The 1,153,433-nt window shown below is 43.8% G+C and overlaps 20 protein-coding genes, 4 non-coding genes and 1 pseudogene across 112 annotated transcripts; 11 read left to right on the plus strand and 14 right to left on the minus strand.

The window, feature by feature from the left end:
* The first annotated feature begins 13,759 nt into the window (after positions 1-13,759).
* PIPOX (pipecolic acid and sarcosine oxidase) lies at positions 13,760-25,412 on the plus strand. Of its 2 annotated transcripts, none has more exons than XM_036342028.1 (9): positions 13,760-13,973; positions 15,446-15,594; positions 21,933-22,146; positions 22,430-22,612; positions 23,314-23,466; positions 23,839-23,997; positions 24,566-24,641; positions 24,888-25,066; positions 25,231-25,412. In XM_036342028.1, the coding sequence occupies exons 1-8, from the start codon at positions 13,860-13,862 to the stop codon at positions 25,016-25,018; spliced, it is 1,179 nt and encodes a 392-aa protein (XP_036197921.1). In that variant the 5' UTR covers positions 13,760-13,859; the 3' UTR covers positions 25,019-25,066; positions 25,231-25,412. The 2 variants fall into 2 exon arrangements, with proteins under 2 accessions (XP_036197921.1, XP_036197920.1); XM_036342027.1 differs by having other exon boundaries at positions 24,888-25,061; positions 25,231-25,411.
* A 14,652-nt stretch (positions 25,413-40,064) lies between these two features.
* MYO18A (myosin XVIIIA) lies at positions 40,065-135,297 on the minus strand. Of its 23 annotated transcripts, none has more exons than XM_036340780.1 (46): positions 135,159-135,297; positions 123,578-124,656; positions 90,074-90,157; positions 88,927-88,962; positions 86,885-86,972; positions 86,575-86,681; positions 86,282-86,458; positions 85,747-85,960; positions 85,462-85,604; positions 84,762-84,862; positions 83,877-83,940; positions 83,355-83,499; positions 82,996-83,016; positions 81,494-81,505; positions 80,722-80,898; positions 80,413-80,503; positions 79,697-79,889; positions 78,815-78,901; positions 76,601-76,742; positions 76,288-76,447; positions 74,864-75,050; positions 73,861-74,104; positions 71,179-71,288; positions 68,037-68,102; positions 64,686-64,814; positions 63,845-63,988; positions 63,157-63,246; positions 62,884-63,003; positions 62,558-62,669; positions 61,715-61,842; positions 61,267-61,421; positions 59,422-59,545; positions 59,133-59,333; positions 58,482-58,592; positions 57,993-58,097; positions 57,279-57,425; positions 56,757-56,870; positions 55,321-55,437; positions 55,056-55,139; positions 54,488-54,625; positions 52,338-52,523; positions 51,843-51,982; positions 51,001-51,045; positions 47,731-47,856; positions 45,244-46,541; positions 40,607-40,745 (listed from the first exon to the last, which is right to left on the minus strand). In XM_036340780.1, exons 2-45 carry the CDS (start codon positions 124,574-124,576, stop codon positions 45,248-45,250), a joined length of 7,458 nt encoding a protein of 2,485 aa, XP_036196673.1. In that variant the 5' UTR covers positions 124,577-124,656; positions 135,159-135,297; the 3' UTR covers positions 40,607-40,745; positions 45,244-45,247. The 23 variants fall into 23 exon arrangements, 22 of the variants coding, with proteins under 22 accessions (XP_036196679.1, XP_036196680.1, XP_036196683.1 ...); XM_036340771.1 differs by having other exon boundaries at positions 88,819-88,962; XM_036340773.1 differs by having other exon boundaries at positions 88,819-88,962; positions 123,578-124,653; positions 135,159-135,271.
* Positions 135,298-176,220: 40,923 nt separating this feature from the next.
* Positions 176,221-182,696, plus strand: CRYBA1 (crystallin beta A1). Its single transcript, XM_036339719.1, has 6 exons — positions 176,221-176,281; positions 176,559-176,623; positions 178,107-178,225; positions 179,802-179,943; positions 181,945-182,087; positions 182,513-182,696. The coding sequence occupies exons 1-6, from the start codon at positions 176,221-176,223 to the stop codon at positions 182,658-182,660; spliced, it is 678 nt and encodes a 225-aa protein (XP_036195612.1). The 3' UTR covers positions 182,661-182,696.
* Positions 182,697-183,461: 765 nt separating this feature from the next.
* On the minus strand, positions 183,462-213,760 carry NUFIP2 (nuclear FMR1 interacting protein 2). 3 transcript variants are annotated; one of them, XM_036340799.1, is made up of 5 exons: positions 213,378-213,760; positions 206,085-207,809; positions 199,440-199,532; positions 193,943-193,975; positions 183,462-191,927 (listed from the first exon to the last, which is right to left on the minus strand). In XM_036340799.1, exons 1-5 carry the CDS (start codon positions 213,655-213,657, stop codon positions 191,875-191,877), a joined length of 2,184 nt encoding a protein of 727 aa, XP_036196692.1. In that variant the 5' UTR covers positions 213,658-213,760; the 3' UTR covers positions 183,462-191,874. The 3 variants fall into 3 exon arrangements, with proteins under 3 accessions (XP_036196692.1, XP_036196690.1, XP_036196691.1); XM_036340797.1 differs by lacking the exon at positions 199,440-199,532 and having other exon boundaries at positions 213,378-213,757; XM_036340798.1 differs by lacking the exons at positions 193,943-193,975; positions 199,440-199,532 and having other exon boundaries at positions 213,378-213,757.
* A 20,289-nt stretch (positions 213,761-234,049) lies between these two features.
* On the plus strand, positions 234,050-234,462 carry LOC118671758 (annotated as a pseudogene).
* A 42,777-nt stretch (positions 234,463-277,239) lies between these two features.
* On the plus strand, positions 277,240-383,669 carry TAOK1 (TAO kinase 1). 12 transcript variants are annotated; one of them, XM_036340803.1, is made up of 23 exons: positions 282,047-282,229; positions 285,764-285,799; positions 286,195-286,325; positions 289,002-289,079; positions 302,944-303,166; positions 327,642-327,713; positions 330,272-330,373; positions 332,338-332,383; positions 333,122-333,218; positions 336,049-336,162; positions 339,207-339,298; positions 342,270-342,363; positions 344,513-344,594; positions 349,017-349,184; positions 352,307-352,510; positions 354,417-354,551; positions 359,306-359,542; positions 361,046-361,174; positions 362,917-363,120; positions 369,621-369,860; positions 373,314-373,526; positions 375,285-375,467; positions 382,847-383,669. In XM_036340803.1, exons 5-23 carry the CDS (start codon positions 303,035-303,037, stop codon positions 383,306-383,308), a joined length of 3,006 nt encoding a protein of 1,001 aa, XP_036196696.1. In that variant the 5' UTR covers positions 282,047-282,229; positions 285,764-285,799; positions 286,195-286,325; positions 289,002-289,079; positions 302,944-303,034; the 3' UTR covers positions 383,309-383,669. The 12 variants fall into 12 exon arrangements, with proteins under 12 accessions (XP_036196699.1, XP_036196696.1, XP_036196695.1 ...); XM_036340802.1 differs by lacking the exon at positions 289,002-289,079 and having other exon boundaries at positions 285,764-285,823; XM_036340800.1 differs by lacking the exon at positions 289,002-289,079.
* LOC118672557 lies at positions 340,402-340,531 on the minus strand. The gene has a single exon (XR_004973119.1).
* Positions 383,670-399,905: 16,236 nt separating the features above from the next.
* Positions 399,906-405,062, minus strand: ABHD15 (abhydrolase domain containing 15). The gene is made up of 2 exons (XM_036341908.1): positions 403,992-405,062; positions 399,906-401,342 (listed from the first exon to the last, which is right to left on the minus strand). The coding sequence occupies exons 1-2, from the start codon at positions 404,870-404,872 to the stop codon at positions 400,817-400,819; spliced, it is 1,407 nt and encodes a 468-aa protein (XP_036197801.1). The 5' UTR covers positions 404,873-405,062; the 3' UTR covers positions 399,906-400,816.
* Positions 405,063-407,044: 1,982 nt separating this feature from the next.
* Positions 407,045-410,849, plus strand: TP53I13 (tumor protein p53 inducible protein 13). Of its 2 annotated transcripts, XM_036341946.1 has the most exons (7): positions 407,045-407,207; positions 407,384-407,452; positions 407,680-407,721; positions 409,314-409,442; positions 409,579-409,776; positions 409,864-410,419; positions 410,502-410,849. In XM_036341946.1, the coding sequence occupies exons 1-7, from the start codon at positions 407,136-407,138 to the stop codon at positions 410,612-410,614; spliced, it is 1,179 nt and encodes a 392-aa protein (XP_036197839.1). In that variant the 5' UTR covers positions 407,045-407,135; the 3' UTR covers positions 410,615-410,849. The 2 variants fall into 2 exon arrangements, with proteins under 2 accessions (XP_036197839.1, XP_036197840.1); XM_036341947.1 differs by lacking the exons at positions 407,045-407,207; positions 407,384-407,452; positions 407,680-407,721 and adding an exon at positions 407,754-408,817.
* A 252-nt stretch (positions 410,850-411,101) lies between these two features.
* GIT1 (GIT ArfGAP 1) lies at positions 411,102-427,213 on the minus strand. Of its 5 annotated transcripts, none has more exons than XM_036340813.1 (21): positions 426,908-427,213; positions 420,686-420,819; positions 420,146-420,258; positions 419,919-420,024; positions 418,960-419,177; positions 418,783-418,877; positions 418,416-418,458; positions 416,395-416,421; positions 416,159-416,207; positions 415,679-415,751; positions 415,012-415,109; positions 414,515-414,626; positions 414,248-414,381; positions 413,933-414,085; positions 413,620-413,850; positions 413,484-413,537; positions 413,208-413,294; positions 413,036-413,109; positions 412,751-412,933; positions 412,567-412,630; positions 411,102-412,445 (listed from the first exon to the last, which is right to left on the minus strand). In XM_036340813.1, exons 1-21 carry the CDS (start codon positions 426,957-426,959, stop codon positions 412,233-412,235), a joined length of 2,313 nt encoding a protein of 770 aa, XP_036196706.1. In that variant the 5' UTR covers positions 426,960-427,213; the 3' UTR covers positions 411,102-412,232. The 5 variants fall into 5 exon arrangements, with proteins under 5 accessions (XP_036196706.1, XP_036196707.1, XP_036196709.1 ...); XM_036340814.1 differs by lacking the exon at positions 426,908-427,213 and adding an exon at positions 420,920-422,663; XM_036340816.1 differs by lacking the exon at positions 413,208-413,294.
* Positions 427,214-431,269: 4,056 nt separating this feature from the next.
* ANKRD13B (ankyrin repeat domain 13B) lies at positions 431,270-448,158 on the plus strand. 5 transcript variants are annotated; one of them, XM_036340821.1, is made up of 15 exons: positions 431,270-431,479; positions 441,163-441,298; positions 441,396-441,409; positions 441,599-441,644; positions 442,257-442,400; positions 442,488-442,677; positions 442,755-442,821; positions 443,918-443,999; positions 444,759-444,823; positions 445,052-445,182; positions 445,315-445,472; positions 445,596-445,748; positions 445,845-445,994; positions 446,085-446,161; positions 446,605-448,158. In XM_036340821.1, the coding sequence occupies exons 1-15, from the start codon at positions 431,366-431,368 to the stop codon at positions 447,067-447,069; spliced, it is 1,992 nt and encodes a 663-aa protein (XP_036196714.1). In that variant the 5' UTR covers positions 431,270-431,365; the 3' UTR covers positions 447,070-448,158. The 5 variants fall into 5 exon arrangements, with proteins under 5 accessions (XP_036196714.1, XP_036196712.1, XP_036196713.1 ...); XM_036340819.1 differs by having other exon boundaries at positions 441,396-441,520; positions 446,605-448,157; XM_036340820.1 differs by having other exon boundaries at positions 431,271-431,479; positions 441,396-441,520; positions 446,644-448,156.
* A 23-nt stretch (positions 448,159-448,181) lies between these two features.
* CORO6 (coronin 6) lies at positions 448,182-455,958 on the minus strand. 9 transcript variants are annotated; one of them, XM_036340825.1, is made up of 12 exons: positions 455,706-455,953; positions 454,293-454,553; positions 452,628-452,750; positions 452,060-452,189; positions 451,784-451,965; positions 450,790-451,191; positions 450,377-450,700; positions 450,067-450,171; positions 449,847-449,992; positions 449,479-449,536; positions 449,143-449,373; positions 448,182-449,039 (listed from the first exon to the last, which is right to left on the minus strand). In XM_036340825.1, exons 2-12 carry the CDS (start codon positions 454,488-454,490, stop codon positions 448,920-448,922), a joined length of 2,019 nt encoding a protein of 672 aa, XP_036196718.1. In that variant the 5' UTR covers positions 454,491-454,553; positions 455,706-455,953; the 3' UTR covers positions 448,182-448,919. The 9 variants fall into 9 exon arrangements, with proteins under 9 accessions (XP_036196718.1, XP_036196717.1, XP_036196719.1 ...); XM_036340824.1 differs by having other exon boundaries at positions 448,182-449,042; positions 455,706-455,948; XM_036340826.1 differs by having other exon boundaries at positions 448,182-449,042; positions 450,581-450,700; positions 455,706-455,943.
* Positions 455,959-459,353: 3,395 nt separating this feature from the next.
* On the minus strand, positions 459,354-684,622 carry SSH2 (slingshot protein phosphatase 2). Of its 22 annotated transcripts, none has more exons than XM_036340834.1 (19): positions 626,600-626,622; positions 623,549-623,637; positions 591,560-591,603; positions 591,232-591,281; positions 522,220-522,323; positions 518,577-518,641; positions 509,366-509,487; positions 507,394-507,444; positions 504,467-504,535; positions 503,642-503,707; positions 499,629-499,823; positions 495,929-496,022; positions 495,668-495,796; positions 488,789-488,835; positions 482,762-482,908; positions 477,633-477,833; positions 468,760-469,594; positions 462,907-466,609; positions 459,354-461,045 (listed from the first exon to the last, which is right to left on the minus strand). In XM_036340834.1, the coding sequence occupies exons 1-18, from the start codon at positions 626,605-626,607 to the stop codon at positions 464,531-464,533; spliced, it is 4,395 nt and encodes a 1,464-aa protein (XP_036196727.1). In that variant the 5' UTR covers positions 626,608-626,622; the 3' UTR covers positions 459,354-461,045; positions 462,907-464,530. The 22 variants fall into 22 exon arrangements, with proteins under 22 accessions (XP_036196727.1, XP_036196742.1, XP_036196743.1 ...); XM_036340843.1 differs by lacking the exons at positions 459,354-461,045; positions 626,600-626,622 and adding exons at positions 657,886-657,985; positions 684,305-684,622 and having other exon boundaries at positions 464,531-466,609; positions 623,557-623,637; XM_036340839.1 differs by lacking the exons at positions 459,354-461,045; positions 626,600-626,622 and adding exons at positions 657,886-657,985; positions 684,305-684,622 and having other exon boundaries at positions 464,531-466,609.
* Positions 515,129-515,208, minus strand: LOC118672562. Its single transcript, XR_004973123.1, has one exon. It is a non-coding gene; the product is annotated as a small nucleolar RNA U2-19 (small nucleolar RNA).
* Positions 654,071-654,173, minus strand: LOC118672578. The gene has a single exon (XR_004973133.1). It is a non-coding gene; the product is annotated as a small nucleolar RNA U13 (small nucleolar RNA).
* A 6,068-nt stretch (positions 684,623-690,690) lies between the features above and the next one.
* EFCAB5 (EF-hand calcium binding domain 5) lies at positions 690,691-783,314 on the plus strand. Its single transcript, XM_036339720.1, is given in 27 exon segments — positions 690,691-690,744; positions 697,517-697,537; positions 701,017-701,079; positions 701,996-702,080; positions 712,276-712,843; positions 723,032-723,188; positions 730,392-730,461; positions 734,000-734,064; positions 740,255-740,410; positions 744,512-744,611; positions 746,198-746,839; positions 746,987-747,068; positions 747,222-747,294; positions 747,296-747,447; positions 749,495-749,595; positions 749,687-749,776; positions 751,659-751,873; positions 753,038-753,194; positions 759,678-759,967; positions 762,070-762,239; positions 763,134-763,362; positions 765,122-765,274; positions 766,059-766,162; positions 768,003-768,256; positions 771,605-771,894; positions 772,258-772,354; positions 783,124-783,314. Coding segments are annotated over 27 exon segments (4,629 nt in total).
* LOC118672612 lies at positions 736,022-736,130 on the plus strand. Its single transcript, XR_004973154.1, has one exon. It is a non-coding gene; the product is annotated as a U6 spliceosomal RNA (small nuclear RNA).
* Positions 783,315-787,001: 3,687 nt separating the features above from the next.
* On the plus strand, positions 787,002-807,984 carry NSRP1 (nuclear speckle splicing regulatory protein 1). Of its 6 annotated transcripts, none has more exons than XM_036340866.1 (8): positions 787,031-787,514; positions 788,574-788,664; positions 790,952-791,148; positions 799,803-799,859; positions 800,956-801,084; positions 801,961-802,168; positions 803,767-803,875; positions 806,188-807,984. In XM_036340866.1, exons 4-8 carry the CDS (start codon positions 799,851-799,853, stop codon positions 807,239-807,241), a joined length of 1,509 nt encoding a protein of 502 aa, XP_036196759.1. In that variant the 5' UTR covers positions 787,031-787,514; positions 788,574-788,664; positions 790,952-791,148; positions 799,803-799,850; the 3' UTR covers positions 807,242-807,984. The 6 variants fall into 6 exon arrangements, with proteins under 6 accessions (XP_036196755.1, XP_036196759.1, XP_036196757.1 ...); XM_036340864.1 differs by lacking the exon at positions 790,952-791,148 and adding an exon at positions 799,218-799,291; XM_036340862.1 differs by lacking the exon at positions 790,952-791,148 and having other exon boundaries at positions 787,002-787,055.
* A 7,194-nt stretch (positions 807,985-815,178) lies between these two features.
* SLC6A4 (solute carrier family 6 member 4) lies at positions 815,179-857,646 on the minus strand. 4 transcript variants are annotated; one of them, XM_036340860.1, is made up of 15 exons: positions 857,508-857,646; positions 838,809-839,261; positions 836,548-836,682; positions 835,877-836,096; positions 834,547-834,577; positions 833,896-834,030; positions 833,432-833,535; positions 831,700-831,827; positions 831,327-831,439; positions 830,499-830,630; positions 827,007-827,106; positions 824,586-824,686; positions 820,237-820,404; positions 818,869-818,930; positions 815,179-815,804 (listed from the first exon to the last, which is right to left on the minus strand). In XM_036340860.1, the coding sequence occupies exons 2-15, from the start codon at positions 839,149-839,151 to the stop codon at positions 815,741-815,743; spliced, it is 1,836 nt and encodes a 611-aa protein (XP_036196753.1). In that variant the 5' UTR covers positions 839,152-839,261; positions 857,508-857,646; the 3' UTR covers positions 815,179-815,740. The 4 variants fall into 4 exon arrangements, with proteins under 4 accessions (XP_036196753.1, XP_036196750.1, XP_036196754.1 ...); XM_036340857.1 differs by having other exon boundaries at positions 834,547-834,685; XM_036340861.1 differs by lacking the exon at positions 836,548-836,682 and having other exon boundaries at positions 834,547-834,685.
* Positions 857,647-868,876: 11,230 nt separating this feature from the next.
* On the minus strand, positions 868,877-911,284 carry BLMH (bleomycin hydrolase). 3 transcript variants are annotated; one of them, XR_004972894.1, is made up of 13 exons: positions 910,956-911,284; positions 910,571-910,768; positions 908,598-908,707; positions 907,643-907,784; positions 906,547-906,635; positions 905,053-905,145; positions 890,013-890,168; positions 888,981-889,139; positions 888,799-888,866; positions 888,074-888,191; positions 887,607-887,696; positions 885,154-885,223; positions 869,773-869,835 (listed from the first exon to the last, which is right to left on the minus strand). XR_004972894.1 is itself a non-coding variant. In XM_036340868.1 (12 exons), exons 1-12 carry the CDS (start codon positions 910,966-910,968, stop codon positions 869,684-869,686), a joined length of 1,368 nt encoding a protein of 455 aa, XP_036196761.1. In that variant the 5' UTR covers positions 910,969-911,278; the 3' UTR covers positions 868,877-869,683. The 3 variants fall into 3 exon arrangements, 2 of the variants coding, with proteins under 2 accessions (XP_036196761.1, XP_036196762.1); XM_036340868.1 differs by lacking the exon at positions 887,607-887,696 and having other exon boundaries at positions 868,877-869,835; positions 910,956-911,278; XM_036340869.1 differs by lacking the exons at positions 885,154-885,223; positions 887,607-887,696 and having other exon boundaries at positions 868,877-869,835.
* Positions 911,285-928,600: 17,316 nt separating this feature from the next.
* Positions 928,601-941,472, minus strand: TMIGD1 (transmembrane and immunoglobulin domain containing 1). Its single transcript, XM_036340871.1, has 7 exons — positions 941,253-941,472; positions 939,337-939,440; positions 937,329-937,607; positions 932,954-933,232; positions 930,630-930,733; positions 929,257-929,297; positions 928,601-928,717 (listed from the first exon to the last, which is right to left on the minus strand). The coding sequence occupies exons 2-7, from the start codon at positions 939,416-939,418 to the stop codon at positions 928,714-928,716; spliced, it is 789 nt and encodes a 262-aa protein (XP_036196764.1). The 5' UTR covers positions 939,419-939,440; positions 941,253-941,472; the 3' UTR covers positions 928,601-928,713.
* A 26,715-nt stretch (positions 941,473-968,187) lies between these two features.
* CPD (carboxypeptidase D) lies at positions 968,188-1,022,176 on the plus strand. Of its 3 annotated transcripts, none has more exons than XM_036340887.1 (22): positions 968,188-969,013; positions 976,505-976,752; positions 991,460-991,602; positions 992,290-992,459; positions 993,286-993,635; positions 994,080-994,271; positions 995,611-995,778; positions 997,157-997,266; positions 1,001,100-1,001,244; positions 1,001,724-1,001,866; positions 1,003,178-1,003,347; positions 1,004,827-1,005,150; positions 1,007,942-1,008,137; positions 1,010,289-1,010,424; positions 1,011,817-1,011,948; positions 1,012,738-1,012,833; positions 1,012,939-1,013,003; positions 1,014,824-1,014,955; positions 1,015,488-1,015,673; positions 1,015,967-1,016,066; positions 1,018,088-1,018,303; positions 1,019,231-1,022,176. In XM_036340887.1, exons 1-22 carry the CDS (start codon positions 968,274-968,276, stop codon positions 1,019,254-1,019,256), a joined length of 4,188 nt encoding a protein of 1,395 aa, XP_036196780.1. In that variant the 5' UTR covers positions 968,188-968,273; the 3' UTR covers positions 1,019,257-1,022,176. The 3 variants fall into 3 exon arrangements, with proteins under 3 accessions (XP_036196780.1, XP_036196782.1, XP_036196783.1); XM_036340889.1 differs by having other exon boundaries at positions 968,189-969,013; positions 1,001,142-1,001,244; XM_036340890.1 differs by having other exon boundaries at positions 968,189-969,013; positions 1,001,142-1,001,244; positions 1,018,088-1,022,176.
* A 6,196-nt stretch (positions 1,022,177-1,028,372) lies between these two features.
* Positions 1,028,373-1,072,367, plus strand: GOSR1 (golgi SNAP receptor complex member 1). 3 transcript variants are annotated; one of them, XM_036340891.1, is made up of 9 exons: positions 1,028,373-1,028,521; positions 1,030,760-1,030,880; positions 1,035,642-1,035,729; positions 1,036,086-1,036,193; positions 1,040,529-1,040,620; positions 1,043,754-1,043,828; positions 1,059,963-1,059,992; positions 1,064,831-1,064,913; positions 1,068,222-1,072,367. In XM_036340891.1, exons 1-9 carry the CDS (start codon positions 1,028,491-1,028,493, stop codon positions 1,068,344-1,068,346), a joined length of 753 nt encoding a protein of 250 aa, XP_036196784.1. In that variant the 5' UTR covers positions 1,028,373-1,028,490; the 3' UTR covers positions 1,068,347-1,072,367. The 3 variants fall into 3 exon arrangements, with proteins under 3 accessions (XP_036196784.1, XP_036196785.1, XP_036196786.1); XM_036340892.1 differs by having other exon boundaries at positions 1,030,760-1,030,874; XM_036340893.1 differs by lacking the exons at positions 1,028,373-1,028,521; positions 1,030,760-1,030,880 and adding an exon at positions 1,034,978-1,035,167.
* A 19,891-nt stretch (positions 1,072,368-1,092,258) lies between these two features.
* TRARG1 (trafficking regulator of GLUT4 (SLC2A4) 1) lies at positions 1,092,259-1,106,278 on the minus strand. The gene is made up of 3 exons (XM_036341818.1): positions 1,105,556-1,106,278; positions 1,094,918-1,095,050; positions 1,092,259-1,093,133 (listed from the first exon to the last, which is right to left on the minus strand). The coding sequence occupies exons 1-3, from the start codon at positions 1,105,940-1,105,942 to the stop codon at positions 1,093,120-1,093,122; spliced, it is 534 nt and encodes a 177-aa protein (XP_036197711.1). The 5' UTR covers positions 1,105,943-1,106,278; the 3' UTR covers positions 1,092,259-1,093,119.
* Positions 1,106,279-1,114,296: 8,018 nt separating this feature from the next.
* On the minus strand, positions 1,114,297-1,114,965 carry BHLHA9 (basic helix-loop-helix family member a9). Its single transcript, XM_036339721.1, has one exon. It carries the CDS (start codon positions 1,114,963-1,114,965, stop codon positions 1,114,297-1,114,299), a length of 669 nt encoding a protein of 222 aa, XP_036195614.1.
* Between the last annotated feature and the right edge of the window lie 38,468 nt (positions 1,114,966-1,153,433).

The raw sequence follows: 1,153,433 nt of genomic DNA on the forward strand, positions 1-1,153,433 counted from the left end.
CCCTTGTTTAAAATGGAGATGTTAACAGCCTCATAGGACTGTGGGTGAGGATACGTGAGTAACTACCCTCAGGTTCTCAGAGCTGGTGGCGTAGGAAGTGTGTATGTATACTCCCTCTTTTTTTTCTTCCGTTTATTTTACTCCACAGTCAAGTTGCAGCCACGCACTCCCAACTAACCTTGAACCTATTCCATCTTCCCTCGCGGGGCTTGCCCATGTCAGTCTCAATCCATCTTATTTCCCAGGCCCCTTCCCCTTCTGCCCAGCCTGGCTTGGGGCTCCACTGTCAGACTCCCCCAGATCCTGGTGGCTCCCCGGTGCTCCCCAGAGTTCTGTTGACATGTATCGGATGTCACCTGGTCTTTTGCCTAATTCGAAGGTCCTCCCATTCCCACGGACCTCACCGATGTTTGCGTGTGTGTGTGTGTGCGTGTATTAATCTTCTGCGGTGGCTGTAGTGGAGATGCCCATTCGCTAGGTAGCCAGCAGCACAGGCCTGCAGGAGGCAGAGCACAGAGAGAGGACTTTCCCGGGAGCCAGCCGAGCAGACAGTTCCCCCTGGGGAAGGAACAAGGGTGGGAGGGTTGAGAGCGATTTTCCTAATGATGAACAGTGTGTTTCCACCCTGAGCCATTCATTCCTGTACTTTCCAAGCTTTGTCCCTCCCCGAGGGGAAGCAGCAGTTGTGTCCACTCTCAATCCCTCCAGCTGCCTCAGGGAACTGGGACTTGGGCAGAGTAGCAAACGCTTAAGAAATCTCAAAGGTGGGGCAGGAGGAAGGAGTCTGCTGAAGCAAGGACTAAACACTAGATTTGAAGCTGGGTGGTGACATCGAGGGCTGGGGGGAATCGGGACCTCTCCCTACGGGGCAAGGCGGGCCCCGTGGGTCCCAGCAGCCTGGCCTGCATGCCCGCCCGGTGCCCCAGAGCCCTTCTGTGTAGGCTTGGCATCCCACGGAGGTGGCATTCTGCTCAGCAACTCAGAGCGCAGATGGGAGGGCGGGCATTGCGGCGAATCGATTTGCAGGAGCAGCGGGGGCTTTCTCTTCCTCCTTACTTCCCTGGTCTTTGATCTCCTGTCCTTCCTCCAAAGTCCTCTTCCCCCGCTTCTTCCCTTGATCTCTCCCTCTTTCTCTCCCTTCAGCCAAACCACAGCAGCTCTCTGGATGGCCTGGGGTGTGCGTGGAGGTGAGGGTGTGGGGAGGCAGTCCTTTGTCCTCGTCCTACCTTTGACTGGCGGAGCCTCACTGCCCAAGGTACCAGCCTCCTACCCAAGTCCTGAGAGGCAGGGTTTGGCTACAGTGAAAGGGCACACTCACTTGAAAAGCAAGAGCTGAACCAGAGAAACCAAGGAAGAGAGGGAGAGGCAGAGGGAGAAAGACGGAGACAAGATCCAGAGCATCAGAAAGAGAGTGAGAGATGCAGAGAGTCGGGGACAACGGAAAAAAAGAGAATTCAGCAAATTAAAAATTTTACAACCATCCGGCAAGTCTGCAAAAATGATCTTCCCTGCGGTCTTTCATTTATCTCATTATCTGACTCCTAATGTGCTTTTTCCCCCCTTTCTTTTCTCGCCACACTTGGTGCAAAATCTTATTAGCTTTTTTTTTTTTTTTTTTTTATCTGGCAGGGGCTTCATATAGTCTTTTTCATTACATTTCCTAATAAAAGCAATCACTAGGACGGCACGGCTGGAGGATTAAAAAGCCACCTCAGCAGCCTCCTGGCCAGCAGAGCCGCCACTTGCTGTGGCCTCGTTCAGGCTGCCAGGGGAGCGGGCCAGCCCCAGCGGGCCAGGTCAGGCCGGCCCAGCTGTGCTGTGCAATGTTCCAGGGCTGGGAGAGGCCTCACAGCAGCAACAAAGCTGCACGGCATTATGTAGATGTGAGAACAGAAGCCCTTCCCAGAGCTTTTCTCGAAGCAGGTGTGACGGCCAACTGCCTGACCCTGGCGGCGCTGGGTTTCACTCCAGACAAAGTGGTATTTTGGGCTTTGGCCCACCATAGCACCTTCTTTTGAATAACATCAGGGATACCAAGTCTTCGCTTTTTGAGAATAGATTTGCTTGTGCTGGCCACACCTTTATTTCACTGTGGCAAAATTCACATAATAGAACATCTACAGTTTTCATCATTTTAAGTGTAAGTGTAGTGGCATGCGGTACATTCACATTGCTGTGCAACCACAGCCACCATCGTCGCCAGAACTTTCTCATCATCCCAGACTGACCTCTGTGCCCATTAAACAGTAACTCCCCCCTTCACATCCCCTCCTCCAGCCCCTGGCCACCACTATTCTAATTTCTGTTTCTATGAATTTGACTACTCTACGTACCTCAAATAAGTGGACTCATAGAGTATTTATTCTTTTGTGTCTGGCCTATTTTACTTAGCCTAGTGTCTTTGAGGTTCATTCACGTTGCATCATGCATTAGAATTTCATTAGTTGTTTTTGTGTGTGTGTGTTTGTATGTTTGTTAATTCTCACTCTCTCCATTGATTTTTAGAGAGAGTGGAAGGGAGCGGGGAGAGACAGGGAGAGAGAAACATCGATGTGAGAGAGAAACATGGATCGGCTGCCTCCCACACGTGCCTTGACCGGAATTGACCCCAGGACCCTTCAGTCTGCGGGCCGATGCTCTGTCCGCTGAGCCAACCGGCCAGGGCTCATTCGCTTTTAAGGCTGAATAATATTCCATTGCATGGATACACTGCATTTTCTTTATTGCACACTTTTTATTTATTTATTTATTTATTTATTTAATTTTAAAAATATATTTTATTGGTTTTTTTTACAGAGAGGAGGGAAGAGAGATAGAGAGTTAGAAACATCGATGAGAGAGAAACATTGATCAGCTGCCTCCTGCACACTCCTGATTGGGGATGTGCACACAACCAAGGCACATGCCCTTGACCGGAATCGAACCTGAGACCCTTGAGTCCGCAGGCTGACGCTCTATCCACTGAGCCAAACCGGTCAGGGCTATTGCACACTTTTTAAACAGAAACATTTCTATCCACATAAGGAGAGTGAAGAGAAAACTCACCCAGGTTCGTATCACATTAACATAACGACGCTTCTCCCTTTTGTGTGTTTCTCTCTTTCGTTAGTAATTATACCTCCACCTGCCATTGAACAGTCCCGTCCTCCGGCTGTTCCGGACCGCTCCCGGAAGGCAGCTTGGCAGAGCACTTGGTGCTTGGAAAGGGCCAGAAGTTACCAGGAAGCAGGTCTGATAAATCAAGTGAAGGGATGGAAAGGAACCCCCTGTAAAGTAACATGACGCTTTACTGCCTGGGTTGTAAACGGGCCCTGAGGTGCTCCGCACAGCAGCTTCCAAGAGGATCTGGGCCACACAGCGAGCGGTGCGGGATTAACGGCACAGGCTCGCAGGGGGCGTCTGCGAGGAGGACAATGCTCATTCGGAACTACTTGGTGTAGTAGGCTTTGCAATAAAGGTACAAAGAATCAAATTAAAAGTGACTTGTAAATGTCTTGTTCCTTGGGGAACCACTGAGGCCAGGCCTGGTTAAGGGCTGCATCCTCCAGGTGCTCAGCCAGGGCTGTTCTCCGAGGAGACCGGAGACCGGCAAGGGAAGGCGGTATTGCAGAAGGGTCTGCGTCCGTCAGTCCCTATGGGGCCACAGCTGCTCCCAGCCAGGGAGCGGGGGAAGGGCGAGGAGAAGGTGCTCTGATCTCAGCCACTGGTTTAGTTAATAATGACAGACCTTGCATCTGTGTGGTCCTTTGGGAGCCTTTTACCTCTCCTTTCTTTTCACTCTCTCCCAGGACCCCTTTGCTCTAAGTCTCTGCCAACCCCTGTCCCTGGCCCAGACCCCAGGAGATAGCAGGCTCTGCTTAGAGAGAGCAGAACCCTGGAAGCTACAAAGACAACCTCACCGACCCCCTTTCCTTCCCTCATCTTGCGTCCGAGCCCCTGAAAGGAACCACAGATTTTACTACGTTCCCTCTCTGTACATGAGCAGAAAGTATGTATTTATTTTCCACATGGCCTTAAAAACCGCATCTTTTCCTTATGTACACACACACACACACACACACACGCACACACACACGCACGCACGCACACGCACGCACACACGCACACACGCACTCATGCACTCGCGCACACCCTCTCTGTTCCATCAATATCAGCCTTTTCTAGATCACTTCCTTTCTCTTCCTGAGAAGCTGCCCTCCCTCCCATCGGGGCTCCAGGGGGCTTTTATTTTCAGCTCTCCATCAATCAAGGGGAGGGGGAAACACTTGCTCTGAACCCTTGGTGAGCAGTAGCAGCCACCAGCAGCTGCCAGGGCGGGGGAACTTCATTTCCGGCTCTGACTTTTATAAATGTGGCACCGAATACCAGTAGGGATTGGAATAAATCAAACAGCTTCTCCCAAGGTTCCCAGGGGGTGCTTTAGAATTTCTTCCCATTGGGGGTTATGTTCCTTCTCTTCCTTTGCAGGGGTGGGGGGTGGGGAACGCTGTTATTTGCAGCATGGAATGAACCACATTCTTGCCCGTAAAAGCACTGAGCTAGGGCCCAGGATGCTCTGGAGTGAGAGCATGAGGCCTGTCTCTGGCTGTGGGCAACGGCCTGGGTGTGAAAGCCTGGGTGGGGGTTGGAATGTTGGCTCTGTTGCTCACCAGCTATCGGTTTTCTCATCTGCAAAATGGGGATAAAAATGCCTGCCCTGTCCTCCCAGGGCTCTTGCGAAGATGGACTGGGAGGTCTATAAATTGAGTGCCCTGAAACCTTTGGTAAGCGTATGTAACGTGGTGAGGGGCTATTAAGGAGCAATGATAAGGACCAGGGTTGTCTAGACCCCCGGGGTGTCCGGAAACCTTTGTGGATGGGCTCCAGGTAGACCTCCCCCACCCCATTCACCCAACCTCAGCTTTTTCCTTCCCTTCAAGAATCTGGGCAGGGAGCACTGACAATCTGTTCCAAAAATAACTGGACTCTTCCCAATGTCTTTTCTAAGCTTTTGTTCCCTTCCTCTGCCCCTCTAAATATTGAGAAAATAAAGATGGGCAAGTATGATAAGTGGAGGGAGAGAGAGAGAGAGAGAGAGAGAGAGAGAGAGAGAGAGAGCTGCCAAGGCTGAGGCAGGAAGCGGAGAGCCGTTGCCAAGTATCCATGCAGCAAGCGTGGCCTGGATACTCTCAAGGTTCTGTGCAAGAACCCTGCGCGGTGATATGAGGTCCAGCGTGGGCCCCGCAATCCCACTCCCTTCTGTTCCCTAAATTCCAGATGCCGCACACCACCGTTCCCCTGCTTTCTGTGGATTTCATCCTACTCAGGCCCAGGCCCCCGCTGTGGTGGGGAGCTTAGGTGCGGGCAGGATGCCGACATGCCGAGTCTACCCCTGAAGCCCCTCAGGATAGCAATTATCTGTAGGCTTTTCTTCTAGGCCTTTTTCTACATGTAACGAGATTCCACCCAGCGTCGTTCCCCTGAGGTGACATGTGTTGCCAGTTTCTTGCTACCCTTATGGAGAGAAAACTGATTTCATTTAAATATTTGTTCAGCACTTTATTTAAAGAGATTAGGCGCTGCCATGAGGAAGGATGAACAGAAGACCACATTGCTCTATTGTTCTGAGCAATTCAGCTTTGGTGGGCAATTGCATGCTCCATCCTTGAAAGCAAAGGCTGTGCAGCAGGCAGGGCCCACCCTCAGGCGAAGGCAGTTAACCTTGGTGGTGGTGGTGGGGGGTGTCACAGCCTACACCTGCATCTTATCAAAACACTCATGCCTCCTTTTAAACAAATATAGTAATTCCCTAAAAAGCATCTCATCAGGAAAATTTCCTTTGATCTTTTTGCAACTCATGATGATGCTTTAGGGTCCTATGTATCCTGGCCCTTTAGCGAAAACCTGGCTGGTCCACCCCTAAATCTGGTTCCCAAGGTGGCTGTTATGAGATTCCCATTCTACTGCCCTCTAAGGGAGGTGGTCATTCTTGTTGACAATTGGCATTTCTGTCCTCCCCTCCCCCCTTCTATCTTAGGAGGAAGGTTAGGGGAGTGTAAATGAGGACGTACGGGGGAGCTGATGGATTTGGGGTACGAATAATCTGATTGCAACGGAAGTAGGAAGCCTGATAATGGCAGGTTGAGTTATTTGGACCAACTATCCCAGTGAAAACCACTGAAAGTGCTAGATAATACATCAAAAACATCGTGAAAGCCCCAAAGAGTTGATAAATAGCGAGGGATTTCCAGGCCAACATGCAAGAGAAGACCAGAGCATGGAAACCACTCAACAAACCTGAACTTTCGTTCTGATCACCTGGAACAAGGAGGGGCTTAGACATTCAAGCGCAGTCCCTGAACATGGCGGAGAGACTAATGGAAGATCCTCCCCTCGATACACTGAGACCCCAAAGGGCTACGCCGTCAGGGTCCCGGGGACGCAGAGATACAATGTGGGTCCAGCAGCAAAGGTGTCTGGGAAATGTTGGACTTGCTGTTTAACCTTCTGTGTCTGTTTAACTCTCTGTAGCCCCAGGTGTGGCTGACTACCCAGAAAACTGGAATGCCGCCCAAAGATAAACGTCTTCCCCCCAGGAAGGAGGTTAATGAACGTACAGCGCATGATAACTGCCTGAATCTGTTAACTGAGGAATGCGTTGTTCTTTCTGGTGATCTATGTGACTCCCCACATTTGATGATTAACCCCCTATTAAAAAGAGACCCTGTCCTGGGAGAGGTGTGGCTAATTCCCAGCCGGCCACCCCTGGGAGTGCAGCAGCTTTCCTCGTCTATGTAAGTTGCTCCTATTAAAGCTCATGAATTTGAATAAGGCTACGAGTCAGTTCTTTGGAATCGATCCTGAATTTAGACGTTTGGGGCTTTCCCCCAACAACCATCCCAGGTTCACGTTGCCTGGGTGATCCAGGGAACTCAATCTAGAGAGCTCGGGACTGGTGGTGCCCCCGTAAGCACAATCATCTCTAGATGGAGGCCCCTTCGTATATATTTGTTCCCAGAGCAGGGTGAGAGATAGCCACGCACTCAGGAAAATAAGGCTCCGTGAGTCAGAATGATAGAAACCAGAGACAAGTGAAAAACAGCTGAGAAGATTTCACCCCTCAGAATGATCAGAACAGGCTATAAACAAACATGCTTACTGTGGCCAAAGAAATAAAAGACCAGCTTGGAAATATTTGCAGGGAATAAGAAATGATGTAAGGTGACAAAATGGACTGAAAAAAAAGGTAACGATCCTAAAATTTTTTTTTTAAATCCACTGTAGCTGCAATTAAAACTCAGCTTATTAATTTAAAAGCAGCCGAGATGCGGTGGAATAGAGAATTAGCAAAGTAAAAGATAATAGTGAGACATTACCCAGAATGCAGCACGGAGAGACATAAAAGGGGAGGACAATGGAGAAGATAGGAGATACAGTGGATGCAGGCCTAATACATGTTTAATGAACGTCCCAGAAAGAGAGGAAAGAACAAATAGGGCAGAGGCAAATATTTGAGGAGAGATAATGGCTGAGAGTTCTCCAGAACTCGTGGAAGACACTGGCTCACAGATTCATTCAAGAGGTTGGTAAATCCCAACCCTGAAAGTCCTGCCTAAGCCAGCAGCCAGCTGAGAGGAGAGAGGGGCACCGCTGAGAGTTGCCCTGCCAGCCCCCGCAGGCTAGACGTCCCATAAAAGCCCCCAATTAGGAGAAAGAGCACTAAGCTTCTCACTAAGAAGCAGAGCCAAGTGGCTTTGGTGCCCGAGACTCCCCGCTCCCTTTTCCCTTCCTCCTTCTTCCACTGCCTGGAGGCCTCCCCCTCCCCCCCCCCCCCCCCCCCCCCCCAGGCCTCTGTTTCCTCCCACTTATCAGGCAAAGGCCTTCCCTCAAATCTCTCTTACTCTACTTCAAGGGAAGGAGGGCCGCCCAAGGCAGAAACAGAAGAAACAACAGAAGAGTAAGAACCAGGGAGGAAGCAGAGTAAGAGATGAGTCTTGCAAGCGTGTGGCTCAGGAGATGGGCCAGACCGGCTGTGGGGGCCAGTTTGCAGAAAACGGGAACGGAAGATGACTTAGAGAGGCTGATATCCGGAATTCTGCTTCCCTTCCCTCTCTCCTTTCCCTGTGGCTTTCCTCGGATTCTCTGCCTCCATGGCCCTGGGCCTGGCAGTATGGTGGTGTGCAGTGTGGTGTCTGCATTCCCTAGCAAACAGCAGCATCCGTGGCCAGGCGGCGGACATAGCAGGGGGAGCACCACATGTACTTGAAAACCGGAGAGCACCAGAGAGCAAATCCCTGGAGTTAATCTTCCTGCACGCTACTGAATTTGGGCTGTCATTCGTCACCTGTCAAGCCAGCCCAATCCACGCGGAAGGTATTTACTTTTCCTGCCCCCGAGTCTCACTCCTCCCCACATTTCCTCACCCCAGAGTGTCCTGAAATCCAGGCTATGAATCATGGAAAAGACATGGAAGGGAAGGGAGGGGAGGCTCCGGATGAGATGCACATGTCGCCTCCATCCCAGACACACTCTCACCTGAGAATTGGGACACCAGTCCTCAGCACTCTGACTGGTCATCTCCCCCAACGGCTGCTGAGCTTTAAGGGGCCCTTCTCAAAAGCCTAGAGGTGGGAATGTACCCACTGGGATATACTTATGTATAAAGACACCTGCTAATGAACACCTGGGTATATCTGAGGGCACCGCAATCAGGTGAGTGTGCAAATATGCACACATATTTGAAAAGAGCTGCGATAGAAAGACCTTGAGGTAAGAGTAAGGAGATGCCAGTGTTCGTCTTAAGACAATGACAACACCTCTTCCCTCATTTTACCGCCTTTCCTCTTGTCCTGGTGAGGTCGGAGAACAGGGGAGGTGCGTCCCTGGGCTAAATGATGACAATATTTTCTCACAGGTTTCAGCTCCAGTTTCCAGGACTTTCCTTATTTTTCTCCCTCTCCTGGAGACTGAGTAGCAATTGAATTCTTGTATCTTCAGGGAGCAGAGTTGACCTTAATAGTGCCATTTAACAAACGCAAAAACAAAGGCAGGGCGGGAAGCAGAAGCCAGAGTCTCTGGGTGTCCCAGCCCCGTCCCCAACCCCTCCTGGCCTGAAGGTGGGTACTGCCCTCAGCCGCTCACGCAAGGCACCGTCAGCCTTTGATGTAACTCGGGGGCCAGCCCAGATGGACCTCTCCCCTCCCTGAGCACCTAATACCAAATAGCTAGAGAGCCGCATGGTTATAGGGCCCCTGTGACAGCCAGAGAGACCCTCCATTCACTCAGCAAACACATGTGGTGCCTTCTCTGTCCCAAATGCCTCCCCCGAATGGTCCATGGAATACTATGCAGCCGCCAGCAGAATGTGCCAGCGCCCTATGACTCACGGAGAAGCCAAAATACAGGAAATGGAAACAGCAAGGCGCTCCTTCTGAGATGAAAAAGGAATAAGAATATACCATGTAAGTAAGCTTGTGTACCCACAGAACATCTCAGGAAGGACACAAGGAAAACAGTAACAGTATCGCATGTGATGAGGTGACTGACGTGGCTGAGGACAGGGTGGGATGGAGACTTCTGTTCTCTTCTTTGCCTTTTAACTGTTGCATTATCTATGAAAAATGACAGTCAAAAGAAGACCCCCTCCCCCTTACGGAGCTGAGGGGGAAGGCAGGCATGCAAACAATTACAATACACTGTGCTCATTGCTAACACTGAGACTAGACCGAGTGGGAAGGGATGTGGGGGAGTTTGGTATCATCATAGCAAACGCTGGAACCTCCCTTAGCTCCGAGTAGCCAGGCCTAACGAGCACAGGGAGAAGGGACCTGTGGTAGACAGACTGCAGGAGCAGGCGGAGGCCAGGGCGCAAACTGCCCTGTGTGCCAAAGGAAGGAGCTGCGGTTTTAGCTTCAGAGAAAATGGGCAGCTGTTAGAGACGGTCCAGCAGGGGAGTGACCCGTTCAGATTCATGGTTCAGAGGGAGGAGCCAGGCAGGGTGGAAGGGTAGATTAAGAGGGGCCAGGATGGGGCCGGGAGACTGTTAAGAGGTTAATGCAAGAATCTAGGTGAGGGAAGGCGGATGGATGACCTGGGCAAAGGGAGCAGGGATGGAGGCGAGGGGATGAAATCTGAGCATTCAGTGGGTCCTCAGTGTGTAGGGAGACCACCTAGGGATCCAGCTCTGCCCCTCTTCATTCCCTCACGCTGGAGTCTTCTGCACATTCAGCTCCTAACTTCCCCCCATCCCCCCACCCCCACCCGCAGCTGGCAGGATGGGTCTGGAGGGGCCATCTCCCCTGGCCTGTCTGCCTTCTTACCCCAGGAAGCCATTTCTTGGCATAGAATGGCAGAGGAAAGACAACAGAAGCCCCTTTCCCTCACCATTCAACTCCTAGATCTCTCTTCTCTCTCTCTCTCTCTCTCTCTCTCTCTCTCTCTCTCTCTCTCTCTCTCTCTCAGTTCGGGGCCCCTAATTATTTCTGATCTGTACAGATTGCTGCTTCCCTGGCCTGCCTCTCCCACCCCCACCTGCGAAGTGCCAATCAAGCCGTCAGATGAGCAGTTCAGCCTCACATCCTCGGTGGCTCTGCCCCAGGACACCAGCCACAATTGCTGACACACCACAGCAGGGCGCAGGGCTGCGGGCTCTCCCTTTCATGGTCTTCCGACCCAGAATGGGCGTTAAAATGGAATTTGAGGGGCTCGCTCCTCTCTCCCTCCCCTGTCAGGACAGCCACAAGGACGGGCAGCCCTGCGACAGAGGAGAAACCTTCAGAAGTCAATTTGCTTTTCATTTCAAGGTTGGGCCACGGCCAGTGTATGCTTTCGGAGGAGCCGTTTGAAATTCTTAACAAGCAGCATAATGCTTGAGTCCAGGAATCCAGGGCAGGCTTGTGAAGTAGGGATGAGGAAATGGAATTGTCATTTTATCTCTGAAGGGATATCATATTAAACAAAGGAGGGGGGGGGGGATGCCAGCGGCTTTGTAGCTTTTCTGGAGGACGAACAATAAGAAATGTTACGGGCAGCCGGCAAAACGGGCAGCCAGCAAAACGGAGATGAGAACAAAGAAAGAACTTGCCCCGACCCCGGAACCAGGAACCGGGGAGATCTAAAGCATCTGCATCCCCGGGGGATTCCTCCTCCTTTCACAAATTGTCAATGGAAGCACAATTTTTACAGAATACGGAAACTAATGAGCAGTAAGCTCAATTACCTCGCCAGATTCTCTGTAGATCTTTGCTAACACACACACACGTGACTAGGGGTTGTGATCTGTGTGTCTGTTTGTACCCTGCTTCTCCTCCTCAGTGTGATGTCATACACTGTACACATTTCTGCGGAGCCCACAGTCCTTGCGCCTGTCATTTTGAACCGCCACATAGTATTCCATTGTGTTCACGTGCCAGAGTTTGTTCAGCGATTCCCTGTGGCCGGCTGTTTCCAATCTTTCCTACTCTAAGAGCACAGCTGAAAAGTCTTCATACAAATGTCTTTTTCTCCCCTTGATATTCCCTTGGGGTATAGTTCCCCAAGTCAGATTTCTAGGTCAGAAGGTTTAAACGATTTTACTGTTTGTGCACACTGCCCCAGCGTTCTGCGCAGTCCCCGGACACTCTGGGTTGCCACCCTCCTCTCCGTCCCCACAGCACTGACACCGTCAGATGTTATCATTGTTATTTATTTTTGCTCACTTAATGGGCACATAATCGTGCCTTGAAGTTATTTAATTCCATTTCTTTCATTGCTAGTGAGGCTGGGCACACTTCCATGCGAGGATTTACTATCTGCTTTTCCTTGTGTGTAAACTGTTTATCTCCTTTGACATCTTATCAAGAGAAATCTGGGGGCTGACCTTATATATTTATATCAAGCCTTTATATATACTTAAATAGTACATTTTTCTCGGTTATGCTTGCCATTTTTTACCCTATGGAAGCTGTCCAGTTGTGAGGGGGATGTTATCTTGTGCCTTGTGGGTTGGGGTGAGGTGGGGCTGAGATGACTTATGGATTCTAGAGTAATTTTTTTTTTTCAGAAGGAAAAAGAAAGCCAGTCATGTGGCACCTCCTCTCTGGGCTCCTAGATTCCCAGAAAAGCAAGGGCTAGGCTGAGAAGACAGCTTGTGGCCAAGATCACTCAGGGGCATTCTTTGCTGGGGGCGGCCACTGAACAGAGGCTGGGCAGCTCCCCGAGTTCACATGGATATCCCGGTCCATTATTTTCTCCCATTGACAGTATGGCTATAAGAGAAACAGCAAAATGTTCAATTTAGAATCATCATGACAAGTTCTGACTGTTCCCCAGTATAGCACAGTGGTTAAGGTTCTGGAGCAGATACACCTGGGTTCACACCTCAGTGCCTGGGTTTAGCAGGTGTGTGGCACTGGGTGAGTTACAACCTCTGTAAGCCTGGATGTCTTTGGTTGTAAAGTGGTATTTTGGCATGGCTGCATAACCAATTACCCTAAAACGTAATGGCTAAAAACAACGATCGTATTTATCCCATCTTATGATTTTGCAGGTCAGGAATTCAGATGTGGCTTGGTTGGGTGATTCTTTTGCTCCGTGTGGCATACATTGGGTCACTCGGTGGTATTTAGCTGGTGGCTGGGCTGGGCTGGGCTGGGGTCCAAGATGGCTTCACTCTCTCGTCTGGCTCTCCATGTAGTCTCAGGGCCTCGCCACGTGGTCCCTCCCACAGGGCGGCTGCACTTCTAACATGTGAGCTCAGGACTCTAGCAGTGAGCGCTCCAAGACAAGAGGGAGCTCTCAGTCTCTGAAGGCCTGGGCCAGAAAGAGTCCCATTGTCACTTCTGCCATATTCTATTGGTCAAGCAATCACAGAGCCTGTGATAGGAGGAGGGACAGAGAATCGGGGGCCATCTTTAACCTGCCAAAAGTGGGGATAAAAATACTTGCGCCTAGGGCTGTAAGGATTAAGCAGGACAATGCATGCAGAGGCAGTTTTACTGTGAAGCTAATGAAACGTCAACCAGGGGGCTCCTTAATTGCATGGTTTCTTCCAAGTCCTAGCACCTAATTTTGTATTCATCATTTTCCTTTTCCTTTTCTTAAAGAGGACCGCCAAATCATATGAGAACTAGGCCCTACCCATCCTGGCTCCGTCCCAAATGCATGTGGAAGAACTTACTTAGCACACTGCCTAGCCCTGGGCTGGTGCCTGGCCCCCTGACTGTGGCTCAGGAGAAGGCTGCTCCTCTCACTCTGTCCTTTCCATTTGTTCAGGATCATTTCTTCTTCTCCTTTTAAACTAAATGAAAGTAAAACACGCTGAGAGTAATTTTATAATCACAAGGCTGCCCTCTCAATTGGCCCCAGCACCTACTCCCTGACCTCACCACCCCCAGGGAGGTGGACCTTATCCTGGGCAGAGTGCCAAGTTCTTAGTTCAGCCCTCTAGAATCTTCAAAGGAAACCAGGCTGAAGAGAGAAAAGCCAGCAGGGGGAGGCAGCATTCCTGGTGCCCAGCTTGGTCTAGGAGGCATTGAAATTCCAGGGCCGAGGTCCCAGAGACAAAGATCATAATGAGACAGGAAGGTGGCAAAGGAAGGAGCCCATTTGCATGACAATAATTGAGCCAAGAATAGAAAGCTAGAGAGATGAAAGGGTGAGGCTGGCAGCTGAGCTGGGTTAACCCTCACAAATCAGACTACCCAGCTCTGCTCTGCAGGGGAGGCCAGGCTGAGCCCGGAGCCAGGCTTTGGGGGAGGGGAGAAGGACACCGCCCCAGGGGATTGTGGGAATGCCGACCAGGCTGGACTTTGCCCTACTCCTCCTCCTTCAGCCCAGAGCCCTGCTTTGCTCGCCTTCTCCTTTGTGTGTGGGCTCTGTGGCTGTGGGGCTAAGTGGGCATCATGGCTGCTCAGAATGACCTCTGCGATGCCATTGTGATCGGGGCTGGCATCCAGGGCTGCTTCACTGCATACCACCTGGCCAAACACGGGAAGCGAGTTCTCCTGCTGGAGCAGGTACTGTGTCCCCTCTGTGCTCCTGACCTTAGGGACTGTCCCTGTCTCTCCCCTAGAGAGAGGTTTCCAGAGCTAGCAGGCTATGGGGCCAGGCCAAAGGGCCTGATCATCACAAATTCTGTGCAATCTGTAGCTTGGCTGCCTGGTGTGTGCATCATTACAATGCAAAGAAAGTCGTCACCCCACCTCCCACCCCCCGCCCCCCGCCAAGACCCATGTCGGGTTTCTAGGTGTATTTTCTCCTTTTACCCCCCCCCCTGCCCCCCCCCGCCTGCCCAGTTCCTGCCCTTGATCAAGAAGTGTCCCAGGCCCTGTTCTCTTCCTTCTTGCTATCTCTTCTGTGCCAAAATGGTTGATCTGGCCCAGAGAAAGAATCAGTTCTGCTTTGGGTAATCTTAAGTAAAGCTAATTTTGTCTCGAGGCAAGGCTGATTTGTCAGCCTCAGAGGTAGGATTCTTCCCTGCACATTCCTGGCCTCTCACCCTGGCACCCAGCGGAGGCTTCTGTTTTTTCTGCCACCTCCAGGTAATAGCAGCCGCCTGTTTGATGCACAGGAAATAAGGCTTTGGTCTTAGTTTTCCTTATAGAAAAGGTGACGCCAGGCAGTGCTGTCTACCGTGACCATGCACATGTGGGCGGGCCTGCCTGTCTACAGGGCTCTTCCCAGGACATGTCCACCCAGCTCACCTGCCAAAGATTTCTCCCTTCCCCTTCTGCCTGGTTTGGTTGATTCTTCTTGGTAATAAGCTGGATTGGTTGGAAATTTCAGAGAGGAAGGGAGAGAGAGAGATAGAAACATCAATAATGAGAGAGAATCATCGATCAGTTGCCTCCTGCACACCCCCTACTGGGGACTGGGCCTGCAACCTAGGCAGGTGCCCTTGATTGGAATCGAACCCGGGCCCCTTCAGTCCGCAGGCCAATGCTCTATCCACTGAGCAAAACCGGCTAGGGCTGGAAACCTTTTTTTATTTCTCTGTCATTTTTTCTCAAAGCCCGAGGGATTCTTGGTTCAACCTTGCAGGCAACTCTCCATTTTTTGCTAAATCCCAAGTGGTTTCCTTGTCCTGAGTGATCTGAAGCCACAGGGAAATAGTCAGCATCCGTTTCCTTGTCCATGAAATGAGGGGCTAGACTAGGATGATCTCAAAGGCCCTTTCTAATTCTGCTTCTCTGTGCCTCTAAGTAGGATGGGGTAGCAGCAGGATGACTGAAGGCACACTAACAAAGGGGCTTCGGGGATGTGAATGATGTTAGCAAAAAAGGAAGCCGAAGAACTTCTGTTCTGACAGCCAGATCAGGACGTGGTCATAAAGGGAGAGTGTATGGAAATATTTGAAGAATAAGTGCTCTTGATTGACAGCTCCTGGTTGACTTGATGAGCTGGCTCTTAAAGGGAGTGGGGTGGGCGTGGAGGCGGGGGAGTGCAGGGGGTAACAGCTTCAGTTGTCTCTCTTGTTTTCCACTTCCAGTTCTTTCTACCACACTCGCGAGGAAGCTCCCACGGGCAGAGCCGGATAATCCGAAGGGCATACCCTGAAGCGTTTTACACCCAGATGATGGATGAGTGCTACCAGATATGGGCCCAGCTGGAGCACGAAGCTGGAACCCAATTATACAGGTTGAAGAATTCCTTGAATCATGGGGCCTGGCACCTGGAGGTGCTTCTAGGATGTGAGGGAGCAGTGCCGTGCACACTTGAAATGCCATAGAGGGACACAGGGCCTAGGGGAGTGCCAGTCACATGGAAGCATTCTGCTCACCGTCATGGTCACCCACAGGTCCAGATGGCTCCTGCCGGGGTCTGAGTTCCAGGGCTGGGTTGAGACCATGTGTCCAAGGCTAGCCGAGGTTGTGTCTGTATCTCCATGAAGCCATCTGAGATTCTTTTAGGGCAGGGATGGTTATAGAACAGGAGGCTGCTGTCTTGATTCTTTATATTCCTACCAGTATCATAACTTTTCATGCTGGGTGCAGCTCCCAACTCCCAGAGTGACCCCTATAAATCCATTTTATTCTCTCTGAACGCCTCCTCCCATAGAACAAAGTAGGGATGCTCCTCAGACCCCATTGCTTGCCAGGGAGTGAGCCTGTAGCTCTTTCCTTGTTGCCCCCATGACAACCGTCAACGCCCCCTCCTAACTGACCTTTCACACGCTCATGGGGAAGAAAGCCTGTGATACACAGAGAACTTTAACCACCCAACCACCTCCGCTCCCATCTTCTCTGTGGCTCTTTTTTTTCCTTCTTTTTTATTTTTATGGTTGATCTCTATGGCTCTTAACTGAACTTCCTACCAAACTCTAGCTCTACCCTACAGGGTGGCAGTTATTTTAATGGACAGGAACCAAGAGGTTACTGTTCTGTTGCAAAAACACCATTAACTTAAGAACAAAGTGAAATCCATTATGCAAATACAGCAAGGGCAACTAATTACAGATTTATTCCAGAGGCAGCTAATGCACCCAGCACCCAAATAAAAGAGCATGTCCCGCTGAGGGGCGGCCTGGCAGAGGGACCCCTGTCTGTCAGCCATCTGCAAATACTGCTGAGTCTCTTGTGCTAAAAGAAATGCTGAGCCGTGGAGGGCAAACTTCTTTCCTAGCAGACAAGGAGGCGACTAAAAGAGACGTTAGAAGAGTGTCTAGCCCTAGCCGGTTTGGCTCAGTGGATAGAACTGTCAGCCTGCAGACTGAAGGGTCCTGGGTTCGATTCTAGTCAAGGTCACATGCCCAGGTTGCTGGCTCAATCTCCAGTAGGAGGTGTGCAGGAGGCAGCCAATCAATGATTCTTTCTCATCATTGATGTTTCTCTCTCTCTCTCTCTCACTCTCCCTTCCTCTCTGAAATCAATAAAAATATTTTTTTTTTAAAAGAAGAGTGTCTGGAGTCCGAAGGCTTGAATTTGCCTTTGTGCTCTACCTCTTACCAGCTATGTGACCTTGGGGAAGTTTCTGTACCTCTCTGTGTCTCATGTTTTCTCACAGGGTTTTGTGAGGATAAAACGAGACTTGTGAAATACTTGGCCCAGTGCCTAGCACTCTTCAATAAATGGCAGTTCCTCCCACCTGTTTTGGGTTAGCCACATCCTATCTCAACTGAGCCAGGGAGAAAGTAGGGCAGGAGGAGACAGATGGGATGCAGCAACCAAGAACATCAAGGGGAAAGGCTGCTGGAAAGGGAGAGAGGGAAAGGCACCCTTGGGTAGGAGATGCTCATATTTTCATAATCTTCTTCTTTGGCAGGAGGACAGGACTTTGGATATCAGCTCTGACACATTTTAGCTGTGTGGTTTGGAGCAAATTGTTTAATGTCTTTGAGACTCAGTTTTCTCATCTGTAAAGTAGGAGTAATAATATCTATTTCAGGGGCTGTTGTGAGGATAAGTATGAAAAGGGCTTAGACAAAGCATCATCATCATCATCATCACATATTTAGTGCTTATAGTAAGAAAGTCAAATTGTTCTAAAACTACCTGATATTTTATTAACTCATTTAATTCTCATTAAATCTCATTAGAGGGTTGCTAGTGAGTAGTCAGGGCCTTAACCCATTAGTGCACATCACAGAATTCTTATAGTCTAGAGCAGCGTTTGGAAAACTCTTTCTGTATATGGCCAAATAGTATTTTAGGTCTTGCAGGCCATATGGCCTCTGTTGCAACTATTGAATTTTGCCCATTACTCAACTCTGCCACTGCAGTGTGAAAGCAGCCACAGAGAATATGTGAACAAATGAGCATGGCTGTGTCCCAATAAAACTTTACTTATGGACACAAACATTTCATATAATTTTCATGTCATGAAATTTTGCTTTTTATCAACCATTGAAAAACACAAAAGCCATCTTGGCTTGTGACAAGAACAAGTGTCAGGCCTGATTTCCCCTGGGTCATAGTTTGCTGGCCCCCTGGTTTAGAAGGTACCACAGATTGGTGACTTTGTCTACCCCCTGTCTCCAAACAAGTTTGTTGCTAAATCATCCCAGATCAGAAGACTGCTAATGTATGGTACATGTAAAGACAGAGACATACATAGATAGCCCTCCTTAAAAGACCGTTCTGATGTCTCACAGCCTCAATTATGAAAAAGGAAGAGTAAAGTGAATGTGCTTTGAAAACCTTAAGAGTCCTATGGAGTGTTAGGTGTTCTGTATCATTATTATTAACAAGTCCTTTCTACGGCTAACCTCATTTACTCAGGCACACTAATTTATTTGGCCCTTTAACTTAGTAGGGGACACAGAACAGATACTTCCCATTCCAATTCCTTTAGCTGTTGTTCTTAATTCGGATTTTCTAAATGATCCATCATCTTCATGGTGGATCATATAGTAACAGGTCCTTCTGGAAGAACTAGCACAATATCATAATCTAACTGATAGATATGGATGCATTTACTTAATGCTATTTGATGATGACTTTTAAAAAAATAACACCTTCAGGAGTTGCTCAATTCTTTTTCTTCTGTTCTGTCGCTTCCTGTGACAGTGGCATACTAAACATGGGTGAGCTCGGGATATTTGCATACATTCTGGAAACAGACTGTGACACATGTGTCAGATCACAAGGTCTGAATCATTGTGATGTGTACAGCCAGGACGTTGATAGCAACAGCAAATCCCAGCTCTGTGGCCCCTCTCTTCCCCGCCCTGCCTTTTCCCTTTGAGGCCTACCATCTAGCTCCTGACCCCGGCTGCCCCTGCTTAGCTGACAATATCAGACAAGATCACAGCCGTAGGCAGTACAGCTGCTGGCAGAACCTGGTGGCCCCCTCCGCAGCTGCTGCTTCCTGTGTCTGCGAAGTGTCTGGCTTGTCAGCCACATCCCCTCCCTGGAGCGGTCTTTGTTAACCGATTCCACCTCGGCCCACTGAGCAGAAGATGAAACGCCAGGAGCTCCTCCAGCACCAACAAAGACAGCAGCCACCACCCAGTCCTTACTTGAATCCCTTCCCCAAGGTGACTCTGAGAGCTGGCTTGCCTGGTACTTTTAACCCAGAGATGGGGAAGCTGGAGACGGGGCAAGGACTTGGCAGATGTGGGGCGAGATGTCTGCCCTTCCCCCCCAATTCCTCCCCACTCCATCTTGCCTCCTGTCCTGCTATAGTAACTGGGAGAAATCCCTAATCACCAACTCCGTGGCTTTAGTGGGGCTGTCGAGTTGATGTGAGCCTTGGGAGGAATCTTTGATTACCTCTTCCTCGTGCTGGATCCAGCTGGGGTTGGGAGGAAGGCGCGATTCGTACCAAATGCTTTGCACTCAGCTGAGGACATTCGAAGAGTTGGGATCTGCACTTTTTCCAGGGTTTCCTGACACCCCAGCCTCTCTCGGGGTGCCTTCTTGCTAGGCCAGCCCTGACCAGTCATTTTCTGGGCATTTCTTTTTCCTGTGACACCTCCCCAAATTTTGTAGCCTAGGTCAGAGCCAAAAAGAGGAGAGGGAGGCCCAGGGCACGGGGGCGAGAAATTGATGCAGAATGAGCAGTCTGTTTATTGGGATCTAGAAAAGCCATTAAAAAAAATAAGCACTTAAATGATTTTCAATCTGCCCATGGAAGTCATCTATCTTCATACTGGGGGAAGAGGCCCACTCTCCCATCCCGGTTTTGATTGACTGACTTCCAATTCTCTAAGCATTTCCCACTGGAGCCTCTCACCTATCTCCCATAATGACAGGCCTTTGCATTTCCAGGCAGTGTTTTACATTTATTTCCGATTTGCTCATAATGGTCAAAAAAATCTCTCTCCAATCCGAGGCGCTTCTCCAGCAGGGCACGGTTTCCCTCAGGCCAAATAGCTCAGCCGTGATCCACGGAAAATGAGAATTTCCCAAACGCATCTTCGGACTAGGGGAGGGTCCAGCATCACCGATTCAGATGGAAAATTTCCCACTGTTAGATCAATATCTGGGCTAAGAAATAAATGCCACAGGGGCAGAGAGCAGGAGCAAAATGATTACGATCGGCACAATTACATTCGCCGGCAGAACCGGCTCGCTGATTACTCCTCTGGATGGGGCGCTCCTGCCTCCCCCGCCACAGGACGGCTTGGGAATGAGAACGTCACTCAGCATTTCATAATTCAGCCGGTCGGCCCGTTGTCTTGGCCTGCGTTCATTTCCCCTGTACTGTACATTCCTGTGAGAGGGGTTCTTATTTCAAGGAAGGAAGGGGAGAAGGAGGGAAGGAAGAAAGGAAAGGAGGAAGGGAGGGAGGCAGGGAGGAGGGAGAAAGGGAAAGGAACTAAATCTGAGAGCGTATGAGAGACCAAGGCTGATACATTGCAGGCAGGGTTAGGATGTGGGTTCTACTTCCAGGCCGGCGATCTGACTGCTATAGGGAGGGGTTAAGCCAAAGTCTTTCCCAGAATTCTACCCAGCTACAACCCTATTGGGTAAAAAGGGTTCAAGAACATACACTTGGGTGACTTCTTAATTATCCTGTTGACCATGATGTTTACTAGGCAAGTTTCCATTAGCTGAGCGCCCATCTGAGGTTCTTTTTTGGGGCCACAGGAAAAAGGCCGTCTGCTGGTGGCGGGGATTTCTCTAGCATCCTTCCTCTGCTGAGCTTTGAAGAGGCAGAGGTACTCCTTGCTTTCTCACCAGTGGTGAACGCTGGGTAGGCGGGGGCCATGGCAAATGAATTGGGCACGCTGCGTGGCTCTGTGTACTGACACCAGCCCCGGGGCCCGCTGTGTTCCTAACCCCTCCCAATCTTCTCTTTAATCCCCCCAACCAGATAATGTGGGATTTGGAAGCATGTAATATCCATGAGACTCCATTATAGGCTATTACGAGCTTTATATGCGGTACCCGGAGGATGTACCAGGCTGATGCCGGCCACTACGGCTGCTGAAACTGAGAGCGATGACAGGAATGGTTCCAAGGGCCAAAGTGACCTTTCCATTGTTTAGATCAGTTTCCACAAAAAAAAAAAAAAAAGGGATCTCTGGTTTCTTGTGACGAGAGACAGAAGCATTACAGAGAAACCGCTTTTACTCCCTTAGTGAGTAGGAAGCACAGAGGGAAGTATAAGGAGAAACAACATTGTAGAATCACTAAATTAATTGCTGGGGCTGCAAGAGGCCATCGACTGGCATTTCTGCATGAAAGTGCCATTGGCATTTGGGTGGGGTCTTCCTGAGCATCGCAGGTTTAGCATCCCTGGTCCTTGTCCACTAAACGTGAATGGCAACCCCCAGGCATTGTGACAACTAAAAAAAAAGGCCCATGACATTTTCACATGCCCCTGGGTTGGCGATGGTGCACATTGATGTGGAACCACCAATAGTCCAATAGACATTGTCACAGAGGAGGAACCTGGGGCCTGGAGAAACCAGAGCAAGGTTACAGGGGATGCTGGGACTGGCCCCAGAGCCAGACCTCCCAACGGAGGACCTTTTCCACAAAATGCGCAGCCTCGAAGAAGGAACAGAGAGACAGAAAGACAAGGAAGGGACAAAACATTACCTGACAAGAAAAGGGACAGAGAAAAGAAACAGCAGGGGTGGGGGAGGAGGTGAAGGGTAAAGATGAAAGTAGTGAATAGATAGGGTCAGGGGATGGGAGGAAGGGAAGAGATCACATCCAACTCATTGAACACCTACCACTTTCTAGGTGTGGAAAAAGAAGAGGACTTAGGATCTTTGCCCTCAAAGTCAGAATGGATATCCTGAGAGGGATGAGGGAGAAACAAGCAAACCGATAGTAGTGAGAGACAAGGGCAGACTTGGGAATGGCCTGGAAACCAGCTCAGTATCACTGTGATTCTTGCAACAGAGTTGAGATAACTTCACTTGTGTGTGTGTGTGTGTTTAATGGGAGGCTGGGACTCTCCTTGACCTGGCCCTGGGACCCTTGTTGAAGAATGAGAGAGAACGGCCCAGGGCCCTGATGCAAACCTTCACCCAGCGCTCTCTCTCTCTCTCTCTCTCTCTCTCTCTCTCTCTCTCTTTACAGGCAGACTGGACTACTACTGCTGGGAGTAAAGGAAAATCAAGAATTAAAGACAACCCAGGCTACTTTGTCTAGGTTTGGGGTGAAACACCAGTGTCTTTCATCTGAAGAACTGAAGCAACATTTCCCCAACATTCGGCTGGCCAAGGGAGAAGTGGGACTCTTGGAAGAGTCTGGAGGAGTTCTCTATGCAGCCAAGGCCCTCAGAGTCCTTCAGGTGAGACTGTGCAGTATTAGGGGCAATGCAGCTCCTGATCTAGGATCCTGGGTCCCAATCAGTCATGCCCCAACCCGCCTTCCCCCACTGGATGAGAGCCTTCTCCATGCTGGCTTTAGTCTTGACCTTTGGGCGGGGCAGTTGTGTACCCTGCCAGGTCTTGCCAGTGTGGGAGAGGAGGTCTAGAATCTGCATTCTTTTCTGCCCTAAGCAAAGGACTCTTTGTCCACCAGGGTGAACTGCATGTATAACCATTTGCCCTTCTCTGATCCTGTCCTCTCAGGATGCAATTCGACAGCTAGGAGGCAAAGTGTGTGATGGAGAGAAGGTGATGGAGATAAAACCAGGGCTACCGATCATAGTGAAAACCACCTGTAAGAGTTACCAAGCCAACAGCTTGGTCATCACAGCAGGTCCTTGGACCAACAGGCTCCTCCGTCCCCTGGGACTTGAGCTGCCTCTCCAGGTAAGGGACGCTGGAAGCCCGAGAGTTGGTGCTTAAGAGAAGAAACCTTGGAGCCAGATGGCCACTTGCTGGTGGGCAACTTTGGGCAAATTCGTTTCCCTCACTGAGCCTCCAGTTGTATAACCTGTAAAATGGGGGGTAGGGCTGCTGGAGAATTAAATGAAAAGATATACATAAAGCCCTTCGGAGATGGTCTGGCCCAGGGGTGGGCAAACTTTTTGACTCGAGGGCCACAATGGGTTCTTAAACTGGACCGGAGGGCCGGAACAAAAGCATGGATGGAGTGTTTGTGTGAACTAATATAAATTCAAAGTAAACATCATTACATAAAAGGGTACGGTCTTTTTTTTCAATAGTTTTATTCATTTCAAACGGGCCGGATCCGGGCGGTAGTTTGCCCACGGCTGGTCTGGCCACTTGTAAGCACTCCAGAAATAGAAGGCATTGTTAACTCCTGGAGAGAAAGCAGGAAGGCTGTTAGTTATAGGAGAAGACTAAGAATGGTAGAGGAGACAGATTCAGAGATTTTTGTGCATCATCATATAATGTAACACGCAAATGACATGAGAACTGGATGAAAAGGAGATAGGTGAGTGGAGTGGGGCATCCGGGCTGTATTGCAGGGCTATAAGACCCCAGTGTTGTCTTTAGAGTTTGAAGGTTTTCCCTTTTCATCTCCCACTTCCTCTCCCTGCTTCTAGACCCTGCGGATCAATGTGTGTTACTGGCGAGAGAAGGTTCCCGGAAGCTATGGTGTGTCCCAGGCCTTTCCATGCTTCCTGGGCCTGGACCTCACCCTGACTCCCCACCACATATATGGGCTGCCCTCTGGAGAATACCCAGGGCTGATGAAGGTGAGTGAAAGACAGAGAGAAGGCCAGGAGGGGTGCACACAGAATCGGGGCCACTGCTCTTCCGTCCCCAGCGGACTCCCTCAGATCCCGGTGGGCGGCAGCGGGCGTCTACTCGCTATTCACTACTTGCATCGCAAGAACCCAGCTGTCCTGGCGCCCCACAAGGGGAGCCCTTCCTTTGCAAACAGAGAGTTGGCAGGGAATGAACAACTAGGCAACCTAGCGTGGCAGCAAGCAGCATTTGTCAGGAACTGGGGAAGGCTGGGATGATGGATGGGGACACTGTGTGTACAAGCCTGTCCCCTGGGCTGGGTGGGTGTGCGGGAAGGCCGGCCCTCGAAGCTCACTCACCCTGCTCTGGTTGGGAGCCAGGTCTGCTATCACCACGGCAACAACGCGGATCCCGAGGAGAGAGACTGCCCCGCAGCATTCTCAGACATCCAGGACGTGCAGATCCTGAGCCGCTTTGTCAGAGATCACTTACCTGACCTAGAGCCGGAGCCTGCCGTGGTGGAGCATTGCATGTACACGGTAAGGGGGCGGGCGGCCCCGGAGAACAGGGGAAGGAGACAGATTGGCCCGGCGCCGCTCAGGCTTGACTCTCCTCGACTCCTGACATCGGATGTGACTTGAAACAAATGAGTTAATTTCTGTGGTTCGGTTCACCTCCACCAGAGAGGGCCCATTAGAGGTTATTCATATGCCTTTTCATTAGGAAACTAGACTTACGCCTGGCAGTCCTTCGCTATGTTTCCCAGAAGGGCTCTAAAAAGATTTTTTGGCAAGATGTTCTAGTTGAGCGGGCCTTAGGGACAAAGAGAAGAGACAGATGTCACCAGAGCCTGAGGCATCTTGGCTAAGTTCGTTTACGCGCATTCACTGAGCACCTACTGTGTTCATAGCTCTGTGGAGGAGAGAGGCAGATGGACAAATGAGAAAGGCTGACATACCCAAAGGGGGCACTGGCGTGCAGAAATCGTTCCTGTGCCGCATTCCCATTCTTTCTGGAAAGAAAGCCAGCCTAACCCTCTCCCTCCTGAGCCTGCAGTTCTTCCTCCCTCCGCCCTCCAAGGACACAGGTGTGACTGTTTCTTTCTAGGACACCCCTGACAAACACTTCATTCTTGATCGACACCCGAAGTATGACAACATTATCATTGGTGCTGGATTCTCGGGTGAGTCTGAGGAGGGGGAGATGAGGGGCCTTAAAGCCGAGTGCCGGTGCTCAGTGCCAGGCAAAATGGTGTTAGCTGGCCATTGGGGGCCAGCGCCTGGACACTGAGTGTGTAAGGGGCTGGGCAGGGAAGTCAGAGGAACGGGTGCTCCTAATGGGAGGCTCTATCTCGGGACGGTGTCGGGGCCTCCAGGGAGCCCAGCCCCTGTCTCTGAGGACGCCTGACAAGCTGCTCTTCTTCCTCTAGGGCATGGATTCAAGCTGTCCCCTGTTGTGGGCAAGATCCTGTATGAATTAAGCATGAAGTTGACACCATCTTATGACTTGACACCTTTTCGAATCAGCCGCTTCCCTGGCCTGGGCAAAGTTCACCTTTGACCCAGACATCCAAGACGTCTGGCAGCCTTTCCTTTGAGCACAGGTGCTGTGAGTGAAGCTGTCTGCTGGGAAGGCTTCTCGCAGGGGCGGGGGGAGGGAGTGCCGTGGGATGTCATCCTATTCGGCTTTTAGAGTCCCCCCTAAACACCAGACTGTTGAATGTACCTTCTTCCCTGGCCAGCTCCTCAATCCCATTACTTTTTTGCTTCTAGATGGTCAATCAAATATTCTATCATCACGGAGTAGCCAGGACCTTCGAGAAGATGTCTGTTTGTACAACGAGGGGCACAAGGACCTGGGCAGGAGACCAAAGTGGTTGTTAAAATTCTCTTTGCTGGGACATTTGATGAATTGGAGATGGATTTGACTAAGGCTGCCCAGCTGAGGGTAAACAAGATGATTTGTAGGGGACTATTGCCCTTGAAGTTCCCTTTCCTTAAAACTAGAGCCACCCTCCATCACAAGCTCTGCTCAAACCTGGCTCATTGTGGGTGCACCATGAATGTTTGTGAAAAAAAATGTGTTGAATCGACAAATAAGTAATGGCATTGCCTTAAAGTCGGCGGTGGGCTTTATTCTTCGTGTGACCCCATTTCCTATAGACTCAGCACCACAGAATCCATTACCCCAGGAATCCTTGGGCGTCCTTATCCCCTTGATGCGTTGCACCCCTTTTCTCTGGATTCTTTGTCTGGATTCTTTGGTTCTCATCCTCTCTCTGGTTCTGGAAAGATGCTCAGTCCCCCAGTCTCCCATTAAGGTGTATTGTCAGGTCCTTATGAAGATGGAACTGTTATACCAGAAAGAAAGAGAGACACACTCGCTTAGAAACCCTGTTCAATGTTTGAATGTTAAATGTGCCATTTTATTATCATTAGGATTGCTCCCACTTAATGAAACGGCATTAGCACCGAGTCGGCTGGCCTCCTTGCACTAATTGCTTTGAAAGGGAACAGGCTCATGACTACCCGAGGGTGGGAGGAGGGGAGAGGGGTGGAAGCGGGGACTCAGGCAAGGCTTAACGCGCTCAGATGGGACCCACGCAGGAGGCCCTCCAGACCAGGCCAGTTGGGCCCAAGAGAGAGGAGTTAGAGTGCTCGGGGGAGGAGAAAACTGGGACTGGTGGGAGGGCGGTGGCGGGAGAGAAAATATTAGGAGGAGTTACTGAGCGGGAAAGAGTGGGAAATGGGAATAAGAGCATAACTATTCCCAACGGAAATACAACACAAAGGAAATTACTCTTCAACTGCCATACAGGCCTAGGCACATGGCTTAGCACTGATTTCTCCAGGGGATTATAAAAGGCAGACAATCCCATCAGCCCCAGGACGAGTCTGCTTTTTAGCCGCTCTCAGATTGTTCCCTGAACCTCATCCTCTGGAAAGTGGCAATAATAACCATCGTCGTATCTGCAAAATGGGCAGAATTCTACAACCTGGGTGAACCTTGAAGATAAAATGCTAAGTGAAGTAAGCCAGACACAAAAGGACACATATTGTATTCAGAGAAACAGAAAGTAGAATGGTTGTCTCCAGGGACTGTGGGGAGGGAAGGATGAAGAATTAATATCTAATGGACACAGAGTTTCAGTTTGGGAAGATAAAAAAGTTTTGGAGCCCGGCCAGTGTGGCTCAGTGGTTGAGTGTCCACCCAGGAACCAGGAGGTCACTGGTTTGATTCCTGGTTGGGGCACATGCCCGGGTTGTGGACTCAGTTCCCAGTGGAAGGCATGTGGGAGGCACGATGATTCTCTCTCATCATTGATGTTTCTGTCTCTCTATTCCTCTCCCTTTCTCTCTCTCTCTCAAAATCAATAAAGTGGGCCCTGGCTGGTTTGGCTCAGTGGATAGAGCATGGGCCTGTGGATTGAGAGGTCCCGGGTTCGATTCTGGCCAGGGGCACGTGCCCAGGTTGTGGGCTCGATTCCCAGTGGGGGGCATGCAGGAGGCAGCCAGTCAATGATTCTCATCACTGATGTTTCTATCTCTCTCTCCCTCTCCCTTCCTCTCTGAAATAAATTAAAAATAAATAAAGGAGGAAACATGCTTTTTTTAAAGTTTTGGAGATGGATATTATGATGCTTTCACATCCTAATTTAGCACATCACAAACACAATCATGGTTTAATTGAGTGTACTTAATGCCACTAAACTACACACATAAAATGGTTAAAATGGTACATTTTATGTTATATATATTTTACCACAATAAAAAAAATGGTAATAATATCAACCAACTCTGCAGGAGTGTGTGAGGATTAAATAAGATCATTCATTCATTTATTCATTCAATACACAAATATTTATTGAGCTTCTGCTGTGTGTCAGGCACTGTGCTAGGCACTGTGGATGTAACTATGAACAAAACAGATGGAAATCTCTGCTCTTATGAAATGAACAGTCCAGGGAGGGGAAGAAATGTAAATGACATATATAAGTAAGTTACATCGCATGTTAGGAGGTGACAAGTATGCTGGAGAAAAACAGAACTGGGTGAGGAAGATAGTAAATGTGGGGGGAGGGACTACCCTTTTTGATGGTGGTCAGGGTGGGACTCTTGAGGAGGGAGCATTTGAGCAAACTTGGAGGAGAGGGAGTGTGCCAGGCAGGTATCTGGATGTATGTAAGAGAATGTGGTAAGTTGTAAAGCTAGGCATTGTGTGTATGAGAGAGAAAAATGAGGTACAGAGAGGAATCAATTAAGTTCTTGCCAGCTCCCAAGCTGGTGAAGCTGGGGGGAAAGGGTGCTGGGAACCTCTCCCTCACATTCCACGGCTGCCCGCAGTTCCCTCTGCCTCTCGCTGTGCCACCCTCCTCCCCCAGCCAGCTGCAGCATCCCTTCCAAAATATCCAGTCTAATTCAGCTTGCTGGTGGCAGCGAAAGCAGGGGACCGAGGTCTAGAGGAGGCTGAGAAAGGACGAGTGGGGGATGCTGACAAGCCCTGCCTGAGCTGGCTGAGGCCCTCGACAAATGAGCTGGTGTGTCCTAGAAACAGGGTGCACGGAGGGGCAGGGACCAGGGCATGCAGGGTCGGACAGGTGTGTGGGAGTGGGGAGGTCAGGACAGAGTGGAGAGAAGCAGGACGTGGGTAAGAAGAGACTGGCAATGTGCAGGCCAAAAAGGTAGGTAAGGACCTCCAGGCATGCTGCACATCTCCTGAACCAGGGGAAACGGGTCTGGACGGGCCAAGCAATGCGACTGCCAAGTGAGCATTTCTTTTTGGGGGTGGGAAGGGGTCCTAGACGGGGAGAAGAAATGCAGAGAACAGCCAATGGGCATAGAGAAGAGGATCAGCCATTGTAGAGAGGGTCAGAGGATCCGCGAGGGTTTAATAACACTGAAGGATTTGCCCAAACAGACTCACCCGCATTATCTCCCGGCTTTTCTTCTGCTTGAGCGTGGCCAGGCATCCCCTTTCAGGCAGACCCGACTATCTTCAAGATGGAAGAAAATGAAAATAAATCGGGCGGGCAATGAGACCTGTGGAAGGGCAGCTGGGGTCTGCAAGGCTGCAGGGGAGAGATAAGGGCAGCGGAGGGAAAGAGGCCCGAGTGGTTGCCAACCAGACGGAGGAAAACAGAGGCAGGCTAAAAATAGGTTGGGGGGAGGGAGGGAGGAGAGCCAGTCCAAAAAAGAAGGGAAAGCAGAAGCCATTGATGCCGTCGCGCCTCTGACCCAATTCTTCACCCCTTAGCCTCACCAAACTGAAAAATTTGGGGGTGACAGGGGAAAGGGAAAGATTGGTCAAGATAGAGAGGAGAGTCAGAGGAAAGTAATTGGAGTCTTAAGACCGAGGCGATGGTGGGGTACAAATCAGTCATGGCGATGTGGACAAGAGGAGGTATGTAGTGTATGTAGCTAGTGTCGGTTAAACCCTCGCCGGAGTTTGGCACCCGGAACAGGTTGAAGAGCTTAAGGAGTGTGAGTGTAACTTGGAAGGCGGGTCAACTGTCGGGAAAGGTACAAGGAGGCCACGAGGATGAGTTGTTCTGGGGTTAGCAGGCTGGAGTGTGACTTAATGCTCGCATTTTACCTCTCATGAGAGTGATTAAAGGGAGTTTGGTAGGTGGATATTCTATTTCTTTTTCTTTTTAAAAAAAAACATATATTTTATTGATTTTTTACAGAGAAGAGGGGAGAGGGACAGAGAGTTAGAAACATCGATGAGAGAAACATGGATCAGCTTCTTCCTGCACACTCCCCACCGGGGATGTGCCCGCAACCAAGGTACATGCCCTTGACTGGAGTCGAACCTGGGACCCTTCAGTCCGCAGGCCGATGCTCTTTCCCAGTGGTTCTCAACCTTCTGGCTCTTTCAATACAGTTCCTCATGTTGTGACCCAACCATAAAATTATTTTCGTTGCTACTTCATAACTGTAATGTTGGTACTGTTATGAATCGTAATGTAAATATCTGATATGCAGGATGGTCTTAGGCGGCCCCTGTGAAAGGGTCGTTCGACCGCCAAAGGGGTCGCGACCCACAGGTTGAGAACCGCTGCTCTATCCACTGAGCCAAACCGGTTAGGGCTGGATATTCCATTTCAATGGTGGGCTTCCATTGTAGCCAGAGGGGTTCAGGTTAGACCTCAGGATATTATCCCAGTAAGTAGATTTGTGAGATAGTAAAACATGTATATGAGCACTCTTATGATATTCTTTCCTGGGAAACCTTTAAAAATGAGAAGCCCCGTCTATGTGGGCCTCTAGGCTTGCCTGGAGGCTGGGACCTCCCCCAACAACTCTGGAAGATTCCTGGCTAGAAGGGAGACGGAGGGTTTTATTATCTTGGAGAGAGGGTCTGGAATGGCTGTCCGGGCCAGGGCCTAGGGCACCTGAGAGTGGGGGAGAGGGGGATGCACAAGGGCATTGGGTTTGTCAGGCTGGGAGAAGCCGCAGGATCAAGGGGGCAGGATTCTAACACGAAGGACCCAGAGGCGTTTACATAACTTTGAATAATGAATAAGCCCAGCTCTGGGGCTCTTAGTCAGCATGCTCATCTACATCTTTATTAAAGCTTTATAAATGATTCAGCTCCCTACCCCTGCCCCCAGCCCTGCCCCGCCGGCCCCAAGCATCAGGGTAGTTGATTGCTCATTATTTTAGACTAGATTTGTTTCACCAACATTCAGTGAGGCACGGAGTGGGGACCACAGGAGAGAGGGAGGCCTCCAAAGGCAGGCTGAGTGGAGAGGTAGGGGGCGAACAGAAGCAGCGGCCATGGGAAGTCAGGTAGCTTGGCTGTGAGCTAGGGACGCGGTCATCATTCTTTAAAATAACCCCGGGGCCAACATCCTCAGGAGAGAAAGGTTTCTTAGATTCCCTGAAAGGTGCTGGGTTCAAGTCCTACTCGATCCCCAGCAGGCACGTGGCTTGGCTCCATCACAGCCCAGAGCCCCTTGAGCAGCTAAATGAGTACCACCCCCAGGGCAGTGCTCATTTTTTCCTGAGGTAGGAATTTTGCTATTTTCACACAAAAAGAAAAAAAAAATTCTGCTACGCTTGCAAGGCAAGAACAGGCACCAGGCACATTAGGGGAGGAAAATACAGGAACGCGTGCACATGGTATATAAATATGCAGGGAAAAGGAATGCTTGTGTCCACAGAGAGTTGGAGCTCACGCCACAGAGGAGCCCAGAGAAGAGGGGCATCCAGGTGGGCACGCTAGTGCCAGCTGCTCTGGTATCTGGCTGGTCCGCGGCAAGAGGCAGGGAGAGGCATTTAACAGCCTCGCCCCGGATGAGGGGGAGTTGGCAGGAAGCCGGTAGGGGAAAGGTAGAGCATTTCTCAACCCTGGCAGCACATTAAAACCACCTGGTTAGCTTTTAGAAATACAAAGCTTGGGCCCCACCCAAGGCTAATCACATCGAATCCCTGAGGGAGAAGGTCCTGGGCACAGTAGTTCTTAAAAAGTTCCTCAGTGTTGTTTGGATACAACCAACGAACTAATAGATTGGAACTAACTCAGCGGTTCTCAACCTGTGGGTCGCGACCCCTTTGGCGGTCCAACGACCCTTTCACAGGGGTCGCCTAAGACCATCTTGTATATCAGATATTTACATTATGATTCATAACAGTAGCAACATTACAGTTATGAAGTAGCAACGAAAATAATTTTATGGTTGGGTCACAAGATGAGGAACTGTATTTAAAGAGCCAGAAGGTTGAGAACCGCTGAACTAACTTAATATATGTACTTATTAACATATTGACATAGAGTAAAATCAGGGTAATTTAAACATTGGCTGGCTATTTGGTATTAAGGAGGTTTTGATAAATTTTTTAGGTGTGATACGAGTTTTGTGATTACATTTTAAAAAGAGTCGCTTTCTTTTCTTTGAGGAATAGATACTGAAGTATTTATTAACAAAGTGATCTATCTGGAGTCTGCTTCAAGATAACCCAGTGGAGTGGGGAAGTGGACAGCAGTGCAGATAAAGCAAGATTCGCTCTGTGTGGCTCAGTTGGTAGGAGCATCATCCCATACACCAGAAGGTGGCGGGTTCAATTCCGGGGTCAGGGCACATACCGTGGTGGCGGGTTGGATCCCCAGTTGGGGTGCATACAGGAGGCAACTGATCAATGTTTGCCTCTCACATCAATGTCTCTCTCTCTCTCTCTCTCTCTCAAATCAATTAAAAAACATATCCTTGGGTGAAGATTAAAAAACATTGGGTTGATAATTGTTAAAGCTACTTGATAAAGAAGTTCATTATACTCTTATTTTCCACTTCTTGTATATAAAACAAAACAAAAACAACAGCTCTTTGCGTGTTTCTGATACGCAGCAGGTGAGAAGCCCAGAGCCAGGCCCTCAGCAGGACAGGGCCACCTGGCACCTCTGCGAACACACCAGCTTCAAGGGCAAGAGCCAGCTTGTGGGACTGGCCTCCAGGGCCCTGGGCCTCGGGCCGGGCTGCGTGGGCCCCCTTGGGGACACAATGTCTGGCAGTTAGAGCTGCAGCTCTGGGGGTCCAGCCTTCTTCCCTGGCCAGCACGGCCGCTGGGGACTCAGAGCCTCCGTGCTCGGTGCACTTGGACCAAAGCCAGCTAGCTGCCTGCCTGAGGCACCCAGAGCAAGCACTCAGCCTTGCTCTCCTTTCTCAATTCCCGCTGTCGCCTGACTAACTCCCCCGGGGGCTGGACCCCCATCTCAGCTGGACACCCCCTCCCCCACTGCCGTCACCACTGCTTCCCTGCACTGTCACTCCCCGGACGGGCTCATCTGCCTCTGCCAGAGAACATTAGCCCAGCTGACTTCATCAAGGAGGTGAGGGGAGGCTGCACGCAAGTCCACAGAAGTAGGGGCACCCAGGCACCCATGCCCAGTGGCTGCTGGCAGAGCTGGCTGAGCTGCTGAGAGAGGTGCTGGTAGCTTGATCTCATTTGCATATCACTCCTGTAATGAACAAATTCAAATGAATCACAAATTCTCAGTTTTCTACCATCCCTGACTGGTTGGATCTCCTCATTCTTATCCCTGGCATGGACTCACCATTCCCATGTTTTCCGCCCTTCCAGGTGAGTGGTACCCCAGCCCCAATTCCTCCCGCCCCCCCCCCACCCAACACCCAACAACACTCAGCCCCTCCCTCTCACCCCACCCCAGGCCACCGCCAGCTTGGGCATCATGCTCAGTTTGAGGCCCTATCTGTCTTCTCCGCTCCATTACCTTCCCCTGATGGCCTCTCGGGGCCGGGGAGGGAGAGAGTTAGAGGGGGTCTACTTAAGAGATTTTTGGGATCTGTGCCTGCGCATCACCCGCTGCCATGAGTTATTTCAGCGCCGATGTTTGTCTCGAGCTGATTATTCCAGCCCGAGAACAGGTGGAGCAGCCTGCGGTGGCTTATTCGTCAGCCAAGGCCATCTGTTCCCAACAAGCTGAGATTTGTAGCTGATTTCTACTGGGGAGCAAGTAGAGGGGGAGGGGAGGGAGATGAAGATCACCCCCTCCCCCATCCTCAGGGGACTTACTCCTCCCACACCTTCTGTGATGCCTGAACCCCAGGCATTCCCTTCAAATACCCATGCTTTCTCATTTTCTCAGAGAATTCACTGGTCACTTGCTCTCCGAAAGAGCAAAAATACTTTTTCCTTCAGGGGCTAACCCTTCTTAGATGAAGTCAGGTCTGAGAAACACAAATCCATCAGCCAGACACAAAGTCTGGTTATTGAGCCGTGTCCACCCTTACAGATCTTTAAAAAAAAATGTATATGACCATGACCCAAATATTCTAAATGACCTTCTTGGCTTCTCCTCACCCAGTCCATGAGTCCCCTCACCTAAACCTGTCACCTGCAGGGCCCCAGGCTGCATGGGAGGGCACCGTCTAGAGATGCTTTTCTCTTCTCCCGGCTGCTTCTCTCCCCGAAATACCCTGTTCAAGTTCCACCCTCCAATCTGTTCCTCTTCCTGCTTTCACTCTCAGCCATGCCAAGAGTTGCCTGCTGCTTTAAGAATGGCATTCCCTGAGCAAGGGATCCAAGCAGTTTCTAAGCAGCTTCTCCACATGGCTTTCCCCCCACGGCTACTATTTCTATATATGAAATGCCAGGAAGAAGCTTCTCTTACACTAATAGGACGATTTGGGGCCTTCTTCAGTGTTTGGCACAGACACACACCTATACTGACTTTTAAAAAAATGGCTGAAATTTTTTATAATATGAGCACAGATACTTCATCTATCGCCCCACATGACAGAATAAAACTATAACATTCAGAGGTCCCTTCTACTATTTCTCTGTTTTCACATGTACTTTGGTCACGTACGCGTTCCCTTAAGAACCCATTCACAGAGCGGTAAGACTGCCTCACTTTCTAGTTGGTTCTCTAGGCTTATGTTGCCAGTTCCTGGGAGCAGAAGCTCCGTTTCTGCTATGACAGCCTGCCCAGTGGCTCAGTGTGTGATCCACTAGAAAGAACCGCCCCACAGATGAGCTCCAGGACCCTCGAAGGCAGGCCATGAGACCCGTGCCTCCGGTGCGGAACATTCTGGGGCAGTGCCCTCACTAAGGTCACTCTCCTTGCTTTCCAGAGAAAGATATTCCCGTGGGGGCCAGAAGCAGCCCTCAAGCAAGAATGCCAACCTGCTGCCCTACCCGGTTTGGCTCAGTGGATAGAGCGTCGGCCTATAGACTGAAGGCTCCCCGGTTCGATTCCAGTCAAGGGCACATGCCTGGGTTGTGGGCTCAATCCCCAGTAGTGGGTGTGCAGGATGCAGCCAATCAATGATTCTCATCATTGATGTTTCTCTTTCTCTCTCTCCCACTCCCTTCCACTCTGAAATCAGTAAAAATATATTTTAAAAAAAAGAATGCCAACTTGCAACTGATGCCAGTCTTTTGAGAAATATGACCCACGAGGCCTATTTCACCTCAGACAATTTTATATTTGCCTGGTTACCAGTCATTGTTCTGTCCTTCAAAGACCTAATGGTTCTGAAACTATTGACTGCATTTTCCCTATTCCAGGATTTATTTTTTAAAAAAACCCTCCCCCTCCCTTTTTTGGTATTCTCTACTTTCAAATTCCTTAGCGTTCTCTCTTCCCCAAATCCATTTGCTTCTTTTCCTAATCTAGGCAGATCATAGATGGCACAAAACAGATCAAAATTTATTAAACTGTGGAAACTCTTTGACTCTTAAGCCACCTCAAATATAATTTGCCTGAAGAGTGTCAAAACTTAATATCCTTTTTGAGGCTTTTGGGTAAAACTGTCATAGCTGACTTTTGATATCTAAAGCAAATTCCATCTGCACATTTAAGGATTCCCCTGGGAGATTTATGTCACTGACTTCAATCGCAAAGCACACATGCTTTTTGGAATCTCCCTTATGTGTATGACCCATTACCGGGGCTTATACTACAGAAGACTCAATTTCTCTGTGAAATTTCTTCTAAACAAATCCGGCATTCTTGTTAACTCCAAAATGGCTATTGCTCTGGAAATCACTCCTCCCAGATCAAATCGCAGAGAATGGCCTGGATCGTTCCTTTGTACGGTAATGGAATTAGAATGAGGCGAATATAGCTTGAAATATGCATCCCGGGCCACGTGGAACTGTTATTCATGCTGTTGGCACAGTATGTGTGAAGCACAATGTGGTAACGTGTGGGGGATGTTCTGAAATTGTTAAGGAGCAACACAAATGGGAAGCTGGCATTTCCCCCTAAAATTGCCAAGAAATGTTTCCGTCCTAAGGCCTCGGCGGATACCAGCTATTTGAGATGAAGATCATGACAGTGATTGTTGGCTCTCTCACCTCCCTCTTCATCCTCTGACGAGGCCAGAATAGCTCGCAGTCCCTGGCGACTGCTGGAACCAAGCTGAGAACCCTGAGAGGACAGATGCCGTTTCCTCACGGGGATAAGGACACTTTATAGAGTTGTGACAAAAGTTAAATGAGATTAGGTAGGCAAAGTGCATCAGTGCTGGGGACATTGTGAGTGCTCAACAAGTGGGAATTATTATTGGCTTTTATCATCCTCTTCATCGCACGGATCGCCACTGACAGGCCGGAAGCCCCAGTCACTACTCAGCCTCAGCTCCTGCCAAAGACTCCCAGGAGCCCTTAAAAGAGCTCAGCAAAGACAGGTGTCCTCACATCTCTGGAATCCTTAAAGGGCAACGAGACTGGGTTTGGCCTGGTCAACTGGTTAGGAATCTTTAAAGGGGTGTGGTTTCCTGGAAGAGTGGAAAGAACCTGCTGGTGGGGACGGAGCTAGGGGCCCAGGTCCTGCAACTAAGATGTGAATATGCTAATATACCTCGGTTTCCCAATCAATGGGAGGGCACCAGACTGCACTGGCCGAGCCCTCGAGTTAAAAGCCAAGGGCTGTGAAGCCTGAAGCTGATGCAGAGGTGCAACCGGGCTTGGGACCGAACCAACCCTGACAGACCTCGCTCTGGGAAAAGACGTGCCTCCCCCCATGGGGATCTCACGGCCCCCCTAGTGCCACCGTTAGGTCCTTCGGTTCCTCACCGAGGGTGATGCGGGTGGGGATGTTGGCAGCATTGAGGGGCTCCTTCAGAACTTAGGAGCCAAAAGGTTCTTGCCACCTTGTTTTACAGATGGGGAAACTGAGGCCCAAGAGGTTAAGTCCCTTCTCCAAGGTCGCAGTGCTCAGTGCTCGGTAGAAGTGCTCGGTTGAGCAGGTATTATTTGTCTGTTTTGTTTTGTTTTCACCAAAGCACGTGGAGCCCCCTCTGTAGGTGAAAAGGCAACAATCCCAAAGGCGGCAAAACCTGGTCCATTACCAAGCAAGTCCAGGACTGCCCACCAGGCTGGAGGCTTTAGGAAAGAATACTTCCTGGGGAAAGATGAAAGGAGTTGGGGTGGCAGCCAGGAGCAATAACAAGCAAGGACAAATGATCATAGACTGGCCTGGAGTGTGTTGCCATGTAAAGGTGACAAAGTGTTCCAGCTTCCCCGAGAACCAGCTCGGAGGAAATTAAAGGGGAACAGGAAGGATGAGGGTTAGATTTAAGGCAGCACTTTCTCCCAGGGGTGATAATGGGGCCCTTTATTCAGTGACCGAGGAAGGATGTGGACTCACCCGACTTCCTCCCACTTCTGAGGCCACTGGGAATCCATCTAGCCTCCAGTCCCACTCGGGCCTGCGTGGAGGACAGGAATGACAGTTGACTTTGTAAGGTCCCCACCATTCAGGTAGGAGATCCTTTTCCTGGATCGGCCCCCTGGGCTCTCTGCTGAGGGTGAGGACAGCAGACATGCTGGCTCCAGGGCCCTGGGGGGAGAAGCAGCCGTCATGGCATCTCTTGCAACACACTCCCTGCCAAATTGATTCAAATTGGCTTGGATATGAACATATGATTAAAGGAGCGGAGTGATTCATTTATCAGGAGAGATTAAAGAGCAGCATCTGCGCAGCCTAGCTGGGGGACAATTAAGGAGCAAATCGCTAAGTGTCTGTGCCACCAGGCATAGGGGCGGGGCATGGGGGGAAGGACAACTGGTATAATTTGCCAAGAGGACACAGGGACAAGAGGAAGTAGTTGGGGGGGGGGGCGGGGGTCACTTGGTGACTTGGTGCAGCTGTTGTCTCCGTTCACCATGGGGAGCCTCACAGGGCTTTGGTCCTCGCCCATGCCTCTTGTCCAAGAGTCAGAGCGACCCTGAGGGGCTGAGATTAGAGAGGAGGGTCTATTGAGGTGGCTTTGAACTTGGCACTGGGACAGATTTGCTGTCAGTTTGTGGGACTCACTTACAACTTAGGGACCAGAGCTACTTCAGGGTGCAGGTGAGGGCAGGAGCTTACAGGGTGCTGAAGGCACACCCAAAATGAAGCAGGGCCTTGAGGATCCTGCAGGCCCCTGGGCTCCCCTGGGGAATTGGTGCTGAGGGGATTGCCTCCTTCCCAGCCTGGAGCCCAGCACCCTGGCCAAGAGGCTGTGCTAGAGCTTGGAGAAGCCTTGGTCAGATGAGGCAATGGCCGGCTTCCCCAGACAGCCTGGTGTTTCCAACCACCACCTCTCTATCCTTGCCTCAGAGCCTTTGCTCAAGTTCTTTCTTCTCTGCATACTTGTCCCAGCAACATCTACCTGTGGCAATGCTATTCTTTCTTCCCACCCCAGCTCAAATACCACCTCCATTTACTTTAAAAAAAATATTTTTATTGATTTCAGAGAGGAAGGGAAAGGGAGAGAAAAACATCAATGATGAGAGAGGATCATTGATCATCTTCCCCCTGCACACCCCACATTGGGGATTGAGTTGGCAACCCGGGCACGTGCCCTGACCAGGAATGGAATTGTGACCTCCTGGTTCATAGGTAGATGCTCAACCACTGAGCCATGCCAGCTGGGCAGATGCCACCTCCTTTTAGAAGCCTTTCTAGGCCTCCCCCCTCCTCAGTGTCTCTGCTCATAATATGCCCAAAGCAACTCTTTTGTCCTATTATGTCTCATGTAACTATTTTCACGTGGGTCTGCCCTAGCCCTAATTCACGAGTCCCTGGAGGACAAACACTATGACTTGCTCCTCTCTACTCACCCACAGCTTGCACATATTGGTAAGTGCAGTACATATTTTGTGTCTAACTTCTCAGAATATCCGCTTTATGAAAGAAAGGACCTCATCCATCCCCAGCACTCAGATCAGTGCCTAGACCACAGCAAGCAGTTACGAAATATTTGTTGAGTGGATGGATAATATAATTGACTGTTGAGTTAATTAATAAGTGAATAATGTAAGTTTGCTGACTTGAACGAAGCCCCTCTGTCCCAGGCCAGGCTATTGGAGATCAATGCTGGACTTTCCAGTGAACCAGAGACCCGAGTCCGTGTGTGAACAGAATTGGGATCTTGTCTGTAGGTGGCAGGGACTTTGTCATACTAGTTCCTGAAAACAGAAAACGCACCAAGGTCTATGCAAACAGGAGTAAAAGATGTGATAGACCTGAACATGAGGGACCAGTAGTTTAAGAAAAAAGTATATAAAAATAACTTTGCTTTTACTACCTTCTCTATTCAACCTTGGGGGAAAGTGTAGAGAGGCAGTCTCAAGTTTAAGATGGATCCATTTTATACTTCTCTCCCACTCATTTTGGGGGAGACTTTTCTCCCTCCTTCTCTTTCTTGACCCTTTCTGGGTAGCTGATATCACCGAAACCTCAGCATTAGCGAGAGCTGTCTGATATTCTTTCCTGACTACCTGTCCAGACCAGGGGAGCCAGATCAACCAGCTGTACCAACCAACATGTCATGGGTGCAGGGATTGTAACTGGTCACATTACAGAAGGTAAAGGAGGAGGAGGCTTACAAGTGGTCACATGACAGAAGGTAGAGGAGGAGGAGGAGTAAGCCATTTGTTTCTAGTCCTTCTGCATGAACTGCTTCTTGGCTTCAGTGAGGAGACCAAGTGTCAACTGGGGCAGGAAGGCAGAGAAGCCAGAAGTCCCAGCCTGTTCAAATTGCCCTGTGGTCCAATTTGGGGCTGGACAGAGTGCTGTCAACTTTGATCAAAAAGTCATCTTTGGAATGACTAAAATTAAACTTTAAAAAAATCTAACACACAGGGCTTGGATTCCTTTAACAACAACAAAAAGGTAGAGCAGGCAGGATCTCTGTAATTGGTGAGACTTAACAGAGGGACCTCAGCAATTCCAAGTAGAGGCCAGGGGAAGATGAGGCCTGGTAGCTGTGCCAACCTGAATTACAATCCACAGGCTCTTCAAATTAAAAGTGGGGCTTGTATCTCCTCTGACCAATCCTCTCATCTCACTGCCTTGCCTGCCCCAAATGACCTGCCAAAGCTCTCCGAGTGGCTCTGGTCTGAATGGCTCTGGTCTGATGTAGGCGATCCCTCCCAGGTCCCCAGCAGAATCTTGACTCTGCTACCCGATGGAACAGGCAGAAAAATGGGCAGAGCCAGGAGGAAAAGGACGTTTATTTCCATACATTAGGTAATCAGGGAAGAGAGAGCACAGCCCAATGAATACAAACCAATTGCAGGAGAGGGGACAGCAGATGGGAGCAGCGCCAGGCACTGCTCTTGGGCCCCCAAGTTTGGTGATGTTGGAGGGATGACCTTTAGTGTCGGGGCTGGGACTGTCAGGCCACCTGTTATCATGTCTAGGATAAGTGTTTGTGTGTCGGGGCGGGCGGGCAGGGTGATTGGAAGAAGAAAAATGACTTAGGCTCAGGACACAGGGTGAGGACCCGTGTCTAATACATATCAGTACTGACCCAAACTTCCAGCTTTAGTTTTTTTCTGAGCACAAGTCCTCAACCCAAGGCCTTCCCTCTCAAGTTGAGCTTATGGTCCAGAGCGGGAGGGAGACAGTGCTTGGTTGAGCCCCAAACTGGCGTAGGTGGAATGGGTTTACTTTTAAATAGGTCATTGCACTTAACACGCTGATGAGCTGAAGAGGAGGAGGGGCTGGACGTTCCGGATGGTACATATGCACCCCGGTCTAGGTAGGTTTGCTCGGTCCAAACCCAGAAGCACCTGGAAGCTCTGCTTAGCCGTCTCTCCAGCTGCACAGAGAAAGGGCTGCTCTCCGAAGTGAACATGGAGATGAAATTCCCCCAGTCATCCTGGGGCCCCAGCTGCTACCACAGCCCCCGCCCACACTCAGGGATGCAGCTGTGATGGAGAGGTTGGGTATTTAAATTAAAAAGTAAAAAGACAGCAGGCACTGAGAAGAGAAAGCCCTCACCCCAAGCCAGGGGGAAGGAATTGCTGTTCCAGCCCCCAACTCCGCCCCATGGACCCAGCAACCGAGAATGTCCCAGTAGGCAATCTGTCCACTGTCCCTGAGCAGAGGGCTGAGATGGAGGTCAACTTGCTGGCTCCGTGCAGTGCTACGCCACCTGCCACTGCCCACAGTGGCCCAAGGTCGAAGCCAAGAGGGTGGCCTGTTGGAGGCAGAAGGAGCAAGAAGTTCTCTTATCAGAAACTCCTCTTCCCCCACCTCTTCCATGTGGAGACATCAGACCCCACAGCCTGACCCAAGAGGGTCAGGTGTGTCTCCTGCAGATCAGCAGTCAGGTGGGGAGACCTGTGCCCCGCTCTTTCCTGGGAGAGGCGCTGTGGCGGCGGCAGCCCATGGGGTGGGAGGCTACGCGTCGGTCTCCGTTGGCTTGGCCTCTGTGTCGCTGTCACTGGGGTAGCTGTGGGAGTGTCGGGGCCTGGACGTGCTGTCAACAGGGTCGTGCTCTTCATCTGACCGGTCAGGGGCAAGGGACTTCCAGTAGCTGGTGGGGCTGTGGGGAGAGAGGAATGAGGTCACACAGGAACGATATTCCGAATCTTCAGCACCACAGCCTTTAGTCCGGGGGAGCCCCCCCCCTCCCCAAAGCTGTGATAGCCTTCTCCAAAAGCCACACATTGAGAAGTAAAAACCTCCCCTGGCTTCCCCAGAGGATATTCAGAGGAGTAAGAGAAAGGAGCACATGGTCTCGACTCTGAAAACTTGGAAAACTCCAAGGAAAGCGATGCCGTAGAGCAGTGGATCTCAGACTTGAGTGCATAAGAATCAGCTGCAGGTTCCTGGGTCCTTCCCCTGAGAAATTCTGACTCGCTAGCTCTTGGGTGGGACCCAGGAATTCTGCATTTTTAACTCCCTTCCCAGAAGATTCAGGTGCAGGGAGTCCATGGGCCACACTGATGTGGAGACGGAGGGTCTGGAGATCACATGACTACAACTTGTCTAAGGTAAAGTTATTCCTGAAAAGATTCCAAGAAGGAGGGCCTTGACCCACTGAAGACTCCCAGATCCGAACCCTTTCTCCTCATCAGGTTTTCCTAAGGCCTGTGAGAATATCTGCCCCTGACCATGGCATCATCGACCTACCATACAGAATGCAGACTCAGGATGTAGAAGCTGGCAAGACCTCTGTTTCAGGGTGGCACAGATGTCCCTCTCTTGGCACCATAACCCAGCCCCATAGAGCTTTCCTCAGGCTGCTGAGAGCCTCCACCTATATCTGCCCCCACCAAGATGTTGAGCAGCATCACCCCTGGATGGAGCAGGCTCATGGCTTCAAGCAAGGATGGAACCTCATCTTCCAGGTCCGGTATCATTTTCTTTTCTTTCCTTCCCAAAGCCTTCCCCTATCCCACCCCCCACCTCCACCTCCACTGCCTCTGCCAGTTCAAGTGCACTATCATTTCAACCTTCTTGGAGAAAATGCAGCTCAGCGTGGCTTCACCCCTACCAGTGCCCTGCAACCAGCGGGTCCCTGCCCGGTGCTTCCAGGGACACAGCCCTGCTTGCAGGTCCTGGAGAGCTTCCACTGGGCTAAACGGGACTTCTGTGATCTCTCTGCCGACAACTCTAAGACTCCGAGGAGGAGGGGCCTTGTTTACCAGTCCTTTCAAGGTTCTATCCCCAAACCAAAGGAGCAAGAATCAGTTCTGCATGGATGCACTACACTCTGTGGTGAAGAAAGGATTTGGCCACCGAGGACTTCCTGTGTGAGACACTCCCTAGGCGCTCTGGATATGCTATGTTATCTTCACAACCACCCCTGCAGTGCCACGAGGAAGCTGGTTCAAAGAGACGGAGCATCTGGCCCAAGGTCACACAGCCAGTGGGTGAATTTGAACCTGGGACTCTTAGACCTCAAAGCCTTGCCACTAGATTGGGTGACCTGAGGAGAAAACAAGACCAAAGCGGATTTCTCCCGCTGGCCTGGGTGAGAGGCCGGGCTGTGTGTGAAGCCAGGGCTCTCTCTCTCTCTATCCCTCCCTGGGGAGAAGGAACAGCCTGATAAAATACATGTTCAATTATGCAAAGTGGTTCAGGAATGGGGCAGTCTGCTTAATAGTTATCGCATTTCTCATGAATGAATTACCATTTTTAACGGAATCACAATAGCACAAAACACATTTAATACAAACTAGACTGAACATAAATGAGTCTTACTTTGATGGGCCAAAGGCACTTAAGGACGCTGGGGTGTCTCAGGGACAAAATTATAAAGGCCAATGATGACTACGCAACGTAGAAAAAAAATTGGGGTTATTTTAGCTCTTGGGTTGTTTGAATTCTAAATTAGTAGGTTTTATTTTCATTTTTTAGACACAATTTCTGGGCATCCAATGCTGAGGTTTGCTGTTAGGCAAAGGAAGGACTGGCTTTGTGAAAAGACAGTGGGGTTATTTGGTGGGCAGAGGTGGGGGCGAGGCAGATACCAGGGCTGACACCCAGATGCTAACTGGGTGCTGCTGGAGAGCCCGGGGTGCTCCTTTCCACTCTCACCCCTTCTCAGAGTGGGGCTGCAGCCCCCACTCCCACATTGCTGTGCGGGCCAGGCAGGCCCCTGGCAAAATGACAGCCAGGTTTCAACACTGTTCCATCCAATCCAGCATCCTGGATTGCTGGACAGTGGGGAGGGGGTAACCCCATGCCTCTCTTCCCTGCTCTGTGGAGCCTCAAGACCTCCTTGCTCTAACCCTGGGCGCTCTGTAGCCAGTCTCCTCCGTGGCTTATCGGCTGCAGCTGTCAGAGAGCCTACAGCAGGCAGCCAGCCCCCTCCCCAGGGCAAGAGTCAGGGCTGGCAATTTGAACATTTTAACCAAATTGTTTAAAAAGCTTTCCTCCTCACAAGCCACTGTCTCCTGCTCAACGCTGTCACAAACAATTTGGTACATAAGCTAATTCCTGCCGGGCGAGCCCAGGGTGGCAGCCTCCTCCCCTTGCCTTAGCTACGACGCGGTGCACTCGTGTTCTGAATTCTCGCTGGTCCCCATCGCCAGATGGGAAGCTAAGCCACCACTCTGCCTCCGCCCCCACTCTTGGCAGTTTATCCATCCAAAGCCAGGACATGCTGAGTCCAACTAGGTCCTCCCTCCCCCGGCCCTTGTCTCGCCGGCTCTGTATTGGTTGGCTGGCTGCTGGCTTGGTGCCCACTCTCCCCGCAGTGAATACAATCCTCCACGGAGGTGGTGGTGTGTAGGGTTTCAGAACTACTCCTGTTTTCCCGGTGGACAAGAGGAACTGCGCTGGTGGCTGGGGGAAGAAACAGGCTTTCTGTGTTTTTGTTCTTGCTGGTGGTGGAGTCAAGGGTGACGATGGGCTGAGAGCACCCACTGGAGTCTGAAATCCACGTTGTTGGCCAGTGTGGGATGGCCTCCCTCTGCAGGTGCAGTGCTCAGGGGGGCCTGGCCCTCTCTGCTTTCCTCACCTCCCTCCATGGTCCATCAACTGCCTTCCTGTGCGGGGGCAGCAGGGCACCCCCAGGGCTGCTGAGGTGGTAGACATATGACGACTCCTGTCCTTTCTCACTATGGAGCTGCCATGGCACCCCAGTGCAACCGAGACACTCCCTGCTCTTCCCAGAGCACCTACAACCATCTGCTTCCTGAGGGGAGCGACAGAGCAGTGCTGAGCCCAAGGGCTTGGTTTCAGAGCAGCCCAGGGCCCAAGGATTCCGAGTTGGCCATGAGCCTGGTTGGGTTCAAGTTCCATCTTCCCTATCCCATCCCCCCCCAATCCCATCCCATCACCATCTCCAAACAGCTTCGGATACTATTCACTTCCACTTGCTCCATCCCTTAAAACAAAACTTGGTCCCTTCGGTATAAAAGGGACAAAGTCAGTGTACTCCTCAGCTGCTCCCACAAGCATGCGACAGGTGTGTGTTAGTTCATGCATCCAGGAAACAAACGCCCGTGCCTCAGGGGGCTGCGCTCTGGGGCCAGGCCTCCTGGGAAGCAGCAAGCTGGCCCTGGGAGGGTGCCATGCCGGAACCGGCTTCACAGAGGCAGGGTGAGCCAAATGTCACCACCCGCCAGGGGAACTGGCAACAATGGGATTCCAATGAGTCAGTCTCTGCCTTTCTTCCGAGGCGGGAGGGGGGGGGGGCAGAGAGGGCCTGACTGCTAGCTCTCCCTCCCCACAGGGAGAAGACAGGGGAGGCAGGGAAGCCGGGAGGGGGCTGTCACTCAGCCGCTGCTAATTTCTATTCATTAAAACTTTACAAGATGAGCGGAGAAGAGGTGACGCCCTTGCGTGGGCTTCTTCGGGTGGGAGGGGCGGGGAGAGAGTCAGGCATCTCCGGGTCTGCTGCAGGGTGCAGTGCTGTGGGGGCGGGAGTGCACCTGGCACTCCTCGGCTTGAGACCCATGCCAGGGAGGAAGGTGGCAGTGCAGGGCAGGGGATAGCTGAGCCAAAGAACCCATGAGAGCCGGTGGCCACTAATGCACCGATCCAGACCAGGGGGTCAGCCGGGATGGGCCCAGCCTGTTGGGGCCACAGACAAGGGCTCCTATAGGTGTGCTGCCAGGTAAGCACTTGGCCCCATGTGCTCCGCCTTGGGCGATATGGAGGAGTGGTTAAGGACGAGTTGACTCGCCTCCATTCAGATCCTGGCAATATCACTTCCTGGCAAGTGACTTAGCTTCCCTGAGCCTCAGCTTCCTCTTCTATAAAATGGGGCTAATCAGACCTTTACGATGGGGTTAGTGTGAGGATCGAGTGAATAAAGCGTGCCAGGTACCTAGGAGGGTGCCTGGCCCAGGGTAGGACACGGTGAGTGGGAGCTGTGATTGACATCACCTGCACGTTCAGCTGACTGGGCTCAGGGCTCTGAATGACTAGCCAGCTGAGCTGGCCTCTGCCCTCCGGGGTAGCCCGGGGGCTCTCGGAGGCCAGGCCTGCCCGAGAGGCATCGGGAGGGGCCGAGGTGGTGGCAGGAGCATGTTAGTTCACACCGAGGGGCGCACGCCATGCTGCACTGCACGCCAGGTGCCACCTACTGCTCTAGTCGCTCTCGGGCCGGTACAGGTACCGCATCATCAGGCTGTCCACCTCTTTCTTACGCTTCTTCTCCTCCTTCCGAGACGGCCGGGGCGCCTGCCCAGCCTCCTCTTTTTCCGCGGCTGGGCCCTTCTTCACGCTGGAGCGGCTGTGGCCTGAGACCGTAGAGCCGCTGGAGGATGAGGATGAGGACTCCGACTCCGTTCTTTTCCTCCTCGACTTGGACTTCTTCTTGCCCTTTCGCGAGCGCCCCTTCTTCCGCCGCCTGTGCTCTGAGGAATCCTCGGAGCTGGAGCTGGAGCTGGAGCTGCTCCTTCGCTTGCTCCTGCTCTTGCTCCGGCTCTTGCGGCTGCTGCGGGACCGGGACCGAGAGACATCGGCCGCAGAGGCTGAGCGGCGGATGCTGGTGGCCTGCTCGGGGGACTCCCGCTGGGCGCTCCGGGCACTCCGGATGCTCTTCCGGTCGTCCTCCTCGGAGCCGGGCTCCAGGCTGGTCCGCTGGAATGGGACGGGTTTGTAGCTCAACACCTCATTGATGGCAGCCTCCAGGTCCGGGTCCAGGTAGGAGTGGCGGCTGACAGGGCGGGTGCCGGAGCCCAGAGGCTCCTCCGTGGCGGAGGCCGAGAGGCGTGGCTGCGGCGGCACCGACAGGCTGCGGGCCAGCGACGGGTGGCTGTACTGCGAGTGCGCCTCACTCAGGGCCACGCTGGCCGCGTCATCCCACTCATCCAGGCAGCCCCGGCCCAGGGACAGGCGGGAGTCAGGGCTCTCCCGGCCGAGGCCCGAGGCCCGGCCCCAGGAAGGGCTGAAGGTCCTGGACAGGCTGTCCAGCCGGGAGGTGCTGCGGCGGGAACTGGGGGAGCCCGACAGTGAGATGCTCATGGAGGAGCGGGGCCCGTCTTCGCCCGAGCCACGCCGTGTGGCCGAGGAGGCCCGGCTGACAGGTGCAGAGACGGTCGAGGCCCCGTCAAAGTCTGAGCCCCACCGCTTCTCCAGCCCCCGGCTGGCACGGCTCCCGACCGCGGAGAGGATGGAGCCACGTTCACTGGGCTCCTCGGACCTCCTGCCCTGGCCTGGCTCCCCCCTGGGGCTCGGGCGAGCCTTCCGCGGGGGCCTCTCGGGGGAGGCGGCCCGCTCGCTCAGGGTGCTGAAGAGTGACTCTGCGTCCCCCGTGCCCCCGATGGAGTCCTTCAGGGTGAGCCTCTTCCGATAGCTCAGGGAGCTCAGTGCAGAGGCCGGCCTCTCCTCCACCCCCTTGCCCTCCTTGCCCTCCTTCCCGAGGGTGCTGAGGGCCGTTCTGCGGGAGGAGGTGCGACCGGGGAAGAGAGAACCGATAGTGGATTAGGGGCACAAAGAGAGAATGAGAGAGAGAGAGAGAGAGAGAGAGAGAGGCATTAAACCTACAGAATACAGACACAGGGGGAGGGAGGAGAAATCGGCAGCAGCCCTGGCAAAGTGGCGGTGAGAACGTTGGAGGAAATGAAGCAAAATAATTTGCGTCAGTGAAAATAGCTTCATGGAGAATGTCATGTAAATTAGACTATTGTTCTATTTCATCACTTTTCCCCCTCTAAAACGTTTAGTTCAATTTATTTCATTGTCAACTACCTGGAGCCTCATGCCACGCAGCGGTGAATGGCAGTGGGGCGGGGAAGGCAGCGTTATCTGCAATAACAAAATGTTGTTCGGCCGAATAAATTAAATCAATTAGAGGGGGCCACTGGGTGCTTGTGGTGAGGGGCTGGGCTTGGGAAGGAGCCTCAGGAGGGCTGGAGAAGAAGAGGGATTCCTTTTCCTACCCAGCCCACCTGCTGTCTTGGAAGGAGGTGGGGTGCGATGGCTCTGGGCTGGGGAGGAGGGGGAAGGGGACGCCGGGAGGGTGGGAGCAGAGGACTGCTCTCCCTGCTGCCATGCTGGCTGGCGGGTGAGGGATGGGGAAGGCAGACCCCTGGATACCAGAAGTAGCTGTCTGATCAGGAGACTGTGAATGGGCTAGAAAATAGGGGAGCAAGCCTACCTGCCCCCCACCATGGGTGTGAACAGAAGCATGGCGGGGGGCGGGGGGGCAGTAAAAAGGTTAGAGGAAGGAGAGAATGGGCAGAGAAAGTCGGCACTGTGTCTGCAGCGGTGACAGGGGAGTCGGAACCAGGGCCTTTGCTGCAGCTGCTCCTGTTAAGACCTCCGACGGCCCAAACTATCAGGCAGTCCAGTCAACATTTGTTGAAAGTGTAAGTGGGGATGAAGTTAAACCTACACCAAACCCAAGCCCCGAGCCTGGGGCACCGCAGACTCTGACTAAGAAGAAACCGTGCCTCCTGTGCTCATTCCACATGCGGGGGTGGGGCAGGGGGGCCGAAGCCCCTCACCCTCAAGCCACGCCACAGACGCAGGAGGCGTGAGGCCTACCTCTTTGGGATAAAGACCTACTGCTCGTCCAGCCTGGGGCGTGGGTGGCTTTTCCTCCCCGCTCCAGGCCACGTGCTCACCTGGAACTCTTCAAGCTGCCATCGTCGGACGTTGCTTTGGAAGAAGGCCCCTTGTTTTTCGACAACCACGACTTGACCCCGTCGACCCGGTCCTCCAGCTCCGAGTCCACATCTGAGTCGCCCTCGCTATGGGATGAGGAGCAGAAGGGTAGGTGAGGCTGGGGAACAGGTGATCACCGGCTGCCCCGCAGGGAGCGCTGAAGGGGCAGCAGGTGTGTCTTGGGCGGGGGTGGGATGCAGGGTGGCATGCGCATCAGTGAGTCAGGGAGAACAGAGAGGTTAGAGAGAGCGCACCGTTCATCAGAACCCTGGCCCCACTCAGCAGGCCGCACTGTGTGACAGCCACCAAGACCCTGAGGAGCATGGCGGCACCCCCGTTCCACTCTGTGTGACCGTTCAGCAAACCAACCCAGAGAGAATGATAAGGAGACCATTCATTCATCAATGACACCTGGGGGGCTCTTGGTTAAAAAGAGGAGTCCTGGGCCCTTCAGTTACTCCCTGAGGCCTACTCTGCTATTTCTTATCTACCCACTCCCCAAAATGTGGCTCTAGCTGCTGTAATTTTCCATGCCTTCCTTGCAAGAGCTGGGCTGCTGGCCCTGAGACAGGAAAGAGAAGGGATTCATTGTGACTTTAAGTTAGCTTGAACCTGGAGTCTCCTGAGCTGATGGCAATGCCAAACCGGGCCCTCGAGGCCATATCCCCGACCCATCCTGCGACTGCCCTGGCCCTTAGGAAACAGAGGGGACAGCAGCATTTCCCAAGGAGCTGCACCCTGAGATCCAGTCGGGCCCAGAAAGTCCCGGACAAAGGCTCTGTCTCTCCAAGTCCCCTCTTCTGCCCCTCAGAAAGCCTCCAGCTCTTGCCCCTCGGTGCTTCTTTTGGCCACGCTGGCCTGAGCCCTCTCTACTTGCAGGAAAGCCCAAAGGAGTCAAACTCTGAGGCCGGAGTCACGGCGACCCCTCACAGAGCAGCAGGGGCTTGGAGACGGCTTCCAAGCGAGAATGCTCCCAGGATTCTGCAAAATGTCTGCTTGTCACGTTCCCCTGCTATGGATATGCTAGGATTTCTCCTTGATATAAATTTCCTTTCATCTGTGTCAACAGGAGCAGCCCTGTCCCTGAATTATGTTCTTGAATAAATAGCCACACAGGCGTGTGTGCGTGTGCATGCATGCGCGCACACACACACACACACACACCCACACACACACACACACACACACGACACTGCCAGACTCTATTCTGGGGACTGTGAGAGAGCATGACTCGTGGGGAGGGGAATAAAAAGGCACATTTTATGGGCTCCTGTCAAATACAGAATTATAACAAAGACGAGGCTGGCTGATGCCCCGGGTAAACAGGAGTTTAGCAGACAGCCCCGTAACCACTAATGCCAGCCCCGTGCCAAACGAGCCCGGCAGATTTACCGTGGTGCAAGGGCCCCACGGAATGCCAATACCGCCTGATTTATACGCCCGCGCAGAAAACCGCCTCCTCCAGCTTCGCAGCCGGTAATTTATCACCGCCGTTCATAACCATATTGATTGCCTTTAGAAAGGAGGTGCTGTATGCATCGCAAAATCTATGTCTACATGTTAAAAGCGTTTCTGTATAAATCTCCCTTAATACCACGCTGTTTACTGCTTTCATTAAGGTTATGGCAATAACAACTGTATCTCTAAGTAAATCGAAACATTATTTTTCTGCCCGCCTTAGCACGCTCGCTCGATAACTTGGAGCTGAGGCCCAGGGCTGCTGAGGAAGGAGCCGCATCACCTCGCTGCCGTCAGCGGGAACCCAGCCTGGACTGCATGCCCTTGTGCGCCTGCGTGAGTGCCTGCTCTGTGTGTGTGTGTGTAAGCACCCATGTGTTGTGCCGGGCAATGATTTAGAATATGATCTTAAGTGCACGTTTTATCAGTCCTTGAAGCTGCTACAGCCCAAGGATGGCGGGGCTGGTACACACAGGGGACAGACGCCATGGGCCCAGCATACGAATCGTGCTCCTCACATTCAGAGCGACGAGTCGGGGGAGACGCTGGCCTGCCTGCCCTCGCCTTCCCTGCAGTTTCAAGCATATAGATGATGTTTGGGCTCTTTCCCTTAAATAATCAAGCCCGTAAACAAACTCCAGGGGCAGGCAGGCTCAGGGGGCAGTTGAAATTTTAAATGGTTGGAATTAAACCTCGTGTCAAATACAATTTATGTCCAGGCTCATGTGCTATTAGTTAACTGGGAGCCGAATCGCGGGGGAACAAACAAACGGAGACAGAACGGCGGGGGATATTAATTGTGTGTGACAACTGGGCTCCAGCGGCCCTCTATCACTGTTACACACTATTACATTTATCATTAGCTCACGAAGTCCTCTGCACGGCCGCCAGCCCATCCTGGCCAGGGCATGAGGCCTGCCAGGCGAGAGAGAGAGTGGGGGAGGAAACCCAACCCAAGCTACAGGAACAATCTTCCCCAAAACAGCCCGGTTGAACTTGGCGGAGGGACGCCTGGGTCCGCCTGAAGGCCTGCACATCTGCACCTGCTGTCCGGCTCCCACCCAGAGCGAGGGAGACGATGAGCGGGTGGACGTACTGGGCTTCCTGCCACCAGCTCAAGGCCCGGGGCCTCCCTCTGCCCGATGTGCCCGCAGGGAGTAGAGTAAACACATCTGGCCGTGTTCCCTTCCCAGCCACAGCAGAGCGGCCGTGATTAGCTGCCTGAATGCTTTCTCCAAACAAGTGACTGCTCGATGCCCCTCACCTCCTGCCCTTGTCTGCCAACGGAGGTGGCAGACCTTGCAAAACGAGACAGACCCGCTTCTCTCAGGTTCCAAAGGAGCCCCAGGATGCGGGCAAATCCATCCCAAACAGACTTCTCCCCAGAGAAATAGGCTGGGGAGGCGGCGACACTTGGTTTCGGAGGGAGGAGAGGGCTGGAGCTCAGGAAGGCAGACTGTGGGTGCTACCTCCTGAGGCTGAGCTCTCCTTGCTGATGGAGCCCCCATCCTGCCCGCCAGGGCGGGCGGGCGAGCCTTCCTGGGGGAGCGCACCCGGTTGCCTCCTGTGCAGCCCAGCCTGTCACCCGGCCTTCCCTCAGGACAGAGTCAGCAGTGTTAGCGTGAGAGCCTGGCTCAGAGGAGATGCGAGAGGCTGTGTGTCCCTCCCCGCCTCCCCCATGCGTCATGCAGCAGGCCAGTTGGGGGCCAGTGTTAGGGGCGGTTAGACACCACGCCAGGAGAGGCAGAGAGCGCATGCGCTCCAGTCCTCACGGTTTATTTTTCCTTTTCTGATATTTTGTCACCATGTCCTGCAAACTGGAAACAGAAAGAAAATGGTGGGCCAGGGGGGCCAGAAGAAGACAAAAAAAATCAGGCAAACCCAGGTGGACCCCTCAGCTGAGGACCCCTCTTTCCTCAGCAAGAGATGGTGCTGGCTGGCTGAGACCAGGGTGTGGGAGGAGTGATGGTGCTGTCCTCAGAGGGAGGTCTGGGCCGCCCCAGGCACCTTTCCCCTGACACAAAGGAGCAGACGCCCTGAGACCTGCCTGCAGGATGCAGCCCTGGCCCTCATGCAGGAAGGGGGCAGCTTTGGGGACGCTGCTCAGGGCAGCCCTGGGAGCCTCTCCAGGGCCTGACCACCCCATGCCCTCGACTGCCGGTCTGCCTGCCTCATGACTTCCTCCCCAGCCTAAGACTACAAATCTCTCTGTCTCTCCTAAACCATTCCTCGGGTGGGTTTTATGAGAGAAAACCTCTGGCATGGTAACAAGGCACCACGGCCCTTAAATCTCCGCTCTCCCCAGAGCAGGGCAGGCGCCATCGGAAATGCAGCTAAACGGGGGAATAACTCATCCCAAACAGGCAGCGCTGGACAGCCAGATCCGGGGAGGCCTGGGGAGGGAGGACCGCGAGGATGAGGGGAGGAGTCTCACCCAGGTAGCACCTGTTCTGCCCTCGACAGGTCTGTGCTGGGGTCTGGCAATGAGGGGAGGGAGGCTGGTGGCTCAGTGATGGGCAGACAGAGGTTGTAATTGTTCTAGCTGGTGGCCTGGCCCAGAGGCGGCCGAGAGGCCCTCCGTGCTGCCTGAAGCTGCCCTGGACGCCCCTCTCACCTGTTGATGAGGTCCTCGTTCTCATCGCTCTCCATCTCATCCTCAATGGCGGCCTGCAGGTCCCCGATGCGCTTGAATGCCAGTTTTAGATCGGCCTGCAGGCTCTGGTTAGCAGCCTCCAGACTCTCCAGATCCATTTCCTAGGAGGGAAGTGGGGAGTCCAGTCCACAGGAGGACCAGTCTCTTGTCCAGCTGCCCCAGAGAAAGCCTACTCTGAGGCTCGCCCAGCCAGGCAGGAGCTACCTAGGTGTAAGTCTACAGGGCTTTTTTGTTTGTTTTTTGCTTTGGTGTTGCTGGGCGGTGGTGCCTAGTTTCGCCTGATGGAGACTCCAGGACCACCCTTGGCCTCTGGCCTGCCCTCAGGGCTCCCTGGACTGTCCTCTTTCCTCCAATTCTCTAAACCATGGTTTCTTTGGGACCCCCTCACCCACCAGCCCACGGGTAAGGTGTACTCAGAGAGCTGCCAGCGTGGGGCCCCAGGGTGGGGTGCATTACCAGTTCGTGCTTCTTGCGGCTTGCCTCAGCCTCCTTCCTGGCCAGCTCGCCCATCTCCTCCTTGGTGTCCCGGAGCTGCCGCTGCAGCCTCTTGTTCTGCTCTTTCTCCCGGTTCTCAGCTGCTGTGCGCTGATCCCGCTCCTCAGTCAGCTTCTCCATGTTCTCCTTGAGCCGGCTGGCCAGGCTCTGGACAGGGAGGCGGGAAGAGGGGCCCATCAGCCAGGCAGAGAGAGGGCTGTGGCGGAACTCCGGAGTCAGGAGGCCTGGGGTCCACTCCGGCTCCCCCACTCACTGGTGGGCAAGCAACTAAAGCCCTCTGAGGCAGCCTCCTTTGCCTTTCTGTAGGAGAATAACACCTAGTCCCCGTGGGTCTTTTAAGGACCGAGGAAGGTAAAGTAGGTGAAGGCCTGGAAGATGACAGGTGCTAGCAGCATCACCCTCACTACCGAGGGCTGCCTCCAGCTGCGCCTGTCCTATTGACACCACGTGTGGGGCCTCCACGAATAGCAGGCTTCCCTCTGAGACCCCGAACCCAGAAGCACCAAAAGCTACATCCTGAGCTCAGAGGTAAATGGCTTTACTGAGAATTCCCAGGTTGGGAGGAGACTTAGCTGTCATCAGATTCCTAGCACAAAGCCATCCCTCTAAGCCCGATGCATCTCTTCCCCCAGGAACATGAACACACTTATTCCTGCTGGGCCACAGGATGCTGAGCAGGAGATGGCCTGGAGCCTGGGCAGAGGGTGGGGGAAGGACCCTGGTTCCACCCTACCTGACGCGGGGCCTCCGCCTCTCACCCCCGCTCTCCATCTCTGTGTCTGTAAAATAACGGTGTGAGGCTACGTGACCTCTAAGGGCCATTTGTGTTTACTATTCCATGCGTCTAAACCACAATACTGCCTTTCTGAGCAGAAGGGAAAATGAAAGAGAGAGCTGAGGAAAGGGGCTGGGGCCCACGAGAAAAGGAGACAAATATAGCAGGTCTGTCCGATAGCCACCAGACCAGGGCCTCGTCTGCCCTTGACAGCTTTGTGACTTTAGGCAGCCTACCTAACCCTTCCTGTAGGTAAAGGCAGAACGTGAACTATGATTAAGTCTCTTCTAACTCTCGCTAGCTCTCCTGCGGACTGTGACCCCATCTTGGGAGGTTCAGCCATATTCTCTTCCTGGGTCAAGGGCACCTTCCATGCCCACTGCCAGCCCACAGCCACTGCTTCCATCCCCACCCTAGTGCCTGCTCCACCAATGAGGGGTTGATGGAAGGTGGCAGGGGTGATCCTCAGCACCCACACCCGTGAACACAGTTCTCATGGAGAAATGTGGGTGCTTAGACATGTGTCTACAAGCTCGAGAAGGACAAGAACGTAAAAAACAGGGCGAGAGGGGTGGAAACCCGGAGACAGAATGCTGCCTGCCTCTTTCTTCTTACCTGCTCAGCCGGAAAGGGAGGGAGCTGGAGCATGCTGGCTCCGCGACACTGAACAGAAAGGATTGATGGAGATTACAGTTGAGAGGAAGGAGAGAGAGAAAAAGAAAAGAGGTGAACAGAAAAAGGAGAAGGGTTGAAGGGAAGAAAATGAAAAATAGAGAGAGAGGAGGAATGGGAGAGGGGAAAGGGAAAAAACAGGAAGGGGGTAAGAAGGGGGAATAAGATTAGGGAGAAGAGAAATACAAAGAGAAGAAAGAATGGGGGGAAACGGTGAGGAGAAAAAGCAGAGACGAGAAGGGTGGGAAGAAGTGAGGGGAAAAGGGAGTGAAAAAAAGGGAAGGGAGAGAAAGAGAGAGCAGTGAGATGAGAGAACAGACTTCAGCCTCATAGAAGTGGCGCCATTCACTGCATATTTATGACCCTGCCAGAGAGCGAGTGAGGCGGACCTGCGGGGGGAGCTCATGGTGGAGGAAAATATGAAGACGAAAAGCTAAGCTGCTCTGGTCCCTTGGCAGAAAGTAAGCACGAAAACAGAATGTAAAGCAGGCAGGCTCCGTGGTGCCCAGAGAACAGGCCAGGCGGGCAGGGGAGAAGGCACCACCCTGGCAGTTGGCCTGGCAGCTTGGCAGCGGCCTCTGCCCAGCCCTGCTCAGCACGTGTGGCTCTAGCTACAGGGGCCGCGCTGCCTGGTCACTGCGGACCAGGAGAAGTGTGCACCCACCTCCAGCCGCTTCACTTGGGTCCTCTCGAACTCCAGGCGTGTCTCCAGCTCTCGGATCTTAGCTTCCTGTCTGCTCACCAAGGACTTGTCCACCATGGACTGCTCTAGGAACTCCACTTGGCTCTGGAGGGCTTGTAGCTGGGGGTGGGGAGCAGCAGGAGAAGAAAGAACTGAGCCCACAAGGGAGGGGGTAGAGTCTGGGGCTGGAAAGATCACCATGGTGACCAGAAGGCTGAGGGAGGGAGGGATGCACAGGGGAGGTGGAAGAATGAGGCCCTGAGCCAGAGGCGGCCCCCACCTGGCCCAGCGCTGGCACAGATTTAGCCCTTTGGAGAGAGAGGAGAAAGCTGAGGACCCGGGTGGGAATAGAAATGTGAAACGAGGCAGCTGAAGCCAAAGTGTCTGCTATGGTGACATGGCTCCAAGCTTAGCTCTCTGCACTTGACACTGCTCCCTGGATTGCCGATGGCAGAGAGAAGTGCTTGCTATCCGGGAGCGTGGGGCTTCATCCCCACGTATGGGGACCTGGGCACCCTCTCTCTCTACCAAGGCAGACCCTGGTGCCCACCTTCTCCTGCAGCTCTTGCTTCTCCTTGTTGGCTTCTTCTAGCTGAGCCTGGAGGTCATTCATCTGAGCCAGGTCCCGGGAGGCCTGGGAAAGGCGTGAGTGCTGAACAGGATCCTCCATAACCCTCGAATGTAGCCCACTCCACCCTACTCCGAGTGCCAGGGACCGCAGGCACTGCCACCGCTCCCAAGATGCTGCCGCGCTGGGGACCTGTGAGGAGGTCAGTGCCTGCACAGGGTGCGGTGGGCACTCCTGGGCCGGGTACCTGAGCCACAGCTGCCTTGTGCTTCTTCATCAGCTCGTTCATGTCTTCCTGATCCTCCTCCAGCCGGTTCTGGATCTCGTTCTTCTCGCGCTGAAGGCGGCTCAGCTGCTCCTCCAGCTGGACAGAAACAAAGGCAGCTCAGAGGGCCTCGGTCTGAGTGTCACCTTCCCCACGTCACCTTCAATGGGAGGGGCGTGGTGGTGACTGAGGCCAGGTCCCCCTGCTAGAGGGGGTTCCAGGACCAGGACCATCAGGGAGCTGCCTGTCCGGCTCTGGGCCGGGGAGATGAGGGAAAGGGCTGTCTTTGCAGCTCAGGCCTACCCTGAGCTAAATGACAGCTGCTTCCTGGCAGCTCTTTGGAGGCTAATTAAAAAGGCAGAAAAGATCTGCCCAGAACAAGCGACCCAGCACCCAGGCACTAGCAGCCCTAACCTTCGTGCCCTCGGCCCCCTTCAGGTCCCAGGAAGGACCCCTCAAATCCTCGAAGCTCTTGTTTCCCCAGGGACTGCCTGCTCCCTGGCCTTCCAGCCCCCAGAGCCAGGCCACTCGTGGGGGGAGGGGAAGAGACAGCCAACAGCAGCTTCAGGAAATGAATGAATCTATTAGCCTGTAATTCCAAACCAAAATGACTGCGTTGGCTCCTTCTCTGCCCCATCCATCTTGTTACCGGGCTGTGGGGAGTTGGGGAAGCCTCTGCCAAGAAATTTATTAACTCGGATTTAAATAAAATGGTAATTTTATAACAGCCTTTTTTAACACAATTAAGGAATTTGAATTACTCACCTGAAAACTGCTGAAAAGCACAAATGTCACGGGGATAAATCAAGCCTGGAAGATTGGCATCGGTAGCCGGGTGGCTAGCTATGGGGTCGTGGAGCCCAGCCCAGCCCAGCCCAGCCCCCTCCCCTGCCCCGTTCCCTGCCGGAGATAGTACCATAGCACCGGTGGCTACATCCCAGTAATGAATTCTCGCCCAGCTTTGCATGGGCCGTGGGAGAGGTGGGGAATTAAAAAGGGAGGCATTAAATAAGAGTGCTAATTAGCTGCTGCTTGGGCTTGTCAGTGGGCTGGCCAGGGGTAGGGGAGGGAAACGAGCCATCCCATCCCCTTATCGGTGCTTCTGCTAATCTCTAGGCACCTGCTTACATCCCTCAGCCACATTAGCGGCTTTTATTAATGGTGTTGGGGCCTGCAGCCAAGCTCTCACAGGCAGGTGGCTACGCAGGGCAAGGGGCCCTGGCTGGCTCCCTTTCACCTCGCCCCCTGTCGGTCCTCGGCTGTTAGTGGGGGCGACGGGGGAGGAAGGCCTGCTCTCCCTGCAGAACGTCCTGGCGTGAAGGGACCTGGCTGGGGAAGGGTCCCTGTTTGGAGTGAAGGCAGCCGCTGTCACGGCTCTATTCTCCCTCAGCCCGGGCCTGCGCGCCCCGGTTCCTCACCGCTGTCTTGGCTTTGGCGATGTCATCAATCTGCAGGTGCAGGTCTTCGATCTCCACCTCCATGGCTTTGCGTGCTTTCACGGCGGCGGCACAGGTGAACTCGGACTCCTCCAGCTGGACACAGAGCCACCCCCGCCCCAGAGAGAGACGTCAGCCATTCCCTGGGGACAGGCGGGCTGTGCAGGGTGCTCACAGGGGAGAGGGGGCCCAGGCGCTCTCCTTTCCTCCTCCGTGTACTCAGACCCTGGGACCTCAGGGTGCTGTGGTGCGTGCACAGGCATCTTCTCCCGTGACAGGGGTGGGTGCCGGGCCCACCCCCAGCAGCCCGGGGCTTGGCAGTCACGCTGGGCATCATGCAGAGACCCCAGGGAGTATGGCTGTTCCAAGTGGCTTCTCCCGCTTCCCTGTCACCTTCCTTCCCAAGGACTCAAGACCCACTGAGAGGGACGCGAGGGAGAGAAGGAACACTGGGAGAGTAAGCCCAGGTGCCCTGAGAGCGGACCCCGTCCTCTCTGCAGATACCTGGTTCTTCAGCTGGGCGATCTCCCGCTTGCTGGGCGCGTTGTTCTTCAGGTGGTCCAGCATGATCTGGGCGTCAGCCAACAGGGCCTTGGTGCGCTTCAGGTCTTTCCGGAGCCGCTTCTCTGACTCAAAGTCCCGCTGGTTCACCTGGGTCGGTGGTCGGCAAACTCATTAGTCAACAGAGCCAAATATCAACAGGACAACAATTGAAATTTCTTTTGAGAGCCAAATTTTTTAAACTTAAACTACATGGGTAGGTACATTGTTATTAACTTAATTAGGGAACTCCTAAGGCTTAGGAAGAGCCACACTCAAGGGGCCAAAGAGCCGCATGTGGCTCGCGAGCCGCAGCTTGCCGACCACGGATGGGTGGACACCAGAAGTGGAGGCTCTGGGCTCTACCACAGGGCCCCCTCCTGTCTTCCCCAAGCTCACGCCTCACCCTGGCTCTCATTCTGAGGCCCCCTAATGAGCAACGACAGTGGAAGTACCAGGATCACGCCGGCCAGTGAGGAAAGCCTGGATGTGCGATGTATGGTTATCACCCCCGTTCTACACGTGATGGCGGTGGGCTCCACAGATCCCAGCACCACCCTCCATGTTCCCAGATCTCTCACCTCTGCCCACTGCACTCTGACCCCTGCCCAGAGTCCCACCCCTAAGTCTGGATGGGGCAGGCAGCCGGCCGGGCCCCAGCCAGCGGTCTCCACTCACCTGGTCACTGAGCGTGGTGAGCTTGCTCTCCAGTTCCCGCTTCTCTCGCAGCACCTTCTGCTTGTCCTCATATTCCTCCTCAAGCTGCACTTCCATTTGTTTTAACTGGAGAACCGTGGGGACAGAGCCCTATCAGTGCCCAGTGTCTGGGGCCAGGCAGTCCCCTTTCCTCCTGAATCCCCCACCCCCACCCCCCGGGAAAACAGTGGGCAGGCCCCACGGAGCCAGGCGAGCTGGTGGCACAGGGTGGCTCAGGGTGGGCTGCTGATTAGCAGAGACAGCAGAGAGCACTAGTCCCTCGGGGCCTGAGTTTCTCTACAGACCCTGAGAGCACACGTCCCAGCTCGTCAGGAGCGGAGATTCCTGGTCCAGAAGGGCAATGAAGGAAAGCGTGGCTAAGGCCGGGAAACAGGAAGTCCCTTACTTTGAAGCAGTGCTGGGGGAACCGGTGTGGATACTGACGGGACCAGTAAGTCCCCGCTGCCTTACCTTCTTCTGACATGACTGCCGGGCCTCCTCCACCTCCTCATCCCGACTTTCCATCTCCTTGGAATGGGTCTGTCTCATCCGCTCCATCTCCATCTCGAGTCGCAGCTTGGCCTGGAGGTGGGTGGGAGTAGAGGCTGGGTTCCTTTCCCAGCAGCTCGCTGACCTCTGCCCATGGCACTCTGACCCCTGCCCACTGCACTCTGATGGGCAGCTCTCTCAGACCCAGGAGCAGGGAGGGCCTCTGCTGGCAGTTCGCTTCGCTCCCACCTTGCTCCTGTGGCTTTACCGGAGAAGCTGAACTCCCTTTCTAGGTGACTAGCCCAGGCCCAGAGAAGGCTGCGGGGGTGGGACAACCCTGAAGCTTTTCCTCTTGGCCTCCAGGCTCTAGCTGACACGGTGGCTCAGTGGCAGCCGGGGTGGGCTGCTGTGCATCCTGCCCTTCCCGCTAGAGCTCAACCAAGGCTTGTTCGTGTGGAAAGCACTACGGAAGCTTAGTTATCCGCACACTGTGGTTGGCACAGGTCAGGTGCTCACTCAGCATTTGGTGACTAAGGGAATGAGTGCCTGAATTGGAGATCTTGCCCTCCTCTGCCCACGCCTCAGGTTAGCTGTGGGGACTGCGGTGCCTCCCTTAGCCAAGCCTTCCAGCACCTGTTCCAGCATCTGGATGGTCCCCGCCTGCTCATCCAGTTCCTCTTCCTGGTCCTTGACCTTGGCCTCCAGGTCCCGGAGCTGTTTCTTGACCTTGGCCAGAGAGGCTTCATCCTTGGACTCTTGGGAGGAAATGTCCTGGAGCTCAGCCTCCAGGGAGACGACCTTCTGGGTGAACCCTGCAATGTCCATGTCTTTCTCCTGGAGCAAAAGAGAAGCTGAGGCCGGTCCTGGGCCGACCTGGGCCTGCGAAGGGGACGGGGTGTGGGTGGTGGGCAGCCCAACGCACCTCCAGCTGCTGTTTCAGGGTGAAAGCCTCGGCGAGGAGCATGTCCTTCTCCCGCTGCAGCTTCTCCCGCTGCAGCTTCTCCCGCTGCGCCTCCTCGTGCGCCTGCGAGAGCTCGCCGTCAAACCTGTAGGAAGCACGGCCATCGCGGCCCCGTCAGACGAGGGAAGAGTCTGGGTCTCCAGCACCCAGAGGCCTCCGGGAAACACCGCTGCAAGTACAAATGGGATACAAGCGGAGGGGGTACTCATGCAGCCTGCACTGCGGCCGGGGCGAGGTGGCATTTCGGGGGTCAAGCCATCCAGGCCCTGCTCAGGAGCCTGGTCTGGGATTGGTGGGGCGGGGAGGCATTTCACCAAGCTGGTCCCAGGAGCCCTTTCACCAGGGGGGCCTACGAGGACCCACGGACTGTGCCCGGGCAGAGAACATCCTCTCCTCTGGCGTAAGTCTCGACCTTTTTCATTTCAACAGATCAAGAATGAGGGCCCCGGGTGAGGGCAGCGAGGGTATCAAGACGGGTAGAAATGGACAGCCCGCCGCCTCGTCTAACTCACTTCCCGCAGTTCAGTTTGGCTCCTGCCCCCGCTTGTCCGCACTAGCCTTTGGCCAGGCCCACCTGCCCCAGCGGTGCGCATGCCGCCCCCAGGACACCCACACTGGGCTGGAAGCCAGCAGCCCCACTGTGCCCAGCTGGCCCCAGGCTCCCATGGGCAAGTGCGCATCCATCCAGGGTTGGGGGCCTCTTTCTTCACACCTCCACTTCCCAGCCTTCCATTTCCTGCCCAGTGACTTTAAATAAGGAGCAAATGACTGAAATTCCTCTTAGCACCTTCCCTGAATAGCTAATCAGGCTCCTGTCGAAAACTGAACAGCTCCTCCTACCCCAGCACTGTACCAAAAAAAAAAAAAAAAAAAAAAGTAAGAAAACTCCAGGCAGCTGAAACCTAATAAGTTGCCCAGTGGGGAGTGCAGCAAGGCCTCACTGGCTCTGCCACTGGGGTGCTCAGAAGGGTGCCCGCCGCCAGGGAAAAGGGAGGGTAGGTGTAAAGGTAAGAACTAGGGAAGCAGAGAGTCAGGGTGCTGCGAGGAAGAAATTTCGGACCTTGTTTCCTCTCACTCTCCACAAAGCAGCAGCCCAGCCAGGAGGCCGAGGGGAACCTGGGGTCACTGGAAGGTCGGGGCTCTGCAGTTCTCACCTCCGGGGTGTGGGTGTGGGGCTGCCCCTTCCCTAGTGCCTCTGCTGAGAACCTCTCCCTGCAAAGGAAAGCGGGGCGCTGCTCCCACTCCCTGGGGCGTCCTGCTGTTCCCAGGGTGTGTGGTTCCTCGGCGGCGTTGCTAATAAAGGCGTCCCATTCCCATCCCCAGCCCGGGAAATTAATTTAGATTGGATTTTCTCCTGTGAGGGCTGCCCCCCTCCCTCGTGTCATTACCATAATGAGATGGAAGTGGCACGGTGGTTTAATGACATTACTCAGGAGAGTGTGATTGTGTAGCTGAGGCAAGGGGAGCTGGGGGGCGGGGTGGGCACGAGGGCAGGGCCCTGGTGGAACGATCCCTGCAGGGGGCCTGGCTGGTGCCCGTCCTTACGGGCCCAGGCAGGGTGACGAGGACTCTGGGGGAGCATCTCCGAGAGCAGAGGCCTGAGCAGGCCTTCGGTGGGATGTGGTCTGAGTACTTCTCAGAGGTCAGGAGTAAGACCCATTCACATTCTAGACGAGTGACCATGCAGGCGAGGCCCCTGGCCAAATTCAGGCCCTTTCTTCTTTCCTCCCTGGAGGGAGAGGCAAGGAGTCCTGTCTGGGGCTGCTCTAGAAGGTCTTCTGAGCCCAGGGCAGGGGCCCCACCCACCTCCTCTGCTTCTTCTCCAGCTCGTGGTTGCGGACCTGCTGGCCCTCCAGGTGCAGTTTGGTGTCCTGCAGCTCAGCCGTCAGCCGTTGGCACTTCTTCTTGAGCTGCTGCAGGGTCCGCTGGCTCTCATCACTATCTGCCTGCAGGTCCCCGAGCTAGCGGCCCAGATGGGTGCAGGGTCATCAGCCATTGAGAGGCCCGGCAGTGTTGGAGAAGGAGAGGAGGAGGAGATGGATAAGTGAAGGGGAAACCAGAGATGAGGGATGACGTCAGGGACGTTCAGGAAACTAAGACACTCGAACAACAGTTTGCCCTTGGTGGTCCCCTCCACTCCTCTCCTATTGCTCCCAGGGCCGGCCTGCCTCTGGCCCTTCACTGGGCCCACATGTGGGACCGAGCCCCTCCCTGCCCTCCCAGGCCAGGCCTCCACGGCTTCGGGCAGACTCACCCTCCTCTCCAGCTGCCTCTTGTTCTGCTGCTCCACCTCCAGCTTGTCCTCAAACTCCTGCTGGAGCCGCTTCTTGGTGAAGTCCACCTCCCGCACGGCTCGCTCATACTTCAGGCGCCACTCGCCACCTGTGGGGTTGGGGGGCAGACAGGGAGGCCTGAGCTTCTGAGAGTCCCCAGGAAAGGGCAGAGGGGAAGAAGGATGGGGCAGGGAGGGGCAGCAGGTGGAGTCAGCCACAGGGACTCAGAAATGTCTCTGGAATGATGGCTTCGTCCCCAGGTGGGAGGAGCCAATAGCGGGGACTGCCAGACCTTGGCCCTCAAACACGGTCATTACCACGGTTATTGCGGCCCTCCATGATAATCCCCTGCATTTATTGGCACCTCTACTGTCCATTTATGTCACTATAGCAGCGGTTCTCAACCTGTGGGTCACGACCTCTTTGGGGGTCGAATGACCCTTTCACAGGGGTCGCCTAAGACCATCGGAAAACACATATATAATTACATATTGTTTTTGTGATTAATCACTATGCTTTAATTATGTTCAATTTGTAACAATGAAAAAACATCCTGCATATCAGATATTTACATTACAATTCATAACAGTAGCAAAATTACAGTTATGAAGTAGCAACGAAAATAATTTTATGGTTGGGGGTCACCACAACATGAGGAACTGTATTAAGGGTCACGGCATTAGGAAGGTTGAGAACCACTGCACTATAGCCTTATCACAGAACTCTACAAAGGGACCCGCCTGGACAAGGAGTGTGGTTACCCAGGGGTGGGCATCAGAGCTGCCGCTCAGGCCACTACCGAGCTGCTCCGGCCTGAGACCCACCTGCATCATCATCGTCCACTTCCCCGTTGATCTCGGCTGCCCGGATGAGACGGGCCTCCATCACCTCCATTTCCATCACCTCCATTTGCTTCTTCAGTGCGTCATACTGGGTCTGCAGGAGAGGGGGTGAGCAGGTGTGCCATTCCATCCCTAACTCAGTACCCCCCACGTCCCTGAACCACACAGACCACAGTCACATGCTTACCCAGGGCAGACAGAGGTGCTGGGCTAGTGGCAAAGATGCCACCTGTCTTTGGGGGGAGCCGATGGGCACTAGAGGGTGGCAGCCGCTAGCATGGCTGTCTTCACCCCGGCCCTGCCCTCACCTGCAGCTCCTTCATCTCTTTCTCAGCTCGGAGCCTCTCCGCAGTCTCCGCGTCCAGCAGCTGGGAGGCGGACTCTCCCGTGTTACGTTCATCTGTCAGCTCCGATGTCAGCTCTGAGATCTGGGCGGGGGGGCCGAGGGAGATGCCACCAGTTACCAGTTGAACTGCCTGCCTCCTTCAGCCAGAACACTGGGGAGGTGGGGGAGGGAGGCCTGGGAGGCCCAGCCTCCCTGTGGAGGGGAGCCAGTTTGCCTGGTGCGAGGAGCCACTCACCCGGGTCTCCAGCCGGTCACTGTTGAGCCGCAGCTCATTCCGCTCCTTCTCCACTTTCTCAAGCTTGGTCCGCAGCTGCTGGATCTCCTCCTAGGGCAGCGATGGCGAACCTTCTGAGCTCGGCGTGTCAGCGTTTTGAAAAACCCTAACTTAACTCTGGTGCCGTGTCACATATAGACATTTTTTGATATTTGCAACCAGAGTAAAACAAAGACTTATCTTTTTGATATTTATTTTTTATATTTAAATGCCATTTAACAAAGAAAAATCAACCAAAAAAATGAGTTCGCGTGTCACCTCTGACACGCGTGTCATAGGTTCGCCATCACTGTCCTGGGGGCCCCAAGGAGGGCAAAGTGAGCCAGAGGTGCTGCGAGAGGTGAGGGCCCGGGACCTGCACCCTTGGGGTGAACAAAGCTGGGAAAGCTTGGGGCCAGGACACGAGGAAACAGGAAGCCACTGCCTTCCGGGGGTGCCCAAGATTTTATCCTATGAGGCTCGCCAGGGGCTCAGCCAGCACCCCAGAGGGAAGCCTTCTGTTTGATGGGCCTACTTTAAGGACACCAGCTCTCTGGACTAAACAAAGAAGCACTTGGGAGCCCAAGAAAAGCTGCTAAGGCTCTTGCCCACATGGACGAACTGGTTTTTTTCCTCCCGGTCACCTGGGCCTCCCGGGGCTGTTACGCACGTCTTTGTTCCGGATCTGCTCCTCGGACAGCTGCACCTCAATGAGGGGCCGCACGGTGGTAAAGAGCTTCCACCAGGGCCAGTCCTTCACCCCTTTGTTCTTCTTGATGTTCTTCTGCACACAGCGAATGGCCAGGTCCTGGATCTAAGTTGGGGTGGGGGTGGCGCACAGTGGGGCTCTCAGTACCAGGCCCAGCCTGGATCCTCCCCGCTGGGCTGCTCCTTTGGCCACCTATCCTGGAGTCCAAACTCCCTCTGCTGCCCTTTGCCCCCAGCCTCCCTGCCTCTCTCAGAGAGTGGGCGACAGAGACTGGCCCTGGGAGCACGGCCCTGGGCACCGGCCACTCCACCATCATTAGGAATATAATTCCATCTGCTTTATTTGCGGCCTGATTGTTTCCAGCACCCTGGCCTGCAAATGCTATAAAACCTAATCTTGCTGAAACACAGAGGCGGCGGTGCTGGCTGTTTTATGGACTTGCTAATAAGAAAAGGAGTTGCTGACACAGCTCCTTAATCTTCATGGAGCAGCCTCTGATCCTCCGCCCACCTCTGTCTGGGCCCTGGGCCCCCACCCCACCCTAACTCTTGGACCAGGCCTCATGCTCAGCGAGTGAGCCGACCAGCACTCTCGCTGGCACAGAGGGACTGCTCATTCCCCAGCCTGGCCCAGGGCATGGTGGCCCCTGGAGGCCCCTACATCTTCTCCCCCAGATGGCAATAGCTCACAGCCCTGAGACCAGCCTCCTGCCCCTCCATGTTCCCCCCTCGAGTCCCCCACCCCACCACACCCCACCCCACCCCTGGAACTCAGCTCTGCCTGCGAGGCTGGGGCGTGGCACCTTTTTCTTCTTGAAGTGCTGCCGGGCCAGGTAGCCCCTGCAGGCCGCCTGGAACAGGGTCAGGTTCCTGCTGGTCTGTTCGTCCCGCTGCTCCTCTAGCCGTGCCAACGTGCCTGCCCGGAAGAACACCTGTGGAGAAGCGGGCCGGTGAAGGCAGGAGCCTGGGCGGGGCAGCCCGGCGAGGAAACCGGAAGCAGGCGCAGGAAACCAGCAGGCCTACCCGAGAGACCCTGGGCCTGGGAAGAGCCTGAGAATCCAAGTGTCCAAGACGGGAGGGAAGGAGCAACAAGAGGCCCCAGGAAGCGGAAAGACGAGGGCCAGGCTGGGGGCTGGGAGGTTTTGGAAGGGGAGGAGTAGGTGGGAAATCCAACTTCAAAGAGCGATGAAAGGAGATGGAGTCAAAGGAAGGTGTCGGGTTGAGAAGGAAAATGGGGAGAGGACACCCCTCGGCCACATGCTCCCACTGCCTTTGGCATCCAGCTGCCTGAGGCCAGGTGAAGTGGACGGTGGTGTCCGTGGGTAAGAAGAAGAAAAAGGCCCAGAAAGCAGTGTGCAGAGAGAGGGGGTGGGAAAGGGTAGGGAGCCCCTTCTCTGTACCCTCCCAGCTCAGTTTCTTTCATGTGCCAACACCCCACCCCCACCCACACACCCAGGTTTCATCTCATGAAGAAGCCAGTGTGGTGGGTGGAGGTTGGCCCAGTCAAGGGACCTGTCATACAGGTTTGGGGGCTGGAGGGCAGATGTGAGAGGAACCAGCTGGGTGCCCCCACACCCAGCCTTTCCTTTCACTCTCTGGTGCCCTGAGCTGGAGCTGGGTAAATGTTTCTCTACTAAGAGAGGAAGAAGAGGGGGAGATGGTCAGGTGAGAAAAGGCTCTAGTCTCCTTGGAGAGGGCAGAGGGACAGGTATATGCCCACCTCCACCACGCCAGGACACACACAATTCCCTTCTGTGGGGCAAAGAGAAGACGTGAACTCCACGAGAAAGACTCAAAACCACTAGGTACAAGCTCCAGGCCTCCCTCAGGGGACCAGTGGGGAGAGGGCCTCCGCTTTCTGCTGAGAAAGCTTTGCCTCTGGCGACGCCGAGGAAACCTAGTCCCCTGAGGCTGGCCTGCGAGAAAGGCAGCTCCGTCTCCTATAAGACTTTCCCCAGCCCCACATGTGGGGCCGAGCGCCTGGCCTCTCCCATGGGTCCCGGGTCCCACCTGAGCCTTGATTTCCCACAGCGTGTGAGCCTGCGACCCTGCCAGGGGCGAGGGAATATCCCAGCCCCCTGTGCCAGTGGCCGGCATGCACAGTTGTCTGACTGGGACAGAAGCAGTGAGGGGCCAGGTGGGGGACAGATAATGGCCCAGAAACACCTGAGAAGAAAAGGGATGGTCTAGCAGTGGTTCTCAACCTTCCTCATGCCGCGACCCTTTCATACAGCTCCTCATGTTGTGGTGGCCCCCAATTTCATTGTTACAAATTGAACATAATTAAAGCATAGTGATCAATCACAAAAACAATATGTGTTTTTCCGATGGTCTTAGGCGACCCCTGTGAAAGGGTCATTTGACCCCCAAAGGGGTCTCAACCCACAGGTTGAGAACCGCTGGTCTAGAGGCTAGGGCAGGGAGCCTCAAACCTGTCTTGAACAGCTGTGTATTTGTGAGGTAAGGAGTCCTTTTGAGTATTAGGTGAAATCTCAGGGCCATCTCCTCCCCAACATAGCCATCCACACAAATTTCACAAACAATAACCAGGGGTCCTCAGATACCCCAACTCCTTGCCTAAACCTTCAAGGTCCTGTGGGCTCAGACGGAGACCCCTCCCCTCCTCCTTTGAAATGATATGACAAACAGGGAGTCCTGCTCACCACCCAGTGTTAACCACAGGAGTCCTAAACTTCTCTCCCAAACCAGATGTGAGCGAACATCTGCCGTGGCCCCTAATTCTGCCCCCTGGGGCGGGACTGCCTCACCCAGGCACAGGGACCATGCAGAGGGACTGGGATGGCAGCCGGGAGGAGGACCAGCCTGGGCAGGCCCTGTCCTGCCCACAACTTGCCTTGGAGGAGGTGCCACCCCCAATGCCAGCCAATAGCAGCTCAGCCTGCCCGAGGGGCAGGAGCCCACCCAGGGAAGGACCAAGAGGCTGAAGTGAAATCGTTGACTGCAGGCTTCCCAGGGAAGAAGCTGAACTGGCAGCCCCCAGCTTAGAGACAGTTGGGGAAGGGGAGAGGGAGGAGGTGAGCCGACAGCTGAAATCAGAACCAGAAAAATGACACGGAAAGAGGGCGGGATGCAGAAGACACAGAGGCCGAGGAAAGAAATAGAATAATGGAGCCAGAAACTAAGGAACGGAGACCAGCAGGGACCGCAGGGCAAAAGGGAGCGCCAAGGGCAGCAGAGACACAGATGCAGCGAGGGGCCTGGAAAGGGATTCCCAGGGAGGGAGGGGCAGGAGGTGCCAAGAACGCAGCTCCGAGTGCAGAACAGAGAGAACAGGGTGGACAGACCATACTTAAGGTTTTTGTCGAGCCTCCCCTTCCACCTCACTCTCCCCCTGAGGCCCTGGGACGGGAGTTCCTCCCTGTCTGCTGACAGACGCACAGGTCCAGAACCCTCCGTCTGGCTCCCAACTCCTCTCCCTCCCACTACAGCCCTGGAGCACATACGTGGACGCTGCCGGTCAAGCCTCCCAGTCACGGGAAAGTGGCGTGCAGGGCTCCCTGGCGCACGGGAGGAATGCTCAGCTGACCCTCTCGTGTGGTGAAGCGCAGACTGGCACCCGGGGCGGGCGTGCCTGCCTTTCATGTGCTACGTTCCATTCAGATGAGGAATTCGGCCCGTGGGCAGGGGGTGGCAGCACAGCATTACCATGTCCTGCTTGCCCTCCTGGAACCCTGGCAGCCCCAAACGAGCTGCCAGAGGGGGCTCTGCCCTCCGGAGAACTCTGCCTACTGCCTTCCCGATTCTTCTAGCCCTCCTCCCTCTGGCTTGCCCACTCCCCACACCAGGACCCAGGGCAAGTTCAGGGCCACTCTCCAACCCACTCCCTCCTGACATCACAAGGTGTTCACGGCAGTGAACAAGCCAGTTATTCAGAGGGAGGAAAATCAAGTTTGCGGCAGCTGGGATATCTAAATTCCTGGCCCCTCGCCCTAACGAGGGCAGCTTGAGAGGAAGGACGGCCCCAGGGTGGCTGGGGCCGTGGATAAGGGGGCTCGGGGGGCAAGACTCAGAAGGGGCACCAAGAGATTCCTGGAGTAAGACTGAGCAGGGAGGGCAGTGGGGGGAGGGCCGGCCATGTGGACAAGGGTGACCAGAGAGTGAGGCCCGACTGCCTTCCTGTGGGGACAACTCACCCGGCTCAGGCCCATGCAGCAGCTGCTCTTCTCCAGGTCCAAGGACTCCAGCAGCTCCTCCACCGCCTGCAGAGAGAGGGGTCTCTGTCAGGAGCCGACCCAGGGACTCCCCATCCACAGAGGCTCCGCCCAGTCACTTAGTCCTTCCCTGTCCTCCACTCAGTCCCTTATTTGTGCACCAAGCACTTTCGGTGGCTCCCACAGGGTCAGGCATTTGCTAGATTCTGGGGCTATAAGGATACAAGCTATCTTTTGGGTGTTGTGAGACAAATGAATTAGTGAAGTACATAGAGGAGGAGGCATCTAAGTCAGCCAAGGGGATCCTGGAGGGCGTCCTGGAGGAGGTGTGGATTGTACTAAGTCTTTAGATACAAGAATTAGCCAGGCAAAGTAGGTGAGAGGGCATTTCAGGCAGAGAGACTAGCATGAGCAAAGGCCCGGGAACAGAAGACAACAGAATGTGCTGAGAAAAGTAGTCAGCATACTTTGGAGTGAAGTGGGAGTAGTTAGGGTACAATTAGGGAGGTGAGCAGTAGCTAAAATACTTGGGATTTGTGTGATTTGAGAGGTCCTGGAGGGTTCTCTCAGGAAGGACGTGATCTGATTTGCATTCTCAGGAGATATCACTGGTAGAAGGGCAGAGGGTGAATGGAAACCCCCTTAGGCAGTTACTGTAATAATCTACAGGAGAGAAGGTTACACAGAGCCTGACCTAAAGGGCGACAGGGTTGGGGGTGGGGGTGGGGGAGGGGGGGAGGCGGGGTAGATGCAGAAGATGTTAAGGAGATAGAGCCTTGCCAGGTATGAGGAAGGGTAGAGAGGAAGGAATCTAGGGACACACTGAAGTTTCTGACTTATGTAAAGAAATAGACAATGGTGTCGTTTTCTAAGGTAGAGAATACAAGAGAAAGAGTGGGTTTTGGAGGCGATAGAATCAGTTTGGTTTGAAATGCTGAGTTCGAGGTGCTATGGCACACCAGTAGAGAAGTCCAGAAATGAGCTGGATAAAAATGCACGTCTGGAGTTCAGGAGAGAGGCCTGGGCTAGAACTATTGATTGGGGAGTCATCAATATATATGTGGTAACTGAAGTGATGGGTGTGAATTAGGTTGCCCTGGAAGAGGATGCAGAATAGAAAACCCATATGGCCAAGGAGAGAGTCTCAAAGGAGAGAGAGACCTTTATTTCAGGGGCAAGTGGAAGCAGGGAAGCTCAGAAGTTCTGAGAGGGAAAGAATAGAGAGACGAGGGAAAGCCCGGAGTGGCAGCAGACAGGCTGAGCAGAGATTTTCAGAAAGAACAGAGCTGTCCACAGAGTCACATGTTGCGGAGAAGCACAGAGAGGTGCCCGTTAGCTCTGCAACACGAAGTGCAGGAGGAGACAAGGAGACCAAGCCCAGGTGCCAGGGATGGGAACCAGGCAGCTGTGGGTGGAGGGATGAATGGCGGTGGGGTGGGAGGACGCGGGAGGAGAGGAAGTGTTGAAGGCACAGGGCAGGCAGGAGACAGGCAACGGTCCGGCATGAGAGAGAGTTAACAGAAGGCTCCTTTCTGACAGCAACGTCTGTGGGATGTTTCTCCACTGAGAGAAGAGCCAGCAGGAGAGAGGCCGAAGGAGCAGGAGAGGAGTGTTACCACCAAGGGAGCAGGTCGCCAGGGAGACCACCGGGAATGGGGTCCAAAGCACAGGAGGACGGGATTGGACGAGGGAAGGGTGCTTCTCCCACCCAGACAGGAGGAGGGAGGCCCCTGAAAAGCAGTGTACAGAAGACAGAGGAGGAAGCTGGAGCCTCGATTCTATGAGCGTTCAGAGGCCAGGTCAGCTGCTGGCCAGAAGACCTGGGAAGGCACGGCTGGGGAGTACTAGAGGAGAAGGTGGAGGATGGTGAGTCAGGGAAGGAGCTTAGAATTGGGCCCGGGGAAGGATGGGGCACACGGAAACTTGCCAGGCCACCCCAAGGGCCCAGTTGGGGCTGGAGACCATGAAGTAGGAACTCAAGCGCACATGGTTGTGTCTTTTTCTCCCACAGCAACTTGGGAGCGCTAAACGGAGGCGTGTGGATGCCCAAAGGCTGGTCCTTCAGGGTGGGGGTTAGGGGAGCAGGGCAGGTGCTAGGGGAGGCTCAGAAGAGCTGAGGACGGTGATGAAGGCTGTGACCAGAGGGTTAGACTGCGGCCTTGAGGCTGAGCGGAAAAGGAAGTAAAGAGAGAGGGGATGGACCTAGTAGAGAGAATGCGGTGGGATCCAGGAATGAGAGGTCTCAATGGACAGAGAGGAGTGAGACGCACAGGAGGGAGGCCGAAGTCAGAGAAGGCCAAACTGGAATTTCAGAGGTGGAGCATTTCCAGGGCGGGCAAGGTGCTGGGCGTGGCCATGAGTGGGAGGCTGGAATGAAGGTGAAGAGTTAGGGGTTGTGGGGCAGGTCATCTACATTCACACCAAGACTGCTGAGGACCCTGGCAGGTCCTGAATGAGAGAAGGTTCTGGGGTCTCCGTGGGTGTGGGTCTGTGTGTGACTCGGGACAAGGGGAGGGGGGCTTTCTGCCCATTCTGTAGAGTACCCGCCCTTTCAGGGAAGCCATCCTGAGGTCAGACGCCCTCAGAGTCAGGCAGGGTGCCTAAGGGCAGAGCACAGTGAGGGAGGATTGCTCTGCTCAGGAGGGGGTCAAGGCGACAGCCTAGAATGGCAGGGGGACATCCCCTTCCGCAGCCAGGAATCACCCACCCGGGGTTGACAAGGGGCCCGGGAGGCCTGAGGCTGACCCTGGCACAGCTTCCGCTGCAGGAACTAGTCCCAAGTGGAGGTCAAGGCTGAGGGGCCCAGGGGCTACCAGCGGCACACGAAAACATGAGCTCTCATCTGCACCTGGGGGTTCCTGAAGGATTGTCAGCAGACACCCCACCTCGGGCCTCCAAAGAGGGTGGCTCTTCTCAGATTCCTGCAGTCCATTCCCCAGGCTACCTTCTCTCTACTGACACAGGCTGGCAGGCGCCTGCCCCTGGCCTCATTCTGGATGGCCAGAACCAGGAGCCTGAGCAAGGGCCAGACCAATTCTCTCTAGGGAAGGAAGGGTAGCTGCTCAGAGGGCTCTGAGCTGAGAAAAGGGGGTTTGGTAGGGGGTGCCTTGGGGCCCAGACCTACCCGCCTTTCATCCATGACGATGTAGTTGCGCCCGTGTTTCTTGGTCAGGTGTGGGGCCAGGACATCAAAGCGGCGGCGGAACTCGGAAAATACCATGTGGTCAGGGTAACCTAGAGAGAACGCAGCCCAGGGCCAGGCCCATCAGCACCTCCCCTGCTCCCACACTCTCCAACAGCCACTGCGCCCAGGCACTGGCGAGGAGGGTCACCCGCAGGGGAAGACACAGCGGGCCGGGGGGAGGAGGGCCTGCGGTGGAGGCAGGCCCAGGAAAGGAGAGAGCGGAGAGGCAGGAGGCAGGGGCGAGGGACAGGAAGCCGAGAGGACATCTAGGGCTGCCCTACGGTGGTATTACAAGGTTTAAAAGGGGAACGGGTTCTTCTGGAAGGAAGCAGGTTCCCTGTCCGTGAGGGGTGCACATGGGGGATGGCTGACCACCTGGAAGGGATGCTATAAAAGCCAGATGGCCTTTAAGACGCTTTCCAGTCCTCCATTCCATGACTGTCATCACCCAGAGAGAACAATGTCTTGAGGACTTAATAAGAAGAAAAAAAATAAAAATAGGGCATTGGACAGTAGTTGAGAGAAACAGTACATGAGCTTGGGGGTGGAACCTGGCCCTGGCTCCTGGTATCATGTGACCTTAGATGGGTCACTAGGCCTCTCTGCGCCTGGTTTCCCGATCTTTAAGTGGGGGCCCTACCACGTATCTTGCATGATAGTCATTTAATTAGAAAATATGTAGAAAGCTTGACTCACTTGGTGGCTCCTTTCCTCAGTCTATTGAAGCAGGATGTGGGAAAGGGCTCCCTTCCTAGCCCCATCTTGACCTTGAGTCCCAGGCCAGTGGTCGGCAAACTGCGGCTCGCGAGCCACATGCGGCTCTTTGGCCCCTTGAGTGTGGCTCTTCCACAAAATGCCGACTTCCGCGCATGGGCCACGAAGTTTCAATCGCACTGTACGTGCGCGCCCGCCCGTGGTATTTTGTGGAAGAGCCACACTCAAGGGGCCAAAGAGCCGCATGTGGCTCGCGAGCCGCAGTTTGCCGACCTAGGCTATGTGACCCAAAAAGACTTATAGACGCTCTTTCCCTAAAGAGTGTGACCTCTCGCAGAGATGCCCTTACTGCCTGGGCCTGCGGTCAGGGCAAGGGTGAGACGGCTTCAGGTTTGGAGCAAGGAAAGGATGGTGGCCGGAAGAAGGTTACCCGGACCCACCCAAGGAGGCCAGAACCCACAGCGGAGGACCAAGAAACCAACTTCTACAGAATCATGGACTTTCAAACAGCTAAAGGTGTTAAACCAGACACAGCTCATCTTCCAGACATGGAAACTGAGGCCTGAGAGGCAGACCAACTGAATGCTCAAGATCACAAAGGCTGTGGCTGGAGGCAGAGCTGGACCCGGAGCCCAAACTCCGACAGCCGGTCGGGGGCTCTCTCCACCGTGCCGGCCTTACTGGCTCTGGGAAAGCCTCCAACTGGGAGATGAGGCTGATGCATGTGCCTGATAATTGAAACAGGAGGCGGGGGCCGCGGAGGGGCCAAGACAAAGTGAGCTATTGATTGTATCTGAACTGCAATTAAATTGATGGGCCGGGATAGCAGGTCCGAGCGCCAGGCATCTTAATTAATCATCAGCGCTATCGATGGTGGCTGGGGGCTGAGTGAAGGGGGGCCCGGCTGCTGCTGGCCTCATCGATCTGCTTGTTTGAGTAAAGCACATTGATTTTTGTTCAGAGCGGTAACAATCTGGTTTTGAAATAATAAACACCAACTCCATATCGAGACGTGGGGACAGATCGATGATTTATTTGGAGCAGAGCAGGGAGCCCGTTTCCTGGCTTGGCTGCTGAGAAAAGTGGCGGTGCCCACGGGGAGGCCTCCAGGGGACCCGGCTGTGGGTGGGCGGGCCCCTGCCCGCTCCTCTTGCTGAGGGAAACGGGCACAAACCTGGCCATTCCTAACTTCTCAGACAAGCAAAACCCTACCTGAGAGGCATGAACTGGGAAGCTGGTCTGCCTGGGTCAAATCCCACTCTGCCACTCACGGGCTGTGTGATGTTGGGCAAGCTCCTTAACCTCTCTGAGCGTCAGTCTCCTCATCTGGGGATGGTCACAGTACCTACATGTCATGAGGTAGTCCAGCTCTGCCTCCGCACATTAAGTGAGTCAGTGTGTGTGATGACTTTGGAATAGTGCCTGGTACTCTGTAAATGCTCTGTGGATGTTAACTATGATTAGCACCTCATTTCTCACTGCGGGGCTAACCCAGCCACCGGCCTGCTCTTGGAGGTTGGTACCTCCACTGGGCAGATGGTTCCATGAGGGCATCTGCTGCTGTGGGCAGAGGTGACCATCCAAACCAGTGAAGGGGAAAGGATGGAGCTCTGGGTACAAGGCATGTGGGGTGGGTGGGGTGGGGCAGGGGGATAAAGAAGACAGGAATATGGAAGGGAGAGGCAGAAGAGAGGAGTCAGCAGAGTGGAAAGAAAGAGAAGGGAGAACGCTGGGCTGGAAGATGAGATGAGATCCCACAGAGGAGGCACCGGGGCGGAAAAGAGATCAAGGGCGGGTTGGAGACCGGAGGGGAGCAGCACCCTCTTCGGCCCATGGTCCCCCTTTGAGAGATGGGGAGGGACAGAGGCAGGTCCAGAAAAGGGAGGTTGAGAGCGAAGGAGGCCCTACCTTGGCGGTACATGCGCATGGCATCGAGCAGGCGGGAGCCGCGGAGCTGGGCGCGGAGCAGGGGCACGTCCAGCTGCAGGAGCCCAGCCTCGCAGTGGTCCCCTGAAGGCAGGTCCAGCTCGCTGCTGCTGCTGACTCGGCGGGAGGAGGCGGCCCGGGGCTCCCCGGCCCAGCCCTCTGCCACAGGCAGGAAGCAGTGCACGAAGTGCAGCTTCGACTTCTTGATGGTGTCAATGAGGGCGTCCTGCCAAAGGGGAAGGGATGGCCCTCAGGGAACTGGTGCCAGCATCTCCACTCCTTGCAGGCTGGCAGGCGCCCCACCACTGCCGAGGACATGCCAAGCCTGATAACTCTGCCTTCACAGATCTGAGTGACCGCCCTCGCTGGTTTGGCTCAGTGGATAGGGCGCCGGCCCGCAGACTGAAGGGTCTCGGGTTCAATTCCGGTCAAGGGCATGTGCCCGGGTTGTGGGCTCAATCTCCAGTGTGGGGCGTGCAGGAGGCAGCCGATCTATGATTCTCTCTCAATATTGATGTTTCTATCTCTCTCTCTGGCACTCCCTCCCTCTCTGAAATCAATAAAAATATTTAAAACAACAACAACAGCCCTAACCGGTTTGGCTCAGTGGATAGAGCGTCGGCCTGTGGACTCAAGGGACCCAGGTTCGATTCTGGTCAAGGGCATGTACCTTGGTCGCGGGCGCATCCCCAGTAGGGGGTGTGCAGGAGGCAGCTGATCGATGTTTCTCTCTCATCGATGTTTCTGACTCTCTATCCCTCTCCCTTCCTCTCTGTAAAAAATCAATAAAATATATTAAAACAACAACAACAAAAACAGGTCTGAGTCACCGCTCAGGCAACAGCACTGAAAAGGGGGACCCCACCAGCATCGATCGAGTCAAAGTGGGACGCAGAGCGGGCACTGGGCGACTTGAGTGTGCCCAGAGCGCCCAGGCTCCCTGCCGGGGTGAGCAGGGGCACCGGGGCCGGGCTGGCAGACTCACCACCTGCAGCTTAATCTGGATGCACAGTGACTTCTTCTTGACCGCCGCCATGCCCGTGGTGAAGGTCTTCCGCATGCTGGTGGCCCGGCGCAGCGCCAGCTGCGAGCCCCCCTCCAGGCCCGCGATGGAGCCCGAGAGCACCGTGGCGCCGCCCGCCCGGCCCAGAAACAGGTTGCTGATGATTTTCCTGCCAGAGGAGGGAGGGCAGGGGAGGGGAAGAAGTCACATTCACAGAGCAGTAGAGGCCATTCCTGCTCTGAGCTCCTAGGAAGCCAACAACCCCCATGGCCAGGGGCCTGGCCTACCCGGCCTAGGGCTGCGTGCCCCTCCCCCTACAGAGACACTGTAGAGAGATCTCTGAATAGTGAGCAGACAAAACCAGGGTGGGCAGCAGCCGAGGGAGGCGCAGCCAGGGATTGGACAGAGCAGGAGATCTGTTCTCTGTCGCTAGGCAGGGCAGAGGGGGGAAAAGGGTGCCCATGAAGCAGGAGACAGTGGAGCCCATCTTCTTCTTCTTTTTTTTAAAAATATATTTTATTGATTTTTTTACAGAGAGGAAGGGAGAGGGATAGAGAGTTAGAAACATCGATGAGAGAGAAACATCGATCAGCTGCCTCCTGCACACACCCCCAACTGGGGATGTGCCCGTAACCAAGGTACATGCCCTTGACTGGAATCGAACCTGGGACATTTCAGTCCGCAGGCCAACACTCTATCCATTGAGCCAAACTGGCTACGGCTCATCTTCTAACAGAAGATATAATCTATTATGTCTACTGTCTCCAGTCCCACTAGAATATAAACTCCATAAGGGCAGGGATTTGTGTCTTATTCAGTCACAGAGAAGGTGCCAATAATTATCTGCTAAATAAATGAATGGATGACAAGGATTATACACCTGAGAGGTTTCTAAGGCTATGCCTGCCTTTTGTGAGGAATGCAGGGGGTGTTAGTCAAATCTAAAATTATAGCTCCCCCCCGCCCCTAAATAAGTAAATAAATAAATAAGCCCGACTGGTGTGGCTCAATGAACATCGACCCATGAACCAGGAGCTCAGGTTTCGATTCCCGGTCAGGGCACATGCCTGGGTTGTGGGCTCTCTCCCCAGTAGGGAGTGTGCAGGAGCAGCTCATCAATGAGTCTCTCATCATTGATGTCTCTCTCCTTCTCCCTTCCTCTCTAAAACCAATAAAAATATTTTTTAAAATACACACACAAGAAAACAAAAATACCTATAGGTCCCTCCAACTATGTCTGTCCCCACCTCTACTCCAGGAGGCCACCCCCAAGCTCTCAACTAGCCGTGGCTATTGCCTCTTAGGAAGCAGAGGGTATCTACCCTGCTGGAGAAGGAGGCCTCTGACCAGGGGGCCCAAAACAGCCTTTGGGGGTGGGATAGGGGCAGAGTGAGTGGTACTCTTACTTCTGGGAGTCCTGCAGGAGCCGGGGGGCATTCTGGGTAGCCGGGTTCTGCTTGGTGTAGCTCAGCCAGCCAGCCACATTGTACTCCACCCAGTTGGTGCCATGGCTGTGGCCCAGGAGAAAATGGCGTGGTTTGCTGCTGCGCAGGAGGGGGCTTTGGCCTGAGGGTGGGAGATGCAAGGTTCAGACCATCAGGGCACCGGCTCCACAAAGCCCAGGGACTCCGTGAGCCCCTAGGCAGTGCCACCTGGACCCATAGAGGTGGGTCCCCTGGAGAGGAAGTAGAGGAGCTGCCCTCCAGGGGTGCCACCTACCTTTTTTGTCACCTTCCTGGGGGCCATAGTAGGAGAAAAGGCGCTCCAGGAGGGCATCTTCAGTGGCCCCTGGCACCAGGGCCTCCTCCTCCAATAGCCACAGCAGGCCCCTGGCCTCGTCTGTGCGGGCCAGTGAGCGGACCTATGGAGAAGCGAAGAAATCCCAGTGTCACATGGAGCTGTGGGAAAGGAGCCAGCGCCCAGTCCCTAACCACGCACGATCAATATGCTGCACACGTACACACGTACACACGTACACACGCACACCGCACACACATGGCAGCAGCTCCCGCCCCTCACTGCTGACACCTTGTGGAGCAGGTGGGCAGAGAGGAAAAAGAGGAGGCCAGAAAGAGGTCAGAGGAAGAAGCCCACGGCAAAATATGACTCCCAGGACTCGTGTCCAAAGTCAGCAAAGGCTTCTTACACCCAGAGGCTCTCCTCCATCCTCATCCTCTTGCGGGTCACATGGGGTTTGCGAGAGCCTCATGCTGCAGTCACGCCCTGGGCATCACCTCTGAGCATAGCGCGTGGCCTAAAGGAAGCTGTCAGTAAGTGACAGCTGTGGGCTCACCTGAGAGAGGCGCACCCAGGGCACTGCAGGTGGGGTCATTGCAGAGTCATAAACTCAAGTGTGAAGAGCCTAAGACAAGTGACCTAGTGGCTGTGAAAGCCCAAATGGGAGGCTGGCTGGAGACCAGGTGTCCCCATCGAAAGGAAACAGCCACCACTCAGCAGCAGCCAACTGCTGTCCTGCAAGAATGTTGGCCTAGTATTGGTAAATCCTCCAGTTTTTCAAGAGAAGGTGGAAATATTGAATTCTGATTTCTAATGCCCCATGTAAGCCAAACCACCTATATCTGTGGCCACATCTGGTCCGAGGGCATCTTTTCAATGGAATTTCCAAGTCTTCCTCAAGGAAGAAGGACTGAACTTTCCCCACACCCATTCTGGCCTGGCCTTTAGGGACTGGGGGACAAGGGAACGAAGAGAAATGCCATTTCCCTCCTGGACCCCAGCTGCCTACCTCTCCGCCCTGAAGCTGCCCAAGGAAGTCAGTGTGATTACCAGGAGGTGACCAAGGACTGATGAGCAACTATGGTCCCAGAGTGGCCAGAGCTGCCAGCAGGAATGAGCAATGAAGTCATCAGATGGTGAGGGGCCGGCTGGGCACCGAGGGGCCCTCATCCCCAGGGGTGCAACTGCCCGATGCCAAGGCCCATCAGATAGGAAGAGCAAAGAAGGGAAAGAACGGCCAACCCCCATCCAAATACACTGCCTGACCCACTGCTACTCCTAAGCCACACGGACTGACTTCCTCATACTCGTGGGAATGGCAAAGGTACTGGAGGGAGGCCACCTCGGGAGCCCAGGTGTCAGGGAAAGCCGCTTCCCTGGGGAGATGTGAACCTTGGGCACTTCAGGCATTTGTCCCGGGGGAACATTCACTCTCTCCGAGCTCCATTCCCTTGCTAGCCAACGGGGGCCTTCCCACAAGGAAGAAGGAGAGGGAGACAGGACTCAAAGCCGAGGGGAGATCAGCAAGCCTGGCAAAAATGTCGGTTCTCCAGTAAAACGCCTCAGATGACTTCCCTAATTGGAGATCATCACCAAATGCCAAATGCACTTCAGGCCAGCCAGTCCCCAGGCAATAAGGTGTCCAAGACACTAGTCCCAAGGGTGACAGAGCCCACCCATCCCAAGTGGGGGGGGGGGGGATGCTCATATCCACATGGCCCTCAGTGGGCGTCTATAGCTGGGTGCTATTTCCCTGTTTGGGTGCAATGCTGCCTCTTCACCCGACTCTGGGCGCATCAGTCTTCTTCTTGGGGACAATGGGAGGGAATGACTATGTCCTTTGGGTCCAGCCAGGCCCTCGCCACCTAGGAGGACCTGAGGCTCAGCCAGTCACAGGACAGGGGGCCTAAGCCCGGCTGGTGAGAGAGGAGGTACACCTTCCTGTCTGGCTCAGACACCAGGGGCTGAGGCTCCCCATTACACCAGGGCAGAAGAAAGTGCCACCTTCCTGGCCAAACTGGCTGAGGGGTGAGGGAGGGGCAGGGACCATAGCTCTAAAGTGCTTGGTGTCTGGGCCTGATTGCTGCCCCCTCCCCCGGCCTCAGCACCCAGGGGCACCACTGGGAGGGTCCTGCTGAGGAAGAAGAGTGGGAGAGGAGAGAGGAGACCGGCCCAGGACCTCGCTGGAGCTCCTACCAGGGACTGATGGGAGGCTTGGTCCACGGCAGAAACAGAATCGTCCGTGGCCGGCTCCAAGTCGTCAAACGCCACCTCGATGTTCTCCTGGGAAGGAAGGCAGAGCGTAGTGAGCACCGGGCCGTGGGTGGGCGCAGCTCTATGAGCAGGCGAGGCGGTCAGCAAGTCTGACCTCCTGTCCCACCCAGGAGCGCCCCTCTAGCAGCCCGAGTGACCATGCTCACTACCTCCCAAGGCACCTCGTGCCACGGGCGACGAAAACTCTCCTAACCTCCTTTCACACTGAGCTAGAGGCACCGATTTCCGTTATGCACACCCACTGAGTAGACTATGGGGAGTAAGCCTTCCAGTTTCACACTCGTCCTTGAGACACTTGAAGACAACTGTCATTTTCCTCCTGAATCTTCTCTGATCCCCAATAAATATCCTCCCCAGGATTAAGATCCCTCACTTCCACATGAGGGAGGATTTCTAGATCTCGTCTCATCCAGGACCCCCTTTTGTGAAGGGGCTCCCAAAGGATCAATCACCATCTTAACAGGTCAGGAGACAGGGAGGGCCACGCCCGACGCCCAGTGGCGATGGCAGGGCTTAGGTGGCGCCTCAAAGGTGGGCAAGAAAGGGCATCTGGGACCCTGAATGCATCTTTAGTTCTTGGGGAGCAAACTCCACATTTCCTGCCAGAATGTAGCCTGGGCAGGAAAAGAGGCCCAGTGCAGAGAGCACCAGTGGGCAGAAATGACAAGAGCATAGAAGCTGGGAAGGAGCAGCCAGCGGGGAAGGTGGTTCGTCCCCTCACCCACAGATGCCCTCCCTGAGGGGCCAAGGCCAGAGGGTGAGGCTTGGGGGGAGGGGGCAGGCCGGGCCCAGGTCGAGCGCTACCTCCTTGTATCTTTCCAGCTCCTGCACAAAGGTGCGCTCGTGGAAGAGCCCCTGCAGCCGGTCCTGGGCGTAGTTGTGGCACAGCTCCTCGAAGGAGGCTCCTCGGGCCGCCCCGCCCTGCTCAGGGTTCTGGAAGCCCGGAGTGTCCACAATCATCACAGAGCAGAGTGAGTGCTGGCTGGACTTGAGAGCCCTTCACAGGGAGAGGCTGGGTCAGCGCTGGCGCGGGCAGGACCACTGAACAGGCCCCACCGGCAGCCCAGCCCTGCCCCAAGCAAGCTCCCATCCATCCTGTGCGCGTGCCCAACACCCCGGTGGGGAGGATGTGCCTCCCTTGGCCTATAACAGTGATGGCGAACCTTTTGAGCTCGGCGTGTCAGCATTTTGAAAAACGCTAACTTAACTCTGGTGCCGTGTCACATATAGAAATTTTTTGGTATTTGCAACCATAGTAAAACAAAGATTTATATTTTTGATATTTATTTTATATATTTAAATTCCATTTAACAAAGAAAAAATCGACCAAAAAAATGAGTTGGCGTGTCACCTCTGACCCGTGTGTCATAGGTTCGCCATCACTGGCCTATAAGGACACGGAGCCATCTGCTGGTGGAACATGGCTCTGCCTCGGCAATCAAGCAGCACAGAGGCTTCTATTCCATCTTGGTCAAGGCAGGAGGCTCATGAGCTCCTGGGCCCTCCCGCTTGGCACTCACCTGTTCACCAGAGAGACAAGAAGGGTGAAGAGCTCGCTGTAGAGGCCGGACGCCATGCCCTCTAAGCACTCCAGCGCACTCAGTTTGGGGCCTGTGGGGCAAGAGGATCAGACGTGTCTCCTGCTCCCGGGGATTCCCCACCTGGGTATGCTCCCTCCCTACCCAGGGCCAAGTCAGCAGGGGTCTTGGGGCTTCCTTTCCCCCTGATGGAAGTTCTAGTCACCCCAGCAGTCTCCCCATGGCAGAGAGAGCAGTGAGCCCTGGATGAAGCCTCCCAATGACATTCACCAGCCAACGGGCTCCGGGTACCTGTCCCATCTCCCAGGCCGCTCTCCTCGGGGCCCTGGCGGAAGGAGGTGGAGCGCTGCAGGGTGCCACCCTTGTACTGGTGCTTAAAGATGGACGAGGAGAGCTCCTCCAGGCTGCAGCCCAACAGGTACGCGGCCTTCTGGGCCCACTCGTGGCGGGCAAACTGCTTGCGCCCAGCTACGGGGTAGAAAGAACCATCTGGTACCTTGGGTCTTCCTCCTTAGGCCACTTGATGCCGTTTGGCTCCCTGTTCCCATTGGACTGGGGAGTAGGCATCTTCCAGAGGCAAAACCAGCCCAAATGACACCAGAGGGCTTCAGGCAAAACCAGGACAGCCAGCAACTGCCAGCTTCCTGTGCCCCTGGAGGGTGGAGAGAATGAGCAGGTCCTAAAAGAGGTAATACACACTGCTGCCACCAGAGGGCATCCTGCCAGCTTCCAACATCCTTTTAGGGCTTGGCTCCCGGGTACCAACTTGGGGAAATGCAGTCAGAGGATGAGCCACCTATGATGAGCACCGAGATCCCCCTGTGCCTCGGGGGGGCAGGTCCGGAGGGAGTACAACGCTTTCCCTTCCAGGAACGCATCAGGACCCTCCCTCTTACCTCCAGGCATCCGCCAGGGGAGACCACGGACACCCACCCACGGCCCAGCAGTGGGGACGTGGGGAAGCCTCAGAGGAAAGAAAGCAGCCCACGCAGACAGAAGTGCCTCAGCCAACATGTGTCTAATCACGGCAATTAGGGAAAGCTAACAAGAAACAAGGTTTTACCTTCAGCAGCTTCTGTAAGGCAAAGGACCAGCATGCAGCATGCAAAGAAAAACAGCATGTTAGCAAACAGTCATCAACGGAGCCCGCCAGGCCCACGGGGACGGGCGGTGGAGGGTGGGGGTTTGTGAGGACGAGCAGGCAGGAAAACACAACCACGTTCAGGCTCGGGGACACAAACACACGCACGCACTCACAATCTCACAGGAGTATGTAATCGCCCTGACGCACATACACAAGACCCTCCAAAGACAGACAGACACACACACACACACACACACACACACACACACACACACTTCTCTTTCCCCTCAGCCTCCGAGGCCCCAACCCCCTGGAAGCTCTGAGGCGGTAACAGACCCTCCTCACAAGGTAGGTCCATGTGCTGCACACCCAGAGCTCTCTCTCCACTGCAGGCAGCACTGAGTAGGGTTGGTTACAGGAAACCAGGGTTTGTCACCTCCTCAGAACGAAGGAACTTCCTTAAGGCACAGCCAGCCACCCACCCGCCCGGCCGCCTATGGTTTGGGGAATAACTTCTTTAAAACGGAGCCTGCTTCCTTTTTGGTGGAGATGCCACCTGCTGGGATCATAAGGAGCTTAACACCCAGATGCCGGTTCTTCCGTGTATCCACCCCCCCACCCCCAGTGCTTCCTCACTCCTGCTGAGCAGCCTGCAGCCCTTCACGCCCCGAAGGAGATGAAGCCAAAGCCCCGGGTGCTATGAGAGGCTCCCCTTTCCCTAAACTGGAGGAGAAAGAGGTAAAGAGGTGCTCGGAGTGCCCGCCCACCAGCGTCATCTCAGAGGAAGGCAGCGGCGTTTCCAAGCCAGGCCAAGCCCTAGCCCAGTGATGGCGAACCTATGACACGCGTGTCAGAGGTCACACGCCAACTCATTTTTTTGGTTGATTTTTCTTTTTTAAATGGCATTTAAATATATAAAAATATAAGTCTTCGTTTTACTATGGTTGCAAATATCAAAAAATGTCTATATGTGACACGGCACCAGAGTTAAGTTAGGGTTTTTCAAAATGCTGACACGCCGAGCTCAAAAGGTTCGCCATCACTGCTAGCCATTCAGAAGCTCCCAGCACAAGTGCCGAAATTGCAGCCCATTGGTTACCACGGTGCTTGCTGCCCCCTAGTGGCCTTCACCCTGACATGCAAGAGGAAGAAACCTGCTACCAAGCCCGTGGAGAGAAGGGTGGACTCGGGGAAAACTGGCCTTAGGAAACCCCCGGAAGCAGGCCCACCCTACCCCGCCTGAGCCCAACGAGGGCGCCGTGAGAGGTTCCAGGGTCTGGATGCAAAACAGATAGGAGCAGCTATTTTGGGGACTCCCAGAAGCCCACCGCCAGCAGCTGCCCTCGCCACCTCAACCCAGAGGTTTCTCCCAGGCCAGTCCCCGCATTACAACAGAACAAGCCCAGCCCCCAGAGAGAGCCCAGGGCAAGCACCAAGAGGGGCCAGGCCCCACACCCCAGGGAGGGGCCAAGGTCAGTTACCCTCTTGCTCCTCGGGGGCCTCTGTCAGAAAGGGAACAAGAAGGAGAGTTATTCCAGGGGACTGCTCTGAGTCGGGGCCCTTCTCTTCCCCTTCGGCCTCCAAGTCCCCAACCCCCTGTTTTCACAGAGCTCCTGCTCACGGCCACCTAAATCCAGGCCTCCGGCCACTATGGGCCGAGATGCTTCTCCAGGTGTCAGGAGCCTTCTGCTCTGATGTGGGGGGCTGGGAAGAGGCGCAGTGAAAGAGGGGTGTCTGATAACAGATGAGTCTGTGCTGGGCAAGGACAAACTAGGAGTGGGAGGGTCCCCCATAGGTCTCTGGGCGACAAGCCAGACTGTGGGGGCCCAGGGCAGATTACCTTTGGTGGCTCCTGCAGCCCCCAGGTGGTAGATGGCAGCCAGGATGAGCCAGCAGGCTTTCTGCTCATCGGGGGAGATGCCCAGCACCTTCATGGCCGCCTGTAGCTTACTGAACTGCTGAGCTGCCTTCTGCTTCTCCTCGGGCTACAGGGACAGAGGGGCACACTGGCACCGGATCTCAGAGAGGCTGCCCCTCCCCCCGCGGCAGACCCCCATGCCCTCAGGGAGGGCAAGGCGAGGGGAGAGTCACCCAGCTGGAGCCAGGCTCCTGCTATTCCCACGGGCACTGCAATCCATTGGAGGCTGCTTCTTCTTGTTTTTAATCCTCCCCCCAGGACATGCTATTGACTTTAGAGAAGGGAAGAGAGAGAGAGAAACATCGATTGGTTGCCTTCCCATACTCGCCCTGACCGGGCACCGAACCAGGAACCTTTCAGCTGAGCCACACCGGCGAGGCATCTGAGGCCTCTTTTACCCCCAACACGCAGGGCTGTCAACCCAGTCCTCACAGGCCCCCTCACCTTGGCCAGTGGCACAATCCCGAACACATTGTTCTCTGCCAAGTGGTTCAAGTGGAGCTCTGTCCTAGGGGTACAAATGAGGCATCAGCACCGTGCTTGGTCCCTATGCCAAGGCCATCTCCCTACCAGTGTGGAGACAGACAGACTCAGCTTCCAGACTCAGTTCTGTCGGCTCATCACGCCCTGCAGCCAGGCCAGCTGCTACCGCCTTTCTTCATCGGCTGGATGCCTGGTCAGGGTACCAGTCTCCCCAGCACAGGTCACCAGAGATGCCCTGGTGCAGAGTGTCAAGCCAGACCCCTGGGAGGGGGCAGGAAACCTGCCTGAAGGGCGAGTCCAGCAGGACAGGGATTGTGCCCTCGGTTACAAGAAGAGCTAAAGAGGAAGTGCCCACGGGCTTCGGCTCAGCCTCATCCTTTATCCTCTCGTCAGTGAACACCGACAGCAAGTCCGAAGGCCTTCAGGGAAGCGCCTGGCAGAGGAGCCAACGTGGGGCAGGAGGGCCAGCTTAGAGGGAGGGCACTGGGAAGGGGTTAGGCTCTTGGCCCCCATGTGGACCGGCTCAGCCCCCTACCAGCTGTGTGACCGCAGGCCAGCTCCTGACGGCCTGTACCTCAGGGAGCTTTCTCGCTAGGGCTGGCTTAGCAGAGATCCTAGCTAAGCACCGGGAACACTGAAGGGTTAGCTGTGCCCCTCACACCTAACCAGACCCCTGTGCCCAGGCAGAGGGAGCTCCTGCCGGGCAGGGCCTCGGCTCATTCATCTTGTCGTCCTCAGGGCCTGGCGATACGTCAACGGGACGGGATGCAACCGAGTGGCCAGGTCTAGGAACTCTCAGGGGGCTGGAGCCCAAAGCTCCCTCCCGTCTCCTCTGTCCCGTCTCACCTGAGGGTGCCATCCCCGCAGGCCAGCAGGTAGTAGAAGACATTGAAGGTGGCCTCGCTGGCCGGGCGCCGAGCCACACGCAGTTTCTCCAGAAGCATCGTCTGTGCGGAGCACGAAGGGTGTGGGCCAAGGAGAGAGGTGTCGGGAAAAGCTTCTCCCACCCCACGGCAGGAAGGACCGGGCCCACGGAGCCAGCGGCCGCTGGTTAATCTCCAGGTGCTCGACCAGAGGCCAGAGCACCCCTGGGGCAAACCCGGGCAGAAACCAGGGTGTGTGTGTCGGGGTGGGCGGGGGGGAAGGGATGGAGACAGGCCCAGCTCGCGGGAGGACACTGCCACTCTGCCTACTTCCTCGGCACAGCCTCCGCGGGAAGCTGGACGCGTTGTGGTGAGAGATTTCATTTAGCAGGGAGGGGCCTACCTTTACTGACAAGCCAGTCTTCCCTGGGTGAAACCACCTGAGAGAAGGCCCTGAGCACGGGGCGGGGCTTGGGCAGGAAGCTGAGCTGGGCCCCACCCAGGGCAGCAGGCACAGGGGGGGGGAACAGAATGGGTGAGGCGTGGGCAGAGCAGGCCAGCCCCAGGGCCAGGGTCCGTTTTGTTGGGGTCGAATCCCAGGAAAATGGGACACAGGGGAGAGCCTGATTCCTAGGGCATGAAACCGGGTAGTCAATCGCCTACCACCCTGAGTGTCCCCTCACCTGGATGGAGGCTGAGGCCACCTGGCCAGCTTGGTCAAAGTCCAGGGAAAGGATCTGGGAGAAGCGGGTGGCATTGCCGTTCATGATGGTGGGGCTGTTCCCAAAGGCTTCCAGGAGGGTGTACAGAGCCTGCCACTTGTCCACTGGAGAAGAGAGGCCCAGGGGCCGTCAGGAGAGCCGGGGCACGGAGAGGCCAGGGAGAAAAACGCTGGGACCTAGCAGGGGCCTCCGTCCCCACCCTCTCTCCCAAGCCCATTCTCAGTCCCTCAGTTGCGCCTGCCTCACCAGAAAACACCTTGTTTCCGCTGGTGCCTGCGATGGTGGCCAGGTACTGCACCAGGTGCTGGCAGCTGGTGGTCTTGCCGCTGCCACTGCTGCCCAGGAGGATGATGGACTGGTCCTGACGGCTCATCAGCATTGCCCTGTATGCCGTCTGGGCCACGGCATAGATGTGGGGTGCCATGTCCTCCCGCCGACACCCCTTGAACATGTGCATCACCTTGGGCAGGAGAGGGGTGGGGAGGATGGATAGGCTCTTAGCTGGTCCCCTCAGACACCCCTCGCCCCCAAGATCCACCTCTCTCTGGGCCTTTCACTCCAGGGCAGCAGAGGGATCCTCGCCACGTTCCGGCCTCTGTTAGAGGCTGGGGAAGGGCTTTCTGTCCTCACCCCTTGAAATGACACCTCTTCCCAAGGTCAACTGAGAGAGTGGACAGGGCCCAGTGGGATGCCAAGGGGCAGGGGCAAGGCCAGAAAAGGTGGGGTCAGTAGTGGCTGGGTGGGTCCATGAGGCAACACAGTGGTTCAGGGGGCATCACACCTTCTCGGAGTACACAGCGGGGGCCCCCCGGGGGCTGAGGACCAGCAGGCTGGGGCCGGCGTACGTGTGCAGCAGGCTAGCGCCGTAGCGCTGGCGCAGAGTGTGCACCACGCTGGACTCATTGAGGTACACCAGAGAGGCCAGGTCTTCTAGACGGTCGCAGGAGGGGGCGTTGGCCTGCGTGAAGGGACAGGCGGGAGGGCACTGAAGGAGCCGAACCAGCCTGCCCTACCAGCGGACAGGCCTGCCCTGCTCAGCCCACCCCCTGTGCCCTCCACCAGCCTCCTGCCAACCTTCTCCACGTCGTCCTCATCCACATCCAGGATGGCTCCATCGTGGTCTAGCTTCACGCGCACCTTCCCCTCGGGCAAGCTGAGCTCCTGGGATTTGAGCTGACTGGCTGCAGAGTGGCGCAGACAGTCAGGCGCGGGCCTGGGAAGGCTTTGCTACCCTCTTTGGGCCCTTTATGGTCCTGCCTCCTCCTCCCCACGATATCACTGGACTCTCCTTGCTCACCACCCAGCCCTTTCCAGATGCAGAAAGCACCCCAGCCCTGAAACCCAAGAGGCCGGGGCACCTGCCCCTGGGCACCCCCAGGCTCACCCAGAGAGAAGCCATCCTTATGGACCAGCCACACCTTCTCTGTCTCGTGCCAGGCCTCCTCCGTTGCAATCTGCTCTTCTGTCTTCACCTGGCAGAGGGAGGGGAAGGATACATAGTCAGACTCTGTTCTGGAAAACGGAGGCAAGGACAACGGGAGAGAGGAGGTACTGAGGGGAAGGGCTTCCAGAGGAGTCACTGGGCGAGGAGGCGGGGGGCACAGCTGGTTGGCAGACACAGAACAGGCACGTCAGTGGTGTCAGAGGGAAAAGGTGGGGAAGCCAGGAGGGGGTGGTGGTCCTGGGGAGCCTGGAGGACAAGGACACAGAGCTAGTGTCCTGAGGGCCAGTGGCACAGGGAGCATGTATCCAGGAGAGGGCGATTCCTGGAAAACAAATCAGCAGGTTCCACCCTCAGCTGCCCTTTCCCCCACCTCCCTGCGAAGCCGGTGGGATTAGCGTCCTAAGCCCACAGCCCTCCCTGGCCACAGCTGCTGTGACCTCTCAGGCCCAGCTTCTCCTGCATCCCGATGGGCCCTCCCTTACCAAGCCGGGGAAGGGCATTTCCTCAAGGCCTGGGGCGGGAGTGTCTCCTGAGGACCTCACAGTGCACAAGGATAAGTGGGGCCGGAGTCCTAGCCTCGGCCTGGCCTGCCCTGCAGAGGATGCTCCCTGGGGCAGGGGCAATGCCCAGATGCCCACGCCAGCCTCGCGGCTCCTACTCCCTGCCTCCTCAGAAGGCGGGAGGTACACAGACCTACGTGGACATGCTAAGGCCATACAAGGAATGCCACACAGATGGACACCAGAATGGGTATAGAGGGGCTGGGAGCCCCTTGAGGCCCCAAGTGGCTCCATCAGAAAGAAGCATTTGCAGGGTGTGGGGCTGCCAAGCCTGGCACTCCATGGGACGACTTGGGTTGGGCAGGAATGGTGCCAGGGGGAGCTTGGCAAACAGGAGACAGACCCATTAGGCTCCTTTAGTTGTGTGTGGGCAAAGGGGCAACAGGTCATCCAGGGGCCCTGCTGGGGGGATGGTCACCCCGAGCTCTGAGGATCCTCAGCTCTGAGGTACAACTCGTCTGCTAGCGTCCCCCACCCACCTGAGACCTGGGCACACACACTGCTTTGTGACACTGAGCCCTGGTGAGGGGCCGAGACGGATAACAAGAGGGAGCATTTTCTCTGTCACGTTTCCTAGAGCTGAAAGAGAGATCGGGGTTCTGCTCCCAGGTTGGATTCCGGCTTCAGGGAACTCTCTCCCTTGCTGACTGCCCTTCCCAGCTACGGAGTGAGGAGGCGGGGCTACCCCAGTGGTCCCCGGCCTCTGGCAATCGTGGCAGTGAATTCACCCTTCAATTAGGAGGATCACTATGGGGTGTCTATAGCTTAAATTAAGTGCAGACATTAAAAAATGGTTCGTTTGTTATATTTGAAGAAATGTAACTTTATAAAACAAAATTATTTTGTATGTGTTGTCTTTTGAAAATCGTGTAAGACAGGCGAAACCTTTGTCTTGAATGGGCACGTTCTGCAGGTCAAGTGTTTGAAGGCTGATGTATAAGGTGACATCAAAGGGCCATGGCCTTTAACGAACTCCCTCAGAGCTAATTCGAAGGTGGGTTTCCCACATTGCCCAGCAGGTGGAGACAGAGAAAGCCGCATCTTCAGGTTTTGGATGGGGATTGGGGGTGGGGGTGGCGGGTAGGAATTGAGCTACCCAGAGCGAGCAGAACTGAAACACCCAGAAACCAAAACCCTGGGTCTCCAGTGGCTAAGCACCATGTACCACAGAAGCCAAACTCAAGTGGGGACACTGAGTCTAGACTCTCCCCAAGGGCCTGACACAGAGCTGCCCCATCTCCAACTCTTAGCACTGCCTCCCGGGAGGATCCCGCTGGACAGCAGGTGGGGACCAGAAGGGGAAAGAGGCCTTACACTCCAGCATGAGGCCCGAGCACAGACGCCGGCCCAGGTACAGGCCGGGGGTGGCAGGTGGTCACCGGAGGAAGTGGAGGGCTCCTGAGGGGGACAGGAACACCCTACCTGGCTGTGGGCAGGAGAGGCGGCCTCAGGGTCCAGCTACCAGCAGCAAGCAAAGAAGAGAGAAGAAGAGGGGTGAAGACAAGCAGACCATCCGCACGTCCCCTTCCGCAAGCGCCCTGGGCCAAGTGGGCGGGCACTCTCGGGCTGCCCAAGGTGTGGGGTATGGGTGGGAGTTGCTTAGCACCAGGAGGGGGTTGCTGGCCCGGGCAGGTGCACTGAGCCCAGGGCAGGACAGGGCTATGCCATCCTGGCCACAGTCTCTCCCAGGCTGGCCATCGAGTCCATTCTGAATTAGGCTCCTCTTCTGTGTGCTGCCAGGCCAGGCCCCCCTCACCATATCCAGGGCCTTGTTCCCCTGGGAGCCCCTTGCCTTATCTATAGGGCATTTTCCAGCCTAGCTCCCCTGCAGCCCTCAGACTCCAGGACAGGGCTATCCCTGGCCTCCATATACACACCCCGCCCCCCAAAGGCTGCCCTTCAGAAATGTCATCACTGCACTTCTTAGACAGCAAGACCACCAGTAGCCCCAAGTCTAGGACCCTTCTTCAAACCCCCACGGAACCACCACGCCACTCCCAGGCGGGCACACTACCCATGGCACGGGGAGGCATCACCCCATCCGGGTCCACATGCCAACTGCCCGAGTATAAGGCACCTTGGCCTCTCGGCCTCTAGCTAGTCACCTAAAGGCCTTCCTGCAGAGGGAGGGGAGTCAGCCAGGCCTTGGACCTTGCCTCTTAGAAATGGACAAGGAGTTAACAGGCCCCCCTGGGTCTGGAGAGCTGGGGCATCAAAAAAGGGGAGTGTCAGCTCCCCTCTCGACACCCACCAGACCTTGGCACCAAGACATGTCCTCATGGCAAGAGGACAGGGCCAGAAAAGGAGGTTGGATCCCCAGCCAAGAGGGGTCCCTCCCACAGGCACTGGGCTCCCTGGAGGAGCAGGCGTCACTGGGCTCAGACCCACCACAGAGGCCTTCTCTCCTTTCTTGAAGTGGGAAGCCCACTGTGAGGCCCCCAGGACCCAGGGAGCACGCTTCCATAGGCAGGTGCTCCCATACCCACACACACACACACACACACTGGCCGCCAGCCTCAGGCAGGAGGAGGCCAGGGCCTGGGGAACCGCACACGGGAGGTGGCATTACAGACGCGGTGAAGATCCTCTCTAGCCGCAGGTGGGCCTCCTCCGCGGGGCTCAGCCGGACCTCGACCTCGGGGGCAGCTCCTGCCTGGAGGTTAAACCACCATTAGTCCTGGCCCCGGAGAGGTGGGGACACCGCATGCCAAGCTGCTAGCCCAGGAGGCCACCAGGACCCAGTGGGTAAGTGAAGTAGGGTCAGGAAGGCAAGCCAGGCGCCAATCTGAGGTTTTAAACGATCAGATAAGAAAGAAAGAACGGGGGCCTGAGAGTTCTGAGGCTGCTTCTTCTCACCATCTTAACCGCTTCAGCACCAGGATGGCCCTGCTCTTCCACACACCCTCTGGCCTCTGCCATCGGCCAAGGCGGCTGAAGGCCAAGCAGAGCTCTTCTCTGATCCCAACTCCACTCTCGTGAGAGGTGGAGGACAGGGAGCCAGAGGGAGGGCAGCAGCCCAGGAGTCCGCTTCTTGGAGGTTTTCTCAGGGATGGATGGTTCACCTCATGCCCTGCCCATCAAGCCAAAATGCCCCTGCCAACTCCTGTGTGCTAGGAGGTCCGTTTCCTGATGCAGAGTGAGCCACGAGGGCTGGGAAGAGCTGCAGCCTGCTCCTCTCTAGGTTCTGCGAAACCCAAGAAGAATGGGATAGGCGCAAGACGGGTTCTGGGGCCTTAGGAATCCCAGGGGCTGGAGACAGGACAGGCCTGTAGGCTGTGCCCTGCCCCTCCCCCTTCCAGCCAGGAGCACGGAAGCACGGAAGAGCAAGGAGAAGCAGTGGTGAAACTGCACTCCCCCCCCCCCCCCCCCGCAACACACACACCTCACACGAGGCCTCAGAAGGGTCTACACACAATGGGAAAGCTTAAAGAGAACTGTCCCCACGCCTAGGACCAGCCAAGCAGGCATCACCTTCCATGGGCAAGGGCTGGGCTAACCGCCCTTGCCTATCCCCTCTGCCTCTCAGCATCCTGTCCCTCCCAGAAGGCACTTTGTGGACAGACAGCACCCCAGATCCAAAGGGGGCCCACTGTGCCCACTAGCCACCCAGGCATAGGGCTCCTCGCGATCCTGCTGCCACCGGGGACTGGTGCCAGGCCTGAAGGCAGTGATGGCGATGATGGCATTAATAACTACTGTTATTAGCATTACCATCAATACTCCCGTTTATGTATGGAGCACCCACCATGCCAGGGACTGGGCTGGGAGCATTCATTATCTGAACCACCTCTAACCTTCACAGGAGCCCTTCAAAGCAATTCCAACATCCCAAAAGCCCTCCAAGACCAAAAGATGCTTCTCAGCTATTTTGGTGGCCGGTCCTGACTGTTTATATTCTATCCCTCTGCGGTGCGAACATGTACAGGTTTTGCGGTGGAAATACAAATGTCTGGTTGAGTGGCTGCTCATTATGTACACTGCCTGGCATTCTAAAATATAAAAATTACTCATTTCCCAAATACTTCTGGCCCCAAGGGCTGCAGAGAAGAACTGAAGGCCTGCGTCCTCCCCACTGGACAGATGAAGACTCGGGGATGGGACCTCGCTGAGATCCCACTGGGGGGAGTGGCTGGGAGGTGAACGCACACAGGCCTCCTGATTTCGGTTCTTCCCACCCTAACACGGATCTGCTAAGACTCCTGATCTCGACGTAGCGTCTGGAGCCACAGGCTGAGCCCACATCGCTGAGGACCAGCCCTGACTCCCACCGAACAGCCGCATGCTGGTTAGCAGCCCATCACAGAGCCCAGGCCGCGGCCTCTCCGGCATTCCATCCAGGAGAACCATGCAGCCCCGCCTTCAGCACAGGCGCCAGCCTAGCCTCTGCATCATGCGGGGCCTGTGGGGTGGCCTTGGGGAAGCCGGTTGTGAGGGTGCCTGGCCCTCAAGCGAGCGAGCGAGGGAGGGTGGTGAGGGGCAGGGGAGGTTAGTGACACACTCGGGTACCTCCTGCTGCCCGTCAGGGGCTGGTGACTTGCACTGCTGCGGTCCAGTGAGGTTGGACTTCGGGCCAGCGGAGCCCGAGTCGGCCAGCTCTTCTGGCGCGGCTGGGGAACACTGCTTCTCTGGGGTTCCGGGCTTGGCTGGGGGGTCCACCACCTCCGGGGAGCCTGGTTTCCCCGGGGAGCCTGGCTCCTGGCTGGGGGGTGACTCTCCCTTCCCAGGAGACTGCCTGCTGCGGGGCTTGTGGTCCTTGCCCTTGCCCCGGGACATCAGGCTCCGCAGGCCCACGGAGAGCTCATCCTTGGCTGCCTCCTTCTTGGCTTCCGGCTTAGGTGGAGCAGGCGGCGGAGGGGGAGGGGGAGGGGGCTTGGGGCCGGGGGCTGCCTTTTCTCCCCTCTTGCCTCGAGCTGGGTGCTCAGGGGACTTGACCCCTCTGCTCGGAGGTTCCCTGGCATTCCCCGGCTCCTCGCCAGGCAGCACCTTGCTCACCACCTTCCTCACTGCATTGGCCACCTTCTTCCGAGACAGGCCCGGGGCCTCCTCGCTTGGGCCCTCTGCTGAGGCGGCCCCCAGGCCGTTCATGGCCGGTGTGGGCACGGGGCTCTTGGCTCTCTGGGAAGTCTCCGCAGGTGCGGGGCTGGTAGGAGGCTGCGGACTCTTAGATGGGCCACTGCCGTCCTTGGAGCTGCCCTCTAGCTACAGTCACACAGATACAGGTAGACATTAGCATCAGCCCGTGTCCCTGCCCACCCCACCCAGAGGAAGTAAGAGGTGTGGCCTCGCGCCCAGCCCTGAAACAGACCTTCCATTCATGCAGCAAACAACGCATAGCTCCAAGAGGCTTTCCAGCCAGCCTCTGAGAGTGTGGTGTCTCTCTCCCACAAAGACAAGCAGGAACTGCTGTCACCTGCCAGGCTTAGCATGGAGCTGTGAGACGCCAACACAGAATCCCTGGAGGCCCATGAGGTGCCCCAGAGTTACTGCCATCCGTCGGGGCAGCGACCAAGCCCCAATCCAGATGAGCCCAGTCCCTCACAGCCCAAACACAGCAGAGATGGAGCATGGAGAGGGCAGGCAACCCGTTCCTAGGCCTCACGCCGGGGCCTCCTGCCTTTGTGGTCCCTCGGTCACCTGGTTTTCTGGGCAGTCAGACCCAGAGTCTGCTCATCCTGATGAGAACAACAGTCAGGGAGCAATTCCTGGCCCCAATATATGCCAAGCGTCCCCCTCCCTGCTCCTCTGGTCGGCAGACACTGTCTACTCCCCACCTGTCCACTCCTCACCCACATTCTCAAGGCTGCAGAAACCCAGTGCTGGCCCAGGAAGCTTCCACCTCAGCCTACTCTCTGTCCGTCTCCTAGCTCCCAGAAGGTACGTGTGGAATAATGGGAAGAAGAGGAGGCAACTGTGGCCCACAAAGGGTTAAGCACTCAAGCTACCATGTCCTACAGCCTCTGGGCACCCAGGAACTAAATGGAGTGTGCTGGCACACTCCACCTGCTGTGCTTCCCCTCCCCCCAACACTGGGGGGGGGGGGGACTGTCTGTGGACCCATAGGACTGCCACTGGGAAGGCCAGGCTGGCGAACAGCAGGGCAGAGTTGCCTGCAGAGGTAGCCACATTGCCTTGGGGCAGCCAGGCCAGCCTTGGGGCTCCTTGTTGGTCAGGCCCTGCCACTAATAGGCCCTGCCACTAATAAGCCGTGCTCGTGCCCTTATTCCCCCAAACAGTGACCTTGGTTCTGGGGTATATCTGAACAGTGGGCTCCATGGGGGGCCACCTGCCAGCTCTGCTTGGTAGGAAGATGCCTTCAGAGTGGGCAGACCTCTGGCTGCCATGTGGAGAGGTGGCCCCACATCCTGAGAAGAGCTGAGCCAAGTAGCCCGGGCCCAGCCTCAGTGGGACTGTGGCCCTGCTGCAGGGGTGGAGGGGGGAGGGCCTGAAGGTGCTCTTCCTCCCTGGCATGCCAGAGACTGCGGCGCTGGCTGTTGGCCCTGGCTGCTGGGTCCTACCCCCCTCCCCTCCCCCTCTGGCTTTCCTCCCGTCCCCTCGAACTGCAGATGATGAGGACAATGGCAATGACGATGATGACAGTGACTGCTAACATCCATACAGTGCTGATTATACGCTGGGCTGTCTTCTAAACACTTTACATGTAATTTTCACCCAAAAAAACCTGGCATTCTCCAAGACCCCTCCCGCCTATATCTCAAACATATCCCTTGGAAATCAGAGGCTGGCCTGGCAGGATTGTTTGCAGATTAGGTAGAAGCCACAATGCCTGACTAATCAAATCTCCGCCCAAGGAAGTGGGGGGAGCGGGGACAGGCTCCGTCTGGGGTAATGGCGTACGGATCTGTTTGGTGAGCCAGCTCTGCTCCCGAGCTCTGGGCACGCCCACCTCCCAACTGCACATCTCTAGCCCTGGCTCTTCTGGAACCGTCTCCCTTCTCTTGCCTTAAAGGAGTCCAGCTTTATTCAGGGTCTCCATCCCAAGGCAGAATGACTGGGGTAGGGGGTGGCTGGGGGCCCTGGGCAGCTGGAGCCGGCCTCCAGGTCACCCGCCCCAAGCAGCTGACGGGGTCTCGGGACGAGACAGCAGCAGCTGCGCTGGAATTCCTCCCTGCCCTGGCTGGTGCCGCCCAGAGCGGGATGAAGAGTCCCAACAGCTGCGGGTTCGGTGCTCCCGACCTAAGAGCTTGCCCACCTAAGCCTCTCCAGCCCCAAAGGCTCAGGAAAGCAGAACTAAAGGTAGGAACTAAAGGGCTGGGGCGTTTGGGGGAGGTCTCCAAAGTGCCTGGGCATTCCCATCGCCTTCACCCGCCCCAGGTTAGCTTCACACAGGCTGCACTTCCTACCCCTTCCCTGGCATGCCCCCAGCCACCCACACAGAAAGAGCACCCCATGCCCGCCCACTCCATGGCGCTGCCTCCCAGGCCAGGCGGGGCCGGGCACACCCACACACAGGGGTCCTGGAGAAGCACTTACAGCCCCTTCCTCCTTGGCAGGAGGGCCAGGCTTCGGCAGGGCTCTGTCCTCCTCTTTCACCTGAGGGAGCAGACAAAGCAGTCACTGGCAGGGCAGGGCTGGGGACCCGGGCACTCAGAGCACAGAAGGCGTGCATCCCACAGGCCTCTCTCCCTGAGGGCAGAGCTCCTGAGGGTCCGGGAATACTGGGGCCTCGGACCTGCACAACAGATACACTGGGGTCAAAACTGTCCGGTGACAACTTCAAGAATGAAGAGTCTTGCCCTAACCGGTTTGGCTCAGTGGATAGAGCGTCGGCCTGCGGATTGAAGGGTCCCAGGTTCGATTCTGGTCAAGGGCATGTACCTTGGTTGCGGGCACATCCCTAGTAGGGGTTGTGCAGGAGGCAGCTGATCGATGTTTCTCTCTCATCGATGTTTCTCTCTATCCCTCTTCCTTCCTCTCTGTAAAAAATCAATAAAATATATTTAAAAAAAGAAAGAAAAGAACGAAGAGTCTCGGTGGGAGCCGAGGCCAAGCACCCTTGCCCTCACTGACCAGCCACGTGGCCCGCGGGGGCTGTGTAAAGAGGTCCACCAGGAAAGCAGCATCCTGGCCTTGGTTACAGGGTGGAGAGAGAGATCTGGCTAATTCAACTCAGGCTAAACTGCACAGGTCATCCCAGCTCAGACAAGGAGTGGTCTGACCTAGCCGCCAGCTGAGGAGACGGATGACCCCAGTGTGGGGCTGCAGGGCCCACAGAACTCCGTGGAGGTGAATGGTGGCTCCGTCAGGCTGGCTCTGGCTCCACACGATGCCCTCAGCACAGAGCCCGAGTGCCTGCTCAAGCCGGTGGCTGAGCTCTGGCTGGAGGCGGAAAGTGGGGCAGAGGCAGGGATTCAGGAGGCCAGATTATCTTCCCAACCTCAGACCCTGCCACAAACTGCCAACCATGCAGCGGAGGGAGGGAACCCCGGGGCTGGGGCGGGTGTGGAGGAAGGCACGCTGCCTGAGCTCTGAGCTCTGAGCTCCGGCGGCTCTGGCCGGGTTTGTGCTCGGCCCAGGAGCGAGCTGGCCTGGTCAGAGGAGAGGAGCAGAGTCAGGGGCCAACTCGGATGCCATAATGAATCGGGGGAAAAAGGACAGACACTATGGACGCTCTGAAGGTTCTTTCAGATCAGAGACTGGCTCAGAACACACCCAGGGGGGCCAGGCCTCCAGGCTGGGGGGGCCCCCTCCCCTCCACTAGCATCTCTCCCTCCACAAGCTCAGGCAGTCCGAGTGGATTTCGTTTCTCTTCTTCCCTCAGTCACTCAGGACAGTAGAAAAAGAAGGTCTGTTATCACCCTGCCCGCGCCCGTCCCCCCGCCCCCCCGCACGCCTTTCTTTCCCAGCACAATGTGCTAAGAAGGAGTCTTTCATTCCCAACGGAAGGATCCTCAGAAACTCTTCCAGGGTGACGTTCAGCATCCACCTGGGGGACCCTCATTGGGAGCCAGGGCCATGGCTGATTCTGAGCTCTAATGAGCAGGGCCCGGGGCGCTGACCAGCAGGATGGCCACGGCCGTGTGAAAGCGGCATCTTGCCCACAGAACCACTTTCAATGGGCTCCGGCTTCAAAGGTAGTTCATGCTGCCACAGACGCAGGGAAAACGCAATTTTTCATCCGCGTGGACTCTGCTACTTAGAAACTGGGATTGGAGCCGAGAAAGGGAAGGGAGGGGCTGGTGGAGAGGGCATGGAGAGGAGGGGCAGAGTGTGGGTCTGCGCCTGCTGCCCCGCCGATGCCCGTCCCTCCCCCACCCCTCCCCCAGAGCCCACACCGTGCACTAGCTCATGCCCCGGGGCACACAGGTTAGAGGGACGGCAGATGCTCACAAACCTCACAGACACACTCATTACTGCACGCAGTGCTGTTAGTTCAGGCACAGGGGTGGCCCGGATTCCAAGTCCACTCCGCATCCTTCACCGGCACCGAATCTGTCCTCTCCCTCCAGGCACTCGAGCCTGGGACCCCAAGCGTCTTACCCAAGTGGTGAGGCATTGGGGAAACACTGGCTCTCCCCCCAAATGTTTGGGACACGAGGCCCAGCTCTGAGCTCAGCTCTGGATTTAGCCCGAGGCTGACTCACTGCCCCCTCCCCCGCCCAGAGGGCTCTCTCTGTCGTAGGTCATTGCCCAGCTGGGGACTGTGCACTGCACGGAGGCACGCCCAGCTCTGCAGCCTGAATCACCCCCTGGGCCCGGGCAGCCAGGCTCTCTCCTTACCTTCCACAGCCCCCAGACGCGGAGAGGCCCAGTTCCGAGGCCTCAGGGCCAAAGCCATTCCCGGCGGCCCCTCCCCAGCAGTCCACATTCCCAGGGGTGAGTCGGAACAGCAGGGTTTGGGGGCTGGGAAGGGGGTGGAAGGGTTAACTTGGAGGGGCACCAGTGGGACAAAGGAGCTCAGCTTACTAGAGGTGGAGCTCAGGAGAGGAGCATGACTCAGCGCCCGAGCCCATTCAGACAGGAGTGAGTTCACTGGCCCCCTGGTCATTCTCCCCAACCCCCAAATATGCACACAGGCCCCAGTCCATCTCTAGTTTCCAAAGCTCCCTCTCTCACAAGCCAGTCTCCTGCCGGCACACACCATGCCAAGCACAGAAGAAAAGCAAAACGGTTTTGAAATCCAACTTTCCTTTTGCTCCCAGAAGGCAAACCTTGACGAAAAGGCCATGGCGCCGAAAGTAGCCTGCACCCCGGGTCAGAGAAGAAATGGGGGTGACTCAGGGACTCGGAGTCTTCCTAAGGGCCAGGATCTGCCAGGGCGAACACTGTGGGCAACAGGGGGAGAAAGGGATGGAGCAGAGGGGGAAGGATTACAAAGCTCAAAAGGTCAGAAGAGGAGTAAGGAATAAAACATTAGAGGAAAGAGAAGGCAACATGGGGTCTAGGACGTAGAACTTCCTGCCCTTGAACGCTGTGTGCCCTTAAATAAGCCACTCCACCTCTGAGCCTCTCTGTAGAAGCAGGGCCTGGGCTAGTCTAGACAATGGCTAAAGGCCGTTCTAGGTCTGGAGCCCTGGGAGTGTGGGTGGGGAGAGGCACTCAGGCCCTAATTCAGTGAACCAAAGCTGCAGGACTGTGACCCGGGAGGGGATCCAGAACTCTGGCAACTTTGCCTTTGACTTACAACACACCATTACCCGCCAGGGGCGAGGGGCGAGAGGCCCGGAGAACGTAAAGCCTCCCCACTCATAGGTTAGAAACCCCAGCTGCTCCTCTTGAAAAGCAACGAGCAAAATCCGCCTCAGTCCTGGGAGAGACTTCATCCAGAGAAGCCATTCAGCTCAGAGGTGTTTAAGGACCGGTTCATTCTTATTACGACTTATCATGAAGTGACAGTGAAAAACGAAAGAATTGGTGTTTTTAATTTGCTTTGTTGACTTTTCTATTTTACCGCGCGGTTCATACACAGGAGACTTCCAGTTTGCTTAATGAACTGCTCTGTTCCTTGACTTCCCACTCTGGGTTTCCTCTACGTGCAGAAGGAGCCCATCCACCCCAGGCTGTAAGAACGCCAGGCCATTCACACCAGGCCATTCACACCAGGCCATTCATTCACACCAGGCCATTCACACCAGGCCATTCATTCACACCAGGCCCAGGCCATTCACACCAGGCCATTCACACCAGGGCCAGGCCATTCACACCAGGGGCCACTCCTTTGCACCAGATGTTCCTTAAGAACATCACTCTGAACACAGAAGTGGGGTTCTCCCCCAAGGAAGTTCTCTCTGTGGCTTTTGTGCAGAATGGCCTGGATATTTCTCCTTCTTCCTTATTGCTGGATTGATTTGCTTAGGATCGACACCAACCTGTTTTTATCTAATATAGGAACTCAGCCCCAAAGATGGCGGCGATGTCCCTGCGACAGTCACCCCCAGAGCTGGGAACTAAAGGCCCCGTGGAGCAAGGGGGCTTGGGAGCCGAGGCCCCTCTCCCTGACCTGGTCCCCCCCCCCCCGGGAGAGTTCGGCTGTTTCCAACAACAACAGGAATCACTGATGTGGACGCCTGCTGTGAGATGGGCCCTGTCAATGTATTCAACGTGTATTTTCTAATCCAAATTTCACAACCGTCTCCTGACATGGGATTATTATTACTCCCACTTTCCTGATGAGGGGGGAAAAAAAAAACTCAGAAAGAGATTAAGTCACAAGGCTGATAAGTGGTTGAGCTGGGATTTGAACCCAAGCCGCTCTGATGGCAAAGCCTGTGCTGCTCCCATAGAGGTCACCTTTTCTGCTGTGTGAGGCAGGGTCAGAGTGGCCAACCCTGGCTAATACTCTGCATCGCGGCAAGGTTCAGGAGGGCTGGGTCAAGCCAAAGCATGGATTGGTGGTGCGGTGTTTACTGCTGTCCAATGCAATCACACGGAGTCTCTGGACTTGCAAAGAGAGATCCCACCGGACCCCAACCCTCGCTGAGGCCTGGACATCCCATCTCCCTCCTCTCTGGCATTTCTGGCCTCCTCTTTGGAGGAAAGGAAGAGAACCCAATCCTCACTGAATACTTACCAGGAGCTCTTTGTGTGTCTACAATGTTCCCTGGACTCTGACTTATTCATGGGCAGCCCTCTCTTTTACCCATCCTGCTGCGGACACTTCATAAATGCTTGTTGCACAGCAGTGCTGCAAGGAGTTCCTTTGCATTATGGAGAATCACACCTTCCCACCCCGAGTCCCAGGAAGTGGGAAAAACAACTGGGCAACAATAAAGAGATAGTAAACTCAGTGCCATGCACAGCTCCTTGGGAGCAACAACAGACATGAAATTCATCATCCCCTGGCCTGGCCACCCCATCTTCAGGAATGTGTATGCAATAAGATGGCTCAGCAGCGGCTCTCAACCTGTGGGTCGCGACCCCTTTGGGGGTCAAACGACCCTTTCACAGGGGTCGCCTAAGACCATTGGAAAACACATATATAATTACATGTTGTTTTTGTGATTAATCACTATGCTTTAATTATGTTCAATTTGTAACAATGAAGATACATCCTGCATATCAGATATTTACATTACGATTCATAACAGTAGCAAAATTACAGTTATGAAGTAGCAACGAAAGTAATTTTATGGTTGGGGTCACCACAACATGAGGAACTGTATTAAAGGGTCGCGGCATTAGGAAGGTTGAGAACCACTGGCTTAAGGAAAGGAAGAGAGGCCCTGGCCGGGTAGCTCAGTTGGTTAGAGTGTAGTCCTGATGCACCAAGGTTGTGGGTTTGATCTCTGGTCAGGGCACATACAAGGAGCGACCAACGAATGCATAAATAAGTGGAACAACAAATCCATGTTTCTCTCTCCCTTCCTCTCTCTCAATATTTTTTTAATTTTGAAAAAGAAAGGATGAGAAAGAAAAAAATCTACAAATCCATGTGAAGACTTTAAAAGATACACTCTATATAATAGCCCCCAATTGGAAGCAACCGAATGCCTAGAATTACGGGTGACTTAACTATGGTACTTTGGTACAATGCACTAACAAATATGTGGACGATGTAACCACATGGAAGACTTCACCTAAAATAACATCCATCAGAAAAAACTAGAAACTAAATAGAACAGTGACCATGATGATCTTGTAAACTGTGTGAATTAGATACAATAGAGATGCTATTTTATGTATTGATTACTTACTGTTTATTTCTACTGTAAAGATGACTAGTCAATAAAAAAGAAAATGCTGAGGCTATATAATAGCTAGAAGCATTTGCTCTCAAAGAGGAGGAAACCCAAGCAAGGTGCTGAGGGGCCCACCTCCGCGCAGCCCCAGAGGCTCCCAACACTCAGGGGGCTGGGCCAGGCTGGGCTTCACCCTCTGCATGGCCAGCGAGGACCATCTGCCCTTAACTTACGTACTGTCCTCTGAGCCCTTCACAGGAGGGACTGGAGGCACGAATACTCCCAGGAGGGTCATTGTACCCACCAGATACCCCTTAGGCATGGAATGCCCCACGTGGACAAATGCATCGAGGCCTAAGTGCCCATGCAGGATGCCCACACTCTAGCAGCTCCCAAGAGCAGCAGGTGCCGAGAAAGAGAGAGAGAGAGAGAGAGAGAACCCAGAAGAAGAGAACTTGGCACCTCCCCTCTCTGCCAACATTCATACACAGCACCCTCCTCTCTCCTATCCCACTCTGAGGTGCAGAAGGTAGGTCCCAGGCCAACCTCTCCCTGACAGGCCCCACCCAGCACCACCAGCTTACGTAAAGGTTGGGGTGGGGTGGGAGGAAGGAAGTAACAGTATTGAGCAGGTACTAAGTGCCAGGCACTGTGCTGACCCCTTCACTTGCATCATCTCACGTAATCCCCACGGCGTCCCTCTGAAGTCGATACGGGTATGATTCCTGCTTTACAAACGAGCAAAAGGAGGCCCAGAAATGACTGGCCCAAGCCTCGCAGCAGCAAGTGCCACATCAGAACTCAGGTGTGTCCCCCAGCCAGAACTTCCCAGGCTCCCCGTAAGGGACGGAGCAAGCCCTGCCTCCACCTCCCAGTTCGCCTGCACTGTTGTCCTTCACGGCATCACCTGCCAGAACACAGCTGGGGTGAAAGCAGGGTTTCCATAGACAACCGGCTCCTCCGCCTGTGACCCCAGTAAACTGCACACAGAGCTGCTTGAGGGGAGCAGGGGCTCTGCAGGGAGTGGCCTGAGGCAGAGGAAGAGGAAGATGAGCTGGGCAGGGACATGCAGTGCCCTCCCCGACCTGGGGCGGAACAGAAAGCAGCCCAGCGCTTGCAGCTACTGCCCCGCAGGCAGGAGGAAGCAGGTGCCCTGGAATGGCTTCCTGCTGCCACCACAGCTGTAGAGGGCCTGGGTTTCCTCCCCTAACGGCCGGCCCTGCTGGAGGCTCCCTTCCCTGGGGACACTCACTGCCCCTGTGCAGGGCACTCTGCCATCTGCCCGGCCCCAAAGCCTCGACCTGGTGCTGGTGGCCCCCGGTGGGATGGGGTGGGGAGTCAGCGGGACCAGGAAACACCCACCTCAGGCCCCACCCCCACCAGCCCACATACCTCCACCCTGATGCCAGATTTATGGCTGGGGCAGGGCAGTCGTTGGGCACAGAGAGATACAAATGCTCAGGGGCACATCTCAGGCTCCTGCTGCACCTCCACACCAGGCCAGCCCACACTCTGCCAACTGCTGACACCACTGAAAACCTCACCCTTGGTGGCTGGGAGGGGTGGCGTGGGGGGAACGCAGGCAGTTATGTCTCTCCTCACTTGCTTTTTAAAGGAACTGACTCCTCCTCTAAAAAAGAGACCAACATACCACCAGGGCATCCCCGGGGTGCCCTCTGTGCCCCTTCACAGTGTCCGACCCACAGAAACGGAGGAGGCGGTGCCGAGTCCACTCTTGGGGACAGCGGAAGGAAAGGCCGCGGACTACTCCAAGGACCACCCCTCTCCAGCCCCTCTCTCTTGTCTACCAGGAGGGACAGGGGGTAGAGGCTGTCCTGGCAACACAGAGCAGGGGACAAGACCTCTAAGACCTGGGGGGCCTGGGGCTCCGGGCTCTGGAAGAAAACAGTGCTCCGAGGAAGGAAGGCCTCGAGCACTGATGGTTTGTGGGAGGGCGTGTCAGCCTGTGGGGAGGCTGGCACAGTCCCAGGACACGGAGGGTTAGACGCAGCCTGGCCCCTCGCCTCGGAGGAGTCGTGAGGCTGCCCGGGCTGAGGAATTCCCTGCCTCTTCCTCCCTCCTCATCTCCTTCAGCCACATCTGGTGAAATCACAAGCGGGCCCCTCCTTTCCTAAATGAGGAAATGGCATGAGGAGCGTGGGACATTTCCGGGGTGGGGGTCAGAGGGACACTCACCCGCATGGCCCAGAGCAAGGAGTCTCTTCTCAGATGCTGCTCCGTTAGCAGCTCAAAATAGCACTGGCCGCAGCCCCGCCCCTGCTCCCCTCCCTCTCCCCAGGCCCCTCCCGTCCGGAGCTGCCCAGCCCTGGCCAGAGCCAGCGGGAGAGAGCGAGCGGCCTGGGAGGCTGCGGGCACCAGGTATCCGCCTGGAGGAAGAGGGTGATAACAGCATGTGTGGAAGGGACGGTGGAGGCCCTCGGAGAAAAGGCACTGGGTGGGGGACAGGCCGTGTTGGAGGGTTAGGGGCCAGGGGCAGGGAGAGTGGGACTTTCCTACCAACACACACCAGAGCCTCCAGACAGCTGAGCTGATATGGCCCCTAAAAATAGCAGTGGAATTTGAGACCTGCAGCCCCCGGCCCCACAGGCCAGGATCAGGACAAGCACATGCGCCTTCATGTCCACACACCCACCCACCCACACACACACACACACACACACACACACACACACACCAGCACACACGAACAGTCAATCACAGCAGTGTTCTCAAGAACACGCAAATCACAGGCTCACCCCAGCCATCTAATTACTGCGGCAGAGGCCAAGACGACCTCTATCGTCGCTCCTGATACAACCCAGAGGGCCCACTGCACCCTGTGCCCAGGCAGCAGCCGGGCAGCCCTGTGCAGTCCAGCGGGAGCAGAGACCCGCACTGTCGGTCTGAGGCCCCCTGTTGCTGCCTCGCCGTGAGGAATGCACCGGGGACATGCGTGGAATCTACCGCACTCTGTGTACACATCCTTCTCCCCACACAGCCAGTGACTGCGCAGGCACAGAGGAGGGCGGGGCGGGTGGGGTGGGGTGGGTGGGCCTTGGCTTTGAAGACAGAGGAAATTGTGGGTGTCTGGCCAATGAGCAAGGGCTGCCGGTGAAAAGCCAGGGCTCCTCATGAAGAGAAACTGGCCTGGCTCTCCAGTTAGCATCACACGGTGCCAGACCTGGGCCGCGGGCACCAGAGAGGCCGACATGGGAGCTGGGAGCAGGGGGGAAGGAGTCAAAAGACAGGTCTTTTGAAGCTGTCTCAGAAGCTCTCGGCTCTGCAGAAAAAAGGAAACAGTCATCGCCTCCTTCCTCTGAAGGAAAAAAATGAAAAAAGGTGGGGGTGGGGGTGGTGCTTGGAAGCCCTGCAGCAGAGCTGTCTCCTAACCAGTGTGCAACCAGAGTTCTAGAGACCCCAGGCCTGACACCAGCCAGTCCCGTGAGGCCAGTGGGCAAACAGTATCACTTTCCTTGGGAAAAGGCTGTAAACTGCCCGAGCAGCCCAAAGCCCAGCTCTGCCTCCTGCCTACCACTCACTGCAAGCACAGCTACACAGAGCCGGCAGGACACTGGGCTCCTGGCTCTGCTTTCTAGGAGCGGTGTGTCATCCCGGGAAGACCGTCTGTCTGCCCCTCCTGGGGCACGTGCTGTGTCTCGGTCTTCCCATCCTCACGGCTTGCTTGACACAATGGGGCCAACCTCAGCCGCACACTGAAATCCCCTGTGGGACTTTAAAAATACTGATGCCTGGACCCTCCCACCACCACACACACACACACACACACACACACACGCTCCCTGTTTCTGATTTAATCAGTCTGGGAGGGAGGCGTGGGCACTGGGATTTTTTTAAAGCTCCCCCAGGTGATTCTTACATGCAGCCCAGGCTGAGAACTGCTCAACTCAGAAGCCAACATAAGGCCTAGTGCCGAGGTGCCCATTTGTTCAGTCAATGAGTGAGTCAGCGAATGAATGAATGACTTAGCTGTAAAGTCCACTGTGACTGTGGGCAGGTGACATAAATTTCCCTCGTCTGTAAAATGAGGATTATAGTGCATGACTCTTACACGGTTAGCATGACTGGTGAAATCCCAGTGAGTGAAGAAAGAGCTTTAGTTCTCAAAGTGTGGTTCCCAGATCTGTAGCATCAGCGTCACCTAGGAACTTTCTAGACATGCAAATTCTAGGGCCCCTCCCAGACCCACGGAGTCAGAAACTCTGGTCATGGGGACCAGAATCTGTGTTTATTTTATTTTTTATTGATTTTTAGAGAGAGAGAAAGGAAGGGGGGGCAGGGGGAGGAGAGAGAGTCCTGCACACCCCCTACCAGGGGTTGAGCCTGCAACCTGGGCATGTGCTCTGACCAGGAGTTGAACCAGCAACCTTTTGGTGCATAGGACATCGCCCAACCAACTGAGCACACTGGCCAGGGCCAGGATCTGTGTTTTAACCAGGCCTCTGGGTGATTCTGAGAACCACTGTGTTAAAGGGATTATTCATGGTTGTTAGTGAGACTTCCAGAGGCCAACTGCCTGGTTCATTCTCTGATCTCCCATAGAGTAAACTATACAACTTAGCCTTGTGCTACCATTTCTTCACCTGTAAAACAGAAAGCATAATAGCATCTACCACATAGGGTTACTGTAGGGGGGAAATGAATTAGTACTTGCAAAGCTCTAAGAACAGTATCCAGCACAATCGCTTTCAATACGCTTTAACTACTATTATCTATCTGTGATCATTAAGGGGGGGGGGGGGAGGCACATCATAAGCAAAATTTCTAGGTCACTGGAGCCTACCCCCTTTAAGGAACAAAACATTTTCTATCTTGAGTAGTTTCCTAGATTCTAAATTCTATTCCTATTTACAATCATAAAAATAATAAACGTTTTATAGACTCTCTGTCTTTAGTAAAACACTCCGAACTCATCTCAAACGTCTCAAAAACTCTGAGCTTCCCCTCTTGAACCCAATCATTTCCACTCCATCTTGTACTGAAGGGCATGTCGTCCCCACTGCGGTGACGCCTGACTTCACAGCCTGGCTTCTGCCCCTGCCACCCGCCACCCGCCAGCCACTCTCCAAGGACGCCAGCCCTATCCAGACACCACAGTCAGCAAGCACCCTCGCTATATGCCCATGTTGGGCAGGCCAGGCACCCCTTGTGTCTGGATATCTGCTTTTTCATTCTTTTGTCCCCTACTCCTGTCACTCTGCCTGTCAGCATGCCTGTCTCCAGCAGTCTCACTTCCTTATATACGCTGTTTCTGCCAAAGGTTAGAAAACCAGATAACCACGCCTGGGAGAACAGAGTCCAGAGCAGAACAAGGGGGATGTCAGCAAGACGGCAGGCCCTCCTGTGAGTGAAGGACCTGGGCTTTCACACGCGGACGTGGTGTCCGCTATATTGGCAGCTCGAGGTTTCCCGCCATTCAGCCGTCCTCTAGAAGATGACTTCTGGGTCCCGGAGGTGTCCCTGTATCCGCAGAGTCTTGTTCTGAATTACTATTACCCATGTGCCCATCCACTCCTCTTTTCTGTTCAGATGACTAGATCCTGTCCATTCTGCCTCTGAGATGATGGGTGCTACTGATGGAGAGCATCTCAAATCAGGGTCACCTTCCTGAGTGAAAAGACCAGGCCTCTTCATTCAGAAGGGACACCTCGGGCCCTCACAACCCGCTCAGTCCCTCTGCTGCTCAAAGGTCGGTGCTATCTCAGGTCCGTGCCTTTAATAAACTCAACCTATGGTTCTTGGAGTCACTCCCACAGCCGGCCAGACACGCTCAGGCCCCTCGCCTTGCCTCCAAGGACAGCCCCAACCTGGCCCCTCCTTGCAGTTCACCGTCGCTTCTCCATCTCCTTCTCCCCAGCCCACCTGGCTCTCACTCTCTCAGGCTGACGTTCCCACAGTCCCCCGTCCTCCCCACCACCGGAGCTTAGACTTGTAAGTGCCTCTCCTCCAGCCCCTCTACCTTCTCAACCCTCCCCATCTCTCAAAGTCCATCTCGAGTCTCCCCGCCTTTCTGAAGCCTTCCCTGAACCCCAGGGCCTGCATGGTAATGCAGTGCAAAAGCAGGGACTCCCAGTCAGACACACCTGGGTCTGAGTCCCAGCTCGGCCTCTTAGAGTTTCCTCTTTTTGAGGGGTGGGGCTGTGAGAATTTTAAAAGAAAACACATGTAAGCACCAGGCGAATGGCAGGTAAAGTCTAATTAAAAACCACAGCACTCAGTGTCTACACCTAAATATCACCACACACCTGCTGGTTCTAGATTATACTCGATAAGGTGCTCTATTAGATACAGTGGAGTCACATACTACATGGGGTTAGATTCTAAAGTCAGCATGTTAGGCAAAAATAGAACATAGTCAAAATTACCCTTAAAAATCCCTTACCTGCTCAAAAACACATGGTTTTGTAGATACTATTCTATATATTCTGCATAAAGGCATAATGTATGCAGTCAAGGACAGCTTATAATAAACACACCTAAAATACAATGTTTATAATTTTAGACTACAGTAATATAGTTTATTATACAAACAGATACTTGAATGTATTGGAGTTTAAGGTGTAGATGCCATGACTACACAGCATAAACTAACGCTTGGATAGGAAGCTCTTTGTGTCGTATGTTTAAGCCTTCTCTCCCTGGACAGCAGGGACCACTTCCTACCTCTGTTAGATCTCATCCCACTCCCCAGCACTAGGCACAAGGCTGGTGTTCAATAAATACCCATTGGAGTTAACTAACCGATCTGAAAGGTGCAGGTACAATAAGCCAGATAGCACAGAACGGGGAACAAAGGGATATCCAGACAGATTAACAACTTCAACTCCTCTGCTGTCCCATGTTGGGGGGTGGGGGGAGGGCAGGGTAGGTAAAAGGTCCTTGGATGTTTCAGGCACTGGGCCAGGCATGGTGGCTGAGCAGAGGTGGGGGCATAGGCTAGACAGGAGGTTCTGAGAAGTAAAAGAAGTCTTTCACTGACTCAACTAGCAGTGCCCTGTAGTACCCCCGGGTGAACACTGTGGGGAAGCACAACGCCTGCTTCCTTTCAGCCTCCTCACCACGAGGCTGTGAGCTCCTGAGGCTGATGGAGAGGGAGAGTCCGGAAAACATTGAGACTGAGTTTCTCACTAACATCTTAACAAGAGGATACTCCTCCGACCCCATGTGTCTCACTGGTTCCCCTTTAAGTCAAAACTCCTTTCAAAAAAAAGACTATAAACACCGTTTCCATACATGTACACTAATTGAGTGGTGCTTGTGTCATTACTAATTTGCAATGTATAAAATGTCACTAAGAGAACTCTTTACTTGGGGAAGTTGGGGTGTCAAGTTCCAAGCGCTCAGCTCTCGGGGCTGAGGAGGGCTCCCCACCAGCGGGGTGACAGATGCCTGCTCTCGGCCCTCAGCACCAGTGCCTTCCCTCTCCAGAGAAGGGTTACCCTTCATTCCTTATGTGTTTGTTGGTTGGTGTGTAATATATATCTTCTTTTTTATGGAGTGCCAGTTTTAGTAGAAGTGCCTGGGACCCTCTGAGGCATCAATGTGTTTGTTTGTTTGTTTGAAGTTTCACTGGGCACTGATGACCAGATGACCAGTGGGTACCAAAGTGGAAGAGGACGGAGGACCCCCTTGAAGAGGCCTAGGGACGGCCACAGGGAGGGAAAGGAGGGGGGAACCTGTCTGGGCGAAAGACGCACGCCCAGCGCTGGGCCCAGGCACTGGGACCTTGGGGCAGACAGGCCAAGGCTGGCGGGAGCCCAGGCGGCCCCAGGCTCACGGTGCGCCCGGTGCGCCCCGTGCGCCCCGGCCCCGCCCGCCCGCCGGCTGGCGCAGGGGCGGAGCTGAGGGCGGGGCCAGGCCGGCACATGCGCGGGAACCCCAGGCTGCACCCGCCCTGCAGCGCCGCTGGAGCCCAGCAGAGGGCGGGCCGCCCCTTCTCACCGGCCGCACCGAGGCCCAGGCCACCGGATTTCACCTCCGCGGGGCTGGCTCCCGGGTCCCACCTCCAAGAGGCGTCCCCCTGAGAGCTCCAGGCTGAGGGGCCTGGGGCCAGCTGCAACATGGCCTCTGGCTTTACCCTGGAGGGCAGGGCCAGAAGAGGCAAAGATGAGCTCAGCGCCGACTCTGCTTTCATCACTGCTTCATCCCCAAAGCCCTTCCTATAGCAGGCACTCAATAAATGCTTAGAGATGAAATAGAATGAATGAATGAATGAGTGGATAAACCGAAGACTCCAGCGACGCTTTGAACCTGTGTGGTGGGCAGAGGTCTGGGACAAGCAGGAAGGTCAGTGGACTGGGGTGGCCAGGCCCAGATCACTACCCCAGAGGTGATCCCTGAGGCTTAGGGCTCCACACTCCCCAGCCCGGCCCTGGCACACCCAAAGGTCTGCTCAGAGCCTGGTGACACCACACCATCTCATGGGCACAGAGCCCACGCAGGGATGTCTGGGCTTGTATGCTCTGCTAAGACCATGCGTCTGTCCCTTCAGTGTCAGGTCCTGGCTGCCTTCAGGAATCACCTGACTGGCAGCTCGCGTAGCCTTCAGTTCCAGGAGGATTCTTCAGCTGCTGGGGATTTCCTCGTCGCCCTGGGGATTTCCAAGCTGCCTCTGCTTCCTCAAGCTCCCACAAGGCCCAAAGCCAAGGGCCGGCCCTGAGGATGGTTTCCCAAAATCCTCTTTGGGTCAGTTCTGAGTCTACTAAATGCCCCGCGCGCATAGTCCCATCCCCACCCTCTCTGGCAGACATGAGAGAATGAACATAATGAAGTGTTGTTCTCTTTTCCACATAAATGACAACTCTTCTCCATTTCCACAGAAGAAAAACAGGAAACCCAGTTTAAGGGTTAGCCACACCGATTTAAATAAAATATCGATAAGGTCGTCTTGTGTTAGGGGCAAAAAAGGAATATTGGGGACTGGCTATGGTTGTGGTAAATATTGATCATGCTCTGTTAACCAGGATTGCCTTGTGCTGGTTAAAGAGGGGACGTTCTGACCTGGCTGGGAGTTGTACGCCCTCGGGACTTGGGAGTCAACCTTGGAATGCGGTCCATTCTCATGGAAAGATTAACACACGATTGGATCCCACTCCAGCCTCCTACTTCCCCAGGCCTGTGGTCCCTACTTCCCCAGGCCTATAATCCAGTTTCCCTGTGTGATCTGTGTCCTACCCTACATAAGCAGCTGGTTTATGGGGGGCAGCAGAGCAGGTTTTTGTGGATGACCTGCTGCTCCCCCATACTGCCCGCAGTGTTGGAATAAACAGTCCTTTTCTGAGCCTCTGAGTGCACATGTTCTGTGCTTCCCGCCGCCGACCTGATTTCTGCCGTAACGTCTAAAGGGTGAGAACTGGAGGCCTGTGGTGCTTATTCTCAAAGTCAGAGGCTTTAGATCAGCCTCAGGTTCCTCCAAACACTGGACGTTCAATAAACGTGTGAGGATCTGTGTGTGCACTTCTGGAGGCCCCTCTTGGGCCTGTTTTGAGAACTCTTTGAGGTAAAAATAAAGCACAAACCCAACCTCCATAGAAGCAGGAAGGAAGAAGTAAAAGCTCCAACTTTTCCTACCAACCCACCACCCCCACATTAACAGCCCCGGCCAAATCCACTGGGGCATGTGAGCACCTGTGCCACAAAGCTGGGCAGAAAACATGCCTGGCGAGCGGGGGAGCACTGCCCCAGTTGCGGTGGCTCTCGGCCAGGGCCCTGCTGGCTCTGGGGCATCAGGATTCCAGAGCTGGTGAAGTGAAGAAACTGCCAGAGAGGACAGACTTCCTCCATGAAAGGAAGGGAACAGGCCGCCCTCCCCAGCCTCACCAGGCGGCTGCGAGAGGAGACAGGCCTTCAAGAGCAGCTCGCCATCTCTTTTCGGAGAGCTGCCTAGAGCTGTGCTAGTGAGTGTGGTAGTCACGAGCCATGTGTGGTTACTTAAATTGAAGTTAAGCCCTAGCCGGTTTGGCTCAGTGGATAGAGCATTGGCCTGCAGAGGACTGAAGGGTCCCGGGTTCGATTCCGGTCAAGGGCACATGCCCATGTTGTGGGCTCCGTCTCCAGTAGGGGGCGTACAGGAGGCAGCCAATCAATGATTCTCTCTCATCATTGATGTTTCTCTCCCCCCCTTTCCCTTCCTCTCTGAAATCAATAAAAATATATTTAAAAAATAAAAACATACATTGAAGTTAAATAGAAACAATGTTAATCTTCCTGATTACATGAAAATCAGATAACATTTAAAATTCAGTTCCTCAGTCCCACTGGCCGCATTTCAAAGGCTTGATAGTCACATGTGACTAATGGCTACCAAGTTGGAAATCACAGGCGATGGGACATTTCCATCTTTGCCGAAGTCCATCTGGCCTAGACGATCCCCTTTCAGCTTGCCCTGCCATGTCCCCGTGCGCCTGGCCTTCACCCCTCGGCCTCAGAAAGAAGTGGGGGAGGGGACTGTAGCCACTGTGAACACCAGCCTGGGAGCAGAAGCCCCACGCCGAGGGGCTGAAAATCAAGGCTGAACAGAAGCCAGCCCCCACCCCAAGGCAGCCCAGGCTTGGAAGAAAGCCTCTCAGTGCCACACAATCATGGCTTGTTTCTGGAGTCTCTGGACCATGCACGGGTAAGACATCTGGAATGTAGTGGCCTGAGGGCTTCCCCACACCACCCGCTGCTGGACTCGGCTGATATTAATGCTCCAGGAGAGGGAGGTCGCAGCAGAACCCTGAAATTTCAAGGGCAAATAAGGCCAATGAAGCCTCACCCGGAGCAGCATGCCAGGAGTTCGGCCACAGGGCAGTGAGGGCCATAGAGGAGCGCCTTCCTGTGTCGCCGGCTGGATGAACCAAATGAGGAAGAAGGGAAGGAGGACATGATGGAGAACGGACATTGGGGCATGCTGGCCATGATAGAGAGACAAGCTCCCCCAGCCCTGTATCCAAGGGGCGGGGGGGAGGGGGATGAGGGGAAGGGGTGCAGATCTGTGACAGTCTATCACAGGCACTTTATTTGGAAGGTTTTGCTACCGTTGTTAGAAAATCCAGTGGGAGCGTCTGGGCAAGCTCTGTGTGACAGGAGCAGCGGAAATCAGACCCAGGACCTGGCAGGTCGAGGCCGCCTCTCTGTTTGGTGCCTCAGCTCTGTCCTCCGTACCTGCTTAGCCTTAATCCAGAAGGGCTGTCAGAGGCAAGACAGGTGTGAAGGGAGACCACAAAAAAGTCAAGTTTGTTCAACTGGAACACAAATAGGCAGAAAGAAGGCTGGCATTCCAAAGGTTTTGGCATCAGCCAAGAATCTGACTGGAGGAAGTCGCAGGAAAGTAGCACAGTTTTAAAGACTGGCATCAAGTTACAGACCAGAAGCTCAGGGCAAAGCAATCCCACTCTGAGGCTACGCTGTGGCCCTTGGGGACCCGTCCGAGCCTAACTCCCCTATGCCCACCTAATCAAAAGCACCATCTAAAGGACGAGAGTAGAGCCCGCACCCCCCAGCAGAGTGAGCCATTAACAGGCCTGCGGGCAAAGGACTCATCAAACTTCCAAGCACCAAGGGCTTCCCAACACTCAGACACAGATTAGTGATGATAACGATCATGCTATTCTAAGCGATTTTTATGTATTGATTCATTTAATCCTCAAAACAATCTTACAAGGGAAGTATTATTATTATTATTATTATTATTATTATTATTATTTTACAGATGAGGAATATGAGGCACAGAGAAATTTAATAATTTCCCCAAGGCCACCTGCTAGTGAGCAGCAGAGACAGGATTTGAACGCAGGCGGTCTAGCCCCAGAGTCCATATACACCAATTATTAATAAAACATACACAGTCCTATGCGGCTCCCAATCTGTGGGCCCTGTGTTGTCTTCCTCCTCTTTCCCGCCCCAAAATGAACTGAAGGCAATTCCGACAGCCCAAACCAGCTCTTCTATCCAACTTCGTATTTGCCGAGCGTCTGTCTCTACAGCAACAAGAGCTGCCATTTTTGTTGGATTTTGAAGAGAATGGGTGGGGAAGGAGATAGGGGACTTTTTACGCAGGGTCCCCTCTTTCAGAGGCACAGAAGAGAGACCGCAAAGAAAGACGCAGGGGCCAGGCAGAGAATCCAGGGCCCGGAGAAAAGCTAGGAGAGTCTGCCTCCCCCCACCCAGAGCCCAGGCCCTCCAGTTTGAGGCCAGCTTTCCTCCGGACAGAGAAGGTGAGGGCTGGCTGGACTGGAAGCTGATTGCAGACGTGTTTTGGAAGAGTCTGGGACAAAAGGATAACCCAGACTAAAGTCTGTAGTGTGTGTGTGTGTGTGTGTGTGTGTGTGTGTGTGTGTGTGTCTGTTTCCAAGCTGGGTGTCCCTTCACAGGGCGTGGTTCTGCTACCCACGCTCAGGGCCCTGGGGGAAGCGTGCAGGCTGCATGCATCTATGTGCCTGTGGGGATAGTTCACATCCCACCAGGAAGGGCAGGGTGGTCAGGCTGATACCCTCACTTTCCCCAAGCCCTGGCCTCGTTCCTGCCTGCCACCCTCAGCCTCACCTGAACAAGAGACTCCTGTCATTGTCCAGACATCCTGACACCAGAATCATGCCAAGGGGGCTCTGCCAGGCAAGGCCAAGCGCTCAGGGGAATCGGGGTGTTTGCTGGTCACTTGAGACAGCCCACAGTGGTCCCCCAGGCTTCTCGGGCGGTGGGCCCATCTCCATGTCTCCGTTGATATTGATGCATGGCCAAGTGAGTGGGGACCTTATCCTGCGCCCGTGTGTCCTTTAGGTAACCTAGGCTACCGGCAGCAAAGGGTGCAAGGCTATGCCAGGCCCAGCATGGGCTGGGTCTTCTGTGCCTGAGGTGCCAGACACTCAGGCTCCTACAGCCTGGACAGCTCCGGGGAGAGCGAGGTAGGAGATACCAGCCCACTTGGGAGGAAATCTTTCACTGTCTGAAGCTGTGCTTCTGCAATCAGTTCAACCATCAAACCAGACCGCAGATGAGGGAGGCAGGGAAGGAGAGGGGAGGGACAGGCTGCAGGCCCCAGCAAGAAGAACCAACACAAGAGATAGTATCAGGCCCTTCCCCTCGATACATCCCTGGAAAGCTCCCCTGGCATCTCCAGACATTTTCCCCTTGTTGTGATGGGGCTGGACATGAAGCTGGGTATCACAGAGTCGTGCCTGTCTCATGTGCCTGACGGGACTGTCACTGCTTGGCCTCCAGCCCATGCCACTCTGGGCTGAGCTCTCTCTTGCTGCAGATGTCTTCTGCTCTAGAGGAGGCAGAGGCCCCCTGATCACAAGGAGGCATCCTCAGCCTTTCTCCTCCACAGAACCAAGCCCAGTGTGTGTGACATGGAGCAGGTGCTCTTCGAGGCTTCCTGACACCTGCCTTGATTGTGCTAAGACTCCGGGGCCATTCACACTTGGCCTTCCCTAGAGTCCAGAGCCATGCCCCTTCCTGCTCCAACCCACCCCCAGCCCTCTTTTACCCGGAGCCAGGGGCAGCCTGTTCTGCTGCCAGAGAGAGAAAAGAGCTTGGGAAGTGAGGAAGCTGCCTCCCTGTGGGTACCCTGCCCACCACAGGGCCTGGCAGTGAGAGAAGTTGGGGAGGGAGAGAGGAAGTGAGTCAGCTCCCTGCAAAAATGGGAATGGGAGGGAGGAGCCAGCAAAACTGAGCGCAGGGGACAAAGGGCACAGGAGAAAGGTCACTAGGAAAGGGAACCAGGCTCACCGAGTGGAGGACAGATACAGGTGACACATTCAGCAGCGCCACCTCCTACCAAGGCTGGGTGCCTCCATGGGCCAGAGAGCCTGGGCCTGGCAGGCACAGCCCCACCTGAGGGCGGAAACCGAGGCCGCTCCCTGCATGACTCAGGCGTGGCTGGAGGAAGTGAGACCATGGCCATGATCTCTCCTCACTGAGGTGGAGTCTCTGGTCCCCAAGGCCTCCCATGACCTCTCCGGGAGCCCCACAGCTCCAGAAGCCCAGGTTCCCCCAGACCCGGCCCAATGGGGAGACAGATGTTTGCATCTCCAAAGAGGGTGGGGACTGAGCCGAGGCCTTAAGAGCAGAGGAGCTAGGGCAGCCCTGGCATCCACCATGGCCCTCTCCAGGAGCCTCTGCCCAGCCAGGAGCTGTCCCCGGGCTCCAGCTGCAATCTGTTGCTCTGACTGGGAAAAATCCTGGCCGTGAAAATTCCCAGCCTGTGGCATTCCAGCAGGAAGGCAGCCAGGGAAAGCAGCAGAAGGGAGGAGGAAGCCATGAGCCCTGAGGGCCACATTCCGCCCCCTCCCGAGACCTGCAGCCAGCAAGACAGGCACATTCCTCCAGGGCCCCCTGGGGGATCTTAGGCAACAAACCTAAGGCAACTTACTTAACCTTCACCCCTCTGTAATCCATATTCCCAGGGCTGGACACGGTGTGACCCTGCATGTGCTTCTGACCCAAGCTGTGCCCTCCGGGGGCTCCAGTGCAGGGGCAGGAGACAGGCCATCCCCAGGAACCCCCCTCCCAGAGCCCCTTCCCAGGCTCCTGCTCCTAGACGCCTGAGCCCATCTCTCCTCCACGCCTGTGGGAGCTGCCAAGTGCCAGGGACACAAGAAACAGAGTCATGGTAATGTCTGCAGACAAGTCACAGCCCACTGTGGTCCCCCAGGCTTGGTCATGTACTGCAGACAGGTCACCCAGACCAGTGGGGAGTGTCCGAGGAACCCAACCTGAGCTACACAAGGAAAACTAGACAGAGGATGGGGAACCAATTCCTGACTAGAGAACCATCTTCTTCAAAAATGAGCCCCTGTCCTCATGACGTGCTCCAGCCCTGGAGAAAGGAGACAACTCCTTAATTGCAATCTTGATGAATGCTATGAAGGAGAAGGACGGGGTGCCGCCAGAGTGCAGACCTGACCCGGTCGGGGAGGATCAGGGAAGGCTTCCCTGAGGAAGTGATATTCAAACCGAGCCTATGAGTGTGAGGGCATGAGGGTGGGCAGGGAAGAGCATTACTATGGATGGAAGGAACAGCAGGAGCGCAATGGCAGCAGCAAATGAGAACTCTGCGCTGCACACCCACTACCTGCTAGGCACCCTGCCAGGCCGTGCGCCTTGCCTTTCCCCCACAGTGCGCGCTAGGAAACAACAGCGATCCACCCCGTGCAACGGAGGAGGACCCGTTCGTGGTCAGAGGTGACAACGGGGATCCTGCCACCCCAAGGGCTGCGGCGGTAGGTACTAGTATGTCAGTAAGGGCCAAAGAGGTGAGGGGGCAACTCGCCTGCCTTCCAGGATCTCACGGGGGAGATGCAGAAGGGGCAAAAGTGCACCCTGCACCACTTCTGGGTGAGGTGACGCACCCAAATGCTGCCAAGGCAGATGCTGCCTCTCTTCCTCGGCCTCTCTTGCCAGGACCTCTCCCAGCTCCCACGAGGTGAAACGCTGCCTGCCTGCCCCTCGGGCTCACGGCCTCTGGTTGATCTTCAGGAGGGCCTGAGAGCAACGGCCACACCTTCTACGCTCACCGTCCACAGAACAAGAGCAAGGGTGCAGTCACTCTGGCTTCCCGTCCCTTCTGGAGAAGAGGCCTCTAGGGCAGCAGGAATCAGAAGGGTCAGGCCTGGGCTAGGCTACCCAGTACAGCAGGTCCTCCAATAATGTCATCTTGTGCAACGTCATTTTATTATAACACTGAGGAGATGCTGTAGGCACGTAACTCTTGCTTATGTCAATCAGCCTCTGCTAAAATTGGTTTCATTATCCGTCGTTCCGTCACAGTTCTAAGAATCCACTGATGACATTAAGGGAGGACTTATTAGAGAGCACATTAGTGAAGAGCAAGGAGCTGATGCCCTGAGTTCAAATCCTGGCAAGTCATTTAATAATAGCCTTGAAACCTTAGACGGTTTACTTGACCTTAACCTCTCTGTAATCCAGTTTCCACACCGAGGAAGTAGAGATTATTATAATACCTAAAGGGCCTTTGGGAAAATTAAATGAGTTAATATGTATAAAACACCTAGAACAGTGCCTGATGTGCAGCGAACGCCAGCCATAATCCTCATCCTTGCTGTTATTTTCCATGCCCTTTCCTCACGGCCTTTCTGCTCAGCTGAATCTTTATCAGATCAATTAAACACCACTTAGGCAGCACGTGTGTGCCACACACTCTACTAGATGCCAGACAGAACACTGGACAGACACCCTCCGTTCTGCAGAGTGGCCGGGCTGAGCCGCGATGGGGAAGCATGCCATGCCCTGATTCCGAGGAACATATGGCGGGAGATCAAGGGAGCCAGAGTGGTGACCTGGGTCTAAGGAAAACCGTTTCCCGACCAGACTACAGCCAACAACTGAAAAAAATAATAAGCTTTGCTGACACTGTCCCCTGTATTTAACAGAACAGAAGCTGCTGCCAAACACCACGCAGGATTCTAGGGTTGGCTGGGGTCCGTCTGCCCCCTCCCCCTCCAAACTGCTCAGCAGGAGGCCGGGAGCCATGAAGACTCCACTCCTTCGCAGTGCAGATCTGGCATGGTGGGCGCCCACAGAGCCAGCTGCTGGGTGCCTGGGGCACAGCCGTACCACTGCCCAGGACTGACAACGGAGGCGCCAGGCAGCCTGCCCAGGCAGCAGGGGTGCCCCCTCCCCAGCTGGGTCACCGGTCCCCACCCCCACAGATGCGGCTCTCACCCCAGGCTACAGGGAGGAGAATCCAGCAGCTTAGAGTAGTGGGGTGGCGGGAGCCCTGCTGGCAGGCAGAACGCGTGCTTGTGGTTTCTGGGAAACACTGTAGAGATTTGCAGCATTTTTAAAATACTTGTGTTCCCACCCGCCACACACCCCCCTTCACCCCACTCCTCACCCACCCCCCAGTCTGGGTGTTTGCATATCTGGTATTTTCCAGAACCATTTCAATGTAAATAAGAGAGATTAGAAGGGAGCAGAGGGCAGGGTGGCCAAGGGGATCTGGGTGGGCCAGAGGGGTTCTGGCCAAGGCCCAAGGGGCCAGGGCAGGCTACCTCAACCAAGGCCCTGCCCCCGTACCAGAGCTCCAAGCTGTGCCTGCAAAAACAACCAATGACCATGGCATGTACCCACACCCAGTTCAATGTGGCCTGGGCACTGGGCCCACCACCCACGGGCCGGGTGGTCAGGGCACATAGGGGCTGCAGTTTGTCCAGCATCTCACTGGGAAGAAGGCAGAATGGTGCCTCTGAGGACAGAGAAGGGAGACCTAGTAGAATAGAAATGACCTAGTCCACCACTCTATTCTGCTGGCCTCATGTAACCCCCAATCCAGGATAGATAACCCCCAAAATGTCCCTAAAAACCTTTCACCCATCAATTCTCATGCCCTTGAACCTGCCCATTGGCCCCTCATTTCCAAAAGAACTCCGTTTGAGTCCTGCTTTGAGCCCCCAAGCCAGGGCTCTCACATGGGGATACTGATGCCAGAAGTGCCTGCAGCTTTGGCACAAAATGAAGTAAAAATGTTCTGTTTAAAAAACAAAAACCCCTCCAAGGATCATTTAGAGCAACATGAGGAACAGAAGCATTCTAGAACTCTGAGCCCAGGCAGCATCCAGCACCACCAGAGCCCCTGGGGAAGCCCACTGGCCGGCAGCTGGCCCAGAGGATCTGGAAGCAGCACCATTTCGAGGTTCCTTGGAATCTGCAGTCCCCACTCCTGAAAGCACCTGTGGACAAGGCTGCTGAGGCTCAAATACTTTCCACCCAGGGGTGTGGGGCTTCCACTATGGCAAAGGGACCTGCCCTTCTCCCCCAGCCAGGCAACCCTGTCTGGCCTATCTCCATGCCTACAGGCCTGAGAAGCTGGGCTCTAAGAAGCTAGGAAAAGCTAGCGGACACCCAGGGGCCCACCTCACCTTTAAGCTGGCTTTAAAAAAAACAACAACAAAAAAACCTACAGTGAAAGAGTTTGGACAAAAGCATCAGGAGTCCCTATTGGAAAGAAAACCTTACCAGGAGCCATGATGGGAGAACACTAGGCTGGATTAATTAAGGAGGCTGCAAAATTACTTTCCCTGGATGTCTTCAGAGACTGGGCAGAGAGAAGGATACTAATCTTCCTAAGCATTTACGACCTGCCAAAGTCTGCCAAAGGGATCTCACCGCATACATACAGATTCTTAAATAAAGACCCATAAAGGAGAGTACACAAAGTGAAAAACAAGGCTCCCTTTCTTCTCCTTCTCAGAGGATGTGGAGTGGGTTAGTTGGGTGTACGTCCTTCTTTGATTTCATCTTCTTAAATTCTGAGAGGACAGAATAAGGCCCATTTATAGAGAACAAGGGTCACATCCTCTCAGAGGCCTCTTCTAATGGCCACTTCCTCCTTCCCACCCCACTGTTTACCTGTACAGACATCTATGATAGCAATGATGGCGCTGAGTTGCCTTTCTTTACTTATGCTTATGCTTCCTCAAGGAAAGAGTCTACTTTACTTACTTAACCCCCCAGTGCCCAGTACAGTGCCTGGACCTGTTCAAGAGAATGAGTACACTGAGGCTCAGAAAAGTTTGGTGACTTTGGTAAAACTCAAGCAGATCTTTCTGGTTCCAAAGTCCATGTTCTTTCCACTATGACATGCACTCTCCTAGGTTCTCCTGAATGTGCGGGTGGTTTAGATGGATAGGATGACCTCTTAAGGAACCTCACAGCCCTGTAACTGTTGTAGACAAACCCCAAGGTCCAATGGGAGAAGAAACGCTACCACAGATCTCCAGCAAGTGCCTGATAGCTCCACAGGGCGCAGGAAACTAGATTTGACTGGGAAGGGGTGGTAGGCCTTCCTTAAGCACCCCCTTCCCCTCCTACCACAACTCATAAACTCAGGAAGCAGTGCTTTCTGGGTAGGGCTCCCATGCAGGCCAGATCCTCTAGCTCTTGGCAGCAGGAGAACCTCATTGGCCAGGGTTTAGCCAGGTGGGCTTTTCTGAGCTCAGCAGAACCATCGTATGTTCACAGACAATCCACTTGGCTCCCATGATGGGCCTACTGAGGATACAAATGGAAGGGACCAGCTCTCCCTACTCCCAAACCTTAGTCCCCACCCGGCCCCTACTCCTTCTCAATGGGGCACTGACTTTCCTACCCAGACTCATGGAACTGGAGAGAAGAATTTTGATCCAACTGGGGTTTTAAGATCCTCCCCTTTACCAACACCTTCCTTAATCTCATCAGACTCAGGGAACTCTTTTTGCCTTTAGAAAAGTTAAGAATAATTTTCTCAAAACAGATGCCCCCAAACACTTTCCCTGAAGAATCATGGAAAGAATTTAGCATCCTCCCCCAAACCTGGTAGTCACACTTACCCCCTCCGCTCCTCCTTCCCTCACCCCAGTCGGTCACCAAGACTCTAGAGCAGGGGTGGGCAAACTTTTTGACTCGAGGGCCACAATGGGTTCTTAAACTGGACTCAGAAGAAGGAACTGCGGCCGTGTTTCCCGACGTTGCCATGTTAACACTGCTGCTGGTAAAGGAGCGGAGGGGAGAGCGAGAGAACCCTCCGCTCTTTCGGCTCCGCGGGCCGGATAGAACAGCCGAACGGGCCGGATCTGGCCCGCGGGCCGTAGTTTGCCCACGGCTGCTCTAGAGCCTACTTCAGTTGCTTACATCTGAAACCTCTTTCCATCTCCAATGCCTCTCCCTAAGTTCAGGCCTCCGTTCACTCTACTAGGTTTACTATAAGAGCTCCCTCACGATTCTCCCCTTGCTACACCCGAAAGGATTCCCCATAAACAGCCAGAGATTTTCTAAAATCTGTGCCTATCACTCCCCGATTAAATGGCTACGTTGTCCTTAGGTTAAAGTTTACATTCCCTAGCATGACTCTCAGGGCCTTGTGACCTGGCCCCTGCTTGCTTCTCTTGCTGCTTCTCTCAATAGTGTCCCCCTATGCTGTCCCCAAGCCTTATCCCCACGTGTGTCCATCTCTCTCTGATTTGTGTCTAATACAGTCCTTTCCTTCCGTTTGCCTCCCCTATATGTCAGCTCTCTCACTCTGATTCATTCCAAAGACTATACTTGAAGTTCCCTTCTGTGCTCCCTAGTACCCCGTACTGGTCTATCGCTGACCTTCTCAAATGGCAATGTCATTTGATGACCTGCTACTTGACCATCTCTCCCACTAGACTTTGAGTTCTTTGGGGCTGGGTGTACATCCTTCTTTGATTTCACCTTTGAGGCTGGAATTATGTGCTGCACACGGCTGGGTCCCAGGGCCTACCACACAGTAAGTGCTCCACAAACATGTGTTTAGTAGACATGAGTGGAGGAATAGATGGCGGAAGAAGGGCTCCTTCTCTCAGACTTGCTGGGTGATTTCTATCAGGTCCCAAGTCTATCCGACGACTGTGGCTCACCCCTCCTCCCAGTGGAGCCTTGTCTGGCAGCTACAGAGACATATGAACAAGGTGTGAGCCAAGCATTCTGGACACACACCATGTGAGAAGGAAACCCAAGGGGCTGTCTCTCCCTGGGGCCTTCTGAACAGGCCATGGACAGGAGCCATGGGGCCTGGCCCCTATCTGTGTGCAGAAAGAGAACAGATGGCTAGCCAGCTCCTTCAGAGCTCCCTGGGGACAGGCAACGTGTGGACACAGTTGATGGATGGCCTGACGGGCAGGGTGGCCACCAGAGCTGTCCCTGTGGGGCTAGAGTTGTCAGGGTACCCCGCCCGGGAGCATGGAGGAGGTGGGAAGGCTCTTTTCTTGGCATGGAACTAGGATTAGAACTGCTGCCAAGAAAAGGAGCAGGAGTAGGAGTGGGAGGAAGAGGAGATAGAGGATAAGAGCCTCAGTCGAGGCTACAGCACTCCCTCACCAGCTCTGGGGTCTGTCTCAGGAAACCAGAATGCCGGGCTCATTCTGCTCCTCTCCGTTGTGGCCTGAGACCCCACCACCTACCCAGGTAAGAGGAGACGTGGGGCTTCTTTTAGCCCTATGCTTCTTGTTGTCCGGTCAGTTCTAGGAGACTCATGAGGAAGGGACTTTCAACTGTGTCCCCTGCTCGATCCCCGAGGTGGGGGAAGAAGTCCTCTGGGCACCAGCTGGGCTTGCCCCACGGGCCAGAGCAAGCCAGCATTTCTGAGATACCAGCTGGAAGGTGGGATCCACCGGGGTTTCCAAAGCTAAACCACCCACTTCCCCAGGGATGCGGTAACAGCAGCTAGTTGGGAAGGAGAGCGGCCGGGAAACATGAGATGCCAGGATGATCCCTGTGCTATAAAGAGAAGAACTGAACAGCACCTGCGATGCCAAGCGCTGAGCCCCACAGAGGCCTGTGCTGTGGTTCGGCGGGGACCTGGCAACAATCCCCGGGGGACTCATTCTTTAAGAGGAAGAATATTCTATCTGTTGAAGGCAATGTTAGCCTGGGAGAAAGTAGGCAGACGTGGCAACATGGTGTTGTCTTTGGTGCTGAGATAAAGACTCCCTCTAAGCTGGGGGAAGTCCCCCAAGTTCAGCGTAGCCTGGTGGCTAACACAGAGTAGGTGCACAATGTATTTCTGGAATTAACGCGTCCAGGTCCTTCCTGGATTCTACGACAGGCTCCCCTCCCACTCACTACCCCTTCCTGACTAGCAAAGCTGCCTGACCCCACCAGCCCCCGGGGTAAAGGAAGGTCTGGAACCCAACTCCAGTGTTTCCTGCCAGAGTATGACCCTGCAGCTCCCAGGCCCTCCAGGCCCGACATGCTGCTAGGTTAGGCAGCCATCTGAGCAGCCACTTCCCCTCCCAGGAGAAAGCTAGGACCGGGACTCTGCCTGTTTAGCATTTCCTCCCACTTCTGACTTGGACACATCTGGCTGGCCACTTAGTGCTGAAAGGTCCTGGCCAGGCCATGTGCTGGTCAGGCTGCAGGGACCTGGACAGTCCTAAAAGCCACAGCTGGAGAGAGGGGTGACCAGAGGCCAACTTGTCCTTCAGGGGTTGCCTCCAGGCAGAGCATTCCAAACTGGTAAGGAGCCAACCTATCAAGAGACCACTGGGGTTACAGATCTCCATCTCCCTAGAGACCATCTTTCCAGGAGTTAAATCCGGTAGGTCCTTGGGAAGTAAACAGGTATTTGCTAAACTGATGGATACCTTTAACCTCAATCTCTTCTGGGCCTGTGTCACCCCCTCCCACCTTTGCTTTCTGTGGGCCGGGGTCTCAGGGATAATCAGGTCATACTATCTCTGGAGGCTTAATCCCTGTTACTTTTCCAGGTCCATGCATTGCCTTCCTCCAGGGAAGATAATAAAACTCTGGGAGCACAAGTGATCTGTATAGATCAGATCATCATTCCACTATGCTTCAAACCCTACAACGGTCTCATTTCAATGGGGTTAACTCGAAACTCCTACCACGATTTATAAGGTCTTTCATGATTTGGCCCCTGCTTATCTCAGCAACCTTACCTGGTATTCAACTCCTCACTCACGCAGGGGCAAGAGGAGGCCTGAGGTCATCTTCCCAGGAGCTATCAAAGCAGCTGTACATCCTAGATGTCCCATGACAACCCTGATTTGACATAACTTATTTTTTTTTTCACCTCCAATATCTAAATAACATGGAAATCCTATACTTTAGTCCAGAATATGAGATTGTCTGTCTCTCACATCTGGAATTGGCACGTGTTAGCCTCCATGACTCAATTTTGGGCTCAGGAAATGTGGTGCCCAAACCCTAACCCCCGCTTGTATCATGAAGCTTGTATGACCGTGTATAGCCCCCACCTGAGGTGCCTTCTCCCCACCAGCCAGGGAGATGGTCCCTGAAGCCCACGGAGTGGCCAGGCTTTACTGCTCACACACTCGCTAGGCTCTCACTACAGCTCTTGAGTACCCTGATCATCCACCTAAGTACAATCACAGTAGACATCAACAACCCAGTCCCTGCTCATCCCTCGCTGCCCAGGTCCCAAGGGAAACACTCACATCGGCCGGCTCCCTGCGTGGTCCCTCGCCACTCCGCAGCCAGCTCCGGCTGAGCTCACTGAGCTCTGGGATGGGTTGCACCTTGAGCCGCACACTGTCCCCTGACTGCCGGATCATCTCCACAATCTCATCCCTGGACTTGCTCTCCACGTTGTGCCCATTAATCTCCACCAGACGATCACCTGGCACCAGCCCCAGGGCCAGGTCCTTGGTGCCCGCACCAGGCTCAGCAAAGTGAACCACCCTCCGATAGACCTGGCCCTCGGGGCTCCGGTCTAGCATGGTTGTGCGCCGCAGGGAGAAGCCAAAGTCTCCAGTGGGCCTTCGTTGCAGCTCCAGCTCCCGGAGGGCAGGGGGTGGCGGGGGCACCACGGGGGGCAAGCGCAGGTCAGCCGGAAACCGTTTCGTCACCAGCTCAGGGACTTGGGACCGGGGCCCTGGTCGAGGGTGGCCTGGGCCAGGATGCTGCACCAGTTGTCCCTCTAGAGTCCTCACCTCCACCTGAGGAGATGGGGCAGCAGAGTGCTCCGAGGGGGTGGAGGTCTCAGAGGCACTCTCGTCCCGGCTCCGCTGGGAGAAGGAGAAGCGCTTGACAATCATCTGGGAGTTCTGCTTGGCCAGGGAGCCGAACTTGGCCGCCCGCTGCAGCACAGAGCCCCGGAAACTGCCTTCCTCACCCTTGAGGTCATCGCTGGAGCTGGCTGTGCTGAGGTGGCCCGAGTCCAGGATGATGCTGCCCCTGTTGCTGTCGGAGTCAATGTCAGTCAGGTGCAGGTCGGAGCCGCTGGCCACCTTGATGGGGATGGGGTTGGAGATCTCCAGGCGCATCTTCGATTCACGCTTGGAGGAGCGGTTCAGGTTGAAGAAGCCGCGTCTCAGGCTCATCTCCTCCAGGCTCCTCAGCTCTGCCGCTGACATCCGCTCCTTCTTCTCCTTTTTCTCCTTCTTCTCCTTCCGCCCTCCATCTTTGTCCTTGTCTTTCTTCATTAGATTAAACATGGTGGGGGTGCTGTTTGGGGGGGGGTACCCCCAGAGGATTATGGGTGCTCAGCACAGGGCCTTTGTGTTCCACCTTGCTGCTGCAGATAGAAACAGAGAGAAAGAGAAAGGTGATTCCAGCAGAGCCTCTTCCCCGTCTCCAGTCCAGACGGGGCCAATTACTGAGCACAGCTACCCCTCACAGCGATCTCTGCCAGGTTCTCTGCCTCACACAATACTGTCTCAGTTAAGCGAAGCCTCATAACACTGCTATGAGGAGGTCTATTGTTACCCCCATTTTACAAATAAGGAAACTTGAGGTTTAGATAAGGTTGTAAAAACCCAAACTCCAAAGTCTCTCATTTCCTATGATCTCTGATAGACCCAGGCTTGGGTGTGCATGGAGGTGGCATCTGGGCGATCTGACCTCCTGGCCAGAGGATGCCATTAAGCCAAGTTGGGACTTGACTGAAGATGCAAACACAAGGGAAAAAGAAAAGAGACTCTGTGCGCCATCACCTCCCACAGCCAATGTCCCTTAAGGCAACAGACATCACATGCCACTGGGCTTTCCTAAGCCCGGTATCCCTAGAACAGCAGCCTTAGTCACTGCCCGACAGAGGAGGACCTCAAAGAGCCAACACTTGCTTAATGACTACCACTTGTAGGCATAATGCCAGGCCCTTTACACACACTACCTCGTTTGAACTTCACAGCATCCCTGCAAGAAATGTATCATTATCTCTACACATGAAAAAATTAAGTAGATGTTAGTTGTCCAATAGCTAATAGGTGGCACTGTCAGGATTCAATGGCAAACATTGTTTTCTTTCTAGGTCCTGGGCACCCAAATTGGAGCCGGGAGGGAAGTGAGGGGAAGTTCCAATCTGGACAGAGGACAGGCAGCTGTGTGGTGGGGATGGGGGAGGGCGGGGAGGGGGTCGACTGGATAAACAGGATCCTGAAAAACTCACATCCGTTTCCCCAGACCAACACCTAAATATAGCCTCAGGAGGAAAGTTGTGGCGGGTGAGAGAAGACCTCAGCTCCAGGGCACGTGTGCCTATGGCGCCAACCTACTCCCGCCCCAATGCACACCGGACTGGGAGAGGAGTGAGAAAAACCGATGGGGGTGGAGTGGCGAGGGCCTTTCTTGTTCTAACCAGCAGGGAACAAGAGGTGGAAGTAGGCCATACCACCTAATTAGAAGCAAAATGTCATTTCTGTTCTCTCTCCATGAAGGCCTTCCCCCTGAACTCTAGACACAACGACCTACTGCAAGGCCCTGGAGCGGCCTTCCCTTTCTGTGTACCCCACCCCCACCACCAAGCAGGCTCCCCATCCTACTGAGAGGGACCTCCAACCCAGATACAAAGCCTAGAAAGGGATCAAGGCCAGGAACTCCCAAGGGCCCAGGTACACCGGCTAATTGCCCAGCACTCTCTCCCAGTGGCTCCTGACAGATCAATGTGTCCTCTCCAGAGCAGCACTATCCAAAAGAAGTATAATTCAAGTCATATATGTAATGTAAAATTTCCTAGCCGCCGCATTTTAAAAGGTAAAAAGAAGCAGGTGAAATCAACCTACCCGATATTCATTGTCATCTTAATATGTAATCTATATAGAAAACATTGAGGTATCTTATATCCTCTTTTCCATGCTAAGTCCTTGAAATCCAATGCATATTTTACGCTTAGAGCACATTGCGATTCAGACCAACCACATTTCAAGTATTCAGCAGCCCCAGGTGGCTTGGCTAGAGGATTGGACAGTACAGTTCTAGAGAAATCTTCAGGTGTAGAACACATCCAAAGAGGTGGGGAATCTGGTCTAGTCACTAGCTCCCTGTGAACCTCTCAGGTACCCCCTTTCTCCTCTCACCTCCGTTTCTATCTGGTAAAACAAAGTTCCCTCTGAACTTTTTGGTTCCAAAGGCTCATGCACATTACCTGGGGGGAGGAAGACAAGGAATCTAGGGCCCAAGAGGCACACAGCCAGGGGCAACCTTGGCCAGATGGGTCTGGGCTGACTTGGGTTGGGGAAGTGCCGAACAGCAGACATCTCTTTAGGGCAGTGATGGCGAACCTATGACACGCGTGTCAGAGGTGACATGAGAACTCATTTTTTTGGTTGATTTTTCTTTGTTAAATGGCATTTAAATATAGAAAATAAATATCAAAAATAGAAGTCTTTGTTTTACTATGGTTGCAAATATCAAACAATTTCTATATGTGACACGGCACCAGAGTTAAGTTAGGGTTTTTCAAAACGCTGACACGCCGAGCTCAAAGGTTTGCCATCACTGCTTTAGGGCTGTACTTTGACATGGGGAGTCTCTCTGTCTCCTCCTGAACCACTGTTGGGGGTGTGGCATAGACCCCCCACATGCCAGGACATAAATAAGATCTTCAGCTGGTTGCTACCCACCTTACCCACCATTACTTGCACTGTCTTAAAGGGCTGGTTTGGAAGAGGGCTCCAGGGCCACCTGAGGGAAAATGAATAAAGAAACCCACCTCGGGGACCTAGAGGGGATGAACGAGTATCTCCGCCTCAACTCAACCACAGAGAACCCAAATGCCTTCACCGCTGTCCCACCAAAACACCTTTCGGTCTCTGATTCTCACTCTTCAATCCTTACACAACCCTGGCTCTCTGCTGGGGGCTAAATATTTGAGCAGTATCAACAGAAAAGAGGCCCCAAATTCTAGAATCTTTGGGCTAGAAAGGTCCCTGGAAAGTAATTTCATGTAAACCCCTGTCTTGGCAAAAGCTTGCCCCTCACTGTCATTGTGACAGGCAGGAAGACGGACAGTCACAGCAGCAGCGCAGGGGACAGTGCTGGCCGGAAATGTTAGGGGATTTGGTATCTAGGCCTGGATCTGTCAACAAGTCACCAGGGGACCTTGAGCCTGTCACTTTGCTCAAGGTTGAACTAGGTGATCTAGGTCCCTTCTAGCTCTAAAATTCCAAATATCTAAGTCTCTTGTGGACACAGGTTAGTTATTAACTTTCTGCTAACATTACCCCTTCTCATCCCAACCCGGGGGCCTTTGGAGACTGAGTCCATTTCAGCCCTTCATTCATCCCCCCTGTGTTGCCACTGTTATCTGACAGCTCACAAGGTACCCATTCCCCACTATCATCCCTACAATTGCCAGGCCTGGCTGAGGTCGGGGTTCTCTCCAGGGCCAAATACCTGAAGCTACCTATAACCTTCCCCTTCTGGGTCAGACCTGCAGTGCAGCTCTATGCTCCTCAGCACCCAATTCACTAGAGACCTGGGCTCTGTCGTCTTTTTGTAGACTCCGGACCTTCCAGCATCTGCTGTCCTCGTGTCCAAAGTCTCCAGTAGCAATGATATCACCTCCCCATTCTCCATTCCAGGCTGTAGTTTCTACCAGCCCCCCTTCGTCTCTTACTCTCTCCAACCTTATAGTTTTTCTGACTTCCTTCTCTGCCTTTCTCCCCTCACCCTACTCCAGGAGGCCTTCCTAATTTTAAGTGAAGAAAAAGTATGCATGTAAACTAGAGTATGTATGTAAATTAGGGAATGTACCTAAATCATCGTGAGCCTACTCTCTTCAAAATCAAAGCAAAGTACCATTGACTCAGTCAATTCAATTGCTTTATCACTTTAAAACAGAAAGCATTTTGAGGGCAAGGACCATTCAAATCAAATATGCATCTATCAGTTCACCAACAGGCGAAACAATTTACACATTCATATAATGGAATACTACTCAGCAATAAGAAAGGAGAAACTAGCCCTAGCCGGTTTGGCTCAGTGGATAGAACACTGGCCAGCGACCGAAGGGTCCCAGGTTTGATTCCAGTCAAGGGCATATGCCTCTGTTGCAGGCTCCTCCCCGGCCTGGGCCCTGACTGGGGCTCGTGCAGGAGGCAACCAATCAATGTGTTTCTCTCACATCTATATTTCTCTGTGTTTCCTTCTCTCTTTCACTCTCTAAAAATCAATGGAAAAATATCCTCGGGTGAGGATTTTAAAAAACAATAATAAATAAATATATACATATTTTTAAAAAAGCAACTACTGATACACACAACAGGGATGAATCTCAAAAACATTATGTCAAGTCACAGTAAAAGAAGGCTTTAACAAAAGAGTACATACTGGTATGGTACTGTTTTTAAAATATATATTTTTATTGGTTTTTAGAGAGAGGAAGGGAGAGGGAGAAACATCGATGTGAATCGAGCATCGATGTGTCCTGACTAGAAATCAAACCAGCGAACTGGCAACTTTTCGGTGCAGGGGACGATGTCCAACCAACTGAGCCACACTGGCCAGGGCTGGTATAGTACTATTTATATGATGTTCTAGTATAAGCAAAACCAACCTAAGCTGGAAAAAAACTCAGAACAGTGATACCTTTGGGAGGTGAGCGTATGGATGGCGGTGGGGATTGCCTGAGAGAGGGCATGAGGAGACTTTCCAGGGTGATGTTCATGTTACATATCTTGATAGGGGGTTGGATTGACAGGTGTATATATTCATCAATAGTCATCAAATTGTGCACATAGATTTGTGTATTTCATTGTGTGAAATATTCAATCAAAAGAAAAAAGAATTGTAAGTAAGTATTGAACTCTAGTTAATGATATGTACACTAAAGTATTTGGTGCAAAGTATGATGTCTACAATTTACTTTGAGCTGCATAAAATATGTAAGATAGCTTGATGAATAGATCAAGGAATAAATATGTGATAAAGCAAAGATAGTGCTAATTGTAAAATCTAGGACATGGGGGTTGTTCACTATAAAATTCTTTAACTTTTCTAAATGCTTACAGAGCTTTATAATAAAATATTGGGGAAATATGTATGTATCAAGCACCTATTAAATGCAAGGGATAGAAGATAAATAAAACTAATGAAAGAGCTTAGGTTTCAGATGTCAGGTAACAAACCTAGGAACAAATTCAAGTTAATAGCTACACAATCTTGGACAAGTTACGTAAGGCCTCTGTGCCTCCATTTTTCCTTTTGTAAAATGGAGATAATAATAGTACCTACCACATAAGGCATGGGAATTAAATGAGATACGTATAGAAGCCCTTCATATAATGCCTAGCTCAGAGTAAGCCCTCAAGAACGGTAACTGATAGAAGCAGGACATATTCTCACCATCTACATGGGATTGAACTCTATTTAATGATGTGTATACTACCATTAGAGTAGAGGGGGGACTTGGTAGAGAGGAGAGGAAAGTACACAAATAACTATCAGCACGAGTGTGACTAAAATAAGTCTAGGCACAGAGTCTCAATGCTGGATGGGACCTTTATATATAGAAAGTAAAGCCCAAGAAGTGAAGGCAATCAATGAGCACAGGGCCAATCTGGACCACGCTGGCTCAAGTCCAGAGGTCCCATATAGTTACTGCCAGGGATAAGCACAGGCAACTCAGAGAGGCAGAAACACGAACGGCCAACAAGCATGAGCAGTAATATTCAGACATGTGAAATAGAAGAGGTATATCATTGTTCACTTAGCAGTTTAGTAAAAAACTACCGAGATTAATAATATCAATAAATTAGAGGATGGGAAGCAGGGCATTTCATACATACTGGTAGGAGTATAAATTGGTATAAGGAGGGTAAGTTGGTACCTATGAAAATATTTAAATGTACATAGTCTTTGACTGGGCAATTCCTCTTATAAGACATCTATAGATATATTCACACAATAAACATGGCTAACCTTTGCAGCATTGTTTATCATAGCAAAATGCTGTCAATATAAATGACCATCACTGGAGGAATAGCTAAATTATAGAACTGGGCAGTTATTAAAAAGAATGAGGTCGATTTGTATATGCTGACCTAGAAAGATTTTATAGTATATTATTAAGTGAAAAAAGCAAGTTGCCAGATAGTATATAATTTTTAGAAATTTTTAAAAAATTATGTATATGTGTGCATATATATATAATTTCCATTATGTATAATATTTGCATATTCATAGAAAAATGTATGCTCTGTGGAAGAGACAGGGATTTCAGAAGAGTCAAAACAGACTTGTGTGTTATCTGTATTGTTTTAATTTTTTACAATAAGAAAATTTAGCTGGTAGGTGTGTGTGTATTTAAATCTAAGACTTTAGATAGTGGGAGTTTATATAATTTTTCTTCTACCTTTGTGCATGTTCTTTATTTCCTACAGAAAAAAATATTTTTAAGTGTTTTTATAAAATTATATTTGTATAACATATAAGATCTTAACCTATAAATATATATATATAAAATACATATAACAAGCTTTTGAAATAGTCTGGAAAGATCCATGACAATAATTCATCAGTGGTTTTCTCTGTGGAGTAGTGGCAAAGAGGGATAACACTGTCTCTCTATGGAGCACACTTCCTGCATTAAACCTTTTTTCAGCATGTTACTTTCGTGACTGTGAAGATTTTTTTAAAAAACGAAAAAGAAAAAAGAAAGGTTTGACAAAGCAGTAAGCAATCAACTTAGCATGAAAGCTGTAAACAAGATTTGCAATGGGAACTTTAAGAATTGCCCTCTCACGCCTTGAAAAAATGTCAGGGACTTGGGGGACTTGGCTAAAACAGATGGCCCTGTTGTCTTGTGGCTTTAAGAGGGGACAGATTTAAATGGGTCACCCTGCAGCTGGTACAGTAGAAACCCCAGGAAATGGAAACTATAGCGTTAGAATCGCAAGACGAGGGCCCCCAGGCCTGGCTGCTGTGGGTGGATACTTAAAAGGGTCAGTCCCCCCTTCCCCACCCCAGACCACACTCATAAATAAATACAAAGGAAATGCTTTCCCAAGAGAGCCGGCCTCTTTCGCTTGGCCTCTGACCTCCCCGAGTGGCCATTTCCTACAGCCCCGAGGCCTGCATCTCAGCGCGGGCCCACCGAGGGCTGAGGACTGCGGACTGCGAAGGGGGCCGGTGGGGCTCCCAGGGCACCTGGCCGGCGGCGGCGGCCCAGCCCGAGGGGCGGCGCAGGGTGACGCCCGTGCCTGCGGCCGCGCCGAGCTGCTCCCGGCGGCTGTGCTGAGCTCCGCAGAGCCCGTGACTCACCGCCAGGTCACATGGAGCTCCCTGGCTCCAGGTGTGCTCCCTCATCCGCCTGCACGCTTCTCACATGACATCAGCTGGCCGTCCGGCCCGCCCGCCCGCCCGCCCGCCGGCTCCCCACTCCCTTCCCTGCCCGCCGCCGCTCCGGGCACCAGCAGCCGCCAAGCACTTCCAGGCAGCAGGGCTCGGAGCCGGAGAGGTGCCCGCAGCCGGCCAGGTCCAGGTCCGGGGCTGCTCTTGCAGGTGAAACGCCTCTGCTCCATGGGGAGCCGGCCGCAGCCTGCTGGGCGCTGAACTCGGTAAACACAACCATCCCCACCCACCTTCTGTGTGACCTTGAGCAAGTCCCGTCCCCTCTCCGGGCCTCAGCTATTTCAACTATGGGCCTGAGAGTTCAGACTTGGCCCATTGCTGGAGAGGTATGCAGCTCAACCACAAACTGCAGGTTCTAATCCTGGCCTGCCTCCGCCTTGCTGTGTGACCGTGAGCCCTTCATCCAATATCTCAGAATATCAGAGGATAATGAAAAAACAATCCCTTGTAAGTGACGATAAAAGTACTTGGCAGAGAGAGAGGGCCCTGGGCCCTGTAAAATCGTCAGTCCACAACTTAAACTGCTGCCTGACTCTCAGCTATTTGAAATGTCAAAGGAATGTGGATAATTTATTAGCCAAACAATTCCTATCTCCAGAGAAAGGGCAGGAAAGCAAGAGGAGAGGGGCTTTCCAGGGTTGCTCCCCACCCTCCCAATCCAGCTCCTACCATTGCACCACCCCACCCTCTAATTCAGTCCACCTCAGAAAACGGTGATGGGGGTAAAAAAAAGGAAAGAAAAGAAAATGGTGATGAGGGGTGAGGTGCAGTGAGCAGATCTTAAAGCACCCGGGAGCCTGACCCAAAGCAGGACTTCAAAGTTCCATGAAGCCTCCACCCAAGTCCTGCGGGAACCTGTCAATCACAGTACAAAGCGGACTGGGCCTCTGATCCCCTCACACCTTTCAACTGCCTCAGCATTACCCCCCAAACCCAGGAGAGGCCTGGGACAAGGCCACCAACAGGGCCCTGCTCACATGGATGCTCTGGTTCCAGCCTGTGGTGTCCACGTCAGGTGAGGGAGGTCTGGCTGAGGACAGACCTTGGGTTTGAAGGAGCAAGAACAGCACTGCTGCCCTGGAGACCTGTGCACACCAAGTAGGGATCAAGCCTCCCTTAGTTCCAACAACTCCCTGCTCCACCCAGGAGGGTGGATTCTCCCTTTCAGACCAGCTCCAGCTCTGCCCCACCCTGTCTGCCTTCAGGTACCTGCCTCTGGGGAGGGGGTGGAAGGGGGGGACCTCAGAGTTTTCAGGCCCAACTTCTGAAGAGACATGCACCCCTCAATGAGCAGTTTCAAGCTGGGCCAGTGAAGGGAGCTCCAGGCAACAGGCTGGCTGCCCGGCTGCCAGGCAGTGAGGCTGAGGGACCAGGCAGGAGTCAGGAAAGGCGCTATCAGAGTGAGGGCAGCTGAGGAGAGCCGGCGCATGGGAGGAAGCCCTCAGGCACACACCCTGGCACCTGAGCCAGACTGGGAAAGAGTAAACAAACCAGATGATCAGAGCTGCCGGGCACCAGGTCATCAACTGTTCAAAGTTCAAAGCTCCCGAAGGAAGTGACCACCAGCATGCTATCCCTCCCACCCCCACCTGCAACCCTTCTCAGTCCCCTAAGCCCCCAACACAATAGCTTCCCCTACTGTCTTCCTGGAATTGAGGCCCCAACTCCAGTGTCCCCAGCCCCAAATGGCCACACACACCTCCACCCAGGGCTATATATAACCAGTCATGTCCAGCAAACAGGAGGATGTTTCCTGGAAAGACCTCATCAGAGGGGAAGCTGAGGAGGTGGCAGGCCATTGACAAAGAGCCAGTGAGGCCGGCAGGAAGCCAGGGACCTCAGGAGAGCAACTTTCAGTATCCCCATATAGAAAGGAGCCCCTGAACCAAAAGGGAGGAGAACAGTTAGGCAAGGCCGGGCCCGTTGCCATGACAACAGGATACCTAGTTGCTCCCGCCCCCCCCCCCCCAAAAGAAAAAGGGCTTCCAGACCCGATCAGTACACAGAAAGGGAGCTTGACCCTCTCCAGTCAATGTGTTGCTAAGCTAAGGTGATCTGACTCTTAACTGCCTGGATGTGTTTCCTCCCTTCCAGCCTGGCCCAATGCATATACTCTTCGAACTCAGGGGGACTGACAAGGCCTCCTCAGCCACAGACAGGCCAGGCACTCAGAAGATAGAACGAAACCTCGAAAACCAGCCCAAGTCATTATGGGCAAGGTGAATGGGGGTGAGAATCCAACTCCAGACGCTTGGGGGACCCTCTGAGGGCAGGAAGGCCCCAGGCAGGAGAGAGAGCTCCTCCCAGGAAGCATCATTCCAAGTCTCCCTACACAAACACAAACCATGAGGCCACTGTCAAACTCATGCGAAGCCAGGCAGAAGGAGCACCGCTAGAACCTGATGCCTCCCCCACCCCACCCCCAGCTCATTCCGGCTGCAGCCTTTGCAACTAATCAGCAGGGCACATGTGCCTTGCCACAGGGTGACACCCCCAAACCCCACCCCCACAACAAAGCCCCAATGTGTGGTGTGTCCCTGCAGGCCTTATCTCAGCCAGGAACATGACCCATTCCTCACCCGGTTTGGTCCCCCAGCAGCAACCCCCAGCGGGGGTGGGGGACAGCTAACCTTACCACCTCCCCTACCCATTGTTGAAACAACTGGCGTGACAGGTTAGCAGGGCGGGGCGTCGGGGCAGGCTCTCCCGGAGGCCTGGGGCAGGTTGTCCGACCTACCCACACACACCCCACCCCTTTGCAGGAAAAGGTGAGGTGAGCAGCCAGTCACCGGGGACAGCCTGCACGCCCTAATCTCCAAAGCTCCCCATGCACCCAGCCGCCCCCATCTTCGGTCCCAAGGGGAGGGGGCCTGGGGAAGCGGGGTCTCCATTGTTTAGCCAGCTGTCTGGCAGCTGCTCCTTCGAGAGCAGCCCGCTGTCGGCCTGGCAGTGAAAGGGTGAAGGCCGCTGGGAGGGATAAAGGGCTCGGCGGAGGTGCTCGCCTTCCCGGCCGCCTTCCAGAGCCTCGGTGGGTCGGTCCGTCTGGGGGACCGGGGCCTGGCTCCGAGAAGCCCCTACCCCCGAGGCTGCAGCCTCCACCCCGCAGCTTAGGGCCACAGGGGCTCCCCCGAGCCCCAAATCCCCCCAAACTGAAAGCCACCCTGCCCTGCTTCCCCGCCCCCGGCTCTCCCCACCCCCCAGCAGGCAAGGGGGGCCGGAGTTCGCCCTCCCCGCCCCTCCCGATCGCCCCCACTCTCGGGCGCCAAGCTCCGCCGGCGCCGCTGGGACCAGAGACGGAGCCGGGAGTCCGGGCCGCTGCTTTCAGGGGACACGGGGGGAGCGGGAGCCGGCGGGCCCCGCCGCCCGCCCGCCCGCCTTCCCGGCCCGAGCCCGCCTCGCCGCCCCGCCGGGCCCTGCAGGCGGCTGCCCGCGCCGCCCCGCACTCACCGACCGCCGGAGCCGGCCCGGCAGGCAGCACAAGCGGAGACGCGGCATCCAGCGGCCCCGGCCGGGTCCGGGCTGGAGCGCAGCGCGGCGCAACCCAGCGCCGCCCCCCGCGGCCGCGCGAGCGGAGCCGAAAGGGAGCTCCCTGCTGGCGACTCCGGGGATAAATGCCCGGCCTTCCGGGCAGCGCCTGGGCGCGCCTCCAGAGCGGGCCCTGCGAGCACCCTCCCCGCCCCGGGGACCCCTGTTCGTGTCCTAGAGGCCTTGCCTGAGGTCCTGCCTGCACCGGGCACTAGAGGCTGCTGGGCATCCCCAGGGCAGGCACAGGGTCATGCTGAATGTGTAGAACAGGTTCGGTCCAAGGCGGGCACGGGGCTCTGCTGTGTCCGAGAGGGTGCTGCCCAGGATAATGCTGTACAGAGGAAGCAGCAGAGTCTTGCTGGCCACATCTCCCCAGGGTGGTCTTGCAGAGGCAGACATAGGGCGCTGCTCCATGGTGCCAGATGGCCCCGTCCAAAGCAGACACCTCCTGTCATGTCCAAGGTGGGACTGGAGGAATGTACTCCCAAGGTGGACACAGGTGTCTGGTGGCTTGATCTGAAAGCGCCCTGCCTCAGAGGGAGCTGCCTGGGAGTGTGCCAAGGCCCAGGGGACACAGCCATAAGCGGCACTCATGCCTTACGGCCGACAATGCCAAGATTAACCCCTTTCAGAGGCTCTTTGAATGAGGCCTGCCCCTGAGCCTCCCATGTTCTGTAAATCTCAAGAGAGCTGATCTACCCAGTGAGAAGGAACGTTAGCCTGCCTGGCAAAGGCCAGAGGCATTTAGAGACCAGGCCTCCGGAGCAGGTGCTTTGTCTTGAGTTTGGAAAGAAGGGAGAGAGAGTAGGAAAGAGAAGAGATGAAGACAGTCCTAGAGGCAGTGTTCATATTAGAGTGGGGACCTCAGAATGTGGAAGAAACGGAAAAGAGTCGTTCAAGAGAAAGGGTGTAGCAGACAAGGGCAGTTGCCTCCATAGACAGCCCAACCAGGAACTTCTCCAGGCAGAGGTGGCCCAACCTGACAGGCCCAGGAAGGCTGGAGGGAGAGGGCTCAGGAGCAAAGAACTGAATGAGAGCTGGGAGATCGTGAGGCATAGACCACACCCAGGATATGTGTTGTAGATAAAAGAATAGCATGCAACCAAACTCAACAAACATTTACTGAGAGCCGCTAAGTGCCAAGCGCCCCATCAGGCACTTTGGGGGACACAGAGAAATAAGACATAGAACCTCTCTCCAGGGGGCTCAAATGGGGGTTAGGGGGAAGGGGGATGGAACAAAAGCTGCTTTGAGGACTTGACATTTGAGTGGAACCTTGAAGGCTGGGTAGAACAATGACTCTCACCTACGATGTGCTAGACACTATCTCTATTCCTCACAACAAACCTCTGAGGGGGACATTATTGTTGTAGCTAGGGATTGAGTACATGGACTCTGGGACCAGGTTGCTAGTTCAAATCCCAGCTATGTCAAGTACTAGCTGTGTTACCCTGGGTGATCTATAAAACCTCTCTGTGTCTCAGTTTCTTTATCTGAAAATAATGGCGCTAATAACAGTGCCTGCCTCAAAGTGTGTTTTGAAAATTAAATGAGTTTAGTCTTTTCAACAACAACAACAAAGACCATTTATTGAAATGGTCTTTTCAATAAATGATGCTAGAAAAACTAGACACCCACAGGCAAAAATATGAATCTAGACACAGACCTTACATTCTTCAAAAAAAAAAAAGTAAAATGGATCATAGATCAAAACACAAACCTAAAACTGCTAGAAGATAACATAGGAAGAAATCTAAATGACCTTGGGTATAGCGATGAATTTTTACATGCAATGCCAAAAGGTATGATTCCTAAAGAAAGAATTGATAGGTAGGACTTCATTAAAATTAAAAAACTTCTCTGCAAAAGATAATATCGAAAGAATGAGAAGACAAGCCACGGATAGGGGGAAAATATTTGCAAAAGATACATCTGAAAAAAAGGCTCACCCAAAATATACAAAAAAACTCTTAAAACTCAACCATAAGCCCTGGCTGGTGTGGCTCAATTGGTTGGGCATTGTCCCATGCACCAGGAGGTTGCCATTTCGATTCCGGGTTAAGAGCACATTAGCCTGGGCTGTGGTTCGATCCCTGGAAGGGGGGTGCAGGAGGCAACTGATCGATGTTGTGCTCTCCCTCTCCATTCCTCTCACTCTAAAAATCAATAAACTTAAAAAACAAAACAAAAAAACTCCTCAACAATGTGAAAACAAACAATCTGATTTTAAAATGGGCCAAAGCCCTGAACAGACACATCACCAAAGGAGATATACAGGTGGCAAATAAGCATTTGAAAAGATGTGCTGCATCATGTGTCATAGGGGATTGCAAATTAAAACACAATGGATACCGCTACACACCAATTAGAATGGCCAAAATCCAGAACATTGACAACACTAAATGCTGGTGGGAATGTGGGCCAACAGGAACGTTCATTCATTGTTGGTGGGAATGCAAAATGGTACAGCCACTTTGGAAAACAGTATGGCGGTTTCTTACAAAACTAAATATACCCTTATCATATCATTCAGCAATTGCACACCTTGTTATTTACCCAAATGAATTGAAAACTTATATCCACACGAAAATCTGCACATGGATGTTTGCCAAAACTTATAAGCAGCCAAGATGTCCTTCAGTTGCTAAATGAATAAACTATGGATAAACATCCAGACAATGGAATCTTATCATCACTAAAAAGAAATGCACTTATCAAGCCATGAAAAGACATGGAGGAACCGCAAATACATATTACTAAGTGAAAGACGTCAATTTGGAAAGGCTTCATCATTCCACCTCTATGACATTCTGGAAAAGCAAAACGATGGAGACAATAAAATGATCAGTGGTTGTCCGGGGTTGGGGGAAGGAGGGGTGAATACCCACAGAGGGTTTTTAGGCAGTGAAATGACTCTCTTTGATACTATAATGTCATTATACGTTTGTCCAAACCCATAGAATATACAATACCAAGAGTGAACCCTATAGACTTTGAGTATATGGGAACTCTGTACTTTCAGTTAGTTCAATTTTGGCTATGAACCTATAATTCCTTTAAAAATAGTTTGTTTTTTAAAAATTAAATGAGTTAATAAAAGGAACAGTGCCCAGGACATGGTAAGCATTCTATAACTGTTAGCTTTATTAGCATATCCCCAACTCACAATTATGGAAACTAAGACAGGTTTGTGAGTAGCTGAGTCAGGATTCAAACTGAGGTCCCCAAGGATCCAAAACCCATTTTTTCCCCCTATATCACAGCAGGGAATGAACAAGCATATTAACAACTTTTATTTATGTGTGTCCACTTTTAGGGCACTCTTGGGGTAGCACACAGTGTGCCTAAGAGCGTCGCTAACCAGGAACCAGTTTCAGAGACCAGGTAAGAGGAAACCCTAGGTCATTTGGTATTTAGTCTTTAACTTCCCAGAGGTCAGAAGAATCCCTGCCTTGTCTCAAAGTAAAAGTAAAAGTAAAAGTAAAAGTAAAAGTAAAAGTAAAAGTAATGCACCTCTTCCCCCTTTATAGGAAAATGCCAAAGCAGTGTCCACATAAAATAGCCCAGACGACAGTGGAAAGGCCAGCTTTCCCAGAAGATCTCTAAGCTCCTAAAGCAATCTGACTTTAAGGGAGAAGTTCCCTCAGAGAGAAATCTGGAAATAATAAAAACCATCTATATCAATGGAGCCCTTACCACGGGCCAGGCACTATGGCAGGCACCCTCTCATTTAGACCTCACAATCATCCTGTTAGGAAGGTGCTGTTATTATCCTCTTTTTGCAGATTAGAAACTGGGCTTAGGAAGATGAAATAATTTGCCCAACATCTGAAACTAATACAGGTTAATACTGAATGTAAACTATAATTGGGAAAAAGAAACCTAAAATAAATTTACACAATGCCAGGATGTATTAGAAGAAAGAAAGAAAGAAAGAAAGAAAGAAAGAAAGAAAGAAAGAAAGAAAGAAAGAAAGAGCCGAAACCGGTTTGGCTCAGTGGATAGAGCGTCGGCCTGCAGACTGAAAGGTCCCAGGTTCGATTCCGGTCAAGGTCATGTACCTGGGTTGCGGGCATATCCCCAGTGGGAGATGTGCAGGAGGCGGCTGATCGATGTTTCTCTCTCATCGATGTTTCTAACTCTCTATCTCTCTCCCTTCCTCTCTGTAAAAAATCAATAAAATATATTTAAAAAAAAAAAAAAAAGAAAAAAGAAAGAAAGAAAGAAAGAAAACTTGGCCAACATGGCTCAGTGGTTGAGCATTGACCTATGAACCAGGAGGTCACAGCTCGATTCCAATCAGGGCACATGCCCAAGGTTGCTGGCTCCATCCCCAGTGGGAGGTAAGCAGGTGGCAGCCAATCAATGATTCTTTCTCATCATTGATATTTCTCTCTCTCTTTCTCTCTCTCTCCCTTCCTCTCTGAAATCAATAAAAATATATTTTTTTAAAAAGAAAAAAGTAGAAAGAATTTGCCCAAGTACACATGGTTAATAAATAGCACAGCTGGAACACTTGCTCTGAGCCACTCTGCTGTCCTGTCCTGGGAGGAGTGTAGAGTGTATAGACTTTGGGGCCCTACACTGAGAGGCCCTTGATCTAGCAGCTGCTAGCAAGTCCCTTAGCCTCTCTAAGCCTCAATTTCCTCCTCTATAAAATGGGTGTAATAAAGTGCCTATCTCATAAGGGTGCAAGAGGATAAAACGAGCAAATTCATTTGAAGCAATTTTTATCCTAGTACTTGACACATAGTAAGTGGTTAACAGATGTTAACATCTGACCTTTCACTTCCTCATCTGTAAAATGGGGGCTGATAATCTACACTAATAAAAGAGAAACATGCAAATTGGCATCACTCTGCTACGCCCACCAGCCAATCAGAGCGACTATGCAAATTAACCCAAGAAAGATGGTGGTTAATTTGCATATGCAGACACGGAGCAAAGACTGAAGGCTCCGGCCTGAGTGATGACTGAAGACTGAAGAGGCTTGGCTTCTCCACTACAGCTGGACCAAAGGCCTGGGTGCCGGAGGAAAACCAGTGCCAGCAGCCAGGAGAAGGAAGGCCTATTGCGCGAATCTTCGTGCAACAGGCTTCTAGTAATATATAAGTCAGAGAGTTATTGTGAGGCTTAGAAGAAATAGCAAATATAAAGCATGTAAGATGATTCTTTTCACATGGTAAGCAATATGACCCTCCGAAAAGGATCACAAATAAGCAAGCCAGCTTTTCAAGAGGCCCATCAACTTGCTAATATGCCTGAGAGCAAGTGTTCAGGTGACAAAAAGCACACTTTGAATATTGTTCCTCAAAATGCATTTATTAGTTTAAGATCCTTTATCCCTTTGTGAATAAGCTGAGAGTGTGGGTGGAGAGTACTTTCCAGGAAACTGAACAGTGAAATTCTTTTTTTTTTTTTTTTTTGAACAGTGAAATTCTTAGAAGAGAGTACCTGCCGAAGGTCAGCCTAAAATAAAGGAGTTTGTCTCTGAAATGACATAAAAAGTTTTATTTTAGGAAAATTCAAACATATACAAAAGTAAGCAAAATAATGTAACAAACCCCAAAGTGTCCATCATACAACTCAATAGTTATCAACTCATGGAAATCTTGTTTCAGCTGCATTCCTTACTACCAGTATAATTTTGAAACAAATCCAGATACCATATCACTTCATCTGCAAATATTTCAATGTGTATCTCTAAAAGAAAGGATTGTTTTAAACAAAACCACAATGTCATTGTCACACCTAAAAAATTTAACAATAATTCCTTAATATCATCAAGTAATCAGTGTTCACATTTCCAATTATCTCTGTAAATGTCTTTTTGAAAACTGCTTGTTTGTTTGAATTGAGATTCACAACTGCGGTCAGTTGATGTGACTTTCAAGTCTCTTATAATCTACAGGTTTCTCTTCTGTCTTTCTTTCTCCCCCTCACACCTTATTTCTTGAAGAAACTAGGTCATTTATGCTGCAGATTTCCTACAATCCAAACTTGGCTGATTGCACTTCAATGGTATAGTTTAATATGATGATCTGGCCTCTGTATTTTCTATAAATTGGTAAATAGATCTAAAGACTTGAACAGCTTTGAATTTTATTTATTTATTGATATATTTTAAAAAAGTATTTTTATTGATTTCAGAGAGGAAAGTAGAGGGAAAGATAGAAACATCAATGATGAGAGAGTCATTGATTTGCTGCTTCCTGCACGCCCCACACTGGGGATGAGCCTGCAACCTGGGCATGAGCCCTGACCGGGAATCAAACCGTGACTACCTGGTTCATAGGTTGATGCATAACTACTGAGCCACACCGGCTAGGCTGAATTTTTATTTATTTATTTTATTTTGGCAATAATACTTCATAGGTAGTGTGGTCTTTCTTCAGGAAGCACACAGTGTCCTGTTGCCTCTGAAACGACACTTTAAGAGATCAAAATTATATGATTGTCTGTACTAGAAATGTAAGAATAAAAAGAACATATTCATCAACAGATGAACGAACGGATAAGCAAAATGTGTGTTTACATACAATAGACTATTATTCAGCCATAAAAACGAAGAAAGTTTTGACAGGTGCTACAACATGATTGAACCTTGAGGACATTACACCAAGTGAAAGAAGCCAGACACAGAAGGACACAAATATTTTGTGATTCCACTTAGGTGAGGTACCTAGAATGTGCAAATTCATAGAGACAGAAAGTAGAATAGAGGTTACCAGGAGCTGGGGGGAGGAGGAAATGGGAGTCACTGTATAATTCGTATGGCGTTTCTGTTGGGGACAATGAAAAAGTTCTGAAAATGGAAAGCAGTCATGGTTGTACAACATTGTGAATGTACTTCATGCCACTGAATTGTACACTTGAAAGGGGTTAAAATGGTAAATTGTATGTTATGCACATTTTACTACAAAAATTTATGTTAAGAGCCCGGCTACTGCATAAAATAAGGCCCCTCTTACAAACCCTGATGGCCTTGGTTTATATGTTGGCCTTTGTCTAAACCAACTGCCTTATGCTGTCCTGACCGACACATAGTGCAGGGCTCCTTCTGTGCTTCCCAGAGATTCATGGCCTTTGCCTAACTCCATGATGAGCAGGGGATCCACACCCCACCAGGCACAAGCCCAGTGTCCTAGGCTATGGACAGCATCTGTGTTGACAGCTGGGGCACACGCTTCTGGAGTCCCAGGCTTGGAGTTGGGACTGTCTTTGCCACTTACTTCCCATCAGAGCTTAGTTCAGTGACTTGATCTCTCTAAGTTTCCATTCCTGTAAAGTCAGGGCTACAGCCACCTACCTCACAGGGCTGTTGTAAGGGTTGAATCAGGTAATATCATGGTCACGGGTACAAGGAGAGGGCTTTGTTTTGTCAGTATGCTTGGAGTGATTCAAAGGGGATATCACTTCCATTTCCTCCCCTCCCCTCCCCCCCCTCCCACTCCCCCACCACCCAGCTCCTGGTACGTAAGTTTAGCAACTCATTGGGATGCCTCCGGAAGTTGGCCACTTTGCAAGCTAAACGTTTCTTGTCATCATTCTTGGCAAAATCAGCAGCAGAGTGACCAACTGTCCTGGTTTGCCCACCACTGGGGGCGTCTCGGGATGTGGGATCTCAGTGCTAAAACAGAAAGGCCCAGGCACAGGAGGACACATTGGTCATCCAACCAGGGATCTCCCACGTGCTAGTTCAAGTATCTTCCCCTCAGGCTTGCTGGCTGCTGCCTATCTGACCTGCCTTCCTTCCAGAAACTCTCTTCTCAGCTTGGCCTCCAGAACCCCTCCTGGATCTCCTTGCGGATCATACGCCTCTGTTTGACCCCCAATGCTGGCGCTTCCCAGGATTTCTGCCTCTGCCTTCTGCTCCTAGGGTCTACAGTCCCTCCTTGGAGGTTCGTGTTCCTCCCCAGGTCTCCCAACCACCTCCCACAGCAGGAATCACTCTAGAGCAGGGGTGGGCAAACTTTTTGACTCGAGGGCCACAATGGGTTCTTAAACTGGACCGGAGGGCCGGAACAAAAGCATGGATGGAGTGTTTGTGTGAACTAATATAAATTCAAAGTAAACATCATTACATAAAAGGGTACGGTCTTTTTTTTTTTTAGTTTTATTCATTTCAAACGGCCGGATCCGGCCCGCGGGCCGTAGTTTGCCCACGGCTGCTCTAGAGGCTAGCCTGATTCTATTACCATCTCTTGCAAATACCCCAAATGAATTAAGTCCAAAGCCAAATGTACAACCTTCCTCACCAACTTCTTCTGTTCGGTTTATGACCCTAACCCTCAGTCCATGAAGTCAGAAGTCCACTCTCCCTGCCTCTTCCCTCTCCCTCAGCCCCCATCTACTCAGGTATCTAGTCCTGTTGGTTCTACTCCATAAATATCTCTCCAACTGGCATCATTTGCTCACCCCCACTGCCACTGCCTCGGTTCAGGCCTTACTGGCTCTCAGCTGGACAATTGCCACTGCCTCTTCCCAGTCACCTGCTTCCACCTCATCCCCTCCCCCCTCTCCCCCATGTGGCTACCAGAATGATTATCCTAGAAGACAGATGTGATCATGTCTCCCCCTGGCTTAGAATTGTCCAACGGCTCCCAATGACCTCGCATGGGGGGTTAGCAAACGTTTTCCATGACAACCTGATGGTACATATTTAGGCTTTCTGGGCCAGATGCGCTCTGCCTCAGCTATTCAACTCTACCATTGTAGCACAAAAGCAGCCATAAACAACACAAACATGAACAGGCATGTCTGTGTTCCAAAAAGAATTTACTTACAAAAACAGGTGGAGGACCAGATCTGGCCGAAGACTGTAATTTGCTGAGCCCTGGACTGGGAAATAGAATCCAAGCCTCCCAGCATAGCCCAAAGGCAACTGGCCCCCTTGCTTCTCAGGACCTAGATAGACATCAATAGCCTGAGGCCCATCAATAGCCTGAAAACAGCTTCTGCTGTAGTAAGCAGGACTCCAGTTAGAGCTTGGAAAGAGCTTTCTCAGCTGTGAAAGGATGGTTATAATTGGCCCAAGCTGTGGAAGGAGGTAAAGGAATGCCAGTCTCTTCCGGTTTTCTGATATGCCTCAGGTGTAGCCCTGTCTAGTCCTACTCCTAATTCTGGCCTGAAGATATCAAAACTAAGTTACATCGGCTTATAAGAATCTCTATTCCATGCAAAGCACTAAGCTGAGAGCAGGATTGTGCGTCCTCTACTTGCAAAGCTTACCATCTCCCCCCTGCCTGCGACTGAGGTCCAAGACCAGTCAGAGCCGCATGCGAAGTTACCAGGCAGGATGGGTTTAAATCACCGCTCAGGGCTGCAGTAAAGGGGAAGTCACCAAACAGTGCGTGACTAAGTATCCAGTGGAATCATCATGGAGGCTCAGAAGAGAAAAAGACCAGGGGAAGAGTCAAGGAAGGCTGCAGAGAAAGAGAGTTGGATTTGAGCCCATAATCGTAGAATTTAGATGGTAAAACTAGCACTTACTGCTTGCTAAGAAATACAGTGTACCTGGCACTTTGTTTACATTATCTTATTTAGTCCTCACAACAATCCTGTGAAGTAGGTATTATTGTTTCTTTATATAGAGAAGGAAATTGAACCACAAATCACCAAGCAGTTTGCCCAAGGTCGCGTGGCCAGTGAGTGAGCAGGATTCGAACCCTGTTAGTCGGGCTCTGAAGCCCCCTGGGGCAGAGCTCCCCAGGAGGGCGCACAAGCAAAGGGTAGGAGGAAGCCTATGATGGCCCGGGCTCGGCTCCTGGTGAATCTGGATGGGCAAAAAGTGGGTGATCAGGCTGGAGAGGGAGATCCGGGCTGGTTCACTGGAGATGCTGGCTGCCGGGCTGAGGAGCTTCCAGGAGAGCTGACCAGGAGGCAAGTGCAGGCTGAGTTGGAGGGAGAGGACACAGTGCAGGCAGGGAGGTGCTCGGCGGCTCCAGGGGCGTGAGAATGCCCGTCTGAGCCAGGGAGATGATGGGGAAGCTGGAAGGAGGGGACAGGTATGGGAGAGAATAGGAAGGAAGATTTGCGTGGGGACTGGGCTACCAATTGCTATTGGAGCCAGGGAGGGAGGAGTTGACAACTGCTTCCACCATCCTGAGTGGACCAGGCAGCAAGGCACAAAGCAACACCCTAGGCAAAGAAGGTTAATACAATGCCTCTTGTCTATCGCAACCAGCTTCTACTGGTAAGCACTTCACATATATAAGCTCATCTCATCCTCCCAACATTCTCATGAGGTAGGATCTGTTATTATTATCCCTGCTCTTCAGGTAAAGGAACTGAGGCACAGAGAGAGTAAGCGATTTGTCCAAGGGCATCCATCCAGCTGGTAAGCGGCAGTGCTGGGATTTTAACTCAGGCCGACTGGCTCCAGAGGCCTCCGCTGCATCACGTCACTGTCCTTGTCTGTTGAGGTAATGCTTTCAGGAGGAAGCAGGGTTCCTCACTGCCACTCCACATTCCTCACCTGCAAGGATCGAGCAGGAGGGTGATGGCAATGGCAGGATTATTTATTTATTTATTTATCTATCTATCTATTTATTTATTTATTTATTTATTTTTGGGGTGGGGGGGACTGGTGGCATTGCCCAGTCCAATCTCAGGTCTCTGCTGCTACACTGAGCGGCCTCTCACCACCAAGCAGGGTGGTGTGCACGCTGTCCTGGGGCCTACAGGCCCTGACTGGCAAGAGGGCACCTGGAGGCCAGTCCTGTCCTCATCAGAGTAGGACAGGGGAGGATGGACTGGCCACCCCCAGCAGTGGCAGCGGCTGGTGCAGGCCGCAAAGACAGACTGACTAGGTCTTTAGGAAGCAGCTCAGCCCCACCCCGAACATGAAGTTCAGGAAGGCCGTTTTCTCTGTGGCCCTGGACACAAAGCAGTTGGTACTAGTGGGACAGGGGTAGGAGTGGTGGTGAAACAAGTATGGAACATCAAACCCAAACAGATAGTATCGCCCCACCAGGGAGGCCAGCTCCATAAAGGCCCGTAGCACCACGTGGGCCATGTAGATGGCCAAGCCCCTGTGTGACCGCAGGCTGGGCTTCCTGTCTACAGCCCCAAGGCCTTCGGGGAGAATTCTCTCTCCCACCAGAAGCTGTCCCTTTAAGAATTGAGAAGACCCCAGGCACCCCAGGCTAGGTCTCTGCAGGGCTCCCAGCTTTTGCAATCTGCCCAGCAGGTACTCCCTCTTCACAGCTACGCTTTCCTCCCTTGCGATCTGGTGCAGGGCATAGAAGAGATAGAAGATAGAGGGTATGGCCACCAGCATAATCTGGAAATAACAGAAACAGATGTGGGGAGAAGCGGTCGGAGCAGACATTTGTGCAGCCAGGCTGCAGGGTGTTGCAGGTGAACTTGGACCTCTCATCCCCATAGACTGCATCTCCCACCAGGGGGACAGTGAGCTACACCTGGCCCACCGCGGTGGAGTGGTTCTGCACTTGGTCAGGAGCCCGCCCAGGAATAACCAGTCACTCTTCTGTGGACACAGAAATCACAAGCCTCAAGGAAGGAGTCTAAGTGGGGGTGGGAGTAGGAAGGGAAAGGGGGTGAAAATGTAAAGCCTCGGCAGCTAGATGATTTGTATCCCTATTTCTGGCCCACAGCAAGCGCTCCAGCTCCATCTGTGCCTGCCACCCAGGCAGGCGCACCACTCACTACCTGACAAGGACACGAGGAACAATCTGGCAGAGAAAAGGATACAGAAGAATAAAGGACAGAAGCAGCCACTCTTAGCAGGAGCCTCAGTGCAATCCCAAATTAACCAAGACAGTCTGCACACTCGTGCTGCAATTAGGCCTCCGCTGACATGTTCCTAACTAAATGGGCTTTCGAAACTTCCAACTGTCCTGGGCGCTTTTTTCAGGCCTTCCTACACCAGGCATATTTTCCCCACGATGTCACAGCAGACGCTTCATGACTTAGACCAGTGGTTCCCAACCTTCTGGCCCTTTAAATACAGTTCCTCATGTTGTGACCCAACCATAAAATGATTTTCGTTGCTACTTCATAACTGTAATGTTGCTACTGTTATGAATTGTCATGTAAATATCTGATATGCAGGATGGTCTTAGGCGACCCCTGTGAAAGGGTCGTTCGACCGCCAAAGGGGTCGCGACCCACAGGTTGAGAACCGCTGACTTAGACTGTCTTTCCTCCAGGTTCCAGGGTAACGTGTGACTTTTGGTCACCATGCCAGGATTTGGAAGAGACAGGTCTTACAGCCCCCTGCTTCCCCAGTGGGTGCTCTTTACGGTCTCGCCTTGCAAAGATCTCATCTTACTTTTCATTTCTGCAGCTTCTGATTCTGGGAATTACAGAAAACATTTCCAAGGCATAGTTTGGGGGGTGGGGGGGTGGGAGGGGAGTGGTCATTTACACCCTTTATCTCCATCAGCATCCTCTTCCTGTCTCCCAAATACACATACAATCTAAGTATAGCAGCAACAGCGTGCTTACTGTGCAAACTCGGGGTCAAGACAGGACCCAGCCTTCACTGCTGACTGATTGCCTTTCCTAATCTGCTCCTGAACAGAATCCTGGAGCTGCCACGGGAACCATTCCTCCCCTTAACTTTCAAAAAGCCAAGTTGTCTTGATTCTTATCTAAATGGCTGCTCCATTTTAGTCAACGTGCTGTTCTTCCACTCTCCAAGATGGAAACATTAAGTGTTTCTCACGGTGTCTCCCACCTCTTGCTGATCCTGGAGGATGGGGTCCCTTAGGTGGCCACAGGCATCTCCAACGCAGCATGTCTGGACTGAACTTATTCCTCCAGAAGGAGTGGCATAATGACTACAAGCACAAGCTTAGACTTAGATGCCCAGAGCTGTGTGCCCTTGAGCAAGTTGCTTAACCTCTCTCTGCTTCTTTTTCTTCGTGGGTGCAATGGAGACAACGCTATTTACCTCATGAAGTTATAAGGGTTATCTGAGTTAACATATGTGAAGGATTTAGAACAGTATTTGGCACATCGTAAAGTGCTTCATTAATGTTAGGTATTATTATGTTTCCCCCAAACCTGCTCCTCTTCCTCTCTTGGTGAGTAGCGCCAACTCAGAATCCTGATGGTTACCCATAGTTCTTCCCTTTCACGTCTTCCCCGCTTCGGATTGCTAACTGAGTCCCCTCGGTGCTACCTCCTAATACCTCTCACATCCATTGCTTTCTCATCAGACCATAGCCTTAGTCCAGCCCTGTATCTTCTCTCACAGGATTATTACAATCCTAGCAAGTCACTCTGCCTCCAGTTTTGCTCCTCTGGTCTACCTCCCTCAGTGGCTGTACCCCTAAAATGAATATTCGGTGATTTCTTTCCCGGCTTTAAAAGCCCCCAATGGCTACCAGTTGCCCTCAGGATAAAGTCAAACTCCCAGAGATGACATATAAGACCCGCCCTGATCTGGCCCCTTGCTCTTTAGCACTCAAAATTCCTGCAAGTCCTACACATCCAGGCAGTTCCGTACTCCTGAGCAGTTACTCACACTGCTCCCTCTGCCTCTCCAGCCCACTGTCCTTCCAGCTGATTCTTATCTTATTTACCTCCCAACATTCAGCTCAAACAGCACCTTCTCTAAGAAATTTTCCAGGCCCCGTTTCAGAAAGTACTGACCACCCTCCTGGAGGTCTCCTGCTTAGTGCATTATCTGTTGTACATAATGACTGTCATTTCCATTTATTTACATACTAGAGGCCTGGTGCACGGATTCATGTACCAGTGGGGTCCCTCAGCCTGGCCTGCACCCTCTCGCAATCAGGGACCCCTTGGGGGATGTCGGAGAGCTGGTTTCGGCCTGATCCCTACAGGCCAGGCTAAGGGACCCCACCACACCAGGCCTCTAGTCCTATATAATAAAGAGGGAATATGCAAGTTGATCATCACTCTGCCACAAAGATGGCAGTGCCCACACTGGAAGCGGGGTTTCTGTAACACAAGATGGCTGCACCCACAGTGGAGGCTGAGTTCCTGTAACAAACCTTAATGAACAATCAGCAGGAACCTGAGGCTGCACCACTCCCCCACCCCCCATGGAGCTTGACAGGGGACCTCAGGCTGCTCCCCTCGCCCCAGGCCGGGGGACCTCAGGCCATGCCCCCCACCCAGCAGGACTTGACGGGGGACCTCAAGGCGTGCCCCCAGCTCTGGCCCAGGGCTGCAGGACCTCAGGCCACGCCCCCGACCCCGGCACCAGGCCAGGGGACCTGAGGCTGCACCCCCCGCCCAGTGGGGCTTGACAAGGTTGGAACCGGCTGGGTCTGAGTCTAGCCCAATGAAGGGGGGCTGGCTGGGTCTGGGTCTCTCGCAATTTTGAGGTGCAATGGGTGGGTGGGGACTTGACTCTGGGTCCCATGGCGTGTCCCAGACTCTGACAGGAGGAAGATTTTCATATACATTTTACTAATTTTCTTTCATCTCTGACATTCCTATTATAGAGAAAGGGCAAATAGCAATATTAAAATATTTCCTGTAATTAATCCCCTTTTAAAGTGCATGAATTTCATGCACTGGGCCACTAGTATGCATATAAGATCTTTGGTTAATCTCTTCCCATCCTCTCCCCGCCCCTCTGAGATTCATCAGTCTGTTCCACGTTTCCATGCCTGTGGTTTCTGCTCCTGCATTGAGTGTCTGCCCCTGGTGGTCAGTGTGCATCATAGCTACTGGCTGATCTGCCGGTCAACCGGTCGCTTAGGCTTATATATATATATATATATATATATATATATATATATATCCACATTTACTTACATAAAATTTATCTCTACCAGTTGATGTGAATCATTTGATGACAGAGACTGCGTCTTATTTATCACTATTCCTATGCGCAACATGAATTAGGGGCTTGATACATGTGTATTGGGTTCAAATGCTGTTTTGTTGCTTCCTAGTTATATGACTCTAGGGCCATTACTTAACTTCTGGGCCTGTTTTCTCATCTGGGAAGTAGAGATTTTAATATGGAATTGCAGAGACAGTGATGATTACAGATAATGTATTTTTTTAAAACTCCTTGCCCAAAATTCAGAGAGAGAGGGTAGAATTGAGGATACCAGGGGTTAGGGGAAGGGAGAAATGGGGTTATTGTTTAATGGATATGGAATTTCTGCTGGAGATAAAGAAAAAGTTCTGGAAATGGATAGTGGTCATCATTGAACAATGTTGTGAATATAAGCCACTAAATTGTAAACCTAAAAAATGATCAAAATAGTAAATTGTAAGCTATATATTTTACTACACACACACACAACATTTAGATAACCCGTGGAGGTTAAACACCCTTGCCTAGTTTTTGACACCTGGTAGGTGCTCATCAATAAATGAAAGTAGATACTGAAAACTCCCAGTCTGACTATTCACACTTCCCCAGGAAGTAGGAGCTACCATAGAGCTGGCATGCTGTCTGCCCTCGACCGACCGACCGAGGAGGCACCTGGGAGATGGAGGCCTGTAAGAACTTTCTTCTCTTCTTGCGAAGCAAAGACAGGAGTCAATAGCAAAAGAAAACTACCTGTCTCCCATTGTTCAAATATTTATTAACCATCAGGTGGGCTCCCCGCTCATCCTTGTCAGTCCGTGGCCCCCCAACAGACTCTAAACCTCATCTCCCAGCCCCCTAGCCTACCTCTCCACAGAGCAGGGGCTCGGCTTTCTCAAATCCCAGAAACCAGAACTGAGCCCCTCCTCCTCTTGCTCTGAGTCCCAGGCATGAGAAGGGAGCGGGGGGGGGGGGGGGGGGATCACGAAGGCATAGAAATGATGGGGGGGGGATGCCAGCTAGCCCAAGAAGAATGTGGGGATTGAGAAACTTATTTGCTATCTCCCTTGAAGGCTAAAGAGCGGGGAGGGGGGAGGATCCTAAAATAACAACATGAGTGAATGAGGTTAGATGTTCCTGGTTGTCAGGGCTTTAAGGCTGTAGATGAGAACATAGTCTCTCTGGAGAACTTTGAAAATGGGACAGAGATTTCTCTGTGCTGCCCAGGGTTTCTTAACCTCAGCTTCAGCCTCAGCTCATTGCCATTTTAGACAGGATAGTCTACATTATAGGGGATTGTCCTGTGCATTGTAGAAGGTTTGGCAGCATCTCTGGCCTCTATTCACCAGATGTCAATAGCATCCCCACCCCCAAGTCACTTCAATCAAAAATATCTCTATTGCCAAATGCACCTGGGGAAAAAAGTCACCCCCATTGGAACCACTGGTCTAGGCTGAGCAATTTTGTTTTTCTGCGTGGAGGCAGGGGATGAAAGAGTTGAACTTTAGATTCTAGGATCCAAAAGGGAAAACTACAAAAGGGGTCAATGACATGCTCTGACTGGCTAGAAGTCCCACCCCATATCATGTGACCTTGTGCTGCTCCAGGCAGCCACGCAAGGCCACGTAACAAGGACCTTGCAGAGTCAGGAGCAGTGAATCCCCAGGTTTGCAGCAGCTACAGGCCTTATCACACATCAGCCCCACACCTGGTGGATCCTGGGGCTGGGAGAGGCTACGGGGCAGACTTCTCTTGGCCTTCCTGCGAGTAACACAGATCATAGAAGTCTACAGGAAGAGCCAAGGCCTGGAGAGCTTTCCAGCCCCAAGTCTTAGAGTATTCTCGCCCTCCCCATGCCCTAGGACACTGGGCCAGAGAGTGGCACTGGATCCAAGGGTCCTTAAGCTCTTTTAGTCCCAAATCATTGTCATGGGCTTTTCCTTTGGCCTCAGGCTTCACTGTGGCCGGGAACCATGTGGTAACTGATCTTGTCTTGATAGGAGACATTGTTATTTTGGTCAACATGGGGTGTTTTTTGCATTAGTTTTAATTTTTTAAAAATATTGCATCAAAGTATTCTTTATCTTGATTATTGAGTTTTTTGGCATCCCTTAAATTTTGTGCCTGGGGCTTGCCTCACTCTCCTCACTCTCGTCCTGGCCCGGCTCCCTAGGTCCCCAGCAGTACAGCCCACGAGGCACATGTGAAGGCAGAGGTCATGAATGGAAGCCTGCAGGCTGCATTCTGCACATAAATGTGTTTTGTTTGGCTAACACTGTGTTTTCAAAAATGTCTTGATTTGTTGCCAATTTTTTACAGCAAGAGAATCACATAAAAATCCACATTTCTGGCTTCTTTTGAAAAAATTGGGTGATCCAGCACATTTTTAATCCTAACCAGAGGATATTTTTCCATTGATTTTTAGAGAGAGTGGAAGAGAGAGGGAAAGACAGAGAGAAATATTGATGTGAGAGAAACACATCGATTGGTTGCCTCCTGACCAGGGCCTGGGCTGGGGAAGAGCCGACAACCAAAGTACTAGTATGTGCCCTTGACCGGAATCGAACCCGGAACCCTTTGATTCTGCAGGCTGACACTCTATCCATTGAGCCAAACCAGATAGGGCAATCTAGCCCAATTTTTAGTGATTTAGTCCTCCATACCAGGGACAATCGCTGTTGGGATTGTAGCCTCCTACAACTGGGCTAGTAGGGTGCAGGGTGCTGTCCGTTTTCCCTGAGCCACACTTCGCCCACTGATCTCCTGTGGAGAGGTTAGGTCACTCAGCTGAAGTTCAAGCCCAAACCCAGTGACTCCAACTCCACAGCTTCCTGTAAAAGCTATGAAGTACTTGACATGAGCATAGCAGGAATGACTCTCCTCTCCTGGAGGGTCTAAGATACAGATGGGAACGTCGTATGTGTGCTAAACGTAACTCAGCTCAATCCCAGTCTGTGTTAGGATCCCCTTCCTTTGCAAACACCGGGATTTTTTTCAAGGGGTCCCACGGCAAAGCTGAAGCATTCAGCCCTCTATGGCATTTGCCCCTGATTAGTATAGCTGGGCCCTTCACTGTCCGTCCAGCCATTGACCTGCAGAGGGGTTACTGCTGAGATGTCCTTTATTTCTCGTCTGTTGACTTTCTTTGATACATCCATGCCAGGTCTGAGGGCCCAGAACTCCTAGGGGCTGAGTTCCCATCTGCCAGCCTCCCTATGCCACCATTCCCTTTCAGCTGCGCCAGCTCCAGCTCCAATACACTCATGGCTGCCTCCGTAATCATCTCTTCCCCTCTGCTCCTTCTCCTTCAGCCTGGAGGAAGCTGCTCTAGTTTCTGGAGGGAGTCCCCACTCCTCTCAGATTTATCCCACCCAGCTTTCACCCTGACACTTGCTTTGAATATTCAGTCTATGTTCAGAGGCCTCGCCATTCCCCGCAAGGTTAGGTATCTGGAGAGGTCGGTCAGAAAGCAACTCTATTGCTGAGACATTATCTCCTGAGGCAACGAGCACAAGACAACCCAGCTGCTTGAAAAGGGGGCAGTGCTGGGGATGAGGTGTTAACATATCAGTAAGGATGACCAGCCAGTGTGGCTCAGTGGTTGAGCTTCGACCTATGAACCAGGAGGTCAGGATTTGATTCCCAATCAGGGTACATGATTGGGTTGTAGGCTCGATCCCCAGTAGGGTGGGCATGCAGGAGGCAGCCGGTCTATAATTCTCTCACATCATTAATGTTTTTTTCTCTCTCTCCCTCGCCCTTCCTCTCTGAAATCAATAAAAATATATTTAAAAAAATATCAGTAAGGCCCTAGCCAGTTTGGCTCAGCGGATAGGGCATTATTTCCCTCTCCCTTCCTCTCTGAAATCAATAAAAATATGTTTTTTAAAAAAAAGATATTAGTAAGGAAAAATTCGGTAATATTTCAAAACTTTTATATCAATAATTATATATAATCTTATTATAATTATAATTATTATTCTTTTTCCAAATTTCTCTATCCTTGGGGGCAGAGATGTTATAGCCTTGCAGGGCTTAGCAGTAGTTGTAGTAGTAATAGTGATCATAACAACAACAATAATAACTATAATAATAATAAATGATGAGTACTTATGGGCTAGTCCAGCCGTGGGCAAACTACGGCCCATGGGCCGGATCCGGCCCGTTCGGCTGTTCTATCCGGCCCGCGGAGCCGAAAGAGCAGAGGGTTCTCTTGCTCTCCCCTCCACTCCTTCACCAGCAGCAGTGTTAACATGTATTAGTTCACACAAACACTCCATCCATGCTTTTGTTCCGGCCCTCCGGTCCAGTTTAAGAACACACTGTGGCCCTCGAGTCAAAAAGTTTGCCCACCCCTGGACTGTAGAACCTGGTTCTTACCCAGTTTTCTGCCTCCAACTAAATCAGTTTGGGTTAGCCAGCCGTGTAGCAACCACTGGCCATACTGCCCAGATGCCCCATGAAGACTCACTAGTTGGCTGGTCAATGTCACTCGGGCTCCCACTCGCCAGCGTTGAGAAACTCTGTCTATGAGCAAGTTAGACAGGTACCTCCCCGGGTGCAGATGTGATGGAACGTTGGCGTGACTGGTTTCACCATGAAGGAGCAGGAAGTTGGCTAGAAAGGAGGTTACTCCCAAGGACCAAAAGACCAGCCTATAGGTCCTTGGCCCACCTGGCAATGGGCTCCCCAGGCCAAGCTCAGAAGCACTGCCCAGTGTTCCTGCGTCTTCCTTCTTGTCTGAGGGATGCTGCGAAACCAGGATCCCCCCACCCACCCAGAAGTGAATTAGGTAGCAAGTAGGTGTCAGGTGAAGCAAGTGCCAGTAGTCTGACCCTAGTGGGTTGAGAGGGGGTCAGGCAGGACCAGAAGTGCACATTCCAAGTCCAGCTGCTCCCTGGATGAGTGTGTGTGTGTGCGTGTGTGTGCGCTAGCGCGCGCAGGCGTGCACACTCGCGCACCCACACACACACACACACACACACACACACACTGACAGAAACTGCTAACCTCCCCCTAATATGAGATTCCTTTTCTCCTATAGTGATAGAAGTTTTTATTTATCGCTGGGCAACGTCCACCCAGAATGAAGACTTCATTTCCCAGACTTCTTTTTAGTGAGGGGTGGCCATATGACTACATTCTGGTCAATAGATGTACATGTACGTATCTGTGCAACTTTCAGGCAGGGCTCAGCTGGGCGATTGTTTTGCTCCTTGTGCCATTGACTGAGGTCACCTAGTGGTGTTTAGCTGGTGCACAGATTGGCTTAGAGGGTCCAAGACAGCTTCGCTCACATATCTGGCACCTTAGCAGGCACAGCTGGGACTGTCAACTGGAGCACCTACATGTGCCCTCTCCAGCATGATGGCCTCAGGAGAACTGGACTTCTTACAGGGCAGCTCAGGGCTCCAAGAGCAAGGGCTCCAATGATCCCGAAAGAGTTCCATGGCCTTTCGAAACTGAGCCACTCGAGTCAGTTGACATCACTTCTGCCTACTCTATTGGTCAAAGCCGTCACAAGCCCACCCAGGGTCAGGTATAAGGGTCATAGACCTGCACTTCTTAATGGAAAGAGTGCCAAAGAATTTGCAACCATGTTTAAAAAACACAACATCAGCCCTGGCCAGTGTGGGTCCGATTCCCGGCCTGGGCATGTACCTGGGCTGCAGGTTCGATCCCTGGTCCTGGTTGGGGCGCATGTGGTAGGCAACCAATTGATGTGTCTCTCTCACATGGATATTTCTCTCTCATTCTCTTCCCCTGTCTCCCTCCCTCCCTCCCTCCCACCCTCTCTAAAAACAATGGAAAAATATCTTTGGTGAGGATTAACACAAAACAAACAAACCCACAACACCAGCCCTGGACCACATCGGTCCAGTCTTGAAGTTAGAGAAAACATAAACTTCTATCTGTTATTTTGGTTATCTGTTACTCACAGCTGAATCCAGTCCCAACAGAAACATATATGGACACGGATACTTTCACAATACGCAGCGTGCATATAGCCCACAAGAGACAAGGGGGTAAGCAGTATTGGAACCTTGCAGGATTAGAAGCATATTCATTTACTCACATTTACTCATTCAGCACACTAAGTTCATAGCTGTCTTTCGGCTATGCTCTTATCTCACTCCGGACTTCCCCGTCTTAGCACTTACCTGATCTAGTGTGATTATCCATCTATTTCAGCGGTTCTCAACCTGTGGGTCGCGACCCCTTTGGGGGTCGAATGACCCTTTCACAGGGGTCGCCTAAGACCATCGGAAAACACATATATAATTACATATTGTTTTTGTGACTAATCACTATGCTTTAATTATGTTCAATTTGTAACAATGAAATTGGGGGTCACCACCACATGAGGAACTGTATTAAAGGCCGCGGCATGAGGAAGGCTGAGAACCACTGCTCTATTTGTTTATATCGACCTTGTCGGTTCATCTCTTGGACCCTGTCAGTCGTGTTCATCACTTAGTACTGAGCTCAGGACCTCAAAAATATTTGACCAGGTTCACGTTTCACAGACAGCCTGCAGGTGACGCTTTGAGCTGCTGGGGACGGGAGATTGGGTGGAGAGTAGTGAGACTACTTAGGAGTTTGTACGGTGCCTGGAAATGATGGGGTCCTGGACTAAAACCTCAGTAGTGGGGACAGGGATGAGAACAAGAGGTGGGATTGTCAGGCCGTGGTGATGTTGGGTGAGAGAGAAGCAGGACTCAAGACTGGCACCCAGACGTCTAATCTGATCAGCGGAATAATGAACAGTGGGACCACCTACTGAGAGGAAAAAACGAACGGGAGGTGGAAGACTCCGGACGAAGGTGATGAGCTTGGTTTTAGCAATCTGCATTCCAAACGCCTGGGGGACATCCAGGTGGAGGCATGCAGGAGGCAGCGGGGCACACAGAGTTGGACAGACCAGAAGACCATGAGGACATGAGTTCAGGAACAGTCTCACGTGTGCGCACTCATTGTTCACCCAAAAGTGTCCGAGGAAACAGGGCCCTCGGGTGGAAGCTCACAGACCCGCATTCCTCTCTCCACGGCAACCTAACGTGTCGTCTTGAACAAGGGACTGCCTTTCGGGCTCATAGCTTTCTGCTTTGTTGTGAAAATGAGAGGACTGCCTCCAACCTCTGTTTCCTCCCAGCTCTCCCATGCCATGATTCCCAGTTAAATATCGGAAGGTCTACCACGTGCAGGTTACTGTGCTAGATGCTGACCTCGTTTCTGCTTCCCACAGAAAACCAAATCAACAATAACAACCACAAAAAGGAGGTCAGCTGCAGGAGGAGCCTGGGAGGTGAACCACATTGCAAGCTTCCCACTCCAGCCTGTTCTTCCTTTCACCCCACACCCAGTTCTCTGTCCGCCCAGTTCTCCAGCTCGTCCACCTCAGCCTCCAGGCTCCCCCTGGCATTCCTGGCCTAACCCTCTTCTCTCTCCGCAGAGCAACTAGGGATAAAAATTATTCTAATTCCTCGCATTTGTGTCACACTTTATGTATTTTTTTAAGCCTTGAAGAATTTTTACTTAACGTAACAAGAGGTTTAATAGCTTAGATTAAAGACTATCTAGCACTCTTCTCTTGTCGTTCACCAACTGTTTTTATGACGATAACTCCGAGATCTGGAATGTGATCGAAAATGAGGGTGCTTTACTGCTTGTGCTTTTGTTTCAGAATTGGTATACCCTTTAGGAGATTGACATGGGGATCTTGCGAGGGAGGCAGAATGTCTTCCATGTGATCTTGATTTCGTTCCTGAGCTAGTCTGCTTTTGAGGTGAACTTGATTGTGATTTTCCTATTGATTTTGATCTTTTTTCTAAGGACTTGGACCTTGACCGTCCTCCAGAACCAGAATTCCGTCTTGGAGTTCTTGGCTGCCTTGCGGAGGTAGACCGCCTTGGTAGTGACTTGAAGCGAGATTTAGACAGGCTATAAGAAAGTCGCCTGTATCGAGACACCCAGAATGGAGCCGCAACTCAGCTCCGGCATCACCACCAGGGGCTGCCTCACCCTCTGCGGGCCGCACACCTCTACCTCCCAAAGGGCCCGGCCCGGCCCAGCCGGGCCCTGCCCTAAGTGCGCACGGAAGACGCTCATAACGGATCCACGCCAGGACCTGGGCCCGCAAAGGCGAGGAATTTAAAACTCTCCCCAGCTGCGATGGTCTTCCGGCTGCTGTGTCACGCTTTATATTTCTACTTTTCCAATAAAACGGTATTTATTGCACAGGAACCATGTGGTAGGCAGTATGCCAGGCTCTGAGGCCCTGCCTGGAATGAAGAAGACATGGGCCCTGTCTTCTTCACCATACGCAGAGAGGAGAATGAGCAACGTAAAACTATGCCATCCAATCAATCACCCAGGGACTGGAGGAACCACATAGGAATCACACAGGGCTGTAGGGGTAGTGTGTGTGTGTGTGTGTGTGTGTGTGTGTGTGTGTGTGTGTGTGTGTTTAGGAGGATCTTCAAACCCTGTTAGGTTTTCATAAAACACCAACATTGAAAGGATCCCATACACCAGTTAATCCCACTCCCTCATTGTAGATGTGTAGAAACTGAGGCTCAGAGAAGTTAAGTGACTTGTCTAAGGACACACAGCTGGTGAGGGTAGCAAAGCCTAGACTGGAATCCTATTCCCCAATCTTCTTCCAGTTCTCATACATTGTACTCTTGTTTCCTCATCACACTAGCCTCCTAAGATTATTTAATAATAATAATAATCATCATCATCTAAGCTTTATAAGTGCTAAGACAATGCCAGGCATCATGCTAAACTCTCCACATGGATTCCATGTGTGTAAAGTACAACATGGTAAAAAATGAATCTAATGTTAGATTTTCATTTATTGTTGATGGCAACTCTAAGAGGTGTGTTTTTATGATCCCATATTATGGTTATATTGAGCCTTAGGTTGATTGACTTGCTCAAGGTCACCTCGTTAAAAAAGCCAATATTTGAATACAGGTAGTCTGATTACAGAGTCATGTGCATAAAAAAATCGCCTTGCAACTTTGTTCAATATGCAGTCCCCAGCCCTACCCTCCAAAAGCCTGATTCTGTAGGTCTGTGGTAAACAAGCAGGAGCCTTCATTTTAACCACGAACTCGAGGTGATTATGATTTGGTTGTTCTTAGGCCACACCCTACAAACCCCGACTCTCTTGTATCATTTTTCTAAATACAGAATTTTCTGGCAGAGCCCCTCCCTTCCCTGGGACCCACGGAACTGTCCCCAGGGAACTGGCTTTGGGAGACTAGGAATCAGGGTGCTCTAGGGACAGACATGTGCCCCCTGGTGGTCAGAAACGGGAGGCCAGGAGCTGCTGCTCCAAAGACCCCAGGGCCAACAGTACAAATGTGAATTTTTCTTTAATTCTGCTCAGCCAATGTTACTGAGATGCCACTGTGTGCCAGCACTGAGCCAGTGTAACTCCCGGCACACCCAACAGAAGCAAGACTTGTGGGAGCCGACTTCTTCAAGGTGGCTGCTCACTTGTTTTTCCACTAATACAAAGGCACAAATTTCACCTGGCCCGGGTAGGCATTTCCAGCAATATATGGCTGTGTATTTTCGATCTCTCGGAAGGCTGCAAAAGAGGTTTTTGAAAAAGGCTGAGCACACACTCTGGAACGGAATCCAGGAGCATATTTGCAGAGCAGCGTGAAGAGCCAGGCTTCTGAGTCAGGCTGCTGCTTCCGCCTTGGGGGCCCTGGGCCGGTTATGTCATCTGTCTGGGTTGCCGCTGCCTCACCTGAAACATGAAACAATAAGAATACCTGCCTAAGAGGGCTGTAGTGAGGGTGACATGGCCTCTTAGAACAGCACGTGGCACATGGTAAAAGCGTTAAAAAAAGTCAGTGACATTTAAATACTTGGTTGTTATGTATCATGAAGCATAGAAGACAGAAATCAAGAGACATGGCATCAATCTTGACTTATTCTCCTTGAAAAAGAACAGTAATAATTCTCGAGCTCGTGTAGCTGAGGGGACAAGGACTGCTCTGACTCCTCCAATACATGCCCACGAACATGCAAAGTGCTCCACCCCGTTGGTAACGTAGGACTGCTCTGGAAAATTGTTCGACAATGTCCGCTAACACTGAGCATGGGTATGACCCCGCAATTCCTCCCCTGGGTACATTCCCCTCAAAATGCTTACATAACATAACCAAGAGCAGATATAAGCTTGTAACAATACTATTTTTAACAGCTTCCAAAGTGGGAACTACCTAAGTTTAGCGACACAATAATGAACTAAAAATCTATGGTATTATCAAAGAATAGAAGGCCATGCAGCCATGCGAATGAACGGACTACACATACACACGGTGACCTGGGAGAATCTCACACAAAAACCCGATGAAAGAAAGAAGCCAGACACTAAAGAATATAGACCATATGATTCCATGTATCTAAAGCACAATGGGGCCAAAATGAATCTAATGCCGCTAGAAACTGGAATAGCAGCTACCTTTCCGAGAAGAGGCTACGAGGACGCTCCCCCAGGGGCTGCCAGCACGTTCTATGTCTTCATCTGTGTGGCAGTTATACAAGTATGTGCACTTATAAAAACGTACAAGACCGTTCACTCATGATCTGTGCACTTTCCTACAAGTCTGTAAGGTTCCAATAAAAAGATTTTAAAACACTCTTGATAGGTCCCCCATGATGAGTCACAGAACACACTCAGACCTCATTTATCACAACCTGAAGCCCAGAGTCCTTCAGGGTATCAGAATCAGGAATTTAATGCCCCTCTGGGGATGGGAGATGTGACCGCAGGCCAGTGATCTCGGACCAGATTTCCTCCTCAAAGCCAAGAACAAATAGGCTGCCTTGTAGATAAAACAGGTTCTAGAAAAACTGCACTATTGGGCTATGGGGCAGAGCAAGAGAGCTCAGTGTCTGCCTGGAGTCTATGGGTGGAAAAATCAGAACTCTAACACTGTGCTGATGACAGCGCTAGACTTGCTATTTGAGAACCCTACCCGTGGTCGGCAAACTGCGGCTCGCGAGCCACATGCGGCTCTTTGGCCTCTTGAGTGTGGCTCTTCCTAAGCCTTAGGAGGACCCTAATTAAGTTCATAACAATGTACCTGCCTATATAGTTTAAGTTTAAAAAATTTGGCTCTCAAAAGAAATTTCAATCGTTGTACTGTTGATATTTGGCTCTGTTGACTAATGAGTTTGCCGACCACTGCCCTAGTCCAAGAAATTCGCAAAAATTGTCTGGAAGTAGTGAAACTCATAGAGTAATAGCATAGAGAAACACAAAAGCCCCTATAAGAATTCCTCCAGAGCCTGGAAAATGAGCAAGACCCTGCTGCCTGAAGACACAAATAAATAAAGAAGCAAAGTTCGTGATGGAGAGAGATGGCAGATGCAATGAGTTCAAAAACTTATAACCCCAGGTTTACAGATAAAAGGGCAATATGAAAAAATGTTTCAATTCATAAAATGTAAAAACTAACTTAAATATGTTTAAAGTGTTCAAACATAAAGGAAGAAATAGAATCTATATGATAAGTGAGATAAGATGGAGGGAAGATAAGTTTATAGAACAATCAAATAGAAATTATAGAAATTAAAAACTCGTAGACACTTGGGTTTTTCAAACAGAATTTAATGCATTGATTAAACAGCTAACTAGATCCTGCTATAGAATGAATTCATTAAGTGGAAGACAAATATGAGAAAATAATTTAAAATGTGGTACAAGAAGATAAGGAGATAGAAAATAAGAGAAAACAAAAGACATGATATATAGAATATATAGAATGAGAAGCTCCAAATAGAAGTTCAGGGGGGTAGGGGGGGGGGTAACAATAGTGGAAGAGAGAGGCAGTTACAAAAACAGGTAGTGGTGAAGTTTCCTGAACTGAAGAAAAATATGTGTTTGCCAACTAATGAAGTATATGGCCTGAATAGAATTAAAAAAACAAAGTCCATACTTAACACATGCTGTGGCATTGCAGAGCATCAAAGATAAGTAGGAAATCTTAAAGGCTACTAAAAAGAACAGACTACCTAAGTAGGAACAATAATCAGAATAATGGATTTCTCATTATTGATGAAGTTTCCACAAAAGACAATGACATAATATTATCAAAGTGCTGAGAGAAATAACTGTCAATCAAGAAGTTTATTTCTAGTTATACTTGCATGCAAAAGTAAGGGTGAAATAAATGGTTTTCAGACATACAAAGATTTAGAAAGTTTATTACTTATAGAAATTTGCTGAAAGAACTGTTAAAGGACTGCTTTAGTAACAAGGAAGGCAAATCCAGAAGAAAGGAGTGAAATGCAAGAAGGAATAATAAATAAATAAATTAGTAAATCTAAATAAATATTGATGACTAAAAATGTAAAATAAAATAATAAAGAATCAAACAGCAATGTAGAAGATGAGAATGAATGCTCAGAATTAAGATCTTTATCTTACTGGGAAGGATTGAGAAACTAGACACTTTTAAGATTAAAGCGTAATTTTTAAAATTCTAGAAATACAATGTATACTTCTCAAACCAGTGAGGGGTGAAAATTATAATTTAAAAATTTAGTCAGAAGACAGGAGTGAAGGGAGAAAACCACAGAAAATAATAATAAATAGAAAACATTAAGATTATAAATTGTAGCCTGGCCAGCGTGGCTCAGTGGTTGAGCATCGACCTGTGAACCAGGAGGTCACGGTTCCGTTCCCAGTCAGGGCACATGCCTGGGTTGCAGGGTTGATCCCCAGGGAGGGGCATCAGGAAGCAGCCGATCAATGATTCTCTCTCATCATTGATGTTTCTATCTCTCTCCCTCTCCCTTCCTCTCTGAAGTCAATACTAGTAAAAGAAAAAGAGAAAAAAAAGACATTTAAAAATATGACAAATTGTAGCATATTCTATATTCTATAATTCACAAAACAAGTGAACATGATCTATATGCAGCAACATGGACAGATTTCAAAAATATAATGTTGAAGGAAGAAAGTAATTTACAAAATGTATATGTCATGTACATGTACATTTATACAATTTCCATGTAGATTATTTATGTACTTTTTTACAAAGAGACTACACATATTTATATAAGTATGTAATAAAATATGCAAACATAGATGGGAAGCATGTATTCCAACTTCATGATAGTGGCTGCTTCTGAGGAGCAGGAGAGCGAGCGGGAATAAAACTAGTAGGAAGCACAAAGAAATCTTCAATTTTATCAGCAAGGTTTCTTTTCTAAAAATATTTGAAGCCAATATGACAAAATGTTAGCACTTGTTAATTCCGGCCAGTAAGGCATAAAGTTTAGATATTGGAAGCTACTGAGAAAGTTCTTTCTTATTCTTTAGAAAGCCACAGGAAGCCACTGTCTTTCACTCCTGATAGATGCGAACAATGAATCACACAGCCCCGATTGCTACTGGAAAACACCCAACAATCATGAAAGCAGCCAGGCTTAAAATGAAGCCAATACTGCAGTCAGTAGAATAAAGATGGGGAAAAACCCAGCTCATTGAAACATCACTGAATCAACTAAGCCTGAAGCTTACCTTACTGCATTATTGTCTGTTAAGTGAACCAAATAATTTCCTTATTGTCTCAGCCAGTTTACATTAGGTTTCCTAGTACTTGGAGACAATACTGATGATAACTGATACAATGAGATGGAGAAGTGTGCACATGCAGAACTATTAGGGAGGTAGAATTAGCGAGATTCAGTCAAAGGTCGGAGATGATGGTGAGAAAGAGAGAGGACTCAAGATTGATTCTCGGATTTCTGGCTTAGATAACCAGATAGATGCACAGTGGTGCAATTTCTGAGACAGGAAACATCAGAGAAAGGTCAAGGTGAGGGTAGAAGTGACAGTGGAGAGAACCTGAACAGCTTGGCTATGTTGGGGAATCTTTGGAAGCCATCCAGCTATAGCTGAATAGTGAATAGTGTCTCCCCAAAATTCATGTCCACCTGAAACCTTAGAATGTGACCTTATTTGGAAATAAGGTCATTGCAGATGAAGTGAGGTAAATTAAGATGAGGTCATACCGGATTACAGTGATTGGTGTTCTTATCAGAGAAGGCCATGTGAAGACATAGACGCACACAGAGAACTCCACACGAAGACAGAGGCAGAGACTGGAGTGACGCATCTACCAGCCAAGGAGGCTAAGCATGGCTGACCAGTAGCAGAAGCTATGAAACAGGCCTGGGACAGTGGCTGCCATAAAGCCTTTGGAAGGAATCAACCCTGCTGACACCATGATTAGGACTTCCGGCCTACAGCCCTGCAAGAGAATACATTTTTGTTATTTTAAGTCAGTTTTGTGGTCATTTGCCCAATAGATCTAGGAAACTAATACAAAGACAGATGTCTGAACCTGAAATATGGATTTAGGAGCCATCGGCAAAGTGGCTGCTGAAGCCTTGGGTAGATGAGATTACCTAAGGAGAGTATGGAATGAGAAGAGAAAAGCAGTCAAGGACACACCCCGAGGAAGACTGGCCTGGAAGGAGCAGGAAGCGGAAAAGGAACAGATTGAGGAGGTTGTGGAGGAGCAGGGCAGGCTACGGGCAGAAGAAAAAGAGTCAGTAGGAGTAAGGTTAACAATTATAGGAACAGCCCGGGCTGGTTTTTCTCCCTAGTTAAAAAGTCAGCCCTCAGATCGAAGGGTCACGGGTTCATTTCCTGGTCAAGGGCACGTACCTCGGTTGCAGGTTGGATCCCGATTCTGGTCAGGGAGCATGCCGGAGGCAGCCAGTCAATGTGTCTTTCTCACATCTCTCTCTCTCTCTCCCTCTCTCCTCTCTCCCCCCCCCCCCCCCCCGCCCCTTTCTCCTTCTGCCTCCCTTCAATTATCTCTCTATAGATCAATGGAAAAAGATATCCTCAGGTGAGAATTAAAAAAAGTTATAGAAACATTACCTGGACACCAAAAATCAGAAATACAAATTTCATCACTGATGAAACCAGCAGACATATAATTTGTAATCAGAGCTTTAAGACAAAAAGTGGATGGGAGCCATTCACTTTCTAAGGAGATGAAGCATAACTCACCACGGGACTTTGCACAGTGACTTTGTTCCACAGATTACAGTAAGGAAAGGATGGGGGGGGGGGGGTGGAATAACTTTTCAAGTGGAGATATCTGACAAACACTACCTTAAGCCAGGTGCTCAAGATGAATATCTAAATAGCCATAAGCCACTTGATAGTATGTGCCCTTGATGTGATATGAGAAGGGCCCTTTGCCTCTGGGATCTTCCTTCCCAAAACACATTAGCTAAGTCTAATGAGAAAAACATCAGATAAACCCATATTGAGGGTCATTCTACGCAAATACCTGACCTGTACTCAAAACCGTCAAGGTCATCAAAAACCAAGGCATGTCTGAGGAACTGTCACACACGTGCAAACTAAATGGAATATGGTATTCTTGCTGGAATCTGGGAACAGAAAGAGGACACTAGGAGAAAACTGAGGAGAACTATATAAAGTATAGACTTTTGTTAATAATAATGAGCTAATATTGGTTCATTAATTGTAAATTTAATGTAAAATAGGAAAAACTAGGTGTGGGGTATATGAGAACTCTATACTACACAATACTTCTGTAAATCTAAAACTATTCTGATGTGTTTTGTGTGTGTTTTTTTAAATACATTTTTATTGATTTCAGAGGAAGGGAGAGGGGGAGAGAGAAACATCAATGATGGGAGAGAATCATTGATCGGCTGCCTCCTGCACACCCCAAACTGGGGATCGAGCCGGCAACCTGGCATGTGCCCTGACTGGGAATTGAACCATGACCTCCTGGTTCATAGGTCAATGCTCAACCACTGAGCCATGCCAGTGGGGCAAAAATGGGCTCTTGAATATTAAAAATGTGATTCTTAAAATAACAAATTTGGCCCAAAAGTTTATGGTATATAGAATACTGGCTCTCCAAAGGTGTCCACATTCTAATTCCCAGAACCTGTGGATATGATCTGACATGGCAGGGACTTCGTAGATATGATGAAAGAATTTGAGATGGGGAGATTATGCTGGATTATCTAGGTGTGTAATAATAAAGGTCCTTATGAGAGAGGCAGGCAGGAGGATAGGAATGAGAGAGAGAGAGAGAGAGAGAGAGAGAGAGAGAGAGAGAGAGATCTGAAGATGCTTAACTGCTAACTTTGAGGCTGGAGGCTGGAGACAGGAGCCAAGAAATTCAGGCAGCCTCTACAAGCTGGGAAGGCAAAGAAGCAGATGGTCCCCTAGAGCCTCGGGAAGGAATGCAGTCCTGCCTCCAGAACTGTCAGGTCATAAATTTGTGGTAGTTAAGCCACTATGTTGTGGTAATTTGCTCTAGTAGCAATAGGGCACTAATATAGTATTAAAAGCTAAAACCGAGGAAATCTCTTAAATGTCAGAACCAAAAGACAAAGAGACATAAAAATAGAATACAAATATAAGAACACTAGAGTATCAGCAGAGGGGGTATAGCTCAGTGGTAGAGCATTTGACTGAAGAACGCTAGAGTATCAATTCAGGAGGTCCAACCTCCAATCAATACAAGTTGCCAGAAAAGAGACACAGTACACAGAGATAAGAAAGCAGTCCAAGAAATAACACCGGAACATTTCCAAGAGCTGGAGAACATACCTTTCCTGAGGTTGAAAGAGTTAATCACATGCCCAGGGAAATAAAGGAAAAAAGATTTTCACCAAGCACAGCCTCAGGAAACTCAGATCACTGGAGAGGTAAAAAAAAAAAAGATTTCAGCCCTAACCAGTTTGGCTCAGTGGATAGAGTGTCAGCCTGCGGACTGAAGGGTCCCAGGTTCGATTCCGGTCAAGGGCATGTACCTTGGTTGCAGCCACGTCACCAGTAGGGGGTGTGCAGGAGGCAGCTGATTGATGTTTCTCTCTCATCAATGTTTCTGACTCTCCATCCCTCTCCCTTCCTCTCCCTTCCTATTGTAAAAAAATCAATAAAAAAAAAATCTTTTTTAAGATTTCAAAAAACTTCTAGAAAGAAAAAAGTGTCTCATACAAAGGACCAGGAATCCAAATGGCATTGCACTTCTCAACAGCAACATTGCACCAAGGAGAAATGCCTTCCTAATTCCCAGGGAACTGGTACTCTATACCCAGCCAAACCTTCCATCAAATGTGACTGCACAAAAATACATTTTTAGACATTTTGACCTTAAAAAATGTACTTCCATGTGTAATTTCCAGGATACTATTACAGAATGTGCTTTACCAAAACTATGAAAGAGAAAGACAGAGTCAACTCTGAACACAGCGAAGGGCATTCCTAGAATGTCAGCAAGAGAAGTTTCTGGGAAACACCTATGCAGCCGCATAGAGAGAGTTCTTCAGCCTGGAGCAGAACAGGCTTCCTGAGGGCAGTCTGCAGCGGGAAAGACGGAGCCAGTAGATGATGTGATAGGTATGAGCATGTAGAATACCGTCTTAAGAGGTATTTAATGAAGGTGCTGGAAAACGGAACCAATGGGGGAAAAAAAGAGGCAATTTTTAACTCCAGGAAAAGCAAAATGGGGTTCAAGAAAGGAAATGTTATGATGTCTAGTAGTCAACAATATTTACAAAGCCACAGAAACAGGTTCAGTATGGGTTTAAGCAAAAGTTGTAATATACCTACAGGAGGCGGGGAGGGAAAGAGCTAGAATCCTATCTGCCAAGATAGGAAATCAGTACATAATGTCTAAAATCAATGAAAACCAGAAAACAGAGCTCAAAGAATTGAACACGGTAACCTCTAGGTAGCAGGGCTGCTGGGTTTGTAAAAAATATTTATGATACATATTTTATGAACACGAGTTCCTCATAAGTTATATATACTTTTGTAATAAAATATGGGGGTTACTTCTTTAAGAGGGAGCTAATTGGCTATGAAGTCCTGGGAAGGTGGAAGCACATGTTACCCAGGACAGGAAGTGGTGGACATCTGAGACGAGGTGAGGAGGTGAGGGTGGTGTGGAAACAGATAGTGTTGCAGGTACTGTAGGTTCCAGGGGCAGGAAGTTGTGGAAATCCATGCCTGATGAAACAGGATATAAGGTCTCCTGCTGGGAGGAAAGGGTATATGGGTGGGTGAGCACCATGAAGGCAGCAGTGAAGTAATACACGTATGTAATAGGATGTGAGCATGTAATTGTGGCTGAGACCTTAAAGTGGTAGGTATCAGAAACCAACGCGAGTCATGCGCCAGGCCACTATGCAGAAATCTCAAAGGAGGGGTTTGAGAACTGATGTGCTGGCCCTTAACCCTCCCTTCTTACCCCAAGAATATAAGGAGTCGGAGAGATTAGAGACAGGGCTATGAAGAGAACTTTTGGAGAAAGCTGTGCTGTGAACGCCCCGCCCTTCAGGGAAAGGAGAGAAAGGGCCTCACCTCAAGGCAGAGGAGAAGGCTCCAAGGGGCCCACTTGGAGAGATTGCTGTGTGTCCCCAGCTGTTAGAATTCGAAAGGGCAGAAGTTGGGTTGGGCAACCGCTGAGGGATGAGGCAAAACAGAGGAGGCTGAGTAAGAACCAGCCACACACCAGAGTTTGCTGTGGCCAAGTACATGTGAGAGTTTCCAAAGGACCACAGGCGGGCCATGCCTCAGAGAGCTGGCGTGGGGCTGGAGTGGATTCAGTCCACGGGAACTCCGGAGGGTGGATGGGTCCTCAGCAGAGTGAAGCTAGAAGTAGATCACCAGGTGCCTCTGGGCTGCAGAAGGAGCGGCAGCCATAGTGAAGACGCAGACCTGGGCCCAGGTTACTGCGGGTGGGACCCCCCTGAGAACCAGAAAGTGCCCACGAGACAAGCAGTTTTGAAGAGTTGCCAGTCACAGTGCGAAGCCATTTCACCAAGGGACCATCAAGTAAGAAGTGTTCTGCTCTCCTTCCTCTCCCATCCCCTCCAACCCTGGAAGGATCAGAAACCACCGACGAAGCAGGAGAAAGAAAAGAGTCCACTTCCCCAGGGTGCAGGCTTTCTGCCTAAAGCAGGTCCCATCTGGGGTCGCAAGGAGAGGACTTACCTTTCATTGGGAAAGAAAGTTTTGGTTACTGAACACTCAGTGCCCTGAACATTCGAATTGAACACTGAGAGCGTCTTTTTGTGATTTAAAGTAACCATCCACTCATCCACTTTTATGCCCTAAAAGTGGGCAGAAGACAATCATGGGACTGCCCACGTTTACATCCAGGGCAAGGGAGAGAAACTAGCCCCACTGAAGAAACAAGAGGGCAGAGGAGGTGAAAACAACGTTGCATTCACAGCTGCTCCTGGGAGTTATGCTTGCTCATACAAGTGAAGGGTAAGGGTCTCCTCTAAACAGCACAGTAAAGAAGACAGATTTTGGTACCAAAGAAAAGTGAGTTTGGCATCTGGCTCTGCTACTTTCTAGCTGTGTGACCTTGGGTAAGTAACATAAGCTGCCCGAGTCTGTACAATAAGGTTCATTAAGCATATCTTATAGGTTTGGGGCAGATTAAATAAGATTTGGGAAAACACTTAGAAATGTATTGATTCTATTCTCCACTTTGTTACAGGATGTTGCGGGGTGGCTAGTGAGCCTGGGTGTGCCAGGGAAGGCTTTCTGAGGATGGTTGCTTTTTACACCGTCATCTCCAGAGGACAGAAGAGAAGCAGATTGGCAGAGGGGCAGCACAGAATACTCTAGACAAAGGTGGGAGGAGACTACGTTGGCAGGTAAAACAAGGAATGCCAAATAATTCTTTACTATAAGGATTATTTTCTATTAAAAAAAAAAAAAAAGGTGGGTGGAGGCGGAGGAGGGTATAGGAGCGATAAATGGTGATGAAAAAAGGAAAGAAGAAGAAGAATATTTTGTAGTGTAAATGGAACCCATTTACACTACAAATTATTCATTGCTTATCCGGAATTCAGATTTAACTGAGTGCTCAAATTTAATTTTCATTTGCTAGATCTGGTCATTCTAAATGAGACGGAGTTGGGCTGCTCCTCTGTAGTGGAGAGAGTGAGCTGAACATCATCACCCCGTAGGGTAAGTTCCATCCTCATCCCTATTTTTCTAAGAGATCCAATTGGGAGGAAATGCAATATCAAGAAATTCAGTTAAAAAAAAAAAAAGTGGGGGGAGGTGGAGGAGGGTATAGGTGTGGCTCAGTGGTTGAGTGTCCACCCATGAACCAGTTCAATTCCTGGTCAGGGCACAAGCCTGGGTTTCCGGCTCAATCCCTAGTGGAGGGCATGCAGGAGGCAGCAGATCAGTGATTCTCCCTCATCATTGATGTTGCTATCTCTCTCCCCCTCTACCTTCCTCTCTCTGAAATCAATAAAACATATTTTAAAAAGAAAGGAAATCAGATTGAATTGCGTTGAAATGCCCTCACCAGTTACGTACAGAGGAAGCAGGCTAGGGAGGCTGGTCCCTCAGCACAACAGCACCCCATGCAGGTGGGCACCGTTTGTGCCTGGAGGCAGAGAAATGGATGACTAGAGACTCAAGATGCCTCCCAAGTTCTCTCCCAGTGCTTGTGCCTTGTCAGGAGCCGTAACCCTGGTTCTCTTGCTTGTTTAAAAGGGCAGCAAGGGGCAGGGCAATAAAGGTCCCCCGGAAGCAGCCCGCCCTGGGGGAGGTAGGGGTGGCTGAATGCTGACAAGGCCCTTTGCTTTGTACCCATCCTGCTTATCCCCAAACAACAGAAGTGCTGCTCAGCCGCCTGGTCAGCCTCATTATGCTCTTGCCACAAAGTGCTGAGTCCAGCGGCTGTCCTGGCCCCATGACCTCACCCTCCCACACTGAGCCTCATCCTGTGAGGCTCCCTGGGCCCAGAGGCGAGGCCGGGGCATTCCATCCATCCATAAAATTCTGCGTCTCCACCATGCAACCCTAGTGTGGAGGAGCCCAAGGTTCAAACCCACCATGTTCCATTTGAAAAGTCATCTCATTCACCTCCAAGTCTAACAGTCCATCCCACTGGACACCCAGTTGCCCCACCTGCTTGTGCAATGAGTGTGTGCACTGAGAACGGGGTTCAAAATCCACGTCCCCATGCGCTTTGGAAAATTAGACTGACAGAATGCACGGCTAAAACTTAATAAAGAAAAATATTGGGAACAAAGAACAACTGAACGAACGTGGTCTTTTCCAAATTCAAAGAAAACACTTTTTTTTTTTAAATACACTTTATTGATTTTTTACAGAGAAGAAGGGAGAGGGATAGAGAGCTAGAAACATCGATGAGAGAGAAACATCGATCAGCCGCCTCCTGCACGTCCCCAGTGAGGATGTGCCCGCAACCAAGGTACATGCCCCTGACCAGAATCGAACCTGGGACCCTTGAGTCCGCAGGCCGATGCTCTATCCACTGAGCCAAACCGGTTCGGTAAAACACTTTTTAATCTGATCATTTTTCTAAAGTTTTTGCTGCTTGCTCCCACGTGTGTCTGTGAAAATCTGGAAGATGATATCTGATCTGGACAATTACTACTGTAGTTACCCTTTACTGAGCTCTGCCTGAGTACCTAATGCTGCCCTAAGTACCTTTATCTCCCTTCATCTGATGTCAGTGGGTCAGGTAGGTATTATTATCCTACTTTGTGTCAGAGGGACAGGGCTGCCCAGAGGAAAGAATATGGGCTTTGAGTCACATAGACATGCATTCAAGTCCCTGCTGGGTTTCCTGGCCCAGAACTTGGCCCCTCAGAACCTCAGTTAACTCATCCGTAAAATGGGTGTTATAATGATCTACTTTTTGGAGTTGTTGTGAAGATTAAAGAGGCACCATCCGGTTCATAGTAAAGGCTCAGTGAACTGTAGTTATTGTTATTATGGATAAACAGGAGAGAGCCAAACCCAGCTTGGGAGACAGGATTACAAGGTGGTGGCTCCCTTCCTTCCCACTCCTGGGGTGGCTGTGTCCTGACTTTCCTGGAAGAGACAGTGGTGGGGCCGGAGGTAACCAACATGAGCAGGTGAAGCAACAGTTCCAGGCAATGTCAGCGGGGGAATCCTCTAGAACTTGGTTAAAAACCACATTGAGGGAATATTTGAAAAACATCATGGTTAGCGCGGGAGATCTGGTAATCCTTTCCCAACCTCCACGGATTTAAGGTAATTGAGGAAAGTGGAGAGAAGACAGGCTGGGACTGTATATGACTCAGGGAATATTTGAGGGATATTGGCAAATCGTCTGCACAGTAACCCCAGCCCGCCTCCCCTCCCCCCGACACACACACAATGGTTTTGTGCGTGTGCGTTTGGTCTTTCCAATCAAACATTAAAAAGCTCCACTGTTCTGTTGGTCAAACAGTCTTCACTGTACTAACTCTTCAGTAGGGTATAAAGCTCCCCCATTCAAATACTGAGAGCAGCCCTGGCCGGTTTGGCTCAGTGGATGGAGCGTCGGCCTGTGGACTGAAGGGTCCCAGGTTTGATTCCAGTCAGGGGCATGTACCTGGGTTGCGGGCACATCCCCCGTGGGAGGTGTGCGGGAGGCAGCTGATCCATGTCTCTCTCATCGATGTTTCTAACTCTCTGTCCCTCTCCCTTCCTCTCGGTAAAAAAATCAATAAAATATTTTTAAAAATAATAAAATAAAATACTGAGAGTATATGAAGCACAAACACAACACAAGCAAGTCGGTGTGGCCAGGGCCCAGCCACAGTGGCTCAGTGATTCGGCATTGACCTATGAACCAGGAGGTCAGGGTTCAATTCCTAGTCAGGGCACATGCCCAGGTTGTGGGCTCGATCCCCAGTGTGGGGCATGCAGGAGGCAGCCATTGATGTTTCTATCTCTCTATCTCCCCCTTCCTTTCTGAACTAAATAAAAAAATATATATATTTTTAAAAAGTCAGTGTGGCCAGGGTAAATAAGAACTATATCATGGTTACCTCTGTGCCTATAGAGTCACAAACCCCATCATAGGATTAATTTATTCAAGACATATTTATTGTCCAGGTTGGATGTCTCAGTTGATTGGAGTGTCATCCTGTGCACCAAGGCAGATTCAATTCCTACTCAGGGCACATACTTAGGTTGCAGGTTCAATCCCCTATCGGGGCACATACAGGAGGCAACCGATCGATGTTTCTCTCTCATCTCTCTCTCTCTCCCTCCCTTCTTTCCTTCCTCTCCCTCTAAAATTAATAAAAACATATCCTCAGGTAAGGTTTAATTGAGCTAGGAGTCCTGCCCAGAGCTGCAGATGTACTGATGAACGAGACAGATGAAGCCCCTGCTTGCAGTCTCGTGAAAGAAGCAGAGAACTGATCAATCAGTTTCTTTATTTTCAAGAATACCTTTAATCATTTTGCTAGAAAATATGTTCACATTGTTCAAAACTCAAAAAGTACAGAAAGATATATAGTGAAAAGTTCTGTTCTATACCGGAGCCCCAAGTGCCTCAGTTCCCCTCCTTGGAGCCCAATATTTCTAGTTTCTTAAGTAATTTCTACAGCGTGATCAATGCAATAACTGGAGAAGTACAGAGTTCCATGAGAGCACATTGCGGGAGTGCCCAAGCCAGTCCAGGGTTTAGGGGATGAATGAATGAATGAGCAAATAAGTGTTTCTCGAAGACCCTAATTCTGTGGAGGAAGAGAAGAAAAAGTGAGGAAGAACCACCAGCCATGGACCCAGACACCTTAAGTCCTGCACAGCCACCAGCCGGCCAGAGATCATCCCCAATGCGACTCTGTCCCTTGCCGGCCATTGATCCCGACATCACCAACTTATTTAGCAGCAAAAACATCCTGGCGCAGTGCATCGGGCTTAGCATCAGGCCTGTCCATTTGGAATATTCTGCCCAAATCTACAAATACTTGTGTACATACCAGAACTTGCCCCCTGAGTTTTGGTTCTGAGAACAGGGGACTCTGATGAACCTTGAGTCACAGGCCGAAGAGTTGGCAGAGGGATTAGGAGAACTTCACTGGGAAAGGTTTCTTCTCTCCAATCAGGTTTTCTAAGGTATCTGTCACCAGAAAGAAGGTAGGATAATAAGTAATAATAAACCAACAATGTATCTTCTTTTTTGGAGTTGAGAGAGGCTGAGTGACTTGCCCAAAGTCACCCAGACAGAAGCTGGGATTTGAACCTACATCTGCTGGGCTCCACTACACCTCACCCCTACTTCTCACAGTAGCTGAGGTGCTTAAACAATACATCCTCCCCTTCAGGGCTCCTGGGGAAGCCCATGAATCCCCTACACTACCCTCCTCAATTGTTCTGACCTTCCTGAGCAAAATCTTTTTACCCATTAGAGTACTTACTATAGTATCTTGGTCCTGTGAGACTGCCAAGGGCCGAAAGCAGTATATTAAAAATCTAAAAAGATAGCCCTAACTGGTTTGGCTCAGTGGATAGAGCATCGGCCTGCGGACTGAAGGGTCCCAGGTTCAATTCCGGTCAAGGACATGTACCTTGGTTGCGGGCACATCCCCAGTAGGGGGTGTGCAGGAGGCAGCTGATCGATGTTTCTAACTCTCTATCCCTCCCTTCCTCTCTGTAAAAAAGTCAATACAATATATTTATAAAAACACACTAAAAAGATGTGTAGGCTCCAAATTTTTCAAAGAAGATTGCAAAACTAAAATGAATGTTTAATAAAATAGCTACAGAGAGGCATGTCTACTAGTCAACCGTAATTGAATTTAACTCTTACATATTTATGTATAGGTATATAGTATACAAAAAAGATTCCCAAGAACAGAGTGAACCATTTTTTTCTTAATAAAGTTCAGAATTAAAATAATCCCTCACATTTTTTAACCACAAAGACAAAAACTGTATTTCCTATCTGGGAAGTGAGGTGAGGTTTGATGTGTTGGATAGGACAGGGGTCTTAGGAAGGGCCTGGGGTGGCGCGAGGAGTCTGGAGAAGGACAGGGCCAAGCACTCACCTCCCAGCTGCTTTGCGATCACGACCACAGCAGCCACTGCCGCCAGCCTCACCCACAGCAGTGGGGCCTCTCTGCATTTCTGTTTCCCTTGTTTTAACAAAGGCCTGAGGGATGTCTGCCCAGCAGGCTGAGCCACCAAAGCTCTGGGGATCAGGGAGAACTACGCAGAGGGAAAGAAGAGTGCTGACAGGGCAGAGGCTGCCAGCCTTCAGGGCTATAAAGGGCAGGGCCCCAGAGAAAGTGGCACCACACGGAGACCCAGACTGTGCGTCGAGAGCTGGGTGAGTAAAGTCCTGAGGGACGCTCGGGCCCTTCCTTCCTTTCTCCTGCAGACACATGCCCAGGAGGGGACCTCATTTTCATGCCGCCTGGTCAGAGCCCCCTAGGATGGCTGGAGAAGAGTGGGGAACTCGGCAGGGAGGCAGCCGTCTCTTGCCACCCCAAAAGGAGTCACTAAGAAGACAATAATCACGACCCTTGCCATCACAGCCGGGAGGAGGCATGGGGCTGCAATAAATGACAGGCTCCTAGGGCATAGGGAGAAAGTAGAGGGGGCAGGAGCTTGGAAATGCTTATTCAGAAGTTCAGACTGGAAAGATATACCACAAAATTGACATGCATCAGCCCCTGGGCCCAGTACTAGACAGAGGGAAGGGCCATGAATGGCACAGCTGCCTGTCTTCCTTCTTCCTTCCCTCCCTCCCTCCCCTTCTTCTCCCTCCTTATCCTTCCCTTCTTTATTCTTCCTACCATCTTTTCTGTCTACCTAATCTCTATGAGACTCAGTATCCTCATCTGCAAAATGGGGACAATGATAGTACTTACCTCACAGGCTGGCTGTGAAGATTGCATGTATTCAAGCATGCAGAGCATTTAGGACAGGGTCTGGCACAGAGTGAGCCATTATTAGGCGTTAGCTATTATTGTCCTCTTTTCTTCCTCACTTTCCTTCAATAAGTTTTTTTCAACGGCACCCGTGCCCCCACACCCACAACCTCCCAGTGCCCCAATATGGACTCTGCTTGGTGCTGCAACTTGCACTCAGGAGACCCAGGCCCTCCATTGAGATGTTCACCAGGACATATTCAATAGGAGCACAGATCAGTACTGTGATGAGCGCTAGAAATCAGGGAAGAAAGAAGCAAGCCGCTGCAGGCTGGGGAGAGCAGCGAAGTCTCTCTGAGGAGCTGGGCAGGTTGAGAGACAGAGAAGTAGGAGGGGAATGGGAGCATGGCCATGTACAGCCAGTCAGTCAGTTGGAGGGCTGTGAAGAGCTAGGTGAGGATGAGACCACACACTGGTAATATGAGGGATCTGGACTAGATGGTTGCCAAGGAGTTTCCATTAGGGTGTGAGACTGAGGCAATGCTGCCACCTGTAGGGGGTACCTGGAGGCTGGCACGTGAACGAGAGCTACAGTCATCAAGAGGTCACGATGCCTGTGCCATGCTTTACCTGCACTATTGCTTCTAATCCTTACAATAACTCTGCCATAGAAGCTTTACTGATGGAAGACAACAGACTCAACTAGTGAGAGGCAGAGCCAGAATCCCAACCGAAGTCTTTCTGCTGGACTTCAAGCCTCCTTCACTCCCCGCTCTGCTCCATCACCTCATCTCCATCCCAGACGCCATGTCATTGGTGTGTGTTCTGTCTTCCAGGAACCCTTCCAACCACCAAAATGGCTCAAACCAACCCCATGCCAGGGTCTGTGGGGCCATGGAAGGTAAGCCCTCCCCCATCACATGGAAAAGTTCATAGGGAAGGTCCAACCAAGGTCCAGATGCTTTTTCAGGAAGGATCGTTTAGGCTGTCCCATTTGGGCAGAAGGATGATGGTGGAAGCCCATGATGGGTGGGAGATAATACCTAGTTTTCTAGTTCAACTCCTCTCTGTGCTGCTAAAATCATCTTAAAGTTGAGCAGCCCAGAGTAGATTATGCCCTGGAGAAACTGAGAGCCCAGAAGAGAGAGATTTGCCACTGGATTAAAAATAAGTAATATGCCAAAACCGGTTTGGCTCGGTGGATAGAGCGTCGGCCTGCGGACTGAAGGGTCCCAGGTTCGATTCCGGTCAGGGGCATGTGCCTTGGTTGCGGGCACATCCCCAGTGGGAGGTGTGCAGGAGGCAGCTGGTCGATGTTTCTCTCTCATCGATGTTTCTGACTCTCTATCCCTCTGCCTTCCTCTCTGTAAAAAATCAATAAAAATATATTAAAAAATAAAAATAAAAAAATAATAAAAATAAGTAATAGGACCCAGGTCTTCTGACTCTCATCCTGAACTTGGTTGTGACTATTACCTGAAGTGGCTGATCCTCAATCTGACCCTCTACCCTCTTCATTGGATCAACTTGAAGGCCAGTTCACAGCTTTGGGAGCTCGTTGTCCTCTAGCCAGGTTTAAGAATTCTCATTCAAGGCATTACAACTCTTTCTTTATACCTTAGGTTTCTATAGCGCGTTTGGCTGGAGAACCTAAGTAATAATCCACAGGGAGCCCCTGGGCCTCCCAGAATCCTGGCCCCTGGGCCATATTTATGCAGGAAGCATAGTGAATAAGAGTCCTTGAGTCCTTGGTCTGTCTCCTGGGCCAGTTATTGTTCCTAACAGACCATCCTATATAATAAAAGGCTAATATGCAAATTGACCAACCGGTGGAACTACTGGTCGCTATGATGCGCACTGACCTCCAGGGGGCAGACACTCAACGCAGGAGCTGCCCCCGGTGGTCAGTGCACTCCCACAGGGGAGCACCGCTCAGCTAGAAGCCGGGTTCACGACTGGCAAGCACAGCAGCCGTGGCGGGAGCCTCTCCCGCCTCCGCAGCAGGCAGTGCTAAGGATGTCCGATTGCTGGCTTAAGCCATCAGTCAGACATTCCCCAAGTGCTCCCAGACTGGGAGAGGGCAGAGGCTGGGCTGAGGGACCACCCCAAGTGCACGAATTATCGTGCACCAGGCCTCTAGTTCCTATCATAAACCAATCCCCCACACCTTATCCTTATCCTGGGCATGTGAACACCACCAACTAGTGGCATTAATTCAAACCCCTTCCTATCCTGTCTACACTGGAAGAGACCTCATCAGGCATCCTGGACTATGGCTAGTGATGGAAAACACAGGGTCACACATAAGCTACACTGTTGACCAGGACTCTGTTTTTCCTGATGTACCACATTCTAGCTCTCTTTCCCATTCAATCTCATTTCAGATAACCATCTATGACCAGGAGAACTTCCAGGGGAGGAGGATGGAATTCACTAGCTCCTGCCCAAATGTCTCTGAGCGCAGTTTTGATAATGTCCGATCTCTCAAGGTGGAATGTGGCTCGTGAGTATGGACCTCAGCAGAACCTCAGGCTCCTTATTGCCAGTCCCCTAAGACTTGGGGCCATACAGGTGGGAATTGGGGAAGAAAAATGTTCCCCAGACTCTACACATGTAATTTAGTAACTCAAAGCTAGAAGGTACATGAGGTTTTTAGTGGCTTGGTACTAGATTTGTGAGGTATTAAAGAAATATATAGACCTAGCCGGTTTGGCTCAGTTGATAGAGCGTTGGCCTAGGGACTAAAGGGAGGATTTGTTCCAGTCAAGAGCACATACCTGGGTTCAGGCTCCATCCTGGTCGGGAGTGCATGCCAAAGGCAACCATCGATGTGTCACTCTCACATCAATGTTTCTCTCTCTCTCCCCCCCCCTTCCTTCTACTCTCTCTAAAAATCAATGGAAAAATATCTTCGGGTGAGGATTAAGAGGAAGGAAGGAAGGAAGGAAGGAAGGAAGGAAGGAAGGAAGGAAGGAAGGAAGGAAGGAAGGAAGGAAGGGAGGGAGGGAGGGAGGGAGGAAGGAAAGAAGGAAGGAAGGACGGGAGGGAGGGAGGGAGGAAGAGAGAAAGAAATATATATAATGGGTTGGGGCAGTGACAGTAATCAGATCTATGCTTCTGGACCCCATAGGCTGCTACCTAGGATTCCCTTCACAACAGCCCAGGACCCTTGAGTTTTTTTTGCCTGCAGAAAATAGAGAAAAAACAGCCAAGCTGCAGCCTCTTTACAACCAACTCCCCTCCTGTATGTCCCAGAGAGAGAGCAGACATCACTAATTTCTCTGTGTAAAAAGGAACTCAACCACAGCACTTGAGAGTCATGTTGGTTCATATTTAGTCGTCCAGGAGTTTCTGGTTGATGGTTAATCTCTTCGGTGAGGAAGACCTTCTCTTGTTTTGTCTTCTGACGCTTGGCAAGATAGTCGAGGCCTTTATTATCAGTTTGAAAACACATAAGGAAAGGACTCTCATTTGGCCTAGGCAGTTGCTCACCACCAAAATTGAGCTTTTTAACTTCTTAAAAGGAATAATACTTTAAGATATTGTCAGTAACTGGAACCTGGTTGTGAAAATATGATCTGAGGGGTCTTTTAATAAGGTATGGGTATGCAACAGCAGGAGAAAGAACCCACAAAGTGACAAGGAAACAAGAGACTGTAATCCATCAGTTGCCTGTCCAACCCTTTGCTTCCTTAGGAAGAAGCTAATAGGTTTGGCTGGAGCCAAAGCAATAGTCAGTCACTTTATCCTGAACCTGGAGCTCCAAGTAGAGAATAAGGTAACTAGGAAAAAAAGGAAATATAACTTTAGACTGACTTTGCTAATACACATTACTCAGACGAGTGAAGTAGATCCTTTCAGTGGATAATCCCAAAATAAATGCTACATTTATAAACCTGCTTAATGCGGCTGCCAGCTCATTTCCCACCTCGTGTGGTAAATGTATTCTTTTGTATGGCTTTGTTAGAATTGGCTTGATATTTTACTCCACTATTAACATCTAAAACAAAAATGCCTTCTCCCTGAGGCCACGTAGACTCTGAAAACCAGGAGCAAATGCCACTAATTGTCTTTGGCAGCTGGATTGGTTATGAGCATACCAGCTTCTGTGGGCAACAGTTTATCCTGGAGAGAGGAGAATACCCTCGCTGGGATGCCTGGAGTGGGAGCAATGCCTACCACATTGAGCGCCTCATGTCCTTCCGCCCCATCTGTTCAGCTGTGAGTCTCTGAAATTTTTACTTCTGTGCCTGTGGGGAATGGGGCAAGAGAGGGTGCACATGGACTGACACACATGTTACTTCTCATCAGTTATGCTGAAATGTGGCAGGAAGAAAGAGAAAAGTAAAAGAGAGAAGAAAAACCACTGGTCTCTCTGTTCTAAGTTTGCCATTTGATTTTTATTTACTAGATAGTACTTTCATTAAGCTAAAAGTAAATGCCTTAGTATTTATAGGTGGCAGGAAGTGGATACTCAAGAGCCCAGATCTTCAACAAGTGCAATGGGGTACTAGTGAGAGCCTTATAGTAAAAAAGTAAATCCTTAGCCAGTTAAAATTCAATCTGTATAACATTTTACCCAGAAAAAGGGAAGTACTAACGTGACCTTTCAATAAGTGGGATAACTGAAGAAACAGATAAATTTTCCAGTCTTTTATCTTTGATTCATAACCTTCTGGTTTTTAATACTAAGCATTATTCAATTCTGCATCAGACTAGGATACTTCCCAGTCTTTGGGAATTCAAGTAGACGCAGGATAATCTTCAACAGTTTGTTGAAAATGATCCTTATATTGGGAAGAGTGAGACTGAGCTACAACCTTTCCAATTATTTGTCTATATCATGTGATTTTTTTTCTCATGATTTTAATTAATGATCTCACCTTAGTTTAAAATCCTACTGAAATTCAAGTAGTAAAGAAGGTAACCTAAAGTTATAGATCTAAAATATACTACCTTATCTGGATGTTTGCATCTCATTTTAACTCTGCATTTTTCCTGTGTATACTCTGATGCATTTTAAAAAATATGTACACCCAAGAAACCAATACCCTACTCAAATATAAAACAATTCGATCACCTCATAAAGCTCCCGGTGTCCCTTTCTAATCAATTGCTCCTCCCCAAATTCTATCACCAGAGCTAATTTTGGCTGTTTTCGTACTTCATACAGGTTAGTCTTTGCATTAAGAAATGCTTGTGTAGTGTTCACATCCCCTACTGGACTTCTGGATTATTTCCAACACCACGCACACATGTTTACTTTCCTTATTAATTTGTGGGATCTTTTTCCACATTAATGAATATTAATCCCTTGGTTGGCTGTGTGTTGCAAGTGTTTTTTTCCCTGCTGTTATATTTTCATTAGTCTTTTGTTGTTTCAAAGTATAGTACCGGTTATTTATACATTTCAAATGTTACTGGAGGCCCGGTGCACAAAATTTGTGCAAAGGGCTCAGCCCTCGCAGCCCTGGCTTCGTCTGGAAGGTTGTCCTAAAGGACATCCAGAAGGCTGTTCAGCTGTCTGGTCTAATTAGCATATTACGCTTTTATTATAGACTAGAAGCCCTGTGCACAAAAATTTGTGCACTGGCAGGGGAGGGGGTCCCTCAGCCCAACCTGTGCCCTCTCACAGTCTGGGACCCCTCGGGAGATAACCACCTGCTGGCTTAGGCCCGCACCTCTGGTGGCAGATGGCACGCCCAATCCCGCAGTGTCTGCCCCGTCTTCCCCAGTCGCAGATGGCAGGCCCGGAGCCTGCGATGGGACGGGCAGCTGCTCAGATTGTGCTGCCGCCCGCCCCGCCCCGCCTACCCCACCCAAGACACTGCAGGCCTGAATCCTGCACTGGGGCAGGCAGCAGCTGGGGATTGAGCTGCCACCAGCTCCAGGCGCGGCGGCGCAGCGGGATCTGCCTAGATTATGCAAATTAGCCATCTTTGTTGGTTAATTTGCATATCACGCTGATTAGCCCATGGGAGGCGTAGCGAAGGTACAGTCAATTACCATGTTTGTCTATTAGACTAGATGGTATTAAACTGGATTAAACAGGATTATGGGTAAATTTTTTCTTATAAAAAACTACTTGAAATATTTTGACCTCAATGATCATGTACTTCTTTGTGTAAACCAGGAGTTTTATGATTTTGAAAAACATGGCAACTACAAAATTAAGATAGCCATAACACTAGTACTAAACTTTAAAAAAATTTTGGATTACAGAATCATAAGGAGTCCAAAATTACCATCTTTGAGAAAGAAAACTTTATTGGACGCCAATGGGAGATCTGTGATGACTACCCCTCTTTGCAAGCCATGGGTTGGTTCAACAACGAAGTTGGTTCCATGAAGATACAATGTGGGGCGTAAGTGCAAAAAGAGTGTTGGAGCACATTCCAAAGTAACTCTCACAGCTGTAAATCGTGAGACTATTAACATAGCAGTGATTGTGTCTTATCAAATTTCATATATTGGCATCATATTGATATGGCTGTAACAGTCTAGTTACTTATAATTTTGAACCTCAAAATCTTGGTACCAACTTCAGGTCAGCTTTTCTTTCCCTGAGACTCCCCTAGAGTCTATGGAATAATTTGTTGACTACCCATACCTTTTTTCATGATCAAGGTTAATTTTTAATTAAGTATAGCCATTACTTACAAATGGCTCCTAACATTTTCTAGGCCTAAAAGTATTCCATACCAATTGTGTTGAGGAAAGAGGCTGTTTTGAAGTATTGACCAGTTCCTAATTAGGTTTTAATAGGCCTATGTGCTTCTGGATTTTCTAGCTGGGTTTGCTACCAGTATCCTGGGTACCATGGCTATCAGTATATCTTGGAATGTGACCATCATGGAGGAGACTATAAACATTGGAGAGAGTGGGGTTCTCATGCCCAGACTTCCCAGATTCAATCAATCCGCCGTATCCAACAGTAGTGGATTAAAAGCTCCAAGAGAATTCCTCAAGCATGAGACAACCTTGCTAAGCAATCTAGAATGAGCTTTATGTTCTGCTCAGACACTGCTTACAAATGTTAGCTGCTGAAATCCACAATAAATGTCATTTAAAAAATGAATTAACTAGTGTGCTTTATATAAATCATACTTAAATGGCTGCAAATTTTTAGAAACAAGTTTCTATAAAACCCCAGATTTCCTTCTGTGTCCTTGGAAGTCACTTACCAGCACAACCACAAGTATTCCCAATGTCAAACAACATTCAAGCATATAACCCAAACGTACCAGTCTATGCAGTGACAAACACACTTTTGTTAAGTGTTTCTGCATATTTTCTCCTCATCCCCTACCCTAATAATGTTGATGTCAGCATTGATTTTTTTTTTCAACTTGGTGACAAATCAATGCAAAACAAACGTAGGAAATTTCTTAAATAATGCATTAGCATATATTTCTACATAAAGTTATGAATAATCCAGTCTTGGCAGCTTATTTTGGTTGCTTAATTGCTTAGCTCAACTTCGGTTTCATACTTTAAGGCTCAATGTCATGCAAAAAGACAGGACAGCTGTCCTCACAGCTGATTTTTCAATAAATATGCCATTTTTAAGCACCTTAATAATCTGGATATTTAAAAATGCCATGACATAAGACCACAGTACATTTAAGACTTAAGTTTGTACATTTCATCTTTTGGAAATATATCATCAATGTCACAATATTAACTTAGTTTTCAGTAATTTTTGTTAAGCACACAATATATAACACAAACACCTCAGAAAACTTTAAAATTTTTTTATTCAACCATGTACACTTATTGTCTCTTAATTGGATCTACAAAGTTCTCAAGTTTTTTTCTGATAAAATAAGTAAATCTTGGTATGGATGTAGAGTGTTTGTAATTTATATTTTTAAAACACTGAACATGAAGTAAGACATCAATAAAGGAAGATCATTACGTAACTGACACTTCTTCAGAATCCTTATCAGAAACAGCTATGGCAAATACCTAAGCATTTAGCAAAAGGATAAATTTCTGGCCACTATTCTTTTACCTAGAAAAGGCCTATCTTTTTGACTGGGCAAAACAAACAGTGGGGGGAAAAAAAAAAAAGTCTTGAATTGGGAGAAGGAAAACATCCTCTAATATAATTGTAGTTCATTAATTATCCTTTCCCCCAGATTGAGGTAACTCAGCTCCTAAATGATGATGCACACAAGACTGAACATAAGTAAACTACTGACAGATGCTGAGAAGCCAGAGCCATCTAAGATGATGCTACACTCCTGCATTTATGCCTTCTGAGGCCGTGCATTATCGGCCACCTTTTGAGTCTTGACTAGTAGACTTCGTTTCTGTCACTTTCAGTGAAGATACAGAAGGGTTCTGCTGTGTTTTCCAAGTCAACAATAATACATCAAGAGCACACTTGATGACAGAGAAGTAACACTCTTCTATACATAATTAAAAACTATAAAACAAGGATTTCTTTTGTATCTAGAAGCATGGGGAAAATACCATTAGTATTATCTTCTACTTAAACTTATTAGCCTCTTCTACAAAGGTCCTGGAGAGATTACAAAACAATCTTTTAAAAGATGACTGACAAAACCTGGCCAGTAAATCTACAGAATCTTTTAAGTACACATACATGTGAAATAAAGCTATTTATTTAGTACATGCAAACTGCAGCAATTTAACCAAATTCTAAACTTGTTCTAATCAGCTTGGATAATTTTAAAAAGATACACATTATCTTTAAGACAACCTGTGCTTAGATATTTAAGCAAGATAATGATTCTAATTTCAAGTCAATCATTCATTCATTAAGCCAAATTTATGCTAGTCATAAAGGTAATAGGTCATCCTACACCTTTAAACCAGGTTTAAGTCATAAAATTATCACAGAACTCCATGTGGCATAAGCTCCTTCCTTCATTTCAGTTTGAATTACTTCCCATTTTTATTTGATCAAATAAACCAAAAATTTCACTGAGGAAGTAAGAGCATCCAACAATTTATACAACTGATAAAAATGCCCTGTTTCAAGAAAAGCCCTTTAGTAGATACAAGTCAAGCTCTCATTTAAACTGAAGTTTACTAAAACAGGTGCCAGTTTTCCTCTCTTTTGCTTCTACTGATAAGCTAGCCCAGTACTATAATTTTGAGCCATGTTTCTAAAAATGGTGAAGCTAAGAACAGCAAAGTAATAAGGATAAGTCACTTTGGGTAATGACACACAAATTAAAATTCAAAACATGTGCATAGCTTTATTCATCTACTTAGATCTAACCTTTTCATGGAGCTTCGGCAAAATTCGAGTGTGCAAAATGCATTTCTAAAACGTAATGCAAGCAAAGCTTTTCACATTTACACTGGCAAGAAATACAGAGAAACTAACAAGTCACATTAGGGAGAGTTTTTTTAATGACAAGAATTGCACAGTTCATTATTTTGAGACAATTGTTGCAGACATAAGTATTTAAATTTTTCTAAGCAAGGTGCTTTAACAGTAAAAAAATTTTAAAGTTGGAAAGAGCCAATAACTTGGATCATAGCTCACATAGAATTCCAAATTAAAGCGGACTGTTATCTCCCTAGATTTTTCAAACAATGCTTTTTATAACACTTTTTTTTTTTAAATAACACTAAAGGAAACAGCAAGCTGAAACTTTTCAAAGCACACAAGAAATGGTGTCATCACATTACTCGAAGAAGGTGCTAAGGAAGGAGGGAAAGGGAGTGAAGAGTTCTTTTACTATTTCCCACTACTAGAACAGCCACTAACAGACTAAGAACAAACAAAAGAAACAATAAAAGTAAATTAAATCACTTCCCCAGTTTATAAAATAGTTCCAGTTTGTGACAAGATCTATAACTTTAAACAGAGAGCACCAGTTGGGCGATAGAATGAGCATTTCATACTGCATAAAAATTAGTGAGGTGGTAAGAACCATCAACCATCTCAGGCATTACTACATGGCCTTTCCAATTTATTTATTTTTTTAATACACATGCAAGGCACATTGATATAAAAATAGATCTCTGGCCAAGAAATATATTAAATAAGCAAATTAAAATTTGGCTTTGCAATATTGGCAACATCAAAATATAACCAGATAGCTTTGGACCACATATCTTTCTCATATTCCTCCACCCCATTTGGTGTTTTTTCCTCCTATTTTGGGTTCAATCTTCAAGTTTGGGTATGTGCTTGAGAAATGACTTTTCTCTTGTCAAGTAGCATTCCTACTATACTTGTTTATCTTTGCCAAGTAAAAATATACTAGAGAAGCAGAATAGTTGGGAGTTCTAATTGATTTAATTAAACTAAATCGACTGGCATGGGGCAGCCTTATTTCTCTTCTGTATACAAACAAAAAATTAAGTCCTCAGCTTATATAGTAGACATTTTCTTTCTAAAAGAGAAATCAGCAACAAACCAATACTACTCCCCTTAAGCCATTCTTCCTAAATCCTCCTTTTGAGGCAGAGAGAGGAAATAATAGAAACAAAACTAAGTTTAAAGGATTTTTCAGTAGTAGAAGACATTTTAAGGCCAAAAAGTGTAATACTAACAGAATTTTTCTTTTCCTACGTTATTGTCCTTCATAGGCCAATACCACAAAGTTAATTGTACTGATTCCCTCCCAAAGAGAATTTTAAAATTCATTCGCTTTTGTTACTGGCTGTGCTACAGGAAAGGTATCAAAACAACCTATAAAGGTATGGTATGTTGTAATGTAAAAAGTGCATCACATTTTTGATTTTCAGTTTCTCATAGCAGCAGCAGGATTAATCCGAGACAGATAAACAGTTGTATTTTCATTCTAAAAATGCAACATACCTAATGAAATGTATTCAAGATCATGAAAGGATCCTCCTCTTAAAGGATAAATGAAACAGACTAATAACAGACAAACAGGGGCAAACTAGAGGCATTCATTCATATTTACATATTAAAATCATTTTGTTAACACCAAATCTTTATATCTAGCAAAAGAAATACTTTAAAAATAAAGCAGACATTACTAAAGCAGTATCCATTTTTGGAGCCTTTGTTTAGCACCTGAGGAAAAAGGGTATATGGAAAGCTATATAATTTACCTCAAGTTGGTTTATTGGTCTGTGGAGTAAAACTGATATACAATGAAAGGGATACTGCACTGGGAAAAAACACATTTGTAACTATTTTAATAAGGCTGTAGAAAAGGGATACTGCAGTATTATAAAATGGCTTTAAAACTCTGGACATACACAATTGTATGGATAAATAGGGAAGTCTGAATCAGCAATCCCATCACATGTGAGGATGGCTGTTCCATAGGCTTCTAGCCAAGAACTGCTGACACTCCCAGTAATGCAAAAATCAACATACCACTCATGCTTCACTGGGTGTTTTTATTATGCATACAACTTGAAACACTATTTATTCATAAGACTCTTGAGTAGCAAAACTGTGAAGTTTAATTTAAAACACATTAAAGCACTGCTTTTGAGTGGAGCCAATGATTCATCATTTAAAAAACCAACATAGGGTGGTCCTGTTTCTCACATCTGAACAGATGTAAGTATATTAAAAAAAACACACACATTTTATGATACTTAAAGCAAAAGCCCATCTTTCTCACCATAAAAGAATCCTGGTGCCTGTTAATCACATTAATAAAAATAACATCAATATTAAGAACTGATAACCTATGTGTCTCTGCAAACTTTGAGCAGCTATACTTCTAGTCTTGTCCTTTGCCCATCCCCTTTAAACAAATATGTATACTTTGGGAAGTTAAGCAAATCCTACCCTTTCTTTTAAAATTCAGCAGTACCACCTAGGACTTAAGAGACAATGCTTGATTAGAATCTAATTCAACTGGTGCAGGCCAACAGACCTATTATAAAAACTATTGTCCAAATGTGTGTTTTTCCCACTATAGTGTCTGTTTTGCAGTTAGCATAGGTATACAAGAGGGATCATGTTATTTGAGAATATGGTCCAGTGGCATAACTACACTCATAATCCTTGTAAATGAGACTTTTAATCTATTTCTCTAAAGAAAGCCTTGAAAGAATGACTCCTTATTTAGTGGAATTTAGAATCAAGTACAGTCCTCTTACAGATTTCTTTGCCTGTGGCCTTTTGGTATGTAACATACAATTTCACACTAAATGGCTTTTTCATGTTTGAAAAAGTGTACAGCAAAAGATAAACCATTATTAGATCCCTCTAATTAGGTTAGCAACAAACCTAATGACTAAGGATGAAACCACCACTGCTATGTACTGCTTTGTGAATAAACACATATTGTATTGTGGACAACATTCATAATTGAGGTTTGCAATACTTTCCCTAGAAACTGTTATTTGAAGAAAACAATGCAGCACTTCTTTCCTTTATAAAGCTTTTATAGATTCTGAGTGATGACTAGGTAAGCAGGTGATTAACAACAAAATTCTAAAATGGAATCTTTCCAGCCATTTATTTCAAGAAAAAAACTATTTGGCATTAACAAATTCCTAGTTATTTTCTATGGCCTCCTCAAAGGCAGAGGAGAAAGGGCTAACTACAGATGCTGTAAATACACTTTATGTGAAAGTTCATTATTAGGAGGTCAGAGGAAAGGCTATGCAATTATCTTCAGTTCAGCAAAGTGGGAGTGAATAAAGAGAAAGATAAACACACCCTGTCTTTTGTGGGGAGGGGGAATTATTCAAGACATCTACAAGAGAGTGGTATGTGACACAAAAGCCTATAATCAAGACAGATTTTAAAAAGAAATCTTCACCCATAATTAGTATCTTCATAGCTATTAAAAAAATAGGTCATGATTTCATTCTTAGTGCCATTTTTCAAACACTACCCCTTAAAGGATTAAAACCACCTGACTTTATTCTGTAATGAAAACAAATGGCACAAAATAAATAGAAGTTCATTCTCTGAATACTAATGTCTTACACACACTTGTCTACTAACTTTTAATATCTCCTTCTTTCCCTCTCACACACACAAGCAGTCAACACACACATACACACACACACACCCCATTTGCAGTCTTTATAATGGAGGGATGTTAAAAATCCCCTCTAGACTGTATTTGGTTTATGCTACAGTACTAATACTCTGAGTTGAAGGAAAATTCTTTATACCAAACAATAACACATTAATGTTATTTAAATGTGCTAAATTAATCACAGCTGAAGTTTTTTTAGAAGCTTACACAAAAATAATGAGAAAACAGATCAACTCTTAAGATTTTTTTTTAATAAGTGCTCTGTAAGGAATTGTGTGAGGACCTAAGGAGAAAGATTGCGACAAGTAGAGAGTTAAGTGTTACCAAACAGCACAAAGGAAATTTGTCCCAAAGTCCTGCTTGTACCTAAGCAATTAAGTCCATTAACCCAATGCCCCCAAAATACTGTCAGTTAATATGATGGGGCACTAGGGTTACCAGAAGGTTAAGAGATATTTCTAACTATATACCTCTAACCATATACTCAAGGAAATTTCAGTGAAATCAAAATGAAATGTTGCATTGTCTCATTAGATGTGAGACTCTGAAAAACCTTTGGACAAACAGAAGGGATACATTCTCTTTTTGGCTTCTCTAAACATGGAGGCCTGAGGGATATGGAAGGGAAATAGGAAAGCAACAATTTCCTAGAAATATTTTATAAGTGTTGCTTCTAAATTTAAAAGCCCAATTCAGATGGGGACTGGTTTGGGATTTTTTTTTCTTTTTAAATGTATATTAATTCAACCTCTGTATGTCACAAACCCAGAAAGTTTCCTGTGAGTTGTGACAAAAGAGCTTTAAAATTCCAGGCAAGCAAAATGGAAATTTAAAAAAAAGGAAGGAGACATGGGAGGGTGGGGGTGGAATCTGGCCCTAAGGCGACAAGTGGTTACACAAGGCAATTGAACACACAGCAGAACTTTAAAACCTGTAAAACAAACTGGAGCCTTTTTTCCTTTAATCAACCTTATATAGTTTTTTAAAAAAACTTTTTGAAAATTTTTATTAAAAAAAGAACACAAAAACACAGACTTCTTTCACTTCATTGCATTTCCAGTTTGTTCAATGCTTTAAAGCTCAAGGATGCTTCTGCTTTCAATTGTACATGGGCCTGAAGCATCCTAGCTTTTGGCAAGCAGGCAGGAGACTCAACAAAAATCAAAATGGGAACAAGGCAGACTAAATGCAGGGCACATCTGTAAACATATTATACATTTAAAAATTACAATATCAGTAAAAGTGATACAGTTTACAGGTGAAATGAAACTATCTGAAACTGGCCTATCACAAGTTTCTGAACCTGGACTGATACAATAAGTTATTATATATATATATGTATATATGTACACACACACATATATATATATACACACACACACATACATATATATATATATATATATATTATGTATAAAAAGTTTTGTTTACATCAAGTGGAATTGGCAATCCATGCTTATACTTTTAAAATCTAAGCAGGGCAGAAATCCAGACTATAAAGATATTTATTCTATGTTGAGTCCAATAGCTTCTTTCAAAAACTACTTAAAAGCCTCAAATAGTCAACAAAACAAGAAAACTCATCCATACTACAGTCGCTCAAAACTGGACATTTCTTAATCAACAGGGTTGAGCAAAAGTAGTTGCTTTCTCCCTGAACAACCCAGGGTATCCAGTCTACTTTTATTAGAAGACTACACCTCTCTATAGAAATGCCCTGCTATTTTAACCTGTATCTGCCATACATGGATATACTAATTTCTGTGTGTGTAATGTGATGCTATATCAGGCCAGAGAACTTGTTTTTATGCCACTAACATCACCCAATCTTAAATTGGACCCTTTGTTTCTGCACACACAAAAAAACTTATTTTAGCATGCTATATACAAGCTGCAGTGCAACAAGATGGCAATGTGATAAGACAGGGTCAATGCTCTTCTCTGCCCAAAAGAAAATTTCCAGAGTTTCACATTATTTCTTAAAAAAACCCATTTTGCTCTAGTAATAAAATATATTTATTAAGATATAATTAGAAAGCTAATAAGCTCAGAAGTATAATTTGCATGAAAACACATCTCCTATTGGCAGGGTTTATTATCTCCTCTCTGGCTAAAAACATTAAAAGTTTTAGTTTTCATGGAATTTTTTCTTCCCTTTAGGATATTTCTGAGAAATTAAAAGAATTTACAAAAAGGTACAGAAGTTTCTCTTTAGATGTTTGATGAAAAACAAGAAAAACAGCACATTTAGTGTTAGTGACAGAGAGCAAGTTTGGAGCACCTACAGTTGAAAAGCAGAATATATTTTTGCTCCCACTTATATAATTACATTAAAAGATGGGCACAGGAGTATTTTTTTATATTAAATATCTAAAGCCAATTGTTTGTTATGTTACTTTTCTTTAAATGACACTCATGGATTCTTCACTTGTTAAAGTCCAATATGTAACTAAAAGCCAAGTGAACTATGTACCACCAACTATTCCAGAACTGTAAAACTTCAATGCCCTCCCCTAACCCCACCCAACAAAAAAATAAAAGAAAGAAAATATTTCCCCAACACCCCACAGAGGCTGCTTAACTCCTGGCAAGACATGCAAATCATACTTGCTAAAAAAATACACTCCTGCAAACTTCAAGGCATTTATCCAGCATTCTTGCAGGGCTCAAAGCATAACCAAAAGATTAAGGGAGGAGTGGGAGAAAATGTTGACTCATTCTGGGTTCCCTGTGATTAGTGTATCACTTTAGTCACAGAATAAGATACAGAGATCTCTTAAGTGGATCTGCTTTTCCAGTGGGTCATTTGTTGCCCAATTGATGACAGCAGGAACTTTAGAACCACAAGTCTGTATTCATTAATTACTTGCATTCACACTTAAAAACAAAAACTAACATAAGAAAAAAGAAAAAAAACTATTCAGTACCGGAGATTAAATAACCATGTGTTGTCTCTTGAAATAAATTTGATTCCTTAAGAAGTCTAATTACTTTCAGTTGCCTTTTTTTTAAATAACTATATATATATATATATATGTATATATATATATTTGTATATATTATCCTGTGATTCTACTTATGGTTCCTCTGCTGCGTTGAAGATCTAGGAGCATAAAAGCCTTGTGTCCCCCATGAACAGTGGCTCTAATGCTGCAGAAAGGTTACAAATAGGCAGTCTGGTCCTTCATTGATCTGGACTATCCATGGCTTCATTGTAAGTGATTATCCTTTTGGGATCTGGAGGGAAGGTTAAAAAAGAAATACATAAATAAAAATAAGGTTTGGAATCATCAAATGGCCATGTTCCAATAACAAATCCAAAATAAACATCATCATTTAAACTGCACCTCCTTTTAATGAAAATACAATTTAAAGACCATTTCCTGTTTGTATTAACACATGCATGATCCATTTTTCTCTGCCCAATAGCTCAGCATCCTAATGGATTCCCAGCAACAGAGTTGTCAAGCCAATGCAAACCTTAACTCTTACATATGAGAGTTGAGCTTACTAACAAGTGATTTCTTTATGTGTTTTTCCTGATTATAACAGTAGTATATTGGAAAAAAGCAGGCCAAAACAAAAATCTTAAATTGTCAATAACCCAATACTAAAACACTTGGATTTCTTTTCTTTTGTTCACAGAATAATGAAGTCAAATTTTATTTTAACCAGTGTGGATTGTCTATAGTTAGAAATTGTTCAAGTAACACCTACCACCAACAACTTCAAGATAAGCTGGTTGTGTCCTAATCATAACTTTTATTTCCCATAGCATAACTAGCCTTTTTGCTCAAAAACAGCAAAAGTCTATGGATCTGCTCGGTTCAAAGTATAAAACAGTCAGAATATGTCTGGCCAAGATGCCAGTGTTATTTTAAATTCCTATTATATAGCTGTATGCCCCCTCTTTTGAGAGACAATGATTTTATTACATATTATTTCTACCTATCACAAGAACTTTTTATAATAAAGTATATATGCTTTAATAAAAAATAGAAAACAATAAAACTTGTCACCGAATGGGAAAGTATAAAGACCTGAAAATAATACCGAAAAACTCAAGTTCTCCTCATCTTAGAGCCAATCTAATAATTTAGTCCAGAGATAATATTCTTTCTAGGACTTCAAAGGCCATCCACTAGCATCCTGCCCTGAAGATAATGCTCATTCTTAATAGTTAATAGTCATGTTACAGTAAAAAGAGAGGTCTACCTCTCTTTTTGCAGGATATATTTTCTTGTCTACCCTTTTTTCATGTGTTTGAATATAAAGATACACAGAAAGTGTTTCAAAATAGTTTAAGAGATTGCTAGTTATCTTTAGGCTATAGCTGTTTTACGACCAAAAAGACCTGGCCTAAGAATAAGAGCAAGTTGGAAGAAGGAGCAGTATTAGAAAATCAGAGAAACCTATATTCTAGTCCTGCCACTTTCTAACTTATACAGTAACCTCTCTGGGCCTCAGTTTCTTAATCTATCATAAGAAGAAAATCTAATGTCCTTCAAGTTCTGAAATTCCAGGAATTTCACATTCATCTGACAGTGAGATACAATTCAGTTACAGGGTTCTGAAGGCCCAAACCTATTAGGACTAGTTCTCTATACTTTACTTTATAACTACCATATCTTAATATATTTGGAAAGAAGGCACATACTAATTAGGATAACCAATTCCAATTTTATGAAAATTTTAAATAATCCAGATATGGATTATCTAGTTCCTGTCCTCCTGCTATTCATATCTTGTTTATGGGGATGAAAGAAACTAATTTTCTATTCTCTCAATTTCTAACCATCTTTTCAGAAACTATACAGCCCAAATAAGGTTTCTAAAACAGCAAATATTTTTTTGAACTATGAATTTCAGTTCTTAGGCTACCACACAAGTACTTGTCTACCACACAAGTACAGATAAAGACTGACCATAAGTGGAAACACTTATTTATGTTGATTTCCTAGATTAAAAATATTTATGGTCTGTCTTATTTTCATAATCAGGAGCAAAATAAAATATTTATGTTCTTTACCTAGCAGATAAAGAGTACTTAATATATTTTTTTCCCTTAGTGTTACCCAATCCTTAGCAGTCTTGATATGGTTGCTAGTGCCTTTTGACTACAGTTATCAAATAACTCAAAATACAAAATCTTAATTATTTGGTAGGCCATTATTCATGTTATTCACATTCCAAAATAAAGTATAGTAAATAGTGATTAGTACTAACATTTCTGATAACCTAAACATTCTTACCTTGCTTCTGTAAATTCCAAACAGATTCCATTTCTGCAAAGGAAAAAAAAAAATTATTTTATACACTAAGTTTTGCAGAGCACTTTAAAGTTATGCTGAACTCTAAAAAACCTACACTGGTGATTGCTGGCTGAGTTCTATGGAGCTCAGACAAAACAACTCATATTTTTCTATATTCTTATATATATATATATATATATATATATATATATATATATTTTATTGATTTTTTACAGAGAGGAAGGGAGAGAGAGAGTTAGAAACATCAATGAGAGAGAAACATCGATCAGCTGCCTCCTGCACATCTCCTACTGGGGATGTGCCCGCAACCCAGGTACATGCCCTTGACCGGAATCGAACCTGGGACCCTTCAGTCCGCAGGCTGACGCTCTATCCCCTGAGCCAAACCGGTTTCGGCTGCCTTAAGTATTGATTACAGAAAGTTAATTATCTAAAAATCAAACTGCCAAGAGAACTATTTTGTCTACATAAATAGCAAAGATATGTAGAAGCATGCTTAAAATATTTGTTGTAATAGCTCATTGTTATTATTTTTAAAAGATATTTTTTGGCAACCCATCACCCCTCAACAAGGTCCCCAAATCTTCATAATGAAACATTTATTAAATGTGATTAAGCTTAGTGCTTAAAATGCCTTATTAAAATTTTACTTAAATTTTGCTATAAGCAAATGGTTCTATTTTTTAAGCCACACCCACTTATTTTAACCCTTATGGCCAAAATGCCTATCCATAGCCATTCATTAATAACACAATCTTTATTTGCTCCAATTCCATTCAAATGTGATTATCTACAATGTGATTACTTTGGTATCTTACAATAAGGGAAATATACACACGACCAAACTTAAGTGACATACAGAAAGAAGGCAAAAGCTCTACCTGGGAGGCATACTAGAAAGCTTCACCAAGAGGATATTTGAAGTATTGATGAATAAGAGTAGATGAGCCCTAGCCGGTTTGGCCGGGTGGATAGAGTGTGGGCCTGCTCATGTTATCAAATAACCAAAGGATTCTGGGTATGATTCCAACCAAGGGCATGTACCTTGGTTGTAGGCTCCTCCCAGGCCCGGACCCAGGCCTGGTTGGGGCTTGTGCAAGAGGCAACCAATCGATGTCACTTCATTGTTCCTCTCTGTCTTTCCCTCTCTCTTCCACTCTTTCTAAAAAGATCAATGGGCCCTAACCGGTTTGGCTCAGTGCGTCGGTCTGTGGACTCAAGGGTCACAGGTTCGATTCTGGCCAAGGGCATGTACCTTGGTTGCGGGCACATCCCTAGTGGGAGGTGTACAGGAGGTAGCTGATCAATGTTTCTCTCTCATCAATGTTTCTAACTTTCTATCCCCTCTCCCTTCTTCTCTGTAAAAAATCAATAAAATATATTTTTAAAAAAAGATCAATGGGAAAATATCCTTGGGTGAGGATTATCCAAAAAAAAAAAAAAAGAGTAGATGACTATTACACAAGAATCAAAAAGAATTGGACCTTGCCCTAGCCAGTTTAGCTCACTGGATAGAGCGTCGGGCTGGGGACTGAAGGGTCCCAGGTTCGATTCCGGTCAAGGGCATGTTCCTTGGTTGCGGGCACATCCCCAGTAGGAGGTGTACAGGAGGCAGCTGATCGATGCTTCTCTCTCATTGATGTTTCTAACTCTCTATCCCTCTCCCTTCCTCTCTGTAAAAAACTAATAAATTAAAAAAAAAAAAAAAAAAGAATTGGACCTTGAAAGAAAATACTATACTAGCAGATTAATAGAAACAAAAACTACTTAGAAACAGGAGTGAGCTAAAGTAATACTGGGAATAAGTGCTCTTCCTGTGACCATACAACTACCATTTTTAAAAGACAAAAGGTGATTTTAAGCTCTATAACTGAATTCTGTATAATTGTTTTTTATTTTCATCAGCAACCAATTATAGTAAAGCAAAACAAAACTGGAGCTCATTAAGATAGGATATATCTGGACATGGATTACAGTTAAGATACAACATAATCCTTTTCCATGGCTAAAATAGGTGCATAGATTCTAAAAATTATTTTTTGTTTTATGAATATGGATGGTGTTAGAGCATGGGAGGAGAATCACACTCTCCCTGCCTGACTGCCCACACTACCCCCATCCCAATCAAACTCACTTCTAAAAAACTGGTACTTTTTGAAAATTTGTCAGAATTGAATATTTGGAACAAATAGGTTAATTATTCCAATGATCAAATTATCCAGATAAAAGCCCATTAAAAGTATTACAACAGACCTAACTGGTTTGGCTCAGTGGATAGAGCAGTGATGGCGAACCTTTTGAGCTTGGCGTGTCAGCATTTTGAAAAACCCTAACTTAACTCTGGTGCTGTGTCACATATAGAAATTTTTTGATATTTGCAACCATAGTAAAACAAAGACATATTTTTGATATTTATTTTATATATTTAAATGCCATTTAACAAAGAAAAATCAACCAAAAAAATGAGTTCGCCTGTCACCTCTGATAAGTGTGTCATAGGTTCGCCATCACTGGGATAGAGTGTTGGCCTGCAGACTGAAGGGTCCCGGGTTCGATTCTGGTCAAGGGCACATGCCCGGGTTTCGGGCTTGATCCCCAGTGGGGACCGTGCAGGAGGCAGCCAATCAATGATTCTCTCTCATCATTGATGTTTCTAGCGCTCTCTCCTTCTCCCTTCCTCTCTAAAATCAATAAAAAGTATATTTTTTAAAAAAGTATTACAACAATTCTCTTATTTAACAAAGACTGGGAAATAATGCACTGATCGTCATTTGGTTCAAGAGCTTAGCTGGATGCTATTGCCTTTAAACTGCTAGGTAGATGCCCATCCTCTCCTACGAGGCCTAAGAAGGGGAGAGAATTGTAACCAATCTAATCTGGAAAAAAAGAAGATCCATCACAAAGGGAATTCTGGTCATGGTGTTCATATTTATGACTCCAAAATAATTTATAATTCCATTAGTTTCAGACATTCAGGAATAGCACTGTTATCCTACAAATTTCTGTTTCAGAATGGCTTATCTTAAGAAACACCTTTCTTTGGTTGACATGACTACAAAAAGATTAATCCAATACAACCAACATTTTTTCTTTTAGTGAAAAGTACAGAAATCTCACATTTTACAACAAATAAATTCCTGAGTTCTGTATACAGGTTATTTGATGCTCATTACTGTTAGTTTGCTTAATGCAAAGATAAATCTACATTGTTACATATTGAGGAAGAAAAGTAACAATCAAACTTTTCATTTTAGCCACCTATGCTATAACCTTTTTTGAGGGGTAGAAGCGAAGGTGGACTACACTCGAGTCATAGTAGCAACCATACTACTTTAAAACAAAACAAACAAATTTTATTTTTTTTGTTTTGTTTTGTTTTGATGCCCTTGACTGGAATCGAACCTGGGACCCTTCAGTCCGCAGGCCGATGCTATCCACTGAGCCAAACCAGTCAGGGCAAAGCAAACAAATTTTAGAATGAAAGTAACTACAGTTGACCCTTGGAACAACATGGGGATTAGGGACACCAACTCCCTGTGCAGTCAAAAATCTGAGTATAACGTTTGACTCCCTAAAAACTTAAGTTGTCCTTTGGTTACTTCCCTCAACTTCATAACTTAAGCTTATAAAATCTGAGGGTTAAATTTTAGCTTCTACAAATTCCTTACAAGCTACCTTTTAGACTAATACCAAAGTAAATTCACTACTGCACTCATAAAGTAAGCTTAATGAGAAATCAAGTGCCCAGTATGGATGCTAAAATGGCAATTCATTGGAGAAAAAAGGATCTTATGCCATCTTAATTACTCATTACATACATGCCTATGTCTCTAAGAGAAGAAAAAGACATCCCTCCCCCAAATCTAGGCAATATAACCAGGGCTGAAAGCAAAATCAAATCTGCAGGTAATGAGATTAGGGGAAAAGTAAGGTTATTATTAAAATATTAATAATCTCTAATATTAAAGGTATTTTCTAATAAGATTATTAACTGTGAAGAAATCATGGAGCAATTGCTATAAAATGCAGTAAAAATGAAAATACATATTAAATATTGTGCTAAAAGGAGAAAACTTAATATTCAGATAGATCCTTCTGTAAACAAATGTCTAAACTGTATACATAGTCATCCCGTAGATAGTATTAATCAGTTCCTCCTGCCCTTATCCAACCTACACACTTTAATAAAATATTTATTCTAGGATAAATAATACATTTACATGACTGCAAATACAAAGAGAAAACTGTTATTTTTCTGCCTGGACTATTCCAGGAGTCTAACTGACCTACTTCTAGTCACCAGAAAAAAGGTTTCCAATCTACCCTACAAATTGGTGTCACATTAATCTCTCTGAAAACGGATCTACAAGTCAGTCAACTGCTTAATACCAACTCACTTGAGTGTAATGTGTTAGGTAGGACCTGTGGACAAAAAGGGGCCACATGCTAACCTGACTAGCTCAGGGAAGGCCTGTGTGGTGGCCTTACAAACAAACTCTAGAGACCTAAAGTAACCACAAAGGATGGTCTGAAATTAAAACTTTTTAACTAAAAGCAGTTTATGGCAGGTAGTCATGTCCTAGGCTAGATTCTTCCCTAACAAAAGTCAATCTTTACCTTAACTAAGCCTGTCTGTTGTCTTTTACACCTATGATAACATTATCACTGGAATGTCAGGGTAACTTGTAACTCCCTTTCTCTGGACCTCTCAGGGCAAGAGGGAGACCACAAATTCCTTTATTGTTATCATGTTAATATAGTTGACTGTTAACTATCCTGTACCCACCTATGTAAAAGAGGCACGTGTCTTATCATTTTTCTTTTTATCTAATCCTAGAGGTTTCCCACCTTGCTATTCTCCCACCTCCCTAATTTACCACCAATGGATTTCTTGTAACCCACTTATGTCTCCTTTAATTGTAATGCATAAAACAAGGTGAAAAAACCGCCATTCTCGAGGAGCATTATCCCAATTGAGATTCTGCTTCCCGGCAATTGTGGACAGTTTGGCTCAAATAAACTGACAATTATTCTTTGCAGATTTGAATGTGTTTTTCCCCCATTAACAGACCACACAAATAAAAATCAGGAAACCCACGCTTAAATATGATAAATGATTTGCCCAAGTATCTGGCTTCTGTCATTTAAATTACTTCCATTCCACCAGTCTATCTTCCTGACATTCAAATGAAAAACTTACCTTCCTTCTCTTTTAGAGCTACTCAGCACATCCTAACTGGATGGATCCAGTCTAATATTTACATTTACTCATGATTCTCCTCCAACTTTTGTATTCTTTATCTTCCTCTTTTCTGTATTTCCATATCAAAAATGTTACCTATCAAAACCCAGTTTAAAGCCATTGCCTCCATGAAAACATATCATACATTTACTCTACTTTCACTGCATTAAATTCTCTTCCTTCACTGAAATCTCCTAGCTATTTGTATCCTTCTTATGACATTTAAAATCTTACCATATAAACTTATTGTTTTCTCCTCTACTTCATTAAGTTCTTTAAAGGAAAATACCCTGTCAAAGTCTTCCATAACTAAACAAAGTGCTTTGCCTAGGGTAGGTACATCATAAGGGAAAGAAAACACACACACAAATTATTGCACAACTCCTTAGTAGTAGAGAAAACAGTGGCAAAGAGTAGGACAGAAAAGTATGACAGAGGAAAAACAAGAAAAACAGCATTTTAAATGCTTGATATCCTTCAGTGCATTCTTAGCCAGGTAAAAGAAATCAATCTGGTTTAAATTAACACTGACCAAACACACATCTCACATCCATCTACCATTATTTCAACAGACTTGGCTTCAAATGACTTAGACCATTTCAAAACCAAAGATTTGCCTTAGGCCTGGCCGCAATAGCTCAGTGGTTGAGTGTTGACCTATGAACCCTCAGATCTTGGTTCAATTTCCAGTCAGGGCATATTGCCTGGGTTGCAGGCTCAATCCCCTGTGTGGGCATGCAGGAGGCAGCCAATCAAAGATTCTCTCTTGCCCTGGCTGGTTTGGCTCAGTGGATAGAGCGTCAGCCTGTGGACTAAAGGGTCCCAGGTTTGATTCCAGCCAAGGGCACATGCCTGGGTTTTGGGCTTTATCCCCAGTGGGGGATATGCAGGAGGCAGCCAATCAATGATTCTTTCTCATTATTGATGTTTCTATCTCTCTTTCCCTCTCCCTTCCTCTCTGAAATCAATAAAGATATATTTAAAAAAAAGATTCTCTCTCATCATTGTTGTCTCCCTCCCTCCCTCCCTCTCTGAAATAAAAAACAAAACAAAATATTATATATATATAATTCACCTTAGAAAGCTAGGATCTAATGTTATAAGCCACTGACAACAAATCAAAGAATTTTGCTAAACTAAGAATTCTGAGTAACTACTTTGAAGGAGACAACAGTTGTATGTTCATTAAAGGTTGATACTCTAACATACTCAAAGTATTTAGTAAAATGTTATACCTGGAATTTGCTTTTAAAAACCCCTATCAAAAAAAGTGTGAAGGCAGATAGTTGAAACAAAAATGACAATGCTTTTAAAATGTCCAAACTAGCCGAAACCGGTTTGGCTCAGTGGATAGAGCGTCGGCCTGCGGGCTGAAAGGTCCCAGGTTCGATTCCGGTCAAGGGCATGTACCTGGGTTGCGGGCACATTCCCAATAGATGTGCAGGAGGCAGCTGATCGATGTTTCTCTCTCATCGATGTTTCTAACTCTCTCTATCTCTCTCCCTTCCTCTCTGTAAAAAATCAATAAAATATATTAAATAAAAATAAAAAAATAAAATGTCCAAACTAGAAGCTGGGTACATTGGAGTTCATTATATTACTGACTCCATGTTTGTGTATACTTAAACTTTTTCATAATTAATTTAAAAAGACTTCACTTCAGCCCTAGCTGGTTTGGCTCAGTGGATGGGGCGTCAGCCTGCAGATTGAAGGGTCCCGGGTTTGATTCTGGTCAAGGGGCACATGCCTGGGTTGCAGGCTCCATCTCCAGTGGGGGGGCATGCAGAAGGCTCTCTCTCTCATCATAGATGTTCAACTTTCTCTCTCCCTCTTCCTCTCCCTCTCTTAACTCAATAAAAAGTTTAAAACATTTTAAAAAAAGGATATCACTTCATTAAAATTTTGCCTCTTGAGTATCACTTTAGATAAACAGGAAAAGAGGACATACCTCTCACCTTAAATACTGGTACTGCTATGTAATAGTACTATATACCCCCAGATAATACAAAAATTAGCAGTCTTATTTCTAAAAAGTTAGCATAATATATATAAAAAATTAAAGGAAAAATCCCCTAAACGAGAATTCCCATCAATCCCTTTATGTCTTAATGTATCTTCAAATAAATATCCTCATCTATACTAAGCATTCAGATTTTTAATAATCAGAAGTACTTCTAAGGCTGCAAGTAATAAATCTAAAACAGGCACCATTACTACTGAATTGACATAAGGCACCCTCCTACCTACTACTTCCAAATAAAGTTGTTGAAGGGCTTATTTTTAAAGTTAGGAGGTATACACAAAACTTCCAATTCTAAGCCTAACTTCAACTCACTCAGTACTAGACTACTTTTGAGCATTTGAGGACTACATTAAAGGACCAAGAAAATAATACAGATGCTCACCCTGGCCGGTTTGCTCAGTTGTTAGAGGACTGGCCTGCACACCAAAGGGTCTTGGGTTTGATTGCCAGTCAAGGGCACATTCCTCAGTTTCTCGGTTGCAGGCTTGGTCCCTATCTGGTGTGTGTGTGAAGCAACCAATGGAAACATCGATGGTTCTCTCTCTCTTTCTCCCTTCCCCTTTTCCCCCACACTTCCACTAGCTAAAAGCAATAGAAAAATATTGGCAGGAATTCAAAGAACCTGCCACTTTGGGATCTAATTGAACAGAATATTGCTTATCATTATAGGGGGGAAAACAGTCTTTACCAATTTAATCTCAATAATGTCCAACTACAAAAATCAAAACTGCCTACTTTACTAAAGCAAATCTTTCAATAACACCAGCTAAACTAAATATAACTGCATCCATATAGGGACATTTAGTTTATCTAAATACCATTAATTTCATATTCAGTTAGCGTATCTATAGGGAAAATACAGAATACCTAGAAATAAATAGGAATTAAAACCCGCATTTTAAAAGGCCTGCAGTTCTCTATAACACTCAGCCTCACACAATGACCACCAGTACAAAATACTTAGGTAGATTTTCCCAGTAATGGTCTCTAAAAAGGGCAGATGGCACAGAAAATAACACTAAAAACACATAACTTCCCTGGCAGAATTTAACTTATAATTAACCACATCTTAAGAAACTAAACATATTTTTTTCCTTTGACTTTCCTAAAAACATACTGCTCCTGGTTAACTTATTAACTTGATTTGAGAGAGAGGGAGGAAGGGAAAGAGAAATATCGCTTTGTTGTTCCACTCATCCATGTATTTATTGGTTGCTTCTTCTATGTGCCCTGACCAGGAATACCGCCTTGGTTTATCAGGTCAAAGCTCTAATCAAATGAGCTACCTAACCAGGGCTAGTTAACTTGTATTTACTTCCAAAGAGCAGTGCTGAAGAAAAGTGAAGAGAGATCATTTTACCTGCCAAGATTTCTACTTCTAAACTCTTATAAGGCAATTCTACTTGCTCCCATTTTTTTAAAGGAAGAAAAACAGAAAAAGGACATCTGTTTATGTCATTAAATGTCTTCCATTTGCAGATAAGAAAAGATATGCAGACTGAATAACTTGCTTAAAAGTCATATAAATAGCTTTGTTATTCATCTCTGAGCCAGTGATTCTTCCAGGGAGAACAAGCTAATTACCACATCCCCCCTGTGTATGCTGCTCTGACCCTGCAGTTGGTACATGGCTGCCTAAATGAGTCAGTAAAAATGGAAATGTGCCCTGGCCACTGTGGCTCAGTGGTTGAACATACTGCCTAATAATAGACAAACATGTAAATTGACTGTCCCTCTGCTACACTCACCAGCCAATCAGGAGAGTATGCAAATTAACCCAACAAAGATGGCAGTTAATCTGCATACATAGGCGAGAAGTGGCAAAGACTGAAGGCTCCAGCAGGAGGAGCGAAGGCCTGGGTCCTGGGTGCCGAAGGAAAACCGGTGGCGGCAGCCAGGGGAAGGGAAGACCTATTGCACAAATCTCTTCGTGCAATGGGCCTCTAGTCAGTCAATAAACCAAGAGTTCGATTCTGGGTCAGGGCATGTGTCTGGATTGCTGGCTCAATCCCCAATGAGGGGCGTGCAGGAGGCAGCCTACCAATCGCTCTCTCCCTTCCTCTCTAAAATCAAGAAAAACATTTTTTAAAAAAGGAAATGTAGCTCTTCCCACCCACCCATGCATCCCCGCCTTCCCTCTGAGATTCGACAGTCTGCTCCATGCTTCTATGTCTCTGGATGTATTTTGTTCAGTTTATTTTGTTACTTAGATTCCACATATGAGTGAAACTATGTGATACTTGTCTTTCTCTGACTGGCTTATTTTGCTTAGCATAATACTCTCCAGGTCCCTCCATCCCATCTCAAAGGGTAAGAGATTCTTCTTTGTTACTGCTGCATAGTATTCCACGGTGTAAATGTACCACAGCTTTTTTACCCACTCATCTATTGATGGGCACTTGGGCTGTTTCCAGACCTTTGCTATTATAAATTGTGCTGCTATGAACATAGAGGTGCATAAAACAACAATGAGTTATCACCTCACAGTTGTCAGAATAGCTACCATCAACAAATCAACAAATGACAATGCTGGCAAGGATGCAGAGAAAAGGGAAGGTGGGAATGCAGATTGGTGCAGCCATTATGGAGTTTCCTCTAAAAATTTAAATATGGAATTGCCATTTGACCCAGTAACCCCACTTCTGATTTACATTTTAAATACACCTTGGTGGCTGTGTGGAGATTGAATTGCAGAGCAGCAAGAAAGCAAGCCTAGTGATCCTGTTGGCTGCCCCAACAAGAGTTCGTGTGGGAGATGAGGGGTTCAGTGTGATGGAGTTGGTACAGGATGATGGAGGAAAGTCTATAGTTTGGGTATTCGTTTTGAAGATGAGGGAAAGGCAGAAATGAAGAATGGCACCTATAATTTGGGTGCCATGCTGAGATAGAGAATGTGAAGAAAGACCAGATTGGGGGTGGAGGGACAGATTAAGAGCTCTGAAAGTCAATATATGGAAGACATTTCCAACCAAGAGACTGAAGAGCACACTTAGAGTGAGGGTGCAGGTAGAGAAAAGAAAATGTTGAAACTAGAACTTTGCATTCCATGAATGTCTGTGTCACTCAACAATGAGAATAGAGAGCACAGTTAATGCAGTAAGAGCAGCTGCAGTTTCTAGAAGGCAGGAGCAACTGCATTGTGTGCTGCGGAAATTTGGGGTATGATTGGATTTTCAAAATACTTCTTTTAAAAAATATATGTACTTTTTATTGATTTCAGAGAGGAAGAGAGAGGGAGAGAGAGAGAGGGAGAGAGGGAGAGAGGGAGAGAGGGAGAGAGGGAGAGAGAGAGAGAGAGAGAGAGAGAGAGAGAGAGAGAAAGAAACATCAATGAGAGTGACACACTGATCGGCTGCCTCCTGTACACCCCTTACTGTAGATCGAGCCCACAACCGAAGCATGTACCCTGACCCGGAATTTAACCAGGGACCTCTTGGTCCATGAGATGACACCCAACCACTGGGTCACACCAGCCAAGTTCAAAATACTTCCTGTAAGTAAAATGTTAAAGTACCTCAAAATGATTGTTAGCTATGTTCAGTAAATGTTTGTTGATTGAATGGATGAACAGAAGAATGTATAGATAAATACAGAAAAGGCAAAAATTATGGGTCCAACTCTTGGTTCTGTCAGTGACTAACTGCTTAGACTTGGGTTCACTTAAGATGTGAACTCTTGCCCTAACCGGTTTGGCTCAGTGGATAAAGCATCAGCCTGCGGACTGAAGGGTCCCAGGTTCAATTCCGGTCAGGGGCATGTGCCTTGGTTGTGGGCACCTACCCAGTGGGGAGTGTGCAGGAGGCAGCTGATCGATGTTTCTAACTCTCTATCCCTCTGTCTTCCTCTCTGTAAAAAAATCAATAAAATATATTTTAAAAAAAAAAAGGAAATGTAGCCCTAGCTGGTTTGGCTCAGAGGATAGAGCATCAGCCTGCAGACTGAAAGGTCCTGGGTTCAATTCCAGTCAAGGGCATATGCCCAGGTGTGGGCTCGATCCCCAGTAGGGGGTGTGCAGGAGGCATTGTTGATATTTCTATCTTCCCCTCTCCCTTCTTCTCTGAAATCAATAAAAATATATATTTTTTAAAAGGAAATGTACATGAAGCTAACATTATATATCAACAAAAATTGGAAAATAAGTCAACTAAAAAATTTTTTTTAATGGGAACGTACAGTATATATTAAGTGTGTGCATGCATGCATGGGTATGCATTTTCTTGGGGGTGGGATGAGGGATGAAGGGTGGAAGACTGAAACCTACTGTTCTTAAAAGTACTGAGGCTGTAAACTTCATTAAACCTCAGTTGCTTTGTGGATTTAAATAAATCTATTTATGCCATACATCAAATTTTTAAGACACAAACCATATCCTAATAAAATTAGCATGATACTTGAAAGATATCTGGTTCCTTTTTAACATGGGCTATGAAAAGTACAGCCTCTGAGGAGCCTGGTCCCTACAATGCTAACTGTGCTTACCATTGTAATTTGTCTAAATTATTTTCTAGTTACCATTCAGCACCCATTATTCATACTAATTTTAAGCAAATTATAACAAGTAAGCTCACTAATAAAGAAGTATATGATGTAAAAAGCAAAGGAGGGGGAACATCTGTTCAAAAAATTATTTAAAGAACTTAAGTTGGAAAAGTGAACATTTCTTCTAAACTTGAACTGTACTATTTCCAAACACTCTGAATTAGTTTTCAGCTGTTTATCCACATTGCAATCAGCTAAGTTCTAAAATTCTTAAAGACTCTCATAGCAACTTATAAAATTCACCCTTCATACAACAGCTAATAAATATATATTACATTGCCCAATAAGAATCTTTGTATAGGAAACAAATGAGTTACCTTTAGTGTGATATACAATAGCAGCCCTCAGGTCAAAAGAACCCCAGCTATCATTCCTTTCTAGGCCTCTCTGGTATCTCTGTTCTTTGGCGGAGCCTAACAAAGTGTTCGTAGGAGACGCCAGAGGATTTTGATTTTCTACCTCGTAGTCCTTTGAGAGAAACACTAAAGCACCTTGACTACTGGTGTCTGCTTTTTGCAGGTCACCTATATGACTGGGCTCCAAGGATAAGGCTCCACTCTCATTAGTAGTCCCAGATTTTAGAATGCTGCCCAGAACTTGAGGACTAGTCCGTTTTTCCAGCTCGTAAGCCTTGGGAAACACAGGATGCTCAGTTCCTGAGGGGATTATTTCAGCACCCTGTGAAACCAAAGTGGCAGGATATTCCCCTTGAAATGTCACCTCCATCACTTTATGATCTGATGACTTCCCAGTAACAGTCTCAGGGCCAGCACTGGGCTCATTTATAAATGATAAACCCCACTGATTCTGGAAGATATCCCCCAGGTTTTGCTGATCGGTCTGAGAGGGTAGATCCACTTGAGCTGTGCTCACCAGCACAGTTTGCATATTTGAAGGGTAGATAAAAAGGCTAGTTGTAATTTGTTCAACAGCTGCTGAAGTCAGACTCTTGTCCTGGAGAACTGGATCAATCGCAGCAGAGATGAGTGTCATACTATTAGCAGCAGTAGTTAGCAGTGGCTGACCCCCTGGAGAATACACACTTGCATCAGTTCCTGCTAAAACAGGCCCATTAGAAAAGTTGGCAGAAGTAACAGATTTCAGCGCTGACATAGGAACCTGGGATAACCGACTTGAAGATTGGGTCTGATTTTCCCCAGCAGATGATGAAGAGGATGAAGATGAAGATGGTGACACAGAAGAGTTCTGTACAGTTTTGTTGAGGTTTTCCTTAACTTTACTTGCATAACTTATTTTAGGAACTATTTTAGCACTGCTATTGTCCACTGGAAAAACTGGGGGTGGTTTAAATAGGGTCCACGAGTCCTCTTTGGAGGCAACAGCAGAGGCATGCTTTCCTTTAGGCCGATCATCAAACTTTTTGCTGCTCACACCAGGTTTAATATCAGAACTTTTCCGCAGCATATCACCCACAGCAGGTTTTCCTCGACTCATTCCTCCAGGCCCAGTTTCATACTTCCAAATGGGCTTAGAACCATCCACTCGATTTCCCTTTTGTTCACTGTAGTCAGGCTTGAAAGTTTCAAGTCCCTGTTTTAAGGTTGGGACACTAGTCTCTTGTTGCATTATTTTGTCCTGCACTAAATTAAGGTTTTCACAACCCTTGGCACTGTTGCGCCTAGCTTTCCTTTTTTTAGGAGTGGTATATCCGCTCTCAGATCCACTACCATCGTTATCTGCTCCTTTGCCCATATAACCATTAGTAATATAGCCAGAATTATTTGTTACAACACCATTTGGAATTGTTACAGTATCACTCTTATCTACAGACTGGTTCTCTCCAGATTTACTTTCATATGATTTTCCATTCTTTTTGTCCATACTGTTTTTCTGAATGAAATTCCTAGTTTTAATTCCTGCTTTCCCAAAGGTGCTGGACTTTATAGTCGGCTTCAGGTTAGTGTCTACAATTTGTTGGTTGCCATTGAGGACCCTGGAAATAGGGGTGGTAGCTTCATCAGAGCCCAGGTTCTTTAAAGGTATTTCTCTTTCTCCAGCATTACCATTTAGTTCACCATATCCTAGGGAGGGGGAAAAAAAGGTTTTTAAAAATTATAATATACAAATTACAGTAGTACTTAACATTTAAGGAATATTTACTTACTGTATGCTAGACACTATGCTATGAGCTTTAGTTTTATATATTATTTCACAGGTCTCTGAAAAGACACTTGTCAACCCCATTTTATAGATTAGGAAGTCAACTAAGAGATAGGACGAAGCAGGAATTCAAACCAAAGTCCGAGTTCAGAAAGAACATGACTTCAGCAGTTTTCTACTAAACCTCTCATCTAACATACTCAACCTCCCCATCATTCTCACAAGACTGTTATAAAATTTCCTTTATAATTAAGAGCAGAGCTACCCTTTGGGCAAAATCATTATACTGATACAGCAATCTTAAATATTATAGGGACACTGAAGGCTCTATTTCTATGAAACTATAAATGATTGGTGGTGACCATAAACAGTTTCTATGCATTCTGTCAAAAAAAATCTAACACCTGTGAACTTTTTTCAAAGTAGTTAAATTCATCTTTACATTCCCCAGATATTAAATCATACTTTTACTATAAAACCAAAACACATATATTTTCTTCATTTTTACATTTGGGTAAACAGTCTCAGATAAATTAAGTAACTTGCCCAAGTCACAAAGTGGAAGAACTGGAAAACTGAATGAACTCCAGTCTATATGGAACATTTCTATCACTATGTCATACTGCCCTACACAAACGAAGCAATAAGAAAATACAATCAAAACCACAATGAAAGATAACTAGTTTTTAAAAGAATGGTATTTGAGTTTAAGACCTCCAACTGCCATAAGCAATTTATTACTATAGGTGATTCAACTGAGTCCAACTTTTCCCATTTCCTTACTAGCAAAAGAGTGATATTGTCTACCTTTCTAAAAAATGTTTCCAAAACATCTTGAGGTCAAGTCATTAGAAACCGATACATAATAGGATACATATATACACATTTAAAGCAATTTTACAGGGGGCAAAGGGTGGGCCTCCAACAGGAATACCAAATAATTTGCCTTTGTCACTTTCATTCATTCTTTTGGGCCTTTAGTCTTTGAAGGCACATGAGCTTTTATATTCCTTAGGTTTTGAAATTTTGTTTTAATTTCTAATATAATATCAACAGATATAGCCCACATTAAAAGCTCTTTGCATATTTTAAGAGTACAGCCCAGCCAGCATTGCTCAGTGGATTAAGCATCTTCCCATGCACCAAGAGTTCACAGTTGAATTTGTGGTCAAGGCACATGCCTGGGTTGTAGGCTCCATCCCAAATAGGGGGTGTGTGTGGGAGGCAGCAGATCAATGTTTCTCACTGATGTTTCTCTCTCCCCCTTTACCTTCCTCTCTCTTAAAAAAAAAAAAAAAAAAGTAGTGGAACCTCATTTTTTGAATTTAATTCATTCAGAAGGCTGTTCAAGAAGCGATTTGTTTGAAAACCAAATCATTTTTTCCCATTAGAAATAATGTAAATTGAATTAATCTGTTCCAGACCCCCCAAATGATTCCATTATTAACCTTTCTTATATACAGTACATGTCTAATGTACTGTTTAATCTATAAACGCTCCTTAAATTTACTGAACCATCCCCTAACTATCCTTACAAAATGCCATCACCAGTTTATCCAATCAACAAGTTTTTCTACCTACTCAATTGCCTGTAATTGTTTTGTGAGCACTTTCACACCCTTAGCAACATTAGCAGTCTTGATGGCCTTTGTTTTAAAATTGTGCTAATCTGTAGATTCAGCCAGCAACAAAAGCATTCTCTCCTTTGTCTGTTGCCTGAGAGATGCTTTTTGTCATGCTGAGGTATCAGCAAGAAAGGGTTGTCCAATAGAAAACTGAAGTTTTGTCCACAACAGGGACATTTTTTTGTGTGACCATTGGTTGAGAACCAAATTGTTCAAGATGGGAGACTTTCAAGAACCACAGTTGGACTGTATAAGGAATACTAAGATTAAAAAATAATTGGGGACCATTGTTTTAAAAGAACTTGATGTTTTAATAGAACAGTCTTGGAAGATTCACAACAGGGCTTACTTTTACATGTTCTACATCAGAGAAAAAGGTGGGAATACTTAAATGAGCACATAAAGGCATTTTCTTCCAAGAAAACATACTTAAGACATAATCATTTCCTAAGAGTGGCACAAAACTTGTACAATGATAATATATTCTATGGAAGTTCTTAACTTCTGGAGTTATATTTTATTTCTTGGCTGCTGAAAAAGCTGTATTATCCAATCAAGTCAAACTTAGTGTAAAAAGTCTAACTATAAAACAGTAAAGAAGAGATCATTACTTAGAATGCTTTTTAAATGTTTTTTGTTTTGTGTTTGAGAAAAGCAGAAAGTCTCAGTATTTTTAACAGATGTAAGTTTACCTGTGCACAACTCTAGACCAAAGGAGAATTACACATAGCATTTAATATTCTAATAGGCTAACAAAGACTTCCACCCTTGCCCTAACTGTTTGGCTCAGTGGATAGAGTGTAGGCCTGCGGACTGAAAGGTCCCAGGTTTGATTCCGGTCAAGGGCATGTACCTTGGTTGTGGGCACATCCCCAGTAGGAGGTGTGCAGGAAGCAGCTGATCCATGTTTCTAACTCTCTATCCCTCTCCCTTCCTCTCTGTAAAAAAAAAAAATCAATAAAAAATATATTTTTTAAAGACTTCTACCCTTGGGCCCATTAATTATAACTTGCTATATCTCAAAGGTAAGCAGTCTTAAACATCAAAAAAATCCAATGTCCAAACCAAGTTGGACCAAATCCAAGACTTTCAAGCAAACTAGATTACTAATATTTAGTGCCTCTGATATCAGAAATCACCAGTTAAAAGAATAGTTCCTATGCTTCCACCTCCAAGTTTTAATGACAGAAACTTTCTTTCTCATTTAACTATTTAAAAAGTTTCCCATGTTAACCTTGTTGGTATGCAAAAAGTTTGCCAGACAATTTTTTTTTTAATTTAGGTATTTAAAAAAATGTAAACACTAAAATTATTGAGGAAAAACCCCTCTCCTTCTAGTGCTTTTATTATTCAGGGTTGTTGCCATGCTAAAGCATCTAACTCTACTTCAGAGGGACTCAGCAAAACTTGAGTCCTGATAAATCCAGCTTTGGATTGGAAACTGAAATTAGTGGGCACATTTGGCCCTCTTTTGCGCCCTCTTCTGGATAAAGAAAAACCATTCCTCTTTATAGGTCTGTGAGCCATAAACGCCCATCTCTACACGTTGCAGATACAATTCAAAAATCATAACTTTTCTTATTAGATCAGCATTATGCATGCTGAAGCAACAGTATACTGTGACCAGGCCGCGCATGAAAAACTGCTCCTCCCAAATTGTTCATGTTCTCTCACAACAGCTCAGCCTCGTTTCCCCGTCCCCCCCCCCCTGGAAGAAGACACACTAATTCGAAGGGTGCCCGTTTGAATGGTGCAGGGCCTGCTTCTATGGGGAGAGTCCTGCAGGGGTCTATATCTGGCTGACAAAATACTCTTCATACTACTACCTTCTCTTCCAAGCAACTACAAAAAGACAAGATTTTATCTTGTCTTTAAGTTGACTGTAACGTTAAAAAAAGACTTAGTGTTGTACAGTTTCTTAGTTTCTAAACTGTTCCAAATCCTTAAGATGAAACACACTTTTATGTTCATTTCCACTGCACACCGTCAGTCCCTACCACCCCTCAAAAGGGAAAATGACGTTTCCATGTCAGTCTTCGAGTCCCATTAAGTCTGCAATACAAAAGCACTTTTTTTTCTTTCCTGCTCTCAGTTAAGGGCATGTATCACATTTGACATGCTGGGTCTAACGTTCATTCCCTTTCCGTTCCCTTCACTTCAATGTACAAAGAACCCTTATTTTTAAAAATCTGCGTGGTCATAAACTTTTAAAGTTCATCCCTTCTCCAATATTTTCTACAATAACTACTTTTACCCTCAATTTAACGTCTGCTAAAAACGGAGAGTTTGGGGGTCAATACCGGTTTGAACGTAGGAAAACACCTCGCCTTTCGCTGTGGAAAAAAGCCTCGTCCGAGGCAATATGGTAGCGAACCCACCTCACGGACGAAAGAAACTTGCCCTCTCCCCGCGACAATCAAACGTTTTCCATTCTCTCTTCAAAAACGCTACCCAAGCCCAAGAGAGAAACGTGGGGGTCGGAGGAAGATAGAACAAGCTTTTTTTGTAAAAAACGAGCTGCGAGGAGGAAAGGGCCCAAGCGAAGGCCTGCGAGGCGGAGTCGTGAGCGAACCTGGCAGGAGACGAGGTTCCTGTGGCAGAGAAACTCGTGACCAGGGAGCCGGGTTCCCGCTGGGTACCCCACCCGACCGCCAGGCACCGCCTCTACCCCAAGTGGGTCCCCCCACCCCCAGCCCTCCGGCCCGAGGGGCGCCGCGGACGCCGCCCGCCGGCCGCGGCCTCCTCTCCTCTCCCCTCAGCGCCGCTTCGCGACCAGGTCCCCGCCCCGACCGCCGGCCGGCGCCTCACGCCGCCCCCGGGAGCGGGAAACGCGGCGGCCGGCGCGCGGGACCCGGCACAGGCCGCTCCCCTCGTGGCCGTTTCCCTCCCCCACCCCTCACCCCGGGGACCCGCCCGGGGCCGCGAGGCCGCCACCGGGTTACACAACCGGGCCGGCGACGGGGGAGGGGCGGCCGCGGGCTGGGGGCGGCAGCGTCCCCGCCGCGCTCAGGGGCCCAGCGATCGCGGGTGGGGACCCCGAGCCACCGGCTCCGCCGCGCCGGGCGCCCCTCGGCGGCCCCCCTCCGCTCCTCAGCGAGCCGGAGTCTGTGACAGGAATCGGCTTCCAACATGGCGGACAGGAAGCGGCCTCGCGAGGAGGAGAGAACATTCCAGCCGCGCCGGCTCCGGGGGGAGCGGGCACGGGGCGCCGGCCGCGGTAGCCGCCGCGGGGGCTGATTGCGGGGCCCAGGCCCCAAAAGGGGCATCTAGGGGTGGAAATGGCCCGAGAGACGAGGGGTCCCAACCGCCCCCAACCCCAGACGGGGAACCCCAAGGCCACAGGTGGGCTTGGGGTGGCGGGTAAGGAAGGGCACTTCCTCAACTCTGCCCGTCTCCCCTTTGCAGGCCGCTCGCAGTAGCGTCTCGCACACCACCACGGTCGGGATTCGCTAGGCCTTCCTGAGTTCCACCCCGAAGGGTTTGGGGGGGCTAGGTTCGCCCCAACTCAGGGCCCCCAAGTGAGGGTGCTCCCAGGGCCGCAGGCAGGTAAACGGGAAAGGAATCCTGAGGCCAGGCCTCCAAGACCAACCCTCCGGGTCCCCCGGAGCCGGGCGGGGGCCGGGAAGGTCACACTGGCCTAGTTGGGCCTCTCCCCCGCCGAGGGGAAGGGAAGGGCGCTGCAAAGCCCCCGGCGCGAGCTTGGGGAGAAATGAAAGGGGGTCCCCAAACCCGCGGGGGAGACGGACACACATACACACACACCCACGCCCCGACCGGGTCCGCGCTCTCCAGCTCCAGCCCCACCCCCATCGCCCCTGGCCCCCACCCCCATCCCCCTTCCCCCACTCGTCCTCCCTCACAGACCTGTTTTCTTCTTCGGCGTTTCCTGGTGCTGCTGGAGGGCGTGTTTCTGCTCATGTTTCAGCGGCTTTGGCTGGGCCTTGGGGCTGCCCTCTGTGCCATGCTGCAGGTATTGATGAGGCTGCTGGTGATGGTGGTGGTGGTGGTGGTTGTGGCTGTGGTTGTAGAAATAATAATGGTGGTGGTGGTGCGGCGGCTGCTGCTGCTGCTGCTGGGGGTGATGGTGCGGGTGGTGGTGGCTGTGATGGTGCTGAGGCTGTGGCTGGCCGGGCTTCTCCTCCATTGAAAGCGGCTGGGACTCCCTGGCTGAGGCTGCGGGCGGCTGCACCGTCAGGATCTGAGACCGCTTCCCCGGGCTCGCTCCGTATATCTGAGCGCGTCGCGCCAGCGCACTGGTGAACCCAGCGATTTCGCGAGATTGGCAGCCGCACTCCGGCAATCAGGGGCCACGCTGCGGCGCAGGCCCCGCCCCCCGCCGAATCCTCTTCCCTTCCTCTTCGGCCCGGCCTCCCGGCCAGCGCCGCTTACCCGGCGCAACCTCGCAGGGCCGGGCCTTCAACGTCAGCACTATGGCTCTCCCTGCTGTCGCTTTCTCTCCGCCGCCGCGCTGTCTGCAAGCAGCACTTTCTACACGCCTCGCCGGCGAGCCGGCTCACGCCCAGTGGAGCAGATTCCACGGGCGAGTCCACTGTCTCGGGGAGCCATCTGTTGGTGTTGCATCTCCTCGAAAATGTTGGCTTTTTTTTTTTTTTTTTAATCCTTTTCCGGGTAACCAGAGGGGAAGCTCAGTTCCGTTCCTTCACCCTGAGACCAATAAAGGGACAATACAAAAAAGAGGAAATAAGTACATTTTTAAGATTACCAGAGCTTCACAATCGGCAGAGCGTTTTGTATTCTGGATTAATTTTAGTTTATATTCATATGCTAATCTCTTCCTTTCCACGAAGGGATTATAAGGTTCCACAATGGGGTATCTGTGTAATTTTCTAAAAGGGCACAAAGGGTTTAAATCACTGTTTCTTTGTAGTTGGAGGCAATAGAGAGCGGGAGGGATAAAAATCTAAAATCCACACAGAATTAGTTGTGGTGTGTGTTTTTTAACTCTGCAGGTGAGGTCAACTGTGGGACCAAGATAGGTTTTAGATTTAGACTATAAAGAGTTTCAAGAGTGAAAGAAGGAAAAGAGTACTTTAAAAGTTATTAAGTTTTGAAAATAAATTTTGCACTTATGGGAAATATTGGCATTTAAAGACTCCATTGCATTTTGTAGTGTCAATTTAACTTACCCAGCATTATCACATCACAGCCTAATTTTTAAAAGCAAATGTTATCGTCAGGATAGTAGTTACTCAGTAAGGAAGAAAAGGGTTAGGATGGAGAGGGATACCCTGTGATAGTATTTCATTTTTTGACCTAAGTGGTGATTATACAGGGATTGGCACAAGTAGGTTTACAGTTGTGAATATGGTGGAAACAAAGTTTATTCTTGTATTATTTATTTGTTCTTGTATTTATTATTAACCTCGTTTTACCACTCCTGAATATAGTTCTTAAACTGGATATGTACGTGTGTATATTATACTTTAAAGTAAATGTTATATTGAGGTATTTAATTTACCATTGTAACCATTTTTAGTTCAACAACAGAAAGTACATTCACATTGTTGTGCAACTATCACCACTGTCCATCCCCAGAAGTATCTCATCATTCACATTGAAATTCTGTGCCCATTAAACAATAACTCCCTTTCCCTCCTACCTCCAATACCCTGGTATCTTCTATTCTTTTTTCTGTCTCTCTGATACCTCATACATGCAGAATCATGCAATATTTGTCCTTTTGTGTCTGACTTATTTCACTTAGCATAATGTCTTCAAGGTTCATCCATGTTGTATCAGAATTTCCTTCCTTTGCAAGGCTGAATAATATTCCATTGCATGTATATGCTACATTTTGTGTATACATACATTCAGAATGGACACATGAATTGTTTCCTCAATGTATACTTTATAATTTTTTTAATGTGGCTTGAATTCTTACAGCAGGACATCATTAAAGGAACAAAGACGCCAAAACCGGTTTGGCTTAGTGGATAGAGCCTCGGCCTGCGGATTCAAGGGTCCCAGGTTCGATTCCGGTCAAGGGCATGTACCTGGGTTGCGGGCACATCCCCAGCAGGAGATGTGCAGGAGGCAGCTGATCGATGTTTCTCTCTCATCGATGTTTCTAACTCTCTATCTCTCTCCCTTCCTCTCTGTAAAAAATCAATAAAATATATTAAAAAAAAAAAAAAGGAACAAAGACGCTTAAAGGAAGAGTTTGTGGACTAAAATCAATGAAGGTCAACACAATAGTGTAATTAAAAGGTAAAAGCCTATTTCCAAAAGCAAATGTCACCGAATCCAGATAACCATGACCAGACTGTGACCTGTTCAATATGTTGAGGTTTCACATTGCTTTGCTAATTTTTAAAGAAAGACCCCTTTGTAGCAGGAGTATGTTTACCCAGTTTTGAGAGCTAAAGCCCCAATAAAGTCCCAATATATTGTCACAAATAAGTCTTTGCCATTGAATAGTATGCCACCACTTTCCATCTACTAAAGGAGAAATAAAAGTGTATATAGCATTGATAATGCTTTATATTCTTTTGCTGATTTATACATTTAGTTGGAAGGCAAGAATTCCTGAGTTCTAATTTCTCTTTTTACATTTTCTCTATTATAATTTCAGGCAAACCAAGAGCACTCATTCTGAGTTTCTGACTTATCACACCTTAGCTTGCCTTAGGTTCTTCACATGCAGTTGTATAAAGTTTAGGAAACTAAGCCTTGTTCTCAAATGCTCTAGTTAGTAGTAATGGAGTAGTATGGAGAAAAGCTTTTGATATAATGTAAGAAAAAATGGTACTAAATTCTATGTACACTAGGATCATAAGCTTGTAAAAATAAGAATTTTTAATAAATATGAAAATACAACAGTAGAATGTGTACTGTTTCATCTGTTTTTCTAAAATAGTTTTATATAAAACATTTTTGAGATTTGCCATGTATTTAAAAATAATAATGCCATAATATCAAACCTCTGTGAGAAGAGAATAATTGGGTCTACTTACTTTAAGCATATTTTGATAAAATTAAATCTGCATAAAGGAAAAAATGCAACATGGAAATATAACATGAGTCTGGTGAAATTATGGGTGCTTTTTTCTTCTCCTCTATTTGCCAAATGTTCTGTTCTAGGTAAGTATTACCTTTCAGAATAACATTTTTTTAAATATATCTTATTGATTTTTTTACAGAGAGAAAGGGAGAGGAATAGAGAGTTAGAAACATCGATGAGAGAGAAACATCGATCAGCTGCCTCCTGCACACTCCCTACTGGGGATGTGCCTGCAACCAAGGTATATGCCCTTGACTGGAATTGAACCTGGGACCCTTGAGTCCGCAGATCGACGCTCTATCCACTGAGCCAAACCAGCTAGGGGCAGAATAACATTATTTTTAAAAAATTAAAATAAAAAATTGAATCTGCACAATGCTTTGAAAATCATTTTACACCTACAGTCAATGTGGGAAGTTATAATGGGGAGTTAGGAGGTTCCTATATATGGTAGGTTAATGTTTTAACTATTGCTGTAATCATAATAGTGAATACTTATTGAGCATTTATTTACTCTTTGTCCAGAATTACAGCAAGTATTTTATCTTTGTCTTCATTTATTATTCTTTGAGATGGCTATTAAGCCCATTCGACAGATGAATAATTTGAGGCCTGAAGAAGTTAGGTGGCTTATAATTTAAAAGCCACCAAATTTATATGGGGCCTGAAAAAGATTCCAGGTCGGTTGGATAGAAAGAATTTCTAACACTATTGAAGTGTGATGTACTTTTCTAAAATTTTAGTAGACCTCTAAAAAACATTCAAGCTATATCATAACCACCATGAAGATAGTATCTGGTTATTAACAGAGGCAGATGTACTGTGAAGCTATTGAAGATTCAGGGCTCCTAAATGCACAGGACCCTCCAAGAACCTGGAGGGGCTCTAGAAATGGCCTTTTGAAAGACCTAGATATTTTTTCATTATTGTGTAAAAAATTTTTCCATTTCTTTTTTTTTTTTAATCTTTATTGTTGAAAGTATTACACATGTCTCCCTTTTTCCTCCGTTGACCTCTTCTACCTCGTCCCCCACTCCAGGCCTTCACCACCCTATTGTCTATGCCCATGGGTTATGCATATATGTATGCAAGTTCTTTGGTTGGTCTCTTGCTACCCATCCACCCTCCCCCACCTTCCCTCTGAGGTTGGACAGTTTGTTTCATGCTTCCATGTCTCTGGATCTATTTTGTTCATTAGATTCCACATGTGAGTGAGATTTTGTGCTACTTAATCTTTCCCTGACTGGCTTATTTTGCTTAGCATAATACTCTCCAGGTCCATCCATGCTGTTGCAAATGTAAGAGTTCTTTTTTTAAAAAAAAAATAACTGCGTAGTATTCCATTGTGTAGATGTACCACAGTTGTTTTATCCACTCATCTGCTGATGGGCACTTGGGCAGTTTCCAAATCTTAACTATTGTAAATTGTGCTGCTATGAACATAGGGGTGCATATATTCTTTCTGATTGGTATTTCCAACTTCTTAGGATATATTCCTAAAATGTTTTCAAGTAACACTTTTGTAATTTTTTTCCTCAGTAAGAGTCCCCCAAACCTCGATTTACCCCTGTTAACAGTCATTTGTGATCTGATTCAGAAGTGTTATAACTTCAATAGGTACTTTAAAAGATTATAGTCATATTTTATAACAACATGGAAAAATGTTGACCCTATAACTCATGTGCCAAAAGCAAAGTAAATTATACGTATATATTATGATTGCTTATAAAATATGAATTCAAGGACTATGAGGCAACTTGAAGCCTAAAAGCAATAAAATATTTTTATTCATTTTTTCATTCACAAGTATTTATTAGGCATTTTTTATGGACCACATATTATGTTTTTGGTTACTTGAATTTTTTAAAACTCCATTTCTCTTATTGGTACAGTTTTGGAACTTAGTTAAAAATATATTTGTCTTAATTATCAAATGAAAAACACTTTTCACACACCTTTAATCTTACATTTGTGTACTATGACATGTTAGAAGATACAGAAATATTTAACTGAGAAAGACAGTCAGTTACCTACAAGGGAGTACCCATACGACTGTCAGCTGATTTCTCAACAGAAACCATGCAGGCCAGAAGAGACTGGCAAGAAATATTCAAAGTGATGAATAGCAAGAACCTGCAACCAAGATTACTTTATCCAGCAAAGCTATCATTCAGAATAGAAGGTCAGATAAAGAGCTTCACGGATAAGAAAAAGCTAAAGGAGTTCATCACCACCAAACCAGCATTATATGAAATGCTGAAAGGTATTCTTTAAGAAGAGGAAGAAGAAAAAGGAACTCTTACCATTTGCCACAGCATGGATGGAACTGGAGAGCGGATAAATACCACAGGATCTCACTCATTTGTGGAATATAATGAACAACATAAACTGATGAACAAGGACTGATCCAGAGACGGAGAGGCATTGATTGGACTGTCGGGCCTTGGAGGGAAGGTAGGGGAGGGTAGGGGTAAGGGGGAAAGATCAACCAAAGGACTTATATGCAAGCATATAGGCCTAACCAATGGACACGGACAACGGGGGGGGGGGGAGTGGGTGAGGGCATGAGCGGGGGGGGGGGGGGGTAGAGGGTAACGTGGGGACAAGGACACATATGTAATATCTTAATCAATAAAAAATATATTAAAAAAAATATTTAACTGTCTGGACCTCAGTTTTCTTTTCTCTAACATACGGGGAGTGGGCAAAATGACCTCCAAATCTCTTCCTACTCTAACATCCCATGATCATATCTCTGCTCTTCATTCCCAGACTACTCCTTTATTTCATTATAATAAAACTATACAATAGCAAGAAATTTAGCTGCGAAAAATCTAGTTTTTCAACTGCAATGATTATAACTTTATAGAAATTATCATCAGAAACAGTATTATGTAGCTTTCTATAGATAGAAATCAGCTTTCTGATGACAATTCCAGTTTCAAAATGAGGCAAATCACTGGTAACATCCACTGTTTCATTTCAGCAGGGAAAGAATTTTATTCATGTGTATTTCCTTCAGATGTTAATATTTTTGCCTAGAGACACTAACTTCAAAAAAACTTTCAAAGGAATTGAATAGAGGTATGGGTAAATTAGGTTAGTCTTCTAATAACTGGAGTATGATGACTTTTCTAAATATGAAAGTTTTCAAAAGTGACAATTTGCTTTTAAGAAAAGTATTATGGGGGGGGGGAAATTGAGGGAGAAACTATAGCTGAGTGGTTAAGTTTTGTCACCAGACAGAATCTGTACTGAAACTGCTTAGCTTTGTAACCTTGTTTGGGCACATTATTTAACCTCTCTAAGCCCTGCTTTACTCCTTTGAAAAATGGAAGTAATATTAGTGCCTAACACACAAGATGTGGTGAAATTTAAATAAGATAATCTAAATAAAGTTGTACAATATCAGTAAGTGGTACTAAATATTAAATATTAGTGATACTGCCCTGGCCGGGTAGCTCAGTTGGTTAGAATGCTGTCCCAACGTTTTTGGTTCCATCCCTGGTCAGGGTACATACAAGAATCAACCAATGAATGCATAAATAAATGGAACAACAAATTGATGTCTCTCTCTTTCTCTCTCTCTGAAATTTTTTAATGTATTTTATTGAATTTTTTACAGAAAGGAAGGGAGAGGGATAGAAAGTTAGAAACATCGATCAGCTGCCTCCTGCACACACCCTACAAGGGATGTGCCAGCAACCAAGGTACATGCCCTTGACCAGAATCGAACCTGGGACCCTTCAGTCTGCAGGCCGACACTCTATCCACTGAGCCAAACCGGTTAGGGCAATCAATTTTTTAAATACTGTAAATATTAGTGATACTAAATTTTTAAATATTACATATACAAAACTAAACTTCCTGATATAAAATTTCATTAAGGAAACCGAGTTCTAGAGAAGTTAGTTATCAAGTTATCCAAGAATAGAGTGTTTTCCCAATTTTGAAAAGGATAGGCAAATAGCCTTTTGGCTCTCTGAGCAGCACCATGGCTGTTGGCAAGAACAAGCACCTTATGAGAGATGGTGAAAAGGTTGCCAAGAAGAAAAGTGGTTAATCCAATTATAAAAGATTGATATGATGTGAAAACACCAACTATGGTAAATATAAAAATATTGGGAAAACACTAGTCACTAGAACTCAAGGAATCAAAATTGCATGTGATGACCTCAAGGGTCATGTTTTGGAAGTGAGTCTTGTTGATTTGCAGAATGAAGTTGCATTTAGAAAATTCAAGTTAAATACCGAGAATGCTCAGGGCAAAAACTGCCTGATTAACTTTCACAGCATGGAGACAAAATGTGCTCCACGGTCAGAAAATGGCAGACCAGGACTGAAGCTCATGTTGTTGTCAAGACTATTGATGGTTATTCGCTTTGTTTATTCTGTGTTGGTTTTACTAAAAAAAACCCCACAATAATCAGATTCGGAAGCGCTCTTAAGCACCAACAGGTCCACCAATCCTGAAGAAAATGGAAACCATGACCAGACAAATGACTTGAAAAAAGTGGACATTAAATTGATTGCAAATAAATAAAGTGATTCTAGAAAGCATTAGAAGACTCATAGAAAAGACTTATCAATCTATTTATCTGTTCCATGATGTCTTCATTAGGAAAAATACGCTGAGAAAGCCTATGAATTGAGAACACTCAGCTTTATGGTGAAGGTAGCAGTTCTGGAAAAGCGATTGGGGATGAGATAGGTGCTAAATTTGAATGAGCTGATGAATATGAGCTACCGGTTCAAGAATCTGTTTAAAATTCAGACTTTTAATGGTGACAAGTAAAAAGTCTTATTTGTAATGTTTAAAAAATAAAAACAGCCCTGGCTGGTGTGGCAAAGTTGGTTGGAGCCTCGCTCTGTACACTGAAGGGTCTTGGGTTCTATTCCCGGTCTGGGCACATACCCAGATTGTGGGTTTGATCCCCAGGAGGTACTTGACTGATGTTTCTCTCTCACATCGATGTTTTTCTCCCTTTTCCTTCCTCTCTCTCAAAAATCAATAAAAATAAGTAAGTAAAATAAAAACAATAAGTAAGTAAATAAATAAATAAATAAAAACAATAGTGTATTCAGTCTCAAATAGCAGTTCTTTCTGAGTAGCAAGTTCAAATTTGACTTTTAGTGGGGTTTTTTTGGCTTCTCTATTTTCTCTAAATGTTGTACATTGAATAATTTATTCCTTTTGTAAAAAAAGTATTTTTTCAAAATGAAACAATTCTGACAGGAGGAGGGGGAAGACTGGAAGGGGCCAATGGGGGAGGGGGAAGGGTACATTTGTATTTCTTTCAACAATAAAGATAATTTTTTATTTTATTTTATTTTTTATTTTTTTAAAATATATTTTATTGATTTTTTACAGAGAGGAAGGGAGAGAGATAGAGAGTCAGAAACATCGATGAGAGAGAAACATTGATCAGCCACCTCCTGCACACCCCCCACTGGGGATGTGCCCGCAACCCAGGTACATGCCCTTGACCAGAATCAAACCCGGGACCTTTCAGTCCGCAGGCCGACGCTCTATCCACTGAGCCAAACCGGTTTCGGCAAGATAATTTTTTAAAACAATGAATAAATTCAACATCCAATTATCCTGTAAACATTAATGACAAAAAAGACCAAGGAAATTAACATGCCATTCAGTTGACAAAATGAATTTGTGTATGAATGAATCAATAAATATTTAGTTGTCAGTATGTATATGCAGGTATATTGGAGTCTATAGTTAGATGCATCCAGAAGTTGGATAAAAGGTCACTCCGTGAGAATCAAACCAGTAAGATTCAACATAAGCGGGATAAAATGAACTAAAGAGAATCTAGTCCGTGTGATTAGAATGTTTAAGAAGTGATAAGAAAATAGTGTAACTATGAAAACTGCAACATATTAATTTTATTTCTCTTCTTATTCTCATTTATTGTTTTTAAATTAGTACAGTATTTCAAAAGTTATGTGATTGGTATTGTATTATTGATTGCTGTGTAGCAATTTACCCCCAAAACTCAGGGCCTTAAAACAATAAACTTCTTTTTCAATTACAATTGACATTCAATATTATTTTATATTAGTTTCAGATGTACAACAACAAACATTTATTGTATCACAGTGTCTGAGGGTCAGAAATCCTGGTGCTGCTTAGCTGGGTGCCTCTGGTTCAAGGTGTCTCATGAGATTGCTGGGGCATCTGTTTTCAAGCTCACGCATGTGGTTGTTGGTAGGATTCAGTTCCTTGAGAGGTGTTGGACGGAGGGCCTCAGTTCCTCACTGGCTGTTGAAGAGAGGCCTCTCCATAGGACAGTCCACAACATAGCAATTATCTTCCCTCAGAGTGAACAGGAGGGAGCACTCAAGATGAAGACACAGTCCTTTTGTAACATAATCTCAGAAGCAACTCCCCAACACTTCTGCTACGTAAGTGAGTCCAACCTACACACAATTGGGAGAGGATCACAGGAGGGTATGAATACTATACACTCACGGAAGGAATCATTAAAGCTTATCTCAGAGGCTGCCTAGTATAAAAGCATTCATCAAACTTATTCTGCTTGCTCTGATGTCATCACCTAACTATAGTCTGAATATAATCTTGCATTATGTATGACTTCTCTATAAGGAGAGAAAGTACACATAAATTCTTAATATGTATTTTATTAAACTACTAGAGGCCCGGTGCGAGGGGGAGGGGGGGGGAGAAGGAGGGAGTCCCTCAGCCTGGCCTGTGCCCTCTTGCAATCCAGGACCCCTCAGGGATCAGGCCTAAACTGGCAGTTGGACATCCCCTGAGGTATGTAGCAATGCACCAAGCAGCAGGCGGCCAGGGAGGAGCCAGAGCTGGGCCGGGTGCCATGCTGCAGAATTGGGAGAGGCTCCCACCACAGCAGCTGCACTCACCAACCATGAGCCCCGCTTCTGGCTAAGTGGTGCTCCCCCTGTGGGAGCGCACTGACCACCAGGGGGCACCTCCTGCATTGAGCGTCTGCCCCCTGGTGGTCAGTGCACATCATAACAACTGGTCAACCAGTCGTTACAGTCATTCGGTTGTAACGATCTCTTAGGGTTTTATGTATATAGATAGATTGAATATTTTTAAACACTTGCATTTTGTCACTTGCCAAACTTGTGATTTTGGTTAGTAAAATTCGGTGTCCCTAATGCTGGTCAGTGACTGAACCTACATTTGTGACCAGGTTCAGGGCTGTAGTCTCATCTTAAAGGGCTTACCTGAACTGCCAGGAGGCCTCCTTGTACAATAAGAATGGCTCTATAAAATGCCCACATGGGCCAGGCAGGTAACTTAACCTAGGTGAACTTACTTGGGTGTCAGCAAACTTGAATGTAAAAAACATTTTTCCCAACATAGCATCAAATTCTACACTAATAACTCTATTAAAATATATACGTACTTACCTTAAGAACTGGGTAATTTAATTTCTCAGTCTAATATCTGCATTCAGCTTACTTAAAGATAATCTGATACACACGCTCAAAATCCTTAATCACATCTTTTCACATAAGGTAATGTTTACTCTTTTACCATGTGAGGTAATATTCACAGGTTTCAGGGATTAAGATGTGAACATCTTCTGAGGGGACACTATTTAGTCCATGATGGGGCTTTGTCTATAAAGAAGTTTAAAATAATAGTAAAATTGACTAAATGTCACTCTGCCTTTTATTATGACCATGTGTTGGCAATTTTAAACAATGCCAGTAATAGCCCTAACTGGTTTGGCTCAGTGGATAAAGCATCGGCCTTCAGACTGAAGGGTCCCAGGTTCAATTCTGGTCAAGGGCACATGCCCGGGTTGCAGGCTCTATCTCCTGTAGGAGGCGTACAGGAGGCAGCTGATCAATGATTCTTTCTCATTATTGATGCTTCTATCTCACTCTCCCTCTCCCTTCCTTTCTGAAATCAATAAAAATATATTTAAAAAAAACACAACCACCAATGCCAGTGATAAAATACTCCCATGAGGCAGACCACTTCCAACACCTCCCCTCCTCACTGTGCCACTTCTAAATATTCCAATATGAGCAGTTCAGCCTGCCTTAACTTTTCAGGGCCAAATACCACATAAAACAATTGGGTGGTTCATCGATGGCCAGCCCCCCCCGCCCCCCGCCCTAACTGTGACTGACTCCTCATTCTTTAGAAATCAGCTTAAGTAAATGTCACCTACTCAAGGAAGATTTCCCTATCTATACAAAGTATCTTCCCCCACTTATTCCCTGTATTTGTTTCTTTCATAAAACTTGCCACCATTTGCAGTTATTTGTAGGTTAAATTTTCTCACCTACCTTATTAGTCTGTAAGCTCCAAGTCTTGACTGTTTTTTTCTCTGAGTTATTCCCAGAGCCCAGCACAGTGCCTGCCACATGGTAGATGCTCAATGTATGTGTAGTATCATTGCATCCTCCTCAGCTTGTGTGCTGCCAGTAAAGATTGTTTGTTCAACAATGGACAAATTATTCTTTCTTCATCTCATGTCCGTTACAAAAAGAAATAGCCACTCGTCTAAGACTGGTGACATAGAGAACCATTTATTTCCATAATTCAGAAACAGATGCAGTGTTATGGATTTTAGTAGAGTTTTCTCTTATTCCAAAGTCCAACTCAGGCATGATTAGGAATGTTCTATTCTGAAAATTCAGAAATATCATAAGATTGAATCATATAATAAAATATAAATAAGGTGTTAACATTATGAAGGGGGCTTATACATTCTGCCCAGTCACCACTAGAAATAACAAGAATCTAATCAGTACTCCAAACGTAACAAGTTCCAAAGATAAATTACCAATTTTCTCTTCAAACCACATACAAACTCCTCCTAATTTTCTTCAGCATTTCTTCCTTCTTTTCTTTCTTCCTTTCTTTCTTTCTTCCTTCCTTCCTTCCTTCCTTCCTTCCTTCCTTCCTTCCTTCCTTCCTTCCTTCCTCTCTCTCTCTCTCTCTCTCTCTCTCTCTCTCTCTCTCTCTCTCTCTTTCTTTCTTCCTCACTCGAATACATTTTCCCATTGATTTTTAGAGAGAGAGAGAAATATCAATGTGAGAGAAACACATTGATTGGTTGCCTCCTGCACGCACCAGACCAGGGCCCAGGCTACAAAGGAGCCTGCAACTGAGGTATGTGCCCTTGGCCAGAATGAAACCCGGGACCCTTTTTCCCCGCAGGCCGACACTATTCACTGAGCCAAACCGGCTAGGACCAGCATTTCTTTTAGTAGCACAACTCTTCACCTGCCTAATTCCTTAGCACATCCTGTTTCTTCTGCCGTAATTCCTCTAGCTCTTCCTGTAGCCGGTTCCTTCTCATCCTAAAACTTAATGTAAATGTCACTTCCAAGACTCTGTTCCTTCCTGCCCCATATAAATAATCTCTTCTACTCTTACATGCACTTATTATAGCCTATACATTTCCTTCATAACATCTTATCCTAATTAATATATTTGGTTAGTCTTCCCCACTAGATTTGAAGCTACGTGGGAGCAGGTATTGTGTTTTGTTTACTGATATATAGCTAGCTCCTAAAGCAATGTGTGGCACACAGCATGTGATAACCAGTTGTAGAACAAATTAAGGTGCCCTTTTCTGTTTGGCCTATTGTTACAAGCGTGATGCATTTGCACAACATTATGCAGAAGGAGGAAATTCTTATCCCTCTATTTCATGTCCATCACTTTAAAAAGTCACTTGTATGAGACTAATGACATAGAGAGCCATTTATCTCCATAGTGCAGAAACAGCTGCAGTGTCATGGACCTTAGTAAAGATTATTTTTCCCCACCATTAGGAAAATTTCATATTGAGCCTTACAGGAATTTCATAAAGAAATTGAATTGTAAAATACAGGACAGATGAAGAGTATGAAGGGGGAGGACCTGGAAAGTTTTGCCTAAGTTTTGCCTAGGGCAACAAGATATTTTCTATAAGCTTCCGAGATAAGCGTACAGATTATTTTTTGCACACTTTCAAAACATCCCACAAAGATAGACAACATCTGCTGCCTATCTTGGCCAGAAGTACAAAAGTTATGTGTTAAGGCTTTCATTTTCATGAATAGGAGAGGACAACTAATTTCAGGTAAGTCTGGCATAGTCATTTGACCTAACAAAAAAGTGGGTCCCATTACCACTCTCTTGGACCTTACCCCGTATGACAGTGTGCAAAGCTATGTCCCTTCAAGGCTATCCCTCAGGACTGCTTTGCATATCTGGGCTTCCCAGCAACTAGCCCTCATTTGCTATATGCCTCAAGCAGTCACACTTTGGCCTAGCTTGAAAGTGCTCATAGCTATAATAGCATTCAAACAATAACAAAAAGTCTTCAGATTTCCTTAGTGTCTATCTTTGAACAGTTCAAAGAGTTTCCACATAAGAAGATCTGAGATTAGAGAACCTGGAGTTCAAATAGTTTGTTCGAAGCTACAGTGAAATTATGTGTCACAATCAGCCTTCATTCTCCTGATTCCCATAAGGCCATGTAGCTTCCCGAGGGTTTGAGACCCTTTATGAAAAATTTCAAAATTACATATAATTATGAGTCTTGAGCATTTTTCTAATCCTCTTAACATAGAAAAAAAATATTATTTTGTGGTTTTTAAATAAAATGGCTTTGTGAGAACAAGCTTCTAAATCCACATAGAAGAGATCAAAGGAATAAACACAGAGGGAAAAACTTCCACATACCAGAAACTTTGAGGAGTTTCTGCTGGTTCAAATGTAGAGGAGCTCAGTTAGAAGGAAGGGGCAGTTCAAGACTCTACTTCTGGAAAATATGTTATCACCGTGAGGGAATTCCATGAGCATCTGCTTACTTGGGTTGAAGACTAGGCTAGGGCAGATGGAGAGATAGTCAGGACATACACTTATATCATTTTCAATCTTTTTTAAAAAATATATTTTATTGATTTTTTACAGAGAGGAAAGGAGAGGGATATAGGGTTAGAAACATCGATGAGAAACATTGATCAGCTGCCCCCTGCTGGGGTTGTGCCCACAACCAAGGTATATGCCCTTGACTGGAATGGAACCTGGGACCCTTAAGTCTGCAGGCTGACGCTCTATCCACTGAGCCAAACCGGTTAGGGCTCATTTTCAATCTTTTAATCTCTAATAGAATCCACTGTAATTCCTACTTAAGTATTAAACAAAGCTGGACATGCACATATCCCTCTATGTTAAGATGAACAAAGGAAGAAAAACCACTGGACTGTGAAAAGATTCTGTAGCCCAAAGGATGTGGTCCCTTGAAAAATCAGAACAAAAGTAAATGATATATAAAGCAAAGTCAGAAAATCCGATCAACAAAAATGTAAGCATTTATATTCCCTAATGATATGTCCCCAATACCTAAGATAGTACCCAGCATAGAATAGTTGCTTAATGAATATTTGTTGAGTAAATTGACTGAATACAGTAGAATCTCAGAAGGGGAAAACAGGGCAGTAGTAGAAGTAATAATTAAACAATTCTCATAACACTTAAGCCTTCTGACAAAATGAATGAAAAGAAACCAACATCTAGACTAGCCAGGTGAAATTTTTTTAATATTTCAAGGAAAAAAAAAAAAAGCCTTCAAGAATTTAGACCGGGCCCTGGCCGGGTAGTTCAGTTGGTTAGAGCATTGTCCTGATACACCAAGGTTGTGGGTTTGATTCCCAGTCAGGGCACATATAAGCAACCAATAAATACATAAATAAGTGGAACAAGTTGATGTTTCTCTCTCTCTCTCTCTCTCTCTCTCTCTCTCTCTCTCTCTCTCTCTTCTTCCTCCCCCTTCCTCACTCTTTCTCTAAAAAAAAAAATCAATTAAATAAACAAACAAATAAAATAAATAAATAAAGAGAATTCAGACAGGGAAAAATAACAAAACAGAGTAGTATCTCCAAAGGAACTAAATTCAAACTGGCCTCAGGATTATGCAACCCTGTAAAACATAAGTCAATAAAGTATATCCTACAGAATTCTGAGGATGCTTATAGCTTAAGAATTCTATACTCAGCCAAGTTGTCATGTGGTTGTGAAGGCCTCAGAAATAAGTACTAGGATATAAAGGAGACTAAAAATGACACCATCCAGGTTATCTTTTCTGAAATAACTGCTTATACATATACTGCTGAATAAGAACTTAGGAATAAAGAAGAAAGTCATGGCATAAAAAGATACGCAGCAGTGTTTGATATAAAAAGATCTGCGCAGTGAGAAAACCTGAAACCATTTTCAAGGTCCACCATTTCTTACTTCTTTTCAGTTGGGTCAAGTTTCTAAGCTTTCTAAATCTCCGTTTTCCGGCTAATGAAAAGAAAATAGATTCCACCGAATCTCCTCTCTACCTACTCCAAGACTTCTGTGAGGATCAAGTGAGATGAGGCACGGGAAAACGCTTTACAGACATTTGATTAAAGTGTGAAATGTTTCACTGAAACCGGTTTGGCTCAGTGGATAGAGTGTCAGCCTGCGAACTGAAAGGTCCCAGGTTTGATTCTGGTCAAGGGCATGTACCTGGGTTGCGGGCACATCCCCAGTAGGGGGTGTGCGGGAGGCAGCTGATCGATGTTTCTCTCTAATTGATGTTTCTAGCTCTCTATCTCTCTCCCTTCCTCTCTGTGAAAAATCAATAAAATATTTTTTTAAAAAAAGTGCAAAATGTTTCTACCTGGCTATGAAGCAAGTCATGTTCCTGGGCTAAGGAAACTGCAAGGAGGCTAGTCATTGCTAGGAAGAGGAAGCCAGGCATTGCTACGTGATGTCATTACCTGGACAGACACTTATCATATTAACATATACATGTTATATATGTTATATATGAGTGTATGTCCCTAAGGATGAGAGAAATTATGCCAAAGTGCTAACAATGGTTATCTCTAGGTGGTGAAATTTTGACTGATTTTTCTTTTATTTCTCTATACTTCTTGCTTCTCCTTCATGCTTTTCTTTATTTTCTAGAATTTCTACGAAGACTATGCTTGTTTTACAATTAGGAAAAAATTATTAATAAAAATTAAAATATATAGTAAAAAGTTTGTAAGATATCAATACAAGTAGAAAAATATCCTATATAATAAAAAGGCAATATGCAAATTGACTGTCACATCTTCACATAAGATGGCCGCCCCCATGTGTTCACAAGATGGTCGGCAGGGGAGGGCAGTTGTGGGCAATCAGACCAGCAGGGGAGGGCAGTTGGGAGGGACCAGGCCTTCAGGGGAGGGCAGTTGGGGGGGACCAGGCCTTCAGGGGAGGGCAATTGGGGGAGACTGGGCCTTCAGGGGAGGGAGGGCAGTTAGGGGTGATCAGGCCTGCAGGGGAGGGCAGTTGGGGGCAACCGGGCCAACAGGGGAGCAGTTAGGTGTCGACCAGACTGGCAGGGGAGTGGTTAGGGGTGATCAGGCTGGCAAGCAGAAGCCCAGTCCCTGTGGGATCAGGCCTAAACTGGCAGTCAGACATCCCCTGAGGGGTTCCAGATTGGAGAGGTGCAGGCTGAGCTGAGGGACAACCCCCACCCCCACCCCCCAGTGCACGAGTTTTGTGCACCTGGCCTCTAGTATATATTATAAAACTACAAAAACATATCCATTCTTAGATACCTAAAATGCACAAAATTATTTATAAATTCAGCAGTGTCTTTCTTATAGCTGGAGTTCAGTTTCAGCAAAACAAAACAAATGTCTCTTCCTATGAATGGTGAATTCCTTGGACTTATTCCAGAATAATATTGAATCATTCACATTGAATGGTGAATGCCTGGAGTTATTCCAAAATGATATAAAGTCAAACTTTATTTCAGTAAGAATTTTTAAGCCTAAAATCCTACAAATTGAATGAGTCCTGGTAAGTGTATCTGTTCCAAAAACCACTCTCCAAATTCACAGAGACTAGGTCTGACACTAGGAGATTAAATATGCTAGACAAATGCTGCTCCATGGTAAGGGTAGAGATTGGGGGTGGGGTGGGAATGAGGGAGTAGAGGATGATGAAACCAAATACCAATCATTAAAATATTGTCAGCAACATCCATTTTCACCCCAAGCTATCCTTCACCAGAGTAGTGTGTGATAAACAACATTTCATTCACTCATTTATTCTTGCAATTAACATTTATTTAAGGGCCTATAATGCATATAGCATTGTGCTAAGCAATGGATTTACAGTAGAGAACAAAACAGATTGGGCCCCTGCTTACATAGGGCCAAGAACCTCATGGAGAAGACAAATGCATACGCAAATAGACATTTAACTGAACATTGTGATGAGTGCTATGGAGGAAAGTACAGATTGTTACAGAAAAATTGGGGAAGGGATGTTTTAGGGAAGGAAAAGGGAGTGGTCAGACATGACCTCTTTGAGTAAGTGACATAGCTAGAACCCAAAAGATGAGTAAGAATTGGAGAAGGGATGAAGAAGAGTATTCCAGGAAGAGGGGAAGAAAAAAAAAAGCGTGGAGCTTTGGGCTAATTGAAAGAAGACCGGTGCAATTTTTTTATTTTTTTATTTTTTATTTTTTGCCACTCATTTATTGATGGGCACTTTCGAAGTGCTTTCGAAGTACCAGGGAGAGGCACTTGGCCAGGCCTGCAGCTTCAGAGGATGCTTCCTGACCAAGATCATGTGCCATTAGTAGGTGAGGCCCAGGACAATAGTAGAGGTTTGGATGGTGGGTAGAGTGGGAGAGCTGTGTAAACAGATGGAACAGCATGCGAAAGGGCTCAGAGATAGTGTAACCAGACAATCAAAGGGTCCAGGCTGCCTGTCACTACTTGAGCCAATTCAGCAGAGACGGGGTGAATCATATATTAGTATTTATTCCAATACTGCCAGCGGTATGGGAGAGCAGCAGGTCATCCACAAAAATCTGCTCTGCAGCCCTAACCGGTTTGGCTCAGTGGATAGAGCGTCGGCCTGCGACTGAAAGGTCCCAGGTTCTATTCCAGTTAAGGGCATGTACCTTGGCTGTGGGCACATCCCCAGTGGGGGGTGTGCAGGAAGCAGATCGATGTTTCTCTCTCATCGATGTTTCTAACTCTCTATCCCTCTCCCTTCCTCTCTGTAAAAAATCAATAAAATATATATTTTTAAAAATCTGCTCTTCAGCCACACCCCCTCCCCCATAAGCCAGCTGCTTATATAGGATAAAACAAAGATCACCAGTGCAATCTCTTATGGAAAAGCCTGTCTAGACTCCACTGTTCCTCATCCAAGTCAAAACAGAGACCAATGCAGTAATAAATGCACAGGTGGGAGCAGACAGGTCTCCCTCAGGTCTGTCACTTAGCTGTTTAACTTGATCACTGGGCCTTGTTTCAGTATCTTTGAAATGAAAATTATGGATTTTCCTTTTGAACCTCTTGTAAATACTTGCCCTTTTTATGATGTTACATGAGGATATATGTATAATGTAATAATCAACAAAATGTGGCATTTTTACTATCAAAAATGCCCATGAGGAGGAAAAGAAGTAGGAACTCCCTGCTAGTTTAGAAAAGTGAAAAGAGAACTATATCACTCATTTGCAGTTTGCATTTCATTCCAGAAGGTTAATTATGATCATGAGCTAGGTCATCTATTTTTGTAAAAGTAATCTGTTATTTGCAAGGAAATGGTTTATCTGAAGCTTTCTGGGGGAGAATCCTGTGGCTTAGCCTGAGAGTTTTGTTGTGAAGCTTCTAGGTCTTCATGGCTTTCAGTAAAATATACTCCTGCTTTGAATCAAGTGGTACTTAGATAAGGGTCAGAATCAAACTGCCAAGAATATCTAGAGTTTCATCCCATTCTCACCCTGCACTGGCCCTAACTCCCAGGTGCAAGGCACAAAGCTGAACACTTGCATGCAATCGTTTAGTTAAGCCCCTCTATAACAACCTTATGAGGTACAGTCAGTAGTCATTGTTTATGGTAGCTATATTCATAACATGGTACTAAATGCTGAAATAACGAATCACAAGCAATTGCTTCTGTGGGAAATACAGGGTTAGGTTCCTGTGAACTTCTAGTCATGATATTTCAATAAACTAACCAATACTTAACTTTGATTTATGTGTTTTTGCTTAAAGACACCATATGTAATATACATTGTTGATTCCTAAACCTTGAACTCATCATGGTCAGCAGCACTACTGGTATAACTCATGCCTGCTTGAAGCTTATCTCGCACGTGTATTTTCTCCCTCTTTTCTCCATGGCAGCCTTCTTGCACTCATGAACAGCACGCAGCACTTCGGCAATATGCTTGGTAGCTATTTTAAATAGTACAATCACCAACAGAAAGCACAAAATTGAAAAATAAAAATAAAAGTGCTACTAAATAGACCACCATCGTGTTTACAGTATGAGAGCTGAAACAAAAAGGCAAAGTGTTGCTTTGTTCAACCTCAACTGGGAAAGTACAAACTGGGCAACTCAAGTGTTTCACGTGCTGCACGTGTCTGTGCACATGCACAAAAGCACCATGAGCATCAACTTGGGGATTACAAAGAAATTTTAGTGCCCTAGCCGGCTTGGCTTAGTGGATAGAGCGTCGGCCTTCGGACTGAAGGGTCCCAGGTTCGATTCTGGCCAAGGGCACATGGCTGTGTTGCGGGCTTGTCCCCCAGTAGGAGGTGTGCAGGAGACAACCAATCAATGATTCTCTCCTATCATTGATGTTTCTATCCCTCTCTCCTTCTCCCTTCCTCTCTGAAATCAATAAAGAAATATATTAAAAAAAAATTTTAGCAAGTAGGCAAGTTCATAAAAACAGAATCTGTAAGTAATGGAGATCAACTATAGGTTTATGATTTCCATTATGTAGATGAAGAAACTGACGATCAAAGAGGTAAATCACTTCCCCAAGGTCATTCTAATAAGAAGTGGTAGACATGGGATTCAAACCCAGTTCTGCTTAACTCCAAAGTCAAATACACTTAATCACTATTATCTCCGGATGTTCATTACCAGGGAACTAGTTAAATAAATTATAATAATAAAATCCTACAGAAAGTTCCATAAGGGGATACTTTAGTATTACCTTCCAATTATTTAACAAGAGCTACCAAATGAGATCTTGGGTGCTATTCAAGGACATTTCTATTCATTTTCTCCCTTGATGTTCTCACAATTACTCAACGAGGAAGGTGCTGTCCAAATCTTCATCTGATTGATTAGAAAATTGAGGCCCAGAGAAGTTATGCAAGTTGTTTAAGACCACATGGCAGATGCCTGTGCTGCCTCCAACTCCCCGGGCTCCAGCCGAAGGAGAAGGGGGGTAAGTAAAGAGGTCTCTATACCAGTGATGGGGAACCTTTTGAGCTCGGCGCATCAGCATTTTGAAAAACCCTAACTTAACTCTGGTGCCATGTCACATATAGAAATTTTTTGAGTTTTGCAACCATAGTAAAACAAAGACTTACATTGTTGATATTTATTTTATGTATTTAAATACCATTTAACAAAGAAAAATCAACCAAAAAAATGAGTCCGTGTGTCACCTCTGACACGCGTGTCATAGGTTCGCCATCACTGCTCTATACCATGGCTTGTACAAAGCAGACTGCCTGCAAATCTACTGGTGGTGGTAAAGCACTGAGGAAGAAACTGGCTACCAAAGCCACTCGAAAGAGTGCGCCCTCTACTGGAGGGGTGAAGAAACCTCATCGGGCCGTACAGTGGCACTTCGTGAAATTAGACGTTATCAGAAGTCCACTGAACTTCTGATTCGCAAACTTCCCTTCCTGCGTCTGATGCGAGAAATTGCTCAGGACTTCAAAACAGATCTGCGCTTCCAAAGTGCAGCTATTGGTCCTTTGCAGGAGGCAAGTGAGGCCTATCTGGTTGGCCTTTTTGAAGATACCAACCTGTGTGCTATACATGCCAAACGTGTAACAATTACGCCAAAACACATCCAGCTAGCACGCCGCATACGTGGAGAACGTGCTTAAGAATCCACTATGGTGGAAAACATTTCATTCTTTAAAAAGAAAAAAAGTTTCTCTTTTCCTGTTATTGGTAGTTCTGAACGTTAGGTGTTTTTTTTCCATGGGGTCAAAAGGTACCTAAGCATATGATTGCAAGTTGAAAGTAGGGGGCAGAAATCGGATATTGGCAGTTTTTCCATTTTCATTTGTGTGTGAATTTTTTTGATATAAATGTGGGGACATAAAGCATTAATGACAACCAAATGTTTCAGTGAACAAGTTTCAGCAGTTCAACTTTATAACAATATAAATAAATCTGTTAAATTTTTCTGGGCAATGCCAGCATTTAGATTTTTTAAAAACAAGTAAATTTCCTGTTGATGGCAACTAAATGGTGTTTGTAGCATTTTTATCACACAGTAGATTCCATCCGTTCACTGTACTTTTCTCACTTAGTTGCCCTACATGCAAGTACATGTTTTTAATGTTGTCTGTCTTCTCTGCTGTTCCTATAAGTTTGCTATTAAACTACATTAAACTAAAAACAAACAAACAAACAAACAAACAAACAAACATACCACATGGCAAATAAGAAAAGCCTGGTCTTGAGCTTTTAACCACCATATTATTCTAAATCCAAAAAAAGGGCATGTGACCAATAGAGCAACAAAAGACAGAAATTGAATATTGGGGGAAATATGATTTAAAAAAGTGATGATTATTTTGTTAAAGCAGAAAAACTACATCTTTTGAAGAACTTAATATATGACTGAGAAGGGTAAGGAAGAGCTTTGCTTAGTCAATAAGAATCTAAGTATACAGTTAACAGAGATTTTCATAAAATGTTTATTTCTGACCCTTATATTCAATTTTGCTACTGGATAAAGAGATGAGAAGGTATATAATAGCATATGTCATTGGTACCAGTATTATGCTAAAGAATGAGATGTACCATATAAATCTTTGAAGAAAATTTGGTAGTCTAGCAAACAGAATAGTCCAGATTGTGGGCAATATCATGCCAAAGACTTATATTCCAGCCAGTGTAACACCATCAGGTTTTTATTTATTTATTTTAAAATATATTTGTATTGATTTCAGAGAGGAAGAGAGAGGGAGAGAGAGATAGAAGCATCAATGATGAGAGAGAATCATTGATCGGCTCCCTCCTGCATGCCCCCACACTGGGGATCAAGCCCGTAACCCAGGGCACGAACCAAACTGTAACCTCCTGGTTCATAGGTCAACACTCAACCACTGAGCCACGCCAGCCAGGCACCCTCAGGTCTTTAGAAACAGCGTATCAATCTTCATGTGTGAGCTAAATAAGTGTCCAGTTCACTGTCTTCCATGAGCTCAAATTCATTTCAAATTTATGAAAATAGGGTGCATGGTATTTTATCTAGTCAGCAACCTATTTCTCTTAGGGGAATTAGATATATCTTAGAAAAATCTGTAGACCAAAAATTTTGGGGGGTTTTCTTTCTCAATTAATTTCCTTTGAGTGCAAGTAACAGAAAAATTAAATTATTTAAACAAGGAAAATTTATTATATCAGATAATGGGCAAGAGATAGGGTGGTTACTAAGTTGGTTAATTTAGCAGCAAATGATGTTATCAAGGATGTAGGATTTTTTTCCTATTTTTCTTCTCTGTCATCTACAGGCTTTTGTTCTCAGGCTTGCCTCCTCATGGTTGCAAGATGCTGCTGTATTTCCAAGGCATCATATTTATAGTAGTTCCCCTTATCTGCAGGAGATATGTTACAAGACTCCCTGTCGATGCATGAAACTGAAGATAGTACTATTTTCTCCTACACATATATACCTATGATAAAATTTAATTTATAAACTAGTCACAGCATAAGATTAATGACAGTCCTATATGATAAAAGGCTAATATGCAAATTGACCGAATGGTAGAATGACCAGTCGCTATGACGTGCACTGACCACCAGGGGGCAGAAGCTCAATGCAGGAGCTGCCCCCTGGTGGTCAGTGTGCTCCCACAGGGGGAGCACCACTCAGCCAGAAGTCGGGCTCATGGCTGGCAAGTGCAGCGGTGTGGCCAGAGCCTCTCCCACCTCTGCAGCAGCGCTAAGGATGTCCAACTGACAGGAGCAGGCCTAAGCCGTCAGTTGGACAACCTCTGGGGGCTTCCAGACTGCGAGAGAGCACAGGCCTGGCTGAGGGACCGCCCCCCACCCCCACCCCAAGTGCACTAATTTTGTGCACTGGGCCTCTAGTAACTAATAATAAAATAGAGCTCAGACTGGCTTACTTCACTTAGCATAATACCCTCCAGATCCATCCATACTGTTGCAAAAGAAAGGACATTCTGACCTGGCTGGGAGTTGTATGCCCCCAGGACTTGGGAGTCAACCTTGGACCTGGGAATCAATTTTGGAATATGGTCCATTCTCATTCAAGACTGCCTATTATCATGGAAAGATTAACAACGGAATCCCACCCGGCATGGCCTACTTCCCCTTTCCTGTAATCCCTACTTCCCCATGCAATCCTTGACCTGCCCTATGTAAGCAGCTGGTTGTGGGGGGCTGTGGAGCATACTTTTGTGGATGACCTGCTGCTCTCCCATACTTCCAGCAGTTCTGGAATAAATGCTCATATATGATTCAAAAATCCTATCTAATAAAGAGGGAATATGCTAATTAACCCTCACACCGCCACAAAGATGGCGGCGCCCACAGCCAATAAGGAGGGAATATGCTAATTGACTGTCACGCCCTCAAAGATGGTGGCACCCACAGTCACAAGATGGCCAGCAGGGGAGGGCAATGGGGGCAACCAGGCCTGCAGGGGAGGGCAGTTGGGGGGGACCAGGCCTACAGGGGAGGGCAGTTAGGGGCAACCAGGCCGGCAGGGGAGGGTTGTTAGGGGCGACCAGGCCAGCATGGGAGGGCAGTTGGGGGTTACTGGGATGGCAGGCGAGGGCAATTGGGGGCAACCGGGCTAGCAGGGGAGGGTAGGTAGTGGTGATAGAATCAGCAGGGGAGCAGTTAGGCATTGATCAGGCTGGCAGGGGAGTGGTTAGGGGGTGATCAGGCTGGCAGGCAGAAGTGGTTAGGGGCAATCAGGCAGGCAGGCAGGTGAGTGGTTGGGAGCCAGCAGTCCCAGATTGTAAGAAGGATGTCCCAGATTGGAGAGGGTGCAGGCTGGGCTGAGGGACACCCCCCCCCAAGTGCACGAATTTCATGCACCAGGCCTCTAGTAATAATAATAATGATAATGGTAAAATAGAACAATTATAACAATATACTGTAATAAAAGTTATGTGAATGTGGTCTCTCTCACTCTGCCAAAATATGGTATTGCGCTGTACTGACCCTTCTTGTGATGATGTGAAATGATGCAATGCCTACCTCATGAGATGAAGTGAGGTAAATGACATAGGCATTGTGACGTAGTGTTAGGATATTATTGACTTTCTGACAATACTCAGAAGGAGGATCATCTGCTTCAGGTGATCTTGGATCATTAAGCCATGACTAAGTGATTAATGGGCAGATAGCATTTACAGCATGAATACGCTGGACAAAGGGACAATTCACATCCTGAGTGAGATGGAACAGAATGGTATGTGCTCTGACCAGGGACTGAACCCATAACTTGGTGTATGGGCACTCTAACCAACTGAGCTACTAGCCAGGGCTATATTTCTTTTGATTTCTATCTATATATCTTATTTATTTATTTTACTTGTTACCTTATTTATTCTCACAACATGCCTATGATGTATGGAGGAGAAAGTTGAGGCACACAGAGATCAGATTTGCCCAAAGTCACAGACAGCAAACAAACTGGGATGGGGTCGCATGTTGCAGAAGACCAAAGAAATACCAAGCATGCTTCCTAGAGAAGGGGAGGGACCCTGTTTATTAACACTAGTGGACTCCGGGAATAATTTCCAAATCAGAGTGAAGAAACATGTAGAGGGCTTCACTTTTTATAACCTCCTGGGGTCTTTGTCTTGCAGATATGGTTCCGCCCCCTTTTGTGGGCTTACAGCAGGGGTCCTCAAACTTTTTAAACAGGGGGCCAGTTCACTGTTCCTCAGACCGTTGGAGGGCCGGACTATAGTTTAAAAAAAAAACTATCAACAAATTCCTATGCACACTGCACATATCTTATTTTGAAGTAAAAAAACAAAATGGGAACAAATACAATATTAGTATTTGCATGTGGCCCGTGGGGCCGTAGTGGGGCCGTAGTTTGAGGACCCCTGGCTTACAGGAAGGGCCCCAGGTGTTGAGGTACACAGGCCATATCCGATGATCTGTCCTGGGGCCAGCGATAACGACCTTCCCCCCCACCCCCCCTTCCAGGGCAGTGCATTGTTCACAGTTTTTATGGCCTGACACGCCTTGCAAGGCCAGTTTCCTCCTCACCAGAGCAGGCTCTCAGTTCACCCAGGGCCCCCTGCAGTAAGTGCCAGTCACCAGGACATTCCCAGTGCTGTAGTCTACACACATTGTAGAGAACAGCCTTCCTGCACTGAGCTCCTTGCAGGCTGGCCTTACCCTCACCCTGCCCTCCCCACCCTGCCCTGTAGGCCTGGGCCATTGCAGCTCAGGGCTCAAGACACCCTGGGAATGGGGCTGGGGAGTAGGGGAGAGAGAAGGATGAGTAAAAAAAAAAAAAAAAAAGAAAGAACAGAACAGAAGAAAACTCAGAAGCTGAACAGATAGGCCCATGTCTGGGAGTGGGAGAGTTGAGAGACCTCCCCCAAAAAGGGCAGCTTACACACAAGGTATTTTTTTTTACACACACTTATACACATACCTAGATATAGTACATGTTAAATATATGCTATTCACACCCTGCCCGGTGCCCTGAGAGCCAGCGGTGGTGCTGGTGGGCATGGGTGAGCAGATGGGAGTTTGTTAAATATGCACTCCAACCCTAACTGGTTTGGCTCAGTGGATAGAGCGTCAGCCTGCAGACTGAAGGGTCCCAGGTTCGATTCCAGTCAAGGGCATGTACCTTAGTAGGAGGTGTATAGGCGGCAGCTGATCTATGTTTCTCTCTCATTGATGTTTCTAACTCTCTATCCCTCTCCCTTCCTCTCTGTAAACAAATCAATAAAATATATTTTAAAAAATAAAATAAAACAAATAAATATGCACTCCAAGTTCTATGTGCATATCTACACATACCACAGACACAGCCACTCACCCCTCAGGTACTGTACACAGGCTCAGCCAGGAATAGATAAAAGGGGTCCCTCTCTTGAGTGTCCCCTGCAAATGACTCTGAGACCTACATTTTGCTGAAGGAAGAAGGGGCTGGAGAAAAGAAAAAGGTGGGAGTCTGGAGTGTGATAACTGCAGCTTTTAACTCATTTTCCCCCCACCCCCTCAGACTTAAGCCCTCATCTTCTCAGGGAGTGTGTCACCTGCCTGACCCTGCCTAGGGCTGGCGGATCACAGGGTGAGGGCTGCTTCTGATGAAAGGAAGCTGTATAGGTGTGTGTGCACCTGTCTGTGTGAGCACTTGGCAGGGGAGGGAATGCGTGTCCATCTCTCCATCCTCTAGGCTCTCAGACACAAAGTGGACTGAGAACCAGAAAGCTGCCAGCCAGGGGAGTGACCCCTGTGTGAGCTCTGAAGGAGAAAGAGAAACATAAAAATGAAAACTCTGAGGTCTGAGTGGGGAGGGGGCTTAGCTGAGAAAAGAAGGAAGGACAAGGCAGGTGCCCAAGGCTGCCCTTGACTGTCATTGTCTTGTAAATAAGCTAGTTTAAGTTCTCACTCCATAGGACAAGTAAAAGGTTTGAAGGCTGGGCTGAGGAGTTGCTGAAATTCATCTACATAGTCCACAATCGCTAGCAAGAGGGAAAACAAAGTTTTGTTGACTTTTTTAGGGGTGAAGTCTTCATAAAACTGGGAGGGACCCCAAAAAGCCAAATTGTGAGCTCTTGTATGCATCACTTTGAAAGTCAGTTCAGGGTCTCTAGATAGAAAACCATACTAAAGGTTGAGAAAATTTTGCTCCATTAGCATTTCGTTTGTGTGATTGTTTTTTTTCTCTTTTATTTATTTACTTTTAAATCCTCACCCAAGGATGTGGGGGTTTTTTTGTGTGCCTTTTTTAAATTGATTTTTGAGAGGGAACGGAGAGGGGAAAAGAGAGAGAAAAACATCAATATCAGAGAGAAGCATCCACTAGTTGCTTCTGCACACGCCCTAGGGATCAAACCCAAAACCTGGGTATGTGTTCTGATTAGGAACTGAACCGTGACCTCCTAGTTCATAGGTCGACCCTCAACCACTGAGCCACGCTGGTCGGGCCAACTTGTATTCTTACAGACCAGCGATTTTCAACCAGCGTGCCACAAGAGGCACCCTGGTGTGCCTCAATAATTTTTAAAGCATGCAATACCTGACTATTTAGTTGGGGGCACTGACCTGATTGTCAAATTACAAAATGACAACAGCAAACACAACAATAACGGGCCAGTGTGAATGAATCAAAATTATACCTGTTATTTATTTAATTTTTTTTTTGGTCAGATTGGCAAAAAACATATTTTTTTGGTATGCCGCAGAATTTTAGTATTTAGTTTATGAGTGCCATGAGATAACAAAGGTTGAAAATCCTGCTATAGATGAGACAGTTTCCTTTTGGGGAGGGCCTCAGGGTGAACTTTGGAGGTGGTCAGCCTCCCTTGTTCACTCTTCAGAACTGCATGCTTTGGGGGTGCTTCTGGAGCCTGGGAGGCTGGGCTGAGTCTGCCGCATTGGGTGGTCAGGTACTGCTGACCAGGCTGTCCAACGAGTTGCTCAGGCACAAATGGCACCTCGCTCTTGTGCTCCTGGCTATCCAGGTAGGTGTTCTGGGCAGACTCAGTACTGCTCTGGACAGTGACTGAGATGAACAGTGTTGATGTGGTGTGTGGAGAGGACAGGAGTGGGGTCTTATACGCCACTAGGCAAGATGAATTAGGAAGCGCGCGACTGCTGCTGAGACTACTGGTGCTGGACAGTGGGAAGCGCTATCTCTCTATATTTTAAACCACGAGTTCGCACTGATAAGTACAATTTTAATGTAACATTAAAAGGCCATTCTAAGTTTTCTCCCTTTCTGTACTTGTAACACCCACAGTGAAATATCCTCAATATTTACTTATTAAATCTATTCTTCCATATTCTCCAAAGTGATTAATTGCTTATATCCATGATGCCCCCTTCCCAGGTAAACACTCTCTTCACCCCACTCACACTCCAACAACCTGCACCCAGTTGACACTGCCTTTCATTCCTCTTCCCTGTGGACACCTCCCTTGCTCAGCCCCCCCTAATGGCTTTGGACTGAATTATTCAGGAAGAGAGGGAGTCAAAAGGACAGGAAGGCAAGGAAGAAGGCCGGCAGGCAGGCCCATATATTTACCTTTCAATAAAGCTTACCGCCAGGCTGGTGTAGCTCAGTGGTTGAGCATTAACCCATGAACCAGGAGGTTATGGTTGGATTCCTGGTCAGGGTATGTGCCCAGGTTTTGGGCTCAATCACCAGTAGAGGGCATGCAGGAGGCAGCCAATCAATGATTCTCTCTCATCATTGATGTTTCTATCTCTCCCTCTTCCTTCCTCTCTGAAATCAATAAAAATGTATTAAAAAAAAAAAAAAACTTTAGGTAAGAAAAGTTTAACCAAAAAGAGAACTGTAAGATTGAAAAATGTTGGATGATATTACAAGCCAGTGGATATTATAGTTTGGAGGAAGCAAACCCTCATGGTAATTTTCAAATAATAAGATAAATATAGTTTAATGTGTCAGGGGTTTTTTTTTTTTGTTTTTTTTTTTAATATATTTTATTGATTTTTTACAGAGAGGAAGGGAGAGATAGAGAGTTAGAAACATCAATGAGAGAGAAACATCGATCAGCCGCCTACTGCACACTCCCCACTGGGGATGTGCCCGCAAACCAGGTACATGCCCTTGACCGGAATCGATCCCGGGACCTTTCAGTCCGCAGACCGACGCTCTATCCACTGAGCCAAACCGGTTTCGGCAATGTGTCAGGTTTTTTATTCTAAATATTTGTGTCCATAATTTTTAAATTAAAATAAATCACACTACTTAAACTAGAGCCTTGCTATTCAAGGTATGACCCACCAGCTACATGAGCCTCTTCTGGGACCCTGACAGAAATACAGGTTCAGGCCCCACCATGTACTTTCACTAAATAGGTGGTAAACACCTTTAGAGTAGTAATTATTCACCCCGTAAGTTTACAGTTTAATAGCCAGATACCAAAAAGTCTGGCTAGTGATTTACTAACTCACTTCTGAGAAAAGTATATTTAAAAAGTATGTACAATGAAGTAAAACCCAGTTAGATTGCTGTACTTTAATCATTGACTTCAAATGAGAGAACTAAATTTTTTCCATTATTTTTCTTACTGCAAAATGTCAACTTTTCAGTCCTGAAATCACAGACCGTGGTTAGAATATCGGTCTGCAACTTGTTGGCTGTGTAAACTGGGGAAAGTCTCTTAAACTCGCTGCACTTCCATTTCAATTTTTGGAGTGCTTAAGCTCATCAACTTTGGAATAAGAAGGCCTAACTTTGAATCTTGCTTCTTCCTCTTCTTAGCTATGTAGACTTGGGCAAGCTCTTTAACTTTTGATCCTCCGTGAAATATAGGCCAAGTTTCCATGGGAAAATGCACGTTAAGTACTTAGCACAGTGCCTTGGCACGTAGTACGTGTTAAATAATCATTAACTCAATGTTCTTGTCTCAATTTTGAAATAAGGATAATTATATGCAGTACAGGTTGCTGTGAAAGCTGAGATAACACAGGGTCTGAAGTATGTCTGGCACAAAGTAAGTGCTCAGTAAATATTAGCTATGATTGGCTCATCGGGTTGTTGTGAGGACCCAGTGGAATAAAATAGTGTAATACTCATGATCATTATTGTTCCCTCAAATCAGGAGCTAAGTCTCACCTCAGGTTTCAAAGAATGTTGACTATACTGTAACCTGCCGTTTTTAAGCCATTCTACATTATAATCAATTCCCTTACTTATTGCTTGTTTATATGCTAGGATGCTACAGAAAGCAACAGCTGAGCATTGCAACTTGGATCTGGCTTGGTAATGCTCCTCTGATCCCAAGATCCTACTCCTGAAATGGCCAGCGCCATCCTAGATGAGTGGCTGGATGTGAATTACAAAAGGGAAAAGGAAAAGCAGGTGAAAAGAAATGTTGCAAAATCTTCAAGATAAACAGCAGGGACTACATCTGCCTCAGAAATAACTTCTTTAAAGACCATGCAAAGGATAAAAAGGAGGAACAGTGGACATGGCAGCATCCAATTGCTCTGGTAACTGGAATTTTGCAAATAAATACTTCGGCATAGCTGGTTTCTCAAGCAAACTGGCCTCTTCTTTCCATTATGTGGCCCCTCTTCTGCTTCCTCATCCTCATTTGTATACACCCATTCCTATCATACTTTGGAATGAAAGGAAAAGTACTCCTTTTTAAGCCATTTTATCCCCCCCCCCAAAAAAAAAAAATGAAATGAAATCTGGCAATGCATTGTTTGTTCTTACACTGAGGCAGGAAGTGTCCCTACTCTATATCAGGAGCTCTGTCCCTTCATGAGAGTCATCATACTGTGCTCCTGAGAAGTATGGTAAGCCAGGAACCTCTCTAAAATCCTGACAGTTAAAGCAATAAAGTTTTTGTGAGCCGCTAGATTTCCCTAAACTTTCCTTTCCCGGTGAGCATGAGGGAAATGCTGCTCTAAGTCATAGGAAATATGGGCAAGATTTGAGTCATTTGTATTGTATTCAACTGACCCAGTTAGGACCCAGTGTCCCTTTCCAGCCTAACCTCTCACTGTTCTCCTGTGCTATAGCCAAACACGTCTCCTTGTTCCTGGCACACACACTTTTTTGCCTTGGCTCTTGCCATTCTCTCTGCCTGGAATGTCCCCTCCCCTTCTCTCCATATCCTCCTCCTACTTTATCAAACTCTCATATGTCTTCTTAGACGTCTCAAATCAAATAACACCCCTTCCACAAAGCCTTCTCTGATTTCCATAGCTACTGAAGATTTTGCTTTTCTTTTTTGTGTTCTTTTTGGGTATTTGGAGTTATCTGTGTGTATCCTTCATTCCTCCATATCCCTGAGGAAGAGATGAAGCCCTTTGTGTATTCTCCTTCATTCCCCGTGGCATTCCAAACTGTAAGTGGCTTTTTTATTTACACGCATCCTTCCTCAACCAACCCTCGACTTATAAGCTTTTTTAAGGGCCATGTTTTGTACATACCCTGCACCTAGCTCATTGCTTGGCACATAGTTAGCGCTCAAGAAATACTGGTTGAAGCAATGAATAAAAGTAGATGCTTTGTTGGAAATGAATTAGATTAATTTGTATTATGAAACTTTAAATTAGTGGGAAAAGTATAGTATTGAGTAGTTACAAGTGCACGGAATTCATTCATTCATTATTCAGCAGTGAACCAGGCAAATAAAAATCTTGACTTAAGCCCTCGCTGGTTTGCCTCAGTGGATAGAGTATTGGCTTATGGACCAAAGCGTTCCGGGTTCGATTCCAATCAAGGGCATGTTTTTAATAGATATTTTTTTATTGATTTCAGAGAGGAAGGGAGAGGGACAGAGAGAGGTAGAAACATCAATGATGAGAATCACTGATCAGCTGTCTCTTGCATGCCCCCCACTGGGGATAGAGCCTGACACCTGGGCATGTGCCCTGACCCGGAATCAAATCATAACCTCTTGGTTCAACCACTGAGCCACACCAGCTGGGCTGAACTAGGCTTCTTTCTCTACCTCTCATGGGTCTTTTTGATCTATTGTCTCCATTTTCTATGCAGATGAATTTCTGTGCATCCACCAAAGTTTAGCTTGCACATGGTTTTCATTTCCTGTGTCCTAGCCTTTACAGTACCTTTTGTTCAAGAACCCACCATTTACCAATTGCTTCATTCTCGCAGCTTCTCAATTCCAAATTGCTGGGAGAAGGCATCTCACTGGTCTAGTTGGCATCAGGGTTGCCCTCTTTTCTAGGGGGCATGGAAAGAATAAGTTCACTAAAAAATGGAATATGCCAAAACCGGTTTGGCTCAGTGGATAGAGCGTCGGCCTGCGGACTGAAGGGTCCCAGGTTCGATTCCGGTCAAGGGCATGTACCTGGGTTGCGGGCACATCCCCAGTGGGAGATGTGCTGGAGGCAGCTGATCGATGTTTCTCTCTCATCGATGTTTCTAACTCTCTATCTCTCTCCCTTCCTCTCTGTAAAAAATCAATAAAATATATTTAAAAAAAAAATGGAATATGAGTGAGAAGACAACAATTGACACATCTACGGGAAATGGCAGGGTTTTTGTTTTAAACCTGTGCTTATCACCAATATCCATTTCCAGAACTTTTTTATTTTTAATCCTCACCCAAGGACATGCTTAGAGAGAGGGAAGGAGAGAGAGAGAGAGAGAGAGAGAGAGAGAGAGAGAGAGACATTGATATGAGAGAGAAACATCAATTGGCTGCCTTCCTCACGCTCCCCGACCAGGGATCAAACCCGAAACTCAGGCATGTGTCCCGACCAGGAGTCAAACCAGCAACCTTTGATGCATGGAACGATGCTCAACCAACTGAGCCACTCCAGCAGGCTCCAGAACTTTTTCATCATCCAAAACTGAAACTCTGTACCCAGTAAATGATAATTCCTCTTTCTGCCCTTCCCCTAGACCAGGGGTCCTCAAACTTTTTAAACAGGGAGCCAGTTCACTGTCCCTCAGACCGTTGGAGGGCCAGACTATAGTTTAAAAAAAAACTATGAGCAAATTCCTATGCACACTGCACATATCTTATTTTGAAGTAAAAAAACAAAACGGGAACAAATACAACATTTGTATTTGCATGTGGCCCGCGGGCCGTAGTTTCAGGACCCCTGCCCTAGACCCTAGTAACCTTTATTATACTTTCTGTCTCTATGAAAGTATCTACTCTAGATACCTAATATAAGTAGAATCATACAGTAACTGTTTTTTAGTGGCTGGTTAATTTTACTTAGCATAATGTCCTCAAGTTCATCCATGTTGTAGCACGTATCAGAATTTTATTTTTTATTTTTTTAAATATATTTATTGATTTTTTTCACAGAGAGGAAGGGAGAGGAATAGAGAGCTAGAAACATCGATAAGAGAGAAACATCAATCAGCTGCCTCCTGCACACCTCCCATTGGGGATGTGCCCGCAACCAAGGTACATGCCCTTGACTGGAATCGAATCTGGGACCTTTCGGTCCGCAGGCTGACGCTTTATCCACTGAGCCAAACCGGTCGGGGCTATTTTGTTTTTTTAATCCTCACCCAAAGATGTGTTCTATTGATTTTTAGGGAGAGAGAAATATCGATGTGAGAAACATCGATTGGTTGCCTCCCCTACTTGCCCCGATGAGGGATGGAACCTGAAACCTAGGTAAGTGCCCAGATGGGGAATCGAACCTACGACCCTTTGGTGTTAGTACAATGTTCCAACCAACTGAACAACCTGGCCAGGGCTCATTCTTTTATATATATATATTTTATTGGTTTTTTACAGAGAGGAAGGGAGGGGCATAGAGAGTTAGAAACATCAATCAGCTGCCTCCTGAACACCCCCTACTGGGGATATGCCCACAACCAAGGTACATGCCCTTGACCAGAATTGAACCTGGGACCCTTCAGTCCGCAGGTCCATGCTCTTATACACTGAGCCAAACCGGTTAGGGCAGGGCTCATTCTTTTTAAAAGCTGAATGTTCCATAGTATGTCATATTACATTTTGTTTATCCATTCATCTGTTAGTGAGATTTGGGTTGTTTCTACCTTTGTGAATAATGCTGCTATGAACATTGTGTACAAATACCTGTTGGAGTCCTTGCTTTCAATTCTTTTGGATACATACCTAAAAGCAAGTTGCTGTATCATATGATAATTTTAAGTTTACATTTTTGAGGGCCTGCCAAACTGTTTTTCGCGGTGGCTATACTATTTTTCAGCCTCACAAGTAATGCACCAACACTTGTTTTCTTTCTTTCTTTCTTTTTTATAATAGTCATTCTGGGTGTGAAATGGTATATTATGGTTTAGATTTGCATTTCCCAGATGGTTAATTATGTTGAGCATCTTTTCGTGGTTTTGTGGACATTTGTGCATCTTTTTTGAAGACTTAAGACATTTCTATAAAATAAAGAAGTTCTTGGCTCATTTTTTAATTGGGTTGTTTGTTTTTTGTTGTTGACTAGTTATAGGCGTTCTGCATATATTCAGGACATTAATCCCTCATCAGATGATTTGCCAATATCATTCTGTGGATAAGATAATAGTTTTTCAATTTAGTGCCTGCCAAGGCAACTGCGTGAAATAAATTCTAGTCTTGTACTAACTTGCTGCAGAGGTCTGGGTCAAGGTGAGACTTGGGGATTGAGCCAGCAACCCAGGTATGTGCCCTGACCAGTTATCGAACCATGACTTCCTGGTTCCTAGGTCAACACTCAACCACTGAGCCATGCTGGCTGGGCACTGGGTATTTTTTCTTAAGAGAGAGGGGAAGGGAGAGGGAGAGAGAGATAAAACTTCTATGAGAAAGAAACATCGATGTGTGAGAGCTACATCAATTGGTTGCCTCCTGCACGCCCCCTACTGGGGATCAAGCCCGCAACCTGGGCCTGTGCCCTGACTGGGAATTGAACCTGTGACCTCTTGGTGCATGGGACAAACCTCAGTCCACTGAGTCTCATTGGCCAGGCCTATTGAGTGTTTGATGTCAAATAAAGTTCAAAAACATTTTACTGACCACATATGACAGGAAAGATGAAATTAAAAAGGATCTTAGGGAAAGCTAATAAAATCTGAATAAAGTGTGAAATTTAATTCATGGTAATATAACAATGTTGATTGTAACAAAAATACTGTAACAATGTAAGATGTCAACAATAGGGAAGCTAGATGAGGTATATCTATTTTTACAACATTTTTGTATATCTAAAATAAGGTTTATTTAAATAAAAATGTTAAAAATAATTTCTCAAGATATAGTTATGTACATAGCTTATAAAATTTTTAAGGCAGAATTCCTATATGGCCACCCAAATTTCTGGATCCTTATTTATTTTCTTTTAGGAAGGAGGGTAGAAAATCCCAGCTGTCATAAGTCTTTCACTGGTAAGGGAGTTTAGAGGCCTTCAAAAGATTAAAGGGAGAGCCCTAGCCAGTGTGTCTAAGTTGTTAGAGCATCATCCCTCACACACTGAAGAGTTTGTGGTTTGATTCTTGGTCAAGGGCACAGACCTGGGTTGCAGGTTTGATTCCCACCCTGGTCAGGGAGCATACAGGAAGCAACCAATTAATGTGTCTCTCTCATTTCGATCTCTCTCTCTCTCTCTCTCTCTCACTGCCCACATCCCTTCCACTCTCTATAAAAAAAAAAAAATTGCCCTAACCGGTTTGGCTCAGTGGATAAAGCATCGGCCTGTGGACTGAAAGGTCCTAGGTTCGATTCCAGTCAAGGGCATGTACCTGGGTTGCGGGCACATCCCCAGTAGGGGGTGTGCAAGAGGCAGCTGATTGATGTTTCTCTCTCATCGATGTTTCTAACTCTATCCCTCTCCTTTCCTCTCTGTAAAAAATCAATAAAATATATTTTAAAAAAGCAATGGAAAAAAAAATAACCTCAAGTGAGGATTAACAAAATAATACAGCAACAACAGAAAAAGATTAGAGGGCCCTAGCCGGTTTGGCTCAGTGGATAGAACGTTGGCCTGCGGACTGAAGGGTCCCGGGTTCAATTCCGGTCAAGGGCACATGCTCAGGTTGTGGACTCAATCCCCAGTGGGGGTTGTGCCGATCAGTGATTCCCTCTCATCATTGATGCTTCTATCTCTCCCTCTCCCTTCCTTTCTGAAATAAATTTTTTAAAAAAAGTCTCAGAAACTTAGATATCTGAATTTAAACTGAGGGGAAAAAATGAGGACTAAAATCACCTTAAAGAAACTATTAGAGTTGGTAAAAAGATAAATTTCAGAAAGATATTAAAACTATTGATAACCACATTTTAACTAGAAGCAAGTTTGAGGAGAAGAAGGAGTAGAAGTTAAGTTCAATTTAAAACATGGGACCAGAGGTCATAACATACTTGGAGTAGCCACTAAGTGAAGAGAAGGGGATGGCAAATGGGCAAAAAAGTTTGACTTTTAAATTCGTGAATATCTTAATTGTATTTTTGGAATATGATTTTGCCTGCCTTTTATTGAGATATATTTGGCATATAACATTATATTAGTTTCAGGTGTACAACATAATAATTTAATCTTTGTATATATTGCAAAATAATCACCACAATATGTCTAGTTAATATCCATCCCTACACATACCTACTTTTTTTTTTCTTGTGATGAGAACTTTTAAGATTTACTCTTTGCCCTAGCAGGTGTGGCTCATTTGGTTGGACATCCTACCATGCACTGAAAGGTTGCAGATTCCATCCCTTGGCAGGGCACATGCCCAGGTTGTGGGCTCGATCCCCCCGTAGGGGCCATGCAGGAGGCAGCTGATCAATATTGTTGCTCTCATGTCAGTGTTTCTCTCTCCCTCTCTGTCTAAAAAATCAATACCATACCCTAGCCGGTTTGGCTCAGTGGATAGAGCGTCGGCCTGCAGACTGAAGGGTCCCAGGTTCAATTCTGGTCAAGGGCATGTACCTTGGTTGCAGACACATCCCCAGTAGAGGGTGTGCAGGAGGCAGCTGATCGATGCTTCCCTCTCATCAATGTTTCTAACTCTCTATCCCTCTCCCTTCCTCGTTGTAAAAAAATCAATAAAAAGTATATTAAAAAAAATTAATACCAAATATTTTTAAAAGATTTACTCTCTTAGCTACTTCCAAATATACAAAACAGTATTCTTAACTATAGTCATCATGTTTTACATTACATGCCCAGTGCTTATTTATTTTGTAACCATGAGTCAGTTTTGTGTTTGTTTGTTTTTGGGGGGGGATTGTTAAAGAGTTCATATGAAAATGAGATCATACCATATTATCTTTCTCTATCTTACTTTAACATAACACCCAAGGTCCATCCATGTTCACAGATGGCAAGATTTTCTTCTTTTTTTAATAGCTGAAAAATATTTCATTGTATATATATATTACACAATGTATATATTATATATCAGCCGTCGCTAACCAGTGGTCCTCTAGTATATATACTAGAGGCCCGATGCACGAAATTTGTGCATGGGTGGGGTCCCTAAGCCTGGCATCAGGGCCAATCAGGGCCAATCTGTGGGGCAACTGGCGGGGCGATCAGGGGGCCCCTACTGGCACCCACCTTGGCTGGCCTGGCGCTGCCTGCTCACCAGCCCTGCCCCCTGCTGCTGCTGCTGGTCGCCTCCCTCTGGGGGGCAACCAGTGGGGCAACCAAGGGGGCCCCCTGATGGCACCCACTTTGCTGGCCTGGGGCCTGCAGGCTGGGGGCAGCTCCTGCATTGAGCATCTGCACCCTGGTGGTCAGTGCCCATCATAGTGACTGGTCATTTTGCCGGTTGTACTGCTGTTCGGTCGATTTGCATATTAGGCTTTTATTATATAGGATTACATTTTCTTTATCCATTCATCCATCAGTGAACATTCAGGCTTTTTCCATGTCCTGGCTATTGTAAATAGTGCTGAAATAAATATGGGGGATGCAGATACCTTTCTATTTAGTGTTTTTGTTTCCTTCTGACAAATACTCAGAGTGGAATTAATAGATCATATAGTAGTTCTATTTTTAATTCTTTGGAGAACCTCCATACTGTTTTCCACAGTGGCTGCGCCAGTTTATATTCCTACCAACAGTACACCGGGCTCCCTTTTCTCCACATCCTCATCAACACTTGTTATTTCTATTCTTTTTTATAATAGCCATTCTAACAGGTGTGAGTTGCTATCTCATTGTGGTTTTGATTTGCGTTTTCCTGATGATTAGTAACGTTGAGCCCTTTTTCATGTATACCTGTTAGCCATCTGTATGTCTTCTTCAGAGGAAATGTCTATTCAGATCCTCCAGCCATTTTAAAATTGGATTGTTGATATATGATTTATAAATATTCTCTCCTATTCCTTAGGTAGTCTTTTGATTTTGTTGATGGTTGCCTTTGCTGTGCAAAGGTTTTTTGAGTTTGATGTAGTCCTACTTATTTATTTTTGCTTTTACTTTCGGTTGCCTTTACTTTCGGTATCAAGTCCAAAAAATCATTGCCAAAACCTACATTTTCTTCTAGAAGTTTTATGGTCTTAGGTCTTACATTCAAATCTTCCATCTATCTTGAGTTAATTTTTTGTGTATAGTGTAAGAAGATGGTTGTCCAGTTTTATTCTTTTGTATGTGGTTGTCCAGTTTTCCCAACACCATTTGTTCAACAGATTTGTCCTGTCCATTGTGTATTCTTGGTTCCTTTGCCGGTTGTACCACTGTTCAGTCGATTTGCATATTAGGCTTTTATTATATAGGATTACAAAAGGAACCAAGAATACACAATAGACAGGAAAATGGGAAAGGACAAATCTGTTCAACAAATGGTGTTGGGAAAACTGGACAACCAACAGCGGTACAATTGGTTCCTTTGTCACACATTAATTAACCATATATGCAGGGATTTGTTTCTGGGCTCTCTATTCTGTTCCATTGACTTATGTGTCTGTTTTTATGCCAATGCCATATGATTTTCATTACTAAAGCTATGAATCTAGTTTGAAATCAGGAAGTGTGATGTCTCCAACTTTGTTCCTTTTATTTTTCTCAAGATTGCGTTGGCTATTTGTGATTCCATACAAATTTTCGGATTATTTGTTCTAGTTCTGTGAAAAAATGCCATTGGTATTTTGATAGGGATTGCATTGAATTGTAAGTGGGATTATTTTCTTAATCTCTCTCTCTCTCTTTTTTTTTTTTAAATATATTTTATTGATTTTTTACAGAGAGGAAGGGAGAGAGATAGAGAGTTAGAAACATCGATGAGAGAGAAACATCGATCAGCTGCCTCCTGCACATCCCCCACTGGGGAAGTGCCCGCAACCCAGGTACATGCCCTTGACCGGAATCGAACCCGGGACCTCTCAGTCCGCAGGCCGACGCTCTATCCACTGAGCCACACCGGCTTTGGCTTAATCTCTCTTTTTATAGTTTGTTATTAGTGTATAGAAATGCAACTGATATTTGTATATTGATTTTGCATTCTGCAACTTTACTAAACTCGTTTATTTAGGGTTTTGGGTAGTATGGACATTTTTTACGATATTAATTCTTCTAATACAATAGCATGGAATATCTTTCCATTTATTTGTGTCTTATTAAATTTCTTTCATCAATGTCTTATAGTTTTCAATGTACAGGCCTTTCTTAGTTAAATTTATTCATAGGTATTTTATTCTTTTTGATGCAATTGTTAAGTGGGATTATTTTTTTAATCTCTCTTTTTATAGTTTATTATTAGTGTATAGAAATGCAACTGATATTTGTATATTGATTTTGTATTCTGCAACTTTACTAAACTCGTTTATTTGTTCTAACAATTTTTTGTTGGAGTATTTAGGGTTTTCTATATATAATATTATATTTATTGAGGTATAATTTGATACCAACTGATTTAGGAAAGTAGAGAATCCAAAGGCTTTGGATTTATGAGAAAATATATGTGACAATTTTGAAAATATTCAGAAAGCCATAGAAAGAATGAGTGGAAAAGTCCTTCATGGGAATTAAGTTCATGTTGGTACAGCACAGAACAAAGTAGACAGACAATCTGAATTAAAACACAAATTTGAGCAAACAAAACAGTGTAAGCTTCAAGGGTGCTACTCTTTTTTAAAAAATATATATTTTATTGACTTCTTCACAGAGAGGAAGGGAGAGGCATAGAGAGTTAGAAACATGGATGAGAGAGAAATATCGATGAGCCGCCTCTTGCACACTCCCTACTGGGGATGTGCCCGCAACCAAGGTACATGCCCTTGACTGGAGTCGAACCTGGGACCCTTCAGTCCACAGGCCGACGCTCTATCCACTGAGCCAAACCGGTTAGGGCGACTCTTTTTTTAATTTTTTTTTTATTATTATTGATTTTAGAGAGGGGGAGAGAGATAGAAACATCAATGATGAGAGAGAATCATTGATTGGCTGCATCCTGCACGCCCCCTACTAAGGACCAAACCTGCAACCTGGGCATGTGCCTTTGGCTGGAATCAAACCCGGGACCCTTTAGTCCGGTGGCCGACGCTCTATCCACTGAGCCAAACCAGCTAGGGCGAGGGTGCTGCTCTTTATGTGAAAAATCTTGAAGATGGCATTGTTGATAAATGACTGAGGAGAGAATTCTACCTCTTTGCACAATCACTAGTGTCAGGATCATGATAGAGGCTGGCCACAGCAAAGGCTTTGCCTTTACTTGTCTTACATCTCCTGAGAACGCTAATAACGCTGTCATGGCAATTAATGGGAGAATTATGGTCAGCAAATGACCATATGTGGTTATTGCAGGAAGCAAGATGGAGTATCAGGCTCTTCTCACCAAGAATTACTAGTGTATGAAGAGAATGGCAACTATGAGAGTTGGAGGCAATCCTGTACTCAGCTCTCACAAAGTGGCAGCAATACTCATCAGTGGTGGGCAAACTGTGGCTCGGCAAACCGCGGCTCACAAGCCACCTGTGGCTCTTTGGCCCCTTGAGTGTGGCTCTTCCACAAAATACCGACTTCTGCACATGGGCCACGAAGTTTCAATCGCTCTGTACGTGCGCACCCACACATGGTAGTTTGTGGAAGAGCCACACTCAAGGGGCCAAAGAGCCGCATGTGGCTTGTGAGCCACAGTTTGCCGACCACGGCTAGCCGGTTTGGCTCAGTGGATAAAGCGTAGGCCTGTAGACTGAAGGGTCCCAGTTTTGATTCCAGTCAAGGGCTCGTACTTCAGTTGCAGGCTCCTCCCCAGCCCAGGCCCTGGTCAGAGCGCGTGTAGGAGGCAACCAATTGATGTATTTCTCTCATATCGATATTTCTCTGTCTTTCCCTTTCTCTCCCACTCTCTCTCTAAAAAATCAATGAAAAAATATCCTTGAGTGAGGATTTAAAAAGAATAATAATTGTTTAAAAAAAACCTCTTTTTAAAGAGCTGTGCTGGGTGATGGGGATTTAAAAAATCCTTTATCCCTAAAGAATTCACCCTCCAGGATCAGAGACCCACACAAATAACACACACAAAAAATGTGGAAACTTTTATGTAAAAGTATTGTGAAAGGCTTTGAGAATGCTTATAAGGGAGCAATTAATTATAAATTAACTACAGGCCCAATGCATGAAATTCGTGCAAGAGTTGGCCTTCCTTCCCCCAGCTGCCCCCACCGGCTTCCCTCTGGCACCTGGGACCTGGGCTTCCCTCACAGCCCTGGCTTCCTCCGGAAGGTCGTCCGGAAGGACATCCAGTCTAATTAAAATATTACACTTTTGTTATTATAGATACGGAAAACTGATGAGGAAATGTGCCATTTGTACTGGGCTTTAAGGACAAAATGATAACAAGGCATGAGAAGTATTTGGGCAGAGAAATAGTGTGAACAATGGTCTGGAAGTTTGATGAAATGTTGAGTGTTGCAGTGTCACTCAAATGTAGGGCATTTAAGGAAAAACACAAAATGAGACTAGGATGGCAATTTCTGGTCAGATTTTAAGGAAGTAGAGATTAGAGGAGGTAGTTTAAAGAGAGTACTAAAGCTTTGAAACGGTCATTTTACAGAATGAGAAAGGGAATTTGCTAGGAACAAAGATATCAGCTACCATGTATGTGCACTTACCTTGTGCCAGGCACTCTACTAAATGCAGGATATGCATTAATACACTAAGCAGACATGGTTCTAGCCTTCATGGAACCTCCAGTCTAGTAGGGGAGGTAGACAATAGGTATATTCTAAAAATATATAACATTATAATTGGGATAAAAGCTATGAAGAAACAAATGGTACCATGAGAAAGAATAATAATTAGGAATAAAGGCTAATTGGGAGCTTGTTTGGAGGTTCTAGCAGGGGAGCGCAGCTACTCGTATACCCTTGACCGAAGACCGGTCCTCTCCTCGGGGGGGGGGAAGGTCGTCCTCTTCGACCGAGCGCGCAGCTTCGGGAGGGACGCACATGGATCGGTGAGGGAGGAGGGGGACACCCGCCTAGCCAGCCAGATCAGCCGAATCAACCCTGGCGATCAATGGGGTGACAGATGTCGCAGCCAGATCGCCCTCACATCCGGAATAAAGGCTAATTGGAAAGGAGGGATAGCCTGAGACCAAGACTCAAAAGATGAGAAGAAGACCATGACAAGAGCAGAGAGAAACGCTTGTGCTAAAGCCTTATGGCAGGAGAGAGTTATTGCAAGGAGGCAGGTGTGGCCGGAGCACAGCAGGAGAGAGTGACATAAGATGAGAGTAGATGTGGGTAACAACCCGGGTTTCTTCTAGGCCTCAATAAAGAATTTGAATGATCTTAGAACAATGGGGCATTGTGGGCTGGTTTTAAGTAGGGGAATAACATGATTGGATTGTGTTTTAACATTACTTTAGTTACTAAATGGGGAGTGGATTGTGTCAGGGCGATCAGGGGCCTAGGGAATTTTTTTAGAGGAATAGTGTGCTTCTATCAAATGAAATATTAAAGGCAGTTAAGAGCACAGTGTGGTTTGGTGAAGAAAGTGATGAGGTAGGGTTAGGTTTTGTTTTTGTTTTTTTGTTTGCTTTTATATATTTTAGTGATTTTTTTACAGAGAGGAAGGGAGAGGGATAGAGAGTTAGAAACATTGATCAGCTGCCTTCTGCACACTCCCTAGTGGGGATGTGCCTGCAACCAAGGTACATGCCCTTGACCGGAATCGAACCTGGGATCCTTCAGTCCATAGGCCAACGCTCTATCCACTGAGCCAAACCGGTTAGGGCAGGTTTTGTTGTTTTGAGGAGCTAACACTAGTTATTTTTCCCATGGCTCCATGTTGGATTGAGATAAGTAGATTTGTAGAGTCAGTATAGAGAATTCCAGAGACTGTGAACAGCCAATGTAAGGATAAGGAAGGTCAGAGATGTACTGCCAAGACGGGAGTACAGAGAAACCGAGGTACTTTCTTACCCAGAGCTGTTTTTACAGGGGTCTCAGGAATGTCACATCATCCTGTCAAAGATATTCCACAAATATCTGGACTGGAGCTTAGGACAGATGTCTGCCTGGACCGTTGAGATTCAGTTTGCAGCACATAGCAAGGAGTTAATTAATGTTTACTGAATAAGATTGATGTGGCAGTTCTCTATGTAGCAGGGAATAGTTGAAAGTGTAGGAATAGATAAAATCACTGAGGGAGAAATTAGAGAGAGAAGGAAAAGGGAGCCGCCAGGAACAGCTAAGTTCTGATTGAAATGGATCTGGTAGAAACTGAATGATATGACCACAAGAGAAATTTGGGTCAGACTCTGGATGATCCTAAAACTGGTATTTTTTTTAAAAAATATATTTTATTGATTTTTCACAGAGAGGAAGGGAGAGAGATAGAGTTAGAAACATCAATGAGAGAGAAACATCGATCAGCTGCCTCCTGCACATCCCCCACCAGGGATGTGCCCGCAACCCAGGCACATGCCCTTGACCGGAATCGAACCCAGGACCTCTCAGTCTGCAGGCTGACGCTCTATCCACTGAGCCAAACTGGTTTCGGCAAAAAACTGGTATTTTTCATAAGAATGAAATAACATATATTAAAGAAATGTTAAATTTCTGTGTCAGAAGAGATTTTAAAGAATAGAAAGCCTGCTCTGGTCAGTGTTGCTCAGTGGTTGCAGCGTTGACCTGCTTACCAAAGAGTCTCTGGTTCAATTCCTGGTCCAGGACATGCACGTGGATTGCAGGTTCTTCCCCGGGGCCCATTGAGGTGCATGCAGGTGGCAACCAATCGATGTGTCTCTCTCACATCAATGTTTCTCTCTCTTCCCAACCCTTCCTCCTTTTCACTCTCTCTAAAAATCAATGGAAAAAATATCCTCGGGTGAGGATTAACAGCAACAACAAAAGAATAGATAGCCTACTAGGCAAGTAGGATCCCAATATTTGGTGACATGATTTCAATTAGATTAGTATTTTGTACATAGATCTTAGCAGGACCAACTGGGAGTTTTTAAACAATAGGACATTGAATAAAATGGCATTCAGTCATTAGGAAATTGTCTCTTGTACAAAATGGCTAACTAGCATCTCTATAAAAGAACTATAATTCAAGGGAAATAAAAACAAATTCTTTGCTTATAGGCTCCGTGGGTTTAATGAAACCATCTTTATATGGGTGAGCCAGACCATTCCATGTGCAATATGTATCTAATGCATTTGGACTTAGAGTTCTTTTTTTTTTTTTTTAATTAAATCTTTATTGTTCAGATTATTACATTTGTTCCTCTTTTTTCCCCCCCATAACTCCCCTCCTCCCAGTTCCCGCCCCACCCTCCGCCCTCACTCCCGCCACTGTCCTCATCCATAGGTGCACGATTTTTGTCCAGTCTCTTCCCGAATCTCCCACACCCCTTTCCCCCCCAGGAATAGTCAGTCCATTCCCTTTCTATGTCCCTGATTCTATTATAATCAACAGTTCATTCTGTTCATCAGATTATTTATTCACTTGATTCTTAGATTCACTTGTTGATAGATGCATATTTGTTGTTCATAATTTGTATCTTTACCTTTTTCTTCCTCTTCCTCTTCTTAAAGGATACCTTTCAGCATTTCATATAATCCTGGTTTGGTGGTGATGAACTCCTTTAGCTTTTCCTTATCTGTGAAGCTCTTTATCTGACCTTCAATTCTGAATGATAGCTTTGCTGGATAAAGTAATCTTGGTTGTAGGTTCTTGGTATTCATCACTTTGAATATTTCTTGCCACTCCCTTCTGGCCCGCAAAGTTTCTGTTGAGAAATCAGCTGACAGTCGTATGGGTATTCCCTTGTAGGTAACTGAGTTTCTTTCTCTTGCTGTTTTTAAGATTCTCTCTTTATCTTTTGCTCTTGGCATTTTAATTATGATGTGTCTTGGTGTGGTCCTCTTTGGATTCCTTTTGTTTGGGGTTCTCCGCGCTTCTTGGACCTGTAAGTCCATTTCTTTCACCAGGTGGGGGAAGTTTTCTGTCATTATTTCTTCAAATAGGTTTTCAATATCTTGCTCTCTCTCATCTTCTGGCACCCCTATAATTCTGATGTTGGTACGCTTGAAGCTGTCCCAGAGGCTCCTTACACTATCCTCGCATTTTTGGATTCTTTTTTCATTTTGCTTTTCCGGTTGGGTGTTTTTTGCTTCCTCGCATTTCAAATCATTGACTTGATTCTTGGGCTCCTCTGGTCTGCTGTCGGGAGTCTGTAGAATATTCGTTATTTCAGTCCGTGTATGCTTAATTTCTAGTTGGTTCCCCAATATAAGATCGAGGGTCTTATTAGTTTTCTTGTAGATCTCATTAAGTTTATCGGCGGCTTCTAAACAGTTCTTGAGAGACCTTAAAAGTGTGGTTCTGAACTCTATATCTTCCATTGACAATTTTGTCCTGTTTCTTTGTCTCCGCATTTTGTTATGCTTCCTTGGTGCACCCCCTAGTGGTCTTTTGGACTTAGAGTTCTAAACAGATTCGGACGCTAGACAGTTTTCTGCCTTTCTCTAGGAGAGGCAGTATAACCTAATTAAGATTGAGGGCATTAACATTAGACAGACCCGGTTTTGTCTGATTCTTTCTCGGGCACTTCCTAGCCTTGTGCAAGTTACTCAAGCTCTCGAGGCCTAGTTTTCTCATCAGTGCTATATAGAAAATGAAAGAACCTACTTCGGAGGATAACTGTGAAAATTAAATGAAAAATGTAAAGCATTTAGCCTAGTGCCTCATAGGCAATCCCTGACACATTCCATTGGAGAAAGACATAATAGAAACAACATTATACCCACTTATTACTTGCCAGCTACTGTGCTCAAGTACTTTAAATACATTATCTCATTGAATCCTTTGAGATAGGTACTATTCTAACCTGAATGTCCTCCTGAGGAAAATGAGGTTTAAGGAATTTCAGTAATCAAGAGCTATACAAATGCCTAGCTAGCATAGCCATCCACAGGTGTGCACAAGTCATTTGATGCAAACAAATGCATGCGTACCAATGCAAGGGTATTCACATCCCCCTTGGTGTCCTTACCACATTTCCTAGCACTTCTATCTGGTATCGTGGTGCTGGAATAGCACAGTGGAAATGGCTGAGGAATATCCATTCAACCAGCGTGCGTGTGCCTGTATGTGTATGTGTATGTGTTGTTTTTTAGTGAGGTGAGGTAGAGAGAGAGAGAGAGAAACGTCCATCGGCTGTTCCACTGATTCATGCGTGTGTTTTAATGAAAAGGGTGATGTATTGCAAAGAGCACAACCCTGTCTCTAACTTGCTCTAGGACTTTGAATAAGGCACTTAACTAAGTCTTTGGGCCTCCATTTCCTCATCTGTAAAATGAGGGGGCTGGCAAAGTTCTAGAACCCTGTGAAAATAAGCAGCCCTAAGCCTACCACCTTGTATAGGCAGCGCTATACAAACACTCCCATGGCAACGGCCACTCAGCTTTCAGCAATACTGGTATGCTGCTCCACTCAAGCCAGCAGTGCGTACTATTTCAATCACAAATTCCTGGGTGAATAGAGCGCTTGAGTGGGGGAGGGATCTGTCAGTCAGAAATCTTAAAGCCTTTGGCTTTAAAATAAGTTCTGGAATAAATTATCTGTGGGTGGTGTGTATGTATATGCTAAATCAGAAGAAGAGTATCAGTTTAATTCACAAAATCACCCGTTTAGCAAGTAGAAGAGCTGTCTTAGCTGAGATGAGATTTAAAGGGTCACTTTGCCACTAAGTGCTGAGTCAGTGAGTGGAGGGGACTGTGGCCCAAGTTCATTAGCATGATGAGGATGCCAAAGGAATGTCGCCAGAGGGTGTTTAAATCAACCAGGATTTTTGAGAAGCAAATCCAGTATTTATTTCCAAGCTATGTAAACTAATAAGACTCTCTTATTACGATGGTTTTTTAAAAAAATATACTTTATTGATTTTTTGCAGAGAGGAAGGGAGAGGAATAGAGAGTTAGAAACAGCGATCAGCTGCCTCCTGAACACCCCCTACTGGGGATGTGCCCGCAACCAAGGTACATGCCCTTGACCAGAATTGAACCTGGGACCTTTTAGTCCGCAGGCCGACGCTCTATCCACTGAGCCAAACTGGTTAGGGCTATTACAATGGATTTTATCAGAGCACCATCTTAGAAGCACAGTGACTCTGGGGAAAAGGGACAAGGATAAAGGTGTGTGAGAAAGAGGACGTCTCTTTCCAAGAAAAGCAGGAGACATCCTTGAATAGACTACTGTATATATGCCCTACTCTCAGGATAGTATTCAAGCCTTGGACAGTTGTTTTCTGGGTTTTTTGCTGGTAGTGGTTTGATGACAATGCTGAATTCATGGAGATGAGGAGCTCCTGCCTTTTTCTTCCCCCTGCATGTTGCCTCCTTATATTTGAGCCAGGCAGTAAGAAGGAGCACTATCCTTTTATGACTCAGATGTAAATAAAGAGGACGCTCAGTAAGATGCCAAGTTTAAAGACTTGACCTCACAGGAAGTGGATCCAGAAGAAATGCAATGCGCACTTCGCTAGGTCCCCACCTGAGGGCAGCAGTGCTAGCCTACTGAGAGCTCTGCATTGCCAGGGCACTGAGGAGAGGAAGAGGTGGCGATGGGAGAAGGGGAACCAGACTGGTGAGAGCTCTCAGAAGAGGGCTCTCTGTAGTTAGAGACAGAGCTGTGTCCTTGGAGCGGAGGGAATCGCAGAATGAATGGATGGTCTCTGCTGAAGACTGAACAACACAACTAGCTGAGAAATCTAGGAGCTGTAACATTCAGGGCAAATCAAAGCCTTGCAGACCTGTGGAGTTGGAGCTTGCTGTTTTTCCTCTTGCCACTAGAGGGTAGGATATGAAAAGAAGATTTGAGCATTCTCATCCTCTCAAATTGGCTATTCAGCCCAGGAGGAATTCTAAGTTTTAGAGGTTTAAATCTTGTCCTTGCTAACAAGTATATCTGGTCAAGCCATTTCCCTGCTTATACATTTTCTCTCGTTTTAAAAGTTTTTACTTATTTTAAAATATATTTTTTATTGATTTCAGAGAGGAAAGGAGGGGAGAGAGAGAGAAGCGTTAATGATGAGAGAGAACCATTGATCAGCTGCCTCCTGCAAGGGGGTAACTTCCCCACCCACAGCCTCTATTGAGGAGGCAGGCCTAGGTAGCCACAGTTCATGTACAGTTCCTGGAGGTACTTTTGCCTTAGCTGACTAGACCGGAATTGGCATCTGATGCAATGGTGGACAATCTAGATTAGAACCTGGCCAGCAACTTACAACATACCTGGCACCAAAAGAGGAGTAGGCCAATCAGATTCCCTCTCACTCTCTAAAATTTGAGTTAGAAAAGGGAGAAAATGTGGCTATCAATGACAAGAACAAAAGCTAAATGATATAGAAAGAAAGATGAGTTCAGAGTCATGAGGGGTCGAGGCAAGCTATAGCTATAAAGAAATAGAAACGATGAGGTAGAGACCATCAATACAAAGTGAAGACTTTGTGAGTTATATAAATGTCTAATCACTATGCTGTATACCTGAAATTAATATAATATTGAATGTCAACTTTAATTGAAAAAAATACAAATCAAAGAATAAGGAAACTGTTGGTAATGGTAAAAGAGGCTCTGTCAGGAGAATAGCTAAGTCATGCTAATGATTGAGCATCAGGGTGAAAATATCTAAAATGCTGTCACTAGCTCTTCTGGGCTATTATTTTCCTGGGTTTCTGTGACATATAATCTTTTTAAAAATTAATATATTTTTATTGATTTCAGAGAGGAAGGGAGGAGTGAGAAACATCAATGATGAGAGAGAATCATTGATCAGCTGCCTCCTGCATGCTCCACACTAGGGATCGAGCCCACAACCCGGGCATGTGCCCTTGACCAGAATTGAACCTGGGACCCTTCAGTCTGCAGGCCAACGCTCTATCCACTGAGCCAAACTGGCTAGGGTTCTATGATGTATAGCTTTCAAATAAAATTGTTGAGCTAAATAGAGTGAGTTGTCCTTGGCAATCCAATATGCCTGATTGATAAACCTTTCTCTATTTTGGGAAAACCCAGGCATCCTTCAAGTTGGAATTTCTGGTCCCCTTCTCTGTTCTCTCTTAATTTAGAGAAGTTCTTGTCACATTACCGATAATTATTGGTTTGTCTAGCTCAACTATGTGGATATCAGACTGTAAACTCTTTGAGAACAGGGTTTCTTGCCTGTATTTCTCAGCAGCATACTCTGTCTAGAGACATACTTGATATATAAAACCAGGTACTGTTCTAAGAACTTTACATATTTTAATGTATTTCATCCTCATGGAAGCACTCTGAAGTTAATACTATTATTCTCCCCATTTCACAGATGAAGAAAGTGAAGCACAGAGAAAGTGTTTGCTAAAGTGCAGTGTGAAGAGTAGAGAAGAGATTCAAACCAGGAAATTTGGCACCAGAGTCCATGACCTTAACTCCAATGCAATATGGCCTTGACCGGAAGGGGAATGTGGCCAGGGGATAGTAGTCAATATGAATATTTGAACATTCTTATTCAAGGTACAAAGCCTTTCACACATATATGAGGACATTAGGAAACCCCTCACCCTTTGTGGGAAACTAGCCAGAAGTTCTAGCTCTGAAATACCAAATACCCAGATTTCCCCTACATGCATAGAAAAATGAAGTATTAGTAGAGGGAGGGCACATACAGACATATTTTTAAACTCCACGAACCCTTAGAGATGCTAATACCTGGTAAGTTGGTCAGATTTCTAGGCTAGTATCTAAAGAATCCTTAGAAAATGTATTAGAAAATAATTCTAATTTCATCTGGGCAAGACAACCCGCTTCTCAGCTATTCTAAGAACTGAGTCTTTCTATAAAACTGACAATTGAGGTTGTGTATGTGGTGTGGCAGGGAGGATGGGTAGCGTGAGTGGTGATTCCACTTTGTACTATTGTTTTGAAAGGAGGCTGGGTTTAGGGAGCTCTTGCAGATGCCTTTATTGGCAGCTTCAACTGGTTCTTTTAAGTTGCCATGGCAACAGGAAGCCAAACTCTGGGGGCTGTTTATTAGTGAGTGATAAGAAGCCAACTGAAAGGAAAGCTCTTTGAGGGAGCTCAGGGTTATGGGGAGGAGGATCATGGTGGAACAGGGTTTTTATATATAGATATAAGGTAAATCCAGATGTCTCCTGGCACAATATACAAGTAGCTTCCTCCTAATTGCCTGTATCTTATTTTTAAAAATATATTTATATTGATTTCAGAGAGGAAAGGAGGAGAGAGAAATATCAATGATGAGAATCATTGATCAGCTGTCTTCTGCACGCCCCCTACTGGGGATCAAGCTTGCAACCCTGCACGGGCCCCTGCTGGCTGGAATCGAACTGAGACCTCCTGGTCCAGGGTCAACAGTCAACCATTGAACCACACCGGCTGGGCTGCCTATATCTTAGAGATCTGAGTGAGTAACCCAGAGAGCGGTCTGAAGGTAGCAACTGTTAAGCATGAGAATGTTCTTAGGTATTAATGGTGCTGTGTAAGGACAGGAAGTCTTTGTGTTCTTCGGAAAGTGAGAGGACAGTGGGAGATGCCTCCACCTGAGTAAAATTTACCAGGGAAATGAGTAAGATGTGTGTTTGGGCTGAACTCCTGTTGACATAGCCATATGGCTTTTGCAGGCTGCCATCCTCGACGGTATATTCCTTTTCTAGAGCAGCAGACTTGTATGAAGGATTGTGCTTTCGTCACTGTCACCTTTATTCCCTCCCCCACCATGAGCAGAGCTCTTAAGTGTAGACTCAAGGTGCCCCTGCATATCCTTCCAGCCTGAATTCCTGCCCAACATCAAGGATCTTGATCCTTTCCCCAAGTCACTTCCCACATCTCTGATTTTTTCCCTAGAGTAGGAGGCTCCAGGGGACCACAGCTGACTCTGCCAGGCACAGAGGGTTGAGTCATCCCGCAGGCGTCAGAGCTGTTAGCAACAGCTCTGCTGATCTGTATGCAGCTCCAACTCTCTCTCCAGTTCAGAGTTTTGGAGCTGTCTTGTTCAAAAGTAAAGAACAGAACACAGATGGCTGGTAACAGGAGCCCACAGGGGCCTGATTTCCCACTGAGCCCATCCTGCTAAATCTTTTATAGGAGAATAGGAAATAAATGGTGAATGGAGCACAAAAGGAGGATCAGCTTTTGCACTGTTCTTTGGGTCTTGGTGGAAGGCTTCTGAGAACAACTTTTGGCTACCACTAACATTTTCCAGGCATATTCCCCTCCTGGTCCTTCTTTCTCCTCATTCACATCTTTTTTCCGTCCTCCCCCTCACCCATTTTCCATTCCAGTTCCCTATTCTCTGTAGTATCTTTGAATCTGATGAAGTATTATGGTGAAAGCTGCCTACCTATGTAACCAGGCAATTCTAATTCATACATGTATAAGAAAATCCAATCACTAGAAGCTCAGAGTGGCTGATTTTATCAGTCATCTCTTGGGACTCCCTTTAGTTCCTTCTGTTCTACAGAGGTAGCTTAACACATTACAAAAAACACCGACTTTGGAGCCAGAAAGAAGTGGGTTACAAGCCCTGTTCTAAAAAGTAAATAAACAAATACATAATAAAAAAGTTTTGCTCTGCTCTGTCATCTTGGGCAATTTACCTAACCTCTCTGAGTTCCCGGCCTGGCATATGAAGATGTATATAATTGTATCTACTTTGCCAGTTGGTTTATAGAACCCATTAGACAGAGGTAAAACATAGTACCTGGAACATGTGTCCAGTAAATATTAACTCTTTCTCTTTTCTCCCACTCCTGCTGCTCTAAGTGCCAAGTCCCTGATGGTCAAGAATCTGAAAACTTTTTCCCGTTAAGGAAGTTAGCATCCATGCTCAGGAGCTGCTGATGCAACTGAAGAAAGAAAGGTGAGTGGGAACTGTGTGTGAATGTTTTGCAAGACTAGATGATCAAGGCTTTGCAAAAACTAGCATGTGAATCTGCTAATGTTGCTTTTCACCAATTTAGGGATTCTTGGGGAAGATTGCTGGTCTCCTCCGTTGCTGCTGAGTATGATTGATATTAATTTATTTTCCTTGGAAGATAAGATGCTGGGTTGTTGATTAACTGTGTGACTTTAGGTTCGTTATCATTCTTCTCTGGGCTTCACTAGAAGACAGGATCATTGCTCCTCTTCACTCCAGGAAAGGAGGGTTGGTTGAGGTTTGTGTGAACTCCAGGAAGTAAGTTAAGTATGGTTGGATATGATTCTTGGCACTAAGAATACCGGAAGTATTTGTACAATCAGGTCAAATGCCACTGTTCAATTTAAGTGATTACTAAAGGCTCAGCTGACACAGGGCTATGGTTTGACATGGTACCTTTGTTCCAGATAATAAACATGTGTAATGGCAATTATACTAATGTGTTTTGCTCTCTGCCTTTTTAAACAAGGAGGAGGAGGATGACAAGGCCAGGACACTGTACATCATTCTCTCTGACCAGGCTCTCTCTGACAACACGTTTTTCCTGTCTCTTTTTGTAACTGGTAATTAGGTTCTCAGCTGAGCTGTCAGGAATCTTGACAGGTTTCACAGGCAGTCATCATCTGACAATTTACAACTCTGGGCTTCTCACAGCTGGCATGTTCCCTCCCAGGAAACCAAATTTTCTCAATCCTAAGCTCCTCCTATTACTCAAAGAGTCTGATCTGAGAAGAAAGCTAGCTTTCTCAGTACATTATCCAACTCCAAAGCAGACCGTTGGGTTCAGTGTTGGTGATGCGGAAACCTCTGTATTCAAGTATGTCCTCAGCACTAAGGGCTGACTCTATGGAGTGGGAGTCATCGAAGGCAGACGTCGCATGGGAGTATGGGAATTTAACATAGCCTTTCAAAAAGAGAGAAAAAAATAGTTAACAAAGTTGCTTTTTCTTTTGTTCTTAAAAAGCTCAGCCCCTGTACACCCCAAAAATGGAAAGCAGGGACTCAAACAGATATTTGTATACCTGTGTTCATAGCAGCATTATTCACAATAATCAAAAGGTGGAAACAACCCGTGTCCATTGACAGATGAATGGATAAATAAAGTGTGATAGGAATGAAATTGGCCCTGCCTGTGTGTCTCAGTGGCTGAGCATTGACCCAGGAAACAGGAGGTCATGGTTCGATTCCTGGGCAGGACACATGCTTGGGTTGCAGTTGTTGGCTTGATCCCCAGTGGGGGCATGCAGGAGGCATTTGATCAATGATTCTCTCCCCTCATTAATTTTTCCTTCCCTCTCTCCCTCTCCTTGCCTCTCACTGAAATTAATAAAAGCATATTAAATGTTAAATTTTTTTAAAGGAATGAAATTGTGGTACATGCTACAACATGGATCAACCTTGAAGATTCTATGTTAAGTGAAATAAGCCAATCACAAAATGACAAATACTGTGGGATTCCGCTTGTATGAGGTACTTAGAGTAGTCGAGTTTACAGAGACAGAAGTAGAATAGTGGTTACCAGGAATGAGGGGGAGGGACGGAATGGGGAATGGGGAATGGGGAATTGTTGTCCAACAGGCACAGAGTTTCAGTTTTGGAAGATGAAAGGGGTCTGGTTATCTGTCACTGCAATCCTAAGTGACTTAGAATTGTTTATTTGTTGCCCTTTCCCACTAAGCTGTGATCTCAAGAATAGGAATGGTATCATATTTTTCTATCCACAGAGCCTAGCGTAATGCACATATTTGACATTCGATAAATTTTTGCTATCTATCAACTTAATTATCCCATAGACATTTATTTGAATTGTCCACATGACATAAATTGGGTTAGAAATGGGAGATGGAAATAAGGACGAATAAATACAAGTTGTTAGCCTGGCCTTGGCTGGTGTGGCTCAGTGGTAGAGCGTTGGCCCTCACACCAAAGGGTCTCCAGTCAAGGGCACATACCTGGGTTGCAGGTTCACTCCCAGCCCCCAGCTGGGGTGTGGGGTGTGTGGGAGGTCACCATGATGTGTCTCTCTCACTCTCCTTTTCCCTCCCCCCGCCTCCCTCCCTCTCTTCTACTCTCTCTAAAAAGCAATGGAAAAAATATCCTCAGGTAAGGATTGAAAAAGAAAAAAAAATTGTTGTTAGTCTGCCCTGGTCGGCATGGCTCAGTTGGTTGGAGCATCCACCTGTGCACCAAAAGGTTGCCAGTTCAATCCCTAGTGGGGGCACATGCGTGCTGGAGATGGCCATCAGTGTTTCTCTCACACATCGATGTCTCTTCCTCTCTTTCTCTCTCTCCCTCCCCCCCCTCTAAAATCAGAACATATCCTCAAGTGAGGATTAAAAACAAAAGTGTTAGCCTAGAACGCATGGAAGAATAGCAGCTACAAAAGTTAGTATGATAGAGAACTCTAGGAAAAGATGCACACACATACTAGAGTTCCCAGGAAGTTGCTGTCACCTTGGCACTATGTGCCTCGCTCATGGGCACATGCCAGAAATGTTTCAGAGTTTTTTAAGGTTCTAAGAATGTCTGGAAGGTACCTGCTTCCCAAACTGATGTACATATCAGACTTACACCTGGCCCTGTCATATGAACCATGTGTTTTCTGCTGTACCTCTCTATGTTGCTTGAATCCCAACAGTATATTTTGTGAAAGGAGAACACGCTGCCTATTTCTCAGAGTTATGGTCACAGATATGAGAGTTCTATTGTAGCCAGTTGGTAGTTGCTTTTTTTTTTTTTTTTTAACTGACCACAGCAAGTGCTAATATATCCTACTCTCGCTAGCATCCCCACAAAACCATATTATTTGGCCTCACCAGCAATTCTATTCTACTTGTAGTGAACATCTGTTGTTTTTGTCTGTCCAGAATTTCTCCTCTTCTTCTGGCAAAACGTACCCTAAATTCCTTTGGGGAATTCCTCTCTACCATTCTATGTAGTTCTTGTGAGCGGTTACTCTAAGCTTCTTGCCACAGAGTGAACACACAGTCCAAGCCAGAACAATCAAAACGTCTCACCCCTTGATGAGGCGACTAGGCCACCGAAGGGCACACAACACAGGGCCCACACTGGGCCACTCAGAGCTGTTCCTTTGGATTTTACATATTGTTATGTGAGCGTGAGAAACTTTTCTTTGCCTTTGGGGTTGCTAAAGGCAATGTGTAAATCCGGGCATTTGTGGCCATTCTTCTCACTCCACATTGTCCTCCCAACCCCAGTCTAGCCTCCCTCTGCTGCGTGAGTGAAATAAGCTACTAAGATGAAAGTTCTCAGCATGTTCTATGTGAAGCCTGCTTAAACCTCTCATGGGAATTATGCTGGTAGTCCATAGCCCCAAATTCTGATCTGCTCATCCCCACAAAGTCCCAAATGCCTTACATTTCTATATTTACAATATTGTAACATTTCGGCGTTAAGACCATGTGAAGAGGAGAAATAAAGGATGCGTTTCACGTTGACCATTTATATGGTGCCATTTGATAACTAAAAAAGACCTCTGTCCCCTGCTCAGAAGGCTGCATATATAGGAAAAGGTCACATGGTAGGCAAGCTTAAGTGGTCATATAAACCTGGACTTTGGAACAAGCGCTCCTGTCACTTGTGATCATAATACAATGTCTCAGTAAAGGAAGCATCTGGTTAAAAGCAATACCAAAAATCTCCTTGATTCACTTCCTGTGTGTAGACAGTATCAGTGGCACCAGTGAGTGTTGGGGTATATTAAATATGATGGCAGCAGTGGGAAGCACCTGGCCCCCTAGTTGCACCTCTCAATAAAAACAACAGACAACTGTATAATAAAATCTAACCTACAGAGAAAAATACCTAAGCAACTGGGAGCTGGGTGTGGTGTGTGGCGAGACAGAAAGATTCAAGCACCTAACAAATTTCTTTTGTTCGCAGGCCCATGTTCTATCCACTGAGCCAAACCAGCCAGGGCTCCTAACAAATTTCTTTTAACTCCTAAGGCACTGGACTTTTCAGTTACAGGGTCTAATAACTTTCCTTTCTTTTCTTTAAGTTGATTTGAATGGCCATTTTTAACCAAAAGACTTCTTACTAGTATAGTATTACTACCTAGTAAAGAGGAGGCCCAAAGACAATCCCAGGCCAATAAAATATTAACTTATTTTATGCTTTGCTTGTCAGTTGTTTCTGCTTCATATCCTACATGGCACAACTCTAGTAGGAATTTGTGTAGCGTTTTGTTTTGTTTTGTTAATACTGGCAGAGGTCAGCCAAAGAGAAGGGCATGACAAAACCACCAACTGGTCCTGAAGACACATTCCAAAGACCTCTCAGGCCACAATCATGCTGCCCAGCCCTTCCCACATCCACAGAAGTCCCAGACAATCAGGATGCACCTGGGTCATGGGGTGCTTGCCAGAGGCTAGTGTCAGAGCAATGGGATGAATATTTACCTTCTTACACATACAAAATAAGGGTGAACACTTTAAAACAGTTTCCATGGGCTAGAGGCACTTTGCATGTTATCTTGTTTAACCCTCACACAATCATCTTGAAGAAGGTAATGTTTACCTCGTTTTACAGATAAGGAAAGAAACCCTCAGTCTGGTTATGAAACTGACACAAAGTAATTCGTCACTGACACTAGTAAGCGATGGAGATGGGACTCCACAGTCAATGTTTTTAACTACTGCTCTCCTCCCCTCAGATCCACGGCTTGACATCTTCAGGGTTGAATGTCTTTTAGACTGTGGTACAGCTGCTTTAACTTATTCATGGCTTACTGCGGGTGCTTATCTGATAGATACCTGAGAAGGAAGGGTTTTCAGGTCAGGACTTTCTTGAACTGAATTGTATTCTACAACCCTTAGGGTACCTTGGCCCAACATTGATCTATTCCTGTGGGTTAAAATGGCAGAATATGCTGCCTCCACATGCAGGGCATTCTTAAAATGGATCCAAGTATATGGGAATGCAGAGCTCAAGAAACAACTCTGTACATAATGAGTTTTATTTTCCAGCCTGTGAAGCCATGCTTATATATCAGGCAGCCTCTGTGGACATGTCAGAGTGAGGTTTGACAGCCATACTATAACCTACCTTAGTTAGTTGGTCCTAGAATCTAAAGATGAAGTCTTTGGGTGCACTGATAACAGCCCAGAATGCACCGAATGTGTTTCCAGTAATGTATTTATTTATTTACTAGATGGTTATCCACTCCATAGAGTGTCTCACCCCTGGTTTCTAAACTGGAAATTCTAAGATGCATACTTCTCACTAACTACCTTGTATCACACACAGCTTTATTGGGTTTTACCTTATACGAGGAAATAGAGATTTTCATACGTAATCACAATTTTATTGGGAAAAAAAAAGTATACACTAGCTAATTCTGGATGAAGATATTACCATGACTAATGAAGGTCTTAGTAAAAGTCAGGTAGAATACCCAAAGAAAAGTTTTTTCTTTCTGTTTCTAACTATGCATGCACACACACGCACACACACACACACACACACACACACACACTTTGGAATTCAAGTTATCTTTCCATCTTATTTGCATCATTCCTGTAATTATAGATATTTGAACTAAAGGGACTCTAGAGAACATTTTAGTCTATTGTAGTTAGGCAGGAAACCAAGGCCCAGAAAAGTAAAATTAAAATAAAATCACAGGTTCAGTGAATCATTTCTTTATAGGTTGTTTTTACATTGTTATTTAAATGTTTTGTGCATGCAGATTTTATCTCTCTAATAGGATTTTGTGTCCCTAGTATAGGGAGCCACTTGAGGAAGGGGATTGGGAGGTAATGATAAAAACAGGGGCTTAAAGTACTGATCAAACCTGTACTCTAATAGCTCTCTATTTACTAGCTATGTGATTTGCACAGTTACTTAACATTATGAGCTTTCCTCCTGTGTAATGAGAACCATCATCACCATCCTTCTTTCAGTTTTGTTGGGAAGATCAAGAGGATAATGAATGTAAAGCACTTCATAAAGTTCTTGGCATAATGTTACTATGTAAACGTTAGTTTCTTTTGCCCTCTTCTATATTTTATGTAAGCCTAACACACGGTAGAAATTCAACAAGTATTTGTTACATAAAGTTGAACATGACTTAATCTTTTACTGAGTGACAATACTGAAAAGATAGTCTCATTGGATAGATACCATATCAATCAGAGCACCCACGCACACTTTGACAAACTATCACACAGATACATGTGCAACAACAAATACAATGACATTACATGTGGTCATGCATCTCTCTCACACACTAGAAATATGTATATGGTATCAAGCTTGTCCTTCCTTGGTTGGTCGTGCCAGGATTACAATATGGTGGAGAGAGTGTGCTTTGGATTCATTCACAACTGGTTTAAAATTCTAGTTCACCATTTACTTACTAGATGATGATTGTGGGCAAGTGACATAACCTCTTTGAACTCTGGTCTCCTTGCCTATAAAATGCAGGTAATAATAATAGTACCTACCTCACAAGTTTGTTGTGAGGATTAAATAAAACAATGTAGAGAAAGAGCTTATCCTTGATTTTTGTCTCTGCTTGAGTAACTTTTCTGTCAAGGTCAAAACATAGTTGGTACAGCCCAGCCGGAGTGGCTCAGAGGTTGAGCGTCGACCTATGAACCAGGAGGTCACAGTTCGATTCCCAGTCAGGGCACATGCCTGGGTTCCAGGCTCAGTCTTCAGTGTGGGGTGTGTAGGAGGCAGCCGATCAATGATTCTCTCTCATCATTGATGTTTCTCTCTCTCCCTCTCCCTTCCTCTCTGAAATCAATAAAAATACATAAAAAAAAAACACAACAACAAAAATAAATAGTTTGTACACATTCTTTGCCCCACAGCTTTTTTATCCTAATGCACAGGCTCAAGGGTTACCTAATTGAGACATGAGAAGGCCTGACAGGGAAGTAACGGTTTGATTCCAGGGCAGGGTAGGTGCCCGGTTTCCAGCTCGTACCCAGTGGGGGGCATGCAGGATCAATGGTTCTCTCTTATCATTGATGTTTCTGTCTGTCTCTCTTCCCTCCTCTTTCTGAAATCAGTAAAAACATATTTTTTTAAAAAAAGACATTTTGGCCCCAGTTGGTTTGGTTCAGTGGATAGAGCGTAGGCCTGCGGACTGAAGGGTCCCAGGTTCGATTCTGGTCAAGGGCATTTACGTCTGTTGCAGGCTTCTCCCCGGCCTGGGCTCTGGTCGGGCTCACATCGATATTTCTTTCTGTCTTTCTCTCTCTCTTCCACTCTACCTAAAAATCAATGGAAAAATATCCTCAGGTGAGGATTACAAAAAACATTATTGTAAGGTATGATAATATTTTGGCTATATTACAACAAAAGTCTTTGTTAGAGATAATACATATGAAGTATTTACATGTGAAATGTTATGACAGTTTACTAGAGATTTATTTAAAAATACATCAGAAGGGAAACACATAATAAGAGAATAGGTGAAGCAAGGAAGATAAAGTGTTGGTAATAGTGAAGTTGGGCGATGGATACATGGAGATTTATTATTTTACCTTACTCCTTTTGTGTATGCTTGAAATTTTCCATAAAAAATTAAGAATGGGAGCAACTAAGATGGCGGCATAGGTAAACACCGGGAAATTATCGCCTCACACAACAATTGAAAATTACCGCAAAGGACTGAGCAAACATCATCCAGAACAACAGGAAGGCTGGCTGAGTGTAAATTCCACAACTAGAAGGAAAGAAAAGCACTCTGAGAGCCAGAGGCACTGCGGAGGTGAAGTGCAGAGGTACAGCGGCGCGCGCACGCGAGGAAAGGGGGTGGCACCTGAGGACGCGGCTGTCTTTTTGAATCACAAACTCCTGACTGCTCTGAACTCCGGTTCCGGGAAGTCTCTGGGGATCCAGGACTCATACGGGGAGAGGCTGGTCTGTCCGGCAGCGAGCGAACTTGAGGGCGGCTTTCCCTCAGAGGTGCTTGCAGCCGTTACCGGAACACTGAGACGCGCGACTCCGGGCGGAGAATCGGCCATGGCCGCTTTCTCCGCCCTCTGACTCCCTGAGACCCCGCCCCACCCAGGCTGCGGCAGAGGCTTTTGCATGTGAATGTACCTAACTGCAGCCGAACCAGGCAGACCTGGAACTTCCAAGAGAAGGCCCAAGGCCCCGCAGCGGCTTGCATTGCTTCACAGCTGAGCCTCTTCGTGGCTCCTGCTGTGTGGCCTCAGGCAGAGGCTGAATTAGCACCTCCTTAGATCCAGGAGCCACTGTACCCAGTGATCAGAGGGAGTCCATCCAGACTGCAACTCCTCAGATCCATAAGGGACGCACTCAGGGAGCAGACTCAGTGAGCACCAAAGCCCCACTGAAGCAAGTCTTGCCCCAGAAGGGTGTCTTCAGCACAGAAGTTCTCCCACTTTAGACACAGCTGATTCTCACAGCCAATTGGCCTGGAGGTCAATTCCTCCCAGTGATTCTACAACAACCAAGGCACCAAGAGTGCACCAAGAGTGTCCACCCCAGGTAACTGGGGAGGCTGAGCTACTGGGCCCTACAGGACACCTGGCGCACAGGGCCACTCTATCAACACAGGGAAGCTGCCAAAATGCGGAGACAAAGAAACAGGTCACAAATGGCAGAAATGGAGGAAAGCAAACGATTGGATATAGAGTTTAAGGCCACGGTTATAAGGTTTTTCAAGAATTTTATGGAAACCGCCGATAAATTTAATGAATCCCTCAATAAGTATAGGGAGACCATGGAGGACATGAAAAAGGACCAACTAGAAATTAAGCATACACTGACTGAAATAAAGAATAATTTACAGAGATCCAGCAGCAGAAAAGAGGATCCCAAGAATCAAGTCAAAGATTTGAAATACAAAGAAACAAAAAATACCCAACCGAAAAAGAAAAAAGAAAAGAGATTCCAAAAATATGAAGATAGTGTAAGGAACCTCTGGGACAACTTCAAGCGTACCAACATCAGAATTATAGGGGTACCAGAAGGAGAGAGAGGGCAAGATATTGAAAACCTTTTTGAAGAAATAATGACAGAAAACTTCCCCTACCTGGTGAAAGAAATGGACTTACAAGTCCAGGAAGCGCAGAGAACCCCAAACAAAAGGAATCCAAGGAGGACCACACCAAGACACATCATAATTAAAATGCCAAGAGCAAAAGATAAAGAGAGAATCTTAAAAGCAGCAAGAGAAAGACAGTCAGTTACCTACAAGGGAGTACCCATAGGACTGTCAGCTGATTTCTCAACAGAAACCATGCAGGCCAGAAGAGACTGGCAAGAAATATTCAAAGTGATGAATAGCAAGAACCTGCAACCAAGATTACTTTATCCAGCAAAGCTATCATTCAGAATAGAAGGTCAGATAAAGAGCTTCACGGATAAGAAAAAGCTAAAGGAGTTCATCACCACCAAACCAGCATTATATGAAATGCTGAAAGGTATTCTTTAAGAAGAGGAAGAAGAAAAAGGAACTCTTACCATTTGCCACAGCATGGATGGAACTTGAGAGCGGATAAACACCACAGGATCTCACTCATTTGTGGAATATAATGAACAACATAAGCTGATGAACAAGGACTGATCCAGAGACGGAGAGGCATTGATTGGACTGTCGGGACTTGGAGGGAAGGTAGGGGAGGGTGGGGGTAAGGGGGAAAGATCAACCAAAGGACTTATATGCAAGCATATAGGCCTAATCAATGGACATGGACAACGGGGGGGTGAGGGCATGAGCGGGGGGGGGGGGATAGAGGGAAACGTGGGGACAAGGACACATATGTAATATCTTAATCAATAAAAAAATATATTTAAAAAAAATAAAAAAAAATAAAACTATGGTTGCCAAGTTAAAAAAAAAAAAATTAAGAATGAATACTATGGGAAAACCTGAATCTCTTTCCACTCCCAAATGTTTGAAATAACTAGAAGTGAACATTTTGTTTTTGTTAATCCTCACCCGAGGATATTTTTCCATTGAATTTTAGAGAGTGTGAAAGAGATGAGAAGAGACAGAGAGAAACATCCATTGGTTGCCTCCCGCACGCACCCCATAGAGCCTGCAACAGAGGTACAAGGTACATGCCCTTGACCAGAATTGAACCCAGGACCCTTCAGTCCAAGGGCCGACTCTCTATCCACTGAGCCAAACCGGCTAGGGCTAGATGTGAACATTCTTGCTGTAACACTTTCAGAAGGATAAGGACTGGCGGGGCATGATTTAAGAGGTGGGTGGAGGAAGAGGAATCCTGGGGACAGGAAGGTAGAAAGAAAACTGGTTTTGAGTGGTGTTGAAAAAGCCAGAGAGGAATAGTTTCAAGATGGAAGGAGTATGACTATGTCAAACACTGCAGATGTCAAGAGGGAAAGGATTAAAATGACTCCACTAGACACAGTAGCTAGGAGGTTACTTTTGACCTTTGTAAGATCATTTCTGGTGGAGGTGAGAAAATAGATAACTTTTCTAAGAAGCTTGGCTGTGAAGGGGAAGAGATGTGAAGATTGTAATGTTTCTTTACCCCCGAAGGAGGAACTAGGGTGTGTGTGTGTGTGTGTGTGTGTGTGTGTGTGTGTGTTTTAATGCAGAAGGGCAGTTGCTATACTAGTGTTTGTCAATGTAGGTGAAAAGAGGAATGACTAACGGACTCAGAAGGACCCTTACTTACTAAGAGAGAGAATCTTTGGAACAAATTATATGTATATCCCATTGAAGCAGATAGGCTTGCTTTTCTGATCAAAGCCAGTTTATTTTCCCAGTTTATTGTCTCTCTTAATAACTGTTTTGGAGTACATTTTTACTCATAAGTCTCACACAACAAATCTATATCAGTTGTTTTATTGGTTGAAGAACCGATTTTTTTATGACTGCATTTTAGGCGTATCTTTCAGTTCTTGAATAAAATTGCTCTTTGTAGTCCTCGAAAGGGGTTTTTCCCTGAAAAAAAAAAAAAAAGGTTTCACCCCCCCTCCCCCCCCACACACAAAATAAATAAATAAATAAATAAGCTCTACCTCTTACCTGAATCAGGACTGTTAGGACTCTGTTTACTGCTCTTGTTTCAAAACTTATCTCTCAACCTACTAAAAAAATCCACAAAAACTTTTCAAGAATTTGTCTATTTCCTACCATCGGCATACAGGGTGGTGTAGATCTGTATTTCTCTTATTACCATTCCAAAAATGATTATAAACTCTTAGAATCTTACAACTCACTTACATACGGATGACACTGACCAGTTTACCTCTAAACCCCACGGAGGGGTTGAGCTCAGGTACGTAAGAACGGGATAGTCTACATGTCAGGGCCAACTTCTCAATGGCGGGGTTAGTGGCGGGCGGGGGTTTGGGAATGGGAAGAGGGCAGGAGAGCAGATCAGCTCTTCTTTCTCCGCTTCCAGGGTGACATGAATGCACCCGACGCCGGCGTGGCATAAGGGCTGCCAGCGGAATGCGGCCAGGCTGGACAGAGGCTGGGGATGGGGCCACCCCGGCCGAGAATCCGCCGCGCGCCAGCCCTCGCGCGCTCTCGGAGGCCGTGCACGCGCACGCAGGCGTGTCTCGCGCAGGGTCGGGCCTGTCAGGCGGGAAATCTCGCGAGATCGGAGATTGGGCTGACTCTCGGGAGGAGGGGAGTGGTGTCGGGGAAGGGGGGGGAACCTGGGCAGCGGCCGGCCTCTGTGGCTTCAGGGCTCGGAGAGCGAGAGGGAGGGTGGCCAAGAGAGTGAGTTGGTGCCGCCGCCTGCCTGAGGAGAGAGGAGGGGTCCCGCCTGCCGGCGCCCTTCGCGGGCCGAGAGCGCTAGGCACCCACGAACCTCTGAGGCCTCCCGGCCCCTGGGGACCCCGCCCCGCCGCCGCCGGCCGGCCGGCCCGCGGCCTCTCTTCCCTTTGTGAGCGCCCCCTTCCCAGGGGTGGTGGTGGTGGCGGCAGAGGGTTGTGCGTGGGCCTGCCCGCCGAGGGGCCGCGGCGGGGGACCGACAGGGCCTCGGCTGTGTGAGGACGAGAGGCGGCCGAGGCCCGGGCCGGTTCCCCCGTAGCGGCGGCGGCTCCCGGCACTTCCCCGCGCCATCTTAGCTGAGCCCCAGCGCTGAGGGCGCCTCCTCGACCCCGGTCGTCCCCTCGCTCCCCCCCGCCCCCCCGCCCCTTGTCGCAGAGCTTGGGCTGGGCGGCTCGTCGGGGCTCCGGGGGGGCGGGGGGGCAGCGGTGTGTCGCCAGGCCCCCTCCTCCTCCTCGCTCCTCGGCTTCCAGCGTAGCGGCTCCCGCGGCGCGGTAGGGGGCTGCGCCTGCCTACTCCGCCCCGACCTGTCGGCGAAAGGGTAAGGGCACCTCTGCTTTGGGTGCGGGAGACCGGGAGGGGGCGGGGAGATTGGGCCCACCGTGGCCTCTGGGCGGAAGGAGGGCGGTGGGAGTGGGTGGGGGAGGGAGACAAGGAGGGTCGGTGACTCCGTGGGTGGGGTGGAGGAGGCGGCGAGGTGGACGCCCTCCGGCTTCGAGGGGCCCGAGCCCTTACATTCCTCTGTCCTGAGGGTCACCGGAAGGGGTGGTGGAAGGGGGTGCCTCCAAGAAGGTGTGGCCCTCCGTGGGAGACGGGGTGGATGTTCACCCCGGTTTAAAAGGCGCTAGGCCCCTTTCCCTTCTGGTCCCTCTGCTCCTCCCTCTCCTTTGTAGTGTGTGTATTCTCGGGAAGGGAGACTGTTCTGGGGAGCCTGCTGGGTGGATTCCAGTCGTCCCCCCACCCCCACCTCCAGGAAATGGACACCCCTCTTCTGTTAGGGGTGATGGAAGCGTTTTTCTCCCCTTACCCTTCCTTCCCCCTACCCCATCGTTAGACTGCTGCAGTGCTGCAGAAGTCCAAGGCAGTTTCTTCAGACACAGGCCCGTGTGTGCCCTGAAGGGAGGGGGAGCAGGAGAGGGAAGTAATGGCGCTTCCCTTGGAAAGGTTACTCTTTTCCTTTGGTTTTAAATCGATAACAGTACCGCCTGGATACTCTTCCCCTGAGATCTGCCCCTGGGAAGTAGGTCCGTTCCTGCTGTTATTGTCCGCGGGGAGAGGGATAAGGCCTCTCCAGAAGGGAGCCTGCCATGGCAGAACAGTTTTCATGTCTCTCGATCTCTCTCTCAAACACTGGATTGACATTTTGTGTGTGAGCATCTTGGGTTTTCATTAGGATTCAAATAAGATAACTTTGTATCCCCCCTACTCCCTTATTTTCTTCCTATGACTTACTTTGTAGTTCTTGAAGAATCATTAAAGATCATTGCATACAGACAGGCAGTCTGATGGACATTCCTCTCTGGGCTCTGAATTTTTAGGGTTAATGCTATTCTGTATAACACTGAAATTGGAAAACTTTGAAAAGGATTAGGTTACAAATCTTTCCGTAGCAAATGCTTTGTTAAGGAAATGAAAAAAATAAACACTGTAATTTGCTTAACTATGCTATGATAGCATCTATATTTGTAGTCAATAAGTTGTTTTTCCACTTCTTTTGCTTCATGTCATATTTGTTTAAGACAAATCTTGTCTGGTTTACAGTAGTACTTGTTGGTTGCGTCCTTTAGTAGAGTAGAAATAAGAAAAATAAATATTTTGACATGCTGGAAGTGTGTTGCCAAGTGTATTTTGTTACCAAAGAGTAGTCTTGAAGTCTACTGTTGATACTTTTTTATTTTCTTTTTAGTATATAAATTTACTGATGAAGTGATTTCAAAATGTTCCATATTGAATATTTACAGAATTAAATAATTATTTCACAAAGCAATGAAGATAACTAAAATATCCTATATAATAAAAGCCTAATATGCAATTTGGCCCCTCCACTGGGAGTTTGACCAGGGGGCGGGGCTGGCCAGCCAACCGCCTGGGGCCCATCCCCCTGGTTGGCCCTGCCCCTGCTGGTGGCAGGCATCTGGGGAAAGAGAGGCCCCAGCCAGCAGCTGGCAGCCACTAGGGACCCTACCCGTGCACTGATTTCATGCACTGGGCCTCTAGTATACATATGGACATGAGTTGTCTTGATATTTTACTATTTGGTATTGGGTATTTAAGCTTCACTTAGTGGATGACTTATTTTTAAAGACTTTCAAACGCCATCTACATTTAATGTCCATAAGAGCTTTTGTTGTATTTTTTATTTGTTTGTTTTTGAAACCTGTTTTAAGACAGGGATTTAAAGATGTTAGTAGTAGGTGGTTAGACACCAATTTAGTTTCTGTCATCTTTATGATTTTAATATGGGGAGACACATAAATGGTCTGGTAAGTTAGATTTATTATTTTTCCTCAGAAAATGGAATTTTGCTTTCTTTATTTTTATTTTTATCTGGGTTTATTTTAACTTCCTTTGTTGTTTTGTTAATCCACACCTGAGGATTTTTTTTTCATTACTTTTTAGAGAGAGTGGGTGGGGCAGGGGGAGAGAGAGAAACATCAATGTGAGAGAGACACATTGACTGGTTGCCTCCCAAACAAGGGTGAGGAGCAGGGAGCGAACCAGATTATGTGCCCTGGACCTGGAATGGAACCCAAGACCCTGTGCATAGGCCAGTGATGGCAAACCTTTTGAGCTCGGCGTGTCAGCATTTTGAAAAACCCTAACTTAACTCTGGTGCTGTGTCACATATAGACATTTTTTGATATTTGCAACCATAGTAAAACAAAGACTTATATTTTTGATATTTATTTTATATATTTAAATGCCATTTAACAAAGAAAAATCAACCAAAAAAATGAGTTGGCATGTCACCTCTGACACGCGTGTCATAGGTTTGCCATCACTGGCATAGGCTGATGCTCTAACCACTCATCAACACCAACCAGGGCTAGAGTTATTTTAACAGCACTTCCCATAAATCTTTATTTCATGGCATAAAGCTGCATGTGTGTAGAGTTTCCCCCTACATAGCAAATTATTCCATAAAGTCTAATTCTCTGTTATGGTTTGTTGTTGATAATTCATATGTACTAGTATGAATAAATGCAAACATACTGCTTAGTAAAGAGTGACTTTTTAACTTGTAATGATGCAAGCAGAGAGGATTTATTAATAAATGCTATAAAATGTAAGTATGTGCACAGGATATAGGTAAACTACTTGATATAGTTCAGCATGCTAGAACTAAAAGAGGTACTTTTTAGGACAACTAAAAAGAAACCCTGTTTTCTGTCGCTGGTGGTAATTGTGCTAAAAGTGGTAAAAGTATGTTCATAATCAATTTGATAAATTAATTATTAAGGAAAAACTGCCAGAGGGTTATTTCAGCTGACTTCTGATGCCACTGTCAGAATACTGAGAGCTCTTAGTCTGGGTTGGTTAATTTCAGATTAGTATGGTACTTCTGTTACTAAATAGTTCATCTACAAAATGGCAGTGTACATCACTTCCAGTTCTTTCACAACTGGCCCTTTCTCTAGATTCCCTTTTAATGACTTAATTTTTGGCATTCTGATTCTGATTTGTTAATTTGGTTATAATTATCATTCTGATGTGTTTTTTCCCCCCTTGACTGATTTGTATATTAAAGTCAGTTAATTTTTCACCTGGGAAGAGTGGCTCAGTTGGTTGAGCATCATCCTGTGCACCAAAAGGTTGCCAGTTTGATTCCCAGTCAGAGCACATACCTGGGGTTGCTGGTTTGATCCCCAGTTGGGTACCCTGTGGAAGGCAAATTATTGGATGTTTCTCTCCTTCTGCCTTCCCCCCTCCAGGCATGTCCTTGGTGAGGATTTAAAACAAAAGTCAGTTAAGTTTTCCATTGTTTCTGTTTTTGGTTTTCAATAGTCTCTATTACTTAAAATAATTATACTCATACTAATTTAATCTTTTTGAAATTAAGAGCTTTTTTGTATATATTAGTTAAAGGCTGCTGTTCAGTTCAGGATCATATTTGAATGAATCTCTTCCAAAAGTGTTATTTCTGCCGAAACCGGTTTGGCTCAGTGGATAGAGCGTCGGCCTGCGGACTGAAAGGTCCCAGGTTCGATTCCGGTCAAGGGCATGTACCTGGGTTGCGGGCATATCCCCAGTGGGAGATGTGCAGGAGGCAGCTGATCGATGTTTCTCGCTCATCGATGTTTCTAACTCTCTATCTCTCTCCCTTCCTCTCTGTAAAAAATCAATAAAATATATTTTAAAAAAAAAAGTGTTATTTCTGTAATAAAGTCTTGCATAAAATTGGGACTGTTTCATTAAACAGTGCCAGTGTATGTTCATCTGCCTTTAGGTTTCTGTGCTTGTTTATGGCTGGATTATTTTTTAATTTCAAATTCTAAAATATAAGTGAAAAAGATACAAATCTGTATTATTTCATTCCATCCCATTGTTGGATCAAAGTATTATAGTTTTTAGTAATAAAAATTGTTTAATTTCATTAAAGATGTCTAATTTCTTCTAAATGTCAACATGAATTTAAAAGTTGGGTGGATGGACTAGAAATAATTTTCAGTTGGGATGTAATCTGTCAACATTTGGTAACAATTATTTCTATGTCAGTCTCTTCCATTTGTACTAGAAGCAGACTTTTTGTTCTGAAAAACAGTCTAAGGCTGAATCTTCTTACCTAGTAGAAAAATAAGTGACCTATAGAAGGTGGAAAGGTTTTTCAAAATATAAGTACCTGGCATGTAAATAAGGTAAGTAAAAGTATAAGTTACTGAGTACTTTGCATAATATATATATATAGCTGTTAAAAATGCCATGTCAAGTCCTAATGGTTTGGCTCAGTGGATAGAGCATCAGCCTGTGGACTAAAAGGTCCCAGGTTTGATTCCGGTCAAGGGCATGTACCTTGGTTGTGGGCACATCCCCAGTAGGAGGTGTGCAGGAAGCAACTGATCGATGATTCTCTCTCATCAATGTTTCTAACTCTCTATACCTCTCTCTTCCTCTCTTTAAAAAAATCAGTAAAATATATATTTTTTAAAAATGCCGTGTCAGCCCTAGCTGGCTTGGCTCAGTGGATAGAGCGCTAGCCTGTGGACTGCAGAGTCCCAGGTTCGATTCTGGCCAAGGGCCTATGCCTAGGTTGTGGGCTCAATCCCCAGTGGGGGGCGTGCAGGAGGTAGCCATCAGTAACTCTCTCTCATCATTGATGTTTCTATCTCTCTCATTCTCCCTTCCTCTCTGAAATCAATAAAGAAATATATTTTTTTAAAATGCCGGTGTCAGATAGCTATATTTAATTGGCCTCTAACTTATCTTTAAAACTGAGAAGGGGCTAATTTTTTCTTTTGATAAAATTATTCAATACTAGAGGCCCAGTGCACAAAATTCATGCATTCAGGGGTGGGGGGGGTCCCTCAGCCCGGACTGTGCCCTCTCATAATCCAGGAGTCCTTGGGGGATGTCTGATTGACGGCTTAGGCCCGCTCCCCATCGGAAGCGGGCCTAAGCCATCAGTTGGACATCCTTAGTGCTGCCACAGAGGCGGGAGAGACTCCTGCCACTGCCACTGCACTTGCCAGCCGTGAGCCCAGCTTCTGGCTGAGCAGTGCCCCCACCCCCTGTGAGAGTGCACTGACCACCAGGGGGCAGCTCCTGCGTTGAGCGTCTGCCCCCTGATGGTCAGTGCATGTCATAGTGACCGGTTGTTCCGCTGTTTGGTCGATGTGCATATTCACCTTTTATTATATAGGATGATAGTATTGTACAGATTTAGAAGTAGATGAATCACTTCATTCAGAAATATATTCAAAGTTTAGTTTCTGAGAAAAACATCCTTCCTATGTAATAAAAGCCTAATATGCAAATTGTTCTCTCGGGTGGTTGTTTGGGAGACTGGGAGTTCTACCACTTGCTATGAAGTGCGCTGACCACCAGCGGTGTGGAACATGGTGGGCATCAGCGACATGGTGCTGGCAGCAGGCGGCCGTGGAGGTTTTGCCGGCCCTGATGGCCCCCAATGAGAGCAGGACCATGGCGGGATGATGAAGCAGGTGAGCGGGCAGCACCAGGACAAGGCGGTATGAGCGGTTGGGGCCAGGCCTGACTGATCGCTCCACCGACGATGACCAGTGGTAGGGGGTGGGGCTGGCGCCCAGCTCTTAGGTGCTGAGGGAGTCCGGTGGAGGGCCCAGCCCCAATCGATCGCCCCACAGGCGGGATGGTAGAGCAGGTGAGGGGGTGGAGCAGGCCATGGCAGGGTGCCAGGCAGAGCTGTGAGGCTGGGGGTGCAAGCTGGGGCTGAGAGCCTAGGGGTAGGGGTGCGAGCTGGGGCCCGACACCCGAGGGACCCCACCTGTGCACGAATTGGTGCACTGGGCCTCTAGTTAACAAATAATAGAATGGAACAAAATAATTATGATTTTCAGCCACCAATAATAATAAAACTGGCACTTAATATTTTAATTTCACCATTTATTAGCTGCGTAACTTGTTTGTGTAACTTTTTAAGCCTTACTTTCTCAATCTATAAAATGAAGGTAGTATCCACTTTACAAGGTTGTTAGGTTTAAATGGGATAACCCTTGTTAAGTACTTAACATATTGCCTGATACATGTTAAGCACTCATTAAGTTTTTGGCTACCACACACTAGCTGCTTATGAAATGCTTACAAATGAATACAGAGGATTTAATATTTAAGAATGAATTGCATTCCATAATTTTGATTTGAAGTTGGATTTATACATTTGGAGTTCAATACATATATTTGAAAAGAAATGGTTAGAATTTCTAACCAAGGATAGCTTACAAACTTTCTGAACCTGTAATGGACTATTATGTAGTTCTACAAGAGATTTTCTTTTTCCTGTGCTGTATCTAAAGCCCATCCTAAAGAACAAATTTCCTTTTCTTTTGGCACTTCATTTGTTTATTTAAGGCTTAGTTGGTATATCACTCTTTTACTGCCTGGAGCTCTTTTCACCATCCCTAGTTTTGAAAGCATGCAAAGTACTCATGCTTTCCTAAGCATTTATTTATTTATTTTTAAGGTATTCTTTGTAGGTGTGTCTTCACCTTGAAAGTGCTTTATCCACAATTTATTAATTCAACATGTATTAAGTGATGATTATGTGCTAGTAATATATGGTCCCTGCTCTGGAGGAATTGTCTTCTCATTCTTTCCACCTTCTGATTAGTTTTCTTAAACTAGATATTCATAGTAGAACCAAGGACCTTCCTATCGTTGTCAGTTCCTATAAGCCACTGCTTTTCAAACTTTAGGTTGTGACCCATTAGTGCAGTGGTTCTCAACTTTCTGGCCCTGTAAATACAGTTCCTCATGTTGTGACCCAACCATAAAATTATTTTCATTGCTACTTCATAACTGTAATGTTGCTACTGTTATGAATCGTAATGTAAATATCTGATATGCAGGATGGTCTTAGATGACCCCTGTGAAAGGGTCATTCGACTGCCAAAAGGGGTCACAACCCACAGGTTGAGAACCACTGCATTAGTGGCTTGTGAATTCAATTTAGTGAGTCACAGTAACAGTTGTTAAAAATGAAAAGTAATCTATATATATAAAAAGCCAGTGACCTTAATGACGGTAATGACCAGTTGTTATGAGGCCCACAGTGGACAGCAAACTGGCCGATCAGGGGGCGGGGCTGGCCGGCCAACCTCATGGCCCCTCCCCACTGCCAGCCTGCCCCTGATCAAAAGCTGGGCACCGGCCAAACTCCCCCTCTCTTCCCCCTGGCCAGCCCTGCCCCTGATCCGCCTGCTTCACCAAGATAGGCCTGCAGTCCCTCCCCTTGGCCTGCCTGCCCCTGATCACGCCAGGGCCGGCCAGCCAACCACCCACAGCTCCTCCCCATGGCCAGCCCTAATTGGGGGGCAGGCCAGCTGGCCAACCTCCCACCATCTCCTCCTCCCTACAGGCCCAGCCCCGATCCTCCCCGATTGGGGCTGGGCTGGCCGGACCCCACCCATGCACGAATTTGTGCACTGGGCCTCTAGTGGGAAATATCAGAGTGTGGTCTGTAAGTAAGGGTAAGCATTGTATGGGAAACTTTTTTTTCTGTATTTTTATGTGCTCTGGGTACCCAGTTAAATTTTTTTGAAATTTCTTTTTTAATTCATCCTTTTTACTTGTAATCTCATGTCTTTGAATATGCTTGTTTGTTTTTTCTTTTATTTTAACAACCCTACTTTCAATCTCTAATTGCCAGTCTGGTTTGGTAGTTACGTTGTGCATATTTACCTTTCCTAATCTTGCAGGGTACTGAGGACTCTGTCTAAAAGATCCTGGACAAGGTATCCGTAGTTTTGCGTATGATGGTAACTTCTGAGTTGTTTGTTTTTTTATTTGGGAACATGTGTCATCATGTATGTAGTGCCACATCCTATGTGTGTGAGTGCAGTTTCTCATGAATTGCAGAATTTATTTTAAAAAAGAAGATGATTTATTTGTAACATTAAGAATATACTTTTTATTTTTATCCAGTAGATTTAATTTTTAAAATGTTAATTACAATATGTTTTAATAAGATTTATTATGTACCTATTTAAATGTGTTAAGTAAATATAATAAGTATATAGTTGATCCTTGAGTGATGTGAAAGTTAAGGGTGCTGACCTCCTGCATAGTGGAAAACTCACATATAAGTTTTGACTGCCCCAAAATTTAAGTTGTCCCTTGATATCCGCAGGGCATTGGTTCCAGGACCCTATAAGGGTACCAAAATCCTGAAGTCCCCTATATAAAATGGTGTAGATCAATGCATACAGTTGGCCTTCTGCATCTGTGGACACTCCCAACAACAGATCCAAAACAGAAGAGGTACTTATTGAAAAAAGTTTATGTATAAATGGACCTTTGCAGTTCAAACCTGTGTTGTTCAAGGGTCAACTGTATTTTTAAAATTTCAGTGTGTAGTAGTTATGAGTCTCTAGTTTGTATTTTGGATTGATTTCTAATTTATTCTCACTGAGACTGAGAAAGAGGTTTCAAAAAAAGTGGATGAACAGCATTACTAAACAAGGCCAGGGTTTTCCTTTTTTATACTTGCGAATTTAGTGTTACTCAGAATTGGAAAATCTTTGTCTCTTTGCCAAAAGCATACATATCCTTGATTGTAAAGACTATAAAGTTACTAATTAACCTATATTGAACTTGATGAGAAAACGTTGCTCTTCATTGTGGCACAGAAACTCTGTTCGTTATGTGTTACAGTATTTAAAATACTAGAGGCCCAGTGCATGAAATCATGCACGGATAGGGTCCCTAGGCCTGGCCGGTGATCAGGGCCTATCAGGTTCCCCACTTCCCCGCCTCCTCCTTCCCTCGCTCCCTCAGCGCCTTCCACCGCCACTGGTTGCCCTTCATGTTCTGCGCCACCCCCTGGTGGTCAGCGCACATCACAGTAAGCGATCGAACTCCCGAGGGGACAATTTGCAAATTATCCTTTTATTAGATAGGATAGTGTTTAAGTAATTTCATGCTGTGCACATGGTTGATGATGATTGTGTTTTATCAGGACCATCACATTATAGGAGTTCTGTATTTTAGTTGGTTTGTTTCAAAAGGGTTCTGAGTCCCAGAGGTACAATATAATGTGCCTCACTTTCAGATTCTTTACTTTGATATATAGTTGTTAGAGCTGGTAATTTTTCCGTTATCTAGAAAAGCACAAATAATTTGAAAAAAAAAAAAAGAGTAATGGAAAGATCCTTTTATCTTCAGTTTAGGTACAGACAGATAAAATATTTTTGTGTATTATGTACAAATGTTCATATTATGTATGAATGTTCACTTCTCTAAGTAATGCTATAAGACTTTAATCAATAGCAAAAGGATTTTAAGAAGAAAAAGATGTGCCCTAACCAGTTTGGCTCAGTGGATAGGGCGTCAGCCTGCGGACTCAAGGGTCCCAGGTTCGATTCCGGTCAAGGGCATGTACCTTGGCTGCGGGCACATCCCCAGTAGAGGCTGTGCAGGAGGCAGCTGATCGATGTTTCTCTCTCATCCATGTTTCTAACTCTATCCCTCTCCCTCTCTGTAAAAAATCAATGAAATATATTAAAAAAAAGAAGAAGAAAAAGATGTGAAAATTTTCTAGTTAGGAAAGAAATGTTCTATAGTAGAGGAACTTGATTGCTAGCAATAGAAAGTACAGTAAGCCCTCGATTTTTCGAACCTCAATAACGGACAAAATTCCCAGTCTGTATGTCATGTGAAAATTAGCACCCTGTTAATTTTAAAATGCTTTTAACTAAGATTTGCTTATAATTAAATTAGCAGGTTATTTTTTGTTATTAATTCACTGTTTAAAATTCTGGCAAATATGCACATAACATAAATAAAATGTATCATTTTAACCATTTTAAGTATACAACATAGTGGTATTAAGTACATTCAGTGTTGTACAACCATTGCCACTATTCATATCCAGAACTTTTTTTTAATATATATTTTTATTGATTTAAAAGAGGAAGGGAGAGGAAGAGAGCGATAGAAACATCAATGATGAGAGAGAATAATCCATTGATCGGCTGCCTTCTGCACGCCGCCCTCTGGGGATCAAGCCCGAAACCTGGGCATATGCCCTGACCAAGAATTGAACCATGACCTCCTGGTTTATAGGTCAAAGCTCAACCACTGAGCCAGGCTGGCCAGGCTCCAGAACTTTTTTATCATCCCAAACAGAAACTATACATCCACCAAATAATAACTGTCATTTTTTCCCTCTTCCCAGCCCTTGGTAACCTCTATTTTACTTTCTGTCTCTGAGTTTATCTATTCTAGGTAACCGCACATAAGTGGAATCATACAGTACAGGGTATGGCAAAAGTAGGTTTACAGTTGTGAGTACACGAAACAGAGTTTATTCTTACATTATTATTTATTAAATAGTGTATTATTTTTCTTAAAAAATCTGTAAATTTACTTTTGCCCTACCCTGTATTTGTCCTTTTGTGACTGGCTAATCTCACTTAGCATCCTGTTTTCATGTCTTATTCGTGTTGTTACATGTCTCAAGAATTTCATTCCTTTTTAAAGGCTGAATAATATTCCATTGTTTGTAAATATCATATGTTTATCCATTCATCTTTTGATAGACATTTGAGTTGTTTATACCTTTTGGCTATTGTGAATAATGCTGCTATGGACATTGGTGTATAAGTATCTCTTTGAGCCCTGCATTCAATTCTTTTGAGTATATTCTGAGGGCTACTGCAGTATTCTTAACCTTAGTATTTGCATGATTTATCTTTCTTACTATTAATCTATTTTTGTCTTTTTATTTAAAGTGACTTTCTTGTTGACAGCTTTCTAAAATTGCCTTTTTAAAAAGGGTCTTGCTTTTCTGTTTTGTTTTTTAATACACTCTCTTTGTATTTTATTTGGAGTCTTCTTAGACCACTTACATTTAATGAAAATAACAATATGGTTGGGTTTAAATGTTCCTTTTTGCTATTCATTTTTTTAAAAATATATTTTATTGATTTTTTACAGAGAGGAAGGGAGAGAGATAGAGAGTTAGAAACATCGATGAGAGAGAAACATCCTACTGGAGATGTGCCCACAACCAAGGTACATGCCCTTGACCGGAATTGAACCCGGGACCCTTCAGTCCGCAGGCCGATGCTCTATCCACTGAGCCAAACCAGTTTCGGCGCTATTCATTTTTTATTTGTCCCATCTTTTGTCAGTTCCTGTGTCATTCCCTATCTTTGTTTGGCTTGAGTATATTTATTTATTCAATTTTATCTCCATTGTTGGCTTAATAGGCCATAGTTTTTTATAATAAATCTCTTTAACTTGTCACATTTCACCTTCAAATAATATTATACCACTTCATATATAGTGTAAGATGCTTCCAATGGCATTCTTCTGTTTTCCACTCTAATCCTTTGAACTAGTGTTGTCAAACATTGTCCTTGTATATATGTTAAAAACTCTAGATTACATTGTTGTTATTTTTGCTTTAAACAATTTATTATATTTTTAAAATAATTAAGTTATTTTTAAAGTTTTTAATATTTATAACATTATTTATGATTTCTACTATTCTTCATTCCTTTGTGAATATCCCAGTTTCTATTTAGTAACTTTTTCTTTGGGATTGAGGATATTGCTTTAACATTTCTTGTTATCTACACTCCATTTGACCTTATTATTCAGATTTCACCAATTTTACCTACACTCCTTTGTGTGTGAGCTTGTTAGGTATATTTAGTTCTATGCAGTTTTATCACATGTGTAGATTAGTATGACAACTATCACAGTCAAGATACAGTATAGTTCCATTATAAGGATTACTTGTCTATCCTTTATTGTCACAGCCACCTCTTTTTCTTACCCACCCAACTCTTAGAAACCATGCACTCATCTGTTCTTTTTTTTTTTTTTTTTTTTTTTACAGAGAGTGGGCTACTCCACAGAGCAGCGTTTCTTTCTTGGGATTTACTTTTTCTTTTTTAAAAATATATTTTTATTGATTTCAGAGAGGAAGAGAGAGGGAGAGATAGAAGAAACATCAATGATGAGAGAGAATCATTGATCAGTTGCCTCCTGTGCACCCCTTACTGGGGGGTCGAGCTCACAATGCAGGCATGTTCCCTTGACCGGAATTGAACCTGGGACCCTTCTGTCCACAGGCCAACACTCTATCCACTGAGCCAAACCGGCTAGGCCTACATGGGCTTTTTCTGGGTATTCCAGTTCCCTTTTACATCCCAAAGATGTGCACATTCAGTTAATTTAGATTTTTAGTTCCAGTTCTGTTATTAATTGTAACCTTAGGCAAGCCACTCAACCCTTCAGGCCCTCATCCATGACATGGATGACTTAAAGATATATAAGGTACCTTTGATCTTTAATTATCTGAGTCTGTTTATATATGTCAAACATTGTGCTCTTTTTTTATTTTTGAAGGAAAGAAATCTAAGATCAACTCAATACACCAGATTTTGTTGATAGTAAAATAATTCAATTTATATCTTGTATTTTTACTTCAATATTAAAAGAAAGCTATATTGAGATTTGGAAAACTCACAAGTGCTTATCTTCCATTTGAACAAAAAAATGACAAAAAGTCAGGATTTGTGTTTTGATTCATTCTGTCTCTAAATATTAATGAGTTGTCTATTCAGTTGTGTGATGATTGGAAGGAAAGCCATAAACCATGTATATTGCTAAACTGGGATATCTGTCTTTTCTTTTGATAATAGTAGGGAGGGCAGAAAGCTTAGAAATGTAACTGAAAAGTGGATCTTTATATAGTGGAATTTATAATGGAGAGAGTTGAGAGCAGGTTGTGTCTTAAAGAATCCAAAGTACTTCATATTTTGCTTATTAGTTCTTCATAGCTTTGGACATGATTTGGTATAGGCTAATTTGTGTATTTTAAATTGTTGCCTCTTTCACTTTTAAGCTAGGTCTAGGAAGAATATCATATTGGAAATAATCTTAAGACAGTTGTATTTTATCTCTCAGATTCTCCTATCCAGAAATTATTATTATTTTTTAACATATATTTTATTGATTTTTTCACAGAGAGGAAGGTAGAGGGATAGAGAGTTAGAAACATCGATGAGAGAGAAACATCGATCAGCTGCCTCCTGCACATCTCCTACTGGGGATGTCCCCGCAACCCAGGTACATGCCCTTGACCGGAATCGAACCTGGGACCCTTCAGTCCGCAGGCCGACGCTCTATCCACTGAGCCAAACCGGTTTCGGCAAGAAATTACTGAACAAAACCTGCCAGTAGTCACAGCTTATAACCAACTTTGATTTAATCGTAGATTCAATTAAATAGCTTTGTTACTTGAAAAAAATGTTTTTATTGATTTTAGAGAGAGAGGAAGGGGAAGAGAGAGAGAGCAACAGAAACAGAAACATAGATTGGCTGCTCCTCACGCCCCCTACTGGGGACTGAGCCCACAATCTGGGCATGTGCTCTGACTGGGAATCGGAACAGGTGACCTTTTGGTGCATGGGATAACGCTGAATCAGCTGAACCATACAGCCAGTGCAGCTTTGTTACTTTTAAGGACATAGATGTGTAATATTTGATTGATCATTATGTTAATCATTTTTTAAAATTTACATTCAATAATTGTGTTAGCTTTCATTATTCTACTCCAGTGACTCTCAACCTCTGGCTTACCAGAAAAAGCTGCCTATTAAAATAAATTGCAGATTCCTGTGGCATGCTTTGAGAAATTCATATTTAGGTTTGATGAGGGGCCCAGGAGTATGCATGTTACACACACACACACACACACACACACACAATTAATTGTGCCTCAAAGAAGAGTTGGGTGGGGAAAGTTAAGGTATAGTAGAAATCTGGCCCTGTTACTTACTAGCTGTGTTATAGTGAGCAAATTGCTTAATTTCTCTGAGCCTCAAATATAATTTGAGTTTTCCACTAGAGATGATAACCAGAAATTGAAAAAAGGAGAGGAGTTTGGCATGAAGTGCTTACTGGTTATGTTCTGTGTTCTTAACATTTCATTTAACCGTCCTCAAATCCCCGTGACAGGTATCATTTCCCCTACTTTAGAGATGGGAAAGCTGAGGTCAGAGCGATTAAGTTACTTGCCCAACAAGTTAACTGCCAACAGTTAGCATGTTGGCAGATCCAGTTTGGGGATTTAGATAATCTGATTCCAGAACTTGTGCTCTTAGTTACTGTGTGTTCAAGACTCTGGAAAGAGGAGCATGATGATAAACTTGAGAGGTCTGTGTCTTCAGAGCACAGGAAATTGGAAGGAGATGAAGCTAACAAGATGGGTAGGGTCAGACCATGTAATTCCCTTGAACATTATGTTAAGGATTTTTGTTTCAGCTAAAGTACAGTGTAAAGGCATGGAATACTTAAATAGAGGGGATGACATAATTGGGTTTGCATTTTGAAAGGTCACTCTGGTTGTAGGAGATCAAATGGATTGGAGGGGACGGGGCCAAGAGTGGATGCAGTGGCACCCTTTTGGAGGCTGTTATAGTAAGTAGCCCAAGTAAGATGAAGTGGTAGCCTGGAGAGACTAAGGAAGTGATTATGCAGGTAGAGGAAAGTGGGACAATTTGAGAAAGATTTAGGACAAATCTACAAGAGTTGGTAATGGATTGGGTTATGAATGAAGGAATAGAGGGTATCAAAAATAACTCAGGTTCTGAATTGCTGAAGTGGATACACTTTATTTTATATAAGACACTCAGAAAGATGAGGTTGAATGACTAGATAATGTTATTAGAAGTGCCTTTAAGATATCCAAGATATGTCAAATACATATAATTTTATAGTACCATTGAACTTTCTGTGTGGTAAATAAATGGGCTGTCCATTCTTTTGTCCCTTTTAACAGCTGGTGAGTACTTTTCCAGGGCTTTATTACAGTTGTTATCTCTTGAGTTACTGGTAATAAAAAATAATGTAAATAGAGTTTGACTCTTAGTTATTATAGCTAGTAAAAGAATGTGAGGGGACCCTTTTCCCCCTCCCTACTTGGGAGTACATTCTGTGGGACTCTTTCTCTCTCCCCATATGGAAGTCTGTACTTGTTCTTCAATAAATCTCCATCTTTGCTATACCACTTAAAAAAAAAAAAAAGAATGTGAAAAGATTCTTCAATCTAGAAAGCAAATAAGGAAAAGTATGTTAGGATAGTTCTCCTTTGGAGAATGGCAGAACTGAGAATATATCCTGGGGAAAACACTAGTAAAAAGAGGACAAAAAGGGCTAATCTAAATATAAAATAACAATTTAAAAGTCATTCAACAAACATTTGTTTTGATTGGTTATGTGATACTCTCAGGTTTTGTGAAGGCGCTCCAGAACTTTATAATCTATACTAAATGCCCAGTGCATGAATTCGAGGGTGGGGTCCCTCGGCCTGGCTGGCGAGTGGGGCCGATCAAAGGGGGTGGTGGTGCGCCCGGACCATGGGAGGTTGGCTGGAAGCAGGCAGTTGGCTGTGGGAGCGCACTGACCACCAGGGGGTAACTTCTGCATTGAGTGTCTACCCCTTGGTGGTTAGTGTGCATCATAGCAACTGGTTGACCGCTTGTTCGGTCGCTTAGGCTTTTATATACATAGACTAGAGGCCCAGTGCACAAAATTCATGCACTCAGACAGGGGGGTCCCCTCAGCCCAGTCTATGCTGTCTCACAGTCCGGGAGCCCCGCGATCAATCGCCTGCAGACGGAGGCCCCGCCCACCTGCTGCAGCGCCACAGGCCGGATAGCCCCCCTATCAATCACCCTGCAGAGGGTGGCCTGGGCCTCCTCCCTCTGTGGGGTGATCATGGGGTGATGGCGGGGCCCCCCGACCAATCGCATCACACCCGCCTTGGCTGGCCTGGCGCCAGTGCGTGTCATAGCATGGCTGTCTGGACATCTGGACGGTCATTCTGCTGTTCGGCCATTTGGTCAATTTGCATATTACACTTCTATTATTATAGATAGCCTGGGGGCGTAAGGCATGTAAACAACTACAATGTATAGAAAAATAAATATTAAAATAGAGCCCGGCCAGCATGGCTCAGTGGTTGAGCATCGACCTATGAACTAGAAAGTCACAGTTTGGATCCTGGTCAGGGCACATGCCCTGGTTGCCAGCTCTATCCCCAGTGTGGGACTTGCAGTAGGCAGCTGAGCAGTGATTCTTGCTTATCATTGATATTTCTATCTTTCTCTCTCTCTCCTTCTCTGAAGTCAATAAAAATATATTGGGGGGAAAAAAGGAATTTCCTACCCTAATTTGTACTTAATAAATATTAATGGAAAAATCAGAAAAACAATATGAAAGATGAATTGGAGAGAATTAAACTAGAAACAGTCCAGATAGGAGGTTAACGCATTAGTTTAGGTAAGATATAATTAAAGCCTGAACTATGGATAGAGGAAGAGATTCTAGTGTGTTGGATTTACCATTTTATTAGATTGATGATAGAAGAGAAAAAGAGGAAGGGAAAAAATACAAAAATCATATCTAGTTTTCTTCTCAGAGACATAAAGAATAGTGGTGCCATTATCTAGGGTGGGAAATGCAGGATGGATTTGCTGAATAGAATTGATAGGTCATATGGTAATTCTATGTTTAGCTTTTTGAGGAACTGCCAAACTGTTTTCCACAAAGGCTATACCATTTTACATCTCCACCAGTAATGCACAAGCGTTCCAATTTCTTCACATCCTTGCCAACACCTGTTATTTGACTCTTTGATTATAGTCATTCTAGTGGGTGCGAAGTAATATCTCATTATTGTTTTGATTTACATTTCCTTAATGAATAATGATGTTGAGAATTTTTTCATGTCCTTATTGACCATTTGTATATTTTCTTTGGAGAAATGGCTAGTCAAATCCCTTGCCCATTTAAATTTTTAAAACATTTTATTTATTTGTCAATTACCTTTGCCCTTTTAATTGGGTTAACCCAATTAATAATTGATTATATATTCTAGATACTAGACCCTTATGAAATATATGATTTGCAAATATTTGCTTCCACCTTCTTGATGAAAATATGAATGGAAAAATTAGAGAAAAAATGTTTAATTTTAATAAGTCCAATTTATCTTTTTTTAAAAAATTTTATGTGCTTTTGATGTCATATCTTAAAAACTGTTTCTAATCCAGGGTCATGCAGATTTTTCACCTGTGTTTTCTTCCAAGAGTTTTTAAGTCCATTTTGACTTATATTTTACTAGAGGCCCAGTGCACAAAAATTTGTGCACTCAGGGTGGTCCCTCAGCCCGGCCTGTGCCCTCTTGCAGTCTGGGACCCCTCGGGGGATGTCCACCTGCTGGCTTAGGCCCGCTCCCCGGGGGAACGGGCCAAAGCTGGCAGTCAGACATCCTTCTGGCAGCCCAGGAGCCCTCGAGGGATGTCCACTTGCCAGTGGGGAGCAGGCCTAAGCTGCAGTCAGACATCCTTAGCTCTCCTGTGGAGGAGGGAGAGGCTTCCGCCACCACTACTGTGCTGGCAGCTGGCAGCCTGGCTTGTGGCTGAGCAGAGCTCCCCCTGTGGGAGTGCACTGACAACCAGGGGGCAGCTCCTGCATTGAGCGTCTGCCCCCTGGTGGTCAGTGTGTGTCATAGTGACCAGTCATTCCCAGTCATTCTGCTGTTAGGGTCAATTTGCATATTACCCTTTTATTATATAGGATATGTGGTGTGAAGTAGAGGTTCAAATTCATTCTTTTGAATGTAGATATCCAGTTGCTTCACCAACATTTGTTGAAAGTGTTGCTGCATTTATCAGTAGTTTACTTCTTTTTATTGCTGCGAATAGTATTGCATTATGTGAATATACCACAATTTTATTATACATGTATTTGTTGGTAGACATTTGTATTTGCAGTTTGGAGTTATCTGTACTAATAAAAACCCTGGGTGTAACATCACGGCCAGAAGTCTGACCAAGCGGAAGGAAGTCAGCACTGCAGGGGTTGTCTTGGAAACGGTTGCACCCTCCCCCAGCTGTTTCCCGGAGCTGTTCCTGTAAGGGTGGGGTTTGAGGCAGGAACCCACCCTTGGAGCATGGAGGCATATCTTTATAAAGTGTGCTGCGCCAGCACGGCCAAGGGTGAACCTGAGTGGGGGTGGCTGAAAGGCTTAGAAAAGACAGACAAGAGAATGAAATCTGGGTCTCGGTGGGACACTGCTTCTCTGAGAGACAGTGACCACGCCCACCGCCATGTCTTTATTTTATAGCAGATGCCATGAGGCAAAGTAAGGGTGTGACCAAGATGTTTACAACATTCTCCTGGGTTTCAATCCTACTCAACTACATGCACCTGAACTCTACCAAGCCTACATCACTCAGGCACGTGGGGCCACATGTTTGGACCATAGGTTCAAGCTTACAACTATAGCTGTTGGCTATATTTGTGCTGGGAGGGCCCTGCCCTCCAAGCTGGGACTTGCACGTGGCAATGAGAGGACTGTGCCCTCTCATCAGTCCAAGGCTTGAACCTGTCCAAAACACTGTAGCTGCTCCCCACAATAAAGTTTTAATACATTATATTAGAGGTGGTGGTGGTGGTACTATTTTAATCACAGGAATTGCTGCAAATTTACTTCTCGGTGGAAGAACCTTTCATTCCCAATATAAATGACCAATTCCATTAAATGAAACTTCAATTTCTAGACTCGATATAAACAGTGAAGTTGCTAAAACTATTAAAAAGGCCCAACTTCTCATTATTGATGAATGCATCATGGCATCCAGTCATGCTATAAATGCCATAGACAGATTACTAAGAGAAATTATGAGTCTGAATGTTGTATTTGGTGGGAAAGTCCTCCTTCTTGGAGGGGATTTTCGACAATGTCTCAGTATTGTGCCGCATGCTATAGGATCGGCCATAGTACAAACAAGTTTAAAGTACTGTAGTGTTTTGGGATGTTTCAATAAATTGTCTCTTAAAACAAATATGAAATCAGAGGATTCTGCTTATAGTGAATAGTTAGTAAAACTTGGAGATGGCAAACTTGATAGCAGTTTTCATTTAGGAATGGATATTATTGAAATCCCCTGTGAAATGATTTGTAATGGATCTATTATTGAAGCTACCTTTGGAAATATTATATCTATAGATAATATTAAAAATATATCTAAACATGAAATTCTTTGTTCAAAAAAATGAGCACGTTCAAAAATTAAATGAAATTTTGGATATACTCGATGGAGATTTTCACACATATTTGAGTGATGATTCCATTGATTCAACAGATGATGCTGAAAAGGAAAATTTTGCCATCAAATTTCTTAATAGTATTACTCCTTCGGGAATGCTGTGTCATAAATTAAAATTGAAAGTGGTGCAGTCATCATGCTATTGAGAAATCTTAATAATAAATGGGGCCTTTATAGTGGTACCAGATTTAACATTAACGAAGCTGAAGTATTAACAGGATCTGCAGAGGGAGAGGTTGTTCTGATTCCAAGAATTAATTTGTCCCTGTCTGACACCAGCCTCCCATTTAAATTAATTTGATGACAGTTTCTGGTGATGCCAGCATTTGCAATGATTATTAATAAATCACAAGGACAAACTCTAGAGCAGAGTAGGAATATTCCTACCTGAACCTGTTTTCGCACATGGTCAGTTATATGTTGCTTTCTCTTGAGTTTGAAGAGCATGTGACATTACAGTTAAAGTTCTAAATACTTCATCACAAGGGAAGTTAGTCAAGCACTATGAAAGTGTTTTCACTCTTAATGTGTACAGGGAGATATTAGAATAAGTTTAATCACTTTATCAGTCATTGTTTGCATCACTGTTGTTTTTATATCATGTTTTTGTAGTTTTTATATCATGCCTCTGTTGTTGTTATATCCTTTTGTTACTATTTATTAATAAATTCACATATTATTTTCATATACATTTTAATAATTTCCTTTCATCTCTCACACTTCTATTATAGATAAAGAGCAAATAGCAATATTAAAATATCTCCGCTAATTAATTCCCTTTTTTATGTGCACGAATTTCGTGCACCGGGCTACTAGTTATGAATAAAGATGCTGTGTACAAATATTTTTGTGTGCCTGGTGCTTTCATTTCTTTTGAGTAAATGATAACTATTTAAGAAATTGTTCTATCATGTGTAAATGTTAATTTAACCTAATAAACTTCTTTTAAACTGTTTTCCAAAATGGTTATACCATTTTACACTCCCATCAGCAATGTAATGAGTTCCCATTCCTCATGTTCATTTATCAAATTATAAAAATATCATGGAAAATAATACAAGAACAAATAGTAATATAAGAATAAACTATGTATTTTGCATATTCACACCTATAAATCTACTTTTGCCCCACCCTATATTTTGTATAAGTAACTCTGATATGGATTTCTTAAAATGGGATTTTTGTGTGAAATGGTAAGTGCATATTGAATTTGCTAGATTTTTCTGGACTTTTCTCCATAGAGTGTGTACTGTTTTTATATTACCACTACTAATGCATGAGAGAGCATATCTCTCTTCCATCCCACCATCAGCATGTGGTGAATTTTTGCCATTTTGATAGGTACAAAATGAAATCTTAATATAGTTTATTTTGTATTTCTCTTACTTTGAGTGCTTTTTTTTCTTTGAACTACCCATATCTCTGCCAGGTTATAGAAACTATATATTAAAGATATCAGGTTATGCCGAAACCGGTTTGGCTCAGTGGATAGAGCGTCGGCTTGCGGACTGAAAGGTCCCAGGTTCGATTCCGGTCAAGGGCATGTACCTGGGTTGTGGGCACATCCCCAGTGGGAGATGTGCAGGAGGCAGCTGATCGATGTTTCTCTCTCATCGATGTTTCTAACTCTCTATCTCTCTCCCTTCCTCTCTGTAAAAAATCAATAAAATATATTTAAAAAAAAAAAAGATATCAGGTTATTGTCTTTTTGTTTTTTCAAACATACTATGGGTACATCTTGAGTTGTGCATGTATTTAATAGTCTGTGTATTTTGTTCCATTTTGCTGATGGGCTCACTGCATCAGGATTAGATAAATTTTTAAGAACTGATACATATTAGGTTATTAACCCTTTATAAATGTAAGTTTCAAACAGTTTTCCCAAATTCATTTGTCTTTTTATTTAGACTCGCAGTGGTTCTCAACCTTCTGGCCCTTTAAATACAGTTCCTCATGTTGTGACCCAACCATAAAATTATTTTCATTGCTACTTCATAACTATAATGTTGCTACTGTTATAAATCGTCATGTAAATATCTGATATGCAGGATGGTCTTAGGCAACCCCTGTGAAAGAGTCGTTCAACCGCCAAAGGGGTTGCGACCCACAGGTTGAGAACCGCTGGTTTAGAGTATCTTTTTCCATGATTCCTCAAGTTTTCTTTTTTTTTATCATTAAATATATCACTTTTTCCCTATTGTTTGGGATTTGGATCATAGGCATGTTTCCTCCCTAATCACAGAGGAACTTGATCATATTTCCTTCTAGTACTTGTATAATTTCATTTTCTTAATATATCTTTATTGATTTTAGAGAGAGGAAGGGAGAGGTGTAGAGAGATAGAAACATCTATGAGAGAGAAATATTGATCAGCTGCCTGCTGCACATGCCCTATCGGGGATTGAGCCCGCAACCCAGGCATGTGCCCTGACTGGGAATTGAATTGGTGACTTCTTGGTTCATGGCTCAGTGCTCAACCACTGAGCCACATCAGCCATGCTAGTTTCATTTTTTATATTTGTATTTTTGACCCATATGTAATGCTGATGTTCAGTTTGAGGAACAGGTGTTATTTTATATATATTTTTTTCCCTAAATAGCTATTGGTGTCTCCCAGCAACTCTTAATTATGTGAAATCTAATTTTTTATCATGGATTTGAGATGCAGCTTTAATCCATTTAGCAGTAATAGTTATGTAATTGGTTCAGTGACTTCACTAAACATGAGACAGCTACTTAAAAGTTACATAGGGGGCATGGGGCTATACTTTTTATAACTATAAAATGATAAAATTTTACACATTTCTTTTCCTTTAATTATATGATAAATTCCAAGGTACACATACGTGGATTTTTTTTAACTTTCAGATTATTGATTTATTTGTCCTATTTTTATTATTGTACTGACAATGGTAACTTTGTGTTATCTTTTGGTATTTGGTAGAGCAAATGTTCTAATTTCCTCACTATTTCTTGTTTCTCTGATGTTTTGGATGGTGCTATCCTTATAAATTTACTCAGTCAACTATTAACTTTAATATTTTGCACATTATAGTCTTACTAGAGGCCCGGTGCATGAAATTCGTGCACGGGTAGGGTCCCTAGGCCTGGCTGGCGATCAGGGCTGATCTGTGGGGAGACCAGTGGAGTGCTCGGGGGCCCCCCACTGGCACCCAACTTGGCCAGCTTGGCATCACTCGCTCACTGGCCCCGCCCCCCACTGCTGCTGCAGGTTGCCTCCCTCTGTGAGGCGACCGGTGGGGCGATTGGGTGGCTCCGCACTGGCACATGCCTTGGCTGGCCTGAGGCCTGCAAGCTGGGGGCAGCTCCTGCATTGAGCGTCTGCCCCCTGGTGGTCAGTCCTGACTGGTCGTTATGCCAGTCATTCAGCAGTTTGGTCAATTTGCATATTAGGCTTTTATTATATAGGATGATGTTTGTCTAGTAAATAATTGTGGAAGTTGGATCATTGTTAGTGGTGATAAAGAGAGAATAATTAAGTATTTCTTTGTAGTTCAACAAATATTTATGTAATATTAACTGTAGAAGGCAGGATGTAGGACAGAGAGGCAATACGAAAATGAATGAGACACATTGTGCCCACCTGTCTAAGGGAGAGAGTGAAATAATTGCAATATAATATAGTAAATACTGCAGGATTTTTTGAAGCATGAAGGGAGAGTTACCAGCTCTTCCTAATAGAGTTAAGGTTTTATGTTATATCTAAACCTTGAAAGATTTTCAGTGGGAATTTCTTAAGCAGGTAAGAAAGGATATGGAACTTGAAAATTTTAATGTAAAATAAGGGTACAAAGTTATTAAATAAGGTCTTGAGTAACATTGAAGATTTTTTGTATAGGTAGATTATTAATTCCACTTTATATGGAATTTAGTCCAATCTCATTTTAGGAATGAGAAGTTAAGTGACTTTCCTGTGGTCATGTTAAATGAAAGAACTGTAATTAAAGCACTTCGTTCCCTGCAAATTCCAGAGCAGGGAAGTTGGTAAAAGTATATGGTGCAGCCTTGAAAGTATGTTAGAAATGGAATACAAATAACAATTAACAAATACTGTTTTTATTGCAGTGCAGTGTTAATTTAGGGAGGTACAAAAGACATGTAAATGTCTATTTAGTTATGAAAGTTTTCTAGCAAGAAGTTAAATTGGTTCAGTGACTTCCTAAAAGTGAGACAGCTGCTTAAAAGTTATATAGGGGGGCCCGGCCAGCATGGCTCAGTGGTTGGGCCAGCATGGCTCAGTGGTTGAGCATCGACCTAAGAACCAGGAACTCACAGTTCGATTCCCAGTCAGGGCACATGCACGGGTTGCAGACTTGATTCCCAGTGCCCTGGGGTGTGCAGGAGGGAGCCGATCAATGATTCTCTTTCACCGATGTTTCTATCTCTCCCTCTCCCTCTCTGAATTCAATAAAAATACATTATGAAAAAAAGTTATATAGGGGACATGGGGAGAATTGGCTAGAACTTAATTTTCCTTAGAAGTCTTGTGAAATCAATTTTGGAGTTTTTTTCTTCAAATTGGTGAATTTAAGCAAGTTAAAATAGCTAATACAGTGGTTCTCAAGCTTGGCTGCACATTAGAATCACCTGGGAATCTTTAAAATCCTGATTTCTGGGCCTCATCCTCCGGAAATTCTATTTCTTTGTTACTAATGTTGTGGCCCCACCCCATAACAAAGAAACAGAATTTCCGGAGGATGAAGCCCAGAAATCAGGATTTTAAAAAGATTCCCAGGTGATTCTAATGTGCAGCCAAGGTTGAGAACCACTGAGCTAACATTTAATGTAGCGCTTACTGTATCAGAATATTAATCTGTGCTTATATTTAATAACTCATTTAAACCTCACAACTACTGTATAAGTCATTCACTTTACAGATTAGGAAAATGAGGCTACCCAAGTCACAGTTTATAAATAGTGTTGTCAGGATTCATATCCTGGTAATATCATTCCAGAACCCAGCCTTTTAATTATGAGAGTCATTTTTAAAATTGGATAATATGATACAAAGGAACTGGTAGCAGAACTACCAGGGAATTTACTATAGTGTTTACTTATCTTACGAATCAGATACGTTAAAGGCCATATTTTGTATAAATCAGTTTTAGGGGGAACCAGTGTCTGTGTTAAATTTATTACTTTCTCCCATTGCATTTTTACTTTGGAATGTCTATATTAGAGTTGATTGAAAACTGGCATATAGTATCTGAAAGGAAAAGAAAGATAGCTTACTGAATTAAATATTTTGTGTATTTTCTTAAATTTGAAGATCAGTAATAGACGGGATTCTTCTGTTTTTAGAAACGTACTATAGGTACATCTTGAGTTGTGCATGTTTTTAATAGTCTGTGTATTAAATTAATATTTATCTAATCCTCATTACATCAGGATTAGATAAATATTTAAGTATTGATACAGAAAATCTTTCAAGATAAAAATATTTAACTTTATTTTTTAAAAATATTTAACTTTAGAAGTGTAAGTATAGTATATACTTATATGCTAGATATAGTAGGAATTTTTTTTTTTTTTAAGCATCACAGGTGATTCAGATAATGAACCAGGTTTAGGAACTACTGTATTAGTAGGCCGTACTTCCTTCTTAGTGAATTTCCAGACCTGAGATGATTTTATATGGGCTGTTAGAAAATAATTTTACACTAATTATTATTAGCAGCTTTTGCTTTCCCTGACTTTTTTCTTCTTCTCTCATTTCTCTACAATAGGTTATGCCAAAGTGGCTTCATTCATACAGATGAACCAAGGATTGGGATAGCAAGTACAAAATTAGAATCAAACAGCTGATTGCCCAGCAGGATGCCATCAACTAACAGAGCAGGCAGCCTGAAGGACCCTGAAATTGCAGAGCTCTTCTTCAAAGAAGATCCAGAGAAGCTCTTCACAGACCTCAGAGAAATTGGCCATGGAAGCTTTGGAGCAGTGTATTTTGTAAGTGTTAAAGGCTTACTGTCAGTGACCAGTAAGCCTTTATATTTACTTAATATCCAGTTCTGTCAGAGTAAAAAACAATAATACAAAGAGATATAGGCCAGAGTACATTTTATGGTCACTTGAATAGATGTGTGTGTATAATATGAGAATAGTTTTATTTATTGAGCTTCTTGGATTATTGAGAAATTCGAAAGAATATTATTTTGCTTTACCTTACATGTTTAGAATTTTTTTGAAATATATTTTTACTAGAGGTCTGGTGTATGAAATTTGTGCACTTGGGGAGGTGGGTGTCCCTCAGCCCAGCCTGTGCCCTCTCCAATCTGGGACCCCTTGGGGGATGTTCGACAGGGGTCATCCCTCTTACAATCCAGGACTGCTAGCTCCCAACTGCTCGCCTGCCTGCCTGTCTGACTGCCCCTAACTGCTTCTGCCTGCCAGCCTGATCACCCCCTAACCACTCCCCTGCCAGCCTGATCAACACCTAACTGCTCCCCTACCGGCCCGATCACACCCAGCTGCTCTTGCCTGCCAGCCTGATTGCCCACACTGCCCTCCCCTGCTGGCCTGATCGCCCCCAACTGCCCTCGCCTGCTGGTCCGATAGCCCCCAACTGCCCTCGCCTGCTGGTCCGATAGCCCCCAACTGCCCTCCCCTACCAACCTGGTTGCCCCTAACTGCCCTCCCCTGTAGGCCTGGGCCCTCCCAACTGCCCTCCCCTGCAGGCCCGGTTGCTCCCAACTGCCCTCTTCTTCTGACCCGGTTGCCCCTAACTGCCCTCCCCTGTTGGTCTGATCACCCACAACTGCCCTCCCCTGCTGGCCATCTTGTGGCCATCTTGGACCACATGGGGGTGGCCATCTTGTGTGAGGGCGTGATAGTCAATTTGCATATTACCTCTTTATTATATAGGATTGGTTTTAGAGAGAAAGGGAGACGAAGAGAGAGATAGAAACATCAATGATGAGAGAGAGAATTATTGATCAGCTGCCTCCTGCACACCCCCTGCTGGGGATCGAGCCTGCAACCCAGGCGTGCACCTTAACCAGGAAATGAACCTTGATATCCTGGTTCATAGGTTGACACTCAACCACTAAGCCACATAGGTTGAGCACATATTTAGAATTTTTAGCTCATTGTTCTATCACTTGTATTGCTATAGAATTAAACATTGCAGAACACTTGACTTCTGTAAAGTCCCAAACAGAGTCAATTTTAGTGTTGTGGAAATGAAGGATTATTATTTGGCAGAAGAGTATGAACCAGTATCTTTTTCCTAGTGTGTATGTGTGTACTTTATGCTAAAAAGAAATCAAATAACCATTTTTAAGTATATAGTTTGTGGCATTCATTATACTCACAATGTTGTACAACCATTACCACTATTGATTTTCAAATTTTTTCATCACCTCAAACAGAAACTCTGTATCTATTAGCAATACAAATTTCTCCTTCCACCCAGCCCCTGGTAACCTCTAATCTACTTTTTCTCTATAATTTGCCTATTTTAATATTTGATATAAATAGAATCATATGATACTTGTTACTTTCATGTGTAGCTTATATCACTTACAGTGGTTAGCATCTCTTCACAGGTCATCCATGTTGTAACATCTATTAGTAGTTCATTCCTTTCTATAGCTGAATAATATTCCATTGTGTGTATATACTATGGTTTGTTTATCTGTTCATCTATTGGTGGACACTAGATTGTGTCCACCTTCTGGCTATTGTGAATAAATGCTACAGTGAACTTTGGCATACAATTATTTCATTTCCTGTTTTTAAATTTTGCTGTGTTCCTAAGAGTGAAAATATCAGATCACATGTAATACTATGTTTAAGTTTTTGAGGGAATGCCAAACTACATCATAGTGTCTGCACTGTTTCCATTACCACCAGCAGGTAGCAGAGTTCCAATTTTGAGCTCGGAGTGTCAGCATTTTGAAAAACCCTAACTTAACTCTGGTGCCATGTCACATATAGACATTTTTTGATATTTGCAACCATAGTAAAACAAAGACTTATATTTTTGATATTTATTTTATATATTTAAATGCCATTTAACAAAGAAAAATCAACCAAAAAAATGAGTTCACATGTCACCTCTGACACACATGTCATAGGTTCGCGATCACTGCTCTATACCCTCACAAATGCCTATTTTATTTTATTTTGATTGTAGCCTTCCTAGTAAGTGTGAAGAGGTATCTTGTGGTTTTGATTTGCATTTCCCTAATGACTAATAATGTTGAGCATGTTTTCATGTGCTTATTGGCCATTTATATATCTTAGGAGAAATGTCTATTTAAGTCCTTTTCCCATTTTTTTAAAGTTAGGGTTTTGTCTTTGTTGTCGATGCCTCAGGGTTCTTTATGTATTCTTTTTTCTTTATTTTTTTTATAACAATATATATATATATATTTTTTTTATTCCTTAAAAAATATACTTTATTGATTTTTTACAGAGAGGAAGGGAGTGGGATAGAGAGTTAGTAGAAACATTGATGAGAGAGAAACATCGATCAGCTGCCTCCTGCACATCTCCTACTGGGGATGTGCCCGCGACCCAGGTACATGTCCTTGACCGGAATCGAACCTGGGACCCTTGAGTCCACAGGCCAACGCTCTATCCACTGAGCCAAACCAGTTAGGGCTCTTTATGTATTCTTAATATTAAATTTTTATCAGATACAGACTTTGCAGATATTTTCTCCCATTTCCTAGTTTTTCTCACGTTCTTGAAAATGTTTTTGATGTGCAAAAGTTTTAAATTTAGATGAAGACCAATTTATCTGTTTTTTTCTTTTGTTGTTTGTATTTTTGGTGTCATATCTTAGAATTCATTGCCAAATCCAGATTATGAAGATTTACCCCTGTGTTTCCTTCTAAGAGTTTTATGTTCTTAGCTCTTACATCCATTTTGAGTTAATTTTTGTACGTGTTGTGAGGTGGAGGTCTGGCTTTATTTTTTTGCATGTGAAAATCCAGTTATCCTAGTGCAGTGATGGCGAACCTATGACACGTGTGTCAGGTGACACGCGAACTCATTTTTTTGGTCGATTTTTCTTTGTTAAGTGGCATTTAAATATATAAAATAAATATCAAAAATATAAGTCTTTGTTTTACTATGGTTGCAAATATCAAAAAATGTCTATATGTGACACGGCACCAGAGTTAAGTTAGGGTTTTTCAAAATGCTGACACGCCGAGCTCAAAAGGTTCGTCATCACTGTCCTAGTGCCATCTGTTGAAGAGATTATTTTTCCCTCATTGCATTTTCTTGACTTCCTTGTCAAATCAATTAGCCATATTGTATAGGTTTATTTCTGAACTCTCAGTTCTATTCTCTTTGTCTGTGTATTCATCTTTGTGCTAATATATCACCATTTTGATTAATACGGCTTCGTAGTAAGTTTGCAGTCAGGAATAACTTTGTTCTTTTTAAGTATAATTTTGGCTATTTTTTGGCCCCTTGTAATTCCATATGAATTTCAGGATTGGCTTTTCCATTTCTGTTAAAAAATATGTTGGAATTTTGATAGGGATTGCTTAAATGTATAGATCATGTTTGTAGTATCGGCATCTGAATCAGTGTTAAATATTTCTTTTTCTTTTTTTTTTTAAAACAAATTCACATTTTATTTACGTCGAAATAAACTGTACAAAATTGACTTTCTTCACCAAAAATAACAGCAATATTTTCTGTATTATTCCTAGATAAGCTACAAAACACATTTTTGTGGATTGTCTAGGACTAGGTTTTGCTTATAAATCAAGACGAGGCAGTAGATGTAATCATGAAAAAAGACAGAATAAAACAGACCAATCTGTTGTCAGTATCCATGGCCTCTGATCCTGGCTTGACCATGAAACAGAAGTGTTCAACATATACTTGCTAAAAAGCTTATGAAGATATAGGCTCAACAAAGGAATATAACAGCCACACCCAGATGTGGAAGGCAGGTTCTTCCTTCAATGTTTAACAGTAACTTGTTTAAGATTATCGAGTAAAGACAAAATTTACACTGAAATCCTTGTTTGGCAAGCTCACGTTTCTTTCACTCTCTGGTAATTTAACTGTTCATTACAGATTTTTAATAGTAAATTTAAAACTCCTGCTATTCAAAGGTTAGTCGTGAGCTTCACGCTTTCGTCCATTTTCATAGCGTTCATTCTCAACCTTCATCACAGGAAGAATACATAGGACCTTCAGCAGTGCATAAACATTAGGAAAAAACTTGATGTCTGGCAGGTGGAGGGCTTCATAAATGGTGGTTGGAAGCTCTATATCTTTTCCTCTGTGTTTCCACTTGTGAATCAGTGTTAAATTTTTTAATCCATGAACACAGAATGTCTTTCTAAACATTCATTTAGAGATTCTTTAATTTTGTTCAGCAATGTTCAATGTATAGGTGTTAAACTTCATTGCTTAAATGTATTCATCAGTCTATTATTCTTTTAGATACTGTTGTAATTGGAATTACTTGCTTAATTGCCATTTAGATTGTTCATTGTTGCTGTATAGAAATACAGCTGATTTATGTGTATTGATCTTTTTTATTACTTATTTTTCAATTACAGTTGGCATACAATATTATATTAGTTTCAGGTGTACAACATAGTGATCAGACATTTATATCCCTTACAAAGTGATCAATCCATAAGTCTAGTACCCATCAGATACCATAGTTATTAAAATAATAACTATATATTAATTAAATTAATAAGTAATTAACACATTATTAATTATGTTGTACTTTACAACTCTATGACTATTTTTATAATTGGAAATTTGTAAATTTTAATCCCTTTCACCTTTTCACCCATCCCTCCACCTTCATCCCTCGTCTGGCAACTGTCAGTTTGTTCTCTGTATCTATGAGTTTGTTTCTGGGTTTTTTGTTTATTTTGTTTTTTAGATTACACATATAAGTGAAATCATATGGTATTTGCCTTTCTCTGTCTGACTTATTTCACCTTGCATAATACCTTCTAGGTCCATTTGTGTTGCAATGGCAAGATTTCTTTCTTTTTTTTTTTTTAATGGCTAGCTAAGTAATATTTCATTGTTTATGTGTACCTGTATACCACATCTTCTTTTTTTAAAAAATATATTTTATTGATTTGTTACAGAGAGGAAGGGAGAGGGATAGTGAGTTAGAAACATCGATAAGAGAGAAACATCAATCAGCTGCCTCCTGCACACCCCCTACCGGGGACGTGCCCGCAACCAAGGTACGTGCCTTTGACCAAAATTGAACCTGCGACCCTTCAGTCCGCAGGCTGACGCTCTATCCACTGAGCCAAACCGGTTAGGGCTACCACATCTTCCTTATCCATTTGTCTATCGATGGACATTCAGGCTGCTTTCATATCTTGGTTAGTGTAAGTAATATTGCAGTGAACCTAGGGTGTGATCATATAGGTGTGTTTATTTCTGGATCCTCTCTTCTGCTCGTTGTTCTATATGTCTGTTTTTATGCCAGTATCATGCTGCTTTGATTACTGTAGCCTTTTAGTATATTTTGATATCAGGAAACATGCTACCTTCAATTATGTTCTTTCTCAAGATTGCTCTGCTTTAGCTATTTGGGGTCTTTTGTGGTTCCATGTGAATTTTAGGGTTTGTTCTAGTTCTGTGAAAAATGCCATTGGTATTTTAATAGGGATTGCACTGAATCTTCAGATTGATTTAGGTAGTATGAACATTTTAATGATGTTCATTCTTATGAGCACCGTATTATCCTTCCATTTAAATCCTCTTTAATTTCTATCTTCAGTATGTTTTAGTTTCTGAGAACAGGTCCTTTACCTCCTTGGTTAAATTTATTCCTAGGTATTTTATTCTTTTTGATGCAATTGTAAATGGGATTGTTTTGTTCATTCCTCTTTCTAATAGTTCATTATTGATGTCTTAAAATGCAACTGATTTCTAAATTTTTTTTTTAAATATATTTTATTGACTTTTTTACAGAGAGGAAGGGAGAGAGATAAAGAGTTAGAAACATCGATGAGAGAAACATCCATCAGCTGCCTCCTACACATCTCCTACTGGGGATGTGCCCGCAACCCAGGTACATGCCCTTGACCGGAATCGAACCTGGGACCTTTCAGTCCGCAGGCCGACGCTCTATCCACTGAGCCAAACCGGTTTCGACTGATTTCTAAATATTAATTTTGTGTCTTGTTACTTAATTCATTTATTAGCTCTACTAGTTTTATGGCAGAATCTTGAGTATATATAGTATGTCTACTGCAAAAAATGACAGTTTTACTTCTACTTTTTCAATTGAGATACCTCTTATTTTGTTTTCTTATCTGATTGCTGTGGCTAGGCCTTCTAATACTGTGCTAAAAATGGTGAGAGTGGACATCCTTGCCTTGTTTCTGATCTTAAAGAAAAAGCTTTCAGCTTTTCAGCTTTTCAATGAGTATATTAGCTATGGGTTTGTCATATATGGCCTTTATTATGTTGAGATATGTCCACGCTGTCTCCAATTTGCTGACAGTTTTTACCATAAAAGGATGTTGGATTTTGTCAAATGTTTTTTCTACATCTATTGATAAGATCATATGATTTTTTAAAAATCCTCACCTGAGGATATTTCCTCCATTGGTTTCTAGAGAGAGTGGAAGGGAAAGAGGAGGGCAAGAGAGAGAGAGAAACACCAACGTGAGAGAGAGACACCGATCAGCTGCCTCCTGCACGCACCCCTGCTGGAGCTGGGGAACCTGGAACCAAGGTACATGTCCTTGACCAGGAATCGAACCCTTGACTCTTCTGTCCATGGGCCGATGCACTCTAACCACTGAGTATAACTGGCCAGGGCTGATCATATGATTTTTATTCTTCATTTTGTTGATGTGTAGCATATTAATTTGATTTGCAGGTATTGAACCAACCTTGCATTCTAGGAATAAATTTCACTTGATCATGGTGTATGAACTTTTTAATATTGCTGAGTTTGATTTGCTATTATTTTGTTGAGGTTTTTGTATCTATGTTTATCAGGGATATTGGCCTATCATTTTATTTTTTTGTAGTGACTTTGTCCAGTCTTGGTATCAGGGTAATACTGGCCTTCTAAATTGAGTTTGTGAGCCTTCCTTCCTCTTCAGTTTTTTGGAATAGCTTGAGAAGGATAGGTATTAATTCTTCTTTGAATGTTTGGTCAAGTTTATCTGTGAAGCCTCTGGTCAAGGGCTTTTGCTTGTTGGAAGTTATTATTATTACTATTATTATTACAGATTCGATTTTGTTAGTAGTTATTGGTCTGTTCAGATTTTCTGTTTCTTCCCAATTTAACCATGGAAGATTGTGTGTTTCTAAAAATATATCCAGCCCTAGCTGGTTTGGCTCAGTGGATAGAGTGTCAGCCTGTGGACTGAAGGATCCCAGGTTCGATTCCGGTCAAGGGCACAGGCCTGAGTTGCCGGCTTGATCCCCAATCGGGGCCATGCAGGAGGCAGCCAATCAATGATTCTCTGTCATCATTGATGTTTTAATCCAGTGGTTCTCAACCTTCCTAATGCCGCGACCCTTTAGTACAGTTCCTCATGTTGTGGTGACCCCCAACCATAAAATTATTTTCTTTTTTTAAAAAATATATTTTATTGATTTTTTACAGACAGGAAGGGAGAGGAATAGAGAGTTAGAAACATCGATGAGAGAGAAACATCGATTAGCCGCCTCCTGCACACTCCCCACTGGGGATGTGCCCGCAACCAAGGTACATGCCCTTGACCAGAATCGAACCCGGGACCCTCGAGTCCACAGGCCAATGCTCTATCCACTGAGCCAAACCGGTTAGGGCCATAAAATTATTTTCGTTGCTACTTCATAACTGTAATTTTGCTATTGTTATGAATCATAATGTAAATATCTGATATGCAGGATGTATTTTCATTGTTTGCGACCCAAAGGTTGAGAACCGTTGTCTCTCTCTCCTCCTTTTCTCTCTGAAATCAATAAAAGTATATTAAAAAAATATATATATATCCATTTGTTACAGGTTGTTCCATCTGTAGGCATATAATTGTTTGTATTATTTCCTTATATTTCTGTGGTGTCAGTTTTCACTTCTTGTTCATTTGTGATTTTATTTGAGCCTTCTCTTCTTTTTTTCTTGATGATTTGCAAATATTTTCTCCCATTCCATATATTGCTTTTCACTTTGCTGATTCTTTCTTTTGCTGTACAGAGCTTTCAATTTGAGGTAGTCCCACTTACTTATTTTTGCTTGTGTTGCTTGTGCTTTGGGTGTCATATTCAGAAAATTGCTCCCAAGACCAGTGTCAAGAAGTTTTTTTTCTCTAGCTTATCGTTGTTTTCATTGAAGTGTTTTACATATTTATATTTGATGCAGTCACTAATATAGCTGGACATAAGTTTATTGTTTTCTATTTGATTTCTATTTGTCCTATCTGTTCTTCCTTTATTCCTCCTCATTCTTGTCATCTTTTGCATTAGTCAAGTATATATTGTTATTTTTGTTTTAAAGTACAGGTTTTATTATTATTCACATATGAGGAAGCCAACAGGTCAGGTAATAACTGCCATTGAAAGATAGTTTGTGCTCTGGCCACTGTGGCTCAGTGGAAGAGCCTCAGCTCATGCACTGAAGGGTCACAGGTTTGGTTCCTGGTCAAGGACAGTATTTGGGTTGCAGATTTGTTCCCAGTGTGTGTGGGAGGCAACCAATTGATGTCTCTTTCTCACATTGATGTTTCTCTTTCTATATCCTCCTACCTCCTTCCACTCTCTCTAAACATCTATATCCTCGGGTGAGGATTAACAGTAAAAAAGAAAAGAATAGATAGTTTGTAAAACTCACAGATCCCAAGGAAAGGAAGTACACCATGCCAAAAGGGGGACACATGAAGAAGTACTGGTTTAGTTGAGGAGGCAGAGGAATCAAGGGAAATACATGGGCAAGAACCTTTATTGTGATTTCTGTGGGAAGGAACGGGAGTGGCAGGAGTATAGAGGCTGTCCCTAGTTGTCCATTACTTGGCCTATGCCGATTAGATCGGGAGATGGGGGTTCTGAGTGTGAGTCATTGAAGATAATCGGCTCTGGATTGGTGATTTGTATATGTAAGATGTGCTTGTTTACTCTCTCTAGTCTAGAGTCTAGGAATTAGCCAAACCTGGGAATGACAGACCTTTTTTGTTAGCAAGGCCCCAGATGTCAAATTATAGTACACAAAAAGATATGAGTAATACAAGTTTTAATTCTATTAACCTTTTGATAATGTATTTTTATTATTCTGTTACCATAGCGATTATAATGGCTATATTCTTGATTTACTTTAGTTAAATTGGCACTTTTACCACTTCTCAAATACTAATGTAAAAAATGCTCAGTATCTCAACTCTGTCTTTCAGCTTTCTTTTTGCAATTTTTCTTGTATATCTTCTAAAATATTTATTGGGTTCCCATTTTGTTTGTTTTTTAAAAAGTCTCTGGCAACTCCAACATCTGAATCCCCATTGGGTCTGTTTATATTTTTAGTTTTTCCCTTTTCAGTATCTGGTCCATTTTTTAGAATGACATAATTTCTTAAAAATACACTTTTATTGATTTCAGAGAGCCAGGGAGAGGGAAAGAGAGAGAAGAGAGACATCAAGGATGAGAGAATCATTGATTTGGCTGCCTCCTGCATGCCCCCTACTAGGGATTGAGCTCGAAAACAAGGCCTGTGCCCTGAGGAGGAATCGAACTCTGACTTCCTGGTTCATAGGTCGATGCTCAACCACTAAGCCATGCCAGCTGGGCTGCATGACATAATTTTTGATTGCTTCATTCTAAAGGAGAATTTGTAGATGTTCTGAATGATGTTATTTTTCTTAAAAACAGTTGTTATTATTATTTTGGCAAGCTGATAAAATACTGGTGAATCACCTTGAGAGGCTTTGTTTTAACCTTTGTTAGGGCTAATTGACATCAGTTTTCCCTTATTAGTAGGCCTTGGCCCTTATTCTTTTCTTTTTTTAAATTTTTAAATTGTTTATTTTTATTGATTTCAGAGAGGAAGGGACAGGGAGAGAGATAGAAACATCAATGATGAGAGTGAATCATTGATTGGCTGCCTCCTGCACGCCCCCTACTGGGGATCGAGTCCACAACCCACGCATGTGCCCTTGAGTAGAATCGAACCCGGGACCCTTCAGTCTACAGGCTGACACTCTGTCCACTGAGCCAAACCAGCTAGGGCCTTGGCCCTTATTCTTAAAGCATGGCTCTTCTGGAATCCCAACTGAATTTCAAGGCTCAACCATTTTAGTGGGTTTGAATTCCCACTTCCATCTCTCTAGCTCTTCTTGTCTTCTGAAAGCTCTGTTAATCGCTTTCGTTTTCCAGCTGCCTGTTTTTTGCTGAGTTTTTGGGAGTCTTATGCAGATACATACTTGGGAGTTTACTATTTACTTTGCAGATTTTTGAGCTGCTTTTCAGCTGTCTTTTCTAAGATTGTGCCTTTTAAATTCCAGCCACTTTGGAAGCTCCTGTCTTTGGCCTCTGTCTCTTTGGACTCTTTTCCTCTACAACAAATTCAGGCATGAAGCTGGAGTAAATTTACAGCTCACTTTATATACTGTTCTTCTCTGGAGGATTCTAGTCTCTAAAGTCTTGCCTGCATGTGTTGCTCTCTGATAGTTTCCAATAATTGTTTTACATAGATGCCTGCTTTATGGTTAATTTGGGCTTTAGGAATTGTCTAGCACAAGCATCATGGCCATAATTAGTATTGAAATTTCCTTTAGTTAATGTTATTTGCATGGACTTTTCATATGTCCTTCTGTAAAAATATGTGTTTTTGGAGTTTTGTTCTTTCATTGTTACTGTTGAAAAGTATAACATTTCAGTAGGCTCTCTTTAGACCTTTCCAAATAATCTATCTAATGGAGGAAGTAATATTATTGTCCTTTTCCTTTCATTAAAGGGGCTGAATTAAATCACATATCAGCAAAATATCAGTGGTTTAACATTTTAAATAAATAAAACTATAAAATTGGATTATCCCAAATCCAGAACTTGTCAGTAGTCTTTGTTGAAGTGTATGACTGGTGTAGTTATGTTTTGAGTTAAGGTTGTAGTGGGAACTAAGGATATGATCAGAGAAAGGTAAAAAAGAAACACAAGTGAGGACTCTCGAAGAGAGCCTCCTCCACTATACTAAAAAATGTGAGCCTTATTCTGAAGTTTTGAGGGAAGTGAGGTACAACAGAAATACTGTCTTTCCATTTGTGATATAGAAAGTTTATTCTTACTGCAGTGTGGAGAAAAGATTGCATGTGCCAAAAATCAAAGAAGAAAGACTGATTATGAAGCTTTTGTAATAATTTAGGAAAGAAATGCTGAGGTCTTAAACTAGATATTGACAGTGAGGGTGCAGAGGTGAAAACACATTTAAAAGTTTAAATTGATAGCATGAAGAGAACTTGCTTTTCTAACAAGGTAAGAAGGTGCACATTGTATTTCCTCACCCATGGAATAGAATTTGGGGGGGTGTGTGATTCTCTAGTGCTTGGACCTTCTTATGCGATAGTTTCTGGGTGGTTTTACCCAGGCTGGATTATTTCAGAGAGCTGTGGTTGATAGAGGATGTCCCGTAGTCCCAGAAGTAAGGATTAACCAGGGCAACAAAAGCAAATTAGTGTAAGCTAGTTATCAGGAGCTGGCTCTGGAAAGACCTGGTGATTAAACACAATGTTCATGATCCTGGATTGGAAAAAATTCCTATAAAGGATATTACTGAGATAGTTTGTGAAATTTGAATATGGACTATATATATATATTGGATAATAGTGTTATATCAATGCTAAGTTTCCTAAATTTGATAATTGTACTGTGGTTATTCAAGAGAATGTTGTTATTCTCAAGAGATATATGAACAAGTATTTTGGAACTAAGAGTGAGCATGTCTACTCATATCCTCTTCAATAATAAAATAATGATAATGTAGTGAAAACATTATATATGTTGAGATAGAGAGTCTAAAAGCAAATGTGGCAAAATGTTAACCAAGGATTATTCTATGGTAGGAGTTGGAAACTACAGAGCCCTTGGGCCAAATCCAGCCTGTGAACTGTTTTTGCTCATCTTTCAAACTAAGAATGGTTTTTACATTGAAAAAAGAATAAGGATATGCAACAGAAAAAGACCATGTATTTGGCTCATAAAGCCTAAAATATTTAATATCTTGCTCTTTATATAAAAAGTTACTGACTTCTGACCTAGTGGTAGGCGTAAAGATTCACTGTGCTATATCAACTTAGCATCATGCCTGACAGATTTGTATAATAAAATTAGGGAGGGAAACAAAACAAAAAGCTGACTTAGGAAGTTAGGAAATTTAGGCTCAGGTTAGGACAACCCCAGGTATACTGCATGAAAGCATAGAGGAGGAGTCTAGAGCAACTGCTCTGAGCAGGTGTTTTCTGTTAACTGTCTCGATGTCTGGGAAACAGTGCACCATGTAGATGAGTAAATTTTGAATGTAGCCCAGAATTGAATATTTTTGCTGTAATTCCATTTCTAAGTCACCAACCTTTGTATTTTGTGGTATCAAATAAACCCATGTGGGAGTGTGTTTATGTGTTTCATGTGTGAGTATATGTGCATGAATGTGTGCTTCTGTATTTATGTTTCTTTTCACTTTAACAGGGCTAAATGTGCAGTGTCTGTCTATAGTGTATATGGAGGAAAGAACCTCTTGTCAAATTTTTTAGATTAATAGTTCTTATAACATATCTCTGAATTTTCATTAATTGGCAGTAGGGATCGCATTAAATTTAAAAATACTCTTAATTGAGCCAGCTCTGGTGGTTGTCTCATCAACAAAGTTAATCAAGGACTTGTAGCTTAAGTATTTGAAACCAGAGTCAGATGTCTAAAAGGATCCCTATCTAGATTGCCAGGAAGATAAACATTCTCTTTTATTTTCCAATACCTTAAATAGAACCAACATGATGTCAATAGATGGGCCACAGAACAGGGGCCTGGGAAACAGGTAGCTTGCCAATAAATGTGGCAGATCTTGTATGATTATAGCGCGAAGTCATTTATTTATTTTATGAAAGTTTTTTTCTTCATTTATAAATTTTCTAAGATGTTACCAACCTGTATTCTTTTTTTTTTTTTTTAATGTATATTTTTACTGATTTCAGAGAGGAAGGGAGAGGGAGAGAGAGATAGAAACATCAATTGATCGGCTGCCTCCTGCACGTCCCCTACTGGGGATTGAGCCCGCAACCCACGCATATGCCCTTGACCGGAATCGAACCCGGGACCCTTCAGTCCGCAGGCCGACGCTCTATCCACTGAGCCAAACCAGCTACGGCCCAACCTCAGTTCTTTAGGGACTTGGCAAGTTTTATATTTTTGATGGTTATAGCATTTTTTAGTGTTATTAAAAAAAAGTAATAAGTATACAAAAGAAGTATAGAAAGACCATCTACATATAATTAATTGATATTGTGATTTCAGATAATTCTTTTTTTAAAATATTTTTGTTGATTTCAGAGAGGAAAGGAGAGATAGAAACATCAATGATGAGAGCGAACCATTGATTGACTGCCTCCTGCACACCCACATTAGGGATTGAGCTAGTAACCTGGGCATGTGCCCTGACTGGGAATCGAACCGTGATCTCCTGGTTCATGGATAGATGCTCAACCACTGAGCCATGCCGGCTGGGCTCAGATCATTCTTATTAGTTCATTAAAATAGTTCCCAAAAGGATCTTCACAGACAGTATCCTGGTTTGAAACAAAATGATTATATATGTTTTCTTTTTTTCCTAGTCACTGCTTTCTTTTCTTGACAGCATCATTTGTCTTTAGGCCTATAGCCAATTTCGTCTTTACTCTTTTATTCTCAGGCAGTGACTATAGATGACATGTAATGTTGTGCTCTTCTTTAGTTACTTATAGCTCTTTTAATTCTGTCCTACATTGTATTTTTTTCTGTATATATACACTTTAAAAAATTTTTCTTTCCTCTCCTGTTATCTTACTTATTCCACTAGAATGTCCCATTCTCTTCAGTTAATTTATTAGTATTAATCACTTCAAGGAAAGTGTAGAAATCTTGGTTCTTCTCTATATTCTTTATGCTAGCCTTGTTTTATGTATTTCAGCTAAATAATTATACACCTAACATTCAGTTTCATAATTTTCACTTTAACCAGACATATGTATTTTAAAGAATCTTAAGAGCAAGAATAGTTTTTAAACTTATCCACATATTTACCATGTTACACACAACTTAATTGTTTACTTTGAAAAATCCCAAACAGTCTACAAAAGGACTCCCAGAACTAATAAATAAGTTTAATAAGGTCGCAGGATAAAACATCAGTATACAGCCCTAGCTGGTTTGGCTTAGTGGTAGAGCGTCAGCCTTTGGACTGAAGGGTCCTGGGTTTGATTCCGGTGAAGGGCACATGCCGGGGTTGTGGGCTCGATCCCCAGTAGGGGGCATGCAGGAGGCAGCTTATCAGTGATTCTCTCTCATCATTGATATTTCTATCTCTCTCTCCCTGTCCCTTCCTCTCTGAAATCAATAAAAATATATTTTAAAAAAGATCAATATACAAAAATCCATTGTATTTCAATATGTCAGCAGTGAACAAGTAGAGTTTCTTATGTTTTAAAAGTACTATGTATAGTACACCCAAAGTGAAACACTTGAGTATAAATTCAGCAAAAAGGTACAAGACTATATGCTGAAAACCATAGAACATTGATAGAAAAAATGAAAGACCCAAATAAGTGAATATATATACATAATATTGATTGGAAGACTAAGTGCTGTCGCGCTGTCAGTTTTCTCCCAATTGATGTATAGATTCAGTGCACTCCCAATAAAAAATCCAGCAAGCTTTTAAAATAAATATTGACTAGCATATTTTAACATTTTGTAGAAAGGCAAAAGAACTAACGTAGCCAAAACAATTTTGAGAAAGAATAGTTAAGGAACTCACTACCTGATTACAACAGCTTACTATAAACCTGCAGCAATTAATCAGCTTAACAATAACCCACAACCGTCGGACCAACTAAACCTGCAGCAATTAAGATAGTATGATATTGTTGAAAGGATAAATACATAAATAAATTAAACAAAATAGAGTAGACATATACCCACACAAATACAGTAAATTGACTTTTTAAAATAAATCTTTATTGTTGAGAGTATTACATATGTTTATCTGATACCACAATAATAACCCCCCCCACCCCATTGTCACCCTCCACTCGGTTCCTGCCCCACTTTACACTTATAGGTAATGCATATATGAATATAAATTTGTTGTTTAATCTCTTTCCACCTCCCCTTCCTTCCCTCTGAGGTTTTTTAGTCTGTTCCATGTTTCCATGCTTCTGGTTCTATTTTATTCATTGTTTTATTTTGTTCATTAGATTCCTTGTTTGTTCATTTGGATTTTTAGATTCCATTGTTGGTAGATATATATTTGCTGCCATTTTATTGTTCATATTTTTTATCTCTTCTTTTCCTCTTTTTCTTCCTCTTCCACTTCTTAGAGAATACCCTTCAACATTTCATGTAATACTGGTTTGGGGGTGATGAACTTCTTTATCTTTTTCTTGTCTGTGAAGCTCTTTATCTAACCTTCAATACTAAATGATAGCTTTTCTAGGTAGAGTAATCTTGGTTGTAGGTCCTTGTTATTCATCATTTTTAAAAAAATATATATTTTATTGATTTTTCACAGAGAGGAAGGGAGAGGGATAGAGAGTTAGAAACATCGATGAGAGAGAAACATTGATCAGCTGCCTCCTGCACACTCCCTACTGGGTGTGTGCTTGCAGCCAAGGTACATGCTCTTGGCCGGAATCGAACCAGGGACCCTTGAGTCCGCAGGCCAACACTCTATCCACTGAGCCAAATAAGCTAGGGCTCATCATTTTGAATATTTCTTGCCACTCCCTTCTGGCCTGCAGAATTCCTGTTAAGGAATCAGATGACAGTAATATGGGTGCTCCCTTGTAGGTAAGTAATTGCAATAGATTTTCAATATCTTTCTCTCTCTCCTTCTGGCACTCCCATGATGTGAATGTTAGTACTCTTGAACATGTCCCAGAGGTTTCTTACGTTATCTTCATATTTTTGGTTTCTTTTTTCTTTTTGCTCTTCTGATTGGATGCTTTTTGCTTCCTCATGTTCCAAATCCCTGATTTGATTCTCATCATCCTTTGCTCTACTGTTGAATCCCTGTAAAGTACTCTTTATTTAATTTAGTGTATGCTTCATTTCTGACTGTCCTTCTTGATGCCCTTGATAGTCTCACTAAGATTCTTGAAATTCTCATTAAGCTCCTTGAAGCTCTCATTAAGATCCTTGAGCATCGTTAGAACCATTGTTTTGAATCTGTATTTAGTAGTTTGTTTGCTTCTATTTCATTCTGTTCTTTTTCTGGAGATTTCTTCTGTTCTTTCATTTGTGACATGTTTGTCTCCACATTTTGGCTGCTTTCCTGTATTTGTTTCTGTGAATTAGGTAGAACTGCTATGTCTTCTGGAATTGGTAGAGTGGCCTTGTGTAGTAGGTACCCTGTAGGGCCCAGTGGCTCAGCCTCCCCAATCACCTGAGCTGGGCACTTCAGGTGCACCACTGTATGAGCTGTGTACACAGTCTTGCTGTAGTTGAGCCTTGATTACTGTTGATGTCACTGGGAGGAATTGACCTTCAGGCCAATTGGCTATGAGGACCAGCTGCGACTGCCTCTATGGAGCAGGACTTGCTTCAGTGGGGCTTTGGTGCTCACTGAGTCTGCCCCTTGAGTGTGCTGCTCATGGATATGTAGAGTTGTAATCTGGTGTGGTCTGAAGCTGTCTACTGGGTGCACTGGCTTTGAGGACTCGCAGGAGGTGCAAAGCCAGCAACTACAGGGGAGCTACAGAGCAATCTGCGATTGCTGTTACTTGTGTTCAGCTTGGAAGTGCCCAGGAGAGGCCAAGCTGTGAAGCAAGGCAGGCTGCTGCTAGTGCCAGGTCTTGGGTCTCTTATTAAGAGGCATAAGGCACACTGATGCTAGCTGCTGCTTGTTTGAAAGATTTAGGAAAGTCTGAAGCCTGTGCCAGGACAGGCCATTCATATGGAAAAGCCACTGCAAACAGCTTGGGTGGGGTTGCAAGTTGGGTGGGGTAAGGTCTCGGAATCACCAGGGCAAAGCAAACAGTGTGAGCCAGGCTAATGAAAACTCAGATATCGCTCCTGCCAGTCAGCTCTGCGATGTGGGGAGGTCTTAGCATAGGAACAGTGAACCCTGTGAGCACCCCTGTCAGGGAGAAAGCCGCCCCTGAGTCCTTGCTCTGATGATGGACAATCCAGTTCCTCCTCACGCATTCCTGGATCCCCCGAAGCTACTGCCCCAGTGCTGGAGCTCAGAGGGAGCAATTCTGAGTATATCCATATGCCAGCACTTTCAGAGGAACTGCTGGGACTCTGGTAGCCTCTATGTCACTCAGCCATAATCCCTGCTAGTTTTTACAGCCTGAAGTTATGGGGACTTCACTTTCTGATACTGGAAGCCTGGGCTGAGGTGTCTGGTGTGGGGCTAAGGCAGCCGTGGGCAAACTATGGCCCACGGGCCGGATCCGGCCCGTTTGAAATGAATAAAACTAAAAAAAAAAAAAAAGACCATACCCTTTTATGTAATGATGTTTACTTTGAATTTATGTTAGTTCACACAAACACTCCATCCATGCTTTTGTCCCGGCCCTCTGGTCCAGTTTAAGAACCCATTGTGGCCCTCGAGTCAAAAAGTTTGCCCACCCCTGGGCTAAGGGGTCTAGTGTAGGGCTGGGACCCCTTACTCCTCACAGGAGGCCTCTGCAGCCTAGATATCTGTCCCAATTAAAAAAAAAAAAGTCACATGTGGGTGTTGAACCAGCCCGGTTCCCACCTTTGCCCCTCCTACCGGTCTTAATGTGCTTTCTTCTTTACTTCTCTAGTTGTAGGACTTCCATGGAGCCAGATTTCAGGGGGTTCTGAATGATGATTGTTAGATATTTTAGCTGTAATTTTAATGTGGTTGTGGTGAGTACAGGTGTTTACCTATGCTGCGATCTTGGTGCTCCTCTTCCAATAAATTGAATTTTTAATAAAGGTGCAAAGACAATCCAATGAAGAAAGGATACTCTTTTCAATAAGTAGTGCCAGAGCAACTAGACATCCATATACATAAAAATAAACTTTGTCTCACACCTTCTACAAAAACTAATGGAAAGTGGACCATATTTCTAAATGTAAAGCATAATACTATAAATCTTCTGGGATAAAATATAGAAAAAAATCAAATCTTTATTACCCTGTATTATGCAATGAGTTCATAAGTAGGATATCAAAAGCATTATCCATAAAAGACAGTTTATAAATTGAACTTTATCAATTTTAAAACGTTTGCCCTCTGAAAGATACTGTTAAGAGAAGAAAAGGAAAGCTACAGACCGACAGAATATATTTGCAAGTAACATATCTAAATATATAAAGGACTTTCAAAACTCAGTGATAAGAAAGTAACCCAATAAAAATTAAGCAAAAGGTCTACACCAAAATAATAACAATAATAACAACAATAGTAATAATAATAATATGGTTGGTCAAAAAAGATGAAAAGATGGTCAATATCATTTGTCCTTAGGGAAATAAATTAATACCACAATGAGATATCACTAAAAACCTATTAGAATTGCTTAAAAATAAAGACAAAAAGAAAGAAATATGCACAGGCAGTATCTAATGCTAGGGAGTATGTGGAGCAATTGCAAATAATTATTACTGGTGGGAATGCAAAATGGTCTTGCCATTGTGGAAAACAGTTTGGCAGTTTTTAAATAGCGTTTAATATACCATTATTATATGACCCAGTATTCCCACTCCTAGAATTAATCCAAGAGAAATTAAAACTCAAGTTCACACGAAATCCTATACCTGAATATTTATGGTAATTTTATTAATAATTGCCAGAAAAACGTGATCTACTTCAATGTGTACCACCACAGAAAGAATTTTACTGAAGTTCATTAGTGTTCATTTGAAAATAAAAGCTATTATATAAGGAAACCCAAATGGAATACAGACGGAAACTAATGAACCCAACTGTACTATAAGTAACATAAATACACAGAGGGGGTGGGAGGAAAAGAACTAACCTTAAGTTATTTTGGAAACAATAAACATTTTGGCTGAATATTCCTAAGACTAAAGATGAAAGGAACTCTAGTTACTTTATTTTTCATAGTGATATGGTATGGTAGTTGTGAAAATACTACATACATATATATATACTAGAGACCCGGTGCACAAAAATTTGAGCACTCGGGGGGGGGGGGAGGAGGGTGTCTCAGACTGGCCTGTGCCCTCTCGCAGTCTGGGACCCCTCGGGAGATAACGACCTGCTGGCTTAGGCCTGCTCCCGGGTGGCAGAGGGCAGGCCCAATCCCTAGGTGCAGCCCCTGGTCGGGCTCAGAGCAGGGCTGATTGGGGAGCTGGGGCGCCTTCCCCTGTCATGCACAGAGCAGGGCGGATTGGGAGGTTGCGATGCCACCCTCAGTCACGCTCAGGGTAGGGCCGATTGGGGGGTTGGGGCACCGCCCCCTGTCACACTCAAGGCAGGGTCGATGGGGTGGTTGCGGCGCCACCCCCTGTCATGCACAGAGCAGGGCCGATCAGGGGGTTGAGGAGCTCCCCCCGTCACTCACAGAGCCGCAGGGTGATTAGGGGGTTGGGGCGCCGCCCTCTATCACCCACAGAGCAGGGCCGATCAGGTGGTTGGGGCGCCGCCACTGTCACACTCAGGGCAGGGCCAATGGGGAGGTTATGGCTCTACCCCGTCACACACAGAGCAGGGCCCGTGGGGGGGGGGGGGGGTTGGGGCCCCGCCCCCTGTCACACACACAGCTGCAGGGTGATCAGGGGGTTGGGGCGCCGCCACTCTCATACTCAGGGCAGGGCCAATGGGGAGGTTATGGCTCTACCCTGTCACACACAGAGCAGGGCCTGTGGGGGGCGGGGGGTTGGGGCCCCGCCCCCTGTCACACACACAGCTGCAGGGCGATCAGGGGGTTTGGGCGCTGCCCCCTGTCACGCTGATCCCGGTGCCGGGAGGCATATTACCCTTTTACTATATAGAATAGAGGCCTGGTGCATGGGTGGGGCTGGCTGGTTTTCCCTGAAGGGTGTCCTGGATCAGGGTGGGGATCCCCACTGGGGTGCCTGGCCAGCCTGGATGAGGGGATGATGGCTGTTTGCAGCTGGTCACACACCCTTCAGGGTGGGGGTCCCCACTGGGGTGCCTGGCCAGTCTGGGTGAGGGGATGATGGCTGTTTGCAGCTGGTCACACACCCTTCAGGGTGGGGGTCCCCACTGGGGTGCCTGGCCAGTCTGGCTGAGGGGCTGAGGGCTGTTTTCAGGGTGGGACTGAAGCTCCCAACCGCTCCTTTTTTTCTTTTTTCTTTTTTTTATTCTGGGCCCGCTTTAGCTCTGAGGCCTCGGCTGCTGAAAACAGGTTTCTGGCCTTTGTTTACCGTCTGTATTTGATACAATGTTGCGGTCCGGCTGGCTTAAGCCCCGCTGAGTAAAGCAGGTTTCTGGGGTTTTTTTAGCTTCTATATTCGCAACATAGTTGCTTAGAGTTGCAGCTGAGAGGCCAGCAAGTCAGGCAGGGAACGTTGGAGTCCTCCGTCACTGAAGCAAGCAAGCCTCCCTGTTCGCATCAGCTGCCTGGCTGCTGGCCGCCATCTTGGCTGCCAGTTAATTTGCATATCTCGGCCCTACTCTGTGAGTGACAGGGGGATTAGCCAATGGGAAGGGTATCAGTCGTACGCCAATTACCATGTTTCTCTTTTATTAGTGTAGATGATATATATATGATTTGAATAAATATATAAATGTATTGTAGATAGTGAGAATCCATTTTCTTACTGCCTAAGAAAGAAGCAAATTCCTTATTTGTAAATAAGGAAAGTGGGAAGGCTGGAAATAACCCTGTGGTGTTGGATTGGAATTGGAAGTATCAGTAGGAATATCTCTCTCTCTCTCTATCTCTCTCTCTCTCTCTATCTCTCTCTCTCTCTCTCTCTCTCTCACACACACACACACACACACACACACACACACAAATATACATATATAACAAGAATAGAGGACTGGGGGATAGGGGAGGCTGGGGGACTGTCTAGGGCGGGGGGATAAAATGGACACATATGTAATACCCTTTGTAATACTTTAAGCAATAAAAAAAAAAGAAAAAGAATAGAGGATATTTACATTTAAAAGTATCTTTCCGCAGATGGCTTCTTAGATACAAGGTAGGAGCAGTAACTATAACTATGTACATTGGGGGAAAAAAACACCCAGAAAACACCTTGAGTTGGCGTGACTCAGTGTTTGAGCATCAACCTATGAACCAAGAGATCACGGTTCAATTCTTAGTCAGGGCACATGCCAGGATTGCGGGCTCAATCCCCTAGTGTAGGATGTGCAGGAGGCAGCCAATCAATGATTCTTTCTCTCTCATCATTTATGTTTCTATCCTTATCTCCCCTTCCCTCTCTCTGAAATCAACAAAAATATATTTAAAAAAATAATAATAGGAATGCCTTTTCTTAAATGTAGCAGGACTAAGGGAAATAATTGTTATAGCCTAAATCCACTGATAGAAATATGGAATCAGGGAAGGTAAGAAAGAACTCTATGGGATTGGATAAGAATTAGAGGAACTAATAACTAATTAATTAACTCTATCTGCTGCAAGATTGTAGTTACAGTGACACCCAACTTAGCACTCAGGTCTTGAATTTCTCACTGAAAGGAACAAGAGCTCCTTGGAGGAATGGCTTATTCTCTTGTGGGGGCAGGGAACATAAAAGATAAGCCTTAGGACATCTTGTGACAGTAAGTTTAAAAAGTACTTAAAAAAAAAAAAAAAGAAGGGGTCTGTCAAATGGATACTGGACCCAGTTTGAAGGGGCTCCTCTCACTGTCCAAATCTGGAACAGTCTGAGCATCAATCTAAAGATAGTAATGGATTATAACCCATCAAATAAAAAAGGAATTCATGATTTCCATGATAGATGAGGGATGGATGGATGAAAAGGGGGCTTTTTCCTTATAGCAGAATGCTGACTAATAAATGTGAAGGGAATGGCAGAGTTGGCAAATACCATTTTGTAATCATCATAGTGAAGATTGTTTTGGGCTCGATTCTTCATTGGTTGCCAAGGTTAGGGGGAAAGTTTGATGAGCAGGACATTTACATTGAAAAGTATCTTTCCACAGATGGCTTCTTAGATACAAGGTAGGAGCAGTAACTATAACTATGTACATTGGGGAAAAAACACCCAGAAAACACCTTGAGTGGTGATGAAAATTAGTAACACCAGTGAGAACAGACAGACCTTGTATACCTCCAGCTGTGATACCCTGAAGAGGATATACTATCACTTTTGTAGTATTTTGGTTGGGGATGAAAAATCAGAATCTAATCTTAAAGAAAAGTAAGAGAAGCACAAATTTAGTAGCATTCTATAAAATACCACAGTATATTCTGCCAGTGTAATGAGAGACAAAGAAAGGTTGAGGAATTGTTGTGTTTTCCGATGGTCATAGGCGATCCCTGTGAAAGGGTCGTTCGACCCCCAAAGGGGTTGCGACCCACAGGTTGAGAACCCCTGATTTAGGGACTTTATCTGTAGTGATTGTGCAAATTTTATATGAGATGATTAATAAAGAACTTTCTTAAAAAAATGAAGTGTCTTACAGATAGATAACCAGAGAACATTTTGGAAAAATAAATTCATATTCAAGCAGGACTTAGATGGATAGATCCACTTCACCCTTTATTATAAGTGGTGCAAGTTTCCATTAACACATTAAGCGCCCAACCTGTTTTGTCTTCCGGACGGAAAATATAGTGTCAGTCACCGGTGACTGACAGGGTACTTAACGTGTTAACCACTCCACTTGTCATTGAAATTGTACTGTTGGTAGTTGTTCCCAGGATCCACTTAACAGAGTGTCTTTTTTTTTTTAATCAACTCTATTTAGGTATCCTATATAATAAAAGGCTAATATGCAAATCAGCCGAACAGTGGAACGACCGGTCGCTATTGCGTGCACTGACCACCAGGGGGAATACGCTCAATGCAGGAGCTGCCCATTGGTGGTCAGTGCACTCCCACAGGGGGAGCGCTGCTCAGCCAGAAGCCCTGAGCCGGGCTCACGGCTGGTGAGCACAGCAGCGGTGGCGGGAACCTCTCCTGCCTCTGCAGCAGTGCTAAGGATGTCCGACTGCCAGCTTAGGCCCGTTCTCCATGGGGAATGGGCCTAAGCCATCAGTCAGACATCCCCCAAGGACTCCTGGACTGCGAGAGGGTGCAGGCTAGGCTGAGGGGGACCCCTCCCCCCCTCCCCGAGTGCACAAAATTCGTTCACTGGGCCTCTAGTATACTATAATCAAAGAAATGTAATTTTTATAGCGGGGATTGGGCCTAAACCGGCAGTCAGACATCCCTCTCATAGTCTGGGACCCCTCGCTCCTTACCGCCCGCCTGCAGCGGAGGTGGGAGAGGCTCCTGCCACCACTGCTGCGCTCGCCAACCATGAGCCTAGCTTCTGGCTAAGAGGCGCTCCCCCTGTGGGAGCACACTGACCACCAGGGGCAGCTCATGCACTGAGCATCTGCCCCCTGTTGGTCAGTGTGCGTCGTAGCGACTGGTTGTTCCACCGGCTGTCTGGTCAGTTTGCATATTAGGGTTTTATTATATAGGATTTTATCCAAATGAAAGTTTCTTTTAATGTCCTGTAATATTTGGCTTTAAAGTTTTATTTAGAATTTTTTTGTCTATATTTAAAAATGAAATTGGTACCCAACTTTCTATTTTGTGCTGTTAAGTTTTAGTTATTGGATTATACTGGCTTCATAAAATTAATAGCATAGCTTTCCTCTCTCCTTTCTTCCCCCCTTATGTCCTGGAAAGTTTCCCTGGTAAAACTGTTTTCCACTCAAAACTATTTTAACTATAATTCATTAGTATTCTTTACAGTCTGCCACTATTGTTTGTTTTGCTTACATTTTCTTTAGATCAGTTTTGGTAATTTATTCTTAACTAGAAAATTGTCCATTTCATTGAGATTTCAAAATTTATTAGCATAGACTTGTATATACTAGTCTTGTTTTGTCTCTTTGTTTATAGTTCTATTCACATTTTTATATTTTTCCTCTTAACTAGATTACTCAAAGATAAACCTGTTTTTTTTTCTAAAGTATCAGCTAATTTGATACATTTTTGTTACAGAGTTACTATTTTTAATGTTCTTTAAAAAACAATGTTTATGTTTTTTTTTTGACATGATAGTTTATAAATGCTTTTATTCTGAGAAAAATGATTGCTCAGATTCAATCTGTTAATGTACAGTGGTTCTTCTTTGTTTCCTTAGGCACGAGATGTGCGTACCAATGAAGTGGTGGCTATCAAAAAAATGTCTTATAGTGGAAAGCAGTCTACTGAGGTAGGTGGTGAAATATATACATTTTTACTGGTATGTTACAGAAAGGCATACTATTTTTAATTGAGGGTAGGTGGCAATTTCTTCCAAAAAGTATAACATACATAAAGAAAAGTGTACAGATATTAAGTGTATATCTCAGTGAGTTTTCTTTCAGACACTGAATGTACCCATTTAACTTGGACCTAGAACTATAAATAGCATTACTGGCATCCCAAAAGCCTCCCAACTTGTGCCCCCTGCTTTCAGTTTTTTAAACTGTTACTTAATATATTATTCTATTTTTTTCATAGAGGGATTATCAGTTTCTAAAATAGTAAACTAGAATAAGATATATTTCACAGTAAATATATTGGATATAATTTTTTAATGGTTTAGAGATTAACTTCAGCTTTAAACAAACTTTAAGTAACAGACAGTATAGCTGTAGTCTGAAAAACAGGTGGTGTGTAATAATCTGAAAAACTATAATATAAAATTGATACCACGTTGAGTATATGTTAGTTCACTAATATTCTGATTAGTTCTTTTGACATTATATTTATTCTATTTAATTGCCTAAATTTATTTTATAAAATGTAGATCGTGTCAGTCTTTAATTTAAAAATTTTTTAAATTATGGCAAAATACACAAAATTTACCAGTAAGCCATTCTTAAGTGTTAAGTGGCATTAAGGATATTCATATTGCTGTCTAAACACCACCACCATTTATCTCCAGAAATCTTTTCATTTCCTCTTGCAAAATTGAAGCTCTAATAGCAACTCCTTTTCCCCCCTCCTCCAGTACTTAGAAATCACCATTCTAGTATCTATATGAATTTGACTAGTTTAGGTTAACTCATATAAGTGAATCATGTCCTTTTTACTTAACATAATGCCCTCAAAGCTTATCCATGTTGTAGTATATGTCAGAATTTCCTCCCTGTTTAAAGCTAAATAATAATTCCTGTGGTGTGTGTGTGTATGTAGATAAAACACCACATTTTGTTTACCCATTCTTCTGTTGATGGACACTTGGCTTCCTTTATCCCTTGGTTATTGTGAATGATGCTGCTATGAACATGGGTATGCAAATATTTCTCTGAGTTCCTGCTTTTCAATACTTTTGGGTATGTGCTCAGAGGTAGAATTTCTGAATCAGTCTTTAATTTTTAATGATTTTGGTTTTTTACCTTTTCTGAATCTCTTCATTTTATGCTAAATCTTGTTTTTGTGATCATACTCTGGGTACAATGACACTATCATGATTATATTGGTGTTCCATCATTTCAATTCCTAAAAATTCCTAAAACTCCAAAAAAATCCCCACTTTCCATTTCTTACAAGTTTACTCTAATTTTATTCACCATTCTCTCACACAACTTTAGAACTAGCTTTCACAGGAAGACGTGTGCTATGTTGGCATCTGACTAGGCACACCTAGAAGAAAAAGTTTCATTTAGGACATCATTTTTTTACGTCTGATATTAGTGTCCTTTATAAAAGTTTGTGGGGGTTTTTTACATTGACGAATACAAGTGTTTTGTTTTGAGAGCTTGCCTCCCAGAGCATTCAAATTTGAGAATTAAAGCCCATTAAACTCTGAATTTTGAATCTTATATCTTAAAATATTATGCAGCTATTTTGCTGTATTTTGTTGAGGACTTAAATAACATAGGAGATATGTGATCTTAAATTCTAGTACAAAATATTTTTTAAAGTTTTCTATTATGCTAGTTTCTCTGATTTTAGAAATATGACCCAAGTTGGGGGTAAAGCTTTAAAAAACTAAAACAAGAACAAAAAATAGATTCCTGCTTTCCATCTTATACCTACTAAGTCTGTGGACCAAAGAACCTGGTTGGGTCCTTAGAGTTCCCTGATTGCTTCTTAAGAGTTACTTTGTTTAGAATATGGCCTAAGTATATTGTTCTGGCCAGTGGTTTATCTGTATTGCTGGATAGGTGTTAATGAAGAAAGCTCTTAGTAAAATATGTAGGAAAATGTTTTCATACTATTTGTTTTTTTCTGTGAACTTTTCTATGTAACAACTAATTGTTCCACTAGCATTTTAGAAAGTAATGTGCATTTATGAATTTGTCTCAGAGTAATGACTTCATTTGAGTTTAAAAAACAAACAAAACCTTAACATTTGGTAGAAGATCTAAGCCAGAAACATGATAGATGAACTTCATGGTATGTAGATTATGTCAGTAAAGCTTCAGATAAGAAAAGGGAAGTTGAATTTTGATGAAAAATCACAAAATATGGTACATTGTTTTCACCAATGTGTGGTGTGTAGTTGTAAAATATTGATAAGGCTTATTTATGATAAATTTTATCAAACATTTGTCCTACCTTGAATGGAATAATTTTATAAATTATGTAATTGATTATAAACTATGAATGTAATTCCTCTTAAATTGATTATTTTGACATTTAATTTAAATATTACAAATAAGGCAAAGCTGTATGCTCTCATTAAGCCTTAATCTAGTAATTACTTCTTTCTTACATACATTTCTAAGGAAAAGCAGCTGTTCATAATTCTTTCCTTTATTCCCTTTTTTCTCCCCATAGAAATGGCAGGATATTATTAAAGAAGTCAAGTTTCTACAAAGAATAAAACATCCCAACAGTATAGAATATAAAGGCTGCTATTTACGTGAGCACACAGCATGGGTAGGTATCTGCTCTCCCCTGGCCTTAATTTTAGTTGGTTTGGGCATATAATTAATTAAATTAAGAATGTCTCACCCTGGCTGGTGTGTTTTTAGTGGCTAGACTAGAGCCTCACTCAGCCCGAATACCTAAGGGTCTTGGATTCCATTACTGGTCAAGGGCGGCACTTACCTGGGTTGCATTCCCTGTCCTGGTCGGGGCATGTGCAGGAGGCAACCAATTGATCTGTCTCTCATCTCTCAGTGTTTCTTTCCCAAACTCCTTCCCTCTCGCCCTTCTATTCTCTCTAAAAATCAATGGAAAAACATATCTTTGGGTGAGGATTAACCAAAAAATAAAAGAATGTCTCAAAATTGTCCTGTGAAGCTTCAAAAACACCTTGAAATGTTATTTCATACCGAGAAAGGAAGAGTAGCTTTTCCTAGAACTCCTTTCCCTAAGCAATAAAAACTTTTGCAAGTTTACTATAGGGATTTAGCTGGCCTTTATATGCATGGTAAAATGTTCTCTGAAATTTTTAGTAGTTTATCAAACTACTAAATGGTTTCTCAAACATTGTAAAAACAATTCTATTACTAAAGGATGAAATTTATATCTTTTTGACATTATGTATTATAATCTATTTAACCACAAAGTTTTTGGTGAAGTCTTGGTGAATCCTGGTGAAATTTGAATTAATTGTGATTACTTGGCTGAGTAATACTAAAGGTAGAGAATTATTACATGAAGTAGAGATTAATTTTACCCTGTTGTTACCACTGAGGTGATAATGTAGTAATCCCATAATGGTATAGACATAATAACTATCTTTTAAGAAAAGGGCTAAATTTTCATTAAACAGGAATGATCCTTTATTTTGAATAATTAATAAGCCAGAGAGCTGTTATCATTCTAGTGGATTGAAGTTAGATTTAGATTTGTAATGTTTGCTGCATTTTTTTAAAATATAATTTTAGTGATTTCAGAGAGGAAGGGAGAGGGAAAGAGAGATAGGAACATCAATGATGAGAATCATTGATCGGATGCCTCCTGCATGCCCCTCACTGGGGATCGAGCCCGTCACCTGGGCATGTGTCCTTGACCGGAATCGAAGCCAGGACCTTTCAATCCACAGGCTGATGCTCTATCCACTGAGCCAAACCAGCCAGGACTGTTTGCTGCATTTTTATCCAGTTTGATTTTGGTGGTGGCTGTGGTAGTACTCCTAAACTTGAGGCTGTTGTTAAAGAAAAAGTACATTGGGCTGGTTACTTCTCTGTCTCTCAAGTTTTCCCATCTGTAAAACATGGAAATAATAAGGCCTACCTCATAAAGTGGTTGTGAGGATTAAATTAATTAATATGTATAAAATACCTGGCACATTAGGAGGTGCTCTGTGTTTGATTTAAATGAAAAATTTAAACTGTAACCTAAATCTGGCCGGTGTGGCTCAATAGTTGAGCACTGACCCATCAAACAGTAGGTTATTGATTCGATTCCCAGTCAGAGCACATGTCCGGGATGTGGGCTCAATACCCATTGGAAGGTGTGCAGGAGGCCTGCCGATCAGTGATTTTCTTTCTTCATTGATGTTTCTATATCTCCCTTCTTCTGGAAAATCACTAAAAACATACATTCTTAAAAAGTTTAAAAATAAACTGTAACCTAAGCTTTGTACATATAGTCCCAGAGGACAGTTTTCTGTTTCCTAACAATCATTATTACTACTCTAGGTTAATAGTAACAGAATATGTATATTCTTTTATAATTTTAGTTAGTAATTATGTATGAAATACACATCTTGTCATTGACTTAACCTTATGAATGCATTTAACAAATTGCTAACTGCATAAATATTTTTTTAAGGTAAATAACTAGAGTTTGTTTTATTTCAAACTATCTTCTTGATCGCCTTGGTGAATTTATCTCAAATAGTCTTTTTAATAATATATTTTAATGCTTTTATAATTTTTCTTCCCATATAGCTTGTAATGGAATATTGTTTAGGATCTGCTTCAGATTTACTGGAAGGTAGGTTTCCTTTAAATATTAAGAAAAAAAAAGCATTAGCAAAATAAAATAAGAATTCAGTAAGAGACTTCTTAAATAACATAAAACTTTTCAAAACAGTGAAAGCCTTAACCTTTTCTAGAATCTCAGCATGGTATATACCATCCTCATTTAATGTTATCTATAATAATAAAAGCGTAATATGCTAATTAGACTGGACGTCCTTCCGGGCGTCCTTTCAGACGAAGCCCAGGCTACAAGGGAAACCTGGGTCCTGGGTGCCAGAGGGAAGCTGGTGCTGGCAGCCGGGGGAAGGAAGGCCTACTCTTGCAAGAATTTCGTGCATCCGGCCTCTAGTATAGTATAACATCAGTGAATTTTCTCTCATTTTGTCTTAATGAGCATTTTTCTGCCTTCTTTGTCATTCAGCTTGATCTGTTCCTTCTGTTCTGAATGAAAATACCTGAGAATAAAGGGAAAACTTCTCTTTTGTTACTTTTGTTTTTATTATCACCAAATAATTGTTAAATGTTGTTAGCTTTGAAGAATATTGGCTGTAACCTCTACTTTAACAGCAAGGCACAATTGGTACTAGTTATAACATTCAGTAGCTTTGTATTACTAGTATATCTTGGGAAGCAAATCCCTTGTTGCTAAATGTTGTTAGTGTTTTAAAATTGCTCTCTCTATATCAGATATGTATATTTATTATTTAAAAAATGTTCTATATAATAATTATTCTTAAATTCTTACTTTAAGTTCACAAAAAGCCATTACAAGAAGTGGAAATAGCAGCAATTACACATGGTGCTCTCCAGGGATTAGCCTACTTGCATTCACATACTATGATCCATAGGTAAGTACACTGAAAATTGTCATGTATTAATAAGCAAATGGTTTGTTGCTTATATCAACCTGGAACTCATTACCTCTGAAATTTTCATTGGTTAAAAAATTTCAAAATCTTATAAACTCATATTTTTTAGATTGCCTTAAAAAGAACATACTAGTACACTTGATCTCTTTGTTTAGGATAATTTTATCTTTTCTGCACATGCTGCTGGGCTTTCTGAAGCATGTGTACTTGATAGATTTGAGGTAGCAATTTAATTACAGAATTATTTAATTTGCAAAATGGAAAAGGCCATTAGGGATTATGTAGTCTTTTTTCATTTTACAAATGAAAAAACTGATGCCCCAATTTGTTTCTAATTTCTCCAAGTTTAAAAAGCTTAGGTAGATTAAACTAGAATTAAACCTAGATCTTTTTCTTCCTGCTAACTGATAATGCCAGATTTGTTCCATTGATTCTGTAACAGGGATATATAAAAGTTATTTAAGCCTGGCCAGTATAGTTCAGTTGTTGAATGGGAATCTATGAACCAGGAGGTCACAGTTCGATTTCTGATCGGGGCACATGCCCAGGTTGCAGGCTGGATCCCCAGTAGGGGCATGCAGGAGGCAGCCAATCAATTATTCTCTGCCATCATTGATGTTTCTATTTCTCCCTTCCTCTCTGAAATCAATAAAAGTATATATATATTTTTAAAGCTACTTAAGCCCTAGCTGGTTTAGCTCAATGGATAGAGCATCGGCCTGCGGACCAAAGGGTTCTGGGTTCCATTCCTGTCAAGAGCACGTACTTTGATTGCAGGCTCCCCCCCGGCAAGGACCCTGGTCAGTACATGTGCAGGAGGCAATCAATCGATATGTTTCTCTCACATCGATATTTCTGTTTCCCTCTCTCTTCCACTCTCTCTAAAAAAATCAATGGAAAAATATCTTTGGGTGAGGATAAACAAAAATAAATAATCAAATAAAAGGCTACTTAAGACTCTTTATGCTTTTGAGTATTAATCCGTGGTAATCCATGGTGATGGATAGTAACTTTAAACCACTTTATAATGCATTTTTTAGCATTGGTATTGCTTTTGCCTGGTTTAGAAGGAAATTAACATTTTTTAATTTTGTATGTGAATCAGGCAATACATATTAAACTATGTAGTAGAGTCATTGTGAGTTAATGGGTTGTCAATTTTTTAGATGAAAATAGTAAGAGAAACCCACATGCTAGTAAGTATACGAAAGAGATAAAATTAGAACCTAAGGTCTTCTCAACTTCAAAGCACCTCTCCTTTTTAATTTTTTAATATATGTTTGTTGATTTCAGAGAAGAAGGGAGAGGGAGAGAGAAATAGAAAGAGAGAGAGTCGTTGATTGGCTGCCTCCTGCACACCCCAGACTGGGGTTCGACCCTGCAACCTAGGCATGTCCCCTGATAGGGAATCAAACTGTAACCTCCCGGTTCATAGGTTGACGCTCAACCATTGAGCCACCGCAGACGGGCACCTCTCCATTTTTAAAAAACAAGTGTAAGGACAATAGATTTAGTATTATATCCATCATAATAATATAGTAAGAATTGACAAGTACTTGGAAATAAAGTTTTTCTTTTCTTGAATGGTTAAGTTATATTATGGCACCCATTGGACATAAAATTCTATTATATAAATATCCATCATTTTCTTAGTTTGTGTGGAGAGTATTTTTACTGATTTAGAAAAGTAAGCTTGAAAGTAAATTTGAAACCATTCATAGTATATTTTCCTTATACATCAGTTTTCATTTCATATTAAGTTAGATGGATTATGCTAAGCCTTGTAAATGATATGAATATTCCCTTTGTGGAAATTGGGGGCATATTTGCAACAACATGGATAAATCTAAAGCAGGGGTGGGGACTGTCTGGCCCGTTGGCTATATAAGGTCCACGAAATCATTTGGTCTGGCCCTGCCAAGGCATTAGGGGTCAATTAATTAAATGTTTGACCAAATATAGCAGGCTAATTTTTAAGTTGATAATTTTGTATGGCCCTTGAATGATGTTATAAATATCCAAATGGCCCTTGGCAGAAAAAAGGTTCCCTACCTCTGGTCTAGAGGGTACTATGCTCAGTGAAATAAGTTAAGCAGAGAAAGAAATACTGTATAGTTTCACTTATATGTGGAATCTAAAACAAAACAAAACAGAAACTGATCATTGGGATGATTACCAGAAGGGAATGGGTGGGAGGATGGCTGAAAAGGGGAAAAGGACTATAATCAATAACATTGTGAGACGTTTGCACAGTGACAGATGATTACTACAGTTAGCCAGGTGATCACATTGTAAGGTATAAAAATGTCAAATCACTATATTGTACACCTGAAACTAATAAACAAATATAAGATTATATATTACTATACTTAAATTTAAAAATTTTTTAAGTTAAATAATAAAAAATTGGGCATGAGGTTCTTTATTTTACATTAAGTGGGGTACTCAGAAATCTTATATTTATGAAGAAATGGCCAGCTAATTAAATTCTACTTTTAAAACCATTATTTGCACAAGTAAATAGGAACTCAAATATAGATTATATGCTCCAGTTGTTTGATTTCCTACCTTTTGTTTTTACTGTTATTCTGTCCTTTCTTGTAGAAAATTATTTCTATATATTTATATGAATTTTATATTTTTTTGTTTTCTAATTTGGATCTTAATTCTTACTATTCCAATTGAAAGAGTATCCTAGAACTTATTTTTATTTTTTTCCCTACTTTACAAATTTTTGTTTGAATTTTATTGTTTTCAACATAATCTAATGAAAGAAAAAGAAATAATTTTATGTGTTCCTTAAACCCAGAGATATCAAAGCAGGAAATATTCTTCTGACAGAACCAGGCCAGGTGAAACTTGCTGACTTTGGATCTGCTTCCATGGCATCTCCTGCCAATTCTTTTGTGGGAACGCCATATTGGTAAGACTAATCCTATCTGATATTGATCCTCATAATTGAAATAGGTAATGTGTGGTTGTACCTTTTTCAGATGTCTTTTTCCTGGAAATGTAATGCTATTTTGAATATTTTAACTTTAAGCATTATAGTTAGTTTCAAATATAGATTTGGAGTGCTACCCTTGCATCTCCTATTTTTTACTCATGGTCCACATTTTCTTTCGTATTATTATCTGTCTCATGCGTTGGGTATGGAAGTGAAAAAATTGAAATAAAAATTGAAGTGAGGAATAGATAGAAATGGTAAGTGTAAATTTGTGTTTTCTTTAGGTTTATATTTACTATATATCAGTGATCTTCAGACTAACATACCTCAAGACTGGTAGCTAACTTGGAGTTTTGGGTGTTGTTTTTTATATGTTATAGAGAATTTAAAATACACATAAAAGTCAACAAGCGTGTCCTGGCCGGGTAGCTCAGTTGGTTAGAGCATCATCCCCATGTGCTAGGGTATGGGTCCTATCCCCAGTTAGGGCACATACAGGAATCACCCAATGAATGCATAAGTAAATGGAAAAATAAACTGATGTTTTCCTCTCTAAGATCAATCAAACAATAAAAAAATTTAAAGTCAAGAAAAGTATAATAAATCCTCACATACCACTCACCCCAACAACATTATCCCATGGCCATTCCCAACCTATGTCTTCACTCCTCTCCCCTTCTTCTCCACCCCTCAGTTATTTTGAAACAAATTCTAGACAATATGTAATTTTAACCATAAATAATTCAGTATTAATGTCAGCAAGTTTAAGGGAATAATTTTCAACTTCTATCCATATGTGTCCTATTTCTCTGTGTATGCAGAGAATGTTGTCTTAGGTCCACTACATCTTTTTTCCCATGGACCTTTCAAATCTCCTACTCCCAGTTTATAAAAGAAAGGCTTCTTGCCCATTCTGAATATTATAATGATGCATTGCCCTGGGATATAAAAGCCTCAAAGCAGTACCAGAGGGACAATTTCAGAATATAATCTGTAAAAAACATTGAAGAATCAGGACACAAACTCTTAGTAAGGCCTGGTGCCTTTTTTATTATCTCTCTTCACATTCCTTTATTCCTTGCTTTTTATTTTTTCTCCCCAGTTATCTTTCCTCCCTTCTTTTTTTTCTAATTGTAGAATTCATAATCAAGATGGTTGTCATAGGGACACATTAACATGTTATTTGTATTGAAAAATGAAGTCAGATTTTTTTCTGACAGATGATTCTGATTTGACTGATTGATAGCATGAACACTGGCTTTGCTAATTAAGTTATATGGTAGTGGTTTTGATAAATTGAATGAGCTAATTCTGCAGCTCCAAGTTTTAAATATCTTTAAAGCAGATATACAATATACTGTGTGTGTATACACTATGCATTATATCTTTTGCAAATATTAAATTATTAAAATTTAGGTATAAACTCAAATGTGCAAGGGGATACTAGTTGTTATAATTTCACTGGAGGTAAATGAGTAAACAAAATTTGAAGACTGCCCTAACCATTTTTGCTCAGTTGATAGAGCGTCGGCCTGCGGACTCAAGGGTCCCAGGTTCAATTCCAGTCAGGGGCATGTACCTTGGTTTCGGGCATATCCCCAGTAGGGGGTGTGCAGGAGGCAGCTGATCGATGGTTCTCTCTCATCGATGTTTTTAACTCTCTATCCCTCTCCCTTCCTCTGTATAAAAACAATAAAATATATTTTTAAAAAAATTTTGAAGACCACTGTTCCAGAAGATCAAAAATTTTTTATGTGGACCCTAGTTTAGATAGTCTCCCTCCCATATATAAAACAAAGGTTCTGTGAGCAAATAATATTTCTTAATGGTTCTCTTTAGAAATTAATGGTGAATATTAGATATTTTAAAAGCCCCATGAAGTTCTACAATTTAAAAAAATTACTTGTTTAATTTTGTTTAAACTTACTTACTTCAACATTTTAAAGAACATATTGGAAACACCCAATTATTGATGATTGAAAATTTACTTTATTTACATTTTTGTTAGCTTGGGTTTTTTTGAGTTTTTCTTCATATTTGTTAATTTGTATGTAGCGTATTTGGAACACAGGAACTAGGCAATATTTACCTGTTTTTGCATGAGCACACACACAGGGGTTCCTGGTGACAAACTCATTAAAGTCGGTGAGCTTTTTTAAGTGTCTGCCTGTGCTTAACTCCAAATGCAAATGAAGTGTAAGGTTAAAGTACCATAAAAAATGTTAGACTCTAGTTGAAGATAGGAATTAAAGTTTCATTTTATAACCAAGATACCGATAAGGTTGATAATTGATTGTTTCCATTGTGAGTCTCCCTAGACACTTTTTAAAATTTTTTATTGATTTCAGAGAGAGGAAGGGAGAGGGAGAGAGAGAGAAACATCAATGATGAGAGAATCATTGATCGGCTGCCTCCTGCATGCTCCCTACTGAGGATAGAGCCTGCAACCCCAAATCAAACGAGGACCTCCTGTTACGTGGGTCAACACTCAACCACTGAGCAACACCAGCCGGGCTAAGACACGCTTTTATCACAGAACACTATTTTTATTTGAAAGACTGACAAACTATGGTAATTAGTGTTGGTTATTATGGCAAATATTTTCTTAAATAAATGGATTGAGCTTGTAGCTTCAAGGAAGGTAATTGCTGGTATTCATTCCCTCTTTCTAGCAAAAGTTAGATGTTTGTAATGGGATCCTGAGGCCACCACTGGCCTAAAGGATATACAATATTAGAATCTGCGAGATTGAACAGATGCAGAATACAACCCCCTCTGTGGCATCCTTCCGTTAGGATGCTGTTATATGATCATGACAGATAGTAAAAATAAGTCTTATACTATCTGTGCAATGGTAACTATTTACCTCACAACCTGTAATGTATTCATTTCCCATTATAAAAATTCTTATGTCCAGATATATTATCTGCAATTCACACAGGTGTTCTCCATGTAGATAGTCATTATATTTTAATGAATATTATAATTTTTTTAACTTTAAATGACATTTTATGTTTTAGGATGGCCCCAGAAGTAATTTTAGCCATGGATGAAGGACAGTATGATGGCAAAGTAGATGTATGGTCTCTTGGAATAACATGTATTGAACTAGGTAAGCATTCTTTAATATTACTGTGTAGTAAGATTTAATCAATGTCTTGCGTCAATTTCTGTACCAAATTATAGGTTTGTTTTTTATTTTGTCAGTTACTAAGGGGAGCAATAAATTTATTAAAGTTTTCATTTTGGTGACCAGTTATTTTTATATGTATTAGGTTAAGTATATTATATTTGCTCTGTTAAATTAGGTCTAAAAAAATTTTCACTATGGGTCAAAGTATCTATGTCTAATATTAATGAGTATTTGTTAAATACCTGGAATATGTCTATATTTACTAGATTTACCATGTATAGCAGATCTCTAAAGCATTTGTGAATTACTTACCTCTACCTAAGATACTTATGACTTTAAGTTAGGTATGATAATTAGAAGTCAGGCTGTATGTCATATTGTATGTAGTATTTTGATTTTGTGCACACATTTTATTCTGTTGCCCATGAATGGAACTATGCTTAAGGCAGTGGACTATCTTAACTTTACTAACATTCCCACTGTAAGTGAACCAGGTAGGCAATTGAACTGTCACTGTAATCAAAGAGGATGAATATCTTGCTCTTGATTCCCCAAGCTACCCGCCCTCCCCCTCTTCCACATTAGCCCAATATCCTTTCCTTTTTTTCTTCTTACAGGAATATTCTATTAAACTTTATTTAAAAGTGGGAAATACTGGGAATATTTACTTAAACACTTCTAGTAGTAATCAAGGATTGAAAAGAAGATGTTAATAGTAAAATCCATGTGTAATTTTGATAAATCAGTATCAACCTGGGTTTGTTAGTAGTTTTCTAAAACAAGTAATAGGGAAATTGAGGTAAAAATAAAAGATTGCTTATCATTACACAGTAGATGAATATTTCCAATACAACCAGATTGTTTCTACCTTGCAGTCTAATATTTTTCCAAAATACTATTTTTGCTTGTATTGGAATTCCTATATTAACCATTGCCTTCAGGCTTTATATCATTTTTAAGTTTGAAAACATCAGTAAACTGAGGTTTGGAGACTATTAGATAATGTCATTTTCTTCTTATCTTTTGGTCTCATTTTGAGGTTTAGAAAATGTTTCTTCCATTTGAAAGTATCTTTTTTTTAAATATGTCAGTAGTGGAATGATCCACCCTTTTTACTTGCAAAGGGTGAAAAGAAAACTACTATATTTCTCGAGGACATTTGCAAAGGGTTTTTTTCACCTTAAGAAGAAACTGAATAAAAATGAATGTCCAGCCCTAACCGGTTTGGCTCCGTGGATAGAGCGTCAGCCTGCGATCTGACAGGTCCCAGGTTCGATTCCAGTCAAGGGCATGTACCTTGGTTGTGGGTACATCCCCAGTTGGGGGTGTGCAGAAGGCAGCTGATTGATGTTTCTCTCTCGTTGATGTTTCTAACTCTCTATCTCTCTCCCTTCCTCTCTGTAAAAAATCAATAAAATATTAAAAATAAATAAATAAATGTCCAGCCTGGCCAGTGTGAATGTCAACCCAGGAACCAAGAGGTCATGGGTTCTATTCCAGTCAGGGCACATGCCTGGGTTGCAGGCTCGATCCCCACTAAGGGGACATGCAGGAGGCAGCCAATCAATGATTCTCTCTCATCTTTGATGTTTCTATCTCTAAAAAATCAAGAAAAACATTTTTAAAAAATGTTACACATTGCCCTAACCAGTTTGGCTCAGTGGATGGAGCGTTGGCCTACGGATTGAAGGGTCCCAGGTTCGATTCCGGTCAAGGGCATGTACCTGGGTTGCGGGCACATTCTCAGTGTGGAGTGTGCGGGAGGCAGCTGATCCATGTTTCTCTCTCATCGATGTTTCTAACTCTCTATCCCTCTCCCTTCCTCTCTGTAAAAAATCAATAAAATATACATTTTTTTAAAAAATGTTGCACCATTTAAAAATTTACTCTAATAAGTTACCATAGAAACAAGTTATTTCATTCATTCAGAATTTCTTCAGTAATTGTCCCCTTCCTAAACTATTTAGCTGGTGAGCCATGATAGCCTAGAATGGAGTATCAGAGTCATGAGGGAGTTCCCACAGACCAATATCCTGGTTTGGGAAAACAGAACCTAATGAGGGTATCCATGCAAGTGGCAGTCAGGTTTGGAGGTTCAGACCCTAGTGGGCATTCATACCTAGAGTTGGCTCAGTTTGGTCTATCAGAGTCCAAGTAGGTTGAGGAGGTGATAGTAGGGAGAGCAATATATTGTATGGTATCAGAGTCTAAAGAGGACATCCATTCAACACACAGTGCCTCATCAAAAAGAAGAGGGCTTTCCTTATGAGGAGGGCCTCACTGTAGTTTGGGTGGGATATCAGAAACTGAGTGCATCACCCTGGCCAGTGGGACTGAATTGTTTGATCATCATCCCATGCGCCAAAGGGTCGCCGGTTCCATTCCAGGTCAGGGCACATACCCAGGCTGTATGTTTGATCCCCGGTTGGGGTGAGTGCATGCAGGAGGCAACCAATCAGTGTTTCTCACATCGATGTTTCTCTCCCTCCCTCTCCCTCTCGCTTTCTCTCTCTCTAGAATCAATAAAAAGAAAAAGAACCTGAGTGGATGAAGAGGGTATTCACACTGTAGAGTGACTTGGAATGGGGTTTCAAAGCTTCAGCAGGGAAAGGGGGACATCTCACAAAAGGCAGTGGCAACAAGAGACTGGTTACATACAGGGGGACATTATTTGACATTTGATTGAAACTTGAATGGGGTTTGAGGATTAGATGAAAGTCATGTATCAGCATTAATGGCCTAATTTAATGGAGGTATTGTTCTTTAGTAGGGTGTTCTTGTTTTAAAGTATTTAGGAATGGTAGAGCATCAATTCAGCAATTTAATCTAAATTGATATACTTGAATGTGTTTTTTTAACTCAACTTGCAATTTTTTTGCCAAGTTTGAAATCATTTTTAAAAAACTAACAATATTTGCAAGAACAATAACAAGTTTTTTTTCTCTTACAGCGGAAAGAAAGCCTCCTTTATTTAATATGAATGCAATGAGTGCCTTATATCACATAGCCCAAAATGAATCCCCTACACTACAGTCTAATGAATGGTGAGTATTGCTAAGAGATACATTACTCAACATTTTATAAATTAAATGCGTTCTTATAATGTTATCAAAATGATTTCATTTCAAATAGGTAAAATGTATTTTTATCTGAAGAGATGAAAATAGGCTTATTCCTGTAATAGTAGTCTAATTAATCCATCATTGCTTTGGAGTATGTTATTTTTATTGGCTTATTAAGAGACATTATCCTGTATGCTATTGGCTTATTTAATTCCCTCAGTGAACCTGAGTTAAATAAACTCTTGATAAAGATAAATAAAATAAAATTGGTTTATTTTACCCCTATATCTTGTTTATCCTTTATTATATCTGCTTTTCATAGCATATGCATCTCAGTGATGCTACATGGAAGCAAAAAATATTGCTTTTTTACAAAAATTTATATTTTCTTTGAACTTTAGGAATATATATTACCCTGATTATATAATAAATAACACAATTTAAACATTAATATTTTGTAACTAAAATATGTAGATTGCAATACCTGTAGTGATATTTTGTTGGAGAATGGTTTATAATTTATATGGTATAAAAAACATAGATAAAATGACTTGATTTATCAGAATTATCAGATAATTTATAACTTTGTGATTATTCTAGTTTTTATGTTACTTATTATTCAGAATGCTCTGATGTTCCTTTTCCTAGTGCTTCCTTGATTTGATAAAATGAAGTTCATTTATGTAAAGAAGTTTATGTAAAACAGATTGATAGTTTTTAAAAACTAGAATTTTTATTAGTGATAGAAAATTTTAGTGGGAAATTAATTCTTCAGGTGTATCTAGCATTTGAAAAATTATAGGAGAAATTCTAGTCCTATATAATAAAGAGGTAATATGCTAATTAGACCAGACAGCGGAATGACCTTCCGGAACGACCTTCCTAGCAACCTTCTGGAACGACAGTGGGCAGGGGGACAGGCCACGAGGCAGCTGGGGCTGTGAGGGCCTATTCTTGCACAATTTTTGTGCATCAGGCCTCTAGTGTATTTAATAAATACTTTAAAATTCACAAGTAGATGCATAAATTAGTGATACTTTATTTTTTAAGGATTACATAATTAAGGCACATAAATTAGAGACATATAGAAGAAATCTTTTGGCACAGTTTAGTATTATGGTACATATAAATAATAAATATATTGAACACAGACTTAGATTCTTTGGGGATTCAAAAAAATTCTTGCACAAGGAACATAAAATGTTATTTGATATTTGAAGACAAACGATAAATTATTACTTACTGCCTTGCTCACTGAACTCTTCTCATAACACGTTATAATAATATGTTGCAGACTTCTAATGTTTTTAAAAATAACATAATTGGTTTTCTGGGTTTAATGGAAATTCTATCCATTTGTTCAGGGATATCAAATAGGTATACAAAATGCTCCCTCCAAAGCTAAGAGTGATGTTCTGAAACATGCTATATAGGAGATAATCCAAGAAGCAAACAAGGAAGAGATGGCTTAGAGAAGAGAGAAAACAAATTGAGAGGAATGCCATTTTAGATTTGAATGCAAAGAAGAAAAAAATTGACTTCCCTAATTTTGCCTTAATTTAGAACGAGTTGTGTTATTATGTGAGAGCAAGATTTTTAAATAATCTGCAAATTTATCTTTGAAAAATGGTAAAGGTTCACTGGTTGCTTTAGATCAGTGGTTCTCAACCTTCCTAATGCCGCGACCCTTTAATACAGTTCCTCATGTTGTGGTGACCCCCAACCATAAAATTATTTTCGTTGCTACTTCATAACTGTAATTTTGCTACTGCTATGAACCGTAATGTAAATATCTGATATGCAGGGTGTATTTTCATTGTTACAAATTGAACATAATTAAAGCATAGTGATTAATCACAAAAACAATATGTAATTATATATGTGTTTTCCGATGGTCTTACGCGACCCCTGTGAAAGGGTCGTTCGACCCTCAAAGGGGTCGCGACCCACAGGTTGAGAACCGCTGCTTTAGATGGTTTTCATAGATTTATATGAAATACATAGTGTATCGTGTCTGCTTGCTTTTATAATTTTTTCCATCCCCCCCTCCCACCAATAGGCACATACCTTGATTTGTGGATCTGTTTTTAAAAATAGCAATATGTTCACTTGATACTTTCCTTTACAATAGGTCTGATTATTTTCGCAACTTTGTAGATTCTTGCCTCCAGAAAATCCCTCAAGATCGCCCTACATCAGAGGAACTTTTAAAGGTCAGTTTATACTCTTAAATCGGTTTTTTATCCCTAAGAAATTACTTTTTAAAATGTGCTTTATTCTTCTTTGATTCTGAATCAGTATTAAGAATGCTCTACTAGCCCTAGCCAGTTTGGCTCAGTTTGGCTCAGTGGATAGAACTCCAGCCTACTGACCAAAGGGTCCCAGGTTTGATTCCCGTCCAGGGCATGTGGTTGCAGGCTCCTCCTCAGCCTGGGCCATGGTCGGGGCGCCTGCAGGAGGCAACCAATCAATGTGTTTCTCTCACATCGATATTTTTCTCTGTCTTTCCCTCTCTCTTCCACTCTCTCTATAAACAATGGAAAAATATCCTTGGATTAAAAAATAATAAAAAAATAAATGTTTTTAAAAAAAGAAGGCTCTACCATTTTTACTAGAATATTGTTTGTAAGTTTTCTCAGATGCTAAGTTTTTCATTTGTTTTTTTTCTTTCCAAAATTGATTAACTGGTTTTACTGTTGCTGAATACAATATATACTCAAATATTCAAAATAGTAAAAAATGGCTACATTTTTATATATGCAAGAATATATTCATGAGTTATAATTATAAATTTTAGTTTATATGGAATAATGTTATATTTTACTTGGCAAAACAGTTTAATTTTAATATAATTTTATTATATCTATAATACTTTATATATTGATCGGTCCTATATTAAAATAATATGAAAGAAAATGGTGTGATATATTTATGTAAATATTGTGAGAGAAGAGAGATTTCAAGAGAAACTTAAAAATGTTCATCATTTTTGTTTCCTTTCTGGAAATATCTTTTTCTAACTTAATGAAAATATTTTTTTAAAATATTTTATTGATTTTTTACAGGGAGGAAGGGAGAGGGATAGAGAGTTAGAAACATCGGTGAGAGAGAAACATCGATCAGCTGCCTCCTGCACACCCCCTATTGGGGAAGGTGCCCGCAACCAAGGTACATGCCCTTGACCGGAATCGAACCCGGGACCCTTGAGTCTGCAGGCTGGCGCTCTATCCCCTGAGCCAGACCAGCCATGGCTGAAAATATTTTTTAAATTATGTAAATTCTATTCAGTTTTCAATAGATTTGTTGCTTAATTTAAACACATTATTGGTATTCTTTATATTCTCAAAAAATTATTATTTCATTTGTAGGCTTACCATCTTCTTAATAACAGTAGTAGTATTGTTGAAATTAATATACTTCCTAAGACATCCAGTTAAGACATTATTAATAAATAGTATTTGTGTCTCTCTTTGTGACCCTAAGGAATCTTGTTGATTTTCACTACAAGATATAAGTAGACTTTAGTTACATGAATGTTTTAGAGTTTCAAAGAGGTTCAGCTTATTTTCAGTGAACAGCAGTTAAAGATACGAAGAAAATCTTCAAATATATATTCAGTAGTATTGTTTGCAACCATAGTATGTTGAAGAGCAATAAACTTTCAGTAATGAAAGCCTGAATAAATAGGTACTCATTGCAGCAACAAAATGTTCAGTATACCGAGGAATTATGTTAGTGAAAAATAAGCAAGATCTGTATCTAGAAAATTATTAAACTTAAAAATATATATTTTTTAATAAGACTAAATATTGGCCCCAGCGCCTCAGTTGGTTGGAGTATTCATTGCCCCATGCACCGGAAGGGTTGCAGGTTCAATTCCTAGTTGGGGCACATGCTGAGGTTGCAGTTTTGATCCCCAGTCAGGGTGTGTATGGGAGGCAGCTGATTAATGTTTCCCTCTCCCTTCCTCTCTCTCTAAAATCAATACATATGTCCTCAGGTAAAGATTAAATAATAATAATCCTATATAATAAAAGCCTAATATGCAAATTGTCCCCTCGGGTGGTCGCTTGACTGGGAATCGAGGAGCTCGACCACTCGCTATGATGTGCACTGACCACCAGGGGGCGGCACGTAACATGGCGGGTGTTGGTGACATGCTGTGACCTCTTGCTGGCTACCTGGGAGCAGGGGTGACAGGGACGGAGGTGTAGTGAGAATGTGGGCTATCTCCCAAACTCACTCACTCCCCCCACTACCCTCTCCCAGGATGCCAGGGTTCGCATGCCGGGGAAGCCCTTGTGCTGGGTGCCCACGAAGAGCCCGCCCCTCACCCACATGGCCTCTTCCGGGTGAGCTGGGCAACAGCCACTGGGACCGCAGGGGCTGGTCGGGCTCCCCATGGGTTCATGCAGGAGCCAGTCTGGAGAGAGCATGCTACCCACCCAGTTTCCATGTGGTGCCACTGGGTGGCCCAGAGGTCCACGCTGCACCCTGGCTCGCGGCTTCTGGCCGTGCTCACTACATCTCCATGTGGGGACTCAGGTGCAGTGATTCACGCGGAGGGGAGTGAGCAGGGGCCCAGGGATTCAGATGCTGCCCAGGGCCCAGATGTTAGCTGGGACCTGCCCTTCCATGTCAGACGCTCGCGCTTCAATCACTGGCCAGGGCTAGGGACCCCACCCCTGCACTAATTTCATGCATTGAGCCTCTAGTAATAATAATCCTATATAATAAAAGTGTAGTATGCAAATTGTCCCCTCTACCTGAGTTCTCCCGGGAGTTCGACCAGCAGGTAAGCCGGCCAGGGGAAGGGAGGGAGACCCCAGCCAGCAGCCTCTAGGGACCCTACCAGTGCAAGAATTTTGTGCACTGGACTTCTAGTAGTAATAATAATAATAGAAGAATACTTAATATTGTAGATAGTGGTACATACCAAGAAACTAAGGCTCGGGAAAAAGGAAGAATGTTACTGCCTTCTTACACTTGCCTTAAGCATAAACTCTTTTGACAAAAACCTAACCCACCAGGGTCAGGTATTTGGTATTTGGAGAATAGATCCCAAGCCTACAAGTAGTATTCGTTTACCTTTATTGAATTCTGAGTGTATTGGCACAGCCTTATTGGAAAGTATCTATCAAGTGCTTCTTTTTCTTTGGCCTAATTACATTTCTGTCACAGTCCATCATAAAGAAAAGAAAAAATAGAAAAAAGTTTTTCTAATGTATGAAGCTATTTATCTCAGAAATAAAAATTGGAAATAACCATCCAGAATTAGGATAATGCTTAAATAATTTTGGCATAAATGTTTGATGAAATGTTCTGTAGACATGTTTATGAGTTGAAATAACATAATACTTATGACAAAAAGTAGAATAAAATATGTAGTTAACAACTCTGCATAATGAAGAAATAAATTTAAACTAACAAAGAAGGTAAAAGTGTTATAAGAATTCAAGGGCATTTCATGAACTCAGGGTAGAAGGAATCTTTCTGCAATCTATATGCTAACTATTCACAAAACAAAATTTATACATAGAAAATTTCTGAAAAGAAATACACCATCACTGGGATATAATACAGTATAGAGAACGTAATCGGTAATATTGTAGTAACTGTGTATGATGCCAGGTGGGTACTAGACTTATTGGGATGATCACTTCATAAGTTTTTAAAATACCTAACCCCAATGCTGTACACTTGAAACTAATATAATGTTGAATATCAACTGTAATTGAAAAAATGGAAGAAAAGAAATATGCCAAAATGTAACAATGGTACTTCTAATGGTGGAGTTGTTCTTTTTATTTTTCTGTATTTGATAAGGTTAAGCTTTATTAAATGTTAATGGTAAAAATCACTAATAATGCCCAATAAGCATGGCTCAGTGTCTGAGGGGTGACCCATGAGCCAGGAGCTCACAGTTCAATTCCGGTGAGGGCCCATGCCCTGATTTGGGGCTCAATCCCCAGTAGGGAATGTGCAGGAGGCAGTTGATCAATGATTCTCTCTCATCATTGATGTTTCTTTCTCTCCCTCCCTCTTCCTTCCTCTCTCTGAAATTAATAAAAACATTTTAAAAAAGAAATGAAAAATCACTCATATATTGGCTTTTAATCAGCTGCTAGTGTTTTATGAAGTGTTGCTTATGGAACATATAAAGGAGCCAATAATATCAAGGTTTCATGTGACATAAAACCACCATCAATAAATACATTCCTGTTGAAACCTAACTAAGAACTAACATGCCTTATCTGTGAAATCAGCAGTTCTAGAATATGTAAACCTTTATTTAGCCTTTATTTAGGGCTCTAATTTAATAATTGAACTTAATTCTTAGAGTTTAATTAGACTTTTTGACTATTTTAACTCAGCGTTTTCAGTTGGCCAACAAAAGTATCATGTTCAAAGTTTTTATAAAATTTGCAGGGGTGGTTATGTAGGCACAGAGTATATATGTGTAAATGACAACTTTGTAAATGAAAGAAGTCAGAAGTATAATAGAATTAAATAGCTATAGATTATATGCAATATCTATCATAATTATTTAGGATAGTAATTCTAGGAGGGGTACATTTGTACTAATTAAAAAATATATGCAACATAGGTTTTAACTTTTACTTTCTCTTATCCAGCACATGTTTGTTCTTCGGGAGCGCCCTGAAACAGTGTTAATAGATCTCATTCAAAGGACAAAGGATGCAGTAAGAGAGCTGGACAATCTGCAATATAGAAAAATGAAGAAACTCCTTTTCCAGGAGGCACATAATGGACCAGCAGTAGAAGCACAGGAAGAAGAAGAGGTAATAACTTAGAAATTACTGAAATATTGAGCTCTCTTCATTGGCTTCTTTCCTTATATAATCTGTCTTATCACAAATCTTTTAGATCAGTGGTTCCTAGATTGTGTTTTCTTACCTGAGGTCCTGTGAGGATCCTTATCTTTTTCCTGTAAGGATCCCAGGTGGGAAAAAGATTTTGCATTATTTAAACCCAACCCCTTCTTTCTTTTTTTTAAATATATTTTATTGATTTTTTTACAGAGAGGAAGGGAGAGGGATGGGGAATTAGAAACATCGATGAGAGAGAAACATCTATCAGCTGCCTCCTGCACACACCCCCAACTGGGGATGTGCCCTTGACCAGAATCGAACCTGGGACCCTTCAGTCCTCCGGCCGACGCTCTATCCACTGAGTCAAACCGGTCAGGGCAAACCCAACCCCTTCTTAATGTACATTGGCATAGTAAAGCCCTGCGAGTCCTTTATTAAAGAAACCTGTTCAACTTTATTTAATGTAGTCCCTCTCAAAGTTCTTGACCACTGAACCTTTTTTTTACTATTCTCCAATTTCATGGGCACACTTTTGGAAATATTTGAAATAATAACTCTGGAAGTTGCCAATACTCACTCAGAAAGTTACCAAGTGTTCTACTTTGTCCCTATAGACACTTGATTCTTTTCAGTTCTCTATACAATTTTATTCCATCTACACAGTTCTAAAATACTAATTTTACAGATGAGTAAAGCAAGGCTTAGAATGGTTAATTCACCTTATCTTTTTCACTCTAAATATTTTCAGTTTTCTTCTGTATTTCTGTTAGAATTCCAAAGCTTTGATTTTTTTTTTTTTTTTTTTTTTTTTTTTTGTATTACTTTCCAGTGAAGGAGATCACTTTGCATTCTGAAACCAGGAGCAGTAGTTAATTACTTTTCTTTTTAATAGGGCTGCATAGTTAATGAACTATAAAATACAATACTTTCTTAACTTACAGTTTTTTGTTTTTATTTTATTTTATTAATTCTTATAATAGTCATTAGAACATTGTTTGGGGCTATTTTAAATATATGAGTATTTTAGCAGAGTTGTGAAATTAATAAAATTCTAATGTAGTTAAATCTATAATTTTAATGTAGCATCTTTGATAGGCTAGGGATATATAAGTTCATATATGTTCATATTTCTCTATTGGTTTCAGAGAGGAAGGGAGGAGAGAGAGATAGAAACATCAGTGATGATGCCAAAACTGGCTTGGCTCAGGGGATAGAGCGTCGGCCTGTGGACTGAAAGGTCCCAGGTTCGATTCCGGTCAAGGGCATGTACTTTGGTTGCGGGCACATCCCCAGTAGGAGGTGTGCAGGAGGCGGTTGATCGATGTTTCTCTCTCATCGATGTTTCTGACTCTCTATCCCTCTCCCTTCCTCTGTAAAAAAAAATCAATAAAAATATATTATTAAAAAAAAAAGAAAAGAAAAGAAACATCAATGATGAGAGAGAATCATTGACCGGCTGCCTCCTGCACTTACCCCACTGGAGATTGAGCCCACAACCCAGGCATGTGCCCTTGACCGGAATTGAACCTGGGACCCTTCAGTCCGCAGGCCGACGCTCTATCCACTGAGCAAACCCGGCCAGGGCAAGATATATATATCTATATATAATGAGAGATATACACACCATGGGTCTTTATCAGTGGTTCCCAACGTGGGGCACAGGCCCCACATGGGGGCAATTTGATTTTTAAGGGGGGCAATTCAAGAATGAGTTATGAACAGTGAATTTTTTGCATTTCTATGGTTCTAGGGGCCTCATATACAGTATATAAATACATAGTGATGTATTTATGCATTTTAGCTCTCATATGTTTTGAAACTTTGCTATTTTTTCATATCACTTCATATATTATTATTTTTTAAACAATTTCTTATTGATTTCTTCCTCAGTACTTCAATTGTCCTTTCATTCTTTTATTTTTCTCTTTCATGGATGCCATGTTCTTTGGAAGCTTGTTTAGACCACTTTAATGGCCTTTTAGATTTCCTCCATGTGAATAGGAGTTCAATTTTACATAATAAGAATTATATGTCACAGGTGGGGCATGGTCAAAAAAAGATTGGGAACTACTGGTCTATATTAATTAAATTCTGCATATCTTTAAAAAATTCTGCATGTCTTATAGAATTTTGATATGGTAAGACTGCTATAATGTTGGTGCCTAGATATCATTGCTTGCCTGGTTACTTCAGAAAAACAATCTTATGATTATGATTAAATACATAAGTAATATGTCATTTTCAATTTGCACAAAAATGGATAAGAATTAATGTTAATTATATGGTGGTAGAGGATGGGCTAGAGATTATATACTGAGGAAGAAAGGAAAATCTATAATAATAAAAGTGTAATATGCTAGTTAGACTGGACAGCCGAATGACCTTCTGGACAAAGCCAGGGCTGTGAGGGCCGAGCCCCTTGCATGAATTTCGTGCATCGGGCCTCTAGTATACTTATAAAAGGCTTCAATAAAAAATAATTAAAAGGGGTTGTTTAGCCGTAGCCGGTTTGGCTCAGAGGATAGAGCATCGGCCTGCAGACTGAAGGGTCGCAGGTTCGATTCTGGTCAAGGGCACATGCCCAGCTTGTGGGCTTGATCCCCAGTGAGGGGTGTGGAGGAGGCAGCCTATCAGTGATTCTCTCTCATCATTGATGTTTCTGTCTCTCCTCACTTCCTCTCTGTAATCAATAAAAATATTTAAAAGGGTGGTGGTGGGGGGTGGGTTGTTTATAAGATTAAAAAAAAAAAAGTTGGGGCTTGTTTTAACCATGGGAATCATTGAGAAATGAGCATAATCTCTATATATAGCCCATGAATTGTGTGGTAGAAATGGATTTTAAAAATATCAGTTTAGAGAAAATACTACACTTTAGAAATAACCCAAAACTGATTAGCTGACTTTTACCCACGGTTGGGTTTTTTTACTGTCAAGGAACAGTTGGTAAACTTACTGGTTTGACAATTAAAGGGGATTTCTCATGATAGACCTGTGACTTTCTGAAGACTATATGCCAAGCAATGTGCAAGGTACTTGTATTCAAGAATTCAAAAGAAATACCGATATTTGAACGTAATGCTCTTTTCCCTTAGGAACAAGATCATGGTGTTGGACGGACAGGAACAGTGAATAGTGTTGGAAGTAATCAGTCTATTCCCAGTATGTCCATTAGTGCCAGTAGCCAAAGCAGTAGTGTTAACAGTCTTCCAGATGCCTCGGATGACAAGAGTGAGCTAGACATGATGGAGGGAGATCATACAGTGATGTCTAATAGTTCTGTCATCCACTTAAAACCTGTGAGTATTTGGGTTTTTAGTGAAAAATTTCAACTTTGGTAAATAATTTTCGTTATCTGAATAGTATAAGAGGAATTTTTTTCTAATGTTTCAGAAATTTGGAACAATAGGCTTGTTAATTCCCAATGTAATGTCTGCATTTGGAAAACTAATGTTTTGAGAATATAAAAATAATGTTTTTTAAAATTTTAGAAGAAATACAGAAATAAGATATATAATGTATTATTTGAAGTACTAAGATGGGAAATGAAGTTTTTTAAAATAGTAAGTATACACATGAAATTAGTGATAATGGTTGCTTTTAAGATGATCAAAAGTAACTTTGGGCCCTGGCCAGTGTTAGACCATCATCCCATGCACAAAAGGGTCATGGACATAATTCCGTCAAGGCACATACCTGAGGCAACCAATGGAAGTTTCTCTCTTTCTCTCCTTCTCCTTTCCTCTCTTTCTTGAATCAATGAAAGTACTATCCTCAGGTGAGGATTTAAAAAAACACAACTTTTGCATTATCCATGTTTACATGTTTAAAATAAAATTGAGTATAGTTTATGCATAATCCATGGACACAGACAATAGTGCAGTGAAGGCCTGGGGAGGGGACAGGAGTGGGGGGAAGGGGGTGAATGGGGGTAAACAGGTGGACATCTGTACTACTTTCAACAATAAAGATAACTTTTTTAAAAAAACTGAGTGTAGTTACAGAAAAGTATAAATTCTGTATATAAGAAATAGGGTTGTATGCTACATTTTTTGCACTTTCAAGCACAAAATTTTTAATTTTCTTAAAAATATTTGAGGTCGGGTAGCTCCTTTTAGCAATTATTAGGAATGCTTCCTTTTTAACTTAACAGCTTGTGGTACTACCTAAAATGTTAGTAAACACCATTAACTAAAAGGTGGAACCAACATAAGTGTCCATCAATGAATGAAAAAACAAAACGTGGTATATACATCTAATGGAATATTATTCAGCTATAAAATGGAATGAAATTCTGATTGCTACATGGAGTGAACCTTGAAAACATGCTAAGTGATACAAACCAAATGCAAAAAGACAAATAATTGTGTAATTCCATTTATATGAAATATCTAGAATAGGCAAATTTCTAGAGTTAGAAAGTAGATTAAAGGGTATCAGGGGCTGAGTAGAGGAAAGTTTTTGTTAATGGATACAGAGTTTCCATTTGGAAATAGTGACAATGGTTGCACAACATTGAGAATGTAATTAATGCCACTGACTTATATACTTAAAGATGGTTAAATGGCAAATATTACATATATTTTATCACATACAAAGAAGTTACTAAGAATGATTAGGTAAGTGGAAGTGTTAGAGCAAAATCCTGTTTAGTTTTTATATTCTTACAATAGAATCAGCAATATAAAAAATTAGTCCCATAATTAGTTGGTTTCTACTTAATTGACTTCTCTTTAGTTAATGAACTAAGGTAATATATAAGGAAAGACATCAATTTGCAACTATTTTTTTATTACTTGGACAAATGGCAGACGCATTATAAAGATATTTTTAAGCTATATTATTGCTTCTAAAACCCATGAGCCTTCAAGAAATTAATTTCATTGCTGCTGTTTAAAATATTGGCTGCATGTTTCATCATCATTTTCAAGTCATATTAAAGCTTTGCAATTTCACATATGAGTAGGATATAAATCTAGCCTTATACATTTTCTTATCCTGAATCTCTGTGCTATTTCATACACTGAAGAAATGATGTCTCCTGATTCTAATTATGTTGAAAATAAAATATCAGCATTCCTAATTTTCGTTTGTTTTTAAAATTGTCTGAGGTTTGTTGATCAGGTTGTCATTTTAAGCTAATTATCTTAAAAGTTCAGATGAACTCTGTTCACCTCAAATAGTGTTGTCTCTTTTTTTATTTAGGAGGAAGAAAATTATAGAGAAGAGGGAGATCCTAGAACAAGAGCATCAGATCCACAATCTCCACCCCAAGTATCTCGTCATAAATCACACTATCGTAATCGAGAACACTTTGCTACTATACGGACAGCATCACTGGTATGTGCTTCACCTGAATTTGAAGTATATTTTCCATGTTGGACCTTGTCATCTATACTCAAATATAATGATTTTATTTTTGTATTTGAGGTTTATTTTGCAAAACATTTATTCAGAATTAAGTGCCTGTTAGGAGAAAGAATATATGAAACACACATTAAACTAATAATATCTTCTGCCCTACTGGCATGGCTCAGTGGTTGAGCATCAACCTATGATATGAACCAGGAGATCAGGGTTCGATTCCCAGTTAGGGCACATGTCCAGGTTGTGGGCTCAATACCCATCGGGGGACTAGCAGGAGGCAGCCATCAATGATTCTCTCTCATCATTGATGTTTCTATCTCTCTCTCCCTTTCCCTTCCTCTCTCAAATCAATAAAAATATTTTTTAAAAATAAATAAACTAATAATATCTTAAAGACATGTACACAAATAACTAATATGTTAGAATATTTTAAGAGTACTACAAGATACTCAATAGGAATTCAGATGACTTTTTTAAAAAAATATTTTTTTTGTTCATTTCAGAGAGGAAGGGTGAGGGAGAGAGAGATAGAAACATCAATGGTGAGAGAGAATTATTGATTGGCTGCCTCCTGTATGTCCCACACCAGGGATTGAGCCCGAAACCTGGGCATGTGCCCTGACCCAGAATCAAACCGTGACCTTCTGGTTCATTTATAGGTCAATGTTCAACCACTGAGCCACGCCGGCTGGGCAATTCAGATTACTTTTAATTCAGGCCATAAAGGAAGTATTTATAAAACAAATTGAGCCTTAAATAATTAGTTTTAGGCTGGAGAAAGAGGAAAAATGTTATTTCCACATAAGAATTGACAAGGAAATACTGAGGCGAAAAAAATGAGGGGGAATGTTTGGAAAATGTCATGTGATCCAATTTGACACACTCAAAATATAGTTTTTCTGATTTCCTAAATAACAATAAAAATGATTATTTGCTCATTACAGGAACCCTGTTTTGATGGGGCACTTATAACCTTGATCAGTCAAATAGGTAGGACCAAAACACAGTAAAGGATTCTAGGCATAGAAAGAAATTATAGAAAAAACTAAAGGCCCAGTGCACAAAATTCGTGCATGGGTAGGTCCCTAGTGGCCTGCTGGCTGTCAGCCAGGGGCCTCCCTTCCCCAGCTGTCGGCCGCTGTCTGGGCCTTCCTTGATTCTGCGCTGCCCCTGATGGTCAGCACACATCATAGTGAATGGTCGAACTCCCAGTCAGTAGAACTCCCGAGGGGACACTTTGCATATTAGGCTTTTATATATATAGATAGGCTATTGGGGGAAATGACAGAAAGAAAAAAAGATATGGGAGTTATCCAACTTGTTAACTACATATGCAGATTTTATAAACCCCATGCTGTGACCTGTAAATCTGTATGACATGTGGGGCCAAGAACACCATCTCCCACCATAATTCAGGTCATTCCTACTATTCTGTAACATCTAAATAACTCTTTGAACAGAGCAAGTGGCAAAGTTGCTTAATTTTTTTCATAGCTATTTTAATAAATACGTAGAGAGGGGCCAGTTTGTGGGGAAACATCTTTGTAACTTGGTATATATTATATGTTTCCCAAGCAAGTCTTCTGTCCCAAAATTTGGCTCCCTCAAATTAATTAAGAGCACTTAAGTTATGGATTTAGAAAACTCAAGATCCATTTCCTTAAACTCAATACTGTAATTTCATTGATTTCAAATAAAAATTCAGAGTATGTAGATTTATTTGCAAAGATAAGCATAGCTATAGTATTCAATATATTTACTATACACCATAATTCAGTCTAACTTCTTTTGCCTTGAATTTTTTTCATGCAATCAAATGCACAGATCTTAGATAGTCAGTTTGAAGAGTTTTTATAATGGTATATACCTATGCAAACCATCCCCTTAAAAAACAGGATGTATAAAATTTCTTTTCATCCCAAAAAGTTCCCTTCATATCTCTTTTTAGTCACTTCCCCATTTTCATGACTTTATTTTTCTTCACTATTGTTAGGTTTAATTGTTTTTGGATTTTATATAAATAGAATCATACAGAATGTACTCTTTTGAGTTGAGCTTATTTTGCTCAGCTTAATGTTTTTGAGATTCATCTATGTTGTTGTGTTCAGTCTTTTTTTTTAGAAAACTAACACTTTTTTTAAAAAATATATTTTTATTTATTTCAGAGAGGAAGGGAGAGGGAAAGAGAGATAGAAACATCAATGATGAAATAGAATCATTGATTGGCAGCCTCCTGCACAACCCCCAATGGGGATCGAGCCCACAACTTGGGCATGTCCCTTGACCGGAATCGAACCCAGGACCCTTCAGTCCACAAGCCGATGCTCTGTCCACTGAGTCAAACTGGTTAGGGCTGTGTTCAGTCTTTTTTATTACTATAAATAGTTTTCTATTTATTCATTCCTTCTATTGATGAGCATTTGGTTTGAATCCCATTTTGAGCTATTACACATAGGTTGCTGTGAATATTTTTGTACAAATCTTTATGTAAATATCATGTTTTAATTTCTTTTTGATAAATATCTAAGCATAGAATTACAGACTCATAGGGTATATGTATGTTTAACTTTATAAGAAACTGTTGAACAGTTTTCCAGAATGGTTGTACCATTTGATATGCCCATTAGCAATGTATAAGAGTTTCCGGTGGTTCACATCCTATTCAAATTTGGCGTTGTTAGTCTTTTTTATTTTAGCCATTCTGGTGGGTGGCAAATGGAATCTCATAGGGGGTTCTTTTTGTTTTGCATTTCCTTATGACTAAAGATATCACCATAATCACCCCTTATTGTCCATTCATGTATGTTAATTTAGTGGGGTGTCTCTTCAAGTCTTTTGCCTGATTTCTTATTCAGATATCCATCCCTTTTGTTTTTTTAATCCTCACTTGAAGATATTTTTCCATTGAATTTTAGAGAAAGTAGAAGAGAGGGGGAAAGATAAAGAGAAATATCAGTGTAAGAGAAACACATTGATTGGTTGCCTCCTGCACAAGCCCTGGGGCCCAGGCCGGGGAGGAGCCTGCAACCGAGGTACATATACTTGACTGGAATTGAACCCGGGACCCTTTGGTCTGCAGGCCGACGCTCTCAGGTGTCCATTTTTTTAATATTGATTTGTAGGAGTTCTTTATATAGTCTGGATACAAGTATTATATCTCATATATATCTTGCAAATATTTTGTCTCCATCTGTGATTTACCTATTCTTTTTCTTACTGTTTTCTTGATGAGAAATCATTTTTTTTAGTTTTAAAATCCAGTTTAAACAACCCAATTTAAAAATGGGTAAAGGACTTGAATGGACATTTATTCAGAAAAGATATACAAATGGCCAACAAGCACATGAAAAGAGATACTCAACATCATTATTCATTAGGGAAATAGAAATCAGAACCACAATGAGGTACCACCTCACACCACTAGAATGGCTACTAAAAACAGCAATAACAACAAAAAGGAAACTAAGTGTCGGAGAACATATGGAGAAATTGGAACTCCTGTATACTGCTGGTAGGATGTAAAATGGTTTGGCGGCTGTGGACACAGTTGAGTATTCCTCGAAAAGATTAACATAGAATTGCCACATGACCCAGCAATTCTACTCCAAGGAATATACCCCAAAGAATTGAAAACATGTATTTAAACAAGTACATGTACACAAATGTTCATAGCAGTATTATTCACAATAGCCAAAAGGTAGAAATAACACAGATATTCACAATGGGTGAATTGATAAATTATGGCATATGCATATAGTAGAATATTTTTTAGCTATAAAAAGGAATAAAGTACTGATTCATACTATTCAACATGGATGAACCTTGAAAATATGCTAAAGGAAAGAACCCAGACACAAGAGGTCACATATTATATGATTCTATTTATATGAAATACCGGAATAGATAAATCCATAGAAACAAAAAACAAATTGGGGGTTACCTGAAGGGAAGAATCGGGAGCAACTGTATAACAGATAAAGGATTTCGTCTGAGGTGATAAAAAATATTTTGTAGCTAGGTACAGGTGGTGGTTGCCTAAAATTATGAATGTAGTAAATACTACTGAGGTATTCACTTTAAAGTGATTGATTTGATTTTATGTGAATTTCACCTCAATTTGAAAATCCAATTTATACATTTTTTTCTTTATAGTCAGTGTATTTTGTGTACTGACCAAGAAATATTTGCCTACCCCAAGTTTGTGAAGATACTCTGTTTCCTTCTGCTATATGACTCTGGGTTTTATGTTTAGGTCAAATAACTCTTTTCAAATTAATTTTTGTATGTAGATTGACATAGGAGTTAAGGTTTATTTATTTATTTTTATGCAGAGAACCAGTTGTTTTAGCAGGATTGTTAAAAAAAAAACACTTTCCTTTTTGAATTAACATGGCTTTTAGGCAGAAATCAATTGACTGAATATGTATGGGTCTATTTCTATATTTTATTCTGTTCCTTTGATCTACTCGGCCTATCCTTAAAACCACACTATTTTGATTACTGAAGTGTATGCTTCCAGCTACCCCCCCCCCCCCCCCGCCTCAAGATTGTTTGCCTATTCCTTTACATTCCCATATAAATTTTAGAACCAGCTTGTCTGTTTAAAAGACCTGCTGGAAATTGCTAGCTGGGATCTCTTACGTTAATTGCCTACTTAGTTAATAGCAGAGTGGTCTAAAATGCATTTGAAAGGAAAATGTTTGCTTTATTTTATTCTTTCCTTCTAGGTTACAAGGCAAATGCAAGAACATGAGCAGGACTCTGAACTTAGAGAACAAATGTCTGGCTATAAGAGAATGAGGCGACAACATCAAAAGCAGCTGATGACTCTAGAAAATAAGCTAAAGGCTGAGATGGATGAACATCGCCTCAGATTAGATAAAGATCTTGAAACTCAACGTAACAATTTTGCTGCAGAAATGGAGAAACTTATCAAGAAACATCAGGCTGCTATGGAAAAAGAGGTGACTGATTCAGTATTACATTTTTTAAACTTTTTAATTTTTTTATTTGTTAGAGACAGGAAGAGAGACAAACAACGATTTGTTGTTCCACTTATTTCTGCATTCATTGGTTGATTCTTGTATGTGCCCTAACTGAGGTTTGAACCCACAACCTTGGCACATCAGGACAGTGCTCTAACCAACTAAGCTACCCAGCCAGGGTTCAGTATTATTAATTTACTTATTCTAGCTTTTGATCATCTCAGAATTAATCAAGGTAGCATTTTGGTGTTAGTGTATCTGTTCCCAGAACCAAGCAAATCAATTGGGGAAAAGGAGAAATATTTATATAACATGTACAATATCAAGTACTGAATCTGGAAACCAATAGACATGGGATCATCTCCTGATGTTGATAGCTTTATAGTGTCACAGTAGTAAGTCATTCAACTATTTTCGGCCTTTGGATTCCCTGGTAATTGAGGAGTTTGAGAAACTCATCAATAGGTGGTTTAGGTTTCAAAATATCATTCTTGATTCTCTTCTCTGTATTTTTTGAAAACATTTAAAAAATTTGTAACAGGATTTTTATTCAGAATAATTGAAGATTATTATAATATACACAACATGTTAAAGGTTATAAATTGAGAGATTAAGATTTAGCCCATTTGTTTAGTATGATAATGGTGTATTTTTAAGCAGTCTTGTCATGGGAAATCTTTTCTTCTGTTTTTAGTGTCCCATCTGTTTCATTTTATTTTGAGAGTCACATTTTTTCAAGGAAAATGTAAACTTCTCAGTAAATTCACACAAAAATCATTAAATATGTCTGGCTAGTCCACATTGAGGCATTGTCATTGTTACCCTTTTCACCCCCTCCCCCCCCCCCCCCAAAAAAAAAAAGAAGAACCACTCTCTCACAATAGTAGAGAAGTTGGCAAAATAACTTCTGATGTAAATACATACTTGATTTTGAAATAATTTGTGAAAGAATGTACAGGTATTTAGAATCCTGTTAGGCTTTGGGTAGTGTTTTTAATAACTTGAGAAGAGGTAGAAATTAGCATATTTGCAAAAATAATTCATGAAATAAGATGTGCAATATAATTACAGATTTGTTTAAAATATATATGTATATACAAATATATGCATGAAAAAATTAGGAAGAGTATCACCAAAATGTTTATATTAGTTATTTCTGGGTGCTAAAATCACATAAGATTTTTCTTCTTTGTGTTTTCTGTATTTCCTAAATTTTCTACAATAGATATGTATCTAATATATATAATCAGAAGTAAAACAGATGATACATATTATTTTAAAGATGAATTTTATTTTCTGATTCTCCTAAAATTCATATAATAAAAGATCTGAGTAATAATAATAATTTGGGGATTCTTATTTTGGTAATGTTTATACTGATTTTATATTCTTGGGGAACAAAGGTATCATTGGTGATATGTATTAAACTGCTGCTTTGAATCTATTTAACTAATTTGATCCATTTTTTAAAATTTCTTACAGGCTAAAGTGATGGCCAATGAGGAGAAAAAATTCCAGCAACATATTCAGGCCCAACAGAAGAAAGAACTGAATAGCTTTTTGGAGTCCCAGAAGAGAGAATACAAACTTCGAAAAGAACAGCTTAAGGAGGTACTTATTTTATAAAAATAGTCAAGGCAGTTATCTGATTGTTAATTATATCCAATCTGATCAACTCATAGAAGCATTAGGATAAATTTCTCTTTTAAATTTTTTTTTTTTTTAATTACAGTTGACATTCAATATTAGTTTCAGGTGTATAGCATAGTGGTTAGACATATAAATTATGAAGTGATCTCCTTAATAAGTCTAGTGTTCACCTGGCTCCATAAATAGTTATAACAATATTATTGACTATATTCCCTATGCAAAATGAAGTTTTCTTTTGTTGCTTGTGTTCACTAAATGTATATCAGTTCTAATGAAGACATTGATTATAATCAATTACTCATCAATGAACTAAGATCCTCAGTTGATTAAGATCCAAAAAGAAACATCTGAAAATATAATTTTACTTATAATAGCTTTCCTATGCATTTATTAAGTAACTGACTTGTCCCATTGTGTGCATACACATATACCCTTACATTGAGAGCTACCAATTTATGTGGTTTTTATTTTTTTGTTGTTTGAATATTTTATGAACTAAAGTTGCAAAGAATTGGTCTCTTTCTTGATAACGGGAAAGACCATAAGGTTAGTAATCTCTGAAAAATCATTTTATACCTAGGAAAGATGGCTAATTTATATTTATTTTTAACCTAAAAGGCATATGGTGATGCCTTTTAGATTGAAAATATACTAGTGTTAATTAGCATTTTAGGGTTTGCCTCACTGAGTATATTGTCAATGCTCTCATCTTACCCAATAAAATGCATTTTTTCCATTTATTAGTTTATGAGATGTTACTTAAAATGCTGTAGTAAAACATTGGTTTTGATTGTTCAGTGGTTATTAATGCTAAATATTAAATACCATTCATGAGGAAGATCTCTGTTCTTCCATGGTTTTGTTGATTTTTCTATTTAATTTTTAATTCTTTTACATTGAGTCTATCCATAATTTTTCAAAAAAACTTAATATTTAGACTGTTTAAAACCAAGAAGTGAAACATAACTGTATTTTAGCCCTAATTTTAATTCACATACTATTTTTACCTGAAATCATTGCCTTCTGCCACAGAAAAGATTAAAGAAAGGTGTGTTTTATTTCATCTACCAGTCATTTTGTGCTTTTGAAGCTAGAAACCATCATAAATTCAGCTGTGTGAAGTTAAAGGGTATGCATGCTTTCCGGTGTACATTTCTCTTTCCTGTCCTACTTCATGGATAACTCAAGGAAAAGGAAAATATTACCTACCTCCTTAAGGTCATTGCCCTGCCTATTCATTAGAGAGGACATAGGTAAAATATTTTATTTAAATACTAGAGGCCTGGTGCATGTATTCGGGCACCGGTGGGGCCCCTTGGCCTGGCCTGTGCCTTCTCACAATCCAGGATCCCTCGGAGGATGTCCGAGAGCTGGTTTTGGCCTGATCCCCGCAGACCAGGCCGAGGGACCCCACCAGTGCATTATCGGGGTCAGGGAGGGTCCACAGGAGAGCTCCAGGGTGTGTCTGGCCCATCTCATCCAGTCCCAGTTAGCCGGACCCCAGCAGCAAGCTAACCTACCGGTAGGAGTGTCTGCCCTCTGGTGGTCAGTGCATATCATAGCAACTGGTCAAACAGTTGAACAGTCAGACACTTAGCATATTAGGTTTTTATTATATAGACTAGGATATCAGATACCAAATGGTACATTCATGTAGTTAATTTTTAAGTATTTTGAACTCAGTGGTTTTTTTATGTTGCTAGGAGCTAAATGAAAACCAGAGCACTCCAAAAAAAGAAAAACAGGAGTGGCTTTCAAAGCAAAAGGAGAATATACAGCATTTCCAAGCAGAAGAAGAGGCTAATCTTCTTCGACGTCAGAGACAATACCTAGAGCTGGAGTGCCGCCGCTTCAAGAGAAGAATGTTACTTGGACGCCATAACTTAGAGCAGGACCTTGTCAGGGAGGTACGTTTAAATGATGTGAAATCAGGGTAAAAAAATGTATACACATTTTGAATGATTATTAATTCCAATGAGTTGAATTTAAAAAGTAAAAAACATTAATTGAGCCATCAGCTGTAAAGTATGTATACATTTTTTGGGACACCCTATGTGTCACTCACATCCCAGCCTCAAGGCCTTTGCACTTACACTTCCTTCTGCCTAAGTCCTTCTTCCCCTGATATCCATGTGACTTGCCTTCTCCCTTCTTTCATACCTCTCTTCACATGTCTCCTCCTCAGAAATTCCTTCATTGCAAAATCCTTCTCCCTTCTTTAAATGTTTTTCTTTGTATTCTCTCTCTCACACATACAGGCACTTTTTTGGAGGAAGTCTCACTTCCCCACTAGAATGGAAATTACATGAAGTCACAGGCCCTGGCTGGGTAGGTCATTTGGTTAGAGTGTCATCCCAATATGCCAAGATTGCAGGTTCAATCCCTGGTCAAGGCACATACAAGCATCAACCAATGAATGTATAAATAAGTGGAATAACAAATCAATGTTTCTCTCTCTCTCCCTCTCTCCTCCCTCTCTCTCTCTCTCTCTCTCTCTCTCTCTCTCTCTCTCTCTCTCTCTCTCTCTTTCCCCCCTCTGTCCCCTTTCCTTTCCTTTCTCTCTAAAATCAATAAATAAGGTTTTTTTAAAAGAATTTATATGAAGTCATGGATTCTATTTGGGTCTTTATATGCTTAGTATCTGACTCATAGTAAGCATTCAATAAACATTATATTTAATAAATACTAAATCCATGAATAAAAGAAGTATTAGCTTTTAAATATGAAAACATTAATTGGATAATTTATTATGCCTTTGATCTGCAATGGATGCCTTGAAGTGTATGTTACCATTTGACACATTTATTTTCACATAAAAGTTCTTAGTTTATTAATCCTCTCATGAAAAAACTGCACAATAACCACAGATAAAGTCACTAAATAATCTTTAATCCTGTTGTCCAATCTCCAGCTCATTTTTTGCTAACACCAACATTGGCCTTTGCAGTTCCCCTGACTTTCTTCATTCTATTCTTACATTCCTTTTTCTGTTTTCTTGAGGTCTTCTTTTTCTCGTGCAGGCCATGTTTTGTAAGCATCTATGTTTGGATTCACTTTTCTTTGTGTAATCCAAGGAATCCTAAATCACGCCAAAGCCAGTTGTCTTGCCACCACCAAAATGAATTCTGAATCTATACACAAAGATGACATCTGGTGTGCTTATACATTTTGGCTAGTTTTTCCCGAGTTTCTGTCTTAGGTACTGTTGCCTTCCCAGGGTGTAAAGAACATGAGTGATCATTTGTTTCCACTGAAGTAGTCTGTTGGTCATGAACTTCCTGATCCAGATCGTTATTGTGTTGTTCATGATGATGGCCAATCTCTAAGCACATGGGAGGCAAAAAGTCATTTAACACATTTATAATCATACTAGAGGCCCAATGCACGAAATTCGTGCAAGTGCCTTGACCCCGGCCCCCCGGCTGCCGCCACTGCAGCCCCCGCCTGCTGCAGCTTTGGCAGGAAGGAAGGATGTCTGGAAGACCGTCTGGTCTAATTAGTATATTACTCTTTTATTTTTTATTTTTATTTGTTTAAATATATTTTTATTGATATCAGAGAGGAAGGGAGAGAGGGAGATAGAAACATCAGTGATTCAGAGAGAACCATTGATTGGCTGACTCCTGCACGCCCCCCACTGGGGATCGAGCCCGCAAACCCAGGCATGTGCCCTGGACTGGAATCAAACCCGGGACCCTTGAGTCCACAGGCTGACGCTCTATCCACTGAACCAAACCGTCTAGGTCTACGCTTTTATTATTATAGACAATTAGACAAATCCTGAAACTCTTATACTAGTGAAAACAGTAGATCTCATTATCAGAGGTACCTGTGAGCATGGATAAATTTATTTCCAAGAGTGACTTAAAATAAGCTTCAAATATAACATAATTATTCAAAGGCATTGAGTCTGGCATGGAGAAATGGGTAGTATTGGTAAGAGTATAAATTGAAACTGTCCTTTTGAAACATAATTCAGAAGCAGCGCTTAAAATGTAATATGCACCCCTGGCCAGTGTTCTCAGTGGTTAGAGCATTGGCTCATGCACTGAAGGGTCTCGGGTTCAATTCCAAGTCAAGGGCATGTCTCTGGGTTGCAGGTTCCATCCCCTGTCCTGGTTGGGGCACATGCGGGAAGGCAACCAATCAATGTGTCTTTCTCACATTGATCTCGCCTCCCCCCCACTACCCCCCCCCCCCCCGCCCCACCACCACCCTCCCTTTCACTCTCTACAAAAAAAAACAATGGAAAAAGTATCCCTGGGTTAGGATTAACAAAAAATAAATAAGTAAAATATAATATGCACGTATGCTTTTATCCATCAAATCCATTTCTAGAAATCTATCCTTAAGAAATAATAATGTAATTATATGATGCATCACACATAGATATTTATTGAAAATTTGTTTATAAAGCAAAAAAACGGCAAGATTATGGTATTGCAAAGCAGTACTTACTTAAAAATTTTTAAAAAAAGATCTACATGTACTGATCTGATTTGTATATATGTTCATTATATTATTAGATGAAGAAAGCATATTACATGCCTATATTGTATATTATTATTCGCTTTTTAAAAAACTGTATGTTTTTCTGTAATAGATATGTTATGATGAGCTGGGGAAGGTTGAGAAACATTTGCAACAAACTGTTGTCCTCTGGAAAAAGGGTTTAGGCAAAAGGGGCAAGTTTGATTTGACTTTTACGTTTTGTGTTGTGTGTGTGTGTGTGTGTGTGTGTGTGTGTGTGTGTGTGTGAGTGTGTTGTACTCTTATTCTTATTATTTATTTATTTTTTCACTTTTGCACATTTTAATTAAATTTATTGGGGTAACATTGATTAATAGGATCATATAGTTTCAAGTGTATATTTCTGTGATATGAAATCGTGTATTGCACTGTGTGCCCATCACCCAAAGTCAAACCATCTTCTGTCACCATGTATTAAGCCCTCTCCAGCCCCCGCTACCCCACCACCCCTTTCCCTCTGGCAAGCACCACACTGTTGTCTGTGTCCATTAGTTTCAGTTTTAGATCCCATATATGAGTGAGGTCATGTGGTTCTTAGCTTTTTCTGACTGACTTACTTCACTTAGCATAATATTCTCAAGGTCCGTCCATGTTGTTGCAAATGTCAGGATTTTGTCTTTTCTTATGGCTGAGTAGAATTCATTGTATATATGTGCCACATCTTCTTTATCCAGTCATCTACTGAAGGACACTTTGGTTGTTTCCATGTCTTGGCCACACGAATAGTGCTGCAATGAACATAGGGTGCATAGATCTTTGCAGGTATATGTTTTTGAGTTTTACAGGTAGATTACCCAGGAAAGGAATTGCTGAGTCTTATGGTAACTCTATTCTTAATTTTTTTGAGGAACTGCCAGACTGTTTTTTATAGTGGCTGTACCAGTCTATATTCCCAGCAGCAGTGAATGAGGGTTTCCTTTTCTCTACACCTCTCCAGCACTTTTCATTACCTATCTTTGTGGATAATAGCCATTCTAACAGGTATGAGGCGGTATCTCATTGTAGTTTTAATTTGCATTTCCCTAATAGCTAGTGAAGTTGAACATCTTTTCATATAACTGTTGGCCATTTGGGAGAAGTGTCTGTTCAGGTCCTCTGTCCATATTTTAATTTGATTAGTGTTGATTTTTATAAGTTCTTTATATATTTTGGATATTAAACCTTTGTCAGAACTGTTGTTTGCAAATATCACCTCCTATTCATTCAGTTGCCTTTTTGTTTTGTTATTGGTTTCTTTTGCTCTGCAGAAGCTTTTTAGTTTGATATAGTCCCATTCATTTATTTTAGCCTTTACTTGTCTTGCCTTTGGGGTCAAATTCATAAAATGTTCTCTGTGACCAAAGTTCACAACTTTAAAACCTATGTTTTCTTCTGTGTAATTTATTGTTTCAGATCTTACATTTAGGTCTTTGATCCATTTTGATTAATTTTTGTTCATGGGACAAACTGTAATCTAGTTACATTTTTCTGCATGTGGCTTTCCAGGTTTCCCAGAACCACTTATTGAAGAGCCTTTCTTTTCTCCATGGTGTATTTCTGGCTTCTTTGCTGAAAATTCTGCCCATATACATGTGGTTTTATATTGGAGCTCTCAATTCAATTCCATTTCTGCCAGTGCCATGCTGTTTTGATTATCATAGCTCTGTGGTATAATTTGAAGACAGTTAGTGTGATACCTCTGGCTTCATTCTTTTTTTCATTGCTTTGGCTATTTGGGGTCTTTTGTGGTTCCATACAGATTTGATGACTTTTTTTGTTCTGTGTCTTTAAAAAATAACACTGGGATTTTGATGGGAATAGCATTGAATTTGTATATTGCTTTGGGTAATATGACCATTTTAACTATGTCGATTCTTCAGTCTATGAACACAGAATATCTGTGTTCATTTCATTGTGTCTTTTTCAATCTCTTTTAATAATGCTTTTTAGGTTTCAGTATATAGGTCTTTCACATCCTTTGTTACAGTTATTCCTAGGTACTTTATTCTTTTGCTTGCAACTGCGAAAGGAAATTTTTTTTCATTTCTTTTTCTGAAGTTTCGTTGTTAGTTATATAAGAAAGCAGTGGGTTTTAGTACATTGATTTTGTATCCTACAACTTTATTGTTTCTATTAATTTTTTTGTGGAGTTTTTGGGATTTTCTATATACAGAATCATGTCATCTGCAAATAGTGACACTTTTACTTCTTCCTTCCCAATTTGGATGCCTTTTATTTCGTTCTCTTGCCTGATTGTTAGGACTTCTAGAACTATGTTGAATAAGAGTGGTGAGAGTGGGCATCCTTGTCTTGTTCCTGATTTTTTAGGAAAAGCCTTCAGTTTTTCATCATTGAGTGTGATATTGGCTGTGGGTTTGTCATATATGGGCCTTATTATGTTGAGATACTTTCCTTCTATACCTATTTTATTGTTTTTAAAATGGATGTTGTATCTTATCAAATACTTTTTTTGCACCTATTGATAAGATCGTATGGTTTTTATCCTTTCTTTTGTTAATGTGATGTATTACCTTGATCGATTTGCGTATGTTGAATCATCCTTGTGCCCCTGGAATGAATCCCACTTGATCATGATGTATTATTTTTTTAATGTATTATTGTATTCTACTTGCTGGTATTTTGTTTAGGATTTTTAAATCAGTATTCATCAGCGATATTGGTATGTAGTTTTTGTGTGTGTGTTATTCTTGTCAGGTTTTGGTATTAGGGTTATGTTGGCCTCATAAAATGTGTTAGGAAATATTGCCTCTTCAGTTTTTTGGAAGAGTTTGAGAAGGATAGGTTTCAAATCTTCTTTGAATGTTTGGTAGAATTCACAGGTGAAGCCATCTGGTCTGGACTTCTGTTTTTTAAAAGGTAGGGTCTTGTTGGTTTCAACTTCCTCACTGCTAATCAGTCTATTTAGATTTGTCAATTTTATTAATCTTTTCAAAGAACCAACTCTTTGTTGTATTAATTTTAACACTTGTTCTTTTTAATCTAAAGAAGAAAATAATAACAGCTTTTTAAATACTCATCCTAGGAGTAAGGGTATTTTTTCCATTGATTTTTAAAGAGAGTGGAAGGAAGGGGGAAAGGAGAAAGAGAGAAACATCAATGTGAGAGAGACACATTGATTAGTTGCTCCCACATGTGTGTATGGAACCTGCAACCCAGGTACCTCCCATTGGCCAGGAATCAAACCTGTGATCCTCTGGTGTGCAGGCTGATGCTCTAACCACTGAGCACGTCGGCCAGGGCAAGAATAATAACATTCATTGAGCATCGTGCCATGTATTATTCTGAGAACTTTCCATTTATGAACTCATTTCATTCGCATATTAAATCTATGAAATAGCTAGATTGTTATCTCTTATTTTGAGAAGTGATGAAACTGAAGCACTGAGAGTCTAAATAACTAACCCAAGGACTTACTGTTCCTAAGTAGCAGACCCAGGATTTAGAATACAGGCAGTCTAGCTCTTGAGTCCATGTTCTTAACCACAACACTATACTGGGTATACTATATGTAATAGAATTGAAGAGTATACTCTGAAAAAATTCAAAGGATGACTTAGGGACCTCTTCAAATATATAATTAAGAAGCAATACATAAAAGAAGGAAAGGAAAAGGACATTAAGCTTCTTCAGATAAATTTATCTTAATCTTATTTCAAAAAATAGTATTAATGAATAGTAAATGACAAGGATAAGGAAATTTATGCTACTAATTGCACATTTCCTACAGTAAAAGTTATAAAATTCTAATGTTTACTATGCAGCCATTATTGAACTTGGTTTTTACATTTCTTTTCTGGTTATTCTGTTTCTTAGGATATTTTTTCCTGCCATTATACGGCAGTAAATTATACCTTTTGTCTCTTGTTTTTTGGATTAGGAGTTAAATAAAAGGCAGACCCAAAAGGACTTAGAGCATGCCATGCTACTGCGACAACATGAATCCATGCAAGAACTGGAGTTTCGTCACCTCAACACAATTCAGAAGATGCGCTGTGAGTTGATCAGATTACAGCATCAAACTGAGCTCACTAACCAGCTGGAATATAATAAGCGAAGAGAACGGGAACTAAGGCGAAAGCATGTCATGGAGGTTCGACAGCAGCCTAAGAGCCTGAAGGTACCTTTAGCCTAAGCTTGACAGGGAAAAGAGGAAAAAAGGCATCCACGTAAACAGTAAAGGTCTAAGATAGATGTCTGTCATAAAGAAATTGAATAAATTTTTTTCTTCTTTTCATTTTAAGCATGTTTGGTTAGTTTTAATGTGCAGTGTCTCTGTAGCTACAGACTTTTGCTTATGTATTTCTCACCAAATACCAAAAACTAGCAAAACTTAACTGCAGGAAGTGCCATCAATAAGAATCAAAATTTTTATATTAAATGTACCCAAATGTTCAATGCTATATTACATGTCAACATGCTAACCTGTTGGCTTTTTCTCTGTTCCAATTAATTCAGTTTGGAATCTTATTTGCTCTAAATGTGATTTGTATCCAAAAAAGTCAGTTCCTAATTAGTACAAAAGCCAGTGAATAAAATATGCCTTTTTAACTCCTCTCCCTTCATTGTCTGTGCACATCTGAGGAAAAATAGTGGAATCATAGCAGAGCTTTAATTTTTATACTTGCTTTGAATAGAGGAATTCATTCACATGATATAAAATTTGAAAGATACCAAAGTACACTATAAAGTTAAAGGTTGCCCTTCCTCCCCTTTGTCCCTCCAGCCACCTGGTCCAACCCCCTTCACCAGAGTCAACCAGAGTTAACAATTCCAAGAAATTTTCGAGTTTTATAACTTGTAATAAATATTTGAAGGAGTATAGTCACATGAATCGTAATAAACTAAAACTACACAATATATAGGCTATCATCCATATTAGTACCTCAATTAATCTGTATATGTCTGCACACTTTAAACTTTTATTTATATCAAATAAGGCCCAGGTCCCACAGTATTTTCTTTTTAAGCCCTTTCCTCTTTTTAAAACTATTTGATAATTAAACTAGAAAACTGTTCTTGGTCTTAACTGAAAAGCTGTCCTGGAGTAAAGTAAAATTCATTCACCGAGGTATTCTGTGTTAAAATCTTAAAGCTGCACCACATCCAGTGGTATCCCCAGTTCTCACCCAATTCCTTTCAAACAGGAAAGGAATCTGTCCATCCACATAACCTTCTTTAGTTGTTGCTTACAAAAATAGGAATTCATAATGATTTTTTAGATTTATTTTGTCTTTTTAGTGGAAAGAGATACTCTTTTGGTAACAGAATAATTTCCCACAAAAGATTTTTTAAATAACATGTCTGTGAAATAATTAATTAGTTTTAAATTCAGCAGCAGCCAGAAATAAACAAAACTGAAAGCTTAGTTTTTATGGTCATACCACAAATCTGATATGACTGCATTTCTGTAAGATAGTTGTTTGATGTTCTTTTTTTTTTCCTTTATTGATTACAGTATTACATATGTGTCCTTATCTCCCCATTGTCCCCCCCACCCACCCACCACACCCCCGCTCATGCCCTCACCCCCCTGGTGTCTGTTTCCATTGGTTATGCTTATATACATGCATACAAGTCCTTTGGTTGATCTCTCCTCCTTACCCCCACCCTCCCCTGCCTTCCCTCTGAGGTTTGACAGTCTGATCGATGCTTCTCTGGATCTGTTTTTGTTCATCAGTTTATGTTGTTCATTATATTCCACAAATAAGTGAGATCATGTGATACTTATCTTTCTCTGACTGACTTATTTCACTTAGCATAATGCTCTCTAGGTCCATGCATGCTGTTGCAAATGGTAGGAGTTCCTTTTTACAGCAGCGTAATATTCCATTGTGTAGATGTACCACAGTTTTTTAATCCATTCATCTGCTGATGGGCACTTAGGTTGTTTCCAAATCTTAGCTATGGTAAATTGTGCTATAGGGATGCATATATCCTTTTTGATTGGTGTTTCTAGTTTCTTGGGATATATTCCTGGAAGTGGGATCACTGGGTCAAATGGGAGTTTCATTTTTAGTTTTTTGAGAGGAAACTCCATACCGTTCTCCACAGTGGCTGCACCAGTCTGCATTCCCACCAGCAGTGCAGAAGGGTTCCTTTTTCTCCGCATCCTCGCCAGCACTCGTCATTTGTTGATTTGTTGATGATAACCATTCTGACAGGTGTGAGATAGTACCTCATTGTCATTTTGATTTGCATCTCTCGGATGATTAGTGACTTAGCATGTTTTCATGTCTCTTGGCCTTCTTTATGTCCTCTTTCGAAAAGTATCTATTTAGGTCCATTGTCCATGTTTTGATTGGGTTGTTTATCTTCCTTTTGTTAGGGTTGTTTGATATTTAGCAACCCTTCCTGTTTCCTGTTGTTGGAGCCTTTTCAGTTTGAAAGCTTGTCAACAATAGTCTGATTTTCACAGAAAGTGAGGAGAAAACAATGTTTTACAAACACAGTCAGACTTTGAATAGAATGCCTCCTTCTGATGACAAATGAGCTCAAGAATTCCCATAAAGGCCTGGCCATGGCCAGTGTGGCTCAGTTGGTTGGGCATCATCCCATGCACCAAAAGGTTGCTGGTTTGATTCCAGTCAGGACACATGCCTGGGTTGCAGGCTCTATCCCTGGCAGGGAGCATGCAGGAGGCAGCCAATATATGTTCCGATCTCACATCGATGTTTCTCTCTCTCTCTTCCCCTCTCCCTTCCTCTCTACAAACCAATAAAAAATCTTAAAAAAAAAAAAAAAGAAAGAAAGAAAGAAAGGAATTCCCACAAAGGAAATTATTCTATTACTTTTGTATTAGAATAATTTGGATTATTTAATCACATAAATGTTTATGTAATTCATGTTTGTCATCATCCTAAAAAGAGTTGTCCTCTCCTTTGCCCCATAACTTTTGTTTGATCTTTGAAATATTAGTAAACTCAGTTAATTGCAAGTAAACTGACTTGCAAGTTTTTATTTGTGGTGTTGTTAAAGAGTAAACTATTCTTAAGTGTGTTTCTACCTAGTGTGTTCCCTGAAGGAAAAGACCAATTGTAATAACAATATTAATTATCAATACCCTTTTTTATGGGGTGTGTCCCAGACCATGTAGTTGGAGTTGAGATTGTGATTAGAAGAAATTGGAGCAAAGTGTCTCAAATAAGGAACAGAGTAAATATGCTTATTTTCTACCTGAGAGATCTGATAAAATATTGTCTGTGCTTTAATATTTACTACACTTGTTGCTTGAGAAGAAATTTAACTTTCTGTCATCAATATACACAGTAATCAAAACTAATTTTAATATTTATTCATTAGCTAAACTTACTAGCAGAGTATTGAGTATTGCTTGAAATACTGTGATAAATGAGGTTGTTGGTATTCTAATGATTTAAATTAGAATTTTGTTATTAAAATGTATAGAATTTAGTGATCTGGCCCAATAGCCAAGTGCAAAAGTACCTGTAACCTATGATTTCATCTTTTATGTTTCCTTTCCCTTTTTCCTAGTAGCCTTTTTTTATGTAAGCATAAGGTATGCCAAATGCCATATGTTAAAAATTATATACATCTATTTTTTTCTTCCCAGTCTAAAGAACTCCAAATAAAAAAGCAGTTTCAGGACACCTGCAAAATCCAAACCAGACAGTACAAAGCATTAAGAAATCACCTACTGGAGACTACACCAAAGAGTGAGCACAAAGCTGTTCTGAAACGGCTCAAGGAGGAGCAGACCCGGAAGTTAGCCATCTTGGCTGAGCAGTATGACCACAGCATTAATGAAATGCTATCCACACAAGCCGTGAGTTTGTTTTATTGAGGCAAAACAATTTAGTGCCCCCATCCTTCTACACCTGATTAAAATACTAGTTGGAAGTGATAGCTCTCCTGCAGCTTGGGCTCTCAGCATTGCGTGGAAGCAGGTATGATGTATATAGAATTTTCATTGGTCTATTTAGACGCAAAGTTCTAAAGAGGCTTTTTGCCAGTACCTCTCAGGTCTTTAGTACATATTCCAAAAGCTTATCAATATGAGAGCAGCAGTGCCCTGGCCGGTGTGCCTCGTTTGGAGCATTGTCCCATACACCAAAAGGTGGCGGGCTTGATTCTTGGTCAGGTAACATATCCAGGTTGCAGGTTTGATCCCCAGTTGGAGTGTATATAGGAGGCTACTGATCTGTGTTTTTCTTTCACATTGATGTTTCTTTCTTTCTCTCTCTTTCTCTCTCTTCCTCTCTATAAAAAAATCAATAAAATTAAAAAACTGAAAAAGATTAGAGCAGCAACTTTGCTAAAGCAGTGGGCAAGAAATAGTACTATAGTGCCCAGCCAGTGTGGCTCATTGGCTGAGCATCGACCATGCACCAGGAGGTCACTGGTCCAATTCCTGGTCAGGGCACATTTCCATATTGGAATCCAAATGGTCACATTTGAGTGCATCTATAATAATAAAAGCGTAATATGCTAATTAGACCGGACAGCCGAATGACCTTCCGGACATCATTCCGGACAAAGCCGTGGTGGCGGGGGCCAAGGCAGAGGTAATTAGGGGCAATCAGGCAGGCAGGCAGAGTGGTTAGGGGTGATCAGGCAGGCAAGTGGTTAAGAGCCAGTGGTCCCGGATTGCAAGAGGGATGTCCGACTGCCGGTTTAGGCCTGATCCCGCAGAGATCCTTGTGGGATCGGCCTAAACCAGCAGTTGGACATCCCCTGAGGGTTCACGGATTGCGAGAGGGTGCAGGCTGGGCTGAGGGACCTCCCCCAACCCTGTGCATGAGTTTCATGCACTGGGCCTCTAGTATAAAATATTTTCTATATAAGTTTTGTAAACTTTTCTTAAAGGGCCAGATAGTAGATATTTTAGGCTTTTGGAGTCTGAAGGCAAAATTGAGAGTATTGTATGGATACTTAAATAGCCATTTAAAATGTAACCATTTCAGCCCGGCTAGTATGGCTCAGTGGTTGAGTGTTAACCCATGAACCAGGAGGTTTCAGTTCAATTCCCATTTAGGGCGTATGCCTCGGTTGTGGGCTTGATCTCCAGTAAGGGGCGTGCAGGAGGCAACTGATCAATGATTCTCTCTCATCATTGATGTTTCTCTCTCATTCTCCCTCTCCCTTCCTCTCTGAAATCAATAAAAATTTATTTTAAAAAAGAAAAAAATGTAACCATTTTCAAATGTAAATACCATTCTTAATTTGTAGATTATTTAAACACACACGCAGTTTGGCCCATAGGCTATAGTTGGCTGGTCCCTGTTCTGTAGTTATTTCCATTTGAGAGAAGAGATTCATTCAGTCTTCTATCACCTAATCAGAGTCTAAATTTTTCTTAAGAAAAATATGCTTATTTAGGATTCCTCCAAATGGCGTATGATAGCTTTATCTTCATAATGCCATTATTAGTTACTGTACCTTTCTTTTTCAGAGATGTTTAAAATAGAAGAGAGAACAATTATTTATCTACAAAAGAGTAGTCTGTTTTCTCTGAGACTCCTTCTTTCCCATAGGTCATAGATGGCTCACAGTAAGATATATGTTTTCTTTCTCTCTCTTTCAGCTGCGTTTGGATGAAGCACAGGAAGCAGAGTGCCAGGTTTTGAAGATGCAGCTGCAGCAGGAACTGGAACTGTTGAATGCATATCAGAGCAAAATCAAGATGCAAGCTGAGGCACAACATGATCGAGAGCTTCGGGAGCTTGAACAAAGGGTCTCCCTACGAAGGGCACTCTTAGAACAAAAGGTATAAGTAGTAGAAGGAAGGTGATTGTGCTAGTATTTGCTTTCCTCAGAAACATTTTATAAATATATTTTCATATCAACAGAGGTAACAGACTATTTTCACAATACCATATTTTCTTAATTCTAGTTTTGGTAGGGTTTTTCTTTTTATTTAAAATATTTGACTCAATAATGCACCTTATAATTAATGAGTTCTAAACATTAAGGGACACCCTATCTGGTTTGGCTCAGTGGAAGAACTTGAGAAGAAATTCTGACACTCTATGGACTGAAGGGTCCCAGGTTCAATTCCGGTCAAGGGCACATGGCTGGTAGGGAGCATGCAGGAGGCAACCGATCACTGATTCTCTCTTATCATTGATGTTTCTATCTCTCTCTCCCTCTCCCTTCCTCTCTGAAATCAATAAAAACATATTTAAAGAAAAATAAGTAATTTGGAGGTACTAAACATCAAGGAACCTATAATTAAGTAGTAATTGCTAGAAGAAAGATATGGGTTATGTGAAGACAAGTTAAATTTTGAGAGAGCTCTGGTTCTGTGTTCATCACTTTTTATTTTTTTATTTTAACATGTATTTATTTATTTTTGTTACTCCTCGCCTGAGGATATTTTACCATTGATTTTTTTAGAGAGAGTGGAAAGGAGGGGGAATCAGAGAGAATATCGATATGAGAGACACATCAATTGGTTGCCTACCGCACGCACCCCGACCAGTGCCAGGGATCGAGCCTGCAACCGAGGCACATGTCCTTGACCAGAATCAAACCCGGGACCCTTCAGTCCATGGGCCAACGCTCTATCCACTGAGCTAAACCAGCTGGGGCCCTCATTTCTTTTTTGTACCTAAGAAGGTTGGAGAAAGAACTAACAATTGCCTGGGAAAGGCAGGGACAAAGGTGCAGGAATATATACTTTACTCATACATCCTGGGCCTGGATACAGACAGAAAGTAAAAGCAGTTCCACACAGGTGGCAAGTCAGACTGGAAATGTTACTTCCAGATGTACCTTTATTTATTTATTTCGTACTTGTTTTTTGTCAGATATATTAGAGAATAAAAGTAGAATCACACTAAGGTATGTAAGCTGAGTGTGTATGTGTTTTAGGGAAAGGGTGACGGACAGAATATTTTGAGTGATAAAGAAAGGAGAGATATTTGTTGTGAGAAGTAGTAGAATATCAGTTGTATCCATGATTCAGAACTATGTTCCAGAATTCCTGAGCCATAATTCCAATAGCTGATATAGTCTTAGGTCCATTAAATTAATACTTGCCTAATGGTCTTGCCTATTAAAAGTTGTCATTATTTCTGGACCATTGGCTCATAGATTTTCCTCTGTTTTCTACAGTTCTTGTGATAAAAATAGAATGCCTTAAGAAAAACCACCTAAATAAGATGGCATAGCTGTCTTTACTACTTCTTGAGAGGTACTTGCCTCTAAAAATTTTCTCAATTATGTTTCTCATTCAAGATGGAAAGATAGAAACATATACATTTTGAGAAAAATCTAATTTGTCTCATGTACATATTTCATAAATGTAATTCCAACTTTCACATTTAAAATTCAATCCAAAATTCTATCTCGTATGCTTCAAAATTATCGCTGAGAGGGAAATTCCTTAAGGTGTTCAAAAATAGTGATGTAAAAAATGTTGGTACTATTAAAGTATACATATTTACCTAGTGGTTAAGAGTTAAACAGTGCTATTAATCATTTCAATATGTGAACCAAAGACTACATGTTCCTAGTAAAATGTGAGCATAAAACTGATACCTATTGATGTGGCATTCTCATGCATCACTAATGCATTTTGGAAAGCAATTTGGAAGTATATATTGAGCTTTGAAACTGTTAAGTACTTAAGACTGAGAATTCCAAGGAAAAGAAATCCAAAATATAGGGGGAAATTAATGCATAAATATGGTGATTATAGCATATTTTATAATGGTTTCAAACACCTAACCATCTAAAATAGAGAATAAGGAGTATTTGAGATCTTGCTCCCTGGCATATGTTTTCAGTTTTGGCTCAGACTCTTAATTGCTTATAAAAATTCTCTAAATGAATAAATAAGAGATATAATTTAAGTGGTTATGGCCAATCTGCTTAATAAAAATTTTTTGTTGTTGTTAATCCTCACCCAAGGATATTTTTCCATTGATTTTTAGAGAGAATGGAAGGAAGGGGGAGAGTCAGAGAAGGAGGAACATTGATGTGAGAGAGACACATCGATTGGTTACCTCCCACATGCACACCAACCAGGGTTTGGGATGGAGCCCACCATCGAGGGATGTGCCCTTGACTGGAATCGAATTTGGGACCCTTTAGTCCACAGATTGATGCTCTATCTACTAAGCCAAACTGGCTAGGGCTACTTGATAAAATTTTAGTCAGCCTTTTCAATGATGGCTACAAACATAGTATTAACATGAATGTGTTTAATATAATAAACATATTATGATGTATTGAATAAAACAAAAAAGACAACACTTAAAGTGAAATGAAGAAATGCTAGTAGTGGTGATATTAATATGGTAGATTGGTTTATTTTTTTATTTTACTATATTTTATGTAGTGGTTAGTATTACTTTAATAATAGAAAATACAAAAGGTTAGTATTAAAAATAATAGAACAATAGGAGGATAAATCTATAGTGCTTTGAGTTGCTACTTCATTTTTAGAGCTGATGTTTACATTTCACGTGGAATGTATGACTATGAATCACTTTGAGGTAAGGTGGCAACTACTAAGCCAATCTAGGTATGTGCCTTGACTGGAAATTGAACCTGTTACCTTTTGGTGCACAGAGACAATGCTCCTACCAACTACAAAAACTTTGAAAAATCATAACAGCTATATATTTTCTGTACTTTGTGCTTACTGGTTGAACAAAATTAAATAAAAATCACTAAAAACACATCCTCGGGTGAGGATTCAAGAAAGTTTTTTTTAAGTTCACATGGAATTTAATACTTATGCTGTTATCTTGCTGAAATTTTAATGTAAATCACATATGAGAAACCATTATTTGAAATAGAGGTGGAACTAGAGTGAATGCTAATTGTTTCTAAATGAAAAATAATTCTATTTAAAGATTGCTGTAAATCTCCAAATGAACCAAGAATTGTTTCTTTAGGTTAAAACACCAACAAATTAAGCCTCAGTTGACTCTTCTTATACTTGACTAGAGGCCCAATGCACGAAATTCGTGCACTTGGGCAGGGGTGGGGGTGGGGGTGGGGGGGCTTAGCCCAGATTGCGAGAGGGCGAGGGACCCCACCAGTGCACTATCGGGGCCAGGGAGGGACCACGGGAGGGCTTCAGGGCATGTCCGGCCTGTCTCGCTCAATCCCGATCAGCCGGACCCCAACAGCAAGCTAACCTACTGGTCGGAGCATCTGCCCCTGGTGGTCATGCACGTCATAGCGACTGGTTGACCCCCATAGTCAACTGTCTGCCCCCTGGTGGTCAGTGCACGTCATAGGGAGTGGTTGAGCAGCCTTAGCATATCATTAGCATATTACGCTTTGATTGGCTGAAAGGCTGACCAATCAGACACTTAGCATATTAAGCTTTTATTATGTGAGATTTACATTAAAATTTCAGCAAGTTAACAGCATGATTATAAATATTAAATTCCATGTGAATTTTAAAAAACTTTTTAAAATCCTCACCCGAGGATATTTTTTCCATTGATTTTTAGAGAGTAGAAGGAAGAGAGGGAGGGTGAAGAGAGAAGGAAGGAGAAACATTGATATGAGAGAGGCACATTAATTGGTTGCCTCCGACATGTGCTGGGGATCGAACCTGCAATCCAGGCATATGCCCTTGACCAGGAATCGAACTTGTGACCCTTCAGTGCACGGACCAATGCTCTACCAACTAAACACACCAGCCAGGGCTTAGTGATTTTTAGAGAGGGAAAGGGAGAGAGAGACATAGGCAGACATTGATGTGAGCGAGAAACATCTATCAGTTGCTTCCTGTACATGGTCCCCACTGGGGATTGAACCCACAACCAAGGTATGTGCCCTGACTGGGAATCGAACTGTGACCTGGTTCATGGGAGGACGCTCAACCAACTGAACCGCACTGGCTGGTCTGCGTTTTTTAGTTTGCATGTATTGCCCTTGCTAAACTGTCTTTTTGGGGGTTCTTTTAGGACATTTTTAAAAACTTAGTGCATAAAAACTAGCACATTTGTCAAGCTAGATTTCTGTAGAGAGCAGAGTATTGGCGTAAGTTCTCAAATATCTTGAAACCTGATTATTTAATGCTCCTTTACAAATTCTCTTTATTTTTTTTAACTTTTTATCATGGAAAATTTTAAACATACACAAAAGTAGAAAGAATTAGTACAATGAAATTCCCAAGTACTCATCACCCAGCTTTAGGAGTTATCAGTGCTAATTTTTTTTCTTTTCACAGTTGGGTTTTATGCCTGTCGCCAAGGGACATGGCTTTGGTGCAATGCAGGTTCCACCTCACCCTCTTGGCCTGGTGGCCAGGTATCCCTATCCAGCCCAGATCCCCATTCCTACCATTCTCTGTGCATCCTCTGCCCTTCCTTTTTTTGTAAATTGTCTCCTCAGCTGTGTCTAATTTGTTAATTCTGGGTAAATGTTTTTCAATTTAGTTGCTTTTTCAGTCTGACCTTGGGATGAGGTGCACTACATGTCTGCCTAGTTGGCTGCCATTTTCTTCTCCTAATTTTTTCTTATCTATTCCCTTGTTCTACACACACAACTTTTTTTGCGAGGGTCGGGGGAGGTCAGGAGTTAGGGAATAGTGTCTGGAGTATTTAAGAGTAAATCACACCCGGCCAGTGTGGCTTGGTGGTTAAGCATTGACCCATGAACCAAGAGGTCACTGGTTCAATTCCTGATCAGGGCACATGCCCGGGTTGTGGGCTCAATCCGCAGTGGGAGGTGTGCAGAAGGCAGCCAATTGATGATGTTTCTCTCTCACCAATGTTTTTATCTCTCTATCCCTTTCCCCTTTCTCTCTAAAATCAATAAAAACATATTTTTTAAAAAGGCAAATTCCAACATGGTATTATTTCACTCTTAAAAATAAGTAAGGCCCTAGCTGGTTTGGCTCAGTGCATACAGCGTTGGCCTGCAGACTAAAGGGTCCCAGGTTCAATTCCAGTCAGGGGCACATGCCCAGGTTGCAGGCTCGATCCCCAGTGTGGGGTGTACAGGAGGCAGCTGATCAATGATTCTCTCTCATCATTGATGTTCCTATCTCTCTCTCCCTCTCACTTCCTCTCTGAAATCAACAAAAATTTATTTTAAAAAAGATGTAGTTTTTTTTTTTAAAAAAGTAGGTAAGGACTTTTTCACAATAATTCCATCGTGATAGCTAACAGAAATAAATGTTTAATAATATCAACTACTCAGTCCATGTCTAAATTTCCCCTTTTATGTCAATTAATTTTTAAGTTGATTCATTTGGATTGGGGCCCACACAAGGTCCAGATACTGCATTTAGTCAATTGTCTTGCCTATAACAGGCCCCACTCCACCCCCTTTTTTAAACTGTGGATTGGATTCTTTACTCAGTGGGAATTCTCATATTCTGGATTTGGCTGATTGCATCCTCATGTTGTCATTTAATGTATTCCTCTCTACTTCATATTTCTTGTAAACTGATAATTAGATTTAAAGGCATGATTAAATTTAGATTCAATATTTTTCTTTAAAAAAATTTTGCAAGGGATTTTTTTTTGTAAGGGTACTTCCTTTTGCATCATATCAAGAAATATGTCTAGTTCCACTTTTTAAGTTACATTATATTGATTAGTGTATTCCAGGTATTATCAATCTGATCATTCATTAAATGGTTCAACATTTTTTTCATTGTCTATTGACTTTATTATGGTTTTTTACATTTTAAAAAAATTATATGCAGTCAAGTATTTTTATTTGGAATACTTCCCAATTTTCTGGAACTGATTATGATGACTACCCACCCACTCTAGTTACATAGAATCTTCTAACTTTTTAATGAAAATTTTATAGTTTTTGTTTTTTACTTTGGTCCATTTGGAACACGGTATACAATGGGGTTCCACTTTTATTTCCTTCCAGATGGCTGGCCAATTGTGCCTGTATTATTTATTTAAAAATCTACTGAGATCTGCATTCTGTTTCCCTAATTTTCAATTTCTATAGCAGTATCATGTTTCTCTTATTAAATGACATATGTTATGTCTGATAAGATTGGTTTTTTCCTCACCCATTTTCTTTTTCATTCAACTTTTTTTAAAATATATTTTTTTTTACTTCAGAAAGAAAGGGAGAAGGAGAGAGAGATAGAAACATCAATGATGAGAGAGAATCATTGTTCTGCTGCCTCCTGCACGCTCGCATTGGGGATTGAGCTCGCTACCCAGGCATGTATCCTGACCAGGAATCAAACCCTGCCTTCCCGGTTCATAGGTCGATGCTCAACCCCTGAGCCACGCCGGCCAGGCTCATTTAATGTTTTACCTAATGGGTTTAATAGCCATTGATGATAATTGCCTTGAATTATTATTTTAATAGAGGTTATTGCCTTTGCTTTTAAGAACTTGATTTTACACATTTTATTTTTAAATTATTTATTTATTTTTAATCCTCACCTGAGGATATTTTTTCTATTGATTTCCAGAGAGAGTGGAAGGGAGGGAGAAGGAGAGAGAGAGAGGAAGAGAAACATTGACATGAGAGAGACACATCGATTGGCTGCTTCCCACATGCACCCCTACCCAGACTGGGGAACCTGCAACCGAGTTATATGCCCTTGACCAGGAATCAAATCTGAGAGCTTTTGGTCTGCGGGCTAACACTCTAACCACTGAGAAAAATCAGCCAGAGCTTGATTTTACATATTTTAGAAATATAAATTATGTATGATTGCTACAGTACACCTCTTTTGTTTTTTTAATATTTTTTAAAGATTTCTCTTTATGTTATAGCTGAGTAGCATTCCATTGTGTAAATGGGCCACAGATGCTTTTTTTTTGTTTTCCTTTTAAAAATATTTTTATATTATTTTATTAATTCCAGAGAGAAGAAGGGAGAGGGAGAGATAGAAACAACAGTGGTAAAAGAGGATCATTGATCGGCTGTCTCCTGTACGCCCACTACTAGGGATCGAGCTCGCAACCAGGGCATATGCCCTGACTGGGAATCAAACTGTGATCTCCTGGTTCAAGGTTGACACTCAACCTCTGAGCCACACCGGCTAGGCTGATTTTTAAATGTACATCCATAAAATAGCAAGAGTGAATTTCTTTATGATTCACTTCAAAACTGAATAATTATTGCTTCCTTAGTTTTTACATTTTTAAATCAACTTTCTTTTTGCTTCTTTCCTCCAACCCCTAACAGATTGAAGAAGAGATGTTGGCTTTGCAGAATGAACGCACAGAACGAATACGAAGTCTGCTGGAGCGTCAAGCCAGAGAAATCGAAGCTTTTGACTCTGAAAGTATGAGACTGGGTTTTAGTAACATGGTCCTTTCTAATCTCTCCCCTGAGGCATTCAGCCACAGCTACCCAGGAGCTTCTGGTTGGTCTCACAACCCTACTGGGGGTCCAGGACCTCACTGGGGTCATCCCATGGGTGGCCCACCACAAGCTTGGGGCCATCCGATGCAAGGTGGACCCCAGCCATGGGGTCACCCCTCAGGGCCAATGCAAGGGGTGCCCCGAGGTAGCAGTATGGGGGTCCGCAACAGCCCTCAGGCTCTGAGGCGAACAGCTTCTGGGGGACGGACGGAGCAGGGCATGAGCAGAAGCACGAGTGTCACCTCACAGATCTCCAATGGGTCACATCTGTCTTACACATAGCTTAATAGTTGAAAGTGGCAATTCTGCTGGAGCTGTCTGCCAAAAGAAACTCCCTACAGACATCGTCACAGCAGCCTCCTCACTTGGGTACTACAGTGTGGAAGCTGAATGCATATGGTATATTTTATTCATTTTTTTAAAGCGTTCTGTTTTGTGTTTACTAATTTGGATGTCATAGTATTTGGCTGCCAGGTTTTGGTTTTTGTTTTTAACTTTTGGAGAAATTTAAAAGGGAATTGATATGTATGTGTGTGTGTGCACGCATGCACACATACACACACACACATCATGTGTGTGGTAAAAAGAAATTGGCTAGATAGGGGGTATTTTCTGAACACTGCAAATATATAATACAACAGAATGGCTTGAGTCATCACTTTTGGGCAACTACATCCTAAGAAGTTTGTGAAAAGATCTAAAGCCTTTCTCCATACCCCAGATTCTTATGAACCACTCACAGCAGGCAGCATATGCTAAAACAAGTTATTATAGAAACACACTTGTATCCCCTCACCAGTACATCTTCTTTATTACGTTGGTCTGACTTCTCAGCCTCATTTGGAGTAAAAAAGTGGAAAGCCATGAACACTGAAGGGTTGCATTGACTTTTTCAGAGAGTAGAAAACAACTGAGTTCTTTTTCTGAATGCTGTGTAGACTTGCCAGTGATTCCTCCCCCCACCCCCACCCCCCTGCCCCCACCACCCCCATTCATTTGTGCCTTCTTTGTGGCATGGTGAGATGGAGGTGCTTAAGGAGATCACAAGTTGTGTGGGAATTTCATCCAATAAACCTGTGAGCCTTCAAAGGGAAAGACCAAAAGGGTGAGAGAGGTCCCTGAAAGTTCATATGATAGGTGTGTTCAGCAGCAGAGTGAGGAGATGAAGCCTATATATCCTGATGTTTTGTTGCTTATACTGTGATATTTCATCCTAGCTAAGCTCTGTAACTCCCAAAACCCTAAACAGTACTTTTTACTTTGTTTGTACAAAAACAAAGACGTATAGCCAATACACATCAAATGCCTGAGGTATTTGAATAATGCCATATTTGTAAACTGCCACCTTTTGGAATTCTCATCACACTACATAGACATTAATTTGACTATCCCCTTTTGGCTTATGGGATTTCCTGTTTACAAGTAGAATAGCCAATTATTTAAAGTTTAGTTGCCATAGTGAACCAGGAGTCACTGAGCCAATGACTTTACCAGCTGCTGACTAACCCTCACTACCACTGTAGATTTTGCTGCATGTGCAGGTCCTCTTTTTTTTTCTTTTTTAATTACTGTTTTTGTTGCTGCAATACTTTACAAACTTCTAGTTCCTTGAGACTTGGTGACCATTTGACATCATGTTAATAACATCATACTATAGGAAACACCACTTCCTGAAGTCTCTAGCGTCTGCTAAATTACTACTGAAAAGGAACTAACAAGTTTGGCAAATTAAGAATAAAAAAGTAAAGTAAGTTATAGTGGTCAGGGAATCTCTTGACAAAAGCTAACCTTTTTTTCCAGAGAGGGGCATGTTTTGTTTGTTTTGTTATGTTTTGTTTTGTTTTGTTTTGTTTTTCAATGAAGGATCAACCCAGTGCTGAACGTCAGATGTTACTTGGTATTCCATTGCTAGTGTGGAAATTTAGTTGAAGGTGGATAGGGAGCTGTATTACTTGAAGAAAAAAAAAATTCTTTCCAGTGACATACCAGAATTTCTACAAGTTATTGTCCTGCCCCCTCCCCAGTTGTCTTGAAGAACCCTTGCTGCTAACTATGGGTCCTTCTTTTCATATAGTCAAAGTTTCCAGTCCCTCTCAATGATACTTTTTACCTAGGCCAGACTGATGACCAAATGTAATCTTATCACTTTTGAAATCTTGGTTTTCTCAATTAAATTTAAGTCTTCCCCAGGTATGTCAGTCCAATCTCCATGGATCATCCCCTTTAGGAGTTTCTGGGATTCATTTAAAGGTAACTGGAAGAAAAATTAATATTTTAATGTAAATATTTTAAAAGCCAGTATCACAATAGAATTCACACAATTTTAGGCAGTGTTTCAGGTAGCACTCTGATACATTATCCTCTTGGCCATGCTCGAGATCACCAACTTTTAGATGAACAGGACATGTACTTGTCATATCTAGTGAAAGGGGCTTTTAATTTTCTCCATATATTTTTTGCATTCAAATATTATATAATATTTCAAACAAATTGAAATATCTACTTATTTGGAAGAAAATTATAGAAGAGAGCTTTAGAATTAATAAAATGCCCAAAAAAATATAATGAAATTTGATAGTTAAAAAAAAAATTCTTATTAACCCCTCTGTACTACTAGAGGGATAGAATAGAAAAGCAGATCCATTCTGCACACAAAACTCTTTAAAATCCAAACTACTTCCAGTGACTTAGAATTAGTCAAATTGAATTACTGAGTTTGTGCAGAGCATATGTACTTGTAAAATTGTGATTGAATGCTGACTCCAAAGGTCTACCCAGTTGGGCTTTGTATCTGATTTATCTGTGGGGCAACCAGTTTTAACATGTAGGTCATGAGTATACCTGGATTATTCCATTAAATTAATTTTATTTTAAAAATACATAGTTTGCAAAAATGATTAATTAATTGGTGTGTGTTTATAAGAACTAACTTCTGAGGAATCTCATACGTGGTAGGAATCAGTAAAGAATAAAGCTTATAGCAAGAAACTTTGAAAAGTTTAGAGATTCTAAAGAAAGAAGCAGGCACTTTCTAAATCAGTGTGCAAATGTCAATATTTGATCAAATTACTACCTCCTCCAAGAGTTGGTGTTCACTCAGTACATATGTGTTTAAGAAAATAAAAAGTATGAGAAATTTGTCCGGCATATTAGAAAGTTATTAATGCTATATCTGGTATCCAGAACTTGGCAGTAAAAATTTTCTTATGTTCACTGTATCTCCCTTTCTTTAGTTAGCGTTTTCAAAAGCAAAACCTCATATCTGGATAAATATTATTTCTAATTGGATTCCCTTCCTTTTGCACATATTTTTCTCCTCTTATTAAAGTCAGATCTAACTCCAAATTACAGTTTCTTCATTATATAGTAATGTTAGCTGGAAAATGTTTATATTATTTTTATTCAGAGCTACCCTTTTTTGTAGTCAATTCTGTCCCTAGGGATGAATAGTTCTACATTTGATGCCATGCCTTAGATATAATATGCTTGGTACTAGAGGCCAAGGATTTATAGGGAAATTAAACTATTTAGTATAGTCATGATTTTCAACTGCCCAGACATCAGGTAAACACTATTTAGTACACTAAAGAAACTGTCCTTGATCCTCCCTCCCACTCCCACCTAATTTTCCTCTTCCCCTTTTCAAAAATCAAAAACTCTATGAGTGTCTTTTTCAGACCATAAGACAGACATTAGTAACTTTATACTTCTTTAAGTGCTGAATGTCTGGCATTTTAAACTTTTGTAAAATACATTGTGTTGGACACTGGAATAATACTGTTTATTTTCACCTGTGAAGAATGACTTTATTGTACTTGAAACACCTCCTTTGCATTTCTCCATTTGTGCCATTCACTAGTGGAAATAAATTGTATTATACCATGATCTACTGGCTTTTTAAAACTGTGTGAAATATGCACATTTTTGGTATAGCTATTATCATTTGTATGTATATATTGTATATACATATGAGTGTCTATGTGTGTGTGTAGGTAGATGGATGTAACTCATACTGTACATTTCCATCAGGGCACTTAAGGTTCTGTTATTTTGTTTTGTTATTTCAAATCCTCAGTTAAGGCAAGAATGCATGTGTTTAAGAATGAGTACTCTGGGGTGATATTTATGAGAAGGTGGTCATTAGCTGCAGTCTTTTCTCTTTTAATCCCCTCTTAACATTTGTGTGAGTGGAAAGAAAGTTAAGTAAAATGTGGAACCATACATTGCAAAGACAGTAAAATAGTGCTGGGGAAGGAGCCATTTAGTGTTTCTATGAGTTTGTGTCTCGAGGCAGTAAGTGATGCAGAGAGAAGTGAACCATGGAAATTAAAAACACTGTTGGTGATTCCTCTGCAAAGATGATAGAAGAACCAATAAATCACACAATCTTCATGTGCAGTCTGTATTAAGTAGTGATGTCATTGATTCTCTTACTCTTTTTACTCCATTAATACCAATAATTACAAATTTTGCTAAGGACCAAAACAGCCAAGAAAAGAATTACTGCTGAAGCATCTAAGGTTCTCCTAAACTATAAAATCAATAGGAAATGGCCACTGGGAGAGAAGGATATGGCATTGGCATGGGACTTTCTCCCTTTAGCTGCCTCTTCTTACTTGCTAATAGTAAGTTCTTTGTGTACCTCCCACCCCTCTGAGCCACTATTCAAGCAGAGATTTGGCTCAACATAGCAACCCTTTCCTAGGAGGTTTATGGTCTTTTGCTTTGTCCCATGCTCACAATGTGAAGTGTCTAGTGTGTATTCAAGTCAGAAAATAATACATTTAAGGTATATGAGTCTTCTATAATGATGAAAGAAGAGGTTTTTGTTTCTTAGATAGAAAACTGCCTTCTCTAAGGAACAAAGCCAAAACTTGGGCTGTCATCTTTGAGCTGCTTATCAAAATACAGACCATTATTAAAGACAAACAGTTTCTTTATTTTGTTTTCCCTCATCTAACATGATAGATAGTGCCCCAAGCAGGTTCTGGCATTGCCTTTAAAAAGGCACTCACTCAGTTGTTAAAACTGGAAAATTCCCATCCTCAGATTCCTAAAAGAATGGAGAGTGTGCTGTACACTTAGCAGACTTGCCTCTTGTATGCAAGGACTACTGATTGAAGTCTATTTTGCTGTGTGTCTGGTTATGTTGTCTGCACTTTTATGAAATCACTACAGTAGACTACATTGGAAATGACTATTAATTTGTAAAGAAGTAAGTTTTATTAATAACTGTCTAGAAAAAGAAAGTGAAGCTGAGAACTCTTCCTTTATTGTATATTTATATTTTCTACTGAACTCTGGGAGCCCTCTTGAAAGTCACATTGACTAATTTTTCCCTCGTTTATATTCAGACTTCCAAAATTTCACTAAAACAAGGGAAGAGAGAACCCACTTGGCCTAATGGTAGCCTTCAGAGCATAAGAAATACATAAATTAGTATGCACCTTATCTGCCTGTTGTGGGTTTTTTAAACTTGCACTTCCCACCTACCCCAAAAAATAGATGTTCTTTAAAGAAAATAAATGAAGAGATTACATCTGGGGAGCCATTTACTATGTCACCATCACTGTTAACTGTTTCCCAGCAATTCTAACTGAAGTTTCAGAGATTTTGTGTGTGTGTGAATGCATCTGTGTTGGGTTTGTTTGTTTATAAATATCAAGAGATTCTCCTTTAAGTAGAAAAAAAGATTAATACTCTCTGAAACCAGATACCCATTGGATATACTAATCTGAACATCTGTAGGTAGTTTGCCATGAAAAAGTGGAGAGAAGACGAGACTTCTGAATGAATGAAAAGGGTATTTTGATGCCCAAGAATTCCCCCCAAAGTACGGGTAATTCAACCTGCACAGTTTCCTTTTCACTCATAGTTTGTAGTAATTGTGAGTAAAAAATCATGTAATTATCTGTAAATATGTAGCTAACAAATTGACCTAGTTTCTGTATTTTTTTGTTTTTTTACTAAAGTTTATAAGTCTGTGCCAGCTAGAGAGAAGTTGCTGTGATTGCCGATTGTGGTCCTAGCATCTAACCCTGAAACCATCCTAGGTGGCATTTTTAGAATTAATGCTTAAATGTTGTTAAACAGGGGGAAATGAAGCTTAATCATTGGTCAGGTTTAAAATCTTTTGAAGTGAAGTCATTTTATTTAATATAATGATTACATGTCCTCAATCATGAATGAGGTAGGGAGCCTCCCTCCCCCAGTGGCCATGTTTACAGAAGTGTGTATTTGTCTATAAAGTGAAGAGTTTTAATGTTTATGTAAATTATGCAGGTAACATTATGGCTTGGAACTGTTTATTGGGCTCTTTAGCTGAATTTTCAAATGAAATGAACTATTCTTATTGCTGGCACATTGATCCCATTGCTGGAGCATTTTTCCTCTTTCCAGAATTACATTTGTTCCTTTGTCATTATCCCCATTTAACTTTTCTCTGATATGCCTTGTAATCCTAGCCCTAAGGTATTTAAGTCTAGAGAACATAGACAAGGAAAATGCATTTTTTAAAATCCATGAACCCTCATTTGTATGCTTTCAGTACTCATATGTTTCTATGGCAACTCCAAGGTCAGTGGAGTTTAGAAATGAGATACGTGTGTACTCTTTGCTTTTGCATGGCTTGGCTTAGCATCAGAGGTATATTAGGGCCACTTGAAAGCATGAAGACCAGTTGTATGAGAACAGGTTTCTCTTAGTGGCACATTTTGCTTTTTCTGAGCCCTCAAATACATTGCCTCCGCATGAACATTATTGTTACTATAAATTGTACATGGTCATGGAGTGAATTGTGTGATTTAAAAAGATGTAACTGCTTAATGTTTGCAGATTCTGGCTGATCCATGTGACTATTTGATACATATCAAACAAATGAAGAGAGGGGTATTGGAACCCTTCTAACCCCCTTTTTTGTCATAGGCAGGTATATTCAGTTTAATAAGTTGACTGCCCCTGGTGTGTTGCCAGACAGCTCTTTTTTGGTGCCCATTCCACGTGTGCTCCCTTGCATTTCATAGTATCACAGAAACTACCACCCCTTCTCCCAAGTAGCATTTTATGTGTTACACATTTTATTCCACATTAAATGGGAATTGTGCCTACTTAAAGTGCCCCTGTAATTAATTACATACACATGCCCTAAAATCCAAGCCAGAGTCACAAGGTAGAAATTTAAAAAAAAAAAAAAAAAAAAAAAAGTCCACTTGAGGCCAGTAATTTATTTGACAAAGTATTTTACCACATTATTGTGACACTTGATATATGAGCCTATTAGGAGTGGCAGGTGATTTCATAGAGCAAAATCCAAGTGGAGAGGGATATGTAAGGTTTCTATTAAGAGGTAATTTTGTTCTTATTTTACCTTCCCTTTTATGATCCTTCTCTTCGAGGTTAGAAAAAGTTAATTCTCCAAATTTATTTTGTTTTTTATCTTTTAGGGAAATTTTTACAAAATCGATGGTCTGATGTAAATAACGTTTTAAAGTACAGTGCACATAACTCCCCCAGACTATTCCAACCTGATAATTTGTAAATGCTTTAGAGTTTTTTAAATTAACACTTGTGTTGCTAAATCCTATTTATGTAAGTCCGCTAAAATTTTTAACCCATTTAAAACTTATGACATTTAAATAATGGATGGGTTACTCTGAGCAATTTAGCTTTCAGAACCCCCTTGTTTTAGTATATGAAAAAGATCGCCTAATGCGTATTAATGAGGTTGGAGAGACTATGAGAAATATGTATAGTGTATATTTTAAAACAGCTTTGCTTGTATTGTGAAGATTTAAAAACAAACTTGAGATTTTTAACGTAACTATTAACACAGTTTTAACATAAGTTATCCCACTGGGTTTAAGAGCATCTTGAATGTATAATCCTTTTTGTAACCCAGGTTGGTCTCTGCTTTTACCAGTCATCCAAACATATTATTTATGTTTTTAATTTTATATACTCATTTCCCTTTGTTTTCCTCAACCAGCATGATTTTTTTGCACATGTATTGTAGAAATTTTTAAGAAGAAAAATTAATACATCATTTTCTCTGGGTTTTCTTCACTTCTCTCTTCCTTTCTACTAACCCCTTACCTTAAAGGCCATATCGCTCCATTTGCATTGTTTGTGCAAATGCCAGGGTTGGTTTTTATTTTTATTTTTGCTATTTACCTAAAAAAAAAAAAAAGAAGAAGAAAAAGAAAAATGCTTCAGTCAATTGCTTTTTTATTTAAAAAATAAAAAAGAAAAGAAAAAAAGCTGTAACCTTATCATTTCTGAGTAGACCATTGAGAGACGAATGCACACCTGTAATAGCCTAGGACCAGCTTTGGTGGCTAAAGGGAATATTTTAACTAAACAAGAGGTTCTTTTCTAAAAGTGTTATATATTATTTACAATCTCTTTTAGTTATTCCCACAAGTCAGGGGTCCAGATAAAATGAGGGTTATCAGCAAACTGATGTTATCATTGAGGTTCATCAATGAATTTGTACATTTCTAGTTCCCTTTGGTGAAGGGAAAAATGATGATTTTGCAAGACCTAGATTTTGGCTTGGTTTCTTGCCTCCTTTTTTGGCAGCCTACATCTTCTCATCTCCTAAAGCCCTTGAGCCTGTAGGGTTTTTGTAGTGGACGAAGGACTCGTGGTCTTCTAAAACTAGGACTGATTTTTTTTGTGTGTGAGAGAGATTATCATCTTGAAAGTGATGTTCTTCCACTTTACAGATGACTAATTTCAAATATACACAGTCCTCTCAATTTTCGGACCAAACAGATGCCCACAGTGGAGGCTTGTCGAGGGTTGCAATGGGGAGGAAGCCTCTCCCTCACTGTCAGCACCAGCTGGTAAAGGTGACTGTACAGGTGTGCATTTTCCTTTTGGTAGAAATGGTCCACAGCACTAACTGGTAAGGCTTATGTACAGTATATTGTCAGTATTCTTCTGGTTCAACATACCTTATAGTTCATATATAACCTGTATTAATTGTATAGATTGTGCATTTAAAGCTGTTACCAAGTTGTCAGAACTTAAGAGCGAAAACAAGGTCATATGTAATATTTTGTTTGTAAGTATCCTTTGTATCATAGCAAAGGAAATGTTTAAAAAATCAACTGTAATAAAGTAATTTTAGTACACAGCGTGTCTGCGCAGTTTTTTTAAAGTAATTTAATTCCCATAAAAATAAAGTGTAATTACTGATCTCGGGCAGTATGCTGGATATTGAGATTATAAAAATGAATAAGAGCCCGGCCAGTGTGACTTAGTGGTTGAGTGTCTATCTATGAACCAGGAGGTCACAGATTCCCAGTTAGGGCACATGCCCAAGTTTTGGGCTTGACCCCCAGTAGGGGGCATGCAGGAGGCAACTGATTCTAATCATTGATGTTTTCCTCTCTCTCTCTTCTCTGAAATCAGTAAAAATATATTTTTTTAATGAGTAAGATATTGGAAATTTCCGAGTAAAATTCTCTGATACAGCCATGAACTCTCTAGTCTAATTGCCTGAAATTCTGTTTGTCTGGAGAGTGAAGCAGCCTATTGTGTTGTGGGTGTCATGGCTCTTCAGGTTCTAACGGTTTGATGCAGGGCCTTAAGTTTGCTATAGATCTATTTGTGGTCTACGTAACTACAACTCCTTCCACACAGACACAGATGTATGCAGGTCTTGGACCTTCAAACGGTGGCTTCATCTGGACTTATCTTACCAGATTTGAAAATCATTCCATTTTAGCCCTATATGGGGTAGATTATCTAATCTAGTTCCTTTGTTTAAAACACTGTTAAAGTGTCATTTTTGTCAGAAGGCTAATGAATAATTAAGAGTGATTTCATGGACTGGGGTTTATACATATGTTTTTAAGTATGTTTTTATTTTAGAGAGAGAGGGGAGAGAAACATAGATTAGAGAAACACTGATCAATTGTCTCCTACACACCCCTTACTGGACACTGAGCCCAAAATCTGGGCATGTGCCCTAACTGGGAATAGAACTGTGACTTCCTGGTTTATGGGTATATGCTGAACCACTGAGCCACACCAGCCAGGCTTAGTATAGCTTTTTAACGCCCAGAACATTGATATTGAGCTATTTTGAGATTAACATTTATTTAGTGTTTCATTGCCTGGGTCGAACAACTATGTGGCAGAGCCAAGGTTAGTTCCCAGGTCTCTTACCTCCAGCATTTCCAGCATCCCACCTTGAATTTGGAGGAACTCAAAAAGGTTTACAAAACAAGGTTTCTTTCTGCTTAATCACTCCCCTCACCCCCACCCCAATTGGGCTCTTCAAGCTATAGTGGAAGGAGAGTATTAGACAATATCTGTTTCTAGCCTGTATGTATCCTATGTCAACAACAAAAAACAAATGTCATTGGCTAAAAACATCAAAGATGTTCTGAGTTATGCTTAGGGTTTAAAGCCTATCCTACTTGACTAAAAGAAATGTGAACACAAAGTTACCACAGTGGTGCCGAAACAGGTTTGGCTCAGTGGATAGAGCGTCGGCCTACGGACTGAAGGGTCCCAGGTTCGATTCCGGTCAAGGGCATGTACCTTGGTTGCGGGCATATCCCCAGTAGGAGATGTGCAGGAGGCAGCTGATCGATGTTTCTCTCTCATCGATGTTTCTAACTCTCTCTCTCTCTCCCTTCCTCTCTGTAAAAAATCAATAAAATATATTTTAAAAAAACAAAGTTACCACAGTGGTCAGCTTCACAGCCCCAGTGGTTATAAGCCAGTGCTGTCACCTGCATCTCAGTCAGTGATGCCAGCTGCAGAACCAGGGTTCTCTATGCGTTGTTGGCAATTTGTGACTTTAATTGCTACTGTATTTTCAGATACTTGTGTTTTTTTAATATTTTTATTTCAGAGAGGAAGAGAGAGAGAGACATCAATTATGAGAGAATCATTGATTGGCTGCCTCCTGCACACCCCACACTGGGGATTTTAAGCCTGCAACCTGGGCATGTGCCCTGACGGGGAATCAAACCATGACCTCCTGTTTCATAGGTGGATGCTCAACCACTGAGCCACGCTGACTGGGCCAGATACTTGTTCTTAATGGATAGAGGGAGACAGAGTTGCTAAGGGTATGCAACTATACAATAAATTTAGGAGTGTCATTTATAATGTGTATAGCTCTCCCATGGAATTGTATACTCCAGCAGCCCTAAAGATACATTCTTTCCCTTTGTTATCCTTTATATTATAAAGTATAAAATGAGCATTATTTACTGTCATCTCAGAAAGTGATTAAGAAAAGGCAAATGAAGTATAAAGAGCAGTGGTTTGGGTTCTGTCTTTAGCCCCACCATACTAATTGTGAGATCTTGAAAGTCACATCATCGCTGAAACTTCATCTATGAAAAGTAGGAAAACAGATGGTTCTTGGCTGGAACAAATGAACAGTGGGAAAGCTATTGGCCACCATAACCTGGTTATTAGAGTACATGCAGGTGTTTAGATGGCGGGTGGGGAGATTTTGGCCTCAGCTGGGCAACCCAGGAGCCGGACTGTGAGCCTCAAAGTGTGCTGCTCTCCCAGGGTCTTTCCAGCCTTGCAGTGGGATTAATAACAAACTTCTTGGCCTTATAAGAATTAGATAATCAATTCTGATCGGAAAGCAAATGCCACCTCATCAGAGAGGTCTTTGAGCTCCATTGAGTTAAACAGACATGGAGAATGGGATCTACCTGCTTTTACTATCTTATATCCTAACAGACCTCCTAAATTAAGGCCTATTGATAGTCTCAGTCCTTTCATACAGAACAACTCAAAATAACTTTCCCAAGCACATAGGAGTCACTGATGAAGTACAAACTAGAACCCACATCTCCAAACTCCTTCAGTACTCTCATCAATACACAAGTTGCTAATTGTCCACTGGAAAATATCTCTATGTAGGTACCTTTGATGATCAGGGAATTTTGAGCCTGCTGGGAAATTATTAGCTCAGAACAGGAGGCCTGGTTGTTGATTAAACAGAGCTGCCACCGGTTAGTGTTAGGGGACAGAAGTGAAGCAACAACCAGTGAATAGAGAATGTGCTGGGAGGCCCTGTTAACTCCACAGGTAGGTAAGCATGCTCAGTACACAGAGGACTTTAGAAGATAAACGGCACCTTTTTTTTCTGGAGATTTAAAAAATAATGACATTCCATTGTTGCAGGGAGACTGCAATTTATTTGCTATTCAGAGGCAAACAAGATGGAGAGATTTTTGTTCAACCATCCTAGTGATGAACCCTACAACAAGGTATTCCCTTATTACATTTTTTTTGTGTTAGTGTCTTTTATTGGTTTAATGAAATTCCACGTTTCCTTCAACTTACAGCTCTTCCCGGACACTTTAGAGCATAATTATTGGATATCTTAACATCCTCTGGTCACTTTGGCAGGGTCATTTTTATTAAGATCTTTGTTATCTCCCAACTCCTAGGTCTGTGATCTCCTGATCCTCAAACCCATAAATCAACCAAAAGTCTTTACAACCCACTGTGAGCACTATTTTAACTCACAGACTCTCAGATGAGAAGAGAGCTTATATGTAACTTGGGCCACCTTATTTCTTGGCACGTGTCCCCTCCATAACGTGTGCCAAGTGGCAGTCTAGTTTGTCTATCCCACATCTGATGTGGAACTTACTGTTTCCTGAGGCATTCATCCCATATCCGGGCATTCGGATATTCTTTAGGTACAACTCAATCTCATCTCTTCCAATTGTGGTAACTAGTGAATGCAATTTCTGATGCCATCCTTTGTGGTTTGGCTGAAGAATCACATAAATACTTCTATTGGCATTGTTACCAAGGTCTACCAAAGTGGCCAAGTGTGTCTGCTTGTTTAAGCAAGGAGAGGAATTCATGCTAAAGTTCATTTGTAAAGCAAGAGAGTTTGGCATTACTCAGAGTGACTGACACAAAGGATCTTGTGGTCTGGATGGAAGGTGAGGACAGAGGAGCTTCTGTGTCCGGGTGGTTTTGAGGTTTTATATATAAAGGCAAGATAACACTTCCTGTGTCAAGGCCCCTTTTCTAACAATACTCAAGTCTTAGAAAGGATACCTTCATTCAAAACAGAAATTGTGTCTTCTCAGAGTGAGGATTTTGTGCTTTGTTTTTCATACCTTTGACTCCAGCCAAGCCACCCAGAAACCTGTGTATAAATACATAAAGCACTAAGTTAAGAGAAATGATAGCTTAGCACAGTCTTCGGTGTCAGAGGGCTGAACTTAGTAGAACTTAAACCTTCAGAGACAGTTGTCTGCTTCCTGCATCTTGAAACAATGAGTGGAGACAGGACTCAGCCTCCACTTCTGAGATATGCCTCCTTTACATCAGGGGGCTTTTCCTTCTCATCATGTGAAGGTGTTCGTAAACAGTGAAGAGACCAAAAGGGTGTCAGGCAAGTGAATGAGGCCTGCGAGGGTGGCTAAAGCCTTGCTACCTGGAAAACTGCAACTCAGCAGTCCTTTGGATTTGGTTTTGTTATGTTTGTTTCTTGCTTTCTCAAACTCGTAAGTTGTCATTTTGTTCACGGGCCACACACTCTCTCAGAATAGTGTCTCTGGGGTTCCTCAAGCCGATTTCATATAATTAGTCATTAACCAAAGCAGAGCCATTTGGGTGATTCCTTTATCGTGAGACTGAAAGACTGTCACCCAAACCTGTTTGAACAGGAGCTATACTTTCTTGGCAAAAGTGAGCTAAAAAGCAGTGATTGTCGTCAAGCAGCGAAGGGAAGATGAGAGATAAGCAACTTCCGGAGATAGGCTATGAGCACATCTGGCACAAGGGAAATGGAGAAATACTTAAGGGATTAGGTCAGTGATTTTCAACCTGTGTGCCGCAAGAAATTTCTAAAATGTGCAATACTCAACTCTTTAGTCAGAGACACTGACCTCTATTCCCTTTGTCAAATTAAAAAATGACAACAGCCAACACAACAATAGCTGTCTGGTGTGAATGTTGTGTCTTGAACCATAAATAAATAGGTCATATAATAGAATTGCATCTTGTTGGTTATGTTGCATAATAAGTTTGCATCTGATTGGTTAATTCTTGGTACCAGAAATCTACACTAATAAAAGAGAAAAATGGTAATTGGCGTACAGCGCTACCCTTTTCATTGGCTAATCAGGGCTATATGCAAATTAACTGCCAACTAAGATTGGCAGTTAACTGCCAACAAGATGGCGGTTAATTTGCATATGTAGGCACAATGCAGGGAGGCGAAAGGGAAAGCAGGAAGAAGCCCCCTGCCACTGACAGTGATCAGAAACCCAGGGGGGAGCTAAGAGGTGGGGGGCAGGGCAAAGGCAGCCCTGGGGCCGCCTTTGCCCTGCCCCCCAGCCATGATCGGAGAATCAGGCTTTGCCGCCCTGGCCAGTGATAGCAGGAAGTAGGGGTGGAGCCAGCGATGGGAGCTGGGCACGGTCGAAGCTGGCAGTCCCAGGAGCTAGGGGTCTCTTGCCTGGGCCTAAAGCGGAGCCCACGATTGCGGGGCTGCTGCAGCTGCGGGTCCCCGCTGCCCGGGCCGGACGCCTCAGCCAGAGGTGTCCTTCAGGGGCAGGGGCGGAGCCTCCATGATCGCGGCGCCCCCCGCTGCCACTGCAGGTCCCCGCTGCCTGGGCCGGATGCCTGGGCCAGAGGCATCAGGCCTGGGTGGGGGACGGAGCCAGGGATTGGGGGGATATGATGGTCCCCTTGCCCAGGCCTGAAGCCTGGGTCAGAGGCGTCAGGCTTGGGCGGGGGGTGGAGCAAGCGATCAGAGGGAGATGGGGGTCCCCTGCCCAGGCATGATTCCTGGGCCAGAGGCCTCAGGCCTGGGCGGGGGTCAGAGCCAGTGATCGGGGGGAGATGGGAGTCCCCTATCCAAGCCTGACACCTCTGGCGGAGGCCTCAGGCCTGGGCAAGGGGCCGATCAGGCGATCGGAGGGTGATGGGGGTCTACGCCTCTGGCCGAGGCATCAGGCCTGGGCAAGGGGCAGAGCCAGCAATCGGAAGGGTCTGGGGGTCTCCTCCTGCCCAGGCCTGATGCCTGGGCCAGAGGCATCAGGCCTGGGCTGGGGGCAGAACCAGTGATGGGGGGAAATGAGGGTCCCCTGCCCAGGCCTGATGCCTCTGTTAGAGGGCAAGGGGCCAATCCTGCGATTGGAGGGTGATGGGGGTCAACGCCTGAGGGCTCCCAGTATGTGAGAGGGGGCAGGCTGGGCTGAGGGACACTGCCCCCCCCCCACACACCCAGTGCACGAATTTCGTGCACCGGGCCCCTAGTCTTTATATACAAGTATAGACACCTGATTTTTTAAAAAGTCATTTTGGAGCAAAAAGAGTAAATAATCAGTATTATTATCCTATATAATAAAAGGCTAATATGCAAATTGTCCCCTCGACCTAGAGTTCAACCAGGGGGTGGGGCTGGCTGGTGGCCTCTCCCCCTGCCAGCCCTGCCCTCAATCGGCCCACCACATGCCCATGGACCCTCCCCAAAGCTGGCCTGGCCCAACTGTCCCCGATTGGGGCGGGCCGGCCGGACCCCATCCGTACACGAATTAGATAATAAAATCTCTAGTTATTTTTATAAATCAAAATCGTATCTATTTTTTCAGATCGTCAAAAATATATTTTTGGTGTGCTTCAGAATTTTAATAATTAGTTTATGTGTGCTGTGAGATGAAAAAAGTTAAAAATTGTTGCTTTAGGTCATTAGGATTGTGGACCTAAGGGAATTAATGGAGCCTGGACTAGAACTGTCCTGTCTATCTGAATATATGTAATATTCCTGCACTCTTTCCTATAAAAGGAAAGGGACACCAACCATGACTTCTCAAAAAACTATTATCTTAAAGAACCAGAGTTCTGGGGTACCTGGCAATACAGATTTAGACTTTGCAGGCCATTTAAGCCAGAAACAGGGGTGTTTAAAACCAGTGGGCTGCTTCCCATTCTGCAGTCAGTTTGGAGTGATCCTAGGGTCCTGCATATGGGACTGTGGGCCCCTAATTAACTGAAGTTCCCACTGTACCTGATGTTGGGGGGAGGGGGCTGATGCCAGCAGTTCTCCTGCACCAAGCCTCACACGGAGGCTGTTAACCAGCAGGGAACGGCTTTTTTAGATTTCAGTTCCTTGTTATTCCTCCTGCTCAGAAACAGTGAAAGACCTTTAGATGAGGAGTGTGCGGAGGAGCAAGACATGGGAAAGGAGGGAGGTCATTTTTTTTCATGACAGGAGAATGTGCCTAATGTGCCTTAGACAACTGAATGTTGTCTGCACTTCAGTTTAGATTCTTGGGTAGTTCAGTCTCTTCTTCTTTGATCTAGAAGAATAAGGCTTAAGATTATCCAAACCTGAAATCATGGCCCCAGGAAGTCCTTGTCTTAGGATATGGCTTCAGTAAATATCTCTTCCCTTTAAACTTGCTTTGCTGTTTGTGAGGCAAGGATGAAGCTTCCAGTCAAAACAGATGCCCTCTTTCTCAATGACGAAGTAAAATAAAACTTCAGGACAAAGCTCTTAGCAGCACATGAAATCAGATGTCCTGTTGTATTGTTTAATGGTCTAACCCACACCAGGACACCTGGGTCAATGTGTACAATACCTTACTTTACACTGGACTTCAGCATTATTCCTCATAAGACCAAACACCCCACACAGATCCAGGAAGAAGCTCTTTCTGCATCATCTACATGAATGGCCTTTGGAATAATTGAGCAGAAAAAGCATAGTAATGTGAAATATTTATAAATTACTGAGTCAGTTCTAGCCAACATCTTGGAACGTTTTGTTTTCCCTGGTCCCAGATGTTTCTCCAGGTTCCGGAGATGGAGAGGCTACTAGTAGTGTCAGAAAAGAGGGCAGCTAACCAAGACAACACCTAAGATACGAGGTTTATACTTTTCACCACTTAGAGAAAGCCCACGTCCCAAGAGAAAAGCAGCTCTGGCCAGAGCTCTCTGGAGTAATAATCCCCAGAAATGGTACCAGAGGGAGCAGCTAAAGTGCCCGAGAGTCTGGCTTCTTGAGCCATGGTCTAGTAGACGGTGTTCGAGGACTTCCTGTTCCTAAAATCATCCTTGGGATCTGTCCAGTGAGGCTTGAGGTCCTAGGCTGAAGCCTCAGATCAGCTCTGTTCCCAATGGAAACTTGCAGAAGACGGGCCTTAGTATTCCAGACAGGCATTCGCCGTCTCTACCTTGTGGCTCTTACTGACCCCAGCTCAGCACTGCACTGAGGGCCGCTGCTGCCTTTCTCACACTCACTCAAGGCAGACGCAGCCACGCGGCTCTTCGAGGCCACATCCATGATGTGCATGAAGTCAGCAGGGTGCCACATCCGCAGAATGAAATGAGGGAAGTGGGACCGAGACGCAAACTTCCTGTCCTCACTACAGAAGTGGCTTCAGCTTGAGCATCAGGGTCACAGAGCTGATTATTTATGTGGGGCAGAGCTGCCCAATGACACAGAAACTCGTCTTCTTGTAGTCATTGCTGGCGAGAGAGCATTTTATCCTGAGTCCGTGGGTTTAAACGGTGCTAGTGTTTGGCTTACGTGGTCGGTGACAGGAGACAATGACCAGAAATACCCAGCTGCTGACCAGGATGAGCAGGAATGTGTGCAGCAGAGCCTGGGCAGGAGTTCTGCTCAGGGTCAAGTAAGTAGCAGCTAGCTGGGAGCTCCATCTCTCCACAGACCAGAAAAGAAGAAAGGACTGAATCAGCGGCAAAGAGCTACAGCTGCTTGCCCCACTCAGCCCTCTGTTCCCCGTGCAGGACAGGGTGTTCTCCGACTGGGTTTCACCTGGTATATGATCGCTTCCAGCTAAAGATCTCATCCAGGCTGGAAGAGGGAGAGACCTCTCGCTTCTGCAGGGTTCCCCAGCGACGCCGGCCCCCTAGTAATGAGCCGCGGTGCTTGCTCAGCCCTTTTATCCTCTCCTCTGTTCGGAAGAAGTCAGTCAAGGCCCGGAAGTACTCCAAGATAACCTCGTGGCTCCACGCTGGCAGAGACTCCTGGCGCAGGAACCCACAGTGGCCGCCCTGGCGACTGAGCAGGAGGAAGAAGTAGGGGTTGCTGTGAAAGAGTTCAGTGGGCAGAAAGTGGTCTGGGGGCCCGCACACGGGGTCATCCGCGCTGCAGATACACAGCACAGGTACGGCTGCCTCGTCCACGTCCCGGAGGGGGTCGTTGTGGTCCCAGTAGGCGTCCCAACTGATGGGGAAACTCTTGGTGTGGCAGAAGAGGGTCTCCTCAAACTCTCGCAGGGAGCGGCTCCTGAACAGTTTGTGGGTGTCCACTGTGTCTTCCAGGGCCGTGGTGTACCTGGTAGCAAGAAGGCGAACAGAGAAGGTAGGAAAGAGAGGGAAGAATTAGAAAACATGTCAGCAAATTGGCAGCTCACAAGCCAGATTCTGACCACAGAGGCTTTCTTTGGCCATATAATGGAGGTTTTTTGTTTGTTTTTTAAAATATATGTATTTTATTGATTTTTTACAGGGAGGAAGGGAGAGGAATAGAGAGTTAGAAACATCAATGAGAGAGAAACATTGATCAGCTGCCTCCTACACACCCCCCACTGGGGATGTCCCCTCAACCAAGGTACATGCCCTTGACCGGAATCGAACCTGGGACCTTTCAGTCTGCAGGCCGGTGCTCTATCCACTGAGCCAAACCAGTCAGGGCCCATATAATGTTTTTAAAAACGTCCATTTCATTGTCATCATTTAAAATGCAGCTATCAGTCTGGCTGACGTGGCTCAGGGGTTGAGCATCGACCTATGAACCAGGAGGTCACAGTTCGATTCCCAGTGAGGGCACATGCCCAGGTTGTGGGCTGGATCCCCAGTGTGGGGCATGCAGGAGGCAGTCGATCAATGATTGTCATCATTGGTGTTTCTGTCTCTCTCTTCTTCTCCCTTCCTCTCTGAAATCAATAAAAAATATTTTTAAAAAATAAATAAAATGCAGCTATCAGGCTCCTTTAGACAAATGAGAAGATCTGGCGAGATGGGCTGGCGGTCCTGAGGGCAGCAATCAGGGTATTTCCTCCCTCCTTCCTGTGTCATGGTTCCTACCAGGTCTGTCCCTCATGGCATTACCTGCCCAGCACGGGGCAGCACTGACTTTAAGGCTGCTGAGCTACAGCAAGGACAGCTCTCCTCCTGATCAAAACTTCTGTCCCTCTGTGGGGAACTTGTTGAACCCCTCTTAGAATAGCTCACTGGCTCGGACTATCTAAACTAGCAGGTGGCACCCCCACAATTAACATTTTACTTTAGGGTGTATTAGTTTGTTTGTGTGTTTTTTTTAAAATATATTTTATTGATTTTTTACAGAGAGGAAGGGAGAGAGATAGAGAGCTAGAAACATCGATGAGAGAATCATCGATCAGCTGCCTCCCGCACATCTCCCACTGGGAATATGCCCACAACCCAGGTACATGCCCTTGACCGGAACCGAACCCGAGATCCCTCAGTCCGCAGGCCAACACTCTATCCACTGAGCCAAACCGGTTTCGGCAGTTTGTTTGTGTTTTAAAAGCGAATATGCCATCCAGATCATGACAAATGAGGGTGTGGAGGAGGTTTTCCTAGAGAGGGCTGGATGGCAGAGGACGTGGCTGATTTACAGGGTGAGTTCCCCAATGGGAGCCTGAGAGCAACTGTTCTGGGGAAGAGGGGCATCTTTGCTGTTGCCACCTCCCTGGAGAAGGGCTGGGGCCCCCGATGAGGAGGCCAGGATGGGCAGCTGAGACCTTTGGGGGGATCAATCCAGCAGTCGTCCGTTGATTTTGGATGTGTGTCTCCTGAATCATTCAAAGAGATTTGCCCTGAGTCTTTAATCCCAAACTTCCATGAGCAGGGTAGTTACTAAAGGCTCTGTTTCCTCTCCACTTCCCTCCCCTTATCCTTCAGCTGGTGCCCGGGGGGATGTGGGGATGGAAGCTGGCACCTAAGCCACAGGAGAGCACCTTGCTCCTGGATACTCTGGAAGCTCTGGCTTGTCATGGCAGCCTGTTATTGCACTCAGGATTTCATTTCAGAACAGGAGGCAAAGCGGGGCAAGAAAAGAAAGAGAAACCACAGTTGCCACCATTAATTGAGCACCTACCCAGCGCCAAGCTCACTTCCATGGCCTCGTTTCATGCATATACGGGCCTGGGGAGGTAGTTATTATCAACTCCCTTTCACTGAAGAGAGAAGCGAGGCTCCAAGGAGTTCGCTAACTTGCTGGAAATTCAGGATTTGAACCCGTGACCTGCGCCCACATCCCAGGTCTTTCTGCCACAGCACAGTTATCCACGTCTTTGACCTCCTTCTGCCTCTCCCAGGAAAGCCACAGTGCAAGCCGAGGCCTGGTTATGTGCTGTGGGAATGTCGCCTTCTCAGGGGGAAAGTCCCACGTGTATGCCTGGTGGTAGGGTAGAATGTTCTCTTTATGGAGATTTTTTAAAAATTGTGTTTAAATATTCTTTAAATTGTTGCCTTAAATATTGAGCACAAAGGAATATGCAAAATATTTGTTGGGTCTAAGGATTTTTAATGAATACCTCCACATTGTTTTATTCCTGTCCCCTCCAGGCTCAAGGGCTGTAGGGAACATTCTGGACAGACAGCCAGCTGCACTCGCTGCCAGAGCCCTTGCTGATCTGACAAGCTGCGGGCTAAGCGGTCACCTCAGGCACTGCCTGTCGGGGATGCGGCAAGTGCTCGGGTTGCTAGGACACCGTGAGGCCAGGGGCCCCGGGCGGGAGGCCCTGCCTCGTATAATGATGCTGACTGAGTCTTCTATGGATTTTAAACCCGCTCCCCTGGTTCTCTCTCGACTAGAGGGTTTGGACAGCTTCAGACAGTGTGTGAGGGGACTTGCCCAAGTCGCCGTAGACCTGTCGGAGTCAACACCAGGCAGAGCTGTGTCTCGCTCAGCCCAAGACCCTGTTACCCCTCACAGGTCTGCGGCCCCGTTACCCACCTGCTGAGGGCGATTTTCTGGTGGAGCAGGAAGCCCCGCTCGTAGGGCCAGGGCAGGCCGGCCTCGAACCACTCGCGGCAGCGCAGCACCGGCGAGATGCAGGCAGCCCCCGTCATGTAGCTGGAGGAGCCACACTCGCCCAGGTAGGACAGCAGCAGCGCCGACCCGGAGCCCTCGCTCACCGCGAACAGCGGGGCCGCGGGGTGTCGGAAGCGGATGTAAGTGACCGCCTCCTTGAGGTCGGAAGGGTCCCCGAAGGGCTGCAGCCGGGGGCTGACCAGCGGGCAGCCGTGGTGGCCGCGGCGGTGGAAGATGACAGGGTAGTAGCCGCGCTCCAGGGCGAGCATGCAGAGGCCGAGCACGTTGCGGGTGAGGCGCCCCCACGCATTGGGGATCACCAGCAGCACCGCCGGCAGGCCCCCGGCGTTGGTGACTCGACGGCCCCGGGCGCAAGGTCCCACGACCCAGTCCAGGGCCACCAGCCCGTTGTCGGCCAACTGCAGGTACTCCCGGGCCAGCTCCGGCCCCGGGCCCGCCGGCAGCACGAAGTGGCGGAGGGTCTGCAGGTGGGGCCCCGAGAGCCAGGAGCGCGGGCCCGGCTCCAGCGCCGCCGAGCGTCGCAAGGCGCGCAGCAGGCACTGCGCCAGCGCCGACGGCTTACAGATGAGCCTGCACCCGCCGGGCAGCGGCTCGCGCCCGTGGCCGAACTGGTCCGCCGGGCCTCCGCCGTCCGCCTCCTCCTCGTCGTCCGGGCCCCCGGCCCCCGGCAGGGTCCTGACTCCGACGGCGCGCCTCCCGAGGCGCCGCAGCCTGGGGGCCAGCAGGCCGAGCAGGGCGATCGCGGCCAGGAGCAGGGCGAGGGCGGCGCCCCACGGCGGCATGGCGAGGCAGGAGCGTCCCCGGCGGGTGGCGGGTGGCGGGCGGCGGCAGGCGATGGGGCTGTCCCCTCCGCCAGTTCCCCGCTCTGCCCGCGGCTCCGCCCGGCGGCGGGCGGCTGCCCAGAGCTCTCCCGCGCGGGGGGGCGCTCTCCGGATTGGCCACGGCCCCGAAGAGGCAGCCAGTTCGGGCCTGGCTCCCCTCGTCCGCCCCCCACGGCCCCCCCTCCCCCCGCCCCACGGCCCTTTGTACAGCGATTGCGACAAGCAGGAGCAGAGGGTGAAAGGAACCGAGGCCACGGAGAGGGACGGGGACGCGCCAGCGAGCCGGAAGGGAGTGGGGAGGGCAACGAGCCGAGGAATGGGGTGTTGGCGGCAGAAAAGTGGGGAGACTCCGAGACCAAGGCTTGGGGGACCGGGATGAGCATGAGTCCCTGTCCCCACTCCTCCGCCCGGCGCGGGGCGCAGCTACCGGGGAGACCCTGCGACTCTGCGCCCTCAGGGCCGCTGTTGAGAAGCAGCAAAGAGAGAAGTGAATAGACCGCCGCTCCCGGCGGGCTCCCGGGCTCCGGGCGCTGCAGCCGAAGGCACCGGCCGCGCCTCCCTCCCGGGCTCAGCCGCGCGCTCTGACCTTGGTGTTCCTCTCGGCCCCGTGGGCACCAGCAACTGCGCAATAACCCCGCCTGGCGGGGGGCCTGGCGCCGGGCCTGCGGGGACCAAGGCGCGAGGGTTTGGGCGGGAGCCTAGAGCGCCGGTGCGCTGCGCGTCCGCTGTCTGCATCGGTGCCCTGTGCCGACGCCCCCAGAGCGTGGGGCTCCCCCGAGGAGCCTGGCTTCAGGTAGATCTTTAAAACCAAGACCCAAAAGGAGACATATGTTATACTCTTTGTAATACTTTAAGCAATAAAATAATTAAAAAAAAAACAAGCCCCAGGCCCTGGCCGATTTGGCTCAGTGGGTAGAGCGTGGGCCTGCGGACTGAGGGTTCCATGTTCGATTCCCGACTTCGGGCTCGATCCCCAGTAGGGGGCGTGCAGGAGGCAGCCGATCAATGATTCTCTCATCATGTTTCTCTCTGAAATCAAAGATATATATATATTTTTAAGAAAACCCAAACCGCTCCCTAGGAAGAAGAAACCCCTCGCCTCCTAAACTGGAGAAAAGACACACTGGGGTGCGGGGTGCGGGAGATACATGTCACCCGGTGGTGGGGCATAGGTTGGAGTCCCTTCATCACCTCAATGGCCAGCAGTTACGGGGGGCGGGGAAAGAGTGAGGAACCCCTTTGTAAGTCACAGGGATGTGGGACATGACTGAAACACGTTCTTCCTCCATTTGGAAGTTTGGGGCTCGGCATCTCTACCTTCACCCTTCACTCACGTTCCCGTCTTTCCTCAAAATCCCGAGGAGAGCCCAGGAAAAGGGGACCAGAGGGGACCAGGGAGAGGGCTGCAGAAGCAGAGCCCGCTGCCGGGGGCGAGGCCTTGGGTTCCTCCGGCTCACGGGACCAGTGTCTCCCGGAGCACACGCCGGCCAACGAACGCGAGTGGAGGCGGAGGTGGGGCGCAAGCAGCTGCCGGCCGACTCCGGCCTCCCGGAGCGTCTGGGTGTGGGGACCGGGAGGTCTGCGACCCTCCAAGGCCGGGCCCGGGCCTCTGTGCGAGGGCAGGCGTGGGATGGGCTGGCGGTGAGGCTCTGGGCGGCACAGCTCTCCCTTCCTCCGCTCGGACTTGGTGGTTCTGCCCTTCTTCATTGGCGGGTCTGGAGCGAGCTTGCCGGAGGAGCGTGCCCGTCTCCCCTTCTGGGCCGCCCGGTCCACAGGGACCCCATCCCGCCCTTCGCCCGGTTCCCCGATCGCACCCCGGCGCCGGGACGAACGCGGAGCCGAGGAGGTGGTCCCCGCCTGCCTGGCAGGCGCGGCGCCCGGGCGGGATTCCCGCACAAAACTTTTCCGGCCTGGGGTTCAGGACGCGCGCGCGCACAGGCGGGGCCGGGGGCGGGCGCCGGGGCGGGGCGGAGGCGGGCTGAGAGCGGCGCGGCGCGGGCGGGGCGCGGGGCGTGTGAGCTGGGCGTCCGGATGCGCGGTCCGGGGCGGCGCGAGGGGCGTGCGAGCTGGGGTGTCCGGGCGCGCGCGGGGCGCGGGGCGGGGGCCGCGGGGGGCGGACAGGCGCGCTCGAGCTCGGGGTCTGCGGGGGCGCGCGAGGTGGGGCGGGGCGGGGCGGCGCGCGCTCCCTCCCTCCCTCCCGTGCGGGCGGCGGGCCGGATCTGGGATGGCGCCTCCTCCGCCTTCGCCCCAGCTGCTCCTCCTGGCAGCCCTGGCGGGGCTCCTGCGTCCCATGGAGGTAAGGCGACCCGCCCCTGAGAAGGCCCAGAGCTCTTCGCCGAAAGTTCGTCCAGGAAGGAGGAGCGCGCGGAGAGAGGACTAGGAGTCCTCCCCTGGCGGGCAGGGCCTGGGTTGGGAGAGGCAGGGCCCTCGTTGAGGCCAGCGCCCCAGCTCTTCTGCGCCTTGGACCCACAGGTGATGGCTGAGCCGGCCGAGGAGGCGGGAGCCCGTTGTCCGGGGCGCCTGTGGCCTCTGCCCCCACAGGTAGGAGCCTGGAGGGCGCCGGGAGGGAGGGTGTGAAGGGGTAGCCAGTCCCGCTCTGGCCCCTCTGCACTTCCAGTCAACCTCGGAAGGACCTCTGCCGGTTCCTCCATCCCTCAGTGGCCAATGTCTTCATCCCAACCTGGAGGCTTGGGGCTTATTGTCCCCTCCCCACGCCCCCACACAGGGCCTCCCAGCTGCTTTAAGCGCTCTTCTTTCCCCACATATAGGTGTCACCGAGAGTGACGTACACACGGCGGAGCCCACGGCAGGTGAGTACTGTCAGGAGCCATCCAGGTGTCTGCACTTGCTGGCGTTCTCTGCCTTTTCTGCTCATCATCTCCATTTGTTACCACTTCCCTCAGGAAGAGGCAATGTGCTTAGTCCGGACGATGAGCCCCAGGCCTCTGTCTGCAAGGAATGCTGTTGCGTGGCTGGCTGTGTGGGCAGGATGATAGTAGGAAAAACAACAGCTCGTGCTCCAGATGTGCTGTGTGACTGTGGGAAGTCCCCTGGCTTCTCTGGGCCCCGGTTTTCTCTAAGAGGATATCAGTAATGCCCCTGCCCACGAGGAGCAAATGAACTGTGTGTGGCAGCACTTTGCAAAGTACGAAGCTGTATCGTGTCAGGAGCGTGCCTCCGATTACCGGGCTCCAAACCGTGGGTTCGCCTTGCACGGCTGCCTCTGGTTTTGCCAGTGGCCAGATAGCTTCCATATCCCTTTGGATTTTGCTGTTCAGAAGCCTTTGATGGCTCCTTATTTCCCACCTTATCATGACCACACCCCCTTGCCTGGCTTTTCAGGCCCAACCTAGTTAATTAAGCCGTGTCTGACCTCTCCTAATCTGTGGCTCACCTACCCCACATGTGAGTGCCAAGCTCATTCCCATGGCTCTACCTTTGCTCCAGTGCCGTGGTCGGCAAACCGCGGCTCGCAAGCCACATGCGGCTCTTTGGCCCCTTCAGTGTGGCTCTTCCACAAAATTCCACAAAATACCACGTGCGGGCGCGCACGTACAGTGCATTCTCCTCCACTCCCTGTCCTGTCCTGACCTGAGGCTGATGCAGGAAGCTTCCTGGCCACCCACCATCCGTACGCATCCTTCTTCAAAGCCCAGTGCAGGAGTCTGCTCTCCCATGAGACCTTGCCGTTCACATCAGCCCTTGTCCATCACGTTCTCTAAATTTGCGTAATGCTTATAACTTAAATCCTTTCACTTAACAACTAGCCAGTTTGAGTTTTATTAGTTTGCTCTTTCATTTGCATTAGTTCTGTTTCCCTGAGTTTCCTTTACATTCCCTGCAAGTGGAGTCCAGGATTTCTCTTTTGGCATCTCCTACAGCATCTGGCACAGTGCTGAGCATCAGGTCAGCCAAATCAAAGAATATTAATAATTGATCAAGTGTTTCCATCCTGGGATTGTGCACCTGCTGCCCGTGTGCCCTGTACTTGGATGCCTTTGGGAGACTGACTCTATAGATAGGATCAATGAAAAGAAGAATTGGTCTCCATAGAGGGGATGCTTACAGTCTAGACTGGGGACCTGTAGAACCGTCATTGCAGGTGCAAAGAAATACAGCTAAAGAGTGTGGTCAGAGTCTGACTGGGATGCCCAGGCACGCTGTCATGGAAGCTGTGAGCTTTGAGGGGTGGCACTTGATGGAGGAGGGGTGAAAGGAATGCTCAGAGGCAAGAGGCAGTGCATGCCACTACCCAGGGTCCTTTTTCCTTTCCTGAGCCCTCCTGGTGGAAGGGCCATGTTGCCATCCTGGGAGTCCCTTTAACCTGGCCCCAGGATGGGAGCACGTGGGGCTCTCACAGAAGGCCCGGGCCTGGCTGGCTATCTCTGTGCTTTTCCTCCAGGCAGAGGATGTCAGCTTCCTCTACCATCCCTGTGCCCACCCCTGGCTGAAGCTCCAGCTGGTCCTCCTGGCCCACGTCCACGTGGCCCAGCCCTCCCTGGCCCCTGACGCCAGCCTCACTCAGGACCGGGTAGGTGGTTGGTGACAGTCAATTGTCTGACACTGGCAGCGGCTGCAGCCCCGTGTGCAGAAAAGGGACATTCGGGGGCTTCCCCTTGTTCTCTCCCCACCATGTTAGCGCTTCCAACAAGTGCCTTCTTTCATAGCCCCTGGTGCTGGAAGCGTGGGGGGTGGTGCTGGAGATGGCATGGGTGGAGCCAGCCTGGGCTGCCCACTTGCTGAAGCGAAGGCGGTGGAAGAGGCAGAGGAAGAAGGCACAGTTCCTGTCCGACAGCCTTTCTGGGCCCTCTCCCTGGGCGCAAACGCCGGGCAGAGGGAAGCTGTGCCGGAGAGGGTGTGTGCAGGTGAGGAGTGGGGCCCAGCGTGGTTGGTGGTGTGGTCATGGGGTGACCTGGAGAGAGAGAGGATGAGTGCTGTCTCTTCTCCCCTAGGCCCCAGCTTTGGCCTTTACTCTGCGGAGCTGGCGGCCCCCAGGCCCAGAGGTGGTGTCTCGAGGGCCCAGGCAGCACTCCCCTGGTGGTGCCAAGAGGCGCGGGCTTCGGGCCGCCCTTGGTCTCCAGCCTACTTCCTCAGCCCCGAGGTTCCCCTCCGCTTCCCCATGGAGCGTGGAGACCAGGAAGCCCAAGCTAGGAACCCCAGGTGAAGGGGGTGATGCTCCATTTGTGCCCACTGCCCCCCTGCTGCCTGGGGGGCCTCGAGGCAGTGCCAGCTCCAGGATAGAGGCCCAGGTGCCCAAAGGGCAGGGCAGCCCAGGTGGCTGTGCCTGTCCAAGCCAGGCTTCCCCCGCCCCTCGGGCAGCAGCGCCTCCGCGGGCAGCCCGGGGCCCCACCCCACGCACGGAGGAAGCCGCCTGGGCTGCCATGGCCCTGACCTTTCTGTTGGTGCTGCTCACCCTGGCCACACTCTGCACTCGGCTGCACCGAAACTTCCGACGCGGGGAGAGCATCTACTGGGGGCCCGTGGCGGACAGCCAGGACACTGTGGCTGGTGAGACCTTCCCTTCCTCACGCATCCCTAGCCCCGCCCCCACGGCTTCCCTGCCCCTGACTGCTTCCCACCCTGCCCATAGCTGTGCTGAAGAGGCGGCTGCTGATGCCCCCGCGCCGGGTCAGGCGCTCACGCCGGAGACCCCTCCTCCCACCCACGCAGGACAGCGGCCCAGATGGGGACAGCTCCGACTGACGTGCCCCGGCCCTGCCACTGTGGCAGGTTTTGCCCCTCCTCCCCCGGGGAGGCCCTGACCTCTGCCACGTGGACCACGCGCAGGGCCGCCCTCTGGTGGCCGGATGGAGCATTTGCAGAAGGGTTCGTTCTTAATGTGGTGTTTGTGGGGAAGGGTGGCCCAAGGAAGAAAAAGGAGCTGTTGTAGCCTCCTTTGCCAAAACTCTGTATTTTTAACTAAATTATTTTAGTAGAATCTTGCATTGAATTTGTACATCTGCCAGAGACATACTCCCACCCTGACACTGTCCTAGGCCATGTAGGTTGTGTGCGAGGCAGGGTTTGAGGAGGGAACCCTCCCACCACTGTGAGGGGGATGGTGGTGGTACTTACTGCACCTTAGTCCCGGCTCCCAAGGTGCGGAGGCGCTGTGTTCACTTGCTTCACACCTGACATTTCTCCCTTTCATGTTTGCCCCTCCCCTCAAGTCTCAGCATCAGAAACAGCACATGATCACTTATTTATTTTTGATACAAATGTACATGATACACATCTTGACAGTCAGCCCACCCACCACCATACAGGTAGAGCCTGGCCCTGGGGCAGAGGCAGGACAGGAGAGGAGCTGGTGGGCGCGGCCATCTGCCTCTCCAGCCTCCCAGGCTGCGGCCCAGGTCCAGGTCCCCAGACACCGCAGGCACAGGTGCTAGCCTCTCAGAGGTTGTAGGGAGGGGCCTCTCAGCTGAGTCGGGGACCCTGGGGAGCCAGCCCCAGGCTCAGGCGCTCAGTTCTCTGCCCCAGCCAGCACACTCCCCCTCCACAGGGAAAGGGAGGGCAGGTAGAGGGGAGTGGTTTTCATTTAAGTTGATAGAGAAAGGGGTACGAGTGGTGGGAGTGATGAGGGGAGGCAGTGGGCAGGACCCCAGTTGGTTACTCTGGCAGTCCCTGGCCCCAGGGTGGTGAGAGGGGCTGCCCCCCACACTGGTCCCCTCACCCTCACAAAACTCCGTATGGACCAGGCCTCTGGAACGGCACCGCCGCCCCACACTCACACGCAGGGACACTTAGCTACCACGACGTTAACATTAAGGGTGGAAAGAGAAAAGAAGAAAAAGATTTCCAGTGTTTGCTGCTGGGGACCCCGGGACACAGGTGGGGCCATTTGGCATTGAAGGAGAGCAGCATGGGGGCTGGTGGCTACAGGACGGGGACATCCACAGAGATTATGTACAAAGGAGGGGGTGCCCCCACTCAGCCCCCAACAGGACTGAACTGGCTCATGGGGGTGGGATGCATGTGAGGGAACCGCCCCACTTGGAGTGTCCCCTCCAGACGCCCTGCGGAGGGTGCCCTGGAGGGCAAGGGGCTGGGAGTGATGCCTTACAGGCCCCTGCAGGCTAGAAGGGGAGGGGACGCTATGTACAGGGGGAGGTGAGTGGAATGTGGGGGACAGGAGCTCCTGCCACCCCACCTCCCCATCCTTGGGGGCTGGAGGGGGGCGGGCACCAGGGTGCCTGGCTGCCAGGGGAGAGTGGCAGCACTAAGGGCACTTGGCTGGGGTGGGGATTAGTGTCTGGAGTGGCCCATCTCCCATGGCCAGTGAGGTCCCAGGGTGTAGGTGAGGGTGTAGGGAGAGTGGTCACTGCTTCTTCTCTCGGGTGGTGATGGTGACCAGCTGCTTGGCAGCCTTGGCAATGTCATAGGCGCACTGGATCACCTGCTGAGTCAGCAGCTGGAAGTCCACAGGAGCTCCGGGCTCCGGAGGCACTGTCTTCCGGCACTCGCTCTGCAGCCGGTAGGCGCTGGCGTTGAGCAGCCGCAGGGAGCTGCGCACGGGCTCCAGGGCTGGTCTCTGGAGGGAGGGAGGAGAGAGGGGCCTCAGGCTTCAAGCTGTGAATACTGGTCAGGGCCCAGGATGTCCACACCTGCCCCACCCCGAGGCCCTCCCAGTCCTGCTCCTCTCTGCCCTGTACCTTTGGGAAGAGAGAGGCCATCTCAGTCACAGCCAAATGGATCTTCTCTGAACAGGGCACAAAGCTGTGGGGGGAGGGCAGGCATTAGGGGGCTCTCAGGGAAGGGTTCCAGGGACTGGAACACTGGCCCTCTCTTGGCCTCTGCACACCCACAGGCCATAGGAGCTGGAGCCCCACCCCATACCTGTCATGCTTGAACTCCTGGGCAGCCCGCAACAATTCCTGAATGTTCTTGGTGACCTGCTCCGTCTTCAGGATGACGTCCTCTGTGCTGGGAAGCCCGGGGTCCAGGTCTCCATCCAGGCTTTCCAGCTCTGGGTGGAAGTCCTCCTCCTTGCCCAGCTCTAGAAACCTCTTCCCTTCCAGTCTGGGGCGCGGGGATAGAGAGAGACGTTCTAGCCAGGAGGCCTCTTGCCTGTGCCCTCAGCCTCTCCAGGGCCCACCCGACCTCCCTCTGCCGGGGCCTCACCCAAGCAGGGGGTCCCCACTCTGCGTGTTTTCATAGTCGCTGTCAGCACCGCTGCCGTGGCGGGAAAGTTTGCTCTGGAGGATGCAGGACAGGTCAGCAGGTGAGAGAAATTCGCAGCCCCGCCCGCCCACATCCCTGCAGCCGTCCCTTAGGCACAGGGAGGAGACGTTACCGCGTGGCGGCTTCCTTCCTGGGAGCACGACAGCAGTGGGGAGGGGGGAGTGAAGGGCACAGCTGAGGCTGAAACCCCCTTCCGGATCTAAAACCCAGGAGGGCTGGAGTCAGTCTCTCCTCCTCCCTGTGACCCACCTCCCAGCTTCCCTGCACGGAGGGTGGGAACCGTGTGTGTCTCGTCAGCCTGTGCCCAGCCTCCAGCACAAAGCCTGGCACCCACTGGGGCTCAGAACCTATTTGCAGACACGGACCCACTTGCCCCGGCCCTGCTTACCCGGTAAAGGCCGGCAGGGCCGTGCACGGAATAGATGGCGTCATCCTCCAGCTCCTGGGGGTTAGCACAGTAGGTGTCACGGGGGCCCTGTGACGGATCAGCCCTGTGTCCCCACCACCTTGAGCCGGCAACTCACAGTGCTGTGGAAAGGCTGCAGCCGGGTGGCGAGCTCGTCCCCAGGGGGGCCCCCAAAGGGCTTCAGGGCTGAGCCTGGTTCATACATGGAGAAGGCCTGGCGGTCTCTGCGGTGGGCACTCCCACAGGGCCCCATGGATGAGTGTTCTGCCCGTTCACTGGGAAGGGGGGGCGTGGGCACCGGCCCTGGCGGCTGCCGGATCTGCAAGTTCTCTGCCTGCAGCTTATGGATCTGAGAGTGGAGGGGTGTCAGAAACTCCAGAGGGTCCAGGCAGCACCCCCACTTCCCCACCGGAAGCCCCCACGCCCCTCACCTCCCTCTGCAGCCTTCGGAGCTCGTCACTCAAGCTACTGTTGACCTTCATGAGCTGCTGCACCTTGGCCTCGGAGGTAGCCAGGGCCTTCTTTAGCTCCAGGTACTCCTGCAGCGTCACGGCCCCATCAGACAGGTCTGAGGAATCCATGCTCTGCGAGGTGAGACAGAAGCCAGTCAGCCGCCAGGGACGGGGTCGGAGGGCTGCTCTCCTAGCTGTGACCAGCCTACTCGTCCCCAAGGCCCTGGGCGACAAGAGGATGGAGCTGGGCCCTGATGGAGGCCAGGGAGGGGCGGGGAGGGGCTGCGCTCAGACCCGAGCACGGTTGTTCCGCGTGGCACCGGCGCTGCGCAGAGGCTCCTGGTCGGTGTCCTCGTCCGAGGCCACGCTGTCGTAGTCGTGCTGGTCGTCGAGGTCACTCTGGCTCCGCACAGACAGCTCGAGGTTGTCTGAGGGCACAGGCCTGTCACTCAGGGCTCAGCCACACCACCCGCCTATCATGCCACCCCCGAAAGGGAGCCATGAAAGAGAATATCCTGGAGCCGTGCCCGTCCCCCACAGCTCCATCCTCGCCCTCCCCACCTGTGGGGCTGCTCAGGCTCTTGCCCTGCTGTCTCCGCTTGGCCTCGCTGAGAATGTCGATGATCAAGGTGGCAAACTCTCGGGCGTTAAAGCGGGCCAACTTCTGACGCCCCTGTGAGGCAGAAAGAGCCGGGCTGGCATGACAGGGCCGCTGCGACCTGCCATCAGCTACCCGCTTTAGCCACAGCTAAAGCATCCCGGCCGGCTCTCCTGGCCAGGGCGGGGGTGAGGGATGGCAGGTTCAGGGTGCCTAGGGGAGCTCACAGGAAGAGGCTGCAACCCACCCCCGAAGCTGCTCACCAAGTGCTCAAAAGAACAGCTTCTTCCCCACGCCCAAGTCGCAGTGCCAGCCGGGCCAAGGGAGGCCTTGGGCAGGGGTGGAGAAGAGCAGGCCCGGGCCCAGGCCCAGACAACAGCTGGTGAGGAAGGCAGGCCCACAGAGCTGGCGACCCCGGGAAGGGAAGAAGCGGCCCCAGGCCCGCACCAGGCCTCCTTACCTGGTTCCGCGTGGCTGAGTACTCAGGGTTGACAGGCAGGAAGGGCACAGCACTGCGCTCTGTCACCAGGGTGCTGTGGTTCTGGGTAGCCAGCCACACTGTGGGGGAGGAGCAGGGAGCAGATTGTCTAGGGTAGCCAGGCCCATGGGTTGGGGTCGGGGAGAGCGCTGAGCACAGCTTTCCTAGCTCCTCCCAAGGGCCACAGAGCTTGGTGACCAAAACGGGTGGTCTTCAGACAGGCACTGGGCAAGGCCAGCTGGAGACTAACACAGAACAAGACTACTCCCTCTCGCCAGGCCCAGCCGAGTTTGGGCTGGAATCTGGCTGTGGCCAGGAAGGAGTGATGGGGGGGGGGGGGGGGGGCCAGGGGGCGGAGCAGGGGTGGGGCGAGAGCCAAAGTGGGAGGCAGCTAGAGCAGGGATGAGCCCCAGGAGGGGGGGGTACGGGGGGGGGGGGCGGGGGAAGGAAGAGCAGGCTGGCTGCCTCCAGCTCAGCACACTTTTCCCAGCTGGGGAAGCTGCCCAGGCGGGCTCACAGCTGGCAGAAGCTTACACAGGCCTGCCGAGCAGACCAACTGAGGCACCCCTTCTTAGTTTCGACCAAAGTACCCGAGAGCCACACCAGGTCCTAACTTTCCCTAGTGGGTAGTTACTCTGTCCCAGCTCACCAGCGTCATTTTCTCTGCGATCCACCTCATCATACACGTCCATCGCAAGTTCCTCAAAAAGCCGGTTGCTGAGCTGGAGGCACAGAGGGGTCAAGGCTTTGTCAGATCCACTGGCCCCCGGTGCCAACAGGGCCAGCTCACCAGGTGTCATAAGATGTGGGAAACCACTTGTGTCCCTTATGCCACCCAGCCCCAGTCTCAGAACTGGAGACTCTGTCTGCCAAGCTCCAAGGTGGGGGAGAGGGCGAAAGGGAGGCCAGACTAGACCAGCTAATGCCACTGTAGGTCAGAAGTGGAGCTAGGGCCCTGGGAGCTAAGGCAGAGCCAGGGTCAAAGACAAGGGGTGGAGAAGTAGAAAAGAGGAGACGGGGAGGCTGGAGTGAGAGCAGGTCAAAGACTTGGAAAAGGACACCAGGTCAGAAGAAGGGGGAGCGATTAGAGGGGCGGGTTGGGGGGCAGTGAGGAATGGGGCAGACTCACCGCCTGTAGCTTCTTCTTGGCAGCTTTGGCCAACTCAGACAGGTCCAGGCTACGGACAAGGGGATGCCGAGAACGGGGAAGAAGGGAGAGACCAGACATGAGATGTGGCCAGACCCTTGCCAATGACCCCCCTAAACATGCAGAGATCCCAGGGAGACAAGACCCCAGATGCCACACAAGAGCCACCCTGCCCCGCCCAACCTCCAGAGCCTGCTCCCGTGGCAGACACCAGATACCTCTGAGACATGCACTTTTGCCGAGATCTAAGTCCAGAGGAAGGCAGCAGAGGGAAGAACAGGACAGAGGCAGCAATTACCCAGCAGAAGGGCAGCACACGCCTTCCCATGTCAAGCTCAGACTCATCTCTGTGCACACGCCAGGCTCAGAATGTACAAAACTGACCTCATTCCCCCCCACCCCCCCATCTGCTCCTGACTGGCTGGCTCGCTCCTACTCGGTGACCCACTCACCCTCACCGTCAGCTCCTGGGAGCCACCTGAAACCTCCCTCAGCCGCAAGCCTTTGCCCGACTTTTCCCAGGTTCTGCCATTCATTTCCTCCTGCCTGGGCTTTTGCTACAGTTTATTAGTCCATCTTCCCCCTCCCAGTCTTGCCCTTACAAAACTCTTTTCTCCCTAGCACCCAGGGTGATCTTTGTGACGCCCCTGGCGGCACTATTCCTGGCCGTATAAACATCTCAGTAATAACTGGTATAGATGGCATACTTCAACAAAAAGCTCATTTAAAAAATATGCTAAATGCTCTGCATGCATTATCTTATTTAATCCTCTCAACAGCCCACAAAGACAGGTACAGGGGCCCTCATTTCCAGATAAGATAACGAAGGCTCTGAGAGGTTAAGCAGCCTGCCTGAAGTCACACAGCCAGGGAAGCAGCAGAGCTGGCTCCACACACCCCCATGCGGGAGCCTCTCTGCTCTCGGGAGGGTCACAGCTTTTCTCAGGACTCACAGGACTGGCCACTCGTCTCTCTTCCAGTCTTGCTCCTGGGATTCCCGGCCTCTCACATATGCTGTAGTCTCACCATCTGCTTGCAGTTCCTGGCATAGCCTTCCTCTCTCTCTCTTGCTGTACATCCCACACTGAACTACAACTGTCTGACTAGGCTGCCTCCTTTTCTCTACTGCGAGCTCCTTAAAGGCAGGGATGATGTCTGAGCCACCTCTGTGTCTCAGTGCCAAGAACAGCAGCTGGCACTGCGAAGGTGCTCAGTTAACATTTCATTGAGTTTGTGCCCATATGTGTTTACAACACCCCCCTGCCACGCAGGCACACACACCAGGCAGAATCAGACCAAAGAAGTAGGGGGAGTCTCGGGATTTCAGAACAGAGGAGTCTGCGTTCAGGAATCCACGGTGCCAGATCTGACAATCCCCATCTGCCCACACCGCCCTTGGCTTTCCAGATCCAAGCCAGCAGGCACAGCTGGGCATAAAGACGGCCATTGGAGGCAGCCACCAGGTGGCGCCAGCATCCATCTTGTAAGCTGGGTAAGGAGTTGGAGGTGGTACCTCCCAGCCTGGGCACCTGGGGCTTCTCAGATCAGAGGCAGAAACACCTGGATTGTGCCATGCCCTGCCCTCCAGCCCCTGCCCAATTTATGAACACACCTCACAGAGCTGGCCAGTTACTCAGATCCCTGGAGCCCACCACCTTTTCACTGAAGAGCAGAGGTTTATCTAAGATTTCAGTGGGGCCAGTGTCACTGGGAATAGAACCCGGTGACCCACTGCTCTTGGGGTGCTCCTTGTACTCAAGCACTCTGTTTTTGACAGAAGGGGGCTCAAGTTATGCTGGCTATGTGCTAAGTTGACACTTATCTGCCCTGGGGCCCAGAATTAGGAAGTAAGGACTAGACAGCCGTGGGCAAACTACGGCCCACAGGCCGAATCCGGCCCGTTTGAAATGAATAAAACTAAAAAAAAAAAAAAAAAGACCATACCCTTTTATGTAATGATGTTTACTTTGAATTTATATTAGTTCATACAAACACTCCATCCATGCTTTTGTTCCGGCCCTCCGGTCCAGTTTAAGAACCCATTGTGGCCCTCGAGTCAAAAAGTTTGCCCACCCCTGGACTAGACTATGAAATGTTTGTGCTTTCAGCCCCTAGAGGAGTTCGGTGGGGAATGTGGAGGGGTTCCAGGCCCCTAAAGCCTGGGGCACTGGAGGGGTGGGGGCTCTGGGGGCCAGACACCAACATAGCCTCTAACAGCCTCTGGGACAGGAGCACTCACCTATCGGCCATCTGTGGGATGATATAATGCCCATTCTTGTGATCTGAACAAAAATAAAAATGCGAAGTCACTGATGCTGAGTGGCCTTAGCAGCTGGAAGCCCACCTCACTGCCATGAGCAGGGACAGGCACCCAGAAGTGTCAGGGGAAAGCCAGGAGGGCAGGCCACCGCCAGCAGCCTGGGAGCTGGCTAGAAGTTATGCCCACCCCCAGTGTGCTGAAGCCCAGAGCCTGCAGCAATTTCACAGGAGCCAGTTGCTTAGCAACGCTGTTCCCCAGCCGGCTTTGTCACCATGGCACCTGCTGCTGAGGTGTGTCTGGGTCCCACCTGCCTGGCTCAGCCAGGCCTGCCCCGCACTCTGCTCACCAGGCTTTCGTCCACAGAGATAGAAGGCCAACCGGTCAGTGAGCTCATACTGGCACTCGACTAGCCTTTCTGCCAGCTCATGGTGCCCCGCCTGCCTGTGGGGAGGGGGCATGGCTCAGCCTGCAGCAGCAGCTCTCTCCCCCCACCCCCAAGCCCCACCCTTCAGCCAACCCTCACCTGGCATAGTCAATGGGTGTTCGGCCATTAACGTCAGGAGAGCCAGGATCAGCCCCATACACTACAAGAAGCTCGGCCTGCAGCGTCTGCCCGGCCTTGGCAGCCACGTGCAGAGGCGTGGTGCCCTTCTCTGGGTGGAAGAAGTTGGCCTGGGCACCCAGGGACAGCAGGCGTAGACATGTCTCCAAGTTGCCTGTCCGCACGCTTGAATGCAGTTGCTGCAAGGAGTGGAAGCGTGCAACAAATGTGTGAGCCCCTCCTCCAAGCTGCACCTGGGACTCCTACAGCTCCAAGGGCCCAGCTGAAGTTCGGTTGTCTGGGAGGACAGAGGGCTTCCCACTAGGAGTTAACACCAATTAATAGTAGCTGTTGTCAGTCACTATCTACCACAGTGGTTCTCAACCTTGGCTGCACATTAGAATCACCTGGGAATCTTTTTAAAATCCTGATTTCTGGGCCTCATCCTCCGGAAATTCTGTTTCTTTGTTATGGGGTGGGGCCACAACATTAGTAACAAAGAAACAGAATTTCCGGAGGATGAGGCCCAGAAATCAGGATTTTAAAAAGATTCCCAGGTGATTCTAATGTGCAGCCAAGGTTGAGAACCACTGATCTACCACATGCTGTGTGCTCTGCTTGGAACAGACATTATATATGAGATGATGCTGTTCTTTTCCATTTTATAGATGAGAAAACTGAGACTTTGAGGCTAAGGAACTACCCCAAGTTTTCCTGGCTTTTGGGGGGCAGTTGGGGAATTTTAGCCTGTGTGTCCACCTGGGAGTTGAGTGCTTTGACCACATGCAGCCTAACCAACCAAGTTCGTTGCTCCACATGCCCGCTGTTCTTGCCTGACCTCGCTTCCCTTGGGGCCTAGGGCTGAGAGGTGACCAAGGAGAAGCCTTCAGGGCGTTATGGGTGAGGAAAGGCCTGCCCGTCCATCGTGGGGCCCCTCAAACCTTGCTGAGGTCTTTGGCGGTGACCCCATCGTCATCCCGGCAGGGAAGCTTGTGCACAAATGCCAGCATCTGGTACTTGGCCCTGATGAACTCTGACTTGATGGGGCTGCACGGGGCACAGAGGAGGAAATGGGAAGCAGAGCGAGAGAGGCTAGTTACCAGGCCACCTCCCAGGCCCATGTCCCAGACCACACAGCCCCTGCCACCACCCCTCCAACCCGACTCACTGGACTTTGTCTTGGGGGTTGGCTTTGCGCCGGCCGCTCTGCACTTGTGCGGGGTCCAGCAGGGAATGCTCCCAGATGGAGTTGGCCCCGTTGCTGGCGAGTGTGTGCACCATCTGCGGGGAGGAGATGCCAAGTGAGAGCCCACTGAGTGCTGGGCACCAGGTACCGGCCCAGCCAGTGTGGCTGCAAAAGTACCAAAGGGCCTACTGGGTGCCTGTTCACTGCTGCACCTCCATCCTGTCAGGCCACCCAAGGTTGTGGGTCCTATTTAGAACGCCAGGTCACATGACCGGCATGCCAAGACTGAGAGAGGTTAAGCGACCTGCTCAGTGCGACATGGCCAAGCCAGTAAGTGGCCGAGCAGAGCTGAGAGCCCGTCTGTCTGACTCCAGTCCTGGATGCCCCCTCTCTCAGATGAGTGGATGGGTTTGGGTTGGGGTAGGGTCGTCCCCAGGCAGGTGTGTATGTTAGCCTGAGGGAAATGTGCCTGCGATGAGCACACACTGTGGGGAAGGAGGAATGGCGGGCCAGCACCCGTACCTGCAGGAGCGTGGGAGGCCAGGCGCTGTGGCGAAGGTGCTTGACAATGGAAATGTGGCGTCCCAGGCTCCGGTGCACACTGCAGCACTCGTCACACACCAGCACACCCCTGCTGATGGAGGCCCAGCCAGGGTCTGCGGGGTGGAAGCCAGGTCAGCCATAGCCAGATGCAGGCAAGACCCCCTGAGCACTGCTCTGGGCCAGCACTGCTTAGGTCCGCACACATTCACTCACTTGGTCCCTCCGAGCTAGGAAACTGGGACATCAGCAGGCACAGGCGACTGATGAGGAAGCTGAGCTAAGGCAGTGAGGGATTTCCACACAGGCTCGCAGCTGGCGACTGACACAGCCAAGCCCTTTCCTACACATAGTTGGCCTCTGGGAAGGTGTGGTCCCCAGGGCCTACTCAGCGGGCATGGTTTCCTGTCCTGCAGTCACCACTATCATTCCCACAGCCTTCCCCAGGGAACAAGACTGCTACCCTAGCCCTTCCCCAGGGAAGCAGGGATCCCCTAGGGGACGGAACCCCGATGTTTCCACACCACTCATCCCTAGGCACTCCTCCTGTGTCTGGGTCAGTGCCACATCTCTCCTGCACCCAGACTTCTGTTGGAGCTAATGGCCCACCTGCCGGACCCATTGCAACCCCCAGGGACACCCGACTCTGCCCTTATCCTGCCCAGGCAGAGGCCTTTGCATGCCTGAGCCTCCTGTCACCATCACTGATGGAATTCCTCTTAAGGGGGATGGGGAGAGCAGAGGAACCGACGCTGACTGAGCACCCACTATGTGCCACTGGATGCTGTACGTATGATGCCTCTCACAACTGTCAGGCCAGGTAGGAAAGGCTACCACTGAGGAAATAGCATCTCAAGAAAGGTTAGCGCACTTGCACAAGGTCACACAGCCAGTGAGTGGGAGTGCTGGGATACGGACCCAGGCACTTAGATGCCAGAGACGGTGCCATGTCCAGACCGCTGCTGTCCCTGTGCCTCTGTCCTTCAGGGGACAGCCCCCAGGGGACAAGGGGGCTCTGGGAACCTCTCTCCACTCCTTGAGAAGTGAACTTTGGAAACAAGAAGGGGGCCAGGACAGGGTGGGAGCTCCTGGGGTCCTTCTCAAGGGCAGGGGCGATGCCACCCATCCCAGGCCCCTTGGGAGAGGGGGAGGAGACAGCTGCATGCAGCTCAGGCTGTGGAAAGGTCACGGGGGAGAAAGCAGCCATTGTGTGCCACTGGAGAGTGGGGGCAGGGAGCCTTCTCCCAGGACACTGTGCTCTGCCCAGACCCCGCCTGTCTCAGGAAGCCCTGTCCCAGGAGGGGAGGCTGGCGCTCTGCCGGGGCTCAGGAGTAACGGGCTCAGGAGTAACGAGAGCCTCTCCAACCAGAAGCTGATTCTCAGACCCTTCCCCCGAAAGGACTTCATCAAAGTCCCCGCGAGAATCCTGAGGAGACTGAGTCAGGGTGCAGCATGAGCTCTGCTCACTGCAAGTAGCCCCTCATAGCATGGGGACAGGAAGTGACAGAGGGACTCAGCTTTTTGAGTCAGGGATCCCCCACCTCCCCAAAACAAGGCAACAGGAAAACACAAGGCGCTCACTATACACCTTCTTGGGAGCTCATTCCAGGGGCCCAAGAGGAAGGAGCCCAGACAGGCGGCCCTAAGGCACACTTGAGTGTTGGCTTCACCCAAGGAGTGAGACACTCCAGGCGTGAAAAGCTCCCTCCCCCACTCCCCAACACCACTGGGCCAGGGGGCTGCCTCCAGCCATCACCGGCAGCCCAGGCAGGAAGCTGGAAATGACGCAGCCTAAATTCCTCTTGTTGAAATGGTGGGGTTTCCTGTAAGTGGGGAGCCGCCCAGGCCAGGATCACAAATGGACTGCCCTACCAGAGAAGCCCAGCCTAGGAGGACTGGCCAGAACAGACATGGCAAGTCCCTGAATATGGCAGCAACCAACACACTAGGACAGTGATGGCGAACCTATGACACGCGTGTCAGAGGTGACACGTGAACTCATTTTTTTGGTTGATTTTTCTTTGTTAAATGGCATTTAAATATATAAAATGAATATAAAAAATTTAAATATATAAAATAAATATCAAAAATATAAGTCTTTGGCCGAAACCGGTTTGGCTCAGTGGATAGAGCGTCGGCCTGCGGACTGAAGGGTCCCAGGTTCGATTCTGGTCAGGGGCATGTGCCTGGGTTGCGGGCACATCCCCAGTGGGGGATGTGCAGGAGGCAGCTGATCGATGTTTCTCTCTCTCATCGATGTTTCTAATTCTCTGTCTCTCTCCCTTCCTCTCTGTAAAAAATCAATAAAAAAATATTAAAAAAATATACATATAAGTCTTTGTTTTACTATGGTTGCAAATACCAAAAAATTTCTATATGTGACACGGCACCAGAGTTAAGTTAGGGTTTTTCAAAATGCTGACACGCCGAGCTCAAAAGGTTGGCCATCACTGCACTAGGATCTGGGGAATGTGGTCCAAGACTGCCTGCCACTCTCCTAGGCTGGGAGGGGTCCCCCCTCCTCACACGTCCACAGTGACCTGAAACAGGAAGGGCGGGCAGGGGACACGGTCCTGGTGTGGGGCACACTGGTGCCAGTTCAGTTCTGACTGACAGATGAGAAAGCCCACTCCCTGCTCCTTATGCCCAGGGGACACAGGACATACCCAAGCCTCACTGAGGCCAGTTGCTAAGCAGAAGGGCCAGGAAGGGTTCCTGAAAGTCAGTGCCTATTGAAGTTTAAAGTTAAAGGGACTCTTGTCCCAAAGAGAATCTCTGGACCAAAATTGGGGCAGAAGAGAGGCAGGGAATGTAAGGGCCAGGGGATGTGGTGACCAACCTGGTCTCTGCCAATCCTCCTCCCGGACTCCTGCCTCCCGTCAGGGTGGGGGTCTGATAAATGTGGGCCAGTGGCAGGAGGGGTCCTGAGGGAATATTATCCAGTGCCAACCCCATGGAGGTTTCTCCCAGATAAATTCAGGCCAACTCTTAAAGCCTAGTGGCCTCTGGGGCCGGCAGGTCTGCTATAAGGTAGCCTCTCCTGAGCTAGGGACCAGATCCTCACTGGAAAGAGAGAGAAGCCCACCACACTGAAAGCAGGCAAGAGTAATCTACAGAAACGGAGGTCAGAACGGCAGTTACCTCTGGGGGACACTGACTGGGCGGAGGCACAAGAAAACCCCGCAGAGTGATGGAAATGCTCTACCTCTGGGCTGGAGTGATGGCTGCAGCTATACACACACGTACAAACACATCAGGCTAAACAGAAAGGTGCGGGCAGTTTGCCATTCATGTTATATCTCAATAAAAGAGGAAGAAAGCCCACCATTCACCCCATCCCACAATCTATATATATAAAAGCCTAAGCGACCGAACCGAATGATCGAATGACCAGTCGCTATGATGCACACCAAACACCAGGGGGCAGACGCTCAACACAGGAGCTGCCCCCTGGTGTACAGTGCACTTCCATAGCCAACCTCCAACAGCCCCTCCCTCTGGCTGGCCAACCTCCCGTGCCCTGATCGGCCAGATCGCTGGCCAGGCCGAGGAACCCCACCTGTGCACGAATTCGTGCACTGGGCCTCTAGTAATCTATACTATGAAGAGACACATGAGCCTGCAGGTTCCCAAATGTCCCCAGCTGTTCCCAAATGGCCTCGCTCATCCAAGGTGCCTGTAGGTCTCCGCTCCTGTGCCGGAGGCTGCGATGGAGGCCCATAGGGTGAGGAACAAGCCCTTGAGAGCTGGGCCAGGACTGAGTGGCAGGGGGAGGATGGGGAAACACACATTCTGCAGGTTCCCTGACCCCAGCCCCTCTCCTGGGCTCCCAAGGCAGGCAGGGGCACAGAGGGTGCCTGACCAGCAGCCATAGCAGCCAGGCCATGCCCAGCTGCCTCACAACACACTCACACTTATCCCCTGCGTGCCCAGGCCTGGGAGCAGAGGGAGGACAGGGGCCTTTGGGGTCAGGCTGCATCTCACCTTTGACCTCCATAACCACCCCCCAAATTAACCAACTACAAGAAGCCACGACCCCATTCCTAGGGCTGGGACTGCAGGGCTCCTGTCGCAGCGAGGGAAGCCTATGACTCTGGGCAGGAGGCACACACCAGGGTGGCTCTGGGTCTGAGCTCCAGACCGCTGCCTACTCTCAAGCCTTTTACTGGGGCTGAGAGTAGTTCCCACACTGAGAATGCCATTCCACGCATCACACAGCGGGGGCTGGAGCAGACCCAAGTAGCCAGCAGGGGTCCTGACAAGCATCCAAACACGCGGGGCGTGCCTGCTCTGTGCCAGACACCTTGCGAGGTGCTGGGTGGGGTGATAAGACTTTGTCATCACCGGCCCACCTCATCACCCTCACCTTCTCACCATTTGCCTCTTCCTGACCTAATCGAGGGAAAATGAGGTCCCTGGGGCACAAATGTCCCTGTGGATCACGGACCAGGGGTAAGAGTACAAACACAGCGGAGACACACCGTTCCTCCCCAGAGCCCATCCAGAGACTGCAGCCAAACAGGCAGATGAAATGGAAAAAAGACAACTGCCTTGCTGATGCTGCTCTATATCCCTCAAACCCAGAATCAGGACCACAGATGTGGAGACGGGACACTCCTCAAAAATCATTTCTACTCCACCTTCTTTGGCTTACAGTTGAGGAAACTGGGGACAGAGTGAGGGAGGTCTTGCCATGGGGTCACGGAGTCAGCTACAAACAAAGGTAACCCTAAAACCCAGGCTCCCCGGAAAGGGTGTCTGCTGTGCATGCTACTTCCACCCAGCAGCGCGGCACAACCGCCTGGGACAGACACACAGAAGAGAAGGCAAGCTCTCCTCTTCGCCCTTCTATCCCTAGGGCTGGGGCAAGGGGATCCCCGTTTCCCGTGTATGGATGGTGGCATGCCCTGAGGGAGGCCTCAGGGTCATAACCAACCACAGAGTACCACGCCTCTGCCAGCGCCCACAGTTCCCAAACACTCCAGGCTGGAGCCGTCGGAGCCACCAGAGCATCTGTGAGGCTCAACCTGTTGGGGTCCTGGGCTGTCCAAAGAATGTCTGGACGTCATGGGCCCACAAAACAGCACCCCACACTCTCACACCTAGTCTGTCCACAGCCCCCCTACAGTCCACAGACCCCGAGGCTGCCCAGGGAGACCGTTCCTTTTCTAAAGAGAAGATGGACAAGGCCAGGGCTCCCCGCCCCACACCTGCCCAGCCCCATCACTGGCAGTGTCCTCCCACATCAGAAGGGAGCGGCCTGGTGGGTCACTGCACCTCACTTCCTCAGCAGGTCGGGGGGTTCACATCAGCCTGGAGCTGGGAAGAAGGGAAACACCACAGTACACACAGCCAAGAGGCAGTCCGGGAGCCAGCGGGCTCCTGGGGAACCTAGAACCCCGGACCACGACTCCCTACCCACCTCTGGTCAGACGGGGTTAGGGGGCCAGGCTAGGGGGGGAATCTGCCCAAACTGGGGCGACGCCAAGCTCCCTTTCCCCAGCAGGCCTGCCCGCGGCACAGGGGACGCCGAGTCCAGCTGGTCCCAGTCACCAGGTGGCCCGGGGGCTGCCTCCGAGGAGGATGCTCGGGCTCACACGGGCCCGCACGCCAGGCCCTGCAAGGCGCCCCAGCCTGGGGAGCCAGGGGCCGGGAGTCCTGGGAGCCGCCACCCCTCCTCTGCTCCCGAGGAAACAGGATCCAAGCGCCCCCCTCCCCCGGCCCATCTGCCCGGCTCTGCCCCTTGCCCTCCGCCACCCCAGCAGGCCGGCCGGCCATGCGAGCAGCAGGTGCAAGACGCGGGGGTGGCACGGCGACGGCACAAAACCGCGTTCGCCCCCACCCCCAAACCTGGCCGGCCGCCGCCACGGCCCTCGGCCACCCGAGGCTGGCGCTTCCGTTCGGATGTGGAGATGGGGGCGGGGGGCACTCGCTGCCCGCCTCCCTCCGGCTGAGGGGTGGGAGGCGGCGCCGACAATGTCCTTCCTCGCTCGCCCGCGGACGCGAGGGAACGGGGGCCCCCCGGCCGGCCCTCCTCCGGCCAAGGACGAGGCTCCGCAGTGGCCCGGGCGGGGGCCGAGGCCGGAGGGAGGCCGCAGCCCCCAGCCCCACCCCGCCCTCCGGCCCCGCGCGACGCTCCCGCCAGGCCCCGGCGCCCGCCCGGCGGCCTGGGCGCGCGGTCCCGCCCCCGCCCGGCCAGCTTACCCGGGGCGCTGCAGTCCGCACACACCTCCGCTCGCGGCCCCTTCCGGGACATCCTCCGCGGCGACGCGGCCGCAGCCCGCTGGGCCAGCGTGGGGGGCGCGGGCGGCGGCCCCGGGCGGCGGCGGCGGCGGCGGCCCTGCTGCCCGGCCCGGCTCCGGCAAGGCCCCGGCTAGGCTCCGCGCGCCCGGCCCACCGACCGCCCCGGGGCTGGCCCGGAACCCGCCGTGCCCGCCTGCCCGCTCGCCCTCGGGCGCCCTCCGCCCCGCGCCGCCCCGCCGCCGCTCGCCGCTCGCTCTCTCCGCCCCTTGCGCGGCTCCCGGCCGCTCCTGCAGGAAGCGGCGCAGGCCCGGCCCACCGGGGGAGGGGCCGCCGACCCGCCCGCTGGCCGCGCCTCCCGCAGAAAGGAAGCCGCGAGCGCGGGCGGGGAGGGGCGGGGGCGCTTAAAGGGGCCGCAGACGCCGCCGGGCCGGAGCCGCGATCTCGCCGGCGGCCAAGGCCCCTCCTCGGGCGTGTGCCTGGCCCGGAGGCGGTGTGAGTCAGCCCATCCCCTTCGCTGGCGAGATGGGGGTTGGCCCCGAGTTCGGGCCCCAGGACAGTGGCCCCTGGGAATCAGAGACACGAGTCAGGAGCTGGAGGCCTAGGCTCGCCTTCCTGTCGCAGCGGTTCTCAACCTGTGGGTCGCGACCCCTTTGGCGGTCGAACGACCCTTTCACAGGGGCCGCCTAAGACCATCCTGAATCTCAGATATTTACATTATGATTCGTAACAGTAGCAACATGACAGTTATGAAATAGCAACGAAAATAATTTTATGGTTGGGTCAGAACATGAGGAACTGTATTTAAAGGGCCAGAAGGTTGAGAACCACTGTGTTAGGGGCTGTGGCTTGGGGTGCCCGCTTATCTCTGGTTGGGGTGAGGTGTGCGTCCCGGCCTCCCATGTGTCCACGTCTGTGTGTCTGGGTGTGTGTGTGGTCACACTTGCTGACTATGCACACCGCCAACAACATGGACGCCCAGATGCCAAGAGGTCCAGCTGGGTACGCCCTAACCTCGCCGCGGAGACTGCATCTACCCTTCCTCAGGGCTTGCCTCTAAGGAGGAAAGAATCTGGGCGGTTTTTAAAGGCCCCTGATGAGTGACCACTGTGCCGGTGAGCTGTAATATCCACTTGTCATCCGACGTGTATGCATCACAATGTTTCTGGGCCACCAGAGGTGTGTAGGTATGTCCAGGGCGTGTGCATATAACATACAGGGGCTTAGTTTTGTGGCAGCCTTTCTTCCTGGACTTCACACGGAGACATGGTGGGGCGGGGGTGGGGGGGGGGGACAGGGAGCAGAGGCGAGGCTGCACGTGGGTGAACCGGTGCACTGAGCATGCTCCCCCAAACACGTGTGCCTCGCGTGCATCCAGCCCCCATCCCCGCAGCAGCAAAAGGCCAGAGCATTCTGCTTGTGGGGAGGGGTCTAGGGTGCCCAAGAACAGGGGCGGGGGTCAGGTCAGTAATGACACGATTAAGGGAGAGTTCCCAAGCGGCAGGGAATCCTGCTCAGTAACCAGGGGTGAGGGGTGGGGGGAGTCCCTGGGCAGGGATACAGAGTCGGTCCATTTTATCCTGGCGGCGCCAGAGCAGCAGAGACTTGTGGGTGGACAGGCTGCTTCCCTGGGGGAGACAAAGTAAAGCTCATGAGTCACACCACCCGAAATACACGCAGAGCTGCCTCCATCGCCTTTTGCTGCAGCGCAGATCGACAAGTTTGTTTGAAATAGCGATCCACGGGATATTTTTATAATCACACCTTTTAAAAAAAAATCTTGCAGGCCTCCTTTTCCCCCACAGTCAGCGGCTGGCTGGCTGGCGGGGTTTCTGTAAGCGAGGATACCTCGAGGGTTAGAGGTGGGGGATGGAACACCACCTGCCGCCCAGTGCTGCACCCTCACCCAGAAGTCGGTCCGTGGGCTTGGTGACCCCAGCCCAGGCAATGGAAGCAGCAGCCTAGCAGCCCAAACCGGCACACAGCCCACCACCGACGGCCGCCCCTTCAACCGATCGACCCCCGGCTATGGAATTTCATTTATTAGAGGCCGAGGCGGCTGCTGGCAGCCCTGTCGGTTGGCTGTCTTTGTTTCTTTGCTATGTGGGCGCGTCTCGAGCACGTGGCAGCTGGAGCGCGCAGGCTGGAGGAAAAGCGACCTGGGCTCAGTCTGTGTAGATGGCCGCCTTAGCAAAAAGAGAGTCGGATGCCCGCGGGATAGCGCCCCCCACCGCACCCCCCAATCCAGGCTGCGCTCCCTCTTCAAAGATTTCTCAGGGGGGAAATTTATGATTCCCCCGGTTCCCCGGCCCCATCTCCAGGTTGGCCCAGGACTACCTGGGAGTGGCCCAGGCGCCGACCCACACTCCAAACTTTGTTGCGGAAGCCCCCCGCCCCGCCACAGCCTGGGCCTGGGGCTAGGGATAAAAGGGTTTCAGGATTTCCTTTTGGACATGTCGTCGCCTCAGGAGGCAGAACAGTCAAAGAGAAATCACACACAAGGTTCTAAGAAGAATTTAATAAGGAAACGTACAGGCATTCTCCCGGCCACTCCTAGCGGTCCCTCCCCCTCTCCAGCCCCCTCCTCAACGCAGGCTGCAGCCGCGACACTCTGCTGACCCCTCGCGGTAGAGGTGGGCAGTGGTCCCCGGCTGCCAGGGACACCGGCTGGCTCCTCCCCGGCTGGAGAAAGGGGCGAGGCCGTCCACTCATCCCTCATCCTTCCCCGCCCTCCGGGCCTGGCACCGCAGGGTGTGGAGGAGGTAGGAGAGGAGACCACACGAAGTCACCTGAGAGAGGCGCGGAGAGTTTGCGAGCTTTCGCTAGCACCTCCCACACGAACGCTTTTGGGCTGTTCTAAGGAGGGCCGGTGTGGAATTCCTTATTCCCGTCTGGTAGTAAGGTGGGCTCACCAAGGCATCGTGCCCGGTCCCGGCCCCCTATCTCAGTCCGCCTGCTTGCGGGAGGGATGCGCCGTTTCCAGGGCAGATACTCCCTTTAGCTCTCCCCAGGAGGTCGTTTCCAGTCTTATTTTAGAGGTGAGAGGTCTGAGAAACCAGACTATTTCAGCAGTTTGCTTAATTAAGGTCAGGCCATTGGTAAGGAGGAACCCTAACGCAGGTCTCTAACATCCCAGTCCCTCTGCCCTCCAGGGACTGGACCAAGCCTCTAGGGTTCAGAGGCCAAATCCACTTTTACCACAGCACCTGCAGGACCCTTCGGCAGGACCGCTCTGCCCTGGGGTTATTTAGGAAGGTGACCGCCTCTGGAATCAGTCACTCTCTCTCCTGAGGGGACCACACAGGGGTGGAGGTGGGGAGCTGCCACCTGCTGCTGGCTCTGCCCAGCCCCACTCTGGTCCTCGCAGAGGACAGCGTATGGGGGCGGGGGGCTGTCCTCGCAGTCTGACTGGACGTTCTCTTTCCAATGTCAAGGGTGGAACATGGAGTTTAATTTTATAAAAGGGCAGGGAAGACTCCTATGGAATAACTCAGGCGCCAGACCCCTGGTTGCTCCAATGACTCCTGGCACCAAAGCCCCTTACCTTTTCGGGAGTCCCAACCAGTCACTCTTCAGGGAATCTGGATCCTTTCTCACCTTCTACTGGGATCCAAACTCAGTCCTGAAGGACACACCTTCCCGCGCCCCCAATGCTGAAGCGAGGCCTGTATCCCCTCCCCTCCCCATCCAAAGGCAAAATGCCCGTGGGTGGGGTTGCGACCCAGCCCACCTGGCGTCAGGACGCTGCCTCCGATCCGGCCAGGCCCGGCTCCTTCCCCACGCCTTCATGGGATGAGGGGGAGACCGTGCGGGACGCCCCGGGCAACTCGCCACCCCCGGTTCCACCAGGTGGACTACAAGCCCCATCATGCCGCGGGGCCGAGCTATAACCAGCCTTGCCTGGAGCACCCAGGTCCCCTCCCCTCTCCCCTGCATCCCCGCATCCCTCGCCAGCCGCTCCGGCAGAGGGCCGGGCTATGCGGCTGCGGGAAGCCGGGGGCTGTGGGCGCGCGTCCCGGCGGCGGCGGCGGCGTCCCCGGGGCCCCGCGCCCTGTGCGCCCCCGCGCCCGCGGCGGGAGCCTGCACCCTCAGCCCAGCGGCGTCTTTGTGTGCGGGGGTGTGGGAGACAGGCGCGAGTCCGCGCCACGGGAGCCCGCTCCCTCTCCCTCTCCGGGCGGGTGGGGGCCTCTCCGCGCCGCCCCCCGCCGCCGCCGCCGCCGCCTCGCGAGGACGCCCGCGGCCCGCGCCGCTCTCCTCGCGCCCGGCGCGCCGCCTCCGCCCGCCGGCGCCGCTCGCACATGCCCGAGCCGCAGCCTCGCGAGCAGGCAGCGCCGGCCCCCCGCCCCGCGGCCCCACGCCCCGGCTCCGGCGCCGTCCCTCCTCGCGGGCCGGGCGCCGCGGCCCCGGCATGAGGAGCGGGCGATGATCCCCGCCGCCGCCGCCGCCAGGAAGGGGCCCGAGGGCAAGTACCCGCTGCACTACCTGGTGTGGCACAACCGCCACCGCGAGCTGGAGAAGGAGGTCCGCGCGGGCCAGGTGAGCGCGCCGTCGGGGCGCGGCGGGGACCCCGCGGCTGGGCACGCCCGCCCGCCCGGCGTGGGGAGGGGGCGCGGCGCGTGCTGTCCCGCCTCCCCGGCGAGTTTGCAGCGCCTCTTTGTTCACGCCGCGGCGTCTGTGCTCGCTGCCCGGGAGAGAGTGGTGGGTGAAGCCCCTCGCCCGCTCCCCTCCGGCGGGGACGGGCGCCCCACACGTGTCCCGGACCTGCTCGGACCGGGGTGGGGGACACTGTGCTCCTCCTTCGCCGAGGCAGGGGGGGGCTTCGGGGAGGGGCCGCCGGCTCGGTCTGAGAGCCATGTGGTGGGAGAATCCGCCCCACTCAGACACCTCCCCGGAGAGTGTGCGGAGGTGGGCAAGGCCGGGGGCGGGGGGTGGGGGGTCATACATCCGGATCAGAGAACAGGCTGCGTGACACTCCCGGCATCCCAGCCCCACCCAGTGCCCTCTGCCCTCACGGCGAGTGCTTGTCTTTCCTCGGGCTGGGCAGAGCCCTGGATCCCGCAGACCCCAGAAGCGGCTTGGTAATGGGGCGTGGAGAAAGGGACCCTCCTGGGGAAGCCCCGAGGGCCTTGCCCGGTGCTGAAAGGCGCGCTCCTGCCCTGGTGCTGGGGCCTGGCTTCTAGATTCTTTGGAAGCTGAGCCACCGGCCACAGGAATGATCGGAGGTTCTGCACACACAGCAGGCTCCCTGGTTCTTGCTAGTCGGTGAGAACAGATGGGTCAGCCAGCTTTTGCCGGACTGTGGCTTCCAAGAATCTGGGGTCTCCTGGTCACTCTTCAGGAGGGAGGCAGTCACAGGTCACACGTGGTTCCCAACTCCACCCTCGGCCCCCAGGCCACAGGTAGGCACTCTTGGCATGGCAGTCACCCTCCACAGTGGGGAAGCAGGAGCCAGAGCTGGGCCCGCCTGCCTGGGGGTGCCTCCGGTGAGGCCTGCGGACTTGGCTGCAGTCCGGGGGCCATGGCTGGGAGTGGTTTGCTCCGGAGTCGCCCCCTTGGAGGGTCCCTTCCTGAGTCACAGGGAGTTCAATCTAAACAGCTGTCTGCTTCCCAAGGGAAGAGGAGGGCATCACCAGACAGCGAAGCAGGGAGGGGTCAAAGTGTGTCTCCGAGGCTACCACTGAGCCCCCCCCCCCCCAGCACAGCACCATCTCTGCATAGCAGTCCCAGGAAGGGTTGGGGTGACCGGAGCCCCCAATGTCTGGGCTGGTTGGGGTGTCCACTTCCATCCTCCCTCCGCTTACACAGGGATGCCCTAACTTGCTCCTCAGACCGTGCCTCTATTTGCCCATCATCACGGAAGTGGTTTTCAGCCAGAGGGGCCTGGAAAGGAAAGCCAGGTCAGAGTGGGAGGTCCTGGGGAGCGAAGGTGAGCAGCCCTGCCCTCAGGGAGACTCGGTGCTGGTGATGCGAGTGTGAACGGGGAAGTGCAGTGCGAGTGCAGGGCCCTGAGACAGACTGTCCAGTCTCGTCAGGTCTAACCTCTCCTCTGCCTCTGTCCCCCGAGGACAAAAGAAGTCAAGCCTCCGGCAGAGGTTACAGCTGGACTGAGGACTGAGCGGAGAGGAACTTCCTCATGGGGTGGTTGAGGGATGGTGGGCTGAAGGGTTGCTAGAGGCTGGTGGCCGAATCTCCAGAATCCCTCAGTCACATCCTTTGCTGGAGAGGTGGGCGGCCTTTTTCATGCAGAGATTGGAGAGAGGCAAAGTGCCCCAGGGGAAAAGGCTCTTTCACCCAGCCTCTCTGAGGGCCTCTCTGACGGATGGTACCTGGTACCGGGGTGAGGCTGGGGTGGTGAGCTCTGGGACCTGCTGCAGGTGGGGTGGTTTGGGGCTGCTGTGCCTGTTCCTCTTTCCCTCCTCTCAGGCTGCCACGGAAACCAGGCACCAGGCACACCCCATCCCCACTCTCCCACTGCCCCACCCCCACCTGCCCTGGGGAGTTAGTGTCTCCTGGAAATGGACACCACTTGGTCTGATCCAGGCCAGGGGGAATATAGGGCACTGGTGAGGTTAACCCTTGTTCAACCACAAAGGAATCAGGCCAGTCCTCTCCTTGGCTCTGCACATGCCGAGAAGGGAGGTGCCAGTCAGTCTGGGAGGGAGAGGCCCCTGGCTGTTTCTTATCTTCAGGACTGACCCAGAATGACCCTTGCATCCACATGCGCCGGCTCAGTCCCCAGGGCCTCAGGCTCCCAGGGAGAGCTGAAGGTGCCCAACCCACCATTTCCTGCAGAGGGTGGGCCTGGGGGCAGCCACCCAGCATCATGAGACCACCACAGACTCCTGGAATTCCAGCTGGGAGTCCCTGGCCTCTGGTTCTCCTGGCACAAACTGTCACAGAAAACAGCCAGGCATTCCTCTAGCACAGCATCTGGGTTTCCCTGGTCGTCGCCTGGCATAGCTGCCTCTTCTTCACTCCAAGAAAGCCCCGCAGAGGCCCTCCTGTGGGCAGGCTTGGCAATGCTGTCTGCCCGAAGAGGGGGATGGGATGGTAGGCTCATGGGCTTTGCTCAGTGCCCACCCCAACTCTTTTGGGGGCTGGAAGCAGGAAGTGGTAGGGAGATGGGAGGTGCTGAGAGGGTGTTTTTTTGGTGAAGGGAAGGGTCCATGACCACCCCTAGCTGGCACCCAGCAGTACATGGCTGCTGGGTGCCCTGTTTCCTGCTTTGCATATGTCCTGCCAGGTTGGGAGGGGGCTGGGGTGTGCCAGTTCCCTCTTGGCTGGCAAAGTCCTGAGGTTGGCACAGCCAGCTGGCCATGGCCCTGGTTCTGGAGTCACAAGTGTCTGGTGTTCCCTGGGGGTGGGAGGGGGAGGCTAGAGTGTATAGCTCCCTGTGGGAGGGCCGAGGGGAGCAGGATTCCTCCCCTGGCAACAGGCACTCGGGAGAGGGCCAGACTGTGATTCTAGGGAAACATCTTTCTTCCTGGGGCTGCCTCCACCACGGTCTTCCTTCCTGCTTTCCCCAGCTCATCCTTCTGACCTGGAGGCGGGCGAGATGGGATTGTGGGGCCCCTGGATGCTCAGACCGAGGCTGCCCCACCCAAGGTGCCTATTGTGTCCACCAGCACCTATGACCCCTCCCCCCAGCCCCCAAAGTGAGCAGTTCAGGTGTGGGCCGGCTGTCACCACAGCTGGTGAGTTGGGAAGCTCAGGGGAGAGAGCCACAAACCCCAGAAACCAAAAATCAATGTGTCTGGGTTGAGGGGAGGGGCTGCGTGGGGCAGGATGGAGGAGGCAAGGTGAAGGGAGTTAGCAGATGCCACCCCCACCTGCTCAACCCAGCTGGAGGCAGCATCCTGCCTCCCTCCCCCTTGAGTGACTCAGGCATACCTGTCCCTACACCTCATGGTCCGGTGGGAGAACGGAGAAGCAGTGACCACACGGGACTCCAGCTGTCCCCCTGGGGCTGGAGGAGGGAGGGGGCCGGGGAAAAGGGACAAAGACTGCGCAGGCAAGGCCTCACCCGCTGGACCCGTCTCCCTTCTTCTCCAGCACCTGTGCTTAGTCTATACATTTGGAGTGTCCTTGTAAGATTTCACCTAACAAAAGGATTCTGCTAGCGCTAACCAAGTTTGAAAATATACCCTGCGTGGGGGTGTGAGGGGTGTGCATGTGCTAATATGCTGGCAGCCATCACGTGTGTTACACATGAGTAGACACCTGTAGAGCCAGAGGGCAGCTGGCACGCATGCGCTTGCACACTTTGGGTGCTCACATACTGTGAGTGTGGAGGCAGGAGTATGAGAGTGTATCCTTGTGGTACCTGCACGTGTGTGTGCCGTGTGTGTGTGCCTGAGGGGGGACCTCTCAGGAGTGGGGACCTCCCAGGGAGCCCAGGCTCTTAAGCTGGAGAGACCCCTGCGTCTGCCTCCAGCTGAGGCCTGCTGGGTTTCAGAGTTTCCATTCTCTTGGTGGGGAGCGCCGGGTGTTGGGTTTCATGGGAAACCTTTTCATTCCAGCAATTAAATAGCTTCAGGGCTTTGCCGAGGATATTAATGAATTCTCCCACCTGGGGCCGGGGCAAGGTGCCACTTGCACTGTAGGCTCTGCTTTGAGCAGGTGGGGGAGCTGCTTTGGGGCTTGGTCGGTTGGGTATATGCAGGGCCCTTGGAAAACAGCTGTGCCCTGGGGACGCTAAGGAGGGTGTGGGTAGGTCTCTTGAGGAGTGGGAGTGAGGAGGGGCACCCCTGCCCTGCAGGCAGTGCCGGCTGCTCTCTGGAGCCTGGAACTGAGGTACCTGAGGGGGCAGGTGGCAGGCAGCTTCTGGAGCCCTGGGGCTGGGCTGGGTGCCCTGCCAGCTCCCTGGGGCCTTGTTAGCAGCATCTGGGGCAGGGCTGGTGAGACGGCTCAGCTGCAGCCCCACGGGAAGGCCTCCTGACTGCCCCAGCCAGCTCAGGCTCTGTGGGTCCTCCCCCGTCCCACCCCAGGGCTCAGCATCCTATCCAGGGCGGGGCCCTGAGGGTCCCAGCCCAACCCATGCTCACCTTCCCCTGTGGGGAGCTGGTGTGGAGGGGCTGCAGGAGGGCCACTCACATTTCTGAGTCACAGCTCAGAGGGCTACAGGGGCCAGGTACAGTTTTTTAAGGCTCCTGGTATCCTTGAAAATGAAGAAATGCCAACACAAGGTTATAAAAATAATATAATTTAAAGTGCTTTCTTTTTGACAAAGGACTTCATATCCGTGTTTTAAAATATTTAACTGTCGATAGAAGGCTTCTAATGAAAAGCCGCGGTCCTCACTCTGCCTCTCCCCACCTCCCATCTCGTTCCCCAGAGGCGACTACTTTGAACTCTAGAATTGTGTTTTTTAACCTCCATAATTATCAACAGCATACTTGCACAACTATTCCGTGGTTTATCAGTTTTACACTTCCTGCCTTCCCCTCGCCCTGGCCCTCATATATAGTCATCTGTGTATTTGTTGCGCATTTATTTGCTGTGTATTTATTTATTAAGCGCCAGTTATGTGCCAGGCGCTGCCTGGAACTGGGCATCCAGCATTGAACAGAAGCGAGAGGGACACTCCCTTTGTGGGGCTAACAGTTTAGGTCAGGGAGACCATGAAAAAAACAAACAAGCGATTTAATGTGGAAAGAGAACTAACGCAAGATAAGGGTCAATCGCTAGACAAACAGCACCTGTCATTTAAGATGGGCTGTCGGCGCAGGCCTTTCTAAGGAGGTGACATTTGAGCAGCGACGGGAGTGAAGTGGCTCCCTGGGCGTCAGGAGAAGATGGTGAAGGCCAGTGTGTGGGAGTGGAGTTCGGAGGAGAGGCGGGGGGAGCACGTGAGTTCAAGTCCAGGGCTATTGGACGGGAAGCCACGGACAGGTTTTGAGCGAAAGGACCTGGGGAACATTTCAAGGGATTGCGGTAGCTGCTCTCGATGGGCTATGTGGGGACCGGACCTAAGGAAGGAGTCAGGAGAGGCGTGAAGAGACCAGTGAGGAGGCATCGAGGCCACCAGGTGAGAGAGGGGACGCCTAAGGCAGGATGGCAGCCGGGGGGGGGGGGTGACACTGAGAAGACCCTGAGCCTGTTTTGAAGGTGGAGCCTGTACGGTCAGGTTTTGCCGATGGATTGGATATGAAAGGTGAGAGAAAAGGAAGAGATAAAGAGAGTTTGGGGTTTTTTTTAACCTGGAAAGGGAGTGAATGAGGCACTGTTTCCTGTGATGGGAGAACTGGGGCAGGTGCAGCTGTCCAGGAATGGCTGACGTGAAGAAAGCCAGGGAGAGAAGAGAGGTCATGGGAGGTCACGATGTCCTGTTCTGGTTTTTGAGTACAATGATCTTTTCCTATTTCTCTGAGGATGTAAATTGCTGTTTTCCTCCAAAAAAGCTTTCTTCCGTTTCCTGCATTGACAGTGTTTCCTCTGGGTTTTTTTTTTTAAATCCATTTGCCTATTTTGGGTCTCTTTTATGTTGGCAGCTTTCCTCAAATGTCCAGTCATCCCTGGCTGTGGGGGCATATTTAAGAATAGGGCATCCTGGCCTGGTAGCGCAGTTGGTTAGAACGTCGTCCCAATACACCAAGGTTGTGGGTTCGATCCCCGGTCAGGGCACATACAAGAAACAACCAACGAATGCATAAATAAGTGGAACAACAAATCCATGTTTCTCTCTCTCTTAAATCAATTTAAAAAAAAGAAGAAGAATGGGGCTGTGGAGCTTACTGATGCATGGGTGCTACTGTCAGGGGATTGGGTGGCAAGCTGGCCTGCTTACTGCAGGATCCCCAAATGTCTGTACCCAGAGGTCTTTGGTGTCTCCAGCTTCTCTGTTCTCCTGCTAGGGGCGGGATGGGGCCATCTGGCTGCCAGTGGGCGGGGACCTGAGGCAGGATGGGCCTGGGCTCTCACTGCTCACTCCATGACCTCATCCTCAGGCCAATGTCCCCGAGTCCAGTGCAGCTCAGGCTCAGTTTCCACAGAGAATAACCCCCTGGCGTCCTGTGCAGGGGAAAGGGGCATCTCCCCGCATTGTAAGGTTGGAGAGGGGGCCAAGGGTCCTGAGTTTTAATCAGCCCCTGTGTTTCCCTCTGAGCCTCACTCCCACATCTGCCTGCTCTATACCTTTCAAGAGTGCTAGCGGGTGGTCCAGCTTGCTGCTCACTGAGGCTCCCACGTCAGTAATGCCCCAGCCACTTCCATGTTCTAAACATGTGTTAAAATCTCTCACCTGCTGACGTCTCTTTATTCTTGTGGGTTTTAAATATTTTATTGACCTTCTTGTACTTAGTCACAAATTTACCATTTGGGGCAGCCTTCATTTCTTAGATGTAAGTTTCTATCTTGTATCATTTCCCTGCCACCTGGATAACTTTCTTTAACATTTCTTGAACGTCTTCTGGTGACAAATTCTCTTAACTTTTGTTTATGAAAAATCTTTATTTCCCCTTTATTTTTAAAGGATACTCTTTATAGGATATAGAATTCTAGTTGGACATTTCCCCCCTAGCACCTTGAAGAGTCCATGCTATTGTCTTCCAGCTCGCATGGTTTCTCATGCGAAATAGGCAAGGTTTCCTGTGTTTGTTCTTCCATACTAGTGTGTCTCATTTTTCAAAATGCTTTTAAGATTTCCCTTTTTATTTCCCTTTAAGATTTTCCTAGTTTTCAGCATTTGATTTTGATGGACCTTCGTGTAGTTTTCTCCCCCCACCCCCCTTTGGTGTATTTTCCTTGGGATTCATTGCATTTTTTGATTCTGTGGATTTATCATTGTATTAGTTTCCACAGAAAATTACCACAAAGTGGATGCGTTAAGACAAAAAGTTATTCTCACCTTGGCCGGTGCGGCTCTGTTGGGCATCGTCCCACGCACCGAAAGGCTGCTGGTTCAGTTCCTGGTGGGGCACAAGCCCAGTGTGCGGGCTCCATCCCTGGTCGGGGGCGTGCTTTGTTCTCACATCGGTGTTTCTCTCCCTTCTTCTCGCTCTAAAAATCAATTTTTTTTTTAATATATTTTATTGATTTTTTACAGAGAGGAAGGGAGAGAGACAGAGAGCCAGAAACATCGATGAGAGAGAAACATCGATCAGCCGCCTCCTGCACATCTCCCACCGGGGACGTGCCCGCAACCCAGGCACACGCCCTTGACCGGAACCGAACCCGGGACCCTTCAGTCCACAAGCCGACGCTCTATCCACTGAGCCAAACCGGTCTCGGCTCTAAAAATCAATTTTAAAAATCTTTAAAATAATTTATTTCCTCATAATTATGGAGGTTGAAAATTCAAACTGAAGGTGTCAGCAGGACCCCACTCCCGCCAAAGACTCTAGAAGAGAATTCTTCCTCTCCCAGCTGCTGGTAACTCTCAGCAGCATCCCTGGGCTGGCGGCTGCATAACTCCAGTCTCTGCCCCCGTCTTCACATGGAACGTCTCCTCTCTGTGTCGTTCCTCTGTGTGTCTTATAAAGGCACATCACTGGACTTAGGGCCCACCTGGAGAAGCCAGGCTGACTTCGTCTTGAGATCCTTAACAAATACTATATCTGCAAAGACCCTTTTTCTGAAAAATGTCACATTCAAACAAAGGTTATGGGGGATTAAGATGTAGACATTTTGTGGGGGGAGGGGCACCACCATTCAACCCACTGAGACAATTAAGTTGGAGAGACAAGAAAATGGACAGTTACAGTGTGATAGGGACATGCCTTGGTGTGGGGAGCACAGGGCTGTGGGAACAAAACACAGAGACTCTGACCAGCCTACGGAGCCCAGGAGGCTGCCAGGAGGAAAATACAGGCCCTGCGGCACCTGCCAGTCCCTCCACTCAGCGGTGGCACCATGTGGCCTGGTGGGTGCTGTGGGTCCCAGAGTGACCGACACAGTCTTCTTTTTTTTTTTTTTTTTTTTTAATATATTTTATTGATTTTTTACAGAGAGGAAGGGAGAGAGATAGAGAGTCAGAAACATCGATGAGAGAGAAACATCGATCAGCTGCCTCCTGCACATCTCCTCCTGGGGATGTGCCCGCAACCCAGGTACATGCCCTTGACCAGAATCGAACCTGGGACCTTTCAGTCCGCAGGCCAACGCTCTATCCACTGAGCCAAACTGGTTTCGGCAACACACAGTCTTCTTAAGGGTATAGGCCTGGCTTTGTAGGTGGCCAGGGTCTGAACCTCAGCTGTCACTTAGTTATGCGACCTTGTGCAGGTCATTCAACCACCCCAAGCCTCCTTTTCCTCCTCATAAAATGGGCCGAGATCCTACTTCATAGAGTTGTTGTGAAGGTTACTGAATCGTGGAAGGGGTTCAATAAACATCTGTAAAGTGGGATTGATGGTAGTACTAACCTGAAAGGATTGTTATGAGGATTAAATGAGCACATGTGTGTGTATGTCTGTGTGATATGTACACCTGTATGTGTGTGCAGTATAATTGTGCTATTCACAAAACCGTAATAGGATTTATAACATGATAATACAGCCTAGCCGGTTTGGCTCAGTGGATAGAGCGTTGGCCTGTGGACTCAAGGGTCCTGGGTTCAATTCTGGTTAAGGGCACATGCCCTTCTGGGTTGCGGGCTCAATTCCCAGTAGGGGACATGGAGGAGGCAGCCAATCAATGATTCTCGTCATTGATGTTTCTATCTCTCTCTCCCTCTCCCTCTCTGAACTCACTAAAAATATGTTTAAAACAATGATAATACATAGTTTCCCACAGGCACTGGACATGGGTTTGAAGTTGTACCATGAACGTACTCTTTCATTCCTATAATGAATTACTGCAACTGTTGGCTAAATCTCAGTGATAACGTCAAGGATCTAAATTGGTGGCCCTTCCTGGTCTCGGGCCCCAAGGATATGTCCTGTCTCAGCGGCCCTCCTTGGCCAGCAGCCTCTCTAGGCCGCCTGTCGGCCACAGGCTTACTCTCCGCAGGCGGCCCACTGGCCGTGGAGGAGCAGACCTAGTCGGGACCTAGGTGGACAGGAAAGGAGGAAGCCCTCCCTCTCTGAGTTACTTCCTGTCCTGTCCCGCGAGCCCCCCTCCACTCTCCTGGCCCCAGTTAACTGTGTCTGACCCTCCCGTTGCCTCATGAGATGCGCAGGCAGGCGGCAGGGGGCAGGTGGTGGCTGCCTTCTTAGAGGCTCTGGTTCAGAGGGGCTGCTTCGGGAGTGACCAGGGCTTCGTCTTGACCTCCTCTCCTCCAGGTGGACATCGAGCAACTGGATCCCCGTGGGCGGACTCCCCTGCACCTGGCCACCACCCTGGGGCACCTCGAGTGTGCCCGTGTGCTCCTGGCACACGGTGCAGATGTGGGCAGGGAGAATCGCAGCGGCTGGACAGGTGGGCACCCCTGCCAACCCCAGCCCCCCAGCCAGGGTTTCCCCGGCATCCTGTCCTCACCTGCCCGGTGACACTGCTGTGCCTCCCCCTCCCCCAGTGCTTCAGGAAGCGGTGAGTACCCGGGACCTGGAGCTGGTACAGCTGGTGCTGCGGTACCGGGACTACCAGCGGGTGGTGAAGCGGCTGGCGGGCATCCCCGTGCTCCTGGAGAAGCTACGCAAGGTGAGGGCCAGCCCCTCAGCCTTCCCCCTGGAGCCCTGCCTGTGGCACAGACTTCGCCACTCTCCTTTCATCCTCCAGGCCCAGGACTTCTACGTGGAGATGAAGTGGGAATTCACGAGCTGGGGTAAGAGGCGCTGATGCGGGTCTCTCGGGACCTTGGCTTTTGCACTTGCTGCTCCCCTGCCTCCCGCGCCCTTCCCACAGCTCTTACTGTAGCTCCTCACCTCTTGGCTCTCAGCTCAGCGCCACCGGCCAGGCCTTCACGCACTGCCTCAGACTCTGTCTCAACCCCATTATTATTATTTCCTTCTCTTTGCAATGATTTGCTCATTTGTTTGTTACCTGTCACCCCTTGCTTGAAGGTAAGCTCCAGGAGGGCAGGGGTCCTGTCTTGTTCAGTGTTGTGTCCCCAGTGACTAGAATAGTGCCTGGCACACAGTAGGTGTTTAATAAACATTTGTGGGAAGACTGGGTGAAAGATGGAGTGAATGAATGAACAGACGGCGGGTATTAGGGACTGGGTGGCAGCTGGCACATGCCTGCCTCCGACCTCAGATTGTTCCTATCTGAGTGGCTCTGGTTTATGCTGTGTGTGGGGGGTGGGGTGGAGGGAGCAGTTTATCTCCCATCAGTTCCTTATCCTTTCCTGGCCACACCTGACGCCCATGCCCTGAGGTGGCCCAAGTTGGGTGGGTCTGGCAAATCGAAGCCACCTCTGACTTTCCCTTCCACCTAGTGCCCCTGGTGTCCAAGATCTGCCCTAGTGACACCTACAGAGTGTGGAAGAGCGGGCAGAACCTGCGGGTAGACACCACACTCCTGGGCTTCGACCATATGACGTGGCAGCGAGGGAACCGCAGCTTCGTCTTCAGGGGCCAAGGTCAGGCAGCCGGAGGTGGGGCAGGGTGGGGAGGCTGGAGATGGCTCCTTGCTGCCCCTTACCTCCGTGCTGTTCCCTGGCTGGCAGATACCAGTGCCGTGGTCATGGAGATCGACCATGACCGCCGGGTAGTGTACACGGAGACGCTGGCGCTGGCCGGGCAGGACCGCGAGCTGCTGCTGGCTGCTGCTCAGCCCACGGAGGAGCAGGTGCTGAGCCGGCTCACTGCGCCTGTTGTCACCACACAGCTTGACACCAAGAACATCTCTTTTGAGAGGTGAGTGGGCATGGCCTCGATGGCCGGGAGCCAGCCTGCTGGGCTGCCTCCTCACCTGGACCACTCTGATCCCTCAGGAACAAGACGGGCATCCTGGGCTGGCGCAGCGAGAAGACTGAAGTGGTGAATGGGTATGAAGCCAAGGTGCGGCCATAGCTCCCTGGCGCCAGACCCCGCCACACTCCTGCCTACAGGGAGCTGGGTCGGGGTTTCCTGAACACGTTCTCTCAGCCTTGGGGGTGCAGAAGCCGTGCAGCATTGAGGGCAGGGCACTAGAGTAAGAGGCAACTGATGAGAATGGTCAGGGCTTATTGAGCACTTATTATATTCATGCTCAAGGCACCGTTCTGACATTTTATATATGTGTGTGTGTGTGTATATATATATATACACACACACATGCACACACCCATACAGGTGTACATATCACACAGACATACACACACATGTGCTCATTTAATCCTCATAACAATCCTTTCAGGTTAGTACTACCATCAATCCCACTTTACAGATGTTTATTGAACCCCTTCCACGGTTCAGTAACCTTCACAACAACTCTATGAAGTAGGATCTCGGCCCATTTTATGAGGAGGAAAAGGAGGCTTGGGGTGGTTGAATGACCTGCACAAGGTCGCATAACTGTAAGTGACAGCTGAGGTTCAGACCCTGGCCACCTAACCCCAAAGCCAGGCCTATACCTTTAAGAAGACTGTGTCGATCACTCTGGGACCCCCACAGCACCCACCAGGGCCACATGGTGCCACCGCTGAGTAGAGGGACTGGCAGGTGCCTCAGGGCTTGTATTTTCCTCCTGGGAGCCTTCCTGGGCTCCGTAGGCTGGAGCAAAGTCTCTGCCTTCTTTTCCCCACAGCCCTGTGCTCCCCACACCAAGGCATGTCCCTATCACACTGTAACTGTCCATTCTCTTGTCTCTCCAACTTAACTGTGAGCCTCAGGAGGGCAGGGATCATGTCTGCCTGTGCTTGTTCCCCACTGTGTCCCTGATGCCCGCCTCAGTGCCCAGCACATAAAGACTCCTCACAAAATGTTTGCTGAATGAACAAGAGAATGAATTAATGATGTCACAGATTTACTTGCTCAAGGGCCTGGAGGTAGGAGCAAGCAGCTCCCCTATCTCCTGCCCCAGGCCCCTCCTTGCGGGAAGAGTTCAGGAAGCCCTTGGGAGCCAGGAGCAGGGAGACCAGAGCTGCCTTTGAGCCCTTTCTTCATCTTTCCCCAGGTATACGGGGCATCCAATGTGGAACTCATCACCCGGACACGGACAGAGCATCTTTCAGAACAGCACAAGGGCAAGGTCAAAGGTAATGAGGCAGAGGCACGCGGGGGGCTGTGAGGAACCAGCTTCCACGTGAACACCTCCATCAGCATCCCTCTGACGTCCTTGCAAAAGCCAGGATAGTCTATTCAGGCAAATGGGTTTCAACTCAAGGGCCACGTCCTTATGGCTGGTGGTGGCTGCCTAGAGTGCTGCCAAGATGCTTCCAGGGCAACATTTGGTTGGGCTCAGTGGGAAGGGGTCGATGACCACTGTCTGCGTTGGGTTTGGGAAGGGAGAGAAGGGTCATGTCTGCTCTTTGCTGGTCCTTCTGGCCTAGTGAGACGTAGCCTAGGCAGAAAGTCAGGGGCCCTGCACTGATTCTCTGTGCCCATTGATACTACACCTGACTTTCTGGGCATCACTTACTGTGTCTAAAGCAGAGAGACATAATTCCTACCTCACAGGAGAACAAATGAACATGGAAGTGCCTGAAAGAAAACATACGCATGCGCACGTATATTCCAAAACTGTTCACCAAAGCAGGTACTTTTTGTCCAGTGTCATCAACTTGGAGAGTGACACTGGAAGTTTACCCTGAGCCCGAGGCCTACGTTCTATGCCAGCTAGACTAATAGTGGCCCTGGCCCCGCCTCCCGCGTCTCAGCCCCTTCAGGTGAAGGTGCCTGGATGTTGGTGTGGATAAGCAGCTGCCCCGCCCCCAGGAACCAGCCTCCTGCCTCGGACTTGGGTGCCGTTACTTCCGAGGGCTGCAATGTCCTCCAAGATGCCACATTTCTTACAGGTTGCAAGACACCGCTGCAGTCCTTCCTGGGAATTGCTGAGCAGCACGGGGGCCCCCAAAATGGGGTGAGTGTGGGCCAGGGGTGCCCCTTGGTGGGAAGGTATGGATGTGGCTCAGGAGAAGGCCTGGAAGGTGTCCTGCTTAGCGTGCCTGTGAGGACCTCTTTTCCACGGTGCCCAAGACCATGCCAGCCCCACAGTGGCAGTGGGGATGGCTCTGGGCCTGTCATACACATGGCTGGCCTGGCATCAGAGGCTGCGGAGGGCTCATGGGCCCCTCCCCATGCGGTACAGACCCTGATCACCCAGACCCTGAGCCGAGCCAACCCCACTGCCATCACCGCAGAAGAGTACTTCAACCCCAACTTCGAGCTTGGCAACCGTGACATGGGCCGCCCCATGGAACTGACCACCAAAACACAGAAGTGAGGCCCCTGCTGGTGCTCGGGAGGGGTGGGCAGGGCAGGGCGGCCGGGGAGGAGGGGCAGGGGCTCCGGAAGGTTCTGTGAGCATCACTCTTACAATGTCCCTCACCCCTTGGGATCCTGGGGGGGCAGGTTCAAGGCCAAGCTGTGGCTTTGTGAGGAGCATCCCCTGTCCCTGTGTGAGCAGGTAGCTCCCATCATCGACCTCATGGCTGTTAGCAATGCGCTTTTCGCCAAGCTCCGGGACTTCATTACCCTGCGCCTGCCTCCCGGCTTCCCTGTCAAGATTGGTGAGCCCCCATTCCCACTTCCCCGTGGCTGCTGTTGTGGGGCTGGGGGTTTAGATGAGGGAGAGTGGGGGTCTACGGTGTGAGGGGGTGGGTGGTGGCACCTGATGGTTTCCTCACCCTCAGAAATCCCGATCTTCCACATCCTCAACGCCCGCATCACCTTCGGGAACCTCAACGGCTGCGACGAGCCCGTGCCTTCGGTGCGAGGCAGCCCCAGCAGCGAGACCCCTTCCCCTGGCAGCGACTCCTCCAGCGTCAGTAGCTCCAGTTCCACAAGTGAGCCCTGCCCCCTCTGAGCTCGCTCGCCCAGCCCCCTCTCCAGAGCCCTCTTCCCCTTCCTGGGGAGCCACTCTGACCTCGGCCTGCCCTCAGCCTCCTGCCGTGGATGCGAGATCTCTCCCACTTTGTTCGAGGCCCCACGGGGCTACAGCGTGCTGGGTGGCCAGCGGGAGGCCGTGACCCACGACGATGATGACGACCTTCTGCAGTTTGCCATCCAGCAGAGCCTGCTTGAGGCAGGCAGTGAGTATGACCAGGTTCGTCCCCTTGGACGCACGGGGCCACCTGACTGCGGTGCCGCTATAGCCAACTGGCCCTGCCCTCTCCCTCCAGGTCACTATCTGGGAGGCGCTAACCAACAGCAAGCCGGGCACTCACCCCATGTCCTGCGAGGGTCGCCGACAGGACAGGTCAGTGGCCACCAGGATTGGGAGATTCCCACCCCCCCACGCACAACACACCCCAACACCCTGTCACAGGGGGTCAGGACACAGCCCACTGAACAGCCCTGCTGGCCCAGAGGAACTGTGGTCCCCTCACCAGGGACCTACTGGAATCAACATGGTTTCTACCATAGCCTTTTCTGGCTCAGGGGGTGGGTGAGCAAAACTCCTAAAGTGGCCGGTGTGGGGCCAGGCCTCATGGCCTCCAGACCCTCACCAGACCTGGTGTCGGGGCCAGGGTTCTAGAAGATGCCCACATGCGCTGGCTGCTGCCCCCCTGGGAGGATGGGTTTTGTAGGGACTGGGATCTGCCACACCGGGTGGGAGCCAGGGAGGTGAGCAGGACTGAGGGCGGCAGGACTGCTCCATCCTGGGGCCTCCATGCTGGCTCCCGCCCTGCTCACCCGCAGTTGCGCCCGGAGCCCTGGATGTGTCGTCCTTGCCCACAGGAGCAACCCGCCCACCCCACAGCACCAGCCCGCCACCCCCACAGCGGTGCCCAGCCCTCGGCCCAGCCCGGGCCCTGGCAGCCACGTGTTCCGGAGCTACGACGAGCAGCTACGGCTGGCCATGGAGCTGTCGGCGCGGGAGCAGGAGGAGCGGCGGCGACGGGCGCGCCAGGAGGAGGAGGAACTGGAGCGGATCCTGAGGCTCTCACTGACCGAGCAGTAGTGTCACCGTCCGGCCTTCGGCCACGCCACGTGAGCCCCACCGGAGCGAGGTTCCCTGGCCCAGGCACAGGCGCTGTGGCTGGAGACCAGAGCCACCGCCTTGGGGGCGTAGGGGGGCACCAGGCACCAGACCAGGAGGGGGTCAGCATGGCCAGGCCAGGAGGCAGCTGGCTCGGCCCGGTCCCCCTGCTTTGCTGTAACTGACCCTCAGCCCTCTCCTCTGTCCAAGGGCAGAGCCAGGCAGTCCTGAGCGGGAGACCAGGCTATCATCCAGGGCTGATAGCCTGCTCCTGGCTGGCCCTACTTCCTGCTCACTGACCCCACCCCCGGACACTGCCTGTGAAGCCTTTGCATTTCCGCTCTTCACCCCTGGGGGCAGCTGAGCTCCCCAAGTGCTGTGTTGCTGCTTTGTTCCAGACGCAAAACAGCACGTCCAGGGCCCAGCCCCTCCCCCACTCCAGCATTTCAGCGTCAAGTGCACTTAGCGGGGTGCCCAGCTCCCCCAGCCCCCACACCCCTCCCAGGTCTCAGGGTGGTCCCAGCTTCAATTTGGGCAGCCAGAGGTTGGAGACCCCTTCCCCAAGACATTTTTTTTGTGATCAGGGAGGGTGTCCAAGGTGGCCCCCCACACCTGGGCTCGCCTGGCTCCCACATGCTGTTCTGGCAAATGGGGGGCATATTGGGCTGGGGGCAAGCTCTAGACCCTACACTAGACTGGATGCAGAGGGGCTGCCCAAGGCCCAGGCACCACCACCCACCCCGTCCCACCAGCTGCTGCTAGCCCTCCGTGGTTGTGCGCCCCACTTGCCCCCTCCCCGGGGCTGATTCTAAAACCTTTCATCCAATGGTGCTAACCCCCGGCTCTCCCTGCCCACCCCACCCACCAAGAGAAGCACAGACCCTGCCAGGGGCAGGGGCCCATGGCACACCCTGACCCAGGTTCTCTCTGACGGGCCTTCCGGGCTCCGCCGGGAAGGTTCAGAAGGGACACAAAAGGGATGGAAGGAAAGAACAAAGAGAAACGGTTCCTCTTACCCACTCCCTGATGCCAGGGGCACCAGACTGATTCTGAGGCACAAATTAAAGAGGCTTCAAACCTGAGGCTTTCCCTGTCTGCCTTTACTGGGGAGGAACGCCCGCCTGCGGCCTGGGGTTCCTTCTGAACCTCCGTGTAGGGAGGGCTCTGAGGGAAGAGGGTGCCTGGTGGATCCTGAGCTCATTGTCAGGGTCTCAGGGAACCTGGGGGTAGCATTTGTAGAGGCTGGGAGGCTCGTTACACACACACACACGCCCACGCAGGAGGCACAGACTGAACACTTAGTAAAAGATTTCATTCCGCATGACTTGTTTTCCTCCTGGAGCCAGGGCCACGCAGAGGGCTGGGGGCAGTGTGTGTTGGGGGGGCGCAGGGGAGAGGGGGTGAACCTGCTTCCTCGGGCGAGTGTTGCTCGCCCTCCCCCTCGAGGAAGCCGCCCTCCCCGGGGGAGGAAGGGAGAGAGCCCTCTGCTGGGCGCAGCCAGCGGGTACAGCTCCACGGACAACGGGTTGTCCGCGTCTGTAGAACTGGGGCGGCCTCGGCCGCTTTACCTCTCGTGGGTGGAGTCGTGTGACCTGGTCAGAGGGCGTGGCCTGTCATTTCCCAGCCAGTCCAGGGACACCCGTCGGTTCGCCACCCCTTTGCGGTCAAGCCCAAGCTCCCCCCGCCTCCCCAAGCATCTCGCTAACAACTAGGCACTTCCTCCGCCCTGAGCGCGGGACAGAGCGGACGCCCTCTGGCCGCGCAGCACCGTGGCGGAGGCCCCGTCCCGCGACCTCGCCAGGCCAGCTCCTGCCGGGTCCCGGGTGAGGCGCGCGGCGTGGGTGCCCGACGGACGCTCGCCTCCCTGAGGCTCCATTGTCCAGGCTTCCCGCGGGGGAAGGCGTTCCATTCCCAGTCCCGTACCCAGCCCAGAGGCGGGGTCCCAGGTTGCAGGTCCGAAGCCTGGGCAGGCCGAGCCCTTGCGCCCGCCCGGCCGGCCTCACCCTCCAGGTTCGGAGCCGTCGGGAGCGCTGCGCTAGTCCGTGCCGTCCACCAGCTCGCATAGCATGTTCTCCAGCGCCGTGATGCGCTGCTCCTGGGCCTGCACCTGCTCCCGCAGGGCCTTGATCTGCTCCAGCAGCGTCTCCAGCGTGTTCTGCTGCGGGGCGCGGAGGACAGGAGGCGGTGTGGGCGGGGGAGGGGGGAGGGGGGGAAACGAACGTGTAGACTGGGTCTGGGTGGGGGCGGGCGGATCTTACCGATAAGGGGGCGTCGCTGGCTGACTGGCTGCGGCGGGGGCCGGAGGGCGGGCGCGCATCCAGGATGTTGCGCTTGGTGACTCGGAGCTCGCGGTGCTTGGGGGGGACGTACCCATCCCTCAGCGAGATGAGCACGGGCTCGGCGTCCTGGCCCGACAGCCACTCGTCCGCTTCTAGGGCCGGCTCGGGTCCCGGCGTGTCTGGGTACAGGTCGTCCTGGAACAAGTCTGACTGCGGGGTGGTGGGGGGAGGGAGGAAGGGACAGGGGGACGAGGGTTAGCAGGTGCCGGGCCTGCTCCGCTTCCGTCCACCTTGGAGCCCTGCCCAGCCCCTCACCTTGCGGGGCACAGTCATGATGATGGGTTCACACTTCCTTTCGTGCAGCTTGTAGAACCTGTAAGGGAGGGGGCTCAGCACCCCCGCAGGCTCCCCCCGGGAAGGGGTTAGAGGCCGGCACTTGCGGAGCGCCTGCCAGGCACTGCCCTTTAAGCACATGGTTAGTCCCACTGGAAATGCCTGATGGGGTGTCAGTCATCATCTTACAGATGGGGACACGGAAGTTCAGAGGCTGTCGAGTTAGAGCGGGGGCTGGCGCTGGCAACAGCTGGTTTGACACCCCCCGCCCCCGCTTTCCCACGATCACACTATTGGGGACGCCCCCGTGTGTCCCCCACGGGAAGTGAGCGCAGGCGGAGGCTGCTGACCGGGCGATCTCGCATTTGCTGACGTCCAGCCCCCGCTTGGGCATGAACCCCATGCCCCGCTGCGGCTCCTTGCTGCCGAACGTGTTCAGGTAGTGCACGAAGGGTGGCTCGTCGGTGATCTCAAAGTACCGAATGCTGCTGTCGCCCTGCAAAGCCAGCTGGTTCAGAGACGCCCCGGGCAGGCGCCCCCCCCCCCCGCCCCCCGGCCCGGCGCGAGCACCTTGCCACACAGGTAGACGATGCTGGAGTCGGCGTCGTAGAAGGGCAGGAGGACCCCGTTGCTCGTGTCCATCTCCTGCAGCGCCACTGGCTCCACGAAGTTGTTCTGCCCGAGCATAGGAGGCGTGAGCAGCCCTGTCCCGCCTTCTGCGCGGCTCCTGGATCCCCTGAAGCCCCGGGAGGCTTCCTGCCGCCCCCAACCCCAGGCGCTCCCGCCGCAGTTCCTGTGAACCGAGTGGCAGGCCCCTGCACACAGGCCCCTCAGGGCAGCATGCAGTCACCGCAAACCACCCCCAGGGACTCGGCATCACCGGTTGGGGGCGCCAGCGTGGGCTCCTGCAGGCGACGCAGCAAAACTGGGCGGAGGGGTGGCTGTGCGGGTGGCAGGCGCTGCAAAGAGGGCAGCAGCCCCCAGCCCTGTCCAGGTGGGCATGCCCTGCGGGTGGGGGACGCCTGGCCCCTCTCCCGTGATGCCAGTCCCCGGGGCACACACCCCACGCTTCCAGCTGCGTTACCGGGTCCCACAGGCCCAGCTCTCGCTGGCTCATGCGGGTGAAGCCCGTGGTGAAGATATGACCCTGGCGCGTGAAGATGGCCCGCATGGGCCTCATCCCCTCGTGGGCCGCAAACCTCTCCTGGGGGCAGGGGGAAAACAGGGAGAGGCGTCACCCAGCTGCCTGCCCTGGGGGTGCTGGAGGGCCCAGCAACCTGCTGGCGGACTTACGGGGGGCGGAGACAAAAAGGGGCCTAAGTACTCAGCTTCTGGGGCCCTAACTGTCCCCGGACCGGGGGCGCGTCTGGGCCTTGGGAGACCTGAAGGCGTGCGTCTCAGCGGATGACGAGCCCTTAAGCGCTCTCCGAGGCTGATCCCTAGAGCAGGGGGGTGTCTGCCGGTGTCCCGGGGACGCGGCGAGGCTGCTCCAGAAGGCGCCCTCTTGGGCGCCGGCCGCGCTCCGGGCTGACCTAGCGAAGTCGCGAGCGCACGCCCCGGCGCAGCCTGGCCTACCGGGTCCCAGAGCGCGAGTTGTCGCTCACTCATCCTGCTGAAGCCGGTGCTGAGTAGCTTCCCGTCTGCGGTGAAGACGGCCCGCATCGGGCGGGCGCCCTCGTGAGGCCGGGCTCGCTCCTGCTCGCGGGGTTAGTGGGTTAGAGGGCCCGCCAGCCGCGCGCACTGGGCGCAGACATACATGCACGTGCCCCCGCACCCCGCGTTAGTCTGAGGCTGGTGAGGCAGGTGCCAGCCACCGCCCTCCCAGGGCACCAAGGCGAGACCAGCAGCGCGCGAGGACTATCCCCCCCCCCCCCTCCGCCCAGCGGGTCAACTAGGGCGGAAAGGGCCGGGCCTTGAGCCAGTGTCAGGCCCTGGGCCCTGGAAGATGGCTCTGGGTGCCGGCTGAGAGGAGAGGGGTCCGGAGCTCAGGCTTCATGCAGGTTCTAATGGGAGGATGGTTTGCAGTTCCTCCCCTGCTCCTCTGAGCTCCTGAGATGGAGGGGAGGGAAGGGAAGAGGAATAGGGCAGAGAATTCCTGGCTCAGGGCTTAGGGCAGGGAGCTGTGGCTGCAGACACTGGGAGGTGGTGGTGGGTGGAAGCACTGGCCTCTGCAGTTGGGATCGGGGAGGTGAGAGCTGGGACCAGGGGCTCAGAGGATCTCAGGCCCAGGGGCCTGACCGTTGGTTCCTGGGGTGGGGGCTGGGGAGTGGCCAGGCCAGGCACTCACCGCCACCACCTGGCCCTTGCGGGGGTCGACAATGCGCAGGGTCTTATCCTTGCAGGTGGTGGCCAGCAGGCTGCCATTGCTGTTCCAGCACACGCTGTGGATGATGTCCGGGTGCATGTCGTCCAGGCTCAGGAGCACCTCCCCGGTGCCCACGTTCCAGATGATGATCACATTGTCACCACCTGCCCAGAGTGGCCAGTTACCGTCACCTGGGCCCTGCCTTTGCCACCCTCCCCCCAAGAGCTACAGTAGGGATCCCTCGCTAGGCCCCCAGACCTGCACTGAGCAGGACATTCCGGGCAGTGGGGTGCCAGGAGAGGATGCCCACGCGCTTGGAGTGGCCTTCTAGTGTGATGATGGGCTCTGTAATGTTGCGCATAGGGGTATAGTCTGGAATCTGCCACACCTGGGTAGGAGGAAAAGGCAGAGGGGGGGTAGGATGAGGAGCTACTTTGTCCCTCAGCGCCTCCCTTACTTCCCCTCCCTGCCCCTCCAAGCCTACTGGTGTCAAATGTAGGGCAAGATGTGATGGTGCCTGCCTGGGTCAGAGGCGGCTGGGAGCCAGGAGGGGCACTGCCAGCTCTCCAGAAATCTTCATCACCCCAGCAGGGAGACTTCAGAGCAGTAACTCCCTACTCTTCACCCCCAAATTGGCCATGGTTATTATTAGTCTTAAGCAGTGCATCCTGGGAGGGAGTGGGCATGTAGCTAAAGATAGCCTGGGAGCTGGGGAGGACAGGGCCCTGGGACCCAGCACCTCCCTTAGCACCTTCTCTAGAACAGGTGAGGCAGCCCCAGTTGCTTCCCCTGCCCAACGACCCAGCGGCTTCCAACTGGCTCCTACCATAATGGTGGTGTCATCTGAGGCACTGGCGATGACGTTGTCATTGTGTGGGCACCAGTCGATGTCCAGCACAGGGGCAGTGTGCCCAGTGACCAGTGGGTAGTTCTTATCCACTCGTCCTGTCTAGAGGAGTGAGAGAGAGAGAGATGTGGGCCACTCTCCCGTGTGATTTTGGGGGGCGGGCCGGGGACCTGTTTACATCTCAATTCTCTATCATTCATTTTCTCTTTGCAGACCCCTCTCTACACCTCCAATCTCATTCAGCCTACTTCCTGTACTTCGGTGAAGGCAGACAGAGATGAAGTCATTTAATACAGTGGGGCCTTGACTTACAAGTTTAATTCGTTCCCAGACCGAGCTCATTAACTCAAATTACTCTGTCAACTCAATGCAAAAAATCGGCCGAGAGACAGCTGGTATCTCAAAAAACTCGTTAGTCGGGACACTCGTAAGTCAAGGCCCCAGTGTATCAGGGACTCAGACACAGAGAGGTCAGGTGACTTAACCAAGGACACACAAGATGCTGGTAGAGCCAAGATCTGAACTCTTAGTCCAGTGCTCCTCCAAAACGCCTGCTTGGAGGCTGTTCTTGAGCCTGTTCCCCCAGTTGGGATGTCTATGGGGAGCCCCTGGTGGAAGAGGTGAAGGTGAGATAGTACATAGTGTAGCACCTGACACCCTTGGCAGGTTCCCACCATGTCACTGGTTTACTTTGGAACCACAAGCAGCAGGCAGTCCTGGTGCCTGTTATGCTCCAACCTGAGCTGGGACCCATCTATTTTTGGTCTTTATGGGCTGTTCGTGGGGGCTCTGAAGCCGTTGCTGGGCTGGCATCGGCCCAGACGGTGGGGGAGAAGGGTGGCTGTGTGGCACTGGAATGACAGTAGTAACTGGGGGAGGAGGTGGCTCCAGCTGAAATTTGAGCCCTGGGGATGGTGTCCTTGTATGGTGTCTGCATTGTCCTGGAGTGAGTCATTGGCTATTGTCAGGTCTTCCTGCCACCTGTGGGGCCTCCCCTAACAAGGTGTAGGGGGCAGAATCCAGGTCAAGGTCATGCTTGGGGTGGGCAGGCTGGGGGTGGAGACGGCAGAGGGGCTTCAGGCTACTCAGCAAAGGTGGTGGTCATTACCTGGGTCAGGGAGCAGGGCTCTGGGCTTCTGTGTCATGACCCCCTGACCTCTGTTCTCATGCACCTCCCTGTAGGAACCAGAGTGGGGAGGTGGCCAGGGACTCTGGAGAGCCCGACTCTGTCCTCAGTGTGAAGCGGTGGGGTGTGATTTAGCCAAATGGTTATCCTGGACTGGGGAGAAAGATCCTCACACCCAAAACATGAGGGGGGCGGCATTAGGAGAGAGAGGAAGAGAATCTGGCCAGGCCCTGATTCCACTGCTTCCCAACTATCTCCCTCACCCACTCCTGGTCCCACCTGGGACCAGGGTGCTGGGCTGTGAGTGGGCACAGGCCACTGTGAAGCTGCTGCTTTGGGAGGGGAACGGAGCCTCCTAAGGGGCCCGTGAGGGCGTGGGGAACAGGGAGCTGCCAACCCAAACAAACCACCCCCCTGGTGGAGGAAGGGAACTAGGTGAGAACAGAGGCTGCTGCCAGGAGTGCCCAGGGGCCACAGCCAGTGTCCTCCCCGCCAGCTTCCTTCTCCTCATCCCTCACCTTGGCCAGAGGCAGGACGATGAAGGCACCTCCGCCTCCAGCCTCCACAATAATGGCCAGGAATTTGGGGTTGACGGCGCAGAAGGAGCTGTCCCATGTGACCTTGGACACACGGATGTCCTCGTAGGCCTGGTCGGCCTTTGCCGCCTGCCCAAACACGTGGCGGAACTTGCTCTGCCGAACCACGCGCCGGCTCATGGCTGGGGGCAGCGATGGAGGCTCTCAGTGCCCAGAAACGCCTTCGGTCCTTAGTCCTGTGAACTGTGGGAGGCAGGAAGAGAGAGTGTGTGTGTGTGTGAGAGAGGGTAGAGGGTGGGGTTAAGGAGCAAGTGAAAAGGCTTATCTGGCCAGGAGTTGGGTATAAATTAATTCGGAGTCTGGTCCTAGAAGCAGGGAGCTTTCTTCAAGATGATGAAAGTATGAGACAGTTCTTTGCCACCTCTCAAGTGGGGCTTAATGCAAGGGACTAGGATGTGGGTGGACCTGACTTCTCAGAGACCCAGACTGAGGGGGCACTGGGCCCAAAAGCTTCCTGGAAGGTGAAGTGGTTTGGGGAGGAGCCTCAAGGCCAGGCTGCCCTCCCACTGCCAGCCTTGAGTGAGCATCTCCTCACAGAATTGGTTTATCTGCCAGAGGCACCTGGTCCAGAATCAGAGGCCTTGGCCCTTGGATCCTGGCTAAAGCTGGCTGTGGGGCTGGAACGGCAGCCCCCCACGGTCCTCATCTCTGGCATAGTTCAGGCAGAGGGTTTGTAATTTTCTAAAAATTTGCCACGGAGGAGTTCCTCCTGTCACCTACCCTGAGTCCTTCCTGCTGCTGTTTTTATCCATCTCCTCCATGTTGTTTTGGGGACACAGTGCAAGGTGGGTCATCCTCCTTCCACTCCTCTCTGCACTGGCTTCTCCCAAAGGCCTTAACAGTGGTTCTGCCTTTTGCCTCCCATCCTGTCCTTCCTGCTTCTCCTCTGAGTCCCGACTCCTCCTAAACTCTCCTGGGGGTGGGGTGCTCCACCCCAGGGCCAGATTTGCAGGAGCGGGAGGCTGAGGTGCCTTTTCTCCAGCCGGGGCCTGCCCTACGCTCTTCCCCAGGGGCACAAGGAGCTCTTCCAAAGCCCAGCCACCGACTCCTGTCCCCTAACCACCCCGGCATCCCTGTGCCCTTCAGGCTGCTTCTGCAGCCCGGGGCCTAAGGCCTGGACTTCCCGAACCCTCCTTGGGCCTCTTGCCCCAGCACCGCGTTCTTGTGAGACTAGGTGTCTGCACCCTTTGGGCGCCGGTCGCTGCCCGTCCAAATATAGACACCAAGTCTGCCCCACCCGGGGCGGGGGGCGCAATCCTGTGCCCCCTCCAGAGATCCTGCCTGCTCGGCTGTCTGCAGTGGTGGCGGGGGGCGGGGGGCAGGGAACGGGGATACCTGGTCCTGGGCGGGCCGAGGGGCGCTCACGCAGCGACTCCTCTGCGGAGGGAGCTGGGGGCGCGCTGGCTCCGAGGTAGGCGGCAGGGGCCGGAAGGAGCTGCGGCTCCGGTGTCCGCGGCGTCTGGGCCCGGGTGTGGGGCTGCGCGCTCCAGCCGCTGCGTGCGGCTCTCCGGGGCCGGGCGCCACTGCAGTCCCAGCTGCCGCTGCCATCAACCTGCGAAGGCGGAGCCCAGGCGGAGGGCGGGACCAGAGGTGCCCCGCCCCATCCCGCGGCGGGAAAGTTGAACTCTGTGGCCTCAGAAAAGCATCGAAAGTAATCGTTTTGGCTCAGTGGCTAGAGCCTCGGCCTGTGGACTAAAGGGTCCCAGTTTCAATTCCAGACAAGGGCACAAGCCGGCGTTGCAGGCTCGATCCCCCCCAGTGGGGGGCGTGCAGAAGGCAGCCTATGAATGATTCTCTTTCTCCTTTCCTCTCTAAAATCAATAAATATATATATATATTTTAAAAAGTAATCGTAGGGGTGTGTGCGGGGTGTGGGGTGTGCGCACTCCTTACCCGCCCTCGGCTCCTACCGGGTGTGATGGGCGCTGAGAGGGGCAATGGACGAGGAGGGGGCGCGGTCCTCTCAGAGCCAGCGGCCTGGCAAGATCAGGTGCCTTCGCGCCTCATTCTTGCTGCAATCACACCCCCAATTTAGCCCGGGGTGGGGGTGGGGGGGGAGACAAGGAACCGGGCCGTGGGACTGCACCTCCATACCCTCTTTCGGAGAGGTCCCGGAAGATGCTCTGGGGGAGAAAAGCGAATGCACCTGGACACCCTGGGAACGCCAGTTCAAAGGGCAGCGGCTGTAACAGGTCTTTAGCCAAGTTATTTTTTTAAGTTACTTATGTATGGATTTATTTTTAATCCTCACCCGAGGATACTTTTTCCATTGATTTTTTAGAGCGAATAGAAGGGAGGAGGAGAGACACACAGAGAGAAGAAACATCCACGTGAGAGAGACACATTGACCAGTCGACCAGGCGGGGAAAGGAGCCTGCAACCGAGGCCCGTGCCCTTGACCGGCAGTCCGCTCTGCCCACTGTGGCCAATTTTCAGATGCTCAGCCTGACTCCTCAAGTCTTCTGGGCCGTGTTTGAATTGGTGCCCGCCTCTGTTCCAGGGAAGACCCCGCCTCTTCCCAACCCTCTCAGGACCCAGAGATCTGGGTATGGACCAAAGTTAAAAAGGAGATAAAAAGAAATCTGGTCAAAATACAGTCAGTGAATAACAATTGGTCCCTGTAGCTGCAGTCTACCTAGTGCCCGCCCCCTGCCTGGAACTGTTTTTCTTTTTTTAAAAAAATATATTTTTATTGATTTCAGAGAGAGAGGGAGAGGTAGAAATATCAATGATGAGAGAGAATCATTGATTGGCTGCCTCCTGCATGCCCCACACTGGGGATCGAGCCTGCAACCCAGGCATGTGCCCTTGATGGGAATCGAACCTGGGACCCTTCAGTCTGCAGGCTGATGCTCTGTCCACTGAGCCGACCAGCGAGGGCTGGACCTGTTTCTTTGGATCATAAAGCCCCGGGGGGCAGTGGCATGGGGCCAGTTATTCCCGCTCTCCAGGCACAGCTGGGAATCAATGTAAGTTTTCCAGAGGGCAGAGGGGAGAGGAGATGGTGGGGACCTGGGGGGCCCTCTCAGGCTGCTTTCTCAGGCGAGTTCAAGTCCTCATGACTTGGAGGGGAACAGAATCAAACTGTTCCAAGTGTTCCAGAAAGAATTCATGTTACGGAGGGATCATAAGGGGAGATGAGGAGTCTCCCGTCTACCTAAAGATTCCAGGCACAGAATTAGGAAGAAAAGACCTTAATGACTCAGTTGCTCCCTAGCTCACACGTGCTAGACACTGTCCTAAGGGTTTTACACATATTAATTCCATCCTAACGGTCTTCTGAGATGGGTGTTATTAATATCCCTACTTTACAGATGGGAAAACTGAGGCACAGAAGTTAAGTAGCTTACCCATCACTCAACTGGTAGTTGATGATGCCGAGATCCTTACCCAAGTGGCCTGGTGTCTAGGTGCATGTTTCTCAGACCACGTGTTTCTGCCTCTCCTTGAAGGCCAGTGCCACTCTCCCTCACACATGCTGATGCTGACAGTTACTGCTTCGTGGGCAGAGAGGAAAGGACACCAGGACTAATTAGAAAACTGGAGTTCCAGCCCTGGCTGTTACCCTATTTTTGCAGCTTTCTGGGCTGTAAAATGACGAGGGCTAGGTCAGGTCCTTTCTAATTCTGCACCACCTGTTGGCAGAGAAGGAGTTTGACATGTTGCCTCCTACTCTAAAAGGACATCTTTTGTCCCCCTGGCCTTTCCTCCTCTTTAAAGAGCTGGGTGCTCCATTCTAGAGGGAAGGTCTGGGACTAGGAAGCAGGAATCCTTCAATTCAACCTGCCTTCAGTTCCACCATCTGGGAAATTGGGGGAGGGGGGGGTGCGCGAGGTGCTCGCCAGTTACAGGAGCCAGGATTCACAGGTATTGCTTGGACCTGGCATGACTCAGACCTGCCCTCTAGCCTTCTTTTGGCTGCCAAGCCCTGGCGCAGTTGTGGGTGGGCGGAGCCACGGCACAAAGTGCCAAGCGGGTGAAGAAGCCACTGGGGCTGGTGCTTTCCCTTCTTGTTATTCAAACTGTCAGCTGGGCTCTGAACTCTCTCTGTGGAAAACAAGCATGGATTTCATCTTTCATAAAGCCGTTTTCTGGAAGCGGTGTCCTGGTAACTTGAGACATGATTTGGTCCATTTCCCTGGGCTAGAAAGCCCACACTGAGCTTATCTGGACTGGTTGGGGCTCTGGGCACCAGTGGTATGCTCCTCTCACTTGATATGGACAAACCAGAATGAAGCAAGCTGACAATGTTAGTTCAAGGCAGTGTTTTTGCTGGGAATTTCATTAAATGTTGTTAGCAATTTGGAATCGGAGCTTTCCCCACAGAGTAGTGCTGCCCTGTATGTGATGAGCAGTCCTGCTGTCTGTGGAGGGCTGGGAGAAGTGGAAACCTGTCCCTCCACCCCAGCCTGTGTTAGAGAACTGCCCTTTCGCCCTCTACCATCGACATCAAATGCTTCTCTTCTAATGATGGGAGAGGGTTAGTTTTTACGTTGGAGAGTCATGCCCCATTTGTAGCAACCTTAGAGTAAGCAGAGGTATTGTGCTGAAGGCTTGGGTGGGTGTCTAGAGAGGTCACCCACCCAAGAGTTCCAGTCCCTGCTGGGGCCGGTCAGGGCAGCTGTCCCCGAGCAGTCACTCTGCACCGCAGATGGCGAAGGAATTTTGGTCCCTTTGCTTATTCATTCTCCTAACATTCAGGTGGTGGCTTTGGCAAAAGCCTCTTTGACCAGGCAAGTTCCCAGCTTAGTCACTTGATTGGAGCCACAGTACCTGCAATGATCTTTAGTGATCGTATTTCCCATGTGCTCTTTATTCTGTGGGAGGTAGAAAGTTATATTTTTTTCCCAGAGGTCAGCTTAAGGGTGTGCTTGATGGAGATCAATCAATGAGCATTGCTTCATGTTTATCATCAGTGTTCTCTTCCAATCCCTATGCCTTCTTCCACCCACCCTATTTGTTGTGCTTGATTAAGTACACGCATTTCATCTTCAAAATAAAAATTTATTCAGTCTGTAACAAGAACATTGAATCTGCACATTTGCGCACAAGTTCACATTTAAAAACAGCGGAGCACATCAGTAATAAAAAAATCTATGATACAAGTGGAACATCCCAATCACTATGAAGATTAAGGAAGGAGATGAGACCACTCTTTATATTCTGCTTCAAATGCCTCAAAAAGGTCCCAGAGATTCCAGGGAGCACCTGCTTCATTTAATAAAATGTGAGCATAAAAGTTTGGGGTGGCCTGGGGCAAAGGTAACAAAGTCTATTGGACTAGTTTTCCACATTTATAACAAGCCCTACAAAATAATGTAGAGAGAAAGAAAAAAGAAAAAGAAAGAAAAGAAAGGCACCTTAAGCTATACCAAGCAAACCAAGTCCAATAAAACATAAAAACCAACTCCCTGTGGCCTTATTGACTGGGAAACATTTCAGGGCATTCCCCAGTTTACCGGCTGGGTCACCAGCTCGAGCGAAGCCCTGGGCATTAGCTCTGCATGTGTATACAGGATGCTGCCGCCAGTGTTGTGGTGAGGACACAGATAGTCATATACCCCTTGGGGCCTGTTCAAGCCCACGGGGGGTGATTCCAGTTTAGAAATCCTGCCCTAGAACTCGGGGCACTGAGAAAATGAGGCTGGTTCTCTTTCCACAGCAGGAGCCGGGCTGAGTCACCCTGCACTCCAGGCTGGAGGAGTACAGAAGCACCTTGCGAGAGCTCTCCATGGCAACCAGGGACCCCAAGCCCGGGAGAAGGGTTAGGGGTGTGCAGCTGCCTGCGTTGGCAGCAGGCTTTTTCTTAATATGGGGACCGGATGAGTTGAGACACCAAATACAGTTGTCTATACATGCCTTGTTCTTTTAGGTTGAAGGGGAAAACAAAGTCCAAGAGCCTCTTAAGTTGGATTGGTGACGAAAGAGCTAAAATTTCATCTCATCTACCATCCAAAAGCAAAACAAAATTAAACAAAAATGACACTAGCCATTCACCAGTACAACCATCACTGTAAGACACACCATCACTGAGGAGATGACGACTATTTCCGTACAGGGTGTTGGGCGGGAGTGCAGGACACAGATGGAAGTCAGCTCCAGGTTTTCCCCGCTCACCCGTGCGGGCTCACCATTACAGCGGTGCTCTGTGTGAGGGCTCACAGGACAGCCAGGTTTGGGTCCCTGGAGGAGGACACTGAGCTGCCATCAAGATGATGCACGTTTTAATACTCACACAATGTAAACAAAGTATCCACAAATAGTTGTAAAAAAAAAAAAAAAAGCCAAAGAATGGCTTTATTTAAAAATGCCCTTAAAAGTGAACCATTTTGCATAATGCTTTCTTAAAAAAACAAAACACTCCCACAAAAACATCTTTACCAAACATGCCTAGATCACTTCAGAACTGAATCCTCAGAAGGAACAGGTGAAGATTTCTGTGAGCTGCCACGTCTCAGAAGCTTCAGGTCTATCCAACAGCATCTGTCTGCGGCCCTTTATCAGGAGGGGACCTCAGAACCTAGGCTGTCCTCCTCATGCTGTCCTCGGAGCTCTTGGTAATTCCCAAGATGAGAGAGAGGAGATACGGTAGGGATAAAGGTAGAGAACCAGGATAATGCTAGATAAAGAGTTGGAAGAGGCGAGATGCTAGGAATGATCCCAAACATTCAGAATCTGAAAGGCAACCAAAATGAGGAGAGATGAACGTTACTGTACCACAGTACTACATTGTCTTCTATATATACACTACTCCTAAGTGTTTCTAAAATTATAAAAGGGTAGGGGGTTTCTCTCCTTCCTACTGACCAGGTAGCCATCCAGATTACAGCTCAAAATCTGTGTGCTCCTGGGGCTTTTGCCCCATGCACCAAAATGTTATTTTTACACACACACACACACACACACACACACACACACACACACACACACTCACAAAGAGAGGCACTGGGTCAAGGCCTTTCCTACTCATCTCTGTCAACCTACCAGACCTGCTGTCCCAGGGCTGGGTTTTCCATGAACAGGAAATAGAAATAGGCCACCCGAGATTATCAAAAGTTTGAAGAGAAGAGAGTCTGAAAAGTCCTTGATAGCTCATCATGTTCTTTCCCTGGACATCGCTCAGTCATGTAAATAACATAAGAACACTCAGCGGTGCCAGAGTCTGAGAGGACTGGCAAAACCCCTTGGCACTGGCTGGATTGCAGACTCTGTGTAGAAGACGTTTACTTAGGCAGGTAAACTGAATGATAAAAAATATTTTTTAAAAATGGAAGGCGAGCAGGAATGTTTCCTTTAATCCAGTGATCTTCAACTGGTGTGTGGCAAGAATTTTTAAAACCTGTAATACCTGATTATTTAGTCAGGGGCACTGACCTCTTTTCCCTTGGATTGTCAAAAAAAACGACAACAGCCAACACAACAATAGCTGTGGGGTGTGAATGTCCTGTCTTGAACCATAAATATACAGGTCACGGAAAAGAGTTAGCTGCATCTTATTGGTCACGTCGCATAATAAGATTGTGTTAATTCTTGGTACCAGAAATCCTTATATACAAGTATAGGCACCTGATTTTTAAAAGTCACTTAGGAGGCAAAAAGGGTAGGTAATTACTATTTTTAAAAATCAATCAAAATTATATCTATTTTTTGTCAGACTGGCAAAAAGATATATTTTTTGGTGTGCTGCAGAATTTTAGTAATTAGTTTATGTGTGCCATGAGATGAAAAAGGTTCAAAATTGCTGCTCTATTCTTTAAAAGAAAGTTTCTGTTTTTTTTCACAGCATTAGAAGGTTCCCTCCCATGTTTGTTGTTATTTAATGCAGTGAGACTGAGCATCAAACACAGGAGGGGAGAAGAGAGAACAGGACAGTTGTCTATCCTGCTTGTACTTCTTAACACAAGGAATGTCACCGTCTCCAGGGAGTAACATGAATGGACTCCACTGCCTGAACCTCCAGGCAAATCCTCCTCTTCCCAGCCCTGCCAAAATGTCCTGTCCTTTCCCCATCAGAGTGGTGGTGGAGTTGCCTCAATAGGACAGGGCAGTTTAGACGGATGAGCCTCCTCACACTGGTATATACCACCCAACAAAGCACTTTACAACACATTCCATATCCAGGAACCACAAAGCTGTGTGAATGATACATTTGACATTCAAGGAAACTATTTAGGGAAAGCATGGGTATATATAATTACTACACCATAAAGCAGGTCTCTACACGTATAGCAGATTTCTGTCCAATGTGCTTCCTGGCAGTGATGTCAGATGCAACTACGGCTTCCACCTGGCAACTGAATTCACAGCTTCTCGAGCACTTGCGAGTGGCCTCAGTCCACTTCTTCTCTCTCCTCTGAGTCACCCTACTACCTGCCCCACCGCACACTGGCCTCTGACACCACTTTGACGGTCTGTGCAGCTGCCTTTTCCTCTCAGGGCTGTGATGAACCAAAAACCCAAAACTCAAGCCTGTCCTTGGTCAATCTCTCAACAATGTGGACATCAACCAAAGCAAACAGGAATCAAATTTGCAAACCTCTTCAGTTTTGATGAGGGTCCTCCATTCCAGTCTCAATATGTTTTCTGGAAGAGGCTGGTTTATGGCAGGTGCTGCTGTCCTAAGATCTCCACAGCGGCAGCAAAGCAGCGGCATCCTAAACGGACTCTGTAAGGCGCCTGCCCTTGGCGGAGGCCACCCTGCAGCCTCTCAGCCTAGTCCATGAGGAGCTTCCCCCTGGGGAAGCAGGAAGCCGTTAACACTCCCATACACTCCCCGGCTGTGGGTCAGTGAAGGCGAACAACTTTCTGGGATTTCAGTTGAGGACGCAGCTGTCAAACTGTGATCTAAAGGGAACCTTTAGGGGTTTCTCTGAGGAGGGTTACTAATGCATAATTTGGCAGGAGCTAGCAATTGGGAGCCTCCATTTAAACAATAAAACAACTGTCAATATACTCTACAGATTCCTACAACACCCATCAGTTTTATTTCTGTTGTCTTTTTCCAGTATAACTCCTTAAAAAAAATAAATCAAAAAGACCCTCTGACATCAATAACAAAACACTGTAAGAATATGACATTATGTACATAAATACTGTGTAAAAACTAAAGAAATGACAAATCTTCCAGGAAAAGGGGGGAAAAAACTTATGTCAAGTGTTAACAGTGATAATATCAAAAAGAAAACTTTGCATTCAATGGAGGTTATACAAAAGTAATGTAACAATTCAAATGTCATCTATGAAATAAAACAAAACAAAACAGGCAGCATTGAGAGAAACAGCATGAGGGAGGAAAATAAATTGGAAAAAATATGGCCATTAAACTCAGAGGCCCACAGAATTATTCAAGTAATGGAAGGGTTAAAACCCTATATATGTATTCATTTTACAAGAACACATTGACTTTCAATTGCTATTTTTCAAACTTGTCCCCGTTGTGTCTCAGTTTCCCATTTTACCTCCTTATGCTTTTCTCAACAGAGGACCTCTTGGATTTCATTTGGGGTTGACTTTTAATGTAATAAAAAATCTGATTTATTAACAAGTTTATAAAGCCAGCCATTATGATGCCTTTCTTTAACGATCCACTCTGGAACACCAGGAGAATGGATTCTGGAAGACCCCCTTTGAAAATAGCAGAACCTCCAAAGGGCTGGGGCTGGGGACCAGGCTGAGAGAGCGCTGATGTCCCCTGCTGTCCCATTGCCCTTCAGCCCACCTGAAGCATCAGGCCTGGAGAACAAGCCATCGTCACACTGGCCCAGGGGCAGCATTTTCAATTTCCGGCTTCACCCCCACCCTCCCCATCTGCTTCCATCCTCAATCAAGCATGCATGCCTTTTCTCAGAGGGCAAAATGAGGAGCAGGTGGCAGTTGATTGAAAAACAGCAATTTGCCTTTGATAAAGGTGTTCTTTGAAAATGAGTATATTTTGAGGTTTGAAATTTCTAAAAATAAAAAATGATAAAATGGTCTTGCCGTCCAAATCAATCTCTCTCTCACACACACAGAGGGAGAAAACCCTAAACTCTGCATGTGCCAGGAACAGTAAAATGACCAAAATGTTATAAAATTAACCGATAAAGTGCATGTTCCTTACATATTACACCTGCCCCTTTTATAAACATTTCTTTTAGAAAGTCACATGTGTAGGCTCAGAATCACATGGTATTATAGAAAGGGTTGGTTGTCCTTTTTTTATCACTTGCTTTTTTCAGTCTCCTAAGGGGGTGAGTTCTGTGGTGCTGCTGCCGGGGAGCCAAAGCCAGCCCTGGAGCTGGGCCCGCCCACGGCAGCCCCTGGGTCTGCAGCAAAGGCAGGCCTCCTTCAGAACTAGTCAATTCCGGTCCTGCCTTGGGGAGCAAACACTGCTGACTGCAACCAAACTCTTTGGCATACTGTACAAGGGGCCTCTCCACTGGCTTGCTCTGCGCGATACACTCTGTTGTTTTAAGTTGCTCTATAAAATACTTGGTGGGCTCTGGGTTCTGGGGGGCATCTGAGTTTCCGGGGGGCTCCTGGGCCTCCATGGCATGCATGCCTGAGTCTGTTCTGATGAAGGGCTGAAGAAGTTTGAGATGAGGGGACTCAGAGGAGACAGGCTCCCTCTCCAGTAAACAGTCTTTACACAGGTCCAAGTAACCTAACTTGGCGAGGGAAGCTGAACGCCTCATTTGGGATGGTTTGGGGAGCCCTATCTGGCAAATCGCTTGGGATTCAATTTCTTTAGCGTGCGCCTTCACCACACGGGGGCTGTGGCTAAGATCCTTTATATTGTCACTACTAGAGCTATGAGGGAGTCTACAGGCCACAGGTGATGGGTCCAGTTTTTCTTGTAACTTCCCAATGTTGTCACTGCATTTGCTAATTAAGCTTAGGTCTTCACGAGTTAGCTGGGAGCCCTTATATGGCACTTCATTGCCGCCGGACAGGGGGCCCTGACTCTCTTCCCAGCGCCCCGGCTCTGCGCAGGGCTCACTGTCTGTGGTGCTGCTTTGCTCTGTGAAGCCTTCCAGGTGAACCATGGTCTGGGGATGCAGATAATCCAAGTTGGCAGATGGTACGTGGGTGGTGTGACTGACAAATGGCGCTGCTATGTCCAGGGCTGTTGCCGGGCTGTTGCCCCAGTCTTCAGGGCTGCTCAGGGTGGAGGTCGGGTCGGTGGGCCTGTTGTGCTCAGGAGAGGAAGGAGGCAGAGGTAGCACTTTGGGGTACAGAGAAACCTGGTCGGGGCCCAGCGTCCTGTTCAGATTTTCATCTAGTGCACAGAGTACAGTGATGGACTTCTCCACTTTCATTTTCCTCAGTCCTTGCTCCCCACTCTTTTCACTGGTGGCTATTTCACCCCCTGGCCCAGGGTGATTGGGGGATGTAACCGCGTGGGTATACTCAATGATTTCTATCTTCTTGGGAAAAGGGACTCCCTGTGTTTCAGATTCCTGGCATGAAACCACAGTCCGCTGCTCTTTCAGGACTCCTTGCTGTTTGGTTCTAGTCTCTGACTCCGAGCACTCCTGAGGAGCCTGCAAGGGGCAGAAATCCGGCAGCTTGGGTGCTGGAACAATGACATCTTGCTCACAATGCAGTATGGAGCCAGCCTCACACCCACTGGATTTCCCTTTGCTCTTATTCATCTCTGGTTCCCTGGGAACAAACGGATGTCCTAGGGTGGCTTCATCACTCTTCCCTTTCGGTGCCAGGTCTGCCACAGAGGAATCATTCTTGGAATTCTTGCGAGCGGACAATGAAGTACAAGCAGGAGTAACACCGTGGTGCTCTTGCTCCTGCCGCAAGCGTTCCTCAAATTCCAAGGTGGCTCGTCTTACAGACCCAGAGTACCACTTGGCACCTGGGTGTATCCCTGGGCCCCCGAGCTCTTGTTCCCCCTCAGCTGGTTCCTCTTCTTCCAAGTCTGTGGTGGATGAGGGTACAGTTAGGCAGCCTTCTGGGTCCCACTTCCCCGAGTCTTTGGCTAGTTCAGGCTGGGCTGAGCAGGAACCCTCATTCGGCTCCAGATTTCCAGGTTTGTTCTCCGGGGCCTGGGCCCTCTCAAGGGGCATCTCATGGATGGAGTTCTTCTTTGGTGTATGGCATGGGTTGGATAAAATGTCTCCCTTTAGTTGAATCTGTCCAACTCCTTGACTGATAGATTCAATCTCAGTTACAATTTCTTTGACTGAAATTGCGTTCTCTGAGTGAGATTGCATGGAAATGTCTGGGCTGACCAGTTCTGAAATTGCCTAAGAAGAAAACATAGTGAGATAGTTATGGCGAATTGTAGTCTAATGGAAAATGCCAGATTTTTTGATTACTAATCCTCGGATCCAAGAGAACCTTCTGGCTATGAGGACACAAATTGTGGAGTGCCTGGGACTGTCCTCTGCCGAGAACTGTACTCTGACCATCTGTTTCGTTGTACAAGGAAAAACAGATTTATCAAAGGCAGAGATACAAAATTAGTTACAGGTTGTATCACTGTCTACTGAACTTTCTGTTCTGTTTACTCAAACAGGATGCCAATCTAATATCTTGCTCCAAAAATGAACAGCAAATAGCGTTGGTGGCTTCTAATTTTCCTAAGACCATGAGCCTTCAGAACTTAGATCAGACTGGGGAAATGAAATCTTTTCTCTCTGGCCTATATCAACTTCCAGTCAGAGCCTAAGCTAGTTCGAGGGGAAGAGTTCCATTCAAGGGCTCAGTGCCCACCTTAAATATGCCCAGTGTTAGACAAGGCAAGGTTGAGGCTATCATCTGATGTCTGATTTGGAGACTCACTGCTCTCTTCTCTCTTCTGTGTTGCCAGTTTTTTTTCACATCCTCGCGCTTCTAGCAGCAGCATCCCAGCACGTGAGGGCACTATGTATCTGATCATACAATTCCTAAGTGTCACATGGCTCCTCCTGGGAAATGTTTACTTGGCTTATGCAGCCACGTGCCTGAGAAAACTTAGAAACCGTGACTCGCTGACGTTTTATTATTCTACCAGTTATGAATTTCCAGTTGTATTTAGAACAAGGCCAAAGAAAACTGGCCAATGCAAAATCAAGTCCTTTTGTAAAAAAAAAAAAAAAAAAAAAGAACTTCAAAATCTGGAAATGGCCCCTGGACACTTCTTAAAGTGACATCATTATTACCATCCGTCTACTTTAACATTTTTATAAGCCTTCAAAGTACAATATTTCCCTAGTAATTGTTCTGGTCTTTCCCCTTCAGAAGAGTCAGAGCTAGTACAAACTAACAAGGTCAGTTATGCCTTTGGGAGAAATCTGCTGGGACATCAGGCGGCGGCAAACTTGCCAAGCCTGGGAGAAAAGCCATAGCAGGCCGGTGTGTGCATGGGCTGTGGAGGGAGTGCTCATATGACCAGGGACTGTGCCAAAAAGCTATTTCTGTCAGAGCTGCTGCACCCATTGGTCCAAAGGAGAGCTCAAGCATTCAGATTTCCTAGTGGACTCAAAGCAGAGGGACAGCCTTTGGGAAGAGGAGAGGACAACAACTACCCTCACATGGTTAAAAAGAGAGAGAACAGATGAATAATGGACAAGGTATAACTATAAGTAGATAAACATCAGAAGATGTCAGCTCCACGGAGTTCATTCAGTGAGGTTTGGTATGTTAGAGTAAATTCGTCACCATTTATTTTCCAACTACTATTATATTGATTAAAATGCATCCCAATTTCAGAAGTGTCAAAATGAGAATAAGTGTGAGCCTTACAAATAGTGATATACAGTAATTCTTTCCCTAGTCTGCAATGGTTCCCAAGAGCTCATATGCCACTGAGAAGAATCTTAGAATTCTGTCTGCTCTCAAATCACTTCCACAAACCATCCCTCAACTCCTGAATACCACGGGGTCTGAGTCGAGGAACAATTCAGAAACATTATTAACAGAAGAACTCAGCATGGGATTTAGGTGCTACTCCAACAGCTATTTACACATGTCTAGTCTTAGACTTTTCTGAGACAGAAAGACTTTTCCAAACAAACCCATCTTTTCAGAGACATACAAGTCTCACTCAGGCAGCATGTGAGTCCCTGGCACTTCATTACGGGTAAGATTTGATCGGAACGGCAGAGGCCCAGGGAGTGGACCGCTCTTTGTTCAGCCAAGAGTTTTTTTGTTTTGTTATCCCTTCTTTCCTCATCCCCTCAGAAATGGTTTCCAATGGCACCAAAAACCTGAAAAGATAAATTCTTCAAAAGGCAACTAATTAAAAAAAATATTTAAACCCTGTTTTTAAGGAGAGTCTCAGCCAGACTTTCTCTCCCACACTGCCATCCTAAATCTTGAGCCACATTAAAAAGAAAGTGAACACAGCAGAGTCCCAAATATTTTGTCTTAGAAGAGAATACCTTAGGTGGAGAACTATAAAGATAGCTTTTACCTTTGACTGTTCCTCATCTATTGACGAGTCTTCGGATGCATGGGGAGTGTTACTCAAAGAGCTGCTTCTCTGGTCCTCAGCTGTCACTTCAGAAGGGGCTACTTCTACCACTGACAGTCGACAGCTTTCACTCCTTCCTCCACCCAGTTCCTCCATCCTTGAGTGGGAAAAAGATCGTGACCGGGTTTCTTGAGAAAGCTCTACAAACTTCTCCAGGGCACTAAAAAAATCAATGCGATCTGTACTAAAATCTGAGACTTCAGCCTGGCAACTGGGTTGGGGGCTTGGTGACTCAGGATCAGGGGACATGGGGAGGTCTTTCAGGCGAGATGTCAATTCTTCCATTGGCAGTAAGTGGACGTTCATGTCTGCTTTCAGTGCATCTGTCTCCAAATCTTCAACTGTTAAGTCTGAGAACTTGTTGGGCATTTCTGGGGCCTGTCCAGGTTGGATTAAGGCTTTGGATCCATGGCAGTTGTCGAGGGGGAATTTTGATTCATTGAGACAACACCCTGATGTACATCCATTGATGTCATTTAGGTTTAATTCATCTTCAATCTGTCCGGCATGAAATTCCCTAGAAGTAAACTCCAAGCAGATCACTCTTTCTTTGGTACACAGGCCTTTCTGATTTTCATCTTGTGGGACAACATGTTCCACAAAGACAGGAGGTATAGATGGGTGACCTTCCATGGTCTTTACTTCGGCAATCTGGTCTGCTGAGGTGGTGATCTCCTTCTTGTTGAGTTCTAGCCCTGGCTTGCAGATGGGTTCATGGTGGTCTGAGAGGTCGCTATCTGAATGAGATCTCCAGAGCTTGTTATGCCGCTGCTTGCTGTGGAGGACATACACAAGAAACATTTTAGTCTGGTCTGTGAAAACAATCAGCACCCTCCCAGGAAACCCTCCCAGATAAACTTAAAATGTAACCTGCAAAATGCTTTTTTAATGCCCAATGGAAGTAGGCAATAAACATTTGCTTAATTTAACTAACAGCAAAAACAAAAGCAAAACAAAAACAAATAAATATGAGATCTCATTTTTTAACCTATTAGACTGACAAGAGCTAACCTGGTTGCTAGCAGCTAGTGTTACTGAGAGTATGGCCAAGCAAGCCCTCTCATATACTACTATTGGGAGGAATATGAATTTTTAAGAGTGAACTCTGGCAATAGTTCTCAAAATTTAACCCTTTAACCAGCAATTTTTCCTTCAAGAATTTTTCTTGGAGTATTACTACTATAAGTGCATAGAGATATATTAAAAGGATGCTCACTGTAACGCTGTGGTCCTAAAACATTAGACACCAAAAGAAAAAAAAGATTTATTTAAATTACAGTCCATACACCTCTATGCTATGAGGCTGGTAAAAAAAAAAAGTCAGGTGTTTTAGTAGAATGATGTCCAAGGTATACTATCAAGCAAAAAAGCATGTTGAACACAGTTGAAATGGTCAGTTCCCATGTTAGAATAAGTATAGGAAAATATCTGGAGGAACATCTCCAAACTGGTAACAGTTCTTTCAAGGGAAGGTAAAACTACTTTTGGGGAGGGCTTTACTCTCTACACTCTGCATTTCCGTAATTTTTGAAATTATAAAATAATGAGCATGTTTATCATTCATTAATAATCAGAAAAAAAACCTAGAACAAAACAGCACTTGAGTAATACAAGGTGAAACAGTCTATGGAAGCTCATTACAAATCCTCATAACGGGGGTGAAGAGCTGATACCGGATTAATCACTGACATGAAAGTGTGAGGAGGGTGGTGATCTTTCTTGAATTAGAAGACAAAGATGAGGCTAGTAAACCTGGCAAAAAAGGTTGGTAACAGAATGGAAGAGGATTAGCAGAGAGTACAGCCCCTTTCATAAGGATCTTTGGATAAAAACCATCAGGCTAGGGCGACACCTGGAAAAGCAGATGGGCCAAAGGAAGACCACACACATCCATCCATCCTTTGGTTTATTTTATGGAGGGAAGGTCTGATGTGGGAAAGGTATTTCATTTCAAACCGCACTCTTGAACAAAGAAGCACAGTTCTCAAAGCTCTAGCCAAAAAGAGAAAGGTAGCCCTGTGGCTGTCAGGATCGCCTGCCCAGGGAATAGGTCACTAACTGGTTTCTGAGGGATGGTTTCCATGACTTACAAGTTGATGAAGAGTGACCTAACCGCAGGGTAAAATGGGCAACAGCCCAAAACAACTTATCCTGGGCTCAGGGCCACGCCTGCCTCAGAGGCCTGTAAATCTCTGCTGAGTCATGTGCCTGCACTAATGTGAACCCCTGTTTGTTCTCAAGTCTGCACCTGCTCTCAGCTCCCCGTGCCTGTCTGCTGCTTGGGTGGGGATCTTTCTGACTCAGGCCTGCACAGCAAAAGGATGCTTTTCTGAGTAGGTCAATCTGTTTATGAAGACAAGCTATAACCAATCAGTTGGGTGTAAGGTAGGGTTTTCACTCTTTTCAAGTTGCAAGAACTCAGCCACCCCTAGGAGGAGACAACATATCACACATCCCAAACGAGTGAATGGCTATGTGGAGGAGCAAGCTGACTGGTTGGATAGATGAGGCCTAACAGAGACCAACCAATGCCAATGTGCTTCCCTTTCAAGTTTCTTTTTTCAAATATAGACACCTTTGCTTCCTGATCTAAGTACGACTGTGTTCTCCAATTTCCAGCCCTCACCTATATAAGCATGTTCAAACCTGCACCGATTCCTCTTAGCCACCGTGGCAGGACATTTCCCATCATGCAAATGACTAGGAAGACATCTCAGGGAGTGGCTCTCACCCTTCTAATAATGTAAAAGAACATCTTGTCAGTCAACAGGCAAATGGGATGTTTTCATGACCCCAAGAACCCACAAGGTATGATTTTTAAAACTGCCTGCAAACCACGAACCAATCAGGAGGGAACGAGACACTGAAGTTACGCTAATAGGCACAAACAGTGCATGCTGCAGCGGAACTGGCTGGCATCATTTCCCAGCGGGATTTCTTTCTCTTCCTGGAGGAGATAATCACCAGAAAATATTGGGTCAGGGCTCTGGAATTACACTGACACCTACTTGTAAAGGAGAAAGAAAACCCCCAATCTGAAGATAGGTCTGATTCTGCCGCGTGTTTCATTTTTGCAATAGGACCTGCATGGAGAGTGTGGTAGGCAGCTCTTGGATACGGTCAAGATACTCACCACCAGGGCCTCTGAAGCACTGCTGCTCTATGGGCCCTTCCTGATCCCTTCCCTCCACTCTCCCCCCTCAGGGGTTATTAACCTCTGTCCTGAATTTTGTGCTTAGCATTGCCTTTCATTTTTTTTTTCTTTAGAGTCGCCACGTTTTGTTCTTAATGATATACTGCTCAGGTTAGCCTGTTTTGAAGTTTATATAAATGAAATACTGTATGGATTCTACAACCGTTTTGTTGCCTAACTCTCTGTTTTTAAGATTCATCGATGTGCACAGCTGTAATTTCAGAGTAAAATTTATTTACCCATCCTGTTGATGAGCAGTTCTGGCTATTACAAACAATACTGCATGGCCATTCCTGGGCCTGGTGCACACTTTGGTTTCTCAAAGACGTTTTATATAGGGGAACAGAGAGGTGGGTCACAGGGCATGCATAAATCAGATTTTACCTAGGAACACCAAACTGCTTCCCAGCGAAGCTTTTTCCCAAGCCAGCTTAAATGCTCCTTCACTAGTTGGAATAGATGGAAGGCATTAGATCATATTTATTATTTTAAACTGTTAATATTTAAATCCAGCTGACATCCCCCACCTGGTTCCAGGTAGGTAGCAAGTAAACAAGTTGCCAAAAAGAACTTCAGAGCTGGTTTGTGGTCTGGATGACGCAACCAACTCCAGTTCTCTTCCACCTTGAGTGGCCTCTGACCTGAGTAAGAATTTGGCCTTTTACTTAGTAAATGGATAAGAAGGAAATGTAAATGACAGGATGCACATGATATCCCATTTTCCTGTCTTGACTTGCTTTCTTTCATATTGTTATATGTTTGGGAAAGCACTAATTCTATTGGAGAAAGTTATATAGAGGAAAATATTGCTAAAAATAGAATATCAGTTATAGTAAAATCAGATTGTTTATGGTTACTTCTTAGGGCATTAGGCAGCCTGTAGAAAGGAGAAGAGAAAAAGCTTCAATTGAGCATTTTCTGTGTGCTGTGCTTTAAGAATATGTTTCTGAAAAGCTATTAAGAAAATCTTTAAAAAAAGAAAAGAAAATCCTTTAAATGTTGATTGTGATTGGTTGTCACCTGACCAGGACCACATCCTTTTATTCTCGGGTTCCCTACTGCTGGCTCACTACTGTGCACCAGCTAACTAGACTCAATGTCTCTACCAGCAAAGCCAGAGTAAAAGACAACTCTACCTCCTCTGGCTCTGGAGACAGCGGTGTTCAAAGAATCAAAACTGACATCTGTGAGGACATGTGGCAAAAACTCTCCCTGGCCACCACCCAGTTTTTCCTCCTTGCCTTATACCCTGGAACCTAATATCACAGACACATGGTCAGCTTGCAAAAGCCTGAAATCCGAACTTGCCTAATGGAACATAAATCTGCCAGATACCTGCATGATCAGAGTCGAGAATAACAAACAGGGCTGCTGGCTATTCAATGGAGGATTTCAACACACACACACACACACACACACACACACACACACACACACACACACCTCCTCCTGCCTCATTCCCTGACTATAAAAAATAAAATTAGATATGAATAATATCAGTGTCTTTATGATATCCTTTAGGTCTAAGGGAGAATATTAAATATTAGACTTCTTCAGACTCTTAATATGCAAAAAATCCCTTGTATTTCAGAGGGGCTATATCTGTTTGGCCCACAGCCTCACATTTTGATTAATAAATTGCAACTAATTCATAAATCACTTTGCTAAACCTCTCTTCTACCAACCAAGAGGTAAAAGTACCAAGCTAAGAGACTCACAAAGAGTCTGCCATCTCAAATTAAGTACTCAGTGCCACCCTGGACAACCATGTGGCTAGAGAATCTAGGCTCAAGGCTCTGTCTCTCTGAGAAAACCACCACAGGCTTCCTGGGAGGAGATACGAAACACAAGACTTAAGTAGCTGGGTAGGAAATGGAATTTCTTTGCAAATAGAATGAGTGGGATTTTTCTAAGGACTGTCCTCTCCTGGTTACCTAAGCTGCAAAGCTAGTCAGAGCTCCAGACAATCACAGGAGTCTGGGGCTTTTTCGCTTTTCTAAGCAAGCACTCAGGGTTGTGCAAGAATCTGCTGGGCCCAATTCACTTGGCAGTTAGCTTGGCAGGTAGCCTGCAAGTGCCATTTCTGACAACACCTCATAGACTGCAGACCCTAGTGGCTGCTCACTCAGCAGGCACCCCCACGCTTTCCCCTCGCTGGTGGAAGCCTGATTTGGTCGGGGTATTCAGTGTCCCTTGGGTTCAGGGAATGCAGTACTTCCCTAGCACCAGAGCGTGAATGTGAATTTGTTTAAGCCAGCCCAGGAAATTCCATTTTCCTGGCCAGTGATTAGTTTTAACCACATGACCCAGTCCTGGCCAATGAGTCCTGTGGAGAAGTCTATTGAGGAGGTTCTGGGAAAGGTCTCCCCCATAATTGAAATGCCCATTCCTTCAGCCAGATGCTGTGGAATTTACATGTAGATGCCTAGAAATGTGGCCGACATATGGCAATCATGAGGAGACAAGTTCAAGGACCAAGCCATTAACCAAGGAAGGCAGAGAAGAAAGATGAAGAGTACCCAAGTCCCTGATTATATCACTGAGCCATTACAGAGTCTAGTTCTGGGCTTCCTGTTACAAGTGATGGCACATGGTACAACTTTTAAAAATACCTAAAGCTTGGTGTTGGGCCAAATGTCTTTTTAAAAAATATATATATTTTTATTGATTTCAGAGAGGAAGGGCGAGGGAGAGAGAGATAGAAACATCAATGATGAGAGAGAATCATTGATCGGCTGCCTCCTGTACGCCTCCTACTGAGGATCAAGCCCGCAACCTGGGCATGTGCCCGTGACCAGAATCAAACCCGTGACCCTTCAGTCTGCAGGCCGACGCTCTATCCACTGAGCCAAACTGGCTATGGCTATGCTGCCCTTTTTACCCTCATTTAAGATTTTCCTGAAATTTCTTTAACACCTAAGAAAACCACATACACTGAAAAAAACCCAACCTAACAGCTTGCAGTAGCCTGAGATTCCAGAATAAATACTGAAATTGGCCGGACACATAGTACCCTTCCTCTCACTGGGTCACGGGAGGACACTGCCTAACATCCGTCATGTGTCTGGGAATATATAATATTTATATCTCAACCAAACCTCAGATGCCTCTTTCTTGTGCCAGAAAGAACTGCTGTGTTCTACCTTCTGATCTAATCTAAAAATGTCATCAATATCTGGCCCCAAAGACCTATAAATTCTTTTTAAGTGGAGGAGACTTTCATAGCCTCCCAGCCTCCTAAGAGAACAGCTCAGAGGAAACCATGCCAAGTGCTGAGTAAATGGGAGGGTTTTTTAGTGGAAACCATAATGCTGTGCTGTGACCACATTTTCACAATACTTTGGGGTTGGAGGGTGGTCCCTCTGCCTGGATAGGCTAGAAGGCTCTTGAATATTTTGTTCAGGGGAAACACAGCCCAGATTCAAGAGTCAAGACCAAGTCATGAGACTTACTGGAGTTAAACTCTGGCACTAGGCCCCAATGCTTCTAGGCAGCTGTGCCTTCACCCTAACAAAACCACCGAGAACATGCCTACATGGCAACAACGAAGCAAAATCTAGCATTCCACAGAACTTCAACATGTGGCATCTCTGGAAGCTGATCGTTAAATCCAGCTTAATACCTGAATCTTTTCCCCCAGAGCAGCTGAAGGTGGCTTTCACCACCAAAGGTGTAATAAATAATGCAGTGAAACAAATTATTCATTTTATAACCAATTACCAACTTACTGATGGAACAGCTAGTTCTGATTGAGACAAGAAAATGTTCAAGACCTAGTACTGGGTCGACAGAGAAAGACAAATACTGTATGGTCTCACCTACTTGTGGAATCGAAAAAAGCTGAACTCAGAGAAACAGACAGTGGAGTGTTGGCTACCAGGAGTAGGGGTTGGGAGAAATGAGTAGATACTGGCCAAAGGGTACAAACTTCCAGTTACAAGATTGCCAAGTTCTGGAGAATCTAATGTATGGCATGGTGATAACAGTTAATACTTTATTATATAGTTGAATGTTGCTAAGAGAGATCTTAAATATTTTTACCACAAAAAAGAAATGTGTAAAGGGATGGAGATGTTAGCTAATGCTATGGTGGTAAGCTGTTTGCAATGTATAAATGTATCAAATCAACACACTGTACAGCCTAAATTTACACAATACTATATGTCAATTATATCTTAACTAGAGGCCCAATGCATGAAATTTGTGCAAGGGGCTTGGCCCTCGCAGCCACGGCTTTGTCCGAAAGGACATCTGGTCTAATTAGCATATTATGCTTTTATTATTATAGAAGGTAAACCTGGGGGAAAAGGAATAAGTGATGGTTAAGTGCAGTGTAAGTGCTCAGTATATGTTGTTACAGTTGAAAGGTAAGATAATGTCAACTGTTTCTGTAGGTATTGAGTTTATAAATAATTTTTCCTTTGTAATTTTTTTTTGCATTTTTACAAAGCATATACAGGATGGGGCATACACAGGCTTACAGTTATTTGTATGGAAAATAATACAGTGATTAATAACCTCTCTCTTAACTCTCCCTTCCTCTCTCTCTCTAGAACCAATGAAAAGCACATCCTCGGATGAGGATTAAAAAAACACACCAATAGGTCCAGCTGGAGTGGCACAGTGGTTGGGCATCAACCTATGAACCAGGAGGTCATGGTTCGATTCCACATTGGGCACATGCTCCGGTGGCAGGCTCCAGCCCCAGTAGGGGGCGTGCATGAGGCAGCTGATCAGTGATTCTCATCACTGATGTTTCTCTCTCTCTCTCTCTCCTCTCTCTCCATCTTCCTTCCTCTTTAAAATCAATTTAAAAATATGTATTTATATGTAAAAGCAAAAGAACTATTTCTGGGATGCACCTTTCACCCCAATATATATCCCAATTCTGCTGATGTTGTCACATGACCCAAATTACTGGAGTGGGCTCAGTGAAACCACGCACTGGAAAAAAAACGTCCAAAGTAGCAGCAGGCACTTTTCTTTTCTTTTTTTTTTAACAAATGGGTCAAATAATTTCTAAGAATTTCAGCTATGCCTAGAATTACCTTGGGAGCAATCCATTTTGATAAGGCAGTGCATCTGGCATTAGAAATTGTTGAGAAGGGAGAAGTGGAGGAGGATATAGGCGGATAAATGGTGATGGAAGGAGACATGTAGGGTGGTGAACACAAAATACAATATACAGATGATGTTATGGAATTGTGCACTGAAACCTATATGATTTTGTTAACTAGTGTCAGCCCCAATAAATTCAATAAAGAGGGGAAAAAAGATATTGAGAAGTGTTTGTTAGAATCTACACCCAGGTGAGAACTGAAAAAAGGGAATAGTATTTTCCACCCTTTAGTTTAAATTACAGGGCGAAAAATAATGTTAGTTTTCATTAAATGTCTAATCTCCCATGCTAATCTCAAATGCTTATACTTATTTTGTAAAAAACTGGCTAGAGATAACAATTTTTAAACATGTGACATATCCATGTTAGGCTGTGACACATCCATGTTAGGCTGTGACACACCAATGTTAGGCTGAGAACTAGCTGCAGAGAAGGACATTTTGCCTTTCCTTAGGGAGCGTAAGGATGGAAAATCTGAGAAAGTCACACTTAAGGACCCACCTTGCCAGCAGAATCCCCTGGTACTCTTCCAGTTGTCTCATGAAGCTGGGGTTGGGCTTAGTCACTGTTCGTCTTTCCTTCACATAGTCATAGGCTCGGTCCAGATTCCAGCCATATTCCTTCATTGCATAGGCAATCACAGTGGAGGCTGAGCGACTCACCCCCATTTTGCAGTGCACAAGGCATTTAGATCCATGTTTCCTAGTTTGGGGATTGAGGTAAGAGGAAAACACAATGGTGAGTATACTTTCAAAGCCGGGGTTTGAAATGTTTCCAAGTGTCCTGTCCTGCCCTTCCATTTTCTTGCTATGCAACCCATCCCACCTTGTGCACTTGCATACATCTACAATCAGCATGCAGGGAGGGAGGCAATTCTAGTGTACTCAAACTATATTCAATGTTAACAGTAAGCCTCTTTAATTCATTCAGCAAACATTTATCAGGTATAAGACAATGCACAAGGTACTATGAGGCACAATAACATTTTTTCCCTAAAAGGTAGAATTCAGTGGAAGAAGCAGACAACGTTCACAATGGTAACTGAAATGCCAGCTGGTCACAGAGTGCTAGGGGAGAATTTTCGATTTAGAGACTGGACCACTGTGGCCGAAGGCCAGTCCCTCCATGGTCCCAGGGGCATGTTTCATGGCTGGCAGTCTCTTGAGCTACAGGTGTGGCAGTGATTCACCTAATTTACCCAAATGTTCTCAATTGCTTCCAGTTCAAGTTCCAGTCAGGGTTCTGACCCTGGAGGAGAGCACAAACCAAGTGAAACTAATCCTCCTCTGTACTCAGATGTAGCCCCGGATATTACTTTTCACAACATCACCACCCATGTTCTGTCTAGGGACTGGCTGTACAACCAGTGGAGCTGGATGGGACCATGAGATAAATGCATCATGTGGCTCTTTTAGTAAGGAGGGTGGAATACATAACTACCCCCCTTTTCTTAATGGGGTGGAAAAACAAGAAAACAAAGTTACCATAAGGTGATACTTACAACAAACACAACTAACCCTCTCAGTCTTAACATGCCAGAGTTTATTTATCTTGAATATGAGCATTACTTGGTTATGCTAATTCTGCTAATAACACAATGTCTGGCACAGAATAAGCCTTCTGATACTTGCTAAGTGTGTGAACAAACTTATGGATCTGCTGATTAGATCTGTCAGCTATAAGTAGGAACAACATTTTTAAATCCGAGAAAGAATGATTACTCTTATCACTAGTGTCATGGGCTGGAATTCTCCCAAGTAGCTATTCCAATAAATTTAAAAATGCACGTGTCAGCCTAAAAGGGGAAATCTATTCATCCACTTGCTCCCTGTATTATAGTAGATAAGCTTCCTTGGGGAAGCTTATAACTCTCCTACTGGAGGAGACATGGGAAAGTTCAGCACCAATGCAAGGAGGCACAAGTTTAAGTGCCAAAATGAGTGAGCCAAATAAGCTAAAGGCATGCAGAGAACAGTCTGGAATAACTGAAAGTCTCAAAAGGAAGATAAGATTAACCTCCTAGCTGTCAATTAGATGCAAAATGTTGATGTGGTGTGTTTTTGTGCTTAGATTATCCCAAAGAACTAGGAAATACTTGTTTCGTTTATGGCACCATAGGGTTTTCATTTACACTACAGTTGGGAAGCCAATGCACAGTGACTCAGGTGGAAGTTCAGACATGTGTTCAAATATATGCCCATCAAGCTCTGACAACTTTAATGCATAAAATTTCAGGTCTATACCTGCAGGCATGGAAAGTGTTCGAACTTGGACAATCTTAAGAAAATGCAATTATAAAATCCACTTCGATGAAAACATTTATTCATATTAAACCAGGCTTTTTCAGTGGATGGCTTCTAACTCACGTAACGAAGGATCTGATGTCAGTTTTCAACTAACTCTATTTAAGTCCCCCTCCAACCCCCCGGCGCCTAGTGCTGGATTGTCCAGATTAAGCCTGGTATCACATTGGTAACCCTAAACTCACCCATATACAGATTCTGGAATTTAGGGCCCTGATTAGGTAAAACACATGAGGTGCCCAGTGTGCCACTCAGGAGAAACTCACTCTCAGATGCAGGAGCCTGAGAGTGAGTGTCTGCTTCAATGTAACCTGGGCACCTCATGCATCTCATTCTAATCCCAGCCCTGCTGAAATCACCCTTTCTTTTCATTGGGACTGGGGCCTCACCTTGCACTCTAGCTTCTTCAGCTGTGACCCTGACAACTTGCCTAGTTCTTTCTTTAAGGGACTATAGACTATTCTTATATCATCTTGGGTTTAAGTACTATCCTCACCATTTGTTTCTTAACCTCTCTGAATCTTATCTCTATAGTCTGTCCACATCTATACAGAAGGATAACAATATATGCCTCCCTGGGTTTTGGAAAATATTACATGAAAGAATACACATAAAGTACCTGGCACATAGTAAGCATGCCTTGGGTGGCATTATTATTGGGAATCCTATATAATAAAAGCCTAATATGCAAATTGTTCAACTAGGAGTTCGACTGCTTGCTATGACGTGCTCTGGCCACAAGGGGGGGGGGGCGGCACAGAACATGGCAGGTGTTGGCGATGCTGCACAGGTGGCAGTGGAGGCACTGCCAGCACCAATGGGCCCATGGGACCATGGCAGGATGGTGGAGCAGGTGAACGGGCAGCGCCAGGCCAAAGCGGGTGCAAATGGGGGCCTGATTGCCCGGCAGATCACCCTGCACATGGCGACCAGTGGCAGTGGCAAGGGGGTGGGGCTGCCACCTGGCTCCCAGGTGCTGAGGGAGTGGGCCACCCAACCCTGACTGATCGCCCCATATGGTGACCAGCGGCTGGCAGGCCCTGATCACCCAATTGGGGCCAGGCCCTGGGCTGGGACAGAGAACTGGGGATGGGTGGGGAGTGGGGGAGGGCTGCGACCTCTCGCTGGCTACCTGGGGGCTGGGGTGACGGGGACGGAGGTGCGGTGAGAATGTGGGGTGTCTGCTGAGCTCGCTCTCACTCCCCCTACTAACCTCCCCTGGGAAGCCAGGGCTTGCGCCAGGGAAGCCCCTCTGCGTGCCGGGCACCCCCAAGGAGCCCACCCCACACCCCTGTGGCCTCTTCCAGGTGAGCCGGGCTACAGCTGCTGACCACAGGGGCCAGTTGGGCCCCCTGTGGGTTTGTGCAGGAGCAGGTCTGCGAGGCTGGCCGGGAGAGACTGTGCTGCCTTCCTGGCTTCCATGCAGCACCACTGGGCGGCCCAGAGGCCCATACTGCGCCCTGGCCCATGGCATCCGGCCAAGCTCACCCCATCTCTGCATGGGGACTCAGGCGCCATGACTCAGGCAGAAGGGGGCGTGTGGGGGCTTGGGGGCCCAGAGGTCAGCTGGGACCTGCCCTTCCACACCAGATGCTTGTGCTTCGATCGCCGGCCAGGCCTAGCTTTATCTATATATATATAACAGCCTAAGTGACCAGCCAACCGGCCGACTGCTATGATGCACAATGACCACCAGGGGGCAGATGTTCAATGTAGGAGCTGCTGAGGGACAGCAACTTTGCAGAGTGCCCTCTCACACTCCGGGACCCCTCGGGGGATGTCGAACTGCCCGTTTCGACCCGATCCCTGCAGGCCAGGCCAAGGGACCCCACCTGCCAGAGGGACCCTGCTCACTCCACAGACACCCTTAGAGCCCCAGTGCTGCCCCGGGTGCAGCTGGCCGGGGAGGTTGGCTCCAGGGTGTGTCTGGCCTGTCTCGCTCAGTCCTGTCCTATTGGCCACCTTCTAATTAATTTCCTTTCAAGTGCACGAATCTGTGCACTGGGCCTCTAGTAATTTAATAATAGAATATAAAATGTTCTTCAAGAATATAAAGTGCTCTTTTAGGTGCTACCTAGAGACTAAGAGAATGAGCTCAAAGCTAGGGTATGGGAATTTAGGTAACTAAAAGGAAGAATCTCCTCATCATGAAAGTCCTTAAGAGAAGTATGGACTCATTCTTAAAGGAGGAGTTTACAAACAGAAGTGCCTGTCACCTGCCAGGGATGATTTGAATGTGGTCCCACCTGAAGGAGGAGTGTGGCCAACATGTTACGCCCTCTCTATTGAAGGCATAAATAGGATTGGCAAGGAAATCCCCAGGGACTTAAAAAACAAATGAGTGTCGAGCCCTGGCCAGGTGGTTCAGTTGGTCATCCCGTACACCAAAATGTTGTGGGTTCAATTCCTGGTCAGGGCACATATCCCCGGTCGGGGCATGTAAGGGAGGGAACTGATGGATGTTTCTCTCACACATCAATGTTTCTCTCTCTCTCCCTTCTCTCTAAAATCAGTAAGACATATTAAAAAATGAGCGCTGACCTATTAATACTAATTCATACTAAACACTAAATTAAAATAATCAAATAGCTTCACTAAAAGGACCAATTAAAATTTTAAATTTAAGGAAGACATCAACAGAAAGGCCAGAGAAAAATCTCACTATTTAGAGTATCATAAAAGTAAAGTTAAAAAAAAAATGAGAAAAGATTTCCAAAGATCTCCTTGTTTATAGAGAGGAGGACCCAGTATTCTATCTGTGTGGAATAATGTCAATTATACAACTTTAAAATGTCTCCATTGGCAACTTAAGCATTTCATTCAGAATTTCTCCCTTCTCTCATTTTTATTTCTTTAGCTGCAGCTTAAGTTTATATACTCTAATTTTTTGCTCAATGGAACTAGCCAACATGAGATCATCTTTCAGGGACTTCATCTACTTACAGGAAAAGTATTAAGTCACTAGTCATCTTTCCCTGAGGATTAAGAAAGCTCAGTCTTCATTTTAAAAATTGATTTTACAGAGAGGAATGGAGAGAGAGAAACATTGATGTGAGAGAGAAACATTGATCGGTTGCTTCCCTTTTGCACCCTGACCAGGGATCAAACCTGTACCTTGGGTATGTGCCCTGACTGGGAATCAAACCTGCTACCTTTTGGTGCATGAGATGACACCCAACCAGCTGAGCCACACTAACCAGGGCCTTTTTTCTTTTTTCTTTACTTCCTTTTTTTCTGAGTACTCTCAGTAAATACTTATTTCAGGCCCCAGGCATGTGTGGTGCACATGGAACAAGGGTAAGGATGTGTTCGAGACCCATTACTTACTTTGCTTTAGAGATGAATTTGTAAGTGTCATTCCAGTAAGCCAGGAGATCCGTTGCCTCTTCATCATATACCCGAATGTTATGATATTCGAAGACTCCTGGGAAGAAGTTATCTATCTCTCGAGTGACATTCAAAATATACCGCACCCTGCAAAGAAACCAAGGGAGAAATTGGCTCTACTACTCAGGCTAAATCCAATTTCTAGCACTGCTTTTCTTATTTACAACTTTTTTACTCCCTATGCTGAAATTAAATACCAAAATATTGAAGAAAGCTAAAAAACTAAGAGGCTATACTTATTTAGTACAGAAACTGTATAATAGGGTCCTGGGCACACCTGCGCACCAGGGAGTTACTGGGAGAAAAGTTGTCTACCAAGTTGAACATCTAAATTCCATTTCAATTTGCGTAGTTACACAATTTCATCTTGGATAGTCTTTTGAAAACATGTCTTGTATTTTACTCAAAAGAACCAGCCTGAGGCCCATGAGGGAAAATTCCTCTATAGTCACTAAAATTACCAGCAATATAATTTATTCTTTGGAGGTCACTTGTATTAAATTATGTATCTCAAGAAACAAACAAAAAAAAACAGAAGAAGGAGAAATTTCCTCCTATTTTTCTAAATGCCAGATAGTCAGATTTTGCTCTCCTACTCTCTCTAAACTATGAAATGCAAATGAGACCAGAGCTGGGAGGGTCAGAGGAAAGTTGGATTTGAAACTCTCTGAACTCTCTAGGCTGCATTCCTGGCTGCCATGGCAGCAGATGTGTCTGAGGGCTCTATACTGAGAGGCCTGCAGGAAAGAGTTTCTGTATCAAAAAATTTTTCTGCTATCTGTCTCCCTGCACAATCTCAATAAATGCTCGGGTTTGATTTGCCAAAGGGTGATCTTTCCTTAATGCCGTGTGAACTTAGATATCACGGGAGTTTGCTCCAACAACACAGCACAGGCTCCCTCATTTTTCTGCAGAACCTGCTTCCTTCTCAGAATCGCATAAAGGGAGGGTTCTACAAACCCATCTCCGAAGTCAGAGAAATGACTACAGGAAGGGAGAGCCGTAGCTAACCAGTTCTGTGGTTAGGTGAGGAGGCCAAAATTGTTCTGGGATATGATTTGAATCTGTTAACTCAGCATCAAAGTTTATTACTAGAAATGATTTTTCTTTTTAATTTAAAAAGAAAGCATGTGCAACTTGGGAAAGTCTAACAGTTCCCCAAAAGGTTAAACACAGAGTTACCATATGACCCAGCAATGCCTCTCCTAGGCAGAAACTCAAGAGATATGAAAACAGAAGTCCACCTAAAAATTTGTACATGATTGTTCATCTCAGTTTTTAAAATAGCCAAAAAGTAGAAACAACCTAAATGTCCATCAACTGATGAATGGATAAATTAAATGTGGTATATTATGGAATATTATTTGGCAAGAAAAAAGGAATGAAGTACTAATAATACATGCTATAACATTAATAAATGTTGAAATATAATGTTAAAAAAATTCTTAAAAGACCACATACTGTATGATTCCATTTACGGTATACGAAATGTTCAGAATACACGAATCTATAGGGACAGACAGTAGATTAGTAGAGGCTAAGGGAAAGAAGGCAATAAAGGCAGCTAAAGAGTATAGGCTTTCTTTTTGGGTTGAAAATGTTTTAAATTGCTTGTTGCACAACTGTGAATGTATTAAAAATCACTGAAGTATACATTTTCAGTAGATGAACTGTATGGCATATGTATTATCTCTCAATAAAACTGTCAGAAAAAGCCCGGCCAGTATGGTTCAGTGGTTGAGCAATAACCTTTGAACCAGGAGGTCACAGTTCGATTCCTGGTCAGGCTTGATCCCCAATAGGGGCCTGCAGGAGGCAGCTGATCAATGATTCTCTGTCATCACTGATGTTTCTACCTCTCCCTCTTCCTTTCTCTCTAAAATCAATAAAAACATAGTTTAAAAAACTGTCAGAAAAAAAATGAGCAAGCACACTTCTTTTATTTAAAATAAAAATGCATGCCTGGCCAGTGTGGCCCAGTGGTTGAGTGACAACCCATGGACCAAGAGGGCCCTGGTTCAATTCCTGGTTGGGGCAAATGCCCGGGTTGTGGGCTCAATCCCCAGTAGGGAGAGTGCAGGAGGCAGCCGATTGATGTTTCTCTCTCATCTATGTTTCTATCTATCCGTCTGCCCTCCTCTCTCTCAAAAACATTTTTTTAAAAATATATTTTATTGATTTTTTACAGAGAGGAAGGGAGAGAGATAGAGAGTTAGAAATATCGATGAGAGAGAAACATCGATCAGCTGCCTCCTGCACATCTCCTACTGGGGATATGCCCGCAACCCAGGTACATGCCCTTGACCGGAATCGAACCTGGGACCTTTCAGTCCGCAGGCCGACGCTCTATCCACTGAGCCAAACTGGTTTCGGCTCAAAAACATATTTTTAAAAAACTTAAAAAAAAAAAAAAAGAACAACTTTCCAACTCCAATGCCAAACTTCAGTAATGGATTATGGTAAGACGGGACTTCCTAATCCTTTTTATTATAGAGCTTTAGGCAGCTACTTCCAGTTGGAATTGGCACTCCTTGAAATTTCTTTGCCATCTCTATATGGAGTAGCACTTTACTTGTGGCCCTTAAGTGAGTAGATTAGTGAAAATAGCCTTAATGTAAAAATTACACTTGAAAAATCCCTTAAATCACCCACAGGCACATGTTTTGGGGTATAGATCCCTGAACTGTAATTCTTTACCCCACTAAAGTTTAATAAATTTAAGAAACAAGATCTAAGTTAATATCCAAATATCCAACCATACTGTCTTTTAAAACAAACAGATATACCTACATTTTATAATTTAGCCTTACAGTAGTAAATGAGATGAATAGGTCTCATCTTCAAACAGGAGTTGTAAATCAAAAGTCAAAGTGTATGTATGTGTTATGTGATTCCAATGCATTTCCAAACATTGCTATATCAAATCTCAGATTTCATATTAAACACTGTATCTAGGTGCTAGTTTCCCATAAGCCAGTCTAATTTTTCCATCATTCCTTCACATTTACTGAGTATTCTATAAAGCTCTGAGCTAGGGAGATGTATGTTTTACACAAAACTAAGATAGAATCTCTGCTTTTAAGAACTCTAGACTTAATTCTTGTCAACGTAAACTTTCCAAGTTCTATTTATTTCCATATCTTAAATTAAGTAACCAGATTTCCTCCCATGGAACTCTTTTTATGATTATTTGGCTTAAGTCTTGCTCCAAGTTCATTTCAGCAATTATGACATACCTTTCTTCTGGGGGAAAAGTAGGGAGTATGCATCTAATCATGTTAAAGATAACCAGAAGGCTGACTTGGAGCTGACAAAACAGGCAGCCCACAACCAGCCAGGCAGCCATCACTATCTGTGAGTCTCAGTAGGTCTTATCTCTGTCTACAATGAAGAGTTAGCATGGCCAATTTCCAGACACGATTTTCTCTTCTCTTGTTGGTATGATCTGACCTGCTAAGGCCAAATTCAATAAAAAATGTAGGCATTAGCTAAGAAATAAAAAGGAACTAATGGCAATAGCTTTTTACTTGCTGAATGTTCACTGTGGTCTCAATTGCTACAATAAAATTCAAGAACCATACAGTTTATGAGCACATTTCCTCATACAAGGTAGGTCTTCTTGTTCAATTTCAGAAGCTCATCCATTTTTAACCTACTTAGTCTACAAGTAACTTATCGAGTCTCATTTATCTTTGTACACTTAAAAAAAAGTCCTCACCTGAGGATGTGCTTTTAGTGAATTTTAGAGAGAGGATAGGAGAGAGAGAAAGAGAGAGAAACATCGATCGGTTGACTTTGGTACACTCTCCTAACAGGGAATTCTACCTGCAACCTAGGTATGTGCCCTGACAAGAATCAAACCCACAACCTTTTTGGTGCATTTGCTCCAACCTACTGAGCCACCTGGGTAGGGCTTATTTATCTTTGGATCCCTAGCACCTAGCACTATGCTAGACCTACAGAAGACACTCAATAAACTCTGAACGAATAGCTGTGAAACCGACATATCAGTTCTGCATATTCTTACGTAAAAATAGGGACCAAAGGTAAAACTATAGAGACAGCAAAAAGATCAGTGGTTGCTGGGGTTGGAAATGGGGGGGATAAATGGATGGAGCATAGGGGATTTGTAGGGCAGCGAAAATACTCTGTAATACCATAATGATGGATCCATTATTCATTTGTCCAAAGCCACAGAATGTACAACAACAAAGAGTGAATCATAAGCTATGGATTGGGGTGATTATGGTGTCTCAATGTAGGATCCTCAATTATAACAAACTAGAGGCCCGGTGCACAAAAATTTGTGTACTCGGGAGGGAGGGGGGTCCCTCAGCCCGGCCTGTGCCCTCTCGCAATCTGGGACCCCTAGGGAGATAACGACCTGCTGGCTTAGGCCTGCTCCCGGGTGGCAGAGGGCAGGCCCAATCCCTAGGTGCAGCCCCTGGTCGGGCTCAGAGCAGGGCCGATTGGGGAGTTGGGGTGCCGCCACCTGTCATGCACAGAGCAGGGCGATTGGGAGGTTGTGATGCCACCCTCAGTCACGCTCAGGGTAGGGCCGATTGGGGGGTTGGGGCGCCGCCACTCACACTCAGGGCAGGGCCGATGGGGAGGTTATGGCTCTACCCCGTCACACACAGAGCAGGGCTGATCAGGGGGTTGAGGCGCCGCACCCTGTCACACACAGAGCTGCAGGGCGATCAGGGGTTGGGGAGCTCCCCCCATCAGGCACAGAGCAGGGCTGATCAGGGGGTTGGGGCGCCTTCCCCTGTCACGAACAGAGCAGGGCGAATAGGGAGGTTGTGGCCCCACCCCCTGTCACACATAGAGCCGCAGGGCGATCAGGGGGTTTGGGCGCTGCCCCGTCACGCTGATCCCGGTGCTGGGAGGCCTCTCGGCTCCGCTGATCCCGGTGCTGGGAGGCATATTACAGTTTTACTATATAGGATAGGGGCCTGGTGCATGGGTGGGGCTGGCTGGTTTTCCCTGAAGGGTGTCCTGGATCAGGGTGGGGGTCCCCACTGGGGTGCCTGGCCAGCCTGGGTGAGGGGATGATGGCTGTTTGCAGCTGGTCACACACCCATCAGGGTGGGGGTCCCCACTGGGGTGCCTGGCCAGTCTGGGTGAGGGGCTGGGGGCTGTTTTCAGGCCGACTGAAGCTCCCAACTGCTCCTTTTTTTCTTTTTTTTCTTTTTTATTCTGGGCCAGCTTTAGCTCTGGCTCCAGCTCTGAGGCTTCTGCTGCTGAAAGAAGGTATCTGGTTTGTTTTGGTTCTATAATCGAAACACTGTATAACTCCAGCTCTGAGATCCCAGGGGCTTGCTGAAAGCAGGTTTCTGGGGTTTTGTTTAGCTTTCTATATTTGTTACAATGTTTCTTAAACTGCAGGCTCAGAGGCCGGCAAAGCAGGCGGGGAACGTTGGTTTCCTCCGTCACTGAAGCAAGCAAGCCTCATGTTAGTTTCAAGCTGCCTTGCTGCCGGCCGCCATGTTGGCTGGCAGTTAATTTGCATATCCTGCTGATTAGCCAATGGGAAGGGTAGCAGTTGTACGCCAATTACCATGTTTCTCTTTTATTAGATAGGATGGTGGGGGATAGTGATAATGGGGGAGGCTATGTATGTGTTGGGGCAGGGGTATATGGCAAGTCTCTGTATCATCCCCTCAATTTTGCTGTGAACCCTTAAACTGCTCTAAAAAAAACCACACAAATTTTTTTTAAAGGAACTAATAACTGCATTTGGTTTTAAACAGGAGGAAAGGCTTACACATTTGTTTCTGAAAGCCTTACCACTGAAACAGTTGATCTTTCATGGTAGGTAGGAGGATGAAACAGTGGGAGAACAGCAGTTTTAATTCTTATTAGACTGAACTTGGTTAGAATCAACAGGAAGCAACTCTAGAGAGTAAAGTAACTCACTGACACCTCTTTGACTGGAAACAGTAAAGATCAAACAGTGATGCTTACCCTCGGTTCTGTAAATCCTCTAAGTTAGAGGCATTCCATTCGGAGCCCTGTGGAACCAAAATGAGAGGGTTAGGGAGCATTAGCAAGTGAACCAAATATAGTATTTAAACAGGAGTCCTGTGAGGGAAGCAGCAGTTTCTAAAATGAATGCCAATACCATCAGTGAATTTCCTCTATATGTCAGGTACTTTATGTTGTCATGTTTAATTTTCACAAATGATAAAGTTACCTTCATTTTTTATAGATAAGAAAACCAAGTCTCAGAGAATTAAAATAATTTATTTTCAAGATCACAGTGATGGAAAGGTATCTCTGATCTCTGACCATCCTCCAATCTAAGTTAAATGTCTGTTATTCTTGTTTACAGTACTCTTTTTTCAAAAGTATGTATTGCAATTTTTATTTATGTATGTATTTATGTGTTTATTGACTACCTCTCTTCCACTGTAATGTAAGCTTCTCTTGTTCCATATGGAAACTCCGGTATATTCCCTGACACCTGGCAGGTATTCAATAAACATTGTTGAATGAACAAAATGGCATTACTATGAATTAAACCTAGATTTCAGTCTAAAGCCCACACTCTTTCTAGTGCATTATGTTTCATGCAGGGAGTTGGGCTGGGGTAGGGCGAGAGAGGAGTGAAATAGTAGCTTCTGTAAAAAAAAAAATTGAGGGAAACAGGATACACAAAATTTAAGGAGGTTCTATAGATTATCTGGAAGATACATCTATTTTTAATATTTTGACACATTTACTTTCTCTCTTCTCTTCCCTTTCATTCAATATATGTCCTACTTTCCCCCCTGAACCATTTAAAAGTAATTTGAGCATCATGTTACTTCACTTCAATACTTGACCATGTATCATTTAAGAACAAAAATATTCTCTTACATACTTTCATTTTTACAACCAAGAAAGATAACATCAATACATATCTAAATTTCAATAATTGTCTTTAAAAATATACTTTAGCCTGGTGGGGTGTGGCTCAGAGGTTGAGTATAGACCTATGAACCAGGAGGTCATGCTTCAATTCTCAGTCAGGGCACATGCCCGGGTTATGGGCTTGATCCCCAATAGGGGGTGTGCAGGAGGCAGCTGATCAATGATTCTCATCATTGATGTTTCTAACTCTCTTTCTCTCTCCTTTCCTCTCTGAAATCAATAAAAACATATATTTCTAAAACAAAACAATATACTTTATATTCACTCAATCAAGAATCATACCTTACATTGAGTTGCCATGTCTCTATCTCCTTTAATTTAGAATAGTCCACCCTTATCTTTATTTTGTCTTTCATGACATTAACATTTTAATAGACTACAGGTCTGTAATCTTGGGAGAATTGCCCACAATCTGGATTTTTCTGATTGTTTCCTGATAACTAGATTCAGGTCAAGTATTCTTGGCAAGAATATTACAAGGGTGATGTTTTGTACTTCCTACTGCATCAAATCATGAGGCACATACTGTCACTTTGTCCCACTGTTTATCATGCTGACTTTGAATTCTTGGTAGTACCTTTGTGTCTGCTACATCCTTCTATTGTAGAGTTTGCTTTACAAGTAGTCATCTTTAGGTGTAAACAATCTTTGAGGCCATGTGAATATTCTGTTTCATAATAATCCTGTTATGCTTTAAAGTTATTTGAGTTAAATGGAATTTAGCATTAGGAGACTTGGGTTCAAGTCTGAAATCCCCCTCCTACAGTGGGGCATTAGACAAGGCTACTTAACCTGTCCTCATTTTCCTTATCTATAAAATGGAACTCTCCACCCGCTCACATAGTTCTGTACAACTAGTGAGTACCTTCCTCCTTAAATTACAAATATAAAGTTTCCCCAATTCCTTCTGCCATGTGAGAATACAAAGAGAAGTCTGAAACGCAGAAGAGGGCCCTCACTCAACCTGCAGGCACCCTGATGCCAGACTCTCAGCTCTAGAACTGTGAGAAATACATTTCTGCCTTTTATAAGCCAACAAACAAACAGGTTCTCGCATATTAAAATGGGAAAAGCTTCTCTTCATTCTGAATCTTCCTCTACACACTGTCCTTTCCCCCTTCCCTTCATAGCCAAGTTTCACAGAAACATAATCTAACACTTCCTCTAATTCCTCATTTCTCATGAATCTCAACCCACAGCATTATGGCTTCTGCCCTCATCATTCTTGCTAAGAATGTTACTAATGAGTTTTCTAATTGTCTAACCCAAGGGTCACTTTTGTATCCTTATCCCTTTGGTCTTCTGTGACTATCTATCTGATATGGATCATCACTCCATCCTTATGGAATTAGATCACACTCCACAAATATCTACCCTCATGCCTGGCACAATAAAGAGGATCAACCAGTTTGTTGAGTGATTAAATGAAACAAGTAAATAAAGCACTGTGAAAATTGTTAAGTGTTATTGCAAGCACTATCACAATATTACAAGTGAAGTGTAATTTAGCCATTTAAATGGAAGATCTCAAGGATACTGTTCCCAGGTTCCAATAAGTAAAGAACTGATCTTCCTCCTCCTCCTCTCCCTCCTCCTCCTCCAGACTAGAGCTCAGCTGACTTGCTTTCCAAAAATATGGAAGGTTCTGAAGGCTTTAGGCTCAACCTTAGAAAACCAGTTCTCACACCAAAGAAAGAGGCAAGACTACAAAGGACTTCAAGGAGACAGAAGTCAAGTAATAAAGGCTTGAGTGGCTAATATGGAACCAGGGATATGTGATCCCCTAACTCCTAATTTAGAAATCTAAATCCTCTGAGAGGAACTCTGAGCAGCTAGATGGAAATAACCCTGACATGATGGGGAAAGTCCATAGTTTTTTATCTACCTGTTTAGAGAAAATTCAACCTGACAATCTGAAATGACACATATCCAGAAACAAAATAAACTAAAAGCCCTAGCTACTGTCTCAGTGAAGCCTGTGCAATGTGCCTTGGGCTGTGGTTATGGCTGCTTCAAGTTCAACCTGAAAGAAAGAACTGGAGTCAATGTGGTGTAATTACTTTTCTGCCCTCAATGCAAATGCCATTTATACTGGCCTCCTGGGGGTCTTCCACAGATTCAACCTCTTTTTCTCTCTGCTTCTCAGGCTTACAATGTCTTAATTCCATGTGGGTTTTCACTATGTTCTATGTAATTATGCAAAGCATTTTTTAATATTCCTGAAATGTAAAATGAAATCTTGGGACTGTAATACATTTTTAACTTAGTTCATTTCCATCTTTTTACTTTTTACTCTTAATACATTTTTAACTAAGTTCATTTCCATCTTTTTCCATGTAGGTTCCCCTACACTGTACTCTCGCCCAAAGACCCAAGTGACTGATTTTTTTTTCCAATTGTTATCCTCAGGAAATAGCCCTGTTGGGGTCCAAATGTTCCAAGCAAAATAGAAGAGAAGAGCATATTTATGGCAAATAAGAAAGAGTGTATTGGGGTTCTCCTCAAATCAATACAACTTGGCACAATCAAGGACTGGTATCCCAGGCTATATCATTTTCATCACACCTACAGCCTCAACACTTAAATTACATTACTGTGGCAACCAGGCCCAAGATCTCTTTTAACTTTATCCTATACATCTCTAGTGGAGGGATGAAAATCATGAATATAAATAAAAATAGTCAATTTAATTATTGTCAGACTTATTCACATATCCACCATTTCTCTGCACCTACTGTAAAAAAGTAACCACCAATTTGAGGCTTAATTTTTCTTTCAAAAATAAACACTATTCTACAAGGATATGTTATGTCAAATTTTGAAAAATATACCAGCGGTAAAATTCTGACTACTTTTTTTTCATGAACAACATTATTGGTTGTGTGTCCAATACTCCTGTGTTTCCCTTGTTTAACTAAGAAAGCCGCCTGCCTTTCTGCAAAGGGGCTCTGTTCACATCTTGCTTTTTCTCAGCCAAATCGGCCAGCCTCCAGGAGAGATTTGGTTGGGCAAATGCTTCCAGCTCAGAGAAACAGTACACTCTTAAGGGTGTGGAAGAACTTTTTCTGGAAATAGTCTGGCTTCCAGCCAGATGAATCCTCTCTCCTTGCTGCAGATTTTCTTTAAACTATGCTCTACACCAGTGGTTCTCAACCTTCCTAATGCCGCGACCCTTTAATACAGTTCCTCATGTTTCGGTGACCCCCAAATTCATTGTTACAAATGGAACATAGTTAAAGCATAGTGATTAATCACAAAACAATATGTAATTATATATGTGTTTTCCGATGGTCTTAGGTGACCCCTGTGAAAGGGTCATTCGACCCCCAAAGGGGTCGCGACCCACAGGTTGAGAACCACTGCTACACGTTTCTTCTTCAGATCAGCTAGACACCTTTTCAAATAAATGTCTCTGTGTAGCGCACTGAGAGCTGAACATTCTTCCAAGGGAGGGGAGAAATCCTGCCGTCTCCCTTCACACAATCTACTTGCACTCCGGGCACGGCAGCTGTGCACACGATAAAATGATTTTGCAGAAAATTACCACCACCATTTGCAACTTGGATAAGACATCCTTTTCTGTGTTAATTGCTGGGGAAGCCAGCAGAGCACAGACTCACTGGAGAAGATATAGGGGGTTGGGCACAGGACATGGTGGTGCAAACAAAGGGAGAAAGCCATCAGGGAAAAAGTACAATAAGATGTTTAGATAATCTGTTCATCTACTTATTTTGTTGGATAAGAGTTAAATTTCAGGATTCTCTACTTTGATTTTTTTCTCAAATAAGAAAGATATTCACAATAGAAAGAACATGTCCATTCTCTTAAAAACAGAATTGTACCTGAAGCAGAATAGAGTTTCCTTTTTCCAAAAATATGGACATTGATACATATTAAAAATGGATTGTTCTTTCTATTTAGTACTATTAAAATTTGTTTATATGTCCTAAAATATACCATTTGAAGAGGGGGGTAAGAAGGAGGTAGTTCTTGAAGGGGTGGCATCAGAGACTGGGGAAGTATGACTAAAATTAAATAGATTGGCCAGTCAGATATGGACTGTATTCGATACTCATGTCTATATCCTTTTAGGTATAAAATCTAAGCTCAATGGAGAATTTAAGTTTATAGTGCTGGTCACTTTCAAACATGAGCTATTGTGGCTATGGGCACCTGCCCTTCATAAAAATGTGATGACACATGGAGACAGTTGGGGGCAGGGTCTATTTGAATGAGTGACTCATAAGTTTTCTATAGATAACACAAATATTCTTTCCAGCAATACAAGAGCAGGGAATACCTGAATCCTCATGGAAGTATACACAAAAAACAACAAAGACAGATACTTTACAAATGGAAAGGTCAATGACAGCTTTGCTGTATCACCTACATCCAGAAATAGCAATGGTCAAGTTAAAGTATGGAAAAGAAGCTCCCTTCCTAGCTCACAACTTTTCATGAGTAATTTCATAGCTATACACCACTATGAATCACTCCATAGTACTCATACTCTAGAGCAAGCATGTCAAACTCAAAGGCTAACACCAGCCAAATAAACGAGGCATGCTGCGAGCTTGACATGCTTACTCTGGAGTGTCAACAAGTTAATTCAGGGCACAAGCCTTCCATGACACAAAGTCTGACTGCTTGGTGAAATAAACTCTTGAATATTCGGGGTGAGATGATCCCGTTTAGTCAGTTCCTGTGCATTTATTCTTCTCTCCTGCTTCCCAGCTTCTAATTATTTCACAGTTCACAAATGTCCTCAACAGAGAAAGAAATGAAATTCAAACCAATTGAATTTAGTTCCTTGTTAGCATTTTTGGTCAAAGTGTATGGAAAATGGAAACAAAAACAAGGTTTTGCCCTGGCTGGTGGCTCAGTTGGTTGGAGTGTTGTCCTGTACACCAAAAAGGTTTCAGGCTTGATTCCCAGTCAGGGCACATATCTAGATTGTAGGTTTGATCCGTAGGCGGGACATGTAAGGGAGGCAACTGAACGATGTTGTTTCTCTCTTTCATTGATGTTTCTCTTTCTCTCTCTCCCCCTTCCTCTCTCTTTAAATATCAATAAACATATCCTAGGGTGATCATCAAAACAACAACAAAACCCATAGAGGTTTTGGCATGTCCCAGGCCCCCTGCCCCCCCGCCCCCAATTTTAATTGTCCTAGTTAACCTTGTTCCCATTACTACATACAGATAAAAACTAGAGCCTTTAACATTTAGAATTTTAGAAGCTTTCCCAATTTATCTATCAGTGAGGTCCTCTTGGGCTAATTACAGGTTACTGAATGTTCAAGAACTATGAAGAACAATTTTAAATCACTAAATTTTTAGTAATCACAAAAGTATTTGGAACTCAAAATGTAGCTACAAGGTTAAAAATGCTTAAAAATCCAATAGTCTCTCAGTCGTAAGTAGTTCCCACTTGCCCTGCTCAGATATCCAACCTTAAGACACATTTGACAGACTTAAAAGAGTGACCTTAAAGGATCATCCTAGTTGGGTACACTGTAGAACGCTATTACAAACTGGTCTGTTTTTTACTTTGACTATTATGAAAAGACCAGATGAGCTATTTAATAACCCATGCGGGGAGGGGAAGAGTCCTGATTTGTAGCATTTGCCAGTTTCCTTGGTGTAAATTTTCCCACCATACTCAATCTTATGAAATCACTGAATGAGAAATTGGGAATAGATGGGCATAAGCTCACCATTATATAACATCTCCACCACACAATAGACATAAATAAACATAAGAGCACAGATAATAGTAAAAAAATTAGAAACTGATGAGGTGTATTTATTACCTTTGTTTTTAATGTTGTTACATTTTATTTAAATATAGTAAAATTTAACAGTTGCCCCTTCCCCATGGGTTGGGATGGACTATCTTTGGCACACCACTTAAACGGGCCCCAAAACTTACCAAGAACACGTGCTCAAATATCTGTGTAGGACTGTCCATCTGACCAAGAATCACTATCATTTCATTATCTATAAATTCCTTGAATTCTCTCAGGTTGCAAACCATTTGCATTTCCAATTCAGTTCGTATCTGAAACAAAGATGACATATTATACTAATTTCTGTAAAGTCCCTCTGAACTTTCACTCATTCACTCACCATTTTTAGCCCCATACCTATCCCATTCCTAGCCTTGACACAATGAGGACTTAAGGTCTCTTACCTCTTTGGATGTGATATTCTCCAAATCCTTCTGCATCATAATCTCCCTTAATTTGGTTTTAATTAGTCTTTCTGTTCGCTCACGTTCAGTTGGTCTGAGAAGAGAGAAACAAATTTTTCTTAGGCAGGAATTTAATTAAGTTAATGAATGTGCTATTTGATTATGGTTCCAAATTGATAGGTTTCTATTACCTTTAAATTTATATTAGGGAGAAATGGCCAAAAGAGAACAATATTTTTAAAAATTTCTTTTCAGAATGTAAACGTAGAAATTATTACTCGAAGAGGTTGTACATGTCTAAAAGCCCTTAAATATATTCACATATATAGATCCATGAAGGAATAAAGGCAAATAAGCTACACTGAGTGTAAACTTTAATGGAGGACCATAATCCACATTTTCTCATCAAGTACCCCTGAGTACCACTTACTGAGCTGGGTAGGCCAGTGATGTGACCCACTATGGAACTGGGTCTTCTGTTGCATAAAATGCCACCTAATGTTTGTCATTCATTCATTGCTATGGTTTTAGAAAACAGGAAAGAGGCGAGAGTGATTTCTGCCTTCTTTAATGAGGCAAATTTGCTTCCAAAATGGGTTTCAAGGATTAACTACCTGGAATATTTCCACTCAAAATTCTTTCCTTTTCACAAAAGCTCTCACAATATCACTGTGAAATGGTTATCCCCATTTTACAGATAAAGGAAATAAAAAGCTGAAGGGTTAAATGACATGCCAATGATCACATATACTGGCAAGAGAACCAGAACTGTCAGCCCAGCTTAACACTCTACCTGCAGGATTATGTTGCTTCCCTTAGTCTTCTGATTCTTTTAAAAATAAAATTACCCTTGGAACTTTAATATGAAATCAAATTAGGAAGCTGATTCTCAAATTACCAGACAGATATTGGTTCAATGTAACTGGATGCTTCTCTCAAAATGCATTATTTCATATTATGCAGAATTTGAGTGAGGCTGACAGAGAGGACTTTCTGTCTCCTCTTTCCCTTCCTACCTACCCAAGAAAGGTATCTGCTCTGTGCCTCCTTATTTGGAGATGGAAATGGACTAAGCCTTTAGGCATCCTGCCTACCCTTGCTGCCTACAGTCTTATCACTGGCTGCAAAAATAGCTTTAGTAATCTCCAAAGATGGATGTTCTGACCCCACAACCTTGGGGCTCCCTACCACTTGGGCTTTTAGTTTTTCATGAACCCTGCAGAATATAGCTAATAATTATACCCTGTCAGTCAGCCCCTCAGCCTTCCTGAATTGACTAGGACTAAAATTCTTCATCATGTTCCCCACCATTTTCCCTAGACAATGATAATGGTGGAGAGTTACACACTTCAGTCTTCTATTAAAGAGAAATATTGGTAAAAAACAAAGTTTAGCATCTTTGTGCATGGTTTAGATTCCCTAGTTTAGCAATCTTTATCTAACTCCTTCACACTTGCTTGAGGCAGAGTGGTTTGGGAGCAGACACATGTAGGTTTTAATTTTAGTCCTGCTGCTTAGTAGTGGTGTGAACTTGAACAAGTTCCTTCCTTTCTCTGAGCCTCTTTCCTTTTATATAAAATAAGGAAAGTAACAATATCTGCCTCATGAGGTTTTATGAGGATTAAATGAGACACCTTAATGAAGTGCCTGGCATAGCACTTGACCTAAACTGGAGGCACCATTCAGGTATGTTCCCTTCTTCCCCTTCCTTGGATTTTAAAATATAAACTTTATTCACAGAGCATTTAAGTTAATTTGGCACACATTCTCCCTGTGTTTTCAGCAAATTTAAAAAAATTTTTTCTGGTCAACTTAGGGAGGAAATGGAAAAAGCATTACAAGACAAATACACTTTCTCAATTTCACTGGAGAAAAATTCAGAAAATACATACAAACACAAGAAAATAAAAACCACTGAAAATCCTTCTATCAGAGACAATCGTTATTAAAATACGGTGACTGATAGCTTTCAATCTTTTTCTATGAACAGATAAACATTTGTTTATTAAATTATCTTAAAACTGGGGCTATATTGTACATACTAAGAACTAATATTTAATGAGCTTCTACCAGGTGCCAAGAAGTACATTTCACATTATTTTTTTTTTGTTTGGGAATGTAGAGAAATTATGGGCAATTTCATTTTCCTCTTTTGTATTTTAATTTCCAAATTTCCTCTAATAAAATCATGAAAATAAGAAGGGTTTTCTCTCTTTCATTTAAGTCTGGTTCAGAATGTCCATTTTTGAGTCAGATGCAACATTCATTCCTCTGATACCCATGAACCAGCTGTAAAGCCAGAAATTAGTAACATTTCCCAAGATTCTGGAAGCCAAACTAACCCTTACCTTTTTTGTTACTGTGGGATCTTGAAAGGATTAAGGCTAATGAAAAAGAGGTCCTAGTACCAATAACATCCTTTCCATTGTTTTTCTGACTGTTCTGTTCACACAATTCTTGGAAATTTCACCTTTTCCAGTAAAAATCATCCTGTATAATAAGAGCCTAATATGCAAATTGTCCCCTCGACCAGGAGTTTGACTAGGGGGCGGGGCCAGCTGGCCAATTCAGGAAGGGAGGTCCTGGTTGGCAGCCCGCAGCCCCTAGGGACCCTACCCAAGGAAGAAATTCGTGCATTGGGTCTCTAGTTTATTATATTATCTGAATTAAGCCTTTTTTAAAAAAAATCATGAACTATTTTGGTATTACTTTAGGAATCTGTAGACGAAGGTTTAGAAGGTCAGGTAGTAAGTAGCTACTCTTCTTTCCCAGCTATAGAATACCTTGGAAATGCAGAAAGATCAACTCAGAGCAAAATAAACATCCTGATTAATTTCCAAAGCAGGAACTAAGTGTGAAAAAAATTTCTAAAGTAGTCACATAAGTTTCAACACACAGACCTAAGAGGAAATAAACATCAGCTCCACCTTAGGCCTTTATTTAACTCACAGTACACCAGGAAGATTTAATAAAATCTCACTGAGACAGACTTAACAAGACAAAGGTCTTAACACAAATTATAAAATATTGAAAAAAAATCTGCACACATATCAGGTTAGAATTAACATGAAACCTAAGTATTAGTTTTAATTGACTAGAAACATCTTTACTTGACTTTTTAAAAAAATCCTCACCCAAGGACATGCTTTGAGAGAGGAAGGGAGTGAGAGAGACACAGAAACATCAGTGTGAGAGAGAAACATGGATTGGTTGCCTTCCGTATGTGCCCCAGCCAGGGATTGAATTCGCAACCTTTCAGTGCATAGGACTACACTCAACCAACTGAGTCACTCCAGTGGGAACAGAAACATCTTAAGTATTGGAAACATCCTTTTAAAAGCTTCTCTTTGTCATTAATTTATTTATCAAACATTTCTTTCACAGACAATGCAAAGGCAGACTTTAGCTTAACTCCTTTAAATTCGAATTTCACATTAGTGGAATCTGAATTAATGGGATTTTATGATATTTCAGTTCTTTTCTATGGAGACTATATTGTGCCCAGGAGTGAAACTCCTCAGGCCTTTGCAGACAACAGAAAGAACAGGGTTCTTTATTAGCAGTTGTGTAGTGTAGATAATGACTAATATTGCTGGGTAAGACTAATTCCCCAAGAAGAGAGATTAGGGAGGAACAGTTGCTTGTGGCATCCTAGAGCACAACAGAGAGGACTTCCATGATCCTTAGCGAACTGACTTACATGTCAGTGAAGAGAGCTGGAGAGTCAGGCCGGTGGGACTGTACATCTTGCATGGCATTCCATTCGTTGACTGACGATTGATCTGAGTTGATGTGGCTCTCATAATAACTCACCCAGGTGAGAAACAGGCTGCCCGGGTAGTAGTTATGCATTCTGGCCACTTCACAAGCCTTGTGTAAACTCTGTAGTGCAGACCTGAAAGATATGCAGGGAAAGGAGCACTGTAGAATTATGGAGGTATCAAAAGGCCAATAATCTATGTGTAGTTCAATCTCTTCCAATTTTTAAATCCTAAGAATCTGGACTCTGGAGAATTTACTCCCTGGAATTCAAGATTCTCTGATTCTGATTATAGTAATTATCTGATCACAACACTTGACTAGACAGTTCATGCTGAAAGATATAGAGCAATATTAAGGTGGGGGTAAAGGGAAACAGGAGAACTGACAACTCAACAGTAAAAAACAGGTCCAGGTACCTATGAAACTCATGACCCCATAGTTGCAGTCATGCTGTGGCTATGCTGTGTCACCAGAGAACTAAAGATGGCAACCATTTGCTATAGAAAGATATGTTTTCCTTGGCACAGAATCATGTGACAGCATACATTCTCTATTATTCTTGGAAGCACCACAAAGATCACAGATAAATGTCCCTAAACTTTTAGGATATGTTCTTGAATGTCCAGGCAGCACTGATCTAATGACGTTTAAAATTCTTTCTGCCTTAGTCTCCAAATTTCTTTAAACCATTTATTCATACACTTGAGCTACTTTCTAAGAACAGCTCTGGCTATTCTTAGACTAATGAAATCTCTGACTCTGAACTCAGGAACCCAAGAAGAGTAAACAAAACTGAAAAGTACCTTTTTGGTTATACGCTTAGGAAAACTAAAGCCAGATATTCTAGAAAGTTAGTTACACAACAGCAGGGACCTTTTTATGCTTTGTTTACTGATGTATCTCAAGTGATTAAAAGAATGCCTAGTTCGTAGATGAAGCACAGTTAGTGTTTGTTGAATGAAATGTGTCTTATTAAGCTATAAACCAATGTCTTTCCTAAGAGAAAAGAACAGTATGAGAGAATTTTGTGGCCAATCCATTTCCATCTTTAAAAAACAAACAAAGTGATTTTAGAAGGGAAAGGTTGGGTGGAGGGACGGAGTGGGAGAGGGAGAGGGATGAGAGAGAGAGGGAAACACTTATTTATTGTTCCACTTATTTATGCATTAATTGGTTGCTTCTTGTATGTGCCCTGACTGGAGATGGGACTCACAACCTTGGCTTATTGGGATGACGATGCTCTAACCAACTAAGCTACCCGGCCAGGGGTATATCTTTTTCTTAAAAATGCCTTTTAATTAGTTTTTTCCTCATAATAAAAGTGATCCATGCTCATTTTGGAAAATTTAGGAACCTCAGGTGAAAGGTAGAAATATCTTGTAAAAGGTGGAAATGTATAGCTAATAAAGCATTTCATTTAACAAATACTAACTGTGCTCCAATTATGAACTAGGCATTCTTTTAGGCACTGTAATCTAATGGCCCAAAAATAACGATTGGTAAGGTTTCAGTAGAGATTTTTTTTTTTTATTGCTTAAAGTATTACAAAGGGTATTACATATGTGTCCTTTTTTTCCCCCCGCCCTTGACAGTCCCCTAGCCTCCCCTATCCCCCAGTGTCTTATGCCCATTGGTTATGCTTATATGCATGCATACATCAGTAGAGATTTTTCCAGTCTTTTTGTCTATGCATAGATCTACAATAAATATATGACCATATTCTGCATACTATTTCAACCTGTTCTTTTATTTTATACTTCATCATCAACATCTTTCTATGTCAATAAATATTCTTCAGTTAGATACTTTTCAATGGTTTCATACTTAGCAACATGGACATATCATAATTTAACTGATTCTTATTTTTCAGATATTTAAATTGTTTTCTATTTTTTCCTATTAGAACACTGACAAACATTCTTATAGTTGAAATTTTTGTACACGCCCATGATGATGACCTTAGGATACATTCTTAGAAATAGAATTACTAGGTCAAAGGGCATGCAAAATGATAAGGCATATTTGCAAATCATTCTCCAGAAAGGCTGTTCCAGTTTATTCTCCCATCAGTAACATATAACAATATCTGTTCCATGAGTCCTTGTCAACCCTGTATAATGTTAATTTAAAAATAATACCATTACCAATTTGATAAGAAAAAAAGCACATACCAGTATATTTTTATCAGGAAAACAGACTTTTCCTTAAAAACAAGGTTGTGGACTCTTTAAAAAATGCTTTTCTATTATTTAAAGTAAGCAAATTCTCAGAGAATTAAGTCAAACTCAGAGAATTCTCAGTGATTTTCAGTTTCATTATGCAGATTCAAAGGAAAAGCCAGCTTAGTGTAAAGCACAGGACATTCAATGCATGTTTTCTTCATCCGGAAAATACATGCTTCAAAAGCATATGCCACAAGCGCCTGGCACAAGTGCCCTAACATACACTCAAGCTTAGCCACCTCAGATACTGCAGCTGCCTACAGTAGTGGGAGGCTGCACTATCTTCCTGTATAGGAAACACCTGGTCTAAATGCTGCTTTGAAACACACATCTTTTTTTTTTTTTTTCCTGTGACTTTCAGTTTACTTCTCCCTATGTGGTACACCAAAAAAGTTTATTCTGTAGGAAGCTAACAGAGCTAGGACTAGTCAGTCTGCTTTAGAACATCAAGACTTGAAATAAGGTTACTGCTGAAACTTCACTGTTTAAAAAATTAACAATGCTTTGTACTTCTCCCCAAAATATAACTGTCACTTATGAACTTATGCTGTTTTGTTTTACTTGGTACCTGGGAATACATAGGTGAGTTGCCTTTAACTGAGCCTGAGTCAAAGGCAGTCATAAGTTTTCCATGAGAAATTTATTTGTGAAATATGCCCTAAATCTAAAAATCTGGTCTCAACACATGACCTGAAACTCTGTCCTGCTTCAATTACTCCATGAAACGATAAGACTGTTAATTGTTCAGCTGACTGTTTTAGGACCCCACCCACCTCAAGCCTATCAATCATGTTATTCAGGAGTAAATGATCTCCCTGGAGTCTTTTACAGGCTCCTTTATTTCTTGTTTGGCTTTCATCCTGTCCATTCTGTTCCTCACGAGGACTTCTACTACAAAACAGGCAACTGAATGAGGACCTAAAATTCAAATTCCTGACTGGGGGACAGACATCATTCCTTAGATATATTTGATCGTTTTTTTTTTTTTTGTTTTGTTTTTTGGATAATCTAGAAAAAAAAAGAGAGTAAGAGTTTATTCTGTTTAAATATAAGAGATACTTGAAGACCAGTTATGCAACCCCTCTAAAACCTGTTTTCTCATCTATAACAAGGAGCTAATACTACTCTTTTGGGAAGCTTATGTAATGATTATATGTAATTCATGTAAAGCACTAGGCACAATGCCTGACAAACAGTAAGTAAGCTAAAAGTGTCAATATACCAGCTGATGGTTGTTATCAGCTACAATTTTTTTCTAGGCTTTATTTGCATTATGCAAATAGTTTGACAAACAATTACCAGCAATTTAAATGAAGCTTTTCTATCTATAAGGTAACTCCATCAATGCTATCCCTGATTACCTTAAGAAACTGAAAGCTAATGCACGGTAGTAGTGTGATATTTAGACCTGGCACTAGACTGCCACTAACTTAGTCAATAAAATTCAGTTCTAACTGACTATCTGATTCATTAAGTATTTTTCAGAGTCTAAAAACACCTCTAAATATTATTTGTTCACCAATGTTCAAGGCTTTCCATTGTGATAATTTGAAAATTAAACTTCTAAGTCATCTTTAACTATGATGGCTACACAAACAGATCACACAAAATTCTATGTACACAAACAGATCAGCATTTTCAAAGAGAATTGTATCATTTCAAATACTTCTCACAAAATACTGCTTACTAACACATTAACAAACTTTCATAGAGATATTAAAATTCTTACCACATTGCCTGCACAGATACAGGTTTGAATATGTGGATTCTGTTATCTGTTGATACGCTGAACCCTCTAAGGAAAAAAGAATAAGACAAAAATCCACAAATGAGAGTGGGTTATTTCAGTTGTGCGTTTTCCAGGCTGCTTCCCAGGCTACTGGCTCAGGCACTTCATGTAGACTAGAGTATAGGACGTGACTGAAAAGCTTCAACAAATTGTCTACTTTTATGTACTTAGCAGAATGAATGGACTCCCACGTTGGAATTAGGGAATTACATAGTTTTCCTGCTGTAGCTAAGGACAAACTGTTCAGCTGTATATTTCTATTTGGAAATCTTATGGGTATGTAGCAAACCTGGCCCTGTTTTATAAACTAGAGCAAACATCTTGGTCTCTTGGGGACACATTCTAAAAACACCAGGGGTAGGGGTGGAAGGTCACTGGAAGGAACTGGCACAGAAAAGGGGTTACACTGTAGGCTGACAGCTGGCAGAGGCAGCAAGAGGCTATTTGAAACAGAACATATCATCCTCTGGGAGAACATTGCAACAGTCCCACATGCTCAGATTAAAGAGGGAGCCAACAAACTACTTCCTCTTTGTTTGGATTCTTACCATAGTCAGCCTAGAAGAACAGAAGTGAGAGGCCTTGGCAAGTTGCATTTTTACTCCACTTCACAAAACAGGAGTTTCAAAGGACTCATTGAGCTGCTGACATGACAATTCATGTCATGGGCACAGTGGGCCTCCCATTCAGCTGAATGAATGGGTAGTAAGATGGGAACCCCACCCCTTGGCTTTCTGTAGGAAGATAAAAAGGGAAAGCTCTTACCCATCACCATCCAAATGAATCAGGGTGTCACTCCAGAGAGGCAGGACTAGGCCCATGGTACAAGTGCTACTGCAAGACAAGAAGCAGGTCCATAAGTCACTCTCTGTTATTCCAGGCAGCGTTCTGTTTAGTCCTTAAATATTTAACAAAGAAAACATGACTGAGCTCCCTGAATTACTGTCTTGCAAACGGCCACTGTCTAAAAACTCCAGGTGACTGCTGTGGACTTGGGATGGCAGGTCTCAGCCCAAAGTCACAGAACCCAACTCAACTTCAAGAATTATTTCTAATGACAGAAACCACTGCTGGCTGCTGAAGACCTCTGACTATGTCATTCATTCAATTTTAATTCTGAGGTTTACATACATCTTTTGAACCCCAGAATACACTAAATAGTCTAAATGGGAAAGGGAATTAAAATATTCAAAAAAGTAACTGTTAATGGCTTGTGATGACATTAAGAGGGACAAGAGACCCAACTTAAATAAATGCAACAGTGCTTTGTGACTATGCACTGAACTAGCACTGCTGACATGCAGAGTGAATAGAAATGCCAACAACCAACAGGGTAGCCCTGGAATGGTGTATTACAATATTATTTAAATCACACAAGGAGGAAAGTTAACAGGTAGAGACAGGAAGCCAAAGACTCCCAATTGTGTGCTCTATCATACCATTTCTCTGGACAACTGTAATCTACCCCAGATCTCTGCTACCTTTTCTCCCTAAGCCTGCCATAAACCACCCCCCCCCTCCATCCAGTTTCCCAAAGGCTCCTATGCCCTCTCCCCACCAATATATCTAGAAAAGTATCAGGTGTAGGAGAAAGAATCTTGGATGTGGGAGGTAAAACAGTGAAGTATGGTTAAAAGCACAAGCTCTCGCCCTAGCCGGTTTGGCTCAGTGAATAGAGCATCAGCCTGCGGACTGAAGGGTCCCGGGTTCGATTCCGGTCAAGGGCACGTACCTTGGTCGCAGGCTCCCGGCCCTGGTCAGGGGCATGTAGGAGGCAACCAATTAATGTGTCTCTCTCATATCGGTGTTTCTCTCTGTCTCTCCCTCTCTCTCTAAAAATCAATGGAAAAATATCCTTGGGTGAAGATTTTTAAAAAAAGAGCACAAGCTCTGGAGCCATTTGGGTTCTGGAACCTGAGCTCTTGCACTAACTGTATATAAAATCGTAGGCAAACAATTTCATTGCTTTGTGCTCTGGTTTCCTCATCTGTAAAGCTGGGATAGAAATACCATCTTCACTGGGCTGTTTTGAAAATTAAATTAGGTAACACACTAAAAAATGTGCAATAACTACTATTTATTGAGCAATTATACTATGCTGAAAGATCTGGATTTACTCTCCCTCAGTACTTCAATTCCTTTTGACAACTTATTTAACCTCTCTTCTCAGCCTTAATTTCTTCATCTTGATATGCAGGTAACAAGACCCAGCCTCATAGGGTTATCATGCAAATCTAAAATATTTAAGGTGAAACATATATATTAATGCACTGAAATGTAAAACAAATGTTGAGTATGAATCTGTAGTGGGTGCTCTACTACAGCTGAAAGTGATTTTGGGGGAGGGGAATATTACGAAAATGTATTAAAAACAACACAAGGACTACCACGCTTTAACTGCTGGAGTCACTGCAGTGCTAACGAAGGCCATGCCCTAGTTGAGCTGGGTCTCATGATTTCCACGGCACTTGCTGGCCTGTGTTCTCAAGGTCCACCAGTGGTTCCAGAGTTCAAAAGATTCAAGTCAAGATTAAAACTGCTTATCTGCATTGAAACCCCAGCCCCGAACTCCAGACGCACAGTTACCCTCCCAGGGTCGGAGGGAGGAAGACAGCTCCACCACTATTTTTTAAGTTTATGAGGGCAAGGAAAATTTGTTTAGAAAATCATTTCCCAAGGTGGAGTGCAATTATTTTCAGGTTTTTTGTTTCTATTTTTGGTGAGTGCTTAGCCAGTTCCTAGCAACAACTATAATTTGACAAATCTAGAAATTAAGCAACTACAGAAGAAGATATAGAAGATGAGCTTGTGACCAGACACTAGTTAAAATTTTGGACAAATGACCATGATATGCAGAAACTAAACATCATGTTTTCAGCTTGTATTCAGGTTAGAATGCTTTTTTATAGTAAGAAAGATAGCTTTTTCATACAAAAAGAAAGAGAGGCCTGAATTAGCACATCTATATTTTTATTCAGTTTACCTTGAATCATGAGATTTTTCTCTATTATAGTTATTTTATTAGATATGCACTTATTCAATTATTTATTTATTGCTAATCCTCACACAAGTATATTTTTACATTTATTTTAAGAGAGAGTGGAAGGGAGGGGGGAAGAGAGAGAGAGAGAGAGAGAGAGAGAAAGAAACATGGATGTGAGAGAGACACATCAATTGGCTGCCTTTCACACTCACTCCAACCAGAGCTGGGGAGCTTGCAACTGAGATAAATGTCCTTAACTAGAATTGAACCCGGGACCCCTCAGTCCTCAGGCCAACACTTTATCCAGTGAGCAAAACTGGCTAGGGCCAACAATTCATTGAGCCTACCTGTACCAAACATTTCAAGGTGTTGGGAGTACAAAAAAAAAAAATAAAATAAAATAAAACAATACAATAAAGCTATCTTGTTTTAGAACCTTGAAATATATCCAATGCAATTTGGAAACCAAGATTATGCTGTGTATTAAAATATTTATTACTTAAATATACCACAGTATTCAAAGAACTTTTAGTAGGCTAAAAGAAGTGCTGTAATATATCTTGAGAACTACTTGGGAAGAGGGTGTCATAAGCAATCTGCATTTTACTTTGGTTTAATACTGTTCTGAAATATTAACTTTTTCTATTGTCAGATACAAAATGATACACATTCCTTCAACAGCAATTAGATAAACATGATATTAGATTACCTGAGCACTACTGTTCTCAAGTAGGCAGCACTTCTCTTACTGTCCAAGTAGCTAATTCAGAGGATATATGGAAATTCATAACACCAAGTTTATCAAACACAATGAAAACCAATTTTTATAGCTTTTCATATCATATTTTGTTTTCCATAAACTAAAATTTTCTTTTGCTAGGCTTGATTCAGGCAGGACTATTACTGAAGATAGATGCAGTTCACTGAGGATAAAATACTGGGCAGCTGTATTAATAAGCAGTCTGGTTTTTTTGGGAATGTTTAGGACAAAGTAAAAGAGATAACAGACATCTTATTTCTTACATTCTGAGTCAGGAGAATCTGAATTTGTTGCCTTCTCTCTCTCTAGGGCAGCGGTGCTCAACCTGTGGGTCGCGACCCCTTTGGGGGTCGCCTAAGACCATCGGAAAACGCATATATAATTACATATTGTTTTTGTGATTAATCACTATGCTTTAACTATGTTCAATTTGTAACAATGAAATTGGGGGTCACCACAACATGAGGAACTGTATTAAAGGGCCAGAAGGTTGAGAACCACTGCTCTAGGGGAAGACCCAAGTGAGGTTTCCACGTAGCCCCAGTGCCTGTTTTAGGGGGGTTCCAAAGGAGGAGTCGGGATGAAAGAAGCAAAGGAAATAAGATCCGGAGCAGCGCTGTCCAACTGAACTTTCTGCAATGATGGAAATGCTCTATACATGGTAGCCACATATAGCTAGAGGACTTGAAATGTGGCTACTTGTAACTGAGAACTGAAATTTTAATTTTATTTAATTTAGATAGTCATGTTTGGTTAGTAGCTACCATACTGGACAATACAGATCTAGAGAGATAAAAACCCAAATCATAGGTCTTAAAATACTAATGAATGTAGGCAAGGTTGGTGATCTTAGAGGATAAATGTTTACTGAAAGGTCTGTTGCTTAGCTAACACCAGAGGTTAAAACCATGCAGGAGGAACAGCTTCCTAAATGTGGCTTACAAACTTGCGTAATTTCGGAGCACACAATTAAAGGCTGTAAGTGGTGTACAAGGTAACAACTCTCACCTTTGATCTTGTGAACCCACAAATCATTTTCAGGCTGACTGCCACTACAAGCTCAGGTAAACACTAGTTTGGGAAACTTTACTGTGACAATGTAACCCCCACCCCCACATTAAAACAAGTAGAATCACTCCCAGTCTCCTCTTCTCTTTGTGGCTAAATTCTCCCAGGCCTGGGTCACACCCCTCGCTTCTCCACAGTTCCATTCCAGTCCTGAGCCAGGAAGTCAATGCTTTGAGACATCTGGCAGGATTTCCTGAGGCTTGCTATCTAGAGCGCAGAGATCTGCTTAGCAGTCACATTCCACAGCCTTCCCAAGGTCTCTCCAGAAAGAGTGGGAAAATAAAAAGAAAAGCAGCAAACCTTAGAGAGACAATAAAGCCAGGTTTTGTGTCATGTCTGATATCTCTAATCATAGGACGCAAAGTGCCACTAAAGTCAAAGGTGCATGATTATAAAAGTTTCTGTTTTGAGTTTAAGGAAAAAGGAAGCAAAACATTTGATAAAAGCAAGGTGTAAAGCCATGAATAAATACAAGAGAAGGGAGTTAAAGTGGGCTCTCTTTGAACTTAGGACTGACTGGTACAGTATCACTAAAGCAAGTCATTACTGCTTAAAGACGATTGCAAAGAAAGGACAGCTCCTCCCCTCACCCCTCCTGGAGATACAAGTTAAAATCATCTCCACCTAAAGAGGAGAGGAAGGTAAGGAATAGTGTAAATTAGAAACACATTACCAAAGACATTCATTAAACATTTTCATCTCTCAAGACTGTGTGACTAAGATATTTTTGTGTTCTCTAGGTTTAGGCATTTAACTTTAAGAGTAGCACTGCATGTTTTTGTGATAATTCAAAAGACAACTGGCATAGGTTATTTAAAAGGAGTCTTCTCATCCTCCTTTTGTGATACCATACCTGTCATTAGAAGAGAAATCCATTCCTAGAACGATGCTTTCTTCAGTGTCTTGTCTACCATTGGTTGAAACCACTACCATATAACGTGTTCGATTCTGGTAAGTACTTTCTAGTCTTACAGCCTGGAGGTTAACAGACAACAAAGAAATTATGAAATTTAGAAGGTCAATTTTAGATCATTCAACCTTTTTTACATCAGCATCTTAAAACATACTTAGGGAGATAGCAAAGCCAGTAGTTAGAAGACCCACATTCAAATACCAGCTCATGTATTAACTATAAAACCTATAAATGTTACTAAATTAATTGGAGGGAGAAATAATAATACCTATCCTATTGGGTTTTGATAATAAAATAATGCGTGTACAGCACAGTGCTTGGAATACAGTAAATAAATGCTCAATAAATGTTTGCAATTAGCACAATTTATAATAATAACAATTACCAGGTCATGTTCTAAAGATTGAAGAGGGGAATGTGAGGTTGTATGAATGGGAACATAGGACTCAGAGATCCAAGTCCCATAAACAATTATAATACAAAGCAAACTATTAATATCTAAGAGGAGTTGTTCTACTGAATTCTTATAGATTATATACTATAAAATTTCTTTAGTTTCAATAACAATTGAAGCTTATATTATTTTTTATCATAAAGTTTTTTTTATTGTTTATTTATGATATTTTAAAAGGGCCTTCAGAAAATTTGAATATGGACATGGTCTTAGATGATATTAAGGATTCATTGTTAGTGGGATAATGGCATCGAGATTATGCCTTTTTCTTAAGTATCTGAAATGAAATGACATGGTATTCAAGTTTTACTTTAAAATATTCCAATAATGGGAAGCAACTAAGATGTTCTTCAGTAGCTGAATGGAAAATCAGTGGTATAGCCAGACAATGGAATATTATTCAGCACTCAAAGGAAATGAACTATCAAGCTATGAAAAGACATGGAGAATTCTTAAATGCATACTACTAAGGGAAAGAAGCCAATATGAAGAGACTAGGTACTGTATGATTCCAACTCTATGACACTCTAGAAAAGGCAAAACTCTAGAGTCAGTAATGATCATTGGTTGCCATGGGTTAGGAGAGCACGGAGGATTTTTAGGGCAGCGAAACTACTCTGCATAATACTAAAGTGGTGGATACATGTCATCATTATTCTTTTAAAAAAATATTTTTATTGATTTCAGAGAGGAAGGGAGAAATAGGGAAAGATAGAAACATCAAAGATGAGAGAGAATCATGGATTGGCTGCCTCCTGTACGCCCCTCACTGGGGATCGAGCCTACAACCCGAGTATGTGCCCTTGACTGGAATCAAACCCGGGACCCTTCAGTCTGCATGCCGACGCTCTACCCACTAAACCAAACCAGCTAGGGCTACACGTCATTATTAAAACCCACAGAATGTACAATACCAAGAGTAAATCCTAATGTAAACTATGGACTTGGAGTTGATAACGATGTGTCAATGTAGGTCTATAAATTGTAACAAATGTACAACTCTGGTGGGGGATGAAGATTATGGGGGAGGCTATGGGGATAGAGCAGCTGTGGGCAAACTACGGCCCGCGGGCCGGATCTGGCCCGTTTGAAATGAATAAAACTAAAAAAAAAAAGACCGTACCCTTTTATGTAATGATGTTTACTTTGAATTTATATTAGTTCACACAAACACTCCATCCATGCTTTTGTTCCGGCCCTCTGGTCCAGTTTAAGAACCCATTGTGGCCCTCGAGTCAAAAAGTTTGCCCACCCCTGGGATAGAGGGTATATGGGAAATCTCTGTATTAAGTAAGTCCTCACTTAATATCACTGATAGCTTCTGCGACGTTAAGCAAAACAACATATAACAAAACCAATTTTACCAGGGGCTAATTGATAGAAGCAAGCTATGTTCCTGTGGCATCTCATCAATATTGTAACAGAAAACAAGGTTGAATGAAATGACATTAGTTGAGGACCTGCTGTACCTCCTGCTCAAATCTCCTGTGAACCTAAAACTGCTCTAAAAAATAAACTTTTGCAGGTTAGGGATACGTTCATGGCATAGATTGTGGCGATGGTTTCATGGTCTTTACTTATTTCCAAACTTATCAAGTTGTATACATTAAATATGTACAACTTTTTGTATGCCAATTATACTTCAATAAAGTGGTTTAAAAAATGCTCCAACAAAAAAGAAAAAAAGGAGGGAACTAGATGAAAGAAATCTGGCAAAATGTTTCTGGTTATTAAAGCTGTGTAATGGGTTCATGATAATATATTTTGTGCTTTATACATTTGAGAATCTTATTAATAAGAAGCTCAAAAAGATACTTTACAAACCTTAAAAATAAAGTAAAATCACTTCCACTCAACATTCATTCAAATATTTACTATATATCTATTGTGTATACAATCAGCAGAAATGCTGAGGATTCAAGGGTGGAGAAGGAAGAGAAATATAGTCCCTACCCTCATGAAGTGTACAGTTTAGTCCGTTCTTTTTCCTCTATTGACAAAAAGCCATGGAAATGTGTACTAGAGGCAATTTCTTCTGTATAAAACAACCCCACCCACATTCCTTATCTCAGAAGAGAGAGTTCCAAAACCATTAATTGGCTCAAGACAATTGTCGAAATTTCTTTTTGGAATTCTTTCAGTGCTGTTCTTCTTGGAGTCTCCTTCCTCTAACTCCATCACTGGCCAGGCAACGGGAAAAAGAGACATAGCCAAAGCCGGTTTGGTTCAGTGGATAGAGCGTCAGCCTGCGGACTGAAGGGTCCCGGGTTCGATTCCGGTCAAGGGCATGTACTTGGGTTGCGGGCACATCCCCAGTGGGAGATGTGCAGGAGGCAGCTGATCGATGTTTCTCTCTCATCGATGTTTCTAACTCTCTATCTCTCTCCCTTCCTCTCTGTAAAAAATCAATAAAATATATTTAAAAAAGAAAAAAAGAAAAAGAGACATAGTTACATAGCTCAAATGACCCATTTACGAAGGCAGAGGTGAGATTCATAGATATCTTTTTGTCTCTATTCTGACACTCCCACGAAAAGCCAGGGAAGCACAAACAGCAGAAGTGGCTACATTAAAGCTTGTTCTACTAGGAAGTGATACAAGAAGTAGTGTTCACCATTCTGATTCCAAGTACACAAGGTAGAGAGCTGCACTGCTGGCTTTATGTTCTACGAATAGAGCAGTTCAACCCAAATTCACTTGTGAGAAGCTAAGAGGAATAATATTTAAGTTGATGATCGTGTGCTGGGACCATGTGAGCAGTATACACATAGAGCTATGGATAGGAGTACATGCAACGTGAGGTCTGGAGGCATCATTGACTCTCTGGTTCTAGAGGTGCTTCACAAAATATTAAACTAATCAGAAATTCAGTGCAGGTAAACTAGAGTTTCTTATAAACAAGATCTCAGATAGTATTATATATCTAAACTTGGGCTTGCCCTGGCAAGCTCTGAGCCAAATGTTCACTTTGCTGAATATGTTAGAGGCGCTTTTATCCTCTGTCAAGGCTCTGAGAATTTCTGGCAAGGCTCAAATACAAATGGCATGGGAACAACTGAACTGCGGTTCTGATAATTTACCGACAGCTTCTACACCAACTAGTGGTAACTAATTAGCTAAGTTGAAGCTGATAAAAGGAAAGAAAATAACCTCCATAATTATTAACTATCATGCATGTTATCGGGCCAAGTTAGCATGTGGGCAAGTTTCTTTGTAATATTCAGTGCAAACACTAGTTGTCTCCTTTTATTTTTTTAAAACCCTGACCCAAGGATATTTTTTCCATTGCATTTTAGAGAGAGTGGGAGGGAGGGAAGGGGGGAGAGAGAGAGAGAGAGAGAGGAGAAACATTTATGTGTGAGACACTGATTGGTTGCTGGGGATCCAACCTGCAACCCAGGTATGTGCCCTTGATGGGGAATCGAACCTGAGACACTTTGGTATGCGGCCAACATCCTAACCACTGAGCAACACTTGCTGGGTATATTTATTTTTCCTTCCCTTCCTTCCTCCCTATTTATCTACCAATAATATACAAAGCATTTCAAATGTTTGGCCCTCATGTCAACAGATCATCCCAAACCTAATGGGAAAGGCCCCAGTCATCTCATTCAGACTTAGGCCTCAATAAGTGGTATATCTCAGATTCACTGAATTTTAAGCTTCTTAGACGGAAGAACAGCACTTAGAGGTCCTGGGATTTGATGATGGACCTCTAGATAGTATCCACAGGAATTGCGAAATTCTTACTAATGGGAAGTGCAGCTTATTTAATCCGGGGGTCAGGAGCCATGACATTACTTCAACTACATCCTAATTAGAAGAATGAAATGAAATTTTTTACAGAAAAAATTCTTTAATGTCAGGGGATTAACCTCAGGCTCCAAAATTCTTCTTAAGCTTCAAAATTCTAGGTTAAGGAATTAAAATTTTAAGAGCCAGAGTATTAAGAAAAATCAAATATCCACCCTGATTTGAGGTTCATTTCATATTTCTTTTTTGGGGGGAGAAGATTAACAAAACACAATCATCTAATTTAATTTACTAAGCCAATCAGAGAAATTTAACTTAAAGTGGTAGTTTGTACATAATAACCTAATATTAGAATTGGCAGCAACTCCATTTCTAGTCTCCAGAACTTACATGGAATAAATGACTGGAATAAGACAATGATTCAGATGCATCTGATTAATGAAAGTTCTCAATGAAAAGGATAATACTGCAGTTTATTTTAACTGTCCACACAAAACATATTTTAGATTTTTAAACTTGGCAGCAATAGCAATTGAGAAAATTATTCCAAGAAAGTCCATTTATTGACTACATTTGAAATCCTATTACAAGTTTCAGGTGAACTGGATTCAGCAATCCTAGGACTGAGGTAGGTCTGAGAAGTAATCTGCTTTTGCTTGATTTCTGAGGCAAGAACCCAACCTGTTTTCAAAATTTATCTATAAAGAGTGATGTTAAAACTTCCCTCAGTAACTAAATTTAAATGTATCTGATGACAAGCAGCTCATAAATACCATCTGACCCAATAACTTCTCTTCTCAGCATCATCCAATATCAGGAAATACTCTTCCCTAAGCTTACACTGTACCTTTGCCTTTAATTTTTTTTTTCCAACCAAGAGTCTACATCATGTCCCTGCATGCAATGTTTACCTGCAGGGAAGCCACGCTATAAAGTCCCAACGTCTAGACAGGCAGCTCACCCAATTTATTAGAGAAAGCTTTCAAAAGTATGTAAATATTAAATTCTTGCCAAAAGAACAAAGCAAAGTCAATATCAAAAATTAAAGGAGACTTTATGTGACACTAGTAAACTAAAGAACACAGAATTCAAAAGTAATAGAGCTTGAGGGAGTCTTTGGATATTATTTTTTAAAATCTATTTTTATGAAATTCTTGAAGAAGAAAAAATCTGACATATTCTGTGTAGCTATTAAAAAAGTTTTATTTACTGACATGGAAAAATATCCACGATCAAGTGTGAAGAAAAAAGATTATAAACAGCACTCGTATTTTTATCTATTTTTGTAAAAAAAACAACTTTCCCTGGCATACTTTTGCTTAGACCTACTTAGCCTTTTATTTCATACATCCCCCAATCTCATTCATCCATTAATAAGGTCTCAGTTATCCACTGTCACCTTTATAAACACACACACATGCACCCACATGTGCATCCCCCTCCCACTACCCCCAGACATAAGCCCTTATTATCTTAAATTACTTTATACTTTTGCTTCTTAGAATTACAGAGATAGTGCTTTAGACAGACTAGAAGGTTTTCGGATGCTCAGATTTGGCTATTTTAATCACTGTCCACCTTAGTAAGAACAATCCTCAGAATCATTCTCCCTCTCTCTCTCTCTCTCTCTCTCTCTCTCTCTCTCTCTCTCTCTCTCACACACACACACACACACACACACACACACACACACACACACACACACGACTAGAAGGGTACTTATCGAAAGAGCTAAGAATGGTTTTTTTCAGAGTGTAGGACACAAAGTGATTTTTACTTTGTTCTTTAGGCCTTTCTGTATTGTCTGATTAAGAGAAACAAAACCCAATATATTTATACTTAGAAAAAAGAAACCCCTTTTCTTTTTGAAAAAAAAAAAAATTGTTAAAACAAACAAACAAAAAACTCCTTTTCTTAAACTCTCCTGCAGAGTACTCAAAAACATCTCCTCATATCTTATTAGCACACTTCAGCTCTAGTTAAAAACATTAGTTGATATTACTTCAAATGTTAGAAAAGTCCTTAAATTCCCAGTCTATTTTTTAATAAATAAATGGGTCTTTGATAATGTGCAACAGTACTATAAAACCACTGTCTTCATTGTATCAGCTATGGTTTTCCTACGTATTAAAGTTAATGCTTGGAACTATTTTGAAAGCAGGGTTCTCTGGAGAAAAAATTTAGTCCTAATTTTAATGCTGAAGCAAAATGTGGGATTTGGTAACTCTATTTGTTGTTGAGTTATTAAAAAATTAAAGGCAGGGCTTTCAGTTGACTATCAAACTTTTAACCTTATGCCCAAGTCCCAGAATGAGAGTTTTAGCATTCCAAATTTAACTCAAAACAAAAGGCTTTGCTTTGAGTCTACAAATGCTCCTTTCAGTTAGAAAAGTGCTAATTTGTCCAAAGCACACAATGTATTCACTCATTTTCTTGAAGATGACTCACACAATAATCTGAAACATAATGACTATGTGTTTGTAACAATTCAAACAACTGTAAAAAGGCTTGTCATTTGAACTCTGAATTAATTCAGAGGCATCAGTTACATTTTCTGAATTTACATTTTTAATATGCAAAGCAGCTGAAGCAGCATATTTTAGCAGGGAAATAAAGAATTTAATTGCCAATTCTACCTTCCTAATTGCTCCCTTAATGTTCTCCCATGCCTCTTGTGGTTAAAATCATTTTGACATTTACTAGTAGAGGTGCAATCAAGCCCCATAGGTTATCACGAGAAAAAAGAGTGAGCGGCAGAGGTCAGATTTAGCTCTACCAAACCACACAATTTTTGGAAACTATCAAGAAATATGTATTGGACACATGATATATGCAAATAACCATTATTAAGGGTTACTCAGCAGGTAGAGTCCAGTAAGTGGCAGTTTCACAAGGCTCTGCAGATGATTCTGCTGTACTCTATAGTGGAGTATCACTATTTTGGAATAGTAATGCTGTAAGAACTGTATTCCACTCTATTCATTTATTTAAGATAGAAGTATGTCAAGAAATATAGAAAAAAATTGTAATATAGAAAAGTGTATAAATGCTACTTTAGGATTAGAATATAAAATAATTATGAAAGGATTTCTTATTTCAATTCCTTTACATTTCAAAGTTAATTTGAAAATTAGTCACAAAAATTAGGTCACAAAAATTAGTGACCATGCCAAGGTGATAGAGGCAGCAATTGAGAGGGGGAAAAAAGACATAATTTAAACAAATAATAATTACGTGAATAAAGAATCAGTAATTACCATAGAGTTCAGAGGCCTGATCATCAACTTTCTAGTCATTCTTGTATTCTACTCATTATTTCTCTTCCCAGAGAGAAGCAGGGATCAAGTACTTGAACTTGACATTCCCACCTAACTTGGAAGAGTTCATCATCACACACCTGGATTATTGCAATAACTACCTAGCAGGCCTCCCTAATTTAAGATGTCCACCTCCTCCCTTTTATTCTGTATTCACTTCTGAGGAATTTTTCTTAAATACTGTAGCTCTCCCAGTAATTCCTTGGCTCAGAAACCTGTAATGCTTTACTACTGCTTACTGCAGGGGTAGAGGTACCACATCCAGGTGTTAATTTAGAGGTTCAGGTAGGGGATATAAATGAGTGAAGTAGGCCATGTGAATATTAAGTGGGTAGAAAAACTTTTCACTTTCCACAAAGAAACATACTCATCCCATTTTTGCTTTCCTACTTCTATGAGATGTTTTACTATAAGAAAACAGTGAAGGACTGATCACAAAGGGTGACACATGGCTTTACTGTCCAGGAGACAATATTATATGTGGAGATTACGGTAGATTAAGAACCCAGGCCACATCAATGCTCTCCCGTCCACCACATCTAGTCAAGTTTGGCACATGAGAACAAGGTTTCAGTGTTGCCAGAATTTTGAAGACAAGACTCAAGTCTGGATTTTTATGTGAAATCACCCAACTTTAAAATTCTGGCTGAGATTAAACAAACAAACCCTAAACAAGGTATCAGTCCAAACAAAACATATCTCTGGCCTATGGACTAGGTACAGGGGTGGACAAACTTTTTGACTCGAGGGCCACAATGGGTTCTTAAACTGGACCGGAGGGCCGGAACAAAAGCATGGATGGAGTGTTTGTGTGAACTAATATAAATTCAAAGTAAACATCATTACATAAAAGGGTACAGGTCTTTTTCTTTTTTAGTTTTATTCATTTCAAACGGGCCGGATCCGGCCCGCGGGCCGTAGTTTGCCCACGGCTGGTAGGAGTTTGAGACCTTTAGTTTGGACCATGAAGTCCTTATCTGCCTGCCTTGTTTCTGGTATCTTATCTTCCCTATAGTAACAATAGTCCCCATATTTAGGTAGCATTTTATACTCAGTATGCTTTCACATCCATTTGATTCTCTACACTGTGAGAGAAGATGGAAAGCAGGAACAGACAGGCTAAGCAACTTGTCCAACATCAGATGAGTAGTAAAAACTAAAGCCCAGGTCTCCCAACTCTGAGACCAGCATAAAAACTTGGCCATTTCACTCTCATCTTGTCTCTTTCTAGTGTGCTTTTGCTTCAGTCCTGTCCTCATCTAGAATGAAGGCCTCCTTTCTTCTTGCAATGTAAGTCAAGACTCAGCTCAAGCTCTACTATCTACATAAAACCTTCTTCAATGAGGTCAAGTCTCCAAGTTTCCTCTTTTCAGAACTTCAATTGTTGTTATGGTCAATAACCTACAAACTGGTATTCATCAACAGTCTTGAATCATCAAATTATTTTACATCATTTCACTTTAGTCATATCCTCAATTATATTCTAAGCTCTTTGATAATAGGGACATGCCATTCTTTTCTTTCCATGGAATTCCCAGTATTGTTGCTGGGACATAAAAATGACTGCATAAAGTTCGATATATTGGACAGTCTTTTGGGAAGAGAGTTACAGGCTACCCTAACTTACCAGCCTGATGTTGTCTTCTGGGCGGAGTAATATGAACATTGCTTGGAGATGCTGTTGGAGATCACCTGGTGAAATTTACAAAACAAAAAAAATAATTATTCTCCATTGCAATGTCAACATAGAGCAGTGGTTCTCAACCTGTGGGTGGCGACCCCTTTGGGGGTCGAACGACCCTTTCACAGGGGTCGCCTAAGACCATCGGAAAACACATATATAATTACATATTGTTTTTGTGATTAATCACTATGCTTTAATTATGTTCAATTTGTAATAATGAAATTAGGGGTCACCACAACATGAGGAACTGTATTAAAGGGTTGCAGCATTAGGAAGGTTGAGAACCACTGACATAGAGGATTCCTTCTATTCTAATGACGTGTGAAAGTTTTGGTTCACTGAAGGACTACAATTATGTCCACTTTTAGTCTATACTACAGTAACACTTGTTTGTGTTTGTCCTATGGAAGGGATACTTGAAACCCATCTCCATTTTGTACTTTGGTGGATGTTGATGAGAGTGGGGGTGTGAAATCTGTTGGGCAAAGGCAGTACTGGCTGTGCTTTCAGGCCCACAAGAAGGTACCAATGAAGGAATCTTGCCATTCTTATTTCTTTAACTATAATCTTCAGTTGCACTTAATTTAAGAAGATGTTCAGATTTCCCCCTAGAATAACATCAACAGTTTAAAATTATTTCCACATTAGTGGCTGACATTAAAATAAAAGTACTTACTAAATACAGCAGATCCCAAGGGATATATATCTACTGAACATATTAAACGTTTTAAAATGGCAACCATTACTTGAATCCTCACTTGTTCTTATATATTCTATAAAACAAAGTTGAAATTTCTTTGTATTAAACCATTATAGATTTCCTCATATTCTCTATTCTATACTAGGAAATCTGAGGCTTTAGATCTTAGGAGATAATCAGATAATGTACTATCATAAACGAATACAATCAGAGAAGAAACACCTTCATTCCTGCCCATCCAGGTCCACCTCTTCCTTAAGTCTAAAGTGACAAGAAAGTGTTTGAATATTTTAAATGAAGCCCAGATAAGAAATTCTAACTAGTGTAAGAAACATGCATAAGAAAGTACAATTAGACATAATAAGCCCTTGATCTGCTCTCAATTCTGCCATCATCTTTCAGTCACTGTGAGGTCAGCCAAGGGAGCTCCAGCTTATGTGAAGGTCTTGTTTTGTAAGCTGTGTTTACACCCACACTGCCTCATCTGTTCTGGTCTGGATTACAAATCAAGCCCATTCAGTTTGTGTTCAATCTGCTTTTCTTTTTAGTATGGGGAAAGCTAAGTGAACAAGGTCAAGTAGAAACCTGGGTGGCAGTTGAGTGTGGAAGTTGACGAAAGAAAAAGGCCAACCAGGGCCAGGAACTTTGAAAGCCGGCAACCCCACTTACTATTACATGCCACAGAGCAATCTGCCTAACATTTCAGTCAAACAAGCTGGATTTAAACCAGTATTTTGTCTTCTCTTTACTGTCAGTGATAAATATCTACACCAAACAGAAATACAAAGCTTAGCTGGGTCTACTTCCTCTGTGCATTTAAGTTTTGGGGGGAAGTGTCCCCCCACCCCCTCTGGTAATTTAAAGCTAATTTTTCAAAAGAGTTTTTTTCCCTTACTCTTTTAAAAATTTTCCATGCTGGAGAATTGTGGTAGGAGAATAATACTGTCCAATGAGATAAATTATAATTCTGAGCCGCTACATTTATAACTAGATGAAGGTTCAAATAAGAAGTAGGACAGTCACTAAAATAGCTGAGATTATCTGGACTGGAGCTAAACTCAACTACTAGCTCATGGGATCCAGTATTTCTGGCTTTCACCTCTGACCTACACACTCAAGGTTTACAGTTTTCTTTGTTCTCTTTCTGGTAATTCCAATATATTTCACTCCTTGAGGTAACACATCCAAGTGGCACATTTATAACAATAAGTGATCACTCTTTGAATAGCTTTGATCAGGATTTTTCAATTGCTGTCCTCAGGTTGACTTTCATTCCTCCCCTCCCCACCCAATGACACAAACAAGGCTTGCTGTCAGAGAGGCATACGCTGGCTATCTTCCCAAACCTAGAGACATCCTATACCTAAAGACCATTTTCCCTTCTTCCTTACCTTTATCAGAACAATTGCACCTGACTTTAGAGAAATCCAACATATGGAAATATAAATGCATATAATTACTATTAGCAGGTGTGATACTGTGATTTATAAAAAATATATATTTGGTCTTCATCCTGTTCCTGGCACAGAGCTCCAAAAACCCTTGGAATTTCTGAAGTTGAGGAGAGCAAGCATGGTGTCTTTTGTTATGTTAATGACACAACTTTTGGAAAGTACTTAAGGATGGTTGCCAGGGGACTGGGAAGGGAGAAAAAGCTTGAGAGGGGAGGGGATGGAGGTTGGCTAGATCACCATTGGACAATAATTTAAATCAATTATGCCTATGTAATAAAGCCTCCACAAAAGCCCAAAGGAGTGGGTTCAGAGAGCTTCCATGTTGGTGAACACATGGAGGTTTGGGGTGAATGGCACATTAAAGAGGGCTTAGAAACGCTGTACCCATTCCCAGGTACCTTGTTCTATGCACCTCTTCGGCCTGGCTATTCCTGAGTTATATCCTTTTATAATAAGTTTCTCTGAGTTATGTGAGCTGCTCTGGCAAAAAAACTGAATGCAAGAAGAGATCATTGGAAACTCCAATCCAGAGACAACCTGGACTTATGATTGACATCTGAAATGGGGAGCAAGAAGTTTTGGACAACTGGGCTGGGATCTGATGCTGTCTGACAGTGTCAGAATTCAGTTGATTTGTAAAACACCCCTCTGGTGTCCTAGAATTGCTTGGATGTGTGTAGGAAAAAACCTCAAATTGGAATAGGAAGCAGAATATTAGCAGGTTATTCAAAATCAGATTCTTATATTCATTTCTAGGTAAACTTTATTTCATGACTTCTTGTTTCTATAAAAGTCCTCTGAGTTAAATTCCCAGTCTTTTTAGTGCAAACACAATCAAGAAGTACACTCTAGTACTTAAGAACTGGTGTTTTTCAATGTGATTTAGTAACTTGCTATCACAACAGTGACACTGAGCTTATTTATCTCAGTATATATTCTATTCTATTCTAATCTATTCTATTCTATTCTATTCTATTCTATTCTATTCTATTCTATTCTATTCTATCTATCATCTATCTGTTTATCTATGAATCAACCATATCATTTTCCATATAACATCAACAGAGAGTAGACAGGAAAAAGAAATGTGATCTTTGGTTAGTTGAAATGATTTTGCATAGGATTCAAGGTAACATCTGAACATCTTTTAATTATCAAAACCTTAATTGAGAAGTCACATAGACTTTATTAGAGTATTTTTGTACCTCGTTATTTTTCCAACAAATATTTATTGAACATCTATGAAATTTATAAGGCATTCTGCTAAGTGTCAGGAAAATGGTCTGAGAGGTAAAGAAAGATGATTATAGCACAGTGCAATGCTCTCTTTCACTACCGCAGAACTGTTGGAGAAATGGGGATGAGGAAGCCAACCTTTTAGAACAAAAGAATCAAAGAAACCAAGAAAGGAACGGATTATGTTGAGCTTTACCTGCATGCTTGTTGCGTCTGTGGCTGATTCTTGGAGTGGATGAGCCATTTCCCCGTGGTAGAAAAAGGGCAGCACCTTTGACAGTTAGAAAGCTCTCGCTGATGCTACCAAAAAGAAAAAAAAATCATAGACTAAGATGGAGTCCCACTTTGGAATTATTTTCTCTTCCCTATTCCAAAGTCCCAACTTCATGGTATGAAGTAAAAATAAAATCAAAAGAGACCATGGTTACTCACACAGTCCTGTCTAGACAATTTTTACGAAACAGACTTAATATATTCCATATACATTACATGGTAGCAGTTAAGAGTGAAGACTCTGGAAACATAAAAAGGGTAAAGGTTCTGGAACCAGACTGCCTGGATTTGAATCCTGGCTCTGCTACTTCTTACCTGAGTGAATTTTTGGGGTCTAAATTCCATTATCCATAAAACTGAGAAAATACTAGTAAAATGAGGTTGTTGTGAGGAGTCAATAAGACTACAGATTCTTAAGAGTGGTGCCTTTAGTAAAGATTAGTCACTATTATTAGACCGATGGTTATCAATAATGGTGTTTCAATAGTGTTCTAATCAGATGTAAATGTTACAACACTTAGTTACTAGTAATAGATCCAACGTTTGTAAAACAAATTATGTTGAAAATACACACCACACTAAAGGGTTACTCAAAATTTTACTTTCACCAACTTGTATTCCCACATCCACTGAAAAGTAGTGCATAGGAAGTGTTTTTAACGCATGGAATTTGCCCTCTATGTTAACTGCATCCTTCATGTGAATGATAGCTCCACAGAAGTGAAGAATTACTCTTTAGGATAGAGGCTATTCAAAATATAATTGCTAGTGGATATCCAGAGAAAATGGAAAATACACCTAAATTATTTCATATCAACAGACTAAGCCTTTCAATGTTACCCACAGAATCCAAAAAGGATCAAACTTTTAAATCATGAATGGCAAAGTTTAGAAATGGAGGGTTCCAAGTTTGCTGGTAAGTATGTATGCTATTCAGGGTTAGTTAATATATTATAAATTATACTGCCTACTCAACATTTCCACTTGGAAAAGTAACTGTCATCTCAAACTTACATTGCCAAAACTAATCTCTTGAGGCCCTTGCTGATCCCTAGCCTCATCCACCCAAGTTGTCTGGGCCAAATACATAACAGTTATTGCTGGTTTCTTTTTTCCTACAACAATATATATGTAATCCATCAGAAAAACCTAGGAACTTTACTTTTAAATCATTCTTGAATCTGTCCACTTAACTCCATTAACACTCTAACAATGAATGGTCCATGGCACCATCATTTTTTACTTAGAATACTGTAAAAAAAAAACCCCAAACCCCATGTTCTCGTACATTTCAGCTTTAATTCATGGCAAAGCTTGTTACTTTTTTCTTTTTTTTTTTTGGTTAATTCTCACCTGAGGAAATTTTTTCCATTGATTTTTAGGGGGACTGGGGGAGGAGAAACATCAACGTGAGAGAGACACATTCATTGGCTGCCTCCCACATGAGCCCCAACTGGGGGCTTGGAATCAGACCTGCAACCCAGGCAACATGCTCTTGACCAGGAATCAAACCCAAGACCCTTCACTGATGCGGGCTGATGCTCTAACCACTAAACCCCAGCCAGGCCTAACCTTGTTTATTTTATCCTTCTCCTTGTACTTGAATTGAAACTAATCCCAGACATTATATCAACATAAAGCCTCTTAACTGGTCTGTCTGCAACCACCTCTGCACTGCTACTATCCACTTACCAAAGAGCAACCAGAGTGATTTAAAATATATAGATATGTGTGTGTGTGTGTGTGTGTGTGTGTGTATAAATAACAAAATATCATGTCCTTGCTCAACACCTTCCAATGACTTCCCTTTGTACTTAAAATAAAAGCAAAAGTCTTAGCTTGGACTTCAAGGCTCTGTAACATCCGGTAAGTTACTTCTCTGATCTTGTTCCATCTCCCCTTTTGTTTACTATGATCTAGTTGCACTGCCTTCTGCTGCTTCTATATTTCAGCCTCCTTCTCAGGGCTTTTGTGCTTTTTGTTTTCTACTTGAGACACATTTTTACTGGCCTGTCACTAAGTCATAGCTCCAGTATCATCATCTTCTCCCCCCACATCTCAATCATACTCTATCCTGTTTCTGTTTTGTTTCCTTCAGAATATTTATCATGGACTAAAATTATATTTGTTCACTTGTATACTTGATTGCAGTTATCTCCCTATAACGGAATATAAGCTCCATGAAGAGCAAGGATTTTATTTTGGTCTGCAACACTGGAAATAGTGCCAAGCACATACTAGGTGCTCAGTATTTGATGAATGAATTCATTAATTCCACGTCCCCCCCCCCCCCACTGTTATGTCTGTTACATCACTGCAGCAGGAATTGTAATTTAAAACAAAAATAGAAATTCTGTAATCTCACATAAACAAATTGTAAGACAAATCACATGATCATATCAATAGATGCAGAAAAAGCATTCAACAAAATCCAACACCCATTAAAAAAAATTTTTTTTTAAATTGATTTCAGAGAGGAAGGTAGGGGGAGGGAGAGAGATAGAAACATCAATGCCCGGGTTGGGGGCTTGATCCCCAGTAGGGGACAATGCAGGAGGTAGCCAATCAATGATTCTCTCTCATCATTGATGATTCTATCTCTTTCTCTCTCTCCCTTTCTCTCTGAAATCAATAAAAGTATATTAAAAAAAAAAACCCCACAATGGTATATTTCACAGATCTAGAACAAATACTCCAAAAATTCACATGGAACCAAAAAAGACCTCAGCAATCTTGAGAAAGAAGAACAAAGTTGGTAGGATCACAATAGCGGGTATCAAATTATATTACAAAGCCACTATTAATAAACAGCCTGGTAAAGGCACAAGAACAGGCATATAGATCAATGGAACAGAACAGAGAAATCAGAAATTGACTCAAGCCATTATGCTCAATTAATATTTGACAATGGAGGCAAGAGCATACAATGGAGTAAAGATAGTCTCTTCAAAAAATGGTGTTGGGAAAATAGGACAGGTACATGCAAAAAAATGAAACTAGTCCACCAACTTACACCATACATAAGAATAAACTCAACATGGATAAAAGACTTAAATGTAAGTTGTGAAATCATAAAAATCATAAAAGAAACCATAGGCAGCAAAATCTCAGACATCTCATGTAGCAGAATTTGCACTGATATATTGCCTAGAGTAAGAGAAACAAAGTAAAAAATAAACAAACAGGACTACATCAAAATAAAAAGCTTCTGCACAGCAAAAGAAACCAGCATCAAAATGACAAGGGAACCCACTATATGGGAGAACATATTTGCCTATGATACATCTGATGAGTTAATTTCCAAAATATATAAAGTACTCATACAACTCAACAAAAGGAAGACAAACAACCCAATTAAAAAATGGGCAGAGGACCTGAACAGACACTTCTCCAAACAGGACATACAAATGGCCAAGAGACATATGAAAAATGCTCAGTGTCACTAATTATCAGAGAGATGCAAAAATTAAAACGACAATGTGGTACCACCTCACACCTGCCAGAATGGCTACTATCAATAAATCAACAGGATGAGGATGTGGAGAAAAGGAACCCTAGTACATTGCTGGTGGGAATGCAGACTGGTGCAGCCATTATTGAAAACAGTGCGGAGTTTCCTCAAAAAATTAAAAATGGAAGTGCCATTTGACCCAGTGAGCTCACTTCTAGGAATATATTCTAAGAAGCCTGAAACACCAATCAGAAAGAATATATACATCCCTATGTTCACAGCAGCGTTATTTATAGTAGCTAAGATGGGGAAACAGCTCAAATGCTTATCAATAGATGAATGGATAAAAAACCTGTGGCACATTTACACAATGGGAATACTATGCAGCTGAAAGAAAGAAGGATCTCTTACCCTCTAAGATAGCATGGAGAGACCTGGAGAGTATTATGCTAAGTGAAACGAGTCACTTAAAGACAAGTATCACATGATCTCACTTATATGTGCATCTAATGAACAAAATAAACTGACAAACAAAATAGGTCCAAAGACACTGAAGCATGCAACAGATTGGTGTACTTCAGGGGGAAGGGGGGCGGGGAGGGTAGGAAGAGATTAACCCAACAACTTATATTCATACTAGTATATGCATAACCCATGTATACAGACTACAGTGCGATGAAGGCCTGGGTGGGAGTGGGGTAGAGGGAGTCAATGGGGTAAAAAAGGGGGACATCTGTAATACTTTCAACAATAAAGATAAATTTAAAATAATAATTGGTATAGCCGAAACCGGTTTGGCTCAGTGGATAGAGCGTCGGCTTGCGGACTGAAAGGTCCCAGGTTCGATTCCGGTCAAGGGCATGTACCTGGGTTGCAGGCACATCCCCAGTGGGAGATGTGCAGGAGGCAGCTGATCGATGTTCCTCTCTCATCGATGTTTCTAACTCTCTATCTCTCTCCCTTCCTCTCTGTAAAAAATCAATAAAATATATTAAAAAATAATAATAATTGGTATAGAACTAAATATTATGGCAGATTAATAAACTATAAAATGAAATTAAATCACCCTATAAAATTTTAGTTGTTGACTGAATTTCATCCTTTAATCAAGTGGCATGAAGCTGATAAACCTTTGAGATAACTTGCCAAATAGACTGGAACATGTCTTCTAAAAAACAAACATGAGTCCACTTATGTTTGCACGCTGGGTAGGAGGGGCTGCCTTTAAAATTTGCATGCTGGGTGGGAGGGGCTGCCTTTATTTTGCTTTGTTTTCATCTTTAAATAAAGCACTGTGCTCTTGTGGTCTATTGCACAAGTCTTGTCTCTTGTTACATTCTTGGTATGCACATGTTACCATGCTATGGGTCACTGTTTCACTCATATTACGGGAACAACCTAAAACAAAATGTCTGAGTGACAGGATGAGTGGGGTACACCACAGACAGGAAATGAAATTCATACTCTGCCAACACAGCAACTGTCTGCTTTACTAAATGAAAATATTTTAAAAATAAAGACTAAATAGTCACCAGGAAAAGTTATAGCTGCGGGCACTTCGGTTTCCTGTAAACAAAGTAGGCTCTACATCTACAAAAGAAGTAGATTTGTTGTGAGCTTAAAACAACCAAGCATACTTCAGTCACTCATTTTGTGAGACAAAGGTAGTTTCCCTTTGGCAAACACAGTTTAAGAACTAACTTCCTGGTTTTTGGAGTTCTGTAATATTGTTCTTAGATAAATCTGTTGCTTATGCTTTAAAACATTTTTAAGTGTATTCTCTAAAATGTATGTAGTGCTTTCATAAGGGGGAGGGTTGAGTGGGGGGATAAGCACCCTCACTTAACTCAACACTACTTTGAAAATTCCTGATTATAATAGAAAGACCAGAAGTTAAACTCCTACATAGTATAAGGGAAAAATGACTTTCTATTTACACACATCTCAATAAAAGGTTTTTCTGATACAACAAAATACACAGTAGATCTAGCTGCAGTACAGGCTTCCAGAGTCATGGCAGACACACTCTAGATCAGCGGTTCTCAACCTGTGGGTCGCGACCCCTTTGGGGGTCGCACGACCCTTTCACAGGGGTCGCCTAAGACCATCGGAAAACACATATATAATTACATATTGTTTTTGTGATTAATCACCATGCTTTAATTATGTTCAATTTGTAACAATGAAATTGGGGGTCACCACAACATGAGGAACTGTATTAAAGGGTCGCGGGATTAGGAAGGTTGAGAACCACTGCTCTAGATGGTACAATCAATGCTCTTTATTTTGTAGCCCCAGATTACGACTCCCCAGTTATCACAAAAGTGGCATACACTGTTGATCACAAGGAATGAAAATGTGGCTGATTACAAAAATCTCTTATCATCACTGAAAAATAGTTAAAGCTTTATAAATGCTATCAAAGATGTGATGGCAGCACAGTGTCATGGAAGTAAAAAAAATAAAATTTGCCACCACCAGAGTTTAGGTGGATCAAATTCAACTAGAAAAGTAAATGCTTTATTTGCATATGAAGGAAAAATTCAATCACATGTACTTCAGTGTAAGGTAAAAGCTTAGAATATCTTGCTAGAATAGCAAGAGATTAATTTTTGTAAATATAAGTCTCTCTGAAACAGTTGCCTGAAGATTCAATCAACATTCAGAGTTGGCCTCTAATTAAAAATTTAGAAAGGCAGGTGGAAACTTTTATACATTTTTTTTAATTGACCAGTTCTCTAGAGTGAGTCTGGCCCAGAAACAGGAATTCTCCTGTAAATTATATGAAGCCATCCATATGTGATTACAGATGTCTAAGTTAGATAAAAACCCAAAAGGACTTAAAATCCCTATATTAAGGAAAACACAAGATAAAATGAATACCACTACTCTCTCTTAATTTAAAGATGGAGAGTAATTAGCTGCTTGATAAGACAATGACACAGGGTCATACTTTCTCATCTTTATCCTATATAATAAAAGCCTAATATGCAAATTGACTGAACGGCAGAACAACCGGTCGCTATGACATGCACCGACCACCAGGGGGCAGATGCTCAATGCAGGAGCTGCCCCCTGGTGGTCAGTGCGCTCCCACAGGGGGAGTGCCACTCAGCCAGAAGCCAGACTCGCAGAGCAGCAAGCTGAGCAGTAAGGAGCAGCGAGCAGGCAGGCGGTAAGGAGCTAAGGGTCCCGGATGCAAGAGGGCACAGGCTGGGCTGAGGGACAACCCCCCTCCCCCCAAGTGCACAAATTTTGTGCACCGGGTCTCTAGTCAGAATATAATTGAAGAACATCTATTTCTCTCTTGCCATAAGATCACTTGCTCAACGAGAAACTCATCCATAGCTGGATATATGAAATAAGTTAATAACAGCTAACATGACTATCTAGTTATGTATGACTATCTATGTTATGTCTATTGTATGCTAGACACTGAGCTAATAAGCACTTTACATTATTTCATTTAATCTTCACAACAATCCTATGAAGCAGGTACTATTTTTTTTTATCCCCAGCTTACACTGAAGAAATTGAGGGGCTCAGAGATCATAAGTTATTTGCCCAAGATCATATAGCTAGTAACCTTTAGAGCAAGGATTCAAACCAAGGTCTGACTTGAAAATTCACACTCTTAATCACTCTCTTCTATGCTGTTCTAGTTTCATGATATAGTTTTATGGAAGATAAAATACAATGTCTCCCTACAGAGCTTTTCAACAGAATTTAAAAGTAGAGTACAGGAAGGAGTGAGAGAAGAAAACTGAAATCCATCCAGATCTCAACTCTTGTCTCATTCCTTTTTTTGTTCCCTCTAACAGGGCGATGAACAGAAAGACTACACTGAGCGGAATGAAGAACATCTGGCTGAGAGATAAACCCAGATGGGTTAGACAGTAGAGAAAAGAACTGTAATTTCTGTTGGAAATGATAGTAGCATTTTAGTCTAAAAAATGGAGGAAATAGTACTCCGCTTTAAATAAATATAGGGAAGTACTCTGTGCTAATCCCTTCTGATCAGAATCACTTCCTAAAGCATGAAATTTGTTAACTGGCAGTTTCTTCTCAGGCCAAGTGTAGAGGAAAAAGGTCAATTAAGGGAAGAAAATACTTAACTATTCTGAGACTGGAATAATCTTTGAGGAATGTGGCCAGGGTGATCATCCATGACCAGGCAGGCCAAGGAAGCAAAACAAAGTAACAACACACCTGGTCAAACTGCTAAATGTCAGATGGATAGACATTCTTTTGTTTTACATACAACACCCAAGAAGAAATGGATTATTTATTAGAGGAAAATCAAGTTTCAGAAAGTAGATGTAATACTTTTGTTTCAACATTAAAATGAAGAAAGTAGATTTTTATGTTTACTTGAGTTTGTCTGGTATTTCTGCCTGAAGCCAAAATTGACAGGTAAATTATTATGTAATACTGATTGCATCCAATAGAATTGCACAAGGTAAATTGGTTGGCATTTATGAAAATTTCAAATACACATAATCAAAACTGTTATAGTTTGTTTTGAAGAATATTTATCTAGGGGAAACTTTCTAATTCATTTCACCCTCCTAACATTCTCTCTTTCCTGATAAACTTTCTCTGCTTATTTAGTTGTTTAATTTTCAGATTAAAGGCACTATGGAAGCGTCTGTCAATTCCATTAGGTGTTAAAGAGTTCATGTTCCCACTTAGTGTGACCATAACACATAAAAAAGGAATTTCATACTAAAAAGCTTCAAATATCAGATCAGAGACCAAAGGACTACAAAGCTATCAATACTAGCGCCTACTGAAAAAATTTGGCTAAGTCCAAAAAAAACAGGAAGGGAAAAATCATTGTGCCTTGATGTATGAAACATGGCTGCAAAAAGTCAAAAGTACACTACTAGATAATAAGGAATGTTTGATTCTGTAATCCTAAAGAAACTTAGATTACAGTGGGAGACAATTCAAACGCAAACGTTGTAGGTACTGTTATCTGTAATTAAACAATCCCCCATCTCCAAGATACCTGGCTATACATTCAAGTGACAATGTTAAAATGGCAATTGATACCTGGAACCCTCTCCCCCAGGGCATAAACTCCCAGACATGCCTATGAATCCAGGCAGAATTATTTGTTTCTTTACCAGCAGACAAGTCGAGGCTGGGGTGCATTAGTAGACCATGATTGGCAAAGTAGACAGGAGCTTAGGACTCCTGTTCTAGCTCATTAACTGTTACCACAGACCATTTTAGTTCCAGCTAATCTTCCACTTAAGCTGTTGCACAATGCCCAGCACAACTCCTCTCAGACGCAGCTATCTGTTTTTCCCCTTTCCGACGTCTCTACAATCTAAGGAAGAAAAAAAGGGTTGTTTGCTTAAGGCTGAAGGACAAATTCCATCAGGACTACTCTCTCTTGGTCTTTTCCTTATAAACCATAATGGGTGGTGGAAAAAACCCTGAAATTCTGTTTTGTTAGTTTAGAAATGTTCAGAAAGAAGCATAATCTAGGATCAATAATTTTTATCATTGGCCATATAACTCAACCTGCCAATTTCTACAGACTAGGACACATCTGAGTCGACACTGACTGCTTTTGGCTGTCCAGCAATAGATCTCTCTTTCCTAATCTTGTCCTAGTCTCTTTTTCGCAGTACCCCCCTGAATGTACATGGTTTTGATGGCTTCCAGTTTTGGAACTGCAAGGGGACCCGCAGGAAGCTGGCATATGGTTTAGGCCTGGCCAGTTGGAAACGCTCCTCTGAATCTTAGGCAAGTGACCCAAGAATTAGGGACAATAGGGGATGGTCACATTCACTGTGGGGAAAGTGGCAAGATATTGACCAGTCTGCCCTGCTCCCTGACTTTCCTTGAATGCTGTTGGTCCCTAGTTGTTCTCTAAACTTTAGACTCCCATCCATTAGGTGATTTTTGACATACTTCTAACAAATATTTTGCTTAAGATAGTTAAAATTCGCTGAAACCGGTTTGGCTCAGTGGATAGAGCGTCGGCCTGAGGACTGAAAGGTCCCAGGTTCGATTCCGGTCAAGGGCATGTACCTGGGTTGCGGGCACATCCCCAGTAGGAGATGTGCAGGAGGCAGCTGATCGATGTTTCTCTCTCATCGATGTTTCTAACTCTCTATCTCTCTCCCTTCCTCTCTGTAAAAAATCAATAAAATATATTAAAAAAAAAAGATAGTTAAAATTCATTTGTGAGCTTGCAATCGTGAATCTGATGTATCAACTGAAGTTCAGAGAATTTAATTCCTTGCGCCAAGTCACACAGCTTGTAGTGGAGTCTAAATTCAGCTCCGTGTCATCTGACACCAAGGCAGTACTTTAACCCTTTATCCTGAGCGAGCTGTTACTACAACATATAATTGCTAATGTAATAATCTGAAGTAACCAAGAGTTAAAAGCACATCTGGTCAGTTCATCTAAAGAGAACAAAGGCAGGATTTCACTGCAAAGCTTGGTGTGATGTTTGTTCTATTTTTCACAGCATCCTGAAAACGAAGTTTAGGTCTGAGGGGGGAAAGATTTAGGCATATTCCCATGAGGCAAATCCTCTCATGCTGTTCCCTAAAGTTGCTTCTTTTTTCGTTTCTTTAATAAGTTTGTTGGATATTAAACACTGCTTTTAAAAAATATCAAAAACTAGATGCCACAAACAAAAAGTTAGGAAGACTATGGGGCCTAGGGAGCAGGGCAAGAAAGCCTACAAGGAAAAAGAAGCAGATGCCTGCCCAGTCCTTGCTTCCTCTTCAGTCTTCTCTGAGCAACACTCTTTCCTTCTAGATGCTGCCTGGTCACACATCCACTTGACCTTCTTTCAGAGATTTAAAGTTTTTAGTTTTTGGTTTGGGTTTTCAAAGTACTACCAAATAATGAAAGAACTGGAGGGCCCTCAGGGAGGCTCTAGACCAGGGCTCCAACTGTAGCAGATGGGTCTAATTTAGCACGTTTCATGAGAACAGCAGAGGTATAAAATCATTTTCATTTCTGAATATCTTTGAGAAGAGCACACACACCTTCCTGATCCTCCTGGATTTGCACTGGGGCAGCTGGCCCCAAAACGTTTTTGAGTTTGAGTAAAGCTCAGAGTCCAGACTGTCTCATGACACCACTGCTACCTTCTAGTCTCTGTCCCTTTGCAGCTGCCCTAGCAAATCTCAGCCTTGTCCCCAGCAGCTATCTCAAAATTCCCCCTTCAGCCCCCTCAAGAAAAACAAAAACAAACAACCTCCCGCCCTGCAAAAAACCTAGGTGCCCATGAATGGACTTGGTCTCAGGCAACATCCCAACACAACTGACACCAGTCCTCCTGGTGAATGACAGCGGTGGGAGTCTTGTTTTCAAGAAGGTCCTCCTCCAGGGAGAGGAGAAACAGCCTCAGCCCAAAGGAACCTGTTTTACTTACAGGCTGAATTAACAAAGCTTCTCAGTCCCGCGGCCCTAAACTCTAGACTTAAATACTTTTCTTTCTAAAAGGTAAAACTTAAAATTTGTCTCGAGCAAAAAATAAACGACCTGAACAGTTCTTTCTGAGCATTTAAAATGCTGGATGCATTGATTACCAAGTGACCTGACCAACATTATTTGGCACCTAATTTAAAAGAGTTGGTGGGAATTAACTCATTTAATCGAACTGTGACCTCCTGGTTCTTAGGTCGACACTCAACCACTGAGGCACACTGGCAGGAACAGCAAAAGCAGCAGTTTTATTAACTCAAAAAAACTGCCCAGCATTTGAAAAGTAATTTCATTTGCATGGTTCAACAAATGTCTTTCCAGGTATTTGAAACACACCTGCAGAAGGAATGCAAGTTAGGCTTTTAAGCTCTTGGCCAAAATGTCAAACCCTGCTTTCAAAGCATTTCTCTCTTTTACCCTTACGCAAAACTACTTGTGAGGCTCAGGCCAACTTCTATTTTTTGTTGTTGTCATCTTCTGACATCCCTGTCACTATCTTTTATTTACCTCTTTTCCTGCTCAATCGTCTCTCCTTTCACTCTGAGTCCTACTACAATATTAAGACTCCATTTAGATTTCTAATTCCCAGAGTCCCTTTGGAAGGCGTCAGATCGTGATTGACTTGATTTCAGAAACCAAATTCCCACTTGTTGACTACAACTTCCTCTTTTGTGACTGTCATGTGTTCACTCTCTTCAAATTTGAGAGAGAATCATTGATCGGCTGTCTCCTGCATGCCCCACACTGGGGATCCAGCCCGCAACCCAGGCATATGTTCCAACTGGGAATTGAACCCTGACCTCCTGGTTCATAGGTCAATGCTCAACCACTGAGCCACTGGGCGATGAGTTATTTATTATTATCTGTCTGAGCAGCGAGTTTGTTGAGCAGGAACAACTGCCATGTCTAATGTAATATCTCCAATGTCTAGCACAGGGCCTGACACTAACTGGATGTCCAATAAGTATGTATTGAATAAATGAAAGAAAGGCAGAAGGAGATTATAAAACCACGTCTCTGGATGCCACAGCACCTTCATGGTCTCAGGACAAAGATATCTGAGATGACAGCAACAACACTGAGGTGACTCAGCTGAGCACTTAACACCTCCAGACAGTTCCCCACCCCCTTTCACTTCCCTTGCTATTCCAAACTCTCCCTGAGTCCCATTATAACTCCTGCTTCCTTCAATTCTCCAGCTAACCTGGTGTTCTAACAACATCAAGATAATGGAGGCTAGCTGATGTGGTTTATCCCAATCACTTTCCCGCACCTGCAGACTTATTTCCCTTTTTTAATCTGAGTGAGTGATGATGCACCCTGCTGTCAAAAGTCAACCCTTTCATTTGTGTCCTTGACCCCATCCCCTGGTCTTCTAGTTTTAGTGACTCCTCTCTAGTGACTGCTCTCCTCAGCCTAGAAACATGCTCAAGTCTGTTCTCCCACATCCTTAAAACAAAACCCTTTCGTGACCTTATGTTTAAATTCTCTTTCTTTACTAGTGAAATTCCTTAAAAAGAAGTCTATACTTGCTATCCCCATTTTTGTCCCTTGCCAGTCATTTTCTACCCACTCCCATCTTGCTTCTGTCCCATCCATTCCTCTGAAACTCCTCCCCATCCTGTTTGCCGATCATTTCCCAAATGATAGATCCAATAGACAAAAATCCTTCAGTCTAAGCTTAATACCAATTTCTGCTCTTCATTTAGCTCCTGGACCCTTGATGTGCAATGGCAAATCACTTCTAAGACACTGAGTCCACGTAGTACCTCTCTAAGCATCCCAGTTTGACATTCTTTGCCAGATATTGTATCCTACCTTACTGCTCTTAAAGAAGCACACATATTTCTATTGATTTCAGAGGGGAAGGAAGAGGGAGAGACAGGAACATCAATGATGAGAGAGAATCACTGATTGGCCACCTCCTGCACGCCCCACACTGGGGATTGAGCCTGCAACCCAGGCATCTGCCTGGACCAGGAATCGAACTGTGACCTCCTGGTTCTTAGGTTGACACTCAACCACTGAGCCACACTGGCTGGTCTACTCACTGCTCTTAAACTGGACAGATTATCTGGCCTTCATAGTGTTTTGAAACTCACAACTAATTGTACTTAAAAATCAGAATTTTCACCTTCTTTTAAAAGATGAGAAAATTTAAACACATAATGTCCACCTTCACACTTAGCAAAGGTGGCCAGAGCTGAGCAGTAGCTGTCTTTTTAGATATCGCTTGGAGGTAAGTGCTATGGAGAAAAACAGGGTAGTGTAATAGGGAGTGCTGCTGTGTATATTTGTGTCATAGGGTATGGTCAGGGAAAGTCTCTCTGATTAGGTGATATGTGAGCAGATATCTGTAGGAAGTACGAAAGGGAGCCATGTGGCTGTTTGGGGGATAAAACATTAAAGACAGACGAAGCAGCAAATGCAAAGGCTCTGAGGTAGATGTGTGCCTATCTGGTTTGGGAAACAGCAAGGTCAATGGCACTAACGTGTTGTGAGCAGGCACGTGTGGCAGAAAACGAGATCAAAGAGACAGGGAGGGACAAGAGATATAGGTCTCAATGTCTCCACTCTTTGATCTGTAATTCACCTTCCAATGCACTGCAATTGAGATTTACTTCTAGTTGTCAAACCCAATGGACATTTTTTCAATCCTAATCTTTCTTGACCATTTGCTATTGTTGACAACCTTCTACCTTCTTAGTATTTTACTTTCTTAGCACTCCTTTCATATTTCTTACTATTCCTTCACATTCTCATTTGTGGGCTCCTATTCTTTTGCCAGCCTTTTACATATGTAAAGCCTGATGCTTTACAGTCACTGTCTCACAACAATTCTATGAACAGCAGTCAATCCTCCCATTTCATAGATGAGGAAACAAGGGTTTGAGAGTAATTTGCCTAAGCTTACAATTACACAATCAGTAAGACAAAGGAGGGATCAAAATTTAGGCCTATTTTCAAGTTGTTTTTTTTTTTTAACTCTACTCCATGGCTTTTTAGCAGTCTGCGTTCTTTGTCTTGTTCTGTACAATGCATTCCTATTGTAGCCTACACACCAGGGTAGCAATAGGGTTCAAAGTGAATTCTCAAATAACAGAAAACCAAGGTCTTTCTTATTTGTTTGCTTTGTTTTTTAAATTGGGTCAGTTCAGCGCAACTCTGCTGCAACCTTTTAAGTCTCAAAATCACTGGCCACGAAAATTTAATACAGTCTGTAAAACCCTAGTTTATCAATATTCCTCATCAAACCGTTTCCTTTATAGTTGTTTTCTACCTTATCAGGCTAAGAAAATGAAATAACTTACCAACAGGCACTCTCAAAAGTTCCTCAAAGATACCAATTCTCAAATATCAAACCAAGGGAAATAGAGCAAGGTATAACAAAGTATATTGAATCTTTATTTTCATAGCTGTTTTAATGCCTATTACAGATCTTCTTGGCCTTGTACTAATGCATAATGAAATCCAGGGGGAACACTGTTGCTAGTGCTTAGGTTCTGACACAAAAGCAGTCAATTTCTGTTAAAGAATAATAATAATGATGCTGATGATGATGAAGGAGGAGGGAGAGGATGAGATAGAAAAGAAAATTATCAAAAGGCAAAGTTCAAAGGACAATTTAATGAGCTGTCAAATAAAAGGGAAAAGAGAAAGCAAGTGGCAGGTGCAGGCCTTAATCAGCTCACTTCTTTAACCAATCCAAAGTTCCTTGCTGCCTGCTCTCTTCCCCCTTGCACAATCATTTCAGAATTGCACACGAATACAGATGAAAAATTTCTCCATTGGTTCACTGCAAATTTAATTTATTGAGCTTTCTTGATGCCAGATCTAATGTTTAAGAGTTAATTTATTTTTCAAATTCACTAAATGCACATTTTCAGATAAATATATGATGCTGCAATTGAACCATAGCACTTTCCCCCCTATTTTTCAGATAGTATTTATAAGAAATCAGACAGCTAAGAACAAAGACATCACACGTATTTTGCAATATTCTAGAGTACAATGTGACGCAATGAGAATTCCAAACATTTTAGTTAGGATTTGGAGAAAAAAAGAGGAAAATATTCAAATCAAAATGATCCAAGAGTAAATTTAAATTTCATATGTGTTTTAAATGTGTTGGAGGAAAAAAGTTAAAACATCACATATTTGCTTCAGTGCAGGAACAATCATTGCAGTCTAATCCCACACCTGCTGTCTAAATTGTTTTAAGGCACTAGGTCCTATGAACTACCCCAAATGGCAACTTGGGACACAGGAAAACATGAACAAAAGGAAATGATTTTAACTGCCAAAGGCAAAATTTTTGTATAATGATTAGAAGGAAAGCTGCAATCCTCTCACATGGCAATAGACATCTGGTGAGGCTGTACATAAGTCTTACAGACTTACTTAGTCTTCAGGGAACGCCACACACCACAGAGATCCACCTTTTAAATGTCCAACCACAGGAACCATGGTTTCTAAAAGGAAGGTGGCTAAAGATATTCAACATTTAACCATTCTATCAAAACATGGTCCATTTAGTTCTTTTTTATAAAACAAGGAAAAATAAGAAGAGACAGGGATGTGGCCTTATTCACCATTATGAAGACAGGACAAAATGTGAGATGTATAATTAGTTCTGATAAATAGACAACCAGTTACAACTGAAGCACCCCTACTGATATCAGATATTGGGAGAGTTGAGGCTTGCAACAGAGCAAGGAAAAAAGAATGTACATATATTTTTTCTTCTTTTTGGCTGTATGAATAAATTTATTTACGTTTACTATCACAAAATACTGATATATGGACTAATTTGTGTTTTCTATTTATCTTGTTTTTATTTTTCTTGTATATTTCCTTTCTTTTCATCTATTAGGTAAAAAATATATATTCTATTTCTATTTTACATGCTTTCCTTAAATTTTAATAAGCATATATCATGCAGCAAGCCCATATTTCTACTTTGTAGACATGTTTTTTTTCTAACTGAGGCTACTCTGGGTGTGATGGTAGTAACATGCTTTGAAAGTCAATGTAATTGAATGTTAAGAAAATTTAAAATCCTACACACATATATACATGTCTTACCTTTAAAAATTAAGATTGCATTTCAGCCATACTCTAAAAACTAGAATACTTGGGTCTAGGAAAGGGAAAATAAAACAAGGACTGTGACAAAATGCTGATAAACTGCAATGCTGTTTCGGTAATTCAAGACCAAAACCCAAAAAAGGATGCCAGAATCAGGAAAAAAACAGGGAAGCGTCTACATGATAAAGTATTTGAACTTCTGCTTAAGAAAAGGGACATAACCAGGCAAAAAGCTATACATGTGAAGAATGGGAAAGGAGAGGAAATGGCTTTTGGTAAGGAAGGTATCATCGTTGGTGATATTTTTCTCTTTTTGCAAATTTTCATGATGTTACACTGTTTTCAATTTTTAAAAAGCGCTTTTAAAAAAATAAGGCAGTACAGGAAAACACACCGTGGGAACAGAGTCAAGCACCCAGATGTTTTGCGTAAGCTCCATTTTCAGAGACATCTGCCTTTGTGCAAGACTTGAAAAAGTAAAGCTGTCGTCAACAAGTTCTCTGAAGTGAGGGGTGGAGCCTGAGAGAAAGTGAGCTGTGAAGAAACCAACAATTAGAATGCTTAGGGCTGAGAAACACATAGTTTCTTAGATTAAGTTCCTCATTTCTGAGCCACCTCTGCCCAAAATGCTTGGCCATCGACAATGTCTACTACTCAAACAAGCTGCTCATATCTCCATTCAAGTAACTGAGGCTCTTTGTCAGCAGTGCCACTCAGCTCTTTGCAGAGACAGCTTATCTCTGTGGTAGATGAGACAGAGCACAACCAACTGAATAAAAATCTGAGTGGGAAGCAAGCTGACCTACTCCTCCCTTCTTATTCCAATTCCAAATAAAAATGCTTATCATGGACAGAAAACTTCATGTAAAAGCAAAGATAATCCACATTTTTTCATCTTCCTATTGTCTTGCTTTGGTGTATGTTAAACTTTATTTCTGAATACTCTGAGGTCTATATTGTTTGCTTTTTCGTGTAAGGCAATGGAGAAAGAGTACATTCGCAGTGCTTTATATAGTGCCCAGTCTAATGCCATATACAGAGTGTTTAATAAGTGTGATCTGAAGATAACAGGGGTGATGCTGATGACTCAAGCACACTTCAGAGGATACTCAAGTATGAAAGTCATTGTAAACCTACTCTCTGGTGTTCACATGCCAGGTGTGTGAGTCCCCATGTCTGCAACGCAAACCACAGCGAGAGGCTGGCTTACTTATTCTTGTTTTCAGCCTTCAATCACGCCTTGTGCTAGTGGGGGAACTTCTACTTGCTAAAAGAACTTTCAACTGACTTGCAAAGTTCTCACAAAGTTCTATCTGATGTCCTGTCTTGAACTTCCTTTTTCTGAGAAGTTGGGTGTGTTGTACTAGTATGTGTTACTGTCCTACATCTGCCTTCTGGGTGAGTCAACTACAAAATATTCTAAAAACCTCTTGCTCAGACACAGTAGCCTCTTCTAGGTCCTATATAAGCTCTCCTTACTGCTAACATGATAATGGAGCTGATAATCTGTAGGTTTACATCAATTTGTCAGGACAAAGCTATACAAACTAATATTATCTTACTGTATGGTGAAAGAGTGAAGGAAGGGACACAGTAAAGATAAGGAGAGGTAAGCAGGGTACAGATCTGAAGGTCTTACATGATATGCTAGAGAATTTGGACTTTACCTTGAGGATAACAGAGATCCAAAGTTTGCATTTCCAGAAAGATTCCTTCAACTACAGTATGGAGAATGGATTGGAAGGGGTTCAGACTTACAAATAGAGAGATAGATGTTACTTGAGTAATCCAGGCAAGGGAATAGGGTGGTCTGAGCTGAGCTAATGGGAATAAAGAAAAGATAGATACTTGGGGGATATTTGTCTAGTTTACTTTCTGGTACAGATGGAAATTTTTCCATAAAGAAATTTCAATTGTAAGAAAAACCTGAGAAAAGCATTGATATGTGCAAACTCCTTGCACTCAAAGAATATCTTTTACTTTGCACCTCCTGACTCTTCAGACAGGCCCTCCACCTTTTTAAAAACACACACACCAAATTCCAATGCTTTAAGACTCTTAGGCAAGAGGGTCAAAAGAAGTCTATTTATTTACATGGCTATTAACTTTCATTCCACCTACTTTTGCCCCAACTTTTCTCAAAACAGTTTTTTCTTTCTCCCTACCATCTATAATTTTTTAAGTTATACTTTGCTAACCCTTAGATTTGGAGAACAAATCTGCCTTAACTTATCTGCCAGCCGAAGCCAATCATCCTGGACAAGCCAGGCAATCTTACAGGCAATTCTTCCTCATGTCACTTTGTTATCACACATGTCTATATCATTTCCTGTCAGGCACCAAACTTCCAGCATCAAGGAAGAACAGCTGCAGAGAATGCTTTTACACAAAAGACTTCCCTCCTTCCTTACCCCCTATTCAACGGATATGACAATATACTGATGCTATAGCCAGGGCTCAAGTTAAATGAAGGATAATACAACTAAGTGTTGAAACCACCATTTTAAACCAGTAATAAAGAACGCAAACTTACTGTCTGAACACAGTTAACTAGCAAAAGATTATTAGAAACATGAGGCCAACTTCACCAAAAGAGCATTGGTGAAGAACTGCTAAGCAGGTAATGCTAAATCTCTCTAGCGCTCAGTTAAATTAAGTTAGCCAGCTCTAGCTGGTGTGGCTCAGTTGGCTTGAGCATCATCCATACACCAAAAGGTGGCAGGTTCAATTCCTGGTCAGGGCACATACCCGAGTGGTGGGTTCAATCCTGGTCAGGCAGCATGCAGAAGGCAAACAAATGATGGATGTTTCTTTTTAACATTGATATTTCTCTCCCTTCCTCTCTCTAGGATCAATTAATACCTATTAATAAAGAATAGCTATAAGACAATTCTCATAATTTCCTCATCTCTAAAATCAGTGGTTGTGTAAAACAGCTGCTAAATAATTTAAAAATAACTTCTAGTAAAGGTGAACCATAGGTTATCCATATAGAAGAGGAATGGAGTAATTCTGGAAAATAAGATATATTTACTGCATATATCACAGTAAACTTATAATAGGCAGTAGCTACACTTCATACTTCTTGTCTACAAATGGGATATACTAAACAAGATGCTAGAGTAAAACACAATGAAAAATATAAGGTGGCTGTACCAACCCTTTCCACAAATAAACTACTAGTTCTCAGATCACATTTTCATTGGTCTGGGGAGGCAGTAAATAGTAAATACATACTTGGCTGGGACTCAAATGACCAGGGTTTTCTAATCCCACGATACCCATGGCTGGGTGACTCTGAGTCAGTTTTAGCACGTCAGACAGATTCTCTATTTACACAAGAGGTTAGTATCTCACCTGCTGCAGGGAAACATGTGAAAGGGAGAGGGAAAAGCATGGAACTGACAGTCGGATGACCTGGAGTTCTTACTCTGCCACTAATGAATCAGATCTCAATTTCTTCCTATAACATTATAAATTCTTAAGCTTGATAAAGGAGATTACCAAGAACCTTAAAAGCACTCCATAAATTCAAGAGGAGATCACCATATTTCTACAGTATTATAAAAAAAATACCAATTAAGTTTTTCATAGCAGAAGAGAACTCTCAAAGAAGGCCTCTAAAGGTTGTATCACAATGGGCCAGGCTACTCTGCAAATGTGACTGTTAAACCCTGTAGGTGTATTTCAGTAACCAAATGGTCAATTTGTTCACTGGATTCCTGCTGCCATTGGAAAATCTTTTTCTAGGGGAAAAAAGAAATCCCATCCCTCACCCACTCCGGTGTTGGCAATTGAAAAATAAAGGCTGGGAAGGGTGCTTTGGGTAGTTTTATATTCATAAAAAGGAGGGTAAAAGATGGCTGCCTGAGCTAAAGGGTGGTGTACTGGAATCACCTGCATTGGCCATATTACTGAGTCATTTAGCTCTTTAGAAAGTCATGTTACTTCTCTCTATGTGAGTTTCTTCAACTGTAAAACAGGATTAGTTATATCTACCTTTCTCACATGCTTAGGGATAAAGTATCCTTTCTTAGTAGACAAAGTTTGTGGAAGCTTTCTAAAAAGTAGCAAGGATTATACAAACGCGAGTTATTATTTGAAAGTACATGAACCTTGGGCTTTACCTTTTACATTCTGAATAAAATGCTAACTTTTGGCCAATGAAACAGAAAAAAACAAACAAACAAACAAACAAAAACCAACCACCCTCTAGGCATGCTTTCACATGAAATGAACCCCTGGCTTCTTTCAGCTTTTAAAGCAGTTTTTTGGTTTTAGTGCAGAAAACTTTACCTAAGGAAGCTCAGCAGCTGGAAAGGGCATCTCAGGCTGGAAGTGACACTGGAATCATGTCCCTATTTCTTTAAATAAAATTGGAACACTGGCAATGAAGATCAGCTAAGGTCATCCTACTGTCTTTCTCCATATTAGCCAAGTCCACACCTGGCTATATTTAGACAAAGTATGCAAACTCCATTAAAGATAGGAGACTCAGTCCTAGATTTAGGATCAAAGCACTTGGGCTATTACCTCAGCTGAGGGGGAAAGAGACTAACAATGCATGTATTGATGCACTCCTTGGCAAACAGAGAACAATCAATGCTCAATTTATTTCATTCTGGATAGATGTACAATTGCTAGTATGCATAGAGCAATTTCTACCCACATAACTCCAGCATAGTCATGACTAAAGCAAAGCAGTTAATATCTTTGAGGGAACTCACTTGCCAGGGCTGCCTACTGTGACTTAGCCAGAGACAAAGGGCTGCCCGGGTCAACATGGTAAAATGTTCAGCAGTTTGGTCTCCTGGGAACTGGAACAAACAGGTTTTCAACCCAGGAATCACCACTATATCAAATGCATCAAGGTCTGACTGGGTAGAGTCCTCAAGCAGTGTCCAGACCCAGCATCCAGAGAAGGCTAATAGAACATGAATTTTATAATAAAGATAGCACTGAACTGAATCAGGGACATGGTAGTGCAGGTAATGGGGAAACTTGCTTGGGTGAACCCATCCCCTAAGTGGTCCTTAAATCTGGAAACAAAATCGTCTTAAAGAAAAATATAGTTGCCCTCAAGAGAAAGCTAAGAAAGCCCTAATAACAATCAGATGTTTTTGGTACTTCTCCAACTGTGAGAAGAAAAAATTAAATACATTTAAAGAATGTGGTAAACATACTTCTGAAACACAGTATAACAAATACAAATCTGTTTATCTTCATTCAAAGGAAACTGCACATTGCAATTATGAACATTTCCACAGCAGGAAAGATAAGCAGATGTTGGATGTTTTCCCAAAGTTTTTCTAATGTCACTGAAGAGGCTTATGGAATCTGCTTTACATTCTTTTTTTCAGATTAAGTTAATGCTAAAAAGGCAACATTCTGAATGTTGTTTCTTCTTATCATTCATATTTTAACATTTCTACAGTGACATTTAAACAATAGTTACCAGAGAGAAAACAACTAAACACAGTTTATACCAGCGGTTCTCAACCTGTGGGTCGCGACACTTTGGGGGTCGAACGACCCTTTCACAGGGGTTGCCTAAATACATCCTGCATATCAGACATTTACATTAAGATTCATAAAAGTAGCAAAATTACAGTTATGAAGTAGCAACGAAAATAATTTTGTGGTTGGGGGTCACCACAACATGAGGAACTGTATTAAAGGGTCGCGGCATTAGGAAGGTTGAGAACCACTGGTTTATATACTATACTTACATATTCATTTTCCAATATTTACTTCTAAACTAAAAGCTACATAAATAGTTCAATATTTTTAAAAGAGTGAATTTTTGAAAAACCCCATTTTCTGTTTCCTCTGCATTAAAAACCTACTTAACAAAATTTACCTATATCTAAATATCCTCAATTGATACTGAAAAATGGAAATAATCCTCTTGGAGAAAAAAATTCTAAGATAAATAAGGTTTCTTTTCTTTTTTTTTTTTTTTTTTCTAATGGGGGTGTTTAATTCTAAGAGATAAACTGGTCTGAGTTTTATAGTAAAACCCAGATTTTTTTTCCCCCAGAGCAACCATTGGTTGGATTAAGGCCTATATATAGCTATACTAATAAAAGGGTAATATGCTTATTAGAGCGGATGTCTTCTGGACATCCTTCTGGACAAAACTGCAGTGGCTGTGAGGGTTGAAGGCAGGCAGCTATGGCAGTGGCTGTGAGGGCCGTGGGCTCAGGCAGCCGTGGGCTGTGGGCCTAAGCCTTCAGTAGGATATCTCCTGAGGGCTCCCGGACTATGAGAGGGAGCAGGCCAGGCTGAGGGACCCCTTCCAGTGCACGAATTTTTGTGCACTGGGCCTCTAAAATAAATTAAAATAAATAAATAAATAAATAAATATGAGAGGGCAAGAAAGCAAAAAGGCACATACAACTTAGCTGCTTATACTTCTGAAAATTCATAACTATACATGGTAAGTTGCAGAAGTTGATCTTAATAGTAAAGAATAGTTTAATAAGTTGAAGAATCCTTGACCCTCAATGTACAACTGATTTAAATAGCAGCTTCATTCCACTAAATGTCTAAGCCCTGTCTTATGGTTGAGTCACAGCATGAGGAACTGTATTTAAAGGGCCAGAAGGTTGAGAACCACTGTTTTAACAGATAACAATGCAGCTTTATTAAGGGGTAAACAACACCCAATGATGGATGATTGGATTTAACTTTGAAACCAGAGGAAACACACATGAATTAGATAAGGGTTAGGACTTTGTAAGGACCTAATACTTCGGCCTCTGCCATTCTAAAGCACACACAGGCAAATCCTATGAAAAGATCTACTTACCTGTCCTATCATGTAGCCAATCTTTCTCTCTCCGTTACAATAAACATGTGTATATTATACAGATTTCTAAGCATTAGGTGAAAGTTCATTTACTAAAGCCCTACAATACTAGGTATAACAGAATATCAGTACAATAATGGATTTTGAACAAGATTTTGAAATTCATTAAGATTAATCTGACCAGAAAATGAGATTTTTACCATTTCCTAATCTTGTCGGATACTCTAGAAATTTTAACAGCTACCCAGAGCATGCCATTTCCTGTACGATGCCATTATAGTACTGATTTTCTAAGAATGTAACAAATCTAAGATCACCAATACATTAAACATTACTTTATGTGGTAAGTGATTCAGCAAGAAGGAAATGATTAAATGTAAAGTTTTATTGATCTGATGATTTTATAACACGTTACAAGGGAAAAGAGATTAAATGCAATGTTTAACTGTTATTATAAAGGTTAATGTTTATAGCAGTTAACAATTCTCATCTGTTATTGCCATTATGTCCATAAATGCAATGGCCTCATATTGTTTAAACAATTGTACTTGTTATACTTAAACATTGATTTATATATTTACACCAAGTATCTACACTTCAGTTTGTGGTTCAAATAATAATTTATCAGTTTCCTGAGCATTTTCTCTAATATAGTGAGAAAGGCTAGTAAGCCAAGACAAGCAGAATAGGAAAACTGAGACATACTAGGTGTACTGGTTAATAATGGCGGATTTTGTAATCAAAGAAAACACGATAATTTCAAGAGAAACATCCAAAGTGCTTTATTCAAAGTAATGTCTATCGCAGGCTACCACATTTCCTCCATCTTTCAGGTAATTTGTAGATACCTTCCCAATAGAACTTTTCTTGTTTTGAGGCAAACCATTCAGAGAACAAATTTTCCACTTCTTCGTACGTTTTGAAGTGCTGCTCAGAAAGTGCATGTGCCATCGATCAGAACAAGTGGGAATATGAAGGAGCAAGGTCTGGTGAATACAGCGGGTGGGTTAATACTTCCCAGGCAAGATCTTTTAACGTGTCTTTAACTGGTTTTGAAGTGTGTGATGGTGTGTTATCTGAAGCAAAATTACTTTGCCGTGTCTTCTGGCCCATTCTGGTCGTTTCACAATCAAAGCGTGGTTCAAATTGATTATTTGTTGTCGGTAGCGAACAGTATTAACGGTTTCACCTGGTTTTAGAAGCTCATAATACACCACACCTTCCTGATCCCACCAAACGCAGAGCATTGTCTTCTTTCCGAAGTGATCCGGACTTGCAGTCGATGTTGATGGTTGACCGGGATCAACCTATGACTTTGTGCGTTTGGGGTTCTCAAAATCCCACTTTTCATTGCCAGTCACAATTCTATGCAAAAAAGACTTTCTTTTGTGCCATTGAAGCAACATTTTACTGATGACTTTTCGGTTTTCCATTTGTCCTTTGTTCAGTTGATGTGGCACCCATGTTCCTTCCTTTAAAATCTTTCCCATTGCTTATAAACGATTGGAAATTGCTTGCTGAGCAACATTTAATCTTTCTGCAAGTTGTTTTTGAGTTTGACAAGCATCTTCATCCAATAATGCTTCTAATTGTTGGTCTTCAAACTTTTTCGGTTGACGTGTACATTCTTTGTCTTTCACATTGAAATCATCACTTTTAAAGCTTTTAAATCAGCGTTCACAAGTATCTTGAGATGGAGCATGTTCACCATAAGCTTTCCGAAGTATACAATAACTTTTTCTTCAAAATAAAGTAATGAATTAAAACTTCCTGCAAATGCTTTTTTTTGGCACGAAATTCGACATTTTTAAGCGTAAAAATATCTATGATGTTAACACCTTCAGCAATATGAAGTTTTGAAGCTTGCTGTCAATACAACAAAATAGCATACATATTAAATCGCATGTGTAACTCCATCTATTGAAAAAAATCCGCATCATTAACTGGTACACCTAGTATAGTTAAACACAGTTTGCAGCCATAGTAAATCCTATCTTCCCTAACCCTAGGACACTTAAGAGTAAATGGTTTGCTCTTCTCCTCACCCAGAAGGTAAATAGCTCAAATCACCCTACTCAGGAGGATAGATATCAGGAATCCAATTAATGCCATTTGCCAACCAAACCCAAGGACAGATAAAGTTAAGGGAATAAACCTCCTTTTTGCACATACGCATAAAAGTAATGAATATTCTGTTGAGATACTCTCCTAAGACCTCCTCAAACTCCCAGCTGTTAACACCCCTCAAAACAGGTTCTAGCTCGAACTCCCTCTTCTAGGAATACCCCTGAACCTTTCCCTTTCCCCTTTCCTTCCCTCCCCCCACAAACATGCATCTCCTAAACTTTAAAGGACCTAGGAAGCTTGCAACCAGAGCAGCAATGGGCAGCAGCAGTTTGTCCTCGGCAAATCCCTAAACCCATCCCCAAGGTCCCCTTTTCTCTTATTCTTTTTCTTTTCTTTTTAAAATTAAATCTTTATTGCTGAAAATTATTACATATGTCCCCTTAAAGCAGCCCAGCCTAGGGCCATTTCCCCACCTAGTTCTTCCCCTCTTATCCTAGGCCCTTCCTTGTATCTCTGTCACCAGCTTTAATAAACATCCTCTAAAATTAACCTGGACTTGTGTAGTGAAATTTTTCCTGCATGAAGTCAAGAACCCACCCTAGGCAGACTTACTAGGGCCAGGTCCCTTTTCTGGTAACAATAGTAACCCCTCACTCCCAGCTTACTTTCCATCTTTTTGTCCTGATTTATTTTTTCTTTATAGCCACATCAACAGCTGATTATTTATAATAATTTATTTACATTCTAGAATGTAAGTTCTAAGAGCTGAATGGTCTTTTTGGATCACTGATTTATTCCCACTGCCTAGAACACTGGTGATCAATAAATGAATGCATAGATATTTACTAAGTAGAGATATGAAATTAGAGGTTAACATGGCATAGTATAAAAGCATGGATTATAAAGAGGATTTGGATTTCAGTCACTGCTCTTGCACTTAATATATAACCTTGAACAAGTCATTTAATCTCTGAACCTCAATCTCTTTTCCTTTAAAACAATGCTAAAATATTAGTACACAGTGTTATTGCAAAAATTATAGGACATAATAGAAGTAAAAACTTGTTGCAAATATTATGTCCTAGCAGTTATTCTTGAAAAATTGGCAGAAAATTCTGAAAACAGATCAATCTTGAGAAAGCAAGTTATTCTGTTACCTTATCCTAGTTCTTGCAGGACCACAGAGGCAGAATAAGCAGTGAGAAAGCATAGCATTAGAAGAGATAGGCTTAAGCTTCAATTACTAGCTGATTGACATGAAGAAAATTTCTTAACCTCTCTGAGGCTTAATTTTCTTATCTGTAACAGGAGAGGGACAATATTGCCTTAAAAGTAATTAATTGTTTGCACCAAATGTCATATTAATTGTGAAAGCACTTTTTAAACTATAATGAAGAATTTGTATTTTTAGTGAAATAAATTAATTACCTTTCCTTAAAGAAATCCTAATCTTGTTTGTTCTACTGGCCAAGTGGAAGGAAATACTATTCTAGAATGTGCTCAAATGGACTATGGGCAGAAGTATGCACACTCCCATTCTTGCTGTAGATTCTGCAACTTCAGTGAGAGGACAGAATAGAACAGGAAAAGATAGAATAGGAAGATACAGAATGGAAAGAGAAAACAGAGATTCACAAAGACACAAGTGAATAAGTAGCAAAGCTCTGATAGACTTCAGGTCTATTTAATTGCACATCCCACAGTCAGGGCCAGCTTCATGGGTCTATGGTCTGTGCAGTCCCACAGGATCAGTGACTGGAAGGGCCCCACACTTGGTTTAAGGCTCTGCTGTTGCTGTCTTGAAATTTTTAAATCTTTTTTAACAAGGAGCTCCACATTTTCATTTTGCACTGGGCCCTGCAAATTATGTAGCTCACAATCTTTCTACTACAGGACAAGGACAATAGCTTATAGTCTCAGTAACTGTATGTTATGTAAAGACCACTGCTAACTTAAAGGACAGTTACTAAAAAGGAGACTTTTAATCAGGTTAATAATCACATATTTGTAGTACGTGAATTCTGAAGTTAGCAAAATACTTAGTAAAGCCATTATATTTTTTATTTTTTTTCAAAAATTTTTTTTATTTTTTTATTTTTTCAGCGAGGAAGGGAGAGGGAGAGAAAGATAGAAACATCAATGATGAGAGAGAGAGCCTGACACCCAGGCATGTGCCCTGACCAGAAATGGAACCGTGACCTCCTGGATCACAGATTGATGCTTAACCACTGAGCAACACCAGCTGGGCCTTAGAAAAGCCAATTTAATTAAAAAGCAGTAGTCCAAATTAGAAATGCAAATGTTATTTGCCTTTTCCTATTTTGTGCTCCATCACATCCTAATAACAGGCCAGTTAGTAAATGAAATACCTGAATCAAAGCTAATTGACTTTCCATTCTGAAACCCAACAAAATACCCCAGTGATTATGGATTATCTTTGTTTTTTTATTTGATATATGCTTTCTCACAGTAAGCAAGTGACATTGCCACAGAAATCATCTCTGGAGTGAAATCTCTAGCAACCCAATTCAATTAAATCACACCAGTTAAGTAATGTGGTTTCTTTTCTGCTCTGCTGACTGCAGAGACAGCTGGTGGATTTGAATTGAACATTTCCCAGGCAGCAATTCAGTTTTTGAGGTCTGCAGGCAAAAAAGATGCCTTTTCTACTTTAAGTCAGACTGACCCACACTAGTCCATTTTGACCTTTGGACTCCTTATCAGTCACCTTCAGTCTCTGTCAGTGGCTGGACAGGCCAACCCAGAGAGGTTGCTCTCCAGTGAACAAAGGCTTGCTATGTAAAAGAGATGAGCAGTGAACAGAGATACCATCTGATGAGAAGGTGCTGAACTCATCCTCTGTGTTCCAGCAGCATGTCTAGGACTGCTGCCACCACAAAAGGTGAAACTTCACCCGAAAACACTTTCTCTGCCCGTGATTTAAACACACACCTTCATTAAGGAAGCAGCTCAGTTTCAGATAAAGGAAGACAACTAATCATGCAACTGTGGCCTGCACTCTAACACTCCTTCCTCCTTCCCATCTTTTTTTTTTTCTTTTTCCTTTTAAAATTTAAGTCTACCAGAGCCCCTCTGGCTACTGTTTAGATCTGCTGGTGACATTCAAAGTAAGATTCTTTAACAGCTTTAAGAAACATACTCTTCTTTCTCTTATATTTAATATTCATTCAGCCTCAAAGATGAAAACTTTTGTTTCAAGAATTGAAACAGCTTGTTCCCTAAAGTATTAATCTCCTCAACTTTCAGAAATATACCCACTACTTCCTATAAATAGGATCAGGAAATGCTAATCTCATAAGTATAGTCACAAGCATTAACAAATTAATGTATTTATCTTTTTAAATTTCAGTATGCTTAGTAAGATGGCCTTATGAGAAATCTCAGTGATGCTTAACACTTCCTAAATAGAAAACAGTGAAATGTTGTTCAAGGTCTATATTAATTTGTGGCAGGACCCTAGATTAAGTCTGTTTGCTTATCATCTGGGTCTAAAATTCTCTAAGCAAAAAATGGGGATGATTTTAGAATAAAATGAAAACATGGAGAGCAAAGCTAAATTCATAAGCACTACATATATAGTCAACAACACCTCTGGATAGTTTCTTCATCTTATCAATATACTATTATTTCATATTTCCACTAGTTCTATTCAACATAGCTTACAAATTAAAGTATTTTCCATCAGTGTTTAGGTATGAAATAAGTTCCTCATAGGAAAGACAAATGAGGAACAACTTTTCTAAGTCTCAAGTAGTCCATATAAATTGAAGGATAAAATCATATTTTCCTTGATTTTACTTTTATCATTTCAGGAGCACTATGAAAATGAATTATTAAAATTGCTGGCAGGAATGTAGACTGGTACAACATTTCTGGTGAGCAAACTAGCAATCTGTATCAAAAATTCGGAATATGTATACCCTTTGTCTAGCAATCCCAGAATTGAGCTTTGGGATATTTCTCTTATAGGGACATGTGCAAAGATTTAGGTACAAGGATAGTCATTCATTTCAGTGAGGCTTTGTTTACAACGGCAGAAAACTGGACACAATTTAAGTATGCAACAATAGGGCAGAATTTGAATCAGTTCTGTGAAAAGCAAACAACTCTTTAAAAATATATAAATAAATGCATTTGAGGACAATGGCAGGATGCTCCCAACATGCCAAGTAAAAAAAAATTTGATTACAAAGCAGTAGATAGAGGACAATCCCATTTTTAAAGGTATATCCATACATAGAAAAATTCTGGATGGTGTTAACAGTAAATATCTTTGAGAGACAAGAATAAGAGTAATGCCTTTTGTGGGGAGGAGAGAAATGCCACAATGTTTTCTGTTTTTTCTAAAATAAACATGCATCATCTATAAATACTAAAAAAATAAGCAATACTTTTTGCTTTGCTGATTTTTAATTACCAATAAGACCAGTTACATGAAAAAACAACACCCAGGAGAAGTTCACTTTTAAACTGAGTGGGTGGTAAAGAATGTGATATTATCAACTTTACTGTGTATAAGGCAGACAACTCTTTAAAGCAAAAGGGATTCTCTATTTGGAAATTCCCCCAAGGTGGTTTGTAAGATTGCCATAAAGAAGAGCATTGGTTTTCAATATTTATTTGTTGATTTTTATTTCAACAGAGAAAGAGACTAGAGGTTATTTTTTAAAAAGCTTAATACATATTCTCATTTTCTGACAAAAGGGGCTTACGGCCTTGCTGAGAATTTCTCCAAGCATCTAAAATGGCAAAAAAACAGAGAAAATTCCAGTAGCATGGGTATAGTGAACCTCCATGATTACTGAGACTGACCACAGAAGAGCAACAGAAATGAACAAGCCCCAACTCATTAACAGCCAGGACTATAGCAGGCTCTTAACAGATACACTCAAGAACTTCCCAGTAGGTTAAGAAAAAAGTATGATTAAAACAACAATGGCTTTTAGTTTTTAAATTACAGAGCTATAACTAGCCAGTCTACAATCTTCAGTTTTTCTTTAATTTTGAAAAAAAAATTACACTAGGTTTAAATTTACTTAGACTCACTAAACAGAAATACTTAGGTTTCTAGGTTTCTCTTATGTAGTCTCAATTTGCAATTTATCTGTGCAGAAGAGTACAGTAATAAATCACAATCTGCTAAATTTTCAGTAGTTGTAGCAACTCTTCTTTGAATCAATATCATTAAACTATTGTTTGGGCTTAATGTAACCTGCATTTATATAGTTCCTGATCTTTATTAACTGATGTGTATAAAAGATCCTTATGTCCACTAGGATGGCTTCCATGTATATTTATTTGACTTACAAACTAAGGGGTTGTACATTGCTTAGAGAACACTAAATAAGTTGAGCCATTAATTGGCAACTGGGCCACTGAACTGGTAGCCAAGTCAATAAGAACAAGGAAAAATAGCAATTGGCGCACACCTCCCCTGATAGCTCAGTCCACTGTAAATATTACAAGCCCTCTGTACCATGGGAACCACCTTGCCTACCACATGATGCTGATGTAATACTATCTAGAGCTAAGCACCTGGAGGAAGCAGAGAAAGAAGTTTTGCTTTGGATTACTTGATTGTGCTTTCTTTCCTTCTTTTATGAATCATAAAGCCACTAGCAGATAGTTTAATTATTTCTCTTCTTATACTGCCTGTGGGGATTTCACATTGTGCGCCCAGCCACTGGTACTGATTCAATAACAACAGCCTTGTAAAACTGGCAGCCTTCCTAAATAAGCTATGTAAAGTCTGCAAATGCTGCTTACTGTGCTGTGTACTCGGAGGGTAACTCAATAAAAACTTGATAAAAATTCTGCCCATATAATATATCAAAAATATGCTCATAGCAATTTCCTAAAGAACACCACTGGTAAAAGATTCCCTTCTTACCACAAATGATTAATAGAAGTCATTCAGCAAAAACTAATTATTTGTAATATGGTCTTAACATCTGCCACATTAGTTCTTCCTTTTCTCTCACCACTGAAGTACTCTTTACCTGTGTTTATACAAATCAAGACATTTAAGAGGGCCAGAAATAAAGGTCAGAGTCCCAGCTCAAATCTTATTCCTAATAAAGCCTTCCCTAACTGGCTCATTTACAAAACCTTTCTGTCCTCTGAACACGTAAAGCACCAACTGCACCTTTCCTCTGGCACTTAGCCTGTGCTTAATTATGTTCATATTTATCCTTTTATTGACCTTGTCTTATATCCTCAACAGACTGAACATCCCGACTGCAGGAACCATCTTGTATTCCTTTGTATCTCCCACCTTTTGCCCAGAATAGGTGAAATTATGACAATGATGCAAATAATAAACTTTTTACCATCAGACTGGCATAACACTTTGTATTCTAGTTCTTTCTACTATACTGTGGCTCATGTCAAAAGAGCAAAAATATTAACTAAACTTTACTGAGTACATACTATTAGTACTTCACAAACATTACATTTAATCCTTACAGGCATTATTGGCTTCATTTTATTGACAAGAAAGGTTTATGGTAGTTATCCTATATAATAAAAGCCTAATATGCTAAGTGTCCAGTTGTCCATTCAACCAATGAAAGCATAATATGCTAATGATATGCTAAGGCCGCTCAACCACTTGCTATGACGTGCACTAACCATCAGGGGGCAGTCAACCAGTTGCTATAACATGCACTGACCACCAGGGGACAGACGTTCTGAATGGTAGGTTAGCTTGCTGTTGGGGTCTGGCTGATCAGAACTGAGCGAGATGGGCAGGACACACCCTGGAGCCCTCCCACGGTCCCTCCCTGGCTGGCCAACCTCCCGTGTCCCTCCCCGACCCTGATCGTGCACCGGTGGGTCTTGGCCTGGCCTGTGCCCTCTTGCCATCCGGGACCCCTTGGGGGATGTCAGAGAGCCAGTTTCAGCTCTATCCTGCTCAAGGCAGAAGCAGCCCTCTGGTGGTCAGTGCGCTCCCACAGGGAGAGCGCCACTCAGGCAGGAGACTTCCCACTTCTGTGGCAGCTCTAAGGATGTCCGACTGCTAGCTTAGGCCCGATCCTCATGGGGAGTGGGCCCAAGCCATCAGTCAGACATCCCTGGAGGGCTCCTGGACTGCAAGAGGGCGCAGGCTGGGCTGAGGCCCCGCCTCCCCCCCCCTCCTCCAGTGCATGATTTTCGTGTACCAGGCCTCTAGTGTAATATATTCAAGATTGTACAGTCTATATATAGGTGGTGAAACTCTGACTGGAACTCAAGTCTGTTTCATTCTAAACACCAGACTATGACTATTGGCTACAAGAACAAATGGCAAGTAAGATTCTGAATATGTGACCCAAGAGACCTTTTAAGTATTTTAAAACAGAGCAGTACTTAAGAAATGGGCTATTTAAGGAAGTGAGTACAAGATTTTATTGGAGAAGATGAACATCACAGAGGTGGAGTTGATAGAATGTTCTATACCAAACTGGTGAAAGGGATGTTAAAGTTTCACACATTGTTTGAATCTATTACATTCATCTCCTAGGAAGTGAAATTCACTAATAATTTACAACCCCCACTGATACCCCAATTTCTCAAACTAAAACTCCTCACAAAGATAAAGGGGATAAAATAATAGGAAGTTAAATTTTTTTGGACTGAGAATATTAACTTTGGGGAAACAGTAATTTAAAGGTACCTGGGACAGAGGAGAGTCCCAAAGAAATGGCATCTCTTTAAGAACTCTTTGCTTAAAAAGAATTTTTTTTTTTTTTTTTTTTTTGCTTATGTGACACTTATTTTAAATCAGTGAAGAAAAATCAGGAACATTCTCATTCAATTAATCCCCCATGACGATCAACTGCCTTTTATTACACAAAATTCAGAGAACAGCAGAGATGAGACAGACAAAAGCTGAGCTCATAAATGTGATCAGCCTTTTGCCGAGGTGTTGAAGATTGCTAAAGTGTTCCTTGGGTTGCAAACAGAAGAGTCTCTAGCATAAACTTTTAAGAATACAGACACCACCGAAGATAAGCAATATAAAGTCCACAATTAAAATTCTCAGGGCTTGAAATGTCTTGTTATGGATCATGAATATGTGTATGGCTCTTTATCAACGAGTGTTAAGTATAGATGGTAAAAGAAACAATCACATGGGAAACTTTTGTTTCATTTTTTTTTAAACTAATGAACTCATTTGATCTCCACAATTCTCTGAAGATATTATTCCCAAACATAAGTAATAATTTGACCCTAGCTGGTTGCGAAAAAAAAAAAATAATTCTACATCTTCTACATCTGAAAAACGAAATTTTTACAACTTTAAAAAAATAACACTCTAGAATAGGTTTATGCTGAGGATTTTCTTTGAGTAATTCAAGCCTTTGGATTCTGTTGCTTTATATACATAACTAATGCCAAATCCCTTAGGTTACTAAAAGAAGGATCACACCCTCTAAAAACATATAATTTCGGAAAACAAGAGTCACTCAACTTGCACAACCTGCAAAGAGGAAGTGAGCCCCAACTTGCCCTTTGGTGTGCAACACTAGCAATCTATTTATATATCATTTGCTACATGCCTTCCAAATCACAGGAACACCTAAAAATGTTCTTAGCACGTTTCTTCAAGTTAAACCGTAATTATGTTAGTGGCAGCATCATCCCGTGTCATTCAACAATGCAAAACTAACCCTATCATAAAGTAGGTAGGATAATCTTTTTTTCCTGTCACCTTAGAAAGTCAGAAACATTAATGTGGTTGCATCTACACCACTGTCCTTTAGCCCTAAGGAGTTTAATGTATGATAATCAAGAGGACTCACATTTACTGGAGAGACCTAAGAAGAAATATCAGCAAGATAATCGTAGATGTTTGAGTCTCTCTATCACTACAAGGCCTAAAGCTGTTAGAAACAAAGAATGAATGACAAGCCCTAACCGGTTTGGCTCAGTGGATAGAGCGTCAGCCTGCAGACTCAAGAATGAATGACAGCATCCTGTTATTTAGCTTTGTGCAGTGGTTTCTCCGAGTAAGTCTAAAGAAATTGCCCAATTTCAGGAGTGCTTACAGGTGAACACACAAGACAAAGAGCAACACTTTTAAAAAAATCCACTCTAGATTTATCACAAAGAAAATCTGACTTGAGCACGTCACAACCTCACCATTCTTGTTCATCGTCATTGTGCAGATTTAATCTTCAGTTAATTTGGTTAAAGGTGGTTCCAATAAGGCCAAAGTTGAGAGCTTTTCCCCTCCATCCTTCAGTTCCAAGCCAATTACTGCTGTACTGACTTCAAACAAGCACAGTGTGGAGAAAGCCACACAAAGTTACCACCACCGCTAATGAAAACACAAATGCATCTTTATACCCTGACAAAGGACCATTAACCTTTCCTTCATATTTGAAGGCTATATAACACCTAGAAAATTCACTAATTGAATTAACTAGTGAACTTATTTGATCACCCTTTAAAATATATATTCCACACTCTGGCTGGGTAGTACAGTGGGTTAGACTGGTGGTCTGTGAGGTCCGAAAGGTTGGCGACCACTGGTTTAAGAAAATCTTTGAGCATCGTCCTGATATGCCAAGGTTGTAGTCCCATCTCCGTTCAGGGTACATGCCCGGGTTGCGGGCACTATCCCCAGTGGGGGGCGTGCAGGAGGCAGCCAGTCAATGATTCTCTCTCATCATTTATGTTTCTACCTCTCTCTCCCTCTCCTTTCCTCTCTGAAATCAATAAAAAAACATCTATATTTAAAAAGAATAGCTTACTGATTTATTTTAGAGAGAGAGGAAGGGAGGAGAGAGAAATATCAATGTGAGAGGGTAACATCGATTGATTGATTAACTGCCTTCTGCATGCCCCCTACTGGGAATCAAGCCCCGATGGGGAATTGAACCAGCAACCCCCTGGTGCACAGGATGATGCCCAACCAACTGAGCCATACCAGTCAGGGCCCCAAGAGGATTTTCAAAAGTGAAAATTGACAAGCTGTTTCTAAGACTTATCTGGAAAATAAAATAAGCAAGAATAACTAGCACATAAAAAAAGAGGTAGGCCTTGACATACAAGATATCAAACTAATCACTAAATCTATGTTAAGTAAAACAGTATGGTATTGGTAAATGGACAGAAAACATATTAACAAGACTTAATAATATAGATGAAGACCCCAAATATCTGTTAGAATTTAATGTACAACATGTGTAGCATTTCAAATCAGTGAAGTAAGAACGGACTAAATAAATGGTATTAAATAATTGATTATGCATTTTGAAGAAAGGTAGTTACATCTCTACTTCACACCATAAAGAAAAGTTCAGATGTTTTAAAGAGTGAAATATTTTAAAAGTATAGATACATCAGAAAGAAATGTGAAAGAAAACCTTTATAATCCTTGGAGTGGGTGGGAAGGGTTTTTTAAAGCAAGATACAAAATTCCGAAATCATAAGAGAAATGTTAACACATTTTACTGCATAAAATTAAAAACTTTTATAACAAGATGCAAAGTTAAAAGACATGCAATAAGCTGGTAAAAATTATTTTTTCCACATATCCAGAAAATGCAAAATACATCAAAAAGAAAAAAATAAATACCAATAGAAAAATGGCTATTAAGTACAAACATGCAAATCATAGCAGAAAAGTGAAAAAGACCAGTACAAATATAAAAAGATGCTAAACTTCCATAGTAATACGGGATTTGCAAACAGAGAAGTATTTAACAGTAAGGATCCTGGAGTCAGACTGTTTGTGTTTGTGTTTCCATCCTGACTATAATTTTAGACAAGTTACTTAACATCTCTGTGTCTCTCATCTCTAATGGAGTGTAATATCTAACTCATAAGGTTGTTAAGAAGAGAGAATGAGATGATAAAACAATGCCTGGCACATAGTAAAAAAAAATAACTGCTATTTAATGTCATTATTAATATTACCAGGGTTGGTGAAGATACAGGGAAAGATATACTCTTACAACTGGTAAGAGCAAATTGGCAGAGCCTTTTCAGAAGGCAATTTGGCAGTATGTATCAAATATATAACTTATACATACCATTAGACCCAGAAATTTCACTGCTAGAAATTTACCTAAAGAACTGTTCCTATCTATATATATAAAAGCCTAACCGACTGACCAACTGGCCGACTATTCGATTGTCCGACTGGTAGCTATGACTCGCACTGACCACCAAGGGGCAGACGCTCAATGCAGGAGTGGAAACCACAGGCATGGAAACATGGAACAGACTGATGAATTTCAGAAGGAGGGGGGAGGGCGGGAAGAGATTAACCAAAGATCTTATATGCATACTAGAGGCCTGGTGCACAAATTTGTGCACTGGTGGGATCCATTGGCCTGGCCTCTGCCCTCTAGCAATCCAGGACCCCTCAGGGGATGTTGGAGAACCGGTTTTGGCCTGATCTCCACAGGCCAGGCCAAGGGGCCCCACCAGTGCACGAATCTGTGCACTGGGCCTCTAGTATGTATATAAAGATATATGTATCAGAACTTCAAATGAAGACCACAAGAGCTCTGAATTGGGAGACAGGAAATGCTGGTTCTAGTTTAGTTCTACCAACAACAACAAATCATGTAACCCCTGTGCAAAAAACAACCACCAAAACAATCACTTGACCATTTTAATATTTTTTAGTTTTTTTACTCCGTAAAACTTGATGACAACTTGTCCAATATGACTCAGAGGAATACTTTAAAACCCCTAGAGTGCTAGGGAGCGCGATCGCGCTCCTCCTGTCTTTTGCCAAAAATGCCGGGAGCACTTTATTTTAACATATGTTTTGTTCAAAATTTTTTTTCTACTAGTATTTTATAATACAATCAGCAAACAATATATGTCAAAGATGAAAACAAATGTAGTAAAGGTTTCCTTAAGTTTTTGAATATGTAACTTCATTTACTTGCGATTCATACTTTTTTTCCTAAACTGCTGTAAAATCAGCAAAAATGCCTTGGCAATTTTAGCATAATTCCTAGGATATTGGTTGGCACTCAAAGGGTTAAGGATGTGGTCCCTGGACCATCAGCAGCAGCAGCATCTTCTCCAGCCTCACCCCAAAACTACAGAATCAGAAACTCTGGGGATGTGGGGCAGCAATTTATGTTTTCATACGTCAACTAGGTGATTCAGATGCAAGCTTAAGTTCAGAGATGAGCACATGTGAAATCATTTGGGTAAATATAGAGCAAAACTGAATTCACTTGGCTAACTATAGAGCACTAGTACCATTACTAATTTAACAAAAATAAAACTGTTTCCACCTTTCAATTTCATTAAAAGATACATTTTTGGATAATAATCTCGATATGCTCCTCTTTTGCTGAGTTTGAAGTCAAACGTCAAGGTAGGAAGTCAAACTCATATATGAAACAAGAAAAATAAACATTTTAGGTCAAGGACAAAAAGCTCAAAGTAACCTCATTAAAAAATCAAGCAATGTCTTAATCACTTAAGTTTCAACACTTAAAAAAATTTTTTTTTATTGATTTCAGAGAGGAAGGGAGAGGGAGAGAAAGATAGAAATATCAACGATGAGAGAGAATCATTGATCAGCTGCCTCCTGCAGCATGTGCCCTTGACAGGAATAGAACCCAGGACTTTTCAGTCTTCAGGCTGATGCTCTATCCACTGAGCCAACCTGGCTAGGGCAAGTTTCAACACTTTTGAACAGGTTTTCATAATGGGAACACTTTTAATGTTAGGTTTTGCCAGCATTTTATCTAATAATTCTTGATCCTTCCCTGAACTTTTTAGGACAGCTATTTGTTTGGCACATAACAACACTACAAAAGCCTCGGCCCCTTGCTTAGTGACCATTTCTCAGAGATTGAATGTTGGATCCCTAAAAACAACATAGGCTTCTATATCTTTCAGAAATTCAGAATTTTGTTTTTATTAAAAAATATGTATAGACTCTTAGAGGAATGAAACTTTTTACAATCATTTGAGGGGAGTGACTCAAGACTTTTGAGTCTGATTAGATGATGCTCTGGGTTGCTCACATTTTTTTTTTTCTAGTAGGATTAACACTCATGACAGTAACTATACTTTGTTTTTGAAGTGAATCCTATCACTTAATATCTTCAATGATACATAAAAAATTACACATATTTGGTGAATTGTATACAATGGCAAGGGGACACCTTAATCTAAAAATGATCATGTAATTCCCAATAAGATACAGTAAAACCTCAGCTATTCTCTATTTTCAATGATACAGTACCTAACAGTTAAAAGTCAAGGAACTAGAAAGAGCCTGTGAAATCACCAAAATAAGTATCCGAAGGCCATATTCTAAAGGTCATGAGCTTTCTCCATAGCAGAGTCTCTAGGATCTCATTCTGACCTTTTCACTCTGACACAATTCTCATAGGATTTGTTACATGGCTTCTAAACCCACAGCAAATGGAAGGTAGCAAACGAGAGAAGGAAAAAACCTCTTATGAGGGGTCCTCAGCAATGAAAAGAGAACCACTGGGCGAATAGTATTCATGTGTCAAAGTACCCCCTTCCCCACATATACACTTAAAACTTTTTGAGTTGCCCTGACCGGTTTGGCTCAGTGGATAGAACGTCGGCCTGCGGACTGAGAGGTCCCAGGTTGGATTCCGGTCAAGGGCATGTACCTTGGTTGTGGGCACATCCCCAGTGGGAGGGGTGCAGGAGGTGGCTGATCAGTGTTTCTAACTCTCTATCCCTCTCCCTTCCTCTCTGTAGAAAATCAATAAAATATATTTTAAAAAAAACACACAAACCTTTTTGAGTCAGTCTTCTCTTAGAGCCCTAAATCTTAATCTTTTACTAGTTGCTCCCACTAGTCTTTGCTACTTAGTACAGATCTGGTACCACAGAGAAATGCTCACACCAGTTGAGTGTTACGATATTAGGCCTTAGAAACAACACTTTCCTTTATGAAAGAGATTCTTAACATTTTATGAGATCACATTACTTTGAGAATCTGATTTTTAACATATATTTATCTACCCAATATTTTCATATAATCTTAAGGAGTTTCTGAAGCCAGTACATAGAATTCTAGATGACCATGGACCCGAAATTAAGAATTTCTGCATTAGGTGCCAAAAATGTTTAAGTTAACAAAATTTGGGATAGTATTCAGAATGATCCCTAAAGATTTTTAAATGATGATGAACTAGGCAATAAAAATGATGACTAAAGCAACACTAATAAATACATTTTAGAATAAATGAATATTAGGATATTAGTCTCTTTTAAGAAAAAAACAGTGGCAAGAGACAAAAAGAGAAATATTTTGCAAATTCTTTAAGAGACTGTCTACCTTAGCATCAAAATTCTTAGTATAGCAAATATATTTTTCACTATTAAGTTGAAGATGTCACCAGTTAAAGATAATTCCTAAGAGTGTAAGTTAACTTGCAACTACAATGACAGAATATCATTTTTATAGTGGTTAACAGCACCTGCCCAAGAAACAGATCAGGATTCTAAAGACAGTTTTGTCATTTACTTGCTTTATGGCCTTGAACAAAGCTTAACTTCTCTAACCCTCAGCTTCACTATCTGTAAATAGAACAAAGAAGTTCACAAACATCACACATGATTGCTGTGATGATTAAACAAGATAATATACATTAAACTCGTAGCACAGTAACAAGCAATCAATAAATGGCAGCTATTAGGTATTGTTTAATTTCAATTAACTCGTTTTTTTGTGTGCAGGAATTTGTAGTTTGCAAAGTGTTATAGTGTCTTATGATCTTTTGGGGGTAGGACCCACTGTGTTCTCATTTTACAGTGGAAGACACTGAAGTCAAAAGACTTACCCAAAGAAATCTGGACTTATTTGATTATACTAGGAAGCAAGATTAAAAATTGACACCCCCACCCCCCCTCGCCCCTGCTAAAAGCTTATAAGCTCTGCTTTTAAAATTTTGCTTAATCTTTTTTCTTTTTCTTTCTTACTTCCCACTGGGTGAATACAGTTGAAAGGCAGCTAACAGCATGTCCAGGCAATGCAGTTTGGTAAGGCTTCCAGGGCATACAACAGGTTGGAGGTGAGTGGAGCCTGGATGTGTTAGTGGCAAAGGGCACCAGATGTTAGACCTTCGTTCAGCAATCGTGGTACTTGAGTTCTGGTTAAGAAAGAATTCATAGCCAAGACTCAAATACAAGCAAAAGTTTACTTAGAAAGTCACAGAAGTAGAAGTGAGCCGTGGAAGAAATGTGCCAGCTGGTCTGCGTGGGCTCAGGAAACAAGTTACAGAGGCAAAAGAAGGGCCCTTGGAGCTCAGGAGAAAGCAAAGGTATGCAGGCGCCTTGAGGGAAGAAAAGGAGAAGGCACCAGCATGCTCTCCTTAAAATTTAGCTTGCTACATTTGGTCAAACATTTAACTAACTCACCCCTAGCACCTTGGCAGGGCTAGACCAAATGATTTCTAGGATCTTATATGGCCCACCCCTGCTCTAGAGAGAGCGTGGCCTGTTTGATCTTCATTAAAACTGTAGTTATACATACAGTAGAGGCCCGGTGCACAAAAATTTGTGCACTTGGGGGGGGGGTGGGGGGGTTCCTCAGCCTGGCCTGTGCCCTCTCGCAGTCTGGGACCCCTCAGGGGATGTCCACCTGCTGGCTTAGGCCTGCTCCCCAGGGGATCGGGCCTAAGCTGCAGTCAGACATCCTTAGCGCTGCTGAGGAGGCGAGAGAGGCTCCCACCACCACTGCTGTGCTGGCAGCCGTCAGCCTGGCTTGTGGCTGAGCAGAGCTCCCCCTGCGGGAGTGCACTGACCACCAGAGGGCAGCTCCTGCATTAAGCGTCTTCCCCCGGTGGTCAGTGTGTGTCATAGTGACCAGTCATTCCCAGTCGTTCTGCTGTTAGGGTCAATTTGCATATTACCCTTTTATTACATAGGATAACAAAATTTGCCTTTTAACCATTTGTAAGTGTACAGTTCAGCAGCATTAAATAATCACATTGTTATGCAATCATCCCCAAAACTTTTTCTTCTTCCTCAAATGAAACTTTGTACCTATTTAACACAAACCTCCCATTCCTCCTCCCTCAAGCCCTGGCAACTAGACTACTCCAGGTACCTCATATATGTGGAATCATATGGCATTTTTCCTTTTTTTATGGCTTTTTTTCATTTGGAATAATGTCTTCAAAGTTTATCCATGCTATAGCATTTGTCAGAATTTCCTTCCTTTTAAAGACTAAGAGATACTTAGTTGTATTATATACATATTTTGTTTATCCATTCATCCATTGATGGATATGTGAGTTGCTCCCACTACTTTTTTTCATTTTTAAAATATTGTTAACACTATTATTTTGAGATTGGTTGTCCAGTTTCAGATTATCTACTCCTTTTCTTCTTTGTCATTCCATATGTATCCTTTTTTTTTTTAAAGGAAAACACAAGTAAATAGTTGATTTAATTCTGTGGAGTTTACAGTACAGAGCAGTAAAAGCACTGTGTTGTTGTTGTTTTTGGTGGGGGGCTATTTTTTAGGAGCTCCACCATGAATCTACACAAAGGGAAAAAGCTGAAACTCAAATGAGTTTAGTTTGATTTGGTAGAAGGGCAAACCATTAATTAAAATAATTAAATAGATGTAAGATTATTTACAAATCACTTTACATGCCATTGTTGGGACCTTTAATAAATAATGGAAAGTTTCTGTTGTTGGACATTCATTTAAAAGTCCCTTAAGGGAGAGGGAACTCAGGGGAAGGTGGGTGGGAAAAAAAATAAAAAAAAAAATAAAAGTCCCTTAAGGGTGACCTGGGAGGAAGACAGAAGCCTTACTTAAGTTCCAGGAGTCCAGAAAACCTCAGTAGGTGACTTTCCTGAAGCCACTCTACAGTGAGTGCTAATACACTACAAAGATCAAACTCCTGCTATCTAAAGTAAACTAAACCACTCCACAGGTTTGAGGATGCGACTTGAATAGATGCAGTTCCTTTGTGCTTTATAACTGCGAGGTGAGATTCAGCTTCAGCCCACAGTTCTCAAAAATGGCTAAACCACAAATTTAAAGGAAGGAGAACTCCAGAGACTTCGAAAACTGTCACAAAGATGCGCCTGAATCTTGCACTTTAGTGAATGAAGCTTTGCACACAGGCTTGGGTTGTGAGCATGTACTACTACAGGGGAAGACAAAAAAAAAACAACCCCAAAAAATAGCCAAACTACTGAAATCCAGTTTTTGAAATAATAACAGACCACAACCAGCGGGAGCGAAGAATAAACTGCCTTTCTTTGTGTGAACGACTTGCAACAGAAACTTATGGTCAGATGAAAACTTACTTGAAACAAAAACCAAAACAACAAACACGGGCGCTGGATCACCAGCAGGACCCGCAAGGGAGCCCTAGCGTTTCCGGCTGGCTGTTCAGAAGCTACACACTGCCCTTCACCTTCGGTCTCCTGAGCGCCATATGGCTCGGCTGTCAGTCGGTCACCCAACAACTTCCCTGAGAAGACCCCACTTTCAGATACCCTCAAAGTTTACCAAAAATTATCGCAAAGGATTCTTCTGTCCGTTAACATCCCCCACCCTTGGACACTTTCTGCCTCCAAGAACTACCCCCACCTCCACCCCACTATCCTCCCCGGACGCCCCGGGACCGCCAAGAACGCAGGGTGCAATTTCGCCCTCGCTTGCTTGCTCCCCAGGATGCTGGGGAAAGCGACTGCTAACACGCAAACTTTCCGAGCGTTAGCAGAGGGCAGGAGGGCGCGCGGTGCACTCACAGCTGGTTGATGGCGTTTTGCGAGATGACCGCGTTGGCAGAGAAGTAGGGGATCATGTCGGGGCCACTGAGGCTGCAGGTGCAGGCGGGAGGCGCCTTCCTTTCGCGAGTCAACGTGCTCAGGGTCATGAGGCCGGCTCAAGGCTTTCAGGTCCGCATCCTGGCCCCCCGCCCGGCTCGGGCACGAGGCGATCGCGTCGGGATCCGCCCGGCCGGAGGCGCGGACAGCGCGGGCTCCCGGCGGCCGAGCTGGGACCGCCGGGTCGCGCGGAGGCAGCCACCGCAGCCCTGGGGCTCGGCAGTGGAATCCCGGCGGCAGGGCGCAGCCAGCAGCCCGCCCCAACCCGCGTCCGGGGCGGGGCGCCGGCTGGGCCGACCCTCCACGCCTGCCGGGTCCACCCCGCCGCTGCGCCCCGCCCCGGAGTTCGTGGCACTCACTGGATCCCGCTGCGTGCGTCGGGCTTGGGGGGGACAAGGGTCATCCCCAAACGGCCGCGACATGGGCGAAGTAGTGAAGCGAGCCGGGGGTGGGCAAGAAAGGCTCTTACATTTCTTGGGAATGTTTCAACATAAAGGTCCTTTTAACAGTCTGTATACATTGAATCTCAAACAAACCCCATTTTTCAGATGACTTTAAAACTTTAAAAGGCTGTTCGTTAATAAATGCAACAATTTATCAACGGCTTCCTATGTGCTAAAGGCTGGGGAAATTCAGAGATTAGCTGCATTTAAAAAGAAAAGCAAAACAGTTGAAATTATGATGTAAAAAACAAATTATCGACACAGTCTGCTAACCCTTGTAAATAAATTTACAAAACGCTTCCCTAACCATCTTCCAAACCAAGATTCACCTTAGCTGCACAGGTGAATCACCTGTGGAGATTTAAGAACGCCCAGTAATCAGCTGCACCCAAGACCAATCAAATCGTAATAATCTCTTGAGGTTGGAATCTAGATGTCAGCATTTTTCAAAGCTCCCAGGTGATTCCAGTGTGCAGTCATGCTTGGGAATTACATTGTGCCAAACAATCCCGAAAGGAAGACAGGCTAGAGATTATAACCTCATACTTACAGATGTGTACAAATTCAAAGTCGATCCAGTTGACCTTGTTTGATGCCACTTTGATAGGAACTCTCCAGTTTTATGACTCCTGATCTAGGGCCTTTCCCACCAATCGGTGAGGCCTTCATGAGTTTAAGCCTTTAAGCCTTTATCATGTGCCTAACAACTCACTGAGCAGTGCCTTTCACCTGACTAGGGACCAGCTCTTTGTAAAACGAGAATCTCTTCTCTCTCTCCTACATATTATGTAGTAGCTTACAAAAGAGGCTGGCCCCAGGGAGGCACTCAATAAAAGTTAGCTCCCTTATCTCTCCTCCTCCTAATCTCATCAGGACAAATATTTTTAGGCACCAGTATGTTTAGCTTTTCTGAATACTTGATTAAAATGTATATCATTAAAGCTGCCTTAGCGATTCCAGAGCCAAAAATTAATAAAAAAACCCCCCAAACAATTTCACTATCCAATTATAGGAGAAAAGAGACTAAAATTTAAAAAAAAAAGTCATCATAAGACTCAACATATGCTAAAATCAAGAAGAACTGTGTCTTTTTAAATATAAACTTTCAGATCTCTTTTCCTATTGGGAAGTTTGGCAATTTTCAATATACTAGTAATGAAATAATCTAAACTATAAATTCAGTGTCTAAAACCAGAATTATTCTTCTGTTAGTTGATCCTTCCATAAAACTTGTTACCAAGGCACTGAGGAACTAGAAATATGGCAAACTCATACTGAAAATAGATATTGGAAATAGATATATAAGTTTTCTACAGATCCGGTCATAGGAAGGAACCAATTGGCAAGTGAAGAGTTAGTGAAAGGTCTGGATCTTAGAGTCCAGTGCATCATTATCTTCATCCATCTCTAGGAAGGAAAATGTTTGAAAGATTTGTTCTGGCTGCGTCAGCATGCACCCAAATGCAGTGTAAGAAAAAAAAATCTGCTGATACATCCCAAAATAAATTGCTTTAAATATCTGGCAAACTTGCCAGTTTAAAAACTTCTTCCAAGCTGTAATTTATTACAACCTCCTGCAGTGATTAAAAAAAAAAAAAAAAGCAGCAGGCTGTTTACTAGTAAACAGAACTATTAAGGTGATGGGTCCAGTTCCTTTCATGACACAGCAGAGATGAGATTTTACTGAAGTCAACATTAAATGATGTCTTTTAGGAAAGATGATGGCACGGTAATCATCTGAATCTGTCTTAAAAAGAAGTCAGTAGGCCCAGTCAGTGTTGCTCAGTGACTGAGCTTTGGCACCCTATTGATTCCTGGTCAGAGCACAGTGGAATCTAACCAGTAAACTCTTCAGTACACGGGAGCATGCCCAACTAACTGATCGATCTCTCATGGATGCTTCTCCCGTTGTTTCTCTCGCTCTCCAAAATCAATAAAAACATATTAAAAAGAAAGTCAGCAGGAAATGTACCTTACTCAATTCACACTTAATATCCCTCACATTTAAAAATGCTAGCGATAAAGATTTCATAAATATGTATAGTTGTCTTTTATAAATAGGTTCCTATAGTGACACCTCAGAAGTGCATAGTCCTTTGTTTTCCCTCAAAAGACCTCTGTCAGTGCCTGTTCAGCTAAGGAGACTATTTTAACTCCCTCATCCAGGCTTTTTCAAAAGCTTTTCAAGTTAAATTCTTGCTTTGAACTGTAATATAAGAAATTGGAAAAGTGCTAGAATATGCCTCTCAGTTTTTTAGGAAAATAATTAAATCATCTTTGCAAACTGAGATACCTTTAAGGAAATATTCTTTCTACTGCTGCCTGTTTTAAAAAGTTGAAAAAATTTCCATTATTTTCACACTCTTTACAATGTCAAAATGTCAATCAATTTAGTTTCAGCTCAATTTAATTCTTTACTCTCCACTGTCAGGAAACAAGGCTCTAGGGAGCAAGATCTCTGTACCCTAGCATCTAGGACTTAAAAAAAATGATTCCAAATTAGATTGAGCAGCATGAAATAAACTAAGCTAGTTTTCTACTCCCCATGAAGTCAGAAGGAGCTTTCTCTAAAAAAAATTTGCACAAAGTTTCCTGAAGAAAAATTGCTGCATTTTTTTTACACTGTTGCTTTGAGTTGGTTTTGAAATTAATTTTGTCATGTCATTTGCTGACCACTTCAAGGCTCAGAAACATGAATATTTTAAAGTGTTAATTTGGCTCTTGACACCATTAGCTATGACCAAATAAAATTTTTATAGAATTACATGTTAAACCATTAAAATATTTTAAAATATTTTTAAAATTGATTTTTAGAGAGAGAGATGGAGGGAGAGAGACAGAGAGAGAGAGAGAGAGACAGAGAGAGAGAGAGAGAGAGAGAGAGAGAGAGAGAGAGAGAGAGAGAGAGAGAGAGAGAGGAACATTGATGAGAGAACGAAACATTCATTGGTTGCCTCTTACTCCACCCTTCCCCGCCCAACGGTGTGCCGTACCAGCACAACCAAGGGTGATCCTGAGTGGGGGGTGATGAAAGGATTGAGAAAAGACAGACAAGAGAATGAAAGCTGGGTCTCGGTAGGACGCTGTTTCCTGATGAGGAGACAGTGCCAGCGCCCACAAGCCGTGTCTTTATTTTATAGCAGATGCCATGAGGCAAAGTAGGGGCGTGATCAAGATGTTTACAGCATTCTCGTGAGTTTCAGCCCTACTCAACTACATGCACCTGAACTCTATCACAAGGCATGTGGGGCCACGTGTTCGGACCATAGGTTCTATCTAGCTTAAAACTATAGCTGTTGGCTATAATTGTGCTGGGAAGGCTCTGCCCTCCAGCTGGGACTTGCATGTGGCCATGAGAGGACTGTGTCCTCTCATTAGTCCGAGGCTTGAATCTGTCCAAAACACTGTAGCCGCGCCCCATACAACAAGAATTGAGCCCACACTGGAATGGAGCCAGCAACCCTTTGGTGCATGGGAGGACACCCAACTAACTAAGCCTTGGCTATCTGGTGCATCAAAGGGTCGTGGGTTCGATTCCCAGTCATGGCACATACCCAGGTTGGGGGTTTATCCCCAATTGGGGTGTGTTCAAGAGGCAATCTATGTATATTTCTCTCTCACATTAATTTTTCTCTCCCTCCTTTCCTCTCTAAAAATCTTTTTAAAAAAACAAAACAAGCAAACAAAACATATACTTGGGTGAGGCTTAAAAAACACACATACCTAGTTATAAGGAAAAATTATTATACCAATCAGATCTATTTTTTAAAAATATATTTTTTTATTGATTCCAAAGAGGAAAGGAGAGGGAGATAGAAACATCAATGATGAGAGAATCATTGATTGGCTGCCTCCTGCACACCCCTCACTGGGGATTAAGCCCACAACCCAGGCATGCCCTGACGGGGAATTGAACCATGAACTCCTGGTTCATAGGTCGACGCTCAACCACTGACTGGGTTATTTTATTTATTTATTTTTAATCTTTACCTGAGGAGTGAGGATATTTTTTTTAGAGAGTGTAGAGGAGCGGGGGGGGGGGGGGGGGGGGGAGAGGGGGGGGAGAGGGAGAGAGAGAGAGAGAGAGAGAGAGAAAACAAAACAAAACATCGATGTGAAAGTTGAGACACTGATTGGTTGCCTTCCGCTCGCACCCTGACCAGGGCCAGAGATCGAACCTGCAACCGAGGAGGTATGTGCCCTTGACTCGGAGTCGAACCCGCAACCTTTCAGACTGCAGACCAACGCTCTAACCACAGAGGCAAACCCGCCAGGGGGATTTATTTATATTTTTATGTTTTTTTTCTAAGGGTGTGAGCTGGAGAAATAAATAGTAAATTAATCCCCCGAGTGTCAAAAGGGAAAAAAACACTTTAAAGAGTTACAAAACAAAACACCTGTTACCTGGAGTAACAAAACATTCTATCTCCTGTTGGTCTGTAAAACACTAGGATAAAACTCTCAAGGTAACACCCCTAATTTTTAAACTTGTCCAGACAGCACCAAGAGGTATCTCACTACACTTAGTCAAAGGCACTCTTCATACAATACAATAAACCAAACTCTGTAAACAAAGGCTCTGAGAAGCAATCATGTTCTGCAATCACCATGTGGCTAATAGTTTTATTTAAAAGAATACCTGACAATAGTTTTAAACACTGGATGGAACAATGTCACTGAGCCCTTCCACTCCCTTCTATGGAACTTTCCACCATAAGAGCAATGGGGAATACTAAAAAGATTGCATATCAACTCTATGAGAAGCAATCTCTAAGGCATTCATCCATCCCACATGGTCTTAACCACCATATGCTCCAGTAGGAAGAGATGCTGAAATGCTGCTTTCTTCAGGTTACAAAAGCCGTACGCTCTATTGTTTAGTAAAAATAATAGGCATTTATAGATCACTTTTCACGTCCAACACACCTTATAAAACATTTAACCATTTAATCCCCACTCTAAACATTTTTTTAAAACTAGTTAGAAAAAAGGTATAAGTAACATAAGTAACACATGTGGAATGATTGCCACCCCCCGCCCCCACTAATATTCAGAAAGGTAAGATAAAAAGTCACTCTTCTTTCCATCATCCTACTCACAGGGATAATTGTTAATATTTCCAGAAATTTTCTTTTCATATGCATATATTAATATAATAGTTGCCCTTTAAGAAATACACATGCAGCCCCAACTGGGTGGCTCAGCAGGTTGGAGCATCGTCCAGTACACCAAAAAGGTTGCAGGTTCGAACCCTGGTCAGGGCGAATATGGGAGGCAACTGATAAATGATTTTTCTCTCTCACATTTAAATAAATAAATACTTCCTCAGGTGAGGATTTAAAAAACCCCACCCCCATACATGCACATAAGCACACAAACATAACTGTATTATACATATTATTCTGCTTCTTGCTTTTCCACTCACTTATTACTATATCTTGGACATTTTCTCATTTTTATATAGTTTACCTCATTCTTTTAAAGAAGTGCATGGTATTCTATTTTTAAAATTATATATAATTTATTTAAAGAGTCCTCTACTGATGGACATTTAAGTTGTTTCCAGTATTTACTATTATATACAATATCACCAAAACATGCTTTCACACTATCTTTGTGCATACATGTGAATACATTTGTTAGATGGATACCTAGAAGGTGTAATTGGCAATTAGTTAAAATATTTTAAACATCTTAAGAATTGGTAGATATTATAAAATTGCCCTCCTAAAAGGTTTAGTTTTTAATTTTCCCATGTGATCTATTATTATCTCAGGCCCAAGATCATCTTTCTACACCCCATCTTTTATATACTTCATTAATTATATATATAAAAGTAAAATATACTGCCCTGGCTGGGTAGCTCAATTGGTTAGAGGGTCGTCCTGATACATCAAGGTTGTAGGTTTGATACCCAGTCAGGGCACATATAAGAATCAACCAATGAAAGCATAACTGGGTGGAACAACAAATTGATGTTTTTTTCTCTCTCTCTCCTAAACCAATCAATAAAATTTTTTTTTAAAGTAACATATGCTTAGAGAGAGGGGGACTAAAAAAATACACTGAATTATAAAGAAACATATTATGAAGAACCATACTATGGATTTCCAAGAATTATTTAGACTATAACATACATATATAATACTAAACTACTTTGAAGATTATGTAATTTTTATTTCAGAATATATTTTAAGATCTTGTTTGATGCTAATGCTGTAGAACATGTTACAGGTAAATGAGCCAAATGCAGCCTTCAGTGTCCTGGAATAGGGTGAAAGAGAGGTAGAAAATTGGGAAGTGAATTTAGGAGTAACAAAAAAATGGAGGCTAGAGTAACTGTGAAGTTCTTGAAAATAAAAACAATAACTGACATTTGTCGGGCTGACATTCACTGTGTACCAAATACTCTATTAAGAGTTTACATGTAGTATTCAGTTCTCACAAACAACCCTATGATTCTATTATTATCTTTATAAAGCTCAGAGAGGTTAAGTAACTTGACTAAGGTTATACAGCACTATTTCAAACCCAGCCAGTTATTCTGGCTCCAGAGCCTGCCAGTGGTTCTCAACCTTCCTAATGCCACGACCCTTTAATGCAGTTCTTCATGTTGTGGTGACCCCCAATCATAAAATTATTTTCGTTGCTACTTCATAACTGTAATTTTGCTACTATTATGAATCGTAATGTAAATATCTGATATGCAGGATGTATTTTCATTGTTCGCGACCCACAGGTTGAGAACCGCTGTGACTTAACCAGTGTTCTATACTGTCTCTATGATGATGGAGGCTCATTACAGAACAGGTTAAGTCTGAAAAGGTCTACTGCTAAAAGGAAGAACTCTTGGAAATCTTAAATGCCCTCCTCACTGCACCTGGTGGCTTCTCCTCTGCTTCATCCTAGCTATGCCTAGCAGGCCCTGACAATAACAGGGACCTAACCCAGTATTAAAGATAGCAGTAAGATGATTTTTTGGCTGTTGTATGTCATCCTCTTGCTAGCAGATCCCTCAGAACTCTGCATTTCAAAACTAATATCCACCACAGATACTTTTCAAAGCACTTATAGCTATAGATTTTTTGTTTTCCTAGACTTTTGTTTTTTACATAGCATCTCACTTCATGAAAGAGGCATGGAAATGCTTGGCAAGTCATAAAAACTAAATATATTCTGGTTGGTTGATCCTTTATATCACACCTCACTATATTTTTTTCTTTGGGCTTTAGATAAATATTTCCTGAAGGAATCAACACATTAATTAATGATGGAGGTTCTCTCCCCCTGCAAGCTCACTCCACACCTGGCATAGGGAGAAACTCCTACGATTCCTTTTCACTGCCTCAGATTTCTCCTGCTGCCTCTTGCTTTTTGGATAGATGTCTCCTTCATACAGAGAATCCAGTAAAGGGCCTGGAACACAACCCTGTAGGTAAGGGCTTTATTTTTATTATCAAGCTTGCCCTAGACTTTCAGGAGCCAAAAGTTCAAATCGCAGCAGGATTGATTCAGCTCTTTCACAAGCAATTTAGTACTATGTAGTTTGTTTAGACTGGTCAAGTTTCCAGGCTCTGGCCGAGCAGCATCATTATCTCTCCAAGTTTTCATGTATCAGCTTCCCTGGCCATATTTCACTTTCCATGTCTTTATTCTTTGAAATCAGGTGAACATGCAAAATTACATACTTACACAATTATATACTTTTCTACAACCATGTAAAATAGCTTCAAGGAATTTAAGTATAATACAGGAAATGTTTGTTCTTTTTCTCTCAGAGTTAGGCAAAACCAAGAAGTAAGCAAAAGTTATACTCCTCAATCCTTGGTAGAAAGGGGGCACTCTGTATCATTCTTCTAGCTAGCTAGTACATCAAACTAACTGAGAAAAGATAAGGTGCTGTCAGATTCTATTCAATCCACCTCCGTTGGAAGGCCGACTGAACAAAGGATCTTAAGTGAAGTGAAAAGCACTTTGCCAGGGGAAAAGACAACTAAGTAGTAAATCTTACTTTTAATTTTTAATTGTGGAATATTTCAAACATATTAGCAAAGAACAGTCAGGATAACAAACAGCCAAATAACTCAATAGGGGCTGCACCTAGGGATTAGGCCTGCCCTCTGCCACCCGGGAGCAGGCCTAAGCCAGCAGGTCGTTATCTCCCAAGGGGTCCCAGACTGCGAGAGGGCACAGGCCGGGCTGAAGGACCCCCCCCCTCCTCGCCGAGTGCACAAATTTTTGTGTACCGGGCCTCTAGTAGTTATTATAATATTATTGACTTTATTCCCTATGCTGTACTTTACATCCCCATGGTTTTTTTTTTTTTATATCTGGCAATTTGTACATCTTAATCCCCCGACCTCTAAAATGTTTAAAAGATTGATTTTTAGAGAGAGAAGGAGGAAGGGAATAGAGAAAGAAACATTCATTGGTTGCCTCCCATCACCCCCAAATGGGGAGCAAACCTGCAACCTGGGTATGTGCCCTGGCCAGAAATTGAACCCATGGCCCTTCAGTGCATAGACATCACTCTGACCAACTGAGCCATACCAACTGGAGCAGCTGCTATGGAAAACAGTACGGAGGTTCTCAAAAAATTAAAAATAGAACTACCATATGACTCAGTGATTCCACTTCTAGGTATTTATCCAAACACATACGAAATTCTAATTCAAAAAGACATATATACCCCTATGTTCTTCGCAGCATTATTTACAAGAGCCAAGATATAGAAGCAACCTAAGTATCCATCTATGGATGAGTAGATAAAGATGTGGTACATATATACAATGGAATAATACCCATAAAAAAGATGAAGTCTTGCCATTTGCAACAACATGGATGGACCTAGAGGGTATTATGCTAAGTGAAATAAGTCAGACTAAAAAGAGAATGAACGCACTTTTAAAGTCATGCAACCAATACAAACACAGGTCTCCTAACTCTAGTACCAGTGTTTTTTCTACATAACTAAGAACAATGGACCAGAAATCTTTTTTTTTGTTTTAGTGACATTGTATAATGACTCCATGCCCCCCCCAAAAGTTCAAAATTTTCCTCTATACTATAAAGTAAAAGAGAGGCAAGGATGGTTTCCTGGGAGAAATTAGCCTTTAAGAAATGGACAGGGAAAGAATTGCTGGTGAAACCAACTAGGCAGCTATGGGTAGAGAGTATAAGAAGAACCAGCAAAGAATGATGACAAGAAAGCCAAAGGAGGTGAGAACTGCAGAAAGGAATGGTCAATAGTGTCATTTAAGATGGTGACCAAAAATATTCACTGGCAATCTTAATAAGAGCAACAGTTTGAGTGGTGGAGGGAACAAAAGTCAGACGTCATGGGTTGAATAGTGAATGGAAATCAACAAAGGACTTTAAAAAGAAGTTATTTGGTATTCTGTAGAATTCACACACCAACCCACCTAAGACAATCACCATTTAACTCAGTTGCATATTAAAAGTGATTTCATTAAAGGGACAGACCCAAAGACTGAGAAACAGCAATCAGGCTATCAATCCCCAGAAGGAAAGTAGGGGAGGGCGGGGGTAAGGGGAAGAGATCAACCGAAGGACTTGTATACATGTATATAAGCCATACCAATGGACATGGACAACAGGGGGATGGGAGCATGAGTTTGTGTGTGTGGGGGGAGGTTGGGGGTTAATGGGGGGGATGAGGACACATTTGTAATACCTTAACTAATAATAAAAAAAAAATAAAAAAAAATAAAAGTGATTTCATTAATTTCACATTCCAGCTCTTAAGAAGGATAGTAAGCAAAGCAAAACAAACAAACAAAAAACCAAATTGGCCTGCCCAGCATATTTTAGCTTACTTAAAAAGGGCTTTAACCTTAATGTCGACTGCTTTTTGTTAGATGAAGAACTAAGCTGCAGTCGTTTTGAAGGTTTCTGAAATACGGACATAAAATTACAATTCTATTTTGAGAAGAATTCAGTTTATATGGATAAAAAAGAGTAATAGTAAAAATACTAATAATAGTTACTGCTTGTTGAGTGCCTATTACTATGTGATAGGCACTTAACTTTCATATTTCACATTCTTATGGAAAATTGTAAAATATTGTTTCTATTACAGAGTTGAGGGAATGGGCTCAAAGAAGCTAAAGATCCTTCCCCAATGGCTGAAAATGGATGAAAATTATGGTTCTTTATTCATTCCTTCTACAGAAAGTTACTGAGTACCTTCTACGTGCAAGAATTCAAGGATAAAATCATAATAGAGATTGTCCCTGCCCTCCCTCAGTCGTAACTGGCAAGCATAGACAACAAATACTGTGTAACAGTAGTGTTGGATGTACTGTAAAAGGGAAGCTGAAAGTTCTGTTAGAATGAGGTGAGAATTTTTACACGGAACTCTAAGGATTGTTGTAAGCAAAGGTGGCTCATAACCAATTATGTGTTTTAAACAGCTTCTAAATTTCCTGAACTTTTGTTTGGTGTTTCAGCAGAACAGCTGTTTTAGGGCTGGGTTACGTCATTGATAACAGGTCCTTTCTTCTCTCGCCAAATGGCTGCTTAGCTTGGGGAAATTCCCAGTGAATAATTAACAGCAGAACAGTCTGCTAGTTATGTTTATTAATACATTATTTCTACCTCAGGATGGTGGAATAGTAGTGAGTCAGAGAAGCAAGTATATGAGTTTTTGCTTAATAAATATTCATTGAATGGATGAAACAAGATAATCAGTGCCTTTAAACAGGATTTTCTAAATGGCACCCAGTGACTGTGACTTTAGGTTGAATATCAGATTTGACTTACTGACTCAGAGATGGGAAGCTCCTTTTTCTAATATTAGATTTGTACTAAATAAGAACTTTATTGGTAGCTAAAGTCTGCCAATTTCTCTCCTTGTTTTTCCTCAGTAAATTATCTTAATTCTATATGATATAAAGGGTGAAGTCAAAGCAGAGAGTTAGAGAAATCAGGCTGGGAGTTTGTAAAATAAAATGGGAAATAATTTAGACAAATATTAATGAAAGTACCATCATTTTACATATTTACATATTTGGTGCTCCCTATAAGCTGCTTTATTTGCTTTTTTAACAATCCTATAGGATTAGATGGGCAGATGTCCACATTTTACAAATGTGGAAGCTGAAGTTTAGCATACTAAGAGGTGAGACAAAAATACTAAAATCAGGTCTTCTTGCTCTTAGTTCATTGGTCTTTCCCCTCTATTACACTGCTGGTTGTCCACACTTCTCTTGCTGAGCCCTTTGAATATATAAAAAGAAAATCAACACTAACTAGCCAGGAAAGCTAAAACAGAACTGAGTTTTTATCCATAGAAATATATTATAATAAAGATAGAAAAACAACAACAATATAGCTCAATTCTCTGCCATTACACAGGTATAATTGAAAATATTTGTATGCCTATAATTTATATACATTTCCTGTTTAATCATAATTTGAAGAACAGATGCTGCTCTGGGATAAATTTTCACTTTTACCTGGGAAATCTTATTTTTCAGAAATCTTGATCTCTAAACAACTGGTGAAAATATGGCAAACATTTTGAACTTTCTTTTCTGATAAACAATATTCTACACATAATACTAATATTCAACATATTAGTTCTATTAAGTGTTCTGTAATTTTACTTTGTAAAAATTTCCCATTAAATAGATGGTTTACTCATCATCTTTTGAGATAATTAAATATGAAGGTTGAAGTGATATGGAATTTGATGATGGTGGTTATTGAAAGTTCTTTTGGGTTATAATAGGAAATCTTTTGGTAGTATCTATTTCCTTTAAAATATATTTAAAACATCCCTGGCTGGTGTGGCTCAGTTGGTTGGGCATCGTCCTATGTACCAAAGGGTTGTCAGTTGGATTCCTGGTCAGGCATATGCAGGTTTGATTCCTGGTAGGGGGCCTGCAGAAAGCAACTGATGTTTCTCTCTCTCTCCCTAAAAATCAATTTAAAAAATATTTAAAATATATTTAAAACATAGACATAACACACACACACACTAGAGGCCTGATGCATGAAATTCCTGCCCCGGCTGGCCCTCACAGCTGGAAGGTCATCAGGACGGTTTTTCTGCTGTTCAGTCGAATTAACATATTAGCTCTTTATTATATAGGATATGTATACACGTAATTTTTCTTACCCTGAAATATATACTTGTGTGTGTATATACCCTGCACATGTATATATGTTTCAGGGTAAAAAAAAGTCTACAATTTATACTGTTTAAATTCACAAGCATAAGAATATAAGAAAAAAACAACAACCTTGACCTTATAATGAACTCAGCAGTTTTCAATTATGTGTTCAGAACAAACCTTTCCTAGTAGCCTCTTATCCTTTCATCCAAAACAAATAACTTATAACAAAAAGGAAAGTATATTAACTTTATTAATTTTTAAAGTTCCCTGAATATTTCCTGAGGGAAGGCAAGATTCTAATTTTGGGGGTTGGAATGGGAGGGTCAAGAAATGGAGAAGAAGAATGGGCAAATCTTTGGTTCTTATTTGGTTCTTTAAAAAAATGAAGTTAATTATGTCTTTTATTTTTTGAAAATATATTTTTATTGATTTCAGAGAGGAAGAGAGAGATAGAAACATCAATGATGAGAGAGAATCACTGATCGGCTACCTCCGGCATGCCCCACACTGGGAGTTGAGCCCACAACCTGGGTATGTGCCATGACGGGGAATCAAACCGTGACCTCTTGGTTCATAGGCCAATGCTCAACCACTGAGCCATGCTGCTGGGCTACAACTTTTATTTAATTGAGAAAATCACATTGGGAAAGGTAATAGCACTATAAAAAGTTAATCATCCAATCATAAATTACTTTTAAGTTGCAAGATGCCTGTCTCTATTCAAGCTTCCCTAGTTTCAATTCATTCACTTATCACTTATTTACTCAATAATTTACCAACTAGGTAATGCATGCCTATTAGCTGCCAAGGCTTGGTTTAAACCTTGGGAATACAAAAAAAATGAGAAATGCATGGGAGCTGACAGCCTAGAAGGGAGACAGACAAGATTGTGAAAATGAAGTCTTTTTTTAGAAAGGAATATCTGAATTATTATGAACTTTCATTACTAATTTTATTCACTGAATTAATATAGAACAGACCTTCAAAATTCAGCACAGTTTTAGAGCAGGACTAACAGCAAATTCACTAAAACTTTTTTGTGAGTGAGTGAAACTATCCTGTGAATGTTTTTTTTAAAAAAAAAAAATATATATATATAGTTGTCTTTGATTTGTATGTTATGATTTTTGTTGTTGTTGATGTTGATGGAAAGTCCTTAATGTAGAGACCCTCGTGTCCTGTTTGTATGCCTTCTAACTAACTCATTCCCCGGGTTTCCATGGCTACATTGTTTTTGTAGGGCCTTATCCTGAGACAATATCACTAGGTGGTCTTGCTAAGTTTGGTAAGCCAATGCCAACACAAGTCACCAGTACTCTATCTCTGCCCTTGAGTTCTTCACAACATGGCTTTGATTTTAATTTTAAACATAATCTGGAAAAAGCTCTTCAAATGCCTCAAAAACTCTACGGTAAGGGGAAGACAATAGGCTCAGTGTGCTTTGGTTCATGTGCAGCTTCTAGGATCAGGCTCTAGTTAGTAAAATCTACACATTTGCCTCTACAGACTCCTTCCAGCAGTAGCTTGGCAATTTTCTGCCCAGATCACTTGGAGCCTTGCTGCCCTCCTGGCTGTGAGGGTTGAAGGCCAATAGGGAGGAAGAGTCTATTGGTGGTCTTAGCAAAAAGTGATAGCCCTTGCCGTGGCAGTTTTTTCTCAGTGGTTAGAGCATTGGCCCGCGCACTGATTCCCGGTCAAGGGACTGCACCTGAGTTGTGATCCTAGCCCCAGTGGGTCAAGGCAACCAATGAGTTGATCAGTCATATAAGATGACAGACCGATGGAGTATGCTATTCCTCCAATATTTTGGATTTATAGGATCTGAGTTGAATAGGTCTCAAGACCTTCCTTATAGAACATGAGAAAAATACTACTTCTAGGAGGCATGCCCCATTGCACAGTCTTTAGCTCAAAGGATTCACCATCAATCGCAAACTGTTTTAATAGAGGGCTATGTTCATAAAGAGCCAAGCAAAGAAGGATTTTCAGGTAATAGTCACTATTGAGGATCCCTTGTGTATGACAATTTGCTTCTTTCTTGCTGCTTTTAAGATTCTTTCTTAATTTTAACAATAAAGACAAATTAAAAAAAAGATTCTTTGTTTTTTTAAAAGTTTGATTATAATGTGTCTCAGTGTGGGACTCCTCAAATTCATCTTACATGGAATCACTAAACTTCTTAGATATTTATATTCATGTCTTTCAGCAAATTTGGAAAGTTTTTAGTCATTATTTCTTCAAATAGTCTCTCCCTTTCTCTCTCCTTCTTCTGGGACTCCTATAATGTGTATGTTGGTCCTCTTAATGGTGTTCCACAGGTCCTTCAGGCTCTGTTTGCTTTTCTCCAGTCTTTTTTTTTCTTTCTGTTCTTCAGACTTGATCATTTCCACTGTCCTACCTTCAAGTTTGATGATCCTTTCTCCTGTCTGCTCAAATCTGCCTTTGAATCTAGGCAATTTGAAGTCTAGGCAATTTTTCATTTTAGTTATTATACTTTTCAGTTCTAGAAGTTTTTCTTGGTTTCTTTTTAGGTTTTCTCTTTAGTAATATTTCCATTTTGTTCACATGTCATTTTCTTTTTAAAAAAAATATATATTTCATTGATTTTTTACAGAGAGGAAGGGAGAGGAATAGACAGTTAGAAACATCGATCAGCTGCCTCCTGCACACTCCCTACTGGGAATGTGCCTGCAACCAAGGTACATGCCCTTGACTGGAATCGAACCTGGGACCCTTCAGTCTGCAGGCTGACGCTCTATCCACTGAGCCAAACTGGCTAGGGCCACACGTCATTTTCTTGACTTCCTCCACATCTTCCTTTAGTTTTTGAACATCCTTAAACAATTGTTTTTGAAGTCTTTATATAGTATATCTCTCATTAGGTCTTTTTCAGGGAAAACTGTTGTTTAATTTTTTTTCCTTTGAATGTGTCATACTTTCCAGTTTGTTATTTTTTTTGTATGACTTGTGATATTTTTGTTGAACTTTGGACATTTGAATCTAATAATGTGATAACTGGAAATCAGATTTTCCATCTTTTCCAGGGTTTACTACTTCTTTTGTTATTGTTATTGGTTTTTGTTTGTTTATTTTTAATTGTAGACTGTCTCTTTACCATGGATCAGACTGAGGTGTAAACTTACGTGTCTTCTCAGGTAGTTTCTGAAACTTTCCCTGAACATGCATGGTCACTTTCTAATTATTCCCTCACATGTAGTTGATTTTGAATGTCCTAATCTTTAATGTCTGGTTCTGAAAGGGGAAAAAAACGCAAAAAAAATGAAGGAAAAAAGTGATGGCGCTTTAAATTGCTGATGTCACTGTAGCTAGAGGAAGAGGATTTTGCAACACTGGGGGAGTTGCAACAAAGGCTGCTTCCTCTTTGTTGGCACCTCTGTGATCAGAAGCAGCAATCAGATACCAGAGTAAAGATCCCTGATATATAGAAGACAGGGTCCTTTTTACTCGCTTTGTCTTCCACAAGCTGTGTGCAAGGTGCTTGGGAACATAGACACAGTTGCTTGCCATGGGCTGACGATGGACTATGGGTATCTGCTAAGGGCTGAAAGTGACCACAATTTACCTCCCAAGCCTTCCCCTGAAAGTTGAAAGCCCTCAACAGAGTCGAGAGTTCCAAAATAGTCCATTGGACAGATTCTGCCAGTACAATTGTTCTCTAAATAGGGAGATAGACTCTTGATGCTTCCTATCCCACCATCTTCTCAGAATCCTCTGCTAGCAGTGATAAATATTTGTTACTTTATTAATCTTTGGGCTTTTATAATATATGAAAACAATTTTTCCAAAATTTAGTTTGGCAAAGTCAAGAACTGAAGGGAAATGTATTTTACTTTTTGTTTGTTTGTTTATGCCATGAACAACAACATCTGGGGGAAAAACATAAAATTATTTACCTAGCTTTAAAAGATATACCTAATTTCATTAGGGCTGCAATAATTAAATTTACTTTTCAAATCAGATTTAAGAATGCCTTTTATGCTACCAGAAGCCAAACATGCCAGATAAATATAAGAGAATCTGTAAACACATTCTTCAGAAACAAAGAGTACTTCAGTGAAATTAAAATTCTTATTCCTGTCAAGTGGCTAGGAAAAGTGCTTTTATAAATGTGCACTTATCAATTTAAAGGGTTACTCCATACAGTGGCAGAAGTCTAGGACGAGAGGACAGATTACTACACCCCCTTGTGGCCATACCCAAATGTTTGTAAACAGCTTGAAAGTTTTTGGAGATTTGAAGGTGGAGATTTAGATTTCAAAAGGGCCAATAGCAAAAGTTGTTCAGTTCGGTGTGATAATTAAAACCAGTTTTTAATACATGGAAAACTCTACTTTTGTAAATCAAACATATGTAAATATATATATATATTAGAGGCCTGGTGCATGAAATTTGTGTGCTTGGGGGAAGGTCCCTCAGCCCGGCCTACGCCCTCTCATAGTCCAGAAGCTGTTGGGGGATATTTGACTGACAGGAGAGGCTCCCGCCACCACCGCTACACTCACCAGCTGTGAGCCCAGCTTCTGGCTGAGCGGCGCTCCCCCTATGGAAGCACATTGACAACCAGGGGGAAGCTCCTGCATTAAGCGTCTGCCCCCTGGTGGTCAGTGTGTGTCACAGCAACCAGTCATTCTGCCATTCAGTCGATTTGCATATTAGCCTTTTATTATATAGGACTAGAGGCCCGGTGCACAAAAATTTGTGCACTGGAGGGGGGGTCCCTCAGCCCAGCTTGCCCCCTATCACATATTGGGAGCCCTCAGGGGATGTCCTACTCCCTGCTCCCTGCTTCCCTTGGGGAGCGGGCCTAAGCCACAGTCTGGCCTCCCTTTGTGGGAGGCGACTGGGTTGATCAGGGGAAGGCACCAACCCCATCACCCCGCTGTTGCAGCCACTGCCAGTCACCGCAGCCACCAAGGTGTTTTCATCAACACGGACTCCAGTCCCTTTACCGTGAAAAAATGACAACTTTTTTTAGGCATTTTCAAGATGTGTCTTTCATAGGATATGACCTACCTTCCTTCCTTCCTTCCTTCCTTCCTTCCTTCCTTCCTTCCTTCCTTCCTTCCTTCCTTCCCTCCTTCCCTCCCTCCCTCCCTCCCTTCCTTCCCTCCCTCCTTCCCTCCCTCCTCCCTTCCTTCCTTCCTTCCTTCCTTCCTTCCTTCCTTCCTTCCTTCCTTCCTCCCTCCCTTCTTTCCTTCCTTCCCTCCCTCCTTTCCTTCCTTCCTTTCTCTTCCTTCCCTCCCTCCCTCCCTCCCTCCCTCCTCTCTCTCCCTTCCTTCCTTCCTTCCTCCTTCCTTCCTTCCTTCCTTCCTTCCTTCCTTCCTTCCTTCCTTCCTTCCTTCCTTTCTTCTTTCCTTTCTCCTCACCTGAGGATATGTTTCCACTGATTTTTAGAGAATGTGGAAGAGAAAGGGAAAGACAGAGAGAAACATCAAAGTGAGAGGAACACTTTGATTGGTTGCCTCCTGCATGAGCCCTGACCTGGGCCCAGGCCAGGGAGGAGCCTGCAACCTAGGTACATGCCCTTGGTCAGAATTGAACCCAGACCCAGCAGTGGGCAGGCCGAGGCATTATCCACTGAGCAAAACCAGCTAGGGCAGGATATGACATTTCTTAGCCCTACAGCAGCAGACCTTCCTTTTTTTCTCCAGGAGTGTGGTAAAAAACCCTAGATCACCTATTTGGATTCTTACTACCCAAGTTACTAAGAATATTACCAGTGGCATACAGGGAGCTAAGCCAATGAGCTGTCAGAAAAGGTGTTTCCTCTATAGTTCACACCAATTGCCGGTTTGGCCCCTGCCCAGGCCTAACACCTCTGGCTGAGTCATTAGCCCTGGGCAGGGGACCTCCAGCTCCCTCAATCGTCAGCTCAGCCCCTGCTGCCCATGATCACTGGCTCTGCCCCTGCCCAACCTAACGCCTCTGGCAAAGGCATTAGGCCTGGACAGGGGACCCCAAGCTCCCCGCAATTGCCAGCTCCGCCCATGCCCAGGCCTAATGCCTCTGGCCAAGGCGTTAGGCCTGGACAGGGGATCCCCCCAGCTGCCCACAATCGCTGACTCCGCCCCTGCTCCCCGCAATGGCTGGTTCCACCCCTGCCCAAGCCAACACCTCTGGCCAAGGCATTAGGCTTGGGCAGGGAACCCCAGCTCCCACCATCCCCGGCTCCGCCCCTGCTACCCACGATCTCTGGCATTGCCCCTGCCCAGACCTAAGGCCTCTGGTGGAGGCATTAGGCCTGGGCAGGGGACCCCTAGCTCCCTACAATCACTGACTCCGCCGCTGCCTAGACCTAATGCCTCTGGCCAAGATGTTAGGCCTGGGCAGGGGACCCCCAGCTGCCCACGATCGCTGACTCCGCCCCTGCTCCCCGCGATCACTGCTTCCGCCCTTGCCCAGGCCTAACACCTCTGGCCTAGGCATGAGGCCTGGGCAGGGGACCCCCAGCTCTCCGCGATATCCCGCTCTGCCCCTGCCTAGACCTAATGCCTCTGACCAAGGCATTAGGCCTGAGCAGGGGACCCCCAGCTCCCCGATTGCAGGCTCCACCCCTGCCCAGGCCTAACGCCTGTGGCCAAGGCGTTATGACTGGGCAAGGAACCCCTAGCTCCCCGGACTGCCAGCTCCGCCCCTGCCCAGCTCCCATTGCTGGCTCCACCGCTGCTTCCCGCACTCACTGGCCGGGGGGCGGCAAAGGCACCCTGTTCTCTGATCACGGTGGGGGGCAGGGAAAAGGCAGCCCCCAGGGTTGCCGATCACTGTCAGCAGCAGGGGGCTTTTTCCGTCCTTCCCCTTTCGCCTCCCAGCATTGTGCCTACATATGCAAATTAACCGCCATCTTTGTTGGCAGTTAACCGCCATCTTAGTTGGCAGTTAATTTGCATATCACCCTGATTAGCCAATGGGAAGGGTAGCGAAGTTACGGTTAATTACCATGTTTGTCTATTATTAGCTAGGATATACACTCCTATTTACAGTGGACTTTTTTTCTTTTCCACTTTCTAAAAATATTAAAGTACAACAAGATACCACCACACACTGATTAGTATGTCCACTATCCAAAAAAACAGAAAATAACAAGTGCTGTTGAGGATATGAAGAAATTGAAACCCTTGTGTACTACTGGTGGTAGTGTAAAATGGTCCAGTATGGTGGGTACTCAAATAATTAAAAAAAAAAAAAGAAAAGAATTACCATATGACCCATAATTCTGGGTATATACCCAATTAAAATCAAGGTTATAAGAAATTTGTACAACCATGTTCGTTGCTACATTATTCACAATAGCCAAAAGGTAGCAGCAACACACATGTCCATTAACAGATGAATGGATAAACAAAATGTGGCATATGCTTACAATAGAATATTATTCAGCCTTAAAAAGGAAAACATTCTGATATATGCAACAACATGAATGAACCTTATGCTAAGTCAAATAAGCCAGTCACAAAAGGACAAATATTGTATGAGTCCACTTATATGAGGTACCTATAGTAATCAAATTCTCAGAGATGAAAATAAAATGTTGGTTGCCAGGAGCTGGGTTAAGGAGAGGTTCAGGAATGATTACTTAATGGGTATAGAGTTTCAGTTTTGGAAGTAAAATATTCTCTAGGTTAATATATTCTTTAACTAGAACATGTACTGAGGGAGAAGTACATTTGTCTTCTTTTTTTTATATATATATACTTATTGATTTTTTACAGAGAGGAAGGGAGAGAGAGAGAGAGTTAGAAACATCGATGAGAGAGAAACATCGATCAGCTGCCTCCTGCACATCTCCTACTGGGGATGTGCCCACAACCCAGGTACATGCCCTTGACCGGAATCGAACCTGGGACCTTTCAGTCCGCAAGTCGACGCTCTATCCACTGAGCCAAACCGGTTTCGGCTGTTTGTCTTCTTTTCACAGCCAAAAGATGGACAATATAGTGCATTTATTGTCATTATATTTAAATCCATGAACAAATTATTTCATAAAATAGGCTGGAATTAAATGAAATATCTCAAAAGTAAAAAATAAACAAAGATAAAGAAAACTTGATGAGGTATCAGAGACAGATCTGGAGGAGAGATTTTTCCACAAACTGAATGAATTAGTAACAATACTATGGTGAAACTATATCTTACACAAAGGCATGTCCTGATTCATTTCTAATAAAACTATCATTTCTAGTAGATATGTCAACATTATTTTATTCTCATTTATTCATTCCACAAACATTTACTGAGTGCTAACTACATGCTAATTGCTGTGGATACTGAGATAAAAGACACAGTTACTGTCCTCATATTTTGAAACAGAGGTCCTCAAACTACTGCCCGCGGGCCACATGCAAATACAAATATTATATTTGTTCCCGTTTTGTTTTTTTACTTCAAAATAAGATATGTGCAGTGTGCATAGGAATTTGTTCATAGTTTTTTTTTTTAAACTATAGTCCGGCCTTCCAATGGTCTGAGGGACAGTGAACTGGCCCCCTGTTTAAAAAGTTTGAGGACCCCTGTGAAAGGTGAAGAACTTGGCTGTTGTGAGTAGTGCAGCAATGAACATGAGTATACACATTTCTCAAGACCCGGCTTTTAATTCTCTTTTGTAAATACCGAGAAGTGGAATTGCTGGATCATATGGTAATTCTATTGTTAATTTTCTGAAGACTCACCATTCTGTAATCATTTCACATTCCTATCAATAGTGCACAAGGGTTTAAATTCTTCGCATCCTCAACAACACTTATTATTTTGTTTGTTTTTTGGTAGTGGACATCCTAATGATGTGAGGTGGTATCCTGTAGTTTTTATTTGCATTTCCCTAATGATTAGTGATGTTAAATACCTTTTCATATGCTTATTGGCCATTTGTTTACTTTATTTGAAGCAAAAACTTGAACTTGTCTGTTTAAGTTCTTTGCCGATTTTAAAAAAAATATTTTTATTGATTTTAGAGAGGAAGGGAGAAGGAGAGATAGATGAGAATCATTGATCGGCTGCCTTCTGCACATCCCCTACTGGAGATCAAATCTGCAATCTGGGTTCGATTCCCCTGACTGGGAATCGAACTGGGACCTCCTGGTTCATAGGTGTACGCTCAACCCTGAGCCACACCAGGTGGGCTCTTTGCTCATTTTAAAATTGAGGTTGTGTTATGGTTAATTTTATGGTTGGCTGGGCTTAAGGATGCCCAGATATTTGGTTAAACATTATGTCTCTGAGTGGGATTTTGGATAAGGTTAATATTTGAAACAGTAGACTGAGTAAAACAGATTACCCTCTCCAATGTGGGTAGGTAAGAAAGAATTCACTCTCTCTGCCTGACTATCTTTGAGCTAGGGCATTTGTCTTCTCCTCACTTCAGACTTAGACTGGAAGTTTCACCATCAGCTCTCCTGGGTCTCCAAACGGCAAACCTTGAGACTTCTCAGCTTCCATAATGTGTGAGCCAATTCCTTAAAACAAATCTACCTATATATTTCTTATTGATTCTGTTTCTCTGGGGTACCCTGACTAATACAGATTTTGGTACTGAGAAGTAAGGAGCTACTATAATGAATACCTGAGAATGTGGAAGGGCTTTGGAACTGGATAATGGGGTAGAGGCTGGAAAAGTTTTGAAATGTGTGCTAGAAAAGGCTGAGATTGCCATGAAGGGAGTGTTAAAAGGCAATTCTGATGAGAACTCAGAAAGAAAAGAGGAGAGCTTGAGAAAAAGCCCTCCAAGTTCTTAGAGTACATAATAATCATGAATAGAATGTTGGCAGAAATATGGACAGTGAAAGTCATTCTGATGAGGTCTCATACAGAAATGAAGAATATGTTACAGGCATGGAGGAAAGGCAACCCTTGTTATAAAGCAGCAAAGAACTTAGCTGAGTGGTATTTGTGTTCTAATATTTTGTGGAAAGTATAGTTTGTGAGAGATGGAACTGGATAGTCAGCTCAGAAAATTTCTAAGCAAAGTGTTGAAGGAGCAGCCTAGTTCCTTCATCCTTATAGTAAAATTCAAGAAGAGAGAAATGAATTGAAGAAGGAATTGTGAAGCAAAAAAGAACTTAAAGATTTGGAAAATTTTCAGCTTGTCCATATTGCAAAACAATAGAGCATGTTCTGAAGTGAACGTGAAGTGTATGGTAGCCAACTATTTGTAAGGAGATTAATTTGGCTGTGAACCAATTGGCCATCTAAACAGAAGCCAGGATTGGGATTATACCAGCAGAAATACTGCCAGCTGAGACTAAAGAAAATAAAGAAAATGATTCAAAATGAAGGAAGTATGAACATGCATTACTCTTCAAGAAAAAGGAATAAGGACCCCAAAGGCAATTTCAGAGATCATCAGGGCTGCTACTCCCACCACAGGACTGGAGTTCAAGGGACAAGGTTGCCTCTACTTTGGTTTCAAAGGGCAGTACCACCACCCAGAAGAATGTCATGTGGGTCAGCTCTTATAGAACACAGCATGGGTAGCACTTCAAGGGAGCCAAAGGTGCAAGGTTGCCCCATGGGGATGATACCACCACTCCAGTAGCTCCTGAAAAAAATCACTGCCTCAGTAGGTCCAGAAGGCAAAGTATCAAGCCAAAGAGGATTATTCTTGAGCCTTAAGATCTAATGGAATTTGCCTCTCTAAATTTTGGACTTACTTGGGGCCTGTTAGCTTTTCTTTTTACCTATTTATCCCTTTTGGAATGGTAATGTTTATTCTATGGCTGTCATACCATTGTATTTTGAAGTACATAATTTACCTGGTTTCACAGGTTCATAGATGGAAAAGAATTTTTCCCCAAGTCTCACCCATATCGGATGAGACTTTGGACTCTGAGATTTAGAGTGATGCTAGAATGAGTTAAGACTTTTGGGACTGTTGGGATGAAATCAATATAGTTTGTATGTGAAAAGGACATATATGGGGGGGCAGGGGTAGAATGTTATAGGCTGAATGTTTGTCCCCCCCGCCCCTGCCCCTAATTCCATACATTGAAGCCCTAACCCCCAATGTGATGGTATTTAAAGACAGAGGGGCCTTTGAGAGGTAATTAAGGTTAAATGATGCCATGAAAGTAGGGCCCCCATAACAGGGTTAGTGGCCATGAAAAAAGAGTAAGAGACCAGAGCACCCTCTCACAGCCATGGGAGGACACATCAAGAAGACAGCTGTCTGCAAGCCAGGAAGAGGGCTCTCACCAGGAACTGAATCTGCCGACACAATGATTTTAGACTTCCCAGCCTCCAGAACAGTAAAAAAATAAATGCCTGTTGTTTAAGTCACTAGGTCTATGTTATTTTGTTATAAGAGCCCGAGCTGACTAAGGTAGGTTTGGGTCTTTTGTTGTTGAGTTGTAAGAGTTCTTTATATATTCTGGACTTTAGCCCTGTGTATGATTTTCAAGTATTTTTCTCCTATTTTCTGGGTTGTCTTTTCATTGTTTTTTAAAGGCATCATGATTAGGTCTAATTATATTAAAAGTACTTCTAACTTATGACTTTTCCAATAAATGGCATTGGTTAAAATAAGAGATCATTAATGCAACATCTTCTTTATTACCTGGAACTGGCATTAGTTTAATGATGTTATTTACCCTTCAATTCCCTACTACAAACCACAACTGAACCCACAAATTGACAAGATGAGTTTAGGCATGCTCAATCAAGAGATGCTAACTCAATGCTTGTTTATTCTGTGGTAAGTGATGGAGAATGGCAGAGTAGTAGCCAAGTATACTAGTACAAAAATCAACCTCTTACATACCATCTAGCTACAAGGGGCATTCATTTGACACTCATGAGAAGTTTCTTTGCTTTAAGTCAGACTAAAGCAATTAGAGTTAGAAATAACCTGGGAAACACACAATGCAAGAAATTACAACAGGAAAGTAAATTTTGATTTTTATAATGGGTGTTAGTAACTTTTTATTTATTTCTCATAATCCTTTTCTTGTGACTAGAAGAAGCCTATAAATACCCTCTGCTAGTCATATTAATGATTTATTAGCAATAATTTTTTAAACAGGAGTCTTTGTGGTTCTTAATGGCTTGACAATTCAGTGCTGTGAATAGAATAGACTTCACTGCTTCATCATTATGTAATTTTTTGGAACAACAATTATCTCTGTAGATACCAAGCCAATACGTAAAGTTTAATATCAACCCAGAGATCTTTAAATTTGTTCTACTAGAAAGTTTAAGAATCCTTTGAATTTTTTTTCATTCTAATGGAAATAAGATTATGATGCCTCTGGTAAGCATTCAGCTAAAATTTCTTCTGGTTTCTATCTTTTAACCCTATGTAAAAGAAAGACACTTCACCATCAGATATTCCCTAAGAGCTGTTAAGCTTTAAGTCAAAATTTTTGTGATAACCAAGACAGGAAAAATATTGCCAATAACCTTAGTTACTAAGGAAAAGGAACTTTTTATATTAGGTTGTAGTTTATAAGAGTGAGGTATATATCAACAAACACGTGGTAGTTCATCTTTCAGGAAGCATTTCCTTTAGCCAGCTTCTCCACAATGAGCATGCTTATTGTGCTTATTGTACCCTTTCCCTGTCTCATCCAGAATGGCTCATGTGATTGAGTTCAGAAGATATAAGTTTGGTAACATTTAAATGACCATGTAGAATTTGCGAGGACTCTTTCTTGTGGGAGGGAGTTGATTTTAAAAAACACTTGCCAAACCGGTTTGGCTCAGTGGATAGAGTGTCGGCCTGCGGACTCGGGGGTCCCGGGTTCGATTCCGGTCAAGGGCATGTACCCTGGTTTCGGGCACGTCCCCAGTGGGGGGCGTGCAGGAGGCAGCTGATCGATCTCTCTCATCGATGTTTCTAACTCTCTATCCCTCTCCCTTCTTCTCTGTAAAAAATCAATAAAATATATATATAAAAAAAAAAAAATTTGAACTTTAAAAAAAAAAACACTTAAAGGAAATAATATAAATGTTATCATATACTTCTTGGATGTCTCATATTTTTTTTTCTTTTAACGGCAGCATAATTTTTTTTCTTTTACTGGTACCCTTATAACAATATGCCCACTATTCCAAGTGAGCGAGTGTCATCGTATTGAAAGTACTGGGGGTGTTATTCAGTATAACCTTTGTATTTAGAAAGTGAAATATTAACTAGTCTGTAGGAAATGAAAAATATCAAAATGAATGACAAACATAGGTATAAAGCTGAAGGCTAAAATGTTCTTCAGTTGATATTTTCTTAAAAGGTAAGGACAGTTTGCTCTTTTATTACTCAAGATAGTTCTGAAGACTTGGGCCAAAACTAGACCAACATTGCCCTTTCTGCATTTTTAAAAAAAGCAAACTATCATTTTATTTTTTTAATGAGGCATAATTAACATACAAAATTATATTAGTCTCAATTGTACAACATAACACAATCTACCATTTTAAATCTGAGTCAGTAACTGAATTGTTAAAGCAATCCTATTTTGAGAGACCAATTAAACATTTTGGAAAACCAGAATAAGCTAATATGAAAAGACTGAAGAAAAATTAGAGAAAGAACATTAATTACAGAAATGCTACAGGTTATGGCCATAGATGTGAAATAAATCAGGCAAAGACAAATACCATATGTGAAATCTAAAGGACTAAATAAATGAAATAGAAATAGACTCACAGGTACAGAGAACAGACTGACAGTTGACAGAGGCGAGATGGGTTGGGGGGCTGGGTGAAAAGGTGAAGAGATGAAGAAGTACAAATTGGTAATTACAGAACAGTCACAGAGATGTAAATTACAGGATAGGAAATATAATCAGTATAATAATAACTATGTATGGGGCCAGATAGGTACTTGAAATATGGGGGGGCCATTCTGTAAAGTACATGATTGTCTAACTACTATGCTATACATCTAAAACTAATACAGGATAATATTAAATGTAAACTGTAATAGAAAAACAACAACAAAAAGAAAACCTATAGGATATAGTGAATAAACATACCTCCTGGGCTGTGACCGGCATTCCTCCTCCCCACTGTCTGCCTCCTGTATAGACAGGAAAATGAGAAAAATAATTTACAACCTGAGGTCTCATATCACAATATCAACAATGAAATTTTACTAAGCTTTACATGTAGGAACACCTTTTTCATGCTGTGTACTTGAACATAATTCTCTATAAAAAATGACTTAAGCCCAGGAGGTTGATACATATTAATAGATGTTATTCCTGAAGGCAACTTCAAAAATAGTCTACAAATTTCATTGATAACAAAGTACTAATAATAAGCATAACCAATGGACATAAGACACTGGGGGGTAGGGGAGGCCAGGGGATTGTCAAGGGCGGGGGAAAAAAGGGGACACATATGTAATACCCTTTGTAATACTGTAAGCAATAAAAAAAAAAGTTTACAATATCAAAGCACATCAGATATGTGCAATAAATTTTGTTAAATGAATAAAAAGTGACCAATGATAGATTGGTACATACACACACACACAAAAAAAGTACTAATAATAGAAGAATTACCTCTAAAAACCAACTTAAGATGCTATATTATTGTTACATATATTTTTATGCTACTTCAAATTCAAAATGACCTATTAATGATTCTGATCCCCAAAGAACAACCTAAACAATGAGCACCACTTCACTAAGTACTCATTACCAAATCACCATTATCATCAACATAATGGCTACTACTTATTGAGTATTTATAACCGTCAGGCATCTTGCTCAACACTTTGTCCTACTTATTTCTTATGAACCCAAAAGGTTAATGGTCCATATTTTCACTGATTCTAACATATATAACTTAGGATAAATCAATGTGATGAAAAAAAATCACTGAATCATAGTTTGCCTGCAATATTTATTTTTTCTTAGTGGCACATAAAATAATTGAGTGTGTATAACCTATGTGTGGGAATCATGCCAGAGTTGCTGAATACTCAAGGCCAATTAGAGAATGAAGGCCTTGTTGTTAGTACACTGGATGGCCAAGGCCACTCTGAACATGGAAATCTTAGTCAGAATGTTCAAGGCTAAGATGCCATACACAGATGTAAGGATAGCAATCTCACGGTACAATGTGCACATGTACCTTTCTGTAGCCAAAATGATTGATGTAACTATTGGCAAGACGCCTCTTTTGTCTAAATAGTATTAAAGTAGGTTACTGACCAGCCAGTGTGCTGGGGAGAAAAGGCAGGCACAGAGGATTCAGCTACAATATAAGGCTGGTGCTGCTGAGATATGAAGGGGGAAAATGCCAAGGGTTAAAGACAAAAAGAATCTTAAAAGCAGCAAGAGAAAAGCAGTTAGTTACCTACAAGGAGCACCCGTATGACTATCAGCTGATTTCTTAACAGAAACTTTGCAGGTTCTTTGAACATCCTTTTAAACATTGTTTTGAACTCTGTATTTGGGAAATTGCTTGCCTTCATTTCAATTAGGTCTTTTTCTACAAATTTCTACTGTTTCTTAATTTGGGGCATGTTTCTCTGTCTCTCCACTTTGGCTGCCTCTCTATAATTGTTTCTGTGTATTAGGTAGATCTATTATTCCTCCCAGTCTTGGTATCGTGGCCTTATATGGATGTCTTGTGGGGCTCAATGGCACAGTCTCCCTGATCATCTGAGTTAGGTGCTCTAGGAATGTCCCTTGTGTGGGTTATGTGAACCTTCCTGTTGTAGTTGAATCTTGATTGCTGTTGGCACATCTGTGGGTAAGGTTGTCTTGGTCTGGCAAACCATGAAGACCAAACCCATGCGGAGGAATTTGCTCCAGCAGGGTCTGGTGCCTGCAGAAATCTCCCTTTGGGTGTGCCACTTTTGATCTAATTGGGTCATGCTCTGATGTGGTCTGAATCCTGCCACTGGGTGTGTTGATTTTGGGGCCTCTTGGGAGGGATTAAAATGCAGATCAATGTAAAGCACCTCTTGTGACCAGCCCTGGGCTACCTGTTTGGAGCTACAAAGTAATCCACAGTTTGTGGCTACCTCTTCTGGGTGTTGTGAGGGAAGGGCCAAGCTGCTCTTGACTGATAGGAAGGGTGGGAGATGTGAAAAGGGCTAGCCCTATACCCACGTGTAGCTGTTGAGAATCCAGGGGAATATCTCTGCCGGAAAGGTTTCCCCTGAAGTGAGTGGGATCTCAACATCACATGTGAATGGATGTCGCTGGTTGGGCGTGCGAAGGAAAAATGGTCCCTGCCCAAGAGCCAACAATTCAGTCTCTCCCTCCTTGAGAGCCTACTAAAAGAGTGGCACTGTGGGCCCCAGCTAGCCACAGTCAGCTGACTCCTCTGCAGGGCATGAGCTCAGCAGGTCAGGGCCACTGGGAATTGGGAGGGTAGAGACGTGGCTCTCCCATGGGTGGAGAGCTGTCAGTCAAGTACATGAGGAGGAAGGGGTACTCAGTATCTGACACAGAGCCACACAACTCGGTATCTGATACCCTGAGTTCTCTCAATGTTATGTGGCTCTGGTGCTCTGGGCTGGGGAACCTTTAGTGTTCACAGAACACTGTGATGTTGAGATCCCACTCACTTCAGGGGGAACTTTTACAGTGATTACAGGAACAAGTCAGCTTTGAGTCTGATCTTGAAAGGAAGAAAAAGATCTGAAGAGGCACAGAGGCTGACAGGCATTTGAGATATAAGCAAGAGGAAAGAACAGGAATATGGTTGATACATTAGGGTGGCTGTGCACTGCAAAGATAAGTTGCTGAAGACAGGCTGTCTACACCTGATCCCATGAGGAAGCCAGGGAAGGTATTTATTGGCATCTTAGAAAATGGAATAAAACTATAAATTGTTGCTTTGGTAGCAATAACACATTCTTTAAGGAAACAGTGGCTTAAACTTGGAAAGCCAATCAAGAAAAAGTAGTTACTATTCCTAAAGCCAGTAAACACTGGTAATCACAGATATCCACTAGAGGGCAGACAAGTAAAAGTTTACACTTTGGTGGAACTGGAGAAACTGCATCAACAGAAAATCCTAAGAGAAAACTTCATATGTTGTTTAAAGAGCATTTTCAGTGCCTTCAACCTTGAGCAAAGCCTTAAGCTAGCAAATAAATATTTCATAGAATAGCTTTATGTGGTACAAAATTATTTTTAATTGTAAAATGGAGCAGTAGAAAAGTGATACTTTAGGAATCTGTCTTAGCTGACTGGCACAGTGCTTTTACATGACAAGCATACCTGGAATGCCAACAGCAGCAATCATCACTGGCTACCTTACCTCAGTCTTCCCCACCCATCTCAGGCACATTCTAATCACACACAAGGTAACAGCTCACCATGTGTATACTGTCTGAACCATAATTTCAATCTAAGTTCTCCTTTTGGTCAACTGGGGAAGGGCTTGGTTTTAAGGACTCCTATCATGTCAGTGAGGTGAGGCTACTAGGTAGAGAGGTTCTTATTTGTGCAGTTTCCTCAGCAGGCCAAGGAGCTGTCAGATGAGGGTGTTGGTGGGAGTCCTCAGGTTTCAATAACTAGGACACAGCAAAAACATTAACATCAAAATAAAAGATTTGAGAATTCCACCAGACTTTTTAGACCCTAAGGCTAGATTTTGCAAAGTACCATAAATACTTTCTTTGTTTTGATCTCTTGAAAAATGTCATTAAAGGTGCAAAGGCAATCCTATCTAGTAGGTTGACTTTCTGTCATTAGCTGAAAGTAGTTTTCTTCCACTCTCGACCAATGCTAGTATCACAGGCATTTTCTTTCTCCTTGGAAAATGACAACATTTAGTTTCAGATATTAAGTACTTCAACTGCAGGTGAATTTTGCTATACTGAAATTCTTGTATTATTTCCAACAAGCCAGGCCATCTTGTCTCTTAGACTTTGCTCTGCTGTTCTCTGTTTAGAATAAACTTCATTCCCTTCTTTGCTTGTCTACTTCTACTCATCCTTCAGATTGTAGCTTAGGATGTCCCTCTCTCCAGAGGCCTCCTTTGTGAGTTCTGTACTCTTTTCAAGAGCAATCATACAGTTGTCTAGTGGAGAAATTTTCACACTGCCTGTTTACTTGTTGGTCTCCTAGAAGGCAGGAACTGTATCTTAATCACCACAACATCCCAGCATTCAACAATGCTCAATAAATATTTGTTGAAAGAATGCTAACATAAAAGAGAGGTCAATATAGTGGGACAGATCCTAACTAAGGTGTTTCATTTTCTATAAATTCTATACACTTCACCTATTTACTTTTTAATATCTTCACATGGTTGAAGATATTTTATGTAACCATACGTTTTAAAACCATAAAATATATTAAAAATAAAAGTGTACACGCAGAGAGGGAGGGAAATGTTAAAAAATTAAAGTCCAATGATAAACCGAGAAAAATATTTTTACCATATATAAAACAATGGGATGTCTCAATAAAGAAAGCATTCCAATGAATCAATAAGAAAAAGGCAAACACCCCAACAGAAAAATGGGCAAAGACTAGGAACTGATAATTCACAAGAGAGAGAGAAATGGGCTGAAAAGGAAGTAAAAATATGTTTTTGCTTGAAATAAAAAACAAAATTCAAATAAAGATGCTGTACTATATTTTCCCTATGAAATTATTTAAAATAAAACATAAAAATGTGCACTACTGATTGTCAATGGATCAAAAAAATGGACAATCATTTTGGTAATCTGTATCAAGGGCTTTAGAATTGGGTTATATATATGTATTTTTATTTTAGAAAGAGGAAGGGAAAGAGAGAAATATAGACATAAAAACACTGATCGGTTCCGTTCCAACCGGGGATGGAACCCACAACCTCTTGGTGTACTGATAACACTCCAACCAATTGAGCCACACCGGCCAGGACAGAATTGGGTCATATTTTTGACTTTATAATTTTATGTCTAGAAATACATTCTAGTACAAGATGATCGAAGATTTCACCAAAGATTTATGTACAAGGATACTGAATGCAGACAATCCATCACAGCAAACAATTTTTTAGCTATCTTAATGTAGAAAGACAGGAAAAGCTGATTAAATGAAAAACTGCTCATAAGAAAATTTTATTAAGCCATTAGTTTACATTGCCTATTTAAAATAAGAACATGATCAGCATATAATGATTACAATGATCATGCATTATAATCAGAAAAAACACATTTAAAAATATGAAGTAGGGACATAGGAGAAATATACAAATTCCTATACTTTTTCCTTTCTTAATTAGATGTCTTCTGAGACATTAAGTAGAAGATTACACATATCATCTGACCAGTGTTTTAAAAGAGACATAAAAGCTTCTACTTGCAGGTGGCTACCTGAATAAATGGCATATTCTCTTTCCTCCCTCTTTGAACAGCAGCTCCTAAACTCTTGCTATAGCCATGTGAACTCAGTTCAAGCTCACGACTTTTTCTATCCATTCAATGTTCTTTTTCTCTAGAGCAGTGCTTTTTAAACTGGGATGCAAGTACCCCTAGGTCATGCCTCAGTGTGGTAAGAATTACTGAAACCAGAGGATAAATATAAAGTGTTTCCCCAGAGCATCAATTTTACCTGATGGAAAGTAATATTTTTATAGTAACAGGGATACAGATACATAAACATTTGCATGAAATTTAAAGTAAACCATAAGAACTCAAACAAGTTTCAGCCTTGTAAACTGTAGATGCCCAGACTGTCAGGGGTTCCCTATTTACTCTCCTCTGCTGTTAGAGAAACTTTTGGTGGAAAGATTTAAAGAGCACTATAGAGGGCTTCTGTATGTAACTTTCTAAGTGAAATAAGCCAATCAGAGAAAGATAAGTATTACATGATCTCACTTATATGTGGAATCTAATGAACAAAATAAACTAATGTATAAAATAGATCTAGAGACATAGAAGCATGGAACAGACTGTAGAATCTCAGAGGGAAGTGTGGGAAGAGATCAACCAAAGAAGTTGTATGCATATATGCATAAACCATGGATACAGATAATAGGGTAGTGAAGGCCTGGGGCGGAGGGGGGGGGCGGGGAGAGGTGGGTGTTTTGGGGGTAGTGGGGGCAGGCTAGAAGGGGTCAAAGGGGGGAAAGGGGATATATGTAATACTTTAAATAATAAAGATTTTTTTTTTAATCTACAGAAAAAAAAGTTAAGCCTATGCTTAATATTAAACAATTAAGATACAAGTTAAATTCTGGAGGGCATGATGGGTTAACGTGTATGAAAAGAAGACCAAATGCTTATGATGGTCTAATTTCTTGACCTACCTGTAAAAATATAGACATGTCATTTAACTTTATTTAGCTTCCATAAACAAAACACAGAAAAACAAGTGCTGAAAAAGTTGATTCAGTATTTCAAACTAATAAAGAAACAAACACAAAGCCTCCAAGCTTACTTGAAGTGAAACATAGATACTGAAATGAAGGAAAAAAATATGAAGTTATAAATCAGAATTTGATCTAATTCTAATGTAAGTTACGCCTAACTAGTGATCCCTGCTAACTCACTGAACATCATAAGGAGACCAATTATTTCCCCCCCCCCCCATATATTTTATTGATTTTTTACAGAGAGGAAGGGAGAGGGGTAGAGAGTTAGAAACATCGATGAGAGAGAAACATCGATCAGCTGCCTCCTGCACACTCCCCACTGGGGATGTGCCCGCAACCAAGGTACATGCCCTTGACCGGAATCGAACCTGGGACCCTTGAGTCCGCAAGCCGACACTCTATCCACTGAGCCAAACCGGTCAGGGCAGGAGACCAATTATTAATAGTCTTCCACAGTTAAAACGCTCTTTGCTTATTATCTTTAGTGGAAATAAATAATAGATTAAAAAATGGCAACTTAAGGTAGGAAGACTTTAATTACACTCACAGTACCTGTTAACCTTGAAAACACACAAACTCTAATAGAACAAGACAGCACCTCCCCCGCTAATATAAATCTAATGAGGACTGCATGAATATAAAATATTGTTTGAGAAAGGTAAAATCTTACGAAAAAGAAACACTCAGTCATCTGAATTTCTCCTCCAATTTGTTGAAAATCAGCATCATGTATTGTCAATTTTTAGACTATCCAATCCATCTCAGGAACTCTTCAGCTATTCACTCTTTTAAGTATCCATTGTTTTTCATTAACTGAAAATAATGTCTCCTCATATTCTCTCCAGTCTCACTTTTAGTATTTCCATATGGCTCCTCCCAACCTTTGCCTTCCATTTTGCACAAACCTTAAGGCATTTTCTCCTTGGTTTTTCTTTGAAATTTTATATCTTGAGATAACTTTAGAAAATATTTATGCTCTAAACTCTGAAAAAATATTGATGCAACCCTCCCTGCCACACCCTCATCAATTAACAGTCTAGGACAGAAGAAATTGTTATAACCAGCATTTCAATGCAATCCTTTTCTTCAGCCACCCTAAGGGAGTTCAGAATATATTTCATCATTGATGCTTACGCTCATTAGAATTCTGACAAGACAAATTACAGAAAGCCTATGATAATATAGTCAGATTATTTTGCTACCTATCCTATATTATCTATTAATAATATATTCTTTGATCTAGATTTGCCCCCCCCCCCCCCCCCGCATCCCAAACTGAATAGAACTGGAGAGGAAAAGGGAGAAAAAAGGTAAACAATAAAAGCCAAGATGGGTATACCTGATTTACAGATTCTAATATAAGTGAGCTTAACTTTAAAAACATCCATCCTCATTGTCATTTTAAATATTTCTGCTTGAGGAACTAGTACAATCCCAATATGAATTATTTGCATAAATTCAAAGAACCAATAAAAGGCACCATCAATTCCATAAAAACGCAATTCCTAGAAGCAAAAGTAGATATAAAAAGTCATTCCCCAAACAACATCCTGGTCAGCAAACACTTTTGAGCAACTACCAGGAAATATTTATTACTTGCCTCATTTCCTACATAACCTTCCTGATAAACAATGCCTTTAATATCTCATGAAAAGAATAACAAAGACTACTACTCAATGTTGGTAAATGAAAGATTACACAGTACTATTTCATATAACTTAAAGTCAACTGAAACGGAAGTAAAATAATAGCTATAAAGTATACTGTAGGTTAAAAAAATCTTTCAAACTATCAAACCGAATTGAGATGATACACAAAATGCTTTCATGCTATATTTTCTACAAGATCTAAGAGGCCAACAATTTTAAAAATTAAGCTTTGAAGAAAATCAATCGTGGCTTTAGTTCTATCTATGTGTATTATGTGAACACATGTGCATAGTCACTATCAGTCTCAGGTAAGTGCTTCCACAGAGACTTGTGTCATGGAACTGAGTTTTTATAAAGTGATAATTTCCAATTTCCATACCTTTGAGAAGTCACAGAATTGAATACTCAGTATGTACAATCCAAATGGAAAGTAAGCAAGATAGCTATCTGGGACAATTATGAAAGCTATATAATATATCCAGATCTAATCCTCAGCCTTTAGAGCAGCTGCATTGCATGGATAACTTAATAATTATTGCTGAAATCAAAAATACTTTTTTCTTGGCCTATATAAGTGAAGAGTTTAAAACAGTTTCACATAAGTAAAATCTAATAAAAGAAAAATTTTCTGAAGTAAAGCAATCCCACTTTTTAAACCATTCTACTTTACATGATTGGGTCTCATCATATTTCATACTGGAGGTATGAGCAAACTAATTCAAAAGACATAGTTATTGCCTTCATATTGGTTAAAATAAAGACCAATGACAATAATAGTGATGTGAATAATGTAAGGCAAAATAAATGTAAACTAAAGGGTATATGCAGGTTGCAAATATAAAATCTATCTCTCTATGACTCAGCACTCTTAAATTCTTAAAATGAATCCACCACAGAAAGATGGGACATGATCCTTCAGACTGATATGACCATTTATTAGAGAAATATCTCTTAAAATATATATATATAGTTTTATTTCAGAGAGGAAGGGAGAGGGAGAAATAGAAACATTAATGATGAGAGAGAATCATCAATCGGCTGCCTCCTGCATGCCATCTACTGGGGATTGAGTCTGCTGGTCTGCAACCCCAGCATGTGCCCTGACTGGGAATTGAACCATGACCTCCTGGTTCATAGGTCGACGCACCTTCTTTACATTCCTCAGGTTCTAACACTCCATACTGGGCCGCCCCTCAATCCTTGTTTCCCACAGAGACTCCCTCCTCATAATACTCAGGTTCCAACAATTGGCTTCCAGCCATCTCTCCTGTGTATATGACTTCCTTATTCTGCTTGGGCTCCAAAATCCCACCCACACTGGGCCTTGGTGCCCACCCAAAGACACCTATCTAATGACTATTGTATTGAATTGTTAAAGAAGGGAAAGAAAGGTGTTTTATTTTTTAATGCTTCAATTATAAATACAAATAAAGACAACCACATTTGTCTAACAAATATTTACCGAGCTTCAACTATGTCTAGTGGAACTATAAAGTTCTCCCAGAGCTTCTTTTCTGTCTGAGGAACCCAGAATATCTCTACATATTATTCAGGATGTTTTTCAGTCTCAAGTAGTATCAATAATCCACCAAAAAATGGCTTAAGGCCCTGGCTGGGTAGCTCAGTTGGTTAGAGTGTCGTCCTGATACACCAAGATTGCAAGTTTGATCCCTGGTCAGGGCACACACAAGAAGCAACAAATGAATGCACAAATAAGTGGAACAATAAATTGATGTTTCTCTCTCTCAAATCAATTTTTAAAAATTCTTTAAATGGCTTAAATAAGGAAAAGTATCATTTTGATTAATTCAGTAGCTGAACTTTATCAAGAATGCCATTTTCCCCATCTTTTTGCTCTGCCATCCTAATTGTGTCAGCATTGCTCTTAGGCTAATATGGTCCTAAGATGACAGTCACATTCAAGGTCCATTACATATATATCCAACAACAGACCAGCTGAAGTAAACAGTTCTTCCCTGTGTCTCTTAAGTAAAATGAAAAATGTCCCAGAAGCCTCCTGCACCCCAGACCCCAGCCTCCTTCTCATTTCACTGTTCTGAACTGGATCACATGCTCATGCTTAAGCCAACTGCTGGCAATGCAGTGGCAGGCGCTGATCGGATGTTACATGAAACAACAAATAACCTTTATTTTCCTACTTAAGCCAGTTTCTATTATCCTCAAATAAGAGACCTGACAAATACATTATGTACCACATTTTCCCACGTGCACAATCAGAGGTGAGACAGGAAAATATTTTTATTTCCATTTTATAGGTAGAAAAGTTAAAGTACCAAAATGTGCTCTGCCCATGTTGCACCTCACACAAGCTGGAGAATCCAACACAGATATTAAAGATCTCTCATATATATATACATATAGTTTTAAAAAATTATTGATTTCAGAGAGAGAGAAACATCGATTTGTTGTTCCACTTATTTATGCATTCACTGGTTGCTTCTTGTATGTGCCCTGACCAGGGATCGAACCCTCAACCTTGGTGTATCAGGACAATGCTCTAACCAACAGAGCCACCTGGTCAGGGTCTTATATAGTTTTGTTTTTGTTTTTTAAAGTAAAATGTTCCCTAAAATTTCAGTGAAGACATTTTATAAATCTGCCTTTGAAGTAGAAGAATGAAGGTTGAGGGAAGGAGAAGAGAGGCTGTTTTATATGGCATGGACAAATGGCATTGCCTCCAATAGGCATAGCTCAAAAGGAATGTTCATGGCCACAGAGCTCACTGCTGCCTATACTGTACACTCACTTTGCAGACTACAGGCACTTTCCTTAATGGTTATCTCCCCAAAACTATAATTTCAAGGCCTCCATACTGATACTAGATGGCTGTAAATCAGACTTTTGTTCTTGAACCACTTCCTCCTACATGCCTGGTTTCTCTATTTTCAGACAGCAAGACCTGGTTAGGGAGATGACATTATTTTCCTGGCCACATAAGAGAAATTGTCATGGGTAAGGCTAGAGTGCTTACATCGTGTCTGAGTTATAAACACCTGTCATTATAGACTTTGTCCTGCCACATAATATGAAACAAGGCAACTATCATTTGGTCAGAGATTACAGCCCTAAAAGCATGGAACCAGGAAACACTGCTGTTTACTTCCAGCCTATAGCTTAATACTGAACTAGAAACATGGTCGGCAAACTGTGGCTCGCGAGCCACATGCGGCTCTTTGGCCCCTTGAGTGTGGCTCTTCCTAAGCCCTAGCAGGGGTCCTCAAACTACGGCCCGCGGGCCACATGCAAATACAAATATTGTATTTGTTCCCATTTTGTTTTTTTACTTCAAAATAAGATATGTGCAGTGTGCATAGGAATTTGTTCATAGTTGTTTTTTTAAACTATAGTCCAGCCCTCCAACGGTCTGAGGGACAGTGAACCGACCCCCTGTTTAAAAAGTTTGAGGACCCCTGCTAGGAGTACCCTAATTAAGTTAATAACAATGTACCTACCTATATAGTTCAAGTTTAAAAAATTTGGCTCTCAAAAGAAATTTCAATCGTTGTACTGTTAATATTTGGCTCTGTTGACTAATGAGTTTGCCGACCACTGAACTAGAACAATCACATATATTAAATATTTAAGCCCTAACCGGTTTGGCTCAATGGATAGAGTGTCGGCCTGCGGACTCAAGGGTCCCAGGTTCAATTCCAGTCAAGGGCATGTACCTTGGTTGCGGGCACATACCCACTAGGGAGTGTACAGGAGGCAGCTGACCGATGATTCTCTCTCATCGATGTTTCTAACTCTCTATCCCTCTCCCTTCCTCTCTGTAAAAAAACCAATAAAATATATTTTAAATATTTAATATTCTCATTCTGTGGAGATTAGGGTTTTTAGATGTTATACTAAAATACTTTTCACATGAAATATTTAGAATATTTTAATATAGAAAAATGTATTTCACACATGTATCAATCAGATGGGATGCAATAAGCATAGACATGGACCTATGAACATATGACCTCCCAGTGGTAGAAAAGCAGGGCCAAGTGACTGTCGGCCCCACCAGAATCACATGGAGCAGAGTAGATAAGCTCCCCAAAAGAAGCAGACCATCCAGAAAAATAGCAGCTACATAAACTCACATGGTCTTGGCTTTCATATTACAAATTGCTGCTGATGTTAAGCCAGAACAGTTGTAAAAACACACCTGGGACAAAATTTAAGGTATTTTGCAAACGCTCCTCTGAGTATAAATCCAAGCAATTAAGAAGGAAATTTCCTCTTACAAAACCAATGCAATGGATGATTTCTGAGATACCCAAATGAATTATAACATGACAACATGATTTCTAGGCTTAAACTTACAAGTACGAGAGTTAAAGAGAGGGAAATGACTTCCTGTTGTCACAGACAACATATAGTTGTGCTAGGATTTGAACCTAGCACTTCCCTTGATAGGCAGAAGGTGAAATGGTAACAAGCATCGAACTATAAGCTTTATAGGTCAGTGCTTTTTGGTTTTGGTTTTGTTCACAGATGCATCTCAAGCAACTGGAACAGTATGTGGCACATACTAAGAGGTGGATGAAGAAGTGCAAGGGTTGTCCTAGTCTGTTTGGCTCAGTGGATAGAGCACTGGCCTACAAACTGAAGGGTCCTGGGTTTGAATGTGGTCAAGGGCATGTACCTTGGTTGTAGGCTTGATCCCTGGCCGGGAGGCAACCAATCAATGTGTCTCTCTCACACTGATGTTTCTCTCTTTCTGTCTCTCCCCCCTCCCTTCCACTTTCTCAAAAAAGCAATGGAAAAATATCCTGGGTGAGGATTAACAAAAACAACAACAACAAAAAGACAAGGATTAAGTTCCTTTTCCTATTTTAAGTAATAGTCAACAGCAATAAATAACTTGCTTTTCCCATGTTGTCATTCTTCTAAAATTTGGGTAAACAAATACCTACAGTAATAAACTGCTCAGTTTCCAGGTTAACACACATTGTGACTTGGTACCTTCCTCACTATGGCTTCTTGCAGCTGGGCAGGGCAAACACAAAACAATGAAGGAAAACAAAAACTAAGTGGAGTACATTTAAAAACCAACATGGCTATAGCATCTGCATGTGAACATTTTTTTAGATCAACATAGGCCATCCACCACTTAAATTTTAGTAGTAATGCTATGTAATGCATTACTTAAACATTTTAAAGAAGGAAGTTAGTGCTCTGGCCAGATGGTTCAGTTATTTGGAACATCCTCCTGTGCACCAAAGGGTTGTGGGATGGATCCTGGTCAGGGGATGTATGGGTGGAATCGATCGATGTTTCTCTCTCTCTCTCAACATATCCTCTTTTTTTAAAAAAAGAAGAAGGTAGTTAGTTACTTGTGGTAGAACCTCTGTTTTTCTTCCAGCAACAGCTGGATAAAGCCCAATTCCTTTCCCACCCAACACCCCTTCCGTTGCCAGAACAATTTAGCTGATTCTTTTGGGTCTTCCTTTAGAGCACTGAGTAACAGAAAAGACAGCTTAATTATGCAGGTGGAGCCTTCATGTTGAACAAGAGAAAAAACAACACACAAAAAGCTCACTTTTATTTTTAAAACAGAATTACTCACCATCAGTGAACCATCTTACCACAGGAAGTCTCTGACAAATTCAATAAGTAAACCTGATTGCAGTGAACTCTATTTAAGAAATTTTTCCCTTTGTAGCACTTGGTAGCAAAAACCCTTTTAAAATCTTGCTTTCTTATGTTCTCAAGATAGAAGACATTTAAACACAAAACAAAGACTTCCTGGGCAGGTTCTGAACCCATTGTAAACCTTTAGAATAGATTCCCACCTGCCCAAAACTCCCCAGGACTTTTGTATAAAGGTAGCATGTGTTAGCCCCTCTCCCTCATTCCACAAAATGAATCAAAGGCAGAAATGTAAAATTTTAAAGATAACAAAAGCCAGGCGGGAAGAATTTCTTTAAGCATGTAATGTGGTAAGTTTTAAAGCAGAAGAGAAAATGCATTTTCCGTGTGCTTACTGATTTCTTAGAAAATATTAAAATTGGAAGATCCCAGTTTTTTAGCCCTAGAATTACACCTCACCGAATGAAGAATCAATGTCATTTCAATCTTTTGAAAAGTTGGGACATCTATTTTAGAAAAGCAGTTTATGGGGAGACATTATTAACATTTCAAATACCGTCGACAACTAAACCTTGATCAACCTGAAGCCTTACTCAGCAGTATAATTACATACATTAGTTACCTACTATTGTGGGAAACAAAGAGATACAGATGTTTCCAAGCAACTAACTGCATTCTGTGGAGTTTCCTGCAAGTGTCAAGAACCCTCTCACTGGTATTTGTGAAAAGCCAGCTTCAAAGCAAAACCAAAGCTAGGGTTAAAGTAAGCAATCATTCCTCAGCGTTCATTTCCATCTCCAAATGACATTTGTAAAATTAAACCTTATGCATGATGTTTCTATATCAGTTGACTAGGCTAGATTCCTCCAGTCCAGTGGCAGTGACTTATGGATGGAAAACTACTCCATGGGCCATGAAGAATGGGTAGTTCTCAGAGAAGTAGTAAACCTTTCAGGAGATTGTTAGATTATAACAGTGGCTAACATTTATTATAACATTTACAATGTCCCAGGTCTTAATCTAAGTGTTTTGCAGACATTATCTCATTTCATCTTCACAATAACCCCACAAAGCAGGTATACTATTTATTATATCCATTCTTTGGGTAAGGAAATTGAGACTTAGAAAAAGAAAATAACTTATCCAGGGTCACACACTCTTCACTACCATACCATACAGACTTTTCATCAACCTCTTTCCAAAGAGCTCATCCCCCAACAAATGAGTTAACCAATCAAACCACAGAAAAATGAAGTCCCAACAACCTATGGCTAATATAAATAAACATATATAACAGAAGTCCATTCTCCATAGTAAAGCGAGATAGATCTTTAAAAAATGTTAACATGTTCACTCCCCAACTGAAAAATCTTCAATAGCTTCTTATTACTTGAGGAATAAAGTCCAAGATCCGTAAGGCATCTTACAAGACTGCACCATCTGGCCTTTGTTGACCTTGCCAACATCACCTTGTGTTATTTCCTCCTTTATTTTTTAAAAAATATATTTTTATTGATTTCAGAGAGGATGGGAGAGAGAAAGAAAAAGAGAGTAAGAGAGAGAAACATCAATGGTGAGAGAGAACCATTGATCAGCTGCCTCCTTGCATGCTCCACACCAGGGATCAAACCCTCAACTTGGGCAAGAGACTGGGAATTGAACTGTGACCTTCTGGTTCATAGACTGATGCTCAACCACTGAGCCAAACTGGCTGAGCTTCCTCCCTTATTGTCTATGTTCCAATCTCATTGGCATTCTTTTGGTTCCTTGAATATGCCATACATTTTCTGACCTGTACTTCTTTTCTCACTCTCACCACTCAACTTTTCTCTGGTTGACTTTGACTCACCTTTCAGGGCACAACTCAAAAAACCAGGTCTCCAAGGAAGCCCTCCCTTGACTACTAACCCTTAGGCAGGTCAGGTCCAGTGTACTTTCTCATAGTATGATATACTTTCCTCTTTTCAGAATCAAAATTTAAAATTTTATCACAGAATTAGATGTTTAATGCTACCTTTCTTTACTAGAACATCAGGGAGGAACCATGTTTGTCATATGTAACACTATATCCCCAACAACCAGCACAGTATCTATCTAGCACATAGGAGGTATTCTGTACATATTTGCTGAGTGAATAACTGAGTGAAAGGTAACCATAAACACAAGAAATGAAAACTAAGGTCATGCCCTTAAGAAATAGGGATCAGGCAAGGAAGTGTGACTAAAGCCAATGAAGGAAGTATCAGTTTTGCTCCACTTTGGGTATTGTGCCTGGTTGCTGCTGCTCCAGACTGAGCCAGTTTAAAAAGTTCAAGACAGAGTCATAAATCCAGACCATTGGAATACACGAATGGAGAAGAAAATGAAGTAATGCGTTAAAGTGTGAATTAATGAAAGATAAAGCTGATCCTAAGACCTGGATCTAACTTTGCATGGTAGAATTTAAAGTATTATGACACAGCAACATCACATTTGATTAATGTTTCAGTGGATTTTAATTGGTATTTACTTGTTTTATGTAGCTCATAACAGGAAGGGCCATAATTTCTGAGTGTCAGAATTGCTTAATATAGTACTTGCTACTCTGCAGCTCACCTTTAAGGTATCTAAAATTGGCCCCGGTGAGAGTCTGCTAGTGTTATAAAAGCCTCTTGAAGAAGAAAAAAATCAGTTACATACCAAAATATTTAAAAGGAAATCCCCTCTGAAGATCACTGGACACTTCTACAGATATAACCTGCACAAGAATCAGATCCAAGGCTCTTCATAGTAGCATGGAGAGATTTAGGCTAAGAGGTGTGCGATGGCGTCTCTTTATCGTTAGATAGGGCAAATACAGTATTTCCTATACTCTCATCTTTAAGACTACAAGTAGGAGATGCTAATCTAGAGCTAAGACCCTGCAGAATCCTGGATTACTTTATTTTTAAAAATCTAAAGTAAATAAAAAAAACTTGAATCTAAAATATAAATAAGACAACTTTGATATTCTAAAAGCCCTTTATATCCTCACCATCTGGATGATACTCTTATTTAAGGCAGCTTCTGTGAGTTTCAATAATCTACTTATATACAGAGTGGGCAAAAGTAGGTTTACAGTAATACAAATAAATAATATAATAATAAATAATACTGCAAAAATAAATTATGTGTTTCACAAAACTGTAAACCTACTTTTGTTGACCCTGTATAGATTTTATGTAGTTGTAATCAGAGTATATAAATTTTGTTCATTTTTAAACTTGACATATCAAGCAAATAATGACTTACTCTCTTCTTATGTCACAGTTGTATCTCTATTATTGCACTTGCCGCACTATATTTCAGTAGTAGTCTTATTTATATATCTGTTATATGTCTCTTTCTAGGCTGTGGGCATTTGAGGAAAAAAATATTTTTTTTTCTTTTAAAATAATATTTGTGGAATGAATGACTGATGGCTATGAAATGTTGTTCTACCTCCCTTTAAATTGTTTTAGTATTTTTAAAAAGTAGATAACACACGCACATGGTACAAAATTCAAAAAGGACAATATGATAAACATTGAATAATAAGTCTTTATCTCACATCTGCTCCCCCCACCAATACAAGTTCTTTCCCTAAAAGAACTGCTTTTAATTTTTTCATGTATATTACCAGATACAATCTAGGTGCATTTAATATAAATAAATGATTTTTTCTGTTCTTTTTATAACACTTTTGTTTTTTAAAAAATATATCTTTATTGACTTCAGAGAGGAAGGGAGAGGAAGAGAGAGATAGGAACATCAATGATCAGAATCACTGATTGGCTGCCCCCTGCATGCCTCCTACTGGGGATTGAGCCCATGACCTGGGCATATGCTCTTGACCGGAATTGAACCCGGGACCCTTTAGTCTGCAGGCCGATGCTCTATCCACTATCCCAAACCGGTTAGGGCTGTTCCTAATTTTGTTTTACACAAATGCTTTGCACCCTGATATTTTCTTTAGCAGTAGAATATAGTCTCATATTAGTTGATATGGAAACACCTTGATGGACAGATCTAGGATACTTTTAATTTTTTTGTTATTACAAACAATGTTACAGTGATTATCCTTGAATATATGAAATTTCACAAATATAGGAATATTTCTGGAGCAAATGCTATGGACTTTCAGAGTTTTGATAGGTATTTCAAATTGTCCTCTATGGAAGTTATTATAATTTGTACTCTATCAACAATATACATATAGCAATGCCACTTTCCCTATGTTCCTACCAACACAATGCAATAGCAGACTTTTAAAAAAATTTATTTATTTACTTATTTATTCATTTTTAATATATTTTTATTGATTTCAGAGAGGAAGAGAGAGGGATAGAGAGATAGAAACATCAGTAATGAAAGAGAATCATTGATCAGCTGCCTCCTGCACGTCCCCCACTGGGGACTGAGTCCGCACCCAGGCATGTGCCCTTGGCCAGAATCGAACCTGGGGCCCTTTAATCTGCAGGCCAACGCTCTATCCACTGAGCCAAACCAGGTAGGGCAATAGCAAACTTTTTCGATCTTTGCCAATTTAAAAGGTAAAAATAGGTATTGGTTATGAGGACTATTTTCATGTTTGTTTTTTCATATGTTGAAGTCAGTTTTGTATCTTTTTATATGAAAGTTTGTTAATTTCTTTTGCATATTATTCTTATATTTCTGATCCTTAAAAAAAAGTGTAGAACACATTATGTTTTTAGAAATTAGCTCTTTGTCATATGTTAAAAATATTTTTCACAATGTACTGTCTTTTGATTTTGTTTATAGGATCTTTTAATGTAAAATTTTTGGCTTTATGTATTTGAGTTTATCCATATTTTCTTTTATGGTTCCTGGGTTTTGTGTTATATGTTTTGTGTTTTTGTTGTTAATCCTCACCTGAGGATATCTTTTTCATTGATTTTGAGATAGAGTGGGAGGGAGGGAGGCAGGGGAAAAGAGAGAGAGAGAGAAACATTGATGTGAGAGAGACACGAGAGATTGGTTGACTTTCACATATGCCCTGACTATGGTGGGGGAACTAACTTGCAACTCAGGCACATGCCCTTGAGTGAGAATCAAACCTGCGACGTGTTGGTGTGCAGGCTAATCCTCTAACCACTGAGTGCACACTGGCCAGAGCTGTGTCACATAGTTTAAAAGTCTTCCCTACCCCAAGATTATAAAAAAGTTTCTCTTATATGCTCTTCCTTATAATGTCAACATTTTCACATTTTATTCTCTGATCCATCTGAGAATTAAATGTAAAGTTTATTTTTCCATTTATTTACTTTCTCACTTCACATTTCATATACAATTTCTCATAGAACTATAGTTTTCATTTTTTTCATTTTAATGGTTTCATTGAATTAATATTACCATAGATTACTTAACTGTTACTTGCCTCCTATTACTAAACATATTCATTAAAATTTTACTTATATATCTTTTTCTTTTTAAATAATTTCTTTAGAGGAAATTTTCAAGAATCATATTTCTGTGTCAAAGAGTTTGAATATTATTATAACTTTTGACTAAATTGTCAGATTGTTATGATAAATTGGATGACCTAACCAATTTATAATCTTCACCAATATAATCATCAAGTAACATGTACATATGAATATGCACAAATATTTTCCAAAAAGAAATTTATACTAGATACTATTCAAATATAAACAGTTGGCTCGTAATCCAGAGACAAAAAACTTACATCACACTAAAATGGAATCTGATCACCCTAAGAGTTGCTCTTATTTCCTGGGAGGAAAAAGAGTAAGTGGACAAATTCTTCTGGAGCAAAGGGCAATTTTCTGTTGGGAAATCCTAAAAAAGTAACTTAGCAAATCAAGCATTGCAGTACAATCAAAAGAACACTGCAGCATTTAAGTTCACGTCTGTATTTCATTGTTCACCTCTCTCCTTTCCCTTCCCAATATCAGAGTTTCCCTTCCTCCCGCTTTCTTTCCAAGTACCTTGAAGATCTAGCTACCATCTAATAACTCCTTTTCAGTTTCTTCCATGAGCAGTCGTCCACTTGGCTGCTGGATCAGATCCTTCAAGTTCTTTAAGTCAAGTTAAGATCAGGAAATAAGATGTTGATCCAGAGTGAAACACTAAACATCTATCCGCAGCCTAATGTGGATATAGCAGAGACTTTCTGTGTCTTTGGAGCTGTGTCTCTCTACCATTTGCTGAATCATACACTACGTGCAATTCTTTTGCTCCCCCATCTTCTTATTACCTCCTGTGGATCTCTTTCATGAAGTATTTTAGGAGGTAGATTTATTTTGAAAGAATTATCTTACTTCTAGTGTCCTGGTGCATGGATTCGTGCACATTGAAAGAAAATTAATTAGAAGAAATATTTAAATATTGTGATTCGCCCTTTCTCTATAATAGAAATGTCGACCAAATTCACGATCGACAATGACAGATTGAAACACACACGTGCAATTGGCCAGCAAGAGCTTTATATGTATTGCACATGTATGAGTCAACTTAGCCTTTTATATAGAACTAGAGGCCCGGTGCACAAAATTTTGTGCACTCGGGGGGGAGGGGGGGTACCTCAGCCCGGCCTGTGCCCTCTCGCAGTCTGGGACCCCTCAGGAGATAACGACCTGCTGGCTTAGGCCTGCTCCCGGGTGACGGAGGGCAGGCCCAATCCCTAGGTGCAGCCCCTGGTCGGGCTCAGAACAGGGCCGATTGGGGAGTTGGGGCGCCGCCCTGTCATGCACAGAGCAGGGCGGATTGGGAGGTTGCGATGCCACCCTCAGTCACGCTCAGGGTAGGGCTGATTGGGGGGTTGGGGCACCGCCCCCTGTCACACTCAAGGCAGGGTCGATGGGGAGGTTGTGGCGCCACCCCGTCATGCACAGAGCAGGGCCAATCAGGGGGTTGGGGTGCTGCCCCCCGTCACGCACAGAGCAGGGCCAATCAGGGGGTTGGGGTGCTGCCCCGTCACACAAAGAGCAGGGCCGATCAGGGGGTTGGGGAGTTCCCCCCTGTCATGCACAGAGTAGGGCCCATCAGGGGGTTGGGGAGCTCCTCCCTGTCACACACAGAGCAGGGCCCATCAGGGGGTTGGGGCGCCACCACTGTCACACTCAGGGCAGGGCCGATGGGGAGGTTATGGCTCTACCCCATCACACACAGAGCAGGGCCCGTGGGGGTGGGGGGTGGGGCACCATACCCTGGAAATTTGGTACAGTGTCATGGTATGAATGTTGGTCACACACAGAGCAGGGCCGATCAGAGGGTTGGGGTGCTGTAGCCTGTCACACACAGAGCTGCAGGGCGATCAGGGGGTTGGGGAGCTCCCCCCTATCAGGCACAGAGCAGGGCTGATCAGGGGGTTGGGGCGCCTTCCCCTGTCACGAACAGAGCAGGGCCGATAGTGAGGTTGTGGCCCCACCCCCTGTCACACACAGAGCCACAGGCCGATCAGGGGGTTTGGGCGCTGCCCCCGTCACGCTGATCCCGGTGCCGGGAGGCCTCGCAGCTCCGCTGATCCCGGTGCTGGGAGGCATATTACCCTTTTACTATATAGGATAGAGGCCTGGTGCACGGGTGGGTGCCGGCTGGTTTGCCCTGAAGGGTGTCCTGGATCAGGGTGGGAGTCCCCACTGGGGTGCCTGGCCAGCCTGGATGAGGGGATGATGGCTGTTTGCAGCTGGTCAAACACCCTTCAGGGTGGGGGTCCCCACTGGGGTGCCTGGCCAGTCTGGGTGAGGGGCTGATGGCTGTTTTCAGGCTGTCGGGTGACTGAAGCTCCCAACTGCTCCTTTTTTTCTTTTTTCTTTTTTTTTATTCTGGGCCAGCTTTAGCTCTGAGGCTTGGCTCCAGCTCTTAGGCCTCTGCTGCTGAAAGCAGGTATCTGGTTTGTTTGGGTTCTATAATCAAAACACTGTTTCAACTCCAGCTCTGAGATCCCGGCTGCCTGAAAGCAGGTTTCTGGGGTTTTGTTTAGCTTCTATATTTGCTCAGAGGCTGGCAGCAGCAGGCAGGGAACGTTAGAGTCCTCCGTCACTGAAGCAAGCAAGCCTCATGTTCGCTTCAAGCTGCCTGGCTGCCTGCCGCCATCTTGGCTGGCAATTAATTTGCATATCGCCCTGATTAGCCAATGGGAAGGGTAGCAGACGTACGGCTAATTACCATGTTTCTCTTTTATTAGATAGGACTAGCGGCCCGATGCACAAAGATTCATGCAAGAATGGGCCTTCCTTCCCTGGCTGCTGGCACTGCCTTTGCTCTGGCCTGGAGCTGCCTTTTGCCTTTGCTCTGGCCCGGAGCCACCTTTCCACCTTCCCACGCTGCGCAGAGGCCCGGAGCGGCTGTGGCGGTGCGGAACGCCTGCATCGTCATCATGGTGATGATGTAAGCGTCCCGCCCTGCCCCCGGCCGCTCTGCGCCTGCATATGCAAATCAACCCATCTTTGTTGGGTTAATTTGCATACTCACTCCTGATTGGCTGGTGGGCAACACGAAGGTAAAGTCAATTTGCATCTTTCTCTTTCATTAGTGTAGATTATAATTTATAATTTATAAATTTTATAATGCCCCTTCTGGAAATTTGGTACAGTGTCATGGTATGAATGTTGGTCACACCAGAGAGGAAAGTCACAAGCCTGGAGTCTATTCCAAGCACATCTCCGACAGGCAGTACAGCATGGAGCATAATCTTGGGAATCAGACTCGAACTTCACCATTCACTGGATATGTGACACTAAGCAAATCCCTTAACTATTTTGGACTAAAATATCACCATGTTAGAGAGGCCCTTTTTGACAATTCTTTAGTTTAATGGCCATTCTGCCTTGTTATTCTTTATTGTTATTTCCCCATTTGTATTTTTCATAGCACTATCACATTTTATAATTGAATGCGTATTTGTTTTTTTATTATGTATCTTCCCCAATGGACTGTAAATCCCTTAGGGCAGAGTTTGATTTGTTCACCAATGGATACTCACACAAATAATTGTAGACTAAATAAGCTCCGTTTTCTTCAAAAACAGGGATAACGACACTACTCATATTAGAGATATAATACGGGATAATACATGTAAAAAACATTAAGTATAGTCAGTCACATGGTTTAGTGGTCAACAAATGTTAGCCATTATTTAAATTATAGTTCTCAGCAAGTCATGGCCTTTGTAATTCAACTTTCCTAATTGTAAAGTGAAAAGAATTACTGCCTCTTCCCTACTGCCAAAGCACACTGTGAGATTACTATTGCTGCTGCTGCTGCTACTACTACTACTACTACTGCTACTAATAATAATAAACAAAAGGCATTAGAAGGAACTCAGAAGGTAAGTTTCCATTGATATTAAGAATTTGTTAAATTTACAACTCTCCTGTGATGTCTGTCTTAATCAGGACTACATCCCAAGCACTGAGAACCCAGATATCTGGGAGAGCAAACTAGACCTGAGAAAGATAGCTTGAATATTATAGTGGTAGCACTCAAGAAATTCATAGAAAGAATGGAGAAATAATCTGGCTATAAAATACCCCAGGGATATAACCAATTTCCATTGATAAATACTATCTTAATCACCACCTGAAACATGAAACCTGGTTGTTTTTCAGCGACCTCCTCCTTCCCTACACTTCTAATAACAATGTGTCTTTACAATATTCCAAATTTGGTCTTCAGATGCCCCCAAATCTGTAATCTTATAATTCCACTCTAAGGAATTTCTAAGGCCCACAATTCTGATCTCTGACTGCATGAAGAAACACCTATGGATGATAAAAACGTTGAGTCTCATCCAAGACCCACTGAATGAGCAACTTCCAAAAGTGAGACTTGAGTATCTGTTTTTAAAAGTGTCCACAGATTATTTTGGTGCAAGCAGAGTTGAGAACCACTATTCCATTTGCCCCTTACCTCTTAACACCAGAATAACAATATTCCATTCAAAGGCAAAGGCAATCGGGTTGAGAGCTCAAGCAGGAAGTGTCAAGCAGGCTTGGCTGTTGTTAGCAGCATTGCCGCATGCTTTAGGCAAGTGCAAGCCTCTGTTTCTTCAGCTTTAAACAAGAGATACTAAAAGTACTTAACCTGGAAAACTTGGATTCAGCACTAAATTGAATGAAAATCATTTAGCATGTCTAGAAAATAGTAAGTGCTCAATAAGTTGTCTTGCTTACCTACCAAAAGGTAAATTATTTCCAAACTATAATCTAAAAAAAGAAGTCTATACAATTTTATTAATAAAAAAAACCCTAAAGCCCTGCCATTTCCTGTTTTCACCACTCTCCTAAACTAATATAAGGGGTAAGTACACCAGAACAGACTCACCTCAGATTATAGAAGAAAGCTAACTCGGCTAGCTGGAGCTTTTATTTGGTTGATTTTTAAAAATCAGGTCAAGCTCCTGGTTTCTGCCTGTAATTATTTCACTGCTATATTTTGTATCCTCTTAATAACATCTCTAAAAGATGTCTCTGGTCAAAAGGAGGATCAGAAGTCAGATCAGTACAAATCTAGCACACGAAAGCACTGTATACCTGAGTATCATATTTAGATTCCTTTAGCCAAGGCATTAACTATGTACACTTTGCAAATTACTGTGCTAGGCACTGTGGCAAATATAAAGATGTGTAAGAGAAAGTTTCTAGCCTTCCAATGGCCATTTTATGAACTTAAATGTATTTAAGAAGTTGCCACAACTTAGACATGACACAAGCTAAATCAAGAACGGGAGGCGGGGAGAGATTAAACAAAGAATTTATATGCATATATGTATAACCCATGGACACAGACAATAGTGTGGTGAAGGCCTGGGGAGGGGGCAGGAGCAGGGTGGAGGAGGTCAATGGGGGAGGAGAAGGACATCTATAATACTTTTAATAATAAAGATAAATTTTAAAAAAAGAATGGTTAAAAAAAGGAAAGATGATTAGGATGCCCACTTTCCCCTCCTCCTCCCCTCCAGAGCTGGACTATGAGCTCAATTATTCTCACAGACAACAGTGGATTGTTCTGACTTTGTTGAAGAGATGGTGACACCATGGAATCCTATAGTATCTGCCCTGCTCTCAGCACAGATAATGTGTCAGGCCCTCTAAATACTTTCCATAAATTACCTCATTTTATTATAACAACTCTATGGACAAGTACTATTATCTCCATTTTACAAAAGGGGGAAGTGAGACTTAGAGAAGTGGAGTGACAAAGCCTGTATGTGGTGGGACTTTGACCCTTGAACCTGAGCTCTTTAACTATTACATACATGATGCTAAGCCCTGATTCTGGAGGTCAGAGAGGGTCCTCTAAAGCACAGAGCCTGATGCCCACATCAAAATCCAGGATTCTGGTTATTTCTGAGGGGTGATGGCTGGGAGGGTGAGTAGTGACTGGAAGGGGGCAAGGGTTGGGGAGCTGGTTAGAAGAGGAGATTGGTGAATGGGGAATGATAATACTCCATTTTGTGATCTAGGTAAAGGTTACACAATTTCTTGATGTGTGTTTGTGAAAACTCATCAAGATATACATAAAAGTGCAAAATAAGTACACTTTTGTGTATGTATATTTTATTTCAATAAGAGTATAATATACAAAGTACAATAGTGCTCTTTAATTCTTAGTCTTTATGTCTAGTAGTGTTGACACCGGAAGAGAAATAACCTCTTGGAAAACTTTATCCTTCCATTATCACAGGATTACTAAGGATTTGGATCAATTAATTTCAGTATCTTATCCTCTCTTTAAAAAAAATTTTTTTTAATTTATCAATGAGAGAGAAAGGGAGTTGGGGAGGGAGGGAGGGAGAGAGGGAGGGAGAGAGAGAGAGAGAGAGAGAGAGAGAGAGAGAGAGAGAGAGAGAGAGAGAGAGAGAGAGAGAGAGAGAAATTGATTTGTTGTTCATTTATGCATTCATTGGTTGATTCTTGTATGTGCCCTGACTGGGGATCAAACCCACAACCTTGGTGTATCAGGATGATGTTCTAACAACCTGAACTACCTGGCTAAGGTCTTGCTCCTCTTTTATCAAAAGTCTAGCCAAGGAATTTCACTAAAAAGAAGTTAATTGTATTGTACCTGAATTAGCAAATGCATACATACCCTCCTGTCAACTTTTATGATTCTAGTCAATATCACATTTTATCAACTCTTCAAGGAAGCAAATATTAGAGATTGAAGCTCTGATATGGAGGTGCAAAAATTAGCATAGCTAGAGTTAAAACAATGGTCCTTAACCCCTGTTCTCATTAGAACAATACTGGGAGCATTTTAAAAATACCAATACCTGGGTCCCACTCACATAGATCCTGATTTAACTGGACTGGGGTGAGACTCTGTTATTAAATTATTTTAAAAAGGTTACCAAGTGTAGCCATGATGAGAACCACATAGTTAATGACAAAGCAAAATTTTAAAATACCCTTTACTCAAGATTACTACAAGTCTCATTTCTCATGTCATCCAATAAATTAAGATTTTAAATAAAGAAAATTTGAAAATTATTTCTCATTTGTTTTTCTAGGGCAAAAACAGTCAAGCTATTCTTTCTTATATCTTACGCTGGAACAAAAAAAAAAATAAGTTTAACATCACAGAAGATTTCTACAAGTGTAATCATTTGGATCAGACCCCTACCCAAAGGAAAAAAAAATAGAAATACTGTTCATGGTGAAACATATTTTTGCCATCAGCAACACTTTTATCCCCTTTCCTGAACAGGTGCTCTTATCAGCAATCTCTCTAGTACTATGCGGCAGAGATAAAGCAAAAACAATTCAAAAAATCCAGAACCCTGGTGGGGACAACTGTTTGCTGTTGACTAACTGGCCACTTGAAACTCATAATAAAATCCACATCTCCCTAGTAATAATTTTTCTTTTTTTGTTGTTCTTTTTATATTTGTGTGTGTTGGTTACTTACTGCAAAGGTGTCTCTGCAAATGGAGTATAAAAAAGAAATAAAAAATACACACAGTACAGAGAGCTGAAAGGAAGAGGGTAAACATAAATCATCAAAAATGACCACATGTACATACTGTTGGCCTACATCACCATCTTCCAGCCAGCTGGCTTATCATTGTATCTGCAGGTTTATCCACAAGCACCTTGTTTGTGCTCACAATCGCGAGAGACTTACTAAAGTAGATTTAATGATGATAGCAGTTTCCCCCTCTTTTTTTTTTTTTTTAAATTATTGATTTCAGAGAGGAAGGGAGAGGGAAAGGGAGAGAAACATCAACGAGAGATCAGCTGCCTTCTGCACGTCCCCTACTGGGGGTTGAGCCTGCAACCTGGGTATGTGCCCTTGACCTGAATCAAACTCAAGACCCTTCAGTCCTCAGGCTGATGCGCTATCCACTGAGCAAAACCATCAGGGCCAGTTTCCCCCTCTTAAGTGTAGTTTTACTTCTGAGCTAACAAATCATTCATTGTTTTTATCATCCCATTCACCTTATTCCAAAACTTAAAACATACAAGAAAACAGGATGCTTTAGAAGAATCCTGAAGATTCAAGTCCCTTTATCTTCAATCCATATAGGTAGGTTACTCCAAAGCTATAACTTTTTAAAATTTTTAAATCCTTCATCTTGAATTTAGTATTGGGTTAAATATTCTCTCTCTCCAAAGCCATTCTCCCACTCCACAAAATGATACAAATGAAAACATCCATAGCAGATGCCATCTAGAAGGATACTATTGTATTCTGAGATATTTGTCCTGCACTAGAGGAGAATGCAAATCTACAGTTTCAAAAAGTATTCTAAACTAAGTAATTTTTACATTTTAGATTTTCTTTTTGTCTACCTCTCCACCTTTGATTCTAGAAGGTGGCTTTTTCTTTAACAACAAAAGGCTAATACCTCTTCCTTTCACTGCATTATCCTATATAATAAAAGGCTAATATGCAAATTGACCGAACGGCGGAATGACCGGTTGCTATGACATGCACTGACCATCAGGGGGCAGACATTCAATCCAGGAGCTGCCCCCTGGTTGTCAGTGTGCTCCCACAGGGGGAGTGCCGCTCAGCCAGAAGCTGGGCTACGGCTGGTGAACGTAGAGCGAATGTAACGGTGGTGGCAGGAACCTCTTCCGCCTCCTCGGCAGCACTAAGGATGTCCGACTGCCTAAGCTGTTGGTCGGACATCCCCCAAGGGCTCCTGGACTGCAAGAGGGCGCAGGCCAGGCTGAGGGATCCCCCCGAGTGCATGAATTTCATGCCACTGGGCCTCTAGTTTAAACATAAAAGCTGTTTGATTGCACAGAGGAAAAATGCATTCCCTACGAGGATATAATATCCATGCAAAGAAATGAATAGACCATAAAAAATGCATAATCACCTATATTTGTCCCTCTTCCTGTAGAGGGTGAGAGTGAGATCAGAAGAGCATGGAAAGGAGACAAAAAAATGAGTTGTATTCTTAGAAAATAAACTAATATAACAAGCATTTTCCTGATCTCCAGGTTGGAGAAGAAACAACCCTACAATAGTAATGAATTCATTGGTTTCTAGCTGACCCCCCACAGCACAATAATTGGAATCTCAGCTCATGCAGAGCTTCCTTTCTCCTTTAAGGCAGGATAGCAGTAGTTATGTGGGTAGGAGATGGAGAGGACACTCAGGAGTCTCAGTGGCTGCTACAGCCACTAGTATTCCAACTTGCCCTAGTCACTGCCTATATTCTTTCTTATCTAGAGCCAAAGTGAAATTCCTGAAGTTAGGGCTAGTATCTTCCTCCTCTATGATCTTTTCCAATCACACCGTCATCCTGCTCTGGGGCCTCCAACCACCATGTGCACAGAAGAAGGAGCAAGTAGCTGCTTCTATCCTTTATATGGTTCCCTAGAGGCTGAGTGGGAACAGAGACCTTGAGGGCTCTCCTCTCTTCTGGAAAAGCCCCAGAAGATCTAAAGCAGCCAACCCTCTTCCAGAGAAAGTCATCCCTTTGCCTCCAGCCAAACTTCCTTCCACTCATTCACAGATTTCTGCTCTTCTCCCCATGTACTGCATATGAATGATTTCCATGAATATCCATAAAACTAATTTATTGAAAAATTAGTTTTTTTCATTCTCCTAGGGTAGATTCTTTTTTTTTAAATTTCAGCTTTACTGAGGTATAATTGACAAAAGTGTAAAATATTTAAAGTGCAGCATTGTGATGATGTGATATACATATACATTGTAAAAAGATCCTCCCCATCTGGTTAATTAACATATCCATCACTTCACATATTTATTCTTTTTTTTTCTTCTGGTGACAACATTTAAGATTCGCTCTTTTAACAATTTTACAACACACTAGAGGCCTGGTGCACAAATTCGTGCACCAGTGGGTCCCTTGGCCTGGCCAGATCAGGCTGAAACTGGCTCTCCAACATCCCCTGAGTGGGTCCCAGATTGCTAGAGGGCACAGGCCAGGCCGAGGGACCCCACCAGTGCATGATTGGGGCTGGGGAGGGACAGTGGGAGGGCTCGCTCAGTCCTGATGGGCTGGACCCCAGCAGCAAGCTAACCTACTGGTCAGAGCGTCTGCCCCCTGGTGGTCAGTGCATGTCATAGAGTGGTTGAGCAGCCTTAGCATATCATTAGCATATTACGCTTTGATTGTTTGAATGGACAAGTGGACACTTAGCATATTAGGCTTTTATTATATAGGACTAGAAGCCCGGTGCACAAAACTCATGCACTGGGGGGAGGGTGTCCTCAGCCCAGCCTGCACCCTTTCCAATCTGGGACATCCCTCTCACAATCTGACACCGCTGGCCCCTAACCACTCGCCTGCCTGCCTGCCTGATTGCCCCAAACTACTTCTGCCTACCAGCCTGATCACCCCCTAACCACTCCCCAGACAGCCTGATTGACGCCTAACTGCTCCCCTGCTGGCCCGATCGCCCCCAACTGCCCTCCCCTGCTGGCCTGGTTGCCCCTAACTGCCCACCCCTGCAGGCCTGGTCCCCCCCAACTGCCCTCCCTCCCCTGCAGGCCCAGTCGCCCCCAACTGCCCTCTCCTGCTGGCCTGGTTGCTCCTAACTAACCTTCCTTGCAGGTCAGGTCGCCCCCAAGTGCCCACCCCTGCAGGCCTGGTCCCCCCCCCAACTTCCCTCCCTCCCCTTCAGGCCCAGTTGCCCCCAAGTGCCCTCCCCTGCAGGCCCAGTCGCCCCAACTGCCCTCCCCTGCTGGCCTGGTTGCTCCTAACTAACCTTCCTTGCAGGCCTGGTTGCCCCCAAGTGCCCTCCCCTGCAGGCCTGGTCACCCCTAATTGCCCTCCCCTGCTGGCCTGATCGCCCACAACTGCCCTCCCCTGCTGGCCATCTTGTGGCAGCCATCTTTTGACCACATGGGGGCAGCCATCTTGTGACCACATGGGGGTGGCCATCTTGTGCGAGGGCATGATGGTCAATTTGCATATTACCTCCTTATTATATAGGATAGTTTATCAACTATAGTTACCATGTTTTACATCAGAACATCAGACATTATTTTTTTATTGCTGAAAGTTTGTTCTTCGAGTAGAATCTGCATTTTATGCCTAACCCCCATAGTCCTGGGGCCGATGATTTATACATGACTGTCAATCAATGCTTGGTGAATGAGTGAATGCATACATAAATGAATGAGTGAATATAGCTAACCAAATTTCATATTTCTGTTATCCCAAGATTAAAGAGAAAGTTCTTCAGAGATTGACTTTATCTTCTACTCTCCTTTACATCAGGTTAACTTCTATTTCAAATAGTTGTCCAGATGCCATACCACTTCCTTTGAAGAAAATTCAAAGTGTGGATTTCAATTTGTTTGCTCTACAAATAATTTCTTTTTCAAGTTTAAGTCTTCAAATTGGAAAGGAGCTCTTCAATCTCCTTTGATGTGAGGGTGCGAATGGGGAGACAAGAAAAGAGAAAAAAGTGTGGGAAATACTCCTTGAAGAAACAAAATGGAGGAGGATCTAATACCTTTAAAAAACCAGCCAAGTATAAATAACTACTTTTGCCTCCTGAAGAGAAAAAGCAAAACAAATCTGACTTAAATGAATGAAAGCTCTGGCAATAAAAAGCAATCCAGGTAATCTGCAAATACATATACCCAAGTAATTATTTCTAAGGAGGAAACCATTAAAATTAGAATCACATTTCACTACATGTGTTCAACTTCATAAAGATATTCTTCATGTGGATTTTCACTCGCTGGTCTCTCTAAGACAAAAGCAGTCAAAACAATAAGTCCATCCAAATCCAGAGGACTGCAGCGCAGACTGAACAAAATAAATCTTGTAGAATACTATACAAGGAGCTGGTACATATTCTGTCAATGATGATGCTGCCTGCTGATAATGAACTCACTAATGATTGTCAGCTGAGATATGATGTCAGTGCTGCCCCTGCTTATCACACACTAGACAAAGAATATAACCTTTCTACCCTGTCTGTCATCTGCAAATGTTGACAATAAATGAGTGTTCATGTGAATTCATCAGTTAATGTTTTCAAGAACTAGAGAAATGAGCACCACTTCAGCTATTCGTGAGTCACAATAATGACTTCATGCCATTCCAGACTTCTCATCAATGCTGAATGAAGTGCAATCAGGTAAATCAATATAATAATCAAATGAGATTCTAAAATAGTGATCACCTTCATTGTGTCATGAAGGTAAAGAAGACAGTTAAGGAGCTGTGGTGATATATAATTGAGAGGCACAGCTTACTTGAAGAGAGAGCTTCCATTAATGAAACGTCAACAAAATTTATAGAGTGCCTATTATGCAGTAAACATTCTGAAGTTGACAGAAACAAGATTTCTCATTGAGGTTTGTAGAACCTAGGTTAGCCATGGCTAGCAAAGGCAGTTATTCTTATGGAAGATATATTTAACGTTTAAAAAAGTAAATTTAAGTCATTCTGTAACTTTAGCCTGATTCCATGGGTAAGTTGCAATAATTCGGCAACTTTGCTGGGGGTCAGATGAGATAAATAAAATTAATAACATCTCATGAAATGTAGGTAAGATGATCTAGCTGATTCTCCAGCCAAGTAATTACACTATTTGGCTTAAGATTATCAACAGCTAGGATGTATTAGGTCTATGTATATGGGGGAATAAAGGTACAGTGGCAGCGCCAATGCTAAGCAGTTGTCACAGGGAAAAAGATACTACTCACCAGAAAAAGAAAAAGAATCCTCCCCCCGCCCCCAGCAAAAACAATCATATTCTCTTTTGAGGGAGGCTTACTCAAGCTCCCAGGATACAAAATTTTTCTATTTTTTTATAGATATGCTTTGAGGGGAGCTTATTATGCATATAAATATACCATACTATTGTATATACATTCATTCTAAGTCACTTATTTGCCTTCCCAGGTATTTTGCTGAGTGAGGTCAAATAGATGAAATAATAGGCACTATCCCAGTTGCGTTTAAAAGCCAAAAAGCTTTCACTCAATCACCAAAGACTGTATAAAATCATATACCTACGTACATTGGAATCACTAAAGATTTCTGATTCTTCACATTCACAGCAAAGTAATGCTGCTGATTCACTGTCTTCCAACTGAGAACTCTGTAATACAAATAAGATTGTTTCAGAGATCCAGACGAATGGGGCAACAAGCATGATGGGAAAAGCCAGCAGAAATCACTGATTCAGTGTTAGCTCATAGGTGAGAAGCTGCAATTCTGATTAGCAATCACTATTTTGGAAAGAAAAAGCCAACAGGTGATTGTTTAGGTGATTGAAAAGTTAATTATGTTTGATTAGCTGAAGCATTTCTGTGGTTTCCAATTTATAGGCAATGGGATGTTCTGTAAAAATGGTGCTACTAACTCTTCATAGTATGTACTCTGGACTCTTCTCAGAATGGGTAGGATTGTGCTCATTTATCTTCATATTCAAAGGTACATGTTTGATATGACTGTTTAGACACAGGCTTTAAAATATAGCACATGATTGGGGGGTGATCTAACCACTAGTTTCATTAGCCCTCTGCTAGCAAGTGTTTATAAGACAAGCCAAAAGACATGCCCTATTCAAGTCTCTCTGACAGATTCCAAAAACACAATTTAAAACCTTCCTTCCACTCTCCAATCTCTTTTTCAAAATCTATCTGGAAGAGTGATAAGGAAAACAGGACAATAGAGTGAAACAATTAGCTGGTAACACAAGAGTATTTTCCCATTATGACTAACAATACCGGGAGGGAGATGAGAGAGAGAGAGAGAGATATCCAAGTGTGACCCAATAAGTTCTATTCAAATGCTTGCTGTTTAGGAAACAGCTGCTAGAAACCCAGCTATCCCTACATGGAGATGTATATGCTGATGCCATCAAAATTTCTCACTACTACATGATCTAGTAATCCCACTTCTGGGTATAAATCCAAAAGCATTGAAATCAGGATCTCAAAGAGATACCTGCCCTCCCATATTCATTGCAGCATTTTTCACAAGTGCCAAGAGATGGAAACAACCCAAATGCCTATTGACAGACAAATGAATAAAGAAAATGTGGTATCTGCATACAATGAAATATTATTCAGCCTAAAAAAAAAAAGAAAAAAGAAAAAGAAGGAAATCCTGCCATATATGAGAACATGGATGATCCTGGAGGAAATTATACTAAGTAAAATTATTAACCCAGCCGCAGGACAAATACTGCATGATTCTATTCTTTAAGGTATTCAAAATAATTAAACTCATAGTAGCAGAATAGATGGTAGTTGCAGGGGTTGAGGGAGAGGAGGAAATGGGGGTTGTTGTTTAATGGATATAAAGTATCAGTTATGCAAAATGAATAAGATCTGCTGTACAGCTTAGTCCCTACTGTTTACAATACTCTATTGTACATGAAAAATTTTTGTTAAGAAGATAGATCTCGTGTTAAATATTCTTACCACAAACAAACAAAAAACCCCCAAAGGGCACAAGGAAACTTTTGGAGGTAATAAATATGTTGTTACCTTGATTATAGTGATGGCTTCACAGGTGTATGCATATGTCCAAATTCATCAAATTAAATACATTAACCATGTGCATTTGTGTGTGTGTATCATTTATATCTCAATAAGCTGTTAAACAAAAACTCACTACCAGTGGCTAAAACTGAATCATCTATAACTACTCTATGGCTATGCTAGTTGACTCCTTTGATTTTTCAAAGCTGAGGCTGTTTTAACCTGCAGAACACCTGTAGATGTTAAGAGTTTGAGAGTGCAAATAAACTTAAATGAAAGAAAGTAAAGGTCAGAATTACTATTTCTGGGAACTGCCTTCTATTGGTTTATTTCCTTCTTACTTTTTTTCCGACTGTGATCTTTTGCCTATCTTTGTTTTTTCTTCTTACAACCACGTCTCATCTTTCGTTATCCCTAGCCTCTTCCTCTTTCAGAAAAAAAACAAGCATTTAAAATCACTTTCTAAATCCTGCAAATGCATAGTCTCTTTATTCCTTACTCCTTTGCACTTTGGAGGGGGAAAAATTTACACTCATTTGTCTTTTTATTTTTAGTCAGTCTAAAAAATACTTTAAGACTTCTAAAAGTCACATTATAAAAGCTAAAGGCTCAATACATAACAAATAAAATATTCGAAGGAATTATAAGGTAGAAACCAAAGCTGCTTTCAATTCTCCCAAATTCTTATATTACAAAAGATGATAACAGATAATATTAAGCAGATCAAAAGTGAAATGTCACTGCCACAGCATATACAAACTGAAAAGAGAGAAAAATACAAGGTAATTAATCCAAATTACTCTAGTTAAGACTTTAAAGTTTTCATTCTTATAAATATTTCATGTTTACACTAGCTTTTTGAAAATGATCTTTCAAGAAAGAGGTCCTATAATGACACTTGCATTCTTACAGTTATTTTAAGACTTTACTGTATACTTATTAATTGAAATTCAATTAAAAGGTCTTTCCTATGCTTTCTGAGGTCCTGGGTAATTCCAATTCCTGAATTGTTCCTGGGTTCTGCAGAATAAACTGTTTTGTTTATGACTATGAAGAGCTTATTCCAAGAATTAATATTTAGGAATTATATTAATATAATTTTGCATATTATTAAGTCAGCATATTCTTGAGAAAAACGATAAGATTATTTAAATAGATGCGAAAAGGTATTTGATATGTCAAAATTTACGACAAAAGATTTTACCTAGACAAGAATCAGGAAGACCTGTGGGAGGAGCTCTCCAACCCTATGTCCTCAGGAAAACCCTATAAAAAGAACTCTGTTTACAACAGAGCTCTATGGCTGTAACAGCCCCTCTCCTTAACTTCCTTTTCCCCCTTGTAAAGGGTTTTTCCCCACTTCTTATGGAGTGTGTGCACAGGACTTGCCATGTCTGCATCTACAGGAATGCAATCCTTTCTTTTACCCCTGAAAAAATCCCTTTTGGTGAAGGAGCACCTACTTGACTTGTCTTATGGTCAACAGATAAAAATTAACAGTCATTTTTGGTTTCAAACATTTTTAGTAAGCGAAGAATATGTACAGTACTTCTCAGGTTGGTGGACCCTTACCTCAACATGGTCTTGTCTGAATTTCATATTGTGGAAACTCCTCCAATGTTTGTTCTAGCATGCTGATGGAGATCACACCCAGTTTGTAGTACAGATATCAATTTCCTTTTCTTTCTCTCCCTTCTTCCCTACCCTCCCTCCTTCTATTTTATCATGTCCCTTCAGCCACTGCAGTAGAAATTTTGAAGAGAATTAAGTTAAACTCATATTCTTGCATTGGAAGTACCAAGTCCAAATCTTAACTAAACTAAATTGAGTTCATTTACTGGCCCTGCCACTTACTAGCCATGGGATTTTGAACCTATTACCTAATCTCTCTGAGCTCAATTTCCTCATCTATGAAAATGGGCACAACAATAACATCTATCCAATAGACTTGTTGGGAAGACTGTATGAATGATAATGTAAGAAAAGCCCTTAGTTCCCATGACTTTTTGTAGCTGCTAATAAAAAAAAAAGTAAAGCACTTAGCATGATGTTGCTACTACTACTGTTGTTTCTAACAACAATAATAAATATTATTATAGTAATAATAATCTCCTTCCTACATGTAAAAGAATTACACACTTGGATTAAATTCTCTTTCAAAGAAACATTTGCCATCTAGGAAAATTTTGCTTCTATAAAATTATAAGTTTTTCACTTCCAAATAAAGACAAATTTGTATTCCCTACATAACCCTGGAGTATTGAGCTCACAGGGACTCATTCATTAGCATTTATTGTACCCCCACTATGTACTAAGCACTTTTCTAAGTGCTGAATTAGTTACAGTAAAACACCAAACCAAAGGAAAAGATAACTAAAAAGATTTCAAAAATAGTGTTTTGTTTTTGCTTTTTATGGATATCCAAAACCCACAAATATAAGGATATGGCTCTGTGGCCAAGTATGCCCCTTTGGCCAAGTATTGTTTGGAGAAAAATATAGGCTAAGGTTGTTGGTAAGGAAAACACATCCATGTATAACAAGAAGTTCCAAGAACAGCTTCTAAACAAGAATTACAGTGATAAAACACTGCAATCTTTATATGGAATATATGGTGCAAGGACTCATGTACTATAAGGAAGGATGTTTTGAAAAGTGTTAAAATCTAACAACTTGCAAGCGGAAGTCTTAAGAAATAATCCCACAAGAGTCAAAACCTGTTGTTACTGTTAAGTCTCTTTAATTATATTGTTTGAGGTTATGTGCTTTTAAGAAACAGAAAACACTGAGGGTAGCATTTCTTTTGTCTTTCCTTTTTCCTCCATCTTTTCTGTCTACAACCTTTTTTGGGAAGTTCTAATCAAGTGAGTACATTGTAGTTGTTCTGAAAGAAACAAGAGATTTTGAAAATGTACTGACAGACCCCAAACAATAAATGCATGTGTACCCTAAAGCCTGAACACCGCTTTGGGACCAAGATCTTTTAACCCTTTAAAGGCAAAGACAAGAAGTAGGTCTTATTTATTCTGACACTTAAGTGTAACTGGATTGACAAAGCAATTTCATAGCCTAAGGATGACCTACCTGAGAAAACTCTCTCTGCAGTCCCTAACTCCAAATGACACATTATTTCTTTTTAAAATTATTACATCCCCATAACTTACATTTTTTATAACTCACATTTGTACCTTTTGACTCCTTTCACCCATTTTGCCTATCCCTGAACTCTGACAACCATTAATCTGTCTCTGTGTCTATGAGCTTGGTAAGAAACATTATTTCAATATGTAATATATGCACATGGTAAATAAGATTCAGAAGGTGTCAAAAGTATTTAATTTTTCGAGGAGAACCAAGATGGTGGCATAGGTTAATGCCGGAGATTGCTGCCTTGAACAACCAAATCAAAACACACCTAAAAGACGGAACGGACAGCACCCAGAACCACAGGAAGGCTGGCTGAGTGGAAATTCTACAACTAGGAGGAAAGAGAATATCATACCCAGACTCAGAGGAGGCGCATTGCTGAAGTGAAATACTCAGGTACGGAGTGCGCGCGGAGCGGGCTGGCGGCGGAGGGCGCAGTTGGTGCTTTCAATAGGGAGGGAGTCTCAGATTCTGAGCTCCAGATCCGGGCGAGTCTCTAGGGACCCAGACTCAAATGGGAGAAGTGGGACTGTCTGGCTTCAGTCGGAACTCGAAGGCAGCTTTCTCTCCAAGGTTTGCAGCGGTTGCTGGGGCTCTGTGAGGCAGAGACCCTAGGGACGGAACTGAGAGCCACCATAACTGCTCTCTCCAGCCCACCCTGTTGATCCCAAGCCCGAGCGACCCACCCGCCCCGCCCAAGCCCTGCGCAGAGCCATTTGCCAGATAGCCTCAGGCAAAGGCTAGATTAGCACCTCCCTAGAGGACAGAAGTTTTCCCACTGCAGACACAGCTGATTATCACAGCCAGCTGGCCTGGAGGTCAAATCCCCCTAGTATTAACTACAACAATCAAGGCTTAACTACAGGAGGACTGCACACAAAGACCACTAGGGGGTGCACCAAGAAAGCATTAAAAAATGCGGAGACAAAGAAACAACAAAACTGTCAATGGAGGATATTCAGTTCAGAACCACACTTTTAAGGTCTCTCAAGAACTGTCTAGAAGCTGCTGATAAACTTAATGAGATCCTCAATAAAACTAATGAGACCCTCGATGTTATGATAAAGAACCAACTAGAAATTAAACATACACGGACTGAAATAACGAATATTATACAGACTCCCAACAGCAGACCAGAGGACCGCAAGAATCAAGACAAAGATTTGAAATGCGAAGAAGCTAAAAACACCCAACCGGAAAAGCAAAATGAAAAAAGAATCCGAAAATACGAAGATAGTGCAAGGAGCCTCTGGGACAGCTTCAAGCGTACCAACATCAGAATTATAGGGGTGCCAGAAGATGAGAGAGAGCAAGATATTGAAAACCTATTTGAAGAAATAATGACAGAAAACTTCCCCTACCTGGTGAAAGAAATAGACTTACAAGTCCAGGAAGCGCGGAGAACCCCAAACAAAAGGAATCCAAAGAGGACCACACCAAGACACATCATAATTAAAATGCCAAGAGCAAAAGACAAAGAGAGACTCTTAAGAGCAGCAAGAGAAAGAAACTCAGTTACCTACAAGGGAGTACCCATACGACTGTCAGCTGATTTCTCAACAGAAACTTTGCAGGCCAGAAGGGAATGGCAAGAAATATTCAAAGTGATGAATACCAAGAACCTACAACCAAGATTACTTTATCCAGCAAAGCTATCATTCAGAACTGAAGGTCAGATAAAGAGCTTCACAGATAAGGATAAGCTAAAGGAGTTCATCACCACCAAACCAGTATTATATGAAATGCTGAAAGGTATCCTTTAAGAAGAGGAAGAAGAAGAAAAAGGTAAAGATACAAATTATGAACAACAAACATGCATCTATCAACAAGTGAATCTAAGAATCAAGTGAATAAATAATCTGGTGATCATAATAGAATCAGGGACATAGAAAGGGAATGGACTGACTATTCTTGGGGGGAAAAGGGTGTGGGAGATGCGGGAAGAGACTGGACAAAAATCGTGCACCTATGGATGAGGACAGTGGGTGGGGAGTGAGGGCGGAGGGTGGGGCGGGAACTGGGAGGAGGGGAGTTATGGGGGGAAAAAAGAGGAACAAATGTAATAATCTGAACAATAAAGATTTAATTAAGAAAAAAAAAAGTATTTAATTTTTCTTCTCATCCCTGTCCCCTACTTCCTAGTTCTCTACAACCCCATTCCCAAAAGTAATCACTATGCCAGTTTCTTGAATATCTTTTCTGAGATATTCTGAGTACATAAAGCATTGCATATGTATATATCCTTTCTCTAAAATATATAACGGAAGCACTTCACATTATACCTATTTTTCTATCATTGCCTTTTACAATATCTTTGTTTCACTATTTAAAATTTTTTAAACTGTGGTAAAATAACATAACATAAATGTACCATCTTAATAATTTTCAAGTATAGTGTTTATTAGTGTTATATTCACATTGTTGTTCAACCAATCTCCAGAACTTTTTTCATTTTGCAAAACTAGAAATATAAAACCCGTTAAAAAAAAAAACCTTGTTTCCCTCTCCCACAGTCCTGGGCAACCATTATTCTACTTTATGTTTCTATGAGTTTGATTACTCTAGGTACCTCATAAATGGAATCACATAGTATTTGTATTTTTGTGACTGGCTTTTTTCACTTTGCATGTCCTCAAGGTTCATCCTTGTTGTAGTATGTGTCAAAATTTCTTTCCCTTTTAAGATTGAATAGAATTGCATTGTATGTATATATTATATTTTATTCATCCATTTACCTGTCAATGGGCATTCATTTCACTATTTTTGATTACTGCATAATATTCTGTTTTATAGATGTTCCACAATTCAGTTAATCAGTCCTTCATTAAGTTATTTGTAATTGTATTTGTTTTATAATTTGCTGTATAACTAATTCCCACAAACTTGATGGCTTAAACAACACAAATTATAGTTCTGAAGTCAAGAGTCCTGCTATCAAAGTGGTGGCAGACCCATGCTTCTTCTGGAAGCTTCAGGGGAGTATTATGGACTAAAATATGTTCCTCCAGCCAAAATTTTATGTTGAAGTTCTAATTCCTAGTACTACATAATGTGACTTTATCTGGAGATATGGTCTTTAAAGAAGTCATTAAGTTAAAATGAGGTTATTAGGGTGGGCCCTAATCCAATATGACTGGTGCCTTTATAAGAGGAAGAGATCAGGACACACACATGCAGAGGAAAGACAATGTAAAGACCGAGGGAGAGGACAGACATCTACAAGTCAAGGAGAAAGGCCTGAGAAAAAAATCAACCCTGGGAATACCTTGTCCTCTGACTTCTAGCCTCCAGAATATAAGAAAATAAATTTTTGTAGTTTAAGCCCCCGTCTATGGTACTTGTTATGGCAACCCTTACAAACTAATACAGGGAGAATAATTTCCTTGCCTTTTCCTTGCCTCCCTTCCTCCATCTTTAAAGTCAGCAAAAACGGATTGTCTTTCTCATATCATATCAATCCAACCTCCTCTCTGTTTCCCTCTTCCACTTTTAAAGGGACTTGTGATTACTCTGCCCCTACTGGGATAATACAGGATAATCTTCCTATTTTTAAAGTCATCTGATTAGCTACCTTAATTCCATCTGCAACTATAATCTCCCCTCTCCCTTTACATAATGTAACAATATATTCACAGGTTCATAGGGGACTAAGATAAGGTCTCTTTTGGGGGACCATCATTCTGCCTACCATAGAATCTCCTTTTCTGCAACTTTTACTTAGGAAAACGATTGTTTTTTAGAACCCAATATTCACACCAGCCAAGTAGGAAGCTCAAGATTAGTACTAAAAGCAATACTATATATATGTACTTGCACATAAAGAGGTTCCTAAAAACTTAGTAGTAGCAGCAGAATGTTTGAAATTGCTTTTTCTGGAGAGACTGATAAATTAGATTGGACCCAACTACAGTATTTCCCGCAGGCCTCTTTGTAATTAATGGCACAGATATATAAGATCATTGGCTAGTATTAAGAATATAATCTATGGCACAGAAGGACAGCAATAATTAGACTGAGTCAACTTCAAAATTTAAAGCAAAACGAATTGGTGGTTCCTTCTTCTAGGCAACCACAACTCCTTGCACATATTTTCTAACCCTTATCTCACTTTGTTGTAATTATGTCTATATATAGTGTTTCTCTCCCTCTATACTGTGAGCTTTTCAACTGTATCTCTAGGGCCTGGCACACAGAACGCATCCAACAAATGTTCAATAAGTAAGTGACTTAGCATTAGTTGTTTCAATTCTTCCATGTTGCCAATAACAATAACGCATATTGAAGGTAAGTTATTATCTTTATGTGTAGGTATGGTTAAGAGACCAACAATCTTCATTATCCTAAACACATGATGTTTTTCCTTTAATTAGTCATAGTAGCAACAGCTCCTGAAGAGCCAATTGTTACATGAGACACTGCCTTCCTTGGGCCCCAGTCAAAGTGGAGGCTATATGCCAAAAGAGCATCTTTATTTCTTAGATCTACTTAGCAAGTCGGCTTGTCAGTGGCTGAGGCAGTGTAGGTATTCATGCTACAGTACGCCTTAACTCTGATGTGCAATTATCCCATTTCATCTGCAAAAGTATTGCTGCTCTCCACTCTTTGCATGTAACACACAGCTCTTTTTATGGTATCACAGGTTTGTTTCTCTACTCATTACTCCCTTCAGAAAGAACATAATCTCTCAATCTAAATCATTTTTAAAAATTAAATTGATTGGGTTTACATTGGTTAATAACATTATATAAGTTTCAGGTATACAATTCCATAATACATCATCTGTATATTACATTATGTGCTCACCACCCAAAGTTTAGTCTTCTTCCAATACCATATATTTGACCCCCTTCGTCCTCCCCTCTACCCTCCTCCTTTCCCCTCTGGTAACCACCATACTGTTCTCTGTGTCTATGAGTTTGTTTGTTCATTTGTTGCTTTCTGTTTTATATTTCACATATGAGTGAAATAATATGATTCTTGTCCTTTTCCATCTGACTCATTTCACTTAGCATGCGTGATATTCTCAATATCTATCCATGTTGTCACAAATGGCAATATTTCATCATTTTTTATGGCTGAGTACCAAATGGCTACTATCGATAAGACAAAAAATAACAAGTGTTGGAGAGGGTGTGGAGAAAAGAAACCCCTTGTACACTGCTGGTGGAAATATAAGTTGGTGCAGCCTCTATGGAAAACATTACAATAATTCCCCCCAAAATTAAGAGTAGAGCTAACATATAACCCAGTAATTCTTCTTCTGGGTATCCACCCCTAAAAATTTGAAAAAAAAAAATATATATATATCCCTATGTTCACTACAGCATTATTCACAATAGCCAAGATATGGAAATAACCTAAGTGTCCTTCTCAATATAAATCTTATCCATCCTTGAAAGCACCAGTCAAATCCCAGAATTTCAGGAAGCTTCAAAACAATGACTTCAGTCTCACTGATTGCCCTCTCCTCTGAGCCTTCAGGGCAGGGGTTGGCAAATGGCAGCCTGTTTTTATATGGCTAGTAAGCTAGGAATGGTTTTCACTTTTAAAAAATGTTTTTATTGATTTGAGAGAGAGAGGAAGGGAGAGAGAAACATAGGTGACAGAAAGAAACATCAACTGGGTCCTTTCTGCACTCCCCCTACCAGGGATTGAGCCCGTAACCCAGGCATGTGTCCTGAACGGGAATCAACCTGCGACCTCTCAGTGCATGGGACAATGTCCACACTGGCCAGGGAGGTTTTCACATTTTTTAAGGGTTGTTAGAAGAAGAAGAAGAAAAAAAAGGCAAAGAATATGCAACAGAGCCCATTTGTGGCCTCAAAGCCTAAAATATTTACTGTCAGGCTTTAACAGAAAAAGTTTGCCAATCCCTGGCCTAGATAGTGTATACAGCCTAATGATAAATTGCTTAGCACTATCTCTAATCTTTGTATAGATTATAGTCTATCTCCCTGTAGTAGATTCTCTCTGTTGTTTACCAACAGTAATTTCTCACCTCTCTCACCTACCAGTTCTACCAATGAAGCTGAAAATGTCATATACCTGTCTTTTCAGTTTCCATGAAGGCCAATGCAGTTATATATCCTAATCCTGGTCAACAAAACTAGAGGGGAAGGATGCCAGGGGCTAGTGGGAAATATTTTCCATTTGATAAAGGAGAATTGAGAAAAACTGCTCTTTCTCTACCTTTGGATGCAGTGGTAAAAGATATGCTGTCTACAGCTGTGACAGCCATTTGGAACCTTGAAAGGAGAGGCCCAAGGACAAAAGGCAACATGCTAAGGATGACAATGCAGAAAAGATGAAAGAATCCAGAACCATTGAGGCACTGCCTTTCCTCTGGGCTTCTTATGTTAGTAATGTCACAGAAAAGATGACATTCCCCCCCCCCTTTTTTAGTTCACCCTATTTCTAATATGGTATTTTGGTACTTTCAATGGAAAGACTTCTAACTCCATAATCAGATTTTATGTACATGGAGAGCAGGGCTGCAAATGATAAGATCCAATTAATTTTTGAGTAATGACTCTGGGTAAAACTTATCACCCGTTGTATCTGAAAAGATTCCTGAGTGTACAAAAGCAACTGAGGAAGTCAGCTTTTATGAAAATAACAGATGATGGATAGTTACCATAATCAGAGCATTTAACATTTGTTACCTTATTTAATACAAAAAAAACCCTCAGTATAGTTACACACTCCAAAATTATTTATTAAATGTGACAGAGCAAGAATTTTAACTCAAGTCTCTTAGATAACAACATTCACACTCTTCCACTATACCTACCCCTCCTCTTCTAAGTTTTTAATTATAGTTAACAGAGAGAAGGTTTAGAGGGTTTCCCTGCCCCATTTTATTGAGGTATAATTGACATATTTGTATTTGTTTAAGATATACAACATAATGATTTAATATATAAATATTTTGCAGATTCAGAGGTTCTACTTTTTTTTTTTTAATATATTTTATTGATTTTTTTTACAGAGAGGAAGGGAGAGAGATAGAGAGCCAGAAGCATCGATGAGAGAGAAACATCGATCAGCTGCCTCCTGCACATCTCCCACTGGGGATGTGCCCGCAACCCAGGCACATGCCCCTGACCGGAATCGAACCTGGGACCTTTCAGTCCACAGACCGACGCTCTATCCACTGAGCCAAACCGGTTTCGGCCAGAGGTTTTACTTTTAATTCTTTGAATGTTCACTTATGATAGTATCGGGTCCTCTACAAAAGCTACATTATTTGTAATAGCAAATTCACACCCTGACACAGAGATAACTTGAATATATATATATCCACCAAACCCTGTCATCTCCTTGAAGTTTCTTTTCTCTCCCCTTCTCTTTTTCTGATATAACCATCTGTCCTTCAAGGGCATTATTTCTAAAATAGGAGAAAAATCCCTAAGCAGTGATTCTCAATTGTGGGATTCTTCAGATTCTTCAGATCACCAGCAGCATCACCTGGAAATATGTCACAAATGCAAATTCGTAGGCTCCACCTTTGTATCTACTATATCAGAAAATCTGGGGATAGGATCTAGAAATGTGCCTCTAACAAGCCCTAAGGGGATTCTGATAGATATTTAAGTTTGAGAGTCACTAGTCTAAAGTATTTGCATCTATAAATAGCACTTACTCGTAAATGATTGCTTTAGAACCAAAATGATGGAATCATATCACTTTAAAATTAGTTCTTTTTTTAAAAAAAATTTTTTTATTGATTTTTAGAGAGAAAGGAAGGGAGGGGGATAAAGAGATAGACACATTGATGAGAGAGGAAGTCATCGATTGGCTGCCTCCTGCATGGCTCCCACCGGAGATCGAGCCCACAACCCAGACATGTGCCTTGACTGGGAATCGAACTGGTAACCTCTTGGTTCCTGGGTTGATGCTCAACCACTGGGCCACACCAACCAGGCTAACACTAGTGCTTGATAGCAAAACTAACAATAGGAAATTGGTACACTGTCAGTGAGATGTAAAAGTGGTCATCCATATGCACAGGCTATTCAATACACATAAAGGGGCATTTATGTATTTAATAAATGCTTATACAGGATTCTAAAAAATAATCATCCATAGAAGAACAAATTGATAAACAAGTAATGAACAAGTTTATAAACACAGGGAAAGGCAAAGAAGCTGATGGTGGATGGTCAGCCCTCACTGGAAGCCCACAAAAAGAATAAGAATAAAATAGCAGCAACTCAGAACTTCTTGATCTGGAGTCTCAAGATACAAAAGAAATCTTTGGATTTATGTCTCTAGCTGCTAATTAAGTGGCTCAAAGTTGATATAGAATCCATAAACAACTAGTTTGTTTCAATTTAGGCAAACCAAATATTCTTATATTATTTTCCATTTTTGGCTAGGCCTCTTCTCTTAACAAATTAGCTGCTTGCCTTCCCTCCTGTTCTGTGGAGGAGTTTTTGAAAAAATCAGTTCTGTCAACTTCATGATAGCAGGTTAGCCGAACAAGAAGGTGCAGAAAGCTTAATTCCATGTATTTTGAAAGCATACCATTCTTGTTGACCCCCATTTATTTGGTAAGTCATCCTACATATTATCTTTATGGTCTTGAAAACCTTAGAACTCTAATTATTTTCCTCCTCAGACCAAGGTATGAGAGCTATATGTGGTTTAAACACAACCATCAATTATCCCAAGCCCTGCCACAAAAACACCTTTGAAAATCTTCCGTGTAGCTAGATTTGGAACCTAGGCTATGAAAGTGAATTGGGAAGAAAAAAGTGAATTGGGTTTTTCAGATGCTAATGTGTATACTATGTAATATGACCACTGTATGCTTCTGTACAGTGTGCAGAGAGATGAGGCTCTGTTAATCCTTTGGGGAATGCATGTTTGAAGAGCAAAAAGAAGGCTATTTTGAAAAACTAGGGGAATTCAGAAAACAAGAGGAATTTGAAGACAAGAAGACACTGAGCAAGAGAGAGAAAAGCCTGTCTTGGACAACTGTCTGGGGATGTGTGCCAGGAAAGAAAGACAGGTGCATAAGATTGCTGTAACTGAGATAGAATCCTGAGACGTTACCAAGTCAGGTTTCAGATGATTGTGAAAAAAACAGTTTTTACTTAGAACCAAGGATTAGTCCTATTTCCCAGCAGATAAAGAGCTTGATTCCTTCTTCAATATATTAAGAACTGAAAGATTTACCTCTAGTATGAGAGGAGAAATCTAGATTGATTAACAAGGAAGGCAAGCGATACTTAAAATTAAAGACTAACAGCATTCTGACCACAAGATCTCACACTGCAGAAAGGTCATTTTTGTATTTTAAATGATTAACTGGACTATGGTGAAAGAAGCTGCCCAGAAGGAACTAAAAGGTTGTAAACCTCAGGTATAATCTTTCAAAGAAATTCACTCCCTATTCTCCAAAGAAATAGTTACGTCAATCATGAAAACTACCTGAGGGGAACAGCACTTGAATATCTCTCTAGAGCTCCCCTTCCTTGATCCAACTCTCAGCATGTGCTAAAATATCACATTCAGTTTTGGGTGTGATAAAGGTAGGGCCTTCCCCTCAGGATCCTTGAATTCATAAAAGTGTTGAAAGGTGAGAGAAGCCCACTTACAAAATTGGCCCTACTCTGCCTTTGTCTCCCTCCTCACATACATTTCAGGGACGGATACCATAGTGAGGCAGCCGAACTCCTTGGGGGAAACCCTCGTGCAGACAGGAGACAAAGTGATCACATAAAATTCAGTTTCCACTAAAGCATTCTAAGAAGGGTCCCTATCAAATATTAGTCATGGGCCTGTGGAGTCCTTCCCACTCCTCTCAAGGGGAAGAAACACACAGACTTGTCAGCTCCTCTCATCTAGGAACATAGAAGTTAACCTAGAAAAGTGGGACTTTATGGAGGGCTAATAGCAGTCAAAGCTGACTCTAAGTTGAGCAATGTCAGGAAATGAGCAAAAGGATGAGAGTGAAAGTGTCTCAAGAGATTCCAGACATAAAATAGCAATGCCCCAGAGCCAGAGAACAGAGGAGCAAGAGTCTAAAGAGTAGAACTGATCAAAGAAAGGGGGCGTTTCTCTAAGTTTAGTATCCATTTTAGGAAAAGGATTTTGGAGATGGATTCAGAAATTGCTTCAAGGGTCAGAGATTCCAAGAAGATGGTCAATACCAAGGGGCTGTTATCTCTTAAACCACAATTGGAAAGTATCATAAAAACCATTGTGGTGAGAGACTCCCAAAAGCTAAGAAGTCGTGTAGTGGTTCCAGTGACAAAGAAATGCCTCCTACAACCAAGAAAATGTTGGTTGCCCCAAATCCAAGCCAATCATGCCTTAAAGAGGAACTTGCTGGGAGTCAAATTTGAGGTCAGGCTCCAGGGCCAGCCACAAGTGTGCCTCCTTGCAATGCTCCTTGACTCAGGTTGGCTTCTAAGGTCTCAGAGTCACATCTCCAGAGTTTTTCCACTAGAGCCATGGCAGCTTCCCAGGGACTGTGTGTCCTATGGAGGCGGGAAACACCTTGGGTTCCTAAGCTTCAGGCCAAAGGAAAGAGCCAGAACAAGGATTTAACCCCAACTGACAAGAGCAAAGATACTAGACCAGAGATCCAAAAGAGGAGAGCGACAAGGAGGGATGCAGGATCAGGGAACTCAGAAGGGAAGATCACCCTGGCCAGGCCAAGGGCTTCGCAGAGACACTTGTGAACAATACCCTCTGATTACTGTCACAGAAAGGAGTTCCTCTGAATAGCAACTTATAGAAAAGAACGAGTAGCCTTTGACAGTGGCTGTTTCTTAAGAACAGAGACTTAGTGCAGGAAGGTCCCTTGCAGAAATCAAAGTCCAGATCAGCCTCTGCACAGAGCTAGGCCCAGTAAAACCAGAGCTCTTTTCATGAGCAGCAGGGATACATACTAAGCATAAAAGTTATGATAGTTATTGTCCTGATTCTAGAGAAAAACCTGGAGTTGATGCATGGACTTCTTGCATGGTACATTACTCAGCACAAGGAAGAACTCCAGGACCAGGCAGCACCCCTAAGTAAAGCGAAGTGACAAGTGCAATGTAGTATAGACATCAGTCAGGTTCTGAGAGCCATAATTGTCTGAGCCTGATCAGGATTGCCAGAAACCAGGATATTCCAGCAGAAAATCCCCTTCTAGGAAGATAATTTCTCTAAAAGAAAATGTTCATTCCATGAACAGAAAAATCTTAGTTCTGATGTTAACATATCCTCTAAAAGGAAGGATCTCTGTTTTTCATAACCAAGGAAGTTATTTCCAAACATATTAGTATCTTCTAAATGGGGAAACAACAACAAACCAGAGAAGCCTTTGACGTGGGAGTTATCCTAAGCCCATTTTGCTATTTTCACTATCTCTACTATCTAGATGGAGAACAAATACTGGTATGAGAACAATATTGGTATCCTTGGTTGGTAACTAAACCACGTGAATCTTAGAAAATAATTGTTTAAAATACTATTATTTACTCTCAACCTTTGCCACAATAAAATAATTCTATTAGAAAGAAAACCAGCCCATCAGGCAATGCAGTGGAACCCTATACCCTCCAGAAACTTTAAATCTGGACCATATTTTCTCTAAATCCTCAGCTCAATGTTATTAGGTTATGTGGATTTGTCAAAGGAAGATGGCTAGAAAGATTAAAAGTGAAAAATCACCCTACTAGAGTAGTTACACTCTCATTGGAAATGAAATATCAAAAACCTTCACTACCGCCGAAACCGGTTTGGCTTAGTGGATAGAGCGTCGGCCTACGGACTGAAGGGTCCCGGGTTCGATTCCGGTCAAGGGCATGTACCTGGGTTGCGGGCACATCCCCAGTGGGAGATGTGCAGGAGGCGGCTGATCGATGTTTCTCTCTCATCGATGTTTCTAACTTTCTATCTCTCTCCCTTCCTCTCTGTGAAAAATCAATAATATATATATTTTTTTAAAAAAAAAAAACTAAAAAAAAAAAAAACCTTCACTACCAAACCCCAAATTTTTAGGTCCAATTGGGGTAAAAATTAGACTACAGTGTCACAGAATAAAACTTTCTCTGATTAAAAGTCTCTAATTTCAAATTTGTGAAGCAATGTCCTTTCTTCTCTAATCCTCAAATAACTGCAAACTGAGATGAGTGGATAAATCCCTCTTGTGGTTTGAAGCTCTGAGCTGTCTGCTTAAAGCATAAGAAACAGTTTCATATTTTGACAAAAAGGTCACTTGTGGTTAGGATTTATAAAACTCCCTTCTCCAAGGACTGTTCATAATTTACATCTAGCTGAGTAACATCCCCAGTTTCCTCAATTCCAAACAATCAAATGAATATACCTTTTAATCTTCATAACAGTTTTTCAGGTTTTTGTGTATTTTAACACTCATGCTTGAGAGACAAATTTTTTAAAATAGTTATTTCCTACTTACTCCTAAGTCTATAATGAGCCTGGTAATTTTGAGAACAAGAAAAGAAGCATTGTCATTTCCAGCACGGCAGAATCTTACAAAGGAAGTTATCACTTCCTTTGAAATTTTGAAAGTTGTGGTATGTTTGGGGGGAACATGTAGTTAGACTCTTCATTCTGCTTGACCAGTGGGCAGATGGGAATCTCAAGAGGCAGACAACGTATTCATGCTCTCCCAGCAAACCTTATTTATTTATTTATTTACTTATTTATTTAATGTATGTTTATTGATTTCAGAGAGGAAGGGAGAGGGAGAGAGAGAGATAGAAACATCAATGATGAGAGAGAATCATCGATTGGCTGCCTTCTGCATGCCCCACACTGGGGATCGAGCCCATAATGTGGGCATGTGCCCTGACCGTAAATTGAACCGTGATCTCCTGGTTGACAGGTCAATGCTCAACCACTGAGCCATGCCAACTGGGCTCAGCAAACCAATTTTTAAAAGTCCCCCGAAAATTCAGTAATCAACCAGCTTCTACTAATTTTTTTTTTTTCAGACTTCATGCTGAGAACCATTAATGGCTTGTGAAATCAAGTTAGTGGCTTGCAGCAACATTTTTTTTGTTTGTTTTTTAACCAAATAGAATAGGAAATATCAGAGTACACTGCATGAAGGAAAAGGAAGAATTATTTCATGAAACTTCTGTTTTTGACATGTATGAGTATGCATACTCAAGCATATCAGGTCATAATGTAAAATATACATCTTATTGTGGATCTCAGTAACAAGAATTTGGAAGCTACTCCTCTAGACTACAAGTTTCATGAGGAAAGAGATCAAGTATACTTAACTCACTCATTACTGTATATACCCAGCAACTGAACCTAGCAATTATAACAGCCACTCAATATTTGTTAGCTGATTATCCACTATGCATTCTTATATTATTAATACTATGCTCCATAAATCAAAATTTTGATTGAATCCAAATAATTACAAAATATATTTTTATGAGAATACTAAAAAGTACTCAGTAAGTTTAACAATTCCTCCCTTGCTTGCCCTCTGATGTGTTAAACAAATCGTAGATCCTAGCAGGAAATGACAGAAGGCAAAGCCTTGGGAACTGAAAAACTAAATGATCACCCCCAGGATATCTGATATGATCTTACTATGTACATAATCTGATCTAATATGCACAAACTTATACAGTAGGAAAAACACAGAATTGGGGATAAGAAAACATAGTAACAACTAATGGCTAAATGACCTTGGCAAATTGCTTTAACTGCTCTGAGCCTATTTCCTCAATTGGGAAGACCAGTTGTGACAACATATAAATGATTACCAAACCAAATACAATAGGTGTAATTCTAGCATAAAACATAGGAGAAAGTCTTTGTGGCACTGGGTTAGGCAAAGGGTTCTTAATGACACAAAAAACACAAACCATAAAAGAAAAAATTTATAAAATGGATTTCAACAAAATTAAAAATGTTTGCACTTTGAGCCCTGGCTGGTGGTGCTCAGTGGGTTGGGGCATTGTCCCATGCATCAAAAGTTTGCAGGTTCAGTCAGGGCACATGCCAGGGTTGTGGGCCCAAAGTAGGGATGTGCTGGTGGCTGCTGATAGATGTTTCGCTCTCACATCAATGTTTCTCTCTCTGCCTCTCTCTTCCTCTCTCTTTGAAAAAAAAAAAAAAAAGAATAATCTTAAAATAAAAAGAAACAACTTTTGCTCTTTGAAAGGCACACTTAAGAAAACAAAAAGTAAGCTACAGTCTAGGAGAAATATTTGCAAAATATGCCTGACAAAGTACTTGTATACAGAATATATAAAGAATTCTTACAATTAAATAAGATAAGCATCTTAATAAAAAATAGACAAAATATTTCAACAGACCCTTCACCAAGAAAAGACAGAGCAAATAAGCACATGAAAGGATGCTAGCAAGGTACCATTTATTGATGGGAAGATTTAAAAAATGGATAAAGTACAGATCATAATATGACATTAAAGGAGGAAAAGAATACTTTCTGGATTTTTGCCCAGATTGTAAATTGCTAATATAGTGAACTCTTTAAGGGAAAGGACAATAACTTCATATAAGAGGAACCTAATGAATGTTTAAACCTAGTTCATTGTGAATGAGTTTAAAATCATGATGCTATTTAACTAATTTTTTTACAACTGCAGAGCAGTATTTAGGATGATAGCAAGTTGAATAAATGAACTTCCTTAGAATTACATAAATGATTTGAACTATCTATGGCAGCAGTTTTCAACTGGTATACCGCAAGAATTTTTAAAACATATAATACTTAACTATTTAGTAAGGGGCATTGACCTCTTTTCCTTTAGACTGTCAAATAAAAAATATGACAATAATAACAATAGTTGTCCAATGTGAATGAATCAAAATTATACCTATATTTTGGTCAGGTTGGCAAAATATATATTTTTTGATGTGCTGCAGAATTTTAGTAATTAGTTTGTAAGTGCCATAAGATAAGAAAGGTTGAAAATCACTGGCCTGTGGCAATAAGAAAATAATTTAAATTGCTAAATAAAAGTGATTAGTGATCGTTGAAAAGTAACTATTACTAAAAGTAATAATTTAGCATTTTCATTGCCATTTTTACTTACATAAAGAAAAAGATCTCATTTAATGACATAGATTAGAATCTCTGGTCAGCTAATTATGACCCCTATTTTTCCCCAGGCTTAGTTTTTAAGGTTGAAACCTTTATGCCTATTAAAAAGAAAACTAGCCGAAACTGGTTTGGCTCAGTGGATAGAGCGTTGGCCTGCGGACTGAAGGGTCCCAGGTTCGATTCCGGTCGGGGGGCATGTGCCTGGGTTGCGGGCGCATCCCCGGTGGGGGATGTGCAGGAGGCGGCTGATCGATGTTTCTGACTCTCTCTCTCTCTCCCTTCCTCTCTGTAAAAAATCAATAAAAATATATTTAAAAATAAATAAATAAATAAAACTATATCTTCCCTTTGGCCCAGCAACTCTATTTCTAGAAACATTGTAATTTTGTGAAATGACATTTTTCTGTTATCCATTGCAGCATTTATTATAATAACAAAATAACCTGGATTGGTTAGTTAGTTAATTATGGCACACATCTATGCAATGGAATCTTATCTAGGGAGATTTTTTATGTACTAATATGGAATATTTCTAAGTTAGACTAAGTGGGGGGAAAAAAGGCAAGTTACAGAATGTTGTGTATACTGTGATGCCATTAGTGTAAAAGAGGGAAAAGAAATACACACACATATGCTTGTCTGTGCATAGAATACTTCCAGAAAGAGACACAGAAAAATAATAACATTAGTGGTATGTGAAGAGAAGAACTGGATGTCCAGGGGACAAAAGTAAGAAGACTTTTCACTATATGCACACCCTTTAATGTAAATTTTTGAATTTTATGAATGAAGTTAAAAAACAAACTTAAAAACTAATAACAATGAAAGAATTTACTTAGCCTTTTAGAAGTAGGTGAGCCCCAGAGGGAAAAAACCCCATATTCGATTAAACTCTGACATGTGAGTGAAAATAATGACAACTGTCACAGAGGCACCTATCTGGGCCTGTGTGAGCTCCTTTGGAGACCTGAAATATTGATATCATTAACCCAAAATCTGTCTGTGTCATCATTTAGACATTGATTCAGCAAATTCCCAGTAGAATTCCCATGCTTTCATTATCCATTTGATCAACAAAAACAACAGTTTTCTTCTGTAGTATCAAGTCTTTCTGAAATTGTGAGCTTCCCTTAGGAATTTCTGAAACTTCCCACATGACAAGGAAGAGAAATAAAATATGGAATTTTAGGAATGAAACTCTGGCTAATAGGGTTATGGGGCATCTAGAAGTCACGAGATAGGTTTCTCAGAGGGAAGGCTGCATTTAAAAAAAAAATTCCAACATCTGCTATTAAAATTAGTTCTGCACAAATGCACAGATTCAGAGCAGCTGGCAGTCTTGCCTGCATTTTGCTCTTTGGTGGGTCAGAAGCAAGTCACTGAAGTAGGGCTGTTGAATTTTCCATTTATCTAGTGTTTTCAGAGAACTGGCAAATTTATGTTCTGGAGCACTGGATTCAGAATGTTAAGATCCTACTAAACACTGGTTAAAGCTTGAAATATTCCTAGCACAACTGAAAATTTACCTCTAGTTTCTCAAAAATTGAAAATATACTCTCTTGCAGTAAGCAAATCCTTTTCATGTCAGTGTGGAACAGAGATATATTATTCTATTTACATTAGTGTTTTCTGACTCACTTTTTAAAAGAAATCAGAAAATAAACATGTCCTACTTTATTAATTAATCAAAACCGAAAAATAAGATACAATTTTTATCCTTCAGAATAGCAAAGATAAGAGACTATAAATGCTTCCAAAGCTACTAAGGAAAAGAGAAAGAGGAACTCTGACACACGAATGGCTGGGAGTGTAAAATTATAAAAATTTCCTGAATAGTAATATAACATTGTATCAAAAACTATGAAAATGTTCACATCTTGGGCTCAGTAAATTCCATAATTTATTTTAAAAAAGTAATCAGAGATGTATATAAATATTTATGTACAAAAATTCCCTACAGAATTTATATTGCAACCCAAATGTCCAACAATAGGTAAATCATAGCACGTTGAAATGAGTATCTTAGTAAAACGGGAACATTTATTCTAGCTAAGTTCTTCAATAATCCTGATTAATTTTTAAAAACAGAAAAACAGTGATGAAAAGCAGTGTTAAATATGCTTGCTTTTTGGTTTTCAAAGTTATGAAGGGTAAAATATTTCTTTTTAATTATGTACATGCTGGTTTTAGACGAATTCTAGCTCAGTCTTGGAAACTGAGAGCTTACAGCTTTAAGTACGCTTTAGTATCTCACAATAGGAATTGGTGACTATTAGTACCCACTGGATAACTGCACAGTACAACATTAGCATGAAATCTTGGCTCCTATCCAAGAAACAGTACAATAGCAACAATCAAAATCAGTGTGTCCTCCTATGCCTAGAGCCTACATTAAAAAAGAAAGGACAAGCCCAGGCCAGTGTGGTTCAGTTGGTTGGATGTTGTCCCATGCACCGAAAGGTTGCCGGTTTGATTCCTGATCTGGGCACATGCCCAGGTTTCTGGCTTAATCCCCAGAAGGGACATGCAGGAGGCAGCCGATCAATGTATCGTTCTCACATCAATGTCTCTGTCTCATATTTTCTCTCTCTCTCATTTCTATCTCGCTATCTCTATCTCTATCTCTATCTCTATCTCTATCTCTATCTCTATCTCTATCTCTATCTCTATCTCTATCTCTATCTCCCTTCCTCCTTCCCCCTCTCCCTCAACATAAAAAAAAAAAAAATCTTGGAGAAAAAAAAAAAAAAAGACAGGACAATCCACCCCCATTTCCCAAAAAAGTTTAATGCTATTTACATAAGGTTAGGTAGGTACAGGAACAACTAATGAAGGTAGAGGGGATGGTGCTCCCTTAACGTGGTGATATGGAGCACAGAGAGCATATAGTGGTAGATGAAAATTCTTATTAGCCTAAAAGGTAACTTTTGGCATACTAAGGTACAAGTAGTAAGACTTTGAAATACTCCATGTTTGAAGGAATAATTTAAATAATGAGTTTTAGAGCTTCAGGATTAAAAACAAGTAAGCAAAACAACATGCAAACAAAACAAAATATCCATATTTACTATTGGGTTACCTAAAACAAACAAACCACAAGAAAAGTGGAATTGGATAGGATGGCTTTTAATATCCTATATAATAAAAGCCTGATATGCAAATTAACTGAATGGCAGAACAACTGGTTGCTATGACATGCAGTGACTACCAGGGGGCAGATGCTCACCACAGGAGCTGCCCCCAGCCCGCAGGCCCCAGGCCAGCCAGCCAAGGTGGGTGCCAGCGGGGCCCCCCCTGATCGCCCTGCCGGTCGCCCACAGATCAGCCCTGATCATTGGCCAGGCCTGGGGATGCTACCCGTGTATGAATCTCATGCATCGGGCCTCTAGTAATTTTTATCATAAAGAGGCTTTAAAATGTATAACTGGCTCAAAAACCTCTAAAGAAACATGTGAAACAAACACATGAACACAAGAAATATAAAAACAAAACAAAAAACAAAGGCCACATATGTAGAAGAAAAGGTGAACTTTATCATCATTACATATCAAGTCAAACATTAATCAACTTCTATTAGTATAGGACATGTGACCTGAATAGAGAAAATTTTTAAAAATTGTAAATTCTAATCCAAGGGAAGGTTCTCCCCCAACCCCACCCTTTACATTGTTTTTAGAGAGATTACTAACAACACAAATTGACTGGCTGATTTATAAACAATCCTCTAGGAAAAGTTCATCAGAGATTTTATATTTGGCCCAGTTTCTTCTACTTTCTACATCTGCATTCCCTTAAAATATAAGCGTTCAAAATAATGGCAAATATTCCAGTTTATGAATATACTAAAAAAAGGATATTTAATTAAAAGCGATTTTCAGATTAACACTGTTAACTTTAAAAAAAATTAACAGTTGGGTTTGTTTTATTTATTGCCTTTATGGGGGTGAGAAAAGAGAACATGGAGATGGAGAAGAATTCTTTCTTTCTTTTTTATTGATTTCAGAGAGGAAGGGAGAGGGAGAGAGAGAGAAACATCAATGATGTGAGAGAATTGGCTGCCTCCTGCACACCCCACACTGGGGATCGAGCCCGAAACCCAGGCATGTGCCCTGACTGGGAATCGAACCATGACCTTCTGGTTCCTAGGTCGATGCTCAACCACTGAGCCATGCTGGCCAGGCGAAGAAGAATTCTTTGTGACAGTCAGATAACGTCCAACTGGGTCAGAAAATTAAGTTAATGAGAATGTTGCAGAATCTCAAAAGACAAGGCCTCAAGCCCTCTTTCTTCTCTCTATAAAACTCCCTTCTTAAATGATCTCATTAGTCACATAACCTTAAATATTAAGTATTCACTGATGATTCAAAAAAAAAAAAAAAAGTATATCCCTAGCCCAAAGCCTCCTCTCTAAGCCCCAGACTAATATATTCAACTATTTGTTAACTCCACTGGAGGTCTCACAGTCAATTGTAAACTCCATATCCCAACTCCCACTCCCTCTCCCAAATTTGCCCTGGACTAGTATTCCTTATCTCAGAAAACAATGCAAACATACATCTGAGTTGCTCCAATCAGAAAGCTGGAGTCATCTTTGACTTATTCCTTTGCCTCAACCTTCTACCCAACTTACCAGTAAGTGCTGCAGATTGTACTTCAAATCTATCCCATTCTTGTCTCACCCGCAATAGTCTCCCTACTGCCCTGCCTGTTTCTATCTTTATCTCCTACAACCTATTCTCCATAGAGCAGCCAAAGAATTCTTCAGAAATAAGGTTTCCTTTCAATGGTTTCCCCATTCCACTTGGGAAAAAAATCCAAACTGCTTACTATGATATATAAAGCCTTACATGATCCGGCCCTTGCCTACTTCTCTAGTTTCCTCATTCTGTCCCACTGCATATTGATCCAGCCACACTGGCCTTCCTTCAAATTCTCAAATATGCCAAACTCCCTGCACCTCAGGGTCATTGCACATGCTATCCTCTTGGCTTCAACTGCTCTTTTTCTTGTTTTCCTATGGCTGGCTCCTACTCAATTCTTCAAACCTCACTAAGTATGACTTCTGCAAGGAGGCCTTTCCTAACCTCCAATCTAAGCACTGCTCCCTGTTTTAGTCATAGAACAATTTGTAATTAAAAATTTTGTGTACATGCTTAATTCTATCTTCATCACTATTCAAAGTAAGCTTCATGAGAGAAGAAACTATATCTGCTATACTCATCAATGCATACTTATTGTGTAGCATATGTGACACTCAATACATATTTTTTAAATTAGTAAATTAATGAAGATTTAAAAAAGCAATTGAGGTAATATATGGAAATAACAGAAGATCAAGAAAATCTAGGTAAAAACTACCATACCACCTTACTCAGCATTCAAATTTCTTTCAGATTTCTACTAAAATATTCATATGAGTTACTGGTCATAAGTGTCATTGAAGGCATAGGCAAAAGACTATGAGATAAGATCTAGCTGTATCCTGCTGAATATATTGTGCTATAATTGTAACTAGTAAACTTAAATTAATGGTGCAATATGACACTTATGATATCAAAATTATCTGAGCTACAAAATTATCTGAGCAATTTTTTCTGAACAGGCAGAAAAAACAAGCTCAAAGCAGCAAGTGAACAAATGAAAAAGTCTGGCTCAAGATTGAATGATTTGGTGTTCTTATTTTCAAACTTATGTCAATTGCATAGATTGGTAGCTAAATTACATTAATTTCCCCTGAATCTCATGTCTGTACATACGAGCATCAACTCTCAGACTCTAGGGTCTCGGGTTCAATTCCCAATCAAGGGCACATACCTTGGTTGCAAGTTCCCTGCCCTGGTTGGGGGCGGGGGGGTGGGGGCGGTGCTGGAGGCAACCATTCGATTTGTCCCTCTCACATGGATGTTTCTCTCTCCCTCTCCTTCCTGCCTTCCACTCTCTGTAGAAATCAATGGAAAAAAAATATCCTTGGGTGACTATATAGTTTTAAAATTCCATGGTGAAAAGTCTAACTAAAATATGAATGTACGAATAACCCATGGACACAGGCAATATAGTATGGTAGGCCTTGGGGTGTGTGTGGCAGGTATTGGGTGGAGGGGGTTAAAGGGGGGGAAAAGAGGGAAATCCGTAATATTTTCAAGAATAAAGATAAAATTTTAAGAAAAGTCTAACTAAAATGTTAACCATATCCCCCCCCCCAAATCAAAATATATGTTGCAAACATTTAAAACTAAGAGTATTAAAATTACATAATTACGTATTATCATTTTTCCATATTATACATAAGGGTACAGGGCTCAGTCAAATAATTTATTCAAGATAAATATAAGAGGTAGAGTCCATATTCAAAAACTAGGTTCATGCTGTTTCCACTTTGCTACAATGCTTTTTAGCTGTTCATTTTTTCATATATACAGTGGGGCCTTGACTTACGAGTGTCCTGACTAACGAGTTTTTCGAGATACGACCTGTCTCTCGGCCGATTTTTTTCTTTGAGTTGCGAGCTAAAATTCGGGTTATGAGCCAGCTTCAGATACCCCACTGCTAGTTGGCGCAGCGAATGTCACAGTGAACGCCACAATATCAGCCCAGCATCACGTGTCTCACTTGTTCACTTTTTGATTTGACATACGAGTAATTTGAGTTACGAGCTCCGTCACGGAACGAATTAAACTCGTAAGTCAAGGCCCCACTGTGTGTGTGTGTGTGTGTGTGTGTGTGTGTGTGTGTGTGTGTACATATATATATATTATTGATTTCAGAGAGGAAGGGAGAGGAATAGAGATAGAAACATCAATGATGAGAGAGAATCATTAATTGGCTGCCTCCTGCGTGCCCCCGACTGGGGGGATCGAGCCCACAACCTGGGTATGTGCCCCTGGCCAGAATTGAACCTGGGGTCCTTTAGTCCACAGGCCGACACTCTATTCACTGAACCAAACCGGCTAGGGCTGTTCATTTTTTTCATTCACTGCAATATTAATTGAGTTTCTACTATTTGCTACTGTAATTATACAGCTATTGGAAAGGAAATTATAACTTGTCTTTAAAGGTCATGAATACTTCCAGAATCAAACTAAACTGATAGAGAGAGAAAGAGAGAAAGAGAGAGACTATTTGAAACAAAGAGAATCAACTGTTTGACTTCTTTGTTAGATCTGCTCGAGTAACATGTGACATCCATTTGAAGCCTCTGGACCAAGAGAAAGTCATCAAAACAAGATGCATTATTTCCAAGTCCCAGCCAAGGCTCATGAAAATTAAGCTAATGAAAGCAATGCCATAAACATAATGCTGGATACTCTAAATTTTGACACCTAAACCATGTAATAATATATAATGTTAGAAAATGAAGGATGTTTTCAAAAGTTAATGCTTCAAAATACATAATTTGTCCTTGAGAATCAAATAAAAAATAAAATGCACATCCATGAAACTACAAATATGTTCAAGATAATGAACATATCCATCAACACAGAAAGTTTCCTCATACACCATTGTAATCTTTTTTACTGTCACTTTCAGCAAGCCCTCCTTGAGACAACCACAAATCAATTTTATGTCACTATTATCGATTTGCATTTTCTAAAATATTACATAGATGGAATCATACAGTATGTACTCATTTTTGTTCAACTTCTACTATTCATCATAATTATTGTAATATTGATCCATGTTTTGTAGATATCAATAGTTCAATCCTTTTTATATTTTTCTGACTAGTATTCCCTAATATAGAGTTACCACAGTCTATTTGTGCATTCACCCACTATTGAACATTTGGATTGTTTCTAGTTTGGGGTTATCCTATATAATAAAAAGCTAATATGCAAATTGACCGAACAGCAGAATGATCAGTCGCTATGATGCGCACTGACCATCAGGGGGCAGACACTCAATGCAGGAGCTGCCTGCTGATGGTCAGTGCACTCCCACAGGGGGAGCGCCACTCAGCCCAAAGCCCTGAGCTGGGCTCATGGCTGGTGAGTGCAGCAGCGATGGCAGGAGCCTCTCCCGCCTCCGCAACAGTCAGACATCTCTCAAGGGCTCCCAGACTGCGAGAGGGTGCAGGCCAGGCTGAGGGACCCTCTCGTGCAAATTTCGTGCACTGGGCCTGTAGTTACAAATAAAGCTGCTATGAAATTTTTATCTGAAAATAAATAAAACTCAAACTTAGTGCAAAGCCACACTTAATATATTTGTGCATACTGACTGCTATGATAGAAAGTCTTCTATTCATTCATTCATTTATTCATTCATACATCAATCCCTCTGTCCATTATCTCTCTGACTATCAAAACTCACTGCTGGCTATCAAAACTCATTGAGTGCCAGCTGCACAGGGCACACTGCTGAACAGTACATAAAGATGAGTCAAATATGGATTCCACTCTTTTTACAAAAGATTAATTTTAGATAGAGAGGAAGGGAGAGGGAGAGAGAGATATCAATGTGAGAGTGAAAACATCGATAGGCTGCTTCCTGCACACCCCATACCAGGAATGGAACGTGCAATCTGGGCATGTGCCCTGACCAGAATCGAACTGGCAACCTTTTGATCCATGGAATGATACCCAAACAACTGAGCCACATCAGCCAGGACTGTATTCCACTCATAATAGCTTTAAGTACTAAAAGAAAAAAAGGAAATGTAATGTAGAAGGGATTAGATTAGGGAAGGCTTTGTGGAGGGAAGGTGTTTAAATTGGGCTCTGACAAGGGAAACAAAAGAAAAAAAATAAACAAATGGGACTACATCAAACTAAAAAGTTTTCGCACAGCAAAGGAAACCATCAACAAAATGAAAAGACAACCCACTAAATGGGAAAACATACTCCCTGATACATCTGTAAGGGATTAATATCTAAAATGTGTAAAGAACTTATACAACTCAACATCAAAAAAACAATCAATTTAAAAATGGGAAAAGGACCTGAATAGACACTTCTCCAAAGAGCACGTACAGATGGCCAATAAATTTATGAAAAGATGCTCAATGTTACTAATCATCAGAGAAATTCAAATTAAAACCACACTTGTCAGAATGCCTATCCTATATAATAAAGAGGTAATACGCAAATTGATTGTCATGCCCTCACACAAGATGGCTGCCCCGATGTGGTCACAATATGGCCACTACAAGATGGCTGGCAGGGGAGGGCAGTTGTGGGTGATCAGGCCAGCAGGGGAGGGCAGCTGGAGGCAACCGGACTGCAGGGGAGGGAGGGCAGTTGGAGGGGAACCAGGCCTGCAGGGGAGGGCAGTTAGGGACAACCAGGCCGGCAGAGGAGGGCAGTTGGGAGCAATCGGGCCAGCAGGAGAGCAGTTAGGTGTTGATCAGACTGGCAGGGGAGTGGTTAGGGGGCAATCAGGCAGACAGGCAGGCGAGCAGTTGGGAGCCAGCAGTCCTGGATTGTGAGAGGGATGTCTGACTGTTAACAGTCAGACATCCCCTGAGGGGTCCCAGATTGGAGAGGGTGCAGGCTGGGCTGAGGGACACCCTGCCTCCAGTGCACAAATTCCATGCACCGGGCCTCTAGTAAATATATAATAAAAGAAATAACACATATTCTTTCATATGTAACTTACCATCCTTCTAATTTAAAATAATAAAATACATTTTATATAAAAATCAAGTCTAGTTTCTTGAAAAAGAACAAATGGTGCTGAGACAACTGGATAGCCATATGCAAACAAATGAAGTTGGACCCTTACCTCACACCATATAAAATATTAATTCAAAATGGATCGAAGAATTAAAACAACTATAAAACTTTTAGAAGGAAACACAGAGGTAAATCTTCATTACCTAAGGTTTGGCAAAGGATTCTTAGACATATGACTCTAAAAGTGGACATAATAAAATTTTAAAACATTTGTGTTTCAAAGGACACCCTAAAGAAAGTGAAGACAACCCACAGAATGGAAAATATATTTTCAAGTCATATATCAGACAAGAGACTTTTATCTAGAATACATAAAAACTCTTACAATTCAATAATAAAAGACAAATAACCAAATTTAGAAATGGGCAAAGTATCTGGATAGACATTTCTCCAAGGAAGATATACAAATGACCAAGAAACAGATGAAAAGATGTTCTACATCATTAGCCATCAGGAAAACATAAATCAAAGCTATAATGAGATAACCACTACACACTCATAAAGATGGCTAGAATCAAAAAGTCAGATAAGTTTTAACATGGATGTGGGGTAATCAAACCCTCTTACGTTCCTTTACAAGAAATGTAAAATGGTGTAGCTGCTTTAGAAAACTGTGGCAGTTCCTCAAATGATTAAAAAGACTTACCATATGACCTAGAAACAACACTCCTGAGGTATATACCCAAGAGAAATGAAAACATACAGTATGTCCATATGAAAACGTGAACATGAATGTTTATAACAGCGTTATTCATAATAGCCAAAGGAATAAAAATAAACCTAAATGTCCATTAGTGGACAAAAGGATAAACAAAATGTGGTATCTCCATACAATGGAGTATTACTAGTATTCTGCTATAAAAAAGAATGGAGTCCTGATACATGCTAGAACCTTGAAAATATTATGCTAAGTGAAAGAAACCATTCACAAAAGACAACATACTATATAATTTCATACATGTGAAATCTAGAATAGGGAAATCTACAGAGACAAAAAGTAGATTGGTGGCTGCTTATGGCTTGGGGGGATAAGCTGGTGATAACTAAAAGGTATGAAATTTCTTTCTGAGGTGATGAAAATGTTAAAAAATAACTGTAGTGATAGGCACACATATCTGTGAATATACCAAAAAACACCAAATACTTTATGTTTATATTATTATTATTATTATTATGTCAGATGGGTAATGTGCCAAAGTCATAATAAGGTGTTTGTGGGAGGCACATCACACACAAGAACATGAGCATCCAATCATGCTTATGAACTACAAAAGGATTGACCACTGAATACTTTAAATGTGTTAACTATATAGTATGAATTATCTATATATATAAAAGCCTAATATAAAAATTGTACCCCTCGGTAGTTCAACTGGGAGATCGGGAGTTCGATCACTCGCTATGATGTGCGCTGACCACCAGGGGGTGGCACAGAACAAAGGAAGGCACTGGCTAGCAGCCAGGGAAGGAAGGCCCCAGTCGGCAGGCGGAAGGCCCCGATTGGCCCTGATCACCAGCCAGGCCTAGGGACCCTACCCGTGCACGAATTTTGTGCAATGGGCCTCTAGTATTTAAATAAAGCTGTTAAAAAATAGTAAGTCTGCCCTAACCGGTTTGGCTCAGTGGATAGAGCGTCAGCCTGTGGACTGAAGGGTCCCAGGTTCGATTCCAGTCAAGGGCATGTACCTTGGTTACAGGCACATCCCCAGTAAGGGGTGTGCAGGAGGCAGCTGATCGATGTTTCTCTCTCATCGATGTTTCTAACTCTCTATCCTTCTCCCTTCCTCTCTGTAAAAAATCAATAAAATACATTTTTTTAAAAATAGTAAGTCTGAAAAAATTTTAAAGATCATTCAATGAAAGTAGCTGGACATGTACTCATCTGATTTAGGTTCTAACCATGGACACATTTGCTACATTCAAAGGAACAGACTGGGTCAGACTTAATCACAGGCTAGATCCCCTGAACCAGTTTTCATAAGTTAGTGCCTTCCAAAATCACCTAAGAACTTGTTAACAACACAGCCCCTGACCCAACAAGAGAGATTTGCTGGGACAGAGATGAGACCCATGAATTTGCTCTGCTAGGTTCCCACATGTATGTAGTGCAGCTGGTTAGTGACCACATTTAATACAAGCACTTCCCTGAACCCTGCTATATGGATGGAATCCACCAGATTTAAGCTACTTTTCTAAATAAATTATAAACTACTGAACATATATCCTAGTTATAGAAAAATAAAAAATAGCCTACAAATTTGTGAAAAGTAGTCCAAAAATAACTGCAGAATTTCCAAACTTCTCATTTGAAAAAAAGGCTTTTTAGCCAGTGGTTTCAATCTTCTGGCTCTTTAAATACAGTTCCTCATGTTGTGACCCAACCATAAAATTATTTTCGTTGCTACTTCATAACTGTAATGTTGCTACTGTTATGAATTGTAATGTAAATATCTGATATGCAGGATGGTCTTAGGCGACCCCTGTGAAAGGGTCGTTCGACTGCCAAAGGGGTCGTGACCCACAGGTTGAGAACCGCTGCTCTAGACAGAAAAAACAAAACATAACTATAAAAGTCATTCAAAAACAACAACAAACAGCCGAAACTGGTTTGGCTCAGTGGATAGAGCGTCGGCCTGCAGACTGAAAGGTCCCAGGTTTGATTCCGGTCAAGGGCATGTACCTGGGTTGCGGGCACATCCGCAATAGGAGATGTGCAGGAGGCAGCTGATCAATGTTTCTCTCTCATTGATGTTTCTAACTCTCTATCTCTCTCCCTTCCTCTCTGTAAAAAAGTCAATAAAATATATATTTTTTTAAAAAATTGAAAATAAATAAATAAATAAAAACAACAACAAACAAATCAACAAACGACAAGTGTTGGTAAGGATGTGGAGAAAAGGGAACCCTAGTACACTGCTGATAGAAATGCAGACTGATGCAGCCACTGTGGAAAACAGTATGGCATTTCCTCAAAAAATAGAAAGTGAAACTCCCATTTGACCCAGTGATCCCACTACTAGGAATATATCCTAAGAAACTGGAAACACCAGTCAGAAAGAATATATGCACCCCTATGTTCCTAGCAGTACAATTTACAATAGCTAATTTGGAAATATCCAAAGTGCCCATCAGCAGATGAGTGGATAAAAAAATTGTGGTACATTTACACAATGGAATACTACCCAACTGTAAAAAAGAAAGAACTCATACCATTTGTAACAGCATGGATGGACCTGGAGAGTATTATGCTAAGCAAAATAAGCCAGTCAGAGAAAGATAAGTATCACATGATCTCACTCATATGTGGAATCTAATGAACAAAATAAATTGATGAACAAAATAGATCCAGAGACTTAGATGCATGAAACACATTGTCAGACCTCAGGGGGAAGGTAGGGAAGGGTGGATAGGTGGGGAAGGGTGGGTGGGTGGGTGGGAGATCAACCAAAGAACTTGTATGCATATATGTATAACCCATGGTTACAGATAATAAGGTAGTGAAGGCCTGCGGTTGGGGCGGGGGGCTGGCTAGAAGAAGGGGAAAAAAGGGGACCTATGCAATACTTTCAACAATAAAGATTTTTAAAGCAACAACAACAAAACACAGAGCAGTACTGTATCATATAGTGACTCACTTAAATCAAAAGCCCTTAGTATAGACCACACCACAAATGCCTGGCACTACCAATTGCAGAATATTTACCCTTGCACATTTTAATGGTTATAATTTAGAATCTTATGTCCTGTCCATTTCATTACTTGTCTAGATTCTAGTTAAAAACCACCTTTAAGCCGAAACCGGTTTGGCTCAGTGGATAGAGCGTCGGCCTGCGGACTGAGGGGTCCCAGGTTCGATTCCGGTCAAGGGCATGTACCTGGGTTGCGGGCACATCCCCAGTAGGAGATGTGCAGGAGGCAGCTGATCGATGTTTCTCTCTCATCGATGTTTCTAACTCTCTATCCCTCTCCCTTCCTCTCTGTAAAAAATCAATAAAATATATTAAAAAAAAAAAAAGAAAAACCACCTTTAAACTGAAAAATTTTGTATGAACACCACACAGTGTGAAGATATCTATCACCAAGAAATGTTTTCTAATGAGGAAAATTGCATTTAGTATTTTAAAAAGTAGAGAAATAAAATAGTAGACATTTTCAATGGTACATATATATAAATTTTAAAAAATTCTATGTTCCCTTAGTGGTATTTTTATCTATTTGGAAAATGTAGAAATTCCAAAGCAACTCCTTTTCCAACCTTACCTAAAAAAAAAAAGAAATTTCCCATCCCTTGGGGGCAGGGGACCAGTGCCTTTTAGACCTTCAGGTTATTAACTCTGACTTTCTATTAAACTCTGAAAAACTTGGTTTCCTGGTTTTCTAGTTGGAAGCAAATATGAAGCAGCAAATCAGCAGAAATAAGGAGCTACTAGAGGAAGACACAGAGACAGTAGAAAGTGACAATAAGGAGGAAGATTCAGTACATAAATCTATACCCTGTAGCCCAAACAAACACCAAAAGCACACTCTTACTTGGAAAAGAAGCTCCTAAGGGCATCACCGTATTGATCTTAGTGTAATACTTCACACCCTTCCAAATCTAATCTCTTCAACTGTCCTCTGTAACATCTCTCCTCCCATTTCCTCAGAATCTTGCTCCATGAATCATCCTCTCTTCCCTGCCATATCTTGACCCTTTTCTTGCCTATGGACTCCTTCCCTTCAGAAAAATATTCTCAAATCTCTTACAAGTAACACAAAAAGAGCCCTTCTTTCACACCAACACTCTCCTCTAGTTACTTTCTTCTTTCTTTCAGAGACAACGTTTTGGAAAGAATAGTGTCTACCTGCTAGCTCCCCTTCCTCACCACTCATTTATCTTCTAAGCCACTGCACCACAATGGTCTTCTAACCACCCACTCCACTGTAGCTGCTCTCACTTTGGTCACTGTTGCCCTCACAACTGCCAGTCTACTGACTTTCTACTCTTACCTCTGTTGACCTCTCCAAGACAACTTGATCCAACTTCCTTCTTGAAAATTCCCTCTTTGTTTAGTCTTTGGTGCCACACTCAAAATTTTGATTCTTCAGTCTTGGGATGTCAGTAGAATGTATGCAAAAAAAGGGGAGGAGGGTTCATGATCAAATAGGTTGGAGAAATATTCTATTAAAATTAAACGGGTTTCTTTAGTAGGGATTTCTCAGATTTCTAACAAAATACTGATATGCATTGTGAATCTACAGGATGGAGTTCTGCAGTGTTTCCCAAACTTGCCTGGCTCTAGAACCTTTCTCTCCCTTATAAAGAACTATCTTATATGATAAATTAATTGAGGAACATATTTTGGGTAGCATCACTTTTGATGTTTTCTTTCAGCCTTATCTGCAGGATCTCCTTCCTCCTTTAGCCTCTCAAATGTCTAAGTTTCCCAAAAGTCCACCTTCAGTGTTTCACTCCTCACAGGTCTCACCATATACATTCATCATAAGTGATCTCATTCATATTTTCGTGGTTTCAACCCAGCTTTAGAGTGACTCTGACTGACACTGTGTAAAGTAGGAACAATAATAACAAATTCATAAGGACTAAAAGACATGATGTATATAAAAGTATAAACACAACATATTTACACATTTAAGGAAAAGCTTAATAAATAGTCACAATCATTTACTTTGTCTCCAGCCTAGATCTCCTTGCTGAGCAGTAAAAATGTATTGATCTAACTTGGGACTTCCCCTTGGTTGTTGCATATATACCTCAAACTCAAGATGCTCACTTCCCACTCTACCACCTGGCCCCTGCACACTCTAGCTCAGTATGTACTCTTCGCCCAAGCCTGAAACAATGAAGCCATACTCCTGACTCTTCCTTTTCAATTACTATCCTTCCCTCTGCTCACCAATTTAGTAACCAAGTATATCTGGCTTTTTTCCAGTGCATTTTCAGATGGCTATCTTCTAAAGTACAAAATCTGATCACATCACTCTTCTGCTTAAAATTCAGTATTTCCTCATAGTTTTCAGGATAAAATTCAACCTCCCAATGTATCGTATACGGCTCCTTATGATCTGGTCTCTTAAGTGTCATCTCCTTCCATGCCCTAGTCTCATATACACTCTCCACTCCTGTCAAATCAAATCATGTGTATGTCTACTAATGGTCATACTGTCACGACTTCACTAGTATACATTCCATTCTCTGTCCATAAAGTCAATTCAACCCCACTCCCACCCACTTTATTTCTGGTTAATTCCAAATGGTCATTTTCATGAATTTAATTATATGTTGTTTCATTTCTATTCTTTAAATTTTATCTTTAACAAATGTATAACACAGCCTATAAATTTAACTATTCATTCTCAACCTATTTAATACTATAAAATACAAGCAATTCATCCAGTATACTTAGGTAAAATTGTCAGCTCCAGAATTGTCTGATTTTAGTAATGAGGAAGTCTATAATTAAATGAGATTAACATTCCTTCATATACAGGGTATCCCCCAAAATGTCTACACACTTTGAGTGACTATAAATTCAGTATTTATTAACATACAATTAATAAAATACATTTTCAAAATTTTAAAAACATCTGTAAAACTGAATATTTTTTTTTTGTCAGTGCCTGTTTTCAAACTGATGACCATTCTGGTCCAGGCACTGTTGATAAAGTGGAGCAATGGAATAGAAAACATCAAGAATAATTTCCTTCAGTATTTGTGCACCTTCAATTCATCTACTGTTACCAATTTTGTACCATAAACTTTATCTTTTATGTATCCCCATAAAAAGTCTAGTGGCACTTTAGGGATACATTTTCTTTGTTCAAAGCTTAGTCTGGCTCCACCTATTATTTCAAATCAGTTAAACCTGAAAAGGAGTGAAAATTAACTGAGTTATCAGCTGTTAAAATATATACAATTTTTGGGACATCCTATATTTATTATATTCTGGACACTAAGGAGGTTACAAATAGTGAACAAGAAAAGTTTCTGACTTCAGTCTAATGGGGGAGTCTCACCGTTAAACAGGTAACTCCAATATCTACACCAGGGATCCTCAAACTTTTTAAATAGGGGGCCAGTTCACTGTCCCTCAGATCGTTGGAGGGCTGGACTACAGTTTAAAAAAAAACTATGAACAAATTCCTATGCACACTGCACATATCTTATTTTGAAGTAAAAAAACAAAACGGGAACAAATACAATATTTGTATTTGCATGTGGCCCGCGGGCCGTAGTTTGAGGACCCCTGATCTACACTAATAAAAGAGAAAGATGCAAATTGACCATACCTTTGCAACACTCACCAGCCAATCAGGTGTGAAAATGCGAATTAACCCAACAAAGATGGATTGTTTATCTTCTTTTGCTAAGTTGTATGAGTTCCCTGTAAATGTTGGAGATTAAACCCTTAACAGGGATAACATTGGCAAATATGTTCTCCCATGCAGTGGGCTTTCTTGTTGTTTTGTTGATGGTTTCTCTTGCTGTGCAGAAGCTTTTAATTTTGATGTAGTCCCATTTATTTATTTTCTCCTTAGTCTCTCTTGCCCTAGGATCTGTGTCTGTAAAGATATTGCTACGACATATGTCTGCAATTTTGCTGCCTATGGAGTCTTGTAGGATTTTTATGGTTTCCCATCTTACATTCAAGTCCTTTAGCCATTTTGAGTTTGTTTTTGTGTATGGTGTAAGTTGGTGATCTAGTTTCATTTTTTTGCATGTATCTGACCAAATTTCCCAGCACCATTTATTAAAGAGGCTGTTTTGACTCCATGGTATGCTCTTGCCTCCTCTGTCAAATATTAATTGAATATAATGGCTTGGGTCAATTTCTGGGTCTTCTATTCTGTTCCATTGGTCTATATGTCTGTTCTTGTGCCAGTACCAGGCAGTTTTGAGAACCATGGCTTGGTAATATAGTTTGATGTCTGGTATTGTGATCCCTCCAACTTTGTTCTTCTTTCTCAGGATAGCTGTGGCTATTCGGGGTCTTTTTTTACTCCAGATGAATTTTTGGAGAGTTTGTTCTAGATCTTTGAAATATGCCATTGGTATTTTAATAGGTATTGCATTGAATCTATAGATTGCTTTAGGTAGTATGGACATTTTAATGATGTTGATTCTACCAATCCATGAACATGGGATGTTCTTCCATTTGTTTATGTCTTCCTCTATCTCTTTTTTCAATGTCCTATAGTTTTCTGAGTACAGGTCTTTTACATCCTTGGTTAAGTTTATTCCTAGGTATCTTAATTTTTTTGGTGCAATGGTAAATGGGATTGTTTTTTTTCATTTCTCTGTGAGTTCATTATTGGTGTATAAAAAGGCTATAGACTTCTGGGCATTAATTTTGCATCCTGCTACATTGCCAAATTCATTCATTAGGTTTAGTAGTTTTTTGATGGAGTCTTTGGGGTTTTCTATGTATAGTATCATGTTATCTGCGAATAAGGACAGTTTTACTTATTCTTTTCCAATCTGGATGCCTTTTATTCCTTTTTCTTGTCTGATCACTATGGCTAGTACTTCTAATACTATGTTGAACAGGAGTGGTGAAAGTGGGCATCCTTGTCTTGTTCCTGTTCTTCAGGGAAATGAGTTTAGTTTTTGCCCATTGAGTATGATGTTGGCTGTAGGTTTGTCATATAGGGCTTTTATTATGTTGAGGTATGATCCCTCTATTCCAGGGGTGGGCAAACTTTTTGACTCGAGGGCCACAATGGGTTCTTAAACTGGACCGGAGGGCCGGAACAAAAGCATGGATGGAGTGTTTGTGTGAACTAATATAAATTCAAAGTAAACATCATTACATAAAAGGGTACGGTCTTTTTTTTCAATAGTTTTATTCATTTCAAACGGGGCAGATCTGGCCCGCAGGCCGTAGTTTGCCCACGGCTGCTCTATTCCCACTTTGCTGAGGGTTTTTATGAAGAAAGGGTGTTGGATTTTGTCAAATGCTTTTTCTGCATCAATTGATATGATTATGTGATTTTTGTCTCTCAGTTTTGTTTATGTGATGTATCACATTTATTAATTTGCGGATATTGTACCATCCTTGCATCCCTGGAATAAACCCCACTTGGTCATGGTGTATGATCTTTCTAATGTATTGCTGAATCCAATTTGCTAGGATTTTGTTGAGGATTTTAGCATCTATGTTCATCAAGGATATTGGCCTGTAGTTCTCTTTTTTTGTGGTGTCTTTATCTGGTTTTGGGATTAGGGTAATGCTGGCTTCATAGAAAGAGCTTGGAAGTGTGCCTTCCTCTTGAATTTTTTGGAATAGTCTGCGGAGGATAGGTTTTAGCTCTTCTTTGAAAGCTTGGTAGAACTCCCCTGTAAAGCCACCTGGGCCAGGACTTTTGTTTGCTGGAAGATTTTTGATCACTGTTTCAATTTCTTTGGTGGTTATCGGCCTATTCAGGTTTTTTGATTCTTCTTGGTTGAGTTTTGGGAGCTTGTATTTTTCTAGGAATATGTCCATTTCATCTAGGTTGGTGAATACTTTTTTGAGAATATCTCTCAAAGTAAAAATAAAGAATTTAATTTAAGCGTATAAAATAATAAACTAATGAATTTCTTTATCTAGCCAACACAACAGATGTTTATTTTAAAATGAATGTTATCTTTAAAAAATAAAAATAAAAATTGAAATGAATATTCTCCTCAAATAATCATTTTGAGAGGTTCTTTAATATCCAACTACTTGAAACATTTTTGGACTATCTGGTTGGATATTTTATGACTCACAAACATTTATCTCACTAATTTATAGACAAGCATATTTTCCCTTTCTTTATTTTTTTCACTAAAGTTATTAATTTTGTGAATACGGCTCCATGGCTTAGGGCTCCCTTCCCTGTTCTGCATCTCCCTGCCAAATCCCTAAGACAGTATTTTGATGTGCCATCTGCTCCATGGTTATGCACCAACCACTGTCCTGCAGCTTTGAGGGTAGGGACTGATTATTAAAAGACAAGATGTTTTGGATTGTTTAATTTTCATCAGATATAGATGCAAATTATTCTTGGCTTTTCCAAAAAACAAATTTACCTTCAAAGGAAGAATTGGAGATATTTAAAAGAACTGAAGGCAATGTCAAAAAGGAGCTCCAAAGAAACTAAGTTAATGTTGCATCATTTGCACAAGTATACTGTCTACTTTCTTTAGGAACTAACCAACAGTCTTTCAAATATATATACCAGTAAGCTCTTTTATATTTATTACAAGAACTACTCTTATTACCCTATATCCTGAAACTCCTTAACTAACTAACTGAAATCTTCCAAACAAACAAACAAATAAATAAGAACTAGAACCAAATAGGCTACTCTTCAACATCTTACACATTTTCTTACTTTAAAAAACTCTAATCCTCTCCAAGATAAGACTGCCAAGCAATCATGTAATTTTCCCTAAGTTTTCCATTAACAGTTTTTCCAAACCTCTTTTAGCTTTAGATTTACTATGAAAAACTAGAGGCCTGGTGCATAGCTGGGGTCCCTTGGCCTGGCTGGCGATCGGGCCGATTGGGGTGGTCTTGCCCAGTCCCAATTGGGGCCAACTGGGACCGGCCTGGGGGAAGGACCGTGGGAGGTTGGCTGGCCGGAGGGAGGGACCATGGGAGGTTGGCTGTGGAAGTGCACTGACCACCAGGGAGCAGCTCCTGCATTGAGCGTTCAGTCAACCGGTTGTAATGGTTGCCTAGGCTTTTATATATAGAGATGGTAATCTTTTTTACTGTAAAAAGGGCTTAAGTTGAAGTTTTGATAGACCTTTTTTTTTATAGGAAATTATAAAAATCTCTAAATCTCTAATTAGGAGAATAAATGTCTATGTATCTTTCTAGTTATCCATACCTGTCCTCCTTTTAATAGCAAACCGTATTCCCAGGTGTCCTGGCAATATTTGTACAGCTATAATGATACCAAAATCAACTTACCATTAGACTTAGTTCCATAACCACAGTAAGATTTTAAAAACCAAACAGAATGAAATAGGGTTTAGTAGCTGATCTTAATTAACTTTAAATGGATAAATCATCCAATCATATAGATAAATGGGTCTCAAAAGACAAGAAAGAAAAATAATAGCAGATAAGAGAGACTGCTAGATATTTAAAGTCTTAGAAGTATAAGCTAATTATAACTCATCTAAGTGCCACACTTTAAATTCTCATGGTCATATAGCAGTGATATTTAACCATTCTTACTATTAAGACTTCCTGCAATCAGGTACCTGTAAACACAGATTCCTAAGAATTCCCAAGATGAGTTAAATTTTATGGGAAAATTGCCAGTATCTGTTATTACCAGTGCTCATATTGAGCACCACCCCGTTACTAATATATTACGTCACTATGAGTCACCATAAAACAAGATTTTCCTCCTTGTTTAAAAACAAGACAGTCCTATACCAAGCAACAAGTGATAAGGTACAAGTTTAGACAACTTTGCTTTCAGTAGAAAATACATGACAGCACTTGAACAAAAGCATATTACTGCTTAGAGTTTTACTGTCTATCACTGTTATCCTTACTTTAAAATTTTGAATCCTCAGGAAACTTTCAGAGGTATATCCCTGCCCACTGTAATCTGAAAAATAAATACTTCCTCTAAGAAAAGGAGGTCACTATGTCTTCCTCTATGGGTAATTTCTTAAGCAATATTTATGTCTTAGTCTTTATATGTATGATTCATTATATTTGAGCACCACAATCTGACCGGAGCAACTAAAGTATCAAAATATTTTGAGCTACAAATGCATGTTATTTACAGAGTAAGTGTACAAAGATTATCATATTACTGTATTTGTCATAGTACTTTGTGTCAGTGGTATAAGATCTTGTTAGACATATGTGTCAACACTGTAAAACACATCACCTGTAACTATTTCTGGCTCAGTGTGGCTATAGTTGAAAATCGTTAACATCCTTGATGAATGACTCCCAGAGGAATTTTATCATTAGGGTTTTCTGACATTTTGCATTACATTTAATATCACTTTGTCCATTGAAAACCTTTACATCATAAATTTGAAAGAAAGCAAAAAATGTTTGCATTAAAATAATCAAAATACTCTTTGTGTAAACTTTACAATTTAAACAATAAAAATTTTAACTAGTGTACTATTTGGGGGGATCATGTTCATTTTGGCCTATAATTGTGAGGCAGTTATGTTAGATTTTTTCCCTTGAAATACAACTGATAATCTATCCTAATCCTTAAAATAGTGACATTATTCCCTTGGCCACATTCATCTGTTATAAATTTTGGCTGGTGTGGCAGAAAAAAACCCCATCATTGTTCTATGTTGCACTCAGGAGCCAAGAAGAACCTTGGACAACCTTAATTTCTTCATCCTCAAACATCATATGCTATACTTACAGTAACAACAGCTACCATTTTCTGAAGGCCAGGTTCTATGCTAAGCATCTCATAAATAACTAGTGGCCTGGTGCACGGATTTGTGCACATTGAAAGGAAATTAATTACTGCCATGTCACCGCAGCTCAGCAGTAAACCAGATTCAGGGCCAACAGTGCCCCAGCAACAACGTAACCCATGGCTGAAGGTGGAATCTCGTGGCCCCTGTGAGGAATCAGGCTTGCTTCTCTATGGTTCCAGGGTGCGTCACCCGAGAACTGCCACTGCCAAGTCACTGCAGCTTGGCAGCTCCTGCATTGAGCGTCTGCCCCCTGGTGGTCAGTGTGCATCATGTGTACTGGCTGGTCAGCCGGTCAGACGATCAGATGGTCACTTAGCCTTTTTTATATATAGATAACTCTGGAGTCGCATCTAATGTGCATTTAACTTGCATTAATTTGATAATATGTGCTCTGATGACAATCAGTAAATATGAGTGAAAATGTAAGTTACGTTATAGTGAACATGATTTTACATACCATTACATGCAACAAGTGCATGCAACAAAGTGAGCATGAGATGGGAGAAACCATGTCCTTTCAGACCAAGCATGTCAAACTCATAGCAGCTGCATGCAGCCCACAACAAATATTTTTGTGGCCCAGCCAACATAATGGTAAGAAACGTTTTAATAAAAATATTGTTGCCAAAACCGGTTTGGTTCAGTGGATAGAGCGTCGGCCTGCGGACTGAGGGGTCCCAGGTTCGATTCCGGTCAGGGGCATGTATCTGGGTTGCGGGCATATCCCCAGTGGGAGATGTGCAGGAGGCAGCTGATCGATGTTTCTCTCTCATCGATGTTTCTAACTCTCTATCTCTCTACCTTCTTCTCTGTAAAAAATCAATAAAATATATTAAAAAAAAAATATTGTTACTTAATTTTTATAATATCCTGTTATGCATAACTAGAGGCCCAGTGCATGAAATTTGTGCGGGGGGGGGGGTGGTTCCTAAGCCCAGCCTGTGCCCTTGGGGGATGTCCAACTGCCAGTTTGTGGGAGGTAACCAGCAGGGCACTTGCCGGCCACCCTCCCCCCCAGATTGCCACCACCAGTCGCCTTCCTCTCGGGGAACGTCTGCCCCTGGTGGTAAGTGTGCATAATAGCAACCAGTCGTTCTGCCGGTCATTCCGCTGTTCGGTCGATTTGCATATTAGGGTTTTATTATATAGGATTATTAATAATGAATTACAACATTCGCTAATGACTGATTACTATATAGTGTTGCATTCATTTCCCTTACACACCTTACGTGCAGGTGCACCATTTCCCTCCACTAATACTAGCAGTGAATATTTTATCAGCCGATTGACACGTCATTAGTCTTATATTGACTTGTTTGGTGTGCGCAACAGGAAATACTTTGCTTTCGGGGAACAGGAAAAATAGATTTATTTCCATTACACTTATTAATTTGTGCAGTTATTCAGTGTCTGGTAAATTAATGTTCAAGAAAAATATTAATTTTTATTAAAATATTCTCTTATTTTATGTTAACAATTACTCATTTATTTCTGCCTTTTGTATTCAGCATGTCTCTATCAAAATAAACCAACGTTTCTATGAAAACTAAAGATTTTGTTTTTTTGTGGCCCACATAAACTTAAACCTTGTTTATTTGGCCCATGTTAGCCTTTGAGTTTGACATGCTTGCTTCAGACAGTTTCAGTTACAGAGCTGTATACCCAAAATCATGCATATTGTTCCTTACGGGTCTCTGGCCAGAACTAGGTTACATGGTTATTCTGGTAGGTCCAAGAGAGCCTGGGAAAGCAAGTATATAACTTTCCATCTTAATCACTGAGTGGCAACAGCAAAAACGATGTTTGGAATGACTGTTATCAAACTTTGTCTAGCATAACAACTAATGAACTAAATTATTTAAAATATCACTCATTTGTGCCCATTGAGCATTAAATTTAGACTCATATGCTCAGTGCTAAAGTTCACTGCATCTTTACCTAAAAAGAACTTTAATAGCTTTAACGGCCCTGTAGATAACCACAAACTATAGTTTTCACTATCTTCAAATGTACTTCATCTCACATTATTTCATTACCATTCAAAGATGGTTATGCCCATTTCAATCCAGGGTGTACAACTACTCATAAAGCAACACATCTAAGCATAATACATATTTGACACAATTCAGTAAAGGCTCAAATATATCACCTATAATAAATATGCTTTGGAAGCCAACTGTCATAATTTTTTAAAATTAAGTATATAATACTGCGCAAGAATCAAAGAATTAAATCCACTTAACATTAGTAATTATTATCAGATAATGAACGAACACTCACTATGCTAGAGTGCTAACACTATGTTAAGCATTCATTTAGTTATTCCATGAAAGCTAACAATAATACTGTAAGAGAAGGAAAGTGAAGCTTGGAAAGGTGATTTTCCAAAATCTACACCTACTAAGTGGTAGAGCTGGGATTTTAACTCTAGAATCTGGCTCCAGAACCTAAAGTCAATTTAACCACTATGCTAGATGCAGCCTATTTTCTTGACAACAAGTACTTAAGACATAAAGTCATTATTAAATTATCCAGAGAGGGAAACTGTCCTTTTGGGTCTGGATTTGGCAGGGAAGAAAAGTACACTAGGGTCGTGTAGAAAATACTTTTTCTCTAGACGAATATAAGGCTTAGGATTTTAAATAATGAAAAAATTCATTATTTCAGTATCACTGTCACATTGCTTGTTGATCTTAAAGAAATTGTGCTCTCAACTTCCAAAATGGTATTTTGGAAAGTCAGTAATAAATCAAGTGAAGTAGGCAAAACGTAAAATGAGGAAAAAGAACTTTCTAATTTAAGCGGGGGGGGGGGGGGGGGGGAAGGGCGGGGGCGGGGGGGGGGGTGGTGGTGATGTTAAGAAATAACTATCCGAGGCCCTGGCCAGGTAGAGCATCGTCCCAGTACACCAAGGTTGTGGGTTCAATCCCAGGCAGGGGCACATACAAGAATCAACCAGTGAATGCATACATAAGTGGAACAACAAATGGAAGGTTCTCTCTCTCTCTCTTTCTCTCTCTAAAATCAATGAAAAAACAACAACAACTATCTGATAAGGCATTTTCTCAACTACTGACCCATACATTTTCAAAATATATTTTTGTGCATTCAAATTTTTCCAAAGACATTGTCCATTTCAATATTTTTTCTTTCATCATTGAATTTAGGACCATATATGATCTAATCCTATACTATAAGGTTCCATTTTAGAGTTCACACAACTATTACAGAGAAGTTTTTTCCTAAGAATCACTATTATGATTACTTTAGAATGAAGAAAGAATAAAACACAGAACCTCAATCATCCAGTTTTCTAAATCACATGCTCAGATAAGGCAACTTGTTTTAAAAAGAGCAGACTGTACTAGCAGCTTAAATGATATAAAGTCTTGTGCAGAGTACGGATTTAATAAATGTTTGCAAAATGAATGCAATCCAATTAAGTATGGGTGGGGATAGGAGAGTGGGGGAGAATCTATGAAAAAAGCAAGTATAAGCCCTGGACCTGTTAAAACACAGTCTTCCTCTAAGTGCCTTGAATCACCTGAAAGAACAGATGGAAACAAATCAAAGACTAAGTTGGTGAGCAACATCTCTATTTCTAACTTTCAGCAGACTGGCATTCTGAGCAAGCTCATGCAATACCGAGGTCCAGATCATCCTTGTGTCTTTAAAATTGTTCATTTTGCAACACAACTATAGTCTTCTATAAGACAATTTCAAGAACATAAGACTTTTCATTATTAGTTTGTTTAATAAAATTCTCTAATTTTTTTAAGTCTTATAGATTAAAATCCTACAAAATGGTGCTTAAGTGGAAATTTCCAAAGACTATTTTCTTTCTACTAAAAGCCCTGTGTTTAATTATCAAGATGCCATATCCTGCAAGAATGTTTTGTAGGCAAGTGGAGGAATTCCTGGATTTTTCAGCCACACCTTGCCTAACCAGACTTCCTTTATAGTCTACAGTTCCTTTGAAGTTTAATTGAAAACTACAGAATCAACATTAAAATGCTCAGAGTTGAGAAAGTTGCAGCTTGTATAAAACAGATCTAGAAGATGAATTAAAATATTGTACTCATAGAAAGTTTGGTGTATTTTTTTTCAGTACTCTCTTTAAGAAGAAATAGTTTGTCTCTATTTTATGACAGCATGCAATAGTAAAAACTGTAATCAAAATGCAACCAAAGTCTGAACCAAAGGCCTCTTGTTACATGTGAGTTCATTTAGTTGCTTTGGAAATGCATCTTTTCAAAGCTGCATTCAATTTCAATTTTCAAATGCTTGGTATAGCTGGATTACACAAATCATTGTTCACACCTATTGTTTCTTTGTACAAAGATATATTTAAACCCATGAATACATTCAGTGTCCTCAGATTCTCTATATTTAAAAAATATCTGTCGATTTCTATTTTGCCACATGATTTATAGTCTTGATCATTAAAAATGTCAACATACTCAGTCTGATTTGACTATAAAACTAAGGTGACCACTTGCAATGACCTGTCCTTCCATAGCAAAACATTCAATAGATTAATATCCTGCTAAGCATGACCTAGTAAATTGATAAGCTCTCAAGGAAAGGGGATTTTTAAAGATTACAGTTGCATTAATCATTCTGTATGGTGCTCCAGGGTCATTACAAAATTATACACAACAAACATACTTGGCATAGAGATTAACAACTAGAGCAGAAAGTCTCTAATTTAAAAAAATGAAGGTATTATTGAGTACAAAATTAAAAAAAAGAGAAACTCCTGAAATAAGCTATTCATTTGAACTATATTGTCATAAAGCAAGTATCTTCCCCACCAAATCTGTATTATAATGAAAAATTGCTTAATAACCAAATAGCAACCCTAAATAACCATCATTATAAAAATGACTAATACTTCATAAGTGCATGTTTATTTAGTGCCAGGCATGGTACTAAGGCACGCTCTCATTTAATGCTCACTTCTATAAAAGTACTATTTATTACTTCTATTTTACAGATGGGCAAACTGAAGCATGGAGTAATTGAGTTGTCTGAGTCTAGTAAATTGTAAAGGCAGTATTCAGATTCAGGCAGAGAGTTCCCAAACCACCACTACGCAAGACTGCTTCACGTTGCTATAGGTATTTTTGAAGGCCTAAGAAGAAAGAAATGAAAATACTTTCAGAGCTTCAACCCCCATGTGGACTATACTAGAATCATTGGCAGACACTATTTTTATCCTAAACCACAATTGCTTTCTCATACTCTAAAGAATAAATGAGCTTCCTTAATAGATTAAGATAATATGTTATGAGAAGCAAACATGTGGTTTAATTCTTGTCTGAGACATGCTAAATATTGTAATTGTGAAGAAAAGGCTCTCTCAAATTGTTGTTGTTTCTATAAAAGTGTCTAAAGCAACAAGTAGAGAATCACTACTCCAATGAGGAAGTTGCACAGAGATGTCTTCCCTTAAACTTCTATATACATAATTTCATACATTCCCCTATCTGTCTGAATCAGTAAAAATGAGGTTGTTGGGTGTTTTAGTTTGTTTTTTCCCCTTTAAGCAGGGAAAGGTATGGAAGTGGGAGAGGTAAGGGGCAAGGTAATACCTACAAACACACACTTTCCAAAGATAGAAGCTTCAGTATCTGGCTGCCATACCTTAGACAACACTATCTTACAACAATCACACCATAAATAAAGTTGGCTTCTGATTGTAAATGAAAATGAAAGGATTAATATTTAGAAGTAAATAACGTATCTTTCATTTTCTTAGCTGAAAAGATCTTTATTTCTCCATTTTTCCCAATTAGTCTGTTCCACATTCCCAGCCCATTATTCTCTATTGCACTCACATTTTAGGTTTGATTATACATGCGTAGTTTATGGCTGCTTTTCCCCACTAGACCTGTAAATTCCGAGGCAAAGATGATGCTTTATATAATCCCACAGTGCTTGAGAGGCTCTCAACAAGCTTCTGCTGAACTGAGTTTATCAAGCACCAAGACAAAAGCAGCAAAATTACCCAAGTTGCAGTAATTTCAAATTAAAGCAGGACAAACATGAAGCAACATGGTTAATAAAATGGAAACAATTCAAACAGCACCTAGACATAGAGACTAATTCTAACAGCTGGAAGGTAATTTAGTCTTGGAGTGTGGCAACCAAAGCTTAAATCCCAGCTCTGACATTCCTAGCTGGGGGAGTCTAAACACCTCTCTGAAAATCAATTTCTTCATCTGTAAAATGGGAACAATAATAGTATTCCTTCAAATAGTTGTGATGCCCGTTTAACGCCAAACCCACTGTCTACAAGCATAGCAAACATGCGAAACACTGTAGCTACTAGGACAGTTATACGTGCCCATGATCACAAATTTTAACAAATTCACTTTAAAGGAAAGCCAAGAGAACACATATACTGTATTTAAGGTAAAAGAAGTGCTTAAGTTACAATTCAGAAAAAATTTTTTTATTTCTACAGGCCCCTTTTCTGCACTTTACGTGGCATCAGCACTGTACTGTTTGTGGCTCCCAGCATACATCACGTCTAGCCCTGTGCCTTAAGCTCATGTTTCAGAAATGTTCTATTTTCAAACTAATACCCTCAATCTTTAAGGCTCAACTCAAAATCCTTGTTGACCTTCTTTCTCTTCCTCAAGGCTTATATAATTTGTGATTACTACAGTGTATTCTAACTACTCATTTAATACTAATCTTTCTTCTCATATGCTAAGCTTTCTGAAGCCAGGGTCTAACTGACTGCTTGATCATCAATCCTCGTATGAATTAAATAAATATCTTCAGAGTCAAGTGTAGCATGGGATACAAAAAGATACTAAATTATTATTTTTTAAATTGAATCACACAGCTCCATAAAATCTAGGCTGGAACACAGTACACTACTTATCACCAATTATTTCTAAGCATAGCCTCTCCCACTCAGTAAGGGAAATATTTCCCATCTCTCAGGAAATCTAGGGAACCATGAGACCTTTCAATACATTTCAGAGCCAAGATCACCTCACCAGACATTCTCTGGACAAACAGGAAAATAAGGGGCACTGTGAACAGCAGCTGTGTTGCTCAGCTGGGCAAGAAAATGCAGGGCAGTTTGGTAAAGTATTTGAAAAGGACTCAGTGCTGAGAACCAGTGGAAGAGAATGGATGAGATTACTGCACAAAATAGCACTCATTAAAGATTAACAAGAATCTTTAGATCTCTCCCATGTGTACCTGGCTTCTGGCATATTTTGAAATAGGTAAAGATTTTTATCAATAATCATTTTGTTTGGTTTTGTCTTTGAAAAAAAACTTTACTACAGCTAGGTTTTTGGAATGAATGAATGAATAAGAAACATTCACAGGCAAACATACCTGTGAATGCCTATAATGGGCCAGGCACTGTGTAGCCAATGACAGCAGGCATTTAATAGAAAAGCAGTAAAGCCCTAAGCTGCTGGAACCAGGAATAATATTTAATGGTGCTACATAGGAAAGAAGTATGGGCTCTGCACAGTGCCTTTTTTTAAACTGGGCATAATCTAGATAGAATCTGCTCCCTTTCACTGAAAGCCAGATAGAAAGGAGGAGAGACCCGAAGATACCTTTTGAACACCAAAGGCCTGCTCTTCCTCTGTACTTCCCAGTCACTTCAGTCAAATTTTAAAATCTAAGCTATTTAGGTTTATTTTCTGTCCATGTCACTTAATTAATATTAAGTAATACCTGCTAAACTAAATAAACTCCTGTGGAAATAGTAATGGAACTTCAATAGAACACACTCTGGCTTATACCGCAATTTAGTATTTCCCAGAGGTGGAATTGTACACCATTAGAAAAAGGAGTGACTATTTCATAAAATGAACTGGGACAAGTTGTTAACTATTTAGAACAAAATTAATTTAATATTTACCTCATACCATGCAGTAAAATTAATTTCGGGTGATTAAAGTTAAATACAAAAATTAACCATAAGACAACTTCAGAAAATACAGGTGAATATTTCCCTACCATATTGATGGAAAATTGAACTAAGAACACAATGTGAAAATCAAACACACACAAAAGACTTTGGAGTGATGGCATTAAATTTTTTAAAATATCTGTACATCAAAATAAATATGACAAAAGCAAACAAAAATAGCAAATGAAAAACTGAGGCAAAATGTGCAACAAAACAGAAAAAGGTTAATATTCTTAGTATATAATGAATATTTACAAATCAATATGGCAAAAATATCTATGGAAAAAGTTGGGCTACTCACATCAATGACTTACAAAACAGGAAATATAAAACATATAATAAACATTTGGAAAAATGTTTAACCTCTGATTTTAAAAATGTAAATTAAAACAGCAATAAAATACTAGTGGTTAAAAGAAAGGATTCTAAGGTCAGATACTATTCCTATAATCTTGGGCAATTCATTTTACTTCTCTGAGCCTCAATTTTCTTTGTAAAATAGAGATAATAATAATATCTACATCATAGGAGTGATGTAAAAATTAAGTAATATAATGCATGTAAGGTACTCAGCACAGTGTCTGATGCACAGTAAATGTTCAATAAAGAATGGCTCTTATGAGAAAGAAAGTGAGTGGTGATGATGATGATGATGATGATGATGATACTCATGGCTGGTGAGGGTACAGTGAAGCATACATTTTTATATATAGCTTGTCAACAAAACTTGATTCAACTTTTCTGGAGAACAATTTAGCAATACATATCAAAAATCTTAAAGGGGCCCTGGCCAGGCAGCTCAGGTGGTTAGATCATCCTCCTAATATGCCAAGGTTGCAGGTTCAATCTTTGGTCAGGGCACACACAAGCATCAACTAATGAATGCCTAAATAGGTGGAATACAAATTGATGATTTGTTCTCTGTCTCTCTCTCTCTCTCTCTCTCTCTCTCTCTCTCTCTCTCTGTCTCTCTCTCTCTCTGTCTCTCTCTCTCTCCTCTTTCCCCCTTTCTCTCTCTCTCAAATAAATTTTAAAAAGTCTTAAAGATGGTCATATTTTTGGGCTTCTGGAAACAGAACAATGCTTAAAAACAATGGAAGAACTCAAAATGGAAAAGATTGCTAAATATGGCATTATCCATCCATCCATTGATCCATGTGTCCAATACTTTTGGCCCCCCTGGTGATACAAATAAACCAAGTCCCTGGCTTAAAGGTTAGTTGGGGCGATAAGCAGTCACACAACCAAGTATAATAAAGAGGTAGGAGCCACAATGGGTAAGTAAGGGTGCTATGGTGTGCATAGAAGGAGCACCTACCATGGTCTGGGAGTGGAGTCAGGGAAGCTTCCCAGAATAAGTGACAGACCTGGGACCTGAAGGATGAGTAGGAATTAGTCATGTAAAGAGAAGAGGAAAAAGTGTCCCAGGTAAAGGAAACAGTGTGTACAAAGCCTAGAGATAAAGGGGAGCATGACATGTCAGCTTGACTGAGCAGTGTGCAAGGCAGGGACTTGGGAAGACACAAGGCTGAAGAGATAACTAAGGTTGGCTCATTGAAAGTTTTGCTAGCAAAACTCTGTAGCATAGACTTTAGTCTGAGGGTAATACAAACAATTAAAAAGCAAATAGTTTTAGTAAATACAATAGAAGACTCATATTCATAATATATCAAGAGGGTATATAGATTGCCCTCAGCATGTGTGTGGCTCAGTGGTTGAACATCTACCCATACACCAAGAGGTCACCAGTTTCATTCCAGGTCAGTGCACACTGGGTTTCCAGTTCAATCCCCAGTGGGGGGTGTACAGGAGGCAGCCTGTCGATGTTGATATTTCTCTCTCATTGATTTTTCTCTCTCTCCTTCTCCCTTTCTCTCTCTTAAAAAAAGAAAAGAGGGTATATAGATTGAAAAGAATAAACTCATAAAACGGAAATACAGGATTGCAGTCCGTAAACTCTGTTTAGTAAACTCTGTAAGTTTACTAAAAATCAACTGAATTGTATACATTAAAGCAGTTTTATTTTAGGGTTTGTAGATTATATTCAATAAAACTATCTTCTAAAAATCTTTAATAGAAATGCCTAATAAACATCTGAAAAACATTCAATCTATAATAATAAAATAATAATATGCTAATTAGACCAGACGTCTTCCGGATGTCATTCCAGACATCCTTCCTGACTAAGCCAGGGCTGGAAGGAAACCAGCTCGGGTCCCGGTGCCTGCGGGAGGCCTGAGGGAAGCCAGCCCGGGTCCTGCATGCCAGAGGGAAGCTGGTGAGGCAGCCTGATTTCCGGGTGCTGGAGGGAAACCAGTGCTGGCAGCCGGGGAAAGGAAGGCCTGCTCTTGCACGAATTTTCGTGCATCGGGCCTCTAGTCTATAATAAAATACACCAAACCAACTATCTTTAATCAAAAGATATTAGTAATCAAAAATTACTAATGATTAAAAACAAAATGAGAATATCCAGTGTTAATACAGCTAGGAGAAATGAACAGTTTTATACTATGCTGGTTAGAATAAATGTTAATTGGAACAGCCTTTCTATAAGATATAAGATATAAATATGTAACATAATAGAAGTGTTTAAAATTGTTTATACTCTATGATCCAGTAATTTTATTTCTTGAACTCTTAATAAATGTTCCAAAGTGCACCAAACCGAAGTGGCTCAGTTGGTTGAGCATTGTCCAGTGCACTGAAAGGTTGCCAGTTTCTTGGTCAGGGCACATACCAGGGCACATTCCCAGTCTTGGAGCCTATGGAAGGCAACCAATTGACCTCCCCCCTCCCCTCCAACTAAGCATGTCCTCAGGTGAGGATTGAAAGAAAAAGCTCTACAAACTCTCTAAAAATTTATCTGGAGTAAAAAAAAAACCCGAATAGCTGCAGCAATCTTGAGAAAGAAAAACAAAATTGGAGGGATCACAATACCAGATATCAAGCTATACTACCAAGCCACTGTTCTCAAAACTGACTGGTACTGGCACAAGAACAGACATGTAGACCAATGGAACAGAACAGAGAACCCAGAGATCGACCCAAGCCATTATGCTCAATTAATATTTGACAAAGAAGGCAAGAGCATAAAATGGAGTCAAGACAGTCTCTTCAATAAATGGTGTTGGGAAAATTGGACAGATACATGCAAAAAAATGAAACTAGACCACCAACTTACACCATACACAAAAATAAACTCAAAATGGATAAAGGACTTAAACATAAGATAGGAAACCATAAAAATCCTAGAAGAAGCCATAGGTAGCAAAATAGCAGATGTTTGTCATAGGAGTACCTTTACCTTTATCTCCTAGGACAGTGATGGCGAACCTTTTGAGCTCGGCGTGTCAGCATTTTGAAAAACCCTAACTTAACTCCTGTGCCGTGTCACATATAGAAATTTTTTGATATTTGCAACTATAGTAAAACAAAGACTTATATTTTTGATATTTATGTTATATATTTAAATGCCATTTAACAAAGAAAAATCAACCAAAAAAATGAGTTCGCGTGTCACCTCTGACATGCGTGTCATAGGGTCGCCATCACTGTCTAGGACAATGGAAACTAAGGAGAAAATAAACAAATGGGACTATATCAAAATAAAAAGCTTCTGCACAGCAAAAGAAACCACCAACAAAACAACAAGAAAGCCCACTGCATGGGAGAACATATTTGCCAATGTTATCCCCGATAAGGGTTTCATCTCCAACATTTACAGGGAACTCATACAACTTAACAAAAGGAAGATAAACAATCCAATCAAAAAATGGGCAAAGGATCTAAATAGACACTTTTCAAAAGAGGACATACAGAAGGCCAAGAGACATATGAAAACATGCTCAAAGTCACTAATCATCTGAGAGATGCAAATCAAAACAACAATGAGGTACCACCTCACACCTGTCAGAATGGCTATCATCAACAAATCAACAAACAACAAGTGCTGGCGAGGATGTGGAGAAAAAGGGACCCTCTTGCACTGCTGGTGGGAATGCAGACTGGTACAGCCGTTATGGAAAACATATGGCATTTCCTCAAAAAATTAAAAATGGAACTTCCATTTGACCCAGTAATCCCACTTCTAGGAATATATCCAAAGAAAACAGAAACACCAATCAGAAAGGACATATGCACCCCTATGTTCATAGCGGCACAATTTATAAAAGCTAAGATTTGGAAACAGCCTAAGCGCCCATTAGCAGATGAGTGGATTAGAAAACGGTGGTACATCTACACAATGCAATACTATGCTGCTGTAAAAAAGAAGGAATTCTTACGATATGCAACAGCATGAATGGAACTGGAGAGCATTATGCTAAGTGAAATAAGCCGGTCAGAGAAGAGAAAGATAAATATCACATGATCTCACTCATATGTGTAATATAATGAACAACATAAACTGATGAACAAAAATAGAACCAGAGCCAAAACTGGTTTGGCTCAGTGGATAGAGCGTCGGCCTGCGGACTGAAAGGTCCCAGGTTCGATTCCAGTCAAGGGCATGTACCTGGGTTGTGGGCACATCCCCAGTGGGAGATGTGCAGGAGGCAGCTGATCAATGTTTCTCGCTCATCGATGTTTCTAACTCTCTCTCTCCCTTCCTCTCTGTAATAAATCAATAAAATATATTTTAAAAAAAAATAGAACCAGAGTCACAGAAGCATCAAATAGACTGTCCAACCTATGAGAGAGGGTGGGGGGTTGGGGGGGGGGGTAAGGGGGTAAGAGATCAACAAAAGGACTTGTATGCATGCATATGAGCATAACCAATGGACACAGATGGGGGGAGGGGAGAGTGCCTGTGCTGGGGGGTGGGGGTGGCCAATGGGGATAAAAGGAGACATATATAATACTATATGTAATACTTTTTTTAAAAAGAATTTAAATTAAAAAAACGAAAAAAGTTCTAAAATGCAGTTAAATATTTATGCCCAATGATATTCATGTAATGGAATTTACAATAGTAAAACAAAAAAGTGGGAAAACACCAAGATGTTCATCAATAATGGAGTGGTTAGAACAAGTTGTAATATAACTACTCAATGCAGCCATTGAGGTGATATGGCAATACATCTATGATATACATCAAACTTAAAAATGTAAAATTATATATACATCAGCAATTCAAATATGTAAAATATACACACAGCTTTATAGCACATATCTTTTATTCTCTTTTTTAAAATTTTTTTATTAAGTTATTATATATGTGTCCTTATCCCCACATTACCCCCCCCCACACACACACACACACACTCTCTTTTATTCTCTTTATTGTACTTTTCTGTATTTTCCAAATTTCTATAATGGCCATGTATTATTTCTACAGTTTAAAAGAGTTTCTAAAGCTGTCTTCAAAAAATTAAAAAGCATCACTTTTATTTATACTTCATATAAATCAACTAGAGGTCCAGTGCACGACATTTTTGCACTGGGGAAGGGGGGTCCCTCAGCCCAGCCTGCATCCTCTCACAGTCTGGGACCCCTCAGGGGATGTCAGCCTGCCAGCTTAGGCCCACTCCCCCGGCAGTAGGACATCCCCTGAGGGGTCCTTAGTGCTGCTGCGGAGGCGGGAGCCCGCCACCACCGCTGCGCTTGCCAGCCCCCCTGTGGGAGCACACTGACCACCAGGGGGCAGCTCCTGCGTTGAGCGTCTACTCCCTGGTGTTCAGTGTGAATCACAGCAACCGGTCGTTCTGCTGTTCGGTCAATTTACATACTAGTCTTTTATTATATAAGATTTCATATTTGCTATGATTTTATTTTCTCTGCTTAGGGAGAGAGGTGTGGGTCATATTTGAAATATATAATTCAACAATATCTTATTTATCCATCATAAACAGGAAATAAATTTCCCAATTAATTAAAATGTATATTTTAAACATCAAAATTTTGGTGAAACTTAGATGAACATCTATCTAAAAATATACTTTACTCAATGTTGACTGCTTAAATCAAGACAAAACAAGATTAAACCTTCTTATGATATTCAGGATCATCAATATGCCCATATAATATTAGCTCTGAGGGAATACTGAATGTTAGGTGGGTAGTTGGCCTTACATTAAGTACTCCGAAACTGCTTTGTTTTTTCCTTAGGACAGCTATCTACAGGTTTCCTTCCTCCTCCCTTGCTGTAAAACCATCACAGTTATCATTTCCCAGAACTATAAGGAGCCTGTCTTTAGTAGCAGTGCCACTTCTCATTCCTATTTTATAATCTTCTGAGAGTAAGGACATTAAATGCCCAAGGCTTTAAATAAGGGTATTACCTAAAAATGATCTGCACAGAGTTTAGGTATTCAAGATTACAATATAAATGAACCCCAAAGAGAGTGTGATTCTTGATTGTATCTCAAGTCTTGGTTCCTTTACTATACTGGCAGTCAAGTTCTCGGGACCAGAAACTAATGCTGTTTCTCTTATCACACCATGGAAAGAGATGTGACCAAGAGCCAAGGGACTTAGTTCTAGTTCAGGTTCTTACACCAACCAGTTGTATAACCCTCAGCAAGTCTTTTAACCTTGGTAACCTGTCTTGCATAACTTACAAGGCTGCTCTAGAAAGTTTTAGATCATGATCACAAAAACATTCTGAGAAATATAAAGCACTACAGAAGACTAAAAGATTTTTGTAGCAGTTCACTGTGTCTGTATGGCAGCGGCTCTCAACCTGTGGATCGTGACCCCTTTGGCGGTCGAACGACCCTTTCACAGGGGTCGCCTAAATACATCCTGCATATCAGATATTTACATGACGATTCATAACAGTAGCAACATTACAGCTATGAAGTAGCAACGAAAATAATTTTATGGCTGGGGGTCACCACAACATGAGGAACTGTATTAAAGGGTCGCGGCATTAGGAAGGTTGAGAACCACTGCCCTAGATCAATATAGGTATCCATTCTGAAAATTCATAGCAGAAAGAACAGAGGGAAAGAGATAATTCTTAAATTGCCAATTAATTAGGACACACTTATGATCTAGGAATAACAATACATTCCTAGAGCTGGCATCTCTGACTCCTCCTTCCCTATACCCAATCAATCCCCAGGTCCTTTGTGTCTTTTCCACAATCTCTCAAATCTGCCCCTTTCTTTCCATTATCACTTCACATTCCCAATTCAGGCCTTTATTATCTCACACCTGGGCTACTGTAACATCCTCTAATGCAGTGGTTCTCAAACTTGGCTGCACATTAGAATCACCTGGGAATCTTTTTAAAATCCTGATTTCTGGGCCTCATCCTCCGGAAATTCTGTTTCTTTGTTATGGGGTGGGGCCACAACATTAGTAACAAAGAAACAGAATTTCCGGAGGTTGAGGCCCAGAAATCAGGATTTTAAAAAGATTCCCAGGTGATTCTAATGTGCAGCCAAGGTTGAGAACCACTGCTCTAACTGGATCCACTCATGGCCTCTCCCTCTCTCCAATCCTTCTAGCCCACAGCTTCTAGATTGATTTTCTTAAAACACCAGTGATCATATCTGCTCAAAAACCACTGAGGACGTTGCATTATCTTCTCTATCAAGTTCACACTCCTAAGCCCAGCAGTCCCTGTGCAGCCCTAGCTGCCTCTTCACCTTTATTGCCTATTACTCTTTCCAAATTCTTCTTCAAATGGGCCTCTAAGTCCTTCAGATACGCCTTGTACTTTTCTGCCTCTAAGTCTTGGTGTATATAGTTTTTCTCCACCTAGAATATTCTCTACTTTCTAGCTTCCAGCTCAACCTATAGAAATTCAGCCCATCCTTCCAGGGCTAGTTCAAGAGCCAGATATTTGTATACCTCCCTTTGATTACCACAAAGGAAAAAGATGGCAGATTCTAGTTGGACACATCTGGGCTTAAACTACAGATTCAACAGCGGAGTGTCACCGAGCATATTCCTTATTTGCTCTTTGCCTCAGTTTCGTCCATCTGTAAGATGGGGATAAGAGCAATTTCCCTTGGGCATACTGTGGAGTAAATGAGTCAGTCAATCCATGTAAAGCACTTAGCATGATGTCTGGCATAGAGAAAGACTCAAGAGATTTGGAGATTGATATTACTTTTGCCATTAGTGAATTTATCTTCATCTGAATCCAGACAATACTTATCATTACAAACTGACTATTCATGCACATACAGTATCATTTCCCTCACTCTCCTCTATCCTCTCCCCTTTTTTCTTCATCCTATCCCTGATTACATGATCCTGATAAAGTATATCTCTTATAAATATTAGTATCTATAATAGTCATTCACACCCAGTAGGTGATCAATAGATTTGTTTAATCCCTAATGAAAGAATACTGAAAAACTGACACTATTAAAATTTTAAAATTCCTATAGTAAAAACATATAATAAAATGCTTACTATAATTAATTTAAAAATATAAATTTCCAGCCTTACAAAATTAAGTTTCTCCTTTCATGACTCTCTAGATTCTTTTTGCTCATTTTTAAAAAACCAACAGCTCAACCTATTGATAGAGCAAAAGATGCAACAGGAAATATATGCAATTTAGACAACATCCTGAAACACAGGCTAGAATACAGGGACCAGGAGACGACTCAGCTGAACTGAAATGGGAAGACAATTTAAAGGAAAAGGTAATTGGCTCATCAGTCATGTTAATAATGTTGATTGTTTCACACACACGCACATCAGTCCCAGGGTTCCTTTACATCCTGGGCCACATATAAACAACTGAAATAACCAGGCTACTATAACAAGTAGATGTAGAAATATCAGTCATTTAGCTCAGCAACTGAGCTTACCACATGACTAATTACTTATGTCAAAAGTGACTATTAACATACCTAAAGACTCTAAAATAACCAAGTTTGGCTAATTAAGTCATATCAAATGGCATGAATTTAATCATAGATGTGGTCTTAATGTATACTAATCATTCACCTCAAGAAAAATAGTATAACTTGATGTACATATATTATGATAGCATGTTTTCAACAATGACCAAGAAAAATTATGTCACTATAATACTGGTTTCTAGTTTATTTGCATGATTCTACTAAGCTTCAGTTGCTTTTTAAACAAAATCAATCCTGGCAACCACTATCCTCAAAGAGTTCACTAGTGGAGTGAATTAAGATGGTCTGATAGTATGTTAGTGACTTTCCAAAAACTGGCATAAAGTACCACATATAAGAATAAAGTATTGTATATTCAATTTCTATCCCTATGATACTTGTCTTCAGAGGACCTTAAGTTGTTGTCTATCTTTGAAGGGCAATTATTTTCAAATCACAGAACCTTTGAAAAAGCCTTAGAAGTCTCCCATTTCAGGAATACTTTCTATCACCTCCTAGGCCAGTGGTTGGCAAACTTCGGCTCGCGAGCCACATGTGGCTCTTTGGCCCCTTGAGTGTGGCTCTTCCTAAGCCTTAGGAGTACCCTAATTAAGTTAATAACAGTGTACCTACCTATATAGTTTAAGTTTAAAATATTTGGCTCTCAAAAGAAATTTCAATTGTTGTACTGTTGATATTTGGCTCTGTTGACTAATGAGTTTGCAAAAGGACTCCAGACTTTGCTTGAATACTTTCAGCAATGGGCACTCACTATTTTGCAAGGCAGTCCACCTCATTGTCACAAAATTCTTGCTTACAATCATTGGAAATGAGCCTCCCTGAACTTCTACCCAAGGATCCTAGTTCTGCTCTCTGGAATAACACTAGGTAAATTAACCTATGAAATATAATCACTTCTCGAATTAGGATATATTTGTCAATTAGATCACACAAAAATGCAAAAGAAAGCTTAAGGGGGGGAAGAAAGAAACCACCACTGTATACAAAATTTTGCAATTCAGGAAACTATGTTAAAATTACAAGCCAGTCAACATATAAACATAACAGTAAGCCGATTTTTTACAGTGGAAGGTGGCACAGTGTTTATTGCCTATCTTTTTGCAACTTGAAACTACTAAATCCACCGGCACAGTTTTAAAAAAATTCCAGTTCTGTAGGAAGTTCAAGACGGTTTTCCCAATTGCCCATAGTTTCATTCGGTCTGCTTCCCTCTAAAACATCTGGATTACTTTTCAATGAAAGATCCCATTTCGCCCGGCTGGTGCAATGTTTTATTTTGAAAAAAATAAGTATTTTCAAAAATAAAGCCTAAAAGAATAGTGTGCGCAGGCGTGGGGGTGGGGTGAGGAACGAAGGCAAAGAAGGGCCCAGCAGGAAAAGGCTGGTTGCTGGGTATTTTCCTGCTGGAAGCATGCCTCACTGGCACAGGCATCTGAACTAACGAGCCATACAAACGTGACCCAAGAATAAGAACGATCGTGAGCAGTGAGTGTAAGGCATAAATGTCTGCAAGATGTAGAGGAATTGGCATCGGTCATTCTGCAGCCCCAGATGCTTTGGGGATCTCCACAGAGGAAAAGAGGAGAAGTTCAAGAAGCAGAGACCACAGCTTGCTTCTTGCGGGAGGGAAGGAGGGAAAAGACCAAGGAGTAACTACCGCTCAGCAGCCCAAGGAAGCCGAACAGCACAGAACACAGGGAAGACGGCAAGTGGCTCGGGGAAGGCAGGCAGGGAGCGAGCCTGAAGGCGGGTGCGCGGTGCTCGAATACGGGTCCACGAAATGCGTGTGGGTACGCGGCCGTGGATGGATGTAAGGGGCCACGCCGGAGTCCCACGGTCCTCTCCCTGCAGCAAAGCAACAGAGGGAAAAGGAAGGGGGAGGGTGAAGAGCCAGAATGACTCATTCCCGAAAGGAAGTGCTCAAGCCGTAGGAAAGCATGCCGCAGGGGGCTTCGGGCGAGGGCGGTTAGAGCGCGGTGCCCAGAGTGACGGGGCCCCAAACCAACGTCCCGTCGCTCCTGCAGCTCGTCTCTAAGATGGGGGGTGTGGGGGGCTCGCGGCCGCCGAGCGCCAAGGCCTGGGAAGCGGCGCGGCGCGTGCGCAGTGGCGCTCGGCGGGACCCGTTGAGGCAAAGCGGAGCCGCAGTGACAGAAGCAAGCGGAGCAGCCGCGGGGCGAGACTCACCGAGGCGCAGGGGCTGGAGGTGGTGCTGGGGGTAGGCGATCGCTGGACCGTGACCAAAGCCATCTAGGCGCTGCTGGGTTGTTCCGGGCAGGGCATTCTCGTCCCGAGTGTGAGGGGCGGGAGGGTGACGGAGCCGGAATGGGGAAAGGAGTGCGGGGTCGGGGAGAGGGGGACGGGGAGGAGGGGGAGGAGGAGGCCGCGGGAACGGCCGCAGGCTCCGCACCCACCGCCGGCCTCTCGCAGGCTAACGCACCGAACGGGCGGCTGGCGGGCGGACTGACGGGCACGGGCGGTTCGGCAGCTGCGGGGCACAATGAGCGCTCCCAGTGCGCAGGCGCCACCTGTCAGCAACCGCCTCTCCCCTCGGCGCGCGCCGCTGCCGCGCGCTAACCCTTGAGTTGCCGGAAGCCGCCGGGAGTGTGCGCCGCCGGCCGCCGCCCCCTCCCGGTTTCCTCCCTCGCGCTGGGCTCGCGTCCTCGGCCCGCGGCGGGGGATGGAGTCGGGTCGGGTGACGGGACCCGGGGCGGGGGCCGCTGGAGTCACAACTCCCCACAGATAACCATTTTATGAGGTGGGCGCACGGCTTAACCGACCTGGGGGCCAAGAAACTGAAGGGAAACCCTGACGCCGGCAAGCTTTCGGGTGGGAACGGGCTCCGCGGGACTCAGACCCCCGTTCTGAGTGGGGGTGCGACTTAGGAGCCGGACACCCTTCCGGCGGGAGCAGGGTTGGCGTTTGTTGTCCCCCTTGGGCCCGGGCTCGCGGGCTGTTTCTCAGCTTTCCCACCCTTCGATCTCAGAGCCCGGGCATGTTGTCTGACGAGTCTTTTGGAAAGAAAGATGTTTGACTGTATTCCCTGGGACGCTTCGCGGCGCCCCCTCTAACCCTCACTCCCCTTGTCCTCTCTCCCTCGGGCCCCTGTGTGAGGACTCATTCATTATTCCTGAGGTGCGGAGAGACTGGGCTCAGTGCTGAGGGTCCAACCTGACATTTACCTGCCGCCTGCTTCCTGCTGGGAAGACATTGAACAGGATGTGCTTCTGGAGGTTTCTTCCCCTCGTTTCTAGATTTCATTCTTTCGTGGACACATGTGAAATGGAGATGAACTATTCTAAAGGAATCCGTTTCTAAAAGACAAGCCGTCCGCAGCACCTTCAGCCAAGGAGATAATGGAACATCAAGATTAAAAAGGGGGGAAGAATGCACTGTGCAAATACCGTTGGTTACACAGAGAGCACTGACAGAGGGATTTCTCAGTGTGAGTGGATGCGCTGGTAGATACCAGCAGACACAGCAAAGCTGCAGAAAACGCATTCCGGAGTTTGCAGTCACTGAAGCCCAACCCCTCCCGTTTGCCACTCAAACTCTAGGAGCGGTTCTCAACCTTCTGGCCCTTTAAATACAGTTCCTCATGTTGTGACCCAACCATAACATTATTTTCGTTGCTACTCCATAACTGTAATGTTGCTACTGTTATGAATCGTAATGTAAATATCTGATATGCAGGATGGTCTTAGGCGGCCCCTGTGAAAGGGTCGTTGGACCGCCAAAGGGGTCGCGACCCACAGGTTGAGAACCGCTGCTGGGGTCTCGTTGTTGCTTTCACTCTGACGGGGCTGATGAGCGCTTTCTGGCTTCTGGATGGGGACGTGCCACGGGAGCCCCTGGGTGAGCCTTTGTTCTCTCCCCCGGGCCCCGCGCTTGACATAATTGGCAGGGAGGTTCCAGGAGAATCAGACCCCAGGGTCCCCTACTGCACTGTCCTATGGAGAGGAAGCGTGCCACAGAGAAGCCAGCTGGTCGGCTTTTGCCCCCTGGTGGTGGTCAAGGATGCCTGCGAGACAAAAGTGAAGATGTATGATTCACAGATTCAACTACCTTGACTTTTTCCCAGAGCTACCTGGTAAACAGGGAAAGAGCAGATAAAAGTTCAGAAGTAAGAACTCTGAATCAGAGCTTCGAAGACCAAACAGGCAGCTGTATGCAGAGCCAAGCGATATACATAGCTGGAAGCTGAATGAACTCAAATGAAACACATGTGGCTTATAAACCAAGGAATCATTCTAGAAAAAGTTATTCAAATCAGTAGGTCTTAGAAATGTGCTTATATGTTCACTTTCTTACTGTCTCAGAGACAGCAACACTACTTTTGTGTAGCAATATAATCTTAAGGAATTCTTTTGGAAGACGAGAGAGACAATTTCATTAATCTTACAGTGGGAAAGAGCACTGCCATAGGCTTCTAATTCCAGCTCTAAAACCTTAAGCAAATGGCTGAAACTTTTTGAGTTTTCCTTTCTTCATTTCTACAATGAAGCTCTAACTCACAGGATTCTTGTGATCAAATGAGATGGTTTATGGTAAAGTGCAGTATAAACTGCAAAGCCTTGTATGTAATTAAGATCATTAGTCTCTAATGTTTGTTCCAAGTTCAGTTAGCTTTTGCTGAGTGTACCCTATGTGTAGAAAATAGCATCTAGCAAAAAGGGAACAAAAATAACTATAGAGATGATTCATGCCTTAATAGTAGGAGAAGTAGATTCGTGGTCAGGATGTCTCATCTGTAGGTAGGCATAGAATATTTTTATACAACGTATCTGAGGTGAAATTATTGGTGCATATTCTTTAGCTTATTCACTCTTAATTGAGAAAATATTGAATGTGTATTATATGTAGACACTTTTAAGAACAAAATAGGAGTCTATCTACCTCTCTTAACAGCCTCATAGCCTGTTAGCTGGGGAAACCACATCAAATAATGACACTAGGGTTTAGTGGTAGTATGGCTTGTCACCACTGCTAGTCCCCAAGAGAGATATGAAATGTAGATATGTACAAAGTGTTTTAGACACACAGAGGAGAAGGTCTAGGCAAATGTGGGCTTCATGATATTGGATTTAAACTTTAAATTTTAAAGCTTTGGCTGCAGATCCCAATATAGTTGCTTTGTGAACTGAGCTGGATCACATGTGAGCATTGAAATCTATGCTCTCTGCCCCATTTATACCTATTTTTCCTTGGGCTCAACCTTGGTTCCTATTTGGTCTTCGGGTGATCTGAGAGAGAAGGTCTCTACTTCAAATAGAGAGAAAATCCTAGAATCCTCTTACTATACTGGTTGAATTCGAGAAGAGAAACCAAGAGCAATATTCCCACAAGCGTGTGCCAAAAAGATAAAAGTCCTCCTACTTCCATTAATAGTGCCTTTATTCTTCTCACCCATGATAATGACCTGTTTGTGCTGTTGGAGTTCAATTAATCCTTAATTTGTATCATTTCTTCTTTGGGGGTTAAATTATAGGGGAAGTTCTGAAATTCCTGAGACCAGCTGGTTCTTAAGCTTTGAAACCTGATGAAAACTATTCATCATCTCTCCAGAAAGATACACTTCCATATTTCATACATTTACTAAAATTAGTTGAGGTTAAGAATCCTGATCTGAAATTTAAAGCAGTGTTTCTCAATCTTTTTTCATATCCTAACATCCATAGAAATTATATTTATGTAGCATACTAGGGTAAATTAAAAAGGCAACTGTATGGGCTGGATGGAAAAAGTTGTTTTCTTTATATTATATAATGAGAAAAATAAGATAAACATATTAAGGATGATAAATGTTAATTTTATATATGCTTCTAAATAAATTATTCTAAAAAAATTTAGTGAAAAACCTGAGATTGTATCTGTAAACATAACTTTTTAAAAATATTTTTTTATTGATTTCAGAGAGGAAGGGAGAGGGAGATAGAAATAGAAACATCAATGATGAGAAAGAACCACCGAATGGCTGCCTTCTGCACACCCCCACCAGGGATTAAGCCCACAACCTGGGCATATGCCAAGAGTGGGCAACCTTTTTATGAGTGCGTGCCCAAACCAGCAAAATCTCTGACTCAAAATTCTTCTGCGTGCCAACCCTAATTTTTTGAGAACATGTTATGCCTACTTGATATCTCTTAAGGTGTACATATGTGAAGAACCTTGAAGAAATAATAAAATTCATTCAGGCGACAAAAACACAGTATATGATGGTGAAAAATATATTTATTGTTATTTTTTTAAATTTCTTTATTGGTTAAGTATTACAAATGTGTCCTCATCTCCCCGTTAACCTCCAACCTCACCCCCCCCCACACACACACACACACACTCATGCTCTCATCCCCCTGTTGTCCTTGTCCATTGGTTTGGCTTGTATGCATACCATTTATTTTTTAATGTATACATGTACACTGATAGTCAGACAGAAAACTTTATGACTCCATTTGATATTATCAGTGGGACTTTTGCTGCTGCATCACTGATGACAAAGATTTTACATCAGGTTTATATTTCGTGACCTTCAGAGATATGCACGAGCTACTACTTTCATCCATCAGGATACTCCTATTACGAGACTTAACAAAATTCATCACTGAGAACAAAGATTCACAAGCGTATGTGGATGAAAACATGGAGAGTGACGCTGTTGCAAAGTTTTTTAAACAGAAAAAATTTTCTGGAATGGCATTCCAAGTCCTCAGTAGTTCATTTTTGACACTTCTCTCTGGTACTCCTGTCTCTAATCACTTATTTTTTTCAATGTTTTCCAAGTCAACCCTAAGGTCAACAAATTTCTGCTTCCAAATTGAGCTACTCTGAAATTCAATCAACTGCATTTCAAAGTCATCCATGTCTATCCATGAAAACATTTGTAAGTTTAGTTCCTCCAGTTTCATGCTGTCTGGAAACCTCATGAATTTTGCTGTCTCTTCTAGTTCTCTGAATTTCGCAAATCTTGAGAAGAACTGCTCAATAGTTGACTCGATGATGTTTAAAAACAGCTTTTGAAGGCTTTGACAGTCTGTTCTGTCATCTTTTGGGAGGTCTTTGATGTGCCTCTCGAGGTTTGGGAAATATCTAAATCTCTCACCATCCACATCCCTCTTGAAGACTTCCAGTTTCTTTTCAAAAGGCTTTATGTAACCAAACATAACATCAAGTGTCTTGCCAGTTCCTTGTAATTTAACATTTAAGTCATTCAAATGTTCACAAAAATTTTAAATGGAAGATTATCAGAGAGGGTTTCTCGTGCCAGCAAAAGTTACTGGCGTGCCATGTTTGGCATGCATGCCAGGGGTTGCCCACCCCTGGCATATGCCCTCTACTAGAATCAAACCTGGGACCCTTTAATCTGCAGGCTGACACTCTATATACACTGAGCCAAACCGGCAAGGGCTGTAAACATAACTTTTTAATGTAAGGTTTTGTGATTGAAATAACTATGTAATTCCTCAAAAAGAGAATTTAACAATGACCACTTGGTAGTCATTATTATTATTTTATTTTTTTATTGATATTTATGTATTTGAGAGAGAGAGAGAGAGAGAGAGAGAGAGAGAGGAAGGAAGAGGGAGTGAGGGACAGAAACAGCAATTGAGAGATAGGTAGTCATGTTGATAAGAACTTATTTTATTTTATTTATTTTTTATTTATTTTTATATATTTTATTGATTTTTTACAGAGAGGAAGGGAGAGAGACAGAGAGTTAGAAACATCGATGAGAGAGAAACATCGATCAGCTGCCTCCTGCACACCCCCCACTGGGGATGTGCCCGCAACCCAGGTACATGCCCTTGACCGGAATCGAACCCAGGACCTTTCAGTCTGCAGGCTGACGCTCTATCCACTGAGCCAAACCGGTTTCGGCGATGAGAACTTATTTTATATAAATAGGTGAGAAATTTAAAACTTTCACAATGATTCAAAATTTACAAGTATAAATTATATTTGACTCTGATAGTTTCTTTTTCCCATTTGCTACCTCCTGCTCCCCAGATCCAATTAGTATAATGTCTTCAATGTACTGGAGCAATTCAATGCTGATTGGAAGGCTCAGATACTCTATCTTTTTGGGGCTATAATATGGCAGAGAGTAGGAGAACTGATGTAATTGTAGGGCAAGACTGTGAAGTTATATTGTCAGCCCTGCCTAGTAAAAGCAAATTGCTTCTGGTGTTCCTTACCAATTTGTATGGAGAAATAAGCATTTTCCAGTTCAGTAGCTGCATACCAAATGGTAGGGGTTATGTTGATTTATTCCAGTAAAGATACTACCTATAGAAGAGCAGCTCTTACTGAAGGCATCACCTGATTAAATTTATAATAATTTACAGTCATTCTCCAAGATCCATCCACCTTCTTCACAGGCCAAACAGGAAAGTTAAATTGGCAAGAGATAGATTTCATCACCTCTGCTTCTTTCAGATCTTTATTGGTGTCATTAATCTCTATAATCCCACATTCTGCTCTCCCAAGAAAGCAATAATTTTTGTTTACTCTCCTGGTATGTGTGTATGTGTGGGAGGGAGATTTCTAAGGTCTTTAACTTGACCCTTCAGACTATAATGGCCCTTATTCCAGGATCAGAGAGCCAATATGGAAATTCTGCCAGTTACCAGGTATCTATTTTAATTATACATCCAGGAACTGATTAAATCACTACATAGTGGTTCTATGGACCCACTCAGCCCCCTGTGATTCAAACTTGAATTGTGACTCTATCTCTCAGGGGTTGATGGGGGAATACGAGGGACATTATGTAATACTTTCAACAATAAAGCTTTTTTTAAAAAAGACTCTGTCTCTCACCTGTCCACCACAAGCCCCCACTTAAACTGGTAGACTGCAGTGGCATTTTGGGCCCCCAGGAAATAACATCAGTTTAGTGCCAATGTTTAGAAATCTCTAAAAACCTGGACATTTCTTTTTCCCTAGCACACAATCATTTTACAAAATGGCCAGACGTCCCTTGTGGAGAAGACATAGAGGAAGATTTTCAGTGTATATTAATGGCAGTGCTGCAGAATTCTCATTTAAGGGGATCAAGCCTTCCTTTCAATTAAGAGGCTTAAGTCTGGAAACTGGGTAAAAGGTCTGAATTTTCCACTGTGGTGACTGAAGTAATATTTTTTCCACCATATGTGGATTTTTAATATTATGTGTAGATGATCAATGTTTTAGTAAACTGGCCATCTATTTTATTCCTAGGACCACCATGATAATTTAGCCACAAAGATCACTAAGGGTCAAAATACCTGATTACCACTATATCTATACTTCTCTTTATGGTAGATATACACACCTTGTCTTTGGTGGTTAAACACTGACATTGACCTCTGATACTTTGAAATGGATCATCCCATCATGCCTAGCTTATGGATGAAAGCTACCATAGAGCTTTCCAAGGATGCAAGTACTCCCACTCTCTAATGTATTTTTCAGTGCCTTAGTAATGTCCCCAGAGTCCTCTAGGGGGATGTACTTGGGGTAGTAGATGTGCAGGTCATATGTGATAAATCTATTTCAAAATTCCTATCTCCCTAAGCCTTTGTATCTCTTTATGTTATGTCAGGGAAGTTCTGGTATCTCAATTTGAATAAACATAGGCCACTGTGGAGTCTATGTTTTAGTGAACTCACCAAATGGTTAGTGTCACTCCCAGCTATAAATGCTAACACATTAAATCCTTACTTTCTGGTAAGTGTACCCATAACAAGAAATTCTAACCAATCCAGTGTTATATTCTGTGCTCCTTGCTTTAACTCCCTTATAATATACTAGCACACATTCCCTGGGTTTCTGCCACTATGTAAGCCAGTGATGGTGAACCTATGACATGCGTGTCAGAGGTGACACGTGAACTCATTTTTTTTGGTTGATTTTTCTTTGTTAAATGGCATTTAAATATATAAAATATCAAAAATATAAGTCTTTGTTTTACTATGGTTGCAAATATCAAAAAATGTCTATATGTGGCACGGCACCAGAGTTAAGTTAGGATTTTTCAAAATGCTGACACACCGAGCTCAAAAGGTTCGCCATCACTGATGTAAGCAAATAGTGAAAATCTTTTGCTATAAAAGCCATTTCCTCCTGGTCAGACTTTGTATTTACTCTGTTGGAGCATTTTAAGGTCTGAATTTAGGTATGATTTTACTAGAAATAAGAGGTGGTTGTTGTGAGTCTTGAGGAAAACGGGCATCCCCCTACAAGGCTATTGCCCAAGATGAGATTATTACAATGTTTTCAATTACGAGGAGGTCAGTCTCCACAAATATGGAGAAAAAACTGCTTCCATTGGCAAAAGAGGCTCAGAGTTATTCATGTGTTTGAGATTATCAGTCTCCTAGTCCAATTAAATGTCACCATTCCAAATTTCAGGGTCCCCCTTTTTACCAATCAGTGCCCCAATTTTCAAATAAGTAATGTAGCTAGATTGTGAATTCAATTTATGTTATAAGTCTGCAACCCATAATTCTTGATGAACCCTTTATCATTAATTATAGAACCCTTTATCATTAACTAGAGGCCCGGTGCACAAAAATTTGTGCACTCGGCAGGGAGGGGGTCCCTCAGCCCAGCCTGTGCCCTCTCGCAGTCTGGGACCCCTCAGGAGATAACGACCTGCTGGCTTAGGCCTGCTCCCAGGTGGCAGAGGGCAGGCCCAATCCCTAGGTGCAGCCCCTGGTTGGGCTCAGAGCAGGGCCGATTGGGGAGTTGGGGCGCCGCCCCCTGTCATGCACAGAGCAGGGCGATCGGGAGGTTGTGATGCCACCCTCAGTCATGCTCAGGGTAGGGCCGATGGGGGGTTAGGGCACTGTCCCGTCACACTCAAGGCAGGGTCGATGGGGAGGTTGTGGCGCCACCCCCTGTCATGCTCAGAGCAGAGCCCATCAGGGGGATTGGGGCTCTGTACCCTGTCACGCACAGAGCAGGGCCCGATCAGGGGGTTGGGGCGCTGCCCCGTCACGCACAGAGTAGGGCCGATAGGGGAGTTGGGGCTCCGCCCCCTGTCACACACAGAGCAGGGCGGATCAGGGGGTTGGGGCGCCACCACTCTCACACTCAGGGCAGGGCTGATGGAGAGGTTATGGCTCTACCTGGTCACACACAGAGCAGGGTCCGTGGGGGGCGGGGAGGGTTGGGGCGCCGCACCCTGTCACACACAGAGCTGCAGGGTGATCAGGGGGTTGGGGAGCTCCCCCTATCAGGCACAGAGCAGGGCTGATCAGGGGGTTGAGGCGCCTTCCCCTGTCACGAACAGAGCAGGGCGGATAGGGAGGTTGTGGCCCTGCCCCCATCACACACAGAGCCACAGGGCGATCAGGGGGTTTGGGCGCTGCCCCCTGTCAGGCTGATCCCGGTGCCGGGAGGCCTCTCGGTTCCGCTGATCCTGGTGCTGGGAGGCATATTACCCTTTTACTATATGGGATAGAGGCCTGGTGCACGGGTGGGGGCCGGCTGGTTTGCCCTGAAGGGTGTCCTGGATCAGGGTGGGGGTCCCCACTGGGGTGTCTGGACAGCCTGGGTGAGGGGATGATGGCTGTTTGCAGCTGGTCACACCCCCTTCAGGGTGGGGGTCCCCAATGGGGTGTCTGGCCAGCCTGGGTGAGGGGATGATGGCTGTTTGCAGCTGGTCACACACCCTTCAGGGTGGGGGTCCCCACTGGGGTGCCTGGCCAGTCTGGGTGAGGGGCTGAGGGCTGTTTTTCAGGCTGGTGGGTGACTGAAGCTCCCAACTACTCCTTTTCTTCTTTTTCTTTTTTATTCTGGGCCAGCTTTAGCTCTGGCTCCAGCTCTGAGGCCTCTGCTGCTGAAAGCAGGTATCTGGTTTGTTTGGGTTCTATAATCGAAACACTGTATCAACTCCAGCTCTGAGATCCCGGCTTGCTAAAAGCAGGTTTCTGGGGTTTTGTTTAGCTTCTATATTTGTAACAATGTTTCAAACTGCAAGCTCAGAGGCCGGCAAGGCAGGCGGGGAACGTTGGAGTCCTCTGTCACTGAAGCAAGCAAGCCTCATGTTAGATTCAAGCTGCCTGGCTGCCATCTTGGCTGGCAGTTAATTTGCATATCGCCCTGATTAGCCAATGGGAAGGGTAGCGGATGTATGGCTAATAACCATGTTTTTCTTTTATTAGCTAGGATTATATAATGAATTTGTTACAGTTTTTGGCTTATAGCCTATTTCGTCTCTTTTGGTTTCCATTTGCATGGAATCTCTTTTTACGTCCCTTCACTTTTGCCTATATGTGTCCTTTAAGCTGATGTGAGTCTCTTGTAGTTATCATATAATTGGGCCTTGTTTGTATAATCCACTGAGCAACTCTATGCATTTTGATGGAGAATTTAATTCGTTTAGAGTAATTATTTAGAGTAATTATTAATAGGTTAGGACTTACTAATGTCATTTTATTGTTTTCTGAATGTTTTATAGTTCCTTTCTCCTTTTTCCCTTCCTTTGTGAACAGATAATTTTCCATAGTGGTATGTTTAGATTCCCTTCTCTTTATCTTTTGTGTATCTACTATGGATTTTTGCTTTGTGGTTAACATGAGGCTTACATAAAACATCTAATAGATGCAAAATTTATTTTAAGCTGATAACTTCAATCACACACAAAAATTCTACCCTTTTACTCCCCTCCACACACACATATTTTATATTTTTGATGCCACAATTTACTTCTTTTTATATTGTATATATATTAGCAAATTATAGTAGCTATTTTGTTGTTGTTGTTAATCCTTATCAGAGGATATTTTTCCCATTGATTTTTTAAGACAAAGTAGAAGGGAGGAGGAGAGAGAGACAGAGAGAGAAACATGATGTGAGATAGACATATTAATTGGTTGCCTCCCGCATATGCCCCAACCAGGACTAGGAATCAAGCCTGCAACTGAAGTGCATGCCCTTGACCAGAATCAAACCTGAGACCCTTCAGTCCATGAACCAATGCTTTATCCACTGAGCTAAATCGGCTAGGGCCTTAGCTTTACTTTTAAGTGTTCATCAAGAAAGGGTTATGTTCAGCCTTTTTTCTTCTCTAGCTATTCTTACTGGATGAGCTACAGTAGCAACGTCCTACAAAGACATTTTTCTGTCAATACCCAGAGTATCAAGACTCATAACAAATCAAGACTCATAACAAAAGGAACTATAAAACATTCAGAAATCATATATCTTTTAGTAGTCTGAGTAATCAGAATAATGTATGGTTTCTTTTTTATACTATGAAACCCCTTCCTCAAGGATAATTGGCTGCTCTTTCATATATGACTGACAGTCTTGCCAACCAAGATGCCAAATGCTACAATTCACCAATTTACAAATCTATTGGGAGTGTGTGTGGAGAGTCCTAAACGAGATTTACAAAGGCTAGCTCACAGCCTACAACCTAAGTGGAATGACTCTAGAACAGCCGTGGGCAAACTACGGCCTGCAGGCTGGATCCGGCCCGTTTGAAATGAATAAAACTAAAAAAAAAAAAAAAAAAAAAGACCGTACCCTTTTATGTAATGATGTTTACTTTGAATTTATATTAGTTCACACAAACACTCCATCCATGCTTTTGTTCCGGCCCTCCGGTCCAGTTTAAGAACCCACTGTGACCCTCGAGTCAAAAAGTTTGCCCACCCCTGCTCTAGAATCTTACAGGTGGGAGTGTGAGGTGTGGAGAATGCTATACACTTTGAGTAATTCAAATGCAAACTAATGCTGTTTAGACTAGACAATGCTTCCATCATTTTCCAGTGGACTTCATTCTGCATAACTTCCTACAAATGCATCATAATACATTTCAGTGGCACTCAGATTCTTACTGGACACTTCTGTCAGGCTATCAAGCAGGTAGCTTAAATGTAATGCCCCCAAACTTAAATTTGTATCATTCCTCAAACCTGTTATTCTTTCCTTTCCTTATTTCAATAAATGCCATCACCATTCACCCTTCTAAACATGAAAAAAAATAAAAAAATAAAACACTTAGTGAGCCTTAACTAACCTCTTCTTTCACTCCTTAGATCCAATTATGCCCCAGTCCTGATCATTGTCTTTGTTTGGGTTCTCTCAGAACAGACCCTGATCTAAAATGTTGAGTACAAGTTCATTTGGGAGGTGGTTCCAAAAAAACAATGGTAAGGGTGTAGGGAAGAAATACAGGAAATGAAGGAAGCTTGCATTATTGAGTATCAAATGCAATATTGGGCAACTGAAGCTCAATGCCATTGGGTAACTCTGGGAGACAGAATAGAACATACCTCAGAAATGCTCCACCTGTGAGACTATGCAGCTTCCTATTTATCAATGGCTGAGGGCTTCTCCTATCAGATATTAATTTCCAAGTTCTTCTGGCCTGCCCCACATTTGGACTGTCAGGAAGTCCTCTGAGAGAATGGCAGATGCTTGCAACCAGAAGCCATCTGCATGCTTTGTAAAGGTGAAGCTGAAGGGATATGGTTAGGGTACTGACAATGTCTGGCGGAGCCTAGAGTAGAGTAGAGTGAGGGGTAGTGAGGCATTCATCTCAGGTGCAACATTTAAGGTGCAAAATTTACCTTGATTCTCTTTCCCCCACCCTATTCCTTCACACTTCCAGTCTTTGCTGGAGGAGTTAACTTTAAAAACACCAATTTGATCACATCTGTACTATGTTTAAAAAACACACATAGAATAAAGTCTAAACTCCTTACTTTAGCATGAGTAACTATGCAGATTGAAAATTTACCTTTTGTGGACCCTGAGAAAGAGATACCTACTAAGAAGGGCTCCTGGTGGCTTAACTGGGCTTTAAAAAAACCAAACACACACACACACCACCACCACCACCACCAACAACAACAACAACAAACAAAACACATACAAAAAAACGGAGCCCAGCAGCCATTTCTAACCAGGGGCCTCTCGTGCAAACAGCACTTGAGGGAGAAGCCTGCACTAAGTTGCCCGCAGCCTGCCCTGAACTGCCTTCCTGCACTGTGTTTCTGCTATCTGAGCCAGCCCTGATAGAGGATTTCCTGGAATCCTATTTCAACCAATAGAACTGAGGCTTCCTCTTCCTCCCCGTCAGTTGGTTGTGCAGCTATATCCCCATCAACATCTTCACCACTGAATCAGAGCAGCTTCATTCTGACCAACCAGGACAGTGTTTTTTGGACCAATCAAACTGTGAAGATTTGGAGTCCTCATTTGCATGCAGACAGACCAATCAGGGACCTTCTATAGAAGTCAGCTCCTCTTTGGCTCTGGGAGCACTTTCCCTTTCCACCAAAGACTGAAGACTATTTTCCCTTTTTGTGCTGAAACATGGAAGACATCCTGCGGGAGCAGAACAGACTGGAGCAGAGCAAGGCAGAGCAGCGTGGACCAGCGCGCAGATGGAGCTGACCTGAGCAGAGCGGAGCTGCCTTGCCCCAGGTCGCCTTTGTCCAGGGCCTCTTCTCAGCCATGCTGTTTCACAACTGTGCTGCTTCATAATTGAGCTATAACACTACTGAGCTGTTTTTCAGTGCTGTTTTCACAGCTGTACTGTATTACAATTGAGCTGTTTTGCACTGAATAAAGTCTTCTTTACTGCACCCCAAATTAAAGCTTCCTGTTAGCATTGAATTGGCACCAATGACTACTGATTGACATCTTTTACTCTCATTTTCTGCCACTTTCTTTTATATAACTACTAGAGGCCCGGTGCATGAATTCGTGCATGATCGGGGCCGGGAAGGGACGTGGGAGGTTGGCCAGCTGGGGCGGTCTGGCTCGTCTTGCTCAGTCCCAATCGGCCAGACCCCAGCAGCAAGCTAACCTACTGGTTGGAGCATTTGCCCCACGGTGGTCAGTGCATGTCATAGCAAGCGGTTGAGCAGCCTTAGCATATCATTAGCATACTAGGGGCCCAGTTCATGAAATTCACGCACACATGCTCCATGCCTGTGTGCTGAGCATCTTCTCCCTGGTGGTCAATGTGAGTCATAGCTACTGGTCAAACAGTCGAATGGTCAGGTTGTCCCTCAGCCCAGCCTGCACCCTCTCCAATCTGGGACCCCTCTCACAATTCGGGACTGCTGGCTCCCAACCACTCGCCTGCCTGCCTGCCTGATTGCCCCTAACTACTTCTGCCTGCCAGCCTGATCACCCCCTAACCACTCCCCTGCCAGCCTGATTTTCACCTAACTGCTCCCCTGCCAGCCCGATTGCCCCCAACTTCCCTCCCCTGCCAGCCCGGTTTCCCCAACTGCCCTCTTCTGCTGTCCCGGTCACCCCCAACTGCCCTCCCCTGCCAGCCATCTTGTGGTGGCCATCTTGTACCCACATGGGGGCGGCAATCTTTTGACCACATGGGGTGGCCATCTTGTGCAAGGGTGTGGTCAATTTGCATATTACCTCTTTATTATATAGGAGTATATTTTGATTGGTTGAACGGCTGAACAGCCTACTGGACACTTAGCATATTAGATTTTTATTACATAGGACTAGAGACCCGGTGCACAGATTCATGCACCAGTGGGATCCCTCAGTATGGCCTGCACCCTCTCGCAATCTAGGACCCCTCTAGGACTGCCAGTTTCAACCCGATCCCCACAGGCCAGGCCGAGGGACCCCACTGGTGCATGAATCCATGCACTGGGCCTCTAGTATGCATAGAAGATCTTTGGTTAATCTCTTCCCACCCTCCCCCCTTTCCTTCTGAGATTCATCAGCCTGTTCCATGTTTCCATGCCTGTGTGCTGAGCATCTTCTCCCTGGTGGTCAATGTGAGTCATAGCTACTGGTCAAACAGTCGAATGGTCAAACAGTCGCTTAGGCTTTTATATATATAGATGCTCTATTACATGAATGCTTCAAACACTTTTTGAACTTTCATATCCTCTTGTGTGTGTATTGTTCCTTCTGCCTCAAATAATCTTCCCCATACCTTTATACAAAAAAGTCTTACTAGTCCCTGAATACAGCTTGAAAATCTATTTTTCTGTGAAAAATTCCCTGATCTCTCTGGGAAAATATATTATTTATTCCTCTGTGTTTCTGAACATTTTGTATGTACCTCTACTTTTGCACTTTGCAAATTGAGTTGCATCTGTTTATTCACTAACCTGGGAACTCTTTAAAGGCAGGCCTGATTCATATTTTTAACCCCAGAGTCTACCTGCATATAGAAGGCACCCCAAAAAGGTTTATTGAGTTGCATTTATCTGGGTGTTTTCAAACAAAACAGATTTTTAAAGAAATGGAACGATGCTTCTTAGCAATTTCAGGAGATGGGACACTATAAGCAAAGAAAGCAGTCTGTGAGAATATACAATTGGGACCTATCAAATAAATCTAGTTTATATATGAACTGCTTCAAAAAGGCTTCAAGGCAGCTATTTTTAAGTGTTGGAATCTGTTGTCTCCAAAGGCAGTACTTTTGGTTTACTCAACTAAAACATGTGTTATGTTGATAAAAAGGTGAATACTCTAGTACATTATAAGCATAATATTTCAGATTAAAGAGTCCCTAGATTGTAACTGCCCTACAGACAGAGACCATGAATATAAAATTTACTTTCTACATAGCACAAACGAGACTAAACATACACAAACTCTTAAGTGAATTTTGGCACAGAAGTGATTTTGATAATCTGTGGTTGAATCTATAGTCATTTGCAATGAAGTGGGGACCCGGTAATTATCCAATTTAATCCCTTAATATGAATAAATAAAACCGATAAATCACATTCCTCTCAGAATGCCCCTTCAAAAAAAAAATGCTCTTTAGTGAGATTATTATTCTGTCAGCCTTTCTCACATGAATTAGGTAGCCATCAAAGTTTTACTTCACCTCATCTTGATTGTTATTTCAAAAATTAATAAGGATGACAATGTTTTTAAAAATTCAATTGCATCACTGTTGCTGGTGGGTTTTTGTTTTTTTTTTAATGATAATAGTGATGATTACTGGGGTGAGTTTTCCTGTCTCCCTGAGCACTAGCTTACCATTAATCTAGCTTTGGTCAGTAATAACAGAAATAACAGTATTACAGTTTGAAAAATTTAACAGTTGAGAACTCATTACCATTCAATAGAATGGTGGGATGTGGTGGGGGTCAGGGGAGATTTTGATCTTTCAGAGTACTTTGTGTTGTTTATTAATGTTGTCTTTCTCTCTTTTTGTTATTAATAATGGTCTGGTAATACTTTCCCCTACCATTTGATGATATTTTTTGCTGGTCCAGATGAGTAAGTCACCATCTCAAGAGGTACCCAAACCTGCTCAGGTACCTGGACTAAATAGATGCCTAACCATTTAACCATGAGAGGATTTGAGACTAGTTTTCTTAGAAGAATTGAGATGAAATATCATATTCTATCATTTAATTAATTCTCTTTTTAGTTGAAGTATTCTGCATCAGATTTTAACAAAAATGCAAAAAAGGGATCAACTAAAAAGCAGTGGCCTGCTTCTAGTTAGTTGATATTCCTTATCCTATATAATAAAAGGCTAATGTGCAAATTGTCCCCTTGCAAGTTCGACCAACCGAGAGTTTGACCGCTCATTATAACATGTGCTGACCAACAGGGGGTGGTGCAGAATGAAGGGAGACCCTGGCCGGCAACTGGCAGCCAGGGGAGGGAAGGCCCCAGCCAGCAGCCAAGAGGCTCCAATTGGCCCTGATCGCTCGCCTGGGCTAGGGACCCTACCCGTGTACGAATTTCATGCACTGGGCTTCTATTATATTAATGAACCTGTTACTATTTGAATTTGTTAATACACTACCTTGGTGTGATTTTATTTGGTATGATGTTTACTCATTATGTGAAAGTTTTTAACATAAAAAGCTTGCTATACTAGAGTATAAGGTATTAGTTTATTGACAGTTCCTTCTGGATAACACTTATTAACACTGTTTCCATTTTAGGAAAATGGAGAAGAAAACAAAGAAAGGAAACAGGAAGCAACTAACAGGAATGAGCCTATTGAGGTAGAATTTTCATAAAAAGTCAGATATTAATGCTGGAGAGTAACTTGGACAAATTAATTTTCTTACAAAAGAAGGGAAAGAAAAAATGTGGGTATTCAGACAGATAAATAAAATGGCAAATGGAAAATTAAGCTGACTCCTTTGAATCAGTTGTAGGATGCTTCCATAGATAAATTATTTGTGAAGAGCTATTATGAATTATATATAAATAAAGATTGCTTTCTAAAATCAGAACTATTATCCTAAATACAATAATCACCAGTTTTTAGGGTAATTTCATGATTATTCTGTACTTTTCATGTTAATCACTTAAGTAACTTTGTGTTTAAATAAATACAAGACATATGAGAAAACATTTTACAGTAAAGGGAGGCAACTGAAAATAGTTATATGGATTCACCATTAAGTTGATTAACATGAGTCTCTAAAATATTCTATTCTTCTTCTTTTAAAAGTACATTGTCATAAGTACAAAAAGCTATTTTGCCACTATTTAAACTAACCTTTAATTTCCTCAATTAAGATGAAATGTTTTCTTTCACCCACAAACATGGAAGATGATTCCAATAGTAAAAGAAATATTTTCAAAATTCTGATTGCACTATGCTGTGAATTATGTTTCTAGAAAGTATTGTATAATTGAAATGTTAATGTACATGTAGCATAATATTCTTAGCATATTACTTTGTTAGCAATAGGAATATGTGCTTACACATTGAGCCAATACGTTTTATCTTGTGAATGCAGTAAATAGACTGATTACTATGTTGCTTCTAATATATAGCATTAAATCCTAGCAAAATTAAGTAGGAATGTTTGGCAACTACAAGGTATTTATCTACATTCTTTAATTGGGAGAGTTGATGCAACTTTGGAGAAGAGCAACTCATTTTGAAAGGCTTCTTTTTCTTTTCAGAGTTCACAGAGTTCAGCACTGAGTTCTGCATTAGATTTCGACAAAGATGGGGAAGAAGAAACAACAGATGAAATCAAATCTGAAGGTAGAGAACTAGCCATTCCCCTACAACAGTAATTTTCAATTGGTATGCTGTGGCAGGCACACTAACTAGTGTGCCACAAGAATTTTTAAAACATGCAATACCTGACGATTTAGTTGGGGCACTGACCTCTTTTCCCTTAGATTGTCAAATTTAAAAAATGACAACATGACAATAGCCATCAGGTGTGAATGAATCAAACTGTACCTATATTTTTTTGTCAAATCGGCAAAAATACTTTTGGTGCACTGCAGAATTTTAGTAATTGGCTTATGTGTGTCATAAGATGAAACAGATTGAAAATTGCTTCTCTGCACAACAGAATTTAAAACTATTATGTAGTTTTTATTAGGGATACATTTCTCAAGATTTTTCCCTTTAAAAATATAATCCCAGGAGTATTTTAAATGCAGTTTGGAAATAGTTTGAAATGTATTCCCTTTAACTTCTATTAATACTTTTAAGGCAATATTATGATTATTCATCTTGTACTAAAAGAGGAAATTAGCTAAGATTGGGGACATACCAGAAAACCCATTAATCCTATATATATATATAATAAAAGTGTAATATGCTAAGTGTCCGACCATTTGACCAGTCTACCAGTCACTATAATGCGCACTGACCACCAGGGGGCAGACACTTCGACTGGTAGGTTAGCTTGCTGCTGGGGTCTGGCTGATCAGACTGGGCGAGATGGGCCAGGCACACCCTGAAGCCCTCCCACAGTCCCTCACAGGCAGCCAACCTCCCGCGGTCTGTCTCCAGCAGGCTGACCCTCATTGGCCCTGCTCAGGACTGGGCAAGACAACCCGATTGCTGGCCAGGCTGAGGGACCCCACCGGTGCATGATTCGTGCACTGGGCCTCTAGTACAAACATAAAGTGAGGAGCCATAGTGATTAGGTCTGCATATTGTTTTTCTGTTTTTTCTTTTTACCCCTGTACCTGACCACACATTTATTCTGTTTGACTTCTAGTCCCATACTTAACTGAAATCCCATATAATTATGCAGATTGAAAATGTATTATGATCCAGAAGGCAACAAATAAGTGGGCAAGACATTCATTCCTTTCACTAGTTTGTCTTTTTTTAAAACATATTTTTAATGTTTAATCATAAGTTAAAAAAATGAGAAAACAGCAAACTTACACATAATGCCAATAACTTTTAAAATCTTTACACCAAATGCTATTAATAATGTTAGTTCTGCCCTGGCCGGTGTGACTCAGTGGATAGAGCGTTGGCCTGCAGACTGCCAGGTTCAATTCTGGTCAAGGGCACGTGCCTTGGTTGCGGGCACATCCCCAGTGGAGGGTGTGCGGGAGGCAGCTGATCAATGTTTCTCTCTCATTGATGTTTCTGACGCTCTATCTCTCTCCCTTCCTCTTTGTGAAAAATCAATAAAACATATTTTTTAAAAATGTTAGTTCTTCTAATTTCAGATACATAGTGAAATCCTGTGTGACAGAAATTCTTTACAATATTTTCAATTTAACAATTTCAATTAATTGAAATTCCCTTCAATTCAGTTTACAAGTATTGAGTTTTTAGTATATGATACACTATGCAAGGCTGAATTACAATAATAATTATTGAAGTGTTTTTCTATAAATTGCTATGTATATGCTAGTTATAACTTTTAGATGCTTACTTTTCTACAAAGCGTTTCTCTGTCTTTTTAACCAACTTAAGCAATGACTATTTCTTCTTATTAATACACATTTTAATATTTACACATTAAGAACCAAACTTTCCAACATTTGTTCTGTTGTTATTGTAAACTTAGGACAATTTTCACAGCATCACTAACTTTTTAAAAAGTTTCTTTGCAAGTCCCTCTCCACCTGTCTTGCCCTCACCCCATACCAGTCTCTTGGTTTCACTTCCTTCTCACTCCCATACTCTACCACCACTATTTCATACATTTACTTTGCCTTTACCTTAATCACTTGGGCCATGTTTATAAATGAACTCTTTCCTTTTAAACATGCCAAACAAAACTGTGATCTAGGTAACTTGTTATAAATTTAATTAGGTGTTCACATTAATCAGTTATGGCCAAATTTGCACCTGCAAAACTTCACATATGTATTTTTTTATGTAATTTATTGTCTCTCTAGAAAACATATTAATCAATAGTTTTTGGTCTTTCCTGTTCTTATACTTTCAATTTCTGTTATTGCTTTTCCACATATAGTAGAAGCAGTGGTTCTCAACCTTCCTAATGCCGTGACCCTTTAATACAGTTCCTCATGTTGTGGTGACCCCCAACCATAAAATTATTTTCGTTGCTACTTCATAACTGTAATTTTGCTACTGTTATGAATCGTAATGTAAATATCTGATATGCTATATGTGTTTTCCGTTGGTCGCGACCCACAGGTTGAGAACCGCTGATTGTGTTTTGTTTGTGTAAGTCTATTCATCCCAGAACATGATATATACTGAAAACATTGCAGTTCCTTGTTGCAATATTAAATGCAATGAAATATACTTAATTTATTCAGTGATCAGTCATAATTAAATCTAATATTCTGAACCTCCCTTTGTGAGTGTGTGTGTGTGTATGTATGTGTGTGTGTGTGTGTGTGTGTGTGTATAAGTAAGATGTGGGAGGAGAAACTGTTGCTGCAATTTTAACATGTTAAAGGAAGTGTTTTTATCCTTATTATATATTTGTCAAAATGATGGCATCTTGCCAGGCAGCTCCCAGAATGTGCTCAAATACATATCTTTGCATAGAAAATACTGTGGTTAAATATACCATATGAATTTTTCACTTCTTTGTCTTAATTGTTTTATTTTTTAGACTATGAGTTTAACTTGCATTTTGAAAAATCTTTTTTTTTTAAAAAAAAACTATCAATTTGCTCAGCTCTGTTCTCATTACAGAGCCTAAGATTAAACAAAGTTTTGCAGGAAAATGCCTTTTCCTGTAGCTATTGAATTTATTTCTAGTAGTGTTAAGTAGTGTTTCTTTTCCTCTGCTTTCACAGTAGTCTTTCTACATTATGTGGAAATGTTAAGAAATCCTGATAAGACCAAGCCAGCTGAGTTTCAGACAGGGTCTGTGTTTAAAGAGAACATCACACATCTAGTTGAATAGCCCTGCTGGGTCAATTTTCACTAATTTAATCAGGAGCCAGACCCACTAATGTTACATGCCTTCTTGTGAAGAAAGAGTCTACTAAGGCTTATTATAATGTGGATTATAATTCATTCCTACTTATGTCCTTAAATAGGGTTGTACTGAGGCCATGCTCAGCAGTGGGCTATGCACTAAGTGCAGGAAATGATAAAAGTCACTTGTAAGGCTGGACCTTTCGACAATATGAATAAGGAATTATTTAGTTGAAAGCATTTATGCCCATAGTGCGTAAATGAATAGGTCTTTGTATGTTAGAAGGTGGATTAATACAAGGGTGAAGGTGTGTATGTTAGTGTGTATGAAAGGCTATTAATTCTATGAAGAGTTTAGGAAGAAAATCCTGAAATAGAATTTCAGTGCCTAGCATAGTACTAGGCACAAAGTGAGACATCAATAATTATTTATTGAATGAATGTACACATGAATAAAAACATCTGTAAAAGGTTTAGGAATGTCCAAACACAGAGCTGCTTTTCTTTTTTAAAAGTACCTGTTTGAAACTATATTCAAATGAATCTGAGTTAATTTTTCCTTGGGGCAGTGCTGTAATTTATGATCCTTGAATTCAGAGGTCACTCAATCAAAAGACAGTTGTATGTAGGCTTAATCAGAATCCTGACTTATTGACCCTGCTATTGCTGTACCTCCTTTTCCTTTATTGGTTTTATGGCCCTATGAGAGAAGTGTTTGACTAGAGTTATAACCAAACACACATCTATTTCTCTTCTACGTATCAGTGGGGACAACGTAAGCACTAGGATTATTGCTTAGCAACTTATAATATCTAAGAATACTAGGGGAGCACTAATAGGCTGTAATGAAGATAGAGAATGCCCTAGTTCATGTGGGGGTTTATAATGGGTTGTGGCAGATGGGTAGGTATTAATTTGCTATACATCTGTAGCACTACTTTTATTTATTTTTTATTTTTTTAAATGTATTTTATTGATTTTTTTACAGAGAGGAAGGGAGAGGGATAGAGAGTTAGAAACATCGATGAGAGAGAAACATCGATCAGCTGCTTCCTGCACACCCCCTACTGGGGATGTGCCCGAAACCAAGGTCCATGCCCTTGACTGGAATTGAACCCGGGACCCTTCAGTCCACAGGCCAACGCTCTATCCACTGAGCCAAACCAGTCAGGCTGTAGCACTACTTTTAAAGCAGAAGGAATATATGTCTTGCATTATGCTGGAAAGGTTCGAAGCAGAGAGAATACATTAGAACCTGCACACTTTCAAGAACTGCTCTTACACACTTATTTAAAATCAAAATATAAACAATGTATATTAATGAGCAGTGTTATAAAACAGAATGGATTTCCTTTCCCCCAAAAAAGTGGTCAATTTGTTTCTAAATCCAACCGAGATGTAAAAGGAGAGCATTATACTACCTTCCACACTTCCCCATATTGAAATAAGAGAATTAGCCAAAAAGGAAATAAAAACTTGGGAGGGAGGTTCATAAATACTATCTACTGTTGGGTATAAGACATTGTTTAGACTAAATATTGGCTTTCCAAGGGTTTCTTTAGAGACTACTTAGACTTTTCTGACAGTCTCCCAGATTTCCTTATTTTTAGTGATCTTGACAGTGGTCAGGTTTGGATCACCATCCATCCCTGGATCTAAATGGGTGAGGTGCCCTGGCTGGTTTGGCTCAGTGGATGGAGCATCAGCCTGTGGACTGAAGGGTCCCAGGTTCAATTCTGGTCAGGGCACATGCCCGGGTTGTGGGCTCAATCCCCAGGAGGAGGTAAGAAGGAGGCAGCCGATTGATGATTCTCTCTCATCATTGATGTTTCTATCTCTCTCTCCCTCTCCCTTCCTCTCTGAAATCAATAAAAATATATTTAAATAAATAAAATAAAATAAAAAATAAATGGGTGAGGTCAGTATTATCTAAACCAAATGGATTAAGAAAGAAATTTGGGCAGACAAAAATATCTATCATTAGAGGTCAGCTGGGTGGCTCAGTTGGTTGGAGCATCATCTGGTACATCGAAAGGGTTGTGGGTTCAATTCCAGTTAGGTCATACCTGGGTTGCAGGTTCAATCCCCAGTTGGGGCGGGTGTGGGAGGCAGCTGATCAATATTTCTCTCTCACCTCAATGTTTCTCTATTCTCTCTCTCTCTCTCTCTCTCTCTCTCTCTCTCTCTCTCTCTCTCTCTCCATTTTTCCCCCCTCTTTCTCTCCTTCTCCCTTCCTCTCTCCCTAAAATCAATAAACATATCCTGGGGTGAAGATTAATATATATATATTTCGGTGGGGAAGAAGTGATCAACCATGCCACATGCTGCAGAGAAATAGAACATGTGTTAAGGAGTACTATCAAGTATTTTTATAGAATGTCCCTAATTGTGATTGGTCTGAAGGTTTTTTTAAAAATCATGATAAGGTTGGGATTATGAGTTTGGGGGAGGAAGACTACAGAGGCAAAATGCTATTCTCATCACAATCTATCAAGTATATCATATATGCTATTAGCATGACTTTGTACTGTTGATGTTAATTCTTCTCATCTGACTGAGATAGCTTTGTCAGGTTTGTCCACTGTAAAGTTACTCATTTCCGTACCTTACTTTCAGGAAAAAGTCACTTATGCACAGCCCACACTTAAAGAGAAGAGCATTATACTCTACCTTTTTGAGGGCACACTTTTTTGAATACTTCTGCACAGGAAGCACATTTGTCTATGTCCCCCAATTACTTATTTATTCAAGTATTTGTTTATATCAGCATGGATTTATGAATATTTCTTTTATACTTGGTTATAATCCAATACTACTTCATTTCTTTGCTCAAATTGTTTCATCTTTGGCCATTAGGAGCTCCTTCAGTTGGCTGCTGTGTCCCTTTGACATACCACAATCGTTGCAGAGTTGTTTGAACTCTTCCTTATTTTCTGGCACTAGAAGATGCTCCAGGCTCAACATATATATATTTCCTGCCCCAGTCCTTAAGTTAGTCATTTCTCCAGTGAGTCCTGATTTGTAAAAATTTGAGAATATTAGCAACCAAGATCTGAGCACTAGGTACCCAAGTGTTCTTTTATTTTCCATAGATAGCATTGATAACGTTTTTTAAAATCCTCACTTGAGGATATATGTTTTTATTGATTTTAGAGAAAGAGGAAGGGAGAGAGTCAGAGAGGGAAAGAGAGAGAGAGAGAGAGAGAGAGAGAGAGAGAGAGAGAGAGAGAGAGAGAGAGAGAGAAACATCAATGTAAGAGAGAAACATCGGTTCGTTGCCTCCTATATGTGCCATGACTGGGAATCGAATCCACAACCTGGATATGTGCTCTGATCAGGAATTGAACCACATTCTTTTTTTAAATATTTTTATTGATTTCAGAGAGGAAGGGAGAGAGAGATAGAAACATCAGTGATGAGAATCATTGAATAGCTGCCTCCTGCACGACCCTACTGGGGATCGAGCCTGCAACCCAGGCATGTGCCCTTAACTGGAACTGAACCCGGGACCCCTCAGTCCACAGGCTGACACTCTATCTATTGAGCCAAACCAGCTAGGGCTGAACCCACATTCTTTTTTTTTTTTTAATTAAATCTTTATTGTTCAGATTATTACATTTGTTCCTCTTTTTTTCCCCCATAACTCCCCTCCTCCCAGTTCCCGCCCCACCCTCTGCACTCACTCCCCACCCACTGTCCTCATCCATAGGTGCACCATTTTTGTCCAGTCTCTTCCCGCATCTCCCACACCCCTTTCCCCCCCAAGAATAGTCAGTCCATTCCCTTTCTATGTCCCTGATTCTATTATAATCACCAGTTCATTCTGTTCATCAGATTATTTATTCACTTGATTCTTAGATTCACTTGTTGATAGATGCATATTTGTTGTTCATAATTTGTATCTTTACCTTTTTCTTCCTCTTCCTCTTCTTAAAGGATACCTTTCAGCATTTCATATAATCCTGGTTTGGTGGTGATGAACTCCTTTAGCTTTTCCTTATCTGTGAAGCTCTTTATCTGACCTTCAATTCTGAATGACAGCTTTGCTGGATAAAGTAATCTTGGTTGTAGGTTCTTGGTATTCATCACTTTGAATATTTCTTGCCACTCCCTCTGGCCTGCAAAGTTTCTGTTGAGAAATCAGCTGACAGTCGTATGGGTATTCCCTTGTAGGTAACTGAGTTTCTTTCTCTTGCTGCTTTTAAGATTCTCTCTTTGTCTTTTGCTCTTGGCATTTTAATTATGATGTGTCTTGGTGTGGTCCTCTTTGGATTCCTTTTGTTTGGGGTTCTCCGCGCTTCTTGGACCTGTAAGTCCATTTCTTTCACGAGGTGGGGGAAGTTTTCTGTCATTATTTCTTCAAATAGGTTTTCAATATCTTGCTCTCTCTCATCTTCTGGCACCCCTATAATTCTGATGTTGGTACGCTTGAAGCTGTCCCAGAGGCTCCTTACACTATCCTCGCATTTTTGGATTCTTTTTTCATTCCGCCCCTCTGGTTGGGTGTTTTTTGCTTCCTTGCATTTCAAATCATTGACTTGATTCTTGCGCTCCTCTGGTCTGCTGTTGGGAGTCTGTATAGTATTCTTTATTTCAGTCCGTGTATGCTTAATTTCTAGTTGGTTCCCCATCATAACATCGAGGGTCTCATTAGTTTTCTTGTAGATCTCATTAAGTTTATCGGCAGCTTCTAAACAGTTCTTGAGAGACCTTAAAAGTGTGGTTCTGAACTCTATATCTTCCATTGACAATTTTGTCCTGTTTCTTTGTCTCCGCATTTTGTTATGCTTTCTTGGTGCACTCCCTAGTGGTCTTTGTGTGCAGTCTTGTAGTTAAGCCTTGATTGTTGTAGCTAATACCAGGGAGGGTTTGACCTCCAGGCCAAGTGGCTGTGAGAATCAGCTGTGTCTGCAGTGAGAGAACTTCTGTCCTCTAGGGAGGTGCTAATCTGGCGTTTGCCTGAGGCTATCCGGCAAATGCCTCTGTGCAGGGCTTGGGCGGGGCGGGTCGCACAGGATCAACAGGGTGGGCCGGAGAGAGCAGTTATGGCGGCTCTCAGTCCTGTCCCCAGGGGCTCTGCCTCTCTGAGTCCCAGCACCCGCTGCAAACCTCGGAGAGAAAGCTGCACTCACTCTGACTGAAGCCAGACAGTCCCGCTTCTCCTGTTTGAGTCTGGGTCCCTAAAGACTCGCCCGTATCTGGAGCTCAGAGTCTGCCTACTCCCTCCCGATTGAAAACGCCAACCGCGCCCTCCGCCGCCAGCCCACTCCGCGCACTCCGCACCTCAGAATTTGACTTCAGCACTGCGCCTCCTCTGAGTGTCCATATGCGTTTCTCTTTCCTCCTAGTTGTAGGACTTCCACTCAGCCAGCGTTCCTGTGGTTCTGGGTGATGTCCATTCCGTCTTTTAGTTTCACTTTTGAAGTAGTTGTCCAAGGCAGCAAACTCCGGCGTTAACCTATGCCGCCATCTTCTGAACCCACATTCTTTATGGTGTATGAAACGACAGTCCAACCAACTGAGCCACTTGACCAGGGCTATAACATTCTTTTTATTTTCTTTAATTTCTCTGCTGTGGGGGCATTAATTATAATTCTTTTATTTTATTTTATTTTTTTTTCTTCCTCCTCCTCCTCCTCCCTCCTCCTCCTCCTCCTCCTCCTCTCTTCCTCCTCCTCCCCCTCCTTAATTATAATTCTTTTAGAGACTCCTTACATTTATTCTATTAATGCTTTTCCTTGGGTATTATTAATTATTGGATTGGTTGAATTTAGTCATGGAGATAATTTTCTTTAGTCATGATTCTTATGTGCGTGCTTACATTTGCATTTGGGAATCCCTGTTTGCTCCTTTGTGGACCGAGTTTTTGTTTTCTGTAGCCTACTGCCAGTGATTGTGGCTAAGAGGTAAGATGTGCTGTCAGTGAAGTCTGTCAGCAATTTATTTTCTCTGTGTGTGGAGACATTATCCTGCCTCTTTATCCCAAACCACTATGTCCTAATGCAAGGATGAATCCGTATCTACATTCTTTAAACTTGGGATGCCTCAAAGCTGCTCTCAAATTTCACAGTGTATGTTTTTCTCTTTTATATTTTTAGTCGCATATTTTCTTCAATCATTCTGCTCCCACCCACCTTACATTTTTCAGAGACCCTCAAAATTTCTGCCTACTGAAGGACTCCTTCATGATTGCCAGCATTCTCTTTTTAAAAAAATATATCTTACTGATTTTTTACAGAGAGGAAGGGAGATTGATAGAAAGTTAGAAACATCGATGAGAGAGAAACATCGATCAGCTGCCTCCTGCACACCTCCTACTGCCCGCAACCAAGGTACATGCCCTTGACCGGAATTGAACCTGGGACCCTTCAGTCTGCAGGCCGATGCTCTATCCACTGAGCCAAACCAGTTAGGGCAGTGGTCGGCAAACTGCGGCTTGCAGGCCACGTGTGGCTCTTTGGCCCCTTGAGTGTGGCTCTTCCACAAAATACCAGCTTCTGCGCATGGGCCATGAAGTTTCAACCGCACTGTACCCACGCGCCCGCATGTACTATTTTGTGGAAGAGCCACACTCGAGGGGCCAAAGAGCCGCATGTGGCTCGCGAGCCGCAGTTTGCCAACCACTGGTCTAGGGACAGACATGTAACCTGATTAGGGTCAATGAAATGTAAAGGAAAGTGTTGGAGCAAGGATCTGGGATCTTTTCTCCAAGGATAATAAAACAGAATCTCAAGAGGAGAAATCCTCTTTGTTCTCAACCCTTTTCTCCTGTAACGAAGAGATGTCTGGAGCTGCAATAGCTGTTTTATGATCCTGAGGTATAAGCACAAGAAAATGAATGAAGAATAATGAAACAGGCGCGGTACTCAATGAAAAACAGAGTGGCTGAATGATTTCTGATCAAGTCAACAATAAATGTCCTTACCGTTATAGTCACTATTGTCTGACTTCCTGTTACTTTCAACTGTGTTTGAATACACCATTTAAAGAGATATTTTCCCCTATTAATATTCTAAACTAGCATATATTAAAATCTACTTCTAATATTTCTTATATTTCACTTTTTTCCCCTCAGAATCAAAACTGGAGCAGCCAGGGATCTCAACTGTAAAGGAATCTAACATTGAAATCTCAAAGAATGTTGTAATTAGAGAACCTGCAAGTGTGGTTTTCAATGTAGATCAAACTGTACTGGATTCAAAGCTAGATCTACCATGGAAGAAAAATCTTTTTGAACGAGTGGAGGCAAGAGCTCAAGCAATGCAGCAGAAAATATTAGATAAGGATAAACTGAAGAAAGAACTAGAAAAAAAAGCTGAGAAAAAAATCCCTAAGGAAACTTTGGCCAAAGAGTGGTTTAATATTGACAACATGACTCTGAATACTCGTGCATATTTGCTTGACAAACTTCTACCCACCTTAGTGGTTGGAATGGAAAATATGTTAATGCAAGTGGATAAAAAGAAGCTTTTGTCAGAAGCTGATATTCCAACTAAGTTTGATCCAATTATTTATTTGGGGGAATATTTAATGAGAAATAATCCTCTTTATATCAAAGACGCAGGAATGTCTGGTTATCAGAGGGAGATGAAAAATGTCACAGAAAATCTGAAGATACATATTACCAACACTATCTGCAACAGGTACAATTTGTTATATTTTCAGTTAATGATATAGCTCCTTACACGGAAAAGTACATAGAACAATAATATACTCATACAAATTTAAAAGGACTTCAAATAAGGCAGCTCTCTCTATGGAGCATGCCTGAGCCTGTCTCTTTCTCTCCTCTTTCTCTTTTCTTCTTCCTCTTCCTCTTCCTCTTCTTCTTCCTCCTCTTCCTCTTCCTCTTCTTCCTCTTCTTCCTCCCTTCCTCCTCTTCTTCCTTCCTCTCTTCTCTCTCTCTCTCTCTCTCTCTCTCTCTCTCTCTCTCTCTCTCTCTCTCTCTCTCTCTCTCCCCTAAATCCCAAAGGCCCTTCTTTTGTTGTAATTTGTTTCTTGAGCCCATTTCTTGTACAGCTCACTTCTATTTTAAAAAGTATTTATTGAGCTACTACTATGTGCTTCATTATGAGGCACGAATGAAGACTTATGAAGTGTATTTAATCAGTTTCTTGTATTCACAGATTTACTTATCTCACTAGGACCCCAAATGTCCTTCTCTCTTCTGTGGAAAGTAAACCACACGAGTTGAGAGTAGGGACTTATTCAAATTTTAACCTTTCAGATAAGCAACATATTCACCTGGTTCAATAGCCAAAATATATAGTTATACAATGAAAAGTTTACCATTCTTATCCTCCATGTACACAGTATTCTACCTCTGCCTTAAATAACTTCTTTTTTTAGTTTTCAATGGATCCTTCCAAAGTCCCTTTATACATACATAAGCAAATGCAAATGTGGATACTTGATTTTCTTTCTTTTATATATGAAAATATGTGAATAAGTTACATTTTCCTCTGTTTTTCACCTGCCATTTATCTTTCATCATGAAGATGAGTTTTTTATTTCTACATGGTTGAGTTTGCTTACTTTTATTTTATGGCTTTCATTTTTGAGTCACTGTTGTATTTCAGATATTAAAATAATTATCCTATCTTTTCTTATGAAATTATATTTTAATTTTAAATATTGACCCATTTGGAACTTATCTTAAGGTAAGATGTAAGATATGGATCCAACTTCATCATTTTCCAAATGGCTATGTAGTGATCCCAATAATAATTATTGAATAGTCTATCCTTGCCCCACTGTTTATAATGAAACTTTATTACTAAATTCCTATATATATTTTGTAGTATTTTTGGACTTTTCTGTCCTATTCCATTGGTCTATCTCCCTTTTTATGCACCAGCACTCTGCTTTAGTTATTGAGACTTTTGAGTATATTTCAATGAGTCTGACTGCTGGTCTCCATTATTTGTTATTTTTTCTGATCACTCCTGTCTGTTCTTGTGTGTGTTTACTTTTTAATATGAACTGTAGAATTGATTCATCTACTTAAAAGGGGGGGGGGACACCAAAAAAAACGTTATAGGAATTTTTGTTGAAATCTGATTAAATTTATTTATTAACTTGGAAAAAATCGACACCTCTAATAATGACAAGTGTTTCTATTTGAGAACATATCTTTCCATTTGCTCATCATATTTTGTATCCATCAGTGTTGTCTTAAAATTTTTTATAAAGGTTTGCATCTTTTATTAGTTTTAATACTAGTTATTTTATAATTTTTTGTTGCCATTATGAGACTTTTTCTGTTACACTTCCTATCTAGATATACTTTGAATACACAAAAACTATTAATTTCTGTATATTTTTGTACTTTACTACCTCTTTGAGTTCTTTTATTGTTTATACTAATTTTTAATTGATTCCTTGGATTTTCTAGGGAGGCAACCATACTGTCTACAAGCAATAAGAGTTTTGTTCTTCCTTTTCAATTTTTGTATTTCTAGCATCTTTCTCTTGCCTAATTGCATTGGCTAGTACCTCCAATATGAGAGTGGTGATATGGGCATACTTGTTTTGCTTATGACTTTAAGTAGAAATGACTCTTTTATTAATTACTGTTTCACCAAACACACACATATATATATAACTACCATAACTTGACTCCATTTGATCTGAAAAAGGTATATTTTATCACATTAGGGAAAATTCACCTAATTTCTATCTTATAAAGTGATTTTTAAAAATCAAGAATGATTGTTGATTTTGTCAAATGCCTTTTCAACACCTATGTAGATGATCATTTGACTTTCAGCCTGGATTCATTAATCATGAACTTTATTAGGAGATTTACTAATTTTGAACTATTTTGTAATTCCTAAAACAAAGCCTACTTTGTTGCTATATATTTGGTTACATTGAAACATACTTTCTACTGTTAAGACAGAATAAATGTTTAATTCTTTCCTTTTAATTACAGATTTTCATAGTTTTCTTCTTTCTTTCTTTTTCTTTCTCTTTCTTTCTTCTTTCTTTCTTTCTTTCTTTCTTTCTTTCTTTCTTTCTCTCTCTCTCTCTCTCTCTCTCTCTCTCTCTCTCTCTCTCTCTCTCTCTCTCTCTCTCTCTCTCTCTCTCTCTCTCTCTCTCTCTCTCTCTCTCTCTCTCTCTCTCTCTCTCTCTCTTTCTTTCTTTCTTTCTTTCTTTCTCTCATCAATAGTCACCTCCAGTGGCAACAAATAAAATGTTTTTCTTATGTGGGGGAAAGTTATTTTTAGTATCATTATGAACACATGGATTTTAATATATAGCCCAAGTATTTTAATATATTATACGCATTTTTCTTTTTGATGCTCAACTTGACCCAATTTTGGCACCTGTGTTTTTCTGACATTGTCTTTGAAAGCTTCATGATTTTTTAAGGATTCTTAGTTCATTTTGGTGAAGATCATTCATTGAAGAGCTAGAAACGCTCATAAGTATTGTATTGTCATTGTTTCTAGGCTCTTTCATGACTAAAATATAATTTTAAAATATTAATAATTTCATGTCAAATATGTTTCAGGGTTTTTACCTAATTCCTTGATTTTATATTTGTATCTCTTTTTTTCCCCTCACACTGAAAATCTTGGTTCCTAACAAGATTGATAGAACTACTTGTTTGCTTTATCTTATAATTTATATAAAATAGCTTCAAAATAATAATACCAATAAGCCTACTAATAATAGAATTAGATTTTATATTTATTTTCAGCCTTGTGGGCCAGAGAATATATCCTAGTAAGTATGTGTACGTAAAAAATAAAACCATTAAAAAACTAGAAGAAACCAGGGATTAAATTCCTTTATAACCAGAGAAAAGCCTTTGAATCATGAAAATACTGATAAATTTGATTGCATAAAAATTAAAAGCTTTTTGCTGGAAAATTGAGTCGACTACTCAATTCTGCTTTTAGTCTACAAAAATAGCCATACAATATTTAAATGAATAAGCATGGCTGTGTTCTAATAAAGCTTTATTTATGGACCAGGCTGGTGTTGCTCAGTGGTAGAGCATCAGCTGCACAATTCAGGTCATGGGTTTGATTCCTGATCAAGGACATGTGCCTGAGGTGCAGGTCTCACCTCTCTCTCTATCTGTCTGTCTCTCTCTTTCTCTCTCTATCTCCCTTCCACTCTCTCAAAAAATCAATGGAAAAAATATCCTTGGGTGAGGATTAACATAAAAAACCAAAGTCTATTTATGGATACTAAAATGTTAATGTCTTGAATTTCTATATGCCACAATCTATTATTATTATTGTTATTTTAAAAAACACTTTAAAATATAACAATCTTGGCTTCTGAGTTGTGCAAAACAAGACAGCAGGCCAGATTTGACCCCCAAATTGTAGTTTGCTGATCCTTGGTCTAGTTAATATCTTTTAAGTTTCTTCCAAATCTAAAAACAAACAAACAATTAAGACACTTGTAATCTCTTCCTGAATCTCCACATTTACCTTTGAATGTATTCTGGCATGGTTACTTATACTTAAATTTATAAAGGAACCTAAAATTCTTTGTGACTTGTTTTGTGTCCTTCCTGTGGTAAGCAACAAATTAGAAACTTTAAAATGATAAATTTTTTGGAATTAGGTACGTCTGTTCCTCTGGAATGAAGTAAGAGATATTTACAGACCTCTTGTTTTACTTTATGTAGAGACATGAAATTTTTGTTTTCAGTCGAAACAGTCTTTCTCAGAGAATGGTTGCCTACCAAAGACATCAGAATTATCTGGGTGATTGGTTAAAAGTAAAGATTTCTATCGTATTCCTCAAATCTTCTGAATCAGAAACCCTAGGAATGCATTTAAAACAAGTTCTACTGGAGATTATATGAACACTAAATTTTCAAGATCAATCATTTAGTGAAACAAGTTAAGGGAGTTTTAGTACTAGCGAAAAGTTCCAACAACAGAAGGAAGCAGTATCATCAAATTTAATAAACAGCTTAAAGAACACTTGTGTTCACCATCTGTTCTTGCAGAACAATAGATTAGATTTGTATTTAGTTCTGTTTCCACTAAAAAAAACAACTTTAGCCGAAACCGGTTTGGCTCGGTGGATAGAGCGTCGGCTTGTGGACTGAAAGGTCCCAGGTTCGATTCCGGTCAAGGGCATGTACCTGGGTTGCGGGCACATCCCCAGTAGGAGATGTGCAGGAGGCAGCTGATCAATGTTCCTCTCTCATCGATGTTTCTAACTCTCTATCTCTCTCCCTTCCTCTCTGTAAAAAATCAATAAAATATATATATAAAAAAAAAACAACAACAAAAGAAAAACAACTTTAAATTTGGGAATTGGTGTCAAGGCTGTAAATCAATATATTAACAAATCCTTTGTCCTGTTAGGGCTGTGTAAATCTCATTCAGTACATAAAACTAGGCATTTTTCAACATTTATAGTAAGGGTAGTAATAGGCATAGTAGGACTTTGGTCTAGACTCGATTGCCAATCAATAGCATGACACAAGAAAATTAGTTCATTTCATTGGTGTTTCTTGAACGAGGAATTTGATATTTAGGGTCATTTGAGGTTTGATAAGAGCCCTAGTTTCTATTGAGCACTATGTTGTAGGAATTTCATGAAAGAGTTAAAATAATCAACGATCCTCTTTTTTTTTTTTTTTTGCCTGGATTGTCAGGATCAGGGCTTCATCTCTCTCTGGTAAAAATCCAAGATCTATCGGTCAAAATGTGACAAAAGCAAAATGAGTGTCAGGCATTGGTAGACTATTCAGAAATCCTAGGGATGCCTTACAACAGCACTATGTCTACTGACTTGAAGCTTGGATACCCAACATCTTTGCAAAAACAGTCCTGCTTTAAAATTCTCTGAACTATGTCACTGTTTGTGTTGTTCTCAACCCATTAGAGAGCTTTGGAGAAGTACATTTTGGAAATGAGAGCTTTCCTTATTTATTTTCAAGAACAAAGACAAAAATTTTACTTGCTTTTTCAAGACTTTATCTTCTGGTAATTATGTTAAAATGTTCACTTTCCTCAGCCTGAGCTGAAGTTTTCTTTTTTTTTTTTAATATATTTTATTGATTTTTTACAGAGAGAAAGGGAGAGAGATAGAGAGTTAGAAACATCGATGAGAGAGAAACATCGATCAGCTGCCTCCTGCACATCTCCTACTGGGGATGTGCCCGCAACCCAGGTACATGCCCCTGACCAGAATCGAACCTGGGACCCCTCAGTCCGCAGGCCAACGCTCTATCCACTGAGCCAAACTGGTTTCGGCCTGAGCTAAAATTTTCATGTGCCTGTTTCCCAGAACAAAAAGGGACTCATCTCTGTTTGGTGTCTAAGGACAATAGATAGAAAAGACACTCTTTACTGATTTGGAACAATTTTTTAGTGGCAGCCACTTTCTGAAAAATAAAATATTATTGCTGTTTGTAAGTTTTACGTATACAATCTTTTTAGTGCTTTACATTAGGGTTCCTGGAAGAGAGGTATAGAATTAAAGTGGACTTTAATCCTTACATGTAATTTTGCAAAACCAGTAAGGAGTCTAGGTTTGTCTCATTTTGCTTTTCTTCATATTTTTTTAGCATCTTTCCCCTCTGATTGTTGGTTCCTCCAGTGCTTGAGAATACATAGTCTTTTTTTAAAAAAATATATTTTATTGATTTTTTTACAGAGAGAAAGGGAGAGAGACAGAGAGTTAGAAACATCGATGAGAGAGAAACATCGATCAGCTGCCTCCTGCACACCCCCCACCAGGGATGTGCCCGCAACCCAGGTACATGCCCTTGACCGGAATCGAACCTGGGACCCTTCAGTCCGCAGGCCGACGCTCTATCCACTGAGCCAAACCGGTTTCGGCATAGAATACATATTCTGAAAGTCACTACTGCCTTGTGAATTGATAATGAAAAAAAACCTTGCTCTTAAAATAGGATTACAAACTTTCAAGAGCCTGATTATGGTGATGGTTAGACATATTTACACATGTGTTGAAATTTGTACAACTATGCACCAAAAAGGTCAATTTTACTGTATGATATATTATTCAAAAGCAAAAAAATTTAAACAGTAAAAATAAGGATTATAGAGGACAATTATTAATGTTAGAATGTCACACTGCTCCAGAAAAGTGGGACCTATTATACTATCATTGTTCTCTCTCTTCTCCACCAAATCATGATACACAGTCCTGATCCTAGAATGGGAGTTTAAACGAACCAGGAAGTAGATCCAAGGGATCCAGGGCAAAAACTTGGATCTTCTTGTGTAGTAGTTAATAGTGATGTGTATCCAGTTCTGGCTTGGTAATGACCTCTGGTCCCTACATCCGTTGCTTATTTCATAATCACTATGTATCTATGATAAACCTTCAGATACCTTCTGGACATTTTCCCTATGAGTCCTCTTTATAAGCCTTTTAACTAATAATGGAACACTTAATCCAGGAAGAGAAAGAACCACTAAGAAACATTCCACAGAAATTACTTTCTCTACCACAGCTACATAAAGGAGATAAATAAGCCAGTAAAAATGCATTAAGCATTAAGGAAACACAAACCAAGTGAAAACTAAAAAGGAAAGAGACACATGCCTTTATTTTGCTTAAATAATTCCCTGCAAATTAACTCATATGCAGTGTTCAAGGAGCTTATGCAGATTATGTGACAAATATGTTGTGTATGTTTCTGTTGGAATGTGGTTATCTGCAAAGGGTTCGAAGGTTTACTTCAAAGGACGTACTTTTTGTGTTTAAAAACACACATACAGACACCAAAATGTCTAACTCATCCTTACAAGATGCCAGCACTAGGGACTTGGCAAGACTGAGGGAATGTTTCATCCTTGATATAGGGCTTTCTTAGTTGCCAGGAGACAGTGACTTCCTAGGCAGATGTCTGTCTGCTCATACTCCACACCAGCTGCCACCTTTTTCCTGAGCCAAACCCTTGTGCTTACATTATGCTGGGAAATCCCATAGATGCTTCTCCTGAAGTAATATTATTAATATTAATCATCTTGTCAATCTGTATTGAATATCGTATTTTATCAATCCAGTAAAATAGATTATGCCAAAAGTGAGTGGATAGATAAGGAAATGCTTTTTTAAAATACAGTATTTGAATAACTATTATACCCAAATGTATGTGATAGGACTTTTTCCAAACATGTTCTACGTTTGTTCAACCTTAAGCATAATAATAATATATATAGATTGAGTAGTTCATATTAATTTAGAAACTACACTCTGTTGTATATGTATATATCCCAATATTAAGTACTAGAAATTCAAGTACTTATACACTAAGAATTTACCACACACACAAGACTAATACCACACACACACACACACACACACACACACACACACACACACACCTGCAACTTGATGTTGAATGAATCTATAGTTCTTCTTCAGTGGCATAAAACATGATTAATGTTAAAAAGACCAAGGTAGAGTTCCGGAATCAAGTTCTCCCCAGCTAGGGCTGGATATCTGGGATAATGCCTGACAAGCTTTGTTAGTACAGTAGAGACATCTAAGACTACCTAGGATGTTTAGAAATTCCTAGTATTTGCCAACTGTTCTGTTGATTCATTTTAAACTATCCACTAACTGATATCCTCAAAACAAGATAGGATTTTTTTCTGTTCAGAGAATAGACTGAAAACCTTATGTGCAACTGACTTGGTTTTTAATGGCTGAAGATCTTATGTGCAACTGCCTTGGGTTATATATCCTCTGCCTTGCTCAGTCCTACACCAGCAAAACAGATGCTCCCTAGTCCTCCAGGGGGGAATATTCTTACTCCTTCCAATACTGAATTGAAACTCAACCACCTCATTAGGAAACAGGAAATCATCACCATCAAGGCTAGTTTCAAAGTTTGGAGGCACTAGATCAGAGGTATTCGGCATACTATGCTTCTTTCCACCTCAGGGTCTTAACATATGTAATCTCCTCTGCCTGTTATCATTCTTCTTCCTCTTTAGCTATCTTACCAATCCTTTAAAGTTCAGCTTAGTTCAAATACTATGTCATTTTTAATTAATTTACCTATTCTAATCTTGCTCTCATTACGTAAGTTTGTAAGTTTTTTGTGTTATTTTTCTTGTGCTTGTTTTGTTTTTTACATACACAAGATTATTAATTTTGGGTAATTGACAGAAACCCAATTTTGTTAATCCCTTTTTGTGTTGCAGTATCAATACACCTAAGGATCTGGAGACACCCAGTACTTATTACACAATATTGTTTACTTAACTGTTCTGCATTGTACCCTAAGCTTTATAATAGCAAAATCATAGTAGGAGCTCAATACATGTTTGTCTTTGAGTGAATAAATGACTGACTTAGGGAGTAAATGAGGAAAAGCTAGAAGAAAGACACAGAATAGAGAGTCAGGCAGAAAAGAAGACAGAAATTTAGGAGAATGCTTTATAGAGAGGGGAAAGAGAGAGAAGTGGAGAGAGGGAAGCAGAGAAAGAGACAGATAAAGTAGCAGAGGGGGAAAGAGAAGTGGAGGAGCAGGAGAGCCAGCAGAGGAAAGGACGGGGGCTCTGAGATAAGTGGTAGAGGTTTGGCTGCTTAGCAGTTGTATCACAGGAACTTAGCACTTCCTTTAAAATACTAATGAATCTTCCAGCACTTTTAAATCATTACAGAACCTTCTACACTATTAAACCACATTGAAATTTTGGGTTTCAAACCTCAAAGTTTATTTTTGAAGGCTTATTTTCCTAGAGAATTTTGAAGATCTTATCTGGGCACAAAGAAATTACTTAGATTTTAGGGGTTGTTTTTTTGTTTTGTTTTGTCTTGTTTTTTAGTATTAGGGGTATCCAAATGACCAGTTCTCTCTGAAAAGTCTTTTGCCTTTTAAAGTATACCAGATTACCTTAGTCTTTCTTCTTTAAAAGATGAAGACCTGCCTCAAACATTATTGCAAAACTGTACTTGAAACCAACACCTATTTTTATTATTTTGAACTATTTTGGTATTTCAATCAAAACCAATTTGGGGGTTTTGAAGTCCTAGTCAGGATGATGAACATAGGAACAATTAAAATCACGCCGAAACCGGTTTGGCTCAGTGGATAGAGCGTCGGCCTGCGGACTGAAGGGTCCCGGGTTCGATTCCGGTCAAGGGCATGTACCTGGATTGCGGGCACATCCCCGGTGGGAGATGTGCAGGAGGCAGCTGATCGATGTTTCTAACTCTCTATCTCTCTCCCTTTCTCTCTGTAAAAAATCAATAAAATATATTAAAAAAAAATAAATAAAATCACAATGCTTCCCCCATTTTCTACCTGGGTAATACCGCTCTGTCTGAAAACAAGGATAACTATTGTGCTCAGGGGCTTTCAAAGTAACTCTGGCCAGATAAAGGAATCTGGCAACATACATTCCTAGACAGAAATCAAAAGTTTGGTCCAAGGCATCAGAATTACTTGAGATGCTTGTTGTAAATGCATCTTTCAGGCTCCCATCCTAGACCTTGAATCAGAGTCATTCCACATGATTTCTGCATCCAGGGAAAAGAGACACCCCACCACCTTAAAGCCTTAGTACATTCAACCTTGATTTTACTGTATACTGTATGTGGCAGCTTCTGGGGCTATTCTTAGTATTTCTTAAGTATAGTATTTAGTTGGGTAAAATAAGGCCTATCTCCATAAAAAGTCAAATAATAGTAGAAGACAGCCTATGATTAATGTGCTGCAGGCTTGAATCAAGGATAATTTCATGAACAAAATACAGGTTAAAAGTTTCTATGAGGCTCTGAACTCTTGTGTTCTACCATTTGAACAATCTGAATCAAATTCAATGGTCTTAACTCAACATGTCTTCTATTTCTACATCCCTCAGAGTATCCAGGATGAAGGAGAAGATTAAAGAGAAACAAGAACAAAGAGAAACCATAAGCCAAGTCAAAGTCCAGGTGGCCAACCTACGGAAACAGGCTCTGCAGGAGCAGTTCAATGAATGGATTCTAGACCCTAAGGGAACGATTCCTATGAGAGTGGTAAGAAAGGGGGTGTCTGTGAAGAGTAGGTGGGTTAGGAAATAAGAAGGTAATACTGAGTGGAGTACTAAAATCCTCCCTCTAAATTTTCAGTCCTGCTGACGTAAGTCAATTCATGACACTAGTCCATGAGAGTAGATTTCTTTATTTTTTTTTAATTAAATCTTTATTGTTCAGATTATTACATTTGTTCCTCTTTTTCCCCCCCATAACTCCCCTCCTCCCAGTTCCCGCCCCACCCTCCACCATCACTCCCCACCCACTGTCCTCATCCATAGGTGCACCATTTTTGTCCAGTCTCTTCCCGCATCTCCCACACCCCTTTCCCCCCCAAGAATAGTCAGTCCATTCCCTTTCTATGTCCCTGATTCTATTATAATCACCAGTTCATTCTGTTCATCAGATTATTTATTCACCTGATTCTTAGATTCACTTGTTGATAGATGCATATTTGTTGTTCATAATTTGTATCTTTACCTTTTTCTTCCTCTTCCTCTTCTTAAAGGATACCTTTCAGCATTTCATATAATCCTGGTTTGGTGGTGATGAACTCCTTTAGCTTTTCCTTATCTGTGAAGCTCTTTATCTGACCTTCAATTCTGAATGATAGCTTTGCTGGATAAAGTAATCTTGGTTGTAGGTTCTTGGTATTCATCACTTTGAATATTTCTTGCCACTCCCTTCTGGCCTGCAAAGTTTCTGTTGAGAAATCAGCTGACAGTCGTATGGGTATTCCCTTGTAGGTAACTGAGTTTCTTTCTCTTGCTGCTTTTAAGATTCTCTCTTTGTCTTTTGCTCTTGGCATTTTAATTATGATGTGTCTTGGTGTGGTCCTCTTTGGATTCCTTTTGTTTGGGGTTCTCCGCGCTTCTTGGACCTGTAAGTCCATTTCTTTCACCAGGTGGGGGAAGTTTTCTGTCATTATTTCTTCAAATAGGTTTTCAATATCTTGCTCTCTCTCATCTTCTGGCACCCCTATAATTCTGATGTTGGTACGCTTGAAGCTGTCCCAGAGGCTCCTTACACTATCCTCGCATTTTTGGATTCTTTTTTCATTCCACCCCTCCGGATGGGTGTTTTTTGCTTCCTCGCATTTCAAATCATTGACTTGATTCTTGCGCTCCTCTGGTCTGCTGTCGGGAGTCTGTATAATATTCGTTATTTCAGTCCGTGTATGCTTAATTTCTAGTTGGTTCCCCATCATAACATCGAGGGTCTCATTAGTTTTCTTGTAGATCTCATTAAGTTTATCAGCGGCTTCTAAACAGTTCTTGAGAGACCTTAAAAGTGTGGTTCTGAACTCTATATCTTCCATTGACAATTTTGTCCTGTTTCTTTGTCTCCGCATTTTGTTATGCTTCCTTGGTGCACCCCCTAGTGGTCTTTGTGCGCAGTCTTGTAGTTAAGCCTTGATTGTTGTAGCTAATACCAGGGAGGGTTTGACCTCCAGGCCAAGTGGCTGTGAGAATCAGCTGTGTCTGCAGTGAGAGAACTTCTGTCCTCTAGGGAGGTGCTAATCTAGCCTTTGCCTGAGGCTATCTGGCAAATGCCTCTGTGCAGGGCTTGGGCGGGGCGGGTCGCACAGGATCAACAGGGTGGGCCGGAGAGAGCAGTTATGGCGGCTCTCAGTCCTGTCCCCAGGGGCTCTGCCTCTCTGAGTCCCAGCGACCACTGCAACCCTCGGAGAGAAAGCTGCACTCCCTCTGACCGAGGCCAGACAGTCCCGCTTCTCCTGTTTGAGTCTGGGTCCCTAAAGACTCGCCCGGATCTGGAGCTCAGAGTCTGCGACTCCCTCCCGATTGAAAACGCCAACCGCGCCCTCCGCTGCCAGCCCGCTCCGTGCACTCCGCACCTCAGAATTTGACTTCAGCACTGCGCCTCCTCTGAGTGTCCGTGTGCGTTTCTCTTTCCTCCTAGTTGTAGGACTTCCACTCAGCCAGCGTTCCTGTGGTTCTGGGTGATGTCTGTTCTGTCTTTTAGTTTCACCTTTGAAGTAGTTGTTCAAGGCAGCAAACTCTGGTGTTAACCTATGCTGCCATCTTGGTTCTCCCAGTTTCTCCATGAGAGTAGATTTCTTTAATTTTCTCTTGAGTGTTTTTAAAAATTTTAGCTAGAGTTCTAAAAATACATTGACTCTGGCTGAGGTTCCTAAAATCTTCATTACAGTCAGGCATAGCTTCCATTTGTTTTTTTGTATATATGTAACTAATTACTTCTGTGGGCTAAGAGACTATCTTAGCTCCAGATGACATCTGTACTCTAAGAGTTAAATATTTTCTTTTAGGTATGTATATACAGATATGAGAATACTTACTGGTTAAATAAAATGATAAGCATATTTTTGGTTTAAAGTGAATTTTTTATTGGATTTATTGGGGTGATATTGGTTAATAAATTTATATAGATTTCAGGTGTACAGTTCTATAATACATGTATATTATATTGTGTGTTCACCACCCCAAGTCTCCTTCCATCACCATTTATTTATCTCCCTTTTCCCTCTAGTAATCACCATAGTGTTGTCTGTGTCTATGAGTTGTTTTGTTTTGTTTTTTTTATATTTTCTTTATTGATTTCAGAGAGGAAGGGAGAGGGAGAGAGACAGAAACATCAAGGATGATAATCATTGATCTGCTGCCTCCTACACAGACCCACTGGAGGTGGAGCCTGAAACCTTGAATTGAATCTTGACCTCCTGGTTCATAGGTCAATGCTCAATCACTGAACCACACCAGCTTGGCTGGCTGAACAAGTTTTTAAAAAAATTATTATTAATCCCTTCACCTTTTTCATCCAGCCTCTCTACCACTACCCCCCACAGTGAATTATTAAAAAATAGACGAAGGAAGATAAGCCCAAGACTGAGAGAAAATATTTGCAAAAGATATATCTGATAAAGGACTATTATCTAAAATATACAAAGAACTCTTAAAACTCAACAATAAGAAAACAAACAATCTATTAAAAATGGGTAAAAGACCTAAACTGACAATTCCCCAGAGATATCCAGATGGCAGATAAGCATATTAAAAAATGCTCCACAGCTCTAGCCAGTTTGGCTCAGTGAATAGAACGCTGGTCCATGGATTGAAAGGTCCTAAGATCAATTCTGATCAAGGACACGTACCGCTGGGGATCGAGCCTGATCCCAGGTGCTAGGCAGGGCTAGTGTGGGAGGCAACCAATTGATGTGTCTTTTTCACTGTCTCCCACCCTTCCTTCCACTCTCGCTAAAAATCAGTGGAAAAATATCCTCGGGTGAGGATTAACAACAAAAAAGATGCTCCACATGTTATCAGGGAAATGCAAAGTAAAACAACAATAAGGCCCAGCCAGCGTGGCTCAGTGGTTGAGTGTTGACTTATGAACCAGGAGGTCAGGGTTTGATTCCCAGTCAGGCCATATGCCCGGGTTGCAGGCTCTATCCCCAGTGGAAGGTATTCAGGAGACAGCCAATCAATGATTCTTTCTCATCATAGATGTTTCTATCTCTCCCTTTCACTTCCTCTCTGAAATCAATAAACATATATTTAAAACAAACAAAAAACCAATGAGATACCACTACTCACCTATCAGAATGCTCAAATTCAAGAATACTGAGAACACTAAATACTGACAAAGACGTGCAGCTATAGGAACTTTCATTCATTGTTGTGGAAATGCAAAATGCTACAGCCACTTTGGAAGACAGTTTGGCAGTTTCTTAGAAAACTGAACATAATCTTACCATATGATGCAGCCATCATATTCCTTGGTATATACCCAAAGGAGTTAAAAACTTATGTCCATGCAAAAATATGCACATAGTTGATTACAGCAGCTTTATGTATAATTGCCAAATTTTGGGAGCAACCAAGATGTCCTTTAGTAGGTGAGTGGATAAATAAACTGTGGTATATCCACAAAATGGAATGTTATTCAGTACTAGAAAGAAATGAGCTATTACACCATGAAAGACATGGAGTAACCTTAAATGCATATTATTAGCTGAAAGAAGCCAACCTGAAAAGGCTACAAAACTGTATGATTCCAACTCTATGACAGTCTGGAAAAGTTAAAACTGCAGGGGTAGTAAAAAGATCAGTTTCCAGGAGTGAGAGGGGGAGAGAGGGGTAAATAGGCAGAGCACAGAGGGTTTATAGGGTGGTAAAACAATTCTGTATGATGCCATAATGATGGGTACATGTCATTATACATTTGTCAAAACCCATATAATGTACAACACCAAGAATGATCACAAATGTAAATGAAGAACTTAGGGTTATGATGTTTTCAATGAGGGTTTATTGATTGTAACAAATGGACCACTGTGGTAGGGGATGTTGATAATGAGGGAAGATGTATACTATGTGGTAGCAGGCAGAGAGTATATGGGACTTCTCTATACTTTTTGCTCAATTGTTATGAACCTACAAATGCTCTAAAGAATAAAGTCTACTTTTAGGAGAAACCAAGATGGCGGCATAGGTAAACACTGAAAATTGCTGCCTCGCACAACCACTTCAAAAATACAACTAAAAGAAAAAACGGGCATCATCCAGAGCCACAGGAAGGCTGGCTGAGTGGAAATTCTACAACTAGAAGGAAAGAGAAAAGCACACTGAGACTCAGAGGAGGTGCGGAAGTAAAGTGCATAGGTACGGAGGCACACGTGGAAAGGGCTGGCAACTGAGGACACGGTTGTCTTTTTCAATCGGGAGGGAGTCTCAAGCTCCTGACTGCTCTGAACTCCAGTTCCGGGTGAGTCTCTGGGGACCCAGACTCATAATACAGGGAGAAACTGGATTGTTTGGCATCGGTCGGAACTGGAGGGCAGCTTTCTCTCAGAGGTGCTTGCAGCGATTATGGGGACACTGAGACACAGCCTCATGGGGTAGGACTGAGGAGCAGCCATAGCTGCTTGCTCCGCCCTGTTGATTCCCTGAGACCCGGCCCCAGCCAAGCTGTGAGCAGAAGCTTTTGAATAAGAAAGGCCCTGGCCCTTTGCAATCTGAAAATTACCTAACAAATTGCAGCTGGGTCAGAAAGACCCAGAACTTCAAAGAGAAGGCCCAAGGCCACACAGCAGCTTGCACTGCTTCACAGCTGGGCTTCATCTGGGCACCCCCAAACCTCAAACAAAGAAGAGGAATTTGCAGATCTCTCCATAGCTCCTGCTGGGTAGCCTCAGGCAGAGGCTAAATTAGCACCTCCTTGGAGATCCAAGAGCCAGTGTACCCAGTGGTCAGAGTGGGACCATCCAGATTACAACTCCTCAGATCCATAAGGGACACACTCAGGAGGCAGACTCAGTGAGCACCAAAGCCCCAACTGAAGCAAGTCTTGCCCCAGAAGAGTGTCTCCAGCACAGAAGTTCTCCCACTGCAGACACAGCTGATTCTCACAGCCAATTGGCCTGGAGGTCAATTTCTCCCAGTGATACCTACAACAATCAAGACTTAACTACAACAAGACTGTGCACAAAGCCCACAAAGGGGTGCACCAAGAGTGTCCACCTCAGATAATTGGGGAGGCTGAGCCACTGGGCCCCATAGGACACCTAGCACAGAAAGCCACTCCATCAACACAGGGAAGCATAAAAAATGTGGAGACAAAGACACAGGTCACAAATGACAGAAATGGAGGAAAGCAAACGACTGGATATAGAGTTCAAAACCACAGTTATAAGGTTTTTCAAGAATTTTCTAGAAACCACTGATAAATTTAGTGAGACTCTCAAGAAATCTAGTGAGACCCTCAAGGTTATGAAAAAGGACCAACTAGAAATTAAGCATACACTGACTGAAATAAAGAATATTATACAGAGTTCCAACAGCAGACTAGAGGATTGCAAGAATCAAGTCAAAGATTTGAAATACGAAGAAGCAAAAAACACCCAACCAGAAAAACAAAAAGAAAAAAGAATCCAAAAATATGAAGATAGTGTAAGGAGCCTCTAGGGCAACTTCAAGCGTACCAACATCCGAATTATAGGGGTGCCAGAAGAAGAGAGAGAGAAAGATATTGAAAACCTATTTGAAGAAATAATGACAGAAAACTTCCCCTACCTGGTGAAAGAAATAGACTTACAAGTCCAGGAAGCACAGAGAACCCCAAACAAAAGGAATCCAAAGAGGACCACACCAAGACACATCATAATTAAAATGCCAAGAGCAAAAGACAAAGAGAGAATCTTAAAAGCAGCAAGAGAAAAACAGTCAGTTACCTACAAGGGAGTACCCATACGACTGTCAGCTGATTTCTCAACAGAAACTATACAGGCCAGAAGGGAGTGGCAAGAAATATTCATAGTGATGAACAGCAAGAACCTACAACCAAGATTACTTTACCCAGCAAAGCTATCATTCAGAATTGAAGGTCAGATAAAGAGCTTCCCAGATAAGGAAAAGCTAAAGGAGTTCATCACCACCAAACCAGTATTATATGAAATGCTGAAAGGTATCCTTTGAGAAAGAAGAAGAAAAAGGTAAAGATACAAATTGTGAACAACAAATACACATCTATCAACAAGTGAATCTAAAAATCAAGTGAATAAATATTTCTGATAAACAGAATAAACTGGTGAATATAATAGAATCAGGGGAGTGGACTGACTATTCTTGGGGGGGGAAGGAGTGTGAGGAGTGCGGGAAGAGACTGGACAAAAATCGTACACCTATGGATGAGGACAGTGGGGGAGGGGGTAAGGGCAGAGGCTGGGGTGGGAACCGGGTGGAGGGGAGCTATGGGGGGGAAAAAGAGGAACAACGGTAATAATCTGAACAATAAAGATTTAGTTTAAAAAAATAAAAATAAGTAAATAAAAGAGAAAAAAGAATAAAGTCTACTTTTAATAAATGGACCAAGAAGAAGTCTAAAATTTTTTGTGTGTAATTGAAGAAAGAGAAATTTTAGAGGATTCTTTGGATTGCCAAATTGTTTGCCAAAGGTGCCTTAGCTCCATCATCCCCCATATCTAAGGGTTGATAGAAATGGCCCTGGAAAGGGCAAAATGGGATTGTCCTCAGCATCCTAATTTTTACACAAAAAGGATGGGAATCATTGAGTACATATATGTGAACTCATTTTACATATCTATAAACTAAGTGTTAATTATTACTATTCCTGTCCCTGGGTTTAAACTGAAAAATTACAGATGGCTTTAGTCTAAAATACTAAGTATATGGTAATTAAGAAGTAATACATGATCTTTTTGATTTATAGATTCAGAATGCTCTTCATGATTTTTTTCAAAATCCAGATTTCAAGCTTGGTAAGCATGCCAATTACTACAGTATTTATGTTTTTTCCTCTTTTGGGGGAAGGGAAGGGATGCTGAATTAAGATGAAGAGTCAATATTGAGATGGATATTATTCAAAGCTCTTACAGAAGTATTTGATCTTTTTTCTGCTCTTTCAATTTTTTTTTTTTAAATCCTCACCTGAGGATATTTTTCCATTGATTTTTAGAGAGAGTGTAAGAGAGAGGGAAAGATAGAGAGGAATATCGATGTGAGAGAAACACATCGATTGGTTGCCTCCTGCACAAGCCCCAACCAGGGCCCAGGCCAGGGAGGAGCCTGCAACCGAGGTATGTGCCCTTGACTGGAATCAAACCTGCAACCCTTCAGTTGCAGGCTGGTGCTCTATCAACTGAGCCAAACTGGCTAGGGCTTTTTTTCTCTTTCCAGATGGAGAATGTAGAAAAGCAGAGAAGCAATCAGTGATTTTCAATTCTTTTAGTCCAGTGCCCCATTTTATTACAAATATTCTGTAATACCCCTTTAATTATCCTGTCAAATTCCTAGAAAACATTACTTACATACACAGAATTTTTAAAAAAAGATACGTCATAAATGTGATACAAAGAAATAAAAGATATAAAAATTATATGCACTGTATTTCAATACATAAGTGCTAGGTTATAACTTCATTATAAGATATAACAGAGTAGTAACATTTGTACCTCCTTATAATTAATGTTTACATGTAAGAAAAGTAGCCCGGCCAGCACTGCTCAGTGGCAAGCGTCGACCTATGAACCAGGAGGTCACAGGTTGGTTCCCGGTCAGGCACATGCCCGGGTTGTGGGCTCAACTGGGCGTGCAGAAGGCAGCCAATGATTCTCTCTCATAATTGATGTTTCTATCTCTCTTTCTCTCTCTCTTTCCCTTCTCTCTGAAATCAATAAAAATATATATTAAAAATAAATAAATATAAGAAAAGTAAAAATTATATCCAATCAACCATTTCTTTGTATTTGAAATTTTGAAATAGGGGCCAAATGAATGTACTTGTATACATTCCATGGGTAGTAGAATGGGAGAGCTATAAAACGCAGACTGACAGGTGTGTTATATTGGAATTCAGATACAATGTATGATATTACCTCCCATTACATAATTTTCTGAATAGTGAATAGCTCTTGGCAAAATTCCAGAATGAAGCAGAGTATACTAGCAATCCTCTCTCAAATTTTCACAGTAGTTACGTTCTTTAAAAATTCAACAGCAAATATATGTTCTGTGTTTATATGCAGTAAAATGGAGTTAGGTTCTAGACTTCAAATAATTCTAAGCAGAATTTTCACCTACTTGCATTTCTAGCAGGAGGGAGGGAGTCTTTTCTTTGCAGGAATTGCAGGAGTTCTGCCCCTACTCCTGCTCCTCATCATTGTATCAACAAAAACTCACCTACACATTTCCTCCATGCTCACTGGGGAGGAAGGAGACAGTACTATACCTATGGAATTTTTTAAAATCTTTTTTATTGATTTCAGAGAGGAAGGGAGGGGGAGAGAGAAACATCAATGATAAGAGAGAATAAATGATTGGCTGCCTCCTGCACGCCCCCTACTGGGGGTCAAGCCCACAACCCAGACATGTGCCCTTGAACCCAGGACCCTTCAGTCTGCAGGCTGACACTCTATCCACTGAGCCAAACCAGCTAGGGCTACACCTATGGATTTTGATGCTTTTGCTTTCAGAAAGGTATCCTTATATGAGTTTGTGTCCTGAAATTTACATAATTTATAGCCAATTGATTGATTTTTGACCACTTTATTACATTAATAACAATAGATTGTCTGACATCTGTTCATACTTTTTAAAACAAAATATGCTTTACAACCTCCCAATCACTGTTCCCCAAACATGATTTGGACGTTGTTTACAGCCTTTTCTCTTTCTACCTTTTCATCCTATCCAAAAACTATAATTATTCAGTCAGCACAACCTCAAGTCCCCTTTCAAAAAAAATTTAAATGACTAGTTTTATTTAGCTGGTTTTTGAAGGGGCACAAAAGGAACGAGTTAAGAGAGCTGTATTTGAGATTGTGATAAAATTAGAGAAATTTAGAACGCTCTATTGGCATTGATGGTTTCGTCTCTCACCTCCTATACTACATAGTATTAATTTTCTGTGCCATTTATTCATTCAATATTTACTGAGTCCTCACTTAGTTCCAGATACTATGATGGGGTAGAGAATACCAAGAGGACTAAGATATGTCCCCACTGCCCTTAAATTGCTTGCTCTAAGTCCAGCCAGGGGACTGACACATATACTTAATAACAACTGTTACTAGTAGAAATCTGTCTGGCTTGTGTAATATTCCAGAGCTTGTGGGAAGATCTGGGATGGAGATAGCAGCATTTAATGCATAAGCTTTACTAAAGCATATACAGTCCTTTTATGATAATAACTGAGATATATATATGCCTAATATGCAAAGTGTCCCCTTGGGAGTTTAACCAACTGGGAGTTTGATCGCTTGCTATGACATGTGCTGACCACCAGGGAGTGGTGCGGAATGAAAGAAGGCCCTGTCAGGCAGCTGGCAGCTGGGGAAGGAAGGCCCCAGCTGGCAGCTGGCAGCTGCTAGGGACCCTACTCATGTATGAATTTCATGCACTGGGCCTCTAGTCTTATAATAAGCAGTTAAACAATCAATAGTGACTAAAGAATATTTTTATGCATCAGCCCATGATTGGCAGGAGGAACTACTGTTAGAAGTAGGAGAGGAAGCCAGTGTATTAATTTTTTCACCTTAAGCTTTCACACAATTTTCACTTTTGTGTCTTGGTAAGGTCAATAAAGATCACATAATTGTCACATTAAAGGGAAGTTTAAAAAATCTTTATTCAAACTAACCGCTACATTCACCATTATTTAGCACTCTGTTATTCATGAAAATTTTTTTCTTTGCTTTTGTGATATTATTCTCTCTTGATTTTTACATCTATCTGTGATCACCCTTTAGCCGATGTTTCTGGTTCTTCTTTTCTTTGCTTTAAATGTTGTTTTCCAGAGTTTCTTTTTTGGCTTTATTATCACTTTACACATTATACACACTTTTCTTATTCAAACCCATGACTTCTGTTAATGACTCTCATCCATGTTTCCATCCCAAACCTTCCCCCTGAGTTCCAGATTCTATTTGAAAAGATTTGCAAGGTAAGTGGTTAAGTGAAAAAAGCAAGTTGCAGATCAATATGATCATATTTATATACAGAAAACAAAAGATATGTGTATGTGTAGTCTTTTATACTATCAGTGTGCATATTTGTTTCTGCTTTATTTCAACCTGGTCATTAAAAAGGTCGGCACATTCTTTTCAGTTTTGGGGTTGTTTGGTTAAATAAAATAATAATTTTATAGTAATTGGAATGTTACCCAACTATATATCTTTTACTTTATTGCAAATATTGATGAACATTAATTAAGAAATACTTTTATGTTTTTCTTTTAAAGCACTATGATATGAATAAAAAATATGAATGTATTGTAACCACACTAACTAGCAAATAACCTTTATTCCATAATAGAAACAGTTTGCAAACAGTTGGATATTGCTGACTCAATGGAGCAAAGATTGAACAAAATGGAATTTATAGAAGTAAGAAGTTATAGTATTCATTATTTGACTCAAATTATTTTGCCAGTTTTGGTGAATGTCACATATACATTAACTTAGAATTAAATTAAATGGAAACATAATAACTTGTGTTATTGATTCTAAGATGCACATTTTGAATATTTTAATGCCTCTGAAATTATGGTTATGTCTTATAATCAAAGGCATCTTACAATTTCTTTCAATCAGTGGTATTCATGATGTGAAAGTGTGAAAAATTCCATTGACACCTTTGGGTAAGATAAAGAAAAACCATCTTCTTGTATTCAGTGAAATCTGGTTGTACAAATAACAATGAGATCTAAAACTTACCTATGGGCCAGGCACATTTTTTAAAATTAGGAGAACTACTTATTATCAGAGCAATGTGGTAAAAATGAACACCTGGTCTTCCCAATTGGCAGAGAGGGAAGTCTTCTTTAGCAATGTCTGTTAAAATGTAACTTCTCTGATTCTTCCATGTTTTTGGAGACCTCTTCATATTTCATATTTACTTAATTCTAAGATAACTTTTCTTTTTGCACTTCTAAAATCAAAATTCATCTTACAGGTGATGGAGATGTCTATGGCCTTGGTGATGATGATTTTGGTTTATATTTATTTTCCATAAGAGGGAAAACACTTTATTTTGAGGTATGGTTGACATGTAAAAAGCTGTACATATTTACATATACACACTTGAATTGAATATGTATAGCTTTTAATATGTCAACTGTACCCCAATAAAGTTTTTTAAAAGATGTATCTTATAATCAATGTAGATATTTAATAAAATAATATTTTCCTCTCTTCTCCAACCTTCCAAATCTGTTCTTAAATCAATAGTCTATCTTATAATTGGTGATTTTTTTGATAATTGAAAAAAATGCTATTTGTACTTGATAAGTAAAGACCTAATATAAAATGACAAAAAGATGGAATACTACGCTGCTGTAAAAAAGAAAGAAACTTTACCATTTGCAACAGCATGGATGGACCTGGAGAGCATTATGCTAAGCAAAATAAGCCAGTCAGCATATCACATAACTTCATTCATTTGTGGACTGTAATGAATATTATAAACTGATGAACAAAAATAGATACAGAGACAAAGAAACATTGAACAGACTGTCAAACTTCAGTGGGAAGGCAGGGGAGGAGTGGGGGATGGGGGAAAGAGATCATATAAACATAATCAATGGACATGGACACTAAGGGGGTGAGGGCATGTGTCAGGGGGTGGGGGTGGCTGTGGGGAGGTCAATGGGGGAAAAAGGAGACATATGTAATACTATATATAATACTTTAAACAATAAAATAAAACTTTTAAAAGATGAAATTAAGAGAATTTTTAAAGAATATCTGATAATGAAAGTAAGCAATAAACAAACAAAACTGAGCAGATTTCAAGATTAAAAATAGTCTAGTAGAACCAAGACTTTTTTATATTTGTGTTAAAGCTTTCTATTTGTAAATTGTAAAATTAATATAAAGGTGATAGGACACTTTAAAGCTTTATGAGTTTATAGAAAATTATAATCCTATATAATAAAAGTATATGCAAATCAACCAAATGGGGGAACTACCAGTCGGCAGGGGGCGGGACTGGCAAGCAGGTGGCACCAGGCCAGCCAAGGCACATGCCAGTAGGTAGAGGGAGGGGACGGTGATGGGGGAGGGGCGGCAGTGACCAGTGGTGGCAGAGGGGCAATGGGGCGGATGGGGCCGGCTGCCATCCCCTGATGACCCACAGAAGGAGGCCTAACTGCAGCTTAGGCCCACTCCCTCAGGGAGCCGTCAGTTGGACATCCCCTGAGGGCTCCCAGACTACAAGAGGGTGCAGGCCAGGCTGAGGGACCCCACAAGTGCATGAATTTTTGTGCACTGGGCCTCTAGTAGAATATATAAAAACTAGTTGCCTGGTGCACGAAATTCATGCATATTAAAAGGGAATTAATTAGTGCTTGCTTTGGCAGCACATATACTAAAATTGGAACCATACAGAGAGAAGATTAGCATAGCCCCTGCGCAAGGATGACACACAAATTCGTGAAGCGTTCCATATTTTTTTTTTAAAAAGGGAATTAATTAGAGGAAATATTTTAATATTGCTATTTGCCCTTTCTCTATAATAGAAGTGTCAGAGATGAAAGAAAATTAGTAAAATGTAAATGAAAATCTCCCTCCTGTCAGAGTCTGGGCACGCCGCAGGACCCAGAGTCAAGTCCCCGCCCTTGAAATTGCGTGAGACCCAGACCCAGCCGGCCCCACCCTGTCAAGCCCTGCAGGGCAGGGGGCATGACCTCAGGTCCCCCAGTCTAGGCGCCAGGGCAGGGGGCAGAGCCTCAGGTCCCCTGGACGAGGCACGAGGGCGCAAGGGCGTGAGAGTGTGACAACAATTTGCATGTTAGCTCTTTATTATATAGGATACATTAGAAATATAAGGTAAATGAACAAAAATTTGACAATAATTGTGGCAATATTAAAACTGTTTTTGATAACAGCTCTATCTATAATAATAAAAGCATAATATGCTAATTAGACTGGACCTAATAATACTTGATACAAACTCATTAGCATTCTACATAATTCCTTTGTGGATATCTATTCATCTATCTATATAATTTTGTTTTAATGGGTGGGTTGGGCTATTACTATTAATTTTACTGATATTGCCTAACTTCTCTTCCTGAAATGAAAACAGCACATGTTCTGGTACTTTCATTATAGAGAAGAGCTGTTACTTCAACTAGAAACCAAGAAAGTATTTCTTATATATAAATATTTATTGAACATATTTGATTATCTAATCAATAAATTATTGAGCCATCTTATATGATATGACCTAGAAGTAATATTTGGGATAATTGGTTTTTTTTAAGGGACAGTTGCTTTTAAAAAGATTTGTTTTAAGGTTATTTTGTCAGAACTCGTTCGATGAAACGAAGAAAATGAAATAAATGGCAGGCTTAAAGTCAGTATGTTGTGCACAGGTGCCACCCAGTGGAGAAACTATGCCATGCAACTGCCCCGCTGATAGTTGGCAGTAGTTTCTGATTCAGTAAGCCGGAGTAGGGCCCCCAAATTCACATTTCTAACAAGCTCTCAGGCGATGTGGTCAAGGGATCCCACTTTAAGAGCCATTGATCTCATTGGGTTTTTCCTTCTAAATATGTAAGTCAGCTGAAAAGACTTTTATCCTATAAAGAAAACTTTCTTGGTCGATTTTTTTTAACCTAGCTCAAAAGGAAGTAAGAGCAATGGCTACAGAAAACTATTACATGAAATACCTAAGCTCTGCACACACAGCATCCTCTTTGTGACTCAGTAAGAGAGCTACTATAATACCCATTTCACAAATGAAGGAACTGGGAAGTTATTATTCATCTCAGGTTACTCAGCCAGTAAATATGGGAACTGGGATTTGAACCCAAACAGGCCCCAAATATGAGTTCTTAACTACTATTCTTACTTCCCAAGGTAGCAGATGACCTTAACTGTGCTCATTGATCCATCAACAATAATGACAATTAGGTGGTTTGGTCAGCTAAGTAAACTAAATATTTAGAAGAGCTATTTTGCTCTGCTTCAAATTTTCCTCTTTTCATCCCTAAGCCAGTTGAATAATGGTTTATGATTCATTAGCATAGATTAAAGCCTATGTACCCCTTACATAATGCATTCTAAATTTGCCTGATAATATTACTGAGGAAGTAAAATATCAACTATTCCCTTCATTTCAAAAATTGTCAGGGAAATATATCAACATAATGTTTCATTTAAACAAGCTGTCTTCGCTACTATTCTTTAACTGCATGAAACAGAAACCAACCTGAGCTAATTTAGCTGAACATGAAGTGTGCAAAATCCGAGGGCAGGAATATGATTGGCCTCATGAAGAGACTAGAACAGGGACTTGGAAAACTTTTCTCTCTGCTTTCTGATTTACCCATCTCTGTGTACAGACTTCCTTGGTATTTTCAGTTCACATGGAGTAATCTGGCCATCTACAAATTCTTAAGCTTAATTTATAGATCCAACCTCTCTCAGAGACCAACTGGCCATTCCCCACTCCAAATTCCAGAGACTGAATGGCTTTGTTTTGGTGAAGTATCCTCCCCTGGTCCAAACATGTATGGCTAAGGAAGTAGGATAATTCAGTACAAATTTGGCTACCAGTACAAATTTGGTTACTGTTGTGCTTGGGTCAGAGGAGGGAATCATTGACTGTGAATTGGGCTAAAACTTCAAGAGGAGTCCAGTCAGAAACTCTTCCAGTGTTTAATCCATTTCTCTCTATCATGAGATATTACACTCAAGTGTAGATCAAGAATGTAATGTTCTTGACCCATCAAATTAGCAAAGATCTGGAAGGCAATACACACTAATGGTGAGGCTGAGGAGAAGTAGTCACTCATCTGTTCGTGGTGGGAGCACAAAGGGTAGTTACAAGCCTGACCAACATGAAAACCTACCAAAAATACAGATGCATTTACCTTCTAAGTCAGCAATCCCACTTCCAGGAATCTATTCAACAGGCATTAAGAAAAATGGCCCAGGTCAGAGGACCTGAACAGACACCTCTCCCAAGAAGACACACAAACAGCCATCAGATATATGAAAAGATGTTCAACCTCACTAGCAATTAGGGAAATACAATTCAAAACTACAGCGAGATACCACCTCATACCTGTTGGAATAGTTATTATCAACAAGACAAGTAATAACAAGTGTTGAAAGGTTGTAGAGAAAAGGGAACTGCTAGTGGGAATGTAGACTGGTATAGCCACCGTGGAAAAGTAGTCTGGCAATTCCTCAAAAATTAGAGCTACCATTTGACCCAGCAATCCCTCTCCTGGGTATATACCTGAAGAACTCAAAAACATGTACTCGAAAAGATCTATGCACCCCTATGTTCATTGCAACATTATTGATTGTGGCCAAGACATGGAGACAACCAAGATGTCCTTCAATAGAAGATTAAATAAAGCAGATGTTGTACATATACACAATGGAATACTACTCAGCCATAAGAAAAGACAAAATAGTGCCATTTGCAACAACATGGATGGACCTTGAGAATGTTTGTTAAGTGAAATAAGTCAGGCAGAAAAAGCTAAGAACCATATTATTTCATTCACATGTGGACACAAACAGCAGTGTGGTGGTTGCCAGAGGGAAGAGGGTGGCGGTGGGTGAAAGGGGCCTAATAGATGGTGATGCAAGATGATTTGACTTTGGGTGGTGGGCACATGGTGTAATATACAGATTTTTTAACATAGAAATCCACACCTGAAACCTACATGATCCTATTAACCAATGACAACCCAGAAATTTAATAATAAAATAAATAACTATTATGAACAAAGAAAAATGGCTCAAGATCATATGAGTTTGGAATAGTGGTGGTAGAAATGTGGATTCCTCAAGATAAAACAATGTGCCCACTACATTTAAGCTGGGTCTATATAATCTCAAAACAAGTCAACCATGGACTGGTTACCCGAATACCAAATATTGATCCTTCAACTTTTATATCTGCATCATTTTCCATCTTGCTAAGAATTTAGTGTTTAAATTGAACATGATAAGAAAGGGGCATTTGTCCCTGGACTGGAAATTTATATATTTTTTTAAAATGGCCCAGTATCATAGATGTGTCAGACTCTACACTTTCAAAAAAAACAGAGAATCATAGACAAAGAATACCTTATTGCAATATCAAAACAAAACAAAACAAACAAACACTCCACCTACAATCTCCATCCCTTACACTCTAATAATTAAATGTAGTCAGTCTTGGAAAACAGACACTCTTATATGCCATACATCAAAAGAAAAGCTGCATTCAATTTTTAGAGCTAGTAATTTACAGGCAACATTCCATGACTGCTGCTATTTCAAACAGTAAGGTAAAAATTGTGTCCTATATAGTGCTGATGTGAGCTAAAGGGAAATTGCTTCCAAAATATCTAGTCCCACTGGTGTGTGGTGTTGGGGACTGTATTGATCAGCTCCCTCTGCTGCACAGCCTGTAGACTAGCACTAACATGAAATGCTTTATCTAAATGACAAGCAAATGAGATGGGGGAAATGGCAGCCATTAATTTCATGCACTTCAACTGAATCCTAAGAAAAACCCAAGGAAAGAGCACAGTTTTAAATCGATCACTTTTCCTCTTTCTCTCTGCAGTACGTCTCTTCGCACATTGCAGACTTGAAAAGTGAAATATTTGAAGAACTCCTTAAGCACCTTTGCCACAGTGCAGATGAATTCCGGGAGGTCATAAGAACGGATATGCGGAGGCAGATGTTTGTTGAACTCTTCCTGCACTGTGACAGTGGGAAGGTAGGGTAAGACCCTTAAAGCCATGTTTCTTAAACTATTTGTTATAAAGGACCAGTTTTTAGTTTGTTGTTAATGGTGATGTTTTTAATTTCCAATTTGCTGTGGAATGGTACTCAATGAAAACGGATTACTAAGCAGGGAAAAGGACATACAAAATACAACTCATATTTTTATTGTCAGGTTCAACTCTGATTTAGCATGTTACTTTCTCAAATTTGCTAGATGCTATTTTCAATTTATGTATACTTCTCACCACAGACTTGTACCAGCTTACAGACCACACGTTGCATGGCACAGCATTCCACAGCATATAACTTATCTCTAAATCTCTTTCCCATTCTTAAGAATGGTTACTTAAGATTGTTTTTGCTTGCTCTCTTTTCTGGCTTCTTATCAAAAAAAGCTGCTGGGAATAGGGAGTCTACTACATCTTATTATATTACTTCTTTAAAAGAAAAGTTTATATCAAAAAGTATTTCTAAGAGTGGTACTTTGGAGGATATTGGTGTGCTAGGATACCAAATGGATTTGCAAAATAGATATTAATTTTACTGATATATATTTGTTTATGAACTTTGTTTGTATCCCCATGTTCCAGAAAAGATTGCAACAAAGGAACACGTATTAAAAGTAGGATGAAAGAAGTAAAAAATAAGAGAGATGACAGTAACTGAAGCTAGGAATAAAGCCCCAAATGCATATTTTACTGGCATAAATATTTGTTCTAGGTTGCCTACAAGTTTGAATCTAAGCTTCCTAGCCGTGAATGTGAAAAGGGAAACATGAGCAAACATTCTATTGGCGTGTTTAAGATAAATGCAAACTGATATTAAGAAGAAGTACAGAAAATTGGGGTTCAAAGTCAGCAGTTCCTCCCACAAGTACTCACAAAGGGACCTTATGTGTTGAAGTGAAGGTCCATTATGCCAGACGTATAATAAATGAAACAATGATTTTCTTGGGGAAATTTCTTATAACCACCTTAAGTGTAGGTAAATGATACCACACCTGACTGCAATTCAGAAAAAGCAAGTCTTGAAGGAGCCAATATATTGCAGTCTAGGCTCTCAGATCCCTGCTAATTTGGCTTAGGTCAGGAATATATATATATTAAAATATATTTTTATTGATTTCAGAGAGGAAGGGAGAGGGAGAGAGAGATAGAAACATCATCAATGATGAGAGAGAATCATTGATTGGCTGCCTCCTGCACACCCCACACTGGGGATTGAGCTTGCAACTGGGCATACGCCCTGACCGGGAATCGAACCAGTGACCTCTTGGTTCCTGGGTTGACTTCAACAACTGAGCCATACCCAGCTGGGCAGAAATCTCTATATATAAAAGCTAAGCGACTGTTCGACCGGTAACTATGATGCGCACTGACCACCAGGGGGCAGACGCTCAACACACAGGCATGGAAACATGGAACAGACTGATAAATCTCAGAGGGAAGGGGGGAGCTGGGAGGGTGGGAAGAGATTAACCAAAGATCTTATATGCATACTAGAAGCCCGGTGCATGGAGTTGTGTACCAGTGGGGTTCCTCAGCCTGGCCTGCAAGGATCGGGCCGAAACCAGCAGTCCAACATCCCCTAAGGGGTCCCAGATTGTGAGAGGGTGCAAGTCAGGCCGAGGGACACCCCCCCCTCCGAGTGCATGAATCTGTGCACCAGGCCACTAATCTATAATAATAAAAGTGTAATATACTAATTAGACCGGATGTCCTTCCAGACAACCTTCTGGATGAAGCTGGGGCTGCAAGGGAAGCCCAGGTCCTGGGCACCTGCCAGCGGCCGGAGGGAAGCCCGGGTCCTGTGTGCCAGAGGGAAGCCGGTGCTGGTAGCAGGGGGAAGGAAGGCCTACTCTTGCATGAATTTCATGCATTGAGCCTCTAGTATATTTTACAAAATCTGAAATGTCTATGTGTCCTGTTGAATATTGCTTCTTTTAACGGAACTTATAATAAGTATTGGTGACATGGATGTCAAGATTTTACTCTCTAATAAATGCCTGGATACCAACTATTCATAGTTGGCTAATTTAATACCAATTCATGTGCTATAACAAACATAGCAGGATCATATTTAGAGACATGAACTCTTGCATTTCTTCCCAGTATTCAAATAGAAGTTATGTGCTGATCTTGTAGGTAAGACAAATACAGTTTAGAATAAAGCAGTTTCTGAATATTTTAACCAGTAGCTGAGACAAGAGTTCAAAAGCCTGTACTTTAACTTGAAAATCCTGGGCTCCTGAAAGAAAAAAAAGAGAGAGAGAGAGAGAGTAAGGAAGAATGCAAAATATGACATCAAAGCACTTTTTCTATCACTGGGAAATTGTGACCAGCTGATGGAAGGAGGAGGTAGTAGAGGGGATGTGACTAGGGGTTTGAGGTTGTCTGGGTCCCTAAGTCAGAGTTAGTATCTGATCCCCCACCCTCGAGCCCCAATCAGGGCTGAAGGTAATATTATAGACACTTAGAAATTCTAAGTAGGTTGAGGAGAAATTTAAGAGCAGCAGGGCTTATGCTTCTTTTCTTGGGTTTAGCTCAGAGACTGCAAGCTTCATAGAGAAGTCCTGAATCCAACATGATACTAAAGAGGGAGGGTAAGTGCTGCAGAAGATTGTAGGTAGGTGGGCCTGAGGTTAGTCCCACTCCTGTTGCTAGAGGAAATGTGATGAGTATTCCCAAATACCTGTGTGTGAAGGGGAGTGGGTGTGCAAAGGTGGCAGTAAAAGTTCTGTGTGTACATCCAAGAAGACACCCTGGCCGGTTAGAGCATTGTCCTGATATGCCAAGGTTGTGGGTTTGATCCCTGGTCAGGGCACATATAAGAATCAGCCAATGAAGGCATAAATAAGTGGAACAACAAATTAATGTTTCTTTCTCTCCCCCCTTCTCCCACTTCCTTTCTCTCTCTAAAATCAATAAATAAAAAGTAAAAAGAAAAGATAATGCACATAGTATACAATTCATTAATTGTCTTTCTATTTATTTACCCTAGGGAAATGTTTATACATGTACACAGGAGATGTGTATAAGGACATCCATTATACACATTATTTTTGGTATCAAAATACTGGAAATAATCTAAATGCCCATCAAAAGAAGGATTTTTATTTTTAAAATTGCGGGTTTCATATTATAGAATACCATACAGTTAAAAGAAATAAAATAATATTTCTTTATATACATGAATCAGATCTCAATGTTGTGTAAATAAGAGCAATTTTAAGGATAATTTAAATGCTTATAAAAAGGTTTTTTAAGCGGGGGAGCATTTGAGATCTTGTTTCCTAGCATGTCATCAGTTTGGCTCAAATTAACTCTTTATAAAAAATTTTTTTTAAAATGTACAAAAGGATACATGTACTATGATATCAGTTATATATATTTGTTTGTTTGTTTGGTTGGTTGGTTGGTTGGTTGGTTTTGTTTTGTTTGTTAATCCTCCCCCAAGGACATTTTTTCCATTGTTTTCTAGAGAGAGTAAAAGGGAATGAGGGAGAGAAACATTGATGTGAGAGAAACACATCGATTGGTTGCCTCCCGCATATGCTCTGGGGGCCAGGGATAGAATCTGCAACCCTTTGGTCTGCAGGCCGATGCTTTAACCACTGAGCAACACCAACCAAGGCTCAGTTAGAGATTTTTAAAGTACATACAAAAAATGTTAACAATCATCATTTCTGGATGCAGGGAATACAAAGTGTTAGTTTTATCATTTTCTTATTTTTTCTGTAATTAACTTTTTCCCAAAATAAAAATGTGAAAAAAGAACAAGTAGGGAGCAGTTAATTGTCCTAAGTGTCATACTTAGATCAGATTAGATGAGAATTGAACATTGTACATTGGATTAAACAATTACGTCAGTAACAAACATTTATTAAGCATCTGTTAAGTGAAAGGCATTTTGACATTCACAAAATGGGAAATAGAGTATAAGCCTCAAGAGGTAAGGTACAGCTTTCCCAACTTTGACTTTGCAGATTTTATTTATATGACGATGGTAGTGATGAATGTTTCAATATGCCATATTCTGTCTACATAAAAATCTCAAATCTCTTATAACACCTAACTGCCAACTTTCTGCTTAGGTAGGGTTTTTGGATCGGCAGAGGACATTGGCCTTGCTGGAAACATTCTACGACCAAAGTCCAAAAATGCTTAGACGTTTACTCCGAAACCCAAGACAATGTAAGTGCCACTCAGAGGGAGTATGCTCACACTGAAATGATGAAGTACACTAATCTATATATATAAAAGCCTAAGTGACTGGCCAACTGGCGGGTAGCTATGATGCACAATGACCACCACGGGGCAGACTCAATGCAGGAGCTGCTAAGCTTTGGTGACTTGGCAGCTACGGTTCTCGGCAGAGAGCAGGAAGCCCGATTCCAGGGTGTGTCACCCAAGAACTGCCCTCTTGCAATCCGGGACGCCTCGGGGGATGTCAGAGAGTCGGTTTCAGCCCAATTCCCGCAGGCCAGGCCGAGGGACCCCACCGGTGCACGAATCTGTGTACTGGGCCTCTAGTATGATAATACAAGGCCATTCTATCCCTGCGGAATTTCTTCACATGTCTCTCTTAGATCATGATAGCTATATCTAGTTGTTCTTCCCTACAAAATTCACTCTTTATCATGACTAGATGTATTTTTCACTACAGTTCAGTACTAAAAGTTGTCAATCCAGAACTCAATTTTAAATGTATTCAAATGAAGAAATGTTTTAGTAACAATCTGAATGTTGCAGAAATTTAGTTGGTAATGGTAATTCCAGTTTTAATGTCCAATTTAGAATTCTGAGATTTTGAAGAAAAATGTCCCCTTCTCTCAAGCATTTTTACTTGTACAACTTTATTGTACACATACAGTGAAATTTTTATATTACCAACCAAAACAAATAGGAGTAGCAGTTTTATTTTTATTTTTTAAAGAGAAAGTCATTGAATGGATGGGTTTTCCAAAGAATGTCAGTATCTTATTTCTGTATGATAATTTCTTACTTGGATACCTAAAAATCTGTGGATGATGTACATAGACTATTCCCTTAAACCCATGGGAGTCACAATTTTATAGCTTAAATACTAAATGTTTTAGAAGGGAGAGGCGATCTTTGGCATGGTCCCACTCTTTGTAGTCTGGGTCACCAGTGTTGTTTTGGTATGGTGTTCTTTTTTAACAGTGGGATTCTGCTGAATGCTATTCAATCTTTCCCTAGAATTCTGAGCCAAGTGTCCACATAAGTTGTTGAGGAAAAGAATCAAGGAAGGAAGAAAGAAAGGTAGAGAAAAAGGAAAGGAGAGAAAATGAATATTGGAAAAAATAGCACAGTGAAAAATTGTCATGGATAGAGACATGCTTTTATTTTGATATTGCAGATATTGAAAAGGCATTTGAGGTGGAAGACATGTGTCCCCTTCCTCATTCCATGCTAGCCTCATTGTGGGAGGACTGAAAGTAGAGAATAAGTTGTATTTGTCTTGGCAGTTTAAGCAACCCCCCCCCCCCCAACTAGCAAAAGAGGAATCATATTCATTTTCAAACCACAACTTTTAGGAAGGGATACTTTCTAATATATAGTAGTGAGCATCTTTTATGTTCAATTGGATACCTTTTTGGTTTTTATTGTGTTGCAGGGAAAGGTAACTGACATTTATTTAAAGTAATAGGCCTATATTATAATCACTGTGCTCAATGCTTTTTTGCATTAACTTGCTAGTTCTGATTCTGTATTATAAGATCAACTGTTTAGGTAAATGCTTTGTTCTTTTGCATTAGGGCCACTCATTGAATTTGAAGAGATAGAGTTGTCTGAGTTCTGGGGAGACATGGATAATCAGAAACACATTTATGAAGACTTTGACAATGTGTTCTTAGAGATGAATGCATCACTGTCTGAAAAAAATGCTAGTAAAAAACAAAGTAAATTGCTCAAAAAAACAGAAGAGCTACATAAATATGATAAACATAAAAAATCAACACTATTGCCGAGCCTACCAGAACAGCAGAGGGGAACAATTGCAGGACAAGACCCAAACAAAATTTTAAGTGAAGATCTAAACTCAGAGTCAATAACAGCACTAGGACAGCAGAAAGGGGCAACAGTGCGACCAGGATCACGCAGAGGGTCACGCAGAATGTCAGTAATAGAAGAACCACAAAAAGATTCAACTGCAGAACGAGGATCACGCAGAGGATCACGCAGAATGTCAGTAATAGAAGAACCACAGAAAGGGTCAAAAGAAGAGCCAAGCAGAGAGCCAGTAGCAGAACAAGGAGTACCTAGAGAGGCAATTGTAGAAGAAGAATCACTCAGAGAGTCGGGAATAGAAGGATCCAGCAGAGAGTCAGAAGCAGAACAAGGAGTACAGAGAGGGGCAACTGCAGAAGAAGGGTTTAGAGAGTCACGAAGAGGATCACGCAAAGGATCACGCAGAATGTCAGTAATAGAACCATATAAATTGCCCACTGAAAGACTAGAATCACCCGGAGAGTCAGTAGCAGAACCAGGATCACAAAGAGGGCCAACTGATGAAGAATCTCTTAAAGAGCCAATAACACGAAGAGGATCACGCAAAGGATCACGCAGAATGTCAGTAATAGAAGAGCCATATAAATGGCTCGCTGAAAGACAAGAATCACCCGGAGAGTCAGTAGCAGAACCAGGACTGCAAAGAAGGTCAACTGCAGAAGAAGCATCTTCCAGAGAGTCACTAACATCAAAAGGGTCACACAGAGGATCGCACAGAATGTCCTTAACAGAACTGCATAAAGCGTCAACTGAAGAACTAGAATCACTCAGAGAGACAATTCCAGAGGAACAGGACGTAGCCTCAACTTCACAAACAAGGGAAGGTAATATCTTAAAAGAAAGTGAAAACATCTAGGGAGGTTACTTCCTTTGTGCACACTGAAATCCTTCCACAAGAATAGAATGCTCAGGAGCAAATATATGAAGGGAAACTATTCATGATTTCTGAACTGCAAGAAAAAGATTAGTATGAAGTAGAAGAGATAATCAGTTCTCTGTTTTGTGGAGTGGTTTTTATTTTTTAAAATATATTTTTATTGATTTCAGAGAGGAAGAAAGAGAGAGAGAAACATCAATGATGAGAATCATTGATCTGCTGCCTTCTGCATGCCCCACGCTGGGGATCGAGCCCACTGGGGATTGAGCCTGCAACCTGGGCATGTGCCCTGACTGGGATAGAACCATGACCTCCTGGTTCATAGGTCTATGCTCAATCACTGAGCCACACTGGGCAGGCTGTGGAGTGGTTTTTAAAGTCTTCAGAAAATACTCATTTCAATTGGGATCTTTTCTGATATATCAGATCATGCAAATCTCAGACATATTTTGCTACTCGGCATGAGTCTAGACCAGCCGTGGGCAAACTACGGCCCGCAGGCCGGATCCGGCCCATTTGAAATGAATAAAACTAAAAAAAAAAAAAAAAAAGACCATACCCTTTTATGTAATGATGTTTACTTTGAATTTATATTAGTTCACACAAACACTCCATCCATGCTTTTGTTCTGGCCCTCCGGTCCAGTTTAAGAACCCATTGTGGCCCTCGAGTCAAAAAGTTTGCCCACCCCTGGTCTAGACCTTGACCAAGCAATTAAATGCAAACCATAAAGACTATTATCAGACATATGTAATACCTTAATCAATAAAAATTAAAATTAAAAATTAAAAAAATAAAAATAAGACTCTATTATCCATTTACCTTTTATTCTTGTGGGGTTTTTTTAGAAAGTGGATGGGAGGGGGCAGAGACAAAGTGAGAGAAACATGATGTGAGAGAGACACATAGATTGGTTGCCTCCTGCATGCGCCCCGACAAGGGCTGGGGATCAAGCCTGCAACAAGGTATGTGTCTGTGTCCTAGTTTGGAATCAAACCTGGGACCCTTCAGTCTGCTCTATCCACTGAGCAAAACTAGAAACCCACTTGTAAGGAAGAAATCTGGTAATGTTGCACATAGAAATTTACGTTGGATCTCTGAAAAGGCGGTAGAAGCCATTTTGTTTTAAATGTGGAGTCTGATATTAGAAACCACTTTAAAATTTTTCTTTTATTTCACCTATAAAATGGATCTTGATTTTTCAGTTGTATATAAGATATATTTCTAGAAAAGTTTCTGAAAGCCATATTTAAGACAAAGGGCACCCTGCAGTTCAAATTTTATTCTGCAGAAGACATTTTTCCTCTGAATTGCCAATTTATGACCTTTTCTTTTAAAAAAATTTTAACCTTTTAAAAAGCCAGTCTCAATACCACTGAAGACCTCAGTTAGGCATAATTTTTTTAAAAATTCTGCTCTTTAATTCTACAGTCCCAAAGAAAACTTGTAAGAAATGGGTAATTTGTGTTTTAGTTCTACACTATCATCAACTAATTTGAAATCTTTTTTTTTTTTTTTAGTATTATGTTTATTTCTCCATAAAACAGAGCTACTAATTTCTGGCTCTCCTTACATAGGGATGTAGCATTTAAAAAGTAGTGAGGTTACTATTCAACCAGATGTTATGTTAGTGAGGTCTTAATTTTGGCTATGTGTAACAGTGTTCCAAAATGAGTGTCGGAAAAACAAAACAAATAAGTCTAAACAAGAAAGGGGTGTCTTTCTTTCTCACATAAAAGTCAAAAGTTCTATGACAGCTCAGTCCCATGAAATCAGCAGTGGCTCAAGCTCCTTCTATTTCGTGTCTCCTCCAACCACATGGACCAAGATGGTTCACTGCCATGTCTACATTCTGACCAGCAGGTGAGGAGAAAGGAAAATGGATAAGCATCACATCACTTCCCTGAACATATCATTGGTCAGTATATAGGGATATAGTAAGGGAGGCTAGGAAATGTTGGCCTCATTTTGTGTGGCCAAATTGGGGTAAATAAATAGCTTTTGTCAAAGAGCTGCTCTCAACAACTAGAGTTATTAAGTTCTATCACAATGGTTGATTATGACACAGCATATATGGGAAAGTACCTGAAAGAAAGTTTTTGGTGGTCTATATGCAAGGCATTTCGCTTATTCATTAACTTAAGAATATGTAATGTCCAACTCATAGGCATTTTCTTTTGTACCTTTTAGAAACTGCAAAGAAGAAAGTTGAGAAAGACAAAGCCTGTGAACCCAAGTCCCAAAACATAGAAGGAAAGCCATGGCCAGGTAACTCACTTAACCCTCCTTTCATGTAGAACAAAAACATTGTGACAGTGAAGTTAAATTGCCTATGTTATGTGGAATGTGTATTTTATAGGTGAACTTTTGACTTGTGACTTGAAGAAGTATATAAAATGCGAAGATGAGGAACAGGCAAAATTAATCTATGGTAACTCCAGATTCACAGGTACATATCAACAACAAAATTAGAAAGAATAGATCCCAGTCTAATTGATGAATTTAACTTATTGTGGTACCCCATGATAAAGACTGGACTTAGACAAGACACAACACCAGGTGAACCTGCATTGTTTTGTCCCTGAGCTGATGGATCTAATTATTTACAAGATGGCCCGGCCGGCATGGCTCAGTGGTTGAGTGTGGACCTATGAACCAGGAGGTCACGGTTTAATTCCCAATCAGGGCATATGCCTGGGTTGCAGGGTTGATCCTCAGTGTGGGGCATGTAGGATCAATAATTCTCTCTCATCACTGATGTTTCTATCTCTCCTTCTTCCTTCTTTTCTGAAACCAATAAAAATATTTTTTTAAAAATAAAGATTTACAAGATGAATATTTTAGCGGTAGTATGCATGTGTTATTGATGAATGTTCTTCTACTTAAAAACAAATGCATTAGTATACAGTTTTTTAAATCATTAAATGGCCCAACAGCTGCTTTTAAGCTATGATCTAGGTATACAAAAGGAATCAGATATTACTACTCAATAGAAATAATTTCAGCTTTCCTCTCCCTGGTAGTTTCACATCCAAACATGTGAAACAGGTGAGAATATAGATTGTTTTTGAAGACTTACAAAGAAAGATCTACTCAACAGAGAGAGCAAAGAGTAGCTGTTATTTAAGTGAGTGTTCCAACAAGTACTCATATTTTACTACAATGCTATTTTATCATTTTTACCTTTCATCAACATGTAGTAGGACTAATTAGATCAGCATTATTTTCTTTCTTTTTTATCTTTATTGTTGAGAGCATTGCAGATGTCCTCCTTGCTCCCCACCACCCAGTTCCTACCCTACCCTAGGCCTTCACCACCCTATTGTCTGTATTCATGAAAACAACAACAACAACAACTATGGGAACCTAAGACAGCCACTAGACGCTGAAAGATTATTTTCTTCCTATCCGAATTTAAAAAATTTAAGTCTGGGTCAAATAATAAACTTTTATCCTCAAAATATTTTGGTGTAAATGTATGGCATTAGTCAAGCTCTTATAGCCTGCTAGTTCATGTTCTCGTTCTCCTTGTCTTATTTCAATTTTGCTTTACTATTTGGAAAATAAACTGCATGAATGAGTATTTTTTAAGTTATGTCAAATCTCTTATGGAAGTCATAAGGGCATGAATGATTAACTCAATGAATAAATTAAACATAAGTCATTGGGTTAAAATTTTATGAAATGTGTCTCATGTTAGAACATTGAACTTCATGATAAATATAGTAAAGACTCATTGGGGGAGGGGTTGTAATGGTGGTATTTACAGACTTATTTAACTGTCAAGTCCAGATTGCAGCTGGCTTCAGGCACAATTGAATCCAAGGCCTCAACAATAGCAGCAGGGCACTGTCTTTCTGCCTCTCAGTCTGTTCTCTGTGTATGACTTTCAGTTCTAGGTTGTTTTTTCCATACTATGACAAAGATGTCCGTGAGAGTATCTCTAAGCCTACATCCTACCAGTTCAGGAATCAAGAGTACAAAAAGGGGGGTCCTTCTCCCAATTGTTTCCCCAAAAGTTCTGGGTTTAAATTCTCATTGGTCTATACTGGATTACATTGCTGTTATACATAGATCATTGGCCAGACCTATGTCACATGGTAATCCTTAAGGCATGGTTGGGGGAGGTTAAGTACCACTTGACTTAACTAAACATTTTACTGGGGAAGAGATGTTTTGTCAAATAAAAAAGAAATGGTGCTGTCCCCATGAAGGGAACATGGATTTCTGACAGGAAAATAGTAGCAGATGGCCATTATAATACATACTCATATATTTTCCTTAATCTTTGAGAAAATTGTCCAATTTACTGTATGTTTCCTGCTTTATAGACCTACATTCAATTATCAGAAATATTCAGTCTTACAAAGAAGTGAAAGGAAGGAGTGCCTTCAATGGAGTTTCCCTTAATCTGCTCCAGTTTGTGCAACTCCTAGAGACATTTGTTGGTGAAGATGCCCCCTTGAGTACCAGCGAGACCCTCACCTCCTTTTTCAAGTGGGGCTATGCTGAAACAAAAGAAGAGAAAATGAGTGACTTGGAAGAGGTGAGTAATACTGTTTATCAATGAAACAAGTGAGGTCACTATTATTAAATTTGTCAATCTCAGTAGTTCCTAGTGTGGCTCTTCTTTAAAAATTTACAACTAAATGTGCCACTATTTCAACAATAATGGCCATTAAATATTTTATTTTATTGTCAAATAAAATGAGTTCACACTCCAGAGAACTCATTCCCCTAATAATATCATGATTGATGATGGCAGGAGATGGTTTATTACACAGCTTTGTGTGTTTTTTTTTCACTGACGCTTGAATAGCAGACTTAATGGAGCAAATATGTGTATCAACAAAGATATAACAAAGATATCGCATGCATGTGTATCTGTGTGAGTGCATTTACAAATGCACATACCTAGGGTTCAATTACAGCTTGAATATATATTTTTGTTCATGTGCACTGCATCAGGTAGTACATATTTTGTAAGAACTTACTACTTATTTAGGTGTAGGTAAATGCACACACATTAGCTAATATAAACAATTTATGTGCTCGTATATGAGATATGTAAATTAGATTCACCAGGCATATACAGTAATCTCAGCAGCCTTATGAATCTTCTCAACTTAATTCTAGAGGTGATATCCCTTTTGCCTCAACTGCAGTTCTCCCATTTAACCAAAAGGTATATATTCACTTTGTTTCAGAAATTAAATATATCTAGATATTAAATTACTGTCAAATTGATATAATTAATCTAATAAAAAGTATAAAACGTAATTAATGCCAGGTTAGGTCAATGTTAAATACAAAAAATATTTTTTGAACACAGTCATTTTTTATTGTTTGAACACTGCCATTTATCCCCCTTCACTACAAAACAAATGCTACCAAGAAGCAGGCAGAGTACCCCATGTGGTTATAATATTACTGAACAAGCAGCGAGGGAGTGGAAAGGAATGAATTAAAGATTCTTAAGGAGTGTAGTCTTCTTTCTATATTAATGTGTTTTAATCCAATGCAGAAACAGAGAAGTGGTAGTGAGAGGATTAAAATTAAATGATTCATTTTCCCATTAATATCATGCTTAGTCCCAAAGTAAAGCTGTTTTTATAAAAAGTGCTGCACTTTTTTGGGAATAAACATAGGATGCCAGCTAGTAGAATAAACAGCAAGTCTTCTGTGCTTTGTTATCTGATTTGTATCCTAGGCTATACAAAACACTTCCCAAATTCGACGGGGACTTCTCCTAGAAGCCCTCTTTCAGTTGTGGGACAGTGATGGCTCAGGCTTCCTAGATCTGAATGAAGTTGATGAACTCTTGTATACATACAAGGAGGGAATGGAAAAAGAAGCTATGAAGACAGGTAAAAGTATAATAATTTTCCTATTTAGGCTAACAACTTTGTTTCAAGTTTCCCGGTAGTATGACATATATACAATTAAACACTGGTTGTTCTAAAACCATGAGATATTACCTTCTCACTTGCTAGTATGGCGACAAATTGTTCAGGTTTATTAAGATATAACTGACTTATAACACTGTATAAATTTAAGATGTACATGTTGATTTGGTACACTTATATATTGTGAAATTATTCCCATAGTAGTATTAACACCTCCATCACCTCCCATAATTACTATATCTTTTTCGTTGTGAGAACATTTAAGATCTTAGCAACTTTCAAGTGTATAATACAGTATTGTTAACTATAGTCACTATGCTGCACATCAGATCCCCAGAATTTATTTATCTTATAATGAAACTAGAGGTCTAGTGCACAAAATCCATGCACAGGTAGGGTCCTTAGGCCTGGCCAGCGATTGGGACCAATCAGGGCCTTCCTTCCCCCAGCTGACGGCTGCTGGCCAGGGCCTTCATTTCTTGACACCCCCTGGTAGTCAGCACACATCATAGCGAGTGGTCAAACTCCTGGTCGGTCAAACGCCCAAGGAGACAATTTGCATATTAGCTTTTTATTACATAGGATTTTGTGCCGTTTGACCAACATCTCTCCATTTTCCCTACCCCTAGCTCCTGGCAACCACCATTATACACTCTGTTTTCATGAGTTTGCCTTTTTTAAATTCCACATATAAGTGAGACTGTACAGTATTTGTCTTTCTCTGTCTGACTTATTTCACTTAATATAATGCCTTCACAATCCATCCATGTTTTTGCAAATAGTAACATGGCATCTTCTTTATCCATTCATCTGTTGATGGATACTTGGGCTGTTTCCATGTCTTGACTATTGTGAATAATTATGTAGTTAACATGGAAGCACAGATATTTCTTTGAAATAGTGATTTTGGATATATACCCAGAAGTGGAATTACTGGATCATATGGGTACTTCTATTTTTAGTTTTTTTAGAAACCCCAATCTGTTTTCCGTAGTGACTATACCAATTTACATTACCATCAACATTGCAAAAGGGTTCCCTTTCCTCCACAACTTCACCAAAACTTGTCTTTTATATGATGACTGTTTGAACAGATCTGAGGTGATATCTCATTGTGGTTTTGATTTGCATTTCCCTGATTAGTGATATGGAATATCTTTTAATCACCATTTGGTCATTTTCATGTCTTTGGAAAAATGTCTTTTTCGTTCTTCGGCCCATTTTTTTTTTAAAATATATTTTATTGATTTTTTACAGAGAGGAAGGGAGAGAGATAGTTAGAAACATCGATGAGAGAGAAACATCGATCAGCTGCCTCCTGCACATCCCCCACTGGGGAAGTGCCTGCAACCCAGGTACATGCCCTTGACCGGAATCGAACCTGGGACCTTTCAGTCCGCAGGCCGATGCTCTATCCGCTGAGCCAAACCGGCTTTGGCAGCCCATTTTTAATCAGATTTTTTTTGCTATTGAGTTGTATACATTCCTTATATTTTTTTGGATATTAAACCCCTTATTAGATATACTAGAGGCCCGATGCACAAAGATTCATGCAAGAATGGGCCTTACTTCCCCTGGCTGCAAGCACCACCTTCGCTCCTGCTGGCCAGAGCTGCCTTTCTGCCTTTGCTCCAGCCCAGAACTGCCTTTCTGCCTTCATTCTTGCCCAGAGCTGCCTTTCCACCTTCCCACGCTGCCCAGAGGCCAGGAGTGGCTGAGGCAGTGCGGAACGCCTGCGTTGTTGTCCTTCCCTGCCCCCAGCCATTCAGCACTTGTGTATGCAAATTAACCCACCATCTTTGTTGGGTTAATTTGCATACTTACTCCTGATTGGATGGTGGGTGTTTGCAAAGGTATGGTCAATTTGCATCTTTCTCTTTTATTAGTGTAGGTGATTTGAAAATATTTTCTCCTATTCTGTAGGTTGTCTTTTCGTTTTATTGTTTCTTTTGCTGTACAGAACCTTTTTAGTTTGATATTGTGTCACTTATTTATTTTTGCTTTTATCGCTTGCATAGTACGGCATTTAAAAATTGAAATAATTAAATTTTAATGGAAAGTAACAATTGTTGGCAAGGATGTGGAGAGACTGGAACCCTTGTGCCTGGCTGGTGAGAAAGTAGAAAGTGTCAGAGCAATCAGGAGTGGAATATGTTGTAGAGTGTTTTGCCCAAGACCTTAGCTCTAATGGTTAGATTCCTTCTGTGTACTTGAGTACGCTCAGTCTTGGGGTTAAAAGAAAAAAATCCAAACCATTCCACAGTTCTGCTTATTTTCTCTTTTTGTTGTATCTCTCTGCCTTGACAAAGTCTGATTCACTTCACAAATCTGGCTGGCTTGCAAGTGTCTCCTGAATTTACTAACTCAACTTATTCTTCTAAATGACTTTCCTCTTCTATACTATACTTTTCTCTTCTGATCAATTCTTCCCAATCAAGAGCTGCTAAAATTCCTATTGTAGTATAATTCCCTCTTTCATTTGATTAGATCCTAGTAGAAATGGTTATACTCTTCCCTGGGTTTAAGGATTTGTCTAATTTCTTTGGCATACCAGATTTCTAACTCTTAACGTATATAGTGCACAGCAGAAGGAATGATTAGGATTAACATTCTTCTGCCCTAAGTTTATCCATTGTCATGTGTTTTTAATTAACTATGTCTTTTGCAAACTTTACATTACACTACATTACTTTCTTAAACTGCAACCAAAAAGGATTTACTTAATGAAGTTTTGAAAGGCATAATGAGGTGATTTTATAATATGGGCAAATTTCCTAACACAGAACCATGTTCTACAGAGGAAAGAACATTACACAATGGTCAGGAGTGCTAGGTTCCAATACTGGATCTTTCACTAAATGGTCATGTGAGCAAAGGCAAATTATTGAATCTCTGTAGATCCAGGTGTCCCCATTTGTAAAATGAAGGAGATAGACACTATGAATTCTGGAATTTAAGGAATCTCAGGATAATGTTATAAGGATGTTCCAATATATATGATTGAAGTACAGCAATAGGGATAGGTAGAAAGCAAAAATGTAATGGGTTAAGCCAAGCAAATAAAAATGAAGAAAGTAATGAAGAGACAGAATCTGCTGCCAGAAGAAAATGTCTGCAAGCAGGAAGAACAAATTATTCTCTCCAAGGGTAGACTCATACAAAATGACTCTCTCTGAACACATCTTGGTAGCCACCAAGCCTGTGGAGATAACTACTGAACCGATGGTCATATGGAAGCTGAAAGGCAGATTTTGTTTCTTAAAAAAGGAAAAATTTTAAAATTCAAACATTAGCTAATAACAGATTGGAAAACCTTTAGACAGCTCTTTTTTTATTTGTTTGTTTTTTCTCTGCCCTTCTTATACAATTCTGTGTCCAAGATTAAAAATTGGGGTTTAAATAGGATAATGTCACAGAATTAGAAATTCCTAGAAATGTTTCTGCTGGTGTCCTCAAAATGGAAGTTTTCTATATGGAAAGGGCAAGTTGAAACTTTTACACTGTAATTTTCCCTTTTTATTCCCAATGTAATATAGCCTAATCTTTTGAGCAGAAATATCATATATAAAAATCTGTAGAACATGTGACCTGTCTACACTGTAGAATTTAAGAGAAAAAATTATCTTCCTCCATTACTTCTCATGAAATAGCTATTAACATTTGTTGGATATGTCCTTTAGTTTTCTATTAAATGATAAAATTTGCTTTAATATATACATTGCTATTTAAGTAGGGCATTTAACTCTTTTAAAATTATAACATTTTGGTGAGTCATTCTGTCACCAAATTCTCACATTTATTTAGAAAGTCTCATTGAAATACTCAGTGTTCCTTAAAGAAACTGAAATCTGGACAAGTGGTTAGTGTAAAACTATTACTGTTTCTTCACCCTGGAACAAGGAATCTTTAAGAAACTCCGCAGTCTTTTCTTGCTTTCTATACCTTGCCATTTATTCAGATTGCAGGCAGATTTGTTTGTAATTTTTACTTCTTTTAGGTTTGTCTAGTATTTCCTCATGATTACATTTAGGTTGTTCATTTTTGGCAGGAATGTCATATAAGTAATGCTGCGTTCTTCTCATTGAATGCTATCAGAAATCTCATGAGAAGGTATCAGTCAGGCTCCTCCATTTTAAAGTTACTCTTCTTTTCCTTTTTAATTAATAATTATTTTGCAACTATATAAACATTCCATTTCTTGTCAAACTTTTTGTTTATTCATTCATAACAGTATATATTCAGTTTTTCCTATTTTATACAGTAAATTATAATCCAACACTATCATTATAACGCTTATATATTTTTATATTTAACCCATGGGAGTCCTTTCAAACTGTCTCCTATGCCCTCCTCTCCCCTCCAATATTTTATTATGAAAAATTTAAAACATACAGCAAAGCTGGAAGAATTTTACAGTGAGTATCTATATATCTACTACCTAGATTTCTATCATTAACATTTTACTAAACTTTTTTATTATCTATCTATTCATCTCTCCATCTTTCTGTCCTTCCATCTACTTCTTATTTTTGATGCATTACACATAAATTACAGACATCCATATACTCCTCCCTAAATATTTCAGCATGCATTATCATTAATTAGAGTTCAATATATGCTAACAGTTTTTTTTCCTTAACAAAGTGGTTTAGCAAAAATGGACATTAGTGGTTCATGTGATGGAAAAGTCCAGGGCTAGTTCAGGACACACCAGATTTGGGAGTTCAAATAATGACTTCAGGGCAGGTATCTGCTTCTTTCTCTTCCTCTCTCTTTCAGTCTGGTCCTGTTCTCTTCTATGTGTTGACTCCACTTTCACACACTCTTTCCCCTCATGGTGATCAGATTCAATCTCACATCCCAACAGGTTTATTCAAATTAAGTGAGAATAAGAAGGAAAATATCCTCTTCCTAATAATTCAAGTAAAGAGTCTGGCATTAGTCTGGACTAACCCAACTACTCTGGTGAGGGGAATATGATGTCCTGACTGGCTTAGAGCTGAGATGCATGCTCCACCTCTAGGACCTCTACCAAGTGGAACCTCACTCAAACATATGACCTGAGGTTGGAGTGGACTAGTTTCCCCAAAGCAAAATCTGGGATACAATTGCTAGGAGAAAGATGAGTGGATGCTAAAGAGCAAAAATCATATAATCAGATGACTAAAAGAGACAGTATTTGTTAACTGTCAAATAATTAATATAGTATGAATGTTATTATCTTTCAGGTGGAAGCCTTCTTGAATTTTAAAGAGGAAAGGTGCATACTCTATGACTTATTAATTATAAATATCAAATAAACTTACACATGTGCACCAAGAGACATGTACAAAAATGCTCATAGCACTTTTCATAAGAGCAAAATATTAGAGACAACCTAAATGCCCATTGATAGAATAAATAAATTGATGATGGTATACTTACAAAATGACATATTATATAATAGGGAAAATGAGTAAGTCACAGCCATAGGAACATAGATGTATATGGTAGCATAATGTTGAATTAAAAAGCAAGCCCCAGAAAAGTACATATAGTATGATGTCCTTTTTCTAAAGCATACAAAAAGATAAAATGAAACCACATATGGTTAGAAGTACACGTGTGTGTGTGTGTGTGCGCGTGCACGCGCGCACACACACACACACTAACACTATTGGGAAAAGAAAAGGAAGGAAAAGATAAAGCAAAAGCAAAATTTCAGAATACTAGTGCGGGGATGTGTATAGGCAGGAAGTGGAACAATGGCAAGGGCATAAAAGAAGATGTAAGTTATTAGTAATGTTTAGGTTTGGTAGTAGATCGTGATTGTATGCTAATAAAAGATAGATGTGGGTGCAGAAGTGTGCAAGGCATAGTCAGGGATCGTGAATAGAATGGGGATACTGAAATAAATAATTCCTATATGGTATTATGGGCAAATATTCTTGGAAAATGGACTGGATCCAAATATACTTTGAACCAAGAAATTGCATAATTCAAGTTGTGTTTTAATTTAATTTCATAAATATGTATTGAGCCTTCATTGGGTAATCCACTTATAAAGTGATTAATACTGGTTTAGTATTTTGGAAGCAGGAATGGTGAGGACAATACATTGTCAATGACTGACAGGAGAGAGTTAAGTAGTCTATTGGAAATGGATGGGAAAAGGTAGGGTGGAATGAAAGTTGACCCTGGAATTTTGCCTGACTAAGTGGTAGAATTAAATAAACAAAACAAAAACAGGAAAGATGACATAGGACTTGTCTTGAGTTTATCATAGTAATTCACTGTAACATGTTTTGTTGGGCTTAGATGCCTTTAATATACCTGATTTTCCATTGGGGGAAGGGGCGACAGTTGTCAAGAGACTTCAGTTTGCTGTAAGAGGAGAATGAAAATTTCTTCCACAGGTAAATGAGCTTTTGGTTAGTCCTTGAGTTTTGTGTTTATGTCTTTTAGCTAAATTACACATCCAATTTCCAAAGCCACACCCTGGTCAAGAAGTGAGGTTGTCTTCAAAACAGTTTCAGAAATACATAGAATTGGTTGTATCTGAACTCAGGGGCAATGAATACCAGGTTCTGGAAAGCCTGGTGGAGTTTCTGATGACCAGCTTAGAAAGAAGCCATTTTGAGGGTCTGAGGAACAGTGCCAGACGGAAGTGGCTGCACCAAATTCAACATGCTGCAGAAACAAGTGGGGTATCCCTGGAGCCAGTGTACACTGAGACTTTTAAGGCCCTCACACAGGTATGTTGTCTAAAATTATACATAAAAAGAAAAACGTCCTCACAGTAGGTGATATTCAATGGTTGTAAAGGAGGAGCACACTAAATTCTCTTAAAATTTGATGGGTATTGCTATAGATGTTTCTCTCTCTCTCTCTCTCACACACACACACACACACACACACACACACACACACACACACACATTACAATGACCCAAAGCCTAGGGAAGATGCAACTGGAATGACTGCAGGTTGGCAAGGAAGAGAGGAAACACATAAAAGACAGAGTTATGTCTTGGGATTTCTAATTTCATTTGTGCTGAGACTCAAATAAACCTAGAACAGAAAATAGACTGATATCAAAAAATACCCATAGGGAGATGTGAAAGGAGGTCAAACTATATCTCCCTTGCATGATGTTTTGAGAGTCAGTTCAAAAAGGAACTATTTAAAACAAAGTTATTATAAAGTGGAATCCAACACCACACAATTTTTCATAACACTGCCTAGAAACAAGCTGAGACTATCACAGAATCCTGTCACTTAAAACACATGACCATCATGGGCCACTGTCCACAGCTTTGCCACCCCCTCAAAACCTCCAGCTTGCTGCTTCTCCCAGATAGAAATAATAACATAGCTATCTTCTGCATATATCACAGATTCCTTTGATCCAGGGAACCTGTGTCATTCGGCTCAGCTAAATAGCAAAACTCGATTATTGGAATCATGTCCTGAATGGCTGAAGTTTCCAATGTAGTTTGAAATGGTGTAACTAGGAATAGGAGACCAATCAAGAAAAAGAACTATTATTCCAACTTGCTTCAGAGATCTACAGTATCCCAAGAGAAACCTCACTATATTTTTGTTACTCTATAGATTTTTATGTAGAAAAGGAGAAATAAAGGCAGAAAAAAGGCATGAAAAGTAAACCTAAATATATAGAAAGATGAGACAAATATCAAGGAATGTGTTTCTCATATCCCCCAACTAATGGATGTGTTCAGTATATGTATTAACACATAATATTCTTGGTAACATAATAATATTTTAGGTATAGAGAATTTTCAGTTATTTCAATAGAAATAGTAACTGCATATAGTCTGCAAAATGAGGCCCCAAAAAATCCTTTCCTAAAATGACATAAATCAAATGTCATAGCCAATCTATGTTAAGAATTCCTTCGGAGCGTTTTTCCACGTTCACATAATAGTATATTAAGGTTAAGAAATGAGTAAAATGAAGCCATTTTCTTGCCCCAGCTCTCTAAAATAAATGCTTTTAATGGAATACCAAACAATCTGACTATAGTTCAAAGGGGTATAAGTTTTTAAAAATATGTATATTGGTTTGAAAGAGAGAGAGAGAGGAAGGGAGAGAGAGAAAAAAACACACATCGGTTTTGTTGTTCCACTTATTTATTCATTGGCTGATTCTTGCATGTGCACTGACCATGGGTTGAACCCACAACCTTGGCATATCAGGACAACACTCTAACCCAAGCATGTCAAACTCGCAGCCAGAGGGTCAGCTGCAGGCATGTGGCCCACCGGCCACGAGTTTGACATGCTTGCCTGAGCTACCTACCAGGGTCAAAGGGATCCAAGTAGTATTTTTATTTTATTTTATTTTTTATTGACTTCAGAGAGGAAGGGAGAGGGAGAAAGGGATGAGAGAGAATCATTGATCCGCTGCCTCCTGCATACCCCACACTGAGGACTGAGCCTGCAACCCGGGCATGTGCCCTGACTGGGAATCGAACCGTGACCACTTGGTTCATAAGTCAACGCTCAACCACTGAGCCACACCAGTTGGGTGGGATCCAAGTTTTAAACCTCTAAATTTGAGTAGACTTTGAGATTTATTTATTTACTTACGTATTTTTAGTAAACCAGTCTAATTGGCATAAAGTAAATCCATTACACTCACTAAAATTCAGGTTTGGGGGACAGCTGTAGAGTCAGTGTACACTTTTCTTCACTGCCCATAAATAGTAATATCTTCATTATTTATTCATGAAAATGAAATTATTGGGGTCAAAGGCACAAACTGGCTAATGAAGGAAGATGTGATTAAGAGAATGGCTATTGGCAAATACATCATCAGCAACATTTTGCCATAGGATGCTCAAGTCCATGGAAATAAGAAGATCAGTGCTCATATTTCCCTCTTAGAAGAAAACCGACTACTGCCTCATAGAGGGGCTGTTCTATTAAGGAATGTAGCTTGTACTTTAGATGATGCTCCATTTGTACTGAACAAAGTGCTCTACAGGGACATGAAGGGAATCAGGTAAGAATTTCTTGAAAAAGTTGATTTTACCCTCCTTTTTTAAAAATATGTTTTGATTGATTTTTAGAGAGAGGAAGGGAGATGAATAGAGAGAGAGAAACATTGACAAGAAAGGAACATCATCTACCAGCTGGCTCCTGCATGCCCCCTACTGGGAATTGAGCCCACAACTTTGGCATGTGCCCTAATCAGGAATTGAACCATGGACCTCGTTTCCTGGGTCGACGCTCAACTGCTGAGCCACACCAGCCCGGCGATTTCACCCTTCTTTAAAAAAATAATACAGTGGGGCCTTGACTTACGAGTTTAATTCATTCCGAGACCGAGCTCATTAAGGAGCTCGTTAAGGAGCTCGTTAACTCAAATTACTCTGTCAATGCAAAAAACTCAGCCGAGAGACAGCTGGTATCTCAAAAAACTCCTTAGCCGGGACACTCTTAAGTCAAGTCCCCACTGTAATTCCCTTTCTGAAGTAAATTAGCATTGAAATCCTAGCTAGCTGCCCAAGAGAGAGAAATGCCTCAGGTCACCAATGCTTCTAGAGTGGAGATGACTGGTTTCCAGTCTCAGGTGATTTCACTTGATCATTTCCAGAGTTTACTTAGGCATTGATTGGGCATGTAGGGATTCTGCTTTACAATATCAGCTCAATTATTTCTGCCTGCTCTTTAAAGTATGTCTCCTGCATCCTGATTATATATGTTTTCTCTGTTATGATCTAAGCTTGGTTTTTAAATCTTTCAAGTCAGACTCTCCAAGCTGGTAATTTTACGAGTCCACTTCTCTGACATGTAATGCCAATGATTATGAATGGAGAGTTGATCTAGGTTCTACATGGTTTAACCTAAAGCTCCTCCTGTGTCTTTCTCTCATCCTCCTATTCCTATTCCTTAGCTTTACAGTAATAGATAAAGGGAAGCCAGTTCATGTCCCTCAAGTTCAGCACCATGGGAACATTTTCTTCTGGAACGATTCCCGCAAGGAGAATGATAAAAATGGATCATTCTTGGCTCTGCCTCTTCAGAATGCATATATGAGGATCTTTGGGGTCCTGGCTATTGACACACTAAGAGATCCCCAGAAAATAAACATCTTCTTGCCTCATGAGATCAAATTCTATCAGGTAAGTCAGAGAAGGATTCTTCCATAGCAATGGTAGGATGGCTTCTCCTCTTATACTTTTTACAAAGCAAAACCTGAAACTAGATGAGGGTAGAGCTATATCTGTAGATAGGGTTGTCATATGGTTCCAGTTCCCTGTGTGTATGTGTCAGTATTTTGAGAGGTCCCGCATTACACATGGAAGAACTGTCAGCTTCAGTTGCACAACTATGCTTCAGAATCTCTGGGAAGATTATCAATGTGTCCCATTGCATTAATCACAGAAACAGGATTTTATACTGTAGAACCAAATTCCAACTATTAGACCATTACGACCCACATAGTCAGAATGAACTTTTAGAAAGAACATATTTATGTTTTATGAATAGTGGAACCTAGAAATCCTTTGCTTTTTCTACAAATGGTGCTAAATATGATATGTGATCCCATAGCTCTTGACATCAGTATTATAATTTTTGAGGATAAAGAATGAAGAAAAATGCTTAAGTTTTAGGCACTTTTAAAACTATACAATAACTGGATCATTTCTACAAATATTTAAATTTATGAATGGAAATTGCAATGGAGGAAGATTGAAAGCCTTTATAGAGGCAATAGACATACTATAAAACCTTTATAGCGGCAATTGGGAACTTGCTCTGCCCTTATCATTTGTTTCCCTGTAAGCCCCTGGCTCTTCATATTTATTTACCATTATTTTAAAATTTCTCTTCCCACTTACTGGGTAACTGGAAAATGGTAGAATCTTTTTTCTCTGGACATCTTTTAAAGAATAAGATTCATTCTCATCTGGCATAATGATATGAAGATATTTAGAAGGAAAATGGAGGAGTATGGAGTTATCAGTAGGTGAACTAATACACAGCCTTGTTAGAGAACATGTCCAAATGAATTATAAATAGATTCTCTAGTCCTTGGAGGTAAAGGCTCCTTATTACTTTAGATGCCTTGGGTCCTAATATAAAGTACATATATACATATTTTAAATCTATTTTTATCGATTTCAGAGAGAAGGGGGAGGGAGAGAGAGATAGAAACATCAATGATGAGGGAGACTCATCAGTCAGCTGCCTCCTGCACACCTCACACTGGGGATCCAGCCTGAAACCCAAGCATGTGCCCTGACTGGAAATCATCCGTGACCTCGTTTCATGGATTGACACTCAACCACTGAGCCACACCATCTGGACTACATATATTTTTGAAGACTTTGTGGTTCCTAGAGTTTCTTGACAAGACCACAGATGAGTACTAAGGACTTCCCATTGCTTCTCTATGGAACAGGATCATTTTGTGCCCATAAGAAGACTGTACACGTTGCAAACTTTGGAACCCAGCACATCCTGTTCTGCTGATCTGATGACAATAGCCATGTAAAGATACAGACATTAATACTGCATCAGATCAGGGCACTCCTACCCATCTGCCCAAGGCTGGCATTCATCTTGGCTTTTAAACATTTTTTCTCATTTCAAATTTTATTTTGTTCTTCTGACACTTTTCTGATTGCACATATCACAAATTTCACTGGATGATTATCAGGAAACATATAAGTTATGTGGATCTTATGGTAGATTTCTTTTTACAGCTCTGACTTCTTGATGATTCTTTTTTCATAGTAGAAGCCAGAGCACTGCCTTTTGAGAAGTAATTTGTAGGAAATAGATTATCATTAGTGAAAAACATAATCCAATGGATACATTACTAATTATTTTGCTATTTTAAAAAGAAAAGGCAATTAAAATATTCTGTCTCTACAGGGTGTTGCCAATGTCTTCAGCACTGCCTATCACTATGTCCACAGCCGGGAGCACATCCTGCACGTTGTGATCACGGGCATCAGCTGGCTCTACGACAACATACCAGACATTAACGCCATCTCTACATACTTCATTGAGCCTAGCCCAGAGCAGGTAGGCAAGGCTGGGCCGTATTAGGCCTTCCCAGGGCAACAGAGTTTCTAGATGTTATTGTCTTGCTGATATTTTAAAACCATATTTAGTTAGCCATTAGGCTAATTGGGGACATAGTTCCCATGACACGAACTCAAACTGTCCACAGTTGAGTGGCAGGAATCCATCTCATACTGCCTTAGGCAAAAAGGGGAATTGCTTGACTCATGTGACCGAAATGAAGAAAGGATAGACAGCAAGGTGGCTTCCAAGATGACCAGATCCAGGGATTCAACGCCATCAGGGCTCTCTCAGGTTCTTCTCTCCCCAGTTCTCATGTTGCTTCCCTCTGCACTTTGGCTTTGTACTTCCAGCTAAAGATGGGCTTTTCCCACAAGGCAAAGCCAGCTGCTTAGTAGCTTGAAAAGAATCTTTCCTTTCTGTTCCAATTTGGAAAACCCAAGAAACAAAACTCATTTTGACCTATCCTGAGATGTGCCTGGGATAGGGAACTTTTCTACAGTGCACGTGTAACATCAGAAAAATAATATAAACACGACATTTTATCACAATTATTTTTAAAAATATGCTTTTGGATTTAAATAAGTCTCATATTTTGACATTTTTCTCTTGTGGAACACCTCATTCCTTAATGGTACTGAGTAAGTAAAATGTCACTGTACTTAAAACTAAAAATCAGCTAAGCTTTTCTAATTTTTTCCTACTTATCTGTCCCCAAAAGCTTTAATGAGAATATGAAGTCTAATTATTCTTCTCCATAATGAAATATCTTCCTCTTTTCAAGGGTTCAGACTATGTTTTACGCAATATGATGGTCACAGGGCCCCTAGGTCTAACAGAAATCCACAAAAATCCCCCTACCGTCTTCAGGAAGACATGCATCTTCAGGTATGAGAGGCATCTTCATGTCTGTTTTGTTTGCTTGCCAGAGCACACAGCTGGGTGTGATAGATCTGAAGACACAGCTTTTGCCTCCTATTAGTATACAGTGACTCTCATTCTGATTGGATTTTAGAGACAATCTCCTGACTGCATGGGTCATATGAACTCCTTTCCCCCTCAAGTCCTTTTTAAAACAAATCTCATTGGTGTTTTATATTAAAATTGCATGTTGTTAAGCATGATAGTCTTTTATTTTCTATGATTTTCTTGTAAACAAGGAATTAAATAAAACCCACTATGATTATGACAAATACATCTACACCACTTATCAAAATTCCTCATCTTAATATTAGCCAGCTTGTGAACAAGTATATTTTATTTAAAGAAGACAGGCTGGGCAAAAGAGGACAGGAGTCAAAGAATGTTATCTTCAATAAATACCCAGTTCAGGGTTACTTCAACTGCCTCTCACCTGTGGAATACAGGAACACTATTAAACTGTGGGCAGATGCAAAACATCTTTACTGAGAACACTCCTATTGCAAGAGGGGGCTGACTGCTTCTTGGGGAGGGTCAGTGTAGCTGAGCAGCCAATAACCTATCTAGCCTGAAGGCTAAGTTGATATTTAAGTACCTATTTAATTAAATTTTAGTACCAGAATGTTCATTAAGTTAGAAACTCTTTTTCTATTATTATTTCTATTTCTAGTCACATAATTATTCCTTGTGGTGTTCAAGAGCTTTAGGGGAGTCTTTGTAATATCCAGACTCATTTAATGATGCATCAGTTTAACATGATGCATCATTACTATTGTTATAAAGTCACACAGTGGTGGGAGTAGCAAAAGACAGAATCTTAGCTGTCATTATAGGGTTGGTATTATAAACTGTAAATGTGCTTTTTTTTTTTTTTGAGGCAATGCAAAGCACCAACATTTTTACAAATACCTCAAAAGAATGACATCCCAATGTAGATGGGGAAAGAGGAAAGGAGATAAAGAGATGTGTCCATACCTTACTATGCCACTGCATTTCTGTGAAAACCTCTGGTCTCTCACTGAAGCAGATGCTGTTGATGCCCAGCCCAGATCCCCCATGTATCTTTTGCCAGCTGCTGCAAGTGCTACTGCTAATGACTCACACTGTAGCTTTCTCAGGAGGAGTGCCCTTGAGAAATGGGAGCTTCTCACCAGGAGGTGCCTACCAGTTATGTAAACACTCTTCCCCACCCACAGAGCAACTTAGAGCCAACCACTGACAAAGACCTCTTCCTTGCATCCAGGTGGGACAGACTTTGCTTCCCAGAGCTCCCCTTGGGATCAGGCTGAGGTTAGACTTTACCTGAAATCACATTCTTATGTAGCTTTTCCCCCTTCCCTCTCCTGCTTTCCTTAGACCCTCACAGGTTTCTCCTGAGAGCGTTCCCTTAACAAATCATTTCCCTGTCTCGGGTGCTGCTTCTAGAGAACCTAACATGCATCATTCCTTCAGGCATTCCTCCAATACTTCCTGGACAACATGTAAACAAACAAAAAAATGAATACCTTTCAGATAAGTATGAGTCCAGTAAAGACAATAAAGCAGAATAACATGAGGGAGCGTGACTCAGGCGCTACTACTTTAGATTACACGGGTAGGGAAGGCTTCTCTAAGAGGAGATGAGTGAGTGAGCTGAGGGAGAGCTCTGAAATCAAGAGATGAAGTGGTCCAGGCAGATGAAATAGCAACAAGAGCTGGTGGGCTGAAGTGTAGTAGGCACAAAAGAGAGGGATTCAGTATGTCTGGGTGGAATGTTATGAACAGGCTTATCTTCGATACCCTTATGCTTATTTGGTTTGGATTTCAGGGATTTCCTTTTTAAGTGTACAGACAGTTCAGAAGTTCTTTTGACCTCTGTCTGTGGAGAAAACCACATTGCAATTCCACTTCGTGAGAGAACAGGAGAGGCTCTGGGGGCTCTCGATTTTAACATTGGCAAGAGGAAGATGTTGTTTTATCGAGAATTTAAAGATCTACAGAAAATGGTGAAGGTGACCCAAGCTGCCTGCTATGAAATACTGGACGAGTTATCTGGAGAAAAAGAGAAAAATCGTATCTTAGGTATTGTGAATGTGGTGACAGTCTAAATTTATGGGTTTAATTAGTTTTGGGGAAATCACAGGCAATGCAATGAAGGATGTTTTCTAAAATGAGTTGTTGCAATATACAGATTTTCCTCATGAAAGAAATACCCTCATGCAGTCTTGGACTGATGAGTATGAGCGATAAATTAAAGTAAAGGGTAAGGAATTGCATTTTCTTGGCTAGAATCACATGGTTTTAGAATTAGAAAGCCTCCTAAAGGCAATATAGGACTAGCATTTATTAAATGCCCCATCATATACCAAGCACTTTAAATATGCTATTTCAATTAGTCCTGACCATAACTCTATGAGGTGAGTGGTGATGCCTCATCTTATAGGTGAGAAAGGCAAAGTTTAAAGAAACAAAACAACTTGCACCAAATCACAGTTAGCAAGTGGTGGAGACTGGATTTACACTCAAGTTTGGGTGCTCTTTCCACTGTATTACATAGCGTTAAGTCATCAGAGCATCTGATTTTACAGATAAAGAAGCTAAAGCCCATCAGAGTAAAGGTCCCGTAGCAAGCTAGGGACAGAGCCAAGACCGGACCTCAATCCTTGTGATTCCACATCCATTAGGCTACTCCCGATACAGTTTGGGCAGAAGGGAGGAAGAAGGAAGCATGGAAACCTTTGACTACCTAGAAGAGAGTGAATGGAAAGAGAAGAGTAACACGTGTATAATTAAGCTAACAGCTTTCTAGCCATTACATAGGGTGGGGAGGGATATGAAGAAAAAAAAAAAGAAGAAAATTCATGTCTTGTGAGGGTTCACTATGTATAAGGCCAAAATTAAGCACTTTTACATATATCAACTTTTTTTCCATGCTTCATTTCTTTAATCATGTGGTAACAAAGATAACAGACTTACAAATATCATTTGGATGTGCACTTATTTTTGTTTAAAGTATTACATATGTCTCCTTTTTCCCCCATCAACCCCTCCCTGGCCACTCACACCCTCCAGGACATACCCCCACCGCCCCAGGGTTGGTGTCCATTGGTTATGCTTATATGCATGCATAGTAGTCCTTTGGTTGATCTCTTATTCCCGCCCCCGCCCCCCCCCCCCCCCCCCCCGGCCTACCATCCCCTGACTTCCCTCTGAGCTTTGACGGTCTGTTCGATGCTTCTTTGTCTCTGGATCTATTTTTGTTCATCAGTTTATGTGGTTCTTATATCCCACAAATGAGTGAGATCATGTAATATTTATCTTTCTCTGACTTATTTCGCTTAGCATAATGCTCTCCAGGTCCATCCATGCTGCTGAAACCAGGGCTTTAGTTTGCTGGAAGATTTTTTACTACTGCTTCAATTTAATTGGTAGTTATTTGCCTAGTCAGGTTTTTTGGTTCTTCCTGATTGAGTTTTGGAAGCTTGTATTTTTCTAAGAATATGTCTATTTCATCTAGGTTGTCCAGTTTGTTGGAGTAGAGTTGTTCGTAGTATATTTTTACAATCTTTTGTATTTCTGTGGGGTTGGTTGTTACTTCACCTCTTTCATTTCTGATTTTGTTTATTTGGGTCCTCTCTGTTTCTTGGTGAGCCTGGCTAGAGGTTCATCAATCTTGTTTATCCTTTCAAAGGACCAGCTCTTGGTTGTATATTGATCTTTTGTATTGTGTTGTTTTTTTTTTGGGGGGGGGGGTCTCTATGTCGTTGATTTCCGTTCTGATCTTTGTTATTTCCTTCTTCCTGCTTACTCTGGGCTTTTCTTGTTGCTCTCTTTCAAATTCTTTAAGTTGTAGGGTTAGATAATTTATTACCATTTTTTCTTGTTGTTGTTGTTTTTTGTTTTTTTTTGAGGTAGGCCTGAAGAGCTATGAACTTTCCTCTCAGGTCTGCTTTCACTTTGTACCACAGATTTTGGATTGTTGTCTTTTCATTGTCATTTGTTACCAGGATGCTTTTTATTTCTTTTGATGTCTTTTATAATGGTAACCCAATCACTGTTTAATAGCATGCTATTTAGCCTCCAAATTTTTGATTTTTTTTCCCTTTGTCTTATTTTGTAGTTGATTTCTAATTATATGCCATTGTAATCTGAGAAGATGCTTGATATGATTTCTATCTTCTTGAATTTGAAGAGACTTTGCCTATGTCCTAAGTCCTATTATGCGGTCTATCTTTGAAAATGTCCCATGTGCACTTGAATGTATATTCTGTAGCTTTAGGGTGAAATGTTCTGAAGATGTCAATTAATTCCATCTGATCTAGTGAGTCATTTAGGATTGCTGTTTCTTTGCTGATTTTTTGTTTAGAGGATTTATCCAGTGTTGTCAATGGGATATTAAAGTCCCCTACTATGACTGTATTGGTGTCGGCCTCTTCCTTGATATCTTCCAGAAGTGTTTTTATGTATTTGGGTGCTCCTGTATTGGGTGCATATATGTTAACTAGAGTTATATCCTCTTGTTGAATTGCTGCCTTTAGTATTATGAAGTCACCCTCTTTATCTCTTGTTATGGCCTTCACTTTGAGGTCTATTTTGTCAGATAAAAGTATTGTTACCCCAGCTTTTCTTCCATTTCCATTTGCCTGAAAAACTTTTTTCCATCCCTTCACTATCCATCTGTGTGAGTCCTTTGTTCTGAGGTGGGTCTCTTGTACACAGCAAATATATGGGTCATGTTTTCTTATCCATTCAGTACTCTATATCTTTTGATTGGAGCATTTAACCCATTTACATTTAAGGCTATTATTGATAGGTACTTATCGCCATTTTTATTCTTTATACCTGTGTTCCTTCTTCCCTTTCTATTTCTTCTTTTCACAGAAGTCCCGTTAGCATTTCTTGCATTGCTGGCTTGGTGATAATAAACTCCCTTAGCCCTTTTTTGTCTGTGAAGCTCCTGATTTTACCTTCAATTTTGAATGATAGCCTTGTTGGGTATAGTATTCTTGGATTCAGTCCCTTGCTTTGCATAACTTTGTATATTTAATTCCATTCCGTTCTGGCCTGATTATATCAACTCATTTAATGTCCACACTCACCCGAGAAGTAGGAATCAATCCCATTCTCACAGAAAAGGAAGAGGAGGTTCAAAGAGACAAAAGAATAAGGGGGAGAGTAGATATTCAAACTAAGATCTAATGCCAAAACACGAGTTTCCTTTCACCTTTCCTCAAAGCCTCTTCCTGTGCATTTTACCAGGTGTAGTTTCATTTCTGCCTTTTGATTTCATGACTAGAAAAACTAAGATTGTTTAAAACTGTAAGATATGATCTTTTTTCTAAAATAATTTTATTATATTATGCTCAGAATCCTCTGAAAAATATAATGTATGTATAAACAACCATGTGGGATATAATTCTGTTATTCCAGAGATTGAAAATGCAGGAGAAGTCCAGCAGGCAGGAGTTCTCTTCTTCCGAATCATGCTGCAAGAGCTGCAGAAAAGCCTTCGGCAGCTTACCTCCATGGACTTTGTATCACTGTTGCTCCATGATTACCGTTCTGCAATACAATCAAATAAATCTCTGACAGCCAGCCAGTTACACGAGTTGGAAGCCAATGCAAAACTAATACCTGACATCCTGACAGCGGTTATCTTGTTCATTCATCCAGAGTTGGAATCATCACATGAATTAGAAATTTGGGATAAATGTAAACTGGTAAGTTCTTTTTAAGTATTCTTTTTATTGAAAAATAACCCACACAAGTTTAGGCACGCAAATCATAATTGCACGAATCATAAGTGTACAAATGCAAGGATTTTTACACAATGAACATTTGTAACCACCTAAATTAAGAAACAGATCCTAGGGGCATCTCAAAAGCCCTCCTTTGTACTCTCTCCCATGTCTCCCTCTCCCCCCACATACACACACCTAGGGTGACCAGAAGTCTGACTTCTAATACCATTCGTTGGTTTTGCCTGTTTTCTAATTTATATAAATGAAATTATACAAACTAGTGAATTGGGTACTCTAGTTCCACTCGCTGGTGATCCCATAATTTTTGTTCTTTATTCACAGTACTTTAACAAACACTTAGTTGAGAGTATTTGTGCCTTTGATCCAACTGCGAAGAATGTAAAAGTTAATTTAAAGCTCATTGGTAACTATCTCAAAGGTAAATTTCTTTTTAATTATGGTCTAAATTGTACTAACAACAATAAAACACAGTTGCAAAAGATATCTGAATAAAGTAAGTAGCTCACAAATTCAATTTTTAGGAAAAATAGTTCTGAATATAGTCTCCTAAAAGGAGGGACACTGGCTATAATTTATGCATTCCCCAAAGTGACTGCCTCTGCCACCCACATGAGAATTCAGAAGCACATCTGTCTCCCACTCACTTTTTGGAGGAGAATCAGCAGGAATCTAGAGCAGTGAGGCTCCCAGGCTGGAGAAGGTGATGAGCTCTTTGGCCATGGAGAATTAGCCACATGTGAGAGTAAATACTGGTATACAGAGGCAGGCAAAAGTAGGTCTACAGTTGTTTATATGGAAAATACAATAATTACAATAACAATACAAGAATAAACTCTGCTTTGTGGTCTCACAACTGTAAACCTACTTTTGCCCTATGCTGTACATATGCAAGCACACATTCCTCCATGGGTGCGCATTACCTGAATGGAGACCTCAGGTCACTTATGTGAATGGAAAAGTAAGGAATAAATTTAAGGTTTGTTCCTTTTTGTTACTCACGAAAAACTAGTATTAGGTGGGAAAACGACTCTGTAGAAATTGTTCAGTAAACCTGTCCCTCCCTTTCCCTTTCCCCTCACCTACTTTCTGTGGAAATTCTAGATCAAGTCAGAAGGGTTTCTGCACTTCTGTGATTCTTATATTAGGCCGAGAGACTCAGAACCAAAGAGATTCCTAGGGCGAGAGGAATGAAAAGGCAACTCAGAGGAAGACAACCACAATCCTCAGGGTGTCTGTGGCAGTGGACGCATATAGTACAGGGGGAGCACATAGCAGTGAGCTGGGGCGCATGTTTGAGAAAGAAGTTGTCTAGCATAGGAAGACGAGATACTCCCAGAAGTTTGGGAGTGCTAGAAAATAAGAGAAAACACAAGATTCAAATAAAAGTTACCATGGATTAGTGGGGATTATGAGCGACATGAGTAAAGATTAGAATTCGTATTAGGAAGGGCCTCATGGGTCTGGGCTGATTCAGGAGAGCCTCTGGATTCATAGGTGTTACAGGTCTCACTTCTTCTAAGGAAGTGATTCAAGGGAAACAATAACAGTAGCAACAACAAAACGAATACTTGTTCATCGTATACGTGCATAAACTAGGTCCACATTTGTTCACCGTTCACTGGGGACTTAACAATCCTGAAGAAATGTTTTCTATGTCAGTGCCTCCTTGGTGCTCTTCCCTTTGGAGTAGATTCAGTTCCCATTCGTGAGCCCCAGGACCCCCTGCCCTCCATGTGTGACCAGTTTGTCAAACTGACTTTCTCCTTGAGCCCTTAACCACGTTGGTCCCCATCCATATTGCCAGACTCTTGGCCTAGATCCAGACCCTGCTGCCAGGGTCACTTGTGTCCTCTCAGACTGATGCTGCCTTTCTTGGGTGAGGACTCAGGCTCCCATCACTGTCAAATCCAGTCCCTCTGTGAGATGGGATCTGGAAATGAGCAGCAGGCCCCTCCGCTCTCTACCTTGCAGGTGTATCCAGGAATTGGCTCTCAGCCCTTAATAAGCCTATTCCCAGACAAAGGCATCTTCTGTGGAATTGTACCAATGTTTCAAGGGACTCTCTTAAGGCCCACCTCTGATCTGCATGTCTTATATAACCCCTTTGTTTCAGAAAACATGCTAATTTCTGTTTGCTCTGCTTGCTGCCACTTTGATCTGTGCTAGCTAATTCCGGAGCACCCTTGATCTCCAATGATCCCCACCACTTTCTCTTTTCCAACAGTGTCCTCAGGTGGCAGGAATACTAACAATGCTGGATTCAGCCAGAAACCAATATTCCCTAGGCTACCCTACCACCAGCACCAAGCCTTCAGCATTATCATAGCCTCTGCAGCAATCAAGACAGTTCATCAGCCACCCAGATACCAACCCTCTCTCCTTCAGATGCAACTGTATTCTAAGCTCCCCATTTGGGGAAAGGAAGCAGAACTCTTTGGGGCCCCTTTCTCTTTATGCCAAAAAGAAAGGAGTCTTCTGGCATCGGATTCTGTTGCTCAAAGTTTATTGAATCTTCTGGCAGCATTAAGTACGGCACCTACCCAACCACCCCAATCAGCATGAAATGCTACCAATAATATTTGTAGAAGTTCTCTGGATGGGGAGGGACTGTTAGCATAGCTCCTAACCCACCAAGCCTTCCAAACTAATGATTTTGCCAGGAAGACAGAATTAGGGCTGATGATGTACCCACACTTTCTTAGGGCTTCTGCTGTCAACTCTTACTTTTATTAAGATAATGACATAAAAGGGTTTTCTCTTTTTATAGTTGAATAATATTCCATTACCTATGCCTCATTTTTATTCATGTTAATGAACATTGTTTATACGTCTTCTCTATTGTAATGCTGCAATGAACAAAGGAATGCAGATATCTCAAGATAGTGATTTCATTTCCTTCAACTGTATACCAGAAGAGGGGAATTGCTTAACCATATGGAAATTCTACTTCTCATGTTTTGAGGAAACTCCATACTGTCTTCCAAAGTGTCTACATCAATTTACATTCCCACCAATAGTGCACAAGCGTTCTCCTTTCTTCACATCCTTGCCAACACTGATTTCTTGTCCTTTTTATGATAATCGATCTAACGGGTACAGTGTGGTATCTCATTGTGATTTGGGTTTGCATTTCTAGAACGGGGTGTTTTCTGGTGGAATTCCAGGCAGCTGTGTCACCTCTAGATGAGGCAGTCATCTATGAAGGAGCAGCTTTGTTCAGTATGCTTATCCTCTCAAGTCTGTACCACTGTATGTGAATGTTACTGACATACTTCCCTGTGGGGGACCCAGTGACTCCACTGGCCACCCCGACAGCTATACATGCAGTAGCATATCAATAACCTGCTACCCTCTGCCTAAAGTACTCCCAGTAGTTGGCCTCTCCTACCTAAAGACCCATGACCTGACTATCTTCTCAAGAATCTGTTCTCCCCACTCCACTTTCGACCTCTGTGGCCAGCCTGGCCTAGTCTTTCTGTAAGGTGCCCCATACCTGCCCCATGTTCCCTCCCAGGGAGTTTGGACAGATGTTGTCTACCGGTAAATGTTCTCAGACCCAGAGGGAAGAAGAGCTGTCTCCTAGTAAAGCCAGAATCACTCTGCTATCTAGAACCTGTATTTCTCCCAAGTGGCCACACTTCCTTCCCACAGGTAAATCCAAAAAAAGAAAAAGAAAATCTGAGGCTCTCTGTCCACCGACACTGATCTCAGCAGGAGTTTCCTAGGCCCTCTACTTTTTCTGCAAGTCCCAGGGTTCCCCTTGGCCAAAGAAGCCAGACTCAGTGTGATTATTTATAAAGATGATTGTCACCACTTGGACCTAGCATTGTTGGGTGGTAGTCCCTTCCGGGGCTTGCTGGCTCCTACTTGTAGGAAAAGAGCTGCTATCACAGTTAGACCCAGGTTTAACAGGAAGCCTAGAATGTGCCATTTATGAGTTGCTCATGGATTTCAGGCTCTAGAGAAGGAAACATCTGTTCAGTGTTAGAGCAGATTCCCTTTGTCCTGGCAAGAACCTCTTCAGGGCCCTTTTAATTAAGATATTAGACAAGCATTCACTCACACACTGTTCAGGAGACTATTTGGGGGCCTGGATGCTTGACCCATTTCCCGTGCAAGTAGACCCCTTCCATTGTCAGTCCAAGTCATCTGGGAATAAAAAGAAAGAAGAAAACTGAAATCAGCAATTTTCTTTCTGCTCTTTATCATGCCTTTTGATTTTAAAATTTGAAGTTTTCCAACAGTAGTTACTGAATTAAAAGAAATAACTAAAATTGGTTTTGTCTAATATCATTGCTGGTTTGATATCTGATAAAGACTATTAAAAATCAATTTAATGAGAACTTTTTCTCTTTAAGGCAAGCATATTTTTCAGGTTCCTTTGACACTCATAATTTTTTATCTTAGTGATATTAAAACAATTTTTTACCCAAAGGACTATAAAAAATGTATTTTTTATTAAAGTTCTTAAAAAGGTCTAAAAGAACTAAAAAACTTCTAACAGAAAGAGTCAGTAGCCCATCTTTCTTCTCTTCTCACTCACCCCAGGTCCCCTCACTAGGGGCAATTCTTTTTTGCCCATTTAACTGTTTCTTCTGGCAATAGCACATTTCAATATTTCTAGTTTTTGTAATATTGCTATCTTTAATTCATCAATTTTAAACCTTGTCAATTGATTTTCTCTTTATAGATGAAAGTTTAGTTGTTACACCACCATTCTCTTACCCTATCCTCCTGATGTAGTTATATTACAAATGGGGATTAAGTCAAAATGCAATGTTTACATGATTTTGCCAATGCAAATATTATCCACAACTGAGCACTGCAGCATACGGATTGCTCCTTTTTCACTTTTAATTTTTCATGAAATAAATAATTGCATTTTATTTTTTAAATTGCTTAATTTTATTTGTACTTCTTGATAATTCCTACCCCTTCCATTTATCTCTTTATATAATTTCCCAAAAGGTTACATTTATCAGGTAATATTTTTAGTTCTAATTTTTTTTTGAGCCATTCCTTCTAGAGATTTTAATTTTCTTTCTATCTGGAGTCTTCCTGCACCCCCGATCTGCTACTCAGCTGCCTTCCTGATATTTACTTTTCTGACCCCATAGAAATTTATTTTGCCATTCTCTTAGTTCATTCTTTCTTGACCTACTCCTGTGTTTTGAGACAGCATTTTTCCAGTAGTTTTCTGAGTTAGAGCACATGATTGGTAAATTTTTTGAGACCTTTCATGTCTGAAAGTTTGCCAGGTAATAATAATTTAGAAGACATTGCCCATTGTCTCCCCCCCCCCCCCCCCGCCCAGAAATTGAGATATAATTCAATTTCCACAAATTTCACCATTTTAAAGTGTGCCATTCAGTGTGTATGTGTTTTTTTAGTATATTCATCAGGTTGTGTAACCATCACCACTATCTAATTTTAGAACATTTTTATCACTCCAAAAGAAACCCAGTACCCATTAGCAGTCACTCTCCCATGCCCATCCCCATCCCAGCCCCTGGCAACCACCAATCTACTTTCTATCCAGTTTTGCCTATTCTGGACATTTCATATAAATGGAATCATACAATATGTGGCTTTTTGTATCTGGCTTCTTTCACTTAGCATAATGCTTCAAGTTTCATCTATGTTCTAGCATGTATCAGTACTTAATTCCTCTTCTACAGCCAAATAATATTCTATTATATGGATATCCCACATTTTACATATCTATTTATCAGTCAATAGACATATGGGTTGCTTCTACTTTTTGGCTATTGTGAACATCAGTTTACAAGTTTTTGTGTGAGCATATATTTTTAGTTCTTGTGGTTATATAGCGAGGAGTGGAATGCTGGGTCAAATGTAAACTCTATGTTCCTAAGGAAATGGCTCCAAGGTCACAAGAAACTTGGAATCTTCCAAGATTGCTATTGAGAAGTCTGTATCCTTTCTGATTTGATTCTGTGCATGTGACCTTTTTCTGTGCCACATACCCCTACCCCCAAAGCTATAGAATTACCTTTTATCTCAAAGACTATCAAATTTCATAATGATATGCTTTTATATGGGTCTGTTTCCATCCATTGATATAAGCATTCACTGGGCCTTTTCAATTGTAAAACTCAGGTCCTTAAGTCCTTGATAATTTCCTCCATGGCATCAAGGTTGCTACTTATGACTGTGGAATTTGTACACTGCACAAAGGTGCTCTACTGAGGAGGTGGGAGGGGGCTGAAATCGAACCAGGAGTCCATTCATTAAACTGTGTGCTTTAGCATAAGGCCACATCTGCTTGTATGAGGGGCATCTCTTTCTTGACACACCTTTTTCTGCTCATCAAGCTATGTGCTCACAGAGTGCATTCTTCCATGGTGGGTGTCTTTTTCTCATTTACACAAAGATGACCTAGAGGTTGGTGGTGGCCCTGCCCTCTTTTCTGTATTGTGTCTTTGGAATTCCTATTGTTTAGACATTGGATCGCCTAAATTTAGTCTCCCAAATCCTTGTATTTTTCCTCCTATTTTGCATCTTTTTGTCTTTTTTTTCCCACTTTCTGAGACATTCTCATTCTTCTAATCCTATTGAATATTTGTTTCTGCATGCTTTAATGTCTAAGAGCTTTGTTGTTGCTGTTCTTTAAATACTTGCTATTACAACATCTGTTCTGTTTCTTGAATGCAATGTCTTCTCTCTCTGAAGGTATTAATGATAATTATTTTTTAAAGTTTTCTTCTCCCTGTTGTTTCTCCTCTTTCCTTCTGTTTCAGTGTTTTGGTGTTTGTATGTCATCTTCTTTACATCTCCTACACTCTAGGCAACTCCTCACCCCAACCCTAGGAACTTTTTCCTCAGAAAAGGTAACATAGAAAGTCTCTGACCTAGGGGGCGTCAGACACAGCGGAGAAGGGAGAGCACCAGAGTGAAAACAGGGAGAGTATGAGTGTGTCTACTGAACACTGAGACACCTGTAGGCTTTCCCCACTAAGCTCCAACAAAAAGGAGCAAACAAAAGGCACAAACAACTGATACCTACACCACTGAAGTGCAAGGAAATAGTGCAGGACTTTTATTTGTAATACATTTATCCCATCAATGTCGGATTTCTATTTTTTACTGTTTTAAAATAAATAATTTATAAATAAATATACATATATTTGGATCATGTTCAACATCCGTTACTGATAGAGGGATATGATCTAAGAATTTAAAAGCTGCTATATTAAAGTATGAATTTTTATAAAGATAAATTGCATTGATTTCAATTTGTACATAATCTGATCTATGGCTACATCATTTTAAAAAGCCAATACAATGTGATATTGTGCAGAAGTTGTGCTTACACTAGGAATGAAATTAATGCAAGAACTCAATGTTCAGCCTGGAATAAACTTCCACCCAAACTTTGATAACTCAAGAAAAAAAGTGGAAGATTTAACTTAATCCAGTGTTAAAGCAGAGATCCATAAATGGAGGTTTAATTAGAAATATCCCATATTATTCTAATGTTTTAATCAAAATGAATTTCCTATGGAATTAAAAGTTTGATTAAACTTGAATCTTTTGAAATCAATAGGTTTATAAACAGATTCAAAGTTTGTCTCAGCAATTATTTTAGCTCAGATGTCTTCAAATAATTTCCTATAACCCTTACCAATGCAAAGCAAAGCAAAAAAAAAAAAAAAAAAAAAAGCACAACAATTTCTTATGGTTAGAAAAGGAAAAAAAAAAGTAGTGTGTTTGCTTGAAAGAATTGTAAAATCTGTGGAATTGCTGCAAAGATCTGGCATCTATCCACCACAAGAGAGCAGCAGTGCTCAACCACTGTTAATGGGAACCCCACAAAGCAGCAATTTTCAACCCGTTTCTGTGCCACCACACACTGGTGTGCCACAAGAATGTTTACAACCTGCAATACCTGACTATTTAGTCAGTAGCACTGGCCACTTTTCCCTCAGATTGTCAAATAAAAAAATGACAACAGCCAACACAACAGCTTTCAGGTGTGAATAAATCAAAAGAATACCTATTTTTTTTTTTTCGGTCAGGTCGGCAAAAAATATATTTTTTGGTGTGCCACAGAATTTTAGTAATTAGTTTATGTGTGCCATCAGACGAAGAAGGTTGAAAATCACTGCCACAGAGCAATGGAGGCTTCATTCGAGGAATAAATTAAAGCCAGCTGTTACTACATCAATCTCGCACTGGAAAGGGCAGGAAACAGAAACTATGGCCCAGACAGGTTTGGAGCTTCTGTCCCTGGTAACAAGACAGGAAATAAGCCACAGGGGCTTGTGAAAGGGAGTGACCTCGCTCCCTCTTCTCGAGTCCTTGAATCACCATGGCGATGGCTGACTGGCTTAATAATGGTTGCAGATAGGAGTCTATTCATTTGGATGTCAGATAAGAACACTGTGGCAGGCATCAAAGAAACAGAGCTCTTCATGGGGGTTTAGGAGGGGGAGAATAAAAGCTGTGGGGAGCAGGAGAGCTGTCCTATGTCAGAAAATCAGTTAGGACTGGTTTTAAAAGTATTCTGGGGTGATCTTTTATTTAATTAAATTCATAACATTAAGATAATCAGAGTAATCTTTGCAGTCTATAGCATTACTTTGTTTCAGGAACTAATAAACACAAAAAGGGATCAATTATAACAAAATGCACCTCAAAATTGTACATTTGTATGTTGATTGGTCTAGTATTACCCATAACATGAGGTGAATCAGGTACATTTCATGTGCTCTCAGGACCAGCATTTGTTTTTATTCATAATTGTCACTAATGTTACTGAGTTATAATCTGAAAAGACTTAGTATTTGAAAAAACTAACTTAATTATTCCATAATTGAATGTTGTTTCAATTCAACATTTATTGAACACTTATAATTGGGAGAAGACAGTGCCTGTGTGTGTGTGTGTGTGTGTGTTAAAAGAGAATTCTAGAACATTGTGTCTGCGTTTTAAAGTCAGTTTAAAAAAAATTTGAGACTTGTGAATGTTTTCCACATTTTATGTGCCTTCATGTTGACAGACGATAGGGAAGTAAAATATGTTGTCTTTCATTTAATAGATATCCATAAGTAACAACTGTCATTGTTAAAGAGCTATGGAGAGCCCTGGCCAGTGTGGCTTGCTTGGTTGAGCATTGTCCCAGGCACTGAAAGGTCACTAGTTTGATTGCCAGTTAGAGCATATGGTCAGATAGTGGGTTCAATCCCTGGTTGGGAGGCAACCAATCCATGTTTCTCTTTCTCGCTGTCTCTCTGACCCCATCCCTCCCTCTCTCTCTAAAATCAATTTTTTTAAAAAGAACTATGGCCCTGGCCGGTTTGGCTCAGTGGATGGAGCGTTGGCCTGCAGCCTGAAGGGTCCCAGGTTTGATTCCAGTCAAGGACATGTACCTTGGTTGTGGGCACATCCCCAGTGGGGAGTGTGCAGGAGGCAGCTGATCGATGTTTCTAACTCTCTATCCCTCTCCCTTCTTCTCTGTAAAAAATCAATAAAATATTTTTTTTTAAAAAAAAAAAAACTATGGATAGGAAATATTTAAAACCTCTTATTCAATTATAAATATTATTTATGGTTTATTCAACTCAAATCAGCAAACATTGTTGAGTTAGGCATAGACCTGAGGGTGGGAGGCATCTGAAAGAAGGCAATTAATATTTATTTTTTTTAGCAACTACTCTGTGTCAGATTTTCACATATCTTTTCTCATTAATTTTCATAACAATTCTAAGGTATTATCCCTGTTTTATGGAAGAAGAGACAGGTTCAGAACAATTAGGTGACCTGCTCCAGGGCACAAGACTAGTTGGGGTAAAGTCAAGATTAGAACCCATGCCCGGCTAATGTGGCTCAGTGGTTGAATGCCAACCAATGAACCCAGGGCACATGCCTGGGGCTGTGCAGGAGGCAGCTGATCCAATGATGTTTCTATCCTTTTTCCCCTCTCCATTCGTCTCTCTGATATCAAAAAATATATATTTAAAAAATAATTGGAACCCAGATCTGTTCAACACTACCATATAGTCTTTCCATTAGACCAGTGGTTCTCAACCTTCTGGCCCTTTAAATACAGTTCCTCATGTTGTGACCCAACCATAAAATTATTTTCGTTGCTACTTCATAACTGTAATGTTGCTACTGTTATGGATCGTAATGTAAATATCTGATATGCAGGATGGTCTTAGGCGACCCCTGTGAAAGGGTCGTTCAACCGCCAAAGGGGTCGCGACCCACAGGTTGAGAACCGCTGCATTTGACCATTCTATCTGACCATTAGTCATTGACTTCTGGGAAAAAGTAACTTTTATAAATGGCAGTTTAATGCTTTTCAATTTTACATGAATCTTAATGGTATGTAGTGATTCTATATTTTAAAGTAATTTTAAATTAAGAAATATTTCAAACATAGAAGTTTGAGACTAACACCTGTAGTCATTATGGACCCATATTCTATATCCAACCTTAATATTATGATGTTTGAGTCAGACTTTTTTTAAAAAAAGAAAACATTATAAGGCCCTGGCTAGTGTTCTCAGTGGTTAGTGTCAACGAGAGCACAGAAGGGTTGCAAGTTCGATCCCAGCCTGGTTGGGGTGGGTGTGGGACACAACCAATCAATGTTTTCTCACATTAATGTCTGTCATCTGTCTGTCTCTCTTCCTCTCCCTTCTTTCCTCCTACTCTCTAAAAATCAATGGAAAAATATTCTCCAGTGAGGATTAACAACAAAAAACATTAAAGGAACAGTTGAGACTTTCTACCCCTCCTTGATCCTATTTTCTTCCTCCCTAGAGATAATACTATTATGAATTTGGTATTTATTATGAATGATTTCTTACTTTTACTACATGCTTATGAATCCATAAACAATACATTATTTTACAGGTTTTAAAACTTAAAAATTGTATCCAAAGAACATATTATCCTACAACTTACATTTTGTGCTCAATGTTTTGAGATTTATCCACATGATATATATAGCTCTAATTCTTTAATTGTTGTTAAATGCTGTGTATTTCATTAGATGACTACACCAAAATTTTTAATTCTTAGATATTTAAACAAGATTCTGCTATGGTTTTTACTCCAAACATATCTAATGAACTTTCATCATAATAATGGAACTTACATTTTAATTTAAAAAGTGCAAAACTATTCACACTAACTTTTTTTTCCCCTTTGGTGCAGGTCATTCCCGAATCAATGTGTGGAAATTGCATAGTATTGTCATGGAGTACCTATACCATTGGTCACACATCTGTTTAGCTCTCATAGAACTAAAGATAAAACTAAATGGTGCTATTATACCCCCATTGCCCTCAAAGACTGACTCCTGTGTGTATGCCAAAATGCCAGGTGCAAGCTTGCTAGGTAAATGATAATGGAATTGGTGCTGTATTTAGAATATTTTTGTTATGTGCAGTTTTGTTAACTATAAAATATTTTCAATTGGAAGAAAATAGACATATAGACATATGCTGCTACTAGACACTTGCCTCAGCACTTTTTAAAATCAAAAGTGCTACCTAAGGAGAAGTTAGATCTAAAAAATATACAGTTAAGGTAGCCATAAACAAATGCATGTTATAGAATATATTCAAATCTTTCCTTTCAATTTTAGTTTTTATCTGCCATGGGACTATTATGCTTGGCTGAAGAGAGTTATTTTCATTCTTTTAAGGTACAAAGTAAAGACCAAAGATTCAGAAAATAAAATGGCAGCTTTTACATCAAAAGAGGACCAAATAATAAAGATTTTTAAGAAATGGACTGGGAATTGTTTTTCTAATTTTTCAAAGACTAATATGAGTACTACCATTTCTCCCTCCTCATCACCACACACACACTTACCTTAGTAACAAGTTATTTCAATAAATAGAAATCCTTGTGGGAAAATGTTTGTCCAAGACTCATGGAAAAAAGAAAACACCTTAAAAAAAATAACAACATAACCTCTCAAGTTCAAGAACTACAAAAAGAATTTATATTTACTTAAAGATTGTTGGTACAGCAAACTTTACTGCTCTGTTGTGAGATTTCATCTTTGCAATAAAATATCTGATGACAGTCCGTTTTTAATAAAATTTTGGGAAATTAAACTTCATTTTTTTTATTTGGTTGAAAAAAATATGTTGTGTTCCAAACATCTTATAATTTGAGGTCCCTCTTTAACCTTTTCTGATAAGATGGCAGTGTTATTACCAGTCCTCATCTCTTGAATGATCGCATGCCCAGTTTTAACCTATAAGCCTCTTTTGTATTAGAAAGAGGGCTTTTCAGGACATTTGCAGCAACATTTCTAGGAACAAGGTTCTTGAAGATATTAAACTGATAGCCCCATATCCTGATGGCTTCAGAACAGCTTATAAAGAGTTCACTGTGAATACAAATGGTATTTTGGGCAGCAAGAAGGGCAAATTTGTATAGAATGCTACCTTTTTAACCACTATCCTGGGATTAGTTAACTAAAGGGCATTTTGTGTAATGACAATAAATATATTAGCATGGTGCTTTAACTTGTTTGAAGTATTTTCACACACTAGCTCATTTTATTGTCCTGATAACCTGTAAGATAGGCAGGTTATTATCTCCATTTTATAAATGAGAAAGTCTCTAAGAGTGAGTAAGTTACCTAGGTCACAATAACTAGGAAGAGACAGGGTAGGGTTACTACCCTTGCCAGCACCCCAGACACCTCACTAACACTTTCCACCCTTTACTAGGCTAATAATCGTGCATTCAGTCTTTTGGAAATGACTGTAAAGTTAAACAACTAGCAAGGCAGATTGGTTGATAAAGACATCAATGATGAAAGAGAATCATTGACCAACTGCCTCTTGCACACCCCACACTGGGAATCAAGTCCTGGGGATGGAACCTGCAACACGGTCTTGTACCCTGACCGGGAATCGAATGGAGGCCTCATGGTTCATAGGTCGACGTTCAACCACTGAGCCACGCCAGTAGGACATAGAACTTACTTTTTAGTGAAGATATTTCTTAAACTTAACGAACGTTTAGATATCGATTTATATTTAAATCTGTTTGACTAAAGTGATTTTCAGTAAGTGTGCCACAAGAATTTTTAAAACCTGTGTGCTACAGCACATCAGTTGATGACTTAGTGTCAGATATTGCATGTTTTAAAAATCCTTGCGACAGCCCTAGCTGGTTTGGCTCAGTGCATAAAGTGTCAGCCTGCGGACTGAAGGGTCCCAGATTTGATTCCAGTCAAGGGCACATGCCCGGGGTTGTGGGCTCGATCCCCAGTGGAGGGCCTGCAGGAAGCAGCCGATCAATGATTCTCTCTCATCATTGATGTTTCTATCTCTCCCTCTCCCTTCCTCCCTGAAATAAAAATATATTTTAAAAATAATCCTTGCAACAGACCAGTTGAAAACTGCTGGACTAGATAGTTTTACTTATATGTTTACTTCTAATTCAGAAACCTAGTCTTGAATAGTTGAATTTTTATTGACCCTTTCTCCATAGCTTACAAGTAACAATGACACTGTATGTTATAGACCAGCAGTTCTCAACCTGTGGGTCATGACCCCTTTGGGGGTGGAACGACCCTTTCACAGGGGTCACCTAAGACCATTGGAAAACACATATATAATTACATATTGTTTTTGTGATTAATCACTGTGCTTTAATTATGTTCAATTTGTAATAATGAAAATACATCCTGCATATCGGGTATTTACATTATGATTCATAACAGTAGCAAAATTACAGTTATGAAGTAGCAACGAACAAAATTTTATGGTTGGGGGTCACCACAACATGTGGAACTGTATTAAAGGGTCGCGGCATTAGGAAGGTTGAGAACCACTGGTAGACAATCCAAATCAACTGAGCTATCCAGCCAGGGCTATAAAGTTTTTTTATACTATAAATAAAGTGATATATTTTTACTTGAAGGTAAACTGTGATAAATTAAAGATGTATACTGGCATCTGAACAAATCATTAGTACCATTATTGCCTTTCCTTATCAGTCATGTTTGAGAGAAGGTCGTTAAGTCAAAGTAATGGCATTGCGATCCAGTTTTTACTTGAGAATAAACTGATGATGATGGGAGAGATTCCATTATTATGGAATAAATATGAAGATTTTACAGGGGGGGAAGGGGGTTATTTTTTTAATGGTATAGGGGTCAATGCAAGAGGACATAATAATCCTAAATGTTTCAACATACTTGGAACAAAAACTTATTAAAAGAAATAGACAAATCTAGTTGGAGACTTAAACATCCCTCTGTAGAAATTGAAAGATTTTTCGGCTGCAATAAGACTAGTTTGGAATGGGCCAAGAGTGAGTTAATATGACTAGAATTTCTTTTAAAAAAAGAGTATGGCATATGATTTTGATTCCTATACCCATTGGTACCACGGTATTATTTAGCAATCTGGTTCCATGAGACACTATTAAGATATAGATTTTCACCTTCTACCAAATTACCCTGAGCCCGAAGTACTTATACTGAACAACTCATTTCTGGGCCCCATCCCAGAGTTCCTGATTCAGTAGCTCTGGGATAGGACCCGTTAATTTGTATTTTGTATTTTTTTAAAATTTTTTTAAAATATATTTTTTATTGATTTTTTACAGAGAGGAAGGGAGAGGAATAGAGAGTTAGAAACATCGATCAGCTGCCTCTTGCACACCCCCTACTAGGGATGTGCCCGCAACCAAGGTACATGCCCTTGACCGGAATGGAACCTGGGACCCTTCAGTCCACAGGCCGACGCTCTATCCACTGAGCCAAACCGGTTAGGGCTGTATTTTGTATTTTTAACAAATTCCCGGATAATGCTAACCTGCTGGTCCCGGGACCATGGGAACCACTGGCCTAGAATTTTGTCATTCTTTTCTTCCCACTGATTTCGAAGCAGTCAGTCGGTTTGCAAATTAAACCGAAGACCAAGGGACTAGAAGATTCCAAAACAGCGTTTGAATCCACTCCAAACAGACTCAGCGGCTAGGGCTACGCGGATTCCTGGTCGCCCAAAGTCGCGCGAGAGTTTACGTGACTACGTCAGCGTCTGCGTCAGCGTCACGTCGGCGTCAGCCACGTTCAGCGGAGACCGGAGCAAGATGGCGATTCCGGGCAGGCAGTGAGTGATGCGGGAGTTAGGGTTAGGCTGGGGAGTGAGAAACCACGGCGACTGTGCCTTTGGCCGAGGAGTAAAAGCGCGCTGGAAGTGAAGGGGCTGTCTCGTCAGGGATAGAGACGGGAAAAGCGAGAAATCCTGAGGAACATACTCCCCTCCCCCCCCATATTTTCCAGGATGGAAGGAAGCCCGAAGTTTGAGGGAGAAACTTGTGAGGAAATAAAGGAAGTTAGGCTGAGGGGCAGAGAGCGAGACTTTTCTATTTTCCAAAAGCTCGGTCTGAGGCCCCTCAGTCTTGCTTCCTACCCCGCGCTTGAGTTTCTCCCCGTTTGGATGCCTTGAGGGGCAGTGAGAAGAGACCACCCCTGGCTTCCTTAGCGGGCCTTGTTCTTGCAGCTCAAGTCCTGGTTCCCGCCGTCCCTTCTGGTTTTAGGAAAATGTGCTGAGAAACCACAGAAAAGGGTAGGCATATAGGGACTTGGGGTTTGCGGTGCCGCAGGAGACGAATGTTGTACGTTCTTGCAAGTTTTAACGTTTGATGGATAATCCGTGCTTCTGATGTGGCTTTCTGGGATCGCTGCATCTTAAAGGCCAAAATGTGAGAAACCGAGTGAGTTGCCTCTGATGGGATGGTGCGCTCAGACGCTCCAATACAAAGCGAGGGAGCTTAACGAGGTGTAATGAGAAGTTACCCTATGGCTACTCGGGTTTTTCCGTTACTGTAACCTTTTGAAAAAGTGTGGGTGATATTGTCCGATCAATAACTTCTGTAAAACGGTGTCAGTGCACAGTAAGGGCGGGGCGGGGCGGGGGGGAGGGGATTTACTTTCTTGACTCTTGTTAGGCTAAAAGATAATTGAGAGTGTTTTTATTTTTAATGGACATGAACTGAGCTTTCCACTAACATGTTCTATTAAAAACCTCAGTCGCGTTTTACCATCTAAATCACTTCTGTACTCTTCAGTTACTTCTCTTCTTGGATTAAAATGGTATTTGAGTTTGGCTTGTGCCTACAACTAATCACTTAGAGCAGCGGTTCTCAACCTGTGGGCCGCGACCCCTTTGGGGGTCGAACGACCCTTTCACAGGGGTCGCCTAAGACCGTCGGAAAACACATATATAATTACATATTTTTTTTGTGATGAATCACTATGCTTTCATTATGTTTAATTTGTAACAGTGAAAATACATCCTGCATATCAGATATTTACATGACGATTCATAACAGCAGCAAAATTACAGTTATAAAGTAGCAACGAAAGTAATTTTATGGTTGGGGGTCACCACAACATGAGGAACTGCATTAAAGGGTCTCGGCATCAGGAAGGTTGAGAGCCACTGCCTTAGAGGAACAGTTATAAAATCTTAGCACCTTAGAACTTTGAGACGCCTGAAGATCGGAAACTTGCGTGTTCATAGACATGTTTTGACTTGGTAGCTCCATCTGGAAGAGGTAGTGAATGTATTATGTTTTAACGTTTAAATATAATGGTGTAATTTCTATTTCAAAAAAAAATGCAGGTATGGGCTTATTTTGCCAAAGAAAGCACAGAAGTTGCACCCTGTTTTGCAAAAACCATCAGTGTTTGGGAATGATTCTGATGATGATGAGGTAAGGGAACTTATGTTTTTCTACCAAATTATTGAAAATATGTATGTTTTTAAAAATTGAAGTGTGAAGTTGATGTCTTTGCTTGTCTTAGTTGTTTGTCAATACAGTGTATCTGGAGTATATTGTAATTTACAGAATTAATCAAAAGGAATAAAGAAAGAAGCTCCACTGGTGTTCTTCATAAATGATACATGAGTAATCTGATCCCCCCCAAAGCTACAAACTTCACTTATCTTTAAGCAGTTACACAGTCATTTTAGACAGCTAATGCTGATGTAACAAAATTGTGTGTGTAAACCACCCTGAAAATAAACTATTGCGAAGTCACCAATTTCCTAGAAAGTTTTATTGGTAAAGTAGTTTCTTAGGAAACTATGTTTGTGGTTATTCAGTCTCTACTAAATGTAATTGCTCAGTTACAATTATGGTAGTGTGTAATGTTACCATAGATAATACTACAATAATCTATATATATAAAAGGCAAATATGCAAAATGTCCCCTTGGGAGCTCGACCAGGAGTTCAATCGCTCGCTATGACGTGCGCTGACCACCAGGGGGCAGGGGGCAGCGCGGAACAAAGGAAGGCCTCAGCTGGCAGCCGGTAGCTGGAGAAGCAAGGCCCTGGCAGGCAGCTGGAAAGCCCCGATTGGCCCTAATCACTGGCCAGGCCTAGGGATCCTACCCATCCATGAATTTCATGCACCAGGCCTCTAGTACATATAATATGAACATTTTATATTTTAGCAGCCAAAACTGTTTTCTTGTGAAATCCACAGTTTATAGTAGAAGCAACCCCAAATGTGTGCTTATGTAATACTTAAGTCATTTTCTATATTTCTAAAAGACCTTTACATCAGTTATACTGGTACTGGCTTTGTTCTGGCAGAAAAATTACTTCTCTTTCAATTTTTACTAATTGTGTAAAAGCATAGGTAGGTAATTTAACATATTTGTTTCTTGTTTTCTATTAAAATTTATTCTAGATGGTTCACCTTTTAAAAAATTGAGATATAATTTACATGTAATAAAATATGTGGCTTTTAAGTATATAGGTTGATGGCTTTTTTTTTTTTTTTTAAATATATTTTATTGATTTTTCACAGAGAGGAAGGGAGAGAGATAGAGAGTCAGAAACATCGATGAGAGAGAAACATCGATCAGCTGCCTCCTGCACATCCCCCGCCGGGGATATGCCCGCAACCCAGGTACATGCCCCCGACCGGAACCGAACCCGGGACCCTTCAGTCCGCAGGCCGATGCTCTATCCACCGAGCCAAACCGGTTTCGGCTAGGTTGATGGCTTTTGACAAATGTATATGCCCCACTGAGGATGTAGAGCAGTGATGGCAAACCTTTTGAGCTCGGCGTGTCAGCATTTTGAAAAACCCTAGGTAAACTCTGGTGCCGTGTCACATAGAGAAATTTTTTGATATTTGCAACCATAGTAAAACAAAGACTTATGTTTTTGATATTTCTTTTGTATATTTAAATGCCATTTAACAAAGAAAAATCAACCAAAAAAATGAGTTTGCGTGTCACCTCTGACACATGTGTCACCTCTGACACGCATGTCATAGGTTCGGGATTACTGATGTAGAGCATTCCCCTCCCCCCTGAAAGTTCTTTCATGCCCCTTTGCAGTCAGTCTACTTGCCCACATTCTGCCCTGGACAGCTATTTCATTCTGGTTTTTAAGTTTTATTATTTATTTATTTTTGGTTAATCGTCACCCGAGGATATTTTTCCATTGATTTTTTTAGAGAGTGTGGAAGGGAGAAGGAGGGGAGGGGAGGGGGAGGGGGGGGGTCACCAATTTTTGTTGGTGACTTTAGTTCGTATTTTTTGTTGGTTAGATTAGTGGTCAGTTAATAATTTGACAGAAATTCCCCTAAATATTTGCAACTAATAAGTCTCCAGTCTGCCACAGGGGTCTGCTCATGTTAAGACATGCCTTCAATATTCAGCCAGGTATTTTATAACTTTGCCTTAGCCTTCACTTCTTGCTTGCGCAGTCTCAAGTTCAAAGGAGAGTTTAGGACCATCTCAGGTCTTTTCTGATCATGCATAAAGGTCTTTGTATGTCTGTTGCATTCATGAGCCCCAGAGCTTTCAAAGCCCTTGGTTTCCTTAAACCAGCAGTTGCAACCACTGCATAGGAGGCTTATTCTTCAGCTTTAATTTTAAAGCTTTTTGGTTAGCCTGTTTTTTGCCTCACTTGTTAAAACTGTTATCCACTGCCTCAGGCAGCCCTGATGCTCAACAATTGTCTTTGATTGTTTTTGACAGACACCCCCCCAGGGAAAAGCCTGTTTTACTTGGCAGCTCTGTCAAATAAAGACAGCCTTGTGAGTGGCGTCTTCCAGGGAACCACCGTGGAAGTCCAGTAATAATTCTCCAGGATAGCTGTTTTGAAGGAACTCTTAACCCTCTCCAGTGGCTGCCAGACTGCTGGTTTCTACCATGTTTGTGGTCTGCTGTTTTAGGTACCATGACTCTCAGGAGGGGATGATGGAAATAGGACAAGTTAAAACCACAAAATTCTTACTGAATTAATTGTTATTCTTAGTAAGAAAACTGTAAGGATTTTTATTGGAGTTGGAATTTATAGATTAGGAGAGAATTTATATGTCTTCTCATTTATAAAGATTCATGTTTATTTGCTCAGGTGTTTTATATATCTTTTAATACAGCTTTATAATCCTATATAATAAAAGGCTAATATGCAAATTGTCCCCTCGACCAGGAGTTTGACCAGGGGGCGGGGCTGGCCGGCCAACCGCCCACAGCCCCTCCCCCCAATTGGCCCTGATTGGGGCGGGCCAGCCGGACCCCACCTGTACACAAATTCATGCACTGGGCCTCTAGTTTCTTCCATAAAATTCACTTACATTTTTTGTTACATTTATTTCTAGGTACGTTAGGGGCAATCAGGCAGGCAGGCAAGCAGTTAGAGGCAATCAGGCAGGCGAGTGGTTAGGGGCAGTCAGGCAGGCAGAGTGGTTAGGAGTGATCATGCAGTCAGGCGAGCGGTTAGGAGCCAGCGGCCCCAGATTCCTATGGGATCGGGCCTAAACTGGCAGGTGGACATCCTCCAAAGGGTCCCGGATTGCAAGAGGATGCAGGATGGGCTGAGGGACCCTTCCCATCCCCCACCCACCCCCACACGAATTTCGTGCACTAGGCCTCTAGTGATATAAATAGAAGCAGTGATGGAAACAATGTTGTTATATTCCTGACTTTAATGGGAGTTGCTTATATAAAGTTTCACAATCGCAATGTTTGCTATAAGGTTTTACTACTATTTCTAGCTTACCAAGAATTTTTTTATCATAAAATTAAATTTTAATATTTTTAGTATCTATTCATGTTAATTTTTTGAAATTAAACCATCCTTGCATTTCTGTAATACTTGTTTTTATTTAATTGATTCATTGCACTCTACTAGTTCTTTTACCAGTGCTTTCCATTTTTGAGATTTTTGGCTTAATTTCATTGTTGAACAGTTTTTTAACGTGCTCATAGGAGCATTATTTCTTAAGTTCTTGATTTTTAAGGAATGATTTCCTGTTGCTTTCTCTCTTTTTTTAAGTCTTTTTATTGATATTTTAGAAAGAGGAAGGGAGAGGAAGAGAGATAGGAACACCCATTGGCTACCTCCTACTGGGAATCGAACCAGTAACCTCTTGGTACACAGGATGGTGCTCAATCCACTGAGCCACATTGCCAGGATGCCTGTTCCTTTTATCACCTAAATATCTACTTGCATGAATGTAGTATTTCTGGGATAACAATTTATTTCAGTATCTTGTAGACATTAGTCATTTTCTCTTGCACTGGATATTCTTATGAGGAAGTACAGTATTTTAGTTTTTTAAATCCTACTTCTAGATGATTTTTTTAAATTGGCTTGGACAACTGATATTTTCTTTATATCCTTTCATTTTATCTTTATGTCCTTTAAGTTACATCTGTCAGTGCCTTTAAGTTATATCTGTTACTGCTTTTCATGTCATAGAAATTTATCATTGCATCAGAATACTTTTTCTGACCCACTTGGTGGGTTATCATTTTGGAGGAGTATCTTTGTCTTCAGATCTTGCATTTATTCATTAGTTCATTCAACAAATATTGATTCCCTGCTCTGTGCCAGTTGAACAAAAACAAAGCAACTGCCCTTGTGGAACTTACATGCTAGTGGAGGAAGGGAGGTGATACATAGTTAGCCTAACAGTAAGTAAATTAAATGTTAATTTAGAAAATGACAAAGACCGAGAACAAGTAGACCTGGGTAGGTAGAATGATACAGTTAAACAGATATTTAGGGAAATTACTCAATATTTGTCTCTTGCTCAACATTAACCATGATTATGTTAAATAAACCTTTATCAGTATGTCAGTTATGTCTTTTCTGTTGCTCACTGTTTCCAGTTTATTTATTAGCTGTAAAGGTGTTTCAGTCCTCATCATTTTCTTAGGAAAAAGCTCTGCAGCCTCCCTTTGCATCTCTTATTCTATTATCTGATCATTAATTCATTTAATTCATGGTCTTATTTTAAAAGAGTTTGATAGGGAAGATAGGGAAAGAGATGGAGATGATAGTTGAAGGAATAATGACAGTTGGTGTAATTTTTTGTTGTTTTCTTAGAATAGAGGCAATTTGTGCATGTTGAAGCTAAAAGGGAAGATGGTAAAAGAAAAGGAGAGATTTTACATCTAAGAAAACTAAGGTAATAGGAAATTACAGAAATTGGTCTATATCACACACAGAGTACTTAAGTAATAGAGATAGAGTTTGAACCCAGAAGATCTACCTGATTCCAGAGTCCATTCTTTTAAACATTATAATATACTAGAGGTCTGGTGGACGAAATTTGTGCGGGGGGGAGGGGGGGGGAGTACCTCAGCCTAGCCTGCACCCTCTCGCAGTCTGGGACCCCTCGCTCCTTACTGTTCACCTGCTCGCTGCTCCTTAGTGCTGCCGTGTTGAATCTGCCCCCTGGTGGTGGTTCCGCTGTTCGGCCGATTTGCATATTAGGGTTTTATTGATAGAGGATTCCCTTTAAGAGGCAGTTTGTTTGTAATGGAATTTTAATAGCAAAAGGGTTAGTTGGGGGATTAGCAAAGATCAGACAAATTTCAAAGAGAGATGGTTTTTATCATGTGAAATTACACATTCTGTCATCTGGTGTCTTAATATTTTAAGACTAGAGGCCCGATGCACGAAATTTGTGCAAGGGGCTCGGCCCCTACCGCTGCCGGGGCTGCCTCTGCCTTGGCCCCTGCCGCCGTGGCTTCGTATGGAAGGTCGTCTGGTCTACTTAGCTTAGCATATTATGCTTTTATTATTATAGGGACTATTCATTTTCAGCAAAGTGAATATTCTGTTCAAAAAAAATTTTTTTTTTTAAATCTCATCCTAAAAATTTTCAGTAGGGGTGTTACTACTTCCAGAGAGCCATTAAGAAATTTGTGGAGTGGCTTTGGCTTTACAGTTATTGGGAGTGAGTATTGTTGACACCAGTTTTGGATGTGGGCCAGTGATGGTAGGTAGATATTCTCCCCATCTATATAGGTAAAACCCTCTGAATATGTATAGAGATGAAAAGCTGTTTATAATTTTATGAGCCTAGGACCTAAGTTCTTTTTACACAGAAACTCAAAATGTTTTGCACATTTTATTTTTATTGAAGTATTTTTAATAAAATAATATTTAAAATATCTTTAAAAATACTGTGTTTTGCATGGCAAAATGCAGGCTAAATTTTCTCCTAATTTGACTATCTTGTAGATTGAGGGACGATTATATCTTACATTGTATGGAACTTTACCAAGAGTTTATTTACCATTTAAGAAAATTGGGTCACTGTTACCAGTGTCATTTGTGGTGCTTGAGTCACCAGTTCTGCAGTCAGCATATGTATCTTTAGCATTAATGGTGGTTACAGTGCTTCTACATGGTAGAAGAACCTAAGAATTTACTGTGTTCTATCATGGTTGCGCATTTACATGTTGAAATACAGAGTATATTATTCTAATACAAATTACTTTCCTTTTATATCTTCAGGTGTATGTATGTATGTATGTATGTATCCAAAATGGAATGGAAGGAAGAAATATATAATTTCAAAATTTTTGTGTAGAGAGTTTATATAATCTATGTATTTCATTTCAGTATAGATAAGGGATATTAACAAATACTTTCTGTAAAAGAGAGATATTGAGTATGATGGAGAACTATCATTCTGTGCCTTCCCCTGATATAATGGCTCACTTATTATGTATTACATTTCCATACGTATGTGGGTCTGTTTCTCTGGAATTTGTATTCTGTTTCATTGATTTCTGTCTCTGATCCTGTATTTACATTTCCAACTTGGAGCAGAAATGAAATCTGCTATATATCTTTTCTCAGGAAGGCAGTATATAAAGACCCACTTGCATTGCTGCACAAACCAATTAGTCTGTCTTCTCTGTCTTCTGCTCTTTGTATCACTTAATTCAGTACATGTAGTGCTCTGGGAACCTTTCCCACCTTTTTATAACATTCATCCTCTGTGGGCATTTTAGTTTCTTGCCTTTTATCTCCCTCAAGTTCCAGTCCATTCAAAATAGCCCTTCTTATTTTCTAGCATGATTACGGATTTATTTTTTGTCATTTTGAGGGTTTGGAGGAGGAGGAGACTTCAGCATATTAATTTGCCAGCTTAAGACAGAAGCTTTGCATTGCTTTCCTACCTTTAAGATCTTTAGTGAGTTGTTTCAGTTCTGTATCTTAAAAAGTATTTTATAATATCTAATAAAACTTTATTTTAAGGATTAGAGGTAGTATATCCTACAGCACATAGCACAGAGTAGAAGTGTAATAAATGGTAGCTATGTTGCTACAATAAAAGTATCCTCTCTGTATGCAATAACTCATCAGTCATCTGAAAGTTTCATGTGCTATCTCCATCCCACTTTGTGTTTGACACTTACAATTGGTAGCCTGGCTTTTTTTGATTTTTTTAAATAGAATCTTAATCTCCATTTTGTGTTGTGGCCATTATATTAGAAAAATTCCATGAAGAATTGCCACTTACTATGTTGGGAAGGAATGTGAGTAGAGCAGGTTTGGGTTGAGAAAGGGACTAAGAATGAGATTGCAACAAAGCACAAATACTGAAAGAAATGATCAACTTTTTTTTTTTTTTACCATATACTTTACATTAGAAGTGCCTGTTTTAGCCCTTGCATTAGAAACAATTTCTATAAATAAACTTCATTTTCTTTTTTTTTAAATTCCATAAAGAAGGCAGTAATGACCATAATTATATATATACACATATATACATACACACAGACATTTTATTGATTTTAGGAAGAGAAACATCAATCAGTTGCCTCTGACATGCCCCAATGGGAGATTGAACCCTCAATCCAAGTTAAGTATAATTCCCTGACTGGGAATCGAACTTGCCACCATTTGGTGTATGAGAGGATGCACCAACCACTGAGTACACTGGCCAGGGCAACTATAATTATATTTTTGAAATACTTTTTATTTGATTTGTATGCAATCTCAGTGCACCCAGTTATTCATCATTTTTAACTGACTTATTTCTGATTAGTCAAAGATAGTAAAACCTTTACCTTAAAATTTGCTGTTTAAAAAATTAGCTTTTGCCCGGCCATTGTGATTCAGTGGTTGGGCATCAACCTATGAACCTGGAGGTCACGGTTTGGTTCCCAGTCAAGGCACATGCCTGGGTTGCAGGCTCAATCCCCGGTGGGGTTCGTGCAGGAGGCAGTTGATTAGTGATTCTCTCATCATTGATGTTTCTATCTCTCCCTCTCCCTCTCTGAATCAATAAAAATACATTTTTAAAAAATTAGCTTTCTATTTTTCCAAAACAATATCCATCTTCCTCATATATTGACAGTCTTTGATATTACCTAATCTAACTTTACCATAAAAAATCATTTAAAAAAAGTTCTTTCTTTATTTTCATGTTTTAGTGTGTGTAGTCAGACAAAAAGCAATAATCCTCCATCTCATTCTTGGATTTATAAAATAGATCAGATCACTCTCTGAAACAAAATTACTTTATTAGTTTAGTAATAATTTGAGTTTACTTTAAAGATAAGAAGCAGCATTTGGGAGGAGATTCATTTCCTGCCTTTGGGCTTTATCTGCAAGAACTACATCTTCAATGTCAAGAGATTGTATATTTATAACTGAACTCTAATAAAGTCTGTACTGGGGACTCTGCACACCTGACTTGGTCATTGTGATTATATATTAGATGCCAAACTGTTGCTTGTCTTTTGAGAAAATACCAAGTGTATTTCATTAAAATTTGACCTCTGTAGGGAGGATTACAAGACCTTTGACTGTTGATTATAAGTGCACTAGTTATTACCAACATGGTTAATGATGTTTTTGGAAATAAAGTTTGGGTTTCTAAGTGTATTGTAAGAGGTGTCATTGATTATAGTAAATATGTTTTCACTGAATCTTATGAAATGTTTTTCTACTATTTTTGACTGATGCAACATAGGAAGGATATTGAGAACCATGTTCTGAGTTTTTTCCTTTTAATCCATATCTTACACTATATGTGACTGTTAAAGAATTGTTTTCTTTATGAGCAATCCAAAAATTACTCTCCTTTTTATACTCCTTTTATGCTTCTACTTTTTGCTTTGTTTTTTCATCAGAGAAAACTGTCATACAAAACATCAATGTCTTTAATTTCACCCTTGTTTTTTGTGTGTGTGTGTGTACTTTTTTTTTTTATTATTGATCTCAGAGAGGAAGGGATAAGTAGAGAGATAGAAACATCAATGATGAGAATCATTGATCGGCTGTCTCCTGCATGCCCCCTACTGGGTATCGAACCTGCAACCCGGGCATGTGCCCTGTGACCTCCTGATTCATAGGTTGACACTTAACCACGGAGCCACATCGGCTGGGCTTTAGTCATCTTTAATAGTCATTGTCACAGTTCCCTCAGTTAGAAAACTGAGAATTAGCTTCAAAAGGAGATAATCCTCCCTGAATTTTTCAGCTTAGGTTAGAGTGGCCTCTTTATCTACTGATGATATTGCAACTTCAGGGATATAAGTCTCTGAATAGGATATGTAAAGTTACTCTACTCCCTCCATTATGAACTTACCCTATAAGAAGTAACATCTGATTTTTTTCAAAGGTCAGGCTTATCATTCTAAACAACTATAAAAATGGAAGCATAGCCTCTTGAGATGTCTCAAAGTATACTTGATGTTGGAGAGGCCCTTCCCAGTCTGCCTATTTATTCTACACTATATGAAATTAAAAAGTTACAGCCTTGTGCTTTATTTTTTCAAGTTCAGGTTGAAGCAACCAGTTTTAAAGTGACAGCAGGTGAACTGTGACAGATTGGAAGAGGAGAGATGGGCCAAATAATAAAAACAAGAAGTAAAAGTCCAGCATTTGGAGACTTACTCTTCTAGTCAATCCTGAGGATATTACTAACTCAGTGATCAAAAAATATATATATAGTTCATTTACACGAATTGGAAAGACATAAAAATATGTTGAGAAGAATTTCATGAGATGTTTATTAGCATATTTAATATTTTAATGTTTAAAATTGATACTCTAGTGAAAAATGGGTTATATCACATAATTAAAATTTTTATTAATTGAAAAATACAGTAATACACAAGTAATTCACTTAGCGTAGCACCTGCCTCTGTAAATGTTGGATAGTGTTGTTGTTACCAACCTCTCTTCCTCTTGTTGGAGTCAATTTACTATCTAAAATGTCTTTAGTTCTTTGCTTAAACACTTTTTTTTAAATCCAAGAAAGGTAGGGAGAGAGAGAGAAAAAAAGAACATCCATCAGTTGCCTTCCCTACATGCCCTGACCAGGAATGGAACTGGCAACCTTTCAGTGCACAGGATGACACTCAGCCAACTGGGCCACTTGGCCTGGCTGCCTATACACTCTTTTAATAAGTATTCTGTTACTTGTATAGCCTTTGTGTATTAACTTTATCTCCATGGTTTTAGGGAACTAGAATTAGATTTGTTTATTTTGCTACCTTTGTTGCAGTGGAAAACAGGAAACACCAATTGATACTAAACATTTGAAAACAGTCCTATAGTCCTAGAGCTGAGGCTTATATTTTTAATTAAAAATAAATTTACTAGTATTACTATTTTTTAAAGATAATTTACACACCACAACATTTACTCTGTTAAAGTGTACATTTCGGTGTTGGTTAGTATGTTTACAAAGCCTTATACTTTTAAGGAAACACTTTTACTTACGTATGCTAATTATATTTCTTTTCTTAACTGTCAGACCTTACTTTTGTCCATGTGGTTACTATTTCCTATTATATTCCTCTTGCCTTCTCTTAAATTCTTTGATTCAGGTCTAATGTCATATCTCTTTAGGGAAGGCTTTCTTGATTTCTCATACATTTTGTTTCCCTTTGCTCCCACAGCCCTTTTTTATCCTTACATTGTGTTGCTTATCACGTTTATATTATAATGATCTCTTTAGTTATTTGTCTTCCCTTTCAGACCATTTATTTCTCAGGACAAAGACTGTTCTTGTTTTTCTGATATCTTCAGGAGCTAGAACAATGCCAGATATGGTAGGCGTTTTAGTACATATTTATTGAATGATTATAATCTCAGATAGTTTTGGCTGCCCATAAGCCTTAAATATATACTAAAAGCTTGATATACTATATTTAATGGTGAATATTAAAATAATGTGCTTTTTATTGCTGGGGATGATACCAATTTAGTGTTGGAAGGGACCAATCCACCCCCACCTAATGCACACGTACACACACATTCACATGAACACACAAAGCAAATTGAAATCCATAGAAGTTGACTGACTTAGTAGTAAAGTTGAAGTTGAGACTAAAAAATCCGTTACCTCATTTGTCCTGTTCTATTCTGTTTTGTACCCCATATAGCCTAATATGGTAAGTTACAATGAAAATTCGTTTGTTTCCAAAAGTGTGGGAGAAAGGCCTTGATAATGTCAATTCATAATACTACCTTTGTATTTTTAAAGCTAAGTAAGGAACCAGTTGCCAACCAGAATTTTAGAAAAGAAGTATTAAACAATGACAGCATTTTTCTGTGTTCTAGACCTCCGTGAGTGAAAGCCTTCAGAGGGAAGCTGCTAAAAAGCAAGCAATGAAACAGGTAAGGTCAAAGAGTGACTTAAATGTAATTGGTGAAGTAGGTATTTCAGCTCACATTTTTAAGTATCAGTTTTGGTATCTAGGTGCTGAGACAAAACAGAATAGGTATGTATAAAGAAATAATTTAGCCCTAGTTGGCTTGACTCAGTGAATAGAGTGTAGGCCTGTGGACTGAAGTGTCCCAAGTTTGATTCTGGTCAAGGGGACATGCCCGGTTGTAGGCTCAGTCCCCAGTGGGGGTATGCAGGAGGCAGTTGATTGATGATTCTCTCTCATCATTGATGTTTCTATCTCCCTCTCCCTCGCCCTTCCTCTCTGAAAGCAATAAAAAAAAATTTTTTTTAAAAATTAATTTGACCCTCGGTTTTTTTCCTATTTTTTTATTGATTTCAGAGAGGAAGGGAGAGAGAGTGGGAGATAGAAACATCAGTGATGAGAGAGAATCATCAATTGGCTATTGGCTGCCTCCTGCATGCCCCAGACTGAGGATCAAGCCCGCAACTCAGGCATGTGCCCTGACCAGGAATTGAAGCATGATCTCCTGGTTCATAGGTAAATGTTCAAAAACAGCCTACGCTGGCCAGGCTGTTTTTGAAAATATGTTAGGACTAGAGGCCCGGTGCACAAATTCATGCATGTGTGGGGTCCCTCAGCCTGGCAGGTTGGCCTAGGGGTGTGGAGGCGGTGACGGGCGGGGGGCGCGGCAGGTTGGCTGTGGGATCGCACTGACCACCGGGGAGCAGCTTTTGTGTTGAGCATTTTCCCCCTGGTGGTCAGTGCACATCATAGCCACTGGTTGACCAGTTTTTCGATCACTTAGGCTTTTATATATATGTAGTTGTTTGTTGATTTACATTGATTTCTGGGTTTTAGAAATTTTAAAGGTTAAAAAAAACAGCTCAGTAAGTATAAAGCCAAGCTTCTAATTCAGGCAGCCAGGCTCCAAAACTGATGTTCATATATTTTGTCTTAAAATGTGATTGATAGAAATTTTTGATAGATTTCTGATTCTGTCTCAAGAAAATTACTTCCACTTTTTTGTGCTGTTAGCTAGCTAGTTCATAGTTTTTAAAAATGTTTAATTTTTTCTTTTAAAGACCAAACTGGAAATCCAGAAGGCCCTTGCAGAAGATTCCACTGTATATGAATATGATAGTATTTATGATGAAATGCAGAAAAAAAAGGAAGAAAATAATCCTAAATTGCTTTTGGGAAAAGACCGAAAGGTTTGTAGCTGAAAATACAAACTTTCTTTGACCTTGACCTGCATTGTATATCTTAATCTTATTTCAGCATGAAGATGGTCTGAGAAAAAGCTTTTAGGCATTTGAAGTGTGAAGTGCCCCTACTTCAGATATTATAGATTTGAGTTAGGACCCAGAAGCCCTACATTAATTCAACAGGAACAAGTGAAATATCTAACAATTTTATAAATTTTCATTTTTGCTTTTTTAAACCTTTGCAAATAATTTTTTGAAATATTTTTCTTAGAAAGTTTTTGTTCTGCTTTTGTTCATGTTTACTTGTATTTTATCATCCTCTTATTTTTTATTGCTTCTTACCTCATAACTGAATCATCTACACATATCATGATCAGATTTTTATTTTGAAAAAAAAAAGGTAAGGGGATTAAAATAAGTTCATATTTTTATCTTATTCTTTCATAAGCACAGACTGATTTTTAAGGATCTTTGCATCTTACAGTATCTACAAATAAAGTAGTGGTATAAAATTATGTTAAAGCTACTATTTTAAATAATCGTATTACAACTAATGTGAAAAACTGGTAGGAACCTTTCTCGTTCATGTATCTGTTGAAGAAATATTAAAACAATACCAGTAAAAATGGTGACAGAAACAGTGGTGGAAAAATTATTTACTTTGTTTTAGATTTTTAAAAATAATGATAAAATAGCACTGTGAATATTTTTTATTGGAAAGAATTTTCATTTCAATCTTGCTAATAAATTTATATTGATTTTTGCAATGATGATAAGCCTGTTTATTTGAACTATTCATTTTTTAAATGAATTCTTGATAAAAAATAGAGTATTGACAATTATCTTTGACTTTTTCCTAAATAATCTTTTTTTACCCCCTAGCCCAAATATATTCACAACTTACTAAAAGCAGTTGAGATCAGAAAAAAGGAACAGGAAAAAAGAATGGAAAAGAAAATACAGAGAGAACGAGAAATGGAAAAGGGAGAATTTGATGATAAAGAGGCATTTGTGACATCTGCTTATAAGAAAAAACTGCAAGAGAGAGCTGAAGAGGAGGAAAGAGAGAAGAGGGCTGCTGCACTCGAAGGTGAAATGGAAGAGGGCAAGGGTAGAAGGAAACAAGCAGCAGAATTCTGCCCTGTGGTTAGCCATTTGTTCTGTCACTGAACTTTTTGATTATAATGTTGTGGTCATAATTTATGTATAGGAATTGAAGGTACACGTTATGATATTATGTTGTATTATCATAAAACAGGAGATTTCTACTAAACATAGTTGTATTCTTAATAACTAGTACTTCTAGACTTTTCACTTATATCTATTTTGTTTAAAACTATGGTCATTACAAGTCATTGCTTTGGAAAATGATTCCAAATGTAAAAACATTGATTACAAGGTATATACCACGACACTTAAGAAGCAGTGTAAACTGAGTTTCAAATCCTAGTTATATTTTCTGGGATAAAAAAACAAGAGTAACATCACCCAAGGAGCATCAGCTGGGCATTTAGAAAAAGAATAACATTAATTCAAGAAAAAACAAAGATGTGCAAAGGCCAAACAAAGTCACAGTGCTTTACTTCAGTGTTTTCTGCTCATGGTCATTTCTCAAGATTTGAGTGAAATATGTACTTATAAATAGCTTATTTGGCAAGTGCTCATCAACTTTAAGTGGAAGAAAACCAAATCTCTAAGACTTGGTCTGTGCATTTACTGTGTGTTCATCTAGACTGCAGTGGTTCTCAGCCTTCCTAATGCCACGACCCTTTAATACAGTTCCTCATGTTGTGGTGACTCCCAACCATAAAATTATTTTCATTGCTACTTCATAGCTGTAATTTTGCTACTGTTAAGAATCTTAATGTAAATATCTGAAATGCCATATGTGTTTTCCAATGGTCGCGACCCACAGGTTGAGAACCGCTGAATTCTAGAGCAACAGCAAACTCTCCGTAAAGCACCAGATTATGAACTTTTTAGACTTTGTGTACCAACTGCTCAGTTCTGCCTTTGTAACACAAAAGCAGCCCTAGACAATACATAAACAAATGAACAGGGCTACATTTCAATAAAAATGTATTTACAAAGATAGGCAGCTTTGGCCTGTAGGCTATAGTTTCCCAACTTTTTTTTTTTTTTTTTGAGAGGAAAGGAGAGAGATAGAGAGTTAGAAACATCGATGAGAGAGAAACATCGATCAGCTGCCTCCTGCACACCCCCCACTGGGGATGTGCCCGCAACCAAGGTACATGCCCTTGACCGGAATCAAACCTGGGACCTTTCAGTCCTCAGGCCAGTGCTCTATCCACTGAGCCAAACCGGTCCCGGCCCAACTTTTTTTTTTTTTTTTTTTTAATATATTTTTATTGATTTCAGAGAGGAAGGGAGAGGGTAAGAGAGAAACATCAATGATGAGAGAGAATCATTGATAGGCTACATCCTGCACACCCCTTACTGGGGATCAATCCCGAAACCTGGACATGTGCTCTGATCAGGAATTGAACCGTGACCCCCTGATTATAGGTTGATGCTCAACCATGGACCCACACTGGCTGGGCTAATTTCCCAACTCTTGATCTAGAGAATAGTTTACACACAGTGTATGTTATTTACTTTATGTCCATAAAACTGAGTTGCATTTTTGCCTTGTTGCCTGTATTCTCACTTTTGCTTTCCTTCTCTTAGCACGTTTGGATGTAACCAAGCAGAAAGATCTCAGTGGATTTTATAGGCATCTATTAAATCAAGCAGTTGGTGAAGAAGAAGTCCCTACATGCAGCTTTCGTGAAGCTAGGTGAGACATGGCATATGGAATATTTAAAAGAAAGATACTGTTCATGATCTGTGGTTGAATCATTTTAACCCTCTGAAACAGTGGTTCTCAACCTTCCTAATGCTGCGACCCTTTAATACAGTTCCTCATGTGGTGGTGACCCCCAACCATAAAATTATTTTCGTTGCTACTTCATAACTGTAATTTTGTTACTGTTATGAATCGTAATGTCAATACCTGATATGCTATATGTGTTTTCCGATGGTCGCAACCCACAGGTTAAGAACGACTGCAAGATAAGAATTGCAGCATTGCATATTGTTTTTTTGTTGTTCTTTTTTTAAATATATTTTTATTGATTCAGAGAGGAAGGGAGAGGAAGAGAAACATCAGTGCTGAGAGAGACTCATTGATTGGCTGCCTCCTGTACACCCCCTACTGAGCATTGAGTCCGAAGTCAGGGCATGTGCCCCAACCAGGAATCGGACCATGGCCTCCTGGTTCATAGGTTGATGCTCAACCACTGAACCATGCTGGCTGGGCTGCTTATTGTTTTGTCAGCCAAACCTGACCTAATTAAACGAATGGCTAGGATTTTACAGTTTCTTAATTTAAAAGATATTTAGTTCAACATTGTGTTGATTCCGCAATAATTCTACTTACATGTTTAGGTATAATATAAAAAGAGATGTGGTTTACTTTTATAAATAGGACCTAGCTTCCATAAAATGTAAAATTCACATCTTAATGGCTAGAAATACACTATCCAGTATGTAGCCACTAGTCATGTGTGGTTGTTTAATACTACATTTAAAACTTTGGCCACAACAGCCATATTCAAGTACTCAGTTGCCACATTTGACTAGTGGCTGCCATATTAGTACAGATATGGACATTTCCACTTATGTAGACATTTCTATTAGTACTGCTCTAGAAAATAAGAGTTAGAGTATTTTTTTTAATATTATAAAGTACTAGAGGCCTGGTGCATGAAATTTTGCCCTGGTAGGGTCCCTAGGCCTGGCCTGCGATCAGGGGCCTTCCCCTGGCTGCTGGCTGCCAACTGGAGCCTTCCTTCGTTTTGCACCGCCCCCTGGTGGTCAGCACACATCATAGCAAGCAGTCAAACTCCCGGTCAGTCGAACTCCCAAGGGGACAATTTGCATATTAGCCTTATATAGGATTAAATAGGAATGCTAAAATGTTTATATCATAAGTATATAGCTGAAGGTAAAAGGGAGAATTAGTCCTAAACTTGTATTTAAATAAACTTTTTGGGAACAGAAACATTCAGATAAGAGGATCTGAGTCTTATGTTGCTGAGGAAAGGAGAGAGGCAGGAGAATGGAATTAAGGATTAAGAGAGGGAATGAGGTTTATACTTCCCACCCCCCAACTGCCAGGTTTTGATTTAAAAATTGATGAGACTTATGAGTCTAAGAAGGTATATTTGAAGATTGAGATTTAGTGTTCCTATTATTAGAGTTTCATCTGAAATAATTGTGAGGCCAGCCATGAAACTCCATAATGTCACTTAATAGTTACACTCCTCAGAGTCTAATAGAATTCCTAATTAGTGGTGAATACCTTAGCCAAGACAGTTGTACTAGCAACTCCTAAAGAACCATAGTTGTTGCTCTATTAGTATGATTAGTAAGTGATAAGAATGAATGTGTTGGTTAATTAACCATGCTTATCAACTGGGAAAATTCAGATGATATAAACAATTTTAGTGTTGCTGTTTGTAATGGTTGGATGGATTCACATGTTTTCATTTTGTGGCGATAGGTGCCAAGGAGTATTTCAAGATGCTGGTGCCTCTTTAATCATAAGAGGGTTTATTTAGTGATATTTTGAATTAGATTTTGCCACCATTTTTCTGTGAAAAATTTTATCTTCATCTGCTTGCAGGCCTCTTCTTAATTTTTATAGAAATAAAAATAAAAATCCAACAAAGAGCCACAATTTAAACTTCATATTGTGAAAATACTAAGATCCAGAATATGTCTTTCTTTTCCCAATTATTCTTTGTCTATGCTTAGGATAAATGAAGGCCTTGTACAGATCCCTGCCTAAAGGCTCTGGTGGTCCAATACAAAAGGCCTTATTTCTTTTTCACTTCTACCAATATTGAAAATATTCTAAATTGTTAGAAAATGCTAATTTGCAGGTGTTTACAAGGTAAATAGACATCAGCATCTTTTTACATTTGGATAATCAATATGCATATATAATTACAGTTTTATTGATTTAAATATTGAGAAAAATGTGAACACTTCATTTGCTTACTATAAATCATAATGTGGCACTTAGTGTTATATTACTTTTTATAGGTCTGGGATAAAGGAAGAGAAACCAAGGGGTTATTCTGATGAAGTAACTTCAGAGAACAGAATACCATCTGAGAAATGCATTCTCCAAACTACTGTGAAAGTAGAGGAAAACCCAGATGCAGACAGTGACTTTGATGCTAACAACAGCGAGGATGATGAACTGGAAGAAAATAATAAAGTGAACTGCAGAAGGGAAAAGAACGTAGAGACCACTAAGAATGACTCCAGGCATCACAGGAATCAAACCCACTCACGGTCATCTAGTGAAGAAAGAGACCATGGTACCAAAAGCCACACAAAAAGTTCCAAGTCAAGAGGACATGAGAAACGGGAAGATCAGCACCAAGAGAGACAATTCAGGAACCAGGAGAACTATTATACTGACCGTGATTACCAAAAAGAAAAGAAAGATTCCCATAGGCACAGAGATGCCAGTCATAGAGATTCCCACTGGAAGAGGCATGAACAAGAAGATAAACTGAGGGGAAGAGACCAAAGAGAAAGAAATGACAGAGAATGGAAAAGGGAGAAAGACAGACAGAAATATCCCCCAAGAGAACAAGAAAGAGAGAGACATCGAAATGATCATGACCGACACAGTGAGAAAGGAGTAGAAAAGGAAGAGAAAAGCAAAGAAAAGGAAGAACATACGAAAGCAAGGAAAGAAAAATATGAAAACAGAGATAGAGAAAAACGAGAAATGAGTGTTCAATCTTCAGAAAGAAAGCGAGACAGAAAGGAAAACAGCCCGAATTCTAGGGCAAAGGATAGGTTTCTTGACCAGGAGAGAGCCAATAAAATGAGAGACGTGGAAAAGGATAAAGAAAGTAACCCAGAGAAACTCTCTAGTTCTGAAACATCACCGGGCGCAAAACACAGAACCACTGAGGAATGCCAAGAGATGGGCAAAGAACAAGAGAGGCCACACGAGACTGTGAACAAGTTTGCAAAACGGAACAATGAAGAAACTGTAACGTCCGCTAGAGACAGGTACTTGGCCAGGCATATGGCACGGGTTAATGCAAAGACATATATTGAGAAAGAAGATGATTGACTTGGTGGAATATGCTGTGTGAACACATGAAAGGAGTGTTAATAGTGGTAAAATACATTTTCAAAATTCATTATTTGTTTAGGGTTAAGTCAAAAGTCAGTCTTTTTTTCTTAAATGCTTGACTGAATCAATATATAATATTTACATATCAATACCACATTCTTGGTTGTATTTAAGCAGCCTAAAGAGTGTGCTAAGTCCCGTCCCGGTAGATACTTTATGAGGAAAATGGGCTCTGCTATAACCATTAAAAGATAATTTAAGCAACTCTCCTAATGTTGGTTTTGTTGCAGGAGCTGTTTATTTTATAAATACTGTGTTTCCTATAAAATTAAGTGAATTTGAACATAGAGAATATTGTTATACTTTATGTTTTGAAATTTGTATTAAAATATAAAATGGACAGATATATATCTTGTTAGCTTGAGCATATTTGGCTTAAATGAGAATAAAAATGGTGATATGTTTGTACTTTTAATTTATGCTCTAATTTTAAAAGAAATGTCATTTGTACACAATTGCTCCCCATTCCCCCACCGTTAAAAATTACTTTCATTGAATTCTGTGACCTCACAAGTGAGTAAATTGGTTGTGTATATAAATCAGTTTTAGCTAAGTGTGAAAAGATGGAGACATTTCATCCAAATGATATTAGCTAAAGATCCAGGTGTCTATTTATGAATGTGTTGTTTTATATGCTCTAAAATATACAGCTTATTACAACTTCCATTTATGTGTCAAAACTGAAATCTCTATGCCGTCTTTGAAATTTACCATTTAAAATGAAATATTATAGCCCTGACCGGTTTGGCTCAGTGGATAGAGCATCGGCCTGCGGACTGAAAGGTCCCAGGCTCGATTCCGGCCAAGGGCATGTACCTTGCTTGCGGGCACATCCCCAAGAGGAGGTGTGCAAGAGGCAGCTGATCGATGTTTCTCTCTCTTCAGTGTTTCTAACTCTCTATCCCTTTCTCTTCCTCTCTGTAAAAAATCAATAAAATGTATTATAAATAATTTATTCATGGGAAAAGGATGAATGGTATGGAGAAAATAGTTTTCTAACAATTCTTCCCATTAAGAAAGTGCTATTTGCCCTGGCTAGGTGGCTCTGTTGGTTGGAACATTCTCCCATACACCAAAAGGTTGCAGGTTCGATCCCCAGTCACGGTGCTAAGGGAGGCAACTGATCAAGTTTCTCACAGAGATGTTTTTCTCTCTCCCTCCCTCTGCCTTCCACTCTCTAAAAATCAATGGAAAAATATCCTTGGGTGAGGATTAACTCAGCATGCACAGAGGGTTGTAGTATAATATAACTATTAAAAAGTTTGGGTGAGATCATTGAAGACCATGAGTAGCAGGCTAAAAATCTTCAACTTTGAAAGAGAATGTGGTTCCTTTGTTAGGGTTGTTAAAACTAGAGCCATATGTTGGAAAGATTAATTTAACCGTAATATACAAGATAAGTGTAGGAGGGAGAGACTAGTCTGAGGGATCTGGTAAAAAGCTGTCGATTTCCCTGTCACAGTAAGTAGTTCCAAGACTCATAAAGTAGCTTGGATGGTTTAGCTGGCAAAAGCTATAATAGAGTTGACCCTTGGACAACACAGGTTTGAATTGTGTGAGTCTGATTATATATAGATTTTTTCAATAAATGCTGTAAATGTATTTTCTCTACGATTTTCTTTCCCTAGCTTGCTTTATTGTAAGAATACGGTATATAATGCACATAACATACAAAATATGTGAATTTTCCATTTATGTTATTGGTAAGGCTTCCGGTTGGTCAACAGTGGGTTACCAGTAGTTAAATTTTGCAGGAGTTAAAACGGATTTTGACTGTACAAGAGATTGATGCCCTTAACACCCCTCACCCCTGTGTTCGAGGGCCAACTATTTCACTTTTTAAAAAAAACATATTGTTACTGATTTCAGAAAGAAAGGGAGGAGAGAGAAATAGAAACATCAGTGATAAGAGAGAATCATTGGTCAGCTGCCTCCTGCATGCCGCACACTGGGAATTGAGTCCATAACCCAGGTGCATGCCCTCACTGGGGATGGAACTGTGACTTCCAGGTCCATAGGTTGATGTGCAACCACTCTGGCCAGAACAATAGTATTACTTTTATTAACTAAGTTTGGCGTAATTCAGGGAGAAGCAACAAATTAAGGGTTTCTTCTCCTTCCCCAGATATATAGATGTTTTTGCCTTTCATATTCATTCACACCTTTTCTGGGAACAGTGCCGTGATTTTTCCTTGGGAAAGTACCCTTAACTACTCTTAGTCTAGTGATCAAATGGGACTGAATAGGCTCCAAGTATGTGACTCAAGCTAGGCCAATTCTGAGATTTGACAGAACTTAAAAAGATGTTTTCCACTAGCATTGCTGATAGTGAAGATGAGGTAAGTCCAGAGTTGCAAAGAATGAGAGTCTGGCTGCCTGACAGAATAGAGCCAACCAAAGAAAGCAGAAATAAGAGAAAGATAAAGACCTACTGATTGCTTTTGAATCTCTGGTTCTAGTGGGGCATATATATTTTTTTAGATACTTAAACCAATACTTTTCCTTTTTCTCTTGGGCCAGTTTGAATTGGATTCCGGCTACTATAACCAAAAGCTCTATTTCAGAGTAAATCTATGCCAAGTTACAGAACATTCTTAATCTTTTAAAAATTGTAGTATAGCCCTGGTAGGTGTGGTTCAGCAGTTAGAGCATCGGCCTGTGCACCTCAATTCCTGGCCCCAGTTGGGGCTTGTGTAGGAGGCAACTAATGGATGTCTCTCACATCCATGTTTCTCCCTCTGCCCCATCCCTTTCTCCCTTCTACCCTCTTGAAAGCAATGGGAAAAATATCCTTGGGTGAGGTTTTAAAAAAAAAATTTAGTATAGCATGCATAAAGAAAGTGCATGTATCATGAATATATAGTTTAATGGATTTACACAGAAGAAACCTCAAACCCCTTCCCAGACTATGCCTCCACCCTTGACTTTTAACACCACAGATTTTGTTTTCTAGATAGTATAGTATTTATCCATCTATTGATGGACATGGAGTTTATTTTCTGTTTAGGGTTATTATGAATAATGCTTTTAGGAACATTCTTGTACTTGTCTTCTAGTGTGTACATATGTATGTTTTGATTGGGTAATACCTAGGAATGGAATTGCTGATCCATAGGGTATACATCAGCTTTAGTAGATACTGTGAGAAATAGTACCAAAATATACTCAAAATGTATGAGAGTTGCAGTTGCTCCACATTCTTGCTGATACCTGTTAATTGTTTATCTTTTGTCATCTTTTAATTTTAGCCATTCTGATGGATGGGATGCTGGGGTTTTTTGTTGTTTTTAATCCTCACCCAAGGATATATTTTTCATGAATTCCAGAGAAAACAAACTAGAATGACCTTTATAGTTTGGTGTTAGAAATGGAGATAATGGTGTGAATTCATTGTTTTCATGACAGAGAAATAATTATAGATGCAAATGAGTATATGTACTAGTACACACACACACTTGAGTTCTGTCCAGTGAGAGGATTTGGTATGAGACACCCCAATAGCAATGAGCATAACCTAGCACCTAGACCAGTGATGGCGAACCCTTTGAGCTCGGCATGCCAGCATTTTGAAAAACCCTAACTTAACTCTGGTGCCGTGTCACATATAGACATTTTTTGATATTTGCAACCATAGTAAGACAAAGACTTATATTTTTGATATTTATTTTATATATTTAAATGCCATTTAACAGAAAAATCAACCAAAAAAATGAGTTTGCGTGTCACCTCTGACACGCGTGTCATAGGTTCGCCATCACTGACCTAGATTTTGATTTATAAAAACATTCTTCACTAAAAGGAATCAGAGCTTCTTGGAGAAATGACTGTTGCAGAGAAAGCATAAGATGATACTGAAATATCTCACTCCAGGAGGGAAGAAAGTTTTCCAAGAATTAGGATGACATGTCAAAAGGACAAAAGAAAGCTTGAAGGGACTCTCACTGGCTAAATATGGGACAATTTGAGCATTGAAATAAATTATAATAATAATGGATTATAACCCACTGAATAAGAACCTGTAAAAAAAATTAATGTTCTGAAAGTTAGATGAGAAACAGGATATTTGCACAGTTTCAGAGCAATCCCTTCAAAATACGAATTAATTACAAAAAGAAAAGAATACAATGGAAAGCCTGGCAGACACTATCTTAAGTAATTGAAGTTAACATTACCAGTATGGGAATAACTCACCCCCCTCCACCGATATTTCTGCCAAATCACAGCCTGAAACTAATCATGAATAATCAATTATCAAATCATATTGAGGGGCATTCAACAAAATAAGTGGCCTGTCGTTTTCTAAAGTGTCAAGTTCATGAAAGTCAAGGAAAGACTAGGAAACTTCCAGACTGAAGGAAACAAAAGAGACAAACTACATGAAAAGTATGATTCTGGAGTGGGTCCTTTTGCTAAAAGGACAGTGTGGAATGGGATCTGAGATTAGATGGCAGTAATGCATCAAAGTTATTTTTCTGATTTTGATGGTTATGTTGTGACTGGAGGCCCAGTGCATAACATTCATGCCCTCGGGGGGCGGGGAGGGGCGGGTAGCAGTGGGGGAAGACCTTCAGCCTGGCCTGCACCCTTTAGCAGTCCAGGAGACCTGGGAGGATGTCCGACTGACGGCTTAGGCCTATGGGGAGTGGGCCTAAGTTGCAGTTGGACATCCTTAGCGCTTCCATGGAGGCAGGAGAGGCTCCCGCCACCGCCGCTGTGCTCACCAGCCCTCAGAGGGGTGCTCCCCCTGTGGGAATGCACTGACCACCAGGAGGCAGCTCCTGCATTGAGTGTCTGCCTACTGGTGGTCAGTGTGCATTATAGCGACGGGTTGTTCTGCCAGTTGATTTGCATATTACCCTTGTAATATATAGGATTACGTAGGAGAATGCATGCCCTTGTCTGCTGAGAACATATCCCTCATGATTATCTCTTTTGAGTTTAGTATCTGTGTGTTTAAGCTTTTATAGATGATGATTTTAAAGATAGACATGCAAATAATCTTTGGCCAGCAATCAGAAAATCTAGGCATAAGACCTGTTCTAGAGTTTGCCAGCTGTGTGAATTTGGCCAAATCACCCCCTCTGATATATCTTACTCCAGAAGGGAAGGAAGTTAATCCTTTGAGCCTCAGGCTCCTCATCTGCAAAGTTGGGGGAATAACATTTGTCACCCAGAGCTCTGATAATCAAATGAGATATGTGAAAGCACACTAAAGTTAAAGCTCTGCACAAATTGCAAAGACTTAAAATTATTTAGCTTTTGCTGAAATTTAATGTCTCTAATTCTAGGTAGTTTTGATGCTAAATATTTGCAAATGGCAGGCAGTGATATTTTGGGGGATATGTAAGTGTTTTGACAATATACAGTTAAGATTTCTATTTTAAACTTAAGAGTTTGGAAGGTTTTTTTAATGAGACCGAACAAATCTATCATGACATTAATAGTTATTGCAGTAACAATCCACAACTTAAAGCATTTTGTGTATCTTAAAGAGGGGACTCTACTTTCATACAAATAAAACTCATCTTTCATTCTGCTAAAGTTTAAAAATAAAATGTTTCATGTAAAAAATAACATTGGTTATTTTGTGGTAACATATTACCACTATTTTTGTTGTTGTTGTTGTTAATCCTCACCAAGGATATTTTTCCATTGATTTTTAGAGAGAGTGGAAGGGAGGGAGGGGGGAGAGAAAGAGAGAGAAACATTGATGTGAGAGAGACACATGGATGGTTGCCTCCCTCATGCGCTCTGACCGGCCATGGATTGAGCCTGAAACCCAGGTACATGCCCCCAACCGGGAATGGAATGCCATGAACCTTCAGTCCTCAGGCAACGCTCTATCCAGAGCCAAAGAGGCTGGAACCATTTTACCACTTTTGACAGAGGTGAAGAGTGGAAGAGATTTACTTACTCTTATTTGTAAGTATTGTGGAAGAAGGTAAAAATGAGGGGAAAGAAACGCCATTTATATAATTCAATTAACCATAATCTAGAATCTGAAGACCTCATTGGTACACCCAACACAAAGTATCCTGAAAAATTGTTTGTAAATCAAATCATATTAAATGCCATTGGAGAAATAACTGCAAATTCTTTAAAGTCCCTAATTTTATCTTTCAAAATATACATTTTTCATATATCAAGTTTTCTTAAGGTACACCTTTAATAATAGAGTTTGAATAAGAATGATCTTTCAAAATACCTTTTTTCTTTTAAATTAGCAAATGCTCTATGGAAATTTAGGTGTTTAGGCATAAAGATGTGATACCTCCTCCTCCTCAAATATTTGTTGTTTGGGCTGTGTTTAAAAATTGCTAGAGCCCTAACCGGTTTGGCTCAGTGGATAGAGCGTCAGCCTGCGGACTGAAAGGTCCTGGGTTCGATTCCAGTCAAGGGCATGTACCTTAGTTGGGGGCACATTCCCAGTGGGGGGTGTGCAGGAGGCAGCTGATCGATGTTTCTGACTATCTAGCCCTCTCCCTTCCTCTCTATAAAAAATCAATAAAATATATTTTAAAAAATTGCTAGAAATAAGCTACTATATTTGGAATCTTCAATTATAGAATTGAAGGACTGATATCTTTTCCCTAAATGAGAAGGTGGTTCTTCAGCAGACATTTTTTCTGATGAAGTGCTCCACCAATAACAGTTTCCAAATTAGCTGGCCAGTGAAAATCTATTTTGGTAACCTAAGAAACAGACAAAAACTTGCATTTGTGGTACAGCAAAGGTTTTACATGGGTTTTGTGATGTGTTGATAAGAGGAACACCACCTAAAATTCCAATGGAAATATGTTGTGTCATTTTCCGAAAAAGACTTCTCTTGAAAAGGTTAATTGTTTGAAACACCTAATGTAGAAACAATGCTGACTAGATTGCAACTATATGAAACAAAAGGACAGACATATTTAATATCCATCCTAAAATATTTATTTTGTTCATTGTGGGAAATGCCTATTAAACCAATTGAGAGGGGTGTTATTTTATTTTAATAGAGGAAATAAAACAAGTTCACCTTTTTTTTTTTTTTTTTAAGAAAATTTCAGGTGCTAAGAAAAACAAAGAAATTAGCTTTGTCACCAGGTTTGTTTCTGCCTCTAATGTAGTTATCTGAACTTTCAAGTATTGTTCTCTCATTAAAATTTAGAGGCAGTTAAGTAATGAGGAAAAAGAGCAATACTACAGAAAGTAAAGTTTAGGACTTTGAAATAGTCCTCCCATGGAACTAAATTCAACAGATTTTAATAAAAAAATCAATGACTTAACTCTGATATTGAAGAAAAAATTCAGGCTGTTTCAAGTAGACCAGAAAAGCTTTCTACAGTAGAGGGATATTCCTGGTTTCAACATTTCCTTTTTTGTATTTGGAGTTATAAATTTCATTCTCTAACATGCTTCTCAAGCAAGTACTATCTAGGCTCACCTTCCTAATTTAGTCTTTTTTTGTAACTCTCCCTGCATTTTAAATAATGTATGATTTCCAAGGTGACTTTAAAGTATATAACTTCTCACTTAGCATGTGGCTGTTTTGCTTTTATTATGTTACTTGTGGGATGACAGGTGAGAGCATAGTCTTTGCTGACAAAATGTTTAGCAGAGAGAGACAGGAATATGACAAAGTTCAGCAAATGCTAAAGGTTGGCCCATAAAGAAAGGTTTATGGGCGCAAGTAGTGTCCCTGGAAAAGGAAAAGGTGGCAGGCCATGCCGTAGTAATTATGTGCTTCAAATAATAGCATTCATACACATTTGAGTAGGTAGAATTGGTTGATGTAAGAAAAATTAGTGGAAATGCAAATCGTTCGGAATGGGCCCAAAGTATTGGAATAAAGATAAGGATACGCTGAAACAACAGTACACAGACACACGTGCTCACATTATTTTTCAGTTTAGTTTCTTATATTTTCCTCTCCTGACTCCACAGCAGCACATGGGTTACAGGGGTCTAGTAGATCCAGCTATGAAGTCTATGCTACTCAGAAAATAAATGGCTAGCAATAAATGGCTTATGCATCCATGAACAATGAGGGCTTTAGAAGCAAACATATGTCAGACACCAAGGATCATAACGAGAAATGATACAGTAGACGTTCACAGACTTGATTCTAAACCTAGTCCTAACTTGATTACATGGTGGTTTTCATCACCTCCATACACACCCTCACGCATCCAAAATCGTCCAGTTCGGCTGCATCACAGAGTCTAACATGGTAACATGTCCAGGAGATGGCACAGGAAGAAGTGGCTGGAGGCCATGAGAGTCTGGGCACCATAGTCTTTGGAGACTGTGTCTCTCTGAAGAAGGCCCTTCCATTGTCAGGCTTAGCTGGAACTCATTCCCTTGGAGGGAGAAGACGGTGCGACTCGTCAGAGCTGGAGGAGAGGTGGTGGAGAAGCCACTCCCCTCCTCTCGTTGAAGCATTTTAAACGGCATTCAGGCGGATGTCCCCACAGGGAATTTCTGTTGGTGTTTCTGGAGTGATACTTTTAATAATACGCTGCGGGGAAGAAAATAGGTTGTTATAAACATTCTTGTGATTTAACAGTACAGAAAAGATATTCCAACATTAATATTACAACAAAGTTTAAATAGCATTTTAATGGCATTTAATACTATGTTGGAATAGTCTCAAAGGAATTCCTAATTTATTCATTCCCAAGGGTGAATGGAAATGGAATATTTGGGAGTTACAGGCATCTGTAAACTAATTATGAAAGTCATTATATCACTCAAGGGAGAAAATGGGCCTTCAATAGAACTCTGCTGGCCTATAACATGCTTTTGAAGACCTAGGAAAACGCATCTTTTTCTCTGGAAGGAGGAGGTTTCATGTGGCCACAGGGCTCGGGGAGCAGAGTGAGTGCTGGGTCCTGGCGCCCTCCTGCCCTCAGCCCTGCGTACACACTACAGGCAGAGCCATCAGCCATGTCACAGCCAGGATGTTACTGATTTAATGAATCCACCTGTAAAGGCATACTGGTCAGTTCAAACCAGGGTGCAACTCATCACGTAATTTACATTTTAAAAGATGTGACCATTGAAATCACCCCTAAAGTCATCTCATTCTGACATAGTCCTCATCACGGGGGGGAAAGCTGAGAACTTTTGCATTAGAAACAGCTGAGGTACACAGAAGCTTCAAGACAGATCTGAAATATGCTTGGGCTTGTGTAGACAGCTTGCAGTAGACAGCTCGCCTGTAAAAGCATCAGGGTGACATGAAGCAGCTCAGGGAGGCGGCAGAGGGAAAACAGCAGCGCTGCAGAGGCTTAGAAAAATCTCTATGAAGTTGCTTCGTAAAATCTGTGATGGCAAAGTCTGACCACCGTAAGCAGGCAAAATTGGATCCGAACACCTTTTTTGATTGACTGATTTTAGGAGAAGTTCTACTAGTTGTCCTCTGTATTTTGGATTAAAAAGAACATAGTCCATGGCCCTGGCCTGGCAGCTCAGTTGGTTAGAGGGTCATCCTGATACACCAAGGTTGAAGGTTCGATCCCTGGTCAGGGCACATACAAGAAACAACCAATGAATGCATAAATAGGTGGAACAACAAATCGATGTTCTCTCTCTCTCTCTCTCATCAATAAATACTTTTTTTTAAAAAAGTACATAGTTCCCCTCAATCTTGTTTATTTCCTGGTTCTAGAAGTTCTTTGATGAGCAGGGCCTATGGAATTCAAAAAGTGCCATTCTCATAGTTAATGAAATTCACAAAATTGTACATGTTGTGTTCCTCATGATCTTAATATTCAAATACTGAAGCCTCACCCAGGAAACCCATTTAAAAAGGAATTCCTGAAGTGTCTATCAGCGGCTTTGAAATGTGAAGTTATAGAAAGCAACATTTCTCAAACCATCCTTCCCCGCAGATGAACGTGTAACCCGATTACACAGAAGTATGTAAGCCAATTAAATGGAATATGTAACCTGATTACACAGAATTATATCTTGCTAATTCGGAACTGGGCACAGATCACTCTAGTCTTAAGTGTTGCACAGAAAGAGAAGAAAGCACTGAGGTGTACGGTGAACCACATTGCACCCGGGCCCCCACCGACCTATTCAGCTGCCCCTCTGGCTGCTGATTCCCCCAGTCTGCCAGGCCCACCCTTGTTTTCATATTTCGGCAGCAGTTCAGTGGCCAGACTATGACTCAGAATTTGCCAGCCCTGGCCTTCTGTAAGGTGCTCATCTAAGAAATGGATCACTGTTGGGTGCTTACTCATCAGGGACCAGTATCTTGTGCAGAGTACCAGGGGCTTCTGTGAATGACCTAATTGAGTTGATGACGCCAACCTTGAGACTTCCACCTACAGGTGAATGTGATATCCTCCAAATTACAGGTGGGCAAGTGGTGGCTCCACAAACTCCAACCTGGTGTATGGCCGGGGCCCACAAGAGTTAAGAAACTTACCTTTCTCTCAGTCTTTATGTTGTTGTTGTTTTTTTACCATATTAACATTTCATATGCAGCCTCCCTCCCTCATAGAAAGAATGTTATAGATCAGTGATGGCGAACCTATGACACGTGTGTCAGAGGTGACACGCGAACTCATTTTTTTGGTTGGTTTTTCTTTGTTAAATGGCATTTAAATATATAAAATAAATATCAAAAATATAAGTCTTTGTTTTACTATGGTTGCAAATATCAAAAAATGTCTATATGTGACACGGCACCAGAGTTAAGTTAGGGTTTTTCAAAATGCTGACACGCCCAGCTCAAAAGGTCCGCCATCACTTACAGATCATCAAGTATGGTATTCACGAATAATTACCGTCCCTTGGTGTTCTTGGCAAAAAAAAAAACAAAAAAAAACAAACAACAGGACATGCTTTATTGCTCTCGGAGACATTAAATGCATCTCTTAGTGGGCATGTTAAAGCTTTTGGGAAGTCCTGCAGTAAAGAAACCTATTCAACTTGCCTTGATCCAGCATTCTCCAAAACTTTTTGACTACATAAAAAATTTCCCCCCTGAAGTAATGCCTATTGATAAGCCATGGAACGATTGATCCTTACAATATATTAACATTTGGGCCTCGCTGGCCTGGCTCAGTTATTGAGCATCAACCTATGAACCAGGAGGTCACAGTTCGATTCCCAGTCAGGGCACATGTTCGGGTTGTGGGCTCCATCCCCAGTGTGGGATATAGAGGAGACAGTCGATCAATGATTTTTTTTCTCATCATTGATGTTTATATCTCTCTCTCCCTCTCTGAGATCAATAAAAATATATTTTCAAAAAATATTAACATTTGGGAAATGTTAATCCAGTCCGACGAGCACATTTTAAGGCCACGAGAAGGTTAATAACTTGCCCTAGCTGAGCAGGTCTTCTCCCTCCCAGTCCTCCTTGACTGGTAACTCACTCTTCCCTCTCTGGTGGCCTCTGGCGAAGGTGGCCCTACGACCAGCCTTACCTCTGCCACTGACGGATCTGAGCTCTGTTAAGTATACACCTTTGGGTGGCATATCCTTGTGGCTAATGGGGAATTTGCAAGAAAGATGACCAAGATTTGAGTCTGTGCCCAAAGAATACTGACATTTATTAAACTGACCTTGGCCTCTGGGTTTGAATCAATAGAGCCAAGGGACCCTCACAGCTGCCATAAAGGACAACCTGAAGAAACAAATTCAATGATTAGGTCTGATCATGTGTTTCAAGCAACACCAGAGTTCAAGGCCCTTGGGAGGAATGAGATGTGACAGGACAGGGTTGGGTGTAGGAGATTAGTAACTCCTTACAGAGTTCTGTTCGCCGAGAGTTCAGTTTCCCTACTTGGACAAAGCAATGAACTCAGTTCTCAGGAAGGGCTGATGCTTAATTGCCTCATGTTTCTTAGAAGGCGTTTTAGGGAGATGAGTGCGTTGGTCTCATGTTTGGGTTTTGCTTCTTAGGGCCCAGAGACCAGCCCATCTGTTTTCAGCTCATTATGGAGTACCACCTCTTCTAGCTTTCCCCAAATACCACTCTTCCCCTTTGAGCTTATCCCCTACAAGAGCACCCACCTACGGACTTGGAAGCGACCTGAACTACTAATTCTACAACATAGGATTAAAAAAGTGGCAACTCACCTCTCCCTAACCTCTAGCTCCAATTTCTACATCAGCAAACTATGAGAGGGCAAAGTGAAGACAAAAGAGAAGCTGCAACTAAAGGGAGAGCATGGGACCAAGAATCAGGAGCCTTCCCTGACCGGTTTGGCTCAGTGGATAAAGCGTCGGCCTGCGGACTCAAGGGTCCCAGGTTCGATTCCGGTCAAGGCATGTACCTTGGTTGCAGGCACATACCCAGTAGGGGGATGTGCAGGAGGCAGCTGATGGATGTTTCTCTCTCATTGATGTTTCTAACTCTCTATCCCTCTCCCTTCCTCTCTGTAAAAAAATCAATAAAATATATATTAAAGAAAAAATTTTGTATATTGCCCCAGGCACCACTGATTTGATGCCAATGGCAAGCAGGAGGCAAAGGAGTTATCTGGTAGTTTAGGACACTGCCTACACCCCACGCTGTACACCATGCTGCTCCCAAATGACCAGCTCCTTCCTTCACTGTTGATTTGAGGGTTATGGGAAATGCCTTAAGAGGACAGTGGCAGCCGTGTGAGGTCTACATGGTGTAAGCTATCTATAATAATAAAAGGGTAATATGCTAATTAGACCGGATGTCCTTCCAGGCGTCATTCCAGACGAAGCTGGGGCTGGAGGGAAGCGGTGCCGGCAGCCGGGGGAAGGAAGGCCTACTCTTGCACGGATTTTCGTGCATTGGGCCTCTAGCATAAATATATAAGGTGAATTTCATGTGGTGGACTTATCTCCTTTGAATAGATCATAATAAGAGAATCCTTTTCTCCCCAAACAATTGCCAGTCTGCACACACACACTCACACACACACACACACACACACACACTAGCGAGCACACACCTCCTTCAGTGTCCCTGGAGTGATGATCAGCCGGTAGGTGATGTATGTGGGGATGCAGATGAAAGACGAGGTTCCGATGCAGTAGCCCAGGACGATGCTCCAGGGAGGGTAAGTATACTGGAAAAGTCGCAGCTGTGGCGGGCTCATCAAAAAGCTGCAAATGATGAACTAAAACAGAAATCCCAAGAAACATTAAAAATCTTAACGATATCTGTGCAACCAGACCCAGTTCTGATACCACGAACACCAAAGGTAAAGCTAAGATACTTTCAGGAAGTTCCCAAACTGTGCGCAGTATCTTAGCTTGAACTCTGACACACTAAATGCACCAATTCCTGTGCCTAATTTACTGCAAAATAAAACAGCCAGGTGCTTATCTTGACTTTCCTCCCAACCCCCTCCCCCCCCACCTCAACCTCTACACTGAGAGTCTACGGTGATGATGTGAGGTTTATGGGATGGGAGTCTGGGTGTCAAGGCCTCAGAATGTTATTTAAGGGAGTGACAGCACCCCTTCGGGGCAAAGGGGAGGAGATCAGCCGACACCAGAAGTGGTTTGGGCTCCTCTTATCAGACGGGGGAGGAATAAGGGGGAGGAATAAGTGGTGTGACCGCTCCACGGCCCCTGCCACCCCGGCTCCTGGCAGCCCGGGGACCTCCTGTTCCCCTCCGCTTTGCTCCCATGTCCTCCTGCCTTCCTCGGCTGCGGTGGTTTTGGTTGGATAGAAGGGACCTATGTCCAGGAGAGAGAATGAGGTTCCTGGGTCTGTGCTCCTTCTCTCCCCTGCCCCAGGGCTCTCTGCTTCCTGCATTAAGCGCCTTAGCTGGGGTCGCTACAAGGCTGGCTGTGCCCCCGTACATCCCAACAAGGAATGCCTGCCTGCCACAGGCCCCCGTAATGAAAGGGATAATGGAAGGAAAAAGCAGCCTAATCTACTTTCTCCTTGAAAATTCAGTGAAGAATTTGAGCAAGAAAAATTCCACGGTGTGCTCCCAACACTCGGGTTATGCGTTTTCTTATTTCAGTTTGGTTTCCAGAGAGAGTGTAAGTATCGGTTTTTGCCTAGTAACCACTGTGGCCAAATACTTATTGCTCTTGATTTAATTTTATTTTATTTCATAGTCATAAAGAAGACAGTAATGTAAATTACTTGTGTGGTTAAACATCTATTTATATCTCTTTTTTTCTTTGTCTGCAGGTAATAAAATGGGAAATTGTTAAACACACATCCATCTTCTGAGCAGTGTTATCCTAAGCCCAGGAGGAAGCTTTCAAAACAGGAGCCCCGCCAACTGCAAACCTTTCTCTGGACTTACTCTCCTCACTCCAGACATGGCTACTAAGGAGGGTAGTTTTGGAACAGGGAAGGGGGCGGGGGTGGGGGGGGTGTCTGGTTAGGAACCATTCCTGCTGTGACTCCTCTCATCTTGACGTCATGTGTGAAGTCCAGTGCAGCTCAGGGAGGCCTCACGCCTTTGTTGTGGCCAGGAGGCGTTGTTTCAGACACCCCTTTGCACGTCCCAGCCTCGCCCCTTTGCACGTCCCAGGCTCTCCTTGCTCAAAGACAATATTTTCTTTTTTTGTAACTTGGCTTCAGTGACAAAGATTATTTTTAGTAAGCTACTCATTGTTTACCTAAAGCAGCCTTATAAAGCCCAGAGCAGGGGATCTGTTTAAGTAAACCCAGAAGTGGAAGACAGATGTGCCTCCTCTTCACCGTGCCCCAGAGCACTTGCCTCTACAGGACACGAGGAAAGCGAGCATCACAGGAATTATGAGTAATGTGTCTGAAGCCAGATCTGCACGTAGGTGTTGCTGGACAGCAAAACACACAGGAGTTCGCCCGGTCCGCCCAGACACCCAGCAGTTCACAGAAATGAAAACAATAAAAGCCTGGGGCCAGGGTCAGTTTGAGATGCGAGGCACTCACCTCGGGCACAACACTTCAGGGGCCAAAATGTCAGGAGTCAAGCTAAGTAATATCTGAGCGCAGTATGTTACAAAGACAGGATCTGACACGGCCGGATTAGGGCGAGAGAGTGAGCTAAGTCATCCCAGTGCAGGGTTGGATCCTGTCTCTATTTTAAATGTTGATATTTTGTTCATCAGGGATTGTTTGGGGCATTAACTTCAGGTTTTTAAAAAAATATTGCATTAAAATAGCATTTACAGCCCTGGCCGGTGAGGCTCAGGGGTTGGAGCATAGGCCCGTGCACCAAAGGGTCTCAGGTTCCGTTCCCAGTCAAGGGCATGGGCCTGGGTTGCAGGTTCAATTCCTGGCCCCAGTTGGAGCATGAGTGGAAGGCAACCAATTGATGTGTCTCTCTCACATTGATGTTTCTCTCTTTCTCCCTCCCTCCCTCTTTCCCTTCCACTCTCTTTAAAAAAAACCCAATGGAAAAAATATTCTCAGGTGAGGATTAACAAAGAAAAAATAGCATTTATTTTTATTGCTGAGATTTTGGGTGCCCCCTTAAATTTTATGTCCGTGTTGAGTGCCTCGGTTGCCCCTCCCAAATGTCAGCCCTGGACATCATTTCCTGCCTGTGTGGGGACTGCTGAAGCAAACAAACAAACACGACTTCTTCCCTCAAGAAACGAATCCAGTGTCTCCTTCCTTTGAAAAACAAATGAAAGGATTTAAGTAGATTACAGAGAAGCACTGGTAATAACGTAAATGAATAACCCATTTATGTCAGGATTCGACTTCTAGTAATGTCAGGCAGGTGATTCAGACCAACCCTCTCGCTGGAAACAACTACCGTTTCTGAATTCTAAAATGGATATGTTTCTAATGTATCGAAAAGCGACAAGAAGTTGGTAAGGCAACAAGGAACGACCGGGCCAGGGTCTAGGGGACCCTGGAGCCCAAAGCCCACGCCAGAGCCGCCTGGCGTTCCTGCTGCTCGGCTGGCCCAGGTGTTGGAAACCTCGAGGAGGAATTCTGGGGAGAGGCATGGGCAGTGTTGAGAAGGCCAGGTGAGCATGCTGTCCATCTCACAGACTAATGTGTTGTACAAAAAGTACAGAATAAAGGGCTTCCCTGAGAAAATCAAAACAGATCGCAAAGAGGGCTGTTTTCAAAGAGGAGGAAGGCACAGCCGTGTGCCAAAGGCAGAGACGTCCTAAGGACAATGGATGGCCCAGACGCTGCTAATAAGCTGGAGCTTATTAGGTAGGAAGTCTACCGTAATAACGTTTCCGGCGCTAACGGTAGACAAGCTCCCCCTTCCCAAATAAACCTACAGGTACACGAAAGACCAGGACAGCAGTCCCTGCCGATGTGCACGGCGTGGCTTCCCCCCAGGCCACCTCCGAGTGCACGTGGGGTGCTAGCAGGTGCTTTCCGTCGCTGGGCAGACATCTCCTCCAGACGGACACCAGGGAAGCGCAGGGCACCTGCAGCAAAGATGCTGTGGCCACCGAACACGTCCTGGCAAATGGGCAACGGCTGATCCCAAATGTTCTCATCCAGCTCCTTCGGCAATAAGTAGATTCTACTTTGGATTCAGGTCATACCGGAGGACCTGCGTGGGGGCGTCTTTAAGAAAATGGACACAAGCCTGGCCGGCGCGGCTCAGTGGCTGAGCATCAACCTACGAACCAGGAGGTCACTGTTCAATTCCCTGTCAGGGCACATGCTCAGGTTGTGGGCTTGATCCCCAGTGTGGGGCGTGCAGGAGGCAGCCAATCAGTGACTCTCTCATCATTGAAGTTTCTATCTTCACTCCCTCTCCCTTCCTCTCTGAGATCAATAAAAATATATTTTTTTAAAAAAGAAAAGAAAATGGACATAAAACCACTAGGACCCTGCCCAGGGCCTCGTGAGCAGCCCAGTAAAGCCTTCCCTGGCCTTGAACAGTTCTTAATTGTCATGTGACCTCAAACCCTTTACTTAACATCTCTAAGCCTCAATTTTCTTTAAATGTAAATTGGGGTATTAGAGCTATACTACCTCACAGAATTGTAGTGAGGATTAAAAGTAATACCACGTCTGGCCTGGTGCTTACTGTTCAATAAACGTTGTTTATCATGATCCCTGAGCTGGGAAGGAAGCAATAAGGTGACCGAGGCCTGGATGACGCTATGGTGTTGGAAGTCAGAAGAGTGGTTAGCCAGGCTGGGCACGGTGACTGGGAGGGGACACAGAGGGGCTTCAGCTCATTGCTTTTCTTCTTGGTATGGTTTTGGCTACAAAAATGTGCTCCCTCTATAATAGTGCATGGCATGTACACTTACAATTTGGACCCTTTTCTGTGTATGTTTCACTTCGATATGATTTATTTCCTGTAAGTGTTTGAGTGGGTCTTTCTCCAGGGCAGGAAGGAGAAGGGAAATCACAACTCACCAGGAGAAACAGAGGGCTGATGACCACCCAGCAGATCCTCCAAAACCATCCGGGACTGAAGCCCAGCATCTCCTTCACGTCGCTGCAGAACTGGGTGATGCCTGCAACCAGCCAGGGGGAGAGAAAGAGAGACTCATCACTGCAAGAGGACGCGGGCTGTCCGGTCCCTCAGAGAGAGAAGCCACCATGAAATATCCCGTGAGGGGCTCAGGGCACCAATCTGGGCTGAAAGTGGGACAGAGGGACTTGTCCCAGAATTGCATTTCAGAGCAAGCAACGTTCTTTCTACATAGAGTAGGCTGGGTAGGGGGACCGCTGGGGAGAGGCCTAAAGCCCCCTCCTGGTGCCCACACGGCCTTTCTTCTTTTTTTTCATCTTTATTGGGGTTTTTTTTGTTTTTGTTTTTGCTTAAAGTATTACAAAGGGTATTACATATGTGTCCTTTTTTTTCCCCCCGCCCTTGACAATCTCCTGGCCTCCCCTACCCGCCAGTGTCTTATGTCCATTGGTTATGCTTATATGCATGCATACAAGTCCTTCGGTTGATCACACTGCCTTTCTAAGATCTCAGCATACATGTTATTGCATTGGTACTATGGAAAAGGAAGTTACGTTTTAGTTTGGAATGACGAACCCGCTCAACAGAGACTGACTTGGACCTTGTGACCATGTACGGGAAACTTCCAAGAGAACATTTTAACCACAGCACAGCCCAGCCCCCTGTCAGAGCACCATCAAGGTTCTTCTGTCAAAGTAAACTGGCATGGAAGTGAGAAGTGAGACCCCGGCTGGTGAGAAATCGAAAAGGGGCAGGAAGGGTGCCCTGTGCTGGCTTCCCTGAGAGAGCCTGGCAGTACCTCGGGCAGGTCTAGAATGGTGCTCACACTTGAACTTTGTCATCTGAATTGCCGAGGAGGTGGGGAGGACTTCTTTTTAAAAAAAACTGGACTCATGTGCAACACAAAACATGCCCCCCCTTCATATCTATATATATAAAACCCTAAGCAACTGGTCAACCATTTGACCAGTTGCTATGACCACCAGGGGGCAGACGCTCAAGGCAGTGTTAGTGTACTCTGACAGGGGGAGCACCGCTCAGCAAGCTTACTGAGTGGCAGTGGGGCCAGGATGAGCGGGAGTGGTGCGGTGCCCGGCCCAGGCTCAGGCTCCTCCACGGCCACCTGCCGCTTCGCACACTACATCCCTTGGGGGATGTCGAACTGCCGGTTTCGGCCCGAACCCTGGCCAGCCTATGAGGATCAGCCCAAAACCGGCAGTCTAACATCCCCCGAGGGGTCCCGGATTGCGAGAGGGTGCAGGCCAGGCTGAGGAACCCCACCAGTGCACGAATCCGTGCACCAGGCCTCTAGTTATACATAATGACAAACACACTAAAGCTGTTTTATTATCATAGGAACTAGGAAAATAAACACATTTTCAGAATGAGTTCGTCTCTTCTGGACTTTAAAGATAAAGAGAGACATCCCTGGACCTGGTTGTCTTCACTCTGATTGCCTGTGCCCTCCCCAGCCCCACGCAGGGGCTCCTGGGACTCCTGCCGGGGGACCCAGGTGAGCTCACTGGGTGTGCTCCTTCCCAGTGGTTTCATCCTTATCAGATTCCATCCCAGTACCTGAGGCGGTTTCTCCAGGGCAGATCATCCAAACAGGAACATTCTTGCCTCCTCCCCAGAAGATAAACTCCTAACCCCTGCCTCCGGACTCTGCGGGGAGCTCTTGCTTGCGAAATGTAAGCTGAGGGCTGCTCTCTGTGACAGTGAAATATGGTCCCTGCAAATGCCTTCACCGGGCCCTGGGTCTCTGTGTTCCGCCCAGTTCTCACCGCCAGTCAGGATGGTAAGCATCCACTGTGGGTGAGCTGCAGGGACCGCTTCAGCCTGTCTCCACCGGGTAAACATTTCAACTCAGAGGGAAGCCCTAGCCCATTTGGCTCAGTGGATAGAGCGTCGGCCTGTGGACCAAAGGGTCCCCGGTTCACTTCCAGTCAAGGGCACGTACCTCGGTTGCAGGCTCCTCTCCAGCCCTGCTCAGGGCTTATGTAAGAGGCAACCAATCAATGTGTTTCTCTCACAACGATATTTCTCTCTGTCTTTCCCTCTCTGTAAAAATCAATGCAAAAATATCCTTGGGTGAGGAAGTAAGTAAGTAAATAAATAAATAAAATAAACTCAGAGGGAAAAAACATCCTCCCCAGGTAAATGCGACCTGCTGTGCGAGGGTGGCGGAGAGGAGGGCCTGTTTCTGAGGAAGGCACTCACCTGAGCTTATCTCACAGACCCACCAGGAGGTGACATCTCTCACCCTCCCCCCCCCCGCCCTTTGGTGAAATCAGCCCTTCCCCAGTCTGGTGGCTACGGGCTGACAGAGACAGGACTGTGGCTGGTGGAAGGAAGCATCTTACCGTAGAACCAGAACACAGCCATCGCTTCTATCAGGGCCACGGTGAGCACGGCGGGCCCCGTGGCGTACTCCTCCAGCAGCTTCACCACGTAGGCCCCGCCCTGCAAAGGCGAGCAGGCCCTGGTCAGGGGTCGCCTGAGGCATCGCCTCCTCTTTACCAGAGGGGCCTCAACGAAGGATCATTCTGGGGAGTCCCACCGTGGACCTAATATAAGGGCCTCAGGGTGGACCAGATTCCACCCCTCGAGGCCTCTCCCCTCCCAGTGGAGTGCCCCCTTCGTGTTTCCTCTCGCACTAAGTTTTAAGAAACAAACTCGAAACCAAGATGGCGGCATAGGTAAACACCGGAGATTGCTGCCTCACACAACCACTTCAAAAATACAACTAAGAGACGGAACGGACATCACCCAGAACCACAGGAAGGCTGGCTGGGTGGAAATTCCACATCTAGAAGGAAAGAGAAAAGCATACCGAGACTCAGAGGAGGCGCAGTGTGGAAGTGAAATACTAAGGGGCAGAGGTGCGCGCAGAGCGGGCTGGCGGCTGAGGGCACGGTTGTCTGTTTCAATCGGGAGGGAGTCTCAGGCTCTGAGCTCCAGTTCCAGGACCCAGACTCAAATGGGAGAAGAGGGACTGTCTGGCATCAGTCGGAACTCGAGGGCAGCTTTCTCTCTGAGGTTTGCAGCGGTTGCTGGGACACTGAGAGGCAGAGCCTCTGGGGACGGGACTGAGAGCAGCCATAACTGCTCGCTCCACCTGCCCTGTTGATCCCCTGGGACCCGCCCCGCCCAAGCCCTGCACAGAGGCATTTGTGGGATAGCCTCAGGCAAAGGCTAGATTAGCACTTCCCTAGAGGACAGAAGTTCTCCCACTGCAGGCACAGCTGATTCTCACAGCCAGTTGGCCTGGAAGTCAAATCCTCCCAGTGTTACCTACAACAATCAAGGCTTAGCTACAACAAGACTGCGCACAAAGACCACAGGGGGATGCACCAAGAGTGTCTACCTCAAGTAATTGGGACACTTAGCACAGAAAGCCACTCTATCGACACAGCAAAGCATAAAAAATGCTGAGACAAAGAAACAGGACACAAATGACAGAACTGGAGGAAAGCAGGCTGCTGGATATAGAATTCAAAACCACACTTTTGAGGTCTTTCAAGAGTCTTCTAGAGACTGCCAATAAACTTAATGAGATCTACAAGAAATTTAATGAGACCCTCGATGTTGTGATAAAGGACCAACTAGAAATTAAGCATACACTGACTGAAATAAAGAATATTATACAGACCCCCAACAGCAGACCAGAGGAGCACAAGAATCAAGTCAAAGATTTGAAATGCGAAGAAGCAAAAAAGACCCAACCAGAAAAGCAAAATGAAAAAAGAATCCGAAAATACGAAGATAGTGCAAGGAGCCTCTGGGACAGCTTCAAGTGTACCAACATCAGAATTATAGGGGTGCCAGAAGATGAGAGAGAGCAAGATATTGAAAACCTATTTGAAGAAATAATGACAGAAAACTTCCCCCACCTGGTGAAAGAAATAGACTTACAGGTCCAGGAAGCGCAGAGAACCCCAAACAAAAGGAATCTAAAGAGGACCACACCAAGACACATCATAATTAAAATGCCAAGAGCAAAAGACAAAGAGAATCTTAAAAGCAGCAAGAGAAGAAACTCAGTTACCTACAAGGGAATACCCATACGACTGTCAGCTGATTTCTCAACAGAAACTTTGCAAGCCAGAAGGGAGTGGCAAGAAATATTCAAAGTGATGAATATCAAGAACCTACAACCAAGATTACTTTATCCAGCAAAGCTATCATTTAGAATTAAAGGTCAGATAAAGAGCTTCACAGATAAGGAAAAGCTAAAGGAGTTCATCACCACCAAACCAGGATTATATGAAATGCTGAAAGTTATCCTTTAAGAAGAGGAAGAAGAAGAAAAAGGTAAAGATACAAATTATGAGCAACAAATACGCATCTATCAACAAGTGAATCTAAGAATCAAGTGAATAAATAATCTGATGAACAGAATGAACTGGTGATTATAATAGAATCAGGGACATAGAAAGGGAATGGACTGGCTATTCTTGGGGGGGAAAGGGGTGTGGGAGATGCGGGAAGAGACTGGACAAAAATTGTGGGTGGGGAGTGAGGGCGGAAGGTGGGGTGGGAACTGGGAGGAGGCGAGTTTTGGGGGGGAAAAAGAGGAACAAATGTAATAATCTGAACAATAAAGATTTAATTTTTTAAAAAAAGAAACAAACAAACAAACTCAAAAGGGCCTTGATCTGTTTTCAACTTTCTTCAATTTACCGAGCACCTACTGTATATACTCTACCTTAGAGAATCCCGGTCCCTAAAGACTGAATCTGGGCCCTGCCGGTGTGGCTCAGTGGTTGAGCACCGACCTATGAACCAGAAGGTCACGGTTCGATTCCCGGTCAGGGCCCATGCCCGGGTTGTGGGCTTGATCCCAGTGAGGGGCGTGCAGGGGGCAGCCCAGCGATGATTCTCTCTCATTATTGATGTGTCCACCTCTCCTCCCTTCCTCTCTGAATCTGGGAGATCACACAATGCCAGACCCACTGAGTACATGGGTCACACCTTCCGCCCTAACTCATCGGTCCCTCGGGTCCTGCTCAGGCTCCCAGCACCCTATCGAAGCTCCACAGACACTGGGTCGTGGCTTGAAGATTCATATCAGCAAAATCTGCCTTGAGACAGGACACAAGCTTAGGAAATCTGTGGGTACTTATCTGATGTCCGTTTTTACAGTATTTGCTTCAGCTACAAAAAAAAAAAAATATATCACTGGAGGGGATCTGACATCTTCACCATTGCACGTTCTCTGGAGGAGACCAGGTGACATTGCAAACCTGAGACGCCAGCCTCCAGGTGCTCTGCACATCCGGGCATCAGGGCAATATTGCCACGAAAGCAGCCCAAAGGGCTGGGAATACACTGGAAAAGCAAATCTTCGTTTCTCTCCAGATGTGCTGCCACGCCTGGAATCTAGTTGGAGTGACTGGAACATGCCAAGAGTCTCCAGATTCTACGGACAGATGCCACTAGAAACAACTTTTCTATTTATCTTTGATGACAAGCTTTTTTTTTTTTTTTAAATATATTTTATTGATTTTTTACAGAGAGGAAGGGAGAGGGATAGAGAGCCAGAAACATCGATGAGAGAGAAACATTGATCAGCTGCCTCCAGCACACTCCCCACTGGGGATGTGCCCACAACCAAGGCACATGCCCTTGACCGGAATTGAACCTGGGACCCTTGAGTCCGCAGGCCGACGCTCTATCCACTGAGCCAAACCGGTTAGGGCAGATGACAAGCTTTTTATAAGCCTCCCCCTCTCCCCCTCTTTGGCCCCAAAGCCAGGGCACCATGTGGGATGGAAGGAAAGGAATGGCTTCTTGGAGTGTTCGTCCTCCCGCCCTCGGGGAGCTGACTCAAAGCCGAGGGGTGGGATACTCACAAACGTCAGGGTGAACAGGGACCCGAAGAAGCAGGTCACGACCACACCGAGCACCAACAACTCCCGGCGCTTGGACCAGATGTGCGGAAACTCATCCAGCACCGCCGTGATCACCCCCTCCAAGCCTGCAAACTGAGGGGGACGCACACATGGTCACAGGGGCGGCTTCGGCACCAAGCTGTCACCTCCAGGACGGTGAACGGGAGGGCGGGGTTAAGACCGGCGAGGGACCCGGTAAGCTGCTCAGGATCAGCAGCCCTCACTGCAACTACCTTTTCCTGTTTACAGTCCTTCAGAGCCCATCCCTGAGGACATGAGGAAGGAAAACACAGCACGTGGAGAGGACTTCTTAGGGGAGGTCTCTTGGGGAGCCTTTGGCTGCACCAGAAACGCCAACTCAAAGCCCAGACTCGTCCACGCTAAGTGCAAGGCCCGGAGCCGGATGTGGGCGGCAGGGCACTGAGACGCAGGCGACCTTGCCCTGGCCTTTTGCCGCTGCCATCAGGTCATGGGACCGTGCACAGTGATAGCAGCTCACATAGGCTGAGCCCCTGGCCCGTGGATATACACCCAGTCACCCCATCCATGACTCTCTAAGGTACTAGAGGGCAGTAAGCACAGTCAATGCGGAGTGAATTAAAGGCTGGGGGGGCACCAGGAGGGGGCAGCCAACACCACCTGGTGGGGGGTGGGGGGGGGGGGGCGGGGGGGAGGGGGCGAGGGGAGGCCAAGATGGGAGGGAACAGGTACAACTTCCTCTTTCCACTCACCTTCCTCCACCCCCACCTTTCCCCCCTCCTCTCCGTCCTTCCCTCCCCATCCACTCACCGTGCTATCCAAGCCCAGTGTGATCAACATCAAGAAGAAGATGATGGCAAAGAAGGTGGACGCGGGCATGTTGGCGATGGCTTCTGCGTACGTGATGAAGAGGAGGCTGGGGCCTGAGACAGAGGGGGAGGGGGAGCCCATAGTGTATTCAAGGCCCCGGTCCGGGGTGTCCAGGGAGCTGCCCCACACCCACCATGGCCTGAACACCGGGAAAGGGTTGAGATCTCCAAGGCATTACATTTCTTTAAGATCTTTGAAAAATTAAACAAAATTAAACATTTAGAAATCATTCAAATGTTAGATATTGAAAAGGTCCAAAGAGCAGCAAAGCAATTCCATGGGAACAAGGGACCTGAACAGAACGAGGCCCCACCTGCGTCTTTGGCCACCTCGGACACATCTTCCTTCCGCATCTCAGCCATGTAGCCAAGCACCGTGAAAATGACAAATCCCGAAACGAAGCTCGTCATGCAGTTCACCAGGCTGGTCACCAGGGCGTCCCTGCAGCAGAAAACCCAAGGGGGCTGAGACATGTCCAGGTCAGGAGTCTGAGGAGCGTCTGTCTCGGGATGCGGCAAGGGCGAGCGGGTAGAGCTCACGGGGACGTCGAGCCCGACCTGGTGTCCCTTCCCCCTCCCAGCGCCCGGCCTCTCAGACTGTTGGACCAGCCGTGAAGCACAAGCTGCCCTTATCATCACGCGTGGCAGGGAGGACAGCTGGTCAGGGTGATTTTAAAATGCCGCCCTGATGTGAACCAGCACAGCACAGACCTCGGTTTCAAACAAGGTTTGCTCTGAAGCAGGGCCTGGGTTAGGTGGGGGCCGAAGGACACCTTGGCCTCCCATTTTATAAAAAAAATATATATTTTATTACAGAGAGGGATAGAGAGTTAGAAACATCGATGAGAGAGAAACATCGATCAGCTGCCTCCTACACACTCCCACTGGGGATGTGCCCGCAACCAAGGTACATGCCCTTGACCGGAATCGAACCTGGACCCTTCAGTCCGCAGGCTGACGCTCTATCGACTGAGCCAAACCAGTCAGGGCTTGGCCTCCCATTTGTGAAGCGCTCAGATTTAGGCTTTTGCATCCTGTGCCACTGAGGTGACAAGACGCCACAGTGACACCCTGACACTTGTAATAGAAGACCTCGTCGTAGGACTTCCGGCCGGTGTCCCAACGCAAGGCCACATTGCTCGGGCGTGTGTGAATTCCTTTTTATTTTTGTAATTAATTCTGTAATTATGAGTAGCATAATTTGATTGCTGCACCTTGCCATCTGTGATAGAACATTAAAACAAAGTCAACTCTAAAAATGGTGAGTGATATTTAAATCATAATTGGCGCAATACTTTCTTTTATCAACATTTCTGAAATAAGATTTTACCATAAAAATGATGTTGTTTCGTGTTGGTCAAAATAGTTCAATCAGCCCTGCCTGGTGTGTCTCAGTGATGAGAGCATCGGCCTGCGCACCGAAAGGTCAAGAGTTCAATTCCCGGTCAAGGGTATGTGTCTGGGTTGCAGGTTTGATCCAGGCCCCTGGTTGGGGCGAGTGTGGGAGGCAACAAATCGATTTCTCTCTCTCTCTCTCTCCCTCTCCTTCTCTCTCTCTTTCCACCCCACTCCCTTCCACTCAAAAAAAAAAAAAAAAAATCAATGGAAAAAATATCCTTGGGTGAGGAGTAACAAAACAAAAAGGAAAAAATATTGCTCAATCATTATACTTTTTGTGTCTATATACATAAACAAATGATCACATTATAATTGTGTTGTTAAATACAATAAGTCAAATATAAACATTTAGTGCCTGTTGCAATTTTTTGTAAACCTGCTTTAGAATTTCTTAATTAATTTTTTTAAATATACAGAGACTCACAGAATGGAAGTGGCCTGGGGCCTCTCTCAGCCCCTGAGTGGCCCGGGTGAGGCTCTGGCTAAGGGCGAGTTGATCAGGGACCTATGGCACCCCTGAGGGTCAGAGTGTCAACATGGCCTGAGCCCAGCCAGGTTTGAGGCCATTGGTTCGATCACCTTCCTCCGGATCGGCTGACTTACACTCACCCCACTTTTAAGCTTTGCTTGGGGGGCCCCGATACTCACTGGTAGCAGTTGTTGTTGAATTTGTTGTAGCTAGCAAAAGCCAGTAAGACCCCAAAGCCAGGACCGAGAGAAAAGAAGATCTGCGCAGCAGCATCCACCCACACCTGGAACACAGCAGGGGAAGGGTGAGGGCCGGGGCCCTGGGCCCAGGTGGGGTGCGGGCGGGGCCAGCGCCTCGCGCCCCCACGTGGCTGTGCACAGACACCGATTAGCAGCTCTCCCGGCTTGTTCCAGGGATGGCCACACAGCCAGCGCCAACAGATGCGGTTTCCCTTCTGCCATGTGGGCACAGACCAAGCCAGTGACCTCAACTGGACTTTTCCTGCGTGTATTCCTGATGGAAAGCATCACTGCAGACTTGCCACCGAACCCACATTTGCGTTGTTGCTACTGTCCTATTGGGAGGGTTAGTTTCACTTAGTAAAATGACAGAGAGGTGCACACCATTTTCCTCATTGTCTTACCCCTGTCTCCAGGAGTTTCTGCCAGTTGGGTTTCAAGTAGAAGAGAACACCCCTCCAGGCTCCGGGGAGGGTGGCCCCCCTCACCAGCAGGACCAAAAGGATGATGTAAGGGAAGGTGGCTGTCACCCACACCACCTGTGAGGACGGGAAGACAGGTTATCACCACGTGGATGTTGGTGTCTTTTATTCTTGAAAACCTTCAAGAAAGGAGATCTACCCCTTTCCTTTTCTCTGTGATTGTAGGAGGGAGGGTGCTGGGGCAGACTGGTCACAGCCTTCAGAATCAGACAGGGACCTGACCCACCACTGGGTGTTGCTAACTACCTCCAAACCCACTCCCCACCTGTAAGTGGGGCAAGAATCTAGCAGGAAACAGTCAAGTAGCCACTGAGCAAATTATTGCCACTATTATCAACTGTGACTCTACCAGGGGGTTAAAGAAAAAAAATTTTAAAGCATGTAATGGTTCTTGGAAGTGGCCCATTTCTAGAACCTTCTAACATTTGGTGGAGAGAGACTGCACATCATGGGATGTGTCTGGTGTAGAAGGAGACAATGCCCTTCTGTCTGTGGCTGTCTGGCCCACCGAGTTCTCAGTTGGAGATCCCCTGGGGCCCCCTGGCAGGCCCAGAGCAGCGGAGTCCTCCTTACCTTTCCAGATGTTTTGACGCCTTTCCAGATGCTAAAGTAGATAATAGTGAAGATGAGCATGATGCAGAGGGCAAGCTGCCAGCTGACGCCCCCCAGGTCCTGCAGCCCCTTGGACCGGTGGATCTGCAGGACATGGCGCCTGGAGTGAAAGAGGAAGAAAGGCCTGGGGATGGTCCAAACAGTGACCTGAGCACAGCGTTGTGATACCTGGAGGAGGGGCCAGGACGACATGGGCCTGGCCAGTGTGGCTCAGTGGTTGAGCATCGGCCATGCACCAAGAGGTTGCCGGTTTGATTCCTGCTTAGGGCACATCCCCAGCAGAGGGCATTCAGGAGGCAGCTGATGGATGTTGATATTTCTCTTTCATCAATATTTCTATCCCTCCCTCTCCTTTCTTCTCTTTCTAAAAATCTAAAAAAATCAATAAAAAAAATATTTTTTAAGCTAAAAGGTCTCACAAAAAGAGAGAGAGAGAGAGAGAGAGAGAGAGAGAGAGAGAGAGAGAGACGACACGGACACTGCATTGCAAGCACCAAGTGGTCACTAAGCCTCAGCAAGCGCTGGGGTTGGCCCTGGCCAGTGTTCCCAGTGGTTAGAGCGTTGGCCCACACACCAAAGGGTTTCCCAGTCAAGGGCACGCACCTGGGTTGCAGGTTTGACTCTCAGCCCCCGTTAGGGCGCATGCAGGAGGCAACTAACCCATGTGTCTCTCTCACATCGATATTTCTCTCTCCCCTCTCCCTTCCATTCTCTCTAAAAAATCAATGGGAAAAATATCCTGGGGCAAGGATTAAAAAAAAAAAAAAGAGCTGGGATTGGCTCTGCCCACCAGGAAGGAGGGACTAGCACATTCTTCAGGCAACCAACCCTGAGAGACGCGCTCAGCCCAAAGGCAGCCTCCCAGGCCGTCGCCCGGAATCCCAGCCTTACAGAATACTCCCTACTCCAGGCATCCAGGCATCTTCCTCCAGGGGGTAGGTCCCCCTTACACAGTGAACACATGAGACCAGGAACTGTGTGAATAGTTTCAAAGTGTCAGAGGCTGGGCTCCCCTGACACCGGCTGAGAGGAGGGCCCAGGAAGAAGGGCGGTTTTGAAGCGGGGAGTCGTTTTGGAACATGAAGGTAGGGATCGTCCTGGGCACGCTGGAGCCACCGGGCACGGCACATCGGAAAAGGCCAGATGGCACAGCGGGCCAGGTTATGGAGTTGGGGGACTCCAGATCTGGACTGAGGGAGGCCACCCCTGCCCGGGCCTCCCTTCACAGAAGCCAGGCCGCAGGGCTGTGGCCTGCCCTCCACAGACCGCGCCGTCACTTGCAGGCACTCACGTGTAGAATTCCTCCGCGGGGGACGTGGAGTGGAGTGTCCAGGTGATGTTGTCCTCTGAGAAGTAGTTGGTGCAGTTGCCGGTGTTCCAGGAGTTCTTGCAGCTGGTCCAGGGCAGCTGGTCGGTGAAGGAGGAGATGAGGTAGTAGAGTGCCCAGGCCATGATGGTGTTGTAGTAGGAGGCGATGTAAAAGGCAATGATGCAGATGGCGTAACCGATCCCTGGGACAGAGGGGGAGGGAGGCCAGTGTAAGAGGCAGCCCCACTGTGAAAGGCTGAAACAGGGCATCGAGGGCACTGCATGGGGGGAGGGGGGGTGGCGCAGAGGCTGGGAGGAGGGGGCTGCCACTCATCTCATTCCCCAAAGACTCAGGAGGTGGTGGGAGCGGCACTGTGGTAAAGGACGTATATGTATGTGCAAGGTTACATGTCTCCGAACATGTGTGTGTGCTGTGAAAGCTTTAGCATGTTTTCTATGTCGTGTACATTGTCATTTATTCTGTTTCCCTTTAACCATCTCATACCACCCGAGCAGTCAAAAGCTTAGCTACTCTACTCCAGTTTCCTGCCAGGGTGACCGAAGGCTTCACTGCTTCCAGAGGCCCCCCGCTGGCCCCCACTGACGGAGAACACCACTTCCTGGGAACACCCGCCCCCTCAGCCTCTCCGTTACCTTTGAAAATCGGGCAGATTTTCCTCCATATTGAAATGCATCCGTTTCGGTGGTACTGGCCCAGCGCGAGCTCCATGTAGAAGAGCGGGATCCCCCCAAAAATGGCCATGATGGTGTAAGGGAGGAGGAATGCTCCTGAGGCAGATGAAAGAGTATTTTACGCTCTGCCCAGCTCGGTGCCAGGATGGCGCCACTGACCTGGACACCAGGGGCCACGCCCAGAATCGCAGAGCCAGCGGGTGCTCCAGCGTCACGAAGCTACCTTACGCTGAGCGACCTCACACGGCTCACTCTCTGAGTGTTTCCTCCCCTAGAAAGCCACAGGGCTGAGAGCCACCCATCAGAATCACTTAAAAACACCCACCCACCCAGAATTCCTCAAGCAGAAGCTCCAGGTATGGGCGTAACAACAACAAAAAACTGTCAGCTCCACAGGTGATTCTGATGTAGCCAGTACAGGAAGCAGCGTCTGGGACCCTTGGGACAGACCTCCTGGGACAGCCTGTGGAAGAGCTGAGATGATCTGTGAGTCACCAAATTCGTTTCTTTGTTCATCCATATCACCCCTGACTCCAGACTCTTGATTATTGACATTTAGCTATTTTCCATCATTCCACTGAGTTTTGGGCCGGAATGCTCCCTCCTGAGCCACTTTGGCAGGTGGGCCCGAGAAGGGCAGTTGGTCATGGACTGAGAGGGCGGGGCTGCTGCACTTCTGGCTCTGGTGGCGGAGGCAGAGTGTGGAAATGCCAGGTGAAGGATGGCCCACCTGCAGCCCCAGGATGGGTCGGCTTGGTTTTCCCAGACAACTTTCCCTCGCATAACGTGCTCTGAACCTAGAAACCTGAAGTTTCCACCTAACTTACAATCACTCTGCGGAAATCTGCATTGAAAATAAGAGCCACATGGTGTTGTCATGGTAGCATCTGTCCATAGGGTTTGCCTATCTGGTTTCACCGTAAGGAATGAGTGTAGGAGAAACGACACTCGTGGCCCAGTCCCTTAAGTAATGCTCTGGCTAAGGGTGAGTCCTCCCAAGCTAGAGGTAAGGGATTCCAACCTCTGCTCTTCCCAGGCAGCGAGTGCTGGCCTCCCCGCTCCCCCCCCCCACGCCCCCTTCCCATTCCCCCCACCCCCTACAGGAACTACCTCTACAGCTGCATGGACCATGGCCCTTAAAGCACCAAAGACAGGCAGCTCTGTGTCAGGCCATGGACACAAATGCGTTACCTCCCAAACCTCATTTTAGTTGCCCTCCCAAATCTGTTGCCAGAGCTCCTGTCAAAATAAACACGGGCTGCTATGACTCCCATCTTTCCTTCTTTTCCTATTCTGAGAGCAAGTCCAGTGTGTCAGCACGGAGGCACCACACCTACCCACTCCTCTCTCTGGGGACCCCATATCTATGCCCATAGTCAGTTATTATTATTTTTTTCATAATCTATAAGTTAACTGCTCTGAGGGCACTGGGAGTAGGAGGCGGAACAAGAACTAGTTCTGGCCTCAAAAATCTAACCCTCTTGTCAGAATACAAGGCACATCCATGCATGGTTGGGGGTTGGCATTAATGTCAGGCGTGGCTGGGTCCAGCTCTGGATCATGCCCAGACTGTACCTTAAGACTCTCGACCTGAGCTGACCCCTTTCTCTGATCTCACACAGGTCCAAAGGCCCAGGAGGGTCTGGACCCTGGAGCTGCCTCCCAATTTTTCCTTCCACAGATCTCCCCTCTCTGGACTCCTCTGAGGAGGAGCAAAGGAGCTCAGCACAGGGCTGCTGGCCTCCCTCACATCTCGCTGAGTGGAGAGTGGAGCTTGGATACACAGGGCTGAGAAAGGGCTCTTCAACGCACGGAGCACTAATAGCCCTGGCTGGTTTGGCTCAGTGGATAGAGCGTCGGCCTTCGGACTGAAGGGTCCCGGGTCCGATTCTGGTCAAGGGCACATGCCCGGGTTGCGGGTTCGATCCCCAGAGGTTGGAATCCCCCAGGGTGTGCAGGAGGCAGCCGATCAATGATCTCTCTCATCACTGATGTTTCTACCTCTCTCTACCTCTCCGAAATCAATAAAAATATATTTTAAAAAAACCAAACAGATGGAGCACCAGTGATGTTGAAATCTGCTGAGGTCAGGCTAGGGAGGTTTAGTCCAATTTCATAACCCGAGAGACTCACACGCTTATCTTTTAGATGAGCTTCTAAGTCTAAGCAGTCAGATCAGTTAAACAAGATGGAAAAGATTGCTCATGGCCCATGATACTGACCCCCTCCATTCTGGTAACAGATGTAGGGAAAGCGCCAGACGTTGCCCAGGTCCACAGCATAGCCAATGACCGACAGGAGGAAATCCATCTTCTTGCCCCAGGTCTCCCGCTCCCCCGAGTGAACCTCAGCCACTAGGGCGGTGGTGGCAGCCGGGATGGAGTGCGGAGTGTCATCTCCTGCACCGGGGCTCGGAACTGCTGAGTACCCGTTGGAGATCTGGCCGGACTCCACCTTATCCCCAGAGGCGGGAACACCCTTCCGTAGAAGTCCATTTTCCTGACAGTCTTCTCCGTTCTTACACACTGACAGCTCCTTCTGGGAATTTAAGGGTGTGGTCTCCATTCTGCTGTCTAGTAGACGATGCTGACGCCCATCCGCGAGGACCTGAACGGAATTCTTGGTGCACGATCTGTGGGGGTCCTCGGAGCTTTATGTCAGTGGGATTGAGAGCTCTGTTGGAGAGGCACACAGAGAAAGAATAGAATTAGGCATTTTTACTTGGCTCTGGTATTAACTCATCATTTTTTGTGTGTGCTTGCTTAATCCCTTCACCTTTTCACCTAGCCCTCAAGCCCCCACCCCTCTAACAACTGTCAGTCTATTCTCTGTATCTATGAGTCTGTTTCTATTTTGTTTGTTAGTTTATTTTGTTCATTAGAGTTCATATAATAGTATAAGTGAGATCATATGGTATTTGTCTTTCTCTGACTGGCTTATTTCACTTAGCACAATACTCTCTGGGTCCTATTGCAAAAGGTAAGATTTCTTTATTTCTTTATGGTTGAGTAGTGTTCCATTGTGTAAATGTATCACAGCTTTTTTTTAACCACTCGTACTGATGGGCACTTGGGCTGTTTCCAGATCTTGGCTATTGTAATAATGCTGCAATGAACATAGCGGTGCATGTATTCTTTCAAATCTGTGTCTTCGGTTTCTCCTAATATATTCCAGAAGTGAAATAGCTGGGCCATAAGGCAGTTCCATTTTTAAATTTTTGAGTTAACTTCATATAGTTTTCCACAATACGGGTACCAGTCTTCGTTCTCACCAACAGTGCACAAGGGTTTCCTTTTCTCCACATCCTCACCAACACGTGTTATTTGTTGATTTGTTGGTGATAGTCATTCTGATAGGTGTGATGAGATGTCATTGTTTTAATTTGCATCTCTCTGATGACTAGTGACATGAAGCATCTTTTCATGTCTACTGGCCATCTGTATGTCCTCTTCGGAGAAGTGTCTATTCAGGACCTTTGCCCATTTCTTAATTTGGTTGTTTGTGTTTTTTGGTGTTGAGTTTTATAAGTTCTTTATAAATTTTGGATACTAACCTCTTATCAGATGTATCATGGTGAATATGTTCTTCCATTCAGTGGGTATCTTTTCATTCTGTTTATGGTGTCTTTTGCTGTGCAAAATTTTTCAGTTTGATATAGTCCTATTTATTTATTTTTCCTTTTGTTTCCCTTGCCCGAGGAGATATATCAGAAAAATATTGCTATGAGAAATGTCTGAGATTTTACTGCCTATGTTTTTTTTCTAGGATTTTTATGGTTTCAAGTCTAACTTTTAAGTATTAAAAGTTAACTTTTTAGTATTTATTTCAAGCCTAACTTTTAAGTAATTCATTTTAAAATTTATTCTTTTATATGCTGTAAGAAGGTGGTCTAGTTTCATTTTTTTTACATGTATCTGTCCAATTTTCCCAACACCATTTATTGAATAGACTGTCTTTACCCCATTGTATGTTTTTGCTTCATTTGTCAAATATTAATTGACCATAAAGGCATGGATTTATTTCTGGGCTTTGTATTCTATTCCATTGATCTGTATATCTATTTTTATTAATATAGCCCTGTAGTATAGTTTGATATACAACTTTGTTCTCCTTTCTCAAGATTGCTGAGGCCATTTGGGGTCTTTCGTGGTTCTATATAAATTTTTGGAATACTTGTTCTACTTCTGCAAGATATGCCATTGGTGTTTTGTTAAGAATTGCATTGAATCTACATTTTGGACATTCTAATGATTTTAATTCTCCCTATCCATGAACACAGTATATGCTTCCACTTATTTGGAGCTTCTTCAATTTCTTTTTTCAGTGTCTTAGAATTTTCTGAGTGCAAGTCTTTTACATCCTTGGTTAAGTTTATTCCTAGGTATTTTTTCAATGCGATTATAAATGGGATTGTTTTCTTAATTTTCCTTTCTGATAATTATTGGTATATAAAAATGCAACATATTTCTATATATTTATTTTGTATCCTGATACTTTACTGAATTTATTTATCAGCTTGAATAGTATTTTTTTTTGTGTGTGTGTGTGTGTGTGTGTGTGTGTGTGTGTGTGTATGGGATCTTTAGGGTTCTCTATATACAGTATCATGTCATCTGCAAATAATGACAGTTTTACTTCTTCCTTCCCAATTTGGATGCTTTTTAGTTTTTCTTCTTGTCTGATTGCTGTGGCTAGGATTTCCAGTACTATGTTGAGGAAGAGTGGTGACAGTGGACATCCCTGTCATGTTCCTAATCTTAAGGGAAACACTTTTAGCTTTTGCCTCTTGAGTGTGATGTTGGCTGGGGGTTTGTTATATATGGCCTTTACTACATTAGGTATGTTTCCTCTATTCCCACTTTGCTGAGAGTTTTTTTTTTTATCATAAATGGGTGCTGCATTTTATCAAATGTTTCTTCTGCATCGATTAATATAATCATGTGACTTTTATCCTTCATTTTGTTTATGTGGTGTATCACATTTATTGATTTGCAGATATTGTACCAACCTTGCATTCCTGGACTAAATCCCACTTGGGCATGGTGTATGATCTTTTTAATGTACTGCTGAATCCAATTTGCTAATATTTTGTTGAAGATTTTAGCCTCTGTATTTATCAGGGATATTAGCCTATAATTTTATTTCTTCGTAGCATTATATCTGGTTTTGGAATTAAGATAATGCCCGCCTCGTAAAATGAGCTTGGGAGTCTTCCCTCCTCTTGAATTTTTTTGATGGTCTGAGAAGGATAGGTGTTAGTTCTTTGAATGTTTGGTAAAATTCACCGGTGAAGCCATCTGATACAGGACTATTGTTTGATGGGAGGTTTTTTGTTTTTTTGTTGTTTTTTTTTTATTACTGCTTTAATTTCACTAGTTGTAATCTGCTTATTCAGATTCACAGTTTATGGCTGTCTCTACTGGGATTGGGTGTATGCAGGAAGAACCAATCTGTGCACTAAGCCTGGCTTTTACCAGCATTGGGCCCAGGGGCAGGTCAGCAAAAGTCCCCAAGGCACTCTGAGATCCGCCTGCCAGCTGCCTGTTAGGCTCAGTCACTGAAAAAGCCTCTGGCAGTACTTGAGTACATGAGATAGGTTCTCAGTGAGTCACCAGGTAGGGGCCAGTGGTGTTCACTGGCCAGATTGATACAGGTTCAAATTTGGTGCCAGTGTTGAGTCTGAGGTCACTCAAGTCTAGCTGCCACCCGCTGAGATCTTTGTTGTGGGGCAGGATCTTAGGGTGTCATCAAGGAGAGGCCACCAGAGTTTATTAGGCCCCAAAAGACCAAGATGTGGCCGTGTGAAGGAAGGGCACTGCACCACTTGGGCATGCGGGTAAAAATGACCCACATCCTAGAGTAGGGGTGGACAACCTTTTTGTGAGTGTGTGCCAAAACCAGCAAAATCTCTGACTCAAAATTCTTCTGCATGCCAACCCTAATTTTTTGAGAACATGTTATACCTACTTGATATCTCTTAAGGTGTACGTATGTGAAGAACCTTGAAGAAATAGTAAAATTAATTTGAGCGACAAAAACACAGTATATGATGATGAAAAATACATTTATTTTTTAATGTATACATGTACACTGATAGTCCAACAGAAAACTGTATGACTCCCTTTGATATTATCAGTGGGACTTTTGCTGCTGCATCACTGATGACAGAGATTTTACATCAGGTTTATATTTCCTGACCTTCAGAGATATGCACGAACTACTACTTTCATCCGTCAGGCTACTCCTATTACGAGACTTAACAAAATTCATCACTGAGAACAAAGATTCACAAGCGTATGTGGATGAAAACATGGAGAGTGACACTGTTGCAAAGTTTTTTAAACAGAAAAAATTTTCTGGAATGGCATTCTGAGTCCTCAGTAGTTCGTTTTTGACACTTCTCTCTGGTACTCCTGTCTGTAATCGCTTTTTTTCAATATTTTCCAAGTCAACTCTGAGGTCAATAAATTTCTGCTTCCAAATTGAGCTACTCTGAAATTCAATCAACTGCATTTCAAAGTCAGCCATGTCTATCCATGAAAACATTTGTAAGTTTAGTTCCTCCAGTTTCATGCTGTCTGGAAACCTCATAAATTTTGCTGTCTCTTCCAGTTCTCTGAATTTCACAAATCTTGAGAAGAACTGCTCAATAGTTGACTCAATAATGTTTAAAAACAACTTTTGAAGGCTTTGACAGTCTGTTCTGTCATCTTTTGGGAGGTCTTTGATGTACCTCTTGAGGTTTGGGAAATATCTAAATCTCTCACCATCCACATCCCTCTTGAAGACTTCCAGTTTCTTTTCAAAAGCCTTTATGTAACCAAACATAACATCAAGTGTCTTGCCAGTTCCTTGTAATTTAACATTTAAGTCATTCAAATGTTCACAAAAATCTGCAAAGAACATCAGTTTAGCAACCCACGTGGTGTCAGACAATTCTTGGTAAGAAACATGTTGGTTATTCAAGAAGAGCGTTATCTCGTTTAGGCATTCAACGAATCGTTTCAGAACCAAATCTCAGCTAAGCCATCGAACATTGTTGTACATTTTCAGTCCTTTATACACAGATTCTACCTCATTCAGTAAAACTTGAAATTGTTTTTTATTTAAAGCCTGAGCAGAAATGTAATTAACAACTTTGGTAACTGTTTGTATCACTTCCTGCAGTTCCTTGAGGCCAGCTTTTGCACATAAAGCCTCATGTATGATGCAATGAAAACCTATCAGTGTATGACCAACTTCTTTCGCAAACAGATTTACAAAACCTGCTTTCTCACCAGCCATACAAGGAGCACCATGAGAGGTGACGGACACCACTTTTGAAATGTCAATTTGTTGAGGAGAGAATTTGTTCATAACTGCTTTACATAATTCAGCCTGAGTGTACATAGAGGTAGTACACTCAGGTAGAGTTAGAAGGGCAACCATCTCTTCACATATTTCATCACCTTTACAAAGTCGAGAAAAAATGGCCAGCCTAGATGACAATGTAATGTCTTTCATCAATACAAATAGAAAAAAATTGACATGAAGACAAATCTTTTGTTAATTGTTCAGCAGTATTACTCACCAACTTAAGTATCCTATCCTTAAGTGTTCTCCTGCTCACAGACAAATGTGCTGAATAATCTTTTCTTTTTCTGAGAGAGTTTTGCGTGCCAGCAAAAGTTACTGGCGTGCCATGTTTGGCACGTGTGCCAGGGGTTGCCCACCCCTGTCCTAGAGCCATACAACTTAGTCTGATTCAGACTCTTCCAAGAGCCAGATCTCAGCAGGGTAGAACTACTGGGAGTCAACAGGATAGGGCTAGTGTATCTCCCATAGGGGGATGTACCAGTCAGGCTTGGGAGAAGGTGGAAAGTGGGGGGACTGGCTTCTGCCCCAGAACCATACAACTGAATTTGTCCTGGATTCTTCCCAGAGCTCCTAAGGAGCTTGAGTTTGGCAGGGTGGGGCCACCAGGAATCAGGGAGGGTGGGGCTGGGGAGCCTGGAGAGTGGGCCTACTTGATCTCCTGTGACGGGGAGGCACCAATCAGTTTCATGAGAAAGTGGGGGGAATGGCTTCTACCCAAAGCTATACAACTCAGTCACTGACAGCCCCTGAGTCTGCCTAGACCTCTACACCCTGCCCCAGGTAGCTGACTCCGCAGGAGGGTGCAAGCTCTGCAGTGTGGGGCTACAGGAAGTCCATAGGGTGAGGATATTGCACTCCCCCAAGCTGATGCCAGATGGAGAGGAGTGCTCTACCCAAGAAAAATGGTGTCTGTGGTGTGGGAGAGGACTCAGGACAGGGATCCTGCAGTTGCCCCTTTAGCTCTCTCCCCAGAGCCACAAGCCCCAGTTGCTTCTCACATGACCATAGTCTGCTCCACCCTCCCTCCACTAGAGCTCAGGGTGAGTGGCTGTGGATGCTATTTTATGTGTTGACCCTTTAAGAGGGCACCTGTATCTCTGGCAGATTACCATCATTCCTGGCAGTTCAGCTCCTCCCTGTATGTCCTTGGATCCCCCCAAGCCACTGTCCCAGTGCCGTAACTCAGAGGAAGCAGGACCATGGAAGTTCGTGAGCTGGCCCTTTAAGAGAAACTGCCTGGGACTCCAGCAGCCTCCATATCACTCAGCACAATCCCTGCTGGTTTTTATAGCCCAAAGTTATAGGGGTTCTTCCCCGCTCCCCCCGAAAGTTCACACATTGCCCCCCGAAAGTTCACCAACACTGGAACCCAGCTCTGGAAACCTGGGCTGGGGGGCTGGTGTGGGGCTGGGACCCCTCACTCCACATGCGATGCCTCCGTGGCCTACTCCACTGCTATCTTGGACCCACTCATCATGCATCTTAAACGACACTAGTTAGTGGGAGGCAGAGAGTACTGCATTCACCTACGCTGCCATCTTGGTTCTCTGACCTCCTTAAATTCATTTTTTCAGAGAGCGATGATATGTCAATTTATTTATTTTATTTTTTTAAATATATAGCTACATTCAACTTGAACTTGGCAGTCCCTGGCTGTGTTGTTTGAAGAAGGCCTTGGCACTCCTCTTTGGCCTATATCAACAACACTCTTTCCACATTAAACACTGAAGACCTGGAAGAACAGATGGCAGAGATAAAGAGCTTACGAAGTGCCACCAGATGGCACTCAGTGACAGAGCTGCCCCTGACGAAGGCCACCCCCTTGCCTGATCTTTCTTTCTCTACCTTCATAATTTTACTCAAAATTTTCTTCTTCCTATCTTTCTACCACAGCTTTCCTATAATTTAAATTGAAGCTCAAAAAGCAAAGCATCACCCAACCTGTCTCCGGCATGTCCACCAGGGTCAATGGAAGGGGAACGTCACCCATCTCTGAGGATACAGTACAGGGGAATAGTACAGCCATACTAGTAACTCTTCGCCTTCCTGCCACAGGCCTCAAGTGATTTGTTCTAGATTTCATTGACTTTCCCCCTCAGGGCACTCTGCAGGGAAGTTGGAAAATGTGTGTGTTGGTGAACTTTTTGGGGGGCATTGTGTGTTCATTAGGTCCTCAGGGGCTCAGCCCTCAAGGCATCTGATCTTGATTTCTTGGCAACTGTCATGAACAGCTCCTACAAGAAGAGACACCATTTTCTATTTTTGTCCTGAGCATTACAATTGTCTTATTTCCTGAAATATCCCCAGCACTTAAAAATAAAAATTATCAGCAGGTTGAAATGACCCAAGTTGTAAGGGGACATATTAAGAGCCTCCCCCAGCCGACTCATGGCCTCAGGTTGTCTCTCCCCAGAGGTTGGCCTCTGTCCACCCAGCTCTGCTTTCTGGGGCTCTCCTCTTGTGCTCCCACCCCTGGTCACAGAATCTGCGGTGTAAACACATAAGTTACAGCCACTTGAAACCACCAAATTGGTAGAGGTACACACGTCTTCTCCAAATCACTGCTAGGCCTCTCCCAGTGAGAAGGAATCCCCTCCCCATTAATCATCAGGTCGGCCAGGAGTAGATGGCCTGGCCTGCGCCCCCTTCTTCTGCAGGATGCTGCATCCCGACTCCTTCCCCACGTGCCTGATTCTGCAGAGCCCTGACCACCTTTTTCTACAGCTTTTTCTACGGAGATCAGCAGACAACAAGGATTGAGAGCACGCTGGCTGGCCCAGGAATATAGAAGTAAGAGTGCTTAAGGTTGGCTTCCAAGAATGCTCTCTTGAAAGCTTTCTTTTTTAAAAAGATATTTTTATCCTGCGAGGTAGAGAGATTGCAAAGGAGGTCAATATTACAGCTGTGACCTCCGCCAGACAAGCTTTGAGTCTCTCCACGGCCACAAAAAGCCCCAGGAGCCTTCCTTTGCACCTTGAATGTATGCATTGTCCCTGGCTGAGCAGGGACAGACCACGGGTGGTGTCACGGAACTCAGCTTCCTGGTGGGATGAGAGCTTGATCTGCAGGAGCTTCGTCCCCTACGTCTCCACACACGCGGGGCAGTGCTGTGGTGCAGCTGAGGTGCTGACAGTTGACTTCCTGGTTACACTCCTTCCTCTCAAGTCCAGGGGGTGGGCTAAGTCACCCTACCGCTTCCCTAGTAAGAAGGATTGTTTCTATTTAAACTTGTGATCAAATCTCCATTCTTCTTTCCACAACAAACCCTGTATCCATAGCCAGGGGAACCAGTATCTGAACAAGCATGTAGTTACACTCATGGTGATTAGTCACGGAACCTCCTGGTTCTTTGGAAATGCCTGTCCCCTGTTCCTACATGTCTGTTGGACACACATCAGAACATTCTAAGCAGAAACACTACAGAAATGTTGGACTCTGACTTCACGTGTCGAGGTCAAAGTGAGTTCATTTCTCAGGACGCTCAGTTTCCATTTCAAAAACAAAATAAAACCACCATGAATTATGGGTGTACCGTGGACACAGGTGACGTACAGGTCATATACCAGCCAAGCGGCAATTTGCATTCTCTCTTCAGAGGGAGTCTAAAGGTCCTAAGACACCTACCAAGGTTGATAGGAATTACGGAGCTCAGGCACCAACGAACATGGTAAACACCAAGCCTGGCCCTCTACCACACATCAACCCTAATTCGTCAGTGATGCGCGGTGTGCCTGCTCTGTGCTGGGATCTTGGAGATGAGGCAGGCACAGTCCTGCCTTCGTGGTGCTCACGGTAAAAGCCAAAATCTGACGGGTGGGAAAAAGAACAGGATGAGGAGGGAGAGGCTGGTGCTGCTTTTAGCGCTAATGGACCTCCCACTGTAGACCTGATGTGGCACGTTCAAATACCTCACATTTCTGGCCTCAGATTTTACAAGTCTTCCTTTTGTTGCTATTGCACAGCTTCTGTCATAGGGCCCTAAGTTTTTTTTAATCCTCATTCAAGGATATGTTTACTGATTTTAGATAAAGAAGAGGGGAGAGAGAGAGAGAGAGAGACTTCAATCAGTTGCCTCCTGTATGTGCACCGACCAGGGATCGAACCCAAAACCTGAGTATGTGCCCTAACCAGGAACCGAACCCGTGACCCTTCAGTGCACTGGCCGAGGCTCCAACCAACTGAGCAAGCCACCCGGCCAGGACAGGACCCTGAATTTAAGTTGATTCTGGCTCACAAGCTCCACAGTGTAAGAAGGGGGGTAGTATTTGTTGAAGGGACGTTTTTCTTTTTTGATTGATATCTGCTGCTTTATTTAACTTTTCACTGTAAAGACAAGACCAAAATCAAAACCTCTGAACTTAAACTTTTCAACCTGAAAGAATCCAATAATAGCTGTAATTCTACAGTAGCTTCAATAAAGCAAATGCTATTCTTATGAGTACTGATGGATTATGCTGAAACAAAATAAAATGTGAATATCTGATCCTGGTCTGAGTTCTTTGAGGTGTGAGCCACAGGGACTCCTGGCTTGCCTTTCCAAACATAAAGGAAGAGACTTCTTGATATGTGTGGAGAGAGGAGAGAAGATCTGCTTGTTATTTGGGTGTAAGGGGTAGAAATGAATTCCACAGTCATAGCCATCTCCTTATCCAAATAATTCCTTGAGATTCGATAGTTTAAACTTTTGGAGAGGAATTAAAATCCCCAGGGCCATCTGGGCCAGTTACCACGAGAAAGGAGAAGGGTCTCGGTCCAGAACTTTCTCTGCCTGGAAGAAGAGAGCTTGGAGCTCCTCTCCTCACAGAGTGTAAAATCTAGAGGATTAGCCATTGGCGGTGGGGTTGTGACCACTCCAGGGGCCAAAAGTACAATGGATCGTTCATTTTGTCTTTGGTGAAAAGAAGTGGATTTGGCTTAGATAGGCATGCATGGCCCTCCTCCAGTGAACACGAACAAACTAACCCAGACTAACCAGTTCCTGTGTCCACCACCACAGCTCTCCTGTCTCACACATCCGCACTGGCGATGTGACTTTGGCAAGGTCGCTTACCCTCTCTGAGCTTCCATTGCCTCATGCATAAAACAGGCCTCATGGATGGGAACAGATCGGTTGTGGGAATTAAATAAAGGTAAGACAAATTCTTAACTCATATGGATGATCACTATGCCACCACCCATATGAAACCCATTCTGCTTTTCTACTTCACACCCCAGCCAGAGAAACTGAGGCCCGTAGGGTTAACCGATTCATAGTCCAGAGCAGCCGTCGCCAACAGGTGGTCCGCGGACCACTGGTGGTCCGTGAGGTCCGAAAGGTTGGCGACCGCTGGTCCAGAGCACAACCAGTGGGCAGTGTGAGTCAGAAGCTGGCTTCCATCCCCTTCCATGGGCCCTCACTGGCTCCTGCCTGCTCCTCTCAATCACTGGCTGGAGTCATCGGGAAACTTGTCAACAGCAGATTTCTGGGCCACTCTCCCGGAGATTTTAATTCAAGACATCTGTGTGGGTGCTGAATCTTAAGCACTCCGGGGTACCAGGGCCAGGTGGGCCCCAGGCATGCCCAGGGCATCTCACCCCACACCTTGGCTCCCTCTAATTACCCAGCATCCTCCAAGGCCTGGCTTAAGTTCCTATCCACCCGCTCCGTGAAGCTTCCTCTCACCACCCTGCCCAAGATAATCTCTCTCTGCTCCATCATTCATTGTTGATTATCATGTCTCATTAGTTTTTTGTTTTGTTTAATATATATTGGCTTTGCAGTCCCCCGGAAGCAGGGCCCGTGGCTTATAGACCTCTGTGCTGGATACTTGCTAACCCGTGTGTGCACTGCACAGCCCCGAGCGTCTATTTTGGATTTTCTGGGCACAGGGCCCTGGGAACCACAGCTGCCATGCCGGCAGCTTGGAGCCTCAGTGAGACACTCCTCTTCCTTCCCCAGGGTCTCTTTCTCAGGGTCCTGCCCCTCCTGTTCTCACCATCGGAGGGTCTGTCGTGCATCTTGAGGGCAGAGGGAAGACTGTCACCAAAACAAAACATTTAACGGACTGCTCTGGCCAGTGTTGCTAAATGTTTAGAGTGTTGGCCCAAGCACTAAAGGGTCAGGGGTTGGATTCCCAGTCAAGGGCACGTACCTGAGTTGCAAGTTCAATCCCCCTGTCCTGATTGGGGTGCGTGCAGCAGGCAACCAATTTATGTATAAGTGTGTGTGTGTGTGTGTGTGTGTGTGTGTGTGTGTATGTGTGTGTGTCTCCCCTCCCTCCTCCTCCCACTTACTCTAAAAATCTATGGAAAAATATCCTCATGCCCAGCCAGTGTGGTGCAGTGGTTGACTTATGAACCAGGAGATTACGGTTTGATTCCTGGTCAGGGCACATGCCCAGGTTGTGGGCTCAATCCCCAGTGGGGGGTGTGCAGGAGGCAGCCTATCAGTGATTCTCTCTCATCATTGATGTTTCTTTCTCTCCCTCTCTGAAATCATTTATATATATATATATATATATATATATATATATATCCTCAGATGAGGATTAACAAAAAAATAAAATAACTCCTAACTGGTTTCATTGTCACCACTATCCCTTTTGTAGTAGGTGACAATGCTGTGTTCTATAGTGTGCATTTTAGAGTCTTCGTATTTTCATGGTTAAACTGGGTGGCAAACCTATGACACGCATGTCAGAGGTGACACGCGAACTCATTTTTTGGGTTGATTTTTCTTTGTTAAATGGCATTTAAATATATACAATAAATATAAAAAATATAAGTCTTTGTGTTACTATGGTTGCAAATATCAAAAAATTTCCATATGTGACACGGCACCAGAGTTAAGCTAGGGTTTTTCAAAACGCTGGCACGCCGAGCTCAGAAGGTCCGCCGTCACTGCACTAGGACTTTGTAAGCTAGCTAGGAGGCTAGCCACCGTCGGCAACATTTATGTCTGTCAATGGGCTAAGAATACCTTCCAAGTTCTAAATAAGCAACTCGTGAATAAGCATTCGGAACACAGGCTGTTGATGGGTGTGCCCACGGCACTTATTTCAAAGTCCACAAGGCACAACCTGTGCTCTCTTTTAATCCAGAACATGTCAGACTTTTCCAGTCCACAGTCCATTAAAATGTTTTTTCGTTAATCCTCACCCAAGGATATTTTTTCCATTGATGTTTTAGAGGGAGTGGAAGGGAGGAAAGAAGGGAGAGGGGGGAGAGAGAGAGAGGGAGAAACATCAATGTGAGGGAGACACATCAATTGGTTGCCTCCCACATGCACCCCGACTAGGGCCAGGGATGGAACCGGCAACCCAAGTGCAAGCTCTTGACCAGGAACCCTTCAGGGTGCAGGCCGATGCTCTAACCCAGGGGTGGGCAAACTTTTAGACTCGAGGGCCACAATGGGTTCTTAAACTGGACCGGAGGGCCGGAACAAAAGCATGGATGGAGTGTTTGTGTGAACTAATATAAATTCAAAGTAAACATCATTACATAAAAGGGTACGGTCCTTTTTTTTTTTTTAGTTTTATTCATTTCAAATGGGCCGGATTTGGCCCGCGGGGCTGTAGTTTGCCCACGGCTGCACCCCTCAGCTATCGGCAAGGGCAGGAGTTATTTATTTTAATGTTTTCTGCTTCTTGAGGGAAACTTAACCGAAGGACAGAAGGACAAGGAAGTAGATAAACTCTGGTATGGACTCCGTGGACACGTCTTTTCGGCACCTTTAAAGAGCTGTAGAAGCTGAGGACTGGAGTCCCTTATACCCTTAACTTCACAACTGTGTGCAGAAAACAAAACTGCTTGCACTCCGTCACTGCCATATGCCTCAGCGTGGACTAGCCAGGAAAGGGACTTGGGGAAACTCAAGCAGGTGATGTGTTAGATTAAGCAGGATTAGGAGTGTCACTTACACTTTATAAACACTCCTTTATTGTTGTTATAATGCAATTTATGCAATAAATAGCCATCGAGATGAAACAAAAGCAGGAGCGTTTTCAAACACAGATTTTCTTGTCCTTAATATAGGTGTATTACTAAGAGGACTCTTGTGTGAGACAAACAGGAGTAGCCCCACAGAGGGAGCCAAGAGGGGGAGAGGAGGGAGGAGAGAGAAGAAAGCCAGCCCCAGGGAAAGTGTGTTGTGCAATGAGGGTGGAGTTCCTTGTGACAGCTGAGCTAGGCGGGAGAGAGCAGGGGAGCAGGAAGGGCTCTGAGGTGAAATTAAATAAAATGAGAGTGGGAAGAGGAGCGGGGAGGGGGAACTGGGCCCGCTTCTCCGGGTGGAAGAGCAAAGCTGGGGACGAGATGGGGTCAGGCAGCAGAGTGAAGAGGGAGGACAGAGGCCACGTGCGGACACCTCTTCAGCCACCAGCTGTTTGTGATTTGGGTCTTGTTGCTTGAGTTGAAAGTGCCTGTATGCTTGGGGCAAGAAGTCCTAAAACGTGCTTTACAAGGAGTCACACACACAGTTTGGAGACACTCGTGAAAAGTCAGTTCACGATGGCCCAGTACTGATCTAGTTCTCAGATGCACCGGGAATAGCTGAAGTATGGTAGCAACCATCTCAGGTAGAAACTGTAGTTTAACTCTAACCCTGCTGTTTGGTTTAACAATAGAAAAGTTATTTTGATTTTCTGAATTGTATATACATCATCCCATTCGATTGAATGACTATCCCATTGATTGTTATCTTACTGGTTTTAGAAAGCACATTCTTCTGGACCCGGGAAACAGGACAGCACAATTATCCTAAATTGTTTTAGTGGCCACAGGTAATGCGTTCCAGTTGACTCAGTGGTCCCAAGACCAGGACAGCACAATTACTCTAAATTGCCTCGATGGCTCTAGATAATGAATTCCTGGCAACTCAGTGGTCTCGAGACCTGAGGGCTCTAGATAATGTGTTCCTGTCAACCCAGCAGTCCCAGATAATGTGTTTCTATCAACTCGGTGACCCAAAACTGTAATTAACATGCTAAATTCTGCTTCTGTAAACTGCTTTTTTGCGAACCAGGTTCCTCATTCCAAACCCTGGGATGTAATCAATACTTTTGTGATTTTTGCCTATATAAACCTGGTTTTTCGACTATCTTGTTACTGTGAGATTTGGGGAATGGCCCCTCATAGTCCCAGATTGCATTAAATGTGCCTCTTTAATTAGACTTCTTGAGGCATCCTTCTGTGATTTGCGGAGCACATTACAACAAGGGTTCCCAGTCTCTCGGAGATTCCAGCCTCAAAAAGTCACCCTCAAAGCTAAAAAGGACCTCGCTGAAAGAGTGTGTGTGTGTGTGGGGGGGGGGGGGGGGGGGGGGGGACTTGAATATGGGCTGTATATTTGATAGTGATATTTTATCAACGTTAAGTTTCCCAAATGTGATAACAATGGGGCTGTGATGTAGGAGAATGCCCTTGTTCTTAGGAAACATGGGCTGATGTATTCAGCGGCCAGTATTTAGATGTCTGCAAATTCTCAAAAGTTCAATGCAAAAATTATAGACATATGTAAATTGTATAATTATTATATTGTGTCTTATACTCTATGCAACGTATCCAAATCTCTATACATTACATATGCAAGAGTTGGGTACATGTGTAAAATTACAGTACACACACAAGTGTGACTAAATGCGAACAACTCGTGAGTCTGGGTTCATCGGACCATTTTTCTGCCTTTTTAGTTGCAATTTTTCAAAATTAAAAATTCGGGGGAGAAAACTAATTCTAGTCCTCAGAGGAGCTGGAAACCTCCCTGCTGCCCATGGTGTGCCCAGAATAGCCTATCTCCTCTCTCCCCGGCCCCTTCCCTCCGCCTTCCTCCCTGCCCGCTCCTTTCCTCTGAGACCAGGGAAAGAGCCAGCTGACTAGATTAGCATTTAAAAACAACACACCCCAGGGAGAGAAAAGAGCAGAGTGCAGGAGCCTCAGGTTCCAGGCCTGGCGGTGTCTTCAAGCTGGCGGAGCTTGAGCAGATCCCCTCCCAGGCCCTGCCAGCTCTGCCCCTCCCTAACTCAAGGAAGCCTCTTAGAGCCAAAGAGCCCGTGTATTCTATTTTCATTCAGCAGCTCAGTATCAAAGGAAGCAGACCAGTCTTTTTTTCTTGACTACCCAGAAAGGCCACACAAAAACACAAGAGGGCAAAGGCCACCGCTTTGCTCCCTCCTACCGAGCCCACCACCAGCCCTCCCTGCCCCCCCGCCGCCCCCCACCCTGGATCCTTCCAGAGCAGCAATTGGCTCTCTGGGATTTGCCACTTGGTCCTGTCCCAACCCCATTCTCACCTCTTCCCTCCCTACGTCACATGATGACATGAAGAACTGGGCCTCAGGAGACCTTCCCCATGCCATCTGCCACCTGTCAGTGCCTGGCGACCCTGGTCACTGAGCTGGCCCTGGGATGGCACCTCCATGTCTCCAGCACATGGTTTAAATACCCACTAACAAGTCTCCTTGGTCCAGGGTTGGGGGGGGGGGGGCAGTGAGAGGGCTGTTGCCAGGTTCCAGGGGAGCCAAAGGAAAGAAGAAAATAAGGCAGTCAGACCTGCTTTATCTCTACTCGTTTTGTCACCATAACAGACCCAGGGCTGGGAAAACACTTGGTTTAAAAGCATGTTGTTGACCTTCTGTAAATGAGCATTCATCTTCCCGGTCAGTGGGAGCTGACAAAGGTCAGCTGGAGGGACGCCCCCTTCCCAGGAACGTGACTCAGAGGTCATTTCTGAATGTGGACTCAGGTCAGAAGGATGAGCTCTGCCTAGAAATCAGGGGTCTGTGTCTGCCGATCCTGGGTCTTGGGCCCGCCTAGAACAGCAGCTCACCCCTCCGCCCAGGGAAAATCATTCCTTTTAAAGGTTAGTCCCATCTGCTTCCACCTGAACAGATGACGACTTGCTTTCCTTACGGTGCTATTTTGTCCAGTTAATCCCAGAAACTGGCAAGTACCCTTGTCCAGGATCAGGCTGGCAGCACCCGGACCCACAGGAGCAGATCAGTCAGCATCCGTTGCCCCAGGGATGAAGAAACGGGGCGTTTTTCACTCCACACCCCAGCCTGTTCTGTGCACAAACCTCAGTGACTGGGAAGAAGACCACTCAGCCCAAACCAGCTTTGCCCGGAGGCTGTTTCTACTACACCACACCCTGGGCCTCTTGCACGGGGGAGTCAGGAAGTCAGGGAGCTCGGGCCTGCTGATCGGACATGTTTGAGGTGCAGAACCTGACCTGTGTGTGTAAGAGTGTGCAAAGCCTCTGTCTTAGAGTGAAAGCCAGGAGGCCCCCCCAGAGGACCCTGATTTGATGGTGGCATCTGGGCAGAGTCCTGCCCTCGGGCATTTTGCTGCATCATTTCAACTTGTGTCTGCTTAAAGCAGAAAGGCCAGGGTCTCAGCCACAGCATGAGTGGAAGAGACTTAGCCATCATGTTATGCAGGACCCCCTCCTGCCCTCACTTAGCGCTAAAGCCCGAGAGACCCAAAGGGACTGATACTCTGGCCTGGAATAACAACGGTTCAAGGTAATTTCTGAAAGTGACAGACAAATGACTGCATTTTCCCTTTGGCCATCCAGGCATCTTAGTTAAAAAGAAAGTCAAGTCATGACTATATCTTGTTGATTCATGAAGCGTAAACTTAATAAACTGTTGATTCATTAAAATTACGCTTCTTCAGGCAGCCCTGCCATTGTTCTCTCAAGTCATGCCATTCAATGAGTATAAAGAAGGAACGGCCACTTCCTGGCTTAATTTCTGGGATTACCTGTGTTTCTCTTTGGAGCAGTGGTTCTCAACCTTCTGGCCCTTTAAATACAGTTCCTCATGTTGTGACCCAACCATAAAATTATTTTCGTTGCTACTTCATAACTGTCATGTTGCTACTGTTATGAATCGTCATGTAAATATCTGATATGCAGGATGGTCTTCGGCGACCCCTGTGAAAGGGTCGTTCGACCGCCAAAGGGGTCGCGACCCACAGGTTGAGAACCGCTGCTTTGGAGGGTCATCCATGGTGTTTTGCAAGCCTGCTGTAAGAAACACCCCCCTCCCCCCCACACACACACAAGCACCCCATTGCACTGTCATCTCGCCCATCGGTGAAACTCTTTGACATGCCTCTCCGACTTCTATCAAAATGCTGCGGCAGCTCGACATCCCCCAAAGAGGAATTTCTGAGGCTTTTGTTGATTTCATTAAAACTTCAAAAGATTCCATCCCCACTCCCACCCCACCACTCATCCCTTGGACATGTATTTCTGAAGCAAGGAGGTCGAGAGAGACGGGTTTGAGTATCTGTGCGGGCATCACATCTATGAAATGTCCTCCGTGGATCCTCAGTGTCGAGGGGGCTTTTGATTCATTGTGACACAGTCTCAATCTGCTCTTCTTCGGGTTCAGTACAAACAACAGAAAAACCCATGCCCTAAAAGGCTTGTTTAATTTGCACAAGCCCTCTAAGAGCCTGCCTCTCACCCATGCTGAAAGCAGACACCCCCCCTCCCCCCGGCCCCACACTCCCACACCCCTATACCCTCACACCCCTACCTTGAACCTTTGGGCATCAGTGGCTACACACAAAAGAAAGCGGTGGGAGAAAGAGTCAAAGCTGAGTGTTTCCCTTCACTCCCGGAAACACAAGTACGAATACCGCCCACAGCGACACTCTGGGATAAAACTCACATCCCAATGTTGCTTTCTTAGATGTTTTCCTAGGTAACTAAAAACAAAACCCATTAAATATTTGATCTCGTCTTACTATGGTGAGAGCTAGCAGGCTCATAAATAATCTAATGACCTGGTTCATTTTTTTTTTTTCTGGGCAAAATTGGTCATGAAAATACATACACACAAGCCTTTGTTATGTCTGACTCAGAAATCCTACCCTTCTCAAATTCTGTAGAACCCCCCCTGAAAAAGGAATTCATTAGGCAAAACACCCCGTGCAAAAGGAAATGTGCTCTTTAGCTCCCAAGGGATCTTTCAAAACCAAATCTGAACGTATGCATTGCTCAAGCTCCTGATGGTCTCGCACTTGCGCGGGCCGAAAGAGCTGGCTGGGGTTTGCATTTCACATAAATTCTGAATGGCCTGCGAGATGTCTGAGCGCGCAGCAGCTCTGCCAGGGAAAACAACCCAAGCGCACCGAGACTCGTCCCCCTTAAGTGTCATTCAGAGATTTCTCTAGGTAGTTAGGCATTTGTGTCAACCAGCTCCCTCCCCGCAGAAACGCCTCCGCACGCAGCCCCCTGCACGCGAGGGCAGTTAGTCAAGATCAGACGTGAGCTATGGGGGGAAACTACGGCAACTTTTCCCTGAGCGCAGGATGGCACTGTGCTTAAGACCATCTGTAAAGGGTCTTGCACTGGAACTCGGGGCCCCACGAAGCACACGGGTGCAGACAAAGAAGCCCTCCGGAGTCCTCTCGCCCACGCCACGGTCCCCTCTCCCTGCGGCCGGACTTCGGCCCCGCGCCGCCAGGAGCCCACCGCCCAGGCGCACGCACGCCCTCGCCAGGTGCCTGGCGCGCCGGAGACGCATGAAGTTCTGGAAAGAAGTGTGGGTTAGAAGCAAGAAGGAAAGCGGACCCACCTGCCGGCAGTCCGCGGGGAGACTGGTCCCAGGGCTCGCCGATGCGGGGGACCCTCGCGCCCTCGAGGCACCCGGCGTGGCCGCTGCCTGTGCCGGCGCTGCGCCCGAGCCGCCGTATTTGTACTCCCGGCCCCTCACATGGTCTGATCTCTAGATAGCCGCCGCCAAAGAGCTCTTCAAGAATTTTTGCGTCATGTTGAGCCGCACAAACTTCACGTTTCCTCGGCGGCTGCGGCTCGGCGTTCCTCTTGGGGTGGGGGTGGGGGGCCCTCCTGGGCGCGCTCACCGGGGAGGAGGATGCCGGGGGAGGTAAGTGGGAAGGGGAGGCGGGGGGCCGCGCGCGCGCGCACACACACGCACACACACGCACACACACGCACACACACACACACACACACACACACACACACACACACACACACACACACACACACTCCCTGGGAGGGACGGTGTTCTAGGAAGAGAGAGCGTGAGTCTGGGGCGGTAGGACGCGGAGCGCCAAGAATCCCAACTTTTCCTGCTCATTAACCTTGAGGGGGAGGGAGGCTGCCCCGCTGCCGACAGGTATCGGTCCTCCCCTACCGGCTCATCCCAACATTTTATTTAGGTTTCTGCTGCTCCACGTCCCTTCCTCAGAGCCATCTGTCTGCACCACGGACCCCTCCCCATGACCCCATCCCGAAACCTGCCCCATTCTTCCTCCTCGGGCGCAGCAGCACCTGGCTGCCCGGCGCGCCTGGGCTCCGCAGAGAACCGCGTCCAATTCCCCGCCATCCAGTGCCGCCCTCAGGGCTCGCGGCGAAGGCTGCAGAATGAACGCCCACCGGAAGCCTTCAGTGCAAAGCAGCCACGGAACAGATGTCCAGGGCGGGGCAACGTGGGTTTAGAGCTGCCCGTATGGAAAAGGCTACGATAATTAATAAATAATACGAGAATAAAGTCTGTCGTGTGCTTACAACTGTACACCTACTTTTGCCCCACCCTGTCCATGGGTGTTGAGCTGCAAAAAGATACCTGACTGTGGTGTAGGGAGGGAGGATGAGCTCCTACCGTATTTCAAATATCCAAGGAGGGTTACAGGCGCCTATTGTGTTGAACCACGTGAAAAAATGACTGGGATACTTTTTTTTTTTTAAACAAGTTGAAAAGGGAATTTAATGTCATAGTATCTTTACAGTAATTTTCTTTTCTTTCTGTCTTTTTTACATTTGAAAAGAACACGTTGCAGTACTTGCTTTGGGATGTCCCTGACGCTGAGATGAGAGAGCGAGGGCTGTCCCCACTACCTGTCCCCAGGGGACCGAGCAAAGCAGAAGGCAGACAGGAAACGGCCATGACACGTCTGCAGCCCCTTGTACTTGGAGGGTCAGGACCCAGAAAGCTGAGCTCGCACCCCGCTGGGCTGAGCTGACCAGGCTTTTGGAGGACGCGGTAGGAACAGCTCTCTCCCGGGGTGTGGGCTGTGGGCTGTGCCCGACCTGGGAGGAATGAGCGTGAGGTTTTGGTGCCACCTAGACCTCAAGGTGGCGATTGCAAGGAGCGTGGGGCGCGCTTCAGAGAGCACCGAGGCTGCTCTGATGAGCTGGCTCCCTGGTGTTCAGAGTGGAAGCAAAGCCCGGCGGGTGGTCCCCGGGCTTGGGGATGTCTTCTGGCTGAATCCTGGGTGGCAGGGCCCACATGGGGAGGCTCCTCCTGCCAGATGAGCACAGTCTGCCGCATCCCGGGTTCCACATGGCCTCCAGAAACGAGCGTGTAAGTGCCGGCTAAGCAAGGCGCTGCACAAAGTAAGGGTGGTTCCGAGGAGGGATCAGGGCAGACCAGAGGGAGAAGGGCACTGGGACGGGGGCCAAAGGCTGCTGGAGGCAATGGGGTGACTTCAGTCCCTGGCTGAGGCTTGTGTCTCCACCCAGTCTGTTCTCCGTGCTGGCTCAACGGGACTGTTTAACACCATTCCACAGTCGCACGAACTGTTGAACCCCCCGCCCCCCGACCCAATGCCCTGATTCCTAGTCTTCTTTTCATTATTTTTAAAAATATATTTTTATTGATTTCAGAGAGGAAGGGAGAGGGAGAGAGTGATAGAAACATCAATGATGAGAAAATCACTCATCAGCTGCCTCCTGCGCACCCCGACGCCCTCCCTTGCAAAGATCCGCAGTCCTGGCACCCTGTTCTCACTGCCTGTCCAGCTCCATTTGACCGCCCGTCCTCACCATCAAATCAGGGTGAGCGGACAGATGTCATCTAGGCCCCCAAAGGGCAGCCCTCCCCAGCTGTCCACCTCCACCGTAGCCCCTTCGTGGCCTGAGCACCTACCCCACGCTGAGGAGGGCACAGCCTCTGCTCTTGGGAGAGGGCTGGGCCGAACAGGGAAGGCAGTGGGAGCCCCGAGGGGCGGAGGCTGAGGAAGGAAGTGCTGCGGGGAAGGGTCCAGCGGCTTCACCCACTTGGACTAGAGGTACTGGGGGGCGGGAGTGTTGGCTGGAGGCAGGAGGGGCCCTTAGACGTGAGGAGCTGTGAGGCCGTAGCACCAGTACAGACAGGGAGGAGGTGGAAGTCAGGAGCCGGAAGAGAACCCCGAAGCTCTCTGACTGGCTGGTGTGGGGGAGCGATGGAGCCAGCTGTCCAAGAGGCAGGGCCCCGGGTGGCTGGGCCAAGACGCGCCAGGAGACCATGGTTCAGCCATTATGTTTCTTTGTTCACTTGCTTTTGCCCAGAAATAGTAGTAGCGGGGTCTTGGCTTGCTATGAGGCTGCATAGGAAGCACAGTCTTTCACTTGGAGAGGAAAAGAGCCCATTTAGATGGTTCTGTCACCTCCCCACGCTCCCCCCTCCCCACACACAGACACCGCCACCAGCAGACCCACTGCCTGGGTGTCTCCAGGCCCCACAGCTGTTCCCCTGTGGAGCCAGGCCTGACAAACAGGACAAACTGTGAAAGTCCCAGTCTCTCTCTCCGGAAGCCCTGGGACCCTCTGTCTGTCCTGCCTCTGCTCTGTCTACACAATAGGGAAGAGGAGGCCCACCCTTTCCTGTGGGCTTTGCCCAGCACTCCCCGTCCTCAGCGTGTCTTCCTGCTCTAGTCCTCCCAGGCACTCCCCGCCGTGTTTTCCTGCAAGGTGGCGCAGTGTTGGTGACTTCATCCATGTTCACCCATGTGTGGGGTATGGCATCTTCTGGGCAAGATTTGCTGCCACTGTGGGCCCCGGGCTTGTCCCCACAGAGGTCTACCTGGGAGCCTCCCTGTGGCGGGCCCTCCCTGATCCAGAAGACACCACGGGAAGGGAATGGGCGGGAAAGCCTTTAGGAATGCCAGGAGGGTGACATGCTCGGGGCAGAGAGAGGAAGGAGAGGTCGGGTCAGGCTCTGCCCTGAGGGAGGCAGAACACATTTGGAAGTAGATGAGTTGTGTCTTTGGCCACCTTGCACTGGTCCCTTCCTCTGCATTCCTGATGATCCTCCTGCCTTTGCTAAATACGCCCCCCCCCCCCCCCCGCCAATTTTATAGGTATTGTGAGTCCCCCGGGCTCTATCTGTAATATCTTTGAGGCGGGGAGTTGTTGTTTTTTTTACTTCCTTCCTATAGGATTCTTTCCCCGACTGTACACACCCTCAGCTAGGATCACGTTCTGGATGGCAGCTGCTTGTACTTTCCACCTTGGCAGAGAAGTTGAAGGCAGGAGAAGCACGGAGTGCCAGGAAGGGCCCCCACAGCCCTGTGAGCTCACAGAGCTGGCCTTGCCCTTTGGTGCCCCCTAAATGTCTGCCTCCTCCACTGGGCTCCGAGTTCCCAAGGGATGGGCTGTGCCCCTCTCCACGTCCCCACACCTGTCCCTGTGTCTGCACACAGCAGGCCCCATAAACATAGGGGGCAGGAAATGACAAAGGAAATGCCTTTGACTCTTAACAGACTTTGTGCCATGAAAGCCAGGGCCCTAAGGACTGGTAAGCAAACCATGGCACATCCAACCATGGAGCACTAACCACACAGCTGTGAAAAGGGAAGCAGAGTGAGGCTGATTTGGGGAGGTTCCCAAACCTTAATTGTTAATTGAGAAAAAAAGAAAAACACAGAACAGGTGTTATGCCAATTTAGAAAGAGAACGAGCATGAGAGGAAGGCTGATGTGTGCATTGAAGCCTCTCTAAGTGTATATATAAGAAACGGGGAATAGAAGTGCCTTGGAGAGAAAGGACAGGAATGGTGGGAGGGAACCCTGCCTTTTCGTGGTATATCCTTCTCTAGGATGTAAATATTTGCAAACGTAGGTAATAATTTTATAAAGCTTTTTCAGAAAAGCAGTATTTTTTAAAGTTATAAAAGCAAAAATAAATAAGTAAGTAAGCGAGGGGACAGGAAGAACACAGGAAGACACCCCAGGGGCCCCAGGCTTATCACAGAGAGGGAGGAACCCTGGGGCACTGCCGGGCACAGCCCACTGAGGCAGCACAGGGACCAAATTACTCAGCACTATTGTAAAAACGTCTTACCCTTAAGAAGGAGGCGAATACCTTCTCTCAGTTACTAGGAAGGGTGCTGTGAACCAAGAGGTGAAGGGCTTCCCTCGGGATCTGATCAAGAGAGACCATTATTTTTGGAATCAAGTCCTCTGCGTCCAGTCCCTGAAGTCATTCCTCCCTCCTGCAGCCCTATTTCCAGCTCTGCTTGGCCTGCTCAAGATTACGAAACACTCACACTCCCTCTCTCCTCTTCCCTTCCAGTAACTTCGAGATAAATAGGGAGGTTTTCTCTTAGTCTCTCCGTGTTAGGATTAGGGTTAAGGTCAGGATGGCCCTCGTCTTTGATGTTTGTGTTCACTGTGGTTAGAAGTTAGTTTAAAACCCGTCAGCACTTCTTGTCCTTCTCCAACGTCAAGCCCTTCTTAACTTACTATGGCACTTACTCGAAGACCTCATCATATAAAGTCACCGTTTTTAAAAAATGGATTTGAGAGAGAGAGGAAAGTAGAGGGAGAGAGAAATACTGATGAGAGAGAACCATCAATTGACTGCCTCCTGGGGAGTGTGTGCCCTGAACAGGAATTGAACTGGCAACCACTTGGGACACAGGATGACGCTCAACCAACGAAACCACACTGGCCAGGGCAGGTCACCTTCCTTTACAACTGGCCTGTGTACTAGTACATACAGCTTATTTCCCCAACTAACTGGTGAGCTTCCAGGGAGCAGGGAACTATTTTAACCCTCAGAGGACTTGGCACAGCACGGGGCATGTTGGAGAAGCTCTGTAAGAACTGGTTATGAATAAAATCTACCATTTATTGAGCATCTACCAGGTACGTTACAGCATTCTCTTTTGTTCTTTTTCTACCCGTATGGGTGACACGCAGTATAAATCCTTTGGCTCTATTTTGCTTTAAGTGCTTTAAAAATAAATGATAGATTTCCTCTTTTTTCAAACTGTGAGTTTTCCTGCTTAATTCATTTAAATATAATTTTTCCTTAAAAGTGGCCTGGAGCCAAACCGGTTTGGCTCAGTGGATAGAGCATCGGCCTGCGGACTGAAAGGTCCCAGGTTCGATTCCGGTCAAGGGCATGTACCTTGGTTGCAGGCACATCCCCAGTGGGGGGTGTGCAGGAGGCAGCTGATCGATGTTTCTCTCTCATCGATATTTCTAACTCTCTGTCCCTCTCCCTTCCTCTCTGTAAAGAATCAATAAAATATATTAAAAAAAAAAAAAAAAGTGGCCTGGAGACTGAGCTCAGAGAAGTCCAGTAACTAGTCCCTGTTCACACAGGCTCCCAGCGGCACAGCAGGCCTAACTGCGTCCAAAGGCCCTGAGCGCCCCAGGGTGCTGGGCGGATTTGGAACGAGAAAGGTACCTGCAGTGGTAAAAGGGACAAGCCGCTGTGGTTTCCCCTCCCTCGTCGACTCCCGTGGTGCCAGTCACCTCCACGAAATCTAGGCCTTTCTGCTAAGCATTGAAGTAAGGTCACGGGGCCTTTGTTCTGGTTCTGCTCATCCCTGTCGAGCAAGTTACAGGGAAGCCGGCTTCGGATCTATGTATAAACTTTTAATTGAGAGTAGATGTCAGAATATAGGGCATTTTCACTAGCTCAGCCAACCATACTTACCATTGACTTGTGAATAAAGGGGTAAGCCAGACAAAACCCCTGCCAGGGAGTTGCTGACAGGGAGCATCGTCTTTGGGGAAAATACACATAAACATACAAATAAAGATAGTTTCAGCCTGGCCGGCCGGTGTGGCTCAGTAGTTGAGCATCAACCTATGAATCAGGAGGTCATGGTTGGATTCCAGGTCAGGGCACATGCCAGGGGTTGCGGGCTTGGTCCCCCATCGTGGGTGTGTGGGAGGCAGCCAATCAATGATTTTCTCTCATCATTGATGTGTCTATCTCTCTCTCCCTCTCCTTTCCACTCTGAAATCAATAAAAATATATTTAAACAAAACCAAAAAAATGACAGAGGCTATTTGAGGCCTAGGAGAATTTGTGTGTGTTTTTTTTAAAAAAGAGGAAGATAATTTCAGAAAGTGATAACACTGTGAAGAAAATAGACCCCAGGCCCAGTATAAAGAGTGACAGGTGTGAACGTGGTGGAGGCAGCAGGAAGGGAACTCTGGGTACTTAGATAAGGTGTCAGGATGGCCTTGACAGTCCAGCCATGACCCATGTCATGAGAAGCCAGCCATGCACAGACCTGATGGGAGAGCTGTAGGAAGGGGGAACAGCAAGGAGGCGGGAGTAAGCTTGGTGTGTCTGAGGGGCAAAGTGGGTTGGCTGGAGCAGAGTGAACAAGAAGGTCAGTGAGGAAGTTGAGTGCCAGGGCCATAGGGAGGAGGCTGTGTGTTCCTGTCACTGAACGCGTCCAAGTAGAACTTAAAGGACTCCTTGTCTGTTCTGGAGAAGTGTGGGTGAGGGAACCTGTGAGGCCCCTGCCATGTGAGATGCAGGGAGGCTAAGATGGTAAGTCAAGCACACGCTGGGACTTCCACCCTATTCCCACCCAGCCTCTGTACAGCAGCTGATTTTAAAAATAAAATAAAAGCGAAGTTATGAAGGAGCCTGGGAGATGATTCCAGAGCCCACTCCATCCACTTCAACAGGCACGGCCGAGCCCTAGCCGATTTGGCTCAGTGGAGAGAGCATCGGCCTGAGGACTGAAGGGTCCCAGGTTCGATCCTTGGTCAAGGGCATGAACCTTGGTTGCAGGCTCAATCCTTGGTCCTGGTCAAGGTGTGTGCAGGAGGCAACCAATCAATGTCTTTCTCACACTGATGTTTCTCTCTCTCTCTCTGTCTCTCCCCCTCCCTTCCACTCTAAAAATCAATAGAAAAACATTCTCAGGAGAGGATTAACAACAACAACAACAACAACAAAAAGAAGAGCTACCGAACTAGAGTTTTTCTAGAGAAGAGAGAGGGCAATTTGTGTCCAAATTGTACCAAGGAAGAAGAGTGCAGGAGGGCTTCCCATCTTCACGCAACCCTGCTCCCAAAGAACGGCACATTCCCTCCCGCCCTTGCTCCCTTCCCCTTTGTGGGAATGTGGGAAAGGGGAAACAAAACAACTGTGACCAGTTTATTCCTAGTTTCCAATCGATTGTATCATAGACCCTTCGGAGGAACAAGCAGCTTCATGGTTCTGAACAAGTTGTCCTCAATATGAGAATGCTCATCTGGAGTTACTTAAAAGAAAAAAACCCAACTTAACCAACGACCGTGGCGTAGTCGGCAACAACGTGCACGCCCACCACACGCCTGGAGGAATGCGAGTTCCCTGCAAGTGCCCAGGCCCTGCCAACAGCAAATTGGAATCAAGCTGTCCTTTAAGGACAAGCCAGAGCAACCACATCCTGAAGGCAGGGTCATTATCAGGGCTTGGCTTCTTGGAACATGACTCTCCCTGTCTCAAGAGGAGTCCTGGGGCTGATGAGGACTTTCCAGAGGTCAGAGTATCATCCCAAGGAGTTATAGGAGAAGACATTTAACATCTTCCCGCTTCCCTTTCTCTTCATCAGAGAAGACACACCAACATCCTTTGTTTCTCCCCACTGGATCCTATATTTTTAAAAAAAATATATTTTTATTAATTTCAGAGAGGAAGGGAGAGGGAGAGAAAGATAGAAACGTCAATGATGATAATCATTGATCGGGTGCCTCCTGCACGCCCCCCACTAGGGATTGAGCCCGCAACCTGGGTGTGTGCCCTGACTGGGAATCAAATCATGAGCTCCTGGTTCATAGGTCAACGCTCAACCACTGAGCCACGCTGGCCAGGCTGGATCCTAATTTTATTTGAGAAATAGCTTTTATGAAGTATTTGGTTATGAAGATTATCTTTATATATAGTGTAGGGTTTGGTTTATCATATTATTTGGTTTAGGACTTTTGCATCTATGTTTAGGGGTGAGATTTGCATATTGTTGTTTGTTTGTTTGCTATTCTTGTCAGGGTTATTTATACCAGCCTCATAAAATAATTCTTGATGCCATAAAATAGTTCTTTATGAATTTCCTCTTGGGCTCATTGGGATTTCCAGAGAAGACTTCCAATCTTCTGGGCACTAGGAATCGAATATGACTGAGAACATTGAGAATGCAATACTCACTTAATCCCAATGGTCTTTTACCCTCAGCTCTTTCCAACCTCCAGACCATAAGCTTTTTCCCTCTGGAATGTAAATCCAGTTGGCTGCTGAGCAGGGAGGGACAGTTACCTAGCTGCACAAAGTAGGGAGGGGATCTAACAGACTCTCAACCCTTCATAACCCTCCCAATTCCAAGAGGAAGTACCTGTGCTTTTGGGGATTATGCAAAGTAAATTGGCTTGTCCCTGGCTGTCTCCACCACTGGCTCAGGATTCAACTTTTTCAGCTCTGCTAAGTCTGCCAACACCTCTAGCTGCTCTCCTGTTCATTATTTCTTTGCTCCTGTCCTTGCCCAGCTGCGGATTTCTCTTCCAAATAAATCCTTTTATTGTCACTTTTGACCAAGTTAAGTATCTCCTATTTTTCAAATATCTGCATCTATAATTATATCCTTTTAAATTTTTGTGGTTTTTTTTTTTTTGAAGTTTTGCCAAAGATGTTAATTTGTTTGGTTTTGTTTTAAAGACCCAACTTATGGCTTTGTTGATCCTGTTTTAATTACTGCACATCTTTCTTATTACATATGGAACTGTGACCTTCTAGTTCATAGGTCCATGCTCAACCTCCGAGCTACTGCAGCCGGGCACTGGTTATTAGTTATAGCAGATTTAATTTGATGTTTGCCTGTTATCTTTCTTATCCTTTGTTAGGTCCTAAATTGTCTCTTGTCAGTTTATTGCTGAATTTCTTTTAAAAATCCAGTTTGACAATTTGTCTTTTTTCTGGAACATATAACCCATTTATGTATATTGTACTTATTGACACATTTAAATTATTTTTGCTCTCTTATTTTAGATATTTTGCATTTTTCTTTCTCTCCCTATCCTGTCTTTTTAAGGATTGATTATAGTCTTGCTTGGGAACTACATCCTGTTTATTTTTAGTAGTTAATCTAGAAATTTTTTAGCACATATAATGAACATACCAAAGGCTAAAGTTAATATACTTAACTTATTCTTGAATGACAAGGACTTTATAATGTTTATTCTAATCACTTCCCTCCCTAATCACCTATTTTCATTTTATCTTATTTTGAACTCTATGCTCACCTATAGTCACGTTGTTTAGATCAAGCATGTCAAACTTACGACCCTCGGGCCACATGTGGCCCACAATGAATATTTTTGCAGCCCAGCCACTATAACGGTATGTATGAAACGTTTTAATAAAAATTTCGTAACTTAATTTTTACAAGATCCTGTTATACATAATTAATAACGAACTACAGCGTGCGCTAATGACTAATTACTGTAATCGTGTTGCATTCATTTCCCTTACGCGCCTTACATGCAGGCGCACCATTTCTCTCCACTAATACTAGCAGCGAAAGTTTTAGCAGCCGATTGACATGTCATCAGTCTTATACTGACTTGTTTGGTGTGCGCAACAGGAAATATTCCGTTTTCAGAGAACAAGAATAATAGGTTTATTTGCGTTACGCTTATTAATTTGTGCAGTTATTCAGTGTCTGGTAAGTTAATGTTCAAGAAAAAAATATTAATTTTTATTAAAATGTTCTATTATTTTATGTTAGCGATTACTCATTTATTTCAGCCCTTGTATTCAGCATGTCTCTATCAAAATAAACCTATATTTCTATGAAAATTGAGGCTTTTTTTTTGCGGCCCACATAAAATTAAAGCTTGTTTATTTGGCCCATGTTAGAGTTTGACATGCTTGGTTTAGATAATACATGTATTTATCATTTTCTTTGATTTACAACTTTTGCTGCATTTCAGACTGTCCATATGGGATCATTTCCTTTCTATTTGGGCAACAGTTCTTGCATTAAAATGTTTTTCATTTCACCCTTGTTCTTTTTAAAAAAAATATTTTTATTTATTTCAGAGAGGAAGGGGAGAGATAGAAACATCAATGATGATAGAGAATCACTGATCGGCTGCCTCCTACACACCCCACACTAGGGATTGTGCCCACACCCTAGCATGTGCCCTGACCAGGGAATCAAACTGTGACCTCGTGGTTCATGGGTCGATGCTCAACCATTGAGCACACCAGCCAGGCTCACCCTTGTTCTTGTCGGTTTTGTTTAATACAGAGTTCTAGGTTCACAGTTAACTTTTCATAGTATTTGAAGGTATATTTCACTGTCTTCTGGCTTATAGAGTTGGTGAGAAGTCAGCTGTCAATCTAACTTTTTCTTCCCGGATGCTTCTAAGACCTGTTCTAAGGTTTCGCCATGATGTGTCTAGGAATTGACCTATTTATCCTGCTTGGGGCAGGATTACTAGACCATTGTAAGCACTGTGATTAAAGCTTGAGCCTTTACCTAATGTTATCTTGGAAAGTGCTGTGTGAGACAACGTGCCCTACTGGGACTGGGAAGATTCTCCGACGGCCAGAAAGGTAGGGGCGCAGGCACTGATGGAAATATTGATTAGGGGGCTACACTTATTTGCTCTCAGTGAAAGGAAGGCTCAGTGTCAGTAAAATACATCATCTCCAGCACATTCCCAGGTGGAGCTATGCAGATCCTCACGTTCCACCCTCGCAGGACTCAGGATCTGGGTGCGAGAATGGTTAAACACGGTGCTGGGAAGCCCTTCGCAGAACCTTTGGGGATCACACAGGCCGGAAGGACCAGGACCCAAGACAAGTTGAAGCAGGAAAGCCCTGACCCATCTTGCCCCTTTTTCACTTTGTAGAACATCAGTCACCGGTTGCTTTCCTCTGTAGCTAAATAAAGAAACACTTCTGAGATCAAAGAAGCCAACTTACTCTGTTTAACAAAGTATTTTATTCAAAAGCTTCTCAGCACCATCTAGTTGTCAGAAAGCATGGGTTTCACCTTCTCCTGCCCACCCAGCTCCCAAGTCCAGAGGCGGAAGTTAAACGGTTTGGCTAGAGCACCTCCTAATCGCTGTAATTCAGACCATGATAAGGTTTGGGTTGTTCTCTCAGCTTTCTCTAAGCCTCTACTTAACTCCGACTCAAGTAGAGCTGTGCCCCCCACAGTTCAGAACAATAGGAAGGAATCATGTTGGACTTGATCAACCTCCCACCCTGGGCTATTAGAGACATAAAATTCCCTTGAGAAAACTGAATTCGGTGACTGCCATCTGGGAGGGACGGTGATACAGTCAGGCAGCATGCAGTTCTGAGAGCTCAAATCATAGGGTAACCCTCCCCCAACTCTACTCTAGGAACGAGGAGAAATAGGTCCGTTTCTCTCCGTGCTCCTCAATTGCTCATCCTCTCCTGTCCTACTGAAGCAGACCCAGAACCAAACCTTCCTGACAGAGTTAAGACACACAATTACATCGGATTAAAATGCGAAGAGGTCCTGAGCTGTTGGAGATGAGGAGAACAGATAGTGCGACCCGATCCTTCCCTTTATTTTCTTTAAGAATATTTGTTTCAACAGAAAGCACACTTCCCCGCGAGGTTCCTGGAGGAGAAATCCAAGGGTCTGACTGTGTCCCGTGGGAGCGCACAGTCACCTGTGTAACTTTGGCTTCAGTTCCCGGATCTGTCCTTGGCCGCTACTCCAGGTCCCGTGGGAGGAGGAGAGAGCTGGAGGCAGTATCACTTGGCCAAAGCCCCCATGGGGTCCCAGGCGGGCAGGATCTCAGGCTCCTGCTCCAGCACAGCTAGCACCTCTTCAGGGACATGCTTCCGGTCCACCACCACTTCGTAGACATACTCGGAGAACCACTCGTCAGTCATGCACAGGTAACCTGGAGGAAGAGAAGCCTCGTGAGCCCAGAGGGCAAGGATCAAGCAGCAGACACTGTGTGGGCACTATAGAGGAGCCTTTTCACAAACGGTGTCTGTACCTGTGTTTTGTTTTCCCAGCCATAATCTCACCAAATCTAAGCCTTATTAGCGACTCTGTGAAGCAGACAGGACAGGCGTGGCTCTGTTTTTACCAATTAGAAATCTGGGGCTCAGAGTCACACAGCTGAGGTTCAGAGCTGGGCTGGGACCTAGGCTGCTACCAGGTTCTGTGCTGTTGCACCGTCCAGGCTGCCTCACTGAAGGTGAATGGATGCCCCCAGAGGGCAGCTGGAAATGCTTCTTGTTCATACAGCCACACCGAGGGGCTCATATGATCTCTAGGGTCACCAGTGCCATCCCTCCCCTCCCCTCCTTCTCAGCATCACAGGCTGTTCTCCTTCCTTCCTCTCTGTCCCGCCACAGCCATGAAGGGGTCATTCCCAAGTAGCCACTCATTTGCAGATGATACTATAGGAATCAAGTAATAGCACAGTCCCCACTTTCCTGGAGGAAACCTGTGACAAGGAGCAGGCAGAACTGGAAGACTGAGACCGCTGCTCACCCTCTCTTGCCTCGTTTGTGGATCTCTCTGTGGGCAGGACTCCAGAGACACAGCTGAACTAACCTCCCAGCTGAGAGCTGGGCTGAAAGAAAGAGTGGTCTCCATCCTGGAGACCTCCTGTTCCTCAGGAAGATTAACCTGTATCTCAGGACAGCACAGATTCCCCTTCAGGAACATACTTCCAACAAAGTTAAACGGGGGGAATGCTTCACCCAAGCGGTTGTAAACATAAAGAGGAAAATTAAAGCGAAAGACCCAGGGCCCTGCAGGAGCCTCCACATCCAAGGACTCAGGGACTAGCGGTCACCGCCGTCATCGTCATCTGACCCTGGCTGGCCTCCACTCCAGACACAAGCCAATTTTCTCTGAAAGCATTTGAGCAGATCTAGGTCTGTGCTGTCTCAGTTCTCACTACGCAGGACGAAGAGAAAGGGAGAGAAGATGCAGGTATTTCTCCTAAGGTGTCCTCCAGTGCAGCAGGTCTGAAAGGTCTTGTGCCCAGGACCAAGACTGCACATTGAGAACCCAAAACGTTGTGTATGTGGGTTACAACTACTGCGATTTGCCATAATAGAAATTAAACAGAAAGCTTAAAATATTAATGCATATAAAAATAAGAATTTAAGAACTATAAATACAAATAACACATTTTTAGGAAAAAATTATTATATTCACCAAAGTAAAATAAACTTTAGCTAGGAGAGTGGTATTGTTTTATAATTTAATGCCTGGCTTCACAGCAGACAGCTGGACTCCTGTATCTGCCTCTGTCTTCAGCCTGCTGTTCTGGTTGAAGCTGATGGAGAAAACCTGACCTCACACAGAGGAGAGGGAAGACCTTGCAGACCCCGGAAAGGGTCCTCAGATCGTACCCTGAGAACTGCTGCTCTAAAAGCAAGGCTGTTTTAAATCATTAAAAGCGACATGATGGCAAGTCTAATGTTGTGAGCTAAATGGTGTGCCCGCGGACATTACTTAATTGAAGACACAGCTGCTTTGTGAGGTCATCTGTACCCAGCTCTGCTCTTGGTCTCTGACAGAAGTCAAGGCCAGCTCATCCTGATGTGGCCCCGCATGTCCATCCTCAGCAGATGCCCTGGAAGGAGCTCCCGGTCCTAGGCCCAGGCGGTTAAGGGCACACACCCTGCTCCCTGGGGCCAGCCTCCGGACCCAGGGCTCCTTCCCCCAGCAGGAGGCAGGGAAGGGGGCACAGACAAACCCCGGAGCCTGTGCCGCTTCTGGTTTCTGCCTTTGTTCTATATCCCAGAGTCCCTGGCTTTGCTTGTGTCAGGCAGTCAGGACCTGGCCCCTACCATCACCTAAGCTACTGCCACTGAGCTCTAGCAACCAAAGCTAGAAGGGCCAGCCTGCACCGTTTCTTACTGCATCTTAAGTAACGGCCAAGGAACTCGGTATCTGCCTTCCCAACGAGGAGCTTCCAGTGGGCAGGAGACCAGATTACTAAGCATGGCACCACTTGAGACATGGGTCGTCCTCCCCTTACCACAGTGCAGGCTGAATAAATCCTCAGAGTAGCCCTGGACAGTGAGGCAGGTGAAGGGCAGGGGCAGAGCCATGTAATAACGTTCTGTGCCCTTATGACAATACTATCACCGCACCATCAAATGAGTCTTCAGAGACTACACAGAGAAAATGGACAGTAAGTACATCTACACATCTTGTTCCAAAAGCCGATCAGATTAAGTCCTCAAAATTAAAACTCCTATCAATCGCAACCCTCCCTTCCAAGTGTCCCTGCCGGGAGGACCTGCCGAGATTAGTCTCTCTCTGCAGGATATGAGTTCTTTGGGGCCCACAAAAACCTCATAGTCTAGGGGGCTGCCAAGTAATTGCGGTCCGAGCAGATAATGAACTTGTGGCTGCTGTTGCTGTCGGTGCTGCGCGTCCTGGGGTTGGACGGAGAAGATTAGGATCAGTATGTCTGAAAGCCAAGTGAGGGCTGTGTAAGGCCGCTTTTCAGTGGCCATTTTATCCAAGGAAAATTTCGGCTTCTAACCTGGAAGCCCCCTGGCCATCGGAAAAAGATGTTTCCCAAGGAAAAGGAAAAGGCAAGTCTGCTGCAGGGACGCCAAGGTTACACGTAGGGAAACAGAAAGATGAGCGGGTAAAGGAAGTAGGCTTCAGGAACGACGGAGAAATTAAATTCTGTTTGAACTTTAATGCCTTGTTTACACACACTGAGAAGTCAAATGAGTAAACAGCCCCACAAAGAAGCCGGCAATGGTTCTGTGTTTGTAAGAGACAGGGCAGCATCTTCTGTAAAGGGAGAAACAGTGTCTGCGAATCAGGCTCTAGAACGGTCAGGCCAAGTTCACGCAGCCACAGAATGTTCCAAATGCGTTAGTTTCAGAGAAAGTTTAACCTGGGGATCCCTGCACCAGATTTCTCTTTTCTTTCCCTTTTTCCTTGGGGAAGGACGTTTTCTAGTAGCCAAAGAGAGGGCTTACAGGCTAGACGCAGCCGTGGGCAAACTACGGCCCGCGGGCCGGACCCGGCCGGTTTGACATGTATAAAACTAAAAAAAAAAAAAAGACCGTACCCATTTATGTAATGATGTTTACTTTGAATTTATATTAGTTCACACAAACACTCCATCCATGCTTTTGTTCCAGCCCTCCGGTCCAGTTTAAGAACCCATTGTGGCCCTTGAGTCAAAAAGTTTGCCCACCCCTGGGCTAGAGGCTGCAACTTGCCGCCAATCAAAGTGGCCACGTTAGCTCAGAAAAGTTTTCTGAAATCCTACCAGAGATCTAAGACGAGATTAAGGTGACGAATATATTATCACTTATAAATTAGATATATTTTACATATTTCCTGGCTTGGTTCTATGCAGTATTTCACCCACTAACAAACTACGTGTGGGTAATTTTGGTTGTTGCTGCTGTTTTGCAAAAGGGGTGTGAGGAAATCGAGGCCTGTGTTCTGCTCTGTGGACCTGCCTGGCAGCGTGGACGTAAGGAAGCCGGACTCCTGGGCCTCATTAAGTCACCACAGATCGTACACCTGCCCGTGAGGACTCCAGTCCGAAGAAAGGTTTCCGGGGAGAAGGCAAAATCCCCACTGACACTTATGTCACAATTAAACTTCCTAAAAGACAGTGAGAAGCCACTCGACAGGACATTCGTCGTTTAACACGACATTGTGGAGACTGTGGAGTAACATGGGAAAACGTTTAAAAGTGACAAAAGTAAAGAACATAAAAACAGCATATCTTCTTTTATTACAACTATGTTACAAATTGAGATATATGGGGGGCATAAAAAATAAAATTATAATTTTATACAGGAGGGTGGGTGATTTCCCTCCTCTAAATGTCTGGAATGTTTTATTGCTTTTTTAGCCTTTAAAGATTACCCAAATAATTCATGCTCGTTATAAATAATTTTGGAAACATGGGAGAAGGAGAAAGAGGAGAAGGAAGAAGAGGAGCAGGAGAAAGAGGTGGATGAGAAAGAGGAGAAGACAAATGTAAATTTTAAAACTGCCTACAATGGAATAAGCCCTCTTCCAATTTTACACAGATCTTGGATAGTTTCTGCATGTAGGCTCAATACATTTAATAAAAATGAGATATACGCACTCCTTTATTACAAAGTACCACACGTGCTGTTTTCCAATATTGTTCTTTTCATGTTGATAAACAAAGTTACTAGTATATCTATTTACATCATAATGTCTAGGTGCTGAATTTATATGGGTAATCGGAAATGTACATCAATCCCCCGCTGCTGGAACCTAGATTGCCTTTTCATGCTTAAGAACATTGCTATAAACATTTTTGTAACTAAATCTTTGTAACATCCTTCATTATAATAATGGTTGCAAACATTTTTCCAGTTATGTCATTTGCCTTCTAATTTAGCTTTTCATATCTTCGAATCTACTAAACTTTTTATTTTTATGAAGTCAAACTTATCAATCTTTTCCTTTATGGTTTCCAAATTTGGTATTATATAAACATTTTTCTGCTATGATAATGAAAAAATAAGAGAAAAAAGTAGGCTGAGTGGTAAGAAAACATTAGAAACACAGTCTCAATGAAAAACTCATCATTCACTAAGGCCTGGACACAGTCTAGCCCCCAATTATGAACATACACAATTTTAACAGATAACTAAGTAGTGACAATTTATCAACCACTTGTTAGGTACCCGCTGCATAAATCATGCCCTAATACCTTACATTTATAGAGAGCAGCAATTTTCAACCGATGTGCCACAAGAATTTTTAGAACATGAAATATCTGGCAACTACTGAACAGTCAACCAGTGTACCGCCACACACGTATGTTTTAAAAGTTCTTGTGGTATACATACACCAGTTGAACATCGCTGACGAAGTATGTTGTAAATGTGTAAAATGACACGATCCCTATGAATGGCATTTTGTAATACCGAGAAAAATTTCAAATGCATCTATTTACCCTTTACATTAAGTAATGCCATTTCTGGGACTTTATCCTACAGACACACAGTACTTGCATGCACACAATATAAAACACGCATTCTGTATTTACTTACCCACAATGACAATACTTGTTTAGCTTTTACTATGTGTCATGCACTATCCTCAGCATTGTATATATACATAAATTCACTGCAAGACTGTTTGTTTCAGCAAAAGTCTGGAAACACCCAAGTTCTGTTAGTGCAGGAACCGGTTAAATAAACTATGGTACAGACAATGGAAGGCGATGAAGCTGCAGTGGCGTGGAAACGAACTGATAAGGAAACTCCAAGACATGCCGGGTAAGTGAAGTGGAAGCAAGATGCAAAGCAGGGTATGAGGAATACTACCTTTGGTGCACTAACACACTGGAAAATGTAAGAGAAACGAACAGAAATGGTAGCCAGAGAGAAGAGAAGGAAACAAGACTCCTCTTTACATATGTTTTTGTATTCTGATTTTGGAATTTTATTAAATGTAAATATTAATTGTACTATTTACTAAATATATTTATTATTTATTAAATGTATTACACTTTAGAAAGCAAAACACACACACACACACACACACACACACACACACACACGTCTGTAGGGACCCGACACTTCACAATACAATTGCATATCCACTATCCTTGTTTTGATTTTAATCCTCACAACATAATAAGGCAGGCAGAGCTGTGTAAAGTCACGCAGCCAGTAAGTAAAGCCCACACTCAAATCCAGGTCTTAACTCAAATTCAGTCTTTTTCATGGGGCTCGGCTTCCTCCAACAGAACACTCAACAGCAAAGAGGCAGACAGCTATGGCTCTGGCAACAGATAACAGCGTGTAATCAGCTTAGGCACCTAGCTGTTCGGAACCAGTTTCATCTGCTCACACCCCCGCCCCCCCATATCAATGGCCATGTGCCTAGTTTGCATAGGGTCTGTTTAAGAGGTCTTTTGTCTCTTTAAATCAGATGTCAAGTGTATGTATTCAGAAGAATGGAGAAAGCACGGGCTGGATGCTAACTCCACGCACCACCCCCCCCCCGCCCAACCCCCCCGCAAAAAAAACCCAAACAATCCACAACCAGAGGAAGGGAACCAAAATCACCACTTCTGAGACAGACATTTGGACAGTGATCTGAGAAGGGGGTCCTTTTTCCTCCAGAGTAAACACAAAAGTACGTGGTGAGGACACAACTCCTGCTCCTGCACCTTTTGCTGAGAGCATCCTTAGAGCTGGATATGAACTTTCAGAAATAAGTTACAGAAGATACTGTCTCCCTGGTAAGTCTACTAGGAGACAGGCAGGGTGGAAAGTGTGGTAGGGAAAGAGAGATGCTTTGATTTGCGGGTTGCGTTTCTTTAAACCATCAAACCACAACGAAGTTCAGCAGGAGAAGTTGCACTTCCTGCTGCGAGTCCAGAAGCCTGTCCCCCTCGGCTCAGGAGAGGAGGCGACACCCCAGTCTGAATTCCCCTCCCTGGGCAAGTCTGAGCACAGGAATCTGCCAGGATCTTGCTGCGGGACAGGAGAGGGAAATTCAGGTGTCATCCAAGGTCCTGTTTTCCCGCAGAAATTCCATGACTTCTCTCTGACCCCAACCATCACTCCTATCCGTTTCAGGCAAAGCCTCATTCTGATCACTCCTCCAGAGCCCCACGGAGGGGGTGGCAGGCCGCGCTGTTTCTTGGCCTGACGCCTCAGACCGGCCCAAAGATGCTGCACGTGCCAGGAGCTGCCCTTCCCGGCTACCGTTTTACTTCTTTTCCAAAAAAGCCACAACCCTAACCTCTTTCCTAAAACTCCACTCACCCCTGAAGAATTGCCCAGGAGCCTCACATTTCTCATCGCCATCTCCCATGCAGTTTATTCCCTATAATATTTTATGCTTATTCTTGTGTTTATGGTTTACACATTTGTTCTTATAATACATTACTAACACCTTATGCTGCAAGATTTACAGCCACAACCGTCCCAGTTACAATCCCCCCCCCCCCCCCCCCCCCAGCATTTGAAGGGATTGAGGACTGAAGAGGCATCACAGGACCGCTGGGCTACCACCATCCTCCACCCCTCCGAACGTCTCCAAAAACTCTTAAAACCCAACCCCAAAGCCTTTTCCTTGACTCATTCTCTGACTGCTCTGCTGTAGTGCTATTTACCACCAAGTTCTCCCTGACGTCATCTAGTCCCCTGGCTTCTCTGACTCCTCCCGTTCCAATAACCGCAGCTTTCATGTCTTCCTCCTGTCTCCCCACCCAGGGAGCCCTCCCTGGTACTTCCTCTTCCTGTCATCTGCCTTCTTGGAGAAATCATCTCTTCTTCTGCTTTTCTCAGGCTACTTGTCCAGTATCTCACAGCCTGAGGAGCACACCAGGAATGTCACTGTGCCACTTCCCAGGCCCCTCACGTTCTCTTCCTGTGTCCCAGGTGCGCATCAGCTCCTCTGAGGGTCAGAGACACTCACCTCGCCACGGCCTGTGCACGGTTCCCCGCATCCCGCCAACAAATGGGAGGCGATGCGATTGCTAGTGGTTTCCCCTCAGCACTGGGCGCACTCACTTCCTCTGCTTCTCACATGAAACGAAGCCCCCATGACGAGTCATCCACCAGTAAACTGTGCTGTCGCGTAACGGCTGCACCAGGTCCTGCCTTCTTGGAGCTAAAGCTAGAACCAGGGTAGGTCAGCCCTCCTCTCGAAGGGAAAGGTTAAGGAGCCTTACGTTCTCGCTCTCCTGCCCTCGTTTGTCTACAGACAACATTAACAACAGTCACAACGAGAGCTAATGTTGTGAGCACTTCGTATATGCCTGGCACAGTTCTCACAATGGAGATAGACGATTATCATCCCCATTTATAAAAATTTTATTTTTGTTAATCCTCACTTGAGGATATTTTTCCACTGATTTTTTTAGAGAGTGGAAGGGATGGGAGGAGAGAGAAAGAGAGAAACATCAACGTGAGAGAGACACATTGATTGGTTGCCTCCCACACACCCCCTGACCAGGGCCAGGGATCAAGCCTGTAACCAAGGTACGTGCCCTTGACCGGAATCAGTCCAAGGGCTGATGCTCTGTTCACTGAGCCAAACCAGCGAGGACTCTTACCCCCATTTATAGCCAAGGAAACTAAGGCTTAGTCAGGTTCAAGACCATGACCAAGGCTAAACGGACAAAAGGTAGAATTGCCAGGATGCGTATCAATGTCATCGGCTCCAGGTTCTACACTTTAAAGTCCCCATCCTTCTCAAACGAATGCAAACACAGCTTGGAGACAATCTGGTGAAAACAACAGATCCTCTCTACAAGAAAGAGCAACACACGCATACAACTCCATGTGAAGTGGGAGGGGATTTCCCCCTGAAACTGCCGCCTGGTCTCAGGTCTCTTCCCACAGTTGCCTCCTCTCCTAGTCAGTAGCCCTCTCCTCGTCACGCAGTTTGATAAGAAGGCAGGAGCCAATCTGAGAGCACATGCTTCCTGTTCCAGGCAAATGCACTATCCTTAGCCCAGCCATGCAGGCTCCTCAGTGAATAAAAACGGAGGATGAGCAGTCCCCCTGCAGGAGCTCAGATACCCACACTGGATGGCAGCAGCACGTGTCCCAGGCCTGGAGACAGGAAAACCCTGAGGTGACACAACAAATTTGTGTCCTGCCCTTTTCCAGGAAACCAGAAGCCTCTGCTTTTAGCTCATGTAATTTTCTCGTTTCAGCAAATTCAGCTCAATATTGTCTGTAAGTTACCATATCTGTGCTAGAAATCCAAAACTGAATCTCAAACAGATCTGCAAATAATCAGTTATCTCTTACAGGCAATGGACATGTTTGGGGAACCTGCCTGTGTGAAATTAAGAAATCTGAATCCCAATTCTCTGACACTGTGCAACTGAGGAAACTTATAGTGGAAACACTGTAAGTTTCCAGATTTTTCCCCCACATAAAACACGGGTATAAAACTCTTGTATGTGGGGCACGGCTACAGTGTTTTGGCCAGGTTCAAGCCTCGGACTAATGAAAGGACGGGGTCCTCTCATTGCCACGTGCAAGTCCCAGCTGGAGGGCAGGGCCCTCCCAGCACAATTATAGCCAACGGCTGTGGTTGTAAGCTTGAACCTATGGTCTGAACACGTGGCCCCACGTGCCTTGTGGCAGAGTTCAGGTGCATGTAGTTGAGTAGGGTTGGAACTCACGAGAATGCTGTAAACAACTTGATCACGCCCCTACTTTGCCTCGTGGCATCTGCTATAAAATAAAGACACGGCTTGTGGGCGCTGGCGCTGTCTCCTCATCAGGGAGCAGCGTCCCACCGAGACCCAGCTTTCATTCTCTTGTCTGTCTTTTCTCAATCCTTTCACACACACACACACACACACACACACCCCCACTCAGGATCACCTTTGGCCATAACATTTGTACATATCCCGAGTTACTCTACGTTGAAGTCGTGAGGAAAAATAAATACAAATACTTTAGCAAACTTTGAATTCTTATCAAGCAAGATGCTATGAACTACATGTCCTGAGGCTCTCTGACAGAAATAGGGAATATTCATCAAACTCTTTAGAGTTGTATAACAGCGTACAGTTTGAAAACTGCTTTCACACAACATTTCGTTTGACAGATATAGACAAGCTGTAGGACTTCAAAAGGAAGCAGTAAGTATACATGTTACTGATAGAGAATGTGAAATATAAGGAGTTAAATTTCTGTGGAGCATTTACAACCCAGAAAGTGGTAACTGTCTCCTGGTTCCATAGTGTAATGTTACATGAAGCCTATGGTGATTTTCGTACCTCGCTGTGGCCATATCTCCAAAATCACCTGAGTAACTTGGCTGGAGAGGCAATTAAAGGCCATACTACTGGTTTTCAGGAAGCAGAAGTCTAGATATAACCTGAATCACACATACACACTTCTTTCCAGATTAGCCTCTAATATGCCAAAGTCTCTGTAGCTGAAATCGTCCTGAGACTCCCCTGTAGGAGGAAGTCTGGAAATTTTACTAAAATGAAATCAGAAACAGAGAGACTTATTTATAAGGAAATATGAAGAATGCAGGTTAAAATCAATATCAGATATTCATGTATCTGAAAGGCACAAAAACAATTTGAAAAATGAAACATCAATCTTGGTTCAAAATTAAAACCAGGAGAGACAGACTTTTAAAAAATATAAAGATTTCTTACAGTGACCATTGAAGAAATAGAAAATAACGCTTGCCTGACCCTCACTTAAAAATTGTTATTTAGCCCAGCCGGGGGGGCTCAGTGGTTGAGCATCAACCATGAAGAGGAGATCACGATTTGATTCCCAGTCAGGGCACACGCCAGGGTGGCAGGCTTGTTCCTTGGTAGGGGGTGTGCAGGAGGCAGTCGATCAGTGCTTCTCTCTCATCACTGATGTTTCTATCTCTCTCTCCCTCTCTGAAATCAATACAAACACATTTTAAAAAGAAAGTTATTTAGCATATTAAGAAACTAGGCTAAACAAGCATTAAGAACTGTGCTGTAATTCCACACTCAGAGCTCTGCTGTTCCAGACTTCAGGGCTGGAACGCCATCGCATGACTATGTAAACCAGTCATAAAGAAATTCCATCTAAGACTGGTTCATTAGGGAGACCATCTAGGAATTTATTAACTACCAAAAACACTGTTATAATCATGGTAGAAGGTTGAGAACTACTGAAACTGGGTGATGGGCCCATGGGTGGGGGAGGTGTTCTTAATACTATTTTGTTTACTTTATATATGCTTGAAATTGCCCATGATAAAAAATTAAGAAAAAAATATTATAAAGCAGCATTTGCAAAATAATTCTGGGGAATTTAGGGTGATTATATATAGTTCCTTACTTGCACAACTCACAATGTACTAACTTTAGACATAAACGCTCAGGAATCCCCGGCCCTCCCTCATATTTGCAGCCAAAACGGTGCCTTAAGAGCCCTTTCTCCTGACATCAGACATTGACACGATGTCTTCAGATCCTTTATACAGTTTTAGTCCCCTCAGTCACTAGTTTCTGGCAAAGAAAAAGATCATGAAGTTACTGTTATTCCCAGAGTGCACTAGATGCTACACAGAACGAGAAGCTGAGAGGAAGCAGGGTGGTTAAGAAAAGGGGCTCTAGTATCGGAGCAGGGTGGCCTCGGCTTGAAGAGTATGAGAGTTACTCTAACCAGCTATACATTTTCAAAATGAAAGACAACGTAACATTCCAAGGTCTGTTCCTTCATCCAGTTTGAAATCAGTTTCTGACATAATCCATAAACAAGTTACAAAATGCAGAGTCAAGTATTTCAAGAAGCAGGGGAGGAAAGAAAGCCACGTTGGTTGTTCAATATGTTCGATATGCATCCAATTTTCAGTCCCAAGGAATTAGCCTTCACCAACATGAAGTAATACAAAGGGCCCAGTAAGACAAGAATTAATTTCTCCTTTAATATCTCTCATGGTAAGAATGATTTACTTAGTGGTCTCTGGACAGGAAGGACCATAAACATGACCAAGGGGGAAAGACTAAAGCCAAGACTGGGGAGAGGGCAAGGCTGCCCAGGTATCTCTCTTCTCTTTACCTCTAGCTTGTATTAGAAACCATCCATCTTTTTTTATTTTTTAAGTTTTTACTGATTTCAGAGAGGAAGGGAGAGGGAGAGGGAGAGAAATATCAATGATAAGAGAGAATCAATGGATTGGCTTTCTCTCGCACACCCCCTACTGGGGACCGAGCCTGCAACCCTGGCCGGTTCATGGGTGGATGCTCAACCACTGAACCACACCAGCCATGCAGAAACCATCTATCTTAGCCAGCAGAAATCCCGAAGAGAATGGGAACAAACTATTAACAATGTTATCTATAAAAGCAAAATGCCAGCAATGCTGTTTAAGGCTGTCACGTCTCCCTAGAGAACACAAACAGAGGCTCTGCCTCAGGCATGCTCACCAATACCAACCAGGATGACGGACAGGAAGGCCCAGCTGGGATAAACACACATCACCAGTGTAACAACATGCTGCACACGCTCCGAAGGTCAGGCCAAGTGTGCCAACTAAATTAGATCATGTTTTCTTTCCTTCCTTCCTGTTAAGCCTTCATTACCAAGATCTATATGGGAATAATTTATTTTGGCTTTGAACGAACTATTCCCTACCCCCACTCAGTTCAATTTCTTATCTCTTGGCTCTCTACTGAAATGCTTTGCTCTGTATAATCTCAGGCATTTCGGTTATTCGAAAAACAAAGAAGTTACTTTAATCTTAACTGGACAGCTGCAGATTTCACCAGGAAGGATTACAGGCAGATCATCGAGATCAAGACCTCAGCTCTTTCAGCATACGGGCTTCTGTGTCCACCAGTTCTGTTCCCATGGACTCAACCAACCGCAGATGGAAAATATTTTGGGGGGAAAAGTTATGTTGTCGCTGATACAGTTAGGCATACAATGGTTGTGTCTGTACGAAACATAGGCTTTCTTTTCTTGTCATTATTCCCTAAAGGTTACAGTATAACAGATATTTACAAAGCATTTACACTGTATTATGTATTAGTATATACTATCTAGAGATGATTTAAAGTATACAGGAGGGTGTGTGTGGGTTTTATGCAAATACGCCATTTTATATAAGGGACTTGCACATTGGCGGATTTTGTTATCTGAGGGGGTGCTGGAACCAATCCCCTGTGGACACAGAGGGACAACTGTAATAACAGAAAGAATTCGTCAACAAAAGCAAAAGTTGTGCTGAGTTGGAGTCGAGAAGTACAGCTGAATGGAAAAGAAAATTAGCAAAGTGGCCAGAATCCTCTTTAAGAGTAGGTATTCAGGTTCAAAGTAATGAAAACAATAACTCTCACTGTCCAAAACACCAAGTATTTGCCTGGCTTTACAAGTGTTTATCCTCTCCTAAATGGACCTCAATGCCATCTACAAACTCAGTGACTATTAACGATAGAAATATGTCACAGAAGCAATCCAACTGGTCCAGGCTCATCTAACAAACCATAACTTAAGTCCTTTTCCTAGACACTAACTTCTATAACAAACCAAGTACAGGGACCAAATCAGACCAAAATGAAACGAGCTACGAGGTTCATCTGAAGCAATATTTTATGTTTTGAAATGTTATAAATAGCAAATCCTTTCCATTCAAGATAAGCTATTCCCTTGCATTCCTTTCTTAACTATCTTCAACTTACAGATAGAACTAAATTGTAAATGGTTTATTTTTAAACCTTCTGCTAGCTTTAAGATTTATACCCCTCTCCACATGATCCCAATGTGTATTTGCCTTAGAATGAAATTAATCTTATAAGAAATCACCAATTAAAAAACACGTTGCAGCCCAGGCAGGTGGCTCAGTCAGCTGGAGCATCGTCCTGAGCACCAAAAAGGTTTCGGTTCAATGCCCAGCCAGGGTGTGTGCAGGAGACCACTGATGGGTGTGATGTTTCTCTCACACATTCAAGTTTTTTTATCTCTCTCTCTCTCAAATGAATAACTATATCCTCAGGTGAGGATTAAAACAGTTTTTTTCTAAGCAAAAAGTATATGCTGCACTCTAATAGGTAACAGTCATTTAACAAGCTCCACGGCATCAGGAATAACAGAAATCACAGAAGGGGGACGTGCAACTATTGTGATGAACAGAAATGCTCTAATAACGCTTGTGCTTATTTACACATAAGCACTGAGCTGCTGAGCGTCACAGCAGACCCAGGGACAGTCAGCCAAGCCCACCAATGACCATTTCATGGGGAGAGGAAGACTTGGGATGACAGATGGCCTTCAGGTTTTGGCCATTCTATATAGGCCTGTGCTGCCCAATCGCAGAAGACGGTCAAGTTCAAACTCAAGTTAACGGGCTCTTCTAAAACAGACGTCTTCACATTTAAACACTGACGCTCCACCTGCTCACTTCTAGACCTCCCCCCTCCGCCTCCCCCTCCACCCTTCACCTTTGGAAATCCTCACGCTCTGAGGAACGTAGTTGGAAAAATCACTGTTCTAAACACAGAGGGAGGCAACGGGCCAAGATTTGCTGCGATCTCTATTTTCTTTTTTTAAAGAAAATTTCCCAGTGTCTGGGAATCTTACTAGCTTCTCTATCACATCCTCCCAGTCTTCTATCTAGTCCAGTAAGCTGTGATTAATGTGCTTTTCCTAGCCTGAATCCACTGGCTGAAAGTCAGGAATATGAAATCTGAAAAAGAGCGGCTACAAAATGACACTAGCACCTAGCACACGTGCAAACACATGCGCACATGCATAATACTCTACAGTAGTCACCACTTTTGGTGTGAAACCGTAAAAATTAAAGCATAAAAGCTCCTTAAAAGGCTTTTATTTATTATGAAAAACAGTCTTTAAAAACATGGTCTCAAAAATTTGCAAGAAAAACATACCCTAAACCAGCGGTTCTCAACCTATGGGTCGCGACCATTGGAAAACACATATAGCATATCAGATATTTACATTACAATTCATAACAATAGCAAAATTACAGTTATAAAATAGCAACGAAAATAATTTTATGGTTGGGGGTCACCACAACATGGGGAACTGTATTAAAGGGTCGCAGCATTAGGAAGGTTGAGAACCACTGCCGGGCCTAAACTGTTAATGATGATCTGTGGGTGATAATATTAGAGATTTTTATATTTTTCTTTGTATCTACATTTTTTTATTTTTCTACAACTCATATATTACATGTGGGGTGTTTTTTAAGTCTAATTATTATCATTTACTTATGACTTCTGCCTGGGTTTTGTCAGAATAAAATAGTTCTAAACAGTAACCAAAACATTCTTTTCCTCTAGAAAAGGGGAAAAGACTCTTAGAGTCTCCAATAAATGCCTCAAGTTTCTTGACAATCCCGCTCTCCCACTCAGAGGCTGACTTCTAGAGAGTTAGTGCAATACATGAAAATGCACCCAGTGCTATGTAGCAAGTGTCCTGGCAAAGGGCACTCAACTTCTCATTGGCCAAGGTGATCTGGTACAAAGAGGTCTGGTAGGGTTGGGAATGAATGCCAGCACATTCTGGTCTGTGTCAACCTGGGGGAGTCAGGCATGCTACTTTGGTCAAGAGGATACTGGGGGCAAACTGGTTCCTCAGATTTTTCCAGAGAAGAGTCTATCCAATGGGACCCAAGACTGAAAAATCCTCCTCCTTGGGGCTGCTTTCTACCCGTATCTCTTGAGACAGACAGCAGAGCAGACTCCAGGCACCCTGGGTTGGTATTACCAGCTTAAGCTCACCTTTGTGGCCATGGTCTTCACCCCATGAGTTCTCCACTCTCCATTTCGTGAATACACCATCCTCATTATCCTGCAAAAGAGTGGATAGTTTGAAACCGGATCTCCCCTGCTGACGTGTCATGTTAATTTTAGCTTTTCTTCAGCCCCTCAGAAGAAACAGCCTCCTCCATACAGCCATGATACACATACATGACAGGGCCATATCTTTTCTACTGTAACTAAAGGGATGTTCCAATAGAAGTGTTTGAAGCACTTGGGATAAAAATGCAATGAACCTAACAAAGCAATCATATTATTTTCTCCTTTACACTGTATTCTATACAGAAAACAAGCACATTATAATGCTAGTTGGCTAAGAAATACGAAATATTAAATTACTAAAAGCAGTGAACACCATCTGAGGCCAGGACTCTGGCTTTTAATTGATTAGCGTTCTTTGCAAAGGCATTCCAATGTATTTATTTTAGAAATTATTCTAAGATCCGGTCAGTTTAAGAAAGAAACAAACACATTCTCATCATTGCCTAATTTCCTATTTAAGAGAACCAAGTACTGACACTCTCCAAATGTGTGCTTTTACTGATTCAGTTACACTAATATTAAATTTAATTCAATAGAGATTGAATGGCTAAGCAAAAGTAGAAAGACTGTTTTCATAAAACAAAACCCAGGCAGTATACTGTTCTCCCTCTTCTATCTTCATTAATAAAATAAGGTCAATTTTCATCTTCTTAAAGGGACACTGATACACATCATAAAAACCTTCACTTAAAGTCTTTACTATCCTTACAGAGAGGGACAAGAGGTTCCATTTGGGAAAAGACTTTTCTCCTTCATGCTTAGCCAGGGCATTCACTTATGTCAAAACAACTTAAATCTTTGTAGCATGAGAAGAGAGCTGGCTCCGAATTATCTCCTAATGATTTCATCTGTCAACTCACACTTGCACACAACTACACGAGTCTCATCTACATGGGATTTGACTCTATTCTTGGCAGGTTTCTTGGATCTCTGAAATTTTCAGTCTCAGAAATAGCCAACAACCAAACCCACAAGTTCAAACATCCATATCTGTACTACCCCTGAATTTTAGCCCCAGGTACCTTTAAAACTGCATCACTAAACTATACATCCTAAGACTAACCTATTAAATGTCTGTTTTGGTTTTCTGTTCCCCCCATTTTAGTCCATCTTTACTTTACTTTTAAATACCATGGTCAGAATCTATATTACCTAAGGTTACTTATTATAATAAGTCTGAAAATGCTCCCTCTTCTTTCCTTTGCCGATGAATTCCTGCATGACCTAGATCAAGATGTTCTCTGTCATCTACCAATATAGAATAATACCTGGACCTTCCTCACAGGGATTCTAAGAAATCAGCAATAAGAAAGAATATCCCAAAATACAGCAACCAGCATTTATCTTTGCATTACCATTCAAATGCAGTGCAAGCTAGTTTTAGTGGTCAAAAACTCAAACTGGAGCCCTGGCCGGGTGGCTCGGTTGAAGCGCTGTCCCATACACCAAAAGTTTGGAGGTTCGATTTACTGGTCAGGGCACATACCTAGGTTACGGGTTGATCTCTAGTCAGGACCCGCACGGGAGGCAACTGATCGACTTTTCTCTCTCACACCGATGTTCCTTTCTCTCTCTCTCTCTCTCAAAATCAAGAAAAGCATATCCTCATGTGAGGGTTAAAAAAAAACAACAAAAAGAAACCTCAAACTGGAGGGAAGAGAACAATCTCATTATAAAATTCCAGATGAGATAATATAAGTTCTGCTTTACACTATTAGCATTAGCATATACAGTAGCTCCATTTCCCTGAGGAAAAAACAGCAGGTTAATAAACCATGCCAATAAAAGAGTGAAAGTTCCAGAGAAAATGGTATGGTATGTATATTTTTATTTATAGATAAGTATGTATGATTACTAATTCTGAAAAACATGAATATTCTATAACAGATGGAAAATAAAAAGCCAAACCTCTCCTAGAAATGACAAGGTCTTTGGTTTGTTTTCTAACAGTTTTCTAAATAATTTAAAAGTTTCACCTTAATTGAAGGAACTTTAGTTATAAACACTGAATTTAGTAGGTCCAAACATAAATATGAACAACTTAGTAGTATTTTATTTACTTTAGTATTTTATTACTTATGGTATTTTATGAAAAGTTCCTTCTGATGTCATTATTTTGTGACTTTCTTTCCAGGAATTAGACAGGTTAGAAAAAGAACACGTTTGCTTGTGGTAGTAAAGAATTTAAGTAGTTTGAAGTCTTTTCTTCCTTATGATCCCTGAGCACAGGTGTCAAATAGCCTTTCTACAGCCTAGAAATGGGGAGGCTTCTTTGTGAAAAATAAAGTCTCAGCTGCTGTTTCCAACAGTGTGTCCTAGAAATAGTGATGTTACTATTCAGAGTATTTCATAGGAAATTCAAAATACTTTACATCCAATTTCCCGAAGCTCTGCATAAATCCAGTAATGGATGGGCATGGAGTCCACAAATTACTGTTACTGACATTTTACTGCAGAAGAATCTGAATGACAAATGAAAGGAAGATAAGTCTGAACACACATTATCAAGATATGAACACTTTCAGGGCACATTTCAATTCCTCATTCAATAGAAGTTATCTTCTCCCAGGTTCCCTTCACACCAAGAACTTCCAAAGTTATAGAAAAACAGTTACTTCCTTACTCCCTGCTGACCCAAATTCTGCTCCCCATGGAAAGTTTCTATTTTCACTACCTCTGAGTTGCAGCCAAACCTCAAGTGACGGAGGTACAATGTCTTGCTTGGAAGCTAACTTTTCACAAAGAACACCTACTCTATGAAGCTCTGATGGATAAACAGTCTGCAGGAGAATGCAGGTCCACCTGTGTAAACGCTGTGGTAGGAGGCTGAGCGTCATACCTTCTCTGAGACCGCAGTGAAGATCATGGCGTGGGTCATAAGTGACTCACCGAAAGTCAACCTCTCAGCTTTATTCATGTTCTTCAGGGAGACACCAAACACTAACTCATGGTCATAGCTGGAAAAAAAAAAAAAAAAAAGACAGTACAGAATAAAGAGAGTACCATCAGGGGATAAGAGAGCTTCTGGTTGTAGAAGAAACAGAAAGGGCCCAAGAGCTCCATGTAAATATGGGCTGTAGCTCTTCAGAGAACTGAGTACATGCAGAATTCAGTCTTTCAATGGCGCTCCATTCTCTAGTGTCACAAGAGTACTCCAGAAAACACAAACTTCCCATCTCAAAAGTTGACAAGATGAGCTTGGATTGTTATTTTGGCAATAAAACTTAAAAAAAAAAAAAAAGCTTTTGAAATAATTTATTTCAATAATTTACACAGTAATCAATTATTTTTTTTAAGTGCCTTTCTCATATGGAATGGCTTTTTACGAATATCCAACAATTTCAATGCAGACACGAAGTATGATCTTGACTTCCCAAGTCAGAGCATAGAAGTATGTGGAGTTTTGTTAAGAGTCTTCAAGCTCTACAATATGGAAAGAAAGAGACCCGCCCTCAGGCCAGCCCTACTCTTTGGGTGAACCTCAGCCGAGTCATTTCGTACCAAGAGTGCACTCCAAAAGCAACAACCCACAAATGGCTTTCTATTTGAAATTCTTGCACTCACACATTCATGTCACTGAGGCCCAGCTTGCCATTGAAGTGTTTTCCAACATCACAGCCAAACCACACAGCCTAGAAATAGAGGAAAGAAGAAGAAAGTCAACAGAAATCCTATCTTCCTACTACACCAAAGATGTGGAGGACGAGGTTTTAACCCCAAAGCAGAAGACACAGAACAATACCAACCTCTCCATCTTTGATGGAGGCAGCAACCATCTTTTTCAATAAGTCAATGGGCTGGTTGTTATATAGAGTTTTTCTCCCTCCAACCATATTGCTTAAGTAGTCAACCGTGTAAAGTTTGTTGTACTTGTGCTGGGGCCGAGGGTCATTCACTAAACAAATCTATTGAGATCAAGAACACGTTGATGAGAACCTGAAACCAAGAATGTCAAGCAAGACACATACGTCTCCTCCAAGTTCATATGTCTGCATCAAAGCTCATCACCTCTGCCTACAAGAATAAGCATTACAAATATATTGCTAAATAACAGAGAAACGAAAGGTGGCAAGGTCACTGAAAGAGTTCATTGCATATTCTAATTATCCCAAGGGACACATTTGGGGCCTGCATCTTTCCTACTGGCAAGAATTACCCCAAAAGTAATTCTGAAGAACTGCATGCAGTAAGGCCAGATGGAGATCCCATCACTATAAGATCCCTGCTTTCAAGTGACAAGACGGGCTTAACACCTAGCAATACCTCAACGGAGTTGGGATTCCAATAATAAACCATTTACTTATGAGAGGGTCAGGAGGACAATAAAGGAAGGGCGTCTCTGGTCATCTTGCTAGGCAGTGGAGGAGACCTGAACAAGGGCGGGAAAAACTAGGATGGGACATTGCTCCCTTCCATGAGAGTCCCCAGAGTGGGGCGTGGGGAGGGTGCATTCCAGGGGTACTCTGAAACCAAACTAAGAAACATTTTTATTGTCTTTGCACCTGGGAATGATTCTGGGCCCCAAACCAGGGAAGATGTGGGAATTAAACTGACTGCTAGCCTACAGTTAGAAAAGTCTCTGAAGAGAGGCAATGGGAATCCTGATATGATGAACTTTATTAAGTCCATCAAATACCTCAGAGGAAGCAGGGAAAAAACGTTTGTTTAGTTTCTAGTTTGATGATCATGCATGCTAACCCCGGAATCTCACAACCTTCCTTGTAGTCAACAGGCATTTGAAAGTAAACAGCCAGTGGCTGCCAGTGCCAGTCTCCAACCTTATCTTCCATATTGAAGAGGGGCTTGACATGTTCCCTGTAAAACTCCAAGGGTGTTATGGGGCCAATCTTCTGATAATTCTTATCTTTGTCTCGATACTCCCAGGTGAACGTCTCTGGTGGATTACCCAGACAGATGCACACCACTCGGAATACCTGCAAGAAAGGAGGAGTACAGATGAGTGATGGCTAGCGGAAAGTGTTATTTACCTCTTCATTTTCCTCAAACTTAGGAAATGTAAGAAATCAGTGGCTAAATTCAAGCCAGAAATTTCACAGGAAATCTAATATTGTTCCAAAATTTGGAAGGTTAATGTTCAGGATTTGATATCAGTCAACTTCTGAATTCTTAAATCAACACTCTGAACAATACAATTCTGAAATATTAATATTTAGTGCTTAGTATTTGCCCTGCAAATTAAACTTCCTTAGCCAAGAAGCTGCGTACCACGGATACATACGACCTGGGTTGTGCTCTGCTGATTACATTTCAAGTGACAAATAATGACATATATTTTATAAATGGGTTTCCTTCCCTTCATTCTCCTAGGTTTTGCTTTGATTGTGACAGGGGTCTCCACTCAGAGAAAAGTCATTAACTTTTCAGTTGAATGACAATGTCTGATAAAAGTATTATTAGAAAAAGAATAACTTTTAGTAAGTAGTAAGGTACCACTTTTTGGGTTGTGAGACCATACGTATTTCCTAATGATGTCACAACACCTTTAAGAAAGCATCATAACAATCAACCTTTATATTATTTTCATTGGAGTATAGAAAGTACTTCTTCTCTTTTTAAAAAAGTATTTTTATTGATTTCAGAGAAGAAGGGAGAGGGAGAGAGAGATAGAAACATCAACGATGAGAAGAGAATCGTTGATTGGCTGCCTCCTGCACACCCCACACTGGGGATTGAACCCACAACCTCATATGTGCCCTGACTGGGAATCGAACCATGACATCCTGGTTCAAAGGCTGACACTCAACCACTGGGCCACGCCAGCCTGGCAGTACTTCCTCTTCTCTATCAAATTTGCTATATCTTTAAAAAACAACAACACTATAATCTGCCCCTTCTTTCTCCACCCCAGTCACCACTGTGATCCAGTTTCATCACTGATTATCTGCATTATTTGAACCATACATTTGTATACTCCATTACCTTCAAGAGCAAAGAAACTTATATTTAAGTGTGCCTATTTTGTGCTAGATACTAAATATCTGTTAAGTTTACGTAATTCTCATAACACTCTCTTAAAGTATAATTTTCCCTCCTTCTATCTTTTTTTCAAAAGAGATCAAGGTTCAAATTAAGTAACCTATTTAAGGTCACATAGCCAGTAAATAGCAGAGCCAGGCTATGAACGGAGGTCACACACAGTAAAAAAAAAACAAACGTGCTTCTTGGGTACAGGGTTTAAAGGGGAACATTTACTGAATATCTACTATGCTGCACTACAATCTCTGAATACTACATCTCTTATTCCTCTAAGTGATAGATGTGGTTCCCATTTTTTTTTTTTTTGCAGATAAGGAAACCAAAATTCAGGGAAATAAACTGCTTGACTGATGTTACAAAGCCAATAAATGGCAGAGTTAGGATTTGAATTCTGAATTCACTTTAGTGCTCTTTCTGTAACACCACGAATTAAGCATTTAACATTTACTATCACTTTCTAGGTTTCTCCAAAAGATGATAAACTTCTTACGGGTAAGGACCAGGTCATGGATACTCTGTGTCTCCTACAGCATCTAGCACTATATGTGACCTAGAAATAATAGCTGATCTGAACATTGTTCCGTTCTCCACATCACTACAGGATGAATAATTTTAGAAGCACCACTTTCTTCAAGTCACTTTCCTGTTCAACAGTCAGGAATGCTTCCTTAGAACCTCCTACAACAAATCTAAACTCCATGACCTGATTTATTCTTTTACCTTTTCTAAAACTTTTTTACATAGGCATAGCTTACATTCAGTAAATAGTGAAGTACACTAACCTTAAGTATACAGATCAATTCAGTTTTTTACATATACAGACACCCATGTAACCACCATGAAGATCAATCTATAGAACAGCTGCCAGAGGTTCTCTGAACCCTTTGCAGTCAGTAACCCAAACCTCCCTCAATGTAAAAGCCCATTCTGACTCACATACCCATTCATTAGTATTGCCTGTTCTTTAACTGTATGTAAATGGAATCATATAGCATACTCTCCTTTGTATCGGGCCTCCTTTGTTGATGGAATGCTATGAGATTCACTTATGATGCGGTAAGTATCAGTAATTTGTTCTTTATTGCTGTGTGCTATTCCATTGTGTAAACATGTTACAATTTCTCTACTCTCCTAGTGATGGACAGGTGAATTGTTTTCAGTTTGGAGTTATTATAAATAATGCTGCTTACAACATTTTTAACTAAACAGCTTTTAAAGGGGTTGAGGGAATTTACATGCTCACCAGCAAAGTAAGAGAGTTCCGGTTGTTCTGCATTCTTGCCAATACATGGCATTATAACGTTACTTTTTTGGTGGGTATATAATGTGGTTTTAATTTGCATTTCCCTGACAAGCATGGTAGGATTTTAAAGGCTCTTACAGCTTCACCCATCCTATTTCCCATCCTGGACTCTGAACTCCCGCCAGGCTTATCTGTGTCTATCTTTACTGCCTGTTCAATGCACTCAGCTCACTGTCACCTTCGTAATTCTGTCTCCTGTGTTCCTCAGACCCCAATACTAGTCCCATGCTTTAAAGCTCAGTGCAAGATGCCCCTCCTCCAGAAAGTTTCCACCAGTTATTCCAGCTCACATTAACTGCCCCCTTTGCTAAATACTTCTGGCATAAAAATGTAACATTCCACAGTGCCATTTACGTTTCTCTAATGTCTCCCTCATTGGCCTTAATCTACTAGTGACAGGATCTGGGTCTTAGAATATCCCACTGAATCCTAGAAGAACCACATTGAAAACACTTTTCTTAAATCCAAAGTTCTTCTCCAGTGGCTGGTGTGAAATTTGAATTTAGGAATCCAAACTGCGCTTCTGCTCTCTTTAAAAACACTCTGATGACGAGGCCTTACTCACATGTATAGGCAATGTTTCCCTAGACTCCAACATCCAGCACTAGGTCATACATGCCAGCTCCAGTCCATTTCTGACTGATAGACCACGGATTCACACCTGCCACAAGCTGATTACAGTAGATTATCACCTATCAATTCCATTTATAATTAAGGACACATCCTTCTTTTTCCTCTAGTTAAAGGAAGAACAATGGCTCCCAAAATATTGTTATTTTCACATCTCATAGATTAGAATCTTATACATTGGCAAATTCTGTATTGGATGGAGTGATTGCCTAACTAGTTTTTTTAAACTTCAAAATGAGGTGTACCAAGTACAGGTAAGATTAGGGTGGCCAATCCTACGCATGGTGGAGTCATTCTTGGAGCGGTGGAGCTACTTTACCTCTTAAATAATGTCCTCCTAATTCTATGGGCTATTTCTATCCCTATGGTCTCAACCAGGGCAAGAGGATCACAGAGGGTCACCTGAGCCAAATCATAAAGGCACTCTAAAAGCAGGCGAAGGGAAGGCTGAGAGAACAAAACAGAGCTATAGCCTGTAAGAAACACACCTCTCCTTGGACCTCCGCCCTGGAGAACGCTCTTCCCTCACTTCCCTCTCCCTTCAGAGATGTCCGCTCCCACCTCTGTTCTAAAGAGAATCATCTATGCCTGCCTGCTTTCTTAACCCCCACTCTCAGCACACCATTTAAGGAACTTAGTTTTTGGTGCTCCTTAGCCATTCTTGAGGAGTTAGACAGTCAGGACTTCTCCAGATTGACTTCCAGGGAAATTCATTAGATACCCAGTCCCTACCTGGCTTCCTTACCCATTAGAGAATGTACACCCAAGATTCCCCAATTCTTAGTCTGCATCCACATGTCATCATCAACCGCTGAAACCGCAGTGTAGCTATTTCTCTTCATCACCCCCAGAGCATGCTAGGCCTCAAAAAACCTTGGGACACATTGGAAACTGATACCACGGTTCAAATTTATTCTCCGAACCAAAGCTAGAAAACAAGGGCTAGGTCTGCCAATGACATTAGACCTATAATTAAGGATAAAGAGACTCTTAATCCATGTGTTATTATGGAAGACAGAACCTGCTTCTACTGTCTTTTAAAAGAGACAGATTAAGCTACAGAAGAAGTTATGCTTGCCTTTCATTTGTTATGCTCTGTTTTCCAAGACAGCAACTTCCTTTGCTAGGATTTACTGTGTGGTTAATGAGCCTGAACCACCTTAGAGCATCTCCCTTTTAATGTGGTATCATTCCCAGGTTGGTTGCCACCACAAAAAGGAAGCAGCAGGGCATCACATTAGCAACTGCAATCGAGCTACTCTAGCCATGGATTAATGAGTGCTGGGATTCACATGGACCAGAGAGTCATTTTGTATTTGCACAGCATCAAGGCCAAATGGCATTTATGGCAAATGGCAACTTTATCCTGAGGACATTGCCACTGGTAACTGTGGTCAAGACAATGACAATGAGATGAGGAAAGTTTTACAGACTTAAATGATATGTACTTTCAACTAGTAATTGTTGTCACATGTGTACGAACATCTGTGGGATTGTGATCAATTCTTTTTCCAGGTCAGTCCAGCCCAATGAAGATTAAGACAACAGCCCTGACCGGTTTGGCTCAGTAAATGGAGCGTTGGCCTGCAGACTCAGGGGTCCCGGGTTCAATTCCGGTCAGGGGCATGTGCCTTGGTTGCGGCCACATACCCATGGGGAGTGTGCAGAAGGCAGCTGATCAATGTTTCTAACTCTCTATCCCTCTCTCTTCCTCTCTGTGGAAAATCAATAAAATATATTTTTTAAAAAAAGACTAAGACAACAAAGTGAATTTCTGTGTGCTCTGAAATACATCCTAAATATAAATATGAATGTTTTACACTCTAATTTACATAGTACCTTATTGTGCACTTGACTCCCTATCTAAAGTAAAAAGTGTTCAATCATTTCCTCCTTCTCCCCCCAAAATACAGTAGAATTCTATATTGAATCCTTTTGCAGGATAAATTCTTATACCTTATTGCATATGTTTTATAAATGTGAACTTTTATCAAAGGTCCATATAAGGAATGAATGAGAATAAGGATAGCATCCCTTTCTCCTGGATTTCAGTAAAACTGTGATTTCAGACATGCTGCATTGTTTTATATCTAGAGCCATTCCCATTCAAGTCAGTTTGTAACACGCTGGAAGGAATATCTGGCTCCAAGCCAATTAACAAGAGTTAATTAAACAAGCTCTAATTTTAAATAATCTCCAGGGTCCCTGATACTGTATTTTCTTGATAAGAGACTCTGCTGTTCTAAAATAACATTCCCTGTTCCTAAAGGCACCAAACCGGCAGTGAGCTCTGCATATCCAAGTGTGCTCTCTGGTGGGCAACTCGGGAGTGTCACCCGCTTCTCATAAAGATGCACTTGGCATTCAGGACAAAAAAGACACCGGACACTGAACACAAGTCATTATACAGAACTGAAGACTGTGAATAACAGAAGCAGGATGGGAAACAGGAAAAAGGAAAAGGACACAGAAAGCATGAGACATGACACACAGGGAAAAAATTGTGGCTCCCAGTTTAAAGACAAATGACGTGGGACTGAGTTAATTTCCATCCCCATGGTAACTAGCAGACAGACATTGAGTGAGAGGAGGAAGGCAGGATAGAACAGTTGACAACCAGTCATAAATACGTAGGAGGGCGAGAGTTTAAAGCCAGCTAGCAGTGGCTCTCAACCTTCCTAATGCCGCGACCCTTTAATACAGGTCCTCATGTTGTGGTGACCCCCAACCATAAAATTATTTTCGTTGCTACTTCATAACTGTAATTTTGTTACTGTTATGAATCATAATGTAAATATCTGATATGCAGGATGTATTGTCAGGGGTCGCGACCCACAGGTTGAGAACCGCTGATACCGGCAGACACAATATTGAATTACAGTAAGGTCTAAAGCACTGGAGAAGCATTAGCTACGCCTACTGGAAATATGCATAGTTACGCTGTCCTTAGTAAGTTATTAAGGACTCTAACTTTTTAGTTTTATTGATGGACAAACTAGGCTCAAAGGTAAAATGACCTATTGATCAGAGTAGAATGGCCACAAGTACATATAAGTGGTTACAGAAAATAGTTGAACTTTGAAGAAAGTTCAGTGCTGCTGGTAAATGAGCTAGTTCTAAGAGGGAAGGACTAGGGACCTTGGTGACCACAGAGAAAGAGGAAAGAAGGGAAGATAGCTCTCTACCGCTTTCTGGTGGGGATCTGTTTTTAAAATAAATAAAAACCCACACAGCCTGGCCTGCAAAAGCAGGCAGGGAGATACTTTCTGGAGGCATTATATATATTTTCAGGCTAAGAAAACACATAAAAAGGTACATTTAAAAAGTATGTAATGTTAAAGGAAATGAGCGCATGTGGGGAGCTCCACATAGATTATAATAGTCAAATGATGGTCTTGAAACCACTTCTAGAGTGTTTTTTTGGTTTTTTGTTGAGTGGTTTTTGAATCAAAGAAATCGAAATTTGGTGTCTAGACCTACTGAATCTGCATTTTAACAAGATCTCCGGGGTATTCATACACACATTAAAGTTTGAGAGCACTAGTTTAGACCACATCTATTCTTTCCTTCCTCCAAGGCCTTGCTTCTTCAATTAGCTCTCTCATTTACATATCCCTTTCCACACACTGGTTCCCTCACACAGCCCCAACCGCCCAACGCCTTCTCTCATAGCTGCAAGCCCCCTACTTCAAGATACCATAATATCGAGAGGAGAACCAAGATGGCGGCATAGGTTAACACCGGAGTTTGCTGCTTTGAACAACTACTTCAAAAGTGAAACCAAAAAACAGAAGGGACATCACCCAGAACCACAGGAACGCCGGCTGAGTGGAAGTCCTACAACTAGGAGGAAAGAGAAACGCATACGGACACTCAGAGGAGGCGCAGTGCTGAAGTCAAATTCTGAGGTGCGGAGTGCGCGGTTGGCGTTTTCAATCGGGAGGGAGTCGCAGACTCTGAGCTCCAGATCCGGGCGAGTCTTTAGGGACCCAGACTCAAACGGGAGCAGCGGGACTGTCTGGCTTCGGTCAGAGCGAGTGCAGCTTTCTCTCCAAGCTTTGCAGCGGGTGCTGGGACTCAGAGAGGCAGAGCCCCTGGGGACAGGACTGAGAGCCGCCATAACTGCTCTCTCCGGCCCACCCTGTTGATCCTCTGCGACCCGCCCCGCCCAAGCCCTGCACAGAGGCTTTTGCCGGATAGCCTCAGGCAAACGCCAGATTAGCACCTCCCTAGAGGACAGAAGTTCTCTCACTGCTGACACAGCTGATTCTCATAGCCACTTGGCCTGGAGGTCAAACCCTCCCTGGAATTAGCTACAACAATCAAGGCTTAACTACAAGACTGCGCACAAAGACCACTAGGGGGTGCACCAAGGAAGCATAACAAAATGCGAAGACAAAGAAACAGGACAAAATTGTCAATGGAAGATATAGAGTTCAGAACCACACTTTTAAGGTCTCTCAAGAACTGTTTAGAAGCCGCTGATAAACTTAATGAGATCTACAAGAAAACTAATGAGACCCTCGATGTTATGATGGGGAACCAACTAGAAATTAAGCATACACGGACTGAAATAAAGAATATTATACAGACTCCCGACAGCAGACCAGAGGAGCGCAAGAATCAAGTCAATGATTTGAAATGCGAGGAAGCAAAAAACACCCAACCGGAGGGGCGGAATGAAAAAAGAATCCAAAAATGTGAGGATAGTGTAAGGAGCCTCTGGGACAGCTTCAAGCGTACCAACATCAGAATTATAGGGGTGCCAGAAGATGAGAGAGAGCAAGATATTGAAAACCTATTTGAAGAAATAATGACAGAAAACTTCCCCCACCTGGTGAAAGAAATGGACTTACAGGTCCAAGAAGCGCGGAGAACCCCAAACAAAAGGAATCCAAAGAGGACCACACCAAGACACATCATCATTAAAATGCCAAGAGCAAAAGATAAAGAGAGAATCTTAAAAACAGCAAGAGAAAGAAACTCAGTTACCTACAAGGGAATACCCATACGACTGTCAGCTGATTTCTCAACAGAAACTTTGCAGGCCAGAAGGGAGTGGCAAGAAATATTCAAAGTGATGAATACCAAGAACCTACAACCAAGATTACTTTATCCAGCAAAGCTATCATTCAGAATTGAAGGTCAGATAAAGAGCTTCACAGATAAGGAAAAGCTAAAGGAGTTCATCACCACCAAACCAGGATTATATGAAATGCTGAAAGGTATCCTTTAAGAAGAGGAAGAGGAAGAGAAAGGTAAAGATACAAATCATGAACAACAAATATGCATCTATCAACAAGTGAATCTAAGAATCAGGTGAATAAATAATCTGATGAACAGAATGAACTGTTGATTATAATAGAATCAGGGACATAGAAAGGGAATGGACTGACTATTCCTAGGGGGGAAAGGGGTGTGGGAGATGCGGGAAGAGACTGGACAAAAATCGTGCACCTATGGATGAGGACAGTGGGTGGGGAGTGAGGGCGGAGGGTGGGGCGGGAACTGGGAGGAGGGGAGTTATGGGGGGAAAAAAATAAATAAATAAAGTAGGGTTAGAACTAAAAAAAAATAAAAAAATTAAAAAAATTAAAAAAAATAAAAAAAAAAAAGATACCATAATATCACCAGTTCTTTCCTTTCCCTTGTCCCTACATCAACCTGGTCCAAACCACTATAATCTCTCATGTACACAACCGTAAGAGCCTCCTAACTGGTCTCCCCACTTCCTCTCCTCTTGTTTTACAATCCATTCTCAAAGCACCAAAGGGAATTTTTTAAAAACAAAAATTAAGCCACAACACTCCTCAGTGTGACCCACCCCCCAATGGTTACCCCAACTCCTTATCATGGCCTATAAGCCCATATCGATTCTTACTTCCTCTAACAGAGGTCCTCAAACTTTTTAAACAGGGGGCCAGTTCACTGTCCCTCAGACATTGCACACAGGCGCACTGCGGGCCCGGGACGAGTCGGCTGCTAAGCAGGACAAGCAGCGGTGGCAAAAACACCCGGCGGGCAGGATAAATGTTTTCCGCGGGCCGCATGTGGCCCGCGGGCCGCAGTTTGAGGATGCCTGCTACAAGATCTATTTCAGCCACTAGCACATTCTTTCCAGGCTCGAGTCCCAGTGCCTCCTTTCCGTTGCTCAGAAAGACCAAGCTTTCTCCCAGTATCGGCTTTTGCAGTTATTCTCCGCTCTGTCTGGTATGCTGCGTCCGATCTTTGGTAGCTGAATTCTTTTCATTACTTATGTATCAGCTTAGATTTATTCTCAGAAAGGCCTTTTAACATCCCTCTTTATTCTCCTAACCCCTTCCCCAAACTTTATTATACTTCTCTATAAATAAGCTTCTTGTTTTGCCCTTTAATTTTTTTATTGTCACTTGGCTGTATCCATTGCTCATTTGTTTTGCTTTATATTCAAATTTATTTAAACTAAAAAAAAACAACACAAACAAAAATCACCAAAATAATTCACCCATTTCTCCCACCCACCAAACCCACACCTCTAGCAACCTGTTCTCTGTATCTATGAGCTTGAGTTTTAAAAATATATATAGATTCCACATATAAGAGAGATCATTTTGGTATTTGTCTTTCTCTGTCTTATTTCACCTAGCATAATGCCTTCAAGATGCACCCATGTTGTCACAAATGGCAAGACTTCTTTCTTTTCTTGTGGCCAAATAATATTCCACCGAGAGTATACATATACACACATATACAGTATAATACACACATCTTCATCCATGCATCCATTGATGGACAGGTAGGTTGTTTCCATATCTTGGCTATTGTAAACGCATGCTGCAATGAACATGGGAATGTAGCTATCTTTTTGAAGTATGTTTGTTTTCTTTAGGCAAATACCCAGAAGTGGAACTGCTGGATCATATAGTAGTTCTATTTTTAAAATCTGCGGACCCTCCAGTATCCTCCATCGTGGCTGTATCAATTTACATTCCCACCAACAGTGCATAAGGGCTCCTGTTTCTCCACTTCCTTGTCAACACTTGTTACCAGTATTTCTAGTCTTTCTGGCTATTACAACAGGTGTGAAGTGATACCTCATTGTGGTTTTGATTTGTATTTCCCTGACGATTAATGATATTGAACATCTTTTCATGTACCTGTTGGCCCTATGTATGTCTTCTTTGGAAAAATGTTTATTCAGATCTTCAGCCCATTTTTAAATCAGATTGGTTTTATTTTTGTTTTGCTATTAAATTGTATGAGTTCTTTACATATTTTGGGTATTAGGCCCTTATTGAATATATGATTTGCAAATATTTTCTCCCATTCAGTAAGCTAGTTTTTTAGTCTGTTGATGGTTTCCTTTGCTGTGCAGAGCTTTTTAATTGTATGTGGTTCCACTATATTCTGCTTTTGCTTTTGGTGTCAGATTAAAAATTGATCACCAAGGCCTATCTCAAGGAGCTTAATGCCTATGTTTTCTTCCAGGAGTTTATGGTTTCAGGCCTTAGTTTCCAGCTTTAATCCATTTTGAGTTAATTTTTGTATAGGGTATGAAATAGTCACATTCTTTTGCATGTGGCTGTCCAATGTTGTCAACACTGTTTATGAAACACTGCCCTTTCCCCATTGTATATTCTTGGTTCCTTTGTGGTAAATTAACCGTACATATGTAGATTTATTTCTGGGCTCTCTATTCTATTTTATTGATTTATGTGTCCGCTTTTATGCCAAACCACCTTATTTTAATTACCACAGTTTTGCAATACAATTTGAAATCAGGGAGGGTAATACTTCCAGCTTTCTTCTTTTTCAGGCTATTCGGGGTCTTTTATGGTTCCATATAAATTTTAGGAGTTTGTTCTATTACTGTGAAAAATGCAATTGGAATTTTTATAGGAATTTCATTGAATATGCATATTATTTTGGGCAATATAGACATTTAAACAATAATAATTCTTCCAATCCGTGAGCATGAGATATCTTTCCATTTATTGTGTCTTCTTCAATATCTTTCATTAACATCTTTTAGTTTTCAATAAACAGGTCTTTCATTTCCTTGGTTAAATTTATTCCTAGGTATTTTATTCTTTTTGATGCAATTGTAAATGGTATTGTTTACTTAATTTCCCTTTCTGATAGTTTATTAATGGTGTATAGAAATGCAACAGATTTTTGTACATGGATTTTGTATCCTGCAATTTTATTGAATTCATTTGTTAGTTTTCAGTTTTTCAATTGAGTTGCTAGGGCTTTCTATATTATATATAACAGGTCATCTGCAAATAATAACATGCTTAACACTTAGTAGATTCTCAATAAACACTTCTGAAATTAATCAGTATCAATTTTTTCCTTCTCTCCACTATCAACCTCCTCAAGACTATCTTCCGTTTCTTGACATGACGCCCTCCTCTCCATCTAACTCCTACCCTTCTCCATTCCACTGACACTATTCTACAAACAGCCTATTCAGGAAACCCAGCAGCCTTTTTCAGTCTTCAGACCTATGGGCCTGTCTGCAGCACCTGACACTGTACCAGAACATAGTTCTGGCACTTGGCTTTTATAGAAAGAGATGTTTTATGAAAATACGTATTTTTCAGAATTCTTTGTTCAGGCTTGTTCTATCCTTCTATTCTCCCTCAGGGGATTCAACCACTCCTAAGGCTTCAGCTATCTGCACTGTCATCACTATTACGTTGCTAGTTCATTCTTTTTCCTGAGCTCAAGGACTGTTCCTATGCTTGAAACCCAATTCCAACTGGACTGGGCCTTGGGATCAGGCACTTTAAAGGCAATGCTCCTCCTCTTCACGGTAACCTTTGAAGAGACCGTCTCTGGAAGGATAAATAACTGCTAACACAATTACAAGCCAACATAACTGATTTGGGGTGTGGATGGAGAACAGTGTGGGAAACGGACTTTTCACCTGAGGATATTTTTCCACTGATGTTTTAGAGTGGAATAGAGAGGGAAAGACAAAGAGAAACATTGATGTGAAAGAAACACATCAATTGGTTGCGTCCTGCAGGAGCCTTGACCCCAACCAGGGCCTGGGCCCAGGAGGAGCGTGCAATGGAGGTACATGCCCTTGATCGGAATCGAACCTGGGACCCTTTGGTCTGCAGGCCGACACTCTATCCCAGGGGTCCTCAAACTACAGCCCGTGGGCCACATGCAAATACAAATATTGTATTTGTTCCCGTTTTGTTTTTTTACTTCAAAATAAGATATGTGCAGTGTGCATAGGAATTTGTTCATAGTTTTTTTTTTAAACTATAGTCCGGCCCTCCAACGGTCTGAGGGACAGTGAACTGGCCCCCTGTTTAAAAAGTTTGAGGACCCCTGCTCTATTCACCGAGCCAAATCGGCTAGGGCTACTTGCCTTTTTATATTAAAAAAATTTTTCAATCAGAGACATCTTTAAAATAAAAAATAAAAATATAGATAACTAGGATTTTCTCAGGAAAATAAATTTTGTAGGTCTAGAGCAAGTCTAGGACTATATAATGTTAAGAGCTGAGAGCCACTGCTATAGAATCTCCTAAGCAAATAATAATGGCTTCTTGTCTCTTTTCATGGCACTGACAAATATTCTTTCTAGTCTTTGTTTTATGTTTTGTTTTTAACAGAGTTTTTGCAGAGAATACATTAATAATCCGAAGGGGATCTGGAGGCTAAGAACGAGTAGATGCACTGAGAAAACACTGCAATAGAGGTGACAACATGTTTCTAAAACAGATCTGACTTGTCTGTCACCTCACCAAGCAACCTATACTTGTCTTCCCTCAGAAAGAATGCCTTAAGCATAAACCCCTTTCATTCAAAGCTTTCCGGGCTTCATGACTGTTAATCATCATTTTGATACGCCTACAAGGCTAGGCGTATCATAGGTACTAATCAGTGGCTTTAAAAGCATAGCTACACCCCTCATTACCGAAGAGTCAAGTTCAATAAAAAGGAGTCATTTGAAGATTGTAAAATCTAAAAATCTACCCTACAGAATTCTGTAGTCAACAGTTTAGGCAGAATCATTAAGTAAATAATCCTAAAAGCATCTATACTCTGGATTTGGTATGATAAGGTCTTACTATTTTTCCAAGGTAGAAGTAGAGGAAGAAAGCTATGTGAAACATATCTGCCCTAATTCTTATTAGCCAATCCCATAGTCAGGAGTGGACCTTAGATATATTCTTTAAAAGATCATTAAAGCAAACATCAAAAGCCAACAGGATGTTTATGATCTGCAACAAGTATTGTCTGGGTCCTTTTCTATAACTGTTTATAGAAATGTCATCCTTACCATACCCCACCATCTTACTATAATCATGAATGAAAGCAAGTTATGCAGAGATATAGCTTCAACAAGGGAAATCAATCCAAGCAAGAAGGACAGAGAACTGACATTTATTGAACAACTGCTATGTGCCAGGCATTATGCTTGCATTCTTACGCATAATTTCTTTTTGATTCCCACAAAAATTCAATGAAGAATACATTTTAAGTCCCAAACTGAATTTTAGACAGATTAAGTAACTTACCCAAGATCACAGAGCTATTAAGTGATAGAGCCAGAACTGAAACTCATGTCCACCTAATTATTTTTTTCTACTACACCCAGATGCCTCTCTTAAATAAGAACATTTAAGAAGTGAAGAAAGAGTTAAGTATGAGATAATTTAAATGTACTTGGCAAAATGAAATCTCTGCATTCATTCATTCAACAAATACGTAAGAAACAGTTAAGGATGGGCTATGCATTTGAATAAACTTGAGATTTGGGAGCTTAAGGAACCTGACCCAGGTTACAAGGCTGTTAAGTAATGAGAAGATCAGAACTCAGACGTCTGACTCCAGACCATGTTTTCAAATACACTATACTTCCTCTCTAAAATTCAAAGGAAAACATCAGTGTTGTCCATTGCATTAAAAGAAAATTGTTAGTTGAGTGATTCCTAGTAATGGGTCCACGAGATGGAAAAGGGAAATGATGTTTTTCTTAAAGCAATTTCAGAGGTTTATGCATATTCATCTGGATTATGGGTGGTATTAAGTAATATTCTCCTTTTTTTTAATCCTCACCCAAGGATATGCTTATTGATTTGTTAGAGAGAGAAGAAGGGGGAGAGAGAGAGAAACATTGAGGTTCATCAATGCTTACCTACCATTTGCCCCAGACCAGGAAGCAAACCTGCAACCTTTCGGTACACAGGACATATAATCAACTGAGCCACACTGGCCAGGGCTTAAGTAATATTCTTAACTGCCTTGATGACCACCTTATATTTGTTTAATGCTTTTTAGGTTTTCCAAATGTTTTCTGATATAACCATCAATATATTATTATGCATATATTATTCTCATCTTTATTCCTATAGAATAAAGTCAAAAGTCTTGGTACTCCTAAGATTCCCTCACAGCTCTGCCTTTCTAGCTTAATTTGCTACCAATCACACTCACAAAATTTATGTTTCAGCTACACTATTCTCTGAGAATTCCACCTTTGTTCATGATATTCCTTCTGTCTAGAATGGTCTCTAGCGTAAGATTTATAATGATCCATGTGTTTCTTTTTCTCAAGAGATTGAGCTCCTTGAGAGTAGAGATTGTCTTTCTCATCTTTGTATTCCCTGTGTCAAACTCAGAGAAGGTATTCATTATTTAGTAAATGAATAAAAGAATGAATTATATAGACTACTAAACTGGTAATTAGAAGATGGAAGTACGTACAAGTCCCATACTAAACTGCAAAGTCTTTACCTCAGTTTTTCCAGCTGTAAACTAAGTAAATTTCAATTCAATTCAACATTTATTGCAATGACTATACTTCCTAATCAGTTTAATAGATGGGAATATTCTGAGGGTTCCTTAGAAGGGTCACAAAAAATCCAAATAATGGTTATTACCTCCTCCATCATGGCATCCTGTGTGGCTGAGATTTCTCCTTTGGTTGCTCCACTGCGTACGAGGTTCCGTAGTCGTATACAGAATTCCCTCATCTATGACAGAAGGTTACTCAGCACCACAATATTTACCAAATTCAACTGTAAATAAACCTAACAGACCAATGCTATTTCTATTTTGAAGAATATCTCAGCCAAGACCTAGGGCAAAGTTCATAAAAGCAAACGTGAGTTCCCCCAACCAGTCTACTTTCCTTAGAAAAAGCAGGAGACTTCATGATTATGCCATTAAATCACTCTCACAGATTTTTACTTAGAACTTTACTGGTTGCCTACTCCTCTGCCAATCATTATGACCATGGCTATGCCAACCCCCACTACAGTTTTCATTTTTGTTGTTTTCAATGCTTAGAGACGCCAAAGGTAAAGTCAGTCTGAAATCTAACCACGATGCTGAAGTGGATTTTGCTGTTATCTGAAATGGAACCCCGTGCTGTACTATTAATGATCTTTAGCCTGTGGATTAAGAATCCCCAGTGTTTCCTGGGTGGAAAATAATCTGCTTCTAGTATTGGGGAAACACATCTACAGTTTATTTTAAAAGGTAAGCTTTCTCCCGGGGATGACAAATCCAATTTAGCCTCATAGGTCAGGACAGCAGATTCTGGCAACTCCCGGTTCTCAAAAAAGATGTCTGACTGGCATCTCTGTAGGATTTAGAATCCTCCCTGGGAAAGGGGTTATGTAGAGAAGACATAATGACTTATTAAGATAAACGAAGCAATAAAAAGCAGTTCAGCCGTAACCGGTTTGGCTCTGTGGATAGAGCGTCGGCCTGCGGACTGAAGGGTCCCAGGTTCGATTCCGGTCAAGGGCATGTGCCTTGTTTGCGGGCACATCCCCAGTGGGGGGTGTGCAGGAGGCAGCTGATCGATGTTTCTCTCTCTCATCGATGTTTCTGACTCTCTATCCCTCTCCCTTCCTCTCTGTAAAAAATCAATAAAATATATATATATTTTTTAAAAAAGCAGTTCAGTGATTACATCAAATAGTCAGTGTATGAATAAACTACGCTGATATGTCTTGGGGAACCCTCTGAACTCAGCTTATTCTTTAAGGAAGTGTCACAAACAGTTCTTTATTGCTTTACGGGTACAAAAAGCTGTCCAGCCCACCTCCACTGGAGCCAAGTGAGAGGCACAGCACCCAGTGTGCTTCTGGCCCATATTAACGAAACACGGGACGTTCTTTCCTACATACCCAGATGGAAATATTAGGATCAATAGAAATAAAAGTGGAAGATTCTTAAAAAGAAAAAAACACACACCCTAATTTCAATTATTTTTAAAGTTAATATGTGCCTACATTGCTTTTGAAAGATACTGGTTAGACAACTTGTATATCAACTGTACACCGAAACGCCCAGAGATCCCCTTGGAAAATCAGTTGGAAGCTTAAGGTAAGTAATCCAACACCACCCTGCTCTACAAGTTGTACCTTGTGGTTCAGAATATCATTCATCCTTCTGGTTGCCTCTGTTGTATAAGATTCAGGGAAGCACTTCTTAGGAACTACACCATATTTTTCTAAAAAAAAAAAAAAAAAAAATTTTAGTGTTCAATAAGGTAAACATATACTCTAGCACTCCAACATTAGAGAGCCTGGCAAAAAATAGCCATTGCTTCAAAAATTAGGCCATATTTTGTTGGTCTAATTCAGAAAACCTAGTAATCATACGCTTCATAAAATTAAATAGGTTATTTAAAATCCATATGTATCCATCTATCTTAGAATTAATTCTATTCTTCTTACCTATTGTACTTTGTAAAGTGCTCAGCATGATGACGTTTTCTCAAGACAACCCTTTTTAGAATAAGGACATTTTCAAACAGCTGCAGTTTCATTGTGTTTCTTGACTACACCAATGGACAAGAGATAAGCTTTTTCACAGAAAGTGCTAGTTAATACAACTTTTTCTTCTCCAACCCATTCTTCACAGTACCTATCTCCTTACCACCCCTGGCCAGGTGGTTCAGTTGGTTGGAGCATCATCTCATACACCAAAAGGTTGCAGGTTCAATTCCCGGTCAGGGCACATACCCAGGTTTGTGGTTTGATCCCTGGTTAGTTGAGGTGAGTATGAGAGGCAAAAAATCGATGTTTCTCTCACTCTCCCTTTCTCTCTAAAAATCAATAAAAACATATCCTCGGTTGAGGATTTAAAAAAAGCTATTTTATAGGTGAGCATGTGAGATAAAAGTTCTTAGAGTTAACTATACACCCTTCGGGGAAACCAATTCTATTCTGTACATAACCACCAAAGAAATGGCCTGTGCCTAACTGCAGAACCTTGCTTAATCATGCTGTGTTTCACTTCCATTGCGTGGTTCTCAACCTTCCTAATGCGCGACCCTTTACTACAGTTCCTCATGTTGTGGGGACCCCCAACCATAAAATTATTTTCGTTGCTATTTCATAACTGTAATTTTGCTACTGTTATGAATCGTCATGTAAATATCTGATATGCTGTATGTATTTTCCGATGGTCTCGACCCACAGGTTGAGAACCGCTGCATTAGAGAAAGGCTCTTACCAACAATATTGACAAGCATATCCCATTGTCCACCATCATTTGCAGGATTCGAAAGCAAATACTGCACCAGCCTGCCATCCTCAGGTTCATCTTTCTGTGCTGTGTCCACAAACGAATTTAAGAAGAAGTAACAGCGTTCAACCTAGAGTAGAGAAATTAAATAAAATTAAAGGAAAAGATAGCTAATACTTTTATTTGCATTGTCAACAGAATAAGAGTCTTAGAACTACTGTAGACCCAACACAGTAGATTTTAATGGAGTACAGGGGTTGGCAAAAGTAGGTCTACAGTTGTCCGTATGGAAAAAGACATGCAGGTTATAATTATTACTGTAGTTTATTAACTGTGTTTCATGTACTCACAAGATCAGTACTATAAATCTATTCTTGCCCACTCCTGAATAATTGACATTCGTTTCAGGTGGGTTTTTGTGTGTGTGCTTTTTATTTTTTATTGAAGCATAATTGATATAACATTGTATTAGTTTCAGGTGTACACAGTAGATATTTTTAAACCAAAGTAGGTAACTAAATATCAGTATCTGGGCTCATAAAAATATTTAAAGTTTCTTCTTATAGCTGAGTGTACACATTCTAGGCAAAACAAGGCATTACTTTATTTTTAAATAAAATCTGATATTTAGAGCCTTCCATCATTAAACATCTATTGGACACTTACATAATATACATTTTAAAGATTTAAAATACTGAATAAAATTATTTACTGTTTTCAGTCAAGTACCACCCAGAGAAGGAATGCAAAACGTAGCCACCTACCAACCAAAAGTAGTTCTGCCTTTGAAAAAGTCAGCTTCGGATACTTTGGAAATCAGAATAAATGGTGTCACAACTATAAATGGAAGTAGGACTACAACTTGAAAAGCAGGAAATGAAGAGACAGTCTCTACTAAGGTTGAGAGTAAAACAAAAAGAATCTTTCAAGATCAGGTCTATACCTTGTCCCAGAAAAAGAGGTAAGCTTGACTAAACTCAAATTCTTCAATATTTAATTTCTTCATGAGTGGAATTCTCATAACGTTCAGACAAGAAAAGATCCAGCATCGCCCTGAAACAAGAAAGCAAACCAAGAAATGATGATGAGTGTTCACATAGGTTACATTGTATTTCCCAACAATGAACTCATGACAAGATCTTGAACAATTTAAGACTAAATCAGGAAGAGCAGAAATATTCAAACAAAACAAGAAAAATAATAATTACTATTTGCATTATACATATGCAAAGGCATAATAATCTTAACATGTAAAAAAATCTCTTTACCTATCACATAAAGAATTCATAACCAACCACTTAAGAAAATCACATTAGAAACACTGATTTCTTTTTTTTTAAATATATTTTTATTGATTTTTTTACAGAGAGGAAGGGAGAGGAATGGAGAGTTAGAAACATCGATGAGAGAGAAAGATCGATCAGCTGCCTCCTGCACACCCCCTGGATGTGCCTACAACCAAGGTACATGCCCTTGACCGGAATCGAACCCGGGACCCTTCAGTCCACAGGACGACGCTCCATCCACTGAGCCAAACAGGTCAGGGCAGAAATACTGATTTCTAATACTGATTTCCAATGAGAAACATGATAGAGATCACAGGTAATTTAATGTCCAAAAAGACACAAGTGGTGACAAAAAATCTTTTAAGTTCATTATCAAACACCTAATAAATGGGGAAACATTATTTTTTAATTTATAATGCCCAGTATTGGCAAGGATTTGGGGAAATAGCATTATGATACACTCTGGATAGCAATCTAAACAGATACTAAATATCTGAAGGCAATTTGGCCATACATGGGAAAAGCTTTAAAAAGACCCGACCCTTTAATCTGGAATATACAGTATATGCTTTAATATAAGGTAACGCTAACATAAATCAATTCCCCTTCTCCCATGGAGAATTAAAATATTCTCCACATGCATCTTAGCATCAGAGCCTTTGCCACGACTAGATCCACTCTTTCGATCAGAACACATCATTTTTCTAACATCCAGTATGTCTGGATCACAGCAATGTTTTGAATCCATTCACGATGCTGGCCCTGCACACTTCATGCCATGCCTCAACTACACAATCACATTTGTCATTCGCCCTGTAAGTGGATAGTCACAAACTCTACAATGTTGCCACTTCCTGTACTGACTTAAGCGATCTTTACTTTAGAAGGCGTATTTACAATATCCAGGAATATACTGTGTTCAAAGTTTTTGCCTTTTAAAAATGTGATTCAATCCATTGATCTCTGGAAGCATCCAAAACTAGCACAAATCGAGTTCATTGCAGAGTAATGACCTTTGGGTACAATTCTGCTGCGAGAATGTCCTCCTCATCTCCGGACAGTAGTGCCAGACAGTAGGTAGGAAAACAAGAAGTCCTGATCAGTAAGACACGAGAACTGGGTAGTTCTCTGTTACAAACTGCTCTATTGATCTTATCTGAGCCAACATTTGCTCAAGTTGTGACCAGGAAGCATATTTAAAACTAACATTCGATGACACGTTGATGCGACCAACATTATTGTGCCTTTTCCATTTTATACACATGCATATGGCCTTCAAGGCAATTTGGGGGTGTCCCCTGGGAAATGAACATTCTTGCATCGTCTGTTTTGTACCAAGAGCATAATCTCCAGGACATGGATATGCAAGCATTTACCTTCACAGAGCATCGTGAATTACATGCACACGGACGGCCATGGACTTACCATGTCGGTGCTCAAATAAAATAGACTAACAAGCCACGAGCACCAAAACAAGCCCCCAAGTCCTGTACCTGAACCTGCCTTCCCCTGCACCTGTTCTCCAAGAGCTTCCTACCAGTTCTTTCAACGCGAGCCTCTGCTCCCCTACGAATTTTCCTCCAACGGGAGGGACCCTGTCTGGACGGCCAGGGCAGCTTTCGGAGCCCACCTGAGGCCTTCTGGTTGGTGACCGGCTTGCCCTCCTGGGCCACGGCGTGCTGGAACACGTGCTGCGCGGCCTGGACCGTAGCCCTCTTCAGGCAGATGTCCAGCAGGTCGTGGGTGGTCCCCACATTCTGGGCCAGGACGAACTGCGGGTCGGAGTTCAGCTTCTGGATCAGAGCGGCCACCTTCTCCGAGTTCAGTCCTGCGGGGAGACCAATGGGATTATCACCCCAAACTGGGGAGAAGGGGGCTGATCGGGGACTCCCGCACCCTGGCTCCTCCGATCCCAGCCCCAGCCCTGCCCGCCGCCCGGCCCCTGGGACGCGGCGGAGCAGCGGGGCAGGACCCCGGCCGGCTGGGCGCGGAGGGGGGGGGGGGGGGGGGCTCACCCGCGCTGCTCATGGCGCCCGCGCTGCCCGGTAGGGAACCGTAGATCGGGGGGTCCTCAGGCGAGCGCCCGGGCTGCACGGCGATCGCGGCCTCGGAGTCCCCACCTGCCCTCGCACCCCGAGCGCCGGAAAGAGGAAATGGGCTCGGCGGCGGCGGAGGGCTGGGGCCCGGGAGAAACGGGGTCCGCGGAGGGACAAACCTCCCTCCCTCGCGTTGCTGAGTCAGCGGGAGGCTGGCGGCTCCGGGGAGGGCTGCGGGGGCGGCGGCTGACGCGCTCGGGGCGGCCGTGTCCCCGCCCGGCGGCTCCCGAGGCCCGCCCCTCCCCAGCCGCCCTCCGCTGCCCACGGTCCCCGGGCGGCGCCCGCATCCTCGGCCGCTGCGATCCCGCTTCCCGGCCCCCGGGGCGCCCTGCGGGAACCGGCCGCTCCCAGCGGAGTCCCTGGCTGGCCCGCAGCCCGAACGCTCCGGCGCTGGGGGAGGGACTCCGTGCAGCCTTCGCAGCGCCCGGAGGGGCGGAGGGCGGCGCGGGGGCCGCACATTAAGCACAGTGTATCCAAAGGCTCTTTTAAACAGAGTATTTTTTATTGATTGATTGATTGATTTTAGAGAGAGAAACATAGACTTGTCCCACTGAGTTGTGCATTCATTGGACGCTTCTTGTCTGGGCCCCGACCCAAATCCAATGCAAGGGAACCGCAACCTTGGCCTGTGGAGGATGCTCCGCGACCCGGCCAGGGCCCAAGGCTCTTCCTGTGCCGAGAGCGTCCTTGGCTGACCCGTCACTGCGTTTTCAATGGCAACGTGTTGCTTGCATTCTAGTCAGAACCCAGTGCTTGTATGGAGGAGAAGTTGCTCGTTCCCACCCTCGCAGAAGCTGCTAGCACCGTTCTGCAAAGATGCACCTGCTCGTTTTAAAACAACTGTTCATTCTGGCCCCATGGAGTTGGTGTCTGCTACCGAGACCAGCGTGTACTGTGGGGTTTAAGTAAAGGGAGTAACGGAGGTCAGTCTTAAGCATCTAGGCCGTTTTGCCAGATGCTCTACAAAACCTGCAAACAAGCCCCCGCCCAGCCCCCCGCCCCCAAAGAGCGCCGCTGTTTTCCCAGGTTTTGAGATTGTGACGTCCTTTGGTGGTGTTCTGGTGCTCTGAAATCTCAACCCTTAGCCAGATGATGGGAGGGGACCCACAGGTGATAAAGCAAATACATCTTCCTTATCATTGAAAACCCCGTCTCTTCTTCTCAGAACAGGGAGAGTCTTCTGTGGAGCCTAGAATCTCTAGCTCCTACTTTGAAAATCATCACCGGCTCTAAGGAACGTTAATATATGGAAAAATCCACACTCGGACACCAACCAGTCATTTGAGAAATCACAGTCTCCATATCCCTAGAGAGACCTGGCTAAAGTTTGGGGATGTGTCGTAGCAAATACCTCCAACAGGGCCAATGGACTGTCTTATTCTGAGATGCTTCCGATGTCTGAAGAAAAGGAACAGGCTGAAAATTATGCTGAAAGAAATCATCAGTCGTTTCACGAAATGATGTTCAAGCATTTTGCCCAATTCAGTTCATAACATTTTATTCAATATCTGCCATATACCAGACACTGGGCAAGCTGCGGATGAAACGGGGGCTCACAAAGCTTAATCTGGCCTTTACGAAACTCACAATGTAATGAGAAAGATGCAGAGGAACTTTAGACAACCAGGACTAGCATGCCAGTAGTGCTGTAGATACAGAGAGCGCTTAATTAGGGTCAGAGGCGCCTTTAAAAAAAATGACAAGCATAATCTTAAAAGAGTGGATGGGCTTTTACAAGGCAAACAACAGAAGCGAGGTGTGCAAGGGACCGGCAAAGGCACAGAGGAATTAAAGCACATGGTGAAATCACGCTCAAGAAACTGAATCATAGTTTGATGTGGTTAAGAGCAAGGAAGGTGTGGAGAGCAGGGGTAAGGTGTAGGACTAGAAAGCTAGGTTTGGGTCAGGATAGGAAGGGTTTTATATGCTATGCCTGAGCACCTGCACTTTAGTCTGTGGTTAGTTAGAAGCCAAACTAAGTTTTTAAACAAAGGAGACTATGCTTAGTTCTATGAAAGAAACCTAACGGCAGTGGGAGGCTGGTTTGGAGGGGAGAGATTCTGGAGATAGGGAAACGGGGTAGAAGGCTATTCTAGTAGCCCCTTTGGGAGATGACAAAAGCCTTAAACTGTGGAAAGGGAAGGGGCACCGATAATCTGGAAGTTTTCAGTTGAATATAAGGATCGATGGTGAGATCATCCACCAAGAGAGGGAGTACAGAAAAATAGACGTTAGGGGGTATGTGAATGAGCAGAAATGAATTCAGTTTGGGCCTTAGCAAGCTTGGAGTTCTCACAGGACACCCAGGAAGAGAAGTCCAGAAGGCCAATTTAAAGACGACTAGAGCCCAGGCCAGTGTTCTCAGTGGTTAGAGCATCGGCCCACAGACCCAAACAGTTGTGAGTCCTATTCCCAGTCAAGGACACATACCTGGATTGCAGGTTTGGTCGCTGGCCCTGGTCGGGGCATGTGGGGGAGGCAACCAATCAATGTGTCTCTCTTACACTGATGTTTCTCTCTCTCTTGCTCTCTCCTCTCTCTCTCTCCACATCCCCCCATCCTTCCACTCTCTCTGAAAACCAATGGGAAAAATATCCTCGTGTGAGGATTAACAACAAAACAGAAGAAGAAAAAAGATGTCTAGAGATTAAGTGGGACACAAAGGTCTTGGGATAATGAAAGCAACAAATTTTCAGAGGGAAAGAGAGTAAAGCAAAACAGAGATGAGGACGAAGAATAGCACCCTTGGGTGGCAGCATGCAGCTGTATGGGGTGTTCATGGCACAAGGGTGTCAGGCTGAGTTGGGTTGAATGGGGCCTGAAGTCCAGTTCAAGCTCTTCCTGCCAAGCTATGGCTCCTGGCCCCGGATATGGTGTGCCTTTTACTACTTCTTACAAACATTCCATCTGGGAGTAGTAACATTCGTTCTGGAAACAGCAGCATTATTTTAAATGTTTTTATTGATTTCAGGGAGAGGGCGATAGAAACATCCATGAGGAACATCCTCCTGCATGCCCCCCATTGGGTGTCGAGACAGCAACCTGGGCATGTGCCCTGACTGGAAAGCCAACCGGTGACCTCCTGGTGTATGGGATGATGTTCAACCACTGAGCAACACTGGCCAGACTGGAAACAGTAACGTTTAAAGACTGGGCCCAGCTGGTGTGGAGAATTGTGTCCTGGAATCTCAGGAAGGCAAGCAGGGGACGGTGAACGGGACTGAAAAGTAAGACTGAGGTTGGCAGACTGGGTGAGCGGTGACTTTAGAGGGGGTAGCTTCAGTGGAAGGGCAGGGTGGGCAGAAGTCACACCACAGTAAGTTGAGAGGGAAGGAATATCAGGAAAACTCTTTGGGGAGAAGAGGAAAACTTGTGTCTACCTAGAGCAGTGGTCGGCAAACTGCGGCTCGCGAGCCACCTGCGGCTCTTTGGCCCCTTGAGTGTGGCCACGAAGTTTCAATCGCACTGTACGTGCACGCCCGCACGTGGTCTTTTGTGGGAGAGCCACACTCAAGGGGCCGCAGTTTGCCGACCACTGACCTAGAGGATGAAAAGCAGAAACCAGGACAGGTGAGAGGGATGGGATCTCTGGGGAAGGTGGAGGAGACCAGTTTTACAGCTACTGCTGCCCTTTGCATGACAATGATTCCATTTCCTCACCCCATTACCAGAGATGCCTATCATCATCACCTTGCCAGTTCTCCTGCTCTGCCCTCATTGTGAGGGTGGTACCCTTCGTACCAGCTTTCCACCCAGCAACTCACACCCATGCGCTCAACCCCAGGTCTGCACAGAGAAGAGGTGGAGAAAAAAAAAAACCCAAACTGGTTTCCTGGTAGATCCACCCCAAATGACCCACCCAGGAAGGCATTTTTCCAAAAATAGAATTCTTAGGATCCATCCCTCTAGCTCAGCGATTTTCAACCCGTGTGCCGCAAGACTTTTAAAACATGCAATACCTGACTATGTAGTCAGGGGCACTGACCTCTTTTCCCTTCCATTGTCAAACTGAAAAATGACAGCAGCCGAAGCAATAGTCATTCGGTGTGAATGAATGAAAATTATATGTATTTTTGGTCAGATCGGCAAAAATATATATATATTGGTGTGCTGCAGACTTTTAATAATTCTTTTATGTGTGCAGTGAGGTGAAAAAGGTTGAAAATTGTTGCTCCAGCTCTATTCAGGAAAGACATTGTTGGGCCCCGTGACACCTCATGAAACAAAGCAACCGGAAACAGAATTCTAGTATGAAATCCACAAAAATAAAAAAATAAAATCTTGGCCCTGGCCAGGTAGCTCAGTTGGTTAGAGCACCATCCTGATAGGCCAAGGTTGTGGGTTTGATCCTGGGTCAGGGCACATACAAGAAGCAACCAATGAATGCATAAATAAGTGGGACAACAAATCGATGTTTTGTTTTGTTTTCTCTCTGCCTTCCTCTGTTTCTCTCTAAAATCAACAAATAAAAAAAAATTTAAGGAAAAAAAAAAGAAAAGGAAATATTCATAAATCCTATGAAGTGGCACCACCTGCGGTTTCAGATGTGCCCTCTGCCTACTGCATCCACGGGGCTGCCTCCCGTTAAAGCAAACAGGGCCGGTCTCAAGGCAAATTCTTCATCCTGTGACCTCCCTCCTTCACTCTCCGCCAGTCTTTGACATGTGTTGGCCAATTGCTTCCACTTTAATGGAAAAGACCAGATTTTTCTGTTGGGTGGAAGTCTGGACTAGACTCTAACACAAATAGTCTGTAATTCTATGAAACTTATTCATATTTAAGTGTTGCCCCAATCAACTCTGAGATTTGCTTTGGTCAGAAAGCCTCCTGATATTTCACCAGGCCTGATAGTACATTTCAGGTCACATGCTGGTGTCCTGCTGAGCCAAATTCAGCACCTAAATGTATTATTTGGCCTGCAAGGTGTTTTAAAATTTTTGAGCCAATATTTAGAATTAGGAAGTTTTGTATACCAATCTGGGTTGCTGACTTCTCTTGAAAATATTTTTGTTTCTTCATGATAGTCATTTCTCCATCGAAAGTGAAAAAAAACCTAACAACATAACACAGGTTAGGATCCCCTCAGAATATCAGGTTGGCCTCAGCATGGCCACTCATTCCTTGAAGGGCCACAACAGGCCCTGGGGTTTTGGAAAAAAACAGGTCAACAGGGCCCACATCATTGTCTTTATATCTGGCTTGCTAAACTCATTTACATTTATTGTCTGTGGTTACTTGACTTTCTCGGAACCCTGATATAGGGAGACTTAGGTGGAGTTTGGGAGGACTACTTCTCTCCTTTCATTCCCACTCCTACGCTTAACCCTGACATTCCTGTCTCCCTGGGATGAGCAAAGCCAGCAGGGGCTGACTCAGTTCATGCTTTCAGAGACTGAATCCTGGGACTTGCTGGGCCCAAAGAAGCTTCTATCCCTTCACTATAATTTTCCTCTAGAATGTGGCACACAGCCACCTGAGCACTGGTAACTGGCAGCTTCAGGACTTCTCCTACCTTCCCTGCCGTTCCTACAATCCATGTGGGTTTAACCCAGTCCTTGTCTCCCTCCGCTCACAGAACTTCAGATCTAGATTGTAAGAGTGTCAACGTATTTGACATTCATTGTCAATTGTGACTGGGTCTTAAAAATATTTTTCTCAATGTTCTAGAATGACATTGTTATACCAGCAATGATTATCCCTATCTTGAGATATGACATTAAAAGCCTCCTGATATTTCACCATTCACTGTTGCCATTCACTATTCTAGGTGCTAGCAATTCGCGGAGCATGCCAGACAGAGGAAACGGGACATGCAGTCAAAGAGGCATAAATGGGCTTCAGTATGACTCAGGAACAATGAGAAAGTCTAGTCAAGCTTTGGAGTATTTATTTGAATTATGCAAATTTGAAATCATTATAAACTATTAATAACACCTTACCATAGGCATAAAATTGGAAGCAATAAGAATCCAAGCCTTCACAGTGTTTAGCATTTGCAGGAACTGCATACTTTCAAAGCTGCTAGTAGCTCAGTGAATTAGAAACTGTTTATGCTGTTGCCACATGGCGGAGCCATTTTAGCTGGTAAAATAATATCTTCCCTTCAATAAATTTACATTTATCACTAAGTATTCTTTCTAAATACTTTGACTAAGTAGTCTTGAATTATGGATGTTTTTAATTTTGTGTGAAGTCTTCAGGGATGTATACCTTGCATAAAATTAAACTGCACTAGAATTTGGTGTGGTGCTATAGCTGGTTTGGCTCAGTGGATAGAGCGTTGGCCTGTGGACTGAGGGGTCCCAGGTTCAATTCCAGTCAAGGGCACATGCCTGGGTTGCAGGCTCAATTCCCAGTAGGGAGCACGCAGGAGTCAGCCAATCAATGATTCTTTCTCATCATCCATGTTTCTATCTCTCTCTCCCTCTCCCTTCCTCTCTGAAATCAATAAAAAATATTTTTAAAAAGAATTTGGTATGGCAAGAGTGTAGAGTAAATGGTAGGGAGAAGAGAACATATAGGAAGTGAGAAACCAGTTTGAAAAGGTTTATAGACAGATTATGAAGTTCTTTGAAGGGTATGCATTCTTGATTCATGAGGATATTACTATATCCACAAAATCCTACCATAGGCAGTGAGAAGAATGGGAGAGAATCTTCTTCAAGTGATGTTGCTCATAAAGGCAATAGGTTGGCACTATATTTTCCCCCAAAATATTTTATTTATCTTTTGCTCTCTCATTCATTTATTCAACTGCTTATTGAACATCTACTATTTGGCGGCAACTATACTAGGCATTCGAAATACAAAAACGAATAACACATTGGTCCCTGACCTTAAAAAATAAAATTAGCCCAGCTGGCATGGCTCAGTGGTTGAGCGTCAACCTATGAATCAGGAGGTCACTGTTGGATTCCTGGTCTGGGCACATGTCGGGGTTGCAGGCCTAATCCCCAGTCGGGGGCATGCAAGATGCAGCCGATCAATGGTTCTCTCTCATCATTGATGTTTCTATCTCTCTCTTCCTCTCTGAACTCAATAAAAATACATTTTAAAAATAAATAAATGAACAAATAAATAAAATGAATTAATCACCATTTTTGATTAGTGCAATAAGTATTCAGTAAGCACTTATTATGTGTGAGGTACTGTATTAGCTATAGAAATACACGGGAAAGCCAGGAAAGGTTCCTGCCCTCCTGGTGCTTACATGCTAGTGGGGACAGATCACAAACCAATAAATGCAAATAAATTGAATAGTGGTATAAAGAAAGTAAAACAGCATAATGTATTAGTGACTGGCCAGGGGTGGTGGCGGTATGAAAAGCCCCTCTGAGGAAGTGACCTTTCGGGCTGAGCCTGAATGGTCAGAAAGAGCAGGCCACGTGAGGATCTGTGCGATAAGGTTGCAAGAGGAGAGGTAAGCAAGTACAAGGGCCTCAGGATGGGAGCAAGCCCTGCCCTAGAGCAACTTTTGTAGACGTGCACTCGGAGTCGGAGTCAAGACTGTTTACTTTAGCATTGTTGGTGATTGCACACAACCTTGAAAAAGATCCAATGGTTTATCAACGAGAATTTGCATGAATTGTGACATATCACATAATGGAATCGTACACAGAAGTGGAAATCAACCTGGATGAAACTCAGAAACATAATGTTGAGAGCAAAAAGCAAATGGCATGCAGTCATTTTTTTCAAAGTTTGAAAACAAGGAAAATTAAATAATGTATATATGTGTATATATATATTTGGCGAAAGAAATTAAAAAAAACAAGCATATTAAACATCACAGTCAAGATAGTGCTTGTCTTTGGGGAAGAGACAGAGTCAGCTGCTAAGATATTGGCAATATTCTATTTCTTAAGCAATGATGGTTATATGGGCATTTATTTTATTCATTATACCTAATTTATACATTATCTATTTTTTAATACATGAAATACTTTTTCTTAAATAGATCACTCTGGCTGCAGTGCAAATGATGAACTGAAGAGAGACAGGAATATAAGCAAGAGACGTGTTAGGAGACTATAATTTATCCAGGCAGAAGGCGATTGTGATCTGGATCAAGAAGGCAGCAGAGGAGTTGAAAAGAAGCGGACGAATATGGCATCTATTTTGGAGGTGAATCACCCTAACCCTAACCATCATGCTCTGGTAGAGGTTTGCACGGAGTGCGGGGGAGCATGGAAGAGGAACAGCTGAGCCAGGCTGGGAGCTGTAGGGGAAGCTTCTTGGGAGAGATGACAGATCATCTGAGTTTGGGACAACTGGGGCTTGTTAGGTGAGAGTAACTGAGGAAAGGTAGTCTAGTTGGAGGTACTGGCTTATGCAGAGATCCTGAAGCAGCAAGTCTCTGTTTGGGAACTAAAGAGTGCAGGTGAGGGCAGGGGCCGACCATAGGAAGCTAGCTGTGCCCACTCAGGGGTTCCGATCTTATTCTGAACCATGCAAGGAAACTAACTGCCTCCATTTTTCTTTCCAGGAAGAAAGGAAGGTCCCTGTGAACAACAAAATAAGGCCCGGGTAGAATGCTGTGAGAATCTAGCCACAAGGAGGTCCTGGTTGGACTACTCTGAAATGCTGCTCTTTGCACTTATCATCACCAAAACCTAAATTTTGTAGAATTAGGGATATATTGAAATAAAGGTAAAAGGAAAAGAAGGCCAAATGGAAGAGAAAATGATAGAGATGAAAAGGAGGAATTTGACCTTTGAGAAAATAATAATTAAATACCACTGGAGACCATAAGCCGTGGTTTCCTTTTAGGGATGCTTAGACTGGCTTTGCTTAAAGCTGCAAAGAACAAACCCATAGCTTTTTAAAATGCTTTGTGTTTAAAAAATGAACTATGATCTTTAGTATCTGAGGCAAATATTTAAATATAATAATTACTAGAGGCCCGGTGCATGGATTCGTACACCAGTAGGATCCCTCGGCCTGGCCTGTGCCCTCTCACAATCCAGGACCTCTCAGGTTAGGGGATGTTGGAGAGCTGGTTTTGGTCCGATCCCCGCAAGCCAGGCCGAGGGACCCCACTGGTGCACGAATCCGTGTACCAGGCCTCTAGTATGCATATAAGATCTTTGGTTAATCTCTTCCTGCTCTCCCCCTCCCCTCTTCCCTCTGAGATTCACCAGTCTGTTCCATGTTTCAATGCCTGTGCATTGAGCATCTGCCCCCTGGTGGCCAGTGCATGTCATAGCTACTGGTCAAACAGTCAGACAGTCAGACGGTCACTTAGGCTTTTATATATATAGAGATGGCATTCTTGTCCTCTTTTCAGATACTTTCTTGAGAAGTATAAAAATCTCAGAAATAAAGTTAACATGCAGGAGTTGGTGACTCAAATCCACCTTTTCCAATGTATACCCTTTGTTATATTTTCTTATCAGATTTCCAGTTTTGCTTTCAACTTTTTTCCCCTTGTTTTTCTTCCTTGTTCTGAGAAGAATGATTCATCAAATAGAAGTGAAACCAAACCCATTTTCCTTGGCCGGTGTGGCTCAGTTGGTTGGAGCATTGTCCCTTACATGGAAGGGTCGTGGGTTCAATTCCTGGTCAGGGCACATACCTAGGTTGCAGATTCCATCCCTGGTTGGGGCACATATGGGAGAAAGGCTCTCATATTGATGTGGGGGTTTTTTTTCCTCTCTCTCTCTTTAAAAAAATCAATAAGCATATCCTTAGATGAAGATTAAAAACAAAAACAATAAACATATTCACAGAGTAAATGAAAAAAAAAAAGATAGCATGCATCTCACCATGAAAATAGATGAAAACAATGGTCTCTCTTTTAAGGACTTGGGAGGAAGGGGAGCAGATTTTGTTCCTTAAAAGCCTCCAACTAGAAAACCTGATTTCTTATATTAAATAAGAAAGGCAGCATGCAATTAAGAAAAGAGGCCAAGGTTTGAAGGCCATTAGACCTGGTTTTAAGTCTAACTTAATTTAATACCTAATTTACACATTATCTATATTTTTATAGGCATAGACAGACATTTATTCTGAGTCGTAATTTCTTCTTCTGAAAAGCGGGATTCTAGTTATAATAGCTAAAATTTATTGAGTGTTTACTGTGCCACAGGTCTTATAATGTACAAATTTTAACTCATTTATTCTTCACAATAACCCTAAATCAGAAGGTGGATTCTATTACTATCCCCATCTTACAGATGAGGAAATGTAGAAACAGAGGTTAGGAAACTTGCACATCATCACACAGCTAGAAAAGTGGTAGAGTTAGGATATATACCCAGGTACCTGATTCCAGAGACTAAGAATCTGAGTTCTCTAAGTCTAAGGATCAAAAGATATAAGTGAAAGCATTTGGAAACTTAAGTACTTTAGGCATGCCAGTCTAAAAGATAAACCAGCAGATTTACAAATTGCTAAGTGTGGTTGTATTTTATTTTTCAACTTACAACAAAGCAAACATTTGCAGATTTTCCACTGGATGATTTAGGCTTAAGGATGCTTTTAGTGTAGGCTTTGACAAATGGAACATAATCAGGAAGCTTTTCTTAGGCACATGCTTACACAGCTGTCAAGTTTTCACATTGGCCCATTTTAATTGTCTGACAGGTAGAAAATCATGATGACCACTCAATGTGACAAATAGGGTTCAATAACAGAAGTCTTAATTAGATGATGAATAGCATTTTGGAATCATAAAATGCATTGAGCCTATATTTAGAATGATCAAAAGAGTCTGTGTAGAAATCTTTAGCAGAATCTTGTTAATAACACATGAAATATTTTCTTAAAAACAAATCTAATCCACATCTCGGAGCAAAGTCCTTCCGACTGGTCATTTCCAAATGAGCCAAGTTTGTTATTAAACACTTTTATGAGCACTATAACTATAAAATTCAGGAATCCAAGGCTATGATTCTTCCTTGATAATAAACTTTATATCCTTTTTGGTGGAATGTTTTAAATGATGCCCTTGAGCTGCTTTATAAAACCTACAAATGACAAATGAAGTGAAAACGTGACCTGTTTGGGGCGAGAATCTGTTGCAGAAGGAACATACAGTTTGCAAAATGACACACAGGGAGGTAGGAAGGCCTCCTGAGAGTTGTCTCATTGTCGTTAAAGTTATTTCAATAGTAATCATATAATATGAGGGCTCAGGGGATCTTAGAGATTATCTTCTGGACTAGTGCCTCAGGTTGGAGTCTCTGAAAGATCGTGTGATATCCTTGTGGTGAGCAGCTCATTAGTGGCCAAGCCAGAGTGTGAGGCCCATTTTTCAAACCAACTGGTCGTACATCCGGTAGCTTCATGTACACCTGCCTGGTAGCTAACCTCTTTCTCATGAGCAGTGTTGCCTATACACAGCAGAGTTGCGTTACAAACTACAACTCCAGCTACTCCCTTCAGCGCTGATCACGTTCAATGACATAAGTGGGTTGTGGCCTACTCAAGGATTAGGTTCAAAAGTCAGGCAAAATTTTGTACTTTTTAGTCCCTTAACTTTTTTCACCCAGCCCACCAGTCCCCCTTCCCTCTGACAACTGTCAGTCTGTTCTGTTTCTATGAGTCTGTTTCTCATTTGTTTGTTTATTGTGTTCTTTAGATTCCACATATGAATGAAATTATATACAAAAAATGAAACTAGATCCCTTCTTACACTATAAGAATAAACCCAAAATGGACTAAAGACTTAAATGTAAGACTCGAAACCATAAAAATGCTAGAAGAAAACATAGGCAGTAAAATGTCTGACATTTCTCTTAGGAATATTTTTTCTGATGTAACTCCTCAGGTAAAGGAAACAAAAGAAAAATAAACAAATGGGACTACATCAAACTAAAAAGTTTTTGTGCAGCAAAGGAAACCATCAACAAAATGAAAAGACAACCTACTGAATGGGAGAAGGTATTTGCCAATGAGACATCTGATAAGGGGCTATTATCCAAAATTTATAAAGAGCTCAGATAACACCAGAAAAACAACCCAATTAAAAAGTGGGCAGTATACCTAAATAGACACTTGTCAAAATAAGACATACAGATGGCCAATAGATGTGTGAAAATTTGCTCAACATCACTAATCCGCAGGCACTTCTAAGTTGTTCTCTCTCTCTCTCTTTCTCTCTCTCTCTCTCTTTCTCTCCCTCCCTCCCCCCCATCCCTTTTTAACCCATTCTCCCTTTCCTCCCTATCTTTCTGTATCTACTTTCCATTTGAATTCAAATGTTAAATATATCACTGATTAAGTGAGTCTATATGCTTGTTCCTGTCATATAGGATGTATTATATAAGTTAGTTATTAATGTAAGGGGCAATTTGCCTAGAGGTCAAGGACCCAGGAGCCATACTGCCTTGGTCTAAATCCTGGTTCAGCCACTAACGAGCTGTGTGACTCAGGACACATGATTTAAATTCTCTGTGCTTCAGTTTTCTTCCCCGGTAAAATGGATGTAATAAAAATGAACCCTTGTTTTGTGATTGTTATGAGGATTGAGTTACAATATATTTCAAGTGTTTAGGACAGTGCAATGTAAGTGCTTATAGGAGCATAACTATTGTTATGTGATGTCACTATGCTTCAGGTAACTCGGAGAACTCCATTTTGGCAATTCCTAGCAGTTGTGTGTGCTTAGTTTAATTTATCATCTTTGGTCTCCATTCTTTCTGGCATGTAGTGATCACCCATAAGGAAAAAGTGCTGAATGACTGTCTTGCACAAAACCGAGAACAGTTGTAGTGCTTACTTAGAGCCAAAAGGCAGGGTGATGAGAGGAGTGACTCATCTTACTAGCTGTGTGATCTTGGACTTTAGTATCTCCAGTTGCAAATCCTAAATGACAGCATTACGTATCTCACAAAATGTCTGTGAAGATCAAACACGATACGTGTAAAATGTTTCATAAACTCTAAGGTAACATCAGAATGTATGAGATTGTTGTTAATAACTATTTAAATGGAAGCTGACACTATTGTTGCTATAAGAGCCTTCACAGAAATAAAGACAAATAATTCATTAGTTTCTGCAGCCACACCTCGCTGTAGGAATCTACTGGGAGGAACACCAGGTCTCCAATTATTTTCTTAATATCTACACAATTCTCTGAAAACCCGGATTTTGGGGAATTCTCAGTAGTATCTTCCAGATTTTCCAGTACTAGGTAAATGGAAACTACCCATGATGTAAGTTGTTTGTTATATAACAACTTTGATATTTCAGAGATAGGCTCTTGAGAAAAGATTACATGAGTGTTAAGGAATTTGCGATTAATATATTGATTTTGTTTTCTATAGTCACTGGCATGAGATTAAGTATAATTTAAAATTTTTTTTATTGATTTTAGAGAAGAAGGGAGAGGGAGAGATAGAAACATCAATGATGAGAGAGAATCATTGATCAGCTGCCTCCTGCATGCCCCCCTCTGGGGATCAAGCCCTCAATCTGGGCATGTGTGCTGACCAGGAATCGAACCATGACCTCCTGGTTTATAGTTCGATGTTCAACCACTGAGCCACACCAGCCAGGCAAATGAAGTATAATTTTTTAATAAAATGAGACAAATTAATTTTTCTGGCTTGCACTACTAGGCCCTACTTTTAAAAGATATGTTATCAATAGATATGTGTATCCAAAGGGGAAAACATAATTTTATTACAGGTTATTCAGCATTTTATATGACTCAGGGTCCCTGAGGTTATTATAAACTTGCCCCTGAAATTAAGCATTCTTTCATGAAACTAGATGAAATTTTCTCCTGAATTTTTATTATAATGAAAATACATGCATTAGTCAGGATAGGCTAACTTATGTTGCAGTAGCAGGTTAACCCTAAAATCTAGTGGCTTATACAAGGGACTATTTCTCACTTTCATGTGAGCAGGTAGCTCTGTTCTGCTCCAGTATCTCGCCATTGTTGCCCTGTCAGGGGAAGAAAACACCTAAAGAACATGCACCCATTTTGCTTTGCTTTGCCCAGAGTGACACCATTAGTTCTGTCCATAGCCCCTTGACCAGAACTAGTCACATGGACTGTAGGAGACGGGAAACGTGAAGAGCACAAGGATATTCAGTGAATGATAAACATCTCTGCCAGAGCCCCCAAACCTCTAAAGCAGTAAGATGCTCTCAATCACATTCCAGTACTTTTATCCCCTTTCCCTCGCCCCAGGACAGTGCAGTAAAGGAAGGAGCATAGACTATAGGGTAAGGCTACTCTGGGTTTGAATCCCAGTTGCCCCTCATAGTAGTTGTGTGAGTTTGAGCAAGTTCTTTTGTTTCTCTGCTCCTCAATTTCGTCATCTATGAAATGGGGTTCCAACACCTACCTTGTAAGGTTGTTGCAACAAGAAGAAATTATCTACGCAATCCCTTTGTTGATTATCATCAGCAGAAGGACAAGGAAATATTTAGGGCAGTAATTCTCAGCTCTTAATTCTTCAACACTTCAGATATTTCAAATTAGCTCAAGGAGTGTTGTAACATTTCAAAAACGCTCTTCAACTAGGATTATTTAAAATTCCTCTTTACTTACTAAAACAAATCTCTGCAGGTCACTAGAAATAGGATTAGTGCTGATATCACTCTGGGCAAATTATGAGAGAGGGGAAACTTGTCTTTATTATTCAACTTTTGCCCCTTCTGTGATACCTTCTCACCTACTCCAGCCCCCAGGCTTTGGATTAACCTGGTGTGAATCCCAGTTTAGTCACTCTCCATAAATTAATTAAGCATTCGGAGACCAAATATTCTCTTCGCCAAAGTTGGGACAGTCATGACTACCTCATTGGGTTGTTTACAAGATCAAGTTGCAGTTAAAGGCCTCAGCACAGAATAACTGGCTGTCTTCGGACTTCGTTCCTTGGGATCATGCCTGAGTCTTGGGGGAGAGGAGACCATAAGTGAAAACTAGCAGAGCTGTGTCACAGAAATAGCCAAGAGACGATAAAAGACCAAATCAACACCAGGTTGACCCCTGGCCAAGAGGTTCAGGAAAGTAATCATGATGATGGTGATGACAAAGGTAAAGTTGGTGAGGAAAGAAGTCTGTAAGCTGTTTTCAATGATTCAGAAAGCCTCATGTCAACCATTATATTATTAACCTCTAAAAGCCTGCACAGGTTAACTAAGGTAGCAGATTTCTTTGCTTTTAGGTGGATTTACATGGTGATGTCATGAAAGAAATTCAGAGAGGCAAGTAGATATCATTGATAAATATTTCACTGGTAAAAATTGGGAAAACAGATCTGGTCAGTTTTTCTCAGTGGTTAGACTCTAACCGTTAGAGTGTCAGACTGTGGATCAGGGTTTCAGGTTTGATTCCCAATCATGGACATGTGACTCGGTTGCAGGTTTGATCCCTGGCCTGATCAGAGCGTGTGTAGGAGGCAACCAGTCAATGTTTCTTTCTTTCTTTCTTTCTCTCTCTCTCTCTCTCTCTCTCTCTCTCTCTCTCTCTCTCTCTCCTTCCTCCCTCTCTTCCATTCTCTCTCTCTCTCTCTGAAGATCAATAGAAAAAATATCCTTGGGTGAGGATTAAAAAAAAAGTTAGAAAACAGATTACTATTATTTAGTAAATAAAGTTTGCTTGATAGACCAGTTCTTTCAAAAAATGGGGCGCAGGAGGAGAAAAATAGTATGAAATGTGTTCTCGTTGATAGAAAAGTTGGGAAGGGAGCAACTGGCTTTGTCTGTTCCTTCTCCACTGATATTTATAATCCTAAGGGTCAAAACCAGAAGAATGAATGTTAGAATTTCAGGTACCTCATGGTAGATAGAGAAGACATGTGGTGACAGATTATGGCAGCTTCTTTTGAATTTCATGTCCAAGTCAGGCTCTATTCTAACTTCTAATTGTAAATAGTAGATACCATTTTTAATACAGGCTTCGTTTTTTCAAAACTGTCAGGCAAAATGAGGTGCAATGACCATTTATGATATTGTTGTGCTCTGTTAAAGCTAGTTAATATTCCTTTCTGTGCAAATGTACAAGGTCACTGTGCTTTATAAGGGCGGGGAATCTTTTTACTGATGTCCTGTAATTCTCCAGGATGGTTACATGTCCCAGGACAAAGCTGATTCATAATCTACTAGGTGGGGCAAAGGTATTATGTCTTCAGCATTTCTTGCCAACTCCTTTCAGCATTTAACTAAACGATGTGGAAATCTTTTGAGAAATTTCAAGGTAACATGAAAATTAATCCTAATCCTCCTTCTAATCCAATCTTTTCCTTTTCCAAAGGCCCAAGGAAGGACAAAGGACGTGCTCCACGTAACACAGTTAAGACAGAATTCAGGTCTCCTGATTCCAAGTCCAATGAGATGCATAAGTGTTCTGTTTCCTCTTCCACTTTAAACGATCCCAACCCACCATTGCCTGAATCTGTTTTTTTCTTTATCGTCTCTAGCTTTCTACTTAATTATTTAAACATTCAGATTTTCACAATCCCCCTACCTTGTCCTTACAGCATTTTCACGGGGCTTTCCAAGTTCCAGTTTGAGAAATCCTGAATGAGAGGCAGGGTCTGAAGGCTTCCACGCTGAAGTTTCAACGGACGCAAAGAGAAGCTTACCAGGAGGATATATGTCTGTTCCTCTTAGAAACAAGTCCATTGAGGTTCCATCTATTCTGCTCATTTCTTCTTTTTGCTTCGACGTCAATAGGGGCTTTGAACATCTGTCAGATAGCAGCTTTTCACCCCCACCCCCTCCTCTCTCTCTCTGACACGTTCAGCTACTGCAATATTAGACAAAAAAATGTTTTTTTTCTAAGATACAGGGTGGAGGATGGGGAGCAAAGCAGAGACATCCAAGGTGGTTCTGGCCAGGGCTGCCTCTCCCCCTAACCCACCCCAGTTGTGTGGCAAAGCGAAGCAGAGACTCTTATGGGGGGGAAATGAAGACAGGATGGAAGCAGAGAAAGCGATAACTTGCAAAAGAGCTACAGTTTAAAACTGAGGTATATGAGACCAGCACAGGCTGACTCATACATGATATAGCTAGAACTATGCAGATGATGTTGCAAAAAGAAGCAAACGGTACTTGTAAACAAACATGCTGGCCAGCCCCCATTCCCTACTGTTCTCATCGCCATCACTATATAGTTCAAAAGGTCTGGGACTGTGTCAATCATGAAGAGAGAGAAAAATGTGCTGAGCTTTCCATAATTTCTTCCATTTAAAAGAGTATTTTATATTCTGATATTATGTCCTTCCCTTTTCAGTCCCAAAACATTTCTTTTATATAACGACAGTGAAAGCAGATGATAATTGGTATTTTTTACAGGCTTCCTTGGCAACTTAAAACAACGGATCACTCTAAGTTGCCCCACAATTATTTTGGGTGGTGGTGTACTGATTTGTAAAACCCAAACAGCTGCTAAGCTCCTCTCTAGGAAAATATACTCTAAATGGTACACAGTTACCTTCCTTTTCAGAAGAAATTTCAATGAGCACGCCCTTCAAAGGGAAGACTGAACAAAAATCTTACTTTCCCTTCTGAACAGCTTTCTCCATAAAAATGTTCCGCAAGTAGATCAAATTAGTCATAAAAACTACTGTTAAGTGCTTAATGAAACACGTCTTCATAACCGCTGACAATTTGACAGGAGTGAATTTAATAATAGCAATAAATACAGATGGGGCTACATAAGTCAAGGCGATCCAGATGCACAATTCTTGCTGTATGAGATGGCATCTCAGCTTTCTCATCTGAAATGAGCCAAGAAATTAATTTTAATGATGACCATAACAATAAAAAAAAATCAAAATTAAATTCATACTCTTGGAAAGAATGCCTTTGCTCTTTTTGCCCACCGCCCACTTTACGGATCTGGAACCAACAGATCAAAGGAAGTTCCAAAGAGGAGGCAGGGTTTAGGATGAGGAATGTGGCTCCTGACTTTGCTGTGAGGAGAACACAGCGCGGCTGCCCCTAGGGCAGGCCCTCTCACTCATTTACATCGCAGGGCAATAAAACTGCAGTTGCACAAGCATTAGCGCAAAGTTGTTTCAAGAGAGAGTAGGCTTAAGACCAAAGATACTCTCAGTTCCAGGCAACCTCCCAAACAGCCCCACCCGTCTTCCTCTAAAGAGGAGGCAGATACTCCTCCACCCTCTGTTCTCCTCTGAACCCCTTCACCTTCCAGCACCTCCCATCTCAGGAGGAGTTTGCCCGGGATGGGCTTTGTGATGCACACCACTGCTCCCCGCCGCTTACGCTTATGGCAGATCCAGCCCACAGTACTTACAGAGCTGTTTCTCTTTGAGGATCTTCACCCTTTATGCAGCACTAAAGGCAAACACAACAGGGGCAATGAGTTTTCCGGCTTTTTAAAGGCCCATTAATCAATATTTTGAATGCATCAAGGTGGCTCAAGGGACAGGAAACCCAAATGTGTCTGATAATCTCCTACCTAAAAAATACACACCAAAACAGACATGCCTAGAATACACAGCCACCCCTGCACTGGTCCCAGGTCTTATTTCTCTGGCTACATTGATTACTTTTATTACATCTAGAGAAGATGTCATTCTTAATTCAAAATGTTTCCAGGATTTGTACGTAATTGAGTATTTTTTGTAGGAAAAATTTGCTCTGGATTGGGGAGCAGGGGTTCAGTGAATTTCTTCTTGGGAGACATTGTTGCCGCGAATAAAACCCAGTTACCATATGTTTCAAGAAGAATGGCTTTTGCTGGATAATGAACGCGGCCTAGGCCACACTCACCTTTCTTCAGAGGCTTTCTGCCATATTGGCCTCCCTTTGGCACTGGGTTAACTGGTGGAGTCAAATGCCTGGCACTCACCTGTGCACCCACATACGCTGCATCATGCTAGCCAACAAGGTTAACCATTCAACAATTCAAACTCCAGCCCACCACAGCTGGGGCACGTGGCCTTACTCAAAGGTGAGCAGCAAGTGTCACCTTTTCATGTAGATTCCTGACTCTGGAGCAGATGCTCCTCTCTACATTGATTCATTGTACCAGAGGTGCCATCGCCACCATAAAAGGAAATTTAAAAGGAAGAAAAATCAGCCCTAATTCCTCTACCCTGAACACCATACCAGAGGTCCTCAAACTTTTTAAGCAGGGGGCCAGTTCACTGTCCCTCAGACATTCCACACATGCGCACTGCGGGCCCGGGATGAGTCGGCTGCTAAGCAGGACAGGCAGCGGCGGCAAAAACACCTGGCGGCCGGATAAATGTTTTCGGCGGGCCGCTTGTGGCCCGCGGGCCGTAGTTTGAGGACCCCTGCTAGCCATTTTCATTCAGGTCTTGTCCATATGCACTTCTATACTTTGTAAATCTGTACTCATCTATATTGTAAAAAGCCAGTGATCCTAACGCCGTAATGCCATAACAACCAAACGACCGGCCACCAGGAGGTGCATTGATGGGTCTTGTGGCGGGGCGGGTCTGGGTCTCACGCGATTTCGCGCGCTGGGCCTCTAGTAGTTTATGAAAGATGTTTATTCCCTTAAGCAACTTCCATTTTAGATTACATGGTGGAGAGACCAGATTGTCCAAGTGTGGTTCCTAACTCTAGTCACTTATACCGCTGGCTCTTGGCTGTTATTTAGATAACGTTTTACCTAAATAGCCTAGAATACTTAGATACCTTCATTATCCTTTGTCTCCTAGCAATCAGTCCGAAGCACAACGTCAGAAAGACCACGACCGTTGCAGCAATAATGGGTTCTATTGGTACACTCGAACCTCTGTCTGTTGGAAATGCAAACACAGAGAACGAGAACTAACATTTACATGCTTCTAACTTATGTACTTCTAATATGTGCCAGCCATGATGCCTTGCACTTTAACGAATACCATCCTCTTACTTAAATCCTCCCAACAATCCCCCAAAGTAGGTATTCTGTCCCCATTTTGCAGAAGAGGAACCGGGGGCTTCGAGAGGTTAGTTTACATGTCCCAAATCACAGACATAGTACTGGCATTTTCCTCCCATGTTCATAGGGTAAAACAATCCCAACACGTGGGCTAACACCCTGTGCTTAAGAAAAAAGATCCGTGATGTCATCTGCAGCTTTGCATGGCCTCATTGAAACTACCCAACTGAGCCCTGCAGCTGAGAGGCTCATGGCAAACTTGGCGTTTAGCCTGACCACCGGCAGCACAGGGCTTACGCTGCCAAGGCAGCCAACAACCAGGGAAGTCGTAAAGCAGGAAGAAATAGGAAAAACAAGTTGGTTTGGAAGAGCTCCACCCCAAACAAGATCCTGCCCACCTGAAAGCCAGGTTGTCAAACTGGCATCCTGCTTGTCACACAAGTTGTATATCTTTCATGTGACATGGAACAATTATGATTCCTTCCTAACCGAAAGGGACGATATAACCCCCCAGTGTCTGCCTGTGGGCCTTACAGCCAGTCAGAATGGTATGGCCTGAGGCTCCCACCAACCATGCTTTGTGTGTGGGGGGGGGGGCAGTGACTAGCCACAGACTTCAACCTGGTGCCCCTTCCACTGATTCTTAGCTTCTTTGTGGGGTTGGTTTTTAAAGCAAGTAGCCCCTGGGCTTACTGTCACTGTTCTGCATGACAAATGACTGAACGGGCCAGCAACCACAGTGATTGGCCGCACCAGCCATTCCGTTGGTGCCTTAGACCCCTTGACAGGGAGGAAATAAGAAGCCCTCTGCTCCCTAGAAAGGGAGTGGACTGGCTATTCTTGGTGGGGGGAAAGGAGTGAGGGGGATGTGGGAAGAGACTGGACAAAAATCGTGCACCTATGGATGAGGACAGTGGATGGAGAGTGAGGGAGGAGGGTGGGGTGGGAACTGGGTGGAGGGGAGTTATGGGGGGAAAAAAGAGGAACAAGTGTAATAATCTGAACAATAAAGGTTTAATTAATTTAAAAAAAAAAAAGAAGAAGAAGAAGCCCTATGCTCCCATCAGTCCTACACTCCTGACTGGGGTTCAGTTGGCTTCCTGGGAACTGGCAAGGAAGGCAATGAGTGGGCGAATGGCAAAGTGAATAAATAATGTTCTAACAAGAGGTACGCGCCTCGGCTTGTTTGGCTGCTTCTAGCTTCCTGGCCCCAGACCAGGAAATGTGCGCATGAGCATTTTCGGCATCTGCTACACCAGGATCTCGCTTTTCTCCTTTTGTATGAACAAGAAATATGAGGAGGGTCCATCAGTTGGAGCTTCATTTATCCCTATATCGCAGAGGTGATAAACCTGGGTAAATGAAGCAGGAAACCAAGAAGGAACTCACCCCCACCCCTAGGGTCCCCTACTCCCTCTTCTGATTAGCCTGCATGTTACATTTTCAGTCTTAGGAGTGGTTTTAGAGATCCGTTTTCTTATCGAGTCAGCATCTTTCTTCACCCTGTGTTTCTGACTTCTGTTTGTCACTAGGCTGTGAACTCAAAAGTCCAGATTTTACAAACCTTGTTGCCCAGGAGAGTTCATGGAAATACTCCCCCCTAAAAGCCTACCAAAATCATCTTCCCCCAGATAGTTCTAGAAAAGGACCTTTGCTCAAAAGGCAGTGTCCTTTAAGGAATGGGCATCATTTCCCTAAAAGGAAGGATGAGAGTTCTTCGTGGGAAACTCCTTGAATGGGATAATTCACCAAAGAAAATCCTAGCTGCTAATCATAATTGTCATCATCATTTGTTGTCATGAAAAATATATTTTAAAATATATTTTTATTGATTTCAGAGAGGAAGAGAGAAGGAAAGAGATAGAAACATCAATGATGAGAGCGAATCATTGATCGGCTGCCTCTTGTATGCCCCACACTGGGGATTGAGCCTGCAACCCGGGCATGTGCCCTTGACCAGGAGTCAAACTGTGACCTCCTGGTTCATAGGTTGACGCTCAACCACTGAACCACGCCAGCTGGGCATGAAAAATATTTACTGAGCATCTATTCCAAGTTTTGCACTATGCTGTATATTATTTAAAAAGAGAGTTACCTTTGACAAAGAGGTGAAAGTCCTTTGTCTTTGTTTCCAGAGGTGAATATGCAAAACAGCTGTAGGTTCCATTGTCAGATTTCTTGACTTTGGTGATTGACAACTGAAGAGACTCACTTGTCTGTTGGACTTGGTGATGGTTTTTCTCTAAGGTCAGGATGCTGCTGTTTCTGTACCACATCATTTGAGCCTGGGGGTTGGATTTCACATTACAAACCAGCTTCACAGCACTGCCTTCCTCAACTGTTTGGTAGTCATTTCCACTTAGGAGCGGAGGAACTGCAAGACACAAGCATTGAGGTTTAATTAACAGATAAATCATAGTTTACTGTCAGTGTTCAAGATCTTCAGTCTGTCTCGTCTAGTCATTCATTCATTTGACAAAAATTTACTGAGTGACTACTGTATGCCAAGCACTGGGCTAGGAACCACGGGTACAATGGTAAATAACATGCATCCATTTCCAAACTTAATAGAACTTTTAATGTGGTGGACAAACCAGGAAGCAAATATCCTATAAAATCAAAGGTTAATATGCAAATTGTACCCTCAACCTGGGAGTTCCACCGGGAATTCTGTCAGGGGGCAGGGCTGGCTGGCCAACTGCCTACGGCCCCTCCCCCCATAGGTACCCCCACCCCCATCGGGGCGGGCTGGCCAGACCTCACCCATGCACGAATTCATGCACTGGGCCTCGCGTATATAATAATGAACCTGTACCAATTTGTAACACTAACCAATCTGTGCTAGTGGTGGATAAAACAGTATAATGTTAAGAAAGCAGGCATTGCAGTTTGCTCTCATTCCAACTACATCACTTACTGTGACCTTGGGAAAGTTACTTAACTGCCAAGTAACTGCTCAGTTTCCTTATCTAAAAAGTGGGATCGTAGCTACCTTATGCATTGCTGTGGAAGATTAAGTGAGATAATGCCTGTAAAGAATTTCTCACCGTGCTGGTTAGCACTATCATTATGGATGGTGGTTCTGAGCACTCCTCACAACCTCCACTTTCACATCTGCTCTAACCACACATTTACCAATGCGTATTTGCATTTCCTCAACAGTCCTCTGGAAATGATGTCCTCCTCCCAGAGGTGTTCCAGTCGTGGCAACTCCGGCGTCTATGGAAGATGAGCGTGGTTTTCTAACTCCCTGTCATTCCTCCGTGCGAGCAACTCCTTACTTCCTCCGTGATGATGGCAGTTACAGACCCATCGATAGTCGGACACATTTATCGTCACCAAATAATCCTACCCTCCTCCCCACCAGGCCTTTCCAACTTTTAGGAGGAGAAATGGCTGAGCTGACTCTCCCCTCTTCACGCCCTTTGCAGTTTCTGGCCAGGGTGCAAAAGAGTAATAAAATGCTTGAGAAGCGGGCCTTAGGAAAGACGTCAAGGCGGAGAAGGAGGGAGGAAGGAGCTTGTATAATCTGCACACTGAATAATTAGACCCTGAGAAGGCTGTGCTATTAATAACTCTCTGAAGAATGACATTTTGTTGCTCTTTGGAATGAGCTTGAAGTCTGTATCCATATCCAACAAGGATGTTCGGTGGTATTCAGATATGTAGGGAGCTGCTTGAATACAGAACATAGTGCCAAACATAACCAGTTCCACCAGTTCCACAGGTCCTATCAGCTGTTGCTTTTTATTTAACTATTTAAAATTAACATAAGCTCATCAGCTATACGTATTTCTTTTTAAAAAAAAAAAAAATTAATACATGTCAGGCTCTGACTATGTAGCTCAGTTGGTTAGAGTGTTGTCCTGATAGGCCAAAGTTGCAGGTTCCATCTCCCCAGTCAGGCACATACAAGAACCAGCAAATGAATGCATAAATAGGTGGAACAACAAGCAAATAGATCTCTCTCTCTCTTTCTCACCCTTTCTCTTTCTCTCTCAAATCAGTACATTAAACAAAATACATTTTATGCCTGGTCAGTGTGGCTCAGTTGGCTGAGCATCATCCCAAGCACCAGGAGGTCACCGGTTCAATTCCCAGTCAGGGCACATGCCCGGTTGTGGGTTCGATCCTTAGTGGGGTGCATACAGGAAGCAGCTGTTCAATGTTTCTCTCTCTCCCTTCCTCTCTCTAAAAGTCAACAAAACATATTTAAAGTAATAATAATAATAATACATTTCAGATAAAGTTCAGGTCCTCCTTGACTCTATTCTCATAATTTCCTGACTTCTTAGAGATATCCACAATTATACATTTGATATAAATCCTTGCATCTTTTTTTTAAAAGTAGGGTATTTTTTTTTTTTACATATAATGTACCCATAGGAAATATATTGTATTGTTTTAGGAGGGTGAGAAGGGTTTACATGAAAGATTGAATTCTTTCAATAACTTGAATGTTTTTGAGATATATCCACATTGAACCACAGAGATCTAGCTCATTGCTTTTATTTTTATTTATTATTATTTTTTAATCCTCACCCAAGGATATTTTTTCCATTGATTTTTAGAGAGAGAGTAGAAGGGAGAGGGAAAGACAGAGAGAAATATCGATGTGAGAAAAACAAACGCTTGGTTGCCTCATCAGGGCCCGGGGCCAAGGAGGAACCTGCAACTGAGATATGTATCCTTAATCAGAACCGAACTCGGGACCCGTTGGTCCATAGGCCAATGCTCTATCCACTGAGCCAAACAGACTGGAGCCAGCTCATTGCTTTTAGAGTCCTATAGTGAAATATATCTAACCATGTTATTTTGATGGGAATTCGGTTTTATTCGCTTTTAAAATGTTAAACAGAGCTTCAATAAGTATGCTTGTATATGTCTCTACGCACATGTGCGTGTGTTTCTCCAAGGTTAACGTCTAGAAATAGAGATGCTGGGTCTCATAGGGTAAGCACACTTGAAATTTTGAAAGATATTGCAAAAGAAGAGGTGGTCTCAGTTTATGCTTTCAGCAACAGTGTATGAAAGAACCCATTTCTGCGCACACTGCCCCAAATAGTGTATTTTCAACTGCTATTTATAATAATAATACTGCCTCAGGACTTTACATGCTATTCTTGCCATAATTTATGACCTCATTTTGACTTATTGATTAATGAGTATCAGTTTGTCACTATGAACCACTGACCAACTGGCGACAACAGTATTTCAGAGGTTGTTATACAGATGATTTTGGATTCAGTTTGGAAAACAAAAATCTTTTTTTTAAAACCACCAAATGATGGCATTTCTGCCGTGCCTCCCTTCAGAAGGTACACTGGGAAGAACACTAGGTTAAGAGCCTGGGGGTTGTGTTCTGTTCCCAGCTCCCGCTGCGATAATTCTGGCCTCAGTCTGAGCCTCAGTTTCCTCATCTGTCACGTCATAGGCATTACAAGACCCCCAAGGGCCCCTGATAGTTTTGGGTTCTATCAAAGTGTGCAAAGGGAAGCTTGCTAAAAAACACATTTCATTAATTCATAGCAAATAAAAAACAAAACTCCTTTTCCCAGGAACAAGCAAATGATTCTCGCTGGAAACTCAAACTGCAGATCGCCAGTATTTTCCAGAGCTGGATTCTTTGGCATTTTCTCCACCCTTTTATCTCAGAAACAGTGGCATCAATTTTTCACAGAAAAGCCTGCTGGACTTGAGTCCAGAGCTCTTTCTACCAAATCCCTACCACATCATCACCCTAACCCCACATCACCCCTCACCCCACCATCCACACCACCCTCATGTAGAGCCAGCTTTCCAACCAAACCATGTTCATCTGCGTAGAATCATTTAAAGGACCCCTAACGCCATATAGTTCCACCAGTGGGTGACCAATTCCTGCAACCCAGCCATCAAAGAGCTTCATCTTTTGAAGTTTTAAACATGAACAACCAATATATTCATGAAAAGGTAAACACCCTCATTCTTTTTTTTTTTTAATCCTCACCTGAGGATATTTTTCCATTGATTTTTAGGGGGAGTGAAAAAAAGTGGGAAAGACAGAGAGAAATATTGATATGAGAGAAACACATCGATTGGTTGCCTCCTGCCAGCACCCTGACCAGGGCCCCGGGCCAGGGAGGAGCCTGCAACCGAGGCATGTGCCCTTGACCGGAATCGAACCTGGGACCCTTCGGTCCGCAGGCCAACACTCCATCCAATGAGCCAAACCAGTTAGGGCCACCCTCATTCTTAATTTTTGAAATTCAAATAAAACTTTATACCAAGCTGGCAAATGTCACACTCAGTGTTCATGAGGTGTGGGGAAATAGGCCCCTTTGTGCTTTGCTGCGGGAGCATAAGTAGGACGATTTGGCAATACCAAGAAAATGTTAAAATGCACATACTCTTTAGACCCAGATTTCAGCTACCCCTGAGTGCAGTGCAGACCACACCGACTGGTTAGCCGTGTCTTTCCTTTTACTCACAAGGGACGTTCAGCACCACGGAGATGGACACCGACTGGTCCCTCTGCAGCTTGCAGGTAAAGGTGACTCCATTGTCATCCTCACTGATGGAAGTCACACAGACGGCGCTGGAATTGATTTTGTTTTCGGACTTCAAATCCACTGTCCCCCCGTCTCGGAACCAGAGAAGTCCTTCATCCCCGGTGTGGTTCTGAACAGCACAGTTCAGAGATTCTTCGGAGCCCAGCTGAGTGTTCAGAATGTGGCTCTCGGTTTTCCCATTCACAGTTAAAACAGAGCCTGGGGGTGCAGGAAGAAGCTATTACCACAGAGTGAACAGCCTAAACGACCATACCTGTTATATCAGAACAACGAAATTAAGGTAGTCGTATCGATCTATGTGATTTTACCAGGAAAAAGGTCTGTCATGTATTATTGACTACAAGAAGGAAAAGCTGAAAATGGTTACCAAATTTTGCTGCACCTTGGAATCACCTGGAGAATTTTTTAAAAAATTGCTAATGCCTTGATCCCACCCCAGACTTTCTTATTCATTGATAGGAGTGCAACCTGGGCATGGATTTTTTTAAAAGCCCCAGATGATTCTAATGTGTAGTGAGGTTTGAGAACCATTGAGTTAGAAAACAGTATGTACAGAATTACTCTATTTACACACACACACACACACACACACACACACACACACATTTATGAGGAAAAGTGTTGGGGAAAAAATATATATTCCATATATATATATATGTGGAATAGCATTGATGAAAATAGAGAAAAAAGTAAAGAAATGCTTACCAGATTTAATTTGTTTACTTCAAGGGGTTGGATGTAGCAAAGTGGGAGTGGGGAAATACAAAGAAATACAAAGAAAAAAAGCACTATAGTAAAATGAAAAAGTATTTAAGACGAAACATTAGGTGAATAGGCAGAATGTAAATTATATCTCTAATAATTACTATAAATGTATCAAAATTGCATATGGGCAAAAGCTGATTGAAAACATTTCTGATTAGGTGATAGAATTTGGTCTTCCATATCTGATGATTTAATATTGTGTTGGCAAGGCAGTGAAATAAAAAGATATTTAAGCAGCTGTGGTTTGTGGACAGATAAGTCATTATGAGGTGGATGATTAGGATATAAAGTACTTTGTTTTCATCTCTCATTTTTAGAAACCCATCCATCATATAACATACCCAAATTTCAGCTTTTACTTTCCTGGTTCAGAAGCAAGTAACAAAAGGTAAAAAGTCACTTTAGCCACCAGAAACTTGCCCCCTGTATACCATTGGTTAAAATAGTCTGTAAACACATTAACTTTAAAAAACAAACAAACAGAAACAACTGGAAAAAAATAATAAGATTTCAGCCTAGGTTTTGTTTGTTGGTTGGTTTGTTTGTAATCCGGAAGAATATACACCAAAATGTTAAATGGCTGTGTTTGGATGATGGGATTTGGTGGGATTTTTACTTTTATTCTTTTATAAATAGCATGTCCCAAAAACGTATACACACATATTGAATCATTATGAAGGCAGTGTTTATTGAAATACATTTCATTTTCAAAATTGAGCTATCAGCTGTTAAAGGATGTATACATTTTTCGAGACACCCTGTATTTCCTAATTTATTTTACAGCGACTATATATTACTTTTAAAATGGAGGGGGAAAGCTAGTTCTAGATTGGGGTGGGGAGCAAATGCAGGAAAGATTTCTGTGTAAGTGTATGTTCAAATAAACAGCAGATTGTTTGGGGTATGATTAGTAATACAATGCATTAAAATGTAGGGAAATTGTGGCTGTGGCTCTGGAGAGAATAGGATACTTCTTCTATGCTAGGAGAACCACAAAAATATTTTCCATTTAAATTTTATGATGTTACCTGACTCCTATGCTCTGAACCAGAGCAACTATGTCTTCATTCCAATTTGGACTCTGGATTTTTCCACTGCCCACCCATCATTTTTAACCTGAACTTCCTCTTTATTGAAAGAGGCGAAAGAAATATGAGCTTACTTGTCGTTTCACGTGGCAGAAATACGATCACTGAGAGAAGAAAGCTGCACGTTCGCATTAGGCCTCCGCTCTTCTGTGCCATCTTTAACGAGTTTAAGTCGGATCTGTGGGTGGGGGTGGGAAGAAAACGCAGTTGTTTCTGTACTTTGAGCTACACTGAGTTTATGAACCTTCGCCTTGTCCATTATGCACTTACAGTGAAGTACCAGATGAGTCATCCCCGTTATAATGATATTATTTTTAGTTTTCAAACAATCCCGTTCTGACTCCTAAGTTCTAAGTGCTTTCAGTATTAAAACATTTTTTAAGGCACCAACAACAAAATCACAAGGAATGGCTGTCAGATACCGGGCGACGCTAGGACAGCCCTGGGGAAGGCACTAGTAAAACCAGCCTTTCCTAGAGAAATGGAGAAGGTCATTTTCACAGAAAGGGCAATGAAACGTGTTTCATTCTCAGATGGTCCCCAGTGAACAAAGTAAGCCTTGTTTGGAAAGCCTTTCTGGGGTCATTTGTGTAGTTGCTCGCTGCTAATAGAAAGTTTTTTGAGACTATTCCAAATTTCATTGATTCAAATGGTTTACACCTTAGGAATGATTCAATCGCAACATGGCCTCTAGTCTTTTTTTTTTTTTTTAATATATTTTGTATTGACTTCAGAGAGGAAGGGAGAGGGAGAGATAGAAATATCAATGAGGAGAGAGAATCATTGATCAGCTGCCTCTTGCTCACCCCACACAGGGGATCAAGCCCACAACCCGGGCATGTGCCCTAACCAGGAATTGACCGTGACCTCCTGGTTCATAAGCCGAAGCTCAACCGCTGAGCCACGCCAACCAGGCTTACAGTATGCTGATCTCTACTTTCCCCCATCCCTCCTGCTCTCCTCTTTGTGATAATCCGTAAGGACTCCTTCACCCAGTGTGGCCTAAAACAATAAATAATAAAGCTTCTTTTTCTCCTGTGTTTTGCTGTTGCCATTCCCTCCCTAAAATATTCTCCACTTCCATCTAGAAAAAAAAATGTATTTACTTCCTTTCAAGAGTACCACTATGAATACAGTAGAACCACATCTGGAGTGTTTTCTGTCCAACAGACATGGTGCCAAACACTTTACATACATTATTTAAATATCCGTTAAGCTTCTAACAGCCCTTCTGAGGTCATTTCTAAAGGTTTGGAGAGATTATATAATTTGCCCAAGATCCCAAAGACGGTAAATATCAGGCTAGGATTTGAACCCAGGACTCCCAAGGCTGTGCTCTTAACCACTCTACTGCCTAGATTAATATTCTCTTCTTTTAAGAAGCTGCTGGAGCCCTGGCTAGGTAGTTCAGTCGGTTAAAGTGTCATCCTTATACACTAAAGTTTTTCGGGTTCAATCCCCTGTCAGGGCATATACAAGAAGCAACCAATGAATGCATAAATAAGTGGAAAAACAAGCTCGCTCTCTCTCTCTCTCTCTCTCTCTCTCTCTCTCTCTCTCTCTCTCTGGAAAAAGAAAAGGACAAAGCTGCTGTTAATCCTTCCAGTCCCTGCCTACCCCACAGACCTTAGCAACTTGGAGTTTTGACCCCATCGCAGGCCTGTCCTGAGACAGTTTCGTTCCTGCCAGGCTCACCCTATCTGGCTGGCAAGCCTGTATCAATCTTCCAACAAGAGGCAATTAGTACTGATATTGATTGTTTTGTAACTTTTCAATTTTGCTAAAAAGATTTCTCTGACACGTGGTAACAGCAGTGATTTCAGAACTCGGTCATTAATAGAGTTTTCTCAAGCACAGCTCCCTGTAGAAACTGAAAGCATACTAGTACCTTCTCAAGGAGGAAGACTGATTTCTCCCCTTCTCTTCCACCCCGCCCAGGTAGCAACTTTTCAGAACGGATTTCCCTCCGTGGACATGTTTTCCCACTTACCTTCGGAGCTTTGAAAAGCTGACTCCCTTGGCCAGTTGTTCCTCTGTCTGAGAACCCTGAATCCTTTCCCCGCTGCCATCTTTATAATACTTGAATTTGAACGCTTTATGACAGTAGGGTCAAGTAAATAATTAAATTGGGTTCAAAGTCTGTTTCTTTTTATGGATTCTTAGAGAAGACAGTAATTAGGAAAGACATCTTCTTAAGGTCTAGGTGTGTATGGATACCTACGTGACTAGGTGGGGCCAGGTATTACTGCCAGAGATGTCATTGCTCCAGGAAAGCCTGAGCTTATGCAGGAAGTTGTAGCTCATCTCACTGAACATGGGCATGCTCAGGTTAGATGACTAATAATCTGACAGCCTGAGAATTTGACCAGTGTCCCCGGGCTGGCCCAGAACCATCCCCCGCTTGGGTCCCCCCTGGGTGCTGCTCTCCCCACCCACCCACCCCGTGCCCCTTGCTGCCCTTGGGGCAAGTCTGAGGAGAGGTTTGATTTTCACAGCAGCCAAAACATTAGAAGATTTCCAACAACTTAAATCATGCTGGAAAATATTACTTCCCACTGGTAGCCCAGGCCCAGTGTGTGAATTGCACCACGCCAGCCATGGCAGGGGAAAGGTCTAGCCCTTGAGTGTCTCACCTGATAGGGCAAACCTTGCATTTACACTTTCAAGAATTAGCAATTGAGAATATCTATTTTTTATTGGTTTAAAAATACATATGTTTTTTTTAATATATTTTATTGATTTTTTTTTTTTACAGAGAGGAAGGGAGAGAGTTAGAAACATCGATGAAAGAGAGACATCGATCAGCTGCCTCCTGCACACTCCCCACTGGGGATGTGCCCGCAACCAAGGTACATGCCCTTGACCGGAATCGAACCCAGGACCTTTGAGTCCGAAGGTCGATGCTCTATCCACTGAGCCAAACTGGCTAGGGCTAAAAATACATATGTTTATGGTATTGCTACAACGTGAATTTTATCTGTCATGTACTATTGTCCCAATTATATGAGAATAGAATAAAAGGTTCTTTATGTAAATTTGCACATTTTAACACGTCGATTAAGCACATCAGAAGTCTACCTCTTGCTAGCTGTGTGACTCCTAAAAGTTACCTAACCTCGATGAGTCTCAGTTTTTCTTCAACAAAATGGGGGTAATAATAATGCCCTCCCTACAAAGTCACTGTGAGAATTAAATGAAATAAAGCATGTGAAGGGCCACACGGTAAGCACTTAATAAGCAGTCACTATTGTTATTATTAATGTAGGCTGGGCAGGGCATAATAAATCAACACAGCGCCACCATGAAATTGTTCCGGGAAGAATCACAGCTAAGAGCAGTTCCTGTTGGCTGGGCTGCAAACACCCTCTGAGCAGGTTTGTGTCTGTTTCTCTGTGGCTCTAAGGGCAGGCTATTTAATATGATCACTTTTAAAGGAACTGATGTCTTGACCAATTCATCAAGGCACTTTGGGTCCCTCCAAAGTAGACATTAGACAAAGCTTTGGTTTCTTTAAAGCTGATCTAAATCATTTCCTTAAAGCTTATCTCAGGAAGCACAGTAAGGAAGTGAGATGGGGAAGGGAGGGAAACCAATAAAGGGTGTGTTGATAAACAGGTTACTGCTGTGGGCAACTGTGTGCGAAACATAACTCAGAATCGGCTCATGAGGGCGTAGGAAGCTTGGGTATTTATCCACCAAGTTCTCTCCATCCATGGGTGAGGGACACTCTTGGAGTGTTGACTCCCCAGCACCCCCAGCCTACCCTGTGAGGGCAGAACACACTCTCTGTCCCTCAGTGAATGTTTAGGTACAGGCTCTCAGGAAGTCACCTGCCATATAGAAATATGGGTGGCATCTAGGCTGGCCAAGGGGATGTGGGCACCAATGTCAACTTCTACAACTGGATATTAAATGATATTAGGAAATAATGGTTAATTCTTATGTATGATAATGGCATTGCAGAATGTCCTTATCCTTCGGAAATACCTGCTCAAATATTTATGGGTTAAGTGTGATGATGATGATTGAAATGAACTTTCAAATGATTCAGCAGAAATAAATAAATACACAGACACAAAGCGAGTATAGCAAAATATTAACACACTGAATCTAGAATCTAGATCAGGTTAAACAGCTATTCATTACACGATTTCAACTATTAGGGGAAAATATTTGGTGGTTTTTATTGAGTACCCTTTATGTGCTGAGTGCTCAAAGCACTGGAGATGTCAGTGCCATCCAAGCCAATATGGTGTCTTTCTCATCTATATATATAAAAGCTTAAGCAACTGTCTGACCATTCAACCGTCCGGTTGGTAGCTATGATGTGCAATGACCACCAGAGGGCAGACGCTCAACACAGGAGTGCCAAGCCACAGCAACTTAGCAGAGTGCCCTCTCGCACTCTGGGGCCCCTTGGGGGATGTTGGACTGCGGTATTGGCCCAATCCCCGAAGGCCAGGCCGAGGGACCCCCACCTGCCAGAGGAACCCCGCTCACTCCACAGACGCCCTTCAAGCCACGGCGCTGCCCCGGGTGAGGCTGGCGGGAGGGACCACGGGAGGTTGGCTCCAGGGCATGTCCAGCCCCTCTTGCCCAGTCCCACCCCGCCATCCATCTTCTAATTAATTTCCATTCAATGTGCACTAATCCGTGCACTGGGTCACTAGTGAATTAATAAAAGACTTGGGTTCTCAAGTCACTCTACTGCCATCTGTGGAAATAGTTTTAATAGCTGTACGAATTTATGATGCTACAAGACGAATGGTGCTCCCTGAGCCCCACAACATTAAGTGGGTACCCTGGGAGATACAAAGGTGAGCGGAACAAAGCTCCTGGTCTTCAAGTGTCTTCCATTCTAGAGAAGAAAGCTGGTGGTCGGGAGCCAGGGACAGTGCACTCTGCTGGAGAGAATTTCACGTTTGAAAAATGGTGTCATGGCGCCCCTTCTGGAAAATCAAAGAAGTGACAAGATTTGTCCAAGGTCACATATCATCCCTGGAGCATTCCTCTTTCTTGGAACTGATAGAGAGGAGAAACCATTTCTCCATAAGTAGTTAAGCCTCGTAGTTAACCATTAAGCCGAGGTTGGTTGGCTGGTTGGAGTATTAACAGATCTCAATGCCTCATAGCTCAGGCCCAGAGAGAAGAGAGACAGCCTCGAATCCGGAAACTCCTGGGAGTAGAAACCCATCTGCTCCCCATCGGCTCATGCACATCCGGACAGAGAGCGGGTCCAAGAGCTGCAGCCATGGCGCTCTGGTTTAAGCGCACGGAAGAAGCTGTGGGGAGTCTCCAGACACCTTTCCTCCATCGGCTCTGATGAGACTCAGGAATCTCATCCTTAACAACCTGCCGGGTGTGGCTGGCACAGCGGCCCGGGATTTCATTTTAAGAACCGTGGGCTACAGGGCTAAGCATTGATGAGGGTCATAAAAGTCAAAGCCCCTCCGCTAAGGGGGCGTGCCCAACACTATGGTGGGCACTAAAGAAACTTTAGTGGAAGGAAGGAAGGAAGGAAGGAAGGAAGGAAGGAAGGAAGGAAGGAAGGAAGGAAGGAAAGAAGGAAGGGGTCACAGCCTTCACTTCTGCTGTCACAAGCTGATGTAACAGAGGCAGCAGCTCAGCAAAATGGTTGGAGGGTCACAGGCCAGCAAAGGTCATCTGGCCAGGTCACTGGAAATGCCACTAAGGGCTTTAAAGTGACAGTAAAGCTAGAAATCTGGTAGACACAGCCTAGTAATGATAAATGGGTCTTTGAGCAATGCAAGGACACGGCATGGTAATTTTTTTCATCTAGACTCCAACACAGTGTCTACTAAACTGCTTAAAATCGGCCAGGAACTTCAAAATTTCCAGCTTAAACAGTGGCTAATGATTCTCTAATTTCCCATCCTCCATTAGGATTCATTCCTTCATCACCAAAAAAATCTCAGGCCTTGGGTTGCCAAATTTGGCAAATAAAAATACAGGATATCCTGTTAAATTTGGATTTCATGTAAACAATATCTTTTTAGTATAAGTATGTTCCATGAATCAACTATCTATTAATTCACAACAAAGCCAATATTTGGTATATACTTATAATTTTAAAAATCATTTTTTAAGTATAAGTTAAATCATTCAGATTTAACTAGGTGTTATGTCTTTTATCTGGCATTCCTACATCTGGTCCTCCCTTATTTTAATAGGTGAGGAAATGAAGTTCAGAGAGGTAATAGGACTTGTCCAAAGTGATGCTGGGGTTAGAATTCATTTATGATTCCTGGCTGCCACACTACATCCTTTTTCAAGTGTCTTACTTCAGAGTTTCTGAACTTGGCTTCTTGAACCACTGTGGATGGGTAAACGTGTGTGTGTGTGTACATGTATATGTGCACATGGGTATTTTTCTAGGGAGATGGTCTCTGAATTTTTGATTTGCTTCTCAAGAGTCATAACTTAAAGATTAAAATGCGCTCTTTCACAGTACTATGCTCTGCTCTCAAATGCAGAAGACTTATTTCTTTGGGCTGAGGTCATTTTTCTGCTTCCTCCATATCTCTTCATTCCCTGGAACAGCCCAATCATGCCAGGAAATGGGTACCTGCAAGTATATGGAAAAATACCCACTATATCCTCGCCAGGCCACTCAGCAGAAGCCATCCTACTCTCCGCAACCGACCTGTATCCAAACCCCAATTCCTTTGGTCCATGCTGTATTTTCCTCCCTCCACCTCTTAGAATTGACAACCTGGAGCTGACTGGCCAGAACGCAGTTACGAGAACAGCTGGAAGGTAGCAGAGATGTGGCCTTTGAGGTTGACCACTAGAGGTCCCTTCTCATCCACAGTGGTTTGAAGTCAGACTTTGCTAGGGTTTAAAGAAGGTACTTCCTTAAACCAATGGGACAGGTGTCTGCCTGTCACAGGCGTGACTGGTGTATTCTGTACCAAGCAGTGTGAATAGCCAGCCGGGGGATACAGCAGGAGTGATGCAGACTAACTAGCTTCCTCAAGTGAACCTGGGCAATATCGCCCAGAGTCAGTCTCAAAGACAGAATATTTGAGGAGGAGCAGGGGGCTGGAGCTTCCTCCTTATCCGAAAGGAAAAACTCAGGACATTCCAGCACTCACGGTCACCAGGCAGATATCCAATTTCCTTTGCGTACAGTCTGGCTCCAGGGGTCTATTTACTAGAAGCTAATGAAGCTTCCGCTGGAAACCCTCATTTGCACAGGCCCCTTCTAAAGACCCTGACCCTAGTAGCTTTAGAGCTGTAATTCTGTATTCGTTTCCTTAAGGAAGGGCCCCCAGAATATATAAACATCAGGCCCCATTTGGGCCTGGACCTAACACTGCCTGGCTCAGGATACAGGATTTCAGAGGGGAAAGAGGTCGGGGGAGTTTCAAAGGGAAGCCCTCCCCGCTACACACACACACACACACACACACACACACACACACACACACACAGGAGACTGTTGAGAGGATTTCCTGCAGGATGAGGGAGAGAGAGTCATAGATGTGCCAAACAGCCAGACACCCACTTAATTTCCAAAGAGCTGTAGCTATGGGGACACCAGAGTGAAGGAGCCCCCTCTTGCCTGCTCAGAGCTTTCCTGGGTCAGAGGGAGTTTGCCAAAACCTTAGGGGCGGGGTGGTTCACTGAACCGCCTGCAGCATCCTGTTGGCTGCTTTCTGAATAAACAAATGGTCTTGCCAGCCATTGTGTAGATTTTGAGGGGAAACCTCTCCAGCTCCAGAATCCAAGGTTGTGATGAGCCATGAACTTTATAGAGGAGTCAAAAAAAAATCAATAGATTTTGGAATGGAAGCTAAAGCAATATCCACAGCTCTAAGAGCTGGGAGTTTTTTCTGTGTTTGAAAGAGAATGGTCCTGGAAACCTGCAAGCCAGCCATGTCCTGGAAATGGCTAGTACTGCCTGGTGTGAGCCGACTCTGCACATTTCTTCTCAACTCTGCAGTCAGTGGCTTCAAATTGGTAGCTGGAAATCAGTGGGAGTATTTACACCATCAAAATTGGCAATGGCTACGAATCAGAGCTCTCTTCTCCAGCACTAATAGTTAGACCTTTACAAGCACACCATTGCCTGTGTTCCACCCCAGCATACTCCCCATCCCTCTCACAGACATGCTCCCACATCACAGAGTGCGCAAGCATACCCCCTGTGCATCTGTGTATGTATGAACACACAGAGAGTCACATATATATGCTTTTCCCTTTTTAGCCAGCTTGGATATCAGCAATCCTCCTTGCTGTCATGCTGTTTTCTTTAGTGTTTTTCTCATTACATCCTGATCCCAGACAGTGATCTCTCTCTCTCTCTCTCTCTCTCTCTCTCTCTCTCTCTCTCTCTCTCTCTCTCTCTCTCAGATTAAGTACCGGATTAGGAAAGCTTCTGAGGCAGGACAGCAGATCACCTTAGCTGTCCACAAGTGAACAGTAAAGACTATATCAACAACCGCACAGTATTGTCTCAGTGGAACATGTTGGCATTTGCTCAGTGTTCTTTCAAGACGCTCAGTTCTCACGGATGTACGTCCCGTTCCCCTAGCACTCAGGGAAATTTGAGATGAGCATCTTTGTGTCAGATGGACAGAGGCAGCAAAGAAAAGCCATGGGACTTTCCGAGGTCAGTCCCAGGAACAAATGTCACTTCTCAGCCTCAAAAACTTGAACTGCAAAATATTGCATGGGAGACAGAAGGGAGGGGACTGACATTTTCGTGTCTACCTTATGCCTGCAACATTAGTCTTGAGTGTAGCAGTCATATTCTCAATTTCCAGGCAAAACAAACAAACAAATAAACAAACAGAAAACCCAAAAAACAAAACACTGAGGCCCAGGGAATTTAAGTAATTTATTCAAGGACATAGAGCTTTTAGATAGTAAGGTGTTTTGTTAATCATTTTAAAATGTTTGTATTTAATAAGTAAGTGTATATTTAAAATAGCACAGCAGGGTTTGCAGGGAAAAACAACCTCTTGCCTATTTCTTCTCTCCACTCTCCTAAATCTGCTCTTCAGGTGACGTTTTTTTAGACCCTTTACTGTTTCTTCCAAACTCTATCTATAACCAATAGGCTTCTTAGTAGAATATTGGGTGTAGTGACTTCGTTTCATTTGTTATGTCTGTGTCTACATCACCTTAGAACAGTGCTTGGCACATCATAAATATTTGTTGAAAAAATGCCATCACTTCTTGATCTATCGATTGACCTCCTGCTGTGAGAGGTAAGAATCCAGTACACCAAGGGCAGCTTCCTTTCACCTCCCCAACTGCTTCCCATTAAGGTCTTATCAACATTTGAGCTGCTCAGCTGGTCACCTTTGTAACCCTGAGTCATGCACATCCTCCTTTATTCCTTGTTACGAGAAACTACAGATAACATCGCTGGGCTCCAGTGCGAGAGTCTTGATTTCACTGTAGGTCTGCCTGACTTGAGGACCCGCGCCCTTTCCATTCCACACTGAGCCTCCCACACTGACCCCTTCTGGACCAGTGTGTGTCCGTCTGCCTAATTTGGGGAAGTATATTTTAAAATCACAGGCACTGGGAAATGGATTTTGAACTAGAGGCATTCTTGGGCCAGCGTATATCAAGAGAGAATAGTTTCCAAGACGATGGAGAGAGTTTATCAAACTAAAATTTAGTTCAGAAGCATTCAAAAACTGTACACAGTCCAGAATTTTGACAATACTGAACATTCCTGTTCTGTGAGGCGAATGCCTGCCCTTTCCACAAGGCAGGACCTGTATTTTATAATAGGGCTACTTTGGGCCTAAGAAACTGATGGTAACCCTGGGCTCTCCACGGCTAACAACGACACAAAATACCCCCGACATGCCCCATGTGTGTGCCCGGTGGCAGGTTATTTCCTTGGCATGCTGTGAAAAGGAAAGTGGGAGCTGAGCACAGCCCTGGCATCAGCCTGGGTGTGGGTTTCACCAGAGAAAGTCATTGACAGCGGGGAGCAGAGGCCGTGAAAGGGAAACAGACATGGCCTTTGTTTCCCAGGGGCCACACAATGCAAACACTGTCTATGTTGGTGCTTGATACGGGTTTTTGGTTTGTGTCTGCTCCCTACCTACTTCCAGAAGACAGCCTCACTTGCCTTTTATCTGCACTTCCTCGACCCTGACGTTCACTCCCTGTTCTTAAAGGAACCTACTGGCTCTGCATATGTGAGTCAGACAAGGTCTAGAGGTACAGATCTTGAACCTGTCAAGCCTTTGGACTCAGACAACAACCAGGGCAGATGGCAGGAGAGCCCCACAGCCTCCTGCTGGTCCTGCTACCTAAAGAGAAAGAACCTCAAGGACTAGCCCCTGCCCTGACCTGGCCCCATCCCTGCAGTTCAGCAAGAGCATCCAGCTCTCTGCAGGTTACCCCGTACTCTGAACATTGCCCATTACCAATGGGGACCTGGCAATGATTGCTACAACTTTCTGCCCTATATTTAGAGAAAATACCTGCCCATTGGAAGAACCCTGCAGGAAGTAGTGGGGCAGCTCAGGTCATGGTAAGACTAGATTTGAATTGCATACATTTAGCATCTGGACTTGAATAAAGCCACATCATTACTTAGGATTAGATTCAGATAGGACTAACTGAATAATCTAGAAATGACTTAAACAGAATTGCAAATTTATTTCTGTCTCAGATTTAAGAAGTCCAGAAATAGTCATCCTAGAATTAGTATGGCATGCCATAGTGTCCTTCTTTCATGTTGCTTCATCCTTCAGGACTTCTACTCTTCATGAGTTCCAGTCATTGCATCCCTATTCTAGCCAACACAAAGGAAGAAGGGCAACCAGGGCAGACTGATTTCCTTTAAGGCCACTTCCTGGAAATTGTTCATACCAACTACCTGTATTGCTCATTTATACCAACTAGTGTTTATATCTCATTGGCCAGAAAATAGTCACATGACCACACCTAACTACAAGGAAACTGATCACTGCTGTTTTTATTCCAGCAGCCATGTGCTCAGCTAATAATTAGGGATGTAGTTACTAAAAATAAAAGGAGAATGGAGATTGGAGGACAATCAGCAGTCTCTTAATCCTTGCTGGCGCAGATCAATAAGAGACTCACTGCCCAGTTCAGGCCATCCTACTTGGGATGAATGGCCTAAGCCCATGGTTGGCAAACTGCGGCTCACGACCCACCTGCAGCTCTTTGGCCCCTTGAGTGTGGCTCTTCCTAAGCCGTAGGAGGACCCTAATTAAGTTAATAACAATGTACCTACCTATATAGTTTAAGTTTAAAAAATTTGGCTCTCAAAAGAAATTTCAATCGTTGTACTATTGATATTTGGCTCTGTTGACTAATGAGTTTGCTGACCACTGGTAAGCAAACAATGTGTAAAAATTGAGAGCCAATTCCCACACCATAAATATGGAGCACCCTCTTAGGTCAAACCCACTCCATTGACCTCTCAGGTCAGGTCAGACCAGCTTCATTTACGGAACTGAGGTGAATTAGTTTCTCAATGTATCCTGGCTAAAAGAGCATGCTAACTGGAGGCAACCTTTATCCCTGCCATGGAAAAGAAGAACAACAGGCTTAGACCTGTCCCACCAAACAGGTTGGTTAAGAAACCCACCTGCTCTATAATAGATATGTATCCAAGGGCATTGGACTTCTAAGTTAAGATTTGATTTAGACCTTGCAACCACCTTCAACAGCTAACAGGACTGGTCAGCTTCTGCCTCCTGGATCTGAGAACGCAGGCCATGCCAGAAGGAGTAGAGAGCTTCAGTGACCAAGACCTGATGAGCCATATGGCACCTGAGTCCAGGTAAAGCCACACCCATGAAAGTATATGGATATGTGGTCAGTAGCCTCTGAGAGGGCTCCACCAATCCTAACCCCCAGTTTCCATACCTGCGTGTAGTCTCTTCCCCTGTGTGAGGACTGGACCTACTGACTCATTTCTAACAAATAGAATAGGGCAGAAGACCATGGCTTCTGTCTTGCTCGCCTTCTCTCACTTTCTCACTCCCTTGCTGTGGGGGAAGCCAGCTGCCAGGTTGTGAGATGCCCTAGGGGAGGCCCCATGTGGTAAAGGAATAGCCATCTTCAGTCAGCAGTCAGAGATAACGGGGGCTGCCAACAGCCATCTGAGTGAGCTTGGGAATGACTCCTTCTCCTGTCAAACCTTAACATGACCATGGCCCCAGCCAAGAGCTTGCCTACAATCGCATGAGGGACCTTGCACCACAGTCATCAAGCTAAGCTACACCCAGATTCTTGCCCCACAGAAATTGTGAGATTGTAAATCTTTGTTTTTTTAACCTGCTAAGTGTTGGGGTAATTTGTTATGTAGCAATAAATAACTAATATATGTTTTCTAGAATAATTCTGAAAAAATTCTCATTCTCAAATTTTAAAATTTGTTACTATATCAGTCTTAAAGTGAACACAGAGCTGAGACAATCCACCTGAAAGTAGGGAAATAGCTCTATAGGCATTATGAAATACTATAAATCACTTCCTTTATTTAAAATCATGAAGAAATACTATAAATCACTTCCTTTATTTTAAAAAAAATTATGGGCACGCCTTTCCCTGGCAGACAACATGCCTGCGCATAGAAAAGCAGTCTTGTTTCTTTGGCAACATGCCGAAAACACATTCAATCAGTGGTTGTGACCTGATTATATTTGCAATCTTCACTCTTTCCTTCATTCCTGATTCAAGGTCAGGGCACGCACGCTGTCTGCTAATTGTTCTCTGTGAATGCAGCAGTGTATGGATGGACATTTAAGGGCAACCTTTTAATCCTACAGTTAACACCCTTCTTTGCTAAACACACGCCCAGGTTTCCAACAGTACCGACTCCAACATATATTTTCTCCCAAAATAATGATTACAGATGATAAATCTCTTTTCCCATAACATGAGTCTGCAATGATAAAGAGAATAAAATGTCAGGGAGCATTTCCCCCTCATATATGTGGCACACATATGCTAAGGCCTGATTTGTACATAGCACATCCGCCGTTTCCTTCCTATGTGGAAGGATCTTCCAGGATGTACGAATGATAATAACTGCTCTTTCATACTGTATGCTATTGAATCTTTGCAACAACCTAGAACGTCACTAGATAAAGGACTTTTGTTTGCTTTCTCTCAAGTCTAAAATGTATCATTAACTTCTTCATTAATTTATACCTTTTTGGCAAGAGAGGGATTTATAGCCTTGTTTTGCTGAAGAAATGTAGATTTTAAGGATGATGCTATAGTTTTGATATTTTCTGAGTCTGCCTTTAGGAACAAAATTCATCAATCTGTAAAGTATTGTTTTATTTTTATTCTAGAAAAAATATCACTTCTTTACTAGAGAGGCCACTGTTTTGTTTGACAATGACAACTAAAAATCATGGGGGCTTTATGCTCATATGTGAACATATGTTCACAATAAGCAATACACTGAAGAATAGAGATAAATACGTTACTACCCCAGTACAATTCAATGTTCGGATATTCATCATCCCTTTTAAAATTTGCACTGTTATTTTTTTACTACTTGTGCAAAATAATCATATTTTCAGATGCCAATCTAATAACATGCAGAATCATACTCTGTTTTTTCACCACAGTCTTATTCATTATGTAACGATATAATGCTATTCTGATTTGTGGTATTCACATTACAATATTGATTTTTAAAAAAAACAAAAAACACCTTGAATAACAGGTTTATTGAGATATGAGTCACATAAAATTTTACCTTTTAAAGTGTGCAATTCAGTGGTTTTCAGAATTTCATAGGATTGTGCAACCATCACTATTATCCAATTTTAGAACATTTTTATCATTCCAAAGAGTGTCCAGTAGCAGTCACTCCCTATTTCCTCCTTCCCTTCAACCCCTGGCGAGCACTGATACATTTTCTGTCTTTACGGATTTGCTTATTTTGGACATTTTGTCTAAACAGAATCATACAATAGGTGTTCTTTTATGTGTAAATTTTTTCACTTAGCATGATGTTTTTAAGATTCAATTATGGGGGGAGGTGGGCGTACTAATATATGGTGTGACAGGAGAAGATTTGACTTTGGGTGGTGGGCACACAGTGCGATGTTCAGATCTTGTAACATCGAAACCCACACCTGAAACCACTATGTCTGTGTTGACCAATGTCACCCCAATAAATTTAATTTAAAAAAGATTCAATTATGTTGTAGCATGTATCATTTCTTCACTCCTTTTTATGTTCAAATATTATTCCATTGCATGGATATGCCACATTTTGTTTATTCATCAATTCCTGGACAGTTAGATTGTTTCTATTTTTTAGCTGTTATGAATAATGCTGCTGTGAACATTCATGTATAAGATTTGTGTGGACATGTTTCCATTTTCTTGGGTGAAATTGCTAGGTCACATGCTAACTCTATGTTTAACATTTTGAGGAACTGCCAAACTGTTTTTCAAAGTGACTGCACCATTTTACAATCCCACCAGCAATGAATGAGGATTGCAATTTTTCTACATATCCACCAACACTTGTTATTGTTTGATTTTTCTGTTCCAGCCATCATGGTTGGTATAAAGTAGAATATCATTATTGGTTTTTTGTAATAGCTTTACTGAAATATAATTCACCTGCGTACAATTCATGCAAATTAAGTGTACAATTCAATGGTTATTAGTACATTCACAGTTGTGCAACCATTAACACAATCAGTTTTAGAACATTTTCACCATCCCTAAAAGAAACTCCGTACCCTTTAGCAATCTCATTGTGGTTTTCATTTACATTTCCTGACTGAGTAGTAATGTCGAACATCTTTTCATGAGTTTATTGGCTATTTGTACATCTTCCCTGGAAAATGTCTATTCAAGTATTTTGCCCATTTTTCATTGGGTTATTTTTCTTTTCATCGTTGATTTGTAAAATTCCTTATGTATTCTAAATAAAAATCTCTTATCAGATAAAAAATTTGCAAATATTTTCTCTCATTTTGTGGGTTGTCTTTTCACTTTTTTGATAGCATCCTTTAAAGCACAAACTTTTTCTTATTTTGTATAAGTCTAATTTACTGATTTTTTCTTTTGTAACTTGTATTTCTGGTGTCATATCAAAGATAATGTTGCCTAACCCAAGGACACAAAGATTTACTCCTGTTTTCTTCTAAGAATTTTGTAGTTCTATCTCTTACATTTAGGTCTATGATCCATTCTGAGTTGATTTTTTTGCATATGGTGTGAGATATGAATCCAAATTCATTTGTGTGTTGATATCCAGTTGTCCCTCCACCATTTGTTGAAAAGACTATTTTCTCCCGTTGAATGGCCTTGTCATCCTTGCCAAAAAATCAATTTGCCAACAATGAGGAGGCTTATTTCTGAATGCTCAGGTCCATCCCATTGGTCTCTTTGTTTATCCTTATGCTATTACATCATTGTTTTGATTACTGTAGGTTTTTACTAGGTTTTGAAATCAGGAAGTATGAACATTTTAACTTTGTTCTTCTTTCTCAATATTATTTCGGCTATTTTAAGTCCCTTGCAGCTCCATATGAATGTTAGGATCAATTTTTGCACAAGAAAGGACACTGGTATTTGATAGGAATTGCATTTAATCTGTATCAATTTGGGATTATCATATTAATCACATGACACTGATTCCTTGCAACTATACCTTGCTTTTCTAATACATAATTTTGAGTGTATCACTAAGGAATTTTGTTATGCTGGCAAAACATTTTAATGCCATTTAAAGAATATGAAGTGGGAAGACTAAATGTAGATCCTGAGAATTCCTGGACCCCCTCACTTTGCAATGCCCATTCACCTCTTACCTAAGCAGGCACATGAAGCTTAGTAGGAGTGTTCAGGCTTCCAGAATTTCCCAGGACTCCATTTACGGCAAAGGTCAAACCCTGGACCCAGCTTTGAGTTTCCTTGTGGTTTCACACTTGTTTCATTTTCTTCTCACCTTGCTATCACCCACGCAAGCTCAGCCTCTCTGTATCAGCTTTGAGTTGCAGCACTTCCTGTGTACTGGGAAGCAGCCTCTGCGAGAGCTTTTGCTGGCTAAGCACACAAATTAGAACGTAGGTGCGGGAGAGACACTACCAGATGGTGTCAGGGTGAGAATGTTGTTCCCCCAACCATCACTGGCATTAGCAGTACTGTGTGTAAGGATATAGTATATAATACATATAACATACAAAATATTGACTTTATGTTATTGGTGAGACTTCTGGCAACTGTAGGCTATTAGTTAAGTTTTGGGGGAGTCAAAAGTTATATACAGCCTTAACCGGTTTGGCTCAGCAGATAGAGCGTGGGCCTGCGGACTGAAGGGTCCTGGGTTCGATTCCAGTCAAGGGTACATGCCCAGGTTGCGGGCTCGATCCCCAGTAAGGGGCGTGCAGGAGGCAGCCAATCAATGATTCTCTTTCATCATTGATGTTTCTATCTCTCTCCCTCTCCCTTCCTCTCTGAAATCAATAAAAAAAGGTATTTTTAAAAAGTTTCATACAGATTTTCGACTGTGGGGGGATGGTGTTGGGGCCCCGACCCCCCTCATTGTTCAAGGGTCAACTGTATTCAATTTGTTTATCATTCTCATTTGGGTTGCCTCTGGTTTGAATAAAGCTGCTATGAACATTCTTGCATATCTTTTTGTGGACATATGTTTCTATTTCTCTTGGGTAAAGGCCTAGAAGTGGAATGGCTCTCATAAGAGAGGTAGATGTGTAACTTTATTAGAAAATGCCAAACAGTTTTCCAAAGTGTTCTATTTTATATTTGCCACTTTATGCCCCACCCCCAGCAAAAGATGAGAGTCCCAGTGTTTCTACATTTTCATCATTTAGGATTGTCAGTTTTAAAATGTTTAACCATTCTAGTTGGTGTGTGGCAGAGCCTGTACAATTTTTAACAAATTTCCCCAGGCAATTAATTTCAGGGAATATTGCCATGGCTTTGCTTGGACAGGGTTGTTTGGATAAAAGTTAAGGAAACACAGTTTACACTAGTTTAAGTGGAAAGCAGAATGTATTGCCTCCTGCAACCAAACCATGGAGGGTAAAGGTGGAGCTGCCCTCAGGAGTGACTGAAATCACCTTCAGATCACTCTCCCGTCTACCTTCTACTCTTTGCCTGTTGGCTCCATTTCTTTTTTTTTTTTTAACATATATATTTTATTGATTTTACAGAGAGGAAGGGAGAGGAATGGAGAGGTAGAAACATCGATCAGCTGCCTCCTGCACACCCTCTATTGGGGATGTGCCCACAACCAAGGTGCATGCCCTTGACCTGAATCGAACCTGGGACCCTTCAGTCCGCAGGCCGAAGCTCTATCCCCTGAACCAAACCGGTTAGGGCTCATTCTTGAAATTCAATTGTCCCCACTAAATTGAAACTTTGTCTTCAAGCAAGTCTGGGCTTCATCCACAGCGCCTTCCAACTGAACAGAGAAGAAAGCGCCTTCCCATCAGTTCCAGCTGGAGAACTCTGAGTGTCCTGGCAGGTCTATATGCCATCCCTGAATCAGTCACCACATTTATGTTGAAGACCAGCCTGGGTCGTGTGCCAGCCCTGCAGCTGGCAATCCCACCATAGAAATTCAGTATCTTTCAGGCAGGCAAAACAATTAGTATCTATATATTCTCCCTGAGTTCTAAGAAAAGTTTGTATTTCCATGAAATCCAAAAGTCTTAGAACCCTGGTTCTTCCATTCACTGACAACCACAAGTCAGGGATTAGCCCAAGGGAGATTGCCCAGATATTGTCTCTCACATATGAGCTTATCAAACCACCCGTGGACAGATTCTATTTAGGTTTTGGCCTGTAGGGCCTCTCAGACTAACTTAAGAACTGGCGGAGGAGTGCCAATTCCTGTTGGGCCTAGTAGCTGAAATTCCATCCAGTTGTCCCAGCAGGCCTACCCCAGCTCACTAACATACTGACATTCTCTTTTCTCATATTTTCCTTTAACTGTTTAAAGGAACTGTTTAACTGCCCTTAGAACCCAGCTAAATTCTTCTCACTCAGTCATTGGCTTTTAACTCCTCTTTGTCCGGCTTTGAACTCTGGAAACTTTGTCTTTTTCTGTAATTCCCATGTTCTAAGCCTAATTATTTTGGCTATTGGAAGCCATCTTGGAACTCTCTTTTCCTCCCTGGCCTTGCCCCATTGCGACACTGCTTTTCTCTGGACCTGCCATTCAGCAGTTCCTGCCTGGCTTACCACCATCCCAGGCTTCAGCCCCTGGACCCCACTGGTACCTGAGTTCAGTTATAATCCGTAACGTCTAATTCTGTTGTTCAAGGATGTGGTGGGCAAGCCACATTTGCTAAAGCCATATCTTAATGATTTGGATCATATAACCTCCCAATTTCTATACATTGATATAGTGTTAAAAGTATGAAGCGATTTATCGCAAGAGGGAAGCCATTCCACCCCTCTGATATCTTGGTATTCTCGAGACCTTCTCCACATTCTGAAGCACAACGACCCCGCAGTGGTTCTCAACCTTCCTAATGCCGCGACCCTTTAATACAGTTCCTCATGTTGTGGTGACCCCCAATCATAAAATTATTTTCGTTGCTACTTCATAACTGTAATTTTGCTACTGTTATGAATCGTAATGTAAATATCTGATATGCTATATGTGTTTTCCGATGGTCACGACCCACAGGTTGAGAACCACTGCCTCAGAGATGTGCTCTGATTTCCACCCATTTTTTGTCTTGTCTTTGGTTGTATCAGTTCACTCTGGTTTGTCTGGCTTCATTGTCTGTTCTTTCTTTGAGTACTGAAAGAAGCATGTCCCTTTTCCACTGAGCATATGAGCTAGTAATTGCTTTTCACAAGGCTCATTTTGCAAACCCCACTACCTGAATCTGTGTCCCAGGCACACAGGGTTTCCTAAGGAGCTTTGGTTCTCGTGTGGGCTTGCAGCATTTTTGTAGCTGCTTTCTCCTTATAACTGCTATAATTCCTTTGCACCAGCCTCACCCAGACCTATAACCGAGAGAAGACTGCAGAATGTTCCCATAAATAGCATCAATCTCTCCACCTTCTGGATCTTCATCTTGTACTCTTGAGAGGGAGTCCAGCTGGCTGGGTGTGAATGTGCTTTGCTTGTGCCAAGTGAATCTCAGCAAGTATTTTCATCAAAATTAGAGGCTGAAATTGCTGGCTGCCAGAGCATCCCTGGTAACGGAATATTTTTCTGGTTAGGAAGTATGAGTTATGCTCTGGGGCCTTTGTGCAAGAATGCAGAGACCCAGTTTCTTGCTGTTTTTATTGGAAGATGGCTTTGGATCTGCAATACCTTACTACATCTGGGCAAGAGAGTATTTGGTCCCATTTGAATTTGTTGCTAGACTCAGATCTAGCCTTGGGCATATTTATAAAATAGATATAAGGTAATACATACATATCTTGATTGATTGATTTCAGAGAGGAAGGAAGAGGGAGAGAGAAAGAGATACATCAATGGTGAGAGAGAATCATCAATTGGCTGCCTCCTGCATACCCGCTATTGCGGATCAAGCCCGAAACATGGGCATGTGCCCTTGACTGGAATCAAACCCAGGACCCTTCAGTCTGCAGGCCGATGCTCTATCCACTGAGCAAACTGGGTAGGGCGATATAAGGTATAACCCAAATAAAACTAAGCTACATTTAGTCTTTTCTCAGAATAGCCACATCCAGTAGAAATCCAAATACAACTCCCATAAAAGCCTTGAAAAGTAAAACATAGTAAGTCTTCACTTCAGCCAACCTGCAGACACTGAAAAGTGATGGAGCCAGCTAGAGGACATGCCCTCTCTCTTCTCAAGTCTCACACTCAAGAGCTTCCCCTAATCTTCCTTTTCCCTCTAAAACTCCCTACCATCATACATGCTTTTTATTACCCTCTCCCCTCTCAGGCAAAGCCGGATGCTGGTATTTTCCCAAATTGTTATTTCAGGTAAAATTCATATAACATAAAGTTAACCATTTTAGAGCGTACAGTTCAGTGGCATTTAGTACATTCACATGCTTTGCAACCATCCGCTTTATCTAATTCCGCACTATTTTCATCGCCCCCAAAGAAACTCTGTACCCATCAAGCAGGCATTCCCTCATTCCCCCCTGCACTTGTATTTCTAAAAAGCTCCCTAGGTGATGCTAAAGGGTGGCCAGAGTTGAGAACCATCAGTATCAAGCAATCTAGTCTTCCCTGGGGCTTCCCCTACTGACATGTCTACTCTTTACCCCAGTGCACTAAGCAGCCAAACTAAAGATCCTCCTTAGAAGTGTGGGGGCAAGTTCTGTTTTTGTCCCAGGCACATGGCAACCCTATTCCTCCCTCCCCCTTTTAGTATTTCTCCCGGTCTCCTGTCCCAGCCACGTGTATCTCATTCTCGTAGGCCCTGACTCTCCAGCAGCTGTTAAACAAGTAAGACTCCCCACCTCGCCCTGGCCGGTTTGGCTCAGTGGATAGAGCATTGGCCTGCGGACTCAAGGGTCCCAGGTTCGATTCCGGTCAAGGGCATGTACCTTGGTTGCGGGCACATCCCCAGTAGGGAGTGTGCAGGAGGCAGCTGATCGATGTTTCTCTCTCATCGATGTTTCTGACTCTCTATCCCTCAACCTTCCTCTCTGTAAAAATTCAATAAAATATATTTAAAAAAAAAAAAAAAGAATCCCCACCTCTTTCACACCATCCCTAGTGTCCCCTGATAGGGTCTCAAGATCCCTGGATTGTGAGCCTTTAAATGGAGTAAAAAGCCTTCCAGACTCAGAGGAATCCGTCTCTAATGGCACCTTTTAGGCACTAAACAGATGGGGAGAGGGAGGGATTGTTTTGGGAATGAGGGAGGCTTTTCTCAGTTTCTCCTTTACCTATGAATGGGGCATGTACTGAAAAGAAAAAAAAGTATGAGGTTTGAAGTTGGAAGATAGTGTGGTCCTAGGCATCAATACTTAATCTCTCAGAGCCTGTATCCTCACCTGGAAAATGCAGATGGTAACACTGACCTCAGAGCTTTGCATTTCAACAACTTGCAGTCTCAGAAACGGATGCTGATGGAAATGCATTTATTGGAAGAATACAGGCTGGCTCACAGAATTGCTAGGAGGCCTGGAAAATCAGAGGTTACACACAGATAGGAACAATGCTCCACTGCAAGCGGCAGAACTTAAAAAAGAATTATCCAGAGTCTCGGCTTCTTTGTGTCACTAGCTCCCAATTCAAAGGCCGTTACAGGTTCATCTGTTTGGCTAAACCTACGGTCTGTGCCCATGTCCTGGGAAAGCAGGCCCCTGGCATTTTCAGCCTGTAGAGTGGGAGAAGGCCCTGTCTTTCCCCGAGACCCCTAAGGCGGAGGATTCCCCAAATGAGGGGGAAGGGGTACAGATGCTGGACAGCCAAAAATAAGGACAAATGTTCCTTTAAAAGTTTTGAGGATTAGTGAGATAAGCTGCATCTCCAAAACTCCAAAGCCCCTGCAGGGCATTAGTTATCAGCACGTTGTACATACTGTTATCTCACTGCATTGCGGCACTTCCTCTTCCTTCTCCCTCTCTTCTTCTTTCACAAGCCCTCCCCCCTCCCCCAGGACAGGGCACACAGGCTGCCTCACAAATGAGCGAATAGAACATACTGCTACTTTCACCCGCATGGTGAAGCAGGTTAGTATCGACGGGCTGTCTTACTTCCATTCCCCAGTTCCCTTTTGCCATAGTGCCTGATTTCCATGCATGTCATTCTTAGGAATGCCGTGCGTGTAATTCTTGGGAACCAGATCCATCCCTGGCCCCAGCAATGGAGTTCATATCCTAAGCTAAGCCAACCAGTGTGCACTGGCTCCTTGGCCATAGGGATTGGTTCAGGGGTGCGCCTGTGACCTAAGCTGATCCAATGTAAGTGAAACTCAGCAAAATTGACAAGACAAAGGCATCCTCTGTTTCTTGCTCAGTATGAATGAGAAAGCATGTGGTTTGGGGAGCTTCTGGCAGCCCTCTTGGGACCACAAGGGGAGTGAGACTTAGAATAAATTCAACACTGTAAGAAGGCAGGGCTAAGGGACAAAAAGAAGCCAGGTGCCCATTCAGCCACAAGATAAAGCTATGCCTGAATCCAGACTTCTCCTACGAGCCAATAAATTCCATTTATTATTCAAACGAGAATGAGTGAGGTTTTCTGATATGTACAACAGAAAGTGTCTGATACCTGCTGCCCTCCCTCCCTGCCTCATGAGAATGAAACTGCTGTCCTTGAGGCTGGCGAATTGCCTTTTGGAAATTCAGATCAAAACCACGGTCCTCGCCTCAGGATGGGGCTGCAGCACATCTAGGCCCTAGAAACAGGTTTAACTAAAATTTAAAATAGAACAGGCCTACCTAATCAAGAGCATATTTTGAAAGAGGTTTCGATAAACATCTTTAATTTCTTTGTGGTCTGGAAAGATAAAGACTCCAAGGAAGTAAGAGCAAACTCTGTAAAACCAATAAATAAAAACAAACAAACGAACAACAAAACATAGAGCAAAATGTATTTCATCTAACCCATAGAGGGAAGTACTATGGAGTTACATCCTACCTGGCTGTCTTAAGGCAGGTTCTCTAGAATCACAGTCTGAGAGATTCTTGTATAAATGATTTATTGAGGGAGTGTCCTTAGGAGAACCCTGTAAGGGAATGGTTCTCAACCTCCTGGCCCTTTAAATACAGTTCCTCATGTTGTGACCCAACCACTGTCATGTTGCTACTGTTATGAATCGTAATGTAAATATCTGATATGCAGGATGGTCTTAGGCGACCCCTGTGAAAGGGTCATTGGACCGCCAAGGGGTCGCGACCCACAGGTTGAGAACCGCTTCTATCAGGGCTTAAGGAAAGCAAGATAGGGGGAGAAGCTGGGCAAGGATGAAAGAACTCTTACCTCGGTCTGACTCCACAGCAAGCTCTCAAGCAGAAATTGCCCTAAAGTTTGTCCTACCCAGAAGCAAGGGGCCCTGCATCTGAGAGACCCTGCATCTAGGAGGACCCAGGGGACAGCAGGGGGTGCAGGGAAGGGCAGGTACAAGCAGTGTGTGTCACTATTTGCTAACGGGAAACCTTCCAAGTGGAACAGGTGTCAGCAGCAGCTAGTGGAGGGAGAGGCGGCCTGGTAAAGAGGAACTGGGGTGGGGAACCAATAGCCTCTGCAAGAACTGATGTGGTCAACGGCTCTTTTGAAAATCTCCTTAATGTGTCCCTTTCGAGACTTCGTTCCATTGGAAAAAAAATTCCTCTTTAGAAATTAAATCATACTTGTTTTTCGCTGCCTAGGACACATCAGAAAATTTATGAAAATTCTAATTAGATGCTGCTTTGTGTTTTCATCATCCCTGTCTTCTACAGACAACATTTTGCCAGTTCCTCTAATTCTTAAGTTCATCTCTCTCTCTTTTTTTAATGTGTCTCTTGGTCCTCAGTTCCTTCTTCAGTTTCCTCTTCCACAGGCATTAACCATGTGTCTGGTCACCTGAATAATGCATTTCATTTCTTTGTTAATGGTTAGTAAACCTTTCAAAGTATTCCCATTCATCACTGTCATGTTGCTACTGTTATGAATCATAATGTAAATATCTGATATGCAGCATGGTCTTAGGCGACCCCTGTGAAAGGGTCATTGGACCGCCAAGGGGTCGCGACCCACAGGTTGAGAACCGCTGCTATCAGGGCTTAAGGAAAGCAAGATAGGGGGAGAAGCTGGGCAAGCATACACTTTTCACCGGCATACACTTCTGGTGTAGGTTTGGTCGCTTATTTCTCTTTCTCACTCGTTCTCATTGTAAGTTAGATATGCACGCAATGTACATATATCTCAGGTTCAGTGCAGTGACCCCTGGCGTGGGATGGCGGGAGCTCTGAACAGATTTTGCAAATAGGGCTGGAGTTCCCAGCTGTGCTGTGCGCCTAGCTGGGTGACTTGCCTGAGCTGGTTAGTGGCAGCTTAAAATTAGAACCTTTCTAGGCTGCCCTGCTGGTCCTCTGAGTTGCGAGCCTTGAGTAAATTAACACAGGACAGCACATGTAAACGGAAGGAGGTATTATTCTATGCAGATTGCGATTGACTTTTTTTTTGTCTTTCAAATCCCAAATTTGATTTCAGACGGTTGCCTCTGGGTTCTGAGGTGACTTCATCCCTTATTACTGCTTCTTGGGCTGCAACTTGCTAGGATGTGAGTTTCTCTTGCAGAGGCAACCCAGAGCAAGTGGCCACTTGTCCGGGTGAGGGGGCCCAGGGCACAGAGCAAAACGGAAATGGCAGTTTTAACTGTAATCCAGCCTTTCCTCTTCCTTCGCTATGTTCATCTTCTCAGAGACCTCCCAGCACCACAAGCTGGCTTTTCAGCATCCAATCACGTGGACTGCACCCACACTTTTCATGTTCCCAGAAGCCTCCTCCTAAAAAAAGTAAAAAAACAAAAACAAAACAAAACCCTCCATGCCATGTCCCATTAGCTTTCATGTCTAGATAACATGTTAGAAAACTGCTTGTTGGTCCCTATTAAGGGTCAGTAGCTAAAAACTATTATTACTCTCCATTTCTCTTCCACTCTTCGAAATGATGATTTCATACCTTTCTCCCTCTCCTCAAGCCTCCAACTCTCACCTGATGGCCTTCCTTCCCATTTCACTAAGAAAATAAAAGGCAATCGGCAGAGAACATTTTAGCTCCCAACACTTGCCTTCCATCCCCATCCAGTTTGATCCCATGTTTTACTCCCCTTTGTCACAGGACTCCCCAAAAGAATTATTTCATCCACTGCACTTCATCACCTTCTAGCCTCTCTTGAACCCACTCCATTCGGGCTTTCCCTGACAAGACAACTGCTCTTAGGAAGGCCTTCAGTAACCCCTGCATCGCTAGCCCGTGGCCAGTTCAGCCTAGTCCACATCTCTGCCTCAAGCGCTCTTTTCTTCGCTTCTTTTCCGGTTTGAGAATTCTAGTTATTGAAAAGGATAAAATTAATTCTTTCTGAAAGCCTGTTATATGTCAAATAACAAGTATTACATTAAAGGTTATACGCCTATTATCGCATTTAATTCTCAGAAAAAATAAAATAACTCTCCTAAGTTAAAACAGCTAGACAATGGTTGAGCCAACATTTGAACTCAGTTCTGATGCCAAAACTCATGATCTAATGGTCTTGGCAAAGATTCCTCTGGCTTCTCATCATAATTAGTTGCTTTTTTTCTCTGTGTTCCAATAGCATTTTTTCTTTTTTAGTTCACTACATAGAACCAATTTTATTACAGAGATTAAACACACAGGCTCTGAAGCCAGGCCCCCTGGATCTGAGTCCTGGGTTTGTGGCCTGCCAGCTGTGAGGCCTCGTGCTGCCTCAGTCTCTTTTTATCTTTGGAATGAGAATGATAATAGTACCTACCTCAGGATTTTTGGCGAGGATTAAAGGCATCAACCAATATAAAGGGTTAGCACTGTTACATAATACTGGCCCTGCAGACACGTACTGGCCTATGTTCTGTTTCCCCCACTAGACCCTGGCCTCCTCGGACAGAATCCCTCATTCATCTTCCAATCCCTGTGCACCCAGCACAAAAGACCTTTCACTAGAGTGGGTGCTCCGTCAACATTTGTCAAAGTGACTGTCAGCCTGTGGGCGTTTCTGCCTGACAATGTGACATTTACAAGTTCAATTACCTATGAGTTGTTTAAAGGAAGTGGTTGCCGAAGTCAGGCCATCCACCAGCTCTGCCCCGTTTCCTAAAAATGCACGTCATAACCTCTCTGCTTCTATGAACAGAAAGCCTTTTCCTGAGTTACCTCACTTGCAAAGCCAAGACTTTGCTTAGGGCAGTGGTTCTCAACCTTCCTAATGCCGCGACCCTTTAATACAGTTCCTCATGTTGTGGTGACCCCCCAACCATAAAATTATTTTCGTTGCTACTTCATAACTGTAATTTTGCTACTGTTATGAATCATCATGTAAATATCTGATATGCAGGATGTATTTTCATTGTTACAAATTGAACATAATGAAAGCACAGTGATGAATCACAAAAACAATATGTAATTATATATGTGTTTTCCGATGGTCTTAGGCGACCCCTGTGAAAGGGTCGTTCAACCCCCAAAGGGGTCGCGACCCACAGGTTGAGAACCCCTGGCTTAGGAGGAGAAAGAAAGGGGCACCTGTCACAAGGTTCAGGACTTTTCAGGAACAGCTGGAGGTAGTTATTTAGCTGGAGCTTTCCCCTCTAGTGAGCAGTGACGAGGCCAGGAGCTGTGGGTTTCACTTCTAACCACTGGTATAGTGTGTGCACCTGATAAGGATGGAGGCTCCAGACCTGGAAGAGGCTGCAAACACGCTACGTGAGGCCTGCTGCTTCCTGGGAGGGTGCTGGCTCCAGTTGCTTCATATTCTTTCACTGCCCCCCTGCTCCCGTATTTACATTTCAAACCTGCCTCGCTAGGTGAGGCTGTAGTAGTGAGTTGGCAGGAAGAGGTTTCAAAGGAGAATGAAAATGGTAGAAAAGGAAATATTTGATTGGAGGGTAACATGTCCCCTGGGTCTTCTTCGATTTGGATTATTGTCACAATGCATCGTGTAATGATCGAGCACTCTCAGGGGGGGAGTGGTCTCTGTAAGGAGTGGGGGCTTTGTTTCTGTTGAGTTGCAGCTGGTGTGGATGATGCCGACTAGACCAAATGGGGCCTGGAGGAGAAGCAGCATTCACAGGACCGGAGTGACGGCTAAACTCATCACCTTCACCTAAGCCTGCCTGCTCCTGTCCTAAAAAACCTCAGTGAGCACCTGCAAGTTGCTTAGGCTGTAACTTGGAGTCAGCCTACAATCCTCTCTCTCTATCACCAGATCCCGCCCGCTTTCCCTCCTAAAGGTCTTTCAAATCCACCTCCTTCTCTCCACCTCCGCTGGCACTGCCCCCAAGTAGTCAGAGTCTCATAATGTCTTCTTGGATTATATCTTCCTTACAGTTTTCTCAGTCTGGAGTCTGACGCCTTCCACTGCACTTTCCATGTTACTGTCAGGGGGATTTTTCTAAAGTAGTTTAAAATCCATTGGTGGCTCTCCATGGTCTTCCAGATAACTGTTCCCCAGAGCCTGGCTTGTGAGTTTCCCTGGGCTCTGGTCTGCTTTTCTGACTTGTGTCCTGCAAGGTCATCTCCGCACCTATGAGCCCCTTCATGTCAGAAATCATGATCTGTGCCCTGGCCGGGTGTTCACGTGGTTGGAGCATCCTCCCACACACCAAAAGGTTGTGGATTCCATTCCCAGGCAGGGCACACACCTAGGCTGCAGGTTTCATCCCTGGAAGGGCCATGAATGGGAGGCAACCAATCTCTCTTCCTCTCTCTCTGAAAATCAAACATATCCTCAGGTGAGGATTAAAAAAAGAAGAAGAAGAAGAAATCGGGATCTGCATGCAGCTGCCAGGATGAGCAGTATTTGCTCTCAAGCCTTGCAGCCTTCTGTGCTTGCTCCTCCTTCTGTCCAGAATTCCTCCCCCTGCTTTCTCCCCTTTCTTCCTCAGGGTGAATGAGGTTTCCCTTACCTGGGACCCCCATATCTCTATGGTAGCACTGACCACAAACTGAATCCAATCTCCTCCAGCTGAGTACAATGAATTGCTTACCAGACCCTGACTCTGGCACACAGCAGTTGCTCAATAAATATTTACTAAATGAATGAATGAACTCTTTTCTAGTCATATTTGGGTTCCATCATAGTTCAAGGAAGGGGTATTGAGAGGTCTGGCCCTGGAAGAAGGAAATACAGGTTATTGCAATTATGTTGTTAGATGGGTAGAATTTCACACTTGATAAGAAGATTGTGAGGTTTTGTGTTTCTTCTAGCTAAAGTGACTAACACCTACTTTAAAGAACGCTTCAGAATGTAAAGCATTGTACTCATCAGCCTTGAGAGAACATTGAGTTGTTCAGGAATTAGACCCACCAAGCAAGTGTTCCCAGAAATGTCGTTCCTGCTGCTTTTAAAATGCCATCCTAATGCTACGCTACAACAAACAACTTGCTCAGGAAAGTTGTGAGAGGTGGTCAAGTGAACTATGAAATGAAATCTGCCTGCAGAGGGCTAAGACCAGCACACACAGGAACTGGTGGTGGTGAAATAATCCGGGGTGACACCCAAGAAATAAACAAAAGGGAACCTACTACATAGCAGATAGCCTCTAAACCAGCGGTTCTCAACCTGTGGGTCGCGACCCCTTTGGCGGTCCAACGACCCTTTCACAGGGGGTGCCTAAGACCATCCTGCATATCAGATATTTACATGACGATTCATAACAGTAGCAACATTACAGTTATGAAGTAGCAACAAAAATAATTTTATGGTTGGGGGTCACCACAACATGAGGAACTGTATTTAAAGGGCCAGGAGGCTGAGAACCGCTGCACGTAAAGGAGACACCTTTCAACACGGAACCTGAAGTGGGAATGGAGTGCTTTGTGAGGTAGTGAGCCCACTGCCACCCCGAGTGTCCCATTCCCTCCTTCGCTTGCAGAGTGACAGGCGGAAAGGGCTGAGGCTTCCGCCGGCTTTTCCAAGGTACATTCTTTCGAACCTTTTGATTGTTTTGATTCTCGGTTCTAAGCGTTAAAGCGCAGCCAGGGGGAGGGGAGGGGAGGGGGGCAGACACTGCAGCAAAAATGGTAAGGGCGCTAGTAAAAGCACTGAGAGAAAGGGGTGAGCCATAAAGAGACCGAGCCAGTGGCAGGGAGGGAAGCGGAGAACAGGCGGGAGAGAACATGGGGAGGAAGGAAAGAACCTTGGCAAAGGAAGAGAGTGAGCAAACTCTTCCCGGACAGGAGAAAGGCAGGGCGACAGGGACTCCGCTGCTTTAAGGAAAGCCCCGCCCTTCGGCGTGACGTCACAGAAGGCTCTCCCGCGATTGGCTGGGAGCGGAGGGTTGCTAGGCGCGGAGGGCATCCGGCGGGCCGCGGCCACCGAGCGCGGAGCCGCGGGAGCGGAGCGGGTGGCTGTGCAGCTGGAAGATGGCGAGCGGCTGGGGCGCGCGGACACTCGGGCAGCCGGGGCGCCTCCCGCCGCTGCTGTGCCTGCTGCTGCTGCTGTTGCCGCGGAGCCCGGCCCGGGCCGCGCACATCAAGAAGGCGGAGGCGACGACTACGACGGCGGGCGCGGGCGCCGAGGCGGGCGAGGGCCAGTTCGACCGCTACTACCACGAAGAGGAGCTGGGCTCGGCGCTGCGAGAGGCGGCGGCCGCGGGGCCCCCGGGCCTGACCCGCCTCTTCAGCATCGGCCGCTCGGTGGAGGGCCGGCCGCTGTGGGTGCTGCGCCTCACGGCCGGCCTGGGGCCGCCACCGGCTGACGGAGACGCGGGGCCCGACGCGGCGGGGCCGCTGCTGCCCGGCCGGCCGCAGGTGAAGCTGGTGGGCAACATGCACGGCGACGAGACCGTGTCGCGCCAGGTGCTCGTCTACCTGGCCCGGGAGCTGGCGGCCGGCTACCGCCGCGGAGACCCGCGCCTCGTCCGCCTGCTCAACACCACGGACGTGTACGTGCTGCCCAGCCTCAACCCCGATGGCTTCGAGCGCGCCCGCGAGGGCGACTGCGGCTTCGGCGGCGGCGGACCGCTTGGGTCCGGCGGCCGCTACAACAGCCGTGGCCGCGACCTCAACCGCAGCTTCCCGGACCAGTTCAGCTCGGGTGAGCCGCCGGCCCTGGACGACGTGCCGGAGGTGCGCGCCCTCATCGACTGGATCCGCAGGAACAAGTGAGTGTCCTCCCCGCTGTCCTCCCCCCGCCCCCCTCCCCCCCCCCCCCCCCCCCCGCCTTGATCCACCAGAGTCTCCGGGCGCTGGCAGGGCCCCGCAGGCCTAAGGGCCCGGGGTAGGAGGGTGGAGGGCGACCTCCCGTAGCGGGCACAGGCCCCGGGCCGCTTAGCCTCCTGTTGCTCTAATCGCCCGAGAAGCTCTGCCTAGAGGCGGTCTCATCTGTTCAGCGGATGGGCAGAGAGCAGTTTGGCTCCAGGGAAGACTCCTTTCTGGCCTTCTGGCCCCCGTTTTCCCAGGATCATGGAATAGGAGCGATGGAAGAGACCTGAGGGATGACCTCGGTCAGCTCACGCCTTTGACAGATGAGCTGTCAATATTGCGATGATCTTACTGCCCTAGGCACTGTGCGAAGCCCTTCCCGAGGCCACAGGCTGACGAGCTGGACACCATTCATATTCCCGTTTTCCATACGGGAAATAGTCAGGATGGCTAAATAATTGACATAGTAACAGAGTGTCGTTGGGACTTAGACTCCGGCGGGTTGTTCGAGCTCTTCGCTGCCGCCGCAGAGGGAGACTGGAGCCCAGGAATGATAGAGGAGGACACTCCCAGGGTCTTCCTCTTGGCGGATCGACAGGCGCGGGTTCTCTTCCAGTCTGCACTACCTCTGACTCAGCTCAGGAGCCCATGGGTATGGCTGGAGGCCTGGCACAGATCTGGATGCTGCACCTGTGAGCGGCTTCCTTTCAAACTCGCTGAAGGGTTCCTGATACCATCTGTGCACTTTATGGTCACACTCAGTACACACCCTCAGTGCTATTAAGCACCATGTGGGATTTAAAAAAATGAAAAGCACATGAGGATCTCAAGAAATTGGTGTATGACGAAAGAACATATTATACATATACATGGGGTGTGTTTATGTATCCAGTAAAACTTTTTAGGGATTGTTCCTACTGCAGAGTGTGTGTGGTCTGCAATAATATGGATTATCTCTGTGGAAGAGGTAGAACTTGAACTGAGCCAAACGGAGGCAAGGAATAAAGGAAGGTTATCCCTAAGGTCTTTTCCATCGCTCCTATTCCATGATCCTGGGAAAACAGGGACCAGAATGCCAGAAAGGAGTCTTCCCTGGAACCAAACTGCTCTTTGCCCATCCGCTGCCCATCCAGATGGAATAACGTCTGAAGTGCGCATGTGCCGCCTCCCCTTCTCAAGGATCAGCTTTGCCAGGATATCCCCATTTTTTTTGTGTGTCTTCTTGAGGCTTGTTAATCTTTCCATCTTGATTTGAAGGAGATTTTGGAGTGACAGATAAGATAAAAGTAATAATGAGCAAAGAAATTTCTTTGTGGGAGTTGGAATCGTCTCTTCTACAAGATCTCAGTATATAGAGCACCTAGAAAATTTGTGGGCTTTGTGACATGTCTAGATTCTTTTTATCTTAAAGCTATACTCCTCCTTTTGAGGTCCCTTGCAGATATTTAACTTCACATATTCTTTCAGGGAAGATTATTTTTCTTTTAAAGATAACCATGTCATGACCTCTGAACATTCACATAAGAAATATAATGTGCATCTTTTTAAAAAATATATTTTTTTATTGATTTCAGAGAGGAAGGGAGAGGGAGAGAAATAGAAACATCAATGATGAGACAGAATCATTGATCAGCTGCCTCCTGCACGACACCTACTGGGGATCGAGCCTGCAACACGGGATGTGCCCTTGATTGGAATAGAACTCGGGACCTTTCAGTCCGCAGGCTGAAGTTCTGTCTGCTGAGTCAAACCGGCTAGGGCTACATCTTTTTTTAAATCCTCACCTGAGGATATGTTTTTCATTGCTTTGAGAGAGGCAGGGAGGGAAGAAGGGAGAGAGAGAGAGAGATAAAGCAGCATCGCTGTGAGAGAGAAACATAGGTCCATTGCCTCCCATACATGCCCTAACCAGGGATTGAACCTGCAACTTGGGTATGTGCCCTGCCAGGAATCAAACCCACAACCTTTCCGTGTACAGCACCACACTCTAACCAGCTGAGCCACACTAGTTAGGGTGACTTTAATGTATATCTTATTATCAGAAGCTGTGATGGCCAGGGTTTTTCCTAAATGATATTATCAAATGCAGTTTGCATTGCCACCCCCCCCTTTTTTTTATATCCTCACCTGAGGATATGCTTTCATTGATTCTGGAGAGAGAGGAAATGAGAGGGAGAGAGAAACATTGACAGGTTGCCTCCTGAACACACCCTGTCAGGGAATGAACTAGCAACCCAGGTATGTGCCCTAATCGGGAATTGAATCCACAGCCGTTCAGTGCACAGAACAGTGCTCCAACCAACTAAGCCACATCCGAAAGGGCCATCACAGCTTCAGTGACATGTTTAAAATGCCCTGTCACGACCTTTGCGGAGATGTAAATTCTGTGGCTAGATTCTTCAATTCACTGTTCTGCTCTGACCAAAAATGAAAATGAGCTTTGTCTTGGTGCAAGTCACCTTGAAGCTATACAGAAAGCTTTTAAACTTTAAATTTGGAACCCAAAATTCACACTCTGGTTAACTCTTTTATATCCCCAGTATTTAATGATTATAAGATACGGTCTGGTCCAGCTAGTTCAGAGATAGGAACTTGTGAGGATTTTTAAAAGCTCACCTGTCTCAGTTGGTATTACATAGAAAGTCATTTTGTTTTGTGACTGTGGACTACTGTAACCATACCCAACCATTCTTCAAACATGTAACTCTAATTAGAAGAGAAAGTAGGTGACCATATACATTATAGGGTGAAAAGTACATCCGTCCATCCTGTCTTAAAAAATTAACTCAAAATGCATATTCTTTAATTATTAATAGCAGAGGACACTGATGTGATTAAAATAAAAAACATAAGCACACACACAATTTGAGACTGATGCCTAATTATAGAGAGTCGGCTTTATGAATAGGACATTTAAAAACCACAAGCATTAGTCTGTCTGTCTGGGGAAATTACCTTTTTCAGTGTATTTGTGAAATAAATCATTTGAATAATATTCTTGTTATCCTATTCACTTAGCTATATTAGAAATAGATTTTTGTTATTTTGACTATGTAAAATTTTAAGACTTACTTTCTCCTGCTTAGAAAAATGAAGTTTATTTTCTTTTCCTCACTTTAAACCATCCAGGGGATGTTTTTGTGCTATTGATAATTGAGACATATATTTAGGAAAATATACAGATTTTAACTATTATTTAAATACTAGACGCCCAGTGCACAAAAATTTGTGCACTCGGGGGAGGGGGGGGTCCCTCAGCCCGGCCTGTGCCCTCTCGCAGTCTGGGACCCCTCGGGAGATAACGACCTGCTGGCTTAGGCCTGCTCCCGGGTGGCAGAGGGCAGGCCCAATCCCTAGGTGCAGCCCCTGGTTGGGCTCAGAGCAGGGCCGATTGGGGAGTTGGGGCACCGCCCCGTCATGCACAGAGCAGGGCAGATTGGGAGGTTGCGATGCCACCCTCAGTCACGCTCAGGGTAGGGCCAATTGGGGGGTTGGGGCACCGTCCCCTGTTACATTCAAGGCAGGGTTGGTGGGGAGGTTGCGGCGCCACCCCCTGTCACGCACAGAGCAGGGCCAATCAGGGGGTTGGGGCGCTGCCCCCGTCACACACAGAGCAGGGCCCACCAGGGGGTTGGGGCACCGCCCTCTATCACCCACAGAGCAGGGCCGATCAGGGGGTTGGGGCGCCGCCACTATCACACTCAGGGCAGGGCCGATGGGAGGTTATGGCTCTACCCCATCACACACAGAGCAGGGCCCGTGGGGGGGGGGGCGGGTTGGGGAGCTCCCCCCTATCAGGCACAGAGCAGGGCTGCTCAGGGGGTTGGGGCCCGGTCCCCTGTCACACACAGAGCCGCAGGGCGATCGGGGTTTGGACGCTGCCCCCTGTCACGCTGATCCCGGTGCCGGGAGGCATATTACCCTTTTACTATATAGGGTAGAGGCCTGGTGCATGGGTGGGGCTGGCTGTTTTGCCCTGAAGGGTGTCCTGGATCAGGCTGGGGGTCCCCACTGGGGTGCCTGGCCAGTCTGGGTGAGGGGCTGAGGGCTGTTTTCAGGCTGGGAGTGACTGAAGTTCCCAACCGATCCTTTTTTTCTTTCTTTTTTTTTTATTCTGGGCCAGCTTTACCTTGAGGCTTGGCTCCAGCTCTTAGGCCTGCCTCCGCAGCTGAAAGTAGGTTTCTGGCCTTTGCTTACAATGTTGCGAATCTGCTGGCTGAAGTCCGGAGGTATTTGTTACAATGTTTCTTAAACTGCCTGCTCAGAGACCTGCAGCCGCAGGCGGGGAACGTTGGTTTCCTCCAACGATCCTCCTCCGTCACTGAGGCAAGCAAGCCTCATGTTAGTTTCAAGCTGCCTGGCTGCCGGTCACCATCTTGGCTGACAGTTAATTTGCATATCTCGCTGATTAGCCAATGAAAAGGGTAGCGGTCGTACGCCAATTACCATGTTTCTCTTTTATTAGTGTAGATTTTATAATTTACTTGACTCCCATATTTTTTTGTCACGCTATATATCTTTAATAAAAGATACCTACTTAGATTTTAATAGATTAGCATATACATTTTTTTGGTATCTTTGTGAAAAGCATTATATTGGGGGATGGTGCAGAATACTTGTGGAGGATTGTGTGTATATCTACAATTTCTTCAATCTTTAGAATGTAGTTTATCAGACATAAAGTTTACTTAATTTTTAAAAGTTATTTATAGAATTACCTGTAGAATATAATAGAGTTAACTTAGAGATTTACATTTTAGTATCTATAGACTCTTGTTTATAATATTTATAATATACTTAGCAGCTACTTTAAATCTTACACAAGGAATGATATATGATGCTGAAGTCAAGTATAGTAATTGATTTGAATGAAAACCATACATACCTTTCAAATAAAATTGGGTTGATATGCAAAGTTGGTTTGACCAAGAGTGGCAATGGTACTTTTAAAACTGTAAATAGAGTAAGGAAAATCTAATAATTGAATTTTATCACTCTCGGACATTGCAAGTATATCATTGTTCTATAAGTACCATATTTGGTTTGACCATTTTAATATTTCTAAAAAGTGTTGCAAGAATTGTTGAACAAAGAAAAAAACAGCATTTAGTAGAGAATCTTGGAATATTGTTTTAATTGAAAATATGTAATTAAAGTAGCATGTTTCAGTTATTTAGAATATTTAGTTATTCATTTTATTTCAGTAGAATACAAATGTCTTGAGGGCATTTTGTGTTTGTTTCTTCATGGAGGTATTCCCTAGTCTAGTGTATAGACCATTTGGCACATAGTTGACACGCAAGAAAATTTGTTGCTGAATGAATTGCCTGAACTGGGCCCCTTCTTGTAACTTTCCCAAAGTGGAGAGGTGAGAGGGGAAGTCTTCAAATTATTTTTGGCCTGCAACCCAGAAAGTAAATTGTTAATACATTAAACTATGGAGGAGGGATCTGTAGTTTTTGTTTTGTTTTTTTGTTTTTGTTTTTTTGGTATCATTGTGTCATCCAAGGTCTGGCACTGGTACTGGGGAGTAGAAGGATAGTCTGTAAGGCAGTGATTCCCTAAACAAGATTCCCTAAACAGTTCACTCTTTAGCAGTGAGTTCCAAGTGGTTTCAAACACTGTTCTACAGCTTACTGCTCTCCAAAGAAGGAACATTTGTTGAGCAGGTGCTATAAAGCAGTTGTTTTGCTGGAGATGTTTCATGTGTATTATTTTACTTAATTCTTATGGCAACCATGGGAAGCAGGTAGCATTAATCCCCATTTACAGATGAGAGAGAAACTAGGGTTCAATGAATGTAAAGGCAGTAAGTTTCCTGGTCATGTTTTCAGTGAGACGGGTCTGGGAGACAATGTTCTTACCCACATTTGGCTGGTTCCATAGCCTGTGCTATTGCCACAATACCAATGGCATTCTCCAGTGTGTCTGGAAGAGTGCTAATTATAATTATACTAGTTTTTAATTAGTCACTTTTCATCGTCTATTTAAGTATTTAATCACTGTCTTTAATGGCTAAGTTCTGTCTGCTGATGAACAGATTCTGTGTAGTTTTCATTGTTTGATCTCCTCTGAGACATACCATACGTTTAGTTCTCTTTCAAGCATGTAGAAATACATGTTATTTATCAACTCCCTTTAGGATTTCTGTAGGTCAGGTCATTTCAACAACAAAAAGGCAGAAGCAAGAAAATCCAGTTTTAAGTACAAAGAGAAAAGTGTTTAATCTCTACTCATAGTGATAAACTATTACATGAGGGAGAGATGTATAAATAGGACTTCAGTCTATTTTTGCCTTTAGCTTTCACCGTAAAAGGAGTGTTTCTGTATCTATAAGTTTGACCACATTGTAAATGGGTTCACTTAAAAGTAGAAACATAACAAAGTAAAAATGTTTCTTTTATAGGAGCAGTCTTGTCTCCCTCCCTGTCAGTTTATTTTCTAATGGCCCGGTCAGGAACCTTGGTCCCAGGGAGAGAGCAGCTTTTACAGTGATGCAATGGAGGACTGGTCTTTCATGTGCTGTATTGTTTTTCCCTGAAAGCAGCTCAGTGTTTCAGGTTCCTCCCCCCACCCCTCACCCCCAGTCTTGTCAGCTGTGGCTTTTCTCTTGAAAACGTGAATTTAGTGTATTGTGAACATATCCCGTGTCAAATTAGACTCCTTATCTTTAAAAAGCATGAAAGTTACTAACCTAACTAATGTATTCAACAAATATTTATTTACACAAGGCACACTTTCTACGAAATTAACACATTATGAAATACATGTTTTAGGTTCAACTATATGAAATTGTCATTTTTTAGGTCAAAAAATGGCAAATGCACATTGTTTGACCTAATACATGAATTTAGAATTCTCTGAATAAGACGTCTCCTGAAAATATTAATTTATATTGTGTTATCCAACTACTTTTTTAATGATGGGGGAAAAATTTAAGTTATTTGAAGTTAATTAGAATCGTAAAAACTGTTTAAAATTTGTTAAATTGATAATTTCTTTCCATTTGTTGTTGTTGATCTACTTATAACAGCTGATAGAGTTGTTTTCTAGGTATCAAGAGAGATACTGAGTTTATTTATGAAAGATATAAAAAAAATGTTTAAATTCTCACCTGAGGATATGCTTATTGATTTTAGAGAGAGGGGAGGGAGAAAGGGAGAGAGGGAGGGAATGAAGGGGAGAGAGAAAAAACATCAATGTGAGAGAGAACATTGATTGGTTCCTTCCACGCATGCCCTGACCAGACCAGGGATAGAACCCACAATGTAGGTATGTGTCCTAACTGGAAATCGAACCCACAACCTTTTGATATATGGGACGATGCTCCAACCAACTGAGCCACATGGGCCAAGGCTGAAAGACGTAACATTTTAAAATGCATGGCGTCTTCTGTGTTGGTTTATTTTGTTTTTTTTTTAGAGATATGTGACTTGGTTGTCTTTTCAAAGGTTCGTGCTTTCTGGAAATCTGCATGGTGGCTCAGTGGTAGCAAGCTATCCTTTTGATGATTCTCCAGAACATAAGGCCACTGGAATCTATAGCAAAACCTCAGATGATGAAGTATTTAAGTACTTGGCAAAAGCCTACGCCTCAAACCACCCCATCATGAAAACAGGGGCACCTCACTGCCCCGGAGAGGAAGATGAGACTTTCACAGACGGGATCACGAATGGTGCACACTGGTACGACGTAGAAGGTATGTGAAGCACTGAATTTGCTACATTTTCCCCATTGTTCGTTTAGCTTCCTTTAGTATACTCTGAGTGGAAACGAGGAAACTTTGAAAAATTCTAATTTTCTAAACTCTTTTTTTTTATTATTTTGAAATTTTCAAACTCACAGTCAAATCAAAAGAAAACTGCATGAGTACCCCTATATCCTTCATTTAAATTCACTGTTATCTACCCCAGATGTTCCAGCCTGCTCTCTCCCTCCCTTCCTCCCTCCCTCCCTCCTTCACCTTTATTCTCTTTTGTCAAACTTTCCAAAAGTAGTTGCAGATTTCATGACACTGCACCTCAGCATGTAGTTCCTAAGTATAGGGACATTCTCTTGTATAACCAAATACCATTACTATAACTGAGAAATCAGCAATAATTCAATACTATCATTCCACATGGTTTCCATAACTCAAATTTCCTCTGTTATCCCCAAAATATTCTTTATAGCTCCTTTTCCTGCAAATTAGACCCAGACAGGGTTCACAAACTGCGCTTGGCTCTTGTGGTGGTTTTTTTTTTTTTAGTTTCCCCAATCTAAAACAGTCATATCAACACTCTCTTTTCTTAATAATGGTAAATCCTTTGAAGAGCCTAGGCCAGTTGTCTTACAGAACCATATTCTAGATTTGTCATTTTCTTTATGATAAGATTCAGGTCAGATTTTCCAGTAAGGCCATTATATAGATCACATCATTAGGAGACACATCAGATCAGGCTGCCAATGGCCAAGTTGGACAGCTTGGTTAATGGTAATGACCACCAGTTCTCTCCATCCTATCTGATAATAGACAAACATGGTAATTGACCATACCTTCACTACACCTCCCATTGGCTAATCAGTGTGATATGCAAATTAACCACCAACAAAGATGGCGGCTAATTTGCATACTTCAGGCAGGGTGGGACAGTGCCATCCCGCCTGCCCCGCCGCCATCCGGGCCTGCTATTTGCCACCCAGGGTGGCGGGTGTCCGTGTGCGACCCGACTCAGGGTGGCCAGCCAGAGCAGCGAAGGCTTGAAGGCGGCTCCGGCCGGAGCAAAGGCCTTGGTCCCGGGTGCCGGAGGAAAACCGGTGCTGGCAGCCAGGGTAAGGGAAAGCCTATTGCACGAATCTTTTCATGCAACAGGCCTCTAGTTTTATATAAAGGCAGTAACTTTTGCATTTTAATCTATGTGGCGACCATGGAATGCTGTTGCTCTTTTAAAAAATGTGGTGATGTATATATACATACTGATATAGTGAGGCCTTGACTTACGAGTTTAATTCGTTCCGAGACCGAGCTCATTAACTCAAATTACTCTATCAACTCAATGCAAAAAATCGGCCGAGAGACAGCTGGTATCTCAAAAAACTCATTAGTCGGGACACTCATAAGTCAAGGCCCCACTGTATATAGATATGTCAATATAAAGTTTGCCATTTTTATCATCTTCAAATGTAGAATTAAGTGACATTAATTTACTCATAATGTTGTACCACTGTATCACCACTGTCTATTTATAAAACCTTTTCATCAACCCCAAACAGAAACTCTGTAACTATTAAGCATTAAGTCCCTATTTTCTTCTCCTCCCCAGCCCCTGGTAATTGTTTTTAATTGTTCAGTTTACATACAGTGTTTATTAGTTTCAGGTGTATGATACAGTGATTAGACATTTATATACTGGTAACTTCTAATCTTTCTATCTCTATAAATTTGCCAATTCTAGATATTTCATATAACTGGAATCGTATATTTGCCCTGCATCTGGCTCACTTCATTCATTTAGCATGTTTTTAAGGTTCATCCATTTTGTAGCATGTATCAGAACTTCATTCCTTTTTGCTACTGAGAAATAGCCCATTGTTTGTATATGTATACATCTCCTTCATCCATTCATCTGTTGATGGGCACAGAGTTGTTCCCACCTTTTGGCTACTGTGGATAATGCTGCTATGAACGTTGGTGTACAAGTATCTGTTTGAGTCCTTGTTTTTAAATATTTTGGGTATGTACTCAGGAGTTGAATTGCTAGGGTATATGGTAATTCTATGGTTAGCTTTTAAAGAATCACCAAACTGTTTACCACATTGGCTGCACCATTTTATATTCCCAACAGCAATGTACAAGGCTTCCAGAATGCTATATTTAAAAGAATTGTTAAAGTAAGTTTGGATTGTGTACCTTTTCTTTTAAATGTTATAAAAACAGCTACTGTTGATTTTAGAGTTTTGGTATCCTTTGAATAATAACTTTTTTGTTTTTAATACACAGGCTTAGACTGTTTAATTAAGAGTAACCAGAAAGAACATGCCATCCCATGAAAATGTCATCAGTATAAACTTTTTCTCTTCTTAGAATTTGCCCATGATGAAATGCCTTTGGTCTTCCCTTTGTTTTTATTGGCAGTTAGTCACATTATAAAGTGTCTTATGACATTTCTCTTCATGTGCCTTTACTTAAACTTGAATTACTCTTTGACTTTTTATGTCAAGCCATGTGTACCCAGATTGGGCTCTATGTGTGCAGACTCCATACTTTCTAGAGTTTTCTGATTCCAATGTTTCTTATACAGAGTGGGGCAAAAGCAGGCTTACATTTATTCGTATGGAAAATAATATAATAAATAATAATACAAGAATAAACTTTGTTTTATGTATTCATAATTATCACCATACCTTTGCCCCACCCTGAATATAACAAGCTTCCACAAAGAGGTTTGAAATATTTCGAAGTAAAACTTTCTGCCGATATTGATTAGAGGTGATTTGAAAACCACTTAAATTTTTTTATAGATAAGGGACATGCTTTAATTCCATTTCAGTCTTCAGCAAATATATTTAATAAAACCTGACTTCATGAACTAGTGGTTTTCTGATATAGTTAAGGTGCTGCTCTGTTATTTGAGATATTATTTAAAATAATGGGATAAAAATAATTTTTTTTTCCTTTTTGGAGAAAGTTGTAAAAGGTTAGGAAGTAATTTTTAATTAACAATTGATTATGGGAGATAAATCTATGTTATACTATTTTAAAAAAAATAAGTGTTCTGTCTTCACAGTAAGATTATTTTGTTAAATCAGCTAACAGATTTTTCTCATTCTGCAAACATCTGAACAAGTTAAATTTTTATGCTTCTATTTTTATTGTTTTTAAGAGCACCAACTTCTCTCCCTTTTTAGCTGATTGGTCAGACATATTTTATGTTATATTATTTCTACAATAGCTAGATTTTATCTCTCCCTGCCTTAGCAATTTTGAGTTGTTTCATTATATTCAACAGGGCAAATTCATTGTTTATCTTATGTGGGACTGCATAAGTAAGATGATGTAAGATGTTATGAAACCTTGTGACTAGGCTGTTTTCAGACCCGGATGTCTTGGAGTAATTTTACTGATGCTTTATGTGGTGTATTTAGAAATTATAGTTTACCGAAGTATGACTTGTAGAGCTTAAAGTGAATGTATTGTTCTAGTCCAACCCTTTTGCATTATAGGAAATCAAGGGCTTGGAGAGGAAATATTTTTTTACTAACTTGTGCAATATTTACTTAGCAACTATTTACTGAGTGCCTGCCATGTCCTATATACTTTACTAGGTGATGGGGTACAGTGGGAGCAGAACAGAAACAATTCCTGCTCTTATGGATCAGACAGCATATTAGTAGTGGATGTGAGGTGTCCTGGCCCCATCTCACTTTCATTGCCAGGGTTGACTCAGATATGCTGCCTTTGTGGGTCGGTGTGGCTTCTCTCAACATGTCTCTCAGACCTGTAGGCTCCCCCCAGGGAATGATTATCCTAATAAGGCTTCTGAATAGTTGTACTCCCCTGCTAAAGCTTGTTATTGTCAGAGCCTAAGCTGGACTTACTCATGGAGCAGGCCTTCTTTAAAAAAAACCACCAAAAACCACAGTGTGCTGATTTATATGCCTTTTGTCTACCACTCTTTATTATGGTTTTCCTTCATGGAAGACATAAATATAATCTGACTAGTGGCCCGGTGCACAAAAATTTGTGCACTCAGGGTGGGGGGGAGTGTCCCTCAGCCCGGCCTGCACCCTCTCCAATCTGGGACCCCTGGAAGGATGTCCTACTGCCGGTTTACAGGGATCAGGCCTAAACTGGCAGTCGGACATCCCTCTGACAATCTGGGACTTCTGGCTCCTAACCACTCACCTGCATGTCTACCTGATTGCCCCTAACCACTCTGCCTGCCAGCCTGCTTGCCCCCAACTTCCCCCCGCTGCCAGCCTACTCGCCCCCAAATGCCCTGCAGCAGCCTATTCGCCCCCAAATGCCTCCCCACCAGCCTGATCACCTCCTACTGCCTCCTGTACCAGTGTCCTCACCCCAATAGCCCATCTACCAGCCTGCTCTCCCGTAACTGTCCCCCCCTTCTGGCCTGCTTGCCCACAACTGCCCACCTGTGGCCTGCTCACTCCAAATGGCTCCATCTCCTATTTCAGTTGTGTCCTTTCCTACCCTAAGTTAATGTCATGTCCTTAATATGTGGTTATGAAATATGTCTGTGACTGAGCTGGGAAACCTTTCACATTTCTCTTTCCTTTCCCTTCATCTCAGGATAACTGAGCTCTGCGGTTTGTGTGGGACCAAAGGCCCTGGGAATACAATGCTGAGCCCTCTGAACTCATTTTATTCTTTATTGTATTATTTGATTCCTGGGGCTGAATTAAACATGAAAACAGAAGAAAATATACCCTTAGATATAGAATCTGAGTCATTACCCGGAGATTTCTGCAGGAGTTGACACTCAGGCATGAGACATGTGTTTATTGGTCAGTTTCCTCAACTATGGAACGAAGGTTGATCCTGCCCCTCGGATCCTTTGGAGGTTGGATATGATGCACCCGGACGGATTAACTGGCAGCTCTGAGAGTAAGATCAGAAGTCAACAGACACTTGTTTCCTTTACCCAAACAGAGTTAGAAAAACACAACTCCTTTTATCATAACAGCAGCAAGGGCCATGCCTGTGGGAGGAGGAGCAGGGAACCAGGGCTTCCCCCTTGCTCCTTCCCCGCCCTCCCTCCCTCCCTCCCTCCCTCCCTCCATCCCTGCACTGGTCCAGCTGCTATCGCTATCTTGGAACCGCTCAACTCAGGCTCTGGCCCCGCCCATGTCACAGGGAGGAGCATGCGCAGTTTCTTGCAGACACAGAAGCAGCTGTGGAGTAGGGAGGTGGCGGTTTTTCCCCTGAGCAGTCGCTGAAGTCCTTGTTGAAGTCTCCACTACAGAGCCTGCGAGTCTGAGTCCTGGGAGGATATGCAGTGTAGGCACCACATTCCTTTCAGTAGAAACTGAAGGTTGATAGGAGCCTGCCGGCTGAGGGGAAGGACCAGGAGGTCTGCCTTGCGCCCATTTGCAAATCCCCAGTCCTGCTTTGCTGAGCGCGCTTCCTAAGCCCTGCGCCGCCCGGGGCCGCACACGGGGCGGGGCCTCGAGATCACTGCGCCCCGCCTGAGTCCCCGCCGCCCGGGCTGCACACAGGGGCCTGGATGGTCGCAGACCTGGATGGGATGGCGGCTCCCGCTGTCCCGCCCTGCCTACAGTATGCAAATTAGCCACCATCTTTGTTGGCAGTTAATTTGCATATCGCTCTGATTAGCCAGTGGGAGCCATAGCGAAGGTATGGTCAATTACCATGTTTGTCTATTATTAGAGAGGATGGTTTAGTACAGTGATGGCGAACCTTTTGAGCTCTGCTTGTCAGCATTTTGAAAAACCCTAACTTAACTCTGGTGCTGTGTCACATATAGAAATTTTTTGATATTTGCAACCATAGTAAAACAAAGACTTATATTTTTGATATTTATTTTATATATTTAAATGCCATTTAACAAAGAAAAACCAACCAAAAAAATGAGTTCGCGTGTCACCTCTGACACACGTGTCATAGGTTTACCATCACTGGTTTAGTATGTTTATTCCAAAGTAAATTTAATGAAACTGAATTGTAGTTTAGGTCAGCTTTTAAGAATTGCCCTCTTTAAACTTATAAAATTTTTAAAAGGACAAGTAATCCCACTATTTTCCTGAAGATAGGTGGACTCGAAGGCAGTGTAGTGTAGTGCCTAAGAGCAGCGCTTTGGAATCCTGCTGCTTTGGGTTTGAATCCCATCTCTGTCATTGAGTGTGTGTGTTTTTTCTCTTTAGCTGGGAGAGGAGTGAAAATTGGAGATGGTACTTCATATAATAGTTACAAGTACCCAATGAGCAGTTGAGAAATAGGCTTTGGAGCTTGATAGGGAGGTGAAGATGATAAAGAAATTTAGGAGTTATGGGAGATGTAAAAAGCATGGCAGTGTACATGATTTTGAAAATTGAATTGATATTGTTTCCTGGCATAATTTAATTGCTTGGAACCAGAAATTTACACACACACACACACACACACACACACACACACAGTTATGTACTGTATAATTATGTTTAGGTCAGTAACAGACCACATATGTGACACTGGTCCCATAAGATTACAATAGAGCTGAAATAGCGATGTTGTAGCCATTATAACATCGTCGTAGTGCATTACTCCTGTGTTTGTGGTGATGCTGGTGTAAACAAACCTGCGCTGACAGTCATATAAAAGTATTATGTACTGTACATAACTGTATAGTACATAATATTTTATAAGGATAATAAACAACTATGTTACTGGCTTATTTATTTACTATGTAGTCAAACCTCAGTTCTCGAACATCTCCCATCTCAAACAATTTGGTTCTCGAACAGTTTGTTCATGTAAAATAATATCTTGGTTGTCGAACAAAACTTTGGTTCTCAACCAGACAACCTTTTCATGCTGATACCTGTATGATTAGTCACATGTCTTTCAGGTGACAAATAAAGGAGAGAATGCATGAGTTTGAGTCAGTTTACCGCTAAACCTCACATTGTTAACATATCGGGAAATTGTGCTGTGAATATTTATTGAGAAATATTACCCTGACAAAATAGCAGCAAACCGTATGATAAACTTGTTCAATGACAATGCAGTGTTTCACTTCAGGCAGGTGTTAAAACGCAGGCAAAAACAAATGCCATTGGATAGGTTTATAGTGAGACAGAGACCCAGGGAGCCTGAAGCAAGTTCTAGTGGAGCAAAGGCACAAAAGTAAGAAATAACCCCAGAAGAACAACTACCTTTTTTTATGGAAGGGGATTCCCCTTCCAAACAGTAACATCCTTCCATCCCTCCACCCCTCCATCCCTTCTTCCCTCTTCTCCATGTTCAGTCATCAGTAGTTCTCAACATTAAAGGTAAGTTCTAATGTGTATATACATTTTCATTTTTTATTATACATTTCATTTCCTTTTTATTAAATTTTTATTTATATTTTATGTCCTTTTTGTTAGATTAAACAGTGCATTAGACATGTACTGTATATAAGAAAGGTTAGAGCAGGGAATTATTTGGGGGTTTGGAAAGGATTAATTCAATTTACATTATTTCTAATGAGAAAAAATGATTCTGTTTTCTGACAAATCGCTTTTCGAACAGCCTTCCGGAATGAATTAAGTTTGAGCAACCGAGGTTCTTCTTTACCTTTTTAACATTATTTTAGAGTGTACTCTTTCTACTTATAGAAAAAAGTTTGCTGTAAAACAGTATGCCCTGTAAAACACCAGGAGCCTCAATCATCTGGTGTTTACTAAGTTTCTTGATTGCGCCATTTTCTCTTGCGCTTGGTTTAATCTCGTGCTGTTTTGTACAGTAACATGCTGTACAGGTTTTTAGCCTAGGAGCAATAGGCTGTATCACATAGCCTAGGTGTGTAGTAGGCTAGACCATCTAGATTTGTGTAAGTACACCCTATGATGTTTGTACAATAAAATCACCTGACAACGCATCTCTCAGAATGTATACCCATCATTAAATAGCACATGACTATCTATCTATCTAAGACTATATATATATGTGTGTGTGTGTGTGTGTGTGTGTGTGTGTGTGTGTATGAATGTATGTATATATCCACACACATACATACACACAAATACAAATGGGTGCTTTTTCACCTCCAAAGGGAATGCGCTTCTGGCATTTCATACTGGGACCTTTTCTTTAAAGAATGCTGATCTAAAAAAAAAAGAAAGAGAGAGAGAATGCTGATAGTTCAGCCCTGGCTGGTGTGGCTCAATTGGTTGGATGTTGTCCTGTACCCCAAAGTGTTGCCTGTTCAATTCTCAGTCAGGCACATGCTTGGGTTCAGTCTCAGTTCCTAATGGGGGGTGTGCAGGAGGCATCCTATTGATGTTTCACTCTCACATCAATGTTTATGTCTCTCTTTCTCTCTCTCTAAAAGTCAATAAATGTATTTTTTAAAAAAGAATGGTGATAGTTCAGATATTCTCAGCCGGTTGTTCATGTTTTAAGAATACTATTGATAAGCAAATGTGCATTAATAAAGTGCATTTGGTCTTGTCTGATCTTATACATTAAGGAGCTGATTTGACCTCATTCTTCCTTTTTCTTTTTTTTTAATCTGAGTGCCACCTAATTTAAAAGGAAAACAAAAAGGTAAAACAATACTCAAACAGAATATTTGCTTTAATAAACTGAAATATAGCTGAATATAAAATCTGACATCTAGGAGCAGTGCAGTTATGTATTTGGTAATATGATCTTAAGACTTGCATGAAAGTAAGACTTACATGAAAGACTGAGAACCAAACACTAAAAAGGATTTTAGGATTTGGCCCCTAGATTTTCAGATCTGATGTCTAAAATTAGATGTGCTTTCTTCCCATCCCCCCCCCCTTTTTTTTCTATTTAACTCAGGATGTAGAGAGCTGGGAGAGTACTTTTTTTTTTTTTTTAAGTAAAAAAAGGAAAATTCTGTTCAAAGAGCTGTGTGTGAGAGACTGTTGACTCAGTCAGATAAAACTGCAAACAGATGCAGGACTGTAACTTAGTTTACCTTTGCAGAATCATCACTGGCAAATATATATTCAGTGGGAGTGGTGAAGGAAGTAGATTTTCATAAGATAGGTTTCTAAATACAAAGACCAAATTCAGTTAAGAGTTGGTCAAAATGTAGTTGAATTTAAAGACCAAGAATATGGGGAATTTTTTTTTCAAGGGCAACATTTGTTTTTTCCATTCATTTGACCCAGATGTTACACTTAATAATTTTTATGATCATGCTAATTAGCTTTTAAAAAATATCTTAAGGATTACAAAACCATCACTTAATAACTCAATATCTATAAATAATTATTCACAAACCCAAAGTTGGGAGAACTTCTCACTATCTGTTAAAGTAGTTTTATTTAAGAAATAACAATAAGCTTCAAATTTAAATATAGAGTGGAAATTGCCTATCTATATTTCTACACTCTAAAATCCTTCTTCTAATAAAAAAAATACATTGCAGGGTTTTTTTTTCTAAAAGATTTATACAATTCTTGTGTGATACAGTTTGATACATTATAGTTGGCCTCCTGAGGCAAGTTAAAGAAAAACTTGTGTTTTTCTTAACACTGAAGTGTTGACTATACTTTTTCAGTTGGCTTTTCTGCTTGAAACGTGAGTGTGAATCATTAGTGCCCCAACTTTGAATGAAGGGTTGAATGTATTTAAGGGCTACACACCCCCGACCCCAAACGCTAGATCTCTCTGTAGTAACAACAGTAATGGGGACTGCTTCATGATAAAGAGGAATTGGGTATCTTAAAGCATGTGGAGACTAATTGTGAGACAAATGGATTGAAACAAATTAATGGGTATGAGAAGATCTTTTAATCAGATCAACAATTAGTATTGATCACAGTTCGTTATAGTACTGGACAGATTCCTAATGGGTAACAAATTTTAGCCTTGTTCTTTGACATTGATAAAAGAATGAAAGCATTATAGGTTTCATAGTACATTGTATTTAATTTTTCTGAGCATAGAAAATTCTGGATAAAAGTAGGCAGGTTTAAAAGCAAATTTCATACCTTTTGTCTTTTTTTCTTTTTTGTCAACTCCTCCTGTGAATATAGGATATAGTCTAAATCAGTGGTTTTCTTTTCTTTTTTTCAATCTTCACCCAAGGATATGCTTTTATTTTGAGAGAGAGAGAGGAAGGTGGGGTGGGGTGGGGGGAGGGCGAGGGAAGAGAAAGAGAAAGAGAGAGAAATATCAATCAGTTGCCTCCTGCATGCACCCCAACAAGAAACAACCCCCAACCTGGGTGGGAATCAAACTTGAGATCTTTAGGTGTATAGATGATGCTCCAACCAACTGAGCCACCTATCTGGGGCAACCATTTGTTTTCTTTATCATTGACATTCCAAGTTTTTCTCTGGTATCATTTCTCTTCTGCCTGAAGAACATTCTTTAGCATTTCTTTTAAAGCAAGTCTGCTTGTGGCAGATTCTTGTTTTCCTTCACTGAGAATGTCTTTTTGCCTGAATTCTCTGAAGGATATTTTCACTGAATATAAAACTCTAGGTTCTGGCTTGACGGTTCTGATTATTTTTCTTTTCTTTTTAATAAAAAAACATTTTGTGCCTTCTGGCCTCCATGGCCTCTGAGGAGAAATTGACCATCATTTGAATTGTTGTTCCCTACTTTTAAAGATTTTTTCCCTTTATGTTTAGTTTTCAGCAGTCTGATTGTGAATATCTAGGCATGAATTTCTTTGAGTTTATCCAGTTTGGGATTTTCTGAGTTACTTGAAATGTAAGTTTATGTGTTTTGCCAGATTTGGGGAGTTTTCTGCCATTATTTCTTCAACATTTTTTTTCACCATGTCACACTTTTTTCTCTCCTTCCAAGATTAACGATAAGAATGTTAGACCTTTTGGTGTTATCCTTAAAACTCCTTCTGTTTTCTTTTTAACTTCTTTTTCTTTGTTGTTCTAACTGGGTAATTTCTATTTATCTATCTTCAAGTTAACTCACTCCCCTGGTCATTTCCATTCCTCTGTTGAACTCATCAAGTAAATTTTAAAATTTTGGTTATTATAGTTGTCATGATTTCAAGGGGAAAGGGGCTGGATGGAGGTGTAAGAGAGTATGGGGGGATAAGTGGTTATGGGGAAAACAAAATAAAGAAAAAAATGAAATTTCTATTTTGTTCTTTTTTATGTCTTCTGTTTCTTTTATTTCATTTCAAGAATGTTTACTCTGCGCCCTAGCTGGTATGCTCAGTGCCTAGAGTGTTGGCTGTGGACTGAAGAGTCCTAGGTTGCATTTTGGTCAAGGGCACGTACCTGGGTTGCAGGCTCCTCCCCAGCCCGGGCCCTGGTCAGGGCTCCTGCAGGAGGCAACCAATTGATGTGTTTCTCTCACATCGACATTTCCTCTCTCTTCCACTCTCTCTAAAAATCAATGGGAAAATATCCTAGGGTAAGGATTAAAAAAAAAAAAGAATGTTTACTCTTCCTTAAAGCATGACTATCATAATTGCTTTAAGGTTAATCTGATAATTCCAACATTTGCGTCATCTTGGGGTTGGTATCTATTGATTATTTTTTCCTTGTGAGTTGTTGACATTTTCATGGTTCTTTAAATGTCAAATAATTTTGGATCATATCCTGGACATTGTGAATCTTATAAGATCTGCGCCTGGTTTAAGTATTACATAAATAGTAATTTTTTGTTAATTTGTCCCAGCAGTGAATGGCCCAGTTAGGTTTTGCAAGTTTTGATTCACCTTCTGTGGGCTGTGATTCTAGTATCAGCTCAGTTTTCAAAGCCTTTGCACTGTCTATTCAGTTCTGCCTGTGTGAGTACCACCCAGGGACCCGTCTGGGACATGGGCAGTGGTCTGTACTTTACTTCAGTGCTTTTGGTATGCTGTTTAGAGTCAGACTCACATGTACATTTCAGGGTTGAGCCCATGAGCTCATATGGGATCCCTTTTTTGAGCCCCCTGCTCTCTGTAATCTCACTATGGTCTGTGGTTTCCAAAGTCTTCCAAAATATATGATAAATAAACGCATGAAAGGATGTACAATATCATTAGTTAACAAGGGATTACAAATTAAAATCACTATGAGATACCACTACACACCCACTGGTATACTTAAAATTGAAAGAGCTGATCAGTTGCTTCACCATCTTATTGGGTGACTTGCAGAGCAACTGGAGCATTCATACAATGCTGGTGGGAATGTGAAACAGCACAGACACTTTAGAAAACAGTGTGTGATCTTTGGGACTAGTGACCACTGAATGTAATTTCCTCTTTTGGAAACTACATTAAAAAACAAACACTGTCCTTTCCTACCCCCTATACTGGGAATATATTTGTACGGGTCGTTGATTGGAGCTGGCTAGTTACAGTCCTACTAAAGTTACTCTAGAAAGCTGATTACATAACACTATTACTGTAAACTTAGTCTTCTTGCTCTTAGCTGTTATTTCTTAAATTGCTACTGAAGTTAAACAATTAAGGGACAGATAAAAGAATAATAAAACTCAAACCTGGTGATTATAATGTTATAAGTCATCTACTTCACTGCCTCAGGCATAATTAAAAAATGTGAGTTTGACCATTTTTGTAATTTAGCACAGCAATTAAGTTTTACCTATGCAAAAAACTTAGATTACTTCACACTTGCATTGCTCTGAAATTGTTATTTTTATGTGTTCTGTGTTCTGCTTCCTCACTAAGACTCAAAACTCTGAATGAAAGTATGTTTCTTATTTATAAATCTCTATAATCTTAGTATAATGTCTGACACACAGTGACCATTGTACTGTGATTAATATCATAATAAAAATTGGAAAAGAGTAATAAATATGTACAATGAATAGCATGTATATGTCCATATGTTTACATACAAGTTAGAGTTAGCAAAGATAATTAATTGTAGGTCAACTATGACTAAAAGTGACTAGCATCACTTAATGACTAAATATGACTGGGTAGGGATATGAAACTCAGCATCTCACCGGTTTCCTATGAGACCCAAAGTGAGTGCAAGATACTAGTAACTAGAAGATAAGAGAAGGTCCAAAGATGGATACCTTATTTTATAAGAAAAAATGGTTACAGAGCTTGTGGTGGTTATAAACCTGCATATATTCTGGGAAGAGAATGTCTATTTGATATCTCACATAGATGCTTAATGGGCACCTCAAATTTAATACATTCAAATTGAGGCCCTTGGAATTTATTTACCCAAAGGAGTTGAAAACATCCACACAAAAACCTGCACACAGATGTTTATAGCAACTTTATTCATAATTGCCAAAATGTGGAACCAACCAAGATGACTTTCTGTAAGTGAATGAATGAATAAATAAACTATGGTACAGCCAAACAGTGGCATAGTATTCAGCGCTAAAAGAAATGAGCAATTAAGCTATAAAAAGACATGGAGAAACCTTTACCTATTACTAAATGAAAGAAAACAATGTGAAAAGGATACATCGTGTATGATTCCAGCTATATGACATCTGGAAAAGGCAAAACCATATGGAGATAGTAAAAAGATCAGTGGTTGGCAAGGATTAGCGGGGAAGAAGGGATGAATAGGCAGAGCACAGGATTTTAGGACAGTGAAACTACTCTGTATGATACTATAATGCATCTATGTGGAGATATCAATAGACTTTCTCTTCCCAGAATACATGGGAAATATGGCATTATACATTTGTCCAACAAGAGTGAACCCTAATGTAGTAATGATGTATTGATGTAGGTTTATCGGTTGTAACAAATGCACCTTCTGGTGGGGCAGGGGGTGGGTAATGGAGACTATGTGTGTGTGGGAGCAGGGGTATATGGGAAATCTCTGTATCTTCTGCCTCAGTTTTTCTGTGAACCTAAAATAAAGTCTATTTTTAAAAATCAAATGATTTTTTAATCTTCACCCAAAGAAATGCTTTTATTGATTTTGGGAGAGAGAAGAGGGTGGGGTGGGGGATGAGGGAAGAGAGAAAGAGAAAGAGAGAGAAATATCAATCAGTTGCCTCCTGCATGCTCCCCACAAGAAACAACCCCCAACCTGGGTGGGAATCAAACTCAGGAATGATAAGGTAATACCACAGACTTTCTACAGAATGAATGTGTGGGCTTTCAAAGGTGTAGAGATAGTGAAGGTGCCTGACTGTGAGTGCTTATTCCCCTATTTGCTTCCCTCTTCCATTAAACACATTTTGAAAGGGTTTCTTATGTCTTGGTTTTTTTAATCCCCCAATTTGTGTAGCTGCACCACCCTATATACAGCCTTTTTTTTCTTGTGCCAACTTGATAAAGGGAAGTACAGTTAGAATAGTAGGCACTTAATAACACTTTGGCATGAATGTCCTTGACAACTTTAAGATCACATTGATCCTTCATGTTCTTTCTGTCAAAAATTTTAACCTCGCTGTGCCTCACATCTGTAAAATGGGTGAAAGAGTAATAACTACCGCTTATAGTTGTAAAGATGAAGCTTGTAGAATATGTCTAGCATGTAGAGTTGTTATCATGATTGCTATTGTTATTAACTGATATGTTCATGTTATTCATAACTGTTTATCCTATCAATCAGATATATTTTCTTTATGTATATTCATTTTCAATATATATGTCTTTAACCTTCCTTCTTAGTCTCCTCAGTAATTCAAGAACCGTCTTCAGTTTCAAACAATTTAATGAAAAGAAAATGTATACATTCAGAGATAGCAGATTTAATTTCTTTGGTCTTTTTGAGAGTAGAATCCTGAGAGTAAACTTACCTTTTCCTTCTTGTTGCAGGTGGTATGCAGGATTATAATTACATATGGGCCAACTGTTTTGAGATCACATTGGAACTGTCTTGTTGCAAGTACCCACCTGCTTCGCAGCTTCAACAAGAATGGGAGAACAATCGTGAGTCTTTGATCACATTGATTGAAAAGGTAAAAGTAGTGACTGGAAGGTTTGGAAGGTTGGGGTATGGAAATAATGGATTGAGTAAGGGGGAATTCAGTTGCATATGAATAACAATTATACTAGATACCCTTCATCTGTTTTTATTATTTAAAATGGTAGCTTATCTTTAAAAACTATTATGTTAGACTTTATTAGAACATATTCTAGTTGTACCTCCTTGCCCTCTCCCCCAGCTCTTTTCCTCCTGAGAGCTTTCTTTAACTGTCGTAAATGCTTTGGCAAACTGAAATAATAGCCAAATTTGTACTACCAGGTTTTTACAATGTCATGTGATCATACTTGCTAGAGGACCTTTACCACTATATGCACCATGAACATAAGTTTAATTTAAGCATCAGACAAGCTAATACACTATTGGATATAACAGAAATTATCACTTATGTCTTGTTGAGAAAATTGGAAGTCTGGCTTTGAGGAGAGGAAATTTCAAAAGCACATTACCAATGTAGATTTCAGATACATATGACTTAAATTTAAGGATTTAATATTTTTATCTGTAGTTTATTTAACTTGAAGGGATTGAAAAGTATTTCAGGGAGATAGAGGAGTTGCCTTATTTTTTTAGGAATTCTGTGTCAACGCAGAAAGGTTATATTTTCTTACCTTCCAAATTGATTGCCTCTGAGCAGTCTGCTTTGATTCTTGTTTTTTAGGTCCACATTGGAGTTACAGGATTTGTTAAAGACTCAGTAACGGGATCTGGCTTAGAGAATGCAACCATCTCCGTAGCTGGTATTAATCATAATATTACAACAGGCACATTTGGTGATTTCCACAGATTGCTTGTTCCTGGAACTTACAACATTACAGCAGTTTTAACTGGGTAAGAATTTAAATTAGACTCTAAATACCAAACCTTTGTTTATATCTAAGACAGAAATATAGTCTAGGAAATATTATTTAATGTATCTGGCTGTTATCTTTTCCTTGTTTTCTGATTCCCCTCCTTTTATAATGAGAAAATACTACTGTGGAGTCTTTTGTCACATAGCCTAATAGTACAACTGAATAGGAGGCATAATGGTAAAATTGAGAGGAAGGACAGTTTTAAAAGCTTGAAAAGATGGTCAGCTCTGAAAAGCGTTGCTTCAAGGCAACTGAATACCAGGGTATCAGAAACTCTGAGCTTTGTAAAAGGCGTTTTGAGAGCTGTCTTTATCATTTTCTTTCCAATATATGAAATGAGTGGTTTCTCACCTTCCCTAGAAACGTTCCTATAAGATCAGTTTGCTAAAGATTTAATTGATAATCTTTAATTTAATTTTTAACATTTGGAATAGTTGGAGTGTCAGTTTAATAAGGCACTGCAAAGAATTGGATAATTTATCCTTTCTTTGAGTATTATAGCAATGGTGACAGTGGATTAATGAACTCCATCTTTCAGTTCTCTCCTTTAAAGTGTTTTCTTGTAAGCATTCTAATCTGGAACCTGGTAGATGGTAAGAGAAATAGTTCTTTAAGGACGTAAATGGGGAGTCTGTGATAATATCCTAAAAGTCTTGAAATTATACATTTATGTTTATTTAGTTGAGTTTTGATAGACCACTGAGTGCTAGAGTTTGGTGAGTATTGTGCTTTTATAATGTTAAAGCAGTGTGTGTGTTAATTTAACTCCAAGCCATCTACTTTTTCAAATATTTTTTTTTCAGGTATATGCCACTGACTATTAATAATATAATAGTGAAAGAAGGACCAGCTACAAAGGTGAATTTTTCCCTGGGGCCAACTGTGACCTCGGTAATCCTTGACACAACAGAGGCTGTAATAACTGTGAGCACAGTCACTATACTTAATCCTTTGCCTGGAACACAATCCTCCCACCAGCCAATTCAGCCAAAGGACTTCCGCCACCACCATTTCCCTGACATGGAAATCTTCTTGAGAAGGTTTGCCAATGAATATCCTAACATCACCCGGCTCTACTCATTGGGAAAATCAGTAGAGTCAAGAGAACTTTATGTAATGGAGATATCTGATAATCCGGGTATCCATGAATCAGGTAAGTAATGTGGTCTTACACATAATTTTAGTCGTGCCTCTCAGATCTATGTACTACAATATTGCTATGTTTTGTCTGAAAGGTCACCTATGGTATGTGTAACTGGAACAAAGAAAATGTAACCAATCTTGCCAGAAAAGAAGAAAATTCATTTAATAACCCCTATTAGATACAATATTTAAGATACTGCATAGATTATATTCTTTCTGCTAATGGTGTTTTTATTTTCATAGTATATGGCATGTATATATGCTCTGAGCCTGCTTAGACAGATATTTTAGTAAGGAAGCTGCTTTATAAGATGCTTTTTCCTGCTTCTATTGAAAGATATATCTTTTCTTAAATTTTTGGTTCAGTGTCTTTGCATATGTTTGGGAAAAAGTAAAGAGAGTTCATGATAAATGGAAAGGGAAAAAGTCTTCTATATGATTACTTTGTTTTCAGGTGAACCAGAATTTAAGTACATTGGAAACATGCATGGAAATGAAGTGGTTGGACGAGAACTGCTATTGAACCTCATTGAATACCTTTGTAAGAACTTTGGAACAGACCCTGAAGTTACAGATTTGGTTCGTAGCACTAGAATTCACCTTATGCCATCCATGAATCCTGATGGGTATGAAAAGGCTCAGGAAGGTAAAGAATAACTGTTTATTACTGTTTAATCTTTTTTTGTTATTATATGGTATGATTATTTGGAGATAGAAGAGAATTTGAACTAGCTGTTTTCCTCGAATTTCTTCATAATTGGTTCCAGCTTTTGTATTCTTGTAAGACCAGTTCATTCAACAATAATGTGATCAAGTTTGTATTTAATGGAGTTCTTTACTTTGATAATTTCTCTTACTTACTAAAAATAGTTAAGATTTTTACAAATTGTTCCATTTTAACACTGATTCTCATTTAATTATTTCAGGAACTTTATCTCATAAGTGAAAACTTAAACCAAATATCTTTTGAGTCCACATTCTACTTCCCATGCATGTTCTAAATCTGCTAAGTTATTAATTTCCCATTCCTTTGCCTCCTCTGGGCTAGCCCATCTCTCCTGGGGCCTGGAGAGCAACTTCTTACACAGGCCACCTTATGCAGAACACTAGGAGAGTGAGAATCCTTCTCTCCCAAGCTGTGGTCCCTTCCAGGCAATGATACCAGTGCGTAGCATAGGTACCACGATATGAATATGCAGCCACATGATTTAGTGCTCTCACTGAGTGAACACTGAATCAACTATTGAACGACCAGGTTCTCATATATAGTTATTTCAAATTCCCTCCCTAAGGACCTCATCCTTTGTAGCTTCACAAATTCCTCTCACATTCCTCCCTTGAGACCTACTGAAAGGTGGAGTGGAACTACTTACTACTAGTAAGCCCTCCAATATGTCTTCTTTATGCACTTACACTATTTTCTCATTATAACAACAATAATAGGGCTCCCATCCCGTAATAAAATGGAGTAAGCTTAAGTGTAACCCTTTTCCCCCCATCAGTTAAACTTCCAACTACATCCTTGGCTAACTTTACCTTTTTGTGATTACTTCAATGCGATCCACAATTTTCTTATTTTCAAATGGTCTGTTTCTTTGTGCTGTTTTAGTAGCCTGTATACCTGCACAATAGAGTCCCTCTGGGATCAGTCATGCCCACTCAACATTGTGATCATGTCATTATATGTGGATTGTTGACAATTGAGTAATACTTTAATATAATGTGTATAGTTGGATGTTTTTCCCCTCAAAGTATGACCAGAGGGCAGAAGTGAAAAGAAAATGATTTACCTCTCTGCTCAAAAGATTTGGAAGAGGTGAATTTTTTAAATGTATAATGTAAAAAAGATGTGAATTTTAATTATAGTGTGATTGGTCATAGTGAAGCCTGATGTGTTCACACTTACCCTTGAGTTAAGATAGCTGAAGCAGTATGTGTAAAATGTAAGTGAAACATGGCTTAAATTTGAATCCTTTATCATATAGGAGATTCAATAAGTGTAATTGGCAGAAACAACAGCAACAACTTTGACTTGAACCGAAATTTCCCAGACCAGTTTGTTCAGATCACAGATCCAACCCAACCAGAAACCATTGCTGTAATGAGCTGGATGAAGGCCTATCCATTTGTGCTGTCAGCAAACCTGCATGGAGGTAATAGCAACTTGATATTCTACTAATTAAGTCTCGATGAGAGCATTTGAAAATCCTGGTGAAATTTTACCTATTTAATAAAGTCCTAGGCTATCTTAAAACGGGTATCCTGTTATTGCTTTTATGGCAGACAATAATAAAGTCCCTTTTCATAACTTTTTAAGCCAATTTCCTACCTTGTTTTGCCCCTTCCTTTCTCCCCACTCCTCCCATACTCTTCTCCCCACCAGTTCTTTCTCCCTCTCCCTCCCCTTCTCCTTTTTTTTTTCTCTCACTCAGTTCTTCAAGTGCTTTATATTTATCCCTCACAAGTGTTTTATATTTACCCCTCTCACTGGGAATTTGATAACATTCGTCATTTATAAAAATTAAACACTAACAGATCCAAATGTTTAGTCCTATTTCTCCCTAAAGTTGAATAATAAACTCTTTTATGTAAGTTTAAATTTTGACATTTTCTTATCTATTACTTACTATATATATTTAACTGCAGCACAGTGACCTCATTCTCATGTATTGTCTGAGCTTATACATGTCCATATCATTCATCAGGAATTGATCAGTTGAATAGGATGAAAGATCAAGATGAAAAATGATCACAACGTCCAACTAGGGTTGTGTGAATAAAAGAGAGACAGTGTCAGTACCCAAGAGAATTGAAAACCTGTGTCTACACATAAACTTGTACATGAATGTTCACAGTAGCATTACTTATAATAATAAAAAGGACCAACAACCCAAATGTCCATCTGCTGATGAGTAGACAAATAAAATGTGTAGGATGAGGGCTGAGGGCTGAATAGATGCAGACAAGCTCCTAGAAGGAGGCCATGGTCTGGGTGTGCTGGGCAAGTGCTGGCGGGCAGCCTGATGAAGTGAGGGCCTCACACCAGTGCAGCCTTAGCTTCCTCAGAAGCACCCAGCACCTTACCCGGCAGCTGAGGAAAGGAGCCAAGGATTCCTCCTTATTTTAAAATTTCACAGCCTTGTACATATCTGAATTTTACTGAGAAAATATTCAAATTTTGCTCAGTTTTTCTGATCCTAAATATTATAAAAGTAAAGTTGTTTAAATTAAGCCTGTATACTTCTGGTTTCAGTTCTGACATGTAAATTATACCTATTAGTTGAGGTGAATTCCCAGTACCTTTCCAGTTAAGGAAAGAAAGCTTTAAGTGCCATGCATAGCTATTTAATATTTTACTTATTACTTTGATTTTTCTATTGAGGAAATGAGTAAATTTTTCATTTCTATTAAATTAGCTTTGGAAAATTGTATTGGTTTTCTGTCTCTGGCAGTATTGTGAAAAGCTTACTTTATGTTAATGATTTATCTTGAAACAGATTACATGATACATTTTCCTCTTTTCTCTGGCAGGTTCTTTGGTGGTTAACTACCCTTTTGATGATGATGAACAAGGGTTCGCAACATACAGTAAATCACCTGATGATGCTGTGTTTCAGCAAATAGCACTTTCTTATTCCAAGGTAAGCTTGTGCTTATACATGACGTGCTATACAACTAATTCTGTCATTTAAAAAAATGCATGAAAACAAAGTCCTGCAGGACGCAGGCCGGGTGCTTTCTTGGAAGGTTAAGCTTTCCATGATTCCTTCTGGGCAACCTTATTAGTTTTTCTCCTCTGTTTCCCACCCAATGTTTGAACATACTAAATGTTTTTCCCTATTAGCCTTTAAGCTTAGATAATGTCTTTCCATCTATGGTTTTTAGCACAGTACCTAGAACATAGGGCATACTAGTTTATTTCATTTGATAAGTACTTAAGTTATAAAACTAGCAAAGTAGTCTAAAACAGGGTTTGACAAACTACAGTCTGGGGCCAAATCCAGCCCATCACCTGTTTTTACAAATAAATTTTTATTGACACACAGCTACATCCATTTTACATTTTGTCTATGGCTGCTTTCTATTGCAGCATTTGAAAATTAGTCAGTCTGATTCACCATATTAACATACTAAAGAAGAAAAATGCTGCGGTCATCTCAGTAGAAACAGAGCATATTTGAATAGTTGCAACAGATACTTTAGAGCCTATAAATCCTGGAGTTTTCACTATCTGGCCCTTTACAGAAAAAAAAATTGTCAATCTTCGGCCCGTTTGAAATGAATAAAACTAAAAAAGAAAAAGACCGTACCCTTTTATGTAATGATGTTTACTTTGAATTTATATTAGTTCACACAAACACTCCATCCATGCTTTTGTTCCGGCCCTCCGGTCCAGTTTAAGAACCCATTGTGGCCCTCTAGTCAAAAAGTTTGCCCACCCCTGGTCTATAGTAACATATAACAAAGGAAAGCCGGTAGAAATTTCTGTATTTTTTAAACTTTCTATAGGGAACACACATTACTTTGACAATCGGAAATGTTATATTTGTGTGTTTAATTTAAAAACTATTATTTGAAAATGTTAAAAGTTGGGACTTGGAATGAGGTTTATTTCAATTTTTGATCTTACTACTGATAGTCCGACTTTATTGGTTATAGATAATGAAGACTATTACTACAACTCTGTGTCCTCTAATCACAGCCTTTCATCATTCCACTTTCCCATGCTCATTCTCTACATATAGACCCTGTGAGAGTGTGCAGAGTTTCTAACAGGGGAGTGCATTTATTATTTTGGGCACAGCATTTTTAGAGGGATGCACATGGAATTATGAGGAGAATTGGATACCAAAATCATAAAATTAACATGGTCAGATTTTGCACATGTCCCTGTCACATTCTGTGCCTATTCTTAGAATCCCACTCTTTACCCTCATTGTGAATTCTAGTTTCTTAGTCTTTTTAAATGTTCTTTGGCCTTTAATTCTTTGATTTGTTTGTTTTCTACTTAGCCAAGACCCACTGACATACCTTTCAGTAGTACTCTCACACCTTAGGATGTTTTATACCCTTTTGACATATCTGCCTTGCCAATCCGTAGTAATTATCACCATATCTCTTTTCCATTCCAGTATTCCAAGTATAGTCCAGAAATGTCGTGCAGTCATGGCCATTGACTACATTACATATGTATGCTCTCTAACTTCAGCTGAGCACTCACTTTTACTTGGCAACATTTCATGTTTTGCTACGTGACTCCCTGGCTCATTTGATTCTAAGCCTTTATCCTCTACTTCAGCCTCCTAATCCCAGCTTTACTCCTCTTAGACCCAGTCGATCACTTTGCTTTGAAGTACAGTAGAACTTTAACATGATGTGATTTCATTCAGATTCATATTTATCTGTGTCTTACCCATATTCTCCCCCATTACTTGGTCCTACCACACCTGCCTCTTCTAGAATATCATTGTCCTTATTTTTTTCTGTTGTAAATGAGAGAGGTGATCATTAAAATCCTCAGTCTTTACTCACAGCCTCCTTTCTCTTGGTTGTGATCTGTCATGATTAACATGTGCCCAGCACACCTTTGCCCCACCACAAGGCTTAAGGAAAAGCAAACCAAGAGAATCTGTGAAGTCAGAGGAGAGGAGTTAATGAAGGGCAGGACTAAAGGTGATTTGGAATGACCACAAAACATTAAATACACCCTAAATCTGAAAATATTAAAAAAGTAACTGGGCAGATGAGAGCAATGGAATACAAGGATGAGATTTCAAAGTACAACTTAAAAGATCTGGTGTGATTTAAAAGGATATGCACAGCCGAAACCGGTTTGGCTCAGTGGATAGAGCATTGGCCTGCGGACTGAAGGGTCCCAGGTTTGATTCTGGTCAAGGGCATGTACCTGGGTTGCGGGCACATCCCCAGTGGGAGATGTGCAGGAGGCGGCTGATCGATGTTTCTCTCTCATCGATGTTTCTAACTATCTCTCTCCCTTCCTCTCTGTAAAAAATCAATAAAATATATTTTTTAAATAAATAAATAAATAAATAAATAAATAAATAAATAATAAATAAATAAATAAATAAATAAATAAAAGGATATGCACAATTTAAAGGGAAATCTTTCCACTCATAGCTTCTGAGGGAGAAAGGCAAAATGAAATGAAGATGTGCTCTTTGGCAATTGAATAGTAAAGGTGAAAATAAAAAATATATAAAAGAAAAAAGGGGAAATGTAGGGTTGACCAAGATAGAGGAGAATCATAAAATCAGAGGACTTGCAACTCCATCCTTACACCAAGGCAAATAAACAAAAAAAACAAACACACACACTAAAGTACCTCGACTGCTAGACTGACAGAAAAGGGTACCGTTAACCAGGAATCATGCAAAACCTGAATGGAGAACTATTGCAGAAAATCAGGATATGAAACTTCATACTTACCACTTGAGGAAACCTTACCACCACCAAAAAAAACAATCAAGCAGCAGAAGGAAAACTAAGTCTATACTCTAGACAGATTAAATATACCCAGATACACACTGAGAATAGGGAAAACCATGTAGGCTCATATATTTGAAAAATGAAAGCAGGAAAAAAAGAAACAGGAATAAAGAAGAATTGATAGACCTTAGGAAAGAAATGGAAGAAAAAGACAAAGTTCTCTCCAAAATGAAGAATTACAAAAGTTAAAAGCCTTCTACTTCCCAATTTCAAACTTACTACAAAGCTACAGTAATTAAGATACTGTGAAATAGAGTTGAGAGTCCAGAAATAATTCTTACAGTTATGGTCAATTGATTTTTTTCTTTTCACAAAGGGCACCAAGACAATTTAATGGGTTGTGGGCTCAATCCCCAGTATGGGGGCGTGCAAGAGGCAGCCCATCGATGTTTCGTGTTCTTTCTCTTCCCTCCCTCCTATCCCTCTAAAAATAATAAAAACATATACATATATATATATATATTTTTTTTTAAGACAGCTGTTTTGAGGAGGAGTATCTTTTCTTTAGAAGACAATAGTTGTAACCAGTTTTAACAGGAAAAGGTAATTGCACAGAGTGCAGTCAAAGCATAGAGGAGCCATCTCAGTCCCCCTCAAAGTCAGAGAAAGCTGCTTACTGCATGTTGTATGTGAATTATCTTTTCTGGACTTTAAGATTCTTTAAAACATGAAATGAAAGTATGAATATGAACAGGTGTGGGGTTTTTTAAGTTTTTTTAAAAGAGTAGTTGGGTTGGTTTAAATAGTTGTGAGTGAGAAATAAAGTCCAGTTTTTTTACAACGCATATTTAATTTTGATTAAAAATAGATAATGAAATATGTTTTAAAAATTTAAATGGTATTGACATCTATGCATTGAAAAGCCTCATTGCTTCCCTTGGCTTTATGTATCTTTAAGCCCCACATACACCCTATTAAATAACTGCTTTTATTTTTCCTTATCCTACCTGTGATTTTTTTGATACAGATACAAAGAAATACAAATAAAGATTCTGTTTCCCCCCCTCAGGAAAATTCCCAGATGTTTCAAGGTAGACCTTGCAAGAATATATACCCTAATGAATACTTTCCTCATGGAATAACAAATGGAGCTAATTGGTATAGTGTTCCAGGTAAACATTCGTTTATATTAAGGTCATATAATTTGATGGATTTTCTGTTTCCCTGGATAATGCTTCTTGTTACTAATTTTTTAATTTTGAGAAAGACTCATTATTTTAAAGATATTGTTTAGTTTAAAATAATTCAAATAACCTTTTCAAGTGTTTTTACATTTGGTGCACATTGAATAAAAATAATGCACTAAAACTTGATAAAAGTGTTATGTTTTTGCCTCTGACTATTACAAAGAGCCTTAGAAATGCTAATAAGACAAGGGTAAGCTGCACTTGAATTCGTGAACATGAAAGTACAAGTGTTTTACCTGTACCACAAGCATCAAACAGCTCTCAAATGAACACATTAATTGCTTTTCAACCAATGCTGAGAAAAGATGAATTTGGTTTTTCACTGGGAATGTTGCTTACCTTTTGGGATCTGAATTAGTTAGAATTTCTTCGGAGTGACTGATTTTAATTTTTTTATCCTTTAGGTGGTATGCAGGACTGGAACTATTTACAAACAAATTGCTTTGAAGTGACTATTGAATTAGGTTGTGTGAAATACCCTTTTGAGAAGGATCTGCCAAAATTTTGGGAACAGAATCGAAGATCTCTAATCCAATTTATGAAACAGGTGAGTACTCAGGAGCAAAGTATGGAATTTCTCCCAAAAACAAGAAGATACATGTGGTTTTCATGCAGTGATTTTTAAAAATACACCCTTTTGAATTCCAGTTTGGCTTATTCAGGTTTTAGTACATTTATCTAGCAAATTCATGGATGGAAATGAGTTTGATTTGTATGAATGGAAAAGAGTTGAAAATGCCTAAACAATGTAGTGATTTTTGCTCTTAATGACTAGTGATCGCTTTTTGCCCAGTCTTTATAAAAGGCTAGCATTAATTGGGTACACATGTAAGCATTTGTCAAGTGATAGGAAGATGGGCTGTGAGGTAAATCCTTTTATTCTTTTTATTTTTGTCAGTGGTTTAGTGTGAAATGATTTTCCTTTAGTTTTGATATGCTTGGTGGCCAATAGGTAAAGACTATAATAAATATGTTAATAATAGTTAATTAATTATTAGGATAATTTAACATACTTTGTGCCAGTACTTTCTGCTTTATTTATTTATTTTTATTTTTTGCTGAGTGTAATGATATAAAGGCTCTGAGTTTGCATACTAATTTTTAAAAACATTTTATTCTAAAAAATTTTCAATATACAAAAAAGTTATACGACAAACACAATAAACACTTATTCCTTCACTTGGATTTAATAATTTTTAACATTTTGCTGTGTTTGCTTTATTTAAATTATACACACACATTTTTGCTGAACTATTTCAATGTAAATTACAGCTGTTAATTTTACACCTAAGTATTTCAGAATGCATCTTCTAAAAATAAGGATATTCTCCTATATGCCATCCCCAAATGCCATTATCTCATATAAGATAATTAACAGTAACTCCCTAATATTACCTAATGCTATCTGAATTTCCCCTTCTTGTTCCCAAAACATCTTTTTATAGCTATATTTTAGAGCCAAGGTCATGTTTCATGTATTGCATTTGCTATTACATCTTTTACTCTCTTTAGACTAGTCCTATTTTTTTTAAAAAACATTTTTCTTTTAAAGAAGCCAGGTCAGTTTTCTTGCAGGATGTCTTATATTCTAAAATTGTCAGATGTGCAAAAGTTTAAACTGCGTATTTTATAATCCTTGCGATAAAAACAAACCCTAACCTATGAAAAATTAGCCTTTCAGAAACGCTATTCTAACATATTTTGTTTAATAAGCGTTTACATTTAGCTTTACTCTGAACTCCCAAATTCCTTTTTGTTTCCCATGTTTACATTATTAACTATCTGTTATTTTGAGTATGAGCTCCCAAAATAATAATAATAATAGTTAATGATCTTGGTGTCTTTGTACTTTATCCAGGTTCATCAGGGTGTCAAAGGATTTGTCCTAGATGCCACAGATGGCAGAGGTATATTAAATGCCACCATTAGTGTTGCTGAAATCAATCACCCAGTGACTACTTACAAAACTGGAGATTACTGGCGTCTCTTGGTTCCAGGGACTTATAAAATCACAGCATCTGCTCAAGGGTGAGTGACTGAATACTTTGAAATTGAGCGCCTGGGAATAAGACAAACATAATTCCGTCTGGAAGGTTATTGCCAGAAAGCCCTAAAGAGTTAAGCAACCTTGGGTTTAACGCTGGGAAGTTTAGAGCTGGTTACACATTTGACTCTCCTCTGGTTGCAAAGTGAGTATACAAACTATCAGATGTAGGGATTTTGTGAAATTATGCACCTTGAACAGTGCATCAGATCACCTCTCCTCTCAGATCACCTTCCCCCTTCCAGGTGTAAAGCCATAGTAAGTGATCTCCTTCACTATCAGTAACTATTCTGGGAAGTACCTGTTAGTTGGGAAAAAAATATTCCTGTTCTGCTGCATACTTCTATCATTTCCAATAAATACTCTTTCATAGACAAACATTTTTTATTGTACATTTAATGCCTTATTGCTTCAGTAACATTTTCTCTCTTATTGTAAATTCTCTTAAAAAGGCCATTTGTATCTTTTTATAGGTTTTCTTTCCATAAAGATACATTTACTTAAAAATAGAAAATGAACTTATGACTTGTATTTTCTTTAAAAAAATAATTTTTTTTAATTTCCCCCTCCTTTACAAATAGCTTAGAACTAGAAACACCTATTTAATCTGAAACTTAAAATTTTTACCTTCTAGTCATTTTTTTTAATGTTTTTATAAATGTAGATGTTACCAGGGATATTTTCCCCTCCCCTTACTAGCTATCTCATTGAAGTAAGGATAACCCTTACTTCAATGAGATAGCTAGTAGGAAGAGAGAGAAAAACATCTATGAGAGAGACACATTGATTGGTTGCCTCCTACATGTGCCTCGACCAGGGTTGGGGAACCTGCAACCAAGGTACGTGCCCTTGTGCCCTTGACCAGGAATCAAACCTGCGACCCTTTAGTCCTTGGCCAATGCTCTAACCCTGAGAAAAACTGGCCAGAGCCTTTACCTTTTTTAAAAAAAAAATGATTTTCAAATATCTAGTGGCCCACAAATTGATGGTTTAAACTTTCCACTAATGAGTAATGAGGTTTTTTCTGTTTTTCTTCCTTTTTGGTATAGTATTGGAAAAACTAAAGCAGCAAGTATCTGAAAAATGGGGCAAGGATGATGTGTTTGGTAGATAATGTCCTAATTTTGTACTTCTCAAACTTTCCCAACCCTATGTCCTGATAACAGAAAAGTGAATTCAGATCCCAGGAGACATGGGGGTATCCACTGCAAGTACAAACTTGCTTTTGAAGTCATATATTTAACTTAAAATATCACTTATATTTTACAGTCTACCCATCTCTGTTCTTTGTTTAATGTTTAAAATAAATATTAAATGTATCACAAAGTTAAAAATTTGACTCTTTCAGGAAGATGCACCACGTTTATCTCAAGGGTTCCCATGCCATGTGCACACACTGTTCCCCCCGGGCTGGTGTGCTCCAGCTGCAGAAGTGGGGCTCAGCTCTGTCTCCTTTCCCACAGGTATAATCCAGTTACCAAGAACGTGACCGTGAAGAGTGAAGGTGCTGTTCAAGTCAACTTCACACTTGTTCGATCTTCACCAGATTCAAACATTGAATCAAAGAAAGGAAAGGGAGGTAGAACCAACATTGATGATGCCAGTGATCCAACTACCAAAGCGTTTGAAACTTTAATTAAAGACCTTTCAGCTGAGAATGGTTTGGAAGGCCTCATTTTACGCTCCTCCTCAAATCTGGCTCTTTATCGATACCACTCATACAAAGATTTATCAGAGTTTCTAAGAGGACTTGTGATGAACTATCCACATATTACAAATCTTAGCAAGTAAGTGTCACCTATTGCTTTTTCTTTCTTTTCCTTTTTTTTGTTTTTTAAGAAGTTAAATTCAGCATAGACTATGTTGAATGGTTCCTATAATTTATTTGGGAGCTGAATGTACAGAGAGTTAGAGTTCACTTATTTTGAAACATATTTGCTTGGAGAGCTTTCTAACAATGAATCTTGGAAACTTTTATGAGGAACATTGGAGAACTACTGCTTAGATTAGCAATGTATGTCTTGTGCCTCCAGGAAATGTGAAATCCCTCTTTCTAATGATTGCTTTGACTGATTTCAAACCCCTTTTCACTTCTTAGCTGCAGATTCATGTTCTGACTACTTATTACTTAGTGTGTTTTATTTTGCTGGGGAAAGGGGCAAATTTGGAACTGTGAGCTCACCTGTCAGGGATCATTCTTTTTTCAAATTAGAAAAGGAAGCCTGGTTGCTGTCATTTTCTGTATTCTAGTCCAATGATTTTCAACCAGTATACTGCAAGAATTTTTAAAGCATGCAGTACCTGTTTATTCAGGGGCACTGACCTCTTTTCCCTCAAATTGTCAAAAAAAAAAAAAAGTAACAGCCAACACAACAATAGCCTTTCGGTTTGAATGAATCAAAATCATACCTTTTTTTTGGTCAGATTGGCAAAAAATAAAATATATTTTTGCGTGTGCCATGTGATGGAAAAGATTGAAAATCGCTACTCTAGTCAATCTATTCACAGTTGAACAGTTGCTATTCCCACTTAAGGACATACGTGATTGACTGATGGTCTCGAGAAAATATGCAGCACTGGCTTATGTAAAACTGATGGCTGAGACAGCGTTTACCTTCACTTTCTGGAGTTTCTCTATCTCACTTTCACTGTTTCATTATAAATCCTCTGTAGCTCTTGTTATAGTTACTCCAAAATTATTTCCTTGATTTGATTTTTCATTATTTGCCTGTTGAGGGCCTTTACTTTACATGTTGCCCTGAGCTTATAGTTCTCTGCTACATGTTTAATGAATATTATCTAGCTTTTCACTTCTTTACTTTGTTTTTCTTCATTGGTCCGTTTAATTTTACCAGCAAATTTAGTTGCTCAAATACTGGTTGATAGGTTCATAGATGCAAAGAGTGATATTTACTTTGGCAATATCCAGTATCTCTCTTCCTCAACTGATTCTTAAACATTACTGCCCAGTTTAGGTTTTTTTGTTTGTTTGTTTTAATTTATTGATTTTTTTACAGAGAGGAAGGGAGAGGGATAGTTAGAAACATCAATGAGAGAGAAACATCGATCAGCTGCCTCCTTCACACTCCCTACTGGGGATGTGCCCGCAACCAAGGTACATACCCTTGACTGGAATCAAACCTGGGACCCTTGAGTCCGCAGGCTGGCGCTCTATCCACTGAGCAAAACCGGCTAGGGCCAGTTTAGGTTTTAATATTGTCATCTTAGAGCCATGTAGAGATTATAGGCTTTCTTGTTTTAAAATAAAAAAAATGGGAACTTACTTTGCTCTCCATTTACTTAGTCATTTAAGTTTTTTTTAACCTTCCAATTCAAGATAACTTTTTAGTTAATTATGTCCCCCAAAATATGCAACACCTGCCAATAGTGGGCCACGAGAGAGTGTTAGGTGGTCCACTAACGGTGCTAAGTACCATTGAATAGCATTGTTAGAAAGTAATAATTTTCCTATTTATTAATCCTTCTCAATTTAATGTGAATATATTTTTCTATCTGACTAAATCTCCCATTGTACCAAAGAAAGTAGGCCTTAATATCAGAGCTCTTGGGCAAGCAGGGCATTTTAAATTATTTTTACTGTGATACTGGTATTACATTTATAGTAAAATATAAAATATCTAAACTAATTCAGATTCTAAAAGATTCTCTACATTTGTCTATATTTATATTTTTCTAAGTGAGTCAGTTGGAAAGACATATGCTAACTAAATATTAGTGTAGGTTGTAGAGCAGTGTTGGCGAACCTATGACACGCGGTGACACGCGAACTCATTTTTTTTGGTTGATTTTTCTTTATTAAATGGCATTTAAGTATATAAAATAAATATAAAAAATATAAGTCTTTGTTTTACTATGGTTGCAAATATCAAAAAATTTCTATATGTGACACGGCACCAGAGTTAAGTAAGGGTTTTTCAAAATGCTGACACGCCGAGCTCAAAAGGTTCGCCATCACTGTTGTAGAGGATAGAACAGGTTTTATGAAAATGATACGAGAATGACTGGATTTGGAGGAATGCCAATCTAATTCATAATCTTTGGTCAAAAAAACTAAATTTAAAAAAATCTTTATTGTTGAAAGTATTACATATGTTCCCTTTTTTCCCTCATTGACCCATCTAGCCCACCCCAGGCCTTCACCACCCTATTGTCTGTGGCCACGGGTTATGAATATATGCATACAAGTTCTTTAGTTGATCTCTTCCCACCCACCCACCCCCACCTTCCCTCTGAAACTCAACAGTCTGTTCCACGCTTCTGTGTCTCTGGATCTATTTTGTTCATCAGTTTATTTTGTTCATTAGATTCCACATATGAGTGAGATCATGTGATATTTGTCTTTCTCTGACTGGCTTAGCCTCTGAGACAGCTGGAGGGCCCTGGGGAGAATTATGTTAAGTGAAATAAAACTAATTTTCTTAAAGTCTTCTGGCACAATGACTTATTTTTAAAAAACTTGTTTAGTTTTCATTTTTTGTTTTAAAATTTTTTATGTTAACATTAATATTATATAATGTTTGCTTACTTGATGAATTTTTGTTTCGTGGTTTTTGAAAGTTTGGGACAGAGTGCTGAATATCGTCAAATTTGGTCCCTTGAAATATCCAATAAGCCCAATGTATCTGAGCCTGAAGAACCAAAGATTCGTTTTGTTGCTGGTATCCATGGAAATGCTCCAGTTGGAACTGAACTGCTTTTGGCTCTGGCAGAATTTCTTTGCCTAAACTACAAAAGGAACCCTGCTATTACCCAAGTAAGAGAATAGCCTGTTTTGACATGTTTTAAAAAGAAAAAGCTCAGTGGTAAACTTTGATATCGAGGCATCATTTTGAAATTTTAATTTCTTGTTAGATTTTACACAGAGGCACTTGTAGTGTGCATTATAAACTTTACTCTTTAAAAATGGACCATCTTTGTATATACTCATTGTTAATATGCCTTTCTATTATATTTCTTTGGCTACAATTAAGAGTCATAGATTTTCATTCAGTCCTCTACTCCTTTATTTAATAGTCAAGTTATTGTTCCAATCTTTACTTACAGTTTTGTATATTCTAAATTTCATTCCTAGTTACTTATAACTAGGACAGTGAAAAGTGAGGTGAAAGAATAGTTTTCCTTTTTCTTTTTATGTAATAAATGCAAAATTATTGGACATCTTGGGGGACTAGAGAGTTCAGAAAAAGCAATATGGCATTATCCACTTTAACCATCCATGACTACAAAAAAGAACTTTGACTCATAGGCTTGGTCACATATGATTAAGCAAGCTCGTTCTGTGTTGTCTGAGAGAATTGAAGGAAAGGGTGTGCATCCTACTAGAACACTCACTAATTGGCGCACTCTGTATAGAATTTAGGAAAGGAGAAAGGAACTAATATTTGTTTAATACCTGCTGTCTGCCAGATTCTTTACCAAATACTTTACATCCACCATAATTTAATCACCAACCCTTTAATGATGTTACCTCCTTTTTACACATATGAAAACAGACAGCTAGTAAGTGGTAAAATGGATTGTGTTGTTTTGTTATACCAAACTGCCTCCCCTAAAAGATTTTGGAAAGAATTGATGTCATGATTAGGATCAGAAAGAAACTGGGATTAGGTGAGATTGATTTATATCAGACTTGATCAAAAAGTATTTTACAATCTTAGGCAAAGTAAATTCCATTGACTTTTTCATATGAGTTGCAAGGAGTATTTCAAAACATTTTTTGTTCTTTTTAAAATGGAAGAATACGTAAGACAGTGATTCTCAACCCTGGCTACACATTAGAAACGTTTTTAAAAATAAGCAGTGACTGGGCCCTACCCCCCAGAGGCATCAATATGCCTTGAAAAGCTACTAACAGTCTAATATTTGGGCAGAGTTGCTATCTACTGATCTTATGATTATAAGAGACTATATGTATATAGCCCTAGGTAGGATACCTACCAGGAATTTCAAAACACCTGGTTTATGAGAATTTTCCTCACTGGTCTTATTGGGCTTGAACTCTAGATCCCTTTAGATTGTCATTTGTCTTGAGCTACAGGTCAGAATTATCTGGCAAGTTCAAGAAAGTATACACATAGCCAGAGACCTGTGGTGAAGCTAAAATATGTGTACTTTAGAAAAATATCTCCCCAGAGGAGAGACTTAAGAACCAATTAATTAAAGGGTCTCAAATATTTTCAACCTATAGACTATTTTAACAGAATAAATAAATCAGGAATTTACTATTAGAAATATATGGGATGAAGTATATCAGAAATTAGTTCATGCCACATATGTAGCTATCGATGCCTGTAAATTACCTGGAGAAGAAATTATTGTGGGTAAGACAAATAACCTACTACCTTTTTTTTTTTTTTTTTTGACATACTGTTTCAACTCTTTTGTCTCATTGTTTCCAGACGTACATTACCATTTTTCAGATTATACATATCAGTTTTTAATCTGGAAAATACAGCCTTACCAGTATTATTGATTTAAGCCAGCAGTTATCAAACTTTTTCTACAAAGGGCCACATGGTATATATTTCAGGCTTTGTGGGACAAATGTTCTGTTACAATTACTCAGCTTGACAATTGCAGCACAAAAAGTGTTATAGCCTGGGCATGACTATGTACCAATAAAACTTTATAATAGCAAATAACAGGCTGGATTTAGCCTGCAGACAGTGATCTCTGGTCCTTGTTGTAAATCATCAGGATGTCTCTGTGAACATTAGTTCTATGGTAGGTTTTTGTTGTTGTTTTTAATGTACTTGAAGCAAGAGATTATTTTTATTTTTTAGTTCTGCCATTTAAATCTGTGTTTAAACCAAACAATAAAGATTTTCCACTTGAGGCATGTTGGTAGGTACCTTTTGATTCCACATATAGCTAATAAATTCATTGACTTCTGTTTCTGTTTTAGTTGATAGACAGGACTAGAATTGTGATTGTCCCTTCTCTAAATCCAGATGGGCGAGAGAGAGCACAAGAGAAAGACTGTACTTCAAAGATAGGACAAACAAATGCTCGTGACAAAGACCTGGATACAGACTTTACAAGTAAGACTAATTTTTAGGCTATTAAAGTACTTTGCAGATAATTCTTTTTCTCTTTGCTAGGAGATCAGTTGATCCTATTTTGCATATGAGCATCTGAGTACTTTTTTCTAGGTGGTAGATATAAGGTATAAATACATCTGCAAACATTTTCAAATTTTCCTCCTTTATAATTTGCAAAAGTAATTCAAGTTTTTTCTTAGAAATGCAATCAATAATATTGGGGGGTTCCATCACTATTCATACAGAGGTGTTAATTATCTCTCTCTGCCCTCCCACATATGTGTGTGCACAGATACACACACATACACGTGCATGTGATATGTGTATGTTGGTTTGGAGGGGCCTGTTTCTTTCTTATTGAGGTAGGGTCATCTATTATACTTATTGTTCTGCAATAGTTTGTATTGAATACATCACTGACATCTTTCCATTTCAGTACTTACACATCTCTAACATTCTTACTAAGGCATCTTAATATGGTATTGATGTGTGGCAATACTCTATTTCATTCAACCAAACGTTAAACATTTAGTTTCGTTTTAATTCTTTGACTGTGTAAACAATGCTGCAAAAACACCCTGCTTTCTGAAAATCTTTTTTTTTTTTTAAATATATTTTATTGATTTCTTTTTACAGAGAGGAAGGGAGAGAGATAGAGAGTCAGAAACATCGATGAGAGAGAAACATCGATCAGCCGCCTCCTGCACATCCCCCACTGGGGATGTGCCCGCAACCCAGGTACATGCCCTTGACCGGAATCGAACCTGGGACCTTTCAGTCCGCAGGCCAACGCTCTATCCACTGAGCCAAACCGGTCTCAGCGTGAAAATCTTATTTTCCTTCAAAGATAGGTTATATATTCCCTAGATTATTTATTTACTTATTTATTTATATATTTACTTTTAATCCTCATCCAAGGATATGCTTTTATTGATTTTAGAGAGAGGAAAGAAGAAAGAGAAAGAGAGCGCACGTTGATGTGAGAGAAACATCGGTTGATTGCCTCCTGTATGCACCCCAACTAGGAGTCAAACCTACCAGCTTTTGGTGCACAGGACAACGCTCCCACCCACTGAGCCACCTCCCAGGGCCTTCCTACATTATTTTTTAAAGAAAGATATATATTCTTCCCTTTTTGTTTTCAGTAAGAATTTTCTTAAACTTGCTTAGAGTCATTAATCTTTGCACAATTATCTTGCAATACATAAACTCAAAATAACCTACCTTTTATAATGTATCCTTCTTGCTTGAAATAGTGGCTTATGGAGTAAAAAAGTATTTACTACAGATTTTATGTTAGCCTTCTGATTGAGTTCAAGTAGGGAATACTTTCTTAATTACTCATACTAAACTTTTAAAACTTATTTGATATTTTACCTTTTACTTTTTTAGGTAATGCTTCCCAGCCTGAGACTAAAGCCATCATTGAAAATTTGATTCAAAAACAGGACTTTAGTCTTTCTGTAGCCTTAGATGGTGGTTCAGTGCTGGTCACATACCCATATGATAAGCCAGTACAAACAGGTATGTAGAATGTCACTTTATATATATAGTGTTTGAACTTCAATAGGAAATTCTAAGTAATGTCCCTTCTAACTTTTTTTTAAAATGGTGAGCGTTTGAGCACACTCCCTGAGCAAATAACCAGCCTGATATGATTGTATATATATCAACAGTTCAAACAGTTCCTTGTAAGAAAGAGGTCAGATCTAATGATGGCCTAGCTTTGTTGAGTGTAGCCATCTTGTCACATCTGTTCAATGTAGTCCTGTAGTCCACAAGCATGTATTGAGCAGTTATTATGTCTGTAACATTGGGAATATAAAAGTGAGTAAAACACAATGCCTGCCTCAAGAAACTCATATGTAACCAAATATTAATAATACAGAATTATCCTTCCCTGCTTTAAACTTGATTGACTAGTTATACCTTATGGTATGTTAAACAATGGCTTCTTTAGGACCATTGTATATGGAGATAGTTTGTGTCATTTTCAATGCAGCTTACAAGAAAATAGTATTATTAGGCCACAGTTGCCCAAAAATGTAGTAAAGCATACCAAACATGCCATTATTTTGGTAGTATAGCCTGTTTACTAAACTAACCATTAATACCTTTCGATGTAAGGAAGATGTGTGCCTTTTTAGTCAGATTATTTTGGGTTAAATAGAACCACATGATTAATTCTAATAACTCCTCAATAAACTTCAGTGGAGTGCAAGGAAGAGAGAAAGACAACTTGTATCCATGAAGTTGAACTTGGAGAAAACCCTTTTGGATTTCTCCACTGACTTCTGAATTTTTCCTTTGTAGTGGAAAACAAAGAGACTCTGAAGCATTTGGCATCGCTTTATGCAAATAATCATCCATCAATGCACTTGGGTCAGCCAAGTTGCCCAAATAAGTCAGGTAGGTATTTTTGCTACCCCTTGTTATTGTCGTTGCTGCTTTGGGCAAGGGAAGGAGTCTTGCCTTATGGTTTTGTTGATCCTACATCTCTTAATGCTTTTATAGATGAGAATATTCCAGGAGGAATAATGCGTGGAGCAGAATGGCACAGCCACCTGGGCAGCATGAAGGTATGCTTTCTAGAATACAGTGAGAATGGAATTATAAATACTATCCATGGACTGTTCTGATATGAGCAAAATGAATGACATCTGCTTCATGGGTTTCTTGACGTGATAACCTTCAATTTAATCTATGACAGCATTTGTGTGTGTGTTTTTTGCCATTTTTATAATTTTTAATTGTACAATGTAGTGACATTAATTACATTTACAATGTTGTGCAACCATCAGTCCAAACGGTTTATTTCCACAACTTTTCCATTACCCCAAACAGAAACTCCACACCCACTAAACAACAGCTCCTTGTTCCACCCAGCCCCTGTTAACTTCTAATCTACTTTCTATCTCTATGTGTGTGCCTAGTCTAGATATTTTATGTAAGTGGAATCACATAATATTTGTCCTTTCATGTCTAGCTTTTTTCACTTAACATAATGTTTATTTTATAGTATGTGTTAGTACTCCATTCTTTTTATAGCTGAATAATGTTCTGTTGTATGTACATACCACAATTTGTTTATCAGTTCATCTGTTGATGGATACTTGAGCATTTTAATTGCTTCCATCTTCATTTAATTTAATTTAATTCATCTAATTTAATTTATCCACTTCAAATTAGTCAGGAGTTGTTAGCTCAGTCATTATTTTCACATATGCAACCAGAAAATTTACTTCATAAATATGTTACAGAATTCATAACTATGTTACAGAATTAATCAATTTGATCTAGAAGAGAGCAACACTCCATGTGCCATGAGAAATTAAAGACAGAAAGGGTTACACCGAGTCAGAGGTGTAGCCTTCTCTTCACAGAGGATGTGGCATTGGGTGCAGAGATGGTGAATCAGCAAGACGTTTCAGAACGAGGAAGCAGGATGGGCAAAGGTCAATAGCAGTCTAGTTTAGTTAGAATGTGGAGTACCATGGAGAGCAGTGGAAGACAAGAATGGAAAGAGAGTTTGGGGATTTGAATGCTTTGTTTTCCTAAGGAATGGGAAGCCACTGAATGTTTTAAGCAGATATATAATGACATGATCTAAACTGTTCTATGGGAAAATTAATTTCTTAGCAGTGGATTGGGGTAGTTTGGAAGAAGAGAGATTGTGGTACAGGGAGACTGGTTTAGAATAGCTTTAGACAAGTAAGAATAAAAGCCTAGATTGGGGCAGTGACAGTGGGGCTGGAGTCACAGGATTAAGTATATTGTTGGGGTAGAAGTGACAGGATTTAGCAAATTATGGATGATAGCAAGACATTGAAGTCAAAGACGAGATTTCATGTCTTTGTGAGAAAATGAGTTAATACCATTAAATGAATTACAAAAAGGAACAGGTTTGGGGGAAAGGTGGTAAGTTAGGTTTTGGAACGTGTGCACACAGCAGATTAATTGCTTTATTGTAAGTAGTGGCTTGAGGCTGCAGGTTGAAAGTATCAGAGGACAAGTGTTAGTGCTTCTACCTCTAGAGTCTAAGAACAGCAGTGAAGTTCTAGGGTTCAGAGGGAAGCTAGCCTATTGCATGTACTTATTCATTCATTTATTCCACAAACCATGATTCACCTCTTGCCAGAAACTGGGAAGCACTGGAGACACAAAAATGAATTAGACATAGTCCCTGGTCTCAGTGGCCTTCTTAGCAGCAGCCATGTTTGTGACTGATTATGATACTGAGTGATTTATTTATATTTGCTATAAAATACTTTACAGATTCTTTGTTTACATCACCTGGGTTTTCTTTTATTCCATTTATTCTATTTGTTGCATTACAAGGCTTCATTCTTACTTTTACTTATTACTTTGCTTACATTTACTTTTGAATTTTATATTCCAGGATTATAGTGTCACCTATGGCCACTGCCCGGAAATCACAGTGTACACAAGCTGCTGCTACTTTCCTAGCGCAGCACAGCTCCCTTCCTTGTGGGCAGAAAATAAAAAATCTCTTCTTAGCATGTTGGTGGAGGTGAGTCTTCCTCTTTTAACTAGAAGCAAACTCCCAAGAATATGTTCAATGAAAAGCTTTGTCAAAACATTTTCTTAATCTTTACCAGAGTTTATATTATTTATTTTAAATGTATATAGAAAGGAGAATGTGGTTCAATTTACATTGCCGGAATAAGTAGATGAGTTCACATATTTGGAATCTGCTGTGATTTAAGTAACTTAACCCTGTGAGATGTTGCAGTTCCGTTCATTTGAACATCACACAGACAGTGTACTGTGGCGGAAAGTAAATCATTAAAGTCATCAGAAGATCTGTGTTCTAACACTTTCAGCTTTGACTCTACTAACGTTCCCTTTTCCTTTATCTATCTCTTTGCCTCTGAAGCAGTGAATGAGTAGCAAACAAGGTCAGGGTCAGTGGGGAAGGACAAATAAACCAGTCTTATGAAGGATTTTCTTGTTTTGTTGTTGTTTTTGTCATGCCTCAAACTATTGCCTCTAGACAATCTGGCATGATGGAAACATAAATTTATATTTTAAATATCTTTCAGGTTCACAAGGGAGTTCATGGATTTGTTAAAGACAAGACTGGAAAACCAGTCTCTAATGCAGTCATTGTACTCAATGAAGGAATAAAGGTACACACAAAAGAGGGCGGCTACTTCCATGTCCTGTTAGCCCCAGGTGTCCATAACATCAACGCCATCGCAGAAGGGTATCAGCAACAACATTCGCAGGTAAGAGACTCAGATTGAGTAGTATCATGTAAATTCTTATTCTTAATAGTACTTCTATTTTATTTTGAAACTCTTTCTAGAAGCATGTGAGGAATAAAGAAATAAAAGTGTGACCAACTCTTGATTCTGATGTCTTGCTATCTTTCTATCTTTTAGCAACAAAGGGGAAATTTTTATAGCATTTGCATACTTTAGATGACAATGAATCATTTCGTTGGTTTGCTGTAATTTCCCTAGGGATACAATATACCTGACGTAAACCTTTTCCTAATTCTTGTACCTTATCTTTCCAGGTCTTTGTCCATCATGATGCAGCTAGTTCTGTGGTCATAGTCTTCGACACAGATAACCGGATATTTGGTTTGCCAAGGGAGCTTGTGGTAACTGTATCAGGTAAAGAAATGTAAATTTTTGGCAGTTGAAGTTAACAACAGTCCTGACATTTTGAGAATTGATCACCTCTATAATCACCTGAAGCTAATCACTTTTCTTCTAATATCTCCTTTTCTAACATGAATTTTCTGGAACACGGTTCTCCCATGTTTTTTCATGGCTTGCTTCCTCACATTGTCAGGTCTGTACTCAAATGTCATTTCCACAGAGGCCTTCCCTGATCACCCTGGCTAAAATAGTTCCCCTGCCACTATCTCCAACCCACGTGCTTCTATTATAGCACTTATCACTATCTGACATTATATTATACTAGAGGTCTGGTACACGGATTCGTGCACCAGTGGGTACCCTTGGCCTGGCCTGCACCCTCTCACAATCTGGGACCCCTTGGGGGATGTCGGATAGCCAGTTTTGGCCTAATACCCGCAGGCCTGATCCAGACAGGAGGGAGCCCGATCCCTGCAGGCCCGATCCCCTATCCCTGCAGGCCCAATCCAGACAGGAGGGTGCCCAAACCTGTGCACTGAGTGTTTGTCCCCTGGTGGTCAGTGCGCATCATAGCAACCAGTTGACCTGTAGTTCGTTCGCTTAGGCTTTTATATTATATATAGTTAGTCACTTATTTGTCTACTAGAAGCCCAATGCATGAAATTCATGCAAGAGTAGACCTTCCTTCCCCCTGCTGCTGGCATAGGCTTCCCTCAAAACCAGCTAGTGCTAACCAAGTTTTATTACAGGGTGTATGGGGGAAAGATCCCTAGTTGAGGGAGAGTGGTGTATTGGAAACATGATCAGATCATAGGGCCTGTTGTGGAGTGCTTAAAGTAGAGACATCTCAGCTTGAACCAGATAAAGCATGGATCACTTAGTGGTTAGAAACACAGGAATGACGATTCAGCCACGATTTAAATCTGGCTCTACCACTCATTTGCTGTTATGAACTTAATTTAAATTATGATTTTACGATTATTTCCTGTCATTAAGACTCTTATTCTGATAACCTTATGTACAAATCTTTTAAATAAATGAGGGGTTTTAATGAAATGAAAATTTACTGGAAAGGAAAAGAAGCCTTTGATAAGTTGCAGAATAGTGGGCAGTTTGATTTCATTGTGGTGAAAGGAAAATGTATATACATACACATGCATGAAGAAAAACCTGGAAAAATACGCACTACAGTTGTTAAAATGACCTTGAGATAATGGAAATTGGAGATGTGGACTTTGCGTTTTTAGGATTTTTGCTATCTGTGTTTTTCTTATTTTGCATACTATAGATAAACTACTTGGTGTAATATTAAAAGGTTTTTAAGTACATGAAATAAAAATAAAATATATGAATGGAATATTATTAAAAGTATCATCATAAGTAGCTATCTATATATATAAAAAGCCAGTGACCATAACACCAAAACAACTGGTCTCTATGACGCCCACTGTGGCCAGCAAAGCAGCCTGATCAGGGAGTGGGGCCAGCAGGCCAACCTCCTGCAGTCCCTCCCCCCCCCACCGCCGGCCCGCCCCTGACCGGACTCTCCCACCCAGATCAAGGGTGGGGCCGGCCAGCCAAATGCATCCCTCGCCCCTCCCCCCTGGCCAGCCCTGCCCCTGATCACCATCCCCCATAGGGAGTGGGTCCAGCTGGCCAACCTCCTGCAGCCCCTCCCCGTGGCTAGCCCTGCCCCTGATGGTCTCCCACCACCCTGATTGGCCTGCAGCCCCTTCCCCCACTTGGCCCCACCCCAGATCCGCCCCCTCACCCTGATCAGGGGCAGAGTGGGCCTGCCCACAGCCCCTCCCCATGGCTGGCCCCACCCTCACTTGGCCTCCGAACCCCAATTGGAAGCAGGGCCTGCCACCAGCCGGCCGGCTCTAATTAGGCCCTGACAGGCCCAGCCCTGATCCGCCCCGATTGGGGCCAGGCTGGCCAGACCCCACCTGTGCGTGAATTCTTGCACTGGGCCTCTAGTTTATTTATATCTTTAAAGTAGAACACCATTAATGTGGTGCTTTGTTTGACAGGTGCCACCATGTCGGCATTGGTCCTAACAGCTTGCATTATTTGGTGCATCTGCTCAATCAAGTCTAACAGACACAAGGACGGCTTCCATCGGCTCAGGCAGCATCACGATGAGTATGAAGATGAAATTCGCTTGATGTCAACCGGCTCCAAGAAGTCCCTCTTAAGCCATGAGTTTCAGGATGAAACGGACACTGAAGAGGAAACATTATATTCTAGTAAACATTGAAACACACACCTTGCATATCTCCCAGACTAAGAACCAAGCAAAATCACAGTTCCTTTTGGGAGACTGCATTAAGAAGAGAGACTATCTTGCTTCTTCAAAGAGCTTTGGGAAGTTAACTTGCTAAAGTTGTATTCTCTGTGAATTTGGCTGGCAGTTTTGAACTTCCTTAAAGTACTCTTACCTTTTCTTAAAAAAAAAAATCTGCTTTCTATTTATGCAGCAGACATGGGACAGCCACTTTATTATTCTTTTTAATTTAAGATGAGCTGTTTGGAGCTTATGTGATAACTGCATAAAGCCAACTAGTGGATGTTGTTTTTGCACATCAGGTGTTTCCTAGTGGCTTTAGCTTTTTTCCTTTATTTTTTAAATGGCCAAAAGAATCCAGAAATATTAAGGCAGGGACAGCAGTCAGAATCTGACATAAAGCTTTAAAACTCAAGGTTTTCTCAACCTACTGAGGAGTACTTTTCTCTAGTTATTAAATAGCTGGAGTTACTCTTATTCAGGTTTAGTGGAGGCTGAGTTGATTTTTAAATATGTTAACATTAGGAAAGGAATAAACGGACTTCCGCATTTGCTTTCTACCTGTTCCAAGGCTAGATCAGAATTAGTGGCCTGTGCTCTTGGCAGGATTTCACTACCTCTCATGTAAGGTTTAGCAAAGTTTTAAAGATACCCATTTTAAGGGAGAACTTGCTGACTTTGTTGTAAAAGATCTAAATGTCCGTTTGAATGGAGCTAAGAGGGAGATCTAGCAAAAGCTAAAACTCATGTTGCCTATCTGTTAACTTGGTAAAAACCCATAGGTGCTGCTGCTTTTATCTGTGAAATACTAGTTATTCTAGGAATGCCTAATTCGTTAAGATTCCCTAAATTTGAACCTTTTTCTATGTTGTACATTTACGGTTTTCAGATTACCCAGCAATCTACAAGATCTGAATTCTACTGAAAATGTCTGGAAGTGTGGAAGAAACCTACTTGGCACATTCTTAACCTACATTTGAATACAAAATATCTACACTTGCTCCAGCCCAAACCTACGCCCTATAATACTGTTACTGAAATAGCTTGGCCAGTCTAATTCACATAGACCTCTGCAAGTGATTGGATTCTTTGTCCTAATGCTTCATTTGACAGTCTTTTTATATTAACCAATTTTGTTAAAAGTTCAGTTGAAAGCATTTAAATATGGCTCTCTCCATTAAAAAAACAAAAGCTATGAACTGCTGTGTGATGTAACACTGTGGTGAAAAAGTATCATCTTCACTGCAGTTGGGTTATTGCAAAGACCTGAAAGAGTTGCATTTTATTGTGTCTTTAATATCATGCTGTTCAGTAGAAATGATGCTTTTTTTAAGTGTGAATCTTACCAATGATCTAATGGTTTGAATGTTTTAATGGCCATGTTACTGCTGAATTTGTACCAAATCAGGGGATCAAAAAACTTGCTCTCATCTTTTTAAATTGTGTTCCATATCCATTAATGTATCAGTCATCTCAAAGCCTTCATGTGGAGTGGTTTATCACCCCCTAAGTAATTCAACAAAGTTTTGTGAGGGAAAAAAAAAAGGTTTTGTGAGGAATGCACCCAAAATGGCTTTATAAAAAACAAAAGATTTGGTTCAAGAATAATGAAGTCATGACACTTATTAATGAGTATCTGTGATAAATTTGGGTTGTTCCAGGTTAAGCCATTCTGGTATTAATCCTATTTTTAACAACTCTAAATTGTGAGCCCTTGCCACATACATAGAACAGTGTTTGTGGGATATTAATATTTAATGAAGTGTATATGATTTAATATCTTCTCATAATAACTTTACATTTTCCTTAAGAGGATGATGTGGTGGTATTGCTCTTTTCAGCTTGATTTTTAAGAATTTTTAAAACTCAGAATGCCAACAAAGGGCCTATGAGTGGCCGGCTCTGCTTGAGACATTTCAGGAAGAAATTATAGTCGTCGTGATAGCCTTTACTTAATTAGGTCTTTATTCAAGGATACCTTTTAAATACATTTCTCTCCTGAATTAAACATGTCTTTAACTGTACATTACAATGGCTGGAGTCCATGCCTTTTAAACGTGTAAAATTTTTTTTTAGAAATTAACATACAAGTATTTATTTTCATATTTTTTCCCTGAAAAGAAAGCCAAATTCTGCTCTGAATCTTTAATCTTGAATGAACTTCTAAATAATGCATTATTCTGGAAAGCAAGGCCTCTCAGCCTCCATGACCTATTAACATGAATGTACGGGACCATGACTACTAAGACTGTTCTCTGCCCTGCTTTGTCTTTTATTTGTGGATCTAATCTGATATTAGACCACATTAATTGCATAAGGCATTGAAGCCATATGGGCTAGGGAATGCGTTTTTCAGTGTTTCTCCTAGACTTCCTGTTTCCTTGGAGTCGTGGAGGCGAGTAAGTATTATGGTATTTGACCGAGTCTGAGTTGTGCCTTTCTTTACTCACAAGGCTTTTTCCCCTGATGATCAGTTTGTAAACCTTTTTCCCTCCCAACTCCTTAATAAAAACAAAGTGATTAAGTAGGTAATGTTCAAAGTGTCTGCCTGTGTAAATGTATTGATTATGCAGTTCATTAAGATGAACTTAAGTTAATTTCAGGAGGAAAGACCTTTGGTTTTGATGTGTTTTGGTGAACATTTGGATAGTGATTGGGATCCCATCCGGTTGAGGAATGCTTGCAATTCTCAATGGAGGGAGTTTGCTTTGCGGCTTTGTCATCCTTCAGACAGGAAACCTGGTGTATAGTTGGCCCAGTGTGACTGACTGGTTTACCTTTGGTAACGCACCTGACTGGGATTTGCCAAATTAATGAATATTGACCTTAAAACTAATTATGAGTTCACAAATAAATAAAAGGTAGTGCTTATGCCTGAGCTTACTTTGTTTCTAAGCTAACACCAGGTTACTCAGTAGCCGTGAGCTATTTTTCCATTTTCATTTATTCTTAGCAGTAGTTTTATCTTCTTATTGTCAGAAACACACTTGTCCCAGGTTTTGTCCCTGCTATATTAAAAGCTTCTTGGCTGTGAATGCTATACCTAGTGCCCTATGTTATGGTTCTCCGGTGGAATTGTTTTTAACAGAAGCAATTTTATTGTTGTTATAAAAATGTTCCACTGTGTTTGATGTTCAATGATTTTCTATCTAGCAACTTTTTGATAACTCTCTGGGTTTCTGATTTGTTTCAGTTAAAGCAGATTCTTGGGGGGGCGGGGTTTAGGGTCCTTGACTAATGTCAACTGAACTTAGATTTATAATTTATGAAGAAATAGCCCCCAACGCCCATTTCTTCTGTGTTTTAGCAATAATTACGACTCCACTTGACTTTCAGAATATCGTCCTAGTTTGATTTTTTATTTGACAGAATATATTATGACATTTGAAAGCAGGCTACCATTTTGAGTCCATTGGACATAAATTATGTAATAAGTATGATTATTTTTATAAATGGCATAACGTAAATATACTAACTGCATTCTATGCTGGCCATGCTGCAAATTTTATGGCGGTATGACATGGTATTTTTTTATGTTTAGATTAAAAATCAGTTTTTCACCTCTCCATTTCTTTCAGTGACATTCCCCAGCTCCAGAAAAATCTATAGCTATTTATATGAGGTGCCTAACACTCGTCCCTCTCAAGTGCTTCAGTCTTTGTTTATTTCATGCACTGTGCCTTCAAAAATTTTAAAAGGGACTTTAAACAAAGTTGAATGGTAGTTTTAAAAAGTCGATTTGTGTAATTTATGTGAAATCTAACTGTAATGCGGTCCTTTCTGTTTTTTATATGTAAACAGATCTAATCCTGTATAAAAGTTATTTTATGATGTTTGTCTTTGTGTTTTGTCTCATAATCTCTTCTCAAAAGCAATAGACCAGAAAGAGTTAATGTTTCAGTTTGAAAGTTTATATGTAGTTTTTCTACCTATACTAGGGGGGAAATAGTGCCAGGCCAGAAATACAGGGGAGTTACCTGTAGAGTGTGTCCATCTCACATTGACTCAGAAGAAAACTACCTTTCTGAAATAATTACATCGTATAGTAGCCACATTTCTCCCTTCTGTTTTTAGCTCAGCTCAATCATTCCACAATGAACACCACAAAACTGGCCATCAAAAAGTTCATGTACGCATTTTAAACTTGTTTGTTAAAAATTTGATCCTTTTTACAGATGAGCTCCGTTAAAATAATTTGGCCTGGCTTTTCTCTGCATAGTGGCGATGAATTCATTTTGCAATAATATGTTGATACTGCTGCTCTAATAAGAATTGGGAATGCAAAGTTATAGAAGAAACACGGGCTCTGCTGACAATCATAGTCCAGACCAGAGAAATAGAAAAGGAAATAAGCTCTATTTCTGTAGCGAGTGGTTCTCTAAAAAGGGAGCCTGCTCTAGAAGAAGGAGAGTGTAGCGATTTGAGCATGGACTTTGGAGCTGAGCCAATCTATGATTGATTCGTGGTTCTGCTACTTGCTCTCCTGAGACTTTGTTTTGTAAAAGTTCCTTAACCATCTCTGAGTCTCAATCTCTGTACTGGTTAAGAATTGTAATGAGAACTAAGTGAAATAATGTTAGCAAAGGGCTCAACATGACATTTTACGCAGAATTGAATGACTGTGGTAACCAGCATCATTTGCTGTTGCTGCTCCCTTTGAGAAAAGGTTATTCTATCAAATATACGAACAAAGATACGTGTAACAGGTAGTCCGTCTTAGTTTAGAAGAAATCCCTAGACATGAATACTAAAAGAAAAACGAACTATTAAACTCTCCATTGTGTGATTCCATAGATTGTCCATAGCTTGGCGGTAAAGTTTAAAAATTTGTGCCAAATGCTTTATATCCTATATAATAAAAGGCTAATATGCAAATCGACTGAACAGCGGAACGACCAGTCACTATGACGTGTACTGACCACCAGGGGGCAGATGCTCGATGCAGGAGCTGCCCCCTGGTGGTCAAAGCGCTCCCACAGCGGGAGCGCCGCTCAGCCAGAAGCCAGGCTCACGTGAGGCTGGTGAGTGCAGCGGCAGTGGGGGGAGCCTAAGCCATCAGTCGGACATCCCCAGAGGGCTCCCGGACTGCAAGAGGCCGCAGGCTGAGCTGAGGGTACCCTCTCTCCTCCAGTGCACGAATGTTGTGCACTGGACCTCTAGTTTGTTTATAAATAAAATCAGATTATATGTATGTTTATTCAGTGAAAACAGTCTTAACTGCTGCAAGAAGTCTGAACAGCGATGGTGTTTCTTTGTCCCCCAATGTTTGAAACATTTTCCTGAATTTTTGTCAGGAGTTTTCTCATAACTGAATCAAGACCCTTTTGATTTGTATCATGAACAGTAATCTGATTATGTTCCGTTTTCCAGATTTCTAGACACTGATTATTTTCAACAAACATGAATGCTCAGTGCTAATACACTACTCAGTTATGAATAAATGCCATCGTGTAGATCTTCATCTCTTATTCTCACTTGCAGTTAAAATGCCAATGATCCCATGGTATTTATTGCATACCTCAGATAAATACAGTCATTTACTAACCACAATTTAAAAACAATCAAATCAGCATATAAAGCCCAATTTTAACTTTAATAGTATAACTTCCACCTTACATTAATCAGAATGTTAAAAGAACGCATGTTATTTCTTCGGCATTTTGGCTGGAGTTAGATGGAATCCTATTTCCTATTACTGTGTAAACAAGGCAAGCAAGACTTGGAGTAGAAAGGTGTTCCAGGTTAGAGGCTGGCCTGGGAGAAGTTTGAAGACAGGAGGGTGAGAAGACTGCCTAGACGCCAAGTGGGCAACATTTTTTTTTTAAGCTGTCTGAAGGATTGGAGAGCTATTAAGGTAACAGGACTGATGGGGTCTAGATGCAAAGGGAGTTTGGAGGTGAATAAAACAAAAGTTTTCACCTGGAGGCATTTGCTGATTGTTAGGTGGTGACTAAGAGAGACATCTAGCAGCAGAGAGGCTAGGCAAGAAGCAGCATGAGCAGAAGCTGTAGGCAGTATCAGTGGGTCAGGGAAAATACAAGTTCAGCACCTACCACAGAAGAGGCCACTGGTCAACAGACTCTCAGTTAAGACACGTAAGTGGCTGTACATTAGAAGTAAGGGCTCATCAGAAACAAAGCAATTGGTACAAAGATACAATTCCACTTGATCTTGGTCCCACCCCTTCCTGTGAGCTGATGTGCCCCTACCTTCTGCAAGAAGTAGCAGTAAACTGTCTGGAGGAAAAAGATGTCATCTGAAGCCTCAAATGATTGGTACACATTCTAACCTACAATATGCAGCACCCAATCAGAAGTTACTTTTATTGTCAAAAGACAGTATCAAATAATGAAAGATCAAGAAAAAAATAGGAATAGTCCCCTGGGAGTTACAGATTTTTTCATCTCAGTCAGAAACTTTAAAATAATGGTGATGAATACAAGAAAGTAGAAGACAAGATGAAGCATTTTAGAAAATAATTAAAATCTATTTAAAAATGGAGGCTTTTGATTCTGGACAAGATGGAGTAGATGTATTTCTCTTCCACTAAGCACAGCAAAACAAACAACCCTCGTGTGTTATATATAAAACAAATACTAAATCTCAGAATGGTGGAAGAAGAAGGCGGAACAGATAGGGACCTCAGGATCCAAGAAACAACACAGTGGTGAGTTCCCTGGTTATCTTTTTGCCTTATAGATCCCATAATGCGTGTTGCCTCATACCCCACAATGGGTACTGGAGAAACTGGCAAACCTGACATGTCAAAGGGCATAGGCAGGGGGAAAAGCCCAAAGAAAAGACGTCTTTGGCCATAGAACCAGGAAAGAGGCAGCCTACCACGACAGAGTAGTTTTAGACAATAATTGCACTACCCCAGCCAAATGCTCAGAAAAAAAACCGGAGTCCTGTCTCTACCCCTGCCAGCAAAGGCTTCGAGGGAAGCCTGCACTCCAGGCTCACCTGGCGGCCATGAAGGCACTCCTCCCCACCTTCTGGGTGGTGTCAAAGAAGGCCCAGAGAGGAGCCAGGACTTCCGCCATGCACTGCGGTAATGAGGCCGCCGTGGTGTCTGTGGAGGCCACGTGGGGAGCAGGAACAAGGTATCAAGAGGCCACGGGAAAGCCTGAACGTCAACTGCCCCTGGCAGGAACAAGGAAGTTGTCCACTTCCCCTGTGAGCACGCTGTCATAGAAGCTCTGCTTAAATGGAGATCTAAATAAGATGCAGAGTCTTATAATACCTAAAGTATCTAGGATACAATTTTTAAAATCACTCATTATACCAAGAGCCCAGAAAATTTCCATTTGAATGAAAAACGACAACCAATGGATGCCAACATCATGATGCCACAGCTGTTGGAATTATCTGACAAGGATCTAATAATATTTTAATGAGCAATTACAAATAAACTTAGGAAAAAATGATAGTCTCGGCAAAGAGACAGAAGATATAATGAGGAGCCAAATGGAAATTTTAGATCTGAAAAATACAATAATTTTTAAAATATTTTTATTGATTTCAGAGGAAAGGAGAGGGAGAGAGAGAATCATTGATCAGCTGCCTCCTGCACGCCCCCTACTGGGGATTGAATCTGCACCCGGGCATGTGACGGGAATCAAACCTGGGACCCTTCAGTCCGCAGGCTGACGCTCTATCCACTAAGCCAAATAGACCAGGGCTAAAAAATACAATAATTTAAAAAAACTCAGTGAATAGGCTCAATAGCAGAATAGAGGGGACAGAGAAAAGGCATCCCTGTCAGTGAGCATGAGGACAAAACAGTACAAATGATCCAATATGAACAACAGAAAATAGAAAAAAATTAGTAGACCCTCAGAGATATGTAAGACTTTAACAAAAGACCTAGCATTCATATCATTGGAGTTCAACGAGAAGAGAGGAAAGAATATGGGGCAGAATAAGTATTAGAAGAAATAACAGCTGAAATGTCCCCAAATTTGGCAAAACATAAATCTAAGATTCAAAAAGCTGAGCAAACTCCAAGCAGGATAAAACCAAAGAAACCTACACTAAGACACATCACAGTCAACCTTCTGAAAACTAAAGAAAAATAAGTTTTCCCCCCAAAGGATGGAAACAAACCTTTATTGCCATATGTGTTTTAGCAATATTTTTAGTAGAATAAAAATATCTATTTCAGAAGGAAATAACATTCCATAATATTTTAGATTTCCTCATTATATTCAACCCCAAACTTGATATGGGGATTGGTAAACTTTTTTTAAAAAAATTTAATTTAACTTTTTGCCATCATCATTTATGCCCTCTATGCCCTCCTCTATCTCCCCCCCATCAACTCTCCCCCGGCCCCAATCACCACACTGTTGTCCATGAGTTCTCCCTCTCTATTTGCTTTTTGCTCAATCCTTCCACAGCCTCCTCATTACACTCCCTCTCCCATCAGAGCTGTCTGGCAGCTCTTTTTATGTCAAAAATAAAATGTTTGGAAAGCAGCCCTGGCTGGTGTGCTCAATGGTCAGAGCATTGGCCTGTGAACCAGAGTGTCTTGGGTGTGATTCCCCATCGAGGTCACATACCTGGGTTGCAGGTTTGATCCCCACCCCTATTCAGGGTGTGTGCAGAAGGCAACCAATCGATGTGTCTCTCTCACAATGATGTTTCTCTCCTTCCCTCTCTCTCCATCTCCCTCCGTCCTTCTAAAAAATCAATGGAAAAACCTGGTTGGGTGAGAATTAACAACAAAATTTTTGAAAGCAGTGAAAAAGGAAAGATGCCTCACCTATAGTAGAAAAACATCTAAAACAGCCAATTTCTCACCAGAAACTGTGGACGCCAGGAGGAATTGTCACTTTTATCAAGTGCTGAAAGAAGAAATTGTCAGCCCCAGATTCTATTTCTGGCAACGGCATCTTTCAGCAATGAAGGGGAAATCAAGACATTCTCAGATGAAGAAAAACTAATAGAATTTGTCTCGAGCTGGCTTACTCTTTCAAAGATGGCTAAAGGAAAAAAAAAAAAAAAAGATGGCTAAAGGACGTTCTTGAAGCAGAAAGAAAATTATAAAAGAAGAAATCTTGGACCATCAGGAAGGCAGAAAAACGGAAAGGGTAAAATCTGGGTAAACATGGAACACTTTCTTTCTTCTTTTGAATTCTATAAATTAAGTTGGCCCAGCTGGCATGGCTCAGTGGTTGAGCTTCGACCTATGAACCAGGAGGTCACAGTTCAGTTCTGGTCAGGGCACATGCCCGGGTTGCGGGCTCGGGGTGTTTCTCTCTTTCCCTCTCCCTTCCTCTCTGAAATCAATAATAAAAAAATATATTTTTAAAAAATTATGTCTGACAGTTGGAACAAAAATTATAACGTCTGATGTAGTTCTCAATGAATGTAGAGGAAATGTTGAAGGCAAGTATAGATGGGAGCGGGTAAAGGGACAAGGGTGATTTAAATACCTTTACCGCACGTAAGGTTCCTACATTTCGCTGGAGCTGGTAAAATGTGGACAGAAGTAGACCGTGTTTATGTCTCTATAAAGGGCGGGTTTGGACAGCAGCTAACAGCTGGGGGGTCAGGATGACCAATGGAAGCAGTTAGCACACACGGTCTAGATTCGGTGGCTGGAAGGAAGAGGGCTGGGGCTAGAGCTACTGCAGACAGAGGAGAAGGCGACCGTGCAGAAGGGCACGAAGGTCAGAGGTCCGGGATGACGGAGCACGGGGCGCAGGTAGGATGAAGAGGTCGGTTGGGCTTGGGAAGAAAAGGGCCTCTGGCTCTGAGACGGGAAAGAGGCCAGCTGAAGAGGTGCACGGCGAGCAGGTGAGGCAAACAGGAGCAGGGTCTGAAGAAGACTTTCTTCTCAGACAGGTAGGTCCTGCTGAGAGAGGGGGATGAACCGAGCAGAGGGCGATGATGCGACGATGAAACCTTGCAGCGTAGAGAACGGATAGGAGCATCCGAAAAGCAGGCGTGTCCCGCGCCAAGCATGAGATTTTCAGTCGCGCCCCTCGAGGGGTGTCAAGCGATCAATCGACCACCAGGTGGCGGTGTCTCTGGAGGCTCACGTATCCCATCGGCCCTGGCGCCAGGGCGGAAGAAGGCGCGGAGGCGACTCTCTGGCCCGCAGCGCCTGGACTCTCGTCTCCCGACTGACGTCGGACAACAAAGATGGCGGCAGGAACCAGCAATTACTGGGAAGGTAAGGGCGAGGCCTCCGGCTGGGACTCGCCTGGGGGCGGAGGGGCTGAGAGAGGACGGGTGTTGGGGGTGGCAGCAGAGGAAAGAGCCTGGCCTCCGTGTGGCCGAGCGGGGGCGGGCAGGGCGTCCAGTGGGAGCCTCGGGGCCTCGGGGCTGAGGAGAAGGAACCGCCTGGGACAGGGGGCTGACCCGAGAGGCGGCGGGGCCTGGGGCGGGGGTCGGACCCGGAGGGCTGAGCGGGGATGGAGAGGAAGCCGGGTCTGGGTAGCCGGAGGAGAGCCAGGCTGAGAGCGTCGCGGAGCCCGGACGAAGGGGCTTTCGTGTGAACTCTGAGGGCGGGGAGGAAACGAGTGTTGGGCGAGGGTATCCCGAGGCCGGGAGCCCGCAGGAGCCGGCGCCGTGGACAGTTGGGAGGGAAAGGAGGAAGGAGGAAGGAGCTCGTCGGCCCGGCCATCGAGGGGCGGTTGTGTGAGCGGAGCGTCCGGGGCTGAGCGCCCTCGGCTGCCGCGGGCCGGGCCGGGCCGGGGAGGTCGGGTCCGTTTGCTGGCGGAGGAAATAGCTTGTCCCGTCCGCTCCCGAGATCCGTTTCGTTAATCAGAGAAAGTTGAGAGAACCAGCGTGAACTGTGATGATTGCATTTGTGATACCTTTTCTACCAACAAAACAAAACACAAAATCATCTTGCGATTTGACGAGCGCGTTTCTGTGATTCCTGAAAGAGGACCCGTGTGAAAGTCATGTCCTGGGCCGCGATGGCAGCGCGGGCACAGAAGGCTCACTTTTCTCTTCCAAGTGTTTGCTTTACTGCAGCCTAGAGACTGCTCTCTGAATTATTATTTTTTTCCCTTTTGAACTATTCCCTGTTGCTACCCCCTGAAGCCTCTGGAAGCCACCACCGGCAGCAGGATGGTCCCTGTCGGCCTCCGGGTCTCAGATACTTATTCTGAATTAAGTCCATGCGTACTTGCCTGTCGTACTGTCAGAATGCCTCTCCTTGCTGTTCTCTGCTGGGGAAGGCAGTGACCGGCGACAGAGGGCGGGCTGGTCCTTTAAACCGTATTCAAAGTGACCGTGCGACACGTGTGTCCTGGCTCGGAGGTAGTTTTGATTTCTGCAGCAGGGGCTGCTGGTATCTTGAATACTCGTCGCTGGGCTGCAGGTTTTGGAAGCGCTGTGCTGTCCTCATTGTAGCACCAGGAAACCCCTGGAGATCGGGGTGTGGAAAAGGAAAAGCTGGGGCTCGCGGGTTCGGTAGATCGTCAATACACCGCAGAGCCAGTTCTCGGAAGCGCAGAGCGGAGGCTCTGAGACTCGGTTTGTGGGGGAACACGCTCCACGCTTTACGCTGCTCCCCACTTCTGGTGGCTGATGAGTGTATTGAAAGAATATTTTGTATTGCTCTGTCCTGAAAGAGGAGGTCCTTACAGGATTCTTCCCACCTTCCAGCCCGTTCATGTTGACCTCCACTTCACCGTGAATGATGAGATTCCTTACACCTGCATGGGGGTGTTGGGGCTGCCGCTTCTCTCACGCAGCCACTTGGATGCCAAACCAGTGTCTCTGCTTGCTTGCTTGTTTCTGTTGTATTAAAACCTACGCTGTTAGTTTGGTTGTGCTGACACTTGACCTTGTTAGTAGCACATTGTCATGGTTAATTTCAGCCTCTCCAAATTTGGGTAAGCTTATTGAAAGACAGTTGTGTACGTCTTTGTCAACGATTATTTTGTCCTTCATGCTCAGTCGCGTAAGTCATTCTACTATTAAGAATTTCATGAGCCTAATAAAGTGTTGGGATATAAAGAAATAGGAAAATCTCTGTCAAAAACAGTGATGGTTTCTTTTTTATAAAGTTAAATGGTAAATTAATAAACCGCAGTCAGTTTCTTTGTGGTTTGTGTTTTCTTTTGCCTTCCCCTAACGTAACAAAATGTGTTTGTTGCTATATAAGTAATTTCAGGGATTTAGAGCAACCTTTGTTGTCTAGTTGGCTTTTGGATAAAGCCGAAAATTTGCGTCTCCCCCCTGCCTTTTTGCCCCACCTGAAGTTTAAAATAAGTGACCGTTTGCTTTGCTGGGTACATCTTTGGTTTCTTCCATTTAAAACTTTTTTAAAAAATTGAACCTAGATCAATATATGATCATTTTCATAGTTTGTTTTCTTCAGAATAGCTTTGTGAGTTTTATGTCTACTGATGAACTTTCTGTGTCTGAATCATTTGCTTTTATAATTTTGTTAAAGATCTCAGGAAACAGGCTCGACAACTGGAAAATGAACTTGACCTGAAACTAGTTTCCTTCAGTAAACTGTGCACGAGTTACAGTCACAGCAGTGCCCGAGATGGAAGACGCGACAGGTATAGGTACTACCAGATCCTCTCTCTTATGCCTTAAACTGTATACTGTTTTTAAAGCATCAAAAATAAACTAAAATGTAACTCTGTAATTTGTTCTATTGGTGGATTTTTGGTATTTTATTTTTATGTTATTGTTTGTTTTTAGTGATTTATGAAAATTCTTAATTCTTGAGACTAGTATTAATTTGGGGTTCTTAGGCAAAGATTCTGACAATGTCAGGAGGAAAATGCTAAGGCTTACGAATGAGCTTGTGTCAGAAATAAGTTTCTAGGTCAGTCAGTTTAAGAAAATGTGGTTGATTTGTCCATATTGTATTCTTATACCTTCTGATTGCTAAATAGATGTGAGGAACTGCCCAAATGCCAAGTACATACACTGCTATTCTGGCATTTTAGAATGAATCTAATGCAGTGTGTATCCTCCCTTCTAATCATCTAAGCTATTTTTAATTTTGGTTCTTTTATGAGTAACCAGTATACTACTATATTGACTGTATAGAAACTGTGTTTTTATTAATTGAGGTAACATTGGCTAATAACATATAAGCTGCAGGTGTACAACATCGCAGTTGGACATCTGTGTGCATTGTAGTGTGTTCACTGCCAAAAGCCTAGCTTCCATCTGTCACCTTACATTTGACGCCCTTTACCCATGTTTGCCCTCCTCCTATTCTCCTTTCCCTCTGATAACTGCCCATCTTTTGACTGTATCTGTGAGTTTATTTTGTTTGCTAGTTGGTTTCTTTTTTGTATTTCATATATGAGTGAAATCATATGGTTTTTGTCCTTTTCAGTCTGTCTTACTTAACTTAGAATAATATCCTCAAGGGCCATCCATGTTGTCACAAATGGCAGTAGTTCATCTTTTTCACGGCTGAGTCCATTCATTCATTGATGGATACTTAGGTTATTTCATACCTAGGCTACTGTAAATAATGCTGCAATAATATAGGGGTGCATATATCTTTTTAAATTAGTGTTTTTATATTCTTCAGATAAATACCCAGAAAAGGAATTGATGGGTCATATGATAGTTCTTTTTTTTTAAATATATTTTATTGATTTTTTACAGAGAGGAAGGGAGAGAGATAGAGAGCCAGAAACATCGATGAGAGAGAAACATCGATCAGCTGCCTCCTGCACACCTTCTACTGGGGATGTGCCCGCAGCCCAGGTACATGCCCTTGACTGGAATCGAACCCGGGACCCCTCAGTCCACAAGCAGACGCTCTATCCATTGAGCCAAACCGGTTTCGGCAGATAGTTCTTTTGGAAAATGTATTCTTATCTTTGAATCTTTTGCTCACTTTAGGCCATTCACTTGTTTCGAAAGTATTAGGAAATATTTCAGACATGTAGAAAAGTATAAAGAATAATATATTTGAGTCTCATGTTCTTATCTCCCACTTTAAGAAATAATTTTGACCAATTCAGTTAAGCCCCTGATAGCATCCATTTTTTTCATCCTCATAATCTCCATATGTATTTTATGGTATATGTTTGTATTCCTAAACAATTCATAATATCCTATCAAAGTTATTTTGCAACTTGCTTTTTGGTTTAACATTATCTTTGAGATTAAGCTATGAATACATTTAACATACATTATTATTACACTAGAAGCCCGGTGCATGAAATTTGTGCACTCGGCGGGGGGCAGTCCCTCAGCCCTGCCTGCACCCTCTCGAAGTCCAGGAGCCCTCGGGGGATGTCCGGACCATCGGTCGGACACCCTTAGCACTGCCGTGGAGGTGGGAGAGGCTCCTGCCACTCCGCTGCGCTCGCCAGCCGTGAGCCCAGCTTCTGGCTGAGTGGCACTTCCCCTGTGGGACCACAATGACTATCAGCTCCTGCACAGAGTGTCTGCCCCCTGGTGGTCAGTGTGCATCATAGCGACCGATCATTCTGCCATTCGGTCGACTTGCATATTAGCCTTTTATTATATAGGATTATATTATTGTATCACAATTTATTCTGTAGGTGGACATTGTTTCCAACTTTTGCTAATTAATAATAATTTTAATAGTTGACACAGTGTTTATCATGTGTCAGGTACTATTCTAAGAGCTTTATATAAAGACTGCTGGGGCCCAGCTTTAGTGGCTCAGTGGTTGATCATTGAGGAGGTCAGGGTTTGATTCCCAGTCAGTGCACATGCCTGGGTTGTGGGCTCGATCCTCAGTGTGGGACATGCAGGAGGGCAGCCAATCAATGATTCTCTCTTATTATTGATGTTTCTTTCTCTCTGTCTCTCCCTCTCCCTTCTTCTCTGATATCAGTAAAAATATATTTAATTTTTAAAAAAGATTGCTGGGAACATTTTTTACCTATAAAAATGTTTTATGTATCTCCCAGTGAAGTTGCAGGTAGCAGAGCTGTTAGTTGTTATCTTCTCTATTTTACATACTTTTGTGAGGATTGGTCATGGGTGCGATATTTTTCTCAATTAATAATAATAAAAACTGAACTTGGATTTGAACCCAGGTCTTTCTATCTCCAGAGCCCACTCTCTAAAACTTTCTGTGCACATTTCAACAAAAGACTTATTCCAGCACTATAGCCAAACTGTTGCTTCCTTTTTAATTTTAAATAATATATATATTATTATTGACAGTATTACAGATGTCCCCTGTATTCCCTTGTTGCTTCTTTTTAATAGGGCACATTATTAAAGAATTAACGATAGCAGGGCCAACATATTGACTCTAGGATCTAAAAGTAAGCTATTGGCATGTCACACATAGCTTTCATCGTACTGCATTGCTTTGGGCTCACCTTTACTTAGCAAGTAAAAGAATGAGGAATATTCTTTTATATGTATTAAGCATATTTCCTGAATTTAAGTCTCCCACTTGGCTGTGCCAGTGATTATATAATTTTAAAACTCCAAATAGTTAAGAGATACAATTACATGATACTTTTTCTATGTTCTCTATGCTTCATGAACTTAATACTTTTGTGACTCCTTTAAAGGAAAAACTATCTTGAAAACATTCCTGGAGAAATTCTGCAATAAAACTGGGACCGACTTTGTGGAATTACTTCAGCCTAACTGTCCCCCTTCGATAAGAAACTTAAGGCCATGAGGATCAAGATCCACTCTGCATTCTTTTTTTTTTTTTCTTTTCAGTTTGCATTCTGAAGTGTTTTGTGTATTGCTCAGGTTGAAAGCATGTCATGATGAATAAACTCAGTGATGAGTAATTTTTTTAGTTTCTGTATTTGGAGAACTTATTGGCCTATGAATCATCACATACCTATAAAATGAATTAAATTTAACTGAATTTTAGTATTGTGGAGAATGAGTTTTGACCATTTCCCTGGACTCACCTATTCTCCTGAGAATGGTGAATGTAGAGATTTGCCTTCTCATTCATTCAACAAGTATCCATTAATCACCTACCATGTGCCAAGCAAAATTTTAGGAGCTGGGTGTATAGATGAATGAGACACAATTTCCCTTCTCACAGAGCTTACATTCAGACCAGTTTTTCTTTATCGTATGTCTTGTAGGGGAGGATTTGTGTTAGGAGAATATAGAGAATTTTTGTCCGGGCACGTTTTAAGATACAACGGCAGGATCTTGGATTGGCTCCGACCCAAAGAGCTAGAGCCATGGCTGGGTGGCTCAGTTGTTTGAAGCAGTGTCCCCTGTATCAGAAAAGGTTTGATTCCTCGTCAAGGCATATGCTGTACTTAGGTTGTGGGCTTGATTCAGTCGGGGCATGTACAGGAGGCAACCTATCAATGTTCTTCTCTCACATCGATGTTTTTCTTTCCCTCTTCTTTTATCTCCAAAAATCAATTTTAAAAATCTGTAAACATGAAACACCAATCTATAGAGATAGAAGAAAGAATAATGGTTTCCTTGGGGTGGGCATTGACTGGGAAGAGGCACAAGAAAACTTCTTGAGTCAGTGGAAATATTCTCAATTTTTACTTTGTTGATTATATGGGTATATGAATATACAAAAAAGGCATCAAGCTATACACTTATGATTCTTGTATTTTTCTGCATATAAATTACACCTCTAGATGTAATACTCTAAAAAGACTCTAATATCACCTTTGCAGTATTCTGGCAGAGAATGCATAACCTCAGTCTACTCACAAGGAAATATCAAATGAACAAAAATGAGGAACTTTTCTATTTAAAAAAAAAAAAAAAGTTAATGCATAAAATGCCCCCCAAAAGACTGTTGAAATGTTCCAGATTAAAGAAAGCTATGGAGACATGACAACTAAATGCAGTAGCTGACCGTAGATTGACTCCTAAACTGGAAGGGAAGAAAGGTATTAATGACTCTATTGGGACAACTGAGAGCAGGTTAAATAAAAATGTACCAGTATACACTTATGAAGTTGACAACTGTACTGTAGTGCTGTAAGAGAGTATCTTGATTCTTAGAATATACACCCTAAAGAATTTAAAGGTAAAAAACCATGGTATATATAACTTGCCTTCATATGATTCAGAGAGAGAGAGCAAGTGATAAAGCAAATGGGATAAGATAAAGCTATGTGGGTTTTCTTCTCATGGTACTGTTTTAATTTTTCAAATTTTTGTACATTTGAAATTATTTCCAAATAAAATGTGTGTGTGTGTGTGTGTGTGTTTCTTTTAAAAAATTATAGTTTCTTAGGAAACAGAAAGAATTGCTCAGGGATTATACTTGACCTCTTAAGAATAATTACCTTATTATTTTAAGTATGTTTTAAAAGATTAGTTTTAAGTAATAGATCCTCTTTATTTGAACTTCTCTTTAGCTCTGACACAACACCTCTTTTAAATGGATCAAGCCAAGACAGAATGTTTGAAACAATGGCAATTGAGATTGAACAGCTTTTGGCAAGGGTAAGGACTTTCTGTTAAATGGCTTTTTTGCTAAAAATTGTGTATTTGTTAGATATGGTATTAGATTATATTAACACAGACATTTGTTGAAGTCACCACCTTTTCATTCAAGGTGTGTACTTCTTAAGCCATTTGAATTTTGATCACAGCTATTTCCAGGTCCCATGAGAGTTTTGGTTTTTTTTAATTTTATATATTACTTGGTGGAAGTACTGAATCCTTGCGTACTAGCTTCTTGTTTTTGGTTTATTTTTTGCTGTTAGCCAAAGGGTAAACAGGCAAATAATTTATTTTGTCTCTTTATAGTGCTTTCTAAAATACATATATATATTTTTTCCTTTCTCTTTTTTTTTTAGCTTACAGGAGTAAATGATAAAATGGCAGAATATACCAACAGTGCAGGTGTCCCCTCCTTGAATGCAGCACTGATGCATACATTACAGCGACATAGAGACATATTGCAGGTAATGCACTGGGCTTGAGAGTTTTATGTTGTTATGGGGTTTATTTTAATCCCTGAATAGATTGTGTGCACATGTACTTAAGAGAACACACGGGGAAATCTTCTGAGAGGATAAATGCCATGCTATAGAAATTTGTCTTGTTTTACTTTTTTTTTTTTTGGTATTATAAAACTCTGAAAATGTCTGATATCTAAGAACTCTTGCTTTTGCCTGGTAAATTGAATACTATTCATCAGTAGGTAAATAAACCATGGGAAACCTCGCTAGCTAACTGAAACAGTGAAGTAGCCAATGGTCATGCGTAGGCAATAATATGGTGGTTTAGAGTATACTTTTACTAGCCTTCGAAGATAACATGGAAGAGGAATAATTTACTATATTTAGAATATTGTTTGAGAAAAATATTAAAACCAAATGAAATAAACTCAAAGATTTATATATGGGCTGTTAATATATACTATAAAATAGGAGGGCAAATCTTTTTAATATTGAAAAAATTCAGCAACCATTGCTAATGTAAAAAACTCTTGTTAAAAGTAGGAATAGAAGGATACTTTAGTTGCCTAATGCAAAAAAAAAATGTGTATTTCAGATTAAAAGTTAGCATCATGCTTAATAATAGAGCACTAAAAAATTCCCATTAAAGGAAAAGAAAAAAACAACAACAACAAGAATACCCACTATCACCACAATGTTTAATATTATTTTAGAAGTTCTTTGTGGTGCAGTTAATAAAGAGAAACAAGATAAAGGAAGAGACAAAATTTGTATTATGTGGCAGTGATAAGATTATATAGCTAATACAACCAAAGAAAACTAAAAAAATGTATTAGGAACAAATTCGGAGAGATTATAGATCACATCCTATCTAATAATAGAGAAACATGGTAATTAACCATAACTTTACTACCCTTCCCATTGGCTAATCAGCGAGATATGCAAATTAACTGCCAGCCAAAATGGCGGCCGGCAGCCAGGCAGCTGTAGCGAACATGAGGCTTGCTTGCTCCAGTGATGGAGGAAGTTAATGTTCCCCGCCTACCACAGCTCAGCTCTGCGCTCCGGATGAAACAATGTTGCAATTATAGAACCTAAACAAACCCCAGAAACCTGCTTTCAGCCATGGCGGCCTCAGAGCTTAGAGGGGCCAGTGATGGCAACAGAGTTTCAATTATAGAATCTAAACAAACCCAGGTACCTGTTTTCAGCCGGCAACGGCCTCAGAGCTGGAGCCTGCTCTCAGCTCCAGTGACAGCTATAGAAGGTAAATTAATCCCAGAATAAAAAAAATTTTAAAAAAAGGAGAGGCTGGGAGCTTCAGTTGCCCACCAGCCTGAAAACAGCCCTCAGCCCCTCACCCAGACTGGCCAGGCACCCCAGTGGGGACCCCCATCCTGAAGGGTGTGTGACCAGCTGCAAACAGCCATCACCCCATCATCCAGGCTGGCCAGGCACCCAAGCAGGACCCCCACCCTGAAGGGGGTGTGACCAGCTGCAAACAGCCATCATCCCATCATCCAGGCTGGCCAGGCACCCAAGTAGGACCCCCCCCCGCCCCGAGCCAGGACACCCTTCAGGCCAAACCAGCGAGCCCCCACCTGTGCACCAGGCCTCTATCCTATATAGTAAACAGGTAATATGGAAACTGACCCTAACAGCAGAAGGACTGGGAATGACTGATCACTGTGACACACACTGACCACCAGGGGGCAGACGCTCAATGCAGAAGCTGCCCTCTGGTGGTCAGGGCGCTCTGCTCAGCCACAAGCCAGGCTGATGGCTGCCGGTACAGCGGTGGTGGTGAGAGCCTCTCCTGCCTCCTCAGCAGCGCTAAGGATGTCCGACTGCAGTTTAGGCCTGCTCCCCGCTGGCAAGTGGACATCCCCCGAGGGCTGCCAGGCTGCCAGAGGGATGTCTGATTGCCATCTTAGGCCCAATCCCCTGGGGAGCGGGCCTAAGCCAGCAGGTGGTCATCCCCTGAGGGATTCCAGACTGCGAGAGGGCACAGGCTGGGCTGAGGGACCCCCTCATACCCCCCGAGTGCACAAATTTTTGTGCACCGGGCCTCTAGTTTTATATAATAAAAGGCTAATATGCAAATAGACTAAATGTCAGAGTGACTGGTTGCTATGATGCACACTGACCACCAGGGTGCGGACGCTCAATGTAGGATGCCCCTGGTGGTCAGTGTGCTTCCACAGAGGAAGTGCTGCTCAGCTAGAAGCCCAGAAGCCAGGCTCATGCTGGCAAGCACAGTGGTGGCAGGAGCCTCTCCCGCATCCGCAGCAGCGCTAAAGATGTCCAGCTGACGGCTTAGGCACAGTCGGACAAACCCCCAAGGGCTCCTGGACTGTGAGAGAGCACAGGCCAGCCTGAGGGACCCCCCCCTTCCTCGAGTGCACGAATTTCATACACCAGGCCTCTAGTTAATATGTAAAGGCAAGTAGTTTTTCTCATATAAACAATAACCTGTTCAAAAATACAGTGGAAGAAATTATAACAGCCTATGTATAAATGTAATAAGATGTATAGGACTTGAATGCATAAAACTATACTGAGAAATGTAAAATATTTACTCTGCTTTTGGATGGGAAGATTTCTCTCTAAATCAACCTATAAATTGAATTCATTTCCAATGAAAGTAACAGGTTTTTAAAATTTATTTGTTCCTTTTTTAAAAAAAAACTGGCAAAATGATTCCAGTTTATTTGGAATCATAGGCATACAAGATTAACCAAGAAAAAAACATGTGAAAATTAAGATAAGTAGTAAAGGATGCTTAGTTCTGCCAGATATTAAAACCTGTGAAGAAGCTAGAAAAATTAAGAGTTTGATTCTAGAGAGAAAGGGACCAATGGAATTGAATAAAGTTCACCTATAGACCCAAATATGCATGGAAATTTAGTTTTACCATAAAGGTAGTATTTTAAATTCATGGGAAAAAGAGAGGTTATAAAATAAATAGAGCTGTAACTATTGGCTAATTATTTCGGGGGGTTAGGGAGGAACCAAACCTCAAATTCTCATTTCTTCCATCCAGAATAAATTCCAGATGGATCAAAGATTTATATGTAGCCGAAACCGGTTTGGCTCAGTGGATAGAGCGTCGGCCTGCGGACTGAGAGGTCCCAGGTTCGATTCCGGTCAAGGGCATGTACCTGGGTTGCGGGCACATCCCCAGTAGGAGATGTGCAGGAGGCAGCTGATCGATGTTTCTCTCTCATCGATGTTTCTAACTCTCTATCTCTCTCCCTTTCTCTCTGTAAAAAATCAATAAAATATATTTTAAAAAAAAAAAAAAAAAAAAGATTTATATGTAGAAAAAGGAAGTACAGAATAAAGCAAGGGTGAATTTATCCATTTTGGGTAGTAAAAGACTTTCTAAGCAAAACCTAATATCAGGAACTATAAAAAATAATTTGCTTACTATATAGAGAGAAATAATAGAAATAAGAAATAAGTTAGCCTAATATGAAAATGGGCAAAGGATATGAACTTGTATCCAGAAAATGAATTGCCAAAGCCATAAAAAGATGTACAGCTGCCTTCCCAAATCAAGATGAGATAGGATTTTTCACTTGTTAGATTAGCAAATATTGGAACATGTGTAACCTATTATTGGCAAGAATATAGGAAAATGGGTATTCATTCATTTTGCTGGGAACATAAATTAGTGCAGTCTGATTTAAATGTAAGATTCTTTGATCTAATTATTCTGGTAGGCATATACTCTTTACACTTTAATAAGGAAGAAAGAGAATTCAATAAAATATATATACAAGAATGTTTATTGTGGCTTTTTTTAAAAATATGTTTTATTGAGTTTTTTACAGAGAGGAAGGGAGAGGGATAGAGAGTTAGAAACATCAATGAGAGAGAAATATCAATCAGCTGCCTCCGGCACACCCCCTAATGAGAATGTGCCTGCAACCAAGGTACATGCCCTTGACCGGAATCGAACCTGGGACCCCTCAGTCCTCAGGCCGACGCTCTATCCAGTGCGCCAAACCTGCGAGGGCAATTGTGGCATTTTTCAACAGCAAATAAAACAACTAAAATGTTCATCAATAGGTATTTTATTAAATTATGATAGTCATAGATAGATTTCTATTTGATAATATGGAAAGATTACTTTATACTTTAGTTCATAAAACAAAGTGTACAGCAGAATATAGTATGATTTCTTTAACATAAATGAAAACTAGATAAGCTTGTATATGCAAGAACATATTTCCTGAAAGAAAATTAAAGTGATGATGTTATAAGCTGTGGAGCAGGATGGTTTCTACTTTTATTCTTTCAGTGCTCTTTTAGTTTTCTCCCCATTTATTGCAGGATTATACACATGAATTCCATAAAACCAAAGCAAACTTTATGGCAATACGGGAAAGGGAGAATCTCATGGGATCAGTACGAAAGGATATTGAGTAAGTTATCTTTTATATTATTTTGTAGGATGTTTGTTCAGATTTAGATTTTGAGTATATCCATGATTATCAGCAAATTGAGTGGCAGAATCCTGGTTTAGATTTAAAGGTTTCTAATGTCTATTTCACTTTCTTTAAACATTGCTGTTACAATATGGTCTACTTGGGTGGTCTTAACTCCAGCTTCCCCTAGTTTTACCATTGCCTCCTGCTCACCTTGGCTTTCCTGTCTTAATTCAAAGTCCAGCTTACATGATATCTTCATGAGTTTTTCTCTGATCCCCTACCACCCATCTTAAGAATTATAACATTACCAGTAAGTGAAGCTCTCTGTGTTTTGCTTCCTGATTATGACTTACCTACCCCTCTATCTTGCCTGTACAAGTATATATTCAGGAAACTATTAAAGTAGCTTTTACTTTCCTGGAATCTGAAACATATCTGTTTTTTTCCTAAAATTATAACTGTATGTAAAGTTATTTAAAGATTTCCAGTATTTTTATGCTGATCTTAATCCATAACATTAAAGGTTTGTTCTTTTCTTACCTACCTTTACCTCATATTCAGTAATATATTCCAGCAGTTCATATACATTTTTGACATTTCTTTTTTCTTTTTTTAATCATCACCCTCGGATATTTTTTCCATTGATTTTTAGAGAGTGAAAGGGAGGAAGGAGGGGGGAAGAGAGAGAGAAAGAGAAACATCGATGTAAGAGGACACATCGACCCTTGCCTCCCACACTTGCTCTGGTGGGTGGCAGGCATCAAACCTGCAACCGAGGTACATGCCCTTGACTGGGAATCAAGCCCAAGACCCTTTGTTCTGGGGGCCGACACTCTAACCACTGAGCAACCAGCCAGGGCCATGTTTTTTTTTGTTTTTTTTTCCACAACTCAACACAGCCAACAAGGCTGAATCTATTGAGCATCTAATTCAGTGGTTCTCAACCTGTGGGTCACGCCCCCTTTGGCGGTCGAACGACCCTTTCACAGGGGTCACCTAAGACCATCCTGCATATCAGATATTTACATTGTGATTCATAACAGTAGCAACATTACAGTTATGAAGTAGCAACGAAAATAATTTTATGGTTGGGTCACAACATGAGGAACTATATTTAAAGGGCCAGAAGGTTGAGAACCACTGAATAAAGCTGAAGACTTCCCACTCTTGATGCCTGTCATTGTCTCACTTGTGATAAGTTTATGAATCTTATATTTCATGAGTATGTTACTTATGATTCATAAACTGTGATATACATTATCAATCATAAGATGATGTAGTGTACTCTGAGAAACATTTCCTCAAGATTCTTTATTTTGTTGTAAGAGTAAGACAGTTTTGCAGCAGAAATAATTTAGTACTCATTGCATTCAAAACTTTGTTCAAAACTCTAACCCACGATTTTTCAGCCATCACAGTTAGGTATCTACCTCCAGAAATTGTCTTGGAAAAATAATTTTTACTGTTTGTTTCTGTTTTACCTGTTTTTTATTTTTAGACATGTACTTTGTGTAACATATAGGAGTAAAAAAAACCCCTAAACATTCTTGCCATAATTAGGAACTTTGTAATATTTTTAGTTTTTAAGAACATGTAAATCTTTTAATTTCTGAACAGTCTGTTTACATATACCTCTTAAGGAATGCATTTTGGACCAGTGTAGGGAACAGCCTTTAATATATAGGCATTTAGCTTCCCCATAATTTGTGGAAATGACTAGAATACAGCCCATTTTAATAATTTATTTCCTGAGAGATGATCATAAAAGAAACATGTTCATCTGTTCATCTAAACTATTTCCTGATTGCCGTCCATGAGTAAGACACTATGCCAGTCACAGTAAAAGGTAGAAATGAAAAGACCAGCCTGGCCCTCTAGGTGTTAGAAGGCAGTTAGGCACTTACTCAAATTAATATAATACGAGGCAGAATAAAATTAGATGAGATATAGCAGTAATAAATGACATTTTCAAGTTTTTGGCAATTACATACCATTTTTTGGGGTTTCATATAATCTTTTGGTATTTATAGCAATTACTAGTTCTCGTTTATAAAACTAGGTATTAGACTTGTCGCCCTAACCGGTTTGGCTCAGTGGATAGAGCGTCAGCCTGCGGACTGAAGGGTCCCAGATTCGATTCCAGTCAGGGGCATGTACCTTGGTTGCGGGCACTTCCCCAGTGGGGAGTGTGCAGGAGGCAGCTGATCGATCTCTCATCGATGTTTCTAACTCTCTATCCCTCTCCCGTCCTCTTCTGTAAAAAAATCAATAAAATATATTTTTTTAAAAAAGAGAGACTTGTCTAAGGTCGCTAACTGGTTAATAAGTGAAGAAATATAGATTTAAATCCAAACCATGTGTCTTTAAAGTCCATTGTGTTCAGTTATAACATTCTGCTTTTCCTGGTGTTCTCTTTCCTGCTGTGGTTTGCACATTAACTGCCTCTCAGCCAGTAGATAAGTTTTAGCAGCACAACCCTCTTTTGTCTTACTGCAGTATATGTACAGTTCCTTAATGTTTTAATTTTTGTTCTTAATACTTATTGTGAGTAAAGAACAGAAACATAGGAGGTTAGTGACACAAGGCATTTTCTTATAAATTTTAATGTGCTTAAGACCAAGATAAAAGTCCTTAAGTATGCCAAAATTGGCAGGTCATTAGCTTCAGTTTAGTGCTCCTTAGGCTTCAGTTGATGGACTACATGTACCATTATGAAGGAACACTCCATTTCAGTAGCTCTTCCATCCCATGTGCTATGTAATAATCAGTCCAAAGTTTACTTACACTTGGAGAAAATAAAAATATAGGAGATAATAGACAAAGAAAGGAAAAGTACGATTTTTGTTTGTTTAAGAATACTGGATTATTTTGGTGAAAAATAATGAACTCTTAAGCCTAACTTAGAGCTATTCATATTTATTTATAATAAATTTCATTTTTAGAAGGAGATGAAAAGGAATATGCATTTTAATTGTTAATTTAAAACTATGTAGAGGCTTAATTTGTCCACTTTGTCTATTACTAGAGTTGTCACATTAATCTTTTCTTTTTTTTTTTTTTGCAACATCTGCCAAAATGTTCTTAAATCTGCCAAAAATGTTCTTTAATTTTCTCTATTTTGTTCTAGGTCATATAAAAGTGGGTCTGGAGTAAACAACAGAAGAACTGAACTATTTTTGAAAGAACATGAGCACCTTCGAAAGTAGGTATTACTGAATGTATGCATATACTATTGTAGTTTTCCATACTTAGTAATTCATTTGCTTATATAAGAAATTTTTGTGGTGTTTATTATAATAAGTGCTCTTATCAATGCTAATTCATTTAATTCTCTAGTTGACCTTGCTCAGTAGAAATGGAATTGCACTGTTCCAACAATAATTAGAAGAGATATGCTCTCGATATCAAAAATTATATTCAGCCGAAACCAGTTTGGCTCAGTGGATAGACCGTCGGCCTGTGGACTCAAGGGTCCCAGGTTCGATTCCGGTCAAGGGCATGTACCTGGGTTGCGGGCACATCTCCAGTAGGAGGTGTGCAGGAGGCAGCTGATCGATGTTTCTCTCTCATTGATGTTTCTAACTCTCTATCTCTCTCCCTTCCTCTCTGTAAAAAATCAATAAAAAAAATATATTAAAAAAAACACACACACACACCAAAAAAAAAAAAAATTATATTCACATCACTTAATTATCACCAGAGATATGTGCTTTATCGCCTATTTTTTTCTTTAGCAAGTCTATTGCTCTAAAAATTTTGCCCACTTCTATAGGTTATTAGTAATAATAATGGTAATAATACTGATGACTTACATTTGAATGGCCTGATACCACTTACCTATGTCAAGAGGCGTTATAAAGGGCAATTAGTCATTCATCAAATCCAAAGAAAATACCTTATTTTCTAAGAATTTAAAGGAAAATGCCTAAAAACTTGGATAAACTTACACACACACACACACACACACAATGCAAGTTGCCATGCTCTGTTTCTGCTTCATTTATTTTTTTCTCTGACATGTACTAACTTCTTTAATTATTTTCTCTGTACATTGTTATAGAACTTAGGATCAGGAAATTACTTATCTCAGGGAACTCAACCTCAAAGCACTTGAGCAGCTAGTATCCATAATAGGTAAATGTTATGAATTATGTTGATGTTTGCTGCTGAAAGTCACGTTCACATGAGCTTAATATGTACTGTCAATTTATTTTTTGTTTAAAGATTACCGCTTTAAATATAAACTGTTGAAATCAGAACGTGGAAAGATCAAGACCTTTTTAGAAGTCTGGGTGCTTCTAGTGTCAGATAATTTTTAGTGTTCTTCCTTAATCTGTTTAATATTGATTGGCACAAGGGGGCAGTCTTTCCTATAGTATGTGTAGTTTATAGTTATTCATAGCTTTGGTCGTTCAATTTGTATTTGATGAAGATCACCATAAAGAGAATTTTTACATTACATTTATTGATAATGTTAGCCTAGATTGCTTAGTTAAGGTATTATCTTCCAGGTTTCATCACTGTAAAATTACTGTTATTTCCAATTAATTAATTAATATAGGGAAGATGCTTTGAGACTGTAAATATTCTGTTTCTTCTCAAACTTTTCCCACTAATATTAGCATCTATTAGTGAATCTTGCTTCTTCCTCAGTTATTACTGTGGTGTTTGCCTACTAGTGATTTTCTATTTTCATCAGTCCTTGTACATGTATTAATTAAATTCTGTGAAGAAGCACTGTTCTCCTTTATTTATTTTATTTAATTACTTATCAATGTAGACTCATAGATACTTATCCTGTTGGTTATAATTCAGCACTGGTATTATTTTATTTTCAGATTGTTCCACCTTTGGCCATGGGAAGTTACTTTGGGTTGGCTTTTGTCATTGACATGCTCTATCCTGTTTTGAACATGTCTTTTATTATGTGGCACCACCAAATTTTCATGGTTTAGCATGTGTTTTCCCTTCCTCAACTCTAGAATCAACCACTTCTCCAAGTAACCTTGGTCTTTTTATTGGAGAGTGGTTCAGAAACTAAGATCTGAGTGCTAGATGTGCTTATTGCTATTGAGGTGTCATTGCTTCTAGGCTTTTTTCTTGCTAAATGTTCATATCTTTTTTTGCATCTACTAAGGTGATCATTGTTTTGTTTCCTTTATTGCTGCAATGTGGTCAATTACATTGATTATTTTCAAATACTAAATCTTGATTTCTAGAATAAATCCCACTTTATTTTGATATATTTATTATCCTTTTTATATATTGCTGGATTTATTTTATTAAAGGTTTTTACATTATGCTTGTGAAGAATAGTTTTCTTGAGATGTCTTTGTCTGGTTTTAGTGTGAGGAAATATAGTGGCCTCATCAAAATGATTCTTTCTATTTGCTGAAGGAGTTTGTGCAGGTTTGGTGTTATTTCTTCCTTAAATGTTTGATAGAATTATCAGTGAATCCATCTCAGCCTGGAATTTTCATTGTGGCAAAATTTTTAAATTATTCTTTTGTAAATATGAGGACTGTGGCTCTGCCTGGATTTATCCCTGGGTTCCAGGAGGATGGGTGACTGTGATTGGCCCAGCCTTTCATAACTCCATCCTGTGGCCAGTAGACTTGGAAAGTCAATTATCAGAAGAAGAGAATGCAACATATACAGGGCCCCAGGGAAGTTATCAGCCAACTTAGTTACTTCATTTTGGGTTTACTACACTCTCTACTGTACTCCAAGCCTACACAGAAATAGCACAGTTATGCAAACTCTTTTTTTTTCTAGTGATATTTGTTGAAGTGGACTTTTACTTTAATATCCCATTCTTTTCTCTGTCCCCCCACCAATCAATTGCAAACTTTTTATGGTTCTGTAGGGCCCTGCCTGCATGGTTAACCTACTACCTAAATCTCCAACTTCATCTCTTTTTTCCCCATTCCTTCTCCTGTATCACTCTTGTCCTTTACTTAATAGGTACCAGCCATACTGGCCTCTGTTCATTTCCTTTTCCAAAGATAACAAACCTTTTCTCTTCTCAGCTTCTTTGTGCTTATATTTTATCTGCTTAGCATACTCTTTGTTTTTTATATAATTTATTCATTTATGTCTTTATAGTTTAGTTCACTTGTCATCTTTTCAAAGAGACCTTTTCTAATTATCTTGTCTGAAATAGACCTTCCCTTATTATTACTTAACAAAGCACTTTTTTTTTTTTTGCCATAGTATTTATGAGAATCGGGAATAATTTGTTCTTTTTTTTTAAATCTGACTTCTTGATCGTAAGCTTCATGGGGATAGGGACCTGGTTAGTCTAGTTCTTAGCAGTATCGGATCCCCAGTTCCTGTTATATCATAGACATTTAATATTTATTTGTTGTTTGAGTTAGTAGATGTAAGCAGAAGGTATTAATTTTGGTTTCATATACATATTTACTTCAGTGTAGAAAACCGGTTTCATTCATTTACTTATTCCCCAAGTATTTATTGAATATGTACTATGTACAGAGTATTGGTCCAGATGCCATATACCATTATATATATGTGTGTGTGTGTGTGTGTGTGTGTGTGTGTATATATATGTCAAATTTGATTTTGAGAACTAAAGAGGATATTATTAATGTGATGAATTATTTTTTTTGCTTTGCAAAATAAATTTCCCATGAAATACGTTTTAAAAATCAAATGTAATAAAAGTCTTTGGTAAGCATCTCTCTTACAGATAAGAAAACAAGATTCAAAGTGGATATAGGCCAAGGTCTCATAATTATTTATAATATAGCTCTTATTCAATCCACATTTCCTAACCTGTGGATTGATATGTCTCATATCATACTGCATTCCTTGTGATTTGCTTCTTTAAATTTTTATTTTTCTTATATTCGGGAACCATTGTGGCATAATACTATTTAGACTTGAAAGACCAGTTGCTTTTCTCTTCTCTGAAAACCCAATGACTTGACCTCTTTCTGTTTTTTTTCCAGATTTAAAATAGGATAGTAGCTATTGCCTGTGTTACAAAATTTTAAGGGAGAATGACTTACGAGTTAGCATTTTACAAAGTTAAAATTACTCTAAAAATGTAAAGAATTTGTTTCATATGGCTTTTTAAATACCAGACTATTGTATAAAGCAGTGTATATTTAAATATAGGCTCAATGATGGTATTTGAGAGTTTCTTTTGTTTTCATTTCATTGACTATTTAGCAGATATACTTGAGTTATCATCTGAGATTTGCACATACATTTGTATTATAATTGTACACTTAGGTATAAATATGTCCATGAATGAATAAAGAATTACTATATTTTCAATTGGAGACTTACCTTTTTTCTGCTGACAGTTTTTTAATGTCATGTGTTAAGCTATGTTTAGACTATTGACATTTTGAAATTTTTTAATTCACCAGCCTTGTTATGTGAGTGATTCAAAGTTATAGTTGAAGAAATACTTTAGGTAGCATTTGAAAAACATTAATGGTTTCACTTTTTGTTTTGTGATTTTTTTTTTTTAGCTGAGTTTCCCTGAGGTCATTTAACTAATAGATTCAAACTCAGGTCCTCTGATTGTGTTGCTTCTGCAATATTGCTCTGCCTCTCAAAGATGATTCTATAGTATCTACTTCACAGACTTGCTAAGTTAATGGATGTAAAAGGCTTTGCAACCTGTGAGGCTTCTATAATAATAAAAGCATAATATGCTAATTAGACCGGACATCCTTCCGGATGACCTTCTGGATGAAGCCCGGGCTATGAGAAAAGCCTAGGTCCCGGGTGCCTGCCAGTGGCCGGAGGGATGCCCGGGTTCCTGGTGCCAGAGGGAAGCTGGTGTCAGCAGCCAGGGGAAGGAAGGCCTACTCTTGCACGAATTTCATGCATCAGGCCTCTAGTCTTCTTTATATATAAAAGCCTAAGCGGTCAGATGACCTCCTGGTACTGTGACGCACACTGACCACCAGGGGGCAGGTGCTCAATGCAGGAGCTGCCCTCTTGTGGTGAGTGTGCTCCCACAGTGGGAGCGCCGCTCAGCTGACAGACAGGCGCCAGAAGCTGGGCTCACGGCTGGCGAGCGCAGCTGCCTGGGGCGCAAGCCTCTCCCACGGACACTCCACCTGTGCACCCTAGCAGCTGTGGTAGGCACAGCAGGGCGGGATGAGTGGGTAATCGATGCAGACAGCTGGCTGAAGCCTGACGAGCTGGTAGGTAAGGCCAGGCTGCCATTGCACGGAGGTCCACTGATCCCCGCAGGCCAGGCCGAGGGACCCCACCAGGCCTCTAGAGTCTATGTAAAGTAGAACTTAATGAGGGTTATCAAAGTAAGAAAAGCAAACACTAAAGGAGAAAACCTTTTATTGTGTATGCACTATCAATTTACATTTCTTAGATAGAATTTGAAATACTTTTGATGCCAGAATAATCTTCTTGAAATGAAATTCTAATTGTATTAACAGATCATGACCATATTTAAAAATATGAGACATATGATAACCATAATTTAGTGACCTTTAGACACAGTGATTTTTATCCCAAAATTTTGTGTATGGTTGTATGTACAGGGTGGGGTAAAGTAGGTTTACAGTTATGAGTAGGCAAAACACAGAGTTATTCTTGTATTATTTTTTAGTAACTAGATGCCCAGTGCACAAAATCATGTGCAGGTAGTTCGCAGCCACTTGGCGCCGCTCACTGCCCCGCCTGCCGCCACTCACGGGCCGGGGGTAGGGACCGAGAGGTGGTCAATGCACCTCATGGCGACTGGTCAAGTGGTCATTCTGGTCGTTATGCTTAATGATCCCTGGCCTTTTTTTTTTTTTTTTTTTTAATATATTTTATTGATTTTTTACAGAGAGGAAGGGAGAGAGATAGAGAGTTAGAAACATCGATGAGAGAGAAACATCGATCAGCTGCCTCCTGCACATCTCCCACTGGGGATGTGCCCGCAACCCAGGCACATGCCCTTGACCGGAATCGAACCTGGGACCTTTCAGTCCGCAGGCCGATGCTCTATCCACCGAGCCAAACCAGTTTCGGCCTGGCCTTTTATTATATAGGATTATTATATTATTTTCCTTATGAACAACTGTAAGCATACTTTTGCCCCCACCTTGTATATTATTTAATAAATATATGGTTCAATTAAACACTGGTTGTATTATAACATCTGTGAATGGGATAACATAGTAGACTGTCAGCATTCAAGATTGGACTTCAGCTTTCTTAACTATTAACGAACCCTAGGGGTTCATGGTATATAGTTTTAAGATACAAACTTGAACATTATGCATTGTGAAGTTGGCATTGGGGAAGTCAGTTGGCTAATGAGTACATCTAATCTATCTGGACAACAGTGCTTATACTTCAGCCTCACTTCTAACTTTGTATTTGCTGCTTGTTGTTATTTACTTGGTAACTACCATGAAATGGTTTATACATATGCATACGTATACTTTGTTTCTTTGTGAAACATTACCCCAAGGAGAAAACAGAAATAAAGGTAATGATAGTGAGGTGATCCTAAGAAAGCAGTGCTCTTAAGTAGAAAAATGGAAAGTTAATGGAAGAAACAATATATAATAGTAGTAGTAACCATAAACTTGCGAATATGCAAAAGTCTTCAGATAGGTCCCTTATGTATGTCAGGGGTCATTTGTGTAATAGAGAATTGAATTTTTAGCCTATAAGAACTGGTAGCATTTGATTATTTCACTATATATCTATCATTCCATTTGTGGAGTATTTTAAAATTACATATCAATGCTCCATTTGTCTCACATGGTGCAGTTGTCTGCCTTTTGAAATAAATGGCAAAACAAATTAATATTATTCTGAACATACTTTGCTTATTTTTATGTTCACTAGATAGTGTCTAATTTTACAAAGTAGGAATGACATAATTAGGAGCTTTTCTACAGAACTCATTTTCCTTTCCTTGGAGCTGTTAGTGAAATTAAATTCATCTTCAGTTGGTACATGGCTTTGTTAAACAGTAAAATTTGAGTTGCAGGTGCTCTGCTATAGTGAGGAATTTTCTCTCCCCAGATGTATTATCCATGACGGATGTGTTCCAAGACGCCTTTGGATAGTACCGAACTTTATATATACTATGTTTTTTTCTACACATACATACCTATAATCAAGTTTAATTTCTAAATTAGGTCCAGTGAGAGATCAACAACAATAACTACTAATAAAATAGAACAGTTATAACAATATCTATAATAATAAAAGCATAATATGCTAATTAGACTGAATGTCCTTCCAGACGAAGCCGGGGCTGTGAGGGAAGCCTGGGTCCTGGGTGCCTGCCAGTGGCCGGAGGGAAGCCAGTGCCGGCAGCTGGGGGAAGGAAGGCATACTCTTGCACGAATTTCGTGCATCGGGCCTCTAGTACCATAATAAAAGTTATGTGTTGTCGCCTGGTTGATGAGGCTCAATGGCCGAGCATTGACTATGAACCAGGAGGTTGTGGTTCAATTCCCGGTCAGGGCACATGCCTGGGTTGTGGGCTCAGTTCTCTGTGTGGAGCATGCAGGAGGCAGCTGATCAATCATTATCTCTCATCATTGATGTTTCTGTCTTTCCCCCTCCCTTCCTCTCTGAAATCAATGGATATATAGTTACGTGTAGTCACTCATTTTAGGGATGCCTTGCTGAAGTCTTCATATAGGCTCAGTGGTTTCTGGTACAACACATTGCCATCAGTTGCCAACAACTTTTCTATTCATATCTTCCACCCATGAATTTAATGCCCTTTCATCTTAATGAAACACTTATCATGTGGCTGTAATTTTTTCAGTTTGAAGTGCAACAGCAAAACCAGCATGAATTTCTTTTTTCCTTCTTCACAATTTTACAAACAGAATATTTGTTCTTACCATAGGTATTAGCAACTTCATCATACAATTATTTTCTTTCCTTATTAAGTTGAGAACTTTTTCATTTTCTCTTAAAGCACTTCACACCTTCTCTTTGGCATATCCAAATTGCCAGCATTACTACTATTGAACTTTGGGGCCATTATTAAGTAAAATAAGGGTTCCTTGAACACTAGCACTGCGATACCATGACAGTTGATCTGATAACCGAAATGGCTACTGAGAGATTAACAGGTGGGTAGCATATACAGGGTGGATACACTGGACAAAGGGATAATTCACATCCCAGGTGGGACAGAGTGGAACAATGTAAGATTTCATCATGCCACTCAGACAGCATGCAACTTATGAGTTGTGTATTTCTGGAATTTTCCATGTAATATTTTCAGACCATGGGTAACTAAAACTGCAGAAGGTGAAGCCATGGTTAAGTGGGCACTACTATATATATCCTATTGAAATTTATAAGGATTATTTCAGTGTTAACTCTGATTGCTGTTTTATTATTCCAACATGTACCTCATATATTGATTCATTTATTAAGTATTTGAGTGTCTCCTGTGTGCTAGGTATTGTACTAGACTCTAGGGAATCAAAGATGAATCAGACTCAGTCTCTACCCCATGGGAATTCATTCTGGTTAGAGAAATAATAAACATAATTATGATATCCTGTGAAATATTATATAAAAAGCATTAAATGAGATAATGTAAAAACTTAAATTTTGCTAAATTTTCCTCCAGCACATATTACAATGTCTGACATATTTTAAATGCTTGTTATGTTCTTGAATGAGTTGATGAAGAACAAAAACATAATATTATAAAGAGGAATTAGTTCTGCCTAGATGTGCAGATGGGATGGGGAAGGCTTGACAAAGATGTAACTTTTTAAAAAAGCAAAAAAAAAAAGATGTAACTTTTGAGCTGGACTTTGAAATATAAGCAATTTATTTTGAGAATTGGGAAAGAGGATTGCAGAGCAAGAGAGACTATGAGGCATAAAAGTGCTTTAATCTATGTCAACCATATATCTGTAGGCTTATACAGTTTACAAGATACTTTTGTTAACATTATCTCTTTTGAGCCTCAGGACAACTCTATGAGGCAGGTTCCTGCAGCCAAGTGCTTGAACCTGTACTAAAACTCAGGTTCTAGGGCATAAGAGTAATTAGTCATGTCATTCTTTATAGTTTCATGAATGTCATGATTGATAATATTATTGAGTGTCTATGATTAATTAAAAAATGGTTTTCTGAGTTACAAGTATGTGAAAGAAACATACATATAATGAAAAATATAGTTCCATTTTTATTTCTGTAAGCAGATTAGCTTCTATTGATACACAAGTTATTTTTTTAGAAGTTTCAGAAACAAATTAGAGAATTCTCACTTAATGTTTCATAGATTCTTTATGATTCAGGTAGTTTTTAAGGATTTTAATAATTTCTTTACCATTTATCTAAAGAACAACAAATGCCAACTGTGATTTCCCCATATTCTTTCGTAAGCTTTCTGCTATAGTTGAACAAATTTGTTGACATTAAAAAAATTGATTTGCACCAAAATGTTTGGTTAAAAAACTTTGCAGAAGGGGAAAAAAAAAGAAACAAAAACTTCTTCCCTACTTAGACTTGATTTCCTGTTGCTTCTATGTTGTATGTAATCAAGACAGTGTGGCATTGTTGAAAGAAGACACAGATAGATCAGTGGACAGAATAGAGAGCCCAGAAATGGACCCACACAAAGTCAGCTGATCTTTGACAGAGAAGCAAAGGCAATTCATTGGAAAAAGATAGTCTTTCCAACAAATGGTGCTAGATTTCTACTTTTATCTTTGTTTTTCTGTATTTTCCAAATATCTGTAAAATAAAAACGTGTTAGCACTAAAACAAGTTTTTGTATTCTGCAGTTTAATTGTATTCAGTTCACAGACCTTATGGGTGTCTCTGGTTAACTGTAAGTGAAAGACTGTATCATCATAATGCTTGTTGTAAATGATCTGATTGGTTGATGATAACCTCATCAATTGCAATTTACAAAGGGACCAATTTAAAATTTTTATTATGTACTTGCTTGCTTGTTTTCTCATTTACTTGCTTACACATTTACTTGTTATTTATTTACCCACCTACTCTTAAGTTTTAAAAGAAGATTCCAATTGGATGCTATCTAACTGATTTTGCCAAGTTCTAACCTTTTGTTGGTTTAAGTTACTTTAAAATAAAGGCTTGAAATCCCATTTTTGTTCTTGAAATGTGTGCTATTTGCAGTGTATATTAGGAAAATGAATTATTTTTTAAAAGAATTATTTAAATGCGGCTCGGTATCATAGTTGATGAAATTTAGTTCATGGTTTTTAGCTAGTTTAAATTGGTCTGGAAAGAAACAGATTTGTTGCTTAATTGCAGACTCTCTAGCTGACTTTCTGGAATGCCTCTGGGCTGTTATGGAGTACTTGTTTAAGAAGGGTAATTTCACTTGATTATATTTTATGCCCCAAAGGAAAGCAGTTTTAATTTCATTTTTACTTGATTATGCCATTTTTATGCAGCTTCTCTGTTGTTGAATTGTATCCACAATATCCAGGATGATTTTAATGAATGGTGTTTACTTAGTTGGGATCTTAGCCAAATAAGGACGAAAGGACGTGGAGACTTTGGGCAATCTGATAAGAATGTTTAATACATCAAATCACTGGCCTTCCTCTGTCTATGCTACTTATATAAACTAAGTTGGTTGGAGCATCATCCCATACATCAACAGGTGGCGGTTTCAATTCTAAGTCAGGGCAGATACCCATGTTGCTGGTTTGATCTCCGGTAGGGGTGCGTGTGCAAGCAACTGATTGATGTTTCTCATTCTCTGTCTCTCTTCCTCCTTCCTCTCTCTCAAGTCAATAAAATAAAAAATGGATTAAAGATAACATTGAAAATCTAGTTTTATACAAAAAAAATGAAAAATAAATGGAGGCATGTATATTTGCTTTATAAGATTTTTAATTTGATTCATGTAAGTAGAATAGTCTTATTACATTTAAAATATGATCTAAAATGGTCATTTTCAGAAAGCATACCTTTTAAGAAAAGTACTCATTACATAAAGCAAGGGTTATATCTGTGACCACAAACAACATCAAATAATTTTCTTGAAAGTTACTCCTTAGTGGCCATTTCAACTTCACGTCTTCAAGAACATTGTCTTTGAAAACAAAATATAATGAGTTTATTTTCTTTTCTTTTTTTAAAAATATATTTTATTAATTTTGTACAGAGAGGAAGGAAGAGAGATAGTTAGAAACATCGATGAGAGAGAAACATCGATCAGCTGCCTCCTGCACATCTCCTACTGGGGATGTGCCCGCAACCCAGGTACATGCCCTTGACCGGAATCGAACCTGGGACCTTTCAGTCCGCAGGCCGACGCTCTATCCACTGAGCCAAACCGGTTTCGGCGAGTTTATTTTCTAACTAATTGTCTTAAGCCTGTATATCAATTTGGGGAGAATTGACATCTTTACTGTGTTGAATCTTCCAGTGTGTGAACATAGTATGTCTCTTCATTTACTTAGATATTCTTTGATTTCATCACCATTTTGTAGTTTTCAGCATACAATTTCTATATGGGTTTTGTTAGATTTACACCTAAGTATTTCTTTTTTGAACAATTAAATGGTCTTGTATTTTAACTTTAGTGTCTACATGTTTATTACTAGTACAGATGCTTCATGACTTACAGTGGGATTATGTCCCAATAAACCCATCATAAATTGAAAATGTCCTAAGTTGAAAATGCACTTAATACATCGAACCTACTGAACATCGTAGCTTAGCCCAGCTGGTTTCTGTTGAATGCGTATCACTTTCTCACCATTGTAAAGATGAAAAATTGCCCTAACTGGGTTTGGCTCAGTGGAAACAGTGTGGGCCTGTGGACTGAAGGGTCCCAGGTTCGATTCTGGTCAAGAGCACGTACCTAGTTGCAAGCTCCTCCCTGGCCCAGGCTCTGGTCGGGGCTCATGCAGGAGGCAACCAATTGATGCGTTTCTCTCACATCAATATTTCTCTCTGTCTTTCCCGCTCCCTAAAAATCAATGGGAAAATATCATCAGGTGAGGATTAAAAAAAAAAAGATGAAAAGTCATAAGTCAGCCCTAACCAGTTTGGCTCAGTGGATAGAGCGTCGGCTTGAGGACTGAAGGTCCCAGGTTCAATTCCGGTCAAGGGCATGTGCCTTGGTTGCGGGCACATTCCCAGTGGGGGGGTGTGCAGGAGGCAACTGATCAATGTTTCTCTCTCATGGATGTTTCTGACTCTATCCCTCTCCCTTCCTCTCTGAAAAAAATCAATAAAATTTTTTTTTTAAAGAAAGAAAAGTCATAAGTCAAACCATCAGAAGTCAGGGACTATCTATATATAGAAATATACATGTTTGTATCCTCTGACCTTGTTGAACTCACTCTTTAGTTGTAGGAGATTTTATATAGATTTGAGATTATCTTTTTTAGATGGATAATTATAAGTCTCCTTTTTCCCCAATTGACACCCCCTCCCCCCTAGGATTTTCTATATAGGCAGTCTAGTCATCTGTTTTATTTCTTCCTTTCCAATCTGTATGCCTTTTATTTCCTTTTCTTGCCTTATTGCATTGGCTAGAACTTCCAGAATAGTGTTGAATAAAAGTGGTGAGTATGGGCTTCCTTGCCCTTCCTTAGGGGGAAATGTTCAGTCTTTTACTATTATAATGCTAGCTATATGTTTTTGTGGATGCTGTCTATCAAGCTGAGAATGTACCCCTTCCCATTTTTGGAGAATTTTTTTCATGAATGGGTGTTGGATTTTGTCAAATGCTTTTTAGCTTGTTAATAGGTACATTACATGGATTAATCTTAAATATTGAACCAGCCTTTTATCCTTTGGATAAAACCTAGTCATGGTATCGAATTCTTTTTATATATTGCTGATTCTGTTTTCAAATTTGGAAATAATGATTACCAAGTTAATTTTATTTGTCTCAAGATCTTTTGAGGAGCCCTTTACCTGGTTATTAAGATAAAAATTGAATAATTGTGGGAAAGGAGAGAAGTTACTAAACTGAGGAAGACTAAAGAAATTATAGGGGCAGCCGTGTGCATTCGTTGGCGTAAAAGAGATCAAGGAACTATGAGTTTAGGATATGGAGAGTCTGTTCTCTGTGGCTATTTAAATAGTCTAGAATGATGATAAAATTTGGAATGAAGAGACCCTCCAGTGATCTGGAGGTTACTAGATGAGAGGGAAGGGAAAGGCATATGTGTTGTCTATCTTCATTGTAAGACCTCTGGAGGTTAGTGTCTTATCTTTGTAACCCATGTCCGACACAGTACCCTTCAGGGGCACGTCCATATGCATTTCTTAATAAAATAAATGCATACTTTATAATTATTAGATTTCACCAGAACAATGGGTTTATGTGAAAATTTATATCAACCGTATGCTTAGATTAAAATTAGTCTGTAGTTATTGAGAAACTACTGTAATAACAGCAAAAAGTACTTAGCGCTTACTATGTACCAGATACTGTTCTAATCATTGTATGTATGTATGTATGTATGTATGTATATTTCTTTAATCCTCTTAACAAGTAGGTCTTATGATCATTCCCATTTTACAGGTGAGAAAACTGAGGCACATAGTAACTTGCTTGATATCAGATAGCTAGTAAGTGATAGAGCCAGCATTCAAAAGCCACACCGCCTGGCCTTTAATTCTTCCACCATCTTTGTAATTTTTGAAATTCTTATTCATAGGATTTATATAAGATATTTATGACATTTTTTTGAAGTTCATCTTTGTTCACTGATTTGTGCAGTAAATTAGATTTCCTGGCCCAGAATTTTATAATGAAACTTCAACCTATTGGTTTATAGAATCTAGAATTTATTTATTTTTGAGGTGACAGTTATATAACTTTCAGGGTTACATTATTTTTAAAAATATACTTTTATTGATTTCAGAGAGGAAGGGAGAGGGAGATAGAAACATCAATGATGAGAGAGAATCATTGATTGGCTGTCTCCTGCACGCCCTCTACTGGGGATTGAGCCTGCAACCGGGCATGTGCCCTTGACCGGTATCGAACCTGGGACCCTTCAGTCCACAGGCCGACATTCAATCCATTAAGCCAGACTGGCTAGGACTGGGTTGCATTATAATTTAATATCTGTATACTAGAGGTCCGGTGCACAAAAATTTGTGCACTCAGGGGGGAGGGGGGCCCCTCAGCCCGGCCTGTGCCCTCTCGCAGTCTGGGACCCCTGGGGAGATAACGACCTGCTGGCTTAGGCCTGCTCCCGGGTGGCAGAGGGCAGGCCCAATCCCTAGGTGCAGCCCCTGGTCGGGCTCAGAGCAGGGCCGATTGGGGAGTTGGGGCGCCGCCCCCTGTCATGCACAGAGCAGGGCGATCGGGAGGTTGTGATGCCACCCTCAGTCATGCTCAGGGTAGGGCCGATTGGGGGGTTGGGGCACCATCCCCTGTCACACTCAAGGCAGGGTCGATGTGGAGGTTGCGGCGCCACCCCCTGTTACGCACAGAGCAGGGCCAATCAGGGGGTTGGGTCATTTCCCCCTGTCACTCACAGAGCAGGGCCCATCAGGGGGTTGGGGCGCCGCCCTCTATCACCCACAGAGCAGGGCCGATCAGGGGGTTGGGGTGCTGCCACTCTCACACTCAGGGCAGGGCCGATGGGGAGGTTATGGCTCTACCCCGTCACACACAGAGCAGGGCCCGTGGGGGGGTGAGGGGCGCTGCACCCTGTCACACACAGAGCAGGGCCGATCAGGGGGTTGGGGCGCCGCACCCTGTCACACACACAGCCGCAGGGTGATCAGGGGGTTTGGGCGCTGCCCCCTGTCACGCTGATCCCGGTGCCGGGAGGCCTCGCGGCTCCGCTGATCCCGGTGCTGGGAGGCATATTACCCTTTTACTATGTAGAATAGAGGCCTGGTGCACGGTTGGGTGCCGGCTGGTTTGCCCTGAAGGGTGTCCTGGATCAGGGTGGGGGTCCCCACTGGGGTGCCTGGCCAGCCTGGGTGAGGGGATGATGGCTGTTTGCAGCTGGTCACACACCCTTCAGGGTGGGGGTCCCCACTGGGGTACCTGGCCAGCCTGGGTGAGGAGCTGAGGGCCGTTTTCAGGCTGGGGGTGACGGAAGCTCCCAACTGCTCCTTTTTTTCTTTTTTTTTCTTGTTATTCTGGGCCAGCTTTAGCTTTGAGGCTTGGCTCCAGCTTTTAGGCCTCCGCTGCTGAAAATAGGTTTCTGGCCTTTGCTTACAATGTTGCGATCCTGCTGGCTGAAGCCCGGCAGGTTCCTGGCGTTTTGTTTAGCTTCTATGTTTGTTACATAGTTGCTTGCAGCTCAGAGGTGGGGAACGTTGGAGTCCTCCGTCACTGAAGCAAGCAAGCCTCATGTTAGTTTCAAGCTGCCTGGCTGCCGGCCGCCATCTTGGCTGACAGTTAATTTGCATATCGCCCTGATTAGCCAATGGGAAGGGTAGCGGTTGTACCCCAATTATCATGTTTCTCTTTTATTAGATAGGATACTATAGCTTGCTCACCACCAAAGTCTGGTTTCCATCCATCTCCATATATTTGACCCCCATTAGCCATTTCACCTCACCCCAACCCCTCTCCTCTGGTAACCACCAATCTGTTGTCCATATCTCTGGCTTAGTTTTTGTTTTATTTTGTTTAGAAATTCTTTTGGAAAGAAGTATTTAGAAAAAAAATGCAAGTATTTATTTGCATGCCTACTGTGTATCATGCATTATGCCAAATGGATACAGATATCTGGGAGTTATTTTCCTACTTTCTGTTGTAAAGCTGCCCCTTTACCAAATTTAGCTACCTATAAATTCCTCCCTAAAATGGCTTTTGGGGGAGTTTCTTTCTTTGCAGTGTGTGATTCATAAAGGCAAAACATTTACAGATTGAAGGAGCACTTTGTTTCTTTATTCAGATTCTAAAGTATGATAAGCTGAGATTTGGTTTAGTTTCCCAAGAAAGGAAGGAACTTTAAGGTGTAAATAATTATTACTTATCGGCATCAGAACTGTATTTATCTATCCTGTCTCAACAAGTTGGTTATAATTCTTAAGCTTAGAATAGACAGTAGTGACAGCTTTGATCTATCTAAATTAAAGACGTTTCATTTATTTATGCTCACATTAAAACTGTTCTGATTTCAAGTTTCTCTGTGGAAGAAATAGATTTAAGCCAACAAATAAAAGTAAGATGAAAATTATCTTTATTAGATATTTACATATATATAAATTAAATTTATTTTAGAGTCCAGATTATTCTTCAGATGCTTCCAAAAGTCTGGCTATTTTGTTTAATAAATGGTTGGAAAGTTAACATACCCAGAAAATGTAGAAAAATTAATACAAGTTTTAAATGTGCTTTTAATAATTCTAGAATTTGAATTTTTTATTGCAGCTCAGATCGTCTGATAGAAGAGACAATAAGGTAGGAATACTTTTTTTACTTTATTGTGGGTTTTTTTGTTTGCACACAAATGAACAGATGTGGTTAACCTTGTCACTAAAGTTAATTCATCCTCCTTAAAGATGTGAATTTAATTAGATTGTAATGTATTTTTTTATTGTATCTTTCCCTTGTAAGAGACATGTGATGCCCAGGCTCTTTTAGCTAGGTTGATTTTTCTGATTAATTTATATTATATTTTAGCCTCACTCTTTATTCTCTAGTGTCTGAGTAGTTCACAAAACAGGTAAGAAAGTTGAAGTTCCAGTAAGCACATCAATGATTTATCATTTTAAAAGCATTATATATTATTTGGAGCTTATGTTTGCCTCTTAGTATTTGACCCTTGAAATAACAGCCTAGATTCCACTCAGCTTGACTCCAAATGATGTTACGAGATAGGAAAGTATGTCTAGATATACTTTGTGTGGTACTGGAAATCATGCATATTCAACAAGACAATAACATAATGTATGTTGATAATATCCATTCTCTAAGGAATACAAAGTACTTTGCAGAAATTATTTTTTCATCTTCTCTATCTACTTCTGAGTCAAAGTGCACAGGAGTCAGTGATAGTCCCAGTTTAAAAAACAGAGACATATATGATTCAAAGATTGGTGTCAGATTACTCAGCCCAATTTTGAATTCTTTTACTTTATACAAGATCATACATAATATCAATTTTTAAATACTTTGTAAAGTAAATTCATTTTAAAACAACCACATTTAAATGTACCATATGCTGTCATAGAGCACATTTAAACTGAAAAATTATGAATAAGAAATAATGACATTATTATTAGTTTGACTCTTTTTGTGCTCTTTTTTTTTTTTTTAATCTAAAATCTAAAATTCAGTATGTTATAATTGCCTGCTTCCGTCTGCTCTAATTCTTTTTTAATCCTCACCTGAGGATATGTTTTTACTGATTTTGAGAGAGAAATCAGTTGCTCCCATACGCACCCTGTCTAGGGATACGAACCCCCACAGCCTTTTGGTGTATGGGATGATGCTCCAACCAACTGAGCCACCTGGCCAGGGCCTTTCTCTTCTCATCTTGACTGATTATTCTTTGAGCCTGTTTCTACTATTTTGATACTGGGATGTCCTTTCTATCATTATCCTAAACTAATCTTTATCAGATCAACTATTTCTTGGATTTAGTGTCTTCCACCTTAGTTTGTTCCCTCACTATGCGGGACCATTTTCTTTAGTAGCTTCCTGAGAAAGAGCAGGAGGTAAGTTTTTTGGACTTCCCACACCCACATCTAAAAAGTCTTTATTCTACCCATATTCTGGTTCATAATTTAGCTAAGGTATAGAATTCTAGGTTGGAGATCATTTTGAAATTTTTAAGGCATTGTTTCTAGTATTGCTTTTTAAGTCCAATGCCAATTAAAATTTCTAATCCTTTGTATGTGATAAGCTGTTTTCTCAGAAAGCTTTTGGGACCATTCCTTTTCCCCTGTGTTTTTATTTGTTTTTAAACTCACCATGATGAGCTTAGTATGCATCTTTATTTCCTTTTTTTTCTTTTTAATTTACATGAGCTTTCCTAAGTGATGGATACATACATACACATATATTTATATGTTTACATGTTTCATGGATGGGTAATCTTCTTTTATCTCTCTGAAGACATTAAACATAATTTGATTTTAAGTTTCCTGAGCTTCCTTTATTGTCTCTTATTTCCTCAGACTCATGTTTCTGTTTGCTGGTTGTTTATTTAGATCTCTGCCTTTTATGTTAGAAGCTCTCCTCCAATGTCTGGTGATTCTTGGCTCTTTTAAGAGTGAGGCTCCAATCCAGTGATTGGAAGCCCATTCTGTGTGCGTGGTGGGGGGACTTGTTGAGTGGTAGCCTCACAGGGGTAATCAGGAAGGGAGCTGGCGGTTTCGCAGGGGACTTCAAATGTCCGTGTCTCCAGATCTCCTCCTAGGTTAGGTCTTCTACTGCACTGGGGGCAGTTATCTGAGTGCATAGTTTGGGAAGGTAATTTAGGGTTCTGACAACTCTGTACAAATTGCCATTCTTAGCCCTATTCCATACTTCTGTCTTCAGATGTATCTGGTTCCCTTAATTCTTGAGCTTTTCTGGAGAAAAGCTCCTAGTGGTACTGAGGCGAATAACAGTAGATTTGGTGCTGGGAATGTTACTAACATTTCTTGATCACTCTGGTGGAATTCCTCTAATTTTCTTTATTTGATATTTACATTTATAAAAGTACAATGTTCTAATGGTAACATTTAAACAATTCTATAAATGTACAAGGTTCATCTCCTAGTAGTGCCCCTCCATTCCTCCCCCCTAAAGTAACTTGTATTAACTGATGGTTATGTATCCAATACCTTTCTTACTTTCATACAAATACACACAAAAATGTTTTGTTTCTTTAAAAAAAAAAAAAAGGCCCTGGCCGGTTTGGCTCTGTGGATAAAGCGTCTGCCTGCTAACTGAAGGGTCCGGTTCTGTTCTGGTCAGGGGCACATGCCCAGGTTGTGGGCTCAATTCCCAGTGGGGGACTTGCAGGAGGCAGCCGATCCATGATTCTCTCTCATCATGGATGTTTCTGTCTCTCTCTCCCTCTTCCTTCCTCTCTGAAATCAATAAAAATATATAGTAAAAAAAAAAAAAAAAGACTCATACTGTACACATTCTATAGCTTACTTTAATCATTTAGTATATCATAAACATCCCTCCAGGTTAATAGAAATATTATAAACTCATTCTTTTTAATAACCAAATATTATTTCTTAATATGGTTATACCATAATCTACTAAACCATTCCAGTGTTGTTTCCAAATTTCTTGTTTTGTCTTTTACTATTCTAAATAATGCTTCAACAGATATCTGTTTATATATCTTCTTACACACTTTTATTCCTTCTTTGCCTTCTCAAATCTTAAAATTTCAGTTTTGATTCATTTGTCATTTGCTTAGAGTACTCTCTCCAGCATTTTCCTTCAATAGAATACTAGGTCTTGCCTATCCAATAATGCAGGGGTCCTCAAACTACGGCCTGCGGGCCACATGCAAATACAAATATTGTATTTGTTCCCGTTTTGTTTTTTTTACTTCAAAATAAGATATGTGCAGTGTGCATAGGAATTTGTTCATAGTTTTTTTTTAAACTATAGTCTGGCCCTCAAACGGTCTGAGGGACAGTGAACTGGCCCCCTGTTTAAAAAGTTTGGGGACCTCTGGAATAATGTGTTCAGTCAGCTCCCTGATACATCCAGCTATTAGAGACCCTAAAGCAGTGACATACCAGGTGGTGGTGGTAGATAGCCCAGCAGTGCTTCCTCCTAGCAGTGGCATCACATTAGCTGGAAGACTGTGAGCTCTCTGCTTATAGGCCTCTGGTTGTATGTGCCAGTCCTTTTCCAGCTGCAGGGACTGGGGCAGTTCAGTCCATTGCTGCAGCCCTATTCCTTCCACTGTCTGGGCCCTTCAGAATGCAATGAAACCTAGTTCTCTGCTCAGGCTGAAAGAAAAATCTAGTCTTCCCTGCCATGAATTCCCTGGTTCTTCCTTCACTTGAGAGAGTGTACCCCCCTGGCTTTCTTCCCTTGGAGAGCTCAAGAGAACTTTGGACCTCAGATGGACCTTCCCCCACCATCTGCCTTTGTTCTTTTATTCCCCCAGGGTGGTAATTGGGCCAGAGACGAGGTCAGGGATGAGGTCTGATCACCATCTTCCCAGAATCTCTTCAGAAACAACAGGCTTTGTTGTTGTTGTCGTTAATGTTTCACATATTTTCAGAATTACTCAAATGCATGATATTATTTCCTATTGCTTTTTATAATGTCAGTATCTAAAACACTCCCCTGTGTGTTGCATATGAAAATGGACGCTGACCTGCCCTATAGGATTTTAATGTGCAAGGAGATAAGACTGTTGTAAGTTAACAATCTTGGGGCAGTGATAGCAAAAAGATATTAAGATTCTTTTTTGAACGACTTCAAAGTAGTCACATGGAAGAGACTGTACTCTACAGTGACTTTTTTCCTTCTCTCAGTTTTTAATGACCTTTTATCACCTGGCTTAGAGATCCAGCAGAATGTTGCATGTGTGTCGTACAATCTGCTTGGATTGGTCCTCAAGTAGACTTTTCGAATGTAATCTTTTCATAAATTGGGGTCGGGTTGTATAAATGTTTTGTGATATGTTACACTTTGGGTTCTATTTTTATGATTGTAATTGCCTACTTCCCCCTCAACAGTTTTTCCTGATTAAGGACATTGTAACTGGCCCTTTTTACAACCATTTTAAGAAGCTCTTGTAATATGTGATTTGTCCGTTATTTGTTACTTTGCGGGGGGGCGGGGGGGGGGGCGGGACACAGGAAATGGCTTACTTCCTTGCCCAAGAAGATCCCAGAGGATAGCAGTGGTGATGTAGTGGTCATTTAAAAATGGTCAATAGGAAGGTGACTTGGAAAGTGATCTTTTGTTTTCCAGCCCAGTGCTTTTCTTTTTGTTTTTTCCTTTTAATATATTTTTATTGATCTCAGAGAGGGAGAGATAGAAACATAAATGGTGAGAGGGAATCATTGATTGGCTGCCTCCTGCATGCCTCACACTGGGGATCGAGCCACAACCCGGGCATGTGCCCTGACCGGGAATCGAACCATGACCTCTTGGTTCATAAGTCAACACTCAACCACTGAGCTGCACTGGCTGGGCCCTGCCCAGTGCTTTTCAAGATGATATTGTTCGCCTTAGTTTTCTGTTCACTTTTAAGGGTATGATAGATCCAAAAGGATCATCTTAAATGCCAATTTAAATCGCTTCTTTTGTTTTCTCCCTTGCAGCATTGCTATGGCAACAAAAGAAAATATGACTTCACAGAGAGGAATGTTGAAGTCAATTCAGAGCAAAATGAACACTTTGGCCAGTATCCTTTTTGAAACTTTGAAATCTGTGGGTCTTATAGGGGGGAAGTCTGAACGTGCTTTCCTCTCATACCCCCAGCAAGTTGCCATCATCAGTAGCAGCAGAGACCATCACTAATGACATAATATGAATGTCCCCTTCACTCCTATTTCATGAAAGTGCATATTGTTCAGTGCACTTTTGCATATTGCACAGAAAGTACACCATTTCTAAAATATGGCACACCAGAGGTTTATGATTATTAGATTGAGAAAAAAAATTATAAATGTGAATTTTCAGTTCACAAAATTTTAGTTTTCAAAAGTTCTCATATCCATTTTAGAACTCCACAGTATACACTATTCTTACCTAAACATAAGTTACAAGCTTTTTCTTTTTTCAGCTTGGAGAACAGTCAGTGGCAGATGCTTAGAAGGGGAAAGAAGGAGACAGACATGCATGGATGAGTTGTAACTGCTTATAGAATGTTTACACTGTAACTTATGGACAAGCCGAACTCTAGGGTAGATTCACTGCTTGTTTGTAGTGACCTCTACCTTTTAATTCTTTAGTTTCCAAAGTTAAATTAGTGTTACTATTACCTCTGAGAAACCCAGTGGGGAAACTGATAAGCCTGCTACTTCTGAAACATTTTATTTACTCTCTAAGAAATCAAGCCTATCGGGATAAAGTTTCCTTCCCCAGTTACTAGGGGAAAGGACCTATATAATTTTCAAAAGTTTACTATCTTCTCATCTTGGATAATTCAAAGTCACTTTTAATTTGATACCTTAGTTGCCTAGGGAAAATAACATTCTGAAGTGTATTGATGTTTTCCAGTTTTTTGTGAATTTTGTTCTAAAACCACACATCCCAAATCATATTTTATATAGGGCTATACATTTTACAGAATACTGTTCTATATATTATCTCATTTTGTCATCACAAATTACAATCATTCCAAAGGATGTGTGTTAATAAAACAAATAAAATGGGTGTGAGTCAGGACTCCAGAGAGAGGTAGTAACAGAAACCAAATTAAGGCTGACTTAAGGGGGAAGAGGAGGGAATTAATTTATTCATATATGTGTGAAATTCAGAGGTGGAATTTGGCTTATGGCATGGCTGGATTCAGGGCCTCAGATTTTATTATCAAGAATCTGCCTTTCCTCCCTCTGTTCCCCCTACCTACTCCATCTATTATTTCTATTTTCCTGTGTGTTACCCTCATTTTCAGGCAGGTTCTCCCCTCAGGGTGATAGAGATGACTGTAAGAGTCACCTCCTACCAGTTCAAAAATCCCCATGGAAAAGGGTGTCTTTTCTAACCACTGTGGACAATGTCCCGAGAGGACCGTGGTTCCCCCAGCTTGAGTCACCGCCTATTTGTAACCTGTCACTGGCCCTGGGAGGGAGTGTTCTTCCTGGCCAATCCTGAGGTTGTGTGTACACCTGGTGCTGGAGGACAAGGTCAGCTCCATCCTCTCACATGGACTGAACTATTTAATTATTATATAAGGGGAGAGGGGGAAGGTTCCCTAAAGGTAAACTGGACAGAAAGATGTCCACTATCGACAGGGTTTCCTAATTCCAAAATTTCGATACTTTTTCAAAGGAGATTGTTGATCCTGTTTTTACCAAGCAAGAAAAGATTGATTAAGCATTTGCTCTAAATTAGATTTGTACCTTATAAAAGTTTTTGCCTGTTACTTCATGCTTCCTGCCCATCTACATTTTAAGAATTATTTCTGCAGATTGTTCTTTTTTCATTATTTAATTAAAAAAATGCATTAAGCCCTGGCCGGTATGGTTCATTTGGTTGGAGCATTGTCCAATACACTGAAAGGTTGCAGGTTCGAGTCCCAGTCAGGGCACATACCTAGGTTGCAGGTTCTGTCCCCAGTTGGGGCACATAAAAGAGGTAAACCAATCGATGTTTCTCTCTCTCTCCCTCTCCCCCCTCCCTCTCTGCCCCCCTCCTTCCAGCCCTCCCTTCATCTCTCTAAAAAAACAACATAAAACATTAATGCCTGTAGTATATAAAGCTCTATTCTAGATGCACAGGGAAATTTAAGATTAGAAGAAAACGTGGTCCTGATCATACAATATGTAGGACATTTAAGTATACAAATACAGTCTTTGCTGGGAGTCATTTTGTTACAGGAGAATGCGGTGAGGATTCACCTGGAGTAGAGATTGTTCCCTCTCCCCTCTCTAGTGTCCTAGGTGATCTTGGTGGTGGTTTTCCTGACCTTGAGAGATGCACCCACACCTTTTGCATTTGCCAGAAATGCACAACAGTATAGGCTGTAATTTGTATAACATACAAACAAGAGTATGAAGATATTTTAAAATACTAAGAAAAATACAGTTGTAACTGCTATAAAACCTCTAAAATTGAAAATTTCTTTTCTTTTTATATGTTCTGGAAATTGAACAACTAGAGCAATTGAACCCACTTTCTTACCATGTCCTACCTACTGATACAAAGTAAATTATAAAATTTTTTTTTTAAATATATTTTTATTGATTTTTTGCAGAGAGGAAGGGAGAGAGAGAGTTAGAAACATCGATGAGAGAGAAACATCGATCAGCCGCCTCCTGCACACCCCCTACTGGGGATGTGCCCGCAACCCAGGTACATGCCCTTGACCGGAATCGAACCTGGGACCCTTCAGTCCGCAGGCCGACGCTCTGTCCACTGAGCCAAACCGGCTTCGGTAGTAAATTATAAAATTTTAATAACAGTGCCTGATTATGCAGATCCTAGAGTTAGTTCCCACCAATTGCCCAAATCCAGGGGAACTTATCACCCTGTGGGGAGAGGAAGGGCACACTTCACATCCTCTGGCAAAACTTTTTAGTCACCATAGAGAAGGAATAGAAAGGGATGGAGAGAGAGTGTGTGTGTTTGTGTGTAGGAGGCGGGAGGGAGAGAGAAGGAATGGTGGGGTGGAATGGGGGTGGTGGTAGCGGTAGCTGGCTGTACATTTGCCTCCATGCCCAGTGGGGTTCCTCTGTTTTTGACCAACTTGACCTGAAGCCTGGCAGTAATCCCTTAATACATTGTAATTGTCATCATTATTTTCTTCTCCCCCTCTCTCTATTGATTTTTTATTCTTAGTTGTGTGCTGCAGTGTACTAGGAGACTGGAGTTTGTTGGGCCCTGAGCATTTCCAGTTTGTGTTTTTGTTAAAGGCTGCAGCTCCCTCCGGGTGATTTCCTCCCATTACGTACTGTTTCTGGACTCTACTGATCTCTGTTTTTGTGATTTCTGTGACTTTTCACTAAAGAGGCTTCCAAATATGACCTTAATAAAGATTTCCCAAAGATCGTTTTCCTGCTGTGAACAGCCTGATCCAGCGAATCAACCTTAGGAAGCGGCGAGACTCACTCATCCTGGGTGGTGTTATTGGTGTCTGTACCATCCTATTGCTGCTGTATGCTTTCCATTGATGAGACGCCTCCAGGGACTCTTGACAACTACCACTTTCAGGCCCTGATCTGGAATAAGGAAAGCGGGAAGGAGAAATGGACTGCCCTGATAATTAGCCTGACCAGCAGGATTCCTTCGGGGCTCATAGTGCTGGACTCTGTGACGTGGTCAGGTTGAGCTGAAGCCACAGTTTTTCTAACACACTTCCTTCTGTTTTTAGGTTTTATAAAAGGAAAAGTTTTCCGTTGCTTTTGTCTCCCCAGAGGGTAAGTAAACGAGTCAGAAAGAGAGTCTGCGCTTCAGTGATAGTGTTGGAGGCTGATGGCAAGCTAGGTCTTACAGCTGGACTCTTCGGAAAACCAGGTCTCTCTATCCAAAGACTGCTTTCCTTTTAGCTGACGGATTGGGTTGTGAATAAAAATAGTTCTTGTCCTTTTATTTTACACTCATGATGAAAAGTCACAAGTCATTTTTAAATCTGTGCTATAAACTTCTACTCTGTGTCCCCAACTCTTTCGGTATTCAAGGAAAATTCCATTTTTCACAGATTCTTTGAGATGCTGACAAGCCAACTTCAACAGAGTTGAGGTTGTCTTAAATGATAAACACTGCAAAAAAGCATTTTTCTTTTTTGTAATTCTCACCCAAGGATATGTTTTTATTGATTTTTTTTTATTTTAATTTTTTTGAGAATGAGGAAGGGGAAGAGGAGGGGGGTGGGGTGGAGAGAGAGAGAGAAACATCGATTGGTTGCCTCCCATATGTGCCCTGACCAGGAATCAAACCCACAGCCTCTTTTGATACACAGACAACGCTCCAACTGAGCCATTCGGCGGGGATGTTCTTTTTTTAACTCGTGTGCACATTGGGCTTAACTGTATTACTGGAAAAGCATCAAGAATGACAAGCTTTTCTTAAGGAGTCAATTATTGTTTTGACTTTTATTTCTTCCATTTGGGTTAATATTTGCTACTAGAAGAAAATGAAATCTTCGTTCTGCCAGGACAAAAGAAGCTAATAGCCAATGCCCCCAACTATTCCTCATGTCAGGATTAACACTGATGACTGAGTGAGGGGACTGCTCAGTTTTCAGTGACATCTACTGAACAAGCCACGTGTAAAAAGACATTGATCAAGGAGTCACCATTCAGATAATTTCATTTGTAAATGCTCCACGTTTATGAGCAAAAGTTTTAAGAACTACCACCCAATATAACAGGAATTCTGTGTTCTGTGAAAATCTCTTTATCCCAAATCTTTTAAGCTTTTCCAGACATCCAGAGAACGGCGTCACAGTTGGAGATACGTGTGACAGAATCTCTATCTGCCCCTGTCCTCTCTCATCCGCAGAGTGACAAAATCTTAAACCACCCACCAGAATTCTTAGGTTTAACCATTTCTGAGTTTCTGTAAATTCATTACTTTGTCTAACTCAACTACCACAAATAGTTTGAAGACTTCCAACATCTACATTCTCACCAAGGAGGAGGCTGCTTTTCACCATTGGAATTGATTATGGTATTTACAGTATTGGCTTCAGACTGTGCCACCAGGAATGAAAGGATATTAGCATGCAGTTCTTAACTACATCATAAAGTGTCGATGGTGTGTGTCATTCTGATGAACTTGATGTACAGGCTGATGGGCAGACTAATCCATGGTCTGATACAGAGACTGAAAGGTTTCATTCTGGTGTCAGAGTTTTGTTATATTCTGGTATGAAAGGCATTTGATATTTTTTTAACTATGGGGTTTATTTTTCTAAATATGGGTTGATTGATCAGTAGTTGATTGGGGGTGCCCTTAAAAGATAGTTTAAGTTTTCCCAATGCGAACCTTCCAGGGTCAGGGAAGGTCATTTATTAAATTCTCTGTTGGGAGAACAATGCCTTTCTCCCCTGACACTTTATTATCTTTGATTTTTCAAAGGGCCTTGATTGGTGGTTGTACCTCAGCTAGAATTTATGGGACTTTGGTTGCTATATAGTTGGCATTTATAAAATCTGAAGTTTCATAAATAAAATTATTTATTTAATTATACTACCAGTCTTTTTTACTGGTCTGATTATTTGGTGCATTCATCGAAGCTGATTGTGTGACAGTAAAACTAGAACCTGCGCTAATCTAGCTCGCTGCCACTGATGAGCCTTTCCATTGAGGTTCTGCTAAACGAAGTAAAAGCATTGTGTTGGGTCTTTTCTTTACAAAGATAAGCTAGTTCTTCCCAGGAAGTTGAGAACGTGTGGTGTAGATGTTGCGGTCAGATAGGTCTGACTAACCTCCCAGTGCTGTAGCCCAGAGTGAGGTGTCCGGGGCCAAATGTAGAGAGGTAGCTAGGACTGTGCCCATCCTTCCTCTGCGAGTCCTTTAGGACAGCGGTCGCCAACCATGATGTCTGAAAGGTTGGCGACCGCTGCTTTAGGAGGCCTGGAGCAAGAAAAAGAAGTGTGCCATTGACTAGTTAGAGGCTCAACATGGAGCCCACAGTCGCTGGTTTAAGAACTCTTTCAGTTTCATGCCACTTAACTTTTTTTTTTTACCATCTTGATTTTTCTCCTTTTTTGCCATTCTTACAGACCTGTTGGTAGGCCCAGGAGCCAACAGTAGGCTACTCTCAGAGAAAGTCAGAGCAGAAGGACTTTCCTGTTTCTAGTCCCAAATGTTGCCTCGTAGAGGGAGCAGTCTCCCTCAGCTATTGTCTTATATGATGATCTTTCCTTTTGGAATCTTTTTTGTAACCACTCAAAACTTTCCATTTCACTAGAGAGTATGAAAAACCATGGCAACATAAAGGCAGAAAATTCCAAAACATACACTTCTGAGACTGTTTTAATGTGTGCTGGTAACTCTAGTAAAAGTTAAAAAATCTCTTACTAAAGTTCAAGCCCAAATGTCCAAGTGCTTTAGTGTCTGTCCTGGCTGTCTCTATTATTATTACTTTTAGAAGCTGAAGGATTCCCTGTAACCTGCATTGGTCACCCTTTATTTGTCTCCTGTTAGAAAAGGGCTTTCCTTCTCCACTATTCCTCTCTCCTTTCTGCCAAAATTCACTTTACAGAGAATGCCGTTTTCCACACTGCCCAGGAATCAGATCAGGCATGGGAGTGAAATCCTGAGACAGACGGGTGACAGGAGGGGAGACATCATGAGACTTTTTGTACCTAGAATCAAATATCTTTACTTTAGTTCTTTCCTATTGGATGCTAAGTAAACCTGAATAGAGAAATGTACCTATTGAGCTTTTGGCCTCTAAATAATTGAGGCACTTTGGACTTGCATTCCCACCGTTAACTTTCTGTTTCACTGTTGATAATCTCAACTTGGTGAAAGGACTTTAAGAAACTGGACTAGCCTTTTGGTTTCTAATACCTTATGTTTGATCATCAATCAGATTGATTTCTTGGAAATTGAGTTCTCTAACTTGCAACATTAAGCTGATGAGTCTAAGTGGCCATGTCCAGTGTTGCACTAGATTTTGTGGCAAATGTAACTAAAGAACAAATGGATCCTACTCAGAAAATTAAAATGATTGCGTTCCATTCTCATTTTGGGTTAGGGGTTATTTAGCTGGTCTCCAAAAAGATGCAGAGCTTTACATCATGGACTTTATAACCTAATCTTGTTATTCCTTTATAAATCTGCGAATCCTTCTTATAGGGGAAAGGAAAATGAGGAACAATTGATTCTTAAGGATGTTCATTGGATAAGAAGCTGAGCCATGTCTTTCTCATTTTCTTTATACATAAGGTCTCACTTTAGGATCAAAGTATTTGCATTTATTGCCATCCTATTAGCTCTTAGGGAGGGAAATCAATTCCAATCACACTTTACCATGATGGGAGATGTTTACTCTTGAAAAATGCCAATACAGATTTTTAAAAATCTATTCCAAATGCACTTTCTAATTTTTTTGCTTTTAAAATGGCTTCTTGGAACCAGTTTAATTGTATTTGTATTTAATTTTTGTTCTCATCTAAATGTGCATTTTCTGACTGTATAGAAGCTTTGCTATGTAATTTAATAATAAACTAGAAATCTAAATGGTTGTGCCTATGGTTGTCTGTATTGGGATAGTACCATCAAGGCAGTTTGGGGCAGTGATTATGAAATCTTTGGTTTTGGTATTTCTCTCGATATCCTGAAACTCAGGGTGCAGCATTACAGGTACTGAAATTCCATCACCGATTATTCCAGATCATCATAGGAATGTTCCACTAATGATTTAGCCCAGGAAGTGAAGGGGAATTCTCTTATCAAAATGAAACTTCAGAACCTAGGTTGGGAATGGAAAATTTAAAATTTAGCAAGAAAAATGTTTCCAACCTCCCTAAATAATGACTTCTTATCCTATAGATCAGAACTTGATTCTCCACCCCACCAGAGAATTTGAAAATTCCCCATTTCTCATTACCTCTCCAAATGTTACGTTTTCTGGGTCTTTTGTTTTTTTTTTTAAGTAACAGTATAATTTGAGGTATAACTCACATACCATAAAATTTGCCCTTTTAAAATGTACTGATAGTTGTTAGTATGTTAGTTGTGTAACCAGCACCACTATCTAACTCAGGACATTCTCATCACCCCAGAGTGAAACCCTGTGCCCATTAGCAGTGACTTCCCATCCCCCTCTTCATCCTTTTTATCCGACCACACTGTGCTTCCTTCCTCAGCCACCCCAGCTTTTCCCTTCCACCCACTCCCAGGGCCTCTAAAGTGGGGTTCTTTTTATGACTGCCGAGCCCTGTACGTGCACACCTCCACGTAGGCATGCGTAAAATCCAACACCACAGCGAGACAGCCTTCTTGTTTTACAAGAAACAAGCCCAGAAGGATTAAGTAATTTCCTCAAAATCAGAGTGAACAGTAAAGCAAGATTTTGAACCCCGAGGGCTCTTTAATGCCAACAAATCTTGTGATAGTTCCACAAAATATATTTTGAATCATGCCTATGATTAGGAGAGAAGCTATAAAAGAACTACCAATTTTGCCTGCATAAAGGCAACACGTTTAGACTCTATTAAAAGCCCTGTAGCTTGATTATTTTCAAGGAAGGCTAACTACTAGCTAAATGCTTAATAAAAAGGTCTTGTTTGTGAAATCACTTTTTCTTCACCAGAGCTAAGGCATTGATGTAGAAAATATTTTTCTAGTGGCGTTACTCTAAACCAGGGGTGGGCAAACTTTTTGACTCCAGGGCCACAATGGGTTCTTAAACTGGACCAGAGGGCCGGAACAAAAGCATGGATGGAGTGTTTGTGTGAACTAATATAAATTCAAAGTAAACATCATTACATAAAAGGGTACAGGTCTTTTTCTTTTTTAGTTTTATTCATTTCAAACGGGCCGGATCCGGCCCGCAGGCCGTAGTTTGCCCACGGCTGCTCTAAACCAAACTTCGTGCCCAACTCTGTGCCTTCTAATTTAGAAACAGAGGTCAGCACTGGCGGGTAGCTCAGTTGGTCAGAGCGTCGTCCTGATATGCCAAGGTTTGTGGGTTTGATCCCCGGTCAGGGCACATACAAGAATCAACCAATGAATGCATACATAAGTGGAACAAATCAACAAATTGATGTGTCTCTCCCCTCCCCCTCTCTCTAAGATCAATTTTTTAAAAAGAAACCACCGAGGTCTCCCTGGAGATGGCGGACAAAGCACCTCAGCACAGATCCCAGTCAGTGCCCCCACACTGGGGCGGTGGCGCATGTCCCTTCCTGGTGGGATGGCCCTGACAGGCTGCCACTCCTGAACCGGCCTCTCCTTGGGAAAGGCTCTGAGGCTCTGCCCCGCCTCGTCTGACCTCAGAGCTGCTTAGAAGTAAAAACAGGTGGGCAGGGGGCTGGAGAGTCTCACTGAAGGTAGTTGCTATGGGGCATTTTCTCTTGTTTGAAGCAAAAGCCGGGAGAAAAAATATTTTCCTCCTGAAGATGCAGATCTGCTGGCTGGGTTGGACTAGAGAAGAATGAAGGCACTTTAGCCTGATGCCTTCCGCTCCACTCGGCCGCGCTTCCCCCCTTGGCAGAGCTGCTCAGCTCCCAAAGCTCTGTATTACTTACTCCTCGGTAGGCGCTTAAAAGCTAAGATGATTGGGTGCTGAAAGCCTGTAACTTTCTGCTTAGAGGAATCCCAGAGGTCACAGTGTTCTCTCTCCTCACCCTTGTAACATTACCTCCTCATTTGTGACCCTGATCATCTTCCCTCCTTTGAGATAGAAAGCTCTTAGGAAAGTCACTTTCTCCTAATGAGTATGTATCTTTCAGATACTTTCAAACAGCCAATTGGTCTTTTACTAATGAAATTGCTTCCAGCTTCAGGGGAGCAGGCAAAATAGTCGTAGCTACTTGTAACTCGGTGCCAAACTGTATGGTTTAAATATGCTCATTTAGAGCGACAAGTTATCTCTAAAAGAATGTGTCCCTTAACTCTTACAGTTCTCTCTCGGGTCTTGGATAATACGCTGAGGCTATGGCATGGAGTGGCGTTCACGCCGGACCAAGTCCTCGGTCCTCTCCATTTCCTTCTCTGGTCCGACGTCGCTTGTGCCCCGTGCTGAGGCCCTGTTGTTCATCACTCAACTTGCATGTAACCGCCACCCTCTGAGCTGGGTGCCCTGCCTCCCATCTAAGCCTCTCACCCCGCTCTGCACATAGCTGTGTAGTTTATCTTCCTAAACCACTTCCAGCCTCTCACTGCTCTGTTCAGGAACGTTTGGCAGCTCCCTGTCATCTGTGCCAGGGTGCTATCATGAGTTAACATAACTGGAAGGTACAGCCAGCATTTTGCTTCATTCAAACATACAACACACAGAGAAATAACAAAGTCCTGTTCACTTAGTGAGGTGGTACTGTCCTCTTACAGATGGGAACCAAACCCAGGAGCTCAGAGTACAAAGGTCCTCGAATAACATAGTTTTGTTCAATGTCACTTCGTTATAATGTTATAGATGCTCTAGCAACTTAACTTATATAGTAGTATATTATATTTTTAATTAATTTCAAAGAAAGAAAGGGAGAGGGAGAAAGAGATAGAAACATCGATGATGAGAGGGAATCATTGATTGGCTGCCTCCCACATGCCCCATTCTGGGGATCCAGCCCACAAACCAGGCATGCGCCCTGACCAGGAATCAAACCGTGACCTCCTGGTTCATGGGTCAATGCTCAACCACTGAGCCACACCAGCTGGGTCTTAACTCTTCTTTTTTTTTCATCAATTAGCCTGTGGTAAAATTGATTTCATTATACATCACTTGTTAAAGTCACAACCTATATCAACGTTGTGAGGACTAACTGCTCCAGATAACTACCAGCTGCCCTTCGCCTATCCAGTCTGCTCATCCCTCGTGAACTATACTCAGCAGTGAAAAGAATGGAGTCCAAAGTCCTATATTCTGACCCTGGGTCTGATACTTTTAGGCCGTGGGCAATCATGAACTCACTCTCTGAGTTCAGTTTTCTCACCTGCAAAATGGACTCTAGCAACTTTATGCAGTCGTAAAAATCAAGTCAAGTAAAAGGTTACACTGGTACATAATTCCTCAGAATGTTCTCAACAAGTACTGTGGAGGTCCGGGGGGTTCCATTAGACTGCAAGGCCCCGGAGAGCCAGGGCGTATTCTGTTCATCTTTATATCGTGTGTGTGAGCTTTGTACCAAAACCGTCACCTAACTCTTTTTCTAAATCCAATTGAATCTCAGAGCCCCCATCCTTTGGGGTGATGAAATGTTTTGGAACCACACAGAGGTGGTGGTTGCACAATGATGTGAATGTACTAAATGCCACTGAATCGTATCCTTTTAAATACTTAATTTTATGTTATGTGAAATTCGCCTCAATTTTTTGGAAAAAGGGACTACTTAAATGGCCTTTCCTCTGGGAAGACTTCCTGACCTGCCCCTCCTCAGAATCTCCTATTTTCCTCCGTGTCCCACCGCCCCATCAAGGAGCAATGTTTTCATTGATTTGAGAGAGAGAGGAAGGGAGAGGGAGAGAGACGTTATGGATTGTTTATTTTACATGTAGAACATCAGTGAAAGATATTAAGAAGGTGGTATGAGCATTTGCCTCCGGGAATGAACAAAGTGGAAGTTATAGATGAAAAGCACTCTTAATTTCTCACCCTGCGTATACTGCATTTTTTAATTGTTTATACCTTTTAAAAGAGAAACAGGCTGCTTTGAAAAATGTCAGTATAAAAACATGTTTTTAATGGGTGGATGGAGACTGTTCTGTTTAGCCACCGGCCCTTCGGCAGCTGCACACTGGTGGGAAATGGGAGCGCTGGCCCATTAGTGGAACCGGGAGCATTTTACATCGCACCCCATTGAATCATTTATGGTCGCGCACGAGTGGCGATGTTGAGGTCTGGGCTGCGGCTCTCCTGAGACCCCATCACACAGGACGTGGTATTTCTGTTTAAGTGAATACGGTTCTAGCTTTTTCATTCCCTCCCTCTTCCCTGCTGAAGGTGCCCTCTGGGGAGAGAGCCTGAGAGCGGCTCTCCCAGCTTGTCTGTGATTAAAATGTGCAGTAAAGTTTCCTTCTCGCGGCCTGCTCTCTGCGTCCAGCCCTGCTTCCCACCTGGGACATGACTTAGGTTTGTAGGTGTGTTGCAGAGCCTGGTAGGTAAGTGCCTCATCCAAGTTCATGTCCTTTAGTGGTGAATTAACAAGAAATGCTTTATCTCCTAAGACCTCTCTGTGACTCTATTCTGGTTGTGCTCTTTGATCCAACCCACTAATCAGCTCATAAAAATTTCACATAAACTAAAATTTATTTCCTAGACTGGGCTTGGTTCTATCTCGTTAATATTTAAGTCCAAGGAAATATGGGCATTTACCTTAAAGAAGTTCTTTATTGCAGGGAAAGACCTCTATATTGTTGTCATTGATTATTCTATGTTATCTTATTTCAGCCCACACCTCTCTGTTCCCTTCTGTTGAAAGTGGCAAAATCTTATGGATCAGGGTTTCCTCATGTAGTGCAGCACACACAGCTTCCCGTGCCAGTGGATTTTCATGTGCAGCGTACTTTGCAATGGCTACATTGAATTCCACTGTGCAGACACCCGGCTGCTGACTGTTTAATTATACAGATATAACACCCTATTTTCAAACTGTAAAGTGGTTTCCAATTTTTGTCCCATTATAAGCAACACTTGATTTTCCTTTTTTAAAATCCTCAAAGCAGGATACATTCTGCCAATTCCCAGACTACTGTTATGTCTGAAGCCCCTTGGTCTCTCTCTCTCCGTGTGTGTGTGTGTGTGTGTGTATGTGTGTGTGTGTGTGTGTGTATTTGTTTGTTTCTTGAATTGGGCCCAGTTGAGCTCCCCAATTTGCCATGAGGAATGTCTAGGCTATTTCTCATAAATGTAATAAGAAGGGAGCCCAAGAAGGATGATGCCAGAGTGGAGAGAGTAGCACCCTTTTGGCGTGGGCCAGGAATAGTTTTCATGGAAGCAGAGGTGAGGGGGGAAACTAAATGGCCTCCCTGCAAGGTCCCTTTAACACTCTCAGTCTCATGGTCCCCCAGTGCTGCCTATTCTTTGGGACACTCCACCTCCTGTTTGTTGATTTATTACTGTGGCCATTCTCAATCCCTGTTGCATATTAGAGTCACCTGGGAAAGAGGGGTTTAAAAATGTATGTATACCAGGTCTACCCACAAGAAGTTTTGATCCAAGTGGACTGGGGTTGAGCCCAGACATCAAAATTTGTTTTTATTGATGAGAGAGAGAGAGAGAGAGAGAGAGAGAGAGAGAGAGAGAGAGAGAGAGAGAGAGAGAGAGGAGAGAGAGAACATCTACCTGTTGTTCCACTGATTTATGCATTCATTGGGTGCTCCTTGTATGTGCCCTGACAGGGAATTGAACCCACAACCTTGGTGCATTGGGTCGATGCTCTAACCAACGGAGCTACCCAGCCAGGGCCGGCATTTGTTGTAAAGTTCTCAGATGATTCCAACTTGCAGTCAAGGCTGAGAACCTCTGCTTTGTGGCTTCCTACCCTCCGGCGGGGCTTGAGTCGCTGGCCTTGGTGCTGAACCCCGTCAGGCCACCGTTTGTTTTCAGGATGCCCCCCACTTCCCACCGGGCTCTGCCAAAGCCACAAGCAGCTGTTTCAAAAACGCTGATGCATGGAGGGAGCACATCCCGGCTCACACTGAGTGATGAGGCTGGAAGATCAGCATTTCACTGCAGCTGCGTCCACCTCCCGAGACAGCCAATTAGCTGCAGAAACAGGAGCCACTGCCTAAAGGAGCTCTTCCAGGGCTGAGCTTTTAATGCCCAAAAGAACATTGTGTAGCTAAACAACACTACATCCACATCACGCAAAAGCCTCTTGCTTTGGGTCACAGTGTTTGGTTCCTGGAGGAGAGAGCTTCGCCGTGGGCCTGGGACTGGGTAGCATGTAGAAAAGGGAGGAGCCTGGCATCCTGGGGTGCAGCCAGCTCTGGAGGAAGGGGCATTAGAGTCAGAGGTGTGGTTTGAATCTCATTCCTTCGTTTGCCTAGCAGCATGACTTTACCTGAATCCAGCTAACGGTCAATTCCTTCTCTATAAAACGGCGATAAAGATGGCTACCAAATTATGCTCTAATTATGTTGCCATTGTGTGAAGTCATGCTTGTAAGTATATCAACAAAGTCAGGGAGGCATGGCTAACCGCTAGAAGAGAGATTTGTGTGTTTGTGCTGATGGTCAGGAACAAGGCCTCCTCTTATGCCTCCGTAGTCCTCTCTCTTGCTGATGTGAGGGAGGAGAGAACTGCAGGGCTTGCTGGCAGCCACAGCAATTGTGATGAGGGCAGGTAGGGGGCAATGTGAGCTGCGTTCTGTGTGCTGCCAGGGGACAGGCAGGTGGAGCCCACAGTCGGGAGCTGAACAAGCCCTGTGGGTAATTCTGATGAACACCAAGGTCTGAAAGCCCTGCTCCGGAGCATTCCATTGCATGAATATCTACATCCTCCGTAGCCATTCTATTGTAGACGGGTAGTTTTTATTTTAAGTTTGGAACTTATTACAGATTGTGCTGTTCTGAACAATCTTGAATATGGGTTTTGGGGACATGCGTGTATGCTTTTCTGTTGGTTACATAACCCTAGGATTGTTGGGTTATAGCTTATGCATGTGTCAGCTTTAGTAGACACTGACCAACAGTTTTCCAAAATAATTGTACCAATTTCCATTCCTATCAGCAGTGTATTTCAGACCCTCTACATCTTCACCAATACGTGGGGTTACCAACCTGAATTTGCATCTCCTGATGACTGATGTCTTTATATGAGTGTTTTGATATGGTCAGTCTCTATTAGAATGTTCTTTATATAGCACCCCTCAAGTTTTTGCACGTGTATTAATTGATTTTCTTTCAGTTAATTTTGCCATTATAGAATAGATATATTGCAAATATACCCTGCCCAGTGGGGATGTGTCTCTCTCACAACAATGTTTCTCTCTCTCTCTCTCTCTCTCTCTCTCTCTCTCTCTCTCTCTCTCTCTCTCCCCCCCCCCCCTTCCACTCTCTCTAAAAATCAATGGAAAAACATCCTCCAGTGAGGATTAACAACAACAAAGAATGAGACTGAAGTGTTTGGTAAAAATGAAAATCTACCATTTATTGTCTTTAATTCACCTGTGCTCCGCCTGTCTGCCCTCTGTCAGCCATCTGTAAAGGGGGTGCTTTTCCACATCTGTTTGCTCTCTAATCACATGACCATGTCCCCAGAGGGAGGTTTTCTTAATTTCTGCATCATCGAATCCCTGAGCAGGGAGAAGTCTTAAGGGAGGTGGTTTTCCTTCCCTGCAGGACCTCTTATCCCCCGAGAATGAACCTCCAGAGCTCAGACCCCACCAACTCCCCCACCTCCCCGCACCCCTGACCTGCCCTTTTTGAGAGGGGCATTGTGGGGAGAGGGCTCTCTGGGGAGTACAGCCTGCTGGGGCAGGGTTCCTCAAGGAGGCTCCTTTGTCCTTGTGGATGGGCCAATCAGGGCGCTCACCAGGGCCAGGACTGAGCCAGAGGGCTCTTAGAAACAGACTCCCCAGAAACATGCACATGCAATCCAGAACTGAGAACCCTAAGGCTCCTCATTAAAACGATGGTTTGGCCTGCGAAGTTAAATAGCTCTGGCCGGGTAAATGCTGATGGCTGTAGGGACCAGAAGAAGACTGACAGCTGGGAAAGGGCCCGATTTGGAGGACAGAAAATCTTGCACTAGGTTTTGAGCTAGAAGCTGACAGAGCTCCTTGTGGACTCACATTGCTAACAGTTGTAAACAGTTGCTTGTGGGAGACAGTGAATCACAGTGGTCATCTCAGACGCACGCTGAGACAGTTCTAGGTTTGAAATAACAAAGGCCCAGAGGTGAGCTCATTTATTTTCATTAAAAGTGTGACTGATATTTGATTTCATGTGAAGTGATGAATATATCCAATTGGTGAACAAGTACCATCTCCTGTCTTAATTTTTCACAATTATCTAAAATACGTTTTATAAACATCAAGCTGCGCATTTTGGACGGATTAAGGTGAACTCACATTAAACCGATCTAACAGCAAGAGAACCTTTATCTTCTGCATTGACAAGAACAAAGGGTCACCCCATTTTACATTCCCACAAGACCTTTGCCTCAGTTAATCAGCTCACAAAGCCTCTTTGTTAAATTCAGCCTTGTGAAACCCATTTTCCTATCAGTAACAGACTAAGGCTTTTGATAGAACAGTGTCAAATGAAAAGAGCATTTAGGATTTTATATTATGCTATTACTAGAGGCCCAGTGCATGAAAATCGTGCACTGGTAGGGTCCCTAGCCGCTGCTGGCTGTTGGCCAGGGCCTCCCTCCCTTCCACCCCCCCTCCCAGTCAAAGGGACAATTTGCATACTATGCTTTTATTATATAGGAAATCTGCAATTCCAGGTCTAACTCCATTGCTGATCATCTGTGAGACTTTGAGCACATTCAAGTAACCTCTCAGATTTCCTTACAAACCACCCCAAAGATGAACTGTAGTTCCGCACAGGGCCTGACACAGAGCTGCTCCTCTGCCCGCCTTAGTGCTGCTTTTGGGCAGATGTGCAATTCAGGCATCTATGTTACTGGGCTGCCTTCTCTGTGCTTCCTGCTGTCCTCCTGTGCCTAGCCTGGCACCAAGACCACTTCCTCCCTCCCACCCTCCTATCCCGGGCAAGAAGAACATGAAGAAATCAGTATACAAAATAGCATGAAATGGGTGATTACCACTGAGAAAACATACACATTGTCCTGAATTCATCAGACATGCAGTAAAGTACCTACTATGTGCCCAGCCCTGTCCTTAAGCCCGGGGGCACTCGCTATGTACAAAAAAGAGACTTGGGTGGAGGGGGAGAAGCAGGCAGTACAGAAGCAAACCAACAAGATGAGTACAGAGTGTCTGGGGTGTGCAGTTTGGGGACATTTTTGTTTTGTTCATTACTTTCTGCATTTTCCAAGTTTGCCACGACGAGGTGGCATTCATTTTGTAATCAGATGAAATTAAAGAAGAAAACACACACAGGCCACACTCCAGGGGAAGTAACTGGGGCGGAGAGTGAGCACGCAGGTAGTGAAGTGTGGAGGCAGCGGGCTGGTGCGAGGGCTGCTGCCCTCTCTCCCCCACGTTCTGTCCTGTTGTCATGATGTTGTGCTTGTAATTAAACCCGCTGCGCGCGGAGGCCCTGTCCCCGGCCTCCTCGGGCGTGTTTACCGCCAGCCTGTTTAACCAGCACCAGGCAGCTCCCCTGGGCCGTGATCAAAACGCCGAGCGTGGCTCTCCTGGGAGGGCAACCCAGCCCTGCCCGGAGCTGTGCGGATCCCCCCGCCCTCCAGGGAATGCCCTGCGACCCAGGGTGTCTTCCCCGGCCAACCGCCAGAGGGAGCCTGGCCTGGACCTCCTTGTCTTCCCAAAGCCCTCAACTGATGGATGGGCTGCAGGAGGGCCGAGGGGTCTGGTTTGAGGCATAAAAGGAAGTCACACAGGACTATCCTTTTTTAAAAAAATATATGTTTTTATTAATTTCAGAGAGGAAGGAAGAGGGAGAGAAAGAGAGAAACATCAATGATGAGAATCATTGATCGGCTGCCTCCTGCACGTCCCACTTTAGGGATTGAGCCAGCAACCCAGGCTTATGCCCCTGACCGGAAATCCAACCGTGGCCTCCTGGTTCATAGGTCAACCCTCAACCTGAGCCACGCCAGCCGGGCGCACAGGACTATTCTTACATCCAGGTTCAAAACCATCATGTGGACTTCCTGGCATCCTAGTGTCCCCTGAATGGACATCTTGCTACAGCCTCAGGCCCTCAGAAAAGGTTAGCAGGGGAAGGAGGAGGTACCCAAGGCATCTGCCTCCAGCTGGGGTGGTGGGAGGGAGGGCTGCTGTGGGAAACTGTGGGGCTGGGCTGAGAGGAGATGCTGGAGACAGGAGCCGGATGGAAGCATCCCGTTCTAGGATGAAGGCCAAGAGCAAGAACGGAATCCAAAGCCAAGGTCGGCAGAAGTGAATCCTGGGGAGGTCCCTGGAGGTGATGCCAAGGGAGGAGCTTTTCTGGAGACCTGCCCGGTCAGTCAGAGAAGGGAGGGAGCCCCCCTGAAAACACCTGCTCCATCCCCCGTGTGCCCAACCTGTGGGTCCTCTCAGTCAGGGAGGCTGGCAGTGTGAAGAGGCAGGCCAGAGGGGACTGGCAGGGACTGGGACTTAAAAGCCCTGCACAGTCTGGCTACAATGCAAAGAGCCCTTTTATTATAAAGTGACGATTGCTGTCTATTTTATTTTTTTAATTCCTTTTTAAAAGCCTGGGAGAAAAATGCACAATATTCCCATTGATTGCTTTGGTTAATGGATTATGGGGAATACTTTTTCTCCCTCATACATTCCTACTTTTTAAAAATTAAATTCTAGCCCAGCCAGTGTGGCTCAGTGATTGAGCATCGACCTGTGAACCAGGAGGTCATGGTTTGATTCCCGGTCAGTCAGGGCACATGCCCAGGTCGTGGGCTCAATCCCCAGTGGGGGACGTGCAGGAGGCAGCCGATCCATGATTCTCTCTCATCATGGATGTTTCTATTTCTCTCTCCCTCTCCCTTCCTCTCTAAAATCAATAAAAATATATTTTTAAAAATAATAATAAATTAAAATGAATTTATAAATTATAAAAGTAATACAGAAATAAGTGCTTGTCCTAAGATCCTGAGGGTATGAGGAATACGGACAAAAACTGGAATGCTGCCTTGATCGCCCCCCGCTCATGGTGACTGACTGCTGATTTCAGTTTGGTGTATATAATTTGTATTCTTTAAAATGTGTTTTTATTATTTTAGAGAGAGGGGAAGGGAGAGGGATAGAGAGATTGAAACATTGATGAGAGAGAGAAGCATGGATCGGCTGCCTCCAGAGTCCACAAGTCAGACATGGGCCCTGACCGGGAATCGATAAGGTTTATGGGCCGACGCTCGACCACTGAGCCACGTCGGCCGGGCTTTTTTTTTTAAGTTTAAAGAATGAATATTGCATGGGCCGAGGGTCACAGAAAGTCCTTGTGGAGGATGATTGCTTAACCGTATTGTGTGCCTGACAGTCAGGGTGAGCATTGTGCCATCGGGGGCCCCCGGGACCCTGGTCCTTGCGCCACGTCCTCTGCTCACTGCGCCCTGGGACAGTCCCAGGAAGACCAGGTCCCCTCTCACCCAGAAACCTCTTCGTCTGCCAGGCAACTGTGCACAAGGGGATCCTTGGGAGAACGTCCTTGAGGAGCCTAGACTTCAGACCGAATTGAGAAACGTGTGGAAGAAAATTCCCCATCCAGTGGCAAACAAGTGGAGGAACTCTGGAGAAACGGGAGCGAACTGCGGCCGGAATGAAGCTAATCCGCCCCCCACCATCCCCTTCCTGCTCTGACCTCTGCCTCCCACTTGGCCCCCACGGCAAGTTCACAGGAGAAGGAGGCTTCTGGCAGCGAGTCCTGGTAGCCTGGAGCTACAGGAGCCGTGGAGAGAGGACAGGCAGCTCAGAGGCCCAGCCATCATTCCCAGGGGGGCCCCCAACAGCCAGGCCTGGTCAGCCTCTGGGTCCCTGGGTCCCAGGCTCCCAGCGGCCTGGCCCTGGGAGCTGCCTTGTGTAGCTCCACCTCGCAGCAGCCTCCCTCTTCCTGACCCAAGTGGTTGCCTTGGCAACTAGCCAGCTGCGCCTGTGGGGACGTGAGGCTGTGAGGCTGCTCGTCTTCCGGGCTCCCAAGGGCGGCAAGAGCTGCTCCTGGAGCACCTTCGGAATAAGCTTGCCAAGCGTGCGTGCCCCGTTTTTAAATTACCGGCAAGAAAAACAATGGGGAGAGGAAAACAACACCGACGCGCCCAGCAACGGAGCACATAAATAATCCATAAATAAATGATGGGTCGTGCACATTATACAGCCACTAAAAAGGATGGCCACGAAAAGCCCTTAATAACATGGGGGAATGCTCGGCTCAGCAAATCTGAGGTAGGTTTGCAAGAAAATACTCCTCAAAGAGAGGGCTTGATGGTGCGTTCCGTTTAAGAAACCCTGCGTCTATGCCAGCGATGGCGAACCTGTGACACGCGTGTCAGAGGTGACACGCGAACTCATTTTTTTGGTTGGTTTTTCTTTGTTAAATGGCATTTAAATATATAAAATAAATATCAAAAATATAAATCTTTGTTTTACTATGGTTGCAAATATTTAAAAATTTTCTATATGTGACACGGCACCAGAGTTAAGTTAGGGTTTTTCAAAATGCTGAGTGCCGAGCTCAAAAGGTTCGCCATCACTGGTCTATGCCCTCTCTCGGAGATTCATGTTGCATGTCGGTGTATTCAAGCTCCGAGAAGTCTTACAGTCGAATGACTGCATTGAGCCTTCCTTCATTCCGTGCTTTCCTGGTCTAGTGGATGACAGAGCCTTTTCTATGGAGCCCCCTTCCAGCCGCAGGGCTCAGGCGCGTCCCCTGCCTCATTGTCTGTCTCCCTGTTGGTCACCGTGTCTCCAGCAGGTGGGTGGCTCCTCACTCCCCCTGGAGGCGCCCCGGAGCCCCCTGATGGCCCTGACTCTCACCCCATGGCCTGGCACCTGGGGGTTTGCAGTAAGAGCTTTTGGGCTGGGCTGAGAGTCCATGTTTGTGTTCCGTTTAAGTCCTAAAGATCTGACTTTTCCTTCCTTCTTCTTTAAGTGGTGTTTATCACAGACGCTGTCATAAGATGAGCAATTCATTAACCCCACAGCTGTCATTCATCTGCCCAGAATCACTGCCTGGGCGGAGGCCGGGTGCGCTACCTGCCTTCCCGGCATCGCTGTGTGATGAGCTCAGCGCTTTCTCACCTGGACCTTGGCCCACGCCAACAACGTAAAAAAATAAAAATAAGTAAGCTAGCTGGTTCCCGCCACAGAAACGAACATACTGAATGGGTTTGGAGCCGAGGTCAGCAGACCATGGCCCAGGGGCCAATTCCAGTCCAGCCCATGTTTTAGCAAATACAGTTGTGTGGGACGCAGCCGCACTCGTTCATTTTCGTACAGGTGTCCTCAGAGATGTTGCAGGCCCAGTTCCCAGACCGCCGCAATAGAGCGAGGATGGTCACAGAGTCGGCTCTTGCTGGTGGAGGGTCTTCCCCCAATTTGTAGAAAACACAGGAAGTGCTGTGCGCCTGCGTTGTCGATGCTCCTTCCGGCCTCCCGCGGGCCTGGTGAGTGGTACAGATGCCACGCGGCCGGCAGAGCCTAAAATATTTACTCTCTGGCCTCTCACAGGAAATGGCTGCCAATTCCTGAGTTAGAGGATTTCCCAAAAGTTTTTGTGATTTCTCCACCCTGTGCAATAAGGATAGGAAAAGTGTCAAGTCTGACAGTGTGTTGCAAATAATTTCTTTTCTTTCTTATGATTTAGACATATTTTTATTGATTTCAGGGAGGAAGGGAGAGAGAGAGATAGAAACATCATGATGAGAGAGAATCATTGATCGGCTGCCTCCTGCACACCCCACACTGGGGATTCAGCCGCAACCCGGGCGTGTGCCCTGCCCAGGAATCAAACCCAGGACCTCCTCATTCATAGGCTGACACGCAACCACTGAGCCATGCTGGCTGGGCTTTCTTTTTTCTTTTTGGTTGAGAGAGAGAGAGAGAGAGAGAGAGAGAGAGAAACATTGATTTGTTGTTCCACTTACCTATGCATTCATTGCTTGATTCTTGTATGTGCCCTGACTGGGGATTGAACCCTCAACCTTGGTGTATCAGGACAATGCTTTAACCAACTGAACTGGGCCCCACATACTGTTTCAAAGCAAGGAAAAATAACCGTGTACTCTCTATTATTTTTATTGTTGACACTATTACAGGTGTCCCCATTTTCCTCCCCCCTGTCCAGCCCCCGCTCCCCTCCCCTCTGGCCATCACCCGCTGAGTTATCCCTGCCTCTGAGGGCAGAGGAGCCGTGGCGCGGAGCTGGGACGGCCGTGGGGGGACTGAAGGTCGACTCCGCAGCCGCCCGCAGAGCTCGGACGATGGAATGAGGATGTCTCAGCGGTGACAGCGAGGAGAGATTGTTGCCGCCCTGTCCTGGACACCCAGCCTGCTCTAACCCCCAGAAAGAGGGAGGCAATCTGAGCCCACGGAGCTTAGGTTTCTGCCACCACGCAGAACGGGGGCCGGGGGACATGAGATTTGGTTACACAGAGCAGGAGCAGACATTTCTTGCACACCTGAGTTTGGTCTGCGCTGGTACGTGGCACAGCCCCCTAATTAATTGGGTTAAATGGAACCATTGAAGAGCATTATGCTAAGTGAAATAAGCCAGTCAATGAAGGAAAAATACCACATGATGTCACTCATTTCTGGATAATAGAGACCATTATAAACTTATGAACAAAAATAGATACAGAGGCAGAGCTGCCTCGAACAGACTGTCAAACTGCAGCAGGAAGGCCGGGGAGGGTGGGAGGGCAGGAGGGGGGTGGGTAAGAGATCAACCGAAGGATTTGTATGCATGCATATAAGCATAACCAATGGACATAAGACACTGGGGGGTAGGGGAGGCCAGGGGATTGTCAAGGGCGGGGGGGGGGGGGAAGGAGACATATGTAATACTCTTTGTAATACTTTAAGCAATAAAAAAAGAAAAAGAGGTTCTTTAGGTGAAAAGAAACAGAATAAAGGAAACTGTCATCTGCAAAAAATAAAAAATAAATGGAACCATTGAACAGAACTGAGCCCCAGGTCCAGCATCAGGGCTGCGCTGTGGATTCCAACACCTGCCCTCCCCCCGCACCTGGGCACTCCCTGCCCTGCCAGGCCCCTTGGAAGCCCTGAGACTATAGTTTGGAAAAATTTGGTCGGAGAAGAAAAGTCACTGGAGAAATCTTGAATAATTCCTTCCCTGTCCTCCCACCACCACCACCGCCTCTTGTCCCACACTCTGCTCACCCACACCCGCACCAGGAGGCCCCACACCCCTGGAGTTCTGGCTGCACCCCAGCGCCCACCCCCTTCCCAGCTGGTGCCCTCAGCCCTTCACCAAGACATTGGCAACAAGGAAAGAAGCCACCATTTATTATAAATGACGTCAACGATGGCAGGTGGTGTTTGCTGAGCAGGTGCTGCAGGTCAGCGTGATGGTAGGTCCTTTTCATGCATTAAAGCACCCCACCTACCAGAGAGGTTAAAGGGCTCAGCAGGCAAGTCAGGCCGCGTGACTCAGGAGTCCCAGGTGACCGGAGTGTGACAAGGGTGGGCACTGGCTCCTGGGGCTGCGGGCAGCTCAGTTTGGGTTGAGACAGGTTCATGGCAACCCCAAACCCTTGAGGCCTTTCCTGGGCCTCCCCTTGGGCAGGGGAGAGACTTGAGGTTCAGCAGGACCCGCCCCCTCCCGCCCAGAAGCCCCTTAAGCAAAGAAAAGGAAGCCCCAAGCTGGGGCGGAGCCGGGATGCCTGGGGTTTGCAATCCTCAGCACTTCCTTCCCCTGATGAATTATTCACGTCCATGGCTAGGGGGCAGATCAATAATGCAGGAGGCAGAGCCCAGCATGGCCCAGCTTCCAGCTGACCGGCTCTGCTCCCAGCCCCAGGCAGGCACTCTCCGGGGCCTCTGTGCCCGGGCCTCCAGAAGCCGCCTGTCCTCAGGGCGCCAGGCTGCACTCATGCCCAGGAAGGGGGCCTCTGAACAATGTCAGCGCCTCCTCTGCCTGAAGGGACCCATGTGGTCATGGGCACAAAGGAATCGTGCTCCTGGGCCGACCCTGAGCCTAGAATTCCTGCCACAGGACAAGAGGGCCAGACACTGTTCCAGCTTCGCCAGGCCCCTCCGCTCTTCCTCCCAGGCCTCTGGTCTGGCGGGTGGGGACCCAGGAGACCAGGGGTGATAATTTGGGCTGTGAGTAGAAGTTTCCACCCAAGCAGCTCTAAGACACCTGCTTGACTTCTCTCCATCCCTGAGCCGGTTCCAGCATAGCCACAGGCTGGGGGGAGGAGAGGGTCCAGGTTCCTTGGGAATTGTGCTTTGGGGGGTGGGCACACACCCACCCACACACACACACACACACACACAGACACACACACACAGGCTGCAGCCTCTGGCAAACACTTGGGAAGTAAGGGGCAGACCTTTTCAGCTATGAGAGCCCCTGAACGGTGGGGTGTCTCTCTGTCCTCTTGTTGCTTCTCAGTATTGCCTAGGTTTTCTCCATTTGTTACAATAGACCAGGCAGTAAGTAAGAAAGGAAAGCGGTGGTTTTTAGAGGGGGATCCAAGACTCCCTGGAGAAGGTGTGCGAAGGTGAGCTGAGCTGTGGTGAGCCGGCCCCTCGGCTCCAGGCCTGGCCGGGAGCGGCCAGCTTTAAAGCGCAGTGAACGCCCTGAGCATCGCGGTAAAGGACAGACACTCCGAGTCATTGCATTCGGTCAGGGTGTGGCCTGCGTCTCTGCAGACAGCTCCCGTGATGCCCACGCTAATGGCCCAGGGACCGCACTTTGAGCAGCAAGACTGTGAGTCTAGCCCAGTGGCTCCCAACCTCAAATGACCATTGCGATCACCTGGAAAGCTTTTTACAAACCCCGTGCTCAGGCCACGCCCAGATCACGTAAACCAGATTCTGCAGGCGTGGCGGCCAGGTGTCAGCATTTTCCAGAGTCCCCAGGTGATCCCCGGGTGCAGCCGGGACTGAGGCCGCTCTAGGCCCGCTCAGCTCACGCCTCTGCCTCACTCCTTAGACGGAGGCCCAGAGGAAGCTGGGGCCGCCCGAGGTGACGCAGCCAGTGAACGGAAGGCGCGGGCCTGGGCCAGGGCGTTCCTTGTCTTCTCTCCAGGAGGTGGCAGGTAGGGCTGGGGAGGGGGGAGCAGGGACTCAGGCTCAGGGTCATCTGCAGGGCCCGAACCTCCCAGACTCTGGGGTACTCTCCAGGCTGTGCCCCAGGAAGCTGTTATTCCTGTCCCCCACGTGTCCCCAGCCCGCACGGGTCACCAGGAAGCAGCCCCGTGGGTGTGCGGAGCAGATTCTCACCCGTTTGCGGGGGTCAGGGTTCAGAGCGTGCAGGCTGCGTGTCCGGGCGCAGCGTCTGTCATTTGAAACCTCCCGCACGGTGGAAGCCCCAGCTTTTCCCTGACTGATTCTAAGACACAGGTATCTCCTTCCCCCCGTTTTAAAGTCTCTAGAAGTGGTTGTGTCTGACAAATGTTGCCAAAAGACATTGAGGCCACCGCGCTGGACACTGAGTGTTGCGACGTGCAGGGAACCGACTGGCATTAAATTGGTAGCATCACAGGGTGACGGTTCCTGTTCATCCAGACCCCCGCCCCCAGGTGGTGCTCCGAGCCCTCCGAAAAGGTCGCATGCAGCACCCAAGCAAAGAGCTGCAGAGAAACGCGACTCCCAGTGCCGGGTGGGCGGCGGAAGGACATCCAAACGGCCAACTCGCTTGGCACAGCTCACAGCTTTTCAGGCCGGGAGGCTCCTGCCACCAGGGCAGCCGAGGGCTGTCGGCTTCACCGTCCGCATGGCCCGGGGCAAGTCACGGGGCCTCCAACCTTCACTTTCCTCCCAGGACAACCGGACCACACATGAGGTGTCGTAAGGATCAAATGAGAGAATTTACACAAACAAACTGCAGAGCCCAGCTCCCGGCACATGGGAGGTGCTCCCCTGGCCCCGATGCAGTTGAAAGGAATTTCCCAAGGGGACGGACAGGCAGGCCTTGAACCCACTCCCACCCCTGCTCCACTCTGCGACATCGCCTCTGGGTCCTGCGACTCTCCCTCCGTCCCTGCCCCACCCCAGCCTATGCCCTTCCCTCCTCCTTCCCCCATCCTGTTGCCCTCGGTGCCGGCAGCTCATGGTGGCCATGTGGCAGTTCCCCCCTTCCCCCTGCCCAGCCCGAGCTCTGCCCACACCCACCTCCCACCTCGGCCTGTTCCCCCTCCTACGCCGTCCCCCCCGCCGCCTCCACCCCCCCAACCCCCCAACCCCCCCCACCCCCCCTCGCCCAGGGCCGCGCCACCTTCCACAGGCCTCCAGCAGTTGCCTGGGCCCTTGGCCCCACAGCACAAACACAGGCCCTCGGGGCGCGTGGACAGGCGGCTTTATTACTTTCCATGCCGAGGAATACAGGGCGTGAGCTGTGAGGGGTGTGGCGGTGGGAGGGTTCCTGCAGTTCCCTATGGGACTCCGGGGAGACTGGTCAGCACCCCGAGCCGGGACCCCTGCGTTCATGCAGCCAGCGGCCGGGCCCGCCATGGAGCTGGGACAGCAGGGCCACTGTCCTTCCAGCTCCAGCGAGGCCTGGGGATGCCAGGCTGCCTGGGGCGGAGTGGGGGGGGGGGGGTGCAGGCAGTGGGGCACCCTTTGCCATCATCTTCCCCTGGTTCATTTCTCTCTTTTCCCTGAAATGCTGAGCTGAGGCCCCCAGCACCTGCTGGGAGACCTGGGACTGCTGACCCCTCCCTCCAGAGCCAGGGCCTATGAGCCTCAGTGGCCATAGACCTCAGTCTCCCCTGGCCTGACCTGACCTTGCAGGGGACACAAATACTCTAGGTCACCCCCAGGTCCCCCCTCCCCCACAACCAGGGCATCTCTCTTTTGGCCTCAAAGTTCCCATAAAGCAAACACAACCAGGTCTCCTTTAGGGAGGGGAGAGGCTGGAGCAGATTCCTGGGGGGGACTGACTCAGCAAGGCCTGCCCCCAAGTGATCCCGGGGCCTGCACCCTCCCCTCCTGGTGGTCACTCAGGTTGGCCTGTGCTCAGGACCCAGTGCTCCCCTGGCAGACAGTCTGCGCTAACACGCCCTCCCAGGGGCCATGCGGAGGGTGGGGGACTGGCAGGGGTCCCGAGAGGAGGCATAAGCATCGTGAACAGGCTCAGGGGAACGTTCTTGGCCAACCTGGGGCCGGTCTGGCTGTGGCTAGGAACCTGCCCTCCACTGAGCGCAGTGACCCCGGCTGCTGGGCAGGGCCCCAGCGGCAAAGCCTGGAACATCCCTCTTCCAGAGTCTGAGAGCCAACGCCAGTGGGGAAGGTGGGCACAGAATTTGGGGGAGAACCTGGGGCCAAAAGCCAGGCAGGCGGCCCAGGGGCCATGGTGTCCAGCACTGCCTCAGGCATGAGAGTGATTCCCGAGCCCCGGGCCCCCCTCTCCCACAGGCTGGCCCTCTGCCCGCTCTTCCCTCTGTCGGGATTCTCGACCAAGAAACACGAAATCTTCACAAAAACTCTCTGGCCCACTTCCCTCCAGGGAGCACACACACTGCCAACGGCCCAGGAGCCCTTGGGGAGTGCCCCTCCGCCCCACCCCCCACCCCCCGTGACCCCAAGGCCGCCTCCAGGCAAAGCCTCGGCTGTTTGTGGGTGGCCGGGGGCAGAGGGGGAGGCACAGGACATCAGATGAGGCCGGGGAGGGGTGGGGGGCGGGGGGCCCGTGCCCCATCTGAGCTGCTCTGTACGGGGACCCAAGTTTGTACCCCAGACCATGGGGGGCCATGGCAGGAGGGAGCTCAGGCCTGGGCTCCTCACCAGCTGGCGGTTAGGCCCTAGGAGTTCTTGGTTGGTGCCCCAGACAGCAGGACAGGGAGGGGCGGGAGGTGGACGGGGGCCCTGGGTGACTCGCCGGGACCATAGTTCTCGGCAGAAAAAGTTCGGGAAGAGGCCCGTGCCGAGCTGTCCCTGTTCCTGTCTTCGCCAACATTCCTTTCGGCAACTCACCCTGCAATGGGGGAGGCGGGGGGCGGTTAAGTGTGGCCGTCGCCTCCGTCCAGGGCAGCTGTGCGGCTGTGGTCTGTGTGCCGGAGGCCCCAGGGCGTGCGGAGCATCACTCGGCCTCTGAGGTCAGGGCACGGCTGGGATCGCAGCAGGCATGTGGCACAACATGCAAACAGTCCTCCCCTTCCCTCCTCAAGGAAAAGGCAAAGACCCCTCCTCCGTCCCAGAATCCAGGGGCTGGATTCTGCTCCTGCTGGCAGTATACGCTGCTCGGTAGATGCCAGGAAAGTGGGGATGAGAAAGAAGCCAGAACACAGGGCAAATGCCAGGCTGTGTCCATGAGGTTAAACCACATTATTCACTGGTTTCAAGGCCATTTCGTTCCCTTCCTTCCTTTCTTCCTCTGGCTTTTCCCATCGGATGTGGACTGCAAAGGGGTGACAGAGGTTCCCTCTGAGTTGGTGCTTTTGGAGCCTGGGGACAGGTGGGCCCTTGGCAGTCACAGTCCTGTCCTCCGTGGGGTGAGGGGGTGGGGTGGGAACACCGGCTGGCCAGGGCTGCCTCTGCTGGCCGACCCCTGGTCACTTCTATTTCTTCTGAACTGTAAAGAAAGGACAGTTACGCAGAGCAGAGCTCAGAGCACGGGGCCCTCGGGTCCCTGTTTGGAGGATTGGGGTGTTTGTTTCCTCGTGGGACAGGGCCACAGGGACCACCTGGTTGGGGCTCTTGGTGGAGCCGAACTCCTGCCATGAGAGGACGGAGGCCTGTGAGCCCTGAACACAGAGCCATCTGTGCTGGGGTTTCCTAGTGGACGCCCAACAGTTCCCTCTGCCATATTGAGTTCAGTGGTTGTCATGTGCCATCGAAAGAGTCATGGCTGCCTGGCCAGTGTGGCTCAGTGGTTGAGCGTTGACTCAGAAACCAAGAGGTCGCCGGTTCGATTCCCGGTCAGGGCACATGCCCAGGTTGCGGGCTCGATTCCCAACAGGGGCCACACAGGAGGCATCTGATTGATGGTGTTCCTCTCTCATCAATGTTTCCATCTCTCATCCCTCTCCCTCCTCTCTCTCTAAAAATCAATAAAAACATATTTTTTTAAAAAATAGTCATGGCTAACATGACAGGCAGCAGCAGGACAAAGGCATCACAGGTGACTGAGGCCTCCTGGGTGATACTGAGCTAACGCCCCGGGCGGGTGGGTTCCTGCCTCACGTACCTGCGTGTCTGTCAGACTCAGAGAGATCACAGAACATGCTTCAATCCAGGCAGATAGGAAGTGGAGGACCTGGGTTTTGATCCTGACAGGCTGATTACCAATCCGACCTCTTCCCTCTCCTCAGTGGCCACGGTTGCCCATGACCCCAGGGCTGAATCCCAGGCTTTCTGCCCCCACGTTGAACACCCCATCGCCTAGACCAGTGCCTCCCAAACCTTAGTGATGGGGCTGGGAACCTTCGTGAGATGCAGACTCTGGTTCAGTGGGTCTGGGTGGGGCCTGAGAGTCTGCATTTCTGACACGTTCCCGGGGTCGGCCGCCACTGCCGCTGCTCCAAGGAGTCCATCTAGGGGAACAAGGTCTTTCGGGAAAAGCCTGGGTTGGTCATTGCAAGGGGCAGAGATCCCTGGGGACTTCCGTGTGTGTGTGTGTGTGTGTGTGTGTGTGTGTCTTTGTCTTTCTGTCTGGTTTCTTCTTTCTGTCTGGGGAGCTGCATGGGCCTTTTGAGCCTCTGGAGTGACCCTTGGAAATGGCTCCCCTGCTTGGAGAACTTCCTTGGGCCACCTCTGGGTGCTCACAAATGTGTTCCTTTCTGGCTTCCGCCGTGTGCATTGTTACTTCCGGCCTGTCCTGGCTGTCTCAGCTCCATTTACCAAGACGGACACATCCGCCATCTCGGCTGATGCTCACCAAGCCTTTGTGCTACTGCTTTAGACAGGAAGGCCCCTCGGGTTCAACTAGACAGCCAGCGGCCCGGGGCCCTGGCCATCAGAGCCTCTGGCTCCTAGGCCTGTGCTCTTGCTTTTTAAAAAATGTGTTTTTATTGATTTTTAGAGAGAGAGGAAGGGAGAGAGCTAGAAACACCCATGAGAGAGAAACATCACTGGTTGGCTGTGGACTGGGCATCGAGCCTGCAACCTGGGCGCGTGCCCTGACTCGTGACCTCTTGGTTCCTGGGTCACGCTCTTCCCCCACCCTTTCCTTGTAATCCGCTTTCCAGGAATAGACAAGGCACACAGCCAGCCGACTCAGCTGGTTATGCCTGAAACTGAGTTGCTTTTGGGGAATGAGAGGATAGGCTGTGGTCCCCACCGGCTCTTACCTTCCCCCCGCTGCCCCTGCCCCAGAGGCCAGGCTACACCCTGGGCTGGCACGGGGCTGGGCCTCACCTGCGAAGTTCACGGTCACGGTCACAATAATGATGATGATCCCCATGATGATGAAGGTGATGCTGAGCAGCCGGGCCAGGCGGCCCAGCCTCCGGGCCCCGTCGATGTCTCCCTGCTGCACGCTGCTTCGAGACTGCGGAGAGAGGGGGTGGCAGGGGCCGCGGGAAGGCTGTCCTCACAGCCCTGTGGGGGCCCCTGGAACACACCTGGTCCCACTGCAGCCCGCACTCCAGCTGCCTCCTCGGGGGGGGGTGAGGAAGTGGCCTTCTCCTGGAGAAGTGGCCTGGATTCAAGGGGCCGGGACCCTAACCAAGCCTGGCCCTCGCCGGCGGAGGACAGCCGGAAGCAGAACCAAGCACTGCAGAGTCACAGAACCACAGGGTGGCAGAGTGGAGACGGAGGGCCTGAGAGGGAGGCCCAGGTCCAGGCTGCACTGAGCTGGTGGGAGCCGGTAAGCCAGGCCCCTCCAGACCCCAGGCCTAGGCGCACTGCAGTGGCTGCACCGAGAGGCTAAGGCAGTGCCTATGGCTTTCTCCATGGCCTGCCGGCCTGTCTCCTTTTCTCTGTGAGCTCCCTCTGCCACAAAAGAAAAAAAAATCCCCGGTTCTCCCTCCCACCCAGGAACCACATCCTAGTTCAGCCAAGCCCCTTCCTGGCTCACACCAGAAAGGCAGGAGTCTTAGGTTTGAACCAAGAAGGCTGGGCTGGGGCTGGGGGAGCCACACTCCTCCTCAGTGAGCTCGCTGTTTCTTGGCCCTATTTAATGTGAAGTCAGGTGGATGAGGGCAGGAACATAGAGCGTCCTGGGAGGCCCAGGAGGGGGTGTGTCCCAGGCATCTCCATCAACTTATGCCCCTGCCAGGAGCACTTGCCAACTTGCTGGCAAGGGCTGGCCCGCAACCTCCAGCTCTAGAACTCCCAGATGTTTGACTTCTGGAACAGGCATGCGCAGGAGTCCTCCGAAATAAATATTTGGTTATTTATTTTCTGATTATTTGAGACCCCTGAGTTCAGAATGGACATGCGGTCAAGCACCTTGATAATGACGATTTATCGAGTTATTATGTTGTACCAGGCAGCTGGCTAAGGCCTGGACCTACGTTATCTCATTTAGCCACAGAATCACCCTAAGAGGTGGGCAGTGTTGCCCTTTTATTTTTCCCCTGTTTTAACTTTTTTATGAACCTGTCTAAAACAATATGTGCAGGAGAGCAAGGAGTGATTCCATTTAAATCAGTATCATGTGCTAGAGTCCCAGCTCCTAGCTCACGGCCTGGTGGGGAGGCTGGCCTCCATTGGGATCCCACACAGAGAGGTACCGTTGCCACTGTGGGTTGTGTTACAAAAGAGGAATGGTTTCCAGCGGCCCCTCTGGCCGTGTGGGATCAGAGAGGAGGCTGGCCTTCAGGAGCTGATGCAGACGTGCAGCAAGATGACGGTGGCTGAGTTCATCACTCCCTCCCGGTATCTCCCAGGGCCCCCACTGTCCACAGACCAAAGACTAAACGCAGGTTCGCTTTGCGTTTTCTGATTTTATCCTCTCCTATTTCCTCCACCCTCTGGGCCTGGTCGATCTGAGCCACTCGGGCATGAGCACTGGAGCCACATGCCTGTGCTGTTCCTCATGCCGGCATCCTTGCGCCACGACACCACATGGCCGCCTCCTCTCCAGCCCTCAAGGGCTGGCTCCAATGCCGCCGCCTCCGTGAAGCAGCCAAGATTCCTCCACTTCACTGGAGTAATCATTGTCCCTTACATTATTGGAAAATCTACCCTATCTCAGGAAACATGGTAAATGCTTGCCATCCATTAGAGCAGTGGTTCTCAACCTTCTGGCCCTTTAAATATAGTTCCTCATGTTGTGACCCAACCATAAAATTATTTTCGTTGCTACTTCATAATTGTAATGTTGCTACTGTTATGAATCGTAATGTAAATACCTGATATGCAGGATGGTCTTAGGCGACCCCTGTGAAAGGGTCGTTCGACCGCCAAAGGGGTCGCGGCCCACAGGTTGAGAACCGCTGCATTAGAGCAAGGGTGGGGAATGCCTGGCCCTACCATGGCATTAAGGGTGAATTAATTTAAATGTTTGGCCAAATACAGCAGGCTAATTTTTAAGTTGATGACTTTGTATGGCCTGCAAATGATGTTATAAATACCCAAATGGCCCTGGACAGAAAAAAAGGCTCCCCACCCCTGCCCTAGAGCATCTCATCCTCACACCATAGGAGTTAGGGACTGTTACCAGGCCATTTACAGCTGAGGAGCTGGGACATGCAGGCCTTCTGAGAGAAGCAACCGGAGGCATGGAGTAAGGCCGGACCAGGAAGAGCCCTGGGCCTAGCTGGTTTGGCTCAGTGGATAGAGCATTGGCGCTGGGACCGAAGGGTCCCGGGTTCAATTTCAGTCAGGGGCATATATCTAAGTTGCAGGCTTGATCCCTGGCCCTGGCCAGGACACGAATGGGAGGCAACCATTCGATGTGTCTCTCTCACATTGATGTTTCTCTCTCTCTCTCTCTTCTCCTCCTCACTTCTCTCTCTAAAAATCAATGGGAAAATATCCTCAGGCGAGGATTAACAAGAAGAAGCAGGAGGAGGAGGAGGAGGAGGAGGAGGAGGAGAGCCCTGGCTCTTACAAAACAGAATGTGGATTTTGTCCTATATGCATTGGGGCGTGTACAACTGGGTGAGACATAGAGGATTTCCTCAAGATAGGAAAGAAAAAAGATCCAGTGAAGAGGGTGAGGGTGAAAATACCAAGGGGTGATTGGTACCCCAACATCCCCGGGCAGCAGGTCTGGACCTGAGCTCAGGGGTGAACTATGGGCAGCAGAGGAGAGCGCTCTGTCCTTGGAGACTGGATGAAGGTGGGTGCCGGGATCTCACACCTGGACAGGTCTGCAGGTGGGTCTTCGCAGGAAGTTGTGAGTGTTCCTGCCTCTGGACCTCAGGGGTATCAGTGACCAGGCACCAATGTCATCCAGCAAGAGATGAAAGAGAAGGTGGGTCTGGCATGAGGAGGGGCATGGAGTGGGGCTCCGGCAACAGCCTCCTGGACATGGCAGGGACCCAACCAGGAGCAGGTGTAGCCTCCAGCCCCCTAGAAGGGCTGTCTGGCTAAGAGCACAGGTTCTGGAGCCAGACCTGGATGCCTTCCAGCTCCACCCTTAACTGTGTGACCCTGGAAGTGGCTTACCTTTACCGTGCTTTACTATAGTTTCCTCATCAGGTAAAATTGGTACCTACCTCATCGGTTCTTGCTGGGATTAAGTGAGATAATATAAGCAGGGGGGCTTAGCTTGGTGCCTGGCAATAGTAAGTGCTCAATAAACATAGTAATGAGCCCAGCCGAGGGGGCTCAGTGGTTGAGTGTCGGCCTCCGAACCAGGAGATCAATGATTCTCTCTCATCATGGATGTTTCTATCTCTCTCTCCCTCTCCCTTCCTCTCTGAAATCAATAAAAAGATATTAAAAATAATAGATATAGTAATGAAATATGTTTATTGTTAACCCTCCACTGAGCCTGAGAAGGGAAAGGATCATAAGCCATTGACCTTAGCAGAGGAGGGCAGACCTGTTCTGGAAGGGAAGTCGTCTTGGTGAGTCGGTGAAAAGCACCAGCAGCCCGCCTTTCACTTTCAGGAATGTCCCAGTCAGGGTGCTAATGACACGATCGCTCTCCGTCCAGGCACCTCCAGTCCTCCGTGCTCTCTTTCTTCCCTCCTCCTGCTTTCCCCCACCTGCCCCCAGCTTGATTTTGATGGCGGTGGGGTGGGGGATACGGGAGGCTCCTCCTGATGTCCGTCTCCCCCAGGGGAACACAGTACTGTTTCCATGCTCATCTTTTTGGTGCCCAGCCTCAGCAAGGTGCCTCGCTCTGGCAGGTGCACCGTGAATAGCAAAGCCGCCCTGCACAGCTGTTTTCTGTAGCTCTAATTTCCGGGAGAGGATCCTCGCACCTCCCCCCTGGACTCGCCCTCTGTCTCTCCCCACCTCAGATACAATCAGGTAAGAATTCCTGACCTTTCTCGTGTCCCTCAAGTCTGTCCCTCCCTCCCTAGTCCCAACTCCACCGCCCTAGCCCAGTCCCGGGATATAGTGCATCTCTCTCTGCTCCACCCCTGTCCCCATCCAACCTCTTCTTGACAGTCTTTGAAATCCAGGCTTGGCCATATGACATAAAAGGGATACAGCTTTCTGCCCCTGAGCCCTTACACGTGCTGTCTCTGCTGGGAAAACAATGAGGAGGGTCTGTTTTCTAACCACTGAACTTAGCCAGTGGCATGCTCAGTGTTCAGAGCAGATTCTTGAAGGACGTGAGCACTAGCCCACGCCACCCCCAGCTCTCTGCATGGCCAGCCCAGGTCACTAAACTCAGTTCCACCAAGGCAACATTGGGGGGAAGGGAGGCCAGCATACAGGAAGGCTTCCGGGATTCCCAGGAAGTCTGGCTTTAGAGATTCTGGGGCTTCCTTGAGTCGTGACCAAGGGACTCATTCTCAGGGGTAAGCCTGGCATGCAGGGGAAGGGGAGCAGCGCTTGAGATGAGTCCTGCCCCCCACTTTGCAGGGAAACAGTTGTGAGTGCAGCAATGATTCAGGACCATGGAGAGAGGAACACACGGGGCTGGCTGGGAATGGGACACGGACAGGGGGAGGCCACAGGGAGAATTTTCCCAGTCACTCTAAGCCCAGTCTCTCTTCTTTATCCACAGAACCATCGGTCCTTGCTTCCCAGCCATGCATGTTCCCAGCGTAGCTACCTCAACGGGGACTCTCCGGCTCTGAGGAACACGCATGACTGGGAAGCAAGGACTGATGGTTCTGTGGATAAAGAAGAGAGACCGGGCTTAGTGTGACTGGGAAAATTCTCCCTGTGGCCTCCCCCAGTCCATAGAAGCTCCTCACCACCGGCTGGCACTCACTTCTGAAGCCCCGCCCCCCATCAATTACCAAGTGAAAGACCCATTCCCTGCCTACAGGGATGGAGGGAGACCCTTCATTTCTTTTCGTCGGGAAAGTACCAGCTGCTCTCTCATCCCCCCTTAGTTGCATCGTCTTCGTGTACAAAATGGCTTAAGTTGAAGGCACGATAATCATTTCAGTGATGATTATAATGACTGTGAATTAATAGATCATCTGCAATTGCAATGGCTGTGGGAATGGTGAGGGAGAAAATGAATTCAAGTTAATAGATCGGGGAAGATTGAAAAGAGTCTGAGAGTGGGTCGGGGGTGGGGAGGATGCTGGGGAGAGCTTCGTCCGCCCTCACCCTCAGGCTCAGGCCAAACCCCAGCAGATCTGAGACTGACAAGAGGTGCCAGGGCTGGTCAGCGATTAGTCCTTCCGGGGAGGTCCAGCGTCTCCCCGCAGGATAAACAGAGGGAGGCCCTCTCCATGCCCCCTGCACAGCCCTCTCTCTGCAGCCCTGCAGTGGTTTCCGCCAGGCCCTGCCTGCGAGCTAACCCTCCCATGGCTGGAGTGGTGAAGAGTAGAGGGGGGATACGTGGTGATGGACGGAGACTTGACTTGGGGTGGGGAACACACCGGATCGCGTACGGATGATGTGTTGTAGAACTGTGCACCTGAGACCAATGTAATTTTCTTAGCCGGGGTCACCCCAGTCCGCCCATTTTTTTAAACGAGTGGGGGGGAACGGTGGAGGTTCCAGGGGAGGAGTCAGAGCAGCTGCCGGGGCCCATGGGAAGGAACTGGAAACGCTGAGGGGCCTGAGATAGCAGCTGTTTACCAACTGATCCTGGAGTTTTTCAACATGTTAAGCCTGCTGACCGACTGACGGACTGACCGGCTGACCGGCTGACCGGCTGACCAGCAGCCTGGCTGGGACTCTTGCTGAGTGAAGGGATGAAGGCACAAATGGATGAACGTGAGCCTGCACCATGTCAGTTAAATAACGAGGTCACCAAAGTGCCTACGGAAGGAGGTGTTGAAGCTCCCACATTTGCAGAAACTACCTACAGAGGAGGGGCTGCGGGAGGCTCCCCAAAACCACAGACAGGGCTGCCCAGCTCCCCTGGGTGGTGTATGAGGGTGAGGCTTCATTATCCCCAAACTGGTTGAACTCAGAACTGCCTGTCCCCTGGGGGTCTGCCCTTCCCTCTGACGTTGCAGTTTCATTTCGAGTTCATAATAACAGCACCCACTCCATTTACTCCGTGCCCGCTCAGGGCGAGGTGTTTCCACACATAGTAACTCATGAGCCCTCCCAATAACCCCATGAGGTAGATGGTTTATTAAACCTATTTTGCAGAAGAGGAAACTGGGACTAAGGAAGGAGGCTGCGTGACTTGGACATGGTCGGGTGGTGTAAAAGGGACAGAGCTGGGACGCTCCCCCGGGTCTACCTGATGCTTATTTTATCACCTTTGTCCACTGAAGGCCCGCTGCCTGGGGTCCAGCTCCAGGATCTGGACAGCAGATGTTGCCGGCTTTGAGGCGCGTGGCCATTTCTCAGCTTGACCCGGAAGTAAAATGGATGAAGTCAGCCTTGCCCTGGCCACCCCAGGAGGCTCACGGGAGGCTGCAGTTCTGAGCACATGGCTGAGTCTGGACAACTCCGCAGGTACAGCCCTGATCCCCCAGCCCTGGTCACAGCAGGCCACAAAGCCACAGAGAGAAGGGCCTACTGGTCCATTGCTCTTCCACTGATGGAGTTGCGGGGAGGGAGAGAACAGTGGGGGAGGAGGTTTATGGGGGGCAGGGGAAGAGGGGAGGAAGTGGAATTCTTCCCTCCCCACACAGATGCCTGAAAGGTTTGGCTTTCCTGGGAGGGACACACCATCCTCGTCCCCAGGGGTAGATGCAGGGTGGGACCAGGGAGAGAACACGGGGTTCAGCATCCAGCGGTGTGACCGTGGGCCCGGTGCTGTTCTGCACATCTCAGTGGTCTCATCTGTGCAGTGGGCACAATTAGCCGGACTCTGTCAGCCTCACCTTAGGGCTTGCTCTGCGGACAGTGCGCTCTAGACAAGCTGCCAGGGCTGGGGCTCTCCCTCCACCCTGAATCAACGGCTTGATCCTCCACTTGGGAACCAGAGCGGGGACTTCAGGGGAGCAGTCCTGAATGTGGGGAGCGGCTACAGCGTTTGGACAGGTTCGAACCTCAGACAGGTTCGAGCCTCAGACTAATGAGAGGTCACAGTCCTCTCGTGGCCACATGCAAGTCCCAGCTTGGAGGGCAGAGCCCTCCCAGCACAATTATAGCCAACAGCTATGGTTGTGAGCTTGAACCTACATTCCAAACACGTGGCCCCCCGTGCCTGAGTGATGTGGGCTTGATAGAGTTCAGGTGCATGTAATTGAGTAGGATCGAAACGCACAAGAACGTTGTAAACATCTTGACCACACCCTTACTTTGCCTCGTGGAATCTGGCTATAAAATAAAGACTCGGCTTGCAGTCCGTGGCGCCATCTCTCCATCTGGGAGCAGCATCCCACCCAGAACCCGTTTTCTGCTCTTGTCTGTCTTTTCTCCATCCTTCACCGCCCCCTCTCAGGGTCACTGAACCTGGCTGAGCTGGCGCAGCACATAAGGCGCCCTGGGGCTGAGTATGCCATGGCCGTGCCGGCTTGCCACACCTGAAGTCGGTCCCCAGGACCTGGAGACACCGGCACAGGAGACTCACTCCCTTTCTGCACTCTCTGGCCCTCCTGCCCCCTGGCTGTCTGGGTGGGACCCAGTGATTCAGCCCTAGATGAACACCTAACCCCCCCCCCCTCCCGGGAAATGGGTGTTTCCTCTGAACTAGGCTGGTTCCCAGAAGAGGGAAGACTATTGTGGGCACCCCCAATAACGCTCCCCGCCTGGCACCCCTGACCCAGGAGCAGGCTGCGGAGTGGGCAGGAAAAGAGCGTGGGCTCCAGGCGCCATGGGCCGCCGTCGCTAGCAGGTTATTTCACACGTCCATCCGCACTGGACTTCCTCATCTGCAAACGGAGAGCAATAGCAATACCTGGGCCTCACAGGGCTAGAGTCTGGATTACATGCGATCATATACGTCTAACATGTTTGGGCCTGTGCCTAGCGTTTAGCAAGCACACGGGGAGGGTGGGAATGTTATCCCTCACCCTGGGCGTCCTCAGTTCCTTCTCTCTGGCTCGCGGCTCCCTTTAGAAATTCATTTCCACAGCTGCACTCCACCCTTGCCGTGGCTGCTCCTCTGCAATCCCACCCCAGTCTCTCTCTCACCCGCACGCTCTCATAGCACCTGCCCACTGACTTCTTTGAGCCCCAACCTGTGACCGACCTCCTCTCTTCTGAGGCTACTACCAGCTTCCTGGCCTCACTGCCTCCCAGTCCAACCCAATCCCTGGATTGGCTGCCTCCTGCACACCCGCCTCAGGAAGGCCTGAGCTCTATCCACTGAGCCAAACCAGATAGGGCTGCTTAAAATCTTTAGATTTTAAGTGTGGGCATGGTTGCACCTAACTGTGAATATACTAAACATCAGTGCCATGCACTTTAGATGGGTGAGCTGTACGATATGTTATATTTCAAAGCTCTAAAAAGCCCCAAGCAAACCTGTGATGGTTTCTGTTCCTCACTGGGGAGATCAGCTGCCACAGCATTGCTGTTACTAAGTGATAGCATTTAACAGCGTGCTGGGTGTTGTTCTTAAGCACTGTGTATGGCTTGTCTCGTTTCGCCCTCATCCAGCCCTATAATGTAGGTGTAATGGCGACAACCCATTTCGCAGATAGGTACACTGAGGAGAAAAGAGGTTTGAGTGACTTGCCCGAAGCCACACAATACCTTGTGGTTTCGCCAAGCACAAATACTTCTTGCAGCGTGTCGTAAGGATCTGTTTACAAGTTTCTCCCCACTGGACTGGAGGCTCCTGGGAATTGGTGATGATGTCTGGGTTAGCGCCTGATTCCCTGTCCCTGGCCCGGTGCCGATCAGGCCTGACTCAAGGGCCTGAGAAGGACATAGAAATGCACTGAGCGTGAGCTCACCGGTTTCCCAGTCTCGGGCCCAGCTTTCTTTTGACAAAGGCAGCTCACCCCAGCCTGCATCCTGCTACCCCCACCAGGAGACACATCCTAGCAGCTGTTTTCTCCTGGGCCCTGGGGTGGTTCTCCTCCCCGAACCTGCCTCCCCTCCTGGGGCTTCTCCCTGTAACCAGGAGGTTGGCCCTGCCCAGAGCCACCGTCTGCAGCCCTGCAGCCTGGCCCGGCCCTGAGGTCCCCATGTGCAGCAGGCACACAGGAAGCCCCTCGAAGGCCCCACCCTGGGTGCTGCCCAGCCCTGGCTCTTGTGCCCACGCCAAGTCCCTCTGACTTAGGCAGTGCTGAAGCTGCTGGGGCTGGGAAGGCTTCCCCGTGGAGGCCGTGCCGGGGTGAGGCAGACAGAGAAGGGTGGGAAGTAGAGGCTTTCTCAGAGGACGGCCCGCGAACAGCCAGAGTGACCACAGCTCCGAGGGGCTTGGCGATCGCGGCTCAGCGGCGGAGTCACTCCAGACAGAAGGACAGTCTCTCCCCACCCAGACCTCTGGCCTGGCCAGCCCGGGGCTAGCAGGTCACTGCCCTCTGCTCCTAGCTTCACCCTGGACGCCACTGCCTGTGCAGTCCAGTCCGTCTGTCTGTCTCTCTCCTTCCTAGACCTCAGAAGTCACAGCTGCTGACCATGTCTGTGACCCTCTGCAAGTAGCTCTAACCAAATGGCTTGGTTCAGGACGATCTAAGGCAGCGGTTCTCAACCTGTGGGTCGCGACCCCTTTGGCGGTCGAACGACCCTTTCAGAGGGGTCGCCTAAGACCATCCTGCATATCAGATATTTCCATGACAATTCATAACAGTAGCAACATTACAGTTATGAAGTAGCAACGAAAATAATTTATGGTTGGGTCGCAACATGAGGAACTGTATTTAAAGGGACAGAGGTTGTGCACTCAAAGTCCTGCAGCACAAGAGTGCACGAGAAGCAGAGACAAGCCCGCATGCCCTCCTTGGCAAGTCCAGCGCGCCCTCTGACTCGGTTTCCACCGCGGCCCAGACCTCCCCTACCCTGAGGACAGAGGCTGAAATCCGGGCAACCACCAAGGCCCAGAGGGCCTGGCGAGAACTGTCCTGAGAGGAGCAGCCTCAGGAGCCAGGCCCCCGGCCCCCCAGGGCCCGGCAGGGAAGCCCCGGGGCTCTTGGAAACCAGAGCTGGCACAGAGAACACCCAGGTGCCGGGGGTGAGGTGTGGGGGAGGCTGTGGGGGGCTGGCTCCACTCCTGAGAACACGGGCCCTGGGACTCCACGCCAGCTGCAAGCTCTGCTGATAGCATAGCCTGCTCAGGAATGACTCCTGGGGACCACCCTCCCGCCCCACCACAAGACAGGACCCCCAACGTGGCTGTCTCTGTAGTTTGGAATTTAGCTCCAGGGGCTCCCCGGGGCCTCCTCCCCAGCGGGTTCTGTGCCAAGTCAAGAGCAGAGACAACAGAGAACAGTAAACAAACGCTCTCCTGGCCCCGGACCCTCCTCCGAGGGGGGGTAGTCAGGCAGCTGAGAAAGGGGGTCTCTCCCCCAGCCCCTGGGTCCCCGCTCTCGCTTCTCTGCACCCGTGCCAGGGAGCATGCCCGCCCCCCCCGGGCCCACCGGCCCCGGAGCAAAGGGCAGCACTTACCATGATAGAAAAGATGAGGGGGATGAGGTTAAGGGGCCAGACCGGGCAGAAGCAGGAGGCGATGGCAAGGATGAGATAATCTTTGGGGGCCTCTCGGTCCTGGGCATAGGAGGCGGTGGCCGTGGAGGACGCCCGCCTGGAGCTGGCACGGGAGGGCGACCGGGGCAGGGAGGGCTCCCGGTGCCCCTCGGGGACCACCTTGAAGGGCAGCCCGTGGCCGTTCTGCTCCAGGTCCAGAGCCCCTGAGAGGGACTTGGGCAGCTTCAGGGACTTGTCCCCCTTGTCCTCCACCTTGGCGAGCAGCATCTCCATCTCGGGCAGGTCCAGGGGCGAGGCGACACCTGGCTCCCGCGCAGGGGGAAACTGAGGCTGCAGGGGGTTGGCCATGTCGGCTTGAGCCTTGGGCCGCTTCGGTTCCAGACGGTGAGAAGGGGGTTCCGGAGGGACCTCAGCGCACCATTCCTCAGCCCAGACCCGGGGAGGGTGGGGGGCCCACAGGTCAGGGGCCGAAGTGTCGCCGGGAGCAAGGCTTGGAGGGTGGGCTGTCCAGGCCCAAGAGCTCAGCGTCTGGGTCCTGCCCGCTGCCCCGCTGGGAGCTGGAGACTTCAGTTGCGTTCAAGTTGGAGGCCAACTTTGCTGATGCTGCTGGCAGCACAGATGGGCGGGGAAGCAGCAGAAAGCAGCGCCAGGAGCAGAGAGAAGAGGCTCCTCTCCAGAGTGAAGCTCCGGCGAAGTCAGGGCGGCTGTGTGTGTGTGTGTGTGTGTGTGTGTGCATGCGCGCCCCACGCGGCCTCCCTCACTCCCTGCCCTCCTCGGAGAAGCTTTTCTTTTTCAATTCTCTCTCCCCCGAGAACCGCCCAGCAGCCTCTGCCCGGCCCAGCCCCACTCTGCCAGCCCGGCCCAGCCCAGAGGGACTCGGCTGACCTCCACTTCCCAGCGCAGCCGCAGGCCTGCTCCTCTGGGCTGGGGGCTCTGGGTGGGGAAAGAGAGAGTGGGTCACACGGGGTGGGGGCTCTCCAACTGTCCTGGGGAATTGAGCCCCCTACTTTCCTTCCCCTGGGGCAGGTGGCTGCTTCCTCTTATCTGTCGGGAAACACTGGGCCCTGAACCCATCGCATTCCACCCCGACCATGACCTCCAACTCCTGGAGGCATCCAGGCCAGAGCCTGGCTCCCAGCTCCAGGAGAGAAGGGACGGAGCCCCAGTGTGGCTCCTGCAGGATCCTGCCTGGACCAACAGGGCCTGCTGAATGGGTTTCTGAGCAGCTCACCAAGGTGTGGGGCAGAGCGGGTGTTAGCAGGGAGTGTTAGCCCCATCTCATGCCCATCAGAGCTTTTCTGTGGTGCTAAGGAGCCGGCACCCGGGGCTCCTGGGGGCGCACGCCGACTCTGAGGGGCCCCGGTTCCGGCTGCCTGTCCACTCGGATTCGTACTGTCTTTGTTCTCTCTTCTGTCTTCTCTCTGTGTTTCAGCCTCCATCTCTATTCTCTACATCTTCATGTCCCCAATCTCTCTCCTTACCTTTATAAGAAGGACCTGGAAACACCAGGATATGTGTGTGTGTGGTGTGTGTGTGTGTGTGTGTGTGTGTGTATGTGTGTGTGTGGTTTGCAGGAGGCTGTAGCAGTTTCAAACCCTGGGGTCATGCATGATGTTGGTGGGAAGTTAGAGATGGAAGGCAGCTCAGAGGTGATGTGGTTCAAACCCGTGGCTCTCACAGACCAGAAAGCCAAGGCCTGGAAATGGAAGGTGATGCTCATCTCCAACTGCATCCCAACCAGATACCAGTCTCCGGCCAGACCCGGTCCGGGGGCTAGTTTGAAGCCAAACAAACCATTTCAGCAGAAAGAAGTGGCTTTGGGTGGTGTGTGTAGCTGGCTTCAGGATCGCCGCTTCCAGCAAGGATGGCGCGGGCAGAGGAGGGCGTGCGACGGGGCGGGAACCGTGAAGAACTGGGCACAGAGGGAGGGGGGAGGGCAGCGAGGAGCCGATGCCAGGGGAGCTAAAAGGACTCCTGGAGGCGAATCAGTCTCAAAAATTGTTTGTGCCTTTGAGGCAAATATTCAGGTTTGGTGACTATGACTACATTAAATTAAGCATGGTGGCTCCATCCTGAAACTCCACTGCTATTTACAAAATGCAGACCTCCGGGCCGTGAGAGAGGCCCCCTGCCTGCATGGGCAGCAGGGGTGGGGGCGTGGCTCCGTCCTCACCTGGCTCCTCGGGAAGGCTCTCACCCACCCCTAGCATGCACAGGAAGATGGGGTGAGCCGAGCTCCCCTGCCCGGGAACTTCCATAAATGTGCCGGCCGACACCTTTTTAAATAGGAGACTCCCTGCAGAGGGTGGCAAGTTGGGTCCCTGAGACCCTGAGACCCTACATCAGCATCCAGTTTGGACAGAATTCCATGTCACAACCTGGGAGCTGGGCCCGGGGTGGCAGAACTCAGGTCTCCAGCCCAGTTCCGGGTCCTCTAGCCAAGTGACGGCTGAGTGCTTGAAATGTGTCTGGTCCCAATTGACATGTGCTGTGCACATAAAGCCCACACATTTCGAACACTTAGTACAAAGAGAGGGCATGCAAAGTATTCCCATGAATATGTTGTACATTGATTATATATTAAAATAATATTGTGGATGCACTGAGCCAAATAAAACTATTAAAATTAATGTCGCCTGTGTCTTTTTACTCCTTTAACGTGACTACTAGAAAATTAAAAACCTGGCTTGCATTATATTTCTATTGGGCAATGCTGGCCTCGAGACAGAACGAACCTGATATGAAGGGGACTTTTTGACTTAATGAAAACTCAGCAAAGAAAAGGCCAGGAAGTCCCCAGGGTGGGCCATGGCTGTGATGTTGCTAGGTGGGCCGGCCTTCAGGACTTGGGGACTCAGGTTTGCTCTGCCTCCGTGAGGTGCTGGGCTCATGGTGCCATCTAGTGGCCTGGTGGTGCTGAGGGGAATGGCCAGAGATGGAGTGGAGACCAGGGAGAGGGGGAGAGGCAGAGGGAGGAAGGGGGAGGCAGGGGGAGGCAGGGAGAGGCAGGGAGAGGCAGGGGGAGGCAGGGGGAGGCAGGGAGAGGCAGGGAGAGGCAGGGGGGAGGCAGGGGGAGGCAGGGGAGGCAAGGGGAGGCAGGGGGAGGCAGAGGGAGGCAGGGAGAGGCAGGGGAGGCAGTGAGAGGCAGGGGGAGGCAGGGAGAAGCAGGGGGAGGCAGGGGGAGGCAGGGGGAGGCAGGGGGAGGCAGGGAGAGGCAGGGAGAGGCAGGGGAGGCAGTGAGAGGCAGGGGGAGGCAGGGGGAGGCAGGGAGAGGCAGGGAGAGGCAGGGAGAGGCAGGGGAGGCAGTGAGAGGCAGGGGGAGGCAGGGGGAGGCAGGGAGAGGCAGGGGGAGGCAGGGGGAGGCAGTATCCAGTTTCGGCTCTAGAGCTGCTGAGCCAATCCAGCCAGCTGCTCCAGCTCCCACTCCCTCACACCCCAGATGAAGTCTTAGGTGGAGGCCCATGGGCCATATTCATCATTCAAAGTGGGCTTGGCCTGCACAGTATTGACTCAGCATGTGTTTGTTTTGTTTTGTTTTTAAATCTATTTCTCACAAAAACAGGCATTTTAGACTTTTGACATGAGGATCTTGGAACCCTAGGCCCATTTTCTGCGGAGCCACAGGGTCAGCTTAGCCTTTCGAAGGAGAGCATTGAGCTCTTCCACCTCCACCCTCGCCTCGGGGGTCCGAGCTGTGAGCCCTGCCCAGCTAGACAGGTGGCTGGCCCTCCTGGTCTGCAGCTGGCCTCTCCCTGGTGCGGGCACAGGGAACTGAAAAAAATCCTTCCCTTCTCTGCCCCTTTCCCCGCTGGGCTATGGGGTCATGGAGGGGCAGGCACGCACCCAGCTCCTAGCCCAGTGCCTGCTCACAGGTAAGGGTGGTCGGATGAACTGGAGGAAGATGAAAACTCCAACCAGGCACCCAAGGCGTGTCCACACCACCACTCGTTCCACCTCTGCCCGCCCCAGCCTAGCTCCCCTGAGCACGGAGGATGCTGAGGTGTGAGCAGTGGAGGGGAGAGTGGACCTGCATACCGGGGGGTGCCCTTCGGTGGTGGGTGCACAGGGAGGCAAAGCTCAGAAAGGGGGGTAAGTTGGAGCCTAATCCCAGGGGAAGAAGAATTCAGCCCCTCATGTATACTTCCAGGCCTGTGCCTGTGGTCCTTTCTACCCTGGGTTCATTGGGTATCCAGAAACCCTATGGGGCAGACAGAGCAGGAATCATTAAGCAAATTCTTCTTCTCACTGAGGACTTCCTGGGCCCAGCTCACCCTGCTCTAGGGGTGACGGCCTTTTGGTGTCTGTACACACACACACACACACACACACACACACGCGCGCGCGCCAAGTGTGAGGAAAACTCAATGTGATCATGTTCCCAACACAAGCACCCCAGCTTCACACCTGTACGGCGGGGTCCCTCCAAAGGAATCCACTTGAAATACTTCATCCTGACTGTCCTTGCGTGAAACATGCCCCTCCTCCCCTTTGGAAGGTGCCCTAACGAGACGAATCTTTCACCATTTACATCCAGTTACAAAGCACCTCATGGACAGTAACCTGTTCATATCCCTCGCAATTCCCGCAAGGTCTGTCCATGCAGCTGCATGTTTGTCCACCGTTACAGCCAGTGGGCACAGAGCATTTATGACCTGCCTTCCCAGCTCCCCTTGACTTTCCTTCTGGCAGAGTGAGCGCTCCAGGCCTCTCAGGTCGGGCATCCGTGTGGTTTCAAATCTTTCACTATTGGGTGCAGTGCCACTGGGACTGCCTTTCTGCAAATTTGGTTTCCTTTTGGATTATTCCCTTGAAGTATTTTGGTATATATATATCAGAGAGGAAGGGGGAAAGAGAGAGAGAAACATCAATGAGAGAGAATCATTGATCAGCTGCCTCCTGCACGCCCCCTACTGGGGATTGAGCCCGCAACCCAGGCATGTGCCCTTGACTGGTATTAAACCTGGGACCCTTCAGTCCGCAGGCTTATGCTCTATCCACTGAGCCAAACCGGTTCGGCTGTTATTTCTTCTTGCTGGTATGTCTCGTTCATTGCTAGAGAGGTGAGGTGCTGTTCCCTGGGGTGGAGGCAGGGAGTGTGAGGGAAGGGTGGGAAGGCACAGACTTCAAGGGAAGCCAGGAGACCGCATGCCCGAGGCCCTTTGTGAGTGTGAAGTTGCTGGGAGTGTGTCACTTTATCACCCTCTGCCCTTGCAAGGTTAACTCTCTCTCCCCGGGGAACACTGTTTGAGAAGGCCGCTAGTGCTAACCTTACAGGTACATCATTTCTGACTTTGTGTACATCAGTCCTTCAGATCTTTGGGACATAACTTTAGCAGCCCTGTCTTACATATGTTTTCTCTCTCCAGTACTTTCCATTTTATGTTCACTTAATACCTCTCTTGTACTGTTTTTCTCTATGTTTGGACAAACCTATCTGGTCTCAGTTGATAACTTCCATTTCTTTGACACTCACAGATTTATCTTCTCTCCATAGCAAATCAGTTATCTTGAAGAATGGTATGGTCTTGGAAGCAGATTTTTTAAAAAATCAAGCAAGGCCCGGCCAGCGTGGCTCAGTGGTTGAGCATCAACTTATGAAGCAGGAAATCACGGTGAGTACTGGTCAGGGCACAAGCCCATGTTTCGGGCTCCAGCCCCAGTTGGGGGGTGTATAGGAGGCAGCCAAATCAATGATTCTATCTCATCACTGATGTTTCTCTCTCTCTTCCTCTATGAAATCAATAAAAATATATTGATTATTTGAAATATATAGTAAAAATCAAGCAAGAGTTCCACAAAGCCTGGAAAGCACACAATTAAAGGTATTCTGGCCTAGGATCCCCTAAAGCCTCAGGGAGAGGAGGGGTGCCTGTTAGGTCAATACATACACACATGCACACACTAATACACACCCACACATCTATATAAGCACGAACATAATCTGTGCATGTCAGAAAACCCCAGGATGCTAGGCAAATGCATGTCAGCAGACAAATATGCAGGTGTGTGCACTCAAACACATAGCCCTGATAAAATAATAGTATCCAATATGTTCTGGACTCTAGTTTATAAACTTACCTTCCCGTTCATCCTCTCCTTATTCCAGCCTTGTGAATAGAATATGTCTTAATAGCTTCCAGTCAGCGAGTGCTTGCCTGGGCCAGGCACTATGCTAAGTGCTTTAAATGCATTAGCCCATTTAGTCTGCCCAGCAGCCTATGATGTAAGTCTTATTATGTAAATCCATTATACAGATGGGAACACCAAGGCTCAACATCATGAGGCAATTTGCCAAGATTACTCAGCTGATAAGTGAGGAGACTGAGAAATACCCTTGAAAACTGGGTTTGAACCTCATGCATTCTCTGAGACAAGGATTTTTTTTGTAAATATATTTTATTGATTTTTTACAGAGAGGAAGGGAGAGGGATAGAGAGTTAGAAACATTGATGAGAGAGAAACATCGATCAGCTGCCTCCTACACGCCCCCTACTGGGGATGTGCCCGCAACCAAGGTACATGCCCTTGACCAGAATCGAACCTGGGACCCTTCAGTCCGCAGGCCGACGTTCTATCCACTGAGCCAAACCAGTTAGGGCTAGACAAGGATTTTTTTAAATCTTGTGTTTAAGTGGTTCCCCCACAGTTTGAACCTGTGGTGTTCGAGGGTCAACTGTGTTTTCAATCTTCGGGCGGGAATCCACAATATGTAGAGGACTGACTTAAATTACAGGCGGATATTTTATTGTGGGTGTGGCCCGAGCCCCTAACCCTCCCACATTGTTAAGGGTCAATGGTACTTTCACAGCCTCTGCTGACCTCACACTTCTGGGCAACACTCACTCTTCCACCTTCAGGGGGCACCCTCACCGCCCTGGTGCGGAAGGTACAGCTGGGCAAGAGAACCCTGAGCTCTTTCTATCCTGGAATTTGGGGAAGCAGGGAATAAAAACCTCAGGCTGACGCAAGGCAGAAGCACTGTCCAGGCTGGTCTGTCGTAAGAGTGTAATAATATATAATCAGTCACAATTTATGGGACACCCTCTATTTGCCAGAAACTGTGCATTTTGAAGGAATGTTAATCCTCCCAGCTACCCGGCGGCAGTCCCCTGGGACAGAGGTGAGCAAGTGGAGGAGTGGAGAGATTAAGTGATGCCAGGGGTCACACGTGTAGCCAGTGGACACGCAGAGACTGGATCCCAGGCTCACTGTCTCTTTCCTGTGCGCCCTCAGGCTATGGCGCTGCCTTTCAGACAGGGAAGGCTCAGTGGGCAGGCCTGGGGCCAGAGTCCCACATTTTGCTCCTGGCTGGACCCCAGGACCCTGATGACCCAGAGTCAAAGCCCTCCTGTGATCTGTGCCCCAGCCCCCTGCCCTGTGAACTTGGGAGTCTGTGAGCCAAGTGCACCAGCCAGCAAGCAAAGACATCTTGAATGAGGGCAGTGAGCCGCACCTCAGCTGTTCTGGGGAACCCTCACTCCTCCAGGGCTAAGAGCATCTCTCCAGCTCCTGTGGGGCCCCCAATTCTGCACTGTGTGACTCTTCCCCCAACTAGCAAGAGCCCAGCTCTCCAAGGAGACCAGAGAGCTCTCAGCCTGCCCCTGGCACATCTGGGTCCTCCCCCAGCAAGCAGCACCTGCACCAGCAGCCAGGCCGGCCCGAGTGAGCCAGACGCTAGCACAGGAGTGTTCATCTTAGATGACAGCAGTTCTCCAGACATCTCTGGGGGCAGGGGTTGGCTGTGCCTCTCACTTCCTCCTCTGGAGCCTTGGCCTGAGGCCCCACTTCCCTTTACCTTCTCCCGGTAATCCTTCCCAGATTCTAAGGCCACCTCTCAACACAGTGGCCCCGGCTACACTGGTTCCCTGGGAGCTCCATCTCATCACTGGGGGTACCGCCAGGAGTCACTGACCCCCACTCTGGGCCCTACCTTCAGCTTCCTTCTCGGGGACTTCCCCAGACTCTTTCCATCGCTGTCCTCCCTGGGGCTGGAGGCAGATGGCAGATGTGCAGGGTCCAGAGTTGGGGCTGATCACATCCTCAGCCTTCCAGGCCTGGCCTCCCTTATTCCCAACAATGTCCTTTCCCATGGTGCCCCTCGCCGTGCTCAGCCTCCCCTGGGGTCTTGCAATGATTCAATGCCCCCAAGGACCTACCTGGGCCTTCAGGGTGGGGCCCAACATTTCAGGGGGAGCCCCAGGCTCAGGTCTCTCAGGCCCTTCTGCCACCCTGAGCCACTGGGCCCAGTGGAGTGCTGGGAGCAGACAGAGATGCTCGCTTCCCTTTTATTTGGCTGCTGCTGATCACCTCTCCCAGAGCACAGACTTGGGGCATCAGCACAGGCAGGGGCAGGGGACCCCACACTGTGCCATCAGACCACACCAGGGCGACCCCCACTCCCACATACAAGTCCCCGGTCCAAAAGCACCCATGCTGCTAAAAAGCAGCAGGAGAGAACGGGAGTCAGAGGCGCAGGGACACAAAAGTCACTTCCCAGCAAGAGTTCATCAGGTCCAAATGCCAGGAAGAGCCGGCAGGGCGCGCAGCCCCAGGCTCAGTTCCTTCCCACTGGCCAAGCCTCCTTTCCCCGCAGGCTCAGCGCAGTCTCGCTGGGTTTTGTTTTGGCTTTTTGCAGTCTTCTCTTCCGTAGTCATCCCGACCTTGGCTCCTCCCTCCACCAGTCCCGGCGCTGTGAGGGAAGGTCAGGGGTGCGGGTAGCCCAGCCCGGAGCCCGCCCGCGGGTGGCCCAGCGGCCAGGCCAACGGCGCCCGGGGACACCAGCGCCAGCTTCCCGCGGAAGCCTGAGCCAAGCCCGGCGCCTCGGGCCCTGGCCGCCCCAGGGGCGTGTGCGGGGAGCACGAGGCACAGCGCGGTGCGAAGAGCCCTGCGGGCGTGGGCGCCGGCCGCTGCGGACTGGAGCCCGCGTCCCCGGCGGACCCCGCGCGCTCAGCCTGGCGGCGGCACTCCAGGTGCCCGCAGGGCCAGCGGGGCGCGGGGCTGGCGCGCAGGACCAGGGAGAGCGCCGTGATGCGGTGGATGGCCCTGCGCAGCGTGGCGATCTTGGAGAGCCTCTTGCCGCCCAGGTCGTGCCGCAGCGCCCTGCGCAGCGCGTTGAAAGCCTCGTTGTAATCCAGGATGCGCTTGCGCTCCCGCACGTTGGCCGCCACGCGCCGCGCCTTGGACCGCACCGGCCGGGCGCGCTTTTTACTGCTGGGCACCTCCTCTGCCTCGCCCAGGCCGCGGGGGGCGCCATTCTCCCTCAGCACCCCAAAATCCTTCCCGGCCTCCAGGCCAGAGCCCCCCAAGTCCTTGACAGAGCCCTCGGCCCCCTTTAGGCCCCTGAGGCCTGGTCCTGCCGCGCCTCGGTGCATGGCCTTCTCCAGGCCTTGCTTCTCCGGCTCCGGCTCCGGCTCTGGCTCCGGTTCACACGCTTAGCAGTCCCACTCCGAGCCTTGGCTCCGGCAGGCTGGACACTCCCCGGACGGGCTCGTTAGCTGGGCTTTATGGCACCACGTGGCTCTCCGCCCTCCCCATCCATCCATCTCCCTCCTCCTGCTTTATTACCTGCCTCCAGGTAGGTTGGTGAGGGAGGGACCAAGAGGAAGGAAGCAAGGAAGCATGCAGATTCTTGTATGAGGGGACCAGCCCGCCTTGCCCGCCCGGGACAGTGCCCCAGCCACCAGGGAGAACTTACCTGCCTCTCTCCAGGGCCCTTCTGGGGTAGCTGGGCTCCATTTCTTCCTCCACTCCACACCACCCCAATAGAATGCCTAATTTGGCCTCTAAGCAGGAGAGCAGATAGGGGCACAAGGGTACTTAATGTGTTTCAAGAACCTTTAAAGTTCTTGTCAAGTCCCATGGGCAACTACGGAGCTGATATGGGGGGACAGGACTGTCCCGCAGGAACAATAAAGGAGGGGCAGATCTGATACAGCGGGCCCTGCGGGTAAGATGCGCCTGGAATTCCTGGCTTGTCCAGCTGGCAGGGAGGCTGTGGGATTCTGGGTTCCGGTTTTGGTTAGACCTTACCCGCCCCGCCCTCCCTGGGGCTCTCCTTTCTGCAGGCAGAGCTAGACTGAGTCACCAGCAGGGGGGGATGGAGAAGACTGTCCCGTGGCCCTCTGCATCCCCCGTGGTACCATCAGGGGCATCTTTTGGGCAGCCTTGTCTCATGACACAGCACTGAGTTATGGACTTGGTGAACCCACCTGCCACCCCCACCCCCTGGGGATTTGGATTTTAGACAGGGTCTCAGAAGAAGAATAAAGCTTAATCCTAGATAAGGCCCCCGTGGGATTTCAGGCATCCCCAGAGAGTCATTTGGAGCCCCAAGATGGGTCTCATTCCCAGCCACGATCCAAATGCCGCCAAATGCCACGGCCGGCTGTGGAGTCAGCGGGAGGGTACCAGGTTCCCTTCCATCTGCCAATATGCCATTAAGCCCCTTATTTCAAACTGTGAATTACTCCACAGAGGAAAAGACCTGGGCACTGGGAAACAAATCCATGTATTTATTTGTGTGATTCTTAGTTTTATTGTCTGTCTTGCCTACTAGACTAAGGATGTTTGTATTTCTGGGGTTGTATCCCAGAAATACCTGCGGAATTAAAAAGTGAATGAGCCCTGACTGGTTTGGCTCAGTGGATAAAGCGTCGGCCTGCGGACTGAAGGGTCCCAGGTTCGATTCCAGTCAAGGGCATGTACCTTGATTGCGGGCACATCCCCTGGAGGGGGTGTGCAGGAGGCAGCTGATCGATGTTTCTCTCTCATCGATGTTTCTCTCTCATCGATGTTTCTAACTCTCTATTCCTCTCCCTTCCTCTCTGTAAAAAATCAATAAAATATATAAAGCATAGAGTGGGAAACATTCATGTCTAAAAAAAAAAATTAATTAATTAATTAATTAATTAAAAGTGAATGAAAGCAGCTAAAACTGGATATTTTCTCCTCCATACGTAGTCTGTTTCCCACCATCCCCACAACACACACACACACACACACACAGAGGTACACACACAGAGGTACACACAATCACACACACACACGCAATCACACAGAAATGCCTGCCTCAAACAGAATTCCATACAGAGCATAGGCACTCACGTCCACCCGTCAAATAATATGTCAGTCTTGATGGATCTCAGAATGGGAGGCAGGGAATCGGGCTTTTAAGTGCTTTTTTTAACCCTCCTCTTCCTCCCCCTGCCCCCCACCCCTACCCCCGCAGCCAGTGGCCCCCACAGAACCTCCCCCCCTAGGGCATAGTTGGACACAGGAGTGCTTCCAGAGAATTCTACTGGACAGGTGGTCAGAGGGAGACCTGTTTTAGTTCTGCCACCAACTTGCTACGTGACCTCGCGCCAGTCATGCCCCCTCTCTGCCCCTCGTTTGCTTTTCTTGGCAAGGAAGACATCCTCGCCACAGGAGCGGACCAGCGGGGCCAGCAACATGATTCGCAGGGCCCAGTGCAGAAGAGAATGCGGGCCCTCTGATCAGAATTAGTCCGAATTTGAAGGTGGCGACGGCAGAGCACTAACCCAAGCTTGGGTTCCTTCTGTGTGTGGCAGGTCCCACGCCCAGGAAGCCAGCCCTGAGTGTGGGATGGAGGAACGTCGTGGTAATGAGCTCAAGCTTGGGATCTAAACTCACCTGCTTTTTGACATTTTCACATACACCCTGGGAAAAGCTTTCCCAGGGACTCAAGGAGATGGGACGCAGTGAAGAGCAGCCTGGGGAAGTACTGCATCTGGTTGTCAGAGGGTCGCCTCAGCCTGCCTGTGGTCTTCCCAGGGAGCCCGTGTGACCCACCATCAGGAGGAAATGGATGGGCGAGCCCAGAGCACCCTGTCTCCATGGAAGATGGAGCTGACCTGTATGAGGATAGCCTTCCCTTCCCACTCCCCCCCCCAGGGCAGCCTCCTGGAGGGGAGAATCTGCCTGGGGCAGCGCAGGAGCTGCGGGGAGGGTGTCAGGTGACAAACAAGCTGAAACTTCTTTCAGCTGTGCTTCCTTCTTCCTCTGAGAACTGCCAGTCCACAGGATGCTGCTCAGTAATTATTAGGAACAATAATAGTAATATTGATACTGACTTCTATTAAGTGCTTACTATAGGCCAAGCATGGTACTGTGTGCTTTTTAAAAATATATTAATTAATTATTTTTTTCTTTTGAGAGAGAGAGGAAGTGAGAGAGAAAGCGAGAAACATTGATTTGTTGTTCCACTTATTTATGCATTCCTGTGTGTGCCCACAACCTTGATGTCTCCGGATGATGCTCTGACTAACAGAGCTACCCAGCCAGGGCCTACCTCATTCTTTTTAAACATATATTATTTTAGCCTCATAACTATCTGATACAGAAGGCCCTGATGTTATAATACCCATTATACAGACTGGAAACTAGACTCTGAGAGTTAAGTAACTTGCCACAAGTCAGAGGGATGAGCTGTGGCTGAGGCAGAATTTCATTTCTGGGGGTGTGGCTGCTATTTGAAGACCAAGCTCTTAATCCTTCCTGGGCTGTACCTGCGTTTTCCATTCAGAGAGCAGCCCTACCCCCACCCCAGCCTCCAGAGCCCCCACTGACCACCTGTAGGTATTAAAGGCCTGGCAGCTGCCCTTTGAAACAAAATCCAGTGATATATTCAAATAGTTTCAACCAAATGTGAAAAATACAAAGAGCCTGGTTGATACAGAGAAAGCCAGAGGATGTGGGGCAGGGGGAGGAGACTAGGGAGGGAGGGTCCCCCAAATGAGGAGAGACAAGCAGAAAAGAGTAGAGAATATGGGCTGGAAGCCAGGAGACGTCAGGAGCAGCTCAGCTGCCTGTCTTCCGGGCTGAGATGTGCTGCCTGCGGTTTCTTGAATAATTTCAACTCTGGTCACAGCTGAATGATGGCTGCCGGGACCCCGATGGCTACTGGGACCCTGGGCAGAGCTCCAGAGAGCAGAAGTGACAGGCCACTGCCCACCGGTTGACCCAGGAGTAGCCTGGGGGATTCAGGACCAGCCTGCAGCTCCCTGCACACATGTGCTGGGAAGGCTCTGGGACTCCGCCCGTCAGAGCTCTGGATGGAGTCCAATGGCCTGCAATCCTCGCCACTCAACCACCGTCCCTCCTCTGTGCAGCCAGCCCTCGGCCCTCCCCACAGAGCTTCCCGGCTTCTTCATTCCGCCTTAGGATTTAGCGGATCGTCTTGCACTTCTGTGCTCATGCTGGGACCACATCTAGGTCACCTCTGTATTCCCAGTTCCTACCTAGCACAGTACCTGGTACATAGTAGGTGCAAGGAAATATTTGCTGAATGTTGAATAAATGGCGTCATCTCTGAAAAGAAGATATTCATGAAGCTCTGGAAACTCCACACTGGTCTGATCAAGCAAGCTCTACACTGAAACCCAGTAAACACGTACTAGTATTGAGCACCTATGAAATACCAGCCCAGTGCTGTAGGCTTTCACATGTGTTGGCAGCCACAAATGTGTATTAACTTAAGTCTACAGAAACTCCATATTAAAGGAGAAGAAAGTAAACCTTGCAGCCGAATAGGAATGCTTCCGAATTCCTCACCCACCCAGGCCCCCCGGGGTGGGGGGCGGGATATTTGATGATTGTCTTAAAGCCTGGCTCTCAAACTGTTGTAGGGGCAGCGGTAGCATCTGCAACATCTCAGACCCCACCCTAGATATTGTGAATTCAAAATTCTGTCTTCACAGCAAAGCGGTTTAGTGCTCAGAAAGATGTAAAATATGTTCTTTCAGAGTCTGGCTCGGTAGTTATGAAATTTTAGCTTGCCCAAGAACTATTGTTCAAGGTTATATCATAGTGCCTTGTGTACCAAAATCTAAGTCTTATTCAAGGATAATTTTGACTCCACACAATTTTTTCCCTTTTTTTTTTAAATCGTCACCTGAGGATTTGTTGTTTATTGATTTTAGAGAGAGAGAGGAAAGGAGAGTGAGAGAGAAACATTGATCCTTTGCATCGCATAGGTACCTGGACTGGGAACCCGCAATCTAAGGATGTGCCCTGACCCGAATGGGACCCACAGCCTTTTGGTGGGTGGGACGATGCTCCACCTGAGCCGCCAGGCCAGGGCACAACTTCCTTCCTGACCTTAACCTGAGAACACCCCCACCCATGCGTTGGATGGAGGGAGAATTCGTCACAGTGGACAACTATGAGGCTCGAAAAAGAACAGGAAATCTGTAAAAAGGGGCGCGGGGGGGGTGAAATTGAACCCAGATTTCTCTGCTGACCCCCTACACGTGAACCTTCAATGGCCATTAGAAGTTAGTAAAACCAAAGAAAATGCCCAGGCAGCCCGGTGCTTCCAGCGCTGGGAGCCGGCCTGCACCCCTGCCCAGAGCGGGTCTGGCGCGCCTGCCTGTTCCTTACAAACATTTCCCGGCCGCCGGTCCGGAAAGGGCGCGCGGCTCCCGTTCATCCAGGCCTCGCTCTCCTGCCCCGCTACCTGGGCTCCCAGGGAGAGGCGCCCCGCCGCGCCCGGCCCCTGCCACGAACCGAGAATCCGGGGACTCCCTGCGATCCTGGCTGCGATGATCCCTTTTGGGGGGCTCCGTGGGGGGCGGGGGCACGGGCCGACTTCAAAGGCGGGCGATGGGGCAGGTATTTCCGCGGCACCTGCGGCGGCGGCGGTGCCCGTGCGGGAGGCGGGAGGCGGGGGGCGGGAGGCGGCGGGCGGGGGGCGGGAGGGGGGAGGCGGGGGGCGGGGGGCGGGAGGCGGGAGGCGGGAGGCGGCGGGCGGGGGGCGGGAGGGGGGAGGCGGGGGGCGGGGGGCGGGGGGCGGGGGCGGGGGGCGGGGGGCGGGGGGCGGGAGGCTGGAGCCCGCCCCTGCCCGGGAGCACCGCGCCTCCGCGCCCGGCGGCAGGGGGCGGGCGAGGGAGGCGGGGCCGCGGCCGTGATTTAGAGCCGGGCGGTTCCGCTGCCGGCCGCCAAGGTGCCTATTACCGCCGGCTCAGCCGGGATTTCAGAAATTCCTGCTCATCCTCTGGAAATTCCGGTATCAGTCCCCCGAGGGAGGACAGAGCCCCCACCGTGGAGAGAAGCCGAGCCACGGGGTCCTGAGGACTGGAGAGCAGGCCCCCAGAAAGGCCGCCTGCCTTCTCCCCGCCGCGGCTCAGCTTAGAGGCAGGCTTGGTGTGGGAGAAATTTGGAATCAGCAGATGTGGGCTCCGCTTCAGGCTCTGTCCGTTCATTTATTCATTCATTTATTTATTCATGTATCGACTGCCTACTGTTCTAGTCAGCTATAAGTAAGACAAAAACCTGTCCTCGTGGAAGTCACATTTTAGTGTGGACAGCAAATAATAAGGAAAATAAGTAATTTAGTAAATAAGTACCATTAGAAGTATATTAGAAGGTGATAAATGCAACAGAAAAAAAATTACACCAGGAAAGATAGAGTGTGAGTCTGTGTGTTTGGGGAAATGGGGCGGTGAGAGCAAAGAAAGCCAAATGAGAAGGTGACCTCTGAGTAAGGACTGGAATGAGGCCAGGCATTGGGGGGGGGGGGGGGGGGGGGTTCAGGCAGAGGGAAGAGCATGTGCAAAGGCCCTGAGGCCAGAGGGAGTCCAATGGGGCTGAGCAGAGTAAAAGGTGAGCTGGGGTTGGTGACATGGTCGCACAGGCTGCTGCAATATCTTCCACTTCTACTTGGCAAGAGATGGGAAACCATGAAACATTTATCTCCTCCCCTCCATTCATGGATCTTTAAAAACAAAAGAAAAGGCCCTAGCCGGTTTGGCCCAGTGGATAGAGCATCGGCCTGTGGACTCAAGGGTCCCAGGTTCGATTCTGGTCAAGGGCATGTACCTTGGTTTTGGGCACATCCCCAGTAGGAGGTGTGTAGGAGGCAGTTAATCGATGTTCCTCTCTCATTGATGTTTCTAACTCTCTATCCCTCTCCTTCTGCTCTGTGAAAAATCAATAAAATATATTTTTTTAAAAATTCAATAAAATATATTTTAAAAATAAAAATAAATAAAATAAAGAAAAACCATTAGCTTTCCCTCTCTGTCTGCTGACGAGGACTCCCTCCACCACACCCCTCTCCAGGCAGCACCCATCTTTGTGTCTTAGTGTCCCTCCTCCCTCCCCAGGTGGCCCTGCCTGTTCTCTGGGGGTCATGTCCTCTTCTCTCTTCTCCTGCCTCCACTCCATCGCTTCTGGAGGCCTTGCCTGTCACTTGCCCTCCTTTGATTTTTAAGTCTTTCCCTCTCCATTGGCTCCTTCCTTGGAAATGCAAATGTGTTCAGGCTGCTTCCTCCACCTGTCCTCCCCTCCACCCTGGAATGAATACCTTCCCCCTTCCCTTCAGCTCCCTGCCTAAATTATTACCCTCATAGGCCACATTTGGCTCTTGCCACCTTCCAATCCCCACTGAAACTCTCTTCTCTCTCATCATCTCCTGTGATCTCATCAAACCTTTCCAGGTCGCCCTAGCTGGTTTGGCTCTGTGGGTAGAGTGTCTGCCTGTGGACTGAAGGGTCCCAGCTTCCATTCCAGTCAAGGGCACATGCCCAGGTTGTGGGCTCTATCCCCAGTAGGGGGCGTGCAGGAGGCAGCCTACCAATGATTCTCTTTTATCACTGATTTTCTATCTCCCTCTCCCTTCTCATCTGAAATCAATAAAAATATATATATATATATATATATATATATATATATATATATATATATTTTTTTTTAAAAACACACCTTTCCAGGTCAATTGTTACACATTGACTGAGCACCTACTATTTGCCAGGTCTTGGATTCGGTACCGAAGATATAATGATGAACAAAACAGACCTGGTCCCGCCCTCCTGGAGCTTGCCGTCTGGTGAAGAAGGCCATCTCGTAAACAAAGGATCTCAATAGCACAACACGAAAGACTGTGCAAGGTTTGGAAGGGGTGCGGAGGGTGGAGTAGGGACTTCTTTGAGGGGCCAGGGAAGGTTTTACAGGGGAGATGAGGCCTAAACAGGATTTCAAAGGAGGAATAGGAGTTTGCCTAGCAGACAAGGGGTGGAAAGGCATTGAGGATTGAGGGAATAGCATGTGCCGAGACCTGGAATTATAATCTATCATTGTATGATGAGGAAAATACAGTAAATCAACTTTGCCAAACCATGTTGTGCAAGACCAGGGAGTGATGGGAGATGAGGCTGGCTGGGATCACTAGGCATCATGCCCAAAAGCTTGGTTTTGTCATGTAGGTAACTAGGCACCACAAAGGGGGATTCAGCTGAGGAGTGACACAGTCCTCTCCGGCTTGTCGGTAGAGCTCCTCTGAATAGTGTGGAGAATGGCTCTGAAACAAACTCCAGGCCGAGGCGACTGTCGGGGTCCAGGTGAAAGAGGAGGGGCCAGAGCTATGCAGGTAGTTGTAAGACAGGGGGGCTGGAGTCAAACCCTGTTTGGAAAGTAGAGCTGGCACATGGGGGTGATCAACTGGCTGTAGCAGATCATGAAAGGAGGGTGTTTGTCATCTCTATGTCCCCCATCAAGAACCTGCAGCCTGCCCTAGCCAGTTTGGCTCAGTGGATAGAGTGTCTGCCTGCAGACTGAAGGGTCCCGGGCTTGATTCCCGGTCAAGGGCACATATTTTGGTTGCAGGCCCAATTCCCAGTCCTGGTCGAGGCACAGGTGGGAGGCAACCAATCAATGTGTCTCTCTCACACTGATGTTTCTCTCTCTCTGTCTCTCCCCGTCCCTTCTACTCTCTCTTTTTAAAAAAAGAGAAAAGAACCAAAGCCTGACATTTCTGAGCAGCCCCTCCTCAATAGGGTTCACTATGGACATGGGAGAAGGCTCAGGAAGGGCAGAGAGCTGATGGGCAATGGTCACCTCTTCCTGGGGCCTGGGAGAACTTATGGCCTTGGGGCTTATGGTGAATTGCGTGTGTGTGTGTGTGTGTGTGTCATTGTTGTTTGCTGCGCAGCATTTGAATAATCTTGCTATCTGGAGGGAAGTCCCCTCCATGGTGGGGCTCTGGGTGGGAGAGATTTCCGGCTAGGACAGACAGGAGTCTAGGTATCTCCTAGACCTGTGGTTGGCAAACTGCGGCTCGCGAGCCACATGCGGCTCTTTGGCCCCTTGAGTGTGGCTCTTCCTAAGCCTTAGGAGTATCCTGATTAAGTTAATAACAATGTACCTACCTATATAGTTTAAGTTTAAAAAATTTGGCTCTCAAAAGAAATCTCAATCGTTGTACTGTTGATATTCGGCTCTGTTGACTAATGAGTTTGCCGACCACGGTCCTAGACTATGGAGCAGGTGTCCCAAAGAAACAAGCAACAGTAGAGAAACTGCCCTACCAACCCCAGGGCCGGTGGTCTCCAGGGACTTCCCGTGGGAGCATCTACAGGAGGTTACTGGCCAGGTTGTGGGTCCAGCCACGCCGTTTCCTGGAATTCCTACGTTTCCCAAACTTAATTCCCAGCCTTTCCACCCAACAGGTCTTGTGAGATACCTCAGAGCTGCCCAATGGCTTCCTCTTTTGCTTACGTGAACCAAGTTAGGTTTCTTTGTTGACAACCAAGAACCCTGACGGCACAGAGCAGAGAGGAAGCCGCCGGCCTGCGTCCCCTCTCTTACTCCCAAGCCGATCCCAGACCCTGCCATTGGGCAGCCCTGAGACCGGGAGCAGGTGCTTCACCTTCTCTGAGCCTCTGCGTCCCCGTTGGTGAGATGGATTGGTAACTGCGTCCTAATGGAGCTGTGAGGATTAAGTGACACAGGAAGCCCTCAGTGCAGGGCCTGGCACATGGAAGGCCCTCAGTAATACTTAGCTGTTCTAGCAGATTTACCCAGCATCCCCAGTAGGGGGCGTGCAGGGGTTCTTTCTTCCAAGCTCATGCAGGCAAATGGGCCTCTCCCCTGCCCCTGCTCCCAGCCCACAGAGCAGCATCCCTCCACAAGCACCTCCTGAGAGATGGTTCCTTTTTGATGGGAAGCGAGGATATTTCTTAGCCCTTCACCTACACTCCCCTCTGCTGTGCCCATAATGCTGAACAGCCGTGTAGTTGTCTGGGCTCTGGAATTAGACCATTATTTATTAGCTGTAGAGCCTCGGGCAAGATGCTTAGTTGACCTCTCTCTAAGCCTCAGTTTCCTTATCTGTAATTGGACATACTTTGTAGCACTGCTTTTTCAGATTTCTTGTGAGGATTAAATAAAACAGAACATGGTGTGCTCTCAGCACAGGGCCTGGCTCCTCTAAGATGCTCTACGCCAGTGGTTCTCAACCTTGGCTGCACATTAGAATCACCTGGGAATCTTTTTAAAATCCTGATTTCTGGGCCTCATCCTCCAGAAATTCTGTTTCTTTGTTACTAATGTTGTGGCACCGCCCCATAACAAAGAAACAGAATTTCCGGAGGATGAGGCCCAGAAATAAGGATTTTAAAAAGATTCCCAGGCGATTCTAATGTGCAGCCAAGGTTGAGAACCACTGCTCTATGCATATTTTCTCCTCCTTCTACCTCTTGGATCGCTTCCCCAGCCAGCCTGGCCATTGCAGCTGTAAATCATCCAGGCAACCAGCGCATTCTCCTCCCTCCCACCCAGGACCACACTCCTCATCACCTGCACCCACTAATGACCTGGTGATTGGCTTCTCATTAAAACAATGACAAAGGTCTGTGCTGTTAGCCAGGGTCTCATCAGCCATGGATCTGCCCCAGGGTCAGTCAGGGGCCAAGTAGGAATTCTGGGTGACTCTAGGGCCTGACTTGGTGTAGACCAGTGGTTCTCAACCTGTGGGTCGCGACCCCTTTGGCGGTCGAACGACCCTTTCACAGGGGTCGCCTAAGACCATCCTGCGTATCAGATATTTACATTACGATTCATAACAGTAGCAACATTACAGTTATGAAGTAGCAACGAAAATAATTTTATGGTTGGGTCACAACATGAGGAACTGTATTTAAAGGGCCAGAAGGTTGAGAACCACTGGTAGACAGAGGGCTCTGTGTCCCAGGGGAGGTCCCAGCTCTTGTGAGGAGGGGAAACGGGCCCTGTGAGCAGTGACAGGAGGCTGAGCCATGTGTGGTCTGAAAGACCCGTTTCTGCCCCTGGGGGGCTCCGTTTTCTCATCTGTCAAGTGGGAATAATTAATGTTTCAATGAGAATGCCTTGTAGGGTTGGTGTGAGGACAGACGGAGATCAATCAAATGTAAACTTCTGCAGATATCAGTACATGGTAGCCATTATTATTGTCGTTATTGCTTTCATCATTATTAGATTTTTATTTTTATTATTGGAACGCAGGTGCCAATTTTTCCAGCTCCATTTGGTGAATGGCTGATTCTATCGCCGATGATGATGTAATGCTACATCATCTCTATGACGTAATAATGATAGAATGCCCCTTCCAGGCATCTCTGTTGAGTGCTTGTCTAATCCCTTGGCCTCCTTGTTCATTTTCCGAGTTGCCTTTGGGTGCCCTTGGCCCTTTACACTCTGTGGCAATTCAGAACCCCGTTGTTTTGTTTAATCACCCCTGTGGTTATCCTTCTGCGCTCCTTTCATGCGTTGTCTATGTATGTTTCTCTCTCAGGGTGGCTTCCCTCCTGTGGCGGAATGGCTGCAGGAGTCCCAGGCGTACTCCGCCAACTCACAACAGGGGGACAGAACCACCAGGAGGCCGCTTCTGAAATCCTGGCCCAAAGAAACTATAAAGGTCCATTGTCGTTTCAAGCCGATACGTTTTGAGGTCATGTGTTACACAGCAACACATCGGGATACAGAGTTACAGCCTTTCCTGTAATTGGCTGAGTTCTCCCGTGAGTGTGAGCAGGAGGGATGCCGCCTCCAGGCCAGCCCATAATAACTTAGCACTCGTGGCCTCGGATCTCCTCCCCTTCCTCCTGGCTGAACGCCGGGACAGCCAAGGGAGCCGCCATAAAGACGGTGGGCCCTTCTCATGCCTGGAGGAGAGCTGCCGGGAAACTGCCCGACCAGGAGCACCCACATGAATGACTGTAAGTGAGACTTGGAGATTTATCCACAGCACCTGACATTACCTGAACTGTCTTTCATACAGAGCTTTGCAAATCACTTCCTTTATAAGTCAGTGTTTGTTTAAATCTGCTCAGACAATGACCCATTTCTGTGCTCTGTGTTACCTCCTGCACCTCAGACGTTCCATCTGGGATCTTTTTTTTCTGCCTGAGTTCTGTCCTTGAGAATGTCCTCTGGTGAAACGGCTCCCTCGCCTTTATCCCTCCCGTACTAGTCTTGGTCGATGGTTATGATTCTTAATTGCTGTGAAGATATGATATTGTCTTCAGTCGCTTTGAAGACAACATCATTGCAGTTGGTGAGATGCCAGCTTCAATAACCATTGCTCCTTTGAAGTTACTTGTTTGGAAAACTCTTCATTGTTTTTTGGCTTTTGGTTTTTCACTACGATGCGTTTAAACAACTTACCTTTTAGGATTTGCGGGGCTTCTCGACTATGTGGTTGCTTCAGATTGATCACGTTCCTCACTTTTATCTTTTCAAATATTGCTTCTGTCGCACTTTTGCGTTCCTTTCATCGGGTTCTCCAGTCACACAGTGGACGAGACGTTGGCCCTGTCTTCTTCACACCTGTTCTCACTTCGGCTTTATTCGGCAGGTAATTGCCAAAAGCACTTCCATAAGCTTCGGTTTAACCTAATTCCTTGGGAGGTGGTCGGGCAGAGGACCTCTTTTGCAAATGGGGCCTGAGACTCAGCAAGGGAAAGACATCTGCCCAGGGTCACACAGCTCACAGGGGAGCAGGACGACAGCGAGGCCTGTGGTCGCTGCGGGGTAGGATGAGCTATGCCAAAGAGTTCAAGCTCCAGGGACAGAGAGCAGGGATGTGAGTCCGGGATCCACTACCCAGGAGCCCAGTGACCTTGGACAAGTCAATCGCTTCTTGCTTGGATTTCTCCAACCGCAAAATGGGAACAATAATGACCAACTTACAGGGCTGTTTGGGGTAATTAATGCCATAATATATGCAAGATTCTTGACACCGAATAGGCATTCAATAAATATTTGAGGAATGAATTAATGAAGTGTTTAGCCCCCTCAATTAACTTCAGCTGTGGTTGTTATCCTGATGTTTATATTGTACTTATATATAAATCTATAACCGTTTATTACTATCAAGATTGGCATGTCAACAAGACCCTCAGAATTTGGGAGCCTCCCAGGTCTACTGCCCACCCACCCCTGCCCCCTTCCTGGCTCCGGGAGACGTGTCCAGCCCCGATAAACCAGGCCCCGCAGGCACCCCCGCCCTCGGCCTGTAATTAACCTGCCGCAGAGGGCGGATCCGGGGAGGTGCCGCCCACCCTGTCCCAGGGGCTTCCTGCGCCCCGCCCTCTCCAGGAGCGGGAGGGAGGGCGCGGGGAGCTGGGGGCGCCCCACGACTTTCTGATTTATCGCCCTCTGTGTGAAGGAGATTTACGAGCTAAGGCCCCGAGCCTGGGCTGTGGGGGGGCGGGGCCCACAGGAGAGGGAGCCCGGTGATCCCCTGCGTTAAGTCCCACGGGCTGTCCTGCACCGAGGGCCACAAGCTGCGCTGGCTGGAGGGGCCCAGGACTCCGGACCCCAGGGCCTGGCTTGCTGATTCTCCTGCAGGGTTCTCGTACCTGTTGAGGTTCTGCCTGTTGTTGCATCCTCAATTACATCTATATATCTATACTAATAAAACCATAATATGCTAATTAGTCCTCCCGGATGAAGCCGGAGCTGCGAGGGAAGTCGGGTCCAGGTGCCAGAGGGAAGCCAGTGCTGGCAGCCGGGGGAGGGGGGGGGGGGGCTACTCCTGCACGAATTTCGTGCATCGGGCCTCTAGTCTATCTAATTTCCGTTTGGCCATATGGGTCTCCCATGACGCAAAGAGCCCAGGCCTAGACAGGGCAGCTGCTGGGGGTGGGTCAGGAAGGAGAGTGGAAGCCCCCCGCCGCTGCAGAGGCCTGCTGGCTTTAGGCCAGGAGCATCGCTACGCCCTTTACTCCAGATGTGGAAACAGCTCCCAGAGGCGCAGCAGCTCCTGGGAGGGCAGGTATCTGAATTGTTTTTCATGGTGGGGTTGGGACACAGGGACTGGGGGGCTTCAGTGATCAGAGGGGGTCTGGCTCCAGAGGCCTGTAGGCAGATGAAGAGACCACCCAGGCAGGTGTAAGCAGCTCTCCCTCCCTTGGGAGTGTTTTTGATAGACGGGAGTTATCAGCCTCTCCTCTGGTGGGATATGAGGCCTGCCCTCAAATACTGGTACACCACCCCCACCACACACACACACACACCCCTCACCCACTGTGGTGTCAGCGGGGCCCCTGCTCCCTCAGTGCTCCCACTGGAAGGAATAAGTGTAACCCTGACCTCCGGGTCATCAGGACGTAGAAGAAAGACCTTCCCATGGATTTTGAGCCCGACAGGTTCAGGTTCAAATGCTGGCTCCACTTGTGACGAGCTGGGTAACCTTAATTAGCGACTTGACCTCTTCAAGCCTGTTTTCCTCACTTTAAAAAGTAGGAGAATGAAGTCCTCCTCATTGGGTAGTGGGAAGGTGAACCAAGACAACGTGCGGAAAGCATGTAAGACTGTCTAGCACTCGCTTCCTCCCAGGACACGGGGCTGGAAGTTTTGTTTTTGTTACAGTGAGCTACACAGCCTACATAAGAAGGACTCGGGTGGACTTTTATAGACTCCAAGAATGTGGAGACAGAAAGAGGTGATCTGCCGAAACCGGTTTGGCTCAGTGGATAGAGCGTCGGCCTGCAGACTGAAAGGTCCCGGGTTCGATTCCGGTCAAGGGCATGTACCTGGGTCGCGGGCACATCCCCAGTAGGAGATGTGCAGGAGGCAGCTGATCGATGTTTCTCTCTCATCGATGTTTCTAACTATCTCTCTCCCTTCCTCTCTGTAAAAAATCAATAAAATATATTAAAAAAAAAAAAAAAGAAAGAGGTGATCTTATTCCAGGATTCTGAACCTTGGCTAACGTCAGATCTGGGTGTGTGTGTGTGTGTGTTGGGGTGTGTGTGTGTGTTGGGTGTGTGTGTGTGTTGGGTGTGTGTGTGTGTTGGGGTGTGTGTGTGTGTTGGGGTGTGTGTATGTGTTGGGTGTGTGTGTGTGTTGGGGGGTGTGTGTGTGTGTTGGGGGTGGGTGTGTGTGCGTGCGCGCGCTGGGGGTATGTGTGTTGGGTGTGTGTTGGGTGTGTGTGTGTGGTGTGTGTGTGTGTTGTGTGTGTGTGTGTTGGGTTGTGTGTGTGTGTGTGTGGTGTGTGTGTGTGTGTTGGGTGTGTGTGTGTGTGTGCGCGTGTTGGGTGTGTGTGTGTGGTGTGTGTGTGTTGGGTGTGTGTGTGTGTGTTGGGTGTGTGTGTTGGGTGTGTGTGTGTGTGTTGGGTGTGTGTGGTGTGTGTGTGTGTGTTGGGGGTGTGTGTGTGTGTGTTTGGGTGTGTGTGTGTGTGTGATGTGTGTGTTGGGGGGTGTGTGTTGGGTGTGTGTGTGTGTTGGGTGTGTGTGTGTGTTGGGTGTGTGTGTGTGTGTGTGTTGGGTGTGTGTGTGTGTGTGTTGGGGGTGTGTGTGTGTGTGTTTGGGTGTGTGTGTGTGTGTGATGTGTGTGTTGGGGGGGTGTGTGTTGGGTGTGTGTGTGTGTGTTGGGTGTGTGTGTGTGTGTGATGTGTGTGTTGGGGGGGTGTGTGTTGGGTGTGTGTGTGTGTTGGGTGTGTGTGTGTGTTGGGTGTGTGTGTGTGTGTGTGTTGGGTGTGTGTGTGTGTGTGTTGGGTGTGTGTGTGTGTGTGTGTATGTTGGGGGTGTCTGAATCCCCCCAGATTCATCCATCAGTATTTATGGAACACCTCCTTTGTGGCAGGCCCTGTCCTAGCCTATGGCAGGAAGCAAAACAGACAACAAACCCTGTCCCCATGGAGCTTAGTTCCAGTGGTAGAGACAGACAAATGGATAAAATATGCATTATGTATCTAAAATGTTACCTGTGCAGTCATGCGCTGCTCAGTGACAAGGACCTGTTCTGAGAAATGCGTTGTTAAGCAATTTCACCATTGTGGGACCATCATAGGGCGCACCTAAGTGGGCTCGCCTACTGCGCACCGACACCATATGGTACAGCCTATTCCTCCCAGGCTGCCAGCCTGTCCACCGTGTTACTGTACAAAACAGCCCGCCATTAAGTCAAACACCAGAGGAATGATGCAACCAGAGGCACAGCAAACACATACTTGAGGCTGCTGGTACAACACGCCATACTGTTTTACAACAAACTTTTTTTATATATAAGTAGAAGGAGTACACTCTAAAATAACAATAAAAGTTAGTACAGTACATGCTTAAACCAGTAATAGAGTTGCTTATTATTATCATTACCAAGTATTGTGCGCTGTGCATAATTGCATAGGCCATCCTTTTACACAGCTGGCAGAGCCGTGGGTTTTCACACCAGCACCACCACAAACCTGAGAAATGTGTGGTGCGATGATCTTATCATGGCTATGACGTCATCGGGCAAAAGGAAATGTTCGGCTTCATCTTATGGGACCGCCGTCGTATCTGCCTTGTGATAGGTCTGTATGTATAGGGGAAACGTAGTATCTGTAGGGGCTCAGCACCATCTGCAGTTTCAAGCATCCACTGGGGGTCCTGGAACAGGCAAAAGAAAATGTTCAGCTTCATCTTATGGGACCGCCGTCGTATCTGCCTTGTGATAGGTCTGTATGTATAGGGGAAACGTAGTATCTGTAGGGGCTCAGCACCATCTGCAGTTTCAAGCATCCACTGGGGGTCCTGGAATGTGCCCCCACCCCAGCAGGTGAGTGTCTCAGCAGTGGTGTCACGTAACAGCTAAGTGCTTCCTCTTAGAGGCGTTCCTTTGAGCTTTTTCAGAGAGTTTCTCGTCCTTCAAACATGGATAACTCAGGAAAGAACTTTGCACTCCTCGAACCAGAGACTTTGGGACTTCGGAAAGAGAAGATTGGGAGGGCTGGGCCGGCGGTGTGGGGAAGGGAACGAAAAGTTGAGCGGTATCTCAGCGCCCTCTTCTGGTCAGGATGCGGAACTAGGCCTGCGGCCTCCAGGCTCTCCTTCGGGTGCTGCCCACAGCACAAACCCAGGAGGAGAGGAAATGGCTCCCCCTCCTGCAGTCCCCTCAGGGGTTCTCCAAATTCTCAGCACTTGCAACCCACAGTCTCTCCACGGGCCCTCTCTCAGCAGGTAGCCCACCCTCCCCTCCTGAGTCATGGGAGAAACACTGAGGCCACAGATGTGAGCCCTGGCCTCCAAAAACCTGTCTAAGCCCCCTGCTGTGCCTCCTTTCCTCCTGGGGTCCAGAGTTAAGCCCCCCTGAGGAGCTGGGGAGCCCCTCCCCCATCTCACCAAAACCTGCACTTTGTCCCTCTCGCTCCTGTATTTTGTTCTGTCGCTGATGATCAGCCTCCAGGCTTCTCACCCTCTCCCTATAGGAGGCCAGGGGGTCACTCAGGCATTGCAGTCTCCTTCCCACTCTGGATGCCCCCTATACCTGCCGGACCCCCCACCATGCCCGCAGCCAGGCTCCTGGGCCCCCAGCCACCTCAGGCTGGTAGAGGGGGACACGGAGATCCAGGAGCCCGAGCCCACCTGCGTAGACGCTGGCCACTCGGCTGGCTGGCCGGGCCCAGGGGCTGGGCCACTACACGGAGCCCAGGGTCCAGTCGTTTGTGGAGAAGCTGGAGCAGGTGCTGAAGCTCATGTTGTTCAGGGAGGAAGGTGAGAAGTCGAGACTCAGGTTCAAGCAGCAGTCACCCTTTTTTTTCCCTCTTAAAGGCAGCCTGTTGCCTGGGATCAGATAAGAACCTGATTAGGAAAGTAGGCCAGCCCAGCTGGTGTGGCTCAGTGGTTGAGCATCGACCTATGAACCAGGAGGTCACGTTTCGATTCCCTGTCACGGCACATGCCCGGGTTGTGGGCTCAATCTCCACTGGGGGGCGTGCAGGAGGCAGCCAATCAATGATTCTCCCTTATCATTGATGTTTCTTTCTCTCTCTCCCCCTGTCCCTTCCTCTCTGAAATCAATAAAAATATATATTATAAAAGAAGAAAGAAAGAAAGGAAGGAAGGAAGAAAGAAAGAGCCCTAGCTGGTTTGGCTCAGTGGATGGAGCATAGACCTTCGGGCTGAAGGGTCCCGGGTTCAATTCCAGTCAAGGGCACATGCCTGGGTTGCAGGCTTAATCCCCAGTAGGATGTGTGGGAGGCAGCTGATTGATGATTCTCTCTCATCAGTGATGTTTCTATCTCTCTCTCCCTCTCCGTTCTTCTCTGGAATCAACAAAAATATATTTTAAAAGAAAGAAAGAGAATAGGCCAAACCTAGGAAGGTGCCTGGTGTTAGTCAGGATCCTCCAGAAAAACAACCAATAGGAGACGGTGACACTGATTTACAATGAGACATATATAGTTGGTCCCATTTCTGGCACAGACCTCCTGAAACCCTTGGAATTTCCCAAGTGAGGAGAGTGATAAAGGTGTCATTGTGTTAATGAGGTGAAGGATGGGAGCTGGTTGCTAGGAGAGCCAAGCATATGATTAGAATATGGGTTTCGTTTTTTTTTCAGCTGGAGCCAGGCTGTGTGCGTCCCAAAATAAGGATTGGGTGAGCAGAATATCTGTGTTTGAATTCAGACTTGTATCCTGGTCCTGGGGTTTGTAGGGAAGTTATTTATTGTACATTTCATTTCTTTGGTAATAGTGAGTTATTCTTATTTTCTGTTTTCTTGTATCAATTTTAGTAAGTTACTTTTTTTTTTTCTAGAAATCTACCCATTTCATTAAAATGTTAAATTTTATTGGCATGAAACATCCCATCTTTTTACCCACTGAGCCACACCAGCAGGCATTTCTTATTATTTTTAATGAGTTCTGTTTTAGTTTCTAGTCATAGACATTCTGGTTTTGGTTTTTTTTACTTCATTTTTTTACTTTAAAATGTTTTCCCTTTTATCACCAGATGGAAAAGTTACTTTTTTCTCTCTGTAGTTTTTTTGCTTAGAATTTTGTGGGTTTTTTTAGGCGTTGGTGTTTATATTCAGAAGTTGAAGGTCAAGGTCTAGGTATAATTTTGGTTTGAGGGATACCTACAAAAATTTTCTTGTTTTTATTCATTTACAGTGTCTGTCATATCCCATGAAAATTGTATTGTATTATAAATACCAACAGTAATTATGTACCAGACACTAGGAGAGGCACAGGGGACACAGAAGTCAGAAAAACAAATCTGATCTCTCACTTTATAGTTTAGTGGAAAAGATATACTTACATAGCCACACAGATACATATATAATTGTAACTCATTCAGGGTCAGTGAAGGCAAGTGACATCATGCTGAGAGCGATATAACATAAGGAAAGGAGGGTTATTCAGTGGAGACTGGGATCTGAAAGGCGAGTGGCGGCTGTAGGAGAAGCAACAGGCATCCCCAGGAAGGGAAATCGCATGTGCAAAGGCCCTGAGGTGAGCGGGGCACAGCCTACTCCAGGTTCTGAAGAGAAACAATAAAGTTTGAGTCAGAGAACAAGGGACATCTGATGAGAGATGAGTCAGGAAAGAGTGCTAAGGGTCAGATTTTGCAAAGCCCTTGCGGTAGGGTAGCCAGATTTAGCAAATAAAAATATAGGATGTCTGATGACTTCAGATAAGCAATGAGTAATTGCACGGGATATATTTATACTAAAAAGTATGTTCTCGGAAATTCACAGTTGACTGGGCACTCCGTGTTTTATTTGGTAACCCCACGTGTGGGTCAGGTAAGGGCTTGATCTCGTTCATCCTGAGAACAAGGTGTGAACTGGTTTTAAGCAAGGCGTGGCATGATCTGGTGAGGATTTTGAGTAGCTCATGCTGGCTCCACATGGGAAAGGAGCAGGTGGAGAAACAGGGAGACAAAGAAGCAATTTCAGTGGTCCAAGTAAGAGGGGGGCTGGGACCTGAGGGGCAGCAGTGGACAAGCTGAACTCTATGTAGAAGCATGTTTTACTGAGTGCCTCCTCCCTGCTAGGAAAGGGGGAAGCATAGGGGAAAGTGACAGACAGGGACCCCCACCCTCAAGAACTGATGAGATACAGTGGGGCCTTGACTTTCGAGTGTCCCGACTAACGAGTTTTTTTGAGATGCCAGCTGTCTCTCTGCAGATTTTTTGCATTGAATTGATAGAGTAATTTGAGTTAACGAGCTCCTTAACGAGCTCGGTCTAGGAACGAATTAAACTCGTAAGTCAAGGCCCCACTGTACTGTGGGAGCCTAGGACGGTGTCAAACAGAACCCTCTGATGCAGCTTATCCCAAATGCATGTGCTTTCTTACGGGTAAATGTGTGTCCATCAAACTTTACACGCCAAATTTTTTTAAAAATGTATGTTGTTATTGATTTCAGAGAGGAAGGGAGAGATAGAAACACCAATGATGAGAGGGAATCATGGATCGGCTGCCTCCTGCACGGCCCCTACGGGGGATCGAGCCCTGACCAGGAGTTGAGCTATGACCTGCTGGTTCATGGGTTGCTGCTCAACCACGGAGCCACACCAGCCGGGCTGCACGCCAAACTTTTTTCACCTCGTCACTTACATTATGATATTCGTACTCTGAAAAAGCTTGTAAATTATTTGCAATTGAGATTTTTCTTAATATGTAAAAAATGATAGCTGTTTTCTTTTCTTAGCGTGTGCACCAGCTCGATGAAGGTGGCCTTAGGAAGGACATGTGTACAGGAGTTACAGCTCCGTCTACAGCAGCTCCCTGACATTCACACGCAGTCCCCGGTGCTGGCTCACACATTTCCCTGAGGTAAGTGAGACGCTGATGGTCCTTTTCCTTCACTGCATTTTCGATCTCTTATGTTATCTGATTTCTGAAACGTTGATTGCTTTGACAATGAAAACTTTGGCAGTAAATTCAAATAGCGCTAAGAACGTCTTGCTTTCGATGAACATGATAGTATTGGTGATGACAGTCTTTAAGAAATAGGTGTTGCCCTAACCGGTTTGGCTCAGTGGATACAGCATCGGCCTACAGACTGAAGGGTTCCAGGTTCGATTCCAGCCAAGGGCATGTACCTGGGTTGCGGGCACATCCCCAGTAGGAGGTGTGCAGGAGGCAGCTGATCGATGTTCCTCTCTCATCGATGTTTCTAACTCTCTAACGCTTTCCCTTCCTCTCTGTGAAAAATCAATAAAATATATTTTTTAAAAAAGATATTTACTGTCATTAAAAAAGAAAAGAAAAGAAAAGAAAAGAAAAGAAAAGAAAAGAAAAGAAAAGAAAAGAAAAGAAAAGAGAAACAGGTGTCAATAGGGAGTCCGTTTCTGGCTGCACAAGATGAGGAGATGGGAGGCAAACTGAAATTGTGCAAAATAACATCAGCCCTGAAGAAGAGGGCTGTGATAACGGTGGGAAGGGGTCACATGACCACCTCGGGACACAGTGGAGGAGACCATGTCCTGCCCTGCAATGCCCAAAAGAGCAGCGTTACTGCATCCCTCGAAACAGTTCCCCCTGCGTTGTCTCCTTCCCAGGGGACAGTCAATACGAAGCAGCAGCTAAGGAGTAATTAGATCATTCAAAGCCTTGCAAGTTTTTTTTTCTTTTCCAATTTCTGCTTGGAAATGGATTACATTCAATGCCACATTGAAAGAACTTCAACCTGTTTTCTTATGTAAGAAAATATACTGAGGCACTGACCAGGTAGCTCAGTTGGTTAGAGCATTGTCCTGATGTGCCAAGGTTGGAGGTTTGATCCCGGTCAGGGCACATACAGGAATCAACCAATGAATGCAGAAAGAAGTGGAACAACAAAAATTCATGGGTGTTTTTTTTCCTCTCTCTCAAATCAATAAATAAAGAAAAAGTTTTTAAAGAACCTATACTGCACCTGGTCGGTATGGCTCAGTGGATGAGCTTCAACCCATAAACCAAGAGGTCACCAGTTCAATTCCCAGTCAGGGCACCTGCCCGGGTTGGGGGCTCGATTCCCAGTGGGGGTTGTGCAGGAGGCAGCCGATCGTTCAGTGATTCTCTCTCATCATTGATGTTTCTATCTCCCTCTCCCTTCCTCTCTCTCTAAAAATCAATAAAAACATATACTGAGATAGAAGCTATACCAATTCTGTAGTTAGTGTTCTGAATAAATATCAATTATTTATAATAGTGAGGTATTCAGGATGCTCTCTAGGGATTAGGAGGATGTTCGGAGATAGAACTTTTCTGGAGCCCCAATCCCTGGCACACACGGGCAACTAGCTGGTGAGAGGTTGGGCTGCCTGGAGGTTCCAGAACATGAGGCTATTTTTAGCCTGGCACAGATGCCCAATTCCCAGCTTAGGGAGGGGGCGTGGTGGGTGGGAAGCAGTCTTGCTTTCATCGTTTATTATTTTATTAACTACTTAGGATGCCATCTGCGGTGAGCATCACCTGGCTTCATGGCTAGTTTTCCTCTTCAGATGCCTTCCTGCTTATTACTTTAGAAACAACATTCTTCCCCAGGGGTCAGGCGGAAAATGAAATTGACGGAGTGACAATGAATGAGGGCAAGGAAAGGATAAATATTCCATCCCGCTCCATCAGCAGAGGGACTGGGTCCAAAAAAACACTCAGCCCCACAAATGGCTCACTTATCTTCCCTGTAGTTAGTTTGCTCCAAATGGCTTGGAAAACTATTGCTGCTAATCAAAGACTGCAGGCCCGTGGCTGGCAGGGGGCCAGCGTGGGCCCAGCAGGAGCCTGAATTCATTATCTTCATCCTAGTCCAACATCTTAGTGGTAGGGTTTTTGTTTGATTTCAAAGTGAGATGGTTAAGTCATTATTTGTTAAATTATAGCTTTTAATTAGCAGATCCATTGAAATGAAAAGCCTGAAAGAGGCTCACATGCCTCTAAGTTTTTTGTTTGGGATTTATAATGATCGCTGTTTGGAAAAGATTAGTTGTGGGCGTTAACGTCTTTCTTTTAAGAAAATCCTCAAATTATATGCTACTGGGGGAGGGAGATGCCAGTAAGCTAGACATAGGCCTGGCAAGTGATGCTATCTGAACTGTTACCCACGTCCAGGGTCCTTGGATTTGCAGAAAAAGAGGGTGAGCCCAAGGTGGGAACTGAGGCGCCAAAGAGGTAGTGAGTTGGCCGTGTGAATGGGTAGCCAAGGCCCTGGTTATAGATGGAGTTTTGTTTACCACTTACCCAATCCCGATCCCCCCATCCCCCCGGAAGGTAGGGAAGATGGGGGGCCCTGGATCCGCCTTGGTAGATTTTCCCCCTGAGAATTAGCTCTCTGCATTTGGGAGGGACATGGTTCATTCAGACTTGGGGTCTGAGCTGCCTCTTCCCACCGGGCTCAGCCAATGCTCGGTTAGTGGCAGGACGGACCTGTGTCCAGCAGGGGGCGCGCCGCCGCCCGGCGAGGCCCTCCCGCCTCCATCCCTCGGGAAACCACATCCCCACCCTCCGCGCCATCGGTGTGCTTCTCTCCCCTCCTGCGTCGCCGGCTTTCCTTCTCCAGTGACATCGAGGGTGCAGATCACAATCTCGGCGCGCTGGGCCTCGGGCTGTGAGCAGCTGTCAAGGCGGACGCCCCGGTTTCCTCCCTCTTTCACCCCCAAGGACTGCATGCTGCTGCTCCCTGCACAGGGGTGGAGACAGCGAGACCCTCCCCGGAATCTAAGCCGTTTCGCCCAACACTCCTTCGTTTGGAGAGGGTGGGAAGCCTGTCTAGAACACGGGTGAACCCACATGTACTGTCTCTCTTCGGACCCCTCTGGAATTTCGACATCTGGTGCCTTCCGGCCACAAACCCCATGAGGGCGGAGACTGGGGTTGCCTTCTGCTCTGTCACCCGCACCCCGCACAGGCCAGACCCAGGTACACAGTCAGTCCTGTGGGTGAGCATCTAACTGCCCGTAAACCGTTATTTTAATTATTTCATTCTTTCATGTTCGGAGCGTAGATAGTGAGTGCCAGGCGCGGGGGAACCAGAGATGTCATCAGAGAGATTACCGTCTGGAGACAGGCAGACGCGAACCTGGGCAGCTAGAATTTCTGGCTTCCTCTCTTCCCAGGGCTGTGGGGGCGGGGCTGGGTTCCCATGCAGAAGCCCCACATGACACGCTACCTCCCATGCGTCCCAAGAAACCCGGCCACCTTGCAAAGGCCGCTTTCACCCAAGGCCCTCTGGCCGGGCGCCAAGGTCTCGCAGACTGATTTTTCCCTTAGGATGGAGATGCGAAAACAGCCCACTAATAAATAGCACTTTGCCTACAGGAGTTTGGGGCTTTTGCTGCTATTGGAGTTTTGTTTGTTTTGATTTTGCTTTAGAGTGTTTTGTCTTGTTTTTTTAAAATATGTTCTTGCCGAGACCGGTTTGGCTCAGTGGATAGAGCGTCGGCCTGCGGACTGAAGGGTCCCGGGTTCGATTCCGGTCAAGGGCATGTATCTGGGTTGCGGGCACTTCTCCAGTGGGGGATGTGCAGGAGGCAGCTGATCGATGTTTCTCTCTCATCGATGTTTCTAACTCTCTATCTCTCTCCCTTCCTCTCTGTAAAAAATCAATAAAATATATTTAAAATATGTTCTTGTTGGTTTTTATTTTTTATTTATTTTTTAATATTTTATTGATTTTTCACAGAGAGGAAGGGAGAGGGATAGAGAGTTAGAAAATCGATGAGAGAGAAACATAGGTCAGCTGCCTCCTGCACACCTCCCACCGGGGATGTGCCCACAACCAAGGTACATGCCCTTGGCCGGAATGGAACCTGGGACCTTTCAGTCCACAGGCCGATGCTCTATCCACTGAGCCAAACCGGTTAGAGCTGTTCTTGTTGATTTTTAGAGAGAGAGGAAGGGAGAAGGATAAAGAGATAGAAACATCAGTGACGATAAGAGAATCATCCATCAACTGCCTCCTGCACATCCAATACTGGGGTTGAGGCTGCAACCCCAGGCATGTGCCCTGACTGGGAATCAAACCAGTGACCTCGTGGTACATGGGTCGACCCTCAACCCCCAAGCCACACCGGCAGGGCTAGAGTGCAGATTTGATGTTCTGCCTTCCTATCTTGCTTTCATCTTTATTCTTAATGATCACATTTACTCCAATTATAGGAGCAATGAAAGAGATGACCACCCCCCCCCCTCCGCCCTTTGGAGGAGCACAGCACACATAAGAAGCCTACATATAGGAACTGTTTTCTGAGGAGCAAAATGTCAAATTTCATAGGAGATTAGCTTTGGGGATGGCAGGGAGGGTTATTGCTATGGCCTGAAGCAACTAGGCACATCTCTAGAGCTCTGATGGCGAGAAAGGCAGAATAAATGTGTGGGAAGTGGTTCAGTGAACAGATTTTGGTCTCTGAAAAAGGCTAGACCATGACACGAGTAACAGAAAAGAGATGTTTAAAGCTTTTTGACTTTGCAACCACAAAATACAAAAATTTAACCTTTATAATTTCATGGTATTGAAAATTTACTAGAATTAAATTTTTTTTTTTTAAATCACACAATTACTCCAGCCCCAGCTGTGTGCACTGGTGTGAATCACATACTGTTTGTCATTTCAATTGCAATGCTTCCCTCAACAGCCCCCCAGCCAGCCAGCCAGGGTCCTGATGACTACAATTAAACCCACTGCATTACATGGTTTCACAGGGGAATGCTACCAAACCTTTAAAAGATGACCCCAGGGCTGTTTAAACTGTTACATGATACAGAAAAGGAAGGAAAATTTCCAAAATCTTTTTAAAATATGAGCTCAAGACTGATACTAAATCAGTAAAGACTTCACTAAATATAAAAATATAGAGGGTCACATTAATTCATATAAATGCAAAAAATCCAAATACAATATTAGTAAATAGAATATAGCATATTAAAATTAATATATCATGACCATAAGGGGTTTATTCCAGGAATTCAAGGATTGTTCAACATATAGAACTCTAGTAGTGGACTAGGTCATTTAGAACAATCCTCTCTATAAGAATAATCAAAAAGCAGGACAAAATATAACAAAAATATTTTTTAAGCCCAGCCAGTGTAGCTCAGTGGTTGAGCATCAACCTATGAACCAGGAGGCATGGTTTGGTTCCAGGTCAGGGCACTTGACTGGGTTGCAGGCTCGAGCCCCCCATGTGGGGCATGCAGGAGGCAGCCAATCAGTGATTCTCTCTCATCATTGATGTTTCTATCTCTCTCTCCCTCTCCCTTTCTCTCTGAAATCAATTAAAATATTTTTAAAGCATCAAAGAGTTAACAAGATAGGGATCAATTACTGGGTGAGATCTGGGAGAGGTTGGGGGTGAGCAGAGCTCTGGGTGTCACTGTTTCCGGAAACATTTGTTGAGAGTCTAAGATGTACTTTGTGCAGTCGCATAAAGACTGGGGACAAAACATGTAAGGCACCTAAGGCAGGGACTCTGGTAAACCACTCCATCCCACAGTATAAATATAAAATCTGATTTCTCAGTATATAGTATTGGAACAATGGAGTAGCCACTGGAAAACAAAGTTGAATCCGTATTCTCACACTGCATATGAGGAGAAATTCCAATGGGATCGAAGTTCAAAAAGAAAAACAAAACAATGAAAGTAATAGAGGAAAATGAGAAGATTATCATATAATTCCAAAGGGAATAAGGCCTTTCCATTATGTAACAAAATCCAAACACCACTAAAAAGAAATTGATAAATTTGGCTACGTAGAAAAATTTTGCAAGGCAAGTAACATAAAGTCAAAAGACAAATGACAGACTTGGAACAATATTTTCAACTCATATCACAGGCAAAGGGTTAATTTCCTTTATATTTAAAGAGCTCCTATAAATAGATGAGAAAAAAAAAGATGAATAGCCCAAGAGAAAAATGGGCAAAAGATATAAGCAGATGGTCCACAGAAAAGAAAAATGGTTCTTATTATGACAAGTTGCTCAAACACACTCATATGATAAATGCAAATGAAAGCCACATTGAGATGTCATTTTTTACCCGTTGTCCTAGTAAAACGCCAAAAATTGGATAGCACGCTCTGCGGTCTAGAAAGTGAACATTCTCATACATTGCTGATCGGAAGGTAAATTAATACCCCGTATGAAGGGCAATTTGTCAGTATTGATCGAAATTACACATGTATCTACCCTCTGATCCAGTAATCCTGGATTAGTTAAAACACAGGGTTGTTTTCCTACAGAGATCCTTACACATGTGCAAAATGACATTCATGCAAGGTTATCCATTGTGATTATGCAATGGCCTAAGATTGGAAACAGCTAAATGTTCAACAGCGAAGGCTTGGCTGAACAAATGATGACGCCTCCATATGTTGGAATAGTACGCAGCTGTAAAAGGAGAGTAAGGAGATTCCTTACGTATTTTATGGAAAGTTCAGCGAGATACGTTCTAACGAAAAAAGGCAAGGTGCAGAACAGTGTGCTGCCATTTGGGTAAACAGAAGGAGAGGGGAAATTAGCATAGATCCATAGTCACTTGTATATACTTAAAACTTTTCTAGAAGGATAAATCATAAACTGAAAATGAGTCACCTGCTGGGGGCCCTGGGAACTAAGTGAATGGGGAAAAGGGTGAGAGGGAGACTTCTACCACTCTCTTTTTTTAATGTTTGAACAACGTGGATATCTTATTTACACCTCTGGGGTGTAACCTTCAGTGTAGGAGCCACCTCTCCTAACCCACTATTAGGAGAAGCAGCAGATAAATTCTATTTCCCGCAACTGGAGGAGATTCTCTGAACCAGGGGCTGAGGTGGTGTGTGACACAGAAGGGAGCTACCAGGCCTCTACTTAGATTTTGCCCCTAGCTTTGACTTAGTTGTTAGTTTGTTTTTTATTGTGGGAAAATAGACATAATATAAAACTTACCATTAACCATCTTTTTTTAAAAATCCTCACTCAAGGATATTTTTTCATTGGCTTTTAGAGAGAGGGAAAGACAGAGAGAAATAACGATGTGAGAGAAACACATTGATTGGTTGCCTCCTGCACGCGCCCCCACTGGGGCCGGGGAACCTGCTACCCAGGTACCTACCCTTCACCTTCGGTCCTCGGGCTGGCACGCTAACCACTGAGAAAACAGGCCAGGGCGAGAATTCCTTCCTTCTGGCCGAACAATAGTCCATGGTGTGGCTCTCCCCACTTTATTTATGTATTTATCTGCGTGTGGCTAGTTGGCCGTTGTGAAGAATGCAGCTGTGGACATTGGTGTCAGGGATCTGTTAGACCTCCCGCCTTGGAGTGGAACTGCCCTACCTTGGGCTTTTCACCAACTGAGCTGACCAGCAACACTCCTCGGAGATTAAGGGCCGGATGCGGAGAACCTTGGCTGAGAGGAAAATCTGGAAGAAAGTTAAAACACAAACCATTCAAGTGAAAACGTTAAACAACGTAAGACAGCTAACCACCTTCTATCCATGAATGCAATCACAAGCAAAACGGTGAAATGGGAACACGAGGCCACGAAACGGCCACAGTCTTTAATGTCTCCCCTTTGTTTCCACGAATGACCCGTGGTTGGGTTTGTATGTATGTCAATCTTCATCCTAGGGTAGAAAGGCTCTCAAAGGACTCCTGATACCTTTCCCTCCCCACTCCCCCCCCCCCCCCCCCCCCCGCCATCACCACCACAGGAAAGACAGATGGGTCTGTCTAAGTTGGACAGGGCCGCGCCTCATCACAGTTTCTTGGCACTCGGTGCAGATGGCCTGTGGTGACACTAATGTATCACTTGCTAATGAGAACCCTGGAGAAGGCTCCAAGCACTTTAGCAGTTTGCTGATTGCCTTCTGACCTCCTCCGAGAGGGCTTCTGGGCAGGGCACCCTAAATGGCATTAAAGCCGTGCCAAGGCAGCACTGAATCAGTGAACAAGCACTCTACCCTGCTCACTTCTCTGGCATCAGCGTTTACTTACCCTGGACAGCGGGCGAGTGACTGTTTCCGAGGCTGCTTCCTCTGGTAAAACATCTCAAACCCTTCCGCGGTGGGTAACGTGGACACGCCCGCTTTCAGAGGCACACCTGGTCCCCAAGAAGTGCCCATGAGGAACACAGCTGCCCACATTCACCCTGGGTGCCAGTCACACATGACTCGTGTGCCAGGCAGATGGTAGAAGGAGGCTCACCCTTACCTCCAAGAAGATCAGGGAGGGCTAGTGTGTTCAAAAGCAGCCTTCTCTGCCCAGAGGAGAAAAAGAATAGAATGGAACAGGAACTCTCAGGAACCTGCCTCCTGACAACACCACCCTGATTTCTCACGGGCAAATGAACCTTCCCTGGTTCTCAGCCCTGTGGTTTAGGTACAACTAACCCCACCCCCAGCTCCAGGGACGGGTCCTGATTGGCTTAAGACAGAGCCTGCCCTAACCGGTTTGGCTCAGTGGAGAGTGTCAGCCTGAGGACTGAATGGTCCCAGGTTCCATTCTGGTCAAGGGCATGTACCTTGGTTGTGGGCACATCCCCAGTGGGGGCTGTGCAGGAGGCAGCTGATCGATGTTTCTCTCTCATCGATGTTTCTGACTCTCTATCCCTCTCCCTTCCTCCTCTTCCTTCCTCTCTGTAAAAGATCAATAAAATATATTAAAAAAAAAAAAAAAGACAGAGCCTGGCTTAGAGGTTGAGCCTTGACCTATGAACCAGGAGGTCATGGTTCACTTTCCGGTCAGGGCACATGCCCAGGTTGTGGTTTCAATCCCCAGTGTGGGGCGTACAGGCGGAAGCCGGTCGATGAATCTCTCTCATCGTTGATCTTTCTCTCTCTCTCTCTCCCTTTTCCTCTTCTCTGAAATCAATAAAAAATAAATAAAAAATAAAAAAAGACAGTGTCCCAACTCCTGGATGCAGTAATTGATTTAAATGGCTAGTTAACCCAAGCCAGTAAGACTGCAAAAAAAAAAAAAAAAAAAAAAAATGTTTATTGGGGTTCTGGCAAAGAAAAGCCCCCTGCTTGGGGGGAAGTATGTAAATAAGGGAGAATGTAGGCTCAGGAGTCTCTGGCAGCCGTTTTGCCACCATGAGGCAGAGCGTGCCTGAGATTAGAACATTGCTGAGGATGGTAGGAAACCGACAGAGAGAAGCTGGGTCCTGGGCCTATAGGCCCGTGTGTGAGCCTATAGCAAGCCCCACCCACCTGCAGTGAGCCCTATCCCTGAACTGTCCAGTTAATGAGCCGATTAGTGACCTTGATCTTTTAAGCCAATTTGAGTTGGAGTTTGTTATTTGGAATATAAAGTTGTCCAGCTAACTCAAACCTCCATCATAGCCACGGCTACATTAAATATAGATCTTCCAGGGATAAAAACGTGTTCGCTGTTTCTGTGACGCAGCACTAGAAGTTCAGCAGAAGATAAGGGCAGAAGAATGGCAAGCATGTGAGGAGGAATGGAATCTGCCCCGAGGGAGTAGGAGTCCCAGTGGAAAACTACTTATTCCGCAGGGAAGATGCTGTGTCCCAGATGATGGCATTAGGGCCCATCCCGGTGTTAACATAAAAACATTCAAACCTATAAAGAATTTTTGTGAGTTTATTTGAGCCAAACTGTTGACAATTGCTGGGAAGCAGAACCTCAACGAATTGAGATAATGCTCCGGAGAATGGTGGGTTACATCTGTATTTATACAGTGCAATCAAAGGAGGGACGTAGGTGGGTTACATGAAATCCATTGGTGATAGACTAGAGAGGCGGGGGGGGGGGGGGAACCCCTGGGATTGGATAAAAAGTAAAATGATAGACACATACTTAGGTGGGTATAGGAACAATTAACATGATAACAATGAAGGAATTTGTGGTATCTGTCTGGAGCCCAGGCATATTAGGTTGTGCCCCAAGGGGTCCAGAAAAAGGGAAGTTACAAGTTACTCAGACATTTCAAGGGTATGTTATTATAGATGCAAAAAGACAGATAGGCTCAGTTAAGGTAAAGGTTGACCTTGTCAGTGAAAATACCTGCCTAGGACGTAACTGCCCACCATCATTGCTTTAGTTAAAGTTTAATTTCAGACCATCCTTTGTGGTTACTTTAGGTCTCTGTTTGCAAGGCCACCATGCAGGCCTCCCCTGAGCTTGTCAGGTCAGCATGTGGCCCCTTTCGCCCACACCTGTATAAACTGGAGAAAGAGGACAGGTTTGTCCGGGTCTGATATCCCCCACGATTCCCATTTCCTCTCTAGAAAGTGAGGAGGACAGATTCCGTGAGCCCTGAGGCCCATCTAGCTCCAGCATTCTACCCATCCTGGGTTCTGTAGAAAGAACACAAGCTTTCGTTAGGGGCAAAAATAGAATACTGGGGACCAACTATGGTCATGGGATATATTAATGATGCTCTGTTAACCATGATTGCCTTGTGCTGGTTAAAGAAAGGACATTCTAATCTGGCTGGGAGTTGTATACCCCCGGGACCAGGGAGTCAACCTTGGACCTGGGAGTCAACCGTGGAATGTGGTCCATTCTCATTCGAGAACTGCCTGTTCTCCTGGGAAGATTAACAACTGTGTTGCCCAAATAATGGAGTCCCACCCCAGCCCACAGAGCCTACCTCCCCATGCCTGTAACCCCTACTTCCCCATGTGATCTGTGTCCTACCCCATATAAGCAGCTGGTTTATGGAGGGGTGCAGAGCAGATTTTTGTGGATGACCTGCTGCTCTCCCATACTACCAGGAATATTAGAATAAACGCTCACATATGATTCAACCCTGTCTCTGCCGAATTGGCTCAAGTAGTGACAGACAGCCGGGACCCATTGATTGTCTGGTTACACTTTGAACTTCATATACCTGAGTTCAGATCCTGCCAGCATCAGCTGAGCAGCCTCAATCAAGTTACTTAATCTCTCTGATCCTCAGTTTCCTAGGCTATAAAATGGGGAGATTGATCACACCTTCTATACAGTGATTTTTCTATAGGATGACTAAATGAAATACCAGGTATCAAGGTGCTAGCACAGTGCCTGTCATGTGGTATACACCCTATAAATGTCAGCTCTCCATCCCCCATCCCACCGCCCTTCTCTGTAAAAGTAGAACCAAGGGATTGGCAACCTCTGGCCAGCAGACCAATCTGGCTCCTGCTGTTAAAATACAGCTTCATTGGAACACAACTATGCTCTTTCATTTCTGTATTATCTGTGTCTGCTTTCTAGCTACCAGAGGAGAGTTGAGAGGAAGGGATTGAGACCATAGGGCCCACGAAGCCTAAACTATTGATTTTCTGACCCTTATGGAATAAGCTGGTTGCCTCCTGATGTGGGACATAAGCGTGAACTAGTTGGAGGAATTTCAGTCACTAGCCAGCAGGTAGGGGAAATATTGGGAAGGTCTCAAGGACCCCTTGAGGTTTTCATGCTGACTCTGGGGTCACGTGAGTCTTCATTCTGAGGGTGGCAGCCAGTCTCTGAGAAGAACGCCCTACAACAGGAAAGACTCCCAGAGAAATAGCTGAAGTTTGTCCAGGACTCAAACCTTCCCAGCATTCGAGGAAGGGGCCAAAAAGAAGGTCCTCTCTCTAGCCATCTCTCCTCTCTCTCTCTCTCTCTCTCTCTCTCTCTCTCTCTCTCTCTCTCCCTCTCTCTCTCTCTCTCTCTCTCTCTCTCTCTCTCTCTCTCTCTCACACACACACACACACACACTGCTTCAAGGAAACTACTAGAGTTATTTTTTTTAAGTATAAAAATAAAGTAAATGTTGCAATGTTTTGTTCTGGTCTAAAGAAGAAACTGCTTCCTTTGGGGGAACATTTTCATTGGGCCTGGTGTTACCAGAACCCAGATGGTTTCCTTGAGTGCGCCTGACTGCACACACCGGCCCAAAGAAATGCATGCACAGGAGTTGGGAGCACAGGAAGGAAAAGAGTTTAATATTGAGTTGGCCAATCCAGAGATGGGGAGAATGTAGGTTACAGATTACTGAGGGCAAAATCACAAGACCTGTGGGTGAGGGGTTTGGCGTGGTGCTGGGAGCTAGTTGGTCGGAGGTTAGGGAAGGCCATGAGTCATTTCTTCAGGTCTTGAGGACAGCTCTGAGGGCTTTTCTGGAGTTGGTCTGTGCAGATCAAGCGTGTCAAACTCTTGGTCCACGGGCCGCACGCAGCCCACAAGGAATATTTTTGCGGCTCAGCCAATATAACAGTATGTAAGAAACGTTTTAATAAAAATTTCGTAACTTAATTTTTACAATATCCTGTTATACACAATTATTTTTTTTTTAAAGGTGGGTTGGAAGAATCTGTTCTTTTTTAAAAAAAATATATATTTTATTGATTTTTTACAGAGAGGAAGGGAGAGGGATGGAGAGTTAGAAACATCAATGAGAGAGAAACATCGATCAGCTGCCTCCTACACACTCCCCCCTGGGGATGTGCCCGAAACCAAGGTACATGCCCTTGACCGGAATCGAACCCGGAACCCTTGAGTCCAAAGGCCGATGCTCTACCCACTGAGCCAAACCGGTTAGGGCAAGATGCACAATTATTAATAACAAACTACAATGTTCGCTAATGACTGAGTACTATAATCGTGTTGCATTCATTTCCCTTACGCGCCTTATGCGCAGGCGCACCATTTCTCTCCACTGATACTAGCAGCGAATATTTTAGCAGCCGATGGCCACGTCATTAGTCTTGTACTGACTTGTTTGGTGTGCGCAACAGGAAATATTTCGCTTTTGGAGAAAAAGAAAAATAATTTTATTTGCGTTATGCTTATTAATTTGTGCAGTTATTCAGTGTCTGGTAAGTTCAAGAGAAAATATTAATTTTCATTAAAATGTTCTCTTATTTTATGTTAATGATTACTCGTTTATTCCAGCCCTTTGTATTCAGCATATCTCTATCGAAATAAACCTACGTTTCAATGAAAATGGAAGCTTTTGTTTTTTTGCGGCCCACATAAACCTTGTTTACTTGGCCCGTGTTAGCCTTTGAGTTTGACATGCTTGGTCTAGATTCATGGGACAGCAGCCAGGGGGTCAACCTATTTCACCTGAGGTTGACCTGTCTCACCTTAGGGCTTAGGGGCTGAAACAAAACTTAGGTCAAGGTGTTATCTTTAACGTGCCAGAGGTCCTGGCCATGTGACCATCAGTTAGGTCTAGACTATTATCTCCTGCTGCCTCCGGGGTTGCTGGTTATCTGGAGGAAAAGCCAGGTCTCTGAGGGAGACATATGGGAGAGTGGGGGGAGATGGTTTCTAGAGTGAGGAGTTAAAACTAAATTGAGTCAAAGTCATAAGGACCTTCAGTTTCCATCGTTCCCTTCCCTTTTGATCAGTTCTCCTTCTTGAGGGAGAAAGGGCGACCACTCTAGCTGCTTCCTGCCGAGAAGGGGTGCAGTTTGGGGGTTAGAGGACTAAAACCGCTTCACATGTGATTGGACATATTCTTGGGTTCCAGTCCGAGGGTCTGAGGTGTGAATGGTCAGCAGGTTGCTAGTTTTAGCTGCCCTCAGGCAGCAACTGTAAAGGCAGCAACGCCCGATTAGTGTTCCAATACCAACCACAAAGAAGCAAAACCAATATGAGCATTCCCCAGTGACTGGGCAGAGAAGTGAGCAGTGGGTGAATGCATCCCCACAGGAAACTTATCAACCTGCCTATGGCTGTGGTCGTGTGGGTTGACAGATTAGCAATATTGTCTTAGAAGCGATGGTATATGTACAACTTTCTTGTTGGGTCCCACTATTTAGGTTCAAGTTGGTCATCAGGATGTTTGTATTTTCCAGGATTTTAAAAGTAGCCAAAATCCGGGGTTGAAATGGTATAGCACAGCGGTTCTCAACCTGTGAGTCGCAACCCCTTTGGCGGTCGAATGACCCTTTCACAGGGGTCGCCTAAGACCATCCTGCATATCAGATATTTACATTACAATTCATAACAGTAGCAACATTACAGTTATGAAGTAGCAATGAAAATAATGTTATGGTTGGGTCACAACATGAGGAACTGTATTTAAAGGGCCAGAAGGTTGAGAACCACTGGGATAGCAGGACCTTTTCATATGTCTATTGGTCATCTGTATGTCCTCTTTGGAGAAGTGTCTATTGAGGTCCTTCGCACATTTTAAAATTGGATTGTTTGTTTTTCTGGTGCCGAGTTTTATAAGTTCTTATAAAGTTTGGCTATTACCCCTTCCTTATCAGATGTTCATTGGTGAATATGTTCTCCCATTCAATGAGTTGTCTTTTCATTTTGTTGATGATTTTCTTTGTTGTGCAAACACTTTTTAGTTTGATGTAGTCCCATTTGTTTATTTTTTTTCTTTTGTTTCTCTTGCCCAAGGAGATATATGAGAGGAAAAAAATATTGCTATGAGAAATAGAAATATCTGAGATTTTACTGTTTGTTTTCTTCTAGGATTTTTATGATTTCAAGTCTAACATTTGTCTTTAACTCATTTTGAGTTTATTTTTGTATATGGCATAAGAAGGTGGTCTACTAGTAGTTTCATTTTTTGCACGTAACTCTCCAATTTTCCCAACAGAATTTATGAATAGACTATCTTTACCCCATGGTATGTTTTAGCCTTTGTTGCCAAATATTAATTGACCATAAAAACGTGGGTTTATTTCTGGGCTCTCCATTCTGTTCCATTGATATATATGTCTGTTTTTAGGCCAGTACCATGCTATTTTGATTACTATGGCCTCGTTGTATAGTTTGCTATCAGGGAGTGTGATTCCCTCAACTTTGTTCTTTCTCAAGACTGTTGTGGCCATTCGAGGTCTTTTGTGGTTTCCTATGAATTTTTGGAGTATTTGTTCTCGTTCTGTGAAATATGCCTTTGGTATCTTGATAGGAATTGTGTTGAATCTATAGATTGCTTTGTATGTAATACACATTTTAATGATGTTAATTCTTCCTATCCATGAACACGGTACATACTTCCACTGATTTATAACTTCTTCAGTTTCTTTCTTCAGTGTCTGATAATTTCTGGAGTACAGGTCTTTTACATCCTTGGTGAAATCTAATCCTAGCTATTTTAACTTTTGATGCAATTGTAAATGGGATTGCTTTCTTGGCTTTCCTTTCTGACAGTTCATTATTGGTATATAAAAATGCAACTGGATATTTATTTTGTATCTTGCAGTGTCACTGACTTTCTTTATCAATGGTCCTTGTCCTTTATCCTTGTCTTTCATGTACAAACGACTTTCTTAAGTCCAGGAGGCCTAGGGCTGGGGCCCTCAATAACTTTTCCTTAATAGCCTGGAAGGCCTTTTGTCATTCCCCAGTCCATATCAAAGGCTCTTGACCTGTTCCTTTCAGTGCCTCATGTGATCATGTGGCCTCGATCAAGCCAAAGTTTGGAGTCCAGATCCTACAAAAGCCAGCCTTTCCTAGGAATCCCCTTGACTATCTGCAGGTGGTGACATGGCCAGCCTAGCCAGGGCTTCCCTCCTGTCTCAGAGCGAGTTTCTTTGTCCCTGAGATAATTCAAGTCCCAGATATTTCACAGAGGGCTTGGATATTTGGACTTTCTTTTGGGAAATTTTATATCCCCGTTAAGCCAGGAAGTTCAAGGTTAGAATGGTATTTTTGTATGAAGCCTCTTTGCGGAGACTGGCAGTGAGAATGTCATCAGCATATTGGAGCAGTGCTCCAGCTGAAGTTCCCTTAAAACTCTGCCTAAAGCAGCTCCAAATTGGGGTAGGGGGCTTTTTGAACCCCCGGAGAACAGTTCAGCAGTACTATTGTTTAACTTTGGCTCCTCCCATTCAAATGCAAACAGTTCCTGACACTAAAGGCTCAGAGGAATGCAAAAGAAGGCATCTTTTAAACCCAGCACATAAATCAATAGAACCCCCTAAACAAGGTAGTCAGCAGGTGTAGGGTTTGGGGACCACAGGGTGGGTGACTTCTACTGTTTGCTTAAAGGCCTGCAAGTTCGGGGTTTATTCGTGCCTGGCTTCTGCACTGCTAAGATGGGTGTATGATACAGTGATGACGAGGCCCAATAAGCTGGTGCTCTCAGGATGCTGCCACCTGTGCTCAGATTCCCTCCTTAGCGTGTTCGTTTGGCATGTGTGGCTTTAGATGTAGTACCATTGCTCCTGCCCGCAATCGTATTTGGATTGGGGTGGTGCTTTTGCCTTTCCAGGTCTGCCCTTGGCCCATACGTACTTCCGGAGTTACTTCTTTTGGGATCTCCTTAGGGATCTCCGCTGGAATTTCTCTCAACTGAGGCCAGTAAAACTGGCTACAAGGCACACGCTTCATTCGAAGGCACCTTAATGTCCATATGGCCCGGGGCCAAAGCTATTCTGGCATTCATTTTAGTGACTAAGTCCCATCCTAAAAGTGGCACCGGGCATTCGGGCATATAGAAGAAGCTATGCTTAAGGTTGGTTCTTCCCATTTGTCAGTCTAATGGCTGGAGAAATGGCTCCTGTAGTGACTCCCCCTGACACTCCAGTCACAAGCGTTGTTTCAGAGGGGAGCTTAGGCAGCCAAGTATTTAGCACAGAATATGTGGCTCCGGTGTTGGTTAAAAAGTCAATTTCTTTCCTGCTGTTAGAGTGACTGGGGTTTCCATGCGGGTGATGGTAAAGGAGCCACCTGGGATGAACAGAGCCCCTGGACCCCGTCATTCCTGGTCACTCTCGGAGAGTTGGGGCACCGGCAATGCCCTTTGCCTGCTCCCATCTGGTCCTGGTAGGTTTGGGCACTTCCTTGCCATTGGCCCTCCTGTGTGCGGTGGAGGCACCCTCGGGGTCCTCTAGGTGCTAAGCCCGTATTCCTGGGGCCTTCCCTGGCTCGCTGTCTCCAGAGGTCAGCGAAGCAGACAAGCGGGCTGGCCTGCTGTTTCATTTCCCTTGTTCCTGTTTTCGTGAGGCCTGGTCTCAGCTATGAAAGACCTTGAAGTAACTTCTACTAACTGTGCCACAGGCATTCCAGGCACCCGGCTCCCTCCGAAGCTTTCTTTGAATGTCAGGGGCACTCAGTGTCATGAAAACCATGTTCACAACCTTCGAATTCTCAGAGGCCTCCGGCCCACATCCGTATATTGGCGATAGGCCGCCAAGATCCATTCTAAGAATTCCCAAGTGCTCTCCTCTGGTCGTTGCTTAGCTGCTGGACTCACTGACACGCCTCTGGGCACTCCCTTCCTTCATCCTGCTGGGACCCATTCTTGGCAATGCTCGAGTTTGGCCAGGCCCCCATGATTGATGTGCCGTCCTAGATGGGTAGTGGGAATGGCCATCGAGGCCTCTGGCAGTCCCAGGTGCTGGGGTGACTCATTGTGAAGGCGATTAGCTTCTCTGCCTTTCTCTAGGACAGCCCTGTGTTCCTCCACTGGGAGGTAGGTATTCAGCAAATGTTGGCTGTCTATCCAATCAGGGTTCTGGGAGGTAAAGATGAAATAAAAGGGACTCTCCACCTTTCTTGGGTCCTCCGTATAGGCAGACATAGTACTCTTCCAGTTACAAAGGTCAGATGTTGTAAAGGGGGGGTACACCCACACCATCCCTGCCCGTTGTCATGGACACCAAATCCTCCTATTGGCACTTGTCTCAATGGGAATTGCCCTGCCCAGATTGAAGGAATCTCCTGACCAAAGAGTCAGACAGTCACTTACCGGTATTTATCTTTTTATTTTTTGACTCCTTTATGGGCTCAGAACGCTCTGACCCCTGTTGCATCTGCACGCTCTCCACCTCCAATTAAGGCACCAGCTGATGTCAATAACAATAAGGTTTGTGATTGGAGGAAGCCTGTTGGACAAGGTATGGGCAGCTCCCCACCACTCGGCTCCCTCCTTGGCTGACACGCCCCTCGATTTTCAGTCTAACGATTTTAGAAAAAAAAATAGCGTCTTATACATA

Source organism: Myotis myotis, unplaced genomic scaffold (genome assembly GCF_014108235.1).
Source record: "Myotis myotis isolate mMyoMyo1 unplaced genomic scaffold, mMyoMyo1.p scaffold_m19_p_17, whole genome shotgun sequence".
NCBI classification, from domain to species: Eukaryota; Metazoa; Chordata; class Mammalia; order Chiroptera; family Vespertilionidae; genus Myotis; species Myotis myotis.

Coding starts and splice junctions, on each gene's coding strand:
- PIPOX (XM_036342028.1), top strand. CDS start 13,860: ATGGCTGCTCAGAATGACCTCTGCGATGCCATTGTGATCGGGGCTGGC. Junction 15,595..21,932: donor GCTGGAACCCAATTATACAG/GTTGAAGAATTC, acceptor CTCTCTTTACAG/GCAGACTGGACTACTACTGC. Junction 22,613..23,313: donor GACTTGAGCTGCCTCTCCAG/GTAAGGGACGCT, acceptor CCCTGCTTCTAG/ACCCTGCGGATCAATGTGTG.
- MYO18A (XM_036340771.1), bottom strand. CDS start 124,576: ATGTTTAATCTAATGAAGAAAGACAAGGACAAAGATGGAGGGCGGAAG. Junction 88,963..90,073: donor AGAGGATCTTCACCGCGTCT/GTAATGCCACCT, acceptor TGCTGCTGGTAG/CTGGACCCTGAGGCCGCCTC. Junction 86,682..86,884: donor TAAGGATGGCTTCTCTCTGG/GTGAGCCTGGGG, acceptor GCCACTCTGCAG/CCAGTCAGCTCAAATCCCAG.
- CRYBA1 (XM_036339719.1), top strand. CDS start 176,221: ATGGTTGCCAAGGAGTTTCCATTAGGGTGTGAGACTGAGGCAATGCTG. Junction 176,624..178,106: donor GGTCTGTGGGGCCATGGAAG/GTAAGCCCTCCC, acceptor ATCTCATTTCAG/ATAACCATCTATGACCAGGA. Junction 182,088..182,512: donor ATGAAGATACAATGTGGGGC/GTAAGTGCAAAA, acceptor TGGATTTTCTAG/CTGGGTTTGCTACCAGTATC.
- NUFIP2 (XM_036340799.1), bottom strand. CDS start 213,657: ATGGAGGAGAAGCCCGGCCAGCCACAGCCTCAGCACCATCACAGCCAC. Junction 193,976..199,439: donor GAAAACAATAAGTTTATATG/GTAAGATTTTAA, acceptor TTTCCTTTGCAG/AAATGGAATCTGTTTGGAAT. Junction 191,928..193,942: donor TTGGAATTTACAGAAGCAAG/GTAAGAATGTTT, acceptor CCTTCCCTCCAG/ATCCCAAAAGGATAATCACT.
- TAOK1 (XM_036340806.1), top strand. CDS start 303,035: ATGCCATCAACTAACAGAGCAGGCAGCCTGAAGGACCCTGAAATTGCA. Junction 303,167..327,641: donor GCTTTGGAGCAGTGTATTTT/GTAAGTGTTAAA, acceptor TTGTTTCCTTAG/GCACGAGATGTGCGTACCAA. Junction 352,511..354,416: donor CTGTCATCCACTTAAAACCT/GTGAGTATTTGG, acceptor TTTTTTATTTAG/GAGGAAGAAAATTATAGAGA.
- ABHD15 (XM_036341908.1), bottom strand. CDS start 404,872: ATGCCGCCGTGGGGCGCCGCCCTCGCCCTGCTCCTGGCCGCGATCGCC. Junction 401,343..403,991: donor CAGAAAATCGCCCTCAGCAG/GTGGGTAACGGG, acceptor TCTTGCTACCAG/GTACACCACGGCCCTGGAAG.
- TP53I13 (XM_036341946.1), top strand. CDS start 407,136: ATGGCGCCTCCTCCGCCTTCGCCCCAGCTGCTCCTCCTGGCAGCCCTG. Junction 407,208..407,383: donor GGCTCCTGCGTCCCATGGAG/GTAAGGCGACCC, acceptor TTGGACCCACAG/GTGATGGCTGAGCCGGCCGA. Junction 410,420..410,501: donor CAGCCAGGACACTGTGGCTG/GTGAGACCTTCC, acceptor CCCTGCCCATAG/CTGTGCTGAAGAGGCGGCTG.
- GIT1 (XM_036340813.1), bottom strand. CDS start 426,959: ATGTCCCGGAAGGGGCCGCGAGCGGAGGTGTGTGCGGACTGCAGCGCC. Junction 418,459..418,782: donor TCTCTGTGGACGAAAGCCTG/GTGAGCAGAGTG, acceptor ATTTTTGTTCAG/ATCACAAGAATGGGCATTAT. Junction 413,538..413,619: donor TGCAGCCTTTCCACAGCACT/GTGAGTTGCCGG, acceptor GCTAACCCCCAG/GAGCTGGAGGATGACGCCAT.
- ANKRD13B (XM_036340819.1), top strand. CDS start 431,366: ATGATCCCCGCCGCCGCCGCCGCCAGGAAGGGGCCCGAGGGCAAGTAC. Junction 431,480..441,162: donor AGGAGGTCCGCGCGGGCCAG/GTGAGCGCGCCG, acceptor CCTCTCCTCCAG/GTGGACATCGAGCAACTGGA. Junction 446,162..446,604: donor GAGGGTCGCCGACAGGACAG/GTCAGTGGCCAC, acceptor GCTCACCCGCAG/TTGCGCCCGGAGCCCTGGAT.
- CORO6 (XM_036340824.1), bottom strand. CDS start 454,490: ATGAGCCGGCGCGTGGTTCGGCAGAGCAAGTTCCGCCACGTGTTTGGG. Junction 451,192..451,783: donor GCAAGGGCCAGGTGGTGGCG/GTGAGTGCCTGG, acceptor CCCCGCGAGCAG/GAGCGAGCCCGGCCTCACGA. Junction 450,172..450,376: donor CACGCTGGCGCCCCCAACCG/GTGATGCCGAGT, acceptor ATGCTCGGGCAG/AACAACTTCGTGGAGCCAGT.
- SSH2 (XM_036340834.1), bottom strand. Junction 495,797..495,928: donor AGAATATCACATCCAAAGAG/GTAAGAGACCTT, acceptor TCTTTGTTTCAG/ATACGAACTGAATTGGAAAT. Junction 482,909..488,788: donor GAGGATTTACAGAACCGAGG/GTAAGCATCACT, acceptor GTTTCTTTGCAG/GGTGCGGTATATTTTGAATG.
- NSRP1 (XM_036340862.1), top strand. CDS start 787,036: ATGGCGATTCCGGGCAGGCA. Junction 802,169..803,766: donor GAGGGCTGCTGCACTCGAAG/GTGAAATGGAAG, acceptor TCCTTCTCTTAG/CACGTTTGGATGTAACCAAG. Junction 803,876..806,187: donor TGCAGCTTTCGTGAAGCTAG/GTGAGACATGGC, acceptor TACTTTTTATAG/GTCTGGGATAAAGGAAGAGA.
- SLC6A4 (XM_036340857.1), bottom strand. CDS start 839,151: ATGGAGACCACACCCTTAAATTCCCAGAAGGAGCTGTCAGTGTGTAAG. Junction 831,828..833,431: donor TTCAACAACAACTGCTACCA/GTGAGTATCGGG, acceptor TTTCTGCTGCAG/GGACGCCCTGGTGACCAGCC. Junction 830,631..831,326: donor CACTGGGCTTGGATAGCACG/GTGAGTGGATGG, acceptor CGTCCCCCTCAG/TTTGCAGGCTTGGAGGGGGT.
- BLMH (XM_036340868.1), bottom strand. Junction 889,140..890,012: donor TCTTCAATATGGAAGATAAG/GTTGGAGACTGG, acceptor TGATCTCAATAG/ATTTGTTTAGTGAATGACCC. Junction 869,836..885,153: donor TGAAGACCATGGCCACAAAG/GTGAGCTTAAGC, acceptor CTCTTCCTCCAG/GTTACCTGTGCATGACTGAC.
- TMIGD1 (XM_036340871.1), bottom strand. CDS start 939,418: ATGGCACAGAAGAGCGGAGGCCTAATGCGAACGTGCAGCTTTCTTCTC. Junction 930,734..932,953: donor CTTTCACCTCTTTGTCAAAG/GTAACTCTCTTT, acceptor CATTTCCAACAG/ACAGAGGTTCGAGTGTACCA. Junction 929,298..930,629: donor GGAGACAAAGGATAATGAAG/GTATCTAAGTAT, acceptor GTTTGCCTTTAG/TGCTGCATAAAGGGTGAAGA.
- CPD (XM_036340887.1), top strand. CDS start 968,274: ATGGCGAGCGGCTGGGGCGCGCGGACACTCGGGCAGCCGGGGCGCCTC. Junction 1,001,867..1,003,177: donor TAATCCAATTTATGAAACAG/GTGAGTACTCAG, acceptor TACTTTATCCAG/GTTCATCAGGGTGTCAAAGG. Junction 1,010,425..1,011,816: donor CCTGGATACAGACTTTACAA/GTAAGACTAATT, acceptor TTACTTTTTTAG/GTAATGCTTCCCAGCCTGAG.
- GOSR1 (XM_036340891.1), top strand. CDS start 1,028,491: ATGGCGGCAGGAACCAGCAATTACTGGGAAG. Junction 1,059,993..1,064,830: donor CTGATAGAAGAGACAATAAG/GTAGGAATACTT, acceptor TCTCCCTTGCAG/CATTGCTATGGCAACAAAAG. Junction 1,064,914..1,068,221: donor CAAAATGAACACTTTGGCCA/GTATCCTTTTTG, acceptor GATTTCCCAAAG/ATCGTTTTCCTGCTGTGAAC.
- TRARG1 (XM_036341818.1), bottom strand. CDS start 1,105,942: ATGGCCAACCCCCTGCAGCCTCAGTTTCCCCCTGCGCGGGAGCCAGGT. Junction 1,095,051..1,105,555: donor CCCTCATCTTTTCTATCATG/GTAAGTGCTGCC, acceptor CTCTCTCCGCAG/TCTCGAAGCAGCGTGCAGCA.
- BHLHA9 (XM_036339721.1), bottom strand. CDS start 1,114,965: ATGCACCGAGGCGCGGCAGGACCAGGCCTCAGGGGCCTAAAGGGGGCC.